The sequence below is a fragment of the Mastigoproctus giganteus genome, chromosome 6 (assembly GCF_048544385.1).
Source record: "Mastigoproctus giganteus isolate SK-2022 chromosome 6, ASM4854438v1, whole genome shotgun sequence".
NCBI lineage: Eukaryota > Metazoa > Arthropoda > Arachnida > Uropygi > Thelyphonidae > Mastigoproctus > Mastigoproctus giganteus.
In genome coordinates this window covers 148,414,025-149,482,927 of record NC_143580.1, presented here as the reverse complement: position 1 = coordinate 149,482,927, position 1,068,903 = coordinate 148,414,025, and the positions used below count along the sequence as shown (strand labels likewise).

Genomic DNA, 1,068,903 nt, shown 5'->3' with positions numbered 1-1,068,903 from the left:
TCATAGTGCAATAAGAAGCGCAAGTGATAATCAGACCAGTAATATTGTTTTCTGTCATTGCCTCTCTAATATACTAGTATAGGAAACAGTCATCCAATAAATCCACAACTTTCTTGCTATTATGTGAGTGATAACACAGCAAGTTCCTTTCAATATCTGAAAAGTTAAATCTCCCATTATAAAACTTTCCAATCTACTAGCCTGCACTCTGTATATCTGTACGGTTGTTCATTATGCTCATCACAATGCTTAGTCCTATAACACACTCCAACTCTCAATTTTGTTTTCCCAGTGCTTATGTCATACCAAACTTGCTCAGTATTGCAGTGGTCACCCATATCTGCTGAATTCACAGCCTTAGATTTTGTGCTTCTCAACTAAGAGCATACCCAATTCTAAACCACCCCATTCTGTTGGTCCTTTCTGTACATATTACTCACCATATTCAAATTTTGCATCCCTTAGTGACCATCTCTGATATCCAGCAGTGTCAGCATTTGATAATTTAACCAATAGTTGAGATTCATCATATTTATTTACTGTACTCCTAGCATTAATATACAGTCAAAGCTCTATATAACGAAGGGAATTCCTGGGAATGAGAAAACAGTCATTATATCAGAAGGGCATTATATCGATTGTTCATAAAATAGCATTAGGTTAATGAGAAATTGGCCAGGACCAACCACATTACTTAATTAGACGTTAATTAGAGGATCACTATAAAGAGCTTTGACCGTATATGCAAGTATCCATGCACCTGTCTTATTCTTAGTTACCTTGACATCTTGCTATCTAGGCTGCTGCATGTTCCAGTAGTAGTAGTAGTGCAAGAATCAATTACTTGTCTGCCTGTGGCTGTTGTTAATCTATTAGGCTGTGTATTACCCCCCCCAAGTTGGCAGTTTTCCGACCAACCTAACACTGTCTTGCTAGTATCAGCAAATATCCTTGCACCTCTTCTATTTAAGTGTATCCTATCCCTGTAAAAACAGTCTCTCCTGTTAACAGGCACAGACCACACCAAAGAATTCTACTCCACTTTACTGAGTCTTCAGGGCTGAATTAATTGATATGGCTCTCACTGTGTACTTCCTGTCATATCTGGGCAGAATTGAAGAAACTTTCAAATCTAATCCTATCTTGCAACTTTTCCTCGATGTTGCTCTGTAATGTAAGTCCTGAGATCTATTCTTAATATCATTACTGCCACCATGTACAATATCACTTTTGTGTCCTTAAAAGATAATAACTGCTCTACAATGTCATAAATTTTTGCTTATTTTCCAAATGACAGTCGAGCATTCTGGTCTATTGCTAAAGCTATTGGTCACAAATTCTGTCCATCAGTAATCTCTCTCTCTCCCCCTGTTATAACTTGATGGTTCTATTGCATTGCAGGTTAAAGACAAAGCCAACTTACTAGATCCTAGTTTTTTTTTTTTTTCCTAACTTTTGTAATGATGAACCACTCCTTGTCTTACCCAATACACTTGATTTAGGGTCTCCTGTGGTCTTCTGTACAATCTCAGTGCCTAGAAAGATTCAAGTCCTGAGCATGCACCTGTTTTGTGTCTCTCTTTTACATTTCAATTCCACTCTTCTTTTTTTTTTCCTGCTTGAAAATTTTCTCATATTTGGCCAGTTCGTAAAAAGAGTTGACAATTCTTTGCCTTCTATTTTTACCATGAACTTTTCTCTACTCTTTCCAAAGTTTTGGGGAAATGTATCAACTACCAACTCTTAAACACTCTTGAAACTTTCTATCTGATCATTGATCACTAATATGGATTCCATCCATGTCCATCCACTTGGTGATATCTTGTCTTATGTCACTCATCTTTGAACAGATTCAACGGGAATGTTTGATGAAACTTGAGCAGTTGCTCTTGGCATTTTAAGGCTTTTGATTGCGTTTGGCATAATTATCTTCTAAACATGCTCCCATCCTATGTATTGCTGACTGTTTTTTTCAAGTGGGTATCCAGTTTTCTTTTTGACTACTGATTCTAAGTTATGATAGTGGCTCTCTGTCTTCTAATATCTCCACTGGTATTCCCTAAGGATCAGTTATTTTTCCCACTCTTTTCCTCTTGTATATTAAGGATCTTCTGCTGATTGGAAATCCTATCCTTAGTTTTGCAGTGATTGCACCACATTTCACCCTCCAGAATGAGAAACCTTGCTCTGCACAAACAGTCAACTTCTCAAATATCAGTTCCTTAAAGTTGCTCTCTAGGTAATGCTCCAATAGGGTGAACAAAACTTAGTTTACTTCAATATTTTACTTCAATTACAGTGATGGCTGCTGTAGCTGAGTGGTCAGGCGTAAGGGTGCATGAGTACACATACCTTGAGTAACCTGGATTCAAGCCCGTGATTGCTAAATACAGTGTTGTTTCTTGTATTCTCTCTATCTTGTGAACTCTGTGTGGTCGTCCCTGAGTATGGCCACTCCCCGAATTACGTAAGGGTTGTGTTCTGCAGAACTTTACGTAAGTCAGAATTTCCCTAAATACTTATGCAGCACTCGCAGCTATGCACGCTGAATTCGATTGAAGCAAAAAAGAAATGTTCAACGAACATGTAAATTGAATTATTTATTCAATGTTTTTTTATCTCATGCACAGGAAAATTACAAAAGTGTACAAAATTAGAAAAATTTCAAAATTATAAAAAGAGAGAGGATACAGGCAGAATATCAGCAAGTTTTACATTTCCATTTCAAGCATCAATGCCAGAATCAATGTCTCCAGCTGATAAGCATGCCGCTGCAGAAGTTGAGGGCTGTTGAGATTTAGAAGGGGTTTTTTCTAACACATCACAAAATTTCTCTGCAGCTACAGAATCAGCACTGGCGACTTCACCGCATACTTTAATGTTTTGGAAACCAGAGTGATGCTTGAACCTGTTAAACCACCCATTGCTTGCCACAAACTTGGCTTGGGCTTTGCTGTACTTATCCTTAATATCTTCATAAATACTTCTTGCTTTTACTTGAATGGCCATTGGACTCAGGGGCACTCGCTTCTGAATCTGATTTTCCATCCATATTATTAATAGCTTTTCCATCTTCGATATAGCACCTGAACACTGTTTTGTTTGTGATCAGTGTTGATCTTAAATGCGTTAATCCTTTAACACATTCTTTTATATGGGCACTGTCCCTTAAAATAGTATTGACTGTTGAAGCAGCGAGATCTAATTCTGTGCAATAGATGACAAACTGTGTCCTGCTTCGTACTTCTTAATCATCTTTGTTTCTAAATCAATTTTGTTTCTTTTCCTAGCACTGTCACCACTTGCACTTTCCGTTGGTCGGTTTCCCTTCACCATTGTAATGAGTAAATAGGGATGAAGAGAAGATTCTGAAAATTTATGTTTTTTATATGATTGAAGATTTCAGTGAAGGGGAAACTCATTTCACCATAATACCGTAATTTTAAAACCCACAGAATTCCAGTTATCGGTATTATCGCAAATGCAGTAAGATCAAGTTTACTACCTGTTTATAATAGATTGCGATAACAGAAAAGCCCAATAAACTGGAAAGTGCAATTTGTTTTTATTGTTTTATGGTAGTGACCTCCAGAAATGTGTTATAGAAAAATATCACAAAGGCATTCAAAATTGATCCTTATAATGGAACATATGATAACAATGAAAGTGTAATGCAATTTCCATTATAAAAATGGCTTAGTTATATAGCAAAATTTCAACTTCCGAGGTCTTGGAACAAATTACCAAAAAAAAAAAAAGATGTGTTATTGGGCTCGCATTTTGATATTTTCACGATACCTCCATTTATTCCTATGGGATGCAAAATACGCTTCCACAATTTTTTTAAGTTTGCACCGGCTGGCAAAAACTTGCGTAAAGTCGGATTTCTGTAAGTGAAGTATTACCTAAGCCGGGGAGTGCCTGTATAAACAAAAAATTTTATTTATCCTCTGGCATTTACTTCCGTGAAGGTAATTATCCCTTACCAATATACCACTATATATCTATTTGGTATGACAAATAAAGGTTTATTATTTCTTAAAATTCAGTCCTGTCTTATTTCTTGCAAAAAAGATTCTACTGCTCCTATGCTCATCTTTGATGAAACTGAATTTCTCAACAAGGTCACACGTCTTTATTGAGGATTACCATCATTTCTAGTCTTTCTGGGCTTAATGACATCACAAATGTTGCTTCCTCTGCATCCAAAAAAAAAAAAAAAAGAAAAGAAACTGGTTATTATTTTCTGCTCTCAGGAAATGAAATCATTTAATTTTCCTCTAAACAATTGCTCAATCTGTTCAAATCTCAAATTTGCCCTACCATGGAATGTTGTTCTCACTTTAGGATGTCCTCTGAAATGTATCTTAACTTCTAGACTCCATTCAAAAGAGAGAAGCCTGGTTAAATAATCACCCATTTTTTATAAAAATCTTTCCCCTCTTTATCTCATAGATGTTCAGTTTCTTTTACTTATCTTTTCTGTAGACATTTCTATGGCCACTATTCTACCTAATTGACATCTGCAGTTCTCCCGTCTCCCTTCCAAATGTCCGAACACATGCCACAAGCAATCAGCATCCATTTACTGTTCAAACCGTTTTTCACAGATTAACATGTATTTCCCAAAAATTACAATCAACAGATATTCAAGTTCGTTGTCAAAAATGTCTTCTCAGTGTTCAATCCATGCAAATTAGTACTGGAGGTTCTTATACATTTTGTGTTTGGGATTTCATAATTTCTTTAAACATGTTTACATTGGCTGCTTTTATCCATAAACAGACTAAATGGAATAGTTGTCCATAAGCAGACAAAATGGAATGGTACAGTACAAATTGCCTTTATCTGTTTTTGACATTGAAACAAGACTAAAATTAGTTACATCAAGAAAAAAAACAACATTTAGGTGTATCATCAGTTTGATTGAACAGGTTGTTGTTATTGGATTTTAGGCACAACAGCAGGTTAGGCCATATAGTACCATATATATATAATGTCTGTAAAATGAATTTGTTCTGTGATCGAAATTGGTGTTTTCTGGATGAAAAACCCTAGCTTCTGAGAGGAAAAAACCATGTTACCCTCACCAGAGACCAACTAACTTAGCCACATTAAGAAACCCATAAAACTTCCTTGTGTCATTGACGGGATTCAAACTTTTGTCTTTTCCACCCAGTGTGGGGAATATGATGATTTCTACCAAGGCTGAATGAACAAGTGCCTTGATCCTGTGTAATATCCGTCGACATGTTTCTGTTTCCACGTATGCCAGCATGCTCAGAAGAAATTATAAAGCAAAATTGATATATTTATATTTATATGTTCAGTTCATGGTTTTCCACAGATAAGGTTATACGTTAAGATACAAATAATAGTAAAAAAAAAAATTAATCTTCAATTTTGATAAGATATGGAATTATGTTATGAAGAATGAGTTAAGCACACAAATAAGAATCCAGTGACTTTGGTAGAAAATCTTAAGTAGATAGAGAACATTGTAAATATTTTTATGTGTGAACTTAAACTTATCCGAGGTGGCATTACACCATGATTTAACGAACTGGTAAGGTTTGTAAGATGCATTATGATATTTGTATTGATTTATATATACCTTATGAGAAATCAGTACATCAAAATTAATAATATGTTTTCTTACATGCATACCTGCCAAATCTTAATACAGTGAAACTTCCCTTTAACAGACAGCCATGGGGAACGAAAATGTGTCCGTTAGAGAGAAGTGTCCGCTAACAAGAAGTCTGAGGGAGAAAAAAAAATAAAGAAAGAAAGAAAAATCGTTAAACGTTTAATGTAAAATTAAATTAAAATATATACAGATTTTGAACAATATTTTTGTAAATAATATACAATTACATACACAAGAGATAAAGAAAAATCGTTAAATGTTTAATGTAAAATTAAATTAAATTATATACAGATTTTGCACAATATTTTTGTAAATAATATACATACAATTGTGCTATGCATATTATGACTTTATCTTATAAAAAATACATGCAGTAATCACTTATTTTCTTCTGCACCTTCTTCCGGCTGATAATTTTGTTTTCAACATTTGTTTGGAGTGAAGAAACCATCGAAAGTCCTTCAGTATCTTCTTCAGCAGCGAAAAACAATTTTAAACGATTGATTTGTATGAGCGCTTCTATTTTCATCGGTGGTTCATCGTTAATATGTTCTTCGACAGAATGACCTCCTTCCATTTCTTCATCCTCATGAGGAACTTCTTAAAAATTATCGATGATAATGTTGTTGATATCTATAGCACCATCTTCTGTAGTGAGGTTTGAGTCTATATCTTTGTAGCCAGGGTCACTTGTAGCTGAAGTATCGTACATTATCAATAGATATTGAAGTTCTTGTTCTTCTTGGTGCTCCACATTGCTGTTCACAACTTCAATTTTTGCGTTTGAGAAGCCAGACTTTACAAAACAGTTCACGAAAGTTTGTTTTCTAATTGCGTTTACTGAAGAGGAAATCCATTGAATCGCATCTAGGATGCTGATTTTCTTTGCAAGGTCACTCGCACATGTTACATCGTTCATGTTTGCAATGAGATGTCTTAAAACACGTTTTCTGTAGTGAAGTTTAAAATTTTTTATTATCCCTTGATCCAAGGGCTGACACTCTGCAGATGTTTGGTGGCAGAAAAACGATTTGAATGTTGGACAATTCAATGTCCAGGTGAGATGCAGCATTATCCATGAAAAGAATAATTTTTCTGTTTTGACGAATCATGTTTTGGTTAAAGTGACTTATCCATTCGCTCATGATATCTCGTGTCATCCACGCTTTTTTATTAGACTTCCAATCAACATTCAAAAGATTCAACTTTATGCCCTTGAAACAACAAGGATTTTGTGGTTTTCCTATAACAAGAGGTTGTTCAAAGTCTCCTATCATATTTGTACACAATAGTACAGTCAAGCATTCCTTAGAAATTTTTCCGCCCTGGCACTTTTCATTTTTTAGACTCACTGTTTTTTCAGGAAGAGCTTTAAAAAACAACCCTGTTTCGTCACAGTTGTAAATATCCTTAGCTTCAAAATCACGGCATAAATCTTCCAATTTGATGGTCCACTCTGTTACAACCCCAGTATCAACAGATCCACCTTCACCACTTACGGTTTTCCAAGAAATTTTATGCCGAGTTTTGAACTTGTCCAGCCATCCCACAGAAGCTTTGAACTCATTTACTCCCATAGATTTCGCAACCTCCAAAGCCTTTTCCCTAATAATAGGCCCATTAATGGGAATTTTTTTAGTACATGCGCAACAAAACCACTCATACGTAACATTGTCAATTTGAAGTCCAACAGTTTTCGGGAATGATTTTTGAACCTGATCATTTCTGTGTTGCCAAAATTGTTTGAGCAGTTAATTTTTTTTCTTTAGGATGTCGCTTACCTGCGTCTTCCCGATTTTGAATTTTGCAGCGAGATTGCGAACACTATTTTTTTGCCGATCATACGCATTAATGAGTTCGACTTTATCTTTTAAAGTTAAATGTTTACGAGAAGACATTGTGCACTTCACACGACACTATACAAAACTGAAATTGAAAGGACGAAAGGCCGACCATATTCCCCCCCCTGCACACACCGAATTCATCAGAAGTTTTACACGTGCCTTAAAATTCTTGAAAAAGGGTTTAGAACCGCGACGTAAACCTTGATAATATTCAGAGAATCGGAAATAGAAAATAAACACATGATTGAGGCAATACGTGGAAGTAAAGTTCCTAGAAAAAGGGCCGTAAGCTCGCCCGCTGTCCGTTATGGGGAGATCAAATTAAGTGCTAATTTAAATGAAACAGTGCAGATTGCCTGTCCGCGTCAGTTACAGAGAATGGCCGCTAGATAGAAGCTGCAAACACGTTAAAACCAATAGAGATGAGTTGGGGAATTTGAAAATGTCCGTTGTAGAGAGATGTCCATTAACGAGAGGTGTCCGTTAGGAGAAGTTTCACTGTATTTAGTTAGAAGAGTTGACATTTACATATAGTTGGTCTAATAAAATTGAGCTTTGCTTGCAGTTTTCCAGTAAGTTTAGTTTTCTTCTGGTTTTAAGTGAAATGTGTGTTATTTTTAAAATATAAAGATATTATTTTTCTTCAATTATAGACCTACCGAATGTAATGATATGCTCTTAAAGTTGACGTTAAGTGATTCTGCCCATGTTTGTCTAAATTGTAGAGCAACTGCTCATCTTTTCAACCCGTATATGGTATTATATGGGTTGAAATTAGGTTGTAATTTCTTTCATGTTTGCAGTTTTCATAAAATAATAATAATAGTAAAAAAAAAAACAAAAAAAAACACTACAACACTGCTACACACACACACACACACTGGCTAGGAAGTGATTACAACATTAAGTGTGGGGGGGGGGAAGATATCTGGACTTTGCTTACTTTTAAAAATAATACTAATAACATATCTAATTATTTGAAAAATAACACAGACTTTATAGAAAAACCAGAAGTAAACTTTAAATTTGTTGGAAAACTGGAAGGCAAGCAATGAAATGATGAAAGAGTTTAGAAAGTGGACTAAAACAAACATTTTTTGAATTGCAAATAATGTTAATAAATTGGTAAAATAACATTTGAGTTCACTTGTGATGCTCATGCACTAGGGCTATATTTTATTGGCCATGTGCTGTGAGCATTGCTGGTGGCCTTAGTTTGGGCAAATAAAGAATTTTCAAAAATAGTGATTTTGAGTGAGAACTTGAATTCTTCAGATAGTTTACAAGAAAATCATATTACTTAAGATAATTTATATAATAATAATAACATTTTACCATCATTTTTGATGGGCCTATTATACTAGTAATGATTTTATTATAATATAATTATTTTTATAAGTATAGGTAAGTAATATGTAATGTGTAAATACTTAACATATTATTTTGTCATAAACAATGAAAACAAACAATAAACTACATGTAAAAGAAACAAAACACTGACATATTAACACGTCTAACAAGATTGCTGATGCAGTTTGACTTATCAGTGGAAGACATAACTGGGTCAAACATGTTTTAAATTTACCTCTGTTATTCACTGCAGACTACATGATGATTCAGATATAATACAGGAAATCCACATTAGCAGAATTTACATTAAATGTAACACATACCAAGCTATAGAATAGAATAGAATAGAATCTTTAATTGCAGCAATGATAGACATACAATTAGTCCCGTCACGGCATGGTGGTGCCAGGGGTTAACAAAACATTTGCTGCTTAGCTACACAAGCTAAGCAGCAAAGTGTTTTAAATACCATATTTTCTGGATCATAAAATGCACCCAGTGTTTAGAAGGCGAATTTAAATTATTTTATTGCATATATTATAAACACAAAATTCACGAGTGCTTACTAAACAAAATATCAGTGTAGAGCGAATTTACTACGTATACAAATTTTATAAGCCCAAAATTTGCTGCTATCATACTCTTCATTACTATGATTACACTTTACATTACTATGATCTGAACTTTTACCTTCTTCAGAGAGGGACTTCATCTTCATTATCATCAAGGGCATTGTTGATTCTGTATGTCTTGAAATGCTTTGGGTTTTTATAAGGTTATTGAGACTTGGGAGTAAAGGATGAGTTCTTGTGAGACATAAGTAAGTCCTCATTCATATATGCTAAGTATGAACAAAAAAGAAAAAAAATCTTGCTGCATGCATGTAGTGTACCTTCAGACCATAAGACAAGAATTTTAGGCAGCATCTTCCAGGAAGAAAAGTGTATATCTTATGGCCTGGAAAATGTAGAAGTAATTTATATTTACCAAATATATTCACCAGACATCACACATTACATTGATTAGCACACTGAACTGAGGGGGTCTCCGTAGCCAGGTGGGCAGGAGCAGCAGTGCGTAGCACGCGCTTCTTGATCAGACCAGGGTTCGCGCCCGTGACCACCAAATATGGAAGATGCGGAGAGGTCAGGGAATGACCACTACATATTCCCGGAGCAATATGGCCTTAGTTGCTAATGCTCTTAAAAAAACAACAACAAGCACTGAACTGTAAGATAGAACCACTAACTGATGGCTTCTATAAGCAAATTGGGATTTTTAAAGTTGAAAATTATTACATTCTATGGGGCCTACTTTTAGTAGTGGAGCTATTCTGTTGAATTTTGCATAATTTCATTACAACTGCTGAAGTGATGGCAATAAAAGTGTTACATGAAACCCCAGTAAGTCAGAATTGTTCTCAAATGTAATATCTTTAGGCAAATGTGAAAAAGTCTGCACAGAGTACCACAGTGCCACAGATTTTCCATCCCTGGTTTTGAGCAACATCATTACTGATTATCAGGTTTTGTTTTGTGTATTATAGTTGCTTTTGTTGTTAAAAGATTAGGTTATTTTAAGTGTTTAATTTTTTAAGTAATTCTAATAAACTCAACAAGGCGTAATAAGTTACAGATTGGTAATACACTATAAAGATAGCAGTGAAATATCACTATATATTTATCTGTAATGGAAGAAACTACAAAAGTAGTATAAATGGCATCGATTTAATTGTATCTGTATCATATTGTGACTACTCCTTCACAACGAGTTAACATGTATTGTACTACCTCGAATAAGGAACACTTTACCAATAGAAAGGACTATTGTTACTTATTCTTTATTGGTGAAGCGAGGTAGTGCAATGCATAGTAACTTGTTGTGAAGGAGTAGTCACAATATGAGATACAATTAAATCGATGCCATTTATACTATTTTCTAATTTCTTCCATTACAGATAAATACATGGTGATATTTCACTGCTATCTTTATAGTAATTTTTTCTAAGAGAATTTTGTGAAAAAAGATTGGACTGCTTTGAATTTGTTGGATGATATTACTGTGCTTGCTCCTGTGATCATGAAGCTGTGCACTACAGTCCATCCACAAAACTATTCTGATGTAATTTGCAACCTCGCTATTTCACTTCCACATTTCCTTCAGCTTTCACTTACATATGTTGCTCCTTATGGTGGTCCGTGAGATCTTTAGAGCTTTGAAATCGATCTAACACTAAGATCTATATTGTGGCACTTCTACTTATCCTTGTTTGAATTTGTTGAGCTCTGCTTCAATAATGCTTCACTTGAATTGTAATGCATTCTGCTGTTCTCTAATATAATATAGTATCCTCTACAACAGTAGCATAGGCAATATTTTACAAATTATGTCATTACTTTTATCGTGTAATTTTAATGTGATAAAAGTAATCACATATAATATAGCAGGCAAATTACTATTAGCTTTTTAAAAATCCTTCTGCATTGGAAATCTTGTCACAAGTGATGAAATTTATGAACAAGTTTATTAAAATTTTCGTAAAATAAAACAATTAATGATTTATAGAATAAAAGCAATAAGAATAAGCATGAAAATAATAAGAACACTTACATAAAGTAACATTCAGAGCAATGTGTTCCTTTATCAACTTTTGGAAAAATAGTTTGGTAATCATCATTATATGGCAGGAAATAATAATAATAAAAACCCATGTGGTAAAAAGCATACAGTAAACAAAAATTTGTGCAGATCTTAATATACAAAGGGGAGGGGGTTTTCCTATATTGAATTAGTCAATATAGGAAAACCTTGACAGCATCTTAACGTATTAAAGTACCACCCAAGTGGTACTACATTCAGGGTAGGGAAATTAAAAAGATTTGGTAGGAAATTGTTCAGTCAGATATGAAGTTCTCTGAGCAATTCAGACAGGTTGCACATGGGATTTTGTCAATGACATATAGGAATTTTGATAGCAGGGATAAAAGGCACTGGTTAGGCTGCATCGACTCATACATTTCTGGAGACCTCATTTTAGGAAGGATGTAGATCTGCTGGAATGGGTACAGTGGAGGGCAAAGAGATTGCTGAGGTGGACAAAGGGATGATCATACCAAAAAAGGATTCAGCTCTAAAAATTGCAGCGTCTGGAGACTAGGCACCTGCAAGGTGATCTGATTGAGGCATTTAAGGCTTTGAATTGATGTACAAGTTAGTGCAATTGTATCATAACCTGCAATATGAGAGATGCCTGATGGGATAGAGTAATTTAGATTACAATATAGTTTAGGGCTAAAGCCTCAGGTTGTGTAAAGAGTTAATTAACGTACAAGTTAGTGCAATTGCATCATTTCAGTACATAGCCAACTATTTAAGTAGTTATAAATTGGCATCATTAAGTATATCTCATATAGTGAATACCTTCACAACAAGTTGCCATGCTATTGCACTTGAATAAGTAACACTTCACCATAGGAGAAGACTGTTGTTACTTATTCTCGGCGGATACCATCACCTACAGAGTAGTAAGATACAGAATGGATGCTTGCTCAATTATTCCCAGTGCCATCATTGTATGAACATGGAACTAACGTAGCCATCAAAACCCAGAGAGTACTAATGCACATGCCCAATGCTAATAAAGCCGTTAATGTATTTATATTTGATTAGTGTTGATGGAGTGTAGCAAGTTCGATTTACATTGCTTTTATCGTTATTATAATTATTTGTGTAGTTGTCTACTGACATCGTTCACAGAAAGAAGTATTTCTTTTGTAACAAAGCTGGAGTGTGATTCCACTGATTTCTGAAAGAATGTTTAAAAAAAAGCCCTACTGTTAATAGCTAATTAATAACTAATTCATAACTTATTACATTAATTATTATGAATAATATATTGATATTAATTGAAGTAATGGTTTTCGAATAATTAAATAATTTAAATCTAGATATTTCTAGATGACAGCTCCTACTTGTTTAGTCTAGTGAACTGTCCACAAGAAAGTCATAAGCATGTTTCAGTATCTTTCTTAAAACTCCAATATCAAAATTATCTGAATCTTGATGCTAGAGTTGTAAGAAAGATACTGATATTTGTATTAGCAAAGGAAGCAAAACTTATCTCTCAGTAATAGCATGGAATATATGTCATAGTATCTTTACAGTTTATGAAATCAAGGATTCTATTAAAGACTGTGACACACGGCTTTATTATTAGTATTATTAATTTATTTAGTTTTGTTGCTTGTAAGTCTTTAGTCTTGCTTTTAATTGTATGACTTAAATCAACATGCCTTTATATATATATATGTGTCTGTATTAATATATTGAATAAAGTATGCATAAATGGATGTGAAAGTTACACAAAGTGCCAGTAACTAGAAGGGTGAGGAAAGTAGAAAAAGAAGTGTAGTAAATTTGTGAAAGGTAAAAGAATGTTAAAAAAATTTGTGAAAGGATGTTAGAAAGTTATGAATTAAGAAAATTATGGGCTGAATTATTACTAAGCCAATAGAAGGTGGGAGAACTGGAAAGTAAAATTAGTACAGCAAAATCCAATAAAACAAAAATAAAAATAAAAGTAGAAAGTGGCACAGCTGTCATCATGTATCAATATTTGTTTCAGCTGACTGACATCAGATCAAGCACATTCGTCTTACCTATATTCGACCATTATCTAAATATGTTCCCCTCATATCTGATGACAGCTGTACCACTTTCTACTTTTATTTTATTGGTATTTTGCTGTACTAATTTTACTTTACAGTTCTCCCACCTTCTATTGGCTTAGTAATTCAGCCCATAATTTTCTTAATTCATCATAACTTTTAGGATATTAACATTCTTTTACATATCTACTACAATTCTTTTTCAACTATACTCACCCTTCTAGTTATTGGCACTTTGTGTAACTTTTACATCCATTTATGCATACTTTAATCAATATATTAATACAACTTATATATGAAAGAATGTTAAATTACTTTTGTTAAAGATAATAACTAACTCAGTAATAAGGCAGTCAAAATTTAGTCACAGATAATTGTGTTTTAAATTTTCTACTGATTCCAGATTCTTTGTATTTTTGTGTAGTATACAAAAAAAAAAAAAAAATATTAGTCGCTGTGGTTAGCAGCCAAATGATGCAGGGTTCATTTCATATGATGCCAGGCCTAAAATAATAAATAAATAAAGGAAAAGAATTAAATAAAAATTAAAACCAAAGTCAAAAGGAGTTCAGTTCATTAAATCAAAACCCAAAATGAGCTGAGGTTAGTCAAAGTGACCAGATGTACATTTATGGAGTTAAGATCAAGTAAGTAAGTAATATTTTAAAATTTAATGGCCAGACATTGGCTAAAATGCAGCCTAGAAGGAGATTAAGATGACAGTCATGTGTGCCAGTTGCAATAAACATTAATAAATAAAGAATTTAGATATATACTACTGTACATAAAATTGTGGGTAATTATAGCAGGTTTCAGTACAGTGAGAAGTGTGCACCTGTCTCACTATACTGAAACCTTTTATTATTACATACCTGAACCCAGTAGTGTGTACATAAAATTCTGTATTTATTAATGTTTATTGCAACTGGCACACGTGACTGTCATCTTAATCTCCTTTTAGGCTACATTTTAGCCAATGTGTGGCCATGGTATTAAAAAATATTTCTAAAAAATTGCTTATTAAATTATTATATATGTATGAAAACATAAGTAAATTACCATATTACACTGAAAGAAATAAATATAAAGTATAAGAAGGAGAAAAGGGGGAAAGAAAAACCTAGGGGAAAAAATAAATAAATGGATTTGAACTAAGGAAGAAGAAAACCAGTGTTTGTACCGTTCCCACACGGCTGTCGTAACCGTTGTTTCCCTGATCTCGAAATATTTACTTATGTTTATATAGATAGCGTCTTTTTTTGTATAGAAATAATAATTAATTATGAATATCTCATACTAATAATCAGTGAATCGATATAGTATCCATCGCAACTACAAAACTGTAGAAAATTCTCCAGGAACTCTTTGCAATGATCCGGCCTGTTTCCATGTTCATACAGTGATGACTCCACTTTCTATGCCTTTTAACATTTAAAAGGAATTAACATTATCGCCAATGAGTGTCCACTCTGTATCTTACTACTCTGTGCCATCACCCATATGGCACTGTTTCGGAAAGTATTGGCTCCTCATCAGTGGGTGGGCAGGTACCCTGGTGTTGCAATGATGACAACCCAGTTGTGAAGTATAAATCTGCAGTATGAGAGCTATATGAATGTGAAAGCTGCTAATAATTTTTTAAATTGTACAGCATCACCTGAAAAAGTGAATCTGCTATACATTTAAAACTTTGAGACACTTGAAATCTGTTTCAAAGCTTACTGATTTCTTATTAGCTGGCACTACTCTCCATTAGCAAATGTATGCCAAACTGTGAATAATATATTATGTTTAATTGAAATATATCCATGCAGCCCTATAATATTGTAATGTATAGCCCAAATGCAGAGGGTTTAACATACATACATATAACAGGTGTTATTAAAAATTGAATTTTACTTCCTCACGCTACTTTGATGTTCACTTAGACATAATACATTATTAACAGTTTGGCACGTTTGCTAATAAAGACTACCTGCTAACTGATGAGAAGTTGGTAAGTTTGGAAACAGCTCACCTAGCATTTCTCAAATTTTTAAATGTATAGTGGATTTGCCTTTTTAGTAATGCTACATGATTTTAAAAAATATTAATAACTTAAAACCTTGGATAATATATTTGTCTCTAAATTGAACATAAGCTCAAGCAAAAAGATTCCCATGATCAAAATTAAATAAAAGTAAAGTATAAAGCATTTAGGCCGTAAGCCTCAAGCTATGGAAAAGTCTAGACTATGTATGAGTATAGTGCGAAAACATCAATAATTCATAGCCAAATCTGAATGAACAGAATATTAGCAAAGCAGCATCGTTTTAAGTTATATTTCATATTGTGAATACCTTCCCAACAAGTTGCCATGATATTGCACTACCTCGAATAAAACGATGCCGCTTTGCTAATATTCTGTTCATTCAGATTTGGCTATGTATTATTGATGCTTTCGCACTATGCTCATACATAGTCTAGACTTTTCCATAGCTTGAGGCTTACGCCCTAAATGCTTTATAGTCTAAATACATCATACACCATCAGGCAGCTCTCACATTGTGGAGTTATACTTCATAACTGTTTTGCCATCATTGCATCACTCGGGTACCCACTCACCCACCAAAGAAGGGCCAAATAGCCCCGAAACGGTGCCATCTGGGTGGTGGTATCCATCTGAGAATAAGTAAGTAACATTGGTCTTCTGCTCAGGTGAAGCGTTACTTATTCAAAGTACTGCAATATCATGACAACTCGTGAAGGTATTCACAATATGAGATATAACTTAAAGCGATGCCGCTTTGCTAATATTCTGTTCATTCAGATTTGGCTATGTATTATTGATGCTTTCACATTATACTCATACATAAAAGTAAAGTATATGAATTTTATATGATTTCAGCTATCACATTAAAATATACCCGTGTAATCCTACAGAAGATAAAAATTTAAGATAGGTTCTAATTCTCCAATGAGTAAAGATGAATATATAATTTCAAATCATGAAGGCAGTTTGCTCCTTTACAAAATAACTAGATATGTTATCTGTTCTTATGATTGGAAATGATAATTAAGTTGTAAATCTTTGTGAAAATACTAATATTACAGCAGTCAAATGCTATTTAAATTGCAGTTTTTTACATGTACATGGCCCATCTCTATTGTTCACATATCGTGACAAGCCAGACTTCCTAATATTTCCTAAGAAAGTGTCAACTACAGTTAACTAAAAACATGCATACACAGAAGAGTGCTGAATGCTGCAAGCTAAATGGAGCAACAGCTGTGAGTTTCAAGTTACTGTGTACAAATTAGATTATATGAAATTTTAGAACTTTAATACTTTTGTAATGAAATAGCCTAGGGCTATTTTAGTTGTAAGCCTGCACAAACAATTCTTTATAGTATTTGTTCATCGTATGAGAGTCAATAAGTAAGTTACAAAGTAAGGTGAAAAAGAAATAAGCAGACCACGTTAATGTAAGATTTATTTTTTGACATAATCACCAAGAAACATTTATACTCTTGTTCAGTTGCTTTATCCAATTTTGAAAACCCACTAGTTTTCATCCCTGACACCTTCAGAAGTGAAATTGTTGGTCTCATTCCCCATCAAAGAGGTTTAAGGCTGCAATAATCAGAGAAGGTCACTATTTTCTAGGAATGTCATGGTGTTCTTGTGCATTTCAAAAACCTGAAGATACCACAGAACCAAAATTTTGGAAGAATTTATTTCAGTTTGGGTAAAACTACCTGGGATTTGAGATGCAGAGTACTGCAGTAGATGACACTACATGGACATACAGTGCATGCAGCTGAAGAGACCATTAATGATTTGGGGGCAGGTGTGTATAAACAATAGTTTAGTGTAAATGTTTTTCTGGTGATGTGTATCACCAGTTAGGAACAGTGCAGTGGGTTTCCAAAATTTGATCAAGTGATGTGACAAGTGTCTTAAAAAAAAATTTTTTTTTTTTTTTTTTTTTTTGATTATGCTGAAATATAAATATATTCGATCAGTTTTCTGCTTGTAAAAGTATACTTTTTTTTTTTCCTCTCTCAAAAATTTCAAAGTCAAATACTATTTAAGTGATCTTGAAAAATAAACCCTCTTTTTTTTTCCCTTTTTGATTATATAATCACATGGACTTTATCAAGAGCTTCAATTTGACACAAATGACGAGTCTATTGTAATTTTTAGACTTCAATATACTAATTTGATTTTTAAACTGCAATATTATACTTAATAAAATTCCAAATTTTAAAATTGAAAAATTTTCAATTTTCCTGAAACTTGTTAGGATTGTGAATTTTACTGAACTGATATGGAATTAACTGAGTGGGTGGCTGTATATAGTTTACTTAAGCTACATAAAATTTATTACTGGTGTTGTTCTCACTGTTGTTTATATTTAGTTCTGCATTGAAAGAAAATTGTTTTTATGAAAAAAACATTCCATAAAGAAGTGCAAACTTGAAAGAAAATAAATAAATTTCTGAATAAGAAAGAGAAAAAAAATTTCTTGCTCTGAAAATAAAGAACAGCCAGATACAAGAAAAAAAATGACAGTATATCTCATCTTTATCAATTAATAGTAGTTGCAAAAGAAACTTAAATCTGTTTGTACAGTGAAAATTATTTTAAAATTGATTTTTACATGTTTTATTGTTGGTTTTATGGTCATGATCTTCTTAGGCTGTATTGTGCTGTTATGTCTGTACAAGTGCCGATATCCATGTTTTGCAGGCTGAAAACCCTGGAATAACTGGATGGGTTTTTTTTTACCTTACTCCTTCTGCCTGTGATTAGAGATCTTCCTCTCCCCATCCAGTGAAAAGATCTTCAAGAATTTCTCCAGTGTCTGGTGAGATTTCAGTCCTCCAAATGAGTGACACATGACTATACTATCACAGAGAATTGGATTTTGTATCATGTGGTGATGAACAGCCTTTTTCAGAAGTTGGGTTGTTGAGAATAATGAGTGCATACTTGCACTCATTATTCTCAACAATCTCAAATCAATTACAGCATCATTTTGTTATAAAAAAAATATAATTTTTCAGAAAAGTTTATAGTTATTTCAAGGAAATTTTAAAATCTAAAAAAATTCAACCCGAAACCTTTATTATAGGCACTCTTAGAGGCCTGTTATCTTGGATGTGCACTAATGAGGATTCTAATGTGTTCTGTTTAAAATTTGCTGACACCTATATTTGAGAGAATGTATTCTCCATGCTATATTTTCAGAATGTAAGGGAGCAACCCCTTTAACATCCATCTGGAATTCATTGCTAAAAGTGAATACTTACTTTTAGGCTGAGCTGTAAATCACAACAAACTTCAAAATTTTATTCCATGTACATTAAGTAACCTCAACACAAACAAAGAAAATTCACACAATTGATAATAAACAAAGACCAAGCATTGCTTCAAATAGTGCAGATTCATTGTGCTGATATCAAGCAGTTGTTAATATCATGCACCTGTACTTTTATGGAATTTGCTTATTGACCACTTAGGAATCAATCCATAGATGTGTCTCCTCACTTTGATGCTGTTTGACATGTATTTGCATCAGTAAATGAATAAAGATAATTAGTTCAACTCTGTGTAGACTCTGTTAGCACTATGAATCTTATTCATTGTGAAATAGTCTTCACTTTTGAAGACAGTCCAGACATCACTTTCAAATCCACCCTATTATATGAGAGTGAGTTTCATTTCCCATTCCTTGAAGTTCATTTAAGATCACTTTCAAAGAGGGATTTTGAATGAATGAAACTAGAATGTTATAATGTTTAAAAGTCATTGGATTTATTTAAACAGCAATATTTAAACAATTGCTCTTAATATGGCAAGTTCCAACATACATTTTAGTGATACAGTGGCATTAATCCACAGTTTTATTTGAGTTATTTTAATCAAATTAATTCAATTAAAACTGGATTTCATTGTGATTCTAAATGTAAGAATGAAAATACTTGAAAATGTGACTAGATTTTTTTGTATTCTTTGTATTTTTATTCTAATAAACATATTTACCAAAAATAATAGAAAATATATATTTTTTGCTATATGTTTAAAAAATAAATGAAGAAAAAGTTTGGTTTTTTAAGACACTTTTAAGAGCCTTATTAATCTCACATTTAATAGTGAGATTTGTTAAATATTAAAAAGGCAATTGCCATTATGAGACCTGAAATTTGTTTAAATATTAGAAAATAAATATATTTTGCATAAAATGTGTTTGTTTATTTTCTCTATAATTAGGGGTAAAATTTTTATACCAGTTAACTTCTGAACATCCAACAATTCTTAATTATAAGGAATTTGGTTGTCTATTCTGTGTTAGACTTTCTAATATACAATGATTGAATAAACTAAATGTTAATGGCATCCTTACTCAGCCCACACACATAAGAGACATAAATTTAAATTGAAAAAGGAGGGTTGCAGGATAGATGTGCAAAAGCTTGCTTTCAGCCAGAAAGTAATTGATTGTTGAATAAATTTCCATCTGGTGTTGGAAGTGGGTAGTTTGAAAAGATTTAAGGAACAATTAGACAAATTATTAAAGGGGGTGGTATGTTTTTTTTTTTTTTTTTTTTGGGCTTCCTTCCTTGCCACTACTAATACACTGGTTATAAATTTTATAGCGGATAACTTTTTAAAAGTTATGTGAATTCTTAAAAAGATTACTTATAAATTTTAAAAGATATCAGTAAGCAAAGGTTAGAATTTTTAAGTAGCAACAATTTATCTGTGATAATTATATCCATATTGTCATTTTCATTGTATGAAATATATTCAGTTACAGTTTGTGTAATATGCTTTGCAATTTTAGTATGTGAAAGATACACTTTGTCTCATTTCATATTGTGTTAAAATATCGGTATACACCCAGTTAATTTCAAAACAGAAAACTTTTAACCTGTCCACAAAAGTTATTCTCTGTAGAAAAACTAAAGTATTACTTGTAAAACTGAATTTTGCTTCTCTCTGAAGTAAAACTAAAGATAGAAAGGTCAAAGTGGTGGCTCCAATCAAAAATAAAAAATACTAAACTGGTAAATAAATATTAATACAGTATATATTAGAGAGGGAATATTCATTTGATTCCTATTGATCTAAGCTAAAGAGTTTTAAATATACATGAGGGGGCTGGCAAGTGTACTGCACCAGAAAGGAGCAGATAGGCCTAATGTATCTGCAGATAAATTTTCAGCAATTCCGGAAGTGTTTACCTGAAGTCCTACAAAATCTGTCTGCTGAGCAAGCCTGCAGCTGCAAATGCCGTGAGCAACATTGCACATGTTCACAAGAGATTGAAACTTTATGCTTGCAAAGTGCAAATCGTCCAGGAAATTAAGCCTCATGATTAAACCACAAGGAAAGGAAAGGAATTCGCTGTTCATATTCTCAACTTGTTGCTTCGTTGTTTTCAGTGATAAAGCAACATTCCATGGTCTGGTACAATTTTCACACTTGGTGGGGTCTGAAAATCTCCACTCAGTTTGTGACCATTAGCAAGATAGTTCCAAGGTAAATGTGTTGTGGCCACTATCCTTCAGCCAGGAGATTAATCCATTTTCCTTCCACAAAAATACTGTGAACTCCGCAAATGCTATATGTTCGAATTGTACACTGCACCTTAAGCTGGAAGATATGCAGCAAGATGGGGCACCATCACACTGGAGCTTCCATGTGTGACTTCACCAATAAAAATTTTTTCCTGATGGATTAACTGGAATGGTCCCATTCCTTGTCCTCCTCATTCACCGAATATTACACCTAAGAGTTTATTTCTACGGGATTATGTAAAAAGGTGTATGCAAAAAAAAGTTAACAATATTAGAGAGTTAAAAGACTGGATTGAACAGGCAGTGATTTTTTTCAGGAGATACTTCAAAACACTGGGAATAAATTGGATACCATCTTGATATTCTACACGTTACAAAGGTGCCCGTGTGAAGGTTTATTGGAGTGTGGTTGTGTGATAAAAAATTCTTTAAGTTGCTTTATTAAGGGCAACAAACTGTGTTTTACAATGCATATTACAATAAAATTTTAATCGAGCCTTATAATCATAATTTATACACCCTGTATATATATTTTTTAGTATTTCCCCTGTGTGGAACTAGAAAAATTCAAATTATTCACACTTACAGATTGAAACCAGTGAAATTTATTATACCCCACCCCTGCACCCCGTTATTCATATTACTCTTCATTAATATTTGATAAAAATTTTGTCCTCAGTCAGAACACTATCATTAGCATCATTTTGCCAGTATAAAGATATCTAATTACATGGGCTGATTAAAGCAGGTAAGAAAATGTAAAAGAGATTTGAAGAAATGGTATATTATTACTTTTGAAGTGTTAATATCTGTCAACGATGTAACAAAATCATTAAACTAAGGAACCAACAATCAGTTAATTAGAAAACAGGACTTGAAAATCAGCTGCATATAACTATAATTTATAGTAACGACTGACAGACTGGTTTAAGTTAAACTTTATTAAAATAAATAAAGAAAAACATAAAGAAAGCACTAAAATAGAACAGATATAAAATAAAAGTGTTAAAATATATACAAAGTAATAAAATAGAAGCTTTTGGCGGTGAGGTGTCCCTTCATCAGCTGGCTGGTGTACTGAATATATGTATACATTGGGTAAAATAAAATCACAACTGGAGTTGTGATTTTACGATCATGCCTAGTTGTCTTCTATTATTTTACCCATTGTATATATATGCACTCAGTACACCCTCCACCAAACAGCTGATGAAGGGGCATCTTGCCCCAAAAGCTTCTGTTTTATTGCCTTTTACTTATATATATTTTAAAGCTTTTATTTTATTTTATATCTGTTCTATTCTAGTGCTTTATTTAAGTATATATTTATCTATTTATTTTAATAAAGTGTAACTTAAACCACTCTGTAGGTCATTATTGGAAATTATAGGGAAGTCAGTTAATGCATGCACTAGTATAATTTAGCTACCATACATAGTGTGTATGTAACCTTTTGGGCACATCCAATTTTTTTTCTTAAATTATTATTATTATTATTATTTTTTTTATGTAATTAATAGAAATTAGCATTAGTAGAGGCATTTGATGCAAGAAAGCAAGCTTATGCAGCATCAGCCAAAAAAAAAAAAAAAACCCACTTCCACTTCACCCCTCTGTTCGTTCCAAATACCTGTCCAGCTGAGCCTTAAACTTATTTAGGCTATCAACCTCCACCACAAGGGATGGAAGTCTGTTCCACCAACCAACCACCCGCTGGCTAAAGGCAAATTTCCTCACGTCTATCCTACATCTGTCTTTCCTCAATTTGAATTTATGCCCTCTCAGGTGATTTTTCTGAGCTAGAGGAAGAATCCCATCAGCATTGAGCATGCTTAAACCATTCAAGGCTTTATACACCTCTATCAGATCACCTCGCTGGTGCCTAGTCTCCAGACACTGTAATTTGCAAAACTTAAGCCTTTCTTCGTAAGAGCACCCCTTTGTTCCATTCACTAATCTTGTTGCCCTTCTCTGTACTCGTTCCAGCAGCTCTACATCCTTCTTGAAATGAGGCCTCCAGACCTGTATACAGTACTTTAGGTGCGGCCTGACCATTGCCTTATACAGTGGAATAATCACCTCCTTATCCTTGCTGGAAAAATTCCTGTATATCATTGACAATACTCCATGAGCTACTCTTGCAGCCCGTCTGCACTGCTCAGAGAACTTCATATCTGCCTGCACAACCACCCCCAAGTCCCTTTCATTCTCTACCACTGTCAGTGTAGTACCACAGAGTTGATATGTTGCTCTGGGGTTGCTGTTTCCCATGTGTAGTACTTTACATTTGTCAATGTTAAACTTCATTTGCCACCTCTCAGCCCATCTGCTCAACCCTTCCAGATCCTGTTGCAGCAGCATAGTGTCAGTAGTGTCCTTGACAACCCTGCCAACCTTTGTATCATCTGCAAACTTGGACATTAAGCTTGATATACCATCATCAATATCATTTATAAATACAGAAAACAATAATGGACCCAACACTGAGCCCTGAGGGACTCCACTAATAACATTAGTCCATGATGAGCAGTGTCCATTGATTACCACTCTCTGTCTTCTCCCCCTCAACCACCCCTTTATCCATAGCAGCAATTTGCCTCCAATGTCACACTGCTCCAATTTGTGTAGCAGTCTTCCATGTGCAACAGTATCAAAAGCCTTTCTAAGATCCAAGTATATAATATCAAAGTTATTCCCTGCATCCAGGGATGCAGGGAATAACTTTGCATCATAAATGCATCATAATATCCAATCAAGTTGGTCAGGCAAGACTTCCCCTTAACAAAACCATGCTGTGTCTGAGCTATAACTGAAGTCTTGTCTAAATGATCCTGCAGTGCTTCTTTAATCAGTGCCTCCATTAATTTTCCAGGAACAGAAGTTAAACTCACAGGTCTATAATTACTTGTGTCAGCCTTTGATCCTCCTTTGTGAATTGGGGTCACATTTGCACATTTCCAGTCTATGGGTACCTCCCCTGAGTCCAAGGAAGCTCTCATAATTATGGCTAAGGGTTTGCTTACTTCCTTTGCTGCCTCCTTTAATATAACCGGATAGATCCCATCCACCCCGGGTGCCTTTCTTGTGTTTATCTTCAACAGTTTCTCCTCCACTTTACTCCCAGTTATTTCAAGATTCTGTAGCTTACTGCTAGAGTTGAATACACCTCTGGCATTCCCCTTGCTGAATAACTCCTCATGTGTGAATGTCGATGCAAAATATTCATTTAGTTTGTTAGCTACCTGAGCAGGATCATCAACAGTTGACCCATCAATATCAAGTGGACCAATCTGATTCATCCCCTTCCTTCTAGAGTTAACATAAGTAAAGAACTCTTTGCTGTTTTTCTTTGCATCCCTTGCCAAGGATTTCTCGTAATCTGCCTTTGTCTGCCTAACCTCCTTTGTAACTTGGTTGCATATCAACTTGTATCTATCATAGGCTTCTGTGTCATGTGTTAATTTGTAAGTATCCCATGCATTTTTCTTCTCTGCCGTATGCCTCATTAGTTCATCTGACATCCATTTTGGCCTAAACCTTGAACAATATTTCTTAGTTGGTATGTAAAGCCTAGTAGCTTCCAAGATAAGTTCTTTGAATGCTTCCCATTTTGAATTTGCTGTTCGTAACATCATCAGTTGGTCCCACTGTATAGAATTTAAATACTGTCTCAGTCCATCGTAGTCACCTTTACGGAAGCAATAACCCTTCCCTTTACCCCTAATGGTAGTTACCTCTTTGAGTAAATCCCACTTCAGCACACTGTGATCACTGCCACCTAGTGGTTCGTTTATCTGCAGATTCTTAATGCATGAAGAATCACTGCTGATAATCAAATCAAGAGTATTACTCCCTCTAGTTGCCTCCCGAACATGCTGATGTAGAAAACAATCATCCAATAAATCCACAAAAGCCCTGCTAGTGTGTGAGTAACCAGCCCCCAAATTCCAGTCAATATCTGGGAAATTAAAATCTCCCATTATAAGACTCTCTGATTTACTGGCCCACTCTATTTCCCTGTACAGTTCCTTATTATACTCATCAGAGTCATTAGGCCTATAGCACACTCCTACTCTCAATTTTGATCTCCCAATGCTTATGTCACACCAAACTGACTCAACACTGCACTGTCCAGCGATGTCGACTGGCTTCACTTCCTTGGTTTTTATGTGTTTCTTAACTAATAGCATAACCCCTCCCCTCTTCCTATCCTGTCTATCCTTTCTGTAGACGTTGTACTCCCCAAATTGCAGTTCTGCATCCCTTATATCTGTGTGACACCATGTCTCTGATATCCCAACAATATCTGCCTTTGATGTTTTGAGCAATACCTCAAATTCATCAAATTTATTTACTAAACTCCTAGCATTGGTGTACACGCAAGTATACCTGCACCTGTTTCTATTCTTAGCTACCCTAACACAACCCATGTGTTTACTTCTACCGCAATGGCTCCCAGCAGTCTCTGAAATACCATGCATCTTGTTTTCCAGGCTTCTGCTCATTCTAATAGAAGCAGTGCAAGAATCTCTTTCACCTCTGCCAGTGGCTACTGTCAATCTATTGGTCTTTGTCCCCTCCCCAAGCTAGCAGTTTTCCGACCTGAAAAGCAAATATAGTTATCTCCTTATAAGTTTATTACTAAGATTATAACTTTACAGATATATATCCTATAATGTTTAATAAAACACTATAGGTTTACATTCTCTAAACTTAGTTTAGAGAATCTAGCATTATCATTACTAGAAGCATACGATGCAAAAAAGCAAGCTTATGCAGCATCAGCCAAAAAAAAAAAAAAAAAACCCTCCCATTTCCTCCCAACTGTGTAGTACCACACAGATGGTACATTTCTCTTGGGTTATTGCTACCCATATGCAGTACTTTGCATTAGTCAATGTTAAACTTCAGCTGTCATCTCTCAGCCCATTTGCCAAACTTATCCAGATCCAGTTGGAGTAGCATACTGTCTTTACTGTTGTTAACAACCCTGCCAACCTTTGTATCATCTGCAAATTTGGACATTAATCCTGATATACCTTCATCAGTATCATTCGTTCCAAATGCCTGTCCAGCATTTGGAACGAATTGGTGGAAGTTTGTTGCATCAATCAATCAACCACCTGCTGGTTAAAGGCAAAATTCTGCACATCCATTCTACAACTGTCTTTCCACAATTTGAATCTATGCCCACCTCATGTTCTTAATCTGAGCAAGAGGAAGAATCCCATCAGCATTTAGCTTGCTCAACCCATTCAAGGCCTTATACACACCTCAATAAGATCACCTCGCGGGTCTCTCCAGGCACTGCAATTTGCAGAACTTAAGCCTTTCTTGGTAAGAGCACCTCTGTTCCCCTCACCAATCTTGTTGACCTCTGTACACGCTCAAGCAACTCTACATCTTAAAATGGGGCCCCCAGACTTGTACACAGTACTCTAGGTGTGGCCTGACCATTGCCTTGTACAATGGGATAATCACCTCCCTGTCCCTGCTAGCAAAATTCCTATACAGGGTGTCTCAAAAATATTGGTACAAATGTTTAGGGGAGGTAGGTAACACCTAAAGGAATGTGAATCGCATAGGAACCCATAACCGAAAATGTCACGGGAAAGTAGTAGCAGAGGAACAAGAAGCAGAAATGACACAAGACAGTATTAATTAGTGGCAAACATTTATTTGACATAATATTAACAATGGAGTACGAGATGGATGCATTTCATGATGTTACAACAGATGCTCAAAGGTTCCACCATGAGACGCGATTCATGCATGACACCGACGCAGCATGGATTGGCGGACACAGTCGAACACACCTGGAGTTTCTTTGACAGTAGCAGCAGAAGCGCAGATGAGTCTTGCCACGAGATCCATTTCCATCTCCACGGGCAATTCATACACGATAGATTTGAGGGCCCCTCCACAGAAAGAAATCAAGGCTCGATAAATCAGATGAGCGTGGGGGCCAGGCAATGGGTCCACCACGGCCAATCCATCGATGCCCAAAACGCCTGTTCAAATGGTCACGAACACACCTTCCATAATGGGCAGGCACCCCGTCATGTTGAAACCAAATGTTGCATCTCACATTTGCTGCAACATCGTCAAGTAACCCTGGTAGAACTTGTTTAAGAAAGATCCGATATTTAGCGGAGTTAATGCAGGATGGTAACAGGTATGGGCCGACTAAGCAGTCACTGACCATACCTGCCCACACATTTATTGCGAAGCGATGTTGTGCCACATGGGGGCACATACCGTGTGGGTTGTCGTGAGCCCACACATGAGCATTGTGCTGATTGAATAAGCCTTCCCGAGTGAAATAAGCCATATCCGTGAACAAAACATAGGCTGGAAAATTCAAGACTGCGCAAAAGCCACACGTGCAGGATGATCTTGGGGGAGCAGTAACTGAACCCTTTGGAAATGAAATGGGTGTAAAGAATCATGCCAGACATGCTGAACACTGCAAAGAGACACTCCTAAGGCAGAGGCAATGGCACGTGTGCTGGTAGTAGGATTATTCTGGACGGCATTCAACAGACTTTCTTCCATGGCGGGAGAGTGCAACGAACGTGTGCCTCTCACTATTCCTGTTACCTCTAAATGACCCATAATCCCACAAAATTTGATGCACACGCACAAACAAATGGTGGTACGGTACATGTCTGTCTGGGAAGCGTTCATAAATTCGTTGAGCGGCTCGTCCATTGCCCTTTGCTAATCCATACACTAGGTGCATGTCTGCCAGCTCACAGTTCGTATATCGATGCATGCTCTTCATGCGGCGATTACTGCTTGAATGAGTAAACCAGAAATTTTCCCTCTCGCAAACTGATGAACAGCAACGTCTACCGACTTACGGTGATGTTTCCGGTTATGAGACACCCATATTTTTGAGACACCCTGTATATCATTGACAAGACTCCATGACCTGTCCTTGGCAGCCCATCTGCACTGAGGTGCCTCTGTAGCCATGTGGGAAGGAGCAGCAGTGCGTAGCACACGCTTCTTGATTAGACCGGGGTTCGAGCCCGTCACCACCAAATACGGAGGATGCGGAAAAGTCAGGAATGACCACCGCATATTCATGGAGCAGTATGGCCTTAGTTGCTAATGCTCCTAAAAACCAAATAACAACAACCATCTGCACTGCTCAGCAAACTTCATATTTGACTGCACAATTACCCCCAAGTCTTTTTCACTTTCCACTTCCCTGAGTGTAATACCACACAGTTGGTACATTTCTCTTGGATTATTGCTACCCCTATGCAGTACTTTGCATTTGTCATTGTAAAACTTCAGCTGCCATCTCTCAGCCAATCTACCCAATTTATCCAGATCCAGTTGGAGTTGGAGTATACTGTCTTTACTGTTGTTAACAACCCTGCCAACCTTTGTATCATCTGCAAACTTGGACATTAATCCTGATATACCTTCACCAATATCTTTGAAGAATACACAAAACAACAACGGACCCTGCACCGAACCCTGGGGAACTCCACTAATAACAGTTGTCCACGTAGAGCAGTGTCCATTTATTACCACTCTCTGCCATCCCCACTCAACCATCCCTTTATCCATTGTAGCAACTTACCCTTAATGCCTCTCCAATTTGTACAGCAGTCTTCCATGTTTATAATTTGGTTTTTAGGATCATTAGCAACTAAAGGCCATATTGCTCCTTGGATATGTGGCGGTCATTCTCTGACCTTTCCGTATCTGGTGGTCAGGGGCTCGAACCCCGGTCTAATCAAGAAGCGTGTGTGCTATGCACTGCTGCTCCTGCCCACCTGGCTACGGAGGCATCCAGTCTTCCATGTGCAACATTATCAAAAGCTTTCCTGAAATCCAAGTATATAATATGAAAATTATTTTTGACCCCTATAGTGTTTTATTAAGTGTCCTATAGTAGCCTATAATATTTATTACTCTTTTTTTTTTTTTAAGTTTCTTTTCTTTCTATATGAACAGATCTCTTCACAAATCTTTCATAACAAAACTGCATTTAAACTACATTTAATCTGTTAATTTCTTTTTCCATGCAAATTGTATGAAAATAAAGAAATAGTAGCTGCTGGATTTATAAATATCTGATTTTAAAAATTTGATTTTTAATAAGTTCATATACAAAATTTCCTGAAAATCTGTCCACTGGGTATCACTCTGTTGCATGCAGACAGATGGACATGATGAAGACAAGGCACTTAGCATATATATGCAAATGCAGCTATAAAAAGTGACTTTTATGCACAAACTGAAAATATTTTATTTTTTTTGAATCTGCCATATTGCCCATTTTTCCAGCCGGCACATGGCAACAAACATAATATCCAGTGTTTTCACTACAATATATTGCATATGGATCGCTTTCGTGTGAAAAAAGAACTGCCAGATTTGTATAGGTCTCATTTTAATGAAAATTGGGCAAGTTTGAAAAATTGCGCTTTTGTTCTAGAACCAAATATAAAATTTTATGATTATCCATCCACTAGGGGTAGAGCTATAACATATCCACATATGGACAAAGAAATAATAATTGTATTTTTTCCATCAGTCTGATTTTAATGAATTTTGGGATGGCTCAATGAATTTTCCTAAAAGAATGAAATATAGAATTTTATGATAATCCATCCATTAGGAGTCGAGTTATTACATATACATTGATAGACATGGTGAAGATAATAGTTGCTTTACACATATAGACTATCACACCTAAAAATGAAATGGTATACAAATTATTAAAAGTATCGTTTCATTTAACTACCTATAAAAAAAAAGTAAAAAGAAATAAATAGTAATAACTGCTGTGTGCATTATCCTTCAGTCTTAAAAAAAAAAAAAAGTAATATGTGATACACTTTTTTTTTTTTTAAGATGCATCATGTGTCCCAGTTATAACAGTGTCACTTTTGGCTTCTGAACACTCACATGCCATTGTCTCATACTGCTTTTCTTGTACCACTTCACATTTATGCTAATTTTTTAGTTGATATGACTCTGTAAACTGCATGGTGATATATAAATCATAATTATATTAATTTATGAAAAAAAAATGTGAACAAAAAAGGGTGAGAACTCTTCCATGCCACCTATTTGAAACCTCCACGTTGATAGAATGGCCATTGAGAACTTTAAACTGTCTTAAAGAACACATGGACAAAGTAAATAAATTGTTTTCATATGTTCTGTCATAAATATAAACTGAAAAAGTAGTAATATATGATTAAAGGTTTTTTAAAGATTTTTACTGAAGTAACACGTACTATTTTTAAAATTTTCCTGGGTGAACATTAATATGAATACAACCATAATTTAAATATTTTTTATAAATTTTATCTGTTCTGAGTTTTTTTGCATTAGCATTTTTTAAAACACTTGTATAATTCTTCCTCTAAAATATAATCAAGGAAACATAAGAAAGGGAGGAGGTTTAATAAAACAGCCTAAGTATCTACTAGATAAGTGTACATAAATGCACAGTGGAATCATTTTCAAGTCCTCAGAATACCTACTTAAAATGTCTGTATAATACAGTGCGTAGTGAAAGTGTTTGCCCTCTCCTTTAACAAATAAACAGTATGTGAAATGACAGGCAGATCTGTAGGCCTGCCAAACCAAAAGGGCTGAGACAGAACTGGCTTTTCATGTCTCATGGTGGTTAACTTATGAAGAACCTAAAAAAGGGCTTTCATATTGAGGAAAGGCTTTGAACTTGTAGGTTGCTCAGCTCAAATACTAGACACTTTAGAGAAGATTTGAATGAGGTGTATAGGGGTCTGATAGGTGAAAGTAAAATGAATGAAGGTGGAATTTTCAGTGTTGCTAATGACTCCAGAACTAAGGGCCATAAATTCAAATTACAGGAGAATAGGTTTACGCTGGATTGCAGGAAATTTTCTTTCAGTCAGCAAATTGTTAATATCTATTATTATTTTTAATTTTAATTATTTTATTTATTTATTTTTGATCCTGTCTAGCAAAAGCTTAGGGTTTCCTTCAACCTGATGGGTAATGCTAATATTTTCAAAAATGCAATATTTAGGTTAGTAAGTGAAAAAAGATATTATATGAAATTGCTGGGGCACAACATCACAATTCTCTATGTTCAAAGGGTACTAGGAAAGTTTTGTAATATGATGCAACAATGAATCACAGGAAGCTGCTTGTTGCTGCATGTTGAGACATGTTCATACGTAGTAGCCCCCACGCCAAGTCGATGGGCTCAGTTATTCATTAGTAGTGAGAATGTAAAGTGCTTGCGATGGCATTGCGGTCACGAAATGAGATAAGGACAGTTTTGCGGTATAATTTCGTGCGTGGTTTAACCATAGACCAGTGCTTAGAAGAAATGACTCTTGCACTAGATGATGATTGTCCACATCGTACAACGATATTCAGGTGGTATAGAGAATTCCAAAGGGGAAATTTCACTCTGGAGGATTCTAAGAGGCCGGGAAGGCCACGAACGTCAGTTACGGAGGAAAACGTTACTGCTGTGAGGAAAATGCTTGACGAAAACAGGCGAGTGACCTACCAACAGATAGAGGATACTTTGGGCCTAAATGCACCAGCAATTCGTTCGATTCTGCAAGATCATTTGCACGTGAAGAAACTTTGTTCTCTCTGGGTGCCGCATCAACTGACTGAAGAGCAGATGACACGACGTGTGACTTGGTGCCGGGAGATGTTAAAAACGTTTGATAAGGGACAATCTCGGTATGTGAACAACATCGTGACAGGTGACGAGACTTGGCTGTACTATTACGATCTGCCAACCAAGGCTCAAAACAAAGTTTGGGTCTTTGATGATGACGACACACCCGTAATTGTCAGAAAATCCCGATCTGTAAAGAAGAAAATGATAGCTGTATTTTTCAAATCGAGTGGAATTGTGGAACGTGTCGTTTTGGACACGCAGAAGACAGTCACAGCTAAGTGGTATACTGAACAATGCCTGCCTAAAGTCATTGGATCTATGAAGAACCTGCGGCCAAAGTCAAGAATGGACACCTGGTACCTCCATCACGATAATGCTGCAGCTCACCGCGCCAAAGCCTGCACCGAATATTTGACCACGACAGGACTGAAACTTCTCGAGCACCCTCCCTACAGTCCAGACCTTGCTCCCTGCGACTTTGCACTGTTCCCGCATGTGAAAATGAAGCTAAAAGGGAAGCGGTTTTCCAGTGATGAGGACCTTCTACGGGCTTGGGACAACGAGTGTGCTTTACTCCCTAGTGAAACTTGGCAGAACTGGTTTAAAGATTGGTTTCGGAGGATGGAGAGGTGTATTGAATGTAGAGGAAATTACTTTGAAAAAATTAAATAAACAAAGCTGTATTGCAAAACTTTCCTAGTACCCTTTGTACTATATACTTATGTATTTCAAATATTTTAAAAACTTCATTTTTCACACAAAAGGAAAATAAAAACAAAAAAACATGAGAATGAAGAGACCTGTATCATTTGTTTTTCATTAATTTGCAGTTGTGTATATATCCACCAAAGGTGCTGCCGGGGAAAAAAAAAAAAAAAAACATAAATGGTGGAATTCAGCCACTCTAGCTCTATTTATGTTTTTACAAAAGGACTTTATCTCCTGTGCAGTCAACTTGAAGATGTCCATATAGTTTGCAGTGATTTCGCATGGTCATCTTACCTTCACTCAACACTTTGCTGGTACCAAGAAAAAGCCTTTGGCTTCTGCGTCACAAATACAACTTAAGAGTTGTCCTTGGCACCAAGTATTGGATCCTGGTGTCTCAACTCTTTGTGCCATATCTAGGTGCATTCTCCACATCTTCCTAGGAGAGACATCTTGGCAGTTTTATCTCGTCAGATCATTCTTTAGGCTACTGTTACATAGTGAAACCACGACAGGGATGCTGTCATACCCAGTGAGCCTTAGAGCACCCATAAGTGATAACTCACCTCCCCAGTCCCAAGACCATTCCAAGGAAATCTGCACACACCACTATAGATTTCTTCAACAAATGGCCATAAGCTGTAGGAAATGTGTGAAGATAAGGCCTACATAAACAGTTATTGAAGGATCTTTTGTGCCAAGCCTGTTTCAGGGTTATTCCTGTTTCCAACAGTTTTTGCTCCCACGTAGTTCTGCTGGTGATCAAAATCATAAAATTTTGGTCAAAAGCTAGCTTGATTTCTGTATACTCCTGCCTACCTTGCAGCAATCGCTGCTTCCTGCCTGGTATACAAATCTTTGCAACAATTCCAAGTGTGATCTGATCCCAGTGTTCACTAAGCTGAATCTTTGTTTCAAAGTTGATATTACTTATGGCAACTTATATAAAGAGAAGGACTTTTTCTTTCATTAGCATTAGTAGAGACATGATGCAAGAAAGCAAGCTTATATAGTATCTGCCAAAAAAAAAAAAAAAAAAAAAACCTTCCCATTTCACCCATCCATTCACTGAAAATGTCTAGTTCTGCGTTGAACTTAAGTTTTTGACCTCCACTATGACAGATGGAAGTTTGTTCCAAATATCAACCACCTGCTGGCTAAATGCAAATTTCTGCACATCTTTCTACAATTTTCTTTCCCTCAAGTGAGTAATCTGAGTAAGAGGAAGAATCCCATAAGCATTGAGCTTACTCAAACCATTCGATAAGGCCTACATAAACAGTTATTGAAGGATCTTTTGTGCCAAGCCTGTTTCAGGGTTATTCCTGTTTCCAACAGTTTTTGCTCCCACGTAGTTCTGCTGGTGATCAAAATCATAAAATTTTGGTCAAAAGCTAGCTTGATTTCTGTATACTCCTGCCTACCTTGCAGCAATCGCTGCTTCCTGCCTGGTATACAAATCTTTGCAACAATTCCAAGTGTGATCTGATCCCAGTGTTCACTAAGCTGAATCTTTGTTTCAAAGTTGATATTACTTATGGCAACTTATATAAAGAGAAGGACTTTTTCTTTCATTAGCATTAGTAGAGACATGATGCAAGAAAGCAAGCTTATATAGTATCTGCCAAAAAAAAAAAAAAAAAAAAAACCTTCCCATTTCACCCATCCATTCACTGAAAATGTCTAGTTCTGCGTTGAACTTAAGTTTTTGACCTCCACTATGACAGATGGAAGTTTGTTCCAAATATCAACCACCTGCTGGCTAAATGCAAATTTCTGCACATCTTTCTACAATTTTCTTTCCCTCAAGTGAGTAATCTGAGTAAGAGGAAGAATCCCATAAGCATTGAGCTTACTCAAACCATTCAAGGCCCTTTACACCTCAGTTATATCACCTCGCAGGTGTGGCAATTTGCACAACTTGGTCTTTCTTGGTAAGAGAAACCCTTTGTTCCACTCACCAATCTCATTGCCCTTCTCTGTACTCATCCCAGCAGCTGTACATCCTTCCTAAAATGAGAACTCCAGACCTATGCAGGTCTGGAGTTCTCATTTTAGGAAGGATGAAAAAAGATGAAAGCAAAAGTGTATAGTATTTTAAACTTTATTCAGTGAGCAAAAAGCAAATTCAGGAATCACTGAGTGAATAATCACAGAAGCTGCAGGAACTCCCCGACTTTGCATAAGTTTTGCCGGCCGGTTCAAACTGCTATATTAAAGCTATCTCTCTAAAAGGTCATATTTATAATGAAAATTTCACTGCCTTTTCATCGTTATCATATGTTCCTATTATAAGAATCAATTTTTGAACAATTTTGTGATATTTTTCTAAAGCACGTTTCTTGGAGGTCACGACCATAAAACAATTTACACTTTACGGTTTATTGGGCTTTTCTGTTAGTTCATCTAATTATAAACGGGTAGTAAACTCAATCTTATTGCATTTGCAATAATACCGATAACTGCAATTGTGTGGTTGTCAGGGTGAATGTGTTCCCCTTCAATGAAATCTTCAATCATATAAAAAACAAATTTTCAGAAACTTCTCTTCATTCCTATTTACATATTACAATGGTTAAAGGAAAGCGACCAATGAAAAGTGCAAGTGGTGGTAGTGCCAGGAAACGAAACAAAATTGATTTAGAAAAGAAGATGAAAATGATTAAGAAATACAAAGCAGGACAAAGTTTGTCATCTATTGCAAGGGAATTAGGTCTTGCTGCTTCAACGGTGAATACTGTTTTAAAGGACAGTGTGCATATAAAAGAACATGCCAAAGGATCAACACACTTAAGGTCAACAGTGATCACAAAACAGCATTCAGGTGCTATATCGAAGATGGAACAGCTGTTAATAATATATGGAAAATCAGATTCAGAAGCGAGTGGCCCTGAGTTTAATGACCGTTCAAGCAAAAGCAATGAGCATTTAAAAAGATATTAAGCATAAGTACAGCAAACCCAACCCACGTTTGTGGCAAGCAGTGGGTGATTTAATAGGTGAAGCATCACACTGATTTCCACGTTAAACTATGCGGTGATGTCGCCAGTGCCAATTCTGCAGCTGCAGAGAAATTTTGTCGTGTTGAAAAAATATATATCCACTACTCGACAAAAAAATTTTTTTATTCATACCATTGGAATGCAAGTTTGTTATTCTGAAAAAAAATTAGTGTCATGATTATGAAAATGTAAAAATTTTACTTCTGTTACGTCTACATCAAAAGATATATGCATTTTTTAAATTCGTTGCAGAGTCCTAGCATACATTGTTGTAATTATTACACACATATGTTACTTAGACATGTTTCCCACTCAGTGATTAACTTTTATACTTCAGATTGCTTTCCCATTTAAGGAACCAACAGTAATCTCCCATCATGGCAGAGTCCTAGCAAAAGTCCAAGCTTGATGTGTAAAGGGGGAAGAAAATCCTTTTGTGGATCAACCAATGGAACATACTTTACATTGCTTTTACCAGGAATATATTCATCTCTCTTGTCACAGTGTTGCACGACTATCCCACAAACACAAGAAACAGTATTTAGTGAAACCACCTTGCAACCCAACAAGCAGTCCGATCACTTTGAGATCACCACAAATATGCTAAACACTGTCATTGTAATGTATGGCAGCAAGAATCTGGGATACTATCGTAAGTTTCTTTCAGGCCAACAGCTTGAACAAGAGGAATTAATGGTAAAGTATTTCCATTATGAAGCAATACTGCTTTCAAACTTAGCTTTGATGCATCAATTAACAAATGCCATTCAGAGATATTGTGATCAATGTTCATTCATGCATAAGACAAATGACGTCTTTGCAGACACATGTTGTTTTACATTGCAAAATATCTTGAAAACTCTTCATTTCACTTATGGTATATTGTAATGTTTGTACCTTTGGCGAGTAAGTTCTCCTGTTCTAGTCTGGATTCGGGTAATTCAGCCTTCCCTTTGGGTAAGCCCAAGTCTCTGATCAAGTTGCTTAATTCTTCTTGTTCAATGTAGTGTGGAGCCTTTTCTTTTTCTGGCTCATAGTCCAAATCATGTGAAGTACGTGGTTCCGCGACATCTGGTAAAACGATTTCTTCTGTACCTTCATCACTACTTCCAATACCCTAAGGTTTTGGTGGCACAGATACTGGCAGTTCTTTACTGTGTGGCACTGGCCTAATTGCTGATGGGATATTTGATGCAGTGCTTGCTCTTTTTGGAAATACCTTTTATTTTTGTCATGCAAAAATTGCAGTCGTTGAAATGATTCTTGGGCTCGTGCCACAACATAGGGACAGCAAAAGGTAATGCTCTCAGCTTTCCATATAACCACAGCCTTAAGTTTGTTGTACAAGTAATACAATAGATATGTGGAACCCAATTTTTTTCTTGGTCACCAGTCTTACAGCCAAAGTACAATGAATATGCAACTTTTGTGACATTGTATATTTTCTTCCTCTGAGATTTTGGGTTAAGTGACCACAACATAGCAGAAGTTGTCTGGGTGATTGATGCAAGTTCTGTGCTTTGTCTTCTCGAATTTAACAATGCATTAACCTAAACGGTAAAAGCAATTGGTAAATTTGAACAGAAGGTGAATTCTTGTAATGTAGTTTATCATACACTATATATTGAACAGTTGACTAGTGTAATAAAATTAATAAAAATACTGACTTGTCTGGAAAAGTGCATCAAAATCAAAATATACTATATTGCAAGAACAGTAATGATGTACTTGCTTAACTTTTAGCCCAGTAAACAAAACCAACCAAAAGTTAATAAGTTTAAAAATTGTAATGATATCAAACAGTAATGATATCTTTATACAGAATCCACCTATTTATCTACATCTTAAAACAGATGTTCTAGGAAATTTTTATTGATTGATTTTAAATTCTATACATAAAACTTGGCCAGAAACAACCATTGATTTGCTGGAGGTAAAAATCTTGTTGGGTACTGTTATTGATGAAGGCGGCTATTCAATGCAGCAAATTTTTAATGTTGACAAAACTGCTCTGTATTGGAAAAAAATGCCAGATCAAACATACATTTCCAAAGAGGAAAATACAATGCCAGGTTTCAAGGTGTCAAAAGATAGGGCTACGCTCTTGCTTTGGGCTAACGCAGCGGGATACAGATTAAAACCACTGCTTGTGTACCATTCTGAAAATCCTCGTGCATTTAAGAGCATCAATAAAGCCACCCTATCCATGAATTTCCGATTGAACCAGAGAGCATGGATAACAATATCTCTCTTTGAGGATTGGTTTAAATGCTGCTTCATTCCCAAGGTTGAAAAATATTGTAAAGACAATGATGTTCCTTTCAAGATTTTGCTTCTATTAGATAATGCTCCTGGACATCCTACGCATCTAGATGATTTCAATTCGAATGTGAGAGTCATATATCTACTGCCAAACATGACTTCACTCATCCAACCTATGGATCAAGGTGTTATTTCGAATTTAAAAGCATACTATTTATACACAACATTTGCTCAGGCATTGTCTGCAGTAGACGATGAGAAAAATTTTATGTTAAGAGACTTTTGGAAATTTTACAATATTTACCACAGCATCTTAAACAATAAGGCCTGGGCTGAAATTATAAAAGTTGTTTAAATGGTGCATTGTTTGTGCATAAATATGCCCACAACACGTAGAAGGCTTTGAAAAAGACGAATCTTATGAAGAGGTTACAGATAAGATTGTAAAGGTTGCAGAGCTACTTCAGTTGGAGGTTAATGCCAAAGACATGGAGGAGTTAATAGAGGAAGAAGAGAGGGAATTATCTAACGAAGAACTTATTGACTTGCAGGCAGCAATAGTGAAAGAAGAAAATGCTGATGAAGCTTAAGATGAATGAAATGAGGAGCCGAGATGCTTCATCACCAGAGAGATGGCAATGGCATTCCGTGAAATTGCATTGGCAATGGCAAAGTTTGAGAAGGTGGATCCTGACAGCGAACGATTCTTAAAAGTTATGATGTATCCCTGTCCTCTCCTTTTTTGTAATTTTTCCTGCGCATGAGAAAAAAATTTAATAAATATAATAATTCTATTTACATGTTTGTCGAAGGTTTTTTTTTTAATTCTATCAATTCAGCGAGCACAGTTGCGAGTGTTGCACAAGCATGGGGGAAATTCCGACTTATGTAGCGTTCCACGGAACACAACCCTTACGTAAGTAGGGGAGTTCCTGTACTGGATTTTTAACCAACTAAGGGATGCTGTTTAAGGCTTAGACCTAAATCATAGAGGATTAGGTAAGCTAAGCAGATGATAAGACATCTCTGGCAAACAAACGTGTGCATAGGAACCATAAAGACAAAGTTGTTCTAGCTCAGCTCTGCATAAGATAAAATCATCTTACACTCTTTTCTGCTGAGGACTATGAGCCATGTGACACCGTTTTAACCATGAAACTTATGATTGTCAAATGTCTGGACTTTTTAAATTAATGTCATTTATATTTTAGTGCTTTTAACCATCTGGCTGAGATTTTATCTGAGAAAGACAATGTCCAAAATTCTCGAATTTCTAAAAAGTATGAGTGTATATATGTGCTTTCTGATCCCCATCGTATATACTTCCGTTTTTTGTTTACGTGTTTTTTTTTTTTTTTTTTAATCTTTATTTACTTGTTCTTTAACCTTTTGGACATTAAAAACAACAGTAATCTATTTTTAGATTACTGCTATTAAACTTGACACATCATGGCCTTAGTTGCTCCAGAAAAACAAAAATCATTCACTCATACACATATTATAGGGATATCAGAAACAAAGTTTCCACTTATAGTTGATCCAGAATTTTAATATGTCAAGTAAAACTTGTACATACAGGGCAGCAAGTAATTAAGAAACAGATTCTACAGCAGTCATCCAGTTGACATGAGTTTCCAGATTAATATTGAGTCATTTTGGTGTGACGTATAGGGCTGGGAGGCAGGCGCAGAGAGAGAGAGAGAGTAGCAGCAGTATACTATACTACATTATACAAACAGAGTAAGCCATTTAATTAGATTTATCAAGAAGGGAGATTTTAAATTTCCAGATATTGACTGGAACCTGCCCGATCTATATACATAGTACTTCCCAATTTTAAGTTCTGCATCCCTTATATCTCAGTGACTCCATGTCTCTGATATCCCCACAATTTCTGCATTTGATGAATTGACCAGCATGTCAAATTTATCAAATTTAGTTATGCTTCTAGCATTGGTGTACATGTAAATATACATGCACCTATTTTTGCTGTTAGTTACCCTAACATAGCCTGTGTATATCCGTGTTCCATGACAAACCCCAGTATCTTGCTTTCCAATTGAAGAAATGTGAGAATTACTTTCACTTCTGCTATTAGTCTATGTATCCCACAGTTTTCTAGCAGTTTTCTGACCCACCTAACACTGTCTCAATAGCATCAGCAAATATTCTTGCACCCTTTCTATTTAAGTATTTCCCATGCCTGTAGAAGCAGTCTCTCCTGTTAACAAGCACAGGCCAAGCTGGGAAAAATTCTACTCCATGAGCTGTGCACAATCCCTCCAGTGCCGAATTGATCAAGAAGGCTCTCATCACATACTCCTTCCCATTGTCTGGCAGAAATGCAGAGACTTTCAAATTTAACCCTAATGCACAACTTTTTCTCAGCATTGTCCTTTACTTGTTAAAGAAGTCCTCAGATCTCCTACTTTTAATGTAATTAGTTCCAACATATACAACATCACCTTTTATACCCTTAAAATAGGATGTCTGCTCTGTCATCAACTTTTCCCCCTTGGGAAATGCCCTAGTCCTATTCCAACTATTCTCTTTGCACAATATATTTACTGTTTCTCTGAGAACAGAGTTACTGACAAATAGCTACCTCCAGTGCAACCATCGCTTTCTGCCTTGGGGTTACTGCTCTCTTGCCTGATGTTCAAGTGCAAGATCTGGCATTGAGGTGAGCAGCTGAGAACTTGATTCTCCCCCCCACCCCAATTAATTCCTTTGATGGTATAACCATGTATGGCACAATCACTGTCATACACTGAGTGATAACTGAATTATGACTACTTGCCTCATATGTGCTGGGCCACTGTTCACACAGATAGCAACCGCTATTTGCCTAGGCACTGACTCCATGATGACGTGTAAAGACTCGTAGCCATGCACAGTGCAGCAGTGTTCGCACAGTGCAGGCCTGATGACATGGCACATCATTTTGAAAGATCCCATTTCCTTCTGGGAAAAAATTCAACATGTCAGTGCACACGGTCTCCTAAGAGCTGCTGGTAGACCTCACCAGTGAAAGCTGGTCCATACACACCAGGGGTCCTATTTCTTGCCAGCAGAACATGTCCCATATAATAGGCAGATGGCAGTGGTCCAATACCACTGCCATCTGCCTAGAGTGTATACACGATGGGTCCATGGACTTGTGTTGCATGCACCACACATGGTGTCCATCAATCAGTGTGTTGGACCAGGCATTTGGACTCTCATCTGACCAGCACACGTGTTTCCAGTCCTCTAGTGACCAACTAGTGTGTTAACACCACAGCATTTGCTGTCGATGACAATCAGCAGTGAGGAGAGCATCTCAGGTCATCTGCTGTGGAACTCCATACATCTGACTGTGCGGCCCACACTCAGATGTTTGCCAGGATCATTTGGGATATTGTATTCAACTGTCACAGCAGTCATCTGTTGTTGAGACCATACAATGCATTGCTTGTCACTCACCACGAACATCCACCTTGTGTAATCCTGTACAGTTCTGTTGGTGGGAGGTAGTTTGACCCGTTTGACACCATTCTTTGTTCACCATAACCACAGTGGGCCGTGAGCGAATGTGCTGTTTCCGGTATGGACGCACCCAATGAACATGCACAGTCATGCCCTTTTGAAAAGCCTTGATATTTTTACTACATCCCATAAATGCCACATCATCACTTTGATTTGCACAACCAGATGCAAATTAACACTGCTTCAGCATAGGTACCTGCCTGGCTTTTTATATTGCAGGCTATGTCACATAATCCATTACAGATGGGGGGCAATCTTAATTCAGTGAACATTTCATGTATATACAGATACAAAGAGAAATTGTTTATACGGGACAGCCTTTAACAGAGTGTTGCGATTTCCTTATAATTCCATATCTGTCCAGCATCCTTAACTAAGGACTTTGCACTCTTCCTTAGACCAGAAGTCTAACTGACAATTCTGTAGTTAATAACTGCACCCTTTGATTCACCTCTGTGAATATGAGAGACATTTTCACATCTCCAATCTATAAGGAACATCACCTGTATGATCTACTTTTAATGTCATTAGTTCCAACATATACAACATCACCTTTTATACCCTTAAAATAGGATGTCTGCTCTGTCATCAACTTTTCCCCCTTGGGAAATGCCCTAGTCCTATTAGCATCTTGTGCTGTTTTCTTTATGATTGGATACATTGTTAACTTTGTTCACTTTTAATTGTAATAAATATTCTCTTATGTGGATTAGATATGCACATTTTGATTATGAAATTTTATTGTGAACATATCACATAAATCTACAGGGTGTATCAAAAATATTGGTACAAACGTTTAGGGGAGGTAGGCAACATCTAAAGGAATGTGAATCGCATAGGAACCCATAACCGGAAATGTCACAGGAAAGTAGCAACGGAGGCACAAGAAGCAGAAATTACACAAGACAGTAATTAGTGGCAAACATTTATTTGAATAATATTAACAATGGATGCATTTCATGATGTTACAACAGATGCTCGAAGGTTCCACCATAAGACGCGATGCATGCGTGACACCGACGCAGCATGGATTGGCGGACATGGTTGAACACACCTGGAGTTTCCAGCAGCAGCGCAGACAAGTCTCACCACAAGATCCATTTCCGTCTGCACAGGCGATTCATACACGATAGATTTGAGGACCCCCACAGAAAGAAATCAAGGCTTGATAAATCAGGTGAGCTTGGGGGCCAGGCAACAGGTCCACCACAGCCAATCCATCGACGCCCAAAACACCTGTTCAAATGGTCACAAACACATCTTCCATAATGGGCAGGTGCCCCATCATGTTGAAACCAAATTTTGCATCTCACATTTGCTGGAACATCGTCAAGTAACCCTGGTAGAACTTGTTCAAGAAAGATCCGATATTTAGCGGAGTATGGGCCGACTAAGCAGTCACCAACCATACCTCCCCACACATTTATTGCGAAGCGATGTTGTGCCGCATGGTGGCGCACACCATGCGGGTTGTCGTGAAATTCAATCAGCAAAATGCCCGCACACCATGCGGGCATTTTGCTGATTGAATAAGGCCTTCCCGAGTAAAATAAGCCTCATCCGTGAATAAAACAGGCCGGAAAATTCCAATCTTGAACACTTTCTTGGAGAAACCACTGCACAAAAGCCACATGTGCAGGATGATCTTGGGGGAGCAGTAACTGAACCCTTTGGAGATGAAAGGGGTGTGAGGAATCGTCATGCCAGACACGCTGTACACTGCAACGAGACACTCCTGAGGCAATGGCACATGTGCTGGTAGTAGGATTATTCTGGACGGCATTCAATACTTTCTTCCATGGCGGGAGTTCGCGTCGAACATGATCTGCCTGCACTACTCCTGTAACCTCTAAATGACCCATAATCGCATAAATTTTGATGCACACGTGCAAACAAACGGTGGTCCGGTACATGTCTGTCTCGGAACCATTCTCCATAAATTCATTGAGCAGCTCGTCCATTGCCCTCTGCTAATCCATACACTAGGTGCATGTCTGCCAGCTCACAGTTCGTATATCGATGCATGCTCTTCGTGTGGCGACAACTGCTTGAATGAGTAAACCAGAAATTTTCCCTCTCTCGAACCGATGAACTGTGACGTTTCCGTTTAGGGGTTCCTATGCAATTCACATTCCTTTAGATGTTATCTTCCTCCCCTAAATGTTTGTACCAATATTTTTGAGACACCCTGTAGAACTGAAAGAAGCTTTCATTCTGAAATTGGTAAGTATTCTGCAAATGAGGTTTTCATAGCATAGCCCCACAGCTTTTCACCCAGGACCCCAGTGGAAGGGTTTATGAATTGCTGGCTTCTTTCTTTTTCACTGAGGCCTTGAAGTCCCAGTGGATGAATTCTTGCGTTATATTTTATTCCTTTTTTTTTAGAATAAATTTTATATTGCAAATTTAACATCTTCTGAAAGCTAGAATGCAGAGGAGGCAAAATTATTTAAGCATGCCCTGTTCCTTTTCATTAGTGCTTTCAAAATTTTTCTTCTAATACCAACAGTGTAATGCATGAGGTACATTCAAAAAGTTCCTGTAATTTTACTATAAAAGTTTATTGAGTGAACAACTGGGCTTACTAACCTAATCACCTTCAACGTACCTTCCTTCTCTCTCACCCACACACATGCGTGCGTGCACATTTTCTTTGATCACCCACTGTAGCAAAACAGTAACCCAGAAGCCCCATTTTCAGTTTAGGGAACAGTCAGTGGGCTTGGGGTGTAGGGAGGCTGCTGCATGAATGCGAGTTTTTCACAGCCAAGAACTGAACTACCATCACTGTGTGACTTGGCATATTGCTATGGTGCAGGATCCAGCCATCCTTCCACTTTTCAGGTTGTCTTCACCTGACATTCTCATGCAAACGTGGTTACGGTAAGAAACAGTAATGCTTCTCCTCCTAGTCACAAATTCATGGTGCACTCTGCCCTCACCATTGAAAAATACTATCAGCATGACTTTGATGTTAGATTTTGTTGTACAAGACTTCAAAGAGTTGTAATAATATAATCCTTTTGAGGAGGGTTGTAAGAACCTGTGAAGTTGTGGCAAGTCTCAAGGTTGAATAAATGTTGAAGCTGTATTATTTAAGATATTTTTACTTAATTTTTGTCTCTTGACAGTATTTTGTGTTTCCTCCCAAGCTTTTTACTGTTTTGTGAATATAATACCCCGTAAACTTGTAATATTCAGATGTGTTTGGGTGTCTATGATGAATGAATTTCAAGTTTTGACATTATAAAAATGTTGTGATGTGTAAGAAATTTAATTAAAATCTGACAAACACATCCTTTGGTTACAAGGGAAAAAGCGTTTTAATTTGAATAAGCCATTTATTTTCTCTTTTTCTGACAATTTTCTCTAATTATAAATGTTCCACTGTTTCAAGGGAAGCAATTTCAGATTTTTTTTTTTATGAGTAAACTCATTCGAATTTTATGTTTTGAATGAGCTCCTCATGTTCAAATGTATGTTATAGTATACGGAAAATGCTTAAAATTAAGAATTTTAAGTTCATTTTTTCATATCTGTTGTGATTACAAAATGTTGACAGCAAATGGAAAACTTATTAAAAATTTCAGATTTTTTACTGTTTTGTGAAAGTAATATCATGTAAACTCCGGAATTCTAAGATCTTGTATTCTAAGACGAATACAAGATCTCCTTAGAATTCGTCAAACATGTAAGTTGGAGATCACGAGAGTCACATGATCGATGATGTCATCACTTTTGGTGGGTATATATAGATAAGGTGTCAGTGGTTCAGTAGGTAATAAAATTCTGAGTGCGATGGGTAAAGTAAGGATTTATCGGACTTTGATAAAGGACAGATTGTGGGTGCTCGATGAGCTGGTGCCTCAATTTCCCAAATGGCTGAGCTGGTGGGATGTTCGAGAGCAGAAAATTTAACTATTTTGATAGGACTGGTGTCAAAATCGTCAAACAACGACCCGACGGCAAAACTGCAAAGGTCAGCGAAAGATTGAAGTTAGAGGTGAGCACCAGGTCCGGGTCAAAATCTGATGAACAGCAGTCAGCTGTGACAAGTGAAGTGGTCAAGCCAATTCTCACTTAGCATGCATGCACACAAAGGCCAATGTCAACACACGACAGAACTTTAAGGCAGTAGCACAAACCATTTAAATACCAGCGTGTAATTCTGGGTACTTTTTGAAAATACAGCTATAATTCCTGCATTTTTCACATATTTTTTTAATATTCTGTAGTCTTTGATTTGCAATATGTGCAGTCTTAAACTAGTTTGTGATAAGAATAGATATGAGTTACATATCTAACTGACCTTTTGCATAGTTGTGATTTGTCAATAAATAATATAGACTTCAAGGCAGGCCCTCACAAATCATGTATAAACAACAGAACCACTCCCAGATGCATCGATAGTAAGAAATATGCTTACAGAAGTTGTTTCGTAAGGAAGCCCGTTAACCACAGACGCACATTATAAACCTTTCAAACCCTTTATAACTTAAAAGATGCATTTTGTAATTTATCTAGTTCTGGAAACAGAATAAATGTAAAAATTCAGGATGACTTCGATGTCTCAGTCTCATGATGACAAATGTAAATTTGAAAGTTGAATGATACCCAGTAGACATGCTGAAAGCCATTTTGGATATGATGATACATACTTACACCAAAAACCAATAATTATCTATTCGGTTAAGTATCTTGAGTTAAGTATATAAGTATCTTGAGGTTGTCACAGACATTTTCTCAGATATACCAGACAAGCTGTACTTGCTACCTGGGAGTTTAAAACGCTGATGGAACTGATATTGGGTGACATTCAAGTCAAGTGAACCCAATTTCGGTGAAGTCCGGACAGTCTGTGACAGCCAAATTCTCTGCTTGCACCTTCACAATGGTGGGACAGTTAGTAATCCTGGGTATAACCTCCATGCACAAGCACACTGTGGGTGACCACCCAGGTGAACCAACGTAAGCAGGGGTCAAAGTGTGGCGGCCACACCACATGGAGGAAGGCCGCCCCTTTGTGTTACCAGAGGGGCGGCCTTCAGTCTCCAGAGCTAAATTCTGATCAGTCCTTCCCCATCTCTTCCATCATGCAGTATGACTGATGACTTTTGAAGTTATGATGAACATCATGGCGAAATCCAATTATCCTTACATTTCGAGGGTACAGCTCTAAAGTGGTGTTCGCAGGCCGCCCGCTAGTTAGTACACCAGACCGAACCTATTGGTAACTCCTTAGGAGGCTTCCGGATCATCTAGTGTATGATATTGCACCCTATACTCTACGAGATAATGACTGGAGGGAGTCCGAGTAGTGTGTATGTGGGGGGCATTATCAAGGCCATTGTCAAGGATCTGGGTATATTCTTATCATGTGTACACCATATCCAAAAATTTCATTACTTCATACAGCATGTTCCCCCCCCCACTTTTTTTTACTATTGAATACACCATGAATTGTCAAACTAATAGTGTAAGCTTATCTGTGAAAAGGTCTGAACCTACCAAACACTTACCAGTTCATTTCACAAATATACGTACTTGGTCTCAATTCTAATCTCAATGACGTCTATTTCTACTTCCAGTCTGCCAAAACCCCATGTACTTTTTCATACAGAATCTCAGTTATCAGTTGATTCAACCTCTGCTCATCTCAGTTGCCCAAATTATTCGCTGTACAATTCCTTTTGCTTCAAAGTTGGTACTTGTGCATATGTCCATTCCGATATTCCCTGTCAGAGACTTGGTAATTTGGAATCTCCTCTTTTTGATCTTCTCTGGCTTAAAATCTCTCTGCCTCATTGTGTCAAATTCATCTGTCTCTACCATTCTCCCAACTTCACTAATTATTTGGAGCTGTTTGACTTCCTCTCTTTGCAACTTGACTTCCTCCAGTCCAACTTTCCTAACAGTGAAGTAATTTTCTTGGTGATTTTAATGTTCACAACTCCAGCTGGCTTCCATTTTCTATACACATGGACCCAGCCGGTCGAGATGCTGAGGCTTTTGCATTTACTAATGACCTTGCACAGATTGTTCATTTACCTACAAGAATACCAGAGAGTCTTAACCATACAGCCAACACACTTGATCTTTTTCTCAAAAACAACCCTTCTAAGTTCACGGTCGAAGTGAGTGGTCTGTTAGGCACCTCAGATCACAACTTGCTTATTGTCTCTTCTCCAATGGAGCCTTTATCTCATGGCTGTTCCCAACCTCGTATTGTTTGGCATTACAAGAATGCAAAATGGGATGATCTGCGAGATTTCTTTTCTTCTTTTTCTTGGTCAGATTACTGTTTCAAAACGTCTGATGTCAATGTTTGCTCAGATCAGATTGTGTCAGTGAAATTATACTTGTAGGAATGGAATCCTTTATTCCACACTGCACTTTAAAATCTTGTCCTTTATTTAAACCTTGGTTTTCCAATAAATGTTATAAAGCTTTTCAAGAGAAGAACGTTGCATATCATAATTGGCTTGGTTCCAATTCTTCAGTTTCATTTTCTGCCTACACCAAAGCTCGCAACAATTGTAAAGCAGCTATTAATAAGTCCAAACTAGATTCTGAACAGGCTAAGAGTAGAAAACTTGCTTCTTGCCATAATGGTAACTGAGCATTCTGGTCTCTTACCAAAGCTATTGGCCACAACTTTTGCCCATCTCTGCTCCCACCTCTGTCAAAACCAGATGGTTTTGTTGTCACTTTGGCCAAGGATAAAGCTAAACTGCTAGCATCCCATTTTTCTTCCAACTCACGTATAATGATTTTGGTATAACACCTCCCACCATACTCGATTCAATGCCTTCTGTGGTCTTCCGTCAAAAGGATGTCAAGACTTTGACGAATCTTGAATCTAAGAAAGCTCCAAGTCCTGATGGTATTTTTCCACTTGTTCTCAAAACCTGTGCTCCTAAACTTAATCCTGTTCTTTGCTGTCTATTTTCACTTTCTTATTCCAATTGTGTTTTTCCTTCTGCTTGGAAATTTGCTCATATCCAGCCAGTTCCTAAAAAGGGTGACAAATTCCCCCCGCCCCATCCAATTATTGTCCCATCGCATTTACTTCTACTCTTTCAAACGTAATGGAGAAATCAATTAACCGCCCACTCTTAAACTACCTAGTAACCTTCCGTCTGATCAACAATCGCCAGTATGGATTCTGTCAGGGTTCATCCAATAGTGATATTCTGGGTTATTATTATTAGCCATATGGTGCAAGGAAGCTTGAGGCTTATGCTGCACCAGCCAAAAAAAAATTCCCAAGTTACCCTGAGAGAGAGAGAGAGAGAGAGAGAGAGAGAGAGAGAGAGAAGCAGAAAGGAATCACCAAGAAAGAGAAGAATGATGATATCCAGCTCAGGACCCTGGGTGTGCCAAGCCCATACTCACCAGATGTGAGCCCCTGGGGGTAAGTTACCCATTTATGGACTAATTCTATGGAAATGTTCGGTGAAACACAAGCAGTTGCGCTTGACATCTTAAAGGCTTTCGATTGTGTTTTGCATAAAGGTCTAAACAAACTTATATCTTATGATTTGCCAACTGTCTTTTGTAATTGGTTATCCAGCTTTCTCTCTGATCGCTCACTGAGGGTGATGGTAGATGGCTCTCTGTCTTCTAACTTCTCCACTAATGCTGGTGTCCCCCAAGGTTAAGTTCTTTCCCCCACTCTTTTTCTCTTGTATATTAATGACCTTCTTCCATTGACTGGAAATCCTATCCATAGTTTTGCCGATAGCACATTGCATTCCACTTTCCATTTTGAGAAACCTAGCCCTGCTCAATCAGCTTCAACTTCTCAAATATTTGCTACAATTCCTTAAATACCGATCTCTAGGTAATTCTCCAGTGGGGCAAAGACCACTTAGTTGATTTAAATCCTTCTAAAACTCAGTCTTCACTTAAATCTCGCAGAAAGGATTCTTCTGCTCCTATGCTTATATTTGGTGACACTCCAATTTCTAGGCAAAATGATACATCTCTTTTGAGGATTACCGTGACTGCTAATCTCTCTTGGCACGAGCACATTACAAATATTACTTCTTCTTCATCTAAAAAACTTGGTTTTATCTTTTGCTCTCGGTGTTACTTTCCTTCCAAACAGCTGTTCACTCTGTACAAATCCGCTCTACCATGGAATATTGTTTGCACATCTGGGGCGGTGCCCTCAGGCTTCTAGATTCCATTCAGAAGAGGACAGTTAGGTTAATTAATAACTCCTCTCTAACAGAGTCTCTCCATTCGCTGTCTCATAGACGTACTGTTTCTGCTGTATGCCTTTTCTACAGATACTTCCATGTGCACTGTTCTTCTGAATTTGCTTCTATAATTCCTGCTCTCTCTTTCAAAACAGTCCGAACACATGCCGCCACCAGCCAACATCCATTTACTGTCTATCTTCAAACTCACAGAACCAACGTTTCATCTTCCTCGTTTATTCATTGAACTGCTGTTTTCTGGAACAACCTTCCTTCATATATATTTCCTGAAAAGTACAGTCTACAGAAGTTCAAGTCTAATATCAACAAATATCTTCTTTTGTCTTCTCAAACCCAAGCACAGTACTAAGTACTATAGGCTCTAATACCTCTTGTGTCTGGAGTTTTCATAAAAAAAAAAATTAAAATTATCTATTGTGATATCGAGGCAGTGTTAGGTGGGTCGGAAAACTGCTAGCTTGGGGGGAGACAAAGACCAATAGATTGACAGTAGCCACTGGCAGAGGTGAAAGAGATTCTTGCACTGCTTCTATTAGAATTAGCAGAAGCCTGAAAAACAAGATGCCTGGTATTTCAGAGACTGCTGGGAGATATTGCGGTACAAGTGAACACATGGGTTGTGTTAGGGTAGCTAAGAATAGAAACAGGTGCAGGTATACTTGTGTGTACACCAATGCTAGGAGTTTAGTAAATAAATTTGATGAATTTGAGGTATTGCTCAAAACATCAAAGGCAGATATTGTTGGGATATCAGAGACGTGGTGTCACACAGATATAAGGGATGCAGAACTGCAATTTGGGGAGTACAACGTCTACAGAAAGGATAGACAGGATAGGAAGGGGGGAGGGGTTATGCTATTAGTTAAGAAACACATAAAAACCAAGGAAGTGAAGCCAGTCGACATCGCTGGACAGTGCAGTGTTGAGTCAGTTTGGTGTGACATAAGCATTGGGAGATCAAAATTAAGAGTAGGAGTGTGCTATAGGCCTAATGACTCTGATGAGTATAATAAGGAACTGTACAGGGAAATAGAGTGGACCAGTAAATCAGAGAGTCTTATAATGGGAGATTTTAATTTCCCAGATATTGACTGGAATTTGGGGGCTGGTTACTCACGCACTAGCAGGGCTTTTGTGGATTTATTGGATGATTGTTTTCTACATCAGCATGTTCGGAAGGCAACTAGAGGGAGTAATAATACTCTTGATTTGATTATCAGCAGTGATTCTTCCTGCATTAAGAATCTGCAGATAAATGAACCACTAGGTGGCAGTGATCACAGTGTGCTGAAGTGGGATTTACTCAAAGAGGTAACTACCATTAGGGGTAAAGGGAAGGGTTATTGCTTCCGTAAAGGCGATTACGATGGACTGAGACAGTATTTAAATTCTATACAGTGGGACCAACTGATGACGTTACCAACAGCAAATTCAAAATGGGAAGCATTCAAAGAACTTATCTTGGAAGCTACTAGGCTTTACATACTAACTAAGAAATATTGTTCGAGGTTTAGGCCAAAATGGATGTCAGATGAACTAATGAAGCATATGGCAGAGAAGAAAAATGCATGGGATACTTACAAATTAACACATGACACAGAAGCCTATGATAGATACAAGTTGATATGCAACCAAGTTACAAAGGAGGTTAGGCAGGCGAAGGCAGATTACGAGAAATCCTTGGCAAAGGATGCAAAGAAAAACAGCAAAGAGTTCTTTACTTATGTAAACTCTAGAAGGAAGGGGATGAATCAGATTGGTACACTTGATATTGATGGGTCAACTGTTGATGATCCTGCTCAGGTAGCTAACAAACTAAATGAATATTTTGCATCGACATTCACACATGAGGAGTTATTCAGCAAGGGGAATGCCAGAGGTGTATTCAACTCTAGCAGAAAGCTACAGAATCTTGAAATAACTGGGAGTAAAGTGGAGGAGAAACTGTTGAAGATAAACACAAGAAAGGCACCCGGGGTGGATGGGATCTATCCAGTTATATTAAAGGAGGCAGCAAAGGAAGTAAGCAAACCCTTAGCCATAATTATGAGAGCTTCCTTGGACTCAGGGGATGTACCCATAGACTGGAAATGTGCAAATGTGACCCCAATTCACAAAGGAGGATCAAAGGCTGACACAAGTAATTATAGACCTGTGAGCTTAACTTCTGTTCCAGGAAAATTAATGGAGGCACTGGTTCAAGAAGCACTGCAGGATCATTTAGACAAGACTTCAGTTATAGCTCAGACACAGCATGGTTTTGTTAAGGGGAAGTCTTGCCTGACCAACTTGATTGGATACTATGATGCAGTCACAAAAGAACTGGATGCAGGGAATAACTTTGATATTATATACTTGGATCTTAGAAAGGCTTTTGATACTGTTGCACATGGAAGACTGCTACACAAATTGGAGCAGTGTGACATTGGAGGCAAATTGCTGCTATGGATAAAGGGGTGGTTGAGGGGGAGAAGACAGAGAGTGGTAATCAATGGACACTGCTCATCGTGGACTAATGTTATTAGTGGAGTCCCTCAGGGCTCAGTGTTGGGTCCATTATTGTTTTCTGTATTTATAAATGATATTGATGATGGTATATCAAGCTTAATGTCCAAGTTTGCAGACGATACAAAGGTTGGCAGGGTTGTCAAGGACACTACTGACACTATGCTGCTGCAACAGGATCTGGAAAGGTTGAGCAGATGGGCTGAGAGGTGGCAAATGAAGTTTAACATTGACAAATGTAAAGTACTACACATGGGAAACAGCAACGTATCAACTCTGTGGTACTACACTGACAGTGGTAGAGAATGAAAGAGACTTGGGGGTGGTTGTGCAGGCAGATATGAAGTTCTCTGAGCAGTGCAGACGGGCTGCAAGAGTAGCTCATGGAGTATTGTCAATGATATACAGGAATTTTTCCAGCAGGGATAAGGAGGTGATTATTCCATTGTATAAGGCAATGGTCAGGCCACACCTAGAGTACTGTATACAGGTCTGGAGGCCTCATTTCAAGAAGGATGTAGAGCTGCTGGAATGAGTACAGAGAAGGGCAACAAGATTAGTGAATGGAACAAAGGGGTGCTCTTACGAAGAAAGGCTTAAGTTTTGCAAATTACAGTGTCTGGAGACTAGGCACCAGCGAGGTGATCTGATAGAGGTGTATAAAGCCTTGAATGGTTTAAGCATGCTCAATGCTGATGGGATTCTTCCTCTAGCTCAGAAAAATCACCTGAGAGGGCATAAATTCAAATTGAGGAAAGACAGATGTAGGATAGACGTGCGGAAATTTGCCTTTAGCCAACGGGTGGTTGGTTGGTGGAACAGACTTCCATCCCTTGTGGTGGAGGTTGATAGCCTAAATAAGTTTAAGGCTCAGCTGGACAGGTATTTTGAACGAACAGAGGGGTGAAGTGGAAGTGGGTTTTTTTTTTTTTTTTTTGGCTGATGCTGCATAAGCTTGCTTTCTTGCATCAAATGCCTCTAGTAATGCTAATGCTAATATTAATTTTACTATTTGCATATGGCTCATGTTTTTACAAGGTGCTATCAAAAGGTTGAATGACTGTCTAATGCAAAAAGTTAGCATTAGCATTAGTAGAGGCATATGATGCAAGAAAGCAAACTCATACATCAGCCAAAAAAAAAAAAAAATCCCATTTCAACCATCCATTCACCCTAAAAGTTCATCCAGTTCTTCCTTAAATTTATTTAAGCTATCAGCTTCCACAATGATAGATGAACATTTGTTCCAGCAAGCAACTGCCCCCCACCCGTGGCTAAATGCTAATTTACGAACATCTATTCTACAATTGTCTTTCATCAAACTGAATTTATGACCCCTCAGGTTCGTAATCTGAGCAAGAGGAAGAATCGCATCAGCACTGAGCCTGACGAAACCATTCAAGGGCCTTATACACCTCAATCAGATCACCTCGCATGTGTTTACTCTCCAGGCACTGTAATTTGCAGAACTTAAGTCTTTCTTGGTTCTCCATACCAATCTTATTACCTTTCTTTGTACTCATTCCAGCAGGTCCACATTCTTTATAAAATGATGCCTCGAGACTACTCTTTCTAAAGAAATGGAGATTACTTTAGAAAGCCCGATATACCTTCACCTGTATGCAGTACTGAAGGTGTGGCCTGACCATAGCCTTATACAAAGGAATAATCACTTCCTTTTCCATACAAACAAAATTCCTGTATATCATTGACAAGACCTCCATGACCTGCTCTGCCACCTGTCTGCTCTGCTCAGAAAACTTTATTTCTGATTTCACAATTAGACTCAGGTGTTTTTCATTCTCTACAACCGTAGTAACATAGACCTTGTACATTTCTTTGGAGTTACTGCTACCCATATGCAGTACTTTGCATTTGTCAATGTTAAACTTCACTTTTGCTACCTCTGCCCAGCTTTTCTAGATTCTGTTGCAGTGGGATACTGTTATTACTGTCAGTAACAACCCATGTATCATCTGCAAATTTAGACATTAAGCCTGATATACCTTCATCAATATCTTTGATATATATATTCAAAACAATAATGGGACAACACTAAACCCTGCGGGACTCCACTAATAACATTAATCAATGAAGAGTAGCGTCCATTGATTAGCACTCTCTCTTCTCCAACTCAACCATCCTTTTATTCATTGTTACAACTTGCCCTTAATGCCATACTGCTCCAGTTTGCACCGTAGTCTTCCATGTGCAATAGTATCAAAAGCTGTCCTGAAATCCAAAAAAATCTAAATAATTGTGAATTATTTTTTGAATCCAGTTCCTTTGTGAACATATCGTAGTATCCAGTCAAATAACACTTCCCCTTAACAAACGCATGCTATGTCTGAATTATTACTGCAGTCTTGTCTAGATGATCCTGCAATGCTACTGTAACCAGTGACTCCGTTATTTTCCCCAGAGCAGAAGTTAAACTAACAGGTCTATAATTACTCGATTGCACTTTGATTCCTCTTTCTGAATTGGGGATACATTTTCACAACTGCAATCTGTGGGGATCTCCCCCTAAGTCAAGGATGCTCTCATAATTATGACAAAGGGTTTGCTTACTTCCTTTGCTAATTGGATAGATTCCATCCACCCCAGGTGCTTTATTTTATTAGTATTAGCATTAGTTGAGGCATATGATGCAAGAAAGCAAGCGTATACAGCATCAGCCAAAAAAAAAAAAAAAAAACAAAACCTTTCCCATTTCACCCATCCAGTCACTCCAAATGTTTGTCTATTTCCGCCTTAAATTTATTTAAGCTATCAATTTCCACAACAACAGATGGAAATCTGTTCCAGCAATCAACTACCGGTTGGCTAAAGGCAAACTTCCGCACAGCTATTCCACAACTGGCTTTCCTTAATTTGAATCTTTTCCCCCTAAGGTTCTTAGTCTGAGCAAGCAGAAGTATCCTGTCAGCATTGAGTCTGCTCAAGACATTCAAGGCCTTATACACCTTAATCAGATCACCTCTCAGGTGCCTGGTCTCCAGATGCTGCAACTTGCAGAACTTGAGCCTTTCTTCATAAGTGTACCCCTTTCTTCCTCTCACCAATCTTGTTGCCATTCTCTGTACTCATTCTAGGAACTCTACATACATCCTTCCTAAAATTAGGCATCCAGACCTGTATACAGTACTCAATGTGTGGCCTGACCACTGCCTTATACAAAGGTATAATCACCTCCTTGTCTCTGCTAGCAAAGTTCCAATATATCATTGCCAAAACTCCATGACCTGCTCTGGGCAGTCAGTCTGCACTGCTCAAAGAACTTCATATCTGACTGCACAATTACCCCCCAGAGTTTTTCATTCTGCACCTCCCTGAATGTAGTACCACAGAGTTGGTATGTTTCTCTTGGGTTACTGCTACCCACATGCAGTACTTTCCATTTGTCAATGTTAAACTTCAGTTGCCACTTCTCAGACCATCTGCTTAACTTTTCTAAATCCTGTTGCAGTAGCATACTGTCTTTAGTGTCATTGACAACTGTGCCAACCTTTGACGTGGACATTAACCCTGATATACCTTCATCGATATCGTTGATAAATACACAAAACAAGAATGGGCCCAGCACCGAACCCTGGGGGACTCCACATAGAGCAGTGTCCATTTATTACCACTCTCTGCCATCTCCCACCCCACCATGCCATACTGCTCCAATTTGTACAGCAGTCTTCCGTGTGCAACAGTATCAAAAGCTTTCCTGGAATCCAAGTATATGATATCAAACTGGATGCACTTCCTTAGATTTTGTGTTTCTTAACTAACAGAATAACCCCCTCCTCCCTTATTTTTTTGCATCCAGTTCCTTTGTGACCACATCATAGTATCCAATCAAATTGGTCAGACAGAACTTCCCCTTAACAAACCTATGCTGTGTCTCAACTATTGCTGATGTCTTGTCTAGGTGATCTTGTATCACCCCTTTAACCAGTTCATTATTTTCCCCAGAACAGAAGTTAAACTAACAGGTCTATATTCTTCAAATAGGCCTCTGGGGTTGGGTATATTCATGCTATAATTTTAAGAGTTTTTAACCAACTGTATGTTGAAATACCAAAATAAAATGAAAGCCAAAATTTCTGATAACTTTATAATTAAGCTTACAATAAATTGCTATTTACAGTGGATATAAAACAAATAAAATATCATAAAATACAATAAAATATACAGGATTAAGAGCGATAAAATATCTGATAAAATACAATAAAATATACCGGATTAAAAGCGATAAAATAACTGAAGCTTTCGAAGGCTCTGCCTTCTTCCTCAAAGTATGGTTTTTTACTTTACAGTGCAACTTTAAATACCCACAGGTTCACGGCACATATCACGTGGTTTAATGGCACATGCAATGTTCTCATGCATGTTGGAACCGTAAGTGGCTAGGGAGCACGTCAGGTGGAATCGTTCATCCCCCTCTAAGGATCACTGCCTCAAAGAGGGGATGAATACGCATACCCCTGTCTCTATTAATGTTGTTCTCAATGGAACTAATCCACAAGCTCTCAAGCCACTTGCAGTCCCAAAACCTATGCACCTGATTAATGATAACTGCTTCGTCTGGGTAGATTTGATGCTGCTTCTCCCAAAAGTGTTCGACTACGGCTGATTTTCCGTAGTCCACATTCCTTATCGCCTTTGTGTGCTCCCCCAGACGATCCTTGAGATGCCGCTTTGTTTCCCGCCCACGTAGCATTGCCCACAATCTGGGCACTTAATGCTATAGACGACTTCGCTTGTATTTTCGTTTGGAATGGGGTCTTTCACCTGTGACACGACTGTGTGCAGCTTCTGACCTGAAAGCTGCACACAGCGTGTCTGGTAATTTCATAATACCCGAGCTATACGCTCGGTTAGACCCGGATAGTAGGGAATGTATGCGGTGGCTAACAGGTCTATAATTATTTGTGTCACCCTTTGAATCCCCTTTGTGAATTGGGGATACATTTGCACATCTCCAGTGGGGACCTTCCCTGACTCTAAGGATGCTCTTATAATTATGACTAAGGGTTTGTTACTTCCCTTGCTGCCTCCTTCATTATAACTGGATAGATTCCATCTGCCCAGGTGCCTTTTTTAAATTCAACAATTTCTCTGCCACTTTGCTCTCAGTTATCACAAAACCACTTAGCTCCCTGTTAGAGTTTGATAAAACATCTGGCATTCCCTTCCTTGAATAACTCCTCGTGTGTGAATGAGCAGGATCATCAATAGTTAAACCATCTATGTTAAATGGACCAACCAGATTCATCCCCTTTGTTCTAGAGTTTACATAAACAAAGAATTCTTTGCGTCCTTTGCCAAAGATTTCTCGGAATCTGCCTTCGCCTGCCTAACCTCCTTTGTGACTTGATTACAGACTAGCTTATATCTGTCACAGGCTTCTGTGTTGCATGATAATTTATAAGCATCCCATGCATTTTTCTTCTCTGCCGCGAGCATCATTAATTCATCCAACATCCATTTAGGCCTGAACCTTGAACAATATTTCTTAGTTGGTATGAAAAACCTAGTAGCCTCCAAGATTAAGTCCCCGAAGGCTTCCCATTTAGAATTCACCGTTGGTAATATCATCAGTCTTTAGAATTTAAAAACTGTCTGAAACCTCTGTAGTCACCTTTACAAAAACAAAAACCCTTCCCTTTACCCTTGATTGTAGTTACATCTTTAAGTAAATCCCACATCAGTAGACTGTGATCACTGTCACCTAGTGGTTCCTTTATATGCAAATTCCTAATGGCTGCATCATCACTGCTGATAATCAAATCAAGGGTATTACTCCCTCTGGTTGCCTCTTGAACATGTTGCTGTAGAAAACAATCCTCCAATAAATCCACATTAGTCTTGCTAGTGCGTGAGTGACCAACACAAGTTCCAGTCAATATATGGAAAGTTTAAATTCCCAATTACAAGATATTCTGATTTACTGGCCCATTCTATTTCTCTGCACAACTGCTCATTGTAGTCATCAGCATCATTAGGCCTATAACATACTCCTACACTCATTTTCCCTTTCCCAGTGTTTATGTCACACCAAACAGACTCAACATTGCAGTGTTCATCTGTATCAACTGGATGCACGTCCTTAGATTTTGTGTTTCTTAACTAACAGAATAACGCCTCTTCCCTTGTGTCCTTTCTGTACACATTGTACTCCCCAAATTCCAATTCTGCACTGCTTATATCTGTATGACAACATGCCTCTGATATCCCGATGATATCTGCCTTTCAAGTCTTGTTGAGCACTTCAAATTGATTAATTTTATTTACTATACATTTAGAATATTTGCTGATGCTACCTCGATAGCATCAGCAAATATTCTTGCACACTTTCAATTTAAGTGTATCCCATCCATGTAGAAGCAGTTGCTTCTGTTAGCAAGCACAGACCGTGCTGAAAAAAATTCTACCCGTGAGCCTTACACAATCTCTCCCAGGGCCGAATTAATTGAAAAGGCTCTCATCGTATACTCCCTGCTATCGTATCTGGGCAGAATTGCACACTTTCAAATTTAACGCTAACTCATGACTTTTTTTCAGCATTGACCTGTACTTGTTAAGTAAATCTGCAGATCTTTACTCTTAAGGTCATTAGTGCCAACGTGTACAACAGTATCCCTTTTCACCTTTTGTGCCCTTAAAAGATGATATCGGCTCTACGTCATCAACTTTTGCCCCTGGTCCACCTATCCTTTTTGTATGTTATATTCTCCTTCTTCCTGACAATAGAGTATGTTCTTATGTATAACTTCAACAATTTCTCCTCAAATTGCTCTCAATTATTACAAAATCATTTAGCTCCCTGTTAGAGTGCAATAAGCTTCTGTCCTCCACTTCCCTACAGTTTTCCTCATGTGAATGTAGATGCAAAATACTCATTCAGTTTGTCAGCTATCTGAGCAGGATCATCAACAGTCGAACCATCGAAATCAAGTGGACCAACCTGATTCTTCCCCTTCCTTCTAGAGTTTATATAAGTAAAGAAGTCCTTGCTGTTTTTCTTATCATTCTTTGCCAAAGATTTCTTGTAATCTGCTTTCGCTTGCTTAACCTCCTTTGTGACTTGATTTCAGACTAGCTTATATGTACCGTATGGTTCTGTTTTGTCTGATAATTTATATGCATCCTTTGCCACAAGTCTTCTTAGTTCATCTGACTTCCATTTAGGCCTAAACTTTGAACAGTATTTCTTTAGCTGGTATGAAAATCCTAGTAACTTTCAAGGTTAATTATTTAAATGCTTCCCATTTGGCACCTCCGTAGCCAGGTGGACAGGAGAAGCAGTATGCATCTTGATTAGACTGGGGTTCAAGCCCATGACCACCAAATACGGAGGATGTGGAAAGGTCAGGGAATGACCACCACATATCCCCGGAGCAATATGGCCTTAGTTGCTAATGCTCCTAAAAAAAAAAAAAATAATAACAATAGCTTCCCATTTAGAATTTAGAATTTGCAATTGATAAAATCTCAGTTAGTCCTGTATAGAATTTAAAAACTGTCTAAGACCACTGTAGTAACCTTCATGAAAGCAAAAAATTTTCCCTTTATCCTTGATGGTAGTGACATCTTTAAGTAAATCCCACATCAGTATAATGTGATCACTGTCACCTAGTGGTTCCTCTATCTGCAGATTCTTAATGCAAGAATAATCGCTGCTGATAATCAGATCAAGAGTATTACTCCCTCTGGTTGTCTCTTGAACATGCCGCTGTAGAAAATAATCATCCAATAAATCCATTAATGTCTTGCTAGCGTGCAAGTAATTAACCCACAAGTTCCAGTCAATATCTGGGAAGTTAAAATCCCCCGTTACAGGACATTCTGATTTACTGGCCCACTCTCTTTCTCTGTGCAACTGTTTGTTGTACTCACAAGAGTCACTAGGCCTATAACACAGTCTTACTCTCATTTTCGCTTTCCCGATGCTTATGTCACACCAGCTGACTCAATGATGCACTTCCTTAGATTTTTTGTATTTCTTCATAATGCTTCCTCCCTTCCCATAGTGTCTATATTTTCTGTACACAATGTACTCCCCAAATTCCAGTTCTTCACTGCCTATTATCTGTGTGACACCCTGCCTTTGATGTCTTGACCAGCACTTCAAATTTATCAAACTTATGTACTGTACTCCTGCATTGGTGTACATCAGTGGTCTCCAACCTTTTTCATACCGGGGCCGTATTCATAGTTAGATTTGTTTCGCAGGCCGCAGTGAATGATTTGAGAAAAAATTGTGTTTATATGTTTCCTATCTTGTTACATGTAAAAGGAAGTTTCTATTTTCAGGCTACGCATAAAAAATGCAAAATCCCAACACTTTTATATGCAACATATCTATGTCAGTGATTTATTTTTTTGATTTTATTAAAATTATAAAAATATGACTTATTTTGTTTTTTTTTTAAATACTTTACTTTTGCTTTTAGAAAGAAAATTTACAGCCTAAAAAGGATCACTGCTTTTCAATATTAATGCAAATAAATAAATATAATGACACCTAAAATTGAAAATGTTTGAAAATTTTATTAAGCACAATGCACAAAACTTAACATTTAATAAGATCACTGAGGCTGGATATTTTTAGATAATTGTTCAAAATTTGGTTTAAAATTTGTGATGCCAATCTCCAGTACAGAATGAAGATACTCATGTGTAATTCTGTTTCTTTTTGATTTTATGCCTGAAAAAAATTTACTTGCAAACATACATTGATCCGAACAAAGTGGCCATTTTCATGGAATTTTCTCTTATTAGCAGAAAATCTTCAGAAGGGAGTGCCTTGTAGAATTCAAATAGTTTATTTTCGCAGTCCATATACTTATTTTTGAGCCATGTTTTGGCTTGAAGATCAATAATTTCAAGTTGCAATCTGGGATTGTAGTTTCAGCCATAGAAGTAAATGGGTTCTCAAACAAGCTTATGTCTTTTTCATGGGATCTTGTATCAGCAAAATTGACTTTCAAACTCGTCTCATCAAAAAAGTAATTGTAATAACGAGAGGCAACGATTCTTTGGAAATGGTTCACCTTTAGTTCAGTACAACATTCAAAGTGAACTAAATTGTCTTCCTCAATTTGGGAGTTAAATAATAACTTATTCTAAAATGATTTGATCATTTTAGAATAAGTTATTATTTAACTTATTAACCAAACAAATCAGACCAATTTTCCTTTCCCTTGTAGTTTTAAATTAAGAGCATTTAAATGACTAGAAATGTCTGTATGAATTGTAAGATCAAACACCCACGCCATATTTGATAGTTGTTTTATATGGTTTCCCTTTTTCTGTGTTGAAACATTCTGTGATGTTTCAACAGCCACATTAAGGCCATGTGATCTTATAAAATTTACAGTTGAAATAACTGGATCTTCAACACATTCATAACGTGTTGGAGATCCAATACTTTCCCATAAAGAGCTGCTCGATGCACAATGCTGTGAATTCTAATTGGGGTTTCAGCTCTGATATCTATCATTTTCTTGGTTATACTATCCATAAGCCCAGTATTTTTACCAATCATATTTTTTGCACCACCAGTTGACTCCTACCAGGTTTTTAATGTTTAATCCTAACTTTTCAATAGATTGGCAAAAATTTTCAAAAAGATTTTCACCTGCAGTTACGCCCGTACTCTGTAGATCAGCTAAATCTTCAACTAGTAAAAAATTATCATTAATTCCAGGTATGAAGATAAGGAGTTGGGCAGTATCATTTACATCAGTACTGTCTTCCAGTGCCACACTAAAATATTTCATTTGTTTTAGGTTTAAAGTTGTTCGAACAAATTCTTTCCAATATCTTCTGCTCTTCGCATAATTATTCGTCGAGACAAACTAATGTCTTATATCATTGTTCATTTCTACAGACAAATTTCTTCCACAACTTTTAAAAAACAATGCTCAACAAATTCATAATCACTGAACAATTTACTTTCAAAAGTGATCAAATGTGCAACTTGATAACTGGCACTTACAGCATCTAAATTTCTTGACTGATACATTTTCATATTGTTTTCTTAATTTGTAACTTTGAACACTTATTTTCGCAACACTCCTTTATGTTGATCATAAGATTTATGCTTGGAATCATAGTGTCGTTTTAAATTATATTCTTTAAAAGCTCTCACAGTCTCCTTACACACCAAACACACTGCTTTTTCGTGGTAATCAATGGAGAAAGTGTTCAGTCCACCTTTGATCAAAAACACAACCCTCAAAATCTACTTTCCTCTTTTGGAACATTTTTAAGAATTTTTTTTTTTTCTTTTTAAATTCAACACAAATTAATAACAACTCAATACAATGGACTAGTTATATCAAAATAGCAGAATTTCACAATATGAAAAGATTAATACATACATAACTGTATTTAGTGTACATATGACTGCACCAAACTCATGTACACATTTGATACGTTTGAGCTGGACACTTGCATGCCTGTACTGTACACGCAGTGGCAATCGATGCTGTTTTAGTTCACTTTCCGCACAGGCCATAAGTTGGACACCATTGGTGTACATACAAGTATACATGCACCTGTTCTTTCTCTTAGTTACCCTAACTCAGCCCATGTATTTACTTGTTCCTTTAAGTCGGCCGGCAACTCCTTTAGGAGTTCAGTATCTTATAGCATTGCTTGAAGAATTAGAGATGTTTTATTAGACTTAATTGATTGTGGATATTGTATTAGATACTGAAGTGTGGTTAACTCTGGGTTAATTCTATACTTAAATTGTATATATTCCAGTCTTTTATCTTTTTCAATATCCATAAGTGCTGGATACATATATTTCTTATCATAATGTTTATGGATAGTCTACTAGTTATTCTTCCTTTTTCTGGGAGATGCCTTTCTCTTTCATCTCCCATCTTTTCTAATACTTTCCCATTCTCCCCTCCTTCTCCCACTATTATTCCATTTCTTTTCATAATTACCTTGGAGTTTCCAGGTAATTCCTGGAAGCCCCAGTACAAGACTTTTAGTTTTGGGGTCCCTGGTGTGCTTCCATGTGGCTTGGGATGGGAGTCAGGGGGCTGGGGACCAGGTGTCCTCTGTCCTCTGGCTGTGAAGACAGCAAATACTGGCATTCAACAGAACAACACACCCACATTGTCACACTTGCTGGCTTTGGTTCATGCCTTACATATGCAACTGCAGCATATAGGGGGAACCCTGGAGACCGCCAAAAAATACAAATTATACTTGAATACTTGAATTTACTTGTTCCATGATGACTCCCAGCAGTCCTTGAAATCCCCAGCACCTTGCTTTCCAGGCTGGCTGATGCTCATTCTAATAGAAGCAGTGCAAGAATCACTTTCACCTCTGCCTGCGGTTACTGTTCATCTTTTAGTCTTGTGTATCCCTTCAAGCTAGCAGTTTTCCTATTCACCTAATTGCCTTGATAGCATCAGCAAATATTCTTGCACCCTTTGCATTTAAGTGCATCCCATCCCTGTAGAAGCAGTCTCTCCTATTAACAAGCACATACCACACTGAAAAAAATTCTACCCTATGAGCCTTGCACGATCTCTCCACGGCCGAATTCACTGACAAGGCTCTCATCATATACCCCCCCTCCATATTGTATCTGTGCAGAATTGCAGACATTTTTAAGTTTACTACTAACTCACTACTTTTTTTCAACATTGACCTGTACTTGTTATATAAATCTGCAGATCTCCTAATGGTAATGTCATACAGTATCACCAGTAATGCCGATACAATATCACCTAATGGTAATGTCATACAGTAATGCCGATACAGTATCACCTTTTGTGCCCTTAAAAGATGTTTTCTGCTCTATAACATCAACTTTTGCCCCTGGTAGACATATGCTGGTTCTGTTCCACCTATCTTTTTTGCATAATATATTTCCCATTTCCTTGACAATTGAATCACCAACAATAACTAGCTCCTGTGAGACCTAGTAAATTCAAATAAATTCAAATTGAGGAAAGATAGTTGTAGAATAGATGTGCAGAAATTTGCCTTTGGCCAGCAGGTAGTTGATTGACAGAACAAACTTCCATCTGTTGTTGTGGAAGTTGATAGCTTAAATAAATTCAAGGAGGAACTGGGCAAACTTTTAGAGGGAATGGATATGTGAAAATTTTTTTTTTTTTTTGGCTGATGCTACATAAGCTTCCTTGCATCACATGCCTCTACTACAGGTTGACCATCACTAATCTGGCAGTGTTGGGACCTGTGGGGTGCCGGATCACCGGTGGTTATTTTAGCACATACAGTTTACCCAACAGCTAACCAACTCATCCTACCTTTAACACGTTGACTGCCAAGCTAGTTTAAGAAAAAAATTCCCCAGGGGTCAAAAATATTTAGCAAATAATTTTATCAGTAATTCAAAAATAAATATTGTAATGTCAGTGTTGTCGTTTTTTCGCTTAAAATATAAAAAAAAAGTATTTTTTTATGTCGCATATATGTGGCCCAGTAGGTTACTTTATTTCTTGAGAAGCCGTGTCAGCCACATACATGTGACGCTATTACAGCATACATATGAAGGTTGTTCGTGATTAGTTTATTGCACATGCGGCGAGCGCTGCAATAAAACTAATTGCGATAAAATAAAAATGTCGCAATAAGTTTGTCAGTAATGTTAGAGATTTTGTGAAAACAAGTTCGCTAGCACACTGTATTATCCATCATATTGTGTTGTGTTTTTCCGAAAGTGCGTTGTAAAAAAAAAAAAAAAAAAAACTAAAATGGAATGGCTAAAAGAAAATTACTAAAATAAGAGGAACTAAGAGAAATTGCTGGAATTTACAACTAAGCAGAGTTATAACTTCTCACATACACACCGCTGTTGAGTTTTTTCAGAAGTTCAACTTTATTTGTTATGCACAATGTACGGTGTTTGCACTTTACACCAAGAGAGTCACTTCCTTTATGCATTTGAACCATAGCTAGGGCTAAATGTGAGCAGGTTATAATAATAAATCCAGAAAAACAAGTGGGAATAGCTTGCCAGTGTTTACAAGTTCCCGCCAACAGCTGATGCAACCAATGCCACTAAAACAGTAACGGCAGGTTGGTGCGCCGACTGGAGAAATTTTAAATTACGTTTGTGGAAATTGTCTGAATTAGCGGTGGAACTGGATTACCGGTGGCCGGATTAGTGATGGTCGACCTGTACTACTACCACCAGTGTATTCTGCCTTGAAGATTGCCACTGCATTGCCTGATACACAAGAATGAGCTCTGATGTTGAGTTGGCAACTGAGAGCTTGATGGGAGCATTGTAATTTTATTTATAAATTAAATTAACTTCATTTATTAATAATATTCTTCAGTATAATCTCATTCTGCAACCAGTGCATGCCACTGAAGAAAACATTTTTTGAAGTTTTCTTTTGGGAATGCTTTTAGGCAGGTCAATCGTGTCCGATTGGATTTCTGAATTGCACTCAAATAATTTTTAAGTTATATAGTACTGAATCAGCCAAATAAGGTGGGGGGATATAATGGGAACGTTATTTTTTTCACACACTTCAAATTTCATCATTTGCAGTCCATATGAAAAAAGAAAAAGAAAAAAAAAAGTTGTGTTCTCACATAGCAGCTTCCCACTGGAAGGTCACATAACAACGTGCCTGTCTAGCAGGAAGTTGCTTTAAATGGCATAGTAATAGTATGTGTGCTGGCCAATTTACCAACTTCCGGTCAGCACACGCGGGGCCACCTCCTCTCCACTGCCCGAACCTTGCTAACTCGCGCCTGGACACACTCCAGCTCCGCAGATGAGAGATGCAAAGAGATCACCAGAATCAAAGTAGACCTTACGAAGTGTGGCTATCCCATCGACGTCCTTGACAGGTGTGATCTACAGGCACGCGACAACGTGACGACCAACAGCAACGAGTCATCCACGCTGGCCATGTCACCACCATATGTCACAGCCACAAACATCAACAAACAATTAACCACGCGCCTCACGCACCATCCTGGCAGTGCACATCTCTATTCCAACTGCCATTCATGTATTCAATCTGAAGAACGCTGCCTCCCAGCCGAAAGCTTATTAATTTGTAATTATGTTTAGTTTGCTCTGAGAAACAAAATAAATTTTCATAATTTAAATGGCATGTAACAACAAGTTAAAACTTGTTGCTACTGGTGTGTGTATATGCAAAATTTGTCACAATCTTTTTAGCTCTAATTCTAGAACACACTGCTGTGTGCTCAAGAATTGTAAGATCTTGTAACTTTCTGATCAAATCTTGTGCACATAAATGCATTAAAACATGTTAAAATCTGAGTCATAAAACTGGTTTGTTGATTGGGGTAACATTTGAATTATGAAGAGTAATTCAAATGCTACTCTCAGATAAGACAATTTTTCAGTTACTCAACATATCTAAAATCCTTTATCAGTGCATGCCAGATAACAGTCTTTACTGATTTTTTTAATGTAAATTTGGATATGTTATACTCTGTTCAATACTTGTTTTTTAGATGCTTTTCTAACTTGAACCTTGTGTGACAAGTATGCTGAGTCAGATAATCGGCAGGACTGAAAAATTATTTCAATTAAAATTTTCTCTCTCTCTCTCTTTTTTTTTTTTTTTACAAATTGCACAGAAGTAATGACCCTTGGGAACCCAAAAACTGAAAGATGTACTAGTTCTATTTTCCTTATAATTTTCAAATTGAAATATTATCCACTGAATTTATTGATTTTTGCTTTTAACTTTGGAATGCTGTTCCAAAATTAACCAAAAGAGTTAAAATTTTAGTTTATTTTACAAATTCAATATTTTATAAAAGTATATATGCATATATTAGTAGTGGTAAATGATAAAAGGATAATAAAAGATATACATCTTTTTTATATATGTATATATACACTGATGAGTCAAAACATTGACTACCTACCTAATATGATGTTGGTCCTTCACGTGCAGTCAAAATAGCTCGTACCTGGCAAGGCATGGGCGCTACAAGATTTCTAAATGTGTCTTTTGGTATCTGGTACCAACACGTAACCAGCAGATTCTTTAACTCCTGTAAGGTCTGTGGTTGAGACGCTGCAGATCGAAATTGCTGTTCCAACACAAACCACAGATGCTCAATGGGACTGATGTCTGGGGAATTTGGAGACCAAGGTAACACCTCAAAGTCTTCCACATGTTCCATGAACCAGTCTCGAACAATCCGGGTGGTGTGGCATGGCGCATTATCCTGCTGAAAGATGGCACCGTCAGATGGGAGGACCATTTGCCATGAAAGGGTGTACCTGGTCAGGAATGATGTTTAAGTAGGTGGTAGACATCAGAGTGCCCGGCACATGGATGACTGGACCCAGGGTATCCCAGCAGAACATCGCCCAAAGCATGACTCCACCACCACCGGCTTGTTTTCGTCCCCCAGTGCATCATCACGTCCCCAGGTAAACGACACACACATGCCCACATGGTGCAACAGGAAACATGATTCATCAGACCAGACGACCTTCTTCCAATCACCCAAGGTCCAGTTTCAATGCTTGCATGCCCATTATAGGCACTGTCACTGGTGAACCATGGTTAGCATGGGCACTCGGAGCAGCCAGCAGTTACGCAGCCCCATTTTCAGTAGGGTTCGATCTACTGTGTGTTGTGACACATTACTCCCGTCACCAACATTCCAATTACCGGCAAGTTGCGCCACAGTCGCCCTTCTGTTGCCACGTACCATCCGGGAGAGCCTTTGTTCACCTCGAGCATCGATGAGCTGTGGTCGTGCAACACCTCGCCGGCGGATCGTGGATTTCCCTTGGACCACTTTTGGTGGGTACTAACCACAGCTGAACATGAGCATCCCACTAGCCGTGCCATGCTGTTTCAGATATGCTCTGACCCAGTTGTCTGGCCATTACAATTTGGCCTTTGTCAAACTTGCTTAAGACCACTACCTTTCCCATCTGAAGAACAAGAGTAACACTAATTAACAGAGCTCCTTATCGGCTGTTTTTTATACCGTGTCCCAACCAGCACACTTGTCGTAGTTCACCTGCAGTTGCTTCGGTTTGTATAATGACTTGCCGGTCATAATGTTTTGGCTCATTGGTGTGTGTGTGTGTATATATATATATATATGTGAAAAGTTGATACATGAGATGTATAGTGCTTAGTACCGTGCATAAGTTGAAAGATGAAAGAAGATACTTAGTGATATTGGACTTGAATTTCTGTAGATTGTAATATTCAGAAGATACATACGAAGGAAAATTGTTGCAGAAAACAGAAGTTGAATGAATAAATGAGGAAGAAAAGTTGGTTCTGTGAGTTTGAAGTTGGACAGTAAAAGGATGTTGACTGATTGCAGCATGTGTTCGGACTGTTTTGGAAGACAGAGCAGGAATTATAGAAGCAAATTTGGAAAAACAGTGCCCCCTGGAAGTATCTATAGAAAAGGTGTGCAACAGAAACAGAACATCTATGAGCAGTGGCGGATCCAGAATAAAATGACAGGAGGGAGCACCATTTTGTGGCTTGTTTGTGCACAAAATAATGCACAGAACAAAATAAATATGACACTCAAACATAATGTGACTGGCGGACAGGCACACAGCTAAAGTCTGAATTACTTTGAAGTAAACATTACACACAACCAAACTGACGCCTCGAACTAAAATGGTGATCACATCGGTGTTGCCAACTGTAGTCAGTTGAAAATAGCTGAGCCACAATGCAAAAATAGATAAAAATAATCATATGTTAACAATGAAAAAAAAAAGTTTTTGTAGCTAAAGGGAATTTAAACGATTGGTATATATTCTCTGAAAACGACAGGGGGGGGGAACGTGCCCCTACACTGAATCCGCCACTTTCTATGAGACAGAGAGTGAAGAGACTCAGTTAGAGATGAGTCATTAATTAACCTAACTACCCTCTTTTGAATGAAATCTAGAACCCTGAGAGAGGTTTTTGGGGGGGCACCGCCCCAGATGTGGGAATAATATTCCATGGTAGGACTGATTTTTGATTTGTAATGTGAAAGAGAAAACCCAGTAATCTAGATGCAGAGGAAGCACTATTGTAATGTGCTTGTACCAAGAAAGATTAAAGTTGAATATCACCAGTGGATTGATACCAACGAAATCCATACTGGTGATCGCTGATCAGGTAGAAGGTTTCTGGATAGTTTTAAGAGTTGGCAGTTAATTGATTTCTCCATTATTTTAGAAAGAGTAGAAGTGCAATGGGATAATAATTGAATGGGAGGAATTTGTCACCCTTTTTTGAACTGGCTGGGTATGAACAAATTCCCAAGCAGAAGGGAAAATACCTTTGGAATAAGAAAGTGAAAAATGGTGATGCAGAACAGGAGTAAATTCAGTAGCCCAGGTTTTGAGAACAAATGGAGAAATACCATCAAGATCTGGAGATTGTTCAAAAATCCTTCTGATATTCTTTTGACGGACAACAGGAGGCATTAAATGGAGTGTACTGTGAATGGTAGGAGGTTGTTTACCAAGCTGATCAATACACCAGTTAGAAGAAAGTAGGATGGTAGCAGGTCAGGTTTATCTTTGGCTGAAGTGGCAATAGAACCATCTGATTTTGACAGAGGTTGGAATAGTCATAGGCAAAAGTTGCAGCAAATAACTTTGGCAAGGCCCCTCGATGTGGGCACCTGTACATGGTGAGGGGACCCCCCCCCCCAGTGATGCTGGTGGCCTTCCAGATTAGCATCACTGGGATCTAAAGCCTATACCTTGGTTCCAGGGTTACATCAGTAGAATCTGGCGTGTGCAGCTGTGTGCCGCGATCTGTGGAAACTCGGAAGGGGGGATCATGGTAGTTGAGGGGCCCAGCCTTAATACACCACTTCAGTCCCTACTTCGACAAGACGGGTGGTCCTGAATCGGCCCGACTGGGATCAATTGGCAGGTGGTTCTTACTGCTAGGGTCAACTGCATTCCAACAGGTCTTCCTCCCTTTGGTACTGGGATGGGAGTCCCCTCGTAGGGGTCCGTGGTGGGTGAGGTACTTAGGGCATCGAAAATTTTTATCTTACTCATATGAGTAATTTAAATTCTATTTCTTCTGGGGACCCCAAAAAGGCCTCTACCTAACTGATTGGAAGATACTGATAACTGTAGTTCAAAAAGATCCAGAACTGAGGAGAGACCACCATATGTGACACCGCTTTTCTTCATTCTCCATTCCACTGGAGAGCAGGCACTCGGGAAAATGTCATCCTTTTTCATCCAGAAAGGATTAGAAGGATTGACAGGAACTCCAAAAATTGTCAAAAGACTACGTTCTGGAGACATTTTAGTTGAGGCTGCAAGCCAAAAACATGCATAGCAACTTCTGAAAGCCAGCCACATCATTAGGGGGATTTCAGAAGTTGCTGTGCATGTTTTTAAGACCAAAGAAAGCTTCCCTAAAACCAAAGTTATACAACTTTGGTCTTAGGAAAGCTTTCTTTGACAGCCTTCACTCCTTGCTCTAAATTAAGAGACCAAGGAGTGATGGCTGTCAAAAGAATATCGATGTGGAAGGATGGGAATCTCATCCTAACGTTCAACACCCCATGGCCTCCAAGTTCCATAAAGGCAGGTTATTTAAACTTTCCAGTGAGGAATTATATTCTGAACCCACTGAGGTGTTTTTAATGCCAAAAGTATGGCCACTCTCAAACAACTTGTCGTGGCACCCCTGCCTGTGCTGGCGCCTCCGTAGCCAGGTGGGCAGGAGCAGCAGTGTATAGCACATGCTTCTTGATTAGACCGGGGTTCGAGCCCGCGACCACCAAATACGGAGGATGCGTAAAGGTCAGGGAATGACCACTGCATATCCCCAGAGCAATATGGCCTTAGTTGCTAATGCTCCTAAAAACCAAAAAACAACAACAGCTGCCTGTGCTTGCTGTGGTGCTAAAGACTACAAGAGCAAGGAATGTTTAGCTTCTAAGCCAAGTTGTACTAATTGCCAAGGAGAACACCCTGCATACTCTCGAGCATGCCAGAGGTGGAAGGATGAAAAAGAAATCCAAAAACTAAAAACAGCTGAACATCTCCTATCAGGAGGCCAGAAAATGTATCGAACCAATAAATAGCCCACAAAGCTTCTGGGAAAAGTACTATCGGTACCCAGACCGATATGACTATTCCACCAAGGGAGTCATTTACTCCCATTGCACACCATTTATTAAGTTCCTAAAAGCCTACCCAAAAATCAGTCAGCCACCACTCCTATATCCATACTTCCTAGTGCTCCACCACTTACAAAACATAGTGCTAAAGAAATTGGAGATCTTTGTCCTGGAACCTGGAACTCTTTGTAGAAGAAGAAGATATGGATACAGGCCAATGCCCAGTCTTTCCAATGAGAGATAAATCCAGGACTGAGAAAACAAAGCCATCAGCTTGTGCCAGATCCTGGAAAGAATGGTCAATGCTCACTTTTTGTGGTATTTAGAAACTAACAACCTCCTTTCCAGGATACAATGTGGCTTCTGAAGGAACAGGTCAACACTCAACCATTGATCCGCTTGGAAACATCTGTTTGTGATGCTTTCCTGAAACGCGAGTACCAGGTGTCGGTTTTCTTTGATATGGAAAAAGCATATGACACAGCTTGGAGATATGGAATTTTAAAATACATATACAACTTTGGTCTTAGGGGACACATTGCCCTCTTTATAAAAAAACTTCCTTGCTGACGGTCTTTCCAATTTCGTGTGGGATCCACCCTCTCCCGGCCATTTTGCCAAGAAGAGGGAGTTCCACAAGGATCAGTTCTAAGTGTTATGCTTTTTGCTATCAAAGTTAACTGTATTACTGAACAACTTCCTCCAACCGTAATGACTTTAGCATCTTTTTGCAGTCATGCAATATGAGGGTCATTGAAAGACAATTGCAGCATGGCATTGACCATATCAACTCTTGGTCAGTGGCTAATGGTTTTAGGTTCTCGCCACAGAAGACCATCTGTGTACACTTTTGTTGCAAACGCAGCCTTCAACCTGAACAGGAACTTAAACTTGGAGAAAACATCGTTCCAGTAGCACACGAGCCAAAATTTTTAGGGCTCATTTTCAATAAGAAGTTGACATTTTTACCATATATCTGTCAACTGCGGACAAAGTGCACGAGAGGGTTAAATCTCCTACATGCTATCTCCTACAATAAATGGGGAGTAGACCACTCCACTTTACTCCACCTTTATCGTGCGCTTGTCCAATTTAAATTAGACTATGGGTCCCAAGTGTATAATCCTCATCCATTCGTGACTTGGATTCAGCAGATTCTACATTCTTTGTCTGAGTTTTCATTTGACATTTGTTTCTGCTGGATTCCAAGCCACATTGGGATCAGAAGAAATGAACTGGCAAATGCTGCGGCCAGATCACCAGAACCCCACTCCACTTTACTCCGCCTTATCATGCACTTGTCTGATCTAAATTAGACTAGATCCCAAGTGTATGCATCGGCTAGAAACAGTGTCTTAGGTTGCTAGATCTGTATTGCTACTGGAGCATTTAGAACCCCTGTCCAGAGTTTATATGTAGAAGCAACTGAACCGCCACTGTCATTCTGATGAAAGCAATTGTCTTTAAAATATACCTTTAAATTAAAATCCCTACGTGGACATCCATTTTTGAGCCATGATGGGAAAAACTATACAACACTTGTTAGACTGCCAACCGTCCATTTGGTGGTATCCATGTCCAAGAGCTGCTCAGAGAGCTTGATGTCATGGAAGACAATGTTGACCAGTCACCAAGGCAACCACTTTCACCCTGACATGCTCGCTTACCATCATGCAACTTCTCCATTAAAAATTGGGGTAAATCCATCTTCTGTCTACCACCAACTCTATGCTGCCCGTTGAACTGCATATTCTGACTTCTTGCCTATCTTCGCTGATGGCTCGAAGTTGGAGTTGTGTGTCGGATCTGATGCTATCTTTCCAGGTCATTCTAGATCTGAGAAGATTCCCCAAGAATGCAGCATACATACAGCTGAGTTGTATGCTATAGAGTTAGCCTTGGACCATATTAAAACCCACAAGTATCAAAGGTGTATGGTGTACACTGACTCTCTAAGTACACTGCAGGCTTTATCAGGGATGAGGTATAATCCTCATCCATTCGTGATTCGGATTCAACAGATGCTACATTCTTTGTCTGAGTTTTCATTCAACATTTGTTTCTGCTGGATTCCAAGCCACCACATTGGGATCAGGGGAAATGAACTGGCAAATTCTGTGGCCAGATCACCAGAACCCCACAACACTTATTCCCCTGTTAGTCCCCTATACAGACTACAGGCAGCTAATACATGCTAAATTACTCTTTCCAATGGCAACAATCTTGGCATGAGCAAGTCACAAACAAGCTCATCAGACAAAGCCTGTAATCTGACACTGGCAGTCTAGTCTGCACAGGAACCGCAGACAGGAAGTTGTTCTGGTTCGCCTCCGCATAGGACACAGTCATCTTACACATGGATTTCTGCTGAGGGCTGATGACTCTCCTATGTGAGAACTGTGGCACCATTTTAACTATCTGTCACATTTTAACTGAGTGTTCACATTTTAGACAAGAAAGTGATTTATATTTTACCACTTTTAGTCATCTGGCTGAGCCTTATACACTCAGTCAGATTTTATCCGACAATAACCACGTGTCTGCTATTTTTGGCTATTTAAAATCAGTAAACCCTTATACACGAATTTAAAATTTATTGATATATCTTTTATACCTATGTCATTATATATCTTAACATGGTGATCTAATTTATTAAGTCACTTGAAAGCTTAATTTTTTTATATATGACCTGGTTTTGGTGCATTATAGCCATAGTTGCTAATGTGCCAATAAAATCCAAAACAAACAAATTTTGGCAAGAGACCAGAATGTTGGACTACCATTTGAACAAAAAGCAAGTTTTCTATCCTTAGTCTGTTTGAAATCTAGTTTGAACTGATTAATAACTGCTTTACAATTTTTGCAAGCTTTGGTGTAGGCATCAAATGAACTTGGAGATTTGGATACAAGCAAACTGTAATATGCAATGTTCCTACCTTGAACTGCCTTAGCACATTTATTGGAAAAACCAAAGTTTAGTAAAGGACAAGATTTTAAGGTTGAGTGTAGAATAAAGGAAATTCATCTCTACAAGAATAATTTCACTGACATAATCTGAGTTCACGTTGACATCAGAAGATTTAAAACAAGGATCTGGGGCCGAGGTTAGCCTGGGCAGACATTGCTCCTTAAAGCTCTTCAAACAGAGAAGTTTTTCCTGATTTATTTTCTGCTTTATTAGTTTAAATTGTCATATTAACTTATTTTCTAGAGTAGCTTTATATTCCTAGTTACAATACTTAGTTTAAAGTTTAACTTAGACAGAGATTTCGTAGATATTACTTAGTATCGGTAACGGTATCAAATCCACATGTCACAAATTGAACGAGAGGTCTTTTAACCAAATTTAGTCGATTTATTAACCAATTGTTATATCAAATTATCTTCTATAAGTAGATTATAGACCTAGTCAGGATCCTTAGTTTATTCTAAATTGAGATAGCGAGATTTCGAAGCTAATCAATACTTACGAGTCCGTAGAAATACCGTTCGTGAATTCCCGCCATTTTTACACGATAGCATAAGCTTAGTGTAGTATACTGCATAATATAATATTGTCAATTAATCAGTAAATCTATTAATCTGATAAACTTTATTGTCAATTAAATTGTATTTTTAACTCTATAAATATATATAACGACTTAATCGTAACAAATAATTAATACATAACTATAGTGGTACACGTGATACGGAAGTTGTATAAAGGGAACACTAGATACTGAAAAAAAAAAAAAAAAAAAAAAAATATATATATATATATATATAACATAACTGTTTTGGGATATAACTTAAGGATTTAATTTTTGTTTTAAATTTTATTGAATTAAATTGGAATCATGACTCTGACCAGAGCAGCAAAGCAAAAGGCTCAAGCTAATGGGAGTGCTGTGGTTCAGGGGAGAACTGAGGGGGGCAGTTGCCCTCTGAATCACAGTCTATTAAAATGCACTGTTTGCTTGATGTTTGCGGAGCAGTCGGGTACGGGACATGATACTGCCAAGGGGGATGTCTTTGTGTGTGCACGATGTAAGGAGTGCAAGGAAATCAGGCGACAACTCAGCGTTGTTATGGGCCTTTATGAGACCTTGAAGGACAGGGTGGATGCCCTCGAAGGAAATAAATTGAGGGGCCCATCAAGCTCTCAGCTGCCCACATCAACGCCAGAGCTTGCACTTGGTCATCAGGCAACACAGGGGCAGCCCCCTAGGCAGAATGCGCTGGTCCCACAGGAACTAGTAGTTGTTGGTGACTCTATTGTCAGGGAAACGGGGAACATGCTTTGTAAAAAGGATAGGTGGAATAGGACCAGGGTATGTCTGCCAGGGGCAAAGGTTGATGACGTTGTAGAGCGGATATCATCTTTTAAGGGCACAAAAGGTGATATAGTTGTACACGTTGGCACTAATGATATTAAGAGTAGGAGACCAGCGGAATTACTTAGCAAGTACAGGTCACTGTTGAAAAAAAGCCGTGAATTAGGGTTGAACTTGAAAGTGTCTGCAATTCTGCCCAGACACGATAGGAGGGAGTATATGATGAGAGCCTTGTCGATCAATTCGGCACTGGAGGGATTGTGCAAGGCTCAAGGGGTAGAATTTTTTTCAGCCTGGACTGTACTTGTTAACAGGAGAGATTGCTTCTACAGGGATGGGATACACTTAAATAGAAAGGGTGCAAGAATTTTTGCTGATGCTGTCGAGGCAGTGTTAGGTGGGTCGGAAAACTGCTAGTTGGGGGGGATACAATGACTAATAGATTAACAGTAGCCACTGGCAGAGGTGGAAGTGATTCTTGCACTGCTTCTATTCAAATGAGCAGAAGTCTGAAAAACAAGATGCAGGATATTTCAGAGACTGCTGGTAGTCATTGCATTACAAGTAAACACATGGGTTGTGTTAGGGTAGCTAAGAATAGAAACAGGTGCATGTATACCTGCGTGTACACCAATGCTAGGAGTTTGGTAAATAAATTTGATGAATTTGAGGTATTGCTCAAAACATCAAAGGCAGATATTGTTGGGATATCAGAGACGTGGTGTCACACAGATATAAGTAATGCGGAACTGGAATTTGGGGAATACAATGTATATAGAAAGGATAGACAGGACAGGAGGGGAGGAGGGGTTATGCTATTAATTAAGAAACACATAAAGTCAAAGGAAGTGAAGCCAGTTGACATCGATGGACAGTGCAATGTCGAGTCAGTTTGGTGTGACATAAGCATAGGGAAATCAAAATTGAGAGTAGGAGTGTGCTATAGGCCTAACGACTCTGATGAGTATAATAATATATTGTACAGGGAAATAGAGTGGGCCAGTAAATCAGAGAGTCTTATAATGGGGGATTTTAATTTCCCAGATATTGACTGGAATTTGTGGGTTGGTCACTCACACACTAGCAAGGCTTTTGTGGATTTATTGGATGATTGTTTTCTACATCAGCATGTTCGTGAGGCAACAAGAGGGAGCAATACTCTTGATCTGATTATCAGTAGTGATTCTTCATGCATTAAGAACCTGCAGATAAATGAACCACTAGGTGGCAGTGATCACAGTGTGTTGAAGTGGGATTTACTCAAGGAGGTAACTACCATCAGAGGTAAAGGGAAGGGTTTTTGTTTTCGTAAAGGCGACTATGATGGTCTGAGACAGTATTTAAATTCTATACAGTGGGACCAACTGATGATGTTACCAACAGCAAACTCAAAATGGGAAGCATTCAAGGAACTAATCTTGGTGGCTACCAGGCTTTACATACCAACTAAGAAATATTGTTCAAGGTTTAGGCCTAAATGGTTGTCAGAGGGACTAATGAGACATGTGGCAGAGAAGAAAAATGCATGGGATACATACAAATTAATGGGTGACATGGAAGCCTATGATAGATATAAGTTGGTCTGTAACCAAGTCACAAAGGAGATTAGGCAGGCAAAGGCAGACTACGAAAAATCCTTGGCAAAGGATGCAAAGAAAAACAGAAAGGAGTTCTTTACATACTTGAACTCGAGAAGGAAAGGGATGAATCAGATTGGTCCACTGGATATTGATGGTTCAACAGTTGAGGATCCTGCTCAGGTGGCTAACAATCTAAACGAGTATTTTGCATCTACATTCACGCATGAGGAGTTATTCAGGAAGGAGAATGATGTAGGTAAAGTAAACATTGGCAGTGAGCTGGATGATTTTGTAATAACTGAGAGGAAAGTGGAGGAGAGATTGTTGAGGATAAACATAAAAAAGGCACCTGGGGGAGGATGGGATCTATCCAGTTATATTAAAGGAGGCAGCAAAGGAAGTATGCAAACCCCTAGCCATAATTATGAGAGCTTCTTTGGACTCAGGGGAGGTACCCATAGACTGGAGATGTGCAAATGTAACCCCAATTCACAAAGGAGGATCAAAGGCTGACACAAGTAATTATAGACCTGTTAGTTTAACTTCTGTTCCAGGTAAATTAATGGAGGCACTGGTTAAAGAAGCACTGCAGGATCATCTAGACAAGAATTCAGTTATGGCTCAGACGCAGCATGGTTTTGTTAAGGGCAGGTCTTGTCTGACCAATTTGATTGGATACTATGATGTAGTCACAAAAGAACTGGATGCAGGGAATAACTTTGATATTATATATTTGGATCTTAGAAAGGCTTTTGATACTGTTGCACATGGAAGACTGCTGCACAAATTGGAGCAGTGTGGCATTGGAGGCAAATTGCTGCTATGGATAAGGGGATGGTTGAGTGGCAGAAGACAGAGAGTGGTAATCAATGGACACTGCTCAACGTGGACTAATGTTATTAGTGGAGTTCCTCAAGGTTCAGTGTTGGGTCCATTGTTGTTTTCGGTGTTTATGAATGATATTGATGATGGGATATCAAGTTTAATGTCTAAGTTTGCAGATGATACAAAGGTTGGCAGGGTCGTTAAGGACACTACTGACGCTATGCTGCTGCAACAGGATCTGGAAAGGTTGAACAGATGGGCTGAGAGGTGGCAAATGAAGTTTAACATTGACAAATGTAAAGTACTACATATGGGTAACAGTAACCCCAGAGCAATGTATCAACTCTGCGGTACTACACTGACAGTGGTGGAGAATGAAAAGGACCTGGGGGTAATTGTGCAGGCAGATATGAAGTTCTCTGAGCAGTGCAGACGAGCTGCAAGAGTAGCTCATGGTGTCTTGTCAATGATATACAGGAATTTTTCTAGCAGGGATAAGGAGGTGATTATTCCCTTGTATAAGGCAGTGGTTAGGCCACATCTTGAGTACTGTATACAGGTCTGGAGGCCTCATTTCAAGAAGGATGTAGAGCTGCTGGAACGGGTACAGAGAAGGGCAACAAGATTAGTAAATGGAACAAAGGGTTGCTCTTACAAAGAAAGGCTTAAGTTTTGCAAATTACAGAGTCTGGAGACTAGGCACCGGCGAGGTGATCTGATAGAGGTGTATAAGGCTTTGAATGGTTTGAGCATGCTCAATGCCAATGGGATTCTTCATCTTTCTCAGAATAATCACCTCAGAGGGCATAAATTCAAATTGAGGAAGGACGGATGTCGGATAGATGTGCGGAAATTTGCCTTTGGCCAGCGGGTGGTTGGTTGGTGGAACCGACTTCCATCACTTGTTGTTGAAGTTGATAGCCTAAACAAATTTAAAGCTCAACTGGACAGGTATTTCGAACGAACGGAGGGGTGAAATGGGAGAGGGTTTTTTTTTTTTTTTTTTGGCTGATGCTGAATAAGCTTGCTTTCTTGCATCATATGCCTTTACTAATGCTAATGCTAAGGAAACGAAGAAAAAAAAAATCTTGCAGATCAACCAATTTTTGCGTTCCTGTAATGCCAAACAACATGAGGTCTCAACCTCATGTTGTTTGGCATTACAGGAAAGAAACAACCTCACGAAAGAAAGGCTACACTGAAGAAGAGATGTCATCAAGTTGCGATCTGAGATGCCTAGAGGTCCACTCACCTCAACCGTGTACTTAGAAGGGTTGTTTGTGAGAAAAAAGATCAAGCTTGTGGGCGGCATGCATAGGATTGTCTAGTATTCTGGCGGGTAAATGAACAATCTGCGAGAGGTCATTAGTAATTGTAAAGTGGTCATTAGTAATTGTAATTGTAAAACATTAAAATCACCTCACCGTTAGGAAAGGTGGATTGAAGAAACTAAAGTTTCAAACAGTTCCAAATGATTAGTAGAGTTGTGAGAATAGAAGCAATAGAATGTGGTAGAGAGATTTTAAGCCAGAGATGATTGAAAAGAGGAGATTCTAAATTTACAAAGTCTCTCAGAGGGAATAACTGAGGAGACATATGCACAAGTACCACCTTTGAAGCAAAAGGAATTTGGAGAATTGAGAAGAACGCTGGTTGAATAAACTGATAACTGGGATTCTGTGAGAAAAAGCACACGGAGTTTGATAGACCATAAGTGGAAATTGACATCATTCAGATTAGAACTGAGACCATGTATATTTGTGAAATGAACGAGGAGTGTTTGGGAGGTTTTTTCTTTTCACAGATAAATATAAGTTGGTTCTATTATTTTGACAATTTGTAATGTTTTCAGTAGTAAGAAAAGGTGGGAGGAAATGCTGTATGAAGTAATGAAATTTATGGATAGGGCATACACATGGAGAGAATATACCCGGGTCCTTGACATAATGTGGCTTCAACAATGCCCCCCCCCCACATACACATACTCGGACTCCCTCAAGCACTATCTGGAGAGTAGAGCTGCGAGATTATACACTATATGATCTGGGAGCTCCTAGACAGTTACTAATAGGTTCAGTCCAGTGGACTGTCTAGCAGCTGGCATGCAAACACTGTTTTGGAGCTGTACCCTTGAAATGTAAAGAAGATTGGAACTCGCCATGATGTCCATCATAACCTCAAAGGACATCAATCATACTGCATGATGTAAGAGATGGGGGGGTTGCTGGACTTTTATCTGGAGACTAAAGATGAGTTTTACCACTTCAAGCCTCCAGTACACAAGTGATATTGCCTGGTAATACAGAGGCGCAGAATTTCTCTGTGTGTGTGTGTGTGGGCACCACACCTCAACTCTTGTTTACCTGGGTTCGAGCCCGTGACCACCAAATACGGAGAATGCGGAAAGGTCAGGGAATGACTACCGCATATCCCGGGGCAATATGGCCTTAGTTGCTAATGCTCCAAATAACAAACAAACAAACAAACAACTTGCTTACCTGGGTGATCACCTCTAGTGTACTAAGTGCCACATTTTAGGACTTGCACATGGGGGGGGGTTATACCCAGATTACTAACAGTCCCGCCATTGTGAAGGTTCAAGCAGAGGAATTGGCTGTCAGAGTGACCCGGACTTCACTGAAATTTGGTTAACTTGACTTGAACATTACCCACATATCAGTTCCATCAGTGTTTTAAAATCCCAGATGCAAGCCCAGTTTGGCATACCTGAGAGAATGTGACAGTCTCTAGAACTAAAGTATTCATGTACAGGGATCAGAATCTAGTCTCCACTAGAAACCTCATCTTTACTTTCAATTTTGTATCATCTCCAAATTCTATTACAACTGAATACTTGAGACAAGGGTCTCAATCTGAGAAGGGGAGGAGGGACACTACCCACCTCTCTGTCCATGCCATCTAATATTTTGTCCAATTCATCCTTAAATTCAAACTGTCTACAGTGCCAGATGAAAGTTTGTTCTAAAAATCATTTACTCTGAGGCTGATAGTAAATTTTTGCACATTATCCTATAACTATCCTTTTTTTCAATTTAAGTTTGTTTCCTTTGTGTGTTGGATAACACATATAAAGGAACAAAGAGTATGGTAGAGATTTATTGCATTCTCATCAGTCAGTTTGATATATACAGTACTTTGAATTGTAATTACATTGAAGATAATTAATACCCAAGAGTAGCACAGAAATTATAACAAATTATAGCTTCATCTTGAAGTAGTAAAAATATTGCATTTTCAAATGTGAATACATATCCTAAAAAATATTTTACGAAAAAGACAAATTGGAAATATACAAATAGATTTATATTTGTGAAGTGATTTAATTTTATAATCTTAACACCACTTTAGTATTAATTTCAAAACTAAAGTTTCCAAAATTCCAAACAAAATGATCACTTTCTAAAAAATTTATCTTCACTTTAGTGCTCATTGAATATTTACAGATTAGATAGGCAACTTGATAATAATAATAAATATTTATTATTATTAGTCATTTTTTATAAAAGTACAGTATTTTCAATATTATTACATAAATATGTTTTTGCAAAATGATGCTGCCTGCAACTGTTTCTTTTTTTGAATACCAATAGCTGGCTTATAACGATGGTTTTATTTCACTATCAGAACTCTAGAAAATAAAAAAACTAGACTCAAGTGTGGTATACCTTTTGCATTTTCAGGTGTATGTGATTTTATTGCTTGTTGACTATCATTAGAGAGAGAGTTCTGCTACATGCTTAAGAGAAGAAATTAATATGCTCTTATGTCTTCAGCATGCAGGACAATTTTTAAACCGTCAGTGGATTCCAAGGCAACAAAAAATAAAACTTAAAAATTGAAGTATCTATGTGAATTTCAATATTCATTCAGTAGTAAGGTCTCTTTTAATATGTATCACTGATTATGCCAGAAATGAAGTACTGGCATAAAATAATATCAGATTTCTTCGTAATGCAAGATGCCTGCCTATTGAAGTGATTTGAGCTGGAAACTCACAGATGGTGAGTTTCCAGCTCATAAATAATACTAAATATATTATTTGCTCTTTTATTAGTGCAATGTCAGAAATAAAGAATAAGATTACAAAGTACACCATTTAGACTATTTCTTGCCTTTATTCTAAACTTGTTTTTTTTTTTTTTTCAATTCAATAATAAAGCTGAATTTTCATTTTCAACATAAACATTTACAAATATAGAACAATGTCAAAAAACTGATGCTTTTTGACTATTTCTCAAAAGATAGTTGACTGTACAAGGGCAGAGGGAAAATAGGCTGGCCAGATTTAAAAATTAAAAAAAGCAACACAGAGGTACATTATGCTGCATTAATAATTTCCAAATACCCATTTTTTGTTTTATATCATTGTTACTATTTATTTTCAACATATAAAATCATTCATTTTGCAAGGCATTCAATATTAGTCCACAGTATACTACTTAATGGTACAATAGTATTTATTTATTTTTTAAGGTGATTCAATTGCTGAAATATCACATATTTACACCTTAAATTAAAAAAACATTGGACAATTGCAACACCAATACTGGAGGAAACATTCAAACCTGCAACCTTTATTTCCGTAAGCTCTCAACCAGCAATATGGGATAACATTTCAGCTTAATGCTGGTGACTATTGTTCTGTGGAATTATAGATATCAGAGCTATTGTATTTTTATCCAATAAAAATAACGATAATTAGGCTATATAATAAACTTTAAAAATCTGGAATATATTACATCCTTGAAGATGCTGGATTTAAGAGGGTTCTATTCTAACATCAAAGTTTCAATTAATCTTCAGTTTATTATTATTAACTTACAATTTTACATACAAATAAATCCAATTTTTGAAATGACTTCCTTGTCACTGCATGTGTACCATTTAATTTCTGATGCCAACAGAAGCTTTGTGGATTGTTATCAACCCCAGGGGCTCACACCTGGTGAGTATGGGCTTAGGACACCCAGGGTCCTGAGCTGGATATCATAATTCTTCTCTTTCTTGGTAATTCCCTTCTACTTTTGACACTCTCTCTCTCTTTTTCTTTTAGGGTAACTCAGGACTTTTTTTTTTTGGCTGATGCAGCATAAGCCTCAGGCTTCCTTGCACCATATAACTAATAATAATAATAATTAGATACTCTAGACTTCATGCAACCTTCAAAGAAAGAAATATAATGGAGTTTAAGTTGGATGATTGAGCTAGCCAAGCCACAGGTCCACCCATACATATCTACTTTCCTTAACTCTGTAACTGCTCTGCTGAAATGTGGAAGTGCTCCCTCACGCTGTCTCTACATTCATCCTCATATTGCAAGTGATAGTCCTCTATAGACAGCTGTAATTAGTTCATTTTGTAGAAAATTCCTCTAATATGCAACTATTGAATGCACCTTGATAAAATGTGTGGTCAAGTATGTAGTACACACATTTACTGAAAATCTTGGTTAAAAATTTCTTTTTGCTACCTTGTGTATGTATTTCCTTGTGCCAAGAGTGAGAATTCCTTGTTAATATCATATGTAAGCTTGGCCTTGTCTATGAACAGAACACATCAGGCAGAGCTTGCAGTCATTCACAACACTGTTGTGACATTGCTGGTATTCTGCTACCTAAAGCTTTACAAAGTTCCACATTTCGATTACAGGCCTATTATAAAAAAAATTCTCCATACACAGTGGTCACAAATGTGGCAAAATGAATCAAACAATAAACTGTTTCAAATAAAACATGAACTTCAGCCATGGAAATCGAGTCTTCGTAAAAATCGGCACGAAGAAGTCATTTTAACGAGACTGCGCATTGGACATACTCATCTCACGCACTTTCACTTACTCACCAAAGCAAACCCCCCAGAATGTTTTCACTGTTCTTGTCAACTCACTGTAAAACATTTCCTTATAGAATGTCCACAATACCACATGGCGCGACAGTCAGCCTTCCATCTCCCTATAAATTTCCAAGATTCTCTGACCTTATCACAAATCCTAGGCGATAACTCCAACATTGAAAATATATTCACTTATTTAAAATTAATAGGATATTTTGACCAGATATAAATCATATTTAAGAAATATAAACTTCCTTGTCACATAAACATTAATAGATAGGCGCAATATGGCCAAAGTTGCTCTTGCGCCAAAAAAACCCTTCAACAACCAACCTATTCTGCTACAGCAGTCCTGCCATTCCATTGCAGAAACTACACAAAATGCATGTCAGCACTTCCTTACCTTGTAAAACTGCACAGCACAGAAAAACTAAGGTAGCTAAATATACAAGAAGAGCAAGAATTGCATAGTTATAATACAGAAACTTGATACACTACATTAGTAGGAACAAATTTTTTCAAATTGTGTTCCAGAGATATCCAGGAAATCTGTAAATAATATCCAAAATTTCATATATATATACAGGTTTTTAAAATCAGAGAGAAGCAGGTGCTTTGTTGTACAGAATTCACTATTTATGCTTTTGAGATAAAACAGCAAAAAATAATTAAAAACGAGAAACTTTTAAAAAAATGTTCTTAATTCCAACACTATATTGAAGAATAATATCAAAAATTGTCTTCAGAAACAAGTTTGTCACCCAAAAATTAACTAAATAAAATATTTTACCTAACTGCATTAAAGCAATTTTCACTTGATTCCTTACTGACAGTTGAGAGAGTGGGATGCTCTATGCCATGAGCAGTGCAATAAGATGCCCGGACAGCTCATGGGGGTTTGTCAATGAAATACAGGAATTTTTCTAGCAGGGATAGGAGGTGATTATCCCATTGTCAGGCCATATCTTAAGTACTGCATACAGGTTTGGATGTCTCATTTTAGGAAGGCTGTAAAACTTGCTGGAACAAGTGCAGAGAAGGGCAAAGAGATTGGTGAAGGGAACAAATGGGTGCTCTTACCAAGAAAGGCATCAATTCTGCAAATTACAGCATCTGGAGACTAGACACCTGCAAGGTGATCTGATTGAGGTGTTTAAGGCTTTGAATGGATTGAGCAAGCTCAATGATGATGGGATTCTTCCTCTTGCTCAGACCGCACACACGAGGGGACACAAATTCAAATTTAGGATATGGAAGTTTGCCTTTAGCCAGTGAATGGTTGATTTCTGGAACAAACTTTCATCTGTTGGTAGCTTAAATAAATTTAAAGAAGAACTGGACAAATTATTGGAGCAAATGAATAGGTGAAATGGGAAGGGTTTTTTTTGCTGATGCTGTATAGGCTTGCTTTCTTGCATCATTTGCCACTACTAATGCAGGAACTACATAATTTGCAAAGTCATGCTTTATATATATTCTCAAAATCAGGTTAGGTTTGCCCCTTGTTTAGGCAATTAAAGCAGCATATAGTAAGTCAGTTCGATGTCCGTCTTGACCAATAAACAAAACACTTGGCAAATTAAATGACAAATTTTTTATAGGCAGAAACAACCAACCGAAAGTACAATTACAGTTTTTAAAAATTTTGTCATATATAATATCCATGATCTTCTTCTTCTGGTGTAGGGGCTTGTTCAGGTCTCTCTTCATCTTTGCAGGAGTCTGTCTTTCCTTCCCCAGGGTTTATAATTTAGAATGTCTTTTGAACAGCATCCCTCCTCCATTCTCTCTACATGCAGGATCCTTCTGTTTCTGTATGAGTCGATAAAATTCAATACTGAAGTTGTCTCCAATTCTGACAGGATGTCAATTTCTTTTCATGTCAAGTCTGCACATTTCTGCACTAGTCAACCTCCTCCTATCCTCTTTGCTCATTATCTATGCCTCAGAGCCATAGTTTAGGAGAGGTCTGGTGTGGATGGGTATGACTGAATAAATAAATATGGATGCCATTTATTATGATCACCTCGGGTCACGCTAAATTGATAACAATAACTGATGAAACCAGCTGTTCAGCATTGTTTAATGATGCAGGGTTGAAATGTATACATAAAAAGGTAAACGTGTACAGAAGGAAAACATTAAATTCGAGCAATACAAAATACTTTTAAGCTGACTGTCCACTATTCCTTCCAGAAAGTCATTAGTAATAAAAATTAAAACAAATAAAATATTAAAATCAAAAATTAGAAAAGGTTATGCTCTACTGTAAAATAGTCAGATTGGTAGGAGTATAGATACAGTATTTCCATTCACAGAATAATGATACTGACGATTGTACATATTAACAGCAGTAACTAAACATACGATGTGTTAGAGTTCAAGAACACATCGAGATGTTATATACATCACTTTCACTGCATATGCATAAACCAATTTTAAAGCAAAAGAAACACATAAAATCCAGGGAAGTACAACCACTCGACATGGCTGAACAGTACAGTGTCGAGTCAGTTTGGTGTGACATAGGCAATGGGAAAGAAGAATTGAGAGTAGGAATGTGTTATAGGCTTAATGGCTGTGATGAGTATAATAAACAACTGTAAAGAGAAATAGAGTAGGCCAGTAAATCAGAGTGTCTTATAACGGGGGATTTTAATTTCCCATATATTGACTGGAATCTATGGATTGGTCACTCAGAAACTAGCAAGACTTTTGTGGAATTATTGGATGATTGTTTTCTACAGCAGCATGTGAGAGAGGCAACCATAGGGAGTAATACTCTTGATCTGATTATCAGTAGTGATTCTTCATGCATTAAGAATCTGCAGATAAAGGAACCACTAGGTGGCAGTGATCAGTGTGCTGAAGTGGGATTTACTCAAAGAGGTAACTACCATCAGGGGTAAAGGGAAGGGTTTTTGCTTTCATAAAGGTGACTATGGTGCTCTGAGACAGTATTTAAATTCTATACAGTAAGACCAACTGATGATGTTACCAACAGCAAATTCAAAATGGGAAGCATTCAAAGAATTAATCTTGGAAGCTACTAGGCTTTTCATATCAACTAAATTCAACAATATTGTTTTAGGCCTAAATGGATGTCAGGCGAACTAATGAGACTCGTGGCAGAGAAGAAAAATGCATGGGATACATATAAATTAACAGGTGACATGGAAGCCTATGATAGATATAAGCTGGTCTATAACCAAGTCACAAAGGAGGTTAGGCACGCAAAGGCAGATTATGAGAAATATTTGGCAAAGGATGCAAAGACTTCTTTATTTATGTAAATTCTAGAAGAAGGGGGATTTAATCACATTGGTCCACTTGACATCGATAGTTCGACTGTTGATGATCCTGCTCAGTTAGCCTAACAAACTGAACATGTATTTTGCATCTACATTCACACATAAGGAGTTATTCAGGAAGGGGAATGCCATAAGTGAATTAAACTCTGTCAGTGAGCTAGATGATTTTGTAATAACTGAGAGCAAAGTGAAAGAGAAATTGTTGAAGATAAACATAACAAAGGCACCTGGGGTGGATGAGATCTATCTAGTTATATTAAAGGAGGCAGCAAACCCTTAGCCATAAAGATTTGCTTACTTAATGGAGGCACTAGTTAAAGAAGTAGTGCAGGATAATCTAGACAAGACTTCAGTTATAGCTCGGACACAGCATGGGGAAGTTTTGTCTATGATGTGGTCACAAGGGAACTGGAAGCAAAGAATAATTTTGATATCATATATTTGGATCTTAGACAGACTTTTGATAATGTTGCACATGGAAGACTGCTGCACAAATTGGAGCAGTGTGGCATTGGAGGCAAATTGCTGCTATGGATAAAGGGATGGTTGAGTGGGAAAAGACAGAGAGTGTTAATCAGTGGACACTGCTCTTAGTGGAGTCCCCCAGAGTTGAGTGTTCCGTCCATTGTTGTTTTCTGTTTTTATTAATGATATTGATGATGGTATATTGGGCTTAATCTCCAAGTCTGCAGATGATACGAAGGTCGGCAGGGTTGTTAATGACACTAATGACAGTATGTTGCTGCAACAGGATATAGAAAAGTTGAGCAGATGGGCTGAGAGGTGGCAACTGAAGTTTAACATTGACAAATGTAAAGTACTGCATATGGGAAGCAGTAACCCCAGAGTAACGTATCAACTGTGTGGTGACAGTGGTAGAGAATGAAAAGGAGCTTGAGGTAATTGTGCAGGCAGATATGAAGTTTTCTGAGCAGTTCAGACAGTCTGCAAGAGTAGCTCATGGTGTCTTGTCAATGATATACAGGAATGTTTCTAGCAGGGATAAGGAGGTGATTATCCCCTTGTATTAGGCAATGGTCAGGCCACACTGAATACAGGTCTGGAAGCCTCATTTTAAGAAGGATAGATATAGAGCTGATGGAACAAGTACAGAGAAGAACAACAAGATTAGTGAATGGAACAAAGGGTTGCTCTTATGAAGAAATGCTTAAGTTTTGCAAATTACAGTGTCTGGAAATTACAGTGTTTTGCAAATTACAGTGATCACCTGCAAAGGTGATCTGATTGAGGTCTATAAAGCCTTGAATGGTTTGAGCATGCTCAATGCTGATGGGATTCTTCCTCTTGCTCAGAATAATCATCTGAGAAGGCATAAATTCAAACTGAGGAAAGACAGTTGTAGGATAGATATACGGAAGTTTGCCCTTTAGCCAGCGGGTGGTTGATTGCTGGAACAAACTTCCATCTGTCATTTTAGTTGATAGCTTAAATAGATTCAAGGCAGAACTAAACAAACATTTGGAGCAAGTGGATGGGTGAAATGAGAAGAGTTTTTCTTGCATCATGTGCCTTTACCAATGCTAAAAAAGCAATAACAAACCGAAGCCCTGATTACAATATGCAGTGTTTTTTTTTTACTATGTATCAGTATACACCTGATCAGGACTTCATAAAAGTTATAACATTATACGAATGGTAACATTATTTGTGATCACAATAAGCAACATATAACGTACCTTGTGGAAAAGGTAAAAGTTATTAAATAATAAAATTTATTTAATAACTTTTTTGTATAATTAAGTTTGAACCTTTTTCTGTTTGTTAACTACATTATTTAATCTAAGATCTCTGAAGTCGATAAGATGGATAAAGTACTAATTTATGCAGCTGTATATAGCTGCTTATATTTTAGAATTACTCAAGTAAAACACATTTTTAATGTGTAATGTGTCGTATTCCATTTTCGTCATATCAAAATATGAACAGTTGTTAGCATTATAATCTCTCATATCACTGATAAGAACATTATAAAAAACATCTTTTTCTAATGCCTGGGTAGTTAACACTCCTAACAATATGTCTTGAATGGGTGTCAGTCTGGCTGTAGTTGGACTTTCATAATACAAGTTGGCACCATTTCAAAGCCAAAAGTGAATTTCCCCACCACCACTGCTACATTTTAAATTTTTACAGCACAACACTTGTGAATATTTTCTGTTGGATTGATTTCATTGGATAACACAACTCTAAAAACTGTGTAAATAAAATTCATACTGACAATAATAAAGTAAGAAATTATACAGAATGATTTTCAAGACCAAACATTTACATTTAGATATTTATAATGTGGTTAAATCAGGAGCATATTTGGGGGGGGGGAGCATATGCTCTCCAACCAAAAATTTGAAATTAAAGAAAACGATCGATGCGTTGTATTTCCAAATATCTGGAAATAATATATTATTGTCATTTTTTTTGATTAATATGTATTATTATTCACATGCTTTCCTAATATTCAAATAAAGATAATCAAACATTATTTATGTGCATATAAGTGTTCCTAGTCTATCTAAAAAAAAAAAAAATCAAAATAGTGTCCATGCCCCTCCCCCCTTAAAATGATACCTGGATACGATGCAGGGTTACATATAAATATTTCTCCTTTCGCATGTTTAATAATCATGCTCTCAGCTTTGATGTAGTTTGATCTTAAATTAAAATCTTCCAAAATGGGAATGAACATCTACATTAGCTTCTCTACAGTCCTTGTAATAGAAAATTTACTTGTTTTCATTAAAACCAACAGAAATTATTAGTTCTTGAGTTTTATTAAACTTGTAGTCTTTGTGTTCACAGAAAATGTAGTTTGATCTTAAATTAAAATCTTCCAAAATGGGAATGATCATCTACAGTCCTTGTAATAGAAAATTTACATGTTTTCAGTAAATCCAACAGAAATGATTTGTTATTGATTCTTATTAAACTTGTATTAACAGAAAACATTAATTAGCTTTTTTTTATTTTTATTATTTTTTATTTTTGTGCTGAGTAAGATGTTTTGACAGCCTCCTGGGACCTTATTTGGATTTGAAATTATGAGGGAGAGTCAGTAAGTCACAAAATAAGTTGGAAAAAAAAAAAAAAAAGTATGCAGAAACATGACCGGAACATAGCATTTATATATTTGTCCTACATTTATCAACTTCTGGAAACTGACTGTGCAATAAAGACATAGGGCTACTGTTATAACCAGTGACATATCATTTTCAACCTTTCCATCATCAGAAATGGAATCATGGCGCATTGCATTCAATCTGAATCAAAATGCACCTGAATGCAATGGTAGCATTGTGGTTTGCCAACAAAGGTTTTCAGGCTGTACCACTAGCAAGGAAGATAATGGTGACTACTATCAACATTTTTTTTGCTCATTTTAAAAAAAAAGTCTCAAAAGAATTGAGGGACTCAACTTGCAAAAAGTGTCCTGGGCTATTAAGATGTGGAGTAAGTACCATTGCATGACAATGAAAGATGACACATGGCATGTGTAATCCAGGAAACCATTAATGATTTCGGGTGGGAACTTCATCATTTACTACAGACCTGACCCCAGCTCCAATGATTTATATATATTTGTTTGATCCATTTCAAGAACACCTTGTTTACAAATATTTTTCCAATGATACCCTAATGATGTTTTTCATAAATGTTTTTGACGATTATATGAAAAGAAAAATGTTTTCAAGTCCTGTTCAAGTTTTTAGCTTACTTTGTAACTTACTTATTGATCCCCATCCCTTGTATAACTTCAATAAATTTCATCCCTTTTGATTGCAATTTTTCTTCAGAAAATTTTCTAAATGTACAACATACATAACATTGAAAATGTACAACACATGACATGTGGATTTAGTGACAACAAAATCTCATTTAAATATATCACACAGTCATACTGACTCTTAATTCCATTCATTAATACATAATTAGAATTTTTTTTTTATAAAAGCCATCTCTTTCAGCTAATGCTTTGGGATATGATAATTGAAAAGTTGGAAGATTAAAGTCATGTTCTATTAATAAACATTTATGTTTATTAATAGAACATTATTTATTAATAGGTTAATAATACTGTATTAATATTTATTCATAGTTCTATTAATAAACATAAATGTTTATTAATAGAACATAGTCACAAACATAAATGTATGGATCTGGCAATATTGAAGTGGGGTGAGGGTTGTGATGGAGAGTTTCATGACCGACATCAAGATTTCTACCATCTTGTTACCTCTCAAAATCAATTCTGAAGTCAAAGTGTGTTATGCAGATTTTGCATACACTAACCTGCTGACTTGCACTACTAATCATAGCAGTAGTGGTTAAAAAAATAAATAAAATAAAGAGAGATACATATATAATATAAATAGTCATCTTGCTATAGTGCTAAACTTTGCAGTATAATAATATGACCATTGTATGCATTATTGGGAAAAAAATAATTAATGTGAACATAATTTTTTTGTTTCCTAATTAACAATGTTAGTTCATTTAATGCAAATTGGATACTACTAAAATATTTTTACCCAAAAATAATGTTCACTAAGAATCACTCATTCTTTTCAGTCTAAACTTTCCATAAAAAAATAGATTTGACCTTTCATTTATCAACAACTTCATCATGCTAGCCACCTGCTTCAATCATCTGATGTCTGGATTCACGACAAAGAGTACAAAAAAATATATTTTTGACCTACTCATATCAAACAACTTTTAGACTTCTTAGCTGCAATTTCAATGAGCTTGTAACATTTTAAAAAAAATATATTTTTGACCTACTCATATCAAACAACTTTTACAGACTTCTTATCTGCAATTTCAATGAGCTTGTAACATTTTTATTTTATTATTCTTTTGTTAAAGCTACATTTACCTTTTGCATATGTTATTATTATCATTCTTGTATATAAATCCTCTCTAGCTTGGCTGTATTGAGATATTTCCCTTATTTTATTGAATGGCAATAAATGATTTATACATAATATAAATCAACACAAAATTATTCAGATAACATAGAATGGCAGCTCCTAGCTATCCTCTTCAACACTTACTTTATTTCCCACAAGCAAGTTCCTTTCTTGAAAGAGAAAGGATATTGCAAGATTAGTTCTCCCCTCTTCCCCATTATAGAGGCATGGTCTATTTTATATAGTGTCTACTAAAATTAAATTGGTAACAGAATTCTAGAAAATAACCATTTTCAATATAGAAAAATTCTCTTTAACATCTTGGCTGTTTTCACAAGTACATAAGTAGATCTATGTTTTCGATGTGTGGAGATCTATTTACTATAGTTACCTAAAACATGAGAAACAAAAAACATCACATAAATCTATGCTTTTTTTCCGAGGTCATTTCAATTACACTTAAAATAACATGTCCTTTTATATCTAATTGTCTTGGGGAAAAATGTAACAAAGAGTTTTTTTTTTTTTTTTTAAATTCTGGTTTGATTTTTGGCAATAATTTTACTCTAATGTAAAGTCAAAATAAATTTAGATCATGTAACACAATTTTGTAAAAAAAAAAAAAAAATAAAAAAAAATAACATCTATTCAAGAGAAGCCAATCTGAGCCAGAACAAAAGTGGCCACACAGCAAAATACAAAAATTCTGATGCCGCATTACCCGTCTGGTTTAAACAGGTAAGCGCTCCAATTTCTTGATTGTGATGGCAAAGGCAGATACAGAGTGTCATGGGGAGCAACACAGTGAAAATATATCATGAAACTTAATAGACCTTGACAACCAAGCTCAACTACAACCCTCTCCCTAAGTTAAGGAGGGGGTTGTAGTTGAGCAAATCTATCTGCCAATGGATAGACTTGCTCTAAAGGGTATACTGAGCGAATTCTAAGAATGATGACTATTTCATTAATGATAAAAATTCATTTTTTTTTAATAGTTTCTAATGTAGTGCCTAGATACCATTAAATATGACTGTCTCTTTACAAAATTAATTTGGTGCCTGAAGGCAATTGTCATCCTCATTCGTGTTTTGATGTTTGGTTTTCAATACTTACTCAGACTTTATAAGGCATTTACTGCTGCTGATCTATCCCTGAATGCCCCAGAAGGGGCATTCAGGGATAGATCAGCAGCAGTAAAAGTTACAGCAAAATCTGATTTTTTTTTTATTTCAGTAAAATATTTTTATAGTATGGTGATGGGGTTGAAAATCTACCTCTACATGCACTTGATGTCAAATTGAAATATTTGTTAAGTTACCATGATCCCTTTGCTGTTACTGGCCTGAAGCACGTACCCAGTTTCTTCTCTTCTTTTGTTCTGTATTGCAAAGATAAATTCAAAAAGACAGCTTTACAGAATTGCTGAATTTTATGCTGATTAAAATGAAAGCCCACAAAATATGTTTCGGAAATTGGGTAGGGATTAGGGCTAGTTTGGATAACTGACTTTTTTGGAAGCAAATTTGAAAACTAACCCCTCCACTTTTTTATGTCTGGAATAGTTAATTTTCTTATTCTATATTTAGTTTCTTAACTCCGCCATTAATATGTTTTTGAAACCCTGCTATTTAAGTTTAAATAGCAGAGTTATATTACAGTATAAGGAAGGCCTTGCTCGATCTCATCTGACTTGAAAAACATATCTTTTTAAAGAACTTAATGAGAATATACACTGACTCATTACAAAAAGCCAAGCTCCTTCATGGAAAAAATTTTTCACAGTCTTTCAGTTTCATAAGGAGAATTCTTAACATCAGCATTATATTAACAGTAACACTGCTATTACATTGGTCTTAAAAGATAACTAAAATGTTTAACATATGGAGTTTTTGACTTGACATTGCTAATTGTTAAATATTTTTATTTATTTGGATAATCCATATCCTATTTGTGCAATGATTTGATTTCCTGGTGTTTTCACATGCAGCCAAAATACAAAAGTGTAGTATTTATAGATAGTCTTCACTTAATATTATGAGTGCATTCCTGAGAGTTGCAACATTTAAGTGAATTAATTTCTACATTTGATTTTGAGAGAAACTGATTTTTTAAATAAGAATTAATGTAATGTAAAACCAGAATATACATTATGTTGAACAAACAGAATCAGAATTTTTCCCTCAATATCTTTTAACTTATAATACAATCAGAATAGACCAAAAATAAAAATATAATATTACTGTTTTTTTTTTTCTCAAATATGAAGATATTTTAGAGACATTCACCACCATCACTACAAGATTATTTTTGTCTCATGTTTATTAAATATAGAATAACTTATTCACTACACAGTATGTAATTACCAGGCTAGACAGTGAGACTAATGGATCGGTGCAAGTTCTTAATACTTCATGACTAATAGTGCTACCTGCCAACAGACAATGCTCACTATTTGAGTTGCAGCAACAAAAAATGAAATAATGAATACTGTGATATTAAGCAAATATGAATTTCCTAGTATGTTATAACGTTATAGCAAAAGTGTTGGGAGGACTAGTTATATTCAATTTTCTGCAGTGATTTCCAGCTGCAATATAATATTTAAAATAGTTTACATATTCTTTTAAGTAATAAATATAGCTTTATTTATGAACCCAAGCAGTCTTGGAAATTTTGGTGAAATTAACAAGGAATATTCAGTTTATATGCAATATTCTGTAGAAGAGTACTTCCTAATGAGATAACTAAAAATGTGCAGAGAACACATTGAATATCTGGTGAAAAGTTCTCTCTCTGATTATGTATTCAACTTGTTTAAGGAAAACAAGTGACTTATTATTCCAGCTTCTAGGTGTTTACTGGCATCATAAAACTTAGGAGTATCACTTGATTTCAGTTGGTTGAGAATCAAATTTACATCTTACAGTAATGAGAGAATAGCAAAATCAAGGGGTATTTTGTAGTCCTTAATCTCCTACCTGAGGAGAGCAGTGTGACAATATATTTACATAATATAAATTACTAAGTAGCAATATGAGGTAACCTGTGTAGTTGACCAGATAATGTGCATGAACGACAACAAAATTTTGCATAATGAGGATTGATGCAGTACTGGGCTTTCACTATAAGAGCACAATTAGCAAAGTATGGACTATCCATACAGTTGTCAGGAATGTAGACATCTGCAAAACACAAACAAAAATTAGAAATGACACACAATCCATGCAAATGATTGCTCAGAATTTTATGACACTTTTGCAGGTTTCAGTGAGAAATTTTATAATATATGAAGAGTTGTACACAATAAAAGATAACATTAGAATAGATATTTTCTTCATTCATTTTGAACTGGGCAATATTTCCCAAATTTTTTTTTTTTCTCTTACAATCCTCTTTGTCAATACCTTACGTATAAAAACCATTTCATATGATTTAATGAATATTCAAATCTCAAATACTGTTAATGGTTTGACAGCCTTTAATCATGATTTCATTTCTATCTTATATAGGTACTGGTATATACTCAAAACTTCCAGTAAATCTGTTTAGTATAAATCCACATACAAAGGCAAATAATACAAACATTTCTAAGAAATCTATTTAAATTCATAAATAACACAGTCACATCTGGTATTTGACTTTGGTTGTGAACAACACTGTGAAATGATCAAGAAACAATCGTTATTTAACAATATTTAATACTAATATTATAAAACTAGGAATTTGGCTAGTGATTTTGTAAGTTACAACTCGCTACTCGTACCGCTATCATATCGGAGTTTTTGGTGGGAATATTGTAGCATAACAAATAGTGCAGAATAGTAGGGTTTAAATTGTAACAAATAAGTATTTTGAAGGTTTTAATCACTTTTTTGGGCATATAGCTTTAGTATTTTTCCATATTTTAGTTGACATATTGATTTGTGTTTTACAAATAGATTAAATAGGCTTAGTAGGTTCGTTAATGTATTTTTAAATTTAGCTAATAGTGAATTTGTAAGTTGCTACTCGTACTGGTGTTTTGGCTGGAATATCATGGCATAACCAGCAGTGCAGACGAATAGTAGGATTTTAATTGTAATAAATAAGAATTTTGAAGATTATAATCACTTTTTGGGCATATATCTTTTGTATTTAGCTCAGGATATAGCTAATTTGATATTGTGATCACTACAGTATAGCTCAGCTTGATAGTATATATCTCAAACGTGATAGCTAAGGTATAAGGCAACACTATAGCGAATACGTATTATATAGTCGAGTGTAGTGTAGTAGATTAAATCAATTAAATTTAGTAATCTTATCAATTTTTATTGTTAATTAATTTCATGATATTTAAGTGGAAATCATGCCTCAGACTAGAGCAGAAAAGCGAGCTCACAAAGTAGCTGGAGTGCTATGGCTCGGGGGGAGAACCGATGGGGCCAATTCTCCTACACATCACAGCCTAAATCAATGTGCAATTTGTGAAGTGTTTGAAGATTATTTGGAACAGGACATGATCTAGCCGAGGAGGATGTCTTTGTGTGCTAGGTGCACAACAGTATCAAGAAATTAGGCGCCAACTCAGCGTTCTGATGGGTCTATGAGAGTTTCAAGAGTAGGGTAGATACCCTTGAAAGATCTGAAATGGGAGCCCCATCAAACTCTCAGCTGCCGAACTCAAAACCAGAGCTCACTCTTGTGCATCAGGCAACACAGCAGCAACCTTCAGGACAGAATGCACTGGTCTTACAGGAGCTAGGGAGACAGGGAATACACTGTGCAAAAAGGATGGGTGGAATAGGACCAAGGTATGTCTGACAGGAGCAAAATTTGATAATGTTGAGGAGCAGATATCATCTTTTAAGGGCACAAAAGGTGATATTGTTGTACACGATATTAAGAGTAGGAGATCTGCAGACTTACTTAACAAGTACAGGTCAATGTTGAAAAACAATCGCAGGTTAGGGTTAAATTTGAAAGTGTCTGCAATTCTGCCCAGACACAATAGGAGGGAGTATATGATGAGAGCCTTGTCAATCAATTCGGCCGTGGAGAGACTGTGTAAGGCTCGTGGGGTAGAATGTTTTTCAGCATGGTCTGTGCTTGTTAACAGGAGAGATTGTTTCTAATACAATTAAATAGAAAGGGGAAAGAATATTTGCTGATGCTATCAAGGCAGTGTTAGGTGGGTTGGAAAACTGCTAGCTTGGGGGGGGGGTTAACAGACTAATAGATTAACAGTAGCCACAGGCAGAGGTGAAAGTGATTCTTGCACTGCTTGAAAGTGAAGTCCTGGGGATTTCAAGGGCTGTTGGAAGTCATCATGGAGCAAGTAAACACATGGGTTGTGTTAGGATAACTGAGAGTAACAAGAGGTGCATTTACACCAATTCTAAGAGTATAGAAAATAAATTTGAGATGCTGGTCAAAACATCAGAAACAAGGCTTAACACAGATATAAGCAATGCAGAATTGGAATTCGGGAAGGACAAAGTGTACAGAAAGGATAGGAAGATAGGAGCAGATATGCTGTTAAGAAACACAAAATCTAAGGAAGTGCATCCAGTTGACATGGGTGGACAGTGCAATGTTGAGTCAGTTTGGTTTGGCACTGGGAAAACAAAAATGAGACTAGGAGTGTGTTATAGGTCTAATGACTCTGATGAGTACAATGAACAACTATACAGAGAAATAGAGAGGGCCAGTAAATCACATTTTCTTATAATGGGAGATTTTAACTTATCAGATATAGACTGCAACTTGTGGGTTGGTCACTCAAACACTAGCAAGACTTTTGTAGATTTATTGGATGATTGTTTTCTACAGCAACAAGTTCGAGAGGCAACCAGAGAAAGTAATACTCTTGATCTGATTATCAGCAGTGATTCTTCATGAATTAAGAGTCAACAGATAAAGGAACCACTAGATGGCAGTGATCACAATGTACTGTTGTGGGATTTACTTAGAGATGTTACTACCATCAGGAGTAAAGGGAAGGATTTTTGCTTTCATCAAGGTGACTACAGTGATCTAAGAGATTTTTTAAATTCTATACAGTGGGATCAACTGATGATGTTACCAACAGCAAATTCTAAATGGGAATTAACCTTTGAAGCTACTAGGCTTTTCATGCCAATTAAGAAATACTGTTCAAGGTTTAGGCCTACATAGATGTCAGATGACCTAGTGAGACTCATGGCAGAGAAGAAAAATGCAAAATGCATGGGATGCATATAACTTATCAGGAGAGACAGATGCCTAGGGTAGATATAAGATAGTCTGTAACCAAGTCACAAAGGAGATTAGGCAAGCAAAGGCAGATTATGAGAAATATTTGGCAAATGATGCAAAGAAAAACAGTAAAGACTTCTTTACTTATGTAAACTCTAGAAGGAAGGGGGATGAATCAGATTGGTCCACTTGAAAGCAATGGTTTGATTGTTGATGCACCTGCTGAGGTAGCTGACAAACTGAATGAGTATCTTGCATCTACATTCACACATGAGTTATTCAGGGAGGTGAATGTCAGAAGTTTATCAAACTCAGCCAGGGAGCTAAATGATTTTGTAATAATTGAGAGTAAATGGAGGAGAAATTGTTGAAATTGAATGTAAGAAAGGCTCCTGAGACAGATGAAATCTATCGTTATATTAAAGGAAGCAGGAAAGGAAGTTAGCAAACATTTAGCTATAATTATGAAAGCTTCCTTGAACTCAAGGGCCCCATGGACTGGATATGTGCAAATCTGTCGCCCTTTGATCCCCCAATTCACAAGGAGGGGATCAAAGGGTGACATGAGTAATTACAGACCTGTTAGTTTAACTTCTGTTCTAGGTAAATTAATGGAGGCACTGGTTAAGAAAGCAAAGCAGGATCATCTAGACAAGATTACAGTTATAGTTCAGACACAGCATGGGTTTGTTAAGGGGAAGTCTTGACTGACCAATTTGATTCGATACTATGATGTGGTTATAAAGGAACTGTATGCAAAAAATAATGTTGATATCATATACTTGGATTTTGGGAAAACTTTTGACAGTGTGGCACATGGAAGACTACTGTACAAATTAGAGCAGTATGTCATTAAGGGTAAGTTGCTACAATGGATAAAAGGATGGTTTGGTGGGAGAATGGTAATCAATGGACACTGGTCTTCGTGGACTAATATTATTATTGGAGTTCCCCAATAATTAGTATTAGTATTAGTATTAGTAACGGCCGTATGGTGCAAGAAAGCCTATGGCTTATGCTGCACCAGCCAAAAAAAAAAAAAAAAATCCGAACAAAACAATGATAAAAACAAAAATTAAATAAATAAATAAATAATAAAAATTAATAAATAAATAAAAATAATAAAATGAAATTAAAAATTAAATAAAAAGGAAATTAATCCTATCATCCTATGCGCTTCCCTTACCCGAAAGTACTATCCAGATGACCTTTGAATTTCCCCAAACTGTCGGCCTCTACCACCCATGAAGGCAACTTATTCCAGTAATTTATAACTCGCTGGCTAAAATAAAACTTCCTGCAGTCCAATCTAAACATTTCCCCGCGTAACTTGAATTTATGTCCCCTAGTTCTAGCATCATTTATAATCTTGAAAATTTTGTCCTCATTCATTTTACTGATGCCTCTCAGAGCCTTAAACACCTCAATCAAATCTCCCCTAAGGTGTCTAGTTTCCAAACTCTGCAACCCACATATTCGAAGTCTTTCTTCATACGGACGCCCTTTTGCCGATCTCACCAGGCGAGTTACCCTTCTTTGCACCCTTTCAAGAAGCTCGATGTCTTTCTTTAGGTGCGGTCTCCATACTTGAACACAGTATTCCAAGTGTGGTCTAACATAGGCCTTATATAATGGGATTATCACGTCCCTATCTCTACTTGCAAAAGTTCGATAGATCATCGATAGGACACCATGGGCCTTCCTTGCAACCTGTTTACAATGCTCAGAGAATTTCATGTCTGACCGTATCGTAACACCCAAGTCCCTTTCCTCCAGTACTGGGTTTAGTTGAACTCCACCAAGTGAATAGGTTATTTTGGGATTACTGTTTCCCAGGTGTAATACCTTACACTTTGTTGGATTAAAGCACAGCTGCCATTTTTCTGACCATTCTTGAAGTCTATCTAGGTCTCTCTGAAGAAGCTCAGCTTGACAGTGATCATTAACTACTCTACCAATTTTAACATCATCTGCAAATTTAGACATCACGCCCTCTATCCCTTCATCAATGTCGTTTATGAAAATTAAAAACAACAGTGGTCCTAATACTGATCCTTGGGGAACCCCACTTCTTACATCAACCCAATCTGAGGAATAGCCATTTATCACAACCCTCTGCCTCCTGCCCTGAAGCCATCCTTCTATCCATCTAAGGATTTTTCCAGTGATTCCAACCTGTTCCAGCTTATAAAGCAACCGCTCATGTGGGACTGAGTCAAAAGCTTTGCTGAAATCTAAATAAACAATGTCGAAATTATTCCCTAAATCCAGCTCGTGAGTGACCCTTTCGAAATAGCGAACCAGATTTGTTAAACATGATTTTCCCTTTACAAAACCATGCTGAGTATCCTTGAGAATTTCAATTCGATCCAAATGATCCTGAATTCCACCCTTGATCAATGCCTCCATGATTTTCCCTACTACTGAAGTCAGACTGACAGGTCGATAATTTCCCACTTCACTTTTAGAGCCACCCTTATGTATGGGAGATACATTTGCACTTTTTCAATCCAAGGGAATCTCCCCAGAGTCTAGTGATGCTCGCATAACCAGCCTCAGTGGTTCAATGCACTCGCTTGCCGCCTCTCTCAAGATTATAGGGTATATTCCATCAACTCCAGGAGCCTTACTAGTCTGTAGGCTTGAAAGTTTTTTCATTAAATAATCTTGCGAGATTTCAATATCATTAATTACATATTTTTTAACTTCGCTCCCACAATTTCCCATTGCCACAAAAGGCTTTTCATTTGTAAATATCGATGCAAAATAACTGTTGAGTTCATCTGCAACGGCAGCTGGTGTATTTATTACTATCCCCTTTCCCTTACGTAGAGGTCCGATCTGGTTTGTCCTGCTCTTCTTGGCATTTATATATGTGAAGAATTCTTTATCCCCCCTCTTTGCTCTGTTTGCTAGTGATTTCTCATAAACTGCCTTTGCCTGTCGAACCTTTTCTGTGGCTCTATTACACATCACCTTGTAGCTGTTATAGGCTTCAGTACTTTTTATTGCTCTGTAACGTTTCCATGCCACCTTTTTCTGCTCAAGTAATGTGGCAACTTCACTATTCATCCAACTTGGAACCCTTCTCGTGGAGTATTTTTTTAATGGTATATACGCATTCAAGGCATCGGTGATTAATGTTTTAAAAGCGTACCACAGTTCAAATGTATTCATTCTCTGCGCGATATCTACCCAGTTAATAGAGGCCATGTAGTACCTTAAGGCATCGTAATTTCCTTTTCTGAAATTAAAACCCATTCCTTTGCCTTTTACTTCTGCTACCTCTCTCGTCATCATCCACCGTAGAACTCCGTGATCACTTCCTGCTACTGGTTCCTCTACTGTCAGCCCTGTTATGTCATCTGATTCATGTGTGATGATGAGGTCTAGGATATTCTTTTCTCTAGTACTTTCCCTGACATGTTTATACAAATAACAGTCATCTAGTTGATTTAAAAATTTTGTTCCCCATGTCGAGTTTCCTTCCCATTTACTCCAATCAATTAGAGGCAAATTGAAATCACCCATAATAAGGCATTGACGCTTACTTGCCCATTCCATTTGCATGTATTATTATTGGAGTTCCCCAATAATAATATTAGTTGGTGTTCAGCCCATTGTTGTTTTCTTATTTATCAGTGATATTGATGATGGTATATCAGGGTTAATGTCTAAGTTTGCAGATGATACGAAGGTTGGCAGAGTTGTTAATGACAGTAATGATAGTAAGCTACTTCAACAGGATCTGGAAAAGTTGAGTAGATGGACTGAGAGGTGGCAACTGAAGTTTAACAGTGACAAATGTAAAGTACTGCATATGGGTAGCAGTAACTCCAGAGTAACGTATGAACTGGGTGGTACTACACTCAGGGTAGTGGAGTTTTATGAGAAGTGTAGACAGGCTGCAAGAGTAGCTCATGGTGTCTTGTCAATTATATACATGAATTTTGCTTGCGGGGATAAGGAGGTGATTGTCTCCTTCTATAAGGCAATGTACATTAGACAGAATAAGGCATTTATAAATGAAAATTATAAAATATAAGAGAATCTAAATATTAGATTCAAAAACACATAAGTATATGACCACAATGTATACCACGATGAATGTCTTAGCTTCTGACAATGTAAAGTCAAAAAACTTTAAGACGTTTAGCATTAGCAGAGGCATATGATGCAAGAAAACAAGCTTATACAGTATCATAAAAGAAAAAAAAAAAAAAAAACCTTCCCATTTCAACCATTCATTCCCTCCAAATGTTTGTCCAGTTCTGCCTTGAATTTATTTCAGCTGTCAGCTTCTACAATGACAGATGGATGTTTGTTGCAGTAATTCAATAAACCACATACTCGTTAAAGGCAGATTTTCAAACATCTGTTCTACATGTGGACGTGGACATGTGTTTGTGTAAAGGGCAGCTCCCAGAAAGTTGGTTCAACTCCTCCTCCTCCTTGTATCTCTGTGAAGAACAGTATCACTACAAATGGGCCAGTTATGCTTGTGTGATGTAGGTTTATGTGTATTAAGTGTATGTTCTGTTGTTGTGTCTGGCCACTTGGCTACCCAGAAACATCAATCACCTGGAGAGATGATTCTGAGTACTCGTCCACACCATGGGAAGGTGGGCCAGTCCCAGTTGTGCTAGTAGTGTCTCAATTCGAGACTCTGACCCACTGATGTTGCCAAAAGGTGGGCCAGATTCCTCTGGGGGCCCACTCCAGAGGAGAAAATAAAAAGTTACCATGGTGTGGTGTATTTATAATAAAAAAAGGTTCTTGCGGTGTATTAAAAAAAAAAACAGAAACATTTTTTTTTTTAAATTAAAAAGAAAAAAATAACAGAAAAAAAGGAAGCACACGAGGGAAAAATAAAAGATGGAAAAAGGGGGGGGGGGATTAATAAATAAAAAAGAGTCTAAGAGGGAAAAACATTCTTGTGGTGCATTTATATATATAAAAAAGAAAAAAACATTGATGGTTTGCAATCAGTGACTTCCACCGGGCAAAGGCAGTGAGGCTAGTTGAGGTGCTGATAAGTTGATGGATTTGGTCTGGAGAGAAATCAGGGATCTTCCTCTTGAGGCAGTCTCTGTATTCTTGATACTGGACACATTCAAATATTAAGTGGTGTCAATTTTCACTCTGTCCACAGAAGCATAAGCTAGTACAGTAGACTCTCGATTTTCCGGGATAGATGGTCAAAAAAACAAAGCCCGGATAATCGATTTCCCGGTTAATCCAAAAATACAAAAGTCCCCGACATACGTAAGAGATACGTTCCAGGATTTTTTATTTTGTCGAGTTTTACGTAACTCGGGAATGACTAATAACATATTGCTACTATATTATTATTGACAAATCTGAATTCCATGTGATTATTGACAAATCTGAATTCCATGTGATTTGAAATTATTCAAACTTTTGAATAATTTCAAGTTTTTGCTTAACCGAAAACACAACTCTTTTGCATTTGCCCATCATTTTCGCAATTTCTAAACAAAAAAAAAAATAAAAAATTTACTATTTAAAAAAATTCTGACATCTCTGATATAAATAACGAAACAAAATTTGTCCTTTTGTGCTGCAACAGAACACAACAATCGACGTGATGCACTAAAACAAACTAAACATTTGGCCTTTTTTTTCTTTTTTTCTTTTTTTTTCAGCAGCGGGGATTGCAAGATAATAGGTACACTAATCTCCCAATGACGACTTATAATGCTGCGTGTCGCTTATTTATGACTTGCAAAATATCTGTTTATACCTATTCTAGTTATTACTTGAATTTTATGATTTCTGGTTGATTTTTTTTTTTTTTAATTTGGAACTTGAAGTGTCCCGGTTAATCGAGAGTGTGCTGTATTTATAAACCTAAATTGATGAAGTTTTTCATTAAGTGATCCATGCCCAGTTATAAGGAACAAGGATTCAATACTGAAGAAAAACCAGACACTATTCTTTTTGGGCATCACAAAGGTCACATTTGGGAGAAAATTTCTGGTCACTGCCCCCATGGCCGAAGTGTCCCATCTGGTCTGCCACACATTAATAAGCTCATTTAAGCATCGAGCTTTCTCTCTTTTAATATCTGTATTTAAGGAGAGTTCTATGTTAAGGATAAAGGCAGAAATGCCTTTCCTGAATCGGTAGCAAAGACTTCTATAGATTATGTATAAGTCTAATGGAAGGGTGCCTGCCATTACTTGGATTGCAGCTGTGGAGACTATGGCAGACTCGATGGGTTGCCAAAATCATTCCTCTCTGAATAGAATTAAGTTTCTCTCTCATTTTGATGAAGGAACTCGATGAAACCAAGCCCCGTCTGCGAAGGAGAGAATTGGGAGAAAAACAGCTTTGTAGTAGAGCAGCAAGGTATGCCTTGATAGTCCCCACTCTTTCCTGGATATTCTTACAATGGAGACTATGAACTTCTTGTCCTTTGGAATGATAGCCAGTGAATTCCTTGGCTGGGAGGAATGATAGCTGGTGGTTGATTATCACTCCATGGACTTTGGTTTGGTCAACAAAAGGTATTTGGATTCTGTTGATTGTGACCTGAGGGGGGGGGGCTTCGCAGATCAAGCCTGGTTTTAAAAACCATCATTTTGGATTTGGTAGGATTTATCTGAAGTTTGTTAAGCACTGTCAGGAGGTGAGGTTATTGAGGACCCGCTGCGCTGTTGATTCAAGTGCTGCTCTGAAGTGTCCAGCGACGATAGTAAGATCATCAGCAAACGTGATGATTTCGGCTTTTTCAAAGGTATTGTTAAGCCAGCTTTGCAATACCATATTCCAAATCAAGGGCCCCAAAACTGAACCCTGGTGGATTGGTCTTTGGACTTGGAGGTGCTTTGATTTTACTAGTATAGAGCATTCAGAAAAATAACTCCTGAAGAGCCAGTAGAGGTTATGTGGACCTCTACTGGACCTGAATTCAGCTGCACGAAGGCATTCCAAGGCACTTTTCCACCAAACGTTGTCAAAAGCCCCCCCCTCAAAGTCGATGAAAAGGGCTAGTTCATACTTTGATTGTGATGTTTCAGAGAACATTACTTTTTATTTTTATCCAACAGCAAATGACAAGAGAAGAACGTAATACACACTTGAAAGGCATCATCTTTCTCAAATCCTCGAAAGATGCTTCAAGAAAGAGTCATAATTCAAAGGTTTACCTACTGTCTTCTAACTTACCTTCTTTCTCTATCTCAATTTCCAAAAAACTTATGACAAACCCATTGCTCAAATTGGTTTTGTCGTGTAATTCTGGAAAATGAAATATCATTCAAAACCTAAAGGTTATGAAAAGCAGATGCTCCAAGACACTGCCAAGTGTAAAACCAAATAACAAAATGAATATGCATATATCAGAAGAGGTGGGTGATAATGCTTGGAATGGGTTGCATCAGCTTTATTTGGGAATGGAATTCCTCTATTTGGAATGAGATGCTTTGAAAATGACTACCACAGCTCACCATCTTTGTCTTTTGGCTTGCCAATTCGTGCCTTTTCAACAATTCCAATGATCCAAACCTGATAACCTTCTTGCTTTTCAATGTCTTTACAGTATGCAGCAGCTTGCTCTTGAGGTAAACAAATCACCTGAGGTTTCAGTTGAATGTCCCTGAAATAGCTGGAACTTGGAACCATATGCTTTTGCCACAGCAGCCATTTTAGCTATGTAGGGAGATTGTGGATAACAAATGATATTTAATTTTTCTGTATCTTTGCAAGATTTTGGGCATGTCCCAGCAGTCCAAATCCAGTAATATCAGTTGCTCCATGGGCATTGTACTTGTTCATCAGCTGTCCTATTTAATCTTCCCATGCTATCCGTTGCTCTATGGTAGGCTTTACAGATATCCTCCTCTGTTACTACTAGTTTGATCCTATTCCACCTGGACTGGAAACATTTTCTTATGTTTCTAGGTGCAGGATCAGGTCGGCTCTCGCCGACCTGATCACATGACCTGACCTGGGTAAAGCCATATTGAGATGGAGAGATCAGACTATTAGAAAGAAATGGATTGATGATACGGAGCGCCATAAGTTGCTCCAAAGTTTTCTCCATATTTGGCAACAGGGCAACAGGCCTGTAAGATCTAGGATCAAATGTTGGTTTATTAGGTTTGGCAATGAGGTGTAGCAGCGCTACCTTCCAAAGTTGAGGGAACCTCGATTGGTGTAGGCATTTGTTGTATAGTAAGAGCAGATGTTCAGATTTTAGCTTGTGGCATCTAATTACAAAGGCATACTCAATCAGATCCAATCCAGGGCATTTTTTGACATTTACCCTTTTAAGGGCAGCACTCAGTTCTTGACTTGTAAATGGTTCTGCTCGTGCTGTGGTTGCATACGTGGCATTCTCTTTACGAATGGTTTTGTGAGCAGGCAGATCATCTAGGGGTTGTCATTGGGGAAAAACTTATTATTGCGTTTAATGATTCATTCCAGTTGGTGGTTTCAATCTGATCCATCTGTATAGTTCCAAAAACGTCTGATGTAAAGGTTTTATCCCGTGCAATTTTATAAAGTAGCCCCCATGGGTTTGAGTTACCCGTTTTAAGCACAAAACTGGACCAGGTTTCGCTTTTCCTGGTGGCAATTGCCTTAGTATATATATATATATATATATATTTTTTTTTTTTCTTACTTATACACTCTCTATGGAGCTGAGCTACATCTGGGGCAGGGCAGGGCAGGCCAGTCTCGGTGGTTCTGGTAGTTTTTACGTGCTTGGTGAACTTCCTTTCTGAGCTTTAAGAGATCAGCAGTCCACCATGCACAAGGTCTGTGGCAAAGAACTTTATTTCTTGCGAATCTATAAGAAGCTTTAATGATTGATCGTTGGATGATATTGCAATATTCTTCTAAGGTTGTGGCATCATATTGGGAGGGGTCCTGGGTAGGAAAGTCGTGTTTGATGGGCTCATCAAATATTTCCCAATCAACAATCCTCAGGGAAAACTAAACCAACTCTGGCACTCGGAAATCGGGCACTGCTAGAGGCCATTTGTGTGTAATTTGAAAGTGAATAACCCGATGGTTGCTGAGAATCCAGTCTGGTATTGTAGTCCAATTCAGAATGTTTTACCAGAGATCATTGGTGGTTATGGTAAGATCGATATTTAATTGTCTGATGGTGCTGCAGTAGTTACGAAGTTGATTGTTTGGTCACGTGACCAAAGAAGCAATGGCTACCACTATGTAATTGTAATTACTGTACAAAAGCACCAATCCATAAATAAACTAGCAAGAATATATAGGTGCGGCTGCAAGCGGTACTGTCTTTCCTTAATTTGAACTTGTCCCCTCAGGCGATTAGTCTGGGCAAGAGGAAGGATCCCATCAGCATTGAGCTTGCCCAAACCATTTAAGGCCTTATACACCTTAATAATATTGCCTCACAGATGCCTAGTCTCCAGGCAATGCAATTTCCAGAACTTAAGCCTTTGTTCCATTCATGAATATTGTTGCCCTTCTCTGTACTCGTTCCACCAGCTCTAAGTCCTTCCTAAAATGAGGCCTCCAGACCTCTATACAGTACTCAAGGTGTGGCCTGACCATTGGTTTATACAAGGGGATAATCACCTCCTCATCCCTGCTAGAAAAATTCCTGTATATCATTGACAAGACACCATGAGCTATTCTTATAGGCTGACTGCACTGCTCAAAAAACTTCATATATGACTGCACCATTACCCCCAGGTCTTTTTTTTTCATTCTGAACTATGCTGAGTGTAGTTCCACACAGTTGATATGTTACTCTCGGATTACTGCTACCCACATGCAGTATGATTTGTAAAATACTGCATGTGGCTTTTCTAGATCCTGTTGCAGTAGCGTACTGTCATTAACAACCCTGCCAACCTTCATACCATCTGCACTCTCTTGGGCATTAAGCCTGATACACATTCATCAATATCATTAATAAATACAGAAAACAACAATGGGCCCAACACTGAACCCTGGTGGATTCCAATAATAATAATAGTCCACGAAAACCAGTGCCCATTGATTACCACTCTGTCTTCCTTTTATCCATTGTAGCAATTTGCCCATCAAGCCACACTGCTTCAATTTGTACAGTAGTCTTCGATGTGCCACAGTATCAAAAGGTTTGCTAAAATCCAAGTATATGAAATCAAAATTATTTTTTGCATCCATTTCCTTTGTGACCACATCATAGTATCCAATCAAATTCTTCAAACAAGTCTTCCTCTTAACAAACCCATGTTGTGTCTGAACTATAACTACAGCCTTGTCTAGATGATCCTGAAGTGCTTCTTTAACAAGTGCCTCCATAAATTTTCACGGAATTTAATTTTGTGAAATTAAATTTGTTTAATTTCACAGAAGTTAAACTAACAGGTCGGTAATTACTCATGTCACCCTTTGTCCCCCTTTTGTGAATTGGGGATACATTTACACATCTCGATTCTGTAGATCCCTCCCCTGAGTTCAAGGAAACTCTCATAATTATGGCTAAGGATTTACTTACTTCCTTTGCTGTTTCGTTTAATATAGATTCCATCCACCCCACATGCTTTTATGATGTTTAACTTCAACAATTTCTCCTCCACTTTGGTCTCAGTTAATACAAAATCATTTAGGTCCCTACCAGAGTTAGATAAACGTGTGGCATTCCCCTCCCTGAATATATCCTCATGTGTATGAGGATATATTCAGGTAGATGCAAAATACTCATTCAGTCTGTCAGCTATCTCAGCAGGATCATCAACAGTGGAACCATCAATATCAAGTTGACCAACTTAATTCATCCTCTTCCTTCTAGAGTTTACATAAGTAAAGAATTCTTTGCTGTTTATCTTTTCATCTTTATCAAGGATTTCTCATAATCTGTATTTGCTTGTCTAACCGCCTTTGTGACTTGATTACAGACCAGCTTATATCCACCATAGACTTCTGTGTCACTTGTGCATCCCATGCATTTTTCTTCTCTACCATGAGTCTCATTAGTTCATCTGACATCAATTTAAGCCTAAACCTTGAACAATATTCCTTAGTAGGTATGAAAAGTCTAGTAGTTTCCAAGATTAATTCATTAAATGTTTCCCATTTAGAATTTGCTGTTGGTAACATCATCAATTGATCCAACTGTATAGAATTTAAAAACTGAGACCACTGTAGTCACTTTTATGAAAGCAAAACCCTTTATCCCTGATGCTAGTTACATCTTTGAGTAAATCCCACATCAGCACACTGTGATCACTGCCACATAGTGGCTCCTTTATCTGAAGATTCTTAATGCATAAATAATTAATGAGTGCTGATAATCAGATCAAGAGTATTACTCCCTCTGGTTGCCTCGTGAAGATGCTGCTGTAGAAAACAATCATCCAATAAATTCATAAAAGCCTTGTTAGTGTGCAAGTGACTAAACCGCAAGTTCCTCTCAATATCTGGAAAGTTTAAATTCCCCATTATAAGACATTCTGATTTTCTGGTCTGCTGCATTTCTCTGTAAAGTTGTTCATTGTTCTCATCAGAGTTATTAGACCTATAACACATTCCTCTTATTTTAACTTTCCCATTGCTTATGTCACACCAAACTGACTCAACATTGCACTGTCCACACGTGTCAACTGGATGCAGTTCCTTATATTTTATGTGTTTCTTAACTAACAGCATAACCCCTTCCTATCCTGTCTATCCTTTCTGTACACTATGTACTCCCCAAATTCCAGTTTTGCATTTCTTATATCTGTGTCACATCACGTCTCTGATATTTTGGCCAGCACCTCAAATTCATCAAATTTATTTACTAAACTCCGAGCATTGGTGTACATGCACCTGTTCTTATTAACGTAACACAGCCCATGTATTTACTTCTTCCACAATCAATCCCTGCAGTCCTTTAAATCCCCGACACCTCATTTTCCAGAATGTCTGCAAGGATCTGTTTTTGGGCCACTAATGTGGAAATTGGTATTAGAGGATTGGTTACGAAAGGAATATAGTCTTATTTGCATGATTGCATATGTGGATGACCTAGTAATATTAGTTGAAGGTTCTTCACAGCTCTAAATTGTATGATCTAATGAAATAATAAAAGATCTGAATGCTTGGTGTGACTTCCATACATTAAAAATATCCAGGTGAAAAACAAAAGTGTTGCTAAAGTGAAACCGATCCATTCATAGTGAACCTAATGTGTTGCCTGGTTGAGAAAGGTTAAAGTTTGTTAAGAATATTAAATATCTTGAAGTCTTCACTGACAGAGGTCTTAGATTTGACACCCATGTCAAATTTCTATCTGAAAAGGCTGCAAAATTTGTTATTATTATTACTATTATCATTAGCCATATGGTACAAGAAAGCCTGAGGCTTATGCTGCACCAGCCAAAAAAAAAAAAAAAAAATTCCCAAATTACCCCGAGAGAGAGGGAGAGAGATACAGGGAATCACCAAGAAAAAGAAGAATGATGATATCCAGCTCAGGGCCCTGGGTGTGCCAGGCCCATACTCTCCAGATACTAGGAAGCATTTGGGTATTCGATGTAGGGTACTATTTCTTCTTTATGACTGTGCTATTCCTTCCTATTGTTTCTTATCATATCTCAGCTTAGATAGACCGTGGGAGGGATTTGTTGGATTGGAGAAAATCAAGTTGCAAAGAGAGGAAGTCAAAGAGTTCCAAGAGATTAGAGTAGTTGAGAGAACAGTAGAGACAACAGATGAATTTGACAGAATGAGTAGAGACATTTTAAGCCAGAGAAGATCGAAAATAGGAGATTCCAAATTACCAAGTCTCTTACAGAGAATATTGGAATGGTCATATGCACAAATACCACCTTTGAGGTGAAAGGAATCATACAGCGAATAATTTGGGCAACTGAGATGAGCAGTGGTTGAATCAACCAATTACTGAAATTCTGTCAGAAAAATACATGGGGTTTGGCAGGCTGTAAGTGAGAATGGACATCATTGAGATTAGAACTGAGACCACTTATATTTGTGAAATGAACTAGGAAGTGTTTGGGAGGTTTAGATCTTTTCAGTGATAAGTTTGGTTTATTAGTTTGACAATTCATGGTGTATTCAATAGTAAGAAAAAGTAGGAGGGTGGACATGCTGTATGAAGTAATGAAATTTTTGGATATGGCGTACACATGGTAAGAATATACCCAGATCCTTGACATAATGTAGCCTCGAAAATGCTCGCCGCATACACACTTCTCGGACTCCCTTCAGTCACTATCTGACAGAGTAGAGGTAGCAAGATTATACACTAGCTGATCCGGAAGCCTCCTAAAGAGTTACCAATAGGTTTGGTCCGGTGTACTAACTAGAGGCCGGCCTTCAAACACCGTTTTAGAGTTGTACCCTTAAAATACAAGGAAGTTTGGTTCTCGTCATGCTGTTCATCCTAACCTCAAAAGACATCAATCATACTGCATGATAGAAAGATGGGGAAGGGTTGACTGGAACTTAGCTCTGGAGTCTAAATATGGGTTCCACTACTTCAAGCCTCCCATAAGCAAAGTAGTGGTATTGCACTGGTTGATGAGAGTCATCTACCACCTAGTATTGCCTGGTAACACAGAGGGGTGACATTTCTCCGTGTGGTGCCTACACCACATGGAGCAGTTTTAAATTAGTTATATCCTTACTAAAAAGTAAAATTTTTTAGCTAAAAAGAAAAAAAATGCATGCCTAACAAGTACTTAGAACCTTCAAGCTACTTTATATCACAACTGAATCCTACTATTCCACTGCACTACTAGTAATGTGTTATAATATTCACAATGAAACAGCGATACAAATAGTGGTATGAATAATAAGTCGTAATTTACAAAATCACTAGCTAAATTTATAAAATGAACTAACGAACATAAGTAAGACTATTGAACTATTTGTCAAACACAATTTAATATGTTAATTAATTAAAAATATGGTAAATATTTCCAATAAACTTATTCATTCCCACGAACTGAAAATTCTTCAATGTTCACATGTACTCTTGTACCAGACTGGAATAGGTAACCAGGTTAGTTAAACATGATCTTCCCTTAACAAAACCATTTGTGTGTTTTTCAGAATGACTTTTTTTTTATCAAAATTCACTGGACTGCACTCTTAATCATTGCCTCCAAGATTTTTGCAACCTCTGAATTCAGAGTGACCGGTCTGTAGTTATCCACTTCGCTCTTAGACCCACAATACACTGGCACTTCTCCAGTCCAAAGATCCCCTTATGATTAAACTTAATCATTCAATGCATTCTCTAACTGCTTCCTTCAAAATTACTGGATATATGCCAGGGATGGCCAACTTAATTTGTGATGCGATTTACTTTTTTTTTTTCAAAATGTGCCCCGATCTACCATCTCAAGAATTTCACTACACATGGTTAAAAAAGTTAATCAACACATATTGAAAAATGTTGTTTATAAATTTTAATATTAAATACAATTCAGAATTCTTATTTTAAATTAATACATATTTAAATTTTTAATTTATGTCATCTTCCAAGCTTTAAAAATCGGGGATATATTGTGATAAGGCCAACCATAGAGAATCTTCTCTATGCAAGTCCGTAAGTCTAGAGCGAGTCTTCGTCTTTGTTTGTTTCAAATACAAAAAGGCCAGTTCACGTAGATATGTCAAACCAAAACAGGAATTTAAAAGTTCACTGCATTGTTTTACATTTGGGTACTTTTCTCGGCAAACATATTTCCAAAAGTCTTTTTCTGATGATCTGGCTTTTAGGAAGATATCGTTTCACAATGCAATAATTTCATTTTCAAGTAATATTTTCTCCATATGAAAAATCTGAATGATTTTTTTCTGCATTTTGTTTCATATCTAAGTTGACATTAAATGGATAAGAAATATATTGAACATTGTCTTTAATTGTTTCAAAATCTTCCACAACTTTCTCAATTTCAGAAACATATTTCTCACTATTAAATTCAAATCAGAATATTTTTGCAAATGACCTTGCATATTTGCAAAATGATCAAATTTTTTTTTCTTTGAGATCCTTAGCCCTTGCCAAAAATTGATATTTATATGCAGAAATACTACTAATCATGTCACGCACATTTTTATTTGTAATTCCAAATTATTCAGATCACTAAATTTACTGGTAAAATCTGCCAAAAAAGCCAGATCACACAGCCACTCCGTATCTTGTAGCTGCTGATAATCATCTCCCCTTTGATTAGCATTAGTAGAGGCATTTGATGCAAGAAAGCAAGCTTATGCAGCATCAGCCAAAAAAAAAAAAAAAAAAAAAAAAACACTTCCACTTCACCCCTCTGTTCGTTCAAAATACCTGTCCAGCTGAGCTTTAAACTTATTTAGGCTATCAACTTCCACGACAAGGGATGGAAGTCTGTTCCACCAACCAACCACTCGCTGGCTAAAGGCAAATTTCCGCACGTCTATCCTACATCTGTCTTTCCTCAATTTGAATTTATGCCCTCTCAGGTGATTATTCTGAGCGAGAGGAAGAATCCCATCAGCATTGAGCATGCTCAAACCATTCAATGCTTTATACACCTCTATCAGATCACCTCGCTAGTGCCTAGTCTCCAGACACTGTAATTTGCAAAACTTAAGCCTTTCTTCATAAGAGCACCCCTTTGTTCTATTCACTAATCTTGTTGCCCTTCTATGTACTCATTCCAGCAGCTCTACATCCTTCTTGAAATGAGGCCTCCAGACCTGTATACAGTACTCTAGGTGTGGCCCGACCATTGCCTTATACAAGGGAATAATCACCTCCTTATCCCTGCTAGAAAAATTCCTATATATCATTGACAATACACCATGAGCTACTCTTGCAGCCCGTCTGCACTGCTCAGAGAACTTCATATCTGCCTGCACAACCACCCCCAGGTCCCTTTCATTCTCTACCACTGTCAGTGTAGTACCACAGAGTTGATACGTTGCTCTGGGGTTGCTGTTTCCCATGTGTACTACTTTACATTTGTCAATGTTAAACTTCATTTGCCACCTCTCAGCCCATCTGCTCAACCTTTCCAGATCCTGTTGCAGCAGCATAGTGTCAGTAGTGTCCTTGACAACCCTGCCTACCTTTGTATCATCTGCAAACTTCAACATTAAGCTTGATATACCATCATCAATATCATTTATAAATACAGAAAACAATAATGGATCTAACACTGAGCCCTGAGGGACTCCACTAATAACATTAGTCCACCATGAGCAGTGTCCACTGATTACCACTCTCTGTCTTCTCCCCCTCAACCACCCCTTTATCCACAGAAGAAATTTGCCTCCAATGTCACACTGCTCCAATTTGTGCAGCAGTCTTCCATGTGCAACAGTATCAAAAGCCTTTCTAAGATCCAAGTATATAATATCAAAGTTATTCCCTGCATCCAGTTCCTTTGTGACCGCATCATAGTATCCAATCCAATTGGTCAGGCAAGACTTCCCCTTAACAAAACCATGCTGTGTCCAAGCTATAACTGAAGTCTTGTCTAAATGATCCTGCAGTGCCTTTTTAACTAGTGCCTCCATTAATTTTCCTGGAACAGAAGTTAAACTCACAGGTCTATAATTGCTTGTGTCAGCCTTTGATCCTCCTTTGTGAATTGGGGTCACATTTGCACATCTCCAGTCTGCAGGTACCTCCCCTGAGTCCAAGGAAGCTCTCATAATTATGGCTAAGGGTTTACTTACTTCCTCTGCTGCCTCCATTAATATAACTGGATAGATCCCATCCACCCCAGGTGCCTTTCTAGTATTTATCTTCAACGGTTTCTCCTCCACTTTACTCTCAGTTATTACAAGATTCTCTAGCTTACTGCCAGAGTTGAATACACCCCTGGCTTTCTCCTCGCTAAATAACTCCTCATGTGTGAATGTCGATGCAAAATATTCATTTAGTTTGTTAGCTACCTGAGCAGGATCATCAACAGTTGACCCATCGATATCAAGTGGACCAATCTGATTCATCCCCTTCCTTCTAGAGTTTACATAAGTAAAGAACTCTTTGCTGTTTTTCTTTTCATCCCTTGCCAAAGATTTCTCGTACTCTGCCTTCGCCTGCCTAACCTCCTTTGTAACTTGGTTACAGATCAACTTGTATCTATCATACGCTTCTGTGTCATGTGTTAATTTGTATGTATCCCATGCATGTTTCTTCTCTGCCATATGTCTCATCAGTTCATCTGACATCCATTTAGGCCTAAACCTTGAACAATATTTCTTAGTTGGTATGTAAAGCCTAGTAGCTTCCAAGATAAGTTCTTTGAATGCTTCCCATTTTGCATTTGCTGTTGGTAACATCATCATCAGTTGGTCCCACTGTATAGAATTTAAATACTGTCTCAGTCCATCGTAGTCGCCTTTACGAAAGCAATAACCCTTCCCTTTACCCCTAATGGTAGTTACCTCTTTGAGTAAATCCCACATCAGCACACTGTGATCACTGCCACCTAGTGGTTCCTTTATCTGCAGATTCTTAATGCATGAAGAGTCACTGCTGATAATCAAATCAAGAATATTCCTCCCTCTAGTTGCCTTCCAAACATGCTGATGTAGAAAACAATCATCCAATAAATCCACAAAAGCCTTGCTAGTGTGTGAGTGACCAGCCCCCAAACTCCAGTCAATATCTGGGAAATTAAAATCTCCCATTATAAGACTCTCTGATTTACTGGTCCACTCTATTTCCCTGTACAGGTTCTTATTATACTCATCAGAGTCATTAGGCCTATAGCACACTCCTACTCTTAATTTTGATCTCCCAATGCTTATGTCACACCAAACTGACTCGACACTGCACTGTCCTGCGATGTTGACTGGCTTCACTTCCTTGGATTTTATGTATTTCTTAACTAATAGCATAACCCCTCCTCCCTTCTTATCCAGTCTATCCTTTCTGTAGACGTTGTACTCCCCGAATTCCAGTTCTGCATTCCTTATATCTGTGTGACACCAAGTCTCTGATATCCCAACAATATCTGCCTTTGATGTTTTGAGCAATACCTCAAATTCATCAAATTTATTTACTAAACTCCTAGCATTGGTGTACACGCAAGTATACATGCCCCTATTTCTAGTCTTAGCTACCCTAACACAACCCATGTGTTTACTTGTACCGCAATGACTCCCAGCACTCTCTGAAATATCCTGAATCTTGTTTTTCAGGCTTCTGCTCATTCCAATAGAAGCAGTGCAAGAATCTCTTTCACCTCTGCCAGTGGCTACTGTTAATCTATTCGTCTTTGTATCCCCCCCCCAAGCTAGCAGTTTTCCGACCCACCTAACACTGCCTCGATAGCATCAGCAAATATTCTTGCACCCTTTCTATTTAAGTGTATCACATCCCTGTAGAAGCAATCTCTCCTGTTAACAAGTATAGTCCAGGCTGAAAAAAATTCTGCCCCTTGAGCCTTGCACAATCTTTCCAGGGCCGAATTGATCGACAAGGCTCTCATCATATACTCCCTCCTATCGTGTCCGGGCAGAATTGCAGACACTTTCAAATTCAACCCTATTTCACGACTTTTTTTTTAACAGTGACCTGTACTTGTTAAGCAATTCTGCCGGTCTCCTACTCTTGATATCAGTTGTGCCAACATGTACAACTATATCACCTTTTGTGCCCTTAAAAGATGATATCTGCTCTACAACGTCATCAACCTTTGCCCCTGGCAGACATACCCTGGTCCTGTTCCACCTATCCTTTTTACAAAGCATGTTCCCTGTTTCCCTGTTGTTGTTTGTTTGTTATTTGGTTTTTAGGAGCATTAGCAACTAAGGCCACATTGCTCCGGGATATGCGGTGGTCATTCCCTGACTTTTTCCGCATCCTCCGTATTTGGTGGTGACGGGCTCGAACCCCGGTCTAATCAAGAAGCGTGTTCTTCGCACTGCTGCTCCTTCCCACCTGGCTACAGAGGCGCCTCCGTTTCCCTGACAATAGAGTCACCAACAACTACTAGTTCCTTTGGGACCAGCGCATTCTGCCTTGGGGGTTGCCGCTGTGTTTCATGATGACCAAGTGTAAGCTCTGGCATTGATGTGGGCAGCCGAGAGCTTGATGGGCCCCTCAATTTAGTTCCTTCGAGGGCATCCACCATGTCCTTCAAGCTCTCATATAGGCCCATGATCAACAAATTTTGAAATCTGTGTGTAATATCAGATCTGGTTCATTTTCATTGAGTTGCATTTTGAAAAGTCTCCTTTGAAGAGATTGTCCTCTGATGGAATTCACGATTTTGAAAGCTATGTCCATAACACTTTTAGCATTTAATCTTTTTCTGGCTAACACTTGTTGGTGAATGATACAATGGTAACTCAAAAAATCTGGAATTCATCATCCTTTAGGCACAATGCGATGAATCCCATTAAGATGCATTGTCATTGCGTTAGCTCCATCTGTTGTTATTGATACGAGCTTAAAGAGTGGTAATTTAATTTTTTCAATAAAATTTTTGAATGCGTTAAATATATCAACACATCTAGTTCTTTCTTTTAACAAAATGATACTCAGCAGTTCTTCTCTATTGGCAGAATCATCAAAAACCATTCAAATAAAAATGAGCAATTGAGCTGTATCACTGATGTCTGTAGATTCATCCAGTTGTAAAGAAAAGGACACACAATTTGCAATATGAGCATGCAATTGTTTGCTCACATTTTTACTCATTTTTTCGATGCGTTGCATCACAGTATTTCAAGATAACTGCAGATCTCATTTTTCATTTGATTTGCATTTTTTTGCAAGAAGATGATTCACTTTAAATGATGCTACAATTACTGCTTTAGGTTGTAAATTAGGTGTCATGATGAAATTTTGTTGTTCTAATAATCTGGATTTAAATTCTTTTAACTTACTTTTTCTAAGGTCACTATTTGGTGGAAAATCCAATTGTTATATAATATGAAGTGCCTTTCTAAATTTCCTTTTTTGGGTCTAGCCACGGAAGCATTGCAAATCAAACAACAACATTTTTCTTTTATCATTACAAAAAAGTATTGTAGTTCCCACTCTTGATGAAAATGATATGTTTTACCCTTTTTCGTAGTATTCATTTTTAAATCAAAGGGTATTAAATTAATATTAAGTAATCTAAATAAGAATTCGACACATACACTATTCTCTCCACAACATAACTGTGTGAATTTTCACTAGACAAGCCTAGCGGCTGTGCGGTAAGAAGGATAGTCATGGGTTCAACGGATTTGTAATAAGTGTACGTAATGGGGCACATAATAATAACATTTAGATTTTGACTAATCTATATTTTATATATATTTAAAATTCGTTGTGATCGACCGAAATTAAAGCCATGATCGACTGGTAGATCGCGATTGACTTGCTGGCCACCCCTGATATATGCCATCAACTTCAGGAGCCTTACATGCCTTTAGGAATGAAAGTTTTTCTAATTAACAGCCATGTGTAATTTCAAGATTGTTATATCTCATCCTCACTTGCACAGGCTTTACTCCCTTAAAAAAGAGTCTTTCATCGGTAAATATTGATGTGAAGTACCAATTCAATTCATCAGCAATAGCAGCTAGATTGTCCAAAACCTTCTTTCAGCCATTACATAAGGGTCTGATCTGATTCATTTTCTTCTTCTTCTTCTTATTCACGTACATAAAACACTCCTTGTCCTCATTCTTTACTCTCTTAGCCAATGCCTTCTTCAACTTGTAGCTGTTGTAGGCTTTGGTACTTTTCAGAGAACTCTGTAACTTTCCCCATGCAAGCATCCTCATGCAAAATTTCCTTGATGGTATATATGGATTCATGGCATCTGTGACTATTACTTTAAGTTTATTTCATAATTTTATTGTATTCACCTTCCGTCTGTACTGCCCAACTGAAAGATGCCATGTAGCATTTTAAACTGTCATAGTCTCCTTTCCTGAAATTAAAACCCATGCCTTTACCATCAACAACTGCAGCATCTTTCTTAATCTTCAAACTAATGACTGCATGATCACTTCCTACCAATGGTGTTTGTACTGTGAGCCCTATTATATCATCTTCTTTTTGAGTAATGATCATTATAGAATATTCTTATACCTAGTATTTTCTCTAACATACTAGTACAAGAGGTAATCATCTAGTTTATTTTTAAAATTTTGATCTCCATGTTGAGATTCCCTTCCATTTACTCCCATCTATTAGTGGAAATTTGAATTCGCCTATAATAAGACACTCTGAACACTTGCTCACCCATTCCATCTACATAGAGACTATCATCATACTCTTCACAATCTTTTGATCTGTAGATTACTCCCACTCTCATTATGCCTATGCTTCCATCTAACTCACATCAAGACCCAACATAGATTCTATATTGGCATGCATAACTTCTGAATCTGCAAAGTATTTTTGTGCGAGGCTTCTTTTGATAAGAAGCATGACCCACCCCCTTTATAATTTTTGGCAAGCCAATTAAAAAAGAAGAGCAATTTAATATTTATTAAAGTGAGTTATTAGTAAGTCAAATTAAAAGCATTTACATACCTTACTAAAACTTTTTTCAAAATTCCACAAAGAAACTCACTCCCACAAAGCCAGTCACTAAAGAAACCTCTCAACCCCAAGGCTCCATGTACATCCCTGAATTGGTTAACCTAGTTGTTTAAGGTTATTTTATAATGACATATATAGTCAATTATGCTTCTTTTTTTTTGTTTCACTCCTATATAAACTTGTGGTTATCTTTATGCTGAAAGGCTGTGCATATAATTAGAAGTGCATGGCTTGCACAAGATGGGAATGTTAAGAATCTCTAAATCTCTTGCATGATGTCAAACCTATGGTTTTCCACCACCTCTCTACATTAAGATTTACTGAACTTGCTTTCACAATCATTAGATTTTTGACAAAACACTGTGTATTTCACACAGTGTTTTGTCACAACCAGCATATGATATTTGTTACATACACTGTGGCCACTTTATTAGGTACCTACAATTTTCATGAAATGGAGTACCGCTTCAGTAACAGTATCACATGTTCATACTGTATGATATAAAGCAAGTGGCAGATATGCACGGATACTATATGTATGTAATTCAATGCAAAAATGGTAAAACAAAAGATTTAAGTGACTGAATATAGCACGATACTGTGAGGTTTTCACATATGACTGTGTTTCAGGTGTATCAAAATTGGACAAATAACCAAATGACAACGTCTAGCCAATGGCAATCCTGTGATCAAAACCAGCTGCTGATAAGCTTCACCGTTTAAAGATATTTCTTGATCATAGGCCAAAATGTTGGTATCAGCAAAAACAAATGGTGCTACACCTCTTGTAATGGCTTCTCGTAATGGCCACTTGGAAGTGGAAGAATATCTTTTGGAAAAGTGCAATGCTGATATTGAACAGGTAGATGTATCACAGATTCACTATGAAGTATAATTTTTTATTTCAAACTTAATTTTCATTTTCCATGTCTTTAAATGCAATTTTTCTGTTCATGTGGGTTCTTGATCTGGCAACAGAAAACCCATTGTTATTAATCCCATTATTGCCACCAGAGAGTAAAAAAAAAAAGAGTTTCTGACATATTTGTATCAAAGGCTTGTATCAAAAATAAAACAGCTATCAGTGTCAGTTATGTCTAAAAGCTTGTTAGTACATATAATTAAAATTCATTAGCAATTAGCTTAAATTATTTCTGTTTTGTAGTTCTTCCATATAAAGCAAAGTCTAAATCAATGCTAAAATTATTAAAATCCAGTACAGCACTAGTTTTGATCTAACAGTTTGAAATATGGTTTCTTGGAGGATCCCCTCTTCATAGTGGGGGAGAGAGGATTCTCCAAGGAACCATTTTTCGAATATGGAACTGTGATCAACTCCACACAAAAGATTAAAAAACTTTTTTTCAATGTCATGATTTTCCACCTATTGGCACAATTTCCATGTTCAAGTATAACTGGTGATGAGAAGTCATTAGAGGCAGGTGAAGCTTACAGTTTATCTACCAACGAAGGAAGTGCTCACCTGATAGTTCCGATTGAATGATATTCTTTGGAACAGTAGACCAGATAGTTGCAGCACAGACCCTTAAGCTTTGCTAATTCTTGCATTGTGATAGTTATGCATCTGTCTATAGTTCATTGACGTTGGACCAGTAGGAAGAGGAAAGCATGTTTGAAGACCAGGCACAGGACCTGCCAATAACACTAACAAAAGGCAAGATGGACTTATATAATGGGTGTCTTTGGTGAATAGTTAGACACTTCTGCCCAGATTAGGAATACTGTTATTCCCCTTTTGACTAAAGCACAGCTCATAGTCATTTGCTGGAAGTGGGGCTGTGATCTTGTTCCATTGAACCGTTTGCCTCTCACTCCTACTCATTCTGGTAAGTCTTCAGTTGTATCACAAGGACTGACTGGAAGCTGGAATGGCATTCAATGCTATTTAGTGAAGAGAGCCATTTCAACTTTGTTAGGGGATGAATGACTGAGGATCAGAAGATGCCAGGGGTAAGAGAAAGTAGACTGTATGGGGGGGGGGGAAGATCACTAACTCACAGAGTAGTGATTTTCAATAAAAAGTAGCTCTCATGTGAGGAAGGGAGTATAGCAACCCACTATTACATTGAAAATTTCATAAACTTAGTAGCCATCTTGTTTACAGTGCATATGGATAATACAAAGCTCTTCAAGACATGAATGGCTTCCCATGGCCTGTAAGGTCACCAAAGCTGTCCCCAATCAATCATGTCTGAGACATGGTTGGAAGGCACCTGATCGATACCTGTACACTTTTGAGAGATCAAAAGTGCAGGTATCAATATTCGATCATCTCTCGATTGAAGGCTCAAGTGGAACAGGCTTGGAATGACCTACCACAAGATGACACTCAACACCTCTAAAACTGAATGTGCACACGAGAGTCAGTGCTTGTATTCAAGTACAGCAGTAATTGCATTCAGTATTGATTTTTTTCAACAGTGTAAACATTTATCGCTATCTCAAATAAAATTGTTGCTAATCATTTATAAATCATCATCATCATGAACATGATCCAGCTTAGGTCTTTGAAGACCTGTTCTGTTGTAGCTCTTGGAGGTGGTTTTGATCTTGCCATAGTTTCCGATGGCTCACCTCTCTCTCTCTCTCTCTCTCTCTCTCTCTCTCTCTCTCTCTCTCTCTCTCGCCTTTTGGGTTGTAGTTAAATGCTAATTTTGGATCCAATTTGGGTTCATTCTTTCTATGTGATTGATCCATTTTTTTCTGATACTGCTTTATGTCATCTAAAATATTGTCTACTTTTAATTTATCATGAATATCTGGATTTCTTCAGTGGTCTAACCTTGTAAAGCCTAATAATGGTCTTAAAAATCCCATTAATGCTGCTTCTAGTTTTTCTCCATCTTTCTTATTTATTACCCAAGTCTCACAACTGTAAAAGAGGGCTGATTTTGAAGTAATATTATGTAGTTGTAATTTCGTTTGTTGTCCTTTGTTTTCCAAAGTGGCGTTTAATTATTATATTTTTGTAGTTTAGTGTGGTTGTCTTTCCCTTCTTTTGATATTAAATTTCCCAAATGGGTGAAATTGGATATTTGTTCTATTATTTTGTCATCAATAACAATTTTGACTCTCTGTATGTTTTTTCCACATAATCCCATTGATTTTTGTTTTTGAGGTGGTTTTCATCTCATACTTTTTGCCTATTTTTATTCACTTCATTAACTGCTATCTGTAGTTCATCTTCCAGTTTTGAAATTATGACTTGATCATCAGCATATAATTAGTTTTGATTTTATACCTGTTTTTAACTGTATTCTATTGTTGACAGTTTGCAGTGTCATCAATGATATTGATGAAGTTATATCAGGCTTAATGTCCAAGTTTGCAGATGATACAAAGGTTGGCAAGATTGTTAATAACAGCAATGACAGTATGCTGCTGCAACAAGATTTTGAAAAGTTGGGTAGATGTGCTGAGAAGTGGCAACTGAAATTTAACATTGAAAAATGCAAAGTACTGCATATGGGTACCCCAGAGAAATGTACCAACTGGGTGATGTTACACTCAGGGTAGTGGAGAATGAACGAGATCTGGAGGTAATTCAGTCAGATATGAAGTTTTCTGGGCAGTGCAGACAGGCTGCCAGAGTAGGTCATGGAGTCTTGTCAATTGATATACAGGAATTTTCCGATAAGGAGGTGATTATCCCCTTTTATAAGGCAATTGTCAGGTCACACCTTGAGTACTGCATACAGGCCTGGAAGCCTCATTTTAGGAAGGATGTAGAGTTGCTAGAATGAGTACAGAGAAGAGCAACAAGACTGGTGAAGGGAATGAAGGGGTTCTCTTATGAAGAATGGTTTAGTTTCTGCAAATTGCAGTGTCTGGAGACTGGTCACCTGCGAAGCGATCTGATTGACGTGTATAAGGCCTTGAATGGATTGTGCTGGCTGAGTGCTGATGGGATTCTTCCTCTTGCTCAGATTATAAACCTGAGGAAAGACAGTCGTAGAATATATGTGTGGAAGTTTGCCTTTAGCCAGTGAGTAGTTGGTTGCTGGAACAAACTTCCATCTGTTGTTGTGGAAGTCAATAGCTTAAATAAATTCAAAGCAGCACTAGAGGGAGTAATAATCTTGATTTGATTATCAGTAGTGATTCTTCATGCATTAAGAATCTGCAGGTAAATGAACCACTAGGTGGCAGTGATCACAGTGTGCTGAAGTGGGAGTTACTCAAAGAGGCAACTACCATTAGGGGTAAAGGGAAGGGTTATTGCTTTCGTAAAGGCGACTACGATGGACTGAGAGAGTATTTAAATTCTATACAGTGGGACCAACTGAGGATGTTACCAACAGCAAATTCAAAATGGGAAGCATTCAAAGAACTTATCTTGGAAGCTACTAGGCTGTACATACCAACTAAGAAATGTTGTTCAAGGTTTAGGCCTAAATGGATGTCAGATGAACTAATGAGACATATGGCAGAGAAGAAAAATGCATGGGATACATACAAATTAACCCGAGACACAGAAGCCTATGATAGATACAAGTTGATCTGTAACCAAGTTACAAAGGAGGTTAGGCAGTCGAAGGCAGATTACGAGAAATCTTTGGCAAGGGATGCAAACCCCGGGGGCTCACATCTGGTGAGTATGGGCGTGGCAAACCCAGGGTCCTGAGCTGGATATCATCATTCTTCTCTTTCATGGTGATGCTTTTCTACTTCTCTCTCTCTCTCTCTCTCTCTCTCTCTCACACACACACACACACACACGGGGAGTAACTCGGGAATTTTTTTTTTTTTTTTTTTTTGGCTGGTGCAGCATAAGCCTCAGGCTTCCTTGTACCATATGGCTAATAATAATAATAATAATAATAAGAAGAAGAAGAAGAAGAAGAAGAGTTCTTTACTTATGTAAACTCTAGAAGGAAAGGGATGAATCAGATTGGTCCACTTGATATCGATGGGTCAACTGTTGATGATCCAGCTCAGGTAACTAACAAACTAAATGAATATTTTGCATCGACATTCACACATGAGGAGTTATTCAGCGAGTGGAATGCCAGAGGTGTGTTCAACTCTGGCAGTAAGCTAGAGAATCTTGTAATAACTGAGATTAAAGTGGAGGAGAAATTGTTGAAGATAAATACAAGAAAGGCACCTGGAGTGGATGAGATCTATCCAGTTATATTAAAGGAGCCAGCAAAGGAAGTAAGCAAACCCTTAGCCATAATTATGAGAGCTTCCTTGAACTCAGGGGAAGTACCCATGGACTGGAGATGTGCAAATGTGACCCCAATTCACAAAGGAGAATCAAAGGGCGACAAGTAATTATAGACCTGTTAGTTTAACTTCTGTTCCCAGAAAATTAATGGAGGCACTGGTTAAAGAAACACTGCAGGATCATCTAGACAAGACTTCAGTTATAGCTCAGACACAGCATGGTTTTGTTAAGGGGGAGTCTTGCCTGACCAATCTGATTGGATACTATGATGCAGTCACAAAAGAACTGGATGCAGGGAATAACTTTGATATTATATACTTGGATCTTAGAAAGGTTCTTGATACTGTTACACATGGAAGACTGCTGCACAAATTGGAGCAGTGTGGCATTGGAGGCAAATTGCTGCTATGGATAAAGGGGTGGTTGAGGGGGAGAGGACAGAGAGTGGTAATCAATGGACACTGCTCATCGTGGACTAATGTTATTAGTGGAGTCCCTCAGGGCTCAGTGTTGGATCCATTATTGTTTTCTGTATTTATAAATGATATTGATGATGGTATATCAAGCTTAATGTCCAAGTTTGTAGACGATACGAAGGTTGGCAGGGTTGTCAAGGACACTACTGACACTATGCTACTGCAACAGGATCTGGAAAGGTTGAGCAGATGGGCTGAGAGGTGGCAAATGAAGTTTAACATTGACAAATGTAAAGTACTACATACAGGAAACAGCAACCCCAGAGCAACGTATCAACTCTGTGGTACTACACTGACAGTGGTAGAGAATGAAAGGGACCTGGGGGTGGTTGTGCAGGCAGATATGAAGTTCTCTGAGCAGTGCAGACGGGCTGCAAGAGTAGCTCATGGTGTATTGTCAATGATATATAGGAATTTTTCTAGCAGGGATAAGGAGGTGATTATTCCCTTGTATAAGGCAATGGTCAGGCCACACCTTGAATACTGTATACAGGTCTGGTGGCCTCATTTCAAGAAGGATGTAGAGATGCTGGAATGAGTACAGAGAAGGGCAACAAGATTAGTGAATGGAACAAAGGGGTGCTCTTACGAAGAAAGGCTTAAGTTTTGCAAATTACAGTGTCTGGGGACTAGGCACCAGCGAGGTGATCTGATAGAGGTGTATAAAGCTTTGAATGGTTTGAGCATGCTCAATGCTGATGGGATTTTTCCTCTTGCTCAGAATAATCACCTGAGAGGGCATAAATTCAAATTGAGGAAAGACAGATGTAGGATAGATGTGCGGAAATTTGCCTTTAGCCAACGGGTGGTTGGTTGGTGGAACAGACTTCCATCCCTTGTCGTGGAAGTTGATAGCCTAAATAAGTTTAAGGCTCAGCTGGACAGGTATTTCGAATGAACAGAGGGGTGAAGTGGAAGTGGTTATTTTTTATTTATTTATTTATATATTTATATATTTTTTTTTTTTTTGGCTGATGCTGCATAAGCTTGCTTTCTTGCATCAAATGCCTCTACTAATACTAATGCTAGACAAATATTTGGAATGAATTGATCAGTGAAATGGGAAGGGTTTTTTTTTTTTTTTTTTTTTTTGGCTGATGCTGTATAAGCTTGCTTTCTTGCATCATGTGCCTCTACTAATGCTAATGGTATGGTTGGCATCCAGGCCTAGCGTGCCATTTGGGTAGGGGCACTTTGCAGTCTTGTGGATCATTTAAAAGGGCACCAAATGCTTGATTTGCCTAGGGTGCAAAAATATCTCACGACGGCACTGACTGTTTCCATTCTTTAATAATTTTACTGATGTAAATGTTAATTAAATTTGGTGATAGTCTACATCCTTGTTTGACTTTTTTATTGGTGCTAATTGGGTCTTATAGTTGGCCATTAGAATATTTTATGCGAACCTTTGAGTTTTTATATCGGATTTGTATCACTTTCCAGAGTTGGTTTGGGATGTTTTCTTCATGTAAAATCTGCCAAAGTTTTTGCCAGTTTACGTTGTCAATGTGCTTTTTCATAATCAATAAATAGAAGAAACGTTGATAGGTTAAATTCTCTTCTTTTCTCCAAAATCATTTATAAATGAATAAGTTAATTCCATGTAAGGATTTTATTTCAGTTAAAAATTTAATTGTTTATTTGTGTAATCTTTCTTAACCCTGAGTCAGCTGCACAGGTGATCCTAAAGGGCTTGGAGTGGAAAATTTATGAATTTGAATGTTAGTCAGGATAGTACATGCTAAAGGCAGTTAATGTATATACATGACATCTATGTATGATAAACTGGAATGCCATTCTGATGTCCATTCCAGTCACTGAATTTTCTCCACAGTACACTGTTAAAAACAAAATGCCATGTGAGTTGATGAAGATCTTACATACATTTCTGTCAGTTATTCCTTTAAAAATGGAATAAAATAATTTTTTTTTTTTTTAAATCCTGCACTGCAAAAGTATTTTTTCTCTGAAGTACAATCATTGATATTCTCTGATATTAGATGCATACATGCAGTGCTGTAAATAAAAATTTACAGCATGTTACTTGCATATGGAAATGATGTATTTTGTGTTATTAGTTTACCACTACATATTTTTGTCTCTCAGAGCAAATTTAGTTGTGTAAATTCTGCATGACTCTGTCTCCATATATCACAAAATTCTTGAGGAAGGAAGTAAAAATGTAAAATTTAAAGGTAGTATATACTCTATAACAATACCATATACTGTGTACAGTAGCAAATTTTTGTTATAATCCTTTAATTTTCATTATAATAACGTTTGAATGTACAGTCAGTCCTCATATAGCACGATAGTTGTGTTCCTGGAAACCCTCGTGCAATATAAACAACAGGCCCTATGGGTAAAATAGGGTTAGGTGCCGACCACCCAAGATTGAACACACATTTGTAACCAAAACATTACCAAACAATAAATAATCGTAATAAAATAATTACCATACGTATTTTATTACGACTATTACGTAATAAAATATTGCTAATGCTTTTGCTTCTATCGTAAGAAAACTTGTTTTTTGTTTGATTTTCTATCCAAACAGATGACAGCCATTCCATCTCTTCCAATTCTTTGTGTCTTAATCTAATGGTTTTAAATTACACTTTGAGTTGTTCCTGCTATGAAAGTTGTTTTTATTTTCTCTGCATTCTTTGTAATTCTCGGCGTTGCCTCATTTAGGTCTGTAGCACGTGCAATATCACATGGTCTTTCATTTCGCTCAAAGCGTTTCACAATTTCATATTTTTTCTCTATCGACAGAAGCGGACTGGCTTTAAGCCTTACCATGGAAACCCCCAGTGGGCCGGAGGCCGGTGTGATTTTGGCCATAAACCATAGTATGAGGCCACTATAAATTTCCCCGGATAAGAATTTTTGACCCAGTCCGCCTCTGTTTATCGATATTGCTTTTGTTTTTCTCTGTTAATCTGCAGTGTCTTCACCAGGACGCTTCCTTTTCACACCTTTAAAAGTATTTTACTCATTTTTAGGGAATAAAGCACAATTACAAAACGAGGAGGTACGATTGATACACATAAACAAAGCTGGGCGTGTGTAGCAACTGAATAAACAACACCGTAAAGGTAGAGATACACTATTAACACCTCACATTTTACTAAAGCACATTTCTAGGGGTTACTACCATAAAACAATAAAAACAATTTCCAGTTGCATTTCTGCTAGTGGAATCTGTTATAAACTGGTAGTAAACTCGATCTAATTGCATTTCGATTATACCGATAGCTGGAATTGTGTTGGTTATTATGGGGAAATGTGTTTCCGCTTCACTGATATAAAAAACATAAATACATTTTCAGAATCTTCTCTTCATTCCTATCGTGTTGCGTTCGGTTGGGGTGATTCTGCATTCGACTGCCATTTCTTGTAAACACAAAGGCGAATCGTGCATAAGCGAATTCGGTTTGTGTTATACAAGATATCGTTCCCCTATTTATAAATCGTGTATGATCGAATTCGTGTAATGCAAACACGTGTTATACGAGAACTGACTGTAGTTGGTTTTGGCACCCTTTTCAAAGTAAGAAACTATTTGCGAGTCACTAGACCCAGTTCAGACTTAGAATTTCATTGTGTACATTTTCAAATTATCCGTATTGAAAGGATAAAGATAATATAATTACTAGGCATTCTTTTAAGATTGATATTTCTTTACATTGCATTCACTATAACTTTGTTGTTGTCATTTGTTTACATTTAATGGTTTGAACTGTTATTTACATTTGTAACCATTTACACTGACTTTTAGTCATCATTAAAAATGTTTACAGATGTAAACAAGTTCAACTATTAGTACTTTATATTCATTGAAATGTACTTCTCCAAAACTGGAGTGGCATACCATTAGGCATACCCAGGTCCTGGGCTTCTGATTGAAAAGAGTCCAGATAAGGTTTTGCCACCCTTCTCTCTCTCAGAAAGGAGGACTGGGTATCCCCGAACATTAATTCTTGTACCCAGGCTGCCCAAACGTTGCTGACCTTGAGTATAACTGTTGGTAAAATAATCTTACATCTACTGATCAACACATATACAAAATTTAAAAAATATATATTTAATAAACTATTAAAACCAGAATGGTAAAATACAATAAAAAAGATCAAAACCAGTATAATGGCTAAAAGCAATAAAATACACAAAATAAAGGAATAGCTTTGAGTTCAGGTAGGGTGCACCTTTCTCAATCACAATTTTTGTGGCTAGAAACAATGCATATTTTTACTTATAATCCCAATATTATCTGCAATGAAGGGATTTATATCCACTCCATAAAGGGTAATATAAGGGGAAGTGAAAGTTCCCTTCACTTTCTCTTTCTTTTCTGCCTTTATTGCATTTATTTATTTTTTTTTTGTCCATCCTTCATTGTGCAAGACCATGTCACAATGCTGTCATGAAATGATTTCTGTTATTCATCACATGACATGACATTGAGCTGTTTGAATCGTTAAAATGCCATACACTTCAGAATCAAGAAAGAATCATTTGCCTTGAAAGCTGCATCTCTGTATGGTTTATTTTATCACTTTTAGCTTGTTTCTACCTTTTTTATTGTATTTTCTGTTATAATATAGGTGTATGCTGTCTCTTATACTTTATAAATCTGCTCTTCTTGGACTAATGTTATTTCCCGAGGGTTTGGTGCTTGGCCCATTGTTGTTTTCTATATTTATTAATAATATTGATGAACATATAATAAACTTAATGGTTGTTTTCAGATGATGCAAAGGTTGGCAGGGTGGTAATCACAATAATCAGGGAATGCTCTACAAAAAGGTCTAGACAAATTAGGCAGATGGGTTCAGAAGTGCTAATGGTAATTGAAGTTAAATATTGACAAATGTATGGTAGCAGAAATCTCAGATTAATTAACCAAATGTGTGATAGAGTGGTGGAGAATGAAAAAGATCTAGGGCTAATTGTGTAGTCTGCTATGACAGCATATGGGGCTTTGTCAGTGATATACAGGAATTTTGACACAGCAGGGATAAGTAGGTGATTATCCTGTTGTATATGGCAATGGTTAAGCCATACTTTGAGTATTGCATACAGGTCTCGAAATCTCATTTCAGGAAGAACATGGATTCTATATTTATTAATGATACTGATGAAGGTATAATAAGCTTAATGGTTGTTTTCAGATGATGCAAAGGTTGGAAGGGTGGTAATCACAATAATCAGGGAATGCTACTACAAAAAAGGTCTAGACAAATTAGGCAGATGGGCTCAGAAGTGGAAATGGTAATTGAAGTTAAATATTGACAAATGCATGGCAGCAGAAATTCATGCATTAAGAAATTGCAGATAAAGGAACCACTAGGTGACAGTGACCACAGGGTACTGATGTGGAATTTACTTAAAGATGTAACCACCATCAAGGGTAAAGGGAAGGGTTTTTGTTTTCATAAAGATGATTACAGTGGTCTCAGACAGTTTTTAAATTCTATACAGTGGGTTCAATTGATGTTACCAACAATGAATTCTAAATGGGAAGCCTTCAGGGACTTAATCTTGGAGGCTACTAGGCTTTTCATCCAACTAAGAAATGCTGTTCAAGGTTTAGGCCTAAATGGATGTTGGATGAATTAATCATATACTTGGAAGACTGCTGTACAAATTGGAGCGGTATGGCATTAAGGGCAGGTTACTGCACTGGATAAAGGGATGGTTGAGTAGGAGACGGCAGAGAGTGATAATAAATGGACATTACTCGACGTGGACTAATGTTATTAGTGGAGTCCTCCAGGGTTCGGTGCTGGGCCCATTGTTGTTTTGTATTTATCAATGATATCGATGAAGGAATATCAGGCTTAATGTCCAAGTTTGCAGATGATACAAAGGTTGGCAGGATTGTTAATGACAGTAAAGGCAGTATGCTAGATCCTGCAGTAAAGGCAGTATGCTAGATCCTGCAGTAAAGGCAGAAAGCTAGATAAAGCAGTACTTTTCTAGATCCTGCAACAGGATCTAGAAAAGTTAGGCAGATGGGCTGAGAAGTGGTAACTGAAGTTTAACATTGACAAATGCAAAGTACTCCATATGGGTAGCAGTAACTCACAAGAAATGTACCAACTGTGTGGTACTATACTCAGGGAGGTGCAGAATGAAAAAGACTTGGGGGTAATTGTGCAGTCAGAGATGAAGTTCTCTGAGCAGTGCAGACGGGTTGACAGAGCAGGTCATGAAGTTTTGTCAATGACATAGGAACTTTACTAGCAAAGACAAGGAGGCGATTATCCCTTTGTATAGGGTAATGGTCAGGCCACACCTTGAGTACTGTATACAGGTCCGGAGGCCTCATTTTAGGAAGGATGTAGAGTTGCTAGAATGAGTACAGAGAAGGGCAACAAGGTTGGTGAGAGGAACAAAGGGGTGCACTTATGAAGAAAGGCTTAAGTTCTGCAAGTTGCAACATCTGGAGACTAGGCACCTGCGAGGTGTATAAGGCCTTGAATGGTTTGAGTAGGCTCAATGGTGACACAAGATACTTCTGCTTGCTCTGATTAAGAACCTGAGGGGCATAGATTCAAATTGAGTAAATGCAGTTGTAGAACAGATGTGCAGAAGTTTGCTTTAGCCAGCGGGTGGTTGATTGCTGGATCAGACTTCCATCTGTTGTTGTGGAAGTTGATAGCTTAAATAAATTTAAGGCTGAGCTAGACAAACATTTGGAGTGACCGGATGGGTGAAATGGGAAGGTTTTTTTTTTTTTTTTTTGGCTGATGCTGTATAAGCTTGCTTTCTTGCATCATATGCCTCAACTAATACTAATACTAATGAGAGGTCAATAGAGGACAAGACTGTACAGTTAGCCAGAAAGGCTACAGCAAGTCAAATAACAATGAAGTACAACAGTGGTAACCAAAGAGGCATTTCAGAATGTACAACTCAAAGATGCTCCTCCGTAGCCAGGTGGGAAGGAGCAGCAGTGCGTAGCACACGCTTCTTGATTAGACCGGGGTTCGAGCCCGTCACCACTAAATACGAAGGATGCGGAAAGGTCAGGGAATGACCACCGCATATCCCCGAGCAATATGGCCTTAGTTGCTAATGCTCTTAAAAATCAAATAACTAACTAACTAACAACTCAAAGATGGAGTATTGCAGTGAACGGCAAAACCAAGTACCGCTCCTCCTGTCAGAAAAAAAACAAGAAGGAACCAATAATTACAGTGGACTCAAGAACACCACACTGAACAGTGACAAATTTGAAAAACAGTCCCCGGTCTGATGAATCCTGGTTCATACTGTTTCATGCCAATGAGAGAAGCAGAATATGGCAAAACAGCAAGAGTCCATGTATCAACAATGCAAGTTAGTGTTGGTGCAATTTTTTGTGGTGTACACTGGGTCCCTTGATACTAGTGGAGCAATATTTGGATGACATAAGTTATCTGGAAATTGCTTCCAATCTGGTGCAATTCTTCGTGTAAGGCATACTCATCTGCAAATAGGGTCTTCCAACAGAATAAACTGCCATGTTACAAGGCCAGAATTTTACAGAACAAGTTTCAGGAACAATATGACAATGAATTCAACCTACTGTGATGGTTCCCTGTGCTCTGGGTAGGCCCTATCTCTCCCTAGAGATGAAATAGAATTAGCACTTCAAGGTACGGATCTGAAACCATCCAATTTGTAACACCTGTGAGAAGCAATTGAGTCAACATTGAACAGCATCCCTGTGGTGCACTTTTAACCACATGACCAATCCAATCTGATCTAAGGATTAAGTGGCACCTACTTTCTGTTAGAAATGCACCAAATAAAGTGGTAACTTAGTGTACATTGTCAATATGCATATCTCTTACATAGCTAAAAGGAAACTAAGACTCACCTTCTACATTTATTAGAGCAGTATCTGAAGCTTGGCTATATGCATTTTCAGCAATACACTTATAAAGACCACTATCAGTGTGAACAGCATTCTCAATTAAAATTGTATGATTCTGGAGAATTTTTCTGTGATTGTTGCTTTCCAGATAGGTTGTATCGTTATTAACTTGCCACTTCACAGAAGGAAAAGGAATTCCTTGTACATCACAGTCCAGCTGAAGTGGAAAACCTATCTGGTATTCTGGAGTCACAATGGCAATTTTTACAGATACAGCTTCTGTAATAACAACAAAAATAATTCTTTAATGGCATAATATTAATTAGTCTTAATGAAATAAGTAATTAATTAATTATACAAAGAGAGGACATGTCCCAATTACATATATATGAAAAATTTAAATATTCTGTTAAATGAAAGAGAATACATCTGTCTCCAAAATTGAAAATTAAATATATAACATTAAAGTGCATTCTTCAGCCAATAATTATGAATTATAAATCATATTTAATATGATTGGGCACTTCACAACATATGCTTAATTAAAATACTACAGATATTTTAATTGAAAATTTAGGTATTAAATAAATAAATAAATTTCCATTTATTCTCAATAGTCAGAAATGAAGTTCTCTGAGCAATGCACACATGCTGCCAGGACAGCTCATGGAGTTTTGTCTATGACATGCAGGAACTTTGCTAGCAGGGACAATGAAGTGATTAGCCTGTTGTATAAGGCACAGCTTAAGTACTGTAAACAGACCTGGAGTCCTCATTTTAGGAAGGACGTAGATCTATGGAACAGGTGCAGAGAAGAGGAAAAGATTGTGAAGGAAATGAAAGGATGGTCTTACCAAAACAGGCTTCAGTTCTGAAAATTGCAACATCTTGAGACTAAGCACCTACAAAGTGATCTGATTGGGATTTTTAAGGCTTTGAATGGATTGAGCAAGCTCAATGCTGATGCCAATCTTTCTTTTGCTCAGACTACATATATGAGGGAGGATGGTTACAGGATAGATGTGAGGAGGTCTGTCTTCAGCCAGCAGGATTTTGTCTGTTGGAAAAAACTTCCATCTGGTGTTGTAGAGGTGGACAGTGTGAAAAAATTCGAGGAAGAACTAGACAAATTATTGGAAGAGGTGGACAAGTGATGTGGGAGTTTTTTTTTTTTTGAGATGATACTTTATAAGCTTGCTTCCCTGCATCACATGTCACTAATAATAATAATAATAATAATAATAATGGACCTCATTAGATGAACGATGATGTTGAAATGAAAAAATACAGAGGGTGATCATTCAATTTGCAGACTGGTGCAAGATTTTATATTTACCACGTGAACTTTCCATAACTGCCCCTGGGGGTGCTCTTCCTGAGCGCTACTGAGCAGACTGTGTGTGCATACCAGTACTCATCGAGCTAGTGTTATGTGTCACCGACGATCGTTTTGAAGGAAATATCGGCAAAGGTAAAGAAAGCCAACAAAAGAATGTAGGATAACTTATGCGGAAAATTAGTTTCCCGATAAGGCACTCTAGTGCTGCTCGCTCGGTAAACAGATGATAGGTGTTATCAGTCTAGAGCAGAAGTCGAGAACAATATATTGATTGACAGGTAGGCGTGGCAAACGTGCTGATTGGTGCATGAACATAACACACACACACAATAACATTGGTTTAGTATCACTCAGAAGCACTAATGGTCACTTGTCTCAATGGTAACTTGCCCTAATTGCACATTCCCTAATGAACACTTTCTATAATGGTGAAAAAAGGTCAGGTTTCCTCTACTTGAATCCTATGGGAGCTTGAACCCCTCCCAAAGTGGAGAGGGTAACCTAACCTTTTTTCTTTAGAATCACAGTCATATTTAGATATACATTCATAAAAAAATAATTTTTTTTTTTTACTGTATTTTTATTTTCTTGTTCAATAATATGCCCTAGTGGTGAAAAAAGGTGAGGTTACTTCCACTTGAATCCCACGGGAGCTTGAACCCCTCCCGAAATGGAGGGGATAACCATGGGTGGTTAGAATCATTGGTGGACTAGCGCATAAATTGTTTCTTAACCAAATATTAATTTTTTATTACTTTACTTTTATTTTTAAAGACATTTGTGCAGGATAAACACATATCATAACGTCAATCAACACCTCAATAACTATTCACTATATATAAAGAATCTTTCTTTTCCTATTATTTCCTAACCTAACGTTTAAGGTCAAGTTACGAAATATAATGAAAAATAAAGAAAGAAACCTTTTCCTTTTTTTGTTATCAAACCTAAATCAAACAATACAGTAAAAACACTCATGAATTCCAAAAATCTGCTTTTAATAATGAGAAAAAAACATAAATGAAGAACATGAACAGAATGAAACTTTTAACAATTTAGTTTTCATCAAAAAATCAACCAATATTTTATTTTCCGTACGAATTTCTTCCATCTTTAAAAGATTCATCGCTACTATTACCTGTTTACTGTTCATCACAAAACTATTATGCACCGTTCTTTACTCATAAATACACATTATAATGCCAACCAATGACTACACAGTAGCTTGTCATCTATCGTGCCTACCACCAATCATTTCATCATTTGCCACGCCTACCTGTCAATCAATATATCCTTCTCAATTTTGGCTCCAGACCATAACAGCTACCGTCTATTTACTGAACGAGTAGCACTAGAGTCCAGTGTCGAGAAACTAATTTCTGCGTAAGTTATCCAATGTTTCCTGTCGGATTTTGTGTTGGCTTTCTTTACCTTACCCAAATATCATGTCAGACACAGATTGAACAGTGATATGTGATTTGTTATTGTGTCAGACAGGGCATAAATGCATCAAAAAACAGTTAAAGAGATGAATGAAGTATGTGGTAATGAGTGTCTTGGATGGACAGCCCTGTTCTGGTGTAACCAAACTTTCCAATGTGAAGTGGTTTCTCCAAGACAAAGTCAGACCCCACATGGCTAATATTGTGCTGGCAGTAATCACTGCCTGCACAATATTCATAGGTGTTGAGGTTCTGCCACATCCCCCTTATTCACTGAACTTAGCCCCATGTGATTTCTTCCTGTTTCCACATCTGAAGAAATGTCTGAAAGGCAAGTGTTTTGCGCCCCACAGAACCACAATGGAAGTACTTCACAGTCTTTCAAAAAATGGCTTGCAAGAAGCATTTAATGCATGGGTAAGACACTGGAGAAAGTGTGTAAAGTTCAAGGGAGAGTATTTCTAGAAGGAGAAATCCAGAGAAGATACAGATGATGACAATTAAGATAAGATTTTGCACCAGTCCACGAATTAAATGATCACCCCTCGTAATTCTAGGATTACTTCCAGAAGAACACAGCAGCACTTTACCAAGCCATAAGGAAGTTGGGCAAGTGACATACCTACTCAACCTAAGCAAGGAGTCCCCTTCTGTAGATGCACAAAGCTTGAAAGATGGACAAAGAAGCCACTACAAGGTAGACACTACAATGACCTCCGTCAAGACACATAGATAAAATGGCTTCCAAAGCATGGCTCATGAGCGTGATGCTCTTCCCCGAGACTGAAGGATTCATGCTTGCCATCCAAAACCAGGTAATCAACATCAGAAACTGATGATACATCAGAAAATACATCATAAAGGAGCCTGGAATGTTAGATTACATAATAATCAACAATACTACCTGGCCTCAGAAAAGATTCAACACATCCGCAGGATGCAAGGCAATCACTAAGATGGAGCACACTCAGTCACAACCAGGTAGCCAGAATAATACATCAGAAACAAGCAAGGAAATACCAGTTGATCAAAAAAGTGTTCAGTATTACAAGCACAAATTCCAGGCTGTACTAGAGACCCCAATGCACAAGCTGTACTGGGACTGCACCATAATAAGAAAATAAGACAATCCCACACAAAAGACCAGACATAACTGTTGTCAACAAGAAAGAAAAGGTTACCTATCTGACTCTTATAATGGTGCCCAACATTGGCGACCTCCAGAAAACAGAGCAAGTGATCAAGAAGTACACAGACCTAAGACAGGAGATCAAAGAGATGTGGCATATGCAACAAGACCTTCATAACAGCCTAGCAGCAATAGGTCTCCCAGAGAACACCTACAAGGAACTCCAGAAAGTCATAATCCTGAACACCAGTAGAATAGTCAGAGAGTTCCTCGATCAACAGAAACACCAGACACAACAACCACTGTGTGCACTTGTTAGCAGTACCCATCATGGGATGGAACTCTCCTTCAGGTAGAAAGACTATAACAACAATAATAATAATAGATGTCATTAGATGGATGATGATGTTGAAAAGAAATAATAATCATATTGCATCGAGTGTAGCACAGAATAAAGTCACTCGCATTCAGGCCTTAGGCAGAGGGGCAGTTTGAAAAGTCACAGACAGTCTCCCAAGAAAGACAGTGGAACAAGGTGGCGTTGTTCCCCATATGGCTACCACAAGGGAAGGGCAAGAACATCCAGCCAAACCAACTGGAATTGCTTCCTGCGCAACTGCGCTAGTGACCACCCAGGAAGGAAGAAAACACCTACGCATGAAGTGACACCGAAATCATTACATTCATCATGCAGCATACTACAAAATAACCAAGCAGCTGGAGACCAATATGACAATGTACAGGCCGAGACTGCATACCAAGTAGTTGGAATGATTCCCAGATATTCAGGTCACTGAACAATAAATAGTGCACCTGAGGAGGAGGAGGAGGACCATCTTTGCAAAAAAAAACTGATAGCTCCTGCAATCTTGGAAAAAATCAAGCAGGAAGTGAGTGATCAACTAAAAAGAACAAAGAATAAGAACAATGTGGAACCAGAGGAAGAAGAAGAGCAAGAAGAAATACAACCCAGAGCAGCTGAAGTGAAAAGAGACTAGGTCTTGATATCCAGAATAGAAGATGAGTGGAAGAAAGCCCAAACAGAATTCAAAGGAATAGACCCCACAAAGACACACATGATACCGAAGCAGGGACCTAATAGAATCCTGTGGAAAGTCACAGACCACCTCAATTGGCAAATAATACCACATTACCTCAACAACAACAACAATGGTGCAACACTGGAGGACTTCCCACACAGTTGTATGCTGTGTTGCCATAGCAGCCACTAGCAGCTATTAATGAGATAGCAGCTGAAGAACTGACAAAAACAAGGAACTGCTAGCTTGGGAAAGAAGACATCAGCAGAAGATAGAAGAACTATGAGTGAAGATAAGCCAATCGACCCAGTACCAGAGGATTAAAAGGAGTGAGAAATTTATTGTAAAAGTGAAGAGAATCTTTAAGAGAGACAATATCCATGGCAAACATGAGACCAAAAATCAGAGAATTGGAGAATACTTAGACACACTGAAGCAAAACCTCCTTACACTCAGCAAGAGACCACATCAATATCTTCCAGAGGAAAATAAACAATAAAATCTTTGCTGAAAACCAAAGAGCTTTCTGCAGGAGTACTGGACAAGGTGGGAATCATGGAAACAGATCACCTGCACAGAAGACAACCGAGGAGTTCTGGGGCAACATCTGAGACCCTGGAAAAAACTAGATCGGAAGAAAACCAAGGACATCCAAGAGATGAGAAAATGGAAGATTTGGGAGGAAGAAGTACAAGAAGTTCACTTGCACATACAAGTACCTAGCATAGCAATTCATCTAAATAATGTCACACAGAGACAATCGCAGAGTTTCTCACTCAAGGAATCACATATCTGAAGGCTAAAGACTGAGATACAAGAAACCCAGCAAAATACAAGCCAATAACCTGTTTCTGGTTATTGGCTTGTATTTTGCTGGGTTTCTGCAATGTAAGAGATTATGACCAGCTCCAAAACTAAGAAGATATCACACTAATTGGAGAACCACAACATCATGGCCCAACAGCAGAAAAGATGCAAGGAGCAATTAGCCATTGATGCCGCAGTTATAGAACAAACCTACAAGAAGTGCTGCAACCCGTATACAGCCTACATCAATTACCACAAGGCCTTCGACTCCATGCATCACAGCGGCTAATGGAGATGCTGAAGATTTACAAAGTCATTCTGACAGTGACAAATATCCTAGAAGCAACCATGACAAAATGGAGTACCACCATCAAGGTCAAGAGCATCACAATCAGACCGATCCCCATCAGGAGAATCTTTCAGGGAACAGCCCACTGTGGTTCTGTCTAGCACTGAAACCACTATCTACCAGGCTCAACAACAGCAAGTATGGACATAACCTCAAAGAAGGAAGGTAAAACCAATACAAATATACTCCCTCCAACCTGTTATGGATGACATCAAGCTCTACGTCGCAATTGAGAAGCAACTCCAGTAACTACTCCAGATCACTAAAGAATTCAGCAATGATATCTAGATCAAATTTGGTCTAGATAAATGCAAGACCTATGGATTGCATCAGGGGAAATTAGTCGACCGAAACTACCAGCTGCAGACTGGTAAAGAAATTGACGCCACGATATGGGTAGAGAACTACAAATATCTGGGGGAAACTGCATAAACATCTATGCAGTTGCAGTCTAACATACTCCTTTGGAATCATAAATTGGACTAACACCAAGCTGGAGGATATCATGAGAAGGACAAGGACAATGATGATTAGGAGCCACCAATACACCCCAATTTACCCTTGAAGAGATTGACAATAGCTTGGAAAGATAGAAGATGGGGCCTGACAGACCTTGATGAGTAACAGAAGCCAGAACCTGAAAGATTACTTCCAGAAAAACACAGCAGCACTCTATCAGGCCATAAGGATGTGTTGTTGTTGTTGTTATTTGGTTTTTAGGGGCATTAGCAACTAAGGCCATATTGCTCCGGAATATGCGGTGGTCATTCCCTGACCTTTCCGCATACTCCAGGCCATAAGGAAGATAGATAAGCAGCATATGCACACTTAACCTAAGGGAGGAGTCTCTTCCTGCCTAGACAGCACAAACAAAGCTAGTTGTTGGTGGTGTTGTTATTTGGTTTTTAGGAGCATTAACAACTAAGGCCATATTGCTCCGGGATATGCGGTGGTCATTCCCTGACCTTTCCGCATCCTCCGTATTTGGTGGTGACGGGCTCGAACCCCGGTCTAATCAAGAAGTGTGTGCTACGCAATGCTGCTTCTTCCCACCTGGCTACGTAGGCACCAAAACAAAGCTAGAAAGATGGGCAAAGAAGACACTCCATGGTAGACACTACAATGACCTCCATCAAGACCACATATATAAAATGGCTTCCAATGCATGGCTAACAAGTGGCATACCTCTCCAAGAGTGAAGGATTCATGCTTGCCATCCAAGATCAGGTAATCAACACCAGAAACTATAGAAAATACATTGCCAAGGAGCCCAGAGTGTCAGGTGACACATGGCTTCAGAAACAATCCAACACATCGCCGCAAGGTGCAAGGTGATAACCCAGATGGAGTACACTTGTAAACACGACCAGGTAGCCAGGATAATACATTAGAAGCTAGCCAGGAAATAGCAGTTGATCAAAGAAAGTATACCATATTACAAGTATGAGCCGCAGGCTTACCTCAACCCACAAGCCATACTGGAACTGCACCATAATAATGGACTAGGCAATCCTGCACAATTGACCAGATATAACCCTTGTTGACAAGAAAGAAAAGGCTACTTATCTGATTGACATAGTGGTGCCCAACACTGGTGACCCCCAGAAAGCAGAGGAAAAGATCAGGAAGTATATAGACCTAAGACAAGATAAGGCATATGCAATGTGACGACCATCCTGATCAACGTGTCAACCACAGGTACATAACATTACATAACAGTCTATCAGCAATAGGTCTCCCAGAGAACACTTACAAGGAACTCCAGAAAGTTGCAATCCTGAACACCAGCAGGATAGTTAGAGAGTTCCCCGACCAACAGTAATACCAGACATAACAGCTACCCTGTACATTTGGTAGCAGTACCTGTTCCACAGGATGGAGCACCCCTCAGGGAGAAATAATATAATAATAATAATACACCCAAAGCCGAGGAATTTGTATATTTGTTGTGACATGATACATGCTGAATTAATTATTGAGGGCAGTCATATTTTCAGCACCACACTTCACAATGGGCCATGCATATTTCATGGCAGCATGTGGGATTGAACTCACAACTTCCTTAATTGTCACCATGCATTCTAACCACTAGACCATGGTCAGCCCAGAATAATAGCAGAAATCAATCAAATAATAATAAACAGTAAAATGAAACATGGATAAATATTCAAACTTTTTGATGTAAAAGAAATGGACAAATCTAATATCAGTTCAAAGAATTTCAAAAAATAAATAAAAATAATTATTTGAAATTATATAAAGCAATAAAGGCACAAAGTTTCTTAAATGGATTGAGGTCAAGCTCATTAAAAGTTTAAATAATTTACATATATGCCCATATTCAATTTTAAATTTAAATATAAATAATTATTTTTTATTAGACAGAATGGAAAACATGAAATTGTATGATAAAAAAAGTTTGAGCAATCATTTTATTATGGAGAGACTTATGAAATCAGCAGAGATGCTCATGAAGTTGCTCACATATGAAGATGCTCAAAGATGCTCAGATATAAAGTTTTTTGAGCAGTGCAGATGGTCTGCAAGAGTAGCTCATAGCGCTTGTCAATGATATACAGGATGTTTTCTAGCAGGGATAAGGAGGTGATTATCCCCTTGTATAAGGCAATGGTCAGTCACACCTTGAGTACTGTATACAGGTCTGGAGGCCTCATTTTAAGAAGGATGTAGAGCTACTGGAACAAGTACTGAGAAGGGCAACAAGATTAGTGAATGGAACAAAGAGTTGCTCTTACGAAGAAAGGCTTACGTTTTGCAAATTACAGTTTCTGGAGACTAGGCACCTGTGAGGTGATCTGATTGAGGTGTATAAGACATTGAATGGTTTGAGCATGCTCAATGCTGAGAGGATATTTCCGCTTGCTCAGACTAGAGGGGGCATAGATTCAAATTGAGGAAAGACAGTTGTAGAATAGATGTACAGAAGTTTTCCTTTAGCCCGCAGGTAGTTGATTGCTGAAACAGACTTCCATATGTTGTTGTGCAAGTTGATAGCTTAAATAAATTTAAGGCTGAACTAGACAAACATTTAGAGTGACTGGCTGAGCGAAATGGGAAGGTTTTTTTTTTGGCAGATGCTATCTAAGCTTGCTTTTTCATCATAAGCCTCCTCAACTAATGCTAATGTTAATACTATCATGGAAAGAATTTTCTTGAAGGTAAGGGGATGATCCCCCTTCTCAGTTGGCTAGATGTGCAAATTTTCATGATTAAGGGAAAAACCCAATGGAATAGTAGTAGTAGTAGTAGTAGTGGCATGTGATGCAAGAAAGCATGTGTATGAGCTTATGCAGCATCAGCCAAAAAAAAAAAAAAAAAATCACACCATGTCCAGTTCCTCCTTAAATTTATTCAACCTATCAACTTCCACAATGACAGATGGAAGTTTGTTCCAGCAATTAACCACCCGCTGGCTAAAGGCAAATTTCCGCACATCTATTCTACATCTGTCTTTTCTTAATTTGAATTTATGCCCCCTTAGGTTCGTAACCTGAACAAGTGGAAGGATCCCATCAGAATTCAGCGTGCTCAACCCATTCAAGGCCTTATACACTTCAATCAGATCACCGCGCAGGTGCCTAGTCTCCAGCCACTGCAATTTGCAGAACTTAAGCCTCTCTTGATAAGAGGATCCCTTCATTCCCTTCACCAATCTTGTTGCCTTCTCTGTACACGCTCAAGTAAATCTACATCCTTCCTAAGATGAGGCCTCCAGACCTGTACACAGTACTCAAGGCGTGGCCTGACCATTTCCTGACAATGGTTACCTCCTTTTCCCTGCTAGCAAAATTCCAGACAGGCTGCCAGCCTGTCTGGAATTTGCCTGCACAATTACTCCCAAGTCTTTTTCATTTTCTACCACCTTAAGTGTAGTACCATACAGTTTCCCTGGGGTTACTTCTACCCATATGCAGTACTTTGCATTTGTCAAGGTTAAACTTCAGTTGCCACTTCTTAGCCCATCTGCCCAAATTATCTAGATCCTGTTGCAGTAGCACACTGCCATTATTGTCATCAACAAACCTGCCAACCTTTGTATCATCTGCAAACTTCGACATTAAGCCTGATATACCTTCATCAATATCGTTGATAAACATACAAAACAACAGTGGACCCAACACCGAACCCTGTGGGACTCCACTAATAACATTAGTCCACAAAGAGCAACGTCCACTGATTACCACCCTCTGTCTTCTCCCACTCAACCATCATTTTATCCATTGTTGCAACTTACCCTTAATACCATTCTGTTCCAATTTGTACAATAGTCTTTCATGCGCAACAGTGTCAAAAGCTTTCCTGAAATCCAAATATATGATATCAAAATTATTTTTTGCATCCAGTTCCTTTGTAACCACATCATAATATCCTATCAAATTTGTCAGACAAGGCTTTCCCTTAACAAACCCATGCTGTGTCTGAATTATTGCTGCAGTCTTGTCTAGATGATCCTGCAATGCATCTTTAACAGTGACTCCATTATTTTACTTGGAACAGAAGTTAAACTAACTGTTCTGTAATTACTCGTGTCACCCTTCAATCCCCCCTTTGTGTATTGGGGATACATTTGCACATCTCCAGTATGTGGGGACCTCCCCTGAGTCCAAGGATAGTTTGATAATTAATAGTAATTAATGAATAAGAGTGCAATGCTGAGCATAGATTTTTATAAGCAAGTGGAGAGTCCTTGACAGTATAGTAGTTTTGCAACTTATCACTCATCTGGGTTCAATTCAATTTCTGTAGTCTATGCATGACTACAGAAATTTTTAAAATTTTTACTTGAGGCTGTAGTTAGTTAATTTCATGCAGAGGAGTTATGGTTCAAACCTACTAAATTATTTTGGTTTTTTAGGCCTGTAAAACATGAAAATAAGACTGTTAAGACATATTTGTACAGACAAAATACACGAAGTACAATGACGTATATATCTGAAGCCCTCTTGGCATCATTATTGTTCAGGATCCTTCTAATCTCCATCTTATGGGAAAAGAGATAGGCACTGACTACTGACTATCATGTATTCAGTATGGTAAGTGAAGATTTACTGAAAACATCAATGCAAGGGTTGGAGAACAAATACAATACTAATAAATCAATTTTATATCTAGCTGAAATGCAACAGAACAATCAGAATATAAAATAGGTAGAAATATGGATGGGCTTAAGTTGTAACCAAATGACTTTAAAATGAGACCAACAAATTCACAAAAGACTGCACGCCCTATTCTTAGACTCTGTAAACACTGAGTTTGAATTTACTAATAACTTGCTTACAATCAGGGCTGTTTTTTTTTTTTTTTTTTAAATATAAACTTTCAGAACTTAGTGGAAGTCCTCTAGGAAAGAGGGAGGAGGATCTGGATATTTTCTCCTTTGAAATTTTTATAGAAATTCATGTTGCCAATTGCATGAAATTTTTGAATTTGGGGGATTTTTACAGTCTTAAATTAGTCAATGATTTTTTTTCTGAGATCTCAAGAAAAAATTATTTTATCGTTTCGGCTGCTTGTTACTTTTACCACTTTCCCTGCAATCTTACTTCTTTGTTGAAATGGATTTAATAAACTGCGGCTCTTCGTGGACTAAGGTTATTAGTGGTGTTCCCCCCCGGGTTCAGTGTTGGGCCCATTATTGTTTTGTATATTTATCAATGATATTGATGAAGGTATATTATCAAGCTTAATGTCAAAGTTTTCAGATGATACAAAGGTTGCCAGGGTTGTTAATAACAGTGATGACAGTATGCAGCTGCAACAGGATCTAGAAAAGTTGGGCAGATGGGCTGAGAAGTGACAAATAAAGTTTAACATTGACAAATGCAAAGTACTGCATATGGGTAGCAGTATCCAGAGAGAAATGTAGTCAGGCTACCAGAGTAGGTTGTGGGATTATTTTTAATGATATACAGGAATTTTGCTAGCACAGATAAGGAGGTGATTATCCCCTTGTGTAAGGCAATGGTTAGGCCACACCTTAAGTGTTGCATATAGGTCTGATAGCCTCATTTTAGGAAGGATGTAGAGTTGCTAGAATGAGTACAGATAAGGGCAACAAGACTGGTGAGGGGAACAAAGGGGTGCTCTTATGAAGAAAGTTCTGCAAATTGCAGCATCTGGAGACTAGGCACCTGCAAGGTGCCTAGTCTCCAGATGCTGCAATTTGCATAAGGCCCAGATGCTGCAATTTTATAAGGCCTTGAAGGGATTGAGCAGGCTCAATGCTGATGGGATTCTTCCTCTTGCTCAGATTACAAACCTGAGGGGGCATAAACTGAAATTGAGGAAAGACAGTTGTCGAATAGACATGCGGTAATTTTCCTTCAGCCAGCAGGTGGTTGTTTGCTGGAACAAACTTCCATCTGTCATTGTGGAAGTTGAAAGCTTAAATAAATTCAAGGAAGAAGTGGACAAACGTTTGAAGCAAATGAATGGGTGAAATGGGAAGGTGTTTTTTTTTTTTTTTGCCTGATGCTGTATAAGCTTGCTTTCTTGGATCATATGCCTCTACTAATGCTAATGCTACAGTTTCCCCGAAAGGTTTTTGACTAAAATCTGAAGTGCAGCATTGAATTTGTTTGAGGCTAATAATCAAGCTAATGTGAGAGGTGTACTTATGGTGAAAAATGAGGCAATGGTAGCCGTTCAATCTATGTTATGTGTGGGACTGTCAATAAATTTTTTCCCCATGTTTAACTATGAGCCACGTATTACAGGTTGGGCATTCTGGAGAATCAGTGGCTTTAACTAGATATAGATGAGTTAGGCTGGTGTGACTATCTGTGGTCTAGCAAGCACAGTTTCTTCTTGTCTATCATCTCGCACTTGGATGCTGGATTTTAATGCTTTCAAGTCTTTCTTTATACAGGATAACTTGTTGGTTTGGTTTTATCCAGATTTGCTGCCATTTGGTTTTTTTTTTTTTTTTTTTTTTTTTGCACATAACTGCTTAATAATAAACTTGTAATCAGAGCCTAGTGCACTGAAAGAATGATCAAAAGCACTTGCAGTTTTGGCAGCTAAATCTGCATTCTCATTTCTCAAGATACCACTGTGACCAGGAATCCAGCAGAAGGTGATGCTCTACCCATTTTCATTTAGTTTGGTTAAAATATACTAGGGCTGTCTGAGTAATGGATTGTCATTGTTTTTCTTCCATTGTATAGCTTGAATTATTAACCATGTGAAGATTAAACCTATGATATTTGTATAGAGTTCCACAGTAAAGATTCTACATTCAGCTGGAAGTTTCTTAGTTATGGTGATATTGAGAGAAACTGCAGCTACACCAACACGGTTGTCCAGTTTTGATCCATCTGTAAAACTGGAGTGAAATGTGATATTGACTGTCAATATCACATTAATTGTTTCAAAATCAAATTGATAATATTGATCACAAAATTGCTTGGCATCTGGGGCTTTCCAAGAATGTAAAATAATAGTTTTATTAAGTGTTCTATAAAGTTATAATATTAGTAATGAGATGAATAGGAGATAACTATACTTATATTTATCACAGAAAAATAAAAATAAAAATCATTTAATTTAAGAAAAAAATTGGATACACCTAAAATGTAATGCGCTGCATACATTAATTTGTTGAATTAGTGTGGCCAACCAGCAGCCAGACAAGAATCTAAAGGTTTCATTTAGAATATTTATCAGTTTTCAGTGTCCCATTTTAGTCCAAAATAAAAATAATGAACCCTGCAAATTGTCTATCTCCCCCACTTCCCCTTAACTTTGCTCAGTGTATGGGGAAAAAATTTATGAAATTTACAAATTAACAGAGAAGATAAATTATTAAATCATTTTCAGTGCAAATATCATGAAACAGAATGTATTTAAAAATGATAAAAGGATGAATCGGCACTTGAAAAAAATATCTGAACTCCAATTTTGCAAAGCAACAAATGATTCTATGTCAATTTTATTTTCATCCAAAATGGAAAGGTACTTGCCTCTGTGATAAAACTTATTATAATCCCTATCAACATATTGCATATACTCATTTGCAGTAGAGAGCTTTCAGTACTTATATTATTGCTTAGAACTGAGTTCATATACAATTTTATGTATCAAGATCCTCTCTTTACTAGAGGCTTTGAATGCTCTCAAAAACCAAACTGCAGTGGAATAAAGAATCACCACAAGGATCTCTCCTTCACAAAACATAAAATTAGTTTAAATAGCTGAATTTTTGATCTCATTGATAGATCTAAAAGGTTTATTTATTTATTTAAAATAAGGCCATGGATCAAGTTGTAGCGAGACTTAATTTCTCTTCCGAAACATCCATCTGTGGCTGAAATAATTATTGAATTACATCCTTCCAAAAAATTAAAAACATCTTAGAAGAGTCTATAAGTTTTCACTTTTAAACAACTTCCTAATGATAAGTATGAGTGTTGAAGAATTTTTAAAAACAAAGTTGGCTGCAGTTCTTTGATTTGGATGGTAATGTGATTCTTGGGGTAAATGAAGTAATGAATTACATTATAATAAAATTTCAACCAGTATTTTATGGTTTGGCCACAAAGACTCATAGACATGACAGAATATACAGCTTAAATATTCTTGAATATTTAAACTGTATATTCTATTATTTCCTAACAGAGCCATCACTGAAATAGCTGTGGACGAAGGTAAAGAAAGCCAACACGAGAACGACGAGAAACATCGGATAACTTAAGTGGAAAATTAGTTTCCTGATACAGCACTCTAGCGCTGCTTGCTCAGTAAACAGATGGTATGTGTTATCAGTCTGGAGCAAAGTCGAGAATGATATACTGATTGACAGGTAGTTTTGGCAAACTATGTGCTGATTGGTGCGTGAACACAACACACGATAACATCGATTTAGTATCACTCAGAAGCACTAATGGTAACTTGCCCTAATAAATGCTTTCCATAATGGTGAAAAAAGGTCAGGTTACCTCCACTTGAATCCCTCCCAAAGTAGAGGGGGTAACCTAACCTTTTTTCTTTAGAATCAGAGTCATATTTAGAAATACATTCATAAAAAAATAAATTTTTTTATGACTGTATTTTTATTCTCTTGTTCAATAATATGCCCTAATGGTGAAAAATTGTCAGGTTACCTCCACTTGAATCCCATGGGAGCTTGAACTCTTCCTGAAATGGAGGGGGCAACCTAACATTTTTTCTTTAGAATCATAGGTGGACTACCACATAAATTGTTTATTAACAAAATATTAATTTTGTATTACTCTACTTTTATTTTTAAAGACACTCGTGCAGATACACACATATCATAATAGCAATCAACACCTCAATAACTATTCACTATATATATATTGTGTTCTTATAGAAGTTTATGATATTAATATTTAGTCAGGTTTACGTTATTAAGAGTTTGTTTGTTGTACGACGTTAATGCTATTGTACATAGGCCAATTATACGTGCATGACATTATATTGGTCGATTACATTTATTAACATTTATTTATTAAATTTATTAAACATTTATTATATCCATAAAATTTATTTAAATAAAATCAACCAATATATACAGGGCATCTCAAAAATATAGGTACAAACGTTTAGGGGAGGTAGGTAACATCTAAAGGAATGTGAATCGCTTAGGAACCCATAACTAGAAACGTCACCATAAGTCGGTGGACGGAGCTGTTCATCAATTCGTGAGAGGGAAAATTTCAATGTTTTGTTCACGGATGAGGCTTATTTGACTCGGGAAGGCTTATTCAATGAGCACAATGCTCATGTCGAGCACCTCTGTAGCCAGGTGGGAAGGAGCAGCAGTGTGCAGCATACGCTTCTTGATTTAGACCGGGGTTCGAGCCCGTCACCACCAAATACGGAGGATGCGGAAAGGTCAGGGAATGACCACCGCATATTCCCAGAGCAATATGGCCTTAGTTGCTAATGCTCCTAAAAACCAAATAACAACAACAACAACATGTGTGGGTCCACGACAACCCACATGGTGTGCGCCCCCATGTGGCACAACACTGCTTCGCAATAAATGTGTGGGCAGGTGTGGTCGGTGACTGCTTAGTCGGCCCATACCTGTTACCATCCCGCATGAACTCCGCTAAATATCGGATCTTTCTTGAACAAGTTCTACCAGGGTTACTTGACGATGTTCCAGCAACATTTGGTTTCAACATGACGGGGCGCCTGCCCATTATGGAAGGTGTGTTCGTGACTATTTGAACAGGCGTTTTGGGCGTCGATGGATTGGCTGTGGTGAACCCGTTGCCTGGCCCCCACGCTCACCTGATTTATCGAGACTTGAATTCTTTCTGTGGGGGGGGGGGCTCAAATCTATCGTGTATGAATCGCCTGTGGAGACGGAAATGGATCTCGTGGTGGTGAGACTCTGCACTGCTGCTACTGTCAAAGAAACTCCAGGTGTGTTCGACTGTGTCCGCCAATCCATGCTGCGTCGGTGTCACGCATGCATCGCGTCTCATGGTGGAACCTTCAAGCATCTGTTGTAACATCATGAAATGCATCCATCTTGTACTCCATTGTTAATATTATGTCAAATAAATGTTTTCCACTAATTACTGTCTTGTGTCATTTCTGCTTCTTGTGCCTCTGCTACTACTTTCCCGTGACATTTCCGGTTATGGGTTCCTATGCGATTCACATTCCTTTAGATGTTACCTACCTCCCCTAAACATTTGTACCAATATTTTTGAGACACCCTGTATATATATATATATATATATATATATATATATATAAAGAATCTTTCTTTCTTTTCCTATTATTTCCTAACCTACCATTTAAGTTCAGGTTACGAAATGTAAAGAAACCTTTTCCTTTTTTCGTAACCAAACCTAAATCAAAAATATAATAAAAACACTCATGAACTCCAAAAATCTGCTTTTAATAATAAGAAAAAAAACATAATGAAGAAACATAAAAATGAACGGAACGAAACTTTTATTAATTTAGTTTTCATCAAAAAATCAACCAATGTTTTATTTTCCTTACAAATTTCTTCCATCTTTAAAAGATTCATCGCTGCTGTTACCTGTTTATCATTCATCACAAAACTGTTATGCACTGTTGGTTGGTTGTTAGATTTTATTGGCGCATTAGTAACTAAGGCTATAATGCGCCAAAACCATGTGATATATATAAAAAATTTAAATTTCACTGGCCTAATTACTTAGGTCACCACGTCACGATATAAAATAACAAATGTATAAAATGTAAAAAAGATAAATCAATAAAGAAATAACAATAACGTGTAAATTTTAAATACAAGTAAAAACCTTTATTGATTTAAAATAGCTAAAAACAGCTGACACATTGTCATTGTCGGATAAAATCTGACTGAGTGTATACGGCTCAATCAGATGATTAAAAGCAGAAAAACGGATATTGCTAAAATCTGGACAGTCTATTAAAATGTGTCTGATTGATAAAATTGTGCCACAGAATTCACACTTAGGAGGATCATCAGCCCTCAGCAAAAATGAATGAGTCAAATGACAATGTCCTATGCGGATCCGGGCAAGAACAACTTCCTCCTTACGATTCCTGCGCAGACTAGACTGCCACGGTTCAATTACAGGCTTTATACGATATAATTTATTCACAGTCTGTCTATTCCACGAATCCTGCCATTGGGAGTGTACCGTCTGGTGTATTAATTGCCTGTAGTCTGTATAGGGGACTGACAGGCGGTGATTATTATTGGGAATTGCAGATTTGGCTGCGGTGTCAGCCAAATCATTTCCCCTAATCCCAATGTGACTGGGAATCCAGCAGAAGTGGATCGCATATTCACGTTCATGGAGAAAGTGAATCTTCTGCTGAATGCAAGACAGAACCAGATGAGGATTATATCTCACAGATATTAAAGCCTGTAACACACTGAGAGAATCGGAATATAAAATGAACCACTGGTATTGGCATTTAGTAATGTGATCCAAGGCTAACTCTATAGCATGCAGCTCTGCAGTAAATATGCTGCATTCGGAGGGAATCTGTTTTCCGATGTAGTGGTGTCTGTAAAGACAGCAGCAGATCCCACAAATGATTCCAATTTCGAACCGTCTGTGTAAACTGGCACGAAGTCAGAATGTTTATCTCGGTGTGCTGAATAAAGCTGCAGGTAGACAGATGATGGAGTGTCCGACTTTCCCCAATTTCTAAGGGACAAGTTACATGCTGGAACATGAGCATGCCAGGGTGGAAGGGGTTACTTTGGTGTTTGGGCAACCTTGTCTACCTTGATATTAAGTTCTTTGAGTAGCTCTTGGAGACGATTACCAAAAGGACAATTGGCAGTCTTATGGGTGTTGTACAAATTTTCCCATCATGGCTCAAAAACAGATGGCCACGTAGGATGGTCTGGCAGGGATTTCAGTTTTAAAGCATACTTTAGAGACAACTGCTTACGTCGATGCGATAACGGTGGTTCGTTTGCTTCGACGTATAAGCTCTGGACAGGAGATGTTCGATATGCTCCAATAGCGATACGGAGAGCCTGATGATGGACAGGATCCAGCCAACGAAGTACTGGTATACAATTCGGCCACTGTCTCTAACCGAATTGTATACCAGGGACCCGTAATCTAGTCTGGATCACACAAGCGAATGGTAAATGCATAGTAGGGTGCATCGATCCACACCCCAAGATGTAGAGGAGAGAGAGCGCAGAATATTTAGACCTCTTGTGCACTTTGTGCGGAGTTGACGGATGTGATCCAAAAAGGTCAGCTTTTTATCAAATACGAGTCCCAAGAATTTTGTGTCCGCTGCTACTGGAATAGCATTTTGTCCGAGCCTTAATTCAGGTTCAGGATGAAGATTACGCATACGACAAAAGTGTACACAAACAGTCTTCTCCTGCGAGAATTTGAAGCCATTAGCAAGTGCCCAGAAATTAAGGCGATTAATGGCTTTTTGCAGTTGTCTTTCAATAACCCTCATGTTGCATGACTGACAAAATATGCTAAAGTCAAACATAAAGGGAACTGTTTACAGTTGGAGGAAGTTGTTCTGTGATGGAATTTACTTTGATGGCAAAAAGCGTGACACTTAAAACTGATCCCTGTGGTACTCCCTCCTCTTGGCTAAAGGAACGAGAGAGTGAGGATCGACACAAAGTGTTCGCGTTTTAGGAAAGCATCCCAAATGGATGTTTCCAATCTAATAAGATGGTCCAAAGCGGACCGGTTCCTTCGGAAGCCGCACTGGATGTTGGAGAGAAGGTCATTTGATTCTAAATACCATATTAAATGAAAATTAACCATTCTCTCCAGGATTTTGCACAGACAGCTAGTCAGAGCAATAGGACGATAATTAGTAGTGACTTTTGGATCCTTTCCTGGCTTAGCAAAGGCAAGAATGATTGCCCTGCGCCAGGAATCCAGAAACTGCCCTTCAGAAAAGATTCTATTATATAGAAGGAGCAGATAATCCATAGATTTTGGTGAAAGATGCTTAATCATTTCATAATGGATGCCATCTGGTCCAACAGCACTTGCTTTGGAAAGAGTGAGGGTTCTTTTCAGTTCCTGTATAGTGAATGCCCCGTTGTAGGGATAAAGGCTCTTAGACTTAAAATTAAGTGCCTGTTTTTCGATTTTATGTTTCAGGACCAGGAACTCTGGGGAATACGAAGATGTTGCAGAGATGTTAGAGAATGTTTTCCCAAGAGAAGGCTACTGCAGTTGGATCTGCAATAGTGCATCCATCATAATCTAGGACTGAAGAAGGGTGCGATGTATATTTTCCCTTCATTTTCCGGATTTTATCCCAGACCAACTTAGTACTAGTGGACTGAGTAATTGATGAAGTAAAACGGATCCACGATTCCTTTTGACTCTGACGGCAGATATAGCGTGCTTTGGCTCATGCGCGTTTAAAGGGTATAAGGTTGGTTGTGGTAGGATATCAGCGGAATATCCCCCATGCTTTGTTTTGAGCCTTTTTTGCTGTTGTGCATTGTGAATTCCACCAAGGTTTGGGAAATGGTGGAAACCGGGCAGATGTTTTTGGAACAGCATTCGCAGCTGCTTGGATGATAATTTCTGTGATGTACGTTATTGCATCATTGATAGGCTCCTGACCGATGTACAGAGGTCAAAATTTGCCTGATGTTGGAAGGCAGTCCAGTCAGCCTGATCAGTCTTCCACCATGGTAACCTGAAAGGAAGACACGGTCTCCCACTGTGTAACGAGGTTATCACAGGAAATCCATATGGAAGTGATCACTTCCGTATGGATTCTCCTCCACCTCCCAAGTGAGTGAAGGGGGCAGAGAAGGGGAGCAGATAGAGAGATCAATGGCAGAAAACGTATGGGTAAGCATGTGGAAGAAGGTATTTGTTCCAGTATTTAGAAGGGTAAGGTCATTGTCATTTAGCATACGCTCTATGACTCGTCCCCTTCCACTGATGTTAGCACTACCCCACAGGGTTTATGTCCATTCATATCCCTGAGAAGTAAGAAAGGGGGAGGCAACTGCGTTACAAGATCATCAAGGTCTTCCTGGGAGATGTCAGTCCCAGGTGGAAAATAAATAGAGCACACGGTTAATAAAAATCCCACTGTAAGGCAAATTGCAACAGCCTCTATGCTGCTTGTAATTAGCAAGGGCTGAACTGGGGTCTTGTTACTCACAAGGATAGCCACTCCTCCATGAGCAGGACCATCCGCAATTCTATCCTTACGAAAAATTGTGATGTTATGCATGGCGGGATCATCATTTGCCTTTAGATAAGTCTCCTGCAAGCAAAAGCAAACTAGCTCGTGCTTTTGCAGGAGGGCCTTGATGTCATCAGTATTTTGCTGGAATCCACGACAATACCATTGTAGGAATTTAGGCATTATTTTGGCTTGGTGGGTCCATCAGGCGGCTTCCGAGGTGCTGAGGGCTTACTTTTGTCAGTCTTGGATTTATCTTTTTTGAGGAAGAATGGATGCTGTCCCGTGTCCATTTCTTCCTCCGCAAAGAGTTCCAAGACTGATTTATCCGATACCTCTTTATTCTCTACATCCATTGTTTCTGGTGTCACGGGCGACTCTTCTGAACGTTTTGGCTTTTCTTTACCACTTGGTTTTGGTAGTGATGGAGCACTAGGTGGTATGGATATAGGAGTGGCAGCCGATTGTGTTTTTTTGGTGGGCTTTTGTGAACTCAATAAATAGCGTGCAATCGGAGTGAATGACTCTCTTGGTGGTATAGTCATCTCGGTTTGTGTTCCGATAGTGCACTTAGCAGAAACCTTCTGGGCATATGAAGGTTTCCCGCTATTTATTGGTTGGATACGTTTTCTGGCCTCTGGGTAGGAGATATTCAGCTCTGTTTTCAGTTTTTGGATTTCTTTTTCATCCTTCCACCGCTGGCATGCTCTAGAGTAGGCGGAGTGCTCTCCTAGGCAATTGACACAGATCAGTTTTGGAGCTGAACATTCCTTGCTCTCGTGGTCTTTAACACCACATCGAGCACAGGCAGGGTTACCACGACAAGATGTTTGTGAGTGGCCGTATTTTTGGCATCTGAAACACCGTAGTGGGTTTGGGATATAAATCCTCACTGGGCAGTTTAGATAGCCTGCTTTGATGGAACTTGGAGGCCGTGGGGTGTTAAACGTAAGGATAAGAACTCGGGTAGGGATGAGATTCCAATCCTTGCGTATCGATATTCTCTTAACAGCTGTCACTCCTTGGTCTTTTAATTCAGAGCAGATCTCTTCTTCAGAAACATGAAGAAGGTCCCACTCTGATATAACACCACGTGAAGAATTCAGAGTTTTGTGGGGGGGTTACGGTGATAGGTATTCCCCCCTATGGATGTAGACTTTATGATTTTTTCCGCTTGTTTTGTGGTAGAAGCTTCGACCAAAAGGTCGCCAGAATGCAGTCTTTTTACAGATTTGGGTGACCTGCCAACTCTTCTAATCCTTTCTGGATAAAGAAGGGTGACATCTTTCCAATTGACTGCTCTCCTGTGGAATGGAGAATGAGGAAAAGCGGTGTCACTGATGATGGTGGTGGTGGTGTATCCTCAGTCCTGGCTCTTTTTGCAGAGGTGTTTTCTGCATCATCATCTCGATTAGGTAGGGGCCTTGTTGGGGCCCCAGAAGAATTTGAATTTATAATACTCATAGGAGTAAAATAAAAATTTTCAATGCCCTAAGTACCTCACCCACCACGGAGCCCTACGAGGGGACGACCACTCGTGAACTAGCAGGTACTGCATACATGAATGGGACGCCAAGTTAGCTTAGAGGCACCATACCCACATTTCCAATAAGCCTTGATCCTGTCCCAGGACCAAAGGGAGGGAGACTTATTGGAATGCAGTTGACCCTAGCAGTAAGAACCACCCGCCAATTGATCCCAGTCGGGCCGGTCCGGGCCCCTGCTTCGACAAGACCACTGTCTTGTCGAAGCAGGGGCCAAAGTGGTGTATTAAGGCTGGGCCCCTCAACCACCAGGATCCCCCTTTCCGAATTCCATGGATCGCAGCGCACAGCTGCACATACCGGATTCCAAAGATGTAACCCTGGAACCAAGGTATGGGCATTAGATCCCAGTGATGTTAATCTGGAAGCCCAGCAGCATCACTGGGAGGTCCCCTCACCACGTTATGCACTGTTCTTTACTCATAAATACATTATAATATGCCAACCAATGACTACACAGTAGCTTGTCATCTGTCATACCTACCACCAATCATTTCACTGTTTGCCACGCCTACCTGTCAATCAATATATCCTTCTCAATTTTGGCTCCAAACCGATAACACCTACTGTCTGTTTACCAGCGAGCAGAACTAGAGTCTGTTGTCGGGAAACAAATTTTCCGCGTAAGTTATCCGATGTTTCTCATCATTCTCGTGTTGGCTTTCTTTACCTTAGACGAATTTTTTTGAGAAGCCATTTGTTATACAGTTTTATTTGCAGGTAGACCTTGCAGTTTGGCAGAAAGATACTTGCTCTGGGTTTAAACTGAGTATAATCACAAACAATATACTGCATACTGCATGTTGGCACTACTCCTGCAAGCCTCTCTCTCTCTCTCTCTCTCTCTCTCTCTCTCTCTCTCTCTCTCTCTCTCTCTCTCTCTCTCTCTCTCTCTCTCTCTCTCTGTGTGTGTGTGTGTGTGTGTGTGTGTGTGTGTGTGTGTGTGTGTGTGTGTGTGTGTGTGTGTGTGTATTGCCACCAACCGAGAGAGTTTCCATACCCATATTACCAATCATTCAGTTCTAGAGAACATAATAATGGCTGAAGTGTTGTCAGACACTGAAATTTTTAAAGATTCAGATTAGGAATTAAAATACCTAATAACTAATTTCATCATTTTATTCTGTATTTTAAATATTTTTCTATATTCATTTCTTTATAAGAAATGAATAGCATTATAATAGAAAAATTATGCAAGCAGACTTTGGAGGGAAAGGGGCACAGTTTTCTATTATCTATACCTTCTCTGTCTCCAAAAAAAGTGACTGTCCAAATCCATTTGTTTCATTTGGAACCCTTTTTTAAGGTGTGTATTTGTCAAGCTTTGCAGTTCACATCTTCAAAGCTATTCTTCATATGGACATCATTTAGCACATTTAGCACAATTTGGTTAGACTTTTTTTGAACTCTTTGTAGAGGTACTATGTCTTTCTTCAAGTGTGGCCTGCTAACCTGAACACGATATTCAAAATACAGTCTCACCATGTGCCTTCCCAGATGCCTGTGTACACTGCATGGAAAATTTCATGTATGACTGGATTGTAACCCCTAAGTCTTTTCAAGTAATTCCTGGATTTCTGTTCCCTTGTTGCTAAACGTTATAGTTAAAGAATTAAAATTCAGTTGCCATTTTTCAGATCACTTGTATTACCATATAAAAAGTCATTTTGAAGAAAAATGGCCTGTTTCTGGATGATAACCATCCTTCCTGCCTTTAAATTAACAGAAAATTATAACAACTTCCTCTTGCACTAGCTCATCAGTGTTGAGGAAGGTAAGAAGCAGAAGTGGCCCCAACACCTATCCCTGAAGGACTCCACTTGCTATAACGGTATACCCTGAGGTATGCCCATACATTTATAGCTGCTCTCTGTCTCTTATTTTTAGCTAGCCCTTGATTCAACTAAGGCTCTTGCAATTAATTCCAATTTGTTCCGGTTATATAATAACCTTTCATGGGTAACTGTATCAAAAACTTTACTGAAGTCAAGGTAAATCATGTCATGGCTGTTTCTTGAATCAATACTTCCCCTTCATGAACAATCATATACAGGCAGTTCTCGCTTTACGAGTTTTTTCCCCCCAAGTATCAAGTATCAACAATATTGAAAATATGAACATGAATTGCATAAATTAATGGTAAATATTCATAACTACCACATTCCAAACCACGTGCATAGTTATACAATACAGTGTACCCCGCTTTACGATATTAATCTGTTCCAGAGACACCATCGTATTGTTAAAATATCGTAATGTGAACCCAATAACAAATTCTTTTTTGGTAATTTGTTTCAAGATCTCAGAAGTTGAAACTTTTACTGTATAACTAAGCTATTTATCTCTCTAAAATGTCATTTTTAAGGTCACGACCATGACCTTAAGGCCATATAAAAAGTTGTGAGCGTGGTTTGTAAATTGTATTAGTTACCAATTCTTAAATAGAAAAGGTGCAAGAATATTTGCTGATGCTATCGAGGCAGTGTTAGGTGGGTTGGAAAACTGCTAGCTTGGGGGGGATACAAGGACTAATAGATTAACAGTAGCCACTGGCAGAGTTGAAAGTGATTCTTGCACTGCTTCTATTGGAATGAGCAGCAGCGTGGAAAACAAGATGCAGGATATTTCAGAGACTGTTGGGATTCATTGTGGTACAAGTAAACACATGGGTTGTGTTAGGGTAGCTAAGAATAGGAACAGGTGTATGTATACTTGCGTGTACACCAATGATAGGAGTTTGGTAAATAAATTTGATGAATTTGAGGTATTGCTCAAAACATCAAAGGCAGATATTGTTGGGATATAAGAGACGTGGTGTCACACAGATATAAGGAATGCAGAACTGGAATTTGGGGAGTACAATGTGTACAGACAGAATAGGAAGGGAGGAGGGGTTATGCTATTAGTTAAGAAACACATAAATAAAATCCAAGGAAGTGAAGCCAGTCGACATCGCTGGACAGTGCGGTGCCGAGTCAGTTTGGTGTGACATAAGCATTGGGAGATCAAAATTGAGAGTACGAGTGTGCTATAGGCATAATGACTCTGATGAGTATAATAAGAAACTGTACAGGATAATAGAGTGGGCCAGTAAATCAGAGAGTCTTATAATGGAGGATTTTAATTTCCCAGATATTGACTGGAATTTGTGGGTTGGTCGCTCACAACGCTAGCAAGGCTTTAGTGGATTTATTGGATGATTGTTTTCTTCATCAGCATGTTCAGGAGGCAACTCGAGGGAGTAATACTCTTGATCTGATTATCAGTAGTGATTCTTCATTCATTAAGAATCTGCAGATAAAGGAACCACTAGGTGGCAGTGATCACAGTGTGCTGAATTGGGACTTACTCAAAGAGGTAACTACCATCAGGGGTAAAGGGAATGGTTTTTGCTTTCATATAGGCGACTGCGATGGTCTGAGACAGTATTTAAATTCTATACAGTGGGACCAACTGATGATGTTACAAAGAGCAAATTCAAAATGTGAAGCATTCAAAGAACTTATCTTGGAAGTTACTAGGCGTTACATACCAACTAAGAAATATTTTTCAAGGTTTAGGCCTAAATGGATGTCAGATAAACTAATAAGACATATGGCAAAAAAGAAAAATGCATGGGATACATATAAATTAACATGTGACACAGAAGCCTATGATAGATACAAGTTGATCTGTAACCAAGTTACAAAGGAGGTTAGGCAGGCGAAGGCAGATTACGAGAAATCTTTGGCAAAGGATGCAAAGGAAAACAGAAAAAAGTTCATTACCTATGTAAACTCTAGAAGGAAAGGAAGAATCAGATTGGACCACTGGATATCGATGGTTCAACTGTTGATGATCCTGCTCAGGTAGCTAACAAACTAAATGAATATTTTGCATCAACATTCACACATAAGGAGTTATTCAGTGAGGGGAATGCCAGAGGTGTATTCAACTCTGGCAGTAAGCTAGATAATCTTGTAATAACTGAGAGTAAAGTGGAGGACAAATTGTTGAAGATAAACACAAGAAAGGCAACTGGGCTGGATGCGATCTATCCAGTTATATTAAAGGAGGCAGCAAAGAAAGTAAGCAAACCCTTAGCCATAATTATGAGAGCTTCTTTGGACTCAGGGGAGGTACCCATAGACTGGAGAAGTGCAAATGTGATGCCAATTCACAAAGGAGGATCAAAGGGCGACACAAGTAATTATAGACCCGTGAGTTTAACTTCTGTTCCAGGAAAATTAATGGAGTCACTGGTTAAAGAAGCACTGCAGGATCATCCAGACAAGACTTCAGTTACAGCTTGTACAAACACCATGGTTTTGTTAAGGGAAAGTCTTGCCTGACCAATTTGATTGGAAACTATGATGCAGTCACAAAAGAACTAGATGCAGGGAATAACTTTGATATTATATATTTGGATCTTAGAAGGGCTTTTGATACTGTTGCACATGGAAGACTGCTGCACAAATTGGAGAGTGTGGCATTGGAGGCAAATTGCTGCTGCGGATAAAGGGATGGTTGAGTGGGAGAAGACAGAGAGTGGTAATCAATGGACACTGCTCATCGTGGACTAATGTTATTAGTGGAGTCCCTCACGTTCAATGTTGGATCCATTATTGTTTTCTGTATTTATAAATGATATTAATGATGGTATATCAAGCTTAATGTCCAAGTTGCAGATGATACAAAGGTTGGCAGGGTTGTTAAGGACACTACTGGTGCTATGCTGCTGCAACAGGATCTGAAAAGGTTGAGCAGATGGGCTGAGAGGTGGCAAATGAAGTTTAACATTGACAAATGTAAAGTACTACATATGGGAAACAGCAACCCCAGAGCAACGTATCAACTCCGTAGTACTACACTGACAGTGGTAGAGAATGAAAAGGACCTGGGAGTAATTGTGCAGGCAGATATAAAGTTCTCTGAGCAGTGCAGACAGTCTGCAAGAGTAGCTCATGGTGTCTTGTCAATGATATACAGGAATTTTTCTAGCAGGGATAAGGAGGTGATTATTCCCTTGTATAAGGCAATGGTCAGGCCACACCTTGAGTACTATATACAGGTCTGGAGGCCTCATTTCAAGAAGGATGTAGAGCTGCTGGAACGAGTACAGAGAAGGGCAACAAGATTAGTGAATGAAACAAAGGGTTGCTCTTACGAAGAAAGGCTTAAGTTTTGCAAATTAGAGTGTCTGGAGACTAGGCACCGGAGAGGTGATCTGATAGAGGTGTATAAAGCTTTGAATGGTTTGAGCATGCTCAATGCCAATGAGATTCTTCCTCTTGGTCAGAATAATCACCTGAGAGGGCAAAAATTCAGATTGAGGAAAGACAGATGTAGGATAGATGTGCGGAAATGTGCCTTTAGCCAGCTGGTAGTTGGTTGGTGGAACAGACTTCCATCCCTTGTTGTGGAAGTTGATAGCCTAAATAAATTTAAGGCTCAGCTGGACAGGTATTTTGAACGAATAGAGGAGTGGTTTTTTTATTTTTTATTTATTTTTAATTTTTTTTGGCTGATGCTGCATAAGCTTGCTTTCTTGCATCATATGCCTCTACTAATACTAATGCTAAATCACTAAAATGCACTACACTTTCATCATTATCATGTGTTCTATTATAAGAACCAATTTTGAATGCCTTTGTGATATTTTTATAAAGCACATTTCTGGAGGTCATGACCATAAAACAATAAAAACTATTTGCGCTTTCTGGTTTATTGGGCTTTTCTGTTTCTATCGATCTTCTTGCATTTGCAATAGTACCGATAGCTGGAATTGTGTGGGTTTTTATGTTATTATGGCAAAATGTGTTTCCCCTTCACTGAAATTTTCAATCGTATAGAAAACATAAATAAATTTTCAGAATCTTCTCTTCATTCCTTTTTTTTTTTAAGCTTCATAAACTTGTTACTCCACACGAATCCTGTTAGTTGCAATTTGTGTGTGCCGTTAAAAAATGCTTATGCATGCAATCGTGAAATTTATAATTAAAAGAGATTAACTTGGAAACAAATGCCTCTTGAAACATTACTGAAGACGACGACTCCTTGTGCAATAAACCGAGTGCCGAGCCGATAATGAGTAATGAACAAGTGTGCATTTAGTTGATGATGATAAAGAATAAACATTCTTTAACATTTTTGTAAGTCATAAATAATTTCTGTATTATTAAAATTTGCTTGCTTTTACATGCTGCGTTTTCATTTCTTTGAATAAATCAATCATTGTTTAAACATAAACTAATTAGCTAACTAATTTCATTCATTGTTGAGAACGTAACCCCTATTTTTAACCTTATGTCTATGGGAAATAAATTCCTGCTTTACGGGCACGCACTAGGAACGAATTACCTCGTAAAGTTGAGAACAACCTGTAGTTAATTGTCTGATGGTACCAGGGGTTTCCCTCATCTCTGCAATTTGTTCCAATTATATAATAACCTTTCATGGGTAACTGTATCAAAAACTTTACTGAAGTCAAGGTAAATAATGTCATGGCTGTTTCTTGCATCCATACTTCCCCTTCATAAACAATCATATATCATTAAAACATATAGTTAATTGTCTGATGTGGGATAATCATACACTGAGGATAACATTCTTACCAAGGTGGCCCTATATTTTATCTTTAATCAGAGACTCCATGAACTTATCCACCACTGAAGTCAAAGTAATGGGTCTGTAGTTTCCTATCATGTGTTTGTCACCTCCTTTGTAGACTGGGGAGATGTTAGCACTTTTCCAGTGTGGGGGGGGGGGGTTAATATCCCATAATCTATCATTAATTGCCCCAAATGGAATGAACTAACATGCAGCCCATTTTAGCATAGTAGGGTATATACCATCCACTCCTGGAGCCTTACCTTTGCCCAGCAAGTTTTCCACAGATCTTTCTCCAGTTCAATAAGTAAGGAATCTATCTGATTCACTCTCTTCTTTTTTTTTTTATTCACATACGAAAAGAATTTCATCTCTATCTTTAGCTACATTGCTAATGAGTTCTTGTATTCAGCCTTCGCCCACCTTTTCCTGCCAAACTTTGGATGCAGTTCAGATCCTTTGTATGAACTTATTCAAGGATATTAGAGCCCCAGAATGCCTGTCTGGCATTCTGGAATAAATAGCAATCATTCAGATGGCTCAAAAATCTGTTTCCCTATGGCATACTGCCTGTCCATGATTTCCAATCTACGAGGCAGGTGGTTAAAGCTGTCCATAATGAGGCAATCACAGTTGGCTGCCCATTCAAGTTGAGAGATTTTTTGTTATACTTCACAGAACTGCTTGGTTTGTAATATACCCCGACTGTCACTTCCCTTTACTACACATTATCTTGCATCGCACAGCTTTATTGTCCATCTGAACTCAATCTGCTTCTGGGTACAGTCTTTACTTTCAGAGAGCTTTTGCTAAGAAGCATGACCCCCCCCCGACCCACCTTGTTCTTCCTGAACACAGTAACTTCCTACTCAAACTTTCCAGTAGGTTCAGAGCACCTTTAATTATGACTCAAAAAGTTGTATAAGAGTAAATCTTTAAGCATGGAATAAAGCAATCAAAGTAACCTCCATGAGTTATTCTGGAAATTATTAAAGAGTAAGGAATCCATGGAAGAATAGATGCTCATCTACAGCCTATTCTAATCCATATGTGAATTGGCTAGGAAGAAATTTCTTGAAAATTCTCAATGTTCAAAATATCCTTGAGAATATTCTTTAAAAATTATTCTGAAGAATTTTATATCACTAAATCTTATTCACTGAGCAATGCAATGAAATATTCTTTGTTAATAAGCTTTCAGGATTTGATTTTTATTTCCAACCTTTAAAAAAAAATAGCACATACTTCTTTTTGAGATGTACTGTTTATTTGTAAGTGGTTCACTACCCAGCCAACTCACTGAAGAAGTGTAGCACATTTCACTGTAAGCGAATTAATGCTTTAGAAAATACTTCTATCTTTTGAATTTTCTTCAATTGGTGAAGGCTAGAAAGTTACAAAGGAATGCTAATGTCTTAATTTTCATTAATATACTCGAGAAGGACATTATGTGGAGTACTACTAAGTAAGAGATTTAATAAAGACACTTTTCCACATGAAGTATTTTAATCAATTTATTGGTATGCAAAGAACAACTGGTACAATTTAGATCTCAAACAATCCCAATAACAATAAAAGAATTCTTCAGTGTAGTACAATTTGGGCTCTCCAGTGGTAGTTTGGACCTCCCATGGTAAGTTATAGAACTCCTCCCAAACTGAAAAATCCAAGCCCAAAGCTAGATTTCGATACTCAAATCGAAAATACAGTCAGTTTTATTTAGTTGTTGGGATTTTCTGGGGGTCTAACTGTACTTTGCATACCAATAAAAAACTCAACCAACCAACCGCATACCAATAAACTAATCAAAATAGTTCATTGCCTTTATGAAATCTCTTTGTTTTCACTAATGGCAGGTTTGCAAAGAAACATAAATAATTTCTGACCTTCCAGTAAAACTATATCTGACAAAAAAAAAAAAAAAAATTGATGAGATACTTTTTAAATAGAACAAATTAATATATAAAAGTTGCATATCTGATGGTATTATTAATATGGGAAAAAAGTTTCTACAAAGGTTTCGATGTACTATTACTTACGATACACCACTAAGGTGATAAAGTGAGAGGCAGTTTTTCCCATTCCGTTATCAGCAGTGCATTTATAATATCCAGCATTTTTGTGAGTAACATCAGATATGTATAAAGAACCATTTATCAACAAAACATTATTTTCCACTCCTGTCTTCAGAGAATGTCCATTCCTGGTCCATGTTACAATTGGTTGTGGGTTACCCCTTGCAATGCAATGAAGAGTAACGTTGGATTTAACTTGGGCTACTACTTCATTTTCTCCAGGAACAATATATGGAGGTAGTGTAACACCTGAAAATGATAATGAATCAGTTTGTAATCAAACTGATTTGTAAGAGATTAATTTAAAAATATAAAGGTTTAAATGCTATTACTTAAATTAACTATATACCATAATAATGATAATTCATAATAAAGATAATTCATAAAGATAATTCATAATCATTTATTCTTTCTTTCATGGTTGTCTTTTCATTAGGCAGTTTAGGCACTATGCCTAGGGCCTATGAAAAAACAGGGACCCAAAAAATATATAATTCAGATAGAATTCAATGATCTTATTAAAACAATAAAATTCTACAAACTAATTTTTAAATACAGATTTCTAAGATAAATTCTTCCTTCAACTTTTTCTGTTAGCAAAACCATTAACATCATCATCATCAGATTCATACTGCAAATAAGTTAGTGCTGGAATACGTTTTGTGGAAATAACTTCAAATCCAAATTTGTAGAAATGCTCTAAATTATGTTTTGAAGAATCTCCTTAAAATAAAAAAATCAGATTTAACAAAAGGACATTTTAATATGTTTGATTTAATGTAGAGAGGCCTCGGAATGAAAAGTACTTGCGGCCTACAAACACTAAATGAAGAGTACCTAGGGCTTATAGTCCTGCTTTCTTTAGTTTTTTGAAAAAAAGTAAATTAACTTTATGTAATAAACAGATCAGTAACACTCTGATACAACCAATGAACATCAAAGATGAGTAATGCCAAATTTCAGCTCAAATTGAATACATTTTCCACTGGTATCCAGCTAAAATAATGCAGAAATCTTAATATAAGAAACCTTTTCATTGTGACATATCTGCAGAATGGCATAGGAAATATACAATCAATAAATGTGACATATGATAACATCAATGCCACTATGCTTAATGCATTGTGCTATCACGATAAAAGATTAATATGTCCAGCACTGGAAGCATTAATATTAAATTATATAGTATAAAGTGGATCATAAGAACCATTATATAATGGACCTTCAAAGGGGGCATTTCTGTAGCTACAACTTTTTTTTCTCAATTTGAATTTTTGTCCCCTTAGGTTTGTAATCTGAGAAAGTGGAAGAACGGGCTGAAAAGGCCACTTTTCAGCCCATCTGCTTTTCAGCCCAAATTTTCTACATCCTGTTGCAATAGCACACTGCCATTACTGTCACTAACAACCCTGCCAACATCTGCAAACTTTGACACTAAGCATGATATACCTTCATCAATATCATTGATAAATATACAAAACAACAGTGGGCCAACACTGAATCCTGTGGAACTCCACTAATAACATTAGTTCACGAAGAGAAGCACCCATTGATTACCACCCTCTGTCTTCTCCCACTCAACCACCCTTTTATCCATTGTAGCAACTTAATCTTAATACCATTCTGCTCTAATTTGTACAGTAGTCTTCCATGTGCAACAGTGTCAAAAGCTTTCCTGAAATCCAAGTATATGATATCAAAATTATTTTTTGCCTCCAGTTCCTTTGTAACCACATTATAGTATCCAATCAAATTGGATACTTCAAAATGCTTTCCATTTTGAATACCGTGGGACCATCATCAGGTGGTCCCACGGTATAGAATTTAAATACTGTCTCAGACCACCATAGTCACCTTTAGCAACTAAGGCCATATTGCTCTGGGATATGCGGTGGTCATTCCTTGACCTTTCCGCATCCTCCGTATTTGGTGGTGACGGGATTGAACCCCGGTCTAATGAAGAAGCATGTACTACGCACTGCTGTTCCTTCCCACCTGGCTACGGAGGCGCCAAACAGACCTATAGCAGAGAAGAAAAATGCATGGGATACATACAAATTAATGGATGATATGGAGCCTATGATAGATATAAGTTATCATATTCTGTGATTTGGTCCGTAACCAAATCACAGAAGAGATTAGGCAGGCAAAGGCAGATTATGAGAAATCCTTGGCAAAGGATGCAAAAAAAACAGAAAAAAGTTCTTTACCTATGTAAACTCTAGAAGGAACAGAATGAATCAGATTGGTCCACTGGATATCGATGGTTCAACTGTTGATGATCCTGCTCAGGTAGCTAACAAACTAAATGAATATTTTGCATCAACATTCACACATAAGGAGTTATTCAGTGAGGGGAATGCCAGAGGTGTATTCAACTCTGGCAGTAAGCTAGATAATCTTGTAATAACTGAGAGTAAAGTGGAGGAGAAATTGTTGAAGATAAACACAAGAAAGGCACCTGGCACCTGGGGTGGATGGGATCTATCCAGTTATATTAAAGGAGGCAGCAAAGGAAGTAAGCAAACCCTTAGCCATAATTATGAGAGCTTCCTTGGACTCAGGGGAAGTACCCATGGACTTGAGATGTGCAAATGTGACCCCAATTCACAAAGGAGGATCAAAGGGCGACACAAGTAATTACAGACCTGTTAGTTTAACTTCTGTTCCCAGAAAATTAATGGAGGCACTGGTTAAAGAAGCACTGCAGGATCATCTAGACAAGACTTCAGTTATAGCTCAGACACAGCACGGTTTTGTTTAGGGGAAGTCTTGTCTGACCAATTTGATTGGATACTATGATGCAGTCACAAAAGAACTGGATGCAGGGAATAACTTTGATATTATATATTTGGATTTTAGAAAGGCTTTTGATACTGTTGCACATGGAAGACTGCAGCACAAATTGGAGCAGTGTAGCATTGGAGGCAAATTGCTGCTGTGGATAAAGGGATGGTTGAGTGGGAGGAGACAGAGAGTGGTAATCAATGGACACTACTCATCGTGGACTAATGTTATTAGTGGAGTCCCTCAGGGTTCAGTGTTGGGTCCATTATTGTTTTCTGTATTTATAAATGATATTGATGATGGTATATCAAGCTTAATGTCCAAGTTGCAGATGATACAAAGGTTGGAAGGGTTGTTAAGGACACTACTGGTGCTATGCTGCTGCAACAGGATCTGGAAAGGTTGAGCAGATGGGCTGAGAGGTGGCAAATGAAGTTTAACATTGACAAATGTAAAGTACTACATATGGGAAACAGCAACCCCAGAGCAACATATCAACTCCATGGTACTACACTGACAGTGGTAGAGAATGAAAAGGACCTGGGGGTAATTGTGCAGGCAGATATGAAGTTTTCTGAGCAGTACAGATAAGCTGCAAGGGTACCTCATGGTGTCTTGTCAATGATATACAGGAATTTTTCTAACAGGGATAAGGATGTGATTATTCCCTTGTATAACACAATGGTCAGGCCACACCTTGAGTACTGTCTACAGGTCTGTTGGCCTCATTTCAAGAAGGATGTATAGCTGCTGGAACGAGTACAGAGAAGGGCAACAAGATTAGTGAATGGAACAAAGGGTTGCTCTTACGAAGAAAGGGTTAAGTTTTGCAAATTACAGTGTTTGGAGACTAGACACTGGCAAGGTGATCTGATAGAGGTGTATAAAGCTTTGAATGGTTTGAGCATGCTCAATGCTGATGGGATTCTTCCTCTTGCTCAGAATAATCACCTGAGAGGACATAAATTCAAATTGAGGAAAGACAGATGTAGGATAGATGTGCAGAAATTTATCTTTGCCAGCTGGTAGTTGGTTGGTGGAACAGACTTCCATCCGTTGTTGTGGAAGTTGATAGCCTAAATAAATTTAAGGCTCGGCTGGACAGGTATTTCGAACAAAAGGAGGGATGAAATGGGAGTGGTTTTTTCTTTTTTTTTTTTTTGGCTGATGCTGCATAAGCTTGCTTTCTTGCATCATATGCCTCTTCTAATGCTAATGCTATTAGTCTGTGAGTCTCCCCAAGCTAGCAGTTTTCCAACCCACCTAACACTGCTTCGATAGCACCAGCAAATAATCTTGCACTGTTTCTATTTAAGTGTATCCCATCCTTGTAGAAGTAGTCTCTCCTGTTAGCAAGCACAGACTATGCTGAAAAACATGCTATCCTGTGAGCCTTGCACAATCTCTCCTGGGCCGAAGTGATTGACAAGGCTCTCATCATATACTCTCCCCTATCGTGTCTGAGCAGAATTGCAAACACTTTCAAATTTAATCCTAACTTGTGACTTTTTTTCAGCATTGACCTGTACTTATTAAATAAATCTGCAGATCTCTTACTCTTAAGGTCATTTGTGCCAGTGTGTACAACAATATCACCTTTTATCAAAGAAATTAATATGAGTGCCCATCAAGCTCTCAACTGCCCCTGGCAGACATACCCTGGTCCTGTTCCACCTATCCGTTTTGTATAATATATTCCCCTTCTCCCTGACAACAGAGTCACCAACAATAACTAGTTCTTGTGAGACCAGGGCATTCTGTCTTGGAAATTGCCACTGTGTTGCCTGATGCACAGGAGTGAGCTCTGGCATTGAGTTGGGCAGTTGAGAGCTTCATTGGCCCTCATATTAATTTCTTTGAGGGCATTTACCCTACACCTCAAACTCTCATCGACACCCATCAGAATGCTGAGTTGGCACCTAATTTCTTCAGTCTCTGCACCTAGCACACACAAAGACATCCTCCTTGGCTAGATCATATCCTGTTCTCTAGAAAGGTCTGCAAACCTTTCACATTTCACACATTTTTTAGACTGTGATGCATTGGAGAATCACCTTCGGTTCTTCCACGAGCCGCAGTACTACAGCTACTTTATTATGTTCGTTGCTTTGCTGTTCTCATCTGGATCATGATTCCATTTAAGTATAATTTAATTAAGAATGAAAATTTAATAAGATTAATAAATTTTACTGATTAACTGATAATACTATACTAATCAAACAGATTTCTGATCATGAAATGCATCCATTTCATACTCCATTGTTAATATTATGTCAAATAAATGTTTGCCACTAATTACTATCTTGTGTCATTTCTGGCTCTGCTACTACTTTCCCCGTGACGTTTCCGGTTATGGGTTCCTATGCGATTCACATTCCTTTAGATGTTACCTACCTCCCCTAAACATTTGTACCAATAGTTTTGAGACACCCTGTATATATAAAGAATCTTTTTTTTCTTTGGTTAATCTTTAGAACAAGGTGTGCACTCCAGTCTATTTGGTTAAACTGTAGTGCAGGTGAACCGTGTTTTTTTTTTAATAGACTAATATTCAGCTAGTTAAAAAAGGTTAGGTTAGTTTATGCCACTAATTCGAGACAGATTCAAGTGAAAAACGGTGTCCATAATCTTTAGTGTGTGGTATCGTATATGATCACAGTTTTTTTGCTTGAATCTGCCCCGAATTAGTGGCGTAAACTAATCTAACATTTTTTCACTAGCCAAATATTAGTCTATTAAAAAAAACCACAGTTCACCAGCACCCCAATTCACCATAGTTTAACTGATTAGACTAAAGTGCACATCCCGTTCTAAAATTAGCTCTTTCTTTTTCTATTGTTTTCTAACCTAACCATTAAGGTTATGTTAGGAAATAACAGGAAAAGAAAGAAAGAAAAATTCTTAATATATATATGTATCATAATGTCAATTGATCATTTTATGCTATGATGTTATCATCTGTTGTGTTTACGCATCAATGAGTACAACTGTCATGCTTACATGTCAATCAATATATTGTTCTCGACTTCTGCTCCAGACCGATAGCATGCATCGCCTGTTTACTGAACATGCAGCATGAAACTACAGTAGTGGTAAACCAGTTGTTCTGGTGAGTTTGCCATGGTTCTCGTGTTGGCGTTCTTTACCTTAGTCCATTTATTTATTTTCAAATAAAAGTTTCTTATTTTCATCTTATCTGTTGGTGCATCATGTTTATGAAGTTTTGACAATAACCTGGAAGGATATACTTCATATAGGAATTAAAGTTAACCAAGTAAAGAATTTGAAAAGCTGAATAAATGATGAGTGTATTGGTAGCCTGCTCTGTTAGTAGCACTGAGAATGCTTCATCAGCTGTGGTAACCAGTTGTTTCAGAAAGTACAGAGAACACAGTATGTTCTATAATCAGTGGGCATCATTTGCCTGTCTTCTTTTTTGCCAATTTCTCTATATAATTAACTTTTATTCCCTTATGTAAGGTATGTGCTTGGGACATCAGCCAAAAATTTTCATGCAGGATGTACACCACTACTTTCCACAGGTGTACAGAGAATACAGAACATATACAGATACATCCTATTGAAATCATTTCACATCCAAAAGACAGCCACATTTTCCAGTAGATGATATTACTAAGGTTTCACACAACGAAGTACAGTATGAGCCTCAAGTTAAAAAGAAAGCCTGTTTGCCTTCAAGATTGCTCACATTTCAGGTTTACAGATCATACAGGAATTTATTTCTATATACTATAGAAACTATATATTCCTATATGCTATATATTTTTCACTTACCAGTGAAAAACTTTTTTATTCCTTGACTTTATTTCATGATTTATAGTTACATGTTTGATTGACATGTAATTGTAAGTCATGAATATGAACAAATGATGAGAGACATCCGACTGATTCATTAACATGATTTTATTTATCGATAAATGAGTGCATAGCAGAGAAGTAACTTGACTGAGTTTTGGGTGCACAGTTTCCAAATAAAAACATAATGTTGTTTTTATAATTTATTTATTTCAAATATTTTATTATTTATTTCTTATTGTTTCACTCTAACCAGCTGCTAATTGCAACCAGTTAGAGTAAAACAATAAGAAACATTGGTTGAAAATATCCTTACCTCTGAAAGGTTCTGGAGTTGTGGAAACTTCTTTGTCTAGAATTAAAAAAAAGAAAAAGAAAAAAAAGAACATTTGTTAGAAACTAGTTTCAAATTATATCATAATAAATATCCCAAAGACACAAGTGCATAAAACACATCATATGATATTCAATACACTTATCTGATTATCAAGTTCACTACACTTATCTGTAGTTTCAATTCATATTTAGCTGCAAATGATATGTTGTACCTAATGTTCGTTCACAATAATGATAAAATGTTGTTGACTGAGCAGTGTACCAACAGCAAATTTTTGTGTAGTGTTAAAATATAGAGTTCACAAGTGAAATTATTATAGCAAACATATGTTGAGGATTCTTTCTTCTAGGATGGAAGACAAGAAAAGGCATTACTATATTTGAATTAGTCTGAATTAATACCAATAAAGTGTTTTTTTTTTTTTTTTTACTGCCGGAGAGTGTCCCCTGCAGGGTTTAGACCACTAATGTACCTAGTAATTTATACTCTATTCATATCTTCAGGAATTATTTTTCAGATCAAAGAGTGGCACTGACAGTGAAACATCTGTAGAAGGAAATAAAGATTTAAAGAGGCTGTTCCCAGCATTCAGTATTGGAACCTGCCACATGGAACATGATTCTGGACAAATTTTTAGATTATGGCATGGAAGAAGTCACATAATAGATATTCTAAAAATCCATGTCATCAACATTTTGTTGATGACATGGATTTTTTTTATTGTACAGAGCCATAATAGGATAAGTTGATGACATGGTTTTTTTATTGTGTGGAGAACAGTATTCAATTTTGAAGCAAACTGAATACTCTGCTCCTAATGCAATGAATGTTCTCAGAGAATGGTCTGAATCTCATAAAACTGAGCAAAACTGTGTCAATGTTATTAAAAGGTAATATCTCTCTTACTCAACCCCCAGTTGTTAGACTGGAGGTGTCTCTTCAAAATATGTCCACCAGGTTACCAGGTAAGATACCTGGGGTTGTGACATGAAGAGAATTTATATTTTACAGAGCACATTAAATACATGAAAAACAAAATTAACTCTAATGAGCTAAGCTTGGGAAGGTTATCAGAGTTGAATAGGGTATACAAGACTACAGTTTAAATTTACTCTAAAAATCTTTGTCCTGCCTTGACCCATTCCTCCAGAGCTAAGTATACTAGAGGTATAAATAAAGTGAACCCCTTTCTAAAGTGGACAACACCAGATCAGAAGAAAGTGTCCGCTGGACAGAAATGTCCACTTTGCAGAGGTCTGTGTAGCCAGTTTCAATAATTTCAAAAAACGAAATTTACTGTAGCTGTGCACTTTATTCAGAGTTTTTTTTTTTTTTTTTCATTATTATAATTGTATGCATATGTTTCAATTAATTAACTTTTAATAAATAACATGACTTTTAGTAAAAAAAAAATATAAATAGCTTTGTTTGGCATTATCCAAAATGAAAATGAAATTTTCATTTTGGATAATTACATCACTTGCTATTTTTAGTCCATATTCATTGTTTTTGCTCACACAGAATTCTTTTAATATAATAGAATAACCCCACCTTTAAAAGGTCAAAACCCTCCCCTTTTAAATTACTGCATATAGCTCTGCAACAACAGAAAGGAATTCCATTTCTTAAAAAAGTTAGCATGTAATCAATCAAATGCCCAGGAAAATTTAGACCAGTATACCAATGGGAAATGTGTATACATGAACAAACTTCATATGTAGCCTCTTAAACAACCACCATTTCTCACTGCCAAGTTAAAGCGGTACATAATGGCGCAGGAAAACTGTCATCATCTCTCGGTCAAAAATCTGGACTCTGCTGTCACTAAAGCAATTATGAAAGTAATGTGAAGCATCACATGGCATTTTTATTGAATGTACAGGAATAATTTACAGGTTATTTACAAAACTAAAACATTATTGTGTGAATGCCTAAAACATTATAGGGTACATTAATCAAATCTGAAACCCCTTCCAAGTGATAGAAGCTACTTTTAAGTTTTTATTTACCAGTTAATCTGCTGCAGATGGCAACATAATTGCAACACTCTAATCATAGAGAAATTTACCAACAAAATACTCTTGGTTTTGTCACTGATTAATGGCTTCTGTATGTCTTGTATGATTTCATGCTCAGAAGGTAATGTAATATATTAAACACTATTGACATTGATGTGTTAAGCTTATGAGTGGCATGTCATATGGATTTTCCTGGGCCTCATGTAAAACTTCTTTGAACCAGCTCCGCTGCTTTTGTTTGGCCAGGATGATGCACAAGGCTGCCTTTATGAATTTTCTGTACCACTGCAGAACTATAGGTCTACTTGATTTCTTCATAAACCATGTTCAAAACTTACAGATAACAGTAGAGGCATACTGCAGCTCATTGAATGAAAGTCCGCATTGTGCCTGCTTTCTCATGGTTGGTAAATTCCATGATTGCATTTTAGCAATATGTTGCCAGCTATTGTAGATTATGCTTTTCTGATCAGTGAGTAAAAAAAATCCTCATATCATCTGGAAATGATAGAGTTTCAGATCTGTCTCATGTACCTATTCACACAATAATATTTTCATTTTGTAAAGGAAGTTTATGGAAAATAAAATTCCTCATGAGCTGATTGATTGGTCTGTTTGTAAACTTTTTTTTTTTTTTTTTTTTAATTTTGGAAACAGCATTTCTAAGTGTGGCAATTTTATTGCCTTGCTAAGTGACATGCAACAGTGAAACTGCATTGACAGCCCAAATAAATTTGTAAACATTCCTTACCAGAAATGGTGAGTTTGGTATTAAGACGATGAGTAATTCATAGCCATCACAAGCCTTTAATTAGTATCACTGTAATGACCTTGACCTTCACTTGCCTTTATTACAAAAGCCAACAAAATGCAAATATGTGTTCAGTTACCTTTGAAAATATATGATACCAAAAAATAACACCTATTAAAGTGTCCATGTCTGTATTAGGGGGCGTAAATTTTGGAGAGGTTATCTAATGTGTAATTTCCAACACTTTTGGCTGGAACCCAAGCCTGAGTCTGTGTCTTTTTTAGAGAGGTTCCAATTAAGGGAGGTTTTTCACTATATTATTATTAAGAATTATTTGTCATAGTAAATTATTCTTAATCAGAGAAATTTGCCCTTCTGGGCATAGTCTGTGCCCATTGAACTGTTTCTACAAATGCAAATAACTATCAGGTTTTGTCTGAAAAATTGCACTACTTGACAAAATTTTTTTTTGTCATACCTCTATCAATGATATTGATGAAGGCATATCAGACTTAATGTCCAAGTTTTCAGAAATCTTTTTTTTTTGTGGATTTATTGAATAACTGTTTTCTACAGTAACATGTTAGAGAGATAACAAGAGAGAGTAATACTGGATCTGAATACACTACCCATCAAATTTTTTTTTTTTCGTCATACCTCTGGAACAAAATTTGGTTATTCTGAACAAAAGTAATGTTCTGATTATGAAAATATCAACTTTTACTTCTGTCATGTCTACATCCAAAGATATACACATTTTTTAAATTCCTTGTTTTTATACTTATTACACAGAATATATGTTACTTAGACATGTTTCCCACTCAATGATTTCCTTTTATACTCCAGATTGCTTTCCCGTTTAAGGAACCAACAGTAATCTCCCATCATGGAAGAGTCCCAGCGACCTTGATATCATTTTTCCATTGCAGATACATCTTGGTGGAAGCGCTCTCCTTGTTCATTACTGACATCTGCTAAGTTTTCAGGAAAGAAATCCAGATGGGAATGAAGGAAATGCATTTTCAATGACATTCAGTACCCCATGTTCTTGTAACATTTCAGCAAGTTTGTCACCAGTTGCTCATAGTTCTCTTCTTTTCTCTTTCTGAGAAATCTATTTTCCACAGCCTTGAAAAATCTCCACGCAGCCAGTTCAACATCATTCAGATTTCTTTGAAATTCTTCATCTTTTAGGAGCTTTCTAATTTGAGAACCTATGAAAATTCCTTCCTTCAGCTTTGCATGAGATAAATTTGGAAACATTTTCAGCAAATATGCAAATCCTCTGCTTTCTTTATCCAGTGCCTTAGTGAAATTCTTAATCAATCCAAGCTTCATGTGTAAAGGGAGAAAAAAAGCCTTTTGTGGATCAACCAATGGAACATACTTTACATTTTTTGCCATTCATCTCTCTTGTCCCAGTGTTGTATGACAGTGTTTCGCTGTTTCACAACTAATCCACAAACACAGGAAACAACAGTATTTAGTGAAACCACCTTGCAACCCAACCAGCAGTCCAATCACTTTGAGATCACCACAAATATTCCAACAATAGTCATTGTAATGTATAGCAGCAAGAATCTGGGACATACTATCATAAGTTTCTTTCAGGCCAACAGCATCAACAAGAGGAATTGATGGTAAAGTATTTCCATTATGAAGCAATACTGCTTTCAAACTTAGCTTTGAGGCATAAACGAACAAATGCCATTCAGAGATATTGTGATCAATGTTCAGTTCGTGCATAAGATCAGTGATGTCTTTGCAGACACACATGTTGTTTTCCATTGCAAAATATCTTGAAAACTCTTCATTTCGCTTACGTTATATTGTAATGTTTGTATCTTTGGTGAGTTCCACTGTTGTAGTCTGGATTCAAGTAATTCAGCCTTCTCTTTGGGTAAGCCCAAGTCTCTGATCAAGTCGCTTAATTCTTCTTGTTCAATGTAGTGTGGGGCCATTTCTTTTTCTAGCTCATAGTCCAAATCATGCAAAGTACATGGTTCCACAACATCTGGTAAAACGATTTCTTTTGTACCTTCATCATTGCTTCCAATACCTCAAGATTTTGGTGGCACAGGTACTGGCAGCTCTTTACCATGTGGCACTGGCCTAATTGCTGATGGGATATTTGATGCAGTGCTTGCTCTTTTTTCGAAATACCTTTTATTTTTGTCATGCAGAAATAGCAGTTGTCAAAATGATTCTTGGGTTTGTGGCACACCATAGGGAGGGCAAAAGATAATTCTCTCAGCTTGCCATATAACCACAGCCTTAAGTTTGTTGTATAAGTAATACAAGATATATGTGGAGCCCAAATTTTTTTTTTTGGTCACCGATCTTGCAGCCAAAGTACAATGAATATGCAACTTTTTTGGCATTGTATATTTTCTTCCTCTAAGTTTTTGGGGTTAAGTGTCCACAAACATAGCAGAAGTTGTCTGGGTGATTGATGCAAGTTCTGTGCTTTTTCTTCTTGAATTTAACAACGCATTAACCTAAAAACAGTAAAAGCAATTGGTAAATTTGAATAGAAGGTGAATTCTTGTTGCATTATTTATCATACACTATATATTGAACAGTTGAATGGTGTAATAAAATTAATAAAAATACTGACTTGTCTGGAAAAGTGCATCAAAATATACTATATTACAAGAACAGTATTGATGTACTTGCTTAATTTTAGCCCAATAAACAAAACCAATCAAAAGTTAATAAGTTTAAAAATTGTATTTCAAACAGTAATGATATCTTTGTACAGAATCCAATTATCTATCTATATCTTAAAACTGAGATGTGATAGGAAATTTTTATGATTGATTTTAAATTCTATACATAAAACTTGACCAGAAACAACCATTGATTTGCTGGAGGTAAAAATCATGTTGGGTAGTGTTATCAAACTGACCAGCTTATTAGAACAGGTCTGACAAGTCCCACTAAGTAAGGCACCTCATTAGAGATCTTGACGGTCAGGTTGTGGTAGTCAGCACAGTCAGCCATGAAAATCTCCATATCAGTCATGTCAAGAGGCATTTGAATGGTGAATTAATTAAAATATGGCAGAGTTACTGGAAAAAATCTGACAAAGAAAAAGAGACTTTTTTTTCCCTTCTTTTCTCTTGTCACTATAGTTAGTTATAGAAACAAGCCATGATTGCAGTTTGGGATATATGATTATTTTCTAATGACTGGGCATGGCCCAAAACTCAAGTTAAGTAGAGTGGGCACAGTAACTGATGATAGATACCCTTGCAGAGAACCAGAATCCGACTTCAATGTTATGCTCTACAGTGACAACTATGTAGATCTGCAAATTTAGCTTATGCTTTAAACAATTTGAAAATTTTATTCTCACACAGAACCTACTTTTAAGTATTTTAAGGTTCTTTAAGAAAGGTAATCTAAAGGAAAGCTCAATTAGTTAGATGGTTGAGCATCTGCCTCCATGATGGCAGGGAAGGTAACCTGATGCATTGGATAACAATATTCCCTGCCCAGGGGCTAAGAGGTACAAAGCTCTCCTAAGAATGACTTGACTCTTAATATTTCAAATTGTGTTAAATTGTACTGAATTGAGCTAGAATTTTATACTCACTTTATTAACAGTTTATTTTCATATTTTGTCTTATTTATTATACAAGATTTTTATACAAATAATAAATATAGATTATAAAATTTTAAGAGTTATGTGCATATGGACCTCTTGATCATGTGGCACATTCTATCAACACAAATGAAAGATAATTATGTAGGTCTGTGGGTTTTCTGCATAATTTAGTAAAAATGGCATCACTCTTCAGAGAGATGAGAATATCCAGAAAAGGGAAGAGAGTGGTTGGAATCCACATTAATATAATGGGGTTAATTTGTTAAGGTGGTGTTAAGCAATGTTAAGTGAATAGAGCTACTGATTCAGTTGGACACGAAGCTCTCCACCAGAAGTGGGGGAGGAGAGGAGGGGGGCATTGTCAGTGTGCGCTTTCCGTGCAAGAATTTTTTGTGAAGCACATCATTACCATAGTCCCTTCCACCAACTCACTGGATTTAGCTTGTGATCCCCCCCCCCCAAGCTAAAAAAGCCCTCTTGAAGGGAAACGTCATTGATACGTAATGACTGAAGAAATTATTCAGAATTTGACACAGGGATTATCAGAAATTCCAAAATAAGCCTCTCAGGAGTGTCCAGAAGTCACAGAAGCACTGGAATGTATATACAGTGTTAAGGAGACTAGTTTGAGAGAGATTCATCTGAAAAACAGAAAAGCTTCATCATTTCCAAAGTATTATTTCAGTCCCCAAACTTTTGATCATACACACATCTCTGAGAAGTGGAGCAATTATGGAATCCCTAAAATGTCACATTCAGGTAATTATTTGTACCTTTCAGTTCATTTGTCAGCATAGATATCCGTATATGAATATAGGATTTGCTGTATCAATATTAGTTTTCCACTGCTACAATAAATACTCCACATGTAATTGAGAGAACCTATTTTATTCATTAGTTCCAACCTCTACATGATGTTGCTTAGATCACATTTCAGATTTTCATTAGCCTGGCAGAGGGATTCAGATGGCTCTGGCATTTATATTAAATATAAATGTCAATACTATAAGCTTTTAATGTATATCAGCACCTGGCAGACCATGTAAACTCATGTTACTTATTTCTATGCAAGTTCTTACAGGTTAAACCTTTAAATGTTTATGTTACTTTTAATAATATTATAATGGGAGAGCATGCTTTAATTGGCCAGAAGTCCTAGTCGGGGAAACCAGTTATAAGTTATATATATTATTTCATATGGAAAAGCTCTTCCTTAGAACAGATTGAGTCAGAATTCTGCTTTGGAGCAATTAAGAGTGCTTACAAGGAACAATTGTATATTGTGTCTGGTGTATTATTTCATATATATGCACCTAAATGTATCTGCTTTATTCCTTCAAGAAATATTGGAGGGAGATTTCCAAATCTAGAATCTTTCTGATATTCATCAGCAGTCAGAGTGCTATGAGAATTCTTTCTCTTTACATTTTTGGAGCTATTGTGCAATTGCATGAGGTTCTCTTAATATTTTAAAAAAAGAAACACCAGTGTATTTTGGCTTTTCAAATAAAAAAAAAAAGTATTTAGTAAATATATATATATATACACACACACTGGTTTTCAAAGAAAGTGCCTCACCCCTTAAAATTGTAATTGTCATCTGAATAACATAAATATATAGCAATATTTCTTACAGATTACACAAGATAAGATTGACATGCATGGGTGATGACGTAATATTGCATCAACTGTTATTTTCAGCCATATAAGCACGCTCTGCAAGAGTTGCAGTCATTCCTTGCTTGTGTCAGGATGGTGAGTTACATGCAGTTGATGCCAGGATAAAAGAGTGCTACTGTTACTGTACATGAAGAAGGATGTTCTTCCCATCATATTGCTTATAGAGTGTATTGTAATCAGTCGATAGTGAGTAAATTTCTTGCCAAAATACTGGTTCTGCTGATAGGAAAAAAGGAACCGGATGTAAATGAGTCTCTATGTCAAAACAGGACTGCGTTTTGAAGTGCTTATGCGTTAAAAACCGTAAAGCTTCTTTGTCTGAGCTGAAAGGAGAATAGGAAGAACATACAGGAGTGGTAGCAAGTGCAATAACAGTCAGAAGATGCCTCTTCAGAAATGGATTTGTAGCCAGTTGTCCTAAGAAGAAGCCCCTCCTCACACAAAAAATGAAAAAGTCCTGATTAATTTGGTGTAAGGAGCATGTCAAATGGACCCCCAAGCAGTGGAAGTCAGTCATTATCTCGGATGAGAATAAATTCAACCTGCATGGCTCTAATAGGAGACAAACAATTCACTGTAGATGTGGTGAAGAATACCATCCAGACTGTATGGTGTCTAGGTTGAAATTCCCTACCAACCAAATGATATGGGGGTGCATTTCGTATCCCGGAGTAGGTCACCTGCAGTTTATAAAAGGTTCCGTAAATGCCAACGGATACCTGGCTATATTGGAAGGCAAATTGCTACCAACTTTTAGAGACCATTTCAACCTGCCAAGTAACTGCATCTTTCAGAATGACTCTGCTCCTTGTCATTGGGTGAAAAGTGCAAGTAGGCACTTCTGTAGTTACTTTAGCTTCATTTCTGCATTTGAGGTTTGACAGTAATGTGTTTACATTTGTTATAGGTAAAAAAATGGTTGGAAGAACGGTCCATTATCCATGAAGAAGGATGTTCCATTTAACTCTTAGCTGGCCAAGAAACAGCGCAGACCTGAATCCTATAGAGAACTGTTGGCATTGTGTGGAATCTGCAGTTGCCAGAAAGAAACAAAAGACCCTTTGTGAACTTCAGGAAGCCATAATTCATGTTTGGAACGACGAACTCTCAATTGATCTTCAGAAATTGATCTTGTCAATGCCTTGACTATTTAGTTGAACTGCCTCAAGATCAGAGGCGGTTCAACTAAATATTAGTTTGCACCTGGTGAACTTTTCATTTTGTTTTCCATTTAAAATGATGAACTGAAGCAAACTGAGGGCTTCTGATAACATTTCAGTCATAATTGTTGTGTTTACCAAAAAACTTGTATAAAGATTGCAAATGCTCATTTTGAAATATTTTGAGAGAACCTGTCAAATATTACTTAGCTTTACCTTAACTATTAATAAATATCTTTTGTTTATATTTGTGATGCTAGTCATTAATGTAACTTACCATTGCGAAAAAGGGTTGGAAATGTGAAATTCCTAGGTGATGCACTTTCTTTGATGCACCAGCATATATACCAAATATATAGTCTTCTAATATATTCCAAATTTCAGGAAGATTAAATATCTTCATAAATAAATAAATATAGTGGAACCTCAAACTTGCCCCATGCATATTTCCTTAAAATTACAAAATCCAGATATTTAAGTGCAATATTGCCAACTTTCTTTTGGTTATTGAACTCTAAACCCATTCACAGTACTTCAGTAATCTAGATTCTAAGAATTCCACATTTAGCATAAAAAAAAAAAAAAAAACAAGGGTCATGCAATAATATTTTATTTAGTTACATTTATTTTCAAATTTCGATGCAACTATTTGTAAAGGTTCAGATTCTAACGGTTTATGTCATGTTAGATTCTAACAGTATCCTCTGAATAATATATAATATGAGTCCACACAATAACCTAATACTGGAAACTGAAATAAAAATTTGGGTTCACCTTATGTTAAAAATAATAATAATAATAAAAAAACAACTGAATTTAGTTTTTTTTTTTTTTTTAACTGAAGCATATATAGCTTAAATAACCAAAATAGTTGATAATTAAATTTTTATTTTAATGCATAATTTTAATTTTTGAATTTAACATGAACAAATTATAAAATTGGGTGCACTTACAAAGATGACAAAGGGACTGATAGCGTAGTTCCCCATTTATATTATGATATGTTTGTACAACACACTGTGTATTATTAGGACAACTCAGACTCTGTTAGGAAATAAAAACACAAAATCTTTTTAATAATAGCAAAAAATAAAATATTCCTACTACAACAGATGCTCTAAGTTTCTATTGGGCATCACAATAAATAACTACATTCTATAATTTACAATACACAAAAATATCACCCATTCATTTTGTATATTTACAATATACAAAAAAAATCAGCCACATATAAAAAATCTGACAGTCAAGGAGGTTTGAAAATCAAAGACATAAAAATCAAAATTTATACTTGTTTTCAATTGTGAATGTTTAGGTTGTCTAAGTGGTAGAATTGATGAAATTTAAAATGGAAACATAATAAAATTACCTTATCATGTCATTGTGAGTAGGGTACGAATTCTTGTAATTCTATCCTACAAGAATTTTAAAAATTTTATACTGTCTTGGTTTCCCCTCCCCAAAATCAGTATTAGTATTAGAGTGACAGAATAGTGCAAGTAAGCAAAGCTAATGTAGCATCTGCAGTCAAAAAATAAAATAAAATAAATAAATAAAAATAAAAATTAATTCAAAACAATACACTGCAGTCTTTTTTTTTTTTTTTCTTTCAGTACTCATACAATAAATTAGAATTTATTTGTTAAGGAAATTCCAATTCCTCATCAAGTTCATTATTTACATTTTACATCATTGTTACTTCAGTTCTTCCTACCAAAAAAAGAAGGGGGAGTTCCCTATTTTTACAAAAAAAAAAAAAAAATAAATAAAATAATTACTATTATTTTACCTTAAACTCTGAGTTAGGAGCATGGTTCAATGAGAACCCGGACAATATTTCTGCAATTTGTGCTCTTCATCTATTCTCTACACAGCCAAAACTGCTGATAGTTGTTTTTGAAAATGTTTTCTTTGATTTTGACAGTGAAAATTCCACAAATCTTAATCATTGCATAATTAGGAAAAATTCACATATTAAGTAAAAACAAATTATATGAATGTGTTGACTGGCATTTTTCACTTACAGTTATTGATAGCAAGCTGGCTTTACTACTGCACACTTTCCTCTAATTGTTAATGCTCTCTGGCTTCATGACCTTGCGGTATCATCTGGAACCAAACTGTTGATGCATGTGCATCATGTTTCATGCAGTGGGCACTCCTGTTACTGACAGGCTAGTGTCCAACTGCAAGCATTTGCTAAAGGGAGTTTTCATTCAAAAATTAATTCAAAATATATATTATTAATATAAAAAATGGACTTTTTACAGTTTTGTTCAGAACAGATTGAAAATATGGTTGGCATCAAAAAAGGGAACAAATTGAATTATTTTTTGCTGATTTTTTCAAATGTAGCTATGTGAGAGTTGAAGTGATCCCACATGCTTGGAGGAAGAAAATTCTTCTTGTGCTTGCTGATGAATTAAATACAGAGAGCAAGAATCTTTATTTTATAATAATTAATTTATTGAAAAGTTATTAAGTTATTTCCTTATCAATGTTTTCATTTTGAATATTAGATAAATTTTTCTTGCTCTGAAATCAACTTTTGCTATAACCTAGATATATATATATATATATATACCTCAATATACATATACATATATATAACCTCATTGACAATGTTAAATATAACGTTCAAATTGAGAAAGGACAGTTGGAACAGATGTTCAGAAATTTGCCTTTAGCCAGCGGGTGGTTGATTGCTGGAACAAACTTTCATCTGTCTTTGTGGAAGTTGATAGTTTAAATAAATTCAAGGAAGAACTGGACAAACCTTTAGAGTGAATGGTTGTGTGAATGGAATTTTTTTTTTTTTTTTTTTCCTGGTTGATGCTGTATAAGCATGCTTTCCTGCATGCCTCTACTAATGCTAATATGTCTCTTTCCATTTTGTTTAGAATTCTAGGAAGTTCAAAAAGTAACTTTGATTCCTTAAGTTATAGGTTAAATCTACTGTATCACCTATCTATTCAAAATTCTTTTTAAATTTTTAAATAATTAAATTATAATTCATTTTTTGAATTGGCCACAATATTTTGTATTTAATTTAATTTGACTTAATTTGTATTTAATTCAATTTCACTTAATTTGTATTTAATTTAATTTATATTTAATTCTGAAGAAGACATCACCTGTCTTCTTCTCTCAATATCATTACAAATAATTTCATAATTAATTTAAGTAAACTATAATAAGATTGTTTATTATGCTAAACACTGTTAAGTGTGCTCTTGCCCAAACATTTAATATAATAAAAGATAAATACAAAATTATAATTTGCTATATAAGGAGTAGTCTATCTTATAAATAGCAATGCTTAGAAATAAACTCTATACTTTTACATCTGCATTCTCTAGAGTTTTTCAAGTGTAAACATCTTTATGGATTGCATTTAATTAAGGTCTAATATTCAAAGATGAATGTGGTACATTAATTATTATGTAACCATTTTAACATTATGAAGTCTTATTGTAAACCTGAAGCAAGTTTCCTTAAATCCAATTGTGTACAATATGATGTCATCAACATACATTTTAAGGAATACATTTTTCATAGTATGAAATCATTAAGAATGTGTTATATAAAATGGGACCTGCATGTATTTGCTGGGGAAATTCCCTCTTGTTATATTAAATAGTCTCCCTTTGATACATTTTGCCTCTTATATCCATATTTCAAGAGTCCATTTCAATAAAGTGATATCTATTACTTTGCTTCTATTATAAGCTTTAATAAGGCCCACACATAATATAACATTATTATTATATTGCTAACCTTCAGGATAGCAATCACTCTTTTCTGTTGCTCGATGAGGTCTATCAGGCCCCATCCTCCTCCTTTCCAAGCAATTGTCAATCTCTCCATGGCTGGCTGACTTTGGGTGGCGGCTCTTGGTCATCATTGTCCTTGTCTTTTTCATGATATCCTCCAGCTCGGTGTTAGTCCAATCTATGACCCCGAAGGAGTATGTTAGCACTGGGACTGAATAGGTGTTTATGGTGTTTATGGCTTTAACTGTGTTCCCTCCATTCAGCTTTGCTTTCAGCAGGTTTCTGAGTCTCTGATGGTGTTTTCCAGTCAGGAAGGCCTTAATTTCCTTGTGCTGTAACTACTGAGCCTGCATCATCCCAAAGTATTTGCAGGCCTCTCCTTCTGCCATGGCTTCAATCTCTTTACCAGTCTGCAGCTGGTAGTTTCGATTGACTAATTTTCCCTGGTGCAACCAAATTCCATCCTAATATCATTCCTGAATTCTTCGGTGATCTGGAGTAGTCGCTGGAGGTGCTTCTTGGTCCCCGCCTAGAGCTTAATGTCATCCATGTAAATCAGGTGGGTGAGGGTGTACAGGTTCTTCCTTCCTTCTTTGAGGTTATATCCATACTCGCTACTGTTCAGCATGATGGATAGCAGGTTAAGTGCTAGACAGAACTATAATGGGCTCAGGGCATCTCCCTGAAAGATTCCTCTCCTGATGGGGATTGGCCTGGTGTGATGTAGACCTTAATGGTGGTACTCCATTTCGCCATTGTTTCACCTAGGAAATTTGTCACTATTGGATTGACTTTGTAGATGTTCAGCGCCTCTGTTAGCCAGCTATGAGGCATAGAGTCGAAGGCCTTGTGGTAATCGATGTAGGCTGTGTACATGTTGTGGCGCTTCTTGTAGATTTGCTCCATAACTGCGGCATCTATGGTTAATTTCTCCTTGCATCCTTTGCTCAGCCGCTTGCATCCTTTCTGCTGTTCGGCCACTATGTTCTGGCTCTCCAGAACATAGTGGCCGAACTCTGATATCTTCCTGGTTATGCAGCTGCTCAGGATCTTGTACATTGTTGGGAGGTTGGCCTATATTTCATCAGGTTTCTTGTATCTTCATCTTTAGGCTTCAGATATGTGATTCCTTGAGTGAGAAACTTCAGGATTGTCTCTGAGTGCCTTATCATTTGGGTGAACTGCTTTGGCAGTTGCTTGTGTGTGCAAGTGAGCTTCTTGTACCAGTAGTTGTGGACGTTATCTATTCCTGGAGTTTGCCAGTTGTGAGAGTTCTTGATCATCTGTTTTTCTTCTTCACAAATCTCCCACCACAAATCTCAATCCTTGATTTCCTTGAGTTCTAGTTCTATCCAGGGGGGGATCGGCTGTTATGTCTTACTTCCCTGCTCCAAGATTGCAGGAGCTACTAGGTTCTTCGTGATGATGGTCCTTCTCTGGTCTGTTATTCGCTGTTTGGTGACCTGAATATCCAGGAATCGTTTCAACCACTTGGTATGTAGTCTCGCCCTGTAAGATGTCATATCGGTCTCCAGCTTCGTTATTTCATATTATGCTTGCATGATGTACATATTCATTTCGATGCTCCACTTCAAGCGTTGACATTTTTTCCCTTCCTGGGTGGTCACTAGCGCAGTTGTGCAGGAAGCACTTCCAGTTGGTGGGGCTGGATGGTCTTGCCCTTCTCTTGTGGTAGCCATATGGGGGACAGCTGCACTTGCTCCACTGTCTTCCTCATGAGACCGTCTGTGATTTTTCGAACCGATCCCTCTGCTTAAGGCCTGAACGCAACTGACTTTATCCTACGCCACACTCGATGCAGTATGATTAATATTTCTCTGCAACATCATCCATCTATGGAGGTGGTCCTTCTCTTATTATGATTATTATCATTATTGTTGCTCTTATATTATTTCTCCCTGATTGGGGGATTACACTCCATGACGGGTACTGCTACTAAGTACACAGGGTGGTTATAATGTCTGGTGTTACTGTTGGTGGAGGAAATTTCTGACTATTCTACAGGTGTTCAGGATTGCGACTTTCTGGAGTTCCTTGTAGGTGTTCTCAGGAATTATTTTAATTATTATCAGTTGTTCATTTTGTTTCTTAAATTCTTATAATTTTCATAACAAACCATGACTGGGCAATTTCTGAGCTGTTTACCCCTTGGTATTATGAGCTTTTTTTATATTAGTCATCCAAGCTTTATATGTCCTTGTTCTTCTATGTATTGTTTGTAAAGGATAAAGTAAAGTTAATTCATCATCATATTTTGAAATCCTCAAATTATTAATTGTTTTCAATGTTTTATTATAGAATTCATTTAAATATATAGGTTTATTTTTTGTTCATTTGTAAGTAAATTTTATTTTTGAATAAATCTGTTGACAGTAGAGCCCTTTTAAAAATCTGACCGATTTCTTGGATATTTTCAGGTTATCACTGTAATGATACTATGATCAGAAATGTTATCAGGTATTATATGGCTGGTATTTATTTGTCAACTAGGTGACAAGAATTTAGTATTTAATTCATAGTTATTACAAAAGAATCCAAGCAGATTACCTACACATTTTCCAATTCTGTTGACAGTAGAGCCCTTTTAAAAATCTGACCGATTTCTTTGATATTTTCAGGTTATCACTGTAATGATACTATGATCAGAAAAGTTATCAGGTATTATATGGCTGGTATTTATTTGTCAACTAGGTGACAAGAATTTAGTATTTAATTCATAGTTATTACAAAAGAATCCAAGCAGATTACCTACACATTTTCCAATTTCTGCTGCCTAGAAGTTCCATAAATTGTAGGCTTGAAACCGTAGGTATTCAACAACAAACAACAGTTAATACAGTAATATCTGTTGCATAATTCAATAAATTCCAATTGAAATTGCCTACTAAAAAAGTTTCAGAATTTGCCACATCTTCATCTTTCAAAAGTATATTTTCTAACTAAAACAAAAAAGGGGACGCCTAAAAAAAAGATAGAGGCACATACTACAGGTACATAATCAAACTCTTTTAATAATTCCACATGATAGATTTCATATAAACTAATGCTACGATCCACTTCTATTCATTAAACAAATACTTAAAATAAATAATAATAATTCTCCTCTCCCTCAACTGACTAAATTTATGCACCCATTTGAACTCTATTAAGTATTCAATATCATTATTCATTACACTAACTTCAGTCAGTACTATACATGAAATACAGTCTCTAAAAGAAGTTAAATAATGTATACAATTGTACCAATTTTTTTAAAGAATTAATATTTAGTATTACTATTTAATATCAGTAGTGTGGCAACTGACATAAGGAAGCAAGATTATAGGTGACATTGGCAAAAAACAAACAAACAAAAAAAAAAAAAAAACACTATTCATGTCATCTGTCTATCGCCTTTGATAATTTGTCTATTTCTTCCTGAATTTATTCCTACTACCTACTTCCCCCAACACCAAATGAAGTTTGTTCCGACAATCAATTAATCACTCTGGCTAAAAGCAAATTTTTGCCCATCTATTCTAAAACCATCCTTTTTCAATTTAAATTTATGCCACCTTTTATGTCATCTGAGCCATTATTAGCATGCCATACACATTCAATTCACGCAATCCACCTAATGCCTTCAAAGCACTTCAATCAGGTCTCTTCTCATGTCAAATTTCCAGATCAATTTGCAGAACTGCAGTCTTTCTCAGCAAGGTAGAACTGCAGTTTTTCTCAGTGTCCCTAAATAATCTTATTGCTTTTCTCTGTGCTTGTTCCAACAGATCCACATCCTTCCTAAAATTAGGTTTCCCAACCTGTATGCAGTACTTAAGATGCAGCCTAACCACTGCCTTATACAATGGGATAATCATCTCGTTGGTGATTATTCCATTGTATAAGGAAGTGGTTAGGCTGCATCTTGAGTACTGCATACTAGTATACCTTCTAGAACACCTCCTGTACATCACTGACAGGAACCCCATGATCTATCTCAGAAGTTTATATACATTGCTTAGAAAACCTCACATCACACTATACAATTATCTCCCACATATTTTTCCCTCCCACCAGCTTGACTCCAGAACCATCCAACTGGTATGTCACCCTATGACTACAGCTTCTCATATATAGCACCTTTCATTTATCAATACTGAACTTTAACTGCCACTTCTCAGCCTATCTGATTAATATTTCTAAGTCATGTTTAAGTAACACACTTTGAATCCTGTGATTAACCACACTGCCAACCTTCACATCATCTGCAAACTTTGACATTAAACTTGAAATCTCTTCACTAATATTGTTATATAAAAGGGCCCAGCACTGGACTCTGCGGAACTCCACTAATAACATTAGTCCAAGAAGCAGTGCCCATTAATAATCACTCGCTGCCTCATGCCACTCAAACATTCCTTTAACCAAAGCAGAAACTTAGCTCTAATGCTACACTACTCCAAATGAGTTTTTCATATGGAACAGTATCTAAAGCTTTGCTGAAATCTAAATCTTTTTTTTTTCCTTCAATTAGTTTATTACTAAGTTCGAGTAGCCAATTAGATTGGCAGATAAAATCTTTCCTTTTCTTTTTCTTTATGCATTCATGGTTTCAATGATTATTGCTCTAAGGCAGTGATTTTCAACAAGGGTGCCACGTAATTTGGGTTTAAGTTACTTAAACTTATTATTTTTTAAAAGTTATATGTTTATTTCATTATAAAATGGTGTACAGTATCTTTTTAATTTTGTGGTGATCTGTAATTGATGTTTACTTAGTACCTCTATATAAAGAATAAAATTATTATATACTGTACAGTCAGTCCTCGTATAGCACGATAGTTGTGTTCCTAGAAACCCTTGTGCAATATAAACAACAGGCCCTATGGGAAAAATAGGGTTAGATGCCGACCACCCAAGATTGAACACACATTTCTAACCAAAACATTACCAAACACAATAAATAATCGTAATAAAATACGTAAGTATTTTATTACAACTATTACATAATAAAATATTGCTAATTCTTTTGCTTCTATCTTAAGCAAACTTGTTTTTTGTTTGATTTTATATCCAAACAGATGATAGCCGTTCCATCTCTTCCAACTCTTTGGAAGAGATGGAACGGCTATTCCGTGTCTTCATGGAAATATGTCTTAATCTAATGGATTTTAATTACACTTTGAGTTGTTCCTGCTATAAAAGTTGTTTTATTTTCTCTGCATTCTTTGTAATTCTCGGCGTTGCCTCATTTAGGCCTGTAGCACGTGCAATATCACATGGTCTTTCATTTCGCTCAAAGCGTTTCACAATTTCATATTTTTTCTCTATCAACAGAGGTGGACTGGCCATAAGCCTTACCAGGGAAACCACGGTGGGTCGGAGGCTGGTGTGATTTTGGCCATAAACACTAGTATGAGTCCACTACAAATTTTCCCGGGTAAGAATTTTTGACCCAGTCCGCCTGTTTATCAATATTGCTTTTCTTTTTCTCTCTGAATCTGTAGTGTCTTCACCAGGATGCTTCCTTTTAACACCTTTTAAGTATATTACTCATTTTTAGGGAATAAAGCACAATTACAAAATGAGGAGGCATGCTTGATACGCATAAACAAAGCTGTGCGCATGTAGCAACTGAATAAACAACACCGTAAAGGCAAAGACAATTCTAGCTCACATTTTACTAAAGCACATTTCTGGGGGTTACTACCATAAAACAATAAAAACAATTTCCAGATGCGTTCCTGCTAGTGGAATCTGTTATAAACTGGTAGTAAACTCGATCTAATTGCATTTGGGATAATACCGATAGCTGGAATTTTACGTTATTATGGTGAAATGCGTTTCCTCTTCACTGATAAAAAAAAACATAAATACATTTTCAGAATCTTCTCTTCATTCCTATCGTGTTGCATTCAGTTGGGGTGATTTCGGTCCGACTGCCATTTCTTGTAAACACAAAGGCGAATCGTGCATAAGCGAATTCGGTTCGTGTTATAAATGATATCGTTCCCCTATTTATAAATCACTGATGAACAAAAGCCGAGAATTAGGGTTGAATTTGAAAGTGTCTGCAATTCTGCCCAGACACGATAGGAGGGAGTATATGATGAGAGCCTTGTCGATCAATTCGGCCCTGGAAAGATTGTGCAAGGCTCAAGGGATAGAATTTTTTTCAGCCTGGACTGTACTTGTTAACAGGAGAGATTGCTTCTACAGGGATGGGATACACTTAAATAGAAAGGGTGCAAGAATATTTGTTGATGGTATCGAGGCAGTGTTAGGTGGGTCGGAAAACTGCTAGCTTGGGGGGGAGACAAAGACCAATAGATTGACAGTAGCCACTGGCAGAGGTGAAAGAGATTCTTGCACTGCTTCTATTAGAATGAGCAGAAGCCTGAAAAACAAGATGCATGGTATTTCAGAGACTGCTGGGAGCCATTGCGGTACAAGTAAACACATGGGTTGTGTTAGGGTAGCTAAGAATAGAAACAGGTGCAGGTATACTTGCGTGTACACCTATGCTAGGAGTTTAGTAAATAAATTTGATGAATTTGAGGTATTGCTCAAAACATCGAAGGCAGATATTGTTGGGATATCAGAGACGTGGTGTCACACAGATATAAGGGATGCAGAACTGCAATTTGGGGAGTACAACGTCTACAGAAAGGATAGATAGGATAGGAAGGGAGGAGGGGTTATGTAGGAGTGTGCTATAGGCCTAATGACTCTGATGAGTATAATAAGGAACTGTACAGGGAAATAGAGTGGGCCAGTAAATCAGAGAGTCTTATAATGGGAGATTTTAATTTCCCAGATATTGACTGGAATTTGGGGGCTGGTTACTCACACACTAGCAGGGCTTTTGTGGATTTATTGGATGATTGTTTTCTACATCAGCATGTTCGGGAGGCAACTAGAGGGAGTAATACTCTTGACTTGATTATCAGCAGTGATTCTTCATGCATTAAGAATCTGCAGATAAATGAACCACTAGGTGGCAGTGATCACAGTGTGCTGAAGTGGGATTTACTCAAGGAGGTAACTACCATTAGGGGTAAAGGGAAGGGGTATTGCTTCCGTAAAGGCGACTACGATGGACTGAGACAGTATTTAAATTCTATACAGTGGGACCAACTGATGATGTTACCAACAGCAAATTCAAAATGGGTGGCATTCAAAGAACTTATCTTGGAAGCTACTAGGCTTTACATACCAACTAAGAAATATTGTTCAAGGTTTAGGCCAAAATGGATGTCAGATGAACTAATGAGGCATATGGCAGAGAAGAAAAATGCATGGGATACTTACAAATTAACACATGACACAGAAGCCTATGATAGATACAAGTTGATATGCAACCAAGTTACAAACAAGGTTAGGCAGGCGAAGGCAGATTACTAGAAATCCTTGGCAAGGGATGCAAAGAAAAACAACAAAGAGTTCTTTACTTATGTAAACTCTAGAAGGAAGGAGATGAATAAGATTGGTCTACTTGATATTGATGGGTCAACTGTTGATGATCCTGCTCAGGTAGCTAACAAACTAAATGAATATTTTGCATCGACATTCACACATGAGGAGTTATTCAGCAAGGGGAATGCCAGAGGTGTATTCAACCCTAGCAGTAAGCTACAGAATCTTGAAATAACTGGGAGTAAAGTGGAGGAGAAACTGTTGAAGATAAACACAAGAAAGGCACCCGGGGTGGATGGGATCTATCCAGTTATATTAAAGGAGGCAGCAAAGGAAGTAAGCAAACCCTTAGCCATAATTATGAGAGCTTCCTTGGACTCAGGGGAGGTACCCATAGACTGGAAATGTGCAAATGTGACCCCAATTCACAAAGGAGGATCAAAGGCTGACACAGGTAATTATAGACCTGTGAGCTTAACTTCTGTTCCAGGAAAATTAATGGAGGCACTGGTTAAAGAAGCACTGCAGGATCATTTAGACAAGACTTCAGTTATAGCTCAGACACAGCATGGTTTTGTTAAGGGGAAGTCTTGCCTGACCAACTTGATTGGATACTATGATGCAGTCACAAAAGAACTGGATGCAGGGAATAACTTTGATATTATATACTTGGATCTTAGAAAGGCTTTTGATACTGTTGCACATGGAAGACTGCTGCACAAATTGGAGCAGTGTGGCATTGGAGGCAAATTGTTGCTATGGATAAAGGGGTGGTTGAGGGGGAGAAGACAGAGGGTGGTAATCAATGGACACTGCTCATCGTGGACTAATGTTATTAGTGGAGTCCCTCAGGGCTCAGTGTTGGGTCCATTATTGTTTTCTGTATTTATAAATGATATTGATGATGGTATATCAAGCTTAATGACCAAGTTTGCAGACGATACAAAGGTTGGCAGGGTTGTCAAGGACACTACTGACACTATGCTGCTGCAACAGGATCTGGAAAGGTTGAGCAGATGGGCTGAGAGGTGGCAAATGAAGTTTAACATTGACAAATGTAAAGTACTACACATGGGAAACAGCAACCCCAGAGCAACGTATCAACTCTGTGGTACTACACTGACAGTGGTAGAGAATGAAAGGGACTTGAGGGTGGTTGTGCAGGCAGATATGAAGTTCTCTGAGCAGTGCAGACGGGCTGCAAGAGTAGCTCATGGAGTATTGTCAATGATATACAGGAATTTTTCCTGCAGGGATAAGGAGGTGATTATTCCATTGTATAAGTCAATGGTCAGGCCACACCTAGAGTACTGTATACAGGTCTGGAGGCCTCATTTCAAGAAGGATGTAGAGCTGCTGGAACGAGTACAGAGAAGGACAAGATTAGTGAATGGAACAAAGGGGTGCTCTTACGAAGAAAGGCTTAAGTTTTGCAAATTACAGTGTCTGGAGACTAGGCACCAGCGAGGTGATCTGATAGAGGTGTATAAAGCCTTGAATGGTTTAAGCATGCTCAATGCTGATGGGATTCTTCCTCTAGCTCAGAAAAATCACCTGAGAGGGCATAAATTCAAATTGAGGAAAGACAGATGTAGGATAGACGTGCGGAAATTTGCCTTTAGCCAGCGGGTGGTTGGTTGGTAGAACAGACTTCCATCCCTTGTGATGGAGGCTGATAGCCTAAATAAGTTTAAAGCTCAGCTGGACAGGTATTTTGAACGAACAGAGGGGTGAAGCGGAAGTGGTTTTTTTTTTTTTTTTGGCTGATGCTGCATAAGTTTGCTTTCTTGCATCAAATGCCTCTACTAATGCTAATATTGATGATGGTATATCAAGTTTAATGTCCAAGTTTGCAGACGATACAAAGGTAGGCAAGGTTGTCAATGACACTACTGACACTATGCTGCTGCAACAGGATCTGGAAAGGTTGAGCAGATGGGCTGAGAGGTGGCAAATGAAGTTTAACATTGACAAATGTAAAGTACTACACATGGGAAACAGCAACCCCAGAGCAACATATCAACTCTGTGGTACTACACTGACAGTGGTAGAGAATGAAAGGGACTTGGGGGTCGTTGTGCAGGCAGATATGAAGTTCTCTGAGCAGTGCAGACGGGCTGCAAGAGTAGCTCATGGAGTATTGTCAATGATATACAGGAGTTTTTCCAGTAGGGATAAGGAGTTGATTATTCCCTTGTATAAGGCAATGGTCAGGCCACACCTAGAGTACTGTATACAGGTCTGGAGGCCTCATTTCAAGAAGGATGTAGAGCTGCTGGAACGAGTACAGAGAAGGGCAACAAGATTAGTGAATGGAACAAAGGGGTGCTCTTACGAAGAAAGGCTTAAGTTTTGCAAATTGCAGTGTCTGGAGACTAGGCACCAGCGAGGTGATCTGATAGAGGTGTATAAAGCCTTGAATGGTTTGAGCATGCTCAATGCTGATGGGATTGTTCCTCTAGCTCAGAATAATCACCTGAGAGGGCATAAATTCAATTTGAGGAAAGACAGATGTAGGATAGACATGCGGAAATTTGCCTTTAGCCAGCGGGTGGTTGGTTGGTAGAACAGATTTCCATCCCTTGTCGTGGAGGTTGATAGCCTAAATAGGTTTAAGGCTCAGCTGGACAGGTATTTTGAACGAACAGAGGGATGAAGTGGAAGTGGGTTTTTTTTTTTTTTTTTTTTGGCTGATGCTGCATAAGCTTGCTTTCTTGCATCAAATGCCTCTACTAATACTAATGCTAATGCTAAATCGTGTATGAGATCGAATTCATGTAGTGTAAATACATGTTATAAGAGGACTGACTGTATATATATAATTCGTATTATGAAATGTAATTTTTATAATTATATTATTGTAATAACTGATATAACATGTATATTTTCTTATATTTTATATATATACAGAGAGAGAATCGAATCTAACAAGCAGATAATTGAGTAAGGGTGCCGTAAAATAAAATAAATTATTTAGGGGTGCCGTTATTAAAAAATGTTGAAAACCACTGCTCTAAGGTATTCCATAAATCTAATATGTAGTAGTATAAATCAAAAATCTAATATAAATCTAAGTGCAGTAGCACACGCTCATTGAGTGGACTGGAGTGAAAGCCCGTGACTGTTGAATATGATTAACATTAGTATTGATTGATTTATTATAAACTCCACTGACCTGGTGGTCATGCTGGAATATAAACAAGAACATATTTTTCCTCCCTCCATAATCCACCCAATTCATGAATGCCATATAATACCTTAAAATGTCATATTCCCCCTGTTTTTTTCAAATCAGCATTAGCATTAGCATTAATAAAGGCATATGATACAAGAAAGTAAGCTTCTATACTATCAGCCAAAAAAAAAAAAAAAAAAATTCCTATTTCACCCATCAATTCAATCCAAATGCTTGTCTAGTTCTGTCTTGAACCTATTTAGGTTTTCGAACTCCATTATGAAACATGGAAATTTGTTCCATCCAAAAACCACCCGTTGGCTAAAGGCAGATTTCTGCACATCTATTCTACAATTGTCTTTCCTCAATTTGAATTTATATCCCCTCAGGTGAGTAATCTGAGCAAGCAGAAGTATCCCATCAGCATTGAGCCTTCTCAAACCATTCAAGGCCTTATACACCTCAATCAGATCACCTCATAGGTGCCTAGTCTCCAGAGGCTGCAATTTGCAGAACTTAAGTCTTTCTTGGTAAGAGCAACCCTTCTTCCACTCACCAAAATGAGGCATCCAGAGTTGTATGCAGCACTCAAGAATAATCAAGGCCCAACTATTGCTGTATACAATGGGACAATCAACTCCTTAACCCTGCTAGCAAAATTTCTATATGTCATTGACATGGCACTATGAGCTACTCTTGCAGCCTGTCTGCACTACTAAAAAAACTTCATATCTGACTGCACAATTACCCACAGGTCCTTTTCATTCTCTACTAACCTTAGTGTAGTACCACACAGTTGGTACATTACTCTGCCGTTACTGTTACCCATATGCATTACTTTATATTTGTCAATGTTAAACTTCAGTTGCCAACTTTCAGCCCATCTGCTCGACTTTTCGAGATCCTGTTGCAGTAGTATACTATGATTATTGTCATTAACAACTGTGCCAACCTTCGTATCATCTGCAAACTTAGACATTAACCCCGATATACCTTCATCAATATCATTGATACACTGGGCCCAACACCGAACCCTGAGGGACTCCACTAATAACATTAGTTTACAAAGAGCAGTCTCCACTGATTACTACTCTGACTTCTCAAGCGTCCTTTTATCCATTGCAGCAGCCTGCTCTTAATGCCGTACTGCTCCAATTTGTACAGTAGTCTTCCATGTGCAACAGTATCAAAAGCTTTCCTGAAATCCAAATATATGATACCAAAATAATATTTTTGCATCCAACAAGACTTCCCCCTAACAAATCCATGCTGTGTCTGAACTATAACTGCAGTCTTGTCTAGATGATCCTGAAGTGCATCTTTAACCAGTGATTCTACTTTTTTCCCCTGGAACAGAAGTTAAACTAACAGGTCTGTAATGACTCGTGTTGCCCTTAGATCCCCCTTTTGTGAATTGTAGACACATTTGCACATTCCCAGTCCATGAGGATCCCCCCAAGTCCAAGGAAGCTTTCATAATTATGATTAAGGGTTTGCATACTTCCTTTACTGCCTCCTTTAATATAACTGAATAGATTGCATCCACTCCAGGGACCTTTTTTATGTTAAATTTAAACAATTTCTCCTACACTTGACTCTCAGTTATTACAAATCATTTAGCTCCCTACTAGCGTTTGATAAGCTTCTGGCCTCCACTTCCCTACAGACTTCCTCATATATGAATGTAGATGCAAAATACTCATCCAGTTTTTCAGCTTCCTCAGCAGGTTCATCAACAATCGAACCATTGATATCAAGTGGACCAATCTGATTCATCCCCTTTCTTCTAGAGTTTACATAAGTAAACAAATCTTTGCTGTTTTTCTTTGCATCCTTTGCCAAAGATTTCTCATAATCTGCTTTCAATTGCCTAACCACCTTTGTGATTTGATTACAGACTAGCTAATATCTACTATAGTCTTCTGTGTCACCTGATAATTTATATTTATCTCATGCATTTTTCTTTTCTGCCAAAAGTCTCACTGAGTTCATCTACCATCCATTTAGGCCTAAACCTAGACCTTTATGGTAGTTACATCTTTAAGTAAATTCCACATCAGAAAACAGTGGTCACTGCCACTTAGTGGTTCCTTTATCTGCAGATTTTTAATGCATGAAGAATCACTGCTGATAATCAGCTCAAGATTATTACCCCCTCTAGTTGCCTATTGAACATGCTGCGGTAGGAAACAATCATCCAATAAATCCATAAAAGCCTTGATAGTGTGCGAGTGACAAACCCACAGGTTCCAGTCACTATCTGGGAAGTTAAAATCCTCTATTATAAAGACAATCTAATTTACTGGCCCACTCCGTTTCTCTGTATAGTTGTTCAATGTACTCATCAGAGTCATTAGGCCTATAACACTCGCTTACTCTCATTTTTGCTTTCCCAGTGCTTATATCACACCAAACTGACTCAAGACTACACTGTCCACCCATGACAGATGGATGCACTTCTTTGGATTTTATGTGTTTATTAACTAACAATATGAGCCCTCCTCCATTTTTATCCTTTCTGTCACATTGCACTCCCCAATTCCAGTTCTGCATTCCTTATCTCTGTATGACACCACATCTCTGATATCCCAACAATATCCGCCTTTGATGTCTTCACCAGCATCTCAAATTCATCAAATTTATTTACTATGTACTCCAAGCATTGATCTACATGCAGCTATTCTTACTCTTAGTTATTCTAACACAACCCACGTATTTACTTGTACCATATGGCGACTCCGTAGCCAGGTGGGAAGGAGCAGCAGTGCATAGCACACGCTTCTTGATTAGACCGGGGTTCGAGCCCATCACCACCATATATGGAGGATGCGGAAAGGTCAGGGAATGACCACCGCATATCCCGGTGCAATATGGCCTTAGTTGCTAATGCTCCTAAAAACCAAACAACACTTGTACCATGATAACTCCCAACAATCCTGGAAATCCCCAGCACCTTGCTTTCCAGGCTGCTGCTCATTCCAATAAAAGCAGTGCAAAAATCACTTTCACCTCTGCCTGTGGCTGCTGTTAATCTATTAGTCAGTGAATCCCCCTACCCCTAAGCTCAATATACTTGCAGCCTTTCTATTTAACTGTATCCCATCACTGTAGAAACAGTCCCTTCTGTTAACAAGCACAGACCAATCTCAAAAATTTCTACCCCAGTAGCCTTGCTCAATCTCTCCATGGCTGATTTGATTGACAAAATTCTCAGTCTGGGCAGAATTGCAGGCACTTTCAAATTTAACCCTAACTCGTGACTTTTTTTCAACATTAACCTGTACCCAATAAGTAAGTCTGCAGATCTCCTACTCTTAATGTCATTAGTGCCAACGCATACAACAATATCACCCTTTGTTCCCAAAAACATGATATCTGCTCTACGTCATCTACTTTAGCCCTTGGTAGACATACTGTGATCCTGTTCCACCTATCCTTTTTGCACAATATATTTCCCATCTCCCTGAAAACATAGTCACCAACAATAACTAGCCCCTGTTGGACCAGCGTATTCTGTCCCGAAGATTCCTGCTGTGTTGTCTGATACACAAGAGTGAGCACTGACATTGATTTGGGCAGCTGAGAGCTTGATATGGCCCCCATTTTAATTCTTTCGAGGGCATCTAAAGTTTAGAGCTGAATGGATGTCAGATGAACTAATGAGACTCGTGGCCAAGAATAAAAATTCATGGGATGCATATAAATTATCAGGTGACACAGAAGCATGTGGCAATTATAAGCTAGTCTGTAATCAAGTTGCAAGGAAGGTTAGGCAAGCGAAAGCAGATTACGAGAAATCTTTGGCAGAGGATGCCAAGAAAAGCACCAAGGACTTCTTTACTTATATAAACTCTAGAAGGAAGGGGTTGAATCAGATTGGACCACTTGATATCGATGGTTCGACTGTTGATGATCCTGCTCATCAACAAATACTCATTAAGATTATAGCTTATAATCTGAATGAGTATTTTGCATTTACATTCACGAGGAGTTATTAAGGGAGGAAAATGCCAGAAGTTTATCAAACTGTAACTGGGTGCGAGAGAGAGAGAGAGAGAGAGAGAGAGAGAGAGAGAGAGACAGAGACAGAGAGAGAGAGAGAGAGAGAGAGAGGGGGAGAGAAAGAAAGAGAGAGAGAGAGTCAGAAGTAGAAGACAATCACCAAGAAAGAGAAGAATGATGATCCAGCTCAGGACCCTGGGTGTGCCAAGCTCACCAGAATTATTGAAGTTAAACATAAGAAAGCCACCTGGGGTGGATGGGATCTATCCAGTTATATTAAAGGAGGCAGCAAAGGAAGTAAGAAAACCCTTAGTCGTAATTATTATTATTATTATTAGCAGCCATATGATACAAGGAAGACTGAGGCTTATACTGCACCAGCCAAAAAAGAAAATTTCTGATTTACCCTGAGAGAGAGAGAGAGAGAGAGAGAGAGAGAGAGAGAGAGAGAGAGAGAGAGAGAGAGAGAGAGAGAAGTAGAAAGGAATCACCAAGAAAGAGAAGGATGATATGCAGCTCAGGACCCTGGGTCCTGAGCTGCCAATACTCACAAAATGTGAGCCCCTGGGGTTATGTGAGCATCCTTGGACTTAGGGGAAGTCCCGACAGACTGGAGATGTGCAAATGTATCCCCATTTCACAAAGGGGAACATGAGTAATTATAGACCAGATAGTTTAACTTCTGTTCTGGGGAAAATAATGAAGCCATTGGTTAAAGATGTATTGCGGGATCATCTAGACAAGACTGCAGTAAATATTCAGATAGAGCATGGGTTTGTTAAGGGAAAGTCTTGTCTAACAAATTTGATTCTATACTATGATGTAGTTACAAAGGAACTGGATGCAAAAAATAATTTTGATATCATAACTTGAATTTCGGGAAATGTTTGTTTGTTATTTGGTTTTTAGGAGCATTAGCAACTAAGGCCATATTGCTCCGGGATATGCGGTGGTCATTCCCTGACCTTTCCGCATCCTCCGTATTTGGTGGTGACGGGCTCGAACCCCGGTCTAATCAAGAAGCGTGTGCTACGAACTGCTGCTCCTTCCCACCTGGCTATGGAGGCACCCTTTCGGGAAATCTTTTGATACTATTGTGCATGGAAGACTACTGTACAAATTGGAGCAGTACGGTATTAAGGGTAAGTTCTACAATGGATAAAAGGATGATTGAGTGGGAGAAGATAGAGAGTGGTAATCAGTGGATGCTGCTCTTCATGGACTAATGTTATTAGTGGAGTCCCGCAGGGTTCTATGTTGGGCCCACTGTTGTTTTGTATATTTATCAATGATGTCGATGAAGATATATCAAGCTTAATATTGAACTTTGCAGATGATACCAAGGTTGGCAGGGTTGTTAATGACAGTAATGGCAGTGTGCTACTGCAATAGGAACTAGAAAATTTGGGCACATGGGCTGAGAAGTGACAACTGAAGTATAACATTGACAAATGCAAAGTATTGCATAATAGTTGAAGTAATCCCAGAGAAATGTACCAACTGTGTGGTACTACACTTAGAATGGTAGAAAATGAAAATAATCTGGGAATAATTGTGCAGTCAGATATGAAGTTTTCTGAGCAATGCAGGCAGGCTGCCAGAGCAGGTCATGGGGTATTGTAAATGATATACAGGAATTTTGGTAGTAAAGAAAAGGAGGTGATTATCCCTTTGTATAAGGCAATGGTTAGGCCACGCCTAGAGTACTGCATGCAGTCTGGAGGCCTCATTTTAGGATGGATTTCAGTTGCTTGAGTGTGTACAGAAAAGGGCAACAAGACTGGTGATGGGAACGAAGGGATCCTCTTACCAAAAAAAGGCTTAAATTCTGCAAATTGCAGTGGCTGGAGACTAGGCACCTGCAAAGTGACCTGATTGAGGTGTACAAGGCCTTGAATGGGTCGAGCATGCTGAATTCTGATGGGAGTCTTCCACTTGCTCAGATTACGAATGTGAGGGAGCATAAATTCAAATTGAGGAAAGATAGCTATAGAATAGATGTGTGGAAAAATTTCCTTTAACCAGTGGGTGGTTAATTGCTGGAACAAATTTCCATCTGTCAATGTGGAAGTTGACAGGTTAAATTAATTCAAAAAGGAACTGGACAAACTTTTAGAGGGAATGGATGTGTGAAATTGCTTCTTTTTTTTTTTTTATTTTGGCTGATGCTACAATAAGCTCATATGCTTGCTTTCTTGCATCACATGCCTCCATTACTACTACTACTACTGCTACTCTTCAAACTCTCATAGAAGCCCATCAGAATGCTGAGTTTGCACCTAATTTCTTGACATTCTCTGCACCTAAGCACACATAAAGACATAATTCTTGACTAGATCATGCCCTATTCCAGAAAGTTTAACAAACAATTCCCAAGTTGGACATTTTTTTAGGCTGTGATGAGGTGGAGAATTGCCCCTTCGGTTCTCCCCCCCAGCCACTGCACTCCCACTTCTTTGTGTACATTTCTTTGCTGCTGTAGTCTGGGGCATGATTTCCGTTTAAATACAATTTAATTAATTAACAATGAAAATTAATCAGTTTAATTGATTAACAGACTAAACTATACTATACTACATTTGACTGTACAATACTATACTAACGCAGTGATATGTATTATGCTGTCTAGCTTTATATTATACCTTACCCTCTCAAGTGTTAATTCACAGTGTTAAATTAGTTATATCCTTATCAAAATACAAATGCCCAAAAAGTGATTAAATCCTTCAATCTTCTTATTAATTACAATTAAAACCCTACCATTCTTCTGCGCTACTGGTTACATGCTACGATATTCACCGAAACTCCGATACAATAGCAGTATGAGTAGCAAGCTTTAACTTATAAAATCACTAGATAAATTTAAAAAATAAGTTAACAAATGCTACTAAGTCTATTTAATCTATTTGTAAAAAAAATGCAAATTAATATACTAATTAATCAAAAATAGGATAAAATGTGTAAGAAAAACTTATCATTTGCAGGAGCTCAAGATTATCAATGTGTGTCTTCACATTGATAATCTTGTTCCCAGACAAATTAAAATGTCTTTACCTTTATAACTATTACTACATCTTTCTTCATCTTCCAAGTAATGTGATCACCACTACCAATAGTTCCTGTACTGTAAGCCCTGTGATGTCATCTTATTTGCAAATAATGATGAGGGCTAAAATATTCTTACCTATAGTATTTTCTCTACATGCTGGTAAAAATAATAACCGTCTGGTTTATTTAAAATTTTTGTTCCCCACAGTACATTTCCCTCCCACTTATTCCAATCAATTAGAGGCAAACTGAAATCACCAATAATAGCATCTTACACTTGTACATACAAGCTTGCTTGCCTATACCAACTGCATATAGAGACTCTCATCATACCCATCACAATCTTCTGGTCTGTAAATTACTCCCACTTTCAACTAACTCACACCACACAGATCCTATGCTAGTAATCACAACTCCTAAATCAGTAAAAGCTCTTTTAACATTGAGGGACGCTTTTTATAAAAAGTATCACCCACTATCCCTTATATCATCTCTCTTCCTAAATACATTGTACATACCATAGTTAAATTCATCATCCCCAATTTCTGGGTGGCACCATGTTTCCATTAGCCCTATTATGTCAACATTATTTGTTCTAACCAGATGTTCAAATTTTCCCCCATTTTATTTACAACACTCCCAATATTACTGTAGACATGATCAACACTGTGTATTCTTTTATAGTTTGCCTTACCCCAGAGGTATGGGCTTAACATACCCAAGGTCCTGAGCTGGATATCATCATTCTTCTTTTTCTTGGAGATTCCCTACTATTTCTGACACACACACACACACACACACACACACACACACACACACACACACACACACACACACACACACACACACACACACACACACACACACACACACACTCTCTCTCTCTCTCTCTCTGTGCAGAATAAGCCTCAGAATGTTGGCTAATGGCTAATAATCCTGAAACATCCTTGGAAGTTAATTAGACTTGTTTTCTTATCTTTATCTTGCCACTCGCTTGAAATGCTGTCACTCCCTCAGAACATCTTGCCAGCATTATCTGTTGCAGCAATAAACAAGAATTCTTGATATATGTGCAATCATCAGATAAATGCATGTCTGTATTACCCTTCTCCCTGCTAACCACTAACTAGCAGTTTCCCTGAACTCTTAAGGTGTCCTCAATGATACTAGCAAAAACCCTTGCACTACCTTTTTTTTTTTTCAATGAATAATGACTCAACAAAACAGATATCTTCTACCTATAGCTTTTAAAATATAATCCTGTCTATCACGCCTGGGCAGATTTGCAGATGCATTCTAACCAAACTTGCAGCATATTTTTAACATGGACCTATATTTATCAGCAAATCATCACATTGCGTTCAATTAATGTTGTTAGTCCCGAAATGAATAATAATGCTCTCTTCCCCCATTAAAATCTTACAATCTGTTGGAACTTAAAATCTGATAATCTGTACAAGGATGTCATTGCTAGAATGAGTACAGAGAAGAGCAACAAGATTGGTGAGAGGAACAAAGGGGTTCTCTTACCAGGAGAGGCTTAAATTCTGTCAGTTGCAGCATCTGGAGACTAGGCACCTGCAAGGTGATCTGATTGAGGCTTACAAGGCCTTGAATGGTTTGAGCAGGCTCAATGATGATGGGATACTTCCACTTGCTGAGATTAAGAACCTGAGGGGGCGTAGATTCAAACTGAGGAAAGGCAGTTGTAGAATAGATGTGCAGAAGTGTCTTTAGCCAGCGGGTAGTTGATTGCTGGAACAGACTTCCATCTGTTTTTGTGGAAGTTGATAGCTTAAATAAATTTAAGGCTGAACTAGACAAACATTTTAAGTGACTGGATGGGTGAAATGAGAAGGGTTTTTTTTTTTTGGTTGATGCTATGAATATAAGCTTGCTTTCTTGCATCATATGATTCAACTAATGCTAATGCTAATAAGTGCGAGGATACAGAATTTTATGCTTGTGTAAACGGATGTTTTTTTGAAATTTTTACTGTCTTTTTGATCAATTAACATATTAAATTTTGTTTTACAAATAGTTTAGTCATATTTGTTAACTTAGTTTTAAATTTAGATAGTGATTTTGTAAGTTACGACTTACTACTCATACCACTATTGTATCAGTGTTTTGGCGCGAATATTGTAGCATGTAAGGAGTAGCACAGAGGGATAGTAGGATTTTAATTGTGATAAGTAGCTAGAATGTTCTAATCACCTTTTGGGCATATACCCTTTTTTGTTTTGCTAAAGAATTTTTACTTTTTTAGCAAGAATATAAGTAATTTAACATTGCGATTGTTATGGTATAGCGTAAAACTAGAGAGCGGAATACATTTAGAAATGTATCCTAAATTTCTAAATGCTTCCTTGCATTTAGAAATCTATTAGCTTAGTGTAGTATTGTTGATTAAACTGTATTTAAATGAAAAATGCCATGGAATGTTTGTAGAAATTTCTGGAACAGGTCATAATCTAGCCAAGTAGGATATCTTTGTGTGTGCTAAGTGCAAAGAGTGCGAAGAAATGAGGTGCCAACTAGGACTTGCAAACCAGTTTTATAAAACCGGTTAAATCCAGTTTTCATATTGAGTTGTTAAAACTGAAACCGAGCTTCTAAAACCAGATTCGAATATTTTTTTGTTACGCATATTTTCTTTTGTTTGTTCGTTTGTCTGGATCGTTCAACTGCTTTATGTTTTAAACATGTTTTTTATTTTGTTTTATTTTAATTTATGTTTAGGTTTGAATCTCATGGGCAAGTGGCCCAAATCTAGGAGGGGTACCTTTTATCTTCCACCTGTATCATAGCACGATGCAGGTGTACTCATTTACGACTGAGTGAGTAGGAGCGATAGCGTAAAAGAAAATGCTCAACATTTCTCCGTTCCATCTATCTTGTTCGCCAGGCAAGTTATGGAATGCGCCTTATTGATGGTTACCCACTAGAAACAGATTCGCTGAATATTGCATCAAATTACAATTGTAGAAAGTTTTTTGCTTCTTTATTCCTATTAAATTTGCAATCAAATGTTCTCCAAAAAGCAGCTTCACCAAATTTAGCTTTTATGTAATTTTGAAAATACAACAGATTTAGTTGGGGGAAAAAAATTGCAAGTAAATAAATATAAAATTTCTTTCGTGAAAATTTTGAAACTTGCCTCGTTTACACTCTTCATTCAGTGCTTGCGGGAGTGACGCATAGTATTGTGCCTTTGTTATCTTCAATATTTTTATTTAAAATTGTCGGTGATATAAATTCCTACTAATTAATATTTATTCCTTTTAATATGTCTAAGATGAAATCAAATGTATGGAATTATTTTGCTCAAAAAAGCAAAGATGAAGCACAATGTTCGAAATGTCAGAAGATAATGAAGTCGTCTGGAGGATCAACATCATCTTTGATGTTGCATTTAAAGAAAATGCATCAGATTGACATTAAACAAGATAAAGTGAACCTTCCGTAAAAATGGTTAAAAAATCTATGGAAGAAGAGATTTCAAAATTAGCTGCTTTAGATGGATTTTCTTTTAATTCAATTGCCAAGAGTGAGTTTATACAATCAAGCCTTCACCTTCAGAGAAATAAATACGATAAATTACCACCAGCCTCAGTGAATGGAATTAAATGTATGGTTCTGAATTATTATAAAACTAAGAAAGAAGAACTCATTCAGCATTTCAAAAATTCATTGGTTTTGGGTGCACGGTATGCATTGACTCTAGACGAATATATGTCTATACAAAATAAAAGTTATATGAATATCAATGTGCATTCAAAAGACAATCATTGGTCTTTAGGTCTTATTGAGATTAATGGTTCACTTGATAGCAGAAGAACTGAGCAAATTGTGAATGGACACTTAAAAGGAATTTGGTTTGAACTTGGATGAGGATATTGTTGCCTACACCACCGATGGAGCAGCAATGACGATTAAGTTTGGCAAGCAAATTACGCCTAATCATCAACAATGTATAGCCCATTGTATACATCTGTCAGTTATAGATGTACTTTATGAAAAAGCAATCAATTATGGTGTCACAGTCTCTGAGTCTCCCAAAGACAATGAAGAAAATGAAAATAATGAATAGTGATGATGAAGAAGTTGAAGAAAGACAGCAAGGCATGCCTTATCAAACTGACTTTACCGATGAGCTCATTTATTTCTTCAATCCAATGGCCAATATTGCGCAAACTATTAACAAAGTCAGAAAAATTTGCAAGCTTTTTCGAAAATCGCCTACCAAAAATGACATATTACAAAATTTTTTTAAAGCAAAATTTAATGGGAAAGAATATAAACTTATATTAGATTGCAAGACTAGATGGGATAGCACATTCTATATGATTGAGAGATTTTTGAAATTGAAAAACTGCATTCCAAATGCTCTATGTGCAGTTATTTGGTTGTTTCTTTTTTTTAGGAGCATTAGCAACTAAGGCCATATTGCTCCGGGATATGCGGTGGTCATTCCCTGACCTTTCCGCATCCTCCGTATTTGGTGGTGATGGGCTCGAACCCCGGTCTAATCAAGAAGCATGTGCTACGCACTGCTGCTCCTTCCCACCTGGCTATGGGGGCGCCCTATGTGCAGTACTCTCAACTGAAGCTGTGTCTGATGATGACTGGAAAACACTTGAATTGCTAGGTGAAACTTTGCGACGTTGAAATGATTCTGAAGGCTACAACTTCAGAAGACACAGACTTACTTAAAGCAGAGTCTTCAATAGAATTTCTGCTTGCTAAGCTTGATACAGCAGAAAACCCATTTGCTTTAAAGTTTCACCAAAGACTTTTGCAGCGTTACAATGCAAGACAAAATTGCCAAACTGTGGCTTTGCTGAGCTATCTACATAACCCCAAAATGTTTAGGAAAGAAGATTCAGGTTCAAGAACTTTTGATTTTCCAAGTAAGCAAGTTTTGAAAAAGCATGCTGAAGAGATTTATCAGAAATTATTTGCAAAACATTCCGAAGGAGTCTTAGCAGTGAATGAAGAAACTGAAAATAAACGAACTGTTCTTTTAGAAGAAAACAAAGACTCGTTTAGTTCTGATGTTGGAGATACACTCATGCGAGAGTATGATTGTGTAATAAAGAGATTAACTGAAGAGCCTTCAAAATATCCAAGTGAATTGGAAATCAGCAAAGAATTTAAAATTTTGGAGGCAACTAGCAGTAGAAGTGAAAAGCTGGAGAAAGTTTATAGAGCACTGTTGACTATTAAACCAACAAGTGTCCAATCTGAGAGAGAGTTTTCGATCACTGATCTCTTTAACACAAAAATAAGGTCAAGTCTATCAGGAAAAATGCTTAATATACTGTGTTTTTTAAAGGATCATTTTCAGAAAAAAGCTGAGCAATAAATAGTAAAGTAATTTCCCCAAGCTGTTTTTTTTCACATTATTTTTATTTATTTATTTATTATTATTATTATAGGGCTTATTATTTTTTTGTTTACTATACGAGAAGATAGTTTTTATTCAAAGGATTTGAATACAATTTGTAATTTTGTAAAATCTCAAGCTGGTTACTTTTTTGGAGCATTTTAATTTTTTTATTTTTTTTATTATAAGAGGTGATAGATTTTGTTTAAAAGATTTGATTACGATTTGTACAATCTACCCAAGATAAAATAAATACCTGTGTTATAAGCTTTTAATTATTTTCCCCAAGTCTGAGAAAATCGGTTTTAAAACCGGATTTAAGAGTAAACTTCGGTTAAACTCGGTTTTGAAATTTCTCGGTTTTATGCAAGCCCTAGTGCCAACTCATGTTCTGATGCGTTTATGAAAGTTTAAAGAGTAGAGTAGATGCCCTTGAAAGAATTAAAATAGAGGGCCATAATCAAGCTATCAGCTGCCCAACTCAATGCCAGAGCTCACTCTTGTGCATCAGACAACACAGCGGCAATCTTCAAGGCAGAATATGCTGGTCCCATAGGAGCTAGTTATTGTCGGTGACTCTACTCTGAGGGAAATAGGAAATATGTTGTGCAAAACTTGACTAAAACTACTTAATAGGTGGAATAGGATCCTGGCAGAGGTGAAAGTAGATGACGTAGTGCACATATCTTTTAAAGGCACAAAAGGTGATATTGTTGTACACGCTAGCACTAATGATATTAGGAGTAAGAGATCAGAGTTCTTACTTAACAAGTTAAGGGCAACATTGGCAAAAAGACACAAATTAGGATTGAATTTGAAAGTGTCTACAATTCTACCCACACACAATAAGAGGGAGTATATGTTGAGAGGCTTGTCAATCAATTTAGCCCTGGAGAGAATATACATGGCTCATGGGTTAGAATTTTTCTTCGAGTGGTCTGTGCTTCTTAATAGGAGGGACTGTTATTACAGGGATGGGATACACTTGAATAGATGGGGTGCAAGAATATTTGCTGATGCTATCAAGGCAGTGATAGGTGCGTTGGAAAACTGCTATCTTGGGGGGGGGGATACACAGACTAATAGTTTAATTAGAGCCATCTGCAGAGGTGAAAGTGATTCTTGCATTGCTACTATTGGTATATGCAGCATCCTGGAAAGGTGTCTGGAATTTCCGGCACTGCTGTAGGTCATCATGGAACAAATGAATACATGGGAGGTGTTAGGGTAACTAAGAGTAAGAACACGTGTATGTATACTAGCATGTACACTAAGGGTAGGAGCACTGTAAATAAATTTGATGAATTTGAAGTACTGATTAAGTAATCAAATGCAATCATTGTGGGGATTACGGAAACATGGTGTCACTCAGACATAAACTCCCCATATTCCAATGCTGAATTGGAATATGGGGAGTACAATGTATATAGGAAGGATAAACATGCCAGAAGAGGTATAGGGGGTTATGCAGTTAGTTAAGAAGAATATTAAATCTAAGGCAGTGCATCCAGTTGACTTGGGTGATGTTTCACATAAAACCATCTAACATGTGTGCTCGGCACATGAACCACATTTTTATTCTTTTTTTACAACTAGGGAAATATAATGGACATTTTTTTAAGATGAAATTTTAATACTGAAAATAAAAAATAACATGAAACATTTCCCATATCATATATAACATTAAAACTATTACAAAACATTCTACAATACAAAAACAAATATTACATAAAAAACAAACTATTCTAGAAAAGGTACACAAAAATCACATATTACATGAAAAAAATTATTACACAAATATTCAAGAAAAATTTATTCTAAAAATTGTCATATTGAATTTAATTCTTTATTAATATTTGTTGTTGATCTTCAGTTTTTCTCAATAGCTGAGCAATGATTATGGAGGTAAGATTTGACATAACGATCTGGATCAAATTGAAGCAATGGTTTTCCATTTAGATTGGTTATCATATCTGCAACGTGTTTAACTGTCAAAGGTGTTCTTTTTATTGTCACAATATTATTCATTATGCTAAAAACTTGCTCAGCTTCAGCACTGCTAATTGCAATTAGCACTGATAATTGCTTTTAAAATTTCAATGGTTTCAAGGATATTTCTGGCTTTTTTAATTGAAAAGGGGAATTTCACTTGATTTTAAAGATAAACTGTGTTCAACAAAATCTTTAAAATCATTAATTTTTTATATCATATTTTATTAGAAAACTTAAATTTCTTATTCGTGGCTCTCATGCCTTTTACCATGGAGATGAAAGTATTTCACTAATTCGGGTAGCATGTGTTTCAAATTTCTTTCTCCTAATCGACAATCACTATTTAATTTAAAATTACTCTATTGCATTAATAACCGATCCTTTAAGGATAAAACAGTGCAGTTTAATAACTTATCATGAAGTAATATTTTAAATATGTTCTTATTTTCGATTTTGATTCCTTCAAATTCTTTCAACTTCAACATGCTCTCAATTTTAGCTTCATAATTCCCTTCGGAATTTTTCAAATTAGCAATAGCATTGGTAGTTCGAATAATTAATTTATCTGCTTTTGCTACTGCATCATCCCTAGGTATTTGTAGGTCTCTCCTTCTGTCATAGCTTCGATCTCTTTACTATTTGTCTAGTGATGCTGTGACTTTGTCAAGCTTCTGAAAGGTATTTGTAGGTCTCTCCTTCTGTCATAGCTTCGATCTCTTTACTATTTGTCTAGTGATGCTGTGACCTTGTAAAGCTTCTGAAAGGTAAGAGAGCTCCTGCAGGATGTCGATCATTAGTGCTAAATCGTTAAGAAATTGCAAATTTAAAAGTTGGTTTAATAATCCTGAATATTTAGATTCATAATGTTTGCACAAAGCTGGATAATTCCTCCAAACTGCAATTGCCATCTGCAAGCAAAGCCTGCCCATCGTGGCCCAAACACATGATCGATCTTTATAATTTCCACATCAAGTTCTTTAGCAATCATCCTTAAATCATGCTGGAGATCGGTGATATATTGCATAGTTTTTTGTTTTTTTTTTAAATTATTGCCTGTATGCCATTATATTTTGGAACATTTTCTTCACAGTGAAGGCCTCGATGCAGCTTCTAAATCTGCCAACGTTTCACCTTCAGAAAGTCCCCCCCCCCCAATGTCACTACTTCTTTGAATACTGTGCAAAATGCCGGAATCACTTGGATATTGAGCTACTGCGACCATGTAAACATAGACAGAAAAAATGTACTGAAAGGCGTGGCTCACTCACTTCTCCGAAAAGCAAATGACTGCTTGCCAGAGTAAATAGGAACCTCAACACAGGATGACCAGAGGCCATTATCCATGTCAGGAATATGCCTTAATCTTCTGATTGGCTATGGAAAGCATATTGACTAATGCGACTTCTCTGTATGTGAAATAGGTGGGTATATAGGTTTTACAGGCACCACTAACATAGCGAAACGGTAATCCCTTTAAACCTTAATTTGCACTTTCTAATTGCCTAAAGGCCAGAGGTTGGAACAATGAGTTGTCTCTTGTAATCTGTTCATTAATAGAAATTTTGTTTGTTATACAGAAACTATTTTAAATGTAATTACCAAAAAGAATTTTAAAAAATTTGTTATAAAGAAGTTCATTAAACAGAAGGCCGACAGTAATTAAATCAAAAAATGAAGCAATTTTAAAGTACATAACTAGTCAATTGCCGCTTGCCCCACCGTAGTTCTGGCTCTGGATACTCAATAATCGAATTCAGTATTCATTTGTAAAATAAATGATCGTCTCAACAATGGGCTTGCAAATTTTCAAAAAAAAAAAAAAAAAAAAAAGGCTCCTGAGAGCCCACTACAGCTATAAAAGACTACTCATAAAAGAAATCCCATATGGTGGTATTATACAGGTATCTCCAACTAGAGTGGGAAGGTAGACTGAATTTTTGCAGCATAGAGAAAAAGTAGTGATTTCCTACAAAGTGTAATAGGGGGTTCATCAGCTTCAAAGTAAAGGTTTTTGTATAACTAGGAAAATTACTTTGTAGCTTTCCTAGCAGAGTCATACTGACAGCACTATATACTGAATGGTATTTAGTTACTACAAAGCAGTAATAAGGTGTGGTGGCATAGCCGAGTCGTCAGGAGCAGGTGTGCAGTAGACCGGGGTTCAAGCCCCTGACTGCTGAATACGGTTGATCTGCCAACCCGCACTGGACCAGCGTGGCAGATTATAGTCCATTTGTTAAGGAGGCTTCCATCCTGCAGTGGGTTGATAATGGCTGCACTTTACCTTTTTTTTTAAGATGTGGTGTTCATCACCCTACCACACGGACGATGCAGACTGCAATATATTTAATTTCTTCAGACAAATGGTTTGCAGATTAGTCACAAAGGCCTAACCTAATGTAACCTTAATTTCTTTCCCAGTATTAAGCCTAAAAACCAGAAAGTTTTAACAAGAGGAAATGGAATATTATTAATTTGATGTTCTGGATCAGTGAAAAGTCCACATCATTGTCAAAAATGGCCAGCAGTAGATTTCTGTGGAGTTGGGAAATGCCTGTTATTTAAAGTCCAGGATTCTATTTTAGATATTGTGAGTTAGAGCAGCCTTTCCATATTATTTATGCTCTGTGGCTGACAGGAAATGGCTAGATCATCTGTATACATATTGAATTCAACAGTTTTTTGGGATTAAGCAGGACTGCAAAAAGGGTTGTGCTCAGCATGGTACTCTGAATATGAGATGATACGAACTTCCTCCTGAATATGAGATGTTGGCATTCCAACAGTGGACCTGAAAAAATAAAGGTGTCAGAAGTATTGAATTATTGAGGGGGCTAGCCCCTCAGCTCCAGATGATGCATATCCACAAGATTTCCATGATGCCACACGGCATAAAACATTATTATTATTATTGTGGCATCATGGAAATATCGGTGGTTGACACGATGATTGGAATGGTTGTTACTTGTTGCATATGCCACATTTCTTTGATCTCCTGCCTTAGGTTTGTGTACTTCCTGATTTTTTCCTTATGGGTTTTCTGGACATTGCTAGTGTTGGGCATCGCTATGTCAATCAGGTAGGTAGCCTTTTTCATCTTGTCCACAAGGGTTATGTCCGGTCTGTTGTGCGGGATGGTCTTATCTGTTATTATGGCGAGGTCCTAGTACAGCTTGTGGGTTGGGGTCTCTAGTACTGCCTGGGATTTGCACTTGTAGAATGGTACACTTTCTTTGATCAACTGGTATTTCCTCGCTAGCTTCTGATGTATTATCCTGGCTATGTAGTCTTGTCTACGAGGTTCTCAGTCTGGATGATCACCTTGCATCCCCCTGCGATATGTTGGATCATTTCTGAGGCCAGGTGGCATCATCGACATGTGTCATCTGACATTTTGGGCTCCTTTTGTGATGTATTTTCTACAGTTTCTGGTGTTGATTACCTGGTCTTGGATGGCCAGCATGAATCCTTCAGTCTCGGGGAAGAACATCCCACTCGTGAGCCATGCATTGGAAGCAATGTTATCGATGTGATCTTGATGGAGGTCATTGTAGTGTCTGCCATGGAGTGTCTTCTTTGTCCATCTTTCTAGCTTTGTTTCTTATGCCGTCTGGGTGGGAGGGGGCTCCTCGCTTAGGTTGAGTGGGGTATACCCCTTATCTATCTTCCTTATGGCCTGGTGGAGTGGTGCTGTGTTGTTCTCAAAGTAATCCTTCAGGTTAACCATCACTGATTTCTGTTGCTCTATCAGGCCCCTTCCTCCCTCTTTCTAAGCTATTGTTAGTTTCTCCAATGCTAACTTTGGGCAGTGTTGGCAGCTCTTGGTCATGTTCATTACTTTATTTTTAAATTTAGCTAGAGATTTTCTAAGTTCTGACTTATTGTATGTAGAACGTTGTATCAATGATTTCGCGTGAATATCATATCTTGTAACTTATCGTGTAGTGCACAGTAGGGGGGGGGGGTGCCTCCGTAGCCAGATGGGCAGGAGCAGCAGTACGTAGCACACACTTCTTGATTAGACCAGGGTTCGAGCCTGGGACCACCAAATACGGAGGATACGAAAGGTCAGGGAATGACCACCGCGTATCCCCGGAACAATATGACCTTAGTTGCTAATGCTCCTAATGCTAATGCTCCTTAGTTGTTAAAAACCAAATAATATTAATATCACAGTAGGGGAAGTCTAGTGATTTAATTGTAGTAAATAAGAACTGTGAAAGTTCGAGTCAAGCAGGGGTTGGTGTTAGTTAGATAATTTTATTTTCTATTATAATTAACTTATAACTTTACAAACGTAAAAGTACAGCATAACAGCATAATACTTATAACATAAACTTCATAGCATATTACAAACAATGTGTGTGAGGTGCCTCCGTAGCCAGGTGGGAAGGAGCAGCAGTGTGTAGCACACGCTTCTCGATTAGACCGGGATTCGAGCCCATCACCACCAAATACGGAGGATGCAGAAAGGTCAAGGAATGTCCACCGCATATTCCCAGAGCAATACGGCCTTAGTTGCTAATGCTCCTAAAAACCAAAAACAACAACAAACAATGTAAACTTGATAGCAAAATATGTATAACTCAAACTTGACAGCATAGTACATACCATCGCAACATAACAGATGAATTAGACTAGTGTCATTATGGCATTTAAGTATATCAGTTTAGTGTAGTTCAATATTCTCAATTGTACTTAATTTAAATAGAAACCTGACCGGGCTAAAACAGGATAACAAAGGGCTCAAAGTAGTGAGGGAATGGAAGAGGGTGATTCTCCAAGGAATCATGGCCTAACAAAATATATTACTTGTGGAAGGTTTGCAGAACTTTCTGAAACAGGACATCACACAGGCTGGGGGGGATGTCATCCCCTAGGTTGTGTGTGTGTGTGTGTGTGTGTGTGTGTGTGGTATGGTTGTTTATTGGCGCATTAGCTGCTATGGCTATAGTGCGCCTATTCGTAGTTATATCAGAAAATAATAAAGAACGTAACAATTCAAATTCATTTCAGTTCTGAGAGCTATTCATAAAAGGTTATACACTCTAATTTGTTTCAGAAAGCAGAAAAGTTCCTTAATATTTGCCTCCTCTCCTATGATATGATGTAGTGTCAGCGGTTCTTGAAGATTAGCCAGATTTTGAAGTGTTGAAGTACGATGTGGTTGATAGTGTGGACAGTCAATCAAAATATGTTTGACTGTTAGATGTTCAGAGCAGTGTAAACACTGTGGAGGATCATTGCCGGTAAGTAAATGGAGGTGAGTCAGATGGGTATGCCCTATTCTTATCCGTGCGAGTACCACTTCTTCTCGCCGAACTGTCTGAGTGCATGAGTGCCATAATTTTGGGTCCTGTTTCCATTGAAAAAGTTTGTTATTTGTTTCTTTATGCCATAGCGCTGTCCACTGTGCATGGTATGCTGTTCGAATTATGATATTATAATCAGATGCTGGAATGAAGATAGAGGTTAAGTCTAAGGTTGATGGATTTTTAGCAGATATATCAGCTAGTTCATTTCCTTTTATGCCTGAATGTGCCGGAATCCAGCAAAACTTCACTAGTTGTTGACGGTTGTCAATTTGCAATAGCAAACTCCTGATTTTAATTAAAATATGGTGATTCTTTTGAGAGGGATTCTGCATTGCTCTAATTGAGCTGAGAGAGTCAGTGTAAACTATATATTTTGCAGATGGGTGTAGAGTCAAATTTTCTAGAGCTCATTGTATTGCATACAGTTCTGCTGAAAAGTTGGTATACTCAGGTGGAAGAGAAGCTGATATGATAGCAGAGGGAAACACTGCTGCTGCTCCAACAGTTGAAAGAGATTTGGAACCATCCGTATATACCGGCAAGAAGTCAGCACAGCTTTGAAGATGGCTAGCATGGAGTTGTTGCACATTCAGTATCGGTAAGCGATTCTTTCCCCATTGTAGAAAATAAGTATCACAAGTTAGTTGAGGAAACGGGGTCCACGGAGGATGAGAGTAATTCTCTATCTGTTGCCTATTGTGGAGAGGAACATTCCAGTTCTGTGATATTTCAAGAAGCTGTAGGCCAGCTGGTCGGATTTTACCTGGTTTATTTCTATAGAGATTAACTAGTGGTTGATTAAAAAGGTATGGCTGAATAGGATGCAAAGAGCAAGTCTGTATTTTGGCTGCATATTTAAGTAACAGCATTTTTCTGCGGAGATGCAGAGGGGACTCATGAGCTTCAATGTATAGACTATGAGTTGGAGATGTCCTATACGCGCCAATTGCAATCCGCAGTGCAGTATGTTGAATAGGATCCAGCCAGCGTAGTACACTCCTTCGGGCAGAATCATAAACTGGAGCACCATAATCTAAACGGGATCTGATCAATGCTCTATACAAATTTGTATAAGAGCAGCAAAGTTGTACGGTCTGCTCCCCAAGAATGGGCAGATAAAGCTCTTAGCATGTTGATCTTTTTGAGACAGGTAGTACGTAATAATTTAACATGCTCAAAGAAGTTCAGCTTACTGTCCAGGATTAGTCCCAAGAATCTGATATTGCTGGTAATCGGAATGGTGGTATTTGATATCCGAAGTTCAGGATCCGTATGCAGTTTGCGTTGATTACAAAAGTGGATCGCAACTGTTTTTTGTTGGGAAAGACGATATCCATTGCGCTCAGCCCACTTTTGTACTTTATTGAGAGACATCTGCAATTGCCTTTCAATAGATCTCATATTCTGTGAATGGCAAGAAAGAGAGAGATCGTCAGCGTAAAGGTACGCCTCTACAGTATTTGGAAGTTCTTTTGTGATGGAATGAATTCTGAGGGCAAACAGGGTTGCACTCAAAACTGATCCTTGTGGTACTCCTTCTTCTTGCAAGAATTTAGTAGAAAGGGAATTTTGATATCGCACCTAGAAAGATCTGCTCTTGAGGAAGTTCTTAATAAATATAGGCAGGTTGCCACGGAGACCATGATTATGGAGGTCACAGACAATTCCATAACGCCAGGTAGTATCGAATGCCTTCTCTATATCTATGGAGACCATAACTAGGTGTTCGTTTTTAACAAAGGCATTGCGAATTTCGGATTCAGCCTTGATCATCAGATCAAAGGAGGACCTGTTTTGGCGAAAGCCATGCTGATTATTACTTAGTAGATGTTCGCTTTCAATGATCCAAGTGAGTCGACTGTGGATCATTTTTTCAAGAATTTTACCGAGGCAACTGGACAGAGATTTTGGTCTGTAACTATTAGGATTGGAGGGGTCTTTTCCAGGTTTCAAAAAGGCCAGAACTGTAGCATGGTGCCAAGAAGTGGGATAAATATTTCCCAGGAAGATTCGGTTAAAAAAGGCTAGGCATTTGTAAGTTTTCCTCATCAAGGTGCTGTAACATAACGTAATATATCCCATCTGGCCCAGCGGCACTGTTGCGTGTTGTTCTGATGGCTTGCATAAGTTCACATTTTTGGAGTGGCTGGTTATATGGAAGTAGCAGTGAAGTTCGAAAGTTGATGTGTCTCTGTTCTGTTGTGCTCTTAGTTTTCTGAAATTCCGGAGAGTAGGTGGAAGCAGTTGAGACGTGAGCAAAAGTTTTTCCTAAGGCATTTGCTATATCAAGAGGAGCAGAGACGTCTAGACCATTGCAGGAGAGAATTGGGGAAGGAACAGTTGGAAACTTCCAGGAAAGCTGACTAATTTTCTTCCATATTAATCGTGGGTTCGTGTTTCTATTGACAGTCGATGCAAACCGAGTCCAAGAATCTTTCTTGGCTTGTCTTTGAATGAGACGAGCTTTTGCCTTTAGTTTATTGTATTTAATAAGATTAACTGTAGTTGGAGTTCGACGAAATAAATTCCATGCTTTATTTTGTTCTTTCTTTGCTTTTGTGCATTCCTCATTCCACCAACAGTTGAAATGGTGTTGAGTCTTGGAATTTGATATTGGAATTGAGCTTTTAGCTGCAAATAAGAGGCAGGAAGTGATATAGTCAGTAACTTCATCTATGGGATGTAGTTGTATAATTTTTTTGTCCAATGTGATTGCTGACTGAAATTTGTCCCAATTAGCTTTAGAGAATTTCCATTTCCTGCAGGGTTCGTCTAATGGTGGTTGTGTAGTCATCAGATTACAAACAATTGGAAAATGATCGCTGCCCATGGGATTATCCAGAGCGGACCATTGCATGACTGAAAACAGTATCGGGGAGCAAATCGATAGGTCAATGGCAGAAGTCTGTCCATTAGATAACTGTATATGGGTGTGTAAACCCCTGTTAAGAAGAGTGAGGTTTTGTTTTTCCAGTAAAGTTTCGATCAGTCGGCCGTGTCTGTCTAATTTAGTTGATCCCCATAAAGGGTGGTGGCCATTGAAATCCCCTAGCAGGCAGATAGGGGAGGGTAGCTGTAATAAAAGTTCCTTAAGATGATTATAAGAGTAAGTATGATTTGGTGGGAGATAAACTGAGACTAGAGTTAAAGCAGTTTGAGGAATCAGACGCACAGCGACAGCTTCGATTTGGGTTTGGAGAATAATTTGCCTAGCTGGAATCCTTGTGTTAATTAAAATAGCTACACCACCACGAGCAGAATTGGATGTATTCCGATCTAGTCGATAGACTGAGTTGTTTTTTATGGAAATGGAAATTTGTGGAGTTAAATAGGTTTCTTGCAGGCAGAAACCAACTGGAGAGTAGCGGTTAATTAAGTAATGAATGTCGTCAATGTTGCCACGAAAGTTTCTGCAATTCCATTGCAAGATGTTAGGCATTACTTGAATTTAGAAGAAGCTGTACCTGACGTGGCTATCTTATGGCGTTCTGGCTTTGGTTTGTCTCTTTTTGGAAATGTAGGGCGACCTGTGTCCATATCTTCTTCTTCTACAAATATTTCCAGAACCGGATCTTCCTGTTTGGATGAATACTCTGAATGCATCAATGTGTCCTGAATAATCTTTTTTGTAGATGAATTAGGATTATTTGAAGTAGTAGCAATCACTGGTGGAGGAGGAGATTTTGCTGGAATCTTAAGAGGCGTGTTACTGGCTTGGTCTGAGTGCTTCAGGGTATTGGACTCTTGCTGAGAGGGGACAGCTCGAGCCCAGTCGGAGATTGATATGTTATGTGGAATGGTAACATCAGTTTGCGTGGCTATTGTCTGATATTTTTTTGCGATACTGGCATAGGTACGGTTATGTATACTGGGTGCAACTAATTTTCTTGCTTCCTGATAACTAACTTTATTTTCAACTTTATATTGAACAATTTTTTTCTCTGTTTTCCATCTCTCACATGTCTTAGAGTAGGCCGGATGGTTGCCTTTGCAGTTGGGACAGATCATTTCTTTCACTGAACAATCACTTTGAATGTGATCAGAGGATCCACAGTTGGGACAAACTGGGTTGCTTCTGCATGTTGTTTGAGAGTGGCCATACTTTTGGCATTTATAACATCTCAACGGATTGGGTATGAAAGGACGAGTGCGGCAAAGAAGATATCCTGCCTTTACTGATGAGGGCAGATTTGGACTGTTAAAGGTGAGAATTATATTTCTGGTAGGTATCAGTATATTGTCTCTTTTGACCATAATTCTTTTTACAGCGATTACATTTTGTTCCTTAAGTTCTTCTTTAATTTCTTCCTCCGTGACATTCATCAGGTCCCAACTAGATATTACACCCTTTGATGTATTTAGGGTTGCATGTGGAGTTACGTTAACTGGAATACCAGCAAAATTTGTCATTTTTAGTAGTTTTTCAGAATGCCTGTGGTTTAGAGTTTCAACAAGTAAGTCCCCTGATTGCAGTCTCTTAACTGTCTTGGGAGACCCTACAATACTTTCCAGATGTTTTTGGATTAGAAAAGGGGATAGCTTACTGAGAAGCTGTTCTGACAGTGAGTGCATTATTAAAAATGCTGGTAAGTCTGCCACCGAGGGATTGATTTTCAACCTCTTTGCTTGTGATGAATCATGTTCATGTCCGGTATCTGGCCGACAGATTGTCGACTCTATGGATGGAAACATATTTTTTTCCATGTTGGCTCCTCTTAGCCCCTGGCAGATGGACTTTTCTGCCAAGGTTACCGGCCCCGCCACGGGGAGGCAGGAGCAGTGCCTGGTGTGACCAAGCGAAGTTAGTAGGAGTTAGTCTATTAAATATGAAAAAAAAAGAAAGGTTAATTTCCTTTCTTGCTCTCGATCAGTACTTTTGAAAAAAAAGAGCTGCTATTAAATAAAAGGATTTATTAAGGAGAAGAACGTAAAATAGAACTAGAATTCACCTTTTGAGAGTCGCAGTGAAAGCACAGAGAAATCGCTCAGTCACAATCGCTTGGCACCCGGGGCCCCCTAGGTTGTATTGTGTTCTGAAAGTGCAGAAAATGTGAAGAAATTAGGTGTCAACTCAGAGTTCTGAAGAGTGTTTAAGAGAGTATGAAAGGAAGGGTGAAATTAAAGGAACCAAAGGAACTGAAATGGGGGGGGGGACATCAAGCTCTCAGCTGCCGAACTCAACACCACAGCCCACACATGATCAACAGGCAACACAGAGGCAACCCACAGGACAGAATGCACTGATCCTGCAAGATTTAGTTATTGTTGGTAACTCTATTCTCAGGGAAATGGAAAATACACTGTACAAAAAAGGATAGGTGGAACAGTATCAAGGTATACCTGCCAGACAATGGACAATAAATTTTAAATATGGTTAATCTAGGAAATAACTAGGAAGAAATTCAAACTGAAAAGTTGAAATGTAAATTTACATGTTGGCTGAAGCCAATCGAGAGGCCAAACCCAAAATGCAATTGTGCCATGTACCTTAACTTTTTTTCTTAAGTGAATTTGTAAAGGTAAAAGTTGATGACATTTTACAGCAGATATCATCTTTTAATGGCACAAAAGGTGATTTTTTGGTTTTGGTTTTTATTGCAAGGTTGACTAACACAAAAGGTGATGTGGTATATTTTGGCACTAATGACATTAAGAGTAGGAGACCGGCGGAATTACTTAACAAGTAAAGGTCGCTGTTGAAAAAAAGCCGTGAAGTAGGGTTGAATTTGAAAGTGTCTGCAATTCTACCCAGACACGATAGGAGGGAGTATATGATGAGAGCCTTGTCGATCAATTCGGCCCTGGAAAGTTTGTGCAAGGCTCAAGGGATAGAATTTTTTTCAGCCTGGTCTTTACTTGTTAACAGGAGAGACTGCTTCTACAGGGATGGGATACACTTAAATATAAAGGGTGCAAGAATATTTGCTGATGCTGTCGAGGCAGTGTTAGGTGGGTCGGAAAACTGCTAGTTTGGGGGGAGACAAGGACTAATAGATTAACAGTAGCCACTGGCAGAGGTGAAAGTGATTCTTGCACTGCTTCTATTGAAATGAGCAGCAGCCTGAAAAACAAGATGCAGGATATTTCAGAGACTGCAGGGAGTCATCGTGGAACAAGTACACACATGGGTTGTATTAGGGCAGCTAAGAATAAGAACAGGTGCATGTATACTTGCATGTACACCAATGCTAGGAGTTTGGTAAATAAATTTGATGAATTTGAGGTATTGTTCAAAACATCAAAGGTAGATATTGTTGGGATATCAGAGACGTGGTGTCACACAGATATAAGGAATGCAGACCTGGAATTTGGGGAAGACAAATTGTATAGAAAGGATAGACAGGACAGGAGGGGAGGAGGGGTTATGCTATTAATTAAGAAACACATAAACTCCAAGGAAGTCAAGCCAGTCGACATCGATGGACAGGGCAGTGACCAGTCAGTTTGGTGTGACATAAGCATAGGGAAATCAAAATTGAGAGCAGGAGTGTGCTATAGGCCTAATGACTCTGATGAGTATAATAAGATACTGTACAGGGAAATAGAGTGGGCCAGTAAACCAGAGAGTTTTATAATGGGGGATTTTAATTTCCCAGATATTGACTGGAATTTGTGGGTTGGTCTCTCACACACTAGCAAGGCTTTTGTGGATTTATTGGATGATTGTTTTCTACATCAGCATATTCGGGAGGCAACTAGAGGGAGCAATACTCTTGATCTAATTATCAGTAGTGATTCTTCATGCATTAAAAATCTGCAGATAAAATCTGAGACAGTATTTAAATTCTATACAGTGGGACCAACTAATGATGTTACTAACAGCAAATTCAAAATGGGAAGCATTTAAAGAACTAATTTTGGAAGCTACCAGGCTTTACATACCAACTAAGAAATATTGTTCAGGTTCAGGCCTAAATGGATGTCAGATGAACTAATGAGACATATGGAAGCCTATGAGAGATATAAGTTGGTCTGTAACCAAGTCACAAAGGAGATTAGGGAGGCAAAGGCAGATTATGAGAAATCCTTGGCAAATAATGCAAAGAAAAACAGAAAAGAATTCTTTACCTATTTAAACTCAAGAAGGAAAGGGATGAATCAGATTGGTCCACCGGATATTGATGGTTCAACAGTTGAGGATCCTGCTCAGGTGGCTAACAATCTAAACAAGTATTTTGCATCTACATTCACACATTAGGAGTTATTCAGGAAGGGGAATGTCATAGGTGAAGTAAACATTGGCAGTGAGCTAGATTATTTTGTAATAACTGAGAGGAAAGTGGAGGAGAAATTCTCGAGGATAAAGATAAAAAAGGCACCCGGGGTGGATGGGATCTATCCAGTTATATTAAAGGAGGCAGCAAAGAAAGTAAGCAAACCCATAGCCATAATTATGAGAGCTTCTTTGGACTCAGGGGAGGTACCCATAGACTGGAGAAGTGTAAATGTAACCCCAATTCACAAAGGAGGATCAAAGGTTGACACAAGTAATTATAGACCTGTTAGTTTAACTTCTGTTCCAGGAAATTAATGGAGGCACTGGTTAAAGAAGCACTGCAGGATCATCTAGACAAGAATTCAGTTATAGCTCAGACACAGCATGGTTTTGTTAAGGGAAGGTCTTGCCTAACCAATTTGATTGGATACTATGATGTAGTCACAAAAGAACTGGATGCAGGGAATAACTTTGATATTATATATTTGGATCTTAGAAAGGCTTTTGATACTGTTGCACATGGAAGACTGCTGCACAAATTGGAGCAGTGTGGCATTATGGACCAACCATCCATTTATCCATAGCATTCTTGCTATGGATAAAGGGATGGTTAAGTGGCAGAAGACAGAGAGTGGTAATCAATGGACACTGCTCAACGTGGACTAATGTTATTAGTGGAGTTCCTCAGGGTTCAGTGTTAGGTCCATTGTTGTTTTCTGTATTTATAAATGATATTGATGATGAGGCTTAATGTCCAAGTTTGCAGATGATACGAAGGTCGGCAGGTTTGTTAAGGACACTAATGACAGTACTCTGCTGCAACATGATCTAGAAATGTTGAGCAGATGGGCTGAGAGGTGGCAAATGAAGTTTAACATTGACAAATGTAAAGTACTACATATGGGAAGCAGTAACCCCAGAGTAACATATCAACTCTTTTGTACTACACTGGCAGTGGTAGAGAACAAAAAGGACCTGGGGGTAATTGTGCAGGCAGATTTGAAGTTTTCTGTGTAGTCCACTTTTCAAATATCTACTACCATTTCCTTTAATACTAATCTTCAGTGGTTAAAAAATAATTTAGTTAATTTCAATCCTTCTAAATCTCAGTCCTGTTCCATATCTCACAAGAAGGATTCTTCTGCTTCTATGCTTATCTTCAATTACACTCTAATTTCTAGACAAGATCACATATCTCTATTAGGGATTACCCTCACTTCTAATCTCTCTTGGCATAAGCATATCACAAATATTGCTTCTGAAAAACTCTGTTTTCTCTTTCGTTATTGGTATTACTTTTCTTCTAAACAGCTACTCACTCTGTGTACAAATCTCAAATCTGCCCTACCATGGAATACTGTTCCAAAAATTGGCTATAATTCCCACAATCTATAATATTTCATCTCTCTCTCTCTCTCTCTCTCTCTCTCTCTCTCTCTCTCTCTCTCTTTTCCAAACTAGTTCAAACATGTTCTGCAACCAGTCAATTTCCTTTTACTGTCTGACTTCCTCACAGATCCAGGAACCTTTTCTTCTTCTTCCTCACTTATTCCTTCAACTTCCATTTTGTGGAACAATATCCCTTCATGTGTATTTCCCAAAAATTACAATCTACAGAAATTTAAGTCTAATGTCAATAAGTATCTTCTTTCATTTTCTCAACCTCCAACACATCCATGGTACTAAGTACTACAGGTTCTAATACCTTTTAAATTTGGGGTTTAAAAAAATAAAAAAAAAAGAATTAGATAGTAATCATTACTCCCTTATGCCTTTCTTTTAGTGTGCCATTTATATTAATCCCACTGCTTCTCTATAATGGGCCAATATGAATTATTCTTTCCTTTTAGTATTCACATATGCAAATATGTGAATACTGAAAGGAAACCTACCCTAGCTTGTATTATTATGTTATACATGCCACACTGAGCAAGAGCTCTTGATGGTCCATAGATTTTCAAAGCAGTTTTCTTTGTTGATACTAATTTCATCAATTCTTTGGTTATTCATTTCAGTTTCTGCAATCTATCATCTTAAATTTAAGATAACAGATTACAAAATCTATCATATATGGATTACAGATTTCATTTCATATGTAATCTAGGATGTAATTCTAGATTGTAATCTAGGATGTAATTCTAGATTGCATATAAGATTTATATGGAATCTCGAATTACATCCTAGATTGTATAAATAATATTCTGAACATTTATATTTATTCATTCTTTGGAGCTGTGATTTAATATTCTGAAACTTAATCATGATGTAAACATTTATATTCCATAAGACTTATTCCTATAGCAGCAAAACCTTAACTGCCACTGTGCATTGCCACTTAAATGTGGCAATGCACACTGCCACTTTAATGTGCTGTAATTTTTGAAATATTTTAAAAAATCAACGTCCCCAGCATTCTGAAAATTTGTACATAATGGTTGAAAATTAAAACTTTGGAATTCATTGCTAAAAGCAAACAATTACTTTTGTGCTGAGTTGTAAATCGAAACAAATCATGTTGTAAATCGAGAGTTGTAAATCGAAACAAATGATTATGCAAAAGCATCATTTTAACGTAGCAATCTACCAAAGTAGTTAAAATTTTATAAAAAGTTTATTCATGTACATAAACTAACATCAAAAAAAGCAAATAACAAATAAAACTGTGTGAAAAGTTAACATAAACAACATAAATAAAAAGTCAACCATTACTGTAAAGTATTCGATAAGTGTGCCAGTACTGAGTAATTGTTAATTTCATGTGCTTTTATGCTTATAGCACTCGTTTGTTGACTGCTCATATGTGTTATAGCAGAGCACTTGGTTATGCTTTGAATGCGGATGTTTTGCAGCACGCCACTCCTAGTGCCATTTTACGCATATTTGTGTAAAGGCTGTGAAAATGTTAAATGTATTGTTCAGAATTATCACGTAACTCAGATATTTTGCCTTCATCTACAGCAGGCCTGGGCAAACTATGGCCCGTAGGCTGCATATTTTTGTGCGGTCTGCGAGCTTTAATTGTATTTTCGAAAAAAGTTTACTTATTTTATGCCTTTTGCGACACCTTTTTGAAAAATAAATTTGTATATGTAATACATTATAGAATTTGTCAACTTGTAAATTGTTTTGTCATCTCTCTATTGTTCAAATTGAGATAGGATTTGAAATTGTGCATGAACCGGAGCAAGCCAACGGGCACTTTTATAACAGCATAATTTGCGATTATAAACTAACTGTGCGAAACTACGGTAAGAGACAACTGGTGATGACGACAACGGCTTTGCTGCGGTGGCGGAATAATAGGATAGGACTGCTGACCGGCCGCAGTTCCAATCTGTTTTCTCAGACGGTCATCCCGCAGTTAGTTTTTTTGCATTATCTTCGGTTATCATCTTGGTACCAGTAGCGATAAAAATAATATTTATGCCCTTTTAAAAATGAATAAAAACGAAAAATTCAACAAGAGCATCGTGTCTTCAATGAAGAGTGGAACACAAAATATTTTTTTGCTAACATAAATAACCAGATTATTTGCCTCATCTGCCGGGAGAGTGTCTCAGTGTTGAAAGAGTACAATATTAAAAGACATTTCACTACTAAACATTCTGAATATGGTGCCAATTTAACTCCGGAAGCAAGAAAGAAAACTGCTGATGGATTGATTCAAAATTTATCTATAGACAACAAAATGTGTTTATGCAGCTAACTAAGGAACAAGAAGCTACTGTAGAGGCAAGTTTTGTTATTTCTCATATAATTGCAAAAAGCAACAAGCCTTTTTCTGATGGAGACTATATTAAAGAATGTATGACTGAAGCTTGTGGAATTATATGTCCTGACATTAAACACAAATTTGAGAATATAAGTTTATCTCGGTGAACCGTAGTAAGAAGAATTGAATATATTGATACAAATTTGAATGAGTAATTATTATCAGTATTAGAATCCATAACATGGTATTTGATAGCTCTCGATGAAAGTAACAACCAAAAGAATACTGCACAGTTATTAATTTTCATATGTGGATGTACCTCTAATTTTGAAATTATTGAAGAGCTTCTTTCAATGGAATCTCTTAAAGACCAAACAATGGGCTGATATATTTTAGAAAGTTGAAAAATGCTTAACAAGATATAATTTACAATGGAACAAAATGGTAAGTGTTAACAACTGACAGGGCACCAAGTTTGACAGGTAAAGATGTTGGAGCGTTAAAGAAAATTCAGGATAAAATTTGTGAAAAATTATCCTGATTATAATTTAATTATAATTCATTGTATTATACATCAACAAGTATTATGTAAAAATGTGTTAAAAGTTGAACATGTCACATCTTGTATTATTAAACTAGTAAATTTAATTCGATCGAGGGGCCTGAAACACAGACAATTCGTTAATTTTCTTCAAGATATTGAATCCAAGTACACAGATATTCCTTATCATAGCCAAATTCGATGGCTTAGCTTAGGAAAAGTTCTTCGACGAGTATGGGATCTTAAAGATAACATCATTCTATTTTTAAAACTGAAAAATATTATAGACTTTCCCGAATTAACTGATAATAACTGGATTTGTGTTTACCCTGGACATCGTGACACACTTAAATACTTTTAACACCGTGTTACAAGGGAAAATTTATACACCCATGATATGGTAAAAAGTTTGAATGGATTTCAATTAAAACTCCAGTTGTTGTTGTTGTTGTTATTTGGTTTTTAGGAGCATTAGCAACTAAGGCCATATTGCTCTGGGGATATGCAGTGGTCATTTCCTGACCTTTCCGCATCCTCCGTATTTGGTGGTCACGGGCTCGAACCCCGGTCTAATCAAGAAGCATGTGCTACGCACTGCTGCTCCTGCCTACATGGCTACAGAGGTGCCTCACCAGTTGTTCCTTCGACATTTATTGATTAACAAGGTAGACCACTTTCCAACCATGAAGTTGCTGAAGATTCCAGAAAATAAATTTGAAAAATATTGTGAAATTATCAATGCTTTGAATGACGACTTTTCACAAAGATTTGGTGACTTCCGAAAAATTGAGACAATTTGGCAATAGTGCATGACACATTTTCAATAGAAATTGATAGTGCACCGAGTGAACTACAACTTCAGATTATAAATCTGCAGTGTGATACCGATTTAAAGGAATTGCACCATCGAGAGGAAATCTGTAAATTTTACAATACTCTTAATTCAAACAAATTCAATGACTTAAAGATTTTGCCCGAAAAATGTTGGTTATTTTTGGGTCAACCTACATATGTGAACAAACATTTTCTATCATGAATCTAAATAAAAATTCTTTACGATCAAGCATCACCGATGAACATTTACAAGCAGTTTTAAGAATCTCAACTACAAAATTAACACCCGAAATTAAAAAAAATGTTAAAAGATGTAAAACAGTTCCATTCATCTCATTAAATTCTTGGTTGTTAGAGAATAATTTTTTTTGTTATATTTCTTCATGATAACAAATAATATATATCTAAAAATAGTATTTTTCGTGTGGCCCACTTTCTTTTTGAATTCCTAATGTGGCCCTTCAGCCAAAAAGTTTGCCCAGGCCTGATCAACAGCAATCTTTGCGTGTTAATTACAAACTTTGAAAATTTACTGACCCATAAATGTATTTTCCCCAAAACATAAAATTGACATATAAAGGGTCTACACTCAAATCACTCTGTCAGATCTTAAAGAAATCCAGAACCACCTACAGTTATTGATTTACAAAATCATAATATATACTGGGACCTGCCAGCATTATGTTACAATCTTCCCTTAGGCATTAATATGATACTTACATGTGCACATTGCACATGTATCATAATTTAAAATTTATAGGAAATGCAGTGTATATTTCAAAAATGTAGAAAATATGCTAAATTTAATGCATGATTCTAATATACATGATGTGGCAATAAAATTCCTGTAATAAAAAGAGAATAGAGCAAAGGGGGTTCAAAAATGGTTTCATTTTTATTTAAAGCAATCACTGCCTGATTGAATGCACTTATTACACCATTTAAAAGTTTCTGAAAAGAGTCATAGAAGCATCCAAAGAGATGATGTTCAGTTCAGTAGTTACATTTTTCTTTATGTCCTCAACATCCTGAAATCTCTTTTCTTTCAGGGCAATTTGTACCTGGGAAAGAGGAAGAAGTTTGCTAGATCGGGAGAGGTGGAAGATTGATCTGCAAAACTGTACAATGCCATATTTCATCAGAAATGTCTTCAACAAGAGCAGAATGGGTGGGGAATTATCATGCAACGAGAAGCAGCTGCCTTTCTCAAAATTGCAGACTCACTTGGAACATGCTTTTCAAATAGTCTTTGAAGCACCTGTACACAGAACACAGCATTGACTCTCCCCTGCCTTGAGGTACAAGTTCCTTATGAATCACATTATTTGTGATTCATAAGGAACAAGAATTTCATTTAGAAAAGTCCAGGATCAAGACTATGCTGCTCATGAAAAACATGAGCAGTATAGTCTTGATCCTGGACATTTCTAAATGAAACTTTTTTAGGGTTTGGTGATGATTTTGAAGAACAGTGCATTTTCTGATGCTTTGTCTCTGGGTTGTACTGAAAAACCGAACACTCAACTCAATTCGGATTGTTGACAAGTCTGGATGAAATCTTCACATGATGACACTCTTCTTTGTTTCTGCTCATTCATGAGCTGTACAGCACAAATTTTGCATTAGACCTTCCTTTTCCCTCAATCTTCATGCCGAATTTGACAAATCATCTTCTTATTCATATAAAACTCATCAGCCATCATTCTGAGGGTCAAACAAAAATCTCTTGCCACAATTTCACTCCAGGGGCTCACATCTAGTGAGTATGGGCTTGGCACACCCAGGGTCCTTAGCTGGATATCATCATTCTTCTTTTTCTTGGTGACTCCCTTCAACTCTCTCTCTCTCTCTCTCTCTCAGGGTAACTTTGGAATTTTTTTTTTTTTTTTTTTTTTGGCTGGTGCAGCACAAGCCTCAGGCTTCCTTGCACCATGTAGCTATTAATAATAATAATTTCCTGAGCTTTTGCAACTCTGTTCTCATTTGAAGAGGTTGATGGATGCCGACCTCTTGGGTCATCGCAAACATCCTTATGTCCATCTTTGAAGAGGGTGCTGTGAACGTGGAGGTGAACGGATGCATCCGTTCACCCCGCTTGATGTAAACGGCGGATAGTGACCAATGGTGACAGGGAGGATTTCTTAGATTTTCCGGCTTCAAAAACCAAAGAACTTGGATTCTTCATGTTGTGTACAGATGAAAACAACTAGTATTATTCAGGCAAGCTTGTTAGTTATAGTTGTTCTTAGCTATTGTTGGTTTTTTGAACGCGTTTACATGCAGTACGATTGTTACAGGTTCAGCGGTAGCAATCCTACTATTGCCTATTTCGATAATGCAACGCCTCAAAATTCAAAAAATTGAGATAAATTTGTCGAACAAATTAGCTGGGGGGGGGGATGTGAATTTCACTTAGATTAAACATATTCTTGCGTATAAGAGTATCTTTCTTTGTGTGTGACTGTTTTCCCGCCAAAACTGGAAAACGTTGCATCTTGGGTTTTAATAGCCCACAACGATAAAATATACCTTAAATTACTCCCCTGGATATAAGGAACATTATAATAACAGCAAAATGACTGGCAAAGACCAAAACTCATGGAAAAAAATTTTAAAATCTAAAAATATCGATCGCGATCCTGACTTGAAGGACCTGCCTGATTGTGGGATAGAGGTACTAAACAATGAAGAAATTAACAAACGAAGACTTAGAATCTTGCCACTTTAGTGTAAAACGGGCTAGAAAAGGCAAAAACCAGGTAAAAAATACAGATCAAAAGTAGAATGATAATTTAGAGTCACAGGTAACAAAAACAGAGGAGAGGAAATTTCAGCTTATAAATCAAATAGAGGATCCCATAAGACAAATTAAAGAAATGAAACTGTTCCAAGAAGAGTTTCTTTATAAACAGACAAACAGGATTACATCTGCAACAAGATTGCAGATAGTGAACTGCTGGTCTGTTTTGGAACATACAATGGTTGAACTTAATACAGAAAACAAAGTATTGAAAGCAAAAGTAGAAACGGTTTGAAGAGAAGAATAATTATAAAAAAATAAATACTTTGACTTACGCCCAAGTAGCAAGGGCCACAAGCAGATTCATCACAAACTAAACAAACCAACAATAAGACTAAGGAAATACCAAAGTCAAAAGAAACAAACATAATCATTATAAAGGCTAAGCCTGACTCTACGTACAAATCCAGTGAGGCAGTCAGGGACACCGTCATGACAAAATTAAAACCTCATTTGAAAGAAATAAAAGTGAATAACATGAGAAAAATAAAAGATAATGGAGTTTTAATTGAAGCAACAAATAAAGAGGATGTTAAAAAGATTGAAACCAACCCAGAGGTAGTAAAACTGGGACTGCAAACAGAAAAGCCAAGGGACAGGAACCCCAACATTATTATATTTGACATCCCTGAGATAACTCTGGAAAGAGATCTTATTTGAATACGGCCTTAGTTGCTAATGCTCCTAAAAACCAAATAACGAACAATAACAAGATCTTATTTGAATTTCTATAACAAAAACTTTATCAATAAAACGGAACTGGACGAGTTTGCCAAGGAATTTCTTCTACCCCAGGGGCTCACATCTGGTGAGTATGGGTTTGGCACACCCAGGGTCCTGAGCTGGATATCATCATTCTTCTCTTTCTTGGTGATTTCCTTCTCTCTCTCTCTCTCTCTCTCTCTCTCTCTCTCTCTCTCTCTCGGGGTAACTCGGGAATTTTTTTTTTTGGCTGGTGCAGCATGAGCTTTAGGTTTCCTTGCACCATGTAGCTAATAATAATAATAATAATAATAATAATAATAAAAAGGGGGACAAAAAACAAAAGAAATGGGCAATTCAATGTCATTGTGGAAGTGTCACCCAGAATTTGGAAAAACTACAAGGACAGCAAAGAGTCTACGCTGGCTGGACCAACCATAAATTCAGGGAATTCTTTCCTGTACAGAAGTGCTTTAACTGTCATAAACATGGCCATACTGCCAGAGACTGCAGTCAGAATTCCCCTGTCTGTGGCCACTGTGCAGTCACTGGCCACAATTACAAGAACTACCAAAATAAAAATCAGCAGCCAAAATGTGCTACCAGTAAATTAGCACGGCTGACTGACTATGCACATGGTACCAGGGATGATAAATGCCCCTGTTATAAAAAAATGGTAAAACTTATTCAATCTAGGACCAACTATGGGCCAGATTGAAAATATAAATGTGAGGGGCTCTAAATCTTGTCCAATTGAATGCTCAAAGAGCAAGAGCTGTTGTAGATCAGATCAAACTCAAATTGGAAGAAAATAATATAGATATCTTGGTACTCCAAGAGCCCTACACACATATGGGTAAGGTTCAAGGATACCCAAAGGGCTATAAAATAATAAAATACACCTCAGGTGTCCCTTCTACAGCAATAGTAGTTAAAAATACTGAACTTACAGTCACAAAGGTGGATCACCTCTGCTCTCCAGTGGCAGTGCGTGCCCATAGATGACTTTCATCAACTGGTGAAATACCACCACTTTGCTTATTGGAGGCTTGAAGTGATGAAACCCATGTTTAGTCTCTAGAGCAAAGTTTCCAGCATCCCCCTCCCCCTCCCCCCATACTTCTCCTTCAACCCATGCACGGTACTAAGTACTATAGGTTTTGATACATTTCATGTTTGGGGTTTTCATAAAAAAAAAAAAATATATATATCACCAGTGCTGTAGGACAGTTTTACATTATTTCACTATATTCTAGACCAGATGAAGATATAAATCCAGCTATTGAATACCTAAAAGCAGTCATAGACTTGTTACCTACTGCAAATATCATAGTGTGTGCTGATGTTGTTGTTGTTGTTATTTGGTTTTTAGGAGCATTAGTAACTAAGGCCATATTGCTCCGGGAATATGCGGTGGTCATTCCCTGACCTTTCCGCATCCTCCATATTTGGTGGTGATGGGCCTGAACCCCGATCTAATCAAGAAGCGTGTGTTACGCACTGCTGCTCCTTCCCACCTGGCTACGGAGGCACCCATGTGTGTGCTGATGTCAACTGTCGATCAGCCTTATGGATAGCCGTAGGGAAGACAGAACAGGCACACACACACAATGGCCAGATACTTTCAGACTATATAGCCACCTCACCCTTTCAAGTGCTAAACCAACCAAATAACCTCCCAACTTTTAGCAGTACCATGGGGGAGAGTGACATTGATGTTACTCTTCCCATCAATTCAATAGCATATATATTTAATAACATACTATTTAATTTTTGCATAACATACAGCAGCTCAGCTGCAAAAACAGGAAAACGAGTGGTCTAGATAAAGCAACTGTAGCCCGGACAAGCAAGCACTGACTATGACAAACATTTTAACAAAAACAGCAGACTTGTCTATCCCACGGAAAAAACTGAGGAAGCAGGAAGTCCCCTGGAGGTGCCCTGAACTGACTATACTCAGGAGAAGGGTGCATCAGGCAAGGAGAAATTTTCAAAGGGCCAGAACATCTTGGCCACAAAATGAGGTGGACGCACTGAGAGATTCTTATAGAACTCTCAGGAATACAGCCCTCATAAGGGACAAGAAAAAGGAATGCTGGAGGCACTTGGTGGGAACCACTGGAAACAACCCTTGGGGAGTTGTCTACAGAATAGTGATCAACCAGCTGCCAAGAGGAGATGTCTTAGAAACTACTGTCAAACCAGATGGAACCCCAACCCTGTGTTGGGTAGACTCTGTAAATAACATCCTAGACAGTATTATTCAAACTGAAACTGGGGATCCTTCCCCCACCCAGCTGGACATTATAAAAGAAAACACTGAATATGACAATGCCAATATTGAACCTCTATTTACTATACAAGACTTAGAAATAGCACTACCTAAAACCAAAAAACAACAAATGCCCAGGTTTTGATCTCTTAGAGGTTGAGATTAACAAAAAATTAGCAGAAATAGCACCATACAAATTAATAGCACTATATAATAACTGTATGACAGAAAGTATATTCCCAAAAATATGGAAAAAAGCAATGTTAAGATTAATTCTCAAAAAACCTGAAAAACTCCCAAATCATACAGACCAATAGCCCTACTCCCTGTACTAGGGAAAATATACGAAAGACTAATATATAGCAGATTAGCCCAATATTACACAGAAGCAGGTTTACATTCCAACAATCAGTATGGTTTTAAGCAGGCCAACTCTACAGAGGATGCCATGCACCACCTACTGACAACAGTTAAAAACACAGAGGGAATATATGCTGGCAATCTCTATTGACTTTGCTGGGGCATTTGACTCACCCTGGTGGCCTAGTGTCCTTAGGAGACTCCGCCAGGCAAATGCCCACAAAACCTCTATAAAGTAATAAACAGCTACCTTACAGACAGAAGTGTCTCAGTATGCACAAGGTTCCAGAAATTGACATGCCCTGTGAATAACGGCTGCCCACAGGGTTCAATCCCTGGCTCTTTCTTCTGGAATATTGTTTTGCATGAATTTCTGGCCTTCGATCTGGGCCCCGTGGAAAGCCTGGCCTTTGCAGATGACATGATTTTCCTTGTAAAAGATAAAATGTGAGTGGTTGTAGAGCAAAGATCAAATGCTGCCCTCTTACAGCTGCAGGAGTGGGCACAAATGCACATGCTCAAAATATCGCCTGAAAAAACCAAACAAATACTTCTAAAAGGCAATTTGGACATAAGATGTCCACAAATCAAAATTAACACAACCACTATAAAAATGGTAACAGAATTAGAATATCTTGTAGTAGTCTTTGATTTAAAATTAACTTTTTACCCCCATTTGATCTACTTGCCGAAGAAAGTGAGAAATTATGCAAAAATGATTGCCAGGATCAGTCAAGCAGACTGGGGACTCAAAAGAAGGGCACTGGCAATCATACACTGTGTAATGTTCCTACCTGTTATCACATATGAGCCGGTGCGTGGTTCACCCGCTCAGCCATAGTAAGAAATAGGAATAAATTATAATCGATACAAAGGACAATACTACTCACTATTACCAGAACATGTCGCACAGTAAGCACACCTGTGCTACAGTTGCTGGCCAGAGCTCTCCCACTTTACCTGGAAGTAGCCAAAAAAGGCTTATATTATAGATTTAAAAAGGGCATACCCACAGAATTTCTGGGGATAGCCCTTGATACAACCAACACCTTCAATGATGAAAAAAAAAAAAAGGAATAGCCACAAAGCTCCATGAGCTATGGCAAACAAAGTGGGAGCAGAAAACCAGAGGTCTGGTTACCAAACGGTTTCTACCACGGGTGTCAATGGTTAGCCCAAAGCCACCTAAGTGGTATGCCCCTGGACTTTTTACAACATTTATATTGACAGGTCACAGCTCCCTAAAGGCAAAACTAACCTCCTTAGGGCTGACTGATGACCCAAACTGCACCTGTGGCAAGAGTGAAGACTGGACACACGCCCAGACTAATAGGACAGATTGGCCCCCTTCCCTTGGGAGAAGAACATCTGTTCATCATAGAAGAGGAAAATTATAAAGCTTTTACATCTTTCATACAGAAAGTATTCGCTGGGGCCCCACACCAAATAAGTAACTATGTAGGGGAGGGAGATGTATAGGCAGCCAGGGAAACAGATTAGCTTAAAAATATCAGTAAGCTGGTAGCAAGAGGATGCAATATAGAACGAAAGAAGAATGAATGAATGAGAATGAAAGACAGAATGAATAGTTTGGGCACTGAGGGAACTAGGAATTATGGTAAAGGGGAATAAATGGCAGTTTTGGTGAAAGAAAGAGTGATCTAGCATGAGGGAAAGAGAGAGTGAATGGGAATGAGTGGAAAAACAAATGTAATTGGCCGAAAGAATACAAAGTTAAAAATAACTTACACTACTTTATATATACTAACAAACATTTACTAACCACATAAACACTATCACTGCATTCTCTCCTGGCCTGCAAAAAAACTTGGGGCTAGGCCTGCACCAGAACTGAAGAATAACAGTAAGTTGAGGTGCCCAGAGAGTGCAGTGCAGAAAGCAAGAGTCAAATAAATGAAATGAGAGCTAGAAGAATGAATGAAAGTGTGTGTGAGAAAAAGAACACAAACCATAAATGCTACAGTTAAGTACACACTAACCCTAGTTTTAATTATTATTTAAATTTACATTACACATCATTGCATCCCCCCCCCCCTGGTGTGCGAGAAAAAGATGAATGAGTGTGAGTGCAAAAAAAAAAAAAAAAAAAAAAACAGATATATATATATATATAAAACTTGGGGAAAAAAATTATAAAATAAGAAAAAAAGTAATAAAAAAAAAGAATGCAAGTAGAGTGAGAATGCAGATTATGAATGAAGTAAATGTGTGTCTCTCCCACCCCTTCGCCAGGTGGGTTCCCGCTGCCAGCTAACATATCCCAACCCCAGAGCGGGATGGGCAGCTTGACCTTCTTACCGGATTCGACACTACATGGACATGACAACCATCACCGACAAAGACATACTGCGGCTTTGCCATCGCCAAGCCATTGCCGATCTGAACTGGGTACTCTTACCCGGTTCCCTTTAAAACCCCATCCCAAGGCAGGGGAGAGAACAGACAGGTCTCTGTCTCCTCTCCCCCCTACCTCCCCCATACTTCACCTGGTGGAGCTTGTCTCCACTGACCTCTTTGGGGATGCCTACTCTATCGTCCCTATTCTTCTATCTGTTTTCCCCATTCTTCAGTCTCCCCCCACTTCTCTCTCTCTCTCACTAAATCGACCGAGTACATCCCTTAACGATGCCGCCAAATTCTAATCAATGTCTAAATTCTACCAGTTTCGTGTAAATCTCTAAGACAACTAACACTATTATCTTTTATCTAGTGTATAGCCTCACATGTCTAAATTTAATAACGTCAAAATTTTGCCTGACTTAATAGGCCTTTTAACACATCTCTCTAGCATTCAACCCCAACCAGCGATTTCCTAACAGCAATCCCATTAAGCATTAATGTGAAATGCGTAAATTTTTTTTTTTTTTTAGGTCCTAGCCACTGAAATCCCAGGAAACTAGGTGGCAGGACCTGCCAGAGCAACTTGTTGTGATACTGGACACACCTGGCTAGCCTCCACGTGGCGAGGTATGGACAACGTCGGGCCCCACTAAGGGCCTGGTGGCCAATAAGCCGGACAAAAAAGGGCACAACATCACAATGCACAGACATGGCCCACACACTTTCAAGTCTCTGGCTTGACAGTGTACTGTCCTTGATACAGCGAACATACGCAGAGATGGGAGAAATCCCAGGTGCCATCTGACATGAACATACCTTATACCTTACCTTATGTCCATCTTTGAACTGCTTTGAACAAACACACACTGATACAACTTAATGTTTTCATCACCATAAACAGTTTTTAACATTTCATATATTTCTGTTTCAGACTTCTCCAGTTTAAAGCAAAATCTGATATAATTTCATTTCTCCATCGCAAAATCATGACATAGAACATTACTGCTACTAACAAAACTAATTGTCATTTCAATCTCTCAGCCTGCTGGACAATTTTTGTGCCACCATTTTTTGAAGGAACTTTGAACAACATAACACTTCTGTTTATTTTCGAGATCATCAAACATAATTGCAATGGCACCAGTCCAGGAACTTTATTGCCACCCCTCCTATATGAAATAGAAAAAATATAAGACAAGTACAGTATGGGACTATTTATCTGGCATGTTTAGGATCTACTAATTTCAGGATACACAATTTTTCTGGAATTTTGGGTGTCAGTCTAAATTATTCTAAAAAAACAAAAAATAAATAATAACATATTATTAATTCACCTGTCCTTTTCTCACTATTTTGCTACTACTAAATGAATCAATGATAAGTTAATATCTATTATTTTGGTATTAAATGACTGAGTGGTGATCAATTACATGATATCATCAGCAGAAAAATCATCAGGTCTATCTTGGGAAACTTGGACAACTAACTTGGGAACTAGGGTAGGTAGACAGGTTTCAGAAGCTGAAGGATGGGGCCCCAGTATAGATCATATAGAGATGTGCTAAGAGGCAATTTAATGAAACACACACACACACACACACACACACACACACACACACACACACACACACACACACACACACACACACACACACACACACACACACACACACACACACACACACACACACACACAATCTTGTAATCATTTGAAGTTAGAGAACTGTTTTGTCTTTTCATTGTATTTTTGCAACCAACAGGATTTAAACTGCTCATTAATGCAAAGGTCATTGTGTTTACTTTGAGCATTAAGAGTGCCATAGTATTGCACTCTTTAATGAGGTTAGCTTCACTAGGAAACTTGTTGTGAAGGCAAAATTAATTCTGCTGTGATCATTAAGATCAGGCACATAAGAAACTAGGTATCTGGGCAATTTAAATTCTAATGGTTTCAACAAAATACAGACATGCATGCACATAAGAAAGGACAGGATAATCCTCCTAACTCCATATAATTTCAAAAAATCCAAATACAATTACCTATAAGTTTGATGCACTAACATCTTGAAATTTAGATATTTTGGTCTTTCTTTTAGCAAATGTTCTTTAATTTTATAAACAGACATAATACAATACTATGAAATGAAATACACTGTTCTATCACACAAAAACAAAATTATTCTGTAATGCTTATCATCCTGTCAATATAAATTTTTTTTCTTTCCACATTGTCATTATCTTGATTAATATAAAAATGCATGTGTGTATACATAAAGACACTCTTATACCATGTGGATTGGAAAAAACAAAATGGCTCCTATCAATAGTTATATAATTTATGCATGATATTGACATTGTTATCTTGTGATGTTTCTGGATTCTTTCTAAATCCTATTATCAAACCTAAGTACAGAAATATTAAGTCTAGTTCTGCTAGACAGCATTTTCTTATGCTACAAATTGGCTCAAAGCTCAAAAAAATGCTACACACATTTTCTCTTATCCTAATAATGCAGTCAATTACTAAGAGATTTAAGGGATCCAAAAATATCAGATAAAAAAGGAAGAGAGTAATCGCTAAACACTAAGCAGAAAGTTATGGCTTCTTTCAGTGATCCAGCCTGCTAGTTTAGAAATTCAATCTACCGCCAAGAATTATTATTATAATAGGTGCAAGGAAGCCTGAGGCTTATGCTGCACTAGTCAAAAAAAAAATTCCCGAGTTACCCTGAGAGAGAGAGAGAGAGAGAGAGAGAGAGAGAGAGAGAGAGAGAGAGAGAGAGAGAGAGAGAGAGAGAGAGAGAGAGTAGAAAGGAATCACCAAGAAACTGAAGAATGATGATATCCAGCTCAGGACCCTGGGTGTGCCAAGCCCATACTCACCAGATGTGAGCCCCTGTATATTATTAGGATAAAAGACATGTAATCAGTGGTGAGCTATAGTTGGCTTGCGAGAGCCCATTGTTATTTTTTTTTGAAAATTTGCGAGCCCATTGTTGAGACGATCATTTATTTTACAAATGAAATTCTGAATGCAATTATTGAGTATCCAGAGCCGAAACTATGGTGGGGCGAACGGGGGCCCCATTCCCAGCATTTTAATGGAGCAATCGATCGGTTATGTATTTTAAAATTGCTTCATTTTTGATTTAATTACAGTTGGACCTCTGTTTAATGAACTTCTTTATAGCGAATTTTTTAAATTCCTCTTGGTTTTAAAACTATTTTAAATTACCTTTAAAATAGTTTCCATTGAACGAAGAAAATTTCCATGTAACAAACCAATTAGGAGAGAGAACTTTGTATGCATTTTTCTCACCTCTGGCCTTTAAGCAAGTTAGGTAATTAGAAAGTGCGAATTAAGGGTGAAGGGGATTACCGTTTCACAATGTTAGTGGTGTCCATAAAACCTATGCAGTCACATACCGAGAAGTCACACTCATCAATCTGCTTTCCATAGCCAGTCAGAGGATTAAGCAGATTCCCGACACAGATGATAGCCTCTGGTCAACCTGTGTTGTGGTTCCTCTTTACTCTGACAAACGGGCATATGTTTTTCGGAGAAGTAAGTGATCCGTGCCTTCCAGTAAATTTCTCCTGTCTATGTTTACTTGGTCACGGTAGCTGAATATTTCTGTGATTCCGACATTTTGCACACAATTCAAACAACTAGTGACAATAGCAACATAGAAGGGGGAGTTGAGGCAACTAAGGTATTATATAAACTTTACGAAGATGAAATATTGGCAGATTTTAAAACTTTGTCAAGCTTTTCACTGTGTAGAAAATATTCTAAAATATAATGGCATACAGGAAATAATTAAAAAATAAATAAATAAGCTGTTTTACATGGGCAGCTTGTAGCTTGCAGAAGGCAATTGCGGGTTGGAGGAATTATCCCACTTTGTGCAAACATTTTGAATCAGAAGTTAAATATTCAGGATTATTAAATCGACTTTTAAATTTGGAATTTCTTAAAAATTTAGCACTAATGATCGACATCCTGCAGGAGCTCTCTTACCATTCAGAAGCTTTACAGAATTGCAATGGTAAAAGCAGATAAATTAATTATTCGAACTATCAATGCTATTGCTGATTTGAAAAATTCTGAAGGAAATTATGAAGCTAAAATTAAGAGCATGTTGAAGTGGAAAGAATTTGAAGGAATCAAAATCGAAAGCAAAAACATTACCTCATGACAGGTTATTAAATACATTGTTTTATCCTTAAAGGATAAGTTATTAATGTAACAGAGTGATTTTAAATTAAATAAAGAAAATGATGATACCATTGAAAGAAATTTTAAACATATGCTACCTGAAATCGTGGAATGTGAAAGAACGTTCGTCTCAGGGGCAAGATGGTGAAAACCGAATAAGAAATTTGTTTTCTGATAAAAGATGAAATAAAAATTAATGATTTTAGAGATTTTGTCAGAGACAGTTTATCTTTAAAACTGAGTGAAATTCCTTTTCAATTAAGAAAGCCAGAAATATCTTTGAAAGCATTGTAATTAGTAGTGGAGCTGAGTGAGCTTTCAGCGTAATGAATAATATTGTGACAATTAAACATGTTGCAGATTATGATGACCATACATCTAAATGGAAAACCATTGCTTCAATTTGATCTGGATTGTTAGGTCAAATCATTCCTCTGTAATAATCGCTCAGCTATTGAGCAAAGCAGATCGACAACAAATATTAATAAAGAAGTAAATTGGCAATTTTTAGAATAAATTTTTCTTGAATATTTGGGAAATAATTTTTTTTCATGTAATCTGTTATTTTTTTGTGTACTTTTTCTAGAAAGTTTGTTTTTATATTGTGGAATGCTTTGTGCTAGTTTTTATGTTATTTGTTATATGGGAAATATTTCGTGTTATTTTTTATTCGCAATATTGAAATTTTATCATGAAAAAAATGTATCCATTATATTTCCCTAGTTGTTAAAAAAAATACGAATAAAAAAGATGCGCGTGCCAAGCATGCATGGAAGATGGTTTAAGCGAAACATCCTTTGCGTTTCTTTTAGGTATTTTGATTTGTATATATCGATTACGAAATAAAAGAGCTTTATTATTGTAAATATTTTATTGATCATTCACAGATTTTCATAATTTCTAGAAGACAAGATACAATGGATTTATGATTTAGATACGTTGCGAGAGCAACATATCTAAATATCTCTGTAAAATAGCACCGATTGATGTACCGATCTTGTAGTTGAAGTGACATACACAGCTGTTAGGGGAACCTAACAATGGAATGTAATGAAAATGGGAGAAGAAAAAAGAAATTGTTGACAAATATTTGTATTGTTGCAATCATACTTACTGGTGTAGTAACTACAAGAAGCATGATTGTGACGTCATACTATAAAAAAATTCTAAAAATTTAAAACTGCAGACACTGTCGTATCCAATTATCATCGTAAGGCGAGGCATGATGACCAGGTTTTTAATTTATTTTTTTTTTAGATAGACCTAGGAACATTTTACACATTCACTTATATGCATGGTTAAGAGGGGTAATAAACCACATCTGTCCACCCCCTAAATCCACCCCTGACTCAAGACATCATACCAGTCACAAAAAATGTGTCACACGCTCTAATCACAGTAGTGCGAGTGTGGGAAGCGCCTCTGGTGGAAACCGTGGATGGTGTCGCTTCCGTGACCGATCAAATTACTCCACCAATCAAAAAGTGAGCCCATTGTTAAAATATTTACAGCTCACCACTGCATGTAATATGCCAGAGCATCTTTTTGATGCTTTGAAAAGACAGGATAATCACATTGTATCATATCAGAATGCCAGTTAGAAATGAATTGCTAACACTGTCCTACTTAGTTCAGATGATAGGATTTGTAAAGAATCCTGAAACATCAAAAATAACAATTTAATGTTAATATTGTGCTTGTAAATGATATAACCATCAATAAAGAAACTTTTTTTTTTTTCAAACTACATCATGTAAGAGTGTCTTTATATACATATTCATATATTTTTTCACAATGGATATTAACTAAATATCCTCATTTCCTCACCATACTTCATTATCTTGATTTTCATTCATTACCATTTTACACTTTTTGTCACCTGGAGAGTAAACAGAGTATTGCTGCTAACATTAAAGCATTCTTCCACCTACATTTTAATCCAATGACTGGGCTTTTTAACAAGATGAACATTTATCTTAGTTCCTCAACTCAGTGAAAGTTTTCTTTTCCTCCTGAGACCTTAACACATGTAAGACAACTTAAATTTTTCTTCATTTTCATCTGAAAATAATGTACATGTAATTTGCAGATGGCCACAAGTTGTGCTATTTAAAGCATACTGATCAACTTTGTCTCAAGTCTTTGCAGCACTCCAGCATCTATCACATTCAAGTTACATTAAAATTCCTTTGTTACTAATACTAAACCTTTATTGAATTCTTTTGACACTTCCCTTTTTTTTTTTTACAAAAATTCACCCTTATTGATTTCATTTGCAGTAGAATTGCTCAATCAAGAGGCTGGATCAAGTCTATACAGTTAAATGGCAAATGCACAGCAAATACATTACACTTGAACATGATGTACAAGGTTATTACAAAGAAAATATGGGGTCAGTCATGTACACCATCCAGAAGAGAAGAAATTGCCAGTATTTGGAGCATTTAATAGACACAGGAATGCTGAATAAATGGTCCCATATTGTAAAAGCACTGTGATTGGCAAGGCTTTATTGTAATTAAAAAACAGGTACACCCAAAAATATTTGTATTAAATATATATTAAACTATACCTGACATGGATTGGAACACTGGCAGGTGGTACAACCCTTAACTAACTTGAATTCCATTCCATATGGACACTTAAGATCCTCACAGTTAGAAAGAGGGCAAGGCCTTGTTGGAATTACAATTTCTGTGTTTGTTTCTAAAGATGCTGCATCTCTTGGAACAGCTACAGAAAAAGGTGTTTTAATTTCACAGACATTTACATTTTATTTATTTATAGAAATAATTGCCAGGCTTTCAATTTCTCTACACACCTGAAAGACTACTATATCTTCTTGAGTCTTAGTCACAGCCAAAAAAAATGATTAAAATATAGCCGAAAAATTAGAAAAAAAAAATTCATTAAAAATATAAACAAGCTACATAAAAGATCCATTTCAATCTAAATCAAACCCATTACTTTCCAATAAAAGAATGTGTGGAGGGAAATAGGATAAAAACCAAATATTAACTGCTTGCATTTTACAAGCCTTGGTTGATCTAAAAAACATGTTACACATCAAATGAAAAAAAGGATGAGCTGGTTGAGAAGCAGAAGACATTCTTTTAAGAATTATTATTCAGAACTGACAATGAATAACATAAATCTGCTATTTTATTCTTAGTATCTGATCATGAATACTTTACTACTAACACTGCAAGCAATTTTAGGTGAATTTTTTCAATTTAGTCATGGCTCAAGGCCATTTCCCAACTAGTGAACAATCTTGAGCTAGCAGCAGCTGTTTCGGTGGGTACAGAAAGCAAAGTCACAGAGGAACATTCACTGCATCAAATTTTTTTCTAAATCCTTGGAAAACGATCACAAAATTTAACAACAAAGCAAAGCTTCCTCTGGCTGTTTATACTAAATTTGTCTCTTTCCTATATATAAAAATAATAATATGCACAAGTTTGATCAATGAAGGCCAATATGGATTTCATCAGTGTCGATCTGCTAGTGATCTACTGGCTTATGTTATCTATCTATGTACAAATTCAACTGATGGTAGACAACTGTCTTAACTTCTTCAATAATGCTTGTCTTCCCAAGGTTCAGTTCTTTTTCCCTCTCATCTCCTCTTGCATTTAATGACTTTCTTTCATTTACTGGAAATGCTATCCATAGGAAACCCTTGTAGACATAGCTTCAACTTCTTGAATATTCACTACCAATTCCTTAAATGCTGATCTCCAGATAATTTGCCAATGATGCAAGATAGTTCAGTTAATTTCATGCCGAACGGGCTAGCCAGGTGGGTAAAGTGCCTGCCTGGTAACCCAAAGGTCGCGGGTTCGAATTCAGCCTCAGGCTTGGATCAGAGTAAAATGCAAACACTTTGGGAGATGGATTATGGCCACAGAAGCCGATGCGCCAACAACTAACAAAAAAAAAAAAAAAAAAAAAAAGTTAATTTCATCCTTCTAAAACTCATTCCTGTTTTGTCTCACAAAAAGGATTCTTCTGCTCCTACGCTCCTATTCAATAACACAGATTTCTAGACAAAATCACGTATCTCTGCTAGGAATTCCCTGACTTCTAATCTCTTTGGCATAAGCACATTGCAAATATTGGTTCCTCTGCATCTAAAATGCTGGATTTTTTTCTTTTGTTCTCAAACTTTACTTTTCTTCTAAACAGCTACTCACTCTGTACAAATCCCAAATCTTCCCTACCATGGAATATTGTTCCCACATCTGGGGCAGTATACCCATAACTTTTCTCAGGCTTCAAGACTCTATTCAAAAGAGGGCAGTTGAGTAATGACCCATCTCAAAAGTCTCCCTACTCTCAGTCTCACGGATGTTCTGTTTCTGCTACATGCCTTTTTCTATAGATATTTCCATGGGCACTGCTGCTTTCTGAATTGGCTTCTAGAATTCCTCCAATGTCTTTCAAACTAGTCCAAACAGGTACTGCATCTAGTAAGCATCCTTTTACTGTCCAACCTGAAATCACAGAAAAACTTTTCTTCTTCCTCATATATAATTTCAACTTCCTTTTCTGGAACAGCTTCCTTTCACATGTATTTCTCTGAAAAGTACAATCTACAGAAATCCGAGTTTGATGTCAACATGTATCTTCTTTAATCTTCTCAACCTTCAACCCAGATGGTACTAAGCAAAAAAAAAAGTTGTAATCATGCACATTCTTTTTAAAAATATATTTATTTAATAAATACTATTTACTTCAAATGTTCCTCTCATTTGCAATTTTGTTCCATAATTTTTTTGGATACATCCTGGTTATGATAACTTTTCATTTCTTTCTTGGTATCACAAAAGTCTTCAATTGAAAACAATTAATTAAATAATTTTCTTTGTCCCTAATTTGCACAATAAGGAACAAACCAGTTTGAATGATTAGCAATATCAAGCAATCTGCTGAATAAATTTGTTTTCACTGCAACCAGCTACACATGAGAATAAAAGATATGATTGTTTGTGCTGTCTGTCTCAAGATGTCACACAATCAGAAATTTTCCTGAATCCAGAAATTTTTCATCACTTGAAGGGTGACTGCAGCCCAAACAGGCAAAAACTAAGAATATTTTGAAAAATATATAGAAATTTTCTTGAGAAATTTCTTCCACAATAAAGAGTGCCACTCAATATCGCTTCTATCAATAACAAATGTCATTAGCATTAGTAGAGGCATAAGATGCAAGAAAACAACCTTACATAGAATAAGCCAGAGGAAATAAAAAAAAAAAAAAAAAAAAACACTTCCCATTTCACCCAACCATTAGTTTGTCTAAAAGTTTAGCCTTGAACTTATTTATGCTGTCAACTTCCAAAACAACAGATGGAATTTGTTAAAGCAATCAACCACCCACAGGCAAATTTCCACACATCTATCCTACAACTGTCTTTCCAAAATTTGAATTTATGCCCTCTCAGATAATTATTCTGAGAAAGAGGAAGAATCCCATTAGCATTGAACATGCTCAAACCATTCAAGGCTTTATACACCTCAATCAGATCACGTTGCAGATGCCTAATCTCTAGACTCTGCAATTTGCAGAACTCAAGCCGTTCTTGATAGCAGCAACCCTTTGTTCAACTCACTAATTAGCATTTGCATTAGAAAAGACACATGATGCAAGAAAGCAAGCTTATATAGCATCAGCCAAAAAAAAAAAAAAGCACACCCTTCTCATTTCACCCGTACACTCGATCCAAATGTTTGTCTAGTTCTGCCTTGAATCTATTTAAGCTATCAACTTCTACAACAACAGATGGAAGTTTGTTCCAGAAATGAACTACGAGCTGGCTAAAGGCAAACTTCCACACATCTATCCTACAACTGTCGTTCCTCAATTTGAATTTATGCCCTCTCAGGAGATTATTCTAAGCAAGAGGAAAAATCTCATCAGCATTGAGCATGCTCAAACCATTCAAGGCTTTATACACCTCAATCAGATCACCTCGCAGGTGCCTAGTCTCCAGACACTGTAATTTGCAAAATTTAAGCCTTTCTTCATTAGGGCAACCCTTTTTCCATTCACTAATCTTGTTGCCCTTCTCTGTACTCGTTCCAACAGCTCTACATCTTTCTGAAAATGAGGCCTCCAGACCCGCATACAGTACTCAAGGTGTGACCTGACCATTGCCTTATGTTATTGACAAGACACTATGAGCTACTCTTGCAGATTGTCTGCACTGCTCAGAAAACTTCACATCTGCCTGCCCAATTACCCCCAATCCTTTTTCATTCTCTACCACTGTCAGTGTAGTACCACACAGTTGGAACATCACTCTGGGGTTATTGCTTCCCATATGCAATACTTTATTTTTGTCAATGTTAAATTTCAGTTGCCACCTCAACTTTTCTAGATCCTGTTGCAGCATCATACTGTCATTAGTGTCATTAATAACCCTGCCGACCTTCGTATCGTCTGCAAACTTGGACATTTGCCTGATATACCATCATCAATATCATTAATTAATACAGAAAACAACAATGGACCGAACATTGAACCCTGGGGTTCTCCACTAATAACATTAGTCCACGAAGAGCACGATCCATTGATTACCACTCTCCGTTTTCTCCCACTCAACCATCCCTTTATCAATAGCAGCAATTTGCCTCCAATGCCACACTGCTCCAATTTGTGCAGCAGTCTTCCATGTATAAAAAGATTTCCTGAAATCCAAGAATATAATATCAAAATTATTTTTTGCATCAGGTTCCTTTGTGACCAAATCATAGTATCCAATCAAACTGGTCAGACAAGACATCCCCTTAATAATCCCATGATGTGTCTGAGCTATAACTGAAGTCTTGTCTAGATGATCATGCAGTGCTTCTTTAACCAGTGCCACCATTAATTTCCCTGGAACAGAAATTAAACTAACAGGTCTGTAATTATGGCTAAGAGTTTGCTTATTTCCTTGGCTGCCTTCTTTAATATAACTGAATAGATTCCATCCACCCCAGGTGACTTTCTTATGTTTATCTTCAACAATTTCTCCTCCACTTTACTCTCAGTTATTACAAGATTATTACAAGGTTATTACAAGGGGAATGTATTAAACTCAGAGTTTAATACATTCCCCTCCCTGAATAACCCGCCATGTGTAAAAGTAGATGCAAAATATTCATTTAGTTTGTTAGCTACCTGAATATGCTACCTTGAGGTGGCAAATGAAGTTTAACATTGACAAATGTAAAGTACTACACATGGGAAACAGCAACCTCAGAGCAACGTATCAACTCTGTGGTATTACACTGACAGTGGTAGAGAATGAAAGGGACCTGGGGGTGGTTGTGCAGGCAAATATGAAGTTCTCTGAGCAGTGCAGATGGGCTGCAAGAGTAGCTCATGGTGTATTATCAATGATATATAGGAATTTTTCTAGCAGGGATAAGGAGGTGATTATTCCTTTGTATAAGGCAATGGTCAGGCCACACCTAGAGTACTGTATACAGGCCTGGAGGCCTCATTTCAAGAAGGATGTAGAGCTGCTGGAACGAGTACAGAGAAGGGCAACAAGATTAGTGAATGGAACAAAGGGGTGCTCTTACGAAGAAAGGCTTAAGATTTGCAAAATACAGTGTCTGGAGACTAGGCACCAGCGAGGTGATCTGATAGAGGTGTATAAAGCATTGAATGGTTTGAGCATGCTCAATGCTGATGGGATTCTTCCTCTCGCTCAAAATAATCACCTGAGAGGGCATAAATTCAAATTGAGGAAAGACAGATGTAGGTCAGACTTGCGGAAATGTGCCTTTAGCCAGCGAGTGGTTGGTTGGTGGAACAGACTTCCATCCCTTGTCGTGGAAGTTGATAGCCTAAATAAGTTTAAGGCTCAGCTGGACAGGTATTTTGAACGAACAGAGGGGTGAAGTGGGAGTGGGTTTTTTTTTTTTTTTTTGGCTGATGCTGCATAAGCTTGCTTTCTTGCATCAATTGCCTCTACTAATGCTAATGCTAATATGATTATCAACAGTTGAACCATCGATATCCAGTGGACCAATCTGATAACAAATCCATGCTGTCTGAACTATAACTGCAGTCTTGTCTAGATGTTCCTGCAGTGAGTCTTTAAACAGCGATTCTACTTTTTTCCCCTGGAACAGAAGTTAAACTAACAGATCTGTAATGACTCGTGTTGCCCTTAGATCCCCCTTTTGTGAATTGTAGACACATTTGGACATTTCCAGTCCAAATGTGTCTACATCAGCATGTTCCGGAGCAAACTAGAGGTCATAATACACTTGATCTGATTATCAGTAGTGATTCCTCATGCATTAAGAATCTACAGATAAAGGAACCACTAGGTGGCAGGGATCACAGTGTGCTGAAGTGGGATTTACTCAAAGAGGTATCTACCATCAGGGGTAAAAGGGAAGGGTTTTTGCTTTCATAAAGGCGACTACGATGGTCTGCAGTATTTAAATTCTATACAGTGGGACCAACTGATGATGTTACCAACAGCAAATTCAAAATGGGAAGCATTCAAAGGATTAATCTTGGAAGCTACCAGGCTTTACATACCAACTAAAGAATATTGTTCAGGTTTAAGGCCTAAATGAATGTCAGATGAATTAAAGAGACATGTGTCAGAGAAGAAAAATGCATGGGATACATACAAATTAATGGGTGACATGGAAGCCTATGATAGATATAAGCTGGTCTGTAACCAAGTCACAAAGGAGGTTAGGCAGGCAAAGGCAGATTATGAGAAATCTTTGGCAAGGGATGCAAAGAAAAACAGCAAAATGTTCTTTACGTATGTGAACTCTAGAAGGAAGGGGATGAATCAGACTGGTCCACTGGATATCGAAGGATCAACTTGATGATCCTGCTCAGGTGGCTAACAAACTAAATGAGTATTTTGCATCTACATTCACACATGAGGAGTTATTCAGGGAGGGTTATGCCAGAGGTGAACTAAACTCTTGCAGTAAGCTAGATGATTTTGTAATAACTGAGAGGAGAGTGGAGGAGAAATTGTTGAAGATAAACATAAGAAAGGCACCTGTGGTGGATGGGATCTATCCAGTTTTATTAAAGGAGGCAGCAAAAGAAGTAAGCATACCCTTAGCCATAATCATGAGAGCTTCCTTGGACTCAGGGGAGGTACCCATGGACTGGAGATGTGCAAATGTGACCCCAATTCACAAAGGAGGATCAAAGGGTGACACAAGTAATTGTAGACCTGTTAGTTTAACTTCTGTTCCAGGGAAATTAATGGAGGCACTGGTTAAAGAAACACTGCAGGATCATGTAGACAAGAATTCAGTTATAGTTCGGACGCAGCATGGGTTTGTTACGGGGAAGTGTTTTCTGACCAATTTTATTGGATACTATGATGTGTCACAAAGCAACTGGATATAGGGAATACCTTTGATATCATATAGTGTGGCATTGGTGGCAAATTACTGCTATGAATAAAGGGATGGTTGAGTGGGAGAAGACAGAGTGGTAATCAACGGGCATTGCTCTTCATGGACTAATGTTATTAGTGGAATCCCTCAGGGTTCAGTGTTGGGTCCATTGTTGTTTTCTGCATTTATAAATGATATTGATGATGGTATATCAGGCTTAATGTCCAAGTTTGCAGACGATACAAAGGTTGGTAGGGTTGTTAATGACACTAATGACAGTATGCTGCTCCACATGATCTAGAAAAGTTGAGCAGATGGGCTGAGAGGTGGCAAATGAAGTTTAACATTGACAAATGTAAAGTACTATATATGGAAAGTAGTAACCCCACAGTGACATATCAACTCTGTGGTACTACACTGACAGTGGTAGAGAATGAAAAGGACCTGGGGGTAATTGTGCAGGCGGATATGAAATTTTCTGAGCAGTGCTGACAGTCTGCAAGAGTAGCTCATAGTGTCTTGTCAATGATATACAGGAATGTTTCTAGCAGGGATAAAGAGGTGATTATCCCCTTGTATGCTCTTCTCTGTACTTGTTCCAACGCCTCTACATCTTTCTTAAAATGAGGCCTCCAGACCTGTATACAGTACTCAATGGTCAGGCCACACCTTGAGTACTGTATACAGGTCTGGAGGCCTCATTTTAAGAAGGATGTAGAAATGTTGGAACAAGTACAGAGAAGGGCAATAAGATTAGTGTATGGAACATAGGGTTGCTCTTATGAAGAAAGGCTTAAGTTGTGCAGATTGCAGTGCTTGGAGACTAAGCACCTTCGAGGTGATCTAATTTTGATGTATAAAACTTTGAATGGTTTGAGCATGCTCAATGCTGATAGGAATCTTCCTCTTGCTCAGAATAATCACCTGAGAGGGCATAAAATTCAAATTGAGGAAAGACAGTTGTAGGATAGATGTGCGGAAATTTGCCTTTAGCGGGTAGTTGATTGATGGAACAGACTTCCATCTTTTGTTGTGGAAGTTGAAAGACTAAATAAATTTAAGTCTCAGCTGGACAGGTATTTGGAACAAACGGAGGGGTGAAATGGGAGCTTTTTTTTTTTTTTTTTGGCTGATGCTGTATAAGCTTGCTTTCTTGCATCGTATACCTCTATTAATGCTAATGCTAAAATGCTAATTTAAGTGTATCCCTTCCCTGTAGAAGCAGTCTCTCCTGTTAACAATCACAGACCAGGCTGAGAAAAATTCTACCTGTTGAGGCTTGCACAATCTCTCCAGGGCCAAATTGATCAACAAGGCTCTCGTCATATACTCCCTCCTATCGTGTCTGGGCAGAATTGCAGACACTTTCAAATTCAACCCTAACTCACAGCTTTTTTTTTCAACATTGACCTGTACTTGTTAATTCCGCCGGTCTCCTGCTCTTAATATCATTAGTGCCAACATGTACAACAATATTGCCTTTCGTGCCCTTAAGAGATGATATCTGCTCATTGCCCTTCTCTGTATTCATTCCAGCAGCTCTACATCTTTCCTAAAATGTGTCCTCCAGACCTGTATGCAGTAATCAAGATGTGACCTGACCTTATACAAAGGGATAATCACCTACTTATCCTTGCTAGCAAAATTCCTATATATCATTGACAAGACCCCAAGAGGTACTCTTGCAGCCTTTTTGCACTACTTAAAAAACTTCATATCTGACTGCACAATTACCCCCCCCCCCCCAAGTCTTTTTCATTCTCCACTACCCTGAGTGTAGTACCGCACAGTTGGAATGTTACTCTGAGGTTACTGCTACCCACATGCAGCACTTTGCATTTGTGAATGTTAGACTTCAGTTGCCACCTCTCAGCCCATCTGCTTGACTTTTCCAGATCCTGTTGTAATAGTGTACCATCCTTACTGACATTAACAACCCTACCAACCTTCGTATATTCAGATTTTATTTAGATTGAAAGAGGAGAGCTATGATTATAAACTGTTTTACAATGGTAGAACATTGCATTTCACTTCTATTATTGGCTGTAGATGCATCTGTTCTTACAGATTACATACATCTTCCTTACAGATTACATACAAACAATGAAACTGAGGTAGTCTTTTAGCAGAAGTAAAAGTACTATGATGCTAGTTCCACCTCTGTGGTGAGGACTGAGGCCCAACAGCTAGTTTGGTATGGTTGTTAAAGATCATGTGGGAGTTGTACAACAATCTAGTGGAGGAGGGAGAATTTACACTTTTGCGTCTGTCTTCCAGTGAAAACTTTAAAAAGTTAAAAATAAGCACTTCTTCCTATATAAGATATAGTATCTATTTATTTCTAAAAGAAACACATATTCATGGTATGAGACATTTTGTGGAATAGTTCTCTAACCATTTAATCAGACTGATAAAAATCATCTCACTAATAAAAATTAATTTTAATCAAATGAAAGTTCATTAACTGAACATAAGACCACCAGTGGTCAGAAGCATTGAAATTAACTAAATTATCTTCACCCCATTGGAGAATTATCAGAGATGAGTATTTAAGGAATTGGTAGTGGATATTCAAAAAGTTGAAGCTGTTTGTACTGGGTGAGATTTCTCAAACTGGAGGTTGAAATGTACTATCATCAACAAAACTAGGGATAGGATTTTCAGTCAATTAGAGAAAGTTATTAATATATAAGAGGAAATGGGTAGGAGAAAGAACTAAACCTTGGGGGAGAAGTTAGAAGACAGAGCCATCTACCATCACTAGCAGTGAACAGTGAGACAGAAAACTGGACACCCAATTACAAAAAACAGTCGAATCCATAAGATGGAAGCTTATTTAGATCTTTATGCTAAATACAATCAAAAGACTTTGAAATGCCAAGAGCAACTGCTTGGGCTTCACCAAACTTTTCCATTGAATTTATCATAGATGTGGTAACATAAACGAGTATATGCAGGAAGTATAGGAAGTATGAACCATCTGAGAATAATCTGTAATTCTTTAAGAAATTAAAGGCAGATTACATGCCAAGCAGGTTTAAGGGCTCATTATTTCCCCAATTTGGATTACTTAAAACAACCCTGAAAAACATATTATGTACTCCACAGGGCCCAAAAAAAAAAATTATATGTACTCCAGAAGTGGTTAACTGTAACTGTTTGAAGACAGAGCTCAGTCAACACCTCAATTCCATTTCACATTCCCTCAAAGGTAAACCAAGTAAAAATTTTAACTAAGATAACTGCAGATACATGAGCTTTAGCAGTCTAATGAATCTAACAAAATTTTACTTTTAATATTCTTAACATTCACCCACCAGCTGAACTTTCACAAATGGGGAACTTAAGATATCAAGCTTTTCCACAATTCACAGATAAACTGAACAAACAGAAGCTTCATGGAAAATATATATTCCTGTCATAAGTTCACCATCATCCTCTTAGACCAGTTGGGGTGACTTTTGAATGGCAATGTTATGGCTGTTAATTTTAAGGTCCCTAAAAGATAATTCCAAATGGAATTATCTAAAATTATCTGATGTGAAAGGTATACACTTTTCTCAATTGGGATGTTAATATTTTTAACTTTGATATTGAATTATCACCCTTTTGACTTTAGCTTTACTACAAACTAAACAACGTGGATTGAGTGGTGAATCTCAATATGATTAAACTTTTGCTTTTTTTTTTTTTAAATTAATATTAGTCAAGTGCACAAGTTCGAAGCCAACAAGCTCCGAAATGATGCCTTTACACTACTCCGGTAGTTAAATTTATGGGTAAACTATGGTGTATTTACACTGATATTATATAATTATAATAATACATACCCTGAATTCCACCACAAAATCTCATGCAAAGATCATGTGTCTTGAAGCGATTTTTATTGCCTCCACATCCTCTGTAGACAAATGGAATGCAAGTCTGGCTTTTAAGGTCATAGAACCAGCGACTCTGTGATTCTTTACAAGGACCTGAGTCTGAGGGCTGGCGACATATATCTGAAAGAAATATGCAAAAATATATAGTGTGAAATATATCTTGTGTTTCAAAAAAAAAAAAAAAAAGGAGAGAGAGAAATATAATATTTATATATAAATTCTATCACATTTTGAAGTAACTGGAAAAATTACACAATTTCCAGGTACTATTTATGGAAATGCAATGCAAATACAGTCACTGAGATAACCAACCAACTAACCCAGTGTATTCAAAATAAGGAGAGGCTTTATATAAACATTATTTATAAAATTATCTATTATTATTATTCCATCTATTATCATCAGAGGACTTATATATTAGATGTTTTCACATTTTGAGCTAAGTAAAAAGTCTATTTTTACTTAATTTTAAGTAAGTTTTCTGTCTAAAAACTATCAGTTTTACAAACTCACGTACGTTCTTCAAGGAAGAAACATCTATGAAATGATAAATTAGCTTCAGAAATATGGTGCAAACTTATTTCCAACTGTGAAGTTTGCTATCTACCTGGAGCAAACATTACAACAGATGAGCAGCTATTTCCAACTGTTTCCAACAGTAGATGCTGGGCCACCCAGTATATGGCCAAAAGACCAGACAAATTTGGTATCCAATTTTGGTTGGCAGCTGACACAATTTCAAAGTATCTACTGGGCTTTCCTTATCTGGGGAAAGATTATGTGTGCCCAACGCTAGTCAACCACTTTCTGAATATGTCATTCTAAAACTAACGGGAACATTTTTGAATCAAGATAGAAATGTAACCACTGATAACTTCTTTACCAGTTTTGAATTGGCAAAGAAATTAATCCTAAAAATACAACTATAGTGGGAACTGTGAATCATGCTCCTAAAGAAGTTCCGATGTCCATAAAAAAAGCAGGCAGCAAAATTATATTCTACTTCAGTTTTCAAACTTGATGATTGCATCAGGGGGAATTATCAGAGGCCAAAGCAAATAAAAATGTCATAATCTTGAGTACACTTCATAGAAGTGTTGCAGTAAGTAATGGTAGAAAGAGAAACCAACACAGCATTACATTACAATGAAATAAAGTAAAGAGTTGATGTTTTAGACCAAATTGGCTAAAAAATATTCAACAAAAGCAGGTTCAAGTAGCTGGCCAGTTCACATCTTTTATAATATATTAGATCTTTCAGTAATCAACGCTTAGATTATTTATAAAGAAGTGACAGGGAAAGATACAAAGAGAAGACATTTTATATTGAACATAAATAAAGAAATCAGAACAGAAGATATAGATTCACAGAAAGCAGCAGCTTAAACCAGTAACAATAGTGGCCAGGTCAAACCTCTCAAAGGGCATCAATGGCAAATTAGTTGATGCAAGGCAAACAAAACTACAGGAACGTGCACTGTGTGTAAAAGTATGTATGTGGAAAGTGTTACTTCATATCAATGCTTATAATAAAATGCTGAAAACACAACTTAAAAGTCTATTTTATGCACAACATTCAAAATGACCAAAAACAGTTGTTTCATGTATTTTTGCTAGCTGGAAGTTCTAGTGTTAAGGGGGGAGTTGCACAACAGATAACTGTAGGATATTTTTGTTACAATGATTTTGCTTTATGCTGCTTCTTATTAATTTTGCATTTACATTCCCACATGAGGAATTTTGTAGGGAAGTGGAGGACAGAAGCATATTAAACTCAAACAGGGAGCTTAATGATTTTGTAATAACTGAGAGCAAAGTGGAGGAGAAATTGTTGAAGTTAAACATAAGAAAGGCACCTGGAGTGGATGGGATCTATCCAGTTATATTAAAGGAGGCAGCAAAGAACGTAAGCAAACCCTTAGCTATAATTTATGAGAGCATCTTTGGACTCAGTGGAGGTCCCCATGGACTGGAGATGTGTAAATGTATCGCCAATTCAAAAAGGGAGATCAAATGGTAACACAAGTAATTAGAGACCCATTAGTTTAACTTCTGTTCTGGGGAAACTATTGGAGTCACTGGCTAAAGAAGCATTGCAGGATCATCTAGACAAGACTGAAGTAATAATTCAGACACAGCATGGGTTTGTTAAGAAGAAATCTTGTCTGACCAATTTGATTGGATACTATGACGTAATTACAAAAGAACTGGATTCAAAATATCATTTTGATATCATATACTTGGATTTCAGGAAAGATTTTGGTACTGTTACTCATGGAAGAATACTGTACAAATTGGAGCAGTATGGCATTAAGAGGAAGATGCTACAATGGATAAAAGGGTGGTTGAGTGGATGAAGACAAGAGAGTGGTAATCAATGGACACTGCTCTTCATGGACTAATGTTATTAGTGGAGTCCTCCAGGGTTTGTTGTTGGGCCCATTGTTGTTTTGTATATTTATCAATGATATTGATGAAGATATATCAGGGTTAATGTCCAAGTTTGCAGGTGATACAACGGTTCACAGGGTTGTTAATGACAGTAATGATAGTATGTTACTGCAACAGGATCTAGAAAAGTTGGGCAGATGGGCTGAGAAGTGGCAACTGAAGTTTAACATTTAAAAATGCAAAGTACTGCATATGTGTAGAAGTAATCCCAGAGAAACATGCCAAATGTGTGGTAGAGAATGGAAAAGACCTGGGCATAATTCTGCACTCAGATATGAAGTTTTCTGAGCAGTGCAGACTGGCCACAAAAGTAGGTCATGGTGTCTTGTCAATGATATACAAGAATTTTGCTAGTAGGGAAAAGGGAAGCGATTATCCCTGTATACAAGGCAATGGTCAGGCCATGCTTTGAGTACTGCATATAAGTATGGAGGCCTCATTTTAGGAAGGATATAGAGTTGCTAGAACACATACAAAGAAAAGCAACAAGATTGGTTAGAGGAACAAAGGGGACCTCTTACCAAGAAAGGCGGAAGTTCTGCAAGCAGCATCTGGAGATTAGGCACCTGTAAAATGATCTGATTGAGGTGTATAAAGCCTTGAATGGGTTGAGCAGGCTTAATGCTGATGGGATTCTTCCTCTTGCTCAGATTACAAACCTGAAGAAGCATAAATTCAAATTGAGGAAAGACAATTGTAGAATAGATGTGTGGAAATTTGCCATAAGCCAGCAGGAAGTTGATTGTTGGAACAAACTTCCATCTGTCATTGTGGAAGTAGATAGCTTAAATAAATTCAAGGAAGAACTGGATAAACCTTTAGAGTGAATGGATGTTTTTTTTTTGCTGATGCTGTTTAAGCTTGCTTTCTTGCATTATATATCTCTACTAATGCTAACTTTAAATTGGTAAAATAAAATAAAACCTTCAGATCATTGATTAATCATGAATTAATTAATTTTTCAGGAAAAACAATGGAGGGTAAAAAATAAGTAATAAAAAGAATAAACTAGAAAACACTGGTACTAATTTTATTGTTCAGTTTAAAAACAATTATTTTTCAATTTCTTTTTATTAATTACAAACATTATCATCTTTTTATAAACTTCAGCACTATTTTTTATTGAGTAGAGAAAATAAATGATTAAACATACCAGTAAACTAATCTATATGTTTTTCTGATGAACCTATTTTCTTCAGAAGTTCTCCATTTTTAAGAAAATAATCATTAAATTCTTTGCAAGACAGCTCTTTCAAATTGTATTGGGTCCGAATTATATATCCTTCATTGATTTCACATTTGTTTTCTGTCTATTGTCTACTGAGCATTTATGAGTGAAAATAGCCTTTCCAAGTGTACATTGTGCCTTGGATGCTGAAGAAAAATTTTAAAATTTTTAGGAGTGTAGAAAAACAGTCTGTGTCCTTACAGCTCCTAAAGAAATAACATTACTGCATGTGCAAAGGCTCATCAAAAAAACTTTCTTCTTGCTTTTCAATGAACAAATTAAGATTACAGTAATGGTCTATTAACATATTATTATTAATAATTATATCCTTTACCTTGAGATATAACAGACAAGGTATTAATTCATCATTCTGATGTGTGCCCTTTTTTAAAAGCCATCCAATGAAATTCTTCAAATAGGTTTAACCACTTCTTCAAATAATTAACACATACTATATGCACTGACTCACTGTTCATCTGGAGAAGAATAAAAATGCTAAATTGAAAATTCTTTCAACCACCTTCTCCATACTCTCGTGGAATGGGAAAGATCTGTCTGAACCTAAAAAAATCGCCACAGCATTAGCAGACTCATCCTCTACAATATCTGCTTCCGTCTCCTTTCAACGTATCAAAGCAGATACAGAATGCCACAAAATTAACTTCTCCATACATCTTTTGCTTCCATACAATCAACTGTTTACTTTAACAGAACTCAAGGAATTTCCAAGGACTACAAACTGTCTAAGACAGTTGAACGTTCTTCATTCAGTCTCATCCACATCATGGGGAGCAGATTGGTACACCTTACTTCACCTTTACAAATCTCTAATCCGTTCATGCTTAGATTATGATTTCCTGGTATACAACTAGGAGAAGCACATCAAACCAGCTAAATGTCATCTAGCACAGTGCTCTGAGGACAGCCCTGGGAGCTTTCAGGACTTCTCCAGTCCAAATTATATTTGAAGTGCACAATCTTCCATTACACCTTCAAAGAAAAATATTGCTGTCTCACTATGCTGCTAAGATTCACATTCTCCCATCACATCCTAGTTTTAAGTACCTGTATAATACCCACTGAGATTCCTTTTATGATAGTAAGCCAAATGGCTAATGGGTAAGTGGAAAATGAAAAAGACCTTGGGGTAAATATCCAGTCAGATATGAAGTTCTCTGAGTAGTGCAGACAGGCTGCCAGCTCATGGAGTTTTGTAAAGGATATTACAAAAATATTTCTACCAGAGTTAAGGAGGTGATTATCCCATTGTACAAGGCAATGGTCAAGCCAAACCTTGAGTACTGCATACAGGTCTGGAGGCCTCATTTTAGGAAGGATGTAGAGCTGCTGGAATGAGTACAGAGAAGGGCAATGAGATTGGTGAGTGGAACAAAGGGGTGCTCTTACCAAGAAAGGCTTCAGTTCTGTAGATTGCAGTGTCTGGAGACTAGGTACCAGCAAGGTGACCTGATGGGTGTTTAAGGCTTTGATGGCTTCAGCAAGCTCATGCTGATGGGATTCTTCCTCTTGCTCAGACTACGCACATGTGGGGAGTGGCACAAATTCAAATTGAGGAAGGACAGTTGCACAATAGATGTACATAAGTTTGCCTCTAGCCAATGGTCAATTGCTAAAACAAACTTTCATCTGTTTTGTAAAGGATGTTGTTGTGGAAGTTGATAGCTTAATAAATTCAGGGAAGAACTAGACAAACTATTGGAAAAAATAGATATGTGAAATGGAATTTTTTTTTTTTTTGGCTGATGCTGAATAAGCTTGCTTTTTTGCATCATTTGCCACTATCAATGTTAAAGAAACCCAATCTATGGCACTCAAACTCAGAGAAATTCATCAAACTTGGAATGTTGATTTAAGTAACATTTCTCAGGGCACAACTGTACCGTATCACCCTGGTTTCATGCTCCTGCCTCTCATGATGAGTACTTCTGCCAATGGGAAAAGAATGTTCTCTTTTCTTCCAATATCAGGCAGTTGCACACAGCTTGCACTATTCTCAACTTCAATGTCTGTACAACATACACAGACAGATCAAAAACTGACAATGTGGTAGGTGCTGTGGCAGTCTTTCTTTCATTCACAGTAACAGCTTCATTACCAGCAGAATGTAGTATCTTCACTGCTGAACTGTACGCCTAAAGCTAGAACTTGACCAGATTGTTGAACTTTCCATTTCACATGCTTTAATCATACTGACTCTCATTCACATACTGACTCTCTCAGTGCAATCTCTGCCATAAAGGAAAATTTCTCTTCCTCTTATCTTACATTGAAAACAATTCACTACCAGTTACTCTCCTGAAGCAAGACCAATTAGTCAGTAATGGTTTGCTGGATCCTGGGACATTCCAGAATTTCCAATGAATGAGAGTGCATATCTTGCCACTAAACAACCTAATCCCACATCCTCAGAAAAACTTCAGGTTCCTTATACAGATTGCAAGCCTATAATTTGCAAGGCCTGTTATGACAATTGGTCACAGATCTAGAAAAATAATGTCAACAACAAACATTTTCAGATAAAATAACATCCAAACTTGTGGATCTCTGAATTCAGATGAAACAGTCAAGAAGAAGTTGAGATTGAGAATTGGGCTTACTTATTTAATGCATCTGTTTTAATTACTGGGAGAAGATCCACTGCAGTGCATATCCTGCCATACCTAACTTACGGTCCTTCAAGTTCTTGTAGACTGTTCCTTTACTTATCATTCATTCAAACACCCAATTATTCAGCAGATTGAACAAAGCTCTGATTTTATCCCATTTCCTTGAAAATCATGACCACTTAGAATGCTTGATATACTTGAAATGTGCTGGCTTATATGCATGTGTATATATATATCTTATATATACACATGCGTCATGTTTATTTCATATATATATATATAACCATACAAATAAATTAGAATGAGAGTTAAATTTTGGTTATATTTCAAGCATCATGTAGAGGAATAAGCTTTTTGCTGTCTCTAATGTTTGCTGTACCTTTTTATTTTATTTTTATCATGAAAGATTCAGTTTCCAACTATTTTAAACATTATTCAAATATATGTATAAGTGTATATATATATATATATATATATGAAATAAACTGTGAACAGACACAATTTGGAGTCAGTTGCCCTTGTGCCATTAAACTTCATACCAATAACAACATACACTAGTTGTGTCTCCTCCAGAAAACTCTGGCATTCTTTGTCCATACCAGTCACTTTTAATGATTTCAAAAGTTCCCTTACATCAAGCAGATTGATTTTTTCTTTTAGTTGTGACTTTAAAGACCTAAGCATAAACAGAAGGAAACTCAGAATTTCTAGTACAGAATTATGTTCTCTTTCCACTGTCTAAATTTTTTTCTGAACAGAGATAAAAGAGAAAGCAAAAACCACACATACATTTTTTTTATAATAGTTGGGGGTGGGGGGGAAGCTATTAACACTGAAAAAAATATTCTTTCAAAGAAGAAAAGAGATTCAAAACTCTTTGTACTGCTGGAAATAAACTAAGTCACCTATTTCTGGTTAAGAAAAACAACTTTTGACAATTGATAACTACAAATTGACAAATGTCTTTTAAAGCTTCAGTCCGAACAGCATACACAGAAAAATAATTGAATAACTTCAGAATAACAGATTCTATGTCAAATTTCAATACATCTGCCCCATGGTGAATGTGGTTATGTAAAATAAGCATGGGGCATCTGATATCCTATAATGTTCATTTTTAGTTTCTCTTTCAACAGTGAGAAAACACTGTTGAAAGAGAAACCCCATGTCTGCCCTGCTCCCAAAATTAACATTTGCATTGTCACCTATGAATGCAACACATTTAGATGAGAGATTATAGTGGGCCCAATAGATAATATAAAATAGTTTTTGCAGTTTCATTGAGAGTGGCTTCAAATTAAATCACTTTTGTTTTTAATTCCAACCATTTTCCAGTCAAAATACTGCACAAGAATTTGGGAAAGTTTCAGAGGACCATGGTTTCTGATATCTATTGAATACAAGATATCTCACTTGATGTTTCCACTAAAAATTCAATGGTGTGGGGGGGGGGCACAATCACTTTATTTTTAATGCTTCTGTTTTAGCTCTTGCATGTGCAATGATTGCAGCAATTTCAAAGTCCTTAAACAATCATATATTAAACCTGCAGTGCAGCCCAATGATCTGTAAGGTTGATGATGCTTAATTACATGAAATGCCAATGTTCCCTCAGCAGCAGGGCTGTGGAGCTGGAGTCAGAGCCAGTAAAAAAAAAAAAAAAAAAATGGCTCAGTGGCTCCAACTAAACTAACTTGGTCAGTCATAGTTATGAGGGTGGCAAATATGTCATATGCTTTGATGCTTCATAGTGCAGTTTTCATTTCTCTGTTCTTTTTGTTTAATATGTTTTTTTTTTTTTTTTTTTAATGTCTAACCAGTGAGTGGTTTTCAAATAATACACATTTTATTTTTTCAAAAATGACAAATATCTGGAAGCCCTCAACGACGAACAAAGGATCTAGAAAAAAGTCTAATGTATTTGAATACTTGACGGTCACTGAAGATGATAAATACTATATTTGCACATGCCAAGTAAATGACACTGATGGTAAGATTTTGACTTGTGGAGCAAAAATTAGTAAACCTTTGACCAATAAGACCAATGTTTCAACAAGAGCATTCAATTTGAAGCATTACGTGTCATAATCATCCTGAAGTGCTTAAAAGTAGAGAAGAGGAAGAGAGAAGCCTAATAAGGCAAGCATTTCTAGTTTTTCATCATCAAATAGTCAAGAAAATCAATCAAATATTTTAAAATATTTTGTTAGTCAAAAGTCACTGTGTCCATGACAGCAGATCAATTCAAGAATTACATTATTGGGTTAGTGGTGAAGAATTCTTTATCTCTCAGTCTTTTGTAAGCCAGACATGCTTGGTTTGATAGGAGAAATGGCCCAAAAATTCAAAATTAGTTTGGATAGAGGCAGTATTCGAAGTTTTATAATAGAGAAAGCAAAGGAAGAAAAGTTTGCCCTTATAAATGATCTAAAAGGACGTTTTGCATATCTGAAAATGGATGATTGCACACATTGTAGAGTAAACTAGTTTGCAATAAATGTTTGATTTGTTGATGCCAACAATAAAATCATTACATGTACATTAGCAGTAATGGATTCAAAAGCCCAACATAAAAGCAAGTACCTTCACAAACTAGTGAAAAACATTCTGCAAGAGTTTGAAATAGAAAAAGAGCATGTATTATGCATTGACTGATAATGCCTCCAACATGTCAAGCACCACTGAGAATTAAATAAGGACCAAGAGAAAGGTGATTCAATAACAGATGATGAAAGTGAAAGGGATGAATCAAGTGGTGAGACTCCAGAATTAGAACTTGATGATGATGCAGAAGCAGAACTGGATTTAAGAGAGTCCTCTTGAGAGTCCAGCACATGAGTTGTGGCAGTCATACTTTACAGCTGGCAAAGGAAATAAACATGCAACTGCTCTTGTAAGTGAGATGAGGCAGGTTGTACTAGTGCTAGACAATAACAGAAGCAATAATTAAACAGCATGCTGGAAAAGTAGTAATTTTGGATCAAGCTACTAGGTGGGGTAGCACATATATAATGATGGACCACTTACTGGAACTGAAATCTATCCTTATGGACAGGTAGCACAGTGGTATTGTCACTGTCCTCCCCACATCAGGTGGAAAAAGGCCTGAGTTCGAATCCCGTCAATGACACGAGGAACTTTAATGGGATTTTTTTCATTCCATGGCTGAGTTAGTTGGTTTCAGACATAGATAGCAAGGTTTTTTCCAGAGAAATTGGGGTTTTTCATCCAGAAAAACAGGCAAATCGAACAGAGAACACACGCAATTTACAGACATAATATATATATATATATACGTATATGTAAGAAATGTAAGGGTATATGTAAGAAATTACGGGTATCCCTAATATAATAACTTGAATTTTTTTATCCTCATTGACATGGCCAACCCTGAAGTAACACTAACAGAAGTACTGCGGGACCAGGTGCAGAAACTTAAAAACTTGCTTTACCAACCACATATCACTGCAAAGAAAATTCAAGGTGAAGACTTGATTCCCAGTCAGTTCCTAATGGAATGGAAGTCTCTGATCTGCTGCCTTTCCAAGATATATGGTCCCATAGATATATGGTGCAGAAACTTAAAAACTTGCTTTACCAACCACATATCACTGCAAAGAAAATTCAAGGTGAAGACTTGACTCCCAGTCAGTTCCTAAAGGAATGGAAGTCTCTGATCTGCCTTTCCAAGATATATGGTCCCATAGCTGAAGGTATCATGACTTCCATGGAAGTTAGGGAAAAAACTTTATTAGGAAATGATGTAATAGCTGGAGTTTATGTTGATCCCACATACAGATGTTGATTCACAGATGGACAACAAAGCAAAGCAAAGCAAAGGAAGCTTAATATGGTATGAAAGGCGTACCACATGTTACTCCTATTAGTATATTGACTGCATTCAAGTTAGGAGTATTAGCTTCCCTCACTGAAGCTGAAAAATTTGATCGTCAATCAGATGCCAGTAAAAGATGCAATATTAAAGTACCCTAAAATCATATGAGATGTTACACAACTGGTGGTTGCATTGCCCCCTACTCAAGCTAGTGTAGAGTGTTTATTTTCAGTTCTAAAAATCATTAAATCAGATTTGAGAGCATCAATGAAAGAGGACTTGCTTAAGGCAATCTTGTTCTTAAGAACAAACTGCTATACATAATTAAAAATTTTAAAATTCAGTTTTTTAAGGGAATTATAGTTAATTTGCATGTTTTAATATGGCAAATATAAGTCAATGTTTTTTTCTAGAATGCAATAAGTTGTTTTCAATTCATAATTCATTCATTTTTTCTCCTTTTGTTCTTTAAAGTAAAGGTCAAATTAACTGTGTATTTTTAGCCTATAATGTAAAGACCATTCCAACAGTGTTTTCATTTGTCAGTTGGGTATGTTTATTGATAATTTCAACAGTTCAAAATCCTAATTAAATTAGGATTTTGATAAATTAAAGGAGCCAGAGATTGAGCCGCAAAAGTTTCTTGCACAGCAGAATGTGATTTTGTATCTATAAATGATGGGTTGTCAAATTTTCGAATAAATTATCTCCCAGTGTAGTGAAGGCAGTGAATCTAGCTAAATTTAAAGAAGAATTGGATGATTACCTTGTGGGAATGGAAATAATATGAATATTCTTTTTTATTTAAAATTTTTATTATTCTTTTATTTATTTGTGATTGATGCAGAAGAAATTCACTTCCTTGCATCATTTGGCCTTACTATTACTAAGCCATCTGCTGCAACTATTTAGAGACAATTTATTCTACTTATTTAGCCAATGATTTACAATTCATTGACTAAACAGAAACTTTCTACAATCTAGCCTATAATTCATTCCTCTTATTTCGAATTAATGACATAATTCTGCCATTATGACATATTAATGACATATTTTTGAATTAATGGCATAATTCTAATGTAATACCAAGAATATTTTAACCTCATTCATTTTACTGTCCCCTCTCAGAGCCTTTATAACCTGTTGGCCACCTATATGCACTGCACAGAGAATGCTGTGTCTGTCTGTATCATAATCCTCAAATACTTTTCTTCCAGTGTTTTAATTCAACCCCACCACATAAATTACTGTGGAATGTTCATTTCTCAAGTTTGAAACAGTGCATTTTGAAATTATGATAATGGAATGGTCGGATAAATTGCCACTTATCTGACCATTCCAATGGCTTACCTCAGTGGTCCTGACACTGCTGCTTTGACAGTATCTTTAACCACTCATTCAGTCTTCACATCATCATCTGCAAATTTTGACATCATGCTCCATATCCAGCCATCAGTTTCATTTAAGAATTTCAAAGACAAAAGCAGTCTGAGCAATGATCATCACAAATAATCCTTCAATGATCCCTGAGGGTCCCCACTTCTAGCCCATTTTAAAGAGTAACTATTGATTACAACCCTTCCGTCATGCAGCCATCCTGTAATCCTTCTAAGGACTTACTTATGATCCCAATATATTCCAATGAATAGATGGAATATAATGCAATCACAATATATTCCATCTAGTCAATAAAATTACAATATTTGTTTGGTGTTACCCAGTGGTGAGCTGCGAATATTTTAACAATGGGCTCACTTTTTGATAGGTGGAGTAATTTGATTGGCCATGGAAGTGACATCATCCGCGGTTTCCACCAGAGGCACTTCCCATGCTCCCACTACTAGTAGTGTGATTAATGTGCACGATGCATTTTTCGTGACTGACCGATATGATATCTTGAGTCAGGAGCAGTTTGGGGGGGAAAACAGATGGGGCTTGATACTCCCCTTAACCATGCATATACAAGTGTAAAATGTAAAAACCTCATCATCATGCCTCCCCTTACAGTGATACCTCAATATGATAGTGTCTGGAGTTCTTTTTAGAATTTTTGAATAGTATGACGTGACGTCATACTTCCTGAAGTTACTACTGCAGTAAGTATAATTGCAACAATAAAAGTATTTGTCATATGACTGCGAGAATACAAGTGTTTGTCATATGACAGTAACAATACAAATATTTGTCAATCTTTTTTTCGTCTTGCATTTTCGTTATATTCCATTGTTAGGCGCCCCTAACAGCTGTGTATGTTGCTTCAACTACAAGATCTGTACTTCAATTGATGCTGTTTTCCACAGACATTCAGATACATTGCAATCGCAAATATACATCTCTTACTTTAGTTATCATAAATCCATTGTATCTTGTCTTCCAGAAATTATGAAAATTTGCAAATGTTCAATAAAATATTGGCGAAGGTAAAGAAAGCCTGCATGAGAAGCAATGCAAAAGTTCAATGAAATTTACTGGTAAAAGTACTTTGCCGTAACGGCATTTGTATAGTTGCTCGCTCGGTAAACAGACGGTTGGTGTTATCGGTCAGGACTAGAAATTGAATCCCATGGGAGATTGATTGAAACTCTTCCAAAGTGGAGGGGGTAACCTGACCTTATTTCTTTAGAATCACTGGTGGACTAGTGGATAAATTGTTTTTATTAAGAAAAAAAAAAAAGGAAAAGGAAGCCCTCACGAGAAGCACGGCAAACTTCGAAAATGTTTACCAGTGAAACTACGTTACGAACATTTTTTACGATGCCAGAACTTCCAATATGACTCTATTTGTGATTTAATTAGTTAATTCAATTAGTGATTCTAAAGAAAAAAGGTCAGGTTACCCCCTTCCACCCTGGGAGAGTTTCAATCTCCATTGGGATTCAACTTCTTCTCCAGATCGATAACACACCACCTGTTTACCAAGCGAGCAACAATACAAATGCCGTTACGGCAAATTACTTTTACCGGTAAATTTCATCAAACTTTTGCATGCTTCTCGCAGAGGCTTTCTTCACCTTCACCAAAATATTTACAATACAAAAGCTCTTTTATTTCGTAATCAATATACAAATCGAAATACCTAAAAGAAACGTTAAGGATGTTTCACATAAACCATCTACCACATGCGCTCGGAACACATGCAACTTTTTTATTCGTCTTTTTTTTTTAAAAACTCGGGGAAATATAATGGATACATTTTTAATGATAAAATTTTAATATTGCAAATAAAAAATAACATGAAATATTTCCCATATCACAAATAATATAAAATCTATTACAAAACATTTCACAATATAAAAACAAATATTACATAAAAAAAATTATTACACAAATATGCAATTTACTTCTTTATTAATATTTGTTGTTGATCTGCTTTGCTCAATAGCTGAGTGATGATTACAGTGATTTGATGTAACGATCTGGATCAAATTGAAGCAATAGTTTTCCACTTAGATTTCATAATCTGCAATGTGTTTAATTGTCAACATTATTCATTCATTCACTCAATATTATTCATTATGCTGAAAGCTTGCTCAGCTTCATCGCTGCTAATCGCAATGGTTTCAAAGATATTTCTGGCTTTCTAAATTGAAAAGGGAATTTCACTCGATATTAAAGATAAATTGTCTTTGACAAAATCTCTAAAATCGTTAATTTTTATTTCATATTTTATCAGAAAACTTAAATTTCTTATTGGGCTTTCACCATCTGCCCACAAATATGAAAGTTTTCTCATATTCCACGATTTATGGTAGCATGTGTTTCAAATTTCTTTCAATTCCTCGTCGTCAATGGAATCATTATTTAATTTAAAATTGCTCTGTTGCATTAATAACTTATCCTTTAAGGATAAAACATTGTATTTAATAACTTGTCATGAGGTAATTTTTTAAATGTGTTCTTACTTTCGAATTTGATTCCTTCAAATTCTTTCCACTTCAACATACTCTTAATTTTAATCTCAATCATAATTTCTTTTGGAATTTTTCGAATTAGCAATAGCATTTATAGTTCGAATAATTAATTTATCTGCTTTTACCATAGTGATTCTGTAAAGCTTCTGAAAGGTAAGACAGCTCCTGCAGGATGTTGATCGTTAGTGCTAAATCATTAAGAAATTCCACATTGAAAAGTCGATTTAATAATCCTGAAAATTTAACTTCTGATTCAAAATGTTTGCACAAAGTGGGTAATTCCTTCAACCCACAATTTCCATCCACAAGCTACAAGCTGCTCATTGTGGACCGAAAACACAACCGATTTTTATAGTTTCCACATCAAGTTCTTTAGCAATAATCCTTAATTTGCACTGGTTTTTTGGAGTTTGGTGATATGATGCTTGCAGTTTTTTTTTTTAATTATTGCCTGTATGCCATTATATTTTAGGACATTTTCTACACAGTGAAAGCCTCGACAAAGTTTCAAAATCTGCCAACATTTCATCTTCATAAAGTTCATATAATCTCTTAGTTACCTCAACCCCCCCTCCCTACGTTGCTACTTTCACTAGTTATTTTGCACAATATTCTTTGAATATTGTGCAAAATGTCAGAATCACTTGAATATTCAGCTACTGTGACAATGTAAATATAGACAGGAGAAATTTACTGGAAGGTGTAGATCACTCACTTCTCCGAAAAACATATGCCCATTTGTCAGAGTAAAGGGGAACCATAACACAGGTTGACCAGAGAATATTATCCGTGTTGGGAATCTTCTTAATCCTCTGACTGGCTATAGAAAGCAGATTGACGAGCGTGATTCTCTCGGTGACTGCAGGTTTTAGGGACATCACTAACATTATGATATGGTAATTCCTTTCACCCTTAATTCACACTTTCTAATTGCCTAAAGGACAGAGGTGAGAACAATGCATATAAAGTTGTGTCTTGTAATCTGTTCATTACATGGAAATTTTCTTCATTCAATGGAAACTATTTTAAATGTCATTACCAAGAGGAATTCAAAAAAATTTGCTATAAAGAAGTTAGTTAAACAGAGGTCCAACTGTAATAAAATCAAAATTGAAGCAGTTTTAAAATACATAACTGATCGAATGCTGGGGATGGTGTCCCGCTCACCCTACTTAGTTTCAGCTCTGGATACTCAATAATTGCATTCAGGATTTCATTTGTAAAATAAATGATTGTCTCAACAATGGGCTCACAAATTTTCAAATAAAATAACAATGGGCTCTTGCAAGCCCACTATAGCTCACCACTGGTGTTACCTCAATCTCTAGTGATATTCACAAATCTGTTTTTTCTATATATTTTTTTAAAAATGTATTCCTTAAAATTAATTAATTTAAAAACTATATTTTCGAAAGCATGGAAAACATCATAAATAATCCTTCTTCCTAATTATTCTTATTCTTTCGTCATGTATTTTGTATAACTAACAACATAAACAAGTCAGTTAATCGTTTCATCATGTATTGGGTAAACTGAGTTTCTAAAATGAAATTACAACACTCTTCACTAACCATTCTTTTTCTCCTTCATTCTGCTTATGCATAACCAGTAATTCTTTACTAACAGCATCTCTTTTTATAAATTATTTTGTTCCAAGGTCTCTCTAGTCGCATGCCCTTAATCATGTTATAACTGACTTTACAGCCATTTGATACTTATTTTAATAACTGAAATTCACTTTTCCTAAACCAAACAAGCAAGGGGAAAGAAGATGAAGAAAAGTATTCACTTTTAACAAAACTATCTAAATGGCCACCATAGCCAAGTTGTTATTGGATTTAATGACACAAGGGCTACTGAGGCCAAATTGTGTCTATTTGTAGTTTAATTGCATGAGTTGTTAAATTATATACTCTTGTATAGGCCAATACATTTTAAGTATATTAAAAGTTCTTCAATATTTGCATCGTTTCCGAGGATATGAGATAAATCATGTGATACCTGGATTAAGCCTGGAAACTGACTGAAAAGTGTTTGACCAGATGGTTAAATGTAAGGGACGGTCAAGCAGAAAATGGCAGACCATAAGCTGACTGTTAAGGATGAGCACTGGGGTGGGTTTTCTCCCAATAACAGGAAGAGATAGGTATGATGCATATGTCCAATTCTCAGCCAACACCACTTCCTCTCATCTGTTTTGTTAGAAGCCAGAGCTTTGGTTCTTGTTTTATCTGGTAAAGTTTATTGTTGGTGTTACTTTTCCAGATCTGTGACCAGTTGTTGTACCATGCTTTGCAAATAATAGGCTTACAAACAGTGTAAGGAACCTGAGGATGATGTTGTGAGAGAGTGGGTTGAGCATGTTTAGTGGCAAAGTCAGAACTTTCATTTGCCAGAATGGCTAGAGATATAGCAAAAGCTGATTGAACGATTGGACATGCAGCAGGAGGATAGCTGGGAATGAATGTGTTTCAATGTAGGATGTTGTTGTTATTTGGTTTTTAGGAGCATTAGCAACTAAGGCCATATTGCTCCGGGATATGCGGTGGTCATTCCCTGAATGACCTTTCCGCATCCTCCGTATTTGGTGGTGACAATGTAGGATGAGAAGAGGAGAAATTCTTCCTTATGGCATAGATAGAACCCAATTCTTCACTTTCCATTTTGTTTTGCCTGAGGGAATCAGTGTAAATTATTGCAGGTGAGATGGAAAGTTCAATAATCTTACTAAGTGCTAACTTGATGGCATAAAGTTCAGCAGTGAAGACTGCAAGCTAATGGTAGTGTGGCTGTAATATGAAGGAAAAATAGCTGCAGCATACTGTCAGTTTTCGATCCGTCGGTATAGATTTTACAGGCATGAGAGTTAAGAGTAGCATTAGCTGAATGCAACTGTTTGATGTTGTAGGGAGGTATGATATTCTTCTCCCACTGGAGAAAATGTGTATCATGGGAGGCAGAAATACATCCAAGGTGGAACAGGTGCAGTTGTGTTCTGAAAAATATCAGCTAAATCGATATTCCAACTCTTAATAAGACCTTTGATCCTGAGTGAGGCAGGTCGATTTTCATGTAGCTTATTCTCATAGAAAGAATCCCGAGTGTGATAAAGATACTCCTAACTGGGGTGTGATGGAAGACTCTTGATCTTAGAAGAATAGAAAAGCAATAATGTTTTCCTACAAAGATCTAATGGAGGATCATGGGCTTCAATATAAAGACTTTGCATTGGAGAAGGCCTGAATGCTCCCAGCGCAGTCCTCAGAGCACTGTGCTGGATGACATTTAACTGTTCTAATGTGCTGGTCTTAGATGAGTCATATAAGGGAGAACCATAATCTAAGCATGAATGGATCAGAGACTAGTAGAGGTTAAGTAAGGAGTACTGATCAGCTCCCCATGACATGAATGAGACTGATCAAAGTATGTTCAACTGTTTTAGACAAGTAGTTCATAGATATGTGATATGTGCTTGGAAATTAAGCTTATTATCTAATATCAGGCCCAGAAATCTGAAATTTACTACTGGTATCAGATTATTGTTTAGCTGTAGTTCAGGATGAGGGTGGAGATCACATTGCTTACAAAAGTGAATGGTGGTAGACTTCTGTTCAGCTAGTCGAAATCCGTTGCGGACATTGAGGATTCAATTCTGTTAATGGCAAGTTGGAGTTGACATTCAATGATGTTCCTGCTTTGCGAGTGGCAGCAGATGGTGATGTCATCAGTGTACATATAAGCCTCCACTGTTTTGGGGATGTCTGTGGTTATGCTGTTGACTCGAATTGCAAAAACACTGCGTGGAGTATAGAGCCCTGTGGTACTCCTTCCTGAATATGGGATGTAGACAGTACACTCTGATAGCAGACCTGAAAAGAGTGGTGGTGTAGGAAATTCTGAATTATCTGATGTCCTAGATGATAAAGGTCCATAATAATACCATGTCTCCAGGTAATATCAAATGCCTTTTTAATATCTAAATTGACCATGACTAGATGCTGCTTCATGACAAAAGCATTGTGAATATTCAATTAAGCTTTGATAAGGACATCAAGAGTGAATCTGTTCTTGCAAAAGCCACTCTGATGATCTGTTAAAAGATTCTCTGCTTCTAAGATCCAGATAAGCCTAATATGTATCATTCTTTCAAAAATTTTCCCATTGCAGCTTGTGAAAGATATTGGCCTATAATTTTTAACCAATGAAGGGTCATTGCCTGGTTTTGGTATGGCAAGTATGAAAGGATGACCCCAGAAAAGTGGATAAACATTTTCTGAGAAGATCTGGTTATAGAAGATCAGTAAGGTATGTAAGTCCTCTTCAAATAATTGTTTTAGCATGATATAATGTACATCATCTGTACATTATATCATTTCTTTAAGGATTCCTTAAGTTCTGTTAAATTAAATGGCTGATTTTACCATTTAGCACTTTTATTTTTCTCCAAATGTGTCATGGGTCAGTGTCGTTAGTGAAAGTTGAGGCAAATGAGATCTAGGAGTCACGTTTGGCTTTTCACCTAATCTGCCTTGCTTTGGCTTTAAATCTTTTGTATTCAATTAGATTACTGGAAAGTAATCTAATTGAATACAAAATTAGATTACTAGACTCGTAGGAAACTTACGGAATTTGTTCCAAGCATGGTTTTTCTCATGCTTGGCATCAGGGCAATCTGTATTCCACCAGTTGTTATGGTGGGAGCACTTGTGATGTCGTGACTTCAGAATTGAATTTTTTGCTGCAGTTAGTATCTGATTAGTAATGTAGGTAGTTACGTCTTCAGTTGGATGTTGCTGAACATAACTCATGTCTAACTGGACCTAGATGGAGTATTTCTCCCAGTTTGTCCCTTGAACTTCTAGGTGGATCAGTGCTCGAGAGTTCGAGTTACCCATGTTTGTAATGAGCAAAGGATTGGAAAGTGATCACTATTAAGAGGATTGTTTGTCACTGACCATGTCATGTATCATTTAATTAAGCTGATGGAAGAATTTATGGTGAGCAGATTGACAAGTCTACTGCAGAAGTAGATCCTGTAGGTAGGTGAATATAAGTGGGAGATCCAGAGTTTAGTATTGCTAGGTTGTTGTTATTATTCATGAATGTTTCGATTAATATGCCTCGTGTCAATTGCAGGCAACCCCCATAATGGATGGTGGCCACTGAAGTCACCAAAAAGGAAGATTGGAGATGGTAGTTGCATAACCAGATTATGCAACTACCATCAACTTCTGTATTTAAAAATGATTGAGAAAGGGAAATACAGGCAGTTCTCACTTTACAGGTTCCTGGGTTTACGAGTTTTTTTTCCCAACTATCAAGTATCAACAAAATCGAAAATATGAACATTAATTGCAAAAAATTAATGTTAAACATTCATAAATACCGCATTCCAAACCATGTGCTTAGCTATACAATACAGTGTACCCTGCTTTACAATATTAATCAGTTCCAGAGACACCATCATATCGTTAAAATATCGTAATGTGAACCCAATAACACATTGTTTTATTGGTAATTCATTTGAAGATCTCAGAAGTTGAAATTTTTGCTGTATAAATAAGCTAGTTATCTCTCTAAAATGTCATTTTTAAGGTCACAAGTGTGACCTTAAGGCCATATAAAAGGTCGTGAGCATGGTTTGTAAATTGTATTAGTTACCAATTCAAATCATTAAAAAATGCACTACACTTTCATCGTTATAATACGTTCCGTTATAAGAATCAATTTTAAACGCCTTTGTGATATTTTTCTAAAGCATATTTCTGGAGGTAACAACCATAAAACAATTTGCACTTTCCGGTTTATTGGCTTTGCTGTTACTGCAGGCAATTATAAACGGGTAGTAAACTCCATGTTATTGCATTTGTGAAAATACCGATAGCTGGAATTGTGTGGGTTTTTACGCTATTATGGTGAAATGTGTTCCCCTTCACTGAAATCTTCAATCATATAAAAAAAACATAAATAAATTTTCACAATCTTCATAAACTGTGTTTAAGCTTCATAAACTTGTTACTCCACACGAATCGTGTTAGTTGCAATTTGTGTGTGCCGTTAAAAAATGCTTATGCATGCAATTATGAAATTTATAATTAAAAGAGAAGATTATCTTGGAAACAAACACATCTTGAAACATTTCTGAAGAAGACAACTCCTTGTGCAACAAACCAACAAGTGCCGAGCCAATAATGAGTGATGAAAGAGTGTGCATTTAGTCAATGATGATGATGAAGAATAAACAATCTTTAACATTTGTAAATCATAAATAATATCTTTATTATTATATATGCTTGATTTTACAGGCTACGTTTTCATTTCTTTGGATAAATCAATCATTGTTTAAACATAAACTAATTAGCCAACTAATTTCATTGTTGAGAACGTAACCCCTATTTTTAACCTTATGTCTATGGGAAATAAATTCCCGCTTTACGAGCATGCTCTAGGAACAAATTAACTCGTAAATCGAGAACTACCTGTATATATAGAAGTTAGGGTTATTGATATACTGATTGAAATGCATACTGCCGCAGCTTCTAGACTACTCTGTAACTGAATTTTGTTTGGGCGGTATGTTTGATTTTACAAGCACAGCTTCCTCCTGGACAGGATCTCGAAGGAGACTTCAAGATCCTGTCTTTTCTATACATTGTATAGTTTGGTGAAGCTTGAGATAATAAGAAAGTTTCCTATAGACATACTCCTATCGAATTGTATTGAATTTGTAAATCTCTTAAGTCGTCAGAATTGCTTCTTAGTCCTGCAGTTCCACTGCATGATATTAGACATTATTTAATGTTTAGTAGTAGTGGTGAATTGGTCTGACTGTTTTTTAGAAGTGGAGCATTTCGGTCTGTCTTGCTTTATTTTATATTTTTTCAGGAAATAGTGGTGTACAGAATCCATGGTGTCATTTGCATGGAGTTCCAAAATGGGCTATTCATTAGCTAAATGCTCATCTACTTCCATACTGTTGGTGCGAGTTTCCATATGTTTTGAATCTGTATCAGATTTTAGTTTTTCTTTTTCAAATGGAACTGATGGAGTATTACTAGGGTTGCTGATTGGGGTATTTGTTGTTTCGGTAATTTTCCTTGGAGGATTATCTTTCTTAGTGATTATAAGTGTAGATTTCAACCAGTTTGCTAGAGAGATGTTAGGCGGAACTGAAACTTCTGTTTGTGCTGCAGTAGAAACAAAGTTCCGAGTTCGAGCTGCATAGGAACACCCACTAGGTAAACTCAACATAATTTGCCTACATGCCTCAGGAAACGTGACTTTATTAATTTATTATTTTGAATTTTTGAATTTTTTTTCCTATTATCCAAAGTTCAGAGATTTTGGAAAAGGCTGGGTGGCTTCCTTTGCAGTTCAGACAAACTGGGGTTGTGATTGTGCAATCTGCTTGAGAATGCTCTTTAGATCTGCAGGTGGGACATACGGCTTCACCTCTACATGCCTGCTGTGGAATTTGAAGCAGCAAATGGAATTCGGAATGTATGATCAAATCCAACAATTTAAATAGCCAGCTACTCCAAGAACTGGCTAAGCCAGTTCTTGGAGTAGTTCTTCTTCTTCGGAGACTGTAATTAGGTCCCACTCACTGATCACACCCTTTGATGAATTTAAGGTGCCGATATTACAGCCATCTGAGCAAATGTATCTTATTCTCATGAAAACAGTAATAAATCTTTCAAAAGCAAGTGGGATAACACTATAGACATTTGTTGAGTTAGTGGGAGAGTAAAAACTCTGAGCCCATAAAATGATGTGTTTAAGAACTGCTCAGCATGTTTTGAGGTGGCTGTTTCAATGAGCAGATCTCCAGATTATAGTCTTTTCACCATTTTTGGTGATCCGGCAATTGATTCCAAACATTTTTGAATCATGAATGGCAATAATTTGCCCACAAGTTGGGAGGATAGAGAATGAATCACCAAGAAATTTGGTAATTCACCATGACATTGTGCTTCCCTTCAAAGCCTTTTGGGTTGGTTGGTGTCATGATCGATGTCAAGAATTTCTGATTTTGAACTCGATGGCTCTAAAGATGGATACCCGCTTGTATCCATGATGGCTCCTTTTGGCCCTGAGGGTTTATTTTTACCACCCAGGTTACCGGCCCCACCACAGGGAGGCAGGAGCAGTGCCACTTGGTGGCCAAGCATAGAGATTAGTACAGTTATTTAGAGTATTGAATTAAAGAAAAAGGTACTTTCCTTCTTCTGGACTCTCTTCTTAGTGCTTTTAAGAAAACAGGGCTACTTAACAGAAAACTTTAAAAATACAAGAAAAAAGAAACAAGGAAAACTCTGTTGCTGGGAAAAAAAATGCTCTATAAACGCACAAGAATCGCTTAGCCATGGAAACACTTGGCATCCGGTGACCCATAGCCAAGTGGTCAAGTGTAAGGGTACATAAGTACATGTGCTTTGAGTGACCGGGGTTCAAGCCCGTGACTGATAAATAAAGTGCTGTTTCTTGTGAACTCTTCTGACCGTGTGGCCATTCCAGAGTATAAACAGAATTTTATTTATTTATTTTAATTCTGAGTTAAATGTATTTTTTATGTAACAAAGAATTTAACAATAGCAAAAGAACCGTTAAAAATTAGAATAGAAGATGACAGAAAAAGTAATGATGTTTAATTACTTTGTAGTACAAATAAATAGTTTAGGAATAACTCAAGAAGTAGAAGAATGGTAATTAAAAACAAGTAGAATATTGAGAAGGTTAAATAACATAATAATAAATAAATAAATTTTCTGTTTATGCTCCGGGGATGACCAAACGGTCAGAGGAGTTTACAAGATACACAGAATACAAGAAACAGCACCGTATTCAGCAGTCACGGGCTTGAACCCCAGTCGCTCAAGGCACGTGTACTTATGCACCTGCATGCCTGACTACTAGGCTATGGTGGCCTTAAGTTATAATCTGGAATAGCTTAAATATTAAGAATCTAAATTTGACCTGGTGGTGGTGGCAGCACTCAAAAAAAAGTAGCAAAAATGTGGCGGGGCACCAGAAAGGTGACCAATGTTCTTTTTAATATTTGGAAAACATTTTGTAGTTTTTTTTTTTTTTTTGCATTCTGTTTGGAAAATACCAATATCTCAACTTTTCTTAATTGACTGAAATACTTATTTTATGCAACTTTTTATTAAAAAATAAAATGAATTATTTAAAAATGCTGTATTTTTAACCTTTTATTTTTAAAAAATATTAATTAATTATAAGATTTAAAAAGACATTTTAGATATAAAAATATAAACATGGATCTATTAGTTTCCTCCATTTTCTGGTTTAAAAGAGCATTAAGTTCTCAAAATTATAAACATATGCATAAACATATATTTCTGCTTATTGTGTGAATAAATAAAAAATTTATATATATCAGATACTATTATTCACTTTATTTTCATATTTTAAATTTGGCATACTTCACAGTAAGTGAAATCTGATATTACAGCCATCTGGGCAGAAGTTTCTTATTCTCATGAAAACAGTAATAAATCTTTCAAAAGCAAGTGGGATAACACTGTAAACGTTTATTGAGTCAGTGGGAGAGTAAAAAACATGTAACCTAAAAGTATGAACAAATACATAATTAAAAACTTTGTGGACAGTAACCTGACAGCATCTCGCACTCAATAACTGCAAAAACTCAACACTGCAAAAGTTGTAAAAATCATTTCAGAGATGCAGCAAAAGTTTTTCTATATTTAGGAAGGTAGAATAATTTTCTGATTTTTTAGTTACTAAATAATGATTAACAGGATGATTATTTTCGAGGGTCACCTGTCAGGTGATCTGCCACTACTGCCATGTTAAAATATGTAAAACTATGACAAGACCTACGTGTGTGCAGCTTCTTAAAGACATAAACAGCAAAAATAAAACAAATACATGAAACTACAGAAATAAAAATTCTACGTTCTAAAGAAAATGAATAAAAAACAGTAAAAGATAAAATTAAAATAAAAAATAAATCATAAAACAATGTGGAATTCAACTTATTAATGAATACATAAAAGAATAAAAGAATGTTGCTGTTGTTGTTATTGGTTTAGGGATTTATTAGGTGAATCAGCATAGTGCACCAATTAAAAGAACGAAAAAACATACAGATAGGATGGAAAATCAGATGGTGGATAAGATTAAAAAAGAAACAGAAACCACTAAGCAAGAAAGTGGAGGAAGACCAAGCAGAAAATGGCAAAATGTTTTATCCCAAACCCAATAAAAAGGATGCTTAATTGGAAAAAGGAGAAGTCAATTCACATTTGACAAAAATTATCTAATTCTGAGTTAAATGAATTTTGTATACAAATTATCCTTCAACAGCTTATATTTTGGAATATATATATTTTTAACTACTGCATGTTTTTTTTATCTAACAAACCCCAGGGGCTCACACCTGGTGAGAATGGGCTTGGCACACCCAGGGTCCTGAGCTGGATATCATCATTCTTCTCTTTCTTGGTCATTCTCTTCTACTTTCTCTCTCTCTCTCTCAGGGTAACTCAAATTTTTTTTTGGACTGGTGTTGCATAAGCCTCACACTTCCTGGCACCATATGGCTAATAATAATAATAATAATTATTATTATTATTATTATTATTATTTTTTTTTTTTGGAAAACTTTTTTTTTTTTTTTTTTTTTTTGCATCAGGGGGTCATGAGGTAGAACCCCTAATCAGGGAGAAATAATATAAGAGTAATAATAATAATAACAGCAAAAGAACCATTAAAATTAGAATGGAAGATGACAGAAAAAGTAATGAAGTTTAATTACTTTGGAATACAAATAAATAGTTTAGAAATAACTCGAGAAGGAGCAAAAGAACAGAAATTCCTTTCCATACCATTTCCACCAAATACGGAGGATGTGGAAAGGTCAGGGAATGAACCACATATACCCGGAGCAATATGGCTTTAGTTGCTAATGCTCCTAAAAACCAAATAACAACAACAACAACCATACCATTTACCAATCTTAACACTAAAACAGCATGTGAATGATATAAAATTAAGTGTTCTAGATTCTTCTTTTCTCATAATATATTTTCAATTTATATCACTGTAAATATGTAGGATGAAGTTGCATAATACAAAATGATGAAAAGTCAAAGGAGTGGGCTGCTTGCAAGTTCTTATAATTAATAGTAGTGAATATGCACTGATCACTATACAAACATATCCAAATAATATGCATGATGAATTTTTTGGCTTTATCCTGAAATGAAAGAGTACACCTTTAATTTCAGAAAATAAGTAATAAGATTATCCACTTCAATCCCAAGGTAAGCTCTCATTAGATTTGAATTATTCAAGGGGTTATGACTGTTTAGTCCTTTAGCAGAGATAAATACATCATCATTCTGTAATTAAAAACCAAGACCCACACACATAAAATTCTTAATAACTGACAATGAATTTTAATAAAAGTTCAAAAACATACCTTCATTACTCAAGTGTGCATCAACTAAAGGAGAAATATTTCTTCCTGAAAAGCAAAAGAAATTTAAAAGATCAACATATATATAAAATTAGCAATAAAATTATTAGAACCATTAGAGAAATACACATTTCTCTAATGAATACACATAAAAAATTATATATATATTAAGACACTCTTACACCATGATGATTTGAAAAAATAAATTACATTTTATGATATTCATATCATTTACAAGGTGCAACGTCCAAAATAATTGTTTATATGGTGATATTTCAAGGTACTTTTCAAATTCCATTGTTAGAATTAAGTGGACCAAACTAACAAGGTTTAATTTACCAGACACTACTACTAAACTATAAAAAAAAGTAATTTTATAATTGAGCAGTGGGGTGTTCTAGGAATTGAGTCAAACACTTTCCTAAAATTAAAAAGAACAATGTCACAACTGTTTTCTGTGTTCAGCACATAAGTGGTAATATATTCACAGTCAAATTAGCATTAGCATTAGTATTGGTAGTGGCAAAAACTGAGGCAAGAAAGGAAAAGCTTATCAAGCTTCTTACATCACCTAGCTATTCCCTCCAATAATTTGTATAGTTCTTCCTAGAATTTATTCAACTACCCATCTCCACAATAACAGATGGAAATTTTTCCAATATTCAAATACCTGCTGGCTGAAGGCAAACTTCCACACATCTATCCTACAAACCATCCATTCTCAGTATGGATTTATGCCCCCTCATGTGCGTAGTCTCAGCAAGGTGGAAGAATACCATTAACATTCAGCTTACTCAATCCATTCAAGGCTTTAAACACCCTCAATTTGATCTCATTGCAGGTGCCAAGCCTTCAGATGCTGCAATTTGCAAAACTGAAGACTTTCTAGGTAATAGCACCCTTTTGTTCCCTTCACCAATCTAGCTGCCCTTATCTGCACCCATTCCAGCAGATCTACATCCTTCCTAAAGAGAGAGGCCTCCGGATCTGTAAATAGTACTCAAGATGCAACCTAACGATGGTGTTATACAAAACAAAGGGATAATCACCTCCTTATCCCTGATAGCAAAGTTTCTGAATATCATTTACAAATCCCATGAGCTGTGCTGGAAGCCTGTCTACACTGCACTGAACTTCTTATCTGACTGCACAATTACTCCTAGGTCTTTTTCATTTCCAACTAACCTGATAGTACCACATAATTGGTAAATTAATCTGGGATTACAGCTACCTATATGCAATACTTTGCATTTGTCAATGTTAAACTTCAACTACCATTACGAAGCTCATCTGCCTAATTTTCTAGATCTTGTTGCAGCAGAATACCTTCATTACTGCCATTAATCACACTGCCACCTTTGTATCATCCGCAAACTTAGACACTAAGCCTGATATAACTTCATCAGCATTATTAATAAATAAAAAAACAACAATGGGCCCAGCAATGAACACTTGGGGAACTCTACTAATAACATTGAAGAGCAGTCTCCATTAATAACCACACCCTGTCTTTTCCCACTCAACCATCCCACTCAACTTGCTCATAATTAAGGGGTACCTACAATTTTTAAAAATGGAGCAGTGTGGAATTAAGCAGTCTTTTATTGTGCAATATCAAAAGCTTTCCTGAATTCCAAGCATATGATATCAAAATTATTTTTTGCATCCAGTTCCTTTATTACTGAATCAAAATATCCAATCAGATTTTTCAGACAAGATAGCTCCTTAAAAAAACCATGCTGTGACTGGAATATAATTGTATTCCTATCTAGATGGTCCTGCATTACTTCTTTAATCAGTGTCTCCAATATTTTCCTGGAACAGAAGTTAAGCTAACAGATCTGTAATTACTCAAGTCACCCTTTGATCCCCCTTTGCAAATTGGGATACACTCCCACATATCCAGTCCATAGGGACCTTCCCTGAATCCAAGGATGCTCACATAATTATGGCTAAGGGTTTGCTTAGCTCCTGTGCTGTTTTTCTTAATATAACTGGATAGACCCATCCACCACAAGTGCCTTTTTTATGTTAAGCTTCAACAATTTCACAGGCGCCTCCATAGCCAGGAGCAGCAGTGCTTCTTGATTAGACCGGAGTTCGAGCTTGTGACCACCAAATACGGAGGATGCGGAAAGGTCAGGGAATGACCACCACATACTCCCAGAGCAATATGGCCTTAGTTGCTAATGCTCCTTAAAATAAAAAAACGATTTCACTTCCACTTATCACCATAGCATTTAGCTCCCTGTTAGATTTTGATGAACTTCTGGCATTCGCCTCCCTAAAGAATTCCTCATATGTGAATGTAGACATAAAATACCTATTCATTTTGTCAGCAATCTGAGCAGGATCACCAACAGTTAAACCACTGACATCAAGTGGACCAATGTGATTCAACCTCTTCCTACTACTGTTAATACTACACTGCTTGACAAAATTAACAGAACACATGGAAAAAGTGGTGTGACTCATGCAGCTTGATAAGAAGCTTGACAAAATTTTGTATGGTAGTATACCACAGGATAACAATGAAATGAGGGGACAGCAAGAAACTTCGGACAGGTATAAGGGACATTTACAGAGGTTGTATAAGAATTACCAAAAATGTCACATCACAGAAGTTGATAAAAGATGCTCAACAATATGATCACAACATAAGTAAGGTGTATGATCCCCTCCAACTAAACAGGCCTTACAGCAGTGAACTATGCTCGATATAAGGGTGTCTATAAGATTGTGTGGCAATCCCATTTTTCCACTTGTGGAGACCTTAGCTCACAAGTGTCTGAGGAGTTCGCTGTCAGCATACAATGTGACACTCAAGGGCATTCTCACATGTTCAATCAGATTAAATCTTCTGATTTTGTTGGCCATGGCAATCATTGGATATCTTCAGTTACAAGATATTCCTCCACCACTTGAGTTCTATTTGCAGTCGCGTTTTCGTGCATGTAAAGAAATTCTGTGCCAACCACACCCGTAAAAAGTCATATGTAGGGTTTGAGGATCTTTTCTCGATACCATTGCACAGTTACGGTATCCCTATCAAAACCATGAAGACGGAGCAGACATTGAATTTTTATTCTACACCACACAAGAACACAGTCTCCACTATAAGTGTCCCTTTCTTAGAGGTTGGAGGAATGGTACTGCATTCCTCATTGTCTCGATGAAATAACATCTAGAATCTGTTTGTAGGCTAAAACAGGACTCATCAGAGAACAGAACTGTACCCCATTTGCCAGAGCTACAAGTCACATGTTCATGGCACCAGTTTCAATGACTGTTTGGGTTTTATTGGAACATTAGCAACTAAGGCTATAATCCAAAACCAGGTCATAGAAAGGTAAAACTTTCAGTGACCTAATGGATTAGGTCACCAAGTCAAGATATATATAATAAAACAGGTATAAAATGTATAAGACATAGATTGATAAAGAAGTAACAATAAAAAGGTAAGTTTTTAAATGTGAGTAAAAAGGTTTACTGATTTTAAAAAAATAAAACCAGCAGACACATGGTCATTGTCAGACAATATCTGGCTGAGTGTATAAGGCACAGCCAGATGAATAAAAGCCGTAAAATATAAATCATGTTCATGTCTAAAACATGGACACTCAGTTAAAATATGATGAATAGTTAAAAAGGTGTCACAATTCTCACACATAGGAGAGTCATCTGCCCTCAACAGAAATGCATGCGTAAGATGACTGTGTCCTATGCGGAGGCAAGCTAAAACAACTTCCTCTCTGCAGTTCCAGCACAGACTAGACCGTCAGTGTTGGATTACAGGCTTTATCTGATACAGCTTGTTTGTGACCTGCTCATGCCAAGATTGTTGCCAGTGGGAGAATAATTTATCATGTATTAGCTACCTGCAGTCTGTATAGGGAACTAACAGGCAAAGAGTGTTGTGGGGTTCTGGTGATCTGGCTGCGGCATCTGCCAGTTCATTACCCCTGATCCCAATGTGGCTTAGGATCCAGCAGAAATGAAGGTCGAAAGAATGCTCAGAAAGAGAGTGTAACGTCTGCTGGATCCGGGTTAGGAATGGATGAGGGTTATAACTTGTCCCTGATAAAGCCTGAAGTATACTTAGAAAGTCAGTATACACCATAAACCTTTGGTACTTGTGAGTTTTAATGTGGTCCAAGGCTAATTGTATAGCATACAACTCAGCTGTATATATGCGTTCATGGGAAATCTTCCCAGATACAGCAGACTCTTGATTTACCAGGATCAGATTAACCGGGAAGCAGATTAACCAGGACAGTTCAAGACTCCAAATAAAAAATAAATAAATAAAAAAAATAAAAATAAAAAAAATCAACCAGAAATAAAATTCAAGTAATAACTAGAATAGGTATAAACAGATGTTTTGCAAGTCATAAATAAGCGACAAGAACCAGCGTTATAAGTCATCATTGGGAGATAATGTACCTATTATCTTGCAACCCCCGCTGTCTTCACACCCACTTGTCCCTGATAAAGCCTGCTACAAGAAAAAAAAGAGAGAGAGAGAGAGAGAGAGAGAGAGAAGAAGTGTTTAGTTTGTTTTAGTGCATCGCATCGATTGTTGTGTTCTGTTGCACCACAAAAAGACAAATTTTGTTTCGTTATTTATGTCAGGGATGTCGAAATTTTTTTTATAGTAAATATTTTTTTTTGTTTAGAAATCACAAAAATGATGGGTAAATGCAAAAGAGTTTTGCTTTCAGTTAAACAAAAACTTTAAATTATCCAAAAGTTTGAAAATGGTGCATCAGTTATCTTTAATGAACCATTATAATGTTGGTGACCAAACCATATGATCATTGCAAAAAATAAAGGGAAACTATTAGATTTAAAATGGACATTGTAAAAAATAAAGAGTAGCATCGTATTGGACACATGAATAGTGTGCGATAGGTTTTTTTGTTTTTTATCTATCGCCATATTTTTACATAGGTTGCTGAACATTTTTCAATACAGTAAAACCCCAACTTATGTAAATTTTTTTTCCCTCAATTTTTTTTTTTTTTTAGAATTGTAAAATTTAAAACAAACCAACAAAAAATAATAATAAGCAATCAATAACGACGATCATGGCATGCATAAATTTCACAAGTCAGATGTTATTTGGTTTTTTTAGGAGCATTAGCAACTAAGGCCATATTGCTCCGGGAATATGCGGTGGTCATTCCCTGACCTTTCCGCATCCTCCGTATTTGGTGGTGATGGGCTCAAACCCTGGTCTAATCAAGAAGCGTGTGAACACACACACACAAGTCAGATACAGAGTAACAAGGAAAAAAATAGGAAAGAAGAGAAGACTTAAAATTTATTTATGTATTTTTCATATGACTGAAGGTATTTTAGTGAAAGGGACACACATTTCACCATAATAACATAAAAACCCACAGAATTCCAGCTATTGGTATTATCAAAAATGCAATAAGATCGAGTTTACTACCCATTTATAATTAGATGAACTAACAGAAAAGCCCAATAACATGGAAAAGTGCATATTGATTTTATTGTTTTATGGTAGTGCCCTCCAGAAATGTGCTTTAGTAAAATGTGAGCTCGCATGGGGTGATAATAGCGAGTTTTCACCTTAACCCTGTGAAGTTCTTTACAGAAAATTTTATTTTGACCGTTATCATGGTACCGACTAAGAGAATAAGTGACAGCTCCTACAACAAAAGGAAAGTGATCAATTTGGATCAGAAAATTAAAATAATAAGGATGTATGAAAATGGTCAAACATTAACAAGTATCACGCTGAATTCAGATTTGTCGATAATAATATAGTAGCAATATGTTATTAGTCATTCCCAAGTTACGTAAAACTCGACCTATATAAGACATCCTGGAATGTACCTCTTACCATCTATCCCGGAAAATTGAGAGTCTACTATACAGTATGATCTAGGAAGATGGCAGCAGATCTGACAAATGACTCTAACTTCGAACCATCAGCAAAGACAGGCAAGAAGTCTGGGTACTGGGCACGGTGGGCAGCACTGAGTTGTCGGTAGAGAGATGGTGAGGTTGTGGCCTTACCCCAATTTTTGATGGAAAAGTCGTATGATGGTAGGCAAGCATGCAAAGGTGAAAGTAGTTGCCTTGGTAACATTGTCTACCGTAATGCTGAGCTCTCTGAGCAGCTGTTGGACACGGATGGCAAAGGGACAGTTGGTAGTCTGACGGGTGTTATAAAGAGTTTCCCATCATGGCTTGAAAACGGATGTCCGCGTAGGATTGTGGGGTGCCTCCATAGCCAGGTGGGCAGGAGCAGCAGTGCATAGCATACGCTTCTTGATTAGACCGGGGTTTGAGCCCATGACCACCAAATACGGAGGATGCAGAAAGGTCAGGGAATGACCACTGCATATCCCCGGAGCAATATGGCCTTAGTTGCTAATGCTCCTAAAAACCAAATAACAAATAAATGTAGGGTTGTCTCTGGCAGGGATTTCGATTTAAAAGTATATTTTAGTGACAATTGCTTTTGTCGCAGGGACAGTGGTGGTTCAACTGCTTCAATGTATAAACTCTGGGCAGGGGAAGTTCTAAATGCCCCAGTAGCAATATGGATGGCTTGGTGGTAAACTGGGTCTAGCCATCATAGTACACTGTTTCTAGCCGATGCATATACTTGGGACCACACAGTCTAATTTAGATCAGACAAGTGCAAGGTAAAGGTGGAGTAAAATGCAGCAGTCTGCACCCCAGTTATTGAAGAAGATAGTACGTAGGCGATTCAAACTGCTCATACACTTTGTCCGCAGTTGATGGATATGTGGTAAAAATGTCAACTTTCTATCGAATGTGAGTCCCAAGAATTTCACCTCAGTTGCTACTGGAATGATGTTTCGTCTGAGCTTGAGTTCTGGTTCAGGATGAAAGTTCCGTTTGTGACAAAAGTGTATGCAGACGGTCTTCAGAGGTGAGAACTTGAAACCGTTAGCCACCACCCAAGATTTGACATGATCAAGAGCATGCTGAAATGGTAAAGATGGTAAAGTTATCAACAAAGAGGCAATATTTACAGTTGGAGAAAATTGTTCAGTATTAGAATTAACTTTGATAGCAAAAAGCGTAACACTCAGGACTAACCCTTGGGGGATTCCCTCCTCTTGACAAAAAGATCGAGAGTGAACAGAACCTACATGAACTTGGAATGAATGGTTCATTAAAAATTTTTTAATAAAAAGGGGTAGATGTCCTCTAAGACCCAGATCGTGGATATCCTTTAAAATTCAAAATCTCCAAGCCATATCATACACTTTTTCCATATCAAAGAAAATTGACACCAGGTGCTCGTGTTTGTGGAAACCATTTCGGATTGATGTTTCCAGTCTAATAATATGGCCGAGTGTTGACCTATTCCTTCAGAAACCACATTGCACTTTGAAAAGGAGGCCATTTGCTTCTAAATACCACATAAGACGGGCATTCACTATCCTTTCCAGTATCTTGCGCATGCAGCTTGTCAGAGCAATAGGACGGTAATTATTCAGAAATTTTGGATCCTTTCCTGGCTTCGGAAAGACAAGCACAATTTCCTTCTGCGAGGAGTCTGGAAATTCATCTTGAAGATCTCACATCTGGTGAGTATGGGCTTGGCACACCCAGGGTCTTGAGCTGAATATCATCATTCTTCTCTTTCTTGGTGATTCTGTTCTACTTCTGACTCTCTCTCTCTCTCTCTCTCTCTCTCTCTCTCTCTCTCTCTCTCAGGGTAACTCAGATTTTTTTTTTTTTTTTGGCTGGTGCGGCATAAGCCTCGGGGTTCCTTGCACCATATGGCTAATAATAGTAATAGATAGACTCTGTTGATGTTGTTGTTTGGGTTTTTAGGAGCATTAGCAACTAAGGCCATATTTCTCAGGGGATATGCGGTGGTCATTCCCTGACTTTTCCGCATCCTCCATATTTGGTGGTCACGGGCTCGAACCCCAGTCTAATCAAGAAGTGTGTGCTATACACTGCTGCTCCTGCTCACCTGGCTATGGAGGCACCAGACTCTGTTGAATAAACAGAGCAGTTGATCCATGGATTCAGATGAAAGATGTTTAATCATCTCCTAATGGATGTCGCCTGGCCCGACGGCACTCGCCTGGGATAGTGTTAATGCCGCTTTCATTTACCATTCTGTGAAGGGTCGATTGTATTCTTCACAGTTATTTGCTGACAACTTCAAATGCTGCTTTTCAGCATTAGGGGACAGAAACTCAGGGCAGTAAGATGCTTGGGCAGGCACTTTAGCAAATATCTCCCCTAGAGTATTTGCAATTGCAGCTGGGTCTGCAACTGCACATCCATTATGCTCCAGGATCAATGAAGGGTGTGATGTGTATCTGCCCTGCATTTTCTGGACTTTAGATGAAAAACAACTTCTCATGAACAAGGATAACTATAGTCACTTTTGTGATCCAAACTACAGTGATCCAATGAAGTATCCACAGTGATACACTGATCCAAAAAAAGGAATAATACCCATAAGAATAATATCCATAGTAATCCAAAGATGGAATAATACCTATAGCAACCCAAAGAAGGAATAATACCCATAGACTGGTAACCAAAAATCAATCATTTCTGACAAATTAAGTTATAAAAAGGAACCAGTGAAAGGAAACAACAGCCTGGACAAGAAAAGAACGTCAAATGACAAAGGATTTTTTTTTCTCCAGGGATGGCCTAGCCAGAATTACTAATTCTGGATTCCCTGGCCCAGCTACCCATGCCATGGATAGAAACTCAGGGTCAGTGGTGCTCCACAGGCCCCTAGAGAAGAGTTTAGAAGACCAACAGAACAGGGGAAGCTTTTATCAGAACCCAACATTAACAACACATCACTTGCACTGTCTGGCTTTTATAGGTAACTGAATCTCAATACAAGAGAATTAATAGTGGAGTTGTGGACAACCATCAATGCCACTTGACCCTCAACTCTATGTCCACTACGTACTTTCTGTACACATATTCAAATTCCCCATATTTAAATTCCGCATCCCTTATGTCTGAATGACAACATGTCACCACATTTGATATCTTAGTCAGTACTTCATTTATCATGCAGATGCACCCTCCTGTACCATCTGTCTAGTTAGACAGATATACAAAATAATAAAAATATATACAAAATAGACAAAATATAAACAAAATATTAAGCAAAAATAAAATTTCAGAAATTCAAAAATTAGCATTAGCATTATTTGAGGCATATGATGCAAGAAAGCAAGCTTATACAGCATCAGCCAAAAAAAAAAAAAAAAAAAACCCATTGCCATTTCACCCATCCTGTCACTCCAAATGTTTGTCTAGTTCAGCCTTAAATTTATTTAAGCTATCAACTTCCACAACAACATATGGAAGGCTGTTCCAGCAATGAACTACACATTGGCTAAAGGCAAACTTCAGCATATCTATTCTACAACTGTCTTTCCTCAATTTGAATCTATGCTGCCTCAGGTTCTTAATCTGAGCTAGCAGAAGTATCCCATCAGCATTGAGCCTTCTCAAACCATTCAAGGCCTTATACACCTCAATAAGATCACCTCACAGGTGCCTAGTCTCCAGATGCCAACTTGCAGAACTTAAGCCTTTCTTCATAAGTGGACCCCTTTCTTCCTCTCACAAATCTTGTTGCCCTTCTCTGTACTCGTTCTAGCAACTCTCCATCCTTCCTAAAATGAGGTCTCCAGACCTGTATACAGTACTTAAGGGTGACCTGACCATTGCCTTATACCAAGGGTGACACAAACTTTATGTGAAGTTTGTGTCTTCGTGTCATCTGCCAAGTTTTCGAAATTGGGGATATACTGTGATAAGAATCTTCCGTATGCAAGACTGTAAGAGTTAGGGTGATTCTTCGTTTTTGTTTGTTTCAAATACGAAAAGCTGATTCATAGAGATGTGGAACAAAAAAAACAGAAATTTAAAAGTTCAATTCATTTTTTTACATTTGGGTACTTTTCTCGGCAAACATATTTCCAAAAGTCTTTTTCTGATGATTTGGCTTTTAAGAAGATATCGTTTAGCAATGTAAGAATTTCATTTTCAAGTAATATTTTCTGCATGTGAAAAATCTCAGAGATTTTTTCTGCAATTTGTTTCGTATCTAAGTCGACATTAAATGGATAAGAAATATATTGAACAATTTCTTCAATTGTTTTAAAATCATCAACAACTTTCTCAATTTCAGAAACATTTCTCACTATTAAATTCAAAAACAGGATATTTTTGCAAATGATGTTAATATTTGCAAAATGATCGAATTTTTTTTTCTTTGAGATCTTTAGCCATTGCGAAAATTGATATTTATATGCAGAAATACTACTAATCATGTCACCCCCCCCTCCCTCTACCATCTATCTAGTTGGATATAGGGGCCACATATCACCTTAAACATAGTCCCTTTTAAACAAAATATTTTAAGCAAAAATAAAATTTCAGAAATTCAAAAATTACCATAGTAAAGATTTATAATATATATCACATAATATTCTTCATAATATATATCACAAAAAAATTGTGATATATATTATGAAGGGTAAAAAAAACACTATTACTATGTGAATATATTTATAAATTTTACTAATACTGATGAGGTATAAATCTACCACCAAGAACTTTTAAAACTGAAATATACAATTTGGTCATTTCTGGATTTATAACTCAATCCACCCTTCAGACTAATATGCGGAAAAGGGGGGACTTGTGATGTTGCTTTTTTTTTTGCCCCAACATTCATTATAAATTTGTTCAGCATGGTGAGATGGAAAAACAGGCCTATTAAAATGTAATTCTGATGTGATTTAGGGAAAAAGTTAAAAAAAAAAAAAAAAAAACACTATCTTAGTGGAGAAATCCAGATGATTTCTCCACTAAGTCAATGCACCCTGCACACACTGCACTCTCCAATTCTTGAATGACCCCATTCAAGAATTTTTGAATAGAGAGTGAAGTGTATGCAGAGGGCCCAAAAACATTCCTATAGTAGTACTCTACCCTCCACATTAACTGACCCCCCTTCGTGTGATTTATTTTCTCTTCCCCATACTCAAAGTTAAGCTGAAACAACAAAGATGTAATGACATCCCATCCATCCATCCAACAAAATGCAACAGAGGAACAACACCATCTCACAGATGAAGACTTCCAGTAATGCTTCTAAAAGTGGCAAAAACATTGGAACTCTTTGATTTCATCAGGGGGAACTACTTTGAGGGGCACCACTTATACATACAGGGTGGACAAAATAATGTAAACAAGTGATATGAAAGTGGTAGTTTTTATGGCTGTATGGACATATTTATAAACATGTAGAGATGATTTTTTTGGTTTCATGCAGGGAGTACTATGGAGAAAAGATGATAAATGCTGATATTTATTTAGCAGTGATATAAAAATATACATGAAATTGACGGACCTGTCTGAATTCCACAGTGATCAAACTATTGATGCAAATGACTAAAACTACTGATTTTTTTAATGCATCCAGAGGAAGCATATCAAAACTGATGCCTGCATTCACCAAGTATGGAAAAACAAAATCTCAGAGGACAAATTGTAGAAGAAAATCAAAATTGTCTGAAAGAGCCCATTGGACACTGAAAAGGAAAACTAAATGCCTCAAAAATAACTGCAGAACTTAATGTGTAAACAATCCAGTTTCGTGCAAAACAGTTCAGAAAGAACATCATAAGGCTGTAATTTATCGTAGAGCCGCTATTGCCAACTCAGTTGATGTTAATGCAACAACTTTCTTGCATTAATATCAACTGATGTTAATGCAAGAAAGAGGATGCAATGGTGTAAGGAGTATTCAATGATTGGAAACATTTGGAAAAATGTACCCCTCATCTGAAAAAAAGACATTGTGCTTCTTAAAAGTTCCAAAGATGGGCAACTAGCATAGTGAGATTGGCAAAAGGATGACCTTACGAAGAAAGATTTTGATTATGTGGGCTACAGAGCTTGCTAACCAGGCACTTAGTGGGGGAGACCTGATTGAGGGTTATAGGGTTCTGAGAGGATTAAATAAAATGAATGAAGGTGGAACTTTCAATTTTAAAGAATTCCAGAACTAGGGTCCATAAATTCAAATTACAGGGGAAGAGGTTTATACTAGATTTGTAGTATGTGTTCATTTAACCAGCAAGTTGTTGATTATTATAACATGTTGCCTCCACAGGTAGATGAGGCTTACCTATGTGAGGAAGGAATTCCTCACATAGGTAAGGAAATAAACAGATAAGGAAATACAGGCGCTTCCGACTTACGCAATATTTGACTTCCATAAATTCGACTTTACGTAAGTTTTTGCCGGCCGGTGTAAACTTAAAAAAAATTGTGGAAACGCATTTGGCACCTCATAGGAATAAATGGAGGTATTGTGAAAACATAGCAATGTGAACCCAATAACACATTGGTTTTTTTGGTAATTCATTCTAAGACCTCGGAAGTTGAAATTTTCGCTATATAACTAAACTGCTTATTGCTCTAAAAGGTCATTTTTATAATGGGATGCTACACTTTCATCGTTATCATATGCTCCATTATAAGAATCAATTTTGAATGCCTTTGTGATATTTTTCTAAAGCATGTTTCTGGAGGTCATGACCAAAAAATAATAAAAACAATTTGCACTTTCCAGTTTATTGGGCTTTTCTGTTAGTGCAATCTATTATAAACAGGTAGTAAACTCGATCTTATTGCACTTGCGATAATCCCGATAACTGGAATTGTGTGGGTTTTTAGGTTATTATGGTGAAATATGTTCTCCTTCACTAAAATCTTCAATCATATAAGAAACATAAATAAATTTTCAGAATCTTCTCTTCATTCCTATTTACATATTACAATGATAAAGGGAAACCGACCAACGGAAAGTGCAAGTGGTGGCAGTGCCAGGAAAACAAACAAAATTGATTTAGAAATGAAGATGATTAAGAAGTACGAAGCAAGACAAAGTTTGTCATCTGTTGCATGGAATTAGGTCTCGCTGTTTCAGCAGTGAATACTATTTTAAGGGACAGTGCACATATAAAAGAACATGTTAAAGGAATAACGCATTTAAGATCAACAGTGATCACAAAACAGTGTTCAGGTGCTATATCAAGGATGGAAAAGCTATTAATAATAATATGGAGGCAAAATCAGATTCAGAAGCAAGTGCCCCTGAGTCCAATTGCCATGCAAGCAAAAGCAAGAAGTATTTATGAAGATATTAAGGATAAGTATGGCAAACCCCAAGCCAAGTTTGTGGCAAGCAACTGGTGGTTTAATAGGTTCAAGCATCACGCTGGTTTCCAAAACATTAAAGTAGGCGGTGAAGCTGCTAGTGCCGATTCTGCAGCTGCAGAGAAATTTTGTGATGTGTTGGAAAAAACCCCTTCTAAATGTCCAGCGCCCTAAACTTCTGCAGCGGCATTCTTATCAGCTCGAGAATTAATTCTGGCAATGATGCTCGAAAGGTCAAACTTGCTACCATTATGCCTGTCCCCTCCCTTTTTTTGTAATTTTATAATTTTGAAATTTTTGTAATTGCACATTTTTGTAATTTTTCCTACCATGGGATAAAAAAAGAATAAATAAATAATTCTATTTACATGTTCATCAAACATTGATTTTTTGCTTCAATCAAATTCAGCAAGCAAAGTTGCGAGTGCTGCATAAGCATTTAGGGAAATTCCGACTTACATAAAACTTGATTTACGCAGAGTTCTGCAGAACGCAACCCTTACCGTAAGTCAGGGAGTGCCTTTACATAATTTGTATTTTCTTATCTGCTTTTTTTTAGCTAATACAACAAAAGCCTGTGGCTTCCTTACATTATATCGCTAAGGCTAATTCATTATATTGATGTGAGAGTGTACAGGTAATGTACAACCTCACATCAATATAATGAAAACTTACAGCTGGAAATGAAGAAATTCTCACGAATTCAGATATTGAAGCTGAATTAAATAATGCATATGTAAATGTAGAGGATATTACTGCAATGTTTTCATTTTTGTGATCTTTTATATTTTTTACTTTTAGATTTTTGCAAAATTCTCTTTATTTTGTTTTTGAATTATCTTTTATTTTTTACAATAATCCTGCTTTAATAGCTGTAAACTAAAAACAGAGAAAAATAATATTTAAATATAATTTATGTACAGTGTGTAATTTTGCATTTTTATAAACAGAAATTCCTTGCATAATTTCACTCCAGATTGCATGTATATAGTCCAGAAATGCACTAATGAAAGGGTTAAGTTTCAACATATCTCATTAATATATTAGATAAATTAATAAATAATAAAAATTTAAATCAATTTTTTTTCCTGAAGAAAGAGGCAAAATTTTTTTAATAATCAAAACTAGGTAACTGAACAAAATGAAACAAACAAACAAAAAAAATGGCAGTTTTAGAATATGATAATCATCTGATAAAAAAATTCCAAGACTATTTTTCTTAAAAAAAAAGATAAGGGGTATAGATGTATAGATAAGGTATAGATAGTATAGATAAGGGGTGGACAAAATAATGTAAGCACCTGTGATAAGTTTTATAGGTATGGCATTGGGCCACCCTTTGCTTTTAAAACAGCTTGTATTCTATGTGCAAATAGATTCAAATAAATCTTGAACTGCCTTAAGACGGATTTTAGACCATTCTTCATGGTGGAAAGTTTCAAGCTCCTTAGGTGACGAAGGTGGAGGAATCTACTTCTCATTCTCTTCTCCAAATATAACCACAGTGTCTCAATATTGTTTAAATTGTTTTCAGCGGGCAGTTGGTTTGTGGAATAGACTTCCATCACTTGTTGTTGAAGTTGATAGCCTAAACAAATTTAAGGCTCAGCTGGACAGGTATTTCGAATGAATGGAGGGGTGAAATGGGAGTAGTGGTTGTGTGTGTGTGTTTTTTTTTTGGCTGATGCTGAATAAGCTTGCTTTCTTGCATCATATGCCTCTACTAATGCTAATGCTAATACTAATGCTAAAAATTTGGTGAGTGTACAGGCCACATGGGAGATGCTTAGGCTTAGTTTTTCATGCTCGTGAAACCAAGACTGACACATCTGGATTTGTCAGTCTTGGTTTCTCATTTTCATCTTAGAACATGGCATCATTTGTGGAAAACAATGTTTGAACCATAGGATGAACTTGGTCAGTCAGAATAGCAAAGTCATCAGTGGCAGTAATTTGCCTGTTCAAGGTGATGATAGTACCTAAAGAATACCAAGATATTGTTACCCCAACCTTTATTGACCCCACCCCTCTTCCTCTGTGTTTGACAGTTGGTATAAGACAGGATGATGTGCTTCATTTGGCATTTGCCAAATGTAAATTCTCCCTGATATTGGAAAAAATGCAAATGATGGCATTTTGTCTGAAAATATGATATGTTGTCTTATAATTGCCTTATACAGTGAGATTATGACCTCCCTATCTCTACAGAATGTTGTTCAATAAAACATCGATAGGGCACCATGATTTTCTTTACCACCTGTTTATATTACTCAGTTGAAAGATAGCACGACCCTGTAGAGTTAACTGAATCTCTACATATATTGGTAATACTGCATTGAATGAACTTTCAAACACAAGCATGTTAATAAACAATGCTTACTAATATGTTTATATCAATCACAACTTCAGCATTTTGTGGGTCTTTATTTGAAAAAAATAATAACAAAAAAATCCAATTTTAAAAGAATAAGTCTGTAAAATTAGAGTATGCCAGCTTTTAGTAAAATCGTAAGACTGACTTATCATAAACTTTATAGAATAACTTTAAAGATGGCAGGTCACATAACTGTATAATACATGCAATTTACCGGAAGGATTAAAATTAGCACAACATACAATACCTTTTCCTTTTTTCAAACACAAGCATGTCAATAAACAATGCATGCTGATATGTTTATATCAATCACATTTTTCAGCATTTAGTAGATTATTTGAAAAAAAAATAATAACATAAAACAAATCCAATTTTAAAAGCATAATTCTATAAAATGAGAGTATGCTAGTTTTTAGTAAAATGTTAAGACTGACTTTCCATAAATTGTATAGCATAAATGTAAAAGATGGCAGGTTAGACAACTGTATAATACTATTACATAATTTACCTGAAGAATTATAGTCATCACAGTATACAGTACCTTTTTCCTTTTTCGATTTTGATGAAAATTTATTTACACACATGATTTCACATTCTTGTTGGGTGTTAAATCGATTATAGTTTCCTTCACAACCCCCATATATAAAAGATTTACAAACATTTTCAACACTATCGTAATACCATCGAGGAAAGTATCCTAGGCATGGTCCAGGCTCTTGTGTTTGGGTACATACATCTGTGAAGATTTTGAAAAATTAAAATTAGATATTTAATAAATCTTATAAAAACAAAAGAAATTGCTATGATATGTAGATTATGATAGAGAGGGAAAAAATTCTGCATGTGATCCTTTCATGCTAAGTAACAAAATCTGATGATTTCTTTCTCCAGATGGGCTATAATTATGTGATTTTTTTTCAAAATGTATTTGATCAACACAAAAAGAAGAAAAAAAAAAAAAAAACCCTGTAGTTGGAGTCAGAAATCTGCAGCATAGTGCAGTACTTACAGGTAGCATTAGCATTAGCAGAGGAATATGTTGTATATAAAAGACTGCCTTACAAATAGGAGCACTGTGCCATCAAGAGAAAGTTGCTGCTATTGATAAAGGGATGATTGAGTATGAGAAGACAGAGAGTGGTAATGGACACTGCTCTTCATGGACTAATGTTATTAGTGGAGTCCCTGAGGGTTTGGTGTTGGGCCATTCGTTGTATGTATATTTATCAATGATACTGATGAAGGTATATCAGGCTTAATATCCAAGATGATACAAAGGCAGGTAGGGTTGTTAACGACAGTAATGACAGTATGCTACTGCAACAGGATATAGAAAAGTCGGACAGATGGGCTGAGAAGTGGCAACTGAAGTTTAACATTGACAAATGCAAAGTACTGCATATGGGTAGAAGTAACCCCAGTGAAAGATACCAACTATGGGATTGTTATTGTTATTATTTGGTTTTTAGGAGCATTAGCAACTAAGGCCATATTGCTCCGGTGCGGTGGTCATTCCCTGACCTTTCCACATGCTCCGTATTTGGTGGTGACGGGCTCGAACCCCGGTCTAATCAAGAAGCGTGTGCTACGCACTGCTGCTCCTTCCCACCTGGCTATGGAGGCGCCTCCAACTATGGGATACACTCATGATGGTGGAGAATGAAAAAGATCAGGGGATAATTGTGCAGTCAGATATGAAGTTTTCTGAGCAGTGCAGGCAGGCCGCAAGAGCAGGTCATGATGTCTTGTCAATGATATACAGGAATTTTGCTAGTTGGGATAAGGAGGTGATTATCCCTTTGTATAAGGCAATGGTCAGGCCATGCCTTGAGTACTGTGTACAGGTCTGGAGGCTTAATTTTAGGAAGGATGTAGAGTTGCTAGAACAAGTACAGACAAAGGGGGGTCCTCTTGCCAATAAAGACTTAAGTTCTGCAAATTGCAGCATCTGGAGACTAGTCACTTGCGAAGTGATCTGTTTGAGGTGTATAAGGCCTTGAATGGGTTGAGCAGGCTCAATGCTGATGAGATTCTTCCTCTCATATAAAACCCCTTTCATGGGGTTTTATATAAAAATTTTGAGGTCAAACAAGGTGTTGTGGTAATTTTATTTATTACGATTTTTGTATTTCTATACCTTGTGATCCCAAGCTAACAGTTTTTTTAGTCATTTAATGCTTTCTCAATAACAACAACAAAAATTATTGCAGATTAGCATTAGCATTTAGCATTAGTAGAGGCATATGATGCAAGAAAGCAAGCTTATTCAGCATCAGCCAAAAAAAAACAGACACAACCACTACTCCCATGTCACCCCACGGTCGTTCGAAATACCTGTCCAGCTGAGCCTTAAATTTGTTTAGGCTATCAACTTCAACAACAAGTGATGGAAGTCTATTCCACAAACCAACTGCCCGCTGGCTAAAGGCAAATTTCCGCACATCTATCCGACATCCATCCTTCCTCGATTTGAATTTATGCCCTCTCAGGTGATTATTCTGAGTAAGAGGAAGAATCCCATCGGCATTGAGCATGCTCAAGCCATTCAAAGCCTTATACACCTCTATCAGATCACCTCGCCGATGCATAAAGGTAAAAAGATAAAATGCAGCCATTATCAACCCACTGCAGGATGGAAGCCTCCTCAACAATTCATGCTAAGGGAAAGGACCATAATCTGCCACGCTGGTCCAGTGCGGGTTGGCAGAGCGACAGTATTCAGCAGTCAGGGGGTTGAACCACGGTCTACTCAAAGAGAATGTGCTACTACACTCCCACTCCTGACGGCTACGGAAGACAATGCAAAATTAAATTAAAATGAAAAATTAAAATAAAATATATTCTTCTGAATATTATTTACAAAGTATAATTCTGAAGGCAACAAATGCCAAATATACAAGCATTATAATTTCTGAAAAACACTAACTTTCTGAACATAATTTAAGAATATCAAACATTTCTGGACATAATTTAAGAATATGAAACATAATCTCTCTCTCTCTCTCTCTCTCTCTCTCACACACACCACACACGCATCCATACAGAGGGTTGAATTTGAAAGTGTCTGCAATTCTGCTTAGACACGATAGGAGGGAGTATATGATGAGCACATTGTCAATCAATTCAGCCCTGGAGAGATTGTGCAAGGCTCAAAGAGTAGAATTTTTTCAGCCTGGTCTGTGCTTGTTGACAGGAGAGACTGCTTCTACAGGGATGGGGTACACTTAAATAGAAAGGGTTGGTTGGTTGGTTATTTGGTTTTTATGAGCATTAGCAACTAAGGCCATATTGCTCCAGGAATATGCAGTAGTCATTCCCTGACCTTTCCGCATCCTCCGTATTTGGTGGTGATGGGCTCGAACCCAGTCTAATTAAGAAGTGTGCTATGCACTGCTGCTCCTTCCCACCTGGCTACGGAGGTGCCCCAAATAGAAAGGGTGCAAGAAATTTGCTGATGCTATGAAGGCAGTGTTAGGTGGGTCGGAAAACTGCTAGCTTCAGGGGATACACAAACTAAAAGGTTAACAGCGGCCGCAGGCAGAGGCAAAAGTGATTCTTGCACTGCTTCAATTAGAATGAGCAGCAGTCTGAAAAGCAAGGAAAAAAATCGAGATTTCCAGGACTGTTGGGAGTCATGGTGGAACAAGTAAATACATGAGCTGTGTTAGAGTAACCAAGAGTAGGAACAGGTGCATGTATACTTGCATGTACACCGATGCTAGGAGTATAGTTAATAAATTTGATGAGCTTGAAGTGCTAGTCAAGACATCAAAGGCAGATATTGTTGGGATATCAGAGACATGGTGTCACATGTCTCTGATATAAGTGGTGCAGAATTGGAATTTGGGGGAGTACAATGTGCCCAGGAAGAATAGACAGATCAGGAAGGGAGGAAGGGTTTGATGTTAGTTAAGAAACACAAAATCTAAGGAAGTGCATCCAGTTCATGCTGGTGGACAATGCAGTGTCGAGTCTGTTTGGTGTGAAATAAGCAATGGGAAAGGAAAAATGAGAGTACGTGTGTGCTATAGGCCTAATGAATCTGATGAGTATAATGAGAAATTCTGCAGAGAAATAGAGTGGGCCAGCAAATCAGAATGTCTTATAATGGGGGATATTAACTTCCCAAATATTGACTGGAACTTGTGGTTGGTCACTCGCACACTAACAAGACTTCTGTGGATTTATTGGATGACTGTTTTCTACAGCAACAGGTTCGAGTGGCAACCAGAGGGAGTAATCCTATTGATCTGATTTTCAGCAGTGATTATTCAAGCATTAAGAATTTGCAGTTAAAGGAACCATGGGTGACAGTGACCACAATGTACTGATGTGGGAATTACTTAAAGATATAACTACCATCAAGGTTAAAGGGAAGGGCTTTTGCTTTTGTAAAGGTGACTAGAGAGGTCTCAGACAGTTTTTAAATTCTGTACAGAGGGATCAACTGATGATGTTACAACATTGAATTCTAAATGGGAAGCCTTCAGGGACTTAATTTTGGAGGCTAATTGGCTTTTCATTCCAACTAAGAAATACTGTTCAAGGTTTAGGCCTAAATGGATGTCAGATGAATTAATGAGGCTCGTTGCAGAGAAGAAAAATTTATGGGATGCATATAAAGTATCAGGTGACACAGAAGCCTATGGCAGGTACAAACTAGTCTCTAATCAAGTCACAAAGGAGGTTAGGCAGGCAAAGGCAGATTACGAAAAATCTTTGGCAAAGGATGCAAAGCAAAACAGCAAAGACTCTTTACTTATGTAAACTCTAGAACGAAAGGGATGAATCAGATTGGACCACTTAACATAGATGGGTTGACTATTGATGATCATGCTCAGGTAGTTGATAAACTGAATGAGTATTTTGCATCTACATTCACACATGAGGAGTTATTCAATGAGGGAAGTGTCAAAAGTTTATCAAAACTGCTAACAGGGAGCTAAGTGATTTTTTAATAACTTAGAGCAAAGTGGAGGAGAAATTGTTGAAGTTAAACATAAGGAAGGTTCCTGGGGTGGACTGTATCTATCCATTTCTATTAAAGGAGGCAGCAAAGGATGTAAGCAAACCGTTAGCCATAATTATGAGAGCTTCCTTGGACTCAGGGGAGGTCCCCATGTGCAAATGTATCATCATGGAGGTGTGCAAATATATCATCAATTCACAAAGGAGATTCAAAAGGTGACACAAGTAACTACAGACCTGTTAGTTTAACTTGTGTTCCAGGGAAAATAATAGAATTGCTGGTTAAAAAAGCACTGCAGGATCATCTAGACAAAATGTAGTAATAGTTAAGACATAGCATGGTTTTGTTAAAGGGAGATCTTCTCTGACCAATTTGATTGGATACTATGATGTGGTCACAAAGGAACTGAATGCCAAAAATAATTTCATGAATTACATGAATTTGACTTGAATTTCATGAAAGGTTTTGATACTGTTGCACAGGGAAGACTGCTGAACAAATTGGAGGGGTAAGGCATTAAGGATAAGTTGCTAAAATTCATAAAGGGATGGTTGAATTGGAGAAGACAGAGAGTGGTAATCAATGGTCACTGCTCTTCATGGAGAAATGTTATTAGTGGAGGTCCCCAGGGTTCGGTGTTGAGCTCATTATTGTTTCAGTATTTATCAATTATATTGATGATGGTATTTCAGCAGTGTCACACTGGGTCTAAAAATATTGGCTGCCAGGAGACAAATGGGGCCCACCCACAACTATTATATTTTTAAGCTACTAAAAGGCTTAATATGATAGCATAGCTTAATTTATTATGCTACTCACATTTTTTTATAATCTGCAATTGATGTTTGAATAGGGTGGATGATAATTTTAATTTAAATTAGGAGTAAGTAAGTCTGGGTTTAAAAACAGAAGTTAAAATATGCGCAAGGAAGTAGAAGTGCATGTCTTCATCCTTGGTTGTCTATATTAAAGTTGAAAATAAATGGTTAATACTGGAGGCCAATAGCGATAACAAGTGGCTTTCGTTATCCACGTCTTCATTTGGCAATGATGAGTTGAGAGTAAACACATGTATTTAAGAAAGCTAAGTTCCCGTGATGCTCCTGGTTACATGTGGAAATCTCAGGTGCATGAGATTCCAAGCCAGTGCAATGTTGCAAGGTAGTTTGGTATTTTAATACTTGGAGATTGGAATGGCGGCAGAACCATTCTATGACTAGGGCTTCATATTGGAAGATTTTAAAACTGGATTTTAATTTGATAATGGGAATGGCTGAGTCTACTAAGGAGGTGTGATTGTGAGATTGAATATGGGAAAATATTGTAGTGATAGTACGCACGTGTGTTTGATGTTTTAATAGAACCATATTTTAAAGTTCTGCTACCAATGTAACATGCATTGCAGTTAGGTTGAACTTCAAAATATGGTTCTATTAAAACATCAAACACACGTGCGCACTATCACTACAATAGTTTTAAGACAGGCCAAACCAACACAGAACTAGCATCACATGTTCAATCTCACAATCACACCTCCTTAGTAGACTCAGCCATTCCCATTATCAAATTAAAATCCAGTTTTAAAATATTCCAATATGAAGCCCTAGTCATAGAATGGTTCTGCCGCCATTCCAATCTCCCAGTATTAAAATACCAAACTACCTTACAACATTGCACCGGCTTGGAATCTCATGCACCTGAGATTTCCACATGTAACCAGGAGCATCATGGGAACTTAGCTTTCTTAAATACATGCGTTCACTCTCAACCCATCATTGCCAACTGAAGACATGGATAACGAAAGCCACTTGTTATGGCTATTGGCCTCCAGTATTAACCATTTATTTTCAACTTTAATATAGACAACCAAGGATGAAGACGTGCACTTCTACTTCCTTGCGCATATTTTAACTTCTGTTTTTAAACTCCGACTTACTTACTCCTAATTTAAATTAAAATTATCATCCACCCTATTCAAACATCAATTGCAGATTATAAAAAAAAAAAAGGTGAGTACCATAATAAATTAAGCTATGCTATCATATTAAGTCAATTATAAATGGTATTTTAAGTAATCTACAATTATCAAATTGCTACTAAAAGGTCATTAACATTTTTAACATATTGTCTAATGTTATTGCAAGGGAGCCAAACTGCCATCGGGCAAGCTGACACCCAGACCAGTCTGCCACTGCATATCAGATGTAATGTCCAAGTTTGCAGATGATACAAAGGTTGGCAGGGTTGTTAACAACAGTAATGACAGTATGCTACTCCAACTGGATCTAGATAAGTTGGGAAAATGGGCTGAGAAGTGGCAACTGGAGTTTAACATTAACAAATGCAAAGTACTGCATATGGGTAGCAATAACCGAGGATAAACGTACCAACTGACTGTGTGGTACTACACTCATGGAAGTGGAAAGTGAAAATGACGTGGTGGTAATTGTGCAGTCAAATATGAAGTTTGCTGAACAGTGCAGATGGGCTGCCAGGGCAAGTCATTGAGTCTTGTCAATGATATATAGGAATTTTGTTAGCAGGGACAGGTAGGTGATTATCCCGTTATACACGGCAATGGTCAGGCCACACCTAGAGTACTGTGTACAGGTCTGGAGGCCTCATTTTAGGAAGGATGTCGAGTTGGTAGAACAAGTACAAAGAAGGGCAACAAGATTGGTGAGGGGAACAAAGGGGTGCTCTTACTAAGAAAGGCTTAAGTTCTGCAAATTGCAGAGCCTGGAGAGTAGGCACCTGCGAAGTGATCTGACTGAGGTGTATAAGGCCTTGGAATGGGTTGAGCAAGCTGAATGCTGATGGGATTCTTCGTCTTGCTCAGACTAAGAATCTGAGGGGGCACAGTTTCAAATTGAGGAAAGATAGTTGTAGAGTAGATGTGTGGAAATTTGCCTTTAGTCAGCAGGTAGTTGATTGGTGGAACAGGCTTCCATCTTTTGTTGTGGAAGCCTAAATAAATTTAAGGCTGAGCTGGACAGGCATTTGGAACGAATGGAGGGGTGAAATGGGAGGGGTTTTTTTTGGCTGATGCTACATAAGCTTGCTTTCTTGCATTAAATGCTTCTAGTAATGCTAATGCTCTCTCTCTCTCTCTCTCTCTCTCTCTCTCTCTCTCAGCACCTGTAGCAGTTGCATGCACATCATACAAATCACACATGCGAAACATCAAAGCAATAATTTGTGACAACATTGCTTAAACATAAATAAAAATATGAGAATGACAATGAACTGGATAAAATAAAATTGTAAGACGATAACAATACAATAATATACAGTGGATTCCGGTTATTTGGGCCACCGGTTAATCGGGGCAGCCGTTTATTTGGGGCAAATCTTAAAAAACAGAAACCAATCGAGAAAATAGCCAGGGTTTACTTCGCTTAATTGGGACAGCATGCCGTTTAATCGGGGCAGGAGACCGCAGCACTGGAGATTACTCTACGATTGTCTCTGACGGTACCACGTGGTTCGGTCGCAATTCTGGAGGTCACAACCATAAAACAATAAAAACAATTAGCAGTCAACTGTTTATTGGGCTTTTCTGTTAGTGAAATCTATCATAAAATGGCAGTAAACTCGATATTATTGAATTTGCGATAATACTGACAGCTGGAATTCTGTGGGTTATAATGGTGAAATGTGTTTACACTTCCATGAAATCTTCAAACATATAAAAAAAATTTTCAAATCTTCTCTTTATTCCTATTTTTAAAGCTTTGAACTCGTTACTCCGTTCTCACTTGCTCGTAACTTGTTACTTGCAATTTGTATGTGCTGTGTTCTTTTTATTGATTGCTTATCTTTTTACTGTTTTAAATTTTAACCCCCACCCACAAATGTCAGTGAACAGAAATGTCAACTAGTTAGTATGTACATATTATAGTATGTATTAATTATTCCGATTATCACGTATTTTTTAATTGGTAAGGTAATAAAGGGTAAATTTGCTTTTATAGCCTGTGGATAATATTCCCTCTATTTTGGCTAATTAGAATCGTTCTTTAATAGAATTAAAATTCAATTCACAAACGTTATCACAATGACCGGCGCTTACTGCACATCGTATAGTGAACGGTACTTTACTATGTTGAGTTTGTCGTAACGTGATTTGATTGTACTGTGAACCAATTGTAAAAAGAGGGGGAGGGTACATTGTATTTTTAACTATTTACGTGAAACTTCAGATAATTGGGGCAGCCGCTTAATCGGGCCAAAATGCACTAGTCCCGATGCGTCCCAAATAACTGGAATGGACTGTATTTGAAATAACGATATAGTTTTGAAAAGGTATATTTAAATATTACTCACATACATATTTATATAAAGGTGACAGCTCTTCCATAATAGTTTGCAGATATACAGGGTGTTTCAAAAGTGATAGTTAATAATTTAAAGGTGAACTGTACAGACTACAATATGCAAAAAAAGCCTAGTAAACATGGGTTCTTAAGTGAATCATTTTCGAGATATTGCACATTTCTAGTTGGGATCCATCACTGACAAGGTGAACTGTACAGAGTTGGGATCCACCACTGACTTGTTTGTTTAGGTTAGTTTATGTTCATTCTCTCCCTTTCCCCCTCTCTCAATGCTCTGAGATGTCGCAGGCATACTAGTACAGTAAACCTCCGCTATTCGCAGTATCTGTATTCGCGGTCGCTGATTTAATATAAAATGAAACCTAAAAAATGTGAATTTTAAAGCGCCATGAACATTTTCCACCATAAAAAAAACATGGGTGTGGCTAAAATTATCTTTCCCGGTCAAAACAGCGCTCAGTGGGTGGGGGGAGAGGGGTGACAAAATCGCGAGCGTGGATGTTTCTCGCTAATCCTTGTTCAGTATGTGTTATGCGCTTGTCATGGAAGGTTTCGTCATTTGCTTTTAATTTATATGCTTAAAAATTGAATAAATTTATAAATTGATATGCTTACAAAAGTGATAAATCTACCGTTTTTGCAGTATAAGTGACTTTATTGTGAACAAGTTCTTTCTAACCCGTACAAAAATATGGCTACGAATAACAAAAGAAATGTGAAAAGATCAAAGAATGTGACATTAGCGAATAAAATTGAGTTATTAGATAAAATTTATAATGGTGAAAGTGTCTCCTCAGTGGCAAAATATTATAAAATCAATGATCAATCAAGAAATCGGAAGAGAAAATCCGCCGTAGTGTCAGTGAAAACGCGCTAATTGCTTCAAAAATTTGCTCTGTAACTCGTGATGTTAAATTAGAAAAAATGGAAAAAGCTTTAAATCTGTGGATAGAAGACCGAACTCAAAATAAAATTCCATTAAGTTCACTTATCATTTGTGAAAAGGCAAAACTCCTTTATCAACACTTTAGCAAAACTGGTGATAGCACTGGCGGGATAAGTTTTTTAGCTAGCAAAGATGATTTTTTTTTTTTTTTTTTTTTTTTTTGATTTGGTAGTTGTTGGCGCATCGGCTTCTGTGGCCATATTGCACCTCCCAAGGTTTTTGCAGTACTTTGATCCAAGCCCGAGGCGGGAATCGAACCCGCGACCTTTGGGTTGCTGGGCAGGTATTTTACCCACTCGGCTAGCCCGGTCGGCCTAGCAAAGATGCTGGTTTGAAAGATTTGTTTGAAATTTCTAAAATATTACATTTAATATTAAATTGTTTCTTATTTTCATTTCAATACCTTATGCTTGCATTTCACTATGTACTGTCAGTGTACATAGTCATATTATGAAGGTACATATAATACATACATAGACAAAATTTTAGACTAGTTTTTCTTATATATTTCCTACTTTGGAACGGAACCCCTTTATTACTATGGGAGCCATAACTCAGTATTCGCGGCATTTCTCAGGAACATAACCCCTGTGAATAGTGGGGGTTTACTGTATTTGTCAAAGGATAGTCAAAATGGAAAGAGGTTACAGCAACGAAGAGTATGCAGACGTGCACTTCATATATGGTAAATCCAATAGCACTGCACTTGAGGCTGCACGTCTGTACCAAGAAGCATTTTCCTGCCAAAGGCAGCCCAACAGGTGCACATTCCTCAGCCTTAGAGAACATGGGCACTTCGCACATGGAGTACGAGCAGGTAGGCCCAGAAGCATAACACCTGATGTTGAGGAAAGGGTGTTAGAAAGAATAAAACAAAATCCAGGAATTTCGACAAGGAAGACTGCTCTGCAAGAGCATGTACCGAGTCATAGCAGTGTGTGGCGAATTTTATATTGGCAATTACTTACCCCTACCATATCCAGCATGTACAAGGTCTCAGCAATACAGACTACCCTCCCAGAGAACTGCCAGTGGATGCAACAACAGTGTGTCCTGAACCCCCAATTTTTAAACAACAATTTGTTCACTGATGAAACTGGGTTTACTCGTGATGGTATTTTTAATTTTCATAACTGACACGCTTGGTTCGACAAAAATCCAAATGCAATTCACGAGTCACAAAATGAGCAATGTTTCTCATTGAATGTCTGGGCAGGACTACTAGGAAACCATCTAATTGGATCACACTTTCTCCCAAACAGGCTAGCAGGAGAGCTGTACCTTCAGTTCCTGCAGAATGTTCTTCCAAACCTCCTTGATGATGATAATGTTCTACTTCAGCAACGCCAAAACATGTAGTTTATGCATGATGGTACACTGGCACATTTTGCTCTAGTTATAACTCGGTATCTAATTATAAGGTATGGTCAATGGTGAATAGGTAGCGGTGGGCCTGTAACATGGCCTCCCAGATCACCAGACTTAAATCCTACGGATTTTTGTGTCTGGGGTCATGTAAAAAGCTTGGTGTACACTTCTGACATTAACACAGTTGAGGAATTGCAGCGTCGGGTTGAAGGAGCCTTTCAGTAAATCAGAAATGACCCAGGAATGCCTGCGAGGATTTGCAACTTAATGCAGAGAAGACTACAAAGCTGTGTACAGATGAAAGGACAACATTTTGAACACCTTTTGTAACATCTGTAAAATCCTGTGGTGTTGAAACCAAAAATTAAAAATGTATTATCTTATGTTAAATAAAACCATCCTTAGCAAAGAATTCACAGCTTTTTGCTAAACTAGTGCTCCCATAGTCAGTGGCAGATCTTAACAGAAAATGTGCATTATCTCGAAAACGGTTCATTCGTGGCCCAATGTTCACTAGGACTTTTTTGCTTATTCTAGTTTGTGCTTTTCACCTTTAAATTACTGACCATCATTTTTGAAATACCCTGTATGTACATACATACATATATAAATAAAATATAGAAAAAACATGTAAAATAGGGAGAGAAAGAAAAGGGTGAGGAAAAATACAGAAAAAGTTCAAGGAGTAGAGCCACTGATAATCAGAAACACCCAACAACAATTAAAAGTAATGGAGAGAAAAGAAAAATAGAAGAGTGAATAAATAGAAAATGATACAAATACACTAGAAAATAATACATATTAACTAGACAAGAATATTATTGCATATCTTTCAACCTTGATGCGTTCTTCAAAGTTTCAACCATCAAGATTGTAGTAAAAGATGACAATATCATGCCTCTGTTTCAGACACAAAATACATGGCAAAAAAGTTAAGTCAAAAGAAAAGTAAATAAATAATGAAAATTAAGAGTAAGTTTTTATTAAATTTAAAGGAATGAGCAAATAAGGAAGTTAAAGCCAAAACAAATGTAAGAAAAGGGAAGAAATATTAAGTAGTAGGGATGTGGTTTAGAGTTGACATTACAGAAAATGCATATACAACTATAGAAAAGGCATATACAACAGATGAAGAAAGAACTCACTGCAAACATTGATCATACAGGTGTAAAAAAGAAAGCAAAATTGTAATGGTTTAATATACACAGCATGGCCTCTAGTAAAAAATGCCCTCATACTCTCATCTCTCATACTTTCAGAACTAAGTTCAATGTCCTTTCTGTAGGAACAGGATTTGTAACCCGGACTACCTGAACCGTCCTACTATTAGTATTATGCTACATTTCCTTTAATTTGTATTCTTCCTCTTATTTCTCGTGATCCATAGTTTTACGAACACATATTCAGAAACAATTTTCTTCCTATATTAACTTTTTTTTTAACTTCCTATATTGACTACCCGAGCCTTCCTACTATTATGCTACTTTTCCTTTAATTTTAACTTTTCTGTATTCTTCCTCTTATTTCTCGTGATCTATTAGTTTTACGAACACATATTGAGAAACTATTTTCTTCTTATATTAACTTTTTTTGCCTTCACAAAAATTTTTCAGAACTTTTCCTAGCTACTTTGTTCATTAATTGCTTCCTTTTCTATGCTGAGTAGTGTTTGTCACAAATATAATTTCTCTTTTTTTTTTTTCACTAGAGGTCACTAGTTGTGCACTGTATATATTAAGCCACTTAGGACTGTAGAGGTGGGAAGTCAAAAAATTTTTTTAAAACAGTTTGAATGCATTTGTAATAACTGTATACCATAATGACCCCATGTGTCAAAATTCACAGGCAGAAAATTAAATTAAATCATGAATATATATATGTGTTGAGAAATCAAAATTAAACATATGAAGTAGGACATCCATAGAAAGAAAAATAACAGGTTTACAAAGTAGCGATAACTAGCTGCTAAACTTTGCATAGGCGAGAAAAGTATGTTATAGCAGAAAAATAGCATCTCAACATTGCATTCTGTAATTAATGGCTCCAGAGAAATAAAAATAAAGAGTAGTAATTGAGTAAAAAGAATATGGTATAAGAGGGAAATAGGTGGGCTCAGGCAGTCTGGGTTGCATTTCCCATTCATATAGTAGGACCCTGAACACAGTTCTGGGAGTGTACTTCATATGTTTAAGTCAGTTATGTAGTAAATAAAGTTAAATCCAAAAAAAAAGCTAAATTAAAATAAAAAATAAAAATAAAATTCATATAAAGCCCCTTGGAAGCTAATCGGTTATGTACACAAGTTTTCTAGACTGTAAGACACTAAACAGGCTAGGAACATATTATGTACAATATGTACAACCCTGTAAGCAGTAGAATATCAGCATGCAATTAATTATGCATATCAACTAGGGAGTTAATCAGTTTTTTAGCATTAGCATTAGCATTAACATTAGTTAACATTAGTTAACATTAGACATACGATGCATGAAAGCAAGCTTATTCAGCATCAGCCAAAAAAAAAAAAAAAAACCCCCTCCCATTTCATCCCTCCATTCATTCCAAATGCCTGTCCAGCGCAGTCTTAAATTTATTTAGGCTATGAGCGTCCACAACAAAAGATGGAAGCCTGTTCCACCAATCAACTACCCACTGGCTAAAGCCAAATTTCTGCACATCTATTCTACAACCATCTTTCCTCAATTTGAAACTGTGCCCTCTCGGGTTCTTAGTCTGAGCAAGACGAAGAATCCCATCAGTATTCAGTTTGTTCAACCCATTCAAGGTCTTATACACCTCAATCAGATCACCTGGCAGGTGCCTACTCTCCAGTTTCTGCAATTTGCAGAACATAAGCCTTTCTTGGCTTAAATTCTCCTCAAAAATCTTGTTGCCCTTCTTTGTACTCGTTCTAGCAACTCTACATTAATCCTAAAATAAGGTCTCCAGACCTGTACACAGTACTCTAGGTGTGGCCTAACCACTGCCTTGTATAACTGGATTATCACCTCCCTGTCCCTGCTAGCAAAATTCCTATATATCATTGACAAGACTCCATGACCTGCTCTGGCAGCCTGTCTGCACGGCTCAGCGAAATACATATTTGGCTGCACAATTACACCCCAGGTCTTTTTTACTTTCCACTTGCCTGAGTATAGTACCACCAAGTTGGTGTGTTTCTCTTCAGTTATTGCTACCAATATGCAGTACTTTGAATTTGTCAATGTTAAACTCAGTTGCCACTTCTCAGCCCATTTTCCCATTCTAGCAACTCTGCATTCTTCCAAAAATGAGTCCTCCAGACTTGTACACAGTACTCTAGGTGTGGCCTGACCACTGCCTTGTATAACTGGATTATCACCTCCCTGTCCCTGCTAGCAAAATTCCTATATATCATTGACAAGACTCCATGACCTGCTCTGGCAGCCCATCTGCACTGCTCAGCGAACTTCATATTTGGCTGCACAATTACCCCAGATCTTTTTCACTTTTCACTTCCCTGAGTATAGTACCACCAAGTTGGTATGTTTCTCTTCAGATATTGCTACCCATATGCAGTACTTTGTATATGTCAATGTTAAACTCCAGTTGCCACTTCTCAGCCCATTTTCCCAACTTATCTAGATCTTGTTGGAGTAGCATACTGTCATTACTGTCGTTAACAACCCTGCCAACCTTTGTATCATCTGCAAATTTGGACATTAAACCTGATACACCTTCATCAATATCATTGATAAATATACAAAACAACAATGGGCCCAACACTGAACCCTGGGGAACTCCACTAATAACATTTGCCCACGAAAAGCAGTGTCTATTGATTGCCACTCTCTGTTGTCTCCCACACAACCATCCCTTTATCCATTGTAGCAACTTGATGCCATACCCCTCCAATTTGTACAGCAGTCTTCCATGTGCAACAGTATCAAAAGCTTTCCTGAAATCCAAGTATATGATATCAAAATTATTTTTGGCATTCAGTTCCTTTGTGACCACATCATAGTAAGCAATCAAATTGGTCAGACAAGACCTCCCTTTGAGAAACCCATGCTGTGTCTTAACTATTACTGCCGTCTTCTCTAGATGATCCTGCAATGCTTCTTTACCCAGTGATTCCATTATTTTCCCCGGAACACAAGTTAAATTAACAGGTCTGTAGTTACTTGTGTCACCTTTTGAACCCCCTTTGTTAATTGGTGATGAATTTGCACACCTCCAGTCCATGGGGACCTCCCCTGAGTGCAAGGAATTTCTCATAATTATGGCTAAGGTTTATTTACTTCCTTTACTGCCTCCTTTAATATAACTGGATAGATCCCATCCACCCCAGGTGCCTTCCTTATGTTTAACTTCAACAATTTCTCCTCCACTTTGCTCTCAGTTATTACAAAATCACTTAGCTCCCTGTTAGCGTTTGATAAACTTCTGGCACTCCCCTCATTGAATAACTTCTCATGTGTGAATGTAGATGCAAAATACTCATTCAGTTTATCAGCTACCTGAGCATGATCATCAATAGTCAACCCATCTATGTTAAGTGGTCCAATCTGATTCATCCCTTTCCATCTAGAGTTTACATAAATAAATTACTCCTTGCTGTTTTTCTTTGCATCCTTTGCCAAAGATTTCTCATAATCTGCCTTCATCTGCGTAACCTCCTTTGTGATTTGATTACAGACTAGTTTATACTTGCCATAGTCTTCTGTATCACCTGATACTTTATATGCATCCCATACATTCTTCTTCTCTGCCACTAGCCTCATTAATTCATCTGACATCCATTTAGGCCTAAACCTTGAACAGTATTTCTTAGTTGGAATGAAAAGCCTAGTAGCCTCCAAAATTAAGTCCCTGAAGGCTTCCCATTTAGAATTCAATGTTGTAACATCATCAGTTGATCCCACTGTACAGAATTTAAAATCTGTCTGAGACCTCTGTAGTCACCTTTACGAAAGCAAAAGACCTTCCCTTTAGCCTTGACGGTAGTTACATTCTTAAATAATTCCCACATCAGTACATTGTGATCACTGTCACCTAGTGGTTCCTTTATCTGTAGATTCTTAATGCATGAAGAATCACTACTTATAATCAGATCAAGAGTATTACTCCCTCTGGTTGCCTCTCAAACATGTTGCTGTGGAAAACAGTCATCCAATAAATCCACAAACGTCTTGATAGTGTGCGAGTGACCAACCACAAGTTCCAGTCAATATCTGGAAAGTTAAAATCTCCCATTATAAGACATTCTGATTTACTGGTCCACTCTGTTTCTCTGCACAATTGCCCATTATACTCATCAGTACATCATACACCTACTCTCATTTATCCTTTCCCTGTGCTTATTTCACACCAAACAGACTCAATCCTGCACTGTCCACCAAATAAAATGGTTGCTTGATGATAAGGAGTGCTTTTTTGAAATGGTAAAAGCAGGTGGAAACTGGTTGGCAAGAAGCTTGTAGTAGAGATTTCTGATGTTGTGAATTATAAAATTGTTGCTATTGCATATAATGGCTATCCTGATGCACTGTGACAGGATGATATTCACATGGCTTCTAAAAAACTTTTTGGCTTTCAATCTCTACAGTCCTGATAGTTTCCTTCCTCTGCATATCACCTCAGATTTAGTAAGTTACACTTGATTTTAACTTTCCCTTTTGATTTTAACTTTCCTCATTGTTTTCTGCCTCTGTCAGGTCAGCCATAAAATATATGTGCACTTTACCTGTGTTCCTTAGAATCAGCATTATTAGAAGCATATGACACAAGAAAGCAAGCTTATACAGCATCAGCTAAAAAAACTTCCCATTTCATCCACACATCACTCCAAAAGATTGTCTAGTTCTTCCTTGAATTTATTTAAGCTGTCAATTTCTATGACAGATAGAAATGGTGAGTATGGGCTTGGCACACCCAGGGTCCTGAGCTGGATATCATCATTCTTCTCTTTCTTGGTGATTCCCCTCTACTTTTGACTCTCTCTCTCTCTCTCTCTCTCTCTCTCTCTCTCTCAGGGTAACTCGGGAATTTTTTTTTTTTTTTTTTGGCTGAAGGAAGCCTGAAGCATAAGCTTCAGGCTTCCTTGCACCATATAGCTAATAATAATAATAATAATAATAATAATAATAATAAAGATGGAAGCTTGTTGCAGCAATCAACTACCCACTGGCTAAAGGCAAATTTCTGCACACCTATTCTACAACTCTCTTTTCTCAATTTGAATTTATGCTCCCTCAGGTTCATAATATGAGCAAGAGAAAGAATCCCATCGGCACTGAGCTTGCTCAAACCATTCAAGGCCTTATACACCTCAATCAGATCACCTCACAGGTGCCTAGTTTCCAGACACTGCAATTTTCAGAACTTAAGATTTTTTGCTAAGAAGAAACCCTTTGTACCACTCAGGAATCTTGCTGACCTCCTTTGTACTCGTTCCTGCAGCTCTACATCCTTCCTAAAATGAAGCCTGCAGTACTCAAGGTGTGTACACAATGAGATAATCACCTCCTTATCCCTGCTAGCAAAATTCCTGTATATCAATGACAAGACTCCATGAGCTGTTCTTGCAGCCTGTCTGCACTACTCAGAAAACTTTATATCTGACTGCACATTATATTTTCATTCTACACTTCCCTGAGTGTAGCACCGCACAGTTGGTACATTACTCTGAGGTTACTGCTACCTATATGCAGTACTTTGCATTTGTCAAAGTTAAAGTTCAGTTGCCTACTCTCAGCCCATTTGCTCAAAATTTCTACATCCTGTTGCAGTAGAGTACTGTCATTACTATCATTAACTGCCCTGCCAACCTTCGTATTATCTGCAAACTTGGACATTAAGCCTGATATACCTAAATGAATATCACTGGTAAATAAAGAAAGCAACAATGGGCCCAACACCAAACCTGGGAGATTTCTACTAATAATATTAGTCCATGAAGAGCAGTGTACATTGATTACCATTCTATGGCTTCTCCCACTCAACCATCCCTTTATCCATAGCAGAAACTTGCCCTTAATGCCATACTGCTCCAATTTGTAAAGTAGTCTTTGATGAGCAACAGTATCAAAAGCATTCCTAAAACCAAAGTACAGTAGATGCTCAATTTTCCCGGAGAGATGGTAAAAAAAAGTTCCCAGAGAATCGATTTCTCGGTTAATCCAAAAATACAGCAAGTCCCCGACATACGTGAGACATACATTCCAGGGCTTCTTACATAAGAAGCATTTTATGTAACTAACTCGGAAATGACTAATAAAATATTGCTAGTATATTGCTGATATGCCAAAATTATAAAAACCACATATTATCCTCAGAAGAATGAACAAAAACAGTTATATATTTTTAATTAGTTCAATTAAAAACTTTATCTGGGGACAGAGGTGAAGCAGCCAGAGTGACACATAAGAAAAGAAAGCATAAAAGGAAGAAAAAAACATGTTATTGTACAGTAAAAACTGATTTGTATTTCGTACCCTTGGTTATTATAGTTAACTTCATTAGTGCTGATTGCTACACCGCTTCTCATATTATCTTTCTACTTTATTATTGTGTTCACCACTGCCACCAACAAATCTGAATTCCGCGCGATACTTGTTAATATTTGTCCATTTTCATACATCCTTATTATTTTAATTTTCTAATCCAAATCGATCGCTTTCCTTTTCTTGGTAGATTTACTAGTAGAGCTGTCACTTATTCTCTTAGTCGGCACCATGATAACAGTTAAAATTAAATTTTCTGAAAAGAACTTAACAGGGTTAAGGTGAAAACTCAGTGTTACACCCCAAGTGAGCTCACATTTCTGGAGGTCACTGCCATAAAACAATAAAACAATTTGCAGTTGCCGGGTTACTGAGCTTTTCTGTTAGTGCAATTCATTATAAATGGGTAGTAAACTCGATCTTATTATGGTGAAATCTTCAGTCATATAAAAAAATATATAAATAACGTAACATAAGTCCAGAGCTATATAAGTCGGGGAATTAATGTATCGAAACATTTTCAGCAACCAACGTAAAAAATATGGCGATAGATAAAAAAACAAAAAAAAACTTACCACGCACTACTTGTGTGTCCAATACACAAGTAGTACGTATTGGACATGCATTTATTTTTTACAATGTCAATTTTAAGTCTAATAGTTTCCCTTTATTTTTTAAAAGGTTGTTTATGGTTTGGTCACCAACATTATAATGGTTCATTAAAGATTTAAAGGATGCACCATTTTCAAACTTTTGAATTATTTCAAGTTTTGTTTAATTGAAAGCACAACTCTTTCATTTGCCCATCCTTTTCGCGATTTCTAAACAAAAAAAAAAAAAAAAACAATAGTTACTATAAAAAAAAATTCCGACATCCCTGACATAAATAACGAAACAAAATTTGTCCTTTAGCAGTGCAATGGAACACAACAACCGATGCGATGCACTAAAACAAACTAAATATTTGGTCTCTATTTTTTATTTTATTTTGTTTTGAGCTGTGGGTGTGAAGATAGCAGTGGTTGCAAGATAATAGTCTCCCAATGATGACTTATAATGCTGCTTCTTGTTGGCTATTTACGACTTGCAAAACATCAGTTTATACTTATTCTAGTTATTACTTGAATTTTATGATTTCTGGTTGATTTTTTTTTAAAATTCGGAGTCGAAGTGTCTCGGTTAATGCAATCCCGGTAAATCGAGAGTCTGCTGTATATGAAATCAAAATTAGTTTTTGCATCCAGTTCCTTTGTGACTACATCATAGTATCCAATCATATTGGTCAGACAAGACTTATCTTTAAAAAACCCATGCTGTGTCTGAACTATAATTGCAGGCTTGTCTAGATGATACTGCATCACTTATTTAACCAATGACTCCATTATTTTTACCAGAACAGAAGTGACATTAACAGGTCCATAATTACTTGTGTAGGTAACAGGTCCATAATTACTTGGGGGCTTAGAGGGGAACAGGTATCCTGTGTGTTATCAGACACTCAGCCTAAAACACTGATGGATCCAATATCTCTCTATTACAGAAGATTTAGGAGAAGTCCGGTTGGCCTGCCTCCCTAAAATCCACTCACGCACACCTTCTCGATGGTAAGCCCTGTTATGTCACTTAGGTGGCAACGAACGTGTAGAGTGGTTCTCTTCAAGACGCCTGGTCAGCGTGAAGAGGAAAAGACCAAACCCTCCAGCATGAGAGCACAGCAATGGCCCTCAGTCCCCACCAGCTTTCACTCTCCCTCTTACGGCAGCGAGAGGATCAGAGTGGAAGCAGAGGGTGCTAAGAATCTCTGGGTACGACCAGGCTGCCATGCACAGAAACTGAACTTGGCCTGTTATAACATACGATCACTCATCGGTGAAGACAGGATATTAGAGCTGGAAAAGGAATTAGAAAATGTGAATTGGAATATCATCGGTTTGGCTGAAACAAGAAGAAGAAATGAATCACTTATAAGTTTATCAAGTGGAAATCTGCTGTACACTAATGGAAACAGTGAAAGGAGTGAAGGTGGAGTTGGGTTTCTGGTCCATAACGATTTTAAAAACAACATTTTGGAATTCAAAAGTACATCACCAAGGGTGTCAAGGCTAATACTCAAGATTTCTAAGAGGTACAAGCTAAAGATTATAATGATTTATGCACCAACATCAAGCCATGATAATGAAGAGGTTGAAGAAATGTACACTGAAATTGAGAGTCTTCTAGATGAGCAGAAAACCCACTACATTATTATGGGGGACTTCAATGCTAAGGTTGGAAAAAGGCAAAACAGCACAGAAAGAGGAACTATAGGAAACTTTGGAATTGGTGAAAGAAATAAAAGAGGTGAAAGACTTGTGGAATTTGCAGAATCTCAAGGACTGTCAGTAATGAACACTTTTTTCAAGAAAAGGGTGAACAGAAAGTGGACATGGAAGAGTCCAAATTGATTAACAACTAATGAAATCGACTTCATCCTCACTAACAGAAGATATATTGTGAATGATGTTACCGTCCTGAATAAGGAAAACGTTGGAAGTGATCACAGAATGGTAAGATGTACACTTGATATAGATGTAGGAAAGGAAAGGAAAAAACTGACTTGAGTAAATAATACAAAGGTCTTTGAGATAACAGAGGAGGAGAAAAAGCAGTATGTACTGGAACTTAAGAACAAGTTTGAGCTTCTGCAGACTGCTCAGGACCAAGATATCGACGATGAATATTACAACTTTCTGAAAGTGATAAAGCCCAAGAAACCTATAGGGAAAAAGAAATCCAAAGAAGAAAAAATAAGTCAACAGACACTTGTTATGATGAGTCGAAGGCGACAATTGAAGAGCAAGATAAACACTGACAGGGAGAAAATTGAGTATACTGAGATATGCAAAACCATTAGAAAGAGACTCAGAGAAGACATAAGAAGAGTTAACACAAGAAAAGTAGAACAAGCATTGAGGGGAAACAAAGGACTTAAATCAGCAGCCATGAGCAGTAATACAGAAAGACAAATGATACTGAAACTGAAGAATAGCGATGGTGTAGTTATAAACAGCAGAGGCATAATTCAAATAGCAGAAGACTACTAAAGAGAATTATACAAGGAGCGAGGGAATGATACCAGCAGTGGGGAAGATGGATTGCAAAGTAGCAACACATATGACATACCCGATATTCTTCCTGATGAGGTAGAACATGCATTGAAGAAAATGAAGAATCGGAAAGCCCCAGGAGAAGATGAAGTTACTGTAGAGTTGTTAAAATTGGGAGGAAGAGACATAACACAAAAACTGGCAAGGCTCTTCACAAAGTGCATTAGAAAAGGTGTGACGCCTAAGCAGTGGAATAATGCAATCATAGTTTTGCTGCATAAGAAAGGAGATAAATCAGAAATTGGAAATTATAGACCAATTAGCTTGTTATCCCACATCTACAAGTTGTTCACAAGGGTCATTACTAACAGATTAGAAAGAATACTTGATGAGAATCAACCGAAAGAGCAAGCTGGCTTTAGGACCGGATTCTCAACTATGGATCACCTTCACGTAATATCACAGCTAATGGAGAAAGCAAATGAATATAAAACACCATTATGCCTGGCATTTGTGGATTATGAAAAGGCATTTGACTCCATACAGCATAAGGCAATGTTTCGGACACTGGAAAGACAAGGCATAGATACCCCATATATTATGATTTTGAAGAAAATATATGAGAGTGCTACCTCCTTTATTAGACTAGACAAAGACAGTAGCACATTTAAAATCGAGAAAGGAGTTCGACAAGGAGACACAATATCTCCGAAGCTGTTTACTGCTGCCCTTGAGGAAACTTTAGAAAGCTTCCTCAAGGGCAGCAGTAAACAGAAAGGAGTCAATGTGAATGGAGAGTACCTAAACCATTTACGATTTGCAGATGACATTGTGGTTATAAGCCACAATCCCAAAGAATTAGAGGAAAATCTTAATCAGTTATGCACAGTTAGTAAGGATTTTGGACTAAAGATGAATATGGCTAAAACAAAAGTAATGATGAACAAGTATGCCACGGAAAGGGAAATAATGATTGAAGGAGCAGTAATTGAAAAGGTGGAGTCATATACTTATCTGGGACAAGTTATTAGCTGTAATAATGATAAATGGCTGGAAGTCAAGAGAAGAATAAATTTTGGATGGATAGCATTCTGGAAATATAGTCACATACTGAAGAGCAATATCCCAGTTTGTCTGAAATGTAAAATAATGAACCAATGTATACTCCCCACCATGACTTACGGAAGTGAAACTTGGGCACTCACCAAAAGAATGGAAGAGAAGCTGAGAACTACACAGCGAAGAATGGAACGAATTATATTGGGAATCAGACTGTTAGATAAGAAGAGAAACACATGGATTAGGCAGCAAACTCAAGTAAAGGACATTCTTATCAAAACTAAAGAACTAAAATGGTCTTGGGCAGGACACATAGCTCGAAGACATGATGACAGATGGACTAAGAAAATAACAGAATGGTACCCAAGAGGAGCTAGAAGAAAACCTGGAAAACAAAGGTGGAGATGGATAGATGAAATTCATGAGTTTTTGGGTAGTAAATGGATGACCAGTGCTCAAAACAGAAGGAACTGGAAAGTTGCTGGAGAGGCCTTCATCCTGCAGTGGATTGAAAATGGCTGATGATGATGACGATGAATTACTTGTGTCACCCTTTGATCCCCCTTTTTGAATTGGGGATATATTAGCACATCTCCAATCGGTGGTGATCAGCCCTGAATCCCAGGATGCTCTCATAATCGTGGCTAAGGGTTTTCTCACTTTCTTCGCTGCCTCCTTTAATATAACTGGATAGATACCATCCACCCCCAGATGACTTTCTTATGTTTAACTTCAACAATATCTTCTCCACTTTGCTTTTAGTTATTACAAAATCCTTTAGATCCCTGTTACAATTTGATAAACTTCGCCATTCTCCTTCCTAAATAACTCCTCATGTGTGAATGTAGATGCAAAATACTCATTCAGTTTGTCAGCTACCTGAGCCGGTTCATCAATAGTCGAACCAGTGACCAATCTGATTCATCCCCTTCCTTCTAGAGTTTACGTATGTAAATATTTATACAAAGAATTATTTATTTATATAAAGAAGTCTTTTCTGTTCCTCTTGGCATCCTTTGCCAAAAATTTCTCATAATCTGCCTTCGCTTACCTAACCTCCATTGTGATTTGATTACAGATTAGCTTATATCTACCATAAGTTTCTGTGTTGCCTGATAATTTAAATGGATCACACACATTTTTTTTCTCTGACACAAGTCTCATTAGTTCATCTGACATCCATTTAGACCTAAGCCTTGAACAGCATTTCTTCGTTGGTATGAAAAACCTAGTAGCTTCCAAGATTAGTTCCTCGAATGCTTTCCATTTAGAATTTGCTGTTTGTATCATCAGTGGGTCTCACTGTACAGAATTCAAAAACTGTACAAGACAACTGTAGTTACCTTTACGAAAGCAAAAACTCTTCCCTTTACTCCTGATGGTAGTTACATCTTTAAGTAAATCCCACATCAGTACACTGTGAACACTGCCACCTAGTGGTTCTTTTATCTGAAGATTCTTAATGCATGAATAATCACTGCTGAATCTTAATGCATGAATAATCTGATCAAGAGTATTACTCCATCTGGATGCCTCTCGAACATGCTGCTGTAGAAGAAAATCATCCAATAAATCCACAAAAGTCCTAATGTGTGAGGCAAGTGACCAACCCACACATTCCAGTCAACATCTGAGATGTTAATCCCCCATTACAAGACAGTCTGATTTACAGGCCCACTATTTATCTCTACCAGTATGCTTTTTTTTTTTTTTTTTTTTTAGGAGCATTAGCAACTGAGGCCATATTGCTCCGGGATATGCGGTGGTCATTCCCTGACCTTTCCGCATCTTCCGTTTTTGGTGGTGACAGGCTCGAACCCCGGTCTAATCAAGAAGCGTGTGCTACGCACTGCTGCTCCTTCCCACCTGGCTACGGAGGCGCCTTACCAGTATGCCTCACCTCCACCATCGCTATATTTCAAATTGCTTTGCTGCTAAATTAAAATTTAGCAGCAGCTACTACCACATGCTAATGTATATTTCATATCAGAAACCCTACCTGCTGTCTTTCCTTTGATTTCATTGGTCAACCCTTGAAAAAGACGTTGAAATCATAAATTTTTCAGCATTAAGTACTTCTTTTTATTTTTCACAGATATCTTCACATGTTTTCCATAGTTCTAATTCCCATTTGGTAGCTCATTTCCTATTCTTCTCTTCTCAATCAACTAAACTTATATATCCATTGTAGTTGTTGGATTCCTTCTGTCAAAATGTGCACTGTACGTAGTCCATAAACCATATTACTATATTTTAATATTCTTCTTCAACTTCTTATAATTACAATATATATTGGATTTATAAGAAGTTATTCTATTTATATATATAAGATGAAATTAGCATAAGAAATTTTAAAATTCTAGTAAATCAACTTTCTGTAACATTAAGAAAGCTGTGTTATGGAGTAAGGAATCATAGCACATAGTTTTCCAATATGATAGCCAAGTTTAGTCTCGTGAAGATGCCAGGAGAAAGTTAGGTCTAAATGGATGTCAGATAAACTAATGAGACTCGTGTCAGAGAAAAAAATGTGTGCGCTCCATTTACCAGAGTGTGTTGTCCTAACTGCAAAGTTCATCAGAGGTGCTGCCACCTTCTGGAATTGTTTCTTGTGATTTGCACTTGGACTATTGGTTGTCATTCCTAGAAGGGGCTGTCATTCCCAGGCAAAATCAAGAGTGATTTTGCCTGGGCATAATTCATTCATTGGCACACTCATTTTGTGGACAATTCCACTCTTCCTACCATGGTAGCAGTATAGGAATGGCTCATTTCTGTTTCAGCATAACAAAATACCATGTCATGCTGCACAGTCTATAATATGGTTTGAACACACGAGTGTACAAAAGCTTTGTGACATTCTCAGAGCCATAGCTTCTACCCCATTGAACACTTTTTTTTTTTTTAATGAACTAGAATGTCAGCTTCAAGTCAGGTCAGCATGTGATATTCAGTAGGCTGAATTGGCCAGTGTTGAGAAGGTGGAATGGATCAAAATACCACCCTCCTGCTTAAAAAATTATCTTTGGTGAGGACACGGTGTGTACCTAGGGCTAAAGATTATACATATCATTAAATATTGCATCAATAAAAGATTATTAGAAAATGCAGGAACTTCAAAACATGCACTAAAGTTCTCTTAAATTTTTGCAAAATGATATTAGCATAATATAAAAAAATAACATTACCATTTAAGTTTTCAACAAAAAGATTTCTATATTAATGGTTATTGGAAAATCTGAACCTTTTGGTTATTGTCCCATCATTATCAATACTCTTATTTTTGGCACTAATTATTTATCATCTTAAATTTTCTCAATACAAGACAATCATGACCTTCAATCTAAATTCCTCTATGTACCATCATATCTTCAGTTACTATGGTGGTCTCAGACAGTTTTTAAATTCTATACAGTGGGACCAAATGATGATGTTACTAACACCAAATTCTAAATGGGAAACATTCAAGGAAGTAATCTTGGAAGCTACTAGGATTTTCATACCGATTAAGAAATACTGTTCAAGGTTTAGGCCTAAATGGATGTCAAATGAACTAATGAGACTTGTGGCAGAGGAGAAAAATGCATGGGATGCATATAAAGCAGCAGGCGACATAACACAGACGCCTATGGCAGATATAAACTAGTCTGCAATCAAGTCACTAATCAAGTTATGCAGGTGAAGGCAGATTACGAAAAATATTTGGCAAAGGATGCAAATTAAAACAGCAAAGACTTCTTTACTTATGTAAACTCCTGAAGGAAGGGGCTGAATCAGATTGGTCCACTTGATATTGTTTGATGATCCTGCTCAGGTGGCTGACAAACTAAATGAGTATTTTGCATCTATATTCACACAAGGAATTCTGTAGAGAAATGAAGGACAGAAGTTTATCAAACGCTAATAAGGAGCTAAATGATTTTGTAATGACTAAGATGAAAGTGGAGGAGAAATTGTTGAAGTTAAACATAAGAAAGGCACCTGGGGTGGATGGGTTCTAGTCAGTTATATTAAGGGAGGCAGCAAGGAAGTAAGCAAACTCTTAGCCATAATTATGACAGCATCCTTGGAATCAGTGGAGGTCCCCATGGACTGGAGAAGTGCAAATGTATCCCCAATTCACAAAGGGGATCAAAGGGTGACATAAGTAATTATCGACCTGTTAGTTTAACTTCTGTTAAGGGGAAAGTAACGGACTCACTGGTTAAAGAATGAATGTGTGTTCATCTAGACAAGAGTGCAGTCATAATTCAGACAGAGCATGCATTTATTAAGGGGAAATCTTGCCTGACTAATATGGTTGGATACTACAGTGTGGTCACAAAGAAACTAGATGCAAAAAATAATTTTGATATCATATACTTTTATTTCAGTAAAGCTTTTGATACTGTTCCACATAAAAGGCTGCTGTACAAACTGGAGCAATATGGCATTAAGGGAAAGTTGCAGCTATGGATAAAAGCATGGTTGAGTTGGAGAAGACAGAGAGTGGTAATCAATGGACACTGCTCATCATGAACTAATGTTATTAGTGGAGTAACTCAGGGTTCGGTGTTGGGACCATTATTGTTTTCTATATTTATCCATGATATTGATGAAGGTATAACAGGCTTAATGTCCAAGTTTGCAAATGATACAAAGATTGACATGGCTGTTAATGACAATAACAATGGTATTCTGCTGCTGCAACAGGATCTGGAAAAGTTGGGCAGAGGGGTGGCAACTGAAGTTGAACATTGACAAATCCAAAGTACTGCATATGGGTAGCAATAACCCCCAGAGCAAGTGTGCAGTACTAGACTCAGGGTAGTGGAGAATGAAAACGACCTGGGGTAATTGTGTAGTCAGATATGAAGTTTTCAAAGCAGTGCAGACAGACTGCCAGAGCAGCTCATGGCACCATGTTAATGATAAGCAGGAACTTTGATAGCAGGGATAAGGAGGTGATTACCCTTTGTATAAGATGGTCAGGCCAAATCTTGAGACAGTGCGTAGCACATGCTTCTTGATTAGAACGGGGTTCGAGCCTGTCACCACCAAATACGGAGGATGTGGAAAGGTCAGGGAATGACCACCGCATATCCCGGAGCAATATGGCCTTAGTTGCTAATGCTCCTAAAAACCAAACAACAACAACCACATCTTGAGTACTGCATACAGGTCTGAAGGTCCCATTTTAGGAAGAATGTAGGGCTGCTGGAACAATTACATAGAAGGGCAACAAGATTGGTGAGGGGAACAAAAGGGTGCTCTTAACAAGAAAGGCTTAAGTTCTGTTAATTGCAGCATCTGGAGACCAGGAACCTGCTAGGTGATCTGATTGAGGTGTATAAGGCTTTCAATGGTTTGAGCAAGATGGGACAGTTGTAGGTGCACTGATGGGATTCTTCCTCTTGCTCAGATTATACACATGAGGGAGCATAAATTCAAATTGAGGAAAGACAGTTGCAGAATAGATGTGTGGAAATTTGCCTTTAGCCAGCAAGTGGTCATTGTGGAAAGGTCAGGGATAGTTTAAATAAATTCAAGGAAGAACTGGACAAACTTTTGGAGCAAATGGATAGGTGAATTGGAAGTGTTTTTTTTTTTTTTTTGGTTGATGCTATATAAAGCCTGCTTTCTTGCATCATATGCCACTACTACTAATGCTAATGAAAATTAGATGTTTATGATCCTTTTTTCTAATGTGTACTAGTTCTAAAAGCTATTGCTACACTTTATTTGTACTTACTTCCAGAATAAATTAATTTAGAATAAATTTTTAGTGGCAACCCACCTGCATTCATCCACTTGGTTTCTGTGATGTCTGCTATTCCAAAATCATATTGACCTAGCCCTGCTCATTCCACTTTTTTGCAATTTAAGCTTCTAAGGATGATAACATCTGTCTTCATGTTTCAATGCAATTGTAATATTTAGTGCATTTTATATATTCTTAAGCAAGAGTTTCATACTTTTTGGGAAATCATCCCAAATCTGAGATTAGTTTCAAAGAAGCAACAAAAAGAATCTCCCAAGGATCCCCAAATTTTATTGAAGAAAAAGGAAAAATGGTTTAAATTTGTTGTTCAATGTAATATATCATCTATCTTTCCTCTGTAATTAGACTGGTCACAGGCTAGTCAAAAACTAAATTTGTTTTGGTAACTAAGTCTTTCAAATTGAAATGTCAACTAACTGAAATCCTATAGTGAATTACTTAATTGTTACTAGCATTACTGTTATTACTGTTGGCTGATTACCAACATAACGAACAATGTTTTTGGATTTTAAGCATATCTCATCATTCAGGCTTAGCACAAACATTCTCTTGGGTATGACAAGCTAGAGCTTGCTATCTGGAAGTTTAAAACACTGATTGATCTGATATTCAGGTGCCATTTGAGTCAAGTGGACTAAATATCAGGAAGTCCAATCATCCTGTGACATCCAAATCCTCTGCTTGCACCTTCACAATGGTGGGACTGTTCATAACCCTCCAAGTGCTAGTATACTGGAGGTAACTCAGGTTTGAACCAACATAAGCAGTGTCAAGGTGTTGCATCCAAAGCACACAAAGGAATGCCACCCTCTCTGTGTTACCAGGCAATACTAGGTAGATGACTCCCACCAACCAGTGTAATACCACCATTTTGCTTATGGAGGCTTGAAGTGAGAAACCCATGTTCAGCCTCCAAAGAAAAGCTCTGGCAACTCTGGTTGCCCTTACGAAGAAAGGCTTCAGTTTTGCAAATTACAGTGTGTAGAGACTAGGCACCTGCAAGGTGATCTGATTGACATGTATAAAGCCTTGAATGGTTTGAGCATGCTGATGGGATTCTTCCTCTTGCTCAGAATAATCGCATAATCGTCTGAGAGGGCATAAATTCAAACTGAAGATGGGACAGTCATAGGTGCAGAAGTTTGCCTTTATCCAGTGGGTGGTTGATTTGATTGCTGGAACAAACTTCCATCTGTCATTATAGAAGTTAAATAGATTCAAGGCAGAACTAGACAAACATTTGGAATGAGTGGATGGGTGAAATGAGAAGGGTTTTTTTTTTTTTTTTTTGGCTGATACTATATAAGCTTGCTTTCTTGCATCATGTGCCTTTATTAATGCTAATGCTAACTCTCCATCTCTTCCATCATGTGCAGTTTGACTGATATCATTTTCAGTTCATGATGGGCGTTGTAGCAAGTCCAATCTTCCTGTAACGAAGATTGAACTCGTACCCTCCAATCTTCCGGTAAGCAAGATTGGAGGGCACAGGTCTAAAATGGTGTTCATACACCAGTCACTAGATGGAATCTTTTGGTAACTCTCTCTGGGAGGATCCAGATCAGCTAGTGTATAATGTCACTGCCTCTTCTTTGCCAGATAGTGACTGGAGGGAGTCTGAGTAGTGTGTGTGTGTTTGTGTGCATGGGAGCATTGTCAAGGAGCTGATTATATTCTCACTGTGTGTACACCATACCCAAAAATTTCATTACTTCATACATGTCCCTCCCCCCCACCTTTTCTTTACTACTGAATCATGAATAGTCAAACTAACAGAAAAAACTTATCTATGAAAAGATCCCAATTAATTCCTAATTCATTTTACAAACAGATACGGTCTCAGTTCCAATCTCAATGTTCATTTCAAAACTTACAGTCTACTAAGCTCCACTTAGTTTTTCTGACAGAATCCCAATTATCAATTGATTCAACCACTGCTTATCTCAGTTGTTCTACTTATTTCCTGTATGATTCCTTTCGCTTCATAGGTAGTACTTGTGTACATGTCAGCTCTGATATTATGTTAGAGATTTAGTAATTTGAAGTTGCCCCTTTTAGATTTTCTCTGGCTGAAAATCCCTCTATACCCCATTCCATCAAATTCATTTGTTATCTCTATCGATCTCCCAATTCTACTAATCATTTGAAACTTCGTTTCTTTGACACTTCATTTCTTTGAAACTCGACTTTCTCCAGTACAACTTTCCTAATGATGAGATAATTTTACTTGGCAATTTTAATGTTCACAACTCCAGATGTCTTCAGTTTTGTAGTCAACAGACCCCACTCGTCAAATGCTGAGGCTTTTACAATTACTAATGACCAAACAAAGAGACTGTTAATTTAACTACCAGAATATCAGATGATCCAAAACACAGCCAACCTTCTTGATCTTTTTCTCATGAACAGCAAGCCCTTCCAAGTATATCTTCTAGTGACCTCAGATAACAACTTAGCAATAGTCTCTTCTACAGTGAATCCTTTCTCTCATGACCATTCTCAACCTTGTGCTGTTTGGCATTACAAGAATGCTAAATATCTGCAAAATATCTATTCATCTTTTCTTTGGTTAGATATCCATTTTAAATATTCTGATGTGAACATTTGCTCAGATCATGTTAGTGAAATTATTCTTGTTGGGACAAAATCCTACATTTCACAGTCACTTGTCACCTTAAACACTTGTCCTTTATCTAAACCTTGGTTTTCCAATTAATGTTCTAAGACTGTTCAAGATAAAAATGATGCAACTGTCTTGCATCCAAATCTCAGGGTTCATTTTCTATCCTACGGCAAAGCTCATACCAATTGTGAAGTAGTCCAAATTAGATTCTGAACAGAATAAGGGTAAACACTTGCTTCTTGTCTAAATAGTAGTTGAACATTCTGGTCTCTTGCCAAAGCTGTTGCGTACACCTTTTTCACATCGCTACTCCACCACTGTTAAAACCTGATGCCACTTCAGCTAAAGATAAAACCAACTTACTAGCATCCTAATTTTCTTCTAATTCCTGTATTGACAATCTTGATAAACCATCTCCTGCCAATTCCAGTATACTCCACTTGATGCGTCCTGTGGACATCAAAAGGATATCAGAAGAATTTTGAGCAATCTCTATGCTAAGAAAGCTCCAAGCCCTGGTGGTATTTCTCCACTTGTTCTCAAATCCTGTTCTCCTGAGTTTACTCCTGTTCTGTGTTGCCTTTACAATTTATTATTCCACTGGACATACATTTATTTTTCTCTTCTGCCTTATAAATTGGTCATATCCAACCAGTTCCTAAAATGGGTGATAAATCTCCCATCCAATTATTGTCCCACTGCACTCACTTCTATTCTTTCTAAAGAAATGAAGAAATCTATTAATGGTCAACTCATAAAGTATCTAGAAATCTTCCATCTCTTTAATGATCACCATATGCAACACCAATCTGCAAGAGTAGCTCAGGGTGTCTTGTCAATGATATACAGGAATTTTTCTAGCAAGGATAAGGAGATGATTATCCCCTTGTAATGGTCAATCCCCTTGTAAAGGCAATGGTCAGGCCACACCTTGAGTACTGTATACAGGTCTGGAGGGCTCATTTTAAGAAGGATGTAGATCTATTGCAATGAGTACAGAGAAGGGCAACAAGATTAGTGAATGGAACAAAGGGTTGCTCTTACGAAGAAAGGCTTAAGTTTTGCAAATTACAGTGTCTGGAGACTAGGCACCTGCAAGGTGATCTGATTGAGGTGTATATAAAAGCCTTGAATAGTTTGAGCATGCTCAATGCTGATGGGATTTTTCCTTTTGCTCAGAATAATTGCCTGAGAGGGCATAAATTCAAATTGAGGAAAGACAGTTATAGGATAGATGTGCGGCAGAAGTTTGCCTTTAGCCAGCAGGTGGTTGATTGCTGGAACAAACTTCTATCTGTCGTTGTTGAAGTTGATAGCTTAAATACATTCAAGGTAGAACTAGACAAACATTTGGAGAGAGAGAGAGAGAGGATGGGTGAAATGAGAAGGGTGTGTGTGGTTTTTTTTTTTTTTTTTTGGCTGATGCTATATAAGCTTGCTTTCTTGCATATGTGCCTTTACTAATGCTAATATGAATTCTATCAGTGTCAATCCAGTGGAGATATACTGGCTTATGTTACCTATGGTCAAATTCGATGAAAAAATTTGGTAAAACTTAAGCAGTTGCTCATCATTTTAAAGGCTTTTGATCGTGTCTGGTAAAAAGGTCTTCTAAACAGGCTTCCATTTTATGGTTTGCCAATTGTTATTTGGGCTAAGGTAAAGAAAGCCAACATGAGAAGAACGAGAGATGTCGAATAACTTAAGCAGAAAATTAGTTTCCAGACACCAGACTCTAGCGCTGCTCGCTCGGTAAACAGATGGTAGGTGTTATCAGGCTGGAGCCGAAATCGAGAAGGATATATTGATTGACAGGTAGGCATGGCAAACAATGAAATGATTGGTGGTGGTGGGCGTGACAGACAATAAGGTACTGTGTAGTCATTGGTTGGCATTATAATGTATATTTATGAGTAAAGAATGGTGCACAGTAGTTTTGTGATGAAGGGGAAAACAGGTAATAGTAGCAATGAATCTTTTAAAGATGGAGGAAATTTGTAAGGAAAATAAAATGTTGGTTGATTTTTTGATGAAAACTAAATTAATAAAAGTTTTGTTCCGTTCATTGATAGCGTTTGTTAATAAACAATTTATGCGCTAGTCCACCAATGATTCTAAAGAAAAAAGGTTAGGTTAACCCCTCCATTTCAGAAGGGGTTCAAGCTCCCATGGGATTCAAGTGGAGATAACCTGACATTTTTTCACCATTAGGGCATATTATTGAACAAGAAAAATAAAATAAAAGAAAAATTCATAAAAAAAAAAAAAAAAAAAAAAAAATTTTTTTATGAATGTATTTCTAAATATGACTGTAATTCTAAAGAAAAAAGGTTATGTTACCCCCCTCCACTTTGGGAGGGGTTCAAGCTCCCATAGCATTCAAGCGAAGGTAACCTGACCTTTTTTCATCATTACAGAAAACATTCATTAGGGCATGTGCGATTAAGGTAAGTTACCATTAGTACTTCTGAGTGCTACTAAACCGATGTTATTGCGTGTTGTGTTGATGCATCAATCAGCACATCATTTGCCACACCTACCTGTCAATCAATATATCATTCTCGACTTCTGCTCCAGGCATACCAACTATTTACCAAGTGAGCAGTGTTGGAGTGCTGTATCAGGAAACTAATTTTCCACATAAGTTATCCGACATTTCTCATCGTTCTCGTGTTGGCTTTCTTTACCTTCGCCATTATTTGTAATTGGGTATCTAGTTTCTTTCTGACTGTTCTCTATGGGTGATGGTAGATGGTTCTTTGACTGTTCACTCCTGGTGATGGCACCTCCATAGCCAGGTGGGCAGGAGCAGCAGTGCATAGTACACGCTTCTTGATGTAGACCGGGGTTCAAGCCCGTGCCCACTAAATACGGAGGATGCGGTAAGGTCAGAGAATGACCACCGCATATCCCCGGAGAAATATGGCCTTAGTTGCTAATGCTCCTAAAAACCAAAAAAAAAAAAAAACTTCTGGTGATGGTAGATGGCTCCCTGTCTTCTGACTTCTCCACTGATGCTGGTGTTCCCCAAGGTTCAATTCTTTAACCCACTCTTTTCTTCTTGTATATTAATGACCTTCTTCCATTGACTGGAAATCCTATCCATAGTTTTCCTGATGACAGCACACTGAATTCCACCTTCCAGTTTCTGTTACATACCTTTTTGTTTATATTTTCATGGGCACTGTTCTTCTGAATTTGCTTCTATAATCCCCCCTCCTCCCAAACCAGTTAAGCACATGCCACAATAAGTCAACATCCATTTGCTGTCCAACTTTCCAACCTGACACTCAGACAACCAACTTTATTTCTTCTTCATTTATCCCTTCACCTTCCATTTTCTGGAACAACCTCCCATCACACATATTTCCAGAAAATCTACAGAAATTCAAGTCTAATTTCAACAAGTATCTTCTATCACCTATTCAACCTTCAACCCACACTTGATACTAACTACTATAGGTTCTAACACACACACACACACACACACACACACACACACACACACACACACACACACACACACACACACACACACACACACACACACACACACACACAGAAACTCAGACCATATTTGCACCATAGCATATTAAGGATATGCAAGACATAAATAAGTGTGATTGTGCATTGTTAAGAGAAAATATACTTGTGCAGTTAACCCTCTCTTATTCATATTCATAATAAAATAAAGTTTTTTGTTTTTTTTTTTAAATTAAGAAGTGGGAAAGAAAGAATACCCAAAATAAACCTTACCACTAGGTGATAAAGAAGAGTCTAGCTTTTCTTTTTTGCATCTGCTCTCACAAGCATCTTTAGTATTGAATCTATTAGCATTTCCTTGGCAACCACTGAAAAAAAATTCCACACACTGGTCACTGTTATGGTCATAGAACCACTGAGTGAAAGAACCACTGCAAGGCCCTCTTACTTTTGGCAACATACAAATATCTGGAAGATAAAATCAAAAAGGAGTAACTTTTTCTGTGCTAACAGGAAAAATTTATAGCATAAGTGTGTAACATATTATGGTGTGATGCAGTATGCACATGTATGCCTCTCAAAAACAGGAAACCAATGCAACTTTGTGTAAAAATACAAAGTAATCCTATTTGAGAATTTCAATTTATTATTCTGTGTACTAAAAATATAAAAAAAATAATAATCTAACGACTATGTTCAATACTTAATGCAGACAAATATCTCATTTCAGTCATTGAATTTCACAAAATACAATTTCACCGAGAGAGAGAGAGAGAGAGAGAGAGGAACTGAGAGGAAATTTTGGCAAGTTATTTCTTGTATCTTGTACTGTAAATAATTATAATCCTTCAACATTTTTTATATCAGTTCTGTAGGTATACAATTAATATTATAATTTATTTTATAAATTTTATGAATACATTAACCACCACTTTGCTTATTGGAGGCTTGAAGTGGTGAAACCCATGTTTAGTCTCTAGAGCAAAGTTTCCGGCATTCCCCTCCCCCCATACTTCTCCTTCAACCCATGCATGGTACTAAGTACTATAGGTTTTGATACCTTTCATAAAAAAATAAAAAATAAAAAAATATAATAATACTGAACATATTATTGTATTACTTCAAGAAAGTGTTATTAGGGTAATAATTTTCTACTGAAATTTGCTAGTGCTGCAGTTTAACTGAATTTTAGAGCCAAAATTTTGTGAAGGAACTACAGCAGAAACTGGATGGCTCAGAGCAGTGAGAATGCCTTGGCATGGATTTGGGGAAATTGCCAATGTGGTTATCCTATGAATCAAGGCCTTAATTATTGCTTGCACTGCTGTGGAATTTATGCAGAAAATTGATCAAATCCGTGATTTGAGGGATGAATGCTGAGCACTTGAAGAAAAAGTTATTACCTTCGAATGAATTAAATTGGGAGCCTCAGCAAGTACTCTGCTGCCCAACTCAGTAACAGTGCCTGCCCACATGGGTGTAGGAGGGATCATCAAGAGCAGAAGGGGCTGTCCTAACAGAAAGCAGTTATTCTTGATGACACTACTGAGAGGGAAATGGAAAATATATTATGCAATAATAATAGGTGAAATATGACCAGAGTATGTTGGACAGAGGGAAAAAGTGATACTGAAAAACAATTATCATCGGTTAAGGGCACAAAAGGGAATAAAAGCAGGATGTTGGAAATATAGCTGTCAAAAATCTTGACATTTTTAAGATTTGTGATCTCTCACCTCCTAGGGTAGTGTGAAAGAGAAAATTTGCTCAAAGTGTGAAACAGGAAATTTGCTCCCCTTCTTTTCATCAAAGAAGGAGATGAATCAGATTGGTCCACTTCATATCAATGGTTTGACTGTAGATGATCATTCTCAGATAGATGCCAAACTAAATGAGTATTTTGCATCTATATTCACACATGAGTTATTCAAGGAGAAGAGGACCAGATATTTTTCAAACTCTAACAGGGAGTTAAATGATTTTGTAATAACTAAGAGCAAAGTGGAGGATAAATTGTGGAAGTTAAACATAAGAAAAGCACCTGGGGTAGATGGGATCTATCCGGTTATATTAAAGAAGGAAGCAAAGGAAGTAAGAAACGCTTAGCCATAATTATGAGAGCATACTTGGACTTAGGGGAAGTCCCCACCAACTGGAGATGTGCAAATGTATCTCCAATTAACAAAGGGGGATCAAAGAGTGACATGAGTAATCACAGACCTGTTAGTCTGACTTCTGCTGCAGGGAAAATAATGGAGTCACTGGTTAAAGAAGCATTGCAGGATCATCTAGACAACATAGCAGTAATAATTCAGATACAGCAAGGGTTTGTCAAGGGGAAGTCTCGTCTGACCAATTTTATTGGATACTATGACGTGGTCACAAAGGAACTGGATGCACAAATAATTTTGATATCAAATACAGGATCTCCCCGACTTACGTAATACTCGACTTACGGAAATTCGACTTTACATAAGTTTTTGCTGGCCAATGCAAATTTAAAAAAATTTGTGGAAACATATTCTGCATCCTGTAGGAATAAATGGAGGTATCGTGAAAATATCGTAATTTTTTTTTGTAATTCATTCCAAGTCCTTGGAAGTTGAAAATTTCACTATATTACGAAGCTATTTATCTCTCTCTAAAAGATCATATTTATAATGGAAATTGCACTACCCTTCCATCGTTATCATATGTTCCCGTTATAAGAATCAATTTTGAATGCCTTTGTGATATTTTTCTAAAGCACGTTTCTGGAGGTCATGACCAAAAAACAATAAAAACAATTTGCCCTTTCTGATTTATTGGGCTTTTCTGTTAGTGCATCTAATTATAAATGGGTAGTAAACTCGATTTTATTGAATTTGCGATAATACCGATAACTGCAATTGTGTGGGTTTTGAGGCTATTATGGTGAAATGTGTTCCCCTTCACTGAAATCTTCAATCATAAAAAAAAACAAATTTTCAGAAACTTCTTTTCATTCCTATTTACATATTACAATGATGAAGGGAAAGCGACCAATGGAAAGTGCAAGTGGTGGTAGTGCCAGGAAATGAAACAAAATTCATTTAGAAATGAAGACGATTAATTAAGAAGTATGAAGCAGGACAAAGTTTGTCATCTATTGCAAGGGAATTGGGTCTCGCTGCTTCAAGAGTGAATACTATTTTAAAGGGGAGTGCACGTATAAAAGAACATGTCAAAGGATCAACGCACTTAAGATCAACAGCGATCACAAAACAGCGTTCAGGTGCTATATTGAAAATGGCACAGCTGTTAATAATATGGATGGAAAATCAGATTCAGAAGCGAGTGCCCCTGAGTCTAATGACCATTCAAGCAAAACCAATAAGTATTTATAAAGATATTAAGGATAAGTACAGTGAACCTCAATCCAAGTTCGTGGCAAGCAACAAGATAGGTTAAAGCATCACACTGGTTTCCATAACATTAAAGTATGCGATGAAGTCGCCAGTGCCGATTTTGCAGCTGCACAGAAATTTTGTGATGTGTTGGAAAAAATTATTGATGGCGGCTATTCAACACAGGAAATTTTTAACATTGATGAGACTGCTCTGTATTGTAAAAAAATGCCGGATCAAGCATACATTGCCAAAGAGGAAAATACAATGCCAAGTTTCAAGGCATCAAAAGATAGGGCCATGCTCCTGCTTGGGGCTAATTCAGCAGGAGATTACAGATTAAAATCACTGCTTATGTGTCATTCTGGAAATCCTCGTGCATTTAAGGGCATCAATAAAGCCACCCTACCCATGCATTTCTGATCGAATAAGAGAGCATGGGTAACAATAACTCTTTTTGAGGATTGGTTTAAATGTTACTTCATTCCCGAGGTTGAAAAATATTGTAAAGACAACAACGTTCCTTTCATGATTTTGTTTCTAATGTTCCTGGACATCCTACGCATCTAGATGATTTAAATTCAAACGTGAGAGTCATATTTCTACCACCAAACACGACTTCACTCACCCAACCTAAGGATCAGGGTGTTATTTCGAATTTAAAAGCATACTATTTACGCACAACATTTGCTCAGGCATTGTCTGCAATAGACGATGAGAAAAAAATTACGTTGAGAGACTTTTGGAAATCTTACAATATTTACCACTCCATTATTAATAAGGCCTAGGCAGAAATTACTAAAAGCTATTTAAATGGCGCATGGAAGAAAATATGCCCACGGCACATAAAAGGCTACAAAGGATTTGAAAAAGACAAATCATATGAAGAGGTTACAGATAAGATTGTAAAGGTTGCAGAGCTACTTCAGTTTGAAGTTGATGCCAAAGATGCGGAGGAGTTAATAGAGGAAGAAGAGAAGGAATTATCTAATGCATAACATATTGACTTGCAGGTAGCAATAGTGAAAGAAGAAAATGCCGATGAAGCTCAAGATGAACCAAATGAGCAGCCAAGACGCTTCATCGCCAGAGAGATGGCAATGGCATTTCATGAAATTGCATCGGCAATGGCGAGGTTTTAGAGGATAGATCCTAACGATTCTTAAAAGTTAACAGAGGGTTGAATGATATGCTTGCTTGCTAGAAATAAATCTATGATGAAAAGAAAAAAGCCACCGTGCAGTCATCCATTAATATGTTCTTTTGTAAAGTTGAGAGGCTGACCCCTTCTTAATCTATACAGCAGTGTACTTATCAGCTGAAAACATTGATTCTGGCAAAGATGCTCAAGAGGTAAAACTTACTGACATTATACCTGTCTCCTCTCTTTTTTGTAATTTTATAATTTTTTAATTTGCAGGCTTTTGTAATTTTTCCTTCACATGATATAAAAATTGAATAAATACAACAAATAATTCTATTTACATGTTCGTCGAACATTTCTTTTTTGATTCAATCAATTCAGCGAGCACAGTTGCGAGTGCTGCACAAGCATGGGGGAAATTCCCCGACTTTCGTAAAATCCGACTTATGTAGCGTTCCATGAAACGCAACCCTTACGTAAGTCAGAGATTTCCTGTACTTGGATTTCAGGAAAGCTTTTGATATTGTTGCACGTGGAAGACTACTGTACAAATTGGAGCAATATGGCATTAAAAGCAAGTTGCTACAATGGATAAAAGGATGGTTGAGTGGGAGAAGACAGAGTGGTAATCAATGGATACTGCTCTATGTGGACTAATGTTATTAGTGGTGTCCCACAGGGTTCGATGTTGGGCCCATTGTTGTTTTGTATATTTATCAGTGACATTGATGAAGGTATATCAATCTTAATGTCAAAGTTTGCAAATGATACAAAGGTTGGCAGGGTTGTTAATAATAGTAATGACAGTATCCTGCTGCAACAGGATCTGGAAAAGTTGGGCATATGGGCTGAAAAGTGGCAACCTAAGTTTAACATTGACAAATGCAAAGTACTGCATATGAGTAACCCTAGAGAAATGTACCAACTTCAGGGTAGTGGAGAATGAAAGAGACCTGGGGGTAATTGTGCAGTCAGATATGAAGTTTTCTGAGCAGTGCAGACAGGCTGCCAGAGTAGGTCATGGGGCCTTCTGAATGATATACGGGAATTTTGTGAGCAGGGATAGGGAGATGATCATCCCATTGTATAAGGCCACACCTTACGTACTGCATACAGGTCTGGAAACCTCATTTTAGGAAGGATGTACAGTTGCTAGAATGAGTACAGAGACGGGCAAAAAGACTGGTGAAGGGAACAAAGGGGTGCTCTTATGATGAAAGGCTTAAGTTCTACAAATTGAAACTTTTGGAGACTAGGCACTTGCAAGGCAATCTGATTGAGGTGTATAAGGCCTTGAATGGATGGAGCAAGCTCGATGATGAAATTCTTCCTCTTGTTATTTGTTATTTGTTTTTTTTTTTTAGAAGTATTAGCAAATAAGGCCATATTGCTCTGGGGATGTGCGGTGGTCATTCCCTGACCTTTCCGTATTTGGTAGTCACGGGCTCGAACCCCGGTCTAATCAAGAACCGTGTGCTATGCACTGTTGCTCCTGCCCACCTGGCTACGGAGGCGCCTTCTTCCTCTTGATCAGATTACAAACCTGAGGGAGCATAGATTCAAACTGAAGAAAGACAGTTGTAGAATAGATGTGCAGAAGTGTGCCTTTAGCCAGCAGGTAGTTGACTGCTGGAAAAAACTTCCATCTGTTGTTGTGGAAGTTGATAGCTTAAATAAATTCAAGGCAGAACTAGACAAACATTTGGAATGAACAGATCAGTGAAATGGGAAGGGGGTTTTTTTTTTTTTTTTAGCTGATGCTGTATAAGCTTGCTTTCCTGCATCATGTGTATCTCTACTAATACTAATGCTAAATGGAAAAGGAAAGGTTATTAGGGCGGGATCGTAGCTTTCAGAGTACAGAGTATTTTTGGGTCTAACAGCTTTTAGACCCAAAAAGCCATTAGATCGTTTCACACACTTTTAAACCTCTGGCCTTGACAGCGTATGTTCTTTGTATCGAGGACAGTATGCTGTCAAGGCCAGAGGTTTAAAAGTGTGTGGGTCATGTTGTGTAATATGTTGTGCCCCTTGTTCCTCTGGCTTGTTAGCCGCCAGGCCCCAGATGGGACCTGTCGTTTACGTACTCCGCCACGTGGGGGCCAGCCAGGTGTTCCCTTAAAGTTTGCTCTGGCAGGTCCTACCACCTATTTTCCTGAGATTTCAGTGGCTAGGACCTAAAAAAAAATAATAAATGAATAAATAAAATTTTAAAAAATTAAAATAAAGAATAAAAAAAAAAACAAAAAAATAAATAAAATAAAAGTTCTTCTTTTCTTTGGGGTTTGTTTGTTTGTTATTTGTTTTTTTAGGAGCATTAGCAACTAAAGCCATATTGCTCCAGGGATATGCGGTAGTCATTCCCTGACCTTTCCGCATCCTCCATATTTGGTGGTCACGGATCGAACCCCGGTCTAATCAAGAAGCGTTCTTTTGGGCAAAGATGATATATTATACGCTGCTTAGAGGGGCTATAAGGGATAAGCGCTGGAGGTGATAAGATTTCCTAATAGGTCAGGCATGAATTTTGGTGTTTTAAATTTGTATGTGTGGGGTAGGCGCTGTGTAAGGGGAAAGAGATGGGAGGGGAGGTGGAAGATTGGGGGGGTTGGAAATTGGAAGTAAGGGGTCGATAGGGAAGATGACCCCTGTTGAAATAGTGGGGCATACCCAAGCCCTACCAGAGGAGAAAGAGGGGTGGCAGGATGGGGGAGGCAGCAGGCCATTCCCTCCCCCTTCTAGGGAAAGAGGAGTAAAAAGCAGGCTAGACAGAGCCGGGGTGCCATATGGCTGTATGGCATCATAAGATGCAATCTTCACCTTTGCGTTCGAGTCCTTCGGAGGTCTGAGTCCAAGTTGCAATCTTCGTCTTTGCATTAGTCTGATGGAGGTCTATGTCCAGAAGTCAGGTCCAGTTCGTTACATTCATGTGTTGTATCTACTTCAGGTGGTCACTAGTTCAGAGTTTTGCAGTCATCTCAGGCTAGTTACTTCTGTGTTTTCATAGGTTAGTGATAATGTGGCAGGGATCTTTGTCTTTCAAAGAGTTCGCGGGCAAAGATGGTGAAAGCTCAGTAATTATCTTCTTCTTGCAATATTATTTCTTCTCGGTTTCTTAGCAAGGAGTTGATGCATGTATATAGCTGACATCTGAGGTCCTCATAGTTGTCACAGTCATGGATAAGATGTTTCCAGGTTTCCTCCTGACTGCAGTTACAGCTCGGGTTGTCGGAGATTCCCAGCTCATGGAGTTTCCCTCTGAAAGAGCCATGTCCCGTAAGAAGGAAGGTGGTGTGCAAGCCAGGGGAAAACCAGGACGGGGAGATAGGATATACCCTACTGACATTGGGTATAAATTTTTTGGTGACTTGCCCTTTTGTGGTAAGATTCTATCTATTTTGCCAAATAGATTGCAGATGTTCCGTTAACCTCTTATTTTCTGAGGATCTATTGTGTAGTCTAGATAAGTTGTGGTTCTTCCTTTCGAATGTTGATGTAGCAGCCCACAGCGCACAATCTCCAGGTCCAGGGGAAGGAAGCCCACTAGGACCTGGAGCGCATGGGTGTTCACTGTGCAGCAGGCTCTATTGTTGTCAATAGTATGGATCGATTCCAGCTTTTTCTTGTTGACTGTGGTGTTTGCTTTCTGATACCAGGCGCCTGCACCATAGGGAAGGATAGGGATGAAGAGAGCTTTGTATAGAAGGGAGAGGGCCCCTCTTCCTTAGTCCCCAGTCCTTCCTGGTGATTTTGGTTATCAGGGCCGAGAGCCTCCTTGTTTTCATTCTGAGATAACAGAAATGAGATGTGAAGTTCAAGTTTCGGTCTAGTATTATTCCTAAGTATTTTAGTTCCTGTTTGAGTTTGATGGTCGCTCCATTTATTTTGATTAATGGAGGTCTACCAGGGTCAAGAGCACCCCTGAGGAGTATTGAGTTTGTTTTTGCGGTTGAGATCGTTAGAAGATTCCTCTTGGCCCACTCCTGTAGCATGTGTGTGGCATGATTGCCCATGGCCTCGAGTTGAGCCCTGCTGTCTGCTTGAAGCATCATAATCAGATCATTAGTGTATGCCTGTGCATGACATTTGGAATATCCAGATTTAAAAACTCATCAAGCACCAGGTTCCATAGGAGCGGCCCCCAGGACGGATCCCTGGGGGCAGCCCCTGTAAACCAGTCTGAATACAGAGGTAAAGTGTGCTTCACTAAGGAGTGCTGACAGTGATTCTTCGGTTTTCCAGGTGAGATTTAATGCAGCGAAATAGATTTGATGGGATTTGAGCCCGTCGAAGCCTGGCCAGGCTCCAATGAAGTCAATTGAGATGAGGAGGAAATATTTCCTGTTACAGTTTCTGACTGCATCGATGATCCTCTAGAGGGCATCAGTGGTGGAGCATCTCCTCCTGAAACCAAATTGGTTTCTTGACATCAATTGAGCATTCTGGTAACAGTGTTCAATTCTGTGGTAGATGAGTCACTCAACGCGCTTACTCAGCATCGACAGCAGAGTGATAGGCCTGTGTGAGCCTGGAACGTCCTGGGGTTTAGTGGGGTTTTTCAGGATAAGTCTGACTCGGGCTATCTTCCACAAAGTTGGAAAGGAACCCTCCATGAGGCATTCATTTGCTAGGTTTAATATAGTATCCGGTATAATTTCCACTGCCTTTTTTTAGTATTTCCGGCTCTATTTGATCTTCGCCGGGAGTTTTCCTATTTTGCATTTTGGCTGCAGCTATGTTGAGTTCCGTTATCATGAAAGAGGGCTCCACTGTCTGGGTGGAGTATTTATCATTCCCCTCACAGAGAGTTCTCTGTTCCTGCGTGTGTGGAATTATTGAAAGTAGGAGTATATGGTCCAATATATTATTAATGGAAGAGTGCCAGGATCTGGTGTATGTCCCTTGAGGTGTTAAGGTGGCAGCAATGACCTCCCCTGGGGAATTTATTGGTGGTGACTTTATATACCACTCCCCAGGGGTCTGCATTTCCCACTGTGGATACAAGGTCTTCCCGGGAGAGTCTCTTTCTTGTTTTAATTTGAGCCGTATATTGGTTCCTGACCTCCCAGTATTGCTGGTCTGAGTATGTCAACCTCTGCTTGGGGCCAAGATCTAAGTGCCCTTTGGAACCTTTTTCAGGCATTATTCACTCACTGTCTTATTGCCTGGAGTTCCGGTGACCACCAGTGGACCGCTTTGGGAACGGACTTCTTCCCGATGGCCATGTTTGCTGCTTCAGTTATAAGCTGCATTACTTTTCGTTGGTGTTGGTTTGGATTGAGATATTTTGGGTTGAAATTCCTGGCTTTTTCCATCAATGTCTGTTGGAATAAGTTCCAGTCTGCTTTTTGGATGGTGTATCTTGACGAGAGGAATCAAGGTGGATACTGTGCTACGAGGGAGTGGTGTAGGTCAAAGGTTAAGACTCTGTGGTCTGACGTAGTCCAGTATTCTTGTACCAGGGGGAGAGATGCCCAACAATCGACCGAGTGGCGAGAGTTACATCTATATTTGCCTCCCATAGTGTTCTGGAGAAAGTTGATGGTTGATTAGGTCTGTTCAGAACTGCTAGATTACAGGCGCTGACCATTTCTTGCACCCCCCCCCCCATGATCTGGTCTTTCACTGTGCCAAGCAGGGGATCTGCAGTTGGCATCCATTCCTACTATGAGTTTGGCATTCCGCAATTTGTAGTTGGATATTTTGCATATATCTTGTCATGGTGGATATTTTGCATATATCTTGTCATGGTGTTGACAACTATATATGTTCACATATATAGAGGTGACATAAAATTCCCCTAACGGTGAGGCTATATGGGCACATATGGCCCAGTTTGTACACAGGTCTGAGATCTTGGTTACCGTGAGGTCAGGATTCCGGACAGCGATGGCAGCCCATGGGTTGTCTCCATCGACTTGTATGATCTTTTAATGTAGGGGGTAGCCTTTTACTTCTTTGTTGCAGGTGTAGGGCTCCTGTGGCATTAGTATCTCATAATTTTCTTCCATGGCTTTTTTTAGCCATTTGTGTGGCAACAGCCTTAGACCTCTGAGCATTGTGCTGTGCAAATTTAATCTTTGTTTGATTATAGTGATTCCTGTTATTCACCATAGTCGGTTCTGTTTTGTTGGGCACTCTTAGCCTTTATGTAGATTGGACACTTTATTATCCCGTAGTGAGTGACCAAATGGTAGTTGGCGCATTATGACCTGCATAGTCCATGCGCCATTAAACCTCAATACAAACCAAACCAAAACAAAATGATAGCTTCGTTTCTTTACAATTCACACAAATTGCAGGTTCTGCTTTCCTGGGGCAGAATGTGAATTCACGTCCGGTGTCTGCACAATGGCCACAGGTAGGCTGTGTTTGCTTACAGGTGTGGGTCGTGTGACCAAAGCGACAGCACCTGTAGCATTTGGGAACAGCCACATGCTCACGAAAATGGTGGCTGCCCCAGTTTATATAGATTCTTGATTGTTGGCTCAAAGATTTCCAGGCCGATGCTGAGAGCTCTATGATCCAATTTATGGCATTTCCATTTCTGGATTTAGTTAACAGATATATACTTGATAATTATATAAGCCTTATAAATCAACCAGTTTTTAGAGCAGGCCTGGGCAAACTATTCCCCATGGGCCGCATGCGGCCCGAGAGCTTTAATTGTATTTTCGAAAAAAGTTTACTTATTTTATGCCTTTTTCAACACCTTTTTGAAAAAATACATTATAGAATTTGTCGACTTGTAAATTGTTTTATCATCTCTCTATTGTTCAAATTGAGATAGAATTTGAAATTGTGCACGAACCAGAGCGGGCACTTTTATAACGGTATAATTTGCGATTATAAACTAACTGCGCGAAACTACGGTAACAGACAACCGGATGACGACAATTGCTTTGCTGCAGTGGCAGAGTAATAGGATAGGACTGCTGACCGGCTGCATTTCCAATCTGTTTTCTCTGATGGTCATCCTGCAGTTAGTTTTTTTGCGTTATCTTCGGTTATCATCTTGGTACCAGTAGCAATAAAAATAATATTTATGCCCTTTTTAAAAATGAATAAAAAACGAAAAATTCAACAAGAACATCGCGTCTTCAATGAAGAGTGGAACACAAAATATTTTTTTTCTAACATAAATAACCAGATTATTTGTCTCATCTGACGAGAGAGTGTCTCAGTGTTGAAAGAGTACAATATTAAAAGAGATTTCACTACTAAACATTCCGAATATGGTGCAAATTTAACTCCGGAAGCGAGAAAGAAAACTGCTGATGGATTGATACAAAATTTATCTATAGACAACAAAATGTGTTTACGCGACTAAGGAAAAAGACGCTACTATAGAGGCAGGTTTTGTTATTTCTCATATAATTACAAAAAGCAACAAGCCTTTTTCTGATGGAGACTATATTAAAGAATGTATGACTAAAGTTTGTGGAATTATATGTCCTAACATTAAACACAAATTTGAGAATATAAGTTTATCTCGGTGAACCGTAGTAAGAAGAATTGACTCTATTGATACAAATTTGAATGAACAATTATTATCAGTATTAGAATCCATAACATGGTACTCGATAGCTCTCGACGAGCTGATATATTTGAAAAAGTTGAAAAATGCTTAACAAAATATAATTTACAATGGAACAAAATGATAAGCATAACAACTGACGGAGCACCAAGTTTGACAGGTAAAAATGTTGGAGCGTTAAAGAAAATTCAGGATAAAATTTGTGAAAACTATCCTGATTATAATTTAATTACGATTCATTGTATTATACATCAACAAGTATTATGTAAAAATGTGTTAAAAGTTGAACATGTCACATCTTGTATTATTAAACTAGTAAATTTAATACGATCGAGGGGCCTGAAACATAGACAATTCGTTAATTTTCTTCAAGATATTGAATCCGAGTACACAGATATTCCTTATCATAGCCAAATTCGATGGCTTAGATTTGGAAAAGTTCTTTGGTGAGTATGGGATCTTAAAGATGACATCATTCTATTTTTAAAACTGAAAAATATTATGGACCTTCCCGAATTAACAGATAATAACTGGATTTGTGATTTTGCGTTTACCCTGGACATCGTGACACACTTTCAACACCGTGTTACAAGGGAAAAATTTATACGGTAAAATGGTAAAAGGTTTGAATGGATTTCAATTAAAACTCCAGTTATTTGTTTGTTATTTGGTTTTTAGGAGCATTAGCAACTAAGGCCATATTGCTCCGAGGATATGTGGTGGTCAATCCCTGACCTTTCCGCAACCTCCGTATTTGATGGTCACGGGCTCAAACCCCAGTCTAATCAAGAAGCATGTACTACGCACTGCTGCTCCTGCCCACCTGGCTACGGAGGCACGAAAACTCCAGCTGTTCCTTCGACATTTATTGATTAACAAGGTAGACCAGGAATCTTCAGCAACTTCCAACCAGCAACAGCTTTTAGGAATCTTCAGCAACTTCCAACCATGAAGTTGCTGGAGATTCCAGAAAATAAATTTGAAAAATATTGTGAAATTATCAACGCTTTGAATGATGACTTTTCACAAAGATTTGGCGACTTCCGAAAAATTGAGACAAGCTTGGCAATAGTGCGCGACCCATTTTCAATAGAAATTGATAGTGCACCGAGTGAACTACAGCTTCAGATTATAGATCTGCAGTGTGATACCGATTTAAGGGAATTGCACCATTGTGAGGAAATCTGCAAATTTTACAATACTCTTAATTCGGACAAATTCGACGAACTTAAAAAGATTTTGCCAGAAAAATGTTGGTTATTTTTGGATCAACCTACATATGTGAACAAACATTTTCCATCATGAATCTAAATAAAAATTCTTTACGATCAAACATCACCGATGAACATTTACAAGCAGTTTTAAGAATCTCAACTATAAAATTAACACCCGAAATTAAAAAAATGTTAAAAGATGAAAAACAGTTCCATTCATCTCATTAAATTCTTCGTTGTTAGAGAATAATTTTTTTTTTATGTTATATTTCTTCTTCATGATAACAAATAATATATATCTAAAAATAGTATTTTACGTGCGGCCTGCCTTCTTTTTGAATTCCTAATGTGGCCCTTCAGCCAAAAGTTTGCCCACACCTGTTTCAGAGAGTAGATTTAAAAGGTGAGTTCTTAGGACATTTTTCTGAAAAAAAAAAAAAAAAAAACAGTTTCCATTATTACTATTACTTGCCAAGGTTATTGATGTTACATATGATAACTGCCCAGACAGTAGTTAGAAATGGTCAGATCCACTGGTATAGCACTACCTCCAGTGGGTGTTGGATTTCACCCTTTATGGCAGACAATGATTTTAGTGCCTGAGGTCCACTACATGTTGCACTTAGTTGTGGCCTATCTCCTCATGGTGTAGAGGGGAATTGGGAGGCTTTCCCTGCAGAAAAGTGGCCAGAAACAACTAAACAACACACGTGCACAAACTTAATATCATACACTTTTTTTGGCCTTTTATGGAGTTCTGTATTCATCACAGTGTATCAAGGCAGAGTTAAACTGATGCTCAATGTGCTGCCCTAAATAAGATATAACACAAATATCTACCTGTCTATATACATTTCAGTTTGTTTCAAATAGAAAAAAAAATTCAGACAGATCTGCATCGTTACATATGATGCAGTCAAGTGACAAAGATTCTTGAAGATCTGAAAGTAAACTGAAAGAAGTGCATCATTTAACGAGTATATGCTTTACTGTGAATGGTTGCAAGCAGTGCGTACACTGAAGAGGATCATTTTCTGTAAGCAGAAAGAGATGGGTGAGATGAGTATGATCTATTCAGGTTTTCACTAGGATTACTTCTTTTCTATTTTTACAGAAGCTAGAAGTCCATAAGTGTGGTTCAGGTTTTAGTTGAAACAGCTTGTTATTTGTGTGAATTTTCCACAGAAGTGTCCATTGTTCCATACATATTTTCTGTATGTTGCATTTATAATTGGAATATGGGACTAGATTATTTATTGAGGCTTTGCTGGATGGATTCTTTGCAGCATCATCTGCACACATTTCCTGGAATACCACTGTATACTGAAATCCAAGCGAAGACAACAGTTTGCTGATGCTCACTAAGATGTATCAGCTCATGTCTTAGGAGTTTTAATAAAATACTAGAGTGAGGAATCATTTTTCAGAGCTAAAAGAGCACTCCTTGACTCAGTATATATTATGCTTATATTGACTGAGAAGAGTGAGATGTTTTTCAGGGCAAGCTTGATGGCAAGGAACTCAGCAGTATAACTGTTGCATTTGGCCAGAAGTGAAAAGAAACAGTTGTATTAGGATAGACAGCAGCTGCATCCACTTTATCATCAGACTTTGATCCATCAGTATTGATCTTAATAAAGTGGGAATACTTTTGTGTATGAGCAAAATGTAGTTGTTGGTTGTTAATATTTGCTATAGCACCTTTACCCCATTGCTCAGAGTAATCATCAAAAGAAAGTGTGAGAATCAAAAAATCCGGAGAGCCTCCATGCAGTCCACAGGGGATCTGAATCTTATAGATTCTCTGAGGATATTATCAAGCAGAATATCCCAGCATACGGTTAGATTCTGCAATCTGATACCAGGAGGCCGAACTGTTCTGGTTTTATTTGCATAGTGGGTTGCCCACTGCAAATCATGTAGTGGCCTATTAAGATGAGTGGGGAGGCTTTAATTTTAGATGAGTAGTTCATCACTAACATCTTTCTTCTAATGTTGAGTACAGGTTGTGAGCCTCAACATAAAGAGAAGAGTGTTGGATGGGCTCAAGACAGGCTAAGGTGCTCTCCCTAACAGAACCATAAACAGGTGCTCTGTAATCTAGCCAAGATCTAATTAGAGACCTATGTAAGTGAGGCAGGTTATGACAATCTGCACACCAGGATGTACTGGAGATGACCCAGAGTATATTCATTTTCTTTGTGCAAGTGATTTGTAGATATCTAATGTGCTCCTGGAAGTTCTTAATAAAAATTAGCTCTACGAGACAAATACTGTTCATAATTGGAAGAGGATGATTGGACAAGTGTAACTCAGGTTCAGGATGCATTTTGGTGCAGAAATATATGGCTGTAGCTTTGTGGCTTGAGAGTTTATATCCATTTTGTGCCATCCATAATTCAATATTATTTATGGATATTTGTAGATGCATCTCAATATAGTTTCATTTTCCAAGAATAGCAGGATATGGCAAGTTCATCCACATAGAGATACAAATCGACAATGTTTGGAAACTATTTGTGATATTGTTTATTCATATTGCAAACAGAGTTATGCTGAGAACAGAGCCTTGTGGGACTCCTTCTTCTTGTGTGCATGTTTAAGATAGAACCTGCTAGTACTGAACTTGGAAGGACCCATGTCGAAGAAAGCTTGAAAAAAATATGGTAACTGGCTTCTCATATGAACAGAATGGAAACTCTTAGGATGCTATAGCATCATGTGGTATTGAAAGCTTTCTCTATATCAAGGAATATCATGATGAGGTGTTGATTTCTGATGAAGGTATTCCTTATGTTTGATTCAACATTTGTCATGAGATCTAAGGAAGATCTATTCTTCCAAAAGCCAAACTGATTATGTTTCAGGATTCAAGTTACCAGGTGAGTGGATGGTGCACCACTTTTTCCTGTATCTTACACAAGCAGCTGATTAGAGAAATTGCTCTATAGATGTGAGAAACCGAATGATCTTTTCCACGTTTAGGTATGGCTATTACATAAGAATGTTGCCAGGAAATGGGAAATAAATGTTCAGAGAAGATAACTTTAAAATTTTAGCAATGACAGTAGTGATTTCTAATCAAGATATTGAAGCATTATACAATAAATTCTGTCAGGGCCAGGAGTACTGTTTCTTGAGATATATATAGATGCTTCTTTCAGTTCAGATATTATGAGTGGTTTTAGGGTAAAGGACAGGTAGCTTTGATGTTTAGTTTGCTTTTCTCAACTTCCGCTTTAAGTTTTTGAAAAGATGGTTGATATGTAGTGAGGCAGACAATTCATAGAACACAGTTCTCAAGGCATTTGCAATCTCCCCAGGAGAAGAGATCTTCCCATTCCAATTAATAATAGAAGAAGGTAACCTATGATATTTACCATTTGCTTCTTTATTTTTTCCCACATTATTTGGGTATCTGTATTTTTGTTGATTGAGGAAGGGAATTTTATCCACGAGTCTTCTTTGGTTTTCTTCAGATATAATAAGCTTTGATCCTCAGTCTCTTGACGTAAATAAGGTTGGCAGTGGTGGAGTGGTGCGATATTTGTAGAAGATGTTCCATGCTGCATTTTTTTCCCTTCCCTTCCCTTTGTTACAATCATTATTTTCCAGTGACTGGTATGACTATGGTTCTTATTTGAGATTGTGGGATGGCAACTGTTGCAGCTGTTAGTATCTGCATTGTGATATTATTGGTGATCGTGTCAACAGCAGAAGTCTCAATGATGTTATAGCATTAGCATTAGTAGAGGCATATGATGCGAGAAAGCAAGCTTATGCTGCATCAGCCAAAAAAAAAAAAAAAACCACCCTCCCATTTCACTCCTCCATTCGTTCAAAATGCCAGTCCACCTCAGCCTTATTAGGCTATTAGCTTCCACAACAAAAGATGGAAGCCTGTTCCACCAATCAACTACCTGCTGGCTAAAGGCAAATTTCAGAAATCTATTCTACAACTATCTTTCCACAATTTGAAACTGTGGTCCCTCAGGTTCTTAGTCTGAGTAAGAGGAAGAATCCCATCACCATTCAGCTTGCTCAATGCATTCAAGGCCTTATACACCTCAATCAGATCACCTAGCAAGTTCCTACTCTCCAGCCACTGCAATTTGCATAACTTAAGCCTTTCTTGGTAAGAGCAGCCCCTCACCAATCTCGTTGCCCTTCTTTGAACTCATTCTAGCAACTCTACATCCTTCCTAAAATGAGGCCTCCAGACCTGTATACAGTACTCTAGGTGTGGCCTGACCATTCCTTTGTATAACTAGATAATCATTTCCCTGTCCTTGCTAGCAAAATTCCTATATATCATTGACAAGACTCCATGACCTGCCCTGGCAGTCCATCTGCACTGCTCAGCAAACTTCATATTTGACTGCACAATTACCCCCAGGTAATTCCACTTCCCACTTCCCTGAGTGTAGTACCACACAGTTGGTACGTTTCTCTTCGGTTATTGCTATCCATGTGCAGCACTTTGCATTTGTCAATGTTAAATTAGCATTAGCATTAGTAGAGGCATTTGATGCAAGAAAGCAAGCTTATGCAGCATCAGCCAAAAAAAAAAAAAAAAAACCACACTTCCACTTCACCCCTCTGTTCGTTCAAAATATCTGTCCAGCTGAGCCTTAAACTTATTTAGGCTATCAACTTCCACGACAAGGGATGGAAGTCTGTTCCACCAACCAACCACCTGCTGGCTAAAGGCAAATTTCCGCACGTCTATCCTACATCTGTCTTTCCCCAATTTGAATTTATGCCCTCTCAGGTGATTATTCTGAGCGAGAGGAAGAATCCCATCAGCATTGAGCATGCTCAAACCATTCAAGGCTTTATACACCTCTATCAGATCACCTGGCTAGTGCCTAGTCTCCAGACACTGTAATTTGCAAAACTTAAGCCTTTCTTCATAAGAGCACCCCTTTGTTCCATTCACTAATCTTGTTGCCCTTCTCTGTACTCGTTCCAGCAGCTCTACATCTTTCATCTTGAAATAAGGCCTCCAGACCTGTATAGAGTACTCTAGGTGTGGCCTGACCATTGCCTTATACAAGGGAATAATCACCTCCTTATCCCTGCTAAAAAAATTCCTATATATCATTGACAATACACCATGAGCTACTCTTGCAGCCCATCTGCACTGCTCAGAGAACTTCATATTTGCCTGCACAACCACCCCCAGGTCCCTTTCATTCTCTACCACTGTCAGTGTAGTACCACAGAGTTGATACATTGCTCTGGGGTTGCTGTTTCCCATGTGTAGTACTTTACATTTGTCAATGTTAAACTTCATTTGCCACCTCTCAGCCCATCTGCTCAACCTTTTCAGATCCTGTTGCAGCAGCATAGTGTCAGTAGTGTCCTTGACAACCCTGCCTATCTTTGTATCGTCTGCAAACTTCAACATTAAGCTTGATATACCCTCATCAATATCATTTATGAATACAGAAAACAATAATGGACCCAACACTGAGCCCTCAGAGACTCCACTAATAACATTAGTCCACGACGAGCAGTGTCCATTGATTACCACTCTCTGTCTTCTCCCCCTCAGCCACCCCTTTATCCACAGCAGCAATTTGCCTCCAATGCCACACTGCTCCAATTTGCGCAGCAGTCTTCCATGTGCAACAGTATCAAAAGCCTTTCTAAGATCCAAGTATATAATATCAAAGTTATTCCCTACATCCAGTTCCTTTGTGACTGCATCATAGTATCCAATCAAATTGGTCAGGCAAGATTTCCCCTTAACAAAACCATGCTGTGTCCGAGCTATAACTGAAGTCTTGTCTAAATGATCCTGCCGTGCTTCTTTAACTAGTGCCTCCATTAATTTTCCTGGAACAGAAGTTAAACTCACAGGTCTATAATTACTTGTGTCAGCCTTTGATCCTCCTTTGTGAATTGGGGTGACATTTGCACATCTCCAGTCAATGGGTACCTCCCCTGAGTCCAAGGAAGCTCTCATAATTATGACTAAGGGTTTGCTTACTTCCTTTGCTACCTCCTTTAATATAACTGGATAGATCCCATCCACCCCAGATGCCTTTCTTGTGTTTATCTTCAACAATTTCTCCTCCACTTTACTCTCAGTTATTACAAGATTCTCTAGCTCACTGCTAGAGTTGAATACACCTCTGGCTTTCCCCTTGCTAAATAACTCCTCATGTGTGAATGTCGATGCAAAATATTCATTTAGTTTGTTAGCTACCTGAGCAGGATCATCAACAGTTGACCCATCGATATCAAGTGGACCAATCTGATTCATCCCCTCCCTTCTAGAGTTTACATAAGTAAAGAACTCTTTGCTGTTTTTCTTTGCATCCCTTGCCAAAGATTTCTCGTAATCTGCCTTCGCCTGCCTAACCTCCTTTGTAACTTGGTTACAGATCAACTTGTATCTATCATAGGCTTCTGTGTCATGTGTTAATTTGTATGTATCCCATGCATGTTTCTTCTCTGCCATATGCCTCATCAGTTCATCTGACATCCATTTAGGCCTAAACCTTGAACAATATTTCTTAGTTGGTATGTATAGCCTAGTAGCTTCCAAGATAAGTTCTTTGAATGCTTCCCATTTTGCATTTGCTGTTGGTAACATCATCAGTTGGTCCCACTGTATAGAATTTAAATACTGTCTCAGTCCATCGTAGTCGCCTTTACGAAAGCAATAACCTTTCCCTTTACCCCTAATGGTAGTTACCTCTTTGAGTAAATCCCACTTCAGCACACTGTGATCACTGCCACCTAGTAGTTCATTTATCTGCAGATTCTTAATGCATGAAGAATCACTGCTGATAATCAAATCAAGAGTATTCTTCCCTCTAGTTGCCTCCTGAACATGCTGATGTAGAAAACAATCATCCAATAAATCCACAAAAGCCTTGCTAGTGTGTGAGTGACCAGCCCCCAAATTCCAGTCAATATCTGGGAAATTAAAATCTCCCAATTTAAGACTCTCTGATTTACTGGCCCACTCTATTTCCCTGTACAGTATCTTATTATACTCATCAGAGTCATTAGGCCTATAGCACACTCCTACTCTCAATTTTGATCTCCCAATGCTTATGTCACACCAAACTGACTCGACACTGCACTGTCCAGCAATATCCACTGGCTTCACTTCCTTGGATTTTATGTATTTCTTAACTAATAGCATAACCCCTCCTCCCTTCCTATCCAGTTTATCCTTTCTGTAGACGTTGTACTCCCCAAATTCCAGTTCTGCATTCCTATATATCTGTGTGACACCACGTCTCTGATATCCCAACAATATCTGCCTTTGATGTTTTGAGCAATACCTCAAATTCGTCAAATTTATTTACTAAACCCCTAGCATAGGTGTACACGCAAGTATACATGCACCTATTTCTATTCTTAGCTACCCTAACACAACCCATGTGTTTTCTTGTACCGCAATGACTCCCGGCAGTCTCCGAAATATCCTGCATCTTGTTTTTCAGGCTTCTGCTCATTCCAATAGAAGCAGTGCAAGAATCTCTTTCACCTCTGCCAGTAGCTACTGTTAATCTATTCGTCTTTGTCTCCCCCCAACCTAGCACTTTTCCAACCCACCTAACACTGCCTCGATAGCATCAGCAAATATTCTTGCACCCTTTCTATTTAAGTGTATCCCATCCCTGTAGAAACAATCTCTCCTGTTAACAAGTACAGTCCAGGCTGAAAAAAATTCTACCCCTTGAGCCTTGCACAATCTTTCCAGGGCCGAATTGATCGACAAGGCGCTCATCATATACTCCCTCCTATCGTGTCTGGGCAGAATTGCAGACACTTTCAAATTCAATCCTATTTCACGGCTTTTTTTCAACAGTGACCTGTACTTGTTAAGCAATTCTGCCGGTTTCCTACTCATGAACTTCAGTTACCACTTCTCAGCCCACTTTCCCAACTTATCCAGATCCAGTTGGAGTAGCATACTGTCTTTACAGTCATTAACAACCCTGCCAACCTTTCTATCATCTACAAACTTGGACATTAAACCTGATATACTTTCATCAATATCATTGATAAATATACAAAAGAACAATGGGCCCAACATCGAACCCTGGGGAACTCCACTAATAACATTTGTCCACGAAGAGCAGTGTCCATTGATTACCACTCTCTGTCATTTCCCACTCAACCATCCCTTTATCCATTGTAGCAACTTACCATTAATGCCATACCTCTCCAATTTGTACAGCAGTCTTCCATTTACAACAGTATCAAAAGCTTTCCTGAAATCCAAATATATGATATCAAAATTATTTTTGGCATTCAGTTCCTTTGTGACCACATCATAGTATCCAATCAAATTGGTTATACAAGATCTCCCTTTAACAAGTGACAATGTGATCATCAAAAGAGACATGATTGTAAATTTTGTCCAGTCTGCTTTGGAAAATTTCCATTTCGTTTGTGTTTCTGTTTGTTTGAATTCTACATATCAGCGGATAATGATCATTGTTTAGAGGATCATCATGCACTGCATACACTCTATAGTTAGGAATAGAACTGGAGAGCAGATTGAGAGATCTATTGCAGAGGTTGACCGTAGTAGAAAAATAGACGTAAATGTGTTTGCCAGTATATAGTAAATACTGGCTCACCCATTTAATATATAAGCCAGTATATAAGTTCACCATGTCCGTTTCAGACCAAAGAACCCCATACTGGATGATGTTCATTAAAATCTTCTAATAGCCAGATAGGAGATAGTAATTAAAAAATAAGATTTGCCAGTTCCTGAATCATACATGGATGGCTAAGCAGAAGATATATTGAGAACAGTGTCAGAGTGATACCAATTACTGTACATGTGGCAACAGATTCCAATCAAGTTTGCAATGGAATGCATCTTCAGGGGACTCTTGAGTCTATGACTGCAGCTACCCCTCCATGGTGACTGTTAGTGTCAGATTGATCTTGTCAGAAGATAATCATTTTTGACTGAAACAGAGATTTCTGGTGTTAAATTTGTTTCTTGTGAGCACATGGCAGCAGAATTGTAATGGTGAATTTATCACAACCCTCTGCCTCCTGCTCTGAAGCCATCTCACTATTCATCTAAGGATTTTCCCTGTGATTCCAACCTGTTCCAGCTTATAAAGTAACTGCTCATGTGAGCTGAGTCAAATGCTTTGCTGAAATCCAAATAGACAATGTTGAAATTATTCTCTAAATCCAGCTCATGAGTGACCCTGTCAAAATAGCTAACCAGAGTAGTTAACATGATTTTCCCTTTACAAAACCATGCTGAGTATCCTTCAGAATTCCATTTCTATCTAAATGATCTGAATTTCACCCTTGATCATTGTCTCCATGATTTTCCCTACCACTGAAGTTAGACTGACCAGCTGGTAATTTCCCACTTCACTCTTAGAACCCCCCCCCCCTTATGTATTGGAGATACATTGGCACTTTTCCAATCCAATGGAATCACTCCCAAGTCCAGTGATGCTCTCATAATTAGTCTCAATGGTTCAATGCACTCGCTTGCCACCTCCCTTAAGATTATAGGGTATATGCCATCAACCTCAGGAGCCTTACTGGCCTGTAGGCTCAAAAGTTTTTTCATTAAATACTCGTGTGAAATTTCAATATCATTAATTACATATTTTTCAACTTCACTTCCATAATTTCTCTTTGACATAAATGGATTTTCTTCTGTAAATATTGATGCAAAGTGACTGTTGAGTTCATCTGCAATATCATCTGGGGTATCTAATACTATCTCACATCCATTACATAAGGGTATGCTCTGGGTTTGTCCTTCTCTTTGAGTTTGAGGGAACCCTCAGAGCCATATTAGAATTAACAATATACACTATACCCCAGAGGATGAAGTAGGTATTGTAGTCCATTCCAATAATGATGACAGCTGCTTGTGGACTACCCGTGGTCTGAATAATTCTATTAGTGATAAATCCTTATTCTACTGCCAAAACTATAAGGTTCTTGAAATCAGTATCTCATTTAAACCTTTCTCATCCATAGCCTCAGTGAGATGAAGAGTTATGTTCTTAGCCCACTGACTAACAACTTGGAGAACTTTATAACTGACACTGTTTCTACGCCCATCCCTAGTCAGTTCTCTTTTTATCTAACTCAACTCAGAGGTGAAACTATGAATTCTGGTACCTCCCACCACATTTCTAAATGGTCCCCATGTGATGTTTAAAAAACCATATGAAACTAGGTGTCAGGCACCTTGACTGCCTCACCCCTATGGTGGCAAACCTGGTGGTACAACAATTTTACCACCAAGTCAATAAAGGCCCAGTAAAGCTCTCTTCACATCAGTTCTTTTATATATTTTTGAATTTCCTTTGAAAAATACAGTTTTAATCTACCTTTGTTCCCATATCATCAATTCTCTTTCTTTTAATTCTGCTATCAGAATCTTGCTTTTGATATAATTCTCCGTTGTGGAGTTTTCAAGTTCATCCCATAAGTAAAGATCTTGCGACAAGAATGTTCAACTTTTTTTTTTTTTTTCCACAAATTTTTGAGCTGTGCTGTAACGTTTAAGTTTATCAAATCCAATCATTTGTGAAAATAAGCCTTGGAGTTCTCACTTTGTTCCTTCACTCTCTTGGTTTGAGTTGCTTAGAGACATTAACTTGTAACAGGTTAGACATAATTTCAGATACATCCATCCATCCTTTAACATTAACTTTTTTTTCCCTCCATTTAACATTAACTTTTTTCCCCTCCATTTAACATTAACTTTTTCTATTCCTCTTTTGTTTAATTTCAAACCTTTTCTTGTACTCTCATCTTTATTTTTTCCAGCACTAATTTTTCTTCTATGTGGCTTTGGTATCATTAACAGCCTTTGGAGTTTTTATAAGGACCGTCACCTCAGCAGCCTGTTGGATAATATCAATATTTGCATTATCTTCCTGTAACATATCACCAGTGTATTGCAACAGTTCTTGACTGCTCATCAGATCATTAGCAGTTCATCATCAGGACAGCAGCCAAGGAACCTATGAATTCTCGCCATTTTGGTTAGTTGTATAAATGAAACAGGACTTATACACAAACAAAAGATAAACTACAAGTATAGAATACCAAATATATGTAACATGTACAACAAAATTGGTCATGGTCTGAGGTAAATCCATTAAAAACACCAAGAAAGGAACCAACTCAAATGAAAGGCAACTGCAAAATGACTAATACACCAAAATGAATGAATTGAAAGCTCAACTTAGCCAACTGGGGTTGGGGGGGGGAGAGAGAGAGATGCCTTCAATTGTCCAGCTCTTAGCCCAAGGAAGTGTACCTGATACACAAGAGAAGAGCCCAAAAAATATATAATAAATAATAATATATTTAATATATGATAGTTTACATACCTTGTGAATTACCACATTTAGTTTCACAGTCCTGCCTAGTACGAAAACTATTACCATTATTCTGACAATCTCCATTATAGAATTCTTTACACACGCCATCATTTTTATCGTAAAACCATCTTATTTCTGTATTTTTGCATGGTCCTTTATTATGATTCAAGAAGCAAAATTCTAAAAAATATATATATTTTTAAATTCTTTTATATACAACTTTTCAAATTAAAAACTTATCAAATCATATTTTATCCTTTTAGTGAACATTAAATAGATAACTAAATAACAGATTTATTGTAAATGAACAAAACATCCAACCTTACATGCACAAGGCCAGAAGAACTCACATTAAAGAATTTCAACAATATCCTACTCTTCTACATAGCACAATAATACATTTATTTTTAAATATAAGGCAAACACATAATATTCTTTATTAATAAAACAAAACAATGCACAATAAAGAGAGAAAAAATAGCAATATATATAATCAAAGGTGCATCTCACAACATCTGGTCCAACTTTGCAATGGCTTTTATTGACCTCCTCAAGGTCAATAAAAGCATTGTAAACAGTATATATGCAACATTGTCCTACTGATACAAGTATGGCTGTTCTTCAAGATGCTGCCTTGATGTAGGTAATGCATTACTCTCTAAGGAAGTTATTTAGAGAGACAACAGCGTTCATGTTTCTATACAAAATAACCAATAATCTAAGGCCAAACCATGAAAAACAGTTAGCATTAGCATTAGTAGAGGCATTTGATGCAAGAAAGCAAGCTTATGCAGCATCAGCCAAAAAAAAAAAAAAAAAACCACACTTCCACTTCACCCCTCTGTTCGTTCAAAATATCTGTCCAGTTGAGCCTTAAACTTATTTAGGCTAACAACTTCCACGACAAGGGATGGAAGTCTGTTCCACCAACCAACCACCTGCTGGCTAAAGGCAAATTTCTGCACGTCTATCCTACATCTGTCTTTCCTCAATTTGAATTTATGCCCTCACAGGTGATTTTTCTGAGCTAGAGGAAGAATCCCATCAGCAATGAGCATGCTCAAACCATTCAAGGCTTTATACACCTCTATCAGATCACCTCGCTGGTGCCTAGTCTCCAGACACTAATTTGCAAAACTTAAGCCTTTCTTCGTAAGAGCACCCCTTTGTTCCATTCACTAATCTTGTTGCCCTTCTCTCTACTAGTTCCAGCAACTCCAGATCCTTCTTGAAATGAGGCCTCCAGACCTGTATACAGTACTCTAGGTGTGGCCTGACCATTGCCTTATACAATGGAATAATCACCTCCTTATCCCTGCTGGAAAAATTCCTGTATATCATTGACAATACTCTATGAGCTACTCTTGCAGCCCGTCTGCACTGTCAGAGAACTTCATATCTGCCTGCACAACCACCCCCAAGTCCCTTTCATTCTCTACCACTGTCAGTGTAGTACCACAGAGTTGATACGTTGCTCTGGGGTTGCTGTTTCCCATGTGTAGAACTTTACATTTGTCAATGTTAAACTTCATTTGCCACCTCTCAGCCCATCTGCTCAACCTTTCCAGATCCTGTTGCAGCAGCACAGTGTCCGCAGTGTCCTTGACAACCCTGCCAACCTTTGTATCATCTGCAAACTTGGACATTAAGCTTGATATACCATCATCAATATCATTTATAAATACAGAAAACAATAATGGACCCAACACTGAGCCCTAAGGGACTCCACTAATAACATTAGTCCACGACGAGCAGTGTCCATTGATTACCACTCTCTGTCTTCACCCCCTCAACCACCCCTTTATCCATAGCAGCAATTTGCCTCCAATGTCACACTGCTCCAATTTGTGTAGCAGTCTTCCATGTGCAACAGTATCAAAAGCCTTTCTAAGATCCAAGTATATAATATCAAAGTTATTCCCTGCATCCAGTTCTTTTGTGACTGCATCATAGTATCCAATCAAGTTGGTCAGACAAGACTTCCCCTTAACAAAACCATGCTGTGTCTGAGCTATAACTGAAGTCTTGTCTAAATGATCCTGCAGTGCTTCTTTAACCAGTGCCTCCATTAATTTTCCTGGAACAGAAGTTAAGCTCACAGGTCTATAATTACTTGTGTCAGCCTTTGATCCTCCTTTGTGAATTGGGGTCACATTTGCACATTTCCAGTCTATGGGTACCTCCCCTGAGTCCAAGGAAGCTCTCATAATTATGGCTAAGGGTTTGCTTACTTCCTTTGCTGCCTCCTTTAATATAACTGGATAGATCCCATCCACCCCGGGTGCCTTTCTTGTGTTTATCTTCAGCAGTTTCTCCTCCACTTTACTCCCAGTTATTTCAAGATTCTGTAGCTTACTGCTAGAGTTGAATACACCTCTGGCATTCCCCTTGCTGAATAACCCCTCATGTGTGAATGTCAATGCAAAATATTCATTTAGTTTGTTAGCTACCTGAGCAGGATCATCAACAGTTGACCCATCAATATCGAGTGGACCAATCTGATTCATCCCCTTCCTTCTAGAGTTTACATAAGTAAAGAACTCTTTGCTGTTTTTCTTTGCATCCCTTGCCAAGGATTTCTCGTAATCTGCCTTCGCCTGCCTAACCTCCTTTGTAACTTGGTTGCATATCAACTTGTATCTATCATAGGCTTCTGTGTCATGTGTTAATTTGTAAGTATCCCATGCATTTTTCTTCTCTGCCATATGCCTCATTAGTTCATCTGACATCCATTTTGGCCTAAACCTTGAACAATATTTCTTAGTTGGTATGTAAAGCCTAGTAGCTTCCAAGATAAGTTCTTTGAATGCTTCCCATTTTGAATTTGCTGTTGGTAACATCATCAGTTGGTTCCACTGTATAGAATTTAAATACTGTCTCAGTCCATCTTAGTCGCCTTTACGGAAGCAATAACCCTTCCCTTTACCCCTAATGGTAGTTATCTCTTTGAGTAAATCCCACTTCAGCACACTGTGATCACTGCCACCTAGTGGTTCATTTATCTGCAGATTCTTAATGCATGAAGAATCACTGCTGATAATCAAATCAAGAGTATTACTCCCTCTAGTTGGCTCCCGAACATGCTGATGTAGAAAACAATCATCCAATAAATCCACAAAAGCCCTGCTAGTGTGTGAGTAACCAGCCCTAAAATTCCAGTCAATATCTGGGAAATTAAAATCTCCCATTATAAGACTCTCTGATTTACTGGCCCACTCTATTTCCCTGTACAGTTCCTTATTATACTCATCAGAGTCATTAGGCCTATAGCACACTCCTACTCTCAATTTTGATCTCCCAATGCTTATGTCACACCAAACTGACTCAACACTGCACTGTCCAGCGATGTCGACTGGCTTCACTTCCTTGGTTTTTATGTGTTTCTTAACTAATAGCATAACCCCTCCCCCCTTCCTATTCTGTCTATCCTTTCTGTAGACGTTGTACTCCCCAAATTGCAGTTCTGCATCCCTTATATCTGTGTGACACCACGTCTCTGATATCCCAACAATATCTGCCTTTGATGTTTTGAGCAATGCCTCAAATTCATCAAATTTATTTACTAATCATAACATTTAATTCCACTGTTGGGATGATACAGTCTGACAGGTAGGTTATGCCTGAGTATCTGTCACACCCAGGAACAGCCAGTAGACTGGTAGACCATATACAATGACTCCTCACTCCAAAGAACAGCTTTCCATTGGTCTATGGTCAAGTCCATATATGGACGGCTGCACAACTATTGCATCCTAAATGCTGTACTGCTGAATTATCACAATCATCTCACCAAGCAAAAGAACCTGCAGTTTCTCATACATTTCCTTCATGTGAACTGCATGGGCTAATGGTATAGATGGATACTTATTTCCATTATGGAGTAAAACAGCTTTCCAACTGACCTTGGATGAATCAATGAAAAGCCTCCACTGCTCTGAGACACACTCCAGATGTAACTCTTTCATTAATTCCTGGACATTGTTACAATAAACAGAAGCACCATCCATGGAGTAATAGGTCATTATGTTAGATTGGCTCTTCCTATAAAAAGACACCTTAACACCCTTTTCAAGAAGATTCCACTGCTGAAGCTGTGATCCTAGTAATTGAGCCATGGTTTTGGAGAGGTCCAAATCTCGGATCTGTATCTTCTGGGTTCTGCATTTTCTGGAGACTCCTTTTCTAATCCTGAATCAGAGTCAAGTCCATAAGTTTTTGGTGGCTTTGGCACTGGCATTGTATTATCATGAGGAACCAGCCATAGAGTAGAAGGCATGTTGGGATACTCTCCTCTATGCTTGGATTTCCCCAGAAAAATCAGAAATATTGGTTATGCAAAAGTAATAATTGTTTATATCACTGGAACAGCAAAAGGCAACAATTTATGACTACCTCTGAGCCAGCCTCTTAATGACCTGAACATGAGCTACAGGAAATCTTTGGAGCTCATACTTTATCTTGATCTCTAACCTTACATCCAAAAAAAGACTTAATAGGCTTTTCTCACAAGTTGTGACAATGGCTTCCACTGTGATTTTAATACCACTTCTCGACAAATTTAGCCAAAGTTACCTGATAATTTATATGTATCCCATGCATTTTTCTTCTCTGCCACTAGTCTCATCTGACATCCATGTAGGCTTAAACCTTGAACAGTATTTCTTAGGTGGGCCAAAAAGCCTAATATCTTCCAAGTAACTAGTAACTTCCTTGAATGCTTCCTAATTAGAATTTGCTGTTGGTAACATCATCAGTTTTTCCCATTGCATAGAATTTAAATACTGTCTGAGACGATGTAGTCACTTTTACAAAGGCAAAAACCCTTCCCTTTATACCTGATAGTATAAATCCCACATCAATACACTGTGATCACTGCCATCTAGTGGTTCCTTTATCTGCATCACTACTGATAATCAGATCAAGGGTATTACTCCCTCTGGTTGCCTCTCGAACATGCTGCTGCAGTAAAACAATCATCCAATAAATCCACAAAAGCCTTGCTAGTGTGCAAATGACCAATAGATTCATCTGAAAAATTAAAATCCCCCTTTATAAGACATTCTGATTTACTGGCCCAAACTATTTCTTTTCACAACTGCTCATTGTACTCATCAGATTCATTAAGCTTATAACACACACCTACTCTCATTTTCCCTTTCTCAGTGCTTATGTCACTCCAAACTAACTCAACATTCCACTGTCCACCCATGTCAACTGGATGCACTTCCTTAGATTTTTATGTGTTTGTTAACTAACAGCATAACCCCTCCTCCCTTCCTGTCCTGTCTATTCTTTCTGTACACATTGTACTCCTCAAATTCCAATGCTGCATTCCTTGTATGTGTGTGATACCACGTCTCTGATATCCCAACAATATCTGCCTTTGATGTCTTTACTAGCAACTCAAACTGCGTTGCTGGTAAAAACAAGTCGTTGCTGGATAAAATGTGTTGTCTTTTTTTACTTTACTACTTTACTATTCTGTTTATTTACTTACGTGTGTTGTCTGAGGAAAAATAAGAACCTATATATCACTGACAGAATCTCATGAACTGTCCTAGCAGCTGTTGGCGCTGCTCAGAAAACTTAATGTCAGATTGTACAGATAGCCTGAGGTCTTTTTCTGTCTCAATTTGAGTGTTGTATCACCCAATTGGTATGTTATTACTGCTTCCCATCTGCAGTATCTTGCAAATTTCTGTTTAACTTCAATTTCTCAGCCTATCTGGCTAAGTTGTCTAGGTCTTGTTGCAGCATCATACCCTGATTTCTGTCATCACCCTGCCAAACTGAACCCAATCTTTGTACCATCTGTAGTCTTTAACATTAAACTCTATAGACATCAATATCATTTATTAATACTGAAAACAATAAAGAACCCAACTCTGAACCTTGAGGGCCTTCACTAATAACATCAGTCCAAGAGGAGCAGTGCCCATTAATAACTGCTCTGTCTTCTACCACTCAACCAACCCTTTATCCATAGCAGTAACTTGCCCCTAATATCACAACATTTCAATCTTTATAGTAATCTATCATAATTATGAAACAATAAGTAATACTGCAATATAAGCAATATTGCAGTGAAGGAAATTAGCAGTAGTGTTCTGAACTGATCACGATGCCACTTGATATAGTATGACGAATAATGGTAACCTTTCAATCACTTGTAATCACTGGTGAGCTATAGTGGGCTCACAAGAGCCCACTTTTATTTTTTTTTTTTGAAAATTTGCGAGCCCATTGTTGAGACAATCATTTATTTTACAAATGAAATCCTGAATGCAATTATTGAGTATCCAGAGCCGAAACTACAGTGGGGCAAGTGGGGCCTTATTCCCAGAATTTTAATGGTGCAATCGATTGGTTATGTATTTTAAAATTGCTTCATTTTTGATTTAATTACAGTTGTACCTCTGTTTAACGAACTTCTTTATAGCAAATTTTTTGATTCCCCTTGGTAATTAAATTTAAATAGTTTCTGTTGAATGAAGAAAATTTCCATGTAATGAATGGATTAGGAGAGACAACTGTGTATGCACGGTTCTCACCTCTGGCCTTTAGGCAATTTAGGTAATTAAAAAGTGCAAATTAAGTGTGAAAGAGATTACCATTTCACAATGTTAGTGGTGTCCATAAAACCTATGCAGTCATATACTGAGAAGTCGCATTGGTCAATATGCTTTCCATAGCCAGTCAGAGGATTAAGAAGATTCTCGACACGGATTATAGCCTCTGGTCAACGTGTGTTGTGGTTCCCCTTTACTGGTATTAGTATAAAATATCAGGGAAGAGAGCCTAAAAAACTTCAAGGGTTGTGTTAGGGTTGTTAAATATACAAGAACAGTAAATCTTAATTGTTTATACAGTAACGTTAGAAGTGTCGTCAATAAAATGAGCGAATTCGAACTGCTGGTTAAAACAAGTAACACGGACATAATAGGGCTTACAGAGACGTGGTGCCACCCGGAAATTGGGGATGATGAGTTTCAGTACGGCTTGTATAATGTATTTAGGAAGGATAGAGTGGATAGAAGGGGTGGTGGGGTAATGCTTCTTATCAGAAGCAGCCTGAGTGCGACGATAGCTTTCCCGGATTCAGACATTTCACATGCTAGTATAGAGTCTGTATGGTGTGAGATAGTTGGAAACAAAGGTACAATGCGAGTAGGAGTAATCTATAGACCAGGTGATTGTGAAGACTATGACAAAAGCCTCTACATGCAAATGGAATGGGCAAGTAAGCGTCAATGTCTTATTATGGGTGATTTCAATTTGCCTCTAATTGATTGGAGTAAATGGGAAGGAAACTCGACATGGGGAACAAAATTTTTAAATCAACTAGATGACTGTTATTTGTATCAACATGTCAGGGAAAGTACTAGAGAAAAGAATATCCTAGACCTCATCATCACACATGAATCAGATGACATAACAGGGCTGACAGTAGAGGAACCAGTAGCAGGAAGTGATCATGGAGTTCTACGGTGGATGATGACGAGAGAGGTAGCAGAAGTAAAAGGCAAAGGAATGGGTTTTAATTTCAGAAAAGGAAATTATGATGCCTTAAGGTACTACATGGCCTCTATTAACTGGGTAGATATCGCGCAGAGAATGAATACAATTGAACTGTGGTACGCTTTTAAAACATTAATCACAGATGCCTTGAATGCGTATATACCATTAAAAAAATACTCCACGAGAAGGGTTCCAAGTTGGATGAATAGTGAAGTTGCCACATTACTTGAGCAGAAAAAGGTGGCATGGAAAAGTTACAGAGCAATAAAAAGTACTGAAGCCTATAACAGCTACAAGGTGATGTGTAATAGAGCCACAGAAAAGGTTCGACAGGCAAAGGCAGTTTATGAGAAATCACTAGCAAACAGAGCAAAGAGGGGGGATAAAGAATTCTTCACATATATAAATGCCAAGAAGAGCAGGACAAACCAGATCGGACCTTTACGTAAGGGAAAGGGGACAGTAATAAATACACCAGCTGCCGTTGCAGATGAACTCAACAGTTATTTTGCATCGATATTTACAAATGAAAAGCCTTTTGTGGCAATGGGAAATTGTGGGAGCGAAGTTAAAAAATATGTAATTAATGATATTGAAATTTCGCAAGATTATTTAATGAAAAAACTTTCAAGCCTACAGACCAGTAAGGCTCCTGGAGTTGATGGAATATACCCTATAATCTTGAGAGAGGCGGCAAGCGAGTGCATTGAACCACTGAGGCTGGTTATGCGAGCATCACTAGACTCTGGGGAGATTCCCTTGGATTGGAAAAGTGCAAATGTATCACCCATACATAAGGGTGGCTCTAAAAGTGAAGTGGGAAATTATCGACCTGTCAGTCTGACTTCAGTAGTAGGGAAAATCATGGAGGCAATGATCAAGGGTGGAATTCAGGATCATTTGGATCGAATTGAAATTCTCAAGGATACTCAGCATGGTTTTGTAAAGGGAAAATCATGTTTAACAAATCTGGTTCACTATTTCGAAAGGGTCACTCACGAGCTGGATTTAGGGAATAATTTCGACATTGTTTATTTAGATTTCAGCAAAGCTTTTGACTCAGTCCCACATGAGCGGTTGCTTTATAAGCTAGAACAGGTTGGAATCACTGGGAAAATCCTTAGATGGATAGAAGGATGGCTTCAGGGTAGGAGGCAGAGGGTTGTGATAAATGGCTATTCCTCAGATTGGGTTGATGTAAGAAGTGGGGTTCCCCAAGGATCAGTATTAGGACCACTGTTGTTTTTAATTTTCATAAACGACATTGATGAAGGGATAGAGGGCGTGATGTCTAAATTTGCAGATGATGTTAAAATTGGTAGAGTAGTTAATGATCACTGTCAAGCTGAGCTTCTTCAGAGAGACCTAGATAGACTTCAAGAATGGTCAGAAAAATGGCAGCTGTGCTTTAATCCAACAAAGTGTAAGGTATTACACCTGGGAAACAGTAATCCCAAAATAACTTATTCACTTGGTGGAGTTCAACTAAACCCAGTACTGGAGGAAAGGGACTTGGGTGTTACGATACGGTCAGACATGAAATTCTCTGAGCATTGTAAACAGGTTGCAAGGAAGGCCCATGGTGTCCTATCGATGATCTATCGAACTTTTGCAAGTAGAGATAGGGACGTGATAATCCCATTATATAAGGCTTATGTTAGACCACGCTTGGAATACTGTGTTCAACTATGGAGACCGCACCTAAAGAAAGACATCGAGCTTCTTGAAAGGGTGCAAAGGCGGGTAACTCGCCTGGTGAGATCGGCAAAAGGGCGTCCTTATGAAGAAAGACTTCGAATATGTGGGTTGCAGAGTTTGGAAACTAGACACCTTAGAGGAGATTTGATTGAGGTGTTTAAGGCTCTGAGAGGCATCAGTAAAATGAATGAGGACAAAATTTTCAAGATTATAAATGATGCTAGAACTAGGGGACATAAATTCAAGTTACGGGGGGAAATGTTTAGATTGGACTGCAGGAAGTTTTATTTTAGCCAGCGAGTTATAAATTATTGGAATAAGTTGCCTTCATGGGTGGTAGAGGCCGACAGTTTGGGGAAATTCAAAGGTCATCTGGATAGTACTTTCGGGTAAGGGAAGCGCATAGGATGATAGGATTAATTTCCTTTTTATTTATTTTTTATTTCATTTTATTATTTTTATTTATTTGTTAATTATTATTATTTATTTATTTATTTAATTTTTGTTTATATCATTGTTTTGTTCGGATTTTTTTTTTTTTTTTTTTTTTTTTGGCTGGTGCAGCATAAGCCATAGGCTTTCTTGCACCATACGGCCGTTACTAATACTAATACTAATACTGCAATAAACAGGCATATATTTTTCGGAGAAGTGAGTGATACTTTCCTTCCAGTAAATTTCTCCTGTCTATGTTTACATAGTCACAATAGCTGAATATCCTTGTGATTCCGGCATTTTGCACTGTATTCAAAGAACTAGTGGGAGTAGCAACGTAGAGAGGGGAGGGGATTGAGGACTAAGATATTATATAAACTTTACGAAGGTGAAACGTTGGCAGATTTTGAAACTTTGTCGAGCCTTTCACTGTGTAGAAAATATTCCAAAATATAATGACATACAGGCAATGATTTAAAAAAAAAAAAAACTGTATCACCAATCTCCAAAAAACTAGTGCGAATTAAGAATGATTGCTAAAGAACTTGATATGGAAACTATAAAGATCGGGAAACGACGAGCTGCTTGTAGCTTGCGGACGATAATTGTGGGTTGGAGGAATTATCCCACTTTGTGCAAACATTTTGAATCAGAAGTTAAATATTCCGGATTATTAAATCGACTTTTAAATTTGAAATTTCTTACCCATTTAGCACTAATGATCGACATCCTGCAGGAGCTCTCTTACCTTTCAGAAGATTTACAGAATCACAACGAGAAAAGCATATAAATTAATTATTTGAACTATCTAATTTGAAAAATTAGATAGTTAATTTGAATAAGCTAATTTGAAAAATTCTGAGGAAATTATGAAGCTAAAATTGAGAGTATGTTGAAGTTGAAAGAATTTGAAGGAATCAAAGTAAAAAAATTACCAAGTGACAAGTTATTAAATGCATTGTTTTATCCTTAAAGGATAAGTTATTAATGCAATGGAGTGATTTTAAATTAAATAAAGAAAATAACGATACCATTGAAAGAAATTTTAAACATATACTACCCGAAATCATGGAATGTGAAACAACTTTCACCTCGGTTACAAGACGGTGAAAAGCGAATAAGAAATTTAAATTTTCTCATAAAATATGAAATAAAAATTAATGATTTTAGAGATTTTGTCGAAGTCAGTTTATCTTTAAAATTGAGTGAAATTCCCTTTTCAGTTAAGAATGCCAGAAATATCTTTGAGACCATTGCTATTAGGAGTGCTGAAGCTGAGTGAGCTTTCAGTGTAATGAATAATATTGTGACAATTAAACACATTGCAGATTATGATGACCACATCTAAATGGAAAACCATTGCTTCAATTTGATCTGAATCATTACGTCAATCATTCCTCCGTAATCATCGCTCAGCTATTGAGCAAAGCAGAAGATCGACAGCAAATATTAATAAAGAAGTAAATTCTATATGGCAATTTTTAGAATAAATTTTTCTTGAATATTTGTGAAGTAATTTTTTTCATGTAATCTGTGATTTTTTGTGTACTTTTTCTAGAAAGTTTGTTTTTTATGTAATATTTGTTTTTATATTGTGGAATGCTTTGTGATAGTTTTTATGTTATTTGTGATACAGGAAATATTTATGTTATTTTTTATTCGCAATATTAAAATTTTATCATGAAAAAAAGTATCCATTATATTTCCCTAGTTGTTAAAAAAAATTACAAATAAAAAAGTTGCGCATGTGCCGAGCAAGCACGGAAGATGGTATATGCAAAACGAAACATAAACATTTCACATAAATGTTTCTTTTAGGTATTTTGATTTGTATATATTGATTATGAAATAAATAAGCCTTTTTATTGTAAATATTTTATTGATCATTCACAGATTTTCATAATTTCTGGAATACAAGATACAATGGATTTATGATAACTAAAGTAAGAGATGTATACTTACGAGTGCAACATATCTAAATATCTCTGTAAAATAGCACCGACTGATGTACCATTCTTGTAGTTGAAGCTGTTAGGGGCATCTAATAATGGAATGCAACGAATATGTGAGACGAAAAAAATAAATTGGTGACAATTGTATTGCAATCATTCTTACTGTAGTAGTAACTTCAGGAAGCATGATTGTGACGTCATAACTGTTGTATCCAGTTATCATCGTAAGGCGAGGCATGACGACCAGGTTTTTTTTTTTTTTTTTTTAGATAAACCTAGGAACGTTTTACACATTCACATATATGCATGGTTAAGGGAGTAATAAGCCGCATCTGACCATCCTCTAAATCCGCTCCTGACTGGTGATATACCAGTCACGAAAAATGTGTCACGCGCTCTAATCACACTACTAGTAGTGCGAGCATGGGAAGCGCCTCTAGTGGAAGCCGCATATGACGTCACTTCCGTGACCGATCAAATTTACTCGGTAGAAAGTCAAAAAAACTGTGAGCCCATTGTTAAAATATTCACAGCTCACCACTGCTTGTAATGATCATATTCTCGTTGGCACTTTAGTCTTTCACTCATTCATCAAATTTAAAAAAATCTGTCCAGAAATAGTAATTTGAAAACAGACAGCTATACTTCTTTTATGCCATATTAGTTAGTCAGTTGAAGATATCAACAGAAACAGCTGTTCACAAGGAATTTTTCTCAATCACAATAGCATGAACTGATTCATTGTTGAATGTGTTAGGGGTATACATGCTGACTATTTTAGTCATGGTGCACCAAAATACTCAACTGAATGAGTATTTTGGATCTACATTCACACATGAAGAATTCTTTAGGGAAGTGGATGTCAGAAGTTTATCAAACTCTAACAGGGAGCTAAATGACTTTGTAATAAATGAGAGGAAAGTGAAAGAGAAACTGTTCAAGTTAAACATAAGAAAGGCACCTGGGGTTGATGGGATCTATCAAATATTAAAGGAGGCAGTGAAGGAAGTAAGCAAACCCTTAGCCATAATTATGAAAGCATCCTTGGATTCAAGGGAGGGGCTCCCCCTGTGGACTCGAGATGCACAAATGTATTCTCAATTCACAAAGAGATATTAAAGGGTGACACGAGTAATTACTGACTTGTTATTTTAACTTCTGTTTCAGGGAAAACAATGGAGTCACTGGGGACTTCAGACATTGCATGAGGTTGTTAAGAAGAAATCTTGTCTCACCAATTTTGATATCATATACTTGGATTTCAGGAAAGCTTTTGATACTGTGGTACATAAACGACTGCTGTATAACTTGGAGCAGTGTGGCATTAAAGGAAAGTTGCTGCTATGGATAAAGGGATGGTTGACTGAGAGAGGACAGAGAGTGGTAATCAATGGACACTGCTCTTTGAGGACTAATGTTATTAGTGCATCCCCCCCAGGGTTCGGTGTTGGGCCCCATTATTGTTTTCTATATTTATCAATAACCTTGATGAAGGCATAACAGCCTCAATGTTCAGTTTTCAAATGATACAAAGTTTGGCAGGGTTGTTATTGATAGTAATGTTGGTATGCTACTGCAATAGGTTCTAGTAAAGTTAGGCTGATGGGCTGAGAAATGGCAATTGAAGTTTAACATTGACAAATGCAAATTATTGCATATGGGTAAAGTAACCCCAGAGCACTCAGAGGTAAAGTACACTCAGGGTAGTGGAAAATGAAAAAGACCTGGCGATAACTGTGCAGTCAGATACAGTCATACCCCGATTACGACACTTTTCAATTTCCACCACACTGAGACTTGAGACACTTGCTTTGCAGTTCCGATACCTTAGTGACATGACATTACCACTTGCATCGGCCTTCCACCTGGCATCACTGTCACCAGTTTGTTTACAAACACGTTTTTCTTTGCATCTTGCTCTGTATTTAAGTGAATATTAAGCTGTTTATAATTTCCATTGTTTTGGTGTGATTAAATTATAAAATAACTTAATATACAGTACAGTATAATGGCGGATAAAAGTGGTAAGAAAAGTTGTAAGGCTATTCGTTTAGATACAAAGATCAAAATTATTAAATTAGTGATGAAGGTGTATCAAACACTGAGATAGGCTGAAGGCTAGACTTGACTCCCACTACAATTATCACTGTGCTTAAAAAAAAAAAACATTTTTGATGAAGTGAAAACACTACACCAGTGCATACTACTCTAATTCGGAAGAGAGATAGCCTAATTGCAGACATGGGGGAGACTTTTAATGCTATCGATTGATGATCAGACTAGTCCCCATGTGCCTTTAAGCCAGGGTATCATTCCAAATAAGGCCCAAAGCTTCTTTGATGAAATGAAGGCTAAGAAAGGTGAGGCAGCTAAGGATGCTGAACTTGGAGCAAGAAGAGGACAGTCTAACCTATATAATATCAAAGTGCAAGGTGAGGCAGCAGCTGCTGATACTGTTGCTGCAGAAAGCTTTCCACGTGATCCTGCCAAAATTAAGGACAATGGTGGCTACTCAAAGGATCAGATTTTTAATGTGGATGAGACTGGGCTGTTTTAGAAAAAGATGCCATCTAAAACGTTTATTGCAAAGGAGGAGAAAACCATGCCAGGCTTCAAGCCAGCAAAAGATGGGCTTACCCTTTTGTTATGTGCAAATGCATCAGGTAGCCTTAAACTAAACCCTATGCTTGTTTACCACTCAGCCAACCTAGAGCTTTGAAGAACTATGCTAAGACTAGCCTTCCAGTTCTTTGGAAGTCTAACTCAAAAGCATGGGTTACTGCATCCCTTTTTGAAGAATGGTTTTTCACTTACTTCATACCAACAGTTAAATGGTACCGTAAAGACAATAACATCCCATTTAAAATTATTCTCCTTCTAGATAATGCACCTGGACACCCTCGAATGTTAGATGATTTGAACCCTAACATTCGAGTGATATTCTTACCACCAAATACGACCTCACTTCTCCAGCCCATGGATCATGTGGGTCATTGCTGCTTTCAAACTTTATTATTTAAGAAGAACCTTCACGAAGTGCATTTCAGCAATTGACACAGAAAAAGAAAATGAGCAAGAAGTCAAGAAATTTTGAAAAGGTTTCAACATCTTGGATGGAATAAAGACTATACAAGATACTTGGAATTATGTGAAGATAACAACACTGCAAGGGGGGCCCCTGGAAAAGGTTATGCCCACAGTTGCTTGATGTCATCGAAGGATTTAAAAATCCTGTTCTGGATGTAACTAATAACATTGTACAGATGGCAAGGCAATTAGAACTGGAATTTGAGCCAGAAGATGTAGCTGAACTTCTGGAGTCACATTATGAGTCTCTAAACAATGAATATCTCACACTTCATGAGAATAGGTAAGATGAAGAGATGTCTGAAGACATATCAAGCTCTAAGTCTGAAGGGCTAACTCCAAAAATTCTATCAGAAACTATCCAGCATTTTAAAATTGGCATGGCTCTTTTAGAGAAGCATGATAGGGACTTTGAAAGAAGTTCAAAAGTCAATGCTAACCTTGTAAGAGATTATGCCTGTAGATAACAACACTTTTAACTGTTTCTTTTCCCTGTAGATTTCAATTACATTGAAATCTACAGGGAAAAGAAAGTCTAGCATGCAAACCTCTTTAGACAGGTACCTCAAAGAAATACTAGAATCCACTGAAAGTCCTACTAGACCATCAGCATCCACTAAAAGTGTAGTCAGACCATCAACTCAAAGCCCTACTTCTTCTAGGCCTATTACTGCTTCAAGAAGTCCATCCAAATCTCCTGCAAGAAAGCATGTAGCCCTTGATGACTCTACTTATGAAGATATACTCTCCCCTTCAGACTTCCTCCAATAAATTTTTGTTTCTCTATTTTACATCTGCCAGCCCTAGTAAGAAAAAGAAGACTACATTAAAGGTAAATCAAGTGTACTGTACTGTACATAATTTACATTACTGTACTACTGTATTTAATTGTCTCTTCTGAGTACTCTACCAGGCCTACTATCCATTGATTAGTATGTTTACCCTATTTCTCAAAATAAGCCTACAGTGTTCATTTTAGTTTTAAATGTGTTATTTACATAAGTTATGCCCGTATATCATGATTGCAGTGCAGTAGATGCAAGATAAGGGGGCAAAAAAGCATTGTTTGAGTTACAATGATTTTCGAGTTACGACAGTGGTCTGGAACCTAACATGTTGTAAGTGCGGAGTATGCCAGTATAAGGTTCTCTGAGTAGTGCGGACAGGCTGCCAGGATATCTCATGCCGTTTTGTCAATGATATATACCTCGCTCGCTCTCTCTCTCTCTCTCTCTCTCTCTCTCTCTCTCTCTCGGGGTAACTCAGAAATTTTTTTTTTTTTAGCTGGTGCAGCATAAGCCTCATATGGCTAGTAATAATAGTAATAATAATAATAATACGTCACTGAATACTGCATACAGGTCTGGAGGACTCATTTTAGGAAGGATAGAGAGTTGCTGAAAAAAGTACAGAGAAGGGCAATGAGATTGGTGCTCTTATGAAGAAAGACTTCACTTCTGAAAACTGCAGTGTCTGGAGACTAGTCAAGTGCAAAGTGATCTGATTGAGGTGTTTAAGGCTTTGAATTGATTGAGCAAGCTCAATGCTGATGGGAATCTTACTCTTGATTAGATTATGCACATGAAGGAACACAAATTCAAACTGGGGAAGGACAGTTTCAGAACAGATGTACAGAAGTTTGACTTTAGCTAGTAAGTGGTTGATTGTTGGAACAAACTTTCATCTGTACTTGTGGAAGTTATAGCTTAAATAAATTCACAGAAGAAGTTGTTGTTGTTTTAGTTTTTAGCAGCATTAGCAACTAAGGCCATGTCGGTCCGGGAATATGTGGTGGTCGTTCCCTGACCTTTCCGCATCCTCCGTATTTGGTGGTCACGGGCTCGAACCCCGGTCTAATCAAGAAGCGTGTACTACCTTTCCGCATCCTCCGTATTTGGTGGTCACGGGCTCGAACCCCGGTCTAATCAAGAAGCGTGTACTATGCACTGCTGTTTCTGCCCACCTGGCTATGGAGGCGCCTTCACAGAAGAACTAGAGAAACTATTGGAGGGAACAGATGGGTGAAATTGGATTTTGATTTTTTTTTTTTTTTTTTTTTGCTAATGCTGTATAAGCTTGCTTTCTTGCATCATTTTCCACTACTAATGCTAATGCTACAGCATGTTGTTTTCTTCTCCAGAGAATCCAGTAAAAATAAATAAATAAAATATAGACAAAATTTTAAAGTCAAAATATTAAGCTGAAGTGTTCATTGTGAAAGATGCCAACCTATATAAGAACAATAGAAAGAAAAGTAGAAGTATAAGGAAAGAAGGTATGAAAGCTGAAAGAATATGAAAAATGCAAATGATTTGAACATACAGAGTGTTGTGAACTATACTGATTACCACACTGATATACAAAGGGTACTAGGAAAGTTTTGCAATATGACGCAACAATGAATCACAGGAAGCTGCTTGTTGCTGCATGTTGAGACATGTTCATACGTGCATAGTAGCCGCCGCGCCAAGTCGATGGGCTCAGTTATTCATTAGTAGTGAGAGTGTAAAGTGCTTGCGATGGCATCATGGTCACGAAATGAGATAAGGACAGTTTTGCGGTATAATTTCGTGCGTGGTTTAACCATAGACCAGTGCTTAGAAGAAATGACTCTTGCACTAGATGATGATTGTCCACATCGTACAACGATATTCAGGTGGTATAGAGAATTCCAAAGGGGAAATTTCACTCTGGAGGATTCTGAGAGGCCGGGAAGGCCACGAACGTCAGTTACGGAGGAAAACGTTACTGCTGTGAGGAAAATGCTTGACGAAAACAGGCGAGTGACCTACCAACATATAGAGGATACTTTGGGCCTAAATGCACCAGCAATTCGTTCGATTCTGCAAGATCATTTGCACGTGAAGAAACTTTGTTCTCTCTGGGTGCCGCATCAACTGACTGAAGAGCAGATGACATGACGTGTGACTTGGTGCCGGGAGATGTTAAAAAAGTTTGATAAGGGACAATCTCGGTATGTGAACAACATCGTGACAGGTGACAAGACTTGGCTGTACTATTGCGATCTGCCGACTAAGGCTCAAAACAAAGTTTGGGTCTTTGATGATGACGACACACCCGTAATTGTCAGAAAATCCTGATCTGTAAAGAAGAAAATGATAGCTGTATTTTTCAAATCGAGTGGAATTGTGGAACGTGTCGTTTTGGACACCCAGAAGACAGTCACAGCTAAGTGGTATACTGAACAATGCCTGCCTAAAGTCATTGGATCTATGAAGAACCTGCGGCCAAAGTCAAGAATGGACACCTGGTACCTCCATCACGATAATGCTGCAGCTCACCGCGCCAAAGCCTGCACCGAATATTTGACCACGACAGGACTGAAACTTCTCGAGCACCCTCCCTACAGTCCAGACCTTGCTCCCTGCGACTTTGCACTGTTCCCGCATGTGAAAATGAAGCTAAAAGGGAGGCGGTTTTCCAGTGATGAGGACCTTCTACTGGCTTGAGACAACGAGTGTGCTTTACTCCATAGTGAAACTTGGCAGAACTGGTTTAAAGATTGGTTTCGGAGGATGGAGAGGTGTATTGAATGTAGAGGAAATTACTTTGAAAAAATTAAATAAACAAAGCTGTATTGCAAAACTTTCCTAGTACCCTTTGTATATATACACACAGCTAAATTGTAAATTTTATGTAAGTTTTGTGATTGCTTATTATGTGGCAAATAATAAGCAATCATTTTTATGCAAGGCCCATGATGAACAAAAACAAAGTAAATACCAATGCTAGGAACAAAGTGAGGTCAAAGAGAACATCACAGCAAACTTCATCAGGGAACCACAACTACTTGTTTGGTGGTTACTCTGATTCCCCCTAAATGACTGGTGGTCACTTTTTGTGTCTCCTACATTATACATCTTTCACACTACTGCCTTCTTTGGCTGGATTTACACCTTGTAACTTTTTTTCCTAAAAATTCCAAAAATCTTCCAAAATAACTTCATCTAATTTTAAAATTTCGCTATAATAATATTTTGGGCATACATTTAAATACATAAAATATACTTCATAATTATTAATTTAGTTTGCAAAATACGTTTTAATATTTTATCTATTAATATACAGTAAGTCCTCAACTTACACGATTAATTTGTTCCAGTGATTTCCGTTCAAGTTGAAAAACCATGAAAGTCGAATAGTGCTTAAATATAATCTATTTTTAATTATATATTTGTTTGAAAGGAAAATTCAAGCAAATCAACTTGTATTTATGAAAACTTTGTGGAAATAAAACTTTATTCAATATTCTATCAAGTACATACTCGTATAGCAACCTCAGCAGTATTTCCACCAAAAAGAATGGTTAATCTGTCCTTTCATACCTTAAATCCTGGCATAATTTTTTCTTCTTGTGATATGTAAGAACAATCTGTCATTTTTTTTTTTCCAATATAAATCAGTCTCATCTACACTGAAAACCTGTTGTGGTAGGTAATCCGCATTTTTGATGATTTCTGCCAAAGCACCAAAAGTGATTGCACTGCTCCAATCGCTTTTTCAAACAGTTCGGTGTCTGTATCCTGAGCTTTTAAGCCAGCTAGTCCTTTGTTGATAATTTTAAAGCATTTTGCCATTTCCTTGGTAGCAAATCGTTTTGATGGTTCAACTTCTTGTACATTCTCCAAAACCTCATCTTCATTTTTATGGTCATCAAGCTCCATTAAATCTTCATTGCTTAATTCCTTTCTATGACTTTGCAAAAATTCAATAAAGTCATAGAAAGGAATTCAATTCAATAATGAAGCACTGCAGGATCATTTAGACAAGACTTCAGTTATAGCTTGGACACAGCATGGTTTTGTTAAGGGGAAGTCTTGCCTGACCAATTTGATTGGATACTATGATGCAGTCACAAAAGAACTGGATGCAGGGAATAACTCTGATATTATATACTTGGATCTTAGAAAGGCTTTTGATACTGTTGCACATGGAAGACTGCTACACAAATTGGAGCAGTGTGACATTGGAGGGAAATTGCTGCTATGGATAAAGGGGTGGTTGAGGGGGAGAAGACAGAGAGTGGTAATCAATGGACACTGCTCATCGTGGACTATTGTTATTAGTGGAGTCCCTCAGGGCTCAGTGTTGGGTCCATTATTGTTTTCTGTATTTATAAATGATATTGATGATGGTATATCAAGCTTAATGTCCAAGTTTGCAGACGATACAAAGGATGGCAGGGTTGTCAAGGACACTACTGACACTATGCTACTGCAACAGGATCTGGAAAGGTTGAGCAGATGGGCTGAGAGGTGGCAAATGAAGTTTAACATTGACAAATGTAAAGTGCTACACATGGGAAACAGCAACCCCAGAGCAACTTATCAACTCTATGGTACTACACTGACAGTGGTAGAGAATGAAAGGGACTTGGGGGTGGTTGTGCAGGCAGATATGAAGTTCTCTGAGCAGTGCAGATGGGCTGCAAGAGTAGCTCATGGAGTATTGTCAATGATATACAGGAATTTTTCCAGCAGGGATAAGGAAGTGATTATTCCCTTGTATAAGGCAATGGTCAGGCCACACCTAGAGTACTGTATACAGGTCTGGAGGCCTCATTTCAAGAAGGATGTAGAGCTGCTGGAACGAGTACAGAGAAGGGCAACAAGATTAGTGAATGGAACAAAGGGGTGCTCTTACGAAGAAAGGCTTAAGTTTTGCAAATTACAGTGTCTGGAGACTAGGCACCAGCGAGGTGATCTGATAGAGGTGTATAAAGCCTGGAATGGTTTGAGCATGCTCAATGCTGATGGGATTCTTCCTTTAGCTCAGAAGAATCACCTGAGAGGGCATAAATTCAAATTGAGGAAAGACAGATGTAGGATAGACGTGCGGAAATTTGCCTTTAGCCAGCGGGTGGTTGGTTGGTGGAACAGACTTCCATCCCTTGTAGTGGAGGTTGATAGCCTAAATAAGTTTAAGGCTCAGCTGGACAGGTATTTTGAACAAACAGAGGGGTGAAGTGGAAGTGGGTTTTTTTTTTTTTTTTTTTTTGGCTGATGCTGCATAAGCTTGCTTTCTTGCATCAAATGCCTCTACTAATGCTAATGCTAAGTCATTTTCCTCTAAATTTAATTCTAATGTTGTGATCATTTCCACAAGCTCTCTAATTACATTTTCATTTTCTTCACTTCCCGAAGCATCTTGAACAAACTGGGGAGATGAGTTTCTTCCAGACAGCATTCATAGCTGATACTGTAATTTCACTCCAGGCAGCATCAATGTTTTTAATAGCTTTGTAAATGTCAAATTCTTTCCAGAACTGCTTCCATGGTCTGGTATTCTGCCCTTCAGTGGCCCTTATTGGCTGTCTAAATGTTGTTCCTAGATAATACTTTTTGAATGTCTGTATTAGACCCTGATCAAGGGGTTGAATGAGGGAAATTGTACAGTATTTGCAGGCAAAAGTATAACTTTTATGTTTTCGTGATATGAGCATAATATATATCTGGCATGAGCAAAAGACACACATAGTTGTTGGGTGCATTATCAACCAGCATTATCAACCAGCAGTAATATCTTAAATGGTAGGATGGTTTTCTTAGCAATATTTTTTAACTTCTTGCACAAAATGATGGAGAAACCAGTCCCGAATAATTTCTTGTCATCTATGCTTTTCGATGGGACTTCCACACAAGAGGTAGTGATGCATTGAAATATTTTTGAAGGCCCTTGGATTTTCACTATGGTAAACTAACAATCGTTTTATTCTGCAACTTTCAGCAGCATTTTCACCAAAAAGAAGGGTTAATCTGTCCTTTGATACCTTAAATCCTGGAATAGTTTTTTCTTCTTGCGATATGTAAGAATGATCTGACATTTTTTTTCCAATATAAACTAGTCTCATCTACATTGAAGACCTGTTGTGGTAGGTAATCCTCATTTTTGATGATTTCTGCCAAAGTCTTGGGGAAATCTGAGCTGCTACTATGTCTGCACTAGCAACCTCACCTGTAACTTTGATAACTTTGGTGTTGTGTAGTTTAGCATGGTCCTTAAATCTTTGAAACCATACATGGCTTGCAATGAATGTTTCACTAGCAACATAGGATAGGTGGAATAGGACCAGGGTATGTCTGCCAGGGGCAAAAGTTGATGACGTTGTAGAGCGGATATCATCTTTTAAGGGCACAAAAGGTGATATAGTTGTACACGTTGGCACTAATGACATTAAGAGTAGGAGACCGGCGGAATTACTTGACAAGTACAGGTCACTGATGAAAAAAAGCCGTGAATTAGGGTTGAAATTGAAAGTGTCTGCAATTCTGCCCAGACACGATAGGAGGGAGTATATGATGAGAGCCCTGTCAATCAATTCGGCCCTGGAAAGATTGTGCAGGGCTCAAGGGGTAGAATTTTTTTCAGCCTGGTCTGTACTTGTTAACAGGAGAGACTGCTTCTACAGGGATGGGATACACTTAAATAGAAAGGGTGCAAGAATGTTTGCTGATGCTATCGAGGCAATGTTAGGTGGGTCGGAAAACTGCTAGATTGGGGGGATACAAGGACTAATAGATTAACAGTAGCCACTGGCAGAGGTGAAAGTGATTCTTGCACTGCTTCTATTGGAATGAGCCGCAGCCTGGAAAATAAGATGCAGGATATTTCAGAGACTGCTGGGAATCATTGGGGTACAAGTAAACACATGGGTTGTGTTAGGGTAGCTAAGAAAAAGAACAGGTGCATGTATACTTGTGTGTACACCAATGCTAGGAGTTTAGTAAATAAATTTGATGAATTTGAGGTATTGCTCAAAACATCAAAGGCAGATATTGTGGGGATTTCAGAGACGTGGTGTCACACAGATATAAGAAATGCAGAACTGGAATTTGGGGAGTACAATGTCTACAGAAAGGATAGACAAGGAAGGAAGGGAGGAGGGGTTATGCTATTAGTTAAAAAACACATAAAATCCAAGGAAGTGAAGCCAGTCGACATCGCTGGACAGTGCAGTGTCGAGTCAGTTTGGTGTGACATAAGCATTGGGAGATCAAAATTGAGAGTAGGAGTGTGCTATAGGCCTAATGACTCTGATGAGTATAATAAGAAACTGTTCGGAGAAATAGAGTGGGCCAGTAAATCAGAGAGTCTTATAATGGGGGATTTTAATTTCCCAGATATTGACTGGAATTTGGGGGCTGGTCACTCACACAGTAGCAAGGCTTTTGTGGATTTATTGGATGATTGTTTTCTACATCAGCATGTTCGGGAGGCAACTAGAGGGAGTAATACTCTTGATTTGATTATCAGTAGTGATTCTTCATGCATTAAGAATCTGCAGATAAATGAACCACTTGGTGGCAGTGATCACAGTGTGCTGAAGTGGGAGTTACTCAAAGAGGTAACTACCATTAGGGGTAAAGGGAAGGGGTATTGCTTTCGTAAAGGCGACTACAATGGACTGAGACAGTATTTAAATTCTATACAGTGGGATCAACTGATGATATTGCCAACAGCAAATTCAAAATGGGAAGCATTCAAAGAACTTATCGTGGAAGCTACTAGGCTTTACATACCAACTAAGAAATACTGTTCAAGGTTTAGGCCTAAATGGTTGTCAGATGAACTAATGAGGCATATGGCAGAGAAGAAAAATGCATGGGATACATACAAATTAACACGTGACACGGACGCCTATGATAGATACAAGTTGATCTGTAACCAAGTTACAAAGGAGGTTAGGCAGGCGAAGGCAGATTACGAGAGATCCTTGGCAAGGGATGCGAAGAAAAACAGCAAAGAGTTCTTTACTTATGTAAACTCTAGAAGGAAGGGGATGAATCAGATTGGTCCACTTGAGATCGATGGGTCAACTGTTGATGACCCTGCTCGGGTAGCTAAGAAACTAAATGAATATTTTGCATCGACATTCACACATGAGGAGTTATTCAGCGAGGGGAATGCCAGAGGTGTATTCAACTCTAGCAGTAAGCTAGAGAATCTTGTAATAACTGAGAGCAAAGTGGAGGAGAAATTGTTGAAGATAAACACAAGAAAGGCATCTGGGGTGGATGGGATCTATCCAGTTATATTAAAGGAGGCAGCAAAGGAGGTAAGCAAACCCTTAGTCATAATTATGAGAGCTTCCTTGGACTCAGGGGAGGTACCCATTGACTGGAGATGTGCAAATGTGACCCCAATTCACAAAGGGGGATCAAAGGCTGACACAAGTAATTATAGACCTGTGAGTTTAACTTCTGTTCCCGGAAAATTAATGGAGGCACTGGTGAAAGAAGCACTGCAGGATCATCTAGACAAGACTTCAGTTATAGCTAGGACACAGCATGGTTTTGTTAAGCGGAAGTCTTGCCTGACCAATTTGATTGGATACTATGATGCAGTCACAAAAGAACTGGATGCAGGGAATAACTTTGATAGTATATACTTGGATCTTAGAAAGGCTTTTGATACTGTTGCACATGGAAGACTGCTGCACAAATTGGAGCAGTGTGGCATTGGAGGCAAGTTGCTGCTATGGATAAAGGGGTGGTTGAGGGGGAGAAGACAGAGAGTGGTAATCAATGGACACTGCTCATCGTGGACTAATGTTATTAGTGGAGTCCCTCAGGGTTCAGTATTGGGGCCTTTATTGTTTTCTGTATTTATAAATGATATTGATGATGGTATATCAGGCTTAATGTCCAAGTTTGCAGACGATACGAAGGTTGGCAGGGTTGTCAAGGACACTACTGACACTATGCTGCTGCAACAGGATTTGGAAAGGTTGAGCAGATGGGCTTCGAGGTGGCAAATGAAGTTTAACATTGACAAATGTAAAGTACTACATATGGGAAACAGCAACCCCAGAGCAACATATCAACTCTGTGGTACTACACTGACAGTGGTAGAGAATGAAAGGGACCTGGGGGTGGTGGTGCAGGCAGATATGAAGTTCTCTGAGCAGTGCAGACGAGCTGCAAGAGTAGCTCATGGTGTATTGTCAATGATATATAGGAATTTTTCTAGCAGGGATAAGGAGGTGATTATTCCCTTGTATAAGGCAATGGTCAGGCCACACCTAGAGTACTGTATACAGGCCTGGAGGCCTCATTTCAGGAAGGATGTAGAGCTGCTGGAACGAGTACAGAGAAGGGCAACTAGATTGGTGAATGGGACAAAGGGGTTCTCTTACGAAGAAAGGCTTAAGTTTTGCAAATTACAGTGTCTGGAAACTAGGCACCAGCGGGGTGATCTGATAGAGGTGTACAAAGCCTTGAATGGTTTGAGCATGCTCAATGCTGATGGGATTCTTCCTCTAGCTCAGAAAAATCACCTGAGAGGGCATAAATTCAAATTGAGGAAAGACAGATGTAGGATAGATGTGCGGAAATTTGCCTTTAGCCAGCGGGTGGTTGGTGGGTGGAACAGACTTCCATCCCTTGTCGTGGAAGTTGATAGCCTAAATAAGTTTAAGGCTCAGCTGGACAGGTATTTCGAACGAACAGAGGGGTGAAGTGGAAGTGGTTATTTTTATTTATTTATGTTACTTTTTTTTTTTTTTTTTTTTTTTGGCTGATGCTGCATAAGCTTGCTTTCTTGCATCAAATGCCTCTACTAATGCTAATGCTAATGCTAACATTCTCACCACATTTACAATTTAGTTCTTCAAAAAGACTTGAGGCTTTTTCTTGTATTGGCACAGAATTGCATTGGCACAGAACTTTTTACATGCTGTATAATCCAAACTTTATCTTTTATAATGGTTCTAAGAATCGATTCATTCATTTCGTAACACATGCAATGTCCACAAATTTCTTCCCGCTTTCATGTTGTTCAATAATTTCGACTTTAGTCTCCATAGTTATAATGTGATATCACTATGATTACTATTCTCACCATTTTTTCTTTTCACAAACATATTTAGGGTTTATATTTATTCTGTTTACAACAAGCATAAGCTCACAAGATACAACTTACACTTAAGTGGTTAAGGTGAAAACAAAGCACTGCTGCCGCTATCAATTCATATTAGCAGACACTAACGCAATCTATTATATTTAAAGTGATGCTTAATGGATATCTTGGCTAGTCATAAGTAGAAGTAGTGCAACCGCAGATCTACGAATCAGCATAAGTTTAGGACTTACTGTATTAACATATGGTCCATAGCATCAAGACCATCATTTTGGTAATGCATACTCCAAATTCTTAAGAGTTTTGTTATTCTACTTTTCTATTTTGATCTGCTTACACCTTTCTTCCTATTAATATATTCCTGTACCAATGCCAAGCTTTCCCATTGGAGAATAGGTTTTACAACTCTAGCATGTTCAAGTATTGCAACTTTTCAGCAGTGTACTGATATCTCTCATACTTAGCATTACTGCTTCTACCCCATTCTTTGCTTTCTTTACCAATGACTGATAATCATTCTCTTCTTCTCCATACATTATACATGTATACTGGTCCTTCAGACTAGTGTCTTCTTTGGCTGGCTGTACATACAGTTAGTTATTTAGGTCCTAGTTATTAAGAACTACAGTAAAATTCTAAACTACAATGATTAAAACAGAGATTTTTATTTAAGTGCAGAAGTGGAAATATTTGTTAATTAATGACATTCTGCATTATATTTCTGCCTTGCTATTGGAGGATGCTGAGTTCCCTCTGAAGACAGCAAAGGAGCTTGGGATTGAATTCAGTTTAAAAATGACTCACTTTTTTTTTTTTTTTTTTTTTTTTTTTTACTTTTATGTGTAAAAACATTCACAAGGCCAATCTAAAATTTAAATTTCTTTTTAATCAAATAACATAACTAATAAGAGGCAAATCCATTATTCATTAAAAACTGTAAGGCATCACTATGACAGTTTCAATTCCTACTAAAATCCAAGCCTGCTGATGTCTTAAAAGGAAAAAACTCATTGCCCGTCCTGTCAGATTTGTTGAAATTTATAGGTTTCACAATTTATCAGGTAATATAATGATATTATGTTTGCCAGTTCCGTTAAATACAAATGTAAACAATGAATAAAAACTGCTAAACTGGAATAACAATGCCAATTCACAGTCACAATGTAACCTTTCACTTGCATTACTGTAATGTATTCTTAGCACAAAATTTTATATAGTTATAAGATAGACAGGAACATAGATTATATTACTTTATTATTTGTAATATCAAGTTTATAAGCAGTTATATTTGGCATAAAGTCATACCTATTTGGAATTCATCATCAGGCATATCTGTTTGCAGTAATATTCCACAATGTTTTTCACATTCTATGTATGTTGCAAAGTTATTTTCATTTCCTCCACAACCACTGTAGTAAAATCTGTGACACTTTGCTTCCTTTGTGTCATAATACCATCGTTCTCGAAATTCAAAACAGTTTCCAATTTCTTGTGGCAGACTACACATGTCTTTCTCTATAAAAATATTTTTATTATTTACTGATTATCCATTCTTTCAGTGCATAAAATTTTAATAAATAAATTAGTAACTCAATAAATTAATAATATATATATATATATAATAAATTAATAAATAATATAAAATATATATATATATATAATAAATTAATAAATAATAATAAATAACAATAATAAATTAGTAACTCAATCATTATTCTAAAAGTAATGCTGGGGAAGAGAGGGGGTAAGGAAAGGAACTACTCTAAATTTACTAAAGATCATCATCTATGGAACCCTTCTTCAGACCAAATGTGGGTCAAAAATTAAAAAAATATATATACTTTAATATACACTAGAAAATACAATTTGTTATGCAGGCAAACAAATCATGACCAGCTGTATGTATGCATGTTCCTGAACAGCCAAGGAAGGGATGGAAAAACTCACAACACAAAATTATAACTTCAGTGAATGAAATTATACATCAAAATGATTGATTGAACAAATTTCTGATATCTGCTTAGACCTAACCTGTCATACATGCACAAAAATGACCTGTAAATACAAAACTACCTATTTCACCAATGCATTACTTGTAAGATGAGAATAAATTCAGCAAATTTCCTTACCCTATGCTAAAATTGGCAAAACAGATATCTGGACAGATTCATAAGAAAAAAATCAAATATCAAAAATCAAATATAACCTGTTTAACCAATGAATAAAATATATTCAAACACTGCTCTGGTTTTTTTTTATCTCAGATTTCAAAATTAAATGACTTCATAAAAACAAAGATACGTGCTATTTAATTAAGATATTGGAGAGAATGGCAATGGATCATAATCCTATTAGAGTAGCATTTTAGAGAGAGAGAATGTCTTTTTGTAATATAATTTACATTTGTTGCAATACTGCCAACCTGACCTAACCGAACTGCCTCTCAGGGCAGTTAGGTTATGAAACCATAGTTTTATATGTATTTGAATGAAACTAGAATTATTTGAGATGTATAAAGATATGCTGGTGTCTGTGTTAGCAGTCATCCATTTGTGCTATAATTTTTTTTTACTTTTATGTGTAAATATTTTAATGTAATTATAGCCCCACAGTGTTACACTAGTTTGGTATGTTAAACTTGGGTGCTGTGGTTAATCATAACACTAGCGACTAGTAAATTTTCAATTTCCACATGGCTTCCTTGATCTACACTTCTTTTGTAAGAAGGCTGAAACATACATAGGCTGAAAAACAAACTGATGGATCATGAAACTCTTCTTCTTTCCTGTGATTTACATATCTATTGCTCAAACCTGGTTTAGTGAGGATACTTTGTATATTATTTTTCCGAATAATGTAGGGAAATGTAAATTCTATGTGAATAACAGAGCAGGTAAGGAAGATGGACAGAGTTAAATTTTAATAATGAGATTTTAATAAAGGAATGGTTTTCCAAAATTTGTATCCTTATAATTCCCACTTTTTGAAGCACCTCTCATAGAATGCTACCTTGGGCTATTTGGCCCAAATGGTGTGTTTATTTACATCCTCCCACTCCCAGGGTTAGAAGAACATGTCCTTACAGATTTCATTTCCTGACTGATTCAACAGATCAATTTGAAATTCAGCATTATTTTCGGAAACCTTACTCTGCCTTTGCTTTCCTATTATGAGTAAAATTCATACTTGCTTCAATATTTTAGTGCTCTTAATTTATTCCAAGTTAATAACTTTCCTACCAAGACAGAGAAGACTCTTTTCATCTGTTATTCCTGAATATTACTAATTTCTTCTTCTGTAGCTGGGAATCCTCTTTTGTCTTTGATAACCTTCATACCTCCCCCCCCCACCTAAATCAACCCAGCAGTAGCATACTGTCCACTGACAGGGCAAGCAGAAAAATATTTAATCCTGGTAACTTGCCGGCTGCCAATTAATAGTTGATTCTTTTTGTACCTTCCTAATTAGTTGTCTGTAATCTTGAATGTCCTGCTTTTTTTCATCTCTTCATATTGTATTTCACTTTGTGAAAGCTGAGTGGCCCTGAGAGGGTAGGCAATATTATGTTACTCCATTCCGTCTGACCAAGTATAGTGAAACACTGCTTTTGATAACAGTGGCATGTTTTGCATTATTCAAAATCTTCTAAAAGTTCACCACTCACCTATGTTAGAATTATCATGGAAAATAAGAGAAATTCCAGTAGAGTTTGTAGCCATGAACAGTAAATCAGCTAGCCCCAGTATTTTTGCATTCCAGAATGCAAATTCCGGAATCACAAAAGAATGTGTTTTCTCCAAAAAATTCCTGAAATTATTTACAAATGTGAAATTGGGAAAAATGTTTTTGACAAAATATCCAAAAAAATCGGAAAATTAAAAAAAAAAAATTATTCATAAATCAGTTCCGTTTTTAAGACTAGGCTTCTGAGGTAATTGTATAGTAGCCATCTAGGTCTGAGGTACAATCTTCTGAGTGGATGGCATTAGTTTTCTCTGTTAAGATCGTCTGGATTTTAAAGGCTTCCAGGCAGTCTGTTCCTCTGAGTGAGTAGCAGGATTACAGCTACAAGAGTTGTAATCACGTGTAATATTCTATCTTCTGATTTGGATAGGAATAGTTTTCTGTGTTGGAAAAGAATCTGCTCTTTGAATGGATTAAAATATTCTTTAAAGAAAACCTTTGTTTCTCATTAATGGCTTATGATCTTATGATCTACATTTAATGTAGAAGGCTGAAGGAGCTCTAACAATAGGAAGATTCTATAGATAAGAAAGCAAATAAGCTGAAATCCCATACCAGCCCACAAAGCAAGCATGCCTGGGTCTAAGCCACCCATAGGGAATATCTTTGAAGTCCTCATTTGTCCTTTTCAGAACATCCTGTAAGACTCCCCTACACAAATGTTTTTGCATCCACATTTTAGACAGATTGCCTGCTGTCTAAAATTATTTCTCAGTTCTTTGGGAGGGGAAAACATCTGCTTGAGAAACTTTCATCCTACACAGAATGTGGATGTATTAAAATATCTGGATACCCTGGCAATTCCTCCACCAATTATAGGTACATGTGGGGTCGTGATGCTTTTGATAATGAATTTTTTTGGTTGGTTATTTGATGTCTTTTAGGCGTTTGTTTCAGTAAGAATTCAGAGTAATATTCTATCTTTTGATTTGGATAGGGATAGTTTTTCAGAGTAGGTTGCTCGTGTGGTTTCCACAAGTAAATTTCCTGACTGTAATCTTTTAACTATTTTGGGAGATCCCACAGCAGTTTCCAAAAACTTTAGGATGAGGAATGGTAAAAGCTTCCTTACAGGTTGATTTGTTAAAGAACGAATTATGAGAAAGGAAAGTCTGGTCTAGACGAGGAATAGTATCCCAGTCCATGTTTGTTCCTTTCAGTCCAAGGAGAGTGGATTTCTTTTCCCAGGTAACCACCATGAGGAGGCAAGAGCACTTGGTGGCTAAGTGGAAATTAAGATTAGTGAGATTCATAGCAAAACATAAAAAAAAAAAAAAAGGGATAAACAGAAAGGTGTCTTTCTTTTCTGGGCAACTCTTCTTACAGCTCATAAGATGAAAGTCTACTTTAGTGAGAACTTAAGAAAATGGATATAAAACTATATGTAATGATTTAAGTTTACATGTTGACTTTGCAATTGCTATCAATAGCAGAGAGACAATCACTTGGTCATGTGAATGCTTGGAAACCAGGAGCACACACTGCTATGACAACTGTTTCGAAAACTACTGACTCCTCCTCAGTAGGTGGATGTCTCTATTAGTATGCATATACCAAACTGTGAATATCATATTTCGTTTAAGTTAACAGCCAAGCAGTGAACAGAAGTAAAACTTTCATTTTAAAACATAGCAACTATTATGTTTACCTAAATCTTAGAATCAGGCCACATCTGCCTTATGCAATACAATACTATAGGGTTGCAGCAGTATTTCAACATGGTAATTTCAATCAAACCAAAATTCATACACTTCACCTGCATTCAATTTCAATCATGGAGAGATTTTTAGAACGAAAGAACAAGATATGGCACTAAACTTGGACTTATCTTAAACTTAGATCCTTAACATAAGCTTGGGCCTATGTTAAACTTAGAGAAATAAAATACCATTATCCACAGTTCTGCCTAAATTATATAGCATCACAAGAATAGGTAAATCTTACACATTTAAAGATATAAGACACTGGAAAGACGGCACTATTTTCAAGATTGCTGGCTTTGCATCAACACTAGAAACCTCTCCAACTCACTTTTTTATGTTATGGAAATTTGTATGAGCTTTAATTTGCCTGAACTACTCATTGCTGAACTACAACTTCCCTCTGTTCCCCTCCCCTTTGCCTTTGAGTTGTAAGGACTTTAGCCTTTTCCATGATTGTCATAAGGTGGATAGTATGTTAATTTTCTTTTCTCTCTCTCTCTCTCTCTCTCTCTCTCTCTCTCAGCTAAATGCATAAAAAATGTTATTTAGTAATGAAAGTCATCATTATTAAGGAAGTTCATTATCATACGTACAGAGCTTTTCACTTGTTCTTTAATTCAGTTGTAATCATTCAGCAATTATGCAAAAAAATCCAGAGCACTCAAACTCAAATACCTCTATCATATTATATTTCTCTTAAAAACTAATTTTACATTGTTTTTTGTAGCATTAGCTGTTAAAATTGCTGCAATATTTCTCAGCCATGATTTATAAAGGAAAAATCTGCAAGAATAGTGTATACAATGCCCACAACAAATGCTGTGCATGTGAACAAAAAAAGAAACACCCATTCTCATGATAAAAAGAGTGATCAGCACAACCTTTCTAGGTGCTTATAGGAAGGTTTCACTTATTTTTCAGCATGGATTTTTTTTTTTTTTTTTTTTTTTAATAAATTTTCATGTAAAGTTAGGGAGCATATAAAGTAGGTATACATAAGTCAGGGACTGTCTGTGTATAGACTTCAATTTACATTTAATTTTTAAAGAATATTTTTGTATACTCTTTTTTAGTAACAAAATATTCCATTCTATGATGAAGACAATATCCCTACCTTTATGGGCTGCTGAGCATGCTCTTTCACAATCATCCTGAGTTTCAAAGCGGTTAGCATTGCCCTCACATCCCCCATAATAAAACTGCTGACATTTTCCAGATTTGCTATTGTAATACCAATGCAATGTTGATGCCTGGCATGGTCCTTCTTCTTTAGGTAGAGAACAGATATCTGAGGAAACTACAAGTAAATTACAGTATATATCTGAGAACAATTTTTTTTATCACTTGCATTACAGTGTATATTCATACAGTTTGAATATATTTAAAGTATTCATATACTTTAAATATATTCATATAGTCTGTATGAATATATTTAAAGAATAATGTCAATGCCAATTCAATAATGCCAATAAATTTTAGTTTAGCTGAAAAAAATGATTAAAGTAAAAATAGAAATAAAGTAAAACAGAAATGTAGTTATAATACTTAATTCTACCCTTTTAAATAAACCCAAGTGAAATATGTTTAATTAGAACCATAATACAATACCTACAATGGAATGGGGGGGGATTCAAAAGCAAAACTCACAGATAATCAGCTAAATAAATCAATACTATTTAACCTTTAAAGTGGCAGCAATGTTAGTAATACCACACTTCTGATTATAATCATGAAACTAAACTAAATTTAAATCTGGAACAGGTCAGAAATGACAAATAAACAGAGATATGGAACAAATGATATCAAAAACTTCACCCCCTTATTCAAATACCATGGTCCAGTGAAAGTTCAAGAATCTGTTTTTATTATAACTAAAGGATAATTTCCTATAACTAAAGAGTATGCAAAACAAAAAAAGGAACAAAGAATTTTTTTCAAGAAAAGGAATGAACCACACTGGTCTTAAATTTTAGGACATTAAAGATAATGCGCTATAATTAAAGAGTAGTGTTCCAGAAAAACATTAGTATTGACAAATTATGTTTTTATTATAACTAAAGGATAATTCTCTATAATTAAAGAGTATGCCAAAAAAAACAAAGGAACAAAGAATTTTTTTTCAAGAAAAGAAATGAACCACACTGGTCTTAAATTTTAGGATATTAAAGATAATACCCTATAATTAAAGAGTAGTGTCCCAGAAAAACATTAGTATTGACAAATTATGAAAGGAAGCAAGCTTACAGAGCATCGGCCGGGGAAAAAAAAAATAATAATAAAATAAAAAAAACAAAAATAAATAAATAACATGACCCACATCAATCTAACCGTACTAATAATTTGTAAAATTCGTCCTAAAATTTATTCAAATTACCCACTTCAACAGAAGGAAGTTTGTTCTAACAATCACATACTCTCCAGAAAGCAAATTTCTACTCATCTATTGTGCAACCATACTTCCTCAATTTAAATTTATGCCCCCTTATGCATGCTGTCTCAACAAGGAAAAAAAATCAATCCATTCAAATCTTTAATTTAATCTCCTCACAGGTGGCCAGTCTCCAAACATGCAATTTTCAGAACTGCAGTCTTTCTTGGTAATAAGTGTATTCTTTTGTACCCCTCACTAATTTCATTGCTCTTCCCTGCACTTCCAAGAGAGCCATATCCTTCCTAAACATCAACGCCAGAGCTGGCACTTGGTCATCGCGCAACACAGCGGCAACCCCCAAGGCATAATTCGCTGGTCCCAAAGGAACTAGTAGTTGTTGGTGACTCTATTGTCAGGGAAACGGGGAACATGCTTTGTAAAAAGGATAGGTGGAACAGGATCAGGGTATGCTGCTAGGGGCAAAGGTTGATGACGTTGTAGAGCAGATATCATCTTTTAAGGGCACAAAAGGTGATATAGTTGTAAACGTTGGCACTAATGATATCAAGAGTAGGAGACCGGCAGAATTGCTTAACAAGTACAGGTCACTGTTGAAAAAAAGCCATGAAATAGGGTTGAATTTGAAAGTGTCCGAAATTCTGCCCAGACATGATAGGAGGGAGTATATGATGAGAGCCTTGTCGATCAATTCGGCCCTGGAAAGATTGTGCAAGGCTCAAGGGGTAGAATTTTTTTCAGCCTAGACTGTACTTGTTAACAGGAGAGATTGCTTCTACAGGGATGGGATACACTTAAATAGAAAGGGTGTAAGAATATTTGCTGATGCTATCGAGGCAGTGTTAGGTGGGTCGGAAAACTGCTAGCTTGGAGGGAGACAAAGACGAATAGATTAACAGTAGCCACTGGCAGAGGTGAAAGAGATTCTTGAACTGCTTCTATTGGAATGAGCAGAAGCCTGAAAAACAAGATGCAGGATATTTCAGAGACTGCTGGGAGTCATTGCGGTACAAGTAAACACATTGGTTGTGTTAGGGTAGCTAAGAATAGAAATAGGTGCATGTATACTTACGTGTACACCAATGCTAGGAGTTTAGTAAATAAATTTGATGAATTTGAGGTATTGCTCAAAACATCAAAGGCAGATATTGTTGGGATATCAGAGACGTGGTGTCACACAGATATAAGGAATGCAGAACTGGAATTTGGAGAGTACAACGAAACTACAGAAAGGATGGACTGGATAGGAAAGGAGTCTACAGAAAGGATAGACTGGATAGGAAAGGAGTCTACAGAAAGGATAGACTGGATAGGAAGGGAGGAGGGGTTATGCTATTAGTTAAGAAATACATAAAATCCAAGGAAGTGAAGCCAGTGGACATCGCTGGACAGTGCAGTGTCGAGTCAGTTTGGTGTGACATAAGCATTGGGAGATCAAAATTGAGAGTAGGAGTGTGCTATAGGCCTAATGACCCTGATGAGTATAATAAGAAACTGTACAGGGAAATAGAGTGGGCCAGTAAATCAGAGAGTCTTATAATGGGAGATTTTAATTTCCTAGATATTGACTGCAATTTGGGGGCTGGTCACTCACACACTAGCAAGGCTTTTGTGGATTTATTGGATGATTGTTTTCTACATCAGCATGTTCGGGAGGCAACTAGAGGGAGGAATACTCTTGATTTGATTATCAGCAGTGATTCTTCATGCATTAAGAATCTGCAGATAAATGAACCACTAGGTGGCAGTGATCACAGTGTACAGAAGTGGGATTTACTCAAAGAGGTAACTACCATTAGGGGTAAAGAGAAGGGTTATTGCTTTCGTAAAGGCGACTACAATGGACTGAGACAGTATTTAAATTCTATACAGTGGGACCAACTGATGATGTTACCAACAGCAAATTCAAAATGGGAAGCATTCAAAGAACTTATCTTGGAAGCTACTAGGCTTTACATACCAACTAAGAAATATTGTTCAAGGTTTAGGCCAAAATGGATGTCAGATGAACTAATGAGGCATATGGCAGAGAAGAAAAATGCATGGGATACATACAAATTAACACATGACACAGAAGCCTATGATAGATAAAAGTTGATCTGTAACCGAGTTACAAAGGAGGTTAGGCAGGCGAAGGCAGATTACGAGAAATCTTTGGCAAGGGATGCAAAGAAAAACAGCAAAGAGTTCTTTACTTATGTAAACTCTAGAAGGAAGGGGATGAATCAGATTGGTCCACTTGATATCGATGGGTCAACTGTTGATGATCCTGCTCAGGTAGCTAACAAACTAAATGAATATTTTGCATCGACATTCACACATGAGGAGTTATTTAGTGAGGGGAATGCCAGAGATGTATTCAACTCTAGCAGTAAGCTAGAGAATCTTGTAATAACTGAGAGTAAAGTGGAGGGGAAATTGTTGAAGATAAACACAAGAAAGGCATCTGGGGTGGATGGGATCTATCCAGTTATATTAAAGGAGACAGCAGAGGAAGTAAGCAAACCCTTAGCCATAATTATGAGAGCTTCCTTGAACTCAGGGGAGGTACCCATAGACTGGAAATGTGCAAATGTGACCCCAATTCACAAAGGAGGATCAAAGGCTGACACAAGTAATTATAGACGTGTGAGCTTAACTTCTGTTCCAGGAAAATTAATGGAGGCACTGGTTAAAGAAGCACTGCAGGATCATTTAGACAAGACTTCAGTTATAGCTCAGACACAGCATGGTTTTGTTAAGGGAAAGTCTTGTCTGACCAACTTGATTGGATACTATGATGCAGTCACAAAAGAACTGGATGCAGGGAATAACTTTGATATTATATACTTGGATCTTAGAAAGGCTTTTGATACTGTTGCACATGGAAGACTGCTACACAAATTGGAGCAGTGTGACATTGGAGGCAAATTGCTGCTATGGATAAAGGGGTGGTTGAGGGGGAGAAGACAGAGAGTGGTAATCAATGGGCACTGTTCGTCGTGGACTAATGTTATTAGTGGAGTCCCTCAGGGCTCAGTGTTGGGTCCATTATTGTTTTCTGTATTTATAAATGATATTGATGATGATATATCAAGCTTAATGTCCAGGTTTGCAGATGATACAAAGGTTGGCAGGGTTGTCAAGGACACTGCGGACACTCTGCTGCTGCAACAGGATCTGGAAAGGTTGAGCAGATTGGCTGAGAGGTGGCAAATGAAGTTTAACATTGACAAATGTAAAGTACTACACATGGGAAACAGCAACCCCAGAGCAACGTATCAACTCTGTGGTACTACACTGTGGTAGAGAATGAAAGGGACCTGGGGGTGGTTGGGCAGGCAGATATGAAGTTCTCTGAGCAGTGCAGATGGGCCGCAAGAGTAGCTCATGGTGTATTGTCAATGATATATAGGAATTTTTCTAGCAGGGATAAGGAGGTGATTATTCCCTTGTATAAGGCAATGGTCAGGCCATACCTAGAGTACTGTATACAGGTCTGGAGGCCTCATTTCAAGATGAAAGATGTAGAGCTGCTGGAACGAGTACAGAGAAGGGCAACAAGATTAGTGAATGGAACAAAGGGGTGCTCTTACGAAGAAAGGCTTAAGTTTTGCAAATTACAGTGTCTGGAGACTAGGCACCAGCGAGGTGATCTGATAGAGGTGTATAAAGCCTTGAATGGTTTGAGCATGCTCAATGCTGATGGGATTCTTCCTCTCGCTCAGAATAATCACCTGAGAGGGCATAAATTCAAATTGAGGAAAGACAAATGTAGGATAGACGTGCAGAAATTTGCCTTTAGCCAGCGGGTGGTTGGTTGGTTGAACAGACGTCCATCCCTTGTCATGGAAGTTGATAGCCTAAATAAGTTTAAGGCTCAGCTGGACAGGTATTTCAAACGAACAGAGGGGTGAAGTGGAAGTGGGTTTTTTTTTTTTTTTTGGCTGATGCTGCATAAGCTTGCTTTCTTGCGTCAAATGCCTCTACTAATGCTAAAATGAGGCTTTCAGACCTGATACAGTACTCAAGGTGGCCTTACGATTATCTTATACAGCAGAATAATTAGCAGAATAATACTTGGCCCTGCTCATAAAATTCATTAGAAAGGTATATATATATCAGAAAGATATATTGTACTTTCTTCTTTGTATTTTGCTTCCAGTAATAACTTGTTATACCCATTTCTAAAAACTTCTTTGCAGGTGAATGTAGAGGCAAAACATTTATTCAGCCTATCAGAAAACTGAACAGGATCAACAGGTATTATGTCATTAATATCTAGTGGACCATTGTGGTTCATTCCTTTTCTTGCAAAAAATTCTTTGCTACTTTTCTTTGACATCTTATCCAAAGACTACTAATAATTGGTCTTAGCTTTCTTAACTTCCTTAGAGACTTAATTACAGACTAGTTTACACATTGTAGGTTTCTGTGTCCCTGCTTTCATCTCTGCCACTAGTCTTATCAGTTAATGTGACGCCCATTTAGGTGTAAACCTTGAACAATATCTCTTAGTTGGTATAAATAACTTAGTAGCTTTTATGATTACTTCCATGAATACTTTCCAGTTAGAAATTGCAGGTTGACAACATATCAGAAAACACATCATAACATTTTGAAAAGGCAACTACAGTGATTGTATAAATCTAAAAATTGTCCACAAACACTGTAGTCACCATTACAAAAGCAAAATCCCATCCTTAGTTATTCCTTTAAGGAGATCCCATCAATATATTATTATCACTGCCACCAAGTGGTTCCTGTACCTGTATATTCTTAGCACACAAGGATTCACTGCTGATAATCAGATTAAGAGTATTACTTTCTCTCAGTGCTTCTCTAACCACCTGATAGATTAGGAAACAGTCACCCAATAAATCCAAACTTCTCACTACTGTGTGATTTCCAGTCAATAACTGGAAAGAAAAAATGAGGCATTCTGATTTACTAGTCCATTCTATTCATCTCCATAACTATTTATTATACTCATCAACAGGTATTCAATCCATTCACAGTTGTTTGGCCAACAAGACACTATTGTTTTCATTTTTATTTTCTCCAGTGCTTAGGTCACCCCAAACTGCCTCAATGATATTCTGGCTACACATATAAACTGAGGCACTAACTTAGATGCCAAGTACTTTTTAACTAAGAGTAACACCTCCCCATCCTATCCTTCTGTTGTTTCTGAAAATTTACCGTTCAAGATTTAGACCTAAATGGATGTCATATGAATGAATGAATGAGGCTCGTGGCAGAGAAGAAAAAATGCGTGTGATGCATATAAATTATCAGGTGACACAGAATCCTATGGCAGAGATCAGCTAGTGTGTAATCAAGTCACAAAGGAAAGGGAAAGCTGATTATGAGAAATCCTTGGCAAAGGATGCAAAGAAAAACAACAAAGACTTCTTTACTTATGTAAACTCTAGAAGGAAGGGGATGAATCAGATTGGTCCACTTGTTGTTGGTAGTTTGACTGTTGATGATCCTGCTCAGATAGCTGACAAACTAAATGAGTATTTTGCATCTACATTCACACATGAGGAATTCTGTAAGGAAGGGGAGGACAGAAGTTTACAAAACTTTGGGTAAGGTAAAGTGCAGCCATTATCAACCCACTGCAGGATGGAAGCCTCCTCAACAATTCATGCTGGGGGAAATGGATCATAATCTGCCAGGCTGGTCCAGTGCGGGTTGGCAGATCGACCGTATTCAGCAGTCAAGGGCTTGAACCCTGGTCTACTCAAAGAGCGTGTGCTACTGCACTCCCGCTCCTGACCAACCGGCTATGGAGGGAGCTAAATGATTTTGTAATAATGGAGAGCAGAGTGGAGGAGAAATTGTTGAAGTTAAACATAAAAAAGGCACCGGGGGGCAGATGGAATCTATACAGTTATATTGAAGGAGGCAAACGAGGGAAGTAAGCACATGCTTAGCCATAATTATGAAATTAGATTCAGGGGAGGTCCTCAAGGACTGGAGAGGAGCAAATGTATCCCCAATTCACAAAGGAGTTCAAAGGTTGACACAAATAATTATAGGCCTCTTAGTTTAACTTCTGTTCCATAGAAAATAATGGAGTCACTGGTTAAAGAAGTGATGCAGGATCACCTAAGACAAGACTGAAGTAATAGTTCAGACACAGCATGGGTTTATTAAGGGGAAGACTTGTCTAATCAATTTGGTCACAAAGAAACTGGATGCAAAAAATAATTTTGATATCATATACTTGGATTTCAGGAAAGCTTTTGATACTGTTGCAAGACTGTTGTTCAGATTGGAGCAGTATGGCATTAAGGGCAAGTTGCTGCAATGGATAAAGGGATGGTTGAGTGGGAGATGGCAGAGAGTGGTAATAAATGGACATGGCTCTACGCGGACTAAAGTTATTAGCGGAGTCTCCCAGGGTTCGGTGATGGGCCCATTGTTGTTTTTTGTATTTATAACTTTTCTATTTTCTATTTTCTATTTGTATTTATAACTTTTCTAGATCGATCTGTTGCAGAATGCTACTGCAACAGATCTAGAAAAGTTAGGCAGATCGGTTGAGAAGTGGCAACTGAAGTTTAACATTGACAAATTTAACATTGAGGGGAACAGGCATTCTGTGTATTATCAGACACTCAGTTTAAAACACTGATGGATCCAATATATTTCTATTTCAGTTGATTTAGGAGAAGTCTGGTTTGCCTGCCTCCCTAAAATCCACACATGCACACCTTCTTGATGGTAAGCCCTGTTACGTCACTCAGGTAGCAACGAATGTGTAGAGTGGTTCTCTTCAAGATCAGCGTGAAGAGGAAAAGACCAAACCCTCCAGCACATGATAGCAAGACAAAAAATGGCCCTCAGTCCCCAGTACTTCCCCTCTTATGGCAGCAAGAGGATCAGAGTGGAAGCAGAGGGTGCTAAGAATCTCTGGGTATGACCAGACTGCCATGCACGGAAACTGAACTTGGCCTGTTACAACGTAAGATCACTCATCGGTGAAGACAGGATATTAAAGAAGGAAAAGTAATTAGAAAATGTGAATTGGAATATCATTGGTTTGGCTGAAACAAGAAGATGAAATAAATCACTTATAAGTTTATCAAGTGGAAATCTGCTATACACCAATGGAAACAGTGAAAGGAGCGAAGGTGGAGTTGGCTTTCTGGTTCATAAAGATATAAAAAACAACATTTTGGAATTCAAAAGTATATCTCCAAGGGTGTCAAGACTACTACTCAGGATTTCTAACAGGTACAAGCTAAAGGTTATAATGATTTATGCACCAATGTCGAGCTATGATGATGAAGAGGTTGAAGAAATGTACACTGAATTTGAGTCTTTTAGATGAGCAGAAAACCCACTACACTATCATTATGGGAGACTTCAATGCTAAAGTTGGAAAGAGACAAAACAGCGCAGAAATGGGACCTATAGGAAATTTTGGAATTGATTAAAGAAATGAAAGACTTGTGGAATTTACAGAATCTCAAGGAATGTCTGTAATGAACACTTTTTTCAAGAAAAGGGTGAACAGAAAGTGGACATGGAAGAGCCCAAATGGATTAACAAATAATGAAATCAGCTTCATCCTCACTAACAGAAAATAGTGAATGATGTTACCATCCTGAACAAGGTAAACGTTGGAAGTTATCACAGAAGGTGAGATGCACACTTGATATAAATGTAAGAAAAGAAAGGAAAAAACTGACTCAAGTAAATAATACAAAGGTCTTTGAGATAACAGAAGGGAAGAAAAAAGCAGTATGTACTGGAACTTAAGAAAAAGTTTGAGCTTCTGAAGACCAAGATATCGACGAGGAATACTACAACATTCTGAAAGTAATAAAGCCTAAGAAACCTACAGGTAAAAAGAAATCCAAAGAAGAACAACTTAGTCAAGAAAAGCCTGTCATGATGAACCGAAGACGACAAATGAAGAGCAAGGTAAACACTGACAGGGACAAAATTGAGTATACTGAGTTATGCAAAGCCATTAGAAAGAGACTCAGAGAAGACACAAGAAGTTTTAACACAAGAAAAGTAGAACAAGCATTAAGGGAAAACAAATTACTTAAATCAGCAGCTTTGAGCAGTAATACAGAAAAACAAATGATACTGAAACTGAAAAATAGTTGGTGTACTTATAAATAGCAGAGAAGGCATAATTCAAATAGCAGAAGACTACTATAGAGAATTATACAAGGCACGAGGAAATGATGCTAGCAGTGGGGATGGATCACAAATTAGTAACACATACGACATACCCGATATCCTTCCTGATGAGGTAGAAAATGCATTGAAGAAAATGAAGAATCAGAAAGCCGCAGGGAAAGATGAAATTACTGTACAGTTGTTAAAATTGGAAGGAAAAGACATTATACAGAAACTTTTCTTCCTTTCTGGCAAGACTCTTCACAAAATGCATTAGAAAAGGTGTGATGCCTAAGGAGTGGAATAATGCAATTATAGTTTTGCTGTATAAGAAAGGAGATAAATCAGAAATTGGAAATCATAGACCAATTAGCTTGTTATCCCACATCTACAAGTTGTTCACAAGGGTCATTACTAACAGATTAGAGAGAATACTTGTTGAGAATCAACCGAAAGAGCAAGCTGGCTTTAGGACAGGATTCTCAACTTTGGACCACCTTCATGTAATATCACAGCTAACAGAGAAAGAAAATGAATGTAAAACACCATTATGCCTGGAATTTGTGGATTATGAAAAGGCATTTGTGACAAGGCATAGATACCCCATATATTATGATTTTGAAGAAAATATATGAGAACGCTACCTCCTTTATTAGACTAGACAAAGACAGTAGCAAATTTAAAATTGAGAAAGGAGTTCGACAAGGAGACACAATATCTCCGAAGCTGTTTACTGCTGCCCTTGAGGAAGCTTTCAGAAGATTAGACTAGTCGCAGAAAGGAGTCAATGTGAATGGAGAGTACCTAAACCATATACGATTTTCAGATGACATTGTGATCATAAGCCATGATCCCAAAGAATTAGAGGAAAATCTTACTCAGTTATGCAGAGTTACTAAGGATTTTTGACTAAAGATGAATATGGCTAAAACAAAAGTAATGATGAACAAGTATGCCACAGAAAGAGAAATAATCATTGAAGGAGCAGTGATTGAAAAGGTGAATTCATATACTTATCTGGGACAAGTCATTAGCTGTAATAATGATAAATGGCTGGAAATCAAGAGAAGAATAAATTTTGGATGAATAGCATTCAGGAAATATAGTCACATACTGAGGAGTAATATCCCAATTTGTCTGAAACATAAAATAATGAACCAATGTATACTCCGCACCATGACTTATGGAAGTGAAACTTGGGCACTCTCCAAAAGAATGGAAGAGAAGCTGAAAACTACACAGCAAAAATGGAATGAATTATATTAGGAATCAGACTGTTAGATAAGAATAGAAATACATGGATTAGGCAGCAAATTCAAGTAAAGGACATTCTTATCAAAACTAAAGAACTAAAATGGTCTTGGACAGGACACATAGCTCGAAGACATGATGACAGATGGACTAAGAAAATAACAGAATGGTACCCAAGAGGAGCTAGAAGAAAACTTGGAAGACAATGACAGAGATGGATGAGAAATTCATGAGTTCGTGGGTGGTAAAAGGATATCCATTACACAAAACAGAAGGAACTGGAAAGTTGCTGGAGAGGCCTTCATCCTGCAGTGGATTGAAAATAGCTGATGATGATGAAACCCAAGATACATATACCAACTGTGTGGTACATGTGTCTTTACACTCAGGGAGGTGAAGAATGAAAAAGATCTGGGGGTAACTGTGCAGTCAGATATGAAGTTCTCTGAGCAGTGCAGATGGGCTGCCAGAGCAGGTCATGGAGTTTTGTCAATGCTATATAGGAATTTTGATAGCAGAGACAAGGAGGTTATTATCCCTTTGTATAAGACAATGGTCAGGCCACACCTTGAGTACTGCGTACAGATTTGGAGGCGTCTGAGGAAAGATGTAAAGTTGCTAGAACGAGTACAGAGAAGAGCAACAAGATTGGCGTGAGGAACAAAGAGGTGCTCTTACCAATAGAGGCTGAAGTTCTGCAAGTTGCAGCATCTGGAGACTAGGCACCGGCGAGGTGATCTAATTGAGGTGAATAAAGCCTTGAATGCTTTGAGAAGGCTCAATGCTGATGGGATACTTCCACTTGCTCAGATTAAGAACCTGGGGGAACACAGATTCAAATTGAGGAAAGACAGTTGTAGAGTAGATGTGCATAAGTTTGCCTTTAGCCAGTGGGTAGTTGATTGCTGGATACACCTCCATCTGTTGTTGTGGAAGTTGATAGCTTAAATAAATTTAAAGCTGAACTAGACAAACATTTGGAGTGACTGGATGGGTGAAATGGGAAGAGTTTTTTTTTTTTTTTTTGGCTGATGCTGTATAAGCTTGCTTTCCTATCTCATATGCCTCAACTAATGCTAAGACTTTGCACAATGTTATGAGAACTGCTGGGTTCAAAGTCAATGGGGGGGAGAGGGGGGAGAGCTTGGATGTCTTATAACAACTCTAACAACCAAAGATAAAACTGCAAAGGAAAGAAACAATATCATCCTTATTTTTGGCATATTTGTATACAGTAGAAACTCAATTATCTGGATTAAACAGAGATATAAGATGTCTGGATAATGAAAAATCCACATAATCAAAGAAAATAAATTATATGTAATGTCTTACATATAATTTTAATACATACAACGTTTTATTAAAAAATATTCAAACTTACTTACTTACTTCATGGTGCTTGGGCAGCAAGTGTCCTTGACCACTGACAGCTAAATTGCATAACTCTCTATTATGTGCAAATTTTCTCTCCAAAAATTACACATCTCTTTCTTTATACCATCCTCCCATCTAGGAGTGGTCTGCCAGCTTTCCTTTTCGCAGCTGGAATTCCTGTGAGGATTTGATCTATATGTCTTCCATAATCACTACAGATAGAATGTCCAGCCCATCTCAATTTTATAACCTTTATGATTTGAATTCTACTTTCATTAATATATTTCTCCTTTAGTTCATTATTATGTAGCCTTCTCCATTCTCCAGTGATTTCACCCTGTTTTGGTCCAAAGATTGTTCTTAGAATTCTATTTTCAAATGATTGTAATCTGTTTGCTGATTGTTTAGGGAGTGGCTAGGTTTCACATCCATAGGGTACAGTAGGTAATATTATCATACTGTAAATTTTTATTTTCAGCTTCCTAGTTTTGAAGTTAGGATTTTTTAACCGCATAAAAGCATATATTTCCATTCTAAATCCCAGAATTAATTTCTTCCGTGATATTATTGCCATCTTTCAGAATGCTTCCCAAGTATTTGAAGCTTGACACTTTCTTGACTGTTTCATTTCCAATGTTGATGTTAGTGTCCTCATTATTCTAATTTCTAATAAGTTTAAGGTTTTTCTTTTTTTTTTTTTTTTGTTTATTTTTAGGCCTATGAGATTAGCTTCTTTTTCCAATGCTATTAAATTAGAGATGCAGCTCTGTATATATTAGTACTTGTCATCTGCATATGCAAAGGCCTGGTATAGTCCATTCAGATGTACTCCTTTCCCTTCTCTTCCACTTTTCTTATCATTTTGTATTTTAACTTTATTTATTGATTCTGTCATGCATGTTTTTGCTAGGGTGACTAGTTTCTTGGAGATTCCAAATTTTAACACTGTATTCCAGCTTTCATCTCTTTGAATACTATCATATGCCTTACTGAAGTTGATAAAGAGCATGTACATGTCCTGGTCATATTCATATATTTTCTCCATCTTACTGTAAAGATTTTGATCAGTTGTGGAGAAGTTTTTCTTAAAACCACATTGGTAGTCCCCTATTATTTCCTTTGTGTGGTAAGTTAGCCTCTGTAGTATGATATTTACCAGAATTTTGTATGAAGTGTTTAAAAGAGAAATCCCTCTACAGTTATCACAGTCTGCTCTAGATCCTTTCTTATGAATGGGACATATTATGTTTTCTTCCCATTGATCAGGTAATTGTTCTTTTTTTAAGATTTGTGTTGTTAGGTTGTGAATGGCTTTATGCAGGTTTTTACCTCCTATCTTGATGAGTACAGTAGGTATATTATCGCTTCCAGTTGCTTTGGAAATTTTCAGTTTGAGGATACTGGATTTTATGTATTCTAGTGTGGGTTCCTCTATTTCTGGCTCTGCAGTGTGGATTTCCTCAATTTGTCCGTCCTCTTCTTTCATTTTTACATTCAGAAGTTCACTGAAATATTCCTTCCATCTTTTAAGGATCTCATATTTGGATGTTATGAGGTTTTGGTTCTTGTCTTGGAGACAAGAGAGTATGTTGGGTGGTAATGTTCTTCCATTGGTTTATTCCCTTATACAACCGCCTTATATTTTTGTACACAGTTGGTATGTTCTCCAGAGGAATGTACCAACTGTGTGATACTATACTTAGGGTGGTAGAAAATGAAAAAGATCTGGGAGTAATTGTGCAGTCAGATATGAAGCTTTCTGAGCAATGCAGACAGGCTACAAAAGCAGGTCATGGTGTTTTGTCAATGATATAAAGAAATTTTGCTAGCAGGGAAAAGGAGGTGATTATCCCTTTGTATCAGGCAATGGTCAGGCCATGCCTTGAGTACTGTGTACATGTCTGGAGGCCTCATTTTAGGAAGGATGCAGAGTTGCTTGAGCGTTTACAGAGAAGGGCAACAAGATTATTGAGGGGAATGAAGGGATCCTCTTACCAAGAGAGGCTTAAGTTCTGTAAACTGCAGCGGTTGGAGACTAGGCATCTGCAAGGTGATCTTGTGGAGGTGTATAAGGCCTTGAATGGGTTCAGCATGCTGAATTCTGATGGGATTCTTCCACTTGCTCAGATTACGAAGAGGGCATAAATTCAAATTGAGAAAAGACAGTTGTAGAACAGATGTGTGGAAATTTGTCTTTAGCCAGCAGGTGGTTAATTGCTGGAACAAACTTCCATCTGTCGCGTTGTGGAAGTTGATAGCTTAAATAAATTCAAGGAGGAACTGGACAAACTTTTAGAGGGAATGGTTGTATGATTTTTTTTTTTTTTTTGTCCAATGCTACATAAGCTCATACGCTTGCTTTCTTGCATTGCATGCCTCTATTACTATTACTAATATTATCTTCCCAGAATTGTCTTTTCTTCTTTCTAAGGTTTGGTTCCTTTGCATAATTGTTTGCAATGTTCATACTCCTCATGGTTGGGATTCTTTTGCCATTCTAATCATTTGGATCTTCATTCCTCAACCTTTTCTGCACATTCCCCATCATACCATTCCTTACCCCTTTGCCTTAGGTTCTAATCCCAGAGTGTCGTTTGCCGATTCCAGGATAGCATCTTTTATGTATCTCCATGTGCTATGAACATTGTTAATATTCAAACTACATAATAAAATAAATAAATAATTATGTAATAGTAATACATACATATGCACATAAAGAAAATTATCATTTCTTGAAAAAGTCACTCATTGACATTTTTTTAAAGGTTCCTCTCTTTTTCAGAGAGAAACCATCATATACTACTGTCATCAGAACTTCTCAATGGCCTTTTGAAGATTTTCATGATTTTTTTCAATGTTTGACACATCTATCAAATTCCAACCTTCCACTAATATGTAGCAATGGTCTTTTAAGTTGATTATTTTTTAAAGAAATCCATACCAGATTCCTCATCATTATCATCAGCTAATAAGAGTCATCAAAGGAGTTATTTTCAATACAGACATTTTGGCATTTCCATTACACACTGATTCATCAGTTGTATTACAGATGTAACATTTGGTGGAAGCAATTTAACTGTAACTATTTTGTTAATCTGGTTTAAGCATTCTACTGACAGATGTGAAGGTGCATTATCAAGTAATAATAATATTTTTCCTTTTTCACCTATTGATTTTTGATATTCTTTTACTTCCATAATAAATGTGTTTTTATATCATTGTTTGAAAATTTCACCATTCATCTATACTTTTTTTGATAATCATATATTATCTGGGAGACCTTGCATTTTTAAAGCATCTAGGATTTTCAACTTCCTGATAAGAAACAACAGCAATTGGTGTCTCCCAGATGAAGTGGCACAAACCATTATGGTTAAACATCTTTTGCTTGTTTTGTACCCTGTTGCAGTATTCTCATAGCATGAGGCTAATGACCTGCTGGGAAGAGCTTTCCAGTTTAAATCAGTCACATGAATATTATAAATGAAGACTTCATCATATCCTTCTTCCTCTATAAACTTCAATGTTTTTATAAAAGCATTTGCTGAAGATATGTTGGCAGAAAGATTTTCTCCATGAGTTTGAAGTTCTCTAATACCATGTCATGCCTTAACTCTCTGAGCCAACTGGAACTTGCTTTGAAGTTCAGATCTCCATTTAATTGTATAATAAAAATATTGCTTTTTCACATAATAAAGTACCAGATATTGACTGTCCAGAAGCTCACTTTTGAATAAACTACACATAGACATCTTCATTTTGAGCTTTTCTCATAACTTTATGTAAAGTTGACATCTTCATTCATCAGATGAGTAGAGAATTTTATAATGCTTACACTATTTTTCTTTATGTCAAAGATTGTTGATGTGCCAACTCCATATTTCTAAACCAAAAACCATCCCGATTCACCCTTTTCAAGGTCTCAATTATTGCCGTTTTATCTTTTAACATTAGCACAACATATTTTCTTTTTATCATTATTAGCCATATGGTGCAAGAAACAAAAAAAAAAAAAAAAAAAAATCTGAATTATCCCGAGAGAGAGAGAGAGAGAGAGAGTCAGAAGTGGAAGAGAATCACCAAGAAGACCCTGGGTGTGCCAATTCCATATTCACCAGATGTGAGCCTTTTGGTGACACATCCATATTAAACAATTGTTTTTTCTATAAATCACAAGTGAAAAATTACCCACTCACGAAACTAATAAGTGCATTGGCTAGCTGCACTCAGGAGATGACTGTACTTCCAAATGCTGAATTGCTGCATCCCATGCTGGTGTGTGTGTGCTGGCATGTGTGCAAAAATATGTAGTGGGTATTGTGTGTGTGCAACATTGAGCAACACAATACCCACTACATATTTTTTTCTATAACATAATATATTATTATGTATTTTCCCTTGCAATCGAGATAACTGAAAATCCACTACGGATAATTGAGTTTCTACTGTACTGCTTTTTTATTGTTTTTTTTTTTTCTCTTTTTTAGTTATTGTAAATATTACTGATGAGGGTATCCTGAGAAACTGTCATTTGCTGATGATCTGATGTTGCAAAGGGTGGTTAATAATTGAAGCCAAGCCATGATGCTTCAAAAAGACCTGAGTCTGTTGCATACACAGTCCAAAAAATTGCAACTAAAGTTTAATGCATCTAAATGTAAAGTTAAGCAATTGGGGAAAAGTACTCCTGGAGTCACATATGAACTGAGGGAGAGGAGAAGTGATTCAAGACAAAATAATAATATCTTGAAGGATTATGTTTCAGACAACAGCATTATAGTGAGATCGAAATTCAAGCAAGTAATTTCAATCACCAGGGATCCATACCTGAATCCCTCAAGGATCACCTTGAGGACCAGGGATCTAGGTATGGATCCCTGGTCCTCAAGAATCCATACTTGGCCCATATATGTGGACAATGGTTCTGGAGAGTTTCTTGATGGTAACTTGGGGACTCTATGACAATTGCTTACATGGACGATTTGGTTTTGATTGTGTCAGGTGACTCTAGGAGAGAGATAGAAGGAAAAGGTAGTTTAGTTTTAGGCAAGTTATTAGAGTGGAATTCCCCTTCACAAATGCCGTTTCTAAAGAAAAAACAGTTACAATGTTATTGAGGGATAGGCTAAGTCATATATTTTTTTTTTATGAAAACCCCAAACAACAGAAGTATTAGAACCTATAGTACTTAGTACCATGCTTGAGTTGTAGGTTGAGAAGACGAAAAAAGATATTTGTTGACATTAGACTTGAACTTCTATAAACTGTAATTTTCAGAAAATACATATGAAGGAAGGTTGTTCCAGAAAACAGTAGTTGAATGAATGAACGAGGAAGATGAAAACTTGGTGTGAGTTTGAAGTTGGACAGTAAATGGATGCTGGCTGGTGGAGGCACGGGTTCAGACTGTTTTGAAGGAGAGAGAAGGAATTACAGAAGCCAATTCAGAAGAACAGTGCCCATGGAAGTATCTGTAGAAAAGGCAAGCAGCAGAAACAGTACGTCTATGAGACAGAGAGTGGAGAGACTCTGTTAGAGATGAGTCATTAATTAACCTAACTGCCGTCTTCTGAATGGCATCTAGAAGCCTGAGAGAGGTTTTAGGGGCACCGCCCCAGATGTGGCAACAATATTCCATGGAAGAGCAGATTTGTACAGAGTGAACAGCTGTTTGGAAGAAAAGTAACCGAAAGCGAAAGAGAAAACGAAGTTTTTTAGATGCAGAGGAAGCAATATTTGTTATGTGCTTGTGCGAAGAAAGATTAGAAGTCAGGGTAATCCCCAAAAGAGATATATCATTTTGCCTAGAAATGGAAGTTTCACCAAAGATAAGCATAGAAGAAGAAGAATCCTTTTTGCGAGATATGAGACAAGACTGAGTTTTAGAAGGATTGAAATCGGCTAAGTTCTCTTTGCCCCACTGGATAATTACCTGGAAATCAGCATTTAAGAATCGGTAGTGGATATTCAAGAAGTTGAAGCTGATTGAGAAGGGGGCAAGTTTTTTCAAAATTTAAAGTGGAATGCAACGTGTTATCATCAGTAAAACTATGGATAGGATTTCCAGTCAATGGAAGAAGGTCATTAATATACAAGAGGAAATGAGTGCTGAAAAGTACTGAACCTTGAGGAACACCAGCATTAGTGGAGAAGTTACAAGACAGAGAGTCAACTACTATCACCCTCAGTGAGCGATCAGAGAGAAAATTGGATAACAAATTACAAAAAACAGTTGGCAAACCATAGGATGGAAGCTTGTTTAGAAGACCTTTATGCCAAACATGATCTAAAGCCTTTGAGATGTCAAGAGCAATTGCTTGTGTTTCACCAAACTTTTCCATTGAATTTGTCCATAAATGGGTAACATAAGCAAGAATATCACCAGTGGATAGATACTGACGGAATCCATTCTGGCGATCATTGATCAGATGGAAGGTTTCTAGGTAGTTTAAGAGTTGGCGGTTAATTGATTTCTCCATTACTTTAGAAAGAGTAGAAGCAATTGCAATGGGATGATAATTGGATGGGAGGGACTTGCACCGTTTTTAGGAACTGGCTGGATATGAGCAAATTTCCAAGCAGAAGGAAAAAACCTTTGCAATAAGAAAGTGAAAAAAGGCAGCAAAGATCAGGAGTAAGTTCAGGAGCACAGGTTTTGAGAACAAGTGGAGAAATACCATCAGGACCTGGAGCTTTCTTACTATCGAGATTCATCAAAATCCTTCTGACATCCTTTTAACGGAAGACCACAGGAGGCATTGAATGGAGCGTGTTGGGAATGGTGGAGGGTGTTTTACCAAGATCATTAATACATGAGCTGGAAGAGAAATGGGATGCTAGCAGGTCAGCTTTATTCTTAGCTGAAGTGACAACAGAACCATCTGGTTTTGAGAGGTGGGAGCAGAAATGGGCAAAAGTTGCAGCCAATAGCTTTAGCAAGAGACCAGAATGCTTGGCTACCATTAGGCAAGAAGCAAGTTTTCTACTCTTAGCCTGTTTAAAATCTAGTTTGGACTGATTAATGACTGCTTTACAATTGTTGGTGTAGGCAGAAAATGAAACTGAAGAATTGGAAACAAGCCAATTACGATATGCAACATTCTTCTCTTGAATAATGAAAAGGAGGTGATTATCCCTCTGTATAAGGCAATGGTCAGGCCACGCCTTGAGTACTGCGTACAGGCCTGGAGGCCTCATTTTAGATAGGATGTAGATTTACTTGAGCGTGTACAGAGAAGGGCAACAAGATTGGTGAGAGGAATGAAGGGATCCTCTTACCAAGAGAGGCTTAAGTTCTGCAAATTGCAGTGGCTGGAAACTAGGCACCTGCGCGGTGATCTGATTGAAGTGTATAAGGCCTTGAATGGGTTGAGCATGCTGAATTCTAATGGGATCCTTCCACTTGTTCAGATTACAAACCTAAGGGGGCATAAATTCAAATTAAGAAAAGACAGATGTAGAATAGATGTACGGAAATTTGCCTTTAGCCAGCGGGTGGTTAATTGCTGGAACAAACTTCCATCTGTAGTTGTGGAAGTTGATAGGTTGAATAAATTTAAGGAGGAACTGGACAGGCATTTGGAGGGAATGGTGTGATTTTTTTTTTTTTTTTTTTTTGGCTGATGCTGCATAAGCTCATACACTTGCTTTCTTGCATCACATGCCACTACTACTACTACTACTACTATAGCCTTAGCACATTTATTTGAAAACCAAAGTTTACTTAAAGGACGAGATTTTAAAGTGGAGTGTGGAATAAAGGATTCCATTCCTACAAGAATAATTTCACTGACACGATCTGAGCAAATGTTGACATCAGAAGTTTTGAAACAGTAGTCCGACCAATGAAAAGAAGAAAAGAAATCTCGCAGGTTATCCCATTTTTCATTCTTGTAATGCCAAACAATACGAGGTTGGGAATAGCCATGAGATAAAGACTCCATTGGAGAAGAGACAATTGCCAAGTTGTGATCTGAGGTACCTAAAGGACCACTCATTTCGACCGTGTAGTTAAAAGGGTTGTTTGTTAGAAAAAGATCAAGCGTGTTGGCTGTATGGTTAGGACTGTCCGGTATTCTTGTAGGTAAATGAACAATCTGTGCAAGGTCATTTGAAATTGCAAAAGCCTCAGCATCTCGACCAGCTGGGTCGATGTGACTAGAAAACAGAAGCCAGCTGGAGTTCTGAACATTAAAATCACCAAGGAAAATTACCTCACTCTTAGGAAAGCTGAACTGGAGAAAGTTAAGTTGCAAAGAGAGAAAGTCAAAGAGCTCCAAGTAATTAGCGGAGTTGGGAGAACGGTAGAGAGAACAGATGAATTTGACACAGTCAGGTAGAGAGATTTTAAGCCAGAGAAGATCGAAAAGAGGAGATTCCAAATTATCAATTCTCTGACAGGAAATGCCGGAATGTACATATGCACACGTCCCACCTTTGAAGTGAAAGGAATCATACAGTGAATAATTTCTGCAACTGAGATGAGCAGTAGTTGAATTAACGTATAACTGAGATTCTGTCGGAAAAAGTACATGGGATCTGGCAGGCTGCATGTGGAAATGGACATCGTTGAGATTAGAATTGAGACCACGTATATTTGTGAAATGGAATAGGAAGTGTTTGAGAGGTTCAGATCTTTTCTCAGATAAGCTTATTCTATTAGTTTGACAATTTATGGTGTATTCAATAGTAAGAAAAATTGGGGGGATATGCTGTATGAAGTAATGAAAATTTTGGATATGGCGTACACATATTAAGAATATACCCAGATCCTTGACATAACGTAGCCTCAACGATGCCCCCTGCATACACACTACTTGGATTCCCTCCAATCATTATCTGGCAGAGGAGAGGTAGCAAGATTATACATAGCTGATCCGGAAGCCTCCTAAAGAGTTACCAATAGGTTCGGTCCAGTGTACTAACTAGTGGCCGGCCTGCGAATACCATTTTAGAGCTATACTCTCGAAATCTAAGGAAGATTTGATCTCGCCGTGATGTTCATCATAACCTCAAAAGTCATCAGTCATACTGCATGATGGAAGAGATGGGGAAAGGTTCACCAGAACTTAGCTCTGTAGACTAAACATGGGTTCCACCACTTCAAACCTCCAATAAGCAAAGTGGTGGAATTGCACCGGTTGATGACAGTTATATACCACCTAGTATTGCCTGGTAACACGGAGGGGTGGCATTTCTCCATGAGGTGTGGGTGCCACACCTTGACCTCTGCTTACGTTGGTTCATACCTGGATGGTCACCCACAGTGTGCTTGTGCATGAAGGTTATACCCAGGATTACTAACAGTCCCGCCATTGTGAAGATGCAAGCAGAGGATTTGGCTGTCACAGACTGTCTGGACTTCGCCGAAATTGGGTCTACTTGACTTGAATGTCACTCGAATATCAGTTCCAATAGCGTTTTAGACTCCCAGATAGCCAGTACAGCCAGTTATTAGTGCATATGGACTTTGGTCCTGAAGGCGCATTTTATCAATGTGTCTAACATGAACACAAGTACCACTAACTGATGCTGATATGCAGATTGTCCAGTACGCTACCAGGTCGAAAGTAACAACTGGTTTTGTTCGTAGTGTCAATGTTCCATGTGATGATCTTGTAATGGAGCACCAAAGAATATCAAATTTTGCTTTAAACTAGGAAAGCTTACGACAGAAATAAATGAAATATTGAAAACTGTTTATGGTGATGGTGATGTTAAGACATACAAGTGTGTTTGAAATGACATAAGCAGTTCAAAGACAGATGTGAGTATGTTTGAGTTGATCCACGATGTGGGCATCTGGTTAAACTCTTGAAATGATGACGGAGTTGCAAAAGTTAGGGAAATTGTGAAAAGAGATTGTCGTTTAAACCTCAGAATGATGGCTGATAAATTGGATATGAATAAGAAGTCAATTCATCAAATTTTGCATGAAGGTTTAGGGAAAAGGAATGCCTGTGTGAAACTTGTGCTGCACAGCCTCACAGATGAGCAGAAGCAATGAAGGGTAACATCATGTAAAGACTTCATCCAAACTCATCAAGACAATCCTAATTTCCTTAACTGTATTATCATTGGATATGAGTGCTGGGTGTTTCAGTACAACTCAGGTATGAAGCATAAGAGCATGCAGTGGACTTCAAAAACCATCATCAAGAGGTCTGTAAATGAAACCCAAAAAAAAGGTTTCATTTACAAACATTTAGAAGTCCAGGATCAAGACGATTCCGACCATGTTTTTTGACAAACAAGGTGTGATTCACAAGGAATTTATATCTGAAGGGGAGAAAGTCAATGCTGTGCTCTTCATGGGTGCTTCAAAGACTACTGAAAGGCATTTCCTGGGTGAAGCTGCAATTTCGAGAGAAAAGCAACTGTTTTTGTTGCATGATAATGCTTCACGCATTCTGCACTTGTTATGAAGACATTTCTGACAAAACACAGAACTGTACGAGGCGCCTCCATAGCCAGGTGGGAAGGAGCAGCAGTGCATAGCACATACTTCTTGATTAGACCGGGGTTCGAGTCCATCACCACCAAATACAGAGGATGCGGAAAGGTCAGGGAATGACCACCGCATATCCCGGACCAATATGGTCTTAGTTGCTAATGCTCCTAAAAACCAAATAACAAACAAACAAACAGAACTGTACAGATCAACCATCAACTTTACTATCCTAATCTACTACTAGCAGACATCTTCCTCTTTTCCAAGGTCAGAGCTGGCTTAAGGCAAGATTGAGCGGTTCCCCCAATAAGGTGCCAAAATTTAAGAGGTACAAAATTCCCTAAAAATCTCTGATTTGCTGTAAATTTCAAGTTGGAGAGGGCACACCAAAAAATCTCGCACAGAGCACTGATAGACCTGGGTCTGGTTCTGCCCAAGGTGCCATCAAAGGAAACAGCTTTCGGGAGGATGAGGACATAAAGAAAAACATAACTGCAGTATTAATATCATCTCTTTGGATGCCTTTGCTGACTCTTTTCAGAAACTTTTAAATGGTGTAATAAGTGCACTAAATCAGGTGGTGATTACTTCGAATAAAAATGGAATCATTTTTGAATTCCTTCACTTTGTGTTCTGTTTATTGCACCAGTCTAGGAACATTATTGTTACACCTTGTACATTTCTTAGATATGTGTTTCTAATCTGCTTCTTTTAAAATTAAGAAAAAATGAAGTTACAAAATGTTTGTTTATAATATGAAATATCTTCTGTTTACATATCTTATTTTTTACTAATAATGCCCTTACATTATTATAAAGAGAGAATAAGAACTTATTCTAACCTGCCACATGAGTTGCATTGCAAATCCTCTCACACTGCTCTGCAGTAACAAACCTGTTCCTGTTTCCTTGGCAACCACTGTAAATAAATTCTTTGCACTTTCCATCCATATAATCATAAAACCAGCGTGGAAAATTCCCCAGACATGGTCCTTCCACCTTAGGTAAAATGCAGATTTCTGATATATGAAAGAAATTAGAATATAATCAATACGTGATATATAAATTACACAAAAATATTGAAAAAACTATTACACTAAACTCCCATTATAATAATCCTAACTATAGTGCTCTCCAACTTTTAATGCTGTTTTCTTCTGGCCCTAATCAATCCTATGAGATGCCATGCATTTTTTATGTCTCCAACACAACCATTTAGAATGTTTTCCTGCTTATATATATTTAAAAAGTCACAAGAAAGAATAAACCTGGACCCCTTGAATTTTTGTTTTTCTGTTTCCTGTTTTTTTGAAAGTTTGTTTACTTGTGACTGACTCACTAATCAATATTGGTGCAAAAACAGCTAAAGTTATAGCGCACCACAAGAGAGTTAAAATTTCAAAAAAATAACAAGATTTTGCCTACATTTTAAATATGTTACCTCATCAAAAGCATGGGGTCTGTTACGGTGATAACAGAAATAATTAAAAGACAGTATAAGAGTAAAGATAAAAGCCTATTTTATATATGCATATGCAAATTAACAGAATGTAAAACCTTAAAACTGCTGACACATGGTGACTGTTGAATAAAATCTGTATGTGGCTCAGTCAGATAGTTAAAAGTGGTAAAGCATGAATTTCTAAAATTGGTACATTCCATTAAAACATGTTTAATGGATAAAAATGGTGCACAGAGCTTGCACACAGAAGGGTCATCAGCCCTCAGCAGAAAAGATTGTGTCTGGTGACCATGTCTTATGAGGAGCTAAGCTAGAAAAATGCCCTCTTTTTACAATCCCTGGAGAGAATAGAATGCCATGGCTAGATTTACTGGCTTAATCTGATATAGTTTGTTTGTTAACTGCCCACACCACAAATCTTGCCAGCACAAATATAACTTATTATGGATTATTTGCCTGTAGTTTATATAAGGTACTGACAGGCTAAGATTATTCATTGGGGCTACAGTATCAGCTAAATCATTTCTGTTAATCCCAATGTGACTGGGGATCCAGCAGAAGCAGATAATGAACTCACCTTCATCCTAGAGAGTGCATATTATCTGCAGAACCCAGGAGAGTGTTAGATGAGTAGAGTATCTCACTGATGATAAAGTGTGTAGTGCACCCAAAGAATCGGATTATATAAAAAACCACTGGCATTGGCAACTTCTTATGTGATCCAAGGCTAGCTCTACAGTGTATATGCTGCATTCAGGAGGAATCTACTCAGATATAGCATTAGCATTAGCAGATGCCAGATGCATACGATGTAAGAAAGCAAGCTTATGTAGCTTGCTTTCAGCAAAATAAAAAAAAAAAAAAAAAACCCTCTCATTTCACCCTTCCATTCGTTCCAAATGCCTATCCAGCTCAGCCTTAAATTTATTTAGGCTATCAACTTCCTCAACAAAAGATGGAAGTCTGTTCCAGCAATCAACTACCCGCTGGCTAAAGCCAAATTTCCGAACATCTATTCTACAACTGTCTTTCCTCAATTTGAATCTGTATCCCCCTCAGGTTCTTAATCTGAGCAAGAGGAAGAATCCCATCAGCATTCAGCTTGCTCATCCCATTCAAGACGTTATACACCTCAATCAGATCACCTCGCAGGTGACTACTCTCCAGGCATTGCAATTTGCACAACTTAAGCCTTGCTTGGTAAGAGCATCCGTTTGTTCCCCTCACCAATCTTGTTGCCCTTCTTTGTACTCATTCTAGCAACTCTACATCCTTCCTAAAATGAGGCCTCCCAACCTGTACACAGTACTCTAGGTGTGGCCTAACCATTGCCTTGTATAATGGAATAATCATCTGTGTGTCCCTACTAAATTCCTATATAACATTGACAAGACTCCGTGACCTGCACTGGCAGCCCATCTACACTGCACAGTGACCTTCATATTGTACTGCACAATTACCCCAGGTCTTTTTCACTTTCCACTTCTCTGCGTGTAGTACCACACAGTTGGTACATTTCTCTTCGTTTATTGCTACCAATATGCAGTACTTTCCATTTGTCAATGTTAAACTTCAGTTGTTGCCGCTTCTCAGCCCATTTGCCCAAATTATCTAGGTCCAGTTGGAGTAGCATACTGCCTTTAATGTCGTTAACAAACCTGCCAACCTTTGAATCATCTGCAAACTTGGACATAAAACCTGATATACCTTCATCATTATCATTGATAAATATACAAAACAACAATGGGCCCAAAACTGAACCCTGGGGAACTCCACTATAACATTTGTCCACGAAGAGCAGTGTCCATTGATTACCACTCTCTGTCTTCTCCCACTCAACCATCCCATTATCCACTGTAGCAACTTACCCTTAATGCCATATCTCTCCAATTTGTATAGCAGTCTTCCATGTGCAGCAGTAGTATCAAAAACTTTCCTGAAATCCAAGTATATGATGTCAAAATAATTTTTGGCATTCAGTTCCTTTGTAACCGCATCATAGTATCCAATCAAACTGATCAGACAAGACCTCCCTTTAACAAACCCATGCTGTGCCATAACTATTCCTGCAGTCTTGTCTAGATGATCCTGCAATGCTTCTTTAACCAGTGATTCCACTGTTTTCCCCAGAACACAAGTTAAATTAACAGGTCTGTAGTTACTTGTGTCACCTTTTGAACCCCCTTGTGAATTGGTAATACATTTGCACCCCTCCAGTCCATGGGGACCTCCCCTGAGTCCAAGGAAGCTCTCATAATTATGGCTAAGGGTTTGCTTACTTCCTTTAATATAATTGGATAGATCCCATCCACCCTAGGTGCCTTTTTTAAGTTTAACTTCAACAGCTCTCACTTATTACAAAATCACTTAGCACCCTGTTAGAGTTTGATAAACATCTGGCACTCCCTTCATAGAATAACTCCTCGTGTGTGAATGTAGATGCAAAATACTCATTCAGTTTATCAGCTACCTGAGCATGATAATCAATAGTCAACCCACCTATGTTAAGTGGTCCAATCTGATTCATCCCTTTCCTTCAAGAGTTTACATAAGTAAAGAACTCTTTGCTGTTTTTCTTTGCATCCTTTGCCAAGGATTTCTCATAATCTGCCTTCGCCTGCCTAACCTCCTTTGTGACTTGATTACAGACTAGTTTATATCTGCCTATTTATAGGCTTCTGTGTCTCCTGATACTTTATGTGCATCCCATACATTTTAGTTCTCTGCCATGAGCCTCATTAGTCCATCTGTCATCCATTTAGGCCTAAACCTGGAACAGTATTTCTTAGTGGGAATGAAAAGACTAGAACCCTCCAAAATTAAGTCCCTGGAGGCTTCCCATTTAGAATTCAACGTTAGTAACATCATCAGTGATCTCACTGTACAGAATTTAAAAACTGTCAGAGACCCCGGTAGTCACCTTTACGAAAGCAATAGCCCTTCACTTTAGCCTTGATGATAGTTACTTCTTTAAGTAATTCCCACATTAGTATGTTGTGATCACTGTCACCCAGTGGTTCCTTTATCTCCAAATTCTTAGTGCATGAATAATCACTGCCGACAATCAGATCAAGAGTATTACTCCCTCTGGTTGCCTCTCAAACATGTTGCTATTGAAATCAGTCATCCAATAAATCCACAAAAGTCTTGCTAGTGTGTGAGTGACCAACTCACAAGTTCCAGTCAATATCTGTAAAGTTAAAATACCCCATTATAAGACATTCTGATTTACTGGCCCCCTCTATTTCTCTGTACAATTGCCCATTATACTCATCAGATTCATTAGGCCTATAACACACGAGAGGAAGAATCCCATCGGCACTGAGAATGCTCAAGCCATTCAAAGCCTTATACACCTCTATCAGATCACCTCGCCGATGCCTAGTCTCCAGGCTCTGTAATTTGCAAAACTTAAGCCTTTCTTCTTAAGAGCAACCCTTTGTTCCATTCACTAATCTTGTTGCCCTCCTCTGTACTCGTTCCAGCAGCTCTACATCCTTCTTGAAATGAGGCCTCCAGACCTGTATACAGTACTCAAGGTGTGGCCTGACCAATGCCTTATACAAGGGAATAATCACATCCCTGTCCCTGCTAGAAAAATTCCTTTATATCATTGACAACACACCATGAGCTACTCTTGCAGATCGTCTGCACTGCTCAGAGAACTTCATATCTGCCTGCACAATTACCCCCAGGTCCTTTTCATTCTCTACCACTGTCAGCGTACTACCACAGAGTTGATACGTTGATCTGGGGTTACTGTTTCCCATATGTAGTACTTTACATTTGTCAATGTTAAACTTCATTTGCCACCTCTCAGCCCATCTGCTCAACCTTTCCAGATCCTGTTGCAGCAGCATAGTATCAGTAGTGTCCTTCACAACCCTGCCAACCTTTGTATCGTCTGCAAACTTGGACATTAAGCCTGATACACCATCATCAATATCATTTATAAATACAGAAAACAACAATGGACCCAACACTGAACCCTGAGGAACTCCACTAATAACATTAGTCCACGTTGAGCAGTGTCCATTGATTACCACTCTCTGTCTTCTGCCACTCAACCATCCCTTTATCCATAGCAGCAATTTGCCTCCAATGCCACACTTCTCCAATTTGTGCAGCAGTCTTCCATGCGCAACAGTATCAAAAGCCTTTCTAAGATCCAAATATATAATATCAAAGTTATTCCCTGCATCCAGTTCTTTTGTGACTACATCATAGTATCCAATCAAATTGGTCAGACAAGACCTGCCCTTAACAAAACCATGCTGTGTCTGAGCTATAACTGAATTCTTGTCCAGATGATCCTGCAGTGCTTCTTTAACCAGTGCCTCCATTAATTTTCCTGGAACCGAAGTTAAACTAACAGGTCTATAATTACTTGTGTCAGCCTTTGATCCTCCTTTGTGAATTGGGGTTACATTTGCACATCTCCAGTCTATGGGTACCTCCCCTGAGTTCAAAGAAGCTCTCATAATTATGGCTAGGGGTTAGCTTACTTCCTTTGCTGCCTCCTTTAATATAACTGGATAGATCCCATCCACCCCGGGTGCCTTTTTTATGTTTATCCTCAACAATTTCTCCTCCACTTTCCTCTCAGTTATTAGAAAATCATCTAGCTCACTGCCAATGTTTACTTCACCTACGACTTTCCCCTTCCTGAATAACTCCTCATGTGTGAATGTAGATGCAAAATACTCGTTTAGATTGTTAGCCATCTGAGCAGGATCCTCAACTGTTGAACCATCAACATCCAGTGGACCAATCTGATTCATCCCTTTCCTTCTTGAGTTTAAATAGGTAAAGAACTCTTTTCTGTTTTTCTTTGCATCCCTTGCCAAGGATTTCTCATAATCTGCCTTTGCCTGCCTAATCTCCTTTGTGACTTGGTTACAGACCAACTTATATCTATCATAGGCTTCCATGTCACCCATTAATTTGTATGTATCCCATGCATTTTTCTTCTCTGCCATATGTCTCATTAGTTCATCTGACAACCATTTAGGCCTGAACCTTGAACAATATTTCTTGGTTGGTATGTAAAGTCTGGTAGCTTCCAAGATTAGTTCCTTGAATGCTTCCCATTTTGAATTTGCTGTTGGTAACATCATCAGTTGGTCCCACTGTATAGAATTTAAATACTGTCTCAGACCATCATAGTTGCCTTTACGAAAGCAAAAACCCTTCCCTTTACCTCTGATGGTAGTTACCTCCTTGAGTAAATCCCACTTCAGCACACTGTGATCACTGCCACCTAGTGGTTCCTTTATCTGCAGATTCCTAATGCATGAAGAATCACTACTGATAATCAGATCAAGAGTATTACTCCCTCTAGTTGCCTCCCGAACATGCTGGTGTAGAAAACAATCATCCAATAAATCCATAAAAGCCTTGCTAGTGTGTGAGTGACCAACCCACAAATTCCAGTCAATATCTGGTAAATTAAAATCCCCCATTATAAGACTCTCTGATTTACTGGCCCATTCTATTTCCCTGTACAGTATCTTATTATACTCATCAGAGTCATTAGGCCTATAGCACACTCCTACTCTCAATTTTGATTTACCTATGCTTATTTCACACCAAACTGACTCGACACTGCCCTGTCCATCGATGTCGACTGGCTTCACTTCCTTGGATTTTATGTGTTTTTTAACTAATAGCATAACCCCTCCTCCTCTCCTGTCCTGTCTATCCTTTCTATACACATTGTACTCCCCGAATTCCAGTTCTGCATTCCTTATATCTGTGTGACACCACATCTCTGATATCCCAACAATATCTGCCTTTGATGTTTTGAGCAATACCTCAAGTTCATCAAATTTATTTACTAAACTCCTAGCATTGGTGTACACGCAAGTATACATGCACCTGTTTCTATTCTTAGCTACCCTAACACAACCCATGTGTTTACTTGTACCGCAATGACTTCCAGCAGTCTCTGAAATATCCTGCATCTTGTTTTTCAGGCTTCTGCTCATTCCAATAGAAGCAGTGCAAGGATCTCTTTCACCTCTGCCAGTGGCTACTGTTAATCCATTAGTCTTTGTCTCCCCCCCAAGCTAGCAGTTTTCCGACCCACCTATCACTGCCTCGATAGCATCAGCAAATATTCTTGCACCCTTTCTATTTAAGTGTATCCCATCCCTGTAGAAGCAATCTCTGCTGTTAACAAGTATATTCCAGGCTGAAAAAAATTCTACCCCTTGAGCCTTGCACTCCTATCGTGTCTGGGCAGTATTGCAGACACGACTGCAGTATTGCTGCAGTCTTGTCTAGATGAGCCTGCAATGCATCTTTAACCAGCGACTCCATTATTTTACCCGGAACAGAAGTTAAACTAACTGGTCTGTAATTACTCGTGTCACCCTTCGATCCCCCTTTGTGAATAGGGGTTACATTTGCACATCTCCAGTCCGTGGGAACCGTGAGTTCAAGGATGCTCTCATAATTATGGCTAAGGGTTTGCTTAATTGCTTTGCCACCTCCTTTAATATAACTGGATAGATCCCATCCACCCCAGTTTCTTTTCTTAGGTTTAACTTCAACAATTTCTCCTCCACTTTACTCTCAGTTATTACAAAATCATTAGGTATCCTGCTACAATTTGATAACCTTCTGCCATTTTCAAATCTGAATAATTCCTCATGGGTGAATGTAGATGCAATATAATCATTCAGTTTGTTTGCTATCTGAACAGGATCATCAACAGACGAACAATCGATGTCACGTGGACCAATCAGATTCATCCTATTCCTTTTAGACTTTATACAAGTAAAGAAATCCTTGCTGTTTTTCTTAGCATCTTTTGCCAAGGATTTCTCGTAATCTGCCTTCGCCTGCCTCACCTCCTTATCACTGCTGATATCCTTTGTGACCTGATTGCAGACTAGCTTATATCTGCCATAGACTTCTGATTCGCTTGATAATTTATATGCATCCCATGCATTTTTCTTCCCTGTTACGAGTCTCATTAGTTCATTAGATAACCATTTAGGCCTAAACCTTGAACAATATTTCTTAATAGGTATGAAACTTTTAGTAGCATCCACGATTAATTCCTTGAATGCTTCCCACTTAGAATTTACTGTTGGTAACATCGTCAGTTTATCCCACTGTACAGAATTTAAAAACTTTCTGAGGCCACTGTACTCACCCTTACAGAAGCAAAAACCCTTTCCTTTACCTCCGATGGTAATTATATCTTTAAGTAAATCCCACATCAGTACACTTTGATCACTGCCACCTAGTGGTTCCTTTATCTGCAAATTCTTAATACACGAATGATCACTGCTGATAACCAGATCAAGAGTATTACTCTCTCTGGTTGCCTCTCGAACATGCTGCTGCAGAAAACAATCATCCAATAAATCCCCAAAAGTCTAACTAGTGTGTGAGTGACCAACGCACACGTTCCAGTCAATATCTGGGAAGTTAAATCCCCCATTATAAGACATTCTGATTTACTGGCCCACTCTATTTCTCTGTATAATTGTTCATTCTACTCATTTGAGTCATTAGACCTGTAACACACTCCTACTCTTATTTTTGCTTTCGCAGTGCTTATGTCACACCAAACTGACTCAACAATGCACTGTTCATCTATATCAACTGGGTGCACTTCTTTAGATTTTATGTTTTTATTAATTAACAGCATACACCTCCTCCCTTTCTATCCTGTCTCTCCTTTCTGTACACATTGTACTCCCCAATTTCCAGTTCTGCATTCCTTATATCTGTGTGACACCATGTCTCTGCTATCCCAACAATATCCTCCTTTGATGTCTTGACCAACACTTCAAATTCATCAAATTTATTTACTATACTTCTAGCATTGGTATACATGCTCCTATTCCTAGTTACCCTAACACATCCCATATACCCACCTATTTCAGGATGACTGCCATCCATCCCTGAAACACCCAAAACCCCTTGCTCCAGGTCACTACTTATTCTAATAGAAGTTGTGCAAGAATCACCTTCACCTCTGCCTATGGCTACTGTTAAACTATTAGTCCTTGTATCCCCCCAAGCTATCAGTTTTTCGACCCACCTAACACTGCCTCGATAGCATCAGCAAATATTCTTGCACCCTTTCTATTTAAGTGTATCCCATCCCTGTAGAAGCAGTCTCTCCTGTTAAAAAGTACAGACCAGGCTGAAAAAAATTCTGTCCCTTGAGCCTTGCACAAGGTTCTCATCATATACTCCCTCCTATCGTGTCTGGGCAGAATTGCAGACACTTTCAAATTCAACCCTATTTCACGGCTTTTTTTCAACAGTGACCTGTACTTGTTAAGCAATTCTGCCGGTCTCCTACTCTTGATATCATTAGTGCCAACGCGTACAACAATATCACCTTTTGTGCCCTTAAAAGATGATATCCGCTCTACAACGTCATCAGCCTTTGCCCCTGGCAGACATACCCTGGTCCTTTGAGTGTTTATCACATTTCGTTTCAATGAGGATATCCCCAGAAGACAGCCATTTTACAGGTTTAGGGGAAACTTCCAAACAATTCTGAATAAAGAAGAGTGACATTTTCCTTAGAGGTTTCTCTCCGGTGGAATGGATTATCACATACCTAGGTGTTAGACCTAATACAGTTTCACTTCTGGGCCTCTTTGCTGAAGTGATGGTGGTGTTGTCTGTATCCAAGTCATTATTAGCATTAGTAGTGGCATAGAATGCAAGAAAACAAGCTTAGACAGCATCAGCCAAAAAGAAAAGGGGGGAAAAAACCCACTTCCAATTCACCTCTCCATCTGCTTCAAATGTTTGTCCAGTTCTTCCTTGAATTCATTTAAGCTATCAAATTTCACAATGATAGATGAAAGTTTATTCCAACAATCAACCTCTTGCTGGCTAAAGGCAAATTTTCGCACATCTATCCTACATCTGTCTTTCCTCAATTTGAATTTATGCCCTCTCAGGTGATTATTCTGAGCAAGAGGAAGAATTCCATCAGCATTGAGCATGCTCAAACCATTCAAGGCTTTATACAACTCAATCAGATCACATCGCAGATGCCTAGTCTCCAGATGCTGCAATTTGCAGAATTTAAGCCTTTCTTGATAAGAGTACCTCTTTGTTATCCTCAACAATCTCGTTGCCCTTCTTTATACCCATTCCAGCAGATCTACATTCTTCCTAAAATGAGGCCACGACCAAAAGTATTACTCCCTCTGGTTGCCTCTCAAACATGCAGCATTAGAAAACAATTACCCAATAAATCCACAAATGTCTTGCCAGTGTGTCAGTGACCAACCCACAAGTTCTAGTCTATATCTGGGAAGTTAAAAACCCCATTATAAGACAATCTGATGTACTGGCCCACTCTATTTCTCTGTACAGTTATTCGTTCTACTCATCAGAGTCATTAGGCCTATAAAAAAATTAGTTACAATACAAGCAGATATGAAGTTTTCTGAACAGTGTAAACAGGCAGCGAGGTATTTGATAAATCATCTTATCGATGATTTATCAAATGCTATCCTGTAGAGATAGGGAGGTCATAATCCCACTATATAAGGCAATTATAAGACCACATTTAGAATACTGTGTGCAAGTATGGATATCTCATCTGAAAAAAGACATTGAACTTCTTGAAAGGGTCCAGAGATAGGCAATTCAAATGGTGAGATCAGCACAATGATGACCATATGAGGAAGACTCTGATTATGTGAGCTACAGACAAGGTCAGCCAGGCATTAGCATTAGTAGAGGCATTTGATGCAAGAAAGCAAGCTTATGCAGCATCAGCCAAAAATAAAAAAAAAAAAATAAAAAAAATTTAAAAAAATAAAAAATAACCACTTCCACTTCACCCCTCTGTTCGTTCAAAATACCTGTCCAGCTGAGCCTTAAACTTATTTAGGCTATCAACTTCCATGACAAGGGATGAAAGTCTGTTCCACCAACCAACCATATGCTGGCTAAAGGCAAATTTCCGCACGTCTATCCTACATCTGTCTTTCCTCAATTTGAATTTATGCCCCCTCAGGTGATTATTCTGAGCAAGAGGTAGAATCCCATCGGCATTGAGCATGCTCAAACCATTCAAGACTTTATACACCTCTATCAGATCACTTCACTGGTGCCTGGTCTCCAGACACTGTAATTTGCAAAACTTAAGCCTTTCTTTGTAAGAGCACCCCTTTGTTCCATTCACTAATCTTGTTGCCCTTCTCTGTACTCGTTCCAGCAGCTCTACATCCTTCTTGAAATGATGCCTCCAGGCCTGTATACAGTACTCTAGGTGTGGCCTGACCATTGCCTTATACAAGGGAATAATCACCTCCTTATCCCTGCTAGAAAAGTTCATGTATATCATTGACAATACACCATGAGCTACTCTTGCAGCCCATCTGCACTGCTCAGAGAACTTCATATCTCCTTTCATAATTATCACCAGGTGCTTTTCATTCTCTACCACTGTCAGTGCAGTACCACAGAGTTGATACGTTGCTCTAGGGTTGCTGTTTCCCATATGTAGTACTTTACATTTGTCAATGTTAAACTTCATTTGCCACCTCTCAGCCCATCTGCTCAACCTTTCCAGATCCTGTTGCAGCAGCATAGTGTCCGTAGTGTACTTGACAACCCTGCCAACCTTTGTATCGTCTGCAAACTTGGACATTAAGCTTGATATACCATATCAATGTCATTTATAAATACAGAAAACAATAATGGACCCAATACTGAACCCTGAGAGACTCCACTAATAACATTAGTCCACGATGAGCAGTGTCCATTGATTACCACTCTCTGTCTTCTCCCCCTCAACCACCCCTTTATCCATAGCAGCAATTTGCCTCCAATGCCACACTGCTCCAAAGACGGCACCTCAGAGGTGACCGTATTGAGGTTTATAAGGCTCTGAGAGGGATTAGTACAATGAATGATGGTGGAATTCTCAGTTTTCTAAACAATTCCAGAACTAGGGGGTCATAACTTTAAATTACAGGGCATGAAGTTCGTATTATATTGTAGGAAGTTTTCTTTTAGCCAGTGAGTCATTAATAGTTGCAACAAGTTGCCCACGCCGGTAGTTCATGCTGACAGTTTGAATAAATTTAAAGGTCTACTGGATATTTAACTGTATGAGGAGGGAAGCATATAATTTTGTGTTTTCTTATCTACTCGGTCGGGTTTTTTTTTTTTTTTTTGCCAGTGCAGCAAAAGCCTGTGGCTTTCTTGCTCTATATAGCTAACACTTCTACCATTACTAATTACCGGTGAAACATCAGAAAACTGGAAACCTTTTGACCTGGAGACTGCCAGTTTTTTAACAATAAATCTAATGAAGCATGAAGTGTCAAAGTGAATGTCAAAATTCAAGCACAGGAATAATAATTCTAACTTATTATTTATTAACTATATTATTTTATTATTGATAATTCTTTAATCCCTTAGAGTCATTGGTTAAAATCTGAAAAGGAGAACTCTATAAAAATTAAGTTACTGAAGTAATTACTTGTAAAATCGCTCCGGTAATGTTCCATTAAAAAATAATAAATAATGAGGATAAAAATAATAAAAGAACTGTAAGTGTAAACACCACTTGAGTAATTTTAATCAATAATGCCAATATACAGCAAGAAAAGAAAAGACTTTTAGAATAAAAAAAATTCATGTAACTAATTACCTTCAACTACCTATTATTAATATTATTATTGCTCTCTTATTATTTTCTCTCTGATTGGGGGTTCCAACTCGTGACTGGTATTGCTACCAAGTCCACAGGTTGGTTGTTGTTATGCCTGGTGTTACTGTTGGTCAAAGAACTCTCTGACTATCCTACAGGTGTTCAGGATTGCGACTTTCTGGAGTTCCTTGTAGGTGTTTGCTGGGAGACCTATTGCTCCTAGGTTGTTATGTAGGGTCTTTGGCACCATATCTGTGGCTGACATCATGATAGGGATGGCCGTTACTTGTTGCATAAGCCAACATTTTTGATCTCCTGTCTTACGTTCGTGCACTTCCTGATTTTTTCCCCATGGGTTTTCTGCAGGTTGCCAGTGTTGGGTACTGCTATGTCAATCAGATAGGTAGCATTTTCCTTCTTGTCCACAAGGGTTATGTCCGGTCTGTTGTGCGGGATTGTCCTATCCGTTATTATCGCACAGTCCCAGTACAGCTTGTGGGTTGGGGTCTCTAGTACTGCCTGGGGTTTGTACTTGTAGTATGGTAGATTGTCATCGATCAACTGGTATTTCCTTGCTAGCTTCTGATGTATTATCCTGGCTACTTGGTCATGTCTATGAGTGTACTCAGCATGGGTGAACACCTTGCATTCCCCTGTGATGTGTTGGATCATTTCTGAGATGAGGTAGCATCATCGACATGTGTCATCAAACATTCCAGGCTCCTTGGCGATGTATTTTCTATAGTTCCTGGTGTTGATTACCTGGTCTTGGATGGCAAGCATGAATCCTTCAGTCTCTGGGAAGTATGACCTGCTCATGAGCCATGCATTGCAAGAAATTTTATCTATGTGATCTTGATGGAGATCATTGTAGTGTCTGCCGTGGAGTGTCTTCTCTGCCGATCTTTCTAGCTTCGTTTGTGCCTCCTGGTTGGGGGGGACTCCCAACCAGGAGGCGCTTAGGATGAGTGGCGTATACTGCTTTATCTTCCCTCGCTTAGGTTGAGTGGTGTATATTGCTTTATCTTCCTTTGCTTAGGTTGAGTGGGATATACTGCTTTATCTTCCTTATGGCCTGCTGGAGTGCTGCTGTGTGTTTCTGGAAGTAATCCTTCAGGTTAAGTATCGCTGTGTTCTCTTGCTCAATGAGGTCTATCAGGCCCCTTCCTCCTTCTTTCCGGACAATTGTCAGTCTCTCCATGGCAGATTTCGGGTGGCGTTGGCAGCTCTTGGTATTCATTGTCCTTGTCTTTCTCATAATATCCTCCAGCCCGGTGTTAGTCCAATCTATGATCCCGAAGAAGGATGTTAGCACTGGGACTGCATAGGTGTTTATGGCTTTAACTGTGTTCCCTCCATTCAGCTTTGCTTTCAGTGGGCTTCTGTGTCTCTGATGGTATTTTTCAGTCAGGCAGGCCTTAATTTCCTTGTACTGTAACTGCTGAGCCTGCATCATCCCCAAGTATTTGTAAGCCTCTCCATCTGCCATGGCTTCAATCTCTTTACCAGTCTGCAGCCGGTAGGGTAGTTTCAGTTGACTAATTTTCCCTGATGCAATCCGTGGGTTTTGCATTTATCTAGGCCAAATTCCATCCTAATATCATTGCTGAATTCTTTGGTGATCTGGAGTAGTTGCTGGAGGTGCTTCTAGGTTCCCGTTTAGAGCTTGATGTCATCCATGTAAATCAGGTTCTTTTTTCCTTCTTTGAGCTTATATCCGTACTTGTTACTGTTGAGCATGGTGGATAGCGGGTTAAGTGCTAGACAGAACCACAATGGGCTCAGGGCATCTCCCTGAAAGATTCCTCTCCTGATGGGGATTGGCTTGGTTGTGATGTTTTCAACCTTAATGGTGGTACTCTATTTTGCCATCGTTTCTCCTAGGATGTTTGTCACTATCATATTAAATTTGTAGATGTTCAGCACCTCTTTTAGCCAGCTATGAGGCCCATAGTCGAAGGCCTTGCAGTAGGCTGTGTACACGTTGTGATGCTTCATGTAGGCTTGCTCTATAACCATGGCATCTATGGTTAATTGCTCCTTGCATCCATTGCTCAGCCGCTTGCATCCTTTCTGCTGTTTGGCCATTATGTTCTGGCTCTCCAAGTGATCTGATATCTTCCTGGTTATGCAGCTGGTCAGGACCTTGTACATTGTTGGGAGGCAGGTGATGGCCTGTATTTCACTGTGTTTCTTGTATCTTCATCTTTAGGCTTCAGATATGTGACTCCTTTAGTGAGAAACTTTGGGATTGTCTCTGTGTGCCTTATCATTCGGGTGAACTGTTCTTCCAGGTGCTTGAGTGCAAGTGAGCTTCTTGAACCAGTAGTTGTGGACGTTATCTATTCCTGGAGTTCGCCAATTGTGAGAGTTCTTAATCTTCTGTTTTACTTCTTCTTCCCGAATCTCCTACTCTCATTTCTTGTATGTCCTTGGTTTTCTTGCATTCTAGTTCTATCCAGGGGGCTCAGCTGTTATGTCTTACTTCTCTGCTCCATATGTTTCCACAGAACTCCTCAATCGTTTTCTGCTCGGGTGGTCCATTCCCTTCTTTCCAGTCTTCTCCAAGACTCCTGTAGAAGCCTCTTTGGTCCTCATCAAATATTCAGTTGTTTATTTTCCTCTGGGAGCTCTCTTTGTATCGGCATAGTCTCTTGCTGAGTGCAAGGAAGTTCTGCCTCAGTGTGTCCAAGTACTCTCATATTCTCTGATTTTTTGTCTCATGTTTGCTGTGGATGCTGTCTTCCTTGAGGATGCTCTTCACTTTACCAATTAATTTCTTACTCCTATTGCCCCGTTGGTACTGGGTCAGTTGGCCTATCTTGACTCTTAATTCTTCTATCTTCTGCTGAAGTCTCCTTTCCCAAGCTGGCAGTTCCTTCTATTTTTGGTTCTTCTGCTGCTGGACTCTCATTTCTTTCATTAATCCTCATGGCTGTTACCGAAGTACCACAATACATGGCTGTGTGGATGGCCTCCAGTGTTGCACCATTGCTGTTGAGGTAATGGTATTATGTGTCGAATGAGGTGGTTTTTGACTCTCTACAAGTTACTATTCGACCTCTGCTTCGGTATCACGAGTCTTTATGGGATCTATTCCTTCAAATTCTGTTAGGGCCTTCTTCCACTCATTCTCTATTCTGGACATCATGACCGGGTATTTACGATAAGGTTAATTTAAGCAATATGTCTCAAAGGGAAGCAGCAGCAAAATTAGGAGTGCCTCAATCATCTTTATCAAACTTATTAAAATCATGTCACACATTAAACACTAAAGTGATTAGTGAAACCAGAAAAGGAAGTGTGAAGAGAAATGCCAAACAGTACTCTGTTTGTTTGGTTCAAACAGGCCAGCTCATTAAATGCACCAATCAGTCATAGCATTCTTCTTCAAAAAACTAATGATTTTGCTGAAAAACTACACGAAGAGTTTAAGGTATTGGAGGGAGGGCTGACAAGATGGAAGAAGAGGCATGATATTGTTTACAAAAAACTTCATGGAGAAAAAGAGGATTCCGATGGTTCTGCAGCTGACAACTGGTTGAAAACCTCTTGGCAAACTGTGTTAAGCACTTATAATCCTGGAGGCATTTTTAATACAGATGAAACAGCGTTGTAATATAGGACTACTCCAGACCATTGCATGATTTTTAAAAATTCCTCTGCACCTACAAAACAAATTGTAGTGGTTTTGAACAACTCCCAGCTCATCCAAAGTCGATGTTCAAAAACATTAAATTAGTTTTTCTACCTTCGAATAACATATCACTGATTCAGCCTCTAGGCCAGGGAATAATAAAAATCTTTAAGACCTTTTATAGATCAAATATGAGGCGAAGAATCATCCAGTCTATAGATAACAGTTTGGGAACATCATCCAATATCACAAAGCAGATAACTGTTCTAGATGCACTTCATATGACAATGAGTGCCTGGAATTACGTTTCAGCAACCTGCAGTAGCAACTGTTTAAGAAAATGTGGATTAATTACTCACGATGATCAACTAAGTCATGGGGAACGTGCTTTGTAAAAAGAATAGGTGGAACAGGACCAGGATATGTCTGGCAGGGGCAAAGGTTTATGACGTTGTAGAGCAGATATCATCTTTTAAGGGAACAAAAGGTGATATAGTTGTACATATATCACCTATAACACACTATACATGTTGTACATGTATAGTGTGTTATAGGCCTAATGACTTGAATGAGTACAATGAACAATTGTACAGAGAAATAGAGTGGGCCAGTAAATCAGAATGTCTTATAATGGGGGATTTTAACTTCCCAGATATTGACTGGAACTTATGGGTTGGTCACTCACACACACACTAGTCAGACTTTTGTGGATTTATTGGATGATTGTTTTCTGCAGCAGCATGTTTGAGAGGCAACCAGAGAAAGTAACACTCTTGATCTGGTTATCAGCAGTGAACATTCGTGTATTAAGAATTTGCAGATAAAGGAACCACTAGGTGGCAGTGATCACAGTGTGCTGAAGTGGGATTTACTCAAAGAGGGAACTACCGTCAGGGGTAAAGGAAAGGGTTTTTGCTTCCGTAAAGGGGAGTACAGTGGTCTCAGACAGTTTTTAAGTTCTGTACAGTGGGATCAACTGACGATGTTACAAACAGTAAATTCTAAGTGGGAAGCATTCAAAGAATTAATCGTGGAAGCTACTAGACTTTATATACCGATTAAGAAATATCGTTCAAGGTTTAGGCCTAAATGGTTATCAAATGAACTAATGAGACTCGTGACAGAGAAGAAAAATGCATGGGATGCATATAAATTATCAGGTGACGCAGAAGCCTGTGGCAGATATAAGCTAGTCTATAATCAGGTCACAAAGGAGGTTCGGCAGGCGAAGGCGGATTACGAGAAATCTTTGGCAAAAGATGCTAAGAAAAACAGCAAGGATTTCTTTACTTATATAAATTCTAAAAGGAAGGGGATGAATATGATTGGTCCACTTGACATCGATGGTTCGACTGTTGATGATCCTGCTCAGATAGCAAACAAACTGAATGAGTATTTTGCATCTACATTCACACGTGAGGAATTATTACAATTTGAAAATGGAAGAAGGTTATCAAATTGTAGCAGTGTGCTTAATGATTTTGTAATAACTGAGAGCAAAGTGGAGGAGAAATTGTTGAAGTTAAACACAAGAAAGGCACCTGGGGTGGATGAGATCTATCCAGTTATTTTAAAGGAGGCAGCAAAGCAACTAAGCAAACCCTTAGCCATAATTATGAGAGCATCCTTGGACTCAGGGGAGGTTCCCACGGACTAGAGATGTGCAAATGTGTCCCCAATTCACAAAGGTGGATCGAAGGGTGACACGAGTAATTACAGACCAGTTAGTTTAACTTCTGTTCCGGGTAAAATAATGGAGTCGCTGGTTAAAGATGCATTGCAGGATCATCTAGACAAGACTGCAGCAATAATTCAAACACAGCATGGGTTTGTTAAGGGAAAGTCTTGTCTGACAAATTTGATTGGTTATTATGATGTGGTCACAAAGGAACTGGATGCAAAAAATAATTTTGATATCATATACTTGGATTTCAGGAAAGCTTTTGACACTGTTGCGCATGGAAGACTACTGTACAAATTGGAGCAGAATGGTATTAAGGGTAAGTTGCTACAATGGATAAAAGGATGGTTAAGTGAGAGAAGACAGAGGGTGGTAATCAATGTGTGCTGCTCTTCGTGGACTAATGTTATTAGTGGAGTCCCACAGGGTTCGGTGTTGGGTCCACTGTTGTTTTGTGTATTTATCAATGATATTGATGAAGGTATATCAGGCTTAATGTCGAAGTTTGCAGATGACTCAAAGGTTGGCAGGGTTGTTAATGACAGTAATGGCAGTGTGCTACTGCAACAGGATCTAGAAAATTTGGGCAGATGGGCTAAGAAGTGGCAACTGAAGTTCAACCTTGACAAATGCAAAGTACTGCATATCGGTAGAAGTAACCCCAAAGAAACGTACCAACTGTGTGGTACTACACTTAAGGTGGTAGAAAATGAAAAAGACCTGGGAGTAATTGTGCAGTCAGATATGAAGTTTTCTGAGCAGTGCAGACAGGCTGCTAGGGCGGGTCATGGGGTTTTGTCAATGATATATAGGAATTTTGCTAGCAGGGAAAAGGAGGTGATTGTCCCTCTGTATAAGGCAATGGTCAGGCCACGCCTTGAGTACTGCGTACAGGTCTGGAGGCCTCATTTTAGGAAGGATGTAGATTTGCTTGAGCGTGTACAGAGAAGAGCAACACAATTGGTGAGGGGAATGAAGGGATTCTCTTACCAAGAGAGACTAAAGTTCTGCAAATTGCAGTGGCTGGAGACTATGCACCTGCGCGGTGATCTGATTGAGGTCTATAAGGCCTTGAATGGGTTGAGCACGCTGAATTCTAATGGGATCCTTCCACTTGTTCAGATTACCAACCTACGGGGACATAAGTTCAAATTAAGAAAGGACAGATGTAGAATAGATGTGCGGAAATTTGCCTTTAGCCAGCGGGTGGTTAATTGCTGGAACAAACTTCCATCTGTCGTTGTGGAAGTTGATAGGTTAAATAAATTTAAGGAGGAACTGGACAGGCATTTGGAGGGAATGGTGTGATTTTTTTTTTTTTTTTGGCTGATGCTGCATAAGCTCCTACACTTGCTTTCTTGCATCATGTGCCACTACTACTACTACTACTACTACATGTTGGCACTAATGATATTAAGAGTAGGAGACCGGCAAAATTACTTAACAAGTACAGGTCACTGTTGAAAAAAAAGTCGTGAAGTAGGGTTGAATTTGAAAGTGTCTGCTTCTGCCCAGACATGATAGGAGGGAGTATATGATGAGAGCCTTGTGATCAATTCGGCCCTGGAAAGTTTGTGTAAGGCTCAAGGGGTAAAATTTTTTCAGCCTTGTCTGTACTTGTTGTTATTTGTTGTTGTTATTTGGTTTTTAGGAGCATTAGCAACTAAGGCCATATTGCTCCGGGATATGCGGTGGTCATTCCCTGAATGACCTTTCCGCATCCTCCGTATTTGGTGGTGACGGGCTCGAACCCCGGTCTAATCAAGAAGCGTATGCTACGCACTGCTGCTCCTTCCCACCTGGCTACGGAGGCGCCCTGTACTTGTTAACAGGAGTATAAGGATGGGATACACTTAAATAGAAAGGGTGCTGTTGTTATTTGGTTTTTAGGAGCATTATCAACTAAGGCCATATTACTCCAGGATATGCGGTGGTCATTCCTTGACCTTTCTGTATCCTCCGTATTTGGTGGTGACGGGCTCGAACCCCGGTCTAATCACGAAGCGTGTGCTACGCACTGCTGCTCCTTCCAACCTGGCTACGGAGGCACCTTGCATTCGCAACAGTCCACAAAAGAAATGCGGTCTCACCGCAGAAAATCGTTTCCGACTGCGTCGCAGTCGAGGTTCACCAAGTCCGGCACACCACGGAAGAAAGGGTGCAAAAATATTTGTTCATGCTGTCGAGGCAGTGTTAGGTGGGTCTGAAAAATGCTAGTTTGAGGGGGGGGATACAAGGACTAATAGATTAACAGTAGCCACTGGCAGAGGTGAAAGTGATTCTTGCACTGCTTCTATTGAAATAAGCAGCAGTCTGAAAAACAAGATACAGGATATTTCAGAGACTGCTGGGAGTCATCGCGGAACAAGTAAATAAATGGGCTGGGTTAGGACAGCTAAGAATAAGAAGAGGTGCATGTATACTTGCATGTGCATCAATGCTAGGAGTTTGGTAAATAAATTTGATGAATTTGAGGTATTTTTCAAAACATCAAAGGCAGATATTGTTGGGATATCAGAGACGTGGTGTCACACAGAAATAAGGAATGCAGAACTAGAATTTGGGGAGTACAATGTGTACAGAAAGGATAGACAGGATAGGAAGGGAGGAGGGGTTATGCTATTAGTTAAGAAACACATAAAATCCAAGGAAGTGAAGCCATCAACATTGTTGGACAGTTTGGTTTGACATAACCAGTGGGAGATCAAAATTGAGAGTAGCAGTGTGCTATAGGCATAATGACTCTGATCAGTATAATAAGAAACTGTACAGGAAATTAGAGTTGGCCAGTAAATCAGAGAGTCTTATAATGGGGGATTTCAATTTCCCAGATATTGACTGGAATTTGTGAGTTGGCCACTCACACACTAGCAAAGCTTTTGTGCATTTATTGGATGATTGTTTTCTACATCAGCATGTTCGGGAGTCAGGTAGAGGGAGTAATACTCTTGATCTGATTATCAGTAGTGATTCTTCATGCATTAAGAATCTGCAGATAAAGGAACCACTAGGTGGCAGTGATCACAGTGTGCTGAAGTGAAATTTACTCAAGGGGGTAACTACCATCAGAGGTAAAGCGAAGGCTTTTTGCTTTCGTAAAGGCGACTATGATATTCTGAGACAGTATTTAAATTCTATACAGTGGGACCAACTGATGATGTTACAACAGCAAATTCAAAATGGGAAGCATTCAAAGAACTAATCTTGGAAGCTACCAGGCTTTAAATACCAACTAAGAAATATTGTTCAAGGTTCAGGCCTAAATAGATGTCAGATGAACTAATGAGACATATGGCAGAGAAGAAAATGCATGGGATACATACAAATTAATGGGTGACATGGAAGCCTATGATAGATATAAGTTGGTCTGTGACCAAGTCACAAAGGAGATTAGGCAGGCAAAGGCAGATTATAACAAATCCTTGGCAAAGATGCAAAGAAAAACAGAAAAGAGTTCTTTACCTATTTAAACTCAAGAAGGAAAGGAATAAATCAGATTGGTCCACTGGATATTGATGGTTCAACAGTTGAGGATCCTGCTCAGGTGGCTAACAAACTAAATGAGTATTTTGCATGTACATTCACACATGAGGAGTTATTCAGGAAGGGGAATGTCGTAGGTGAAGTAAACATTGGCAGTGAGCTAGATGATTTTTTAATAACTGAGAGGAAAGTGGAGGAGAAATTGTTGAGGATAAACATAAAAAAGGCACCTTGGGTGGATAGGATCTATCCAGTTATATTAAAGGAGGCAGCAAAGGAAGTAAGCAAACCCCTAGCCATAATTATGAGAGCTTCTTTGGACTCAGGGGAGGTACCCATAGACTGGAGATGTGCAAAGGTAACACCAATTCACAAAGGAGGATCAAAGGTATTACACAAGTAATTATAGACCTGTTATTTTAATTTCTGTTCCAGGAAAATTAATGGAGGCACTGGTTAAAGAAGCACTGCAGGATCATCTAGACAAGAATGCAGTTATATAGCTCAGACACAGCATGGTTTTGTTAAGGGAAGGTCTTGCCTGACCAATTTGATTGGATACTATGATGTAGTCACAAAAGCACTGGATGCAGGGAATAACTTTGATATTATATATTTGGATCTTAGAAAGGCTTTTGATACTGTTGCACATGGAAGACTGCTGCACAAATTGGAGCAGTGTGGCATTGAAGGCAAATTGCTGCTATTGATAATGGGATGGTTGAGTGGTAGAAGACAGAGAGTGGTAATCAATGGACACTGCTCAACATGGACTAATGTTATTAATGGAGTTCCTCAGGGTTCAGTGTTGGGTCCATTGTTATTTTCTGTATTAATAAATGATATTGATGATGGTATATCAAGCTTAATGTCCAAGTTTGCAGACGATACAAAGGTTGGCAGGGTTGTTAAGGACACTACTGATGATATGCTGCTGCAACAGGATCTGGAAAGGTTGAGCAAATGAGCTGAGAGGTGGCAAATGAAGTTTTACATTGACAAATGTAAAGTACTACATATGGGAAACAGTAACCCCAGATCAACGTATCAACTCTGTGGTAGTACGCTGACAGTGGTAGAGAATGAAAAGCACCTGGTGATAATTATGAAAGGAGATATGAAGTTCTCTGAGCAGTGGAGACAAGCTGCAAGAGTAGCTCATGGTGCCTTTTCAATGATATACATGAACTTTTCTACCAGGGATACGGAGGTGATTATTCCTCTGTATAAAGCAATGGTCAGGCCACACCTTGAGTACTGTATACAGGTCTGGAGGCCTCATTTCAAGAAGGATGTAGAGCTGCTAGAACGAGTACAGAGAAGGGCAACAAGATTAGTGAATGGAACAAAGGGTTGCTCTTACGAAGAAAGGGTTAAGTTTTGCAAATTACAGAGTCTGGAGACTAGGCACCGGTGAGGTGATCTGATAGAAATGTATAAGGCCTTGAATGGTTTCAGCATGCTCAATGCCGATGGGATTCTTCCTCTTGCTCAGAATAATAACCTGAGAGGGCATAAATTCAAATTGAGGAAAGACAGATGTAGGATAGATGTGCGGAAATTTGCATTTAGTAAGCAGGTAGTTGGCTGGTGGAACAGACTTCCATCACTTGTTGTTGAAGTTGATAGCCTAAACAAATTTAAGGCTGAGCTGGACAGGTATTTCGACTGAATGAAGGGCTGAAATGGGAGTGGTGTGCTTTTTTTTTTTTTTGGCTGATGCTGAATAAGCTTGCTTTCTTGCATCATATGCCTCTACTAATGCTAATGCTAATGATACTCAACAGGCTGAAAAGCCCGAAGACATAGGTGAACAGGAGTTTATTGATTGGGTGGACATAGATGGTGATCTACAAGTTACTACAGTTTTAACAGATGAAGAAATTGCCCTTCTGTTATTGATAATTTTGCCAAGGAGGAGGAATATGAGGATGAACCCGAACAAATTCCAGTTTGTTCGAGTTCATCCTCATATTCACGATGATCAACTAAAACAAAAAACAAGTTACAAAATGGGAAACTCGTAAAGCTATAGCCATCCTGAGAACAGCGTGGGAAGAAACTGGTGCAAATAATCATGAATATAGAATGTCATACAATATTGAAAAATCTATAAATAGACTTTGTTGTGATAACATTAGCATTTAGCACTAGCATTAGCAAAGGCACATGATGCAAGAAAGCAAACTTATATAGCATCCGCTAAAAAAAAAACCCTTTATTTCACCCATCCATTCGCTCCAAATGTTAGTCAAGTTCTGCCTTGAATCTATTTAAGCTATCAACTTCTACAATGACAGATTGAAGTTTGTTCCAGCAATCAGCCACCCGCTATCTAAAGGCAAACTTCCGCACATCTATCCTACAACCATCTTTCATTAATTTGAATTTATGCCCTCTCGGGCGATTATTCTGAGCAAGAGTAAGAGTCCCATCAGCATTGAGCATGCTCAAACCATTCAAGGCTTTATACACCTCAATCAGATCACCTCACAGGTGCCTAGTCTCAAGACACTGTAATTTGCAAAACTTAGGCCTTTCTCCGTAAGAGCAACCCTTTGTTCCATTCATTAATCTTGTTGCCCTTCTCTGTATATGTTCCAAGAGCTCTATATCCTTCTTAAAATGAGGCCTCAAGACCCGTATACAGTACTAAAGGTGTAGCCTGACCATTGCCATAAACCAGAGAATAATCACCTCTTTATCCCTGCTAAAAAAATATTCCTGTATATATCATTAACAACACACCATGAGCTACTCTTGCAGACCGTCTGCACTGCTCAGAAAACTTCACATCTGCCTGCACAATTACCCCAAGGTCCTTTTCATTCTCTACCACTGTGAGTGTAGTACCACAGAGTTGATACGTTACTCTGCGGTTACTGCTTCCCATATGTAGTACTTTACATTTGTCAATGTTAAACTTCATTTGCCACCTCTCAGCCTATCTATTCAACTTTTCTAGATCCTGTTGCAACAGTGTGCTGTCATTAGTATCCTTAACAACCCTACCAACCTTTGTATCGCCTGCAAACTTCGACATTAAGCCTGATATACCATCATCAATATCATTTATAAATACAGAAAACAACAATGGACCCAACACTGAACCCTGAGGGACTTCACTAATAACATTAGTCCATAAAGAGCAGTGTCCATTGATTACCACTCTCTGTCTTCTCCCACTCAATCATCCCTTTATCCATAGCAGAAATTTTCCTCCAATGCCACACTGCTCCAATTTGTTCAGCAGTCTTCCATGCGCAACAGTATCAAAAGCCTTTCTAAGATCCAAATATATGATATCAAAATTATCCTTTGCATCCAGTTCCTTTGAGACTACATAATAGTATCCAACCAAATTGGTAAGACAAGACTTTCCCTTAACAAACCCATGCTCTGTCCAAGCTATAACTTAAGTCTTGTCTAGATGATCCTGCAATGCTTCTTTAACCAGTGCCTCCGTTAATTTCCCTGTTACAGAAGTTAAACTAACAGGTCTGTAATTACCTGTCTCCCCCTTTGATCCTCCTTTGTGGATTGGGGTCACATATGCACATCTCCAGTCCATGGGTACCTCCCCTGAGTCCAGGGAAGCTCTCATAATTATGACTAAGAGTTTGCTTACTTCCTTTGCCGCCTCCTTTAATATAACTGGATAGATTCCATCCACACCAGGTGTCTTTCTTACGTTTCTCTTCGACAATTTCTCCTCCACTTTACTCTCAGTTATTACAAGATTATCTAGCTTATTGCCAGAGTTTAATACACCTCTCACATTCCCCTCCCTGAATAGCTCCTCATGTGTGAATGTAGATGCAAAATATTCATTTAGTTTGTTAACTATCTGATCATCAACAGTTGAACCATCAATATTCAGTGGTACAATCTGATTCATCCCCTTTCTTCTACAGTTTACATAAGTAAAGAAGTCTTTGCTATTTTTCTTTCCATCCTTTGCTAAAGATTTCACGTAATCTGCTTTTGCCTGCCTAACCACCTTTGATGAGAGTTTTGCCTGCCTGTGATCACTGCCACCTAGTGGTTCCTTTATTTGCAGATTCTTAATGCATGAAGAATCACTACTGATAATCAAATCAAGAATATTACTCCCTTCAGTTGCCTCCCAAACATGCTGATGTAGAAAACAATCATCCAATAAATCCATTCATCAATCATCCAATAATCATCCAATAAAAGCCTTGCTAGTGAGTGCCCAACCCAAAAATTCCAGTCAATCTGTGGGAAATTAAAATCCCCCATTACAAGACACTCTGATTTACTGGTCCACTCTATTTCTTTGCACAACTGCCCATTATAATCATCAGGCCTATAACACACACCTACTCTCATTTTTCCTTTCCCAGTGCTTATGTCACACCAAACAGACTCAACTTTGCAATGTCCACCAACATCAATTGGATGCACTTCCTTCGATTTTGTGTTCTTTGACTAACAGCATAACCCCTCCTCTCTTCCTGTTCTGTCTATCCTTTCTGTACATGCTGTACTCCCCAAATTCCAATTCTGCATTACTTATGTCTGTGTTACACCATGTCTCTGATATCCCAACAATATCTACCTTTGATGTCTTGACTAGCACTTCAAGCTCATCGAATTGATTAACTATACTCCTAGCATTTGTGTACATGCAAGTATACATGCACCTGTTCCTACTCTTAGTTACCCTAACACAGCCCATGTATTTACTTGTTCCACTTTGACTCCCAGCAGTCCTGGAAATCCCCATAGCCTTGCTTTCCAGGCTGTGGCTCAATTGCATTTCAATAGAAGCAATGCAAGAATCACTTTCACCTCTGCCACCAGCTACTGTTAATCTATTAGTCTGTGTACTCCCCCCCCCGCCACAAGCTAGCAGTTTTCCGACCTACCTAACTCTGCCTCGATAGCATCAGCAAATATTCTTGCACCCTTTCTATTTAAGTGTATCCCATCCCTGTAGAAGTAGTCTCTCCTGTTAACAAGCACAGACCAGGCTGAGAAAAATTCTTCCCCTTGAGCCTTGCACAATCTCTCCAGGGCCAAATTGATCGACAAGGCTCTCATCATATACTCACTTCTATCGTGTCTGGGCAGAATTACAGACACTTTCAAATTCAACCCTAACTCATGGCTTTTTTTTCAGCCATTGACTTGTACTTGTTAAGTAATTCTGCTGGTCTCCTACTTTTAATATCATTAGTGCCAACATGTACAACAATAGCACCCTTTGTGCCCTTAAAAGATGATATCTGCTCTACAATGTCATCAACCTTTGCTCCTGGTCCTGTTCCATCTATCCTTTTTGCACAATATGTTCCCGTTTCCCTGACAATAGATGCCTACAACAACTAGTTCCTTTGGGACCAGCACATTCTGCCTTGGGTTTTGCCGCTGTGTTGCATGATGTTCAATTGCAAGCTCTGGCATTGATGTGGGCAGCTGAGAGCTTGAGGGCACCTTAATTTAAAACCTTCGAGGGCATCCATCCTGTCCTTCAAGCTCTCATATAAGCCCCTAACAATACTGAGTTGGTGCCCGCTGTTGTTGCATGATGTTTAAGTGCAAGCTCTGGCATTGATGTGGGCAGCTGAGAGCTTTATGGTCACCTTAATTTAAAACCTTCGAGTGCATCCATCCTGTCCTTCAAGCTCTCATATTAGCCCATAACAATACTGAGTTGGTGCCTGATTTCCTCACACTCCTTACATCGTGCACACACACAAAGACATTCCCCTTGGCAATATCATGTCCCGTTCCTAATTGCTCCACAAACATCAAACAAGCAGTGCATTTCAACAGACTGTGATTTAGAGGACAACTGCCTCCCTCAGTTCTTTCCTGAGCCACAGCACTTCCATTAGTTTGAGCCTTTTGCTTTGCTGCTCTGGTCTGAGTCATGATTTCTATTCAAGTTGAATAAAATTCCAATACAAAATATAACCCTAAACTTATATCTGAATGCAGTTATAATACTATATATATATGTATTTTGGTATTGAATATTATCTCCGAGTTATGTTATATGACTTTCTTATCCCCTGTCAACTTATATGTATTAATTTATGATGTTACGTTTGTAAAAACTAGGTCGCTATATTTATTTAGTTAAAAAAGTACAATTCAATTGACAATGAAATTCAATAAGATTAATAAATTTTACTGATTAATTGATACTACTATATTTGCTATCTAGTTTTTCGTTAAACCTTACGCTATCTAGTTCAGTGCACATGTTCTACCATATAACAATGGCGGCAAGTTACGAACAGTTAATCTACGGACACAAGGTATTATTTACTTTCCAAATTGCGCTATCTAAATTCAAAATAAACCACAGAGCTTGACTAGGTCTATAAGCTACTAAGAGAAAATAATTTAATCTAACAATTAAGTCAATAAAGTGGCTAAATATAATTAAAAACTTTTCGTTCACAGTAGCTGCAAAACTTGTCCAACACGTGGATTTGCTACCCTTACCAATACTAAGTAATAACCTAAAAAATCTCCATCTAAATTCAAATTAAACTAAAGTATTGTTACTAGGAATATAAAGCAACTCTAAAAAATAAATTAATATGCCAATTAAAGTCAATAAAAAAGCAAAAACTTCCAAGTAGAGGGTCTGGACACCCTGTAAATGAAGGAATGCAGACAATTTTTTCAATGGGCCCTTGTATTTTTTGCAGCTGGTGGAGTCCTATAATTTAAAACAAGTGACTAATCTAAATTATAATCATATTTCAAAGTGTTATGTGACATGTAAATTAGTGAAAGTGCATCATTTCTACATGCAGCCAGCTACTAAGTAACTAGGAATTGGCATCATGACTAGTTACTTAGTATCTGGCTGCATGTAGAAATGATGCACTTGTACTACGTTACAAGTCAGTTAACTATTTTGCAACCTGATGCTTATAGCCCTAAAGTGCTCTATAACAAAATGTTATGTTTAATTAATATGTATATTAATTAAGCTATGTGAGTAAGTATAAATTTATTTTTATTTTGATAAGCTGAGGATAATATTCTTCTGATTTTCACGTATAATTTAACTGGATTAAATTTTGGTAATAACGTGTAAATTTGTGCTTTATATCTTTATTTTTATATCCTGTGGATAATATTCATCAATTTTTTTTATTATAATCGCCATTTATTAGAATCAAAATTCAATTTGCAAACATGATCACTATAACTGGTGCTTACTGTATATACTATTGTACTATTGAGTATGCACTGTGAACACACTGTAGGTGGCAGTGATCACAGTGTACTGACGTGGGATTTACTTAAAGATTTAATTACCATCAGGGGTAAAGGAAAGGGTTTTTGCTTCCGTAAAGGCGAGTACAGTGGTCTCCGACAGTTTTTAAATTCTGTACAGTGGGATCGACTGACGATGTTACCAACAGTAAATTCTAAGTGGGAAGCATTCAAGGAATTAATCATGGAAGCTACTAAAAGTTTCATACCTATTAAGAAATATTATTCAAAGTTTAGGTTGTCAAATGGTTGTCAAATGAACCTAAATGGTTGTCAAATGAACTAATGAGACTTGTAACAGAGAAGAAAAATGCATGGGATGCATATAAATTATCAAGCGACTCAGAAGCCTATGGATATAAGTTAATCTGTAATCAGGTCACAAAGGAAGTTCGGCGGGCGAAGGCAGATTACGAGAAATCCTTGGCAAAAGATGCTAAGAAAAACAGCAAGGATTTCTTTACTTATATAAACTCTAAAAGAAAGGGGATGAATCTGATTGGTCCACTTGACATCGATGGTTCGACTGTTGATGATCCTGCTCAGATAGCAAACAAACTGAATGAGTATTTTGCATCTACATTCACACGTGAGGAATTATTACAATTTGAAAATGGAAGAAGGTTATCAAATTGTAGCAGTGTGCTTAATGATTTTGTAATAACTGAGAGCAAAGTGGAGGAGAAATTGTTGAAGTTAAACACAAGAAAGGCACCTGGGGTGGATGGGATCTATCCAGTTATATTAAAGGAGGCGGCAAAGCAACTAAGCAAACCCTTAGCCATAATTATGAGAGCATCCTTGGACTCGGGGGAGGTTCCCACGGACTGGAGATGTGCAAATGTATCCCCAATTCACAAAGGGGGATCGAAGGGTGACACGAGTAATTACAGACCAGTTAGTTTAACTTCTGTTCCGGGTAAAATAATGAAGCCGCTGGTTAAAGATGCATTGCAGGATCATCTAGACAAGACTGCAGCAATAATTCAGACACAGCATGGGTTTGTTAAGGGAAAGTCTTGTCTGACAAATTTGATAGAATATTATGATGTGGTTACAAAGGAACTGGATGCAAAAAATAATTTTGATATCATATATTTGGATTTCAGGAAAGCTTTTGACACTGTTGCGCATGGAAGACTATTGTACAAATTGGAGCAGAATGGTATTAAGGGTAAGTTGCTACAATGGATAAAAGGATGGTTAAGTGCGAGAAGACAGAGGGTGGTAATCAATGGGTGCTGCTCTTCTTGGACTAATGTTATTAGTGGAGTCCCACAGGGTTCAGTGTTGGGTCCACTGTTGTTTTGTATATTTATCAATGATATTGATGAAGGTATATCAGGCTTAATGTCGAAGTATGCAGATGATACAAAGGTTGGCAGGGTTGTTAATGACAGTAATAGCAGTGTGCTACTGCAACAGGATCTAGATAATTTGGGCAGATGGGCTAAGAAGTGGCAACTGAAGTTCAACCTTGACAAATGCAAAGTACTGCATATGGGTAGAAGTAACCCAAGAGAAACGTACCAACTGTGTGGTACTACACTTAATGTGGTAAGAAAATGAAAAAGACCTGGGTGTAACTGTGCAGGCAGATATGAAGTTTTCTGAGCAATGCAGACAGACTGCCAGGGCAGGTCATGGGGTTTTGTCAATGATATATAGGAATTTTGCTAGCAGGGAAAAGGAGGTGATTATCCCTCTGTATAAGGCAATGGTCAGGCTACGCCTTGAGTACTGCGTACAGGTCTGGAGGCCTCATTTTAGGAAGGATGTAGATTTACTTGAGCGTGAACAGAGAAGGGCAACAAGATTGGTGAGGGGAATGAAGGGATCCTCTTATCAAGAGAGGCTTAAGTTCTGCAAATTGCAGTGGCTGGAGACTAGGCACCTGCGCGGTGATCTGATTGAGGTGTATAAGGTCTTGAATGGGTTCAGCATGCTGAATTCTGATGGGATCCTTCCACTTGTTCAGATTACGAACCTAAGGGGGCATAAATTCAAATTAAGAAAGGACAGATGTAGAATAGATGTGCGGAAATTTGCCTTTAGCCAGTGGGTGGTTAATTGCTGGAACAAACTTCCATCTGTCGTTGTGGAAGTTGATAGGTTGAATAAATTTAAGGAGGAACTGGACAGGCATTTGGAGGGAATGGTGTGATTTTTTTTTTTTTTTTTTTGGCTGATGCTGCATAAGCTCATACATTTGCTTTCTTGCATCACATGCCACTAGTACTACTACTACATGATCACTATAACCGGTGCTTACTGTATATACTATTGTACTATTGAGTATGCACTGTGAACTAGTACTGATTGTCTAAAAAATGAATGACTTTATACATTACAAATTCATTGCTGTTTGGAAATTATTAATGGAACATAATGCATACATCTGGCACATTTGGTGCTTTTTTTATTTTTTTAAAGTCCACCTAGCCTATTTTCCCTCTATCTTTGTGTGGACTACCCTCAAAAAATTTTCAAAACATACCAGAATTTTTAATGCCAGATTTCTGAGGTTCTACTGCTTTTACATTCCCAGACCTATGGAACTACACTGATATGAAGAGAGGATAAAGGAATTCTGCAAGTCAAAGGTCATTGGCCAAACAGAGGCAGAGGAAAGTTGCCCGTAACTTAAGATCACATGGTAGCTATTAGTTTAGGGATGAACTGTCAGGATATTGGGGGAGGTTTTTCAGCATGCAGAGCCTTTGCTTTTCACTATTCTTGCAGACTTGTGAACTCCAGGAGATTCCTACTGCTGCTGCTAGAACAGGAATATTGGGGGTGGGGAGAGAGAAGTGGAGAGAAGAGGTGAGCATCAGAGTATCTGGTGGGGAAAAGAGAGGAGGGAAAGGAATAGACAGAATAAAGAATATGAGGTTGAATGTGTATAATGGTGAAGGGGACAGCATTCTCATTTCTATCTATGTTAAAGGGATTAGAGAGAAATTTGAGGTTTTCCTCTAAAAGATGCACCTTAGAATGTGAACATTCTCTGCTAGCAGAGATTTTTATGGAAGATTTTGAATCTGCTGCAATATCTTCAGAGAAACATGCCTAAGCTCGGGTTTTGGTATATCGATGATATTTTCATCAAAATTTGGATAGTTTTTCATTCCTGTGTCAACTTACAAGAATCCAATGAAGCCTTTTTTCTGAAATTGGAGGAAGGTGAATCTATACCTTCCTGGATGTACTTTCCAGGAAGACCAGAAAATGCCCTATCCACCACCATATATTGCAAATCCACTCACAGAGGGATGGTCCTTAATTTCTTCTCCAACTATCCCATTTCTCTAAAAGGAGACATTATGATGGACATCATTTTATGGACCTTGAAAAACAAAAATCTGCAGCCCTCAATTACCAAGACCAAGAACTTTTACACATCACAGTTCTACTGCAAAACAACAACTGACACTCTCAGTTGATTAAAAGGAATATGGAGAAGACGGTCAATCAATTCAGGGCTCTCCCCACATCACAATGGCCCACTCAGACAGTCAACAAACATATATTCCTCTCCCCTATCGATAACCCAAGGCAGATTGAGAGACTCACTAGGCCAAGAAGCATAACACCTGATGTTGAGGAAAGGGTGTTAGAAAGAATAGAACAAAATTCAGGAATTTTAACAAGGAGGGTTGCTCTGCAAGAGCATGTCCTGAGTCATAGCAGTGTGTGGTGAATTTTACATCACCAATTACTGTACCCTTACAAGGTCTCAGCAATACAGACTACCCTCCCAGGGTGAACTTCTGCCAGTGGATGTAACAACTGTGTCCTGAATCCCAATTTTTAAACACCATTTTGTTCACTGACGAAGCTGGGTTTACTCGTGATGGTATTTTTAATTTTTGTAACTGTCATATTTAGTCTGATGAAAATCCTAATGCAATTCACAAGTCATGACACCAGCAATGTTTCTCTTTGAATGTCTGGGCAGGACTACTAGGAGACCGTCTAATCGGACCAAACTTTTTGCCAAACAGGCTAACAGGAGAGCTGTACCTCCAGTTCCTGCAAAATATTTTCGAGGCTTCCTTGATGATGATAATGTTCCCCTTCAGCAATGCCAGAACATGTGGTTTATGCATGATGGTGCACATTTTTGCTTGAATTGTAACTCGGTATTAACTAGAAGGTATGGTCAATGGTGGATAGGTAGCAGTGGGTCTTGCCTCCCAGATCACCAGACTTAAATCCTATGGATTTTTGTACCTGGGGTCATGCAAAAAGCTTGGTGTACATTTCTGACATTAACACAGTTGAGGAATTTCAGTGTCGGGTTGAAGGAGCCTTTCAGCAAATCAGAAACGACCCAGGAATGCCTGATATGATTTGCCATTCAATGCAGAGAAGACTACAAAGCTGTGTATGGATGCAAGGGCAGCATTTTGAACACCTTTTGTAAAATCTTGTGGTGTTGAAACCAAAAATTAAAAATGTATTATCTTATGTTTAATAAAACCACCCTTAGCAAAGGATTCACAGCTTTTTGCTAAACTAATGCTCCCATAGTTGGTGGCAGATCTTAACAAAAATGTGCATTATCTTGAAAATGGTTCATTTGTGGCCCAATGTTCACTGGGACTTTTTTGCTTATTTTAGTTTGTACTTTTCACCTTTAAATTATTGACCATCATTTTTGAAACACCCTATATATACAATAAAAAAATTATTAAAAAAAAAACAAAAAAACAAACCTCTCTCACTTAACGCTGCACAACGTTGAATGCATTCTTTTTCTGTTTCAAAGTTATTATTATTTCCTTTGCATCCGCTGTATATGAACTGTTTGCAGTGGCCACTATATTTATCATAGTGCCAACGTGGAAAAGAACCCTTACAAGGGCCGCTTACTACTGGCTGTTCACATTCACCTAAAACAAAAAATATACAATAAACTTATTTTAAATCTATTAAACAAATAACTCTAATATCAAAACAGACTAATGCTATTTTGTCCCTTCAAAATTGTGAAAAGTACAAGTACAGTGGAATACAAGGCCTTCCTTGTATTCCACTGAGAATTTCAGCAGCAGAATTTAAGCTGCCCTAGTAAATGCAATGATCTTACACCCAAAACAGAACAAACCTCTTGTTTTCACAAGTTACTTTAGTACTACATTACTTTTAAACAAATGAAAAATTAACCCCTTCAGTGATATCACTTGTTTGAAAGTTGAGACACTATGACAAGCTAACAAAGCATCAGCCAAACAATAAAAAAATACTCACTTCTTCTGTATATTCACTTCAGAAATTATCTAATCCTTTTTAAACTTATTCAAACTACCCACTTCCACAACACTAATTTGAAGTTTATACCAACAATTAATTATTCTAAAAAGAAAATTTTCACACTTCTGTCCCGAGACTATCCATTTTCAATTTAAGTTTATATCTCCTTATGGGTGTTGTCTGAGAAAGAATAAAGGTATCTTCAGCACTTAGTTTACTCAGTCTATTTAAAGCCTTAAAAACAAGCAGGTCTCTTTGCAGGCGTGTAGTTTTCAAGCATAAAATTTATAGAACTGAAGTCTTTCTTGAGAAGAGTACTCTTGTGTCCCTGACAAATCTTGTTACTATTCTTCTTCTCTTACCTCTCTGCATCCATTCTAACAGATACACATCTATCCTACAATAAGGCTTCTGAGCCTCTACATTACTCAAGATGTACCTAACCATTGCTTCATACAATAAGAAAATCATTTCCATCTCCCTGATGGCAAGATTACAGAATATCATTATATCATTAACCAAACCCCATTTGAGCTGTTATAGCAGAATGTCTGCACTGCTCCAAGAACTTCATACCAAACTTCACAATTATCACCTAGGTATTTTCATTTTTCTCCAACTTGAGAATGGTATCACCCAATTGGTATTGTATCCTGGTATTACCTATCCATATGCAGTACACTGCTGCTTTTAACAATATTAAACCTCAATTCATTGCCATTTCTCAGCCCCATGTGCCTAATATTTCAAGCTCTCATTGCAGTAGTATGCCTTGATTCCTACCATTAACCACATTGCCATCCTTTGCATCATCTTCAAACTTCGACATTATGCTTGATATGCTTTCATCAATATCATCAATGATTAGTGAAAACAGTAAGGAACCCAAAACTGAACCTTGATGGACACCACTAGTAACATTAATTCAAGGAGAGCAGTGCCCATTAATAATCACCTTTGTCTTCAGTTGGTATTCAATCATTCATTTATCCACACTGCAGTAACTTGTTCCTTATGATACATTGCTCCAATTTTTACAGATGTTTTTCATGTGGAACAGTGTCAAAAGCTTTACTGAAATCTAAATATATGATGTTAAAATTATCATTTGCAGCTAGTTCCTCTGTTACTGTACATAGTAACTAATCAGATTGGATATAAAAGATCTCCCCCAACAAATCCATATGCTGTGACTACTGTATAACTGAATTCCTGTTGAAATGATTATATACTTCTTCTTCTTTAGCCAATGACTCCATTATTTTCCATGGAACAGAAGTCAATTTTACACATTTACTCACTTTAATGTCCAAGGAACAGGCCAATAACAATAATTTTAAAATATTCTTTCAGAATATCTATTTGGATTTATCTAAATTTTATAATATCCACATTTAAAATATGCATATTTAAATAGTAGGAGGTTGGTGAACAGAAAAATCTGAAGAATAGAAAATTTCTGAAATCAGAAACAATATGATTCCCTCTGCATGAGTAAAACCTGTAAAAGTTGCTAACAAAAATCCAAATCCTGTAAATAAAGGCACTGATAGATAATGAATGAGCAAGTCTCTACACTACCACATTCACAATGTGATCTGTATTAGACAGGCCAGGTTGATACAACTGGAAAATTACAGCAAGGCATGTATGTTGTTCCAAATCAGAATGTAACCTTCCAAAAATGAAGACTGTAACACATATGCAATGATGTGTTATCTTCAAAATTAAAGACAATCAGCTGTTAAGGACAATGTTCCAAATAAAAGGACTCAGAAAGAACCCTGAAAACACCCTTTAAATATTTCTCTCAACAGATTGATACATAGAGATAACTTTTACTCCTAATTACTATATGTAATTAGCTTGTAATTAGAACCTTATCTTGGCTGATTTTGTACAAAAGACCCCAAGGATCAGAATACACTGATAAAGAGAGTGATTTTGTAAGTTACTATTTACTATACATATTGCTTTTGTATCAGTGTTTTGGCATTAATATTGTAGCACATAACAAGTAGTGCAGAGAAATACTAGGGTTTTAATTGTGCTAAATAAGTAGCTCGAAAGTTCTAATCACTTGTTGAGCATATATCATTTTTGTGTGTAGCTAAGGAATTTTTACTTTTAGCAAGGATATAACTAATTTAATACTGCAATCGCTATGGTATAGCATTATCATCATCATAGGCTGCCATCCCATCCGGGGTTGGTGATCAACATCGGTTGTAAACACCATGAAATAATTGTTCCACGGTTTTGCCTGTCCATTCCTTCAAATTATCCAGCCATTGTATATTCTTCTTCTTCTTCCTTGCTTCCTCTTACCATTAATTCTTCCAGTCAGGATGATTTGTGGCATTGCATATTCTTCTTGATGTCTCATAATGTGACCAAAAAAAGTTTTTTGTTTCTTGATTAGAGACAGCAATTTCCTTTCTCTGCTGACTGATCTCAACACTTCTACATTTGTAACTTTAGTTGTCCATGGAATACGCAATATTCTTCTATACATATACATCTTGAATGCCTCCAATTTCTTAATTGTTGCTTTCTTTAATGTCCAAGTCTCACAGCCATAGAGTAGTGTGGACCAAGCACTTCATTACTCATAGTCAAAGATTTAGATCCAATTGCATATTACATAAAACACCTTTCATTTTGCAAAAGGCCGATCTTGCTATCTCAACTCTTCTTTTAATTTCAGTTTGAATCATCCCCTTTCTCATTAATTTCTCTTCCTAAATAGACATAACTGTTAACTTTTTCAATCAGTCTTCCATTAACCATAACTGTGAGATTTGTATAATTCTTGGAGCCAACAACCATCCATTTAGTCTTACTGGGATTTATCCGAAGACCCATCTTATTACTTTCTGCATTAACTATTTCCACAAGTGTTTGAAGATCAGGATCACTTCTTGCAATGATAACTGTATCATTGGCATTGCAAATATTATTCATGACTATTCCATTTAAAACAGTTCCTTCTGCTCTATCTTCCAATGCCTCCTTCATAATTTTATCAGAATATAGATTGAACAGTAATGGAAATAGAATGCACCCATGTCAAACACCTCTCTTTATCTTAATTTCTTCTGTAAGCTCATCTTTCACTCTCACCATAGTACTCTGATTATAGTACAGAGTCTCAATTATTCAGAAGTCTTTGCTATCTAGGTTTATCTGGTGTAGGATAGCAAACAATTTTTTTCTAGGTTGAACTTGGTCAAATGCTTTTTCATACTCTATGAAACAAGAATGGACATCTTGTTGCATTTCCAGACACCTTTTTATTAATACCAAAAGATTGAACATAGCTTCTCTGGTACCTACACCCTTCCTAAATCCAAACTGAGTCTTCCCTGTTTCCTTTTCCACATTTACCCTGGATACAAAGATAAATTATTCTTAAGAATATCTTTAATGTATGATTAATGAGGCTGATCATTTGATATTCTGCACAATTTTTTTGCATTTGGCTTTTTTGGTAATGGTATGAAAGTTGACTTCAACCAATCCTGAGGAATCTTCCCTGAGTCATAAACTTTGTTGAGCAGACATGTCAAAGCCTCAATGCCATTTTCACCCAGCAGTTTTATATATTCTGTCACTATTCCATCCCTTCCAGGGGTGAGAACTTTGTAAATCAATTCAGCCCTGCAGAGAATGTGCTTGGCTCATGGGTAGAATTTTTCTCAGCGTAGTATGTGCTTGTTAACAGGAGAGCCTGGTTTTACAGGGGATGGGATACACTTGAATAGAAGGGATGCAGAAATATTTGCTGATGCTATGGAGGCAGTGATAGGTGGATCAAAAAAATGCTAACCTGGGGTGAATAAACAGAATAATAATTTAACTAGAGCTGCAGGCAGAGGTGAAAGTGATTCTTGCATTCCTACTATTGGTACATATAACACCCTAGAAAGCAAGGTGTCTGGGATTTCTGGCGCTGCTGTGGGTCATCATGGAACAAATGAACATGCGGGCTGTGCTACAGTAACTAAGAATAAGGATACATGCTTGTATACTTGCATGTACACTAATGCATAGTAAATAAATTTGATGAATTTGAAGTACTAATTTAGTTGTTTGATGCAGACATTGTAGACATAGTGGAGACATTGTGTCACTCAGACATAAGTGATGCTGAATTTGACTATGAGGAGTACATTGCATACAGAAAGGACAGCCAGGACAAGAGAGGTGGACGGGTTATGCAGACAGGCTGCCAGAGCAGGTCATGGGGTATTGTCAATGATATACAGAAAATTTGCTAGTAGGGAAAAGGAGGTGATTATCCCTTTGTAAAAGACAATGGTCAGACCACACCTTGAGTACTGCATACAGGTCTGGAGGCCTCATTTTAGGAAGGATGTAGATTTGCTGGAGCATGTACAGAGAAGGGCAACAAGATTGATGAGGAAAAACAAAGAGGTCATCTTACAAAGAAAGGCTTAAGTTCTAGAAATTGCAGCAGCTGGAGACTAGGCACCTGCAAGGTGATCTGATTGAGGTGTATAAGGCCTTGAGTGGGTTGAGGCACACTGAATTCTGATGGGATTCTTCTGCTTGCTCAGATTACAAACCAGAGGGGGCATAAATTCAAATTTCAGAAAGACAGTTGTAGAATAGAGGTGTGGAAATTTGCCTTTAGCCAGTGGTTAATTGCTGGAACAAACTTCCATCTGTGGTTGTGGAAGTTGATAGCTTAAATAAATTCAAGGAGGAACTCGACAAAAGTTTAGAATTTTTTTTTTTTTTGGTTGACAACTAAATGAGTTCATACACTTGCTTTCTTGCATCACATGCCTCTATTACTATTACTATTATGCTCTTAGTTAATAAGAATACTAAAATAATCACACATGAGGAATTCTGTAGAGAAGTGGAGGCCAGAAGATTAATCAAAATCTAACAGGGAGCTAAATGATTTTGTAATAAATGAGAGCAAAGTGGAGGAGAAATTGTTCAAGTTAAACATAAGAAGTTAAAGTTAAACATAGGTCGCATCCACCGGGGGGGGGGATCTATCCAGTTATATTAAACAAGGCAGCAAAGGAAGTAAACAAACCCTTAGCCATAATTATGAGAGCTAACTTTAACTCAGGGCAGGTCCCCACAGACTGGAGATGTACAAATATATCCCCAATTCACAAAGAGGATTCAAAGGGTAACACAAGTAATTACAGACCTATTACTTTAAATTCAGTTCCAAGAAGAATAATGAAGTCACTAATTAAAGAAGCATTGCAGGTTCATTTTGATAAGACTGCAGTTATAGTTTAGACACATCATGAATTTGTTAAGAGGAAGTCTTGTCTAACCAATTTGATTGGAAACTATGATGAGGTCAGAAAGCAAATTGATGCAAAAAATAATTTTGATATCATATGCTTGGCTTCCAGGAAAGCTTTTGATACTGTTGCTCATGGAAGAATACTGCAAAAATTGGAGCAGTATAGCATTAAGGGCCAGTTTCTGATATGAATAAAGGAATGGTTGTGTGGGAGAAGACAGAGAGCGGTAATCAAAGGAAATTGCTCTTCAGGGACTAATGTTATTAGTGGAGTTCCCCAGAGTTTGCTGTTGGGCCAATTGTTGTTTTCTATATTTATCTATTATATAGATGAAGGTATATCAGTCTGACATAGCAGAGTGGTCAGGAGTGCGAGTGCAGTAGTGCACGCTCTTCGAGTGGACCAGGGTTCATTAGCATTTTTAGCATTAGCATTAGTAGAGGCATTTGATGCAAGAAAGCAAGCTTATGCAGCATCAGCCAAAAAAAAAAAAAAAAAAAAAAAACCCACTTCCACTTCACCCCTCTGTTCGTTCAAAATACCTGTCCAGCTGAGCCTTAAACTTATTTAGGCTATCAACCTCCACCACAAGGGATGGAAGTCTGTTCCACCAACCAACCACCCGCTGGCTAAAGGCAAATTTCCGCACGTCTATCCTACATCTGTCTTTCCTCAATTTGAATTTATGCCCTCTCAGGTGATTTTTCTGAGCTAGAGGAAGAATCCCATCAGCATTGAGCATGCTTAAACCATTCAAGGCTTTATACACCTCTATCAGATCACCTCGCTGGTGCCTAGTCTCCAGACACTGTAATTTGCAAAACTTAAGCCTTTCTTCGTAAGAGCACCCCTTTGTTCCATTCACTAATCTTGTTGCCCTTCTCTGTACTCGTTCCAGCAGCTCTACATCCTTCTTGAAATGAGGCCTCCAGACCTGTATACAGTACTCTAGGTGTGGCCTGACCATTGCCTTGTACAATGGAATAATCACCTCCTTATCCCTGCTGGAAAAATTCCTGTATATCATTGACAATACTCCATGAGCTACTCTTGCAGCCCGTCTGCACTGCTCAGAGAACTTCATATCTGCCTGCACAACCACCCCCAAGATACGATTAACGTTTGTATTGATGATTTATTATAAATTATTCGTACTGGAGTATAAACAAGAACATTTTAATATCCAAGTTTGCATATGATATGAAATGAATATTGGCAGGGTTGTTAATGACAGTATCCCACTGCAACAGGATCTAGAAAAGTTGGGCAGATCAGCTAAGAGTTGGCAACTGAAGTTTAACATTTACAAATGCAAATTACTGCATATGGGTAGCAGTAATCCCAGAGTGACATTCTAAATCTGTGATACAACACTCAGGGTAGTGGCAAACGAAAAACACCTGGGGATAATTGTGCAGTCAGACATGAAGTTTTCTGAGCAGTGCAGACAACCTGCCAGAGCAGCTCATGGAGTCTTGTCAATGATATACAGGAATTTGGCTAGTAGGGATGAGGAGGTGATTATTCCATTTTATAAGGCAATGGTCAGGCCGCACCTTGGGTACTGCATACAGGTCTGGAGGCCTCATTTTAGGAAGGATGCAAAACTCCTGGACCGAGTACATACAAATACAATGATATTGGTTAGGGGAACAAAGGGTTGCTCTTACCAAGAAAGGTTTAAGTTCTGCAAATTGGAGCATTTCGAGACTAAGCACATCCGAAGTGATCTGATTGAGGTGTATATAAAACCTTGAATGGCTTGAGCAAGTTCAATGCTGATGGGATTCTTCCTCTTGCTCAGATTATGTAACTGAGGAGCCATAAATTCAAACTGAGGAAAGACAGTTGCAAAATAGATGTACGGAAATTTGCCTTTAGCCATCAGGTAGTTGATTGTTGGAACAAACTTTCAACAGTCGTTGTGGAAGCTAATATTATAAACAAATTCAAGAAAGGGCTGAACAAACTTTTGAAGAAAATAGATGCATGAAATGTGAACTTTTTTTTTTTTTATTTTCGCTAATGGTAGAAAAAAATATAAAAGATAAAAAAAACATAAAAGTGCATGGTAGTCCATGGTAGATATAAGCTAGTATGCAATCAATCAATCAAAAAGGAGGTTAGGCAAGCTAAGACAGTTTATGAGAAGTCTCTGGCAAAGAATGCAAAGAAGAACAGCAAAGCCATCTATGCTTATATTAACAATAGAAGGATGGGGTTGAATCACACTGGGCCACATGTGTATGAGTTAACTTTTGATGATTCTGCTCAGGTTGCAGACAAATTGAATAGGCATTTTGCATCTGAAGAATACATGAAGAATTCTTTAGGGAAGGGATTCCAGAAGTAGATTAAACTCTTAGTGAGGAAGTAAATGATTTTGTGATAACTGAAAGGGAAGTGGAGAAGAAATTGTTGAAGATTTAGATAAAAAAAGGCACCTGATATAGTTGGAATCTGTCCAATTATATTAAGGGAAGCAGCAAAGGAGGTGAGCAAACACTTAGCCATTATGAGCATTCTTTGATTTGGGGGGGGGGGGGGATCCCTATGAACTGAAGAAGGGTGATTATATCCCCAATTCATAAATGGTGATCAAAAGATGACATAAGTAATTACAGACATGTTACCTTAATGGCTTTTCCATGGAAAATAATGGAATCACTGGTTAAAGAAGTCATGCATGACCGCTTCGACAGACATGTAATTATACTGCAATCTGGCAAAGCATTTGTCAAAGGAAGGCACAGTCTTGTCTAACCAATCTGATAGGTTACTATGATGCAAAGAACTAGATGCAAAAATTAAATTTGGCAATATATACTTGGATTTCAGGAAGGCTTTTGATACTGTTGCACATAAAAGACTGCTGTACAAACAGTGCAATGTGGAATTAAGGACAAGTTACTGTTACAGATAAAGGGATGGTTAAATGGAAGAAGAAAAAGAGTGATTATCAATCGGTATTTCTTTTTGTGGATTAATGTTATTAGTGGAGTTCTCCAGGATTCAGTGCTGGGTCCATTGTTGTTTTCAGTATTTATCAATGACATTGACGAAATGAAATGACAATGATATGGCTTAATATTGAAGTTTGCAGATGATACAAAGGTTGGCATGGTGGTTAATGACAGCCATCAGGGTGAGCTAGGCAACAAGATCTAGGAAAATTGGGTTGATGGGCTGAGAAATGGCAGCTGAAGTTAAACATTGACAAATGCAATGTACTATATATGGGTAGTAGTAACGTGAGAGTAAGTTATCAACTGTGTGGTACTACACTTAGCACAGCAAAGATAGAAAAAGACCTGGTTGTAATTGTGCAGGCATAAGAGGGGTTTCCAAAAAGTAAGGTAACACATTTTTTTCTTAATAATGGTGAAAGGGAATGAGATGAAATGCGGTGGACAGATAGACCCACTAATAATGTTCAAAAAGACCACCAGTGCAGTGTTGCGGTACTGTCGCCTAACAGATTCCAGTTTCAAAATAGTGGCTACTGTGTGAGTGTGGTCCAAAACAGGTGTTCATGAAGTTATTTGCTTTTTTGCAAGCAAAAGGGTCTTCACCAAGTGACATTCACCGTGAACTGGTTGCTGTGTATGGCAAAAAGGTGATGACAAAGAAGCAGGTGTGTTTTTGATGCAATGAATTTAAAGCGGGCCATGTTGACATTGAAGATCGACATCGGGTGGGTGGGCCTTCGTCAAGCAAGACAGAAGACAACATTCTGCACATTAAGGACATTGTTCTTGAAAACAGGTGAATGAAACTGCATGAAATTGCACAAATAGTGACTGTGAGTAAGTTGACTGTTCATGAAATTATTCATGATGTCCTTGGCTTTTGAAAGGTGTGCTGCCACTGGGTGCCCCGACAATTGTTAGAGGAGGACAAAGCAAAACGCATTGGGATGTATCTGGAGAACCTGTTGCAATATAGTGACGAAGGAGAGGATTTTCTCACTCGCATAGTCACAGCAGACGAAATGTGGGTTCATCACTTTACTCCGGAGAGCAAACAAGACTCCATGACCTGGAAACATCCACAATCTCCTGTGTGCAAAAAATTAAAAACTGTTCCCAATGTCTGAAAAGTCATGGCGACAGTGTTCTGGGATCACCTTGGTGATCCCAGAACTGTTGTTGGATTTCTTTCCGAAGGGAGGAACAATCAATGCACAGCTTTACTGTGCACCATTGGAAAAACTGAAAGCCAACATTCAACGCAAACAACCAGGACTCCTGACTAGTGCCATGATTTTGTTGCATGGCAACACAACTCCACCACTTGTGAGTGGTTGCGCCATAATCATTGGGAAACTCTGTCACATTCCCCCTACAGCCCAGACTTATCGCCTTCAGACTTCCATTTGTTCGGCCCTCTGAAAAAACACCTTTCAGGAAAGCATTTCACCATGAATGAGGAAGTTCATCAGACAGTGCAAAGTCGGTTGCTGTGTGTAGGCACAGACTTCTTCAGTACTGGTATTGATAAACTGATCCATCGTTGGGACAAGTGTATCAATAAAACTGGAGACTGTGTGGAGAAATAGTGCATGTTCACTTATTTCTTGGTGTGTAATTTCAACTTCATATTATTAAACATCATTGAGAGAAAAAATGTGTTACCTTACTTTTCGGAAACCACTCGTACATGAAATTCTCTGAGCAGTGCAAACATGCTGCCAGGACAGCTCATGGTGTTTTGTCAATGAGTTGCAGAAACTTGGCTAGCAACAATAAGGAGCTGATTATCCCTTTGTATAAGGCCATGGTTACACTGCATCTTGAGAACTCTATACAGGTCTGAACTTAAAGGCTTCACTTTAGGAGGGATGTAGATCTGCCATAACTGGAACCACAAAGGGCAACCAATTGGTGAAAGTGAAAAATTACGCTTCTCCCCCTAGTTAGGTTGTTCTTGTTGTTATTTGGTTTTTTAGGAGCATTAGCAACTAAGGCCATATTGCTCCGGGAATATGCAGTGGTCATTCCCTGACCTTTCCGCATCATCCATATTTGGTGGGCACGGGCTCGAACCCCGGTCTAATCAAGAAGCGTGTGCTACGCACTGCTGCTCCTGCCCACCTGGCTACGGAGGCGCCGCCCCTAGTTAGGAGGGAGAAGGTTAATTTAGATCCACATTTATCTGATGATATGGGTCAAAGTAATGCTTGTACTTCACAAATCTTGTTTGTTGCCACTACGGCAGATGTTGATAGGATGTTCTGAGGGTAGCAATGTTTCAAATGAGAGGGAAGATATAGCTAGGAATACAAGCCTAAATAACTTCATAGGGTGTGTCAGGGTAGTAAACTATAGAAGATTTCTTAGTCTCAACTGTGTCTACAGTAATGTCAGGAGTCTCCTGGTTAGGACAACTAATCCTGATATAATAGGTCTAACAGAAATGTGGGGCTACCCGGAAATTGGTAATGACAAGTTCCACTCCGGCATGTATAAGGTATTTAGGAAATACAGAAGGGGTGGAGGGGGTCATGCTTCTTACCAAAAGTAGCTTGAGCATGAAAAGAGATCTTTCTGAGTCTAAAGTTCTGTTTGCCAGCATAGAATCTGTGTGGTGTGAGTTAGCCAGAAGCAAAGGAACAAGGAGAATGGGAGTAATCTACAGATCAGAAGATTGTAAAGAATATGATGAGAGATTTTACATGAAGACGGAATGGGCAAGCAAGCATGAATGTCTTATTATGGGTGACTTAATCTGCCCCAGATTGATTAGAATAAGTGGGAGAGAAACTTACCTCGCACTTATTCAGCATTTTTAAATAAACAGGGAACAGAATTTTTAAATAAACTAGATAATTATTATTTGTACCAACATGTTAGAGAAATTACTAGGGACGGGAATATCCTTAACCTCATCATTATTAAAGATTCAGATGACATCACAGGGCTTAAAGTATAGGAACCATTGTTTGTTTGTTTGTTATTTGGTTTTTAGGAGCATTAGCAACTAAGGCCATATTGCTCCGGGGAGTGGCCCTTCCCTGACCTTTCCACATCCTCTGTATTTGTTGGGCACGGGCCTGAACCCTGGTCTAATCAAAAAGCTCCTTGCTTCTTGTTTACGCACTGCTGCTCCTGCCTACTTGGCTATGGAGGTGCCAGAAACCATTGTAAGAAAGTGATCATGCAATCATCAGCTGGAAGATGAAGAAATATGTTGCAATAGTTAAAGGTAAAGGGTAAGCTATGGCATCAAGGGCTGCTACAATGGATAAAAGGATGGTTGAGTGGGAGACAACAGAGAGTGGTAATGAATGGACACTGCTTTTCGTGGACAAATGTTATTAGTGGAGTTCCCCAGGGTTCAGTGTTGGGCCCATTGTTGTTTTGCATATTTATCAATGATACTGATGAAAGTATATCAGGTTTAATGTCTAAGTTTGCAGATGATACAAAGGTTGGCAGGATTGTTAACAAAAGTAATGACAGTATGCTACTCCAACTGGATCTAGATAAGTTGGGAAAATGGGCTGAGAAGTGCCAACTGGAGTTTAACATTGACAAATGCAAAGTACTGCATATGGGTAAAAATAATCTAAGAGAAATGTACCGAATGGGTGGTATTACACTCAGGGAAGCGGAAAGTGAAAAAGACCTGGGGGTAATTGTGCAGGAAAATATGAAGTTCTCTGAGCAGTGCAGACGGGCTGCCAGGGCAGGTCTTGGAGTCTTGTCAATGATATATAGGAATCTTGCTAGCAGGGACATGGAGGTGATAATCCCGTTATACAAGGCAATGGTCAGGCCAAACCTAGAGTACTGTGTACAGGTCTGGAGGCCTCATTTTAGGAAGAACGTAGAGTTGCTAGAATGAGTAATAAATAAATAAATTTTCTGTTTATACTCCGGGAAGAACAAATGGTCAGAGGAGTTTGCATGATAGATTTAATACAAGAAACAGCACCATATTCAGTAGTCACAGGCTTGAACCCCGGTCACTCAAGGCACATGTACTTAGGCACCCGCGCGCTTGACCAATAGGCTACGGCAAGTGCTGCTCTTACCAAGAAAGGCTTAAGTTCTGCAAATTGCAGAACCTGGAGAGCAGGCACCTGCGAGGTGATCTGATTGAGGTGTATAAGGCAACAACAGGATCTGGAAAGGTTGAGCAGATGGGCTGAGAGGTGGCAAATGAAGTTTAACATTGACAAATGTAAAGTACTACATATGGGAAACAGTAACCCCAGAGCAACGTATCAACTCTGTGGTACTATGCTGACAGTGGTAGAGAATGAAAAGGACCTGGGGGTAATTGTGCAGGCAGATATGAAGTTCTCTGAGCAGTGCAGACGAGCTGCAAGAGTAGCTCATGGTGTCTTGTCAATGATATACAGGAATTTTTCTAGCAGGGACAGGGATGTGATTATTCCCTTGTATAAGGCATTGGTCAGGCCACACCTTGAGTACTGTATACAGGTCTGGAGGCCTCATTTCAAGAAGGATGTAGAGCTGCTGGAACGAGTACAGAGAAGGGCAACAAGATTAGTGAATGGAACAAAGGGTTGCTCTTACGAAGAAAGGCTTAAGTTTTGCAAATTACAGAGCCTGGAGACTAGGCATCGGCGAGGTGATCCGATAGAGGTGTATAAGGCTTTGTATGGCTTGAGTATGCTCAATGCCGATGGGATTCTTCCTCTTGCTCAGAATAATCACCTGAGAGGGCATAAATTCAAATTGAGGAAGGACGGATGTCGGATAGATGTGCGGAAATTTGCCTTTAGCCAGCGGGCAGTTGGTTTGTGGAATAGACTCCCATCGCTTGTTGTTGAAGTTGATAGCCTAAACAAAATTAAGGCTCAGCTGGACAGGTATTTCGAACGAACGGAGGGGTGAAATGGGAGTAGTGGTTGTTTTTTTTTTTTTTTTTTTTGGCTGATGCTGAATAAGCTTGCTTTCTTGCATCATATGCCTCTACTAATGCTAATGCTAAGGCCTTGAATGGGTTGAACAAACTGAATACTGATTGGATTCTTCGTCTTGCTCAGACTAAGAACCTGAGGGGGGCACAGTTTCAAATTGAGGAAAGATAGGTGTAGAATAGATGTGCGGAAATTTGCCTTTAGCCAGCGAGTAGTTGATTAGTGGAACAGGCTTCCATCTTTTGATGTGAAAGCTAATAGCCTAAATAAATTTAAGGCTGAGCTGGATAGGCATTTGGAACAAATGGGGGGATGAAATGGGAGGGGTTTTTTTTGGCTGATTTAAGCTTGCTTTCTTGCATCATATGCCTCTACTAATGCTAATGCTAAAGAATGAATTTTAACTTCAGAAGAGAAGGACTTTGACAGTTTAAGGTGCTATATGATGCTGTGAACTGGATGGATTACAGATGAATGGCACATACATTTGAATTATGGATTACGTTTATAGCAAAAATCACAGAAGATATGAACACATATACCTTTAAGAAAATATTACAGGAGAAAGATGCTGAGATGGATGTCTATGGAGATGGCTGGTCAAACAGAGCAGAAAAAGATAGCATGGGACAGTTACAGAGCAATGAAAAGTACTGAAATCAACAACTGGTAGAAAAGTACCAGTTGTTGATTTCAGGGAGTCAAGGAGGCCAAGGCTGCATATGAGAAAGGGGACAAGGAATTTTTCATGTATGTAAATACAAGGAAGAAAAAATTGAATCAGATTGGAATCTTGTGCACTGGGTGTGGCAAAGTCTTAGATAACCCAGCTGACGTGGATGAATTGAACAGGTACTTTGCATCTGTTTTTACTGAAGAAAGACCCTTTATGCTGAGAAGAGGTCATGCGAGTGAGTCTAAGCCATATGAAATTAGTCATAATTACAGATGGTTGTTTATTAGAAAAACGTTTGAGCATAAAAGCAGGGCTCCAGTTGATGGCATATGCCTGGTAGTTTTGAGGGAGAATGTGAAGGAGTGTATTGAACCATTGATATTTTATTAATTATCAGGGCATCTTTGGACTCAGGGGAGATTCCTTTGGAGTGGAGAATTGCCAATGTATAGCCAATACATAAAAGCAGTTCTAAAGGTGAAGTTGGTAACTAATGGATGGGTGACTTCAGCGGTAGGAAAAACCTTAGAGGCAGCAATTAGGAATCCACAGACATTTAGATAGATATGGCATTCTGAAGGACAAAAAGCATGGCTTTATTAAGGGTAAATCATACTTAATTAACTTAGTAGGCTATTTTTACACAGTTTCTCATGAGCTGGATTTAGGGAATAATTTCGACATAGTTTATTTGGATTTTAGCAAAGCAGTTGACTCAGTCCCACATGAGAGGTTGCTGTATAAGCTTGAACAGGTTGGGATTATTGGTAAGATTCTAAGATGGATTGCTGGGTAGTTGCAGGGCAGAGGGCTGTGTGTTTCTTTTTCATAAATGATATCAACAATAGGATAAAAGGTGTGATGTCAAAATTTTCAGGTGACATAGATTGGCAGAGTCATTAATGATCAGTGCAGAGCAGTGCTCCTTCAGGATGACTTGATCAGACTTCAAAGATGGGTCAGAGAAGCAGCAGCTATGTTTTAATGCTGCTAAATGCTCCATACTTGAACACAGTATTCCAAATGTGGTCTTATAATTGCCTTATACAGTGGGATTATGACCTCCCTATCTGTACGGGATAGCATTCGATAAATCATTGTTAGGACACCATGAACTTTCCTGGCTGCCTGTTTATACTGTACAGAAAACTTCATAACTGACTGTATTGTAACTCTCATATCCCTTTCCTCCTCCACTGTTTATAATTCAACCCCAACAAGCGTATAATTGATTTGTAGGTTGTGTTCCCTAAGTGTAAAGGTTTGGACCCTTTCAAGCTTCCTGAAAGGGTCCAAAGATGGGCAGCACAAATGGTGAGGTCGGCAGAAGGATGACCATATGAGGAAAGATTCCGATTATGTGGGCTACTGACCTTGGTAACCATGCACCTCAGAGGTGATCTGATTGAATTTTATAAGGCTCTGTGAGGGATTAGTAAAATGAATGAAGGTGGAATTTTCACTGTTCAAAAGAATCTGGAGTTCGCCAGTGCAAGCAACAGCGAGCAGATGTGAACGAATGTAGGTCCACTTGATTGGTTATGGCAGGGACCACTGGATTGCATTCATTGCAGTTTTGGATATTTTAGCATTTTTTAATATGGATTTCTGGATCATGAAGTATGAAGAAAAGTACTTTTATTCAAGTAAACTTATTAACAGTTTGTTTAACAGTTGTTATTTTATTAACAGCTTGTTTAACAGTTGTTATTTTATTAACAGCTTGTTTAACAGTTGTTATTTTATTAACAGCTTGTTTAACAGTTGTTATTTTATTAACAGTCGTTATTTCATTACAGCAGTAGTGATTGTAAGAAAATCATGTTTTTGAAACCACTCAGGAGTTCATTATCGCTTTTCCTTCCAAAATGGAAATCGTTACAAACTCAGATTTTAATGGGTCTAAACTAACAAAAAACATATCACTAGATTATCTATAACCACGATATCACCAAATATAATGACTGAAAAAATGTCTAAAAACGAAGACATGGAAGAACTCCCTGAGCTTGAAGCCAGAATACTCAGGGAGAGAACCCCCAATCAAGACAAAAATGAAGACCTAGACAATTGTCCTTAAGGCCCCTCAGTATAAAGAAGGGAGGAATCAAGGAGAGAACAAAGAAATTTTAGGAGGTGATCCTCAGAAACTTGACAAATTGACCACCATTACTGACCCTCTAAAACAGGCAAAAGAAGTCAAACTTTACTTAGAATTCATGCACAAGCAGACCAACAGAATAACTTCTGCAATAATACTACCAGATGTGAGTATGGCACACCCAGTTTCTGAGCTTGATGATATCATTCTTCTCTTTCTTGGTGATTCCTTTCTACTTCTGGCTTTTGTTGTCTCTCTCTCTCTCTTCCCTCACAGGGTAATTCACAAATTTTTTTTTTGGCTGGTGCAGCAAAAGCTCAGGCTTCTTCCTTGCACCATATGGCTAATAATAATAATAGTTAACTTTTGGTTTATACTTGAACCAAGGCTGATTGAAGGAAATATTGAGAATCAAGTAATCAAATCAAAATGTGAAGTAATTACGGAAAAGAAAAATAATTACAAGACCATGAACACACTGACTTATGCTCAAGCAGCAAAGGCCAGTGGCAAAAGTGAAACTACTCAAGCTAAAAAGTGACTACTAAATAAAATCAGGGAAATACCATCAAAGAAAGCAACATAATAATAATATTAAGAGCAAATACAGAATGTACATTAAAGAACATGGGCGCCAGCAGCATGGTGCAAGTGTACTACCTTTGGATTTCGAAGTAAGGCACAATTTTTAAAATTTCATTAATTTACTGAAACATTAAAACAATACAAATCCTTTCTTTTAAAATACAAGTACTTTCTCCCAACGATCACGAAATGTTGAATACAGGTAAATCAGACAAACTTGACTTAATTAAAATATTGCCCGTATTCCAAAATTTGGTGACCAAACAATTTATTCCCACATGCACCACCTTGAAAAATATTCTGCCAGGACTCATGGCAGTGAGGCTGTAAAAGATACAGTCATCACTAAGCTCAAGCTCCACCTGAAAGAAGTGAAAGTGAACACAATGAGGAAGAGAAGGAATAATGGGATATTGATTGAAGTTGCAAACAAAGAGGTCAATTCACAGAATAGAGATTAACCCTGAGGTCCAGAAACTAGGCCTGCAACCTGAAAACCTAAAGAGAGAAATCTCAATATACTTATTCTTGATGTAGTAGAGTCGACCCATGAAAATGAATTAATGACGGACATATACTACAAGAATTTGAAACACAATGACCATTGATGAATTTTTCAGAGCAATTTCAGTTAAAGAGAGGCACAAAGAGCTGAAAAAATGGGTAGCTCAATGTAATAGCAGAGATTTTGCCTAAACTATGGCAACAATTAAAAGGACAACAGAGAACCTATGCTGGCTGGACCAGCCATAGATTCAGAGAACACTTCCCTGTTAAAAAATGTTATAACTGTCACAAATATGGACATACTGCCATGAAATGCCAGAAAATTCCTGTCTGTGGCCACTGTGCAGTCACTGGCCATGACTTTAAAAACTGTAAAAACTGAAATCAGCAGCCAAAGTGTGCTACTTGTAAGTCAGCTTGGCTGTCTGACTTACAAGTAGCACACTTTGCAGCAGAAACAGTATGTCTTACAGGGATGTAAAATGCCCTTGTTACTAGAAAATGATCAAATTAATCCAATCTAGAACTAATAATGGATCAGAATGAGAACATGAATATGACTAGGGCCCTAAACTTCTTCCAAATGAATGCTCAGAGAGCACATACACTTGTTGATCAGATCAAACTCAAGTCAGAGGAAAATGAAATAGATATCTTGGTACTCCAAGAACCCCACACACAAATGGGCAGAGTTAAAGGATACTCAAAAGGTTATAAGATCATAGAATGTACCACAGGTGTACCTTCTACTGCAATAGTTGTAAAAAATACTGACCTTATTGTCACAAAGGTGGGTCACTTCTGCTCCCCAGTGGCAGGTGCACATATATCACCAGTGCTGTGGGACAGTTTTATATTATTTCAATGAATTCCAGACAAGGTGAAGATATAAATCACACTACCAAATGTCTACAGTAGTTACAGATTTGCTACCTAATGCTAACATTATTGTGTGTGTTGATGTCAACTGCCGGTCAAACTTATAGTATAGCTGTGCAGAAGACAGAGCAGGCACACACACAATGGCCAGAGACTTACTGAATACATAGTTAGTTCCATATTTCAAGTATTAAACCAGCCAAATAACTTGCAAACTTTTAGTAGCACCATGTGAGAGAGTGATATTGATGTCCCACTTGCTACAAATTCAATATCTTATAAAATTACAGACTGGTGTGTCCAGCCAGACTGGACCACAACAGATGATAGGGCAATTACTTTCAAACTAAATAAACAGTCACAAACAGCCCAACAATCCCTGTTGGATATCAAAAGATATAACATAAAGAAAGCAAATTGGAATAACTTCACAGAACTTACAACAGCTAAGCTGCAAAAGCAGGAAAATGAGTAGTCTAGATCAAACAACAATTATAGCCCAGATGACCACGAACTGATTATGACAAATGTTTTAATAAAGACATGAAACCTGTCTATCCAAAAGAAAAACCCAAGTAAGCAGGTAGTTCCCTGGTGGTGCCCTGAACTCACTATATACAGGAGAAGGGTGCACCAGGTGAGAAGACATTTTTAAAGAGCCAGAACATCTTGGCCACAAAATGAGGTTACACTGAGAGATTTTTATAGAACTATCAGGACCCAATATATTTCCCCCATTAGACAAAAGAAAAAAGAATCCTGGTGGCACTTAATAGTAATAGTAACAGAGGCATATGATACAAGAAAGCAAGAATGAGCTTATATAGCATCAGCCAAAAAAAGAAAAAACTATTTCATACAACCATTCCCTATAAAGGTTTTTTCCAGTTCTTCCTTGAATTTATTTAAGCTATCAACTTAAACAGTGAGAGATGGAAGTTTCTTCCAGGAATTAACCACCCACTGGCTAAAGGCAAATTTCCACATCTCTATTCTATAACTGTCTTTCCTCAATTTGAATTTATGCCCCCTCGCATTCATAATCTGAGCAAGCAGAAGAATCACATCAGAATTCAGTGTGAACAACCCATTCAAGGCCTTATACACCTCGCAGGTGCCTAGTCAGATCACCTCGCAGGTGCCTAATCTCCAGGCGCTGCAATTTGCATAACTTAAGCCCCTCTGCAATTTGCATAACTCCAAGGGGGGGGGGGGGGGGGGGAAGTGCACCCCATTATTCCTCTCACGAAATAGTTGCCCTTCTCTGTACTCGTTCTAGCAACTCTACATCCTTCCAAATATGATACCTCCAGACTTGTAGACGGTACGCAAGGCGTGGCCACTGCCTTATACAAAGGGATAATCACCTCCTTTCCCTGCTAGCAAAATTCCTGTATAGCATTGACAATACCCCATAACCTGCTCTGGAAGCCTGTCTGCACTGCTCAGAAAACTTCATATCTGACTGCACAATCACTCCCAGGTCTTTTTCATTTTCTACCACCCTAAGTGTAGTACCACACAATTGGTATGTTCCTCTGGGGTTACTTCTACCCAAATGCAGTACTCTGCATTTGTCTATGTCAAATTTTAGTTGCCACTTCTCAGTGCATCTACCCAAATTTCTAGATCCTGTTGCAGTAGCGCACTGTCATCAACAACCCTGCCAACTTTTGTATCATCTGAAAACTTCAACATTAAGCCTGATATATTTTCATCAATCATTGATAAATATACAAAACAACAGTGGGCCCAACACTGAACCCTGTGGGACTCCACTAATAACATTAGTCCATGAAGAGCAGCGTCCAATGATTACCACTGTCTGTCTTATCCCACTCAACCACCCTTTTATCCATTGTAGCATTTTGGTCCATTTTTTTTCCATTTTGGTCCTTGAGGATGTCACAGACATTCAAATCAATTAGACCCAATTTTGAAGTCCGGACGGTCTGTGACAGCCAAAGCCTCTGATTGCTACCTTCACAATTGTGGGACTGTTAGTAATCCTCGGTATAACCTCCATGCACAAGCACACTGTGGGTAACCATCCAGGTATGAACCAAAGTGAGCAGGGGTCGAAGTGTGCTGCCCACACCACATAGAGGAATGCCACACCTATGTATTACCAGGCAATACTAGGTGGTAGATGACTCTTATCAACTGGTGCAACACCACCACTTTGCTTATTGGAGGCTTGAAGTGGTGGAACCTATGTTTAATCTCCAGAGTTAAGTTCCAGTCAATCCTTCCCCCATCTCTTCCATCATGCAGTATCACTGATGACTTTTGAGGTTATGATGAACATCATGGTGAGATCCAATCTTCCTTACATTTTGAGGGTACAGCTCTAAAATGATGTTGGCAGGCCGGCCACTAGTTAATACACCGGACCAAACCTATTGGTAATCCTTTAGGAGGCTTCCAGATCAGCTAGTGTATAATCTTGCTATCTCTATTCTGCCAGATAGTGACTGAAGGGAGTCCGAGTAGAGTAGTGTATATGCGAGGGGCACTGTGGAAGCCATGTTATGTCAAGGATCTAGATATATTCTTACCATGTGTATGCCATATCTAAAATTTCCTTACTTCATACAGCATGTCCCCAATTTTTCTTACTATTGAATACACCATGAATTGTCAAAATAAGAGTAAGCTAATCTGGGAAAAGATCTAAACCTCCCAATCACTTCCTAGTTCATTTCACAAATATATGTGGTCTCAATTTCTAATCTCAATAATGACCATTTCCACTTGCAGTCTGCCAAACCTCATGTACTTTTTCTGAAAGAATCTCAGTTATCGGTTGATTCAATTACTGCTCATCTCAGTTGCAGAAATTATTCACTGTATGATTTCTTTCGCCTCAAAGGTAGTACCTTGTGCATATGTCAGTTCTGATATTCCCTGTCAGAGATTGGTAATTTGGAATCTCCTCTCTTCGATCTTCTCTGGCTTAAAATCTCTCTACCTCACTGGATTAAATTCATCTGTTGTCTCTACCGTTCTCCCAACTCCACTAATCACTTGGAGCTCTTCGACCTCTCTCTTTGCAACTCGACTTTTCCAGTCCAATTTTCCTAACAGTGAGGTAATTTTCCTTGGTGATTTTAATGTTCAGAACTCCAGCTGGCTTCTGTTTTCTAGTCACAGCGACCCAGCAGGTCGAAATACTGACGCTTTTGCAATTTCTAATGACCTTGCACAGATTGTTCATTTACCTACAACAATACCGGACGGTCCTAACCATATAGCCAACACGCTTGATCTTTTTCTCACAAACAACCCTTCTAAGTACACGGTTGAAGTGAATGGTCCTTTAGGTACCTCAGATCACAACATGGTGATTGTTTCTTCTCCAATGGAGTCTTTATCTCATGGCTATTCCCAACCTCGTATCGTTTGGCATTACAAGAATGCAAAATGGGATGACCTACGAGATTTCTTTTCTTTTTTTCCTTGGTCAGACTACTGTTTCAAAACTTCTGATGTCACTGTTTGCTCTGATTGTGTCAATGAAATTATTCTTGTAGGAATGAAATTCCTTATCCCACACTCCACTTTAAAATCTCGTCCTTTATCTAAACCTTGGTTTTCTAATAAATGTGCTAAGGCTGTTCAAGAGAAGAATGTTGCATATTGTAATTGGCTTGTTTCCAATTCTTTGGTTTCATTTTCTGCCTACTCCAAAAGCTTGCAACAATTGTAAATCAGTCATTAATCACTCCAAAATAGATTTTGAACAGGCTAAGAGTAGAAAACTTGCTTCTTGCCCTAATGGTAGCCGAGCATTCTGGTCTCTTGCCAAAGCTATTGGCTACAACTTTTGCCCATATCTGCTTCCTCCTCTGTCAAAACCAAATGGTTCTGTTGTCACTTCAGCCAAAGATAAAGCTGACCTGCTAGCATCCCATTTTTCTTCCAACTCCTGTATTAATGATCTTGGTAAAACACCTCCCACCATTCCCAACACGCTCCATTCAATGCCTAATGTGGTCTTCTGTCAAAAGAATGTCAGAAGGATTTTGACAAATCTTGATGCTAAGAAAGCTCCAAGTCCTGATAGTATTTCTCTACTTGTTCTCAAAACCTGTGCTCCTGAACTTTCTCCTGTTCTTTGCTGCATTTTTTCACTTTCTTATTCCAAAGGTGTTTTTCCTTCTGCTTGGAAATTTGCTCATATCCAGCCAGTTCCTAAAAAGGGTGACAATTCCCTCCCATCCTATTATCGACCCATTGCAATTACTTCTACTCTTTCTAAAGTAATGGAAAAATCAATTAACAGCCAACTCTTAAACTACCTAGAAACCTTCCGTCTGATTAACGATTGCCAGTATGGATTCCGTCAGTATTTATCCACCGGTGATATTCTTGCTTATGTTACCCATTTATGGACAAATTCAATGGAAAAGCTTGGTGAAACACAAGCAATTGCTCTTGACATCTCAAAGGCTTTAGATCATGTTTGGCATAAAGGTCTTCTAAACAAGCTTCCATCTTATGGTTTGCCAACTGTTTTTGTAATTGGTTATCCAGTTTTCTCTCTGATCGCTCACTGATTGTGATGGTAGATGGCTCTCTGTCTTCTAACTTCTCCACTAATATTGGTATCCTCCAAAGGTTCATTTCTTTCCCCAACTCTTTTCCTCTTGTATATTAATGACCTTCTTTCATTTACTGGAAATCCTATCCATAGTTTTGCCGATGATAGTACATTGCATTCACTTTCAATTTTGAGAAACCTTGCCCTGCTCAATCAGCTTCAACTTCTCGAATATCCACTACCAATTCCTTAAATGCCGATCTCCAAGTAATTCTCCAGTGGGCAAAGACAACTTAGTTAATTTCAATCCTTCTAAAACTCAGTCTTGTCTCATATCTCGCAAAAAGGATTCTTCTGCTCCTATGCTTAACTTTGGTGACACTCCGATTTCTAGGCAAAATGATATATCTCTTTTGGGGATTACGCTGACTTCTAATCTCTCTTGGCACAAGCACATTACAAATATTGCTTTCTCTGCATCTAATAAACTTGGTTTTCTCTTTCGTTCTCAGTGTTACTTTTCTTCCAAACAGCTGTTCACTCTGTACAAATCGCAAATCCGCCCTACCATGGAATATTGTTCCCACATCTGGGACGGTACCCCCAAAACCTCTCTCAGGCTGCTAGATTCCATTCAGAATAGGGCAGTTAGGTTAATTAATGACTCCTCTCTAACAGAGTCTCTCCACTCTCTGTCTCATATATGTACTGTTTCTGCTGCATGCCTTTTCTACAGATACTTCCATGGGCACTGTTCTTCTGAACCGGCATCTATAATTCCTTCAGAACAGTTCGTACACATGCTGCCACCAGCCAACATCCATTTAACGTCCAACTTTAAACTCACAGAACCAACTTTTCATCTTGCTCATTTATTCATTCAACTACCGTTTTCTGGAACAACCTTCCTTCATACGTATTTCCTGAAAATTACAGTCTACAAAAGTTCAAGTCTAATGTCAACAAATATCTTCTTTCATATTCTCAACCTTCAACCCAAGCATGGTACTAAGTACTATAGGTTCTAATACCTCTCGTGTTTGCGGTTTTCATAAAAAAAAAATTGTAGCAACTTACCCTTAATACCATACTGCTCCAATTTGTACAGTACTCTTCCATTTGCAACGGTATCGAAAGCTTTTCTGAAATCAAAGTATATAATATCAAAATTATTTTTTGCATCAAGTTCCTTTGTAACCACATCATAGTATCCAATCAAATTAGTCAGAAAGACTTTTCCTTAACAAACCCATGCTGTGTCTGAATTATTGCTGGAGTCTTATCTAGATGATCCTGCAATGCATATTTAACCAGTGACTCCATTATTTTACCCAGAATAGAAGTTAAACTTGTTATTTGGTTTTTAGGAGCATTAGCAACTAAGGCCATATTGCTCCGGAATATGCGGCGGTCATTCCCTGACCTTTCCGTATCCTCCGTATTTGGTGGTGACGGGCTCGAACCCGGGTCTAATCAAGAAGCGTGTGCTACGCACTGCTGCTCCTTCCCACCTGGCTACGGAGGCGCCAGAGAAGTTAAACTAACTGGTCTGTAATTATTCGTGTTGCCCTTAGATCCTCCCCTTTGTGAATTTGGGTTACATTTGCACTTCTCCAATCCGTGGGGACTTCCCGAGACCAAGGATGCACTCATAATTATGGCTAAGGGTTTGCTTAGTTCCTCTGCTGCCTCCTTTAATATAACTGGATAGATCCCATCCACCCCAGCTGCCTTTCTTATGTTTAACTTCAACAATTTCTCTTCCATTTTGCTCTCAGTTATTATAAAATCATTAAGCAACCTGTTACAGTTTGATAAAATTCTGGCATTTTCCTCCCTTAATAACTCCTAATGTGTGAATGTAGGTGCAAAATACTCATTCAGAATATTAGCTATCTGAGCAGGATCACCAACAATCGAACCATCGATATCAAGTGGACCAATCTGCTTCATCCCCTTCCTTTTAGAGTTTATAGAAGTAAAGAAGTCCTTGCTGTTTTTCTTAGCATCCTTTGCCAAAGATTTCTTGTAATCTGCCTCGCTTGCGTAATCTCCTTGTCACTTGATTAGAGACTAGCTTATATCTGCCATAGGCTTCTGTGTCGCCTGATAATTTATATGCATCCCATGCATTTTTTTTGTTCTTTTTTACCAAAAGAGGTAAAATTTCTCTGTCACAAGTCACATTAGTTCATCTGACATCCATTTAGGCCTAAACCTTGAAAATATTTCTTAATTTGTATGAAAAACCTTTGTCCGACTTTGTCCATCAGTTTGTCCGACTGTACAGAATTTAAAAACTGTCTGAGACCAATGTAGTCACCTTTACAGTAGCAAAACATTTCCCTTTACCCCTGATGGTAATTATATAGGTTTAAGTAAATCCCACATCAGTACACTGTAATCACTGTCACCTAGTGTGTCCTTTATCTGCAAATTCTTATTGCATTAATCATTACTGCTGATAATCAGATCAAGGGAATTACTCCCTCTGGCTGCATCTTGAACATGTTGCTGCCGAAACGATCCTCCAATAAATTTACGAAAGTCTTGCTAGAGTGTGTGTTAGCGACCAACCCACGAGTTCCAATCAATATCTGGGAAGTTAAAATCCCCCATTATAAGACATTCTGATTTATTGGCCCACTCTATTTCTCTGTACAAATCACTCATTACAGTCATTAGTCCTATAACACACTCTTACTCTTAATTTTGCTTTTCCAGTGCTTATATCACACCAAACTGACTCAACATTGCACAGTCCTTTTATGTAAACTGGATGCACTTCCTTAGATTTTATTTTTTTCTTAATTAACAGCATAATCCCACCTCCCTTCCTATCCTATCTATCCTTTCTGTACTTACACTCCCCAAATTTGAATTCTGCAGTCCTAACATCTGTGTGACACCAAAGATGTTAGGACTGCGGAATTCTCCTTTGTTAATTCTCACATCTCTGATGTCACTCAGTCCTAACATCACACAGATGTTAGGACTGCATGACACCACATCTCTGATATCCCAACAATATCCACCTTTGATGTCTTGACCAGCACTTCAAATTCATCAAATTTATTTACTATACTTCTAGCAATGGTGTACATGCACCTATTCTTATTCTTAGTTACCCTAACACAGCCTATGTATTTCTATGTTTCATGAAGACTGCCATTAGTCCTTGAAACCCCCAGTACCCCATCCACAAGGCCGCTGCTGTTCCCACTTGGTGGAAACTTGTGTAAAAAATGACCCTTCGGGAGTTGTCTAGGGAATAGTGACCAACAAGTTTCTAAGAGGAGATGAAACTACAGTTAAACCAGATGGAACCCTAACCCTGTGTTGGGTAGAGTCTGTGAACAAAATCTTTGATACTATTATCCAGACTGAGACTGGAGATTATTCCCTTACTCAGAATGACATTATAAAAGAAAATACTGAATATGAAAATGCCAACATAGCACCTCCTTCTACAACAGAAGAATTAGAAATAGCTCTAACCAAAACCAAAAACAACAAAAGCCCTGGTTTTGGTTAGAGCAATTTCTAATTCTTCTGTTGTAGAAGGAGGTAAAATAGGTAAAATTACTAAGTAAAATATATGAAAGACTAATTTACAATAGGATATCTGTGTATTATACAGCAGCAGGCTTTCACGCAAATAATCAGTATGGTTTTAAGCAGGGTAATTGTACAGAGGATGTGATGCACCAGCTACTGACAACAGTAAAAAATACAGAGGAAAATTACATGTTAGCAGTTTCTATAGACTTTGCTGTGGCATTTGATTCACTCTGGTGGCAGTGTGTCCTTAGGAGACAAGGCCAGACAAATGTCCCACAAAACCTTTATAAGATAATAAACAGCTACCTTAAAGACAGAAGTGTCTCAGTTCACACACGGTACCAGGAATTGACATGCCCTGTAAACAAAGGTTTACAGGCCATGTCATTGAAGGGCTCAATCCTTGGCCCTTTCTTCTGGACAATTGTTTGAGATGAATTTCTGGCTTTGTATCTGGACCAAGTGGAAAGCCTAGCCTTTGCAGACAATTTGATCCTCCTTGTAAAAGGAAACACAAGTGTGGTTGTAGAACAAAGATTAAATTCCGCCATTCATGCAATTTCAGGAGTGGGCACAAATGCACATGCTGAGGATATCACCCAAAACAACTAAATAAATATTTTTGAAAGGAAACCTAAGACTCCCTCAAATTAAAATTAATGGAAAAACCATAAAAATGGTATCAGAACAAAAATACCTAGGGGTTGTTTTTGACTCAAAATTAACTTTTTGGCACATTTGGCAAAAAAAAAAAAGTGAGAAAAATATGCAGGCATGATTGCCAGGATCAGTTGGGCTGACTGAGGGCTCAAAAGAAGGACCCTGGCAATCATATACCAAGTAGTGTTCTTGCCTGTCATCACCTATGGAGCAGGTGTGTAGTTTACCCACACAGCCATAGTCAGAAACAAGAACAAATTAGAGACAATTCAGAGAACAATACTTCTCACTATTACCAGAGCATGCTGTACTGTAAGCACGCCTGAACAGCAGGTGCTGGCTGGCGCTCTCCCAATTTACTTGGAAGTAGCCAAAAGAGGCTTATACTATACGCTCAAAAGGGCATCACCACAGAATTTCTGGGGATATCCCTTGACACAGCCAACAACCCCAAGGCTGAAAGGAAATGAATAGCCACAAAGCTCCATGAGCTATGGCAAATAAATTGGGAGCAGGAAACCAGAGGTCTGGTTACCAAAAGGTTTCTGCCTCAGGTGGCAATGGTTAGCCTAAAACCACCGAAGTGATACGCCACTGGACTCTTTATACTGGACTACCTTTACACTGACAGGTCACTGCTCCCTAAAAGCAAAATTAACCTCCTGACTGATGACCCAAACTGTACCTGTGGTGAGAGTGAAGACTGGGCACACATTCTTGTCCAATGGTCCCCTCTCCATTGGACAAGAACACTTGTTTATAATAGAAGAAAATTACAAAGCTTTCAAAAATTTCACAAAAAAAATATTTGAAATGCCAAGGAATATCCAAAGGGCAATTCAGCCCTCCCAGCAGCCAAACAATAACCAATAACCAAAAAATGCCAGTGTCTCTCAACATGCCCAGATGATGACATTTTAACCTGACAGAGCAGCTGTTTCCAGCTCCCTGACAGATATTTCCCTTGACAAAACCAGAGTTCCCCCCCCAGGAACACCCTGCCCTGTGTAGGGACCTGGAAGCTTATGCACCCACTATGTAATATTGTAGGGAAGGGAGAGATGTACAGGCAGCCAGGAAAGCAACATAGCTGAAAAATATTAGTAAGCTAGTATCAAAGGGATGCAATGTAGATGAATGAATTAAATAAGTGAAAGAGTATGAAACACAGAGTAAATGTGCTGGGCACTGAATGATTAAGTAATAAGTAATTAAGTAAGGAGTTGTGGTAAAAAGGAATGGATGTTAGTTTTTGTGAAAGAGAGTGACCCACTCTCTTTCAGTGGGTCACTCTCTTACTCACTTACTGAGCTCCCAGTAAGGGAGCAAGAGAAAATGAATAAGTGTTGTGGTAAAACAGAATGAGTAAAGGAATGAATGTAATTGGCTGCATGAATACACACTTAAAAAAAAAAAAAAAAAATATATATATATATATATATATAATTTATTTAGCTTAAGGTATTAACACAACCTGATCTATATACTAACAACACCAACACACTATATTCCTCCCTGACCTGCATGAAATGCAGCTGGGGCCGCATTGCAACTGAAAAATACTAGTAAGTTGGAGTAAAGACCAGTAAGAAAGAGTCAAACAAATGAGATGAATGCCAGAAGACTGCATGAGTATGGACACTAATGACAGTATGCTGCTGCAACAGGATCTAGAAAAGTTGAGCAGATGGGCTGAAAGGTGGCAAATGAAGTTTAACATTGACAAATGTAAAGTACTACATATGGGAAGCAGTAAACCCAGAGTAACGTATCAACTCTATGGTACTACACTGACAGTGGTAGAGACCGAAAAGGACCTGGGTGTAATAGGAAGAGAGGAGGGGTTATGCTATTAGTAAAGAAACACACAAAATCCAAGGAAGTGAAGCCAGTGACATCGCTGGACAGTGCAGTGTTGAGTCAGTTTGGTGTGACATAAGCAGGGGGAGATCAAAATTGAGAGTAGGAGTGTGCTATAGGCCTACTGACTCTGATGAGTATAATAAGAAACTGTACAGGAAATTAGAGTGGGCCAGTAAATCAGAGAGTCTTATAATGGGGGATTTCCATTTCCCAGATATTGACTGGAATTTGTGGGTTGGTCACTCACACACTAGCAAGGCTTTTGTGGATTCATTGGATGGTTGTTTTCTACATCAGCATGTTCAGAAGGCAACTAGAGGGAGTAATACTCTTGATCTGATTATCAGTAGTCATTGTTCATGCATTAAGAATCTGCAGATAAAGGAACCACTAAGTGGCAGTGATCACATTGTACTGAAGTGTGATTTACTCAAAGAGGTAATTACCATCAGGGGTAAAGGGAAGGGTTTTTCCTTTCATAGAGGCGACTACGACAGTCTGAGACAGTTTTTAAATTCTATATAGAGTGGGACCAACTGATGATGTTACCAACAGAAAATTCAAAATGGGAAGCATTCAAAGAACTTATCTTGGAAGCTACTAGGCTTTACATGCCAACTAAGAAATATTGTTCAAGGTTTAGGCCTAAACAGATGTCAGATGAACTAATGAGACATATGGCAGAGAAGAAAAATGCATGGGATACATATAAATTAATGGGTGACATGGAAGCCTATGATAGATATAAGCTGGTCTGTAATCAAGTCACAAAGGAGATTAGGCAGACAAAGGCAGATTATGAGAAATCCTTGGCAAAGGATGCAAAGCAAAACAGAAAAGAGTTCTTTATCTATTTAAACTCAAGAAGGAAAGGGATGAATCAGATTGGTCCACTGGATGTTGATGGTTCAACAGTTGAGGATCCTGCTCAGGTGGCTAACAAACTAAACAAGTATTTTCCATCTACATTCATACATGAGGAGTTATTCAGGAAGGGGAATGCCAGAGGTGAAGTAAACTCTTGCAGTGAGCTAGATGATTTTGTAATAACTAAGAGGAAAGTGGAGGAGAAATTGTTGAGGATAAACATAAAAAAGGAAACCGGGGTGGATGGGATCTATCCAGTTATAATAAAGGAGGCAGCAAAGGAAGTAAGCAAACCTTTAGCAAAGCATAATTATGAGAGCTTCCTTGGACTCAGGGGAGGTACCCATAGACTGGAGATGTGCAAATGTGACCCCAATTCACAAAGGAGGATCTGACACAATTAATTATAGACCTGTGAGTTTAACTTGTTCCAGAAAAATTAATGGATGTTGTTGTGGTTATTATTTGGTTTTTAGGAGCATTAGCAACTAAGGCCATATTGCTCCAGGGATATGCGGTGGTCATTCCCTGACCTTTCCGCATCCGCCGTATTTGGTGGTGACGGGCTCGAAACCCGGTCTAATCAAGAAGCATGTGCTACACACTGCTGCTCCTGCCCACCTGGCTACGGAGGTGCCGGAAAATTAATGGAGGCACTGGTTAAAGAAGCACTGCAGGATCATCTAGACAAGACTTCAGTTATAGCTCGGACACAGCATGGTTTTGTTAAGGGAAAGTCTTGCCTGACCAATTTGATTGGATACTATGATGCAGTCACAAAAGAACTGGATGCAGGAAATAACTTTGATATTATATATTTGGATCTTAGAAAGGCTTTTGACACCGTTGCACATGGAAGACTGCTGCACATATTGGAGCAGTGTGGCATTGGAGGCAAATTGCTGCTATGGATAAAGGGATGGTTGAGGGGGAGAAGACAGAGTGGTAATCAAAGGACACTGCTCATCGTGGACTAATGTTATTAGTGGAGTCCCTCAGGGTTCAGTATTGGGTCCATTGTTGTTTTCTGTATTTATAAATGATATTGATGATGGTATATCAAACTTAATGTCCAAGTTTGCGGATGATACAAAGGTTGGCAGGATTGTTAAGGACACTACTGACGCTATGCTGCTGCAACAGAATCTGGAAAGGTTAAGCAGATGGGCTGAGATGTGGCAAATGAAGTTTAACATTGACAAATGTAAAGTACTATGTATGGGAAACAGTAACCCCAGAGCAATACATCAACTCTATGATGCAGTCACAAAAGAACTGGATGCAGGCACTGTCTGTGGTACTACACTGACAGTGGTAGAGAATGAAAAGGACCTGGGGATAATTGGGCAGGCAGATATGAAGTTTTCTGAGCAGTGCAGACGGGCTGCAAGAGTAGCCAATGGTATCTTGTCAATGATATAAAGGAATTTTTCTAGCAGGGATAAGGAGGTGATTATTCCCTTGTATAAGGCAATGGTCAGGCCACACCTTGAGTACTGTATACAGGTCTGGAGGCCTCATTTCAAGAAGGATGTAGAGCTGCTGGAATGAGTACAGAGAAGGGCAACAAGGTTAATTACAGACAAGATTAATCGAGTAATTACAGACCAGTTAGTTTAACTTCTGTTCCGGGTAAAATAATGGAGTCACTGGTTAAAGATGCATTGCAGGATCATCTAGACAAGACTGCAGCAATAATTCAGACACAGCATGGGTTTGTTAAGGGAAAGTCTTGTCTGACAAATTTGATTGGTTATTATGATGTGGTCACAAAGGAACTGGATGCAAAAAATAATTTTGATATCATATACTTGGATTTCAGGAAAGCTTTTGACACTGTTGCGCATGGAAGACTACTGTACAAATTGGAGCAGAATGGTATTAAGGGTAAGTTGCTACAATGGATAAAAGGATGGTTAAGTGGGAGAAGACAGAGGGTGGTAATCAATGGGTGCTGCTCTTCGTGGACTAATGTTATTAGTGGAGTCCCACAGGGACTCCACTAATAACATTCGGTGTTGGGTCCACTGTTGTTTTGTATATTTATCAATGATATTGATGAAGGTATATCAGGCTTAATGTCGAAGTTTGCAGATGATACGAAGGTTGGCAGGGTTGTTAATGACAGTAATGGCAGTGTGCTACTGCAACAGGATCTAGATAATTTGGGCAGATGGGCTAAGAAGTGGCAACTGAAGTTTAACCTTGACAAATGCAAAGTACTGCATATGGGTAGAAGTAACCCCAGAGAAACGTACCAACTGTGTGGTACTACACTTAAGGTGGTAGAAAATGAAAAAGACCTGGGAGTAATTGTGCAGTCAGATATGAAGTTTTCTGAGCAATGTAGACAGGCTGCTAGGGCAGGTCATGGGGTTTTGTCAATGATATATAGGAATTTTGCTAGCAGGGAAAAGGAGGTGATTGTCCCTCTGTATAAGGCAATGGTCAGGCCACGCCTTGAGTACTGCGTACAGGTCTGGAGGCCTCATTTTAGGAAGGATGTAGATTTGCTTGAGCGTGTACAGAGAAGAGCAACACGATTGGTGAGGGGAATGAAGGGATCCTCTTACCAAGAGAGGCTTAAGTTCTGCAAATTGCAGTGGCTGGAGACTAGCCACCTGCGCGGTGATCTGATTGAGGTCTATAAGGCCTTGAATGGGTTGAGCACGCTGAATTCTGATGGGATCCTCCCACTTGTTCAGAATACGAACCTACGGGGACATAAGTTCAAATTAAGAAAGGATAGATGTAGAATAGATGTGCGGAAATTTGCCTTTAGCCAGCAGGTGGTTAATTGCTGGAACAAACTTCCATCTGTCGTTGTGGAAGTTGATAGGTTAAATAAATTTAAGGAGGAACTGGACAGGCATTTGGAGGGTATGGTGTGATTTTTTTTTTTTTTTTTTGGCTGATGCTGCATAAGCTCCTACACTTGCTTTCTTGCATCAAGTGCCACTACTACTACTACTACTACTACTACTACTATTAGTGAATGGAACAAAGGGTTTGTCTTACAAAGAAAGGCTTAGGTTTTGCAAATTACAGTGTCTGGAGACTAGGCACTGGCGAGGTGATCTGATAGAGGTGTATAAAGCCTTGAATGGTTTGGGTATGCTCAATGCCAATGGGATTCTTCCTCTTGCTCAGAATAATCACCTGAGAGAGCATAAATTCAAATTGAGGAAAGATAGATGTAGGATAGATGTGTGGAAATTTGCCTTTAGCCAGCGGGTAGTTGGTTGGTGGAACAGACTTCCATCCCTTGTTGGCCTAAATAAACTTAACGCTGGGCAGGACAGGTATTTCGAACGAAATACCTGTCCTTTTGTTTTTTTTTTTTGGCTCATGCTGCATAAGCTTTCTTTCTTGCATCATATATATATATATATATATATATATATTTTTTTTTTTTTTTATGGAAACCCCAAACACGAACTGTATCAAAACCTATAGTACTTAGTACCGTGCATGGGCAGAAAGAGAAGTATGGGGGGGGGATGCCAGAAACTTGATATCATATATTTGGATTTCAGGAAAGCTTTTGACACCGTTGCGCATGGAAGACTACTGTACAAATTGGAGCAGGATGGTATTAAGGGTAAGTTGCTACAATGGATAAAAGGATGGTTGTGCGAGAAGACAGAGGGTGGTAATCAATGGGTGCTGCTCTTCTTGGACTAATGTTATTAGTGGAGTCCCACAGGGTTCGGTGTTAGGTCCACTGTTGTTTTGTATATTTATCAATGATATTGATGAAGGTATATCAGGCTTAATGTCGAAGTTTGCAGATGATACAAAGGTTGGCAGGGTTGTTAATGACAGTAATGGCAGTGTGCTACTGCAACAGGATCTAGATAATTTGGGCAGATGGGCTAAGAAGTGGCAACTGAAGTTTAACCTTGACAAATGCAAAGTACTGCATATGGGTAGAAGTAACCCCAGAGAAACATACCAACTCTGTGGTACTACACCTAAGGTGGTAGAAAATGAAAAAGACTTGGGAGTAATTGTGCAGGCAGATATGAAGTTTTCTGAGCAATGCAGACAGGCTGCCAGGGCAGGTCATGGGGTTTTGTCAATGATATATAGGAATTTTGCTAGCAGGGAAAAGGAGGTGATTATTCCCTCTGTATAAGGCAATGGTCAGGCCACGCCTTGAGTACTGCGTACAGGTCTGGAGGAATCATTTTAAGAAGGATGTAGATTTACTTGAGTGTGAACAGAGAAGGGCAACAAGATTGGTGAGGGGATTGAAGATATCCTGTTACCAACAGAGGCTTAAGTTCTGCAAATTGCAGTGGCTGGAAACTAGGCACCTGTGCGGTGATCTGATTGAGGTGTATAACGCCTTGAATGGGTTCAGCACGCTGAATTCTGATGGGATCCTTCCACTTGTTCAGATTACGAACCTAAGGGGGCATAAATTCAAATTACGAAAGGACAGATGTAGAATAGATGTGCGGAAATTTGCCTTTAGCCAGCGGGTGGTTAATTGCTGGAACAAACTTTCATCTGTCGTTGTGGAAGTTGATAGGTTGAATAAATTTAAGGAGGAACTGGACAGGCATTTGTAGGGAATGGTGTGATTTTTTTTTTTTTTTTTTTGGCTGATGCTGCATAAGCTCATACATTTGCTTTCTTGCATCACATGCCACTACTACTACTACTACTTTGCTCTAGAGACTAAACATGTGTTTCACCACTTCAAGCCTCCAATAAGCAATGCTATAACCTTCAGAAAGCCTTTACAGAATTTTGTATTCATCACATTGCATGATGCAAAGTTGGGGGGACCCCCCCCCAGAACTGCATTACAAATACCACTATACACTATGTACTAAACAATCCAGAACTACAGGTCATAAATTCAAATTACAGGGCTTGAGGTTTTGATTAGATTGAAGGAGGTTTTCTTTTAGCCAGCAAGTCATTGATAGTTGGAACAAGTTTCCTGCACAGATAATTAGCATTAGTAGAGGCATTTGATGCAAAAAAGCAAGCATTTACAGCATCATATAAAAAAAAAAACACCTTCCCATTTCACCTATCCATTCACTCCAAATGTTTGTCTAGTTCTGCCTTGAATTTATTTTTATTTTTTTATTTCTTTACCCACTGCTAAAGACAATTTTATGCAAATCTATTCTACAACTACCTTTACTCAATTTAAATTTATGTCCCCTCAGGCAATAGGAAGAATCCCATCAGTATTGAGCTTGCTCAAACCATTCAAGGTGTATACCTTAATCTGATCACCTTGCAGGTGCATAGTCTCCAGACCCTGCAATTTGCAGAACTGAAGCCTTTTTGATAAGAGCAACCCTTTCCATTCACCAATCTCATTGCCCTTCTCTGTATTCATTCCAGGAGCTCTACATTCTTTCTAAATTCATGTAAATGAGATTTGTTTAAGATATTCAAAACATTAGTGGAAATAGTTTTCCAAAAGGTTTTCTCTGGAATGAACAGTACAGCAGTACCAAAGTTGAGATTTTGAATCAGAGCAAATTACAATTTTAGTAGAAGTCAAGGAATCAAAAACGTTTTACAAGATACATCAGAGATGCATTTAGTATTAGTATTTAGTATTAGTAATCCGCACGGTGCAAGAAAGCCTATGGCTTATGCTGCACCAGCCAAAAAAAAAATCCGAACAAAACAATGATAAAAACAAAAAAAAAATAAATAAATAACTAAATAATAATAATTAATACATAAAAAAATAAAATAAAAAATAAATAAAAAGGAAATTAAATCTATCATCCTATGCGCTTCCCTTACCCGAAAGTACTATCCAGATGACCTTTGAATTTCCCCAAACTGTTGGCCTCTACCACCCATGAAGGCAACTTATTACAGTAATTTATAACTCGCTGGCTAAAATAAAACTTCCTGCAGTCCAATCTAAACATTTCCCCCCCCCGTAACTTGAATTTATGTCCCCTAGTTCTAGCATCATTTATAATCTTGAAAATTTTGTCCTCATTCATTTTACTGATGCCTCTCAGAGCCTTAAACACCTCAATCAAATCTCCTCTAAGGTGTCTAAGTTTACAAACTCTGCAACCCACATATTCGAAGTCTTTCTTCATAAGGACGCCCTTTTGCCGATCTCACCAGGCGAGTTACCCTTCTTTGCACCCTTTCAAGAAGCTCGATGTCTTTCTTTAGGTGCGGTCTCCATACTTGAACACAGTATTCCAAGTGTGGTCTAACATAAGCCTTATATAATGGGATTATCACGTCCCTATCTCTACTTGCAAAAGTTCGATAGATCATCGATAGGACACCATGGGCCTTCCTTGTAACCTGTTTACAATGCTCAGAGAATTTCATGTCTGACCGTATCATAACACCCAAGTCCCTTTCCTCCAGTACTGGGTTTAGTTGAACTCCACCAAGTGAATAAGTTTTTTTGGGATTACTGTTTCCCAAGTGTAATACCTTACACTTTGTTGGATTAAAGCACAGCTGCCATTTTTCTGACCATTCCTGAAGTCTACCTAGGTCTCTCTGAAGAAGCTCAGCTTGACAGTGATCATTAACTACTATACCAATTTTAACATCATCTGCAAATTTAGATATCACGCCCTCTATCCCTTCATCAATGTCGTTTATGAAAATTAAAAACAACAGTGGTCCTAATACTGATCCTTGGGGAACCCCACTTCTTACATCAACCCAATCTGAGGAATAGCCATTTATCACAACCCTCTGCCTCCTGCCCTGAAGCCATCCTTCTATCCATCTAAGGATTTTCCCAGTGATTCCAACCTGTTCCAGCTTATAAAGCAACCGCTCATGTGGGACTGAGTCAAAAGCTTTGCTGAAATCTAAATAAATAATGTCGAAATTATTTCCTAAATCCAGCTCGTGAGTGACCCTTTCGAAATAGCGAACCAGATTTGTTAAACATGATTTTCCCTTTACAAAACCATGCTGAGTATCCTTGAGAATTTCAATTCAATCCAAATGATCCTGAATTCCACCCTTGATCATTGCCTCCATGATTTTCCCTACTGCTGAAGTCAGACTGACAGGTCGATAATTTCCAACTTCACTTTTAGAGCCACCCTTATGTATGGGAGATACATTTGCACTTTTCCAATCCAAGGGAATCTCCCCAGAGTCTAGTGATGCTCGCATAATTAGCCTCAATGGTTCAATTTATGTTAGAAGTATAGAAAAGCAAGATAAAAAGAAAATATATGTATAAGTGCTGTAATGCAGATGCATTATGATAATACTGCTTTTATTTTTTTTTTTTTTTATGAAAACCCCAAAGACAAGAGGTATTAGAACCTATAGTACTTAGTACCAGGCTTGGGTTGGAGGTTGAGAAGATGAAAGAATATATTTGTCGACATTAGACTTGAATTTCTGTAGACTGTAATTTTCAGGAAAGACATATGAAGGAAGGTTGTTCCAGAAAACGGCAGTTGAATGAATAAATATATCACATCTGTCACATAAATTATGTGATATAAAATCACATCTGTCATAGCACATCGAATCAGTCCACAACTCACTGAATAGCTGAAAAGGTATGTTAGAATAACAAGATTCTTGAACACAAATAATATCCACATTATTGTCTTCTGCAGCAAGTCTGATTTCATTGGTTTTGATCTGTAACCATAATTGGTTTAGAAACTGAAATATTGGTTGTTATTATTATTATTGTTGTTATTTGGTTTTTTTTTTTTTTTAGCAGCATTAGCAACTAAGGCCATATTGCTCCATGGATATGCAGTGGTCATTCCCTGACCTTTCCGCATCCTCCATATTTAGTGGTCACGGGCTTGAACCCCGGTCTAATCAGGAAGCGTATGCTACGCACTGCTGCTCCTGCCCACTTGGCTACAGAGGCGTCCTGAAATATTGGTTTTTACTAGAATATCATCATAATTAATTGTATTATTCATTATTTGTTCACTATGTGCAAATTCAAGCATCTTGAGTACTCTGGACAATGAACATTGCTAACAGAATAGCTATGATCCCTTTTTCTTATTTTGCAATTTATGCACTTTGCTGGTTCATCTTTATGTGGACAATCAGCAAATATATATGGCTTCCACTGGCACAATGTCCACAAGACATTGAATTATGAATACAATGTCGAGAACAGCCTGTATCGTAAACATTTAAAGATTTCATTACGACAGTGAATTTTCCAAATTTGTGAGCACTGCATTTCAAACAGATTCTATCATTCTGTGAATAGGTGTTTTATAATTCTAGGCAAAAAAAAAAAAAAGTCCATCACCCAATTTACAATACTTTTGAACAGAAGGGTATTAAAATGAAATACGGTCTCCTGAACAATCTCCCCATGAATAAATCTGTATTCCTGTAGATTGCTGTGAAACATTTTCTCTTTAGTCAATTTCTTAGATCAGTGGTCTCCAAACTTTTTGGTCATGCACCCTTATTTCACTTAAAAGGACTAGCACGCATCCCGGAATAAAAAATTAAATATATAAGTTTAATATACTGTATTTTTTTTTTAATTTATAAATCATTTACATAGAAGGCATTATATCTAAAATCACATTTATAAAATCACAAATAAAAAAATACAAAACAAAATTAAATTGAAGTTCAAGCACAAAATGATATGAAATCATTAATGTAACAATTGTAGTAAATGTAATGTAATACTATTTGTTTTATTTATAAAGAATTTACATGGTATTTTTTTTTTTTTTTAATAAAAACCCCAAACACAAGAGATATTAGAACCTATAGTACTTAGTACCATGCTTGGGTTGGAGGTTAAGAAGACGAACGAAGATATTTGTTGACATTAGACTTGAACTTCTGCAGACAATTTTCAGGAAATACATAAGGAGGAAGGTTGTTCCACAAAACAGCAGTTGAATGAATAAACAAGGAAGATGAAAAGTTGGTTCTGTGAGTTTGAGGTATACATTATATTTAGAATCACATATAATTTGAAAAGATCACAATCTAATTCAATGCAAAAATACAACACAAAACGAAATTTAAATTTAAGTACAAAGTGGTATAAATCAAATCAACAACATTTTTTAGTGGGAACAATGTGCTTGAATATTTTTCATCATTGCTGTGTATCTTGGTTTTTGTATTTTGGGACATAGCTACCCGAAGATCTGGTTCCAAGTTAAGTATATTTCTAAATGTGGTTTTAATAATAGTCATTGCAGAGAAAGTCACCTCACATAGGTGTGTTGATCGAAGCGGAAGGATTGCATCACACGCTCTGCTTACCAAATCACCCCGTGGATCATCCGCGCATCCCATGAATCATCTCGTACACCCCTAGGGGTGCACGCATCCCACTTTGGAGACCACTGCCTTAGATATATTATATATTAGAAGTGTTGTGTTATTTAAATCATGTTTATCAGATGCTATAACAGCTTTGCCAAGTGTTGTAAGATCAATTTGTGAAGCAGTCTCAATAATTACATCTTCATTTCTTGTTAAACTAAGAGTTTTAATTTTAACTTCTTTTAGTTCCTGTTTAAGAACCTTAGTTACCGAGTCTTTAATTTTCAGGTGTTTAAATTTGCCAGTGTTTAAATCACTTTTATCAGAGGTTTTACAGATTATTAAGTTCTGCTGACCTAATGGAGAGGATGTATTTCTAGATACTGTCACAGAAGGGAGAACATGACCTTTAGTACACTTTTCAACAGAAGTTACATGTGAAGTATTAGAAGTGGCAACAACCAAAAACAATGTTTGTGCATAGGTTAGCTGAACTTTGATTAATATTCAAGAATTGAAGAGGTACGCTTATGTTATAGCCTCTTCGGTATGCACTTCCATTTTTTCGTCAATTATTGGGAACTATAAGTTTCTAATGCAGTCCGCTTGGTTAATATATAGTTAATTGCTGTCCCTGTAACCTATTAAACTCATTTGTTAAAGAAATTATGGACTTCTTTCTTTCATTAACAATTTTTCTCTGACCTTATCTGATCATGTGCATTTACAGATAAAAAATGTCAGAGAAAAATTTGGTTCCTTAGAAGGAATTCCACTTACTTGACTATCATTTGACTATCATCTAGTCATTCAATCATCCAACTGCAGTCTGATCAATTTAATTCTTGTTGCTGTCACTTTCATTTTATTTTGTGTTACTAAATGGAGAAAATCCCCAATGTCGGGGAGGGGATCTACTGCTATCAATTTCAGCATCAATGGCTTTAAAACAACCTTTTAATATGAAAAGCTTATATTACAACCAAAATAAGATAGAAAAAACACATGCTTTCAGTGGGAACTGACCTGTGACCATTTCTTCCTTCACAAAGAGTTCCAGGATTGAGTCCTCATTTACTTTCTTAACTCTGACTTCCTTCAGTGCATTACTGATAGGTATATAGTGCATTCCTACCACTGAAGAAGTGGTAGGAATGCACTACAAAATGTCTGAATTCCATCTGTATATAATTCCTAATTAAATAAATAGATATTTGGTTTATATACAGGTAGAAGTGCTTTTGTCCTCCTTTTAATATCAGTACTTCCTTTTAACAACAGTACTGTAACATCATCACTTTATTGCTTAACATTTTATGTAACAAAATTATAAGCAAGACATGACATAACCATGGTGTAACTGTTTTCAAGCACATTAGCATGATATTAACAATACAGTACCTCCTATCCAGAATGGCAGTAAGCGATACCTCAATGAGTACTCAACATGTGCCTTGATGTGGTCACCACTACTGTTTAGCAGAACCTGCAACTGAGTAACAGCATATTCAACTGCAGACACGGCATATCAGAGGGTGAAGTTTATCACATGCCATGTGATCCTATCCATTGGAGCTGTTATGTTAGCAATTTTTTCATGCTAAACAATAACCTTCAGACAATCCAACAGCCAAAAGTCATAAGGAGTGAGGTCAAATGAATGAGACAGCCATGCTGTAGTCAATAAGTTTCTGCCATAGTAGGTCCTGTATAAATCTCCCAATATGGAGGGTCTTGCATAAAAACTTTGTTTCCAGGCATTATCATTGTTGCAATTGTTGAATGGCAACAATTATATTTGGAACCATTGGGCAGTAACTGAACACATTACAAGTCCAGTAGGACAGTTTTCTTCAAAAAAGAACAGGCTGATAATGAAAGTAGCCAATGAAACCAATTTTACTGTACTATATTACAGGGCCAACACTGTGCAGTTCTGAGTGTACACAGTCTCATTCAAGTGACAATTCAGCCTCATCTCTCCCAAAGGATATTCCATAGCCATTTGGAGCCTGCCTACCTACTTTCATGCCAAGAATTTGAGTGTGAATATTACTTGGGTTTCAGTTATTTTAGTACACCTGCTTTAGTCATCTTGCTGCTACACATGCAGCAAAGTGGCTGCACATGCAGCAGTAAGGTGACTAAAACGTTGAGTTGTAAATATAATTATACATACCACTTGCATTACATATGCAAGTGACATGCATTCATTAATGGCATGTATTTATGTCTTGTGCAATGGGAAAAATATTAGAAGTCTTTCTTTTCTCTCATGGTATTATGGAAATAGTAAGTCTAGAGTAATGACAAAAGTTTTCATTTTTTCCTATCAGGTGCACAATAAATATAAATAGCACAGCTGAACTATTCTATCTGAATGTATTAACATGAATTTGTAAACAGTAATAAGAAAGTGGAATGTGTTGTTGAAAAGGCAATGAATGTGATAAAAATATATATATATAGATGTTTAAAGCACAACTCAAAGATCCCACAAGATTAGCCACTGATCCTGAATTAAGGTCTGTTACATCAACAGAGTTCGTAAGAGATTGGTTGTTTTTGCAACTTAAAGGAAACAGTGATACATTTAAAGAGTATAGGTTACAAATTATGTTTTTCAAGAGAATCACTTATCAAGAGATTCCTGATGTTAGCAATTTGTTCACAAAGTTCCTTCCGAATAAATCTGTTATTATTTCCTACACAACTGCTATGAGCAAAAAAGGGAGCAAGTGGCATGTGCTACTTTAAGGAAAGAGTGATAAATTTAAAAAGTGATGAGTTACAAATTAAGATTTTAAGAGAATCACTTACCAAGAGATTCCTGATATATACAAGTTTGTTCACAAAGTTCTTTGCTAATAAATCTGTTATTATTTCCTAGGCAACCACTATAAGTAAAAGAAGAACAAGCAGCATGTGTAACATCATAATACCAAGAAGGATAAACTCCTTCACATGGACCAACCACTTTTGGCAAATGGCAAGCATCTGTTTAAAAATAAATAAATATAAATATATATATATATATATATATATATATATATACACACGCACACTAGAAACTGAAATATAAAACAGAAATAAAACGTTATTTAAATTTCTACAATAAAATCAATCTCAGATAATGAAAAACAAGAAGGCTACCAAATAAAAATTATCTCATAGAGTAGGATAAAAATGAATAACAATCATATTTTATTGTTTAAGCCTATTTACAGCTAAATTGTACTGCCTTTACAGGAAGGACATTTAAGGTCTTCACAGTAGTCTTTAATCCTCTGGTTATGAAGCTACTGCAATAAGTTTGCCCTCATGTTGCACTACAAAGTAATAGCAGTGCCCATATGAGTATATTGCAATTCCCGGTGATCCACTACTGAAATGGTAATAAACTTGAAATGGCCAAATGGATGGTGGCATCACATTAAAAATAAGAAGTATTCTGTTTTTGTTTTTATTTTACCTGGATGAATATACATTTACACTGAGAATTGCAATGAGGATTTATTACAATGCTAAGCATAATGGCATAATTTGTCATACTTCAAACTTCCTTGTGCACATCAGTTTCCAAGAAAACACCACTGCACATCAAGTCTTTCTTCTTTCACACATCTGATAAGTTTTTACAGTGAAACTGACACTACAAAACAGCTATTGCTTCATCATTTCTTTAATTTCAATTACTGGAAAGTACTGGAAACTTTTTTTTTTTGCACAACCAATTCATTTCAATTTGGTTCAAGAAACATGTTCTCCAAATAGCACTACTAGATGACAAGTTGGTTCTCCAAATATGATTATATTTAAGTTACAGTTATATAACAGTTAACATATCCAAAAACTCAGATCGCAACTTACTATCTCTGAATTCTATACAGGAGCACACTGCTTCCAATACAAAGGCATGCAATACATTTAACAAATTGGCTAGATTATGCCGACTTACACAGTTTAACAAATTTATTAATGAAGTCATACAGCTATGAGTGTATTAAATATATATATGAATATATGAAATTGTAACATTTCACTGGATCATATCAGCACACAAATCACCTTGACAGCACAATGTTGGTAAAACAGCACTTTTTTTACCATATGTATAAAATGTTTATGGTAAATTTTGCTGTTAATCTTGTGCCATACTGATCAGTTCTTCAACCCATTTTGACATTCATGATGTACTGTCTCTGTACCTGTCGCACATTGGCCTTTTATAATTGTGATTATATCGACAGGGGTGGGTAGTGTTTTGGTTCATATTTCTTCTTTCGGTTCATACAATTTATTTTTACACTCGATCTGCAGGAAATACCACCCTGTACATTTATTTGCTTTGTAATTGAGCCATTATTGATATTAGTTTTTAATAAACTTTACATTTCTTATTAATCTTCATTGCTTATTATTAAACTGAGGAAGGACATCATCCCTGGGCGGTGTCATATGCATTGTGTTAGAAATTAAAAATCTGGAGAATAAAGTTATTAATATTTTTATGGATAACCAAATAATAACAGCAAACAGTGCTTATGTGTTTTTTAAAAAGTATTCTGTTTTTGTTTTTATTTAACCTGGATGAATACACGCTCACACTCAGATGCAATGAGGAATTATTACAATGCTAAGCATGATGCCATAATTTATCATATTTCAAACTTCCTTGTACAATCATATTTGTTACTTTTACCTTTTTATTTATGTACTATATAACTTCTTCATATTTTGGAATGTCAAAGAGACAAACTGTTTCACCTACAGAAGAATACCTTTAATGTACTACTTTCTTCATTTGTAGTTACCACTTTCCACCAAAGCTTAGGAGAACAGTTTTCCAACAGTACACATAGGGTATAAGTACTATACACAAAACTAGCTTGTCACATATCACAAACTTTTTAGATAAATTGTTTGACATATTTTAATGCAAGAGATTATGACTAGATTTCATATTCTTGATAAAATGTGTCATCGTGTATTTTTTTCCCCCTGGGGTAACTCTTATTTTGCTTTGATTCTAGGGTATCTGTCCTTTCTTATTCAAATTCTACATCTGATATATCTGAGTGATACTAAGTCTCACTGATAGTATCTGCATTGATAACTTGACCAGCACTTTCAAATTCATCAAATTTATTTATCATGCTCCTGGCATTGCATGCTACATGACATTACATATGCATCTATTCTTGCTCTTAATTACCCTAACACAGCCCATGCATTTCCTTGTTCCATGATAACCTCCAACAGGTCTTGAAATCCATGATAAATTGCTTTATGGGCTGCTGCATGTTCCAATAGAAGCAGTGCAAGAATCATTTTCACTACTGCATACAGTTATTGTTAATCTATCAGTCTATGTATCCTCCCCCAAGCTAGCAGTTTTAAAAAGTACAGAGCATGTTGCAAAAAATTCTACCCCATGAGCCTTACACAGTCCCTCCAGGTCCGAACTGATTGACAATGCTCTCAGCATGTGCTCCCTCCTATTGTGTCAGAATTGCAGACACTTTCAAATTTAATACTAACTTGTGACTTTTTCTCAACATTGCTCTGTACTTGTTAAGTAAGTACTCAGATCTATTAATGTAACACCACTGTACATCAAGTCTTTCACACCACTCTTCATCAAGTGACATTGTGTATAACAGTATCACCTTTTGCACCCTTAAAAGATTATATCAGCTCTACAGCATCATCAACTTGTGCCCCTGTCAGACAAATCCTGGTCCTATTCCACCTATACTTTTCTACACAATATATTTCCCACTTCCATGACAATAGTAACCTCCTGTAGAACTTCCACATTCTGCTTGGAAGTTGCCAGATGTGCAGGTGCAAGCTCTGCCACTGAGGTGGGCAGCTAATAGCTTGATGAGCCCCAACTTAATTCCTTCAAGGGCAGCCACCCTGTTCTTCAAGCTCTCATAAATGCCCATCAGAATGCTGAGATGATGCCTAATATCCTCATACTTTTTATATCAAACACACACAAAGATCCTTGTGGGTATAAAACTTGGGGGTGCCTCCGTAGCCAGGTGGGCAGGAGCAGCAATGCGTAGCACACGCTTCTTTATTAAACCTGGGTTCGAGCCCGTGACCACCAAAATATGAATGATGCGGAAAGGTCAAGGAATGACCACTGCATATCCCCGGAGCAATATGGCCTTAGTTGCTAATGCTCCTAAAAACCAAATAATAACATAACATAGGACTTGGGAACAAAAATAACTCTGTGTGGACGAAGTTTTTATGGCTCCAGCTAATAGAGAAGTTTTCCCTTAATTTTTGACTTAACTGGCATATTAATTTATTTTCTAGAAGTAGCTTTATATTCCTAGTTACGATAGTTTATTTTGAATTTAGATAGAGATTTTGTTGGTTATTACTTAGTATGGGTAAAACTGCTGGAAGTCATGAAACAATGCTTAGTTACTGTCTTAGTCATGAAACTTAGTTACTCTAACGCAGCCCATGTATTTACTTGGGCTGCATTAGAGTAACTAAGAGTAAGAACAGGTGCATGACTTGCATGTACACTAAGACTAGGAGTATAGTAAATAAACTGGATCAATTTGAACTCCCGGTTCAGACATCCCAGGCAGATGTGGTGGCACGCAGATATAAGGAAAGTAGAATTGGAATTTAGGGAGTACAATGTGTACAGAAAGAATAGACAGGATAGGAAGGGAGGGGGCGTTATGCTGTTAGATAAGAAACACAAAATCTAAGGAAGTGCATCCAGTTGACAGGGGTGGGCAGTGCAATGGTGAGTCTGTTTGGTGTACCATAAGCACTGAGAAAGTAAAAATGATGGTAGGAGTTTGTTACAGGCCTAATGATTCTGATGAGTACAATGAACAATTACACAGAGAAATAAGAGTGGCCAATAAATCAGTGTCTTATAATGGGGGATTTTAACTTCCCAGATATAGACTGGAACTTGTGGGTTGGTCACTTGCACACCAGCAAGGCTTTTGTGGATTTATTAGATGATTATTTCCTACAGAAGCAGTATGTTAGAGAGGCAACAAGAGGCAGTAACACTCTTAATCTAATTATCAGCAGTGATTATTCATGCATTAAGAATTTACAGATAAAGGAACCACTAGGAGGTAGTAATCACAATGTACTGATTATGGCATTTGCTTAAAGATGTAACTACCATCAGGGGTAAAGGGAAGGTTTTTGCTTTCGTAAATGTAACTAGAGTGGTCTCAGAGATTTTTAAGGTTCTATACAGTGAGACCAACTGAAGACGCTACAACAGCAAATTCTAAATGGGAAGCATTCAAGGAAGTAATTTTGGAAGCTATTAGTCCAACTAAGAAATACTGCTAGGTTTAGGCTCAATGGAGGTCAGACGAACTAATGAGACTCTTGGCAGAGAAGAAAAATGCATGGGATGCACATAAATTGTCAGGCAACACAGAAGCCTAGGGTAGATACAAGCTAGTCTGTAATCAAGTCACAAAGAAGGTTAGGATGGCAAAGGCAGATTATAAAAAATCGTTCACAAAGGATGCAAAGGAAAACATCAAAGACTTCTTTACTTATATAAACTAAAGGAGGAAGGGGCTGAATCGGATTGGTCCACTTGATATCAATAGTTTGACTGTAGATGATCCTTCTCAGATAGCTACCGAACTAAATGAGTATTTTCCATCTACATTCACACATGAGGAGTTATTCAAGGAGGTGAATGCCAGAATTTTGTAAAACTCTGCCAGAGAGCTAAATGATTTTGTAATAACTGAGGGTAAAGTGAAGGAGAAATTGTTAAAACTGAACATAAGAAAGGCTCCTGGGGTGGATGGGATCTATACAGTTATATTAAAGGAAGCAGTAAAGGAAGTTAGCAAATACTTAGGCATAATTATGAAAGCTTCCTTCCACTCAGGGGAGTTCCTCATGGACTGAATATGTGCAAATGTGTCCCCAATTCACAAAGAGGGATCAAAGGGTAACATGAGTAATTAAGACCTGTAAGTTTAACTTCTTTTCAAGAGAGATTAATGGAAGCACTGGTTAAGGAAGTAATGCAGGATCATCTAGACAAGACTGCAGTAATAATTCAGACACAGCATGGGTTTCTTAAAGGGTAGTCTTGTCAAACCAACCTGATTGGATACTATGATGTCATCACAAAGGAGCTGGATGCAAAAAATAATTTTGATATCATATATTTGGATTTCAGGAAAGCTTTCGATACTGTTGCACGTGGAAAGACTACTGTACAAATAGGAGCATTATGGCATTAAGGACAAGTTGCTACAATGGATAAAAGAATGGTTGATTGGGAGAAGACAGAGAATAGTAATCAATGGACACAGCTCTTTGGACTAATGTTATCAGTGGTATCCCCCAGGGTTTCAATGTTGGGCCCAGTGTTGTTTTTGTATATTTATCAATGATATTGATGAAGGTATATCAAGCTTAATGTCAAAGTACGCAGATGATACAAAAGATACAAAATTTAGCAGGGTTGTTAATAACAGTAATTATAGTATGCTGCTGCAAAAGGATCTCGAAAAGTTGGGCAGATGGGCTGAGAAGTGGCAACTGAAGTTTACCATTGACAAATGCAAAATATTACATATGGTTAGCAGTAACCCCAGAGAACATACCAACTAAGTGGTGTTACACTTGGGGTAGTGGAGAATGAAAGAGACCTGGGGTTAATTGTGCAGTCAGATATGAAGTTTTCTGAGCAGTGCAGAAAGGCTGCCAGAGTAGGTAATGGGGTTCTATCGATGACATACAGCAATTTTGCAAGCAGGGATAAGGAGGCGATTATTCTCTTGTATAAGACAATGGTCAGGCCACACCTTGAGTACTGCGAAGAATGTAGAGTCGCTAGAACAAGTACAGAGAAGGGCAACAAGACTTGTGAGGGGAACGAAGGGGTGCTTTTATGAAGAAAGTCTTAAGTCTGCAAATTGCAGCATCTGGGGCTAGGAACCTAAGAGGCAATCTGATTGAGGTGTATATGGCCTTGAATTGATTGAGCAGGTGCAATACTGATAGGATTCTTCCTCTTACTCAGATTACAAACCTCAGGGGGCATAAACTGAAATTGAGGAAAGACAGTTGTCGAACAGATGATCAGAAATTTGCCTTTAGGCAGAAGTTAGTTGACTGCTGGAACAAATTTCCATCTGTCTTTGTGGAATTTGATAGCTTAAATAAATTCAAGGCAGAACTAGACAAATATTTGGAATGAATGGATGGAAAAGTTTTTTTTTTTTTTTTTTTGGCTGATGCTGTATAATCTTGCTTTCTTAATCTTGCTTGCATCGTATGCCTCTACTAATATATCATGTTCCATTCCAGTTAGATCCGCAAACATTGAACAAGTAGTACATTTTGTGAGGCCACGATTCAAAGGACTCAGCTCTCCCATGAGTCACAGTACTCCCGTTACTTTGCTTTCTGCTCTGGTCTGAGGAATGATTTCCATTCAAATTCGGTTTAATTGAGAAGTCGTATACTTAAATACAATAACAACACTATGTACCAGTTATGTATCAATAATACATATTATGCTATAGAGTTTACATTATTAAATATATATTATAATATTGAGTTTATTATATGTATTATGTTATCAAGTTTACAATGTATCATTGTGCTTATAAGTTATTTATAATAACCAATAAAATTATCTATTAATGCCAACTTACATGATATGGACTTTCAAGATAAATAATATGGTTAACAAAATTAAAAAAAAGAGTTAATTACATAGAATTGGGAAAAAACTGCAGAACCAGTTTTAGATTATTTATTATTTATTAGATTATTTTTAGATTATTTATCCATTTATCTGTGCTTGGGTTTTTGCATTTATTTTGACCATTCTTCCAAAGTCAGACTTTTTGCGAAATAACAGAAAAATCCAAAGATCAGCACACTCCAGGTCCCAAGGCTGACAATTCTTTGCTTTTCTACCTGTATCACATTCACTGTTAAATCCTATATCTACAAGGGGTGATCATTTAATTCACGGACTGGTGCAAGATTTTATGTTTACCGTGGGAACTTTCCATAACCGGCCACTAGAAGCACTCTCCCTGATCACATATGATGCAAGAAAGCAAGCTTATGCAGCATCAGACAAAAAAAATGATCCCATTTCACCCCTCCGTACGTTCCAAATACCTGTCCAGCTCAGCCTTAAATTCATTTAGGCTACCAACATCCACAACAAAGGATGGAAGTCTGTTCCACCAACCAACAACCCACTGGCTAAAGGCAAACTACCGCACATCTATCCTAGATCTGTCTTTCCTCAATTTGAATTGATGCCTTCTCAGGTGATTATTTTGAGCAAGAGGAAGAATCCCATCAGCATTATGCATGCTCAAACCATTCAAAGCTTTATACACCTCAATCAGATCACCACACAAGTGCTTAGTCTCCAGACTCTGTAATTTGCAAAATTTAAGCCTTTATTCGTAAGAGCAACCCTTTGTTCCATTCACTAATCTTGTTGCCTTTCTCTGTACTCATTCCAACAGCTCTACATACTTCTTAAAATGATTCCTCCAGACCTGTATACCGTACTCAAGGTGGGCCTGACCATTGACTTATACAAGTGGATAATCACCTCCTTATCCCTGCTAGAAAAATTCCTGTATATCATTGACAAGACACCATGAGCTACTCTTGCAGACAGTCTGCACTGCTCAGAAAACGTCATATCTTCCAGCACAATTACCCCCAGGTCCTTTTCATTCTCTACCACTGTCAGTGTAGTACCATACAGATGATACATTACTCTGTGGTTACTGCTTCCTATATGTAGTACTTTACATTTGTCAATGTTAAACTTCATTTGCCACCTCTCAGCCCATCTGCTCAACTTTTCTAGATCCTGTTGCAGCAGCGTACTGTCATTAGTGTCCTTAACAACCCTGCCAACCTTCGTATCGTCTGAAAATTTGACATTAAGCTTGATATATGATCATCAATATCATTTATAAATACAGAAAACAATAATGGACCCAACACTGAACCCTGAGAGACCCCACTAATAACATTAGCCCACAATAAGTAGTGTCCATTGATTACCACTCTCTGCCATCTCCCACTCAACCATCCCTTTATCCATAGCAGAAATTAGCATTAGAATTAGTAGAGGCATATGATGCAACAAAGCAAGCTTATGCAGCATCAGCCAAAAAAATTAAAAATAAAAAAACCACTCCTATTTCACCCCTCCGTTCATTCGAAATACCTGTCCAGCTGAGCCTTAAACTTATTTAGGCTATCAACTTCCACGACGAGTTTAAATAGGTAAAGAACTCTTTTCTGTTTTTCTTTGCATCCTTTGCCAAGGATTTCTCATAATCTGCCTTTGCCTGCCTAATCTCCTTTGTGACTTGGTTACAGATCAGCTTATATCTATCATAGGCTTCCATGTCACCCATTAATTTGTATGTATCCCATGCATTTTTCTTCTCTGCCATATGTCTCATTAGTTCATCTGACATCCATTTAATGCCTAGTAGCTTCCAAGATAAGTTCCATTTACTCCCTCATGTAATGCCTAGTAGCTTCCAAGATAAGTTCTTTGAATGCTTCCCATTGTGAATTTGCTGTTGGTAACATCATCAGTTGGTCCCACTGTATAGAATTTAAATACTGTCTCAGACCATCATAGTCGCCTTTATGAAAGCAAAAACCCTTCCCTTTACCCCTGATGGTAGTTACCTCCTTGAGTAAATCCCACTTCAGCACAGTGTGATCACTGCCACCTAGTGGTTCCTTTATCTGCAGATTCTTAATGCATGAAGAGTCACTACTGATAATCAGATCAAGAGTATTACTCCCTCTAGCTGACTCCCGAACATGCTGATGTAGAAAACAATCATCCAATAAATGCACAAAAGCTTTGCTAGTGTGTGAGTGACCAACCGACAAATTCCAGTCAATATCTGGGAAATTAATTCCCCCATTATAAGACTCTCTCTGATTTACTGGCCCACTCTATTTCCCTGTACAGTTTCTTATTATACTGATCAGAGTCATTATGCCTATAGCAGCACACTGCTACTCTCAATTTTGATCTCCCACTGCTTATGTCAAACCAAACTGTCCAGCAATGTTGACTGGCTTCACTTCCTTGGATTTTATGTGTTTCTTAACTAATAGCATAACCCCTCCTCCCTTCCTATCCTGTCTATCCTTTCTGTACACATTGTACTCCCCAAATTCCAGTTCTGCATTCCTTATATCTGTGTGACACCATGTCTCTGATATCCCAACAATATCTGCCTTTGATGTTTTGAGCAAATACCTCAAATTCATCAAATTTATTTATGAAACTCCTAGAATTGGTGTACACACAAGTATACACGCACCTGTTCCTATTCTTAGCTACCCTAACACAACCCATGTGTTTACTTGTACCGCAATGACTCCCAGCAGCTTTTGAAATATCCTGCATCTTGTTTTCCTGGCTGCTGCTCATTCCAATAGAAGCAGCGCAAGAATCACTTTCACCTCTGCCAGTGGCTACTGTTAATCTATTAGTCCCTGTATCCCCCCAATCTAGCAGTTTTCCGACCCACCTAACACTGCCTCGATAGCATCAGCAAATATTCTTGCACCTTTTCTATTTAAGTGTATCCCATCCCTGTAGAAGCAGTCTCTCCTGTTAACAAGTACAGACCAGGCTGAAAAAAATTCTACCCCTTGAGCCTTGCACAATCTTTCCAGGGCTGAATTGATCGACAAGGCTCTCATCATATACTCCCTCCTATCGTGCCTGGGCAGAATTGCAGACACTTTCAAATTCAACCCTAATTCATGGGTTTTTTTCCTCCAATTTGCCTCCAATGCCACACTGCTCCAATTTGTTCAGCAGTCTTCCATGTGCAACAGTATCAAAAGCCTTTCTAAGATCCAAATATATGATATCAAAGTTATTCATTGCATCCAGTTCTTTTTGTGACTACATCATAGTTTCCAATCAAATTGGTCAAGCAAGACTTTCCCTTAATAAAACCATGCTGTGTCCGAGCTATAACTGAAGTCTTGTCTAGATGATCCTGCAGTGCTTCTTTAACCAGTGCCTCCATTAAATTTCCTGGAACAGAAGTTAAACTAACAGGTCTATAATTACTTGTGTCGCCCTTTGATCCTCCTTTGTGAATTGGGGTCAAGTTTGCACATCTCCAGTCCATGAGTACCTCTCCCTGAGTCCAGGGAAGCTCTCATAATTATGGCTTTGGGTTTGCTTACTTCCATTGCTGCCTCCTTTAATATAACTGGATAGATCCCATCCACCTCGGGTGCCTTTTTTATGTTTATCTTCAACAATTTCTCCTCCACTTGTATCAAGACAACATAAACATTCCATTCAAGAATTTCTTGTGAAGGACTCCATCATAGTTGTATCCCATCTGCCATACTCCTCAGATTTAGCTTCCTGTGATCTTTCACAAACAAGCCTAAAGTCTCCTGGAATAGTCATAAATTTGCAACAATTAAGAAAATTATAGAGGAACTATTAGCAATTTTAAAACAGGAACTTTTAGCAATTCTAAAAGAATCCTATCAGAAATAATTTCAAAAGCTCAGAAGCAATAGAATTGGTTTCATCAAAAGGGGATTTATCCAAATATTCATTCAGCCCCTGAACTTTTTGATCTCATATGTAAATATAATTTGTTACTGTATGATTTACAGTTATAAAAAAGTAAAATTTATCATTATGTAAGTAAATATCTTAATATTATTTCATTATGTATTAATAATCTGCAAATAAAGGAACTACTAGGAGGCAGTAATTGCAGCATATTAATAATATGGGAGTTACTTAGAGATATAACTACTGTCAAAAAGCAAAGAAAAGGGCTTTTGCTTTTGTTAAGGTGACTACGATGTTCTCAAACAGCTTTTAAATTCTATTCAGTAATATCAACTGATGATGTTTCCAACAGCAAATTCCAAATGAGAAGCATTCAAGAAAGTAATCATAGAAGCAACTATGCATTTTATATCAGTTACTGCTTAAAGGCTTATACTTAATGAAAGTCAGATGAGCTGACAAGACTTGTGGCAGTGAAGAAAAATACATGAAATGCATATAAAGCATTAAATGACACAGCACAGATATAAAATGGTCTGTAACCATATCACAAAGGAGGTTAGGGAAGCTAACCTTTTTTTAATAGCAGGAAAAGGGATGTATCACATTGGTTTACTAGATATGAATGGTTTAACTGAAGATGATCCTTCTCCCATTGCTCACAAACTGATTAAATATTTTGAATTTAAATACACGCATGAGGAATTTTTTTAGGGATGGGGTGGCCAGAAGGTCAAACCCTAACAGAGAGCTAAATGGCTTTGTGAAAATTGCCAGAGAAGTGGAATAGAAATTATTGAAGGTAAACATAAAAAAGGCATCTTAGCAAACCACTGGTTATAATTAAGGGCATCCTTGGATTCAGAAGTGGTCCCTATGAACTGAAGATATGCAAATGTATTCCCAATTCACAAATGGCAGAATCAAGGGTTGACTTAAATAACACTAGCCAACAAAAAATATTTTTTTGTCATACCTCCACAATCAGAATATGTGATTCTGGAGGAAATAAATGAACTGATTCTGAAAATCACCATAAAAAAGTCTCTATCATGTCTACATCAAAAGATGTACCAATGTTAAATATTAAAATAAAGGGATATATATACATATAATTTGAGGGGCTGTTTATGTTTGGAGGATAGATTTGTAACCATGAAAAAATGTCATGATCATTTGAAGTAGCATGCTGTCTTTACTGTCATTAACAACCCTGCCAACCCTTGTATCATCTGCAAACTTGGAAAACCTTGGCACAGCCATAAAAAATCCTCACGATAAACACTAAGTATGCTCTCTTCAAATTGTAAATTGTTGCATCGGAATTTGAACCCAAGAACCATAGGTAGAAGTCTGATTATGTTTATCACAAGAAAACTGAGGCCAGAAACGATTGCTAAAATTAAGAGAATTATCTTTACTGTGAAAATAATCAGTATGCCTTACATTACTGCCTAGATTATGCAAAATTGGCATATTTTGGTAAAACATAACTCCCTCTATATGTATTTAATAACTGTGATGTGATGTGAAACTATCATGGTGATTTTGGAAATCTACGCATAAAAATTGGTTAAAAACAGCATTTCAGTTCTTAGGGGTAAAAATAGTGTTGGCCAGCATAATTATAGACTAGTTAGCTTGCCTTCTGTTCAGGGAAAATTATGCATTCACTGATTAAAGAAGTAATGCAGGTCCATCAAAAACAGGAATGCACTCAAACTACAGTCATAGCATCCATTCAGCAATCTCAGTGAATACTATGATGCAATAACAAAGGAAATGCATGCAAAAAAAGTAATTTTGACTTCCTATACTTAGATATCAGGATAGCTTTTGACAATGTTTCACAAACGACTGCTGCACAAATTAAGAGTGTGGATTAGGGGCAAGTTACTGCTATGTATAAATAAACAGTTGGGTGGGAAAAGAAATATGATGGTTATCAAAGGGCACTGCTCTTCTTGGACTACTGTTATTACTGGAGTTCCCCAGGATTCGGTGTTTGACCATTGTTGTTTTCTATATTTATTAGTGATATTGATGAAGGCATATCAGGCTTAATGTCTAAGTTTGCAGATGATACGAAGGTTGGCAGGGTTGTTAATTACATTAATCATTGTATGCTACTGCAGCAAGATCTAGAAAAATTGGACAGATGGGCTGAGAAATAGCAACTGAAATTTAACATTGACAAATATAAGGTACTGAATATGGATAGTAGCAGCAACCCCAGAAAACATAATAAATGTGTATATCACACTCAGGGTGGCAGAGAACAAAAAAGACTTTGGGGTGGAATGTGCAGCGAGGCTGCCAGCACAGCTCATAGAGTTTTATCAATGACATACAGGAATTTTGCCAGCAGGGATAAGGAGGTGATTATCCCATTATATAAGGCAATGGGATAATCACCATTGGGATAATGGTCAGGACACATGCAGTTTTCAAATGTACATTTGAGTATAGCATACAGGTCAGTGTATCTGTTGTATCACACAATAAAGTGTATCTGTTGGAATGATTGCAGAGAAGAGAAACACGTTAATGAGGGGAACAAAAGGACTGTAGCAAATTACAACATCTGGAGACTATATTATTATTATTATTATTAGCCATATGGTAAAAGGAAGCCTTAGGGTTATGCTGCACCAGCCAAAAAAATTTCTCAAGTTACCCTGAGAGAGAGAGAGAGAGAGAGAGAGAGAGAGAGAGGGGGGGGTGTAGAATGAATCACCAAGAAAGAGAAGAATAATGATGTCCAGATCAGGACCCTGGGTGTGCCAAGCCCATACTCACCAGATGTGAGCCCCCAGCAAGCAGATCTGATTGAGGTGTTTAAGTTTAAGACTTTTAATGGATTGAGTAAACTCAACGCTGATGGCATTCTTTCTCTTGCTCACACTAACATACATGAGGGAGCATAAAATCAAATTTATGAAGGATGGCTGCATGGCAGATGTGCAGAACTTTGCCTTCAGCCAGCAGGTGGTTTATTGTTGGAACAGGCTTCTATCTGGTGTTGCAGAAGTGGGTAGTTTAAGAAAATTCAAGGAAGAACTAGTCAGACTATTGGAGGGGATGGAGAAGTATTGTGGGAAGCTATTTTTCAGGTGATACAGTATAAGCTTTCTTTCTTGCATCATTTTCACTAGTAATATTAATATTAATTACTTCCTTCAAATTGCCTTATATCTAAAACTATTTTTTTTTTTTTTATTGTACTGATATATACATTGAAGTTTGACTTACCAGATCCCTCAGGTATAACACAAGCCATCTCACATTCTTCATGGGTTTCGAATTTGTTCTTATTGCCATGACAGCCACCATACCAAAACCGGCTGCATCCTCCATAGGTCATGTCAAAGAACCATTTTACGGTGTAATTGTGACAAGGTCCTCTTTCTTTGGGTAGACTGCATACTTCTGTTAAAAAACAAAAAAAAAAAAAAAAAAAAAAAATGTGTCAAGTATAAATTACGATGTGATATTAAAATATACAAAAACCCAAGAAAATATGGGGCATAAAATCTCATTTTTAATATGGCAATCAGCAAACTAGATTTACTACTTGGTGCATCAATCTCATATTGTGATGACTTTAAATAAGTCAAGACAAAAGTCTTGACTTATTTCGGTATCACAAGACTAAACAAATGCATTGCTTCACTGCAGAAGTATACTGCTATTTATTTAAACTGGAAACAGGAAATATATTGTGCAAAAAGGATAGGTGGAATAGGACCAGGGTATGTTTGCCACCATAGGCCTCCGTAGCCGAGTGGTCAGGAGCGGGAGTGCGGCGGCACATGCTCTTTGAGTAGACCGGGGTTCAAGCCCCTGACTGTTAAATACGGTCGATCTGCCAACCCGCACTGGACCAGCGTGGCAGATTATGATCCATTTCCCTCAGCATGAATTGTTGAGGAGGCTTCCATCCTGCAGTGGGTTGATAATGGCTGCAATTTACTTTTTTTTTTATGTTTGCCACAGACAAACGTTGATGACGTTGTAGAACCAATATCATCTTTTAAGGGCACAAAAAAGGTGATATTGTTGTACACGTTGGCGCTAATGACCTTAACAGTAAGAGATATGCAGATTTAATTAGCAAGTACAGGTCAATGTTGGAAAAAAGTTGCAAGCTAGGGTTGAATTTGAAAGTGGCTGCAATTCTGCCTAGATACGATAGGAGGGAGTATATGATGAGAGCCTTGTCAATCAATTTGGCACTGGAGAGATTGTACAAGACTCATGGAGTAGAATTTTTTTAGTGTGATCTGTGCTTGTTAATAGGACAGACTGCTTCTATTTAAATAGAAAGGGTGCAAGAATATTTGCTGATATTATCGAGGCAGTCATAGGAAGTCGAAAGAAAAACTAGGAGCCTGGTGAGGGGGGAATACACAGACTAAGAGATTAACAATGGCCACAGGCAGAGATAAAAGTGATTCTTGCACTGCTTCTACTGGAAAGAGCAGCAGCCTGCAAGGATTTCCAGAACTGCTGGGCGTCATCATGGAACAAGTAAATACATGGGCTGTGTTTGAGAAACTAGGAGTAAGAACAGGTGCATGTATACTAGCATGTACAAAATAATAGGAGTATATATATAAAGTCATTGAATTTGAAGTGCTGATAAAGACATCAAAGGCAGATATTGTTGGGACATCAGAGAAGTGGTGTCACATGGATATAAGGAATGCAAAATTTGAATTTGGGGAGTAAAATGTGTACAGAAAGAACAAATGTCAAATGCATTTAAGTGCATTGTGGCAGATGCAGAGTTCTCCCCATTAACTACTGCAGAGTCTATAAGGTTGGAGTAAGCCTACCCGGTCATGTGTATCCAGTACGGTAAGTGTCAGTTTGTTGAAGTGTTCGTGTTGGGGTGTTGTATGCCAAGTGTGGGTAGTTTAGCAGACAGGGACCATTCAACACCCAGAAGTATGCTCCTCCCTCCCGTTCTTTGTCACATGCAGCTATGCCAGGTTGTACTCTAGTTGGCCTCCTTCCGAAGCAGACACTACAGGAAGAGCCAGTTTAAAATAAAAAAAAACACAATACAGAAAAGACAGACAGGATAGGAAGGGAGTTATGCTGTTAGTTAGAAAACACATGAAATCTAAGTGAGTGCAATTAGTTGACATGGGTGACCAACCCTATGTTGAGTCATTTTGGAGCAACATAAGCACTGGGATTAATTTAAAAAGTTTTATGGCACATTAGCATCTAAGGTTATAAAGCGCTAAGCACTGGGAAAGCAAAAATGAAGGTAGGAATATGTTAAAGGTCTAATGACTCTGATGAGTACAATAAACAACTGTACAGAGAAATAGAGTGGACCAGTAAATCAGAATGTCTTAGAATGGGAGGATTTTAACTTTCCATATATTGACTGCAACTTGTGGATTGTTCACCTGCACACTATCAAGACTTTCATAGATTCATTGGATGACTGTTTTCTACACCAGCATGTTTGTGTGGGACTAATACTGTTAGCATTAGCATAAGCAGAGTCATACAATACAAGAAAGCAAGCTTATGCAGCATCAGCCAAAAAAAAAAATAAAAAAATAAAACCCTCCCATTTCACTCATCTATTCAATCAAAATGCTTATCCAACTCAGCCTTAAATTTATTTAAGCAATCAACTTCCACAAAAAGAGATGAAAGTCTTTTCGAGCACTCAATTACCTGCTGGCTAAAGGCAAATTTCTGCAGATCTAATCTACAACTGTCTCTCCTCAGTTTGAATCTATGCCCCCTCAGGTTCTTAACCTGAGCAAGAGGAAGAATCTCATCAGCATTATGCTTGCTCAACCCATTCAAGGCCTTATACACCTCAATCAGATCACTGTGCATGTGCCTAGTCTGCAGGTGCTGCAATTTTCAGAACTTAAGCCTATCTTGGTAAAAGTATACCCCTTTGTTCCCTTCACCAATCTTTTGCCCTTCTTTGTACTCATTTTAGCAACTCTACATCCTTCCTAAAATGAGGCCTTCAGACCTGTACACAGTATTCAAGGTGTAGCCTGACCATTGCTTTGTACAATGGGATAATCCCATTGTACAAAGCAATGCATCCCATTCAATTTTCTTCTCTGCCTTGTCCTTCTAGAAAAATTCCTATGTATCATTGACAAAACTCCATGACCAGCTCTGGCAGCCTGTCTGCACTGCTAAGAGAACTTCATATCTGACTGCACAATTAACCCCCAGGTCTTTTTCACTCTCCACTTCCCTGAGTACACTACACAGTTCATGCGTTTTTCTTGGGTTACTGCTGCCCACATGCAGTACTTTGCATTTGTCAGTTAAACTTCGGTTGCAACTTCTCAGCCCATTTGCCCAACTTATCTTAAGTTGGGCAAATGGACTGAGATCCATAATTATGGCTAGATCCATTTGCAGTAGTACACTGTGTTTACTGTCGTTAACAACCTTGCCAACCTTTGCATCATCTGCAAACTTGGACATTAAGCTTGATATACCTTCATCAATATCATTGTTGAATTCACAAAGCAACAATGAGCCCAGCACCAAACTCTGGGGAACACCACTAATAACATTAGTCAACCAAGAGCAGTGTCCATTGATTACCACTCTGTCATCTCTCACTCAACCATATCATTATCCATTGTAGCAACTTGCCCTTAATACCCTACCACAACAATTTGTATAGCAGTCTTCCATGTGCAACAGTATCCAAAGCTTTCCTGAAATCCAAGTATATGTTATCAAAACTATTTTTTGCATTCAGTTCTTTTGTGACGACATCATAGTATCTAATCAAATTGGACAGACAAGACCTCTCTTTAATAAACCTATATCTTAATGTCTACTTCAGTCTTGTCTAGATGATACTGCTATGCTTCTTTAACCAGTGACTCCATTATATTCCCCAGAACACAAGTTAAACTAACAGATCTATAGTTACTTGTGTCACCTTTTGAAACCCCCTTTGGGGATACATTTGCACACTTCCAGTCCATGGGGACATCCCCTGAATCTAAGGAAGCTGTCATAATTATGGCTAAGGGTTTGCTTACTACCTCTGCTGCCTCCTTTAATATAACTGGATAGATCCCATCCACCCCAGGTGCCTTTCTTGTGTTTAACTTCAACAATTTCTCCTCCCCTTTACTCTCAGTTATTACAAAATCATTTAGCTCCCTGTTAGTTCTGGCATTCCCCTCCTTGAATAACTTGGGTATGAATATAGATGCGAAATACTAATTCAGTTTATCAGCTACCTGAGCATGATCATCAATAGTTAAACCATCTATGTTAAGTGGATCAATCGGATTCATTCCTTTACTTCTAGAGTTTCCATAAGTAAAGAAACCTTTTCTGTTTTCCTTTACATCCTTTGCCAAAGATTTCTCGTAATCTTCCTTTGCCTGCCTATCCTCCTTTGTGACTTGATTACAGACCAGCTCATATCTGCCATAGGCTTCTGTGATACCTGATAATTTTTACGCATCCCATTCAATTTTCTTCTGTGCCACGAGCCACATTAGTTCATCTGACATCCATTCAGGACTAAACTTTGAACAGTATTTCTTAGTTATATAAAAAGCCTAGTAGCCTCCAAGAATAAGTCCATGAAGGATTCTCATTCAGAATTCACTGTTGGTAACATCATCAGGCAATCCCACTATATAGAATTTAAAAATTGTCTGAGACCATTGTAGTCACCTTTAAGAAAGCAAAAGCCCTTCTTTACCCGTGATGGTAGTTGCATCTTTAAGTGAGTCCTACCCGTGAGTCTAAAACGCTGATGGAACTGTTATTTGGATAACACTCAAGTCAAGTGGACCCAATTTCGGTGAAGTCCGGACGGTCTGTGACAGCCAAATCCTCTGCTTGCACCTTCACGATGGTGGGACTGTTAGTAATACTGGGTATAACCCTCATGCACAAGTACATGGTGGGTGACCATCCAAGTGTGAACCAACGTAAGCAGGAGTCGAGGTGTGGCGCCCACACCACATGGAGGAACGCCGCCCCTCTATGTTACCAGGCAGTACTAGGTGGTAGATGACTCTCATCAACCGGTGCAATACCACCACTTTGCTTATTGGAGGCCTGAAGTGGTGGAACCCATGTTTAGTCTACAGAGCTAAGTTCCAGTCAACCCTTCCCCATCTCTTCCATCATGCAGTATGATTGATGACTTTTGAGGTTATGATGAACATCGTGGTGAGATCCAATATTCCTTACATTTTGGGGGTACAGCTCTAAAACGGTGTTCGCAGGCCGGCCGCTAATTAGTACACCGGACCGAACCTATTGGTAACTCTCTAGGAGGCTTCCGGATCAGCTAGTGTATAATCTTGCTACCTCTACTCTGCCAGATAGTGACTGGAGGGAGTCCGAGTAGTGTGTATGCGGGGAGCATTGTCAAGGCCACATTATGTCAAGGATCTGGGTATATTCTTACCCTATGTACGCCATATCCAAAAATTTCATTACTTCATACAGCATGTCCCACCCACTTTTTCTTACTATTGAATATACCATGAATTGTCAAACTAATAGAGCAAGCTTATCTGCGAAAAGATCTAAACCTCCCAATTTTAATTTCAACGATGTCCATTTCCACTTGCAGTCTGCCAAACCCCATGTATTTTTTCTGACAGAATCTCAGATATCGGTTGATTCAACTACTGCTCATCTCAGATGCCCAAATTATTCGCTATATGATTCTTTTCACCTCAAAGGTGGTACTTGTGCATATGTCCGTTCTGATATTCCGTGTCAGAGACTTGTCAATTTGGAATCTCCTCTCTTTGATCTTCTCTGGCTTAAAATCTCTCTACCTCATTGTGTCAAATTCATCTGTTGTCTCTACCGTTCTCCCAACTCCACTAATCACTTGGAGCTCTTTGACTTCTTCTCTTTGCAACTTGACTTTCTCCAGTCCGACTTTCCTAACAGTGAGGTAATTTTCCTTGGTGATTTTAATGTTCACAACTCCAGCTGGCTTCCGTTTTCTAGTCAAACCGACCCAGCTGGTCGAGATGCTGAGGCTTTTGCAATTACTAATGACCTTGCATTCATTTACATACAAGAATACCGTCCAATCCTAATCATACAGCCAATACGCTTGATCTTTTTCTCACAAACAACCCTTCTAAGTACACGGTCGAAGTGAGAGGTCCTTTAGGCACTTCAGATCACAACTTGGTGATTGTCTCTTCTCCAATGGAACCTTTATCTCATGGCTATTCCCAAACTTGTGTCATTTGGCATTACAAGAATGCAAAATGGGATAACCTGCGAGGTTTTTTTTTTTTTTTTTTGGTTTTTTTTTTAGGTGCATTAGCAACTAAGGCCATATTGCTCCGGGATATGCGGTGGTCATTCTCTGACCTTTCCACATCCTCCGTATTTGGTGGTGACGGGCTCGAACCCCGGTCTAATCAAGAAGCATGTGCTATGCACTGCTGCTCCTTCCCACCTGGCTACGGAGGCGCCGATAACCTGCGAGACTTCTTTTCTTCTTTTCCTTGGTCGGATTACTGTTTCAAAACTTCTGATGTCAATGTTTGCTCAGATCGTGTCAATGAAATTATTCTTGTAGGAATGGAATCCTTTATCCCACACTCCAATTTAAAATCTCGTCCTTTATCTAAACCTTGGTTTTCCAATAAATGTGCTAAGACTGTTCAAGAGAAGAATGTTGCATATCATAATTGGCTTGTTTCTAATTCTTCAGTTTCATTTTCTGCCTACACACCAAAGCTTACAACAATTGTAAAGCAGTTATTAACCAACCCAAACTAGAGTTTGAACAGGCTAAGAGTAGAAAACTTGCTTCTTGCCCTAATGGTAGCCGAGCATTCTGGTCTCTTGCCAAAGCTGTTGGCAGCAACTTTTGCCCATCTCTGCTCCCACCTCTGTCCAAACCAGATGGTTCTGTTGTCACTTCAGCCAAAGATAAAACTGACCTGCTAGCATCCCATTTTTCTTTCAACTCATGCATTAACGATCTTGGTAAAACACCTCCCACTATTCCCAACATGCTCCATTCAATGCCTCCTGTGGTCTTCCGTCAAAAGGATGTCAGAAGGATTTTGACGAATCTTGATGCTAAGAAAGCTCCAGGTCCCAATGGTATTTCTCCACTTGTTTTCAAAACCTGTGCTCCTGAACTTACTCCTATTCTTTGCTGCCTTTTTTTTCACTTTCTTATTCCAAAGGTGTTTTTCCTTCCTTGGAAATTTTCTCATATCCAGCCAGTTCCCAAAAATGTGACAAATCCCTCCCATCCAATTATCGTCCCATTGCAATTACTTCTACTCTTTCTAAAGTAATGGAGAAATCAATTAACTGCCAAATTTTAAACTACCTAGAAACCTTCCATCTGATCAACGATCGCCAGTATAGATTCCATCAGTGTCGATCCACTGGTGATATTCTTGCTTATGTTACCCATTTCTGGACTAATTCAATGGAAAGGTTCGGGGAAACACAAGTAGTTGCTCTTGACATCTCAAAGGCTTTTGATTGTGTTTGGCATAAAGGTCTTCTAAACAAGCTTCCATCTTATCGTTTGCCAACTGTTTTTAGTAATTGGTTATCCAGTTTTCTCTCTGATCGCTCACTGAGGGTATTGGTAGATGGCTCTCTGTCTTCTAACTTCTCCACTAATGCCGGTGTCCCCCAAGGTTCAGTTCTTTCCCCCACTCTTTTCCTCTTGTATATTAATGACCTTCTTCCATTGACTGGAAATCCTATCCATAGTTTTGCCGATGATAGCACATTGCATTCCACTTTCCATTTTGAGAAACCTTGTCCTGCTCAATCAGCTTCAACTTCTCGAAAATCTGCTACCAATTCCTTAAATGCCAATCTTCAGGTAATTCTCCAGTGGGGCAAAGAAAACTTAGTTGATTTCAACCCTTCTAAAAATCAGTCTTGTCATGTCTCGCAAAAAGGATTCTTCTGCTCCTATGCTTATCTTTAGTGACACTCCGATTTCTAGGCAAAATGATATTATCTCTTTTGGGGATTACCCTGACTTCTAATCTCTCTTGGCACAAGCACATTACAAATATTGCTTTTTCTGCATCTAAAAAACTTGGTTTTCTCTTTTGCTCCCCGCGTTACTTTTCTTCCAAACAGCTGCTCACTCTGTATAAATCGCAAATCCGCCCTGCCATGGAATATTGTTCCCACATCTGGGGTGGTACCCCCAAAACCTCTCTCAATCTTCTTGATTCCATTCAGAAGAGGGCAGTTAGGTTAATTAATGACTCATCTCTAATAGAGTCTCTGCATTCGCTGTCTCACAGACGTACTGTTTCTGCTGCATGCCTCTTCTACAGATACTTCCATGGGCACTGTTTTTCTGAATTAGTTTCTATAATTCCTGCTCTCTCTTTCAAAACAGTCCGAACACGTGCCGCCACAAGCCAACATTCATTTACTGTCCAAATTCAAACTCACAGAACCAACTTTTCATCTTCCTCGTTTATTCATTCAACTGCCATTTTCTGGAACAACCTTCCTTCATACGTATTTCCTAAAAATTACAGTCTACAGAAGTTCAAGTCCAATGTCAACAAATATCTTCTTTCATCTTCTCAACCTCCAACCCAAGCACGGTACTAAGTACTATAGGTTCTAACACCTCTCGTGTTTGGGGTTTACATAAAAAAAAAAAAAAAAAAAGTAAATCCCACATCAGTACACTGATCAGTATTATCTAGTGGTTCCTTTATCTGCAAATTCTTAATGCATGAATAATCACTGCTGATAACCAGATTAAGAGTATTACTTTTCTCTGGCATCCTCTCGAATATGTTGCTCTGGAAAACAGTATTCCAATAAATCCACAAAAGTCTTGCTAGTGTGCGAGTGACTAATCCACAAGTACCAGTCGATATCCGGAAATTTAAAATCCCCCATTATAAGACATTGCTGGCTCACACTATTTCTCTGCACAATTGCTCATGGTTCATTATGGTTACACAATTGCTCATGGTTTATTCTCTGCACTCATCAGGTTCATTAGGCCTATAACACACACCTATTCTCTTTTTCGCTTTCTCAGTGCTTATGTACACCATACTGACTCAACATTGCATTGACCACCAATGTCAATTGGATGCACTTTCTCAGATTTTGTCTGTTTCTTAATTAACAGCATAACCCCTCCTCTCTTCCTGTCCTATCTATCTTTCTGTACACATTGTACTCCCCAAATTCCAATTCTGCAGTGCTTTTATTGTGTGGCACCACGTCTCTGATATTTCAACAATATCTGCCTTTCATGTCTTGATGACCACTTCAAAGTGATCAAATTTATTAACTATACTTCTAACTTTGGTGTACATGCAAATATATATGCACCTGCTCCTACTCTTAATTCCTTAACACAGCCCATGCATTTACTTGTTTCACTGACTCCCAGCAATCGTGGAAATTCCAAGCAACTTGCTTTCCTTGCAGGCTGGTGCTCATTCCAACAGAAGCAGTGCAAGAATCACTTTCACCTCTACCTGCGGCCAGTGTTAATATTTTAGTCTGTGTATCCCCCTCCCCTGAAGCTAGCAGTTTTCCCAACTACCTAACACTATCTCGACAGCATCAGCAAATATTCTTGCATCCTTTCTATTTAAGTGTACCACGTCCATGTAGAAGCAGTCTCTCCAGTTAACAAGCACAGACCGTGCTGGAAAAAATTCTACCCCATGAGTCTTGAACCTTGCACAATCTCTCCAGGTCCGAATTGATTGACAAGGTTCTCATCATATACTCCCTCCTATTGTGTCTGAGCAGAATTGCAGACACTTTCAAATTCAACCCTAGCTTGGGACTTTTTTTCAAAATTGACCTGTACTTGCTAATTAAATCTGTATATCTCTTACTCTTAAGATCATTAGTGCCAATGTGTATAACAATATCACCTTTTGAGCCCTTAAAAGATATCTGCTCTACAATGTCATCAACTTTTGCCTCTGGCAGACATACTCTGGTCCTATTCCACCTATCCTTTTTGCATAATATATTCCCCGTCTCCCTGACAATAGAGTCCCCAACAATAACTAATTCCTGTGGGACTAGCACATTCTACCTTTCAGATTGCCTCTGTGTTGCCTGCTGCACAGGAGTGAGCTCTGGTATTGAGTTGGACAGCTGTGAGCTTGATGGGCCCCTCACATTAATTCTTCGAAAGCATCTACCCTACACCTCAAACTTTCATAGACACCCTTCAGAATGCTCTTAATTTGGTTATTAGCAGAGATTACTCATGCATTAAGAATCTTCTTCTTCTTCAAAAGGAGTGTTTCCATTTATAATGGGTTTCCTCAACCTACAAGTTATTTTTTTTGGTAGGAAATTTTTCCCACAATGAAGTGCAATTCACGATGACTCGGTCAGTTAAACCTCGGGCTATCATGCACTCCCATACTCCATCCATCCATGTCCTCCTAGGTCTCTCTCTCTCTCTCTCTCTCTCTCTCTCTCTCTCCCAGGAGGTATCCATTCCAGCATTAAGAACCTGGAGATAAAAGATCCACTAGGTGGCAGTGATAACAATGTACTGATTTGGGATTTACTTAAAGATGTAACTACCATAAGGGATAAAGGGAAAGGTTTTTGCTTTTGTATAGGTGTCTGTGGTAGTTTTAGTAAGTTTTTAAATTCTATACAGTGGGACCAACTGATGATGTATAATTATATATACATCATCAGTATAACATCAGATTATATGTATAATGTATTTAGGAAGGACAGGGCAGATAGAAGGGGTGGAGGGTCATGCTTGTTATCAAAAATCAGCCTGAGCTTGACAAAAGCTTTCCCAGATTCAGACATTTCGCATGATAGTATACAATCTGTATGGTGTGAGATAGTTGGAAGCAAAGGTATAATGACAGTGGGAGTAATCTACAGACCAGGTAATTGTGAAAATTATGATGAGAGCCTCTACATGCAAATAGAATGGGCAAGTAAGCATGAATATCTTATTATGGATGAATTTAATTTGCCTCTAATTGATTGGAGCAAATGGGAAGGAAATTCCACATGGTGGACAAAATTTTTAAATCAACTAGATGATTTTTATTTGTACCAACATGTCAGGGAAAGTACTAGGGGAAAAGAATATTCTAGACCTCGTCATCACCCATGAACCAGATCACATAATAGGGCTGACAGTACAGGAACCGGTAGCAGGAAGTAATCACAGAGTCCTATGGTGGACAATGAAGAGAGAGAGAGAGAGAGAGAGAGAGAGAGAGAGAGAGCGCGAGAGCGAGAGCGAGATAGCAGTAGTTAAAGGCAAAGGAATGGGTTATAATTTCAGAAAAGGAATTACGATGCCGTAAGGTGCTACATGGCCTCTATTAACTGGGTAGTAGATATTCCACAGAGAGTGAATACAATTGAATTAGGGTATACATTTAAAACATTATCACAGAAGACTTCAATGTGTACATACCATTAAAAAAATACTCCACGAAGAGAATTCCAAGCAGAAAAAAGAAGGCAAGGAAAGGTTACAGAGCAATAAAAAGTACTGAAGCCTATAACAGCTACAAAGTGATTTGTAATAATGCCACAAAAAAGGTTAGGCTGGCAAAGAGAGAAAAGGGTGGGCGATAAGGAATTCTTCTATATATAAATGCAAAGAAGAGAAGTACAAACCAGATCAGACCCTTATGTATTGGACGTGGGATAGTATTAGATATCCCAGCTGATGTTGCAGGTGAACTCAGTCACTTTGAACCTATATTTACAGAAGAAAATCCCTTTATGTTAAAGTGAAATTATGAAAAATATGTAATCAATGATATTGAAATTTCACACGAGTATTTAATGAAAAAAACTTCAGGCCTATAAGCCAGTAAGGCTCCTGGGGTTTATGGCATACCCTACAATCTTAAGGGAGGCAGCAAGGGAGGGCATTGAACCATTGAGGCTAATTATGAGGTGGCGCCTCCGTAGCCAGGTGGGAAGGAGCAGCAGTGCATAGCACACGCTTCTTGATTAGACCGGGGTTCGAGCCCGTCGCCACCAAATACGGAGGATGTGGAAAGGTCAGGGAATGACCACCGCATATCCCGGAGCAATATGGCCGTAGTTGCTAATGCTCCTAAAAACCAAATAACAACAACAACAACAACAACAGCTAATTATGAGAGCATCACTGGACTCGGGAGTGATTCTATTGGATTGGAAAAGTGCCAATTTATCTCTAGTACATAAGGGCGGTTCTAAGAGTGAAGTGGGAAATTACCAACCGGTCAGACTAATTTCAGTAGTAGGGAAAAGCATGGAGGCAATCATCAAGGGTGAAATTCAGGATCATTTAGAAGAAATGGAATTCTGAAGGAATTTCAGCATGCTTTTGTAAAGGGAAAATCATGTTAACAAATCTGGTTAGCTATTTTGGCAGGATCACTCATGAACTGGATTTAGGGAATAATTTCGACATTGTTTATTTGGATTTCAGCAAAGCATTTGACTCAGTCCCATATGAGCAGTTACTGTATAAGCTGGAACAGGTTGGAATCACAGTGGGGAAATTCAAAGGTCACCTACGGGAGGAGGGAGACGCGTAGATTGTATATTTCCCTTTCTTTTATTAATTATTTACTTTTTTAAATTTTCTTCTTATTATTATTTTATTCTCCTTTCTTTTTTTTTTGCTGGTGCAGTATAAGCCATAGGCTTCTTTACACCATGTGGCATTTTGCTAATACTAATTCAGCATGCAAGATGAGAGAGCGGATTAAAAATCTCAAGTACAGTTAATGCATACAGCCTTACGCTATGAAAGCTATAAAATGATAAATGCCTCCTTGATATAAGGAAGAACTAGACAAATTTTTGGAGGGTACGGATTGGCGAAGTGTAGTGTTTTTTTTTTTTTTTTGTTGTTGTTGTTGTTTTGTGGGGATGCTACATCAGTTTGCTTTCATGCATTATTTGCCACTACTACTATAAGATCAATGTGTCTGCTCACCGCTAAGTACAAAATGAGGGTTAGGTCCTACTTGAACCATAATGCTTTATAGCACTCATAACATGAGACTTTAGGTCCTAAATTTACTCAAATTTTTTAACCTGCTATATCATCTCATATACTGTGGATGAGATGCTATGCCATCTGATCACTGGGACATCAGGTCTTCATGATGCCTACTTACCCAGCAATGAGATCCCAAAAAAAGAGTAAAACTGTGGGGGAGACTCACCAGCCACTGAGATTTGTGGGATTGAGAGTCTAGCCTTTTTCTCATCTAAACTCCCCCCCCCCACCTTTTTTACTCAACAAACTGTGTGCTTTCTTCTACTGTCTAACAGAAGCCTCATTTGATATCAAGTTTTTTTTCTTTATCCCAAAATTAAAGTCACAGTATATGTAATGCCATAAACTGGAGCAGTGCTTTTCACTTAGAATAGTGCACCCACCACTCGTGATGGAAGGCCTTTAGTATGAGACCGATGCAGTATTAAACTCACGTTACTCAATTGCTATGTATAAAATGAGGCTACACCTTATTTATACAATCATTAATAAATAAAATTAATTTTAGTTATTGGATTATCATAAATCAAAATTTTTCTATAAAAAATAATTCAAAAACAATAATAAATATTTGTCAATTTTAAGTATTTTTTCATGACTATGGATATCATCATGGAGAATGAAATATGCCACTTATTAATAGTATGAAAAAATAAAAAGATATTTGCTCTATATCTGAAAGGAACTGAATTATTTATATTAGAAAAAAAAAAAAAAAAAAAGCAACAACATGTTCAAGCATTTCAGATTCCATGCTGATCCCTCTTAAAAGCTCATGAACACATAATATTACAGTCAAATTGGTTGGATATGGCCAGTTATTTAATTTAATGGTGCATTGGAAGCTTAGGCCTCAATACACAAAGTCAAAATAGAAACATCAATAAATATTTTTGGTAACCTATAAACAAACCATGTCAAAAAAGTAAATATATATCAAAAAAAATATAAAAGGACCGATTCAAATACATGTGTATAAATTAAATATCTGTAAAAATTTTAAAATTACAGATATATTGTCTATGTCAGCCAAAATCTAGCTTAATGTAAACAGTTCAGATAGAATGAAACACTAAAGCAAAGATTGAAACGGCTTCAACTGCCACTAAAATTACAAATGTTGTGAAGCATGCAAAAACTGGCGCCTCCATAGCCAGGTGGGTAGGAGCAGCAGTGCATAGCACACGCCTCTTGATTAGACCGGGTTCGAGCCCGTGACCACCAAATACGGAGGATGCAGAAAGGTCGGGGAATGACTACCGCATATCCCCGGGGCAATATGGCCTTAGTTGCTAATGCTCCTAAAAACCAAAAAAACCAAATAACAACAACAACAACATGCAAAATCTCTTTTCAGTCAATTGTCTGGTTAAATTACTGCAACCAATGTTATGTTATGACACCAAACATTTCAAAATCAAAAACTTTACCAAAGTTATAATTTCACTAACTGTGCATTGTACAGAAACAACATAAAACACGATACAATACAGTGGCATAAAATGCTAATACTATGGCTCTCGGCCACACAAGTACCATCCAAAGACATGATATTATAGTATGTTCAACCTGAAATTATGAGAGCATCTTTGGACTTAAGGGAGATTCCTTTGGATTGGAGAAGTGTCAATATATTGCCATTACATAAAAGCTGTTTTAAGAGTGAAGTTCGTAACTACAGACCGGCAAGTCTGACTTCAGTGGTAGGAAAAACCTTCAAGGCAGTGATCAAGAGTGCAATCCAGTGACATTAACGTAGATATGGCATTCTGAAGGATACACATGGCTTTGTTAAGGTAAATAATGCTTATCTAACTTAGCAGACTCTTTTGACACAGTTACTCATGAACTGGATTTAGGGAATAATTTCAACACAGTTTTTTTTTTTGCATTTTAGCAAAGCATTTGATTCGGTCCCTCATGAGAGGTTACTATATAAGCTTGAACAGGTTGGGTTACTGGTAAGATTCTAAGATGGACTGCTGGGTGGCTGCAGGGCAGAAGGCAGTGGGGTTATGATTAATGGATATTCTTAAGATTCGTGTAACATCATAAGTGGAGTCCCTCAAGGATTGGTTCTCTGACCACTGTTGTTTCTCATTTTCATAAATGATATCAACAAAGGAATATAATAGAAGATGTGATGTCAAAATTTGCAGATGACATAAAGACTGACAGAGTCATTAATGATCAATGCCAAACAGTGCTCCTTCAGGATGACTTGAACAGACTTCAAAGATTGTCAGAGAAGTAGCAGCTATGTTTTAATGCTGCTAAATGCAAGGTCTTTTAATCTAGGGGAATGGCAATCCACAAATAAATTATTTGAAATTTGAAAAATTATACAATTGGTGGTTGAATTAAAAACAGTGGAAGAGGAAAGGGATCTGGGAGTTACAATATGAGCAGATATAAAGTTTACTGAACAGTGTAAACAGGCAGCCAGGAAAGCCCATAGTGTCCTATCAATGATTTATTGAATGTTATCCTGTAGGGATAGGGAGGTCATAATCCCACTATATAAGGCAATTGTAAAGCTGCATTTGGAATACTGTGTTCAAATATGGAGGCCTCATCTAAAAAAAGACATAGGGTCCAAAAACAGGCAACGTGAATGGTCAGATCAGCAGATGGATGATTGTATGAGGAAAGACTGATTATATGGGCTACAGAGCTTGGCAACCAGCCACCATAGAGGTGACCTGACTGAGGTTTATAAGGCTCTGAGAGGGATTAGAAAAATGAATGGTATAATTCTCACTGTTCTAAACAATTTCAGAACTATGGGTCATTAATTCAAATTACAGGGTTTGAAGTTTAGTTATATTGTAGGAAGTTTTATTTTAGCCACCAATGATACCTGGAACAAGTTGCCCTCTTAGGTAGGCTGACAGTTTGAATAATTTCAAAGTTCTACTGGATACTTATCTGTGGGAGTAGGGAAGCATATAATTTGTATTTTCTTATCAACTTGGTTTGTTTAATTTTTTTATTTTTTTCCAGTGCAGCAAAAGCTTGTGGCTTCCTTGCATTATATGGCAAATACTATTACTATTATCAAAGAAAAGAAATCAACATGTACCAACTACTGAAGAGATTACCCTGCATACTCTCAAGAATGCCAAAGACAAAAGGAAGAAAGAGCAAATACTTGTGGCAGAGCAGAGCCACCCACCCTTCATATGCTCAGTTTGAAGGAATATCAGTCTGATATGGAAAGACAGAATGGGAAATAAACCACCTGCTCACAGAATTGCCATTCTAGGGGATTGCCATCCACTAGAATGGCAATTACCTTTTCCAAGTAATCTGCTTACTGCTGCCTCAGTAGTGGCAATAGATTAAGAAAATCATTACAAAGAAACAAATGGGAACTCTTAAAAATCTGTTCTGAATATTTTTCACCTGGGATCAATTTCTCCTTGGCAAACCTTAATGATCTCATTAAGCAACTGCCTTCTCATGTTCATTTATTAGGGGGATCTCAATGGACAGATACTATTGCATAACAAGCAGATAGTATTATTGTTGCAATTAAGTATATTACTTTAGTATAGTATTCTGAATTAAATTGAATTTGAATGGAAATCATACCTCAAAACAAAGAATTGAATTTGAATGGAAATCATACCTCAAAACAAAGAATTGAATTTGAATGGAAATCATACCTCAAAGTAACAATGTTGCAGAAGTGAAGTGACTAGAGCAAGAACTAAGAGGGGCGGTTGTCTGAAGTCATTTCGTGAGGCTGTGATGCCTTATGAGATGTACTGATTATTTGATATTTGCAGATCTGTCTGGAATGGGACATGAGCTACATATGGAAGTTTACAGGAAGCCCACTGATACTGGAATCATATTAAACTACAAATCCTGCCATTCTTTCTCAACAAAAATTGACATTCTAAAGTCCTTCATCCTAAGAGGTTACAGAATTTGCAAAGAAGATAATCTACAACAGGAACTAAAAACAATAACCAGGCTGGCCATGAACAATGGATTTCCTCTACACATTATCAACAAAGCCATAAAAGACACTTCCAAAGCCATCATACAACCTCAACCCAGCAGGGACAGAAGAACCTCCAGATGTATACGATACATACCATCTGTCGGCACAAAAACAGCAAAAGAAGCAAGGAAATTTGGTATCTTCACCTTTTCAAAAAGTTCAGCCTCCATGAAACAGATCGTAAAACAACAGCCCAATAACCCTGACAGTCCTATCTATAAAATGGACATTACTTAAAATAAGATTTTTATTGTCTCATAAAAAATATGAGAATGAGTTTCTCTAATCCATAAATCATTATAACATATCTGATTGAGATGACTTGAGAGGAAATCTAGGTAGATCTGATCGAGGTGTTTAAAGCCTGGAATGAATTTAGTAAGTTCAATGTCGACAGCATTCTTTCTCTTGCTGAGGCTACACACTTGAGGGGACATAAATTCAAACTGAGGTTAAGGAAGGATGGTTGCAGGACAGATGTGCAGAAGTTTCCCTTTGGCCAACGGGTAACTGATTGTTGTAACAAACTTCCATCTCTGGAAGTTGTAACAAATTTCCATTGACTATTATGACAGGCACTAATGATCCCTGAGCTAGAGTTACATTATCTGAACAGCACCCATACAACATGCAAGAACAAACACAACCATTATAGTTATATCTACTAACAGGAATATATCTATCTTGGCGACATCCATATGGACAATGTTCACATGTGCATCCTTGATATCTACAGCACAATAAGAAAATTTAAAAAGAAAAAAAAAAAACAGCATTCATAAACAGGTGAAGTCTGATTAATAGCAAGTTTATATAGTCAGCAAGTTCATATGACATCATATAACATCATCATTAAAAAGAGTAAGATGTAATTCTTTTGTGGAAATCCTCCCTAAGGTGAAGAATGAATGTGTGGACTTTTTCTGAAAGGCTTCAGAATGACTGGTCCTTTGATCTCCAGAATGTCATCAGTCATTGGTCATTCTGATCTCCAGAATGTTATCAGAGATCAGTCATCAGAATGACTGATCTGCAAAAGATAAAAAAATAGCTACAGATGCCATTATGACTTTTAAACAAGATGTAGTTATTAGCACTGCACAAAATACATTTCTGGTGATGAAAACTTCATGATATCTCTGGAAGGCAAGCTGATCTCAAAAGGCTCAGACAAAGTGCTTTGCATGGGAGAGATTTAAAAAAACAAGCCACTAAGGAAGACTTAACTTTGTTTCAAAATAAGAAGTCAGATGGCAGAATTTGGATGTCAATTTTAAAATTGCAGATTTTTTGTTGTTGTTGTTTAATAAGTTATAATCAATAACAGCCAGTTTATTAAAATAATTTATATGACTTAAAAAAAAAAAAAATGTGTTTAGTCTTACCTCCAAGTGATTTACTTTTGTAATGAACAATTTCCTTACAACCTTCAAAATTAGGACCAGATGATGCAGTGAAGCCATCAGAACAGCAACCATATGGAAAGGCTGCACATGGACAACCTTTATAATGTGAGCCTTTAGCTGGAGTCTTACCATCAGGGCAACAACCATACGACAAGGTACTGCATGGGCATCCTTTATATTTAGGTCCTAATGATGTTGTTTTACCATCGGGACAGCAACCATTAGGCATGCTAATACATGGGCATCCATAATAATTGAGTCCTAAAGATTTGCTAATCCCATCTGGACAGCAGCCATATTGACTATTATGACAGGTACAACCCTCTCCTAATGATCCCTGAGCTGGAGTTACATTATCTGAACAGCACCCATACAACATGCGAGAACAAACACAACCAGTATAGTTATATCCACTAGCAGGAGTATATCCATCTTGGCAACATCCATATGGATAATGTTCACATGTACATCCTTGATATCTACAGAACAATAAGAAAATTTAAAAAAACAAAAAAAAACAGCATTCATAAACAGGTGAGGTCTGATTAATATATATCAAATACAGTAAAATTCAGATAAATACCTTAAAATTCAAATAAAACAATTTAATAACTTGCACCTCCGATCACCTATATCATATATTGGGGGGGGGGGGGTAGAGATTATGACAGCAGTTTAATGCATGTTCACCGATACATAATACAACAGTTTTAACACACAGGTGCACAAATTCAAAAATCATATAAAGCTATGAACAGCCAAAAGAAATTTAAAAAAACCAACTTTGCCACAAGATATGACCATTTGAAAATAAAATAAGTGCAAAGAAACAATATTTAGAATGAAAGTTCATCAATCATAGCATCACTTTTTCGATTTCTCTAGAACTAATTTGGCACGCCAGCCAGATTAGTGATAGCGTTGGGACCTGTGGGGGTGTCGGTCATATCTTGTGGAGCTTGTCAATTCCACAAGATATGACCATTCGAAAATAAAATAAGTGCGAAGAAACAATATTCAGAATGAAAGTTCATCAATCATAGCATCACTTTTTCAATTTCTCTAGAACACAATATCATACTATACTTTTTATTTTTACTGTGCACATGCTGCATGATATATATATACAGGTGACCATCACTAATCTGACAGCGTTGGGACCTGTGGGGTGCCGGATTAGTGAGTTTGCCGGATCACCGGTGGTTATTTTAGCACATACATTTTACCAACAGCTAACCACCACCTTCTACCTTTAACACATTGACTGCCAAGCTAGTTTAAGAAAAAAATTCCCCAGGGGCTAAAAATATTTAGGAAATAATTTGATTAGTAATTCTAAAATAATTATTGTAATGGCAGTGTTGTTGTTTTTTCGCTTAAAATATATAAAAAAAAAAGTATTTTTTTTTTATATCATATTTGTGGTTACATTATTTCAGAATGTAACCAACATAAAGTAACCAACATATGCCACATATGTTGGTTACTTTATTTCTTGAGAAGCCGTGTCGGCCACATACGTGTGATGCTATTACAGCATACATATGAAGGTCGTTTGTGATTAGTTTATTGCACGCGTGGTGAGTGCTGCAATAAAACTAATTACGATAAAATAAACTCTCAAATATCGCAATAAGTTTGTCAGTATTGTTAGACATTTTGTGAAAACAAATTCGTTAGCACGCTGTATTATCCATCATATTGTGTTGTGTTTTTCCACAAGTTTGTAAGTGTGTAGTAAAAAAAAAAAAAAAAAAAATCTAAAAAGGAATGAAAATTAATAAGAGAAGAGAAACTGAGAGAAATTGTTGGAATTTACAATTAAGCAGAGTTAAACTTCTCACAGACACACCGCTGTCGAGTTTTTTCAGAAGTTCAACTTTATCTGTTATGGACAATGTACGCTGTTTGCGCTTTACACCACGAGAGGCACTTCTCTTATGCATTGGAACCATGGCTAAATGTGAGCAGGTTATAATAATAAATTCACAAAAACAAGTGGGAATGGCTTGCCAGTGTTTATGAGTTCGTGCCAACAGCTGATGCTGCAACCAATGCCAACAAAACAGTAGCGGCAGGTTGGTGCACCGACCAGGGAAATTCATCAGGGAACTACTCCTGACCATCAGAGTAGTCCCCTGATGAATTTCCTAGCTATGTATCATATTTTCATCTATTATATTCAGATTTTGCATATTTGACATCTTCTGATTTGACTGCTTGCTAAAATTTCCCTCCCATATCTGAATATAGTGTTATTTATTTATTTACTTACTTATATACTCCTTTTTTTTTTCTTTTTTTTTTTTCTTAGTCCCAGTTTATTTCTGTACTAGGTTTTTCATATTCTTTCACCTTTTTAACCACTTCTTCACTTCCACTTTCTACTATCCCTTAAACTTCTCTTAGTTCAGGCACCATGTGTACTTTTCATTTCCATTTTCACAGAACACTTTATCTTCATGCATTAAGAATCTGCAGATAGAGAACCACTAGGTGGCAGTGATCACAGTGTACTGAAGTGGGATTTACTCAAAGAGGTAACTACCATCAGGGGTAAAGGGAAGGGTTATTGCTTTCGTAAAGGCGACTACGATGGTCTGAGACAGTATTTAAATTCTATACAGTGGGACCAAATGATGATGTTACCAACATCAAATTCAAAATGGGAAGCATTCAAAGAACTTATCTTGGAAGCTACTAGGCTTCACATACTAACTAAGAAATATTGTTCAAGGTTTAGGCCTAAATGGATGTCAGATGAACTAATGAGACATATGGGATACATATAAATTAATACGTGACACAGAAACCTATGATAGATATAAGTTGATCTGTAACCAAGTTAGCAAGTTAGGCAGGCGAAGGCAGATTACGAGAAATCTTTGGCAAGGGATGCAAAGAAAAACAGCAAAGAGTTCTTTACTTATGTAAACTCTAGAAGGAAGGGGATGAATCAGATTGGTCTACTTGATATTGATGGTTCAACTGTTGATGATTCTGCTCAGGTAGCTAACAAACTAAATGAATATTTTGCATCAACATTCACACATGAGGAGTTATTCAGCAAGGGGAATGCCAGAGGTGTATTCAACTCTAGCAGTAAGCTACAGAATCTTGTAATAACTGAGAGTAAAGTGGAGGACAAATTGTTGAAGATAAACACAAGAAAGGCACCTGGGGTGAATGGGATCTATCCAGTTATATTGAAGGTGGCAGCAAAGGAAGTAAGCAAACCCCTAGCCATAATTATAATAGCTTCCTTGGACTCAGGGGAGGAACCCATAGACTGGAGATGTGCAAATGTGACCCCAATTCACAAAGGAGGATCAAAGGCTGACACAAGTAATTATAGACCTGTGAGTTTAATTTCTGTTCCAGGAAAATTAATGGAGGCACTGGTTAAAGAAGCACAGCAGGATCATCTAGACAAGACTTCAGTTATAGCTCGGACACAGCATGGTTCTGTTAAGGGGAAGTCTTGCCTGACCAATTTGATTGGATACTATGATGCAGTCACAAAAGAACTGGATGCAGGGAATAACTTTGATATTATATACTTGGATCTTAGAAAGGCTTTTGATACTGTTGCACATGGAAGACTGCTGCACAAATTGGAGCAGTGTGGCATCGGAGAAAAATTGCTGCTATGGATAAAGGGGTGGTTGAGGGGGGAGAAGACAGAGAGTGGTAATCAATGGAAACTGCTCATCGTGGACTAATCTTATTAATGGAGCCCCTCAGGGTTCAGTGTTGGGTCCATTATTGTTTTCTATATTTATAAATAATATTGATGATGGTATATCAAGCTTAATGTCCAAGTTTTCAGAGGATACAAAGGTTGGCAGGGTTGTCAAGGACACTACTGATGCTATGCTGCTGCAACAGGATCTGGAAAGGTTGAGCAGATGGGATGAGCGGTAGCAAATGAAGTTTAACATTGACAAATGTAAAGTACTACATATGGGAAACAGCAACCCCAGAGCAACTTCGGCCCTGATCAATTCGGCCCTGGAAAGATTGTGCAAGGCTCAAGGGGTAGAATTTTTTTCAGCCTGGACTGTACTTTTTAACAGGAGAGATTGCTTCTACAGGGATGGGATACACTTAAATAGAAAGGGTGCAAGAATATTTGCTGATGCTATCGAGGCAGTGTTAGGTGGGTCGAAAAACTGCTAGCTTGGGGGGGAGACAAAGACCAATAGATTGACAGTAGCCACTGGCAGAGTTGAAAGAGATTCTTGCACTGCTTCTATTAGAATGAGCAGAAGCCTGAAAAACAAGATGCATGATATTTCAGAGACTGCTGGGAGCCATTGCGGTACAAGTAAACACATGGGTTGTGTTAGGGTAGCTAAGAATAGAAACAGGTGCAGGTATACTTGCGTGTACACCAATGCTAGGAGTTTAATAAATAAATTTGATGAATTTGAGGTATTGCTCAAAACATCAAAGGCAGATATTGTTGGGATATCAGAGAAGTGGTATCACACAGATATAAGGGAGGCAGAACTGGAATTTGGGGAGTACAACGTCTACAGAAAGGATAGACAGGATAGGAAGGGGGGGAGGGGTTATGCTATTAGTTAAGAAACACATAAAAACCAAGGAAGTGAAGCCAGTCGACATCGCTGGACAGTGCAGTGCTGAGTCAGTTTGGTGTGACATAAGCATTGGGAGATCAAAATTGAGAGTAGGAGTGTGCTATAGGCCTAATGACTCTGATGAGTATAATAAGAAACTGTACAGGGAAATAGAGTGGGCCAGTAAATCAGAGAGTCTTATAATGGGAGATTTTAATTTCCCAAATATTGACTGGAATTTGGGGGCTGGTCACTCACACATTAGCAGGGCTTTTGTGGATTTATTGGATGACTGTTTTCTACATCAGCATGTTCGGGAGGCAAATAGAGGGAGTAATACTCTTGATTTGATTATCAGCAGTGATTCTTCATGCATTAAGAATCTGCAGATAAATGAACCACTAGGTGGCAGTGATCACAGTGTGCTGAAGTGGGATTTACTCAAAGAGGTAACTACCATTAGGGGTAAAGGGAAGGGTTATTGCTTCCGTAAAGGCGACTACGATGGACTGAGACAGTATTTAAATTCTATACAGTGGGACCAACTGATGATGTTACCAACAGCAAATTCAAAATGGGAAGCATTCAAAGAACTTATCTTGGAAGCTACTAGGCTTTACATACCAACTAAGAAATATTGTCCAAGGTTTAGGCCAAAATGGATGTCAGATGAACTAATGAGGCATATGGCAGAGAAGAAAAATGCATGGGATACTTACCAATTAACACATGACACAGAGGCCTATGATAGATACAAGTTGATATGCAACCAAGTTACAAAGGAGGTTAGGCAGGCGAAGGCAGATTACGAGAAATCCTTGGCAAGGGATGCAAAGAAAAACAGCAAAGAGTTCTTTACTTATGTAAACTCTAGAAGGAAGGGGATGAATCAGATTGGTCCACTTGATATTGATGGGTCAACTGTTGATGATCCTGCTCAGGTAGCTAACAAACTAAATGAATATTTTGCATTGACATTCACACATGAGGAGTTATTCAGCGAGGGGAATGCCAGAGGTGTATTCAACTCTAGCAGTAAGCTACAGAATCTTGAAATAACTGAGAGTAAGGTGGAGGAGAGGTTGTTGAAGATAAACACAAGAAATTCACCCGGGGTGGATGGGATCTATCCACTTATATAAAAGGAGGCAGCAAAGGAAGTAAGCAAACCCTTAGCCATAATTATGAGAGCTTCCTTGGACTCAGGGGATGTACCCATAGACTGGAAATGTGCAAATGTGACCCCAATTCACAAAGGAGGGTCAAAGACTGACACAAGTAATTATAGACCTGTGAGCTTAACTTCTGTTCCAGGAAAATTAATGGAGGCACTGGTTAAAGAAGCACTGCAGGATCATTTAGACAAGACTTCAGTTATAGCTCGGACACAGCATGGTTTTGTTAAGGGGAAGTCTTGCTTGACCAATTTGATTGAATACTATGATGCAGTCACAAAAGAACTGGATGCAGGGAATAGCTTTGATATTATATACTTGGATCTTAGAAAGGCTTTTGATACTGTTGCACATGGAAGACTGCTACACAAATTGGAGCAGTGTGACATTGGAGGCAAATTGCTGCTATGGATAAAGGGGTGGTTGAGGGGGAGAAGACAGAGAGTGGTAATCAATGGACACTGCTCATCATGGACTAATGTTATTAGTGGAGTCCCTCAGGGCTCAGTGTTGGGTCCATTATTGTTTTTTGTATTTATAAATGATATTGATGATGGTATATCAAGCTTAATGTCCAAGTTTGCAGACGATACAAAGGTTGGCATGGTTGTCAAGGACACTACTGACACTATGCTGCTGCAACACGATCTGGAAAGGTTGAGCAGATGGGTTGAGAGGTGGCAAATGAAGTTTAACATTGACAAATGTAAAGTACTACACATGGGAAACAGCAACCCCAGAGCAACGTATCAACTCTGTGGTACTACACTGACAGAGGTAGAGAATGAAAGGGACTTGGGGGTGGTTGTGCAGGCAGATATGAAGTTCTCTGAGCAGTGCAGACGGGCTGCAAGAGTAGCTCATGGAGTATTGTCAATGATATACAGGAATTTTTCCAGCAGGGATAAGGAGGTGATTATTCCATTGTATAAGGCAATGGTCAGGCCACACCTAGAGTACTGTATACAGGTCTGGAGGCCTCATTTCAAGAAGGATGTAGAGCTGCTGGAACGAGTACAGAGAAGGGCAACAAGATTAGTGAATGGAACAAAGGGTTGTTCTTACGAAGAAAGGCTTAAGTTTTGCAAATTACAGTGTCTGGAGACTAGGCACCAGCGAGGTGATCTGATAGAGGTGTATAAAGCCTTGAATGGTTTAAGCATGCTCAATGCTGATGGGATTCTTCCTCTAGCTCAGAAAAATCACCTGAGAGGGCATAAATTCAAATTTAGGAAAGACAGATGTAGGTTAGACGTGCGGAAATTTGCCTTTAGCAAGCGGGTGGTTGGTTGGTTGGTGGAACAGACTTCCATCCCTTGTAGTGGAGGTTGATAGCCTAAATAAGTTTAAGGCTCAGCTGGACAGGTATTTTGAACGAACAGAGGGGTAAAGTGGAAGTGTGGTTTTTTTTTTTTTTTTTTTGGCTGATGCTGCATAAGCTTGCTTTCTTGCATCAAATACCTCTACTAATGCTAATGCTAATGCAACGTATCAACTCTGTGGTACTACAGTGACATTGGTAGAGAATGAAAAGGACTGGGAGGTAATTGTGCAGGCAGATATGAAGATCTCTGAACAGTGCAGGCGGGCTGCAAGAGTAGCTCATGGTGTCTTGTCAATGATATACAGGAATTTTTCTAGCAGGGATAAGGAGGTGATTATTCCCTTGTATAAAGCAATGGTCAGGTCACACTTTGAGTACTGTATACAGTTCTGGAGGCCTCATTTCAAGAAGGATGTAGAGCTGCTGGAATGAGTACAGAGAAGAGCAACAAGATTATTGAATGGAACAAAGGGTTGTTCTTACGAAGAAAGGCTTAAGTTTTGCAAATTACAGTGTCTGGAGACTAGGCACCGGCGAGGTGATCTGATAGAGGTGTATAAAGTATTGAATGGTTTGAGCATGCTCAATGCCGATGAGATTCCTCCTCTTGCTCAGAATAATCACCTGAGAAGGCATAAATTCAGATTGAGGAAAGACAGATGTAGGATAGATGTGCAGAAATTTGCCTTTAGCCAGCGGGTAGTTGGTTGGTGGAACAGACTTCCATCCCTTGTTGTGGAAGTTGATAGCCTAAATAAATTTAAGGCTCAGCTGGACAGGTATTTCGAACGAACAGGGCGGTGAAGTGGAACTTTTTTTTTCCCCCGGCTGTGCTGCATAAGCTTGCTTTCTTGCATCATATGCCTCTACTAATGCTAATGCTATTGTTCAAACTACACATTATTTATATCCTTTTGCTTCCTCTACTGCTGCACTGCACGTTTTAGAGTATTAGACATACTATAACTTTTGTTAGTTTCCTTTTTCTGCTTATTTTGCTTCCTACCTGTTATATATTACTATATATGTATGTATATAAGCCTCCAGTGTGTGTGTGTGTGTGTGTGTGTGTGTGTTTGTTCAATATGTGCTTGTATAATTACTTTATATTATCTTTTTCTGATTCTAAAATTTTTAACTACCTTTTATTGGTTTCGATTCAAATTACTTAATCTCTAAATTTACTATTATTTCATTTATTTCTATTATTTTTATTATTATGAAATAATAATAAATTATATGAAATAATTTATTATTATTTCATATAACTTAGCAGATATTGATCATTACAGAAACAGAGAACTCCTTGACGTTTTTTGCCTTCAGTCTGGGTGGTTGGACCCAGACGAAGTCACCTAGATTGTGGGTAAATAGCGATAAGTTTTGTGTATATATTTTAATTTATATTCTTTTTTTTTTTTTTTTTTTTTCACTAACCTTACTTATCCCTAGCATTTTCTATAAATCTATCTTGGTATTGTCGTCTTGAATTGAATTGTCTTTAATATTAGTTGCTATATACAACATATTTTATGCACATTATGATCATAATGCCATATTGCTGTTGCAAGTGCATTGGACCATAAGTATTAGTTACAGTTTGTTACAATTTATTAACTTTATTTCCATATTACTGATTATATAAAATATATGCATAAAGTGCAATATATACACATTAAATGAACAATACAAAATATATTGTAAAAAAGATGCATTTTTTTAACACATCTTCCTTATTATATTAACAACAGGAGACAACTGCTTATGATTTATAAATAACTTCTGGGGAATTAGTGGTGTTCCTAAATCAAGAAATTAGTACACAATAATTTATTCTATAATTTAAAAAAAATAAAACAGTGTATTATACTGCTTTACATTAAAATGATCATAATTTTTAATGAACAACCATATTGTTTGCTATTTCTGTCTGAGCAGCGGAATTTAAAACCAAATCACAATGCATGTAGCAACTGTGCAGTTGACTCATGCACATGGTATGATCATGGTGGTGAGTCAAGTTTTGCCTATGTAACAATGGACATGACACGCACACAAAGAACGGTATGCTGCTCTCAAATTTTGTTTCTATCACAAGAAAATATCAACTGAAGCATATGAAATGTTAAAAGAGGCTTATAGTGACTACACTTCCATATAGCACAGCTCGAAGGTGGTTTAAAATGTTTAAAAATGAACATGATTCAATTACAAAAATTGGTGGTCCTGGAGCTCCAACCACTGCTATCACTACAGAGACTATAAACACTGCTTCTGTAATTATGAGAGAAGGTCATCATATTACAGTAAGGCAATAGGCAGACATGTTGAGAATATCAGCAAGAAGCAAACATGGTATGACACACATTTGTTCATGCTGGGGTCCAAGACTACTCACACCTGAGCGACAGCAAGTTTGCATGGAGGTTTGTCTGGAGCTGCAACTGATGGTTACTGAAGATGGTGAGGTTCTGCCCAAGGTCTTATCTTATCAAAATAAAAGCTAAGGCAGATGCGAAAAAAAATATATAAAAAGCTATGGCAGATAAGAGATGAGACATTGCTTCATCATTTTGATCTAGAGAGTAAGCAAAGAAGGCTCTGTGCAGAAGTCTATCACTGTCAACACTGAATAAAGTAAAAGCTGTGGCTTCTGCAGGAAAGGTTATGGTCATTTCTTTTTTTGCCATTCAGGGAATAGTTTACAAGCATGTTGTGTCCCCAATCATACAACTGTTACAAGACCTTACTACAGAACTGCATTGCACACTTTGTGGGATCATATTCGTCGCAGAAGATTACAACTGCATGCAGGTGGGTGGATACAGAATCATGACAATACGAGACCTAATATTGCTCCTATTGTCATTGAGTACCTAGCCAGCATTCATGTCAAATGTGTTCCTCATCCACCCTGCAGCCCTGACTTAGCACCCTGCAATTTATTTATATATATATATTTTTTTTTTTATTTTTTTTAGAGAAAAAGTTAAAAGAAAAAGAAAAAGTTAAAGAAGGAGCTGCAAAGAAAATGTTTCCAGTTGTCAAAAGAAGTTGTAAAGACATCGGAAGCGATTCTCAAATGCATATCAAAAATGGCTTCCAACCATGTTTTTGAAAAATGGCAGAAACATTGAAGGAATGCATTTCATCAAATGGAGGCTATTTTGAAAAGGCCCATCAAAATATGGATGATTAATTTGTCATGAAAAAAAAAAAAACAGACCTCGTATATAATAGGTATAAAATCTATAGGCTATAGATTTTACAATAAAAGCTACAAAATTATTGATTATAATAATAGCTATAAAATATAATATATAACAATAGCTATAAAATATAATATATAACAATAGCTATAAAATATAATATATAATAATAGCTATAAAATCACTTTTCATTCTTGTTAAACTATTTAACCAAAAAAATAAAATGTATTAGATTTTTAATAATTTAATTACTCACCTTGATCCATTTGCAGGAGTGATTTCATCTGGACAGCAGCCATAAGGAAAAGTCTTACAATTACAGCCTTTATAATTTGGACCAAAAGCTTCTGTGATATTATCAGGGCAACAACCGAATACACTAGCATGGCAGCAACCTTCTTTATTGGGACCTAGAGCTGTAGTTATTCCATCAGAACAACAGCCATATGGTGACAGAAAACAGTTTTCCTTATCGTATAGTTCATTTCCTTCAAATATTTCTTCCTGTCCCTTTTGCTCTTTGTTCATTTCTTTATTTTCTTTCATAATATTTAAATTTTCATTATTCTCACAACCTTCAAAATTAGGACCAATGGCAACAGTTCTTCCATCCAGGCAACAACCATAGGTGGAAGATGAACAATGTAAAGTGGATGCTTTCTCATTATCATCTGTTATTTTTGTGACAGATAATTTATTATCTTTACATCCCAAATAATTCAGACCTTTTGCTGCTGATAATCCATCTCCACAACATCCAAATAAAGTATTTATACATGCAGGCTGATCATCACCACTTCCTTCTAAATTGTCACATCCTTTATTATTTTTTCCCTGTGCAGCAGTTATACCATCTGGACAGCATCCAAAGTGAGATTGGTGACAAGGAATAGGCCCTGGTAACGTACTGTGGATTTTTTCATCAATTTCTAAGCATCCTTCAAAGTGTAGACCTTTAGCTGGTGTTACTCCATCCTGACAGCATCCAAACTGACTTTCATTGCAAGATCTATGTAACAGAAGAGGAGGAGTTGAAATAGTAATAGAAGTATCAATGCATCCCAAATAATTCAGTCCTTCTGCACGTTTAATTCCATCTGGACAACAGCCATATAGAGAATTTTCACAATCATCTGTAGAGGAGACATCCAAGTCACATCCCATTTGAAGTGGTCCCTCTGCTGAAGTAGTACCATCAGGACAGCATCCAAATGTTGTATTATAACATGGATTTACTGGTAATAATTCGCAACCATCATAATCAGTTCCACTTGCCTTTGTAACCCCATCTGGACAGCAACCCCAAACTGAAGTATCACAGGTTTCTTCTGGACAACCCTCTTCAGCTAATCCTTTAGCCATAGTCATCCCATCTGCACAACATCCAAACTTAGTTTCATTACAGTTGATCATCAGCGGACAACCTTTTCTGAAATGTATCATGCATAAAATTTTAAATAATTAAAAACATTATTATACAAACACTTTGAGAAAAAAATTCAGTACATAATATTCTTGTTTTTGAAATATATATATCTTTAACTGAGCTAAACTGAGAGTTATTTTAAAAATAAAACCAATGCTCACATTTTATTGAGTTTGTCATAAAGACACATAGGGCATTAAACCTAGGGAGGGCAATCCTTGTTCCTCTAGAAACTGGATGATGATTTTGAAAAAAAAATTCATTGTTACAGGCCAAATTTTCATTATTAGAGGCCAGTTACACACATATATATATTCTTTACTACATTCTCATCATTATTATTATATTTAAATATTCTTTTCCCAAGGATCCTTAAACTAATGATAATCATTGAAACTGTTATTACAGAATTTTAAGAAAAGTAATTAACACAAATGGAATACAGCAAAGTATGAAAAATGATGATTATTACTATATTTAATACCACTCTTATATCATATGAAATTAATAACATAGTTTATTAAGCTATTCGCCTAAACTACTAAACTATTAAGGCAGCAGTTCCCAACTGGTGGTTCGCGAACGCCTCGGGGTTCACAAAAGTATTCCAGGGGGTTCGCACTAAAAATTCCGTAATAGCGTCTGCTTAGATTTACATAGGTATATTATTGTAAACTACAAAATATAACTAATAATAAACAATAAAGTAAACTAAAATTAAATAAAAAATAAAGAATTGCCAAAGAAATAAACCACATCTCCCACAATTCCTTATAATTACTTTATTATCTTAAGTATATCATGTTAAATAAATATCTAAAATTATTTCTTGACTAAATGTCTAAGAGTATGAAAAAGATTGCTTATGCATGGTAATGCAAGATATGTCTGTTTGTTATTTGGGTTTTAAGAGCATTAGCAACTAAAGCCATATTGCTCCGGGGATATGCGGTGGTCATTCTCTGACCTTTCCGCATCCTCCGTATTTGGTGGTCACGGGCTCGAACCCCAGTCTGATTAAGAAGCGTGTGCTACGCACTGCTGCTCCTGCCCACCTGGCTATGGAGGCGCCATGCAAGATATAACCAGATGCACACATACTACCTGGGTAGAAGAAATGATAGAAGTGCATTACCCATGCATAAACAACCTTTTTCATAATCTTGGATGTTTAGTCAAGAAATAGTTTAAGATTAAACCATGCATCCCATCAAGCATCTCTCATATTATGGAGTTATACTTCATAACCAGGTTGTCGCTATTGCAACAACAGGGTACTGCCCACCCAACAATGAGTAAGCCAACAAGTTTCGAAATGGTGCCATCTGGGTGGTAGTATCTGAAGAGAATAAGTAACACTAGTCTGGTGAAGTTACTTATTCAAAGCAGTGCAATACCTCGGCCACTCATTCTGAAGGTTCATTCACAATATGAGATATGAATAAACGATGCATTCATACTATCTGGATAGTAGAAATGATGGAAGGGCATTACCCATGCCTAACCAACCTTTTTTAAATTAATATGTTTTCCATACTATTTTTTTTTCATTCAAAAGGATCATTGTATGACCTTTGCCCCTGGCAGACAGACCAGGGTATGTCTGCCAGGGGCAAAGGTTGATGACGTTGTAGAGCGAATATCATCTTTTAGGGGCACAAAAGGTGATATAGTTGTACACGTTGGCATTAATGATATTAAGAGTAGGAGACCGGCAGAATTACTTAACAAGTACAGGTCACTGTTGAACAAAAGCCGAGAATTAGGGTTGAATTTGAAAGTGTCTGCAATTCTGCCCAGACACGACAGGAGGGAGTATATGATGAGAGCCTTGTCGATCAATTCGGCCCTGGAAAGATTGTGCAAGGCTCAAGGGGTAGAATTTTTTTCAGCCTGGACTGTACTTGTTAACAGGAGAGATTGCTTCTACAGGGATGGGATACACGTAAACAGAAAGGGTGCAAGAATATTTGCTGATGCTATCGAGGCAGTGTTAGGTGGGTCGGAAAACTGCTAGCTTGGGGGGAGACAAAGACCAATAGATTGACAGTAGCCACTGGCAGAGGTGAAAGAGATTCTTGCACTGCTTCTATTAGAATGAGCAGAAGCCTGAAAAACAAGATACATGATATTTCAGAGACTGCTGGGAGCCATTGCGGTACAAGTAAACACATGGGTTGTGTTAGGGTAGCTAAGAATAGAAACAGGTGCAGGTATACTTGCGTGTACACCAATGCTAGGAGTTTAGTATATAAATTTGATGAATTTGAGGTATTGCTCAAAACATCAAAGGCAGATATTGTTGGGATATCAGAGACGTGGTATCACACAGATATAAGGGAGGCAGAACTGGAATTTGGGGAGTACAACGTCTACAGAAAGGATAGACAGGATAGGAAGGGGGAGGGGTTATGCTATTAGTTAAGAAACACATAAAAACCAAGGAAGTGAAGCCAGTCGACATCGCTGGACAGTGCAGTGTTGAGTCAGTTTGGTGTGACATAAGCATTGGGAGATCAAAATTGAGAGTATGAGTGTGCTATAGGCCTAATGACTCTGATGAGTATAATAAGAAACTGTACAGGGAAATAGAGTGGGCCAGTAAATCAGAGAGTCTTATAATGGTAGATTTTAATTTCCCAGATATTGACTAGAATTTGGGGGCTGGTCACTCACACACTAGCAGGGCTTTTGTGGATTTATTGGATGACCGTTTTCTACATCAGCATGTTCGGGAGGCAACTAGAGGTCGTAATACTCTTGATTTGATTATCAGCAGTGATTCTTCATGCATTAAGAATCTGCAGATAAATGAACCACTAGGTGGCAGTGATCACAGTGTGCTGAAGTGGGATTTACTCAAAGAGGTAACTACCATTAGGGGTAAAGGGAAGGGTTATTGCTTCCGTAAAGGCAACTACGATGGACTGAGACAATATTTAAATTCTATACAGTGGAACCAACTGATGATATTACCAACAGCAAATTCAAAATGGGAAGCATTCAAAGAACTTATCTTGGAAGCTACTAGGCTTTACATACCAACTAAGAAATATTGTTCAAGGTTTAGGCCAAAATGGATGTCAGATGAACTAATGAGGCATATGGCGGAGAAGAAAAATGCATGGGATACTTACAAATTAACACATGACACAGAAGCCTATGATAGATACAAGTTGATATGCAACCAAGTTACAAAGGAGGTTAGGCAGGCGAAGGCAGATTACGAGAAATCCTTGGCAAAGGATGCAAAGAAAAACAGCAAAGAGTTCTTTACTTATGTAAACTCTAGAAGGAAGGGGATGAATCAGATTGGTACACTTGATATTGATGGGTCAACTGTTGATGATCCTGCTCAGGTAGCTAACAAACTAAATGAATATTTTGCATTGACATTCACACATGAGGAGTTATTCAGCGAGGGGAATGCCAGAGGTGTATTCAACTCTAGCAGTAAGCTACAGAATCTTGAAATAACTGAGAGTAAGGTGGAGGAGAGGTTGTTGAAGATAAACACAAGAAAGGCACCCGGGGTGGATGGGATCTATCCAGTTATATTAAAGGAGGCAGCAAAGGAAGTAAGCAAACCCTTAGCCATAATTATGAGAGCTTCCTTGGACTCAGGGGAGGTACCCATAGACTGGAAATGTGCAAATGTGACCCCAATTCATAAAGGAGGATCAAAGGCTGACACAAGTAATTATAGACCTGTGAGCTTAACTTCTGTTCCAGGAAAATTAATGGAGGCATTGGTTAAAGAAGCACTGCAGGATCATTTAGACAAGACTTCATTTATAGCTCGGACACAGCATGGTTTTGTTAAGGGGAAGTCTTGCTTGACCAATTTGATTGGATACTATGATGCAGTCACAAAAGAACTGGATGCAGGGAATAGCTTTGATATTATATACTTGGATCTTAGAAAGGCTTTTGATACTGTTGCACATGGAAGACTGCTACACAAATTGGAGCAGTGTGACATTGGAGGCAAATTGCTGCTATGGATAAGGGGGTGGTTGAAGGGGAGTAATCAATGGACACTGCTCATCGTGGACTAATGTTATTAGTGGACTCCCTCAGGGCTCAGTGTTGGGTCTATTATTGTTTTCTGTATTTATAAATGATATTGATGATGATATATCAAGCTTAATGTCCAAGTTTGCAGATGATACAAAGGTTGGCAGAGTTGTCAAGGACACTACTGACACTATGCTGCTGCAACAGGATCTGGAAAGGTTGAGCAGATGGGCTGAGAGGTGGCAAATGAAGTTTAACATTGACAAATGTAAAGTACTACACATGGGAAACAGCAACCCCAGAGCAATGTATCAACTCTGTGGTACTACACTGACAGTGGTAGAGAATGAAAGGGACTTGCGGGTAGTTGTGCAGGCAGATATGAAGTTCTCTGAGCAGTGCAGATGGGCTGCAAGAGTAGCTCATGGAGTATTGTCAATGATATACAGGAATTTTTCCAGCAGGGATAAGGAGGTGATTATTCCATTGTATAAGGCAATGGTCAGGCCACACCTAGAGTACTGTATACAGGTCTGGAGGCCTCATTTCAAGAAGGATGTAGAGCTGCTGGAACGAGTACAGAGAAGGGCAACAAGATTAGTGAATGGAACAAAGGGGTGCTCTTACGAAGAAAGGCTTAAGTTTTGCAAATTACAGTGTCTGGAGACTAGGCACCAGCGAGGTGATCTGATAGAGGTGTATAAAGCCTGGAATGGTTTGAGCATACTCAATGCTGATGGGATTCTTCCTCTAACTCAGAATAATCACCTGAGAGGGCATAAATTGAAATTGAGGAAAGACAGATGTAGGATAGACGTGCGGAAATTTGCCTTTAGCCAACGGGTGGTTGGTTGGTGGAACAGACTTCCATCCCTAGTAGTGGAGGTTGATAGCCTAAATAAGTTTAAGGCTCAGCTGGACAGGTATTTGGAACGAACAGAGGGGTGAAGTGGAAGTGGGTTTTTTTTTTTTTTTTTTTTTTTGGCTGATGCTGCATAAGCTTGCTTTCTTGCATCAAATGCCTCTACTAATGCTAATTGTTACGTATAGGTACTTTTTTTTTTTTATAACCTATAATACTGAGTACTCTGCATGGGTTGAAAATATGAAAGAAGATATTTGTTGACATTAGACTTCAACTTCTGTAGATTGTAATTTTCAGGAAATATGTATGAAGGAAGGTTGTTCCAGAAAACGGCAGTTAAATGAATAAATGAGGAAAAAGAAAAGTTGGTTCTGTGACTTTGAAGTGGACAGTAAAAGGATGTTCACTGGTTATATCACGTGTTCGGACTGCTTTAAAAGAGAGTGGGAATTACGGGAATTCTAGAAACCAACTCGGAAGAACAGTGCCCATGGAAGTATCCATCGATAGAAAAGACATGCAGCAAAACAGAACGTCTAAGAGACAGAGTGGAAAGACTCTGTTAGAGTTGAGTCATTAATTAACCTAACTGCCCTCTTCTGAATGGAATCTAGAAGTTTACGAGAGGTTTTGGGGACACCGCCCCAGATGTGGGAACAATATTCTATGGTAGGGCAGATTTGTGATTTGTACAGAGTGAACAGCTGTTGGGAAGAAACGAGCTTGGTTTTCTCTTTTCGCCCAGAGCGAAAGAATGTTTGTTTGTTATTTGGTTTTTAGGAGCATTAGCAACTAAGGCCATATTGCTCCGGGATATGCGGGGATCATTCCCTGACCTTTCCGCATCCTCCGTATTTGGTGGTGACGGGCTCGAACCCCGGTCTAATCAAGAAGTGTGTACTATGCACTGCTGCTCCTTCCCACCTGGCTACGGAGGCGCCTGAGAGCGAAAGAGAAAACCAAGTTTTTTAGATGCAGAGGAAGCAATATTTGTAATGTGCTTGTGCCAAGAGAGATTAGAATTAAGGGTAATCCCCAAGATCTTTCCTAGAAATCGGAGTGTCATCGAAGATAAGAATAGGAGCAGAAGAATCCTTTTTGCGAGATATAAGACAGGACTGAGTTTTAGAAGGATTGAAATTAAGTTTTCTTTGCCCCACTGGAGAATTCCTGGAGATCAGCATTTAAGGATTTGGCAGTGGATACTTGAGAAGTTGAAGCTGTTCAGCAGGACAGGGTTTCTCAAACTGGAAGGTGGAAAGTAATGTCTATTATCAGCAAAACTATGGATAGGATTTCTGGTCAATGGAAGAAGGCCATTAATATACAAGAGGAAAAGAGTGGGAGAAAGAACTGAACCTTGGGGGACACCAGTATTAGTGGAGAAGTAAGAAGACAGAGAGCTGTATACCATCACCCACAGTGAGCAGTCAGGGAGAAAACTGGATACCCAATTACAAATCTCGCATACCATAGGATGAAAGCTTATTTATGCCAAACACGATCAAAAGCCTTTGAAATGTCAAGAGCAATGGCTTGAGTTTCAACAAAAATCTTTCCAGAGATGGGATGCAGGCAGCTACCGTTAATCTTTTAATCTGTGAATCCCCCCAAACTAGCAGTTTTCCGACCCAACCTAACACTGCCTCGATAGCATCAGCAAATATTCTTGCACTTTTCTATTTAAGTGTATCCCATCCCTGTAGAAGCAGTCTCTCCTGTTAACAAGCATAGACCACACTGAAAAAAATTCTACCCCATGAGACTTGCACAATCTCTTCATGGCCAAATTGATTGACAAGGCTCTCATCATATACTCCCTCCTATCGTGTCTAGGTGCAATTACACTTTCAAATTTAATCCTAACTTGCGACTTTTTTTCAGCATTGACCTGTACTTGTTAAGTAAATCTGCAGATCTCTTACTGTTAAGATCATTAGTACCAGCGTGTCCAACAATATCACCTTTTATACCCTTAAAAGATGATATCTGCTCTACAACATCATCAACTTTTGCCCCTGGAAGGCATACCCTGGTCCTGTTCCATCTACCCTTTTTGCATACTATATTCCCCATCTCCATGACAACAGTCACCAACAATAACTACTTCCTCTGGGACCAGCCCATTCGGCATTGGGGATTGCCGCTGTGTTGCGTGATGTTCAAGTGCAAGCTCTGGCATTGATGTGGGCAGCTGAGAGCTTGATGGGCTCCTCATATTAATTTCTTCAAGAGCATTTACCCTACACCTGAAACTCTCATAGACGCCCATCAGAACACTCAGTTGGCACCTAATTTCTTCACAGTCCCTGCACCTAGCACACACAAAGACATCATCCTTGGCTAGGTCATGTCCTGTTCTAGACAGGTCTGCAAACATTTCACATTTAGCACATTGTTTTAGACTGTGATGCGTGGGAGAATCGCCCCCTTCGGTTCTCCTGTGAGCCACAGCACTCTGGCTATTCTGTGAATGCTGCTTTGCTGCTCTAGTCTGGTTAATGATTCTGTTTAAGTATAATTTAATTAACAATGAAATTTAATAAGATTAATAAATTTTATTGATAATGCTATACTAATCTATCAGATTTCTAATACACTGCTACGTATTTTGCTATCTAGTTTTATGTTAAACCTCACGGTATTCCATATCGTATAACAATGGCGACAACTTACGAATGTAAAATATACAGATACTAAGTATTAACTTTCAAAATCGTTGTTTAAATTCAAAATAAACCACGGAGCTTGGCTAGAACTATAAAAACTACTTATAGAAAATAATTTAGTATAACAATTCAATTAACAAAACAACGAAAACTTAGCATTTGCCAGAGCTGAAAAAATCTTGACCAATGTTATAGTAATCTCACACCCAATCTGAATATGAATGGCATAATATTGATGATTCTGTTCAGGCTGATGAATATTTTACATCTATATTCATGCACAAAGTTTTTCAGAATAAAAATCTTTTTCACGTATAAATGAAAGAAAAAAAAAAAAAAAAAAAAGGACTAGAAGTAATTTATATAACCTCCGTTATGTAACTTTACAGTTTTTATAACATAGCTTTATGCATACATAACAATCTAAAATAGAGTAGTTGTTTCTGCTATCAAATAAGTGGATAAATGTAAAATTATTATTTTCAACCTCTTAGTTTCAAGAGTTGTAAATATTAAATTTAGACCAAAATCATGTCTCAGACTAGAGTAGCAAAGTAAAGGGTAACTATCCAGCTGACTTTTGAATTCCCCCAAACTGTAAGCCTCTACCACCCATGTAGGTAACTTATTCCAGTAAGTTATAACTCACTGGCTAAAATAAAACTTCCTGTAGTCATGTCTAAACATCTCACCCTTCCCCCCTAACTTGAATTTATAGCCCCTAGTTCTAGAATCATTTATAACCATAAAAATTTTGTACTCATTCATTTTACTTATGCCTCTCAGAGCCTTAAACACCTCAATCAAGTCTCTTCTAAGGTGACTAGTTTTCAATGTCTGCAACCCACATATTTGAAGTCTTTCCTCATATGGACACCCTTTTGCCGATCTCAGAATGGGAGTTACCTGTTGTTGGACTCTTTCAAGAAGCTCAATGTCTTCCTTTAGGTGTGGCCTCCATACTTGAATACAGTATTTCAAGTGTGGGCTAACAATAGCCTTATATAATGGGATTATGACATCCTTATATCTACTAGCAAATGTTCGATAAATCATCGATAGGACACCATGGGCCTTCCTTACAACCTGTCTAGAATTTGTTTATTTGGTTTTTTTTAGGAGCATTAGCAACTAAGGCCATATTGCTCCGGGGATATGCAGTGGTCATTCCCTGACCTTTCTGCATCCTCCGTATTTGGTGGGCACGGGCTCGAACCCCGGTCTAATCAAGAAGTGTGTACTACGCACTGCTGCTCCTGCCCACCTGGCTACAGAGGCACCCTGTCTAGAATGCTCGGAAAACTTCATGTCTGACCGAATCATAACACCCAAGTCCATTTCCTCCAATACTGGCTTTGTTCAATTCCACCAAGTGCATAAGTTATTTTGGGGTTACTGTTCCTCAGGTGGTAATATCTTACACTTTGCTAGGTTAAACCATAGCTGACATTTTTCTGGCCATTACTGAAGTCTATGTAAGTCACTTTGAAGAAGCTCTGCTTGGTGGTGATCATTAACTACTCTACCAATCTTTACATTATCTGCAAATTTAGACATCATGCCATCTATCCCTTCATTGATGTCATTTATTAAAATTAAAAACAACAGTGATCCTAATACTGATCCTTGGGGCACCCCACTTCTTAGGTCAACCCAATCTGAGGAATAACTATTTATCACGACTTTCTGCCTCGTGCCCTGAAGCCATCCTGCTATCCATCTAAGGATTTTCCCTGTGATTCCAACCTGTTCCAGCTTATGAACTAACTGCTCATATGGAACTGGGTCAAATGCTTTGCTAAATCCAAATAAACAATGTCAAAATTATTCCCTATATCCAGCTCATGATTGACCCGGTCAAAATAGCTAACCAGATTTGTTAACATGATTTTCCCTTAACAAAAGCATGCTGAAATTCCTTCAGAATTCCATTTCTTCTAAATGATCCTGAATTCCACCCTTCCACCCTTGATGATTGCCTCCATGATTTTCCCTACTACTGAAATTAGTCTGATCGGTTGGTAATTTCCCACTTCACTCTTAGAACCACCCTTATGTATTGGAGATAAATTGGCACTTTTCAAATCCAAAGAATTGCTCCAAGTCTAGTGATGCTCTCATAATTAGCCTCAATGATTCAATTCACTCACTTGCTGCCTCCCTTAAGATTTATAGGGTACATGGCATCAATCCCAGCAACCTTACTTGCCTGTAGCCCAAATAGCATATTTGTTTGTATGACTTTTGGTGTGCCTCCAAGAAATTTAATGTATAGGAGTCAAGCACATCCAAAAAATCAGAAAAAAAAAAAATCTAAATGGATATCTGGTTCACAATTTAGGCAAAGGGAGGACAGTGGGTTTCCCACACTTAGACCTCCTTTAGGTAAAATCAGTCTTAGAATTATAAGTAGACCTGACTGTCCATCAGATCTATAAGATGATTGGTTACTTGGTCAGCTGACATTTGTTTAAAGATGCCTATGCCAAGAGGCAGTAGTGCATTATGTCTGTAGGAGGAAGATGATTAATGGTTACTCTTCAGACTGGGCTAAATTAAGAAGTGGGATTTCACAAGGATCAGCACTGGACTACTATTTGTTTTTGATTTTCTTAAATAATATTGATAAAGAGATACAATGCATAATATCAAAATTTGCATATGACATTAAGATTGGCAGTTATAATTAATGGGTTATATTCGCACATCACAAGTCTATAAGGACATCCCTTGACTCCATGCCACCCATTGGTACTGCACTAACTCCAGTGGGTGTGGGATATTGCCCTTTCCAAGACCAGTATGTTTACATACTGGTCTTGAAATAACATCTAGACAGACATTATTTAATTGTTACCATAAATTTATATGGTAACATGAGATCTGAAAGTGTTAATGACAGCTTGGTTATTGTTTATAATCCATGTAGATGAAAGATTATTGAAAATAGTATTAAGCAATTTAAAGAATTATTTACCTGCGAAGTAACAGCCACTGTTTTTAGCACTGGTAATGAATCTAAAGCCAACTGGCTTTAGATTTATGAAATTTAATTTATGAAATTTATGAAGTTTATGAAATTTGGCTATCATATACAGAAAGGGAAGAGTGGAATTATGTAATTTAGAATTTAGTTTTTTGTGCAAGGCTATAAGCTTGTTGATAGCGGAAATAGGATTGAGATTACAAGGTGTAAATGTGGAACTATCTTCTATTTCATTTTTAGGGTTGGTGTAGTAAAACTGTTTGCAAAAAATGGCAACGTTGTTGGAAGCTTTGTCCATTGTTTCACGTTGGCACTAATGATATTAAGAGTAGGAGACTGGCAGAATTACTTAACAAGTAAAAGACAATGCTGAAAAAAAGCCGTGAGTTAGAGTAGAATTTGAAAGTGTCTGCAATTCTGCCCCATCACAATAGGAGGGAGTATACAATGAGAGCCCTGTCGATCAATTCGACCCTGGAGAGACTGTGCAAGGCTCAAGGGGTACAAATTTTCTCAGCCTGGTCTGTGCTTGTTAACAAGAGAGACTGCTTCTACAGGGAGGGGATACACTCAAATAGAAAGGGTGCAAGAATATTTGCTGATTCTATCAAGGCAGAGTTAGGTGGGTCAGAAAACTGCTAGCTTGGGGGGGGGGGATACACGGACTAATAGATTAACAGTAGCCGCTGGCAGAGGCAAAAGTGATTCTTGCACTACTTCTATTGAAATGCAATTGAGCAGCAACCTGGAAAGCAAGGCAATGGGAATTTCCAAGACTGCTGGGAGTCGTAGTGGAACAAGTAAATACATGGGCTGTGTTAGGGTAATTAAGAGTAGAAACAGGTGCGTGTGTACTTGCATGTACACCAATGCTAGGAGTACAGTTAATAAATTCGATAAGCTTGAAGTGCTACTCAAGACATCAAAGGCAGATATTCTTGGGATATCAGAGACATGGTGTCACACATACATAAGTAGTACAGAACTGGAATTTGGGGAGTACAATGTGTACAGAAAGGACAGACAGGACAGGAAGAGAGGAGGGGTTATGCTGTTAGTTAAGAAATACACAAAATCTAAGGAAGTGCATTCAGTTGATGTCAGAGGACAATGCAATGTTGAGTCTGTTTGGTGTGACACAAGCACTGGGAAAGGAAAAATGAGAGTAGGTGTGTGTTATAGGCCAAATGAATCTGATGAGTATAATGAGCAATTGTGCAGAGAAATAGAGTGGGCCAGTAAACCAGAGTGTCTTATAATGGGGATTTTAATTTCCCAAAGATTGACTGGAATTTGTGGTTTGGTCACTCCCACACTAGCAAGGCTTTTGTGGATTTATTGGATGATTATTTTCTACAGCAGCATGTTTGGGAGGCAACTAGAGGGAGTAATACTCTTGATCTGATTATCAGTAGTGATTCTTCATGCATGAAGAATAAGTGGGATGGTAACTACCATCAAGGGTGACGGGAAGGGGTTTTGCTTTCGTAACGGTGACTACAGTGGTCTGAGACAGTATTTAAATTCTATACGGTGGAACCAACTGATAATCTTACAAATAGCAAATTCAAAATGGGAAGCATTAAAGAATTCATCTTGGAAGCTACTAGGCTTTTCATACCAACAAAAGAACATTGTACAAGATTAAGGCCTAAATGGATGTCAGATGTAATAATTAGACATAGTGACAGAGAAGAAAAATGCATGGAATACATATAAATTAACATGTGACACTGAAGCCTGTGATAGATATAAGCTGGTCTGTAACCAAGTTACAAAGGAGGTTAGCCAGGCGAAGGCAGATTACGAGAAATCTTTGGCAAAGGATGCAAAGAAAAACAGGAAAGAGTTCTTTACTTATGTAAACTCTAGAAGGAAGGGGATGAATCAGATTGGTCCACTTGATATCGATGGTTCAACTGTTGATGATCCAGCTAACAAACTAAATTAATATTTTGCATTGGCATTTACACATGAGGTGTTATTCAGGGAGGTGAATGCCAGAGGTGTATTCAACTCTGGCAGTAAGCTAGATAATCTTGAATAACTGAGAATAAAGTGGAGGAGAAATTGTTGAAGATAAACACAAGAAAGGCATCTGGGGTGGATGGAATCTATCCAGTTATATTAAAGGAGGCAGCAAAGGAAGTAAGCAAACCCTTAGCCATAATTATGAGAGCTTCTGTGGACTCAGGGGAGATACCCATGGACTGGAGATGTTCAAATGTGACCCCAATCCACAAAGGTGGATCAAAGAGAGAGACAGGTAATTACAGACCTGTTAGTTTAACTTCTGTTCCAGGGAAATTAATGGAGGCACTGGTTAAAGAAGCACTGTAGGATCATCTAGACAAGACTTCAGTTATAGCTCGGATACAGCATGGGTTTGTTAAGAGGAAGTCTTGTCTGACCAATTTTATTGGATTCCATGATGTGGTCACAAAGCAACTGGATGCAGGGAATAACTTTGATATCATATATTTTTTGGATCTTAGACAGGCTTTTGATACTGTTACACATGGAAGACTGGTGCAGAAATTGGAGCAGTGTGGCACTGGAGGCAAATTACTGCTATGGATAAAGGGATGGATTGTTAGTTTGTTTGTTATTTGGTTTTCAGGAGCATTAGCAACTAAGGCCATATTGTTCCAGGATATGCAGTGGTCATTCCCTGACCTTTCCGCATCCTCTGTATTTGGTGGTGACGGGCTCGAATCCCGGTCTAATCAAGAAGCGTGTGCTACACACTGCTGCTCCTTCCCACCTGGCTACGGAGGCGCCTACTGTTATAGATAAAGGGATGGTTGAGTGGGAGAAGACAGAGAGTGATAAACAATGAACACTGCTCTTCGTGGACTAATGTTATTAGTGGAGTTCCTCAGGGTTCAGTGTTGGGTCCATTGTTGTTTTCTCTATTTATAAATGATATTGATGATGGTATATCAGACTTAATGTTCAAGTTTGCAGACGATACAAAGGTTGGCAGGGTGTTAATGACACTAATGACAGTACACTGCTGCAACAGGATCTAGAAAATTTGAGCAGATGGGCTGAGAGGTGGCAAATGAAATTTAACATTGACAAATATAAAGTACTACATATGGGAAGCAGTAATCCCAGAGTAACGTATCAACTCTGTGGTACCACACTCACAGTGGTAGAGAATGAAAAGGACCAGGGGGTAATTGTGCAGGAAGATATGAAGTTTTCTGAGCAGTGCAGATGGTCTGCAAGATTAGCTCATGGTGTCTTGTCAATGATATACAGGAATGTTTCTAGCAGGGATAAGGAGGTGATTATTCCCTTGTATAAGGCAATGATCAGGCCACATTTTCCAGCATATTTTCTTTTTTCCAGTCTATTTTCCAGCTGTTTTTTCCTGCCTCCACTATTTACTATGCAGTACTTGAAAATTCCAGGTATCTATTTTATACTCTATATTAGCAACCATTTACGTTTTTGTAATTCTTTCGATTTTTATTTTTGGCTCTTATTTTTCGGCTTCTTACATCGCGAGCATCTGGTATAAGTCTCTTTCTTTCTTCTAACTCTCTCTTAGTCAGGGCCCTTACTAAAAAGATGGGCTTTACAATCCCAGCTAGCCCTAGTAATCTTTAATATCTTTTTCTCAGTTTTTTATCTTTATACTTTCTCATTTTTTCTAATTCGTAAAGCTATTAGTGTAATACAAGGGTGATATGAATGTTCCTACTGTTCTTAATCTTTCAATATCTTTGTCTTTTTTATCTACACATTCATTCCTTCCCTCTCCTCGAGTTACTCCCTTGCCTCATACCATTTGCTTGCACTAACTTCATATACATATTCTCCCTAAAATTATTCTAAATTACATCATTCGCTTGTAACTATTTTTGCATCTAGATTACCCTGTAAGCATGTATTTTAATTTTATTACCATTTTGCTTCTAAATTTACTTTAATTTATTTTGTTCTACAACATACATTGTGTTGGGACTACCTTATTCATATTTTTGTGAAAGTTCTACTGCTTTACCCCACCCCCATTTGATTTCACTTAGTTTTTCTTCCACAGATATGGACAAGTATAGAAATGCAGTGTCTTTGATACATGATCAGGTGTAGTCCCCTGATGAAATACCTGATTATGTATCAATATTTATTTATTTTTAGCTAATGTCAGATTTTAATTTTATAATTTCTCTACCCCTTTCTTGGATTTATAACCAAAATTGCCCACCTATATCTGATGCTTGGTATTATTCCAGATAATAATTTAATCATTTTTTGCTTTACATTTCCCTTCTCTCTAATTGGCTATCCAATTCAGCCTATAATTTTGCTTAATTCATTATATCATATAGAATATTCACATTCTTTCTCTCCTCATGCCTTCAACATCTCCAATTTCTGCTATTCTTCTATTAGTTTTGGCATTTTGTGTAACTTATGCATCCATCTTCATACCTTACATATATAAACTTTTGTAACCTTTGCTGCTGCTTTGCACAGTCAGGTGCAAATGTCATATTATTTTTATTTCTCTGCTACCCTATTTTTATACTTATTACATACATACATAAATATATACATACATACAAATATACATGTCCTTTCTGTACATACTGTACTTCTCATATTCAAATTCTGCATCACTTAGGTCTCAGTAGCACCATGTCTCAGATATCCCTACAATGTCCACATTTGATGACTTAACCAGTACTTCAAATTCATCAAATTTGTTTACTAAACTCCTAGCATTAGTGTACACACATGTATACATGCACTTGTTTTTATCCTTAGTAACTCTGAAGTAGCCAATGTATTTGCTTGTTCTGTGATGACCCCCCAAGAAGGCTCAGTAAATTCCCAACACTTGTTTTTTAGGCTACTCCACATCCCAATAGAAGCAGTGCAAGAATCAATTTTACGCCAACCGGGCTAGCCGGGTGGGTAAAGTGCCTGCCTGGCAGCCCAATGGTCGCAGGGTTCGAACCCTGCCTCGGGCTTGGATCAAAGTACTACAAAAAAACCTTGGGAGGTGCATTATGGCCACAGAAGCCGATGCGCCAACAACTACCAAAAAAAAAAAAAAAAAAAAAAAAAAATCAATTTTACCTCTGCTTTCAGGTGCCATAAACTATTCATCTGTGCCCCCCCCCAAAAGTAGCAGTTTTCCAACCCACTTGACACAGTCTTGATAGAATCAACAAATATTTTTGAACTCCTTCTATTTAAGTGTATCCCATACCTGTAAAACCAGTCTATTAACCTATTAAGAAGCACAGACCATACTGAGAAAAATTTTACCCTACGAGGGGGTATCAAAAAGTTCATACCCTGATAAACATCAGTAGGAATATGCCATTTTTAATATAAGTTGTCTACATATTCAAAAACTAACATGTGAAATTTCATTCCCATAGGTGGAGTATCAAGCGGTGATCAAGTTCCTGCATTTTCAAGGCAAGAAAGCTCAGGAAATTGACGAAGAAATGAAAGCCGTGTCTGGGCAGAATTGTCCATCTTATGACACTGTAAAAAAGTGGAAACGGGAATTTCAGTGCAGTTGAACAAGTGTTTTTGATGAGTCAAGAGAAGAAAGGCCATCAACATCCACCAACAGTGAGATGGTTGCAAAGGTTGAGCAGCTGGTGCCAAGTGACAAAAGTAACAATTCATTTCATCACAAATGCAGTGGGAATTAGTTATGGGTCTGCCCACAGCATTTTACATGACCATCTAAGGTCTCCCCACGATGGGTTCCAAGATTAATGACGCCTTTGCAGAAGCAATGTCAAATGCAATGTTCTTGCCAACTGTTGTATTTGTGCTACTGCAGCACCCACCCTATTCTCCTAATCTAGCACCATCAGACTTCTTGTTTCAAGAAATGAAGAAACCATTGCGTGAATGCCACTCTGTTTTGGCTCAGGAAGTCATCAATGAAGTGGAATCGTGGTTTCTATTATTTCTAGGTAAGGGTACAAACTTTTAGATTTACCCCCCCCCCAATATAAGCCTTACACAGTCTCTCTAGCCATGGTAGGGTCAGCAGGTACATTGTACACTCCTAATACTGAAATCGGGTATTGTGGTACATTTTTATAAAACACTCCAATATATATATTGTTCAACTTAAGTATTTATTCAATGTTTTTGAAAATATTAACTTTTATATCTATAATTCATCCATCATTTATGTATTATTTTTGCAGTTCATTTTGTTTCACATATTTATTTTTGACTACTTAGGGACTGCTTATATTTTATCATCATCATCATCAGCCATTTTCAATCCACTGCAAGATGAATGCCTCTCCAGCAACTTTCCAGTTCCTTCTCTTTTGTGCAATGGCCACCCATTTACTACCCACAAACTCATGAATTTCATCTATCCATCTCCGCCGTTGTCTTCCAGGTTTTCTTCTAGCTCCTCTTGGTGCCATTCTGTTATTTTCTTAGTCCATCTGTCATCATGCCTTCGAGCTATGTGTCCTGCCCAAGACCATTTTAGTTCTTTAGTTTTGATAAGAATTATATTTTATACAATGTATCATATATATATATATAACAAATAAAAAATAATAATAAAAAAAAACGTACTAAATACATTAATAAAATAATCATTTATAAAATAGTTTGTTGTTATTATTTACACATTTAATATAATGTTTTTGTAATACAGACATATTCAGATATTTAAACACCTCTTATTTAAAACCAGAAATAACAGGTAGATTAGCATTAAGCAATTAGCATGTTTTTTGTGAATGTCTGACAAAAAATCCAAAAAAATTTTATGAATGTTTATGCGAAGTTCCTTTGACATCAGTTTTCAAAGTTTATAATGCAGCTATCAATGAAAATATTTTCTGGAAATTTCATTAGAAGTAAAAATGGCGAAGGTAAAGAAAGCCTGCACGAGAACGATGAGAAACATCGGATAACTTACGCTGAGAATTAGTTTCCCGATACGCCACTCTAGCGCTGCTCACTCGGTAAACAGACAGTAGGTGTTATCAGTCTGGTGCAAAGTCGAGAACAATATACTGATTGACAGGTAGGTGTGGCAAACGTTGTGCTGATTGGTGCGTGAACACAACACACAATAACATCGGTTTAGTATCACTTTAGCAGTACTAATGGTAACTTGTCCTAATCGCACATGCCCTAACCTTTTTTCACCATTACAATATTTCGTAATGGTGAAAAAAGGTCAGGTTACCTCCACTTGAATCCCATGGGAGCTTGAAACCCTCCCGAAATGGAGGGGATAACCTAACCTTTTTTCTTTAGAATCATGGGTGGACTAGCACATAAATTGTTTATTAACAAAATATTAATTTTTTATTACTGTACTTTTATTTTTAAAGACACTCGTGCGGATACACAGTATCATAACGTCAATCAACACTTTAAAAGATTCATCGCTACTATTACCTGTGCACTGTTCATTACAAAATTATTATGCACCATTCTTTACTGGTAAATACACATCATAATGCCAACCAATGACTACACAGTAGCTTGTCATCTGTCGCGCCCACCACCAATCATTTCATTGTTTGCCACGCCTACCTGTCAATCAATATATCTTTCTCGATTTCTGCTCCAGGCCTATAACACCTACCATCTGTTTACCAAGCGAGCCGCGCTACAGTCTGGTGTCGGGAAACTAATTTTCCACATAAGTTATCCGACGTTTCTCACCATTCTTGTGCAGGCTTTCTTTACCTTAGCCGAAAAAATATACATCCAGAAAATGTGCTGTACCAATATTATTCCCTAAAAACAATTAATAAAGTAAACTTTTCTTTTATTAAATGCACATTGCAGTATTATCAGTTTTACACCAGTTTTTTTCATTTCCAGTGTGGCTTACGATAGCTGAATTTCCTTGATTTTGTGTTAGTACATGCAATACACATTGAAGAGAGGAAGTATGATCTTTTCGTTTTTCAAAACAATTCATTGCAATTCTTTCAATTATGTTTCTTATACCAAGAAACAGTTGTGTGCATTTTCACCCCCTGTATCATGCTCATGAGTGACAGGGCCTTCCGTATCACTCGCTGCTCCATGTAACTTAATTCACTTTAGCCAGCGGTGGGGCACACATGTGGAAAATTCAAACAAATTCAGTGCTGCATTTTATAATCAATGTCTGACTGTTTTTCTGGGAATAATTAGATAATGCATACTTGAATGTACATTTTTTGCTGTTTGCGCATTAATTAATAAATTTTTCTGAATTTTAAAGTTGGGACATCAAAGAAAACACTTCTGTTTATGTGTATTAAGAGTCTCAATTTTGTAGATAGAACAGAAATAATTAGTTAATTTCACTATGATAATTTTCACCCCAGTGGACTAACAATGCTTGAAAATTGGACAGGGTGTTTGTTGGAAATAATATTCCTGTAAAATTGCTTGCTGAGATAATCCCTATAAAGGCTGCCACATAGGAAAGGAGGTGGGGGAAAGGAAGCACAAAGGGTGCTGAAATAAGAGTGCCCCAGCTGGATTTTCCATGTGCCATCATATAGAAGCTTATCGCCCAAATGTCGCTAGCCATTGTGGATTGAAGTGCATGCCACTCTGCAGTTTATGGCCATTGTCAGTTTAACAACCGGTTCACAAAATTCTTGAAAATTGAACAACCGACTCCAGCACACCACTGACATAATGGCTCTACAACTAATTTTTCATTTGTAAAATGTACAATATAGTGGCCACAAATGTCATTTCGTTGACGAATATCCAAATGCAGTTTTCTCTAATATCTTGACAATTTCATGAATAATGTCATAAATAGCATTGAGGAAATTCTTTCTCAAGGTAGATTTGTCTGGAATATTTTGATTTATACAATATTTTTTAAAAAATTGCTTGAGGACTCGAATGTTTAACTTACTGAAAGGGATACTGCCGCTTACCAGGGCCTTCAAAAAATCGCTTTTCCCTTCTTTTGAAGTACATGGCGTGATTAAAAATTACTGCTCTGGAAATTTTTCCTTACATTTCCTTTGCTTGATCATAATATGTGATGCTGTTTTCACATTGGTCAATCCCCAGGGGCTCATATCTGGTGAGTATGGGCTTGGTACACCCAGGTCCTGACCTGGATATCATCATTCTTCTTTCTCTTTCTTGGTGATTCCCCTTCTACTCCTGACACCACCTGTATAGGATGTGGGAACAGCAAGTCCTAAAACACAGTGCCTTATATTTTAAATAAATGGCCAATTAACATTTTCAGATTCCATTTGTTTAAAAGGTAGTGAAAACAAAGATAAATTACAGTTAAGGAGTGTTGCAATTTTGTTTTTGCATGTCTGTGGCCAGGAACGTTAAAGCAGGGGGGGGGGAAGGAATTGAAGAGCCAACGAGTTCAGATACCTAGTTACAACATTATTTTGGTAGTGACGTGTAGTAAGTTCTGTAACAGATTTACAGGCTTTACAAGGCAAAGCTAGTAAAGTCAGGTGCAAATTCTTAGTGATAAGTGAATAAATAAATATTATGACTATATCTCAGCAGAAAAAAAGGTACCTGAAGTCTTAGATAATGTTGTATCAAGGAGAAAAAAAAAATTGAGAATCTCTGGTGGAAGTTTGAGTGGGAATTTTAAATGTGTGATTTGTGAAGGAGAAGGATACTTATGAAAAAAGTCAGCAAGAGATTAGATGCAAATGGAGAGAAGTTCTGATTTCTTTGTGTAGTTCTGCCAATTTTATGAGTAAAAGGCACACGGGGTCAGAAAGATAGTGCACTGATGCAATGATGGAAGAAATCTTGGTTACCACTAAAAGAACAACAACAATTTCTAGAGGCATATGCACAATAGAAGTCGATAAAAATGTCGGGACTGGCAGAAGTTTCAGCTGCTTTATCCAAGGAAAATTTTCAGACTATGGCTAGTGGAAACTTGCTGGTTAATGACGAAAACTTGAGCAACAAGTTGTCTGCATTCCATAGTTTACAATGGATTTGTCTCTGTTAGAATAACCTGTAAGATAAAATTTCTTACAGAATTTCAAAGAAACACCACCACAACTTCAAAGACATAGTGATGTATTAATAAATGCAAAAATTAACTTATCAGGCTGTATCTGATAAAAAAAAAAAAAGTTCTGAGAGAGTCTGCTTAGAGACTCTCTGGGAATAATAATTAAATGCATCACTGTGTGAATTTAAATAGACACAAACAGGTTAATATCAACTTAACCTTCTTAATTATATTCTCAAATTCTAAATTACATTGTCAAATTTATCTTATGATATAAAGTAATAAATCTGCTAGCGAAAATTATATTCCTGAAGCTTAAAGAGGTTTTTTTTTTTTTTTTTTAACCTAATTATTTACTCACTTGAAAGGACCAAGAGCAGGACTAATTCCATCAAGGCAACAACCAAATTCAGATGAAACACAACTTCTCCCATCTTCTTTTGTGTTCTGACATCTTTCAAAGTTTGGGCCTGCTGAAGTTACACCATCAGGACAACATCCATGTTTTGAGTTGTGACATCCACCAACCATCATTATTTCATCTGAGCGACAATGAGATAAAAACCATATTTCAAAATAATTCAAACATTCTTTTAGAAAAACAGACTAGTTAAATCTATAACTGCAAAATACAAGGGGTGCTTGTAAAGTTCTGGGACTGTTCATGTTTACTGGAATTGGAACTGTCTGGAGCATTGAGAAGAATTTCACTTTTGAAAGAGTGGCTTTCATGAGTAGCACACTCTTTTTACAGCATTATATCCCCTTCTCAAACACATGTAATAGGCAATTTTCTGATATGATCTTCAATGTAGTAACTGTAGATCTTGTCATCACCACATTGTTATCACATCTGTGTTCTCTTGGCTCATGCTTTATGACCAGAAATTTACAAAAATTGCATGACAAGATGCGAAGTATGGGGTAAATGCTCTAGGGATATACCTGTAAGGTAGTTCCTCTCGTGCCACATATAACATGCATCGGAAGCAGAAACCATGGCTTATCCAAACCTCTAGCTTTACTTTCCCAAATGCATCATGTAAGTGATACCAGAGCACCTTCAAATAATAATCACATGTGATAATTTCACACCCGGCTTTAGAACAATGCCTTTAGCAGAAAAAAAAAAGGGGAATCTTTGAGTTGGAAAATATGTTTGCTGTTTTTACAATAGATAATAAATATGTGTTTGCTGTTTTTACAATAGATAATAAATATGTGTTTGCTGTTTTGACAATAGATAATAATGTCTATTTCATGGTTCATCACATATGATGACATACATTAAGAAAATCTTCATCTCGTTCCACTTTTGCTATACACCGCTCACAAATCTCCACACACAATTTGTCTTTGCTCTTCACTGCAGCAATCACATGTTCATTTCAAGAAAAACAATCTAGTGAGCTCTTTCCAAAGATACATCAGATGCTCAGAGTTGAAGCAATGCACACCTTCTGTTTCCTTCAAAATTGTTCTGATCGTTCTACATTCAAATTCAAAATGGCTGTGATTGGTCCACCACTTCAAGGTGTTCAAGGTCCTCAACTGTCATCCAATGCCCTGCTTAATGCATCCAGTCCAAAAGCTAGCCACTTTTTCTTATTCTCAATCTTTCCTTTTTATGCTATTTTTGACACTCACAATTTCAAGATTTTCCAAGTTTAAAAATGCATGAAATATCGTTTGCATAACAGAAAGCAAAATGTACTTTACTTTTCTGTTACAGCAAATGCAAACAACTGTATTTAATGGTGACCTCTATGCTATTAGCTCAGGAACCACCCCCTACCAGTACCACATGACATTACTTCTGCCTCACTGCAGCCTCTTAATGCCACCTCCGTAGCCAGGTGGGAAGGAGCAGCAGTGCGTAGCACACGCTTCTTGATTAGACCGGGGTTCGAGCCCGTCACCACCAAATACAGAGGATGCGGAAAGTTCAGGAATGACTACCGCATATCCCGGAGCAATATGGCCTTAGTTGCTAATGCTCCTAAAAACCAAAAATAACAAATAACAGCCTCTTACAGCACCACAACATGGCTTGTCTCAGAACATTACAGCCACTCTCATATAAAACTACCAAAATAAATTTATGTAGTAAATATCAGAAACAAAACTGACTGTAGCAAGTATTGCAGAAAATATTTTTTTATTATTATTGAATGGTCACATTTCAAAAGAAAAATGAAAAAATCAGTTCATGAAAATTTTAACAGACCTTTTATTATTATTCTGAAGGATGGTTCTTCTCCAAATACAATTTTTAATTGAATAATATAAAAGCTATATAACATTAACTTCCTGTCACTCATACCATCATTTTTTCACAAGGACACTCATGTGGCATCTGTATGATTCCCTTTTTTGTTTTAATAATAAAACAAAAAAGCTTTTTAGCTTTTTTCTAAATTGAAAAGTGATCTGTTAATTATTATTTGCAAAACTCAATTAAAAAATATTGATAAAAAATAAATTAGAGAAATGAATAATAATAATAGTAGTAAAGAAAGTTTTTATTGTATTTTTTAGAATTTAAGGCCATTGATCCCACAACAAAACCCAGATACTCAAGTGATGGCCAATGGATGCAATGACAACATCTGTATTTTTGTAAACTGTCCACACTTAGCCACAAAATCAAAGCTCTATGGAATGATCAGACACCTGTCACTGGTGTCCACAGATGCCACATGGGAATGAGAGTTGCCCAGAAGAAAGGTAGATGCTTCTGCTCACCTGGTATCTGTTAAACACCGAACAAAAATTTAATGCATCATAATTTCAGACACCATGTTAGCAATGGAGGGTTAATAGATAATGATAACCACATAGCCTGGTTCCTATGCTGGAACCTTCCCCAGTGGTGACAATATATAAAAATTAGACCATAAATTACATAATATACAAAATTAAACTGCAAATTACATAGTAAAGCAAATAACAGAAAAACAAATAAAGAACAGCAAATAATCTTCACACTGGCATATGCTGAGAAAGTTATCAGCATAAATAAGAAGCAATCATGTAACCTGTATACTCTTTTATGTTACTGGCTGGCACTATTAGTGAGATGCTATCCACTGTAACTCTTACCACTGAGACTAATTTTCAAATAATCCCTAGTTCTTTGGTACTGGGGAGGAAAGTTTCAATTCAGGACTCAGACAGATGGTTAAAAGGAGTAAAACAAGGATTTTAAAATTGGTACATTCAGTTAAAACATGCTTAATAGATAAAATGATGTCACATTGCTTGCACACAGGAGGGTCAGCAGCTCTCAGCAGAAAGGAATGAAAGTGTTGACTGGATTTTATGCAAAGCTGAGCAAGAACAACTTCCTCTTTATGATTCCTGTGTAGACTCGACAGTGATGTTTCAATTGCAGGCTTAATCTAATATATCTTGTTTGTTACCTGCCCATGCCATGAATCTTGTTAAAGAATGTATCTTATTACAGATTATTTGCTTATATTCTGTATAGGGGACTGACAGGCCAAGATCATTTGAGCAGGCTGCTGATTTGCCTGCAGTATTGCCAAATCATTTCTACTAAGTGCAATGTGGCCTAAGATCCATCAGAAGCAGATATCAAATCCATTTTCACAGAGAGAAAGTATCAAAAAGGGGTGTTCTTACCAAGAAAGGCTTAAGTTCTGCAAATTGCAGCACCTGGAGAGTAGGCACCTGCGAGGTGATCTGATTGAGGTGTATGAGGCCTTGAATGGGTTGAGCAAGCTGAATGATGATGGGATTCTTCCTCTTGCACAGATTAAGAACCTGAAGGGGCACAGTTTCAAATTGAGGAAAGACAGTTGTAGAATAGATGTGCTGAAATTTGCCTTTAGCCAGCGGGTAGTTGATTGGTGGAACAGACTTCCATCTTTTGTTGTGGAAGTTGATAGCCTAAATAAATTTAAGGCTGAGCTGGACAGGCATTGGGAATGAATGGAGGGATGAAATGGGAGGGTTTTTTTTTTTTTTTTTTGGCTGATGCTGCATAAGCTTGCTTTCTTGCATCGTATGCCTCTACTAATGCTAATGCTAATCTGCTGAACCCAGGACACAGTTTGGATGAGTAGAGTATCTCATCTCTGATAAAGCCTGCAATACACATAAATATTCAGTATACATAATAAACCACTGGTATTGGAGATTGCTTATGAAATCCATGGCTGACTCTGTAATGTACAGCTCTGCAGTATATATATAATATACTACATTCAGGGGAATCTGCTCAGATCAAGTATTATCTGAAAGGTCAGCAGCAGCTCCCATACGTGATTCTGACTTTGAGCAATCCGTGAAACTGACAAGAAGTGGTGTGCTGAATAGAGTCGAAGGTAGATGGAAGGTGGAATATCAGATTTCATCCAGTTACTAAGGGAGCAGTCACATGTTGGTACTTGAGTATGTCAAGGTGGGAGGGCTGCATTGGTGATTTGGCAAACTTCTCTATTGTGATGTTAAGCTCTCTAAGTAGCTCTTGGACACAAATACCAAATGGATGGTTGGCAGTCTGACGAATGTTATAAAGATTTTTCCATCATAGCTCAAAATTGGATGTCCGCAGGCAAGGAATTCAGCTTAAAAGCATGTGGTAGAGACAATGATTTTTATCAAAGCAACAAGGATGGTTAATTTCCATCCAAATATAGACTTTAGACAGAACCTATTCTGAATGCACTAGTAATAATATGAATAGCATGATGGTGAATGGGGTCTAGTCACTAAAGGACATTATATCAGGAGGGTGCATATACCTGAGACCCATAAACCAATTTTAATCGCACAAATGTATGTTACAGAATGGAGCAGTGTGTACTGGTCTGTACCACAGGAAGTAGAAGAGGAGAGCACAGAGAAGGTTCAACTCTTTCATGCACTTTATGCATAGATATGACGAATATGTTGAAGATATGTCAACTCTTTGTCAAATATTATTATTATTATTATTATCTATATCCACCAGCTAAAAAAAAAATTCTCTAGTTACCCTGAAGAGAAAGAGAGAGAGACAAAAGTAGAAGGAAATCACAAAGAAAGAGAAGAATGATGATATCCAGCTCAGGACCCTGGGTGTGCCAAGCCCATACTCACCAGATATAAGTCAAAAGAATTTCATCTAGACAAAACTTCAGTTATAGCTCAGATACAGCATGGATATTATGATGTGGTCACAAAGGAACTGGGTGCAAAGAATAATTTTGATATCATATACTTGGATCTTAGGAAGGTTTTTGATTCTGTTGCACATGGAAGGCTGCTGCACAAATTGGAGAGATATGGCATTAAGGGTAAGTTGCTACAATGGATAAAGGGATGGTTGAGTGGGAGAAGACAGAGAGTGGTAATCAATGGACACTGCTCTTTGTGGGTTAATGTTATTAGTCATGTCCCCCAGGGGTCAGTGTTGGGTCCATTGTTGTTTTCTGTATTTATCAATAATACTGATGAAGGTATATCAGGCTTAATGTCCAAGTTTGCAGACGATATGAAGGTTCGCAGGGTTGTTAATGACACTAATGACAGTACGCTACTGCAACAGGATCTAGAAAAGTTGAGCAGATGGACTGAGAGGTGGCAACTGAAGTTTAACTTGACAAATGCATATGGGTAGCAGTAACCCCAGACTAACATATCAACTGTGTGGTACTACACTGAAGGTGGTAGAGAATGAAAAGGACCTGGGGGTAATTGTTTAAAATTGCTATGAAGTTTTCTGAGCAGTGCAGATGGTCTGCAAGAGTAGCTTATGGTGTCTTGTCAATGATATATACAGGAATTTTTCTAGCAGGGGAAAAGGATGTTATTATCCCCTTGTATAAGGCAATGGTCAGGCCACACTTTGAATACTGTATACAAGTCTGGAGGCCACATTTTAGGAAGGATGTAGAGTTGCTGGGATGAGTACAGAGAAGGGCAACAAGATTAGTGAATGGAACAACGGGTTGCTCTTATAAAGAAAGACTTAAGTTTTGCAAATTACAGTCTGGAGACTAGGCACCTGCGAGGTGAGCTTATTGAAGTGTATAAGGCTTTGAATGGTTTGAGCATGCTTGATGCTGATGGGAATCTTTCTCTTGCCCAGATTAATCGCCTGAGGAGTCATAAATTCAAATTGAGGAAAGACAGTTATAGAATAGATGTGCTGCCTTTAGCCAGCAGGTGGTTGATTGCTGGAACAAACTTCTATCTGTCGTTTTTGAAGTTGATAGCTTAAATAAATTCAATGCAGAACTAGACAAACTTTTGGAGCGAATGGGTGAAATGGAAGGGTTTTTTTTTGGTTGATACTGTATAAGCTTGCTTTCTTGCATCATATGACTCTACTACTAAAGCTAATGCTAAATCTCTGGTATTATTGGAATAGTGCTTTGTCTAAGTCTAAGTATCAGATGAGTGCTGAAAATTGTCTCCAATATTTTGCACTAACACTAGTCAGAGCAATAGGCCAGCTGTCTGTTGGAAATTTAGGATACCTTCCTGACAGCAAAAGTATGAACATTTGCTTTGTGCAGGTGTCTGGAAACTGATCTTCAAGGAAGATTCTGTTGTAAAGAGCAGGTCATTCATGAATTTTGGTGAAAGGTGTTTCATTTCATCTGATGCAATAGCACTTACCTTCATAAAGGTGAGAGCTCTCTTCAGCTTGTGAATAGTAAATGGCCCATTATATGGGTAAATACCCTATGATGTAAAATTAAGGGCTGTTTTTAACTTTGGGGGGGGGGGTGTGAGATGATGTTGCTGAGATATAAGAAAATGGTTCCCCAAGAGCATTTACTACTCAGTTGAGGTTGCACCTATGATATTCCAATAACAATATATGCAATATAACATCTATTATCTTCCAGGACCGATGAAGAGCGTGATATGTATTTTCCCTTCATTTTCTGGATTTTGCCCCAGACTGCCTTAAAGCTGGTTGCCTGGGTAACAGAAGAAGTAAAATGGATTCAAATTCCTTTTGGTTCTAATGTTGGATACAACGTGCTTTGGTGCATGCACATTTAAAGTCTATGAAATTACCTGTGGTGGGGTATCATCAGAACATCCTCCAAAGCCATGTTTTGTGCTTTTTTTTTTTTTTTTTTTGCTGCTGCATTCTGAATTACCCCATGGTTTAGGAAATGGTGAAAACCAAATAGGTATTTTTGGAACTGCAATTGCAGCTGTATGGACAATACCTTATGTGATGTATGTAACATGCATCATTGTTAGGCTCCTGACTGAGCACAGTAATGTAAAAATTTTCCAGATGTTGGAAGGCATTTCAGTCAGAATTCCCAAACAATCTTCCACTGGGAGAATCTAAAAGGAAGGCACTGTCTCCCATTATGTAAGCAGGTTACTAAGAGAAAGTGTTCACTTTCATATGTGTTCTCCTCCACCTTCCAAATAAGTGAAAAAAGGGAGCATATAGAAAGATCAATGGCAGAAAACATATAGGTCATTGTGCATTTCCCATATTTATTGTCAGTGAGCATATGCTCTATGACTCTCCCCACACTGATGTCAGCAATATCCCAGTGTGTTATATTCATTGAAATCCCCAAGAAAAATCCCTCATTACAAGATCATCATCATCTCTCTCTCTTTCTCTCTCTCTCTCAGAAATGTCACTTCAGTGACAATACTAACACTAAGTGGTAGATTACACTAGGTGCAATACCACCACTCCAGTTATTGGAGGCTTGAAGTGGTGAAACCCATGTTTAGTCTCCAGAGAAAAGTTTCTGTAACACCCCCCCACCCCATGCACGGTACTAAGTACTATGGGTTTTGATACCTTTTGTGTTGGAATTTTCTAAAAAAAAAAAAAAAAAAGAGCAGATTGTTAATACAAACCTCATTGCAAATTACTACTGCCGCTATGCTGGCTGTAAGTAGCAAAGGCTGAAATTGGGTTTGGTCGCCCGCAAGGATAGTGACTCTCCCCATGAGCAAAGCCATCCACAATTCTATCCTTACAAATGATATTAAAGTTATACATGGTGGAATCATCGTTTACCTTTAGATAAGTCTCCTGTAAGCTAAAAGCGGACTGGTTCGTGCTTTTCCAGGAGTACCTTGATGTCTTTACTATTTTACTGGAATCCGTGACAATTCCACTGTATGAATTTAGCCTTATTTGGGATTGGTAGATCCATTGGTCAGCTTCCGAAGTGCTGATGACTTATTTTCTCAGCCTTGGGTGTTTCTTTTTTAGGGAAGTAGACACACTGTCCTGTATTCATTTCTTCCTCTGCAAAGAGTTCTAAGACTGATTTGTCAGTACCACACTCACCATGGAGCCCTACAAAGGGATGCCCACTTGCTAACTAGGTTGCCAAGTTCACTTGGAATATCATACCCACATTTACAATGAGTCTTGACCCTATCCCAGGACCAAAGGAAAGGACTCTACTGGAATGCAATTGACCCTAACTGTAAGTACCACCTTTGTTTCAACATACATTTTTTTTCTTGTACTGCCATTATTGCTTGGGTTTTCTGTACTTTTACTTCACTTGATTTTGTAATGCTATAGCACTAGGACTGAGTTTTCTCACTGTAAGGTTTTTCAGAACTCAGTAAATAGTAGGTGATAAATGACTCTTATGGTGGTGCAGTCATGTCAATTTGAATCCCAATGAAATTTTTCTTGGCAACCTTTTAAACATACGTTGCCTGATTGCTATTTACCAGTTTAACTACTTTTCTGGACACCTGGTATGAAAGGTTTAGCTCTGCCTTAAGTCTTTGTATTTATTTTTCTTCCTTCCACTTGTGGTTTGTTGTTTGTTTGTTTGTTATTTGGTTTTTAGGAGCATTAGCAACTAAGGCCATATTGCTCCGGGATATGCGGTGATCATTCCCTGACCTTTCTGCATCTTCCGTATTTGGTGGTGACAGGTTCGAACCCCGGTCTAATCAAGAAGCATGTGCTATGCACTGCTGCTCCTTCCCACCTGGCTACGGAGACGCCTTTCCACTTGTGGCATGCTCAAGAGTATGCATGGTGCTCTCCTTGGCAGTTAATGCAGGTGGGTTTTGAAGCTGAATCTAATGTAATTTCAGTTCTTTGCACCACATCGAGCACATGCAAGGGCACTATGGCAGGCCATTTGTAAATGTTCATATCAGGCATCTTGGTCAAGAACTAAGGAGCTCCACAACCGAAACTCTATCAGGTGTTTGACCTGATAGAGTTTCGGTTCTGGACATCTTTGCTGAAATGGTGATGTAGGTATCAGTGTTATTATTTTCTGAAAGGGACCTTGTTGGGGGACCCAGAAGAAGAAGACAAGGGATTTAAATTACTCATAAGAGTAAAATAAAGTTTCTGATGTCCTAAATATCTCACTCGCCATGGAGCTCTAAAAGGGGCCCCCCACTCACAAACCAGCAGGTATTGCATATGTGAATGGGATGCTAAGTTCACTTATAGCACCATACCCATATTTCCAGTAATTCTTGACCCTGCACCAGGACCAAAGGGAAGGAAACTATTGGAATACAGTTGACCCTAGCAGTAAGAACCACCTGCCATTTGATCCCAATTGGACCAGTTCTGAACCTCCTGTCTTGTCAAAGGAGGTGCAAAAGTGGTGATTTAGGGCTAATCCCCTTTCCAAGTTTCCACAGGTTGCAGTGATAGCTGCACATGCTGGATTCTAATGATGTAACCATGGAACCAAGGTATGGGCATTAGATTCCTGTGATACTAATCAAGAAGCCCAGCAGCATCAGTGATAAGTCCTCTCACCATGTACAGGAACCCAATGCTCAAGTTCCTGTCTTTTGTAGAATCATCTGAACAGATGAATCTGCTAGAGATTAAAAAATCTAAGACAACACCAGGACTACTATTTCTAAGATGCTCACAACTCATCAGCTGGTATGTCATTTCTATTAGTGAACATATATACTGTGAATAATTATATAATATTGGTGTAAATACACCATAGTTTACAAATAAGTTTAACTAAATAAGTAGAGTTACGGCACAATCTGATTTTATCTCGTATTGTGGCTAACTTCACAACGAGATACCAGGTGATATACTGTGAATAATGTATTTTGCCTAAATGAACAGCTAAGGGTGTTTGAAAGTAAAACTTCCATTTAAAGACACTGTGTGTGCCTTAAACTGCTAAAATTCGACATCTGCCCAACATACTACAATGAGATCTACTCTAATAACTGCAGAGAGATACTTCAGTGCAGTAGTTGAAATCAAATAAAAGTTGTATAATTTGCTATGTTTGATTTTCAAACATGAGGATCATATTTGTCCCACTGAAGACTGAGGCTGAGTACTAAAGGCTAAGGTTTGAATTCATGTTCAATTTAGAGATGAACATTTATCCATAGTTATGCCTAAGTTGCTAATATTGAAATTATTCTTGGCAAAAAACCTATCCTTTCTCCCACTGACTCAACACAGTGCAGTGTTTTAGTGTGACATAAGCACTGAGATACAAAGAGATAGAGTGGGCCAGTAAATCAGATTGTCTTATAACGAGGGAATTTTAACTTCCCAGATATAGACTGGAACTTGTGGGTTGGTCACTCACACACACTAGCAAGACTTTTGCAGATTTATTGGATGATTATTTTCTACAGCAGCATGTTTGAGAGGCAACCAAATGGAATAATACTCTTGATCTGATTATCAGCAGTGATTCCTCGTGCAGTAAGAATCAGAAGATAAAGGAACCACTAGGTGGCAGTGATCACAATGTACTGATGTGGGATTTACTTAAAGATGTAATTATCCTCAGAGGTAAAGGGAAGGGTTTTTGCTTTCGTAAAAGTGACAACAGTGGTCTCAGAGATTTTTTAAATTCTACACAGGGGGACCATCCGATGATGTTACCAACAGCAAATTTTAAATGGGAATCATTCAAGGAATTAATCTTGGATGCTACTAAGCTTTTCATACCAATTTAAGAAATACTGTTCAAGGTTTAGGCCTAAATTGATGTCAGACAACCTAGTGAGACTCGTGGCAGGGAAGAAAAATGCATGGGATGCATAAGTTTTCGGGAGACACAGATGCCTATGGTAGATATAAGATAGTCTGTAATCAAGTCACAAAGGACATTAGGCAAGCAAAGGCAGATTACGAGCAATCTTTGGCTAAAGATGCAAAGAAAAACAGCAAAGACTTCTTTACTTATGAAAATTCTAGAAGGAAGGGGTTGAATCAGATTGGTCCACATGACATCGATCAACCGATTGTTGATGCAAATGCTGAGGTAGCTGACAAACTCAATAAGTATTTTGCATCTACATTCACACAAGAGGAGTTATTCAGGGAGGTGAATGCCAGAGGTTTGTCAAACTCTGCCAGGGAGATAAATGATTTTGAAATAACTGAGGGCAAAGTGGAGGAAAAATTATTAAACTGAACATAAGAAAGGCTCCTGAGGAGGATGGGATCTAAACAGTTGTATTAAAGGAAGAAGCAAAGGAAGTTAGCAAACCCTTTAGTTAGAAAATATTAGCATTACCATTAGTAAAGGTACATGATGGAAGAATGCAAGCTTATATAGCATCAGCCAAAAAAAAAAAAAAGGGAAAAAAAAAAATCTTCTAATTTCACCCATCCACTCGCTCCACATGTCTGTCTAGTTCTGCCTTGAATCTATTTAAGCTATCAACTTCTACAACAGATGGAAGTTTGTTACAGCAATCAACCACACGCTGACTAATGGCAAACTTCCACACATCTATCCTATAACTATCTTTCCTCAATTTGAATTTATACCCTCTCAGTGATTATTCTGAACAAGAATCACAATTCCATTGGGATTGAGCATGCTCAAGCCATTTAAGACTTTATCCACCTCAATCAGATCACCTCACAGGTGCCTGGTCTCCAGACACTGTAATTTCAAAAATTTAAGCCTTTCTTCGTAAGAGCAACCCTTGGTTCCATTCACTAATCTTGTTGCGTTTCTCTGCACTCGCTCCAGCAGCTCCACATTCTTCCAAAAATGAGGCCTCCAGAATTGTCTACAATATTCAACATGTGGCCTGACTACTGCTCTATACAAGGGGATAATCACCTCCTTATCCTTGCTAGAAAAATTCCTGTTATTACACCTCACTGACAAGACACCATGAGCTACTCTTGCAGACCATCTGCACTGCTCAGAAAACTTCATATCTGCCTGCACAATTACCCCCAGGTCCTTTTCATTGTCTACCACTGTTAGTGTAGTACCACACATTGATACGTTACTCTGGGGTTACTGCTTCCCATATGCAGTACTTTACATTTGTCAAGGTTAAACTTCAGTTGCCATCTCTCAGCCCATCTGCTCAGCTTTTCTAGATCCTGTTGCAGCAGCGTATTGTCACCAGTGTCATTAACAACCCTGCCCACATTCGTATTGTCTGCAAACTTGGACATTAAGCCTGATATACCATCATCAAAATCAGTAATAAATACAGAAAACAACAATGGACCTAACACTGAACCCTGAAGGACTCCACTAATGATATTAGTCCACGAAAAGCAGTGTCCATTGATTACCACTCTCTGTCTCCTCCCACTTAACCATCCCTTTATCCATACCAGCAATTTGCCTTCGATGCCACACTGCTCCAAATTGTGCAGCAGTCTTCCATGTGCAACAGTATCAAAAACTTTCCTGAAATCCAAGTATATGATATCAAAATTATTCCCTGCATCCAATTCCTTTGTGACCACATCATAGTATCCAATCAAATTGGTCAGACAAGACTTCCCCTTAACAAAACCATGGTGTGTCTGAGCTATAAAGTCTTGTCTAAATAATACTGCAGTGCTTATGTAACCAGCGCTTCCATTAATTTCCCTGGAACAGAAGTTAAACTAACAGGTCTGTAATTAACTGTGTCTCTCTTTGATCCTCCTTTGTGGATTAAGGTCAAATTTGCACTTCTCGAGTCCATGGGTGCCTCCCCTGAGTCCAAGGAAGCTCTAAGGGTTTGCTTACTTCCTTTGCTTCGTCCTTTAATATAACTGGATAGACTCCATCCAACCCAGGTGCCTTTCTTATGATTATCTTTAACAATTTCTCCTCCACTTTACTCTCACTTATTACAAAATCATCTAGCTCACTGCTAGGGTTTCATTCACCTCTAAAATTTCCCTCTCTGAATAACTCCTCATGTGTGAATGTCAATGCAAAATACTCATTTAGTTTGTTCGCTACCTGAGCAGCATCATCAACAGTATAACCATCGATATCCATTCGACCAATCTGATTCATCCCCTTCCTTCTAGAGTTTACATAAGTAAAGAACTCTTTGCTGTTTTTCTTTGCATCCTTTGCCAAAGATTTCTCGTCATCTGCCTTTGCCTGCCTAACCTCCTTTGTGACTTGGTTATAGACTAGCTTATATCTATCATGGGCTTCCATGTCACCCATTAATTTATATGTATCCCATGCATTTTTCTTTTCTGTCACGTCTCATTAGTTCATCTGACATCCATTTAGGCCTAAACCTTGAACAATATTTCTTAGTTGGTAGGAAAAGCCTAGTAGCTTCCAAGATTAATTCTTTGAACTCTTTCCATTTTGAATTTGCCGTTGGTAACATCATCAGTTGGTCCCACCGTATAGAATTTAAATACTGTCTCAGACACCTTTATGAAAGCAAAAACTCTTCCCTTTACCCCTGATGGTAGTTACCTCTTTGAATAAATTCCACATCGGCACGCTGTGATTACTGCCACCTAGTGGCTCGTTTATCTGCAGATTCTTAATGCATGAAGAATCACTACTGATAATCAGATCAAGAGTATTACTCCCTCTAGTTGCCTCCCGAACATGCTGATGTAGAAAACAATCATCCAATAAGTCCACAAAAGCCTTGCTAGTGTGTGAGTGACCAACCCACCAATTCCAGTCAATATTTGGGTAATTAAAATCCCCCATTATGAGACTCTGATTTACTGGCCAACTCTATTTCTCTGTACAGTTGTTTATTATACTCACAGAGTCATTAGGCCTGTAACACATTCCTACTCTCAAATTTGATTTCTCAGTGCTTATGTCACACCAAACTTACTCAACACTGCACTGTCCAGCCATATCGACTGGCTGCACTTCCTTGGATTTTATGTGTTTCTTAACTAATAGCATAACCCCCCTTCCCTTTCTATCCTGTCTATCCTTCCTGTATACATTGTACTCCCCAAATTCCAGTTCTGCATTCCTTATATCTGTGTGACAAAACATCTCTGATATCCCAACAATATTTGCCTTTGATGTTTTGACCAACACCTCAAATTCATTAATTTTATTTACCAAACTCCTAGCATTGGTTTACCCACAAGTATACATGCACCTGTTCCTATTCTTAGCTACCCTAACACAGCCCATGTGTTTCCTTGTACCGCAATGACTTCCCAGCAGTCTCTGAAATCCCCTGCATCTTTTCCAGGCTGCTGCTCATTCCAATAGAAGCAGTGCAAGAATCACTTTTACCTCTGCCAGCAGATACTGTTAATCTATTAGTCCGTATATCCCCCCAAGCTAGCAGTTTTCCGACCCAACTAACACTGCCTCGATAGCATCAGCAAATATTCTTGCCCCCTTTCTATTTAAGTGTATCTCATTCCTGTAGAGGCAGTCTCTCCTGTTAACAAGTACAGACCAGGCTGAGAAAAATTCTACCCCTTGAGCCTTGCACAATCTCTCCAGGCTAAATTGATCAACAAGGCTCTCATCATATACTCCCTCCTATCGTGTCTGGGCATAATTGCAGACATTTTCAAATTCAACCCTAATTCATGGCTTTTTTTCAACAGTGACCTGTACTTGTTACAACAATATCACCTTTTGTGCCCTTAAATGATGATATCTGCTCTACAAAATCATCAACCTTTGCCCCTGTTAGACATACCTGGTCCTGTTCCACCTATCCTTTTTACACAATATGTTCCCCATTTCCCTGACAATAGAGTCACCATAAACTACTAGTTCTTGTGGGACCAGCACATTCGGCATTGGGGATTGCCGCTGTGTTACGTGATGTTCAAGTGCAAGCTCTGGCATTGATGTGGGCAGCTGAGAGCTTGATGGGCCCCTCAATTCAGATCCTTCGTGGGCATTGACCCTGTCCTTCAAGCTCTGATATAGACTGATAACAATGCTGAGTTGTCGCCTGATTTCCTCACACTCCTTACATCGGGCACACAGAAAGACATTCCCCTTGGCAATATCATGTCCTGTACCTGATTGCTCCACAAACATCAAGCTGCTCTGGTCTGAGTCATGATTTCGATTCAATTTCAATAAAATTCAATTTCAGTACAAAATTAAAGCCATTAAATCTTTATCAAAGTTCCTGTTTTTTTAAAAAAACTTCATGAAGGAACTCACTCCACAACAGAGCACATCCCCTAGTGACTATAGAGAACCCACCCATTCCGGAAATTCACTTGTGAGTGAAAGAGTTAAATATTGTCTGTGATGTTTCCTAATGAAAATTAGTAATCTCTTAGTATTTTTAATGTAAAGTACAGCAGGCCCCCATGATAACACGGTTTGACTCTAACTCTGTCACAGAGCACTATAACGCTCTTTTACAGATTGCATTTTTGGCATATTTAAAGAAATCGTTTCATTTGATTTAGTCGATAGCTTGAAAATGAATAGCAAAACAGCATTAAAATGTTTCCCACACCGACTTGAGAAATTTTCCCACGCTCAGTGAAATTTTCTTGCACGCTAATTTAATTGCAGTACAGTCACTTGTTATGTAGTTCCGAGATCAACATTTTAAAAAATGATCAAGTATATTGCTTGAAATATTTGCGTTATATGCATTTATCCGAAGTCTCGTCATCACTCACAGTACAGTATTAGACATCGTGCGTAACGGACAGTTTACATGAACATTGTATCATAATTAATGCAACCAACGCAGTTACATTTTAGAAGAGTTAATAATGGCCGATAATAATGAAAAAGCAACTTCTGAGTGCAGTATGAAGACTATAAACATAAGAAAAAGACTGAATTTGAAAATTAAATTCATTTTGAAGCAAATCGATTCCCGTCAACGACAAGCAGATGTGTACCATAATTTAGGACTTGCAAGTTTAACTGTAAGAACAATTATAAAAAAATAAAGAATTAATTTTAGCAGCGGGAAAGATAGCGGTTCCACTTCAAGCAACTAGGGCTAGGCCGGCCATTAGGATCGAAATGGAAAAGACTAACTAATTTTATTGAAGGTAATGTCCAATGCCGAATTCAGTTAAGTTAAATATTATAAAAAAAAAAAAATTTTTTTTTTTTTTTTTTTTGGTAGTTGTTGGTGCATAGGCTTCTGTGGCCATAATGCACCTCCCAAGGTTTTTGCAGCACTTTGATCCAAGCCCGAGGCGGGAATCAAAACTGTGACCTTTGGGTTGCCAGGCAGGCACTTTACCCACCCAGCTAGCCCGGTCGGCTTGTTGGGTAGTAACGCTGTGGGGGATTTAAAATTAATACCCCTTTTAGTTTATTTAGAACAGGGCCAAAGATCAACCCAAAATCGACACATTTTTCATGATTAAATTCATCAATTAATTTAAATCAATTAAAATCAATTTAGATCAATTAAATTCATTATTTTAATTGAAATTTTAAGTTTAATTTTGATATGTAAATAGTTACCACATAATTATATATGTATGTAATGCAGAATATTTTATATGTACAAATATTTGAATAATAAATATTTTGACCGACATTTGTGCATCTTTTACCATTTATTATTGATTAGGAAATATCGTATGGCACCGACCGCAACTTACAAATACATATGTTACCTACTTATGGGAATGCGGAGCTCGCTTAGCATGGATTCACTTAGTGCTCTGTTTTTACAGAACGAATTATCAGCATTAAGCAGGGGTCACCTGTAATCTGATATAATAAGTATCTCTGCTAGCATTAGATCCCTTTATAACGCAAAATAATCAGTAAATTACGGTGTACTGCAAAATAATCAGAAACTGCGTACTGCAAAATAATAGAAAATTACTGTGTATTCATTTAGATAGAGAAAAGCTAAATTGTAAGCTACATTGTACTACTCCAGATGAATCCACCATTCCAGGAAAATAAGTCACACATGGAAATATTAGGTTACATGTTTGTCATGAGAGGAATGGGGGAACCCACTTATTTCAGCAGATACTCAGGTATGTATTATATTCTTCAAGGGGTTTGTTGTAATTCTGCATGCATATTATTTCCTTATTAAAACTTAACTTTTTTTAAAATTTTAAAATTTAGTGTTTGGGAGGCCTACTTACTCAAATGCTAAATAGTATTCTGATCCTTTTATTGGTAAATAAGAGATATTTGCATATTTTCTTCCATTTATATGTTGTTTTTTGTGAATTTTTTTTTAAAGTTGTAATATTATTTTGCTTAGCTAGAGTCACTTAGTTATTTCTACGCATCCTTGCACTTAGCTACTTGAAACTAACTTAAACAAATATTCTCCTAGGTTGTAAGTTGTAGACGATACGGGGTAACAATTATATGTGAGAATTACAAAACTTAAAAAAGTTTATTTTGTCCTCTATTTTCTTGCTTTTGTAAGTAAAAGCAGATGGCACAGCTTAACATTTAGTATATTTATTTTATCTAGTAAATTCATGTTGGTGATACCTTAAACATTACATCCTGTTTAATATTTCAGATAACTATGGTAGATGACAAATTGATGTGCAGCCAGTAAGATACTCAAATAACACTATACAACAAAAATAGTTTATATTTATTTAAGTGTTTCTTACATGAATTTTGTATGCTGAATTCAAAGGAATAATTGGCTTTCTCTAGTATCAATATTTTGACAGCAATTGAAGGTCTTATGCTTTTGCAACACTTATGTATTATATATGTGAATCAATAATGTAATATACAAAAAAGCTTGTAGAATTCATGTAAGGTTTTTTTGTTTTTTGTGCATGTTTGTACATATTATAATGTTTAAAGTGGGCGTAGCATAACACTCTTGGTGGCACCAAGTGCATTTGAAGCCTGTTCGAAATGCCTATGCGTGATCAAGGCAAGTGTTGTTGCACCTCATTTCTGTTGTGGTAATTGTAGGTCAATGTTAGAAGGATGGTTTTGTAGCCTAAGTGTTTACCTTTTGTTAAACATGGAATGTGGAGAGAAAGAGAGTCTACAAACATAATGACTGCTATTTTTGTATGGTAGATATCTCAAAATTTATAAACTCTGCACATCAAAAAGCTGCAGTGTAGTATAGTATAGAACACTATACCATTCTCTCTTCCTTTGGTGCCACACAATCAAAACCAGCAAATTCCTAAATCTGCCCTCCAGAAAAGCCTTAAAAATTGGATGGCAGCTTCTGATAAATCTGTTCTGGTGAACAGATTTATCAGAAGTAAAGCACCACAATTTCAAGTTCAGGTAAAGCACCACATTTCCCTAATCAACAATACCTGGATGGCTTAATGATGAACTTGTGTCAAATGAAATCCAATGCAGAGCTGTATTCTCCTGATATCTCATTTACAAGAGTGAAATTTATTGGATCCCAGCTACAAGACTTCCACATTCAGAAAAACACATACCACTTATGCACATTTCAGAATTTAGCAGAATTGCTGTTCTATTGTTTTGATTTTATTGGCCTTTATGAATATTGGTCTTATACTAGTTTTAGTATAAGTCAATCCAGAAGAGAGGTCTTTTCAAAGACAGTTCATGTAACAGTTTGAAATCATTACTGCTTCACAATAGGAATATATATACCCATTGATCCCTTTAATATGACCATCATATTGTGGTCATGTTTTTATTATTGTTGTTGCTCTTATATTATTTCTCCCTGATTGGGGGTTCCACTCCGTGACGGGTACTGCTACAAAGTACACAGGGTGGTTGTAATGTCTGGTGTTACTGTCGGTCGAGGAAATCTCTGACTATCCTACAGGTGTTCAGGATTGCGACTTTCTGAAGTTCCTTGTAGGTGTTCTCTGGGAGACCTATTGCTGCTAGGCTGCTATGTAGAGTCTTTGGTACCATATGGTGGTTGACAAGATGATTGGGATGGTTGATACTTCTTGCACATGCCACATCTTCTTGATCTCATATCTCAGGTTCGTGTACTTCCTAATTTTTTCCTCACGGGTTTTCTGAACATTGATAGTGTTTGGCACTGTTATGTCAATCAGGTAGGTAGCCTTTTCCATCTTGTCCACAAGGGTTATATCCAGTCTGTTTTGCGGGATGGTCTTATCCGTTATTAAGGCGCAATCCCAGTACAGCTTCTGGGTTTGGGTCTATAGTACTGCCTGGGGTTCATACTTGTAGTATAGTACACTTTCTTTGGTCAACAGGTATTTCCCCGCTAGCTTATGATGTATTATCCTGGCTACCTGGTCATGTCTATGAGTGTTCTCAGTCTGGGTGATCACCTTGCACCCAGCAGGGATGTGTTGGATTGTTTCTGAGGCCAGGTGGCATCGTCGACATGTGTCACCTGACATTCCAGGCTCCTTAGCGATGTATTTTTTATAGTTTCTGGTGTTGATTACCTGATCTTGGATGGCTAGCATGAAAACTTCAGTCTCATGGAAAAGCATCCCGCTTGTGAGCCATGCATTGGAAGCAATGGTGTCAATGTGATCTTGGTGGAGGTCATTGTAGTGTCTGCCATGGAGAGTCTTCTTTGCCCTTCTTTCTAACTTCATTTCTTGTACTGTCTGGGCGAGAGGGGTTTCCTCGCTTAGGTTGAGTGGGGTATACCACTTATTTATCTTCCTTATAGCCTGGTGGAGTGGTTCTGTGTTGTTCTCGAAGTAAATCTTCAGGTTAACTATTGCTGTTTCTGTTATTCTATCAGGTCCCTTCAACCCTCTTTCCGAGGTATTGTTATTCTCTCGACTGCTGACTTCGGTGGTATTGGCGACTCTTCGTCATCATTGTCCTTGTCTTTCACATGATATCTTCTAGCTTTGTGTTAGTCCAATCTATGACCCCGAATGTGTATGTTAGTTATACTGGAGCTGCATAGGTGTTTATGGCTTTAACTGGGTTCCCTCCATTCAATTTTGCTTTCAGCAGGCTTCTGAGTCTCTGATGATATTTTTCGGTCAGGCACTTCTTGATTTCCTTGTGCTCTAACTGCTGAGCCTGCATCATCCCTAGGTATTTGTAGGTCTCTCCTTCTGTCATAGCTTCAATCTCTTTACCAGTCTGCAGCTGGTAGTTTTGGCCAACTAATTTTCCCTGGTGCAGTGTGTGGGTCTTGCATTTTTCTAGACCAAATTCCATCCTGATGTCCTTGTTGAATTCTTCGATGATCCGGAGTAGTTGCTTCTTTGTTGCCGCGTAGAGCTTTATGTCATCCATGTACATCGAGTGAGGGTGTACAGGTTCTTTCTTCCTTCTTTGAGGTTATATCCATACTTGCTGCCGTTAAGCATGGTTGATAGCGGGTTGAGTGCTAGACAGAACCACAGTGGGCTCAGAGCATCTCCCTGAAAGATTTCTCTTCTAATGGGGATTGGCCTGGTTGTAATGTTCTCGACCTTAATGGTGGTACTCCATTTTGCTATTGTTGTTCTTAGGAAGTTTGTCACTATCGGATTCATCTTGTAGATCTTCAGGGTCTCTATTAGCCAGCTATGAGGTACAGAGTCGGAGGCCTTGCAGTAATCGATGTAGGCCATGTATAGGTTGCAGTGCTTCTTGAAGGCTTGCCCCATAACTGCGGCGTCTATGGATAATTGCTCCTTGCATCCTTTGCTCCTCCACTTGCATCCTTTCTGCTATTCGGCCATTATGTTCTGACTCTCTAAGTGCTTTGATATCTTCTTAGTTATGCAGCTGGTCAGAATCTTGTACATCATTGGGAGGCATGTGATTGGCCTGTATTTCGCCGGGTTTCTTGTATCTTCATCTTTAGGCTTCAGATATGTGGCTCCTTCAGCGAGAAACTTCGGGATTGTCTCCCGGTTGCTTATCATTCTAGTGAACTGCTCTGATAGGTGTTTGTGTGTGCAGATGAGCTTCTTGTACCAGCAGTTGTGGATGTTATCAATTCCCGTAGTTCGCCAGTTGTGGGTGTTCCTGATCGACTGTTTTACTTCTTCTTCTCAAATCTCCCACACTCCCATCTCTTGTATGTCCTTTGTTTTTTCCATTCTACTTCTATCCAGGGTGCGCTGCTGTTAAGTCTTACTTCACTGCTCCAGATATTTCCCCAGAACTCTTCGATTGTCTTCTTCCCGGATGGTCCGTTTCCTGATTTCTCATGTTCACCCACTTTCCTGTAGAAGGCTCTTTGTTCTTCATCGAAGATTCTGTTGTTTATTTTCCTCTGGGAGCTCTCTTTGTATCGATGTAGTCTCTTGCCGAGTGTGAGGAGGTTCTGCTTCAGTGTGTCCAAGTATTCTCCTATTCTCTGATTCCTGGTCTCATGTTTGCTGTGGACGCAGTCTCTCTTGAGCATGCTCTTCACCTTTCCAATCAATTTCTTACTCCTATTGCCCCCTTGGTACTGGGTCAATTGGCCTATCTTGACTCTTAATTCTTTTATCTTCTGCTGAAGTCTTCTTTCCCAAGCTGGCGGTTCCTTCTGTTTTTGGTTCTTCTGCTGCTGGGCTCTCATTTCTTTTCCATTAATCCTAGTGGCTGCTATGGCAGCACAGTATACGACTGTGTGGATAGCCTCCAGCGTTGCACCATTGTTGTCAAGGTAATGTGGCATTATTTGCCGATTGAGGTGGTCTGTTACTCTTCACAGAATTTTATTTGGCCTCTGCTTAGGTATCACATGGATTCTTGTGGGGTCCATTCCTTCGAATTCTGTTAAGGCCTTCTTCCACTCGTCTTCTATTCTGGATAGCATGACGTTGTCTTTTTCCACTTCAGCTACTCTGGGTTGTATTTCTTCTTGCTGTTCCTCCTCTGGTTCAATGGTATGCTGTTCCTCCTCTGATTCCATAATGACCATATTCTTTGTGCTTTGTAGCAGATCGCTAACATCCTGCTTGATTTTTTCCAAGATGGCAGGAGCTATTAGGTTCTTCGTGATGATGGTCCTTCTTTGGTCTGCTAATTGCTGTCCAGTGATCTGAATATCCGGGTATCATTCTAACCACTTGGTATGTAGTCGTGATCTGTACATTGTCATATCGGTCTCTAGCCTGGTTATTTCATAGTTTGCTCACATGATGTATGTATCCATTTCAATGCTCCACTTCATGCGTTGCCATTTTCTTCCTTCCTGGGTGGTCACTAGCGCAGTTGCACAAGAAATGCTTCCAGTTGGTGGGGCTGGATGGTCTTGCCCTCAATTATTTTTATTATTATTATTATATTATTTCTCCCTGATTTGGGATTCCACCTCGTGACGGGTATTGCTACTAAGTACACAGGGTGGTTGTTATTATGTCTGGTGTTACTGATGGTCTAGGAACTCTGACTATCCTACAGGTTTCAGGACTGCGACTTTCTGGAGTTCCTTGTAGGTGTTTGCTGGGAGACCTACTGCTGCTAGGCTGTTATGTAGGGTCTTTCACACCATACCTGTGGTTGACATGATGATCAGGATGGTCATTACTTGTTCCATATGCCACATCTCTTTGATCTTCTGTCTTAAGTTCGTGTACTTCCTGATTTTTTCCCCATGGGTTTTGTGCAGATTGCCAGTGTTGGGTACCACTATGTCAATCAGATAGGTAGTGTTTTCCTACTTGTCCACAATGGTTATGTCCGGTCTGTTGTGCTGGATTGTTCTATCCGTTATTATGGCGCGGTCCCAGTACAGCTTGTGGGTTGGGGGTCTTTAATACTGCCTGTGGTTTGTACTTGTAGTATGGTACACTTTCTTTGGTTAACTGGTATTTCCTCACTAGCTTCTGATGTATTATCCTTGCTACCTGGTCGTGTCTATGAGTGTACTCAGTCTCAGTGATCACCTTGCACCCCGCGTGATGTGTTGGATCGTTTCTGAGGCCAGCTGGCATCGCCGACATGTATCATCGGATACTCCGGGTTCCTTGCAATGTATTTTCTATAGTTTCTGGTGTTTATTACCTGGTCTTGGATGGCAAGCATGAATCCTTCGGTTTCTGGGAAGAGAGTTCCACTCATGAGCCATGTATTGGAAGCAATTTTATCTATGTGATCTTGATGGAGATGATTATAGTGTCTGCCACGGAGTGTCTTCTCTGTCCATATTTCTAGTTTCGTTTATGCCTCCTGGTTGGGAGGGGACTCCTCGCTTATGTTGAGTGGGGTATACCGCTTGTCTATCTTCCTTATGGCCCGGTGGAGTGCTGCTGTGTGTTTATGGAAGTAATCCTTCAGCTTAGCAATCCCTGTTTTCTGATGCTTGATGAGGTCTATAAGGCCCCTTCCTCCTTCTTTCCAAGCAATTGTCAGTCTCTCCACGGCTGACTGCGGTGGTGCTGGTGGCTGTTGGTCATCATTGTTCTTGTCTTTCTCATGATATTCTCATGCTTGGTATTAGTCCAATCTATGACCCCAAAGGAGTATGTTAGTACAGGTCGACCATCACTAATCTGGCAGCGTTGGGACTCGATTAGAGAGTTTGCGGGATCACCAGTGGTTATTTTAGCACATACATTTTACCCAACAGCTAACCACCTCCTTTTAACTTGACTGCCAAGCTAGTTTAAGAAAAAAATTCCCCAGGTGCCAAAAAATATTCAGGAAATAATTGGATTAATAATTCTAAAATAAATATTGTAATGTCAGTGTTGTCGTTTTTTCGCTTAAAATATTAAAAAAAAAAAGGCTTTTTTTTATGTCACATATATGTGGCCACATATGTTGGTTACTTTATTTCTTGAGAAGCCGTGTCGGCCACATATTACGTGTGACACTATTACGCCCACAGAGAAGTAAGATACTACTCTGTGATTACGGCATACAAATGAAGGTCGTTTGTGATTAGTTTATTTCACGCGTGGCAAGTGCTGCAATAAAACTAATTACGATAAAATAAATTCTCAAACATCGCAATAAGTTTGTCAGTATTGTTAGAGATTTTGTGAAACAAGTTCGTTAGCGTGCTGTATTATCCATCATATTGTGTTGTGTTTTTCCGCAAGTTTGTATAAGTGCGTTATAAAAAAAAAAAAAAATCTAAAAAGGAATGGCTAAAAGAAAATTACTAAGATAAGAGGAACTGAGAGAAATTGCTGGAATTTAAAATTAAGCAGAGTTTAACTTCTCACAGACACCCCACTGTCAAGTTTTTTTCAGAAGTTCAACTTTATCTGCTTGTTTGTTGTTGTTGTTTTGGTTTTTAGGAGCATTAGCAACTAAGGCCATATTGCTCCGGGATATGCAGTGGTCATTCCCTGACCTTTCCGCATCCTCCGTATTTGGTGGTGACGGGCTCGAACCCCGGTCTAATCAAGAAGCGTGTGATACGTACTGCTGCTCCTTCCCACCTGGCTACGGAGGCGCCACTTTATCTGCTATGGACAATGTACGGTGTATGCGCTTTACACCATGAGAGGCACTTCCTTTATGCATTGGAACCATGGCTCGGGCTAAATATGAGCAGGTTATAATAATAAATGCAGAAAAATGGGTAGGAATGGATTGCCAGTGTTTACGAGTTCGCCCCAACAGCTGATGCTGCCACCAAAACAGTAGCGGCAGGTCGGTGCGCCTATCTGGGAAATTTGAAATTATGTCCGAATTAGCGGTGGAACCGGATTACCAGTGGCCAGATTAGTGATGGTCGACCTGTACTGGGACTGCATAGGTACTTATGGCTTTAACTGTGTTCCCTCCATTCAGCTTTGCTTTCAGCAGGTTTCTCAGCCTCTGATGGTATTTTTCGGTCAGGCTTAATTTTCTTGTGCTGTAACTGCTGAGCCTGCATCATCCCCAAGTATTTGTAGGCCTGTCCCTCTGCCATGGCTTCGATCTCTTTACCAGTCTTCAGCTGTTAGTTTTGCTTGACTAATTTTCCCTGGTGCAATCTGTGGGTCTTGAATTTGTCTAGAACAAATTCCATCTTAATATCATTGCTGAATTCTTTGGTGACCTGGAGTAGTTGCTGGAGTTGCTTCTTGGTTCCAGCATAGAGCTTGATATCATCCATATACATCAGGTGGGTGAGGGTGTACAGGTTCTCCCTTCCTTCTTTGAAGTTATATCAGTACTTGCTACTGTTGAGCATGATAGATTGTGGGTTAAGTGCTATACAGAACTACATTGGGCTCAATGTGGTTCTGTTTACCACTTAACCCAATCTCCCTGAAAGATTCCTCTCCTGATGGGGATTGGCCTGGTTGTGATGGTTTTTGACCTTAATGGTGGTACTCCATTTTGCCAACGTTTCTCCCAGGATGTTTCTCACTATTGGATTGACTTTACAGATCTTCAGTGCCTCTATTAGCCAGTTATGATGTATGGAGTCGAAGGCCTTGCGGTATTCGATATAGGCTGTGTACATGTTGTGGTGCTACTTGTAGGTAGCCGCACTATAGCCCCAGCAGCTTATGTGCCATTAAACCTCCATAACACACACACACACACACACACACACACACACACACTACTTGTAGGCTTGTTCCATAACCGCAGCATCTATGGTTAATTGCTCCTTGCGTCCTTTGCTCAGCCACTTGCATCCTTTCTGCTGTTCGGCCATTATGTTCTGACTCTCCAAGTGGTCTAATATCTTCTTGGTTATGCAGTTACACTGTTAGGAGGAAGGTGATTGGCCTATATTTCATCAGGTTTCCTGTATCTTCATCTTTAGGCTTCAGATTTGTGATTCCTTGAGTGAGAAACTTTGGGATTGTCTCCGGGTGCCTTATCATTCGGGTGAACTGCTCTGCCAGGCACTTGAGTGTGCAAGTCAGCTTCTTGTACCAGTTGTTGTGGATGTTATCTTTTCCTGGAATTCACCAGTTGTGAGAGTTCTTGATCGTCTGTTTTACTTCTTCTTCCCGAATCTCCCACCCTCTCATTTCTTGTACATCCTTGATTTTCTTGTGTTCTAGTTCTATTCAGTGCACTCAGCTATTATGTCTTACTTCCTTGCTCCATATGTTTCCCCAGAACTCCTCAATCGTCTTCTTCTCGGGTGGTCCGTTCCCTTCTTCCCCGTCTTTTCCGAGATTCTTGTAGAAGCCTCTTCGATCATCATCGAAGATTCGGTTGTTTATTTTCCTCTGGGAGCTCTCTTGGTATCGGCGTAGTCTCTTGCTGAGTGCAAGAAGGTTCTACTTCAATGTGTCCAAGTACTCTCCTATTCTCTGATTTTTTGTCTCGTGTTTGCTGTGGACTCTGTCTCTCTTGAGGATGCTCTTCACTTTTATTAATTTCTTACTCCTATTGCCCCCTTGGTACTGGGTCAATTGGCCTATCTTGACTCTTGATTCTTCTACCTTCTGCTGAAGTCTTCTTTCACAAGCTAGTGGTTCCTTCTGTTTTCGGTTCTTCTGCTGCTTGTCTCTCGCTTCTCTCCTGTTACTCCTCGTGGCTGCTACCGCAGCACATACATGGCTGTGTGGATGGCCTCCAGTGTTGCACCATTGCTGTCGAGGTAATGCGGTATTATGTGCCGATATAGGTGGTCTGTGACTCTCCACAAAGTTCTAGACTATATGGCCTCTGCTTCGGTATCACATGAGTCTTTGTGGGGTCCATTCCTTCAAATTCTGTTAGGGCCTTCTTCCAGTCTTTCTCTATTCTGGGTATCATGCCCTCGTCTGTTTCCTCTTCAGCTGCTGTGGGTTGTATTTCTTCTTGCTCTTTCTCCTCTGGTTCAGCAGTGGTATTTTCTTCCTCTTCTGGTTCCATATTCTTTATCCTTTGTAGTTGATCACTCACGTTCTGCTTGATTTTTTCCAAGATTGCAGGAGCTATCAGGTTCTTTGTGATGATGGTCCTTCTCTGGTCTGCTATTCGCTGTTCAGTGACCTGAATATCTGGGAATCATCCCAGCCACTTGGTATGTAGTCTTGCCCTGTAAGTTGTCATATCAGTCTCCAGCTTTGTTATTTCATAGTATGCTTGCATGATGTACGTATTCATTTCAATGCTACACTTCATGCATTGGCATTTTCTTCCCTCCTGGGTGGTCACTAGGAAGAGTAAATGCAGGAAGCACTTCCAGTTGGTGTGGTTGGATGGCCTTACCCTTCTCTTGTGGTAGCCATACGGTGGACAGCGCCACTGACTCCACTGGCTCCACTGTCTTCCTTGGGAGACCGTCTCTGATTTTTCGAACCGAGCCCTCTGCCTAAGGCCTGAACGCAAGTGACTTTATCCTGCACCACACTCTATGCAGTATGATTAATATTTCTCTGTGACATCATTCATCTATGGAGGGGGACCTGTTTAGCTTCGGCTTATGTCCAGTGGTAGTTCTTGGGAGTGATGTCAGATGGCTCCACAATCTGCCTTAGCACCACTCCAACCTTGGGGTAGGTAGATCCCTTGGAGCAACTTTCACAATGTTTATTTATTTTATTAATTTTTATTACTATTAATTTATTTATTATTATTATTATTATTATTATTTATTTCTATTATTATTATTATTATTATTTATTTCTATTATTATTCTAATTTATTACTATTATTATACCGGTCACCCAGCGTGATGGAGCCGCGTTCGCTTCCGCCAAAGCGATACTCGAACCCGGGTCCATCAGGCTGGTAGTCCAGTCTCGTAACGACTGGGCCATCATGCCCCTTTTTTTATTATTATTATTATTATTAGCCATATAGTGCAAGGAAGCCTGAGGCATATGCTGCACCAGCTAAAAAAAAAAATTCTCAATTACCCTAAGAGAGAGAAGTAGAAGAGAATCACCAAGAAAGAGAAGAATGATGATATCCAGCTCAGGACCCTGGGTGCACCATGACCATACTCACCAGATGTGAGCCCCTGGGGTAAAACAAGATCACAAAAATGTGAAGCATCTCAAGATGCTGGGGTTCCTTCTAAGTTTTTGAGGGGTTGCATTTCACTAAGTTAAGTTCCCTTGCTTTCTCTACCTCTGGCACAATAGGCAAATAGATCATTAAAAGAGAAGAGAGTGGTAAGCCAGAATTTAGTTGAAGCCTGGAGTATAGAGTGTAGAAAATGATTCCTTGATTGTAAGAAACAAAGTCTTGCTTCCACCATCCCCACATCAACCTGCGACTGATGAAACAACATTTCTAATCACTGGGTCTATGTTTCCAAAATTATCTAACACAAAATCAAAAGATAGCATATTTATTGGGGATGTTGGCTTCACAAGAACTGGAAGACAAAATGACTGATAGTAAGCAAAATGCCAGACAGATGTTTCATCTTGTATTGCATAGATATTTTGTTAACATTAACAATGTAATTTGCAAAGAAGCAGCTGAAAAGTTCATTGAAAGTTATGAAAAAAAATAGGATGCAGGATGTCAATTAAGCACCATTACAGACCTGAGCAATGTTAGTGAATAGCATGGGAAGAGATTCTACCAGAACATACAATTAATGAAAATGGGATGAAGCTATGATGGGTGACTACATCTGGTTCTTGGTTTGGGATGATTACAATGACCACAAAAAACAGTCATTCAAACATACATTTTTAAGGATTTTATTATTATTATTATTATTATTATTATTAATCAAGGTGTGCAGCTGCTTTTACATCTGCCTTATTAAGTTATTTCCTAAAAAATATATAATTTTATAATGGCGTGCACAACAAATCACTTATAAATTGCTAAGCTAAAGGATGCTAATTAATGAATCTGTTGGGCTGACTATTGGATTTCCAGCTTAAAAAAGAAGCATCGCACCTGCATTCACAACAAACCGAACAACCAATCAATCAACCATGATTGATTTCATTCTGGGTAAAATTCTTAAGCGAAGTGATGATATGGCACCAGGTAATGAGATTCATCTATCACTCCATATCCTAAACAAGTATAACCGTTCTTGTGTGGTATGGATATTATGCCTCAACTCTACATTACATGGCTACCACCAGTCTACTAAGCATACCTAACATTTTACACTTGGAAAATAGAGGACAGATTCAATACACGTTTCACAAGTTGAACCTCAATATCAGTCAGCTCCATTAGGTTTTAGCCTCCCAAGTAGCAGCCTCAGCTATCATTACTCTAAGAATGTCCACAACAAACCTCAGAGACCAGTTATCTCAGTTAAGTAGTATCTTAGTGTGCTGTAAAACGACATCATATTAACTGTTTAAGTAATACTCAAATGGCAAATACGGTAGAACAATATCATGAAAATGATACTTGAAGCTCAAAAGTAGCTTCTATAGCACAAAAAAATGCATGAACTAAACTAAAAAACAAGTTTAAAAAACATGAAGCAAGATACAATAAACCCTTGAATTTGCCAACCACAATTTAACAAACACTGGATTTAAAGGGGTAAAAAGTAACTTGGCACTAGAGTGTATTCTAAAGTGATTAGGAAATACAGGAACTCATGAGTCATGATCAAGCATCCCAGTCTCTTTATGTATAAGATCAATATAATACTGTTAAGTCCTTGTGAACCATGCAGGTGCAACTCTGGCATACCAGGATTAAGAATTTTTCTCTAATGTATAAGTGTTGATGGAAGCATTTCAACAGCCAGCAAAAGAAAACATATGAAAATAGCAACCAGTATTAACCTCGAAGATGCAGTTTATAAGTGGTTTGAACAATAGCATCTAACTGGCATATTAATTGGCTTTCAAATTCCAGATTTTATTAGGAGCGTTTCTCCTACAGTACTCTCTTCTTGACTACTTCCCCTCTCCCCTTTTTCCCTTTGTATTGTTTTACTAGTTTAGTTTATCATTTTGTTCTACTGGCATACATTTTTTAGTTTATATATATATATATATATATATATATATATATATATAAGTACCATGTTTCTATATTTATATTTTTATTTTTAACTATATAGCCTAATATCAGTGTGCAACCATGGCCTAAAAAGGGAACCAAATATCCCCCATAACTAGCAAAGTCATACTTAATCTAAAATTAACATAATAACAAATCAAGAGTATCATGATGCCATTACTACATAAAGCTTACATTGAAAGGCACGTCAACTTGGGGCTAGGGCCTCTCAATATATGCTATCAGTAACAACATGAGCCATCTGTTTCTGCGACTTACATGCCAATCACACCTTATTAATATCTACCAAATATAGTATATAAAATAGCTGAAAAATCAATTTTGAATTATTTAAATTTAAAATTTTTTAAGCTAAGTTAAGATATGATTTAAGACAAGTTAAAGTTACAGAGAGCTTAATATGCTAAACTTGCCGAATATGACATACACAACAAAATTTTTTGTTGTGTATGTCATATTCGCCCCAATTTTTTTTTCTTTTCAGTAGTTTTTCCATATAATTCAGGTATTGCAATTTACTTCTACTCTATATACAGGGTGATTCACTACCAGTGCGACAAACATGCAGGAGATGTAGGGGGCACAAAGACGAATTGGAATCACATAGCATTGCAGGGTCTGGAATGCCTTCATCATGCGGTAGAGGACATTGAATGGGAGGTAGCGTGAACAGCGATCCCGCTGGAAGTCAGCATTTGCGAACAGTTTCTGTTGAAGAAACCAAGTAGCAAAAGTCCTCTGGAGTGGATAATCCGCAGGCTCCAATGATTGGACGCATTGCAGATGGTATGAACTCATTTGGTTTGTTGACAGTATCCTCCATACAGAGGATTAGGAAATACCCAATCGTTGGCCTATCGCTGGAGTACTCGTATTCGAATTGCCTTCTGCAAGACGTAGGACATTCTCCTCATTGTCTGGCATCCTCGATTCATGGTACCTCAGGCGCCTCCGTAGCCAGGTGGGAAGGAGCAGCAGTGCGTAGCACACGCTTCTTGATTAGACCGGGGTTCGAGCCCGTCACCACCAAATACGGAGGATGCGGAAAGGTCATTCAGGGAATGACCACCGCATATCCCGGAGCAATATGGCCTTAGTTGCTAATGCTCCTAAAAACCAAATAACAACAACAACAACATGGTACCTCTCGTGAAACAACCAGTCTCACGTAACCTTCTGTGCACACGTGCGAAAGTCGTATGATGAGGAGCACGCCTGTGCGGGAAATGTTCCTGGTACAAGCGCAGAGCGGTGTGCCCGTTACAGTCCACAGCTCCATGCGCGAGGTGCATGTCAGCCAGTTCAACGTTTGAATACTCGTCCATCCTACTGCCTCGGGAACTAGTTTGCAAATGATGACTTCCAGTGGGATCGCTGTTCACGCGACATCTTGTTCAACGTCCTCTACCGCATGATGAAGGCATTTCAGACCCTGCAATGCTATGTGATTCCGATTCGTCTTTGTGCCCCCTACACCTCCTTCAGTTTGTCGCACTGGTAGTGAATCACCCTGTATGTGTGTGTGTGTATATATATATATATATATATATATATATTGCTGAAGGAATATATATATATATAACAAGAGTTTATTGTAAGAAAAAAAATGCAGCCATCACAAACTAGTTATATCATGCATTCATTACAAGGTAGAGACATTTAACAGCTTAAAATAATACAATAGCTAGAATTTAAGACTTAAACCAAAATCAATGTCATAAAAATGAAAAAAAAAAAAAAACAACTGAAATATATTATTTCAATTATTTCATATACCTTCATCACAAGGATGGATACCACACGGTTCCTTGTCATAAGGTCGTGTATATGAATCACAGTAACTGTTGGGTACCATTCTGTTTTCATGAAAACAAAACACTGTTCTAGAACGATGGCCCCCTCCACAGGGAACAGTACACTAGAAGGAAAAAAAATATATAGACATATACACACATACATGCACACACAAACATAAATATAAAAAAATATATATATGCATACAGGTTGGATATTATTAAAGTAACTTTGGCTGTCTATAGATGACAAACTATGAATTGTCCAGAGTTTAAATTTATAACAGATGGCATCCAGCTAATGTTGAAATGAAAGGCAAAATAAAAGTTTCAAAACAAAACACTGTTTATGGTGCTGCAAACAGAGGATACAGCACACATGAAGCCAACATGAAGCTAATGTTGAAATGAAAGGCAAAATAAAAGTTTCAAAACAAAACACTGTTTATGGTGCTGGAAAGAGCAGATACAGCACAATTATTTGATCAAGTTAAAGTATAGTTATGAGAAAGCTACAGGTTGTGAAGCCAAAATTGCTCAATATAAATAGAAATGTTTTTTTTATTGAAAATGTGCTGGATGTGCAAGCTCAACTGTTGCCTAAAATATGTCATGAAGAGTATTAGCAATATGCCTTGTGACGTTCTGCTTCAGGTTTCAGGTCAGCCAGAGACTGAATATTGCTTTGATAAACTTTGTCCTTGAGAAATCCCCCAAAGCTAGAAGTCCTTGTTTATACTCTGACATGACCGACAGGTCAGCAGAGTTTACAATAAATCATCAATAGAAACGTTAATTGTATTTAGCAGTCACGGGCTTGAACTCTGATCCACTCAAAGAGCACATACTATGCACTCTCTCTCATGACCACTCAGCTACATCATGAGGCTGAATTAAGGTTTGAAGAATGAGAAAGTGAAGAGCTGGCAAAATGCCAGAAAATGAAGGGGTCACTGCTAAATGTGACTTAAGGCAGCTTTTTTTTTTCTTTTTTTTTTTTTTATCATATAGGCAATATGTCTGCATAAAAAAACAGCTGTGCCCACTCTCTCTCTCTCTCGCACACACAACCACCCACCATAGGGCAGGAATTAATAGTATCAAGATCACAGCAATGTTCATACTAATATAATGGTAAATGTTTTGGGGCCGCATCCTCAAACCTCCCTGAAAAAGAATGGTGTCCAGTTAAGGCAAGTATTGTGAATCCACACCAAATATTATTATTTGGGTACTGAAGAGAAATTCAGTTGATAAATGGAGATAAAGTTCATACCTGACAATTATGTATATTCGCAATGAATACACATAATTGTGAGGAATAGCAGAAATGACGCTTGTCCATGAGATGTTCCAAAGCCATGGGCCATGTCTCATCCACCTGGCCAGAAACCAGAGTGAAGTTCATGTGTCGTTAGGAGTCACATGGAGCTAATTAGTGCAGCACATAGAATATTGCTACACTACATTGGCAATAACAGTTGAGCATCCATTTTTTTTTTTTTTTTGACACCACTAAACTACAGCAACAGCAATTTCATTAACAACAATTGCTACAACTGGACAACATCCTCTGCCAGCAGCTATAGATAAGGTACCTGTTTCTGAAAATTTCTCATAATTTTACACTATCATATTTGAGGAATAGTCCTAATTTCTTTCTGTGCTACTTACAAAGCACAGCCAGGTTCTAATGTTGTTTGTATAAGGCAATGGTCAGACCACACCTTGAGTACTATGAACAGGTTTGAGGCCTCCAGACTTGAGTACAGGTCTGGAGGCCTCAAAGAATGTACAACTCGACATCCTTCCTCATTTTAGGAAGGACGTAGAGTTGTTAGAATGAATACAGAGAAGGGCAACAAAATTGGCGAGGGGAACAAAGGGTTACTTTTACCAAGAAAGCTTCAAGTTCTGCAAACTGCAGTATCTGGAGACTAGGCACCTGCGAGGTGATCTGATTGAGGAATATAAGGATTTGAATGGTTTTGAACTCAAACTGAGGAAAGGCAATTATAGAATAGATGTGCGGAAATTTGCCTTTAGCCAGCAGGTAGTTGATTGCTGGAAGAAACTTCCATCTTTTGTTGTTGTGGAAGCTGATAGCTTAAATAAATTCAAGTCAGAACTGGACAGACTTTTGGAGTGAATGGATTGGGTGAAATGGAAAGGTTTTTTTTTTTTTTTTTTTAGCTGAATCTGCATAAGCTTGTTTTCTTGCATCATATGCCTCTACTAATGCTAATGCTAAAAACTTTTGATTCCTAATGGAGCTGCTTTGCATTCAAAACTCAACAAAATAATCAGCACAAATATGATTAACTTGTGGGGGGAGGGATCTTTATTGCCACTTCCTGAGATCAACTGAATATAGCCCCAAATGAAAAGGAAAATTTTTAACAAAGGTCTAAGGGGATACCTAGCATATAACCCATCACCTGTTGCAAGAAGGACAGTTCTCCTCTATGCATATGGGTTTGAAGGGACCCCTACATAAGTGCATCTGAAAAATTAGCAAAAAATAATTCAAAATTGTTCATTTTTTTTTATGCCACCTTTATTTTCTTTCTTTTTTGGACACGATTGTGAAAAATCCATATTTTATATTAAGAACATATTTCTAATTAAATTTTCAAATTAAAACTCCCTTTAGACCTGTTGGCAAGCAAACTGCATATCAGAAAAACCAGCATGCTTCGACAAAATGCATGAATTTGGATGCTAGCCAGTCAATAACAGGAGTGCTTGCTGCATGAAACATATGCATCAACAGTTTGATTCCAGACAACACTTTAATGTCATAAAGCCAGAGAGTGTTAATGAGTAGAGGAAAGGGTGCATCAGTAAAGCTAGTTCACTACCAATAATTGCATGTAACAGATGCCAGTTAACATATGCATATAATTAGTTTAACCTAATTCCTGAAATTTTCCTTACTGTGTGATAATTAGCAGCGATTTCTAGAATTTTCAATGGATAAATCAAAGAAAACATTTTCAAAACCAGCTATTAGGTGTCTCAATTGTGTGAACAGAGAAGACAAAGAGCACAAATTGTTGAATATCTGGGTTCTCGTCAATTCCACACGATATGCTTGGGGTTAAGAAAAAAATTTTTATTTTCCTTAAATGATTAATTTTTATTCTTATATATGAGCTATTGGAAAATTTTCCGTTGGATCAGTAAGGAGACTCAAATTTCTTCTTGCTAATAAAGCTTCTTGCTAATAATAGACTTTTTTTTTTTTTAAATTTCATTAAAATATCATGAAAAATAAAACAAACTCTGATCAGTAAAATTACACACAGAATAATTTTTGACAGGTGAGGGAAACAACAAAATCACTGTGTCCAAATGAGTGCTAAATGAGAAAAAAAGTTGTCTATGTTGATTACGGAATCACATTTTTCAAATTTTCTCAATATTTTTGTAAAATAAAACAACCTTTAGTAAGACATTACAAGAATTATTAATGATTATAGTTATACTCAAGCTAAAAAATAAGCATGTGAATAGAAAATACAGTCACATTTACTGTAAATATAAATTACTTGTAAATTCCTTACCCTATTCCAAGGCCCTGTAAACCACATTCCTTTGCATGGGTCCTTAGTACAATTTGAAATGGATGACAATTTTGTTTCTAATTTACAATTTTCGTGAGGAAGTTGTATTATACTGCCTTCCTTATATATTCCACATATCACTACTCTTGTCTGTACACCTATTCCACATTTAGCTGAGCACTAGAAATAAACAACATAAGCTCAAAATATGCATTCAATAAGTCATATATAAATCTGAATTAAATATACAAAGTAGATACAGGGTCCTACAGATCAAAAACAATGTCCTTTTTTGTTCCTTTGGATGAAATATTAAAGTTCTTTTATAAGCAATATAGGAAAGACCAACCACAAGTAAATGATCATAGAGAAACAATGAAAGATACCACAAGTTAAACAAACATATAAAACAAATTTAAACAGAGATTCAATAAATTGATCCTTCATATGAAAAGTTACAAGTGAGAAGAAGACAGCATTCAGGAAATTAGCATTAGCAAAGGCACATGATGCAAGAAAGCAAGCTTATATAGCATCAGCCAAAAAAAAAAAAAAAAAAAACACTTCTCATTTCACTCATCCACTCGCTCCAAATGTTTGTCTAGTTCTGCCTTGAATCTATTTAAGCTATCAACTTCTACTATGACAGATGGAAGTCTGTTCCAGCAATCAACCACCCGCTGGCTAAAAGCAAACTTCTGCACATCTATCCTACAACTGTCTTTCCTCGATATATGAACTATGTGAATTATGTGAATTCACATAATATGCAAAACACGTATATATATATATATATATGTTTCACATATTATGTGCGATATTATATTATATTGCATATTGTATTGTAGTGTATATTATTATATTATATTATATTATATGTAATATTATATTGCATAGTGCATCTTATATTATAAAATGACAAATATGCAAAATATGTGAACATTTGAAATGGCAGGAAAAAACATATGGGAGGCTAAAATCTCATATATATATATATATATATATATATACTGTCATATAAATTAGAATAAGGTTTAAAATAAAATAATGCCAGCAGTACGGCAAGACAAGAGCAAAAAAACAAAATTAAACCTAGATTCAAATCTAACAGGGAGGGAAGAGAGAGGTAGCAAGAATAAAATATATTGCAACGGAAACTCTAAATTAATTTAGAAAATCTAATTATACGAATAATAATTCATTGAAATTTAAAGCCAATTAAATAGAAATTTAGCGGTGCCCCCTCTGATGGGCACAGGTCCAAATTTATGTGAAATATCACCAAACAGAGATTTAAACCATTCACAATAAAACAAAACAAAAATATAAAAAATAGACTGACCATTATGCCCCATCTCAACAGAGGACCACAAGGCCAATAATGGTCAGGGAATTGCTGCATTTCAAATGCTAAACAAATCGCTGCAAAGGCAAAACGATCGCAAGATCAGTCCGCCACACCGATCCCCAGATCGAGCCGCCAATGCAGGGAATTGAACAGCGGTGGTCCTGATGCAGCGAAAATCAAAAAATAGAACAGACAAAAGCACTCCAGTGCAAAGCCACACTACTGACACAAGTAAACTTAACCCGTTTATATAAACGAATAATCTCTGTTTGGTGATATTTCACATAAATTTGGACCTGTGCCCATCAGAGGGGGCACCGCTAAATTTCTATTTAATTGGCTTTAAATTTCAGTGAATTATTATTCGTATAATTAGATTTTCTAAATTAATTTAGAGTTTCCGTTGCAATATATTTTATTCTTGCTACCTCTCTCTTCCCTCCCTGTTAGATTTGAATCTAGGTTTAATTTTGTTTTTTCGCTCTTGTCTTGCCGTACTGCTGGCATTATTTTATTTTAAACCTTATTCTAATTTATAAGACTATATTTCAAGCATCATATAGAGGAATATGCTTTTTGTTGCCTCTGATGTGTGCTGTACCCTCCCTTTTTTATTTTTATTAAGTAATACTTCTTTTCCAACATTATTTAAATATAATTATATATATACTGTATATATAGATAAGTAGATTAGAGTATGAATGGAGAAATGCTGACCACATCAGATATAGTTACAATGGAAAAAATTAAATAGGCACCTATATTAATAAGTACCTGTAAATTAAATTTTTATTTAATTTCTTTTATTTAATTTTTATTTTATTTAATTTCTTTTATTTAATTTTACAGGTACCTATTTAATTTTTTTCCATTGTAACTACATCTGATGTGGTCAGCATTTCTCCATTCGTACTCTGATCTACTTATCTATATTCCATTATGGTTGTTGGGTATTTCTGCTATTACTAGCAGTGCCCCTTGTCCATAAACTATCCCAATTTTTTTAATCCATTCACTACAAACACTTGTTATTAATACATTATATATATATATATATACCTGAATGCAAGAATACCATATATACATGGGCCTACTCACATGTAAGACATATCAACTGAAGATTTATCCTGTTCCATTTCATGGTAATATCAAAAAATGTAATACTGTATTGTGCTTCAGCAATTTTGTTTCTACTACATGTTCACTGGAAAGAGACTTTCATGGGTGCCGGCAGGATATTTTTGAAAGGTGGTGCAAAAAAAAAATTGCTTGATGCATTCATTCCCGATTATTTATTTGAAGATATATGCAGTATAGCATAGAAATAGTCTTAATTTGTCATTACAGGAGTTAAAAATCAAATGTTGGCTTTTAACTACTGTGTGGACCCAGGATAGTCTCCCGTGACCTTGTTGCATCATTGTGAGCATGGGAGTATGTGGGGGGGGAAGATAGCTCTCACTCAGTCTGCTACAAGCCACTGCAGTGTGAAGTTATTTCAGGCGTTTTGTTTCTAATCACTCAATGTTAGAGTTTTTGTTCGTGGCTATTTCAAAGTGAAATACTGTGTCATTTTGTTTTTTAATTTTAATACTGATGCCCCTTTGGTTAATAAAGCCATCTACAGGCAAAAAAACCACAATGTGTTGTCAACAGAAGACAGCAAGATAACAATTATTAATAGACTGGAAAAGGGCAAAACCAGTGTATCTTTGGTTTAGATTTTTAACGTCGGCAAAGCAACCATATCTGACAAAGAGCAAAAAAATAAAAATGAAATTTTGAAGTTTATTTCAAAGTTAGACAATGAACATGGCTCTAAAAAAAGGAAAACTATGAAAAAAGCTAGTGATGAAAATTAGAAGACTGTTTATTTATGATTTCTACAAAAAGAAGTCAAGGTGAACCTATTTCTGGACCTGTTATGTGAAAAAAGCACTACAATTGAATCAAATGTTTAAAAGCCCATCTGAAATTAAAGCCAGTACAAGATGTCTGAAAAATTTCAAATCTTGCCGCCTTATAAGGGAGTTTGAAATTCAAGGAGAAGCTTTATCAGGTGATGTCCCAGATACAGAAGCTTTTAAAGAGCCTTCACTGAAAATGGCAGAGGAAGAAGGTTTTCCAAGGATGACGTTTACAATGCAGATGAAACTGATCTTAACTGGAAGTTACTCCCTCAAAAATCACTTGCATCACGACACAAAATGGCTGCTCCTCATTTCAAAGCTAACAAACAGCATGTTACAGTTATGGTGTGTGCAAATGCAAGTGGACAGCATGTTTACCATTATTGGTGATTGGAAAATCCAAGAATCCAAGATACTTTAAAGGTGTAAAGTGTTAACCAGTACAATACAAAAGACAGAAAAATGCTTGGATGAATTCCAAGTTTTTTGGATTGGTTTAGCCAGGATTTTATTCCAAGTGTGAAGAAGCATCAAGAAAATTAGGGTAAAGCTGGTAAAGTTTTGTTTATTATTGATAATGCACCATCCCCCCTGTTGAAAAAATGAATTCAATTGATGAGAACTTCATTGTCAGGTTTTTACTGCCAAATGTTACAGCCCTGGTGCAGCCAATGGATCAAGGTGTTATAGAAAAACTAAAAAGGATGTACAGAAAACAAGTGTTGCATCATTTGCCACTATCAAAGGGAGATGAAGAGAGCATGGTTGAGTTTTCAAAGAAGCTCAACATTAAGGATTGTTAGCATTAGCATGAGCGGCAAAGGTAAAGAAAGCTTGCATGAGAACGATGAGAAACATCGGATAACTTACACGGAAAATTAGGTTCCCACTTGGTAAACAGATGGTAGGTGTTATCGGTCTGGAGAAAAGTCGAGAACAATATATTGATTCACAGGTAGGCGAGGCAAACGGTGTGTCGATTGGTTGTTGCTATTTGGTTTTTAGGAGCATTAGCAACTAAGGCCATATTGCTCCGGGGATATGCAGTGGTCATTCCCTGACCTTTCCACATCCTCCATATTTGGTGGTCATGGGCTCGAACCCTGGTCTAATCAAGAAACGTGTGCTACGCACTGCCGCTCCTGCCCACCTGGCTACAGAGGCACCTGTGTGTTGATTGGTGCGCGAACACAACACATGATAACATCGGTTTAGTATCACTTTAGCAGCACTAATGGTAATTTGTCCTAATCGCACATGCCCTAACCTTTTTTCACCATTACAGTATTTCGTGATGATGAAAAAAGGTCAGGTTACCTTGACTTGAATCCCATGGGAGCTTGAACCCCTCCTGAAGTGGAGAGGATAACCTAATCTTTTTTCTTTAGAATCGTGGGTGGACTAGCACAAAAAATTGTTTATTAACAAAATATATTAATTTTTTATTACTGTACTTTTATTTTTAAAGACACTCGTGCGGTTACACACATATCATAACGTCAATCAGCACCTTAAAAGATTCATCGCTACTATTACCTGTTCACCATTCATTACAAAACTATTATGCACCGTTCTTTACTGGCAAATACACATCATAATGCCAACCAATGACTACACAGTAGCTTGTCGTCTGTAACACCCACCACCAATCATTTCATCATTTGCCAGGCCTACCTGTCAATCAATATATCCTTCTCCATTTCTGCTCCAGACCGATAACACCTACCATCTGTTTACCAAGCGAGCAGCGCTAGAGTCCGGTGTCAGGAAACTAATTTTCTGCGTAGTTATCCGACGTTTCTCGTCGTTCTCTTGCAGGCTTTCTTTACCTTAGCCGCATTAGCATTAGTAGAGGCATATGATGCAAGAAAGCAAGCTTATGCAGCATCAGCCAAAAAAAAAAAAAAAAAAAAAAAAACCGCTCCCATTTCATCCCTCCATTCATTCCAAATACCTGTCCAGCTCAGTCTTAAATTTATTTAGGCTATCAACTTCCACAACAAAGAATGGAAGTCTGTTCCACCAGCCAACTAATCGCTGGCTAAAGGCAAACTTCCGCACGTCTGTCCTACATCTGTCTTCCTCAATTTGAATTTATATCCTCTCAGGTGATTATTCTGAGCAAGAGGAAGAATCCTATCAGCATTGAGCATGCTCAAACCAATAAAGGCTTTATACACCTCAATCAGATCACCTTGCAGGTGCCTAGTCTCCAGACACTGTAATTTGCAAAACTTAAGCCTTTCTTTGTATGAGCAACCCTTTGTTCCATTCACTAATCTTGTTGCCCTACTACGTACTCATTCTAACAGCTCTACATCCTTCTTAAAATGAGGTCTCCAGACCAATATACAGTACTCAAGGAGTGGCCTGACCATTGCCTTATACAAGGGGATAATCACTTCCTTATCCCTGCTAGAAAAATTCCTGTATATCATTGACAAGACACTATGAGCTACTCTTGCAGACCATCTGTACTGCTCAGAAAACTTCATATCTGTCTGCACAATTATCCCCAGGTCCTTTTCGTTCTCTACCACTGTCAACGTAGTACCACAGAGTTCACATGTTACTCTGCGGTTACTGCTTCCCATATGTAGTATTTTACATTTGTCAATGTAAAAAACTTCATTTGCCTCCTCTCAGCCCATGTGCTCAACTTTTCTAGATCCTATTGCAGCAGCGTACTGTCATTAGTGTCCTTAACAACCCTGCCAACTTGGACATTAAGCCTGACATACCATCATCTATATCATTTATAAATACAAAAAAATAACAATGGATGCAACACTTAACCCTTAGGGACTCCACTAATAACATTAGTCCACGATGAGTAGTGTTTATTCATTATGACTCTGTCTTCTCCCACTCAACAATCCCTTTATCCATAGCAGCAATTTGTTCAGCAGTCTTCTGTATGCAACAGTATCAAAAGCCTTTCTAAGATCTAAATATATGATATCAAAGTTATTCCCTGCATCCAGTTCCTTTTTGACTTTATCTACAGTATCCAATCAAATTGGTCAAGCAAGACTTTCCCTTAACAAAACCATGCTGTGTCCAAGCTATAACTGAAGTCTTGTCTAGATGATCCTGCAGTGCTTCTTTAAACAGTGCCTCCATTAATTTTCCTGGAACAGAAGTTAAACTAACAGGTCTATAATTACTTGTGTTGCCCTTTGATCCTGCTTTGTGAATTGGGATCACATTTGCACATCTGCAGTCCATGGGTACCAACCCTGAGTCCAACGAAGCTCTCATAATTATGGCTAAGAGTTTGCTTACTTCCTTTGCTGCCTCCTTTAATATAACTGGATAGATCCCATCCACCCCCAGGTGCCTTTTTTATGTTTATCTTCAACAATTTCTCCTCCACTTTTCTCTCATTTATTACAAAATCATCTAGCTCACTGCGAGAGTTTAATTCTCCTCTGGCATTCCCCTACCTGAATACTCCTCATGTGTGAATGTAGAGGCAAAATACTCATTTAATTTGTTAGCCACCTGAGCAGGATCATCAACAGTTGAACCATCAGTATCCAGGGGACAATCTGATTCATCCCTTTCCTTCTAGAGTTTAAATAGATAAAGAACTCTTTGCTGTTTTCCTTTGCATCTTTTGTCAAAGATTTCTCATAATCTGCCTTTGCCTGCCTAATCTCCTTTGTGACTTGGTTACAGACCAGCTGTTGTTTGTTTGTTTGTTTTTTTTTAGGAGCATTAGCAACTAAGGCCATATTGCTCCAGGATATGTGGTGGTCATTCCCTGACCTTTCTGCATGCTCCGTATCTGGTGGTGAAGGGCTCGAACCCTGGTCTAATCAAGAAGCGTGTGCTATGCACTGCTGCTCCTTCCCACCTGGCTATGGAGGCGCCTGCAGACCAGCTTATATCCATTTATTATTATTATTATTATTAGCTATATTGTGCAAGGAAGCCTGAGGCTTATGCTGCACCAGCCAAAAAAAAAAAAAAAAAAAAATTCCCGAGTTATCCTGAGAGAGAGAGAGAGAGAGAAGTAGAAGGGAATCACCAAGAAAGAGAAGAATGATGATATCCAGCTCAGGACCCTGGGTGTGCCAAGCCCATACTCACCAGATGTGAGCCCCTGGGGTTGATATTGTAGGCTTCCGTGTCACCCATTAATTTATATGTATCTCTGGTCAGTTTGCCTGTTTTGCTGGACAAAAAAAACCTGTTTCTGGAAAAAACCTTACTATCTATGCCTGAGACCAATTAACTCAGCCACAGAGTAAAAAAAGCTCATAAAATAATCTGTGTTGTGTTGAACCTGTGCCTTTTCCACTCGGTGTGGGGAGGATGGTAATAATACCACTGTGCTACCCACACAGACTGAGGGTGGCACATATGGAAATAAAGGTTTGTTCAACAAATTTTTGAATACATGCGATATCTCAATTAAGACAAATTTGACTGATTTATGTGTACAGCCGAGCCAACATTTCATGATCAGTGGGAGAAAGTACTGTGCAGACTGTGAGCGCATTCGGGCAGAAAGAACAGAAAAAGGCACAAAATTTTGTCATTGGCAATGAAGATTTTATGAATGCAACTATATCAAACTATATTTGCAGAGAAGCTGATAAGATTTCAATTTTTATTTAAAGATAATGTACAAGTTAGTGCAATTGCATCATTTCTGTACATAGCCAACTTTTCTGTCCATCATTTCTGTCAATTTATCTTTTCTGTCCAACATAGCCATCATTTCTGTCAATTTATAACTACTTAAGTAGTTATAAATTGACATCATTAAGTATATCTCATATTGTGAATACTTTCACGAGTTGCCATGATATTGCACTACCTCGAATAAGTAACGCTTCACCATAGGAGAAGACTATTGTTACTTATTCTCAGCAGATACCATCACCCATACGGCACCGTTTCGGAGTTTATTGGCCCCTCATCAGTGGGTGGGCAGGTACCCTAGTGTTGCAACAATGACAACCCAGTTGCAAAGTATAAATCTACAATATGAGAGATGCCTGATGGTATGGAGTAATTTAGATTACAATAATGTTTAGGGCTAAACATTATTGTAATCTAAATTATGTAAAGAGTTTAACTAATGTACAAGTTAGTGTAATTACATAATATCTGTTTGTTTGTTTGTTTGTTTGTTATTTGGTTTTTAGGAGCATTAGCAAATAAGGCCATATTGCTCTGGGGATATGCGGTGATCATTCCCTGACCTTTCCGCATCCTCCGTATTTGGTGGTCACGGGCTCGAACCCCTGTCTAATCAAGAAGCATGTGCTACGCACTGCTGCTTCTGCCCACCTGGCTACAGAGGTACCATCATTTCTGTACATAGTCAACTACTTAAGTAGTTATAAATTGGCATCATTAAGATTTGCACTAACTTGTACATTAGTTAAACTCTTTACATAACCTGATGCTTTAGCCCCAAACTATATTATAATCTAAATTACTCCACACCATCGGACATCTCTCATATTGTGGATTTATACTTCGCAACTGGGTTGTCATCGTTGCAACACCAAGGTATCTGCCCACCCACTGATGAGGAGCCAATAAGCTCCAAAACGGTGCCGTATGGGTGATGGTATCCACTGAGAATAAGTAACAATAGTCTTCTCCTATGTTGAACCGTTACTTATTCGATGTAGTGCAATATCATGGCAACTCGTGAAAGTATTCACAATATGAGATATACTTAATGATGCCAATTTATAACTACTTAAGTGGTTAGCTATATACAGAAATGATGCAAAAAATTGCACTAACTTGTACATTAGTTAAACTCTTTACATAACCTGAGGCTTTAGCCCTAAACTATATCTTAATTTAAAGATGATGAAAATTAATGGGGTCTAATTCTGTTTTGCAAGAGTTATTTTAAATTTGTTCTTGTTTTAATAAATTATTTGAATTAATATTTTAGTTTTTTTTTGTAGAATTTGTACTGTTTGAATATTTCAATAAATTAATGAGAATATTAAAAATTATTTATTACTTCGACATCCAAAGGTGGTGCACTTGCACCACCTTGCACCATGCTGCCGGAGCCTATGGTCACTTTCATTGCAATGTACACCCATCCATCAAATCATAGACTGACAAATAACCAGTGTTTTTGCATAATTTTATTGGTTGGTATGCTTAATTAATAAATGACATTTCTTTTTATTTTCAGAAGTCCTCAATTATTCAATTAACATGTAAATTAAAGAAAGAAATTGAATCAGAACTTGTTCTCTTTTTGTATGTATTATGGAAGCGTTTTTCACAATGAGCTCTGGTGGTCCACTCACAGAAAAAATTATGCAGTCCACTGACACCTATTTTGTATGTCACCACATTTTATCAAAACAGAAAGTGGACAACTAAGTATTCTCGAACTTTTACTAATGGCATAAGAGAATACCTTCCTTGGCTGATGGTAAAAATTTCCAAACACATGCAGCTTTCTAATTTTCATTGGAGCAGTTTTGCATGCAAAAGTTAGTCATGCTTGCAAGTGGGTGGGAAATAAAGTTAATACCATGACAATTTATGCTTATCAACAGCATAAGACAACAGATAACTTTTATTTCTTTATGTGGAGTATCCCATTGAACAGTTATTAAAAAATTTCCATGAGAGTTATCGTATGCAAACATTGGTTGTGCTTGTTCAGGTGGTGAAGTGATCCAAGAGGATAACCAGAATTAAGAACAAAATTAAACCTTCTAAATTTTTTTTTACATTATTAACATGATTTACATAACCCTTCAGGAACAGGCAAAAATTTTCCATATAGTATTTAAGTTCTATTTCCCACTGAAGCTGTTTTACATCTGAATCTAGGCTACACTCTGATGGGAAATATAAAGGATCACATAAACTTACTGATTCAAATATCAGCAACAGCATTTGCCAACAGTCGGGGGGGGGGGGGGATATCACACATTTAGAAATAAAAGAAAGAATTTCAGCTCTTTTTGGAAGTTTTAAGAGTAGATGATAACACTGGTCTGCACTGATTTTGATGTTTCTAAAATTTATGGTATTTTTAGGTTACTTTTGGTACAAATTCTAAAATTCCAAACTGTTTTTACCTATCATGAACAGCTTTTTCACAAATATTAAGAAATATTTTCGGCTAAGTTAAAGAAAGTCTGCACGAGAAGCACGCAAAAGTTCGATGAAATTTACTGGTAAAAGTACTTTGCCGTAACGGCGTTTGCATTGTTGCTCTCTCTCTGTAAACAGACGGTGGGTGTTAACGGTCTGGAGTAGAAGTTGAATCCCAAGGGAGCTTGAAACCCTCCCGAAGTGGAGGGGGTAACCTGACCTTTTTTCTTTAGAATCACTAATTGAATTAACTAACTGAATCACGGACAGAGTCATATTGGAAGTTCTGGCATCATAAAAAAATGTTCGTAACGTAGTTTCACCAGTAAATTTTTTTGAAAATTGCCGTGCTTCTCATGTGGGCTTCCTTTGCCTTTTTTTTTTTCCTTAATAAACAATTTATCCACTAGTACACCAGTGATTCTAAAGAAAAAAGGTCAGGTTATCCCCTCCACTTTGGGAGGGTTTCAATCTCCCATGGGATTCAATTTCTACTCCTGACTGATAACACCCACCATCTGTTTACTGAGCGAGCAACAATACAAATGCCATTATGGCAAAGTACTTTTACCAGTAAATTTCATCGAACTTTTGCATGCTTCTCGTGAAGGCTTTCTTTACCTTCGCCATATTTTCTTATATACACATTCCACACATATGTAATATGCATCCAACTTCCTTTGTCACTGCAGGCATGAATGTGCCCAGATGTGTTTAGACTCGTCAAGGCCTGAGAATCAGGTAGCTATATGAATCTGTAAAGTGTTTCTTTCTCATTGTTTTCTCGTGCTAACTAGTATCTACTTTTAACATGATTTTCATAGTCTGTGTCCTTACAATGGTAACTCATGCTTGTGGGAACAATCCAAATATATTTTGTTACATTTTCAGTAACTGGGTTGTAAAACCAGGATATAACATCATTTGTGAAAAATGTATATGCTGCATATATTGGAATTAAATCAGATGACCAAGATAAAAGTTAGGACCTCCAACTTATATCTTTCTGGGGTGGGATCATTCCTATGGTGCTGAGAGAATCTTTGGATCATATTAACAAATGCCATTTTTGTCCCATAAATTAAGCAGATTATAATACAAAGAACAAGCAGAGCATCATGTACCCCAACAACATTACTTCAGCTCTAGGCTGGTACCCCGCAAACCAGAATTACTGGTGTACCACCTCCACCAATTGCTCTTGAACATATGCCATCAGATCCTAAATCTCACCTTTGTGATCTAATGGATTGTATAAACTAATGAGATGAAGAAATTCACAACTGTGAACCACAGCCATTTACCCAAAATGAACTCAATGATCGAGAGAGAGAGAGAGAGAGAGAGAGAGAGAGAGAGAGAGAGAGAGAGAGAGAGAGAGATTTAAATCTACCCAATGGATCTATTTCAGTCTTTTAGGGTCAAGACTGAAATCCCAAACTCTCTTAACCTGAGAAAGTCTTTTCACAGTACAGAATATCGCAAAAAAAAATAAATTCCCTATTTTTCCAAAGAAAGCTCAATGATATATTACAACAATACTCCTGCAGGCATGGAACTTGTTCTGGAATTTTCTACCAACCAATACAGTGGAGGCTATTTATTGATTCATTAACGCAAAGCCTCAAATGAGTTAAACTTCATAATGGAAACAAGTCCTGTAACCCATTCAGCATACTTAAAAGAAAATGGAAAATTTTAAGCTTCTTTTGGAAAAAATTCATTACAAAGATCATGTTTGGTTGGCTGGTGTGGGCATTTTAAAGTTACTGGTTATCTGTTTCTTGATGAATAACTTGGATATACAAAAATGCTTTGCTTTCTGTGCAATAGTCAAGCAAGAAGTGAACATTGGGAAAGGAAAGTGTGACCGCCAAGAGTCACTATTACCAGGTTCGATGAACATTAAAGACAATCCACTAGTAGATCAAAACAAAGTACTGTTAGATCCTCTACATATAAAGCTAGGTTTAATGAAACAGGTTGTCCAAGCCCTAATAAAGAAAGAAATAAAATAAAGAAGGAAATTTAAATTATTTCAAGTATGTTTGAACTAAATTCTCACTACTTACACATGAAAAATCAAAGCAGGAATTTTTGTTGGACCTCAAATCTGCAAACTGCTGGCAGACTGTATTTGAAGGCTCCATGAACCAAACTGAAATACAAATCTGTATTTGAAAACTCCATGGACCAAATCGAAATAGACACTCGAATTAAGGGAAAGTCTTGTCTACAAATTTGATTGGATAATATGATGTGGTTACAAAGGAACCAGATGCAAAAAAAAAAAAATGGCATATAAACAATTTTTTGAGAATATGATTATGAGACCACCAGGAGTCACATGCTAGAGAAGCTCAGAAAATTAGGCTGTAAAATACAAGTGTTACGAGGTACACTTCTTGCAAATCTCATCTCAACTATTTCCCAGAAAATTTAAGCAGTTTAAGTGAAGAGAAGGTGGAAAGATTCTATAAGAATATAAAAGAAATGGGAAGAAGGTACTGGGGGGGGAATGGAATGTCAATATGATAATTAACTACTGGTGGATGCTAAAAAGAGGAAACTTGACTGCCCAAGGAAGACAAGAAGGCTCAAGTTTAACCCAGTCTAGTATAGTATATAAGAAATCCAGTTTGCAGTTATCTATGGTTCAGAGGAAGATGTAGCCTTTGATACATATAGCCTATGTTTTTAAGGTATTTTTATATAAAAATAACCTATTTGTAAATTTGGAAAAATACAAAATAAAACTGAAGCACATCCACCAATTTCTTTTGTTAAACATTCTGATGTGATAAAGCAAATTTCAAGTAACTTTTAAAATTTCCATTCAGATTTCCTTATCAACAGTAAAACATCAGAGAAAATTTCTTGCAATGCAGATCAGTGTAATTTATGTTAGAATGAGAATTTATATAAATGTATTCACACATAATTGTTAAATTTCAAGAAAATATCATGGAAACTAAAAACAAAACTCTAAGTACAATTACTCATGATGTCATTTGATGGACAAGTTGATGCAGCAACAAAAGCAACTCAATCCTTTCCCTCTTGAATTTTTAAAAAAAAAAAAAGGCTAAAATGTTTTCAGTGGTGACAAACAATCAAAATAATGAAAAGATAAAAATAAATAAGAATAAGAACCCACATAAGTAAAAGATTAATAATTTTGTAGGTATACGTTTGATTATTCTTATATATTCATTTTATTATTTTTTTTTACAACTGAAAACTCTGTGCCCATTTTTTTTTAGATTAAACAGCTATAGCTGTTTACCTGTTCAGAATTAGACACACATTAATATACATTTTAAGAATAAACATTAATATATTTAAAAAATAAAATATAACTATAATTGTTAAAGTTAAACATAAGAAAGGCACCTGGGATGGATGAGATCTATCCAGTTATATTAAATGAGGTGGCAAAGGAAGTAAGCAAACCCTTAGCAATAATTGTGAGAGCATCTTTTGACTCAGGGAAAGTCCCCATGGACTGGAGATGTGCAAATGTATCGCCAGTTCACAAAGAGGGATCAAAGGATGACATGAGTAATTACAGACCAGTTAGTTTAACTTCTGTTCCGGGGAAAATAATGGAGTGACTGGTTAAAGATGCACTGCAGGATCATCTAGACAAGACTGCAGCAATAAATCACACAGCATGGGTTTGTTAAGGGAAAGTCTTGTCTACAAATTTGATTGGATAATATGATGTGGTTACAAAGGAACCAGATGCAAAAAATCATTTTGATATCATATACTTAGATTTAAGGAGAGCTTTTGACTGTTGCACATGGAAGACTACTGTACAATTGGATCAGTATGGTATTAAGGGTAAGTTGCCACAATGGATAAAAGGGTGTTTGAGTGGGAGAAGACAGAGAGTGGTAACCAATGGGCACTGCTCTTCATGGACTAATGTTATTAGTGGAGTCATCCAGGGTTCGGTGTTTGGGCCCACTGTCATTTTGTATATTTATCAATGATATTGATGAAGGTATATCAGATTAAATGTCAGAGTTTGCAGATGATACAAAGGCTAGCAGGGTTGTTAATGACAGTAATGACAGTGTGCGACTGCAACAGGATCTAGAAAATTTGGGCAGATGGGCTGAGAAGTGGCAACTGAAGTTTAACATTGACAAATGCAAAGTATGTACTGTATATGGGTAGAAGTAACCCCAGAGAAGCCTACCAACTGTGTGGTACTACACTTAGGGTGGTAGAAAATGAAAAAGACCTTGGAGTAATTGTGCAGTCAGATGTGAAGTTTCCTGAGCAATGCCGACAGGCTGCCAGAGCAGGTTATGAGGTATTGTAGTAGTAGTAGTAGTGGCATGTGATGCAAGAAAGCAAATGTATGAGCTTATGCAGCATCAGCCAAAAAAAAAAAAAAAAAAAAATCACACCATTCCCTCCAAATGCCTGTCCAGTTCCTCCTTAAATTTATTCAACCTATCAACTTCCACAACGACAGATGGAAGTTTGTTCCAGCAATTAACCACCCGCTGGCTAAAGGAAAATTTCCGCACATCTATTCTACATCTGTCCTTTCTTAATTTGAATTTATGCCCCCTTAGGTTCGTAATCTGAACAAGTGGAAGGATCCCATCAGAATTCAGCGTGCTCAACCCATTCAAGGCCTTATATACCTCAATCAGATCACCTCGCAGGTGCCTAGTCTCCAGCCACTGCAATTTGCAGAACTTAAGCCTCTCTTGGTAAGAGGATCCCTTCATTCCCCTCACCAATCTTGTTGCCCTTCTCTGTACACGCTCAAGTAAATCTACATCCTTCCTAAAATGAGGCCTCCAGACCTGTACGCAGTACTCAAGCCGTGGCCTGACCATTGCCTTATACAGAGGGATAATCACCTCCTTTTCCCTGCTAGCAAAATTCCTATATATCATTGACAAAACCCCATGACCTGCCCTGGCAGCCTGTCTGCATTGCTCAGAAAACTTCATATCTGCCTGCACAATTACTCCCAGGTCTTTTTCATTTTCTACCACCTTAAGTGTAGTACCACAGAGTTGGTATGTTTCTCTGGGGTTACTTCTACCCATATGTAGTACTTTGCATTTGTCAAGGTTAAACTTCAGTTGCCACTTCTTAGCCCATCTGCCCAAATTATCTACATCCTATTGCAGTAGCACGCTGCCATTACTGTCATTAACAACCCTGCCAACCTTTGTATCATCTGCAAACTTCGACATTTAGCCTGATATACCTTCATCAATATCATTGATAAATATACAAAACAACAGTGGACCTAACACCGAACCCTGTGGGACTCCACTAATAACATTAGTCCAAGAAGAGCAGCACCCATTGATTACCACCCTCTGTCTTCTAGCACTTAACCATCCTTTTATCCATTGTAGCAACTTACCCTTAATACCATTCTGCTCCAATTTGTACAATAGTCTTCCATGTGCAACAGTGTCAAAAGCTTTCCTGAAATCCAAATATATGATATCAAAATTATTTTTCGCATCCAGTTCCTTTGTAACCACATCATAATATCCTATCAAATTTGTCAGACAAGACTTTCCCTTAACAAACCCATGCTGTGTCTGAATTATTGCTGCAGTCTTGTCTAGATGATCCTGCAATGCATCTTTAACCAGTGACTCCATTATTTTACAGGAACAGAAGTTAAACTAACTGGTCTGTATTTACTCGTGTCACCCTTCGATCCCCCTTTGTGAATTGGGGATACATTTGCACATCTCCAGTCCGTGGGAACCTCCCCTGAGTCCAAGGATGCTCTCATAATTATGGCTAAGGGTTTGCTTAGTTGCTTTGCCACTTCCTTTAATATAACTGGATAGATCCCATCCACCCCAGGTGCTTTTCTTACGTTTAACTTCAACAATTTCTCTTCCACTTTGCTCTCAGTTATTACAAAATCATTAAGTATCTTGCTACAATTTGATAACCTTCTGCCATTTTCAAAGCTTAATAATTCCTCACGTGTGAATGTAGATGCAAAATACTCATTCAGTTTGTTTGTTATCTGAGCAGGATCATCAACAGTCGAACCATCGATGTCAATTGGACCAATCAGATTCATCCCCTTCCTTTTAGAGTTCATATGAGTAAAGAAATACTTGCTGTTTTTCTTAGCATCTTTTGCCAAGGATTTCTCGTAATCTGCCTTCGCCTGCCGAACCTCCTTTGTGTCCTGATTACAGATTAACTTATATCTGCCATAGGCTTCCAAGTCGCTTGATAATTTATATGCATCCCATGCATTTTTCTTCTCTGTTACGAGTCTCATTAGTTCATTTGACAACCATTTAGGCCTAAACCTTGAACAATATTTCTTAATAGGTATGAACCTTTTAGTAGCTTCCATGATTAATTCCTTGAATGCTTCCCACTTAGAATTTACTCTTGGTAACATCGTCAGTTGATCCCACTGTACAGAATAATATACATGAATATTGCTATGATATACATGAATTTTGCTAGTAGATAAAAGGAGGTGTTATCCCTTTGTATAAGGCAATGGTCAGGCCATGCCTTGAGTACTGTGTACATCCTTCCTAAAATGAGGTCTGGAGGCCTCATTTTAGGAAGGATGTAGAGTTGCTTGAGCATGTACAGAGAAGGACAGCAAGATTGGTGAGGGGAACAAAGAGGTCCTTTTACTAAGAAAGGCTTAAGTTTTGCATATTGCAACGGCTAGAAACTAGGCACCTGCGAGGTGATCTGATTGAGGTGTATAAAGCCTTCAAGGGATTGAGCACGGTGAATTCTGATGAGATTCTTCTGCTTTCTCAGATTATGAACCTGAGGGGGTATAAATTCATATTGAGGAAAGACAGTTGTAGAATAGATGTGCGGAAATTTGCCTTTAGCCAGCAGGCGGTTAATTGCTGGAAAAAACTTCCATTCATCGTCATTGTGGAAGTTGATAGCTTAAATAAATTTAAGGAGGAACTGGACAAACGTTTAGAGGGAATGGATGTGTGAAATTGTTTTTTTTTTTTTTTTTGGCTGATTCTACATAAGCTCATATGCTTGCTTTCTTGCCTCCATTACTACTGTATTACTACATACCACAGTAGTAAGATACATAGTGGACACTTGCTCAATTACTCCCAGCATCACGAGTATCAGACCCTTGAGCTAATGCAGTGATTAAAATCCACAGAGTACTGACGCACATACCCATTGCTAAAAAAAGCTGTTACTGTATTTGAAAAGATTAGTGTTCACTGAGCGCAGCAAGTTGATTTTTCATAGCGTTTTTGGTTACTATTATTATAATTATTTGTGCATAATTATTATTTGTGTTATTTTATTTTTATTGTGTAATTGTTTGTGACATCATGACCATGAAGAAGTGTTACTTATGTAAAAAATCTGGAATGCGACTGCAGTGTTTTCTGAAGGAACATTTAAGGTAATTTATCATAATTGATAGAACCAGAAAATAACCTGTTATATATATTGGAACCTGTGTGTGTGTATATATATATATATATATATATATATATATACATATATATATACATATATATATACATACAATTAAATCCAAAGGAATCAAATATTAGATAGCAAAAATAAGTGCAAAATTAAGTGAAAATAAAAAATAAAGATAGTAGAGCAGAGATAATAAAGATAGTACACCAGTAGTGTGGCAAGCCACACTACTGGCATACTATCTTTATTATTATTATTATTATTATTATTATTATTAGCCATATGGTGCACGGAAGCCTGAGGCTTTTGCTGCACCAGCCAAAAAAAAAATTTCTGAGTTAACCTGAGAGAGAGGGAGAGAGGGGGGGGGGAGAACAAAGGTTAGAAGGGAATCACCAAGAAAGAGAAGAATGATGATTTCCAGCTCAGGATTATGTGCCATGCCCATACTTGCCAGATGTGAGCCCCCGGGATGAAATATATATAATGTTATATATATATATATATATATATATATAAATAATGTTATATATATTACAGGACAGTTCATGTGATGATATTACTATTTCAAATTACAGAAAACTACATGTAATTCAGATATCTTTCATATGTAAATATGTAATGAGAAACTTCATAAATTAAAGGAATTTGAATCATAAAGTGTGTCGTCTTTTTTTGTGTAATGCCAATTGAAATAAACAGTTGAGATTAGTCAAAGTGACCAGATGTAGATTTATGGAGTTAAGGTCAAATAACTAATAATTTAAAATATAATGGCCAGACATTGGCTAAAATTCAGCCTATAAGGAGATTAATATGACAGTACTGTGCCAGTTACAATAAACATTAATAAATAAAGAATTTTATATAAACACTACTGGGTTCAGGTGGATGATAATAAAAGTTTCAGCACAGTGAGACAGGTGCACTGGTCTTACTGTAATGAAACCTGCTATTATTACTCACCTGTACCCAGTAGTGTGTATATAAAATTCTTGATTTATTAATGTTTATTGTAACTGGCACACATGAGTGTCATATTAATCTCCTTCTAGGCTTCATTTTAGTCAATGCCTGGCCATTATGTTATTAAAACCATTAAAAATATTTTAAAATAGTTATTGAATTATAATATATATTATAATTTAATGATAATTTACATATTTAAATATATATGTGAAAAAATAAATAAATAAACTAACATGTGTATACTTTAGAAATGAATTTAAAGTATAAGAAGGGATAAAAAAGAGGGGGAAAAGAAAAAGAGCAGAAGGAAAAAACAAAGTAGATTTGAACTTAGGATGGAGAAAACAGCTTCATTTAATGCTACCTCATGGTTATCATAACCATTAACTTATGTTTTCCATTATCTCTACTTATGTTAATATTTCCTTATTCTTCTGTCTTTTATAGCTTTTTTGTTTTGTATTGAACAATAATTAATTATGAATATGTTATACTAATAATCGGTGATTCAATATATTGTCCATTGCAATAACAAAACTGTAGAAAATTCTCCACGAACTCTTTGCAACATTCCAGCCTGTTTCTAGGGGTTCAATACAGACACCGCCACTTTCTATGCGTTTTAACATATAAAAAAATTAACATTATCGCCTATGAGAGTGTCCACTCTGTGCTACATACATAATATTTTGTCTTTTTCCCCCCAGACCTGGCTCAACCCCTGATAAGATGCCACTATTTGTATATACAGGGTGATCAAAATGTCTCCGAAATAGCTATAGGCAAACATTTTACATAATTTTTTTTTGCTGTTTTTAATTCAGTGATACTTTTGGTGATTGGGAGTCAAGAAAATGGAGGACAGTATTTCAACACTGATTAATTAAAATTTTTTTTTTACTACAGTACAATATGCAATGAATTTAAATTTGAAATATCAGAAATGCCACTAAGCTTTTTAAATGCAGTTTATATTTACAGCAAACAAATATGTGGTTAAACACTTTGAAAGCACAAATCCAAACTCAAATCAGAAAAACCAAGGTTATACATTAATATAATTTTTTCCAAGCTCACTGGAATACAGAGCAGAGGTTAAATAAATAAACAGTATGCTCATACATATAAGTAACTTGTAGAAGAAAATAATATATTTTTAAATTCACAAATTAATAAACATAAAAGTTCACCTCACTCCATTCTGAAGCATACCATACTGCATCACATGGAAATGTTTCTGGACATGGACGAGCTACCTCTGGTGCACGTGTAATATCACACATTTTATTGGAATAAATATCACCCTTTTCACTAGCACAGTATGACTGCCGGGATTCCATTTGAAGGCCACATGTTCCATCACACTTAGCAAGAAAGAAAGTGCACATAACTTTATCATGACATTCATGCTAGTTAAATTAATAAACAATTTTTTTTTTTCAGTACATTACCATATTTATTAAACAAAAATATACTCCTGAGATATCCTTTATTTCTTCAAAAAAATTCCAGAAAAAGAATTTCACAATTACACTACAGCTGATATAATTTACCATTTATTTATTTATATTTCAGAACAGTAAATATTCATTTCTTCTCTAGGCAAGCTAAGGCAAAGTAAGAGGAAATTTGTAGGGATGGGGATGCCAGGAGTGTATCAAATTCTAACAGGAAACTAGCAAACAATACAAAGAAAAGAAGCAAATATTTCTTTATGTAAACCAGAGAAAGAAGGGGATGTATCACTTTGTTCCATAATATATGACTCATTTAACTGTTGATTAGCATACTCAGGATAAAATATTTTGCATCTATATTCACATGAGAAATTTTTTAATACATTTATGGAATCGCCATAAATGTATTAAAATGAATGCTAAAATGACCTTGTGATAACAGAGAGGAAAGTGGAAGGGAAACCGTTGAAGCTAGACATAAATAAGACACCTACATTGAAGGGCTCTATCCAATTACATTAAAGCAAAGGAGGTAAGCAAACCTTTAGACATAATTATGAGAGCATCCTTGGATTCAGGGGAGAGGCCCTATGGAGTGCAGATATGCAAATTTATCATCAATTCACAAGGTAAGACCAAATAGTGAAATAAGTAATTACAGACCTGTAAGCCTGACTTCAACTGGGAAAATAATGGAGTCACTAGTTAAAGAAGCAATTCAGGACCACCTGGACAGTAATAGTGGAGTCACAGCATGCATGGATTTGTTAAGGAGTGATTCTTGTCTGAACATTCTAATTGGATACTATGACATAGTAACAAATGAAATGGATGAAAAAAAAAAAATTTTGCCATCATATACTTAGATTTCAGAAATGTTTTTGACACTGTTCAACATAAAAGACTGCTCTACAAATTGGACCAGTGAGGCATTAGGGAAAAGTTAATACTACAGATAAAGGGATGGTTGAATTTGTGATGACAAAGAATGGTTATCAATGGACACTGCTCTTCTTGACCTACTGTTATTAGTGAAATTCCCCAGAGTTCTGTGCTGGGATTGCTATTGTTTTCTATATTTATTAATGATACTGATGAAGGCATATTAGACTAATTTCTAATTAGTCTAATGAGAATAATGTCTAAGTTTGCTGTTTGTTTGCTTGTTTGTTTGTTATTTTGGTTTTTAGAAGCATTAGCAACGAAGGCCATATTGCTCCGGGGATATGTGGTGGTTATTCTCTGACCTTTCCGCATCCTCCGTATTTGGTGGGCATGGGCTCGAACTCCGGTCTACATGAAAAAGGACAACGAGATTAGTGAAGGAAATAAACAGGTGCTCTTCCCAAGGAAGACTTCAATTCTGCAAATTGCAGCATCTGGAGACAGCTGTGAGCAGTTTAAATAAATTCAAGGAAGAAACAGACAAATTATTAAGAGAGGGTAGACAGTTGATGTAGAAAGTATATTTTTTTTTATAAGCTTGTTTTCTTGTTTCATTTGCCATTATTACTAATACTAAATTACCAATAAACAAACCATCATTCTGAATAATAACATACAAAGGGTACTAGGAAAGTTTTGCAATACAGCTTTGTTTATTTAATTTTTTCAAAGTAATTTCCTCAGAAATGTTATTCTTTTTCAATACACCTCTCCATCCTCCGAAACCAATCTTTAAACCAGTTCTGCCAAGTTTCACTAGGGAGTAAAGCACATTCGTTGTCCCAAGCCCGTAGAAGGTCCTCATCACTGGAAAACCGCCTCCCTTTTAGCTTCATTTTCACATGCGGGAACAGTGCAAAGTCGCAGGGAGCAAGGTCTGGACTGTAGGGAGGGTGCTCGAGAAGTTTCAGTCCTGTCGTGGTCAAATATTCGGTGCAGGCTTTGGCGCGGTGAGCTGGAGCATTATCGGGATGGAGGTACCAGGTGTCCATTCTTGACTTTGGCCGCAGGTTCTTCATAGATCCAATGACTTTAGGCAGGCATTGTTCAGTATACCACTTAGCTGTGACTGTCTTCTGCGTGTCCAAAACGACACGTTCGACAATTCCACTCGATTTGAAAAATACAGCTATCATTTTCTTCTTTACAGATCGGGATTTTCTGACAATTACGGGTGTGTCGTCATCATCAAAGACCCAAACTTTGTTTTGAGCCTTGGTCGGCAGATCGTAATAGTACAGCCAAGTCTCGTCACCTGTCACGATGTTGTTCACATACAAGATTGTCCCTTATCAAACTTTTTTAACATCTCCCGGCACCAAGTCACACGTCGTGTCATCTGCTCTTCAGTCAGTTGATGCGGCACCCAGAGAGAACAAAGTTTCTTCACGTGCAAATGATCTTGCAGAATCGAACGAATTGCTGGTGCATTTAGGCCCAAAGTATCCTCTATCTGTTGGTAGGTCACTCGCCTGTTTTCGACAAGCATTTTCCTCACAGCAGTAACGTTTTCCTCCGTAACTGACGTTCGTGGCCTTTCCGGCCTCTCAGAATCCTCCAGAGTGAAATTTCCCCTTTGGAATTCTCTATACCACCTGAATATCGTTGTACGATGTGGACAATCATCATCTAGTGCAAGAGTCATTTCTTCTAAGCACTGGTCTATGGTTAAACCACGCACGAAATTATACCGCAAAACTGTCCTTATTTCATTTCGTGACCACGATGCCATCACAAGCACTTTACACTCTCACTACTAATGAATAACTGAGCCCATCGACTTGGCGCGGCGGCTACTATGCACGTGTGAACATGTCTCAACATGCAGCAACAAGCAGCTTCCTGTGATTCATTGTTGCGTCATATTGCAAAACTTTCCTAGTACCCTTTGTATAATATTATTTCAAAACTTTTGTGATTCTGCTCATGTAAATAAGAAGTCTGAGTCCTAAACTCAGACTTTACATGAGCAATGATTTCACCATTCTTCTCCCAGTTCTGCATATTAGCAATTGATAGAAAAATGTTAGGGTAGGGCATCATAAAAGGAGAATAGTGTTAGCATTTGAAAAACAGATAACAACATAGCTGTTCTATGGGAAAGAACAAGACAAATATTTTTTCATTTTTACAGAATTGCAATCTGGTTGCAATGGCAACTTCATTTATATGTAAAAACACTTTTTTATTCATTCTTATATTCTGGACATTATACAACAGAACTACACAAATCATCTAGCCTTTACTATAGTTTGAAAATTCTAAGTTTTTGAAACCTAATACCAAAGGGAGCTACTAGTAATAATGTTTTTGTTGTTATTTGGTTTTTAGGAGCATTAGCAACTAAGGCCATATTGCTCCGGGATATGCGGTGGTCATTCCTTGACCTTTCCGCATACTCCGTATTTTGTGGTGACGGGCTCGAACCCCGGTCTAATCAAGAAGCATGTGCTACGCACTGCTGCTCCTTCCCACCTGGCTACGGAGGCGCCCAGTAATAATGTGATCAAATCATTAGCTATTGTACAATGCTTTTTTTTTTTTTTTTTTATGAAAACCCCAAACACGAAAGGTATCAAAGCCTATAGTACTTAGTACCGTGCATGAGTTGAAAGAGAAGTATGGCAGGGGGGTGCTGGAAACTTTTCTCTAGAGACGAAACATGGGTTTCACCACTTCAAGCCTCCAATAAGCAAAGTGGTGGTATTGCACCGGTTGATGAGAGTCATCTACCACCTGTAATTACACAACATTCCAATGACTCATAAAGCAATGCTGTTAAGAAGGTGATTAAAGTATGCTGCTCAACATGGAAAAGTTTCCATTTTGAGCAGCAAACTGAACTACCTCGAGCTAGTAGTTCGCGCGGTGTCCAACAGATGTCGAGTATTGCTGTGTTTCCCTCGAATATTTAAAATATTCTGCGGCACACAGTTTGGGAACCACTGTTTTATGCAATAAAAATTTAATTCCATAATTATTTTCATTATCTTTTACATTGTATACAGTTAAAAAGTTATTTAAAAGGTATTTTTAAAATTCTTTATGGACATTCCAGAAGGTCAAGGACCAATTATAATTTTTCCTATTGATTATTATATTCGATTAACACGTTTCCGTTTTGCGCGATGCGCTCACGGGACGAATTAATCACGTTAATCGAGGCCAGCCTGTATATAACAACCACAATTTAAAACAAACCAAAAAAAAATCATTTTTTTTCCCAAAAAATAAAAAATAAAATTGGGATTTGACAGACCAAGCAGCAGCCTTTGTCACAATCCAGGGTTCTACCACTGACAGGTTAAGTAATTATAATGTAATGTAATACATGTAACCTTATATATAATTTAATCTTAAATATTGCTTCAAGTAATGTAGCAATATTTAGGAAATGATGAAGCTTATCAAGTATTTAGACAGATCTCTTTTGAAGAGTAGCCTCCTTCACACTGTATACACTGATTCCAATGCTTCTGCAAGAATTCATGCTTGGCTTATTTTGAAACTGCTAATAGTTCCTGTGTCATGATCTGAATAATTTTCTCAGCATTGCAAATCTGTGACCTTTCAAGGGGGGTTTTAAGCTTTTGGAAACAAAAAAAAAAAATTGCAGGGAGCAATACTAGATCGAGGTGTTTAACATTTAACACTTCAAAGGATTGAATACACTAACACTGGGGTAGTAACCACGTGACAAAGGTCACCAAAAATTTTCTGACAATAGATGTCAGAAAATTTTTCTTTAATCAGAGAATGACTGACTGTTGGAATAAACTGCAACCTACTCTTATAGAGGTTGGAAGTTTATCTAAATTTAAAGGATTGAACAAATATTTGGAAAATAAGTAAAGAAAGGTGGCTGATGTTATTGAGACTTGCTTCCTTCCATCATTTTGCCAAAACTATAACTCATAATTCCCTCACAGTATACAGTAGAAGCCCTGTTAACCAACCTCTATTTAACCAACACTCCCCCACCCCTTTCCTCTTTAAAAAAAACTCTTATGACCACAGCACACTGCAGGTTTGACTTGTATGCTTCACAAGGTCAGTTGTGTATTTGTTCTAAACCACATCTGCACAAATTAAATGTAAATTAATGAAATATGGGCAAGAAAAGAAATATGGTGATTGTTTCTATGAAAACTAAGTTGGGATGTTCCAGAAAGACTCAATAAAAGTAAGTCGCTAAAAAAAAATACTGTCGAATTAGGTTCAGAATATCAAAATCATAAAAATAAGCTAGAAGGATTTTGCACTCAGTTTATGTGTTTCATGTTAAATTATTGTTTCACATTAAAGAAACCAAAATTAGAGATAGTAGACCATGTTATGCCTGTGATTTATGCAAGAAATACAACACAGAACGCCAATCAGCAGAACCATAAAAGCAGTAATAAATAAAAGATCATGGCCTTATATCTACAAATTAATGGTGCAGAAAGTTTTACAGCAAGTGATAGATGGCTTGGAAATTAGAAAAAAAATGAAATAATATGCATGTATTGAATATTAGTGAGGAGAGATTATCCACACTCAAAAAATTTACAGAGCATTTAAGGTTATTTATCAACAGAAAATGAATGGAAAATATCTGTTTGTTTGTTATTGTTATTTGGATTTTAGGAGCATTAGCAACTAAGGCCATATTGCTCCGGGATGTGTGGTGGTCATTCCCTGACCTTTCCGCATCCTCCGTATTTGGTGGTGATGGGCTCGAACCCCGGTCTAATCAAGAAGCGTGTGCTACGCACCGCTGCTCCTTCCCACCTGGCTACGGAGGCGCCGGAAAATATCTCTACAATATGGATGAGGCAGTTACAAAACAATGGCAAAAAAATCCAAATTTTTCAGTTGATAAATCAAACTAATCCTAGAACTTTTAAAAAAATAAAACTTGTTCATCTTTACCAGCTAACTACCACTTACAGAAATCAGCATGGAACCCTCTGCATTATTGAAAGTTGTTTTTATTTCCCCCATGGATTTTTAATGTATGTTAAGAAACACTCAAAGAGAATAAATTTACCTGAAAAGGCTATTATCTTTCTGAATAACATTACTCACATCCCAGTTATGAAGAACTTAAAGAAGAAGAAATAAAGCTGTCATATTTTTGCCACAAAATATAAGACCCTTGATGTAACATATGGATCAAGGGGTTCAAGATTGTCTAAAGAGATGACATAAGTGAAAGTTTTTAAGAGTTCAATTTTGGAAAAATACATGGACACAAATATAGGTCTTACAGAACTGTTAAAGCCATCAACATCAAAAATGTGTTTACAATATAGCACTAATATGGAATGAAATTCCAAGTTCAACATTTACTAAATCTTGGAGAAATCTCTGGCTCAAGGTTTACAATGCTAATGTAAGTCCTGAACTACAAGCAGATAATGAAGAATGTAGTTTAACTGATTTCAGGCAAATTGAAGGTTGCCAAAGATTATCAGCAAGAAGACAAAGGATTCAACAATCTTTATCCAATAAATCAGTGGCTAATTCTTGGAAAATGTAATTATGAGAGCAGATACAGTAGAAACAAATGGATTTAAACATGAAGAAGAAGAAAAGATGTTATCGAATTGGGGCCAGAAATTTTGGATAAAGCTGTCCTGAATGCCCTAGATACAGATTTAGGAACAATGGTCTGATTTAACAGTCAATAATGTGATGTTTATCAAAAAAAAAAAAAAAAAAAAAAAAAAAGGTGGAGGGACTATACTGCAAAACATCACATATCATCATCATCTAAACAAATGAAAATCAATGAATTTATGTAAATGAATGTATGTATATATGTTTTAAGTGAAAATAAAATTCTTAGCTTATTTACCCTGCTGTCATTTTTGATTAACCAACCAACTACTGGTCCCATTAGATAACAGAACCTTCAGTGTAATGGCTTTGCTATTCATCATTCATTTGGAAAATATCATGGGTTTATTTCATGTGCAGAGTACAGGAAGTCTCTGTAAAGGCTTTTCTCAGTCGAGCTACAGTTACTTGATTTCAGGCAAAAGTTTAGTATTTCTGACTTCTTTAATTCTGATTTCCTTCCACATATATGCCAAGCAATCTAGAACAGCAGTTCTCAAACAAAAACCTTCCACAGGCCATGTAATTTTCCTTTAATCAAAGAGTGATGATGACTGCTGACTGTTCAAATAAATTAATACTCTTGTGGAGGTTGGAAGTTTATCTAAATTTAGAGAGTTGAACAAATACTTTGAGAGGGGAAAAAGACATATTAAGCAAAGGAATAACACACTGGTTGCACTCAGTTTTCTCATCCACCCCCCCCCCCTTTGGTTAATGCTATAAAAGTGTCATTTTGCCAATATTATAACTGCATCACAGTATACTGGCTTTGCCATTCATCAATCATATGGGGAAAAAGCTGAGATTCAATGTGTGCAGATTAAAGAAATTCTCTGTATTTTTTCAATCAAACTATAGTTATTTGATCTCAGGCTGAAGTGTAGGGATTTCTGATTCTGAAAACTCAAGGTTTTCATCCCACATATATGCTAAGTGATCTAGAATAGTGGTTCTTAACCAAAAACCTACCACAAGGTTCAATAATTTTTTTTCAAACACATTTTAAGTTGTTTTACATTGTTCTGTTTGTAATCCAACATGACCAAAAGTCAGAGGAGTTTACAATTAATACAATCAGATAATAATTAACCATATTTAGCAGTCATGTAGGATCAAACCAGTCAACTAATTTATTATTATTGTTATTATTACCCTTTTTAATGACCAACCTTGAAATAACAACAAAAAACTGTAATTTTAGGTTTCATAAGAAATTTTATTTATTATTATTTTTTTTTTTTAATTTTTAATTTTTATCCCCTGCTGATCAGTGAAATTTTGTTGTTTCTTTTCACAAATTTTTCAATCTCCAATTCAGAAAATTAAATTTAATTTTAATACATATTGAAAATATCGCAGACTGATAAATAAAGTTACAGGGACTGATCCATAGATCAGCAATTAAGAAATGCTGGTCTAGAGTACACACAATTTACAGACAAGATATGCTGATGCCTAATGGAAGATTGCCTTGGTACTTACTTTAACCTGGCAGAGGTAGTACCCCACTTGTAACCCAAACAGTGGCATGGGGCCTGACAGGCCCATCCATTTCTCTTTTATTTCTGAAAAAAGTTTTTGGTTTTTTTTTTTTTAATTCTGCTTCAGTATACTAATACTTGACCTTTTCCTAATGAATTGAAATACTTATTAAATGAAATTACGTTTTTAATGAACAATTCAAATTTAAAAATGTTGTGAATTTTACACTTGTTATTTTTCAAAAAATCCAAAATTTCTAATTTTGTTGGACAAAATAAAAACATGAAACTATCAAATACTGCATTTTCATGTTCATAAATGCTTTAAAAGCAAGAAAAATTCAAATCAGCACACAAACATATTACTGTACTATGTTTTGCCAATTTCACTTAAGTACTCCATGTAAACACATATAATTTCCAAAACTACTCAATTAAAATATGTAGTCTGGGTTTCAATGAAAATCCAAGGAGCTCACATCTAGTGAATATGGACTTGGTACACCCAGTGTCATGAGCTGGATATTATCTTCTCTTCCTTGGTGATTCCTTTCTACTTCTGACTCTCTCTCTCTCTCTCTCTCTCTCTCTGGGTAACTCAGAATTTTTTTTTTTTTTTCTGGCTGGTGCAGCAAAAGCTTCAGGTCCATATGGCTAATAATAATAATAATAATAATAAGTGAAGCATTGAAATGAATACTTACATCATGCGAGCATACTATGAAATAACCAGGCTAGAGACTGATATGACAATGTACAGGTCGCGACTACATACCAAGTGATACCTGGATATTCAGGTATCACTTGGTATGTAGTGATACCAGGAACGATACCTGGATATTCAGGTCACTGAACAGTGATTAGCAGACCAAAGAGGGACCATCATCATGAAGAACCTAATAGCTCCTGCCATCTTGGAAAAAATCAAGCAGAATGTCAGCGATGAACGACAAAGCACAAAGAATATGGTCAATACGGAACCAGAGGAGGAACAGAAAGAAGAAATGCAACCCAGAGTAGCTGAAGTGGACAGAGACAAAGTCATAATATCCAGAATAGAAGACGAGTGGAAGAAGACCCTAACAGAATTCAAAGGAATGGACCCCACAAGAACCCACATGATACCTAAGCAGAGGCCAAATAAAATCCTGTGGAGAGTAACAGACCACCTCAAACGGCAAATAATGCCACATTACCTTGACAACAATGGTGCAACGCTGGAGGCTATCCACACAGCCATATACTGTGCTGCCATAGCAGCTACTAGGATTAATGGAAAAGAAACAAGAGGCCACCAGCAGAAGAACCGAAAACAAAAGGAACCGCCAGCTTGGGAAAGAAGACTTCAGCAGAAGATAGAAGAATTAAGAGAAAAGATAGATCAGTTGACCCAGTACCAACAGGGTAATAGAAGTAAGAAATTGATTGGAAAGGCGAAGAGCATCCTCAAGAGAGACAGCATCCACAGCAAACATGAGACCAGAAATCAGAGAATAGGAGAATACTTGGACACACTGAAGCAGAACCTCCTCATACTCAGCAAGAGACTATGCAGATACAAAGAGAGCTCCCAGAGGAAAATAAACAACCGAATCTTCAATGAGGACCAAAGAGCCTTCTACAGGAAACTGGGTGAAGATGAGAAAGCAGGATGTTTGTTTGTTATTTGATTTTTAGGAGCATTAGCAACTAAGGCCATATTGCTCCGGGATATGCGGTGGTCATTCCCTGACCTTTCCACATCCTCTGTATTTGGTGGTGACGGGCTTGAACCCCGGTCTAATCAAGAAGCGTGTGCTATGCACTGCTGCTCCTTCCCACCTGGCTACGGAGTCGCTCGAGAGAAAGCAGGAAACGGACCACACGAGAAGAAGACGACCGAGGACATCTGGGGAAATATCTGGAGCAGTGAAGTAAGACATAACAGCAGAGCACCCTGGATAGAAGTAGAATGGAAGAAAACCAAGGATATACAAGAGAAGAGAGAGTGGGAGATTTGAGAAGAAGTAAAACAGTCGATCAGGAACACCCACAACTGGTGAACTCCAGGAATTGATAACATCCACAACTACTGGTACAAGAAGCTCACCTGCACACACACACACACACACACACACACACACACACACACACACACACACACACACACACACACACACACACACACACACACACACACACACACACACACACACACACACCTAGCAGAGCAGTTCACTCGAATGATAAGGTACCCAGAAACAATCCCGAAGTTTCTCACCGAAGGAGTCAATATCTGAAGCCTAAAGATGAAGATACAAAAAACCCAGTGAAATACAGGCCAATCACTTGCCTCCAAACTATGAACAAGATCTTGATCAGCTGCATAACCAAGAAGATATCAGACCACTTAGAGAGTCAGAACATAATGGCCGAAGAGCAGAAAGAATGCAAGCGGAGGAGCAAAGGATGCAAGGAGCAATTAACCATAGATGACGCAGTTATGGAGCAAGCCTACAAGAAGCACAGCAACTTATACACAGTCTATCGATTACCGAAAGGCCTTCGACTCTGTACCTCATAGTTGGCTAATAGAGATCCTGAAGATCTACAAGGTCAATCCGATAGTGACAAACTTTCTAGGAGCAACAATGGCGAAATGGAGTACCACCATTAAGGTTGAGAACATCATAACCAGGCCCCCCCATTAGAAGAGGAATCTTTCAGGGAGATGCTCTGAGCCCACTGTGGTTCTGTCTAGCACTCAACCTGCTATCCACCATACTTAATGGCAGCAAGTATGGATATAATCTCAAAGAAGGAAGAAAAAACCTATACACCCTCACCCAACTGATGTACATGGATGACATCAAGCTCTAAGCGGCAACCAAGAAGCAACTCCAGCAACTACTCCGGATCACCGAAGAATTCAACAAGGACATCAGGATGGAATTTGGTCTAGACAAATGCAAGACCCACACACTGCACCAGGAAAAATTAGTTAGCCAAACCTACCAGCTGTTGACTGGTAAAGAGATCGAAGCTATGACAGAAGGAGAGACCTACAAATACCTAGGGATGATGCAGACTCAGCAGTTAGAGCACAAGGAAATCAAGAAGTGCCTGACCGAAAAATATCATCAGAGACTCAGAAGCCTGCTGAAAGCAAAATTGAATTGGAGAGAACACAGTTAAAGCCATAAACACCTATGCAGCTCTAGTACTAACATACGCCTTCGGGTCATAGATTGGACTAACACCGAGCTAGAAGATAGCATGTGAAAGATAAGGACAATGATGACCAAGAGCTGCCAACACCACCCGAAATCAGCTTTGGAGAGACTAACAATAGCTCGGAAAGAGGGAGGAAGGGGCCTGATAGAGCAACAGGAAACAGCGATAGTTAACCTGAAGGATTACTTCAAGAACAACACAGCATCACTCCACCAGGCCATAAGGAAGATAGATAAGTGGTATACCCCCACTCAACCTAAGCGAGGAACCTCCACCTGCCCAGACGGCACAAGAAACGAAGTTAGAAAGATGGGCAAAGAAGACACTCCATGGCAGACACTACAATGACCTCCATCAAGATCATATCGATAACGCTGCTTCCAATGCATGGGGCGCCTCCGTAGCCAGGTGGGAAGGAGCAGCAGTGCTTAGCACACGCTTCTTGATTAGACCGGGGTTCGAGCCCGTCACCACCAAATACGGAGGATGCGGAAAGGTCGGGAATGACCACCGCATATTCCCGGAGCAATATGGCCTTAGTTGCTAATGCTCCTAAAAAACCAAATAACAACAACAACAACAACCAATGCATGGCTTACAAGCAGGACGCTGTTACCCAAGACTGAAGGATTTGTTTTGGCCATCCAAGACCAGGTAATCAACACGAGAAACTATACAAAATACATCGCAAAGGAGCCTGGAATGTCAGATGACACATGTCGGCGATGCCACCTGGCCTCAGAAACGATCCAACACATCCACCGGGGGTTGCAAGGTGATCACTCAGACTGAATACACTCATACATCCTGGTCAGGATGTATTACCCTGACCAGGTAGTCAGGATAATACATCATAAGCTAGTGAGGAAATACTAGTTGACCAAAGAAAGTGTACCATACTATAAGTACGAACCACAGGCAGTACTAGAGACCCGAACCCACAAGCTGTACTGGGACCATGCCATAATAAAGGATAAGACCATCCCGCACAACAGACCAGACATAACCCTTGTGGATAAGATGGAAAAGGCTACCAACCTGATTGACATAACACTAGCAATGTCCAGAAAACCCATGAGGAAAAAATTAGGAACTACACGAACCTGAGACATGAAGTCAAAGATGTGGCATATGCAAGAAGTATCAACCATCCCGATCATCGTGTCAACCACCAGTATGGTGCCAAAGACTCTACATAGCAGCCTAGCAGCAATAGGTCTCCCAGAGAACACCTACAAGGGACTCCAGAAAGTCACAATCCTGAACACCTGTAGGACAGTCAGAGATTTCCTCAACCAACAGTAACACCAGACATTACAACCACCCTGTGTACTTGGTAGCAGTACCCATCACGGAGTGAAATCCCCCAATCAGGGAGAATATAAGAGCAACAACAACAATAATAATAATAATAATAATAAAAGGCACTAGGGTCTATCTCACTTATTTTGGAGGTTTAGGCTAATTGTTATCTGGATCTTTTTTGTCATATTTGCACTGCTAAAATTTTTGAATTTGATGTTAAAATTGGATTAAGTATTACCCTTTATTTTATGATTAAATTTAATCATGTTATTATATTACTTTATTAAATTTAAATTTTGCCTAATCAACTGCTTTTTTCTCAATGCAAATTTTTTTCCCCATTCTTAGTTCACTCTTAAAAAATCACTGGTGTACTGGTGTACTAATGAAGATGAATTAATTTTGTTTGAAATAAAAAAAAATCAAAATGGTTTTATGTAATATTTGAGACAAAAAATAACTTTCCTCATACAGCTAGCTACTCCACACAATTAAATAACTGAGGATCAAACATGACATAGAGAGAGAGAGTGTTTAAATAAAATAGGTTTACATTCATTTTGGAAGTACATTGATGATGAGTTTATACTAGAAATCAAGGATAGGAAAAAACATCTCACTAAGAAAAAGCAGCTGATTAGGCAAATTTTAAATTTATAAATTGTAAAATCTAAATGGTAACACTTAGTCCTTTAACAGCATATTCACAAATTTCATAAAAAAAAAAGGTCCCAAAAACAAACAGCCTAAACTTAAAAATAGAAACATTCTGTATATATTTAGAAAGTAAGGCAGAGGAGGAAGAGCCACTAACCTTAGACTGGCAATGAATACACAACATATCTCTTAAGATATGCTTAAGGTGGGCCTTTACATAGAGCCTTGTGCCACTACCACCAAGTTAAACAATGCTCGTTATAAGCTGAGCAATATAACACTGCATGCAGACAAAAAACAAAATTACTATAATTTTATGTCCTAAAATGCTTTCAGGCTGGTTTTGTGCAACTCAAACTGTATTTACTGATTCAAAAACTTCAATTTTTTTTATTCATCAGTGTCCAAATCTTTTATGCCTATAGGTTACAAATCATTATTATGCTTCAAATCAGCCTGTATTATTCAGCTTTTTATTCATTATTTTACTCCCATCCTATTTCCCATTAGATCTTTGGCCCTAGCCAGAGTGAAGTCTGTTTGGTCTGCCCTCTCAGCCTATTACACCATTCATTTTTAATATCTGTTTAAATATTCTCCATTGTCTCACCCTTTATACAACAAACACCATCTCAAGTTCACTTCAAATATGTTTAATTCAATATTTGTTACTTCAAGGTTTTTCCTTATTTCCTCATTTGTAATTTCTGAAGCTGGAACTTCTGAAAATAGAACTAGCCATTTCCATTGGCTAATTCCATTTATTTTTATTAAACTTTAATTTCTGAAGAGTCTAAATTTTGTTTGATTCCTTGATTTCTTATTCCAAGCTCTCAGTTCAAGAGTTAAAATAGATTTAGAAAACAATGTTATAAACAGCAAATATTGTCTTTTAACTAATTTCTCTTTTGTTCCAAATGAGTTTGTTGAACTTGTTTCTCTACACCTCCTCATCACTTATTTTAATGCAAACTTCTGTGTCAAATTTTCCATCTTCATTGAAGTCTAGTCCTACATATACAAAAATTATCAACTTGTCCCATTTTTTGTTATTTAGTCTATGCTCCAAGTTTTCCTTGTCTCTCCTAATTTTCATAACTTTGTTTTTGTATAACTAACTTTTATGCCAAATTCTGTACAACCTTTACCTGATTCATTCAGAGATTCTTGAGGATCCTGAATTCAGAGATTCATGAGGATTCAGAGATTCTTGAGGACTCTTTTAACAGCACAGTATCATCTACACATAATAAAGATACAATTTTACATCTCCCACACTTACTTTGAACTTTGTCAGGAAATTATATTCCTTTATCAAATGGCTCATGAAAATTATAAAAGGGAGCTTAATCAGTTTGTTCTAGCATAAAAGTTGAAAACCAATATGCACAGAAAACTCTTTTAACACATTAAGATTATTGTACAAATTTGGTTAATCACACTTTTACCAGCAAACCTAATACAAGTATGTACTAAATTTTTAAACTGGTGATGTTTCAAGATATTTATTGAATGCTATCTTCACACCAGAGAAGTATAATGATACAATGATTATTGTTATGGGGAGTTGCAATCTGAGTAATCTAATTAATTACTTTTATATAGTCAGAACGGAATTAGATGCAAAAATAACTTTGACATCATATACTTAAATTTCAGTAAACCATTTGATACTGCACCACATAAATGACTACTGTATAAATGGAAGAAGTTGGCATTGGGGCAAGTTACTGATTTGAATAAAGGGTTGGTTTGAGGGGCAGAAGGCAGGAAGTGGTTATAAATGGCCACTGTTCTTCATGAACTAATGTAAGTGAAATTACTCAGGTTTTGGTGTTGCTCCTTGCTGTTTTTTAATATTTATGAATGATATTCGTAAGCATATCAAGCTTAATGTCTAAGTTTACTGATCATTGATCATAAGAAATTAGGTAATGTTACTTTAACAAACCCTAATTGTTGTTACTGTTTGTTTTGGGAGAGTGAATAAATTTAAAGAAGAACTGGACAAGTTATAAGAAGAGATAAGCAAATGGGAAGTTCGAGGATTTAATCTTGGAAGTAGCTAGACTTTTATTATTATTATTATTATTATTAGCCATATGATGCAAGGAAGCCTGAAGCTTTTGCTGCACCAGCCAAAAAAAAAAAAAAAAAAAAATTTCTAAGTTACCCTGAGGGAGAGAGAGAGAGAGAGAGAGAGAGAGAGAGCAAGCAAGAGTAAGAAGCAGAAGGGAATCACCAGGGAAAGAGAAGAATGATGATATCCAGCTAAGGACCCTGGGTGTGCCAAGCCCATTCTCACCAGATGTGAGCCATACCAACTAAGAAATACACTTCAAAGTTTAGGCCTAAATGGATGTCAGATGAACTAAGGAGACTCGTGGCAGAGAAGAAAAATGCATGGGATGCATATAAATTATCAAGCGATACAGAAGCCTATGATAGATATAAGTAATCAAGTCACAAAGGAGATTGGGCAAGCAAAGGCAGATTACGATAAATCTTTGGCAAAGAATGCAAAGAATTCTTTACTTATATAAACTCTAGAAGCAAGGGGATGAATCAGGTTGGTCCACTTGATATCAATGGTTTGACTATCGATGATCCTACTCAGATAGCTAACAAACTGAACAAGTATTTTGAATCTACATTCACACATGAGGAATTCTGTAGGGAAGTGGAGAACAGAAACTTATTAAACTCTAACAGGGAGCTTAATGATTTTGTAATAACTGAGAGAAAAGTGGAAGAGAAATTTTTGAAGTTAAATGTAAGAAATGCACCTGGGGTGGATTAGATTTATCCAGTTATATTAAAGGAGGCAGCAAAGGAAGTAAGCAAACCCTTAGCTATAATTATGAGGGTGTCCTTCTCAGGGGAGATAACCACAGACTGGAGATGTGCAAATGTGTCCCCAATTCACAAAGGGGATCAAAGGATGACACCAGTAATTACAGACCTATCAGTTTAACTTCTGTTCCAGGGAAAATAATGGAATCACTTGTTAAAGAACCATTGCAGGATCATCTAGACAAGATAGCAGTAATAATTGGGACACAGCATGGGTTTTTTAAGGGGAAGTCTTGTCTGATCAATTTGACTGAATACTATGATGTGGTTACAAGGAAACTGGATGCAAAAAAATAATTTTGATATCATATACTTGGATTTCAGGAAAGCTTTTGATACTGTTGCACATGGAAGACTACTGTACAAGTTGGAATAATATGGCATTAAGGGCAAGTTTGTACAACAGATAAACGGATGGTTGAGTGGGAGAAAACAGAGTGGTAATTAATAGACACTGCTCTTCGTGGACTAATGTTATTAGTGGAGCTCCCCAGGGTTCGGAGTTGGGCCCATTACTGTTTTGTATATTTATCAATTATTATTATTATTATTATTATTAGCCATATGGTGCAAGGAAGCCTGAGGCTTATGCTGCACCAGCCAAAAAAAATTTGAGTACCCTGAGAGAGAGAAGTAGGAGGGAATCACCAAAAAAGAAAAGAATGGTGATATCCAGCTCAGGACCATGGATGTGCCACGCCCATACTCTCCAGATGTGAGCCCCTAGGGTTAATGATATTGATGAAGGTATATCAGACTTAATGTCCAAGGTTGCAGATGATACAAAGGCTGGCAGGGTTGTTAATGACAGCATGCTACTGCAACAGGATCTAGATAAGTTGGGCAGATGGGCTGAGAAGTGGCAACTGAAGTTTAACAATGACAAATGCAAAGTACTGCATATGGGTAAAAGTAACCCCACAGAGAAATGTACCAACTGTGCGGTACTACACTCAGGGTGGTTTAGAATGAAAAAGACCAGGGGGTAATTGTGCACTCAGATATTAAGTTTTCTGAGCAGGGCAGATAGGCTGCAAGGGCAGGTAATGGTGTCTTGTCAATGATATACAGGAATTTTGCTAGTAGGGAGAAGGAGGTGATTATTCCTTTGTATAAGTCAATGGTCAGGCTATGTCTTGAGTACTACATACAGGTCTGGAGGCCTCATTTTTGGAAGGATCGAGGGTTGCTAGAATGAGTACAGAGAAGGGCAACAAGATTATTGATGGGAACGAAGGTGTGTTCTTACCAAAAAGGCTTAAATTCTGCAAATTGCAGCATCAGGAGAATAGACACCTGTGAGGTGATCTGATTGAGGTGTATAAGCCCTTGAATGGGTTGAGCAGGCTCAATGCTGATGAGATTCTTCCTCTCTCAGATTACAAACTTGAGGGGGCATAAATTCAAATTGAGGAAGGACAGTTGTAGAATAGATGTTTGGAAATTTGCCTTCAGCCAGCGGGTGGTTGATTGCTGGAACAAACTTCTAAACTTCTATGATAGCTAAAATAACTTGAAGTAAGAACCAGCCGGACAAACTTTTAGAGCGAACTGTTGTGTGAAATGGAATTATTTTTTATTTTGATTTTTTTGGCTGATGCTGTATATGCTTGCTTTCTTGCATCATATGCCTCTACTAATGATAATGAAGTAAGTTTATTTTTTTTTGTTGTTTTCTTTTTTTTGACTGATACTGTACAAGCTTGTTTTCCTCCATCATTTTGCCACTGCTAATACCAATCAATGAAAAAAAATTAAATTACATTATACCAAAATTATGTAAGATAAATTTACAACATTTCTCTGATACAAAATAAACTGGTTCTAGATTAAAAATACAATTCAAGTAAAAAAATAAAAGGAGAAATTTGAATACCTAACAAATGCCAATCATTACTATACCATTTTATTTACTATATCCAAAAAATATATATATATATAAAGATAACATTAACTCAGAATGTACTGGGTATTCTCAGAACATATTGCCTCCCTCAGTGTATTCCGTTTTTTGTTTGGTTAAGCTAGAACTAAATATGATTTTGATTCATGTAGCACATCGCTCTGGCTTAATCTCACTCACACACTGAGCTTATCATTTTGGAAGTCTACAGCAGATTGTAAGGATGAGGAGTTACCCTTTCCTGCTATCAGATATGGATATATTTTGTCATTTATGTAATTGTTTGTAATCAAATCATGTAACCAATTAAGTATTTATATTCAATATGATTTAAACTTATTCTCTGATTATTGTAGGCTCTTTGTAATTACTTTTAAATATTTTCACATGAAAATTTATATTCTTTCTATTGGTTGATTAATCTTATACCAATAATGGGTTTGATGCCATTTAGCCCAAAGTTCTGCATAATCTCAACTTCGAGTCTATCAGTCAATCACTAAGAATCAAGAGCCGTCCTTCCTCCCCCTCTCTCACGAGCAAGTTTCACAAAAAACCTTTTGTAAGTAAGTGTCATAAAAATTATTATTATTATTTTATTAATAGCAGTAGTAGTAGTAGTACTGGCAAGTGATGCAAGAAAACAAGCTCACATAGCATAAGCCAAATAAAAATTATGACCCCCTCATCTGTCCATCTCTTCTAATAATGTCTAATTCTTTTTTAAAATTTATTGAAGTGCCCACTTCCATAACATCAGGTAGCAGTTTGTTCCAACAATCAACAACTCTCTGGCTGAAAGCAAATTTTTGCACATCCTTTTTTCAAGAGGCAGATTAACATTAACATTACTCAATACATTGTTTGCTTAACCAATTCAATCAGGTCTCCTCACAAATTCTCAGTTCCAAGAAAGCATTTGCAGAATCAAAGTTTTTTGTACTAAGAGTATACCTTTGTGTCTTGGCTAATCTGGTGTTTCTTCTCTACACCCATTCCAAGAGATCAACATCTTTCTTAAAATGAAGCTTCCAAACATGCACAGTACACAATATGTAGCCTAATCATTGCCTTATACAACAGGGTAATCACCTCCTTGTACCTACTTGAAAAGTTCTTGCACTGACCAAACCCTATGAACTGTTCTAGAAAACTGTCTGCACTGCTCAAAGAACTTCATAGTGGACTGTACAATTACCCCAGTCTCATCCGTCCTCTACCACACTGAGTGCAGTACCACCTAATTGGTATGTTATTCTAGAATTACTGCTTCCAATATGTATCTTGCATTTATCAATTTTAAACTTCTATTATCACTTCTCAGACCATCTGACTAATTTATCTAGATTGTGTTGCAGTGGTATGCCTTAATTCCTCTCCTTAACCATTCTGCCAACTTTTGTATCGTCCACCAAATTAGACATTAAACCTGATATGCCTTCATCAATTAAGCTATTAGATTAATGTGTGAAGCAACCTCAAAAAGCAACATAGACCACAGAGCACATACTCAAGTACCTGTTCAATTCATTAGTAATACAACCAGGTTACCAACTTTTCCACATCCATTTCATAATTGTCCAAACTGATTCAATATTTTTAGGTGCATTATCATATAAGGATAAAGGGCCTACTGTCTTTGCAGTGTCTGTCTCTGTGTGTCTGATTCATGAGAGGTGATCAGGTCTAGATATTTTTTTCTCCCTGTATTAGTCTATCTGTCTGCATATAACTCTCAATAGATGTATTAGGAGTTCAGTTATAACTCCTAATCAATCTTGTTTTTAGCTTAATGTTTCTCATAATCAACCTAACTCTTTCTACAGTACTTTTACAGATCAACTTACAGATACTGGACAACCAAATCATTTAACTTTTTCAGTGCATTAGAAAATTAGTAATTTTCTAGATGCATTAGTAAAGAGTAATAATTTATGATTTATAATAAAAAAAGAGCAAAAAATAACTTGAACTGAGAACATTTCATTCCAGTGCATCCACCATATTACCCTCCAATCAGTGCAACAAATGTGATATCCGGTGCTTCAGCTATAATATATAACATATGGAAAGGGATACATATGAAAAGGAATAATAATTGCTGGATTTCTATTGGTGAAATTTTAATGAAATTTGGAAGGCTCAACAAATCTTTCTAAAACAACCAGATCAAGAATTTAATGAAAAAAATGCATCCAGAAATCCAGATAAAGAAATAATAACTGCCAGATGGTCTTAGTGAATAAAATTAGGGAGGGCTTGACATCTTAAAATAGCTAAATATAAAATTTTATGAACAGCTATCAACTAAGAGTCAAGTTATAACATGTGGACAGATATAGGTTGAAGACAATAGGTGCATTATGAATATATGCTAACATACTCTAAAAATTATATGCCTTAAATACCACAAGGCATATAATTTTGTGGTCATTAAGGCATACAACGGACCGACACATGTATCTTCTATACGTATTTACTTACAATAATGATATTAGAGTACAAGAAGAACACCCAAAATATCACTGTCCAAAACCAAAACTGTCTGAAATCAGCATAATTTTAAGATTTGTTTTATTTTTATATATTTTACTATTTTTGCTTTTACTTTTTTTTAAAAATATTTTCTTGAATCTGTGCTTTTTCAATTTAATGCAAAACTTGATTCTCTGAATTCAATTATATTAAACAAAAGTAAAGATAAACAATATTTAACTTCATGCTTTCAAAAATCCTATTTGTGCTTTGTATCCTTGCACTTATTTATTAAAACTAGCACTTTTAACTAGCCTTACACCACAATAGGAAGTCTGCTGGCTTCAAAAGACTACAATTTATTTATTTATTTAATTATTTTATTATTTTTTTTCAATTGCACATAAACATGGCAGTACCTTCACTGTACAAAACAAAATATTAAAAGTAAAATGCTGTGCAAAATGCTGCAAAATGCTGTGCTATGATTTATTTTATTTATTTATTATTATATATTTTTTTTTTCACATCACACTAAATTGCATTGTTGTTTCAGTTCATCATCTATCAACTTATGTAACATAAGTTGGACTTAAACTGCCTAGTTGATTCATTGGTTTTATACTCACAGTGGCCAGATCCCAAATTGAAATGAGGCAGCCAACTGATACTGTTCGATATGTCCTAAGTGCCAGTACACAGTAGAGGCTTCACCATTTGTCACTCATTTCAAGAGATTTGGTTCGAACTGCAACACAGACTGGAATAATTTCTAAAGTCACTCAAGGATATGGTTAGATGACTGCTGGAGAGGATAGGGTTCCCCCCCAGTCACTGATTTTGGCTTTCTTGGCCAATGCAACATATAGACAGGATTAACATGCTGGTACAGACATAATACATAATGGTGCAGTATGGTACTACAATAAGTTGCCGAGGTGTGTAAAAACAAAAACAACTGCTTCTCAACAAGTTCCCTGATATTGCATTATTTTCAAACAAATGACTAATCTAACATTTATTTAAAAGATGGAACATTGCCATGACAGCCACTTTCAAGATTTTCTGATTCCTCATAGGCAGACTCTTTGAAATGAATGATTAAAAAAACAGAGGAAATACAATTTTGGTGATGCAATTTGTTTGAAAGTAGTGTAAAACGGTGAAACTCATTGCAAAGGCAAAGTTTCTACTACTGTCAGTAATGTATTAACTAGGGAATTTAAATCCTGTTAGCACAACCAAAATGAATTATGCTTAAGGAGACAGTAAACAAAATAACGCCTTCTCTATTATTGCAATTTTCTTAGTCAGAAATGCCAAGAGCTCATAAAGCTATATATGTCAATGATAACTTCAACAAAAAGAATTTTTCAGTATGCTTTTTGCTGAGTGAAATTTGTAGAGAGGGAAAAAAAATATATACTTAGAATGCTCTTAAGCATTGGATGGACCTACCAATAATGATTTCTGTTTTGTGATTCTATTTTTAAATTGAAATAGAGTGCCAACACACAACCAATCTAAATGAAATCCATTTTGTGAAAAAAAAAAAAAAAAAAAAACACCCACGTAATTTACCAAGTTGTGTTACACACCGAATTTCTGAAATGCCCATCTAGCTTAACACAACATAACATCTTTATACAGAAGACATGTGATACACACAGCATTTTAAACACTCATGTAGCATCACCCTTAGAGTTAACATTCTATTGTATTTATTTATTTGCCTTGAAAGCTAATATTTATTGATATCAATTTTTATTATTCTTCATATTAATTAAATATAAACACATGGAGGAACTGCCCCTCTATGTTACCAGCAATACTAAATGGTAGATAACTCTCGTCAAACTGTGCAATACCAGAACTTTGCTTTGGGAAGCTTGAAGTGGTGGAATCCATGTTTAGACTCCAAAGAAAATCTCCAGAAACCCCCATCACTCCCATCATGGAGTATGATTGATGGTTTTTGAGGTTATAATAGACGTCATGGTGATAACCAATCTTCCTTTACATTTCAAGGGTACAGCTCAAGAAAGGTATTTGCAGGCCGACCACTAGATATTCTACCACACCAAACAATTGGTGACTCTCTAGGAGGCTTCCGGATCAGCTAGTGCATAATTTCACTGCTTCTACTCTGCCAGATAGTGACTAAAGGGAGATCGGGTACTGTGTATGCAGGGGACATTTTCGAGGCAACTTTATGTCACGGAGTTCAGTATATTCTTGCTGCGCATACCCTCCATAGCCAGGTGGGAAGGAGCAGCAGTGCGTAACACACACTTCTTGATTAGACCGGGGTTCGAGCCCGTCACCACCAAATACGGAGGATGCGGAAAGGTCAGGGAATGACCACCACATATTCCCGGAGCAATATGGCCTTAGTTGCTGATGCTCCTAAAAACCAAATAACAAACAAACAAACAGCTGCGCATACAGCATATCCCAAAAATTTCATTACTTCATACAGTATGTCCTCCCCACCTTTTCTTACTACTGAATACATCATGAATTATCAAACTAATATAACAAACATTTTTTGCTTGTTTGTTTAGGGATTTATTAGGTGCATCGGCAACTATGGCCATAGTGTGCCAAACATTTTTTTGCAAAAAGATCTATACCTCCCAAACACTTCCTCATTAATTTCTCAACCACTGTTCATTTCAGTTGCCTGAATTATTCACTGTATGATTTCTTTTGCTTCAAAAGTGGTACTTGTACATATATCCACTCTGATATTCCCTGTCAGAGATTTACCTACCAGAATACCAGACAATCATAACCACATATCCAACACACTTTCTCACAAACAACCCTTCCAAGCACATGGTTGAGGTGAGTGGTCCTCTAGGCACCTTGGATCGAAACTTGGTGATGGCCTCTTCTCCAATGGAGCCTTTCTCTCATGGCCATTCTTGACCTTGTATTGTTTGGCATTACAAGAATGTAAAATCAGTGAGATCTCCATTTTTCATTGTCCTTTATTTCACACTCCACCTTAAAATCTCATCCTTTATCTAAACCTTGGCTTCCCAATAATTGTGCTAAGGTTGTTCTAGATAAGAATACTGCATATCGCAATTGGCTCGTATCCAAATCTCCAGGTACAATTTCTGCATATGCCAAAGCTCACAACAATTGTAAAGCAGTTATAAATTTATCTAAACTAGATTTCAAACAGACTAAGAGTAGAAAACTTGCTTCTTGTTCAAGTGGTAGTCGAGCATTCTGGTCCCTGGCCAAATCTATTGGCTGCAACTTATGCCCATCTCTTTTCCCACCTCTGTCAAAACCAGATGGTTCTATTTCCACTTCAGCCAAACATAAAGCTGACCTGCTAGCATCCTATTTTTTTTCTAACTGGTGTATCGATGATCTTGGTAAACCACCTTCTACCATTCCCAGTACACTCCATTCAATGCCTCTTGTGGTCTTCCATCAAAAGGATGTCAGAACAATTTTGAACAATCTTGACTCTAAGAAAACACCATCAGGACTTGGCTCCAAGTCCTGATGGTGTTTTCCATTTGTTCTCAAAACTGTGGTCATGAGCTTACTCCTCTTCTGTGTTGCCCTTTTTTACTTTCCTATTCCAAAGGTGTTTTCCCCTTCTGCTTAGAAATTTGCTCATATCCAGCCACTTCCTTAAAAGGGTGACAAATCGCTCCCATCAAATTATTGTCCCATTGCATTTACTTCTACTTTTTCTAAAGTAATGGAGAAATCAATTAACTGATCAATGACTGCCAAGATGGATTCCATCAGTGTTGTTAATCCACTGGTGATATGCTGGCTTATGTTACCCATCTATGGAAAAAATAAATGGAAAAGTTTGGTGAAACTCAAGCAGTTGCTCTTGACATTGTTTGGCATAAAGGTCTTCTAAATAAGCTTCCATCTTATGGTTTGCCATTTTTTTTTTTTTTATTGGCTATCCAGCTCTCTCTCACCACTCAATGCAGATGATGATAGATGGCTCTGTTTTCTAATATCTCCATTAATGAAGGTGTTAGCATTAGTAGAAACACATGATACAAGAAAGCAAGCTTACACAGCATCAGCCAAAAAAAAAAAAAAAAAACCCTTCCCATTTCACTGATCCATTCATTCCAAATGTTTGTCTAGTTCTGCCTTGAATTTATTTAAGCTATCGACTTCCATAACAACAGATGGAAGTTTGTTCCAGCAATCAACTACTCGCTGGCTAAAGGCAAACTTCCGCACATCAATTCTACAACTATCTTTCTTCAGTTTGAATCTATGCCCCCTCAGGTTTGTAATCTGAGCAAGAGGAAGAATCCCATTAGCAATAAGCCTGCTCAATCCATTCAAGGCCTTATACACCTCAATCAGATCGCCTCACAGGTGCCTAGTCTCGCAGGTACCTAGTCTCCTTCTTTCATCTCAACTTTCAATCCATGCACGGTATGGTGTTCCGCAAGGTTCAGTTCTTTCTCCCACTCTTTTTCTCTTGTATATTAATGACCTTCTTCCATTGACCAGAAATTCTATTCATAGTTTTGCTGATGATAGCACATTGCATTCCACCTTCCAGTTTGAGAAACTTGCTCTGCACAAACATCTTCAACTTCTTCAATATTCACTACAAATTCCTTAAATGCTGATCTCCAGGTAATTCTCCAGTGGGGTAAAGATAACTTAGTTGATTTCAATCTATCTAAAACTTGGTCCTGTCTGATATCTGGCAAAAAGGATTCTTCTGTTCCCATGTTTATCTTTGATGACACTGTGATTTCTAGACAACTTCACATATCTCTATTGGGGGATTACCATAACTTCTAATCTCCCTTGGCATAAGCACATCACAAATATTGCTTCCTCTGCATCTAAAAAACTGGGTTTTCTCTTTTGCTTTTCTTTCACACCACAAATCCACTCTACCATGGAATACTGTTTCCACATCTGAGGTGGTGTCCCCAAAACCTCTCTCAGGCTTCTAAATTCCATTCAAAAGACAGCAGTTAAGTCATGCCTCATCTCTGACATAGTCTCTCCACTCTCTGTCTCATAGAAGTTCTGTTTCTTGTGCATACCTTTTCTATAGATACTTCCATGGGAACTGTTCTTCTGAATTGGTTTTTACAATTCCCACAATCTCTTCCAAAGCAGTCCGAACACATCCCACAACCAGTCAACATCCTTTTACTGTCCAACTTCAAACTCACAGAACCAACTTTTCTTCTTCCTTATTTATCCTTTCAACTTCTGTTTTCTGGAAAAACATCTCTACCTTCGTATTTCCAGAAAATTACAATCTACAGAAATTCAACTCTAATATCAAAGTATCTTCTTTCATCTTCTCAACTTTCAACCCATGCACAGTAGTAAGCACTACAGGTTTTAATATCTCTCGTGCTTAGGGTTGTCATAAAAAAAAAAAAAAAAAAAATTCTTTCCTGCTTTCTAAAGTGAAGCAGCATATTAGAACCATATTGTTATGTTGCCCTATCAAAAAAAAAAAAAAAAAAAACATAAAACAAAATTTGTATAATGGTTCATGACAAGCTCTTCCCAGGTGTTTATTATGGCCATATTTATTACTCACTCTTCTAGTTATAGAAAGTATATATATATATATATATATACTGTATATATATATATATATTTTTTTTTCCCCCATAATTTTTGATTTATTTATTTTTTCTGTTAATAATTAATTCCTCCAGAAAGGAATTTATGCACCTTGCTTTCCCAGCGTACAGTGCCATTAGAATGATAATGTTGCCTGACAAGAAGTACATGTCTGCATAATCCAGCTTCTCACATCATTATGGGAAGGCTGGATTATGGGAAGACATGTCACCATTCTCTGTTTACCAGAACAATGTAAAGAAACAGGTTTTGTTTTTGATTTGGATTGCTGCATCCATGCCAGTCCTTGCTAGTTCATGTTTTTATTCCATACCATCTTTGTAGGCCTTCATTGATTCTGCATTCATGTTATAATATCATAAAATTTATTAAGGATAATAACAATGTCATTTAATATAAATTAATGAAACCATCCACAACTTTACTCAAAAAGCAACTATAAATGTACACTTAATGTAAGATATATTTATCTGAGCTGCGGTGTACAATAGGAGCTCGTAGATCCGACAGGCCTTGTAGGATGCTTTAGAACTCCAGATTTTTGAAACTTAATACCATACAGCTGGGTAAAGAGCCAGCTTTTAAATACTCTAGAAAGATGACACAATATTCTGAAAAAGCAACATTGCTAGTACTGTGATTATTGTATACCACTCACTTGGGAAACTTTCCCAAACGTCTAATCTTAAGTTTAAAAAACACAAAAAATATAATTCGAAATAAAAATAACTGCCATAGTTGCACTTGTAAAATAATTATGACTACATTCCTGACTTTGTCATAGTTCCCTAAGTTCACTAACAGCAATTAAACTCGCACATGATACGATTGGATGCTTTGTTGGTAATAAATGAATGTCAAATTAAATTGAAACTGTGGTGCATCTCATTAATTGCTTGTAATCATGCTACTTTTAAATGGGAAACTATCTCATACCTGCAGTAAATTTCAGCAGATACAAGAAAGTTTCTCAAGATTAGCAAATGCTATTATTACCAAATCCACAATCACAAAGGCATATACAATGAAGTCGATGGAGCAATTTCCAGCATCACATTGCAAGCTTTTGAGGTTAACAACTGAATAAATAAAAGCTGCTCACTTAAACTTTATATGACATAGTTTGAAATAACAATAGCTGTACGCACGTTATAAAGTTTAATTCACACTGGAAAACAAGCTGCTTTGGACAGCTACAGCAAAAGTTTCTGATTGTATAGAATTTGCAAAATAATTTTAGATTACTGAGAGTTTTATTTTTTATTTATTTATTTTTGTAAGCACAAAATTTTCAAAAACTGGATTTTTGAATGCCTGATGATATATTTAGATTTATGATTATATATATTGATACATTTCAATTAAGTGATTTCCTCCAGATTAAATATTCTCCATATACTAGAGCACATGTAATTTTTTTCATCCTTTCTATTTGATTATATCTAAGAAGCACTGCATTACAAACAATTTGATAAATTATTATGGGAGAATTTAGAAGAAAATGATACATATAAATTGTGTGTATATAATAAAGTTTATATTATGTTGAGAGAGAGAGAGAGAGAGAGAGAGAGAGAGAGAGAGAGAGAGAGAGAGAGATTATTGGTTCCTCCCATGATGATCCTTATTGCAGCTGCCATGCTATCCTCCAGCCAAAAACAACTGCTATAAAACTATAAACATTCCACTTTTGTCATACTACTGCTGAAATTCCCAAGGTAAGGATTTTTATTACATAGGGGTATTTCCCTCTATATAGTGAAGTATTCTTTCTAGCTAAGCAGGCTGCATATTGGAACTAGGAATTACCACATAAAGAAAGAAAAAAAAATTGTTTAATCCTTTGTCAGTTATGTTGAAATCTGACAGATAGCAACACACACACACTCTTCTCTCTCTCTCTCTCTCTCTCTCTCTCTCTCTCTCTCTCTCTCTCTCTCTCTCTCCTAATTTTTTTAAATTTGGGAATGGAATCATGTCTTCGACATGATGTTTAAGCAGTCTGTTTGCCAGCTAATGGATACCCCATTAACAGTCGAGTTCATCTCTTTTGAAATTACATGAAGTACATCCATCCAAAAATCATAATTCAATCCCTCTCCCAAGTGCCCTTCAAGGTGGGTGAATGGATAAAGGCAATATCTCTGCACAGTAATATTGCCTTTATCCATTGCCTTTAAATATTTTTGTTTTTGTCATGTGTATTCTTCAGGTGAAAAACTGGATAATTGCAGGACATGAGCTATAATGAGAATAACTTTAAAAAAGCACACAACACAAGAAATTTCAAGCAATGAAAAATGGAATAAATTATGTTTTTTTGGTTGGTTGGCTGATTAATAAAATAATTAATAAATGATCAATTCAACAAAAAACCCAAAAATTAAATTAAACGCTAAAAGTATCTGGAAGTATGCAAGCTCCCATCTGATGGACTGAATACCAATTTCTGTAACTGAGTAACTAATTTCCTCTCTGACTGTGTCAGTGCTTGTTGTCATAGATAGCACTTTGTCTTGAGCTTCTCAAGTGATATTGGTAATATCCAAAAATGAATGAGTGGTAACTCATTTATCTCTGGATTGGTGGTAGGGAAAGAAACCTTAACACATTGTCTATTTAACTTTCTAACTAAAAAATCAATATATCAATAATCAAAATCAATATATTTTTCTTAAATATTAATTAAGAAAAAAAATTATTAAAAGAACTTTTCTGACAATTATTTCCTTGTGTAGATTTCTAATTTCCTGGTTCCTGGGCAATGCGATGCTCTCACCCCTCTCGCTAGTGGATGAACGCACCGCCTGACAGGTATATAGGTAGGTATCCCATAAGTTAGGTATCCCTTACTGATGTCATAGTTGACAAGGGTAAGCAAATAGTCAGTTGTGGCACACAGAATTAAAAGCATAATTTTTTAAAGAAAACCAATGCTAAAAATCTGATTAATTATTTACCTATTAAATTTACTACAAATTATGATGTACCTACTCACTTAATTTGTTTTTTTAATAACAAAACATTATAATAATTCTACAATTAGCATACTTTATTTGAAATAGAGATACATTTGTAAAAAAAAATTGATTGGCCTGTCTTGTTATCTTGTTCATTTTTAAAGCGTTTCATGCAGTGGGAAAAGCCTACTGCACTTCATTTAAAACATCATGTTACATGATAAATACAGTGGATTCCGGTTATTTGGGCCACCGGTTAATCAGGGCAGCCGTTTATTTGGGGCAAATCTTAAAAAACAAAAACCAATCGAGAAAATAGCCAGAGTTTACTTTGCTTAATTGGGACAAAATGCCGTTTAATCAGGACAGGAGACCTAAGCACTGGAGATTACCCTACGATTGTCTCCAACCGTACCACGTAGTTCGGTCGGATTTCTGGAGGTCACAACCATAAAACAATAAAATCAATTAACAGTCACCTGTTTATTGGGCTTTTCTGTTAGTGAAATCTATCATAAATGTACAGTAAACTCGATCTTACTGAATTTGCGATAATACCGACAGCTGGAATTCTGTGGGTTATTATGGTGAAATGTGTTTACACTTCCATGAAATCTTTAATCATATAAAAAAAAATAATTTTCAGAATCTTCTCTTCATTCCTATTTTTAAAGCTTCGTAATTTGTTACTCGGTTCTTACTTGAGGGTGTTGTGCTACTTGTAATTTGTGTGTGCCGTGTTCTTTGTTATTGATTGCTTATCTTTTTACTGTTTAAAATTTTAACCCCCACCCAAAAATGTCAGTGAACAGAAATGTCAACTAGTTAGTATGTACATATTGCAGTACGTATTAATTATTCCGATTATCACGTATATTCTTCCGATTTTCACGTATCATTTAATTTTTTAATTGGTAAGGTAATCAAGAGTAAATTTGTGCTTAATATATCTTTACTAATTAGAATCGCTGTTTAATAGAATTAAAATTCAATTCACAAACGTGATCACAATGACTGGCGCTTACTACACATCGTATAGTGAACGGTATTTTACTGTGGTGAGTTCGTCGTAACGTGATTTGATTGTACAGTGAACTAATTGTAAAGGGGGGGGGGGGTAAATTGTATTTTTAACTATTTATGTGAAACTTCGGATAATTGGGGCAGCCGCTTAATCGCGCCAAAATGCACTAGTCCCGATGTGGTCCAAATAACCGGAATCGACTGTATTAAGTTTCACAGGTTACATACATTCCAAAAATCATATGGAATTTTTTTACTAAATGCCTTTGACTTTAATAATATACACTGAGTGGACAGAAATCATGGGATACCTACATATCTAGTAATGGGTAGACCCAAATTTCACCCGGATAAGGGCAGTCACACGGTGAGGCATTGAGTCCACTAGTTCATGAAAAACTCACTGATGAAAAAAAGCCGTGAATTAGGGTTGAATTTGAAAGTATCTGCAATTCTGCCAACACACGATAGGAGGGAGTATATGATGACAGCCCTGTCAATCAATTTGGCCCTAGAAAGATTGTACAGGGCTCAAGGGGTAGAATTTTTTTCAGCCTGGTCTGTACTTGTTAACAGGAGAGACTGCTTCTACAGGGATGGAATACACTTAAATAGAAAGGGTGCAAGAATGTCTGCTGATGCTATCGAGGCAGTTTTAGGAGGGTCGGAAAACTGCTAGATTGGGGGGATACAAGGACTAATAGATTAACAGTAGCCACTGGCAGAGGAGAAAGTGATTCTTGCACTGCTTCTATTGGAATGAGCAGCAGCCTGGAAAATAAGATGCAGTATATTTCAGAGACTGCTGGGAATCATTGCAGTACAAGTAAACACATGGGTTGTGTTAGGGTGGCTAAGAGGAAGAGCAGGTGCATGAATACTTGCATGTACACCAATGCTAGGAGTCTAGTAAATAAATTTGATGAATTTGAGGTATTGCTCAAAACATCAAAGGCAGATATTGTTGGGATTTCAGAGACGTGGTGTCACACAGATATAAGGAATGCAGAACTGGAATTTGGAGAGTACAATATCTACAGAAAGGATAGACAGGATAGGAAGGGAGGAGGGGTTATGCTATTAGTTAAGAAACACATAAAATCCAAGGAAGTGAAGCCAGTCGACATCGCTGGACAGTGCAGTGTCGAGTCAGTTTGGTGTGACATAAGCATTGGGAGATCAAAATTGAGTAGGAGTGTGCTATAGGCCTAATGACTTTGATGAGCATAATAAGAAACTGTACAGAGAAATAGAGTGGGCCAGTAAATCAGAGAGTCTTATTATGGGGGATTTTAATTTCCCAGATATTGACTGGAATTTGGGGGCTGGTCACTCACACACTAGCAAGGCTTTTGTGGATTTATTGGATGATTGTTTTCTACATCAGCATGTTCGGGAGGCAACTAGAGGGAGTAATACTCTTGATTTGATTATCAGTAGTGATTCTTCATGCATTAAGAATCTGCAGATAAATGAACCACTAGGTGGCAGTGATCACAGTGTTCTGAAGTGGGATTTACTCAAAGAGGTAACTACCATTAGGAGTAAAGGGAAGGGGTATTGCTTTCGTAAAGGCAACTACGGTGGACTGAGACAGTATTTAAATTCTATACAGTGGGATCAACTGATGATGTTACAAACAGCAAATTCAAAATGGGAAGCATTCAAAGAACTTATCTTGGAAGCTACTAGGCTTTAAATACCAACTAAGAAATACTGTTCAAGGTTTAGACCTAAATGGATGTCAGATGAACTAAGGAGGCATATGACAGAGAAGAAAAATTCATGGGATACATACAAATTAACACGTGACACAAAAGCCTATGATAGATACAAGATGATCTGTAACCAAGTTACAAAGGAGGTTAGGCAGGCTAAGGCAGATTACGAGAAATCTTTGGCAAGGGATGCGAAGAAAAACAGCAAAGAGTTCTTTACTTATGTAAACTCTAGAAGGAAGGGGATGAATCAGATTGGTCCACTTGATATCGATGGGTCAACTGTTGATGATCCTGCTCAGGTAGTTAACAAACTAAATGAATATTTTGCATCGACATTCACACATGAGGAGTTATTCAGCGAGGAGAATGCCAGAGGTGTATTCAACTCTGGCAGTAAGCTAGAGAATCTTGTAATAACTGAGAGTAAAGTGGAGGAGAAATTGTTGAAGGTAAAAACAAGAAAGGCACCTGGGGTGGATGGAATCTATCCAGTTATATTAAAGGAGACAGCAATGGAAGTAAGCAAACCCTTAGCCATAATTATGAGAGCTTCCTTGGACTCAGGGAAGGTACCCATGGACTGGAGATGTGCAAATGTGACCCCAATTCACAAAGGAGGATCAAAGGCTGACACAAGTAATTATAGACCTGTGAGTTTAACTTTTGTTCCCGGAAAATTAATGGAGGCACTGGTTAAAGAAGCACTGCAGGATCATCTAGACAAGAATTCAGTTATAGCTCAGAACAGCATGGTTTTGTTAAGGGGAAGTCTTGCCTGATCAATTTGATTGGATACTATGATGCAGTCACAAAAGAACTGGATGCAGGGAATAACTTTGATATTATATACTTGGATCTTAGAAAGGCTTTTGATACTGTTGCACATGGAAGACTGCTGCACAAATTGGAGCAGTGTGGCATTGAAGGCAAATTGCTGCTATGGATAAAGGGGTGGTTGAGGGGGAGAAGACAGAGAGTGGTAATCAATGGACACTGCTCATCGTGGACTAATGTTATTAGTGGAGTCCCTCAGGGTTCAGTATTGGGTCCATTATTGTTTTCTGTATTTATAAATGATATTGATGATGGTATATTAAGCTTAATGTCCAAGTTTGCAGACGATATGAAGGTTGGCAGGGTTGTCAAGGACACTACTGACACTATGCTGCTGCAACAGGATCTGGAAAGGTTGAGCAGATGGGCTGAGAGGTGGCAAATGAAGTTTAACATTGACAAATTTAAAGTGCTACATATGGGAAACAGCAACCCCAGAGCAACGTATCAACTCTGTGGTACTACACTGACAGTGGTAGAGAATGAAAGGGACCTGGGAGTGGTTGTGCAGGCAGATATGAAGTTCTCTGAACAGTGCAGACGGGCTGCAAGAGTAGCTCATGGTGTATTGTCAATGATATATAGGAATTTTTCTAGCAGGGATAAGGAGCTGATTATTTCCTTGTATAAGGCAATGGTCAGGCCACACCTAGAGTACTGTATACAGGCCTGGAGACCTCATTTCAAGAAGGATGTAGAGCTGCTGGAACGAGTACAGAGAAGGGCAACAAGATTAGTGAATGGAACAAAGGGGTGCTCTTACGAAGAAAGGCTTAAGTTTTGCGAATTACAGTGTCTGGAGACTAGGCAGCAGCGAGGTGATCTGATAGAGGTGTACAAAGCCTTGAATGGTTTGAGCATGCTCAATGCTGATGGAATACTTCCTCTTGCTCAGAATAATCACCTGAGAGGGCATAAATGCAAATTGAGGAAAGACAGATGTAGGATAGATGTGCAGAAATTTGCCTTTAGCCAGCGGGTGGTTGGTAGGTGGAACAGACTTCCATCCCTTGTCGTGGAAGTTGATAGCCTAAATAAGTTTAAAGCTCGGCTGGACAGGTATTTTGAACGAACAGAGGGGTGAAGTGGAAGTGGTTATTTTTTATTTATTTATTTTACTTTAATTTTTTTGGCTGATGCTGCATAAGCTTGCTTTCTTGCATCATATGCCTCTACTAATGCTAATGCTAATGAAAGCGTTCCACAAGTATTTCCATCCATGCTTCCTGCACCGCTGTCCATAATTCTGTTGCATTCCTAGATGAAGGATCCAAAGCTCAAACGGACCATTCTACAGCATTCCAAAGATGCTCCACAGGGTTCGTATCCAGTGAATAGGGAGCCATTCCATGGTGGTAAAATCTGCTGAATTCTCTTCGAACCATGTTCTTGTCACCGTGGCTTTGTGGGGGAGGGGCATTTTTCTGCTGGAAGAGTCCACTGTCCTGTGTGATGCACAGTGACCATGAAGGAATGCATATGGTCTGCAAGGATGAACACATAACCTGGACTATTAATCTTGCATGTCTGGACTGCATCTAGAGGTACCAGAGGTCCCAACGTGTGCCAGTTGAACATGCCTCTGGCCATTACTGACCATCCACCTGCCTTAACAGTTCCTTGTTGATGTGACAGGTGGTGCATAGCTACGTGCAGTTTTGGCAAGATACACACTCTCCCATCCACCTTTAAATAACTGGAAACAGGACTCATCGGAGCAGGAGACCTGTCTCCAATCATCCAACATCCAATGCCAACGTTCTTTTGCCCAGTTGAGGCATAGAGTCCTGTGTTGTGGTGTTAGCAATGGGACTCTAGTGGGTCGGCGGCTCCCATAACCTATTGAACACCTGATGGTCTTGGTTCAAATGTTTGTGGCACTTCCCTCATTGAAGTCGGCAGTGATTTGTGCCACTGATGCTCTCCGATTGGCTGAAACAATGCGAGACAGATGTCGATGGCCACATTCATCCACCACCTTTCTCCACCAACAGTGCTGTCCATGATGAGATGTTATTCTGGAAATGGCATATTCCCGATACACTCTTGATACTGTCAAACAGGAATAGTACAATTTCTGTACCACCTCCTCAGTGACCCATGTGTCGGGCACCCACTATCATCCCTCTTTCCAAGTCGGTTAACTTGTGACATTTATCCATACTAACATCAAATTATGGGATACCTACCTATATACCTGCCAAGCGGTGGGTTCATCCACTAGCAAGAGGGGTGAGAGCGTCACATTGCCCAGGAACCCCCATGAATTCTGTCCTTTCAATGTAACTCAAATAGCCAAAGCTTCTAATATTTACACAAAATACACCTCCAATCCTGCTTGTAACAAGTAATAAGACATGAAAGAAGGAAACCAATATATGCTAACATTAAAAACCAATCCCCCAACCCATCATAAAGGTGCAACTTTACATGAGGAATTGTCATTTCTCTATAACCATTTCAATCATTAATACAAAGTCAGGAGCCATACTGAGAAGGATTTTAGTCTACATCTTCTGCTGACTGTGAACAATATCTTAGTAGAGAGTAATTTAACTGATGAAAGAGGTGCTGAGAATAACCTTGAATGGATGTCATTATGCAATACTATGGTTGATCTTTGAAAATTCTGTCAGTAATCTGATATTTAGTTATTCATTTTGGGGTGTTCTTACTAAACCAAACGATAACTAATATTTCAAAGCATCTTAACTGTAGGTCAGACCACATAATCACTATAATTTTGGCTTTATTAATTTGTGGGTTGCATTTCGTATGGCATGTGCTGACAGCTCATTTGTGAAGCTAATTTTATAACTCTAAAATGCCTGAAGCTGTTTCATTTCTAAATCTGGACGAAGTGCTTCCAACATAAATGGTGCTGCAATTTCCTTGACACGATACTTTATAGACAATCTTATTTATATCTTTTATTTCTCAAGCCCGAGAAGTTTTATAATTATTAAATATATCCTGCATTATATTATCAAATAAAAAAAAATTACATGGATTTCGGCACCTCAGAACACATGTTTAATCACTATGAATTGCCTATGATATGGGAGTGAAATCATGTTTTGAAAAAGAGGTGAAGGAACTGTTCTGGGATTCTGTAAATTTTCAGTTCTTCAGTTATCTGTTTTATTATTCATATTGGATACAATAAAGATAATGAAACAAGTAGTAAACAATTATGGTTTGTAAAACAATTTTTACTCAGAACTATATTTAACTGTGTTACACAGAGTGATTCACATTAGATATTGCATAACTTCAGGGGCTGATTTCTGAGGAAATTGAGTTAAAAAGTCACATAACATGGATCTGATTCCAAATGATTAGAGAGCTGTGGTGCTGTTTGAATCTTACAAAAAATAAAGCAATTATGAGTGATATAAAATAAAAATAACATTAGACACATAAACATAACAGAAAAAGTGTTGATTTATTTATTTATTTTTATTTAGGAAAGCTACAGTCTAGGTTTACAGCCTTTTAAAATGCACTACTTATTTGCTGTTTGTGGAGCAATCCGGTACAGGACATGGTATTGCTAAGGGGAATGTCTTTGTGTGTGCACGATGTAAGGAGTGTGAGGAAATCAGGCTAAAACTCAGTGTTGTTATGGGCCTATATGAGAGCTTCAAGGACAGGGTGGATGCCCTCGAAGGATCTAAATTGAGGGCCCATCAAGCTCTCAGCTGCCCACATCAATGCTGGAGCTTGTACTTGATCATCACGGAACACAGCGGCAACCCCCAAGGCAGAATGCACTGGTTCCACAGGAACTAGTAGTTATCGGTGATTCTAATGTCAGGGAAACGGGGAACATGGTGTGTTAAAAGGATAGGTGGAACAGGATCAGGGTATGTCTGACAGGGGCAAAGATTAATGACGTTGTAGAGCAGATCTTTTAAGGGCACAAAAGGTGATATTGTTGTACACATTGGCACTAATGATATTAAGAGTAGGAGACCAGTGGAATTACTTAACAAGTAATTCCACTTGTTAAATGGAATTACTTGTTCTGCTCACTGTTGAAAAAAAGCCATGAATTAGGGTTGAATTTGAAAGTGTCAGCAATTCTGCCCAGACACGATAGGAGGGAGCATATGATGAGAACTTTGTCGATTAATTCGACCCTGGAAAGATTGTGCAAGGCTCCAGGGGTAGAGTTTTTTTCAACCTGGTCCATACTTGTTAACAGAGAGACTGCTTCTATAGGGATGGGATACACTTAAATAGAAAGGGTGCAAGAATATTTGCTGATGCTATCGAGGCAGTGTTAGGTGGGTTGGAAAACTGCTAGCTTGGGGGGGGGGATACAAGGACTAATAAATTAACAGCAGCTGCTGGCAGAGGTGAAAGTGATTCTAGCACTGCCTTCTATTGGAATGAGCAGCAGATTGGAAAACAAGATGCAGGGTATTTCAGAGACTGCTGGGAGTCATTGCAGTACAAGTAAACACATGGGTTGTATTAGGATAGCTAAGAATAGGAACAGGTGCATGATTACTTGCGTATACACCAATGCTAGGAGTTTGGTTTGTTGTTTGTTTGTTATTTGGTTTTTAGGAGCATTAGCAACTAAGGCCATATTGCTCCAGAGATATGCAGTGGTCATTCCCTGACCTTTCTGCATCCTCCGGATGCAGAAAGTTCAGGACTCGAACCCCAATCTAATCAAGAAGCGGTGCTGCTCCTACCCACCTGGCTACAGAGATGCCTAGGAGTTTCATAAATAAATTTGACGAATTTGAAGTGTTGTTCAAAACATCAAAGGCAGTTATTTTTTATTATTATTATTATTATTATTATTATTAGCCATATGGTGCAAGTAAGCCTGAGGCTTATACTGCACCAGCAAAAAAAAAATTCTAAATTACTTCGAGAGAGAGAGAGAGAGAGAGAGAGAGAGAGAGAGAGAGAGAGAGAGAGAGATGTAGGAGGGAATCACCAAGAAAGAGAAGAATGATGATATCCAGCTGAGGATCTTGGGTGTGCCAAGCCCATACTCACCAGATGTGAGCCTTTTGTTGGGATATCAGAGACTTGGTGTCACACAGATATAAGGAATGCAGAACTGGAATTTGGGGAGTACAATGTGTACAGGAAAGATAGACAGGATAGGAAGGGAGGAGGGGTTATGCTAATAGTAAAGAAACACAAAATCCAAGGAAGTGCAGCCAGTCGACATCGCTGGACAGTGCAGTGTCGAGTCAGTTTGGTATGATATAAGCACTGGGAGATCAAAATTGAGAGTAGAAGTGTGTTATAGGCCTAATGACTCTGATAAGTAAAATAAAAAACTATACAGAGAAATAGAGTGGGCCAGTAAATCAGAGAGTTTTATAATGGGGGATTTTAATTTCCCAGATATTGACTGGAATTTGGGTTGGTCACTGACACTAGCAAGGCTTTTGTGGATTTATTGGATGATTGTTTTCTACATCAGCATGTTCAGGAGGCAACTAGAGGGAGTAATACTCTTGATCTGATTATCAGTAGTGATTCTTCATGCATTAAGAAACTGCAGATAAAGGAACCATTAGGTGACAGTGATCACAGTGTGCTGAAGTGGGATTTACTCAAAGAGGTAACTACCATCAAGGGTAAAGGGAAGGGTTTTTCTTTCCTAAAGGCGACTATGGTGGTCTGAGACCATATTTAAATTCAATATGGTGGGACCAACTGATGATGTTACCAAAAGCAAATTCAAAATGGGAAGCATTCAAAGAATTTATCTTGAAGGCTACTAGGCTTTACATACCAACTAAGAAATATTGTTCAAGGTTTAGGCCTAAATGGATGTCAGATGAACTAATTACACATTTGGCAGAGAATAAAAATGTATGGGCTACATATAAATTAATGGGTGACATAGTAGCCTAAGATAGATATAAGCTGGTGTGTGACCAAGTCACAAAGGAGATTAGGCAGGCAAAGGCAGATTATGAGAAATCTTTGGCAAAGGATGCAAAGCAAAACAGAAAAGAGTTTTTGACCTATGTAAACTCTAGAAGGAAAGGGATGAATCAGATTGGTCCACTGGATATTGATGGTTCAACTGTTGATGAACCTGCTCAGGTGGCTAACAAACTAAATGAGTATTTTGCATCTACATTCACACATGAGGAGTTCAGGGAAGGGAATGCCAGAGGTGAATTAAACTCTGGCAGTAAGCTAGATGATTTTGTAATAATAATAACTGAGAAGAAAGTGGAGGGGAAATTGTTGAAGATAAACATAAGAAAAGCACCGGGGTGGAGGAGAAATTGTTGATGATAAACATAAAAAAGGCACCCAGGGTGGATGGGATCTATCCAGTTATATTAAAGGAGGCAGCAAAGGAAGTAAGAAAACCCTAAGCCCTAATTATGAGAACTTCCTTGGAGTCAGGAGAGGTTCCCATGGACTGGAGGTGTGCAAGTGTGACCCCAATTCACAAAGGAGGATCAAAGGTCGACATAAGTAATTATAGACCTATTAGTTTAACTTCTGTCCAGGGAAATTAATGGAGGCACTGGTTAAAGTAGAATTACACGATAGAATTACAAGACTTCAGCTATCGCTCTAACACAGAATGGGTTTGTTAAGGGGAAGTCTTGTCTGACCAATTTGATTGGATACTATGGGGTAGTCACAAAGGAACTGGATGCAAAGAATAATTTTGATATCATATATATGGATCTCAGAAAGGCTTTTGATACTGTTGCACATGGAAGACTGCTGCACAAATTGGAGCAGTGTGGCATTGGAGGCAAATTGCTGCTATGGATAAAGGGATGGTTGAGTGGGAAGAGACAGATTGTTGTTGTTGTTATTTTAGTTTTTAGGAGCATTAGCAACTAAGGCCATATTGCTCCCATCCCTAAAACTCTGAATGAATTCTATACAGCAAGGCACCTTCTGACATTGTTTTGTTTGTTTATTTGGTTTTTAGGAGCATTAGCAACTAAGGCCATATCGCTCCGGGATATGTGGTGGTCATTCCCTGACCTTTCCGCATCCTCCGTATTTGGTGGTGACGGGCTCGAACCCCGGTCTAATCAAGAAGCGTGTGCTACGCACTGCTGCTCCTTCCCACCTGGCTACGGAGGCGCCAGAAGAGACAGAGAGTGGTAATCAATGGACACTGCTCTTCGTGGACTAATGGTATTAGTGGAGTCCATCAGGATTCAGTGTTGGGTCCACTGTTGTTTTCTGTATTTATAAATGATATGATGATGGTATATCAGGCTTAATGTTCAAGTTTGTAGATGATACAAAGGTTGGCAAGGTTGTTAAGGACACTAATGACAGTACGCTGCTGCAACAGGATCTAGAAAAGTTGAGCAGATTATCTGAGAGGTGGCAAATGAAGTTTAACATTGACAAATGTAAAGTACTATATATATGGGAAGCAGTAACCCCAGAGTAACATATCAACTGTTTGGTACTACACCCGACATCTAACCCGAGGCTGTCCCCAGGGCTCCATCCTGGGGCCAGCTGTCTGGAATATGATACTCGACGACTGGCTCCTGAGGGACTACCCACACACTACTCAGCTTTCTTACGACTACGACATGGTTATCATCATCGAGGGCCCACCCGCGCCACCATAGAAACCCAGGCTATGGTTGTTCTCTCTGCTCTGTCCGTATGGGCCACGGAAAATAAACTCTCAGTCTCCACTGAGAAAAGCAAAACCCTCCTATTAAAAGGCAAACTAGACTTCTCAAGACCTCCTACCATACGTTTTAATAGCCGCCCACTGAAAAACTACCGATCGGTGAAGTACCTAGGAGTAATTTTGGACAGGAGAACTTTCATCCCCCATATCCAAGCTATCAAAGAAAAGATAAAAAATTACATCACTATGTTAGCATGCTTTATCCGCAAGGACTGGGGTCTTAAAGGACCAACTCAACGCCTTTTATACTCAGCAGTATTTATACCAATTGTCACATATGGAGCTGAGTATGGTACCACCGAATGACTTTAGTGCATGCTCAACGTAAAATTCAATGACTTATGCTACTACAAAAGATCCGCGCATGTAGAATGACATCAACTGCCACCCTACAGCTACTAACAGGCTGCCTCCCCTTGGACCTCCACGTCGCTTTTATCGGACTCTCTCATGCCATTAAGAAGAATAAGGAAGCTGAATTCCTCACAATCAAACCCGTACCGATACCGACATCAAACAGGAACATAAACGTGTGTGGCTAGAATTGATAAACCTATGGCAAACCCGCTGGAATAATTCCACAACTGGTGCAACTACTAAACTTTTCCTTCCTGAGGTAACCTACATCAACAAACAACGTTCCACTTGGTTCTTCCCTAACGTCTATGCTTCCTTCCTATTAACCGGCCACGGGTCCTTCAAGAGATGCCTTCTAGAGTTCGGCCTAGTTGAGGATGCCCTCTGTACCTGCGGAGAACCTGAAGACTGGGATCACGTGATGGACTCATGCAACGTATACTTAGATCTAAGTATCCAACTGCTCCTAGACCTCCACACTACATCACTTCGGCCAGAAACCAAGTTATTGGAATCTAATGATGCCTTCCGTGCACTGACCAGTTATGCCAATGAGGTTTTTCGTCGTCGCTGGCATCACCTGCAACTCCCGAACACCACTCCTGGATAACCTCCTCTAGACAGCAACTGATACCCAGCACCAGAAACTTCCAGACATGAAACTGCAAATTGCAGCCAGCCCTGTCGATGCTACTCTATGATTCTCCATTGTGACGATCCTGGACTCTTTAATTTGAACTTTACCTATTCTCTTCTTCCTACTCACAGTCCTTTTCCAGGACTTCCACAACTGCACCTAGCACTATTCCTGCTCCTTTTCGCCTGGGAAGATACCTATGCTCTGTCATCCTCGCTATCTTGCCTGTCTTCCACTTTCCTGTCTCTTCTCTGCTCTTTCCTTGGCCCTCCCCACTCTCGCTCTTGCAGGAGAGTGTACGACCTCCCAAATGTCTTTCACTCCCTGGTCCGGCTCCTCATGCCAGTGGACGGATGCTGGGAGGCTCCTTCCTGGTGATCGCGCCTCCCAGGAACGAAGAGGCCAGTCAAACAACACACTACTCACACATAACCCACACTGACTGGCTTTGCTATGTTAACAGAGTATTTAACGTGGATTTGTGGAAAACCACGGGAACCGCATAACAATAACACTATGTCCACTATGTTTGGTACTACACTGACAGTGGTAGAGAGTGAAAAGGACCTGGGGTAATTGTGCAGACAGATATGAAGTTTTCTGAGCAGTGCAGACGGTCTGCAAGAGTAGCTCATGGTGTCTTGTCAATGATATACAGAAATTTTTCTAGCAGGGATAAGGAAGTGATTATCCCCTTGTATAAGGCAATGGTCAGGCCACTAGTTGAGTACTGTATACAGGTCTGGAGGCCTCATTTTAAGGATGTAGAGCTGTTGGAATGAGTACAGAGAAGGGCAACAAGATTAGCAAAGGGAACAAGTGGTTGCTCTTACAAAGAAAGGCTTAAGTTTTGCAAATTACAGTGTCTGAAAACTAGGCACCTGTCGGGTGATCTGATTGAGGTGTAGAAAGCCTCGAATGGTTTGTGCATGGTCAACGCTGATGGGATTCTTCCTCTTGCTCAGAATAATCACCTGAGAGGGCACAAATTCAAATTGAAGAAAGACAGTTGTAGGATAGATGTATGGAAGTTTGCCTTTAGAAAGCTTAGAAAGCGGGTGGTTGATTGCTGGAACAAACTTCCATCTGTTGTTTTAGAATTTGATAGCTTAAACAGATTCAAGGCAGAACTGGACAAACATTTGGAGCGAGTGAATCGGTGAAATGAGAAGGGGGGTGTGTGTTTTTTTTTTTTTTTGGCTGATACTATATATGCTTGCTTTCTTGCATCATGTGCCCTTACTAATGCTAATACTAATAGATAAGAGATACATTTCTCCATATTACCGTAACGCAATAACCCACAGAATTCCAATTATTAGGATTATCGTAAATGCAATAAAATCGAGTTTACTACCCATTTATAACAGATTGCTCTAACAGAAAATCCCAGTAAACCAAAAAGTGCAAATTGTCTTTATTGTTTTTTGGTGTGACCTCCAGAAATGTACTTTAGAAAAATATCACAAAGGCATTCAAAACTGATTCTTATAATGGGAACAAACACGAGAGGTATTAGAACCTATAGTACTTCGCACCATGCTTGGGTTGGGGGTTGAGAACACGAGAGAAGATATTTGTTGACATTAGACTTGAACTTCTGTAGACTGTAATTTTCAGGAAATACATATGAAGGAAGTATGTTCCAGAATATAGGAAGATGAAAAGTTGGTTCTATGAGTTTGAAGTTGAGATGAAAGAGAGAGCAGGGAAGGCAATTCAGAAGAACAGTGCCCATGGAAGTATATGTAGAAAAGGCATGCAGCAGAAACAGTACATCTGTAAGAGAGAGAGAGAGAGAGAGAGAGAGAGTGGAGAGACTCTCTTAGAGATGAGCCATTAATTAACTGCCCTCTTCTTAATGGAAGCTAGAAGCCTGAGAGAGGTTTTGGGGGCTCTGCCCCAGATGTGAGAACAAAATTCCACGGTAGGGCAGATTTTTGATTTGTACAAAGTGAACAGCTGTTCACTTGCCTAGAAATCGGAGTGTCACCAAAGATAAGCATAAGAGTAGAAGAATCCTTTTTGTGAGATATAAGACAGAACTGAGTTTTAGAAGGGTTGAAATCAACTAAGTTGTCTTTGCCCCACTGGAGAATTACCTGAAGATTGGCATTTAAGGAATTGGTAGTGAATATTCGAGAAGCTGAAACTGATTGAGCAGAGTGAGGTTTCTCAAAATGGAAAGTGGAATGCAATGCACTGTCATCAGCAAAACTATGGATAGGATTTCCAGTGAATGGAAGAAGGTCATTAATATACAAGATGAAAAGAGTGGGGGAAAGAACTGAACCTTGGGAGACGCCAGCATTAGTGGGGAAGTTAGAAGACAGAGAGCCATCTACCATCACCCTCGTGAGCGGTCAGAGAGAAAACTGGATAACTGATTACAAAAAACAATTAGCAAACCATAAGATGGAAGCTTGTTTAGAAGACCTTTAAGCTAAACCTGATCGAAAGCCTTTGAGATGTCAGGAGCAACTGCTTGTGTTTCACTGAACACAAGCAGTTGCATTGAATTTGTCCATAAATGGGTAACATAAGCCAGAATATCACCAGTGGATTGACACTGACAGAATCCATAATGATGATCGTTGATCAGAGGGAAGGTTTCTAGGTAGTTTAAGAGTTGGAGGTTAATTGATTTCCCCATCACTTTAGAAAGAGTATAAGTAATTGCAATGGGATGATAATTGGATGGGAGGGATTTGTCATCCTTTTTAGGAACTGGCTGGATATGAGCAAATTTCCAAGCAGAAGGAAAAACACCTTTGGAATAAGAAAGTGAAAATAGTTGGCAAAGAACAGGAGTAAGTTCAGGAGCATAGGTTCTGACAACAAGTGGAGAAATAACATCAGGGCCTGGAGCTTTCTTAGCATCAAAATTCATTAAAATCCTTCTCATATCCTTTTGACGGAAGACCACAGGATTAAATGGAGTGTGTTGTGAATGGCGGGAGGTGTTTTACCAAGATCATTAACACATGAGTTGGAAGAAAAATGGGATGCTACCAGGTCAGCTTAATCTTGGCTGAAGTGACAATAGAACCATCTGGTTTTGACAGAGGTGGGAGCAGAGATGGGCAAAAGTTGCGGCCAATAGCTTTGGCAAGACACCAGAATGCTCGGCTACCATTAGGGCATGAAGCAAGTTTTCTACTCTTAGCCTGTTCAAAATCTATATTGGACTGATTAATGACTGCTTTACAATTGTTGTGAGCTTTGGTTTTGGCAGAAAATGAACCTGAAGAATTGGAAACATTCCAATTACAATATGCAACATTCTTCTCTTGAACAGCCTTAGCACATTTATTGGAACACCAGAGTTTAGATAAAGGATGAGATTTTAAAGTGGAGTGTGGAATAAAGGATTCCATTCCTAAAAGAATAATTTCACTTACACGATCTGAGCAAACGTTGACATCAGAAGTTTTGAAACAGTAATTAGACCAAAGAAAAGAAGAAAAGAAATCTCACAGGTCATCCCATTTTGCATTCTTGTAATGCCAAACAACACAAGGTTGAGAATAGCCATGAAATAAAGGCTCCGTTAGAGAAGAAACAATCACCAAGTTGTGATTTGAGATGCCTAAAGGACCACTCACTTTGAAGGGTTGTTTGTGAGGAATAGATCAAGTGTTGGCTGTATTGTTAGGATTGTCCAGTATTTTGGTAGGTAAATGAACAATCTGTGCGAGGTCCTTAGTAATTACAAAAGCCTCAGCATCTCGAGCAGCTGGGTCGGTGTGGCTAGAAAACAGAAGCCAGTTGGAGTTGTGAACATTAAAATATTAAGGAAAAATACCTCGCTGTTAGGAAAGTTGGACTGGAAAAAGTCAAGTTGCAAAGAGAGAAAGTCAAAGAGTTCCAAGTGATTAGTGGAGTTGGGAGAACGGTAGCGACAACAGGTGGATTTGACAGAATGAGGTAGAGAGATTTTAAGCCAGAGAAGATCGCAAAGAGGAAAGTCCAAATTTCCAAGTCTCTGACAGGGAATATAGGAATGGACATATGCACAAGTACCACCATTCAGGCGAAAGGAATCATACAGCAAACAATTTGTGCAACTGAGATGAGCAGAGGCTGAATCCACTGATAACTGAGATTCTGTCAGAAGAAATACATAGGGTTTGGCAGACTGTAAGTGGAAATGGACATCACTGAGATTAGAACTGAGACCACATATATTTGTGAAATGAACTAGGAGTGCTTGGGAGGTTTAGATCTTTTCGCAGATAAGCTTGTTCTATATGATAACGATGAAAGGGTAGTGCAATTTCCATTATAAATATGACCTTTTAGAGAAATAAATAGCTTACTAATCTAGTGAAATTTTCAACTTCCAAGGATTTGGAACGAATTACAAAAAAAAAAACAATATGTTATTGGGTTCACATTATAATTTTTTTCTGATACCTCCATTTATCCCTACAGATGCAAAATACGTTTCCATATTTTTTTCAGTTTGGATCAGTCAGCAAAAACTTACGTAAAGTCAAGTATTATGTACGTCGGGGAGTTCCTATAATACACTTTTTCTCTATGGCAGGTTATCTCACTTTCTGCAGCCTTGATATATGACATAGAGTAAAAAAATATGTGGAGGACCTAAAGTCTCGAAACTTTATTAAACAGTTGGACAGACAACTTGAGTAGTCGAGACCTGCTAATTTTCGGAAAATCAGACAAATGCTAATAATTTATTGTAATTTTTCCTTGTAGAGGATCTGCCATCTCATTGTGGATTTAAAATAAACTTTGTGGATTTTTTTTGAAAAGGGTAGTATAGGCTATTTTTGGAAATTTTAAAGGAATATTAAATTTTAGGGATATTATATATTTTATGTTAAGGCAAATTTAAGGGAATTTAAGGGAATTTGGAATACTCTTACCTGAGATTTTCTTCAGGAACAGCTGCATTGGCGTGAGATATTCAGAGGGTGTTGAAATTGCAATTATATGGAAGGAGGACAAAGGAAAAAATCCAGTTTTTGTCCTAAATCCTTGCATGGGGAGTAATTTTAGGTATAAAGGGAGATGATGTCCTGAAGCCTGATGGGGGCTTTTTGTTAATACCATCTTCAAAGGAGGGTGAATACGTGTCGAGGCTGTCTTTTATAGCCTGGGCACGTTCCATTGCCATATTTCAAAAGCGTGGGGGGGGGGGGGTTCGAGTAGTCGAAAAAGGGTGAAGTAGGGTGGAGGGGAAAAATTTCCCGCCTCACCACGTTATACTTATAGTTTGCGAATTTGGAAATTATAGATTTCTTTTCAGGAGGGAAAAAAAAAAAAAAAGGTAGGAAAGGGAAAGAAAGGGGTTTCACTCGGAAATCCGGGTGCGTGACTACCCATCCCCATTAGTAGAGGTCCTAGATTAAAACAGAACATAATTCTCCCCCCCCCCCCTCCCCCAATCTAGGACCTCTACTAACGAGGATGGGTAGTCACGCATCCGGATTTCCGAGTGAAACCCCTTCTTTCCCTTTCCTACCTTTTTTTTTTTTTCTCTACAAAAAAAAACATCAAAGAATGTTCCCAAGGAACTTGGGGACATTCCTTAGATGTTTTTCTTTCCATAACTTTTCAGAATGCCATAACTTTTCAGAAAATCAAACTATGGGAAGCTTGTTGACCAACAAGCTCCAAGGAACTAGGCTGTAACATAAGTTTTAAAATTTCATTTTCTATATTCCCACCTTAATTTCACCTCCTCTCCCCACCACAAAACTTGAGTAATATCAGTGATGAATATGGGGAAAGATTTCAGAGCAAATTTCTTCCAGAGAAAAATGGAATGAAGACAAGCAGAGTCCAAACAAACAGATTACAGATTACAGGTGAGGAAGGATGAGAGGGATACACAAGCAGAAATCAGGACTCAACAATTTTAAGCCATCAAAATTTGTTAAAGCTCACTAAATGATTGGTTAACAATAAACTAGTAAAAAAAAAAAAAACTTTAGTTTTCTTAAAAACCAAATGAGATAGCAAAATTAAGGTCATATTCTTGTTTAGCACTATAAAATGTATTATTTTATGAGAAAACAGTAAAGTGCTAATTGAAAATTCTAAACTGTTTAGATATTAAAGTAATATTATTAACTCACCCCACTCCAGTCAGAGACTATCCACTCCACTCCTTGACAAGGCATTAATATGCAAGGCTGTAAATCTAATGGACGAGTGGCTGCTTCACAAAATGAGTCATCAAGGATTTCTACATCTTTTCCACCAGTATTTCTGTGGCATTCAACTTTTCTAGTCTGATAACCATCTCCACACATCTTATCACACTAGTAACAGAGGGGAAGGAAGTTAAAATTGTAATTTAAAAATAAAAATAATGTTATTATCAGTCTGATGTAATTTCTGAATGCTATATTTATATCTAACAGTAAAATTCATGAAATCTGGCATGGATATATTTTGCCTTGGGTTTCTCTACATTGCATGAGTCAAGAGAGTTCAGAGGCGGGTTTAATGGCGGGCGCAACGGGTGTGCGCCCTGGGCCCCGACTTCTGAAGGGCCCCCGCAAAATCCCAACTTTACACTTTTTTCTAATGACACCAAGTTTGGTTTCATATGTGCAATTTTAATTAGTGCAAGTTTACAATCGGCAGCAAAACCTGATAGTATGTTTATATTTGCTTATTTTCATTATTTCATTACTATGCTGCATACTATACACATACTACGCTGCACAGGTCCCACGCAGCTGCGCTACTGCTCATCGGAGCAATAGAATCATATTTGCTACTTTGTACTTACAAAGGTTCTCCTGCAGTGCAGACTTACAATATATGCAAATAAGCGTATATCGTATATTGTTTAAATTATATTAAGATAAAATTAATTCCTGTTGTTACATCAGCGCCTGGATTTTCATAGTTTATGAATAATTTTTGAATTTTAATTAATCATTAATTTATTGCACTATAACGAAAAATCTCTTCTCTAGTATTCTAATCATTCAGACTATTAAATTCTATATTTTTCATTTCATTGGTAGGCTACCAATGGTAGCTAGAAAAATGAAACAACATCTATCAGGGGCTGAGACAAATTAAAAAAAGATGCAAGCAAGTTGCCAACCAACAGAAAGGAGCATTGGACAAATTTATAACTGGCCCTGGCCATTCAGGCCATCATAATTCGAGCAACAATGAAGATGAAGAACAGGGAGCTTCCATCAGTCAACAAAAAGAGTTAGTTGAAGTTGAAAACCAAGGTATAGAGGAAGCAACAATGATGAAGAAGATGAAGAACCAGTCAACAGTCAACCAGGTGAAAAACCAGTAGAAAAAAATATAGAAGAAAGTCGTTTAGAAAATATTGAAACACAAACAGAAAATATTCCATTCGAAGTTACACTAAAAGATATTGTTCTCTGGCCTAACATTTTATCTAATGAAATGGTTGAATTTCTAATTTCAAATTAAACCAAAAAATATAGGTGACATAACTAACTTAAATCGGTCTATAAACACGGTGATCGCATTTACTACAGAGGCTTGTGTAAAGACCATTTTTACAGAAAAATTTCGAATGGTGAAAAAGAACAAAGGATGTGGCTAATTTTTTCCGAAGCATCCAAATCAATTTATTGTTACCCATGCAAAATGTTTTCGGGCTCAAAGTCTAAGTTGACTACAGGGTTCCAAAATTTGAAAAATATTGGAATAACTTTGTCCAAGCATGAAATGTCAAAAAAGCACATTGCTTCAATGTGTACGTTATACAAGCTCTCCTCTAGGTTAAATTGCATTGATATTCAAAATCTGCAAATTACATTGCAAAAAGGAAAATTATTGGAGAGAGATTCTGCGAAGAATTGTATCCACAATAAAATTCCTCGCAAGTATGGGCATTGCTTTTAGAGGCCATAATGAGAGTGCAACATCTTCGAGAAAAGGCAATTATTTGACTAGTTTAGAGTATCTGAGCAAATATGATGATTTTTTAAAGTTGCACTTACAAAAGTATGGAAATCAAGGTAGCGGACATGTAAATTTCTTATCGCATCAGACGTGTGATGAACTTTTGCAAATAATTGCCGATTATCTTATGGCACACATTGTGGAGGAAATAAAATGCGCAAAATATTATAGTATTATTTTAGATTCTACACCCGATGTTGTGCATGTGGATCAACTTACTTTTGTAGTGTGCTATTTATCAGCAAATGGGGATGTCAAAGAAAGATTTTTAAAGTTCTTCCCTATAGAAAGACATGATGCAGAGTATCTAGAAGAGACAGTTTTATCTACCTTGCAAAATTTGCCAATAGATATAAAATATTGCCGTGGACAATCGTACGACAATGCAGCAAATATGTCGGGCAAGTACAATGGTCTGCAAACAAGAATAAGACAACATGCTCCATCAGCAACATTTGTTCCGTGCTCCAGTCATTCACTTAATTTAGTTGGTTATGCTGCTGCAGAGAGTTGTAGTAATGCTTCCAGATATTTTTTATTCATGCAAAATTTGTTTGTTTTTTTTCTCTGCATCAATGTTTCGATGGAACATGTTATGCAATAAATTGGATAAAGGTTCTTATACATTAAAGAAATTGTCAGATACAAGGTGGTCTGCCAGGGCTGATGCAGTTTTAGCATTAAAATGTGGCTACAAAAATATAAAAGAGGCATTAGATGAGATATGCAATTCCATAAAAGAAAAATAAAATTGTTGTTATTGAAGCAAAATCATTACTTAAAGAAATGAATGATTATGAAACTGCTGTAATGATAGTCCTATGGAATAAAATTTTGCTAACAATAAATGTAACAAGTAAATCTTTACAATCTATTGACTGCACAATTGTTAAAGGTGCGTCATTATTAAAAAGTTTAGAAATTTTCAAAATTCAAAATTTTGAAAATTTTGTTAACCATGCCAATTTCAAATGCATCGGGGGAACACTGATTTTCTTGTCTAAAAAGAGTAAAAAATTATCTAAGAAATTCAATTTCAGAGGAAAGACTAAATAATATGGCTATTTTATATATAGAGAGCGATTTACTTAAAATTATTGATTGTGATGAGATAGTTAATAAGTTTGCAAAATGAAAAGCAAGAAAAAAATTTATTTAAATATTTTCACATTTGTAATTTTAATTTCAAGTAAAATTCTATGATTTTTTTGTTCAAATTTCTGATTGTTACTCCTATTATACGTATACTATCATTAATTATAATTATACTTCTACATATGTTCAACTATTAGTTCAACACTTTGTGATTATTATTATGCTATTATTAATGTTTGTTTGTTTGGTTTTTAGAAGCATTAGCAACTAAGGCCATATTGCTCCGGGAAATGCGGTGGTCATTCCATGACCTTTCCGCATCTTCCGTATTTGGTGGTGACGGGCTCGAACCCCGGTCAAATCAAGAAGCTTGTGCTACGCACTGCTGCTCCTTCCCACCTGGCTACGGAGGCGCCTACTATTATTAATTATATTATACATATATTATATTCAAATTTTATTGGAAATAAAACATTAATAGTACATAATATTTTTTATTTATTTAAAAAAATGGTTAACACGTATTTTTATTTTCCCTGTCTCTCTCCTGTTTTTTTTAAGGGGCCCAATATTTTCTTCTGTGTCCGGGGCCTCAACCGACCTTAATCTGCCTCTATGGGCATACGTAATAAGAATAACAAAGACAAGTAAACCTAACCTTGCATACTGCTGGGGGTAGATTTAAATTATTGCCTTGCACATGGATTTTTATTACCAAATTAAAGATATGAGTATCATAAAGGACAAAAATAAGGTCCACTTTAACATTCAGTAGTTCCCTTCCCACCAGCATGCTTTTTTATTTATATCAATTTTTCAGTAAAAAGAATCTATGAATAGTTAGGGGGGAAAATGCTTATATTAGCTTAATCACAATATACCCAAAGTAATAAAAACAAACTCTGTAAATTTAACAATGGCTGTTACAATGTCAACACTGATGTGATGAGTACCTCGCCAGAGGCTCATGACCTGGAGAAAAATGGCCATAGGCAATTTGTGTGCATGTCACAACTTCTTCATTACTTTCATTGCTTGTGGCATATATTCAAGGGTCGATCTAGTTGCTGAAAGCTCACGACTCCTTTTCTTCATTGCTGACGTAAGGAATGTGCCAATCTCAAATTAAAACTTGGTGCACTGCTAAAAGAATTTCAGTCACTGAAGAAACAGGTGCTTGCACTAGACAAAAGGGCAATTGGAAGCTCATCATAGCTCATGACTCCTTTTCTTCATTCCTGACGTAAGGAATGTGCCAATCTCAAATTAAAACTTGGTGCATTGCTAAAAGAATTTCAGTCACTGGAGAAACAGTTGCTTGCACTAGACAAAAAAAGGCAATTGGAAGCTCATCAAGGACTCAATATTCTAGTAATCTGCCAAGCAATGCACCACTGTTTTGCACCCCCAGAAAAGAATAATAAAAAGGAAACTCCTCTGTTCAATTTAATTCTAATGGAAGTTCCATTAGAACTAAAATGTCAAGAAAATGGATAACCTTTTTTTGTAATAAGAATAGGCAGACTATAACCAGGGTGTGTGTGTCTCCCAGGAGTAACAACTAACGATGTTACTAACAGATTTTAAAGTGGTTAAAGAAATCACATTATTCATGTGGGGCCTAATGTAAGCACACATGATATCATTAAGGAACGGTTCAGGGAAACTGCTAGTTGGGGGAGGAGTTGATAAGGGTAATAAGGTTGGAAAAATATAAAACCATGCTGAAAACAAGCAAATTAATTCAGAATGTGTATGTGATAGGAGGGACTATATGATAGGAGGCACTATATGCTGAAAGCCTTGTGGGTTAAATCAAGACATGAGGGACTCTGCAAAGCTTATTTTGTGTGGGTGGAGAATATTTATCAGTATGGTTTGCATTTGTAGGTAGGAGGAATTTATTTTGTAGAGATGGGACGGGATACATTTCAAAAAAGGTGGTGCAAGGGCTTTTTGCATTATCATTAAGGAATGGTTCAGGGAAACTGCTAGTTGAGGGAGAAGTTGATAAGGGTAATAAGGAGATGCTTTTATTTGATGATATGGATCAAAATAACACTCACACCCATCTGAAGAATTTTTCTTTCTTGTCACAACAGCCAATATTGGCAAGATGTTTGGAGGATAGTGATGTTTCAAAGTAAGAAGCTCATGATAGTAGTAGTAGTACTAGTGGCATGTGATGCAGGAAAGCAAGTGTATGAGCTTATGCAGCATCAGCCAAAAAAAAAAAAATCACACCATTCCCTCCAAATGCCTGTCCAGTTCCTCCTTAAATTTATTTAACCTATCAACTTCCACGACAGATGGAAGTTTGTTCCAGCAAATAACCACCTGCTGGCTAAAGGCAAATTTCCGCACATCTATTCTACATCTGTCTTTTCTTAATTTGAATTTATGCCCCCTTAGGTTCGTAATCTGAACAAGTCGAAGGATCCCATCAAATTCAGCTGGCTCAACCCATTCAAGGCCTCATACACCTCAATCAGATCAGCGCGCAGGTGCCTAGTCTCCAGCCACTGCAATTTGCAGAATTTAAGCCTCTCTTGGTAAGAGGATCCCTTCATTCCCCTCACCAATCTTGTTGCCCTTCTCTGTACATGCTCAAGTAAATCTACATCCTTCCTAAAATGAGGCCTCCAGACTCAAGGTATGCAGTACTCAAGGTGTGGCCTGACCATTGCCTTATACAGAGGGACAATCACCTCCTTTTCCCTGCCAGCAAAATTCCTATATATCATTGACAAAATCCCATGACCTGCACTGGCAGCCTGTCTGCACTGCTCAGAAAAATTCATATCTGACTGCACAATTACTCCCAGGTCTTTTTCATTTTCTACCACCTTAAGTGTAGGACCACACAGTTGGTACGTTTCTCTGGGGTTACTTCTACCCATATGCAGTACTTTGCATTTGTCAAGGTTAAACTTCAGCTGCCACTTCTTAACTCAACTGCCCAAATTATCTAGATCCTGTTGCAGTAGCATACTGCCATTACTGTCATTAACAACCCTGCCAACCTTTGTATCATCTGCAAACTTTGACATTAAGCCTGATATATACCTTCATCAATATCATTGATAAATATACAAAACAACAGTGGACCCAACACCGAACCCTGTGGGACTCCACTAATAACATTAGTCCATGAAGAGAAGCACTCATTGATTACCACCCTCTGTCTTCTCCCACTTAACCATCCTTTTATCCATTGTAACAACTTACCCTTAATGCCATTCTGCTCCAATTTGTACAATAGTCTTCCATGTGCAGTGTCAAAAGCTTTCCTGAAATTAGCATTAGCATTAGCATTAGTAGAGGCATTTGATGCAAGAAAGCAAGCTTATGCAGCATCAGCCAAAAAAAAAAAAAAACCACTTCCACTTCACCCCTCTGTTCATTCAAAATACCTGTCCAGCTGAGCCTTAAACTTATTTAGGCTATCAACCCCCACCACAAGGGATGGAAGTCTGTTCCACCAACCAACCACCCGCTGGCTAAATCCAAATATATGATATCAAAATTATTTTTTGCATCCAGTTCCTTTGTAACCACATCATAATATCCTATCAAATTTGTCAAACAAGACTTTCCCTTAACAAACCCATGCTGTGTCTGAATTATTGCTGCAGTCTTGTCTAAATGATCCTGCAATGCATCTTTAACCAGTGACTCCATTATTTTACCCGGAACAGAAGTTAAACTAACTGGTCTGTAATTACTCGTGTCACCCTTCGATCCCCTTTGTGAATTGGGGATACATTTACACATCTCCAGTCCGTGGGAACCTCCCCTGAGTCCAAGGATGCTCTCATAATTATGGCTAAAGGTTTGCTTAGTTGCTTTGCCGCCTCCTTTAATATAACTGGATAGATCCCATCCACCCCATGTGATTTTCTTATGTTTAACTTCAACAATTTCTCCTCCACTTTGCTCTCAGTTATTACAAAATCATTAAGTATCCTGCTACAATTTGATAACCCTCTGCCATTTTCAAACCTTAATAATTCCTCATGTGTGAATGTAGATGCAAAATACTCATTCAGTTTGTTTGCTATCTGAGCAGGATCATCAACAATCAAACCATCAATGTCAAGTGGACCAATCAGATTCATCCCCTTCCTTTTAGAGTTTATATAAGTAAAGAAATCCTTGCTGTTTTTCTTAGCATCTTTTGCCAAGGATTTCTCGTAATCTGCCTTCGCCTGCCTAACCTCCTTTGCTTAAATAACTTCAAAGATTTAAACAACAGAAGAACATTAAGTCTAAACTGCATATAAAGTAATGTCAGTAGAATGGATAGAACAAGTGAATTCAAACTGGTGGTTTCAACAACTAATTATGACATAATAGGGTAACAGACAGGTAGTGCCACCCAGAAATATAGCTATGATAATGAGTTTTACTATTGTATGGTATGTATTTAGGAAATATAGGGAAGATAGGAGTACTTTTTATCTAAAGCAGCCTGAGTGCAACAAAAGCTGTCTGACACTCAGAAGTCAGGCACGCTAGTACAAAATCTGTGTGGTGTGAACTGGAAGCAAAGGCATATTAGAGTAGGAGTAACCTGCAGATCAGAAGATTGTGAAGATTACGGAGAGCCTTTACATGCAAATGGAATGGGCAAGCAATGTTTTATTATGGGTGATTTCAATTTTCCCTTAGTTGATTGGAGCAAGAGGGAAGGGAACTCACCATGGACAGCAAAATTTTTAAATCAACAAGATGTTTATTATTTGTATCAGCAAGTTAAGGAAAGTCTTAGGGAAAAAATATTCTAGATCTGATCATCTCCCATGAACCAAGCAACATTATAGGTCTGACAGTAAGGCACCATTACCAAGGAGTCATCAGGGAGAACAGACTTCCATCTGTTGTTGTTGTGGAAGTTGATAGCCTAAATAAATTTAAGGCTGAACTAGACAAACATTTGGAGTGACCGAATGGATGAAATGGGAAGAGGGAAGGGTTTGTTTTTTTTTTTTTTTGACTGATCCTGTATAAGCTTGCTTTCTTGCATCATATGCCTCAACTAATGCTAATACTAATGAGTTCTAAATTGAATGATGAGGAGAGAGGTAGCAGTTGTTAAAGGCAAAGGAATGGGTTTCAATTTCAGGAAAGGAGATTATGACAACTTCAGGTGATATATGGACTTTATCAACTCGAAAGGCTACTTACAGAACGTAAATACATCAGAATTATATATGAATACATTAAAATAGTATAACATGAAAGCTACAGTCACAGAAATCTTGCAAGGGTATAATACCATTGAGAAAATACAGCACACGGTAGATTCCAAGGTGGATAAATAATGATCTTGCCAGTTTAATAGATTAGAAAAGATGGGATAGAAAAGTTACAGAGTGATAAAAAAGTACTAAAGCCTATAACAGTTACAAATTTATCTGTAATAGTAGCACAGAAAGGGTTAGGTTAGCAAGGCAAATTGTGAGAAATCACTGGCTAAGAGAGCAAAGAATGGGGAAATAGTTTTTCTCATATGTGAATACTAAGAAGAAAAGAGTAAATCAAATCCTTATATGATGGAAGTGGGAAAGTTATAGATAACTCTGCTGATGTTGCAGATCAATTGAACCAAGTACTTTGCATCAATATTTACAGAAGAAAGATGACCCTTCGTGGTGAGGAGGAGAAACTGTGTACAAGTGTATCTGGAAAGCATGATATTAGCAATACAGAAATTTCAGACTATTTATTAGAAAAACTTTCAAGCCTAAAACTGAGTAAGTCTCCTGGAGTTGATGGTATATACCCAGTAATTCTGAGGGAGCTGGCAAGAGAGTGCACCAAACCATTGAGGTTTTGGTAGTAGTAAAAGTAGAGGCACATGATGCAAGAAAGCAAGCTTATTTGGCATCCACCAAAAAAAAACCCAATTCCACACATCAATTCAAAAATTTGTCCAGTTCCTCTTTGAATTTTGAAGTTTGTTCCAGCAATCAACTACCCGCTGGCTAGAGGCAAATTTCCGCACATCTATTCTACAACTGTCTTTCCTCAATTTGAATTTATGCCTCCTCCTCAGGTTCGTAATCTGAGCAAGAGGAAGAATCCCATCAGAATTGAGCCTGCTCAACCCATTCATCGAAGCCTTATAAACCTCAATCAGATCACTCGCAGGTGCCTAGTCTACAGATACTGAAATGTGCAAAACTTAAGCCTTTCTTGGTAAGTGGATCCCTTTGTTCCCCTCAAAAACTTTTCTGAAATCCAAGTACAGTCAATTCTGATTTAACTTGCATTTTCGCTACACAAATTTGCTCCAATGCGACTGATATATTAGGGAACAATGCGAGTATAACACGATTTTCAGGTTGGCTGATGTCCGATTTTGCCTGCGAGTACACCGGGTGAATGCAAAACCTGGCACCAAACTGAAAGTAGCGACCTGTGCAGCAATACATACAATGTTACGAAGCTTAAATAATGTCAAACATCAAACTTGTGAGAGCTATATTTCCCATTTACTACAGTTGTATTGGTCGGAGACACACTATGGTCATTCACTGTATTCATTGTAGTGTTCCTACAATATCACAGTGTCATTCACTGTGATATTGTAGGCCGACTCATGTTTTGAGGAGCTCACATTTTTCTGTTTGAACAGAAATATTGTGAGGCGTGATAGCACGAGCAGAAGACCACATTTCTGGAGTTGACTACTGTAAAACAATAAAAACAATCTGCAGTTCTTGGTTTACTGGGCGTTTCAGTTAGTGCAATCTAATTATAAAAGGGTAGTAAACTCAATCTTACTGCATTTGTGAGAATACCAATAGCTGGAATTCTGTGGGTTTTTACGTTATTACGGTGAAATGTGTTTCCCCTTCCATGATATCTTCAATCATATAAAAAAACATAAATAAATTTTCAGAATCTTCTCTTCATTCCTCTTTTTTAAGCTTTGTAAACTTGTCTCACTTGTGCAATTTGTGCATCCCGTGTTTGTCGTTATTGATTGCTTATCTTTTTACTGTTTTAAATTTTACAATACAAAAAAAAAAAGAAAATGTCAGCGAACAGAAATATCAATCAAGCAAACTTCATATCTTATCAAGTTAAATGCTAAATTTACTGTAATATTTATTTATTTATTTATTAGAAATTTAAGATGTTTAAACCTGTGTTAGTAATTTTATTGGGTTTCTAACTTGTATATTGTTTTACTTAACAGAGTGAACACTTTTTTTTGGGTGCTCTGCCCTATCCCTATTTTTCCCATAATCCCTGTTGTTTTTAATACCATAACAGAGATTTTTAGGAACACATAGCAGAACTGACTGTATATGATATCAAAATTATTTTTTGCATCCAGTTCCTTTGTGAGCACATCATACTATCCAATCAAACTGGTCAGGCAAGACTTCCTTTCTTAAGGGCACAAAAGGTGATATAGTTGTACACGTTGGCACTAATGATATTAAGAGTAGTAGACCAGCGGAATTGCTTAACAAGTACAGGTCACTGTTGAAAAAAAAGCCGTGAAGTAGGGTTGAATTTGAAAGTGTCTGCAATTCTGCCCAGACACGATAGGAGGGAGTATATGATGAGAGCCTTGTCGATCAATTCGGCCCTGGAAAGATTGTGCAAGGCTCAAGGGGTAGAATTTTTTTCAGCCTGGAATGTACTTGTTAACAGGAGAGATTGCTTCTACAGGGATGGGATACACTTAAATAGAAAGAGTGCAAGAATATTTGCTGATGCTATCGAGGCAGTGTTAGGTGGGTCGGAAAACTACTAGCTTGGGGGGAGACAAAGACTAATGGATTAACAGTAGCCACTGGCAGAGGTGAAAGAGATTCTTGCACTGCTTCTATTGGAATGAGCAGAAGCCTGAAAAACAAGATGCAGGATATCTCAGAGACTGCTGGAAGTCATTGCGGTACAAGTAAACACATGGGTTGTGTTAGGGTAGCTAAGAATAGAAACAGGTGCATGTATACTTGCGTGTACACCAATGCTAGGAGTTCAGTAAATAAATTTGATGAATTTGAGGTATTGCTCAAAACATCAAAGGCAGATATTGTTGGGATATCAGAGACGTAGTGTCACACAGATATAAGGAATGCAGAACTGGAATTTGGGGAGTACAATGTGTATAGAAAGGATAGACAGGACAGGAGGGGAGGAGGGGTTATGCTATTAGTTAAAAAACACATAAAATCCAAGGAAGTGAAGCCAGTCGACATTGATGGACAGGGCAGTGTCGAGTCAGTTTGGTGTGACATAAGCATAGGTAAATCAAAATCGAGAGTAGGAGTGTGCTATAGGCCTAATGACTCTGATGAGTATAATAAGATACTGTACAGGGAAATAGAATGGGCCAGTAAATCAGAGAGTCTTATAATGGGAGATTTTAATTTCCCAGATATTGACTGGAATTTGTGGGTTGGTCACTCACACACTAGCAAGGCTTTTGTGGATTTATTGGATGATTGTTTTCTACACCAGCATGTTCGGGAGGCAACTAGAGGGAGTAATACTCTTGATCTGATTATCAGTAGTGATTCTTCATGCATTAGGAATCTGCAGATAAAGGAACCACTGGGTGGCAGTGATCACAGTGTGCTGAAGTGGGATTTACTCAAGGAGGTAACTACCATCAGAGGTAAAGGGAAGGGTTTTTGCTTTCGTAAAGGCGACTATGATGGTCTGAGACAGTATTTAAATTCTATACAGTGGGACCAACTGATGATGTTACCAACAGCAAATTCAAAATGGGAAGCATTCAAGGAACTAATCTTGGAAGCTACCAGGTTTTACATACCAACCAAGAAATATTGTTCAAGGTTCAGGCCTAAATGGTTGTCAGATGAACTAATGAGACATATGGCAGAGAAGAAAAATGCATGGGATACATACAAATTAATGGGTGACATGGAAGCCTATGATAGATATAAGTTGGTCTGTAACCAAGTCACAAAGGAGATTAGGCAGACAAAGGCAGATTATGAGAAATCCTTGGCAAAGGATGCAAAGAAAAACAGAAAAGAGTTCTTTACCTATTTAAACTCAAGAAGGAAAGGGAAGAATCAGATTGGTCCACTGGATGTTGATGGTTCAACAGTTGAGGATCCAGCTCAGGTGGCTAACAATCTAAACGAGTATTTTGCATCTACATTCACACATGAGGAGTTATTCAGGAAGGGGAATGTCGTAGGTTAAGTAAACATTGCCAGTGAGCTAGATGATTTTCTAATAAATGAGAGGAAAGTGGAGGAGAAATTGTTGAGGATAAACATAAAAAAGACACCCGGGGTGGATGGGATCTATCCAGTTATATTAATGGAGGCAGCAAAGGAAGTAAGCAAACCAATAGCCATAATTATGAGAGCTTCTTTGGACTCAGGGGATATTCGCACATCTCCATGGACTGGAGATGTGCGAATGTAACCCCAATTCACAAAGGAGGATCAAAGGCTGACACAAGTAATTATAGACCTGTTAGTTTAACTTCGGTTCCAGGAAAATTAATGGAGGCACTGGTTAAAGAAGCACTGCAGAATCATCTGGACAAGAATTCAGTTATAGCTCAGACACAGCATGGTTTTGTTAAGGGCAGGTCTTGTCTGACCAGTTTGATTGGATACTATGATGTAGTCACAAAAGAACTGGATGCAGGGAATAACTTTGATATTATATATTTGGATCATAGAAAGGCTTTTGATACTGTTGCGCATGGAAGACTGCTGCACAAATTGGAGCAGTGTGTGTCATTGGAGGCAAATTGCTGCTATGGATAAAGGGACGGTTGAGTGGCAGAAGACAGAGAGTGGTAATCAATGGACACTGCTCAACGTGGACTAATGTTATTAGTGGAGTTCCTCAGGGTTCAGTGTTGGGTCCATTGTTGTTTTCTGTATTTATAAATGATATTGATGATGGTGTATCAGGCTTAATGTCCAAGTTTGCAGACGATACCAAGGTTGGCAGGGTTGTTAAGGACACTACTGATACTATGCTGCTGCAACAGGATCTGGAAAGGTTGAGCAGATGGGCTGAGAGGTGGCAAATGAAGTTTAACATTGACAAATGTAAAGTACTACATATGGGAAACAGTAACCCCAGATCAACGTATCAACTCTGTGGTACTACGCTGACAGTGGTAGAGAATGAAAAGGACCTGGGGGTAATTGTGCAGGCAGATATGAAGTTCTCTGAGCAGTGCAGACGAGCTGCAAGAGTAGCTCATGGTGTCTTGTCAATGATATACAGGAATTTTTCTAGCAGGGACAGGGATGTGATTATTCCCTTATATAAGGCATTGGTCAGGCCACACCTTGAGTACTGTATACAGGTCTGGAGGCCTCATTTCAAGAAGGATGTAGAGCTGCTGGAACGAGTACAGAGAAGGGCAACAAGATTAGTGAATGGAACAAAGGGTTGCTCTTACGAAGAAAGGCTTAAGTTTTGCAAATTACAGAGCCTGGAGACTAGGCATCAGCGAGGTGATCTGATAGAGGTGTATAAGGCTTTGAATGGCTTGAGCATGCTCAATGCCGATGGGATTCTTCCTCTTGCTCAGAATAATCACCTGAGAGGGCATAAATTCCAATTGAGGAAGGACGGATGTCGGATAGACGTGCGGAAATTTGCCTTTAGCCAGCGGGCAGTTGGTTTGTGGAATAGACTCCCATTGCTTGTTGTTGAAGTTGATAGCCTAAACAAATTTAAGGCTCAGCTGGACAGGTATTTCGAACGAACGGAGGGGTGAAATGGGAGTAGTGGTTGTTTTTTTTTTTTTTTTTTTTTTTTGGCTGATGCTGAATAAGCTTGCTTTCTTGCATCATATGCCTCTACTAATGCTAATGTTTAACTTCAACAATTTCTCATCCACTTTGCTCCCAGTTATTACAAAGTGATTAAGCTCCATGTTAGAGTTTAATAAGTTTCTGTCCTCCACTTCCCTAGAGAATTCCTCATATGTGAATGTAAATGCAAAATACTCATTCAGTTTGTCAGCTATCTGAGCAGGATTATCAACAGTCAAAGCATCGATATCAAGTGAACCAATCTGATTCATCCCCTTCCTTCTAGAGTTTATATAAGTAAAGAAGTCCTTGATGTTTTCTTAGCATCCTTTGCCAAAGATTTCTCGTAATCTGCCTTTGCTTGCCTAACCTCTTTTGTGACTTGATTACAGACTAGCTTATATCGACCATAGGCTTCTGTGTCACCTGATAATTTATATGCATTCCATGCAAGTCATCCTATACTCAGAAGTTATTCCCTTGGGCATTAAAATTGCCAATGTATCATCAATATATAAAGATAGTTCTAAGAGTAAAGTGGTTAACTACCAACCAGTCAGTCTGACTTCAGTGGTAGGGAAAAATCATGCAGGCAATGCTAAAGATTACAGGATCATTTATAGACACAATTGGAATTCTGAAGGAAATACAGCATGATTTTGTGAAGAGAACATCACGTTTAACCAATACAGTTGGCTACTTTGATTGAGTCACTCATGAGCTGGATACAGGAAATAATTTCAACATTGTTTACCTAGATTTCAGCAAAGCAACTGATTCAGTTTCACGTGAGAGATTACTGTATAATTTGGAACATGAGGGAATTACAAGGAAAATGCTTACATGGTCTGCAGGGGAGGAAGCAGAGGGTTGGAATTAACAGTTATTCTTCAGACTGTACTAACATAAAGTGTGCTTCTTCAAGGATCAGTACTGAAACCACTCATTTCTGATTTTCTTAAATGACATCAATGAAGGGATAGAGGGCATTATGACAAAATTTACACATGATATAGAGATCAGCCAAGTAGTTAATGATCAGCACCCAGCACAGCTTCTTTGGGGCAACTCTGATACACTTCAGAGATAATCAGAAAAAGTAGCAGCTATCTTTTAAGGCAGCAAAATGAAATGTTCTATTATACTTGAAGAATAGTAACCCCCAATATAACTTACACACTTAGTAAGATTGAACCCTTGCCTCCTGTACACAGGCAGCAAGGAAGTCCCAATCAATGATTGATCGAACATTTACTTGTAGAGATAGGGGGCCACAATACCACTGTATAAGTGTGTGAGACCATACTTGGAATACAGTATCCAGGCCGACCAGGCTAGCCGAGTGGGTAAAGTACCTGCCCGGCAACCCAAAAGGTCGCGGGTTCGATTCCCGCCTCGGGCTTGGATCAAAGTACTGCAAAAACCTTGGGAGGTGCAATATGGCCACAGAAGCCGATGCGCCAACAACTACCAAATCAAACAAAAAACAAACAGTATCCAGATGCAGAGACAGCACCTAAAAAAGACATCAAAACCTCTTGAAAGGGTCCAAAAGACGGGCAACGTGCCTGGTGAGCTTGGTAAAATGGTGTCCATATGATGATGGATGCTCTTTTGCTAATCTTGACTTTGAATATGTGGGCTGCAAAGCATGGAAACTAGATATATTAAAAGAGATTTGACTGAGCTGTATACAGCTCTGAGAGGTGAAAGTAAAGTGAACCAGGGTAAAATTTTCACTGTTATAAATGATTTCAGAAGAAGGTACCATAAATTCAAATTACAGGGGAGGTTTAGACTTTTCTTTTAGCCAATGAATTATTAATGAATGGATGGATTCAACTACTGATTCTTCTGTTGTCAATGTGCTCATAATATCTTGATTTACAAAATCAATTAATCATTTATGAAAATGCATAAATACTTAATGTTATATCTGAAAATTAACTCATTAAACTCTGTTAATAACATAAACTTCATTCCTGGTTGAGAGTTTTGAAATGATATTTAATTTATCTTTATAAATGCAGAACTCAAGATCAATATCATGAACAAACAAAAATTCAAGAACAATTTTGATATTATATAATAGATCATAATTATAAAAACAGCACGACCCATAAATACAGAATATTTGCTGATGCTATCGAGGCAGTGTCAGGTGGGTCAGAAAACTGCTAGCTTGGGGAGGGGGATACACAGTAACTAAAAGGTTAACAGTGGCCGCAAGCAGAGGCAAAAGTGACTTTTGCACTGCTTCTATTAGAATGAGCAGCAGTCTGGAAAGCAAGGCAATGGAATACCATATCCAGATACCGTATCCTACTGGGAGTAATAGCGGAACAAGTAAATACATGGGCTGTGTTAGGGTAACTAAGAGTAGAAACAGGTGCATGTATAATTGCATGTACACAAATGCTAGTTGTATAGTTAATAAATTTGATGAGCTTGAACTACTAGCCAAGACATCAAAGGCAGATATTGTTGGGATATTAGTGATGTGATGTCACACAGACATAAGCAGTGCAGAATTGGAATTTTAGGAGTACAATGTGTACAGAAAGGATAGACAGAACAGGAAGGGAGGAGGGATTATGCTGTTAGTTAAGAAACACATAAAATCTAAGGAAATGCATCCAATTGATGTTGGTGGACAATGCAATGTTGAGTCTGTTTGGTGTGACATAAGCACTGGGAAAGGAAAAATGAGAGTAGGTATGTTTTATAGGCCTAATGAATCTGATGTGTATAATGAGCAATTGTGCAGAGAAATAGAGTGGGCCAGTTATTCAGAATGTCTTGTAATGGGGGATTTTAACTTTCCAGATATTGACTGGAACTTGTGGTTTGGTCACTCACACACTAGCAAGACTTTTGTGGATTTATTGGATGACTGTTTTCTACAGCAACATGTTTGAGAGGCAACCAGAAGGAGTAATACTCTTGATCTGATTATCAGCAGTGATTCTTCATTCATTAAGAATTTGCAGATAAAGGAACCACTGGGTGACAGTGATCACAATGTGCTGATGTGGGAATTACTTAAAGATGTAACTACCATCAAGGCTAAAGGGAAGGGCTTTTGCTTTCGTAAACGTGACTATTGGGGTCTCAGACAGTTTTTAAATTCTGTACAGTGGGATCAACTGATGATGTTACCATTGTTGAATTCTAAACGAGAAGCCTACAGGGATTTAATTTTGGAGGCTACTAAGGAATACTGTCCAAGGTTTATGCTTAAATGGATGTCAGATGAACTAATGAGGCTTGTGGCAGAGAAGAAAAATGTATGGGATGCATATAAAGTATCAGGTGACACAGAAGCCTATGGAAGATATAAACTAGTCTGTAATCAAGTCACAAAGAAGGCTAGGCAGGCGAAGGCTTCATGCTTCTGTAAGGAACTTTGCAGAAGCAAGAACATTGCCGTCTTTCTCATAATTTCGGTGGATGATCTCTGATGAAGACACTGAAATTGTGAAAAACACTGCAATGTAGTCTTATTCTGCCAACTATTTGTTGCTTTTTCATATCTTATTTTTGCCAACTATTTGTCTATATATATATATATATATATATAGACTAATTCTTCCTTAAATTTATTCAAACTACCCACTCTCATAATACCACTTGGCAGTCTATTCCAACAATCAATTACTCCCTGGCTCTGAAAGTATATTATTTTCATGCATCTATTGCCATTCTTTGTCAATTTAAGTTTATGTCCCAATGTGTGCATTGTCTGGTAAAGAGTTAGAAAACACCATCAACAATAAGTTTTCTCGGTCCTTTTAAAGTCTTAAACACTTCTATCTGGTTTCCTCGCGAGTGCCTAGTTTTGAAGTGGTGCAATTTTCAGAACCAAAGTCTTTTATGGTAAAAGTACCCCTTTGTTTTCTTGACTAATCCAGTTGCTCTTCTCTGCACCCATTCTAAGAGACCTTCTTAAAATGAGGGTTCCAAACCTGTATGCATTACTCAAGATGTCACGAGACTATTGCATTATACAATGGTATAATCAGTTCCTTGTCCCTGCTGGCTGTATATTATTGGAAAATTGCACAGTTCCTGTATATTATTGGAAAAAACCCAAAAGCTGTCTGTGCAACCTGTCTGCACTGCTCAGACAGCTTCATGGCTGATTCAGGTAATTCTGAAATCTGTTGCCATATACCTTGCACGTGTCAACATTTAACCTCAAATGTCACTTCTCAGCCTATATGCCTAATTTATCTGGGACTTAGTACAGTAGTATTCCTTGATATCCTTGTCATTAATTACCCTCCCCAACCTTTCTTATCATCTGTAAACTTAGATAAACTCAATACGCCTTCATCAATATCATTAATACTATAAACAATGGGGGGCACTGAACCCTGACAGACTCCACTAATAACATTAGTCCAAGGAGAGGCAATGTCCATTTATAATCACCAGCTGTCGTCTGCTACTCAACCATCCCTTTATCCAGAGCAGTAATGCTGGCATTAGAGACAAGTGCCACATTGCTCCACTTTGTACAGTAGTCTTTCATGTGGAATAGCATCAAAAGCCTTACTGAAATCTAAACATATGATGCCAAAATTATTGTTTGTATCCAGTTCCTTTGTTACTGTGTCACAGTAGTTACACAGATTGGTCAGACAGAATCTCCCTTAACAAATCCATACTGTGATTTTCATATAAAATGATCCTGCAGTACTTCTTTAACCACTGACACCATTATTTTGCCTGGAAAAAATGTGAGGCTTACAGATCTATAACTGCTGACATCATCCTTTGATCCCATTTTTCTATGTAATACAGTAAAATTGCATTATATTGAGCTTATCAGGGTTCCATGAATTATTTCACAATATAGAAATTTAATTGTAATTGAATATCACTGAAAACTTTTTTGTCTCACTTTAATTAAAACAAGACTTATAAAGTACTATAATAATAGAATTCAGCCAGAATCTAATGCTTTTGTTATAATGAAATTTTCATTCACACAGCCTTCATTGTAAAGGGATTTTACTCCTTTCTCTAGTGAAAATGATACACCCCGTAAAAAATGCAATGCAAAAAGAGAATCAGCACAAAAACAAATTACAGAAGAACAATAAAGTGGTGTCTGTGGTGGGAATGAGGACCATATATAATATGTGCCTATTTCAAATTTTTGACTGAAGTGCTACTTTGGCTTATTCTTTTGTTGACAGTGCCATAGTTTTCACTACACACTGACTAACATAAATATGTTCATGTATGTAAAATAACAACATTAACTATGTGATATCACAGAAGAAGGCTAGTGTTTAGGAATTTTTTTTTTCACCCCAAGAGCTCATCACATCTGGTGAGTATGGGCTTGGCACACTAAGACAACTTAGTTGATTTCAACCCTTCTAAAACTCTGTCTTGTCTTATACAAAGGATTCTTCTGCTCCTATGCTTATCTTTAGTGACATTCCGATTTCTAGGCAAAATAATATATCATCATTCTTCTCTTTCTTGGTGATTCCCCTTCTACTTCCGACTCTCTCTCTCAGGGTAATTCAGAAATTTTTTTTTGGCTGATGCAGCATAAGCCTCAGGCTTCCTAGCACCATATGGTTAATAATAATAATAATAATAATAATCTGCAAGAAAGATCAGTTGTTGCCAAAAAAAAGTAGAAGTTAAATTACTCATAAAAGGCTAAAAGAATTTCCTTAATGCAACTTCAGCACATTGATCAAAATTTAAAAAACTGATTATTTTTTAATTTCAATAAAATGAACCATGAGACATTGTATCAAAACTAGGGGGAAAAAAATTACAGTTGTCCAGTTGCCAGCAAACCAGAAGGGGCAAGAAATATTGCTGTTGCAGGAACGAACATACTGTGGTTTTGGATCTCTTTGATCTTCCAAACACTTTGAATCAGGAACTAACACCATTCCTCCATTGGTTACCACTTGTTGACAATACACATGTCGATACTGTATTCCTCCTTCACAAGGACGAGAACAGTTATCCCAGTCACCTACCTGCCACCTACATAATTAAAATTATTCAAAAAAGGAAAAATTTAAAACAATTTCATATACTCTTAATGCAATATAAAAAGTTATTAATAAAAAAATAATTTTATATGTAATTGTAGCTCAATTATTTATGTAAGTTGAAACAGATTTTCTTTTTTCTTTAACAGATTTTGAAAGTTGAAACAGATTTTCTTCTCAAATTATAATTGAATACTATATTGATTTTACTTATAGTATTGATGTTATGAGAGACCCACTGGCAAGATGGTAATCGAGCAGGGGTGCAAATGAAGTATGGTAGAGTAAACTTCATGCTTCTGGAACCATTCCCAAATGATTCATATGACATGCACTGTCATATGACTTGGTTAATTGCTTTAAGTAAATCTGGATAAATTTGGAATGGATAAACTGGGAGCATGAAAGGATGCACTTAGTCAGCAACAACATTCAAATAAGCTGTCACATTCAAACTTTGATTCACTAGTATCAACACAGGATCTAGCATGTGCCATGAAAACATTCCCCACACCATCATCCTTCTACCACCACACTGAAATGTCAACACCTGATAAATGAGTCCACTGATTCATGCTGCTGCTGTCGCAATGGCCTTAAGTACGGAACAACTGAATTTGGCATTCATCAGAGCAGCCAAACTTTTTCCACTCCTCAATGATCCAGTGTTCCTGTGCTCACTGTACCCATAGCTGCTTGTTTTTAGCTGATGATGATGAAATGTGGTGAGGGCACCAGCTGCTATATCCAATCAAAAACATGGTCCAAAAACTTGCCATTACTGAGCTAAAATCTTAGTGGCTCCTGTTAGAGCAGGACCTTCTCTGGTCTATTGAAAACCCCCATCCATCCATGGAAGGCCTTATACTGGGATATGCCTACCGAAGAATCATGTTGGCTCCATTGCTGGAGTGGGAATTTTGCTAACCCCATCTGCAGTAGGATGTTCTTCTTCTGACTCATTAGAATTACTGATCCCCTTGAAGGGTGGGAGTTTTCAAACCCAGTTCTGGGTAGGAGGTTCTCTCTCTCTCTCCCTGATGATTATCATCAGAATTGCTGATGTCTCCCCTTGTGGAATTGGATTTGGACTTCACTGTCCATCTGCACTTTTCACTTTTTGTACTCGTCTATCTTCTAAATTTCCTTGGAGTACCTTCTGCTTTTACTCCAACTATTCTATTCTACCACCTAACCACACCTAAGCCCAATTCTTCACCCACAATCCTTCCCCCTCACTTTTCTCACTTTTGGGCACTACTGTAACTAGTTACAACAGTGCCCAAAAACAATAACAAAAACAATGCTGTAACTAGTTACAACAGGGGTCTAGTAGAGAACTGTACAGAACCTGGCATGCCTCCAAGCAGCTAAGGATGGGAGTCAGAGGGCTACTACCCAAGTTCTCATGGCCTCCTGGCTGTGAAATATCAGAAGCGGCCAACAACAGAACAACACAACCATACATCACATTGACAAAAACCTACACTTCACCCTCATGGCTGGCATTGGCTTTATGCCACATACAGAAGCTGCATCGGCAAATGGGCCCCTCCCCCTGAGGACCACAAACAAGAATACACGATACATTTAACATTTTTCTTTCTATATATATTTTGTACTCCCCATATTCAAATTCTGCATCCCTTATATGAGTGACACCACGTCTCCGGTATCCCCACAATGTCTGCAATCAATGACTTGACCAGCACTTCAAATTTATTTAGTATGCTCCTAGAATTAGTGTACACTGAGTGGACAGAAATCATGGAATACCTGCCTAGTAACGGGTAGACCCACCTTTCACCCAGATAAGGGCAGTCACGCGGCGAGGCATCGATTCCACTAGTTCACGAAAGCATTCCACAGGTATTTCCATCCATGCTTGCTGCACCACTGTCCATAATTCCGTCACATTCCTGGGTGGAGGATCCAAAGCTTGAACAGACCTTTCCAAAGCATCCCAAAGATGCTCCACAGGGTTTGTGTCCAGCAAATGGGGGAGGCCATTCCATTTTGGTAAAACCTGCGGAATGCTCTTCGAACCACGTTCTAATCACTACAGCTCTTTGGGGAGGCACATTGTCCTGCTGGAAGAGTCCATTGTCTTGTGGGTGCCCAATGACCATAAAGGGATGTAGATGGTCTGCAAGGATGGACACAATCTGGACCATTCAGAGATGCATCTAGACATACCAGAGATCCCAACATGTGCCAGGTGAACATGCAGATCGATCATATTTAGCAGTCAGGGGCTTGAACCCCAGTTTATCCAAAGAGCATGTGCTACTGCACTCCTGCTCCTGATCACTCGACTACAGAGGCCCACTGAACATGCTGAAGACCATTGCCAACTGTCCACCTGCCTGAACAGTTCCTTGTTGACATGTTGTTGGGTGCATAGCTTCGTGCAGTTTCCGCCAGATACGCACTGTCCCATCCACTCAAAATAACTGGAAATGGGACTCATCAGACCAGGAGACCCATCTTCAATCATCCAAGATCCAGTGCAGATGTTCTTTCGCCCAGTTGAGGCGTAGAATCCTGTGTCATGGTGTTAGCAATGGGACTCTGGTGAGTTGGTGGCTTCCATAACCTATTCTGGCTAACGATCGCCTGATGGTCTTGGTGGAGATGTTTCTGGCACCTCCCTCATTGAAGTTGGTGGTGATTTGTGCCACTGTCACTCTCTGGTTGGCTGAAACACTGTGAGACAGACTTTGATGGCCACATTCTTCCACCACTTTTCTCCATCCGCAGTGCTGTCCACGATGAGATGTTATTCCAGAAATGGTGTATTCCTGATACACTCTTGATACTGTCGAATGGGGATAGTGCAATTTCTGTACCACCTCCACGATAGAGTGACCCATGCATCGGACACCCACTATCATCCCTCTTTCAAAGTCTGTTAACTTATGATGTTTATCTATACTGACATTGAATTACCATCTATGTGAATGCAGTGTACCTATATACCTGCCAAGCGATGGGTTCATCGACTAGTGAGAGAGGTGACAGCATCGCGTTGCCCAGGAACCAGGTATCCCATGAATTCTGTCCTTTCAGTTTATACGCAAGTATTCATGCATCTGTTCTTACTCTTATTACCCTAACACAGCCCACGTATTTGCTTGTTCCATGATGACCCACAGCATGCCTTGAAATCACTGGTACCATACTTTCCAGATTGCTGCACGTTCAAATAAAATCATTGCAAAAATCACTTTCACCTCTTTCACAGTCCCCTTTACAAGTTTTCGCTTTATGGGTTCCCGGGTTTACGAGTTTTTTTTTCGAGTATCAAGTATCAACAAAATCAAAAATATGAATATTAATTGCAATACATAAATGCTAAACATTCATAAATATGGCATTTCAAACCATGCACATAGCTATACAATACAGTACTACTATGCGTGCATTTGTTCAGGCAAATGAGAGCGTGTCATTGACTGACATAACATAAAACTACCATGCTGACATTACAAAGAGTGGTTGTGTCACTCTTCATTTTCACTGGCTTATTTAAATTTTATCCAGCTTATTAAGGAGGATATTTTTGAAGGGTGTTTAGAATAAACTCTTCCTCAGTTTATTGATAATTTTGAAGGATTTCAGGAACCAACAGGGATTGTGCAAAATGAAACAGAAGCAATCAGTAATATTGCTAACCAACTGCAGCTTAAGATTTCTACAACTGACATCACTGGTATGCTTCAAGCACACAATGGAGGGTTCACAAATGAAAACCTCCTTGAAATGGTAAAATGTGAAGAAGCTGAGGAAGAAGAAGAAGAAGATTTAACAGTAGAAACTCCTGTTCATTCCTTCACTCTCAAGGGGCTTGACAAAGCTTTTCAACACATAGAAAAAGCAATTGAGATTTTTGAGTCACAGGATTCAAATTTTGAGCACAGTTACAGATTTAAAAAATGCTTATGCATGTTATCGTGAAATTTGTGTGTCTTGGAAACAAACCACTCTTGAAGCATTTCTGAAGAAGACATCTTGTGCTACCAACGACAAGTTCCAAACCATCAATGTCTGATGAACCATCAACAAGTGTGCATTCAGTCAATGATGAAGAATAAACATTCTTTAACATTTGTATGACATAAATAATTTCTTTATTATTATAATTTTCTTGATTTTAAAGGCTATATTTTCATTTCTTTGAATAAATAAATCATTCTTTATGCATAAACTATTGTTTTGTTGACTTTTATTTAACATTACTATGATCAAATTTCGTTGTTGTGAATGAAATCCCTATTTTGAACGTGGGAAATAAAGTCCCACAGTCCCACTTTACAAGTTTGCTTTATGAGCGTGCACTAAGAACGAATTAACTCGTAAAGTCGGAAACTACCTGTATTAGTCGGGTTCGAGAGTAGCCTGTGCGGCCGCAGCTATTTTGCAGCTCCTGGAGAAGAGAAATTTTTTCTGATTTATTTTCTGTTTTATTAGCTTAAATTGGCATATTTACTTATTTTCTAGAGTAGTTTTATATTCATAGTTACGATACTTAGTTTAAAGTTTAACTTGATAGAAATTTTGTGGGTATTACTTAGTATCAGTAACGGTATCAAATCCACGTGTTACAAATTGCAGCTCCGTTGAACGAGAGGTTTTTTAACTGTATTTAGCCAATTTATTAACCAATTGTTATATCAAATTATTATCTATAAGTAGCTATAGACCTAGTCAGGATCCTTAGTTTATTCTAAATTGAGACAGCGAGATTTGGAAGTTAATCAATACTTAAGAGTCCGTAGAAGTACCGTTCGTAATTACCGCCATTGTAACACGATACAGCATATCCGGAATTCGATAGCATTAGCTTTGTATAGTATAGTGCATAATATAATATTGTCAATTAATCAGTAAATCTATTAATCTTGTTAAACTTCATTGTCAATTAAATTGTACTTTTAACTATATATATATAATGACTTAGAGTAAATGTAACAAATAATTAATACATAACTTGATAAGGAAGTTATATAAAGGGAACTCATAGATAACACTCGAAACTGAAAAATAAATATAGCGTTATAACTGTGTTAGGATACAAGTTTAAGGCTTTAATTTTGTTCTGAAATTGTAATTTTATTGACATTAAATCGAAATCATGACTCAAACCAGAGCAGCAAAGCAAAAGGCTCAAGCTAATGGGAGTGCTGTGGCTCAGGGGAGAACTGAGGGGGGCAGTTGCCCTCTGAATCACAGCCTTTTAAGATGCACTGTTTGCTTGATGTTTGCGGAGCAATCGGGTACGTTACATGATACTGCCATGGGGGATGTCTTTGTGTGTGCACGATGCAAGGAGTTCAAGGAAATTAGGCGACAACTCAGAGTTGTTATGGGCCTATATGAGACCTTGAAGGACAGGGTGGATGCCCTCGAAGGAAATAAATTGGGGGGCCCATCAAGCGCTCAGCTGCCCACATCAACGCCAGAGCTTGCACTTGGTCATCTTGCAACACAGAGGCAGCCCCCAAGGCAGAAAGCGCTGGTCCCACAGGAACTAGTAGTTGTTGGTGACTCTATTGTCAGGGAAACGGGGAACATGCTTTGTAAAAAGGATATGTGGAACAGGACCAGGGTATGTCTGCCAGGGGCAAAGGTTGATGACGTTGTAGAGCAGATATCATCTTTTAAGGGCACAAAAGGTGATATAGTTGTACACGTTGGCACTAATGATATTAAGAGTAGGAGACCAGCGGAATTACTTAACAAGTACAGGTCACTGTTGAAAAAAAAGCCGTGAAGTAGGGTTGAATTTGAAAGTGTCTGCAATTCTGCCCAGACATGATAGGAGGGAGTATATGATGAGAGCCTTGTCGATCAATTCGGCCCTGGAAAGATTGTGCAAGGCTCAAGGGGTAGAATTTTTTTCAGCCTGGACTGTACTTGTTAACAGGAGAGATTGCTTCTACAGGGATGGGATACACTTAAATAGAAAGGGTGCAAGAATATTTGCTGATACTATCGAGGCAGTGTTAGGTGGGTCAGAAAACTGCTAGCTTGGGAGGAGACAAAGACAAATAGATTAACAGTAGCCACTGGCAGAGGTGAAAGAGATTCTTGCACTGCTTCTATTGGAATGAGCAGAAGCCTGAAAAACAATATGCAGGATATTTCAGAGACTGCTGGAAGTCATTGCGGTACAAGTAAACACATTGGTTGTGTTAGGGTAGCTAAGAATAGAAACAGGTGCATGTATACTTGTGTGTACACCAATGCTAGGAGTTTAGTAAATAAATTTGATGAATTTGAGGTTTTGCTCAAAACATCAAAGGCAGATATAGTTGGGATATCAGAGACATGGTGTCACACAGATAAGGAATGCAGAACTGGAATTTGGGGAGTACAACGTCTACAGAAAGGATAGACAGGATAGGAAGGGAGGAGGGGTTATGCTATTAGTTAAAAAACACATAAAACCAAGGAAGTGAAGCCAGTCGACATCGATGGACAGGGCAGTGTCGAGTCAGTTTGGTGTGACATAAGCATGGGTAAATCAAAATTGAGAGTAGGAGTGTGCTATAGGCCTAATGACTCTGATGAGTATAATAAGATAATGCACAGGGAAATAGAATGAGCCAGTAAATCAGAGTCTTATAATGGGGGATTTTAATTTCCCAGATATTGACTGGAATTTGTGGGTTGGTCACTCACACACTAGCAAGGCTTTTGTGGATTTATTGGATGATTGTTTTCTACACCAGCATGTTCGGGAGGAAACTAGAGGGAGTAATACCCTTGATCTGATTATCAGTAGTGATTCTTCATGCATTAAGAATCTGCAGATAAAGGAACCACTAGGTGGCAGTGATCACAGTGTGCTGAAGTGGGATTTACTCAACGAGGTAACTACCATCAAGGGGAAAGGGAAGGGTTTTTGCTTTCGTAAAGACGACTATGATGGGCTCAGACAGTATTTAAATTCTATACAGTGGGACCAACTGATGATGTTACCAACAGCAAATTCAAAATGGGAAGCATTCAAGGAACTAATCTTGGAAGCTACCAGGCTTTACATACCAACCAAGAAATATTGTTCAAGGTTCAGGCCTAAATGGTTGTCAGATGAACTAATGAGACATATGGCAGAGAAGAAAAATGCATGGGATACATACAAATTAATGGGTGACATGGAAGCCTATGATAGATATAAGTTGGTCTGTAACCAAGTCACAAAGGAGATTAGGCAGGCAAAGGCAGATTATAAGAAATCCTTGGCAAAGGATGCAAAGAAAAACAGAAAAGAGTTCTTTACCTATTTAAACTCAAGAAGGAAAGGGATGAATCAGATTGGTCCACTGGATATTGATGGTTCAACAGTTGAGGATCCTGCTCAGGTGGCTAACAATCTAAACGAGTATTTTGCATCTACATTCACGCATGAGGAGTTATTCAGGAAGGAGAATGATGTAGGTAAAGTAAACATTTGCAGTGAGCTGGATGATTTTGTAATAACTGAGAGGAAAGTGGAGGAGAGATTGTTGAGGATAAACATAAAAAAGGCACCTGGGGTGGATGGGATCTATCCAGTTATATTAAAGGAGGCAGCAAGGGAAGTAAGGAAACCCCTGGCCATAATTATGAGAGCTTCTTTGGACTCAGGGGAGGTACCCATAGACTGGAGATGTGCAAATGTAACCCCAATTCACAAAGGAGGATCAAAGGCTGACACAAGTAATTATAGACCTGTTAGTTTAACTTCGGTTCCAGGAAAATTAATGGAGGCACTGGTTAAAGAAGCACTGCAGGATCATCTGGACAAGAATTCAGTTATAGCTCAGACACAGCATAGTTTTGTTAAGGGCAGGTCTTGTCTGACCAATTTGATTGGATACTATGATGTGGTCACAAAAGAACTGGATGCAGGGAATAACTTTGATATTATATATTTGATCTTAGAAAGGCTTTTAATACTGTTGCACATACAAGACTGCTGCACAAATTGGAGCAGTGTGGCATTGGAGGCAAATTGCTGCTACGGATAAAGGGATGGTTGAGTGGCAGAAGACAGAGAGTGGTAATTAATGGACACTGCTCAACGTGGACTAATGTTATTAGTGGAGTTCCTCAGGGTTCAGTGTTGGGTCCATTGTTGTTTTCTGTATTTATAAATGATATAGATGATGGTATATCAAGCTTAATGTCCAAGTTTGCAGACGATACAAAGGTTGGCAGGGTTGTTAAGGACACTACTGATGCTATGCTGCTGCAACAGGATCTGGAAAGGTTAAGCAGATGGGCTGAGAGGTGGCAAATGAAGTTTAACATTGACAAATGTAAAGTACTACATATGGGAAACAGTAACCCCAGATCAACGTATCAACTCTGTGGTACTACGCGTAGAGAATGAAAAGGACCTGGGGGTAATTGTGCAGGCAGATATGAAGTTCTCTGAGCAGTGCAGGCGAGCTGCAAGAGTAGCTCATGGTGTCTTGTCAATGATATACAGGAATTTTTCTAGCAGGGATAGGGTGTGATTATTCCCTTGTATAAGGCATTGGTCAGGCCACACCTTGAGTACTGTATACAGGTCTGGAGGCCTCATTTCAAGAAGGATGTAGAGCTGCTGGAACGGGTACAGAGAAGGGCAACAAGATTAGTGAATGGAACAAAGGGTTGCTCTTACGAAGAAAGGCTTAAGTTTTGCAAATTACAGAGTCTGGAGACTAGGCATCGGCGAGGTGATCTGATAGAGGTGTATAAGGCTTTGAATGGCTTGAGCATGCTAAATGCCGATGGGATTCTTCCTCTTGCTCAGAATAATCACCTGAGAGGGCATAAATTCAAATTGAGGAAGGACGGATGTCGGATAGATGTGCGGAAATTTGCCTTTAGCCAGCGGGCAGTTGGTTTGTGGAATAGACTTCCATCACTTGTTGTTGAAGTTGATAGCCTAAACAAATTTAAGGCTCAGCTGGACAGGTATTTCGAACGAACGGAGGGGTGAAATCGGAGTAGTGGTTGTGCTTTTTTTTTTTCTTTTTTTTTTGGCTGATGCTGAATAAACTTGCTTTCTTGCATCATATGCCTCTACTAATGCTAATGCTAATGCTAGTCTGTAATCAACTTATATTATTGGCTTTTATCAACATAAATTTTAGTATATGCAATGTTTAGCTTGTGATGGCCAAGATTGGATATTTCTGCATTCCTTGCTGTAGAAATATTGCAAACTACTTTGGTCATAGTATGCCAGCTCATATAGTATGCCAATTCATATGGTGATTGCAAAGGAGAAAAAGAAAAAATACTGAATGTCATGTATACCCAATGTCATAAGCAAAACTGGGAAAATTTCTCAGTTACTCAAGAACACTGTTCATTAATATAAAGTCAAAAGGTTATTAATAGAGACTTACTAAATATATACATATATCAAAAAATAATATAGTAAATGATAGCAAAATAAAGTAATATAGTATATGATAGTAAACAATCATATATCAAAAAATATATAGTTCTACAATTATTTACTATTAGAAATGTAAAACTATCCTGTGCAAGAAGAATTTACAACACTTTAATTACTCTAGTTATGATTCTCACCTAGCAGGACAAGGTTGGATATTACAACTGCGATTATTAGATGGCTTCATATTGGCATCACAGAGGTATTCTGCAACTACCTCAAAGTTACTTGTACGAGCACAATTTACAGGCCTTACTTGATTACCTACAGAAAACAAGCAAGCAAAAGATATAAAGCATTTTTTTTAATTAATGAAGGGCATGAATATTATTAAAGGATAATAAATGCATAAAAGCTTAAATTAAATTAATTAGGTTAGAAGTCATTCCTAAATATAAGTGCAGAAGGCCGGTAGTAGTGGTGGCCTGACATGCAGAAATCATACCCAAGAATAAAATGTATATCAACAAATAAGTATGATTTCTGAAGCTTAAAATTTTCAAAGTTTAAAAAAAAAAAAAAAAAACCAGACTGTTTTCTATTTTCGGAAAGAAGAGGGTTTATTCAAGTTTTAAATAAACTTGATGTTTGGAGGTATACAGTGTGAGAAAAAATGTACAAAAATATCGTAAATTTTACAAATAGACACACTCGCTCATATGTTCCCCCAAAATCAATTTTTTTTTCTGACCCCCTCAGCCCAAGGGAATAAAAAAGATGTAAAACAATCACAGTAATTGATTTGTTTTTAAAAACTGACCAAACAGTGTTCATGTCCAAAGTTCAGTTCAGGATCAAACTTTCCTAACTGCCATTTTACAAACGACAAGACACTTTGTCTATTCGTTACACAGTCTAAAACGAAACCATCAGCAATGAAAATTTATCTGTTAAAAATTAGAATTTTTCATAGTTTCCAGAACAATAGTTGCAGCATGATTCGTGATAGTAGTATTTCCAAATTTTAACAAGAATCAGTTCCAAAGTAACATCTCCGAGAACTAGTTCCGGGAATATACAAGTGATGTATGGGTTTAAAAAGCCATATTTCTCTATTTGTGTGTGGAGTTATATGTATATGTGATTACTATCTGTTTCTCGGTAGACTGCAAAGATGTGTGAATAGTTAAAATATACCCTCGTGTTTGTTTCCGATATAAATGAGCGTGTTTTTCAGGTGAAAATCAGATTTTACTCAGCTTTGTGTTTTTTCATAGAGCAAAAATATCAATTTATTAAGATAATAAAATGAAAAAGCATTAGTTTATTCAACTAATATTAGGAAAAAATGTGCTTTTTGTATAGCCTACCTTTTTGGATATATCAGTAATCGTATTCATATGTCTGGAAAATAAAAACTTGATCATGTTCACCCCTCACAAAGGGCTGATTCCTCTGGGTGAGTCGGTAAAACTTCAAGAGCTACATTAGGGAACTGCCGAAAGGAAATTAGTCAGCTGAGAGATTGACGTGTACAGGCGTGTTTTCGCTAGTGATATTCAAGTGAACAAGGGGAATTAAAAGAAACTGCATTCTGGCTGCTGGTTGAAGCTATATGTGTTGTGCTTTCATCCAGCTAAGTGCAAAATGTGTTTTCTTATTTGCTTAACAATGTGTAACCTTGTGATAGATTTGACATGGAGATGAATATATTTCCAGTGAATAATACAAAAATATTGAAATGCATGTGAATTATCGTTTTGTGTGTTTGTGCTTTGCGAGGCAACTGCACAATTCTGCTTCCACAGTGGAGCAGTTCTTGTGAGTTTTTGATTCAGTTTGACACCGCAATTCCAAAACAAAAGCTTTAGTGACTATTCCCTTATTAAGTTGTTAAATAGTTTTTGGCTTTTGTAAATGTTATCAGTGCCTATGTTTACTAAGAGTAAGCTTAAGTAGATTTCGAATTCAATCTTAAACTTTTAACTTTAGAAATTTTTACCATTAAATCGATCCGGAGATTGCTAAAACACACAGACCACACAGACACATGCACTCATTCATTGCAGATACAGTGGAATCATACATGAAAATGTTTTCAATCACACACACACACACACACACACACACACACACACACACACACACACACACACACACACACACACACACACATACACACACACACTAAATTTAAAGTTTTTAACCCTGCAGAAACTGGCAGTGTCAGTTTTACACACCATATAAGATCGACAAACATGTTAGTCATACCACTATCAACAGAGAAATACTAAGTTTAAGGTTTTTCATCCCACTTACAAACATTGCGTCTGCTTCATGGTGCCCTTTATTAAGCTTGTAAATAGTTTGTGTGTTTTTGTTAACTTTGCTTTTTGAAAATTCTATAAGCACCTGTGGTTAATAAGCCTAAGTACTAGAGAGTGAAAAATTAACTGTTGACAATAAAAACGATCATCTTAATGCTTTCAGAATGTTTAAGAGGGCTTTAAGAAAATGCATTTGATAACATGTGTGTTTTGGTTTGTTTTTGGAAATCTAAGTAGAGACAAAACCCACACTTGATAATGCTAAAATATACAGTTTTATTCTCAAGGTAACATCAAAAATAACCTAAAATGCCAACTTAAACGTTGGTAATTTTCACTTAAACTCATTTAAACAAGCATACTTGATGTCGCTTAATATACACTTTTATTGTTGTTGTGACAGCTAAAACATAAAACATTAAAGCTGACAATTTTCTCATTAACATCTTGTGCTAACAACTAAAACGGCAAAATTACAATCTTAAGGAAAAACTAACTACAGTCACTGAGAAATAGTTTTGCAAAAATGAACACAAACAAATGTCAGAACCACTAGGGCTCCAAAAGAAAGGATTTTGTACATGTTATCTACCAACATTTTTTAAATTGTTTGGATTAAGTTTCAAAGAAGGAGAATTCCTCCCTCATTGTAATTTTTATTTTCACCCAATAAAAATTATTCTTTTGCAAATATTATCTGTGTCTGTGTGATTCTTTAGCATTAAAGAGAAAAACAACCTTTTTAAGAGTTTAATTTAAAAATCTTACCTTGGAATAGATTTCACACATCAAGAATATACAGAGATTTAAAAAAAAATTACAATCATTGCAGATAAACTAGACTAGGTTTAATTTTTCAGCTTTTCAAGAACAGGTAATAACCTTTTAACAGCATAAAACTGAAAAGACTTCAAGCACACACACACAGGTTTAATTTTTCAGCTTTTCAAGAACAGGTGGACAAGCAAAACTTTAAGAATACAGAGAATTTTATTTTCAGGTCTCAGAAACAGATGGAAATAGAAAGGAATTTTAATCTTTCAGGAAAAAAAAAAAAGAAAAGAAAAGAAAGGTTTTTCATCCTGTACACAAACAAGATGCCACGTCTTGGGTGTGGCGGGTGGGCAGGTGTGGCAGCCCTCCCTACAGCATACACACTCCAAAATAAACTTCCCAGAAGATGACCCTCCCCACAACATAACTACCCCCAAAATAGACCTTCCCAATTAAGACTTACAATACATTGTCACATAATTAAGGCTAAAATTATTCATAAAAATTCACCATGATGTCACAACTGATATATTCAAAGACTACATCTAACCCGAAGCTAGCGGGGAATACGCACTGTCGCGAGGAAACATCTCAGCTCGCCACACGTAATGATTGCAGATCACGCCCCCAACCCGAAAGGCAAAAATAAATTCTGAAATTATCACTAACGCCATCTATCAAGAGAAAAACAAAGACCAGAAACATATAAACCGATTTTTTTCCACCCCCATGTGTACCTCTCACCCCTTTCGCAAAGGATTCTGGGGCATTCATATACTCTCCTGATACTTACTCAATCTTACTTCTCATTCAATGGCACTTCCCTACAAACATATATCTAGGTTCAGCAAAGGGGAAACTCCTTATCTGCCCATCCCCATCTTCTGTCAATCTTTGTTGGCAACCAAGAATCTTCCTTCTTAGACCAATAAACAAAGAAGATTGTCCAAGCCAAGGTTCAGATATTCGGACAACATCCTATCAGTATGTAACCGTGACACATACAGCCTTGTAGAATTTTTTTCCAACTTAAAAAGTTACCAAGAAATGATTCCCTCCAAGTTAGAAACAGAAGAGAACCAATACCGCTGGCAGAGGTGAAAGTGATTCTTGCAATGCTTTTATTGGAATCATCAGCAGCCTGAAAAAGAAGATGCAGGGGATTTCAGAAACTGCTGGGAGTCATTGCGGTACAAGTAAACACCTGGAGAGATTGTGCAATATTTTTTTTTTTTTAAATGAAAACCCCAAACACGAAGGTATCAAAACCTATAGTACTTAGTACCGGGCATGGGTTGAAGGAAAAGAATGGGGGGGGGGATCCCGGAAACTTTGCTCTAGAGACTAAACATGGGTTTCACCACTTCAAGCCTCCAATAAGCAAAGTGGTGGTATTTCACCGGTTGATGAAAGTCATCTACCACCATAAAATATTCCTTGATATCATTCTAGCCAAGTTCTATAAACTGGAAACCAAGGTCTACATAAGATGCTTAATTTTAAATCATCCCACTCGATTGATTCCAAGGTTGGAGTTAAAGTTCTACTTCCAGAGATCTCTACAGAGCTTTGTGAGAATACCTGCAACAATTAAACAAATATCCTCAGAGTGTTAAAGAAAAAGCCATAACCAGTAACACATCTGCATTCCACATTATTAAAACTTATACTTATGTATGTCTGCCAGGGGCAGAGGTTGATGATGTTGTAGAGCAGATACCATCTTTTGGGGGTACAAAAGGTGATGTTGTTGTACATATTGGCACTAATGATATTAAGATTAGGGGACACGCAGAATTACTTAACAAGTACAGGTCACTGTTGAAAAAAAGCCGTGAATTAGGGTTGAATTTTAAAGTGTCTGCAATTCTGCCAAGACACGATAGGAGGGAGAATATGATAAGAGCTTTGTCAATCAATTTGGCCATGGAGAGATTGTGCAAGGCTCAAGTGGAAGAATTTTTCTCAACCTGATCTGTGCTTGTTAACAGGAGAGACTGCTTCTACAGGGATGGGATACACTTAAATAGAAAGGGTGTAAGAATATTTGCTGATGGTATCGAGGCAGTGTTAGATGCATCGGAAAACTTCTAGCTTGAGGGGTTACAGGGACTAATAGATTAACAGTAGCCACTGGCAGAGGTGAAAGTGATTCTTGCACTTCTTCAATTGGAATGAGCAGCAGCTTGGAAAATAAGATGCAGGGGATTTCAGAGACTGCTGGGAGTCATTGCGGTACAAGTAAACACATGGGTTGTGTTAGGGTAGCTAAGAATCAGAACAGGTGCATGTATACTTGTGTGTACACAAATGCTAGGAGTTTAGTAAATAAATTTGATGAATTTGATGTGTTGGTCAAAACATCAAAGGCAGATATTGTTGGGATTTCAGAGACGTGGTGTCACACAGATATAAGGAATGCAGAACTGGAATTTGGAGAGTACAATATGTACATGAAGGATAGACAGGATAGGAAGGGAGCAGGCGTTATGCTATTAGTTAAGAAACACAAAATCCAAGAAAGTGCAGCCAGTTGACATCGCTACACGGTGCAGTGTCGAGTCGGTTTGGTGTGATATAAGCACTGTGAAATCAAAATTGAGAGTAGGAGTATGTTATAGGCCTAATGACTCTGATGAGTATAATAAGATATTGTGCAGGGAAATAGAATGGGACAGTAAATCAGAGAGTCATAATGGGAGATTTTAATTTCCCAGATATTGACTGTAATTTATGGGTTGGTCACTCACACACTAGCAAGGCTTTTGTGGATTCATTGGATGATTGTTTTCTATATCAACATGTTCGGGAGGCAACTAGAGGGAGTAATACTCTTCATCTGATTATCAGTAGTGATTCCTCAGGCATTAAGAATCTGCAGATAAAGGAACCACTAGGTGACAGTGATCACAGTGTGCTGAAGTGGGATTTACTCAAAGAGGTAACTACCATCAAGGGTAAAGGGAAGGGTTTTTGCTTTCATAAAGGCGACTAGAGAAGTCTGAGACAGTATTTAAATTCATTATGGTGAGACCAACTGATGATGTTACCAACAGCAAATTCAAAATGGGAAGCATTCAAAGAATTAATCTTGGAAGCTACTAGGCTTTGCATACCAACTAAGAAATATTGTTCAAGGTTTAGGCGTAAATGGATGTCAGATGAACTAATGACACATTTGGCAGAGAAGAAAAATGCAAGGGATACATATAAATTAATGAGTGACATGGACTAGGGAGGTCTGAGACAGTATTTAAAATCTATATGGTGGGACCAACTGATGATGTTACCAACAGCAAATTCAAAATGGGAAGCATTCAAAGAACTTATCTTGGAAGCTACTAGGCTTTACATACCAAATAAGAAATATTGTTCAAGGTTTAGTCCTAAATGGATGTCAGATGAACTAATGAGACATGTGGCAGAGAACAAAAATGCATGGGATACATATAAATTAGTGGGTGACATGGAAGCCTATGATAGATATAATCTGGTCTGTAACCAAGTCACAAAGGTGATGAGGCAGGCAAAGGCAGATTATGAGAAATCTTTGGCAAAGGATGCAAAGAAAAACAGCAAACAGTTCTTTACGTATGTATGGGGCTCACATCTGGTGAGTATAGGCTTGGCACACCCAGGGTTCTGAGCTGGATATCATCATTCTTCTCTTTCTTGGTGATTCCATTCTACTTTTGACTTGCTCTCACTCTCTCTCCCTCTTTCTTACGTAACTCGGGAATTTTTTTTTGGCTGGCGCCGCATAAGCCTCAGGCTTCCTTGCACCATATGGCTAATAATAATAATAATAATAATAATAAGTATGTAAACTCTAGAAGGAAGGGGATGAATAAGATTGGTCCACTGGATAGCGATGGTTGAACTGTCGATGATCGTGCTCAGCAGGCTAACAAACTAAATGAGTATTTTGCTTCTAAATTCACACATGAGGAGTATTCAGGGAGGGGGAATGCAAGAGGTGAACTAAACTCTGGCATTGAGTTTACAAAATCATCTAGGCAAAGCTAGATGATTTTGTAATAACTGAGAGGAAAGTGGAAGAGAAACTATTGAAGATAAACATAAGAAAGTCACCCGTGGTGGACGGGATCTATCCAGTTATATTAAAGGAGGCAGCAAAGGAAGTAAGCAAACCATTAGCCATAATCATGAGAGCTTCCTTGGACTCAGGGGAGGTAACCATGGACTCGAGATGTGCAAATGTGACCCCAATTCACAAACGAGAATCAAAGGGCGACACAAGTAATTATAGACCTGTTAGTTTAACTTCTGTTACAGGGAAATTAATGGAGGCACTGGTTAAAGAAGCACTGCAGGATCAACTAGACAAGACTTCAGTTATAGCTCGGACACAGCATGGGTTTGTTAAGGGGAAGTTTGTCTGACCAGTTTGATTGTACACTATGATGTGGTCACAAAGCAACTGGATGCAGGGAATAACTTTGATAACATATATTTCGATCTTAGAAAGGCTTTTGATACTGTTGCACATGGAAGGCTGCTGCACAAATTGGAGCAGTGTGGCATTGGAGGCAAATTACTGCTATGGATAAAGTGGTGGTTGAGTGGGAGAAGGCAGAGAGTGGTAAACAATGGACACTGCTCTTCGTGAACAAATGTTATTAGTGGAGTCCCTTAGTGTTCAGTGTTGGGTCCATTGTTGTTTTCTGTATTTATAAATGATACTGATGATGGTATTTCAGGCTTAATGTCCAAGTTTGCAGATGATAAGAAGGTTTACAGGGTTGTTAATGACACTAATGACACTGCACTGCTGCAACAGGATCTAGAAAAGTTGAGCAGATGGATTGAGAGGTGGCAAGTGAAGTTTAACATTGACAAATGTAAAGTACTACATATGGGAAACAGTAACCCCAGAGTAATGTATCAACTCTGTGGTACTACACTGACAGTGGTAGAGAATGAAAAGGACCTGAGGGAAATTGTGCAGGCAGATATGGAATTTTCTGAGCAGTGCAGACGGTGTGCAAGCGTAGCTCATAATGTCTTGTTAATGATATACAGGAATTTTTCTAGCAGGGATAAGGAAGTGATTGTCCCCTTTTATAAGGCAATGGTCAAGCCACACCTTGAGTACTGTATACAGGTCTGGAGGCCTCATTTTAGGACGGATGTAGAGCTGTTGGAAGAGTACAGAAAAGGGCAACAAGATTAGTGAATTGAACAAAGTGTTGCTCTTACGAAGAAAGGCTTAAGTTTTGCAGATTACAGTGTTTGGAGATTAGGCACCTGCAAGGAGATTTCATTGAGGTGTATAAAGCCTTGAATGGTTCGAGCATGCTCAATGCTGATGGGACACTTCCTCTTGCTCAGAATAATCACCTGAGAGGCAATAAATTCAAATTGAGGAAAGACAGTAGTAGGATAGATATACGGATGTTTGCCTTTCGCCAGCGGGTAGTTGGTTGGTGGAACAGACTTTCATCTTTTGTTGTGGAAGTTGATAGCCTAAATAAATTTAAGGCTGAGCTGGACAGGTGTTTGGAACGAATGGAGGGGTGAAATCGGAGTGATTTTTTTTTTTTTTTCTTGGCTGATGCTGCATAAGCTTTCTTTCTTGCATCGTATGCCTCTACTAATGCTAAATCCCATCCTCGTTAGCATTAGTAGAGGCATACAATGCAAGAAACAAGCTTATACAGCATCAGCAAAAGAAAAAAAGCAACCCTACCCATTTCACCCATCTATTCATTCCAAATGTTTGTCTAGTTCCAACTTGAATTTATATAAGCTATCAACTGCCACAATGACAGATAGAAGTTGGCTCCAAAATTCAACTACCTGCTGGCTAAAGGAAAAATTCTGCACATTTATTCAACAATTGTCTCTCTTCAATTTAAGTTCATACCCCCTCAGGTTTGAAATCTGAGCAAGATGAAGAATCCCAACAGTACTGAGCCTGCTTGATCCATTCAAGGCTTTATGCACCTTAATCAGATTGTCTCACAGGTGCCTTAGTCTCCAGACGTTGCAATTTGCATTACTTACCAAACCTTTCTTCGTAAGAGCAGCCCCCTTTGTTCCCCACACCATTGTTGCTGTTCTCTGTACTTGTTCTATCAAGTCTACATCCTTTCTAAAATGAGGCTTCCATATCTGCATGCAGTATTCAATGTGTGGCCTCACCATTGCCTTATACATGGGGATAATCATCTCCTTATCCCTGCTTCAAAAAATTCCTATATATCATTGACAAGACCCCATGACTTACTCTGGCAGCCTATCTGCACTGTTCAGAAAACTTCATATCTGACAGCACTATTACCCCCAGGTCTCTTTCATTTTCCACTACCCTGAGTGTAACCCTGCCCAGTTGATACATTTCTCTGGGGTTACTGCTACCCATATGCAGTTCTTTTCATTTTTCAATGTTATACTTCAGTTGCCACTTCTCAGCCCATCTGCCTAACTTTTCCAGATCCTGTTGCAGCAGCATACTGTTATTACTGTTATTAACAACCCTCCCAACCTTTGTATCAGCTGCAAACTTTGACATTAAGCTTGATATACCTTCATCAATATCATTGAGAAATATGCAAAACAACAATGAGCCCAACGCCGAACCCTGGGGGACACCACTAATAACATTGGTCCATGAAGAGCAGTATCCATTGATTACCACTCTCTGTCTTCTCACACTGAACCATCGTTTTATCCATTGTAGCAACTTGCCCTTAATGCCATACTGCTCCAATTTGTATATTGGTCTTCTATGTGCAACAGCAACAAAACCTTTCCTGAAATCCATGTATATAATATCAAAATTATTTTTTGCATCCAGTTCCTTTGTGACTACATCATAGTATCCAATCAAATTGTTCAGACAAGACTTCCCCTTAACAAACCCATGCTGTGTCTGAATTATTAGTTGTCTTGTCTAGATGATTCTGCAATGCTTCTTTAACCAGTGACTCCATTATTTTCTCTGTAACAGAAGTCAAACTAACAGGTCTGTAATTACTTGTGTCACCCTTTGATCCCCCTTTCTGAATTGGAGATACATTTGCACATCTGCAGGCCATGGTCACACTCCCTAAGTCCAAGTATGCTCTAATAATTATTGCTAAGGGTTTGCTTACTTCCTTTGTGACCTCCTTTAATATAACTGGATTGATTCCATCTACCCCAGGTTGCCTTTCTTATGTTTAACTTCAACAATTTCTTTTCCACTTTGCTCTCAGTTATTACAAAATCATATAACTCCTAGTTAGAGTTTGATAAACATCTGGCCCCTTGCTCCTTGATTAACTCCTCATGTGTGAATGTAGATGCAAAACACTCATTTAGTTTGGCAGCTATCCGGGAATGATCATCTACAGTCAAACCATTGATATTAATTGGACCAATCTGATTCATCCCCTTCCTTTTAGAGTTTATACAGGGTGTCTCAAAAATATTGGTACAAACGTTTAGGGGAGGTAAGTAACATCTAAAGGAATGTGATTCGCATAGGAACCCATAACTGCAAACATCACCTTAAGTCGGTAGACGGCACTGTTCATCAGTTCACAAGAGGGAAAATTTCTGGTTTACTCATTCAAGCAGTAGTCGCCGCACGAAGAGCATGCATCGATATACGAACTGTGAGTTGGCAGACATGCACCTAGTGTATGGATTAGCAGAGAGCAATGGACGTGCCGCTCAACGAATTTATGGAGAACGCTTCCCAGACAGACACGTACCGGACCACCATTTGTTTGTATGTGTGCATCAAAATTTATGCGATTATGGGTCATTTAGAGGTAACAGGAGTAGTGCGGGGAGACCACGTGCAACGAGAACTCCCGCCATGGAAGAAAGTGTGTTGAATGTCGTCCAGAATAATTCTACAACCAGCACACGTGCCGTTGCCTCTGCCATAGGAGTGTTTTGTTGCAGTGTACAGCATGTCTGGCATGATGATTCCTTACACACCCCTTTCATCTCCAAAGGGTTCAGTTACTGCTCCCCCAAGATCATCCCGCACGTGTGGCTTTTGCGCAGTGGTTTCTCCAAGAAAGTGTTCAAGACTTGAATTTTCCAGCCTAGGTTTTGTTCACGGATGAGGCTTATTCAATCAGCACAATGCTCAGGTGTGGGCTCTGAACATCGCTTCGCAATAAACGTGTGGGCAGGTATGGTCGGTGACTGCTTAGTCGGCCCATACCTTTTTTTTTTTTTTTATGTGAACCCCAAACACGAGAGGTATTAGAACCTATAGTACTTAGTACCGTGCTTAGGTTGGAGGTTGAGAAGATGAAAGAAGATATTTGTTGACATTGGACTTGAACTTCTGTAGATTGTAATTTTCAGGAAATACGTATGAAGGAAGGTTGTTCCAGAAAACGGCAGTTGAATTAATATATGAGGAAGATGAAAAGTTGGTTCTGCGGGTTTGAAGTTGGACATTAAATGGATGTTGGCTGGTGGCGGCACTTGTTCATATTGTTTTGAAAGAGAGAGCGGGAATTATAGAAGCCAATTCAGAAGAACAGTGCCCATGGAAGTATCTGTAAAAGAGGCATGCAGCAGAAACAGTGCGTCTATGAGAAAGCGAGTGGAGAGACTCTGTTAGAGATGAATCATTAAGTAACCTAACTGCCCTCTTCTGAATGGAATCAAGAAGCCTGAGAGAGGTTTTGGGGGTACCACCCCAGTTGTGGGAACAATATTCCATGGCAGGGGGGATTTGCGATTTATACAGAGTGAGCAGCTGTTTGGAAGAAAAGTAACGTAGAAAGCGAAAGAGAAAACCAATTTTTTTAGATGCAGAGGAAGCAATATTTGTAATGTGCTTGTGCCAAGAGAGATTAGAAGTAAGGGTAATCCCCAAAAGTGATATATCAATTCCTAGAAACCGGAGTGTCACTAAACATAAGCATAGGAGCAGAAGAATCCTTTTTGCCAGATATAAGACAAGACTGAGTTTTAGAAGGGTTGAAATCAACTAAGTTGTCTTTGCCCCACTGGAGAATTACCTGAAGATCGGCATTTAAGGAATTGGTAGCAGATTTTCGAGAAGTTGTAGCTGATTGAGCAGGACAAGATTTCTCAAAATGGAAAGTTGAATGCAATGTGCTATCATCGGCAAAACAATGGATGGGATTTCCAGTCAATGGAAGAACGTCATTGGTATACAAGAGGAAAAGAGTGGGGAAATAACTGAACCTTGGGGGACACCGGCATTAGTGGAGAAGTTAGAAGACAGAGAGCCATTTACCATCACCCTCAGTGAGCGATCAGAGAGAAAACTGGATAACCAATTACTAAAAACAGTTGGCAAACCATAAGATGGAAGCTTGTTTAGAAGACCTTTATGCCAAACACGATCAAAAGCCTTTGAGATATCAAGAGCAACTACTTGTGTTTCACCGAACCTTTCCATTGAATTAGTCCATAAATGGGTAACATAAGCCAGAATATCACCAGAGGATCGATACTGACGGAATCCATACTGGCGATCGTTGATCAGACGGAAGGTTTCTAGGTAGTTTAAGAGTTGGCGGTTAATTGATTTCTCCATTAATTTTGAAAGAGTAGAAGTAATTGCAATGGGACGATAATTGGATGGGAAGGATTTGTCACACTTTTTAGGAACAAGTGGAGAAATACCATCAGGTCCTGGAGCTTTCTTAGCATCAAGATTCATCAAAATCCTTCTGACATCCTTTTGACGGAAGACCAAAGGAGGCATTGAATGGAGCGTGTTGGGAATGGTGGGATGTGTTTTACCAAGATCATTAATACATGAGCTGGAAGAAAAATGGGATGCTAGCAGGTCAGCTTTATCCTTGGCTGAAGTGACAACAGAACCATCTGGTTTGGACAGAGGTGGGAGCAGAGATGGGCAAAAGTTGCGGCCAATAGCTTTGGCAAGAGACCAGAATGCTCGGCTACCATTAGGGCAAGAAGCAAGTTTTCTACTCTTAGCCTGTTCAAACTCTAGTTTGGACTGATTAATAACTGCTTTACAATTGTTGCGAGCTTTGGTGTAGGCAGAAAATTAAACTGAAGAATTAGAAACAAGCCAATTACGATATGCAACATTCTTCTCTTGGACAGCCTTAGCACATTTATTGGAAAACCAAGGTTTAGATAAAGGACAAGATTTTAAAATGGAGTGTGGGATAAAGGATTCCATTCCTGCAAGAATAATTTCACTGACACAATCTGAGCAAATGTTGACATCAGAAGTTTTGAAACAGTAATCCGACCAAGGAAAAGAAGAAAAGAAGTCTCGCAGGTCATCCCATTTTGCATTCTTGTAATGCCAAACAACACGAGGTTGGGAATAGCCATCAGATAAAGGTTCCATTGGAGAAGGGACAATTACCAAGTTGTGATCTGAAGTGCCTCTCACTTCAACCATGTACTTAGAAGGGTTGTTTGTGAGAAAAAGATCAAGCATATTGGCTGTATGATTAGAATTGTCCGGTATTCTTGTAGGTAAATGAACAATCAGTGCTAGGTCATTAGTAATTGCAAAAGCCTCAGCATCTCAATCTGCTGGGTCGGTGTGACTAGAAAACGGAAGCCAGCTGGAGTTATGAATATTAAAATCGCCAAGGAAAATTACCTCACTGTTAGGAAAGTTGTACTGGAGAAAGTCAAGTTGCAAAGAGAGAAAGTCAAGTTGCAAAGAGAGGAAGTCAAAGAGCTCCAAGTGATTAGTGGAATTGGGAGAACGGTAGAGACAACAGATGAATTCAACACAATGAGGTAGAGAGATTTTAAGCCAGAGAAGATCAAAGAGAGGAGATTCCAAATTGCCAAGTCTCTGACAGGGAATATCAGAATGGACATATGCACAAGTACCACCTTTGAGGCGAAAGGAATCATACAGCGAATAATTTGGGCATCTGAGATGAGCAATAGTTGAATCTACCGATAACTGAGATTCTGTTAGAAAACGTACATGGGGTTTGGCAGACTGTAAGTGGAAATGGACATCGTTGAGATTAGAATTGAGACCACGTATATTTGTGAAATGAATTAGGAAGTCCTTGGGAGGTTTAGATCTTTTCGCAGATAAGCTTGCTCTATTAGTTTGATAATTCATGGTGTATTCAATAGTAAGAAATAGTGAGTGGGACATGCTGTATGAAGTAATGAAATTTTTGGATATGGTGTACATGTGGCAAGAATATACCCAGATCCTTGACATAACGTGGCCTCGACAATGCTCCCCGCATACACACTACTCGGACTCCCTCCAGTCACTATCTGGCAGAGTAGAGGTAGGAAGATTATACACTAGCTCATCCGGAAGCCTCCTAGAGAGTTACCAATAGGTTCGGTCCGGTGTACTAACTAGCGGCCGTCCTGCGAACACCATTTTTGAGCTGTACCCTTGAAATGTAAGGAATATTGGATCTCGCCACAACATTCATCATAACCTCAAAAGTCATCAATTATACTGCATGATGGAAGAGATAGGGAAGGGTTGACCGGAACTTAGCTCTAGAGACTAAACATGGATTCCACCACTTCAAGCCTCCAATAAGCAGAGTGGTGGTATTTCACCAGTTGATGAGAGTCATCTACCACCTAGTACTGCCTGGTAACATAGAGGGGCGGCGTTCCTCCTTGTGGTGTGGGCGCCACACCTCGATCCCTGCTTACGTTGGTTCACACCTGGGTGGTCACCCACCATGTACTTGTGCATGGAGGTTATACCCAGGATTACTAACAGTCCCACCATCATGAAGGTGCAAGCAGAGGATTTGGCTGTCACAGACCGTCCGGACTTCGCCGAAATTGGGTCCACTTACTTGAGTGTCACCCGAATATCAGTTCCATCAGCGTTTTAGACTCCCAGGTAGCAAGTACAGCTTGTCTGGCATATCTGAGAGAATGTCTGTGACAACCTCAAGGACCAATACCTGTTACCATCCCGCATGAACTCCGCTAAATATTGGATCTTTCTTGAACAAGTTCTACCAGGGTTACTTGACGATGTTCCAGCAAATGTGGTTTAAACATGACGGGGTGCCTTCCCATTATGGAAGGTGTGTTCGTGACAATTTGAACAGGCGTTTTGGGCCTCGATGGATTGGCTGTGGTTGACCCTTTGCCTGGCCCCCACGCTCACCTGATTTATCGAGCCTTGATTTCTTTCTGTGGGGCCCTCAAATCTATCGTGTATGAATCGCCTGTGGAGATAGAAAGGATCTCGTGGCGAGACTCGTCTGCACTGCTGCTACTGACAAAGAAACTCAAGGTGTGTTCGACCGTGTCCGCCAATCCATGCTGCGTCGGTGTCACAAATCTTATGGTGGCACCTTCGAGCATCTGTTGTAACATCATGAAATGCATCCATCTCATTCTCCATTGTTAATATTATGTCAAATAAATGTTTGCCACTAATTACTGTCTTGTGTCATTTCTGCTTCTTGTGCCTCTGCTACTACTTTCCCGTGATGTTTCGGGTTATGGGTTCCTATGCTATTCGCATTCCTTTAGATGTTACCTACCTTCACTAAACGTTTGTATCAATATTTTTGAGACACCCTGTATAAGTAAAGAAGTCTTTGCTGTTTTTCTTCATCCATTGCCAAAGATTTCTCATAATCTGCCTTCGCTTGCCTAACCTCCTTTGTGACTTGATTACAGACTAGCTTATATATACCATAGGCTTCTGTGTTGCCTGATAATTTATATGCATCCCATGGATTTTTATTCTCTGGTTATCAGTCATACAATCTCAAACTCATCATGCCACACATTCAGGTTGCATCACCATTACAGCCAAAGCTGCCAAGTCTCACACAATATATAGACATTTTACTATGGGTCAGCATCACTGAACAACATCTAGCAAAAAGAAACCAACCTCCATACAATCTGAGAGGCCCTGTTCATTACCTGCAGTGTTCATGTAACTCTTCCTACATAGGTGAGTCCTACAGGATATTACAGAAAACAATAAAAGAACATATAAAATTCACCAAATACAGCAGAACTGATAAACCAGAAATGGCAGCCCATACCCCTGTACACAGAAGCATATAGAAATACCACAATTCATTAGTTCTATCTTCTGAGAAATCTTACCCCAGAAGAAAATTTGAAGAAGCTTGTTTATCCATTGTTTTAGGGCATCAGCCATCATCATAAAGCGTGGAGCCCATTTCAATCAATCATACTTTAATACAGTTGGAAATCATGGCAGCAACTAAGAAAAGACTACAGCTACAGAACATATCTTCATTTACTTCTTAATGTTTAAACCTCCCTATCTTGGTTAGTTTCTCTCCTATTCCTTAATCCAAGTGAAATATTATTCCCTTATTGGTCCACTCTACCACTAGTCTTATCATTCAGTCACTCCTTTATCAGGTCTATTCTAACCTTAACTTTTTATTTCCTTAGTTTCTGAAAGAATCTTGCAGTTTCATTCACAAAATCAAGTCATTCAGTTAGATTCTGTTTCTTGGTTTTGTGATTTCCTACAACCTCTATACTTATATCTAATACCCACTACCCCTATGGGCATATCCTACAAACAATAAACTGGGTACCAGAACTCTTGACTTAAGCACTTAATCTTGTTCTCAACGACAAAAGTCTTTGGGAACAAGATTAATTTGAGACTCAACAAGATCATGAACAGGATACTGTGTAACTTCCTAGCTCCCTATTTACACTGCATGCAAAATTTTGTGTCAGGCCGAATTGTCAAACTTTTTTCATCTTAAATAAATTATGAAATACTTTTAACTCCTCTGCCCCTAGCTTTCATATGACTCCACGATTTCTATGTCTCTGAAGCGTACAATGAGAGGCATTTAAGTTTAGTTGTTATTTTTCAGATCACATATTCAACTCATCCGAGTCTTTTTGAAACACCATGGCCTAGCTTGAATTGTTAGCCAGCCTTTCCACCTTCAATCACCAGCAAATTATGATATGTTCCCCCTTGGATAGCCTCATCAATATCATTTTATGAAAATTAAAATAGGAGGAGCCCTAACAATGAGCACCACATTATACACTCTGTATATGACAAACAGAAATCCCAGTTTGCTTTAATTTATATAGCAGCCTTCCATGAAGAACAGCATCAAAAACTTTACTAAAGTCTAGGTATATAATATCAAAACTGTTGCCTGCATCCAACTGTTTAATGATTAGTCAGGCATGATCGCCCCTTAACAAACCATTCTGGGATCCCTTCCATCAAGATGGTCCCAAATCACATCCTTAACCACAGACTTAGCACCAGCTTTGTATATTGAGGGAGATATGAGTACTTATTTCCAAGGGAATCTTCCCGGAGTCCAATAATTCTCTCGTTAACATTCCCAATGGTTTGGTACACTTAATGTCTTTTTATGTATAACTGAATATATACCATCCTCTCCTGGAGCTTTGCTTGCTCTCCTTTAACCTCAATAGCTTTTCTAACAAACACTTCTCTGAGATTATTATATCACTTATTTTACAGCAGTCTGACTCCTTCACATTCCAAGGGACACTCTTTCACAAGGGATCCAAGTCAATATTTCAAATGTAAATATCACTAAGACATATCTGACTCATCAGCCATTTCTGCTGAGCAGTACTCCTTGTTTCCCATTCTTACTACACTTTGCTAGTACTTTCTCATGATCATCTTTTGTCCATCTTATTCCATCAGTGGATTTGTAATGCCCATACAACTTGAAATCATGCACGTGTCTGTAATTGTCCCATGCTTGTTCCTATTGTTCAATTAAACTTCACTAGTCATCCATTTGATATTTTACATCTATGGAATTTGATCGCTGGTATGAATACATTCATTGTTTTGAAGATAAATCCCTTGAATAGTTCCCATAACATATTTTTATCTGATATCATACAGTAGTCTCTCTCAAGCCCAAAAAATATCTCATTTCATTACAGTCTCCTCTTGAAATTGAAGCCCTTTCCTTTACCTGGTTATGCTGGGATAAGCAAAAATCATCTATTCAAAAAAAAAAAAAAAAAAAAACCTGTTACCATATAGGGTATTTCTGTCATATTCCAGCAACTTCCACCTACCTATAAAAAGTAGGCTGAAGTTGCCCATAATGAGACAATCATACTTACTAGCCCATTCAGTCTCCTTAAAAATTTTTTTATCATACTCATCAGAGTCATTTGGCCCATAACACACCTCAACTATGATCATCTATTTCTTTTACCACAAGTCATTCCACAAGGAATTTCACTGATTCAACATTCCCATTATCATGATCTGACTTGGGGAAATATACTTGCCAATTTCAAGGAGTTTGTGATGAGAAGCATCACAAAATAAGTGACTAATTAAGTGATGGAGAAAAACTTTCTTGGGGAAAAACTTTCTCAAGAACAGAAAAACAGATAATTAAGCAAATTTTAAAGTTATAAATCCCAAAATCATAAAGTCAAATTGTATAAAATGCATGTCTCCAAAAATCAAAAGTGAATTAACAGCTGATATATTTGCTTACAGATAAGCAAATATATCAGCCAGCTTCAAAATTTCCAGGACAAAAGGCATAGCTTAACAGCTACAGTGCTAAGATGCTATTAGGCATAGTTGGCTTAAAAAAAACCAAAATCATTCAGCAGGCACTTTTTTACCAGTGTTCATATAGTTGTCCAGGGCATTTCTGGAAGGAAATTCAGCAGGCACTTTTTTACCAGTGTTCATACAGTTGTCCAGGGCATTTCTGGAAGGAAATTCAGCAGGCCCTTTTTTACCAGTGTTCATACAGTTGTCCAGGGCATTTCTGGAAGGACGCCATTATGCACGACTTCCTGAAACACAATCTTCCAAGCTTTTCTTCATCTGTGTAAACAAGCAAAAATCAAATGGTGCATAATGAGAAGAGTACGGTGGGTAGGAAAGCATCACAATATTGTGCTTAATAAGCTGCTATTGCATAATCAAACAGAAAGGAGAATTATGCAGAAGTACCTGTTCATGGGAAGATATTTTCCTTCATTAAAATTGCCTCCCAAAAATAGGCAAGCACCTCCTTGTAATTTGTTGAATTCTATATCTTCAGGAATAAACTTGCAATGCCTAATGCTCTGCCAGTCAAAAAAAGGAGAACATCAAATATCACTTTCCTCATTTTGAGTGATTCTACAAAAACTTCTTTATTTTCAGCAACAATGGTAAATTCCACATGGAGGATTATTATTTATATTGGGGATCATAGATGAAACAGCAGATTTTGACTTGTGGTAATCTTTTGGAGAAAATCCTTGATCATTATTGCACTGATAAGCTTACAACCAATCCTACTGCATTAACCCCACTGTTACTGCATCAGCAATCTTAGTACGATGTCCTAACAGATGAATGTCAATGGCATTCTTCCACTTGCTGAGTTTGTTTACTTAGGAGTTTTATGGCACATCAGCAGCATTGGCTATAATGCACCAAGTCAATTACTTGCTGAAACTATGCCCATAAGGAGCATAAATTCAAATTGAGGAAGACGTGTGGAAGTTTGCCTTCAATCAGCGGGCAGTTGATTGTTGGAACAGGCTTCCTTCTGTTGTTGTGGAAATGAATGGGTTGAATAAATTCAAGGAAGAAGTAGACAAATTCTTGGAGGGTATGGATGGGTGAACTGCATTTTTTTTTTTTTTTTTTTTTGCTGATGCTATATAAGGTTGCTTTCTTGCATCATTTGCCATTACTACTACTAGATATGATGCATCTTCAGATCCCTTAATGAGGAGAGTATGGCAACTATCAAGTAAAATTTTTACTTTCTTTTTTGAAACTTTTGCAGTGTATGATAACAATCAGAATGAAAAACCTCCTGCACCTGTTCTGCACTGTCCTAATTCTGTGATGCATGCCAGCATTATGCAGGTTATCTTCCAACTTACAACAATCCATGAATCTGTGGTGTTACTCAAACAGTCTGTGGTGATACTCAAACATCTCTGGACCAAGGCATCATTTGTTTGCCATGCACCATCTGAAGCATCTGCAATGATTCTGATCATTGATTTCACCAATCTCAGTCAAAATTTTGTGTTTGACAATTTCTTTCACTTTGAAACCTTCAATGCACTGCACTTTCCTTTGGAGTCTATCACGCTCACTAGTCAAACGACAAATAAACAATTCTGTTTCCTGCCATGTGTAGGAAACATGCATGTCTTACCAGAAATGGGGAGGTTACAGCATATCTGGTACAATATCATTGTATTTCTTAATAGTCCTCTACATAACTTCTTCAGATGCCAATCATTACATCACAAGAGTGCATGTAAGAGTGCAAGAGTTTCCTTCCCCTTTGCACCCAACAGGTATAAGCAATATGTAAAACACATTTGCAAAGCACCAGTCTTCAAAGCTCTGGTGGTGGAATTCCACACTACTTTTTCAGCTCATCATTATTTTCTGTTATGTTCAGGATAAAACACAAGCTGAGTTACCTATAATTCCACAGGAGGAACTCTGGACACTCTGAATAAGGATACTTTAATTATGATAACCTTGCATATACATATGGAATTAAATGCTGTTTCTGAGAGAGTCATTAGATTTTTTCAAAAAATGTACTAAAAGAATAACACTGAATATGTAAAGAAATAAGATCAAATATAGAATGATATCAAACTTTTTTATCCATTAATGAGCACCAGGTCTTATTTTTCTACCAGAATACACCAAATGCCATTCTGGAAATTCCATCCCTTTCTTGTAAAAATAAAAATTTAATCATTTAAAATAAGAAATGATACAAAAGAAATATAGTAAAAATATGCTTTTAATGTGGAAATGTTTATAAAATTTATGTCTGTTATTTTTGTTATTACTGTAAGAGAATAAATAATTAAGTTTCTATAAAATTTATCCAATTCACAATAATATCTATATTTTGTAACATGAAAACAGTCTTAAATTTGCATACTTGCTAATATTATTAAAAAAATTCCCTATGGAGGCCTAGAAAGTGGAGGTATTCTATACTACCAATCTCCACAGCATTTGCATTTTAAATTTTTTTTTTTTTTAATAAAAAATAAGAGATCCTGATGAGCACTAATTCCCCCGACCTCATTCACAACAAGGGTGTCTGAATCAGTAGTGTGGTCTCTAATCATGATTATTCCAGGAAAATTTTTAGTTATAGCAAGAAACTGACTCACCATATTTTATTTAATAACTATCAATATCAGGACATTAGGAAAAATATAAGATGTAAAAAATTATATTTAGTAATCTACAAAAAATGTTAGATGACAGGTTTGTTTCTACCTGACAAGCATGCAGCAAGGTACCCAGAAGTGTATACAATAAATATATGTAAAATAAAATACAAATTTTACCTAAACTGAAAAAGTATAATTAATTCCAATAAACCATTAAAGTATCATTTAAAAACTTTGTAATTGCACTTACCTCCACCACATGTGTGTGAACATTCCCCATAATTGCCAAATATCCATGAATAGGTATCAGGTTGAGCATTACTAACTCCATTAGGGATAGAATATTCATAGGTGATGCCTTGATTTTTCTCTTGGTATAATAACTATAGAATGTAGTCTTATTAATTAAGTTTCCGCAATAAGTTTAAATATTAATTAGTTCAATGAACTCTTAATATTTCAAAATATCCTTCAAGAAATTACATACAAACATTCTAATATCAGTGCATTAAAAAGAGAATAATCTTTTTAATTTGTTTCAATGAATTATCATTAATGATAATGCTGTTAAATGAATGTTAATGATAACAGTAATGTTAATATTTATTGCTAAATGCTAGTTGTAATCTCCTCTGACCTATGTGGTTGTGCCAGAGTATAAACAGAACACCACAGAACCTTTTTCCCAACTATGTGAGGTTAACTAATCAAGTTCACTCCCTTCCTCTATGCTAAGAGCTCTTTTCTCTGTCTCCCATATATCTTTTTTCACAACCTCTTGTCAAGTTCTCCTCAGCTGCACACTTCTCCACTGTTCTACCTACACAGCTATTCTTTTTACTCCATTTTCTGTTATTGCTATGAGCCTTATTTTTTTAATTAAAAACTTAATGTCAAACATATACCTCTCCCACAAGACAAGAAGACTAAAAGCAATCTGACTGCTTATATAAGTTCTGCAATTATTATCAGAACATAACAAGCTCATGGACAGCTACAGTATGGTTTCTGAGACAGAATCAGAATTGACAACCAGGCCCTGGAAATTATTTACTGCCAGAATTCCCTCAAACATTTTTATACATGCAGCCCCCCCCCCCACACACACACACATTATCTTTACCAAGTCCAACCTCATGTAAAGAAGACAGATTTCCATGAGATTTCATATTTAGGCCTTTTAAAAATATTTATCAAGCCATTCCAAATTTCATTAAAATTGTAAAAATAAAAATCAGTAAGCAAAAATCAAATAAAATTTTCAATGAAATTGTAAAAATAAGAAAATAGCAATTATTATTTCTTTTTCCCATACAAACTGTATGAAAACAAATAATTCATAAATTAAATGTAGTCATAGCGCAGTATTATTAGCATTAGACCATCCATGCATCATCATATAAGACTCATGAACATGGTGTCACTTGTTAAGATATATATATATATATATATATACACAGTAGAATCAGGATAAGAAGTTTTCCAAGGGACTGGAGGTTTACGAGGGAAACTGACCTAAGGTAATGAAATATTAACTACATAAATAAAAGTGAAAAGATACACATACATAAGTTAAAGGTGATTTTAAGTACTATTTCAGAATAAATAAATATTTTACTCCGACTATGGGAAACATTTTTAAACTGAGGATTTCTAATTGCTTAACATTCTGTTCATTAAACTCACTATCAAGTTGAAAGAATGAACTCCAAAGGAGTTCATCCTTAGAACTATAAACCTTCAAATTAGAAAAATATAATTAGTATAATCAGTACAATTAATAATAATTACACTCATATAATCAGTATAATATAATATAATCAGTATACAGGTGACCCTCGTATAAAACGGTTATTAGGTTCCTGTAAAATGTTGTTGTGTTGTGTGAAACCATGTTATATGCGACTAAGAAAAAGTACAAGAAGTGGGGTTACATTCCAAAAGCTAACAAAAATACACTATTTCATTAACAAAATTTTAAAAAACTAACAAAAATACAACATTCTAGATTTCGTGTATGTTCTGTTCTCTTTAAAAAATCAGTAATCTGGGTTTGTTTGTTTTTGCTTGATAAATCTTTGTGAATTTCATCGTATAGAACTAAGCATTTTTGAAGCTCCCTTTTGAACTTTGGGCTCCTTTCATTCAAAAATCTGCATTCAAAAAATAAGATTCTAATTGCTCAGCTAATTTTATGCCTTCCTCTATGCTTTTTAATTTTTAAACTTCCAAATTTTAGTGTAAAATTTGGAAGTTTAGAATTTTCATCTGCGATATCATCATCTGAATTGATTTGATTTTACCTTCGACGGAATTTGCACCAAATCCGCTACGCTGGCTTCTTTTTCTACCAGTAATCCTTGAATGTCTTCAGTAATCATATCTTTTTTATTTTTTTTAGAAGCATCGGCGACTAAGGCCATGTTACTAAGGCCCTGGGGCTTACATCTGGTGAGTATGGGCTTGGCACACCCAGGTTCCTGAGCTGGATATCATCATTCTTCTCTTTCTTTGTAATTCTCTCTCTCTCTCTCTCTCTCTCTCTCTCTCTCTCTCTCTCTCTCTCTCTCTCTCTCTTAGGGTAACTCGGGAATTTTTTTTTTGTTGGCTGGTGCAGCATAAGCAGGCGCCTCCGTAGCCAGGTGGGAAGGAGCAGCAGTGCATAGTACATGCTTCTTGATTAGACCGGGGTTCGAGCCCGTCACTACCAAATACGAAGCATGCGGAAAGGTCAGAGAATGACCACCGCACCGGAGCAATATGGCCTTAGTTGCTAATGCTCCTAAAAATCAAAAACAACAACAACAGCATAAGCCTCAGGCTTCCTTGCACCATATAGCTAATAATAATTATAATAATAATAAATTGGGTGTGTCCTGAGGTCCATTTTCTGTTTTTCTGGATGAAAAATCCAAGTTTCCGGGAGGAAAAAAACCATGCTGCCTGAGTCTGACTAACAGACTCACGTCTCTTGAGTATGGGCTTGGCACACAAAGGGTCCTCAGCTGAATATCATCATCCTTCTCTTTCTTGGTGATTCCTTTCTACTTCTGACACTCTCTCTCTCTCTCTCTCTCTCTCTCTCTCTCTCTCTCTCTCTCTCTCTCTCAGGGTAACTTGGGTTTTGGCTGGTGCAGCATAAGCTTCAGGCTTCCTTGCACCATATGGCTAATCATAATAATAATAATCATAATAAAAACTGAGCCACTTTGTGAAAAAGACCCATAAAAATTCCTCCCTTCATCAACGGAATTCAAACTCGGATATTTTCCAGCCGGTGTGGGGAGGAGGGTGATTCTATCAACTGTGCTACCCACAAGGGCTTTAGTAGTCATTTCATCAAAACCTTTCCCTCCTACTGATGTAGCAAGTTCTACTTTTGCACTGATTCCATTTTCTTCCCATTCGATCACATTTCCTGAATAAACTGACTCTGGCCATATATTTTTCCACACGCATTTAATGTTGACGGTTTTACTTCTTTCAGTGATAAGGTTATGATTCTGATACAGTCGACAACTGAGAAATGTTTCCATGCCTCCATTACTTCGATACATTCAGAATCATTTTTTTCCAAAATCCATTGTAACGATTTTCTGATGGAATGAATTTAACATTAACATTAGTAGAGGCATATGATGCAAGAAAGCAAGCTTATGCAGCATCAGCCAAAAAAAAAAAACACACACACCACTCCCATTTCACCCCTCCGTTCGCTCGAAATACCTGTCCAGTTGAGCCTTAAATTTGTTTAGGCTATCAACTTCAACAACAAGTGATGGAAGTCGGTTCCACCAACCAACCACCCGCTGGCCAAAGGCAAATTTTCGCACATCTATCCGACATCCGTCCTTCCTCAATTTGAATTTATGCCCTCTGAGCTGATTATTCTGAGCAAGATGAAGAGTCCCATTGGCATTGAGCATGCTCAAACAATTCAAAGCCTTATACACCTCTATCAGATCACCTCGCCGGTGCCTAGTCTCCAGACTCTGTAATTTGCAAAACTTAAGCCTTTCTTCATAAGAGCAACCCTTTGTTCCATTCACTAATCTTGTTGCCCTTCTCTGTACCTGTTCCAGCAATTCTACATCCTTCTTGAAATGAGGCCTCCAGACCTGTATAGAGTACTCAAGATGTGGCCTAACCATTGCCTTATACAAGGGAATAATCACCTCCTTATCCCTGCTAGAAAAATTACTGTATATCATTGACAAGACACCATGAGCTACTCTTGCAGCTCGTCTGCACTGCTCAGACAATTTCATATCTGCCTGCACAATTACCTCCAGGTCCTTTTCATTCTCCACCACTGTCAGTGTAGTACCGCACAGTTGATACGTTGCTCTATTGTTACTGTTTCCCATATGTAGTACTTTACATTTGTCAATGTTAAACTTCATTTGCCACCTCTCAGCCCAGATGTTCAACCTTTCCAGATCTTGTTGCAGCAGCATAGCGTCAGTGGTGTCCTTAACAACCCTGCCAACCTTTGTATCATCTGCAAACTTGGACATTAAACTTTATATCCCATCATCAATATCATTCATAAACACCGAAAACAACAACAGACCCAACACTGAACCTTGAGGAACTCCACTAATAACATTAGTCCACGTTGAGCAGTGTCGATTGATTACCACTCTCTGTCTTCTACCACTCAACCATCCCCTTATCCATAGCAGCAATTTGCCTCCAATGCCACACCGCTCCAATTTGTGCAGCAGTCTTCCATGCGCAACAGTATCAAAAGCCTTTCTAAGATCCAAATATATAATATCAAAGTTATTCCCTGCATCCAGTTCTTTTGTGACTACATCATAGTATCCAATCAAATTGGTCAGGCAAGACATGCCCTTAACAAAACCATGCTGCGTCTGAGCTATAACTGAATTCTTGTCTAGATGATCCTGCAGTGCTTCTTTAACCAGTGCCTCCATTAATTTACCTGGAACAGAAGTTAAACTAACAGGTCTATAATTACTTGCGTCAGCCTTTGATCCTCCTTTGTGAATTGGGGTTACATTTGCACATCTCCAGTCTATGGGTACCTCCCCTGAGTCCAAAGAAGCTCTCATAATTATGGCTAGGAGTTTGCTTACTTCCTTTCCTGCCTCCTTTAATATAACTGGATAGATCCCATCCACCCCAGGTGCCTTTTTTGTGTTTATCCTCAACAATCTCTCCTCCACTTTCCTCTCAGTTATTACAAAATCATCCAGCTCACTGCAAATGTTTACTTTACCTACATCATTCTCCTTCCTGAATAATTCCTAATGCGTGAATGTAGATGCAAAATACTCGTTTAGATTGTTAGCCACCTGAGCTGGATCCTCAACTGTTGAACCATCAATATCCAGTGGACCAATCTGATTCATCCCTTTCCTTCTTGAGTTTAAATAGATAAAGAACTCTTTTCTGTTTTTCTTTGCATCCTTTGCCAAGGATTTTTCGTAGTCTGTCTTTGCCTGCCTAATCTCCTTTGTGACTTGGTTACAGACCAACTTATATCTATCATAGGCTTCCATGTCACCCATTAATTTGTATGTATCCCATGCATTTTTCTTCTCTGCCACATGTCTCATTAGTTCATCTGACAACCATTTAGGCCTAAACCTTGAACAATATTTCTTAGTTGGTATGTAAAGCCTGGTAGCCTCCAAGATTAGTTCCTTGAATGCTTCCCATTTTGAGTTTGCTGTTGGTAACATCATCAGTTGGTCCCACTGTATAGAATTTAAATACTGTCTCAGACCATCATAGTCGCCTTTACGAAAACAAAAACCCTTCCCTTTACCTCTGATGGTAGTTACCTCCTTGAGTAAATCCCACTTCAACACACTGTGATCACTGCCACCTAGTGGTTCATTTTTCTGCAGATAATCAGATCAAGAGTATTGCTCCCTCTTGTTGCCTCACGAACATGCTGATGTAGAAAACAATCATCCAATAAATCCACAAAATCCTTGCTAGTGTGCGAGTGACCAACCCACAAATTCCAGTCAATATCTGGGAAATTAAAATCCCCCATTATAAGACTCTCTGATTTACTGGCCCACTCTATTTCCCTGTACAATATCTTATTATACTCATCAGAGTCATTAGGACTATAGCACACTCCTACTCTCAATTTTGATTTCCCTATGCTTATGTCACACCAAACTGACTCGACACTGCCCTGTCCATCGATGTCGACTGGCTTCACTTCCTTGGACTTTATGTGTTTCTTAATCTATAGCATAACCCCTCCTCCCCTCCTGTCCTGTCTATCCTTTCTATACACATTGTATTCCCCAAATTCCAGTTCCGCATCCCTTATATCTGTGTGACACCACGTCTCTGATATCCCAACAATATCTGCCTTTGATGTTTTGAGAAATACCTCAAATTCATCAAATTTATTTACCAAACTCCTAGCATTGGTGTACACGCAGGTATACATGCACCTGTTTCTATTCTTGGCTACCCTAACACAACCCATGTGTTTACTAGTACCGCAATGACTCCCAGCAGTCTCTGAAATATCCTGCATCTTGTTTTTCAGGCTTCTGCTCATTTCAATAGAAGCAGTGCAAGAATCACTTCCACCTTTGCCAGTGGTTATAATGCCTTGATCTAATGGCTGATGAAACAAGTTGTATTAACCAACTGTGGTGGTAGGAACATAACTTCAATGTTTGGATGAGTTAAATCTTTTGGATGGCCTGGTCCTTTGGAACCAATAGTAATAAAACTTTGAAATCTAGATTTTTCCACAAGTTTAATAGCACAGAACGTAACATGAGGACTGCCCAACAAAATAAAATACAAGGATTTCTCAATAATTTTAGTTTTGACTAGTGGAGATTCAAAAAGTGGAAATGTTAAAAAATTACATCCAACATGATAGCAGGGTTTTCCCCGAACAAAAGCTCAAAAATACCCTGTTATGCGAGTTTACAGAAATTCTGTAACCATGTTAGAGCAAAACCGTGATATATAAGTACCGTGTTGTGCGAGGATTGCCACAATTTATCAATCGTGTTAGAGAAAAACCGTGTTGTAGAAGTACCGTGTTATACAGGGGTTGCCTGTAATTAATAATTAATATTTGTAGCATTAAAATAAAACTGCCAAGGAGGGAAGAATAATTAGGGCAAATATGGTAAATAGACATAAATGCAGTTATTCTTTAAAGAATTAACAAAAATATTAATGGTAATCTAGAAATAAATAAAGTATTATAAATTCAACTTTTAACTTACCTTAAAAGGTCATAATTACAATAAGGCACACTCATGCAGGGCCGTACAAAAGTACTTGGGGCCCAGATGCAAAAGGGGTTAAGGGGGTCTCGTTTATTTATGTTGAGACTTTGGTGGCTCCCTCAATTGTGGCCCTTAGATCAGGGGCCCCTGATGCAGCACATCCAATGCATACCCCATTTTCACAGCCCTGAGACACAGCAACAATTCACTAAGTAATTCAGAACTGTTCACAACCGGAGAACTTAACGGCAAATGCATTCCATGGTCGACGATATCCAATTATGGATATCAATGAAAACAACTGCGATGTGTCGCTTCCATTATATCAAAATGTTTATACTAAAATGGCTTTAAGGCTGAAAGCCTCAGACTATGAAAAATTCACTAATCAAACAAGTTAGTGCATAACATCATTTTAGTTCGTAGTAAATCACCGAAGTAGGTGAAATGGCATTGTTTCTGTAACATCTCATATTGTGAATGCCATCATAACAAGTTGCCTTGATATTGCACTACCTTGAATAAGCAACGCTTCGCCAGTGAAGAAGACTGTTACTTATTTTAAGCAGATACCACCACCCTTGAGTGGTGGTGGTATCCTTCACAACGAGTTGCCCTGATATCGCACTGCCGCGAATAAGCAGTGGTCCGCCAGTGGAGAAGACTAATGTTACTTATTCTTGGCAGATACCACCATCCAGGATTCGGGTGGTGGTGGTGGTATTCACCGAGAATAAGTAACATCTCGGTATTTGCCAAGAATAAGTAACGTTAGTCTTCTCCACTGGCAAAGTGTTGCTTATTCAAGGTATTGCAATATCAAGGCAACTCGTTGTGAAGGCATTCCATTCACAATATGAGATGTAAAGCATTAAAAACAATGCCATTTCACCTACTTCGGTGATTTACTAAGAACAAAAATGATGCTATGCACTAACTTGTTCCATTACCAAAATAATTTTTTTAATATAAAAATTAAAAAATTCTATATTTAAAAAACATATTAAGTGTGAAAACATCATTATAATAATATGCTGTGTATTCTTTATCACATACTTCTTATGCGGGAAAGCTTTCTACCCGGGAAACTTCTTATGTGGGAAAATAACACATTACAATATATAGAGTTGATAATGGGAATTAAGAAGCCAAACTTAGTACAGGAGAAAACCTCTTATGTGGGAATTTCTTATCCGGTTCTACTGTATATAGAGAAAGAGAGAGAAAAGAAACTTAAAAGTATACTGGAGAAGAGAAAAAAAATAAGGAGATAACTATATTTACTTCTCACTTCTATTAATCAGAAAAAGAACAAAAATTTAATTAATTTAAGAAAAAAACAAACATGCCTGAACTGCAACTCACTGCATACATTAACGAATTTGTTCAAACTAGTTACTGTATGCATTAACACTCTTTCACACTTTGCGTCATTTCAGGTTTTGGTTGTCTACTAGTACGTGCTGCAAATTTTAATGCAGTATATATTTTGTTTGTAATAAAAAAATTATATACAATTAATATATACAAATATTCTTGTTACCATCTTTATTGTAAACAATTAATGCAAGAAAAGCGATAGCATTTCAAAAAATGGAAAGCATTTCAAAAAATGGAAACTTGAAATAAAATGGAAGTTTAAAGTTTTAGTGAAAATGGTTTCCAACATGGATTCAGACAATAGTGAAATTATAGTAGTCTTATAATACCGTGACAAACTGACTAAAAAAAAAATTGAATGGCAAATGCCTAAAAAACGGTACTCACCTTGTATAAATCTGCAATAAATTTATTGGTAAATGGTGGCTGAATTTAGTTTGGAAGAAGCATTAAAAAGAACTAAGGCAGAGAATGGGGTAAAAATATTTTTAAACAAATTTTAAAATGAGCGCAAGGAAGTAGAAGTGCAGATCTCCAATCCTTGGTTGTCATAAAAAGGTTGAAGGACGGGAATGAAAGAATGAAATAAAAGAGAAGACCAGTGGTGCCAATAGTCGTTGCGAGAGACTTTCGTTAAATGAACCGTCATCAGTTGGCAAATGGAAGAGAAGTGAGCGCGTGTTGTATTTAAAGTTGGTCTATACTCTCGTGATGCTCTTTTTGACACGTGGGAACTTTAGCTGCGAGAGGTTCCAAGCCGGTGAGGGGTTGAAGGGAAGTTTTGCGTTAATAATATTGGGATCGGAATGGTGTCGGTACCATTCGATGGTGAGGGCTTCATATTGAAGAATTCTGTAGCTCGATCTAAGTTTAATAATAGTGATGGCAGAGTCAATAAGGGGGGTGTGGTTGTGGTTTTGAGCATGGATTGTTAACTCAGTGCAGGATTCAGACAATAAAAGAAGCTGCATATTTAAATGAAAACATAATATTATGATATGATAGGTAGTTACAGATTTATTTTAAAAGAGTGAAAAAAAAAAAGCAAGCAAACTAGGCAACCAATCTTACACCCATTCTTTAAAAAAACTGGCCAATATAACAGTTTCTTCCCACCTCCTTCTAAATGAAAAATTATTCATCAGAAACAAAAAAAACAATACTGCTTATGCATGTTTTATTTCAAAAAAATTTTATTTAATAATCTTTGAATTTTAAAGTGTTATTCAACAGTTACAGTGTAACATGAATTAACAATAATAAGTTTGAAAAGGAGTAAAGCACTGAAATTTATCGGTATAGTGAAACCTATCTCTGACTGCTATATGAAAATATGCAAGTTACAGCATGCATTTCTACCACATGATGTTATTTCAAAATCATATGTCACAAATTAGTTTAGTAGTCATAAGTGATGCAAAGATGCAATCTTATACAGAATTCAACAAAAAGAGAAAAGTACTTCTAATATAGTTGGAGAATGACATTACATAATGATTTCCCATGGAATCTAGATTTCTATAATGACCACTCTTAAACCATGCAAATATTAAGATAGTTTATTTAGCTATTAACTAAATCACTATATATTACAGTAATGTTTCAGGAACCTTGCCAGAACACATCCCTAGACCATACACAGGTTGTGTTTTTAAGGACAGAAAGAAAAAGAATAAACTAAATTACTGTTATGTTAAAATTAATATTACATACACAAAACTTCAATTGGATAATTACTATATACAATTTATGCATAGTACATTACAGTATACTAGAGGTTTTCAACTGAGGTGCCACTTAATTTGAGTTTAAGTTACTTAAACTTATTTTTTTAAAGGTATATATTTATTTCATTATAAAAAGGTACATCCTTATTATTGTGTTTCATAAACCACAATGACATATGTCAACTGATCATTCTATTTATTAGTGCTCCAAAACAAAAAAAAAAATACAAAAACCACACATTGTAAAAGATAACAGTTTCATTACATACAATATTTAATTTTGTATGTAATGAAAGTGTTATACAAAGATTGCACACAGTCGTGTCAAAGGTTAACCTTAACGTAATATTGAATATTACGTTACAGTTAACCTTTTATGCTCCCTATTCCATTTCAATTATTTGAAATTAAACTTAATCAGAATTTCTTACCTGTTGCCAGCCTCCTGCTTCCCAAATATCTCAATTTGAATTGACTGCACATTCTGGCAAGAGGTGCTGTCAACAATTAATTTACACATGAGGTTTTCAGAATCAGAATGTCTCCATCTGGTGAGTATGGGCTTAGCACACCCAGGGTCCTGAGCTGGATATCATCATTCTTCTCGTTCTTGGTGATTCCCTTCTACTTTTGACACACGCACGCACACACACAATAATAATAATAATAATGGAGATTTTAATTTTCCCAATGTTGACTGGAATTTGTAGATTGGTCACTCACACACTAGCAATACTTTTGTGGATTTCTTAGATATGACTGTTTTTTTATAGCAGCAGTTAGAGAGGCAACAAGAGGAAGCAATACCCTTGATCTGGTTATCTGCAGTGATTCTTCATGCATTAAGAATCTGTATGTAAAAGACCCACCGGGTGGTGGAGATAACAGTGTACTAATGTGGAATTTAATTAAAGACAACTACTGTCAAGGGTAAGGGGAAAGGCTTTTGCTTTCATAAGGGTTGCTACAGAGGTCTCAGACAATTTTTAAATACTGTGCAGTGAGACCAACTGTTGATGTTACCAACAGCAAGTTCTAAATGTAAATTATTCAAGGAAGTAATCAAAGAAGCTACTAGGTTCTTCATACCAACAAAGAAATACTGTTCAAGGCTTAGACCTATATGGATATCAGATCTAAGACATGTGGCAGAGAAGACAAGTGGAATGATAATTTATAATCACAGGATGCATATAAATTATCACATGATACTGAAACTTATGGAAGATATAAATTAGTCTGTAATAAAGTCACAAAAGAGGTTAGGCAAGCAAAAGCAGATTATGAGAGACTTCTCATAATATAAATTATGAGAAAGCATAATAAAAAGCAGATTATGAGAGACTTCTCATAATCTGCTTTTGCTTGCCTAACCTCTTTTGTGACTTTATTACAGACTAATTTATATCTTCCATAAGTTTCAGTATCATGTGATAATTTATATGCATCCTGTGATTATAAGAATGATTATAAGATGAAAAAGAATACAATGAAAAACAGCAAAGACATCTATGCTTATATTAACAGTAGAAGGAAGGGGATGAATCACACTGGGCCACTTGATGTCAATGGGTATAACTCTGCTCAGGCTACTGATAATTTGCATAGGTATTTTGCATGTACATTTACACATGAGGAATTCTTCAGGGAAGTGATGCCAGAAGTTTATCAAACTGTAATGGGGAGCTAAATGATATTGTAAACTGAAAGGAAAGTGGAGGAGAAATTTTTGAAGATAAAAAGGCACCTGGGATAGATGGAATCTATCCAATTATATTAAGGGAGGCTGCAAAAGAGGTAAGCAAATCCTTAGCCATAATTATAAGACCATTTCCCAACCTTACCATAGCCAAGAAACTCCCTATTGAATGCAGCAGCAGCCATATTGCAGAACTCTGTGCTATCTTCATAGTGTTAAATTTCACCTTATCAACAAATATATTGAACAGTGTTATCTATACAGACTCCATTAGTGCTAACCAAGCTATACAGCAGAATAAAAATCATGATAACCCCTTACTCACACAGATTTCAAATACCATGACTAAGCTAAATAGGAAGAAACAACGTCATCCTTTGTTGGATTCCTGGTCATGGTGGAATTTCTGGAAATGAACGTGCTGATCTAGCTGCAAAAACTGCTACAGATCCTATAGATCAACCATTTAGTATACTAATCACAGACTACAAGTCAATTATAGAGAAGCGGTGTCTTGAAAAATGGCAACACATCTGTCAAAGTCATGTTGGGAACAAACTACTCCGTATAAAGAAACATCTCCAAACTTGGAAATCCAGTATACATGAAAACATGCACAAAGAAATCATATTAGCCCGAATACGAATAGGCCATACACATCTAACACATCTTTATCTTCTTGCAGGCACTGATCCACCACTGTGTACAAACTGCAACACTCAGCTCACTGTCCAACATGTACTCATTGATTGCCCCAAATATAATAGTGACCAATAAGCTATGTTTACCTCTTTTTCCAGGTCGAACATTCCTTTCAGTATTGCTGACTTCCTGGCAGATACCCCACACATGGCCAAATTTTTTTCATTCCTTAAATAGATACAACAGTACAATATGGTGTGAACTTGAACAACATTTATATACATAAACTGTGTATTTAACCTCACCAAAGTTAAGGCATTATGGCCTTGCTGCCCTTGCCTAGCCCATAAACAAACAAACATTACTTTCGTACCGGTTCTCATACTTCACTTCTACAAATGGGAATAGTACATAATTTCAATTGTTCCCCCCACCATGTACCTCCATGGATGAGCACTTACATTTTGTACATTATATTTTAATATTTTTTTAGGATGGAATCAAGAAACAAAATCACTCATCAATCTATTAAATTGATTGCTCAATTAGTTTATTATTATTTTTCATACAAAACAGGAAACATACCAATATTTTGTATTTTATTATTCATTCATTGTAATTAATGCATGGAGAAATAAAAAAAAAAAAACATTGTAGTAAGATTGTAGATTCATTTACATAGATATAAAAATACAATGTAGATATGTAAAATATGCATTGTACACAGAAACATTGAAAAGTGCTACAAAAATTAAAAAGAAAATTTAAACCTTTTTATATTATAATTAAAACCAAGTGACGCATACATAAAACTTCTTGAAGAAACCGACCAATTCAAAGAAAAATTAATCAAAAAATAAAAGATTACAAAATATTTACAGTTAATCTGATTAAAATTAAATAGAATTAATTATATAAAAGCAATTAAAACACACTGGTTAAAGGTCTGCTGCTGGTTGGAATCTGCATATACATTAGCATTAGTAGAAGCATATGATGCAAGAGAGCAAGCTTATGCAGTATCAGCCAAAAAAAAAAAAAAAAAAAAAACCCTTCCCATTTCACCGATTCAATTCACTCCAAGACTTCACAAAAATAAATGGAAGTTTGTTCCAGCAATCAACTACTCATGAGCTAAAGGCAAATTTCCACACATATATTCTACAACTTCCTTTCCACAATTTCCATTTATGCTCAATGCTGATGGGATTCTTCCTCTCGCTCAGAATAATCACCTGAGAGGGCATAAATTCAAATTGAGGAAAGACAGATGTAGGATAGACGTGCGGAAATTTGCCTTTAGCCAGCGGGTGGTTGGTTAGTGGAACAGACTTCCATCCCTTGTCGTGGAAGTTGATAGCCTAAATAAGTTTAAGGCTCAGCTGGACAGATATTTTTGAACGAACAGAGGGGTGAAGTGGAAGTGGTTTTTTTTTTTTTTTTGGCTGATGCTGCATAAGCTTGCTTTCTTGCATCAAATGCCTCTACTAATGCTAATGCTATGTCCCCTCAAGTTTGTAATCAGAGCAAGAGGAAGAATCCCATCAGCACAGAGCTTACTCAATCCATTCAAAGCATTAAACACCCCAATCAGATCACATCGCAGATCCCTAGTCTGCAGATGATATAAATTTCAGAATGGAAGGCTTTCTTAGTAAGAGCACCCCTTTGTTCCTCTCAGTGATATTGTTGCCCTTCTCTGTACTCATTCTAGAAGCTCCACATACCTCTGCAAATAAAGCCTCCAGACCTGCCTGCAGTACTCAAACTGTATCCTGACAATTGCCTTATACAATGCGATAATCACCTCCTTATCCCTTCTAGCAAAATTCCTGTATACCATTTAGCATTAGCATTAGTTGAGGAATATAAGATGCAAGAAAGCAAGCTTATATAGCATCAGCCAAAAAAATCTGCCCATTTTGCACATTCAGTCACTCCAAATGTTTTCCTAATTCAGACTTTAAAAAATTTATTTAAGCTATCAACTTCCAAAACAACAGATGGAAGTCTGTTCCAGCAATCAACTAACTGCTGGCTAAAGGCAAACTTCCACACATCTATTCTACAACTGTCTTTCTTCAATTTGAGTCTATGCCCCCTCAGGTTCTTTGAGCAAGTGGAAGTATCCCTTCAGCATTGAGCCTGCTCAGATCACCTCGCAGGTGCCTAATCTCCAAATGCTACAACTTGCAGAACTTAAGCCTTTCTTCCTCTCACCAATCTTGTTGCCCTTCTCTGTACTTGTTCTAGCACTCTACATCTTTCCTAAAATGAGGCCTCCAGACCTGTATGCAGTACTCAAGGTGTGGCCTTTGCATTGCCTAATACAAAGGGATAATCATCTCCTTGTCTCTGCTAGTAAAATTCCTATATATCATTGACAAAACTCCATGACCTGCTCTGGCTGCTCATCTGCACTGCTCAGAGAAATTTTTTATATCTGACTGCACAATTACCGCCAATTCTTTTTCATTCTCCACCTTCCTGAGTGTAGTACCACACAGTTGGTATGTTTTCTTGATTTACTGCTACCCAAATGCAATACTTAGCATTTGTCAATGTTAAACTTCAGTTGCCACTTCTCAGCAAATCTGCCTCACTTTTCTACATCCTATTGCAGTAGCTTACTGTCTTTACTGTCATGAACAACCCTGCCAACTTTTGTACCTTATGCAAACTCTGACATTAAGACTGATATGTCTTCATCGATACCATTGATAAATATACAAAACAAAAATGGGCACAGCACTGAACCCTGGGGGACTCCACTAATAACATTAGTCCATGTAGAGCAGTGTCCATTTATTACCACTCTCTGCAGTCTCCCACTTAACCATCCCTTTATCCATTGCAGCAACTTGCCCTTAATGCCATACCGCTGCAATCTGTACAACAGTCCTCCATGCTGAACAGATTGCAGCGGTATGGCATCAGTATTTTGATACTGATGATACTGGATTTCAGGAAAGCTTTTGATACTGTTGCTTTCATATTTGAAAGCAACAGTATCAAAAGCTTTCCCGAAATCAAGTATATATCAAAATTATTTTTTCATCCAGTTCCTTTGTGACTACATCATAATATCCATTCAAATTGGTCAGACAAGACTTCCCCTTAACAAACCCATGCTGTGTCAGAACTATACTCTACTGTAGTCTTGTCTACGTGATCCTGTATCACCACTTTAACCAGTGATTCCATTATTTTCCCCGAAATAGAAGTTAAACTAACAGGTCTAAATTATTTGTGTCACCCTTTGAACCCCCTTTGTGAATTGTGGATACATTTGTACATCTCCAGTCCACGAGGACCTCCCCTGAGTTTAAGGATGTTCTCATAATTATGGCTAAGGGTTTGCTAGCTTCCCTTGTGGCGCCTCCGTAGCCAGGTGGGAAGGAGCAGCAGTGCATAGCACACGCTTCTTGATTAGACCGGGGTTCGAGCCCGTGACCACCAAATACGGAGAATGCGGAAAGGTCAGGGAATGACCACCGCATATCCCGGAGCAATATGGCCTTAGTTGCTAATGCTCCTAAAAACCAAATAACAAACAAACAAGCTTCCCTTGCTGCCTCCTGCAACACAGCTGGATAGATTCCAATCCAACCCAGGTACCTTTTTTATGTTTAAATTCAACAATTTATCCTCCACTTTGCTCTCAGTTATTATTTTTTTTTGATTTGGTAGTTGTTGGCGCATCGGCTTCTGTGGCCATATTGCACCTCCCAAGGTTTTTGCAGTACTTTGATCCAAGCCCGAGGCGGGAATCGAACCCGCGACCTTTGGGTTGCCGGGCAGGTACTTTACCCACTCGGCTAGCCCGGTCGGCCCTCTCAGTTATTACAAAATCACTTAGCTCCCTGTAAGAGTTTGATAAACTTCTGGCTTCCCTCCTTGAATAACTCCTTATGTGAATGTAGATGTAAAATACTCATTCAGTTTATCATCTACTTGAGCAGAATCATCAATATTTGAACCACTTATGTTAAGTGGACCAATCTAATTCATCCCCTTCCTTCTAGAATTTACATAAATAAAGAACTCTGCTCTTTTTCTTTGCATCCTTTGCCAAAGAGTTCTTCAGTTATGCAGGCAAAGGCAGATTATGCCTTTGCCTGCCCAACCTCCTTTGTGATTTCAATACAGACTAGCTTATATTTGCTGTAGGCTTCTGTGTCACCTGATAATTTATATGCATCCCATGCATTTTTCTTCTCTGCCATGAGCCTCATTAATTCATCTGACATCCATTTAGGCCTGAACCTTGAACAGTATTTTTTAGCTGGCATGAAAAGCCTTGTAGCCTCCAAGACTAAGTCCCTGAAGGCTTCCCAATTAAAATTCACTGTTGGTAACATCATCAGTTGATCCCACTTATAGAATTTAAAAATTGTCTGAGACCACTGTAGTCACCATTACGAAAGCAAAAACCCTTCCATTTACCCTTGATGGTAGTTACATTTTTAAGTAAATCCCACATCATTTAGTACACTGTGATCACTGACACCTAGTGGTTCCTTTATCTGCAAATTCTTAATGCATGAATAATCACTGCTGATAATCAGATCAAGAGTATTACTCCCTCTGTTTGTCCCTCGAACATGTTGCTGTATAAAACAATCCTCCAATAAATCCACAAAAGTCTTGCTAGCATGTCAGTGACCAACCCACAAGTTCCAGTCAATATCTGGAAAGTTAAAATCCCCCGTTACAAGACATTCTGATTTACAGGCCCACTCTATTTCTCTCAAAGCTGTTCATTGTACTCATCAGAGTTATTAAGCCTATAACACACTCCTAATCCCATTTTCCCTTTCCGAATGTTTATGTCACATCAAACAGACTCAACATTGCACTGTCCACACATGTCGACTGGATGCACTTCCTTAGATTTTATGTGTTTCTTAACTAACAACATAACCCCTCTTCCCTTATACTCTGTCTATCCTTTCTGGACACGTTGTACTCCCCAAATGGCGCCTCCGTAGCCAGGTTGGCAGGAGCAGAAGTGCGTAGCATATGGCCTTAGTTGCTAATGCTCCTAAAAACCAAATAACAAAACAAAACATAATAACCAACTCCCCAAATTCAGATTCTGCACTGCTTATATCTGTGTGACACCATGTCCCCGATATCCCAAAAATATCTGCCTTTGATGCCTTGAACAGTACTTCAAAATTATTTACTATACTTTTATCATCAGTGTACATGCAAGTATGCATGCACCTGTTCTTACTCTTAGTTACCCTAACACAGCTCATACATTTATTTGTTCCATGCCAACATGTACAACAGTATCACCTTTTGTGCCCTTAAAAGATGATATCTGCCCTACAACGTCATCAACTTTTGCCCCAGGCAGACATACCATGGTCCTGTTCCACCTATCCTTTTTGCATAATATATTCCCCATCTCCCTGACAATAGTCACCAACAATAACTACTTCCTGTGGAACCAGCGCATTTCTGCCTTAGAGATTGCCGCTGTGTTGCCTGATGCACAGGAGTAAACTAGGACATTGAGTTTGGCAGCTGAGAGCTTGATGAGCCCCTCATATTCATTTCTTCGAGGGCATATACCCTACACCTGAAGCTCTCGTAGATGCACATCAGAATGCTGAGTTGGTGCCTAATTTCTTCACAGTCTCTGCACCTAGCACACACAAAGACATCCTCCTTGGCTAGATCATGTCCTGTTCTAGACAGGTCTGCAAACATTTCACATTTTGCACATTGTTTTAGACTGTGATGCATTGTAGAATTGCCCCCTTCAGTTCTCCTGCGAACCACAGTACATTAGCATAGGCATTTGATGCAAGAAAGCAAGCTTATGCAGCATCAGCCAAAAAAAAAAAAAAAAAAAAACCCACTTCACCCCTCTGTTCGTTCAAAATACCTGTTCATGTTCTGCTGAAGAGGCTACTAGGAGACGGTTGTGTTCAAAGCCGTTAAGTGGATTTTTCTTATTTATTGATTTGAAATTATTGTTTTTCTAAAACTTTTGATTTAAATTTGGAGGTATAACATTATTTTGTGATTTTCTGACTAATTTGGTGTATTTATTCTTTACTCGGCCTTGTAATTGCAAAGTACTACCATTACTTTGTGCTCGCTGTTTCATTTGGGTCATGATTCCATTTAAGTATAATTTAATTAACAATGAAATTTAATAAGATTAATAAATTTTACTGATTAATTGATAATACTATACTAATCTAACAGATTTCTAATATGGTGCAACGTATTTCGCTATTTAGTTTTATGTTAAATCTTAGGCTATGAAGTTCAGGATTTACGTTATGCTATTCCCTACCATATAACAATGGCAGCAAGTTACGAGCCGTTAGATCTACGGACACTAAGTATTAACTTTCTAAATCGCTATCTAAATTCAAATAAACCAAGGAGCTTGACTAGGACTATAAAGCTACTTAAAGAAAATAATTTAGTATAACAATTAAGTCAAAAAAATAATTAAATATATATAAAAACTTAGCATTCACTGCAGATGCAAAAATCTTGGCCAACACAGTAATAACCTTCTAACCAGAGAGTCAACAAACCCTATTATATTTAGAAATCCTATGAGCTGCCTCGGAAGCCTGTCTGCATTGCTCAGGGAATTTCATATCTCACTGCAAAATTACCCTCAGGTTTTTTTCATTTTCCCACTATCCTGAGTGTAGTACCACACAGTTGGTACATTACTCCTGGGGTTACTGCTACCCATATGCAATACTTTGCAATTATCAATGTTAAACTTCTATTGCCATTTCTCAGCCCATCTGCCTAATTTTTCTAGATCCTGTTGCAGTAGCATACTGTTATTATTATCGTTAACAATCCTGCCAACTTTTGTATCATCTGCAAACTTGGACATTTAACCTGATATAACTTCATCAATATTAGCATTAGCATTAATAGTGACATACAATGCAAGAAAGCAAGCTAATGCAGCATCAGCCAAAAAAAAAAATAATAATAATAATAATAATAATAATAAAAACCCTCCCATTTCACCCCTCCATTCATTCCAAATGCCTGTCCAGCTCAGCCTTAAATTTATTTAGGCTATCAACTTCCACAACAAAAGATGGAGGTCTAATCCACCCATCAACTACTTGCTAGCTAAAGGCAAATTTCCACACAACAGTGAGCAGATCAAGGGAATACCCCTTGATCTGCTCACTGTTGACCAGCGTGACTTCTCCGTACGTGGGCCAGGTGGTCAGATAACTTTTACAAGATACCCCTAAGTTGCAGAATGGTAATCCCTTTAGCTTGCTTAATTGTTGCTTGGCAGTAGCACTAATATTCACTAATATTAATAAAGTTGCCTGAAGGCCAGAAGTGCGTACCCAGTTAAGTCTCTCTTAAGCCGTTCGTTATATGAAAATTTTCTTCCCTCAGTGGAAACTATTTTAAATGTAATTTCCAAGGGGAATTTTAAAAAAAAATTGCTTTATAAAAGGAGTTCGTTAAACAGAAGTCTGACTGAGTAATTTAGAATTCTAAAAATGGTTATAAAGTTTTATATAGAAAATATCTTAACAACAGACAGTGAAAAATGCAAATATAGTTAAATAACTGAGCTTATTTGAAAAGTAGGTAAACGTGAGAAAATATTTATGGAATATTAGCATTAGAATTAGCATTAGTAGAGGCATTTGATGCAAGAAAGCAATCTTATGCAGCATCAACCAAAAAAAAAAAAAAAATAAATCAATAAATAAATAAAAAATAACACTTCCACTTCACCCCTCTGTTCGTTCGAAATACCTGTCCAGCTGAGCCTTAAACTTGTTTAGGCTATCAACTTCCACGACAAGGGATGGAAGTCTGTTCCACCAACCAACCACCCGCTGGTTAAAGGCAAATTTCCTCACGTCTATCCTACATCCGTCTTTCCTCAATTTGAATTTATGCCCTCTCAGGTGATTATTAGGGCACTGAGCAAGAGGAAGAATCCCATCAGCATTGAGCATGCTCAAACCATTCAAGGCTTTATACACCTCTATCAGATCACCTTGCTGGTGCCTAGTCTCCAGACACTGTAATTTGCAAAACTTAAGCCTTTCTTCGTAAGAGCACCCCTTTGTTCCATTCACTAATCTTGTTGCCCTTCTCTGTACTCGTTCCAGCATCTCTACATCCTTCTTGAAATGAGGCCTCCAGACCTGTATACAGTACTCTAGGTAGGGCCTGACCATTGCCTTATACAAGGGAATAATCACCTCCTTATCCCTGTAGAAAAATTCCTATATATCATCGACAATACACCATGAGCTACTCTTGCAGCCCGTCTGCACTGCTCAGAAAACTTCATATCTGCCTGCACAACTACCCCCAGGTCCCTTTCATTCTCTACCACTGTCAGTGTAGTACCACAGAGTTGATACGTTGTTCTGGGGTTGCTGTTTCCCATATGTAGTACTTTATATTTGTCAATTTTAAACTTCATTTGCCACCTCTGAGCCCATCTGCTCAACCTTTCCAGATCCTGTTGCAGTAGCATAGTGTCAGTAGTGTCCTTGACAACCCTGCCAACCTTCGTATCGTCTGCAAACTTGGACATTAAGCTTGATATACCATCATCAATATCATTTATAAATACAGAAAACAATAATGGACCCAATACTGAACCCTGAGGGACTCCACTAATAACATTAGTCCATGATGAGCAGTGTCCATTGATTACCACTCTCTGTCTTCTCCCCCTCAACCACCCCTTTATCCATAGCAGCAATTTGCCTCCAATGCCACACTGCTCCAATTTGTGCAGCAGTCTTCCATGAGCAACAGTATCAAAAGCCCTTCTAAGATCCAAGTATTTAATATCAAAGTTATGCCCTGCATCCAGTTCTTTTGTGACTGCATCATTGTATCCAATCAAATTGGTCAGGCAAGACTTCCCCTTAAAAAAACCATGCTGTGTCCGAGCTATAACTGAAGTCTTGTCTAGATGATCCTGCAGTGCTTCTTTAACCAGTGCCTCCATTAATTTACCGGGAACAGAAGTTAAACTAACGGGTCTATAATTACTTGTGTCGCCCTTTGATCCTCCTTTGTGAATTGGGGTCACATTTGCACATCTCCAGTCCATGGGTACTTCCCCTGAGTCCAAGGAAGCTCTCATAATTATGGCTGAGGGTTTGCTTACTTCCTTTGCTGCCTCCTTTAATATAACTGGATAGATCCCATCCACCCCAGGTGCCTTTCTTGTATTTATCTTCAACAATTTCTCCTCTGCTTTACTCTCAGTTATTACAAGATTCTCTAGCTTACTGCCAGAGTTGAATACACCTCTGGCATTCCCCTCACTGAATAACTCCTCATGCGTGAATGTCGATGCAAAATATTCATTTAGTTTGTTAGCTACCTGAGCAGGATTATCAACAGCTGACCCATCGATATCAAGTGAACCAATCTGATTCATCCCCTTCCTTCTAGAGTTTACATAAGTAAAGAACTCTTTGCTGTTTTTCTTTGCATCCCTTGCCAAAGATTTCTCGTAATCTGCCTTCGCCTGCCTAACCTCCTTTGTAACTTGGTTACAGATCAACTTGTATCTATCATAGGCTTCTGTGTCACGTGTTAATTTGTATGTATCCCATGCATTTTTCTTCTCTGCCATATGTCTCATTAGTTCGTCTGACATCCACTTAGGCCTAAACCTTGAACAATATTTCTTAGTTGGTATGTAAAGCCTAGTAGCTTCCAAGATAAGTTCTTTGAATGCTTCCCATTTTGAATTTGCTGTTGGTAACATCAGCAGTTGGTCCCACTGTATAGAATTTAAATACTGTCTCAGTCCATCGTAGTCGCCTTTACGAAAGCAATAACCCTTCCCTTTACCCCTAATGGTAGTTACCTCTTTGAGTAAATCCCACTTCAGCACACTGTGATCACTGCCACCTAGTGGTTCATTTACCTGCAGATTCTTAATGCATGAAGAATCACTACTGATAATCAAATCAAGAGTATTACTCCCTCTAGTTGCCTCCCGAACATGCTGATGTAGAAAACAATCATCGAATAAATCCACAAAAGCCTTGCTAGTGTGTGAGTGACCAGCCCCCAAATTCCAGTCAATATCTGGGAAATTAAAATCCCCCATTATAAGACTCTCTGATTTTCTGGCCCACTCAATTTCCCTGTACAGTTTCTTATTATACTCATCAAAGTCATTAGGCCTATAGCACACTCCTACTCTCAATTTTGATCTCCCAATGCTTATGTCACACCGAGCTGACTCGACACTGCACTGTCCAGCAATGTCGACTGGCTTCACTTCCTTGGATTTTATGTATTTCTTAACTAATAGCATAACCCCTCCTCCCTTTCTATCCTGTCTATCCTTTCTGTAGACATTGTACTCCCCAAATTCCAGTTCTGCATTCCTTATATCTGTGTGACACCATGTCTCTGAAATCCCCACAATATCTGCCTTTGATGTTTTGAGTAATACCTCAAATTCATCAAATTTATTTACTAAACTCCTAGTTGGTGTACACGCAAGTATACATGCACCTGTTCTTTTTCTTAGCTACCCTAACATAACCCATGTGTTTACTTGTACCCCAATGATTTCCAGCAGTCTCTGAAATATCCTGCATCTCATTTTCCAGGCTGCGGCTCATTCCAATAGAAGCAGTGCAAGAATCACTTTCACCTCTGCCAGTGGCTAATGTTAATCTATTAGTCCTTGTATCCCCCAATCTAGAAGTTTTCCGACCCACCTAACACTGCCTCGATAGCATCAGCAAACATTCTTGCACCCTTTCTATTTAAATGTATCCCATCCCTGTATAAGCAGTCTCTCCTGTTAACCAGTACAGACCAGGCTGAAAAAAATTCTACCCCTTGAGCCTTGCACAATCTTTCCAGGGCTGAATTGATCGACAGGGTTCTCATCATATACTCCCTCCTATCGTGTCTGGGCAGAATTGCAGACACTTTCAAATTCAACCCTAATTCACAGCTTTTTTTCAACAGTGACCTGTACTTGTTAAGTAATTCCGCCGGTCTCCTACTCTTAATATCATTAGTGCCAACATGTACAACTATATCACCTTTATTGTCCTTAAAAGATGATATCCTCTCTACAACGTCATCAACCTTTGACCCTGGCAGACATACCCTGGTCCTGTTCCAACTATCTATTTATTATATTCCACCTATCATTTATAATATTTATATAATATTATAAATTTCGAAGTGTACAGTATCCAAATGTCACAGATCACTGTTAATAAAGGTGTTGGTATGCCATACCATTTGTACCATCCCAAAAAAAAAGCACGTTGTTGTGCTGGACGAAGTAGTAAAAGTCATCAACTTCATCAAATCATGGCCCCCTTAATTTGCAGCTTTTTTCCGTTTTGCGTCAGGAAATGGGATCTAAACACACCACACTTCTGCCACATACAGAAGTGTGGTGGTTATCACATGGTAAAATGTTAACACACCTTTTTGAACTTAAGGAGGAGGTACAGACGTTTTTACCAGTTGGGGGTCATGAGTATGCAGAATTATTTGCAGATGATGAATGGGTGACCAAGTTGGCATATCCTTCCGATATTTTCGTTCACTTGAATGAGCTGAACCGAAAAATACGAGGCAAGAACGAAAATCTTTTTACGAGTATGGATGAGATTCAAGGCTTACAGAATAAGCTGAATTTGTGGATACAATGTATTTCAAATGGGCCATTTGAGATGTTCCCAACTGTATGGTGCTTGCTGCTGGTAATAAAGTGGTGTGGACTTCATTAAAGAACATTTAGATAACTTCAAGCAGAAGTTCAAGGATTATTTTGAAGAGAGCATTGAAGATTTTTTGGGCGCCTCCGTAGCCAGGTGGGCAGGAGCAACAGTGTATAGCACACGCTTCTTGATTAGACTGGGGTTCGAGCCCGTGCCCACCAAATACGAAGGATGTGGAAAGGTCAGGGAATGACCACCACATATCCCCGGAGCAATATGGCCTTAGTTGCTAATGCTCCTAAAAACCAAATAACAAACCAAACAAGATTTTGACTGGGTTCATGATCCATTTGTTGCGGATGCAAAATCTCTTCCGATGAAGGTACAAGATTAACTAACAGATCTAAAATGGACAGAACATTGCAATTAAAACATCGTGAAGTGCAGTTTGACATATTTTGGTTGTCAATAAGGAAAGAATACCTGGCTAGCTCCAAGAAGGTAATTAATATGCTATTACCATTTTCAACTACATGTTTGTGTGAACTGGACTTTTCAACCTTGAATGAAATTAAAACTTCAAAGAGGGAGAGACTCAGACCCATTGATGAAGAAATGAGGCATGCATTGTCAACGATCCTGCCACACATCAGCCATCTGTTTTCAGCAAAGCAGGCACAAGTATCACATTGAAGGTACGTGTAGTTATTTGGGTTAATACTAATAGAATATATATATATATATTTTTTTTTGGCTTTGCTTTGCTTTAGGGTTCATGTTCAGGTACATAAAATATGTAATATACGGATGAGCCAATTTCGGTTGGAACAATAATAATTGATTCTATTATGACTTTTAGCATATTTATATTAGCATTGCCGTAAACTATGCTTTTTGGGGATTAATTTTGAAGTGCCATATTGTGTCATGGATAATTGTGCCGCAGATTTCCCCAGGGGCTCACATCTGGTATGGGCTTCGCACACCCAGGGTCCTGAACTGGATATCGTCATTCTTCTCTTTTTCAGATTTTTTTTTTTTTTTTTTTTGGGTGGTGCAGCATAAGCCACAGTCTTCCTTGCACCATATGGCTAATAATAATAATAATAATGGATTGCGCCAGGGAAAATTAGTCAACCGAAACTACCAGCTGCAGAGTGGTAAAGAGATTGAAGCCATGGCAGAGGGAGAGGCCTACAAATACTGGATGATGCAGACTCAGCGGTTACAGCACAAGGAAATTAAGGACTGCCTGACGAAAAATACCATCAGAGACTCAGAAGCCTGCTGAAAGCAAAGCTGAATGGATGGAACACAATTAAAGCCACAAACACCTATGCAGTCCCAGTACTAACATACTCCTTTGAGGTCATAAATTGGACTAACACCGATCTGGAGGATATCACGCAAAGACAAGAACAATGATGACCAAAAGCTGCCAACACCACCCGAAATCTGCCATGGAGAGACACAATTGCCCAGGAAGAAGGCGGAAGGGGCCTGATAGACCTGATAGAGCAACAGAAAACAGTGATAGTTAACCTGAAGAATTACTTCGAGAACAACACAGCACCAGGCCATAAGGAAGATAAATAAGTGGTATACCCCACTCAACCTAAGCGAGGAGTCCCCCTCTCACCCAGACGGCACAAGAAACAAAGCTGGAAAGATGGGCAAAGAAGACACTTCGTGTCAGACACTACAGTGACCACCATCAAGGTCACATTGATAACATTGCTTCCAATGCATGGCTCACAAGTGGGACGCTCTTCCCCGAGACTGAAGGATTCATGTTGGCCATCCAAGACCAGGTAATCAACAGCAGAAACTATAGGAAATACATCACAAAGGAGCCCAGAATGTCAGATGACACATGTCGACAATGCCACCTGGCCTCAGAAATGATCCAACACATCATAGGAGGTTGCAAGGTGATCACCCAGACTACAGAACCAGGTAGCCAGGATAATACAACACAAGCTAGCAAGGAAATACCAGTTGACCAAAGAAAGTGAACCATACTATAAGTATGAACCCCAGGCAGTATTAGAGACCCCCAACCCACAGATGGACTGGGACCATGCATAATAACGGATAAGACCATCCCACACAACAGACCGGATATAACCCTTGTGGACAAGAAGGAAAAGGCTACCTATCTTGACGTTGTAGAGCGGATATCATCTTTTAAGGGCACAAAAGGTGACATAGTTGTACACGTTGGCACTAATGATATTAAGAGTAGGAGACCGGCGGAATTACTTAGCAAGTACAGGTCACTGTTGAAAAAAAGCCGTGAATTAGGGTTGAACTTGAAAGTGTCTGCAATTCTGCCCAGGCACGATAGGAGGGAGTATATGATGAGAGCCTTGTCGATCAATTCGGCCCTGGAGGGATTGTGCAAGGCTCAAGGGGTAGAATTTTTTTCAGCCTGGACTGTACTTGTTAACAGGAGAGATTGCTTCTACAGGGATGGGATACACTTAAATAGAAAGGGTGCAAGAATTTTTGCTGATGCTGTCGAGGCAGTGTTAGGTGGGTCGGAAAACTGCTAGTTGGGGGGGGATACAAGGACTAATAGATTAACAGTAGCCACTGGCAGAGGTGGAAGTGATTCTTGCACTGCTTCTATTCAAATGAGCAGAAGTCTGAAAAACAAGATGCAGGATATTTCAGAGACTGCTGGTAGTCATTGCGTTACAAGTAAACACATGGGTTGTGTTAGGGTAGCTAAGAATAGAAACAGGTGCATGTATACCTGCGTGTACACCAATGCTAGGAGTTTGGTAAATAAATTTGATGAATTTGAGGTATTGCTCAAAACATCAAAGGCAGATATTGTTGGGATATCAGAGACGTGGTGTCACACAGATATAAGTAATGCGGAACTGGAATTTGGGGAATACAATGTATATAGAAAGGATAGACAGGACAGGAGGGGAGAAGGGGTTATGCTATTAATTAAGAAACACATAAAGTCAAAGGAAGTGAAGCCAGTTGACATCGATGGACAGGGCAGTGTCGAGTCAGTTTGGTGTGACATAAGCATAGGGAAATCAAAATTGAGAGTAGGAGTGTGCTATAGGCCTAATGACTCTGATGAGTATAATAATATATTGTACAGGGAAATAGAGTGGGCCAGTAAATCAGAGAGTCTTATAATGGGGGATTTTAATTTCCCAGATATTGACTGGAATTTGTGGGTTGGTCACTCGCACACTAGCAAGGCTTTTGTGGATTTATTGGATGATTGTTTTCTACATCAGCATGTTCGTGAGGCAACAAGAGGGAGCAATACTCTTGATCTGATTATCAGCAGTGATTCTTCATGCATTAAGAACCTGCAGATAAATGAACCACTAGGTGGCAGTGATCACAGTGTGTTGAAGTGGGATTTACTCAAGGAGGTAACTGATAGAGCTGTAAAGAGGTAAAGGGAAGGGTAAAGGGAAGGGTTTTTGTTTTCGTAAAGGCGACTATGATGGTCTGAGACAGTATTTAAATTCTATACAGTGGGACCAACTGATGATGTTACCAACAGCAAACTCAAAATGGGAAGCATTCAAGGAACTAATCTTGGTGGCTACCAGGCTTTACATACCAACTAAGAAATATTGTTCAAGGTTTAGGCCTAAATGGTTGTCAGATGGACTAATGAGACATGTGGCAGAGAAGAAAAATGCATGGGATACATACAAATTAATGGGTGACATGGAAGCCTATGATAGATATAAGTTGGTCTGTAACCAAGTCACAAAGGAGATTAGGCAGGCAAAGGCAGACTACGAAAAATCCTTGGCAAAGGATGCAAAGAAAAACAGAAAGGAGTTCTTTACATACTTGAACTCGAGAAGGAAAGGGATGAATCAGATTGGTCCACTGGATATTGATGGTTCAACAGTTGAGGATCCTGCTCAGGTGGCTAACAATCTAAACGAGTATTTTGCATCTACATTCACGCATGAGGAGTTATTCAGGAAGGAGAATGATGTAGGTAAAGTAAACATTGGCAGTGAGCTGGATGATTTTGTAATAACTGAGAGGAAAGTGGAGGAGAGATTGTTGAGGATAAACATAAAAAAGGCACCTGGGGTGGATGGGATCTATCCAGTTATATTAAAGGAGGTAGCAAAGGAAGTATGCAAACCCCTAGCCATAATTATGAGAGCTTCTTTGGACTCAGGGGAGGTACCCATAGACTGGAGATGTGCAAATGTAACCCCAATTCACAAAGGAGGATCAAAGGCTGACACAAGTAATTATAGACCTGTTAGTTTAACTTCTGTTCCAGGTAAATTAATGGAGGCACTGGTTAAAGAAGCACTGCAGGATCATCTAGACAAGAATTCAGTTATAGCTCAGACGCAGCACGGTTTTGTTAAGGGCAGGTCTTGCCTGACCAATTTGATTGGATACTATGATGTAGTCACAAAAGAACTGGATGCAGGGAATAACTTTGATATTATATATTTGGATCTTAGAAAGGCTTTTGATACTGTTGCACATGGAAGACTGCTGCACAAATTGGAGCAGTGTGGCATTGGAGGCAAATTGCTGCTATGGATAAGGGGATGGTTGAGTGGCAGAAGACAGAGAGTGGTAATCAATGGACACTGCTCAACGTGGACTAATGTTATTAGTGGAGTTCCTCAAGGTTCAGTGTTGGGTCCATTGTTGTTTTCGGTGTTTATGAATGATATTGATGATGGGATATCAAGTTTAATGTCTAAGTTTGCAGATGATACAAAGGTTGGCAGGGTCGTTAAGGACACTACTGACGCTATGCTGCTGCAACAGGATCTGGAAAGGTTGAACAGATGGGCTGAGAGGTGGCAAATGAAGTTTAACATTGACAAATGTAAAGTACTACATATGGGTAACAGTAACCCCAGAGCAATGTATCAACTCTGCGGTACTACACTGACAGTGGTGGAGAATGAAAAGGACCTGGGGGTAATTGTGCAGGCAGATATGAAGTTCTCTGAGCAGTGCAGACGAGCTGCAAGAGTAGCTCATGGTGTCTTGTCAATGATATACAGGAATTTTTCTAGCAGGGATAAGGAGGTGATTATTCCCTTGTATAAGGCAATGGTTAGGCCACATCTTGAGTACTGTATACAGGTCTGGAGGCCTCATTTCAAGAAGGATGTAGAGCTGCTGGAACGGGTACAGAGAAGGGCAACAAGATTAGTAAATGGAACAAAGGGTTGCTCTTACGAAGAAAGGCTTAAGTTTTGCAAATTACAGAGTCTGGAGACTAGGCACCGGCGAGGTGATCTGATAGAGGTGTATAAGGCTTTGAATGGTTTGAGCATGCTCAATGCCAATGGGATTCTTCATCTTTCTCAGAATAATCACCTCAGAGGGCATAAATTCAAATTGAGGAAGGACGGATGTCGGATAGATGTGCGGAAATTTGCCTTTGGCCAGCGGGTGGTTGGTTGGTGACACCGACTTCCATCACTTGTTGTTGAAGTTGATAGCCTAAACAAATTTAAAGCTCAACTGGACAGGTATTTCGAACGAACGGAGGGGTGAAATGGGAGAGGTTTTTTTTTTTTTTTTTTTTGGCTGATGCTGAATAAGCTTGCTTTCTTGCATCATATGCCTCTACTAATGCTAATGCTAATGCTATCTGATTGACATAGCAGTACCCAACACTGGCAACCAGCAGAAAACCTATGGAGAAAAAATCAGGAAGTACACAAACCTAAGACAGGAGATCAAAGAGATGTGGTATATGCAACAAGTAACAACCATCCCGATCATCGTGTCAACCACCAGTATAGTGTCAAAGACCCAACATAACAGCCTAGCAGCAATAAGTCTCCCAGTGAACACCTACAAGGAACTCCAGAAAGTTGCAATCCTGAACACCTGTAGGATAGTCAGAGAGTTCCTTGACCAACAGTAACACCAGACATAACAACAACCACCCTGTGTACTTGGTGGAACCCCCAATCAGGGAGAAATAATATAATAATAATAACTTAAGGTGTGCCATGTAGAGAAAAAGATTGCAAAACACTGGTTTAGATTATATTCTAACTAAAAAATTAATTTGTTAAATGTTATTTATTAGGGAAAAAAATTACTAAAAGGTCATATTTGATAACTATTTAATTGTACAGATTTTTAATTTCCAGTCTATAACCTATTAATGCCATAATTTAAAATAGGGACCAGAAAATGGGTTTGATTATATATGGAGAAAACCAATGCCAGAACATCTGGAGAATCTGGAAAACAACAATGCCAGAACATCTGGAGAATCTGGAGAAACTAATGCCAGAAATTCTAATTTTTAAAAAAATCATATACTAATGAGCTTCGCCCCCTGCTTGCTGCGCTTGCTTCCGCTGTTAAAATAAAATAAAATACTTACAGAAGCTTTTGACACTGTGTATGTCTCTTCCTCAGCTATGAATACATAAATATGTTACATATGGAAATCAAGAAATGACACTGAGTGGCCATGCTAGATAAACAAAGCATGTGCATGAGGTTTATGACCACATAACTGAAGCAGAAGCTTGTTTTACCACAGTAAAACAAGCTTCTGTTACATATTTTAGTATTTTTTTAAGTATTACCACATAACCTGCATCTCGCTTCTCCCATTGGTTGAATAAATATCACTAGGAGGAAAATTATTTTAATGTATAGAAAGTTGATACTTCAGAAAGGTATTATAGGTTGTCACAGACATTCTCTCAGATATGCCAGACAAGCTGTACTTGCTACCTGGGAGTCTAAAACGCTGATGGAACTGATATTCGGGTAAAACTCAAGTCAAGTCGACCCAATTTTGGCGAAGTCCGGATGGTCTGTGACAGCCAAATCCTCTGCTTGCACCTTCACGATGGTGGGACTGTTAGTGATCCTGGGTATAACCTCCATGCACAAGTACATGGTGGGTGACCACCCATGTGTGAACCAACATAAGCAGGGGTCGAGGTGTGGTGCCCACACCACATGGATGAACGCCGCCCCCTATGTTACCAGGCAGTACTAGGTGGTAGATGACTCTTATCAACTGGTGAAATACCACCACTTTGCTTATTAGAGGCTTGAAGTGGAGGAACCCATGTTTAGTCTCTAGAGCTAGGTTCCGGTCAACCTTTCCCTATCTCTTCCATCATGCAGTATGATTGATGACTTTTGAAGTTATGATTAACGTCGTAGTGAGATCCAATATTCCTTACATTTCGAGGGTACAGCTCTAAAATGTTGTTCGCAGGCCGGCCGCTAGTTAGTACACAGGACTAAACCTATTGGTAACTCACTAGGAGGCTTCCAGATCAGCTATAATCTTGCTACCTCTATTCTGCCAGATAGTGAATGGAGGGAGTCCGAGTAGTGTGTATGCGGGGAGCATTGTTGAGGCCACGTTATGTCAAGGATCTGGGTATATTCTTACCACGTGTACGCCATATCCAAAAATTTCATTACTTCATACAGTATGTCCCACCCACTTTTTCTTACTATTGAATACACCATGAATTGTCAAACTAACACAGCAAGCTTATCTGCAAAAAGATCTAAGCCTCCCAAGAACTTCCTAATTCATTTCACAAATATATACGTGGTCTCAATTCTAATCTCAATGATGTCCATTTCCACTTGCAGTCTGCCAAACCCCATGTACTTTTTCTGACAGAATCTCAGTTATCAGTTGATTCAACTACTGCTCATCTCGATGCCCAAATTATTCGCTGTATAATTCCTTTCACCTCAAAGGTGGTACTTGTGCATATGTCTGTTCTGATATTCCCTGTCAGAGACTTGGCAATTTGGAATCTCCTCTCTTTGATCTTCTCTGGCTTAAAATCTCTCTACCTCATTGTGTAAAATTCATCTGTTGTCTCTACCACTCTCCTAACTCCACTAATCACTTGGAGCTCTTTGACTTCCTCTCTTTGCAACTTGACTTTCTCCAGTCCAACTTTCCTAACAGTGAGGTAATTTTCCTTGGTGATTTTAATGTTCATAACTCCAGCTGGCTTCCGTTTTCTAGTCACACCGACCCAGCAGATTGAGATGCTGAGGCTTTTGCAATTACTAATGACCTAGCACAGATTGTTCATTTACCTACAAGAATACCGGACAATTCTAATCATACAGCCAATATGCTTGATCTTTTTTCACAAACAACCCTTCTAAGTACATGGTCGAAGTGAGAGGTCCTTTAGGCACTTCAGATCACAACTTGGTAATTGTCTCTTCTCCAATGGAACCTTTATCTGATGGCTATTCCCAACCTCGTGTTGTTTGGCATTACAAGAATGCAAAATGGGATGACCTGTGAGACTTCTTTTCTTCTTTTCCTTGGTCAGATTACTGTTTCAAAACTTCTGATGTCAACATTTGCTCAGATCGTGTCAGTTAAATTATTCTTGCAGGAATGGTATCCTTTATCCCACACTCCACTTTAAAATCTCGTCCTTTATCTAAACCTTGGTTTTCTAATAAATGTGCTAAGGCTGTCCAAGAGAAGAATGTTGCATATCATAATTGGCTTGTTTCTAATTCTTCAGTTTCATTTTCTGCCTACACCAAAGCTCGCAACAATTGTAAAGCAGTTATTAATCAGTCCAAACTAGAGTTTGAACAGGCTAAGAGTAGAAAACTTGCTTCTTGCCCTAATGGTAGCCGAGCATTCTGGTCTCTTGCCAAAGCTATTGGCCGCAACTTTTTGCCCATCTCTGGTCCCACCTCTGTCCAAACCAGATGGTTCTGTTGTCACTTCAGCTAAGGATAAAGCTGACCTGCTAGCATCCCATTTTTCTTCCAGCTCATGTATTAATGATCATGGTAAAACACCTCCCACCATTCCCAACACGCTGCATTCAATGCCTCCTGTGGTCTTCCGTCAAAAGGATGTCAGAAGGATTTTGATGAATCTTGATGCTTAGAAAGCTCCAGGTCCTGATGGTATTTCTCCACTTGTTCTCAAAACCTGTGCTCCTGAACTTACTCCTATTCTTTGCCACCTTTTTTTAATTTCTTATTCCAAAGGTGTTTTTCCTTCTGCTTGGAAATTTGCTCATATCCAGCCAGTTCCTAAAAAGGGTGACAAATCCCTCCCATTCAATTATCGTCCCATTGCAATTACTTCTACTCTCTCTAAAATAATGGAGAAATCAATTAACTGCAAACTCTTAAAACCTAGAAACCTTCCGTCTGATCAATGATCGCCAGTATGGATTCCGTCAGTGTCAATCCACTGGTGATATTCTGGCTTATGTTACCCATTTATGTACTAATTCAATGGAAAGGTTCGGTGAAACACAAGTAGTTGCTCTTGACATCTCAAAGGCTTTAGATCGTGTTTGGCATAAAGGTCTTCTAAACAAGCTTCCATCTTATGGTTTGCTAACTGTTTTTAGTAATTGGTTATCCAGTTTTCTCTCTGATCGCTCACTGAGGGTGATGGTAGATGGCTCTCTGTATTCTAACTTCTCAACTAATGCCGGTGTGCCCCAAGGTTCAGTTCTTTCCCCCACTTTTTTCCTCTTGTATATTAATGACTTTCTTCCATTGACTGGAAATCCTATCCATAGTTTTGCCGATAATAGCACATTGCATTCCACTTTCCATTTCGAGAAACCTTGTCCTGCTCAATCAGCTACAACTTCTCGAAAATCTGCTACCAATTCCTTAAATGCCGATCTTCAGGTAATTCATAGTGGGGCAAAGACAACAGTTGATTTCAACCCTTGTGAAACTCAGTCTTGTCTTATATCTCTCAAAAAGGATTCTTCTGCTCCTATGCTTATCTTTAGTGACACTCCGATTTCTAGGCAAAATGATATATCTCTTTTGGGGATTACCCTGACTTTTAATCTCTCTTGGCACAAGCACATTATAAATATTGCTTCCTCTGCATCTAAAAAACTTGGTTTTCTCTTTCACTCTCTGCGTTACTTTTTTTCCAAACAGCTGCTCACTCTGTATAAATCACAAATCCGCCCTGCCATGGAATATTGTTCCCACATCTGGGGTGGGGCCCCCAAAACCTCTCTCAGGCTTCTTGATTCCATTCAGAAGAGGGCATTTAGGTTAATTAATGATTCATCTCTAATAGAGTGTCTCCACTCGCTTTCTCATAGATGTACTGCTTCTGCTGCATGCCTCTTCTACAGATACATCCATGGGCACTGTGCTTCTGAATTGGCTTCTATACTTCCCACTCTGTCTTTCAAAACGGTCCGAACACGTGCCACCACCAGCCAACATCCATTTACTGTCCAACTTCAACCCCACAGAACCAACTTTTCATCTTCCTCATTTATTCATTCAACTGCCATTTTCTGGAACAACCTTCCTTCATACGTATTTCCTGAAAATTACAATCTACAGAAGTTCAAGTCCAATGTCAACAAATATCTTCTTTCGTCTTCTCAACCTCCAACCCAAGCACGGTACTAAGTACTATAGGTTCTAATACCTCTCGTGCTTGGGGTTCACATAAAAAAAATAAATATATATGATTGACCCCTGGTTTAATATATTATAGTCATAATATTAGTATTAAATAGTTTTTAAGTTATATACATTCTGAAAAACATGATATAACATACAATAATATCACATTTGCTCACAATATAAAAGAAATTTTATTTTTTATTTATCATTCTACTCCTGGAAAAATTACAATGTAACCTAAACATGGCCTGCTTAAACCTGAGCAGTGGCAACTCCTTAGGGGGCTCTACATTCTCTGCCTGAGATTGGCTAAGAGACCTTTAAGAACTACTTCAGTCTTTAATTCAAACCCAGTAACAAGTTTCAAAACCACCATACTTTCCTGGTGAGCCTATTTTATTACATTCAATGTACCAGTATGGCAATTAATAATGGGCCATGCAATTTTTGAGGGAACATAACATGGCAACAATGCAATTTTTAGCAACAATGGTCACTTATTTTTTTATGATTAATATCTTTTACTGAATGTATTATGATTCATAATACATTCAGTAACTGCTATCACCAATGGAATGGAGACTGGGGATATTGCATGTACACAGACTGTGGCAGTGTAGATGCCATATCCAGTGCAGACCAACCTCTTACTGCAATGTGCCAAATATGTTCATCAATCCCAGGGGCTCACATCTGGTGAGTATGGACTTGGCACATCCAGGGTCCTGAGCTGGATATCATCATTCTTCTCTTTTTTGGTGACTCTCTCTCTCTCTCTCTCTCTCTCTCTCTCTCTCTCTCTCTGTGTGTGTGTGTGTGTGTGTGTGTGTGTGTGTGTGTGTGTGTGTGTGTGTGTGTGTGTGTGTGTGTGTGTGTGTGTGTGTGTGTGTGTGTGGTGCAGCATAAACCTGAGGCTTCTACCTTGAACCATATGGCTAATAACAATAATGTGCCACCTGGAGACAGATCCAGATGCCACACACAAATAAAACTTGGAAGAATTTAAAATTTAAAAAAAAGTCGCAAGTACATTTTTTCCGTTTTTATATAAAAAAAAAAAGTTAAAGGACCATGTACAAAAACTTTAAGGTTAGTCCACCCCTGGTGTCAACTAATATTTTTTATAACTGCATAAAGGAATTTTATATTAAATGCTTTAAATAATGAAAAAAAAAGGAAAAAAATGAATTTTATGTTTAAAAATAAGTTTAATATAAGTTAATGATCAAATGTTCATCCTAACAAAGTTGATATAATGTGAAGCTCACTAATACTCCCTTCCTATCTGCACTAAACTAATGCTAACAAGTATTTTGTATGAACTGCAGGTTCCTATCACATTGAAGCCTGGGTAACAATTTCTGACAATGAAAGCAGAATTTCATTTTTGATTTTTAAAATGAATTGTATAATTTTTTGCATTATTGTTCACACGAAAGGCAGGCCACTGACAAGAGCTGTGCATACCACAATTGGCACAAGTGACCTCTGGTTTAGAATGTCAATGACACTGTATATGTAACTGATAAAACTAACTCCACATTTTTTTATACATTGACTTTGATGAACTATAAGATAAGGCTAAAGACCTATTTTCATTATGCCCTTCATTTGAACTTAAATTTATTTTAAATGTAGTACATTCTACTGAACAATCAAATCACATACAAATAGTAACAATACCTTGCCCTTGACTCACATTGCAAGTCACAAACAGAATAACACATGTAGCTACTAAAAGCACTGGAGGAAAAGAAAGGAATGGAAGAAAAACATTAAAAAAAATACAAGAAACATTTGTATCGTTATTAAAAAACTAAAATTGATCGTGAATGCTATTTTGAAACTCTGATTATTCAGTTGAGTAAGCTGAAAGTTAAGTATAAAAATTCATATTACAAGTTAAATCTCATAAGAGAATATTCAAAGTTTTGCCCAGAAAAAAAAATTTATGAAGTGTAACTAATCATTTAAATGTTTAATAAATATGAATTTCATCATTATAAACATGCTAACAAATATCTACTCAGGAAAATAAGATTCTTTTAAATCGAGAAAAGAATTCGGGATTGGTGTTGAAAACCATATATAACGGTGACAAAGTCAAGGTAAGAACAATTACATTTTTCTAGTATATCGTTGAACTGGTAGTTTAGTACACTGAGTGGACAGAAATCATGGAATACCTACCTAGTAATGGGTAGGCCCATCTTTCACCCAGATAAGGGCAGTCACATGGCAAGGCATTGAGTCCACTAGTTCATGAAAGCATTCCACAGGTATTTCCATCCATGCTTGCTGCACCACTGTCCATAATTCCATCACATTTCTAGATGAAGGATCCAAAGCTCGAACGGACCTTTCCACAGCATCCCAAAGATGCTCCATGGGGTTCATATCCAGTGAACGGGGAGCCATTACATGGTGGTAAAATCTGCTGAATTCTCTCTGAACCATGTTCTTGTCACCACAGCTTTGTGGTGACAAGAACATGGTTCTGCTGTAAGAGTCCACTGCCCTGTGGGTGCATGATGACCATTGAAGATGGTCTACAAGGATGGACATGTAACCTGGACCATTCAGAGATGCGTCTAGATGTACCAGAGGACCTAAACGTCTGCCAGTTGAACACACCCCAGACCATTACCAAACATCCACCTGCCTGAACAGTTCCTTGTTGACATGACAGGTGCATAGCTTCGTATGCACCAAATACGCACCTCCCATCCACTTGAAATAACTCAAAATGGGACTCAGTGGACAGGAGACCCATCTCCAATCATCCAAGATCCAGTGCCAATGTTCTTTCATCCAACTGTGGCATAGAGTCCTGTGTCGCGGTGTTAGTAATGGGACTTTGGTGGGTTACCAGCTCCCATAACCTATTGTGGCTAATGATTGCCTTGGTGAAGACATTTCTGGCACCTCCCTTATTGAAGTTGTTTGTGCCACTGTCACTCTCCAGTTGGCTAGGAACACTTACACAGCCCAAATCAGAAGCTGTAAACAGCAATCTTGGGAGTACCTGGTCTCCACTATGGGAAAGAAGAACCCCTGGGGAATCGTCTACAAACTGACCATGAACAAACTCCCCCGAGGGGAAGTTATTGCCGCCACCATATTGACCCAAGAAGGCATGTCCACAACCTGGGAGCAGACCATTTCCAATATCCTGGACACAGTCTTCTACCCAGCTATACAACCAGAGACAACAGAGCAGATCCAACTCTGCTTAGAAAATGAAAGCTATCAAACAGCAATGACAAAACCTCACTTCACCGTGGAGGAGGTCAACAGTGCTGCCACACTCATTAGGGGAAATAAATGCCCTGGACCGGACCTTCAAAAGGTCCGGTCCCGAAATAATCAAAAAGACAGTAGAGTGTGCCCCGAACCTGTTGCTCAACCTCTTCAACCTCTATCCTTTCAGTGTAAATAGATGATCTAATACTAGACTACAAGAATAGTGATCTAGCAAATAGGAATCTCTTGTACCAGTAGGAATCTTTTAAAAACAACATTAATTTTCCACATGAAAATTGATGTTGTTTTCATTGAAATTTATGCAGAGAATTGTAAAGTAGTATTTATAATTTCAAACAAATTTAAGTTGTTGGCAATCATTATTTATTTCTTAAAAGCTGTGAAATTTAGATGTCACTTGCTAAGTACGTCTTTTGATCATCATAACTTTTAACTATTGTAACTTGTGTTTTGATCATCATAACTATTCCAGGAAAATATATCTGCATTTTATTTTTCCAAAAAAGGAATATTTTTTCTTTACCGAAAAATGCATTAGTAAATATGAAAAAAAGGGATAACCAAGCCTCAACCTGTGTCTAGAAAAGAAAAACTCATATGTTTTAATATTATTTTACATGTGGGATCTTTACTAGACAGATTTTGAAGACAGAAATTCCTCACAGGAGGTTTTTTGGTTTGTATTTTTAATTAAGACCATATCACAAGAATCTTACTAATGAAAGAAAAAGAAATTAGCTAAAGCTACAGTGGTGGTTTTATTTTTTATTATTTTACTGTATACATATATTCAGAGCTAAATGTGTAATGCATTTTAATAACAACACTCAAAAATCATAAACTTACAACAATGAAAACTGGTTCTATTGTGGGTCCTAGAGCTCTAATAGTTTCTGGAGCTAGAAAACCATGAGGCTTCCTTTCATAGCTGAACACTGTACCAGCAAATTTCAGATCACTAGGAAATTCAATTCTCCAGTTACCATTTAGATAAAAGTGACCAGTAAGATTTCTTATGGCTACATAAAGGAAAATATATTCAAATTATCATCTTATAATCCTTATAACTGAGTATTCCAATTATGCTGGTCTATAAGTTATGCTTATTTATAAAAAATAGTGGCATCTATTTTAAATTGTTTTCAGTTATACTTAAGATTCATATAACACTACACACTTCTTATAAAGTTCCACAATAAAAGAATAGTCACAACAATGTTGGACAAATTAATAGAAAATCACCAATACAATTTCAACCTGTCTTTTGCATATTTGGCTCAAAAAAATATTTAAAATTTTTTTTACAAAAAAGCTGTGAGCACTACGAAATTCTTATTCTTGGGGTGATACTGATAGAATAAAATATTGTTATTGGCAAGGGGGAAAAAATCGGGCATATATTACTAATAAACAAAATAATAGGAACTGTTGCTATTAACTGTTTATTATTATTATTATTATAATTAGCCATATGGTGCAAGGAAGCCTGAGGCTTTTGCTGCACCGGGCAAAAAAAAAAATTCTGAGTTACCCTGAAAGAGAGAGAAAACAAGAGTCAGAAGTAGAAGGGAATCACAAAGAAAGAGAAGAACAGTATTAAGCCCTTAGGCCACCTGTAAGGGAAGGGTGGGGACAGTTATTGGGTATTAGTCACGTTCCACAATTTAATCCTCTATACACATGTAATCTAAACCAAATTGTATACACCAGAAAGCAGTGTGTTCTAAGCCATTCTGCTTATAAGAGCAGTCCTATAATTAGCTCTTAAACAATAGATGGGGGTAAAAAAATTTGTATTACTCCTAAAGAAGGCCTAACTAAAATTACGACCAGGAATATGGAAAAACAAAAATAGAATTCACAAAATTTGGTGAACAGGTGAACCCCTATTTATGTCAGGGTTACGTTCAACCTCCTCGGGGTCATTAGCTAAAGCAGCATTTTTTTTTTTTTTTTTTTTTGTTAGTTGTTGGCACATCAGCTTCTGTGGCCATATTGCACCTCCCAAGGTTTTTTCATTTTCTACTCTGATCCAAGCCCGAGGTGGGATTCGAACCTGCGACCTTTGGGTTGCCCACCCGGCTAGCCCGGTCAGCCCTAAAGTGGCGTAAATCAAGGAAGAATTATAATGTATTTAAATGAGATAGGTTCCTTTACTACGAAAATTGAACCATAAGAGTCAATATAAGTGCTTTTTATATTAAATATTTGTGGTTATTTTATAATTATAAGATATAAATAATATTTACAGATAAAATATAAGAATAAAATAAAAATTTAACTTAGTTCCCATAGAGCCATCTTTGGTGTAGTAACGCCACTGTCTCCCCCCCCCACGATTGATGTTCTTTGACAGTGTGTAATGGGGCAGCATTAATGGGAGGGCCTGATGGAGGGTCAACCGGTTCTGCAGGTTCTTTGGCCTCAGAAAAGAACTGAAGCAATGACATCTATTAAGTCTTTCTCTTTTCTAACATATTGTAGTGGGGCTTCAATATGTTAGTAACAGCTCTTTGGATGGAAGAGCTGCATTCCCAGTCTGACTCATTATTACATAAAGTTTCACAGCCTGTTTGTATTTGTGCCAAAACTGATTGAAGTGTCTTTGTGGTAAGGATCCTAATTGGCACAATCTCCTGCTCTTCCTTTTCAGAATCCTGTTAAGCCAATTGTGCAGCCAGCTCCTCTAAGTCCTCCTTTGAAAGAGGCTCACCATGGCTTTGCAGCAACTCACTGACATCATCAATGTCAACCTTGTCAAGGCCAACATCCTCAGCCATCCAAGTCACATCTTCAGCCACTGCTGAAACTGGCTTAAACTCAAGAAAGTAAGACACTGCATCAGACCACAATTTCCTCCAAACGGCATTCATGCACGATTGTGACACTTCTTTCCAGGCTACAACAATGTTACGTATGACTTTAAAATGTTGTAGGACCTCTAATAGTCCCTCACAGTCACTGAGTCAGATGCCTGAACTGCTTCGGCAATCCCTTTGAAGGTCATACATAAATAGTAAGCCTTGAATGTCGAATTAATTCCCTGATCCATTGGCTGCAACAATTGGGTGGAAAATAAACGACCTTCGCATTCAGAACGTTATTAGGGATATTTTCAAGGTTGGCTGGATGTCCTGGAGCATTTTCAAGGACTAAAACAATGTTTTTTGGGCAAGTTGTTTGCTGCATATAATTGGACCACCTCTGAACAAAAGTATAAAGTGTACCATTCACTAAAAAGGGTTTGAATCACCCATGCCTTCTTATTAGAGCGCCAGAAAACAGGAAACCTTCATAACACATGGATTATCTGAATGATACACCAACATCGGCTTTAACTTAAAAGTGCCTGATGCATTACCATCCACAAATAATATAAGCAGATCTTTTCCAGCCTTATAACCAGGGGCAGACCTCTCTTCACAAACTATGTATATCTTACCAGGTATCTTCTTCTTCTTCTTCTTCCAGTACAGCCCCATTTCTTCAACATTAAAGACCAAGCTCTGGAGTGTAGCAGCCTTCATCCATTAACTTTTGGAATATGGGAGAATATTCCTCAGCACCTGCAGTGTTAGTGCTAGCCGCCTCACCAGTAATTTTTACATAGTGAATTCTGGTCCAGTTTTTGAACTGGGAAACCAGCCCCTGCTAGCCGAAAATGATTCAGTCCCTCCCAATTCCTCATTAATTTCATTGAACAAGCTTCTAGCCTTGTCCATAACCACTGCCTATGTTACAGGAATGTGATTTTGGTTCATATTGTCTATCCACAGCACTAATAACATCTCCATCTTCTCCATTGTTCCACTCCTTGAATAAGTTACATAGTTATTTCTTGCTTACACCAACCAAGTGAAAAGAACTTTTTTGCTATGCGAGAGACAGTAGATGCAGTAACACATAAAATGGAAACTGACACAAGGCACAGATATTCAAGAGATAACATATTATATTTAGCGCAAATAAAGAACATAACATAGAAGTTTTCGGCTACTGTATGTAGCCTTTGTCAACTAACTGAGCACTGGAAAGCAGTGGTTTTTATGTGAGCTGACCTTCAAGTACATAAGTATGCGAGGTCACAGAGGAGGGAAGTGTGTTTTATGGGTATGTACAAAGGGTGACAAGGGAGAAAAAGAGAGAGGGGAGAGGGAGAAGAAGGAAGGAAGAAGGTTCGGGTAGGTGACTGCCGCCATAGGCAGCTCCCGAGCTTGCTGACCATCTTTGAGCCTCTCGTAGTCCGTGAGCGTGGAAGCCACCAACAACAGCAGTCACCTACCTCAATCATCTCCTTTCCTTCTTTAAAACTGTAAAACAGGTTGAAACAAAGGCGCCCTGTTAATTTGTCTGGAATTGTATATAAGTGAGCAAGATTACATTATTAAAGGAAATGCAATTAGGAAAAAGTAAAATAAGAAAATAAGTTTTCTTAATTTTTATTTTAGATCAAAATTCAGAAAAATAAATAAATAATAAATTATGAATAAATTATGTCCAGTAACTATTACAATCAAAGATATGAACTTACATTTTTTGTGCATGATTAACTTATATAATTCACACTTTATTTTACAAAAATTAAAAAAAAAAACATTAAATGACAAGGGTGGCACAAATACCTTCAATAGATAAACAATTTTTTTATGGCAACCCATGATAAAAGATAATGCTTCCCAACTACCTGCTACAAATATTTAGAACTCTGTCTCACAAAAAGCAAATAGTAAAATTTCAAAAAAGAAAATAAATTTTTCTGTGCAAAAACCTGTATGCAAAAGTAGTTAGTTAGAATTTCAATTACACTAAATATTAAGCCCAACAATCTCTCTCTCATTAGAAAAAATAAAAGGTGTCTCAGTTAATCTGTTTAGTATTAGTAAAAGGCCAAAAGATGTAAGGAAGCTAGACTTCTGTTGCATTGACAAAAAAAAAAAAAAAAAAAAGTATTTACAATATCCCTCTTACCCTAATTCTTCTCCCTGCTATATTGTACCAATCTAACTGTCCCTTAAACTTAGCAGAGTTGGGGGAGAACCCATAGCACCACTTGACTTGTAACACTATGTTCCTTAAACTTTACCACACTGTCAACCTCAACCACCCAGAAATGCAATTTATTCCAGAGGTTAACAGCATGCTAACCAAACAAATGTAAACTTCCTGAGGTCCAGTCTATTAGTTTTTCTGAACAGTATTTATGACACCTGGTTTTTGTGTCCCATATTGACTGAAAATTCCACTGCCATTCAGTTTTCTCTGCTCCCCCACCTTCAATCAGATCCCCATCCTTCCGAATGCCTTATTTACATGTTCTGCAACCCATACCTTTTTGATCTCTCCTTATATGGATTCTTTTTTACTAGATGAATTACCCATCCATTTTTGGACCCTTTCAAAAAGTCTCAATGTCTTTTCTTGAACGTAGCCTTCAAATCTGAATACCTCATTCCAAATATGATCTCATCATTGGCTTGTATACCAGAACAATATGCCTTCTCCCTAAAACAAAAGTATGGTAAATCACTGATAAAATACTGTGCACCTTCCTAGTTGCCTGTTTACATTGCATGGTAATCTTCACATTGCATGGTAATCTTCACATCCCATTTTAGAACACAACCGAGTTTCTTTTTTTGTTTACACCTATCAAGCTCTTCCCCACCTACAGTTTCTAGAGATATTATTTCCCACATGTAGAGCCTATAAATGGCAGCATTAAAACATAACTGCCATTTTTCTGACCATCCATAAAATCATCCTACAGAAGCACAGCCTGACTTACATTATTAACCACCCAACTATACCAACTGAAAATTTCAATATCGTAGCCTTTATTCCCTCACTTAAAACAATAAATCAAAAATAAGAGTGAATTTATCATCAATGCTTTCCTAAAGTACAAGTATATGTGTCAGAACTGTTTCTTTCATCCAAATGGCACTAACACATCGAGCGTATGATCATACCATAATAATTTATCAAGTTGGTCAAACAAGATCATCACTTTACACAGCCATGTTGCAATCCATTTAGGATATTAAAGATGATCTTGTAATTAAAATGAAGAAAAGTTAAGGTAATCCTTTATTATGCAAGATTAACTTAACCAGCCACTGGGCACAAGAAACTTGAAAAAAAAATTTTTTTAAACGGTCCACATCAATTTTAGAATTCCTTCATTATCATTTTAACTTGTAATCCACATCATAATCTCTGTTAAAATTCTAGAAGTATGGCTGGAAAAAATTTCTTATTTCTCATTGCATTTGTATGCAGTACCACAACATGCCTGTTCATGTACCTTTTTTAACATAACTGACTTTATTAAATAATTTTTTTTAAATAATTTAATTTAAAAAATACATAAATTTCTTGTAATTGTATCCCTTATGCAGTTAAAATAGAATATATCATCAAAAAACAATAATTAAAATAATAAATGAATAAATTCTCATTCATACTCCAGACTGCCTAGGTCAGAAAAGTTCACAACTTCACTATGACAGCACAAAAGCTAATAATGGGTCATCTGCTTTTTGTGGTAGCATATGGGTTCGATCTTGCAAGTAGACAACAGCATCCACGTTACCCAAAGAATAAAGAACAAACAATTTCCTTTATTTAAAATGCTTTATTCTTTTTTTCCCCAAAAATATATATTAAATAATCTAACCACAATATACAGTGTACATTATTTAATTAAATTATTTCCAGCATTTCCCATCCCTAAAACTCTGAATGAATTCTATACAGCAAGGCACCTTCTGACATTGTTTTGTTTGTTTATTTGGTTTTTAGGAGCATTAGCAACTAAGGCCATATCGCTCCGGGATATGTGGTGGTCATTCCCTGACATTTCTGCATCCTCCGTATTTGGTGGTGACGGGCTCGAACCCCGGTATAATCAAGAAGCATGTGCTATGCACTGCTGCTCCTTCCCACTTGGCTATGGAGGCACCACCTTCTGACATAACTTCTTTTCGTCACCAGTTGATTGTTAAAGAAAATAATGACAGAAACAGAATAGCACATGCACATACATACACACACATGGAGTATTTCATGATGTTGTAGACAATAAACTCATAGTGCAGTTAAACCATATATTTAATTCAAAGGGGTGCAGTGTGCAATGATTCCAAATGCACCTATGTTAGTTTAGTAACTTAATGTTAAAAAACGTTGCGCAGGATCGATCCTGTAATAATAAAAAAGAATTATTACACCATTATTCATGCAATATCTCATTATATAAGGATAATCAGTTTTTCCTCCAAAAACCATTTTACTTTCAAGTAGCCCTTTGCATATATTAAGATATACACTAAACTGTGGTCATAATACTCCTGCTCATACTTTCAACACTTCTACTTTTAACACTTTTTTCCTAACCCCCATGGTCATTCTTATCCTTTAACAATGAGCAGGTATTACTAGACACATCAAGCAACACATGTAGCTTTACCACAGGACACCCTGCAACACCTTATGGCGTTCAAGATTTGTATGGGCCATATTATGGACAAAAGGTGGTCCCAAGAAGTATTAGGTAGATGTTGCTAATGCAAAACCAACTCAATGTATTTTTTTTTTTTTTTTTAAGATATCAAGAAGAAATAAATAAACCCAAACTTAACCCTCTTTAAACTTGATTGAAATTCCAGGAAATGTTTATGTTAGCGTTAGCATTAGCATTAGCAGAGGCATATGATGCAAGAAAGCAAGCTTATTCAGCATCAGCCAGAAAAAAAAAAAAAAAAAACACACACCACTCCCATTTCATCCCTCCGTTCGCTCGAAATACCTGTCCAGTTGAGTATTAAATTTGTTTAGGCTATCAACTTCAACAACAAGTGATGGAAGTCGGTTCCACCAACCAACCGCCCGCTGGCCAAAGGCAAATTTCCGCACATCTATCCGACATCCGTCCTTCCTCAATTTGAATTTATGCCCTCTGAGCTGATTATTCTGAGCAAGATGAAGAATCCCATTGGCATTGAGCATGCTCAAACAATTCAAAGCCTTATACACCTCTATCAGATCACCTCGCCGGTGCGTCTAGTCTCCAGACTCTGTAATTTGCAAAACTTAAGCCTTTCTTCGTAAGAGCAACCCTTTGTTCCATTCACTAATCTTGTTGCCCTTCTCTGTACCCGTTCCAGTAGCTCTACATCCTTCTTGAAATGAGGCCTCCAGACCTGTATACAGTACTCAAGATGTGGCCTAACCATTGCCTTATACAAGGGAATAATCACCTCCTTATCCCTGCTAGAAAAATTCCTGTATATCATTGACAAGACACCATGAGCTACTCTTGCAGCTCGTCTGCACTGCTCAGAGAACTTCATATCTGCCTGCACAATTACCCCCAGGTCCTTTTCATTCTCCACCACTGTCAGTGTAGTACCGCAGAGTTGATACGTTGCTCTGGGGTTACTGTTTCCCATATGTAGTACTTTACATTTGTCAATGTTAAACTTCATTTGCCACCTCTCAGCCCATCTGTTCAACCTTTCCAGATCCTGTTTCAGCAGCATAGTGTCAGTGGTGTCCTTAACAACCCTGCCAACCTTTGTATCATCTGCAAACTTGGACATTAAACTTGATATCCCATCATCAATATCATTCATAAACACCGAAAACAACAACGGACCCAACACTGAACCCTGAGGAACTCCACTAATAACATTAGTCCACGTTGAGCAGTGTCCACTGATTATCACTCTCTGTCTTCTGCCACTCAACCATCCCCTTATCCATAGCAGCAATTTGCCTCCAATGCCACACTGCTCCAATTTGTGCAGCAGTCTTCCATGTGCAACAGTATCAAAAGCCTTTCTAAGATCCAAATATATAATATCAAAGTTATTCCCTGCGTCCAGTTCTTTTGTGACTACATCATAGTATCCAATCAAATTGGTCAGGCAAGACCTGCCCTTAACAAAACCATGCTGCGTCTGAGCTATAACTGAATTCTTGTCTAGATGATCCTGCAGTGCTTCTTTAACCAGTGCCTCCATTAATTTACCTGGAACAGAAGTTAAACTAACAGGTCTATAATTACTTGTGTCAGCCTTTGATCCTCCTTTGTGAATTGGGGTTACGTTTGCACATCTCCAGTCTATGGGTACCTCCCCTGAGTCCAAAGAAGCTCTCATAATTATGGCTAGGGGTTTCCTTACTTCCCTTGCTGCCTCCTTTAATATAACTGGATAGATCCCATCCACCCCAGGTGCCTTTTTTTATGTTTATCCTCAACAATCTCTCCTCCACTTTCCTCTCAGTTATTACAAAATCATCCAGCTCACTGCCAATGTTTACTTTACCTACATCATTCTCCTTCCTGAATAACTCCTCATGCATGAATGTAGATGCAAAATACTCGTTTAGATTGTTAGCCACCTGAGCAGGATCCTCAACTGTTGAACCATCAATATCCAGTGGACCAATCTGATTCATCCCTTTCCTTCTTGAGTTTAAATAGGTAAAGAACTCTTTTCTGTTTTTCTTTGCATCCTTTGCCAAGGATTTTTCGTAGTCTGCCTTTGCCTGCCTAATCTCCTTTGTGACTTGGTTACAGACCAACTCATATCTATCATAGGCTTCCATGTCACCCATTAATTTGTATGTATCCCATGCATTTTTCTTCTCTGCCACATGTCTCATTAGTTCATCTGACAACCATTTAGGCCTAAACCTTGAACAATATTTCTTAGTTGGTATGTAAAGCCTGGTAGCCTCCAAGATTAGTTCCTTGAATGCTTCCCATTTTGAGTTTGCTGTTGGTAACATCATCAGTTGGTCCCACTGTATAGAATTTAAATACTGTCTCAGACCATCATAGTCACCTTTACGAAAACAAAAACCCTTCCCTTTACCTCTGATGGTAGTTACCTCCTTGAGGTAACTACCATCAGAGGTAAAGGGAAGGGTTAGATACTTCTATACTGTATAGAAAGATACTTCTTTCTATACAGTATAGAAAGAAGTATCCTTTCTATACTGTATAGAAAGGATACTTCTATACTGTATAGAAAGGATAGACAGGACAGGAGGGGAGGAGGGGTTATGCTATTAGTTAAGAAACACATAAAGTCCAAGGAAGTGAAGCCAGTCGACATCGATGGACAGGGCAGTGTCGAGTCAGTTTGGTGTGACATAAGCATAGGGAAATCAAAATTGAGAGTAGGAGTGTGTTATAGGCCTAATGACTCTGATGAGTATAATAAGATATTGTACAGGGAAATAGAGTGGGCCAGTAAATCCGAGTCTTATAATGGGGGATTTTAATTTCCCAGATATTGACCGGAATTTGTGGGTTGGTCACTCGCACACTAGCAAGGCTTTTGTGGATTTATTGGATGATTGTTTTCTACATCAGCATGTTCATGAGGCAACAAGAGGGAGCAATACTCTTGATCTGATTATCAGTAGTGATTCTTCATGCATTAAGAATCTGCAGATAAATGAACCACTAGGTGGCAGTGATCGCAGTGTGTTGATCACTGCCACCTGTTTGTTATTGTTATTTGGTTTTTAGGAGCATTAGCAACTAAGGCCATATTGCTCCGGGATATGCGGTGGTCATTCCACTGCTGCTCCTTCCCACCTGGCTACGGAGGCGCCAGGAAATGTTTATGATGCAGTTTGCTAATGTCATAGAATTTGTTTCCTTCAATTAACTGGAAACTTGGTAGGTAGTAATTCCATCCTTTAGAACTGAGTGTCTAGCCATTTACTATTGCCTTCAAACACTATCCTCAGATATTTCAGAATACATTGTTCATTCACTTTCCTTATTGGTACAATAATTAGGTGGGTGTGTGTGTGTGTGCTACATTCAACATGCCTCCAATAAAAAAACATTTGTAAGTTACTCTGAGTGGCAGAAAGAATACTAATTAATTTCATGAATGACAGCATTATTATTATTATGCAAATAGCACATTTATCATGTTTATAACAAAAAATATGTTTAATTTAATTTAAAGTCACTTAAAATTTTCATTCTTCTTAATAACTTTAAAACAGGTGAATGTGTTAAAAAAAACAAACTAAAAAAAACTAAAAATCAATGTTATCTACCAAAATACTAATGAAATATGAAAACAGCTGCAAAAAACTTTAAAAAGGCTGAAATTGTTAAAAAAAGCAAGCTAAAAAAATTAAAAATCAATGTTGGGTTTGTGTTTTCAGCATCATTTAGGGCTAGTCCCTTAGAAACAGCTATAGCAAGGGTTTACTGTATATGTGCATATTTTTCCCAGTTAATGTAGATTAATTTTTTATATGAAACAAGTACATACTGTTATGACCATCCTATCTCCTCCTTTTCAAGGTATTTAATATTTTGTAATCATAAAAGGTTGATTTTTTTTCCAATTTCATGGCAAGACAATGATAGTTTCAAACACAGAAAGGTAGGAAAGTGATGCATCCTGAAATCACAGAGCGATTTTAATATGGTGCACTTGACTAATTGGCGCCTCCATAGCCAGGTGGGCAGGAGCAGCAGTGCATAGCACATGCTTCTTGATTAGACCAGGGTTCGAGCCCGTGACCACCAAATATTAAGGATGCAGAAAGGTCAAGGAATGACCACCGCATATCCCCGGAGCAATATGGCCTTAGTTGCTAATGCTCCTAAAAAACAAATAACAACAACAACTTGACTAATTCATCTGTCTGGAATTTATATCCTCCTATATCCTTTTTAATTGGTCCAAATAAGTGAAAATCACTGGGAACCAAGGCTATGCTATGAGGATGACGCATAATATAATGCAACCAACGAATAAATCTGATATAATAGGCCGCCTGCTTTGGATGACTTGCTTTGGCAGTTTCTCCTGCCTTTCTCCAATAAATTTTCTATCGTATATCACAGTACAATAGGTTACTATAATACTCAATATTAATTGTTGGATCTTATAGCAGAAAATGACATGGATTACTCCTGCATTCCAAGAGACAATGGATAGCTGATGTCTATTGCTTGAATTTTTTTTGGCAACCAGAAGGCAGTAATATCACTCCAAATTGAATATTAACATTTTTTGGTATTTAATGTACACTTTTGCAAACAAAAAATGGTCATGAATTATTGTTTCCACCCTTACAAATTGATGCATAATTTTAATGCAAGGAAGAGAAATTGCTGAAATGTAACATAAAAAAAGGCACCTGGATGAGATCTATCCAGTTATATTAAGGGAGGCAGCAAAGGAGGTAAGCAAACACTTAGCCATAATTATGAAAATATCTTTGGATTTGGGGAAGTACTGTATGGACTGGAGATGCGGATAATCACAAAGGGAGGGGAATCAGAAGGTGAGATTAATTACAGGACCGTTAGCATAAATGGAGTTTCTGGCTCCTCTCCCTTTGTGACTTATGCACATCTCCAGTCCATACAGCTCTCCCCCAAATCCAAAGATATTTTCATAATTATGGCTAAGTGTTTGCTTACCTCCTTTGCTGCCTCCCTTAATATAACTGGATAGATCTCATCCAGGTGCCTTTTTTTATGTTATAGGAATGCAAATATAATGCACTCATAATATAAATTTGTAAAAGGCAATCTTGTCTAACCAATCTGATTGAATACTGTGATGCAGTAACAAAGAAACTGGATGTAAAAAAAAAAATTATATCATATACTTGGATTTAAGGAAAACTTATATTGTTGCACAAAAAAGACTGCTGTACAAATTGGAGCATTAAAAGAAAGTTACTGCTCTGGACAAAGGGATGATTGAGTGGGAGAAGACAGAGAGTTGTTACCAATGGACTAATATTATCAGTGGAGTCCCCCAGCATTTGGTGCTGGGTCCATTTTTGTTTTCTGTATTTATTAATGAAGGTTATCAGGCTTCATATCTAAGTTGCAGATGATATAAAGGTTGGCAGGGTGGTTAATGACAGTAATGATGGTATGCTTCTGCAACAAGGTCTAGAAAAATTTGGCAGTCAGGATAAGAAATGGCAACTGAAGTTTAACATTGACAAATGCAATGGGTAGCAGTAACCCCAGATTAATGTATAAACTGTGTGATACTAATACTCAGGGTATTGGAAAATGAAAAGACTTGGAGGTAATTGTGCAGTAAGAGAGACAAAGTTCTCTGAGCAATATAAACAAGCTGCCAGGGCAGCTCATGGGGTTTTGTCAATGATATACAGCAGCGGTTCCTAACCAGTGGTTCATGAACCCCTGGGTTTTGCAAAAGTGTTCCAGGGGGTTTGCACTAAAAATCCTGTAATGGCAACTGCTTAGATTTACATAGGTAAATTATTATAAACTACAAAATATAACTAATAATAAACAATAAAATTAAAATTAAATTAAATAAAACATAAAGAATTGGCAAAGAAAGAAACCACGTCTCCCACAATTCCTTATAATTCTTTACTATCTTACAGTATATCATGTTGAATAAATAGTTTTCCATACTATTTTTTTTTTTTTTTTCATTCTCAAGGATCATTGTTATGTATAGGTACTTTATTTTTTTTTTAGAACCTATAGTACTTAGTAATGTGCATGGTTTGAAGGTTGAAAAGATAAAGGAAGATACTTGTTGACATTAGGCTTGAACTTCTGTAGATTGTAATTTTCAGTAAATACATATGAAGGAAGGTTCTGGTCCGAGTACACAGGAGAATAGAATACGTGGTGATGAAACACGTGATTTAGACCGCGAACCTGCTGGTACTTAGGATGCACCGCAGTACAAGGAGACTACCACTGAAGCAGGAGCCTTCGAAAGCTACAGTCAGTTTTATCGCTCTTAACCCGTATTTTAATGTATTTTATTTGATGTGTATATATACATTTTTTTAAATATTTTTATATTTTTAGTTGTAAAGTTATTTTAATTGTAAATATATAATAGTAAATATATAGTTTTTAAAATTTCAGTTTCTGTGTCTTATTTTAACAGTGGTTAGTGAGAAACATTTAAAAATCACAATATGAATTTACCCAACCCCAGAGGCCTGTTTGAGGAATGAAGGAAGGTTGTTCCAGAAAACAGAAGTTGAATGAATAAATGAAGATGAAAAGTTGATTCTATGAGTTTTAACTTGGACAGTAAAAGGATGTTGATTGGTTGTGGCACATGTTCGGACTGCTTTGAAAGAGAGAGTGGGAATTATAGAAGCCAATTCAGAAGAACAGTGCCCATGCAAGTATCTATAGAAAAGGCATGCAACAGAAACAAAGTCTATGAGACAGAGAGTGGAGAGACTCTGTTAGAGATGAGACATTAATTTGAATGGAATCTAGAAGCCTGAGAAAGGTTTTAGGGGGGGCACCCCAGATGTGGGAACAATATTCCATGGTAAGCCGGATTTGCAATTTCTACAGAGTCAACAACTTTTTGGAAGAAAAGTAACACCAAGAGCAAAAGAAAAAACCCAGTTTTTTTTTGATGCAGAGGAAACAGTATTTGTAATGTGCTTTATGCCAATAGCGATTAGAAGTCAGGGTAATCCCCAAGATCTTGCATAGAAATCTTCATTGAGCAGAAGAATCCTTTTTGCAGAAGAATCCTTTTTGCGAGATATAGGACAGGACTGAGTTTCAGAAGGATTGAAATTAAGTTGTCTTTGCCCCACTGGAGATCAGCATTTAAGGATTTGGCAGTGGATAGTTGAGAAGTTGAAGTTGTTTGAGCAAGGCAAGGTTTCTCAAACTGGAAGTTGGGATGCAATGTGCTATTGTCAAAAAAACTATGGATAGGATTTTCAGTCAATGGAAGAAGGTCATTAATATATAATAGGAAAAGAGTCAAACTAACCTGGTAGAATACCAGTATTACTGGAAAAGTTAGAAGACAAAAAGTTGTCTACCATCACCCTCAGTGAGTGGTCAGAGAGAAAACTGGATACTCAATTACAAAGAACAGCTGGCAAACCATAAGATGGAAGCTTGTTTAGGAGACCTTTATGCTAAACACGATCAAAAGCCATTGAAATGTCAAGAGCAATGGCTAGAGTTTCACCAAACGTTTCCACTGAATTTGTCCATAGATGGGTAACAGAAGCCAGAATATCACCAGTGGATCGACACTGATGGAATTCATACTAGCGATCATTGATCAGATGAAGATTTCCAGATAGTTTAAGAGTTGGCAGTTAATTGATTTCTCCATTACTTTGGAAAGAGTAGAAGAAATCGCAATGGGATGATAATCGGATGGAAAGGATTTGTCATCCCTTTTTAGGAACTGGCTGAATATGAGTAAATTTCCAAGCAAAAGGAAAAACACCTTTGGAATAAGAAAGTGAAACAAGACGACACAAAGCAGGAGTAAGTTCAGGGACACAGGTTTTGAGAACAAGTGGAGAAATGCCATCAGGACCCAGAGCTTTCTTAGCATCAGATTCATCAAAATCCTTCTGACATCCTTTTCATGAAAGGTCACAGGAGACATTGAATGGAGTGTACTGGGAATGGTTTGAGGTGATTTATCAAGATCATCAATACACGAGTTGAAAGAAAAACAGGATGCTGGCAGGTCAGCTTGATCTTTGGCTGATATGGCAACAGAACCATCTGGTTTTGACAGAGGTGGGAACAGAGATGGGCAAAAATTGGGGCCAATAGCTTTGACAAGAGAACAGAATGATCGGCTATGATTTGAACAAGAAGCAAGTTTTTTTACTCTTAGCCTGTTAGAAATCTGGTTTGGACTGATTAATAAAGCTTTACAAAGTATAAATAATACTTAATAATAATTTTTATTATTAAGCAATGTCGCTTATAAAAAAATGGTACTGGAAATATTTCATAATAAAATTCAGAAATATTATACGATTTCAGAGAATATAGGCTTAGTGGTTCGCATTAAAAATATTATGTTGAAAGGGGTTTGTGATAAAAAATATTACGCTGAAAGGGGTTCGTGAGTCAAAAAAAGGTTGGGAACCGCTGATATATAGGAACTTTGTAAGGAGATGATTATCTCATAGTACAAGGCAATGGTCAGGCTGCATCTTGAGTACTGCATACAGGTTTGGAGGCCTCATTTCAAGAAGGATGCAGAGCTGCTGGAAGGGGGTTCAGAGAAGAGCAATGAGATGGTGAAGGGAACAAAAGGGTGGTTTTACTAAGAAAGGCTTCAGTTCTACAAATTGCAGTAACTGAAACACTAAGCACCTGCAATGTGACCCGATTCAGGTGTTTAAGGTTCCCAAATGTATTCAGCAAGCCCAATGATTCTATTCTTCCTTTTGTTCAGCCTAAACACATAAGGGGACATTAATTCAAGTGAGGAAGGATGGTTGCAGAACAGATATGCAGAGGAATGTCTTTGGCAAGCAGGTCGTCAATTGCTGGAACAAACTTCCCTTTGTTGTTGTGGAAGTGAGCAGTTTGAATAAATTCAAGGAAGAACTAGACAAATTATTGGACAAATTATTGTTTTTTTTTTGGCTGAAGAGTTCTTGCTTTCTTGCATCATATACTACTACTAATAATAAGAACATTATCATTATGATTAATTAATATTATTAATATTATTAATCTGAACACAATTTTATCAAAAATGTGTTCACAAATGATATCTAAAAGTGCAAAAATTTTTTGCCTCTGAGTCCAAACCAAAATTTCAAACATTATAGTGATCTCTAATTTCATAAAATCTTCAAATAGGCAAACACATAAAAAAAATCATGTTTCTATATACAACACAAGATGCTTTACAGTAATAAGCACTTTTCCCCAGGTATGAAGCATCTACAATATAAGAAGGCAAGCCTACTTTTGGGAAAACATTGAAAAAGGGATCAGTTAGCATCATACTCTCTCTCTCTCTCTCTCTCTCTCCCCCCCCCCTAGGATTTGACTCTAAATGTCATATCCCAATAGGAGCAAATGAAAATGAATAAATGACTTTATCCTATACACTTGCTTAAATTGCCGTTTGTCACAAACTTGATTTTATTTGAAAATTTTACTCACTCTGCATTAAACCTTCTATCCTGGACACATTCTGGTCCCTTCAATGATATATCATATTCAACCTTCATGGCTTGGGCTTCTGCTCACATTACAGACAACACTGTTACCCACAAGTTGACCTAAATTGTCAATATATCACCATCAACAAAAGAGATGCATCATCTGCTATTTATTTAATATTCAAAGAATCATCATGATAGGTGTTTCAGTGTACAGCTAAGTAGTAAATGTTGCATGAATATATTTTGGTGCAGACATTGAAATAATAAGAAAATTGAAGGCAGTAATGCATTCAAATTCTGTCTTAAAGATATTCTAGTCCATCCAGTGAAAAAAACCAACTTTAGATTCAAGGTATAGATTTATGTTTGCCTGCCTGGATATCATATGTCAAATATTCACTTGTCAGTATTAGTACATGTGTTACAAATAAACAACAAAAATATTTATATATATGAGTACTTATATTTTCATTATTTAAAACAATAAACAGTTACCAATATAATTATTTGTTGGATGCCTCTCCATAATTTTGATATTTGTGGCACCAGCAGGAATCAGTAAAATGTCATTATATCCTATAAGAAATTAAAAAAAAAATAAATACAAAAAAATTAATTTATGTTGTAGTACAAGATTAACATAGAATTTTTAAATATACACTTTAATTCTCTAGAACTCAGAACTTTTTTAAGTCATAATCTTAAAAAAATAATAATAATAAAAAAAAGAATAAGAGAGGACTTTTTTCATCACTTGGACTCTCTTTCTAAGTGATTATTAAATATTCTGATCTCTTGTTAATGAATGCAAACTTTGCCATTCTACCATTAATACTTATAATTGTAGCGATATACTTACCATATTTGTTAACCTTAAATGAGCAAAATGCTTGTATTAATCATTTAAATAGCATTTCTCTCTTGTCTCCAACATGCATTGCTAATACCCAATTAACAATGCATGTTGGATAATTGGTGAATTCAAGCATAAGTGACTTTATAGTGTTCATTCACTACTATACTATTTGAGCACAGATAAAAAAAATAATAAAAAAAAAAGTCAAAGGAATATTATGGAGTTTTAAAATGGATACAAAGTGAAGTGAATTAACTTTAGTTAAAACAGGTGAATTTTAATAATAAAGTGTGTCATTACTAAGCTGTTTTATTGAGTGATAAATATGAAGAGGAAATTTTTATTATTTTTAATATGCCCAGAGGAATACTTCTTGACTTTCTCTGAGAAGATGTGAGAAAAATTCTGATAAATTTGCTTAAAGGAATGTAAATAAGTACATTAATCAATCTGCAATAAACTTATTATACTTTAGTTTACTGCTTAACATCAAATAGCACTTTTTTTTGTTTTTATAAACATACACACACACAAATTCTGTGTAGGTGAATAGAGCATCTGTTAAAGACAGAAGCAGATGACCACTCCAGCTAATTTGGAAGGTGATTCTATTCAAAATTAATAACATTCTAAATAGGGAAACTTTCCCACTTTTATCAAACCTATGTATCTGAGAAGTAGCAAAGAATTTTTTTTTATTTTGAAAGAATGTGGAATGTAAGTGCTAAGCATGCAATTTCTATTGATTTAAAAGAACTCTTAGAACTCTTAACAAACGTCCTTTTAACAGTGGTCACAACATAAAATTAAAAAAAGGAAGCTAAAGCAATTAATGCTACAAAGAAGACTTAATAATATAGATAGGTTTTGTGAAAATGACTATATCTTTGAATCTGATAGCTTATCAAATTTACTGATGCAACTTGTTGAAGTTCAGAATATTCAATTCAAAGTACAATTTAGCTTTAATAATAAGTTATGACCATCTTAGTTAAAGGAATTTGGAAATTAAATTTGCATGTTGTATAGTGATGCTCTTACTGTATTAATTAAGAGAGAAATTACATTTGTTTTGTGATGAATTTTGTAATGTGTATTTTGAATCTGCCTAATCATTCTGTGATAAATGCTTTGTATTTTAATCTCATAATTTACTTGCCTATCCAGTCAACAACAGCAACAAAAAAAAAGGTTTCTAGGCTTTTTTCCCTAGTGCGTTGCAAATGGAAATCCCAGATTTCCATTTGCAACGCACTAGGGAAGTTCAGATTTCAGTTAAAAGGAATTTTTATTCAGAAATACCCTCTGCTAAATACTTCAAATTGGAGGATGATGCTGTTAAGAACCTTTGAATTTAAGATTTTTCTTCGTGTTCTTTCAAACTGTACCTTAGTGAACATCCTTTACCTATATTTCATGGTTTGACATTATTGCCTCATACTGAAATTTATCTTACAATGTTTAAAAGTTAGCACGTACTAGATACATTCTTATTTCATTTTCACTCAACTGCTGATCTCAGAAATAGGATTTCTATCTTCCTTCCCATTTTGCCTTTCAATTTTAAGCTCTTTCCAAGATTTTTGAAAATCTGCAACTCTGATACTGTGGAAAGTGTCTTTATCTCACTACAGATAGTGTATTATATAAGCAAAGAGCATGCAAAGAGCTACCTCTACAATATTTTTTTTTGAAAGAATGTGTAACCTACATATTCCTTTCCTTATTCTTCTTTAAAATAACAGGTTTGACCTTGCATTCCATATTCTTTTGAAATGCACTTTTTCCTTCCCTACCAAAGTGATCTACAGACTTCATAAAAGAGTGGGAAAGTTTACCTATTTAGAACTTTATTAATTATGAATACAATTACTTTCCAAACCAGCTATGGTAGACATCTACTTCCCTCTTTAGCAGATGTTCTATTCATATACCATATAATCTGTATGTGTGTGTGTGTGTTCACACACATACACACAAACTGCAAAACATTATGACCACCTACCTAATAGCCTGTTGGACCAACTTTTGCCATGACAACCATTTGCACCTAGCATGCATGGACTCAATGAGACCACAGAAGGTGTCCTCAAGTATCCTGGAACAGCTGAACAAATGGACATTTCATGGTTTGGCAATGGAGTGAGAAACCGGCTTGAAATGACAAATGCTGTGTTCCACTGCATCATACAAATGTTTGATTGGATTGATGTTGGGGGAATTTGGCAGCCAGGGTAACACACGAAAGGCTTCGACTTTCATGTGCTATCCATCAGCATGACAAAGCTGGATCCTTGTTTCTTCAGACCACGAGATTCTTTCCAGTCATCCAATGTCCAATAACGGTGCTCCAGTACCCACTGCAGGTGGAGGTGTCAATGATGGTCAGTCAACATGGTCACATGAAATGTGCCACTTACTCTGGAGGCCTGAAAATGACTCTTTTCAACAGCAGCTTGTTAGAGAAGCAACAAGAAGAAGAAATACCCTTGATCTGGTTATCAGCAGTGATTGTTCATGCATTAAGAATCTGCTGGTAAAACACCCAATGGGTGGCAGCGACCGCAGTGTATACCAATGTGGAATTTAATTAAAGATATAACTACTGTCAAGGGTAAAGGGAAAGCTTTTGCTTTCATAAGGGTGGCTACAGTAATATCAGACAGTTTGTAAATTCTATGCTGTGGAACCAACTGATGAGTTTACCGACAGCAAATTCTAAATGGGAAGCAGTGAGGGGACGTAATCATAAAAGCAACTAGGATTTTCATATTCACTAAGAAATACTATTCAAGGCTCAAACCTAAATGGATGTCAGATAGACTACTGAGATACTTGGCAGAGAAGAAAGGTGCATGGGATGCATATAATTATCAGGTGATACAGAGCCTATGGTATATATAAATTAGTGTGTAATCAAGTCACAAAGGGCATTAGGCAAGCTAAGGCAGATTACTTAGACGTCTCTGGGGAAAAATGCAAAGAAAAGCAGCAAAGACCTCTAAGCATATAATAACAGTAGAAAGGGTTGAATCACATTGGCCACTTCATGTCAATGGGTTAACTATTGACCCTGCTCAGGCTGCTGACAATTTGCATAGGTATTTTGCATCTACATTCACACGAGGAATTCATTAGGAGAGGGGGTGCCAGAAATTTATCAAACTAATGGGTAGCCGGGGGCAGCTTGTCCACAGGCACTGCGGCATTGCACCCCCCCCTTAGTTATTTAAATCTAGATATACAGTGAATGGGGTTATATGAAATTTTGTGCAACGCAATGAATATTTTTATTATTAACAGGACCTGCATATAGTATGATTACTATTTCCAGTAATCATTTCAATAATAAACGAATAAAAACACAAAATCGTTTCCAACTTTGAAGTTTAATTAACCGTAGGCCTCACTGTGTGCCAGGCAGTGACAGATTTTGCATTCCAGTGAATATCTGGTAGTTGGTTACCACTGGCAACCAGCATTTGGCAATTTGCCAATATACATTTTTTATAGGTGAAACGAATCAAAGTCACTGTAAAGTGCACAGTATAGATTTCATTGTTGATAATTATGGGGGGTGTAGCCACAACGTCAGTGTCTTTTTGTTATTTGCCTGAATTCCCATTAAGTAACTAAATAATATCAGTGTTAAGTCAATACTCAACATTCAACAGTGTAATTATGTGATTACAGCTTAATTACAAATTGAATTTGACCTTGGTAAGTTGAAGTTATATTATAAGGTGACGTGTAAGTAAAACATTATTTCTATGATACACGATTTTGTGAAATTTGATTCGATCATGGCCTCCATGCTTCCCCATGAAGAAAATCACATGACAGTGAATAAACTTCAGCAACTTAGTTTTTCACAATTATCTCTCCAAGAAAAAAATGCTATTAAAAAAGAACGCCACCCCACACCAAAGATTCAAATTTCTCAGTGAGGAATAAGTAATAATAAGGATATATTTGCAGTTTTAAAACTGAATGGTACCAAAGGAAAAGTTGGTTTTGTGCTTGTGAAGTTAAAAATGCATTGTTTCATTTTCCATGTTTACTGTTCGGAGGTGACTTAACATGAACAAAAAGTGGCTTTACAAACATAAAGAGAATGAAAGAAAAAAACTAAAACATAAGAGTTCGAATAAACATATTGATAATTTGATTTCACTATTGCTTTTAGGAAGCATAAATATTAAAGAACAGCTTAGTGAGGCCTACAGACTTTCGATCTGCAAACATAACAGAAAAGTTACCAAGAATTGTGAGGTATTATCTAAAATAATTGCCTGCATTAAATTTTCTGGACAGTTTGAAATTCTTTTACGTGGACATGACAAAAAATACGATTCTAAAAATCCAGGAGTATCCAGAGGATTAATAAATTTTGCCTGTACATTAGATTCCAATTTAAAGAACCATTTAGAAAGTCATTGAGCATTTAAAGGAATTTCAAAAACTATTCAGAATGATATTCTTGACTGTTTGCTGCAAATATGCTGGGATGAAATAAAAAGAGAAATTAAAGAAGGTTCATTCATAGTTGTCAGGGCTGATGATACAACAGATGTTTCAGAACATATACAAATGGTAACTGTTCTGAGATATGAACTGAATGGAGACATTTTTGAGTGTTTTTAGGGTTTTTCATTCCAGAAAACCAAACAGCAGACGGAATATCGAAGTGCATTCTAGATCAATTAGACATAATCCTCAAAGGAAATACTCAAAAACTGGTTGCTCAGACAATTTATAGTGCAAGTGTGATGAAAGGCAAGAAAGGGGAGTTCAGGCTAAAATAAAAGAAGTGTACAAAAATGCACATTTTATTCACTGCTATGCACACCAACTGAATCTGATGATGAGAAATGCAGCAAGTAGTACCCGAGATTCAAGAATATTCTTTTCGAACTTCATGTTGATACCAAAATTTTTCTCGAGATCACCACAACGTCTCTCTCTGTTCTCAGAAAGCATATGGATAGCCGTGTTGCCCGACCTTCCCCTACAAGATGGAACTTCAATATATGCACCGTGAACAGCTTTTATGAAAATTTTGAATCCTTAAAAAAGTGCATGGAGGAACTACAAGCGACAGCAAATGCAGATAAGATGATTTCAGAAGCAATTGGAATTTTGCACATCTTGAGTAATGAAAAATTTGAGTTCTGGTTAGAACTTTTCCATCAGATAATGCCTCACGTGGAAGTCATTTATAATCAAGTGCAATCTCGAGAAATTGAGGCAGTTAAAATAAATGAATATATAGGAAACTTTAAGAATGCCATTCTAAAAATCAGGAATTAAATGTACTGTGAAAATCCTTCAAAAACACTCATGACTGAAGCAAAGGAAGTATGCGACTATATAAGTGTTGACGTATGTAAGAGATATTCTTTTACAAAGCAATTAATTGCTGCTAAATTGTTTAACAAGGAGAACTTTGTTATTTTTCTTACAAAAATGCCCAGGGAAGAGGTACGGGAGACTACTGAGGCATATCCCATGATTGAAAGAGAAAAACTTCTTACGGAATTACAAGTTTTCTATAGCAGACATGATCTACACAATTACTGCAAATTAACTGACTTCCTGAAATTTATCTCAGAAAATAATCTAGCTGAAGTTCTTGGTGAACTTACAAAACTCATAAAAGTTCTTTTGGCCATTCCGATGACTACTTCAGAGCCCGATCGCTGCCATTCAACATTAAAGGATTTTGTTTTTCTTCAAGAATGGATTTTGTTTTTAAATAAAAGTTCAAGTCTGTTAATGGTAAATGTCTAGTTAGTGTTCTGTAGTATTTTTAACTTGCTTATTATTATTACTATGTATGTCTACATGTCTTATAACCAAGGCAATTTAATGTAACTTTAAGACGCAGCACCCCCAAACATCAGAGTCATCAGCCGCCACTGTGAGGAGCTAAATGACTTTGTGATACCTGAAAGGAAAGTAGAAGAGAAATTGTTGAAGCCGAACATAAAAAAGAGGTGACTGGGGATGAATAGAATCTACCCAATAATATTAAGGGAGGTAGCAAAGGAAGTAAGCAAACCCTTAGCCATATTTATGAGAGCATCCTTGGATTTCAGTCCTTATGGACTGAAAATGTGTGAATGTATTCCCAATTCATAAAGAGGGATCAAAAGGTGACATGAATAATAACAGACCTGTTAGCTTAATGTCTTCTCCAGGGAAAATAATGGAGTCACTGGTTAAAGAAGTAATGCAGGACCACCTGGACAGGACTGCAATTATAACACACAAACAGCATGGATTTGTTAAGGGGCAGTGTCGTCTAACCAATCTAATTGGTTACTATGATGCAGTGACCAAAGAATTCAATTGAAAAAAATAATTTTGCCATCGTATACTTGGATTTCAAAAGGGCTTTTGACACTGAGAGAGAGAGAGAGAGAGAGAGAGAGAAATTACCAAGAAAGATGATATCCAGCTCAGGACCCTGGATGTGCCAAGCCCATATTCAACAGATGTGAACACCTGGGGTTGCAAATAAAAGACTGCTGTACAAACAGGAGTAATGGGCACTAAGAACAAGTTACTGCTATGGATAAAAGGATGTCTAAGTGGAAGAAGACAGAGGTTGGTTATCATTGGGCACTGCTCTTTTTGGTCTAATGTTATTAGTGGAGTCCCCAGGTTTCATTGCTGGGTTCAATGTTGTTTTCAATATTTATTAATGTATTTGCTGGGTTCAATGTTGTTTTCAATATTTATTAATGATACTGATGAAGGTATATCAGGCTTAATGTCTTGCAGATGACAGGCAGGATGGTTAATAACAGTAATGATGGTATGCTACTGCATCAAGATCTAGAAAAATTAGAAGAGTGGGCTAAGAATGGAAGCTGAAGTTTAACATTGACAAATGCAAGGTATTGCATATTGGTAGCATTAATTCCAGAGTAACTTATGAACTGTATGGTACTACACTCAAGGTAGTGAAAAATGAAAAAGACCTGAGGTAACTGTGCATTCAAATATGAAATTCTCTAATCAGATATGCTGCCAGGACAGCTCACAGGGTTTTGTCAATGATATATACTAGGAGTTTAGTATGCTAGGAGTTTAGTAAATAAATTTGATGAATTTGAGGTATTGCTCAAAACATCGAAGGCAGATATTGTTGGGATATCAGAGACGTGGTGTCACACAGATATAAGGGATGCAGAACTGCAATTTGGGGAGTACAACGTCTACAGAAAGGATAGACAGGATAGGAAGGGAGGAGGGGTTATGTTATTAGATAAGAAACACATAAAAACCAAGGAAGTGAAGCCAGTCGACATCACTGGACAGTGCAGTGTGCAGTCAGTTTGGTGTGACATAAACATTGGGAGATCAAAATTGAGAGTAGGAGTGTGCTATAGGCCTAATGACTCTGATGAGTATAATAAGGAACTGTACAGGGAAATAGAGTGGGCCAGTAAATCAGAGTGTCTTATAATGGGAGATTTTAATTTCCCAGATATTGACTGGAATTTGGGGGCTGGTTACTCACACACTAGCAGGACTTTTGTGGATTTATTGGATGATTGTTTTCTACATCAGCATGTTCGGGAGGCAACTAGAGGGAGTAATACTCTTGATTTGATTATCAGCAGTGATTCTTCATGCATTAAGAATCTGCAGATAAATGAACCACTAGGTGGCAGTGATCACAGTGTGCTGAAGTGGGATTTACTCAAAGAGGTAACTACCATTAGGGGTAAAGGGAAGGGTTATTGCTTCCGTAAAGGCGACTACAATGGACTGAGACAGTATTTAAATTCTATACAGTGGGACCAACTGATGATGTTACCAACAGCAAATTCAAAATGGGAAGCATTCAAAGAACTTATCTTGGAAGCTACTAGGCTTTACATACCAACTAAGAAATATTGTTCAAGGTTTAGGCCAAAATGGATGTCAGATGAACTAATGAGGCATATGGCAGAGAAGAAAAATGCATGGGATACTTACAAATTAAGTTGATTTGCAACCAAGTTACAAAGGAGGTTAGGCAGGCGAAGGCAGATTACGAGAAATCCTTGGCAAGGGATGCAAAGAAAAACAGCAAAGAGTTCTTTACTTATGTAAACTCTAGAAGGAAGGGGATGAATCAGATTGGTCCACTTGATATTGATGGGTCAAGTGTTGATGATCCTGCTCAGGTAGCTAACAAACTAAATGAATATTTTGCATCGACATTCACACATGAGGAGTTATTCAGCGAGGGGAATGCCAGAGGTGTATTCAACTCTAGCAGTAAGCTACAGAATCTTGAAATAACTGGGAGTAAAGTGGAGGAGAAACTGTTGAAGATAAACACAAGAAAGGCACCCGGGGTGGATGGGATCTATCCAGTTATATTAAAGGAGGCAGCAAAGGAAGTAAGCAAACCCTTAGCCATAATTATGAGAGCTTCCTTGGACTCAGGGGAGGTACCCATAGACTGGAAATGTGCAAATGTGACCCCAATTCACAAAGGAGGATCAAAGGTTGACACAAGTAATTATAGACCTGTGAGCTTAACTTCTGTTCCAGGAAAATTAATGGAGGCACTGGTTAAAGAAGCACTGCAGGATCATTTAGACAAGACTTCAGTTATAGCTCAGACACAGCATGGTTTTGTTAAGGGGAAGTCTTGCCTGACCAACTTGATTGGATACTATGATGCAGTCACAAAAGAACTGGATGCAGGGAATAACTTTGATATTATATACTTGGATCTTAGAAAGGCTTTTGATACTGTTGCACATGGAAGACTGCTACACAAATTGGAGCAGTGTGACATTGGAGGCAAATTGCTGCTATGGATAAAGGGGTGGTTGAGGGGGAGAAGACAGAGAGTGGTAATCAATGGACACTGCTCATCGTGGACTGATGTTATTAGTGGAGTCCCTCAGGGCTCAGTGTTGGGTCCATTATTGTTTTCTGTATTTATAAATGATATTGATGATGGTATATCGGGCTTAATGTCCAAGTTTGCAGATGATACAAAGGTTGGCAGGGTTGTCAAGGACACTACTGACACTATGCTGCTGCAACAGGATCTGGAAAGGTTGAGCAGATGGGCTGAGAGGTGGCAAATGAAGTTTAACATTGATAAATGTAAAGTACTACAAATGGGAAACAGCAACCCCAGAGCAACGTATCAACTCTGTGGTACTACACTGACAGTGGTAGAGAATGAAAGGGACTTGGGGGTGGTTGTGCAGGCAGATATGAAGTTCTCTGAGCAGTGCAGACGGGCTGCAAGAGTAGCTCATGGAGTATTGTCAATGATATACAGGAATTTTTCCAGCAGGGATAAGGAGGTGATTATTCCATTGTATAAGGCGATGGTCAGGCCACACCTAGAGTACTGTATACAGGTCTGGAGACCTCATTTCAAGAAGGATGTAGAGCTGCTGGAACGAGTACAGAGAAGGGCAACAAGATTAGTGAATGGAACAAAGGGGTGCTCTTACGAAGAAAGGCTTAAGTTTTGCAAATTACAGTGTCTGGAGACTAGGCACCTGAGAGGGCATAAATTCAAATTGAGCAAAGACAGATGTAGGATAGACGTGCGGAAATTTGCCTTTAGCCAGCGGGTGGTTGGTTGGTGGAACAGACTTCCATCCCTTGTGGTGGAGGTTGATAGCCTAAATAAGTTTAAGGCTCAGCTGGACAGGTATTTTGAACGAACAGAGGGGTGAAGTGGAAGTGGGTTTTTTTTTTTTTTTTTTGGCTGATGCTGCATAAGCTTGCTTTCTTGCATCAAATGCCTCTACTAATGCTAATGCTAATGCTAATACAGAAACTTTGCTAGCAGGGATAAGGTGGTGATTATCCCTTTGTACAAGGCAATGGTTAGGCTGCATCTTGAGTACTGTATAAAGGTCTGGGGAGACCTCACTTTAGGAAGGATGTAGATCTGCTGGAACAGGTGCAGAGATGGGCAACTAGATCATTGAAGGGAACAGAAAGGTACCCTTACCTCAAAAGGCTTCAGTCCTGCAAATTGCGGCATCTGGAGACTAGGCACCTACTGAGAGATCTGATTAAAGTGTTTAAGGACTTTAATGGATTGAGTAAGCTAAATATTAATAGCATTCTCCCACTTGCTGAGACTACACACAAGAGGAGGCATAAATTAAAGTTAAGGAAGGATAATTACAGTATAGATGTGCTTAAGGTGGTTGATTGTTTGAGCAGGCTTCCATCTGTTGTTGTGGAAATGGATGGTTTGAATAAATTCAAGGAAGAACTAGTTGGAGGGTATGGATGGGTGAGGTGTGTGTGTGTGTGTGTGTGTGTGTGTGTGTGTGTGTGTGTGTGTGTGTGTGTGTGTGTGTGTGTGTGTGTGTGTGTGTGAGTTTTTTTTTTTTTTTTTTTTTTGCTGATGCTATATAAGCTTGCTGTCTTGCATCCTTTTCCACTACTACTAATAGTACTTGATGGTAGGTTGGCAAAAACATCTACCTTCCTTCTAGACAACTCCCATTCCCAAGTGATGTCTGAGTGATATTACTGACAGTTTATAACTCTGCCATAGAGGAACTTTGATTTCATTGACTAAATATGAATAGCTAAAAAAAAAAATAAAAATAAAATAAAAATACAAATGTGTCTACCAGACTCCATGCAAGTGTCCGGATTTAAATCTGGAAATCAGTGACCTTGAAATTCTAAAAAATATGATTAACCCTTTCTTTCTTATTAATATTACTGGTTTCTTGTTGTTGCTGGCAGTGTGTTGGAAGAATATTCCCCCTTCCTCTTTGCAGGAGGGAGAAAAACATCAATAAATGTTATCAGAAAATGTGAGTTTCACATAAATAAATGTTTTAACTAAACTCACCCACTTGTAAATTATCTAAGTCAAAAAGTCCCTCTACTGTTTTACAGCTGCTACCATCACCTCCACATTCTCGACATTTGTCTTCTTTTACCTCAGAGCCTAGCATCATATCACACCCAACTGCCTAGACAAAAATAATATTTACTTTCCAGAAAAGTATCCTTCAATGAATCTAATTTACCATTTCTACAAGTTTAATTTTAATAACCAAACAATTAAATACAGGGTGGACCATAAATCATGTCACAATTTCAAAATAAAGACTCTTAACTGGAATTTAAATCACCATAGATATCCGGTAATTTCCAATTTTCATTCTAAAAGAAAAAAATTTGAGCTTTATTTCAAACCTTCTCAAAATTGTATGCATGTCTGTGTTCAATTTCTGTCTTCGAAACAATTTGGTTCATCCAGTGACAGAGCCCATGCCTTGATGATCAAGTTTTGGCCATCAAGGTATGGGTTTACATTCATAAATATGACACCATTATCTAGCATTCAAGCATTCAAGCTTCTGATATAATTTTCTAAAACTCAGAGTACCAGCATTACAGCTGTTTCAGTACTGGTCGCTTGTCAGACACCAAGCTATGAATAATGTATCAAATCTAAGTGAGCATCCAAGTAGTGCATTGAAGCACCACTTTGCTTCCAATTAAACACATAAAAAAGATTATGTATGCCTTTAAGCAAAGATTATGTATGCCTTTAAGTACATTTACCTTACACAGCAAGGTAGTAAAGGCTGAATGTAGGCATGGGGGCAGCCTCCGAGAGAGACACACATCATAAAGTTTTATTCCCTTCAAGTAGCTAAGGCACAGTTCCAGCAGTATTTTGTTTTTAACTTAAGGCTTAGAATGTGACCTTGGGAAACTTATCTATAGCTGCTGAAAGCAACCATGAGAAAGCTTCTCAAGGTGAGTGAAATGCTAGACTGTAAAGATCACAATTAAGAAATAAATGCACAGCAAGATTAACAAAATCATTTTCAAATGCAATAAAAAATAAAATAAATATATAAATTATTTCTTTTACAAGTCTATATGATGTACAGTTTTAATAACAGTAGCTCTCAGTTAATCAGGAGTGATTGTATCATAATGTCTCATTAACTTCAGGAAGCTAAGGAACAGTTCCTATCTGTATACAGTTTTTAATAAATACCAAAGTAATAGTGTTTGTGAAGTGCATGAATCTGGAGTGATGATTTTTTTTTTCTTTTTTCTTTTATCTTAGGAAAACTTTTAAAAAGTACCACATTTTTTGAGAATTTCATATCCTTGAATAATGGATTCATGAAGCTTAATTGTACTACAATACTTGCACTGAAAATGACCTTACAAAATTTACTACTTTGCTCTGTAGGGTAAACACTACCCAGTATTATAGGTAATTTTATAAATTATAATATTTAATTATATGAAGCTTTATTATACGTTTAATTGGGGATTTTTCTCTAGTTCACTGCTCAATTAGACTATATGCATTATTCACAAGCTTGCAAACATTCACTAACAGAGGTTACCCATTATCTGATCTGATGAATGACCAGCAAGCCTCAAAACAGTTGTCATGACTATGCTCTCAGTTTTAGAGAAAGAGCTGATTCACTTTTTTTGATGCTATCTGTAAAATCATTTAGCAATGTAGGTTATATCATTGTATCGATAGATTGTATCAGTGTAGGTTGGCAATAATAATTGTATCATCCCAAGTCCTGATGCTGAGAATCAACCTCGGTCACTGGAGAAACATAAGTATCACCAAGATGGAAACTGAACACAAGATTGTAGAATTTACAAATTATTTCAATAACTCACTGAAATATAGCAAAAAACCTTTACTACATTTTCACAAACAATTCCATTACAATCATTCAGTGAATTCAGAAGAGGACTGCACAATGGAACTGCATTCAGCTGTTGGACCAAGTCTCCAGTGAGACACCAAAATCAACTGCAATTGCATTCAGATATAAGGGATGCAAAATTTGAATAATGGGAGAGTACATATATATATATACAGAAAGGAAAGACAGAATAGGAGGGGTGGGGAGTATGCTCTTAGTTAAGAAGCACATAGAATCCAAGACAATGAATTCAGTTGATATGAGTAGCAGAGCAATGTTGAGTCAGAGTGGTAGGACATAAGCACTGGGAAAGAAAATTGAGAATGGATGACAGCGATGAAAACAATGAACAACTACACAGAGAAACAGTGAGCTAGTAAATCAGAATGTCTTATAATGGGGGATTTTAACTTTCCAGATATTGACTGAAACTTGCTATATTTCAGTGAGTTATTCGCACACTAGGAAGACTTTAGTTGATTTATTGGATGACTGTTTTCTAGAGCAGCATTTTAGAGAGACAACAAGAGAGAAAGAGAGAAAGAGGGGGGGGGAGACTCGTTCTGATTTTCAGTAGTGACTCTTCATGAATTAAGAATCTGCGGATAAAAGAACCACTTGGTGGCAGTGATTACAGTGTCTTGATCTGGGATTTACTAAAGATGTAACTACCATTAAGGGTAAAGGGAAGGGTTTTTACTTTTGTAAAGGAGCCTATAGTGGTATCAAACAGCTTTAAAATTCTATACAGGAAACCAACTAATAATTTTTACTTTTGTAAAGGAGCTTATAGTGGTATCAAACAGCTTTAAAATTCTATACAGGAAACCAACTAATAATTTTACCAAAAACAAATTCAAAATGGGAATTACTCAGGGAAATAATCACCTTAAGACATGGGTTTTAATTTCAGAAATGCAGACTATGACAATTCATAGATGCTATATGGCATCTATGAATTGGCTGAATTGCAAAGGGAGAGCAAATATATTAGAATTATGGAATACCTTTAGAGCAATAATCACAAAAGCCATGTTTTGTGCCTTTAAAAGATATCTGCTCTACAACGTCATCAACCTTTGCCCCCAGCAAACAAACCCTGGTCCTGTTCCGCCTATCCTTTTTACATACCATGTTTCCTGTTTCCCTGGCAATAGAGTCACCAACAACTAATAGTTCTTGTGGGACCAGCACATTCTGCCTTGGGGGTTGCCGCTGTGTTGCGTGATGATCAAGTGCCAGCTCTGGCGTTGATGTGGGCAGCTCAGAGCCTGATGGGCCCTCAATTTAGATCCTTCACGGGCATCCACCCTGTCCTTCAAGCTCTCATATAGGCCCATAACAGTGTTGAGTTGTCGCTTGATTTATTGACACTCCTTACACACAAAGACATTCCCCTTGGCAATATCATGTCCCATACCTGATTGCTCCACAAACATCAAACAAGCAGTGCATTTTAAAAGGCTGTGATTCAGAGGGAAACTGCCCCCCCCCCCCACAGTTCTCCCCTGAGCCACAGCACTTCCATTAGCTTGAGCCTTTTGCTTTGCTGCTCTTGTCTTAGTCATGATTTCGATTCAATTTCAATAAAATTTCAATTTGAGTACAAAATTATAACCCTAAACTTATATCCCAATGCAGTTATAACACTATATATATATATATATATATATATATAATTTTTTTTTTTTTTTTTTCAGTATTGAGTATTATCTCCGAGTTTCGTTATATAACTTCCGTATCATGTTATGTATTAATTAATAATGTTATGTTTGTAAAATTCAAGTCTTTATATGTATTTAGTTTTAAAAAGTACAATTTAATTGACAATGAAGTTTCACAAGAGTAATAAATTTTACTGATTAATTGATAATACTATATACACTATATACTTTATATCCCATACTTGATGCTAACGCTATCTAGTACGGGATATAAAGTTGTATTGTATAACAATTGCGGCAAGTACGAACGGTAAATCTACGGACACTAAGTATTAATTAACTTCCAAAATCTCGCTATCTAAATTCAGAATAAACCAAGAATTTTGACTGGGTCTATAAGCTACTTATAGAAAATAATTTAATATAACAATTAAATAAATAAATTAATTTATTAATAAATTAATTTAATTATTAATGAATTAATTAATTAATTATTAATTGATTTATTTATTAATGAAATAATTAATTATTGATTAATTTATTTATTTATTAATGAAATAATTAATTATTAATAAATTAATATATAAATTAATTAAGTCAATAAAGCAGCTAAATATAGCTAAAAACTTTTAGCTGGAGCTGCAAAACTTGTAAAACACATGGATTGGATACCCTTACCGATACTAAATAATAACCTACAAAATCTTTATCGAAGTTAAAAATTAAACTATGTATCATAACTAGGAACATAAAGCTACTCTAGAAAATAAATTAATATGCCAATTTAAGTTAATAAAACAGGAAAAATTTAAAAAACTTCTCTATTAGTCGGAGCCATAAAAACTTCACCTGAACATGGCTACTCTCGTTCCCAAAATGGCATTCTCTCAGATATGATAGACAAGCTGTGCTTGCTTCCTGGGAGTCTAAAATGCTGATGGAACTGACCTTCCTCACAAGGAAGATCCTCCACAACGTATTAATTGTAAGAGAAGAAACAGAGATTGTAATCACTCCGTAAGGGACATTAAGTGTCCTGAGTACATGAGAGCAGTGGAATTAGCAAACATGCGCATCAATCATGGATAATAACTCCTCTGATTTTACCTCTGGAGCTTTGCAAGGACATAGAGATTTAAAAATTTTGCAAATAAATGGTCAGCGCTGTCGGGCAGTTGCTGATGAAATAAGGGTGATTGCCTTGGAGCATTGTATAGATATTGTTTGTATACAGGAGCCATTTTATTCCTCACAAGTGGGAGGGGCAGCTCATAAGATTATGGGTTTTCCTTCTTCTACTAGAATAGTAGCAGCTGTGGATGTTCCTCCAAAATCCGCTATTGTAATTTTTAATCAAGACCTTGTTGTAACGTCAATCACGGGTTTGTGCTCGGCGTGTATGACAAGCATTATTGTGTCTTCACAAGTTTATTCTTTCTGCCTAGTGTCACTGTATTGTCCTCCATCGGAAAATATTCAGATAGCGCTTCATAATTTGGAAAATATTTGTTTAAGATATGCATTCCATAATCTCATTGTGACTGCTGATTTTAATGCAAAATCACATTTTTGGCACAGTGGATATACTGATGTGAGAGGGAACCAATTTGAAGACCTCTTATTATCTCATAATCTTGTTGTTCAAAACCTTCCAAATAAGCCGTTCACCTTTTCAACTGTAAATGGAGAGTCTAATATTGACGTAACTGTGACATCTCTTCGTATGTGCGATTCTATTTTGAATTGGGAAGTCAATTCTGGTTTAGTAAATAGTGATCACCGTGCAATTTCATTTGATCTCTGTTTCGAAGTAAGGGAAAAGAGCTTCGCTACGAGTGATCTGTCTAGATTTTCTATGGACCGTGTTAACTGGAACAATTTTAAAAATTATTTGACTACAGTTTTCGATAGTGATAATTGTGCGATACCTGGAGAGAGTTTAAATGGTATGACAGCTTATGAATATGTAAACTATGTACAGTATCATATTTTCCAGGCTTGTGTGCACTCTACGAGGAGAAAAAGGACTAAAAAGTTGTCTGTGCTGTGGTGGACTCCTGCTTTGTCTTCTCTGAGGTCTCAGGTATGCCAGGCTAGGAAAGTATACCAAAGAAATAGACATCTCTCTAGTGTTGATGTGGAATCATTTAAAAATGCCTATAAAGAGAGAAGAAAGGCCTTTCATAAGGCTATTGCTGAGAGCAAGAGAACTTGTTGGCAAAATTTGGTTAATGAAGTTGGTAACAGAGATCCCTGGGGTCTCGTGTATAAAATCTCTCGTAATAAGTTGCTTTGTGGAGAAATATACAACACTGTATTGAACAATACTGATGAGACATTGGATTGGTTTTCTACTGTGGAAACGATTGTTAGAAGACTATTTCCTCAGGATCTTCCTCAAGATGATTCACCTGAACAAACGGAGATACGCCGGATGAACTCTGAGTTTACAGGAGCAGGTGACGCTGAAGCTGAACTCTTCAGTTTGGTGGAGTTGGGTGCAGCAGTAGCTAAATTGAACGTTAAGAAATGTCCAGGTTTGGACTTAATTGAAAATCAAGTAATCATTAAGTTTTATGCTTACTTTCCTCAAATTATGTTAAATTTGTTTAATAAATGTTTCACTGAAGGTACTTTTCCAAGACCGTGGAAGATGGCACTGCTAAAGATATTGCATAAGCCTGGTAAGCCCAGGACTGATCCGAGAGCATACAGACCAATTTCTCTCTTGGCGAACATGGGTAAGGTTTATGAAAGGTTACTTGCTCCCAGAATTTCTGCGATGTTAGAGGATAAGCATCTGTGTTCTGCTGATCAGCATGGATTTAAGAAGGGGCACTCTACAGAGGACGCCATAACATCTCTTTTAAAGTACATTAAGGATTCTTCTGAGAAATATGTTCTTATGGTCTTTATAGACTTCGAAGTAGCATTTGATTCGGTATGGTGGGAAAGTGCCCTTCGATCTCTAGTGCTTGCAGAGTGTAATAGTTACATATTTAACACTATAAGGTCATACTTTCAGGACAGATTTATTACTGTGCGTGCACGTCATCTGTCATATAGTGCCAGTGTCTCGAGAGGCTGTCCTCAAGGTTCGGTTTTGGGACCTCTCTTTTGGAATGCAGTTTTAGATCAGTGGCTTGTTAAGGAGAGTACAGAGTTTGCTAAGATAGCTTATGCTGATGACCTTGTGATTGGAGTTTCTGGGCGCCCCAGACTTATATTGGAAAGAAAAATACAGTCAGTTTTAGATGATTTAATGGAGTGGGCCAATTTGAACAAATTGAAGATCTCTGCAAGTAAGACCTGTTTTATGGTTTTTAAGAAACAATTTGATTACGGCAGGCCTCCAAGAGTTCTTTTAGGTGGTGTTCAAATTCCTTATGTTGCTAAAACTAAGTATTTGGGATTAATCATAGATGACAAACTTTCCTTTTTCCCACATGTTTCACACCTAAATGTAAAAGTAAGACACTTTACAGGCTCCATTGCTAGGATTTCTCGTAAGGAGTGGGGATTGAATAAGAGAGTGTTGTCATTGTATTATAAGACTATTTTTCTCCAGATAGTGGCATATGCGGCTGTTGTTTGGTTTTCTGTGGTAACTAAAACTAGGATTCGATCGAAACTTTTATCGCTTCAGCGCTCTATGTTATTAACTTTATTGAAAGTACCTAGAACAGCGTCTACAAATGCCCTACAGGTAATTGCTGGTACCATGCCATTGGATTTATTTATTGTCTACAGAGGGTTTTTGTACAAATTGAAAAAGGGTACATCAGTAACGTTTTTGGATATTACAATTGATTTGGAGAATAATATTAAAGAAGAAAAACAACGAATATGGAACAAATTAATGGATTTATGGCAGACCAGATGGGAAAGTGGTGATGTTGGAGCTGTGACGAGGAAATATATTCCCCAGGTGAACTATGCATTGGCAAAAACCGTGGCATCTTGGTTTACGCCTTCTATGTACACTTCTTATTTGTTAACAGGACACGGCTCACTTAGGGCCAAATTATATGAGAGAGGGTTGGAGACAGATCCTTTCTGTACATGTGGCGAGCAGGAGACTTGGATGCATGTAATTTTTTTATGTCGGGAGTATAAAGACCAAAGGCGGATTTTGATGGCGCATATTCCTGACTTATCATTGATACAGTGCATTTGCTTATTGCAAATCGTGACTGTTTTAATTTATTTCAGGAGTTTTCAGCTGCTGTTTTTGCAAGAAGAACGGTTCTCAGAGCCTTTCTTCAGAGGCAAACCTAGTGTCTTAATTGTCTTCATGGAGTTTCACTATTGGTTTCTGCATCTGGCTGGCGGCTGGGGTGCTGGACCTGATTCATGGTGTTGGGTCTGGTGCTCTGGTTGGTTGTCTTTTGTGCTGCAATCATGAATACTCCATTCTGGATTCTGCCGTGCTGGATCAGATTCATTGCGTCGGGTCTGGTGGTCTAAAGCGTCTATTGTCCATGGCGTACAGTTGGAGATTGCTGGATAGTACCGTTATTGGTTTTGGAGGTTCCAGTGCATGTGAAACAGCAGCTGAGGAAATATTCAATTGAACTGTGATTTTTGAAGTTTATAGTTGTGCCATCCAGACTATTGAATATTATTGTTGTTTTATTATATATATATATATTTTTTTATTATTATAATTTTTTTTCCCTGCTGGCTCCCTGGTATGGCCAACCCGGGGCGCGGGATTGCTGGCACTCACTGGTATTGCACTACCTCCAGTGGGTGCGGGATTTCAAGTGCGAATAGCGCTACAGTAAAATCAGACTCAAGTAATTTAACATACTTTTTAAGGACTGCTTTGTAAAGACTATATATTCCCAAGTTCTCAAGGTAGATTTGGGCTTATGCCTGGGAGCTACCCTGAATAAGAACACACTTGCACACACACATGAGAGTTTAATGTTTGTCAGAGCTTATAATTATATGTAAATATATCTTGTATATAAATCATGTATATACTTTTATGTACATAATGTTGAGACTATATTGTGTGTAATTAATAAATGAATGAAAAAAAAAATGAATGACTTTCAGGTGACACTTGAGTCAAGTGGACCCAATTTCTGTGAAGTATGGACAGTCAGTAACAACCAAATCCTCTGCTTGCACCTTCACGATGGCAGGACTGTTGGTAAGCCTGGGTATTATCCCCATGCGCAAGCATTGTGAAATACCACCACTTAGCATAATGGAGGTGAAATTGTGCAATACCACCACTTTGCTTATTAGAGGAGACTTATTGAAGTGGTGGAACCCATGTTTAATCTCCAGAGCTAGGTTCCAGTCAACCCCTCCCCATCTCTCCCATCATGCAGTATGATTGATGTCTTTTGAGGTTATGATGAACACCATGGCAAGATCCAAACCCTTAAATTTCAAGTGTACAGCTCTAAAACAGTGTTCGCAGGCTGGCCGCTAGTTAGTACACCAAACCGAACCTATTGGTAATTCTCAAGGAGGCTTCCGGATCAGCTACTGTATAATTTTGCGACTGCTACTCTACCAGATAGTGACTGGAGGGAGTCCAAGTAGTGTGTATGCGGGAGGCATTGTTGAGGCCATGTTATGTCAAGGATCTGGGTATATTCTTATCATGTGTAAACCATATCCAAAAATTTCATTACTTCATACAGCATGCCTCCCCCCACACTTTTTCTTGCTATTGAAGACACCACAAGTTGTCAAACTAATTGAGCAAACTTATCTGCAAAATGATCTAAACCACCCAAACACTTCCAAGTCCATTTCACAAATATATGTGGTCATAGTTCTAATCTCAATGATATTCATTTCCACTTACAATCTGCCAAACCCCATGTACTTTTTCTGACAGAATCTCAGTTATCAGTTGAGTCAACCACTGCTCATCTCAGTTGCCCAAATTATTCGTTGTATGATTTCTTTGCCTAAAAGGTAGTACTTGTGCATATATCTATTCAGATATTCCCTGTCAGAGTTGGTAATTTGGAATTTCCTCTTTTCGATCTTCTCTGTCTTAAAATCTCTCTACCTCATTCTGTCAAATTCATCTGTTGTCTCTACTGTTCTCCCAACTCCACTAATCACTTGGAACTCTTTGACTTTCTCTTTTTGCAACCTGACTTTTTCCAGTTCAACTTTCCTAACAGCGAGGTAATTTTCCTTGGTGATTTTAATGTTCACAACTCCAGCTGGCTTCCTTTTTAAAATAAATTAATATACCAATTTAAGTTAATAAAACAGAAAAAATTTAAAAAACTTCTTTATTAGCTGGAGCCATAAAAACTTCACCTGAACATGGCTACTCTCAGATATGCCAGCCAAGCTGTGTTTGCTTCCTGACCATCCTGACCAGCTGGGTCTGTCCACACAGACCCAGCTGGTCAGGATGCTGAGGCTTTTGCAATTGCTATTGACCTCGCAGAGATTGTTCGTTTACCCACCAGAATACAGGTCAATCCTAACCATACAGCGCAACATGCTTGATCTTTTTCACACAAACAACCCTTCTAAGTACATGGTCGAAGTGTGTGGCCGTGTAGGCACCTCATATCACAACTTGGTGATTGTCTCTTCTCCAATGGAGCTTTTATCTCATAGCTATTCCCAACCTCATGTCGTTTGGCATTACAAGAATGCAAAATGGAATGACCTGCGAGATTTCTTTTCTTCTTTTCCTTGATCGGATTACTGTCTCAAAACTTCTGATGTCAATGTTTTCTCAGATCGTGTCAGTTAAATTATTCTTGTAGGAATGGAATCCTTTATTCCACACGCCACTTGTCCCTTATCTAAACCTTGGTTTAGATAAAGGATGAGTGGAGTGTGGAATAAAGGATATAAAGTGGAGTGTGGAATAAATCTTGTCCTTTATCTAAACCTTGGTTTTCCAATAAATATGCTAAGGGTGTTCAAGAGAAGAATGTTGCATATCGTAATTGGCTTATTCCCAATTCTTCAGTTTCATTTTCTGACTACCAAAGCTCGCAACAATTGCAAAGCAGTTCTTAATCAATCCAAACTAGATTTTGAATAGGCTAAGATAGAAAACTTGCTTCTTGCCCTAATGGTAGCCGAGTATTCTGGTCACTTGACAAATGGGCCACAACTTTTGCCCATCTCTACTCCGACCTCTCTCAAAACCTGATGGTTCTATTGTCACTTAAGCCAAGGATAAATCTGAACTGCTAGCATCCCATTTTTCTTCAAACTCATGCATTAGTGATCTTGGTAAAACACCTCCCACAATTCCAACATGCTACATTCAATGCCACCTGTGGTTTTTCATCAAAAGGATGTCAGAAAGATTTTGACGAATCTTGATGCTAAGAAAGCTCCAGGTCCTGATGGTATTTCTCCACTTGTTCTCAGAACCTGTGCTCCTGAATTTACTCCTGTTCTTTGCCAACTTTTTTCACTTTCTTATTCCAAAGGTGTTTTTCCTTCTGCTTTGAAATTTGCTCATATCCAGCCAGTTCCTAAAATGGGTGACAAATCCCTCCCATCCAATTATCGTCCCATTGCAATTATTAATCTTTCTAAAGTAATGAAGAAATCAATTAATGGCAACTCAAACTATCTAGAAACCTTCCATCTGATGAATGAATGTCAGTATGCATTCCGTCAGTATCGATCCACTGGTGATATTCTGGCTTATGTTGCCCATTTATGGAGAAATTAAATGTAAAAGTTCGGTGAGGCACAAGCAATTACTCTTGACATCTCAAAGGCTTTTGATCATATTTGGCATAAAGGTCTTCTAAACAAGCTTCCATCTTATGGTTTTAAAACTGTTTTTTGTAATTGGTTATCCAGTTTTCTCTCTGATCGCTCATTGAGGGTGATGGTAGATGACTCTCTCTTCTAACTTCTCCACTAATGCTGGTATCCCCCAAGGTTCAGTGCTTTCCCCCACTCTCTTCCTTTTGTATATTAATAACCTTTTTTCCATTGACTGGAAATCTTATCCATAGTTTTGCTGATGACAGCACATTGCATTCCACTTCCCAGTTTGAGAAACCTCGCCCTGCTCAATCAGCTTTAACTTTTCAAATATCCACTACCAATTCCTTAAATGCAGACCTCCAGGTAATTCTCCAATGGGACAAATACAACTTAGTTGATTTCAATCCTTCTAAAACTCAGTCCTGTCTCATAGCTCGCAAAAAAGGATTCTTCTGCTCACATGCTTATCTTTGGTGACACTCTGATTTCTAGGCAAGATGATATATCTCTTTTGGGGATTACCCTGACCTAATCTCTCTTGGCACAAACACATTACAAATAATGCTTCCTCTGCATCTAAAAAACTTGGTTTTCTCTTTCACTCTCAGTGTTACTTTCCTTTCAACCAGCTGTTCACTCTGTAAAAATCACAAATCCACCCTACCATGGAATATTGTTCCCACATCTGGGGCTGTGCCCCCAAAACCTCTCTCTCAGGCTTCTAGATTCCATTCAGAAGAGGGCAGTTAGGTTAATTAATGACTCATCTCTAACAGTCTCTCCACTCTCTGTCTCATAGGCATACTGTTTCTGCTGCATGTCTTTTCTACAGATACTTCTATGGGTACTGTTCTTCTGAATTGGCTTCTGTAATTCCCGCTCTCTCTTTCAAAACAATCTGAACACGTGCCGCCACCAGCCAACATCCATTTACTGTCCAACTTCAAACCCACAGAACCAACTTTTCACCTTCCTCATTTATTCATTCAACTGCCGTTTTCTGGAACAACCTTCCTTCATACGTATTTCCTGAAAATTACAGTCTACAGAAGTTCAAGCCTAATGTCAACAAATATCTTCTTTCATGTTCTCAACCTCCAATCCGTGCACAGAACTAAGTACTATAGGTTCTAATATATCTCGTGTTTGGGGTTTTCATAAAAAAAAAAAAAAAAAGTTCCCTTCATTGTTCAAGACTGTTTTGTGACTGTTCGTGTTCGGTACATAAAAATCCCCCATAATATCTTTATGATTACTGGGGGTTTGTGAAAATTTCTTATATGCTCACTTGACCTATTTAATTTAATATCTTTCACTGTTCAAATTGCTTGCTGTGTCTTTCAATCTGTTCCTTCAAATCTACATTCAACCTAATATCCTTGCATTCATTATTCAAGCACCAGTTAATAAGAAAATGCTGGCAAGCTGAATAAGAACTATCTTTTTCTATTACATCAGCAGATATTACTTCTGAAGGTAACACAGAAGTTAATATAACAAGATCTTGTAATTTTATTACTGTTAGGAGATCATATACAAAATAAAATTTTGTCAATTTACACAATAAAATTTTTAAAAAATTACTAATACAGTAAAACCCTGATTTAAAAAACTATATAGGGTAACTTTTGGTAATTTTATATATTTCTTTCAAGTTCCTGTGAAACTTAAGAGAAATACACACAGTTGCCAAAGTTGTTTAAATGTTATGAAAAAGTGCTGTACTAGGAAAAAAAAAAAAAACATTAAACATTGTAATACTGGAGCAAAATTTCTTAAAATTCAGAGCCTAAAGTGCATGCAATCTCTCTCTCTCTCTCTCTCTCTCTCTCTCTCTCAAGCAAGGGTTTGCTGTACCTTTTTCAAAGTTCTAAAAAAAAAAAAAATTTTTTTTTAATTAAAAATAACTTGATAATTTCATATTTATTTAATTTAAATTATACACACCATACAAACTCCATCAACACAAACATCCAATGATCCATCATAACATGGAGTACCATCAATTACTTTCTTATTATGTCGATAATAGAACCTTTCACCTTTTGGCATACAATTAAGTTCACATGGATTGTGGCCTGAAAACAAAAAATACCACATTCAAAATTATTAAACTTAAAATGCAAAAATGAGCATGAAAATTAAAAAGTAACAAATGATTATTTTTTTTCTGAACCAAGAAGAATCCATAATCAAGTAAAGTGACAGAAGGAGATACTTCTTATTTATCTTAGTACTTATTTCCTAGTATCCATTAGGTACTATTTACTTGATGCTTATTTCCTAAAATCCATTGAAATCAGTTTAAGTTAATCCAGTTCAACTTAAACTACTTACTCCTGAAAACATTCTACTCAATCAAGGTAAGTACAAGACTCGATACTAGATCAAAAAGACAGGCAACATCACTTTAGCCACTAACTTACAATGTAAGCTATATGCTTAATCCCCATGAAATATGAGCATCCATCCTAATAATGTACATTACTTTCCCAAACACAGATAACAGCTTGTACATACCACAAGGAAGTAAGAAAACCCTTAGCCACAATTATGAGAGCATCCTTGGCTCAGGGGAGGTCCCCATGGACTGGAGATGTACAAATGTAACCCCAATTCACAAAGGGAGATCAAAGGGTGACACGAGTATTTGTTAGTTTAACTTTAGTTCTGAAGAAAATAATGGAGTCACTGGTTATGAAAACACTGCAGGATCATCTAGACAAAGACTGCAGATATAGTTCAGAGACAGCATGGGTTTGTTAAGGGTAAGTCTTGTCTGGAAACTTTGATTGGATACTACGGTCTGGTCACAAAGGAACTGGATGCAAAAAATAACTTTGATATCATATACTTGGATTTCATATACTTGGATATCATATACTTGGATTTCAGGAAAGCTTTTGATACTGTTGCACATGGAAGACTAATGTACAAATTGGAGCAGTATGGCATTAAGGGCAAGTCGCTACAATGGGTAAAAGGATAGTTGAGTGGGAGAAGACAGAGAGTGGTAATCAATGGGCACTGCTCTTCTTGGACTAATTTTATTAGAGGACTCCCCCAGGGTTCAGTGTTAGGTCTATTTTTGTTTTCTGTATTTATTAATGATATTGATGATGGTATATCAGACTTAATATCCAAGTTTGCAGATGATACAAAGGTCAGCAAGGTTGTTAATGACACTAATGACAGTACGCTGCTGCAACAGGATCTAGAAAAGTTGAGCAGATGGGCTGAGAGGTGACAACTGAAGTTCAACATTGACAAATGTAAAGTACTGCATATGGAAAGCAGTAACCCCAGAGTAACGTATCAACTGTATGGTACTACACTGATATGAAGTTTTCTGAGCAGTGCAGACAGTCTGCAAGTGTAGCTCATGGTGTCTTGTCAATGATATACAGAAATTAAATTTTGCTAGTAGGTGATTATCCCTTTGCATAAGGCAATGGTCAGGCCACACTTTGAGTACACTGTGTAGAGGTCTGGAGGCCTCATTTTAGGAAGAATGTTGAGTAGCTAGAATGAGTACAGAGAAGGGCAACAAGACTGGTGAGGGGAATCAAAAGGCCATCTTACCAAGAAAGGCTTAAGTTCTGCAAATTGCAAAGTCTGGAGACTAGGCACCTGTGCAGTGATCTGATTGAGGTGTAAAAGGCCTTAAATGGTTTGAGCAGGCTCAATGTTGATGCAATTCTTCCTCATTCTCAGATTACAAACCTGAGGTAGGTAGGTATAAATTCAAATTAAGAAAAGAAGTGGTAGAATAGATGTGCAGAAATTTGCTTTAGCCAGCGGGTAGTTGATTGCTGGAATAAACTTCCATCTGTTGTCATGGATGTTGATGGCCTAACTGGGTAAATGTTTGGAGTGAATGAATGGGTGAAATGGGAATTTTTTTTTTGGCTGATGCTGTATAAGCTGGCTTTCTTGCATCATATGCCTCTACTAATGCTAATGTTAATGATACAGGGATCACAAGAGGACAATGCATATCTGGAGATATGGCCTGCAATGCTTCATTACTAAAACTGCAACACAGTACTCAGTGAAGAGTACTGCCATACATATCATATGGCATATTCAACTTTGCACAAGTTGCTCAATACAGTTGAGATCTCATCAGTAGTTGGAGGGTCAAGGAAAGAGAAATAAATCTTCTGAATGTGCTGAAAACCATATCTACACATGTAGTCTGGCAGAATGGGTGCATTTTCTTGTTGAAAGATACCCTCTACTGAGGAATAATGGGAACACTAACAGGTGGACATTATCTGGAACAATTTTCAGAGCTCTAGCATTGTTGCATTTGTAGCAGTGAACTTAAACACTCAAACTTATCAATCAGTTTGGCTCTGGAGAGACTGGGCAAGGCTCATGGGGTAGAATTTTAGCATTAGTAGAGGCACACAATGCAAGAAAGCAAGCTTATATAGCATCAGCCTATTTTGCACAGTGTATTCTGTGCCTGTTAACAGGAGAAACTGTTTTTACAGGGATAAGACATACTTAAATAGAAGGGGTGCAAGGATATTTGCGGATGCTACAGAAGTAGTATGAGGTGGGTTAGAAAGCTACTAGCTTGGGGGAATACACAGACTAATAGTTTAACTAGAGCTGCAGGCAGAGGTGAAAGCGATTCTCACACTTCTTTTGGAACATGCTGCAGTCTGGAAAGCAAAGCCTCAGGGATTTAAAGCCCTGCTTTTGCTTATCATGGAACAAGTAAATACATGGGCTGTGTTAGGGTAACTAAGAGAAAGGTTCATGTATACTTCATGTACACTAATGCTAGGAGCACAGTAATTAAATTTCATGAAGTTGAAGTACTATTTGAGTCACCATATGCAGACATTGTAGGAATTTTGGTGACATGAGAGGTGACACTCAGACAAAAGGGAAACAGAATTTAAATATGTGGAGTGCAACATGTAAAGAAAGTTCGGACATCATGATGGGGGGGGGGGGGTATGCTCTTAGTTGAGAAGCATATTAAATCTTATGCACTGCATCCAGTCAACTTGGACAACATTGAGTCAGTTTAGTGTGACATAAGCACTGGGAAAATGAAAATGAGAGTAGGAGTCTCTTATAGGCCTAATGGCCATGATGAGTATAATAAACAACCATAAAAAGAAATAGAGTGGGCCAGTAAATCAGAATGTCTTATAACAGATTTTGACTTTCCAGATATTGACTGAACCTGTGTGTTAGCCATTCACACACCAGCAAGACTTTTGTGGATTTATTGGTTGATTGTTTCCTACAGCAGCAGCATATTAGAGAGGCAACAAGAGGAAGTACTCTTAATTCAATTATCAGCAGCAATTCCCATGCATTAAGAATCTTTATGGAAGAGATGTGAGAAGTTCATCAAACTCTAAAAGGCAGTTAAATGATTTTGAGATAACCGAGAGGAAAGTGGAAGAGAAATTTCTAAACTAAACATAAAAAAGAAGCCTGGGGTGTAGGACCTATCTAATTATATTAAGGGAGGCGGCAAAGGAGGTAAGCCATAATTATGAGAGCAGGTTTTAAGCAACTGGAAATGTGTGAATGTATCCCCAATTCAAAAAAGTATATCAAACTGTCAGCTTAACTTCTGTTCCAGGGGAAATAATGGTGGAGTCACTGGTTAGAAGTAATGCAGGACCATCTAGACAGGAATGCAATTATACTGCAGTCACAGCATGGATTTGTTAAGGGGTGATCTTTTTTGACTAATCTGTTTGATTACTATGACACAGTAACAACGGAATTGTATGCAAAAATAATTTCAGGAAGGATTTTAATAGTAATAGTATTCGCCATATAGTGCAAGGAAGCCATAGAATTTAGCTGTAGTGGCAAAAAAAAAAAAAAACTAATCAGATAACAAAATACAAATTATACTAGCTGTACCCATTGCAAAAATTTTGCAACTGGTAGCAGAGTTTTTCTCTAGCTGTCCTAAAGAAATGTCCGTGTTTTGTCATGAGCAGGTAAGCCATTACGCAATGAATGCACACCTAAGAATCTTCAATCTGAGATCACTTTCAGCCCAATCAGTTAGGCCTATCGTCCACAATGGCTGTATCAAGAAAACGGCTTCCATATTAATATATAGATAATTGTCTGTTTTTCATATCTGGCCTTTACACAGTCTGAAAAACACCACAATGACATAAACGCGGAGCTGGAGAAGATGCCCAGTGCTGGTAAACCCTGAGAGTCTTTACACTTTTGTCCATTTTCTATCTTCTCCCCCCCTTGCACGGTACCTCCCAACAACAGCCTAATTTTTGATTATTAAAAAAGGGGGGGAGTGTGAACACAACCCCTACTAACAAAAATTACACGCTCCATCTATCCCAGTTTGGAAAAGTGGCAGAAGTCAGCTAACCCATAGTGCAATGGGAAAGCCTCTCCCTAGAGGAGCCGCCCTACTGATCATGGCCTCCTCAGCACCAGCTAAATGCTACTCACTCGCCCTAATGAGCACGACTATCACTGCTATGTAGCTAATGAAATGATGTCTGCATATAATATAGGGCATTTCTTTTTTTTTTTTCTTTCTATTCACCACTAATGCAATGTTTTTAATATTTAAATTATATTTGCAATCCAATCTTTAAGAGAGAATGATTAATTATTGCAAAATTATCATATTTTTTGGAGAGTTTCTGGCTCATTCCATAAAATAAAACTATTCAGAATTTTTATTTTTTCTGCACACCTAGGAAGAAATATCTTCAACTTGAGACCACTTTCAGCCTGATTGGTTAGGCCTATCATTCACAATGGGCAACCTCAAGAAAACAGGTTCCATATTAATATATAGATGCTTTCCTCCTCATATAGGTAACTATCCAGCGGACCTCTGAATTTCAAACTGTCAGCTTTGAACTACCTGTGAGAGCAGCTTGTTTCAGCAATCAATGACTCACTGGCTAAAAGAAAACTTTTTACAATCTAATCTAAATCTCAACCCCTGTAATTTGAATTTATCTCCTAGTTCTGGAATTCTTTATAACAGTGAAAATTCCACCTAAATTCATTTTACTAACCCCTTTCAGGACCTTATAAACTTTAATCAGGTCACCTCTGAGGTGATAGGTTGCCAAGCTCTGTAGCCCACATAACTGGAGCCTTTCCTCATACGGGCATCCTTCTGTCGATATCACCATTCGAATTGCCTGTCTTTGGACCCTTTCAAGAAGCTCAATTTCTTTTTCAGACGAGGTCTCTATACTTGAACACGGTATTCCAAATGCGGTCTTACAATTCCTTTATACAGTGGAATTATGACCTCCTTATCTCTACAAGATAATATTCGATAAATCACCGATAGGACACAATGAGCTTTCCAGGCTGCCTGTCTACACTGTTCAGAAAACTTCACATCTGCTTGTATTTTAACTCCCAGAGCCGTTTCTTCCTCTGCTATTTTTAATTCAACCACACCAAGTGTATAATTTATTTTGGGGTTAAAATACCAAGCATTCTGCTGTATTAAAACACTGCTGCCAATTCTCTGACCATCTTTGAAGTCTGTTCAAGTCATCCTCCTCAAAGAGCACTGCTTGGCACTGATCATTAACAACTCTGCCAATCTTTACATTGTCTGCAAAATTTGACATCACACCTTTTATCCTTTTGTTGATGTCATTTATGAAAATCAGATACAATAGTGGTCCAAGTACCAATCTTTGGGGAACCCCACTCCTGACATTACACCAATCTAAAGAGTATCTATTACAGGTCTAGGTCCAGAATCTTGGAATCTTTCCAACTAGCCAAGTCCAGCTTATAGAGTAACCTCTCGTGAGGAACCGAGTCAAATGCCTTGCTAAAATCCAAATAAAATGTCCTTATGCAAATAAACTGTTAAGATAACAAGACTAATATTATTATTGATAAGGAATCATATCCAAATAGACTGTCAAAAAATATGCTGTTGTATAAAAGACTGCCATACAAACTGGGGCAATGTGCCATTAAGAGCAAGTTATTGTTATGGATAGAGTGATGGTTGAGCTGGAAAACATGAGTGTAGTTATTAATGGTACAATGCTCTTCATGGATTAATATTGTGAGTGACATCCCCGGTGTACTGAGCTAGGACCATTGTAGTTTTCTATATTTGTTAATGATACTGATGAGGCTTAATGTCTAAGTTTGCAGATGATACGATGGTGGTTAATAACAGTAAGCAAGTTAAGTTACTGTAACAATATCTAAAAAAATTAAGAATTGCACTGAGAAATGGCAATTGAAGTTCAACAGTGACAAATGCAAGGTAGTGCATATTGCTAGCAGTAATTCCAGATTAACGTACCAACTATGTGATGGTACACTCAGGTTAGTAGAAAACGAAAAAGATCTGGGCTAATTCTGCAGTCTGATATGTTTGTTTGTTTGTTATTTGGTTTTTAGGAGCATTAGCAACTAAGGCCATATTGCTCCGGGATATGCGGTGGTCATTCCCTGACCTTTCAGCATCCTCCGTATTTGGTGGTGACGGGCTCGAACCCCGGTCTAATCAAGAAGCGTGTGCTACGCACTGCTGCTCCTTCCCACCTGGTTACGGAGGCGCCTAAGCAGCAGTCTGATATGAAATTCTCCGAGCAGTGCAGTAGGCTGATGGGAGACTCCTGGACATTTGTCAGTAATATACAGAAACTTTGCTAGCAGGGATAAGGAGGTGATTATCTCATTGTAGGAAACAATGATTAGGCTTCATCTTTAGTGCTACACACGCATGTCTGATGGTCTCGTTTTGGGAAGGATATAGATCTGCTGGAATAGGAGCAGAAAAGGGCAGTGAGGTTGGTAAAGGGAACAAAAGGGTCATCTTATCAAGAAAAGCTTCAGTTCTGCAAATTGCAGCATCTGGAAACTAGACCCCTTCAAGGTGATCTAACTGAGGTTTTAAGGTTTTGAATGGAATGAGCGAACTCAATGATGATGGCATTCTCCCTCTTCCTACATGCAAGATTTGGCTTCAAACTACTCACTTTCATGACTTGTTGTGCATGTGGGAACATGAATTCAAGTAAGAACTAGGCAAATTATTCAAAGGGATAGACCAGTGTGATGTGGGAAATTTTTTTTTTTTTTTTTTTGGCCAATGCTTTATAAGCTTGCTTTTTGCACTTGCACTACTAATCTTCACAACAGCTCTTCAAAGCCAAAAAAAAAAAAAAAAAAAAAAGTTAATCAGCTTTCAAATAAAAACTTGATATTGCTATTCACCATTGTATAAAGCATTTTCTCATGCTTTCACATGCTTTACACGATAGCAAATCTGCAATAAAGCCAAAGTAGGCAATGTTCTACAGGTAGCAGTGTTTCATAGTAACACTTATAATGATACTATGACAGAATGGAACAAAAAAATTTTCTGATAAACTACGGGTACTCCCCATCTTACGGGAATTCAACTTTACATAAGTTTTTGCTAGCTGATGCAAACTTAAAAAAATCGTAGAAACGTAATTTGCATCCTATAGGAATAAATGGAGTTATCGTGAAAATATCGTAATGTGAACCCAATAACACATTGGTTTTTTTTGGTAATTTGTTCCAAGACCTCGAAAGTTGAAATTTTTGCAATAAAAAAAAAGCTATTTATCTCTCTAAAAGGTCATTTTTATAATGGAAATTGCACTACACTTTCATCGTTATTATACGTTCAGTTATAAGAATCAATTTTAAGCATGCTCAATGCTGATGGGATTCTTCCTCTAGCTCAGAAAAATCACCTGAGAGGGCATAAATTCAAATTGAGGAAAGACAGATGTAGGATGGACGTGCGGAAATTTGCCTTTAGCCAGCGGGTGGTTGGTTGGTGGAACAGACTTCCATCCCTTGTGGTGGAGGTTGATAGCCTAAATAAGTTTAAGGCTCAGCTGGACAGGTATTTTGAACGAACAGAGGGGTGAAGTGGAAGTGAGTTTTTTTTTTTTTTTTTTTTGGCTGATGCTGCATAAGCTTGCTTTCTTGCATCAAATGCCTTTACTAATGCTAATGCCAATGCTAATTTTGTGATATTTTTCTAAAACACATTTCTGGAGGTCGCTACCATAAAACAATAAAAATAATTTGCATTTTCCAGTTTATTGAGCTTTTCTCTTAAGTTAATTGAGCTTTTCTCTTCAATAAGATCGAGTTTACTACAAATGGGTAATAAACTCGATCTTATTGCATTTGCAATAATACCAATAACTGGAATTCTGTGGGTTTTCACATTACGGTATTATGGTGAAATGAGTTCCCTTCACTGAAATCTCCAATCATATAAAAAACATAAATAAACTTTCAGAATCTTCTCTTCATTCCTATTTACTTAATACAATGGTGAGGGGAAAGGGACCAACGGAAAGTGCAAGTGCCTGCAGTGCTAGAAAACAAAACAAAATTGATTTAGAAATTATTATTATTGTTATTATTAGCCATAAAGTGCAAGGAAGCCTGAGGCTTATGCTGCACCAGCCAAAAAAAAAAAAAAAATCCCGTGTTACCCTGAGAGAGAGAGAGAGAGAGAGTCAGAAGTAGAAGGGAATCACCAAGAAAGCAAGAAAGAAAAATGATGATATCCAGCTCAGGACCCTGAGTTTGCCAAGCCCATACTCACCAGATGTGAGCCCCTGGGGTATGAAGATGATTAATTAAGAAGTACGAAGCAGGACAAAGTTTGTCATCTATTGCACAGAATTAGGTCTCGCTGCTTCACAGTGGGAGCTTAGAGTGGAACAGGCATTCTGTGTGTTATCAGATACTCAGTCTAAAACACTGATGGATCCAATATCTTTGTATTTCAGATGATTTAGGAGAAGTTCAGTTGGCCTGCCTCCCTAAAATCCACTTATGCACACCTTCTCGATGGAAAGCCCTGTCAATGAACGTGTAGAGTGGTTCTCTTCAAGACACCTAGTCAGCATGAAGAAGAAAAGACCAAACCCTCCAGCACATGACAGCACAACAAAACAAATGGCCCTCAGTCCCCAGTGGCTTTCACTCCCCCTCTTATGGCAGTGAGAGGATCAGAGTGGAAGCAGAGGGTGCTAAGAATCTGTGTGGATCCACCTTTTTTTGATAAATATGTGAGCAAAGCTGTTCTACGATCAGTTGAATTCTCATGTTGTTTAATTAAAATGGCGTTTCAACAATCCTTAAAGCCATCATTGGCTAAAGCACAACTTGAATTTGAAAAAAGCTTGCATACAAAACGCAGACACATCCAGTTGATGGAAAATATACTAGCTACTCTTGACTGTACTTTTCACCATTAATTTTTGTGGAGCGAAAGAGTCCTTGAGAGCAATACCTTACTTGATTTTTAAATATCTGTTTTTGATTTTTCCAATGAATCCTTCCAGCGTTGACAGTTGACAGGTCCTTTTTGAACCCAAAATGAGATATCATTCTTAGTTAAAGTACTCCATTGCATTTTGTGTAGATGTTTTATTGATTCTTTTCTGTATCATAGTCTGAAATATCAGGATCACATGTAGTTTCCTTAAAAATATCTATAGGAATAGTTTCTGTTTTATAGTCTGCAATATCAGGATTAAATGTAATTGCACGAGATCCAACTATCTGTAGAAATAGCTGGTACTGATACGTCACGTCACTCCTCAATAGATGAAATTTTGTTTATTTGTGTTACTTTAAAATAAGTGTCAACTTTGGATAAACTAGATAAATGAGCCTGTAATAACTTCTTTTTTTTTCTCTCTTTTGATACCCGCTTGCAAAATTTCTCTTCATTTTTAATCCGAAGCAAAATTTATTTCATATAAGTAAAAAAATGTAAAAATGAAAATTTTAGTAAATAATAATTATTCACTATTACTTTTATTACAGTATTGCAAATGACATTATGCAAGTTAATTATTTATTTAGATTATTAAATTGAATATTTTATTATTGCCAACAGATTATTTTTATCTGTAAATTTTGTTATATAAAATGTTTCTAACTCACCACACAATTTAAATAAAGATAATTATTTCATTAAATAATATTGTTGTAATAATATGTATATTATTGTTAAACAAGATCACACATATATAGGTAACATAAAATACTGAAAGAAATTGTCTGACAAAAGATTAGCTACCTGGTTTTGCCCCACTTTGCCCCATAAGTAAGTAAACAATCTGTGATTTGACACTTACCATTGTCACATTCATAATTTATTGATTCTGATTCCAAAAATAGGCACGCATTTTAAAAACAACCAAAAGTATATTAGATAAATTGTTTTTTATGACAAGTAAAAGCGGAAAAGCAAAAAGTCTAAAATAAAAACAATACTTTTCATTTTTTGTATACTGATGTGGAGGCTCCTTATAATGTGAGGCCATAAGTTATGCATAAATCCAGCCCTCAGCATGATTCATAAAAAATAAACTTAATAGGCTAGTATGTATTATTACTCCATAGCTGATGAATTACAAGAGTATTATTAGCATTAGCAAGAAAGCAAGCTTATATAGAATCAGCAAAAAAAAAAAAAAAAAAAACCTCCCCATTTCACCCATCAACAATTGTTTGTCTAGTTCTGCCTTGAACGAACTTATGTTGTTGACCTACTACAACAGATGGAAGATTGTTCCAACTAACAACTACAAACTGGCTAAAGATGAATTTCTGCAAGACGAAAAATCCCACTAGCATTGAGCTTGCTCAAGCCATTCAAGGCCTTATACACTTCAATAAAATTGCCTCACAGGTGCCAAGTCTCTAGAAGCTGCAATTTGCAGAACTTAAGCCTTTCTTGTTAACACCAACAATTTGTTCCCCCTCACCAGTCTCATTGCCCTTATCTGTACTAATTTCAGCAGCTCTACATCTTTCCTAAAATGAGGCCTCCAGACCTGTATACAGCACTCAAGGTGTGGCTTAACCATTGCCTTACAAGGGGACAATCACCCCCTTCTCCCTGCTAGCAAAATTGCTGTATAGTATTGACAAGACATCATAAGCTACTCTTCCAGCCTGCTGCACTGCTCAGAAAACTTCATATCTCACTCCACAATTACCCCCCCCCACCAAGTCTTTTTCATTCTCCACTACCTTGAGTGTAGTACTATGCAGTACATACTCTGGGGTTACAGCTACCCATATGCAGTACTTTACATTTGTCAATGTTAAAATTCAGTTGCCACCTCTCAGCCCATCTGCCCAACTTTTCCAGCTCCTGTTGCAGTAGCGTACTATCATTGCTATCATTAACAACCCTGCCAATCTTCATATCGTCTGCAACCTCAGACATTAACCCTGATATACCTTCATCAATATCATTTATAAAAATTGAAAACAACAATGGGCCCAACACCGAACTCTGGAGGACTCCACTAATAACATTAGTCCATGATGAGCAGTGTCCATTGATAACCACTCTGTCTTCTCCCACTCAACCATCCTTTTATCCATTGTAGCAACTTGCCCTTAATGCCATACTGCTCCAATTTGTACAGTAGTCTTCCATGTGCCACAGCAACAAAAGCTTTCCTAAAATCCAAATATATGAGATCAAAATTATTTTCTGCATCCAGTCCTTTGTGACCACATCATAGTATCCAATCAAATTTGTCAGAAAAGACTTCCCTTTAACAAACCCATGCTGTGTCTGAACTATAACTGCATTCTTGTCCAGATGATCCTACATCACTTCTTCAACCAGTGACTGCATTATTTTCCCTGGAACAGAAGTTAAACTAGTTCTGTAATTACTCGTGTCACCCTTTGATCCCCCTTTGTGAACTGAGAACAAATTTGCACATCTCCAGTCCATGGGGACCTCCCCCGAGCCCAATGAAGCTTTCATAATTATGGCTAAGGGTTTGCTTACTTCCTTTGCTGCTCCCTTTAATATAACTGGATAGGTCCCATCCGGGGCTTAGAGGAGAACAGGTATCCTGTGTGTTATCAGACACTCAGCCTAAAACACTGATGGATCCAATATCTCTCTATTACAGAAGATTTAGGAGAAGTCCGGTTGGCCTGCCTCCCTAAAATCCACTCATGCACACCTTCTCGATGGTAAGCCCTGTTACGTCACTTAGGTGGCAACGAACGTGTAGAGTGGTTCTCTTCAAGACGCCTGGTCAGCGTGAAGAGGAAAAGACCAAACCCTCCAGCAATGAGAGCACAACAATACAAATGGCCCTCAGTCCCCAGCAGCTTTCACTCTCCCTCTTACAGCAGCGAGAGGATCAGAGTGGAAGCAGAGGGTGCTAAGAATCTCTGGGTACGACCAGGCTGCCATGCACAGAAATTGAACTTGGCCTGTTATAACGTACGATCACTCATCGGTGAAGACAGGATATTAGAGCTGGAAAAGGAATTAGAAAATGTGAATTGGAATATCATCGGTTTGGCTGAAACAAGAAGAAGAAATGAATCACTTATAAGTTTATCAAGTGGAAATCTGCCAATGGAAACAGTGAAAGGAGTGAAGGTGGAGTTGGGTTTCTGGTCCATAAAGATTTTAAAAACAACATTTTGGAATTCAAAAGTACATCACCAAGGGTGTCAAGACTAATACTCAAGATTTCTAAGAGGTACAAGCTAAAGATTATAATGATTTATGCACCAACATCGAGCCATGATGATGAAGAGGTTGAAGAAATGTACACTGAAATTGAGAGAATTCTAGATGAGCAGAAAACCCGCTACACTATTATTATGGGGGACTTCAATGCTAAGGTTGGAAAAAGGCAAAACAGCGCAGAAAGAGGAACTATAGGAAATTTTGGAATTGGTGAAAGAAATAAAAGAGGTGAAAGACTTGTGGAATTTGCAGAATATCAAGGAATGTCAGTAATGAATACTTTTTTCAAGAAAAGGGTGAACAGAAAGTGGACATGGAAGAGTCCAAATGGATTAACAACTAATGAAATCGACTTCAACCTCACTAACAGAAGATATATTGTGAATGATGTTACCGTCCTGAATAAGGTAAATGTTGGAAGTGATCACAGAATGGTAAGATGTACACTTGATATAGATGTAGGAAAGGAAAGGAAAAAACTGACTCGAGTAAATAATACAAAGGTCTTTGAGATAACAGAGGAGGAGAAAAAGCAGTATGTACTGGAACTTAAAAACAAGTTTGAGCTTCTGCAGACTGCTCAGGACCAAGATATCGACGAGAAATATTACAACTTTCTGAAAGTGATAAAGCCCAAGAAACCTATAGGGAAACAGAAATCCAAAGAAGAAAAAATTAGTCAAGAAACACTTGTCATGATGAACCGAAGACAACAAATGAAGAGCGGGAAAAACACTGACAGGGAGAAAATTGAGTATACTGAGTTATGCAAAGCCATTAGAAAGAGACTCAGAGAGGACATAAGAAGATTTAACACAAGAAAAGTAGAACAAGCATTAAGGGAAAACAAAGGATTTAAATCAGCAGCCATGAGCAGTAATACAGAAAGACAAATGATACTGAAACTGAAGAATAGCGATGGTGTACTTATAAACAGCAGAAAAGGCATAATTCAAATAGCAGAAGACTACTATAGAGAATTATACAAGGAGCGAGGGAATGATACCAGCAGTGGGGAAGATGGATTGCAAAGTAGCAACACATACGACATACCCAATATTCTTCCTGATGAGGTAGAACATGCATTGAAGAAAATGAAGAATCGGAAAGCCCTGGGGGAAGATGAAGTTACTGTAGAGTTGTTAAAATTGGGAGGAAGAAACATAACACAAAAACTGGCAAGGCTCTTCACAAAGTGCATTAGAAAATGTGTGACGCCTAAGCAGTGGAATAATGCAATCATAGTTTTGCTGCATAAGAAAGGAGATAAATCAGAAATTGGAAATTATAGACCAATTAGCTTGTTATCCAACATCTACAAGTTGTTCACAAGGGTCATTACTAACAGATTAGAAAGAATACTTGATGAGAATCAACCGAAAGAGCAAGCTGGCTTTAGGACAGGATTCTCAACTATGGATCACCTTCACGTAATATCACAGCTAATGGAGAAAGCAAATGAATATAAAACACCATTATGCCTGGCATTTGTGGATTATGAAAAGGCATTTGACTCCATACAGCATAAGGCAATGTTTCGGGCACTGGAAAGACAAGGCATAGATACCCCATATATATGATTTTGAAGAAAATATATGAGAGTGCTACCTCCTTTATTAGACTAGACAAAGACAGTAGCAAATTTAAAATCGAGAAAGGAGTTCGACAAGGAGACACAATATCTCCGAAGCTGTTTACTGCTGCCCTTGAGGAAGCTTTCAGAAAATTAGACTGGTGGCAGAAAGGAGTCAATGTGAACGGAGAGTACCTAAACCATTTACGATTTGCAGATGACATTGTGATTATAAGCCACGTTCCCAAAGAATTAGAGGAAAATCTTAATCAGTTATGCACAGTTAGTAAGGACTTTGGACTAAAGATGAATATGGCTAAAACAAAAGTAATGATGAACAAGTATGCCACGGAAAGGGAAATAATGATTGAAGGAGCAGTAATTGAAAAGGTGGAGTCATATACTTATCTGGGACAAGTTATTAGCTGTAATAATGATAAATGGCTGGAAGTCAAGAGAAGAATAAATTTTGGATGGATAGCATTCAGGAAATATAGTCACATACTGAAGAGCAATATCCCAGTTTGTCTGGAACGTAAAATAATGAACCAATGTATACTCCCCACCATGACTTATGGAAGTGAAACTTGGGCACTTACCAAAAGAATGGAAGAGAAGCTGAGAACTACACAGCGAAGAATGGAACGAATTATATTGGGAATCAGACTGTTAGATAAGAAGAGAAACAAATGGATTAGGCAGCAAACTCAAGTAAAGGACATTCTTATCAAAACTAAAGAACTAAAATGGTCTTGGGCAGGACACATAGCTCGAAGACATGATGACAGATGGACTAAGAAAATAACAGAATGGTACCCAAGAGGAGCTAGAAGAAAACCTGGAAGACAAAGGCGGAGATGGATAGATGAAATTCATGAGTTTTTGGGTAGTAAATGGATGGCCAGTGCTCAAAACAGAAGGAACTGGAAAGTTGCTGGAGAGGCCTTCATCCTGCAGTGGATTGAAAATGGCTGACGATGATGATGATGAGGTCCCATCCACACCAGTTGACTTTCTTATGTTCAATTTAAACAGTTTCTCCTCCACTTTATTCTCAGTTATTACAAAATCATTTAGCTTCCTGCCAGAGTTTGATAAGCTTCTGGCCTCCACTTCCCTACAGACATGCTCATGTGTGAATGTAGATGCAAAACACTCATTCAGTTTGTCAGCTACCTCAGCAGGTTCATCAACAATCGAGCGGTCGATGTCAAGTGGACCAATCTGATGCATTCCCTTTCTTCTAGAGTTTACATAAGTAAAGAAGTCTTTACTGTTTTTCTTTGCATTGTATGCCAAAGATTTCTTGTAACCTACCGTTCCATGCCTAACATTCTTGATGACTTGATTACAAATTATCTTATATCTACCATAGATATCTGTATCCCCTGATAATTTATATGAAATCCCATGCATTTTTCTTCTCTGCCACGAGTCTCATTAGGTCATCAGACATCCATTCAGGCCTAAACCTTGAATAGTTTCTTAGTTGGTATGAAAAGACCAGCAGCTTCCAAGATTGCTTCCCATTTAGAATTTGCTGTTGGCAACACCATCAGTTGGTCCCACTGTATAAAATTTAAAAATCTCTGAGACCATAGTAGTCACCTTTATGAAAGCAAAAACCCTTCCCTTTACCCCCGATGGTAGTTACATTTTTGAGTAAATCCTGCCTCAGTACACTATGATCACTGCCACATAGTGGTTCATTTATCTGCAGATTCTTAATGCATGAAGAATCGCTGCAGATAATCAGATCAAGAGTATTACTCCCTATGGTTGCCTCTTGAACATGCTGCTGTAGAAAACAATCATCCAATAAATGCACAAAAGTCTTGCCAGTGTGTGAGCAACCAACCCACAAGTTCTAGCCTATATCTGGGATATTAAAATCCCTCATCATTAGACAATCTGATTTATGGCCCACTCTATTTATCTGCCAAATTGCTCATTGTACTCGTCACATTCATTAGGCCTATAACACACTCCTACTCTCATTTTCCCTTTCCCAGTGCTTATGTCACACGACAGAACATTGCATTATCCACCAATGTCAACTGGATGCACTTCCTTAGATTTTAAGTGTTTCTTAACTAACAGCATCACCCCTCCTCCCCTTCTATCCTGTCTATCCTATCTGTACACATTGTACTCCCCACCTTCGAATTCTGTATCTCTGTGTGACACCAAGTCTGATATCCCAACAATCTCAGCCTTTGATGTCTTCACCAGCACCTCAAATTCATCAAATTTATTTACTATACTCCTAGCAAAAACCGTTTACACGCACCTATTCTTACTCTTAGTTACCCTAATACAGCCCATGTATTTACTTGTTTCACTATGACTCCCAGCAGCCCTTGAAATCCCCAGTACCTCACTTTCCAGGCTGCTGCTCATTCCAATAGAAGCAGTGCAAGAATCACTTTCACTGATGCCTGCAGCTACTGTTAATCTATTAGTCTGTGAAGGCCCCCAAGCTAGCAGTTTTCCAACCCACCTAACACTGCCTCGATAGCATCAGCAAATATTCTTGCACCCTTTCTATTTAAGTGTATCCCATCCCTGTAGAAACAATCTCTCCTGTTAACAAGAATAGACCACGCTGAGAAAAAAGTCTATCCCATGAGCCTTGCATAATCTCTCAAGGGCCGAATTGATTGACACTCTCTAAGCATATACTCCTTCCTATTGTGTCTGGGCAGAATTGTAGACACTTTCAAATTTAACCCTAATTTGCAACTTTTTTTTTTTTTTCAACATTAACTTGTACGTTTTAAGTAAATCCACAGCTCTCCTACTCTAAACGTCATTAGTGCTAACATGTACAACAATATCACCCTTTTTCCCCTTAAAGCTCTACATTATCAACTTTTGCCCCTGGCAGACATACCCTGGTCCTATTCCACCTATCCTTTTTGCACAATATATATCCCGTCTCCCTGACAATAGAGTTACCAAAATTAACAAGCTCCTGTGGGAGCAAGGCATTCTGCCCTGAAGGTTGCCAATGCCTGATGATCAAGTGCAAGCTCTGGCATTGATGTGGGCAGCTGAGAGCTTGATGGGTCCCCCAATTTAAATCCTTCGAGGGCATCATCCCTGTTCTTCAGGCTCTCATAAAGGCCCATAACAATGCTAAGTTGGTGCCTATCTTCTTTACACTGCTTACATCAAGCAAACACAAAGATATATCCCTTGGAAATATCATGTCCCATTCCAGAAGTCTGCAAAAATTTCACAAGGTTCAATTTTTTTTGGCTGTGATGTGTTGGATAATAAAGTTAATAAATTTAATTGATTAATTTACTATCCGAAGCTTGACTATACTATACTAAGCTAATGCAGTAATACATATTCCACTATATTATTTTATGTTATACCTTAGCTATCAAGTTCGAGATATACATTATCAAGGTACGCTATACCATAACGATCACAATGTTAAATTAGTTCTATCCTTAGCTAAATACAAAATTTATATGCCCAAAAAGTGATTAAAACCTTCAAAATACTTATTTATTACAGTTAAAACCATACTATTCTTCTGCACTACTGGTTACGCTATGATATTCCAGCCAAAACACCGATACGATAGCATTACAAGTAGCGAGCTGTAACTTACAAAGTTCATTAGCTAAATTTAAAAAATATGCTAACGAATACTACTAAGCCTATTCAATCTATTTGTAAAACACAAATTAATATGGTAACTAATCAAAAATACAATAAAATACAAAAGATATATGCCAAAAAGATGGTTAAAACCTTCAAAATACTTATTTATTACAATTTAAACCCTACTATTCTTCTGAGCTATTCGTTATACTACAACATTCCGGCCAAAACATGAGCACGATAGCAGTACAAGTAGCGAGTTGTAACTTACGAAATCACTAGCTAAATTTTAAAAAATAAGCTAACGAACACTACTAAGCCTATTTAATCCATTTGTAAAACACAAATTAATATGTTAATTAATCAAAAATACGATAAAATTTCAGCAGCCACAGGGCTACATTTTCACCAAGCGACACCTGACGGCCAATTCCCCTTTTTGCACAATATGTTTCCCATCTCCCTTCCAACAGAGTCACTAACAATAAGTAGCTCCTATGGGACCAGCCCATAGAAGCTAGTTATTGTTGCATTTCAGTATATTAACTTATGTGGTATTCATAATTATACTGAATTTAAATAGAAATAATGCCCCAGACTAGAGCTGCAAAACAACAGGCTCAAAGCAACAGGAGTAATGTGGCTCGAGTGGGAACTGAAGGGGGTAATTCTCCTATAAAGTACAGCCTGAAGAAATGTATTGTGTGTGTGTGCAATGTTTGCGGACTTTCTGGAACAGGACATGATATAGCCAAGGGGAACTATAGATAAAGGGATGGTTGAGTGGAAGAAGACAGTTGTTAATAATGGACACTACTCATCATGGAATAATGTTATCAGTGGAGTCCCCCTGGATTCTGTTCTGTGCCCATTGTTGTTTTCTTTATTTGTTAATGATATTGATGAATGTATAGTAGGCTTAATGTCTAAGTTTGCAAATGATATGAAGGTTGGCAGGGTGGAAAATGACAGTAATGACAGTGTGCTACTGCAAGAGGAACTATAAAAATTGGGCAGTTGGGCTGAGAAATGGCAATTAAGGTTTAAAATTGACAAAGCAAAGTCCTGCATATGGGTAGCAGTAATCCCAGAGTAATGAACTGTGTGGTACTGCACTCAGGGTAGCGAAAAATAAAAAAGATCTGGACGTAATTGTGCAGTCAGATAAAAAGTTCTCTGAATAGTGCAGACAGGGTACAAGAACAGCACATGGGGTTTTGTCTATGATATACAAAAATTTTGCTAGCAGGAATAAGGAGGTGATTATTCCATTGTATAAGGCAATGGTCGGGGCACATACAGGTCTCCTGGAATGAGTAAAGAGAAGAGCAATGAGATTGGTGAGGGAAAACAAAGGGATGCTCTTATAAAAAAGGGCCTCAATTCTGCAAATTGCAGCATCTGGAGACTAGGCACTTGTGAGGTGATCTGACTGAGGTGTTTAAGGCTTTGAATGGATCAAGCAAGCTCAATACTGATGGGATTCTTTCTCTTGGATGCAAAACACACTGTAGAAGCAATATATAATTTTTTTTTTTTTTCCAAAAGCATACTGTTGTAGGGGGAACACACGTTTCTTTGCACAAATGAAACACACACAAACGAAAGTTATCGCAAAGATTTCAATTTGACAATAGTTTTCAGAAGTTTTTAACACAATTTCCAAGAGATTTTTTTTTCTTCAAATTTCATTAAAAACTAAAATTCACTTCCAGCAAAGGTGCTGTAGTAATATTGCTTGCAAAAACAATTCTACATGAGTAATGCAAACTTCGTTTTTTATCCAGTGCACAACGTGGTGTTTTATATTTGACACCAGTTTTTCCCAATTTATAATGCAGCTGCCAACAGTTGAATTTCTTTGAAATTTTATTAGTTGATGCAAAATATACTGAAGAAGAAAAATATAATTTTTTTTTCAGAAAATAATTTGTTGTGAAGAGCACACACTGTTTTCTTTTTAAAGTACAAAGAAACTTTTGGTACAGAAGCATTTCCTATTTTATTTTTCTGTTTGCAAAATAAATAAAAATTTCTAGAATTTTCAATAGAGAAATCAAAGAAAATGCTTCTTAGAAAGATAATGAAAGCTTCAGCTGTGTAGACAGAGTAAACGAAGAGGACAAAATTACTAAAATAAACTATGATTACAAGCCCACATCTGCACACGGCTCAAGATTAAACCAGAGTTGACAACTGCACATTCACCTGCAATGTGAAAAGAATAACAGAGTGAATAATGACAAATATGATGTGTAGTGGTTGAGTTAATCAATAACTGAGTTTCTGTCAGAAAAAGGAAGTGGAGCTTGGCAGATTGTAGGTGTAAATAAAAAATCAAGATTGTAAATCAGACTGCATAAATTAGTGAAATGAATTAAGAAGTTTTTAGGCAGTCTAAATGTTTTCACAAATAAGTTTGTTCTATTAGTTTAACTATTCGTGATGCACTGAGGTACATAGGTAGAATAAGAGTTGGGGGAGGGCATGGATTTATGATATTTTTAGATATGGTATTATCTATACAATGCAAACAAGCTATAGGCATTTTCTGCACTGGCTAAAAAAAATAAATAACTAAATTAACTAAATAAAAATTAATAATAACAAAAAAATTATGATAAATTAATAATAAAAATAAAAAAATAAAAAGAAAATGAACAACCTACATGTTTCCCCTCCTCACATTGGTAACTATCTTGCTCATCTTGAATTTCTCCAAGCTGTCTGCCACAACTACCCATGGAGGTAACCTTTTCAGTAATTAACAACTTACTGGCTAGATGATAGATTGCTCCAGGGATATGCGGTGGTCATTCCCTGACCTTTATGCAAGAACACCAAATATGGAGGTCACGGGCTCGAACCTCGGTCTAATCAAGAAGCGTGTGCTATGCACTGCTGCTCCTGCCCAACTGGCTACAGAGGCGCCTGGCTAAAAGTAAACTTTCTACAATCCAGTCTAAATCTCTTTCCCTATAATTTGAATTTATGGCTTCCAGTTCTGGAACCATTTATAGCAGTGAAAATTTTCCATTCCTTAATTTTACTATCCCTCTAAGAGCCTCACAGACCTCAACGAGGACCCCCTCTAAGTTGTCTGATTGGCAATCAGTTCTGGTGTACGTACATCAAGAATATATTCAGGCTCTTGACAAAATGTAGCTTCATAGTAACCCCTTAACCACCCAGAGCATATACACTATCCAAATTCCTATAAGTCACATCTAGCCAAGTAAATATAGCAAGATGATCTAGCTCAACATTTCCTGAACTTTATATAGCTGACAGCTGGGAAATGGCTTTTTTCAATATCTTTTTTTTGAAGCCCAGAAATATGAGGACCAGTAAGAAAGCAATGCCTCCTAATTTTTTGATTTCAAATGTGGCGGCATAGATCATTTCGTGTGTCACTGAGTGGTAACTATAGGTCTCTAGTTTCACCATACTGGGTGGTGCTGTGATTTGTCTCGTGAGTGCAACACACAGATAGTTCAAAATGGTGGATGTTACAGATATATATATCAAACAAAGAGTGGTGATTGAATTTCTTATTAAGGAAGAAGTAACACCTATCGAAATCCATATGCATCTCAAAAACGTTTATGGTAACAATACCGTAAATGCAAGTACAGTTAAATGTTGGGTAAGACACTTTAAAGTTGGGGAAAGTGACATTATTGACAAGCTCCATAGCGGCCAGCCAGTAACATCAATGGCAACAGACAACAAGAGCCAGATCAATGTGCTGATGAAAAAGGACCGCTGCATCACAATGCGCGAATTGTGTGATGCAGTAGGTATAGAGAAACCTGCTCTGATAACCATCATCAAGGAACTAGGCTACAACAAGGTTTGCACCTGGTGGGTCCCCAAAATGCTGACATGTGAGCACAAAGAAAGCCGGAAAGTCATCTGTATAGAACTTCTCCAGTACTACGAGAGTGGAGAGGTTTTTCTTTCACGCATAGTCACAGGTGATGAAACCTGGGTCCACCATTATGACCCTGAAATGAAGAGACAGTTGATAGAGTGGCACCATCAAAATTCACCATGCAAGCTTATGCAGCATCAGTCAAAAAAAAAAAAAAAAACCAAAAAACTTCCACTTCACCCCTCCGTTCGTTCGAAATACCTGTCCAGCTGAGCCTTAAGTTTATTTAGGCTATCAACTTCCACAACAAGGGATGGAAGTCTGTTCCACCAACCAAATACCCACTGGCTAAACACAAATTTCCGCACATCTATCCTACATCTGTCTTTCCTCAATTTGAATTTATGCCCTCTCAGGTGATTATTCTGAGCAAGAGGCAGAATCCCATCAGCATTGAGCATGCTCAAACTATTCAAGGCTTTATACACCTCTATCAGATCACCTCGCCGGTGCCTAGTCTCCAGACACTGTAATTTGCAAAACTTAAGCCTTTCTTCGTAAGAGCAACCCTTTGTTCCATTCACTAATCTTGTTGCCCTTCTCTGTACTCTTTCCAGCAGCTCTACATCCTTCTTGAAATGAGGCCTCCAGACCTGTATACAGTACTCAAGGTGTGGCCTGACCATTGCCTTATTATATTATACAAGGGAATAATCACCTCCTTATCCCTACTAGAAAAATTCCTGTATATCATTGATAAGACACCTTGAGCTACTCTTGCATCCCGTCTGCACTGCTCAGAGAACTTCATATCTGACGGTAGGTGTTATCGATCTGGAGCCAAAATTGAGAAGAATTGATTGACAGGTGGGCATGGCAATATTGATTGACGGGTAGGCGTGGCAAACGATGAAATGATTGGTGGTGGTGGGCGCGACAGATGACAAGCTACTGTGTAGTCAATGGTTGGCATTAGAATGTGTATTTAAGAGTAAAGAACGGTGCATAATAGTTTTGTGATGAATGATAAACAGATAATAGCAGTCACGAATCTTTTAAAGATGGAAGAAATTTGTAAGGAAAATAAAACGGTTCTTTTTTGGATGAAAACTAAATAAAAGTTTTGTCCTGTTCATTTTTATGTTTTTCATTATATTTTTTTCTCATTATTAAAAGCAGAGATTTGGAGTTCATGAGTGTTTTTACTATACTGTTGATTTAGATTTGGTTACAAAAAATGAAAAAGATTTTTTTATATTTTTCGTTATATTTCGTAACCTGACCTTTTTTCACCATTAGGGCATATTATTGAACAAGAAAATAAAAATAGTTATAAAAAAATTTATTTTTTTATTAATGTATTTTCTAAATATGACTGTGATTCTAAAGAAAGAAGGTTAGGTTACCCCCTCCACTTTGGGAGGGGTTCAAGCTCCCATGGGATTCAAGTGGATGTAACCTGACCTTTTTTCACCATTATGGAAAGCATTCATTAAGGTATATGCGATTAGGGCAAGTTACCGTTAATGTTTCTGAGTACTACTAAACCGATGTTATCGTGTGTTGTGTTCATGCACCAATCAGCACATCATTTGCCACACTTACCTGTCAATCAATATATTGTTCTCGACTTTGCTCCAGACCGATAACACCTACCATCTGTTTACCGAGCGAGCAATGCTAGAGTGCCGTATCAGGAAACTAATTTTCCACGTAAGTTATCCGACTTTTCTCGTTGTTCTCGTGTTGGCTTTCTTTACCTTCGCCAAAGTCCACTTTCAAATGAGGTGGACACAGAATTATGTATGCAAGAATGACTAATACAATATAAAATATATTGCACTGTTGCAATAATATAATTTACAATTTTAATTGGCGAAGGTAAAGAAAGCCAACACGAGAACCACGAGAAAAGTTGGATAACTTACGCGGAAAATTAGTTTCCCGATATGGCACTCTAGCACTGCTCGCTCGGTAAACAGACGATAGTGTTATCAGTCTGGAGCAAAGCCGAGAATGATATATTGATTGACAGGTAGGTGTGGCAAGACCGGGCTAGCCGAGTGGGTAAAGTACCTGTCCGGCAACCCAAAGGTCGCGGGTTCGATTCCCGCCTCGGGCTTGGATCAAAGTACTGCAAAAACCTTGGGAGGTGCAATATGGCCACAGAAGCCGATGCGCCAACAACTATCAAATCAAAAAAAAAAAAAAAAAAGGTGTGGCAAACGATGTGCTGATTGGTGCGTGAACACAACACACAATAACATCAGTTTAGTGGTACTCAGAAGCACTAACAGTAACTTGCCCTAATCGCATATGCCATAATGAACGCTTTCCATAATGGTGAAAAAGGGTCAGGTTACCTCCACTTGAATCCCATGGGAGCTTGAACTCCTCCCAAAGTGGAGGGGATAACCTAACCTTCTTTCTTTAGAATCACTGTCATATTTAGAAATACATTCATAAAAAAATAAATTTTTTTATGACTGTATTTTTATTTTCTTGTTCAATAATATGCCCTGATGGTGAAAAAAGGTCGGGTTATGAAATATAACGAAAAAAAAAAGAAACCTTTTCTTTTTTTCATAACCAAATCTAAATCAACAATATAGTAAAAACACTCATGAACTCCAAAAATCTGCTTTTAATAATGAGAAAAAAACAATGAAGAACATAAAAATGAACAGAACAAAAGTTTTATTTAGTTTTCATCAAAAAATGAACCAACATTTTATTTTCCTTACAAATTTCTTCCATCTTCAAAAGATTTATCGCTGCTATTACCTGTTTATCGTTCATCACAAAACTATTATGCACCGTTCTTTACTCATAAATACACATTATAATGCCAAACAATGACTACACAGTAGCTTGTTGTCTGTCGTGCCCACCACCAATCATTTCATTGTTCCACGCCTACCTGCCAATCAATCCTTCTCAATTTCGGCTCCAGACCGATAACACCTACCGTCTGTTTACCGAGCGAGCAGTGCTAGACTCCGGTGTCGGGAAACTCATTTTCCACGTACGTTATCCGACATTTCTCATCATTCTCATGTTGGCCTTCTTTACCTTAGCCTTTTAATTAATTAATAACTGAACATTAAAAGAAACCCAAATATTCTGGAATATGTAGTTCTTTTAACTGTGGAAACTGGAACAGATATATAATTATGAAATTACATCTTAAGATGTCTAGAGTCTGAAATAAACATTATATACAGTCATCTCTTCATTGATACAATGTCAAAATTAACTCTCTCTCTTTCTCACACACGCACGCATGCACACACACACACACGCACACACACATAGGCTCGATCCGTTGGATTATCTAGCAGCTGGTCTCTGAAAACAGTTTTAAAGCTGTACACTCAAAACATAAAGAATATTCAGTCTCACCATGATGCCTAACAAAAGACATGAATAATACTGCATGACAGAAGAGAAGAAAAGTAGAGACCAAACATGATTTTCACCACTTCAAGGCTAAAATGAGCAAGGAGTTTAAAGTCCTCTCTCTTCTTGGCTTCACGTTAATGTACCATAATAGAGGGTGGCTGTAAGTAATATTTATTCCAGACTGTAGGCATCCTAAGATAACTGTAATTTCATAATTGTATATGTATTACAATCCCCACAGATGAAGGAACCAGTCTTCTGAAACATTTGGGTTACTTGTAATGTTCACTAATTAATCAGTTAAATTTTTAAATTATGTTATTGCAACAAGTGCAATGTATATTTTATTGAAATAGTGCAGTGTATATTTTAATCAGAAAAATCCATTTCCTTGCATCATTTTGCCATTCTAACACTAACATAAATGAAAACTATCAGTGTGGAAAAGTAGAAAAGGAGAAAAACATAAAAAAAAGTTTCCTTCCTTGCATTGTTTGGTCTTACTATTATTAATGCAAAATCTTCACATTCCACAACCTAGCTAAAGTTGACTTACACTATGTCAATTTATGCAAATTAATTACCAAACTGCTCAATAAATTCATGAAAACATCTTCTTTCACAAACAGATTATTTTTAAACAAATTAAACACTTACATTATTTAAACTAACCTAACTTTCTTTTAATAAAAAAGCACAACTCAGTCAAACTACCCAAAAACCAATAAGTATGATACACTGCTGAATTCCACCTGAGCCATTAACGCTAACTACAGAAAAAAAAAAAGAAGAAAAAAAAGAAAAAAAAAAACAAGCATTGAAATGAAGATACTAAAAGTTTTCATTTTTATCTTTATTACAAAAATTTAAAAAAATATGTAAACATATCTGACAAAACATATGATGTACAAAGTCCAGATATATTTTTTCCCTTATTGTAGTAAACACATTTATACTGGAACATGGATGCTACACTTAGACTAAACACGAGGAGAGTGACCTAACCATCCATCAGCTTTTAAACATATATCTTTAAATTCTTATATGCATATTTTTCAAATAGGAAACTTATAGCATATATGAAAAATAACACAAACTTGAATAACAACCAGAAGAAAAAACTCTACTTACTGGAAATCCAAAAAACACACCCAATTATTGGGAAACTTCCAACTAAATTGGAAGATAATGCAAATAACAACAAAATTTTATAACTCAAATTTTCTCGTACTTACAGGATGTGAAACCAGATATACCAAAAGTTGATAATCACTAGCATAGCAAGTTTCTTATCAGTTACTTGTCTTCAATAGACATCATTAGAAGATTATGAAAATTAAAAAGTTTACCTTTAGTATATGGTACCCAGTTATAAAACTTGCCACCAAATGGTACTACATTAAATTTAGCGCACTGTTCTTCTCTAAAGCCTTTTGATTCATCTGGGCAATCCTGGGGAAAGAAAAGTCATTTTATTAAAACATGAAATTTAACTTCTAATTATTAAAAAATGCCAACTCATAAAGCAGATCTAATGAAAAGTCATAAGCGGTCAACAGTTGGTATCACAGTTTTTAAAGCACATTCACAAATCTTGCTCATGGTGCACAAAACAAATAGGGATCACAGCAAATAATACAACTGATGCTTGTATAAATATGAGGTGCATTCAAAAAGCCCCCAGAATTTTTCTATAAAAGTTTATTGAGTGAACAGTCAGGCTTACTAACCTAATCACCTTTAAAGTGCCCTTCCTTCTACACACAAAAACTTGCTCAATTGGTCTTCTTAAGTTTTGAAACATTCTTTAAAATTGTGGTTTTTTTTTAGCACAGGTAGGGCTGCATTGGCATTTTCTTTGAATGTGTGAAAAAATGATCCAGAAGTCCCATTTTCAGTTTAGGAAACAGCCAGCAGAGAAGGGGCTCACATCTGGTGAGTATGGGCTTGGCACACCCAGGGTCCTGAGCTGGATATCATCATTCCTCTCTTTCTTGGTGATTCCCTTCTCTCTCTCTCTCTCTCTCTCTCTCTCTCTCTCTCTCTCTTAGGGTAACTCAGAAATTTTTTTTAGCTGGTGCAGCATAAGCCTCAGGCTTCTTTGCACTATATGGCTAGTAATAATAATAATAATATAAAATGCAAGGTTGGGGGAGTAGAGAGGCTGCTGTATGACTGCGATTTTTTTTCATAACCATGAACTGCTTTACTACCATTGTCATGTGACTGGGTGCACTGTCATGGTGCAGGAACCAGCTATCCTTCCATTTTTGAGGTCATCTTTGCCTCACATTCTAACGCTAACAGGTCAAAACCTCAAAGCAGTTAGCAGCAGTACTGCATATCTGCGTAGTTGCAAATTTTTAGTACACTATGCCCTCATCATTGAAAAATAATAATCAGTACGACTTTGACATTGGATTTTGTTGCACAAGACTTCTGGGCTGTGGGAACATTTTAATGTGCCATTCAGCTGATTCCACCTTGGTCTCCAGGTCATAGGTGAACACCACAACTTTCATCTCCAGTGACCACCCTTCTTAGGAAGTGCAGATCCTGCAGAGATTTTTCGAACAAATCACCTGCAATGGCTTTCCTGCAATCCATTTGATTGTCCAACAGCAAACAAACTTTGCACACATGCAATACATCCATAAATCTTGTGTAAGGATTGTTGTGTACTAAGCATACAAATAATCAAAGTTCATGAGCAATCTCAACAACAGTCATTCACTTATCATTTTGCACAAGTTCCTTCACTTTCGTGACATTTTCATTATTTCATGATGTCAAAAGGTGTCCACTGTGAGGTTCATCTTCCAGTATTTACTGTCCATTTTTAAATCGACTCATACACTGCTGTTTTTTTCGAACCATCATCTCCATAAACTTTCTATAATGCTTTGAGCATCTCAGTAGCACTTTTGCCAAGTTTAAAGAAGATGTGCAGAAATTTTTCTTTAGAGAGCAGGTGGTTGATTGCTGGAACTAACTTCCATCTCTAGTTGTAGAAGTTGACAGCTTAAATAAATTCAAGGCAGAACTAGACAAACGTTGAGTGAATGGATGGGTGAAATGGCAAGAGTTTTTTTTTTTTTTTTTGGCTGATGCTGTATAAGCTTGCTTTCTTGCATCATATGCCTCTAATAATGCTAATGCTAATGTCAGCCCACAAATTGGCAGACCTGAGTTGGAGTCCAGCCCCAGCAGGACGCTGGATTGCAAATGTTGCTTCATCCTCCCCAAGGGTGAGAACAACCTACCTTCCCAAGGGCAAAGTGATAGCTGAGAATGGAAGTGATGCCATCTGGTGCCACTCCTAATAACTAAGAGTGGCACCTGATCAATGATATACAGAAATTTGCTAGCAGAGATGAAGAGGTGATTCCCCCTTGTATAAGGCAATGGTCAGACCACACCTTGAGTAATTAGCATTAGCATTAGCAGAGGCATTTGATGCAAGAAAGCAAGCGTATGCAGCACCAGCCAAAAAAAAAAAATAAAGTAAAATAAATAAATAAAAAATAACCACTTCCACTTCACCCATCTGCTCGTTCGAAATACCTGTCCAGCTGAGCCTTAAACTTATTTAGGCTATCAACTTCCACGACAAGAGATGGAAGTCTGTTCCACCTACCAACCACCCGCTGGCTAAAGGCAAATTTCCGCACATCTATCCTACATCTGTCTTTCCTCAATTTGAATTTATGCCCTCTCGGGTGATTATTCTGAGCAAGAGGAAGAATCCCATCAGCATTGAGCATGCTCAAACCATTCAAGGCTTTGTACACCTCTATCAGATCACCTCGCTGGTGCCTAGTCTCCAGACACTGTAATTCGCAAAACTTAAGCCTTTCTTCGTAAGAGCACCCCTTTGTTCCATTCACTAGTCTTGTTGCCCTTCTCTGTACTCGTTCCAGCAGCTCTACATCCATCTTGAAATGAGGCCTCCAGACGAGTACTCTAGGTGTGGCCTGACCATTGCCTTATACAAGGGAATAATCACCTCCTCATCCCTGCTAGAAAAATTCCTATATATCATTGACAATACACCATGAGCTACTCTTGCAGCCCGTCTGCACTGCTCAGAGAACGTCATATCTGCCTGCACAACCACCCACAGGTCCCTTTCATTCTCTACCACTGTCAGTGTAGTACCACAGAGTTGATACGTTGCTCTGGGGTTGCTGTTTCCCATATGTAGTACTTTACATTTGTCAATGTTAAACTTCATTTGCCACCTCTCAGCCCATCTGCTCAACCTTTCCAGATCCTGCTGCAGCAGCATAGTGTCAGTAGTGTCCTTGACAACCCTGCCAACCTTCGTATCGTCTGCAAACTTGGACATTAAGCTTGATATACCATCATCAATATCATTTATAAATACAGAAAACAATAAAGGACCCAATACTGAACCCTGAGGGACTCCACTAATAACATTAGTCCACGATGAGCAGTGTCCATTAATTACCACTCTCTGTCTTCTGCCACTCAACGATCCCTTTATCCGTAGCAGCAATTTGCCTCCAATGCCACACTGCTCCAATTTGTGCAGCAGTCTTCTATGTGCAACAGTATCAAAAGCCTTTCTAAGATCAAAGTATATAATATCAAAGTTATTCCCTGCATCCAGTTCTTTTGTGACTGCATCATAGTATCCAATCAAATTGGTCAGGCAAGACTTCCCCTTAACAAAACCATGCTGTGTCCGAGCTATAACTGAAGTCTTGTCTAGATGATCCTGCAGTGCTTCTTTAACCAGTGCCTCCATTAATTTTCCAGGAACAGAAGTTAAACTCACAGGTCTATAATTACTTGTGTCAGCCTTTGATCCTCCCTTGTGAATTGGGGTCACATTTGCACATCTCCAGTCCATGGGTACCTCCCCTGAGTCCAAGGAAGCTCTCATAATTATGGCTAAGGGTTTGCTTACTTCCTTTGCTGCCTCCTTTAATATTACTGGATAGATCCCATCCACCCAAGGTGCCTTTCTTGTGTTTATCTTCAACAATTTCTCCTCCACTTTACTTTCGTTTATTACAAGATTCTCTTGCTTACTGCTAGAGTTGAATACACCTCTGGCATTCCCCTCGCTGAATAACTCCTCCTGTGTGAATGTCGATGCAAAATATTCATTTAGTTTGTTAGCTACCTGAGCAGGGTCATCAACAGTTGACCCATCGATATCAAGTAGACCAATCTGATTCATCCCCTTCCTTCTAAAATTTACATAAGTAAAGAACACTTTGCTGTTTTTCTTCGCATCCCTTGCCAAGGATCTCTCGTAATCTGCCTTCGCCTGCCTAACCTCCTTTGTAACTTGGTTACAGATCAACTTGTATCTATCATAGGCTTCTGTGTCACGTGTTAATTCGTATGTATCCCATGCATTTTTCTTCTCTGCCATATGCCTCATTAGTTCATCTGACATCCATTTAGGCCTAAACCTTGAACAATATTTCTTAGTTGGTATGTAAAGCCTAGTAGCTTCCAAGATAAGTTCTTTGAATGCTTCCCATTTTGAATTTGCTGTTGGTAACATCATCAGTTGATCCCACTGTATAGAATTTAAATACTGTCTCAGTCTATCGTAGTCGTCTTTACGAAAGCAATACCCCTTCCCTTTACCCCTAATGGTAGTTACCTCTTTGAGTAAATCCCACTTCAGAACACTGTGATCACTGCCACCTAGTGGTTCATTTATCTGCAGATTCTTAATGCATGAAGAATCACTACTGATAATCAAATCAAGAGTATTACTCCCTCTAGTTGCCTCCCGAACATGCTGATGTAGAAAACAATCATCCAATAAATCCACAAAAGCCTTGCTAGTGTGTGAGTGACCAGCCCCCAAATTCCAGTCAATATCTGGGAAATTAAAATCCCCCATTATAAGACTCTCTGATTTACTGGCCCACTCTATTTCTCCGAACAGTTTCTTATTATACTCATCAGAGTCATTAGGCCTATAGCACACTCCTACTCTCAATTTTGATCTCCCAATGCTTATGTCACACCAAACTGACTCGACACTGCACTGTCCAGCGATGTCAACTGGCTTCACTTCCTTGGATTTTATGTGTTTTTTAACTAATAGCATAACCCCTCCTCCCTTCCTATCCTGTCTATCCTTTCTGTAGACATTGTACTCCCCAAATTCCAGTTCTGCATTCCTTATATCTGTGTGACACCACGTCTCTGAAATCCCAACAATATCTGGCTTTGATGTTTTGAGCAATACCTCAAATTCATCAAATTTATTTACTAAACTCCTAGCATTGGTGTACATGCAAGTATACATGCACCTGCTCTTCCTCTTAGCCACCCTAACACAACCCATGTGTTCACTTGTACCCCCATGATTCCCAGCAGTCTCTGAAATATCCTACATCTTATTTTCCAGGCTGCTGCTCATTCCAATAGAAGGAGTGCAAGAATCACTTTCTCCTCTGCCAGTGGCTACTGTTAATCTATTAGTCCTTGTATCCCCCCAATCTAGCAGTTTTCCGACCCACCTAACACTGCCTCGATAGCATCAGCAAACATTCTTGCACCCTTTCTATTTAAGTGTATCCCATCCCTGTAGAAGCAATCTCTCCTGTTAACAAGTACAGACCAGGCTGAAAAAAATTCTAACCCTTGAGCCCTGCACAATCTTTCCAGGGCCGAATTGATCGACAGGGCTCTCATAATATACTCCCTCCTATTGTGTCTAATGAGTACAGGTCTGGAGGAGCCATTTTAGGAAGGATGTAGAGTTGCTAGAACGAGTACAGAGAAGGGCAACAAGATTAGTGAGGGGGAATGAAGGGGTCCTCTTACCAAGAAAGGCTTAAATTCTGCAAATTGCAGTGACTGGAGATTAAGCACATGGGAGGTGATCTGAGTGAGGTGTATAAGGCCTTCAATGGTTTGAGAGGTTCGATGCTGATGGGATTCTTCCTCTTGCTCAGATCACAAACCTGAGGAAGAAACCACAAATTTAAACATATACACCAACCATTTATAACTGATTTAATAATAAAATAAAATAAAATAAAATGATACAAAAAACTGTAAAATAATATTTGCAAAAAATATATGATTATTTACAAAAAACTAATTTACAACAAAAATAAAATAAAATAAAATAAGTAAATAAGTTAAAATGCATTAAAATTAAATTTAAAATCGATAAAAACACTATTAAAGCTTTCGGAGGTGTCTACCTCCTTCCTCAGCAATAATGAATATTTAAGCGACACATCCTAAGTACCAGGTTCACGGCACACGTGGATGACCAGGCGCATACTCGGTATCCCTTTCACTTGTACCAGAACCGGAAGTGGTCTGGGGACGTGGAAAATTAAAACGTTTATCTCTGGCAAAAACCACCGCCTCAAAAAGGGGGTGAAGCCTAACTCCCCTGTCTCTGTTCATGCTATTGTTGCCAGAGGATCCAATCCACAGACTTTCCAGCCACTTGTGGTCCCAGAATCTATGGGCCCGGTCAAGGATGACAGCGTTGTCAGGGGAGATCTGGTGTTGTTTTTCCCAATAGTGCTCGGCAATGGCGGATTTATTGAGCTCTGCAGTCCGTATCGCTCTTGAATGTTCCCCCAGACGGTCCTTGAGACGCCATCCTGTCTCCCCCACGTAACATTTCCCACTGGAGTTTTGGGTGTGCCTACCATTGCAGGGATCATAATCTTATTCCCCATGGATTTAGGATCAAGGCACCATTCAAAGATGCCCGTTTGTCCAGGATTATCACGTGGTACCAAAAGAAGGTTTTGAATACATGGATCCAGAAACTTCATGATGACTTGATACATAGTAGGAGATTGATTAATGTAGCATTAGGTGATATTAGTAGTAGATTGTCCCCTCTACACCTGATGAGTGTGAAGAGGTTAGTTTTGGAGAGGACAAATAGGATTGCCTATTCATATAAACATATTAGAAAGTTCAACACGTTATTAGAGGAGCAGTCCACTGTATTTAGGGGTAGTAACCATGCTAACTTTATTCAGAACTTAAGTGGCAAGCCTTTAACCCAAGAACAAGAGAGATTATTGGCTCTTGGACCTAAGTTTGCATTGCTGACCCCCAAACCTCCAATTACCAAAACATCTATGGGCATTGAGAGGGCAATTAGCAAATTATCTGAACACATTGCCAATCAAATTCGTGTTAAAGCTGTTGCCATTCTGGGCAAGGCAAAAACGGTTGCTCCAAATCTTACCCCGAAACAGAAGAAAGCACTAGAAGAACTTAAACGAGACGAAGATATTATAATCCTACCAGCAGACAAAGGCAGATCAACGGTGGTATTAAGCAAGGAAGATTACCACAAGAAAGTGTTAGACTTATTAGGTGATAGTGGTACTTATAAGATTATCCATAGAAACCCCTTGGCTAGCTTAGAACAGCGTGTAAATAAGATGCTACTTTCCTGGCTAAAATTGGAAAAGATTCCAAAGGACAAGTATTGGTCCATGCATGCAACAGGGTGTCAGCTGCCCAGATTTTATGGGTTACCTAAGACGCACAAGGAGAATGTTCCATTACGGCCCATAGTTTCCTTCATATGCTCTATGTATGCTCTATCTAAATATCTGGCGCAGCTGATTTCTCCGGTTGTGGGTCGGTCCGTCTTGGTTATTGGAGATAGTGTGGAATTTGTGAACTTTGTAAGGAGTCAAGATATTGGAGAGGACGAGATGATAATGTCATTAGATGTCATATCATTATTCACATGTATCCCCATAGCACATGGGGTAGAATGTGTGAAGTTGGCTTTACAGAAGGATAATACCTTAAGTGCTAGATACCACCTAAACATAGAAGATATATGTTGTGCTGTTCAATTATGTCTTTCCAGTACAACCTTGGCTTTCCAAGGAGTGATGTATAAAAAGGTTCACGGCACAGCCATGGGTTCTCCAATCAGCGCCATTGTTGCAAATCTGGCTAGGGAGGAACTAGAGAATAGGGTTTTTGCGAGATTGGAGTTCCCTATGCGTAAGTGGAAACGATATGTTGATGACACGTTTACTATTGTAAAGAAGGGGAGAGAGGAAGATGTGGTCTCATTTCTCAATGGTTTTTCCCCATTTATAAAATTCACCTCAGAGGTAGAAATAGATGGTACCCTCCCATTTCTGGACATTATGGTATATAGGGAAGGCCCCAGACTTAGAACTAAGGTTTATAGGAAACCAATGTGTAGGGGCCAGTACACACATTATAGGACGGCACAGACTGCCCAACATAAATATAGTGTGGCCAGAGCACTTTTGGGTAGGGTGAGGACACATTGCAGAACCTCTGAGGAGGGGGAGAAGGAAATTAGGCAAATAATGACGGATCTTATGAGGTGTAGTTACCCCCAGAGGGTCATTGATAAATACAATAGAGAGGAAGAGCCCAATCAGGTAGTTCCGCCTGTACCACTTACCACAGTGTATGTTCCCTACAATCCGGGCCTGTCGGATCGCATTGCGAGGATGCTTCGCGACTTTCAGACACGCTGTGTGCAGCTCCCGGGCTGGAGGTTGCACACAATAGTGTCACAGGTCAAAGACCCCATTACTAGGGATTCTAGTAGTGGGGTCGTATATGAGATCACATGCCCAGATTGTGGGGAATGTTATGTGGGGGAGACAGGACGGAGTCTCAAGGACCGTCTGGGGGAACATTCAAGAGCGATACGGACCGCAGAGCTCAATAAATCCGCCATTGCCGAGCACTATTGGGAAAAACAACACCAGACCTCCCCCAACAACGCTGTCATCCTTGACTGGGCGCATAGATTCTGGGACCACAAGTGGCTGGAAAGTCTGTGGATTGGATCCTCTGGCAACAATAGCATGAACAGAGACAGGGGAGTTAGGCTTCACCCCCTTTTTGAGGCGGTGGTTTTTGCCAGAGATAAACGTTTTAGTTTTCCACGTCCCCAGACCACTTCCGGTTCTGGTACAAGTGAAAGGGATACCGAGTATGCGCCTGGTCATCCACGTGTGCCGTGAACCTGGTACTTAAGGATGTGTCGCTTAAATATTCATTATTGCTGAGGAAGGAGGTAGACACATCCGAAAGCTTTAATAGTGTTTTTATCTATTTTAAATTTATATTTTAATGCATTTTAACTTATTTACTTATTTTATTTTATTTTATTTTTGTTGTAAATTAGTTTTTTGTAAATAATCATATATTTTTTGCAAATATTATTTTACAGTTTTTTGTATCATTTTATTTTATTTTATTTTATTATTAAATCAGTTATAAATGGTTGGTGTATATGTTTAAATTTGTGGTATGAATAATCCCAACCTTAGAGACCTTATTGCAGACCGAGGAAGAAATAAATTGAAATTGAGGAAAGAATTTGTAGAATAAATGTGTGGAAATTTGCCTTTAGCCAGCAGGTAGTTGATTGCTGGAACAAATTTCCAGCTGTTGTTGTTGTGGAAGTTGATAGCTTAAATAAATTCAAGGAAGAACTGGACAAACTTTTGGAGCAAATGGATGGGTGATATGGGAAGTTCTTTTGTTTTGTTTCTTTTTGTCTGTATAAGTTTGCTTTCTTGCATCATATGCCTCTGCTAATGCTAATACTAACATGCAAATTGACTAGATACAATACCATAATATGGCCCAATGCACTGCCAAACCAACAATTATAATTCATAATTTTGCAATGTGGGGTATGCTAGAATGAACATAATTGTTTCTAGAACCTCATTCGTTATAGCATCTATCCACTATAGCATACATTGTAGTATATGTATTTAGGGGAAATCCATTCCAGGCCCACAGTCTAGAGCAAAGTTACCATCCAATGCAACAATTTCAACAGGAAAAATATAAAACTTTTTTTTTTTTTTTTTTATGAAACCCCCAAACACGAGAGGTATTAGAACCTATAGTACTTAGTACTGTGCTTGGGCTGGAGGTTGAGAAGATGAGAGAAGATATTTGTTGACATAAGACTTGAACTTCTGTAGACTAATTTTCAGGAAATACATATGAAGGAAGGTTGTTCAAGAAAACAGCAGTTGAATGAATAAACAATGTGAGTTTGAAGTTGGACAGTAAATGGATGTTGGCTGGTGGCAGCACATGTTCGGACTGTTTTGAAAGAGAGAACGAGAATTATAGAAGCCAATTCAGAAGAACAGTGCCCATGGAAGTATTTGTAGAAAAGGCATGCAGCAGAAATAGTACATCTACGAGACAGTGAGTAGAGAGACTCCGTTAGAGATGAGTCATTAATTAACCTAACTGCCCTCTTCTGAATGGAATCTAGAAGCCTGAGAGAGGTTTTGGGGGCCCCACCCCAGATGTGGGAACAATATTCCATGGCAGGGCGGATTTGTGATTTATACAGAGTGAGCAGCTGTTTGGAAGAAAATTAATGCCGAGAGCGAAAGAGAAAACCAAGTTTTTTAGATGCAGAGGAAGCAATATTTATAATGTGCTTGTGCCAAGAGAGATTAGAAGTCAGGGTATTCCCCAAAAGAGATAGATCAACTTGCCTTGAAATCAGAGTGTCACCAAGCATAGGAGCAGAAGAATCCTTTTTGCGAGATATAAGACAAGACTGAATTTTAGAAGGATTGAAATCAACAAAGTTGTTTTTGCCCCACTGGAGAATTACATGGAGATCGGAATTTAAGGAATTGGTAGCAGATATTCTAGAAGATGAAGCTGATTTAATGTGCTATCATCGGCAAAACTATGCATAGTATTTCCAGTCAATGGAAGAAGATCATTAATATAGAAGAGGAAAAGAGTGGGGAAAAGAACTGAACCTTGGGGGTCACCAGCATTAGTGTAGAAGTTAGAAGAGAGAGAGCCATCTACCATCACCCTCAATGAGCAGTCAGAGAGAACACTGGATAACCAATTACAAAAATCAGTTGGCAAACCATAAGATGGAAGCTTGTTTAGAAGATCATTAGGCCAAACACAATGGAAAGTCTTTGGTATGTCAAGAACAACTGCTTGTGTGTCCACAAACTTTTCCATTGAACTTGTTCATAAATGGGTAACATAAGCCAGAATATCATCAGTGGATCGACACTGTTTTTTTTTTTTTTTTTTTTTTAGCAGCATTAGCAACTAAGGCCATATTGCTCCAGGGATATGCGGTGGTTATTCCTGACCTTTCCGCAACCTCTAGACCTCCGTACTTGCGCTCGAATCCCGGTTTAATCAAGAAGCGTGTGCTACACACTGCTGCTCCTTCCCACCTGGCTACGGAGGCGCCGATCGACACTGACAGAATCCATACTCGTGATTGTTGATCAGACGGAAGGTTTCTAGGTAGTTTAACATTTGGCGGTTAATTGATTTCTCCATTACTTTAGAAAGAGTAGAAGTAATTGCAATGGGACAATAATTGGATGGGAGGGATTTGTCACTCTTTTCAGGAACTGGCTAGATATGAGCAAATTTCCAAGCAGAAGGAAAAACACCTTTGGAATAAGAAAGTGAAAAAAGGTGGTAAAGAACAGGAGTAAGTTCAGGAGCACAGGTTTTGAGATCACAGGAAGCTGTTGTTGTTGTTGTTTTTTGGAGCATTAGCAACTAAGGCCATATTGCTCCGGGATATGCGGTGGTCATTCCCCGACCTTTCCACATCATCCGTATTTGGTGGTGACGGGCTCGAACCCCGGTCTAATCAAGAAGCGTGTGCTACGCACTGCTGCTCCTTCCCACCTGGCTACGGAGGAGCCTCACACAGGAAGCATTGAATGGAGCGTGTTGGGAATGGTGGGAGGTGTTTTACCAAGATCATTAATACGAGTTGGAAGAAAAATGGGATGCTAGTAGGTCGGCTTTATCCTTGGCTGAAGTGACAACAGAACCATCTGGTTTTGACAGAGGAATGAGCAGAGATGGGTAAAAGTTATGGCCAATAGCTTTGGCAAGAGACCAGAATGCTCGTCTACCATTAGGGCAAGAAGCAAGTTTTCTAATCTCAGCCTGTTCGAAATCTAGTTTGGACTGATTAATAACTGCTTTACAATTGTTGTGAGCTTTGGTGTAGGCAGAAAATGAAACTGAAGAACTGGAAACAAGCCAATTACGATATGCAACATTCTTCTCTTGAACAGCCATAGCACATTTATTGGAAAACCAAGGTTTAGATAAAGGATGAGATTTTAAAGTGGAGTTTGGGATAAAGGATTCCATTCCTAAAAGAAAAATTTCACTGACACAATCTGAGCAAACATTGACATCAGAAGTTTTGAAACAGTAATCCGACCGAGGAAAAGAAGAAAAGAAATCTCACAGGTTATCCCATTTTGTATTCTTGTAATGCTAAACAACACAAGGTTGAGAATAGCCATGAGATAAAGGCTCCATTGGAGAAGAGACAATCACCAAGTTGTGATCTGAGGTGCCTAAAGGACCACTCACTTTGACCATGTACTTAGAAGGGCTGTTCGTGAGAAAAAGATCAAGCGTGTTGGCTGTATGGTTAGGATTGTCTGGTATTTTTGTAGGTAAATTAACAATCTCAGCAAGGTCATTAGTAATTGCAAAAGCCTCAGCAGTCTTGATCAGCTGGGTTGATGTGACTAGAAAACAGAAGCCAGCTGGAGTCGTGAACATTAAAATCACCAAGGAAAATTACCTCACTGTTAGGAAAGTTGGACTGGAGAAAGTCAAGTTCCAAAGAGAGGAAGTCAAAGAGCTCCAAGTGATTAGTGGAGTTGGGAGAACAGTAGAGGCAACAGATGAATTTGACAGAATGAGGTAGAGAGATTTTAATCCAGAGAAGAGGCGATTCCAAATTGCCAAGTCTCTGACAGGGAATATCGGAACGGACAAGCCACCTTTGAGGTGAAAGGAATCATACAGCTAATAATTTGGGCAACTGAGATGAGCAGTATTTAAATCAACCGACAACTGAGATTCTGTCAGAAAAAGTACATGGGGTTTGGCAAACTGCAAGTGGAAATGGACATCGTTGAGATTAGAACTGAGACCACCTATATTTGTGAAATGAACTAGGAAGTGTTTGGGAGATTTAGATCTTTTCGCAGATAAGCAGATAAGCTTACTCTATTAGTTTGACAATTCATGGTGTATTCAATATTAAGAAAAAGTGGGGGGGACATGCTGTATGAAGTAATGAAATTTTTTGGATATGGCAAAACATGGTAAGAATATACCCAGATCCTTGACATAACGTGGCCTCGACAATGCTCCCCTGTATACACACTAATAGCACTTCCTCCAGCCACTCTCTGGCAGAAATTAGGTAGCAAGATTATACACTAGCTGATCTGGAAGCCTCCTAAAGCATTACCAACTGGTTCAGTCCGGTGTAGTAACTAGCGGCCGGACTGCAAACACCGTTTTAGGGCCATACCTTTGAAATGTAAGGAAGATTGGATCTCACCATGATGTCGATCATAACCTCTAAAGTCATCAGTCATACTGCATGATTGAAGAGATGAGGAAGGGTTAACCGAAACGTAGCTCTTGAGACTAAACATGGGTTCCACCACTTCAAGCATCCAATAAGCAAAGTAGTGGTATTGCACCGGTTGATGAGGGTCATCTACCATCTAGTATTGCCTGGTAACACAGAGGGGCAGCATTCCTTCATGTGGTGTTGGCACCACACCTCGACCCCTGCTTATGTTGGTTCACACCTGGGTAGTCACCCACAGTGTGCCTGTGCATAGGGGTTATACCTAGGATTACTAAGTCCCACCATCGTGAAGATGCAAGATGAAAAATATAAGTGTAAAATAAAACTAATTTATTTAACTTTTATACACTGTACATAAAATTTGAAAAGCATAAACAATGTTTCCTTAGTGAAAAATATGAACAAACTTTCCCTAATAAAAGCATAAACAATCTAACACACATGAAAAGGATATACAATCTTTCCCTAGTGAAAACTATAATCAAACTTTCCATAATAAAAGCATAAAAAATCTTTTGCACATGAAAAGCATAAACAGTATACCACCAGTGAAAATATAAACAAATTTTCCCTAATAAAAATCATAAAAAATCACATAGAGGTCGAAGGAGAGTAGTCATCGTTCCTACTCATTTTGGGTGACTGTCCTGTGGGAAGTTCATTAGTTGGAGGGCGTTTGCCCACCTTTTTGAAGAATGAATCCAGGGTTGACTGCTTTACCTGGATTTTGGGACCCTCGAAAAGTGGGCCATCAAGGTATCATTAAAATGATTATGGCCCATTTCCACAACAGCAGCAGCAGCAATACCTGGTTGATAATCTTTTATAAGTTTGGACAGTTTATTCCAGCAAGAGAACACCTCTTTAAGGTCGTCAGATGGAATGCTGTGACTTTTTTCCTTGTCCTCATCCTTCTCGTCCCCAAAAGCTTTCTTCTTCTTCAGTGCCTGTGCCTCTTCATTGTGAAACTCTGCTAGCTCCTCAAATGACAGCTCCTTCATGTGGTCCTCCATCAATTCCTCCATGTCCTCCTCATTGATCTCCAAGCCCATGGAATATCCCAGACACACAATTTTCTGCACAACAGGCTCTTTCTCCAACAGTTGAAAGCCTTCGAAGTCCCTTGGAGCCACAACGTCAGGCCACAATGGCCTCCAAGCCAAATACAAGCACCTAACAGAAACCTCCTTCGAAGCAACCACAATTAGGAAAACAGCATCCGCTATATTGAAGTGACCTTTCCAAAAGTCCTTCAGAGTCACATCACTGGAAGAAGTGGCCTGAATAGTGCCTTAATGTAGAGTTTTTTAAAATTTGTGATCACATGCTGGTCCATAGGTGTCGTATTAGGTGGCAAGAAGTGAACCTTGATAAAACTGAATCATCTGGTAATTCTTCCATCAAATTAGGAGGGTGGGCTGGAGCATTGTCCATGACCAAAAGAACCTTCAATGGAAGATCCTTCTCCTTAAGGTAGTCACGGACAGTGGGCCAAACACCTCAGTCACCCAGTCAGAGAAAAGACTCCTGGTCACCCAAGCCTTGTGGTTGGAATGCCACAAAACTCCAAGGCGGTTTTCCTGAAGTTTTTAAAAGCTCTGGGGTTCTCCGAATGGTACACGAGCAGTGGTTCGACCTTGCAGTCACCTGAAGCATTGGCACAAAAGAGCAATGTAAGCAGGTCTTTCATTGGCTTATGGCCAGGCAAGGTGGTCACCTCCTTCGTGATATATGTTCTGTGTAGCATTCTTTTCCAGAAAAGGCCAGTTTCGTCGCAGTTAAACACCTGCTGTGAAAGAAAGCCTCCATCTTCAATTATTTTCTTAAATTTCTGATGATGTTGCTCAGCAGCATCCCTATCTGCATTTGGCAGCCTCACTATGCCTCACAACACTGTGTAATCCAGTCCTTTTCCTAAATCCAGTAAACTAGCCCTTGGTGTCAAAAAACTCCTTCACAGAACCAGTACTTGTACTAGGAGCCTTAGCACCAAGTTCCTCAAACAATTGTTTGGCCTTTTCACAAATAATCGCCTCACTCACACTATCATCTGCCATTTGTTTTTCATTAATCCACACTAATAGAAGAGTTTCCATATTTTCCGTGATATTACAACATAAACTGCTTAACTAGAGATTGCCTTTGCGACCTGTGCACTTTTTATTTCTTCCTTGTTTTTTTAAAATTGTACTCATTGTTGATTTAGCCATACCATATTCAGCACTTAGATTTCCTACACTTTTTCCACTTTCTCACTTGGAAATTATTTCTTTCTTAATGTCTAAGTTAATTAGCTTTCTCACTCTATTTTGCCAGCTCATGGCTAAAATTATATAGCAGAATAATTTTAAAAAATATTTTCACTGCTAAAGGGCAAATAAGCAGATAACTGAACTAAACTAATAACTGAACCTTACAAACGATAACAAAGATGATAACTGACACTCTAATCAAAGCAGGAAGGCCCCGACATGTCATGCACACGCAATGCTACGTCGGCCGATAGTAGTGCTCCACATTAGTTGTAGCATCTGTGTTCGTTGTAGTATCTTGATTTTATTGATAAAACTGTTCATTGTTGCATTCGTTCATTGTAGCAAACTTGACTGTAATATTAAGTTTAAGCTAAACACCTGACTGTGACTAAATACAGTTAATGATTGTCAAAATAACTAATCTTCTTAAAATAACAAACCCCTTTGAATCTTGGGTCATGCGAGAGTAAAAACAAGATTTTTTTTTTAACTAATTTTTGTGCACTTTGAAAAATTAAAAGGTATGCAATGGGCTTTCATTTACCAATATACAAAAACTGCCACTTTCATACTGAGAGGAGTTACACATATTAACAACAGTAACAATCCTTGTAATCCTGCATTTAAATTACCAAGACATGTTAGTATTAGTAGTGGCAAATGATGCAAGAAAGCAAGCTTAAACAGCATCAGCCAAAAAAATAAAAATAAAATAAAAAACCTTCCCATTTCACCTATCTATTCCCTCCAATAGTTTGCCCTGGTTCTTCTTTGAATTTAACAGCAGATGGAAATTTGTTCCAACAATTCACCAAAATTCAGGCTAACTCCTTTCTGCAATAATCCTTTCTCAATTTGAATTTATGCCCCCCTCGTGTAAATAGTCTGAGCAAGAGGAAGAATCTCATCAGCATTCAGCCTGCTCAATCCATTCAAAGCCTTAAACACCAACATCAGATCACCTCACAGGTGCTAGTCTCCAGATGCTGAAATTTGCAGAACAAAAACTTGTTTGGTAAGAGCACCCCTTTGTTCCTCTCACCAATCTCATTGCCCTTCTCTGTACCTGTTCTACATCTCTACATCCTTCCTAAAATGAGGCCTCCATATCTGTATGCAGTACTCAAAATGTGGCCTACCCATTGCCTTATAAAATGGGATAATCACCTCCTTATCCCTGCTAGCAAAATTCCCATATATCATTGACAAAACTGTAAGAACTGTCCTGGCAGCCAGATGCTACACTGCTCTATATCTGACTGCACAATTACTCCCAACACTTTTTAATTTTCCACTACCCTGAGTGTAGCACCACATAGTCAATATTTTACTCTAGGGGTTACTGCTACCCATATGCAGTAATTTGCATTTGTCAGGGTTAAACTTCAGTTGCCAATTCTCAGCCCATCTGCCTAATTTTTCTAGATCCTGTTTCACTACCATATTATCATTAATTTGCAAACCTACCAACCTTTATATCATCTGCAAACTTGGACATTAAACCTGATATGCCTTCATCAATATCATTAATAAATAAAGAAAACAACAATGGGCCCAAAACCGAACTTTGGAGAACTCCAATAATAACATCAGTCCACAAAGAGCAGTGTCTCCTGATTACCACTCTGTCTTCTTCCATTCAACCATCCTTTTATTTATAGCAATAACTTATTCTTAATGCTTCACTGATGCAATTTGTACACCAGTCTTTTATTTGCAACAGTATCAAAACCTTTCCTGAAATTCAACTATATAATATAAAAATTATTTTTTGCATCCACTTTCTTTGTTACTGCATTGTAGTTTAGAATAAAATTTGTCAGACAAGATTGCCCCCTGACAAACCCATGCTGTGACTGAAGTATAATTTCACTCCTGTCTAGAAGGTCCTGCACTACTTCTTTAACCAGAGACTCCATTATTTTTCCTGGAACAGAAGTTAAGCTAACAGGTTTTAATTACTCATATCATCCTCTGGGAATTAGGGATATGTTCACACATATCTAGTCTGCATAGACTTCCCCCAAATCCAAAAATGCTCTCAAAATTATGGCTAAGGATTTGCTTATCTCCTTTGCTGCCCCCCTCAATATAACTGGATAGATCCCAACCACCCCAGGTGCCTTTCTTATGTTTAACTTCAACAATTTATCTTCTGCTTTCCTCTCAGTTATTAAAAAATCATTTAGCTATCTATTAGAATTTGGTAAATTTCTGGTATCCACTTCCTAAAGAATTCCTCATGTGTGAATATAGATGCAAAATTATAATTCAGTTTGTCAGCAACCTGAGCAGAATCATCAACAGTCGAACCATTGATATCAAATGCGCTAATGTGATACATCCAGAGGTGGACTGGGTCAAAAATTCTTACTGGAGAAAACTTGTAGCAGCCACATACTAATGTTTAATGGCGATATTGTTTATGGCCAAAATCACATCCGGCCTCTGGTCCACCGGGTTTTCCTGGTAAGTCTTATGGTCAGTCCACCTCTGGATACATCCCCTTCCTTCTAGTCTTTATATAACTAAAGAAGTCTTTGCTGTTTTTCTTTGTATTCTTTGCCAAAGATTTCTCACAATCTGCCTTCACTTGGCTAACCTTCTTTATGACTTGATTGCAGACTAGTTTATATCTGCTATAGGCTTCCGTATCACATGATAATTTATATGCACCCTATGCATTTTTCTTCTCTGCCAGATGTCTGGTTAGTTCATCTGATTTTCCCTGGTCCTATTCCACCTATCCTTTTTGAACAATATATTTTCTGTTTCCCTGACAACAGAGTCACAGACAATTACAGACTTCAATTGTATTATCAATAGTCTTCTCAAATTTATAAACACTTACCTGTATATTACACGTAAAGTAGCGTTTAGAAGATCCAAGGCAAGAATGATAACCATCAGGTCTACACAAAATAAAAAAAATATATTACACTTAGAAAGCACTTATTCTCTAAAAAAAAGTGTTTTAGTATTTAAAATAAGAAAAAGTCCCTAATCCTAAACCAAAAAATAAGCACGAGAGATATTTGAGTTTTAATTAAAACACCTCTCTCTCTCTCTCTCTCTCTCTCTCTCTCTCTCTGTGTGTGTGTGTGTGTGTGTCTGTGTGCATCCATAGTTCAAACAAAATATATTATTTTGTCTATAGTCCAAAAATAATCACTTCACTCTGAGGTTATTACATGTATTGAATTTCTCATACAGGTATTATATGTATTGAATTTCCCACATCCACCTACTTGTGCTTATTTTCTTGTGAGTTCTACGTTTATTTAACATTATGGCTTCTTTCCTTTCATGGTGTTGTTTTGATGGCATAATTGATGAAATCATGCAAATGACTGGTTTATTTGGATGGTTTAGGAAATACCATTTGTCAGTCATGATAACTCATCAGCAACTGAAAAGTATGTGATTCACTGTTGATATTTTTCATCTTTCATTCTTTAATTTTTATTCTCAAATTCTCTTCTTTATTACATATGTCATATTTCACAATTTAGACCTCAGCTCACTCAGATGCCTCTAATCACAACATCTCTGTAACTCGCAAAATTTGTATTTTAATTTTTAGCCACAAAAGGCTACATTATTTTTCTTCTGCGTTATTAATTTACATTATCAGCATTGCCATTAGTAATATGATGCAAGAAAGCAACCGTATATAGCATCAGCCAAAAAAAAAACCTTCCCATTTCACCCATCAACCTTCCCATTTCACCCATCCATTCACTTCCAATATTTGCCTAGTTCGGCCTTGAACTTATTTAAGTATTCAACCACCACTACAACAGATGGAAGTTTTTGTTGGTTGGTTTTTTTTTTTTTTTTTTTTAGGAGCATTAGCAACTAAGGCCATATTGCTCCGGGGATATGCGGTGGTCATCCCTGACCTTTCCGCATCCTCCGTATTTGGTGGTGACGGGTTCGAACCTCAGTCTAATCAAGAAGCGTGTGCTACGCACTGCTGCTCCTTCCCACCTGGCTCCGGAGGCGCTGGAAGTTTTTGTTCCAACTATCAATCACCCACTGGCTAAAGGCAAATTTCCGCACATCTATTCTACAATTGTCTCCCCTCAATTTTAATTTATGTCCCTTCAGGTGAGGAACCTGAGCAAGAGGAAGAATCCCATCAGCATTGAGCTTATACATACCATTCAAGGCTTTATACATCTCAATTAGCTCACCTTGCAGGTGCCTAGTCTCCAGATGCTGCAATTTGCAGAACTAAAGTCTTTCTTGGTAGGAGCAACCCTTTGTTCCACTCGCAAATCTTGTTTCCCTTCTCTGTCTCGTTCAAGCAGCTCTACAGCCTTCCTAAAATTAGGCCTACAGACCAGTATGCAGTACTCAAGGTGTGGCCTGACCATTGCCTTATACAAGGAGACAATCACCTCCTTATCCCTGCTATAAAAATTCCTGTATATCATTGACAAGACATCACAAGCTACTCTTGCAGCCTGTCTGCACTGCTCAAAAAAACTTCATATCTGACTGCACAATTAGCTACTGGTCCTTTTCATTCTCTACCATCCTGAGTGCAGTACCACACAATTGATACATTACTCTGGGATTACTGCTACCCATATGCAGTACTTCACATTTGTCAATGTTAATTTTCAGATGCCACCTCTCAGCCCATCTGCTCAACTTTTCTAGATCCCGTTGCAATAGTATACTATCATTACTGTAATTAACTACCTGACCAACATTCGTATCACCTGCAAACTTAGACATTAACCCTGATATACTTTCATCAATGATATTGATGAAGGTATAACCCTGATATACCTTTATCAATATCATTGATAAATACAGAAAACAACACTGGGCCCAACACCGAACCCTGGGGGGGGGACTCCACTAATAACATTAGTCCACAAAGAGTAGTGTCCATCGATTACCACTCTCTGTCTTCTCCCACTCAACCATCCTTTTATCCATGGCAGCAACTTGCCCTTAATGCCATACTGCTGCAATTTGTAGAGTAGTCTTCCATGTGCAATCGTATCAAAAGTTTTCCTAAAATACAAGTACAGGCACTTTCCAGCTTACGTAATAGTCAACTTATGGAAATTCGACTTTACGTAAGTTTTTGCCAGCCAGTGCAAACTTAAAAAAAATCATGGAAATGAAATTTGCATCCCGTAGGAATAAATGGAGGTATTGTGAAAATATTGTAATGTGAACCCAATAACACATTGTTTTTTTTTTTTGGTAATTCATTCCGAGACCTTGAAAGTTGAAATTTTTGCTATACAATATAACTAAACTATTTATTACTCTAAAAGGTCATTTTTATAATGGAAAATGCACTACACTTTCATAGTTATCATATGTCCCATTATAAGAATCAATTTTGAATGCCTTTGTGATATTTTTCTAAAACACATTACTGGAGGTCACAACCATAAAACAATAAAACAATTTGCACTTTCCAGTTTATTGGGCTTTCTCTTAGTGCAATCTATTATAAACAGGTAGTAAACGTGATCTTATTGCATTTGCGATAATACTGATAACTGGAATTCTGTGGGATTTTACGTTATGGTATTAGGGTGAAATGCGTTCCTTTCACTGAAATCTTCAATCATATAAAAAACATAAATAAATTTTCAGAATCGTTCGTATTTACTTATTACAATGGTGAAGGGAAAGGGACCAATGAAAAGTGCAAATGCTGGCAGTGCCAGGAAATAAAGATGATTAATTAAGAAGTACGAAGCAGGACAAAGTTTGTCATCTATTGCACAGAATTAGGTCTCGCTGTTTCAACAGTGAATACTATTTTAAGGGACAGTGCACGTATAAAAGAATATATTAAAGGATCAAAGCATTTAAGATCAACAGTGATCACAAAAAAGCATTCAGGTGCTATATCGAAGATGAAACAGCTATTAATAATATGGATGGAAAATCAGATTCAGAAGCTTGTGCCCCTAAGTCCAATGGCCATTCAAGCAAAAGCAAGAAGTATTTATGAAGATATTAAGGATAAGTACAGCGAACCCCAAGTCAAGTTCATGGCAAGCAATGGGTAGTTTTAATAGGTTCAAGATTATTGTGGATTATTGTGTGACACAGGGCAAAATGGATGACAGAGTAAATAATGACAAGTTTAATACTAATTGTAAAACACACATATATTAAATATTAAATACATACAAAAGATTTTGGTTATTAAGGTAACCTTCATCAGTCAAACTGACAGTTAAGAGTGGAACATGAGTACGTGTACTGCCAGTCATGTATACGAAACTGCGTGATGCAATGGTTAATTGTTTGATGTTGAAAAGCCTGCAGTTGTAACGTATGTGAATGTTGCCAAAGTTTGTCCTTCATAAAAATGGTTGCTCAATAATAGGGTGGACCTGACATCCACTGCTTCTGTTGACTAAGGTGGTAGAGCATGTGATGTTCAGCAATTCCAACCAGGCGTGTCGCCAGTAGTGGCGGGACCTATCTACAATCACGACATTGCGATGCGGGTCAATGTCGTGGTGGGTTGATCAGAAGTGTTCGGCAATGGGCGAGTGTTCTATGTCCGCTAAGCGGATGGCTCTTTCGTGCTCCGAAAGACATTTGTCAAGCCGTCTCCCAGTTTCCTCGATGTAGCAGCTAGTGCAGTCACGGCAAAAGATGTGGTAGACTAGGCCACTTTGTAGTAAGGTGGGAACTGGTGTTTTGACTCTAGAGATTAGGGATCACAACTTTCTGCCTACGAGCTGAATGTACTTTATCCCATCATGTATAAGGATAAAGGCACTCACAGCTGAGTCATTACCTTGGATGTTCCTGTCGGTTGCTACATGGTTATGTGTCTGTAGGTCACACCTGTCAAGGGTACTGGTGGGATAGCCACACCTCGCAAGATCCGCCTTGACCTTAGCAATCTCGGTGTGCCTCTCATCTACAGAACTAGAGTGGGTCGAAGCACGGGCTAACAAGGTCTGTGCAGTGCCAAGAAGATGGCTGCGCGTGTGTGCTGACCAAAGTTGGTAAATTGGCCAGCACACATTGGTTTATGGTAGACAGTTGTCTTCAAGCGCGTGCCCTTGCATTGGACAAGGGTGTCTAAGTATGGTAGGGCATTGTCCGACTCTAGTTTAATAGTGAATTTTATGAAAGGCAACAGAGAATTTAGGTGGTCTAAGAGTCGGTCGCCCGAATCTCTGGAGATAACCACACAAACACATCATCCACGTAGCAACACCAAAAGGTAATGGGATCCAGTACATTCGTAAATGCACGACCCTCTAATTCTGCCATCATGATATTTGCCGTGACTGAACTAACTGAGGAACCCATGACTGTGCCATACACCTGTTAGTAAATTGAGTAGCCAAACATAATTGTGCCACCTGATAAGCACAGCCTGAGGGCGGTAGAGATATCGTCTTGTGTCAGTTCGGTCCTGCTGCCAAGGGTCTAGTCGTTATCCAAGAGTTCCTTTGCACATGTCATGGCAAGTTCCACTGGGATTGGGGTGAAAAGCGACATTACATCAAATGATGCCATGATTTGATCTTCTGAGATGGATAGGGTTCGGATCCAGTCTATAAACTCACTACTGTTAGAGACAGTGTTGATGGTCTTGCCTACTAGTGGAGAAAGGAGCCCCCGAGACAAACTTTGCCAACTCATAACTTGGTGAGCCACGACAGGAGGCAATGGGTCTTAACGGTATACCTTCTTTGGGAACTTTCAATAGTCCGTAGAATTGTGGAATCTGGCAGCCGGAAGCGATTATATGTGGATTCTGTTATTTTCTTCTGTTTAAACCAACTGTTGACGAGGATGTTTACACTCGACTCCCATCATTCCAAGGCTTTGATGGGAGGAACGGTTAAGGGTTGATAAACAGAAGTGTCCTGCAGGAGCAACAGGGTTTTAGTCTTGTAATCTGTGCGATTCAATATCACTGTTCAACGTCCTTATCCGCCAGCAGGATGACAATGGATGAGTCTTGTTTCAATGCTTTAAGGGCAGAGGTTTTTTTTCCGGCTGAGACTGGAAGAAGCAGGGCGAGCTGCTAGTGTGCGAGTGACCAACCCACAAGTTCCAGTCAATATCTGGGAAGTTAAAATCCCTCATTATAAGACAATTGTATTTACTGGCCCTCCCTATTTCCCTTTATAGTTGTTCATTATACTCAGAGTCATTAGGCCTATAACACTCCTACTCTCAATTTTGCTTTCCTTACGTCACACCAAACTAACCCAACATTGCACTGTACAATCATGTCAGCTGGATGCACTTCCTTAGATTTTGCATTTCTTAACTAACAGCATTACCCCTCCTCCCTTTCTATTCTGTCTATCCTTTTTGTACACATTTTACTCCCCAAATTCCAATTCTGCATTCCTTATCTCTGTGAGACAGCACGTCTCTGATATCCCAATAATATCTGCCTTCGATGTCTTCACCAGCACCTCAAATTCATCAAATTTATTTACTAAACTCCTAACATTGGTGTACATGCAAGTATACATGCCCCTATTCTTACTCTTAGTTATCCTAACACAGCCCATGTATTTACTCGTTCCATGATAACTCCCATTCCTGGATATCCTCAGCACCTTGCTTTCCAGGCTGCTGCTCATTCCAATAGAAGCAGTGCAAGAATAACTTTTACTGATGACTGTGGCTACTGTTAATCTACTGTTAAGCTACTGTGAATACCCTGAAGCTAGCAGTTTTCCGGCCCACTTAACACTGCCTCGGTAGCATCAGCAAATATTCTTGCACCCTTTATATTTAAGTGTATCCCATCCCTATATAAACAATCTCTCCTGTTAACAAGCACAGTCCAGGTGGAGAAAAATTTTCCCCATGAGCCTTGCACAATCTCTCCAGGACTCTCATCTTATACTCCCTCCTATCGTGTCCAGGCAGAATTGCAGACACTTTCAAATTTAACCGTAACTCGCAACTTTTTTTCAACATTGACCAGTATTTGCTAAGTAAGTCTGCAGATCTCCTACTCGTAATGTCATTGGTCCCAACGTATACAACAGTATCGCCCTTTGCTTAAACGGGCTAGCCGAGTGGGTAAAGTACCTGCCCGGCAACCCAAAGGTCGCGGGTTCGATTCCCGCCTCGGGCTTGGATCAAAGTACTGCAAAAACCTTGGGAGGTGCAATATGGCCACAGAAGCCGATGCGCCAACAACTACCAAATCAATCAATCAAATCTACCCTTTGCTTAAAAGATGTTATCTGCTCTATTATTTTGCCATTTCTGTTTGTACTGCTTGGAATTCTAATGAATGGGATTCCCATCACATAGTTCAATGTATCCACTGAACATGTAATATTTCACATAATTTACAGCATTTCACTATTTTATGTTAAGTCAAAAAAAAGTTTCTTCAGTAAATTAGTCTTGGTTTTGGCCTATTTTTCTTTAGATTCTTAATATTATTTATATTACCGTCACTACACTTCCACCCCCTACTATGTACTTTTATAGTTTTTTTTTTTTCCTTTGTTACTTCTATTATTTTTCAAGATACAACCTTCAACCCTGATATATATAATGGTGAATGCTCAAGAAAAAATTAGATAGACGAGTTCATTAATATCATATAAAGAGTAGTAGAAATTAATGACATAGAAAGAATAGTATTAGCTGGATATTTAAACAGCGGGATAGGAAATGAGAATTACACCAACAGAGATAATTACACAGTACTTCAGCATAAAAAGCCATCAGTTCATGTAGGGGGGGGGGAGATAGAGAGAGAGAGAGAGAGAGAGAGAGAGAGAGATAATAATAATAATAAATAAAAACAGCTACGACATCTCAGATTAAATTTGAGACTGACATAACACATGTTTAGGGATTCATTCTGGCAAAGTGATGCAAAGAAGTAAAGTTTATACATCACTAGACAAAAAAAAATTTACCCACTTCCTTTGCCATTTCATTTTTTATGTTTTTAACTAATTCAGGTGTTATATTAACTATATAAATGTTATGGATTCATAGTGCTTAGTTCAAGTGCTATTAGTACACTGTTTTTTGAGAGCATGATTGTATGTATTATGTGAATATTAATTGTTTCTATAATTATGTGTGCATGGCAATTTTGCTTGATTGGGTTCTCTGTCACATCTGGCAATGCAGATGCAATGCATAGCTGTACTCTGTGTTTCTGCATCTTAGTGTATGTATGAGTAATGAGTGAAAATGTGCATGGCAGTTTGTGCTTGCTAATTTTTTTTTATTTATTGATTTATTTTATTTATTTTTATTTTTTATTATTATTTATTTTTTTTTAATTATTTTTTTTATTTTTATTTATTTTTTTTATGTTTTGTTTATTTATTTTTTTTATTTTTATTTATTTATTTTTTTATAAATGTTTTATTTTATTTTCTTCTGCTTCATTTTTATTTATTATTTTTTTTTATAAATGTTTTATTTTATTTTCTTCTGCTTCATTTTTATTTATTATTTTTTTTTATAAATGTTTTATTTTATTTTCTTCTGCTTCATTTTTATTTTTTTTATTGTTATTTTTTTTTTTTATAAATGTTTTATTTTATTTTCTTCTGCTTCATTTTTATTAATTTCAGTTCCATATCCAGCACACCAGAGGGGGGCTTAGAGGGGAACAGGTATCCTGTGTGTTATCAGACACTCAGCCTAAAACACTGATGGATCCAATATCTCTCTATTACAGAAGATTTAGGAGAAGTCCGGTTGGCCTGCCTCCCTAAAATCCACTCATGCACACCTTCTCGATGGTAAGCCCTGTTACATCACTTAGGTGGCAACGAACGTGTAGAGTGGTTCTCTTCAAGACGCCTGGTCAGCGTGAAGAGGAAAAGACCAAACCCTCCAGCAATGAGAGCACAACAATACAAATGGCCCTCAGTCCCCAGCAGCTTTCACTCTCCCTCTTACGGCAGCGAGAGGATCAGAGTGGAAGCAGAGGGTGCTAAGAATCTCTGGGTACGACCAGGCTGCCATGCACGGAAATTGAACTTGGCCTGTTATAACGTACGATCACTCATCGGTGAAGACAGGATATTAGAGCTGGAAAAGGAATTAGAAAATGTGAATTGGAATATCATCGGTTTGGCTGAAACAAGAAGAAGAAATGAGTCACTTATAAGTCTATCAAGTGGAAATCTGCTGTACACCAATGGAAACAGTGAAAGGAGTGAAGGTGGAGTTGGGTTTCTGGTCCATAAAGATTTAAAAAACAACATTTTGGAATTCAAAAGTACATCACCAAGGGTGTCAAGACTAATACTCAAGATTTCTAAGAGGTACAAGCTAAAGATTATAATGATTTATGCACCAACATCGAGCCATGATGATGAAGAGGTTGAAGAAATGTACACTGAAATTGAGAGTCTTCTAGATGAGCAGAAAACCCACTACACTATTATTATGGGGGACTTCAATGCTAAGGTTGGAAAAGGGCAAAACAGCGCAGAAAGAGGAACTATAGGAAATTTTGGAATTGGTGAAAGAAATAAAAGAGGAGAAAGACTTGTGGAATTTGCAGAATCTCAAGGAATGTCAGTAATGAACACTTTTTTCAAGAAAAGGGTGAACAGAAAGTGGACGTGGAAGAGTCCAAATAGATTAACAACTAATGAAATCGACTTCATCCTCACTAACAGAAGATATATTGTGAATGATGTTACCGTCCTGAATAAGGTAAATGTTGGAAGTGATCACAGAATGGTAAGATGTACACTTGATATAGATGTAGGAAAGGAAAGGAAAAAACTGACTCGAGTAAATAATACAAAGGTCTTTGAAATAACAGAGGAGGAGAAAAAGCAGTATGTACTGGAACTTAAGAACAAGTTTGAGCTTCTGCAGACTGCTCAGGACCAAGATATCGACGAGGAATATTACAACTTTCTGAAAGTGATAAAGCCCAAGAAACCTATAGGGAAACAGAAATCCAAAGAAGAAAAAATTAGTCAAGAAACACTTGTCATGATGAACCAAAGACGACAAATGAAGAGCAAGAAAAACACTGACAGGGAGAAAATTGAGTATACTGAGTTATGCAAAGCCATTAGAAAGACACTCAGAGAGGACATAAGAAGATTTAACACAAGAAAAGTAGAACAAGCATTAAGGGAAAACAAAGGATTTAAATCAGCAGCCATGAGCAGTAATACAGAAAGACAAATGATACTGAAACTGAAGAATAGCGATGGTGTACTTATAAACAGCAGAGAAGGCATAATTCAAATAGCAGAAGACTACTATAGAGAATTATACAAGGAGCGAGGGAATGATACCAGCAGTGGGGAACATGGATTGCAAAGTAGCAACACATACGACATACCCGATATTCTTCCTGATGAGGTAGAACATGCATTGAAGAAAATGAAGAATCGGAAAGCCCCGGGGGAAGATGAAGTTACTGTAGAGTTGTTAAAATTGGGAGGAAGAGACATAACACAAAAACTGGCAAGGCTCTTCACAAAGTGCATTAGAAAAGGTGTGATGCCTAAGCAGTGGAATAATGCAGTCATAGTTTTGCTGCATAAGAAAGGAGATAAATCAGAAATTGGAAATTATAGACCAATTAGCTTGTTATCCCATATCTACAAGTTGTTCACAAGGGTCATTACTAACAGATTAGAAAGAATACTTGATGAGAATCAACCGAAAGAGCAAGCTGGCTTTAGGACAGGATTCTCAACTATGGATCACCTTCACGTAATATCACAGCTAATGGAGAAAGCAAATGAATATAAAACACCATTATGCCTGGCATTTGTGGATTATGAAAAGGCATTTGACTCCATACAGCATAAGGCAATGTTTCGGGCACTGGAAAGACAAGGCATAGATACTCCATATATTATGATTTTGAAGAAAATATATGAGAGTGCTACATCCTTTATTAGACTAGACAAAGACAGTAGCAAATTTAAAATCGAGAAAGGAGTTCGACAAGGAGACACAATATCTCCGAAGCTGTTTACTGCTGCCCTTGAGGAAGCTTTCAGAAGAATAGACTGGTCGCAGAAAGGAGTCAATGTGAACAGAGAGTACCTAAACCATTTACGATTTGCAGATGACATTGTGGTCATAAGCCACGATCCCAAAGAATTAGAGGAAAATCTTAATCAGTTATGCACAGTTAGTAAGGATTTTGGACTAAAGATGAATATGGATAAAACAAAAGTAATGATGAACAAGTATGCCACGGAAAGGGAAATAATGATTGAAGGAGCAGTAATTGAAAAGGTGGAGTCATATACTTATCTGGGACAAGTTATTAGCTGTAATAATGATAAATGGCTGGAAGTCAAGAGAAGAATAAATTTTGGATGGATAGCATTCAGGAAATATAGCCACATACTGAAGAGCAATATCCCAGTTTGTCTGAAACGTAAAATAATGAATCAATGTATACTCCCCACCATGACTTATGGAAGTGAAACTTGGGCACTCACCAAAAGAATGGAAGAGAAGCTAAGAACTACACAGCGAAGAATGGAACAAATTATATTGGGAATCAGACTGTTAGATAAGAAGAGAAACACATGGATTAGGCAGCAAACTCAAGTAAAGGACATTCTTATCAAAACTAAAGAACTAAAATGGTCTTGGGCAGGACACATAGCTCGAAGACATGATGACAGATGGACTAAGAAAATAACAGAATGGTACCCAAGAGGGGCTAGAAGAAAACCTGGAAGACAAAGGCAGAGATGGATAGATGAAATTCATGAGTTTTTGAGTAGTAAATGGATGGCCAGTGCTCAAAACAGAAGGAACTGGAAAGTTGCTGGAGAGGCCTTCATCCTGCAGTGGATTGAAAATGGCTGATGATGATGATGATGATGATGATGATCCAGCACCATGGGTGATCGTTTTTTTTTTTTTTTTTCCTTCCTCTGGAATGGGCCCCCCAGAGGATCCTGGCCTACTTTCTGACAACATCAGATGGGTTAGAGTCTCTCTTGAAACAGTACGTGCTTTACATGGACTGGCCCACCTTCCCACAGTGTGGACGAGTACCCAGAATCATCTGTCCAGGCGACTGATGCTTCTGGGTAGCCAAGCGGCCAGAACAGAACAACAGAACACACGCATAATACACAAAAACCGACGTCACACACACATATCTGGCCCATCTGTTCTTCACAGAGATACGAAGCGGAGTTGAGCAAACATTCTAGGAGCCACCCTTTACATATACACACATGTCCACAAGTGCTTGCTAATAGCTCTTTGTCACGTCTACTTTGATGGATGTGATGGAGATCTCCAGTCTGTCCTTTTAGATCTTGGTGTATGTATGAGTAGTGAGTGAAAAATGTGTATGGCAGTGAGTACTTGCTGGCAACTTTCAACATGTCTACATTGTTGCACTTGATTGATATGAATTTCCCAAAATATATTCTCTTCCCCCTAATGCATAGAAACAAATCTATGTTTTAATTAAAAGTAAATATCATGGATTAAATGTAAAAATTAATCATGTAAACAAAGTAATATCTGTGATAGTCTATGTACGCATGAGTGATTGATTGTCTATCTGTAATTATATGTGTGTAAGAAAGTATAGATACAGAAGACTGAGTGTTTTTTTTTTTGCTGTGTTTGTGATTGTGCATACGTGAGTTAAGTCACTAAGTAATTATAGATATTATTATTATTATCTCATGTGTATCTCTATTCACGCGCTGGGTAAGTAATGTATGCTCAACCTGCAAAAAGAAAGCATAAGTGTAGTCCTATTCAGGATACTGTAGTGAGTGGGATAAGTGAGTGAAAAGGATTGCTGAATGTCAATGTCCTATATATATGTAGACTGTTTTACCCTGAATATGTATATAAAAAAAATAAAAATAAAAAATAACAATAATAAAATAAAAAAAATAAAAAATACTAAAATAAAAGTGAAAAAAAATAATAAAAAATGATAAAATAAATTTTAAAATATATATATAATAATAATAAAGTTGTACCTGCAGGCTGAGTTATATATATATACAGCTGGACTTCTCTCTTTAACGAACTTCCCTATAGTGAATTTTTTTGACCATTGGTCATTACACTGAAAATAGTTTCTATATAATGAAAAAAATTTCTATATAACGAACTGATTTCGAGACACATGGGTATACATTGTTCGCACCTCTGGCCTTTAGGCAATAGAGCTGATGCTGTAGAAAGCATGAATTAAGAGCTAAAAGGATTAAGAATTAATTCCTCTAGATTTTAACAGCTAAAACATTCCACAATTTAGTGGTGCACATAAAACCTATAAAACCACTGCGTCATTTGTACCAAGAAGTCACACTGGTCAATTGCTATCTATGTGTCCACAGCCATTGATAAAGATTAAGGAATATTCCAGACACAGCCATTGGCTCTGGTCAACCTGTTTTCTACTGTAAATACACTATTAGAGAATTAGAAGACAGTGATTTCCCTTTACCCCAGAAATTCATCTGTTGTTTGGCAGAAATGAGTAATCCACACTTTCACTAAATTTCACCTGTCTCTGTTTTTACATGGAAGGTATAAATGGTCTCTAAATCAGTTTTAATTTAGCTGCTGTGTGAGTAACCTTACAACGTCTAAGAGGAAATCCTGGCATGTAGTGGAAAAAGGGAAAGTGTTAATAGTATAGATCGGGGAATTAAAAAAGAAAGAAAGAAAGAAATCGCTTTAAAATTTGGTATCACTGCCAGTACTGTGTCAACCATTCTGAACAACCATGTTCGATTCTCAAACTGTTTGAGGAAACGGAACCCAGTCAGAAGGCGTGCGAAATTATGCCTGCATGAAGATGAAGTTGATTTTAAGTGGGTGAAGTTGATTCAATACCAAAACATGCCAATATCAGGGCCATTAATAAAAGAAAAGGCTAGGGAGTAAACATCTTTTCTGGGGCATAAAACATTCCAAGTCAGTTCTAGTTGGCTGGACAAATTTTAAAAGCACCATGGGTTACTCAAAAAAGTTATTTCTAGTGAAAGTGAAGCTGTAATCGAAGAAGAAGACTGTGCCCATTGGAAAGAAACAGTTTTGAAAAAAATGATAGAGGGCTACAGCCCAAAGACATATTCAACATCGATGAAACAGGTCTATTTTTTAAAATGTTTGCCAAACAAGACACTGACTTTTAAAGGTGATAAATGTTTAGGTGATAAAAATAGCAAGGAGAGAATTATAGTCTTGGTTTGTGCAAATATGGCTAATAGTGAAAAATTAAAGCTTTTGGTAATAGGCAAAAGTAAACAACCTCAATATTTCAAAGGAGTAAAGTCATTAAGAGTTGGACTACAACTACAACAAAAAATCTTGGATGACAAGTGAAATTAACAATGGATGTTAAATTTTGATAGAAAGATGACAAATGAAAACAGAAAATCGTGTTGATTGTCGACAACTGCCCCACCAACCTTCACTCAGTAATTTCGAAACTTACCAATAGAAACTAACCATAGATTCTGTTATAGATTTTCAGATGTGCATATCAGAGTTGCAGAAAGTGTGGAGTCAAGATGTGGTGGAAACAACGATTAAGAATTGTTTCACAAAAGCAGGTTTTGCTAAAATGCCAATTAACAGCATGAGAGGGATGAACTACTACAGGACATTGGGCAATCTTGGGAAGAACTCCAAGCTAGAGGTTTCATCAGTGGATGAATTGTTCTTGACAAATTTTTAAGAGTTGATAATGATGTAATAGTAACTGAATATCTGAGTGACTCCAACATTTTGGAGAGTATTCAAAGAACTAGTGACAATATCAACAATGAGTTGGATGAAAATGAGGGCAACAAGGGCAATATTAAACCTTTGCTATTAAATATTGCTGAAGCCAATATTAAACCTTTGCTACTAAATATTGCTGAAGCCAATATTTAACCTTCAAATGCTGTCAACATTTCACGTTGGCAGCATTTGAAACTTTGCGGTGAGGCCTTCAGTGTGAAGAAAATGTGTCAGAAAATATATTTTAGTGTTTAAACAAATTTATGAATGACGTACAGTAAAATCTAGTGTACAACAAAAAATAACCAAATATTTTACGAAATAATTCTTAAAAGTGTATTAATATATTGTGCGCATCATGTAATATTCATTTCTTAATATGTATGTATTAATAAATTATTTTAAAATGTAGAAAATTTATTCATTTCTGATTTATTTTCCAGCTTTTACTGTATTTCTGAATGTTGAATTACAGTATATTTTTAATTGTTGAAAAGGTCATATTTCATTATAATGAAATTTCTGTTTCACAAATTTTTTTAAGCGAACGATAATTTTTTGTTATATAGAGGTTCAACTGTATATATACGAGGGGGTATCAAAAAGTTCGTAACCCTACCTAGAAATAATAGCACTAGAAAGGTAAAACTACATGAACTTTAATGTTTTTCTATGTACTCTCCATGTATAGTGAAACGTTTCTCCCATCTATGGGTCAGTTGTTTAATGCCTTGATCACAGAAGTCTGCACATTTTGCCTGAAACCATGATTCCACTTCATTGATGACTTCCTGAGACAAATCAAAGTGGCGTCCACGCAATGATTTCTTCGTTTCTTGAAACAAGAAGGTCTGTGATGGTGCTAGATCAGGAAAAAAAAAAGTTCAACATTCGCATTGCACAAATCCAATAGTTGGCGAGAACATTGAATTCGACATTGCTTCTGCAAAGGCCTCAGCAATCTTGGAACTCATCGTGCGGTGACCTTAGACATGTGCAGATGGTCAGGTAAAATGTTGTGGGCAGACCCATAACTTATTCCCACTGCATTTGCAATGAAATGAATTGTCACACGTGTGTCACTCAGCACCAGCTGCTCAACCTTTGCAACCATCTCACTGTCTGTGGATGTTGATGACCTTCCTTCTCTTGGCTAGTGAAAGACACTTGTACGACAGCACTGGAACTCCCGTTTCCACTTTTTTAGTGTTATAGGATGGACAATTTTGTCCAGACACAGCTTTTGTTTCTTTGTCAATTTCCTAAAGCTTTCTTGCCATGCAAATGCAGGAACTTGATCACTGTTCGATACTCCACTTTTTCAAGTATAGCAACTGTCCTCATGTTCCAGGCTCCACCTCTGGTATACGATCATCTACGGGAATGAAATTTCGCATGTTAGTTATTGAATATGTAGACAACTTATATTAAAAACAACATCTTCCTAATGATGTTTTATCTAGGTCAGGGTGTGAACATTTTGATACCCGTGTGTGTGTGTGTGTGTGTGTGTCAGGTCACCAGTGTAAACTATGCAGTGACTGAGTGAATGTTTGTGAATAGTACAAAAAATAAAAAATAATAATAATAATAAATAAAAATTGTGTACTAGGTATATAACGTATCCTGCCACTAGCATATTTAACGTGTTTTACATTTAAGAGTCATCGGCAGGCGTTAAAAATGTTTTAATTTACAGATATTAATAAAATTCTTGTATAATAATATAACCATGCTTTTATTTTATTAATAATAATTACATATCGATTACTGAGAGTATTGGTCTGTGACGGCTAAAGCAGGATATATAATTTTCACAGTGAACAGATTTTAGTTCACAACTAAATACACCATCTATAGTTGTTCCATTACGTATAGTATTTATCGAAAGATCTGATGACATGTCCAAGTTGAAGAATGTTTTCATAAATGTGCAGAACTCTTCCAGCCTCAGAGTTTAATTGTAAAGAAAAAAATTACATTCAATCTGAAAACACCAAGTGACTTGAAACCAGATGCATTTTCGAATTAATGCATTTCCCAGTTTCCGAAAGTTTTTTGTATCTTAAAACCTTAATATTTCTGTTTCTAAATTCCTTAGCTTTCCAACAATATGCTATACATCCACATTATCTCATTTATTAAGTGAGAAAATTTCCTTGATCACATGTTCATATTTTCCACTATTCTGGAAAAACTACCACAATTTTCAGAGGTTTGAAAGTTTTTTCCTCTAGTATAGAGCTAAGATGAAGCACCATGCAAAATTTCATTAAATTTGGTCCAGTAGAAGATAAATTATTGTTGCCATCACACAAGTATGAGTGCAACAATACAAGTTACAATATAGCCAGGCCTCACATAACGCGAGTTCGATTAACGCATTTTTCAGTTACTGCTATTTGAAAAAATTATACCACTTTTCACTTTACACGATGTAAATTTCCAGTTAACACAATCTTTTTTTTATTGAGCAGTGGTCAGACGGCCACCACTGCTAATAAAGTCAATGCAGACTTGCATTTAAAAATTCAAATTTTTAAATGAGCCTGATGAAAATGTTACTGCGAAGGAGATAACGGTAAAAGAACTAGATTAAATCTTTGGTATCGCAGAGAACCTCAAACAAAAGATTTGAGGTTCTCTGCGATATTTATTTTGCCAGGGCCCAGAGAAGATTATTGCCGGCTATCGGAAATTGATTGATGAAAATAGAAAGTCAACACTGTTCAAATATTTCCACAACAGTCATTTCTTCATTGTGTATTTTATGTCAGAGGTTCCCAAACTTTCTCGGTTCACGGCGCCCTTAGCGTCTCAGTAATTTTTTCACGGCACATCCAGACCAAAAGGAATACCTAACAGTTCCGTTTAGTAGTTAGGTCCAAACAACTTAATAAGAAATGTTGAAACTGTAAACTACCTCGAGCTAGTAGTTCGCGCGGTGTCCAACAGATGTTGAGTATCGCTGTGTTTCCCTCGAAAATTTTAAATATTCTGGAGCCCACAGTTTGGGAACTGCTGTTTTATGCAATAAACATTTAATTCCATAATTATTTTCATTATCTTTTATATTGTGTGCAGTTAAAGAGTTATCTAAAAGGTATTTTTAAATTTCTTTATGGACATTCCAGAAGGTCAAGGACCAATTATAATTTTTTCTATTGATTATTATATTCGATTAACACATTTCCATTTTGCACGATGCGCTTGCAGAACAAATTAATCGCGTTAATTGAGGCCAGCCTGTAATTCGCTTCTGGCGGAAGCTGAAGATGACGTCCCTTCCGTAACCCTTTTTGCATGACAGTTTTTCATTACAAATTTTTTGGAATAACGCCAGTAAAAAGTTTTTAATGTCAATAAAAAAAATTAAATAAATGTCACTGACAAATGCTGTTTAGGTGTCCCTTGCATCCTGTCTGGCTGAATGATGATGAATGCAAGATGACAAATGTGTGTGAGAGAGTTGTCCCATGTCCTACTATTCAGTCTGCCCCTAAATAAGTTTTAAAAAAAAGTATGTGCTTGTGTATATGTATGTGTGACAGGTGTATAGATGGGCCATATATGTGGAGTGTATTTGTGTTCTGACAGGCCCCCAAATTAAGCTGCAGTGGGGACAAGGGACAATCTCCTAGGAGCCCCTGCCACACTTATGCCATATCTCTCCCCTTGGGCAAAACTTTTGACACGAGTTCCAGCTGGTGTAGGACCTTATACAGAGAGTCGCTCTGTACCCACAGTGTGATCTCCCCCCATAGGACACCCTGGCTCTATGACTGTCTCCAACCAGTCCCCCATCCATTCCCCACCCAAATGGTTCACCTGGTAGGTTACCACCACAAAACTTAAAACTTTTACCGTTCTTGACAGTCCTCCCCCCACTGTGTGAAGGATGGGCTCCTTCCACAGGGGTGCCCCTCCAATAGGAAGACTGTCCACTTGGACAGTCTTCAAGTGGACAGTCTTCCTATCCTCCACCTTCCTTGTCTTCATTTGTTCCCTCCTACCTTCACTCTCCCCTACTCTCTTTTGACCATCCAGAGTTTCCTTTTTTTGTCCTGGGGTCCTTCCTGGAAAGCTCAGGGGCAGACCAGGATTCACACCTACCAGAGGCTATATCTATCTCCTACTATACACAGCTATCTCCTCAAGGCAAAGGACAGGTAATGTGGGGTCCACCATGGCTAAATGTCAGAGGTGCAACAGACCAACAGAATCAAACATTACAATACACAAACCAACACAAAAACTTACACTACCTCTGGCATTTACAGAATTTGTACTACACAGTTTTAGGGGAGATCCCCCCCCCCAGTGCTGCCTGACAATAAACACTATGTCCACAATACCATATGGATTACTCTCTGGATGAATGCAAATTTCTGTACACCTACAACCAACCATCTTTCTTCAATTTAAATTTATGCCTTTTGTGCACTCGCATGCGTGTGTGTCATCTTTAAAGCCTTATACACTTCAATTATGTCTCCATGCAAATCCAAGTCATATGCAACCACAGTAAAAAGAACAGTTGGAACATTAATTAACTCTTTAAAGTTAACTCTTTAAAGACTATTTCGCCTAATTAATTATTACAATATCATAGAGAAAACGGCCAAAATTACTTCAACATAAAAAGTAGGAAAAATTGCAACACAGTAGAATCTCAATTATCCAGGGTTGGATTAAATAGTTTACAGATTAACCATGGTTTCTATGACCCACAAAAATCCATCAGGTAACAAAAAGAAATATATGAAATCTGTTACAAGTGATGTTGTTTCTTTATATTCTAGTTACATTTCGGAAATCCTTCAGTTTTACTATGTAAGGTTAATTTTAACATTCTTCTCCAAGCTTTTTAAATATGAGTCTATGCATCTATCATATTAAAATAGAGAAGGATATTCTTTTTATTAAAAAAATATATAAAATATAACTCTAACTCATCAAAAGTGCCAACTTTAATGCTGTTGTTCAAGGTATTATGGGTGCAATGGCAACTAAAGGCAATAATATACCAAAGAACTTTAATGAGTTTCTACTCAGCCACAGGGATCAACAAGTGTATATCAATTCTTGCCGATCAGATGATGCTTGGAAACTTTACCATTTTCTCTTTTTAAAACATTATTTAATAATTAAACAAATTTCAAAGTATAGCAACTTAAATTTAACTTTTTGCTGATGTAATGACCTCATGAAAAGACTGAACTGCTATTTAGCCAGTGTCTCATCCTTTAAAAGGGCAGGTTTTATGGAGTTATATCCTCTCCTCTCGTGTTTTTGCAACCAGCAGGATTTAAACTACTATGGTTTTAATGCTAATAGAAAAACAAGCTTTGCTTTCACAAATGAGTTACCCTCTTTTTGTGCTACTTTCAAACAAATAGCATCATGATAAAGTTATCCTGCCCTTTTAAAGAATGAGACACTGGCTAAATAGCAGTTCAGTCTTTTCATGAGGTCATTACATCAGAAAAAAGTTAAATTTAAGTTGCTATACTTTGAAACAAATGTGCTTGAAAATAGCATGATACTAGGGCAACTCATTGTGAAGAAAAAGTTGGTTCTTCTTGTTAAGACAACTGCATTAACTAAACAGTTAATGGAATACTGGCCACAAAACATTAGTAAAAAAAAAAAAGAGAGAATCCTAAACCCATACAATTACATGGTCAAACAGAAGTAGCTATTTTAATTTATAATTATTAAATTATTATCCAAAATCTGTAGTTTTTATGCAAAAGCCAAACTTTTAGGATAATAATTTAATCTACAGACATGGCCGATATGAAAAATTAACATAGCTTAATGCAAGTTTAAGATAGTTTAATATATCTCTCCACGAATTTGGTATAACTGGAGAGATATAACTTGCTTCATGATCAGTCTCAGCCCAATCTCAGATACACCACAGCTGAAGACAAAAGAATATACAGAGAATCTGAGATTTGAAGAGACTGTCATCTCATACTAAGTAAATTAAAAGTAATAACGAGTGCCAAAAATAAAATGAGAAAACAAATGCAAAACAAACAATAATCAAAAAGTACTTGGATTTGCCAACATATTATACAACCCATTGTTTTGTCCAAAAATTAAATGGGTATCATGATACTAACTTGAATTATAAAAGAATGGAATAACATGACTTTAAATGAAGTCATAAAAAAAAATTTATGAGAACTTTAGTGAAAAGTGCAAATGTGGTAACGTGGCCTTTAAAAGATGAAGCAATTGGTAAACAGCAGATTTAACAAATGCTTGGCAATTGATAAAATCTGTCATTGATGGCAGATTTATCAATGTCATCACATTGGCAAAGGGTTAAATTTAAATTGCTCTACTTTGAAACAAATGTGTTTGAAAGTAGTGCAATACCAAGGCAGCTTGTTATGAAGGCAAAGTTTGTTCTGCCGCATACAGTAAAATCTCGTTAATATAAAATCACTTCATACAAAGCACTCATTTATATGAAGCACATATCATTCTCGTATGAAAAGATAGGCTTTTCTATTAAATATATTTGTTTATTGCAAAATTTGGTTAATATGTATTACAGTTCGTTTTCATCCTGTGACAAATAAGTATCTTGGCACAGTTGTCTGATTATTGCCTCTAAACACTCAGTTCCTGCTTCCTGAAGCACTGACTTGTTAGAATTTACTTTTGTGTAAACAAAACCAGTTTAAGGTAGCTACAATATAAGTGCAATCTGAAAACATCATTGTGAAGGATGAGCTGTTAAATTAACAAAAGAATAAAAACAGCTTTTCTAAGTTAGCATTAGTAAAGGCACATGATGCAAGAAAGCAAACATAATTAGCATCAGCCAAAAAAAAAAAAAAAAAACCTTCTAATTTCACTCATCCACTCGGTCCAAATGTTTGTCTAGTTCTGCCTTGATTCTATTTTAGGCTATCAACTTCTACAACACAGATGGAAGTTTGATCCAGCAAACTAAAGGCAAATGCTGGCTAAAGGCAAACTTCCGTACGTCTATTCTACAACTGTCTTTCCTCAATTTGAATTTATGCCCTCTCAGGTGATTATTATGAGCAAAAGAAAGAATCCCATCAGCATTGAGCATGCTCAAACCATTCAAGACTTTATACACCTCAATCAGATCACCTTGCAGGTGCCTAGTCTCCAGACACTGTAATTTACAAAACGTAAACTTTTCTTCGTAAGACCAACCGTTTGTTCCAATCACTAATCTTGTTGCATTTCTCTGCACTCGATTCCAGCAGCTCTACGTCCTTCTTAAAATGAGGCCTCCAGACCTGTATACAGTACTCAAGGTGTCCACAATACCATACGGATTACTCTCTGGATGAATGCAAATTTCTGTACACCTACAACCAACCATCCTTCTTCAATTTAAATATATGCCTCTTGGGCACTAGTATGCAGGTGCATTAAATTATCCCCTTATACAAGGGGATAATCACCTCCTTATCCCTGCTAGAAAAATTCCTATATATCGTTGACAAGACACCATGAGCTACTCGTGCACACTGTCTGCACTGCTCAGAAAACTTCATATCTGCCTGCACAATTACCCCCAGGTCCCTTTCATTCCCTACCACTGTCAGTGTAGTACCACAGAGTTGATACGTTACTCTGGGATTACTGCTTCCCATATGCAGTAATTTACATTTGTCAATGTTTAACTTCAGTTGCCACCTCTCAGCACATCTGCTCAACTTTTCTAGACCCTGTTGCAGCACTGTACTGTCATTAGTGTCATTAACAACCCTGCCAATATTCGTATTGTCTGCAAACTTGGACATTAAGCCTGATATACCAACATCAATATCATTAATAAATATAGAAAACAACAATGGACCCAACACTGAACCCTGGGGGACTCCACTAATAACATTAGTCCATGAAGAGCAGTGTCCATTGATTACCACTCTCTGTCTTCTCCCACTCAACCATCCTCTTATCCATAGCAGCAATTTGCCTCCAATGCCACACTGCTCCAATTTGTGCAGCAGTCTGCCATGTGCAACAGTATCAAAAGCCTTTCTGAGATCCAAATATATGATAACAAAATTATTGCCTGCATCCAGTTCCTTTGTAACAATATCACAATCCAATCAAATTGGCAAGATAAGACTTCCCCTTAACAAAACCATGTGTGCGAGCTATAACTGAAGTCTTGTCTAAATGATCCTGCAGTGCTTCTTTAACCAGTGCCTCCAGTAATTTCCCTGGAACAGAAATTAAACTGACAGGTCTGTAATTACTTGTGTCGCCCTTTGATCCTCCTTTGTGAATTGGGGTCACATTTTCACATCTCCAGTCCATGGGTACCTTCCCTGAGTAAAAGAAATCTCTCAAAATTATGGCTAAGGGCTTGCTTACTGCCTTTGCTGCCTCCTTTAATATAACTGGATAGATCCCATCCACCCCAGATGCTTTTCTTATGATTATCTTCAACAATTTCTCCTCCACTTTGCTCTCAGTTATTACAAAATCATCTAGCTCACTGACAGAGTTTAATTCACCTCTTGCATTCCCCCTCCCTGAATAACTCCTCGTGTGAATGGAGATGCAAAATACTCATTTAGTTTGTTAGCTACCTGAGCAGGATCATCTCAACAATTGAATCATCGATATCCAGTGGACCAATCTGATTCATCCCCTTCCTTTTAGAGTTTACATAAGTAAAGAACTCTTTGCTGTTTTTCTTTGCATCCTTTGCCAAAGATTTCTCATAATCTGTGTTTGCCTGCCTAACCTCCTTTGTGACTTGATTAGAGACCAGCTAATATCTATCATAGGCTTCCATATCATCCATTAATTTATATGTATCCCATGCAGTTGTTTACATACACTCCCTTGCTCTCCACAGGATTAAGGTCAGTTGCATTTGTTACACCAGTTTAAAGAGTCTTCTGCTACAGTACAGTATAATCTACTTTTTTGTGATTTTGATCTGAGCTGATGTCTTTTTCAGAACTCGTGTCATTAAATTAATTTGAAGTTTGTTTATATTAAATCTCATCTAGCAGCGTTATGGTGGCAAAACGTAAACGGATGGAATTAAGCTTGGAAATTAAACTGAAAATTTTACAAGTGGCTAATAGGATGGAATGCAACGAAACAAAACAAAGCAGTACAATATCTCTTTATCTACTTTATCTACAATACCGAAAAAAACTTAGAAGTGAGTGACACTGGAGCAGCGATAAAAAACAGGAAAACACAAGGAGATTGAAACAAAACTTTGATACCAACGAATGGGTGCATCTAATTTGCCAATATCATGTCCGATTTTGCAAAAAGAGAAAATTATCCAGCTCAGCAACATGAAATTAGCAACTTCAAATGGCTAATAGGATGGAATGCAACGAAATGGCTGGCTCCAAAAATTTAAAGACAGGAACAACTTGGTTTCACAAAATGTTTGCAGTGAGTCTGGATTAGTCAGCAAATAAAAGGTTAGAGGCTGGTTGTGTTCTGTATGGTCCATTCTTGAAAAATATGAAGCAAAGGATATTTTTAATTTTAACAAGACAAGTTTATTTTATCATGTGCTGTCAAAAGAAACTTTTGCTGTTTGAGGAGAGTCTTTTCATGGTGGAAAATTAAGTAAACAAAGACTCACTGTTCTGTTCTGCTGGCACTATCAGATGGCACTACAAAGCTACACCCACTTGCAATTGGTAGGTTTCTAAGCCAAGATAGTTTAAAGAAATTAACCAACTTCCCTGTGATTATATGAGGCCAACAGAAGTGCTTGGCTTAGGGTCAAAATTTTTGTATAGGTTATCAAAAGTGAACAGAAGAATGGCTTCAGAAAAAAGGAACATTTTAATGATTCTAGATCATTGTACAACACATTCTGCCGAGACACTTAAGTTGGCGAATACATGGCTGTTGTTTTTACGTCCCAATACAACCAGTTTTATGCAGCCACTGGATTGAGGCATTATTTATAACCTCAAGAGAGCATATAGAGCCTGCCTGATAAGGTACTTGATCTGCAACATAGGAGGGAACAATTTTCAGCAAAATTAGAATGTCTTGGGTATTATCTGTAATCTTGTTACTGCTTCGGACAGTACTACAAGTGTAATAATCAACTGCTTCAGAAAGAGTGTCTTTGGAGAGAATATCATCAAAAAACATGGCCCAGCAGACGAATGTGATAGCAATATTGAGAAATGAGAGAATTTAAAGGAGAATATGGATTTTGTTGGCTAATTTGAACAGTTTGTGAAGATGGATGATGAAGTTGCTACCACAGCAACACCAACACCAGAAGGGCTGCTGAGCACCAAGAAAAATGATGATGTTCTTGTTACCAGTGACAGCAAAAGTGAAGAAGCACACACACTGCCATCTAAAAATAATGCCCAAAATGGCCTTCAGTAACGCTGATAAAGAAAAACTACTGCATTTGATAATGTCTGTGCTGTGGTTAAAAATGCATATAGGATAAAAACTGTGCAAACAACACTGGATTCATTATTTAAATTAGATTAATTTATTAAAAAGTTAATGGTTTGTATGTCTCCTTTTATATTAAGATTTTAATTCTTTTTACTGTGATACTAAAATATTGTATACAGTATATAAAAATATATAGTGTACAATATTTTCATTTCCATTAATTGATTTTCTCTTAGTTTATCTTGCAAATAAAATAAAATCTTTAAAAAATGTATTATTCTTATTACCGTATTGTTAGACAAGGCTTGTTTTCGTTATTTTTTATTTTTATTGTTTAATTTAAATTAATTTATTTTGATATTATTATTATTGTTGCTCTTATATTATTTCTCCCTGATTGGAGGATTCCACTCCATGACGGGTACTGCTACCAAGTACACAGGGTGGTTGTAATGTCTGGTGTTACAGTTGGTCAAGGAACTCTCTGACTATCCTACAGGTGTTCAAGATTGCGACTTTCTGTAGTTCCTTGTAGGTATTCTCTGGGAGACCTATTGCTGCTAGGCTGCTATCTAGGGGCTTTGGCACCATACCGGTGGTTGACACGATGATCGGAACTTGTTACTTCTTGCATATCCAACATCTCCTTGACCTCATGTCTTAGGTTCGTGTACTTCCTAATTTTTTGCTCATGGGTTTTCTGGACATTGCTAGTGTTTGGCACCACTATGTCAATCAGGTAGGTAGCCTTTTCCATCTTGTCCACAAGGGTTATGTCCAGTCTGTTGTGCGGGATGGTCTTATCCATTATTATGGCACGGTCCCAGTACAGCTTGTGGGTTGGGGTCTCTAGTACTGCCTGAGGTTCGTACTTGTAGTATGGTTCACTTTCTTTGGTCAACTGGTATTTCCTCGGTAGCTTCTTATTTATTATCCTGGCTACCTGGTCGTGTCTATGAGTGTACTCAGTCTCGGTGATCACCTTGCATCCCCCTGTGACGTGTTGGATCATTTCTGAGGTCAGGTGACATGTGTCATCTGACATTCTGGGCTCCTTTGCAATGTATTTCCTATAGTTTCTGGTGTTGATTACCTGGTCTTGGATGGCCAGCATGAATTCTTCAGTCTCAGGGAAGAGCATCCCACTTGTGAGCCATGCATTGGAAGCAATGTTATTGATGTGACCTTGATGGAGGTCACTGTAGTGTCTGCCACAGAGTGTCTTCTTTGCCCATCTTTCTAGCTTTGTTTCTTGTGCCATCTGGGCGGGAGGGTCTCCTCGCTTAGGCTGAGTGGGGTATACCACTTATTTATCTTCGTTATGGTCTGGTGGAGTGGTGCTTTGTTGTTCTCGAAGTAATTCTTCAGGTTAACTATCACTGTTTTCTGTTGCTCTATTAGGTCTATCAGTCGCCTTCCTCCCTCTTTCTGAGCTATTGTTAGTCTCTCCAAAGCTGACTTCGGGTGGTGCTGGTGGCTCTTAGTCATCATTGTCCTTGTCTTTTGCATGATATCCTCTAGCTCTGTGTTAGTCCAATCTATGACCCCAAAGGAGTATGTTAGTACTGGAGTTGCATGGGTGTTTATGGCTTTAACTGTGTTCTCTCCACTCAATTTTGCTTTCAGCAGGCTTCTGAGTCTCTGATGATATTTTTTGGTCAGTCACTTCTTGATTTCCTTGTGCTCTAACTGCTCAGCCTGCATCATCCCTAGGTATTTATTCGATCTCTTTACCAGTCAGCAGCTGGTAGTTTTGGCCGACTAATTTTCCCTGGTGCAGTGAGTGGGTCTTGCATTTGTCTAGACCAAATTCCATCCTGATGTCCTTGCTGAATTCTTCGGTGATCCAGAGGGATTGCTGGTGTTGCTTCTCGGTTGCCGCGTAGAGCTTGATGTCATCCATGTACATCAGATGTGTGAGGGTGTACAGGTATGATATCAAGCTCTATGTGGCAACCGAGATGCAACTCCAGCAATTACTCCGGGTCACCGAAGAATTCAGCAAGAACATCAGGATGGAATTTGGTCTAGACAAATGCAAGACCCACTCACTGCACCAGGGAAAATTAGTCAGCCAAACTTACCAGCTGCTGACTGGTAAAGAGATTGAAGCTATGACAGAAAGAGAGACCTACAAATACATAGGGATGATGCAGACTCAGCAGTTAGAGCACAAGAAAATCAAGAAGTGATGATGTCCTTGCTGAATTCTTTTTTCCTTCTTTGAGGTTATATCCATATTTTCTGCCATTAAGCATGGCGGATAGCAGGTTGAGTGCTAGACAGAACCATAGTGGGCTCAGAGCATCTCCCTGAAAGATTCCTCTTCTGATGAGGGATTGGTCTGGTTGTTATTATTATTATTATTATTATTATTATTATTATTAGATATATAGTACCTACCAAAAAAATAGGTCCCTTGAACTTTGTATTAGCAAGATTCGACTATATCTGAATTCACAGACTTTACAGGCCTTCTCTATGATAATCTTTGTAGGTTATCACAGATAGGGTCTGTAAAGATTGGAAATTCAGAATGGTATGGTGGATCTAAGCAGAAGAGATGGCAGAATTAATACTGACAATATGATGCAAGAAATAAAGGCATATATAGCACCAGCTGTGGAATAAAAAAAAAAGTGGGAGGGGTTCATTTGCCCACTGCTTTCAATAATTTGACCAAACTTTCCTTGAATTTATTCAAACTACCCACCTCCGCAACACCAAGCAGAAGTTTATTCCAACAACTAAATACTCTTTGACTAAATGAAAATTTCTGTACATATATTCTGCAATCATCATTTACCAATTTAAATTTACATCCTCTTGTGTACTTCATCCAAGAGACAGAATATCATCAACATTCAGTTTACTTAACACTTATAAACCCTTATATACACTTCAATTGGGTCGCCTTACAGATTCCTAGTTTCTAGAAACTGCAATTTACAGAACCCCAGTCTTGCTTGATAAGAATATCCTTTTGTGTCCCAAACTCACCTTGTTGCTCATCTCTGTATCTTTTCTAACAGATCTCTGTCCTTCCTAAATTCTTAAAATGAGGTTTCGAAACCTATATTCAGTATTCCCAATGTGACCTAACCATTTCCCTATACAACAGGATAATCACCTGTCTGTCCCTGCTGGAAAAGTTTCTGTATATTATTGACAGAACCCCATGAACTATTCTAGCAGAAAGAGAAGTTCACATCAGACTGTACAATTACCCCTTGATATTTTTTCAAACATCACTACTTTGAGTTTGTTACTACCCAAATGGAATATTATTCTAGTATTACTGCTATCCAAATGTGGTGCCATGCGGTGCCATGAAGGTTAACGTAAAACTAGATAGTGAAAAACAAAGCACTGTATTAGAAATCTGTTGGATTACTAAAGTATTATCAATTAATCAGTAAAATTTATTAATCTTATTAAAGTTCATTGTTAATTAAATTATACTTAATGGAATCATGACCCAGACTAGAGCAGCAAAGCAGCGTTCACAGAATATCCAGAGTGCTGTGGCTCACGGGAGAACTGAAGCGGACGAGTCTCCAACACATCACAGTCTAAAACAATGCTCAAAATGTGAAACGTTTGCAGACCTGTCTAGAAGAGGACGTGATCTAGCCAATTACTTGCACCTTCACGATGGTGTGACTGTTAGTAACCCTGGGTATAACCTCCATGCACATGAACACTGTGGGTGACCATCCAGGTGTGAACAAACATTAGCAGGGGTCGAAGGGGTGGCACCCATGCCACATGGAGGAATGCCACCTCTCTGTGTTACCAGGCAATACTAGGTCATAGATGACTCTCATCAACCAGTGATATACCATAACTTTGCTTATTGGAGGCTTGAAGTGGTGGAACCCATGTTTAGTTTCCAGAGCTAAGTTCCAGTCAACCCTTCCCCACCTCTTCCATCATGCAATATGACTGATGACTTTTGAGGTTATGATGAACATCATGGTGAGATCCAATTTTCCTTATATTTCAAGGTTACAACTCTAAAATGGTATTCGCAGGCTGGCCGCTAGTTAGTACACTGGACCGAACCTATTGGTAACTCTTAAGGAGGCTTCTGGATCAGCTAGAGTATAATCTTGCTACCTTTCCTCTGCCAGATAGTGACTGGAGGGAGTCCGAGTAGTGTGTATGCGGAGAGCATTGTGGAGGCCACGTTATGTCAAGGATCTGGGTATATTCTTACCACGTGTATGCCATATCCAAAAATTTCATTACTTCATACAGCATGTCCCCCCACTTTTCCTTACTATTGAATACACCCTGAATTATCAAACTAATAGAGTAAGCTTATCTGCGAAAAGATTTAAACTTCCCAAACCCTTCCTAGTTCATTTCACAAATATACGTGGTCTCAGTTCTAATCTCAACGATGTCCATTTCCACTTGAAGTCTGCCAAACCCCACGTACTTTTTCTGACAGAATCTCAATTATTGGTTGATTCAACCACTGTTCATCTCAGTTGCCCAAATTATTCGCTGTATGATTCCTTTTGCCTCAAATATGATACTTGTGCATATGTCTGTTCCGATATTCCCTGTCTTTCAAAACAGTCCGAACACATACCGCCACCAGCCAAGATCCATTTATTGTCCAACATCAAACTCCCAGAACCACCAACTTTTCATCTTCCCCGTTTATTCAATTAACTGCCATTTTCCCGAACAACCTTCCTTCGTACGTATTTCCTGAAAATTACAGTCTACAGAAGTTCAAGTCTAATGTCAACAAATATCTTCTTTCATCTTCTCAACCTCCAACCCAAGCACAGTACAGTCAGTCCTCGTATAGCACGATAGTTGTGTTCCTAGAAACTCTCGTGCAATGCAAAATCGTGCAATATGAACAACAGGCCCTATGGGAAAAATAGGGTAGATTGAACACACATTTGTAACCAAAACATTACCAAACACAATAAATAATCGTAATAAAATACTTACGTATTTTATTACGATTATTTATTAAAGTAAGTATTTTATTACGATTAAAATACGTAAGTATTTTATTACGACTATTACATAATAAAATATTGCTAATGCTTTTGCTTCTATCGTCAGCAAACTTGTTTTTTGTTTGATTTTCTATCCAAACAGATGACAGCCGTTCCATCTCTTCCAATTCTTTGTGTCTTAATCTAATGGATTTTAATTACACTTTGAGTTGTTCCTGCTATCAAAGTTGTTTTTATTTTCTCTGCATTCTTTGTAATTGTTGGCGTTGCCTCATTTAGGTCTGTAGCACGTGCAATATCACATGGTCTTTCATTTCGCTCAAAGCGCTTCACAATTTCATATTTTTTCTCTATCGACAGAAGCGGACTAGCCATAAGCCTTACCGGGGAAATCCCGGAGGCCGGTGTGATTTTGGCCATAAACGCTAGTATGAGGCCACTATAAATTTTTCCGGGTAAGAATTTTTGACCCAGTCCGCCTCTGTTTATCAATATTGCTTTTCTTTTTCTCTCTGAATCTGCAGTGTCTTCACCAGGATGCTTCCTTTTCACACCTTTTAAGTATTTTACTCATTTTTTGGGAATAAAGCAAAATTACAAAACGAGGAGGCACACTTGATACACATAAACAAAGCTGTGTGCGTGTAGCAACTGAATAAACAACACTGTAAAGGCAGAGATAGAGGCGCCTCCGTAGCCAGGTGGGAAGGAGCAGCAGTGCATAGCACACGCTTCTTGATTAGACCGGGGTTCGAGCCCGTCGCCACCAAATATGAAGGATGCGGAAAGGTCAGGGAATGAGCACCGCATATCCCGGAGCAATATGGCCTTAGTTGCTAATGCTCCTAAAAACCAAACAACAAACAAACAAGCAGAGATAGACTATTAACAATTCATATTTTACTAAAGCACATTTCTAGGGGTTACTACCATAAAACAATAAAAACAATTTCCAGTTGTGTTTCTGCTAGTGGAATCTGTTATAAACTGGTAGTAAACTCTATCTAATTGCATTTGCGATAATACCAATAGCTGGAATTGTGTGGGTTTTTACGTTATTATGGTGAAATGTGTTTCCCCTTCACTGATATAAGAAACATGAATACATTTTCAGAATCTTCTCTTCATTCCTATCGTGTTGCGTTCGACTGCCATTTCTTGTAAACACAAAGGCGAATCGTGCATAAGCGAATTCGGTTTGTGTTATATAAGATATCGTTCTCCTATTTATAAATAGTGCGATCGAATTCTTGTAATGTAAACACGTGTTATGCGAGGACTGACTGTACTAAGTACTAATACCTCTCATGTTTCGGATTTTCATAAAAAAAAAAAAAAAAAGGAGGATGTCTTTGTGTGTACTAGGTACAGACTGTGAAGAAATTAGGTGCCAACACAGCATTCTGATGACTGTCTATGAGAAATCGAGGTGTAGGGTAAATGCCTTTGAAGAAATTAATATGAGGGGCCCCATCTAGCTCTCAGCTGCTCAACTCAATGCCATAGCTCACTTCTGTGCATCAGCCAATACAGAGACAATCTCCAAGGCAGAATGTGCTGGTCCCACAGGAACTAGTTATTGTCGGTAACTCTATTGTCAGGGAGATGGGGAATATATTACACAAAAAGGATAGGTGGAACAGGACCAGGTATGTCTGCTAGAGGCAAAATTTGATGACATTGTTGGGCAGTATCATCTTTTAAGGGCACAAAAGATGATATTGTAGTACATGTTAGCACTAATGACCTTATGAGTAAGAGATCTGCAGACTTACTTAACAAGTACAGGGCAATACTGGAAAAATTTTGCGATTTAGAGTTAAATTTGAAAGTGCTGGCAATTCTGCCCAGACACGATAGGAGGGAGTATATGATAAGAGCTGAGTCAATCAATTCGGCTCTGGAGAGATTATGCAAGGCTCAAGGGGTAGAATTTTTTTCAGCATGGTCTGTGATTGCTAACAGGAGAGACTGCTTCTACAGGGAGGGGATACACTTAAATAAAAAGGGTGCAAGAATATCTGCTGATGCTATTGAGGCAGTGTTAGGTGGGTCGGAAAACTGTTAGATTGGGAGATACACAGAGATTAACTGAAGCCGCAGGCAGAGGTGAAAGTGATATTTGCACTGCTTCTATTGTAATGAGCAGCAACCTAGAGAGCAAGTTGCTGGGGACTTCAAGAGCTGCTAGGAGTCATCATGGAACAAGTAAAAACCTGAGCTGTGTTAGGGTAACTAAGAATAAGCACAAGTGCATGTATACTTGCATGTAGACTAATGATAGAAGTATAGTAAATTAAATTGATGAATTTGAAGTGCTAATCAAGATATCAAAGCAGATATTGTACGGATATCAGAGACATGGTGTCACACAGATATAAGCAGTCCAGAATTAGAATTTGAGGGGTACAATGTGCAGAAAAAGGACAGACACGGTAGGAAGAGGGGAGGGGTTATGCTGTTAATTAAGAAACACATAAAATCTAAGGAAGTGCATCCAGCTGACATGGGTGGACAGTGCAATGGTGAGGTTGTTAGGTGTGACATAAACACTGGGAAAGGGAAAATGAAAGTAGGAATATGTTATAGGCCTAATGACTCTGATGAGTGCAATGAACAGTTGTGCAGAGAAATAGAATGGGACTGTAAATCAGAATGTCTTCTAATGGGGTATTTTAATTTTCCACATATTGACTGGAAATTATGGATTGGTCATTCACACACTAGCAAGACTTTTGTGAATTTACTTGTTTTCTACTGCAACATGATCGAGATGCAACCAGAGGGAGTAATACCATTGATCTAATTATCAGCAGTGATTATTCATACATTAAGAATTTGCAGATAAAGGACACACTAGGTGCCAGTGATCACAATGTACTGTTGTGGGATTTACTTAGAGATGTAACTACCATCAAGGGTAAAGGGAAGAGATTTTGTTTTTGTAAAAGTGACTACATTGGTCTCAGACAGTTTTTAAATTCTATACAGTAACATCAACTGATGATGTTATCAATGGTGAATTCTAAATGGGAAGCCTTCAGGGACTTAATCTTGGAGGCTACTAGGCTTTTCATACCAACTAAGAAATAGTGTTCAAAGTTCAGGCCTAAATGGATGTCGGATGAATTAATGAGGCTCATGGCAGAAAAGAAAATTGCATGGGATGCATATAAATTATCAGGTGACACAAAAGCCTACGGCGGTTATAAGCTAGTCTGTAGTCGAGTCACAAAGGAGGTTAGGCAGGCGAAGGCAGATTATCAAAAATCTTTGGCAAAGGACGCAAAGAGTTCTTTACTTATGTAAATTCCAGAAGGAAGGGGATGAATCAGATTGCTCCACTTAACATAGATGATTTGACTATTGATGATCCTGCTCATGTAGCTGATAAACTGGATGAGTATTGTCCAGTTCCTCCTTAAATTTATTTAACCTATCAACTTCTACAACGATAGAAGGAAGTTTGTTCCAGCAATTAACCACCCGCTGGCTAAAGGCAAATTTCTGCACATCTATTCTACAGCTGTCTTTCCTCAATTTGAATTTATGCCCCCTTAGGTTCATAATCTGAACAAGTGGAAGAATCCCATCAGAATTCAGCGTGCTCAACCCATTCAAGGCGGTATACAACTCAATCAGATCACCTCACAAGAGCCTAGTCTCCAGCCGCTGCAATTTGCAGAACTTAAGCCTCACTTGATAAGAGGATCCCCTCATTCCCCTGACCAATCTTGTTGCCTTCTCTGTACATGCTCAAGCAAATATACGTCCTTCCTAAAATGCGGCCTCCAGGCCTGTACGTAGTACTCAAGGTGTGGCCTGACCATTACCTTATACAGAGGTACAATCACCTCCTTTTCCCTGCTAGCAAAGTTCCTGTATATCATTGACAAAACCCCATGACCTGCCCTGGCAGCCTGTCTGCATTGCTCAGAAAACTTCATATCTGACTGCAAAATTACACCTAGATCTTTTTCATTTTCTACCACCCTAAGTGTAGTACCACACACTTTGTACATTCCTCTGGGGTTACTTCTACCCATTTGCAGTACTTTGCATTTGTCAAGGTTAAACTTCAGTTGCCACTTTTCAGTCCATCTTCCCAAATTTTCTAGATCCTGTTGCAGTAGCACACTGCCATTACTGTCAATAACAACGCTGCCAAGCTTTGTATCATCTGCAAACTTCGTCACTAAGCCTGATATACCTTCATCAATATCATTGATAAATATACAAAACAACAGTGGACCCAACACCGAACCCTGTGGACTCCACTAATAACTTTAGTGCATGAAGAGCAGCGCCCATTGATTACCACCCTCTGTCTTCTCCCACTCAACCATCCTTTTATCCATTGTAGAAACTTATCCTTAATACAATTCTGCTCCAATTTGTATACTAGACTTCCATGCACAACAGTGTCAAAACCTTTTTTTAAATCCAAGTGTATGATATCAAAATTATTTTTTGCATCCAGTTCCTTTGCAATCACATCATAATATCCAATCATATTTGTCACACAAAACTTTCTCTTAACAAACCCATGCTGTGTCTGATTCACTGCTGCAGTGTTGTCTAGATGATCCTGCAATGCATCTTTCTTTAACCAGTAACTCCGTTATTTTACCCAGAACAGAAGTTAAATGGTCTGTAATTACTCGTGTCACCCTTTGATCCCCTTTGTGAATTGAGGATACATTTGCACATCTTCAGTCCATAGGGACATTCCCTGAGTCAAAGAATGCTCTCATAATTATGGCAAAGGGTTTGCTTACTTTCTTTACTACCTCCTTTAATATAACTGGATAGAACTTTAATATAACTGTTTAACTTCAACAATTTCTCCTCCACTTTGCTCTCAGTTATTATAAAATCATTAAGCACCCTGCAACAATTTCTTTACACTCTGGCATTTTCAATCCTTAATAACTCCTCATGTGTGAATGTAGATGCAAAATACTCATTCAGTTTGTTTGCTATCTGAGCAGGATCATCAACAGTTGAAACAACAATATTAAATGGACCAATCTGATTCATCCAATTCCTTTTAGAGTTTACATAAGTAAAGAAATCCTTGCTGTTTTTTGTAGCATCCTTTGTAAAATATTTCTCGTAATCTGCCTTCACCTGCCCTGGCCTCCTTTGTGACTTGATTACAGACTTGCTCATATCTTCAATAGGCTTCTGTGTCACCTGATAATTTATATTCATCCCATGCATTTTTCTTCTTTGCCATGAGTCTCATTAGTTCATTTGACAACCATTTAGACCTAAACCTTGAACAATATTTGAAATGTTTAGTAGCATCCAGGGTTAATTCCTTGAAATCTTCCCACACAGAATTTGCTGTTGGTAACATCATCAGTTGATCCCACTGTACAGAATTTAAAAACTGTCTGAGACAACTGTAGTCACCTTTATGGAAGCAAAAACCCTTTCCTTTACCCCGCTGGTTCTTATATCTTTAAGTAAATCCCACATCAGTACACTGTGATCACTGCCACCTAGTGGTTCCTTTATCTGCAAATTCTTAATACATGAATGATCACTGCTGATAACCAGATCAAGAGTATTACCCTCTCTGGTTGCTTCTCAAACATGCTTCTGCAGAAAACAATAATCCAATAAATCCGCAATATTCTTGCTAGTGTGCAAGTGACCAACCCACAAGTTCCAGTCAATATCTGGGAAGTTAAAATCCTCTATTATAAGACATTCTGATTTACTAGCTCACTCTATTTCTCTGTAAACACATTTAGAGGGAATGGTTGCATGAATTTTTTTTTTTTTTTTTTTTTGGCTGATGCTACATAAGCTCATACGCTTGTTTTCTTGCATCACATGCCACAATTACTATTACTATTTTGCATCTACATTCACACATGAGGAGTTATTCAAGGAGGGGAGGCCAGACGTTTATCTAACTCCAACAGGGAGATAAGTGATTTTGTAATAACTGAGAGCAAAGTGCAGGAGAAATTGTTGAAGTTAAAAGTTTAAAATCACCTGGGGTAGATGGAATCTATCCAGTTGTAATGAAGAACGCAGCAAGGGAAGTAAGCAAACCCTTATCCATAATTATAAGAGCATCCTTAGAGTCAGGGGAAGCCCCCATGGACTAAAGATGTGCAAATTTATCCCCAATTCACAATGGGGTTTCAAATTGGTGATACAAATAATTATAGACCTGTTAGTTTAACTTCTGTTCCGGGGAAAATAATGGAGTCACTGTTTAGCATTAGCATTGGTAGAGGTATATGATGCAAGAAAGCAAGCTTATGCAGCATCAGCCAAAAAAAAAAACAAAAAAACAAAAACAATCCTTCCACTTCACCCCTCCGTTCGTTTCAAATACCTGTCCAGCTGAGCCTTAAATTTATTTCGGCTATCAACTTCCACATCAGGGGATGGAAGTCTGTTCCACCAACCAACTACCCGCTGGCTAAAGGCAAATTTCCACACATCTATCTTACATCTGTCTTTCCTCAATTTGAATTTATGCCCTCTCAGGTGATTATTCTGAGCAAGAGGCAGTATCCCATCAGTATTGAGCATGCTCAAACCATTCAAGGCTTTGTACACCTCTATCAGATCACCTCGCCAATGCCTAGTCTCCAGACACTGTAATTTGCAAAACTTAAGCCTTTCTTCGTAAGAGCAACCCTTCGTTCCGTTCACTAACCTTGTTGCCCTTCTCTGTACTCGTTCCAGCAGCTCAACATCCTTGAAATGAGGCCTCTAGACCTGTATACAGTACTCAAGGTACAGCCTGACCATTGCCTTATACAAGGGAATAATCACCTCCCTATCCCTGCTAGAAAAATTGCTGTATATCATTGATAAGACACCATGAGCTACTCTTGCAGCCTGTCTGCACTGCTCAGAGAACTTCATATCTGCCTGCACACAATTATCCCCAGGTCCTTTTCATTCTCTACCACTCTCAGTGTAGTACCACAGAGTTGATACATTGCTCTGGGGTTGCTGTTTCCCATATGTAGTACTTTACATTTGTCAATGTTAAATTTCATTTGCCACCTCTCAGCCCATCTGCTCAACCTTTCCAGATCCTGTTGCAGCAGCATAGCATCAGTAGCATCCTTAACAACCCTGCCAACCTTTGTATCGTCTGCAAACTTGGACATTAAGCTTGATATACCATCATCAGTATTATTTATAAATACAGAAAACAATAATGGACCCAGCACTGTACCCTGAGGAACTCCACTAATAACATTAGTCCACGATGAGCAGTGTCCATTAATTACCACTCTCTATGTCTTCTGCCACTCAACCATCCCTTTATCCATAGCAACAATTTGCCACCAATGCCACACTGCTCCAATTTGTGCAGCAGTCTTCCATGTGCAACAGTATCAAAAGCCTTTCTAAGATCCAAGTATATAATATCAAATTTGTTCCCTGCATCCAATTCTTTTGTGACTACATCATAGTATCCAATCAAATTGGTCAGGCAAGACCTTCCCTTAACAAAACCATGCTGTGTCTGAGCTATAACTGAATTCTTATCAAAATGATCCTGCAGTGCTTCTTTAACCAGTGTTTCCATTAATTTTCCTGGAACAGAAGTTAAACTCCAGGTCTATAATTACTTGTGTCAGCCTTTGATCCTCCTTTGTGAATTGGGGTTACATTTGCACATCCCCAGTCTGTGGGTACCTTCCCTGAGTCCAAGGAAGCTCTCATAATTATGGCTAACAGATTGCTTATTTCCTTTGCTGCCTCCTTTAATATAACTGGATAGATCCCATCCACCCCAGGTGCCTTTCTTGTATTTACCTTCAACAATTTATCCTCCAATTTACTCTCAATTATTACAGATCATCTAGCTCACTGCCAGTGTTTACTTCATCTATGGCATTCCCCTTCCTGAATAACTCCTCATGTGTGAATGTAGATGCAAAATACTGATTTAGTTTGTTAGCTACCTGAGTAGGATCATGAACAGTTGAATCATCGATATCAAGTGGACCAATCTGATTCATCCCCTTCCTTCTAGAGTTTACATAAGTAAAGAACTCCTTGCTGTTTTTCTTTGCATCCCTTGCCAAAGATTTCTCGTAATCTGCCTTCGCCTGCCTAACCTCCTTTGTAACTTAGTTACTGATCAACTTATATCTATCATAGGCTTCTGTGTCACATGTTAATTTATATGTATCCCATGCATTTTTCTTCTCTGCCATATGTCTCATTAGTTCATCTGGCATCCATTTAGGCCTGAACCTTGAATAATATTTCTTAGTTGGTATGTAAAGCCTAGTAGCTTCCAAGATAAGTTCTTTGAATGCTTCCCATTTTGAGTTTGCTGTTGGTAACATAATCAGTTGCTCCCACTGTACAGAATTTAAATACTGTTTCAGACCATCGTAGTCGCCTTTACGAAAGCAATAACCCTTCCCTTTACCCCTGATGGTAGTTACCTCCTTCAGTAAATCCCACTTCAGCACACTGTGGATCACTGCCACCTAGTGGATCCTGTATCTGCAGATTCTTAATGCATGAAGAATCATTACTGATAATCAAATCAAGGGTATTGCTCCCTCTAGTTGCCTCCCAAACATGCTGATTTAGAAAACAATCATCCAATAAATCCACAAAAGCCTTGCTAGTGTGTGAGCGACCAACCCACAAATTCCAGTCAATATCTGGGAAATTAAAATCCCCCATTATGAGACTCTCTGATTTACTGGCCCACTCTATTTCCCTGTACAGTTTCTTATTGTACTCATCAGAGTCATTAGGCCTATAGCACACTCCTACTCTCAATTTTGATCTCCCAATGCTTATGTCACACCAAACTGACTCGACACTGCACTGTCCAGCGATGTCGACTGGCTTCACTTCATTGGATTTTATGTGTTTCTTAACTAATAACATAACCCCTCCTCCCTTCCTATAGACGTTGTACTCCCCAAATTCCAGTTCTGCATTACTTATATCTGTGTGACACCACGTCTCTGATATCCCAACAATATCTGCCTTTGATGCTTTGAGCAATACCTCAAATTCATCAAATTTATTTACCAAACGTCTAGCAATGGTGTACACGCAAGTATACATGCATTTGTTCTTTTTCTTAGCTACCCTAACACAACCCATGTGCTTACGTTTGCCTCAATAACCCCCAGCAGTCTCTGAAATATCCTGCATCTTATTTTCCAAGCTGCTGCTCATTCCAATAGAAGAAGTGCAAGAATCACTTTCACCTCTGCCAGTGGCTACTATTAATCTATTAGTCCTCGTGTACCCCCAATCTTGCAGTTTTCCGACCCACCTAACACTGCCTCGATAGCATCAGCAAACATTCTTGCACCGTTTCTATTTAAGTGTATCCCATCCCTGTAGAAGCAGTCTCTCCTGTTAACAAGTACAGACCAGGCAGAAAACAATTCTACCCCTTGAGCCTTGCACAATCTCTCCAGGGCCGAATTGATCGACAGGGCTCTCATCATATACTCCCTCCTATCGTGTCTGGGCAGAATTGCAGACACCGTCAAATTCAACCCTAATTCACAGCTTTTTTTCAACAGTGACCTGCACTTTTTAAGTAATTCCGCCTGTCTCCTATTCTTAATATCATTAGTGCCAACGTGTACAACTATATCACCTTTTGTGCCCTTAAAAGATGATATCTGCTCTATGATAGTCTTGTCTGACCAATCAAAATTGGATGCAAAAAAAATTTTGATATCATATACTTGGATTTCAGGAAAGCTTTTGATACTGTTTCACATGGAAAATTGCTGTACAAATTGGAGTGGTATGGCATTAAGTGCAAGTTACTGAAATGGATAAAGGTATGGTTGAGTGGAAGACGGCAGAGAGTGGTAATAAATGGACATTGCTCTACATGGACTAATATTATTAGTAGAGTCCCCCAGAGTTCAGTGCTGGGCTCATTGTTGTTTTGTGTATTTATCAATGATATCGATTAAGGTATATATCAGGCTTAATGTCCAAGTTTGGATGATACAAAGGTTGGTAGGGTTGTTAATGACAGTAAAGACAGTATGCTACTGCAACAGGATCTAGAAAAGTTAGGCAGGTGGGCTGAGAAGTGGCAACTGAAGTTTAATATTGACAAATGCAAAGTACTCCATATGGGTAGCAGTCACCCAACAGAAATGTACCAACTGTGCGGTACTACACTCAGTGAGGTGGAGAATGAAAAAGACCTGGGGGTAATTGTGCAATCAGATATGAAGTTCTCCGAGCAATGCAGACGGGCTGCCAGAGCAGGTCACGGAGTTTTGTCAATAATATATAGGAATTTTGCTAGCAGGGATAAGGAGGTGATTATCCCATGTTATACGGCAATGGTCAGGCCACACCTTGAGTACTGCATACAGGTCTGGAGGCCTCATTTTAGGAATGATGTAGAGTTGCTAGAATGAGTATAGGGACGGGCAACAAGATTGGTGAGAGGACCACTTATGAAGAAAGGCTTAAGTTCTGCAAGTTGCAGCATCTGGAGACTAGTTACCTGCAAGGTAATCTGATTGAGGTATATAAGGACTTGAATGGGTTGAGCAGGCTCAATGCTGACAGGATACGTCCACTTGCTCAGAACCTGAGGGGACTAAGAACCTGAGGAGCCATAGATTCAAATTGAGGAAAGACAGTTGTAGAATCAATGTGCGGTAGTTTGCCTTCAGCCAGCAGGTAGTTGATTGCTGGATCACACCTCTGTCTGTTGTTGTGGAAGTTGATAGTGTAAATAAATTATTTAAGGCTGAACTAGACAAACATTTGGTGTGACAGATGGGTGAAATGAGAAGAGTTTTTTTTTTTTTTTGGCTAATGCCGTATAAGCTTGCTTTTCTTGGATCATATGCCTCAAGTAATGCCAATTCTAATGCTAATGATATTTGAACTTAAGTTACCCATCTATGGACTAATTCAATGGAAAAGTTAGGTGAAATTCAAGCAGTTGCTCTTGACATTTCAAAGGCTTCTGATCATGATTGGCATAAAGGTCTTCTAAATAAGCTTCCATCTTATGGTTTTACAACCATGTTTTTTTAACTGGGTATCCAGTTTTCTCTCTGACACTCACTGCGAGTGATGGTAAATGGTTCTCTATCTTCTAAGTTTTCCATAAATGCAGGTGTTCCTCAAGGTTAAGTTATTTTGCACACTCTTTTCCTGTTGCATGTTAATAACCTTCTACCTTTGACCGAAAATCCTATCCACAGTTTTGCTGATGATAGCATGTTGCATTCCACCTTCCAGTTTGAGAAACCTTACCCTGCACAAACAGCTTCAACTTCTCAAAAATCCACTACCAATTCCTTAAATGCTGATCTCCAGGTAATTCTTCAAAGGGGATAGACAACTTTGTTGATTTGAACCCTTCTAAAACTCAGTTCTTTCTTATTCTGCTCACTATGCTTATCTTCGATGACACTCTGAATTCAAGCCAAGATCATATATCTCTATTGGGGATTACTCTGACTTTTAATCTCTCTTGGCATAAGCACATCACAAATATTGCTTCCTCTGAATCTAAAAAACTGGGTTTTCACTTTCACTAAGAGGCGTTACTTTTCTTCCAAACAGCTGTTCACTCTGTCAAATCCCAAATCCACCCTGCCAAGGAATACTGTTTCCACATGATGGTGCCCATAATAACTGTCAGGCTTCTAGATTCCATGCAAAGAAGGGCAGTTAGGTTAATTAATGATCCATCTCAAACAGTCTCTCTACACTTTGTCTTATACAGTAGTACAGAATTAGAAAATTAGAATTAGTATAAAGTGTAGAGAATTAGAAAATTAGAACCTAAATAATATAGAGGTTCTAATACCTCTTGTGGTTGGATTTAACAAAAAAAAAAAAAAAAAACCTCTGGAACAAGATTAGATTACATGCTGGGTTTCACAGACACCAATGAGTATGGAGTTAAGTACAAGGAACATAGATGCTATTGGTCACCTAGCATCAATTAAATGCCAAACATTAAAAAATTTATTATTCATAATTCAGAGTATATTGAAACAAAAACAGAAAATAATGTATAACCATTTAGAAAATATTGGTGCAGAAAAGTATACAGGGAGATCTGATTTTATTTCCAAATTTAAAAAAAAAAAATAACAGAAAAATATAAAAGTAGCATCTGTTAAAAGTAGCACATGTTAGTAGCAGAGCATTACAGTAGCAAAAATGTACAAAATAATAGGAACACAAATGGGACCAAAAGAAAATATCAAAAATAGAAGGAAAATGTAAATACCAATAATGTAAATAAGGAGTTTTAGTGTATATTATTCAAATCTGATTAATGTGCATAAAATGTTGGGTATCATAAGTATAAAAAGTTGGGTAAAGAAGCTAATTCCCTATAATATCACAGGCGCCTCTGTAGCCAGTTGGGCAGGAGCAGCAGTGCATAGCATATGCTTCTTGATTAGACCGGGGTTCGAGCCCGTGACCACCAAATACAGAGGATGCGGAAAGGTCAGGAAATGACCACCGCATATCCCGGAGCAATATGGCCTTAGTTGCTAATGCTCCTAAAAACCAAATAACAACAACAACAACAACAACAACAGCGGAAAAGTCAGGGAATGACCACCGCATATCCCCGGAGCAATATGGCCTTAGTTGCTAATGCTCCTGAAAACCAAATAACATAACATAACTATAATATCACAGTTTCCACAAGAAGACTGGTTGCAAATTAAGTCATTTTGGCTTGCAGCAATTTCTTTGGAGCATAACTGTCTTCACTCTGAGGACTAACTACATTGTTAAACATACATTTTATTAATGATATTGATGATGGTACATCAGGCTTAATGTCCAAGTTTGAAGATGATACGAAGGTCGGCAGGGTCGTTAATGACACTAATGACAGTACACTGCTGCAACAGGATTTAGAAAAGTTGAGTAGGTGGGCTGAGAGGTGGCAACTGAAGATTAACATTGACAAATGTAAAGTACTGCATATGGGAAGCAGCAACCCCAGAGTAATGTATCAACCGTGTGGTACTACACTGACAGTGGTAGAAAGTGAAAAGGACCTGGGGGTAATTGTGCAGACAGATATGAAGTGTTCTGAGCAGTGCAAACGGTATGCAAGAGTAGCTCATGGTGTCTTGTCAATGATATACAGGAATTTTTCTAGCAGGGATAAGGAGGTGATTATCCCCTTGTATAAGGCAATGGTCAGGCCACACCTTGAGTACTGTATACAGGTCTGGAGGCCTCATTTTAATAAGGATGTAGAGCTGTTGGAACGAGTACAGAAAAGGGCAACAAGATTAGTGAATGGAACAAAGGGTTGCTCTTAGGAAGACAGGCTTAAGTTTTTCAAATTACAGTGTCTAGAGACCCTGCAAGCTGATCTGATTGAGGTGTATAAAGCCTTGAATGGTTTGAGCATGCTCAATGCTGATGGGATTTTTCCTCTTGCTCAGAATAATCGCCTGAGAGGGCACAAATTCAAATTGAAGAAAGACAGTTGTAGGACAGATTGTGTGGAAGTTTGCCTTTAGCCAGCGGGTGGTTTATCGTGGGAACAAACTTCCATCTGTCATAGAAGTTGATAGCTTAAATAGATTCAAGACAGAACTAGACAAACATTTGGAGCGAGTGGGTGGGTGAAATGAAAAGGGTGTGTGTGTGTGTGTGTTTTTTTTTGGCTGATGCTGTATAAGTTTGCTTTCTTACATCATGTGCCTTTACTAATGCTAATGCTAATACACTGGGGAAGAATAATCTCCTTTTAGGCCAAGCATGACTAAAACATGGAAGCCAGATTCAAATATTTACGCTAAGATAAATTATATAAAATCACAGGAATATCGCGGTTAGCTCAATTTGGGTGTGTTTGGTGCTGGGCCCATTGTTGTTTTCTGTATTTATTAATGATATTGATGAAGTATATCAGGCTTAAAATCTAAGTCTGCAGGCGATACAAAGGTTGGCAGTGTAGTTAATGATAGCATGAAAGTATGCTGCTGCAACAAGATCCAGAAAAATTAGGCAGATGGGCTGAGAAATGGAAATTGAAGTTTAACATTGACAAATGCAAGGATGCATATGAGTAGCAGTAATCCCAGAGTAACATACCAACCTGTGGCACTAGACTCAGGGTAGTGGAAAATGAAAAGGACCTGGGAGGCAATTGCACAGTCAGATATGAAATTCTCTGAGCAGTGCAGACAGGCTGCCAAGCTAGCTCGTGGGGTTTTGTCAATTATATACAGGAATTTTGTTAGCAGGGATAAGGAGGTGATTATTCCATTGTACAAGGCATATGGAGTTAAGAACAAGATCTTCCATACTGCATACATGTCTGGAGCAATGTTGAATCCAGAGTGTTTGCAACGGGGAGAGAATGTAAACTTCAGGGTACATGTAGTACATGCGTATATTTTTTATTATTGTTTAATATTTACAGCATATGTAACAAACAAATCGTTATATTTATGAATGTTATAAATAAGAGAATATGAGAAATCAAAATAGGAAACAAAAGGAAATATTTATTATTTAACATTAAATACTAACAGTATTTTATCACAAAAACCACATTACTGACAAAAATCACAGTTTAATAATATGAAAATCACAGATTAAAATATGCAAAAAAATCATATAAATTATAATCAAACATGCAAATATTATAATCTTCTTATTCTTCTTTGCTTTATATTTGCATATATATATATATATATATATATATTAATATATTAATATAATATATGCATATATATGAATTTTTCCAATAACTCATTCGGGCCTTCTAAGCTTATCTTCATGCAATCTTGTAATATTATAGTACAGATACATATATAATAAAATGATTATAAAATGTATTGTTTATACATTTTATAATCATTTTATAGGCTGCAACCAAACCAGCTTTTTTGCTGTTTCGGTATACAAAGAAAGAATTAGCCACAAGTAGACTCTTGCTGTGAAAAAAACAAATAAAGGGAAATAAAGCAAACTACTGACGATTGAAATAGTGGCTGCAGTAGACTCCTCTCTCTCTCTCTCTCTCTCTCTCTCTCTCTCTCTCTCTGCCTAAACATCATTTAGCCCTTCCTCTGAGAGCTGTGGGACATTCTCCACTTACAATATTCTGAGAAACCAATGCGGAACATCACTGAGGAACCAATTCAGGCAAACCTATTCACGTCCAGCAATCCAGTCGTTGTCTAGTTTACGATATACAAACAGAGAACTAGTCGCAAGTAGACCATTTGTGTGAAACGCTATCAAGAGATGGTTTGTGTGAAAATAAAGGAAACCTGAAAACCATAAAACGAAAATGCCGACACTTGAAACAGTGGCTTTTAGTTACAATTTGTGCAGGTAGAAATATTGCCCATTTACTCATTTTGAAATTTTCATGTCTGAATTTTTGTGATTTATTTTCGGTGTGTACCACCTACCGAGTCCCACACTTAGTTGATGTAAATTTTTATGCTGTGTTTATTTGACACAAATTTATTGAATTCATGTTTTCTAATTACAACATTGTGTAAACTGATAATATGGCCCCTAAAGAGCACAGTAAGAAGAAAATTTCAATTAAAATTAAACAAAAAAATGTGGCAAAAATTTCAATGTTGAATCCAGAACGAATATTAAAATAAAAATTACTTTGAACGAATATTAAAATAAAAATTACTATTTTCTGTCTGCTGGGGGAGAAAATGTGGCAAAAATTTCAATGTTGAATCCAGAACGAATATTAAAATAAAAATTACTTTGAAGGAATATTAAAATAAAAATTACTATTTTATGTCTGCTGGGGGGGGGAACCTCATTTTAGGAAGGCTGTAGAGATGCTGGAACAGGTACAGAGAAGTGCAATGAGACTAAAGAGGGGGAACAAAGGCTTACCAAGAGCGGTTTCAGTTCTGAAAATTGCAGCATCTGGCAACTAGGCACGTGCAAGGTGATCCGAGTGAAGTGTTTAAGGCTTGGAATAGCTTCAGCAAATACTGATGGGATCCTTCCTCTTAATCAGACTACGCACATGAGGGAACATAAATTCAAAATGAGGAAGGATGATGAGTCCTCAGTCTTCTGAGGACTGATCACTAAGTACTGATTCTGACAGCAGAGATTCCCTCCATGCTTGAAACTGAATACAGTAATGCATATCAATTTTGAGTATAAAAATAAAAATAGTGAAATTTCTCACTGATGATGTATAAAATACACCAAATGTAAACTGGGTTATTAAATATTAATTTTTTTAAAAATTGTGCTGGATTTTTAACAATTCTGGATTGTAAAGCAGTAGATTTTACAGAATTTATTATAAAACATATTACAGGTATTATTCTAAGAATGTGGTTACATTCGTATGACATGTGTGAGAAAGGAGTTAGAGCAAATGTTGAGAGCTGCTAAGCAAACATTTGTATTTCCTAAAAATTATTGGATTTTTTACCAATTTGTTTAAAATTAGTAGTTCAGTTATTATTTGTGTTTTTCTGATAAGTGCAACTGTTTCTTAGTTGGCCTTCACATTGCTTAAAAAATAAGACAAGTGGAGAGAATTCTGCCACCAATGTTCCTTGTATTAATACAAGAATGATATAAATGCTATTTAGTATACTTCTATATAATTACATAGGCAAAATAACTAATATAATAAGTATTTTTATTTTCTATAAACTATAAATTTATAACAATACAAGTGTCATTTTATAACTTAACTGTAATATAACTTAAAGCATACATATGGCTATAGCATAGACGGGGAATAGCACAGCATTATTGTTTTAATTAAATTCAGACTAAAATCACTCCTCGAATTACAGCAGCAAAGCAAAAAGCTCAAAGTAGCAGGAATGCTTTGGCTCAGGAGAACTACCAATGGCAGTTCTTATAAATCTGGGATTAATATTGTGCTGCTCATCGCTAGTTTGCTAATAGAGGGACACAATATAGCTGGCCAAAGGGGCTGTGTTTGTGTGCAAAATGTGTGAGGAAATTAAGTGTAAATTGAGTCTTTTTATGATCCTAAATGAGAGACTGAAGAAGAACATGGTTGACGTCCTCAAAGGAATTAAAACAAGCGATCCATCAAGCACCCAGCTGGCCAACTCAAAGCTAGAGCCTATACTTCTGCACTAGATAACATCCTCAACGGCAGAGTGCTGGTCCCACAGGAAACAGATATTGTCAGTGCCCTCTGTCAGCAAATGTACTATGTAAAAAGGATAGGTGAAACAGGGCAAAGGTATATCTGCCAGGGGCGAAATTTAATGCTGTTATAGAGCAACTGCCATCTTTTAAGGGCACGCAAAGTGGTTTGTTATATATGATGGTACTAATAATATTAAGAATAGGATATCAAAGAATTTACTTAACAGGTATAAAGCAACATTGACTGAAAGTTTAAAAGTGACTGAATTGAATGACAAGGCTCTCATTAATAATCTTGATGAGAGCCTTGTCAATCAATTCAGTACTGGAGAGACTGTCAAGGCTCATGCAATAGAATTTTTTCCAGCATTGTCTGTGTTACTGCCATCTGTGTTACATTATTAGCAGTAGTGACTTTTTACAAGGATGGCAGTACCACAGAGTTAGTATGATAATCTGGGACTACTGCTACCTATATTTGTCAATGTTGAACATCAAATGACATTTCTCAGCCCATCAGCCTAAGTTTTCTAGATCTTATTGCAGTAGTCTAAGTTGATTATTGTTATTAACCACCCTGACAACCTTTGTAACATCACTGAAAACTTAGACATTAAGCCTGATACATCAAAATCAATATGATTAATAAATATTGAAAATAACAATTGTCCCAGCACTGAAACCTAGGGGACTAGACTCATAACATTATTCCATGAAAAGCAGTGCCCACTGATAACTACTCTTCTCCCACTCAACTATCCCTTTATCCCTAGCGGTAACTTGCCTTTTTAATGCCACATTGCTTGTTGTACAGCAGTCTTTTATGTGCAACGGTATAAAAGCCTTCCTGAAATCCAAGCCTATGATATCAAAATTATTTTTTGCATCCAATTCTTTGGTTACTGCATCATAGTAACCAATCAGAACAGTAAGACAGGAACAACCCTTAAAAAATCCATGCAGTATAATTGCATTCCTGTCTAGATGATCCTGCATTACTTCTTTAAACAGTAACTCCATTATTTTACCTGGAACAGATGTTAAATTAAGAGGTCTGTAATTACGCATTTCACCCTTTGCACCCCATTTGTGAATTGGGGATACATTCCTACATCTGCAGTCCATAGAGACCTTCCTTAAACCAAGGATGCTCTCATAATTATGGCTAAGGGTTTGCTTACCTCCTTTGCTGCCTCTCTTAATATAATTGGACAGATCACATCCGCCCTCGGCACATTTTTTGTTTAGCTCAACAATTTCTCTTTGTTTCCTTTCAAATATGACATAATCATTCAGCTCACCATTACAGTTTGATAAACTTCTAGCATCCCCTCCCCTAATGATGTTCTCATGTATGAATGTAGATGCAAAATACCTATTCAGTTTTGTCAGCAACAAGAGCAGGGCCATCAAAAGTTAAACCATTGACATCAAGTAGCCCAATGTGTTCAATCCCTTCCTTCTACTATAAATATAATGAAAGAAGTCTTTGCTTCCGTTCTTTGCATTCTTTGCGAAAGATTTCTCATGATCTGCCTTCACTTGCCTAACCTCCTTTGTGACTTGATTACAGACTAGTTTACATCTAACATAGACATCTGCATCACCTGATAATTTATATGCATCCCATGTATTTTTCTTGTGGCAGAGAAGAAAAATACATGCATCCCATGTATTTTTCTTCTCTGCCACAAGTCTGATCAGTTCATCTGACAACCATTTAGGTCTAAGCTTTAAACAGTATTTCTTAGTTAGTATGAAAAGCTTAGTAGCTTCTCTGATTAGTTCCCTGAATGCTTCCATTTAGAATTTGGTAACATCATCATTTGGTTCCACTACACAGAATTTAAAAAACTGTCTGATACAAAAACAAAAGCCTTTCCTTATACCTTTGATAGTAGTTATGTCTTTAATTAAATTCCACACTAGTACATTGTCATCGCTGCCGCCTGAAAATTCTTCATGCATATGGAATCATTGCTGATAACCAGCTCAAGAGTAGTGCTTCCTCTCTTTGCCTCTCTAACATGCTGCTGTAGAAAACAGTCATCCAAGAAATCTACAAAAGTCTTGCTAGTGTGTGAGTGACCAATCCACAAATTCCAGTCAACATCTGGAAAGTTAAAATCCCCATTATGAGACATTCTGATTTATTGGCCCACTATTTCTCTGTACACGTTCATTAGGCCTATTACACACTCCTACTCTCAATTTTGTTTTCCCAGTGCTATATCACATAAAACTGACTCAACATTGCACTGGTCACACATGTCAATTGGATGCACAATCAAATGGTGTTCCTACTGGCAACTAATGAATGTCCATCATTTTGTGACACTCAGATTAATGCTTAATTTTATATAGATAGATTTATGTTTAGCAAAATACATCAACCTCACACTGTGAAGATCGTTACAAGTTCAGTTCACCAATATAAATAAATTATTCTTCTTCTAAAGGGGAAGCATACTGCTATTTATTTGTACTATGTGCCTTCACCCAGATACCCATTTCAAGGACTGCTGCCCATTCTTCAGTGGGTAGTCAAGGAGTTATCAATACAGACTTGACAATCAGCAATGAAGCTTCTTTCCTTCTTTTTTTCTTAATTTATAGTATGAACTCCTTTTTCGCAGCAGTCTTTTATTTCTCATATTATTATGTTATCCCAATATTGCTGGGTGTTTAGTATTCCACTGAAAAAGAATCAATAACCATCTGGGAAAATGGTTGTTGATTCTTTCTTGTATTGGTATTTGTAGTGCATAAAATGCACTACAAATACCAATACACTTCACCTCTCTGGGAAAAAGTGCCGTGCCATTTATTCATAGCATAAAACATAGCAGAGGAATCCAACGTGATTTGCTTCATATAAGATCAATGCATTTTGTGGCAAACTTAATTTTCTTCATGGTAATTAACGATGATGCATTTGCACTAATTAAACAACCATGTTTTATAAATCCTATTACCTGTAACATTTTAGCTCTTAGTTTTTTTTTTTTTTTTTGAATGAATAACAAAGTGAGAATTAGTGTATAGGAATTAGAGAAATGTTTCATAAAATTTCAATTCCTAATTTATTTCCATCAGACAAAGAGTTAAAACATTTCTGCTGAGAAAGCTGTTTATTACTCCTCTTACAACCATTACAGATGGAAGTAACTCTTTTATTATTAGTGAATGAATACAAATTAAAAACTAACTAATAAACTATAAAATTTAAAGAAAAGTGTTTAATACCTTGCATCTTCACAAGTACGCATTTGAAACGATATCCCACCTCCACAGGAGCGGGAACATGGACTACTGTCACTCCAAGAATTCCAGGGCCCGCCCTCATCAAACTCTGAATGAAGTCCCAGAGTAATATTCCTTGATAAGAAGTATTTATAATTTTTCCTGTGATGTTCATGCCTCAAATGCTAAAAATAAAAAATTCCAAATGGTGAATTGTTATAATGGTAAAAAGATCAGCTGAAAAGAGAGTGTGGGAAATGGTCAGTATCCATTAACGTTATCCATAGCAGAAACTTGGCCTTAATGCCACACTATCCAATTTGTACAGCAGTCTTTTATGTACAACAGTATCAAAAGCTTTCCTAAAATCCAAGTATAAGATATCAAAATTATTTTTTGTATCCAGTTCCTTTGTTACTGCATCATAGCATTAGCAAAGGCACATGATGCAAGAAAGCAAGTTTATATAGCATCAGCCAAAAAAAAAAAAAAAACACCCTTATTTCACCCATCCACTCGCTCCAAATGTTTGCCAAGTTCTACCTTGAGTCTATTTAAGCTATCAACTTCTACAACGACAGATGGAAGTTTGTTCCACCAATCAACCACCTGCTGGCTAAAGGCAAAAAGGCAAACTTCCGCACATCTATCCTACAACTGCCTTTCCTCAATTTGAATTTATGCCCTCTCAGGTGATTATTCTGAGCAAAAGGAAGAATCCCATCAGCATTGAGATGCTCAAACCAGTCAAGGCTGCTTTATACACCTTAATCAGATCACCTCGCAGATGCCTATATATATATATATATATATATATATATATATATATATATATATATAAATCACCTCACAGGTGCCTATATACACACACATGTAAGAATCGAGGCTTCATACACCTCAATCAGATCACCTCGCAGGTGCCTATATATATATATATATATATATATTTGTGTGTGTGTGTGTGTGTGTGTGTGTGTGTGTGTGTGTGTGTGTGTGTGTGTGTGTGTGTGTGTGTGTGTGTGTGTGTGTGTGTGTGTGTGTGTGTATGTGGGGCATTCGATAAATTATCTACCTAAGGTACTTCCCATAGTTACATTTCAATGTTTCATGATTTATCATGTTTCTATATATCTGCATCCCCTTCCTTAAAGAATTCCTCATATGTGAATATAGTTGCAAAATATTTATTTAGTTTGTTATTTGAATCAGGCCTGCTCCAACTTTATACCTCAGTTTATTAACCAAAATTTGTTATAATTAATCTAAATAATTATATAATTGATTATAAAAGTCCAATCATATTGAATCATGTGTAGTGGATGATCTTCAAAGCCTTTAAACATACATATATATATATATATACACATATATCTGATAATTAAAATAAATATGATATTTAAAATAAAAACATCAGCCAGTAGTACGGCAATAATGCAGAGCGAAACGAAACGCAAAATAATATAAAATAAACAAACAGGGAAGGGAAAGTAGAGATAATAGGACAAAAAGGTAGTCGATAATCCCCTGTATAATTTAGTCAATTAAGTCATTAAACCCAATTAATAAAAAAGATTACTTTTGCCTAACTTTTACCTCACATAATATAAATTAGTGGTAGTAGTGGGTTGATATGCTAAATAAGCAGCGCCTGTGCCGCCATTTATTCTTTTCCTTTCTATTATATAAGCTGGTTAAGCTTGCATTATGTCAGTGGTGTGGCTCTGATCAAGAGTGCTGTCTGTTCTATAGATTATTTTTCGCTGCATAAGGACCACCGCCATGCAAATCCTCTGCATTGGTTGATCTATCGGAGAACGGAGGGGTGGTTTGGTTCTTCGATATTTCTGCCTTTGCGATGATTTGTATGACGATTGAAATGCAGCGATTCCATGACCATTATTGGCCTCGTGGTCCTCTGTCGATATGGGGCATGATGGTCAGTCTATCATTTTGATCTATTATTTTGATATTTTAGTTTTTTGGTAGTTTCTTTAACCCTTTTTTGGTGATATTTCACGTCTTTTGGAACTGGTACCTTCGAGGGGGGTACCGCTAAATTATTTATAATTGGCATTATTTTAAATTTACATCTTTTTTATTAATTGGGTTTAATGACTTAATTGACTAAATTATACAGGGGATTATCGACTACCTTTTTGTCCTATTATCTCTACTTTCCCTTCCCTGTTTGTTTATTTTATATTATTTTGCGTTTCGTTTCGCTCTGCATTATTGCCGTACTACTGGCTGATGTTTTTATTTTAAATATCATATTTATTTTAATTATCAGATATAATTAGGCATCATGTGGAGGATATGCATTTGCTGCCTCTAATGATAGCTACATAGCCATATTTATTTATTTTTATTTTTATTACTTTTGCCTAACTTTTACCTCACATAATATATATATATATATACATACATACACACACACATGCACACGAGGGGCGTTCGATAAATTATCTACCTAAGATACTTCCCATAGTTACATTTCAATGTTTCATGTTTCTACATATCTCAACTTCAATCATACTAATTTTTATCCCACAATGTTTTTTGGTTTTGCTGCTGTAACAGAAAGAAGGAAGACACCTGTATATCAAATTATGAATTTGCTGAAATTGGAGCATCATTCAGTCATCAAGTTTCTTACCAAAGAAGGAAATGGAACAGAGGCCATTCATGAAAAGATGGTGGTTGCGTATGGCAACAATGCACCTTCAGAGTACTGGGTGAAATTCTGGTCAAAACAATTCAAGTAGGGTTGAAAGTCCATCGAAAATGATCCACATCCAGAAAGGCATGTGACAGCAATCACTCAGAAATATGCCAAGGTGTGGAAACCCCTGTGCTAAATGATAGACGTTTAAAGGTATCCCAAATCTCTAAGGAATGTGACATATCTGAGGGAACAATCATAACCATCCTCCATGAACATTTGGGGATGACTAAGGTCAGTGCAAGGTGGGTCCCCAGATTTCTGACCTCTGTGCAGAAGCAATTCAGGGTATGGCATTGTGAGTAGAATTTAGAGCTTTATGGAAGGGATCCTGCAACTTTCATCTCCACAATTGTTATGGGCAATGAAACATGGGTTCATCACTGGGATCCTGAAACCAAACAAAAATCAATGCAATGTAAGCACAAGGGTTCTCCCTCACCCAAAAAATTTTAGACAACCTTCAGCTGGAAAGATTAAGGCCAACATTTTTTTTTTTTTTTTTTGGGATGCTGAGAAAATTTTGTACATTCACTACTTGGAACACAAGCAGACAGTCACTGGGAGTCATATGCATCCCTACTGTATACAACCTAAGAGACAACCTACTGTACAACATAAAGGAAAAACAGCATGGAAAACTGTCCAGAGGTGTGCTGATTTTTCATGACAATGCACTAGTGCATAGGTCACATGCTGTTGCTGCTGCTTTGAGAGACTGTGACCTTACAGAACTTGCCCTCTACCTCAGAGTTTGGATCTGGCCCCTAGTGACTATTTCCTGATTTGACACCTCAATAAAACTTACGTGGAAATCACTTACATGGACATCAGTTCGTGATAATGAACTGAAGTTTGCTGTTCTGCATTCTTTGATGGACAGGACAAAGAATTTTATTTGTCTAGTATTTCCTCATTGCCAACAAAATGGAATTGAAGTTCAGGGGAATTACATTGAAAAATATAAACAGATTTTGCCTCTATCTCACCTCTTCATAGGTAGGTAGGTAGCTAATTTATAGAACACCCCCTCGTATAATATGATCTTGAAAGCTTTAAGCATATATATCAGATGATTTTGAAAGAAATTTAAAATTATACATTGGGGAAAAAAAAAAAAAGGAAAAAAGAAATATTTTGATCAATTTATTTTTCAATAACAGCATCACTGATAAAATCACCTTTGCCATTGGTTCATATTAAAATTTCGCACCTACACAGACAATACAGATAATGTTGACATTCCCTTCTCTTTCCTATCGTTTTGAGTCAAACGCTGATCGTTTCAGAAATTTTAATGAGTACACAATAAAAAATTAAACAATTTAAGATAAATACTTTAACTAACCTGTACTGCAAAGTTTAAATACTTCAACTAACTACAAAGCTCATTAACACTGGAAGTCATTGTAGAATAAGTAAATACATGGGCTGTGTTAGGGTAGCTAAAAATAGGAACAGGTGCATGTATACTTGCGTGTACCCCAATGCTAGGAGTTTAGTAAAAAAATTTTATGAATTTGAGGTGTTGGTCAAAACATCAAAGGCAGACATTGTTGGTATATCACAGACGTGGTGTCACACAGATATAAGGAATGCAGAATTGGAATTTGGGGAGTACAATGTGTACAGGAAGGATAGGAAGGGAGAAGGGATTATGCTATTGGTTAAGAAACACATAAAAGCAACGGAAGTACAGCAGTTAACATAGCTGGACAGTGCAATGTCCAGTCACTTTGGTATGTCATAAGCACTGGGAAAGCAAAATTGAGGGTAGGAGTGTGTTATAAGCCTAATGACTCTGATGAGTATAATAAACAACTGCAAAGAGAGATAGAGTGGGCCAGTAAATCAGTGTCTTATAATGGGGGATTTTAATTTTCCAGATATTGACTGGAATTTATGGGTTGGTCACATACACACTAGCAAGGCTTTTGTGGATTTATTGGATGATTGCTTTCTACAGCAGCATGTTTGGGAGGCAACCAGACGGAGTAATACTTCTGATCTGATTATCAGTAGTGATTCTTCATGCATTAAGAATCTGCAGATAAAGGAACAACTAGGTGGTAGTGACAACAGTGTGCTGAAGTGGGACTTACCTAAAGAGTTCATTACCATCAGAGATAAAGGAAAAGGTTTTTGCTTTCATAAAGGTGACTACGGCAGTCTGAGACAGTATTAAATTCTATATGCTGGGACCAAATGATGATGTTACCAGTGGTGGATTCAGGGTAGGGGCACTAAGGCATGTGCCTCCACTGTAATTTTTTGGAAAATATGCACCAATTGTTTAAACTTCCTTTTGTTACAAAAAAAAAAAAATTCTTTTTCATTGTGTCATAAGCACTGGGAAAGCAAACATAGGATTTGTTAACATAGGATTTTATCTATTTTTGCATTGTGGCTCAGCAATTTCCACTGACTACAGTTGGCAACACTGATGCCAATGTAATAGCCATTCTAGTGCACGAAATGGTGCGCCTGCTGTCATTTTTTTCTGGATGTTACCCACAGCAAATTCAAAATGGGAAGCATTCAAATAAATCTCGGACGGTACTAGGCTTTTCATACCAACTAAGAAATATTGTTCAAGGTTTAGGCCTAAATAGATGTCAGATAAACTAACGAGATATGTGGCAGAGAAGAAATATGCATGGGATACATATAAATTAACAGGTGACATGGAAGCCTATGATAGATATAAGCTGGTCTGTAACCAAGTCACAAAGGAGGTTAGGCAGGCAAATTTCTCAGATTACGAGAAATCTTTGGCAAAGGATGCAAAGAAAAACAGCAAAGAGTTCTTTACTTATGTAAACTCTAGAAGGAAGGGATGAATCTGGCAACCTGCAGAAAACACTGCAGAAAACCCATGGGGAAAAAATCAGGAAGTACACGAACCTAAGATAGGAGATCAAAGAGATGTGGCATATGCCTAAAGGCACTTCAAAAAGCGCAATCCTGAACAAAGTCACAATTTTGAACACCTGTAGGATAGTCAGAGAGTTCCTCGACTGAAAGTAATACCAGACATAACAACTACCACGCTGTAGTAGCAATACCTGTCACAAGGTGGAACCCCAAAAAAATAATAATGCATAGTAATTCGTTGTGAAGGACGAGCACACTATGAGATGCAGATGAAATTATGCCTTTCACACTACGATTGTAGTTTTTCTTTAAAGAGTTGTCTATGGTGTATCTACACCGATATTATATAGGTATAGTAACGTATTTATGTATTCATAGGTGAGGAAGAGACACACAGAATCTGAAGCTTCTGTAAGTATTTTATTTTATTTTATCAAAAGAAGCGAGCACAGCGAGTAGTGAGCAAAGCCCACTAGTATAATATTATTTAAATTTCTTTCATTACTTAGGTTTTTATAGGTTTTTAATTTATTTAAAGCTTTTTTATTAATTTTAATTAAAAATACAGCATGTACTTTTCTTTTATTATTCAATATAATCCAAATTAGCTCTGGCCATCTTCTCCTCGCATTATTAACTGCAATATGCAAGCAGATGAGCAAATGTTTTGCATTATGTTATATCATGTCCTTTTTAGTGGAGTTTGCTATTTACGATCGTAAATATCATTCATCAAACTGAAGAGCAGCCATAAAAACAACAAGAATTTTGACATGTATTTTGAACTTTAGAAGAGGGTTTGCTTGAAATAAATTCATACTAACCTTCGAGTACGACTTACGAATACAGCAAATTATAACTGTGAATTCATTTTGATATTCTTTTTATAGGACCTTGACTCACAGAATGCAAAGTGCCTGATTGTGGTTGCTCATGTATTCATAATTAAACTCCTGTGTTTTTTTATATATTTTTTTGAAAAAGAGAGAGTTTTAGTCAAATATGCCGCATGTTAAATTTGTATAACATTCGATATTCATAATTTATTAAATGAAGAGTATCAAAACTATGTTTTTTAATTAAATTATTCAGTTGCATACTGCAGTTAAATTACAACATAATACAGACATTAGCAAGTACAGCATTTTTAGGTGTGTTAGCATGCACATCTATTGTCTTCACTAGCTGTGAATTACAAGCTCCAAAAAAAGCATAAGTGTTTTGCTATTTTATTTACTTGTCATATTATATTGTACTTTATAAGTAGTTTTATAGTTTTAGTTACATTCGTTAATATTATTTTTAATTTAGATAGAGTTTTTACAGGTTACTACATAATATACGTAAAACCATTCCTTCGTTTGAATCTTGCAGTCATTGTTTTTGTATAGAGTGAGGGTAACAGAAAAAAATATCTCCCAAAAAAATGTCGCATTTTCATATTATTATAAATACTTATAATAATATTAATATATTTAAGTAATGGCTGAACTCCAGATTAGGGTAACCCATCCAACATGGCGAGGAAAGAAGTGATTGACAGGTGAAGGCACCTCCCACTCAGTGCTGTGATTGTATGGTCGAGTTCTGTGATTGAGTAATTATGAGGCGTTTTCTTTCTGAGGTGTTCAGCTTAGGTAGGGTTTTTATCCCTCCCATCCGGCTATTTTTGAATCAGAAAATGAGTTTGCGATCCAAAAACAGCGGCAAGTTGGGGAAAAAACACCCTAGGCATATCAACCTAGGAAGACAGAGAGCAGGAGGAGAGAGTGGGTGGAGTCACAACTTGTCAATCACTGCCTACCCTAATCTGGAGTTTTACCTTAAATAATTATAATAATAATACTTAAATAACTCGAGTATTACAATAATAATAAGAAGAAAATGGGATATTTTTTTTCGGGATTCACAGTGAATGGTAGGGAATTAATTTTTAAATGTGTTAAATAGGTAGCTATAAGGTAAAACTAGATAGCATAATACATATCACTGCATTTAGGAATCTATTAGATAATGTAGTATTGATAATTAGTTAATTAAATTTATAAATCTTATTAATTTTCATTGCTAATTTCAATATCATGCCCCCAGACTAGAGCAGCAAAGCAACGGGCACAAAGTGGCAGAAGTGCTGTGACTCGGGGAAGAACGGAGGGGGTGGCAATTCTTCAATGCATCACAGCCTAAACAAATGTGCAATATGTGAAATGTTTGCGGAACTCACTGAAACAGGACATGATCTAGCCAAGGAGGATGTCTTTGTGTTTGCACCTAATTTCTTGACACTCTGTGCTAGGTGCACAGTGTCAAGAAATTAGGTGCCAACTCAGTGTTCTCATGGACGCTTATGAGAGTTTGAAGAGTCAGGTAGATGCTCTTAAAGGTATTAAAATGAGGGACCCATTGAGCTCACAGCTGCCCAACTCAACGCCAGAGCTCACTCTTGTGCATAGCAAAACAGCGAAAATCTCCAAGGCAGAAAGTGCTGGTCCCACAGGAGGTAGTTATTGTCAGGGAGAAAGGTAATATATTGTGTAAAAAGGAAAGGTGGAACAGTACCAGGGTATGTCTACCAGGGGCAAAAGTTGATGATGTTGTAGAACAGATATCATCTTTTAAGGGCACAAAGGGTGATATTTTTGTATACTTTGGGACTAATTACAGTAAGAGTAGGAGATCTGCAGATTTACTTAACAAGTATAGCTCAATGCTGAAAAAAAGTTGTCAGTTAGGGTTAAATTTGAAAGTATCTGCAATTTTGCTCAGACACGATAGGATGGAGTATATGATGAGAGCCTTATCAATCAATTCAGCCCTGGAGACACTGTGCAAGGCTCATAGGGTAAAATTTTTTTCAGCATGGTCTGTGCTTGTTAACAGGAAAGACTACTTCTACAGGGATGGGATACACTTAAATAGAAAGGGTGTAAGAATATTTGCAGATGCTTTCAAGCCAGCGTTAGGCGAGTCGGAACACTGCTAGCTTGGGGGGGGGGGGGATTCACAGACTAAAAGGTTAAAAGTAGCCACAGGCAGAGGGGAAAGTGATTCTTGCTCTGCTTCTGTTACAATGAGCAGCTGCCTGGAGGGCAAGGTGCAGGGGGTTTGAGGGACTGGTGGGAGCCATCATAAAACAAATAAATACATGGGTTGTACAGACACGATAGGATGGAGTATATGATGAGAGCCTTATAAATCGATTCGGCCCTGTAGGGATTGCACAAGGCCCATAGGGTAGAATTTTTTTCAGCATGGTCTGTGCTTGTTAACAGGAGAGACTGCTTCTAGAGGGATGGGATACACTTAAATTGAAAGGGTGCAAGAATATTTGCTGATGCTTTCGAGCCAGCGTTAGATGAGTTGGAACACTGCTAGCTTGAGGGGGGGGATTCACAGACTAAAAGGTTAAAAGTAGCCACAGGCAGAGGTGAAAGTGATTCTTGCTCTGCTTCTATTACAATGAGCAGCTGCCTGGAGGGCAGGGTGCTGGGAGTTTGAGGGACTGGTGGAAGCCACCATAAAACAAATAAATACATGGGCTGTGTTAAGGTAACTAAGAAAACGAATAGGTGTATGTACACCAATGCTAAAAGTGTAGAAAATAAATCTGATGAATTTGAAGTGCTGGTCAAGACATCAAAGGCAGATATTGTAGGGATATCAGAGTCATGGTGTCACAGATATTAGGAATGCACAACTGGAATTTGGGGAGTACACATTGTACTCCCCAAAAAGGATAGACAGGATAAGAAGGGAGGAGTGGTTATGCTGTTAATTAAGAAAAGCTTAAAATCTAAGGAAATGCATCTAGTTGACATAGATGTATAGTGCAATGTTGAGTCAGTTTGATGTGACATAAGCACTGGGAAAGCAAAATGAGAGTAGGAGTGTGTTATAAGTCTAATGACTCTAATGACTACAACGAACAATTGTACAGAGAAAAAGAATGGGCCAGTAAATCAGATTGTGTTATAAAGGGGGATTTTAACTTCCCAGATATTGACTGGAACTTATGGGTTGATCACTCGCACACTAGCAAGGCTTTTGTGGATTTATTGGATGATTGTTTTATGCATCAGCAAGTTCGAGAGACAACTAGAGAGTATAATACCCTTGATCTGGTTATCAGCAGTGATTATTCGTGCATTAAGAATTTGGAGATAAAGGAACCACTGGGTGGCAGTGATCACAGTGTACTGATGTGGGATTTACTTAAAGATATAATTACTATCAGGGGTAAGGGAAGGGTTTTTGCTTCCATAAAGGTGACTACAGTGGGAACTACTAGGGTTTTCATACCAATTAAGAAATATTGTTTAAAATTTATGCCTAAATGGATGTCAGCTGAACTAATGAGACTCCTGGCAGAGAAGAAAAATGCATGGGATGCATATAAATTATCAGGCGACACAGAAGCCTATGGCAGATATAAGCTAGTCTGTGATCAAGTCAGAAAGATAAGGCAAGTGAAGGCAGATTACGAGAAATATTTGGCAAAGGATGCTAAGAAAAACAGCAAGGACTTCTTTACTTATGTAAACTCTAGAAGGAAGGGGATGAATCAGATTGATCCACTTGATATCGATGGTTCAATGTTGATGATCCTGCTCAGATAGCTGATAATCTGAATAAGTATTTTGCATCTACGTTCACACGAGGAGTTATTAAAGAAGGAAAATGCCGTAAGTTTATCAAACTGTAACAGGGTGCTTAATGATTTTGTAATAACTGAGAGAAAAGCGGAGGAGAAATTATTAAAGTTAAACATAAGAAAGGCACCTGGGCGTGGGTGGGATCTATCCAGTTACAGTATATTAAAGGACGCGGCAAAGGAAGTAAGCAAACCCTTAGCCATAATTATGAGAGAATCCTTGGACTCAGCGGAGGTCCCCACGGACTGGAGATGTATAAATGTATCCCCAATTCACAAAGGGAATCTAAGAGTGACACGAGTAATTACGGCCAGGTAGTTTTACTTCCGTTCTAGGGAAAATAATGAAATCACTGGTTAAAGGAGAATTGCATGATTATCTAGACAAGGCTGCAGTGATTCAGACACAGCAATGGTTTGTTAAGGGAAAGTCTTGTCTGACAAATTTGATTGGTTACTAGGTTACTAGGATCACATCCATGGTTACTAGGATGTGATTACAAAGTAACTGGATGCAAAAAATCATATTAATCCAATTAATACATTATACAAGAATAAATTTATGACACAATATTATGATTTAAAATTATTAATATATACAGGTTTCTTAAATATACTCCTGTATTTAATTTCCATATTCTATTCACTGCCAAAAGGAAGAGCAAAGCGAGGTCGATACACATCAACCCACCACAAACTTAACCACCCAGCAATAACTCACAGAAAATGGAAGACAACTGTCAAATTTATGAAAATATTTTAGACTAAACTGCTTAATAAGGGAAAAAGTTATTTCAGGATGGTCCATGCTCACAAGTAGTAAAGTGACACTTAACAATCTCCACTCTCTTTTATACTAATAATAAGATTCAATTTAGTGTAGCGCGACGAGATTATTTTTATTAACCAATGTAAATAATGTTAGTTACACCTGCGTGTAAAGGTACACGAGTCCAAAATCATGTATGGTCTATGTACATTAATACCATTAGGGTTTAACTTCATTTTAAGTGTTTCGGCTATTAGGAGTTTTATACAGGAATTTTATATTAGGAATTTTATGTATTCACTTGAAATGAAGTTAAACTCTAATGCTATAAATGTACGTAGACCATACACAATTTCAGACTCGTGGACCTTTACACGCATGTGTAAATAACATTATTTACATTTGTTAATAAAAATAATCTCATCACAGTACACTAAATTGAATCTTATTATTAGTATAAAAGAGAGTGGAGATTGTTAAGTGTCACTTTACTTCTTGTGAGCACAGACCATCCCGAAATACCTTTGTCCCTTATTAAGAAGTTTAGTCTAAAATATTTTAGTAAATTTGACAATTTCCTGTCCATTATTGCTGGATGGTTTTAGTTTGTGGTGGGTTGATGTACATTGACTTCGCTTTGCTGTTCCTTTTGGCAGTGAGTAGATTATGGAAATTGAATACAGGATTATTTTTAAGAAACCTGTATATATTAACAATTTTAAATCATAATATCGTGTCATAAATTTAGTCTTATATAATTTATTAATTGGATTAATATGATGTGAGTGTCAGGCCAAAGAACTTCCTACAAAAAGGAATGAGTTAAATCTCTTATATTTTTCAGGTAAGACTACTGTACAAATTGGAGCAGTGTGGTATTAAAGGTAAGTTGCTACAATAGATAAAGGGTGGTTGAGTGGGAGAAGACAGAGAGTGGTAATCAATGGATGCTGCTCTTCATGGACTAATGTTATTAGTGGAGTCCTCCAGGGTTCAGTGTTGGGCCTACTGTTGTTTTGTATATTTATCAATGATATTGATGAAGGAATATCAGGCTTAATGTCGAAGTTTGCAGATAATACAAAGGTTGGCAGGATTGTTAATGATAGTAATGGCAGTGTGCTACTGAATTTTAAAATTGATAAATCTGACTTCTACACATATGCAAAGTACTGCATATGGGTAGAAGTAACCCCAGAGAAACATACCATGTGGTACTACACTTAGAGTAGTAGAAAATGAAAAAGGCCTGTGAGTAATTGTGTTCAGATATGAAGTTTTCTGAGCAATGCAGACAGGCTGCCTGAGCAGTTCATGGGTTATTGTCAATGATATGCAAGAATTTTGTTAGTAAGGAAAAGGAGGTGATTATCCGTTTGTATAAGGCAATGGTCAAGCCATGCTTTGAGTACTGCATACAGGTTTGAAGGCCTCATTTTTGGAAGGATGTAGAGTTGCTTGAGCGTGTACAGAGAAGGGGAACAAGATTGGTGAGGGGAATGAAGGAAAAGGAAAATGAAAGAGCAATCAGAATAGTCTTCACCAGGCAAATTGCGATGAGATGCCTTGAATCCACGATATAGGTATAAATGGTAGTTTAGCTACCACTCGTCCATCAAAAATTGAATTAAACATGAAGGTGTCCTGTTACCAAGAAAGGCTTAAGCTCTGCAAATTGCAGCATCTGGAGACTAGGCACCTGCCAGGTGATCTGATTGAGATGTATAAGGCCTTGAATGGATTGAGCACGCTGAATTCTGATGAGATTCTTTTGCTTGCTCAGATTACGAACCTAAAGGGGCATAAATTCAAATTGAAGAAAGACTGTTCTAAGAATAGATGTGCGGAAATTTGCCTTTAGCCAGCGGGTGGCTAATTGCTGGAACAAACTTTCATCCGTCGTCGTTGTGGAAGTTGATAAAATCAAGGAGGAACTGGGCAAACCTTTAGAGGGAATGGATTTGTGAAATTGTTTTTTTTTGGCTGATGCCACATAAGCTCATATGCTTGCTCTCTTGCATCACATGCCTCCATTACTATTACTGTATTCCGTCCGGCCATTTGCCGTTATCTGTATGTCCATTTGCAGTCCATCTATCTACTGTCCTTCCACATGTAACAACTCTATTCCCAGTGGACAGATTTTTGAGATTTTTTTTTCTTTTTACATACAATTTGTAAAAAAGAAATTCATAAATTAAATGTAGTTTTAATGCAGTATTGGTAGATTTAGACAGTTTGTGCACGCTTCGTGGTATTGTTATGTTGTGAATTTGGTGTCGCTTGTGAAGAGGTGCAAATACGATTAACATTTGTATTGATTAATTTATTGTAAACTCCACTTATCTGGTGGTCCTGCCAGATTATAAGCAAGAACATATATAGAGAGAAAAGAGAATATAAAAAAATGCGTATACAGGGGCAAGTGACACTTATAATACAGGTGTAAGTTAATTAAACTGAACGATTAATTTAGAGATCTAAAACTATAGAGTTTTCTAAGTGTTCTTTAAAGTTTATAATAACTATATTTAGAAGTGCAAAGTAAATATTAACTATATTTACGTTGCACTCCTATTAATCACAGAAAAAGAAAAAAATTAATATAAGAAAATAATTGAACAGTCCTGATATGTAACTCACTGCGTACATTAACTAACTTTTTATTTTTCTGTTTACATAATGTAGTATTAACATTAGGATGTCTAAAAATGATGCGAAGAAGCGGACTTTTCTGCAATTGCCGAAAAAATAATAAATAAAATAAAATAAAATCTAATCAGTCATACTTTAACAACAGCCAAAAAGTGACTATCTGATTTGCCATTGAAGTTTACCATGCTCTCTGCCTCGGCTCCTTTTTGCAAGTAATTTATTCCAACGGTCTATTACAGGCTAGCCAAAAATAAACACCATGAGATCCCGCCTTCTGTTACTAAGATTTTATATTTGTGCTTCATGGTTCTTTTCTCTCCTAAAGTGAAAATATACCTTCCTCGTTCATTTCACTGATTCCCTTCAGGGCCTTACATACCTCATTCAAATCCCGCCTAAGATGTACAGTTGTCACGCTTTGCAGTCGGTAGTTTCTAAGCCGGTCTTTATATGGAAATGGACCGCCGTCCCTCACCAATTTGATTATCAGTCTTTGAACTCACTTTCTCTCTCTCTCTCTCTCTCTCTCTCTCTCTCTCTCTCTCTCTCTCTCTCTCTCTCTTATAGAGAAAAGAGCAGAGGGGAAGAGATTGTGAGCACTCTGTACGGGATGAGTATTGATCTATCTATCCTCCAGCAATCAGAATTGAGGTATCAATCGAGTACTTGGAAAAAGTCATGGAGTTTATATCTCGAAGTAATGTAGTTTTTACAATTGACACTTGGAAAAAAAACACCTTCCCGTTTCACCCATTCACTCCAACAGTTTGTCTAATTCAGCCTTGAATTTATTTAAGCTGCCAACTTCCACAACGACAGATGAAAGTTTGTTCCAGCAGTCAACCACCCACTAGCTAAAGGCAAATTCTGCACATCTATTCTACAACTGTGTTAACTTAATTTGAATTTATGCCCCCTCAGTTTCGTAATCTGAGCAAGCGGAAGAATCCCATCAGCATTGAGCTTGCTCAAACCATTCAAGGCCTTATACACCTCAATGATATCACCTCGCAGGTGACTAGTCTCCAGACATTGCAATTTTCAGAACTTAAGCCTTTCTTAGTATCAGCAACGCTTTGTTCCACTCACTAATCTTGTTGTAATTCTCTGTACTCATTTCAGCAGCTCTAAACTTTCCTAAAATGAGGCCTACTGACCTATATGCAATGCTCAAGGTGTGGCCTGACCACTGCCTTATACAAGGGGATGATTACCTCCTTATCCCTGCTAGCAAAATTCCTATATATATATATCATTGACAAGATCCCATGAGCTACACTTGCAGCCCATCTAGACTGCTCAGAAAACTTCATATCTGACTGCACAATCATCCCCAGGTCTTTTTCATTCTCCACTACCCTGAATGTAGTACCGCACAGTTGGTATGTTACTCTGGGGTTACTGCAACCCAGTGCCATAGTCGTAAAATTAGCAGAAGGTATACCCTATGAATGTTACGACTAGCAGAGAGTATACTGTGCATATCAGGTTTATTAATCGAATTCCAGAGGGTATACGTGGTACACCCTTGTGTACATACACACACACACGGCATATTTACTTACTTATATATACGGCATATACACTGAGTGATCACTGAATTATGACTACCCTTATGAAAATTTAATGCGACCCGTTGATCACAAGAGGTAAGAGAGTGCGCAGTTAGTCGACCAGAGCAGCATAGATAAGGTCTCAGTGGTTCAGTAGATAGTAAAATTCTGAGCATGATGGGTAAAAGCAAGGATTTATCAGACTTTGATTTTTAAGGCCAGATTGTGGGAACTCAACAAGCTGGTGCTTCAATTTCCCAAATGACTGAACTGGTGGGGTGTTTGAAAGCCGCCATTGTTAAAGTGTACCAGGATTGGCATCAAAATGGTCAAACAACGACCTGACAGGAAAACTGCAAACGTCAGCGAAAGGTTGATGTTAGAGGCGAGAGCCGGGTCCAACGACTCGCAGAGGCGAACAGGCGCAGCGCTGCTGAAGAGTTGACTACCCAATACAACATGGGCAAACCCGGAACAATATCTGGCATGACCATGCATCACACACTTGCACGTATGGGCTATACCAGCAGACAACCCCTATGGCATCCTCTCCTAACCAAGGTTCATCAGCGTAAAAGACTCGCCTGGAGCAAAGATCATGCAAGTTGGATGTTAGAAGACTGTAAGAAGGCATGCTGGTCGGATGAGTTGTGAATTTGCTCCACACCGTGGATTGTCAGGTACGGATTTGGCATCAACAACATGAGGCTCTTTATCCATCATTCATGGTATCAAAAGTGCAGGCTGGTGGAGGCGGTTGTATGGTGTGGGGCTGGAACTTGTACCCCTGGTGCATGTGGAACAATGTATCACTGGTCTCCACTATTGTCAACTGCTTGCTGACTATGTACACCACGCTATGTTACACTTTTTCCTGAATGGCAATGGTGTCTTCCAAGATGACTCGGGCACATCAAGTGCCCGAGCCATCGGGCACTTGATGTGCAGAAATGGTTTGAGGAACAGAGTTCTGACTTCTAGCATATCGATTGGCCTCCAAACTTTCCCTGATATCAATCCCATAGAGCACTTGTGGGACACTATAGATAGGCATATCAGGCATCTGGATATAACCTCCATACCTGCATTTCTAGCGGCATTACACACAGCTTGGTTGGCCATACCTCCCGAACGCATCCAACATTAGCATTAGAATTAGTAGAGGCATATGATGCAAGAAAGCAAGCTTATACAGAATCAGCTGAAAAAAAAAAAAAAAAAAAAAAAACCACTCCCATTTCACCCCTCTATTCGTTCGAAATACCTGTCCAGCTGAGCCTTAAATTTATTTAGGCTATCGACTTCCACAACAAGGGATGGAAGTCTCTTCCAACAACCAACTACCCGCTGGCTAAAGGCAAATTTCCGCACATCTTTTCTACCTGTCTTTCCTCAATTTGAATTTATGCCCTCTCAGGTGATTATTCTGAGCACCTAAACTTTCCTAAAATGAGGAAGAATTCCTCAATGCTGAAGAATCCCATCAGCATTGGGGAATGCTGATGGGATTCTTCAAACCATTCAAGGCTTTATACACCTCTATCAGATCACCTCGCAGGTACCTAGTGTCCAGCCGCTGCAATTTGCAGAACTTAAGTCTCTCTTGGTAAGAGGATCCCTTCATTCCCCTGACCTATTTTGTTACCCTTCTCTGTACACACTCAAGCAAATATACATCCTTCCTAAAATGAGGCCTCCAGACCTGTACAACAGTACTCAAGGCGTGGCCTGACCATTGCCTTATACAGAGGGACAGTCACCTCCTTTTCCCTGCTAGCAAAATTCCTATTATCATTGACAAAACCCCATGACCTGCTCTGGCAGCCTCTCTGCATTGCTCAGAAAACTTCATATCTAACTGCACAAGTACAACTAGATCTTTTTCATTTTCTACCACTCTATGTGTAGTACCACACAGTTGGTACGTTCCTCTGGGGTTACTTCTGTCCATATGCAGTACTTTGCATTTGTCAATGTTAAACTTCAGTTGCCACTTCTCAGCACATCTTACCAAATTGTCTAGATTCTGATGCAGCAGCATAGCATCAGTAGTGTCCTTAACACCCCTGCCAACCTTTATATCGTCTGCACACTTGGGCATTAAGCTTGATATACCATCATCAATATCATTTATAAATACAGAAAACAACAATAGACCCAACACTGAACCCTGAGAGACACCACTAACAACATTAGTCCACGATGAACAGTGTCCATTGATTACCACTCTGTCTTCTCTCCCTCAGCCACCCCTTTATCCATAGCAGCATTTTTGCCTCCAATGCCACACAGCTCCAATTTGTGCGGCAGTCTTACATGTGCAACAGTATCAAAAGCTTTCTTAGATACAAATATATAATATCAAAGTTATTCCCTGCATCCAGTTCTTTTGTGACTTCATCATAGTATCCAGTCAAATTGGTCAGGTAAGTCTTTCCTTTAACAAAACCATGCTGTGTCCGACTATAACTCAAGTCTTATCTAGATGATCCTGCAGTGCTTCTTTAACCAGTGCCTCCATTAATTTTCCTGGAACAGAAGTTAAACTCCAGGTCTATAATTACTTGTGTCAGCCTTTGATCCTCCTTTGTGAATTGGGGTCACATTTGCACATCTCCAGTCTATGGGTACCTCCCCTGAGTCCAAAGAAGCTCTCATAATTATGGCTAAGGGTTTGTTTACTACCTTTGCTGCCTGCTTTAATATAACTGGATAGATCCCATCCACCCCGGATGCCTTTTTTATGTTTATCTTCAACAATTTCTTCCCCACATTGCTTTCAGTTATTACAAAACCATCTAGCTCACTGCCAGAGTTTACCTCTGGCATTCCCCTTCCCGAATAACTCCTCATGTGTGAATGTAGATGCAAAATACTCGGTTAGCCACCTGAGCAGGATCCTCAACTGTTGAACCATCAATATCCAGTGTACCAATCTGATTCTTCCCTTTCCTTCTAGAGTTTACATAGGTAAAGAACTCTTTTCTGTTTTCCTTTGCCAAGGATTTCTCATAATCTGCCTTTGCCTGCCTAATCTCGTTTGTGACTTGGTTACAGACCAGCTTATATCTATCATAGGCTTCCATGTCACCCATTAATTTACATGTATCCCATGCATTTTTCTTCTCTGCCATATGTCTCATTAGTTCATCTGACATCCATTTAGGCCTAAAAATTGAACAATATTTCTTAGTTGGTATGTAAAGCCTAGTGGCTTCCAAGATAATTTCTTTGAATGCTTCCCATTTTGAATTTGCTGTTGGTAACATCATCAATTGGTCCCACTGTATAGAATCTAAATACTGTCTCAGACCATCATAGTCGCATTTACGAAAGCAAAAACCCTTCCCTTTACCCCTGATGGTAGTTACCTCTTCGAGTAAATTCCACTTCAACACACTGTGATCACTGCCACCTAGTGGTTTCTTTATCTGCAGATTCTTAATGCGTGAAGAATCACTACTGATAATCAGATCACGAATATTACTCCCTCTAGTTGCCATCCGAACATGCTGATGTAGAAAAGAGTCATCCAATAAATCCACAAAACCCTTGCTAGTGTGTGAGTGACCAACCCACAGATTCCAGTCAATATCTGAGAAATTAAAATCCGCCATTATAAGACTCTCTGATTTACTGGCCCACTCTATTTCCCTGTGCAGTTTCTTATTATACTCATCAGAGTCATTAGACCTATAGCACACTCCTACTCTCAATTTTGATCTCCCAATGCTTATGTCACACTAAACTGACTCGACACTGCACTTTCCAGCGATGTCGACTGGCTTCACTTCCTTGGATTTTATGTGTTTCTTAACTAATAGCATAATCCATCCTCCCTTCCTATTCTGTCTATCCTTTCTGTATACATTTTACTCCCCAAATTCCAGTTCTGCATTCCTTATATCTGTGTGACACCACGTCTCTGATATCCCAACAACATCTGCCTTTGATGTTTTGAGCAATACCTCAAATTCATCAAATTTATTTACCAAACTCCTAGCATTGGTGTACATGCAAGTATACATGACCTATTCTTAGTTACCCTAACACATTCCTATTCTTAGCTACCCTAACACAACCCATGTGTTTACTTGTACCGCAATGACTCCCAGCAGTGAAATACCCTGCATCTTGTTTTCCAGGCTGCTGCTCATTCCAATAGAAGCAGTGCAAGAATCACTTTCACCTCTGCCAGTGGCTACTGTTAATCTATTAGTCCTTGTATCCCCCCCAAGCTAACAGTTTTCCGCATCAGCAAATATTCCTGCACCCTTTTTATTTAAGTGTATCCCATCCCTGTAGAAGCAGTCTCTCCTGTTAACAAGTACAGACCAGGCTGAAAAAAATTCTACCCCTTGAGCCTTGCACAATCTTTCCAGGGCCGAATTGATCGACAAGGCTCTCATTATATACACCCTCCTATCGTGTCTGGGCAGAATTGCAGACACTTTTAAACTCAACCCTAATTCACGGCTTTTTTTCAGCAGTGACCTGTACTTGTTAAGTAATTCCGCCAGTCTCCTACTCTTGATATCATTAGTGCCAACGTGTACAACTTATAATTCACGTCATAATTCAGTGATCACTCAGTGTATATTAAAAATAATAAAACTATAAGTATTTCCTAAGAATCAAATTCTAAAAAATTTATTTTTTAATTTTTCAGTAAATATTTTTAAATAATATTTGTTTTTTCAAGTCTTTCAAAAACCAGATCACCTATAAAAATCTAGTGGTTATACAGCATATCCCCTCCACTACAGCCCTGCTGCTACCCATATACAGTAGTTTGCTTTTGTCAATGTTAAACTTCAGTTGACACCTCTTCGCCCATCTGCTTAACTTTTCTAGATCCTGTTGCAGTAGTGTACTATACTTGCTATCATTATCAACCCTACCAACCTTCGTATCGTCTGCAAACTTGGATGCCTTCCACCTTGAAATTGTAGTTAGTAGTGTTCTTGTGGTCCTTGCCCTCTTAAGGACCCGCTCATTGGCGACCCAATCTGTCCATGGAATTTTGAGCATTCTTCTGAGCTTCCACGTTTTGAAGACTTCCAGTTTCCTGATTTTCGCTTGACCCAGGTCTTGTATCCGTACAGGAGGGTGTTCCATGTGTAGCATTTGGCCATTCAATATCTTTTCTGAAAATCCAATTTAGTGTCGCAGAGGAAGTTCTTAAGATTCTTAAATACCTGTTTGGCCATACCAATTCTGCTTCTAATTTCTGTGTCTTGGTCATTATTATTTGTGAATATCTTTCCTAGATATTTAAACTATTCACTTGTTCGATGGGGGAGCTGCTGCAGCATATTTTGATTCTAGGCAAGGTGTTTTTGCTTATGCCCATAGTTTTGGTCTTTTTGGCATGTTAAGCTTATTTGTTCGCTGGCTGTTACAATTTTGTTGAGGAGTATTTGTAACTTTTTCTCTGATGTTGCAATGAGGGCAACATCAGAGATTATCGCAGGCTACTGATAACTAAACCATTAAGTGTAATTCCTTCTTTGTGCTCTTGTATTATATCTATAATGGTTTCGGCAAAAAGACTGTACAGCATAGGACACAACACACAGCCTTGCCTCACTCCTTTCTGGATTTGTACCCAGTCTGGGTTTTCTTCCTCTACAGTGATTGCCGCTTCTTGCTCAAGATATAGTAGCCGTGGTATCCTTATTTCCCTGGGATCAATGTTCAATTTGTTCAAGAGCTGGAATAGGATATCATGTCTCAAGCAGTCGAATGCTTTGTTAAAGTCATTGAAATAGATGAATAGGTTCTGCTGGTGTCCAATTTCTTTTTCTGACAGTATATTCAGGGTAAAAGTTGCTTCTCTTGTAGCACCCTCCTTTTTAAAATCCATCTGGTCTTTTCCAATTTGCTCTTGTATCTTGCCTTCAATTCTTCGTAGAATCATCTTCAAGAGAACTTTCATGGTATGGCTTACGAAGCTTATTGTGTCGTGGTCTGTACATTTTGCTGCTCCTGTCTTTTTTGGTATGAGACTAAAGATGGATCTGAGAAAGTCAAGCGAAAGGATTCATCCATTGAGGATATCATTGAAAATATTGAGAAGCTGATATTTTCCTCTTGTTCTGAGGTACTTGAGCATTTCGGCTTGCTGCAGTTCTTCCATCGGAAAGTCTTGATGTTCACTATCGGTTTGGGTGTTGTTGTTTCTTAGTTCTCTGTTCTCATCGCAGTTAGCGAAGATGGGGGGAAACCCACAGTGCCATCGACAACTAACACACTTTACACTACATAGTTCCCTCAAATATTCTTGCCATCTGTCCTTTAGTGTCCACTATTTCCCTGTTGTTTTTATCGAGAATGTGACCTCTTGCGTGGTTTTTCCTGATGTTGCATAGTTCCTTCACTTCTTTGTGGATGAAATGTTCCTTATTTATGCTTATTTTGCAGATATTCAATTCTTTTGCATCTCTTCTCCATTCTTATTTCCGTTCTAATCAAACTTGTCATCTTGTCATCCACTGCTGTTTGGCTTTCCTTTGGGCCCATCCAAAAGTTGCATTTGCAGCATCTGTCATTATCTTCTGGAACTGGGTCCACTCCAATTCTGGGTCTCTATATAGCAGAACAAAATTACTATTCTCAATTCGCTCTTCCGTTACACTTGTGAAATTTCTCCCAATATGCAGGCTGGCTAAGTTTTTCTTTGTCTCAGCCTTTCTTCAGTCCTTTACTCTTGATGTCTTTAATTTTATAACCAGCTCCCCTATTAGTTGCAGTGGTCTGAACCGATATCAGCTTCAGGATACACTTTGAAGCTTTTGATGATGTTTTAGAATCTTTGATTGGTAATGATGTAGAATCTTGGAGTGGTAATGAATTAGAATCTTTGATTGGTAATGATGTATAATAATTTTGTTCATTCTGTGTTTAAAATGAGGAAGCACTTGCTGGATAGTAGAACCTGCCTCCCAGTGGCAGGGATGGAAATCTGATCCATTTGGATAGGTGGGAGGCTATGATGTGCCTCCAATATCGTATCCATTAGAATCAGGGCTAAGAGGTAAATTGCACTCCTTGTGTTTAAGTTGAGTTAAGTTGTTTTAATTTTATTGAATTGTTTTATTGCAACTTAAGAAAAATACCGCCGAGACCAAACTACGTATAAGCTTTGGCTTGAGTAGTGGTTCAGTTGGCATCTTAAATGGGGGTTAATGATGTATAATAATTTTGTTCATTCTGTGTTTAAAATGAGGAAGCCCTTGCTGGATAGTAGAACCTGCCTCCCAGTGGCAGGGATGGAAATCTGATCCGTTGATCAGATTTCCATCCCTTTGAAATCAGATAGTTGATCTGATTTCAATTAATCTTTGATTGGGCATCATTGGAGCTTTCCATGTGTATAGTCTTCGTGCTGATAGATGAACCAGAGTTCGTAATGACCATTTCATTCTCTTGGCAAAAGTCAACCAGTGCATCTCCCAGTTCATTTCTTGTTCCCAATCCAAAAAGGCCAATCATGTTGCCAATTCTGCCTGCTCCAACTTTGGCATTGAAATCTCCCATAATTACATTGATTCCTTTTCTTTTGGCCCAGTTTAGGATGTATTTGAGGTCTTCTAGAAAAAATCTTGGTATTCTTCATCAGTGTATGATGTTGTTGGTCCACAGACCTATATGATGTTGAGTGGTATTGGAAGAGTATTAAATTGAGCTAAAACAATCCTGTCTGAAAAAGACCACTATCCATTTAGGAATTTGATCTTTTCATTCTCGATAAGAATTCCCACTCCTGTGATGTTCATTTCTGCCAGAGTATGAGTTTGTATCCTCTCACTGTACTTGTTTTGCCTTGTCTTGGCCACTGCACTTCCCCTAGGCCCAGAATATCGCCATTCGTGTTGTCAAGTTCTTTTGCGACATTTTCTAATTTCCCTGCTTGATACAGACCTTTGACATTCCACATCACAATTTTAAGTGGCTTATCTGTTTTTGAATTTAGTTTTATAAGAATCTGGCTTATCATTTGAGGAAATAAACTGGATGATTCTTTGAGTCCTCTGGCCATTTAAGGGCAGCCTGAGACAGAGGGCCATTTTTGTTGTTTGGCTAGTCATGTTGTATTCTTGGGAAAGTTATTGTGGTAGCTTTCCCCTTGCTTTCCACATCGCAGCTGTACCCTCAGGACTGGAAACCTAAGTCTTCAGGTTTCCAGTCCTGATTCTAGTTTCTGTAATCATCTCACGATGGTAAGAGTAAGTGCTGCTGCCCACCACAAATCTCTCTCTAAAGGAGCCAAACATAAAATTTCATATAAATCTATCCTCTGGGAATTATTACACACAGAAGGGCCGGACAAAGAAATGACTGCCGAAATTTTATTGGTCTGATTTTAATGAAGTGTGAGATGAGTCTAAAAATCTTTCTAAACCAAATATAAAATTTTATGAAAATCCATCAACTAGGAGTCGAGTTATAACATGAGAAAGAACGGACATGAAAGAAGAAACAGGTGCTTTACAAATATTGCTAATGTGCATAAAAATAATAATAAATAAACAGAAATAGTTAAAATACAAGACATCAAGAAAAGTATTTTAAATGAGAAAATAATGCAATATAACAACTAAAATACATAAAAAATAACAACTAAAATACATAAAAAATAAGAATGCTTACATTGGCTTTTGAAGATGGTATTACACAAAATATGATTGTCAAAAAGATCCATCTGGAAAACAAAATCGACAGAACTCAGTATATATATATATATATTTTTTTTTTATTATTATTTTTTTTTTTTTGGATATATATATATATATATATATATATATAGCGAAACATGCATGTAGTTAAGAGAGAAATAATATTTTTTAATTAGAGAGAAAATCTTTATTGCAACTAAATGAATACAATGTACATACACCGATGAGCCAAAACATTATGACAAGCAAGTCGTTATGCAAATCGAAGCAACTGCAGGTGAACTATGGTGCGTCCGCGGGTTGGGACACAGTATAAAAAACGCCTGATACTGAGCTCTGTTAATCAGTGTTACTCTTGCTCTTCAGATGGGAAAGGCAGTGGACCTAAGCGAGTTTGACAATGGCCAAACTCTGACCCAATCGTCTGTAATGGACAGACGATTGGGTCAGAGCATATCCGAAACGGCACAGATGGTGGGATACTCACAGTCAGCCGTGATTAGTACCTACTGAAAGTGGTCCAAGGAGGGGGAACCCGCGAACTGCCGGCGAGGTGTTGGACGACCACGGCTCGGCAATGCTCGAGGTGAGCAAATGCTCTCCCAGATGATATGTGGCAACAGAAGGGCAACTGTGACGCAACTCGCCAGTAATTGGAATGCTGGTGACAGGAGTAATGTGTCACAACACGCACACACACACACAGTACATCGAACCCTGCCAAAAATGGGGCTACGTAGCCACAGGCCACTCCGAGTGGCCATGCTAACCACGGTTCACCGGCAACAGTGCCTACAATGGGCATGCGAGCATAGAAACTGGACCTTGAGTGATTGGAAGAAGGTCATCTGGTCTGATGAATCACGTTTCCTGTTACACCATGTGAACAGCTGGGTACTTGTGCATCATTTATCTGGGGAAGCCATAGAGACATTGATCGTTGCCTCCCACAGCTGTTGCAGAATGTCGGTAGGTTGTTGATGAGGGTTAGAACTGCGAATGGGGCATTTGCCAGGAACTCCTCCAACCTCTGGCCATTCCGGGTTTCCTGATTGTCAGCCTGCCACAGTGCCTGGATGCACTGTGGGATGAAAACAAGCGGTGGCAGCAGTGTCATGCTTTGGGCGATGTTCTGCTGGGATACCCCCTGGGTCTAGTCATCCACGTGCCAGGCTGTTTGTTTGTTATTTGGTTTTTTTTAGGAGCATTAGCAACTAAGGCCATATTGCTCTGGAGATATGCAGTGGTCATTCCCTGACCTTTCCGCATCCTCCATATTTGGTGGTCACGGGCTCGAACACCGGTCTAATCAAGAAGCATGTGCTACGCACTGCTGCTCCTGCCCACCTGGCTACGGAGGCACCCATATGCAGGGCACTCTGACATCTACCACCTACCTAAACATCATCAGAAGTAGCATGTGCATGTAGTGTGTGGACAAGTGATTTGTATGCTCTTCAAGTTTTTAAAAATCTATATAGTTTCTTCTTGCTTATTAAATCTAAATTCATACTAATAGATGCCTTATCAGATGTTCTTCTCGTCCTTCAACTTACATTATGCAGATTGTCACCAGGTAATCTTTATTTGAAAATTTTCCTATGTGATATGTATGTGCATTAAGATTTTCTGTTGGCTGCTGAGTGACACGGTCAAAGTTCTTAGCTATAAAGGCTGTTAGTCAGTGGCTGGGAAACACAAGGTCAAACACTACTATTTTTGCGGGCGTTAAGGTGTCATCCTAGCACCCTGTTAATAGCCTTACCTGGGGGTTGTGGTGACCTTCAGTTTGGAAGGCGATTAACTGAACACCACAGTTTATTTTGTCAATCGCAGTGGCCTTCTTTGCTATGCTTTTCTCGGGAACAGTTTCCTTCACTCTAGCAGTGACTAACATTTATTAATTTGATTGCTTGAACTGTTTTATGTAGTGAATTGATTGTACTTATTTAAGATTAGTTTTGGCCCTGAACATTAAGTAGTTACCTTCATATGACATCATTTTGACAGCAATTCCCCCAAAGCATATCCTGCATCTGGCTATCTGAAATTCTTTGATAATCCGACTTCTGTGCAAAATGCCTTTAGAAACTGAAAACAACAGTCACGACTTGAGCACTGCCACTCAGCAAGCTATCTCCAACCTTCTCTGCACAGACCAACACGATAAGCTGGAGGATGCGAAAACAGTCCCCACGATTAAGCAGAAAAACGTGGTGGCCTTATATTGCCGCCAAGGAGAGGCTATCACATTCACGGTTCAGTACCTCCACTCTGTTCTGGACGCTCTTCCACATGCCAAAATAATCATTGGAGTGGACGTTAACTGGAGGTCACCCAGTGTGGCATAGCCACACAGCTGACAATCAGGAAACCCGGAATGGCCAGAGGTTGGAGGAGTTCCTGGCAAATGCCCCATTCGCAGTTCTAAACCTCATCAACAACCTACCGACATTCTGCAACAGCTGTGGGAGGCAACGATCAATGTCTCTATGGCCACCAGAAACAGAGCAAATAAAATAATTAGATGGAGGGTCCAGCATGCTTGTACCACCTCCGATCATCGAGCCCTGACATTCCAGCTTACCCGCTCACTCAACAGAGCACCAACACCTAGACAAATGCTGCACAGATACTCTATCAAGAAAACTAACTGGGAACTCCTTTGAACCACCCCGACTGCTGCAGTGCAGGAGCACCAAGAGGAACTTCAAACCACTGAGGACCCCAACCAGCTCCAAATGAAGACAACTGCACTGATCATGCAAGCCAGCAATCTTGTCATACCTAGGTGGAATCCAACCCCAAGAGCCATGCGCTGGGGGAATCCGAACCTACAACGGCTGAGAAAAGAAACCCAAATGCGACACAAAGCCTTTCAGAGGGCCAGAAGAAGAACCTGCCCAGCTATGGTGGTCGAACCCTCCGCCAGCAATATAGGGAAGCCAGGAATGCATATACAGTGCAAATCCGTAAAAGTAAACAGACACTTGGGAACAAATGGTCTCGACAATGGGCAACAACTATCTCTGTGGGTCGTGTACAAAATCGCCACTAACAAACTCCCCAGGGGCACAGTCAATATGGCAACAAGGCTACCAAATGGAGATCTAACAACAACCTGGGGGCACTCAGCAGTCAACATCCTACAGTCTTCAAGTCGGAAGCGGAACCAACAACCAGTGAGCAACTGCTTATATGCCAAGAAAATTAGGACTAACCAACTCAGACAACTGAACCAACCTTCAGCAGGGAGGAACTCATCAATGCTGCAGAACACATCAAAGGGAATAAATGCCTAGGACCAGACCTACTTGAACTCAAAATAGTGAAAAAGACAATGGATATTGCTCCCAATCTGCTCGTCAACTTTAACATTAGCATTATCATTAGTAGAGGCATATGATGCAAGAAAGCAAGCCTATGCAGCATCAGCCAAAAAAAAACCATTTCCATTTCACCTCTCCATTCGTTCCAAATACCTGTCTAGCTCAGCCTTAAATTTATTTAGGCTATCTGAGCAAGCTCTTACGCTTGCTTTTTTGCATCACATGCCTCTACTACTACTACTATTATTACTACTTATTTTCTTTTTTCCCAAACAATTCTGGTCACAACGCTGTCCATCTCGTCTTCTGCTTTCACGTAAATGAGACCTGCTTATAGCTGTGTTTTTCACAAAACACTTTGCCATGTTTTCTGATTTTTTTTTTCTCTTTTTTTTTTTTTTGTTGCTGCAATTATCACTATACCAACTGCTCTTCGTGATACATGACACATATAATTTATTTATTGTTAATTCCTCAAACATCATAAATAATTTTAAAAACTGTGCAATTTTCTTCAGACTGGCTGTTTCTGAGTATGTTTCTGTGTCTTAAGTCTGTTAATTACATGTGTTCTAGGGTCAATCTGTTCTGCTTTGCTAGACGAAAACCCCAGTTTCTGGGGAGGTCAAACTTTTCTATCTACACCTGTGACCCCTCTAACTCAGCCACAGAGTGAAAAAAGCCCATTAAAGTTCCTCACGTCTGAATGAGTATTTTGAATGTTTCCTGTGTTCTTGTTCCGGAGACGCCTTTTTCTTTTTTTTCCTTCTTCTTTTTTTTTTTTTTTTTTTTGCATTATTATTATTATTATTATTATTATCTGTTTATTTATCCACGAAATGCGAACTACCCCGGGACAGCTATGTGCCAGGAGGGTGTTATTTATAAACTTAGGTGCGAAGTACTACACATATAACAGGTTACATGCACACTTGAGGCCTTTGTAGCCAAGTGATCGAAAAAACTATTATTATTTTTAGGCCACCCGAATAACTAAATTCATCTTCTGTGGTGTGTGTCTTAAGTCTGTTAATTACATGTGTTCTAGGGTCAATCTGTCTGCTTTGCTAGACGAAAACCCCAGTTTCTGGGGAGGTCAACTTTTCTATCTACACCTGTGACCCTCTACCTCAGCCACGGAGTGAAAAAAGCCCATTAAAGTTCCTCACGTCATCGACGGAATTCGAACTTGGGCCTTTTCCTTCTGGTGTGGGGAGGATGGTGACCTTACCACTGTGCTGCACGCGCAGACTAGCCAAGTGGTCAGAGGCACGAGTGCAATAGTTGTTGTTCTTGTTGTGATGGGGGTTTAATGGCGCACGAGCTGCTGGGGCTATAGTGCGCCTATTCGTAGGAAAATAATAAAAATCAAATTTCAGATAGAATCAATTTATGGTTTAATAGAGTGATGTTTTAAAATTTATGATACAATCCAATTTTTTTCAAAAAAGAGAAGAATTCATTGATGTTTGCATCGTCACCTATAATATTTTTTAATGTCTTCGGTTCCGGAAGATTTTTTAGGGAAAGGAGGATGGATATTCTGTCCTGATCATAGTGAGGGCAGTCAATGAGAATGTGTTTGACTGATAAGTGCGAGGAACAGTGTGGACAATGAGGAGGATCCTCTCCTGTAAGTAGGTGAATCAGATATGTATGTCCTATCCGTGCTCGTGCAAGCACTACTTCTTCTCTTCGTACTGTTTTGGTGCTAGAACGCCAAAACTGTGGATCCTGTTTCAACTGATAAAGTTTATTATTGCTCTGGGTGTGCCATAACTCTTTCCACATCACAAGACATGTTGTTTGTCTGATATGTTTATAGTCATAGATTGGAATAGGAGCAAGGGTTAAATCATAAGTTGATGGATTTTTGGCAGTTTTGTCAGCGAGTTCATTCCCTTTTATCCCCGAATGGGCTGGGATCCAGCAAAAGGTCACTGATTGATGACGTTCCTCAATTTTTAATAATAGGCTTCTGATTTGGTTTAATATAGGATGAACCTTATAAGAAAAGTTTTGTATTGCTGTAATTGAGCTTAGAGAGTCAGTGTATACAATATATTTTAGAGATGGGTAGAGATTCAGGTTTTCTAAAGCTAACTTTATTGCATGAAGTTCTGCAGAGAAGCTGCTATACTCAGGTGGAAGGGAAGCAGAAATGATTGTAGAGGGAAATACTGCTGCTGCTCCAACAGCTGAGTGTGATGATTTGGAGCCATCAGTATATATTGGCAATAAACTAGCATATTTCTGAATATGGCTTGCATGGAGTTGTTTCACGTTGAGTGACGGTAGAAGATTCTTTCCCCATTTTTTAAGATAAGTATCACAAGTTAATTGTGGAGGAGGTGTCCAAGGTGGGTGAAAGGATTTCACAACATCTAGCCTGTTGACATTAGGAATATTCCAACTCTGTGTTATTTCAATTAGGCGTAAGCCTGCCGGTCTTATTTTACTGGGTTTATTTCTATAAAGGTTTTGCAGTGGTGGATTAAAGAGATACGGCCCAATAGGATGCTGACAGCAGTTTTGTATTCGGGCTGCATACTTACGAAGTAGTGTTTTCCTGCGGAGACAAAGAGGGGGCTCATGTGCTTCAATATATAAACTTTGGGTAGGGGATGTCCTGAATGCGCCAAGGGCAATGCGCAGTGCACTACGCTGTATAGAGTCCAACCAGCGTAGTGTACTCTTTCGGGCAGAATCGTAGATTGGAGCACCATAATCCAAACGGGATCTGATCAATGCTATATATAGCAGAAGCAAAGATGTACGGTCTGCTCCCCATTGCAGATAAAGCTCTCAGTATGTTCAGTTTTTTAAGGCAGGAAGTACGTAGCGAGTGCAATAGTACATGCTGTGCAATTAGACCAGGGTTCAAGCTCCTGACTGCTAATTATCGTTGATCTGCTAACCCCAATGGACCAGCGTAGCAGATTATGATCCATTTTCCTCAACATGACTTCTGGAGGAGTCCTCCATCCTACAGTGGATTGACAATGGCTACAGATTTATTTATTTTATACATGCGAGCTTGACCCGAGAAATTTACACAGAAGTTCAATTTTACACAAAAGGATGAAATTATATACATACTCTGAAGTTATACAGATTATATGCAGAAAAGCATCGGATATATTCCAATTATATTAGATATGTGATTCATTAATTTCAGCTTGACTTAAATAATCAAGCTAATATCCATGCTCCAAGCATAATTCATTACTTATTTTCTTTTCCTAATCCCTTCTGATCATAAAGCTGTCCATGATGAGATCGTCTACCGGGGCCATACTACTCCAGTTTCAGTTGAAATGTAGATAAAACTTATGATTCGCTGGATATTATTCAGTGAAAGTGTGTGTTTACGGATATTTGCAGAATACGCTTGTTGGTGTACCCGATTTACATGCTAAAAAACGCAGAAAATAACTCACAAATGGGGGTGGAGAAGCGTTTGAGCTCGACTAACTATGTCCCGATTGAAAAGTCCTAAAAATTCCTTCAGTCTCCTACTGGATTCGAACAGAAACCTATTCAAAGTAGAAACGTGGCGAAATCATTATACTGTAAGAGTATACTCTTACAAATATGATGAAAATATTATTTATTTGAAATAAATTTACGAAGGGGAGAAAAATTGGAAATTATTAAGGTTTGAATATGGTAAATATTAAGGTTTGAATATTAAGTTTGAATATCATAAATATTTAGGTTTGAATATTAAGTTTGAATATCATAAATATTTAGGTTTGAATATTAAGTTTGAATATCGTAAATATTAAGGTTTGAATATGGTAAATATTAAGGTTTTAAAACACTGGATTTAGAAATAGGGAGGTTTTAAAGGTGTGAATTAAATAGCAGTTAAATGGAGACAAAAATATCAAGTAATACAAAAAAAAAAGGATGAACTGAGGGTAAACAAAAACAGTGGCCCATAATAGGGAAAGAAGGAGTGGTTATTTGCAAAAGAGCGAGAAAAGGTCGTAAACAGCGGACCCAGTTCTGAAGCGCCTTTGATGTAAGCCGCACCTGGACATACATTGGGACAGTCCGGCGTTTGCATTGAAAAAGACTGCGCCATTGTCGATTTTAGGTAAGTTGGCAACATTTAGCAAGGAAGGTGTAAACACAAAAATAGCTACTTTTTGAGGCGCTTCGCATAGTTGTAATGCTGAAGTGAGAAATACACAGAGAAATAAGAAAATTACAACAGAGGAGTTTGTTGTGTTCACAAGGGAGAAGGTTGTAGTAAGTTTTTTTAGCAAAATAGGAAAGAGAGAAAAACTAAGCATAGCATTTGGATTGGTTGAAATCCTGTGGGAGGCGTTCAAAACTTCTGAGGAAAAAGGGTTCGGAAGGAGGTTCAAAAAGTTTTTGAGTGTATCGTGGGTTCGAGTTAGAGTTACAGCTGTTTTAGAGTTTGAGTTCGGAGTTCGCAAATCGTGAAAGAGAGATGAAAAAAAAAAAAGTACTGAGGCGAAGAGGAGGTGAGGACAGGGAGAATTTTTTAGAATTAAGAGTTTTAGAGTTCGAGTGAGATCGGAAACAGAGAGAGAGAGAGATGTCAGAGATCTGAGATGAAGAAGAAAAAGAGAAACAAAAAAGGGAAAAAAAAGGTGTTTTTTTTAAGGGTGGGGGGAGTGCGGACAAGTGAGGAACATGTGTTCTAAAGTTAAAATAACAGTACAATTGGCTAGTCGTCGGGTGGTCGGTGTGTCTAGCAACATAATCACGCTGTATTTCTAAAGAAATTTCATGTAGGCATCTACAAGTGTCTAGATGCGATCAGTCGACAATGAGCTAGGTACGCAAGTGTGTGTGGAAAGAGAGAGTCCAGTCTCAGTTGATCAGCGTGTCTAGCATGGAATCACATGCTGTATTTCTGAAACAGCATGTGATTAATTGTGTAGGAATCTACACAATTAATCACATGCTGGAGGAATCTACAGTATGTGATTAATATTGCCTTGCTCCCCGTTTTGGGCAAGGCATTAGACAAAGTCATTGCTTCCAGGCTCTTAACTGTGTACAACTCCAGGGGATTATCATCGTCTGCACAATTTAGCTTTTTCCGAGGAAAAGGTACTTAAGATTCCATTGCCTCCTTACTGGCTCTCCAAAGAGAATATACATTAAAATACCTTATTGTCCTCTTTGTGGACTTCAAAGAGGCTTTTGATATCATTTGGTGGCAAAGTGCGCTGGCGAGGTTCCAGGAGGCTGAAGTATCTTTACCTCTGTTTAACCTGTTGAAAAGTTATTTTTCTCAACAATCTCTGGTTGTTAAAGGTGGAACGCTTCAAGTTGCCAGGAATGTTACTAGAGGCTGTTGACAGGGTCCATCTTGGGGCCCTTGTGTTGGAACTTAGTGTTCGATTCAAGGCTGTCTAAAAGGTTTGATGCTACTTGCATGATAGCATGTGCAGATGACCTCACAGTCCTGATCAATGGTAATTCTAGGAAGTCACTAGAAGACGTTGCCAATCATGTCCTCAAAGTATTTTCGGACTGGTCAGATATTCATATGTTACAGGTATCTACTAGCAAAACTACACAGATGTGAATTTTCTAGTAGACACCTTTAGGTGTCTACTAGAAAATTCACATTTGCAAAATTCATTTGCCAGTAGACACCTAAAGGTGTCTACTGGCAAATTCACATCTGTGTGATCTTTGAGCAAAAGATGTAGACACCTTTGAGCAAAACCACACAGATGTGGTTTTGCTCAAAGACAGATTGGATAAAGGGCACCCTCCTGTGATTAGATATAATGGACAACCAATTAAATATACTTCTACTACCAAATATCTAGAAATCATGCTAGATGACTCGTTGAGCTTCATCCCTCATGTAAAATTTATTAAAGAAAAATGCAAGTCATTCCTATCCGGACTACGGCAAGTTACCAGAAAAGAGTGGGTCTTGAAGGGCCACACGTTATATTACAATTGTATCTTCCTCTCCATCCTTGCTTATGGCGCTGGTGCTTGGGGATAAAGAGCGACGAAAACAGCTATCCAAGCACAGCAGGTGGTTCTTCTCATGATGACCAGTACTACCTCAACTGTGGCACTTAAAGTTTTAACTGGAAGGCTGCCTATTCATTATGAAGTACAGGTAATTAAATACAGGTATCTGAAATACACTGTATAACTTAAAAAAGGAATATGCTACTTCTCTCGATAATCAACTCGATTTAAATACTTCAATTTCTACAGAGCTAAAACGTCTTCGATCCATTTTTGTTAACAAATGACAAGATGACTGGAACACTTCTGTGCTTGGTAAGGTAACAAGAAAATTCATTCCTACTGCCATGGAATTGAAGAAAGGGGATTTCCTTTGGTTTTTCCCCTGGTCTGTATGGATCTTATTTACTGACTGGACATAGGAGTTTGAATAGTAAACTCTATAAACTAAGATTGTCTCCCACTCAATTATGTATTTGTGGGCTCGAGGAAGATGTTGATCACATTCTTGTGGATTGCCACCTATATAGAGATTTTAGAAATGAACTGCAGTTAACCACTGGTGTCTTTCCTAGTGATAAGGAATTGTTGATTCGAACCTTAAATGCTTTTAAGGCACTCAACTTATTTGCTATGCGTACTTTCCAGAGAACTTAGATCGCCTCTTACGGCTGATTAACATGTTGGATTCTGTCATGTAGAAATTATTGATGGCTAGACTGAAATTTACTTGTTTGTTAAGCTATAGGTATCTGTTATGTCGTATCGTCAGATAAACTTATTTCTTGACATTTTAAAATTTCACCTACACTGAAAAGTTGTTTGGATAAACTGTGTTGAGTGACTTGTATATAAATTGTATATATAAGGTATTCATTTCTTGGGATGTGAAGTTCCTAACTGTTCCAATGGGATTTTATTGGTAGAGTAGCTCACTGGATTAAATCTGATTAATTGAATAATAAGTTTAATCTTGACGTTAATCCAGTGCTATGTCATTGTTGGACCCGTGTGACTGATAGACTCAGGACTAAACTCTACCCCGTATCATTGTTAGTTTGTTGGAGACCATCAACTTCTTTCTTCAAAATAATGGACCAGGAAGAGGAAATTACCTTGCTAATTCTGGTTTGATATAGTACATCAACCTTCTTCTTCATTCACTCAAGAGGATGGGACCATGGAGTTAACTTTAACTTGCTGATCCTGACTGGAAGTGGTTGTAGGATGATTTTTCCCATGATGGCAGCCTGCTGAAGATCTTCAAATGCTGCTGTTTCTATGTAGAGATGAAATTTCTCAAGAAAAATTTCTCCTGAAAGATGTGTATTTTTCCACTTCCTCCTATGTCTTTAATCTATGTTCTTCTATAACTTCCGTTTCGTTGGCGGATCCATCTGTTTGATCCTCTGATTTTCTATACTTTCCTTCCCCTACCATCCCATACTATTCCCACTGTATCTAATTTTCCTTTCATTCATGCACTAAATTGATGTATGCAGCTGTTGCATCTGCAGTCCCTGCTGTTCCCATAGGTCTTGCTTCTAAACTGGAAGCCAAAAGCATCACCCAAGTTCAAACTCCAACAGCTCTTGCAAATGCCGTTGCAGCTAGACTAAAACCCTCTACGAGATTAGGAATTCCAACATCCCAGAGTGAAATTAATGGGGGACCCATGATTGGGCCAGTGTCCCTCCACCAAGCAATCTCACAGCTCTGGGAACATCTATTTGCATTCTTAAACAATGACTCAAATAGATTTACTAAAGTAGCTGGGAACTATGTCCAGGAACTTTGGTCTAGCCTGCAGTCCATAATAACTGAGCTGTTAATAGATAATGAAAGGCTAAAAGCCGTAAATGATGAGCTCAGATCGAAAACTTCAGTGCTGGAGAAAGTGATCAATACCTTGACTAAACTTCCAGCCTCTATTGACCATGAATGTGCAGCTGCCAAGGATCCCACCACCTCCGGACTTCCCACTGGAACCACATTCTATGCTGGAGCCTTCAAACCTGGCATCCCTAGGTCTTCCACCCATGTGAAGTGAGCACCCTACAGCCTCAGCCTGCAGAGAAGAGACAACAGCATCTCCTTCTTCTACGAGCGAGTGAAAACTCGGAGTTAAAAAGAAGCAGCAAAGTGAAAGATTTGGTACAGAACACCATCAGAACGAAATATAAGAACCTAAAGGTTAAGTCCCTCTGGCCAATCAGAAACAAAGGAGTGCTGCCAGAAACAGCTACTCAAGAGGACCTGAGGTCCATCTCAGCCAGTTGCTCTCTGTCCACAGCTGGGGTCGCCATAGCTCCACCAAAACAATCCAATCCATCCATCATAGTGTATGACACACCTAAGGAACTGAGAAACGAAGAGGTGCTAGAAGACCTGTTCCATAAGAACCTAGTAGACTACGGGTTTGCTTGGGATGAAGTGAAGACAGAGACTACCTTTAGATTCAGTACCAAATCTAAGTTCAGTGCTACTGAACATAGTAGCAGTAGTAGTGACGAATGACAAGGGTAGCACCCAACCTTGCGGCTATCTCCACCTATATAATCTGTATGCACAGAATCCCATATTACGGCCTGAAATATAAGTGTATGTGTGTGTCTCTGTGGTGTGTAATGTGTGTAAAATCGGACATCTCTGCCACCAGGAAGCAGCCACCATCTGGGCATATGCACCCCGGCGCACGTCTCCTACTACTGAACACAGATGTGAAGTTCACATCTGTAACCAGCTTCAGTCCACGAATCTTTAAGCACATCTTCTCTTCAGATCAAATTTACTTAGGCTGCTATGCCCACAGATTCCGCCAGTTCACAATAGTTACGAAATGCTTCCACTACCTTCGATATGGGAACACCTCCCAGAGCTGTTCCCATAATTCCCCATCCTGTGGTCACTGCACCAGAAGCGGCGATGTACATGCTGAGTGTCTGCACCATGAAGAGGAGCCCAGCTGTGTCAATTGCAAGAGGCACTGCCGCCCCATAACCAGTCTGGGATACAGCATGTCCAGAATATCAGAAGGCTCTAGAACTCGTAAAGCTAAGGACCGCTGATGAATAGCCTCAATCCCATTCCTTCCAGAACTAGAGGACGGTCTTCCTGGAATACTCTCCCCTCCAATGGACACTGTCGCCAGTCACACCCGGCCACCGATACCTCAAAGTGAAGCAAATCAATGGGCACAGGTCTCGTGCCGTTGCCAATGAGATTCGCCTGGCTGTTGAGCTGCATGAAGTGGATGTGATTGCAATTCAGGAGCCTTATGCTGCTAAAAACCGATCCAAAATTACAGACTTCTCGATGCACACACACGAATTATCCAGCCTATCTTGGAGGACCCAAAGACATGTATCGCCATTCTAAACAAGGATTTGGACGTTCTCGTAATACATGGCCTCTGCAATCAGTTTGCCACATGTATGATCACATATGCCACTAGGTAATTCTTTTTGCTGTCGCTGTATTGTCCCCCATCTGCTGATTTTAACACCTCACTTAACTTCCTGGAATACGCTCTCGACTTCCTCAGCTGAAAATCTCTTCTAGTTGCCTCTGACTTTAATGGCAAGTCTGAGTTATGGTTTTGCCTTACTGCTGATGCCCGTGGAGCACTTCTGGTTGGTTGTATATTGTGAGGGTCCTGAATAGAACCCTCACAATACACAACCAACCCAGTCCCTACACCACTTATAGTAGCTCTATAGGTGAATCAAAATTCACTGTCACCATCTCCACTAGGGACCTTTCCCCCTGGTCTCTGGAAGGTTATCCCAGACTGGAACTTCAGTGACCACAGAGTCATACTTTTCCTCATTAACTTAACCCCGCTCAAAAAAGACAGCCAGATAAGACTGCCTGCACTTGTAAGGTTCTCCACCAGAAATGTTGACTGGCAATCCTTTGAACATTCTATTAAAGGCGACTTCCCTGCAAGTGAGCCAAATCAATATGAATCCACACAAGCAAATGAACTGGTAACTGCTCTCCAACAAGCAATCCTCAAAGCATGCCTATAAATCTGGAAAAAAGAAAATATTCTGACCTGTTGTCTCTACTTGGTGGACCAATGATCTCTCTAGACTTTGGAGATTGGGACTGCGGACCCATCGCTACTACCAGCGGCACCCAGACTGGCCGCCCCCAGAAGTTGAGCGACTCTACAGTGACTACATCCCAAAGAAAAACGACTATACTAAAGCCATAGTAGCCAGGAAGAAAACAACCTGGATGAGCTTTGTTAAGAAAATTGGGGTTTACTTGGGATGAAGTGTATAAAATCAGAAGAGATAAAACCTTCACACCTGAACTTTTCAACGCTGTACACTTGTACAGGATAACTCCAAATGGCATGATTCAGCCAACCTAATCCTTGATAGGTTGTTTCCTTCAGATAATGTTGCTGAGGATCTCCCAGAGCATACAGCAATCAGAAGAGCAAATCGCAGTTACACCAAGGAAAGTACAACGGATCCTTTTACCCTGGAAGAGCTGACCACAGTACTACAGAAAATGAACCTCAACAAATGCCCTGGCCTGATAGAGTACACCTTCATCTTCTGTCTGTTGAAACTAAGGCCGCTATACCTCCTCCTGTTGTACAATAAATGCCTCCAGGAAGGTTTATTTCCCAAGGCCCGGAAATCTGCTCTTCTGCGCCTGATAAAGAAACCACTTCAGATCCTCACTCCTTCCATCCCTTTGCCCTCTTAGCAAATCTAGGGAAAATTCTCGAACGTCTCATAGTTTAAGAATCTCTCCGCATCAATATGGCTTCACACCAGGACCCTCCTGTGAAGAGGCTCTTTTCGATCTGGTGTTATATATAGAAAACTTCGAGGCCAAGTTTGAATTGCAATTTTCGTTGATTTTGGGGGAGCGTTCGACACTGTCTGACGAGACAGCACCTTGGATTGCCTCCAGTCTGCCTCCTGTTCCCATCAACTATATAAACTTTTCTTTAGCTACTGCTCTGAAAGAACTGTTATCCTAAAATCTAAGTGTCAACATGTCCTCAGGCCTGTCTCTCGGGGATGCCCTCGGGGGTAGGTTTTGGGGCCTCTGGTGTGGAATATGGTTCTACAGGATTGGCTCTTCCACTCCTTTGAGAACACCAAAGTTGTAGCCTTTGCCAATGACCTTACGATTGTTATATCTGGAAAATCTAGGAATGCCAGTGAACACAATGCCAATCCGTTCCTGTCTGATCTCTCCTCCTGGGCAACCTTGAAAAACTCCGCATTAACCCAAGTAAAACCAAAATGATGATCTTTAAGCACAATCTAGACCTCAGGCACCCACCACAGGTTAAAATCGCTGGAATCCGACTACCCACAGTTACTGAAACTACCATTCTCAGAGTGGTTATTGATCACAAACTGAGCTTCGTGCCACACCTCACCCATCTCAGATCAAAAGTCAAGAAGCTATCTCGCTCCATTATTTGTATCTCCAGGAATGACTGGGGCCTTTCCAAGATGACACTTCGTCTCTACTATAAAGTAGTCTTCCTGCCGATCGGCACATACGCGGCAGGCGCCAGGTTTCACCGAGTTGGCTTGGTCAAGATGAGAGAGAGATTTAGTTCCATCCAACGTACAATGTTACTGGCAACCCTAAGAGTTGCAGAACGGTGTCTACAGCAGCCATCCAGGTCATAACTAGAACTCTTTCTCTGGATCTCTATGCTGTCTACAGAGGACTAGTATTTATAATTAAAAATAACATCTGCACTAAGTTCCTTGACATCGAGCTTGATCTTGACGCCGACCAAAAAGCTGAGAAAGCCAGATGCTACAATGAGTTAGTGAATTTGGCAGACCTGCTGGAATACGTCCCAGGTTGGGATGGTTACCAGAGGATTCATTCCTGACGTCACCTTTACATCCTCTAAGTCTGTCCAATCCTGGCTTTCCCTCACCATGGAGACTTCCTTCCTGGTTACAGGACACGGCTATCTTAATGAAAAACTGCACCAACTAGGCCTCTGCACGACTGACCTGTGTATCGTGGAGCCAAGGAAAATGGAGGCACCTCCTATTTGACTGTATTCTGTACGAAGATCTGAGGCAAGATTTAGTGAACACCATTCCAATATCTTAAAATCAATTAGACCAGTTACTCCTAACCCCTGAATGTTTATCTGCTATTCACAACTTTGCTACGGAAGTCTTTGCTCGAAGGAGGAGATCATATAGAGTGGTGAACACCTCCAGCATTGGGCCTGAAATGGATTAGATAGAAGGGTTTTTTTTCCCCTCCTTCCTTTATTTTATCTTTTTTTTTTCTCAAGTGTAGTGATGTTATTTATTATTTATTTATTTACTTTTCTTATTTTATTTTTCCTTTCTTTCTCTCTCTCTCTCTCTCTCTCTCTCTCTCTCTCTCTCTCTCTCTCTCTCTCTCTCTCTCTCTCTTTTTTCCCCTTGTGTTCTGCCTGGAATGAGCCATCTAGAACAGGAATTTATTATTATTTTATTTATTTATTTATTATTATTATTTAAAAATTTTTATTTCAAAGCCTGCACCACGGGTGGTTTTTTATTATTTTTCCCCTTTTCTCTCTTTTCTCTGTTTTGCTTATCCCTCTGGAATGGGCCTCCCCCCCCCCCCCAGAGGATCCTGGCTCATCTGCTGGAAACACCAGGTGAGTCACAGTCTCATTTGAGACAGTACGTGTTTTACTGGAACTGGCCCACCTTCCCGTGGTGTGGATGGGTACCCAGAATCATCTCTCCAGGTAACATTCTTCTGGGTACCCAAGCGGCCAGAAGAGAACAACAGAACACACACATAATACACACAAACCTACACCAAACAATTTCTGGACTTTACAGTTAATTATGCTCGTCACAGTGACACGAGGCGGAGTTGAACAGATGTTCTAGGTAATAGTAATAGTGGCATGTGATGCAAGAAAGCAAGCGTATGAGCTTATGCAGCATTAGCCAAAAAAAAAAAAGAAAATTCACACAACCATTCCGTCTAAATGTTTGTACAGTTCCTCCTTAAATTTATTTAACCTATCAACTTTCACAGCGACAGATGGAAGTTTGTTCCAGCAATTAACCACCCGCTGGCTAAAGGCAAATTTCCGCACATCTATTCTACAGCTGTCTTTCCTCAATTTGAATTTATGTCCCCTTAGGTTCGTAATCTGAACAAGTGGAAGAATCCCATCAGAATTCACCGTGCTCAACCCATTCAAAGCCTTATACACCTCAATCAGATCACCTCGCAGGTACCTAGTGTCCAGCCGCTGCAATTTGCAGAACTTAAGTCTCTCTTGGTAAGAGGATCCCTTCATTCCCCTGACCGATCTTGTTACCCTTCTCTGTACACGCTCAAGCAATATACATCCTTCCTAAAATGAGGCCTCCAGACCTGTACACAGCACTCAAGGCGCGGCCTGACCTTTGCCTTATACAGAGGGACAGTTACCTCCTTTTCCCTGCTAGCAAAATTCCTGTATATCATTGACAAAACCCCATGACCTCTGGCAGCCTGTCTGCATTGCTCGGAAAACTTCATATCTAACTGCGTAAGTACTCCTAGGTCTTTTTCATTTTCTACCACCCTATGTGTAGTACCACACAGTTGGTACCTTCCTCTGGGGTTACTTCTGTCCATATGCAGTACTTTGCATTTGTCAAGGTTAAACTTCAGTTGCCACTTCTCAGCACATCTTACCAAATTTTCTAGATCCTGTTGCAGTAGCACACTGTCATTACTATCATTAACAACTCTGCCAAACATTGAATTATCTGCAATCTTCAACACTCAGCCTGATATACATTCATCAATATCATTGATAAATATACAAAACAACACTGGACCCAACACCGAACCCTGTGGTACTCCACTAATAACTTTAGTGCATGAAGAGCAGCGCCCATTGATTACCACCCTCTGTCTTCTCCCATTCAACCATCCTTTTATTCATTGTAGCAACTTACCCTTAATGCCATTCTGCTCCAAATTGTACAATAGTCTTCCATGCGCAACAGTGTCAAAAGCTTTCCTGAAATCCAAGTATATGACATCAAAATTATTTTTTGCATCCAGTCCCTTTGTAATCACATCATAATATCCTATCAAATTTGTCAGACAAGGCTTTCCCTTAACAAACCCATGCTGTGTCCGAATTATTGCTGCAGCCTTGTCTAGATGATCCTGCAATGCATCTATAACCAGTAACTCCATTATTTTACCCGGAACAGAAGTTAAACTAACTGGTCTGTAATTACTCGTGTCACCCTTCGATCCCCCTTTGTGAACTGGGGATACATTTGCACATCTCCAGTCCGTGGGGACCTCCGAGTCCAAGGATGGTCTCATAATTATGGCTAAGTATTTGCTTACTTCCTCTGCCACCTCCTTTAATATAACTGGATAGATCCCATCCACCCCAGGTGCCTTTCTTATGGATAACTTCAACAATTTCTCCTCCAATTTGCTCTCAGTTATTACAAAATCATTAAGCACCCTGCTACAATTTGATAACCTTCTGCCATTTTCAATCCTTAATAACTCCTCATGTGTGAATGTAGATGCAAAATACTCATTCGGTTTGTTTGGTATCTGAGCAGGATCATCAACAGTCGAACCATCGATATCGAGTGGACCAATCTGATTCGTCGCCTTCCTTTTAGAGTTTATATAAGTAAAGAAATCCTTGCTGTTTTTCTTATCATCCTTTGCCAAAGATTTCTCGTAATCTGCCTTCGCCTGACTAACCTCCTTTGTAACTTAGTTACAGACCAGCTTATATCTATCGTAGGCTTCTGTGTCACATGTTAATTTATATGTATCCCATGCATTTTTCTTCTCTGCCACGAGTCTCATTAGTTTTGACAACCATTTAGGCCTAACCCTTGAACAATATTTCTTAATAGGTATGAAACGTTTAGAAGCTTCCACGATTAATTCCTTGAATGCCTCTCACTTAGAATTTACTGTTGGTAACATCATCAGTTGATCCCACTGTACAGAATTTAAAATCTGTCTGAGACCACTGTAGTCACCTTTACGGAAGCAAAAACCCTTTCCTTTATCCCTGATGGTAATTATATCTTTAAGTAAATCCCACATCAGTACACTGTGATCACTGCCACCTTTTGTAAAGGTGCCGTCCTTTACAAAAACACAAGCACACACATAACATTTAGACATCCAACACACTACATACAAATGGCCGGTTTTGGCGTAAGCTTCAACACAAGTACAATAGCAGCTAATGGGGGGTAACCCTGGGGTCCGCAACAACAAAGGCGACTCCGTAGCCAGGTGGGCAGGAGCAGCAGTGCATAGCACAAGCTTCTTGATCAGACCGGGGTTCGAGCCCGTGACCACCAAATACGGAGGATGCGGAAAGGTCAGTTAATGACCACCGCATATCCCCTGAGCAAAATGGCCTTAGTTGCTAATGCTCCTAAAAACCAAATAACAAATAACAACCGCAACAACAACACATGAATATCCCTGTAGAAATCTACAGATGTGTCTAGATCCGATCTGGTCGAGGATAAGATAAGTGTGCAGATATGCGAGTCGAGAAATCTACTTGAGTAGAAGAGTCCATGTCGAGTCGAAGTGCCTCAGAAGAAGAGATAGACCGCTAGAAAGATTTGAAAAAGATGTGAGAAACCTGTCTGCCACGGAGACAAAAAAAAGGGGGGGGGGGAGGAACTGTGTTCCAGTTTTTTTATTGAACCCCGAACTCATAGATTTAAGTTAAACTCAGTGAGGAATTGTTTTACAGTTTCTTTCAAAGGAAATCCTTTTTTGTAATGTACAATTAAGTTGCGTTAGATTATAGATAAATTTAATAACATGAAATGATGTACGGGTACTAAAGGGGGTAAAGAAGGAAAAAAATATATAAGGGAATTAATAATATAATAAATCATAGGCATAGTAGGATGAGAATGTGGTAACCCACGTTATTACTATAGACAATGTGTTAACAGATGATAATACAGTATAATAGCTAAGATTCTAGATAATGTGTAAAAGGAAAAAAAAAATTATTTTATTGAGAAACCTTGAGAGAAAAGGGGAATCCTACCCTGTATCAGAACAGGGAAGTAACAAAGATGCTTGTGGGTGAGGTGTTGTAGTAAGCACTACTGATTGTAAGGTGAGAATAGTAATTGATTTGACAGGTGATTTAATAGAAATAAGTTATTTGTAGTAAGTACTACTGATGTAAGGTGATGAAAATAGAAATTGATTTAACTGGTGATTGAATAGACGTTGGTGATTTTTAGTAAGAGATAACTGATGTAAAGTGATGTGTGTAAACCTGTAAAGGAAGAGAAGCACCTTTTCCTAAGCAATAGTCGGAATTTATAAACTGTGAGTGAGAGATTACCAATAAGGAAAAGGGAAAGAAAGGGCTGTGTTAACCAACGTAAATTATGTATATATATGAGGAAATATTTGAGAATAGTTGATGATGTGTGTGTGTGTGAGATGGTGAATTGTCTTGTATCATAGTTCCTATATATATAAAGAATTCAATTTGGAATCTGTATAAATATACTGTATATGTAAATATTTTTTTATGAGCCTTATTGAAAGTTTGTTATTTATATAAAAAATCTGATGTGGCCTTTAATGCTCTGCTATCGCACCGCTTTACACACCCTAGAATTTGGAATTTTCTGAAATTTGCAATCAGAGTTACGGTTTGTGTCCGCCCGAGACTTCAGTAGGGTGGAAGTGAACAACAATTATTTTAAAGAAAAAACTAAATAAAGTGCATAAATAAATAAAGATAAACGGGCGACCACAATACGTTTGCTGAGTTCCAGTCTACGAGACCCTTCGTTTCTCTCCTTTGGAAGAGGCCGCTATTATCAGCCGCCACGCTACCGCCGGTAGAGCTCTTAGCTTTAGTGGAGTTTCACTAATTAATTAGTACAATTCTACTATACAATATAGTTAATTTATTGTAATTAAATAGTATAATTATAATGTAATCATTGAAATGTGACGTTATATATCAAGCATATGCATAAATACTAGTTACAAAAGTTCCCCCTCTAATCCTTCCTGGTGTACAGAACATCAACTTCAGATAGACGTAGTGCTGCATCTGATCAAGAGATTGCATAGATCCTGCAGCATTATGCTTGTTCTGGTGCTGTAATCTAGTTCTTTACTTTACAGAAGCAATTCGTTATCAGTGCTGCAAGTGTATGTGAAATTTAACGAATTTATTTGACCCAAGTTAGCGCAAATTCATCATGTCTACACGCAGTAAATTAACCGAAGTTATTATAATGGCAGCGTTTCATTATCCCCAAAAGAGAAGATTATTGTTACTTATTCTCAGTTGATACCACCATCCAAACAGCCATTTCGGGGCTATCTTCATTATAACCGTCGACGTGTGATGATTACATTATAATTAAGTTCTAAGGCTGGTGCTGAAAGCCCTAAATGATTCCAAGTATCGCCCAGAGACGTGAGCACCCATATACAATCACCAGATTCGATTCCTTCCCTCTCCAGCCCTGTAACGCCGGATTGGGAAGAAATTATTATTATTATTAGTCTTATTATTATTATTATTAATAGTCTTATATAGTGCAAGGAAGCCTGAGGCTTTTGCTGCAACAGCCAAAAAAAACTTCTGAGTTACCCTGAGAGAGAGAGAGAGAGAAAAAAAAAACAAGGGTCAGAAGTAGAAGGGAATCACCAAGAAAGAGAATTATGATACCCAGCTCAGGACCCTGGGTGTGCCAAGCCCATACTCACCAGATGTGAACCCCTGGGATTTTTAATAGAGGAAATTGTTCATTCTAGAACACAGTTAATCAACTTAGGGCCAGAACAAGGATAATGCGACCTAAAGACCTTTCGAGCCTGAGGCTGGAAGGAGCACAAAAGTGAGGAATTTAATGGTAGAAATCTATATGATATAGCTAGTCGGGAAGCACAGGAACGCACTTCCAAGTAAGTACCCAGGGCCCAGAAATATCTTGTCTCGGTTCTGAATCAACTGCTGTTTGAATATTAGAGCTGTATACAGACGTTCAGCTTCTGAAAAGCGTGCTTCGTTCTTGTGATTATTCGCCCCAAGTTTCAAGGCATCTCAACCCAATGGGACACATAAAACTAACTTTGTAATGCCAAACAGATGGGCGGTAACACAGAAACCACTATGTGATCTGCATGCAGTTAGCAGACGCTTTCAATTGTTATTGTAAGTGTGCGCCCCTGCATTTCTCATTACTGTGCTTTACAGAATTACAGTACTGTATATGCAGTAGCCGATTAAGGTCGGTTGAGGCCCCGGACGCAGAAGAAAATATTGGGCCCCTTAAAAAAAAGAGAGAGACAAGGAAAATAAAAATACATGTTAACCATTTTTTTAAATAAATAAAAAATATTATGTACTATTAATGTTTTATTTCCAATAAAATTTGAATATAATATATGTATAATATAATTAATAATAGCATAATAATAATCACAAAGTTTTGAACTAATAGTTGAACATATGTAAAAGTATAATTATAATTAATGATAGTATACATATAATAGGAGTAACTGTCAGAAATTTGAACAAAAAAATCATAGAATTTTACTTGAAATTAACAAATGTGAAAATATTTAAATAAAATTTTTTCTTTATTAATTTTATCTTAATATAATTTCTTAATTTTATCTTAATATAATTTCAACAATATACGATATACGCGTATTTGCGTCTATCGTAAGTCTGCACTGCAGGAGAATCTTTGTAAGTACAAAGTAGCAAATACGATTCTATTGCTCCGATGAGCGGTAGCGCAGCCGCGCGGGGCTTATGCAGCGTATTATGTGTATAGTATGCAGCGTAGTAATGAAATAATAAAAATAAGCGAATAGAAACATACAGGTTTTACCGCCGATTGTAAAATTGTACGTAATTAAAATTGCACATATGAAACCAAACTTGGTGTCATTAGAAAAAAGTGTAAAGTTGGGGTTTTCCGGGGCCCTTCAGAAGTCGGGGCCCAGGGCGCGCGCCCGCCGTTAAATCCGCCTCTGTGTATATGGATTTCACCGCATGCATAGCCGGTTCTACTGGAAGGTTATTATCGGCTCAGTGCAACAATGGTGTAGGCGCATTCCTTTACATTCTCTGGAACATTTCCTTCCCCTTTCTTTTCACCTAATTAGGTCAACAACTTCTGAGTTAAGAAGCTAAAAATATGTGTAACGCTCGCTACTAACTCTTGAAAATGGCTTTCGTCGGGTTTGTACGTGGCACATGCTCAGCATTAGTAACAGCGACCGCGTTCTATACCGATATTTTTCCAGTGACAGCATTCATATAACGCCAGTGCATGGATTCATCGCAACCTGTTTTGACAAAATGTACAAAGTAGCAGGACCCAATATTTCCAACCACTTTACCCATAGTCTTTAAAACCATACATGGTTTGAATTTTGAAGGACTTTTCGATAGGTTACTACAATGACCATGAGCGTCCATGAAAATTTTCCCCCACTGGAAAATTTTCGTGGAGACAAATAATTAAATCAATAAATTTTTATTTAATTATTTAATTTTTTAAATAATTATTTAATTAAACAAGTAGATTATAGAATACAGTATTGCATCAATACAAAAATACATACATAATGTATATAAATTTAAAATGTAAAGGAAACAAGAATTAATATGTATATATAATAATTTCAATAATCACGTATCGTATAAGAATTGAATTCTCCGTCTATCGCTTGCAAACCTATTGATGACATTTTCAATAAATTTCTTCTTTGCCGCTTCCTCTTCTAGTTTCTTCCTGTGCACACTAATCATACACAAACCTGATAAGCGAGTTTCTGAGACAGTGGAGACCTTAACCATGTTTTAACACGGCTCAAGGTGCTGAAACTTCTTTCAATGGTACAGGTCATAACAGGTAATGTCATACCAATAGTTATTGCCGAATTAATAGAAGGGAAATAGTCGCAATGTTCCAAACCTTCTGGTAAAGTTTGGGGAATATCAGTCGATGAACCAAAAACAGGAACACGTGTTTTATTGCTGCAATAGATAAAACACGTGTTCTATGGTTACCCCGCCGAGGGCCGAAACCGGCCAACCCGTAATAAAATTTTAAGGCGTCCCATGGTCGAGGGTGTAAGGTTACATATCTCGATCACTTTTTTTTTTTTTTTTTTTTACAATTATAATTTGTGGAATTTTTTACTCGATCCCAGGGAGGGGCAAGTTCCCCGTTTGCCCCCTCTGCGGACGCCCATGACACTGACTACTGATGGGTGTGCTTCTCAAGGTCACCTTTGGCATAGCGGTAAGTCGAGCGGCTGTCTGGAGAAGCAAATTTTCCGAGAAGACAAAGTACGATCGTGTGGAAGAAATTTTCTCTCTTATCTATGCAGTCTACACACAAACTGTCTCTAAGTTTCAACACGAGAATTTAGTCCTAACCAAGACATCTGTATGAGTTATTCCACTACGTGCAAGTCGCAGTGCTATTTTTCAGGAACAATCTTGATTTGCTTAAACTTGTCTTTGAAAGAGACGTTTTCTTCGTAGATTATTTCCATAAAGAAGTCGATAACTAATAAACAACTTTTAATAATAAACAGGATATACTTTACGTAAACTCCCTGATGTCCATTGAAATTAGGCAAAAAAAAAAAAAAAAAATCATAAATTTTAACAATGATTTGCCATCAGTTCTTTCGGCAATTACCAAAAGTGATTCATGCTTTTCATATCAGAATTACTTTTCAAAGAGAGGCAAAAAAAGTTACTGCAATATGCTAGTCTGAACCACAATGAATTACCACCTCCCCTTTCCTCTGTTTCTACTTCCATTATAAACAGCTTTGTGGTAATTTGTATTCAGTGTAGAAATTTTTGCGTCCGGGATAAAATACTAAGTAGAATTTTTGCGTATGCTCCCTTATATAACCTCATGGAGGGAGAGTGTGGCATTCCAGCTGTGTTCCATGATTTATTAATCCCCTAGCTATTCTTCCCTCAAGTTCTTTTTGTTGCGCCCCTCGTGCACATCAATAAAGATTGACGTAGCCCAGTGGTCAGGGGCAGGAGTGCATAGCACGCGTTCCTTGAGTGGACCGGGGTTCAAGCCCGTGACTACTAAATACGATAAATATTTGTATTGACGATTTATTGTAAACTCTACTGACTTGGTTGTCGTGCCGGAGTATAAATAGAAAATTTATAAGGCCCCCCCCCCCCCCGTAGACTAGTGGTCAGGCGCGCGGGTGCATAAGTACACGTGCCTTGAGTGACCGGGGTTCAAGCCCGTGACTGCTGAATACGGTGCTGTTCCTTGTATTCTGTGTATCTTGTAAACTCCTCTGACCGTTTGGTCGTCCCGGAGTATAAACAGAAAATGTATTACATCCAATGCTGCCATTTGTGCCACCTCAACCAGTCTTAATTCAATTCTAAAGTTCTCTAATGACAAAAGACTATTCCAGAAGAGACTACGGATATCTCTGTCGTTAAAAATAAATTTTGAAAATAAAAACAAAACTTGTACGCAATTACAAGCAAAAGCAAAAAGTACAAGTAAAAGATTTGCGTTTTTGAGTACAATGTTGTTGTTTTGTATATATATACGGTATGTGTATATTTTTGAACAACAAAAATGCTATTAAAAAATGCTACGATTCTGCTGTGTTTTTGAATAACTGTCAGAAGGTAGGCAGCAAGTCAGTGGTACCACTGCCTACAACGCAATAGGCCAGTGATTTTCAATCCTTCTTCGGCCGCGGAACCCCAATACTGTATATTAAAAATTAAAAAAAGTAATAACAAAACATTTGTGGAACGGGATCGCTGTGGGCAGGAGCAGGCTACAATTTTTTTTCATGATGCAACTGCAGGGGGAATTCGCGTTACAATCGATAACAGCTATGATTCTCTTTTACGACCGAAGAGTAAGTTTGCTCGTTCTTTAATTGTATTAAAATCATTAATTAAGGTATAGAAACAGATCGAACATAGATGATAAAATTGTCTTTTTTTGCTCCTGACATAAAGTTGCTATGTGATGTTTGAACATCAGTTCTCTTCTTAGTTATCTAAAAATTATAAATAATAAATGACTTATTGTTATAATATTAAATAACATTATTAAATAAAGAAATGTTATCAGTTTTTTAATGTTTTTTTTTTATATATATACGGTATGCGTATATTTTTTAACAGCAAAAATGCTATTAAAAAACCGGTCCCCGGAAACATTGGGCTACACTGTTTAGTCCTAGTAGTGGAGCGGACAGTCACTCTCCACCAATTGAAAAGTAGGGACCGCATTTTTTTTTTTTTTTTTTTTTTTTCGTAGTACGTTTCGAACTAGTGATGCACTAAAATCTGTTCACACACGTAATTGCAACCGGATCTTGTTCCTCTACATGCGATAAAGTTTTCACTGATAACTACAAATTTTAACCATTAAAACTATTAGTCAGCAATACGCAGCAGTGTCTTCTAAGTATAGAGGATACCGGGCCAGTGAGCAATTTCCCGTGCCTAAGATGTCACATCGAGATCTATAATTACAGTACTGCACATTGAAGTTGGATTGGCCGTTAAACAGGTTTACTGTTGCTCCATGAGACTAAAAAAAAAAAAAATGCAGTCCAGCTACAATAGAGATGAAATTTGCCTTTTCATATTCTACATTCTCTCAAAGTTCGCCATATGGCAAAATCAGGATTTCTTCATGCATAATTCATATCTAGAAAAAAAAAATTACATTCCCGACGCCAGAACGATTCACATCCTGTGAAACCTCACACTGTTATTTGGAATTCAATCATTCTTAGGTTATTTCATAAACAACTTTAAGAATAAATGTTTTATGGGATCCAATAAACATTCTTCCTGTTAAAACTAGTGCAACCTCTGTTTGCAGAGATCATATCCCACGAACCAACAAAAATCTTCACTTTTCCTAGAGAAGTAGCATTCAGGGTGCAGTCTTCAGACCCCTCATATCAGAAACATGCCCTTATAGGTAACAGAGTTGATAGAATCGCTGTCCTCCCCGCACCCGATGGGAAAGATGTGAGTTCGAGTCCCATCGATGATGTGAAGAATTTTTATGGGCTTTTTTCGCAACATGGCTGAATTAGAAGATCTCAGGCGATGGTAGCATGGTTTTTTTTTCCCTGCTGAAACTCGAGTTTTTCGTTCGGCAAAACTGAAAATCTTCCACAGAACACTCGCAATTTACAGAGAGTATATACGGAACAATATGGCCTTAGTTTGATGCCCGTACAACAACAACAACAATCAGAAACATGAGCATCCACAAGGAGGGGACTGCTGCAAAATAGGACAGTTATTCATATTGGTTGCAGATTGCTATTGTGGATAAGGAAGGTGACGAACAGGCTCATCCTACCACATTCGAGATTTCACACTCTCACACACACAAACAGAGAGAGAGATTAGGTTGTTGTTATATGGTTTTTAGGAGCATTAGCAACTAAGGCCATACTGCTCCGGGATATGCGGTGGTCATTCCCTGACCTTTCCGCATCCTCCATATTTGGTGGTGACGGGATCGAACCCCGGTCTAATGTGTGCTAAGCACTGCTGCTCCTTCCCACCTGGCTACGGAGGCGACCTGAGAGATTAGGAAATCTCCAAGAGGAAGATTAGAGCAGATAAGAGTATCAAGTTTAAAGAGGAAAGAATCATAGAGAAAATAATTAGGACAAATGAGAAGTAGCAATCGATAATTCATATTCTATCAAAAAATAAAATAATAAGGGCTCTGCAAATTGTAGGTGTAAATGAACTTCATTGTGAATGGAAGTGCGATCGCATATTTGGGAAATGAATTAGAAAGATTATGGGAGGTTTGACTTATTGATTAGATTATTTATGATGCACTGATGTAGATGAAATAAATGCATTAATGGAATTAATGGAATCAATTCCATTAATGCATTTCCATTAGTATTTCTTGACTCCAGAGTTTATACAAATCCAATACCCTGTATTCCAAGGGTTTAAAATAAGACCTATGCAGAACACATAAAAAAAGCAACTTATCACGAAGTGCATATACTCCTTTTTCTGCTCCTATATAAAATCGAAATGTGGCCTGCAGAACCACAGAACTTTTCTAAAGAAAATTTGGGGAAGCATCCTAAGGCTTGAAATGAGCCAATCGATGGTCTTATCTTCTATACACCACCTTTAACCCTGATAGCTCTGTGAGCCAACCTTAAACATAAGTTGTCGTTGCAAAAATCAAATTTACTTAAAATGAAAGCTTTTCTGAAATTGCGCTCAGTACAATTTTCTTTCTCAAATTATCTTTGGGCTTTTCTTAAATTGTGAACTTACCCATCCCTCCAGAGACTTTTATTAAAAAGTCTAAATGGTTATAGCACAGGTTACATATCCAAAACTGTATAGCCGAAGTGGATCCAAAAATCCCACCATGTCTTAAGAGTTCTAACTTATCTGAAAGCGTCACTAGAAAAGCCCGAAATAATTTATGAAAGAAAGCAATACTCCCACTGCTTGAAATCGGCTAAATACAATCCGACTGAATAGTCGCTTAAGAATTTCTGTACTCTTTAAACGAACCGAGACCTCTGCAAACGAATGACAAGTGGTGAAAACCACTATTCTATCAAGGAGGACGAACAGAAAAAAATAGAAACACAAGTTGACGAAGTGTAAGAAATGCGTGACAAAAAATCTAGCCGAAGAAGGACAATATTTGTTGAAAGTTTTAAAATTTTATTTTATTTTAATTCTTATATAATGTTTTTATGAGTTTATATTGTATCAACTTCAGTTTTTATAAAGTTGATACAATATAAAATATCACACACAGTGCACAGATTTTATCTGTGTATTGTGGTTAGCGAGTGGTGATATTTTATTGCGCTCCTGTTCATTATACAATAATGCACAATAATACAATGTTATGAGCAAGGGTCAAAATAAAACAACAAAAAAACCGGAACGCTTATCGAAAAAAACATCTTATTTATTAATCAAGTATGCACATGACTTTATTGATGCGCCAGACGAAACAATGTTCCGGTGCGCTCCAGCATTCCGAACCCTGAAAAAAAAAAAAAAAAAAAAAATTTCCTCATTGTACGTAAACAGAATTTTGAAAATTAAAACTCTTTCTAGCAACATATATAAATACAGTAAGACCCCGTATCCGCGAGATACGTTCCAAGACCTACCGTGGATGGCCAAAACCGGGGATATAAGCGAACACCTGCTGACCCCAAATACAACGTGATTTTCTTGTACATACATAGGTATAATAAAGTTTAATTGATAAATTAAACGCACAGTAAGACATTAACAACATTAAATACGGTAATAACAAAGTACAGCAGACTCTCGATTTACTGGGATTGGTTTATTAACCGGGACACTTCAATACTCCAAATTAAAAAAAAAAAAAAAAGAAAAAAAGAAAAAAAAATCAACCAGAAATCATAAAATTCAAGTACTGTATGTAATAACTAGAATAGGTATAAACAGATATTTTGCAAGTCGTAAAATATAAAGGGAAGCATCGTATTGGACACGCGAGTAGTAACGCGTGTTTAACCGCGGGTAACTGAATCAGCGGATACGGAGCATAACTGTAATGTTTAAAACAATGTAAACCACAAAATCGGCTCGTCGCAAAATATTTCAAAAACAGTTACTTAGCAGGTCTTAAAAGGAAATGAAAACACTTCACAAAAGCAATATCAGCCGGATATATACGGTGTATATATATTTTTTTATTTATTTACTGTCTGTAAGTTATGTTCTCCTCATATTATATATTTTAATTAATGAAGACTAAACTGACATAACCATAAGTACCGGAGTGGCGCTACTGCCCGTTCTTCGAGTGGTTCGATAATCCAGTCCCATTGTGGCATTATTTGTGTCTGAAATATCTTTCGTTGTATCCATTTATGCTAATTCAAAACGCTATCAAAGAGTTCGCTTCTATTATTATTTTTGCATGTCTATTAAGCACGTGTCGAAATATGACACTTGTCCTTCAAAATACGGCCGTTCTCTCGGGAGTTCCCCTGTGTCACATAATCTCATACTTAAAATAAAATAAATAAAAAATAAAAGGACAGCGACTTTTGTAATTACCTTGACCCTGCTGCTTACTATTACTTTCTATCAAGCACACGTGCGCTTCACTGAAAATGGCCTTTTAAACTCCATGTTTTAACTTATTTCCTATACTAGACAGGCTGCATTATTCGTTGACTGCGAAGATCCAGTCAAATGACAAGGTGACTGGCAGGGTTATGAATCTTGTGAAAAGAATTAAATATAAATGAAAGACAGTGAGAGATTTACAGAGATCATTGTAGTTTTAACTGTATACTGATTTTAGCCTCATCAGAAGGGTTAGCGCAAGCTGGCCGTAAAATGTTGAGGCATCAGTAATATACAACAATACTCTTGGGGGGGTTAGAGTAAGCATAAGTATTATAAGTGGCGTCTTAAACACGAGTATTTGAGAGGGTAAGAAATATTTTATAACATAATGCTCTACACATGATGACGCAAGCTTTATGTAATGTAGATAATTTTTTCGAATATGCTTGGAAAAGTTACAGCTTTTTTTTTTTTTTCTATTTTTGTTCTGCAAATTAAAGTTTCGTTTAAAGTTGCCACATTTAAGTTTTTACAACGTTGGAAGCCAAAATCCAATATGAAAATACGACATAATAATGACGTTAATGACCGATCTTCGGAACTACTACATAAAATATGAAATTTATTTACCTACTGCATATTCGCACATGCATGATGCTGAAAGCAATAGATTTAAAAAAAAAAAAAAAACTTTGATGCGAAATGGGACGCACAGATTTATACGTCGGAATGACATTTTATTTATATCAAGTAGAAATGTATACTTCTTGCGAAGACAGTAGAGTGTGTCGGGGGGGGGGGGGGGGGTCGGCGGTGTAGAGTAAAACTGTTATCGGTGGATGTACGTACATCTCTTTTTGTAATAATACACTGGTCTGCATGATGTTTTTCTGTGTATACTTTTAGTGCTAATAATAAATATTCAAACTGCTTTTACCTATCACGTATAGTTGTTTTTTTTTTTTTTTTTTAACAACCAGTAAAAATTGGTATTTTTCTCCTGTTTAAAATCCTAATTTATTTAAAAAAAAAAAATCCGTACTTCCCAGCACATGAGATTCTCATCTACTCCACTGCAACAAAACGTGCCTTCTCTAGTGAGTAATAAGAATAATTAACTTTGCAACTTTACCATTTCTGGAAGTATGCAATAAAAATAAAAGCAACGCATTTCGTCTATAATTCGGAGATTGAAGGTCAAAGCTGACATTCCTACAAAGATGGATTAGTTGGGGCGAATCAACTATATCGGAGGGGGGGAGAATGATGCGGTCTTCACATGCACAGATTTTTTCTTGGAAATCAAGAACTCAGACTGAATAAAAGAAGTCCGAAGATATTGGACATTCAAGGTCATCAAATATGCTGTTGAATGGGCATACATTATCAGACAAACGTTTGCACTGTCGCAATTTGCACTGTACAAACGAAAGAAAACGTTAAATGATAAATGATGTTAATATTAGTAAAATTTAGATGCTTCATAAAATGCGTTTCTTTTCCTGCCTAAATGCATTTTTTTATTTTATTTTATATATATACTGTATATACAGGATGTCTCAAGAATACACGACATAACTTCAGGAATGAGTTCCTCATATGTAGACAATAAAAATATTTTATATCAATATAGTTCCAGAAATGCTTGGTTCCCGAGTTATTAACCGGAAGGTCTTATCTCCCGCAGGCGATTTCCTTCATCACAAGGTACTGACAGAATCTGGTGGTTTTCCATTCCGACCATGTACTCAAATTAGGAACAAGCGGATATGCACTTTATGTACGGTTTGACGGACAGCAATGCTCTGGAGGCTCTTCGTTTATACCACGAAAGGTTCCCAGAACGAAGATGTCCACACAGGAAAACGCTTGTGGTATCCATCGCCGTCTTTGTGAACATGGGACCTTTACCGACAGAGGAACGACCAAGATCTACGACTCCTGAAGTAGAGGAGGAGGAGATTTTGGAAGATAATAATTTTCTGTTTATACTCCGGCACGACAACCAAGTCAGTAGAGTTTACAATAAATCGTCAATACAAATATTTATCGTATTTAGTAGTCACGGGCTTGAACCCCGGTCCACTCAAGAAACGCGTGCTATGCACTCGCGCTCCTGACCACTGGGCTACGTCAGGCCGTGCATGCCACTCCTGGAATCAGCACACGGAGAATAACAATGCAACTGGCTGTTGAACGTTCGACAATTTGGAGAGTGTTGGGAGAACACCAACTGTATCCTTGCCATCTGCAACGGGTATAGGCCTTGTCACCAGGAGATTACCCTGCGCGAGTAATGTTCTGCAGCAGTGGTTCTTGCAGCAGTGTGGTACAACTCCTCACTTTCCTGCCTTAGTGATATTCACAGATGAAGCGCAGTTCACACGAAACGGAATCCAAAACTTTCACAATCAGTATGCATGGGCCGAGGAAAACCCACAATTGTGGGTTTTCCTCGGCAATTCCACAATTGCAGGTTGTGTCTCACAACCTGCAATTGTGGCAGGTTGTGTCTCACAACCTGCAATTGTGGCAGGCTGTGAGACAATACGAAACATTCCAGGAATTTGGCATCGTCTTCGCGAGTCCATGAGACGTCGATGTGTGGGCTGTATTCGGACAGAAGGTGTACATTTTGAACAATTACTATAAGGTGATGTGAACAGTTAAGTGTCATAGACCTTCAAAACTCGGAAACCAAGCATTTCCGGAACTATGTTCATATAAAATATTTTTGTTGTCGACATATGAGGAACTCATTCCTGAAGTTCTGCTGTGTATTTTTTAAACACCCTGTATATATATATATATATATGATATATAAATGATAAAGGACATAGTAAGATGGGAAAGTTATTAACAACAACGTGCCATGCCTAATGGAAGATATGAGAAGAAAAGAATGTTAAGATCCTAATGAATTAAGTGGAAAAAGTGGCTGAATTGATAAGCCAAATCATATTTACAAAAGCTAGAAAAAAGTGGTAATTAATGCATATTAAAAAGTAGTAATAAATAGAAATGAAAATAATGAAAATAAAAATTGGTACATAGATCAGGTATTTCATCAGGGGACTACATCCGATCATGTACCAAAATACTGCGTTTCTATATATATATATAGTAGTATATAAAACAGGTGAAAAAGGTAAAGAAAGGAGAAGAAAAATGTAAAAAAAGAAAAAGAAAATAGAAAATAGATGTACCTGGACGCGCAAGGCTACAGAACAGGATACAACTATAAAATAAAACATAGAAATAAATGATAAAGGACATAGTAAGATGGGAAAGTTATTAACAACAACGTGCCATGCCTAATGGAAGATATGAGAAGAAAAGAATGTTAAGATCCTAATGAATTAAGTGGAAAAAGTGGCTGAATTGATAAGCCAAATCATATTTACAAAAGCTAGAAAAAAGTGGTAATTAATGCATATTAAAAAGTAGTAATAAATAGAAATGAAAATAATGAAAATAAAAATTGGTACATAGATCAGGTATTTCATCAGGGGACTACATCCGATCATGTACCAAAATACTGCGTTTCTATACAAACCCATGCCGATGGAGTAGCAATAAATTAAAAAAAAATTAAAAAATTAAAAATTAAAATTTTTTGAAACCTTCATAGACATGAGTGAGGTAGCCCCAACGCAGTGTATATTTTAAGTAAACCGTTAAATTAAAAGGTGTAATTAAAAGGTGTAACAGGCAGCAGCATAGAAAAGGGAAGTAATACAAGGTATGGGTGGGAAAAAAATAGTAGTAAAAAAAGGAGGCGAAAATAGCGAGAATAAGAAAAGAAGGAATGTCCGAATCACCCTCGTATTGCACTAATAGTTCAACGGACGGAAAAAGCAGAATAGAAAGTATAAAGACGTAAAGAGAAGGAAAAGATTTTAAAGATACTAGGCAAGCTGGGTTCGTAAGTACCCAACCTCTTAGAGAGGGCCTTGGCTGTGAAGGTGTTAGTAGAAGAGGAAAATTAATACTGCTAGCCTGTGAAATATTTTGTTAATGTCAGATGTAAAAAAAAAAACTAGTATAAAATTACATACCTTTAAAATTATGTAGCATCAATTAGTAGAATTATGTAGCATCAATTAGTAAAATTATGTAGGATCAATTAGTAAAATGCATAATAAACATGATTAATAAATAGAATACAAACAAGGAGAGGTTGCTTAGTAGAAAAATAATAATGGACGCCCTCTATAGCTAAAAGTGAGGAAAAGGTCCGAATAATAATTAAAAATAATTAAGCAAAAATAATTAAGCAAAAATAATTAAGCAAAAATAATAATGGAAAAAATAAATAAAAACTTAAAAGGTAACTTAGAAAGTGAAAAGACACGAGCATCGTTCAGAATAGAAGTCATATGATGTGATCACTTTCAAAGTGGTGGGAATACCACCATTTAAATTTACAACTATACATCTGTACAAATTATCATGTTAACCCTAATCAAAATGAGATATAGTGAAACCGAATTTATGTTTAATGAAGTTAGAAAGATTTTTAATAATACGATTTATAAAATTAATAGGAATATCATTTAAACATAATTTGGTATATAGGCCGTTTAAAGCTTTGGTAAAAAGTGTTTGATTGCTGCTAAGATACGCAAGACGTAAAATTTGTGTATGGATGATATTTTTATGAACTGTAATGGAAATATTAGAGTTCCAATTTGTTAAATAAATAATGTTGAAATTAAATTGACTTCTTTTATCAAATACTTCCAAGGTATTACGAAGAGGTGAATTATTTAAAGTAATGCTTAAATCGAGAAAGTTTGCGTGTTGGTTACCATTATTTTCTTTGTTTAAGGTAAGTTCAGTAGGATATATCAATTTAGCAATATTTTCAAAATGATAATTTAAAATCAAGATATCATCAACATATCTAAATGCGAAGAAATTAAGGTTTGGATTATTATTAGTATAAAGATCTTCGTAGTAATGTAGAAATAAGTTAGAAACTATACTGGAAATTTGTGAGCCCATGGGAACTCCTATTGATTGTCTATAGGTATTACTGCCATCGTAAATATAGTTATTAAGAATACATAAGTTGATATAATTATTCCAGACAATCTCATCCACGGGTAGAACGTGCTTGTATTTAAGATATAATTGATTGAGTACAGAGATAATTAAATGATGTGGTAAGGAAGTAAATAAATTAGTAAAGTCAGGTTTCGATACTAAAGATTTTGGCATTAGAATTGAAGATTTTAATGATGTTGTGGTTATTATTAATGATCCAGGTTGATGAAATATTAATGAAGATGGTAGTTAGTAGTTTAAAAAATTGTTTACCTGGAAGATAACAACCGCTTTTTTTGGCACTAGTGATGAATCTAAAGCCAACAGGATCTTTGTGGAACTTGGCAATCATATATAGGAATGGTAATGTAGAATTTCGCATTTTGGTATGTAGTTTTTTATGCAAAGCTATAAGTTTTTTGATGGTCGTATTAATGCCAAGATTACAGCGTAAAAATGTGGTACTGCTGTCGACTTCCTTTTTAAGAGTAGTATAGTAGAACTGCTTACAAAAGATTGCGAAGTTGTTAGAAGCTTTATCTACAGGGGTGATGATAAATTTTCCTTGTAGATCTGAGATGGCATTTTTGAGATTAGAGTGTTTAATATGTGAATTATTATACAAGTTGTGACATTTAGAAACTGATTTTATAATATCTTGATAAACCACATTTATCCAGTTATAGAATGCCTCATGGGGTATCGTATATTTTTGAGCTAATTTGTTGCAGAAATTTAAGATATTAATATATAAGTCCTTATATATATTTCTTAGATAGGCTTTATGAATAGGTCTGAATTTGAATCCTTTTTCCATGGCCAATTTGAGGGGGATGTTGTTGACAATATCCAAATTGCCAGTGATTATGTGCCCATGGTGTTGGTTTTTGAAAGGAGCATATATAGAATCATTACAGTGACATGGAAGATCCGAAAGTTTCAAATTGCCTAAATTGGTGGCTATAGTTTTATAATTGCAAATTTTGAGTCCGATAGGAGACTCATAATTGAAACGGTGCTGGATGTTAAACTTGAAATTATTATTAAATGGGAGGAGGTTGTTACGATGATTTAGCAAATGATGCCAAGGAATTTTGTCAAACCATTTATGTGCAAATTTAATAATACAGTATTCATTACTATATGTAGTAATGGAGCCTAGTCTAAAAAGAGAGATATCTGAAATGATGTGTTTAAGTTGGATATTTTTGAATTTGAAATTATTAATATACAAAGTTAAGGCTTTTAGTATAGAGTTTTTGATGTTAAAAAGAAAGAAAATTTTTTAAATATAACCTCCCTTTTTTTAAATATAACCTCCCTTCTCTCGCTTCTCTATTTCTTACTTACCTCCTTAGTTCACATTTTAAGATGGTTTCGTCGCTAACACAACTTGCCCTATTTAATTTTATCATTTTTATTATGCACAAAGTTACACTAAAATATTCGGCGAGTCAGCACTGTGTTGCCTCTAGTTCAGCTAGAAAACGTGTTGCGCTGTATCCCACTCCTGAGGATACTGTGTTAAATACTAAACAGGAGAATCATACGTTTGGCCCTAACCACTTTGATTCTATACCTACACATATTCTAAACCAATCTCTATCTTTTAGAAAATGTTCAGACAAACGGTGTCTTACTTGTCCCATGATGGATAATGCCATTTCCAACTCGAACGCTATTTCCACTCCGTTTTGTAAAACCAATAATGTTTTATATTTACTCACTTGTAATATATGTAATATTAAATACGTCGGACAAACTTCAAATTCTCTTAATATTAGAATCAATGGACACAGATCCAAAAGTAAAAATCTGACATTTGGCAACAATATTGATACTGAAATTGAACTCTTTCACTTCCACCATCATGGTTTTAAAAACGTTAAAATCAAAATTATAGCTATCATTAATGATAACGTCCTTCGGGACTACTATGAAAATCTATTCATGTGTGCTTATAAGTCATTGTATCCATATGGTTTAAACAATAAATTTTTTAACAAAATTTTATTCAGTAATGGTTGTTTAAACACCAGCCACTGCATTTACAATCTATTCCATCTTAGTCATTTTTTTAATAATAAATGCAGACACAAACGTGGGAATAGGTCAAATAAACTTTTCCGACATACTCGGCATAATTTTCATGATATTATTTGCTCATGGGACAATACCATTCTCGATGTACATAAAATTTCTCTTTTTCTTTTTAACATCAAAAACTCTATACTAAAAGCCTTAACTTTGTATATTAATAATTTCAAATTCAAAAATATCCAACTTAAACACATCATTTCAGATATCTCTCTTTTTAGACTAGGCTCCATTACTACATATAGTAATGAATACTATATTTAACAAGTTTAACATCCAGCACCGTTTCAATTATGAGTCTCCTATCGGACTCAAAATTTGCAACTATAAAACTATAGCCACCAATTTAGGCAATTTGAAACTTTCGGATCTTCCATGTCACTGTAATGATTCTATATATGCTCCTTTCAAAAACCAACACCATGGGCACATAATCACTGGCAATTTGGATATTGTCAACAACATCCCCCTCAAATTGGCCATGGAAAAAGGATTCAAATTCAGACCTATTCATAAAGCCTATCTAAGAAATATATATAAGGACTTATATATTAATATCTTAAATTTCTGCAACAAATTAGCTCAAAAATATACGATACCCCATGAGGCATTCTATAACTGGATAAATGTGGTTTATCAAGATATTATAAAATCAGTTTCTAAATGTCACAACTTGTATAATAATTCACATATTAAACACTCTAATCTCAAAAATGCCATCTCAGATCTACAAGGAAAATTTATCATCACCCCTGTAGATAAAGCTTCTAACAACTTCGCAATCTTTTGTAAGCAGTTCTACTATACTACTCTTAAAAAGGAAGTCGACAGCAGTACCACATTTTTACGCTGTAATCTTGGCATTAATACGACCATCAAAAAACTTATAGCTTTGCATAAAAAACTACATACCAAAATGCGAAATTCTACATTACCATTCCTATATATGATTGCTAAGTTCCACAAAGATCCTGTTGGCTTTAGATTCATCACTAGTGCCAAAAAAGCGGTTGTTATCTTCCAGGTAAACAATTTTTTAAACTACTAACTACCATCTTCATTAATATTCCATCAACCTGGATCATTAATAATAACCACAACATCATTAAAATCTTCATTTCTAATGCCAAAATCTTTAGTATCGAAACCTATGACTTTACTAATTTATTTACTTCCTTACCACATCATTTAATTATCTCTGTACTCAATCAATTATATCTTAAATACAAGCACGTTCTACCCGTGGATGAGATTGTCTGGAATAATTATATCAACTTATGTATTCTTAATAACTATATTTACGATGGCAGTAATACCTATAGACAATCAATAGGAGTTCCCATGGGCTCACAAATTTCCAGTATAGTTTCTAACTTATTTCTACATTACTACGAAGATCTTTATACTAATAATAATCCAAACCTTAATTTCTTCGCATTTAGATATGTTGATGATATCTTGATTTTAAATTATCATTTTGAAAATATTGCTAAATTGATATATCCTACTGAACTTACCTTAAACAAAGAAAATAATGGTAACCAACACGCAAACTTTCTCGATTTAAGCATTACTTTAAATAATTCACCTCTTCGTAATACCTTGGAAGTATTTGATAAAAGAAGTCAATTTAATTTCAACATTATTTATTTAACAAATTGGAACTCTAATATTTCCATTACAGTTCATAAAAATATCATCCATACACAAATTTTACGTCTTGCGTATCTTAGCAGCAATCAAACACTTTTTACCAAAGCTTTAAACGGCCTATATACCAAATTATGTTTAAATGATATTCCTATTAATTTTATAAATCGTATTATTAAAAATCTTTCTAACTTCATTAAACATAAATTCGGTTTCACTATATCTCATTTTGATTAGGGTTAACATGATAATTTGTACAGATGTATAGTTGTAAATTTAAATGGTGGTATTCCCACCACTTTGAAAGTGATCAAATCATATGACTTCTATTCTGAACGATGCTCGTGTCTTTTCACTTTCTAAGTTACCTTTTAAGTTTTTATTTATTTTTTCCATTATTATTTTTGCTTAATTATTTTTGCTTAATTATTTTTAATTATTATTCGGACCTTTTCCTCACTTTTAGCTATAGAGGGCGTCCATTATTATTTTTCTACTAAGCAACCTCTCCTTGTTTGTATTCTATTTATTAATCATGTTTATTATGCATTTTACTAATTGATCCTACATAATTTTACTAATTGATGCTACATAATTCTACTAATTGATGCTACATAATTTTAAAGGTATGTAATTTTATACTAGTTTTTTTTTTTACATCTGACATTAACAAAATATTTCACAGGCTAGCAGTATTAATTTTCCTCTTCTACTAACACCTTCACAGCCAAGGCCCTCTCTAAGAGGTTGGGTACTTACGAACCCAGCTTGCCTAGTATCTTTAAAATCTTTTCCTTCTCTTTACGTCTTTATACTTTCTATTCTGCTTTTTCCGTCCGTTGAACTATTAGTGCAATACGAGGGTGATTCGGACATTCCTTCTTTTCTTATTCTCGCTATTTTCGCCTCCTTTTTTTTACTACTATTTTTTTCCCACCCATACCTTGTATTACTTCCCTTTTCTATGCTGCTGCCTGTTACACCTTTTAATTTAACGGTTTACTTAAAATATACACTGCGTTGGGGCTACCTCACTCATGTCTATGAAGGTTTCAAAAAATTTTAATTTTTAATTTTTTAATTTTTTTTTAATTTATTGCTACCTCCATCGGCATGGGTTTGTATAGAAACGCAGTATTTTGGTACATGATCGGATGTAGTCCCCTGATGAAATACCTGATCTATGTACCAATTTTTATTTTCATTATTTTCATTTCTATTTATTACTACTTTTTAATATGCATTAATTACCACTTTTTTCTAGCTTTTGTAAATATGATTTGGCTTATCAATTCAGCCACTTTTTCCACTTAATTCATTAGGATCTTAACATTCTTTTCTTCTCATATCTTCCATTAGGCATGGCACGTTGTTGTTAATAACTTTCCCATCTTACTATGTCCTTTATCATTTACTTCTATGTTTTATTTTATAGTTGTATCCTGTTCTGTAGCCTTGCGCGTCCAGGTACATCTATTTTCTATTTTCTTTTTCTTTTTTTACATTTTTCTTCTCCTTTCTTTACCTTTTTCACCTGTTTTATATACTACATACTTTAAATCTTAGCTATTTGCAGCTATGCGCATGGCTATTTTTAAATATAACCTCCCTTCTCTCGCTTCTCTATTTCTTACTTACCTCCTTAGTTCACATTTTCTTTTCCTTTTTTTACCTTTTTCTTCTCCTTTCTTTACCTTTTTCACCTGTTTTATATATATATATATATATATATATTTTTTTTTTTTTTTTTTTTCGATACAAATCGTTTTTGGCAACCCTTACCAATTGGGCATATTAGCGTTGAGAATGTGTTGAAGACACTTAGTCAGTTAAATTTCGTCTTTTCATCTTCTATAACGTTATTGAGGTATAAATTTCTATCATTCTTTTGTGGACATACTGTATCATACATATGAAGCTTTACGAATATATTTTATCTGTAAAAATTTCATGATCTTTACGTTGTGCAAACGCTAATACTCATAAATGACTGATCTTAACCAAGTGTCCAGGTGTGTATATGTACAGTTTCATGTTGGAATCCACGCGATACCATGATATTTTTGTACCCTCTCTATCTTGCAAAGACTTCTTATCCCCGAGATATAAGCCGAAAGCTTAACTTATTTATATTTTACACATTCGTCTTTCTTCAGCTTTAATGAAGTACCCCAATATGGTGTAAGATGTAAAATCTTACAAATATAATATTTTGTGGAAGAGGGAGATTTATTTAAAGTAAAACTTATAATAAAGCAGTATGGGGGAGCGGAACATTACAAGTTAAGAATATTACTAAGATCACTGGCAAGGATTAAATTAGACAACGTTTATGAAGGTCAGCGTTAAGCTTGACAAAGGCTAATGGCAAGGAAGGGGTGTACTTCGGTTCCCAGCGCACAGGAGCATCCAAAACAATGGAAACTGGTTGCAACTGTTATGAGTAAAAGGTGTCAACTCTGATAAACAATAGCGCGGTGGACCATGTGCTGTCGGGACATTTCTTTAATCGGTTACACCGGGACAGTAAAATACGGAACAATGCTGGGAATTAGATGGAAGTCTGGCTCTGGCCGACAGTGATGGCAAGTTTTATAGATCGTGGGAAATTAGTCTGCTACAGTATAACTATAAGCGGCTGACTTCAAAGGTACTGACAGCCTGAGAAATTTTACAAATTTCTTAAAATAAGAAGTTAGATCGAGCAACAAGGAATCAGCTTGAGAAAATAAAATGGGCGAATAAGAAGAGAGTGGAAGTTGATAATGAGTAAGATTGGTTAAACTAAAAACTAGGGCGAAATTTGACATGTGTAGGCGCTACAGAAGTTGAGATGAGAAAAAAGTGAGTGAACAGGGGAAGACAGAGTCATACCCCGAGTTGAGATTCATGTAGGTGTTTATGGAAATGAGTTAGGAGTCACAGAATTGAGTTTTATGTGTGTGTTTATGGAAATGAGTTAGAAGACACACAGTTGAGAATTTGGGAGTGTTTTGGGAAGATGAGTTAGAAACAATCCCCGAGTTGAGTTATGTGTGTGTTTAGGAAAATGAGTTAGTGGGATTCTAAGTTGAGTTTTTGTAGGTGCTAGGGAAAATGAAATAGTCAGCGGACACAGCAGTCGAGATTTTCGTCGAGATAGGTAAAATGAGTTAGTAACATGGAGAGTTGAGTGTTTCGTCGTTGTAGAAAATATGGGTTAGTAACAGTTGAGTTTTTAGGCATGTTAGAAAGTGTAAGGAGAATAAGCCTGTCCGTCATTGGAAGGCAAGAGCAGTGGCCGTTTTTGCGAGTCTAACCGTCATGGAGGAAGACAAAGGTAGTGACCCGCATGCTAACGAGCGCTGTGAAATATTTCTTATTTTAATAAGAAGTTTGTATAAGGTGGAGCAAAGAGAAGGGTGGCGCCCTGAGAAGTTTTCTTCTTAAAAAGTTCTTAATAGGTGGAGTGGAAAAACGAGGGTAGCACCCTATGAGTTTTTTCCTTGTGATAAGTTTTAATAAAGTGGAGTGGAGAAGGAGATAGTGTGAGATGCCCTATGAGTTTTTCCTTGTGATAAGTTTTAATAAAGTGGAGAGGAGTAGGAGTTAGTGTGAGATGCCCTATGAGTTTTCCTTGTGATAGGTTTAATAAGGTGGAGAAAGAACGCCAGTCCCAGTGCAGCAAAGAGTTCCAAAAAAATTATCTGTAGCAAATTCAGGTGTAGCTGATGAAAGAGATCCCCAGATGGTACCCTGAGAGCCAGGAAAGCTTGGAACCGCCGGGAAAGCAAAGGAAAGAAAAAGGATAATAGTAAGTACTGTAAGTGAAACAGTATAGTGATTAATTAATGAAAAAAGGATAGCACTAGAAGTAAATTGATTGATAAATTATCTCTTAAGTAAATTATATATACTAACAGAATATTAATTAATTCAAAAAAGTTATTGTAAAATGCAAGAGGAACGAAAGATAAGTAATAGATTAAATAGTTGTTCAAATGATTATAATATGTTAGAAGGATAATAAAGTTTATAGTGAGAATCTTGGAATGTTCTAAAGATAGATAATTGAATATAGTAAATTTTATGTGAGAATATTTGAATGTTCTAAGGATAGATAATTGAATATAGTGTTTGTATTAATGGAGAATTGTTGATCTAACTGAAAGACTAATACCAAATAGAGACTTGAGGAAAGTTAAGATTAGTCTTCAGTTATTGTAACAGAACGAGAACACAGATTATAATAATGAAACACAGATTATAATGATTATAATGATGAAAATAGCATATTGATTGTTAATATAAGAATAATATATGCAAGGTATCCTTGACTTAACCTTGTATGCATATTACATGTTTCTTATTCAATTGTATATTATGTTGTATATATATGTGTAAATAAACTTTGTTGTTTGTTAATTTGTGAGTTGTTATTCCTGAACACTCAGCCTTTCCGAAGGGAATTATAATTAATTGAGAAGTTCCCTTGAATCTGGAATTCTCCTAGGAAGTAAAGTCAGATGAGTAAGTGGGGGAAATAGGAATAAAGTGGACAAACATATAATAGGGAACAAAACGAAATAAAAATAAGCACAATAATAAATACAAATTAATAAGAATCATCATCTTTTTATTCCACCCCCCACAATGGGTATATTGGGGTACTTTATTAAAGTGCCCCAATATACGCATATTATATCAAATTTTGTCATTATGTTCATAGAACTGTAATTTCATTGGAACTGTTGTAACAGCAATATGATTTGTCACCGTTATTCATGTAGGAATGATTTTTTTTTTTTTTTTTTTTTTTTGATAGGGGCTTTACTACGCAGAGGGAAAAATGCGTATATAAAACTTGAACCACAATAAAAACAAGCACCGGTTCTAGTCGTTGGTAATTATGTGACGAAACGTTAGAGTACAGTACTTGGCTCTTCTAGGGAATATATTATATCAAGACCGCATGTGATGGAATATCAATTATCCGAAGCGAACGGGAGCGAGATCATCTCGCTACCGAAAGATAACGAAATTCTTGAATACCAGCAACCAAACTTTTTCTTCCTTTTTAATCTGATTTGGGATTCAGAATTCACCGGTTGTAATAAGCAAACTTTTTTTTTTATTTTATTATTTTTCTTTATGCGATAATCAAATTTGAACCAGCGTGTTTTCGTGTGTTGATTAAATTTTTGATAAAAATATATTTAACTTGTTTTTTTTCCTACAAATAGTAGTATTCTGGTTGTAAATATTTTCCAAGTAGTACAATATTGCCCTATTTCTTTACCATTAGTAGAGGCACACGATGCAAGAAAGCAAGCTTATGCAGAATCAGCCAACAAAAAAAAAAAAAAAAAAAACTCCCATTTCACACCTCCATTCGTTCCAAATGTCTGTCCAGCTCAGCCTTAAATTTATTTAGGCATTAGCATTAGCATTAGCATTAGTAGAGGCATTTGATGCAAGAAAGCAAGCTTATGCAGCATCAGCCAAAAAAAAAAAAAAAAAAAAAAAAAAGTAACATAAATAAATAAAAATAACCACTTCCACTTCACCCCTCTGTTGGTTCGAAATACCTGTCCAGCTGAGCCTTAAACTTATTTAGGCTATCAACTTCCACGACAAGGGATGGAAGTCTGTTCCACCCACCAACCACCCGCTGGCTAAAGGCAAATTTCCGCAAATCTATCCTACATCTGTCTTTCCTCAATTTGAATTTATGCCCTCTCAGGTGATTTTTCTGAGCTAGAGGAAGAATCCCATCAGCATTGAGCATGCTCAAACCATTCAAGGCTTTGTACACCTCTATCAGATCACCCCGCTGGTGCCTAGTTTCCAGACACTGTAATTTGCAAAACTTAAGCCTTTCTTCGTAAGAGAACCCCTTTGTCCCATTCACCAATCTAGTTGCCCTTCTCTGTACTCGTTCCAGCAGCTCTACATCCTTCCTGAAATGAGGCCTCCAGGCCTGTATACAGTACTCTAGGTGTGGCCTGACCATTGCCTTATACAAGGGAATAATCACCTCCTTATCCCTGCTAGAAAAATTCCTATATATCATTGACAATACACCATGAGCTACTCTTGCAGCTCGTCTGCACTGCTCAGAGAACTTCATATCTGCCTGCACCACCACCCCCAGGTCCCTTTCATTCTCTACCACTGTCAGTGTAGTACCACAGAGTTGATACGTTGCTCTGGGGTTGCTGTTTCCCATATGTAGTACTTTACATTTGTCAATGTTAAACTTCATTTGCCACCTCGAAGCCCATCTGCTCAACCTTTCCAAATCCTGTTGCAGCAGCATAGTGTCAGTAGTGTCCTTGACAACCCTGCCAACCTTCGTATCGTCTGCAAACTTGGACATTAAGCCTGATATACCATCATCAATATCATTTATAAATACAGAAAACAATAAAGGCCCCAATACTGAACCCTGAGGGACTCCACTAATAACATTAGTCCACGATGAGCAGTGTCCATTGATTACCACTCTCTGTCTTCTCCCCCTCAACCACCCCTTTATCCATAGCAGCAACTTGCCTCCAATGCCACACTGCTCCAATTTGTGCAGCAGTCTTCCATGTGCAACAGTATCAAAAGCCTTTCTAAGATCCAAGTATATAATATCAAAGTTATTCCCTGCATCCAGTTCTTTTGTGACTGCATCATAGTATCCAATCAAATTGGTCAGGCAAGACTTCCCCTTAACAAAACCATGCTGTGTCCTAGCTATAACTGAAGTCTTGTCTAGATGATCCTGCAGTGCTTCTTTCACCAGTGCCTCCATTAATTTTCCGGGAACAGAAGTTAAACTCACAGGTCTATAATTACTTGTGTCAGCCTTTGATCCCCCTTTGTGAATTGGGGTCACATTTGCACATCTCCAGTCAATGGGTACCTCCCCTGAGTCCAAGGAAGCTCTCATAATTATGGCTAAGGGTTTGCTTACCTCCTTTGCTGCCTCCTTTAATATAACTGGATAGATCCCATCCACCCCAGGTGCCTTTCTTGTGTTTATCTTCAACAATTTCTCCTCCACTTTGCTCTCAGTTATTACAAGATTCTCTAGCTTACTGCTAGAGTTGAATACACCTCTGGCATTCCCCTCGCTGAATAACTCCTCATGTGTGAATGTCGATGCAAAATATTCATTTAGTTTGTTAGCTACCCGAGCAGGGTCATCAACAGTTGACCCATCGATCTCAAGTGGACCAATCTGATTCATCCCCTTCCTTCTAGAGCTTACATAAGTAAAGAACTCTTTGCTGTTTTTCTTCGCATCCCTTGCCAAGGATCTCTCGTAATCTGCCTTCGCCTGCCTAACCTCCTTTGTAACTTGGTTACAGATCAACTTGTATCTATCATAGGCGTCCGTGTCACGTGTTAATTTGTGTATCCCATGCATTTTTCTTCTCTGCCATATGCCTCATTAGTTCATCTGACAACCATTTAGGCCTAAACCTTGAACAATATTTCTTAGTTGGTATGTAAAGCCTAGTAGCTTCCACGATAAGTTCTTTGAATGCTTCCCATTTTGAATTTGCTGTTGGCAATATCATCAGTTGATCCCACTGTATAGAATTTAAATACTGTCTCAGTCCATTGTAGTCGCCTTTACGAAAGCAATACCCCTTCCCTTTACCCCTAATGGTAGTTACCTCTTTGAGTAACTCCCACTTCAGCACACTGTGATCACTGCCACCAAGTGGTTCATTTATCTGCAGATTCTTAATGCATGAAGAATCACTACTGATAATCAAATCAAGAGTATTACTCCCTCTAGTTGCCTCCCGAACATGCTGATGTAGAAAACAATCATCCAATAAATCCACAAAAGCCTTGCTACTGTGTGAGTGACCAGCCCCCAAATTCCAGTCAATATCTGGGAAATTAAAATCCCCCATTATAAGACTCTCTGATTTACTGGCCCACTCTATTTCTCCGAACAGTTTCTTATTATACTCATCAGAGTCATTAGGCCTATAGCACACTCCTACTCTCAATTTTGATCTCCCAATGCTTATGTCACACCAAACTGACTCGACACTGCACTGTCCAGCGATGTCGACTGGCTTCACTTCCTTGGATTTTATGTGTTTCTTAATTAATAGCATAACCCCTCCTCCCTTCCTATCCTGTCTATCCTTCCTGTACACATTGTACTCCCCAAATTCCAGTTCTGCATTTCTTATATCTGTGTGACACCACGTCTCTGAAATCCCCACAATATCTGCCTTTGATGTTTTGAGCAATACCTCAAATTCATCCAATTTATTTACTAAACTCCTAGCATTGGTGTACACACAAGTATACATGCACCTGTTCTTTTTCTTAGCTAGGCTATCAACTTCCACAACAAAAGGCAGAAGTCTCTTCCACCAATCAACTACTCACTGGCTAAAGGCAAATTTCCACACATCTACAACTGTCTTTCCTCAATTTGAATCTCTGCCCCCTCAGGTTCTTAATTTGAGCAAGAGCGAGAATCCCTTCAGCATTCAGCTTGCTCAACCCATTCAAGGCCTTATACACCTCAATCAAATCACCTCGCATGTGCCTACTCTCCAGGCGCTACAATTTGCAGAACTTCAGCCTTTCTTGGTAAGAGCACCCTTTTGTTCCCCTCACCAACCTTGTTGCCCTTCTTTGTACTCGTTCTAGCAACTCTACATCCTTCCTAAAATGAGGTCTCCAGAACTGTACACAGTACTCAAGGTGTGGCCAGACCACTACCTTGTACCAAGGGGAAATCACACTCCCTGTCCCTGCTAGCAAAATTCCTATATGTCAGGAGTGGCCAACTTAATTTGTGATTCGATCTACTTTTTTCCTTCAAAATGTGCCGCGATCTACCATCTCAAAAATTTCATTGCACAAGGTGCACAAATAGAGGGATGACTGTATATTTAAAATTCGTCGTGATCGACCGAAATTAAATCCGCGATCGACTCGTTGGCCACCCCTGCTATATATCATTGACAAGACTCCATGACCTGCCCTGGCAGCCCCTCTGCACTTCTCAGCGAACTTCATTTCTGACTGCACAATTACTTCCAGGTCTTTTGCACTTTCCTCTTCCCTGAGTGACAGTGAGTGTAGTACCACACAGTTGGTACGTTTCTCTTGGGTTATTGTTACCCATATGCAGTACTTTGCATTTGTCAATGTTAAATTTCAGTTGCCACTTCTCAGCCCATTCACCCAACTTATCTAGATCCAGTTGGAGTAGCAAACTGTATTTACTGTCGTTAACAACCCTGCCAACCTTTGAATCATCTGCAAACTTGAACTTCTTTTTTGACTTTGCCCATCCGCTTGCAGAGCAACGGAGAGGGGCTTTGTTATGCTTGTTTGTTTTTTGTTTGTTATTTGGTTTTTAGGAGCATTAGCAACTAAGGCCATATTGCTCCGGGATATGCGGTGGTCATTCCCTGACCTTTCCGCATCCTCCGTATTTGGTGGTGACGGGCTTGAACCCCGGTCTAATCAAGAAGTGTGTGCTACGCACTGTTGCTCCTTCCCACCTGGCTACGGAGGCGCCGCTTTGTTATGCAAGCGGATTTATATTCTGCTATTTCTGTAATTAAATTTTAATTTTCTTTATGGTATATACGGTATGCTCCCAGTTTACCAATATTTAAGTTTTCGATTTTATGAACAAAAATTTTTTGATACTAGACATTTGATTTCCGAACTCATATCTCTATTTCTGCAACTTCCTAAATTTTACGAACTTTTCAGCGAATTTTACGAATTTTTACTACTTCCTAAATCAACGCTTTTTGAAAGTAAAAGGAATAAGAATGAAATATTTTCAGCTTTTATGTGCTACATTTAACATATTTTATAACACTACACTTACAGTGTACACTGACTGGACAGAAATTATAGGATACCTACCTAGTAACGGGTAGGCCTACCTTTCGCCCGGATAAGGGCTCTCACACGGCAAGGCAACGAGTTCACTAGTTCACGAAAGCATTCCACAGGTATTTCCATCCATGCTTGCTGCACTGCTGTCCATAATTCCGTCACATTCCTGGGGTAGAATCCAAAGCTCGTACGGACCTTTCCACAACATCCCAAAGATGTTCCACAGAGTTCATGTCTGGAGAACTCAGAGGCCATTTCGTGGTGGTAAAACCTGCCGAATGATCTTCGAACTAAGTTCTAGTCACCATGGCTCTGTGTGGGAGGCGCTTTGCCCTGCTGGAAGAATCCATTGCCCTGTGGGTGAACGATGATCATGAAGGGATGCAAATGGTCTGCAAGAATGGACACTTAACCTGAACCACTGAACACACTCGTGCGGTTTCCGCCAGATATCCACCCTCCCGTCTACCCCAAATAACTCATCGGACCAGGAGACCAGTCTCCAATCATCCAAGATCCAGTACCAGATGAGGTATAGATTCCTGTGTCGTGGTAATAGTAGTAGTAGTGACATGTGATTCAAGAAAACAAGTGTATGAGCTTATGCAGCATCGGCCAAAAAAAATCACATCATTCCCTCCAAATGCCTGTCCAGTTCCTCCTTAAATTTATTTACCTATCAACTTCCACAACGACAGATGGAAGTTTGTTCCAGCAATTACCCACCCGCTGGATAAAGGCAAATTTCCGAACATCTATTCTACATCTGTCTTTTCTTAATTTGAATTTATGCCCCCTTAGGTTCGTAATCTGAACAAGTGGAAGGATCCCATCAGAATTCAGCGTGCTCAATCCATTCAAGGCCTTATACACCTCAATCAGATCACCGCGCAGGTGCCTAGTCTCCAGCTGCTGCAATTTGCAGAACTTAAGCCTCTCTTGGTAAGAGGATCCCTTCATTCCCCTCACCAATCTTGTTGCCCTTCGCTGTACACGCTCAAGAAAATCTACATCCTCCCTAAAATGAGGCATCCAGACCGATACTCAGTACTCAAGGCGTGGCCTGACCATTGCCTTATACAGAGGTACAATCACCTCCATTTCCCTGCTAGCAAAATTCCTATATATCATTGACAAAACCCCATGACCTGCCCTAGCAGCCTGTCTGCATTGCTCAGAAAACTTCATATCTGACTGCACAATTACTCCCAGGTCTTTTTCATTTTCTACCACCTTAAGTGTAGTACCGCACAGTTGGTGCGTTTCTCTGGGGTTACTTCTACCCATATGCAGTACTTTGCATATGGGTAGAAGTAACCATATGCAAAGTATGGTTACTTCTACCCATATTCCGTTGCCACTTCTTAGCCCATCTGCCCAAATTATCTAGATACTGTTGCAGTAGCACGCCATTACTGTCATTAACAACCCTGCCAGCCTTTGTATCATCTGCAAACTTCGACACTATGCCTGATATACCTTCATCAATATCATTGATAAATATCCAGAACAACAGAGGACCCAACACCGAACCCTGTGGGACTCCACTAATAACATTAGTCCATGAAGAGCAGCACCCACTGATTACCACCCTCTGTCTTCTCCCACTGAACCATCCTTTTATCCATTGTAGCAAGTTACCCTTAATACCATTCTGCTCCAATTTGTACAATAGTCTTCCAAGCGCAACAGTGTCAAAAGCTTTCCTGAAATCCAAATATATGATATAAAAATTATTTTTTGCATCCAGTTCCTTTGTAACCACATCATCATATCCTATCAAATTTGTCAGACAAGACTTTCCCTTAACAGACCCATGCTGTGTTTGAATTATTGCTGCAGTCTTGTCTAGATGATCCTGCAATGCATCTTTAACCAGTGACTACATTATTTTAGCCGGAACAGAAGTTAAACTAACTGGTCTGTAATTACTCGTGTCACCCTTTGATCCCCCTTTGTGAATTGGGGATACATTTGAACATCTCCAGTCCGTGGGGACCTCTGCTGATTCCAAGGATGCTCTCATATTTATGGCTAAGGGTTTGCTTAGTTGCTTTGCCACCTCCTTTAATATAACTGGATAGATCCCATCCACCCCAGGTGCCTTTCTTATGTTTAACTTCCACAATTTCTCCTCCACTTTGTTCTCAGTTATTACAAAATCATTAAGCATCCTGCTACAATTTGATAACCTTCTGGCATTTTCAAACCTTAATAACTCCTCATGTGTGAAAGTAGATGCAAAATACTCATTCGGTTTGTTTGCTATCTGAGCAGGATCATAACAGCCGAACCATCGATATCAAGTGGACCAATCAGATTCATCCCCTTCCTTTTAGAGTTTATATAAGTAAAGAAATCCTTGCTGTTTTTCTTAGCATCCTTTGCCAAAGATTTCTCGTAATCTGCCTTCGCCTGCCTAACCACCTTTGTGACCTGATTATAGACTAGCTTATATCTGCGATAGGCTACTGAGTCGCTTGACAATTTATATGCATCCCATGCATTTTTTTTCTTTGTCACGAGTCTCATTAGTTCATTTGATAACTATTTAGGTCGACATCTTGAACAATATTTCTTAATAGGTATGAAACTTTTACTAGCATCCACGATTAATTCCTTGAATGCTTCCCACTTAGAATTTACTGTTGGTAACATCGTCAGTTGATCCCACTGTACAGAATTTAAAAACTGTCTGAGACCACTGTACTCACCTTTATGGAAGCAAAAACCCCTTTCCTTTACCCCGATGGTTCTTATATCTTTAAGTAAATCTCACATCAGTACACTGTGATCACTGCCATCTAGTGGTTGCTTTATCTGCAAATTCTTAATACACGAATGATCACTGCTGATAACCAGATCAAGAGTATTACCCTCTCTGGTTGCCTCTCCAACATGCTGCAGCAGAAAACAATCATCCAATAAATCCACAAAAGTCTTACTAGTGTGTGAGTGACCAACCCACAAGTTCCAGTCAATATCTGGGAAGTTAAAATCCCCCATTTTAAGACATTCTGATTTACTAGCCCGCTCTATTTCTCTGTACAATTGTTCATTGTACTCATTCCAGTCATTAGGCCTATAACACACTCCTACTCGTATTTTTGCTTTCGCAATGCTTACGTTACACCAAACTGACTCAACAGTGCACTGTTCATCTATATCAACTGGCTGCACTTCTTTTAATTTTATGTTTTTCTTAATTAACATCATAACACCTCCTCCCTTCCTATCCTGTCTATCCTTTCTGTACACATTGTATTCCCCAAATTCCAGTTCTGCATTCCTTATATCTGTGTGACACCACGTCTCTGCTATCCCAACAATATCCGCCTTTGATGTCTTGACCAACACTTTATTTACTATACTTCTAGCATTAGTATACATGCAAGTGTACATGTACCAATCCTTATTAGTTACCCTATACCCATTATACCATCCCATATACCCATTTGTTTCACGATGACTGCCATCAGCCCCTGAAACCCCCAGCTCCCTTCGCTCCAGGTCGCTACTTATTCTAATAGAAGTTGTGCATGAATCACCTTCACCTCTGCCTGCGGCTACTTTTAACCTTTTAGGTTGAACCCCCCCCCCCCATGCTAGCAGTTTTCCGACCCAGCTAACAATGCCCCGATAGCATCAGCAAATATTCTTGCACCCTTTTTATTTAAGTGTGTCCCATCCCTGTAGAAGCAGTCTCTCCTGTTAACAAGCACAGACCACGCTGAAAAAAATTCTATCCCTTGAGCCTCGCATATTCCCTCCAGGGCCGAATTGATTGACAAGGCTCTCGTCATATACTCCCTCCTATCGTGTCTGGGCAGAATATTGCAAACACTTACAAATTTAACCCTAATTCACGACTTTTTTGCAACTTTGACCTGTACTTGTTAAGTGAATCTACAGATCTCCAACTCTTAATGTCATTGGTGCCAACGGGTACAACAATATCACCTTTTGTGCCCTTAAAAGATGATATATGCTTTACAACGTCATCAACTTTTGCCCCTGGTAGACATAGCCTGGTCCTGTTCCATCTATCCTTTTTACACAATATATTCCCTCTCTCCCTGACAATAGAGTCACCAACAATAACTACTTTCTTTGGGACCAGCGCATTCTCCCTTGGAGGTTGCCGCTGTGTTGCCTGATGCCCAGAAGTGAGCTCTGGCGTTGAGTTGGGCAGCTGAGAGCCTGACCGGGCCCTCGTATTAATTTCTTCGAGGGCATCTACCCTACACCTCAAGCTGTCATAGACGCCCAGTAGAACGCTGAGTTAATGCCTAAATTCTAGACATGGTGTTAGCAATGGAATTCTCTGGTGGGTTGGAGGCTCCCATAATCTATGTCGACTTATGATCGCCTGATGGTCTTGGCAGAGACGTTTCTGGCACCTCCCTCGTTGGAGTCGGCAGTGATTTGTGCCACTGTCGCTCTCCGGTTGGCTGAAACAATGCGAAACAGACATCGACGACCACGTTCATCCGCCAATTTTCTTCGCCTACAGTGCTATCCACGGTGAGATGTTATTCCGGAAATGGGGTATTCCCGATACACTCTTGATACTGTCGAATGGGGATAGTGCAATTTTTGTACCACCTCCGCGATAGAGTGACTCATGCGTCGGGCACCCACTATCATCCCTCTTTCAAAGTCAGTTTAACTCACGCTTATCCATACTGACGTCGCATTACCGTCTACATGAATGCCGTGTACCTATATACACCTGCCAAGCGGTGAGTTCATCCAATAGCGAGAAGTGTGACAACGTTGCGCTGCCCAGGAACCAGGTATTCCATGAATTCTCTCCTTTCAATGTATGTTTTACATTCACTGTACGTGCAGTTACATATATCATACTACCGTATTTAAAGCATATTTTGATGAAAAGTACAGGGTGGTTATAGTCTTTTATCATTTTCAAAAATTAACTCTCAAAAAACTATAGGTCATATCGAAGAACGGCTTTTTCATTGTGACCTGTATATGCAGGAGTTTTTTTTTTTTTTTGGCAATCAGAAATTACTTAGAAATTTGACCGGATGGGGGGGGGGGGTAAGTGAATTATTGACTCCAATTAATAAATTAATTTTTACGCACATTATAAAAAGAAATGTCTCTAAGATCAGAGAAGTGAGTGCTTGCTCGTCGTGGTCTTATTCTTCATCATCAAGATAAAAAGCTCGAAGCTTAGACCTAATTTAAGTCACCAAGTCCAGTCAAGTTCATTTTAAAATATTGCCTAATAAGAAAGGCAATAATGCAACTGCATCAAAAACAGAAAAATGTCTGAAAGCCCCTTTCGAGAAGAACTGTATTAAATATTGAAAGGCGTTTCAAAGAATGCTAACTCCTAATCCTAAAAGTGGTCGCCCATCAGCACCACAATAAGCGCTTCAGAGAATTGATGAGGTGTAACAACAACTCTTTTGAAAATTATGAAGGCAGCTGTGGAGAACTGAATACCCCATTTTTACTAGAAAATAATGGTGGGTTTAGTGATTTCATCTTCGATAAAAATTGGTGACAAGTGTTTGATAGTTCTGCAACTGTTCCATTCCATGCTACCTCTTTTTCTTGTTCTGTTAAACTAGCCAGTTCATCAACCTCAATGTCCTCTTCATGCCATATTTTCTTATCTGTATGTGGCTAATGTTACAGCGGTTTTCAAGATATTCAGTAATTCTCATGTGTTCACTCTCAGCATGCTCAGGTGATATAGAACCATCTAGTATCTACACTGTGCTGCCACTTCATTAGGTACACCCACCTAGTAGCGTGTTGAGCCACCTTTAGCCTTCAAAACAGCCTTAATTGGTCTAGACATGGATTGAACAAGATGCTGAAAACGTTGTGCAGGGATGGAGTACCATGCAGACATAAGTGTGTCACGTAGTTCCTTCAGATTCAACGGAGGTGTAGGCCTGCAGCGAACAGCCCTTTCTAGCTCTTCTCAAAGATGTTCAAAGAATTGAGATCCGCGGACTGAGCGGGCCACTGCAGCAAAGAAAAGTCATTGTCATCATGTTCCTGGAACCATTCCATAGTGATTCGGGCTTTTTGCACCGGCGCATTATCCTACTGGAAGTAACCATCTTACTGAGGTTAAATTGTCAACATGAACGGCTGCACTTGGTCAGAAACGATGTGGCATTCAGACGTGAATCTATGGGTATCAATAGATCTAGCGTGTACCAATAAAACATTCCCCACTCCATAACACTGCCCCCACCACCTTGCACAGTAGTCGTCAGACATGACGGGTACATGGATTCATGTTGTTTTCGCCACATTCTGAGCCTTCCATCAACATGATGCACCAAGAACTTCGACTCGTCAGGCCAAGCAACTGTTTTCCAATCCTCGATAGTCCCGTGCTGGTGTTGCTGTGCCCACAGGGGGCGTGGTCTCTTGTTCTTCATTGATAACAAAGGTATGCGATGTGGCCGTCGGCTGTTGTAGCCCATTCGCGACAAAGTGCGACTAGTGATCCGTTGCAATGTGTTGTTCTGCGCACCAAGGCTGTATTCTGACGTGAGGTGCGACATTGTGGCCCATCTGTTTGCTTGCACAATTCTAGCCATCCTCCTCTGACCTCTCTGATCAACAAGCTATTTACTTCCACAGGAATGCCATTGAGAGGAAGTTTTCTATTTGTTGCACCATTCTTGATACACCCTTGAAACTGTGGTGAGTGAAAAGTTCAGGAGAACTGCCGTTTCAGAGATGCTAGTCCATCTCTTTGTCCAGCACGTTCTTGCACCTACTACCATTCCACGTTCGAAGTCCGTTAGATCACTCCTTTTCCCCATTCTTGCTACGGTTTGTACGCTTAACTGATACTAGAAAGGTTGTTCTGCTGTATTTATATCAACAACTGTTGTCATGAGACTTGCAATGTTGTGGAAAGAACCATTTGTTTGCACAGAATGTGTACCTAATAAAGTGGCAGCACAGTGTATCAGACTATCATAATCTCCTTTTCTGACACCGAAACACCTGCCCTTTCCTATAAATACCAAGACCTCCATTGCCATCATCCACGTTAGCAATTCACGATCACTCTCTCATTAAAAGTTCTGCACCTTCAACCTTATGTAGTATCTAGATCAAGGGTTATGATTTGGTCCAGAACATCCTTCTCCCCACTATACTTCGCCTAATATGCTGATGGTCATCAAGTTAATTTATAAAATTTACTCCTCATGTTCCCCTTCCCATTGCTCTAATCAATATGGAACAGACTGAAACTTCTGAAAGCTCCCATAAAAGGTACGCACACTTTTATAATTAAATTATGAAATAAATAATAATTATTAAGTTATTACATGAAATATCTCTAGTTTTAATGATAATTTATTTAGATGGTACCAATTGTAGGGGTATTTTTAAAATGAATTCTAAATTCAGTTCTAAATTTTAATGAATTCTAAATTAACATAAAGCTTTTCTTAACTCTATTTGGCTCCCATGTTAGTAGTAATAGGTGGGGATATAACTGATTTTGGTATGTTTTGCTACTCGGATGAGGAGGTGGTAAAAACGTGGTCCCCGTCACCATTTTGTTTTTTTGTTCTTTCACTAGATGCTGTTAGTGGTATTTTCAGAATTTAATTTTCAATTTGCCTTGATCCTAGGAGTCAGTGCTGGTATCTTGGTGTTTTTCCTCTTGGCTGCTGGGTCCCTCCTGTTAGTGTGAGGTTAGATGTGGTCTTTGAATGTATCGGTTGTGATGCAAAAATCAGGACTTTGAATATTTTTTGAAAGTTAATTATGTAACAGTGCATACTTAATTTTTTTTTTTTTTTTTTTGGTAGTTGTTGGCGCATCGGCTTCTGTGGCCATATTGCACCTCCCAAGGTTTTTGCAGTACTTTGATCCAAGCCCGAGGCGGGAATCGAACCCGCGACCTTTGGGTTGCCGGGCAGGTACTTTACCCACTCGGCTAGCCCGGTCGGCGCATACTTAATTAGGAAGGTGTATTCTGGGAAGAAAGTTTCCTGGTTGTGCTGGGGGTTAGCAGCCCGCCTGCCACCACTGTCAAGTGGCCCTATAGAGGCCATGCATCTGCTTTGCAGATGCACCATTACGTTTGTATGCGGGATGAAAAACCTTAAACTTTTTTTTTTCTTGCCAATCAAAGCATTAACATTGAAAAGATGCCATGCTGTTTGTGTGGGATGAATACCTTTGTGCTGTTGTTGTTATTTGGTTTTTAGGAGCATTAGCAACCAAGGCCATATTTCTCCGGAGATATGCGGTGGTCATTCCCTGACTTTTCCGCATCCTCCATATTTGGTGGTCACGGGCTCGAACCCCAGTCTAATCAAGAAGCGTGTACTACGCATTGCTACTCCTGCCCACCTGGCTACGGAGGCGCTATACCTTTGTGCGTGCGTGCGTGTGTTTGTGTGTGTGTTTGCATGCTCGTTTATATGTGTTTGTATATGTTTGTGTGTGCGTGTGTGTGTGTGTGTGCATGTGTGTGTGGGTTCGTGTATGTGCTCAGTTGTTTGGTTTATGTGCATGCGTTCGTGTGTGTGTGTGTGTGTGTGTGTGTGTGTGTGTGTGTATTTGTCCCTTTTATCATGTGTTTTCTTAGTCTGCTTAAACTTTTCAAAAGTATTCTGATACCAGTTACTATTATCCGCAGTTAATTTTAAAAGTTTATTTTTCTATCCTTAGTACTTACTCTTAGTACCCACAAGTGCTGATAAAATTTATAAATGCAAAATTAGTAAACACACAAACTATATAACAACTTAATAAGGTCATTGTCACTAGAGCTTTTGCTTAACAATTGCGCAGTCAAAAACTGAAATCAAAAACTCACCAGGTCGATCCTAAACTAAATGCGAAACCAGAATTGTGCAGTAGTATTTCGAACCACACACATTGCGATTATTCGCCTACATTCCAAGATTTTGTCTTTTTTTCTGTTTGTTCAATGGAAATGGTCTCATTTTCAAGTTAACACAAGGCTACATATTGTTTAGCAGAGACGAATATATATATATATATATATATATTTTTTTTTTTTTTTTTTTTTTCATTTAGCTGAATAGAAACACGAACATTTACATGTTCAACCGACAGAACGCAATTTCTTTTATTCTTTTTCCACTATTAATTTGAATATCACAAGCTATCATTTCACAAAAACATACCTGTACATGCCCGCTATCCCAGTGGACTATTTACGACTCGGAAGAACATTCCCGAACATCGCTTTGGAAATTTCCAGCATGCTCGGGGGCACTTTCTGTTTGTGTGGGGTGAACAAAATCACGCATTTTAAAATTCAAGATATTTGAATACAATTCTGATAGATCCAAATGTAGTCTATACGGAAAAATACATTTTTCGTAATATGAGTTGAATAAAATTGATATTTCCAATGTATACAGAATAATCTATACACAATACGTTTTTTTTTTCGTTATGAATATTTCGAATAAAATCGAAATTTTCAATTAAAATCACTAAGATGGATAAATTTTACTTTTTAATAAGAAACACGCATACCTGTGTGTTTATATCGCAAAATACGTGTGCATTTAAGTATTTGGAGCGTTATTCCCATGACTTATCATGTGTTGTTGCCCGTTTGTAACTAATTATGAATATTGAGTTCCCACAATTCGATTTTATTCCCAAGTGTTAAAATCAATAAATGATTCTTAATACCAAATGTGTAACATCGCACAATTATACAGAGAAAGTGTGGTTGGTGACCTTTTGCAAAATAAGCAATTTTAAATTCCAAAAAACCCGTCCATCGCTATGGTGATTCGAAAGAGCCGTTCCTTGGAACTAGCTCATGCATAGAACTTGTGCCGCGATTCACCGTCGGCCTGTTACAATGGGACTTATTGGTATATTCCTCAGTTCTTGGGCATATGTGGGGGTGCGCTGTGGCATTTTGTTTGCCCCACATTCCATATAGGTTTGTAGCCGTGTGGCTATTCTCTCACTTTCTAAGTATGTATCATGGAGAATTGTCTCGATTTTGTGAAATATTGTCACAATTTGAGCCCTCAGTCTGGAGGCGACCCTGTTAGGCTTCTCTTTGAATATATTTTCAAGGGCCGCTTTTAAAATGAGTGTTTTCTCATAGACGGAGCCTGGAAGAGTGTGCTTCAGGGGTGGTTCCTGTTGTTTGTTTCCCTTTGAGATGCTGTGGGGTCGGGCTGCTCTCTAGAGCTGTCTGGGAGCAGGTCACTCGCAATTTTTTCGCTTGGCTTGAGAGGCCCCTGATCGGGTGTCTTCCATCTCTTCTGTCTCGTCAATAATGTTGAGGTCATCACTTTGTCACTGCATCAAGGATTCCATAATTTTTTCTGTTTTCCCTTCCATTTAGCGAATTCCAGATAACAGGGGCAGTTCGGTTTATCGGGCGAATGTTGGGATGATCTGGTAGGGTACTGAAAACGCTGTCGGACGGTGTCCTCGACAAATCTGTGGTTGAATTAGGGGGCACACAGATTTCCCCCAAGCATATTGAAGTTTTCGGCTGTCCCCCTCAGTCATAAGGGTGGGGGGAACAGCCTAGTGTGAAAATGCTCCCAGAAGAGCAGGATCACTTCCCAGAGGGGCTTCCGGGGGCGCCGGAGACGATGGTGTCATTAGTAATTCCATAGAATGCATAGGTAAGGAGTTCACAGTCAGCCAGGCAAAGGTTATGGCAAGGGGAGGGAGTCACTGAATTCATTGCTTCTGGTTTAATATACACATACCCAGTTAATATACACATAATATAACATACAGCAGTTATCAGCACAGTTTGATGGAGCAGACTTCCTGCTCGGTTTTAACACAGTTTGGAAACCTCCCAAGTCAAGTGCAAACTACCGACGTGGCCGTTGCTTTTTATCAGTGCCTCTCTATGGCCATGCCGCCAGCCACATGGTAACCATTGTAGGTCTGGTAACAAAGGACACAGATAAAAACGCTGGTAGTTTACTAAATTGTCAGTAGAATATAAAAATAGTCTCACCTAGAGAATCCTCCAATTAAGTTCTTTCAACTGAACACTTTTTTGAACAATATGCACATTTTAAACTACTAAATTCCATTAAAATCAGGAGCATGATAAAACGTGTCTGGACACTAAGGCCACCATATTGGCTCTCCTTGTGATGTCAGTGAATTTTTGTGAATAATGTTAATTTTGTGGTAATGCATTGTGGGTGTTAATTAAGACAGAGCCGCCAGTCTTCTGCACCGCAGAAGACCAGCAGCTGCGTGGGATGGTTGGAAGCCCCAGGCCGGTGCTCTTTGTACGGTTCGGGTTGCAAGCGGGTCCTTCCTTTGGTCTCTTTCTCTCTCTCTGTGTTGGGTTGGGTTGTCAGGGGGAAAAATCAGAAATATACCCTAGCTAATGTTCTGTATCGTCTCAAGCTGGGGTAGGCTTGTCATCTTGAAGATGTTTGTGTGGGTGGAGAAAAACTTTCTATCCACCAGTTAGCATTGTTTATTTTCTGTTACGTTAGGTGGCGCTGTTGTGCTTTGTCAATCGGAAGTGACTCATAGCTGAATGTACCGTTATTTCAGTTTCAAGTTATTGTCCATTCCCCTGTACCCTGGCCCCGGGTGCCAAGCGTTATAGTGATCAAGCGATTCCCTGAGTGATTTCTAGAGCGTTTTTGTCAAAGCTACAGTTATATTCATTTGTAAAAGTTTTCTTACGTTCCCATTAATTATTTATTAACTTAGTATTACGAATTGTAACTAAGTTACAGGAAGGAAATTCACCTTTCTTTTTTTCTCTTTCAACTAACGCATTAACCCTTATACCGCTTGGTCACTCTAGCGGCACTGCTCCTGCCTCCCCGTGGCGGGGCCGGTAACCTGGGAGAAGAAATCCACTCTCCCGGGGCTGAAAGGAGCAAAGATGGAAAACAGTTCTTTTCCACCTTTAGAGCCATCGAGCTCAAGACTAGAAAAAGACACCGAAAATGACTATTCTCAACCAAAGAGGTTGAAAACAACCCCACAAGAGGAAATACCAGCTTTCCTCATACTACACTCTCTATCAGAGCTGCCTCTGAGTAAAGTGTCCCCATTCCTTATTCAAAAATGCATCGAGTCTGCTGCAGGCTCACCAAAAACAGTAAAGCGGCTCCAGTCTGGAGACCTTCTTGTAGAGACTATGAAACCACAGCATTCCGAAAAATTACTAAAGATGACTACTTTTGGCGGACAACCAATAAAAGTTACTCCCCATGCCACCTTAAACTCCTCGAAGGGAGTAATCGCAGAATGGGACTTGCTAACTGTATCAGAGGAGGAGATAGTTCAAGAGCTAGGTAAACAAAAAGTCATACAAGCAAGGAGAATTATGACTCGGAAAGATGGTGTGCTTGTTCCCACTAGGAGCATAATTCTTACTTTCAGCTCTCCCATCCTACCATCATCTGTTAAAGCAGGCTATCTCCATTGCCGTGTCCGGCCTTACATCCCAAACCCAATCAGGTGCTACAAGTGCCAAAAATACGGACACTCCCAAACTGCATGTCGAGGTGAGTCAGTATGTCCAATTTGTGGATCGAAGGAGCACAATCAAACTGAATGCACTGCTACGACTTCTGTTTGCCCAAACTGTAAGGGTGATCACCCAGCTTTTTCCAAAAGTTGCGAACTTTGGAAGCAAGGAAAAACAATCCAGAAATATAAAGTTGAAAATAAAGTGACATATTCAGAGGCCAGAAGGCAAGTACTAAAAACAGATCGAACACGTACATATGCAATGGCTGCTAAACAATTTCAGTCAATAGGTACACAAACAGATGTTGCCGTTCCCCCAAATATGTCCATCGCTAATTGGGCACGCTCCATTCTCTCTGCTCCCAAACAGTGTCCTTCGCAACAAAAAACTGAACAAGCCTGTAATACACCAATTACCATTCCAGCTAATGTAAACCCAACAGCAAAACAAAAAGTGACAGAAACCATGGTACTGAAACCACCAAATCCAAGCAGAATGGATATTGACCAGCACAATGACTCCGAAGAGGCCATATTAGAACTTCATGCGACTGATGAGATGGACGTAACACGCCCCTACTTTCCAAAGAAAGACAAAGGAAAATCGGATCGATGTAAACAAGTCACAACTAAAAAGCAGTCAGAAACAAAAACAACCAACAAAACCGCTTAATGGAAAGAATTCTTCAATGGAATTGTAGAGGGTTTCGCAGTATAAAAGACGATATATGTGATCTCATCCACCGTTATGATCCAGCAGCCATATCCCTTCAGGAAACTTATTTAAATTCACAAGTTTGTCCTACTATAAAATATTACTCTATCTTTAGAAGAGATAGAAGTATCGACTCTCCAGCCCATGGAGGAGTGGCGGTTCTTATAAGAAACAACGTACCATCGAAACATATTGCTCTTCAGTCTCCCTTTGAAGTAGTGGCAGTGCGCATTGACATTGGCATCACTCTTACAATAGCATCTATATATATTCCTCCTAATTTCTCATTTTCTTCAGATGACCTAGAAAATCTAATAGAACAGCTACCGTCTCCTTTCTGCTTACTTGGAGATTTTAATGCTCATCATCCGATGTGGGGATCTCTAACAATTGACAAGAGAGGCAAGTTAATAGAAAATCTAATAAGCAAGTTAATAGAATCCCTTCTGGACTCTTATCAACTTACCCTTCTGAACACTGGTGAACCTACCTATATTCATTTTTCGACAGGATCCATGAGTGCAATAGACCTATCAATCTGTTCTCCTTCCTTATATAGTATTATGGAGTGGTCGGTTCTTGAAAATCCACTAAACAGTGACCACCTTCCGATTCTCTGCAAGCTGCAAACACGGGTAAACTCTCCTTCACTACGTCGTTCCTCTTGGAAATTTCGTAGGGCACACTGGTATGAATATGCCTCTCATGTGCAGTTAGACAACAAAATAATCCAATCTCAACCCATAGACAATGTCACAGAACATGTAACTAATCAAATATTACGAGCTGCTACCTCTGCAATACCAAAATCTTTCTCAGGGAAACGGAAACATAGCAATTACTGGTGGAATCAAGATTGTACACACGCCAAACAGTACAAAAATAGAGCTTGGAATTTATTTCGTAAATTTCCCACAACTACCAATCTAATTAACTTCAAAAGACTGAAAGCCAAGTTCCGCCAAATAAGACGAAAAGCAAAGAAAGATGCCTGGATCAGCTTTTCCTCGAGCATAAACAAGGATACAGACAGCAGAATTATCTGGAGGAAAATACAAATGCTTAATGGCAAATACATTCAGTCCCCAGCTACAATACTAAACTGGGAAGGGAAAGAGTTGTCATCCCCGGGAGAAATAGCAAATGCCTTAGCGGAATCATTCGCCAGTATATCAGCAATAGCCTCCTACAAACCAGCCTTTCAGCAAATTAAAAAAACTGCAGAGCAGCATAAGATTAATTTCTCCACCAGAGTTTCACATCCATATAACCAGCCATTCACATTAACAGAGCTTTTTGGAGCGCTCAATAAAACATCAAATAGCGCTGCTGGCCCAGATGGGATCTACTATATAATGCTCAAACAACTGAACGACAGAGCAAAAAGATCATTGTTAAACTATTACAACCGAATATTCTTAGAAAATGCTTACCCTATCTCCTGGTGTCACTCAATAGTTCTAGCCTTCCCAAAGCCCGGAAAGGATCGTACCTTTCCACATAATTATAGGCCAATTTCACTGACCAATTGTTTAGGCAAAGTCCTGGAAAAAATGGTTCACCGGCGTTTAATCTGGTTCCTGGAAACAAACAACTTGCTAAATAGTAATCAGTACGGGTTCCGAAAAAATCGTTCCACCTTAGACGTAATGATAAAAGCAGAGTCAAATATACGGAATGCCTTCATAAGGGGACAGCATCTGGTCATGATTAATCTAGATATTCAGAAAGCCTTCGATACCACCTGGCGATATGGTGTTCTACAAGATCTTCATTCTTTCGGCTTGAGAGGTCACCTACCCCAATTTATTCAAAGCTTCCTATGCCATAGAACTTTTCAGGTCAGATACATGAATAATTTATCTAAAACATTTGAACAAGAGGAAGGTGTACCACAGGGTTCCATTCTGAGTCCAACGTTATTTGCAATAAGAATCACCAACATGACAAGGGATGTACCAAATACAGTACAATCGTACATGTTCGCCGATGACCTCATTATCTCTACTCAATCCCAGACTATGAACACCATTGAAAGGCAACTTCAAATTGCTATAGCTAGAATAGAATCATGGGCATTGCGGAACGGTTATTCCCTAGCAGAAAAGAAGTCTGCTGCTATTCATTTCTGTAAAAAACGGAAACTACATCCGGATCCAGAAATATTTCTAAATAACAGCCTCATTCCTGTCACTACCAATTTCCGTCTGTTGGGTTTACATTTAGATAACAAACTTAACTTCGCTTCCCATATGGCATACCTCCGGAATACTTGTCTTAAAAAACTTAATATCCTAAGAGCTGTCTCTGCTATGTCCTGGGGTGCTGACAGAAGCTCTCTCCTACACCTCTATAGAGCTTTAATAAGATCGCGCTTAGATTATGGAGCACCTATCTACGACTCCGCCAGGAAAAGTTCTCTATTACGTCTGAACACCATCCAGCATAGTGCCCTTAGAATAGCTGTTGGAGCCTTCAGAACATCTCCGGTTCACAGCCTGTATATTGAGGCAAACGAATCCCCTCTGCATCTCAGGAGAAAAATGTTATTGTTAAATTATGCAGCAAAGATTGGAAGTAATCCAGCCCACCCCAGCTGGCAGTATCTGTTTGATCCTCAACACACCGTGCTATATCACAATAAACCTAATGAAAACCGCCCCGCAGGGATTCGACTGCAAGAACTCATGATCAGTTGGAAAATTAACTTTAAGAATATATTCCAAGACCTTGCCACTCCTGAACCTCCCTGGACTGAATTCATACCTCTCTGTGACAATTTCTTTTCAAGATGGGGAAAATCCTCCCTGGCAAATACCAACATTCAACAGCTACATAAACTGCATTCTTTGGAAAACTCAGAGAAAGTTCATATCTATACTGACGGCTCCAAAACAGATACGGCTGTTGGTGCAGCAGCAGTTTCCGCCACTTTCTTAACAGCTGCCTCTCTTCCCTCTGAATGCAGTATCTATACTGCAGAATTATTTGCAATAAAACTGGCTCTGGATAACATAAACAAATATCATATCAAACAATCTTTGATATATACAGACTCTTTAAGTGCAATCAATGCCTTTCAATCTACCTTTCCTCCCTCTCATCCCGTTCTTAAAGAGATCCGGTCTAAATTATCTTACCATCAAACAGCCAACTACAAGGTTACCTTCTGCTGGATTCCTGGTCATGTCGGCATCCAAGGTAATGATTGTGCAGATGAGGCTGCTAAACATCCCGACTCTGGATCTTACAGTCAACTGAAAGCTCCATACACAGACTATAAATCCATTATTAAAAAAACATGTTGGAAACAATGGTCTGATCTCTGGCAATCTCAAACCAATAATAAACTGTTCCAGATAAAAAAAGCGCCCCAACTGTGGACATCTAGTTTTAGAAGAAACAGGCGACAAGAAGTAATTCTGGCAAGGCTTCGCATCGGTCATTCACACCCAACTCACCTGCATTTGCTTTTGGGAGAGACTCCTCCTAAGTGTTTTTTCTGCCAGTCGCAACTAACAATAAAACATATTCTCATTGAATGTCCACACCTTTCATCTGTCCAAAATTCCAGCTTCAGCTCCCTCTCCAATTTGCAGGAACCCTTAACGTTATCACATATTCTTGGCAACGAAGCAAATTTCGAGGATCTGTTTAAGTATTTAAAACGCATCAATTTTTATAATAGTCTCTAATCATAACGTGAAATCAGTGATACCCAAACCATGAACAGGCACAATATGGCCCAAGAGGCCCTTGTGCCAAAAAAACCTCAAATACAACAACAACAACAACCCTGTACCCTAGAGAAGTTGTACGGTTGGCGGTAGCGCATGCAGTGTTAGTGTCGATTTGGGCCGCAAGAGTACACCGTTTATCCCCGCGACAACCCCCATCCACGTTTCCTCCGTTTTTGACATGGTCGATAGAATGTAAATTCATATTGCCACTGTTTTCTGAAATTTAAAATTTCCAAAGTGTGACTAATCAGACTAAGTTTACTCAGTGAATCTCTTTAACCAGTTAAGTTTATCTTCTTTAGCAGTTAATTTTTAAAGTTTTATTCTGTCAATACATCTTATCCTTAAAAATAAAAAAAGCACAGACAAAATTTACAAAAGCCTAGTTTTATCGACTACCTATATACCAGTTAAATGGAATTAAATTCGTTGTGTGAATGAGCGTGCTGATTGGCTAGTTTCAGTGTACTATGTGAGTGTTGTTCATTTAGAATTAAGCTACAGACAATTAGTGAATTAATTCTGACTTTTAAATCTAGACAGCGAAGTACGAAAGTCTGTCTAAATAAAATTTCAATGGTGGTTAGCTCTTAAGTCTTTGAACTTAACAGCCAAAAACAGGAAGTTTAATTTTTTCGAAACAAACACAACACTATCAGATGTGTAAATCTGAAAAAATGCAATGTGATTGGCCTGTTTGAATTTTTTGTAAATTTCTATCTGTCCATATGATTACTAAATATAAGTGCAGGAGGCCAGCGGTGGCGGCAGCTTGACATGCACAAATTATACCCAAGAATAAAATGTATATCAACAAATAAGTATGATTTCTGAAGCTTAAAAATTTCCAGTTTGAAAAAAACAGACTGTTTTGTATTTTTGGAAACAAGAGACGTTATTTGAATTTTAAACAAACTTGACGTTGGGAAGTATACAGTGTGAGAAAAAAGTGTACATGAAATGTAACTTTTACAAATAAATGCACTCCCTCATATGTTCCCCCAAAATCCATTTTCCCCCCTGACCCCCTAAGCCCAAGGGGAAAAAAGATGTAAACCAATCACAGTGCTTGATTTTTTTAAAAAATCTGACCAATCAGTGTTCGTGTTCAAAGTTCAGTTCGGGACTGAACTTTCCTAACTGCCATAGTCACAAAAGACAAGACACTTTGCCTATTGGTGACAGACTAAAACGAAACCGTCAGAAATGAAAATTTATCCGTAAAAATTTGAGTTTTTCATAATTTCAAGAGCGATAGTTGCAGTGTGATTCGTGATAGTAATATTTCCGAATTTTTCGACATGAATCAGTTCCAAAGTCGCAGCTCTGAGTAAAATAAAATAAATAAATTTTCTGTTTATACTCTGGGCCGACCAAATGGTCAGAGGAGTTCACAAGATAGACAGAATACAAGAAACAGCACCATATTCAGCAGTCACGGGCTCGAATCCCGGTCACTCAAGGCACGTGTCCTTATGCACATGCACGCCTGACCACTTCTGGGAATGTGTGAGTGATATGTATGTTTAAAAAGCCTTATTTCTCTATTTGTGTGTTGGGGTTAACATATAAATATGATTACTAACTGTTTCTCGGTAGACTGCAAAGACGTGTGAATAGTTAAAATAGACTCTCGTGTTTGTTTCCGATATAAATGCGCATTTTTCAATGAAACCTCAGGCAAAAAATAAGAATTTACCTATTTCCTGTTTAATTAAACGAAAAATGTGAAAATGCGTTATTACGTATAATTTTATTCTGTATACATTGGAATATGTCAATTTTTTTATTCAGCTAATATCAGGAAAATGTATTTTTTCCATATAGACTATATTTTGGATCTATCAGAAAATCATATTCACATGTCTTGAAGATAAAAACAGGTAATTTCGTTCTCTTCAAACTAACTGGAAACGAGGCTCAAGTGCGTCAGTATCTATATATTCTTCTTGAGTGGATATAAACTGGTAGAAATGGCGTGAACAGGGGTGTTTTTGCTAGTGATATTCAAGTGAACAAGGGGGATTAAAAAGAAACTGCTTTCTTTCTGTCGGTTGAAGTTGTATATGTGTGTTGTACTTTCATCCAATTAAGTTGAAAAATGTGTTTTCTTGTTTGCTTCACAATGTGTAACCTTCTGAATATATTTCCAGTGAATAAAACAAAAATCTTGAAATGTATATGAATTATCATTTTGCGTGTTTGTGCTTTGGAAAGAAACTGCACAATTCTGCTTCCACAGTGGAGCAGTCCTGGTGAATTTTTGATTCAATTTGACTGCGCGATTCCAAAACAAAAGCTTTAGTGGCTATACCTTATTAAGTTGTTAAATAGTTTTGGCTTTTGTAAATGTTTTCAGCGCTTATGTTTACTAAGAGCAAGCTTAAGTAGATTTTAAATTCAATCTTAAACTTTTAACTTTAGAAATTTTTACCATTAAGTCGATCTAGAGATTGTGAAAACGCACAGACACACGCGCTTGTGCGTAGCAGATAGTGGAATCGTACATGAAAATCTTTTCAATCACACATATACATTCTAAATTTAGACTTTTTAACCCTGCAGAAACTGGTAGTTTCTGTTTTACACCATATAAGATCAACAAACATGATGTTAGTTATACTTCTATCAACAGAGAAATAGTAAGTTTAAGGTTTTCATCCCAATTACATATATCGCGTCTGCTTTGTGGGGCCCATTATTAAGCTTGTAAATAGTTTGTGTTTTTGTTAACTTTGCTTTTTGAAAATTCTATAAGCACCAATAACAAGAGCATGTAACATGGTTAGTACGAGTGCCCTACAGGTCCTTGCAGGGACCCAACCCTTGGATTTAGAGGTAACCCGCTGCGGACTCATGTATCTACTAGCCAAAGAAACCCAAACCACCTACAATGGTCTTACCATCTACATTACCAATAATAGGGAAAACGAGAAACAAAAAATAGTGGACCACCTCGTACAAATTTGGACAGACGTGGAAAAAGGAGCAATAACAAAAAAATTTATTCCCTAAGTAGCCAAGCTGTATCCCAAGGCTCCAGTATGGCTCTACCCGCGCCTAAACACTACTTTTCTACTCACTGGCCATGGGCCTTTCAAGGCCAAATTAAATGCCTTGGGCATAATTGAAGAATCACAGTCTCTGCAGTCAACTAGAAACATGGTATCACGTTATGCATCAGTGTGAAATATACGAAGACATCAGATGTCAAATGATCACGAGAATTAAATACATCCCTAACACCATCTCCTGGATACACCAGAAGAATTTGCAGCCTTTAGTTGCTTTGCACTGGACGTCTTCTCCAGATGAAAACTACAAATAGCCATGCACCAAGGCCAAGGAGTAATGAAACCAAATATGGACACCAAGGAATACGAGAAACTAAGGATGGGATATCAACCAATGATTGGTGACCATCGGAATAGGTCACCCAAAGTTGAGAACAGAACGCCACCCGCTTAAGATAACAGAACCCACCTGATAGGGAAGTAAACAAAAAAAAAAAAAAAAGCTACCATACAATCAAAGAAGGATGCTGAACCAAAGAAAGAGGAACACAAGGATGGGGCTTGCCTCATGATTGACAATGAAGAGAAACAGACGTGAGACAAAGGCCATATTGGAGACCTGAAGAGGGCACCTAGCCTCTTCACCTATAATTCCTAACTCCCCGGAGGAGGGAACGACCACATGGTTCCCCCTTCTCGCCATCCCCTGTTTCCTCTCTGGTTGGGCATGGGCATGCCCCACTGAAACTGGGGCCGCCTTCTCTATTGGCTCCATACTTCTGCCTTCTCCCCAGTCCTCTGCCTCCCCTCCCTCTCTATCTTCACGCTAGCAAAAGTCCCACACATCAAAATTTAATACATCAAAACCGCCATACGCCCAGCATTCGGCCTAACAAATTAAAGAAATAATACCCCCACATCAACGCGAATATTAAAATCACATTTAATTTTTATTTTTGGGTCCTAGCCACCGAAATCTCAGGAAACGAAGCAGCAGGACCTGCCAGAGTAAACTAAGTCTACTGAGTTCTTGGCCTGCCTCCATGGGGCGTAAGTGGGAGCAACGTTGGATCCCAACAGGGATCCAGTGGCTAAATGTCCAGAAAAACAACGGTGCACGACATTACACGATCCAAGATCCATACACTTTTAAATCTCTGGCATTTACAGTATACTGTAATACACCACAGCGTAAGCTACGCAGAGATGGGGGAAACCCCTGGTGCCGCTTGACCTAAAAACACTTACACTATGACGTCACAATCGATACGTTCAAAAGCTATATCTAACAAATCTGACGGGGGAAACCCACACAGTTGCAAGATAAGCTCACCGCTCACTAAACATAACAAGTTCGGGTCGAGGCCCGAAAAATATATTGAAAATTATAATTCTGAAATTACCACTACCGCCATCTATCGAGAGAAAAACAAAACTTTTTATTCCCAAATACCATTTCTCGCCAAATCGGACCCACCTCCTCCTGGGGAGGGTGGGAACGTGTGTCACTCTCGTTCGCAAAGGATTCTGGGTCAATTTCGTTCATACATACTCCCAATACTACTTACCACTCGACTACCAATAGCTGGCCACATTTGTACTCAGTCATTCCAGGAAGATCAATAACAACAAATCTACTATAAACGTTTTTCTGCATACAAAAAGTATTAAATGATGAAAACAAATAGATACATATTTCATTTTTAGATATTTCTGCTGCATAAGACAACGTCTCAATTCCAGTCTTCAATGAAATTTTAAAGAATTATTTTAATGTAAGAGGAAACTTGTTGAGCATAATAAGCAGCATGGTAGAAAAGCGCGCACGCTTTTCTACGTAACATGTAGAGGCATGATGGAGTAAGTCAAATCTTTTCTACGTAAAATACACACCTGTCAAAACGCACTGATCGATATCTAATCAGGAAATGACTTACGTAATTATTTACCTATGCATTTGCAGTGACGTAATTACCCTGCTCACTTGTACTACGTTACACGCATCCCTCTTCTCCCATTGGCTACCTCATCATGCAGCATTCCAAAGGTGGAATAAATATTACTATATAATTATTTACCTGCATTTACACAGGTCACTTAGAAAATGGCCTTTTGCTTTGGGTTCCGTAATGCATGAGGAATATTGTTGCATCCGAAAGAGCAAGACTAAAATATTTACAAACTATACAAATATTTAAAATATACAAACTATATCGGGTCCATTCATCAGGTGACATTACAATGGAACATCAGATGATGCCGGGCGTGGTCATGAATTACACAGTGATGCACGTGCACTACGTTAGTGAACTTTATGGAGGCGATTGTCTTTCAATGGAAGACAACAATGTAATTATCTACCTGCGCTTCTGTAGTGACGTAATTGCCCCGCCCTCTTCTCCCATTGGCTCGAATAAATATCACTAGGAGGAAAACCTTTTTAATGTATAGAGAGATAATATATAAACATTTTTATTTATAATAAAAATAATGTCTTAGATATAATAACTGCGGTTCGTCTTAAGACGTCTTAAGACGAACCCTTATTTTGCTATGCTCAAATCCGCCATTGTCTGCCATACTTCCAGTAATAAGCACCAGAATAACACTTTTCATTAGAGCAGAATAACCGACGTTGAAGGGCGGTCATGTCCACAAGGCCAAATAAGATACTGAACGTGGCAATGTCTTTATCTGGGGCATCTGTATAGTCACTCACCCACATTACTGGCCTGATGCCAATAACCGGCGTCTTCTTTTAAACCTTCTTTATAATTTAGCTTTTCTCGATACATGCTTACATTCACAAAAATAAAATAAATTTATTCGTGGAATTAAAAATATTCTCCCCCCTCCCCTATCTGTGGGATTCAAACTTTTAATGGGCAGTGAACAATCCACTCAGCGACGATGGCGTATACCTCAATTCTTGATGAAATAAAAGGTTAAAGAAATTTAATATTTAAAAACATTGCGGAATAAAATTAAATAAATTAACCTTTCTGTAACCAGTTCAGTGTCTCATGATCTGACGTTAAAAGTCTCTGCTCTGGCAACAGTGCCCATCATTCATAAAATGCCTCAGACAATAGGAAGCTAAAACATGTATATGCTGTCACTCTTGCAGTAAGAATGCTATAAACAAAAAGAATGCTGAAAATCTCAGAATTTAGCATAGAACTTCCATTGCAATGTTTATTTACTCTGTTAAGAAAAACGCTTTTAGCAATTTAACTCAAGTTCAACAAGTGAAAACTTCTAACCAGTGAATTAATTAATGCATTGAAATGTACTTATAACATTCGAAATAAATAGCAAATGAGTTAAATTCTTGAAACTCGTTTACAAAATTAAAATGGAAACTCAAATATAATGGGATAGCGGTCCACTTCCGTGATTTCAATTTCTTCATGTGGAATTCGTTTTTAGGTAGTACAAAGAAAGCATTTCCGAATTGTTGAATCTGCGCACTCATAGGAAGGTCAATGAAACTCTGAATCTTTCTACCTAAGTACACGTATTAAACCTTTTCTTTTAAATGGCATGCTCTTGTATCTTAACACCCACCCGGTTTTTTCTTTATTATTATTTTTTAATTAAAATACTAATCGTAGGATCTAAATTCACCTACAGAATGAAGTGATTGACGAAATATGTGCTAGAGTAGGGCAGTGGCACACGTTAATGGTGAGGTGTGGGTCGGTCTAACAGCTGGGTGATGTCACCAGGGAGGGGATAATTAGTGAAATAAGGGTAGGAAAATGTGCAGCAAAGTTCACAAAGTAACATCGTTTTTTTTTCCTTTAAACGTAAAAATGCTATCAAGACCTCGTAGTTTGGTTGTGACGAACGTCATCATGTTAAAACGATGGAGTTTTCATGAACCTTGTACTCATTATGTGTAAATTATTTAAAGTGGCAATTTAGGTCGAACTGCTTGCCCAGCAATTAACCTTAGGTCTCAAGAAGTGGAACAGGAAAGGAAAGGAACATTTAAGAAGAAAAAAAAATCTAATGATGATGAAGTTTTATTTCCTGTCCCTTCTAATTGTTTAATTTATTCGAAGTGTGTGAAGAATCTCCATTTGGCACAATAGAAACTGAGCTGCAGAGACAGAGATAGGGAAGCCACTTTTGTCCGTTTTGCGCTCTGAAAAGCTTCCATTTAAAAGAAAATAATAATAAAAAAAGAGTTATACTGGGTCGCTGAATGATGACGATAAATACTTGATACAAGTACAACAAGCTCGTCTTTTCTTCCGCTTACACATTCCACTGGGTATTTTTTTCTCTTTGTCTTCTGGAAAATGGTGGCTCTAGCCGAGTGGTCAGGGGCGAGAGTGCAGTAACGCGCGCTCTTTGAATGGACCGGGATTCAAGCCCGTGACTACTATATACGATTAACGTTTGTATTGATGACTTAATGTAAACTCAACTAACCTGGTGGTCGTGCCGGAGTATAAATAAGAACATATATGCACAGAATTTAAAATTGTGTAACTACGCCATCCAGTGAAATCTAAATAATCCAATCCACAGTACACAATATGACTTAATGTTCCAGATCATCCCGTTTGTACCATATCATTCAGCAAGATGTAGGTCACAGCCACTTTTCATCGCTTGATGGGCAGATCAGATAAGCTCGCAGTTTCCAGTAATGCCATTCCTTCTAGTAGACAAAGAAACTGACTGCATTTTCACGTAGAGTATAACCTACAGATGCAAACTGCCTTGACATAATAACAAGCAGTTTTATTTATTGTATTCGTTTTTAGAAAGGATGTTATATTCACCGTCACGAAGAGAACGAGTCATACCGTAGCGAATAGTTCGCTGATTGATTATTATTATTCATTTTGTGTTTTTATTTGTACAGAAGTAACTAGTAAAAATCTTCCCAATTATGGAGCAGCGGGATAATATCAAGTTACACTTTAAATAATTTACAAAGCTGTTTACAAGGAAATCATGTATAATTAAATTTCTTCACAAGAGTAGCTCAGTCGCTTTAGTCTTAGCGATCGCGGTTTGCTGTTCATTGAGAGAAAGAAAGAGACTGAGCTGATTAGTGGAGTACTTTTACATCGGTTGCACTCGTAGTTTGGCAAAGCCTCCTGTTCATTGCTGCCATTATGACAATTTAGCTACAAAGAAAAAAAACACGCCCCTTTAATGCAATGTAAAACTCTTCGCTATTCCCGCATGCGCATTCACGATAAACATGCATAAGGATTTTCATACCAATACTTAGATCACGTGGCTACCTGAATGATGCCGCCATTTCTGAGCCAGGTACGAGCTGGAGATACTTGTACTTATTCACCGATCGACTGCTATAGCTTATTTATATGGCTATGTGAAAATCAGTGAGCCATCTCAGTCTTTTATATTTTTGAAATATGACAAAAGGCGATTTCGAGATTGAAATTCTCAATTTTTCTTTCAAATTAAAGCGTATAAAATGATGTGCTGGTGGGGAAGAAGGAAATTTCCCCCTGAGTTATTCCAGGATTTCCTACCCGGGAACACACACACACACCTCTATAGGCACTATATAGAAGAGGAAATTTATAAAGCCTTTACATCCTTCACACAGAAAGTATTTGGATTGCGCAGAACTATCCAAGAAGGGCAATTCATCCCCCCAGCAATTAAACAATAATCAATAGTTAAAATTGCTCACGTCTCCCACCACGCCCAGACGATGACTTAAAAACTGTCAGGATAGCAGTATTCTGCGCTCTGACAGAAACCTGACATGACAAAACCGGATTGACCTGGGTACCCCCCAGGACTACCCTGCTATATGTAGGAACCTGGGGCCCCATACCAAATAACCATGTATGGGAGGGAGATGTACAGGGAAGCAGATTAGCTGAAAAATTTTAGTAAGCTAGTAGCAAGGGGGTGCAATGTAGAATGAAAGAAAACTGAATGAGGAGAATGAGAATAAATAAATAAATCTTTATTGTGAAGTAGAGTTACAGCACAATATCCCATCACGGCGACGAGCGCCAGGGGTTCACATATAGATAAGATAAGTACGGCATACAAATACAAAAGGCTACAAAATAAAGCGAACACATACAAAAAGGCTACAAAATACCGATCATGAATGCAAAGGAAATATAAATATAGCATAAAAACACAGAGCTAGACACAAATATAGAAATAAATACAACTTTACAATACATCAGGGTTCAAGGGCTTTGATAAAGTTGTGTCTGTCCTTCTTCTTACTTATTATGCTGTCAATGTCGGCGTCCACACGGTTGAGGGCGGGGAGCATCTGCTTGGGAAGAAATCTCTCAGTGAGTACAAGCCTGTTGTGGTGAGCCACGAGTGCTGGTACCGACCTTAGGCTTGGCTGTGGAATCCAAGAGCAAGCGTTCCAAATATTTGGAGATGATATCTGGCCTGTGATGAGTTTGGCTGTGAAGACCAGCCTCTTTTCCACGATCAGGAATTTCATCCTCGGGATGTCGAGTGCTTGTGCCATCATGGTGGTTGTGGTAGCGGTAGGTAGCCGAAGCTTGTTATTGGCCCATTTCAGTAACCAGTATTCAGCGGTGTACACCCGCTTGAGGTGTGTATGTGCAGCGGAGGCCCATATTTCTGCACCATAGAGAATGGCGGGGTAGACGGTGGAGGTGATGAACCTTTTAACAGTGACAGGATGTCGGACGTGTAGCAGCTGCTGCTTTGAGATCCACCGTAGACGAGAAAATCTGGTACTGATTTTGTCAATCTGGTTGACAAAGGACATCTTTTGGTCAAACAGAACCAAGGTCTGTGTGTGCGAGGGTACGTTTGGTATTCGTACCCCTGCGAGTGAAGCGTTGAGTACTGTCGGCATGGATTTAAGGGAGAATATAACCTGAGCAGACTTCAGTGGGTTGATTTTTAGATTGAAGTTTGCCAGATACAATTCTAGATCCTTAAGTTGGGAATTGATCCTGTTGCTGAGCTGAACGGGATTGTCGCCAGGGTTAATTTGAGTCAGCAGTTTGAGGTCATCGGCATAGCATAGGAGACTATTCGTTGAGGCAATGATTGGCACGATGAGTGAATAGGACACCAGATAGGACACTCCCCTGCGGTACTCCAGCAGTAATGTCGCAGGATAGGGTATGTTGCTGCCGATGGAGAATAAGTATTCTGTGACAGAGAAGAGATTCCAAAAAGCACAGCATATCACCTCGAATGTGAAATTTCTCCTTAAGTAGGAGGAGCAAGGCTGGGATCGACACGGCATCAAAGGCTGCGCTTATGTCGAGGTATGTGATTGCTAGCTCAGCTCTTTGTTCGAATGCTGAGAGAATGAAAGATACAATGGATGGACTGGGAACTGAGTGAAAGAGTGAATTAGGAATTATGATAAAATGGAATAAATGTCGGTTTTGGAAAGAGAGGGTGACCGAGCATAAAGGGCGCCTCCGTAGCCAGGTGGGCAGGACAGCAGTGCGTAGCACATGCTTCTTGATTAGACCGGGGTTCGAGCCCGTGACCACCAAATACGGGGGATGCGGAAAGGTCAGGAAATGACCACCGCATATCCCCGGAGCAATATGGCCTTAGTCACTAATGCTCCTAAAAACCAAATAACTAACTAATAACCGAGCATAACGGAAAGAGAGAGTAAATGAGTGTTATGGTGAATGGGAATGAGTGAAAAAGCAAATTTAATTGGTCGAAAGAATACAAAGTAATAATAACTTACATTACTTTATATATACTAACAAACATTTACTAACAGCACTATCACTGCATTCTCTCCCGTGGCCAGCAAAAAAAAATTGCGGCTAGGCGGCCTGCACCACAACTGAAGAATAACAGTAAGTTGAGGTGCCCAGAGAGTGCAGTGCAGAAAGCAAGAGTCGAACAAATGAAATGAAAGCCAGAAGAATGAATGAGAGTGTAAGCGTGTGAGAGAAAGAACACAAACCATAAATACTACAGTTAAGTACACACTAACCCTAGTTTTAATCTTTTATATTCTTACTTACTTAGCTTAATTATTATGCGTGTTTGTTTGTTATTTGGTTTTTAGGAGCATTAGCAACTAGGCCATATTGCTCTGGGGATATGCGGTGGTCATTCCCTGACCTTACCGCATCCTCCGTATTTAGTGGTCACGGGCTCGAACCCCGGTCTAATCAAAAAGCATATGCTACGCACTGCTGCTCCTGCTCACCTGGCTACAGAGGCGCCAATTATTATGCATTAGTATTTAAATTTACAGTAGACACCACTGCATCCTCCCCAGCTGTGTGCGAAGAAAAGATGAATGAGTGAGTGAGGGAAAAAAAATATATATATATACAAATATCACCTAACAGAAAATATTCAAAAAAATTACTATAAATATAAAAAAAAGCACAAAAATATAATGCAAGTAGAGTGAGAATGCAGATTATGGATGAAATAAATGTGTATCCCCCCCCCCCCGCTGCCAACTTTGAATAATTTTAATGCACAGGAATTTGTGGCCCATGTAGAGTATCACTTATATCAAGCAATGATACAGAGTACTACACGGAAGCAACTTAAAGTGACTCCAGTTCCTTGGTGGTCTCGGGAGTTGTCGCTAAGACGATCTCAGGTGTTTAAAGCTAGGAAAGAGCTGCAGCGTAATAGGCATTTGTCGGACCGGGATGTTCAGCAACTTCAGGATAATTATAAATTACTGCGTCGTGAGTACCACAAGGAAATTGCTCCAGCAAAAATTATTTGCTGGCAGAGGATGGTTAGAGAGGTGGGCAACTCGGATCCTTGGGGACTGATCTACAGGATCTCCCGGAACAAGCTTATGCACGGAGATATCTATAATACTGTTGTGTCTGAGGGAGAGGAGACTGATAACTGGTACGATACTGTCGAACAAATAATTAAGAATCTTTTCCCAGAGGACCGGATTGATTTGGATATGCCGGATCAATCCAGAATACGTATGGATAATGTAATGTATGAGGGCCCAGCTGAAACTAGTCTTTTTTTCCTTGTCAGAGCTTTGCTAAATTAAGTGTAAAAAAATGCCCGGGTTTAGATTTGATTGAAAATAAAATGCTAATTAAGTTCTTTGAGATAGTCCACAAATATTATTACAAATGTATAATAAGTGTTTTCTTGAGATGACCTTCCCGAGATCTTGGAAGATAGCACTGCTCAAGATCCTTCACAAGCCTGGGAAACCCAAGGCTGATCCTCGGGCGTATAGACCCATCTCTCTGTTGGCAAATCTTGGGAAATTATTTGAAAGACTGTTGGTCCCTCGAATCGTTGGAGGCTTAACGGAGGGTCACATGGTGTCGGATTCTCAGTTTGGCTTCAAAAAGGGTCATTCAACTGAGGAAGCAATTTTAGAATTAATTAATTATATAAATTCTTCTCCCGAGAAGTATGTGCTGGCTGTTTTTGTTGATTTTGAAGGTGCTTTTGACTCCGTCTGGTGGGAAAGTGTGCTGATGTCGCTGAGGAGATCTGGTTGTGATAGATATATTTATGGAGTTATCCATTCTTACTTCAGTGATCGGCTTGTGAGAGTATGCGCAAAACACCTAATGTTTGGAAAGTATGTTAATAGGGGATGTCCACAGGGTTCTGTCCTTGGGCCGATATTTTGGAACTCGGTTCTTGATCAATGGCTAAACAGATCGCAAGTTTCTCAGTGTTTGCAGGTGGCTTATGCGGATGATCTGGTTCTGGGAGTTGCTGGTGGTTCTCGAGCCGTAGTGGAGTTGAAAATTCAGGAAATCTTGAACAATCTCTCAGAGTGGGCTGTGTTAAACAAATTAAAGATCTCATCTAAGAAAACCAAGATGATGGTATTTAAAAAGCATTTTGATTACAATCGCCCGCCCAGAGTATTGTTGAATAGAAGTCAGGTTCCTTTGGTGTCTAGTATTAAGCATTTAGATTTGATTTTGGATGACCGGCTGGGTTTTCATCTGCATGTGTCACATTTGAGGGATAAACTAAAGAAATTTACTTCTTTTGTGATGCGCATTTCTAGGAAAGAGTGGGGTCTTAATAAACGAACTATGTTATTATACTACAAGACCATTTTCTTGCCGATTGTTGCATATGCTGCAGGAGTTTGGATGAAGGCTGTGATCAAGGTCAGAATTAAAAATCAACTTATGTCACTGCAGAGATCAATGTTGCTAGCATTGTTGTATGCTCCTAGGACTGTTTCGACGGTTGCACTGCAGGTGATTGCAGGGGCTCTTCCTGTTGATCTATATATATTGTACCGTGGTATGTTATATGCACTAAGAAAAGGAATTTCGGCTCAGTGCCTGGACATCTCTATTGACCTGACTGCCAATATTAAAGAAGAAAAAGTCAGAATTTGGAACTCCCTCATTGCCATGTGGAGGATTCGATGGAGCTCTTCTGCATTTGGCGAGACTACGAGAAGAATTATACCATTGGCGGATTTTGCTACGTCAAAGACAGTGTCTTCTTGGTTTTGTCCTTCGATGTTTACTAGTTATAATTGACCGGACATGGATCTTTTCGTGATAAACTATATTCAAGAGGACTGGAGCCTGACCCGTGGTGTTCGTGTGGTGATGCAGAAACTTGGTTGCATGTGTTGTTTGTTTGTCCTTTTTATGGATCAGAGCGTCGTCAACTTTTTGATGAGGTTTCTCCCTTTACTGAGGTCAACGTGGGGATCCTCTTAAGAGATGCATCTAGCTTCCGGGCTCTGCAAAGGTTTGCTGCTGCTGTGTTTGCCAGAAGAACAATCATAAGAAACTTTTCATATGTGGAGTTGGCAGCTTATCTGAATCATGCATAATGCATCTGGGTTCGGGAGCTTCAGTCTGGGAAGCTTTTTGTCCGGTCTGTGGCTCCTGAACATGTACCACTGCGGTGTTTTTTTTTTTTTTTTTTTTTATCTTGGTTCTCAGGTTTGGGCGGCCTGAGACCAGGGATGTTGGCACCCAGCAGTATTGCACTTCCTCTGTTGGGTACAGGTTTGTGCTTTGCACTTCAGTATAAAATAGTAGAGACAGGTCCGGTTCCACGTGCCGGGGACGGGCATCAGCCTGCAGCTGAAGATGTCGGCTGCTTCCTGATGGCAGAGTGATCTGACATAAACAACATACTAAGCTCATAAACATTTCTTTAATGCAATTTTAATCTTTCCTATACAAAATTTGACTATTTTTATTTGGATATAATTAGTGTAATTTATCTACCTCAAAATTTTCTTGTTTTGAATATTCAATTTCTTAGCTATATTTCAGGCCCACTTTACAGTTTTCTGTTTTATTAAAAGTATTAGGTGGAGATGGGCACATGCCTGGGAACCACCCCGACACAGTACACACACACACACACACACACACTTCCCTATCGTCCCCATACTTCTATCTGTTCATCCAGCTTTCTTCCTTACACTTAAAAAAAAAAAAAAACTTACCCAACCATCGCGCTTGATCTTAATCTAAATTAAACTTAACGTAGGGTCTAAATTCAAGAAGCATATGCTACGCACTGCTGCTCCTGCTCACCTGGCTACAGAGGCGCCAATTATTATGCATTAGTATTTAAATTTACAGTAGACACCATTGCATCCTCCCCAGCTGTGTGCGAAGAAAAGATGAATGAGTGAGGGAAAAAAAAAAAAAAAAATATATATATATATACAAATATCACCTAACAGAAAATATTCAAAAAAATTACTATAAATATAAAAAAAAGCACAAAAATATAATGCAAGTAGAGTGAGAATGCAGATTATGGATGAAATAAATGTGTATCCCCCCCCCCGCTGCCACCTGACAACATGCAGCTCTGCTGCAGCGCCATCTCGCAATCTGTATCGCGCTTTCTTGCGTGGTACCTTTACATCCTTTCCCCTGGCGGGGAGAGACGGGTTCCCCCTTTCCCCTGGTAGGCTAATCCCCACTGATATTTCTGGGACCGCCTTCCCTATCGTCCCCACACTTCTATCTGTTCATCCAGCTTTCTTCCTTACACTTAAAAAAAAAAAACTTACCCAACCATCGCGCTTGATCTTAATCTAAATTAAACTTAACGTAGGGTCTAAATTTAACTCTACCCTAACTTAAACTCCAATTCGGACTTATATATATATACACACACTGTGCTGCCACTTTATTAGGTACACCTACCTAGTAGCGTATTGAACCACAGCCTGACTTCGTCTAGGCATGGATTGAACAAGATGCTGAAAACGTTGTGCAGGAATGGAGTACCATGCAGACATGAGTGTGTAACGCAGTTCCTTGAGATTCGACGGAGGTGTAAGCCTGCAACGAACAGCCCTTTCCATCCCAAAGATGTTCAATAGGATTGAGATCCGCGGACTACGTGGGCCACTGCAACAAAGAAAAGTCATTGTAATGTTCCTGGAACCATTGCATAGTGATTCTGACTTTTTGCACTGACGCATTATCCTGCTGGAAGTGACCATCTGACTGAGAATAAACTGTCAACATGAACGGATGCATTTTGTCAGCAACGATGTTTAGGTTCGATGTGGCATTCAGGCGTGAATCCATGGATATCAATGGACCCAACATGTGCCAAGAAAACATTCTCCACACCATAACACTGCCCCACCACCTTGCACAGTAGTCGTCAAACATTACGGGTCCATGGATTCATGTTGTTTTCGCTAAATTCTGAGCCTTCCATTAACATGATGCACCAGGAACTTCGACTCGTCAGACCAATCAATTATTTTCCAATCCTGGATAGTCCAGTGTTGGTGTTGCTTTGCCCACAGGCGGCGTGCTCTCTTGTTCTTCATTGATAACAAAGGTACGCGATATGGCCGCCTGTTTTGTAGCCCATTCGCGACAAAGTGCGACTAGTGATCCGTTGTGATATTTTGCTCAGCGAACCAGGGTTGTATTCCGACGTGATGTGCGACATTGTGGCCCGTCTGTTTGCGTGCACAATTTTAGCCATCTTCCTCTGACCTCTCACATCAACAAACGATTTTCTTCCACAGGAGTGCCGTTCAGAGGATGTTTTCTGTTCGTTGCACCATTCTCGATGCACCCTTGAAACTGTGATGCGTGAAAAGTTCAGGAGAACTGCCATTTCAGAGATACTTTGTCCAGCACGTCTTGCACCTACTACCATACCAAGTTCGATAAACTTTTCCCCATTCTTGCTACGGTTTGTACGCTTAACTGATACTAGAAATGTTGTTGGGCTGCACTTATATCCACAATTGTGGTCATGTGATTTGCAACGTTGTGGGACAAACTTACTTTACTTACTTACTTTACAAACTTACATAAAAAGTTACTTATTTGTGTGCACAACAGGAGTGTAACTAATAAAGTGGCAGCACAGTGTGTGCGCACACACACACACACACACACACACACACACACAAAGAAAGTAAGTGCATGACCCAGATTTTTCACATTTCTAACCCTTTTTCGCGATGGTATATTAGTAATACAATGTTACATAAATGATGACTAACATCACAAATAGAAATATAAACAAAAGATATTTATTAATAGTTAAGGCAAAGCTAAGTAATATTTGACAGGTGCTCGCAAAATATTCCAAAATGAGCATTTGCGACCTTTATACAACAGTTTTCGTAAACACGACAATTATGGCTGAAATGTTATCAGAAGCTCTCAATTTGCTTCAGTTTATCATTTTAAATGGAAAACAAAAGGAAAAGTTCACCAGGTGCAAACTAATATTTAGTTGAACCGCCTCTGGCCCCTGATGGCAGCAGCAGCACACCGTCGAGGCATTGACAAGATCAATTTCTAAAGATAACCAACTGATAGTTCGTGGTTCCAAACACGAATTATGGCTTCCTGAAGTTCACGAAGGGTCTTTGGCTTCTTTCTGGCAACTGCAAATTCCACACGATGCCAACAGTTCTCTATAGGATTCGGGTCCGGGCTGTTTCCTGGCCAGCTAAGAGTTGTAATGGCCCATTCTTCCAACCATTTTTTCCCCTATAACAATGTAAACACATTACTGTCGAACCTCTAATGCAGAAAGTAACTACAGAAGTGCCTACTTACACTTTTGGCCCGATGACAAGGACTATCGTCATGAAAGATGCAGTTATTTGGCAGGTTGAAATAGTCTCTAATGGTTGGCAGCAATTTGCCTTCTAATATAGCCAGGTATCCATTGGCATTTGCGGAACCTTTTATAAACTGCAGGTGACCTTCCGCGTTACGAAATGCACCCCCATATCATTTGGCTGGTAGGGATTTTCACTGTAGACACCATACAGTCTGGATGGTAGTCTGACGAGGCTACTAGAGACGGTCGTTTTCAAAGCCGCTAAGTGGATTTTTCTTATTTATTGATTTGAAATTATTGTTTTTCTAAAACTTTTGATTTAAATTTAGTAGTATAACATTATTTTGTGATTTTCTGATTAATTTGGTGTATTTATTCTTTACTCGGCCTTGTAATTGCATAAAAGTATCGGTAAAGGTTTCCACGTGTTTCAACTCCGCTAACCGTTCGTAATTTTCCCGCCTTTGTGATACGATATACCGTACTAGATAGCGTTAGTTGAACTTCGTTAGCAGTTAAATTGTACGTTTAAATAAATACATATAACGACTTAGATTACAAACGTAATATAATTAATTTTATTTAACATAATTAATTATACATATAACCACTTAGGTTACGTAACATAAATAATTAGTAAAATCAAATAATTAATACATAACTTGATACGAAAGTTATATAAAGGGATTTCGCAGATAACACTCGTTACTGAAACGTAAATATTTCGTAGATAACACTCGTTACTGAAACGTAAATATTCCGTAGATAACACTCGTTACTGAAACATAAATATAGCGTTATAACTGTGTTTGGATACAAGTTTAGGATTTAATTTTGTACAGAAATTGAAATTTTATTGAAAGTAAATCTAAATCATGACTCAAACCAGAGCAGCAAAGCAAAGGGCTCAAGCTAATGGGAATGCTGTGGACCAGGGGAGAACTGAGGGGGGCAGTTGTCCTCTGAATCACAGCCTTGTAAGATGCACTATTTGCTTGATGTTTGCGGAGCAGTCAAGTATGGGACATGATACTGCCATGGGGGATGTCTTTGTGTGTGTGCGATGCAAGGAGTGTAAGGAGATAAGGCGACAACTCAGCGTTGTTATGGGCCTATATGAGAGCTTGAAGGATAGGGTGGATGCCCTCGAAGGATTACAAGTGAGGGGCCCATCAAGCTCTCAGCTGCCCACACCAATGCCAGAGCTTGCACTGGTCATCGCGGAACACAGCGGCAACCCCCAAGGCAGAATGCGCTGGTCCCACAGGAACTAGTAGTTGTTGGTGACTCTATTGTCAGGGAAACGGGAAACATGCTTTGTAAAAAGGATAGGTGGAATAGGACCAGGGTATGTCTGCCAGGGGCAAAAGTTGATGACGTTGTAGAGCGGATATCATCTTTTAAGGGCACAAAAGGTGATATAGTTGTACACGTTGGCACTAATGACATTAAGAGTAGGAGACCGGCGGAATTACTTGACAAGTACAGGTCACTGATGAAAAAAAGCCGTGAATTAGGGTTGAAATTGAAAGTGTCTGCAATTCTGCCCAGACACGATAGGAGGGAGTATATGATGAGAGCCCTGTCAATCAATTCGGCCCTGGAAAGATTGTGCAGGGCTCAAGGGGTAGAATTTTTTTCAGCCTGGTCTGTACTTGTTAACAGGAGAGACTGCTTCTACAGGATGGGATACACTTAAATAGAAAGGGTGCAAGAATGTTTGCTGATGCTATCGAGGCAATGTTAGGTGGGTCGGAAAACTGCTAGATTGGGGGGATACAAGGACTAATAGATTAACAGTAGCCACTGGCAGAGGTGAAAGTGATTCTTGCACTGCTTCTATTGGAATGAGCCGCAGCCTGGAAAATAAGATGCAGGATATTTCAGAGACTGCTGGGAATCATTGGGGTACAAGTAAACACATGGGTTGTGTTAGGGTAGCTAAGAAAAAGAACAGGTGCATGTATACTTGTGTGTACACCAATGCTAGGAGTTTAGTAAATAAATTTGATGAATTTGAGGTATTGCTCAAAACATCAAAGGCAGATATTGTGGGGATTTCAGAGACGTGGTGTCACACAGATATAAGAAATGCAGAACTGGAATTTGGGGAGTACAATGTCTACAGAAAGGATAGACAGGATAGGAAGGGAGGAGGGGTTATGCTATTAGTTAAAAAACACATAAAATCCAAGGAAGTGAAGCCAGTCGACATCGCTGGACAGTGCAGTGTCGAGTCAGTTTGGTGTGACATAAGCATTGGGAGATCAAAATTGAGAGTAGGAGTGTGCTATAGGCCTAATGACTCTGATGAGTATAATAAGAAACTGTTCGGAGAAATAGAGTGGGCCAGTAAATCAGAGAGTCTTATAATGGGGGATTTTAATTTCCCAGATATTGACTGGAATTTGGGGGCTGGTCACTCACACAGTAGCAAGGCTTTTGTGGATTTATTGGATGATTGTTTTCTACATCAGCATGTTCGGGAGGCAACTAGAGGGAGTAATACTCTTGATTTGATTATCAGTAGTGATTCTTCATGCATTAAGAATCTGCAGATAAATGAACCACTTGGTGGCAGTGATCACAGTGTGCTGAAGTGGGAGTTACTCAAAGAGGTAACTACCATTAGGGGTAAAGGGAAGGGGTATTGCTTTCGTAAAGGCGACTACAATGGACTGAGACAGTATTTAAATTCTATACAGTGGGATCAACTGATGATATTGCCAACAGCAAATTCAAAATGGGAAGCATTCAAAGAACTTATTGTGGAAGCTACTAGGCTTTACATACCAACTAAGAAATATTGTTCAAGGTTTAGGCCTAAATGGTTGTCAGATGAACTAATGAGACATGTGGCAGAGAAGAAAAATGCATGGGATACATATAAATTAATGGGTGACATGGAAGCCTATGATAGATACAAGTTGATCTGTAACCAAGTTACAAAGGAGGTTAGGCAGGCGAAGGCAGATTACGAGAGATCCTTGGCAAGGGATGCGAAGAAAAACAGCAAAGAGTTCTTTACTTATGTAAACTCTAGAAGGAAGGGGATGAATCAGATTGGTCCACTTGAGATCGATGGGTCAACTGTTGATGACCCTGCTCGGGTAGCTAACAAACTAAATGAATATTTTGCATCGACATTCACACATGAGGAGTTATTCAGCGAGGGGAATGCCAGAGGTGTATTCAACTCTAGCAGTAAGCTAGAGAATCTTGTAATAACTGAGAGCAAAGTGGAGGAGAAATTGTTGAAGATAAACACAAGAAAGGCACCTGGGGTGGATGGGATCTATCCAGTTATATTAAAGGAGGCAGCAAAGGAGGTAAGCAAACCCTTAGCCATAATTATGAGAGCTTCCTTGGACTCAGGGGAGGTACCCATTGACTGGAGATGTGCAAATGTGACCCCAATTCACAAAGGGGGATCAAAGGCTGACACAAGTAATTATAGACCTGTGAGTTTAACTTCTGTTCCCGGAAAATTAATGGAGGCACTGGTGAAAGAAGCACTGCAGGATCATCTAGACAAGACTTCAGTTATAGCTAGGACACAGCATGGTTTTGTTAAGGGGAAGTCTTGCCTGACCAATTTGATTGGATACTATGATGCAGTCACAAAAGAACTGGATGCAGGGAATAACTTTGATATTATATACTTGGATCTTAGAAAGGCTTTTGATACTGTTGCACATGGAAGACTGCTGCACAAATTGGAGCAGTGTGGCATTGGAGGCAAGTTGCTGCTATGGATAAAGGGGTGGTTGAGGGGGAGAAGACAGAGAGTGGTAATCAATGGACACTGCTCATCGTGGACTAATGTTATTAGTGGAGTCCCTCAGGGTTCAGTATTGGGGCCTTTATTGTTTTCTGTATTTATAAATGATATTGATGATGGTATATCAGGCTTAATGTCCAAGTTTGCAGACGATACGAAGGTTGGCAGGGTTGTCAAGGACACTACTGACACTATGCTGCTGCAACAGGATTTGGAAAGGTTGAGCAGATGGGCTTCGAGGTGGCAAATGAAGTTTAACATTGACAAATGTAAAGTACTACATATGGGAAACAGCAACCCCAGAGCAACGTATCAACTCTGTGGTACTACACTGACAGTGGTAGAGAATGAAAGGGACCTGGGGGTGGTGGTGCAGGCAGATATGAAGTTCTCTGAGCAGTGCAGACGAGCTGCAAGAGTAGCTCATGGTGTATTGTCAATGATATATAGGAATTTTTCTAGCAGGGATAAGGAGGTGATTATTCCCTTGTATAAGGCAATGGTCAGGCCACACCTAGAGTACTGTATACAGGCCTGGAGGCCTCATTTCAGGAAGGATGTAGAGCTGCTGGAACGAGTACAGAGAAGGGCAACTAGATTGGTGAATGGGACAAAGGGGTTCTCTTACGAAGAAAGGCTTAAGTTTTGCAAATTACAGTGTCTGGAAACTAGGTACCAGCGGGGTGATCTGATAGAGGTGTACAAAGCCTTGAATGGTTTGAGCATGCTCAATGCTGATGGGATTCTTCCTCTAGCTCAGAAAAATCACCTGAGAGGGCATAAATTCAAATTGAGGAAAGACAGATGTAGGATAGATGTGCGGAAATTTGCCTTTAGCCAGCGGGTGGTTGGTGGGTGGAACAGACTTCCATCCCTTGTCGTGGAAGTTGATAGCCTAAATAAGTTTAAGGCTCAGCTGGACAGGTATTTCGAACGAACAGAGGGGTGAAGTGGAAGTGGTTATTTTTATTTATTTATGTTACTTTTTTTTTTTTTTTCTTTTTTTTTGGCTGATGCTGCATAAGCTTGCTTTCTTGCATCAAATGCCTCTACTAATGCTAATGCTAATGCTAATGCTATAGGATTCGGGTCCGGGCTGTTTCCTGGCCAGCTAAGAGTTGTAATGGCCCATTCTTCCAACCATTTTTTCCCCTATAACAATGTAAACACATTACTGTCGAACCTCTAATGCAGAAAGTAACTACAGAAGTGCCTACTTACACTTTTGGCCCGATGACAAGGACTATCGTCATGAAAGATGCAGTTATTTGGCAGGTTGAAATAGTCTCTAATGGTTGGCAGCAATTTGCCTTCTAATATAGCCAGGTATCCATTGGCATTTGCGGAACCTTTTATAAACTGCAGGTGACCTTCCGCGTTACGAAATGCACCCCCATATCATTTGGCTGGTAGGGATTTTCACTGTAGACACCATACAGTCTGGATGGTATTCTTCACCACGTCTACGGCGAATCGTTTGTCTCCCATTAGAGCCATGCAGGTTGAATTTCTTCTCATCCGAGAAAATAACTGACTTCCACTGCTCGGGGGTCCATTTGATATGCTCCTTACACCAAATTAATCAAGCCTGTTTAGTATTTTATGTGGCTTCTTCTTAGGATGACGGGCTACAACTCCATTTTTGAAGAGGCACCTTCTGACTGTTACTGTACTTGCTACCACTCCTGTATGTTCTTCCCATTCTCTTTTCAGCTCGGACGAAGAAGCGTCACAGTTTTTAAGGCATATGCGCTTCAAAACGCGGTCCTGTTTTTGTGTAGAGACTCTTTTGCGTCCATTTCCTGTTTTTTCTATCAGCAGAACCAATATTCTTGAATTTGGAAAGAAATCTACTCACTGTCGACTGATTACAAGACAAGCAATATGACGGGAAAAACATCCTTCCTCACATAAAGCAACAACAGCACTCTTTTTTCGTTGAGTCAACTGCACGTAACTCGCCATCCTGACACAAGCAAGGAATGGCTGCAACTCTTTGCAGAGCGTGCTTATATAGCTGAAAGTAACAGCTGATGCAATATTACGTCATCACCTACGCGTGTCAATCTTATCTGATGCAGTCTGTAAGAAATATTGCCATATACTTACGTTATTCAGACGACAATTACAATTTTAACGGGTGATGCACTTTCTTTGAACACCAGTGTTATATAGGCCCTAGCCTTTGATATCTTAGGAAACTAGGTGGCAGGGTCTGCAGAGTACGACTTCTATTGCGATCATTCTATGCCTGACCTGCGTCCTCGGGTAGAAGTATGGATAACGTGGGTTCCCACTAGGAGCCCAAAGGCTAAAAGGTCAGAGGAACAACACAACAAGACATTACACGACACAATAACACACTTACACTTTTTAGTCAAATCTCTGGCCTTCACAGAGTTCTATATTACACAGAGTACACAACGTGGAGATGGGGGAACCCCTGGTGCCGTTAGATCCACAACACCTTACCTCTATAGGCAAAAATACCACACAGACATTATCGACAAGCTCCGATGCCGTTTAAATAGTAATTTAAATTTGAAAATCTTGAAATTACATTACTAAGCTTATAAATTATCGCCTTCTTGAGGCAAAATAATATATGTGGTGTAATGTAAAAATTCTATTACGTCTTCATAAACGATTCTCCTCTGCTAGCAGACACAAAATGTTTGCTATATGCAGGCTACTATACTGAATTCACAAAGAATCTCCAGGAGTGTCGCATTGCAAGAGTCAGGGCCGACACTAGGCTGATGCGAGAGGTCCACTGAACCCTGCCCCTCTTTTTATACTAGTCCCTCAATAAGGTTGACACTCCCTGAAACCTTAGGAATAACCGCGGAATCCGGCGGTTCTTTTCAGATGCACGTGAGTAATATAACCGCTACAGATCGGAGGTAGCTTGGGTACATAACACTTTTAGCCTGTCTTGCAGTCTGCTTCCCTTGTGTGGAATCTCTCAGCCACGGTATTTAAAAAAATAATAATAATAAAAAAATCCCAGATATCATTACCGTTTGATAACGGTAATATAAACGTATGCTGTCTTGTATTGTATCAGGCTTATAACCTTACTCGGTGCCCTGCCAGAAGTTTGATATCTCTCAGATATACCAAATAATGCTAACAGTGCTGAAAATATTGTTTGGTTATCCACCCTTCCTTGAGGTGGTAAATACTGGAGACCCTGTAGACATTTCTTAAGCTCCTTCAGCCCTATACGGGTGTAGTGTACCGGAATATATTTTATGTATACAAATGTATAACTTCATCCCAAATGAATAGAAATCTTTCTTAAGTAGCAGCACAAGAGCCATTACAACGGCGACCCTATCAACGGGCCGGGCAACATGTTTCGTTGAAACCGAGTAATCGCGTCGCATAAATGTGTTCTTCAGGAAGTGAAAACCACTTTCTGAAGAACACTTTTTTCTGGATTTTAAGATGGCAATTGTGTGCATTCTTCGGTCGGTTTGCAGTTTTGCTGGAAGAAAATCGGCCCACCAACTAAATCATCAATGTTGTGGAAAAGGCGATAAAAATTCTTCGTTTCATTGACGAGGAATCCCTTTGAAGCGTTCTTAATAATTGCGCAATTTTATGTGTTGAATCTCTTTATAAGCCAATATTTCTATATTTATGCCATACACAGTGTGTGTGTGTCTCTCTCTGTCTGTCATTATTCAATTTCTTTTAATAATAAGTTCCTAGAAGAGAGTTCCACGCGGCTTATTTTATTTGCTGAACTATCTGGAGTGACACGAGGGTAAACAACTGGAAATGTATTTGGCCCTGACCCATGCCACCGACATCGTACAGAACCCACTTCACCACAGGTGCAGAAATGTCATGGTGACCCTTCGTTGTTTATCTTCTTGACCTTTCCACACATACACACCGGAATTAGTTCACGAATACCAGCTCTAGTAGAAATGTGATCATGTAGAACTTCAGTGCCAATTATTCATGCAATATGGATAATAGCCACGCTGCTTTATAGCAATCATACATTCGAGTAGCGTTAAAAATACAACACAACACACCAGACAGGCTGGTATGTATTGTGTTGTGTTGTGTTGTGTGCCAAAGGACGCATAAACATCATTGTTTTCGCTCTAATTTACTTTCACTTCATAAATTGATGAGCAATACATTAAAAATTTACGACATTCATTTCTTCACGTGCTTCATAATCTCGGCTGGTGAGCTCTAGACACGTTCTTTGTTTGAAAGCTAATAATGATGGCCTTGTTAAGCTTAGGACCACACATTTTCCCTCTCTTACTCTTGTTTAATGTTTTCAGCCAGAAACAAAGGAGTTGAAATGTCGAATTTTTTTTTTAAATTCTAGGTCGAATTTTTTTTTTGGCACTTGAATAGTGTGCCGGCATCAGAAAAGTCTGGAAACTTTTCGGCTTGCGAATCACGTCGGTGGCAAAATACTTCGACCAGTAATCACCTACTTCACCAGCTCCCTCTTATCTTCATATATATAAACAACTTCGATGTCAATATCCAAGACCTGGCTATTCATGTACGCTTCGTCAAGAAAAACACTTTCTCTTCGTAACTAACTATAATCTTAGAGGTTTAGAGCCTGCCAGCTTCTACAGTGCTTGAGAAAATTAACAGAACAAAAACAAAATGTTTTTCATGAAGATTTTATTGTGAACAGTGGCGCCGAAGGCGAATATTTGATATAACAGGCATCCAGGTATGCAAGTTCTGAGTATCCAATAAAAATCGATCTACCACCTTACAGAGCCACATATTATTCGAATTATTCATGCCTATAAGAACACGGGTTGCGACCACATCATTCCTTGTTTTTTTTTTGGCTTGCCATCCAGTACTCAGGATGGCAAGTCATTATCGTTTAGATGATTCTTTGAGATGGAGGGCCGTTGGACGATTTAAAGCAGGACAGTCGCAGGCGGTGCTCTCATGTGGGGGCGAAATAATAATCAACGGCCGTACCCCTCATCATGTTTTTGATAGGGGTACCGAGAATAGATCCTCGAACCTTATGTGCAACTTTTTTAGAAGTGCGGTTGGCCCAGATTTTCTTTTCATGTACGACAACGCCTCTGCACACAAAGTTCAAGTGGTGGAGGAATATCTTGAAACTGAAAATATCCAACGACTGCCGTAGCCAGCTCGATCACCAAACTTTAGTCAGATTGAATATGATTGGAACGCCCTTGGCGTTCGCACTGCACGCCGACAGCCACTCCTCGGCCACTTGGTAAGCTAGGGAATGCGCTAGTGGAAGAATGGGATTTGTTGCCACAGAATCTTATAGAAACCCTTATATAGAGTTTGGTTCACCGCTATCAGGCCTGTTTAGCCGTTGGAGGGGGTCATATGCCGTGCTGATATCATGTGACCAAATTTTCGAGCACCTTGTATCGACCTCTGTAACGTGACCTTTTTGTTAATTCTTATACAATCCCTATAAATGTCCCTCATACCTATCCGAAGTTTTTCTCTCTATTTCCTCATTTCATCGTTATTAAGCGGGACATTTGTGTTATTCCAAATTTTGTCCCGCTTCATCGCAAGCTGCACGAGTTACACCTCGTTTTCTACGTGTTCGATTAATTTTGTCGAGAAAGTTAGTTATCCAAACAACAACCACAAATAAAATAAAAACTTTAGAAAGACGACTCACCTCTTAATACTCTTTATTTAAAATTCTATGTGGGAAGGGAAACTAAGAAAAATAAAAGAAAGTGAGAGGAAAGTAAGCAGTATTGAGCGGTAAGTTATCTTTTTAGTGTTTTTTAATGAGCGTGGCCTTTATTTTCGATTAAAGCAGTTTATTTCTTCTTTCGGTGAAGCTGGATAGAAAATCATCAAATTCATCATCATCTGACCAGGTCTGTGTTATAGACTTTGTATATGTACTGTACTTTACAACAATCCTAACAATGGATTATGTTCAGTTGATGAAGCGGTATCCGCTCTCAACGAGCATAATTTAGTAGCCTGTGGAAGTGATTCCAGCAAGTTGGTGCGTCACGACAAGATTTGGTGATTCTTGTGAAAAATTAAAACATTAAGTCAAGGTTGGAAGTTGTAGATCGGTTAATTGGTCTGTACTTTTTTTATGAAAATGCGAAAGAAAAAAAGAAAAAAAAATTAAAATGCAGCATGCGTACCGAAAGCCTATTCCGGAGGCCATTCCATCGGCATAACGAGGCAAAGTCGTGGTTCCAGCAAGTTAGTGGGCCACCATATTTCTCGATCCTCATTCGGGACTTTTAAATAGGACAGTTCCATACCAACACGGTCATCATACTTCACATCTGGGAGGATGCAAATGCTTCGTCCAGTCAACGGTTGTCAAATACATCAAACAGCATGATTAGTAAAATTGACGAAAAAAACTCCTGAGCTACGGTATTTCATCAGATGCTTTAAAGAGCATGGTTCAAGGATTTTAAGGTTACATTTCTTAGCAAAAAAATTTTCTTTGAGGTCCCCATCCACACTCGGTGAGCATTTTGTTTATTTTTTTTTTCTTCGACAAAATCATTATCTTTTTCCTGCTGCTGACACATTCCGATTGTCGGTAGGCTGTTGTAGTCCGAGTAGCACTCCCACTATTTCCGTTACATGTTTCTATCACGAGCCAGAGGTTAACTCTCATTGTCAAACAGATATCCGCCCTTCTAACGCTAGCCGAAGCTGATGTGAAATATGTGGCTGCATCACGTGAAAAAGGGACATACACTTTCTACTAAAAGCTCACGTGCCGGATGTTACAGCATAAGAAAAGAAAACAATTGCCTACTTTGACCTTTCCCTCTTCTGACAACTCATTTATCAAAAGAACGCAGTCGTGGTGTTCTTTTGATAATTGATATCCCAGACTGCCGTTATACAGGTGGATGTGAATCTTCGTGAACTGCGGAACACCAGGATGACAATTTAAATATCAGTATTATCTGCTGGAAGTGAAATTTTTTCTGTTCCTGGCGCCACTGATTTCTAGTAAGCGTAATGGATTTAGAGAGTTAAAGAGGACATTCAGAAAACTGTCTTAAATTACTGGCTGCAACTCTGCAATGAAAGTTTCACGACAATTAAAAAGTACAAGTTTTTCTACAATTTTCTCACTTCTCAAGGCCTTCTACAGAGTGGCTGAAAAAAAGATTCAAATTGAGAAATTCCTTATGCGTCATCCTACAAATTTGTTAACATCTGCCATTTCATTTTTATTTTATTTATTTATTTATTATTTTTTTATTTTCCTTTCCCTCTACAGGAAGTGGAATTACCTGTCAACAAATAGCATTTATCATTCTCTTTTTCTGGCATTATTCTTATCTGGAAAACGTTTTCCTCCTGCGAAGTGAACCTAAAAGATAAACTGCAAACAGAGATTTTACAGCAGCACTCGTTTTCGTTAAAGGAAAAAATAATAATAATAAATGCCCTCGAAAATACAAAAATAATAGTCCTTTTCAGCTGAGCAGAGCTGACTGTATTAGTCTTAAAATACAAACCTTCGATAAGATAATTTACTTGAGTACTACTCGGTAGTTTCACGTGCAACCAAACAGCCCAGCTGATTCTTGTCTTTCTTGTTCTATTCCATCAGCGATCACAGTAGTTCAACTTTTCGACAGGCCGCTAAAAATTTCAAATACTCGTAGTAGTTATATCTGTCCACTCATGTGGAATGCACCCACTGGTAGATGCTACTAGGAAGAAAATTAGTGTTAATAAGCAAGTACCCTGGTGGTCTGAAGAATTGTCATCCTTAAGGAAAGAAGTTTTTAATGCAAGGAAATCTTATCAGAGATATAGAAGCTGGGGGGAGGGGTATGAAGCTGCATACTTGAATTATATAAAGTTAAAAAAAAGATTATATCATAAAAATATTTTCGAATCTAAAACAGCTTCTTGGAGGAACTTAGTTCTGTGTGTAGGCAACTCAGACCCATGGGGTTTTGTTTATAAGATTTTGAGGAATACCATATCTCCTAATAATATTTTTAATACTAATAGTTGATAATGTTGAGACAGTGGACCGGGATACTACTGTTCAGGTTGTAACTAACAAATTGTTCCCTGTGGCTGCATCACTTGATTTAAAGACGGCTGCGTCACAAATAAATATTAATAAGTGTCCAGGCCTGACTGATATGGTTGTAAATTGTGATTCTTAAACTGATAGAACTGTTCCCAGTTGTGATGTTAAATATAAACAACAAACGTTATATTGATGGAGTTTCCTGGCTTCTGGAGTCTGGTACTGCACCAATGGTTATGATTAGAATATGGGTTTTGCTATAAAGTGGCATATGCCGATGATCTCGTCTTGTGTGTATCTGGTAGATCCAGGAAAATTTTAGAAGAGCTGAGGCAATTTTATCTAGTTTGGTCACTTGGATTACCAAACATACGCTGAAAGCATCCCCCTTCAAAGACAGTAATAATGGTATTTAAAGGGAAACTAGATCCTGGCAGACTACCAAAAGTTTTACTACATGGCAAGCAGATACCAATGGTATCACAGGTTAAGCATCTAGGAATTATTTTAAATAAGAGATTACTGTTTATGCCACAGTTGGTTTTTATGAGTGAAAAGATTAAGAATTTCACGACCGCTGTAATTCGTAGTACTCGAACAGATTGGAGACTGAAAAGAAGTGTTACTTTTACATTATAAGGCGGTATTTCGGCCCATTGTCTCCTGTGGATTTATTGTTTGGTATAAGAGGATGGATAATATAAAATTTAGGAATAAATTCAAAGATCAATGTTGTTAGCGATTAGTAGAGTCTATAAAACGGTTTCTACGAATGTACTCAAGTTATTGCAGAGCAGCTTGGTATTCTTTTAAAAAAAAGGGGGATTAAATTATTCATATATGAATTTATTAAAGGAATTCGAAGCTCAAACTAAAGTTACCAAGACAGATGTTATGAAGAAAGTTGTCACGGTGTGGCAAGCGCGCTTGGATGCAGTGAAACGGGCTGTGTTACGCGTTTATTTATTCCCGAGGTTAATTTGTTGTATAATAGTAAAACGAATAGTTGGTTTTATCCAAGTATGCAACTGTCATACATTTTGACAGGGCATGGGTCATTAAATGACAAGCTGTTTAAATTTGGCCTTGTGACGAGTCAAAATTGTTGTTGTTGTGCTGAGGAAACCTGGCATCATATTTTGTATGAATGAGTACACTGGTGTGCAAAACTTAAGGACCAGTCAGGTTTTCACCTGTAGCTTCTCATAGTAGCGGCCTGGATATGGGAAAAGCATACCAAAGGAACCTCGTGAGGTACAGAAATGATGAAGGAAACAACACCGACACAACAACGGACACAAACTGTACAGAGGGACTTTATTCAAAATGGCAACATAGCACTGGCTGCCATCATACAGGTGCATCACTGCCAAAGATGGAACAAAGGGAAGAGGTGGTCCCCAGTAGGAGATATGGCCACCCCTAATGTCGATGCAGGCTTTGCATCACCTGACCATACTTAGAAAAATGTTGTTGATAAGTTCTTGCGGCAACATCGTCCATTCCTCTGTCAGCGCCATCTTCAGCTGGTGAACATTTTCTGGTGGGTATGGACGTGTCGCTAGGCGTCTCCCCAGAGCGCCCATATGTGTTCGATGAGATTTAGATCTTCGGGAACGGGCAGACCAATCCATACGAACAATGTCCTCACTTTTCAAAAGCATATCAACAGCTGCATTGCGATGGGGTGTGGCATTATCATCCATAAACACGAACTTGGGGCCAATGGCACATCAGAACAGACGCACATGGGGAAGGATTACCTCAGTACAGTACCTCCTTCCAGTGTCTGGAGTTGTGTTCGTCCATCCACGATAACACCTCCCCACACGAGAACACCTCGACCGCCATATCGATCCCTTTCAGTGATGTTTGCGGGGTGATACCGTGTGCCAACCTCTCACCAGATTAGCTGACGTCCAGAATCGCTGCTGAGACTGAATCTACTATCATCAGTAAAGAGTACCTTAGCCCAGTGCGCTGCTGTCCAGTCATTGTGTTCGATGCACCACTGTGTCTCCGATGGGCAGATGTTAAAGGTGCACAGCGTGCTGGCCGTCGGGCAAACAGTCCACCTTTGTGGAGTCGCCTGTCCACAGTAAACCGCGATATCCTGCGTCCTGTGCTCCTGTGCAGCTGATTTGCAATGGATCCCGCTGTCTGGTGTCGGTCCCTCTTGGCCTGTAGGAGTACATAGCGTTCATCCTTGGGCGTTGTTTTTCGTGAATGACCGCCACTGGTCCTTCGAACAACTGTACCTGTCGTTCTGAAGGCCCACCACACACGTGAGACGATGCTATAGGCGATACTGAACTCTGCATCCACACTCCTCGCACTTCGACCTTCCTTGAGCTTCTCAATTATTCAACCCCGGGTAAAGTCATCCAGATGTTGTCTACTTGCCATTTCGTTATCTGTAGCACTGTATGAAACCAATCGAACGTCTGCAACAATCGTGCTTACCATTCGGTATTTTGCACCTAAATGCTGAACTGCAGCTTTTATCTGTATGTGAGCCCTCTCATCACGATTCAAATTTTTGCATGTGCACCAGCTTTCTACTGAACGGCCACAGTTATGCAAATCGCCACAGGCTGTTTCGTTTGATTTTCTGGTTGTAACCTTTAGAAATAGTGTTGGTCCTTAAGTTTTGCACACCAATGTAGTTACTCAGATTATAGAAGTCAACAGTTATTGGCGATACCTGAATTAAGACCAGGTTGTGAACGTATATGTATAATGTTCTCCAGGAATTTAGTTATCAAGTCTTTAATAAGAGAAAACACTTGCATGCTTTATTATCGTTGGAGCCGATTACTCTCTGTGCAGTTGTACTGCTCCTGTTTCCACTTTTGAATAGGGGTGCGGTTTTTTTTCCTCCCTGTTACTTGCAGGAGTGCCTTTTTTTTTTTTTTTTCTCTCTCACTCTTTTGCTGGGAATGGTAAAAGATCACCAGTGCGGGACATATTATACTCCTCTTGCTGGTTTATGAGTGGAAATGTTTTTTTTTTATCTATTCATTTATTTATTTTATTTATTTTTTTAATTTAATTTTATCATTATTAATTTATTTAATTTATTTTTTTAATTTAATTTTATCATTATTAATTTATTTAATTTATTTTTTTATTTAATTTTATCATTATTATTATTTATTTATTTATTATTTACTTTATTTTTTACATTTAATTTACTTTTTTACATTTAATTTTATCATCGTTATTATTTATTTATTATATATATTTATTTATTTATTATATATTTATTTATTATTATTTTATATATTATTATTATTTTTTATTTACTCTTTTTTTGGCGGCTCCCAAACTTGGGAAATAGCTCTCTTGTTTGGGTTCCGGACTTTTTTTTTTTTTTTTTTGTCCTGCTGGCTCCCAGGTTGGGCAGCCTGGGAGCGGGATTGCTGTCATCCACTGGTGCCGTACCCATTGGTCACTTCCACCAGTGGGTGTGGGATTTCGCCCGTTGGAGCAGAGAATGATTGTAGTTCATGAGGTCCACCATGTTTCGCGATTAGTCGTGGCCCACCTTTTCGTGATGTAGACGAGCATAGCATTAAGCAGACTTTCCGGGTGAATGCCTTCCTGGTGACAAAATGGCCAGAAACAACAAACAAAACACATGTGAACGCACGCACACCCCTGCTGCTCTTAAACCTACCTGAAGTGTTTAAAATAAAATATGGATAAGGAAGATATGGATTGCTGACATTATGGTATATGTTACTGATACTGATAAGAATGACAATCCTGTAAAAAAGCTATCATTTCGGTCTCTAGCAGATTTGTTAATAATCGCGGATGGACTTGATTATACAATTCTGGTAAAGGCATTAGGACAGGCAGCTGGGTTTGTAAATAGTGGTACAAAAATTTTCTGATAGCAAACTGGGAAGCAGAGAAGTGCGCATTCAGTGGAAAGATCTAAAAGATTATGTCCGTGTGGAAATGGTTGCTGGTCCTCCAGCCAAGATAGTATTTCCTAATTATGTCTCAGAACAGACCATGGGGAACCTGCTGCTTTTAAATCTACCTGTAGTGGTTGAGATTAAATATGGATACGGGAGAACTTACTTGCTAACATTCTGGTAAATGTTACTGATAAGAGTGCCAATTCTGTAAAAAGCTATCCTTTGAGACTCCAGCAGATTTGTTAATAATCGCTGATGGGCTTGATTATACGACTCTTGTAAAGGCCTTAGGGTAGGCAACTGGGTTTGTAATTAGTGGTATAAAATTTTACGATGGCAAACTGGGAAGCAGAGAAGTATGCATTCAATGGAAAGATCTAAAAGATTAGTTACAATGTTTAATGTTTAATTTAATGTTTAAAGTAAGAGAAAAATAACCATTAACAACTAACACCACGGAAAGATATCTTAGTTCACTAGGAGCAAGCAGACATGACGGAAGGAAGCTGGAAATAAACAAGCAAGCAAAATGATTTATGTGAATGCTTGTGAAGTCACGTAGAACCCAGCACACAATGAAAGGCAATCGAGGAGTTTTGTGCAGTTTATAGACTAAAGATGTTTACTGTCTTGAAAGAAAAAAACAGCAATTAAACATGTTTATTTGTTTTCTTTAACAGTCACTTCTGCCTTTATCTCTGTTACCTCTAAGTGTGATTCTCCTGAAGCAGAATTTCTACACACAACTGTAGCCGATTAGTCTAAAAGCCTGGTTACTAAGAGTACTAGCTACTGCACTGACATTTTCTATACGTCACATTGAAAAAACATATCACAATACAATGGAACTCAGCCTCGGAATCCAGAATGAGTGCAAACAAAGAAAAATCATCTACTAAGAGCAAGATAAAAGAAAAAAAAAAAAAAAAAACTCTGTTAATCCTGTATTCCAGTTGGTGGATCGCAGAATCCAGAAATGCCTCTCAGATGGGTGACACAATCTCCGTGGCGAGGGTAAAGACGAGCAATGGTTCTTTCAGTATGTGAGCTTTTTGATTAAAACGCATTAACGGTGAAACGATATTTTCCTGTTGGGGAAGATATTCCCGGAATATCTCATGATTTTTATCATGATTCTTAGTTATCTACTGGGATTAATTATTAATTATTATTAATTAATTAACTTATATACTGGATTCAATCCAGTATACGTAATCTCGGCGGTTTCAGCCAATGGATCATCACCCTCTAGAAAGTCTCGAAAATATTCTCCATGATACGTTAAAAATGCAAAACAGTCTCAAATTGTGTTCGCTTTGATATTATACCTTAGATATAATACCTCTTAAGAGGGTCTTAAGCAATCACTTTCTTCGCTTATGCTTAAATCTACCGCTTTGGGACTTATATTCCACTAACAAAACAGGTCACGAGCTGTACAGTTTCACCGAACTATTACATAGTGCAACATCTTCATTACTTTTCTACACTTGCGCAGAGAAGCAATGGAATTGGAAACGCATATTTACAGAAGTGGATAATGAGAGCGGTAAGCAGAAACACGTGTGTGTTATTTAATTAATAGTTAATAACAAACTATGCAACTTATCAGTTTTGTGTAACCACTAAACGCTGCAGTGGGTTCACTTGCCTACATCATGAGAGATAATAATGAATCTAATGGGAGACAGTGGACATTGAAGGACGGTTGTCGGTTCTAAAGAAGGTACCCTTCTTGTTTGATTTCTCAGTAAGTTATTTCCTGATGGAAATAAACAAAATTGGGTGTGAAGCTCAAGAAATCCAGATTTCGGAAACTTATTAAAGGGTAAAATAGGAAGCCACCCTATCGAAGTGGAAGATTTTCGAATGATGAAAAAAATGCTAAAGTTAAACCTTCACCATTAAAACGTGACCTGTCACTGCTTCCTTAACCTGCTAAGAAACAAGCACTACAAAGATACCCTTGCATCTGCATCGATGGGATAATTACAGGGAACACAATGTACAGAAAAACGCATTAAATCATTAATAATGGCTGGGTCTTCAGTTTCAACCTGCTTAAGGCATTACGACACGCCAGTTAGGTTGAGAAGAAGAGGGGTGTTGGCCTTGCGTCAAGCATAGCTTTACTAATTCCCAGACGATTCTCAGACAATGAAGTCACTCATGTCAAACCAACGTTTTTCGAGAATGTGAAAGGAGAGACCTAGTAGGATTACTCCTACCAAAGTCCGCTGACCCTAAATGTTGCATGTGTGTCCGCGCGGTCTCATACCTCAGTTCCACACTGCTAAACCGGGAAGCTGAGGCATGGCAGAGATTTTAATGTGAGGATCGAGTATCTCGTTTACAGATGAAACAGGGAACTAGACTAACAGAAAAGTAGCTATTCTGAACAGAAATTCCTTTCTGAAATACTCAAGAGGAGGACTGTTTTTAATGCAAAACAAAAAAGACCTGAAATGCAAAAAACTTGCTGAGCTTCCTTGAACACCATTCCCTGGCAGATAATAACAGTACATTGTGTTGCAACGATTATCGAAGAACTTCGGCTCCTGCGGTTTCCTTTTCGATTTCGAAGAGGAAACCAAACATACTCAAGAGTGTGCGGTATTAAATGATATTTTCTCGTGCGAAGACCTTTTATTTTCGCTAACAGCACGTTATCGCCTGAGGATATCTAACTGTTGGACTGCTGGAAGACCTCGTGCTACCACCTGTCTGTTGGTGCCTCCCCCTAAACACAGACCCTGAACAGGTTTTGTTAGCTTTTGTCTATCGTATGCCACAGATATGTAGCCTCAGAACAATGATAAGGTAGCGATCCCCTCCCTTCCTTCATTTATACGCGTATAAGGAGGGATGATTAAACATCTGAACAAGATGAAAACGGCCACGAAAAGGTCTAAAAGATCACAGGTGTTTGCAGAAGTCACCTTGACTTCCGTGCATGACTTACTTGTGAAAAAAGAACGCCTACACAAAAACTGAACCTGAGGAAGATGAATACCGACTCACATAATCGATAACAAGTAATTTTTTTTCAGTATATCTAGAATAATTGATCCCAAAGAGAGTAAAGCACTATTTTCCCTCTTTTTCTTCTCACTTTTCTAACTTTTTGTAGCCGTGACACAGAAAGATGGAATTACTGGTTCTATTCGAATATATATTACCATACAGAATGTCCTGAAAAAATAATTATACTCGTAATTGAAAATGGATGACCGTGACATTTTCTCGAGAGTGAATGCAAACTCAGTCCACCCCCCCCCCCCCGTTAGAAATCGAGACAGAGTGGATTCAGACTTTATTTGGGGGATCGAACAATGGTGATATGTTTCTAGTGGATGTGGGGGGGTATAACGATGATGAGGCATACGTAACTGAAAATTTAAATTCGAATTCAGCTTGGCTTACATCTCTCATTTGTATCTCTCACCAACTACCGCTTGTGAGAGATACAAAATATTTAGGAATAATAATTGATCAAGAGTTAAATTTCGCTTGTCGTCTTCTTCATTTATCTACTAAAATAAAATCTTTTACTGGTTCTCTAATCCAGATTTCTAGGACTGACTGGGGTCTTTCTTGAAAAACTACAGTTGCATTGCCATACTATCTTCCGCCCCACGGTCACTTTTACAGCCGGCGCGCAGTTCCACAGGACAGGCACCAAGAAACTTCTTACCATCCTCAGTCTGCAGACAGTATCTACAGCTACAGTTCAGGTTCTTGCTGTTATTTTACCATGGTACTACACCTGTGCTTATTTTCCGTGGCCTATGTTACTGATTAAGGAAACAAATTCCAACTAATATTATTAAGATAAATAGTGACATAATAATATTATGTCACTATTTATCTCTACAACTAGAGATAAATAGTGACGTTAAAAAAATTCACTATGGCAATGAAAAGATAAACATATCTTTTTAACATATTTTTTATAAACATAAAGGCAGACGAGATAGGATACTTCCACTTTGACCATTATAATCGTGCATTCATCCTGGACATTGCCTTTTTCCTAAACGGGAAAAATAAATTATGGTTTACAATCAGTATGCAGAAATCTAATCTTACTTTTGGCCATGGCTCGCTAAATAATATATTATTCCAGCTAGGACTTCAATATACGGATCTTGCCTTTGTTGGAATAAGGAAGACCGGAAACACATCTTATTTAATCGTATTTATTATAACGATTTGCGAGCTTAACTTGGGACCTTAATTGGTGACTTGGCCCTTGGTTATGAGACTTCTCTATTTCAATATCAGACTACATTCAACTCCCTCCAAGACTTTGCTATTGAAGTTTTCTGTTGAAAACTTGAATAGCAAGTCAGTTGTCTGTATATAACGTTTTGTACACAGTGTACACATGTTTTCAGTATCTTTGAATTTTATCTTTATGTGGAGAGGACTTACTAACAAATGGTCTTGGTAACACACGCTGGATGCTCTGTGGAACAACTTCTCAGTACTTGACTTTCAAACTACTTCCTATTATTATGACCATCCCATAAACGACTCTAAATTTTAATGGATTTAAAAAAGGAATTCAACCTGAAACTTATTGAAATTAATGTGTATTTCTGTTTGGGACTATCTATGGACTCTTATCACTGGATCTCGACCTTTTAAATCTTTACTACTCGAATTGGACTTTTACTACTGGAGCCCCATCAACTTAAATTCTTATAGAGTTAAACAAACTGTTGGAAAATTTTTAAGAATTTTCAAACAGATTTCCAAGAAATTCAAAGAAATTCTTTAAGGAAATTATCAAGGATTTCAATGTGACTTCAACGTCTTGAAGACCAAACTATATCCTTTTTTTTTTGTGTCCCTGTACTCTTTCCTTTTTTTTTTTTTTTTTTGTGTGCTGTTGTCCCCGACCTGGGAATCCATGGAACAGGGTCTTGCTGGAATCCACTAGTATTGCTCTGCCTCCGGTGGGTGTGGGTTTTTGATGTGAAAACATATTTTCGCGGCACCTACTAAATTTCAGTGCGACAGTCAGTGTTCGGCCCGTTGGCGAAAATGTGAAACGAAAATTATGTCACTTCCTAAATGACGTTAATGCCCCCACTAACATTGATTCGGTAGAGTAAGTAGCGACGTGAGCATAAAACGTTACGTCGTTATTTCGGACTGAAATAAAACCGATTGGTAACGAAAATGCGAGACGGAAATGACACCATTTCCGTCATTTTTTAATTTGCCTTTATCTAATATATACACATATAACTTAACAATGGACATAGTATGTTTGTTATGCGGTGCCAGTGGTTTCCCAACTGCCAAGCAACAACTTAATATCATAAGACACATTACATTATTTTCTGCAATTTATTCAAGCTCTTGGAAGCCATCGTCCCACTTCTGGATCTCAACTTATTTTATCCAGAAGGATCAAATATGCAGACGATATTTAAACTCGTTAAATATCATCTACATATTTAACGAGTTTAAATATAGCACATATTTACGAATGTGGGATGCTGTTTTCTAAACTAAGAGAATTCTTTTTAGCAGCCGTGTCTTCGTGTATCTATCTACAGGTATAGAATGCATTGTACAAAAAAAATTTGCTGTCGGTATGGTTTAACGAGAAGGTAGAGAAATCTGATCGCGCTTCGTAATCAGGCTATAGCAGTTTCTGCACAGTTTGAAATTGAAGTTGAAAAAAAAAAAATCTGAGAGTTGCTCTTCATTCCGACTAACTGGAAACTGATAATGCCAATAACTTTAATACTAATTTTTACAGTACGTTGAGTATTTTTAAGCACTATAAGTAAAATAAAATACTTGTTATTTTAAATATAAGAACAGAATAAAAGACTTGTTAAATAAAAGAAAGCTTGGCACCTACAGTAGGAAATCATAACTGGCTAGATAAGTCTTTTTGCGTAAATATAATAATATTAAAAATGCTTTCGAGGAAAAAAAATTAACTGAAAATATTGGGAAACAGAGTGTATGAAAAGCAGTGGATGCCGTGGGTAGAAGGGAAAAAAACAAGGTACCACTAATTTTTATTCTAGTCTGAGTAATTGACTAAGATTTCACAGCCAATAGTTTTTAACTAAGAACTTCACAGCTCAAGGTGCTTCCAGCCATCAATCACAGTTAAGCAGTAAATATTATTCTTATTTGAAAGCCACTGTATTTTTGAAAAGAACATCGGAACACCTCACGAAGATCCACAAACTCAGAACGGCGTAGAAATGTTTACAGGATTTTTACATCACGTGTGTAAGGAACGATGCATGATTATCTCTTTCAAGAGGAGAGTGCATGAATCTCGGTTTCTTCATACTTTCAAACTCATCTGGGTTACTTCGACAAACTTGTCCGAGTGGAGACCTTGACTGTGGAGAACAACATTCCAATTTGGTTTGGCAGGAGGTTGGAAGCAACATACGTTGGGTCGCCTGTGGCTCCTGTTATACAAGGTTGATCTAACTTGATTAACTAACGTGAGTGGGAAACCTTATTTGGAGCCACCCTACATAAGATATACCATATTATTTAAGGCTGATGCACATGCATGGATCTGCAGGCATACAAATACAGTACTCCGACTCGTCTGACGCTTTTCCTTAAGTTTGGGCGTTCATTTTTGGTTACTAGTCAATTAGCATTTACTAATTAATGTTTATTTTTTAATTTTATATTTAGCAAGTGAGCGGGAATTCTTTTTCCCACTTTCGCTGTACATTTAGATAGTATATATATATATATATATATATATATGCAATATGATATAGATTACTCCTTTTTTTTCACCTTATCTTTTTATCGGAAAAAAAAAATTTGGAAAGGTTCGCTTTCCCCAGTTTTTGATGAGCGAAATAAAAATTTAGTTCCCTTTTTTCAACAAGAAATGCTAAAATTTATGAAGACAGTCCATCACTGGTATTGAGCCTCCCCTCAACACATAACAGCTGTAGTGCAAGATTTTTCTGAGCACTCTGTCAGCAATCCTGTCACTTCTGTTTACCTTTACTATGTAGATCAGGGGCTCCATCCTTGATTAAATTTAAATAAAACAGCTATTGTTAAAATTAAATTTTATTGTCCACCATTTTTTATCCAATAGTAAGAAAAAAGCTACTTATTTTTCCCCCCTTCTTATCATTTCAACACTGGAATGCATATTCCGGGTTCACTACCGTTACACTAGCAACAAAACTTAAATGCACTGAAGAAGTGGGAAGAATAGAAAAATAGCAGTTGCATTGAGTTTCATAAGCCTTGTCAAGTAGAGGATTTTGACTGGGACTTCTGAGTACAACCTCCATGAGGAGTATATTTAAGACTCGCCTTGCAAAGTTTATGCTCTAATAAAAACTTTGCGACTGACAGCATCTGTAAATTTCGTGTTAAACGTAGATAACACACACGAAGTTAGCTGCATAGAGACCCCATAGTTGGAACTTGATTCGCCACCTAGCGCTGAGGTTGTGAACTAAACATTATCAGACCACCCTCGTACGTGGCTGTAGCAGACCTAACACTGGCAATGAACTGTACGTTCTACAGTTTATGGAAGAAGGTCAGCAGGGTGACGAAAATCAACCCAAAATTATTTCTAAAGCGTATTGAGTTACATGTTCCTTTTTTTTTTTTTCTATTAATGTCCACATAATCGCTTCTGCTTCCTTGTCTTTTTCTACGAAAAGAACACAACCGTGAAATATTTTATTCTATTACATTAATCCATTCCAATTGTAATAATCTAAATCAATTTAACAGTAATTGCATTTTAATCCACTACATAATTTCTCTCCTGTTCATCCTCTTTAACATCATTAAATTGAATACAAATTGAAGTAGTGAAGAAACAACTGACCATAAATAGCAGCGCAGACGTTTAAGTTTTTTTCTTTTTTCTGTTTTTATTTATTTTTATTTTATTTATTTATTATTTATTTTGTCTACCTTCATTTGACAAATGCTAAAGGTCAAAGGTAAGTGAAGAACCTCGCTAGTCGTACAGGTTTTTTTTTTTTTTTTTTGAGTTGGTCTTCGGAGGAAAACGTCCTTGAAAAACCGGATTTTCCGGAGTTGGTTATGACACTTTAAAAGTGAAATTATCGTAGGCAAATACAGACTTTTGTTATGTCGTAGTCTGGATGGCTGAGATGATATTACGCCAAAGTAGTCTGCTGATCCACATCACGTTTCCCCTCATAGAATCAGACATAAACAAGGATAACCCCAACGTTGAAGTGTCAACACCGCGTTTACACTTCCTTAGTGTAATCGAGGAGAATGGTCGGGCTTTCATCTGCCTACTGCAAAAGGCAGCAGATAAAAGCCATTTACCAAAACTAATTTCCAGGAATCTCACATTTAATAAGGTTTATTAATATTAATTACAGATTTTCAATAGTCTTCTCTATTGGGGAAGTGTTACTTATTAGAAGTATAACCGAATAGGCAACTTGTTGTCAAGGTATTCACAATATGAGATATAATTAAACGATACCACTATAATAACTTCGTTAAAAAATTTAATTTTCTGTTTATACTCCGGCACGGCAACCAAGTCATTAGAGTTAACAATAAATCGCCAATACAATTATTTATCGTATTTAGTAGTCACGGGCTTGAACCGCGGTCCACTCAATGAACGCGTACTACGCAATCTCGCTCCCGACCACTGGGCTACGTCAGGCCTCAGGGAAAATACTGCGTATAGACATGATGCATTTCCATTAACTTACATGTTAATATTGTTATCGCGAACCACTAAGCCTATATTCTCTGAAATCGTATATTTCTGAATTTTTATTATAAAATATCACACTCAAACCCCCCCCACACACTAACATCCTGTTGCGCATACTCTCTAAGGGCCTCGGCAATGTCTCCCGCATGGACACTACTCAGACAACCTCCAGTTACTATCTGGTAGAGTAGATAGAGGTAGTGTGATTATACACTGCTGATCCGGATGCCTCTAGAGGGTTACCGATAGGTTTGGTGTAGACTACCTAGCGGCCATCCTACGAACAGCGTTTTAGAGCTGTACCCTCGAAATGTAAGGAAGATTGTATCTCGCCATGATGTCTATCATAACCTCAAAGGACATCAATTATACTGCATGACGGAAGAAATGGGAGGGGAAGTGGCCAGAGCTTTGCTCGAGACTAAACATGAGTTTCACCACCTCACGCCTCCAGTAAGCAATGTAACAGTATGGCACCGGTTGATGATTCATTTACCACCTAATATCGTCTAGTTATACAGAGGGGCGGCATTCCTATGGTGTAGACGCCATGCCCCTGATAACGTTGGTTCGCACCTGGGTAGTCATTCCAGTATACTAACTAGGTGCAGTATGTTGGGACCTTCACACGCTGATTATACCCAGGGTTATTAACAGTCCCACCCATCGTGAAGGTGCAAGCAGAGGATGTGGTTGCCGCAGAACCACAGACTTCATTGAAATTCGGTTCACTTGGCTCAACTTTTTATCACCTGAATATCGGTTCCATCAGCGTTTTAGACTCCCACGCAGCAAGCTCCGACTTGTCATACGTGAGAGAACGTCTGTGACATTTTTTCAGGTATGACAGGATCAAACAGTGCAGTTTGTCCCCTCAAGGAGATAATCTGGATTCACCTTGATTACTCTGACAACAAGAGGTAGTCCAAAGAACTAAGGCAGCAGATTTGACTCCAATGAAGAAGTTAAAGCAGTCGTGAAGAAAGGGTTGGCTCTCAACAGAAAGAATTTTACTGGAAAGGCATACAAAATCTTGCTAAGCCGCTGGATAAAACGACAGTTTGTGGAGGTGTATTTAGAAAATTTATCAATCAAATGAACAAAACAACAATTTTTTTTTTTTTTTTATCTACAAATACTTATTTTTTTCTATTCTTTCAAACGTTATGCAGTAAAAGACATTACTTTTCAGAACACCATCGTAGAATAACATGCACCAAGTTCACATTTGTGTTCCAACTGACATTCACAGAATTTTTATTACTCCGTTTAAATGCACGGTTTTATTTCACATTTTCAACAATTTTTTCTCTCCCCTTTTATTCCTTATTCTTATTTACAGTCATTAGACATGCAACTTGTTTTTCATACAGTTTTTTTAATTTAAAAACGATTGACATGAAAAAACGTTAAAATAAAGTATCCAGTACCACATGTTTTCAGTCGGAGGTTCGACTAGGAAAGAAGGTAATGCAAGTCGCAGCAAAATAAGTCAGGCGTGAAATATTTACAAGCAAGGAGCTGCATATAAATCAGAAAATTCCTATGTTCGGGTAGTATGCTGTTAAACTTTTCAAAAAGGCAGTACATGTACAGTATTTACTTAATTCTTAATAGCATTTTAAAAGTTTGATACTCAGATAGCCTCCAGGTTTACAAGGTTTTCACGGTTTAAGCCGCATTGGTTTTCAACCTTTTTTTAATAACGGCACCCCTAAGTAATTTATTTTATTTTGCAGCACCCCTACTCAATTTTCTGCCTGTTAGATCCGATTCTCTCCCTGTGTGTGTGTGTGTGTGTGTGTGTGTTGTTGTTGTTATTTGATTTTTAGGAGCATTAGTAACTAAGGCCATATTGCTCCGGGGATATGCGGTGGTCATTCCCTGACCTTTCCGCATCCTCCGTATTTGGTGGTCACTGGCTCGAACCCCAGTCTAATCAAGAAGCGTGTGCTACGCATCGCTGCTCCTGCGCCCCTGTGTGTGTGTGTGTGTGTAGTATTAAAAAATATAATATATATATACTGTAATATCAAAAATATATTTTTTTTTTTTTTTTTTTATGTAAACCCAAAACACGAGAGGTATTAGAACCTATAGTACTTAGTACCATGCTTGGGTTGGAGGTTGAGAAGACGAAAGAAGATATTTGTTGACATTGGACTTGGACTTGAACTTCTGTAGACTAATTTTCAGAAAATGCGTATGAAGGAAGGTTGTTCCAGAAAGAGGCAGTTGAATGAATAAACGAGGAAGATGAAAAGTTAGTTCTGTGAGTTTGATGTTGGACAGTAAATGGATGTTGGCGGCACGTGTTTGGACTGTTTTGAAAGAGAGAGCGGGAATTATAGAAGCCAGTTCAGAAGAACAGTGCCCAAGGAAATATCTGTAGAAGAGGCATACAGCAGAAACAGTACGTCTATGAGACAGCGAGTGGAGAGACTCTGTTAGAAATGAGTCATTAATTAACCTAACTGCCCTCTTCTGAATGGTATCTAGAAGCCAGAGAGAGGGTTTGGGGGCACCACCCCAGATGTGGGAACAATATTCCATGGCAGATGGGATTTATGATTTATACAGAGTGAGCAGCTGTTTGGAAGGAAAATAACACCGAGAGAGAAAAAAAAAACGAAGTTTTTTAGATGCAGAGGAAGCAATATTTGTAATGTGCTTGTGCCATGAGAGATTAGAAGTCAAGGTAATCCCCAAAAGAGATATATCATTTTACCTGGAAATCGGAGAATCACTAAAGATAAGCATAGGAGCAGAAGAATCCTTTTTGCCAGATATAAGACAAGACTGAGTTTTAGAAGGGTTGAAATCAACTACGTTGTCTTTGCCTCACTGAAGAATTACTGGAGATCGGCATTTAAGGAATTGGTAGCAGATTTTCGAGAAGTTGAAGCTGATTGAGCAGGGCAAGGTTTCTCAAGGAAAGTGGAATGCAATGTGCTACCATTGGCAAAACTATAGATAGGATTTCCAGTCAATAGAAGAAGGTCATTAATATACAAGAGGAAAAGAATGGGATAAGTAACTGAACCTTGGGGGACACCAACATTAGTGGAGAAGTTAGAAAACAGAGAGCCATCTACCATCACCCTCAGTGAGTGATCACAGAGAAAACTGGATAACCAATTACAAAAAACAGTTGGCAAACCATATGATGGAAGCTTGTTTAGAAGACCTTTATGCCAAACACGATCGAAAGCCTTTGAGATGTCAAGAGCAACTACTTGTGTTTCACCGAACCTTTCCATTGAATTAGTCCATAAATGGGTACCATAAGCCAGAATATCTCCAGTGGATCGACATTGACTGAATCCATACTGGCGATCGTTGATCAGATGGAAGGTTTCTAGGTAGTTTAAGAGTTGGCGGTTAATTGATTTCTCCATTACTTTAGAAAGAGTAGAAGTAATTGCAATGGGATGATAATTAGATGCGAGGGATTTGTCACCCTTTTTAGGAACTGGCTGGATATGAGCAAATTTCCAAGCAGAAGGAAAAACACCTTTGGAATAAGAAAGTGAAAAAAGGCGGCAAAGAATAGGAGTAAGTTCAGGAGCACAGGTTTTGAGAACAAGTGGAGAAATACCATCGGGACCTGGAACTTTCTTAGCATCAAGATTCGTCAAAATCCTTCAGAGACGGAAGACCACAGGAGGCATTGAATGGAGCGTATTGGGAATGGTGGGAGGTGTTTTACCAAGATCATTAATACATGAGTTGGAAGAAAAATGCCATGCTATCAGGTCAGATTTATCCTTGTCTGAAGTGACAACAGAACCATCTGGTTTGGACAGAGGTGGGAGCAGAGATGGGCAAAAGTTGCGGCCAATAGCTTTGGCAAGAGACCAGAAATCTCGGCTATTAGGGCAAGAAGCAAGTTTTCTACTCTTAGCCTGTTGAAACTCTAGTTTGGACTGATTAATAACTGCTTTAAAATTGTTGAGAGCTTTCGTGTAGGCAGAAAATGAAACTGAAGGATTAGAAACAAGCCAATTACGATATGCAACATTCTTCTCTTGAACAGCCTTAGCACATTTATTGGAAAACCCAGATTTAGATAAAGGACGAGATTTTAAAGTGGAGTGTGGGATAAAGGATTCCATTCCTAAAAGAAAAATTTCACTGACACGATCTGAGCAAACATTGACATCAGAAGTTTTGAAACAGTAATCCGACCAAGGAAAAGAAGAAAAGAAATCTCGCAGGTCATCCCATTTTGCATTCTTGTAATGCCAAACGACACGAGGTTCAGAATAGCCATGAGATAGGGACTCCATTGGAGAAGAGACAATCAGCAGGTTGTGAACTGAAGTCCCTAAAGGAATTCTCCCTTCGACCGTGTACTTAGAAGGGTTGTTTGTGAGAAACAGATCAAGCGTGTTGGCTGTATGATCAGGATTGTCCGGTGTTCTTGTAGGTAAATGAACAATCTGTGCAAGGTCATTAATAATTACAAAAGCCTCAGCATCTCGACCAGCTGGGTCGGTGTGACTGCAAAATGGAAGCCAGCTGGAGTTGTGAACATTAAAATCACCAAGGAATTAGCACACTGTTAGGAAAGTTGGACTGGAGAAAGTCAAGTTGCAAAGAGTGGAAGTCAAAGAGCTCCAAACGATTAGTGGAGTTGGGAGAACGGTAGAAACAACAGATGAATTTGACACAATGAAGTAGAGAGATTTTAAGCCAGAGAATATCGAAGGGAGGAGATTCCAAATTGCCAAGTCTCTGACAGGGAATAACAGAACGGACATATGCACAAGTACCACCTTTGACACGAAAGGAATCATACAACGAATAATTTGGGTATCTGAGATGAGAAGTAGTTGAATCAACCGATAACTGAGATTCTGTCAGAAAAAGGACATGGGTTTGGCAGACTGCAAGTGGAAATGGACATCGTTGAGATTAGAATTGAGATCACGTATATTTGTGAAATGAATTAGGAAGTGTTTGGGACGTTTAGATCTTTTCGCAGATAAGCTATTAGTTTTTCAATTCATGGTGTATTCACTAGTAAGAAAAAGCGAGTGGGACATGCTGTATGAAGTAATGAAATTTTTGGATATGGTATAGACATTGCAAGAATATACCGAGATCCTTGACATAACGTGGCCACGACAATGCCCCCCGCATACACACTACTCGGACTCCCTCCAGTCACTATCTGGCAGAGTAGAGGTAGCAAGATTATACACTAGCTGATCCGGAAGCCTCCTAGAGAGTTACCAATAGGTTCGGTCCGGTGTACTAACTAACGGCCGGCCTGCGAACACCGTTTTAGACTGTAACTTCGATATGTAAGGAAGATTGGATCTCGCCACGATGTTCATCATAACCTCAAAAGTCATCAGACATACTGCATGATGGAAGAGATGGGGAAGGGTCGACTGGAACTTAGCTCTAGAGAATAAACATGGGTCCTACCACTTCAAGCCTCCAATAAGCAAAGTGGTGGTATTTCACCGGTTGATGAGAGTCATCTACCACCTAGTACTGCCTGGTAACATAGAGGGGCGGCATTCCTCCATGTGATGTGGACGCCACACCTCGACCCCTGCTTACGTTGGTTCACACCTGGGTGGTCACCCACCATGTACTTGTGCATGGAGGTTATACCCAGGATTACTAACAGTCCCACAATCGTGAAGGTGCAAGCAGAGGATTTGGCTGTCACAGACCGTCCGGACTTCGCCGAAATTGGGTCCACTTGACTTAGGTGTCACCCGAATATCAGTTCCATCAGCATTTTAGACTCCTAGGTAGCAAGTGCAGCTTGTCTGGCATATCTGAGAGAATGTCTGTGACAACCTCAAGGATATATAATATTAAAAATATATATGTTATATATTTTTAATATTATAATATTATTCAGAGGCGCTGATTCTCCTTAAAAATTACAGCTGTGAATTACAATCTCCGAAAAAGCGATAAGTGTTTGTCTTTTTATTTACCTAATTGTTATTTTATATTGCACTTTATACGTAGTCTTATAGTTATTGTTACGCTGGTTATTTTTATTTTTAATTTAGATAAAGAGTTTTTGTAGATTAGCATTAGCATTAGCATTAGTAGAGGCATTTGATGCAAGAAAGCAAGCTTATGCAGCATCAGCCAAAAAAAAAAAAAAAAAAAAGTAACATAAATAAATAAAAATAACCACTTCCACTTCACCCCTCTGTTCGTTCGAAATACCTGTCCAGCTGAGCCTTAAACTTATTTAGGCTATCAACTTCCACGACAAGGGATGGAAGTCTGTTCCACCCACCAACCACCCGCTGGCTAAAGGCAAATTTCCGCACATCTATCCTACATCTGTCTTTCCTCAATTTGAATTTATGCCCTCTCAGGTGATTTTTCTGAGCCAGAGGAAGAATCCCATCAGCATTGAGCATGCTCAAACCATTCAAGGCTTTGTACACCTCTATCAGATAACCCCGCTGGTGCCTAGTTTCCAGACACTGTAATTTGCAAAACTTAAGCCTTTCTTCGTAAGAGAACCCCTTTGTCCCATTCACCAATCTAGTTGCCCTTCTCTGTACTCGTTCCAGCAGCTCTACATCCTTCCTGAAATGAGGCCTCCAGGCCTGTATACAGTACTCTAGGTGTGGCCTGACCATTGCCTTATACAAGGGAATAATCACCTCCTTATCCCTGCTAGAAAAATTCCTATATATCATTGACAATACACCATGAGCTACTCTTGCAGCTCGTCTGCACTGCTCAGAGAACTTCATATCTGCCTGCACCACCACCCCCAGGTCCCTTTCATTCTCTACCACTGTCAGTGTAGTACCACAGAGTTGATACGTTGCTCTGGGGTTGCTGTTTCCCATATGTAGTACTTTATATTTGTCAATGTTAAACTTCATTTGCCACCTCGAAGCCCATCTGCTCAACCTTTCCAAATCCTGTTGCAGCAGCATAGTGTCAGTAGTGTCCTTGACAACCCTGCCAACCTTCGTATCATCTGCAAACTTGGACATTAAGCCTGATATACCATCATCAATATCATTTATAAATACAGAAAACAATAAAGGCCCCAATACTGAACCCTGAGGGACTCCACTAATAACATTAGTCCACGATGAGCAGTGTCCATTGATTACCACTCTCTGTCTTCTCCCCCTCAACCACCCCTTTATCCATAGCAGCAACTTGCCTCCAATGCCACACTGCTCCAATTTGTGCAGCAGTCTTCCATGTGCAACAGTATCAAAAGCCTTTCTAAGATCCAAGTATATAATATCAAAGTTATTCCCTGCATCCAGTTCTTTTGTGACTGCATCATAGTATCCAATCAAATTGGTCAGGCAAGACTTCCCCTTAACAAAACCATGCTGTGTCCTAGCTATAACTGAAGTCTTGTCTAGATGATCCTGCAGTGCTTCTTTCACCAGTGCCTCCATTAATTTTCCGGGAACAGAAGTTAAACTCACAGGTCTATAATTACTTGTGTCAGCCTTTGATCCCCCTTTGTGAATTGGGGTCACATTTGCACATCTCCAGTCAATGGGTACCTCCCCTGAGTCCAAGGAAGCTCTCATAATTATGGCTAAGGGTTTGCTTACCTCCTTTGCTGCCTCCTTTAATATAACTGGATAGATCCCATCCACCCCAGGTGCCTTTCTTGTGTTTATCTTCAACAATTTCTCCTCCACTTTGCTCTCAGTTATTACAAGATTCTCTAGCTTACTGCTAGAGTTGAATACACCTCTGGCATTCCCCTCGCTGAATAACTCCTCATGTGTGAATGTCGATGCAAAATATTCATTTAGTTTGTTAGCTACCCGAGCAGGGTCAACAACAGTTGACCCATCGATCTCAAGTGGACCAATCTGATTCATCCCCTTCCTTCTAGAGTTTACATAAGTAAAGAACTCTTTGCTGTTTTTCTTCGCATCCCTTGCCAAAGATTTCTCGTAATCTGCCTTCGCCTGCCTAACCTCCTTTGTAACTTGGTTACAGATCAACTTATATCTATCATAGGCGTCCGTGTCACGTGTTAATTTGTATGTATCCCATGCATTTTTCTTCTCTGCCATATGCCTCATTAGTTCATCTGACAACCATTTAGGCCTAAACCTTGAACAATATTTCTTAGTTGGTATGTAAAGCCTAGTAGCTTCCACGATAAGTTCTTTGAATGCTTCCCATTTTGAATTTGCTGTTGGCAATATCATCAGTTGATCCCACTGTATAGAATTTAAATACTGTCTCAGTCCATTGTAGTCGCCTTTATGAAAGCAATACCCCTTCCCTTTACCCCTAATGGTAGTTACCTCTTTGAGTAACTCCCACTTCAGCACACTGTGATCACTGCCACCAAGTGGTTCATTTATCTGCAGATTCTTAATGCATGAAAAATCACTACTGATAATCAAATCAAGAGTATTACTCCCTCTAGTTGCCTCCCGAACATGCTGATGTAGAAAACAATCATCCAATAAATCCACAAAAGCCTTGCTACTGTGTGAGTGACCAGCCCCCAAATTCCAGTCAATATCTGGGAAATTAAAATCCCCCATTATAAGACTCTCTGATTTACTGGCCCACTCTATTTCTCCGAACAGTTTCTTATTATACTCATCAGAGTCATTAGGCCTATAGCACACTCCTACTCTCAATTTTGATCTCCCAATGCTTATGTCACACCAAACTGACTCGACACTGCACTGTCCAGCGATGTCGACTGGCTTCACTTCCTTGGATTTTATGTGTTTTTTAACTAATAGCATAACTCCTCCTCCCTTCCTATCCTGTCTATCCTTTCTGTAGACATTGTACTCCCCAAATTCCAGTTCTGCATTTCTTATATCTGTGTGACACCACGTCTCTGAAATCCCCACAATATCTGCCTTTGATGTTTTGAGCAATACCTCAATTCATCAAATTTATTTACTAAACTCCTAGCATTGGTGTATACACAAGTATACATGCACCTGTTCTTTTTCTTAGCTACCCTAACACAACCCATGTGTTTACTTGTACCCCAATGATTCCCAGCAGTCTCTGAAATATCCTGCATCTTATTTTCCAGGCTGCGGCTCATTCCAATAGAAGCAGTGCAAGAATCACTTTCACCTCTGCCAGTGGCTACTGTTAATCTATTAGTCCTTGTATCCCCCCAATCTAGCAGTTTTCCGACCCACCTAACATTGCCTCGATAGCATCAGCAAACATTCTTGCACACTTTCTATTTAAGTGTATCCCATCCCTGTAGAAGCAGTCTCTCCTGTTAACAAGTACAGACCAGGCTGAAAAAAATTCTACCCCTTGAGCCCTGCACATTCTTTCCAGGGCCGAATTGATTGACAGGGCTCTCATCATATACTCCCTCCTATCGTGTCTGGGCAGAATTGCAGACACTTTCAATTTCAACCCTAATTCACGGCTTTTTTTCATCAGTGACCTGTACTTGTCAAGTAATTCCGCCGGTCTCCTACTCTTAATGTCATTAGTGCCAACGTGTACAACTATATCACCTTTTGTGCCCTTAAAAGATGATATCCGCTCTACAACGTCATCAACTTTTGCCCCTGGCAGACATACCCTGGTCCTATTCCACCTATCCTTTTTACAAAGCATGTTTCCCGTTTCCCTGACAATAGAGTCACCAACAACTACTAGTTCCTTTGGGACCAGCGCATTCTGCCTTGGGGGTTGCCGCTGTGTTCTGCGATGACCAAGTGCAAGCTCTGGCATTGGTGTGGGCAGCTGAGAGCTTGATGGGCCCCTCACTTGTAATCCTTCGAGGGCATCCACCCTATCCTTCAAGCTCTCATATAGGCCCATAACAACGCTGAGTTGTCGCCTTATCTCCTTACACTCCTTGCATCGCACACACACAAAGACATCCCCCATGGCAGTATCATGTCCCATACTTGACTGCTCCGCAAACATCAAGCAAATAGTGCATCTTACAAGGCTGTGATTCAGAGGACAACTGCCCCCCTCAGTTCTCCCCTGGGCCACAGCATTCCCATTAGCTTGAGCCCTTTGCTTTGCTGCTCTGGTTTGAGTCATGATTTAGATTTACTTTCAATAAAATTTCAATTTCTGTACAAAATTAAATCCTAAACTTGTATCCAAACACAGTTATAACGCTATATTTATGTTTCAGTAACGAGTGTTATCTACGGAATATTTACGTTTCAGTAACGAGTGTTATCTACGAAATATTTACGTTTCAGTAACGAGTGTTATCTGCGAAATCCCTATATATAACTTTCGTATCAAGTTATGTATTAATTATTTGTTTTTACTAATTATTTATGTTACGTAACCTAAGTGGTTATATGTATAATTAATTATGTTAAATAAAATTAATTATATTACGTTTGTAATCTAAGTCGTTATATGTATTTATTTAAACGTACAATTTAACTGCTAACGAAGTTCAACTAACGCTATCTAGTACGGTATATCGTATCACAAAGGCGGGAAAATTACGAACGGTTAGCGGAGTTGAAACACGTGGAAACCTTTACCGATACTTTTATGCAATTACAAGGCCGAGTAAAGAATATATACACCAAATTAATCAGAAAATCACAAAATAATGTTATACTACTAAATTTAAATCAAAAGTTTTAGAAAAACAATAATTTCAAATCAATAAATAAGAAAAATCCACTTAGCGGCTTTGAAAACGACCGTCTCTAGTAGCCTCGTCAGCAGACTCCCCCTAATTCCATAGATTTCTACTTAATATACGTAAAACCGTTATTTCGTTCGAATCTTGCAGCCACTGTTTTTGTACAGAGTAGTAGGAAATTCAAATTTTTTAATTGTGGTAACTGGGCAGCTCTAACGTATAATTATATAGCGTAATACGCATCACTGCATTTAGGATTCTATTATATAGCGTAGTATTGACAATTAATTAATTAAATTTATTGATCTTATTAATTTAAAATATCGTGCCCCAGACTAGAGCAGCAAAACAAAGGGCACAAAGCGACAGGGGTGCTGTGACTCGGGGGAGAACTGAGGGGGACAATTCTCCAACGCATCACAGCCTAAAAACAATGTGAACTTGTGAAATGTTTGCCGAACCCTCTGGAAAAGAACATGATCTAGCCAAGGAGGATGTCTCTGTGTGTGCCAGGTGCAGATAGTGTCTAGAAATTAGGCATCAACTCAGCGTTCTACTGGGCGTCTATGAGAGCTTGAGGTGTAGGGTAGATTCCCTCGAAGAAATTAATGAGGGGGGGCCCGTCAAGCTCTCAGCTGCCCAACTCAACGGCAACACAGCGGCAATCTCCAAGGCAGAATGCGCTGGTCCCAAAGGAACTAGTTATTGTTGGTGACTCTATTGTCAGGGAGACGGGGAATATATTGTGTAAAAAGGATAGATGGAACAGGACCAGGGTATGTTTGCCAGGGGCAAAAGTTGATGATGTTGTAAAGCATATATCATCTTTTAAGGGCACAAAGGGTGATATAGTTGTACAAGTTGGCACCAATGACATTAAGAGTAGGAGATCTGCAGATTTACGTAACAAGTACAGGTCAATGTTGCAAAAAAGCCGCGAGTTATGGTTAAATTTGAAAGTGTCTGCAATTCTGCCCAGACACGATAGGAGGGAGTACATGATAAGAGCCTTGTCAATCAATTTGGCCCTGAAGGGAATGTGCAAAGCTCAAGGGGTAGAATTTTTTTCAGCGTGGTCTGTGCTTGTTAACAGGAGAGACTGCTTCTATAGGGATGGAATACACTTAAATAGAAAGGGTGTAAGAATATTTGCTGATGCTATCGAGGCAGTGTTAGGTGGGTCGGAAAAATGCTAGCTTGGGGGGGGGGGTTGTTCAGACTAAAAGGTTAAAAGTAGCCGCAGGCAGAGGTCGCTACTTATTCTATTAGAATAAGTAGCGACCTGGAGTGAGGGGTGCTGGGGGTTTCAGGAACTGATGGCAGTCATCGGGAAACAAATGGGTATATGGGATGTGTTAGGGTAACTAATAATAAGGATACGTACATTTATACTTGCATGTACACCAATGCTAGAAGTATAGTAAATAAATTTGATGAATTTGAAGATCACCTTTACAGAAGCAAAAACCCTTAACTCAAGACATCAAAGGCGGATATTGTTGGGATAGCAGAGACGTGGTGTCACACAGATATAAGGAATGCAGAACTGGAATTTGGGGAGTACAATGTGTACAGAAAGGATAGACAGGATAGGAATGGAGGAGGTGTTATGCTGTTAATTAAGAAAAACATAAAATCAAAAGAAGTGCATCCAGTTGATACAGATGAACAGTGCACTGTTGAGTCAGTTTGGTGTGACATAAGCACTAAAAACAAGAGTAGGAGTGTGTTATAGGCCTAATGACTGGAATGAGAACAATGAACAATTGTACAGAGAAATAGAGCGGGCTAGTAAATCGGAATGTCTTAAAATGGGGGATTTTAACTTAACAGATATTGACTGGAACTTGTGGGTTGGTCACTCACACACTAGTAAGACTTTTGTGGATTTATTGGATGATTGTTTTCTGCTGCAGCATGTTCGAGAGGCAACCAGAGAGGGTAATACTCTTGATCTGGTTATCAGCAGTGATCATTCGTGTATTAATAATTTGCAGATAAAGGAACCACTAGGTGGCAGTGATCACAGTGTACTGATGTGGGATTTACTTAAAGATATAATTACCATCAGGGGTAAAGTTAAGGGTTTTTGCTTCTGTAAAGGTGATCTCAGACAATTTTTAAATTCTGTACAGTGGGATCAACTGACGATGTTAACAGTAAATTCTAAGTGGGAAGAATTCAATTAATTGTGCATGCTACTAAAAGTTTCATACCTATTAAGAAATATTGTTCAAGGTTTCGGCCTAAATAGTTATCAAATGAACTAATGAGACTCGTGACAGAGAAAAAAAATGCATGGGATGCATATAAATTGTCAAGCGACTCAGAAGCCTATGGCAGATATAAGCTAGTCTGTAATCAGGTGACAAAGGAGGTTAGGCAGGCGAAGGCAGATTACGAGAAATCTTTGGCAAAAGATGCTAAGAAAAACAGCAAGGATTTCTTTACTTATATAAACGCTAAAAGGAAAGGGATGAATCTGATTGGTCCACTTGATATCGATGGTTCGACTGTTGATGATCCTGCTCAGATAGCAAACAAACTGAATGAGTATTTTGCATCTACATTCACACATGAGGTGTTATTAAGGTTTGAAAATGGCAGAAGGTTATCAAATTGTAGCAGGGTGCTTAATGATTTTGTAATAACTGAGAGCAAAGTGGAGGAGAAATTGTGGAAGTTAAACATAAGAAAGGCACCTGGGGTGGATGGGATCTATCCAGTTATATTAAAGGAGGCGGCAAAGCAACTTAGCCATAATTATGAGAGCATCCTTGAACTCAGGGGAGGTCCCCACGGACTGGAGATGTGCAAATGTATCCCCAGTTCACAAAGGGGGATCGAAGGGTGAAACGAGTAATTACAGACCAGTTAGTTTAACTTCTGTTTCGGGTAAAATAATGGAGTCACTGGTTAAAGATGCATTGCAGGATCATTTAGACAAGACTGCAGCAATAATTCAGACAGAGCATGGGTTTGTTAAGGGAAAGTCTTGTCTGACAAATTTGATAGGATATTATGATGTGGTTACAAAGGAACTGGATGCAAAAAATAATTTTGATATCATATATTTGGATTTCAGGAAAGCTTTTGACACTGTTGCGCATGAAAGACTATTGTACAAATATTGGAGCATAATGGTATTAAGGGTAAGTTGCTACAATGGATAAAAGGATGGTTGAGTGGGAGAAGACAGAGGGTGATAATCAATGAGTGCTGCTCTTCGTTCACTAATGTTATTAGTGAAGTCCCACAGGGTTCGGTGTTGGGACCTCTGTTGTTTTGGATATTTATCAATGATATTGATGAAGGTAGATCAGGCTTAGTGCCGAAGTTTGCAGATGATACAAAGGTTGGCAGGGTTGTTAATGACAGTAATGGCAGTGTGCTACTGTAACAGGATCTAGATAATTTGGGCTGATGGACTAAGAAGTGGCAACTGAAGTTTAACCTTGACAAATGCAAAGTACTGCATATGGGTAGAAGTAACCCCAGAGAAACGTACCAACTGTGTGGTACTACACTTAAGGTGGTAGAAAATGAAAAAGACCTAGGAGTAATTGTGCAGTCAGATATGAAGTTTTCTGAGCAATGCAGACAGGCTGGCAGGGCACGGCAAGTCATCGGGTTTTGTCAATGATATAGAGGAATTTTGCTAGCAGGGAAAAGGAGGTGATTGTCCCTCTGTATAAGGCAATGGTCAGGTCACGCCTTGAGTACTGCGTACAGGTCTGGAGGCCTCATTTTAGGAAGGGTATAGATTTGCTTGAGCGTGTACAGAGAAGGGCAACAAGATTGGTGAGGGGAATGAAGGGATCTTCTTACCAAGAGAGGCTTAAGTTCTGAAAATTGCAGTGGCTGATGACTAGGCACCTGCGCGGTGATCTGATTGAGGTATACAAGGCCTTGAATGGGCTGAGCACGCTGAATTCTGATGGGATCCTTCCACTTGTTCAGATTACGAACCTAAGGGAGCATAAATTCAAATTAAGAAAAGACAGATGTAGAATAGATGTGCGGAAATTTGCCTTGAGCCAGTGGGTGGTTAATTGCAGGAACAAACTTCCATCTGTCGTTGTGGAATTTGATAGGTTAAATAAATTTAAGGAGGAACTGGACAGATATTTCGAGGGAATGGTGTGATTTTTTTTTTTTTTTTTTTTTTTGGCTGATGCTGCATAAGCTCATACACTTGCTTTCTTACATCACATGCCACTACTTCTACTTCTACTACATCAATTATAGATCACCACAAAATTAAAAAGATACTGTACACCTTTTTATAAGGAAATAAACATATAAATTTTAAAAAAATGTTTAAGTAACTTAAACCCAAATTACGTGGCACCCCGGTTGAAAACCACTGGTTTAAGGTTTACGAGATTTTCACGGTTTAAAGTTTACAAGGTCTACAATATAAATGTAAACCAGTTAACATTTTCATTGTAGCTACTAAAATACATGTAAATTACTACTTTTGGCCGCCACTATACTTATGGTATTATTAACAATAGACATATTGAAATTTTTGTGGTAGAATACGGGCACAATCTCGCAAAATATATACTGGTGTTCTCGTACGTTACCTCAGAACCACATCAATTAACACTGGAGTTGTCGCAGTGAGCATGTGGAATACAGCTGTGTTCTCGCTTAAAAGCGTCCGGAGCAATATGGCTTTAGTTGCTAATGCTCCTAAAAACCAAATAACAAAACAACAAACAGCTTAAAAGCGTCGCAATGGGTACTCGTGAGCAGTCATTAGCATGAGCTTCCCATTTAAGTGAAGAGGACATGATACCCTTTACATCGTTTTCCTTTGCTTCAGTTCATTTTTGTCGTTTTTTTTTTTTTTTCGTTTCTTTTGTTTTTTAGGAGCATTAGCAACTAAGGCCATATTGCTCCGGGATATGCGGTGGTCATTCCCTGACCTTTCTGCATCCTCCGTATTTGGTGGTGACGGGCTCGAACCCCGGTCTAATCAAGAAGCGTGTGCTACGCACTGCTGCTCCTTCCCACCTGACTACTGAGACGCCTCTCATTCATTTTTGTCGTCGAAGTTAAAATGTTTTTAGAAAATGAAAATGTAAGTCTATGAATACGCAGGTTTTGAATGAAATAAAATAAATTCTCCGATATTATAAGTAGGATTTTCCAAGTTACTTCCATTTATAATGCTAAAAAGATACCAGTAATTGCTTACATTTCTTTTATAATGCGAATTGAGAAGAATGATTTTTTAAACAAAATTTACGAAAATTTAAAATAAATATAAAAACATTAACATTTTAAAGTCTAAATGTGAATTACAACTCTTCGTCCGAAAAAATTATTTATTTATTATTTTTTCTGGTGTAGGCAAAGAGTGTTTCAATGGGAAAAGTATCCCCTAGCCTCATATGTTCCAAATACGCATACCATCGGTCCTTCCAGATTTTCTTTTTTTTTAAATGGTTACAAGAAACTTCATAATATGAATTGTTTAGTGGACCTGCCTTAGTATAATTCGATAGTATTGGGTGGAACGAGACCATAATAACGGTGATGGGGCAGTCCAATGTAGTCTACAGTTCAATAAAACAAGAATATTACTCCATACTTTATGTTCTGCAGCAAATACTTCGGAATGCAAGGCTGGAAGGAGCAAATGAACCATGTTCTTGATGAAATTGTAGAGTTCAAATGTCTAATTTTAAGTAATCAGCTAGAACTATGAACATTAATATCAGCAATGATACGAATTTACTGTTATGAAATCAAATTATTATATTCATTATAATAATGCATAATAATTCATTACATAAACCTGTATGTATGTTCTTTGATCGATTTGCGTGTCTTGCTGGATGAAAAAAAAACCATGTTATCTAGGCCTGAGACCGACTAACTCAGGCACGGAGTGAAAAAAGCCCATTAAAGTTTCTTGCGTCCTCGACGGAATTCGAACCCGGGCTTTTTCCACTCGGTGTGTGGAGGACGGTCACGATACCACTGTGCTACACGCGCAGACTCACTGTAATGGAATGAAGTCGGAGTTAGAAAAGGTGTTCTGGATGATTCGTAGAGTTGGGACAGCGAAAAAACTAATCATTTTGCCGCTACTCTGGAGCTCTGGCACCAGGATGCGGTCGCTTTCACGGTTCCATTTGAACACTGTTCATTAAGATGGAAGCAACGCTACCCCTAATGTATTACTATGTGATGTTCAGAATAATTCCTAGAATCCACAGTTGGACTTTGCGTCTCATAGCCTTAATTGCTCACACGCCATAAGAACTAAACTCACTCATTCACTCACCCTGGAATCCAGATAAAAAAGTTATAAAAATAGTTATATTTAATCAGCCGTGCGTTAGATTTTTGAAGTTCTTTATTGCTGCTGTTGCTTCATGATCGGAATGTTTTGCAACAGCCCACGTGACGGGCTTTTTAAAGTTCACCAGTATAGTCTTTCCTCATGGCCCAGCCCGGCACATGCCGGGGTTCTTCCAAAAGTAGACATTGTAGTTAATAGTTAAGCGTGCTAGTCTAGCGATCGTACGAAGGGTGGGTATTTTGACGACTGCCTTCGCAGAAATTTCAGATGATAAACTATAATTCAATCTCCGAGTCGCATCCAGTTGAACAATTAGAACACAAATGAAATAAGTAGCGCCTATGGATTTGGTTTCACTGGTGCGGGGGGGGGATCCAAAATTTTCTCTCAGAGATTCAAGATAGCATTCAACAGGGAAAAAAATAGTGACATTTATTGTTGGACATGAGGAAACGGATCCTTTGGTTCGCACTCTCAATATGATACGTGCGCCACAAGTTTCAGTGTCTGTTATTATTATAAAATAATAATAATTATATTTTATTATAAAATAATAATAATTATATTTATTGGAAATTAAAAAAAAATACAAGTGCATACATGTTAATACAGTAAAGGGCTCTTTACAAACGAAGTTACAAACATTAATCGCAAGGAAAAGGGGGGCGGAGAGAGAGAAAAAAAATTGTTTCTCAGAAAAATGACTCCTCACACAAAAAAAAAAAAAAAAAAAACACTTTGTTCCCTGCGTTCGGAACAAATGTTCTGGGTGCTGGGGCTCCGATGAGATAAAGACAACCATGTAGCGCAAGGGGTGTATATGGAATATTCCTAGCGTCTGAAATGAGCGAATCTAGGAACTTTGGAAAATCGGATCAGTAGACTTCCCCCAGATCTGTCACTGTAATAGCAGTGGCGGTTGTTCTAGAAACACTGGTCCATGTCTATCACCTCGATATGTACCTCCAGGAATTTCTCCACCGAGTTATCTCTTCCTTCCCGCCATTCCCCGTAAACTCTTATTACACTTCCTATCCCGAAGGCATTTCAGAGCATGGCATTCAAACTTCGTGCCTTCGGTCAAGGACCAATCAGTCACGGGGCGGAGTTCGTATAGTGGAGTTCTTTTGTTCTTGAGGGGAGAAATAGAGGGGGTTAGACAGGGGACGTCGAGTTGAGGTGGCTGGAAGAGATGTCAGGTCACAACTGCCTAACCATTTCATTTCAAGTCTGCTCCGCTAGCACTGCTAGGAGGAGAGCAGAAGTGGGGAATGCGCCTGTGGGCCACATTACGAGGGATACGTTAAAATCGGCGGTGCTTCCCCGAACCAACACCCTGACAAGTTCCGAGTTTATCACAGTGTCTCCATGGTCGTCACGATTTATAAATTATTGTCGCGCAGGTGCGCTCGAGGCGTGGAAAAAGTCACTATTGGTTTCCCATATAAGAGATAAACTTGTGACCTTTATTAGCCTCAGTGCGAAACTGACGAGCAGAGTCTGTCAGGTGGTCAAAGTCACGTAATACGGCTACCGACTACTGATCACATCAGGTCAACGCGTTGTATTTATATAACCTTACAGCCGCATTTCCTTCATGAATGTCGCATGTAAGCGCCGCGATAATGCCGATGATCATACCCAAAATGGAATACACATGGTTGTATATGATCATCGGCATTAATTATTATTATTATCTTTATTTTCTCCTAAGAGACACCCGCTTACAGCTATTAGCCAGGGGGTGTACATTCATATATACAAACATAAGTTATATACATAATTATCTATTTATAATTTATACAAATCATTGTATAAATTGTATAATTATACAAATTATACATTGTCTAAATTATACAAATTATACATTGTCTAAATTATACAAATTATACATTGTCTAATTAATTATATTATACATATCATTGCCTTATTTTACATGACAGGCAGATATAAAGAGAGCACAAGCATAATTTGCAATTTTACAAGGAATTAGAGAATATTCACATCTACAGCACTATTTACAGCGAGATAACAGAAAGACAAAACGTCCAATATAAACATAACAGGAGCACCAGTGGAAGCAAAAACAGTCCCGACCAGTTCATTCTTCATTTCCTGCATTCTCTTTTGTTTTCATATGTGAGCTTCACTCAACATTTATAGGTGGAGTAATGCGTATTGAAACACTTCAGTCCTGTATCTCTTCTCTGCGCAAAGCCTTTCTGGGTCTGCTTGAAGATCGTTGAACATCTTAATGGTGTTCAAAGGAAAAAATCGCCGAAGGCTTTCCAGATGCGTGAGCGCGCTACTGATTGGGGGGGATGGTGTTCTATTCGCCCACCTTTGCGTCATGTGGGGCCGAGTCACACAGTAGAGGGCTCTTTCTGGGTCTCTTGGTTTCTGATGGCACATCGCAGATCAACTTTGAGGATTTGTATGTAATTTTGAGAGATGACTGTTTCATCTCTTCGTACGAAACGATACAGTAGTCTCACGTGCTGAGGCTTGTAAAACACGTTTTTACTCAAGAGACTTTTGAAGACTGGCAGCATTGTCATAATACACATGCTTGTATATGAAACCGGTGATTTATGCAAGTCCGATATTTCGTATCGGATTTTCGAAATGCCGACGGAGTATTCGCTGAAACTAGTAATCGTAATCACTGTGGCAAACTTACAGAATCTGGCATTTACTGGGCATCACTAATGTTGAACTCTGGTCATAAAGACGTATTAGGCAAAAGCAGTGATGATCCCGCAGTGAGCTTCAGAGCTGTTTTAAATAACAATAATAAATTCTTTGTTTTGAATAAAGAAAACAGACGAGTAAAATGAAAGTGAATTATTAGTTCACCAATAACTAAAACTGTATTTTTCAATTCACACAGAATTCAGGCACCTATTTCATCTGTACATCGGATTTTTTATACCCTATTCATAAAAGTCTATGGGGTGCTGCTGGCACCACTATTTGTCTGCTTCCCTCACTTCATCGTCCGTGCACTGAGGGAGAGCAGCTCGGATTTGTTGCCATAGCGTGTTAAGCCTGTGACAAAATGATACCGCCAGCCAAATTTCTGGGTTTCTGATGGCACATCGCAGATCAACTTTGAGAATTTGTATGTAATTTTGAGAGATGACTGTTTCATCTCTTCGTACGAAACGACAGTAGTCTCACGCGCTGACGCTTGTAAAAACTAGCCCTCACCCAAATAAAACTGCTGGTGCATCAGTGATGCAACAGACCCTGTAGCTCGAAGAACAGTATTAGCATAATCTTCTCACCGCATCCTTGCACTATTTTAGCTGTGATGGTCTTTCTTTCCACTTCATGCTGCATTGCTTGCTCTGTCTTTCAAAGTGCTTGTACGTTGTTTCATCTACAGTCAATATTTAACTCCCCCTCATAACGTGCACTATTAGACAAGTGTTTTGAATGACAGTGATTCAAACCTGCGTGACTACTAAATACAGGCTGTTCTTATATTCTCTAACTTTCGTAGTCGTCCTGGAGTATAAACAGAAAATTTATTTATTATCAGTATTAATATTTTTTGTCTGTGTGGGGGGGGGAAGATTATTCTTTCTCCACCCCGAAAAATAATTAATAATGAAATTTTTAGAGCTTTATGTTCGCTAACAATTTATATTGTCAGAAAATATAAAGCTGGAAAAATTATTCAGAATAACAGCATAAACAAAATTATAATCTGCCTATAATATACTAGTGACAAATTGCAAATATGTAATTGAATTTAGAACTCAATTACAGTTTTGAATTCAGTCAAATCGAGACGGACTGGAATGCACCGGAACGCCATTCCGGTTCGTCCCTGCATCGATGATGTTCCAGCTTTTTTTTCGCCATCCAGACCGGCTCTAATGTGCACACACGCGCATTTTATATAATCTGTCAGCGGAAAAGGGAGGGAGGGGAACTTGGAACAATCATCGTATTAGGCTAATCACAGAAGGGACGGTGTAAACGGCCAATAACCGCGAATTATGATGATACCAAAATCACAAGAACAAGAAACCGTTTACGTGAGAATGAACATAACGTCCTCAACTTTTTATTTTCATTTGAGATGTCAGGGGTCATCAACACAGCTCTCAGACCGGGACAAGATATTTCTACTGTTCTAAAGTGCGCTCTTTCGCCCGAGGCAGCTATTGAGAAATGCGCCCCTTCCGTTTTCAACAGCTAACGATATTATATGAACTGACACCATTAAATGCTTTAATTCTTGGGCTCGTGGCAGACACCCTCATCTAGTGCACCCTCATCCCGGCTGTGCTAACTATGTTAGAAAGGGCAATAGCATTATAAAGAAGAAAGTCTTTCAAGTGACTACATGACGCTATAACTGAAACAAAGAAATACTGTTTTTAAATGTGTGTAATAGAATTCTCCAAGCAATCTATCCCAAGTTTCATGGGAAATCAGTTGTCTTGTAATCAGTATCAGTTTACCGACCTGTTTAAATAAATAAATAGTATTTTTTTCCTTTTATTTTAAATTCGATCGAGCCCAGATGTGTTGACATATTTTGTATGCACACATACTGATTTAATTATATATGATCAATTTTCTCTATTATATTAAAAGGTTTATGCGTACGATTTTTTTTTTTTTTTTTTTTCCTGTCAAGGTCTTGACAACTGGAGGCAGAAGGTAACTGCTAACTTGGTGCCGGATCCCCCTCTGAATTCACAGCCGTTATGTTGGGGGGGGGGGGCACTATAACACTGCCAGACCCGCTATAACTATTTTATTGTCAATAAGAGAGGGCAACTGTGCCAAGAGCTTGCATTCCACATGATGATTCACAATGTGCGTACCAAGTAAACAAAATTACATTAAATGTCTCTGCACATCCCAAGCATTCGCTCTGGCAATGAGGTCAGTGAGAGGAGGGAGGAAGACTGGAGTAATTGCTACGACCTCTCGTGTCACTTTCAGCTGATGCCTCCAGAGAGGCGGTCATTGCTTCCCTGGGCCCTATGGTTGGATCATTACTCTAGAAAAAGCATACTTTATTGCTCTTAGTCCATAAGACGGCAATAAATCTTGATATTTCAAGGTTTCCTTGCATATCTCACACATATTAACGTATTTAAATAGGCGTTTATGAAAAAATAAAGCCGTTTGACAAGGAAATAATCCAGAAATTATGTCCATAAATGACAGAAAATTACCTCAGGTTATAAAGGCCAACAATCACAGCGCAGTTCTCACGAAACTGTTGCTCTTGTTACCCTTCGTGGTGTGTGCTCGTCCATTAGCGAAACTTTTCAGCCTAATTTTGCATATCAGGCTCATAAAGTCGGCATATGTTTAACGCCAGAAAAACGTATGCACTTTCTCGTTGCCAAAAGTATTGCTTTAGTTTTGAATGCTTTGTGAGCTATTCCTTCAACCAGATCACCTCTTTAAAAAGTTGTTTTTTCATAAGGAAGAAGTTATTTGTCTAACCTTCCGTCACGAGTTTTGACTATTGCGGTACTCGATGTTTTTCTAAACGTACTGCTATCAGTCCAAGACTTCTGATCTTTAAATTATCACGTTATGAATCTCCCATTCGCTTGTAAAATAAAAAGCAAGAGTATTGGCCAAGAGAAACACACACACGGCGGAGGGTATCACTGTTTTCTCGCACCGTGCGAAAAAAGGCTTGGGTTCATATCAATCGCCCGAAGAAGATGAGAATTACTTTTCGTTTGGAAAGGAGAAACTTTGATTGGCTTTTTTCGCACCACGACCGCATTAGTCCGGTCTGCAGCAAGAGTTTCATGATTTTTTTAACATATAGCAAGCATTATGATAACTGGGAACGCCTTCCGATTAAAAAAAACGACAAACCCCTCCAGTTTGAGTGAACTTTCTTCTGCACCAACAGAAGATAACGTGTTCACCGCATGCTAACTTTTCGCTAGTAGAGTAAATGAGAGAAGTGAGGACGGTTTGATAGCTGTCCTCACTTCTCTCCACCTCACGACAGGAGTCCCACAAGGCAGAGTCTAGCCTCCTCTTCTTAGTGATTATTGTATCCCCATGACTATGCCTTAATATATACCGACGCCTCCGTAGCCAGGTGGGTAGGAGCAGCAGTGCATAACACACGCTTCTTGGTCAGACCTGGGTTTGAGCCCATGACTACCAAATACGGAGGATGTGGAAAGGTCAGGTAATGACCACCGCATATCCCCGGAGAAAATGGCCTTAGTTGCTAATTCTCCTAAAAACCAAATAACAACAACAATATATAACGATGATATAAAGTTGCTCTCCTTAATTATGCCTTCAGAAAATCCAACGGCTATAGATTCTTCAACCACCGAGAGCTTGACCGCACTTTCGACTTACTAGCAGATTTTCGGTCTTAACCGTTCTAAATCTGTAATAATGATTTATTCACTCAAACAGCGACCAACAGTGATTCAACCATCAGTTTGTGGAACTATCATCCCAGTTGTTTCCAGCCACAAGGACTCGGCGTCTATTTTGATCAGAAGTCGCGGTTTGATGTTCACACAGAATAACACCGTAAGTGATTTATCACCTTACGCTGAAGAACGAAACAACAATTTCTCTATATCAATGACGCTGCAACGACTTCCAGATACGTATCTATAAACCACCAGTTATTTTATATGCTTCTGAAATTTAGGCATCTGCTTCGCCCGCAATACCGGTGTTCACACGTGAATACTGGACCCTGAAATGGACCACTAAAAAGCATCGCAGACCTCCTCAATTGTGAGAACCACTGACATGGCTGAGCAGCTAAATGTTCAAAGGCCCACAAAGTTAATTGACATCAGACGTTTAATGACTACGGTAAAAATGCTCACAGGAGTAATAAATGTCCCAAACATCTCGAATTTCTGTCATTGGCACAACCATCCGCTAACCCCACGATAATCCTGAAGTGATCGTTTTTACCTGTTCAGGCACTTCCAAAAATACAGGCACTCCTGCGTCTTGGAATTAACCTCCATAAGATGGCTACAGCTGAGAAATATGTCGTCGCATTCTCCTAGAATGCACCGCATCTGTTCAACTGGAATAACTCTTTCCTGATCTTGTTGTGTACTTTGCCAAATTTCCAAATAATGAAATCAGCCATCCAAATCGCTATTTGTGTCGCGCTGTGATTTCGAGCTGCAACAATTGTTTTTTTTTTTTTTTTTTTTTTTTTTCATAATCTGTTGTTTCTTAGATCAAAATCCTTGGCTGATTTTGATTCACCTTCCATGCCATTCCACCAAAAATGTGCAACGATATTATTCACATCTGTACCTTTCTTTCTCTATTTTTATATCCATTTTTTGATTGGGTAACTAATAATTTCTTGTCTAACTTTCACTTTTTACCAAATTTCAATCGCATTTATCATTTTCTACCTAAATGTAAAACTCCTGACCACGTCACCGTGATGAGTTGTTGTTGTTGGGTTTTAGAAGCATCAGCGACTAAGACCCAGATTGCTCCGTGTATACTGTCTGTAAATTGCGCGTGTTCTGAGGTCGATTTTCTGTTTACTGGACGAAAAACCCAAGTTTCGAGGTGGGGAAAACCCATAAAAAATTTCTCTCATCATCAACGGGATTCAAATTCAGGTCTTTTCCACCTAGTTTGGGAAGGACGACGATCGTACCAACTGTGCTACCCACGAGGGCCAGTGATGGTATTACCACTTTTTTTTTTTTTTTTTGTCTCAGGTTTTAAATATGATTGCTTTTTTGAGCATTGCCAATGAAATGGTTTATTTTTATAAAGTTCTAAAGCTCTATCATTGTTTTCTTTTTCATACGTAGATTAAACTAATTATTAAAAGTAAGTAGTACAGTATATTTATTCCTTGCCGATCTCTGACCCAAATGAAATCAGTCATGAATGTGAGCAACCGCCCCCCCTCCCATTTTATTCATAGGGGTTGCACACATTCATTTATCATTTTGGGGAATCACGGTATCACAAAGTTTGAGAGCCTCTGGTCTGTTCCTTAAACAATTCACATTGATTCTATATTCCAAAGGCGGTCATATCATCAGCCGTTTTCAATCCACTGCAGGATGAAGGCCTCTTGCAAAGACGGTACCTTGCATTAATTCACCGAATAGTCCAATATCGTAATGTAATCCAGGATATAACAGCGCAACCCTTTCAAAAAAAAAAAAAAAAAACAAGAGGAACAAAAGTGGTTCCAACATTTGGTGGCCGCAAGCCAATCTGTAGTCAAGATGCACGTACTGTCTTCGCCAACTAGTCTGACACACGATAGCACGTGTGTCAGTTCGTGTGACTTAAATATCGCGTTTCACTTGGCTCTGTGCTTCGCGATGCCTATCTCTCCATCAAAAAGGCACGAGTAAAAGACGTTTTATGGCTGATATTAATTTTCGTCTTGTGGCCTTTGAGTATTAACTCCAGCGTACCAGAGTTCAGGAAATGCTCGTGTACACCACAGGCACAAAACTCCAAATAACAGTTTACTCGACAGTGGAAAAAACAAAATAGAAGGAAAGCCTTAATGTCCTCCCACCCCAGCCACCTCAAATAATTCTTGCTTATATGAAATTCTGTGATTAATTCTCTGTGTCAGTGGAAAAAACAAAATAGAAGGAAAGCCTTAATGTCCTCCCACCCCAGCCACCTCAAATAATTCTTGCTTATATGAAATTCTGTGATTAATTCTCTGTGTCAGTGGAGTTCTGCTACTGCTTTCTGACAGAAATAATTCCACAATTAATCGCTGTGCAGGCTATTATAAACCGTAAACTAATTATGCCTCGGAGGCTTTCCAGCAATGTCAAGTTGTCGTCTCTGAACAGACGCATACATAACCTGCACATAAATCAATGCGATATAAAGATTCGAAGTGTGTATTAAGTTCGGCATACCTACGGGAAGGTTTCTTTATGAGGGATATTAATCTCTCCATCTTTCGCCTGTAATCTTCCACTCTCCAAACTGGTTTTGTGTGCTTGCTGCTACCGCGAGTGGCTTAGTATCGAAGGATGTCGGGCAGAGCAGCGTCTGGTTCTTCTGCACTGTTCGCTCCACTATCTCCTGCTATCAGAATACCTTCTTAAGGCAGTTTCTTTGCGAGCAAGTGACTGGCTGAACTTTTCTCAGCCAGTCACTGGCTTTTATAGCACGTGATTGGGACACACACTATAAATAATTTTCAGCAACTATAGTGTAGCGATATGTCCAGCAGAAAGAGAGAAAGGGTTAAATCGTAAGGAAATGGGAATAATTCGAAACCTTCCGGTAGACAATACATCTTAAAGTGGCAATTGGCATCACCTGTGCTATCATTATTTCTCTTCAGCATATTCTTTTTTGAATTTATTTACAAAGAACGCGATTCAAAACGGTGGCAGTTATTTTCAAATTCAAACTGTTAAGATGATGAGACTATAGTTTCGGGCATATTTTCACATTTTATCAGACATCGCACATTTTGTTTTTAAGCTTCCGCAGTTCATTGGATGTGCCTTAACACCTCATACACACCTCATACTCTGGCAAATTGAATTCCTTCTGTAAAAAATCCATTTTTTTAGCTTATCAATTTTGTTTACTCTTTCATGAAATATATCAGTACTGTATTTATTTCTTAATCTCTTTCAGTTTGTTGCCAACTCCCTTATATTCAGACTGGTGACATTAATTATTCACTCGGTAGCCGTTGAAATATGACCGCCTATTTTTTTTTTTTTTTTTTTTTCGTAATGTATTAGGAACCCCCAAGCGTGATAATGGCTTGGGCACGCTGAGGCATGGATGTCATAAGATTGCCAAACGCATCCACAGATACCACAGAAACCTACCACGCTGCACCACAGCGGTCGGTGGAGGATCCACAGATTATAGATCATTCGACCTCGTTGCACAGATTCTAGATGGGGTTGACATCTAGAGAGTTGGAGGTAAGCTAAGAGAAGTGGATGAGGTCTTCCGAACATTGTGCAAACCATATCAGCATGCGGTGGCATGGCTCATTGTCCTCCTGAAAAGTGCTACCTTTATTGTGGTTTTAGGAACATTAGCGACTGAGATCATATTGCGCATTTGTGTGTTGTCTATAGAAGCATGTGTTAAGGGCCGATTTGCATGCATTGCTGGCTGAAAAACCCAGAATAACTCAAGGAAAGAGTCCTACTCTCCCAGCCTGCGCGAGACCGGTTAACTACAGCCTCTATCTCCTATGAGAAGCAATAGAAACTAGCAAAATGAACGTGATTCGTCAGAGCAGCACGAGTTTTTCATTCATCGAATGTCCTATTGGCGATAGAAAATTAAGATGCCTGCTAATATACTACAATTTTTTTGGGGGCACGTCGCGTTGACCAGCAATCATTCCACTTTGAAACTTCTACAAATCTCGGCGTTTTCCCCCTGCAATTAGCAGTTCACAAATGCTGCACACAGTTATATGCGATGAACTCAGGTGGACTACTTCATTCTCAGTTACTGTTCATAAGTGGAGTCGCATTTCAGTGGCCTTTTTCTTCCTTTTTATTGTATTGATATTCTGGAGTTCGGTCATACTTTTTCTGCTGTCATTGACAAATGTTTTCTTTATACCCTGACACGATCGCACAGGTCGTGGTGCAAACACGGTCAATTTCATTTTCTCCTAAATATCTCGAGACGAAAAAGACGAATCAACACCAAATTTCATCATATGTTTTATTGATTTCTGGGAAGGCTTTAAGACCAATCTTGGATCTATTGCTCCCCTCCCCCTTTACCTAAGACACCATTGCTATAGAGTTGGAACAGTAGCTCCGATCCTTTAGAATTCTGTATGAAATTTTGTGGGGGGTGGTAAATGTGTGTTATTTTACTTGTAGCTTCTTTTTTTTGTATTAATTTATATTTATTTATTTATTATATTTATATATCCCCTTATAAACCCCTCCCACTTTGACACCTGACTTGTTTTGATTACAGAAAATCCCAGACTCAAGGGGACCCCAAATATATTAGGTATTCTTCCACTGGACTGGCTGAGTTTCGGAATGACAGACACACACACATGAATGTAGAATGATACAATGTTTATTAACATATCATACATAAAAACTTGCAATAATATCTAACTGATTATAATATTTGGTTGGGAACTTGTTATCTTTCTAACTTTTAAATGTGTATATATCTTGATCTCAAACCAATTATCTCACCAACAATTATCCAATTCTAATACATATTCTTATACATTATATCATGGTGTCTCTTCATGTTTTTACATGGGCTTCGATAGGGCGTAGTATTCACCTCATACAATCCGTCTCACTCTACTCCTAAACAGTCTGTATAATGGAACAACAAACTACCAGTCAATGAACTGGCTAACAAAATCCTTAAGAGTTCGTTTCTCAAACTTGTAAGGAAAGTACATTTACTCAAACATTTTCTTGTAGCCAGGTTAACAGTAAACATTAATCAACTCAATTAAATAGTACCCTTCTGATCAATTAGTCCACAACTCCTTAATAGTTCACCTTTTAATCAACTCCTACTCCAATCAGATATACTCACAATAATTCAACTTTCATAATAAATTAAAGTTCAACCTTTAACTTCACACTAGTTAGAAAACCTTTACTCAATCGTAAACAATTCTTAGTTAATTATTACCTCTTTTCTTTCTATCAAACTTTAATATATAGGACTTCACTTCCAATTACAGATTACTTACGCCTTAATTATATTACACTTATATACATATATTCATCACTTAGACATCCCTCCTTAACTATATAGCATTCTCCTATAGTCCTTCCCTTATTAATATAGGTACATTTATTCTCAGTAAACTTCCTAACACTTACGTGATTGTCTGGACTTTTCTCCCTGCTCGGATTCCTTTCCTATCTGCCCTTCGTGTACTGGAATGCGGAAGGCGCCCATCCGGGACCACGGTAATCTTTCTGATGTTTTCCTACAGGGTACTGCTCGGCTGGATTTAAATCTGGATCCTATATTCCTTTCTAGTCGGCATTTTTTTCTTCCGTGGACTGAGGTGCTTTCCTAGTAGGCCAGTCGTTCGACTGCTCATTTGATTATTCTTTGCCTAAAGAATTCTCAGAGTGTGTTTCTCTTTTCTCCTTCCATACTGCTTCAATGTCTACAGGTGAACATTCCTTCCTATTGTAGTCGTACGCAGAGTTCTTATCACAACTTCCATCTACCCCAGGACTTAGACCACGACTCCAACTTAGACCACGACTTTCCTTCCTAAGAAAAACTCCTCGAATCTCCCCAGTATCAATTTTCCAGACCCTTCTCTACGTTCTCTCAAAAATCCCTCCGCTTTCTTCCTGGCCAATCGTTGACTTCCACATCCTTTCCTTCGTGATTCTTATTCGTCTCCTTTCATTTCCGTGGGCGTGTTTTTTCATCCTTTTTTGTGTCCGAACTTCCGTTGGTCTGGAAATTACGAGATCATTCTAGAAGGTAAAACGTAAGTTCCGGTCAACTAAGAAAGTTTCAGGCTTTCTTTGTGACCTCACAATCACATCCATTACTACCTCGCCCACACCTGCTAGTAGTCATACCGTGAAATTTTTAAAAGGGCCACTTCCGCACTCAGTGCCCTTTCTATAGAGTATATGCTCCTGTCTTAAGTAGGATTTGTTTCGGTCAATTACTTTTACTGACTCGCTTAAGGAATCCTTTACAAACAAGATATAACTAGAGCTAGGCGTGGCTGGAATAAACTTCCAAATTCCAGTGGTTCCTAACACATATTATTTGAGCTGAAAACTAACTATTTACACTACAATTAATTCCCCCAATATTTAACAAAAAACTTTATTAAATATTATTGTAAGGATGGGTCCTTACAATTTCATGCCGATAAGTTAACGCCTCTTTCCTCCACCATACCCATTATCCTCTTATACACCTAATGTGAATATCATGTGTGTGTGTGTGTGTGTGTGTTATGGTTGTTTAGTGGTGCATAAGCTACGCTGGCTATAGTGCGCCTTGAATATCATGCGAAGTTTTGGTGAACACCTCTTCAGTACAGTATAATTCTAATATTTCTTCAGGTACAGAAGTTAAAAACTCCCTTCCCAAACAACAGCAGGTTTCACCATATCACTAATATTCTCTTCCGTAATTATATTAATTAATCATCTGGACTTCGGGAAATTATTAATGATTTTTACAGGAATTAACTAACATATAAAGTATATAATTAATGCCACTTAAATAATGAAGAGATTACAGGCTATTTGTATCCATCATTATAAAATAGACATCTTAAAAATGACTCCATCGTATATTATTATCTCCCCACCTCCAGCCGTATAATGAATTCAAACATTTCTGAACTGTAAAATATAAATAGAAAGAAGTTTGTTTATACCGGGTGGTTATAAAATAAGTTTCCCTATTTAGGAGACCTAGTGTCAAAACGGTTAGAGTGTAGGGTGTGTTTAAGGTCAAACGGCACCAGGGATTTCCCCCATCTCCGCGTACTATACGTTGTGGGTGTGAAACAGAACACTGTCAATGCCAGAGGTTTAAAAGTGTATGGATTTTGTACATGTCGTATAAACGGTTAAAGTGTAAAGTATGTTGATGTCAAGCGGCACCAGAAGTTTCCCCATCTCCGCGTTGCTTTAATTGTGGATGTGCCAGTTTGCTGGGAAAGCCAGAGATTTAAAAGTGTATGGATCTTGTGTCGTGTACCGTTCTTCATCTGGTCATTTAGCCGCCGGACCCCTACCGAGGCTCAACGTTGCCCCACTTTCGCCCCATGGAGGCAGACCAGGAATCCAGTAGACTTAGATTTACTCTGGCAGGTCCTGCCGCTTACTTTCCTGAGATTTCGGCGGCTAGGACTAAAAAAAAAAAATTTGAATTTGCATGCATGCGTCATCGATTGTTGGAGTATCGCTTAGAATGAACAGGCAGAAACTGGGCAAAACTATACTTTGAGCGAAATTTGATTTGGTGTATGGGGCGTTGCATGAGTACAGATGGAGTGGGGGGGAAGACCGGGGTATAAAAGGTAGAAGTATGGGAGCGATAGGGAAGGTGCCCCCAGATGATCAGTGGGGTATGCCCATGCCCCACCAGGTGCAGAGAGAGGGTCGGCGGGAGAGTGAGGAGACAGTGTCTCCTCCCTCCCCTGCCAGGGAAGGGCCGGTTAGAGATAGCCCTTGAAAATCGGTGGGTATGTCATTTAGGGTATGGGGAAGCGATCTGTAGAAGAAAAAAATTAGTTCAAATTTCCGTCACCAGGGGGGAAATTCTCACTGTGAACATGAGATGGAATATTTAACTTAGGATTAGATTTTAATATCAGAACTTAGAAATCTACAGATATTGTTCTATGTGCTTTCCTTCCCTTGACATTCTGAAAACGGAGGACTGTGTGCGACACAGTTTCGCGTAGCATCTCTCATTGGGGATGTTGGATACATGTTGCTTAATGCCTGCTTTCAAATCGACAAGCGTCTGTATGCCGACACGGTAAACTCTGTCTATCCCTGTGATTGTGATTTCTGGCTATGGTGGGTTGGCCAGAACTGTGGAAAGTCTCTAGAAATGATGTGATCATTTCCGAATGTTGAACGGAGCAGTTCCTTCACTTGCCGACCAACGTGGGGAGGGACACCATCTTGCATGAACACAACCATTGCCTTTCTTACAGAGCGGGAATCTCTTAGAAGAGTGCAGTACCGTGCACTAGTTACCGTACACCTTACGGGGCCTTGAGGTGTAGACTCTTCAAAGAAAAATGGTCCGATTAAAAACTCTGCTGTGAATCCACACCATACTCTAACGTATGGACTTTGTAGTGGACTTTCACGCACAGCAGATGGATGAGAAGTTCCCCATATTCGGCAGTTTTGTGCATTTACAGCCCCATGAGAAGTGAAATGTGCCTCATCAGACCACAAGATCATTCGAGCCCATGTATCGTCAAGTTCCATACCAGCCAGAAATCGTAGAGCAAAGTCTATTCGTTGTTGCTGATCACAAGACTATTTCTTGCTCTACGTGAATCTTGTACGGGAACCAGCGTAAAATTATTCGAAGCACTTTCCGTACAGTAGACCAAGAAAGGTTGAAGTCTCTTGACACACCTCTGGCAGGCACTACTGACTGGTAGCCTTTCGCATTCTGACCATTGCAACCGCCACTTCATCAACTACCTCCGTTTTGATAAGTGGTCGTCCCCTGCCTGGAATTACACCTAGCTCCCTGGTCGCTTTAAATTTCTTTATTAGTTTTCGAAGCCCCACTGACGTCAAAGGTCCTTTACGCAAACCTTTAAATTTCCGATATTCACGTGGTGCAGCATTAGCATTACTATTATTCTGGTAGAACAGTTTTACTAAAAGAGAACGTTCCTTTTTTGTAAGAGCCATAATGGTTATTGACGATTGGCCATTCTGCTTTTATCTAACAGGATGTCATTTGCATAAGCAGTGTATCTTAATTACAACTTTTACATACGTGCAGCGCCGTTTTCCCCTGGTGGCTGAAATTTGAACTAAATTTTTTTCTTCCACAGATCGATCTGTGGAAGATCGATCTGTTTTAACATTAGGATCTCTTGAATAAGGAAACTTATTTTATAACCAACCGGTACTTCACATTCACTGGATTACATTCAGTTATTAGTTCCACTGCCCAGTGAAAATTACAATGAAAACACTTTTTATCATTGACTTCAGTCGGCATCAGAAAACGCGGTTTTATATATATATACATATATACACACACACACACACACACACACACACACACACTGGTGTTCAAAGAAAGTGCATTACCCCCTTAAAATTGTAACTGTCGTCCGAATAACGTAAGTATATGGCAATATTTCTTACAGACTGCATCAGATAAGATTGACACGCGTAGGTGATGACGTAATATTGCATCAGCTGTTACTTTCAGCTATATAAGCACGCCCTGCAAGAGTTGCAGTCATTCCTTGCTTTATTATTATTATTATCCATATGGAGAGGGTAAGCCCGAGGCTTACGCTGCACCAGCCAAAAAAATAATTCCCAAGCTACCCTGAGAGAGAGAGAGAGAGAGAGTCAGAAATAGAATGCCAAGAAAGAGAAGAATGATGATATCCAGCTCAGGACCCTGGGTGTACCAAGCCCATACTCACCAGATGTGAGCCCCTTGGTTGTATCAGGATGGTGAGTTACGTGCAGTTGACACCACGAAGAAAGAGTGCTATTGTTGCTTTACGTGAGGAAGGATGTTCTTCCCATCATATTGCTTATAGAGTGTCTTGTAATCAGTCGACACTGAGTAGAATTCTTTCCAAACTCAAGAATACTAGTTCTGCTAATAGGAAAAAAGGAAACGGACGCAAACGAGTCTCTACGCCAAAACAGGACCGCGTTTTGAAGTAACAGTAAAAAAACAGTAAAGCTTCTTTGTCTGAGCTGGAAAGAGAATGGGGCGAACATAAAGGAGTAGTAGCAAGTGCAGTAACAGTCAGAAGCCTCTTCAAAAATGGACTTGTAGCTCGCCGACCTAAGAAGCCCCTCCTCACACAAAAAATTAAAAAGGCCCGATTAATTTGGTGTAAGGAGCGTGTCAAATGGACCCCCGAGCAGTGGAAGTCAATTATTTTCTCGGATGAGAATAAATTCAACTTGCATGGCTCTCGCCGTAGACGTGGCGAAGAATACCATCCAGACTGTATGGTGTCTACAGTGAAATTCCCAACCAGCCAAATGATATGGGGGGGGGGTGCATTTCATATCGCGGATTAGGTCACCTACAGTTTATAAAAGGTTCCGTAAATGCCAATGGATACCTGGCTATATTGGAAGGCAAATTTCTGCCAACCATTAGAGACCATTTCAACCTGCAAAGTAACTGCATCTTTCATGACGATGGTCCTTGTCATCGGGCGAAAAGTGTAAGTAGGCACTTCTGCAGTTACTTTCTGCATTAGAGGTTCGGAAGTAATGTGTTTACATTTGTTACAGATGAAAAAATAGTTGGAAGAACGGTCCATTACATCTCTTAGATGGCCAGGAAACAGCCCGGACCGGAATCCTATAGAGAGCTGTTGGCATCGTGTGGAATTTGCAGTTGCCAGAAAGAAGCCAAAGACCCTTCGTGAACTTCAGGAAGCCATAATTCGCGTTTGGAACCACGAACTATCAGTTGATTATCTTCAGAAATTGATCTTGTCAATGCTTCGACGGTGTGCTGCTGTTATCAGGGCCAGAGGCGGTTCAACTAAATGTTAGTTTGCACCTGGTGAACTTTTCATTTTGTTTTCCATTTAAAATGATAAACTGAAGCAAATTGAGGGCTTCTGATAACATTTCAGTCATAATTGTCGTGTTTACGAAAACTGTTGTATAAAGGTTGCAAATGCTCATTTTGGAATATTTTGAGAGCACTTGTCAAATATTACTTAGCTTTGCCTTAACTATTAATAAATATCTTTTGTTTATATTTCTATTTGTGATGCTAGTCATTAATGTAACATTATATTATTAATATACCATCGCGAAAAAGGGTTAGAACACCAGTATAATACGATCATAACGGCTTCCATCACCACGAATCAGATAGAGATATATTGGATTATTCTGTGAGCTTCCGTAATTGACATCACGCCACTTATAAGAAAATAAATGCCTGATGCTAAAAGTCGATAATACAACGCATTTTTTATATGCATTTATTTCTTCATATGAAAACATCAGAGAATCAGTTTAATCGACTTTACTGTTATTTATTTTTAGGTGACAGAAATAAGAGGCCTCTGCGTGGGATTATCTTTATATATACAGTATTAATGAAGAAAGACAACGCATTTTGCTGAATGACGCGGAAAAAGATTTTCCTAACAGACTCTTCCTACACTATTGTGATCCAATGAGAATTACGTTAGTGGTATTCTTCTGCTTACATTAATTAAAGTAATTCAATTAACCTGAATTTTTCTCATTAGGTTGATAAATGATATACTAGTAGAAAAAAAGTGATGTTTGTTGGCATTGTCCTACTTTTATAAACACAGAAATTGGTACTTGAAGAAAGAATCAAGATCCAACACCCACAGCTCATCAGAGGAAAATGAGCCAGAATTAGTCAAGTCTAAAAGGCGATTACCTGATTCGTCAGTTGAACAAAATATGTCATACGTGAGGCCATTACGGTTACTGGAAAACGTGCCAAACTACAGTAAGGGATTGAAGTCCAAGAGCAGACTAATTCGTCAGCCTACACCATCCGGAACTAGGCAGACACCAATGCGGATGTTGGTTTTGGGGCGGTGGACTGACGTAGCTCAGAAGTCGACACTTGTCATTGACACATAATTGTGTCTAACACCCGAGACGCTTTTCATGACTTCGCCGCCTGCATCTGGGTCAGGTTTGGAAACACTGGCCATTTAAAAAAATAATCACAATAATGATAATAATCTTTTAAAAATTCTAGACGCTCCTGTATTTTGAATTATAGTAAGCTTGTCATTCGTCGTCACAAATGCAGTTAACGTCCTTTCACTCCGTTTACTTTTATTTGAACAGAAAACGATATATTTTTATTACTTTTGTTTTGTTCATCTATTCCCACCTCCCTCCATGCTTTGTTTTCCTTCGTGTGTGTCTGTGTGTGTGTGTGTGTGTGTGTGTACTAGTAGAAAAAAAGTGATGTTCGTGCGTATATGTGTTTGTTGGCCCGTGCTTTGAGTGAACGGGGTTCAATCCTGTGACTACTAAATACGGTGCTGTTACTTGTATTCCAGAGTACAGAATAAACAGAAAATTTATTTAAAGTTTATGGTCGCCAGACAATTAAAAAAATTAAGTAATATACGACAGAAATTCAAGGGTGAGTAGTAAAAAGAGAATTAATCCTTCCCCTTTTCTTTCCTTCTGTTTAGGAATAGTCTTTTAGAGGCTTACGAATTAACATCTAATTTCGGTTTTTATTGGTAAGTGTATTTTTTTTTTTTTGTGAAGTCGTTAACAAATAATACTGCATAAAATTATGATTATTTGATGGTAAATAACAGTGAATGAAAATGTATCTGTTAAAACATTAGAGATAACAGTGAATGAAAATGTATCTGTTAAAACATTAGAGATAACAGTGAATGGAAATGATTCTACAACGGATGTCTGCAGAACACCATTGTAGAATGAAACCGCTGCTTCTTGTTCAGGAAACGAATCTATTCAGCTGCTCCCTCAAGCCTTGAGGGTTAAAGGAATGTAGGTAGACACCCCATGTCGCATACTTCCTTCAGAGGAAGTGAGCTACCTAATTACCAGTTAACCACAACCTTTGTGCCGACGTCCCTTAGACATTTATTGGCATTTATACGATCTTAATGCCCGAGTCTAGACTGCGGTCAGTCTTTGCTCTGTAAAGTTACCTCCCTGCTCAAAGCCTGAAGGAGGCCGCCGCACCATTCCATCCTATACCTAGAAGCGCACTCTCGACCACTCCTGCTCTCCCTAATCTCCTTGGACAACAACAGTACAGATGAATGGGTGGGGTCGATCGCTCCATGAGATCTCTATCTCCCCCGCACGGTTCAGATGGGACAAGCTGACGAGAAAACCTGTCGTTATAGCTATCCCGATAGTGGCTTCCTTCGCTGATGAAGTGAACTCGATGAGGTATCTTTCCTAGCGAGTGCAGACACGAAAAAACATCAAACTTGATTGTAAGTAACAGAAAAGGCACAAACGAAAAAGAAATTTCCGTACAAAATATAAAATGAAGGGCAATACAAATATAAAATCAGGAACAGCCGTTGTCGGAGACAATTTAACGCTCCACCCCACACCATTCCGTGAAAAATTATCGCCTGCATCATCTCAGATACGAGCAGTTACATTACTAATTTTCTTATTTTAACTTTAACGAGTACTTATTAGACGCACCTGAATGAAAGTCAAGTGAAATCGAGAAAAATCAATAATACAACGAATATAAGAATTTGTTTCTTCATATGAAAACATTCGAAGAAAGTTTCGCTTATTTCAGAAAAAGTTAGCAGTCCCTACTTTCGTCTTGCTTCTTACTACTCAAGACATGTACACAAATAACTGATGACATAACTGCAAAAAATATTTATGAATTTGATTACGTGTGTAGGTGGTTCTGAGGTTTCACGTATTTTGTCTTTGAAACTTGAGTATTTTATGACCCCTCTCTCTCTCATCTTCAAGGGTATCAACGCTTAATGAGACACTTTTGACGATATCGTGTTCGGTTTATATTAATGTCGTTCAGAGAAACCAGAGAGATAAAAAAAAAAAAAAAACGAACGCGCTCCTTTTTTTATGTATTCTTGGAGGAGGTCTCTGTGTCGACAGACAAGAGAGAATCGCAAGTTCTCTTCAGATCTAGGAAGACCCCACTAAAGAAAAAAAAAAAAAACCAGAAAGAAAGAAAAGAGAAAGAAAAAAATGTTAATTTTCCGCCACATTTCTCCCAGTAACATAAAGCTGAAGCCTTGCATTTAGGATAAGACACGCAAGGTCTGCATTGAGAAAAGGGCTAACAGGGAAATAATCCCAATTAGCCCTTTTCAGCAAGAAAAGGCTATATAACTCAAGGATGATACGCATTCTATTGTAATCAATGTAAGCACTAAGTTAAGTAAAACAACCGACTTCAAATCTCCTTACGACATTCACAATGAATAAAGTTAACATTTCAAACCATAATACTACATAGACACTGTTCTTGTTCAATGCGACTTGGGTTTGAAGGAGCTTGAACCCCAGTTCACTCAAATAGCGCGTGCTATTTCACTCGCGTTCCTGACCACTCGGCTACGTCAGGCCTGTAAAATTATTTAGGCTCATGTTGCTGTTAAATTTTATTTATTCTTTGTCTTTCTTTCATCTGCTTCCTTTTATTATCTCTCTAAACATTAAAAAGGTTTTCCTCCTAGTGAGGCGCCTCCGTAGCCAGGTGGGCAGGAGCAGCAGTGCGTAGCACACGCTTCTGGGATTAGACCGGGGTTCGAGCCCGTCACCACCAAATACGGAGGATGCGGAAAGGTCAGGGAATGACCACCGCATATCCCGGAGCAATATGGCCTTAGTTGCTAATGCTCTTAAAAACCAAATAACAAACAAACAATCCTCCTAGTGATATTTATTCGAGGCAATGCGTCATTACAAATGCAGTTAATTATTGACAACTGCCTCCATAACGTTCACCAACCTCGCGCACGTGCTGGCTGTCCAACATTTGATGTTCCATTGTAACGTCTTTTGTATATTAATGAATATTGTATATTTGTAAATAGTTTAGTCATATGTAAATATTTTAAATATTTTGTATAGTTTGTAAATATTTTAGTCCTCCTGCTCTATCGGATGCAACAATGCATTATGGGAACCTGAAGCAAACGGCCTTTTCCTATGTGAATGCAGGTAATACTGTAGCCTAGTGGTCAGGCACGCGGGTGCATAAGTACACGTGCCTTGATTGACCGGGGTTCAAGCACGTGACTGCTGAATACGGTGCTGGTTCTTGTATTCTGTGTATCTTGTAAACTCCTCTGACCGTTTGTTCGTCCCGGAGTATAAACAGAAAAGTTATTTATTTATTATTTAATAATTACATAGCGATATTTTTCGACCTTGAAAATGCCGCACACTACAAATGCACAGGCAAATAATTACATAGGTCATTTCCTGATTAGATGTTGATCACAGTGACATGTTTTTTTTTTTTTTGTCTGGTGGCACAGGGGGATCTCTCCCAACTCCGCGTTTTTACTCTGTGTAGAATGCAATACTTGGCATAAGACCATGGTGTGGGTTAGTGTGTGTTTTGTGAAGTATTATTGTGAGTGGTGCTGTTCCTCTGGCCACTTAGCCTGGGAGGCCATGGAGATCCATTAACAATCCCAGTTTCCTTCACTGCCACGGAGAGGCGGACCAGGACACATTAGGAGAGAAGAAAGCTATGGCGAGGTGAACCCTGGGATAGCCTAGGCATTCAAGGGGAGCCTAAAAAAAAGAAATATTTTTATTGGAAAAGAGATAATGGGGAGATAGGAAAAGAGTGGGATAAAAGGGGTAGAGAACAGAGGGGACAGTGTTGAGACACTCGCCTGATTTAAAAGGGAAGACAGTAAGGGGATCTTTGGTACAGGACGCCCAGGAGCGGATTACGGTCGGTTGAGGCCCCGGGCGCAGAAGAAAATATTGGGCCCCTTAAAAAAAAGAGAGAGACAGGGAAAATAAAAATACATGTTAACCATTTTTTTATGTACTATTACTGTTTTATTTCCAATAAAATTTGAATATAATATATGTATAATATAATTAATAATAATCATTATTAATTATATTATACATATATAATTAATTATTATTAATAATTAATATAATTATTAATAATAATAATCGCGAAGTTTTGAACTAATATGTTCAACTAATTTGCTGGGGTTTTGCGTATAAAGTTGGGATTTTGCGTGGGCCCTTCAGAAGTCGGGGCCCAGGGCGCGCGCCCGGTGCGCCCGCCGTTAAATCCGCCTCTGAGGACGCCCATCCTGGTCCAGAAGGTGGGAGTTGAAGTTGGGTGGTAGGGTGAGCCACCAGGCAAAGGGGACACCAGGCGAAAGGGGTTACGGGCCACACGGGGTGGGGGAAGGAGACTCGACTCAACCATCCCGGGGCGGTAGGAATAAAAGAACATAGGGAAAGAGATTCCTATGGTGGAGCGTGCTTTTTGCAGCTCTGCCCCACACTGGCTTGTGGGTTATCCTAATGGCCAGTGTCATCATCCCACACCATGCCAGCTAAGAAAAACTACAACATGGTGTCAGCTTGAATAACCATGAGGCCCCTGACGGCCTGCATAGCCACCAGTCTGTCCGGTGAAAAGGCTAAGATAGAACATGCAATTAATAATAACTTTCATTCACTCAACATTCACACAATTTTACTTTTTATAGTTTTTTTTTTACACTTTCTATTCTCTTTTATATATTAGATTAAATATCGGTCAGTGCGTTTCGACAGGTGTGTCTTTTACGTAGAAAAGATTTGACTTACTCCGTCATACCTCTACATATAACGTAGAAAAGCGTGCGCGGTGGCTGGCGAGCAAAGCGAGTAGGGGGCAGAGCCCCCTAGTTATTATTATTATATAATGATAGAATTATTATAATTATGTTGGTCTTATATTATTTCTCCCTGACTGTTGGGGAATTCCACCCCGTGACGGCCAAGTACACAGGGTGGTTGTTATGTCTGGTGTTTTTGTTGGTCCAGGAACTCTGACTATTTCCTTGCTCGCTTCTGATGTATTACCCTGGCTACCTGGTCATATCTACGAATATACCCTGTCTGGGTGATCACCTTACATCCTACGGTGATGTAAGGTGATCCTTACATCCTGCTGGATCGTTTCTGAGTCCAGGTGGCATCGTCAACATGTGTTATCTGACACTCCAGGCTCCTTTGCGATGTATTTTCTGTAGTTCCTGGTGTTGAGTATCCGGTCTTGGATGGCGAGCATGAATCCTTCAGTCTTTGGGAAGAGTGTCATGCTCGTGAGCCATGACACTCTTCCATGCATTGGAAGAGTGTCATGGCTCACGATAAAATGGCTAGAAGAATCACGATAAGAAGCCATTTTATCTAAATGGTCTTTATGGAGGTTATTGTGGTGTCTACCATAGAATATCTTCTTTGCCCATCTTTCTAGCTCTGCTTGTTCTGTTTGAGGTGGAAGGAACTCCTCGTCTAGGCTGAGTAGGGTATGCTGCTTGTCTATCTTCCTTGTGGCCTGGTAGAGTGCTGCTGTTTTATTATAAATTTTTAATAATAATATAATTAATATATAATAAATAATATATTTTTTATTATTATTTGATTTGTTTTTGCATGCAGAAAAAGTGTTTCCTTACATAATTTTATAATGTTCCCAGACAAGGTATACCCAATCTGTCATGAAATGTCAAATTTGGAATTCTTCCTAGATGAGGAGGAGCTATTTGCGCCTGAAGGCACCCAACATTGGCTAGCAATTTACTTAGTTTCTGCCATGAACACAGAGAAAATGTCTCTGTTGAAACTTCGCAGGGTATGTTGACACAATACTTAAAGAATCGATCATATATTCGAATTGTTCTTCGTTATTAATTATAATCAACATCTAATAGCCTTTTGTATGAAGCAAGTTTTCATATAGTCTCTAAAACGCAAACATTTCGGCGATATATATATATATATATTTTTTTTTTTTTAAATCACAATGATGACGCACTCTATATGCAACTGTAAGAGTGAGCCGAGTGCTATCTAAGAGATGTTCTGTATTTCTGTTTATTGCATACAGCATTTGATCAGATTCTGATTGACTTCATGATCTTGGAAGGCATCGTTTGGTTGACCACGCTTACCACAAGTGAAGAGCGAATAACCCCATACGCGGCAAATATAGTTTCACCTTAAGTGGATGTAAGCCCCCTGTTTCCCATACATTCTGATTTTAGAACCAGATGGTCAAGGCGTGACGTGATCAATCAACGAAGATGCTGACACAATGTAATAAGGGTGGCTTACGAATCATTTTCTCAGCCATAAAGAGTAAAAGGAGCGTGAATGTCAGCAGAGAGTGATCACTTGACGAGTGATAGAGATGGTGCAGTCGATAACCTCACGGTACGGGTAATGAAGAACATTCCAGAAGCTGAGAACATATCGTTGATGATCTTATTCATTGTTAACGAGCACAGAACTGCTTGTCAAAAATCAGATGACCTGGTTGTTCAGTTCTTTGCACAGCACATGCAGTAGCCTCTATCCGAAAGTGCCATTCTAGTCGGTAGTATAGGATACTACCGACTAGAATGCGATATACAATTTTTACGAAACAAAATCAATCATTGCACAATTTCGCATTTGTAGGCAAAACGAAGTGGAATGGTGGATAAACTGGTTCACAGTCACAAAGCTTGCACCATGCAAGAAAATAAATAACACGGGCAGCGAAAACACAATGAATATGTAGCCGCTTAATAATTACTTTTTTAATTCCCTTCTTTTAATTAGTTAATATTAAAATTCAATAAAAATACCCAAAGTTTTCCTGCCCTCATGTGTAGCACAATTGGTATTTGGGATTCGAACTAATCTTTCCCGCGTGGAAAAGATTAGTTCGAATCCCGTGAATAACACGAGGAATTTTTATGGGTCTTTGTCGTAACGTGATTGAGTTAGTCGGCCTCAGGCGAAGGTATCATGGTTTTTTCTCCCGGAAACTCTGGTTTTTCATCCAACAAACAGACATGGACCACAGAGTACACGCAATTTACAAACATACTATATGCGGCGCAATATGACCTAAGTTGCTGACCCTCAGAATGATGGCTGCTGAGTTAGTTATGAAATAAGGAGAGGATTTGTCAAATCTACATGAACATGTAGAGAAAAGGAAGGCCTTTGCAAAATTTGTACTGCACAGCTTCAAATGAGCAGAAACAACAGAGTGTCCTCATGCGAAGACTTTCGTCCACACTCGTCAAAGCAATCCTAATTTCCTCGACTGTATTGTCGCTAGAGATGAACGTTAGTGTTTCTGTACGACCCAGAGACGATGCGTCACAGCATGCTGTGGACTGGAAAAAATATCACCAAGACTCAAAAAGTTTCGTTTACAGAAGTCCAGAATCAAGCCGATGCTGATCATGTTTTTCCCGGGTAAAGCTGCTATTTCCCGGGTAGCTGCGTATTTCCCGGGTAAAGCTGCTATTTCGAGAGACAGGCAGCTGTTTGTTGTTGCATCACAATGCCTCACCCATTCCGCACTTTGCTGTAAAAACTTTTCTGAGGAAACATGACATTGTACATTCACACTACTTTCCGATTTAGAACCGGCGAACTTCTTCCTCTTTCCCAAGGTGAAAATTACCCTCGAAGGAAAGAGACTTCAGGATGCTGAGGATAACAAAAAAAAAAAAAAAAAGACGTAACTGCCGAACTGAACATTGGACGCCTTTTCTTTGGACACCTTCGCTGACTCTTTTCAGAAAGGAAGTAATTAGTACATTCAATCATGTGGTGATTACTTTGTAAAATAAAACCATTTTTGAGCTCCTTCACTTGTGTCCTTTTTATTGCACTAGTCCGGGAACTTTATTTCCACACTTCGTATACATAGCGTAGCTACATTACAAATGCTTGCGTTGTATTCCCAGACTTCTCTGGAGTGTTCTCATGGCATCTGTCACCGTATTGTGTTCAAGGATTATTACGGAGTCCGATGTGACAGGCTGTATAACGGAGGTTATATTTCAGTACCCTGACCTCCACCATGATGGAAACGCTGCATCAAGAAGGCACTGCGATACAGGTCAAAAACTGCGATGCACCGAACGAATGTTATCGGCCTGACGGCGTACGTTCCGAACTACTCACGAACCTTGCAACAAGTTCGTGTTATTAGCGTACAGGTGCTCTAAATGTTTTAACGCAAATTATAGCCTACACAAAGGAAGTAATGGTGTTCCTGCTGCTGGGATGCACTACCGCCTCGTGCATGGTACAGTAAGGCGATGGCAACGTCTTCCTCACGATGAATACAAATCAAGGTTATGTGGCAGTCAACTCTTACTCCGTGCGGAAACGAACCTTCCAATGCTCTACATCCTCTTATCATCACGCGGGTGTTCATTAATAAATCGCAGTTTCGAGCTCATACGTGATGTTGAAACATTTGTCCGATCATTCTCGAACTGAATTTCAGTCGCCACGCCTACGCCATCTTGCAGCTCTCTTTCCTAACCCTGTGGCTTGCTTTCTCCCTGCTGAGACCAGACTACAGTCAGATGTTTCTTGACCTCTGTTAACGGTAGGTCTCAGTACATTCTAGTTCCTGCAGCAATGTGCGCGTGGGTGAAGGTTGACAGCATCTTCCTAACAACACTGTTGTCTAAGTACCTTTCACTGGGCCATAAACCACGACCTCGCTGTTTAAGCAGCTTCTAAATCCCACGTAATTTGATTTAACGTAAAGGACTAATTAATGTACGCTGTCCGTTGGCAGGGATGTGTTGACTGCTGCAATTAGGTGCGCTGCGATGTGGTTGAGTAGTTCTTACACACAACAATTGCACGTTGCCGGAACACTGCACTTGGCACGCACTTCTGCTGCGTACGAGTGTTGCGGAGAAGGAAGTCTGAAACGCGGCCTCCCACGATATCCACCCACATTAAAAGAATAATATGGCGGGGAAAGGATCCTTCTTCGAGGGCTAATTGTGGTCATGCGTAATTGATAACTAGTAATGAAATTCCATTTATGTAACCTTATCAATAGATTCGCATATTTATTTTATTCCAGGACGAATATCAAATATAACAAATGTCAGCTCACGTTTTTTTTTTTTTTTTTTTTTTTTAAGACGAGTTCCAAACTCCTTATTTATTCAGTTTATTTAACCAAATGTTTTTCCTTAAACAGCAGGTTGCTAGTAGGACTTACATTCTATTGTTAAGGTAGAATTACAATGAATGTAAAATTAAAATAAAATTAAAATAAAGGTAAATAATAAATACAGTAGAAGTAAAAGTTCAATAATACGGTTGGTACGGATCATTTAAATTTACAATTTATTTAAAAATTGCGCTTGTGGTATAACAACTGAATTTACGATTTACAAAGTCCTCTTGATCTGTTGGCAGCATTGCTGTAAATTCATTTGTTGAAACGTTCATCACGGCTGGAAGAGTTTCAAGTTTTTCAACGGCTTTTGAATCCGAAACATATTTATATATGATTTCCTGAATTTCTCTTCTGTATATCTTGTCCTCTGCATGCATATGGAGATCGACACTGCATTGTATTCCATGTTTCTTCTCGGATTCAAACGTTCGTTACCGGTGTACAACATCAGTAGTACAAATAATACAAACCCAGAATAATTACAGTAGTTCGAAGAATATCTTTAAATTTGAAAAGGGCTGTTTTGTAACACTAGAGGGCTCTTTGATATGCTGATTTGGTTAATTTATACACTTAGAGGGATGAAATTCTTTGTTTCCTTTTAGAATAACAACACCACTACCTGCAAAGAAAAACAACGAAAGTGTTATCAGGTGCCAAGCGAAGGAAAGGCATAATTTTCCTTGAAGGAAGTTTTGCTGTTCGAACTTTAACACTTTATATTCTTTCCTTCATGTTTATTTCAGTATCGATAAATCAAACCACTTCTGTCGAGTAAGAAGCAGTAAAACACAGCAGTAAGGCTGAATAGAAAGCCACAATAAAATTTCTAGTTTATGGTTGTAAAAGTACGAAAGCTTAAAGCATCAGTGCCCAGAGGTGCTCTCAGTATCCCCACATGTCACGTGACGTCTCCTGTTGCAATCTGCTCAGGAAATGTCAAATAGTCCCAATCCCAAATAAGAACATTTAACAGAGTTAAACAAGGTGAACATCTCTATAAGGTTGGGTTGCAACACCCACACCTTTTTTTGTCAAATGTCGCTGAGCACAAGCAAACAAAGTTTATTTTAACAAATCATCTCGCCGCTTAGCTCATGGGGAAAAAATGCCATTTTTTTTTATCCTCTCTACAATGAAATTAAAAGATTCGCCTGTAAAACGAACTGAGGTCACGTAGCATAGATGGTCTCCAACTGTTCGTCACTTTATGAACACGAGCAGGATAGGAATTTTGGTTGATTTTTTTTTTTTGCATATTCTTTCAGAATTTATGTATACTTAGCGCAAATGTAACGTTCGACACAAAAGATAAGCGCAAATTGAATGAAAGTGGGCCAAGACGCATGACAGAAAAACTGTTACATTTATTGAAAAGTGTTTTCCAAAGACATTTATCCCGCTCTATAATCTTTTCAAGACAAAAAGCTCCTAGCTGCAAACATGGAGAATGCCGCCCCTCACAATACGAAAAGATCGCAGTAATGCTGAGACGGCTAACGTTCTGAGAGCTGGTTGCTGGATGCAGTCGCTTCCATGTTAACAGCCCTGCCGTCATCAGTTTATTTCAGTGGTGTCCAACTTACGGCCCGCTGAACGGATTGGTCCGCGAATATTATATTTTTATACGGCCCGCACGGAAAGTGTACTAAAACAGCATTTTAAATTTTGTTAATTATCAACCAGAATTTTCACTAAATATTTAAGTTTTGTTCAATTTTCAATTTTAGATGTATCATTATATTTATTTATTTATTCACCTTAATATTGAAAAGCAGTTATCCTTTTCAGGTTGTAAATTTTCTAAGTCGATCATTTAAAAGCAAAAGTAAGGTTTTTTTTTTTTTTTTAACCAAAAATAAGTCATATTTTTATAATTAAAAAAAAAATCAAAAAAATAAATCACTGACATAGCTTTGTTGCACATAAGTGTTGGGAATTTGCATTTTTTATATATAACCTGAAAATAAAAAAAACGATAAAATGAAAATAGACACTTCCTTTTACATGTAACACAAATTTTTTTGGAATCGCTCAGTGCGGCCCGCGAAACAAATCTAACTTTGAATATGGCCTGTGTACGGGAAAGGTTGGACACCACTGGTCTATTTTCATGCTGCTCCGTAGAAAGATTTCAGTAACAAAAGCAGAGTCCCAAAACCTCGTCATTTGAATTAAAGTTACAGCTTTAATTTAGTGCACTTCGTAACACTTGCAAGCGGCATGATGATAGATTTTACCTATATGGTGGGCGTTTCCACACTTAAATAAATTTTCTGTTTATACTCCGGCACGACAACCAAGTCAGTAGAGTTTATAATAAATCGTCAATACAAATATTTATCGTATTTAGTAGTCACGGGCTTGAACCCCAGTCCATTCAAGGAACGCGTGCTATGCACTCTCGCTCCTGACCACTGGGCTACGTCAGGCCTTCTCACCAGAATCAGATAAAATAAAAGTATTTTTACGTATATATTCTGTGAAAGGCATTTGTGTGCAAATTAATTACCAAATTTCAAAAAAGGTAAAAAAAAAAACAGATTCCACGTACATTTGAAATTAATTTTTTTTTTTTTTTAATTGTTGATTGAGTGTGCACAAAAGCACATTCAATTAACTAAATAAAATTGCGATTGATGTAAACGTTTCGGATTCAGTTTGCAAACTGAGATCCCAATTTACAACCTGTTTCAGAAGAGTCCAGTTGCCGCTATTAGCAAATTGTCTTGAGAACGGAATCCGAAACGTTGACGTCAGTTGCAATTTTATTTAGTTAACTGAACGTACCTTAAGAAATCGTATTTTCAAAACCAGAGAGTAGCAATCAATAAATCATTTAATTTGAAAATATACGCGGAGTCTGCGATTTTACCTCTTGAAAAGTATTTTAATATGAATCTATAATTGTACAGAGGAACTTACCAATTCCTCCCCCAAACAAGATTAAGCCCCGTTTCCTCAATATCTTCACAATCAAGTTCGACTCTGTTTTCCACCAAAGTCTGTTAAGAGTCTCAGTTCATTAGCACCATTTGGGGACTGGCATTGTCGATAAGTCTCCCCATCCAGGCATAACTAAGCTTGCTTTTGATGGCCTTACGCAAACGGAAATATATTCAAACGGCACACCTACCATATATTCTGGATCTGTGAACGTGATACCTCCAAGCGTTAGGCAGCCTTAAAGAGATGCTTGAAGGGCAATCCATCAGACCTATTTCATATGGTAAGGTCATAGATGTGATAATAATACTGCTACAACTAGTAAAATCCTGCCACAGACATATCATGAACGGCCTAGTGACATAATGGGATAAATATGTTAATGAATTTGGAGATTTATTTAAAACCAAAGTATTATTTTTTTTCTATATTTCTTGACCATTGCTTGTTTCTTTCTTTCTTTATTACGTTCACGTTTACATCGACTGCAATTTTATTTAGTTAACTGAACGTGCCTTTGTGTAGGAAATCTTTTTTAAACATCTCTGGGGAGCAATTAAACATCTCTGGGGAGCAATTAAAAACCTTTTAATCTGAAAATATAAGCGGAATCATATGAATTCAGCTTAAGGTAAGCTAATCTGAATGGATGGACGCGTGTGTGTGTGTGTGTGTGTGTGTGTGTGTGTGTGTGTGTGTGTGTGTGTGTGTGTGTGTGTGTGTGTGTGTGTGTGTGTGTGTGTGTGTGTGTGTGTGTGTGTGTACTGGTTCAGGGTGGTTCCCAGGCAAATGCCCATCTCCACCTAAATCATTTAAAACAGAAAATCTGTAAAGTGGACCTGATAAATAAAAAGATAGCTAAGAAATAAGAAGACAAAACATATTTTTGAAAAGAGAAGTAAAAGTAAAAAAAAAAAAAAAAAAAATTTAAGTTAAGTTAAGTTCATAATCTAAGCTAAGTTAAGTGTATAAACAAGAAATTTTGAATAGGAAAGAATAAAAGTAAATATAAGAGAGATGTTTGTGAGTGTAGTATGTTGTTTATGTCAGGTCACTTTGCCATCAGAAAGCAGGTGAACTCTTCAACTGCAATCTGATGCCCATCCCTGGCACGTGGAGCCGGACCTGGTTCTATCTTTAAAAGCTGAAGCGCCAAAGCGCAATTAAACACTCAACAGAGAGAGTGCTAGACTGTTGAGTGCCAGCTGTCCAGCCTTGGGCCGCCCAAACCCAAGAACTGAACAACAGGCGAACAAAAAAAAAAAAAAAACCACTTAAGTGGTCCATGCCCAGGAGCCCCAGACCCGATCAAAAGCTTCCAGGTCTGAAGCTCCCAAGCCCTGATGCAATCAATGAAGATTCTGGGTTGTAGACGGCCAATTCAATGTCCGTGAGGTTTCGTATGATAGATCTTTTAGGGAACACAGCATTTGCATACTCTTGTAAGGCCTGAAAGTTGTTAACTCCTTGCACCAATGTATGTACGTTATCTTCATTAAAATTAGCTATCTGTTTTCCCAAAAGACACCGTTCAGCATTATAATAAGGACAAGAGAACAAAATATGCTGCCAAGTCTCTGCCGCTCCACAAGAACACCATGGATCCGGCTCCAACCCTCGAGAATACAGTTTATCTCTGATCGACCCATGACCTGTTAGCAAAAAACTGGTATACATAGACGGACAGAACCACGACGACACCGGTTTAGTAATGGCAAAATCTGCCACAGGAATGATCTTCCTGGTTATCTCTCCCACCTCTGAAGAACTCCACCGTGCTCTCCATATTCCGACCAACACAGTCCGGGAGAAGAACCCCGTGCAGGACCGACTGTGTTCCCGAGGTAGATACATGACCCCAGGTATGCACGATAAACAGAATCCGTATGCCGCCACAAAATATCGGCTGCCATAAAACTTCTACAGTGAAGATGTAGACTCCTCTAAACATAGAAGTCTTCGCGCGTAGTATGGCGGTCATAATCACCTGATGGAAAAGGCACGAATTCTAATCCCGAGAATGACTTCAGGAACTTTCATAGGCTTTTTTCACTCTGTAGCTGAGTTAGTCGGTCTCAGGAGAGGATAGCAAGGCTTCCACCCCTCGGAAGAACTAGAGTTTCCCGTCCAAACAATTCACCAGACACCACATTTACGAAGACAATAACACAGGTAGATGAGGTAATTCTCGAATGGCCCTAACATAATTTTTTAACCATCTTGACACTATCAGAAGAATATAAAATGAGAAACTTTTCATTTAGATTAGTGTGTGTGATTGAAAAAAAATTAAAGAGTCCATCCATTGCCGCAAAGTAATCTCTACTTCGGTCCGTGACTAAAAATCGAATCCAGGTCTTTTTCCAAGTGGTGCAGAAATGATAATTCTATACTACTTTGAGGAGAATAAAGTTTAAAATCAAGAATTTATAATGATATGATACAATTTCACTGTACATTAAAACTATTTTATTCGCCATTAAACTATCACTTAGCTCACATAATGCCGGTCAACAACAATTTATCACAAAAAAATATATACATTGTATATATACACACTATATAGACTAGATAGATGTTCTGGACGCTGATTTTAAATTGTTTTTGGATTTCCTATACAACACGTGCAGGTTTTGTGATGAGACCGATTACATGAACATAATGACTGATTATACCACTCTTATAAACCTATTCTGCAAACCAGTAATCATGAATATAATTATTTTTCTCTCTATACATTAAAAAAAGTTTTCCTCCTAGTTATATTTATTCGAACAAATGGGAGAAGAGGGCGAGGCAATTACGTCACTACAAATGCAATTAATTATTGACAACTGCCTCCATAACGTTCACCAACCTCGCGCACGTGCTTCACTGTATAACATTTGAAGTTCCATTGTAATGTTTTTTGTATATTAATGAATATTGTATATTTATAAATAGATTAGTATTTTGTAAATATTTCAGTTAAATATTTTAGTCCTGCTCTTTCGGATGCAACAATATTCCTCATGCATTATGGAACACGAAGCAAAAGGCCTTTTCCTAAGTTTCCTAAGTAAACGCAGGTAAATAATTACATAGAGATATTTATTCGACCTTGAAAATTCCGCGCACTACAAATGCACAGGTAAATAATTACATAGGGCATTTCCTGATTAGATATCGATTAGCGCGTTTCGACAGGTGTGTCTTTTACATAGAAAAGATTTGACTTACTTCACTTACCTCTACATTTTATATAGAAAAGCGTGCGAGAGGAGGCGAGAAAAGTGAAGCCCCCTAGTTAATTATTATTTAAATATTCATGTAACTGTTTGAATATATCTGTGTCCTTTTTATTTCATAAAGTAATTATTTGATTATAAATTATTAAAGGCAAGATCTAGTGAATTACTGAAACATATTCATTGTATGCACTAAAAATATAAAATCACCCCACCCCAACAAAATCTGTTACGTGTGCAGCTCTTTTCTAAATCACAATTGCGCACAATTACGATGGATATTCGGAAAATTAACCAGTTATCCTTTTATCCTCTAGGTCAGCGGTTCCCAAACTGGGGTCCGCGGACCCCTGGGGGTTGGTAGATCAGTTCCAGAGGTAAGCGAAACGACCCTCTAGAACTGATCAAATTATTCGTTGTATGTATAGCAAATTTATGATTAAAAATCATTAATAAATTGATGATTGATTTTACATAAATATATAAAATTTATGTAAAAATAAGAAAAAAATTGAGTTTCAGAAAACTCAGTGTTCATATGTGTGTGTGTGTGCGTGTAGGGGGTCTGCAAACCGTGGACCCCCTATATAAATATATAGGGGGTCCACGAACTTCTTTTCATGTTTAAAGGGCTCCGTAGATCTCAGTAGTTTGGGAACCACTGCTCCAGATCAGAGCTTCCCAACCGGTGTGCCGCGAGAGATTTAATTTTATAAAATTTCATATACAGTAGTTAGGGAAGGAATAGGAACCAGCGAATTCGACCTGCGATAAGAAAATAGAAGGAGGAATGAAAAAAAACAGGAAAAGAAAATAGACTAGATACAATCCCTCGAGTCCACCTGAACCAGAAGCATGGTCTAATGATGGGTATCGATAAGATCCTGAACCAGCCTGCACACCAACCCTGATGTCTAGAGTAGGCATCCACTACAGAATAACCACGGATCCAGGATACAAACTTGGCACCAGCAGCACGGTCTGATGATAGGTATCGGTAAGATCGTGAACCAGCCTGCACACCAACCCTGATGTGCAGAGTATGGGAGCAAAGATCACCCCAGGTGTCCACTACACAAGAACGTCTGATCCAGGATAAAAACTTGGCACTATCCTATTGAACAATGGAGTTAATCCTTCACCTATAAATTAACTGCTGGCACTGCCTCTTGCCTGTAAGCACATCAGGTTTCTGGGAGCATCGGCAAGAGGAGTCTGTCAGCTGACCATTTTCAGCGAAATGAAAAAGGGAATCTTTGTGGGTCCTCAAATTAAATATGCAGGAAAACAGCACACAAAAATGCTCCAATGTATTGGAACTAAAAACATGGCAGAATTTCAAATGGCTTTGTGAAAAACCTTTTTTTGGGTAACCACAGGTCATTTGCATACAAAGGTGGGGTTCAGAAGCTGCTCGATGCATATAAAGAAATGGGATGTCATATGTCGCTGAAACTATTTCTTGCATTTGTATTTAGACTTCTTTCCCGAAAACTTGGGCACGATGAGTAATGAACAAGGGAAACATTAAGTTATTCAAGATATTAGTTACTTCAACAGAAAATCGTGCTTCTGGAACGAACGTGTGTTGGCAGACACTACTGCTGGTCGTTGTACCGCGACATTCCGGAAAAGTGTACCAGAGGAAATCATAATCACATTTTAAAACTGTACGCATTTTTTAATACAATAGTGTACTGCATTATAGTAATGCATATAAAGTGTACTGCATTTAAACTGTAAAAGCGATAAAAAGGTAACTGTAACCAGTTTCATCTGTTTTGTAATTAAATATTTTTAATTAACTTGTACTGATATTATCAAGCAGTCATATTACAAAAAGTACAAGTGCTAGGTAAACACCGAGAAAATATTTGAAAATATTTTGCGAAAAACTGATTTAGAAAAGTGTATTAATATCTTTGACGAAAAAAAAAAAAAAAAAATATATATATATATATATGCTGTATATATTTACAAATCAGCAATATCTACAAAAATCTTTCTACACTAGTTTCTCCTTCTAGTGAGTCATCATTCAGAAAGCGTAACTGTTCAGAAATCCTCCTTCATAATTGCTGGAAAAACTTGCATGAAACGTCATCCCCAAAAAGACTCGAAACGGGCACCATTCAAAGGCTCGCCAGAGGCTTAAGCAAGCCCTTTATTAAGTAATTCTGCTACTTAAACATAGAACGTTGGCAGTTCTGTGTTTAATGTAATCAGCAATAATCTAGGCAAGCCTCCAAAGCTTAAGAAATTTATGTGAAGGACGTGGTAGGGGGGGGGGGATGTACTGAGTTCTTTTTAAGAGTTATAAAAAATATAAGCAGAGATTCACCTCTCGCAGTTAAAATTCTAGTCTAATAAATTCACATAAATTTATTAGACTGCAGAATTCATTTTCTAAGATATATAGGGCCGACTCAGAATTCGCCAATTCAATTTTTTCGATCTCTGGCTGGCGTTTCTCGAGCTATCGCTCATTTACCACAAACTCTCTGAACCATAGCTCTTGGGTGGCCCTAATATGACAGTTTCTTCCCCCTCTTTTTAGCTACAGGCATTTATTCAATAACATTAAATTAAATTTCAATTAAAATTTTAAATTTCTAGGAGTGGTAAAACGTATATACAAAATTTTCCTATGCATGTATACATCTCAATAAATATTATAAAACCCATAAAGTGAAGTATACACTATAAAAATTAAATTTCATCATGAAATATGAAATGCTTATAAATAGTTCTATTATACAACAAATCACTACGTTCATTAAAACTTCCAACGCGTTTCAATAAAGCCCTTCTAAAATCACTACATAAAAACAGTCACACACAGTTTACTTGGTGGTCTCCTCAGCCCACACAGCAACAACAGGAGCAAATTCTCTATTCCAAGTGAAGCGAGCCCATTACCTGTTACCAGAAATTCAATGTATTTCTGGTATTTTGCTTTGTAAATATATAAATATACATAAAATCTGTCCGTCACTAATTTACCATATGTATATTTATATATTTACAAAGCAAAGTTTTATTATTTATTATTAACTGAACGAAAGTTTTTCTATTAATATAAATAATACAGTATATTATTAATAATAAAAAATATCTATAATATTATTTATAATACTGTATTATATTATTTATATTGTATTAATATAATAATACAATTTTCTCAAGCAGTAACGTAAAACCAATACCACTATACGTTTGCTAGACATTGCAACGTAGAAGTGACTTAGGTTTAAATAAAAAATTCAAAAGTATAAGGCTCTGCTACTAATTGTTAATACAGTACTTTAAAATTACGTAGTTCTGTATATTTGCTAGAATTTCTAAATTGTGAACTGCAATATTTCTGAACCTATTATGAACAGCCGCATCTTCATTTTAGTAAGGTTTCTCTCGACTACTCTACAAAACTACATATCTTACGTTGGCGTTCGCATAGGCCAGTATTTCATTAGCGGGTATGAAAAATGCCAAATTTTTCTTCAGTTAAATAATAACGCTTACCTAGTCAAGGGGTAAGAATTAATTCAATATCCGTAACAGTTCATTTTCTGAAAGTCTATTTAGTTAAAGTGATAGCCAGACTTCTCTACTTTGTAAAACAATTTTAAAATCTCATAGAATAACAATGGAAATAACGTGCTGCACTCCATTTGGCATACCAAATTCCAGAAAGACTGAAATATTTGTACTTTCAGCAGACGACAGAAAGAAATTGAATACGTCATTGAAAACTGTTGGTGCCCTCTTGAAACAAATATTCCTAAAGTAATTAAAAAAAAAAAAAAAAACGCAAAATCGTGTTTTCCTATTAAAATAATAGAAAAACACGATTGCATTATTTTATTATTTTAAAATAATAGAAAATTTCTACATTTCTTTATAACTGATTAAATATTATCTAAAAGTGCATTTTCTGATTAGACTGAAGATTTTGTTTCAACGGTGATTACACACAATGTCATTAAATTAATATTTTGCACGCCACCTTGACACTTAATTTTAAAAGGTATTTAGTGAATCTTTTACAATATTCAGAATGAAAATATCACTCTAAAATTCAAGAATGGCTTCTCAAATGGTTGATTATTTTAACATTTCGAACCAGACTAGTTTTCGCTGAATTAAGCCTTGATTTTTTACTTGCTTTGTTTAGATTGCTAATGTACATCAACACAAGCTTTTTTTGCATTTATTTTGTAAATGGTAAAAATAAAAATAAATCTGCAAATCCCAAATTCACATTCAGCCGTTTTTCAGCTTTCCTTTTCTTTCTGCTACTAGTTTAGATTGAATTCAGAAACTAGTTTAGATTGAATTCAGATTCAGAAACATGAATCGCCGCTTAGTTCATCTTTTGCAGACACGTTCCAGAAAATATGGACCTGCATGTGGCTGCGATAAAGGATTACTACAGGAACAGACATTCCATCGAAAATTTACTATTGACAAGGACTTTCTTACTCTAATTTATTCTACTTTCCCACTGTACCATTACTTTATTCAATAGAAGCTGTGACACTGAGGGAGAAAAAAAAAAAGAAAAACTCACCCTGCAACCGACGCAGTCCGCCTCATCATGTTGGCTGCACAAAGCTGCTTGCTTCGCGTCGCTTGTAATGAGAGGTTTCGCCGCCAAGGTTCACACTTTCTCTTAGCCACGTGGAGATGACCGTGACGCGCTTTAACACGTGCTTTCAGAGAATGGCTAAACAGTAAAGTTGAATGAGGTCGAGACGGTTACCTGTACAAGGCTGGAAACTACAGAGCAACGGCGGTAAATGTGTGTGTGCTGCTGAAGAAACGGGACTTCTACTCCACGAAGACGGTGGTTTACAACTTCCCGGCGCCGCCAACTGGCCAATAAGAAAAATGTTGGATTCAACCAATCAGAAGTTTTCAAAATAGCGTTCTTTCTTTTTTGTTGATTTTCTTTTTTTTTTTTTTTATTTCTGTTGCCCCATTCTCTTTATGGAGTGAAGCCTCCCTCCTGTCCATTATTACTTAACGTAGATTAGCGCAGTCTCCGTTTGTTCCATAAAAAAAAAAATCTTATTCTTCCCCTCGGTCCTGCTTGCACTGGCAGCAAAATGCAGGCAATTAAAATTCAGTAGAAAAGAAAAGACAGAAATAACACACATGAAGAAAGCCATTTTGAAGGGTGACGAATAACACGAAAGGGTTTTGAGCTGTAGTTTACACGTAAATACTCATAATGACCAACGCAGCACTAGGAATAGAAGGAAAGCCGAATCCACCGCGGAACTGATATTGCAAAAGTTTATTATACCACATGTCTCACCAAATAGCTTAACATATCGTGAAGATTTTGGGAGACATGACATTGAACACATGAGGCTATGACGGCGAAGCACAATTGCTGTAACAATAATGCTGTTGTTTATTAGTTCTCTTCCGTTGTTCTGTTTTCTCTAATTATGTGGCTGCTAAGTAACCACTTTCAACTTTGCTTCTCTTTCATTTATGGATTTATGAATTGTGGGTTCTCAACAATGATCGTATCCACAATAAGTTGATTACTAGATTAGTCAGTCAATATCAGTAATTCCATGTACTCTTTGCTCTCTTCTATTTTTCTGCTGATCTCCTAGGACATATTGTATGTTACTATGTAATTAAATTAAAACACTTGAGTTGGCTGGGGAGTTAACAAGACTTTCAAGTTGCTCGTGGTACCGACGGGTATATGAACCACTGTGCCAAAGCCTCTCTTAGTTTAAAAAAAAAAAAAAAAAACTGCTTGGGGACAAGCTCTCATTAGGAGCCGGTTGTGGCTTAGTTAGTAAGGTCAGTCACCCAGAAAGCAGACTTCTGACCACACCAATGCAACAGGGTAACAATAGATTCAGTGACTTTCATTTCTATTGGAGCTGAACTAGAAAGAAACATAAGTCCACGGTATGAATTATAGCCGAAATAAAATCTCAGTAGGACGTTTTTGAATGCAGCAGATTGTTATTTTAACATGGTATTGGTTGTCTGTAAAAGTAAGGAGAATCCAGGTGAATATAATAAAAGGATAATTATTCAAAACAGTACTTATGTAGTACAACTTAGCTCGTTACACGCTCGATGTCAGTAAACATGCAAATCTGCGTGTGAATATATTTGTACAGACAAAACGCAAAAACCCAGTATGAACTAGAGTACGAAAATGAACTGGCACGCCATAACCAAAGTAGCCAATGTGCAAAAAATTCCTTAAAACCAGAACAAGCTGACTCAGTAAATACTTGTTATTGTTTCTACAAGGGTACTGCGCTGCCCACCAAAAAGATATTCCCTTCGTACAGTACATATATGTTCATACATTGTCCTCTCTACACTGGAGGGAAAAAGCCCGCATTCGAATCCTTTCAATGATGAGAGAAATATTTATGGAGGCTTTTTTTTTCCACATCGTGGTTAAGTTAATCAGTCTCAGGAGAGGATTGCATGGTTGTTTTTTTTTTTTTTTTTTTTTCTCTTGGAAGTTCTATTATTTTTCTGTTCATCGGAAACAGGCAAATCAATCACAGAACACACGTAATTTACATACTAACTCAGCCACATCTTCAAAGCTCAATCAAGCTGTTTCCTCCTTCATAGGAGAGAAATAGTTTGAACTGGCTTTCTTTTTCTTTTTTGCAGGCACATCATACAAACGGAAATAGTCCGAATGTCCCTGAACGCATTGACCAGGGCACGATGCTGTCCTTGCCCAATGCACAGCTGTTCGGCCGGTAGCATATAGAGAGGTTTCTTATTACTATGGGGTAACTTTAGTCTCTTGGACTTCGAAACCTCTCGAGAAACATGATCCACCCACTTCCGATCAGGTTGTTCGATATAAAAGAAACTCGTTATTTGAACTCATTTGAGAATCGTTATTTAATGGAATTATTTTACGAATATCTCCTCAGCGGACTGTTTCAATCTAAATCTCCTTCGTAATTAGCGAGTTATGCCAGATAGGCCTATTTTGATGTGCGAGAATCATTTGCTTACCCGAAATTTGTCATTGCATCTCACTTCATATTTTAAAATGTTATTTTTAAGTTTTTGTTTAAAACAACCTATTGCATCAACTTACATTTTAAAAAATGTATGTAACGTAGGTGTATATTCGTGAGAACCTTCTTCCCATTCGAAGCAATCAAAACAGGAAGGGTGCAGAGAAGGAGTTGAAGAAGTTGGGGCACAAAAGGGTATTGTTATCAAGAAAGACTATTCTCTAAATTGCAGCATTTGGAGCAAAAAAATATTTATTTATGAGCATCTGCGTCGAGGCCTAATTGAATTGTTTAACCATTCAAAAGAATTGAGTAAACTGAATACTGATAGCATCTTTACTCTTTCTTCAATAACATCCACACGCACAATACACAAGGACACATAATTTTAAATTGGAAAGGGATGGGTGTAGAATAAATGTGCGGAAATTTGCCTTCAGCCAGAGGGTTATTGATTGCTGGAATAAACTTCATCTGGTAGGTGGAAGTTGGCAGTTTGGGTAAATTTAAGAATGAATTAAACAACTTATAAGAAATGGATAAATTGAGTGGGTAAAATTTGTGTTTAGTTGGTAATCTTTTTGTTTGATGCTGCCTAATCTTGCATCTTTCCAATTATAATGCTAAATACCTAGCTTTCAATTTTTCCATGGGAAAAAAATAAATAAAACATGAATCGGATGTATTCATAAACTTATTGTTAAAAACCGTTATCAGGAAGTAATTGCGCTGTCGCTGTTGGCCTTGTTGTTAGAAGGGTATTATTTGTATGGCATCAGAATCAGAGAGAGAGAGAGAGAGACTTAAATTCTGTTGCATCTTGATTGTTTAGAACAAACCAGTCTTTATTCCTACGAGGGTACCACAACAAAAGACAATTTGTTTGTGACATTCTCAGCCTTGAAGAATCCGTTTCTTTCGGTAAGCTTAGTCATCACAGAAATATATACTATAAGATACAGAAGATTGTCTCCCGAATGATTATAGTACTGTATCTCTGAATGAGAGATCATTCTCAAGCATGTTTAATAATGCCGCCTTGTTAGGGGGTTCTGTGAAACAATCTCCGTGGTTTCCTGTTGCCTGAGTCAACGTCACCTTAAGAACATTCTTAAGGTGGCCCTGCCTGAGTAGACCTCCAGAAAGAGACAAACGGACCAGCGGAGATAAAGTTCGCGTTACCCAGACCTAAGTTAGCGGTAGATAATAATGCCACCTTGTTGGAAACAAGTTAGGGACACTTGTGACGATCACATATTTGTATGCTTCTCAACAATTGTACTTTCCTTAGTGGTCACAGGGGTGACGAGTTGTTACACAACAGCAACAATATATACACTATATACTCGTACACATCTAACAAGTTGTGAAGATGAGATCGCGTGGTGCCGTGAAAAAAACCATCTAAAGAAAGCCAGCACTAATCACCATTAAAGGTAGTTGAGAGAGACGCACTTAAGGCAGGTAAAAATTGAGAAAAAATTGCGTAGGCGTATGTGTACTTTTTTATCTATATATATATATATATGTTTTTTTTTCTTGTTTATTTTAATATACAGGGTGTCTTAAAAATATTGGTACAAACGTTTAGGGGAGGTAGGTAACATCTAAAGGAATGTGAATCGCATAGGAACCCATGACCGGAAACATCACGGGAAAGTAGTAGCAGAGGCACAAGAAGCAGAAATGACACAAGACAGTATTAGTGGCAAACATTTATTTGACATAATACTAACAATGGAGTACGAGATGGATGCATTTCATGATGTTACAACAGATGCTCCAAGGTTCCACCATAAGATGCGATGCATGCGTGACACCGACGCAGCATGGATTGGAGGACACGGTCGAACACACCTGCAGTTTCTTTGACAGTAGCAGCAGCGCAGACGAGTCTCACCACGAGATCCATTTCCGTCTCCACAGGCGATTCATACACGATAGATTTGAGGGCCCCCACAGAAAGAAATCAAGGCTCGATAAATCAGGTGAGCGTGAGGGCCAGGCAACGGGTCCACCACGGCCAATCCATCGACGCCCAAAACGCCTGTTCAAATTGTCACGAACACACCTTCCATAATGGGCAGGTGCCCCGTCATGTTGAAACCAAATGTTGCGTCTCACATTTGCTGGAACATCGTCAAGTAACCCTGGCAGAACTTGTTCAAGAAAGATCCGATATTTAGCGGAGTTCATGTGGGATGGTTACAGGTATGGGCCGACTAAGCAGTCACCGACCATACCTGCCCACACATTTATTGCGAAGCGATGTTGTGCCGCATGGGGACGCGCGCACCGTGTGGGTTTTCGTGAACCCTCACATGAGCATTGTGCTGATTGAATAAGCCTTCCCGAGTGAAATAAGCCTCATCTGTGAACAAAACATAGGCTGGAAAATTCAAGTCTTGAACACTTTCTTGGAGAAACCACTGCGCAAAAGCCACACGTGCAGGATGATCTTGGGGGAGCAGTAACTGAACCCTTTGGAGATGAAAGGAGTGTAAGGAATCGTCGTGCCAGACACGCTCTACACTGCAACGAGACACTCCTAAGGCAGAAGCAACGGCACGTGTGCTGGTAGTAGGATTATTCTGGACGGCATTCAACACACTTTCATCCATGGTGGGAGTTCGCGTCGAACGTGGTCTGCCCGCACTATTCCTGTTACCTCTAAATGACCCATAATCGCACAAATTTTGATGCACACGCGCAAACAAACGGTGATCCGGTACATGTCTGTCTGGGAAGCGTTCTCCATAAATTCGTTGAGCGGCTCGTCCATTGCCCTCTGCTAATCCATACACTAGGTGCATGTCTGCCAGCTCACAGTTCGTATATCGATGCATGCTCTTCGTGCGGTGACTACTGCTTGAATGAGTAAACCAGAAATTTTCCCTCTCGCGAACTGATGAACAGCGCCGTCTACTGACTTACGGTGACGTTTCCGGTTATGGGTTACTATGCAATTCACATTCCTTTAGATGTTACCTACCTCCCCTAAACGTTTGTACCAATATTTCTGAGACGCCCTGTATATTTCGGTAATTTTTATTTCTCTATTTAATTTTTGGATTAATTTGATCATATATATATATATATATATTTTTTTTTTTTTTTTATGTGAACCCCAAACACGAGAGGTATTAGAACCTATAGTACTTAGTACCGTGCTTGGGTTGGAGGTTGAGAAGACGAAAGAAGATATTTGTTGACATTGGACTTGAACTTCTGTAGACAGTAATTTTCAGGAAATACGTATGAAGGAAGGTTGTTCCAGAAAACGGCAATTGAATGAGGAAGATGAAAAGTTGGTTCTGTGAGTTTGAAGTTGGACAGTAAATGGATGTTGGCTGGTGGTGGCACGTGTTCGGACTGTTTTGAAAGAGAGAGAGAGAATTATAGAAGCCAATTTAGAAGAACAGTGCCCATGGAAGTATCTGTAGAAGAGGCATGCACGCAGAAACAGTACGTCTATGAGACAGTGAGTGGAGAGACTCTGTTAGAGATGAATCATTAATTAACCTAACTGCCCTCTTCTGAATAGAATCAAGAAGCCTGAGAGAGAAGTTTTGGGGGCACCACCCCAGTTGTGGGAACAAGATTCCATGGCAGGGCAGATTTGCGATTTATACAGAGTGAGCAGCTGTTTGGAAGAAAAGTAACGCCGAGAGTGAAAGAGAAAACCAAATTTTTTAGATACAGAGGAAGCAATATTTGTAATGTGCTTGCGCCAAGAGAGATTAGAAATCAGGGTAATCCCCAAAAGAGATATATCATTTTGCCTAGAAATCGGAGTGTCAAAAGATAAGCATTGAAGCAGAAGAATCCTTTTTGCAAGATATAAGACAAGACTGAGTTTTAGAAGGGTTGAAATCAACTAAGTTGTCTTTGCCCCACTGGAGAATTACCTGAAGATCGGCATTTAAGGAATTGGTAGCAGATTTTCGAGAAGTTGAAGCTGATTGAGCAGGGCAAGGTTTCTCAAAATGGAAAGTTGAATGCAATGTGCTATTATCGGCAAAACTATGGATAGGATTTCCAGTCAATGGAAGAAGGTCATTGATATACAAGAGGAAAAGAGTGGGGGAAAGAACTGAACCTTGGGGGACACCGGCATTAGTGGAGAAGTTAAAGACAGAGAGCCATCTACCATCACCCTCAGTGAGCGATCAGAGAGAAAACTGGATAACCAATTACTAAAAACAGTTGGCAAACCATAAGATGGAAGCTTGTTTAGAAGACCTTTATGCCAAACACGATCGAAAGCCTTTGAGATGTCAAGAGCAACTACTTGTGTTTCACCGAACCTTTCCATTGAAGTAGTCCATAAATGGGTAACATAAGCCAGAATATCACCAGTGGATCGACACTGACGGAATCCATACTGCCGACCGTTGATCAGACGGAAGGTTTCTAGGTAGTTTAAGAGTTGGCGGTTAATTGATTTCTCCATTACTTTAGAAAGAGTAGAAGTAATTGCAATGGGACGATAATTGGATGGGAGGGATTTCTCACCCTTTTTAGGAACTGGCTGGATATGAGCAAATTTCCAAGTAGAAGGAAAAACACCTTTGGAATAAGAAAGTGAAAAAAGGCGGCAAAGAATAGGAGTAAGTTCAGGAGCA

General features: G+C 37.9%; 1 protein-coding gene and 1 non-coding gene across 2 annotated transcripts; both read right to left on the bottom strand.

Moving 5' to 3' along the window:
* Positions 1 to 94,767: 94,767 nt before the first annotated feature.
* On the bottom strand, positions 94,768 to 1,062,041 carry LOC150084650 (papilin-like). Its single transcript, XM_090376529.1, has 37 exons — positions 1,061,818 to 1,062,041; positions 899,990 to 900,041; positions 876,117 to 876,298; positions 826,448 to 826,508; positions 808,257 to 808,359; positions 781,843 to 781,973; positions 768,646 to 768,769; positions 757,433 to 757,513; positions 740,813 to 740,985; positions 702,122 to 702,254; positions 680,818 to 680,944; positions 671,017 to 671,233; positions 651,503 to 651,688; positions 603,858 to 604,031; positions 583,891 to 584,070; positions 580,308 to 580,449; positions 548,975 to 549,155; positions 527,209 to 528,088; positions 526,916 to 527,133; positions 516,348 to 516,847; positions 498,149 to 498,325; positions 484,108 to 484,284; positions 442,056 to 442,232; positions 408,998 to 409,174; positions 385,680 to 385,862; positions 380,424 to 380,633; positions 353,560 to 353,730; positions 329,207 to 329,401; positions 294,359 to 294,553; positions 278,208 to 278,252; positions 252,638 to 252,808; positions 241,999 to 242,159; positions 181,250 to 181,340; positions 171,057 to 171,092; positions 164,102 to 164,386; positions 133,152 to 133,427; positions 94,768 to 95,084 (listed from the first exon to the last, which is right to left on the bottom strand). The coding sequence occupies exons 1-37, from the start codon at positions 1,061,844 to 1,061,846 to the stop codon at positions 94,924 to 94,926; spliced, it is 6,762 nt and encodes a 2,253-aa protein (XP_090232655.1). The 5' UTR covers positions 1,061,847 to 1,062,041; the 3' UTR covers positions 94,768 to 94,923.
* Positions 786,195 to 786,356, bottom strand: LOC150084651 (U1 spliceosomal RNA). The gene has a single exon (XR_016547135.1). It is a non-coding gene; the product is annotated as a U1 spliceosomal RNA (small nuclear RNA).
* Positions 1,062,042 to 1,068,903: the final 6,862 nt, after the last annotated feature.

Coding starts and splice junctions, on each gene's coding strand:
- LOC150084650 (XM_090376529.1), bottom strand. CDS start 1,061,846: ATGATGAGGCGGACTGCGTCGGTTGCAGG. Junction 757,514..768,645: donor CTTAGATAATTTACAAGTGG/GTGAGTTTAGTT, acceptor AATTTCTTATAG/GATATAATGACATTTTACTG. Junction 498,326..516,347: donor CAAAAGTAAATCACTTGGAG/GTAAGACTAAAC, acceptor GTTTTTTAACAG/AAGTATGCAGTCTACCCAAA.